The 1,103,090-nt window shown below is 41.1% G+C and overlaps 2 protein-coding genes and 1 pseudogene across 6 annotated transcripts; 2 read left to right on the forward strand and 1 right to left on the reverse strand.

The window, feature by feature from the left end:
- Positions 1-160,295: 160,295 nt before the first annotated feature.
- FGF13 (fibroblast growth factor 13) lies at positions 160,296-676,737 on the forward strand. Of its 5 annotated transcripts, none has more exons than XM_049872457.1 (7): positions 160,296-160,463; positions 161,461-161,669; positions 469,383-469,550; positions 612,814-612,924; positions 618,581-618,684; positions 673,606-673,804; positions 675,336-676,737. In XM_049872457.1, exons 2-7 carry the CDS (start codon positions 161,621-161,623, stop codon positions 675,470-675,472), a joined length of 768 nt encoding a protein of 255 aa, XP_049728414.1. In that variant the 5' UTR covers positions 160,296-160,463; positions 161,461-161,620; the 3' UTR covers positions 675,473-676,737. The 5 variants fall into 5 exon arrangements, with proteins under 5 accessions (XP_049728414.1, XP_049728412.1, XP_049728416.1 ...); XM_049872455.1 differs by having other exon boundaries at positions 160,296-160,437; XM_049872456.1 differs by lacking the exon at positions 160,296-160,463 and adding an exon at positions 160,744-160,855.
- LOC126069279 (40S ribosomal protein S17-like) lies at positions 265,811-273,760 on the forward strand (annotated as a pseudogene).
- Positions 676,738-784,956: 108,219 nt separating the features above from the next.
- LOC126069549 (putative MAGE domain-containing protein MAGEA13P) lies at positions 784,957-787,479 on the reverse strand. The gene is given in 2 exon segments (XM_049873030.1): positions 784,957-786,058; positions 787,379-787,479. Coding segments are annotated over 2 exon segments (1,203 nt in total).
- Between the last annotated feature and the right edge of the window lie 315,611 nt (positions 787,480-1,103,090).

Genomic DNA, 1,103,090 nt, shown 5'->3' on the forward strand with positions numbered 1-1,103,090 from the left:
CAGTGTTAAATAAGAGTGGTGATAAAGGGCATCCTTGTCTCATTCCTGATCTCAAGGGGAATGCTTTCAGACTCTCTCCATTTAGGATAATATTGGCTGTTGGCTTTGTATAAATGCTCTTTATTATGTTGAGGAATTTTCCTTCTATTCGTATTTTGCTGAGAATTTTTAATCACGATTGGGTGTTGAACTTTGTCAAATGCCTTTTCTGCATCAATTGATAAAATCATGTGGTTCTTGTCTTTGTTTTATTTATATGATGGATTACATTGATTTTTTTCTAATGTTGAACCACCCCTGCACACCTGGTATGAATCCCACTTGGTCATGGTGAATTATTTTTTTGATATGTTGTTGAATTCTACTGGCTAGAATTTTGTTAAGGATTTTTGCATCTAAGTTCATGAGGGATATAGGTCTGTAATTTTCTTTTTTTGTGGTGTCTTTTTTTTTTTTTTCCTGGTTTTGGTATCAGGGATGTGCTGGCTTCTCAAAATGGGTTTGGGAGTGTTCTGTTCTTTTCTATGCTCTGAAATACCTTTAGTAGTAGTGGTGTTAATTCTTCTCTGAAAGTTTGGTAGAACTCTGCAGTGAAGCCATCTGGGCTGGGGCTTTTTTTTGTTGGTGTTTTTTTTTTTTTTTTTTTTTTACCTTTCCACTCTCTTCCTTTGTTATGGGTCTATTTAGTTGTTCTACCTCTGTGTTAGTTTACATATATAGTGTGTTTCTAGGAATTTATCCATTTCTTCTAGGTTTTCAAATTTTTTGGAGTACAATTTTTCATAGTAATCTGGTATGATTCTTTTAATTTCACTTGGGTCTGTTGTAATATCGCCCATCTCATTTCTTATTCAGTTTATTTGCTTCCTCTCCTGTTTCTCTTTTGTCAGTTTGGCAAATGATTTATTAATTTTCTTAATTTTTTTCAAAGAACCAGCTTTTGGTCTTATTAACTCTTTCAATTGTTTTTCTGTTTTCTATTTCATTTAGTTCAGCTCTAATTTTTATTATTTCCTTTCTTCTAGTGCCTGAAGGTTTCTTTTGTTGCTCTCTTTCTGTTTGTCCAAGTTGTAAGGATAATTCTTTGATTTTGACCCTTTCTTCTTCTTGTATGTGTATATTTATTGAAATAAATTGACCTCTGAGCACTGCTTTCACTTTTTCCCAAAGTTTTGATAGGAAGTGTTTTCATTCTCATTGGATTCTATGAATTTCTTTATCCCATCCTTAATGTCTTCTATAACCTGGTCTTTTTTGAGGAGGGTATTGTTCAGTTTCCAAGTGTTTGACTTCTTTTCCCTGCTTTTTCTGCTGTTGATTTATACTTTTATGGCCTTATGGTCAGAGAAGATGCTTTGTAAGATTTCAGTGTTTTGGATTCTGCTAAGGCTTCTTTATGACCTAATATGTGGTCTATTCTAGAGAATGTTCCATGTGCACTAGAAAAGAAAGTATGCTTGGCTGCTGTTGGGTTGAGTGTTCTGTATATGCCTACGAGGTCAAGTTGGTTGATTGTGGCATTGAGATCTTCCGTGTCTTTATTAAAGGGAATGCTTCCAGATTGCCTACCTTTAGGATGATGTTGGCTGTTGGGGTTTGTATAAATGCTGTTTATTATGTGGAGGAATTTTCCTTCTGAATTTCTGATTGGTGTCTCTGTATGGATTCTTACAGCTTATTAAATTTCTTCAGCTGTTTTATCTGTGTGTTCCTTGGCTTGTTCTGCCTATTTCCTGATCTCCTTCCTAATGTCTTGAGGAGTTCTATATATTAATCTTTGAATTCTGCATCCGGTAATTCCAGGAAGGCACCTTCATCCAGAAGATCCTTCGATTCTCTGTTTTGGGAGCTTGTTGAAGTGATCATGGTCAATTTCTTTATGTGACTTGATATTGACTGTTGCCTCTGAGCCATCTGTAAGTTATTGTATTAGTTTATTTTATGTTTGCTTACTGTATCCTAGTTTCTTGCTTTTTTTTTTTTTTATATGCCCAAATGGGTTGCTTGAGTGAGCTAGCTTGATTATTTTTGCCTTTTGAGCTCAGACGTCCTGTCACCAGATGGCTAGCACTTCTAAGTCCATTCACTTTTCTTGTGTGGATTCAGCTCAGGTTTCCAGGTAGCCGGTCATCAAGTGTGTGGTACAGGCTGTGTCCTACAGTCTTAGAGAGGCGGGGTGTTTGGTGTAGGTACCGGTATCTGGTTGCAGCAGGGGGTCACACTCTGAACAAGGCAGGGGGCTGAGAACCGTCCCCTGAGTGTCTCTGAGGAAAGGGCATCCCTGTTCCCTAGGATGTACAGGTGGGTAGGTTCTGCAGACAGACCACGGACACCCAATGCTTTTGGTTGTAAGGACTGGGAGGTACCAGTTATCCTTGGATCCCTGTCGCAGATGGCTAAGTGACCTGAGCGGAGCCACCTGTCCTTAGCCCCCCTGATGTGGGTAGGTGAGGACCCTGTTTAATAGGCAAAGCAGTGTCAAATATCAAACACCCACCTCTGCACTGCACAGCTGAAACAGTTGCAGTCTGCCAGCTAGGGCCTGTTCTTCTGAAAGAAGCCCACACAAGTCCATGCAGGGGGGAAAAATATTCAAAGTTCATGGACCTTTTATGCCTGGACAGGAGCTGCTTCTGTCCTGAGCTCCCCAGGTTAGTGAAGCTGGCAAATTATCTTTTCCCCCCGATGTAAATTTATTCCATCTCCAAGTCTGGAAACATGGCTCAGGGTGCTCAAATAGGGCCTATCTCGGGCCCAGGGAAATCAGCAGCCACTGAAGCCAGCTTGGAGGTGTGTGGCATGGTGAAATATATGCAAGTACTTAGCTTTTGTGAGAGCGCCGTTCTTCTCTGGTTGCAGAGGTGTGAGTAGGCTGTGAACCTGGCTGCTTCTCCCTAAGGAAACTCCAGCCGAATGCTACCAACTGCCCGCCACTGCCTCTCCTGGGAACGGTGCCTGAGGGATCCCAGCAATTCAGGTCCAGCAACTCCTCTCCACTTCTGAACAAACTCTTCCTCTCCCTGCTACTCAGTCTATTTTCTAACTTTGCATTTGATATTCAGGGCTCCTAGATTGTCATAAATATTATCATTTCACTTGATTTTTCAGGCCTTTGTTGTAAGAGGGATCACCGGAAGCATCTGGCTATTCCGCCATCTTGGCCCTGCCTCGATATAGTTTTTTTTTTTTTAATGCAAAAAACATTGCAAGAACAATTTAAGGAACTACCAGGTAACATGCATCCTTTACTGTGGAAGACCAAAGAAGAATTGACACCTTTGAATTATAGTATTGGTGAAGAATATTGAATATACCATGGACTGCCAAAAGAATGAATAAATCTGTCATGGACGAAGTACCATCAGAATGCTTCTTAAAAGCAAGGATGGTGAGACTTCGTCTCACATACTTTGGACATGCTAACAGGAGGTACCAGTCCCTGGAAAAGGACTTCATGTTTGGTAAATTAGAGGGTCAGCAAAAAAGGGGAAGACACTCAATGAGAAGGATTGACACAATGGCTGCAACAATGGGCTCAAGCATAACAATGATTATGAGGATGGTACGGGACCGGGCAGTGTTTCGTTCTGTTTTACGTAGGGTCACTATGAGTTGGAACCAACTTGATGGCACCTAACAACAACATCTTTACTCAGATCCATCAACTGTTTACGTTTTGCCCATTTACTCTCTTTCATATATATATGTATGTGTATATACAGATACACACATAGATGTTGTTAGTTGCCATGAAGTCGATTCTAACTGACAGCGACCCCACCCTAAATCTCATTGTTGGTGTGGCTCAGAGCCCTAATCCTAAATCACATCGTTGGTTATCTGGCTGGCCCCCAGGCTTTATAATATCAAGTAAAACTTGAGTGAACAGATTTGGGAATTAGTCGAATTTATATGCAGTATAGCCTAATTGTGGAAGCAGAAGTAGATGGGTATTTTAGAACTTAGCTCATTATCCCTGAGAAGTCATCATGCCATAGGCATTACCTGTTGTCATTGAGTCAATTTTGACTCATAGAGACCCTATAGAACAGAGTAGAGCTTTCCCATAGGGTTTCCAAGGAGTAGCTGGTGGATTCGAACTCTTGACCTTTAGGTTAGCTGCCGTAGCTCTTAAACACTGTGCCACCGGGGCTCTGCCATAGGCATTGGGTAGTATATTTTATAGATAAAATGAAGTATTTGGTTACTTTTTTAAGTACTCTAAATGGAGGTGGTTTATGAGAGATCCTATTTTACTTGGGAAACTTTATAAGAGGGATGCATAAATAAAACAGAGTCATGGCAAATGCATTTGGATAATCCTAAAGTATGTTTTCAACCAGCTGTTGTGACCTGGTAAAATATCCTTTTACATTGTAAGGATATTTACACCTGCCAAGTCATATGGATACTTAAGCCACCAAGATGCTTGAGATATACAGTTCCACTGTTTAGCTCAAGAAGGCTTTGGACTGAAATTGAAGACAAGGGAGAAAAACTCCATGAACAACTAGGTGCTATGGAGGAAAAAAGACAAAGTCAAACTGTGCCATGTGGAGCTTTATGAAATCCATTGCCATTGCATTGATTCTGACTCATAGCGACCCTGTAAGACAGAGTAGAACTGCCCCATAGGGTTTCCATGAAGCACCAGGTGGATTTGAACTGCCAACCGTTTGGTTAGCAGCCATAGCTCTTAACCACTGCACCACCAGATTTTTGGGAGCTTTATGAGTTATGCAGAAATGCTTCTGGGACTAAAAAAGATGGTGGGGAAGGAATGGGAGGGGAATGGTATAAACGAGGTTTCTGATCCCCTTTATCTTCGCAACCAGATCAGATATGACTTTGTCTTTTGGGCTTCTGCTTAAAACCTCATTGAAGAAGAATTATGGCTTTAAAACAATTTTAAAAACCTGGTGTAGAAGAATAAAAATGGAACAAGGTGCCCAGTAATTCACAAGATGAAAGTGTTAAGACAATTTCTCATGGCTGCAGATGTCAGTTTCCAAAGTATGGAGAATGTATCTTAACCAAAGTGACCTTAAAGATTTCATACACAGAGTGAATACAATCTCTTAGGTTTTGCTGAAGTTTTAGAGTAGGATTCATGATTAGAATGCTGTAATAAATGTATCTACTTTATCTAGAAAGCTCATCTGATGGGGTAAAGGATTGTGGTCAAGCGCTCAGCTGCTAACCAGCAGCAGTTTGGACCCAACAGCTGCTCCTCGGGAGAAAGATGTGGCAGTCAGCTTCTGTAAAGATTACAGCTTTGGAAACCCTACGGGGCAGTTCTACCCTGTCCTACAGGGTCACTGTGAGTCCGAATTGACTGCACAGCAATGGATTTTATTTGGGTTCATACCCCACACTGTAAATCCATAGACCTAAGGGGGAAACATTATGGTGAAACCCAATGGGTAATGATGTGGTTGGGAGAATACTATGAATTTCTTGGAAAAATTGATGTTTTGGATGATAATAGATGAAAAGCAAGATAAAGCATGATGGTGCATTTTAACTATGTCTCCAATGACTAGGGTTCTTCTTCCACAGCATAGCATCCAAAAGTTCATGATTCACTATGCCAGCAGTTTCAGCTCTCGAATAGAGGACTTCATATGCTTTTGGTTGAGAAAGGCAAGGCCATGGGACACAGAATTTGTAGCTCTAAAGTAGGCAAGTTTTGGACAAAATGGTGATGCTTATTCCTTTCTTCATCTTACCTCATGATTTCCAGTAACATCCATCACTTTCGCAGGATGAGCCCTTTCTTCGTGATGGTGTGCCTGCTTTGGAATTTCTTTTTCCTCAAGATTTCCAATCAATTAGATGGGCTTGGGCTATCCTCCTGCTGGAAGGAAAAAAAACCCATTGCTGTCAAGTCAATTCTGACTCATAGCGACCCTATAGGACAGAGTATAACTGCCCCATAGAGTTTCCAAGGAGTGCCTGGTGGATTCGAACTGCCAACTTTTGGTTAGCAGACATAGCACTTAACCACTACACCACCAGGTTTTTTTTTTTTATTAGCATTCCTTCCCTGCACATGCTTGAGCTCATTCCCACACACCAACCACCTTAGAATGGTCTAGCAGGACTAGGATGGGACTAGGGAGACTTGCTCTGTAATTCTCTGGGCTGGCTTTCTGTACCACTCTTCCTGAATGATTAAATGTGTTAAGGTCAGGATTTGGTGTATAGATAGGGGGTTGTTCAAGGAAAGGCAACAATGCAGAGACTACAGGGCCTTTACCTTATCTGAGCAAAAGAAATCATTTATTTTATTTTGTTTATTTTTTTGGTGATGTCTTTTGATGGGCATAAGGGTTTAATTTTTATTTATTTATTATTGTACTTTAGATGAAAGTTTATAGAACAAACTAGCTTCTCATTAAACAATTAATACACATATTGTTTTGTGACATTGGTTACCAATCCCAAGACAGGTCAGCACTCTCCCTTCTCAACCTTGGGTTCCCTATTACCTGCTTTCCTGTTCCCTCCTGCCTTGTAGTCCTTGCCCCTTGGCTGGTATGCCCATTTAATCTCTCTTTTTTTTTTTTATGGGCTTGTCTAGTCTTTGAATGAAGGGTGAACCTCAGGAGTGACCTCATTACTGAGCTAAAAGAGTGTCTGGAGGCCATACTTTCAGGGATTCAACAGTCTCTGTCAGGCCAGTAAGTCTGGTCTTTCTTTTTGAGTTAGAATTTTGTTCTACATTTTTTCCAGCTCTGTGTGGGACCCTCTATTGTGATCCCTGTCAGAGCAGTCAGTGGTGGTTGCCGGGCATCATTTAGTTGTGCTGGACTCAATATGGTGGAGGCTGTGGTAGCTGTGCTCCATTACTTCTTTGGACTAATCTTTCCCTTTTTTCTTTGGTTTTCTTCATTCCCCCTTGCTCTTGAAGCAGTAAGGCCAGTGGAGTGTCTTAGATGTTTGCTCACAAGCTTTTAAGAACCCAGACGCTACTCACCAAGGTAAAATGTAGAACATTTTCTTTATAAACTATGTTATGCCAATTGAGCTAGAAGTTCCCCCAGACTATGGTCCGCACAGCCCTCAGTCCTGTAACTCAGTCTCTCGCAGAGTTGGATGTGTCTTATGGAGCTTCCATGATCTTGAGCAAAATAAATTCTAAGCTGAGCCCTTATGATCAGGATAGGAGAACACACACACAGATTTGGGAGCAAAGTTTCAGTGGGCATTCACCTTTAGAATTTCTTGCATTCTGGGAGAATGCAAGAGATGGGCTTAATTCTGAAGGCAAATGGCTTATGGTATGAGATGACTCAAAAGAGGCAGATTTACTCAATTTTAATTTTACTCCTCTCTTCTCTCTCTCAAGAGACATGGACTTGAACAAATTCAACATGGATTAGTAGTGGGCTCCTTGTTTCTTCGGGTCATTGTAGACATGGAATGCCAAGACACATGGGTTGCGATTGCTCTCCTGCCTCCACTCTTGGTGTGCCACAAAAAAGGCCATTCCACTGTCAATGGTAAATACAAGGTAGCAAGTAGCCCTAGCATCACCATCCCACAACCGACACTTTTGCTGCATTGCTGCTGTTACATTGAAATTTAGTGGTTAAAAGCAGGGGTTTTAAGTCAGATTGACCTAGGCCCTAGCTTCATCACCTACTATTTATATGAACTTGGGAAGTTTCTAAATTGCTCCAAGCCTCAGTTTCCTAATTTATCAACATATTACCTACTTCCCAAGGTTTCTGCAAAAATTAGACTATTTTAAAGCTTGTGGAACAGTGTCTGGCTTATAGTCAGAACTTAGCAAATTCCCTTGTCCAAGGTGTCTGTGGGTACTTAGTTCTTAAGAGATGATATTGTGACCTCACAGCTGCTGTTTGCCTTAACTGCAAGCCCAGTGCCTAGTAGGAAAGGAAATCTCATGAGTCCTAGCCTGGAAATTCAATGCTTAAAAGTTACCTCTTAAGCAGTTTTTAGCTCATTCATTTTATTGCCACCTAAACTCAAAAGCATGCCAGCTTAGTTTAATTGCAGAGCGAAGACTGCCAAATGCACAACATGTTTTTTGAAATATATTGTTGAAGACTCAATTTAATTTAAAAAATATTGATGGCCCTCTTTATATCTTTCTATATTCTCTGGTGTGCCAGAGGAGCAGGCTAGTTATGTACTCTACAAACGGGTTCCACCTAATAAAGAAAAAAGTCTGAAGTTATAATACATAATCAGTGCACCTTGCTTCAGGGATTTTTCAGTGGGCGGGTGGGAGGGACAGGGATAAAATTACCCTGTGGGGTTTTGTCTATTGTCACACATTTCCATGTTCCTCTTCTTCCTTTTCACCACCTCTTTAAATATTTTGGAGCTGGGGCATATTGGAAACCCTGGTGGCTTAGTGGTTAAGAGTTTGTCTGCCAACCGAAAGGTCTACAGTTCAAACCCACCAGACACTCCTTGGAAACCCGGTGGGGGCAGTTCTACTTTGTCCTGTAGGGTGGCTATGAATTGAAATCGACTGGACGGCACTGAGTTTTGAGGCATATAGACCCTCAGAGAGGGGTATGAGTAAGTTGAAAGCTTTAAAAACTCACAGGAGATTCTGAAATGTGCCTAATTTACTCGCCTCACCAAAGTTTTGATTTACAAAATTACTTGTCAGTGAAGCCCCAGGGAAAGTATACATTATAACTCCACTCGTTGGGAAAATACAGCTACACTTACAGTGACTCAATTCACACTCAAGAAACACATCTATTGCCTAATGTGAAGAACGTATGGAAATGTAGTTGTCACGCCAAGCCCTCCAAAGCATTTTCTCTTCTAGTCAGCAGCATTTCCTTCTAGCAGAGCGGAGTGGGACCCTGGAGAGCAAAGAAAGCATGAGGGAAGGAGATTTCTAGGAAAAGGCTATTGGGGACATACATTTGTTCTTCCCATTCCCCACCCATTGCCCATCCATAATATATAGCAGTGCCAGAGGCTTTTCTCAGTGTGGTACCTCAACTTTGTGGTGGGAATAAGCCAAGGGATAGGTGCAGCTCTCTTTATACAGAGCAAGGACAAGAAGGGTGTGAAGAGAAGGATAAAAAGCTACTTTTGAGCCCTTGCCACTCTAAGGTCTGATGGTATGACAGCAACAACGTTGCCTGTTTCAATCTATTTAGGTTCCCAATGGCAAAGGAGAGTGTGAACTTCAATCAACATACACAAGAGTTCAATACGTGTCCAGCTACATTTAACAAAGCAACAAGGGACAAGGATCATTTTCATGGATGCTATTGAGAGAACTTGACATTGCTATGGAGAAAAAATGAACTTAAACATACACCTCGTGCCATATATCACAATCAATGACATATGGATTGAAGAGCCAAATATTCAGAAAAGAGTGAATTATAGGAGCGGAAAAAGAAGAATATAGAACAACTGTTACATCTATGGAGGGAGACAATGTATTGATTAAAAAAAAATAAACAACAAGTACAATCCAACTAAACCAAGATAAAAGTTAAGTGACAAAACAGAAAACTATATTCAATACATATGATGGTAGGTTCATATCCAAAATATACTAAGAGTTTTTATAAATTTACATTAAATTCACTGTGTACAGTAGTCAAAAAATATGAAGAATGATTTCATAAGATGAAACCCCTTTAGTAAATTAACACAGGAAACAATGTTTAATCTTACCAACAGTAAAAGAAGTGTGAATTAAAATGATGATGTGTTACTATATACCTCTAAAATTAGCAAAAAATAAAGAAATATTATTAAAACTGTTGTTAGGTGCTGTGGAGTTGGTTCCAACACAGTGATCCTATGTACAACAGAATGAAACACTACCCCATCCTGCTCCATCCTCACAATCCTTGTTGTGCTTGAGCCCACTGTTGCAGGCACTGTGTCGATCCATCTCTTTGAGAGTCTTCCCCTTTTTCACTGACCCTCTACTTTACCAAGCATGATGTTCTTCTCTAGGGATTGGTCCCTCCTGATAGCATGTCCAAAATACAGGAGGCGAAGTCTCGCCATCCCTGCTTCTAAGGAGCTTTTTGGCTGTACTTCTTCCAAGACAGATCTGTTCGTTCTTTTGGCAGTCCATGGTATAGTCAGTATTCTTCACCAACACTATAGTTCAAAGGCATCAATTCTTCTTTGGTCTTCCTTATTCGTTGTCCAGCTGTTGCATGCATATGAGGCGATTGAAAATTTCATGGTTTGGGTAAGGTACACCTTAGGCCTCAAAGTGACATCTTTGCTCTTTAATGCTTTAAAGCGGTCTTTTGCAGCAGATTTGCCCAACATAGTATGTCATTCGATTTCTTGACTGCTGCTTTCAAGAATTGGTAGTGAGCGTTAAACATATAGTTACTCCTAGAACTTATTCTAAATGAGAGTTAAGAGTGAGAGAATATACTATCACTATATGATGAGACATTGTAGGTATACTACAACCTTAAAACAAATGGTAGGAAAAAGGGGATAACATAAAAGATATGCAAGAGCAATATAAATCAGAAAAGGGATAACATAAAAAATGTTAAAAGCATTTTTCAGTAATCATATTGGTAGAGGCAGTATTAGTATTTTTATGCAGATATTATATTGTGTGTTAAGTAGAAATGGCAACTGAATAATTGTAGAATTTTTAAGTCATGAATTCTCAGTGGGGCTGATATCACCCCCTGGAAGGTGAAAAATGATTCTTGGGAAATGAAAATATCTTTATCTTGTTCTGTGTGTACATATAGTACATAAACAGATATGCAGCATATCTGTGGTATTAAAATTTTATGGTGGCTGGTTGTTAGGGAAAAAATGTCTTAAAAGGCTACTTATGAATGAAAGAAAGGGCTTTCTTTGGGGATAATTAAAATGTTCTGGAATTAGATAATGGTGATGGTTGCAAAAGTTTTGAATATACTAAAAACCACTGAATTGTATGCTTTAAAAGGGTGAATTTTATGGTCTGTGAATTATATCTCAAAAAAATATTCCGGCTGATAAATGAAAATAAAATGATAAAATGACTATTTTCAACTGAGCATCAATGGCTGCTCAAAAAAAAGAAACTGTGAGACTAATAAAGACCCAGATCTAGCAGGAAATAGAGGGGAACTTGTTGTACAACCCCATGAGCCTGCAGTCAGCAACATCCAGACTGTAGAAAACTCTATAGGAAAGCAGCACTGGTTCTTTAACATAAATTATAGGGAAAAGAAATGGATGGAAAAAACCTAGATCTAAGATAGGCTTAAAAGACATATCAAATTATATATATATATATATATATTTTTTAATTGGGCAAGTTTAAAGTATGGTATCTAGAGATTTATTTACCTTTGGGTGATTAAATTATAAAGAACGCAAAGACATCTTTACGTTAAAATCCAGCGTAGTGGTTACCTTTGGAGTGAGAGAAGGGGCCATGTTTGACATTGAGCACCTGGAGGAACATCTGGGGTGGCTGGCAAAGTTCTATTTTTTTGACCTGGGTGGCAGTTACAAGGGAGTTATTCTTATAATAATTCACCAAGCTCTATATTTGTTGTGTGTAGTTTTCTGTCAGTGCTTTGTTTTAAAACCAAAAGATAAAAAAAATTGACCTACATAAATGTAAATGTTGGAAGAGTTCAGAAGAACAACAATATGGATTATGGGCATATTTCTTCAAGTAAATTTAATGATAATGATAAACAAAACTAATTATTAGGAAGTGACTTTCCATCCCTTCTCAATATTATAAATGGAGCAATTACGAAGAGGAAACATCTCACGCTATATCTAGAATGACTGGTTTTATAAGACGGCCTGTGTCCTAAGTATGCTTCAATGGGATCTGTATAACTGGGACACTTAGACAAAGAACATCCATCTTATAATCGTGAATTGTCCACGATGAATTTTTAATTTAGTTAGTCTGTATAGTCATTTTTCAAAAACTCCAAACAATGGGACCTTTATTTGAGGATGTCAGGTTAATTCAGAATCCTTGATGCAGAGTTTCAATCTTGTCAATACCCAAGGGACCTCCTTTCCTCTCCTTAATTCTCTATCCACCCCTAGCCTTAGCAAGTGACCTCTCCTCCTATTTTGCTGAGTCTCAGTCCATTGTATATCCTCTTATCTTCAGTCAACTCATCTCTGCCTCTATACATACTGTCTCATCCTTGTCTCCAGTCTTAAAGGAAGAGCCAGACCCTCTTCCTCTCTACGAGTGGAATTTCACCTCTGCCTCAGTTGCGAAATGGCTATTGAACACTTCAGCTTTGATGTATTCCTATACACATTGTATTTTCCATCAAAAACCAAACCTGTTGCCATCAAGTCGATTCTGACTCATAGAGACCCTATAGGGCAAAGTAGAACTGCCCCATAGGGTTTCCAAGGAGCACCTGGTGGATTTGAACTGCCAACCTTTGGTTAGCAGCTGAGGTCTTAACCACTGCACCACCAGGGCTCCACTTTTATCAAAGACATCCCTGAAGTATCCAGTCTTGGGGACTGGGGGAGATTCTTTGTGACACTGATGCTGAAGACAGACAAGACCAATGGCATAAGGGCTGGTTTTGGTAAAAGAAAAATTCTGGTTGGGATATGACCTATTTGGAGGAAGGCAAAAGAGCACGACCAAAGCCCCATGCACTGTGGTAGATATGGTATTAACCTATCAATGTTATTACGCTTTATTTTAAAAATATTTCTTGTTCATCTGGTATGTGCAGAATATTGCACGGGATGCTGTGGGAGAGGGTGAACACGGATAAGTGAGACATAGCCCTTGCCTTCAAGGAGCTAATGGTAAATTATTTTAATACAAACACTCTACTAGGCAGCAGATAAAGGTAAGGACGGGGTGAGTATGGAAGTGAGTGGGGACAACAGGATACTAAGGCTGGGGTGAATGTGGAAATAAACACTTGCAAGTTTTCCAGCTGGAAAGTTCTAGGCAGCATTGGCATGTTCTATACTTAAGAGCCCTTCAACAAAATTCGAACAGCATTCTTTACAGAAATGGAAAAATCAGTCCTTAACTTTATATATATAGAATGGTAAGAGGTAATGTTGAAAGAGAAGAACAAAGTAGGACCCACACTTCCTGATTTTATAGGTATAACAATAGACACATAGACCAACGGAGTAGGATTAAGAGTCCAGAAATATACCCACACAACCATGGCCAACTGATTTTTGACAAGAGTGCTAAGTCCACTTGATAAGGATAGAAGGGTCTCCTCAATAAATGGTGGTGGGAAAATGGAATTTCCACATGCAGAAAAATGAAACAGGATGCATCCCTCACACCATACACAAAAACATTCAAAATGGATTAAGGACTTAAATGTGAAAATTAAAACCATAAAATACTGAGAAGAAAATGTGGGGGCAACACTGTCACACCTAGCTTTTAATGATTATCTAATATAATAACAAAAGAACAAACAGCAAAAGACAAATAAATAAGACCTCATAAAAATTAAAAACTTGTGTTCATCAAAAGACTCTATGAGAAAAGTGATAAGACAAGCTACTGACTGGGAGAATATCTTTGAGAACCACATATCCAGTTAAGAATCTAATAACCAAAATATATATAAAACTTTGACAAGTTAACAACAAAAAGACAAATAATCATAAAATGGGCAAAAGACTTGAATAGACATTTCACCAAAGAGGACATTCAAATGGCCACCGAACACATGAAAAGATGCTCAACATCATTAGCTATCAAAGACGTAAGTCAAAACCACAATGAGATACCATTTCACTTCCACTAGGATGGCTAAGAGAGCAACAAAACAAAAAATAACAAATGTTGCAGATGATGTGGGGAAATTGGAACCTTTACCCATTGCTGGTAGGGATGAAAATGGTACAGTTGTTGAGGAAAACAGTGTGGCAGTTCCTCAAAAAGCTAAAAATAGAACTACCATATGACCCAGCAATTCTACTCTTAGTTATATACCCAAAAGACCTGAGAGCAGAGACTCCAACAGAGACTTGTACACCAATGTTCATTGCAGCACTATTCACAATAGCTAAAATGTGGAGACAACCTAAATGTCCACCAACAGATGAATGGATAAACAAAATGTAATACATACCTACAGTGGAATAGTACTCAGCCAGTAGGAGAAATGAAGTCTTGATACATGCTGCAGTATGGATGGAGCTCGAACACATTACACTGAGTAAAATAAGTCAGTCACAAAGAGACAAATACTGTATGGCCTCACTTATATAAAAACATAAGAAAACTCAAATGTACAGAGACCAAAGGTTATTAGTTCATTGCTAAAGTTCTAGCAACATTGTTTCTCATCTGGACTCTGAAGTCAAACAGACTTGGGATTCTGGTCCTGGCTCAGTCACTTGCAGCTGCCTGACTCGATGCAGCGGTTTCTCTCCTTTCTCCTGAGAGAAATATTAACCATTTGTCAATGAAAATGCGGTCTCAAAGATGTCCTTGACAGAACACATCTATTTTAGTGTCTCCATACTGCAGTTGATAATGAGGACAGAGCATTTTAAAATTTTTTTATTGTGCTTTAAGTGAAAGTTTACAGTTCAAGTTAGTTTTTCATACAAAAATTTATACACACATTGTTATGTGACCCTAGTTGCTCTCCATATAATGTGACACCACACTCCTCCTTTCCCCCCCTGTATTTCCTTTGTCCATTCAACCAGCTCCTGTCCCTTTCTGCTATCTCTTCTAGCTTCTGGACAGGAGCTGCCCATTTAGTCTGATGTATCTTCTTGAGCTAAAAAGCATACTCTTCCTAAGTATCATTTTCTGTTTTATAGTCCAGTCTAATCTTTGTCTGAAGAGTTGGCTTTGAGAATGGTTTTAGTTTTGGGCTAACAGAGTCCGGAGGCCATGTCTTCTGGGATCCCTCCAGTCTTGGACCATTAAGTCTGATCTTTTTACTAGAATTTGAGATCTGCAACCCACTTTTCTCCTGCTCCGTCAGGGACTCTCTGTTGAGTTCCCTGTCAGGGCGGTCATTGGTGGTAGCTGGGCACCATCTAGTTCTCCTGGTCTCAGGCTGATGTAGTCTCTGGTTTATGTGGCCATTTCTGTCTCTTGGGCTCATAATTACCTTATGTCTTTGGTGTTCTTCATTTTCCTTTGCTCCAGGTATGTTGAGACCAATTGATGAATCTTAGATGGCCTCTTGCTAGCGCTTAAGACCCCAGACGCCACTCTCCAAAGTGGGATGCAGAATGTTTTCTTAATAGATTTTATTATGCCAATTGACTTAGATGTCCCCTGAATCCATGGTCCCCAAACCCCTGCCCCTGCTACGCTGGCTTTCGAAGCATTCAGTTTATTCAGGAAACTTCTTTGCTTTTGGTTTAGTCTAGTTGCGCTGACCTCGCCTATATTGTGTGTTGTCTTTCCTGTTACCTAAAGTAGTTCCTTTTTTTTTTTAGAGTAGTTCCTATCCACTATCTAATTAGTGAATACCCCTCTCCCACCCTACCTCACTCCCCACTGTTGTAACCATCAAAGAATATTTTCTTCTGTGTTTAAACTATTTCTTGAGTTCTTATAATAGTGGTCTTATACAATATTTGTCCTGACTAATTTCACTCAGCATAATGCCTCCCAGATTCCTCCATGTTATGAAATGTTTCACAGATTCGTCACTGTTCTTTATCAATATGTAGTATTCCATTGTGTGACTATACCATAATTTATTTATCCATTCATCCATTGATGGGCACCTAAGTTGTTCCCATCTTTCTGCTACTGTGAGCAGTGCTGCAATGATCATGGGCGTGCATATAACTATTCGTGTGATGGCTCATATTTCTTTCTGTAGGATATATTCCAAGGAGTGGGATTGCTGGATCGTATGGTAGTTATAATTCTGGCTTTTTAAGGAAGCACCAAATTGATTTCCAAAGTGGTTGTACCATTTGACATTCTAATCAGCAGTGTTCCAGTCTCCTCACAACCTCTCCAACATTTATTATTCTGTGTTTTTTGGATTAATGCCAGCATTGTTGGAGTGAGATGGTATCTCATTGTAGTTTTGATTTGCATTTCTCTAATGGCTAATATTCGTGAGCATTTCCTCATGTATCTGTTAGCTGCCTGAATGTCTTCTTTAGTGAAGTACCTGTTCATATCCTTTGCCCATTTTTTAATTGGATTATTTGTTTTTTTGTTGTTGGGGTTTTGCAGTATCTTATAGATTTTAGAGGTTAGATGCTGATCAGACTTGTTGTACCCAAAACATTTTTCCCAGTCCTTAGGTGACAGAGCATTTTTTGAAATCTCTCAGTAAAGAGGAATCTAACTAGCTCCCAGTCCTTTGTAAATTGTTGAGAAAACCCGGAACAACCAGGTTTTCTCAACAACTTACAAAGGAGGATGTGGCAAATAAGGGGAAACCTGGAAGCCACTCACCCACTGAAACAAGGCCTTTTGGACTCTTTACAGTAAGAGACCACTGATATTTTTGGTCCTGGTCCAAATGGCCCTCAAATATGGGTTTGGAGCTCAGGCAAGTGGTTTATAGGCAGCTTAGGAAAGTGTAGTTTTTACAATGTATCTACTAAAAGGATCCTTGATTCCAGTGAACTCATATTTGACAAAACAAGGCAGGGGGCAGACAGGATCCTTGTTTCATGTTTATTCCGAAAAGATCCTTCTTCTCTGGGAGTACAATGTTGGATGGTTGAGGCACTTTAGTAGAATAATGACTATCCCTTTATTAGGATGAAAATAGGCCCTTCTGCAAACCCTTATTACCACACAAAATCTCCAACCGTCAGCCAGGCAGTCACTAATTCATGAGGCCATGGCATCAAGACATTCTACCGATGAAGTGTTCTGTCCTTGGCATAAAGCTTGTTCAAAGTGGTAATTAGAACAGAGGTTCCTAAATATTAAAACCATTCAGTGTCAGCCTCAGGGGACTTGTAACTCATGTTGGAGATGTTCTTGCTGCTTTTAATCATGAACCATGCTACACAGACTTTTTTTTTAAGTTGCTACTTCAGTACAGACAGAACAATGCAAACGTTGGCACTTTTATATGACCTTCAGCTTCACAAGACATCCTGGGAACTTTTTCCCCAAAGGCCCAGAGCAGGCATCCCAAAACAATTTTTTAGGATGGGCTTGTGTATCTTGAAGTCTGATCTATTTGGCATTCAAACCTGTTGCTGACTCTTCTCCTTCCTTATCTATAAGGATTCCTGGCAGAGAGGAAAGAATGTTCATTAATCACTTCCACCCTGTCTCTGCACACACACATTGCATGCACGTGCTCACATGAACACACTACCTCTTGGCTCCCATGCCACCCAACCCCTGCACATGTTCAGCTTCTGTGAATAGAACTGTTGTAGATCTGAAAGGGACCGGCAATGTCATCTGAGCCAACTCCCACATTTTATAAATGGGGAAGCTGAGGTTCAAAGAAATGAACAGCAGAGCCAGGACTCAAATTCAGTTTCTTGTGTACTACAAGGAAACCTGTGAGAGCTGGAACTCTACAGGAATGCCTTGTTTTTCTAGGTCTCACAAGTTTTCCACCTTTGACAGGATGTAGTCTTTACACTTTTCTATTGCTGGGTGTAGTGGAAAATATTTGAGTTTTCCTTCTTTGACAGGTGTCCGCTTTACACAGTTCCGGCTTTTGCAGATTTTACTGTATTAGCATCACATCTGTATTTCCTTACCAGGAATTCAAGGTTTCACAGAAGTGCAAAAGCTCCTAATTTAACTCAATAAATACATCCTACACTCCCTGAAAGTGTTAAAAAGCAAAGATGTCACTTTAAGAACTAAGTTGCACCTAACCCAAGTCATGATGCTTTCAATGGCCTCATATGCATGGGAAAGCTGGACAATGAATAAGGAAGAATGAAGAAGAATTGGTACCTTTGAATTGTGGTATTGGTAAAGAATAATGAATATACTGTGGATTGCCAGAAGAATAAACAAATCTGTCTTGGAAGAAGTATGGCCAGAATGCTCCTGAGAAACGAGGATGGTAAGACTGCGTCGCACATACTTTCGACATGTTATCAGGAAAGACCAGTCCCTGGAGGTGGACATCATGTTTAGTAGAGTGGAGGGTCAGTGAAAAAGAGGAAGACCCTCAAAGAGATGGATTGACACAGTGGCTGCAACGATAGACTCAAGCATAACAATGATCATGAGGATGGCGCAGGACCGAGCAGTGTTTAGTTCAGTTGTACATAGGGTCACTATGAGTTGGAAACAACTCAAGTGCACCTAACAACAACGACAAAAAGTGAAAAAAGCAAAGGTCAAAAATATATGTTCCGTGTCCAAAACCAAACCTGTTGTTGTGGAGTCGATTCCGACTCATAGCGACCCTATAGGACAGAGTAGAACTGCCCCATAGGATTTCCAAGGAGTGGCTGGTGGATTCAAATTGCTGGCCTTTTGGTTGGCAGCCAAGCTCTTAACCACTGCACCACCAGAGCGCCAATGTTCTGTGTAACTGTCATTTATTTATTTATTTATTTTATATATGCACATATACCTTATGGCACTAGGTAACCCAAATGTAGACCCGTTTTGCTCTCATTAGGTATCTACTTTGAGGTCATAACATATATCACATTAAAACACCACCAGCGTGATTCCGATTCCTGGTGACCCCATGTGTGTCAGAGTAGAATTGCTCCATAGGGTTTTTTCAATGGCTATGATCTTTCAGAAGTAGATCGCCAGGAGTTTCTCCCAAGGCCCCTCCAGGTGGACTCAAACCTCCAAACTTTTGGTTAGTAGCTGAGTGAGCTGTTTTGACCACCCAGTGGCCGCACGCACATACCCGCAAATCCAAGTCTAAAAATAGACAAATGATATGGATTTTATTGAGAAGATGGAGTATGAATGGAGTTATTTCATTTAGCAAATAGCAAAATCTCCTGGAACTTATTCCCTTCAACATTTCTCTTTTGCCAAAGTTTGATTCCTTTCTGCAGCTGCTTTTCTCCCTTCCCTTTCTCTCAAACCCCTTCAGGGACTCTCCCCCTTTCTATTGCCAACATTTCCTCCACCTCCTTCTCCACAACCACCACCACCATCAGCCTTCTGTGTCTCTGTAGCTTGACACTATCCAATAGAATTTTCTACAGTGATGGAAATATTCTGTAAACTGATCAATCCGCTATGGTAGTCACCAGCCATATATGACTGTTGAGGACTTGAAATAAGGTGATTGCAACTCAGCAAATTTATTTGTAATTGTATTTAATTGTAATAAATTTAAATTTGCTATATATATATTTATATATATGGCCAGTGGCTACCATGTTGGGCAGCACAGCTCTAGTCCTTCCTTAGGAGAACAATCTAGACCTCTTCTGGATCCTCAGCTTTCCTTTGTTGAGCACAGGTGATGGGGTAAAGTGGCAGTAACTCGATGACTCTTCCTCAGCATCCGCCTTGCTTAGAAGGTGCTGGAAATGGTGGAGGTAATTATAAATAACTATTTTCTTTATTTTCATGTGTATGTACAGAAAAAAAACAGAGACATAAACAGAATTAATCATCATGGTTGATTTGTGGTAATGGGATTATGGATGACTTCTTTTTAACTTTGTTTTTCTGTGTTTCACAAGTGATCTGGAGTGGGCATTTACTACTTTTATATTTAGAAAAATGTTGTGTTTTTTTTAGTTGCCATCATGTCAGCTACTGACTCATGGCAATGCCATGCATAACGGAATGATGAGTCCTGCACCATCCCCATGATCAGTTGCAGGTCAGACCATTGTGATCCATGGGGTTTTTATTGGCTGATTTTTGGAAATAGATCACCAGGCCTTCCTTCCTAGTCCATCTTAGTCTACAAGCTCTGCTGAAACCTGTTCAGCATCATAGCAACATACAAGCCTCCACTGACAGACGGGTGGTGGCTGTGCGTGAGGTGCATTGGCCGGGAATTAAACCCGTGAATCCCGCATGGCAGGTGAGAATTCTACCCCTTTTAGAAAAATGCACAATAATTATTACTAAAGTGTCTCTCGTGTATGATTTTTTCCAAGAAAGAAAACTAGGTGAGGCATACCTTCTAAGGGTCCTGTAGCTAGCTCCCAGAGCAGTATTTCATTTGGCAAATGGGGAAAAGCCCAATGGCAGCCTCCCTGGAGCATGGCCCAGGAATGGCATGTGTGTATGTTCTCCCAGCTGCTTCCTCACATCAAATCACTAACAGACCAGAGCTCCAAAGCCAAGCCGGTTCCCGCTGTCATCATTGATGAAGCCTGTACACAGATGGAGAAGTAAATAAAAGGGAGAGGTGGTGAGTTTGCTATATTCGACCCAGTTACTATTTTTACAAAATAAGGAGAGAAAAGCTTGGGATTTCAAGCAAGAAGAAATAGATTCTGATTCTGAGCAAAATCTTGCTGCTCTTTTTTAGCCTTTCCCGGATGTGAGTTTCCTTCTTGGAATCAGGACAGAATTTGGCAGGATCCATATGGACTCAGTCAGAGCTGTGACCTCATAGCCCAGCCTTGAAGAGAGGGGCTGTTTGGGATAGGCATAGAGGAGCTACATGGAGGACCTGAATAAAGCCAAGTTGCCACAGGGAGGGAAGGGGGCCAAAACTTTGGGTTTAATACTTAGGTTTGTTATTACTCGGCCTCCACATTTGGACTTCATAGTAGTTCAAGAAAAGGAGTCCCCCTGGAAATGGCAAATACCAGCAGGATCATTGAAGTCTTTTATGCCGTCTTCTTTCTGGGCCAGCCCAAGGAACAATAGCCATATCTTTGGCAGTATCCTGCCTTTCCTCTCAGTATCTCCTCACCAGAACACAATGCCAGGAAATCTATCCTCGGCTTCATTTTGCCCCTCCTCATAGATGATAACTGCAAGGGTTCAAGCTGTGACCTCTTCCAGGGTTCCTCATGTTTATCTCACAGAGGGCTCCAGAAGGCTGAACAGCTTTATGGGACTCAGAAGAATGGTATTAGAATGGTAGAATCTCAGGCATGGTAAACGGGGGATTATTTGAGGGGCAAATGGGGTCCTTCCAGTGCCTTCTCACCATCACACAAACAGGTATCTCCCATTCCACTTGCTAGCTGAGTGAGTTTTCAGGGACGAATGCCTACTTCCAGGAAGGCAGAGTGGAGGTGAGCTGCTGTATCCTGGGCTGAGCTGTGTAGCAACAGAAGGCAAACCACATTTTGACTTTCAATTTTGTGTTTATTTTCACTGCTGTTTTTAGTTGGTTCAAGTTTAGGAATACCTAAAAGTCACTCCTTCCTGAAATAGCTTCATTTTGCTGAAATTGGAAAACTAAGCTACTCTCAAGTTGCAAATCATTACATTGATGATTTGAAGACCTTCTTTCCATTCAACCGCCAGAGATAAAATGAGCAGGAAATAGGCCCTCTGGAGTCTGAAGGTGTTCGGTGCCTTGACTCAGCTGGATCCTGTTGTTCTCGAACAATGCCTGTGGAGCACTTTCTTAATAGTTTCCTTCGGGCAGATTTCAAGAGGCTCCAGAGAGGTGAGTGCACAGGCTCCTTGTTTATTATACACAACATGGCTGCTAATAAGCCCTTGACACCATCCATTTTCCAAAGGGCTGTCTTCCCTCTAATATAGAAGAGCCTTGAGGATATTATTTTTAGCAACCCACACTTGGCTAGTCTGCTCACAGTTGGCTAGGGCCCAGAACAGATGAGGCCAAGGTCGTTGATTTAACCCCAAATGATCCATTTAGCTTTAAACAGAAGATGAAAGCGAAAGCGCCTTTTTTCCCCCGTGGCTCCAGATAGCAGCTCTCCCTCTGTCAGCCATGTTGCAAATGCAGACTATTCATTAAAAGAACAGTAGTAGCTTGGTGTCCAGCCTGTCTGACGGTCTGGGAGAGCTTTTTCTGGTAGGAAAACGGGACCATGAGTATTCAGAAAGCTAGGCCACAGTAGAAGGGCTAGATGAGGAAGACAGTGGAGCTGGAGACCAGAGATGAACCCGAGAGCGGTGCAAGTGTTTTGAGGGGCAGGCCCAGGGCCTCAAGTGGGTAACGGCTCACCAGGCTGAGTATGGTATCCAGAGAGCAGTGGCCCAATTACGTCTTCAAAGATGCTATTTCCAAATTAGGTCATATTCACAGGTACCAGGGGTTAGGGAGATCAATATATTTTGGGGGGTGAGGGGACGCAAATCGACCCATAATAGAGGTGCTATGCTCAAGTCCACTAAATACCTTCTGATAAAGTACTGATTTCAATTAGCCCAAAGAGCAAGCCTGAGACTTGTTGTTTCCCCCCTATGTCCTTAGAAGCCTGAATCTAGCAACATATTTTTCTTTCTGGCCAGGCGAGCTAGTTGCAATTGAGTCAACTCTGAGTGAGTGAAACTAGGCTGTAATTAGCCTTGCCCAGGACTCTCGAACACACAGCCATCCCTGGATCTTCTTTAATCTAGGGTCCACGATCTCATGTGCCTTTAAAAGTGTGAAATGCATGTTATTTAATACTCATTTCAGTGTTGGCTCACAGCTGAGATTAAACACTGATGAATGAACCTTGCAAATCTAAAGGCAATAGCTGAAGACTGAAATCCTCGAAGTGGCAGCCGTACGCCAGTGCACACGCTAGGAAAGTGTAAGGAGCTTTGAAAACAAGGATTTCCTGCTAACGTTAGCTTCCCTGCACCGTAAAGAGACTCGCCAGCTCTTTGGCTGCAGACTTAAGAAACAATGATGAGGAGTCTGATCATGGGTAGGGGTGGGGTGGTTACCATATTCATTCTCTCACATCAGTGTTAACTTTTTCTAGCCAGCCACGGTCAGATCTCTCTTTCTAGAAATTATATCCATTATCATCATCATCATAATTATCAGCATCATCATTATAGCACACAATCCTGCCCCTCCCTGGATAATTAGATCCCAAGCCTGTCTTCTTCAGGTCCCCTTGTCTAAACCACTTCAGAATTCCTCACTCTGACAGCTATTTTCCATTCTTCACTCAAAATTGAGTGATACTGCCTTCTCTCCTTCTAGTGTCTGTCTCCTTTCTTAAATTCTGACTCTCACAAAGAAAGAGAATATTTGTATGTAACATCCACCAACAAATCCAGTTCACATTACCTTCAGAATATATCCAGAATGGCAATATATGTATCGTATATAGAGAGTATAGGAGCCCTGGTGGCGTAGTGGTTAAGCACTAGGCTGCTCACTGAAAGGTTGACAGTTCGTACCCACCCGCTGTTCCATGGGAGAAAGTTGTGGCAGTCTGCTTCCGTAAAGAATACAGCCTCAGTCTTGGAAGCCCTATGGGGCAGCTCTTCTCTGTCCTATAGGGTTGCTGTGAGTTGGACTCGACTGCAATGGGTTTGGTTTTTTGGATTTTATATATATAAATATACTGTCTGTATAGTGTATGTATATATTATGTATATATATCACTAAACTAGTTACCGTCAAGTTGACCCCTGTTCATGGTTACTTCATGTGTGTCAGGGTAGAACTGTGCTCCACAGGGTTTTCAATGGCTGATTTTCTGAAGTAGATTGCCAGGCCTTTCATCCGGGTAGACTTGAACTTCCAACATTTTGGTTATCAGCCGAACATGTTAACTGTTTACACTACCCAGAGTCTCCCATATATCAGACATATCAAGGATGATGGAGCAGGACTGGGCAAGGGTTCATTCTGTTATACATAAGGGCACCGTGAGTGGGAGCTGACTTGATGGCAACTAACAACAATGGATTCGAACTGCTGACCTTTTGGTTAGCAGCTGAGCTCTTAACCACTGTACTGCCAGGGCTCCTGGAGCAGATTAGCACCTCAATCAACTGTTTTCGAAGGAAAGTGCTGACCTTGTTACACTAAACAACTGAGTCATCTTGACCACATATGCATATAGAGTAGTAATATTCATATAATATCTTAATGATTTAATATTCTGGTTCATATTACCATGGTTTGCATACATTACCTCTATTCCTTACCACAGCCAAGTAAGATAGCTGCTGTTATCATCTCCGTATTCAGATGGGAAAACTGAGGCAAACAGGACGAAAGTTACTTGCCCGTAGTCTCTCAGTTTATGACTGGGGCTGGCATTTCTTACTGCCGAGTCCATGCTGTTTGCAGTTCACCACATTTCTGCTTCCTTTCACCATATTCCTGACAAACCTGAGTTCACATTCTGGCCAGGCCACTGAGCAGCCGTCTGGCTTGGGGCAGTCGCTTTGCAAGCTTCAGTTTCTTCACGTATAAAATGAGATGGAAAAGCTTTTCTCCGCTCTAAGGATGCAATGAGATCATGTAAGTATTACAGGATACAGCACGGACTTTTCGTGATGTCCTGAAGCTCTGGCTAAAACTCAAAACTGAGAGCAATGGATGCTAAGTCATTTAATAATAATAAAAGCTAGCAATTACCCAGCACTTGCTGTGTACCTGGCATGTTTCTTAGTGCTTTCACATGGGTTGACTCATGTAAACCCAACCGCATGAGGCAGGTACTGTTATCATCCCCATTTTACAGATCAGGAAACTGAGGTGCAGAGATGATAAGAAACTTGCCTAAAGCCACACAAGCAGTGTAAAAATAGAGAGCTATTTTTTTTATTAAGCTTAGGGAGGACATTTGCCTTCCCTTCCCACTGGGGGGAGTTCTTGGGTAGTGTACATGGTTAATATGCTTGGCTGCTAACCAAAAGACTGGCAGTATGAGTCCACCCAGAGGTGCTTCCAAAGAAGGGCCTGACTATCTACTTCCAAAAGATCACAGCCATTGAAAACACTACAAAGCACAGTTCTGCTCTGAGACACATGGGGTCACCATGAGTTGGAATTGACTTGATGGCAACTTGTTTGGTTTTTTTGGTTTTCCGATTGGGATAAGGGGAAAATTGCTTTTGAAATCTTCAAGTCAAATGAGGCTGAACTATTGATACATCTTAGAGTGCCAATTACACTGAGCTCCTTGATGGCAGGGGCTGTGTCTTGTATCTGCAGTGCCTAGCACAATGCCAAGGACAGAGTAGGAACTGGGTACATGCGTGAGAGAGGCACAGCTGCCCTGGAGCATCTGTAGGCAGAGCTGCTCATGATCTAGCCAGGGATATGGAGAGCAAAGAGCCACAGCAAAAGCCAAAGACGAGTACAAAAGGAAACAGAGAAAAGACAAGTTACTAAGTACAAAAACTAAAGAAAATCCACAGGGAGGGCTTCATAAATGTTGCAGTTATTATCCTCTCCATTTAGCAGATATCAAAACAAGATGCAGAAAGAAGATGAAGGCCGTGGGTTTATGCCCATAGTGCAATCAGACATGCCAGGAAGGATTCAGTCACTTTGATTTGCTGGGTTCCATCTCCCAATCCCTGTGACTGACTGGAGCCCAAAGGCTTGGGGCATTATTATTGGAAAAATTCATGATGATGAGACTTGCTGGAGAATAATGACTACCCCTTACAGCTGCATCTGATTCCACGACATCTGTGCCAGAGTCACTTGAATAATTACAGCCAGAGTTAGGGAGGCTGGCAGCTCTGGCCCCTGCAGTAGTTGCCGGAGCTGGCAGAGTGGAGTAGGGAGATGGGAGGGAGGAATATACTTTAAACAAGAACCATGGGCAGGAGTTTAGGGGAGCCTTGGTGTTGAGCTGTCTGGCTTCAGATCCAGGCTCTGCTTTTTAGCCTCATGGCATGTAACAGGTTAATTAACTCTACTAGGACCGTGTTGTCATACACAAATGGAACTAATAGCAGTGCCTACCTCATAGAGTTGTTATGAGAGTTAAATGAAATAATGTATGTAAAGTGCTTGGCATCTAGCCAGTACTTGATAAACGTTTCCTATTATTATTATCTCCTACCAGTATTTCTCATACTGTGGTTACAACTCATTAATAGATGATAAAAACAAATCAGGTAGTCATGATCTGGATATTTCATTAATGAAATAGCGGTGATTGAAAAATATATGTATGCATTGAATGTTATAAATATTGTGTCATGAAACTCGTTTCAGATGTTTATGTGTGTACGTGTGCACACATATAAACTTGTGCACATGCATACACATAAGCATACATATGCATGGGTACAGATGACAGCATATGTGTAAATCATGCACGCACTTGCACACAAGCCTATAAACATGCACGTGTGCATACACACATGTGCATACATGCAGACATACAATTGTATACATACACAAAGATACACAAATATACACCTGCAGACATGCAGGCACATACAAGCATACACATCCACATACAAGCGCATGCATGCACTGATATGTATAAATAACCATGGTCCTACAAACATATACATATGCACACATACACATTCCTGTATATGGACATACATATAGTTACATATCAAAATAAAAATACATGCACACACATACACATAAACACATGTACCTATACATAAATACACGTGCATACATAGATACAGATATACATTAACATGGACAGACACATGTATAAACACAGATGCATAAAACGTATGTACGTGGATATATGTTTACACACATACTGATTCACGTGCACATATATTCATGCATACTCTTTCACACATATCAACACACAGACATCGACAACCACGGCACTTTTGTTGCCGTGAAAAACAGGCTCTAGAGCTCAGGTATGCCCATGTTACATCAGTCCTCAAACCCACAGCACATCTGACACCAATGGAGAAACTCATCTGATCACACCAGAAGAATTTGTTTTTTTAATTATTACTGGCAGATTTCATTACTGCTTTTAAACAATTTAAATTCAGATTAGCTACTAAAGCGGAGAGTTAAAAAGTAGCATTGATTAGAATTTATTTCCAGCCTTGCCTCTGGATCTTTAAAAGAAGAAAGAAACACACAGTAGCTCACTCTTCAGCCAGAGAAAAATGCTTTGTGGAGCTACAGAACTCTGCCAATTGCCACTCAGAAAAGACTAGGGTGACATCAACATTTCGTGTTCAAAGGCTTAGCTTCTGGGAGATGCTGGAACTTGGGTCACATCACCAAAGCCTGGCTCCATGAGACAGAACAGTGTTGCTGGGAATTGTTTCATCTGGCCAATTTGTGAAATGGTTGATCCCTAACTAAAATTCAAGGAGAAAGGGAACTTGGATGAATGAAACCAATCACAAAAACACAGAAACAGAGGAACCCCAAATTAAAGAGGAGATGTTTAGCGTTTCTCCAACATAAAGGAGTTTTTTAATGAGTGACTACAGAGAAATTAAGTTGCACTTTCAACCTTCCTCAAAAAACAAAGTTAAAAAAATGTGGAATTGGCAAATGTTGTGTTATATATATTTTTACCATACACACATACACAAAACAGCAATGTACAAATGAGAAGCCCACAAAACCAAGCTAAACCCACTGCTGATAAGTTGATTCTGACTTGTAGCGACCGCATAGGACAGAGTAGAACTGCCCCATAGAGTTTCCAAGGCTGTAAATCTTTACAGAAGCAGATGGCTGCGTTTTTCTCCCACAGAGGGGCTGGTGGATTTGAATCTCTGACCTCTCAGCTAGCAGCCGATTGCTTTAACCACTGCCGCCAGGTTTTTGCTAAGTGGGAGGAGGACAAAGTGCTATAGGTGGTAGAGAGTTAAGAATCCTGGATCCCTCTTATGCAGTGATGGAAGAGACTTTGAGAAATGGGCTCAGTCCACGTACAAAGTTGTGAGGATGGAGAGCACCAGGTAAGAAGAGACACAGGGGACATAGCTCAAAGAAAGAAGAACTTGGGACTCTCCTGGCATATTGCCGTATTTGCTTCTTTGTCTCCCACAAAACAATCTTTTTTGTACTGGTTACTAATGACTCAGAGAAGAATAGAAGACAGTCCCCCATCTCTAGGAGCTCAGGGTCTCACCCCACCCTTACTCTGCTGATTCCAAGTTGGTTACCTGGGAAGAAGTGATAGAGATGGCTGACTGCCAATCAAATTCATGTTCCCCTTCCATTGCCTGAAGTGGTCACCAGCAAGTAGCTACCCAGCCAGGGACTACATTTCCCAGCCTTCCTTATAGTTTGACGGGGTCAGGTGACTAGTTCTCACCAATGGCGTGAACAGAAAAATGCCACTTCCAGGCCAAGCGTGTGCACTTTTTCCATCCTCTCTTTCCCTTTTCACTGGCCTGAGGCAGAGGAGCATAGTGACCTGGAAGTCATGTGATTAAGATGGAGCCAAAAGATAGAAGGAGCCTGGGTTCCTGACGTGAACACCTATCTGGGCTTTTAAATGAGTGAGAAATAAGTTTCTATTGTGTTTGAACTCATTACATATTTGGGTCTGTTCGTTCTGCCAGTTAACCTGCCCTAATTAATACAGGTGCCTTACATCTGAGATCTGTCTTTCTTAGTTTGTAGTCTTGATCAGAGCATTGTCATAAGTTTGGCCATGGGTTTCAAAGTAGTGTGCTGCTGTTTAAAATTCTCTCTACTGATTTTGGCCATTATTTCTTGTGTTCCGCTAGTAGCACAGCCTTTTAATAAAGGGGAAAAAAAGCAGCGAGGTTACTGCTGACCCTGAGTTGCTTTAGGTGGTACCAAGCATATAGATATCATTTTGTTTAATAAACAAGTATGTAGTGCTTACTCTCCTGGGCACCGTCATAACCAAAAACCAAACCAAACCCGGTGCCATCGAGTCGATTCTGACTCATAGTGACCCTATAGGATAGAGTAGAACTGCCCCATAGAGTTTCCAAGGAGCGCCTGGCAGATTTGAACTGCCAGCCCTTTGGTTAGCAGCCATAGCACTTAACCACTACACCACCAGGGCACTGTCATAAGTGCTTTATAAATATTAACTCATTCATTTTCTTTAAAATCCTATGAGCTAGGTTCTATCACCATCTCCACTTTACGTATGAGGCAATTGAGGCACAGAGAGATTATGTAATTTTCCCAGGGTCCCACAGCTAATAAATGGCAGAACTGGGATGAAAATCCAGTTTGGCTCTAGTACTCGTGCTCATATCCACCATACTAGTTGCCTCCCATTAGTGGATCAACTGGGATTCCCGCCTGCTCTTGGTAAGGAGCAGATCCAATTTCTTGGATCAGCCTCAAAATGCATAGTGGTTTTTCAAGGAGTATTAAGAACCATGGTTTTGCTTTGCGTAGAAGACAACTTCCCACCCCCGAGCTCTTCCTGAGTTAGAAAGTAGAGGACTGCCACCTACTGCCTCCATGATACCATTTTGACTGCTCCTCGGAGGGTGCATGTGTACACACGGAGGGAGACAGCCAGCCCCACAGAGCTGCTTTGCTTGTGAGAATTAATAGGATCACAGCACACAGTGGTATGATTGCAAATAGAAAGACTGCTCTGTTCAAACAAATCTGTTTCTTACTTCATGCCAAGAGCTACAGTGGGTAAACTTGAATTCAAATTGGCCTTAGTTCACAGAACGTTGTATCTTCTGTACCAAACCCTTGGCCTTGGCCAGATCTCACCAATCCGTGATCCCCGTTTGTGAGTAATCGGTAGGGCAGAAGTGGTCCAGGGCTCTCAGTTGCCAGGGGTCGGCCGGGTTGTGGATCAGAGGAGTGGAGAGAGGTAGTTATTTCAGCAGCAGTCGTGTCTGGTCTTCACTGAAACAGATCAAGGTTGGGTTTTCATTCCTCTCTTTCTTTTGTTGTTGTAAGCTGCCACTGAGTTGGCTACTGACTGAGATGGTGACCCCATGCACAAAGGGATCAGACCACTGTGATCCATAGAGCTTTTGTGGGCTGATTTTCAGAAGTGGATCGCCAGGCTCCTTCCTAGTTTGACTTAGCCTGAAGTTCTGCTAAAACGTGGTCAGCATCATAGCAACACTCAAACCTCCACTGCCAGATGGGTGGTGGCTGCGTAGGCAGTGCATTGGCTGGAATTGAATCTGAGTCTCCCATACGGAAGGAGAGAATTCTACCACTGAACCAACTAACTCTCGTTGTTGTTGTTAGATGCCTTTGAGTCGATTCCGAATCATAATCACCCCATGTACGACAAAAGGAAATTCTGCCCGGTTCTGAACCATCCTCATAATTGCCAGCATGTTCAAGTCCATCTTTGTGGCTATGGTGCTGATCCATCTCACCAAGGGTTTCCCTCACCCTCCCTGGTCTTCTACTTCACCAAACATGATAATCCTCCTCTAGCGATTGATCCCTCCTGATGACGTGTCCAAAGCAAGCAAGACAATGTTCTGTCACGTTCTGTTTTCATTGGCTAGTTATTGGAAGTTGATTGCCAGGCCTTTCTTCCTAGTCTGTCTTAGTCTGGAAGCGCCATTGAAAGTTGTCCACCATGGGTGACCCTGCTGGCATTTGAAATACTGGTGGCTAAGCTTCCACCTTCACAGCAACATGCAAACCATGACAGTACGACAAACTGACAGATGAGTGGTGGGTTGTTATTATTATCACTTCCATTGTACAGATGCAGAAACTGAGGCACAGAAAGGTAAAATAACTTACTTAATGTCATTTAGCTAGGAAGCGGTGAAGCCGGGATTGTAAACCAGGCAGTCCGACTCGAGGGTGCGTACAAATAATCATCACAGCGTCCATTCTGGGGGAGAAGAAAGGTGGCCAAGGTGTGATCCTGCTGAGCCTTGAGGCTGCCTGCGCTGCAATTTTAACTTGGCTGCCCTACTTGCCAGGCCATTGACGTGATTGGAGTGACGTGATTGCTGTAGGTAGGATTGTTTCCTTATCTGCCTTCCCTGTCCTCAGCAGCTCATGTCATGGGTACCGAGAGGAAGAATGGTCAAATTCCAGGAAATAAAAACGCTGGGTTTATGCTCTTTCTCCTAAAAAACTGAAATTGAACCCTTATTCCTGGTCAATTGATTCTACCATACCCATTTCATCGATTCGAACTGCCAGACTTTTGGTTAAGCAGCTGTAGCTCTTAACCACTATGCCACCAGGGTTTCCCGGTCAATTCTGGTCTTGCTAATCCTGTTGTGGCCCAAACCAGCCTTTAGTTCAAATGAGCGAAGGCCAAAACAGCACTTAACCTGCTGTCTTCTCCCTGGAGAAAGGCACGTTTACCCAGACTGTTATCAAATAATCTCCAAATAGCACCACTCCCCAGACAACTTTCCGCTCTAAAAGGAAATGATTCTGTGGGTGATGACTGAGAATTCTAAGCGTTTTTGAAAATTCCCCCGATTGCTCTAAAAAACTTAAGCTCAACCTCAAGAATTTCATAGTCCTGAAGCTCCCCGTTTCACTGCAAAGAAGTAGTGAGTGGCAAGGAGCATTTGATACTTGCTGCCCTACATTCCGGAAAATACAAGTGGTTTTAAAATATTACCAACATGTTATTTTTAGAAGCCCCCAAACTCTTAGTTGCTCTAGGTTTAGAAGGCTGATCGAAATAAAATAAATCAGTAAAATTGTGATGGCTTCTGCTTAAATTTAGGTCTGTCTCGGTTTCCATGGTACCCAATCTGTTAGTGCCAATATTCTCACCAGGATCTGTGCTCAGCCTTTAGGGTGGCAACACTTTCTTTAAGGCTTACGGGGCATATAGTAGTTCAATGGATTCCATTAGACTCAGGAAAGAGAGGATTTCTGGAAGCCTAGAGGTGATGTTAAATTTGATTCCTGGGGTCAGTGTTTGGTGCTCGTCTTCTCACAACTCTGTGGGTGACCGGGGTTTGATAGAATTACCGATGACATATTTACCGTAAGCACTTGGTCTCTAGCTGCATTGCTCCATAGCAGCCACTGCAGGGAACATCACAGGCTGACACTAATAAAAGGGTACCACAGGGAAACCATTCTGATGCAAAGAATATGAACACCACCAGGGTTTGAACAATGTATAAATCTTCCTTTTGCGTTTCAAGAAACCAAACTGTAAGGCATAAGCATTTATCTGCAGATCGACACTGAATGTGTTTCTTTAAACAAATGGTATCTTAATAGGCCTTCCTTAGAATGGGGGGGAACAATTATTAACTGATACGTGTAGTTTATAAACTAACGGGGATGCAGGTGTGGACTTACTTGTTAAAATGCACATAGCCATGTATATAAGCGTGTGAAGTAAAATGATGTACAATACATTGAGCAGGTAAAATGGCCTTTGTTTTTCTCCAGATGTGGTGGTGGTGGTGTGTTAGGTGCTGCTGAGTCGATTTTGACTCATAGAGACTCCACGGACAGAGTAGACGTGCCCCATAGGGTGTCCTGGGCAGTAATCTTTACGGGAGCAGATCACCAGGTTTTTCTCCCGCAGAGCCATCGGGAGGATTCAAACCATCAACTTTTCAGTTAGCAGCTGACTGCTTAACCATTGCGCCATCAGGGCTTCTCTCCAGACATATCATTCAAAAATAATATTCCATTTAGAAATTGCATCTGCAAGTCTCATGTTTTAGTAATGACCTCAGATTCTGAAAATGTATTCACGGTGGGTTTTGCTTTTTAGGTGATGCTTTCTTGTAAACCTTATACTTTGAATTCCTTTGTAAAGTTCTCTGTTTTTTGGTCAGATTGCAAAAGAAGGGGTTGCACTGGAAGGCAGATTCTCAATCTGGTTCTCTGGCTGGGCTTCATGAGGGTCTGTAACCCCCAGGAAAGTGTATATAAAATTGTGTGTATGTGTGTGTGTGGTATGTGCAGTGTTCTAACAGCCTGTAGTTGTCTTTTTTTAATGTAGACAATTTTATTGTTGGCCCTATAACATATACAAATGTAATAAATATGACAATAACAGCACAAAGGAGGTGGGTGGGAAGAGAGTTATACTGGGGTCAAGTCTGTGGTTTTTATCAGATATGGAGAGGTTCATATAACCCCAGAAAAGGAAGAATTGCTGGGCTAGATGCCTTCAAAGTTGCTGTTTAACTCTTGACTTCAAAGAGATTGGCTAAGCAGTTTTATTACAGCTCCTCCTTAGTTGAAGGAAGCGTAAAAAGAAATTCATCAGTTCAACCGTGAAGGCTGTATCATGTTTGCCATAGTTAAACATAACTGAAAATCAACCTAGGTAATGAAATAATCTAATGTCTGATTCGAAATTGAAGACAGCAAAATGAAGGAAAGACCAACAACCTGCAAGCTCCAACAATTCTGGGGGGGATTTCTTCAAGTCTCCTTTATTTTTTGTGTTGTTGATCATCCTGCTACCTGCTCAGTTCTCATCCTTGTATATCCACAGCTATCCCGTGGGCTTTCAGAGCAAGCTCCCCAAAGAGAGAATAAACATGTGAGGGAGGCAAGATGAGAATGAAGCCGACTATGATTGCAACTAGGTCAAATCTATTAATATGTGATATTTATGTCTCGGCATGGTTGAAACTGCAAATCCTTTTGCATAACATTTCCTCTTGCTTTGATAGAAAATTCCTCACTCAAAATACTTCAAAACCATCAGTTTAATTTTTATCACCCCTGAAAATTTCATTTTTACACAGAGCACAATGTTATCGTGCCGAAATAGCTGTCATTGAATTGCGTCACTTTGCAGGGTGTGAAACGCTCTCTATGGAGTTAATTTCACTGCCTGTGACTTGGGGGCTTAGAGCAGAGGACAGATCTAACGAGAACAAGGTCAAGGGTTCAGTCTGCAAGGGTGCAACTCAATTCTGTTTCCCGGCCACAGACTATACTCCAACTCCAGGCAGAACACTCTTGAGGTCCAGGGAATCCAGGGGAGAAAGAACACGACTCAGTGTAAGCCCATCCCCATGGACTAGAGACAGCTCAAAACACTGGACCCATTGCCCTTGAGTCAAATAGGACTCACCCCCATGTGATACAGAGTAGAACTGTTCCATAGGATTTCTTAGCTATAATCTTCTACAGAAGAAGACTGCCAGACCTTTTTTCCACGGAGCTGCCAACCTTTAGGTTAGTACTTTAGTTGAGTGCAAATCATTTTTGCCACCCAGAAAGAACCTCAGAGCTCTTTTCATGTTGCTTTCCGATGATTTTATAAAGGGCTTATCCAGTGACAGAGCACTCATTGCTTTCCGGTGCTGGTCATTCGATCTTGGACAAAAAAAAAAAAAAAAATTTTTTTTTTTTTGGACAGCTCTGATAAATTCTTATGTGCATTGTAACTGCCTATCATTCTGTAAACTAGTCTTAGGTCTTCCCTGTGGGTTCAACAGAATAAGGCTTCTAGCCAACCCTTTATAAGTTGGAAAACAGCAAGAGGGATGAAGTAGGGGCCACCAACTCTCTACCTCAACATATTAGCTTTGTCAGCAGAGAAAGCACTTGCTCAGAGATCTTGAAAGCAAGGATTTAAGCAAAGGGCTTCAATTACTTTATATAAAAGGGTTAGGGATATAGCATTTGGAAAAGGGCTCTAAATTCTCTTCCAGCTCTTGAGGTCAGTATCACGCACAGCACACAGCTGGGGATACACACAGGACCCCCTGGGGAAGTATCCATCACCATCACCCTGCAGAGAGCATTGCAGTAGGGCACTGCCTCCAGGTTGGAGTTTAGGGGCATGAATGGAAGGTCCAGGTCACCCTGTCACTGCTTCTCCAGATAACCTAGTGCTGAGAATTTTGAGTGACAAGATTGACTTCTGACATTCCCAAAACACATGTACCCAACCATTTACCCACCATTGCTGGGGAGATTGTGAAATGGTAGAACTACTGTGGGAAACAATTTGGCAGTTCCTCAAAAAGTTAAACAGACTTACGATGTGCTCCAGCAATCCCATGTCTAGTTTTATATACCCAGAAGAATTGAAAGCAGTAAAATAGGAAGTCTGAATAAGATCAGTGGATTGTATTAGGGTCAGTATCCTCGTTGTGATATTATACTATACTTTTGCAAAATGGGCAAACAGGGTAAAGTAGACAAGGGATGTCTCTGTTTTATTTCTTTCTTGAACTTTAGATGAAGGTTTACAGAACAAACTAGTTTCTCATCAAACAGTTAGTACACACATTGTTCTATGACACTGGTTAACAACCCCATGACTTGTCAACACTCTCCCTTCTCAACTCTGGGTTCCCTATTAGAGTTTTCCTTTTCCCTCCTACCTTCCAACTCCTGCCCCAGGGCTGGTGTGCCCCTTTAGTCTTGTTTTGTTCCATGGGCCTGTTCTATCTTTAGCTGAAGGGTGAACCTCAGGAGTGGCCTTATTACTGAGCTGAAAAGGTGTCTCAGGGTCATACTCTCAGGGTTTCTCCAGTCTCCGTCAGCTCAGCAAGTCTGGTCTTTCTATTTGAGTTTGAATTTTGTTCTACATTTTTCCCCAGCTCTGTCTGGGATCCTCTGTTGTGATCCCTGTCAGAGCAGCGAATGGTGGTAGCCGGGCACCACCTAGTTGTACTGGACTCAGTCTGGTGAAGTCCATGGTAGATGTGGTCTATTAGTCCTTTGGACTAATCTTTCCCTTGTATCTTTAGTTTTCTTCATTCTCCCTTGCCCCCGAAGGGATGAGACCAGTGGGGTATCCTAGATGGCCGCTCACAGGCTTAATTTTAAGGTCCCAGACGCTACTCACCAAAGTAGAAAGTAGAACATTTTCTTTATAAACTCTGTTATGCCAATTGAGCTAGGTGTTCCCTGAGACCATGGTCCCCACAGCCCTCAGCCCAGCAATTTGTTCCCTCAGGGAGTTTGGATGTGTCTACGGAGCTACCACGGCCTTGCCTTGTACAGGTTGCGCTGGCTTCCCCAGTATTGTGTACTGTTTTACTCTTCACCAAAGTTACCGCTTATCTATTATCTATTAAGTGTTTTTCCATCTCCACCCCTCCCCTCCCTCATAACCACCAAATATTGTTTCTTTTTGTATGTAAACCCTTTTATGAGTTTTTACAGTAGTGGTCTCATACAATATTTGTCCTTTTGTGCTTGACTTACTTCACTCAGCTTGTTTCCTTTTCATTTCTTTTTGTAGATTTTGTTTTTATTGAGACTTTATGTTTTTCTTCTTTATTTTGATGAGCAGGTTTGTTAAGTTTCTTTGTGGTTACCTTGAAATTTACCCTTGTCTTCCTAGGTTTGAACCAGTCATTATTACTTGGTATCGTCTTGCCTTCCTCTCCATTAGAAAGTTCTATACCTATACCATTTATTCCCTCTTTTATTGTTCTGACATTGTTGTCATTTACAGATTAACTTCTCTGGTTCCCTGTTGCAATTCTTTTGGTTTTGGAGTCCCTGAGAGTTCATTTCCTAGGATGGTATCTGGCTGGTACAATTTTGTGTCCTAGATTCAGGCTGTGGTCTGATGTTGTTTGTTCTCAGACCAAAGGACTCCCTTTAGTAATTCTTGTAAGTTTGGTTTGGTTTTTACATATTGCCTTAATTTTTATTTATCCAGAAATGTCCTAATTTCACCATCATATTTGAACGAAAGTTTTGCGGGATATATTATTCTTGGTTGGCAATTTTTCTCTTTCAAGATTTTACATATGTCATCCCATTGCCTTCTTGCCTGCATGGTTTCTGCTGAATAATCAGAGTTTAGTCTTATTGTTTCTCCTCTGTATCTGACTTTTTGTTTTTCTCGATCTGCTCACAGGATTTTTTCTTTGCTTTTAGTGACTGTGATTATGATATGCCTTGGTGTTTTTCTTTTGGGGTCTATCCTATATGGGGTTCGTCGACCTTCTTGGGTGGTCAGCTCTTCATCATTCATGATATTAGGGAAGTTTCTGTCAGCGATTCTTCAATGACCCTTTCTGTGTTTCCCATTTTCTCTCCCTTTTCTGGAACTCCGATCACTTGCTAATTTTTGCTTTTGATTTTATCCCACATAATTCTCAGGGATTTTTCTTCATTCTTTTTTCTGATTTTTCCTGAGTTGTATCCAAGTGTTTCTCCTCAATTTTGCTGATTCTGTGTTCCATCATTTCAAACCTGCTGCTCAGCCCTTCTATGACACTGTCCATTTCTGAAGTCTTGTTTATCTTTTGGATTTCTAATTGTTGTTTTTGTATGATTTCTAGTTGTGAATTTATTTTGGTATTTTGTTCCTGTATTGCTTCCCTGAATTGTTCCATTTTTTGTCTGTATTTTCCATGAGTATTTCTGCCTTTTCCAAAAATTTGTCTATTTTTTCCTCATTTTTGTTTGCTTTTTGCTTCAACACTTGGATTGTTCTGAATATTAGAGATTTGAATTCCCTGTCAAGTAGTTCTAGTGCCTTTTCTTCTACTGAAAAGTCATCTGATGTTTTATTTTGGACACCTACTGAAACCATCCTGTCCTTTTTTTAAATATGTTTTGATATCATCTGTTGTCTTCAGGACATTCGGTAGTTATTTTCTTCGTTTCTTGATTGTAGATTTGTTTGTTTCATCCTGCTTTTTTGTTTTATTTGGTTATGTCTGAGCAGGCAGGCTATGCATCCTTTGCTCATCTGTAGTCATGATACTTTTCACCTCCTTGTCCAATGGGTAGGGACAGTCATTCGGCTATAGTGCAGCAGGGCAGGTCCAGCTAAAGGGAAGTGGCTGGGAAGGGTTGTTTTTGGCATGTAGGAGGGCCGACAGGGTGGGCCAGGAATCAGTGATGGGCAGGTTCTAGTAGGCCATGCCTGTGCTGCTCCGGGGTATGATGTTCAGTGCAGGGTGCAGGTAGGCAGGAAAGGGGCGGGGTTGTGATGTGCGGAGCTAATAGGGGTATGGGAAAGAGAAGAGAGCAATGGGAGCCAAAAACAAACCAGCAAACAAAGAAAAAAAAGACCGGGCTAAGGGAGCTTGCTGTTGGAGTGATGAGAAACTGAGAAATGGGTAAAAGGAAAAAGAAAGAAAGAAAATAACTCGATAAAAAATTGGAAAAGGAAAAAAGAAAAGCCCCTAGGAGTCCCGGTTTCCAACCGGTGGAGCTGCTAAGACCAGGGAAGAGGCTCCCAGGCTGCGCAGTATAGCCTGGCTAGATGGGGTATAGGTGTCACACTGCACCAGGTATTCAGGAGACAGGAAAAGAAGATAAATGTAGATAGATGAGAAATGAAAGACAGAAGGGGAAAAAGACAGAAAAGAAAAAACTAAATGCCCCCAGGGATCCCACCTACGCAGCTGCTCAGATTGAGGGAGTGGCTCCTAAACTGCAGTGCAGCCCGGCTAGAAGGGGCTCCCAAGCTGCAAAAAGAAAAAGAAAACAAACAAAACAAAGCAAAACAAGGGGAAAAAAGCCCCAGGGAACCCACCAGTGTGGTGTTGCAGGCCAGAGGAGTGGTTCCCCAGTCAAGCCTGGCTTCACAGCCTTTCCAAGAAGAAGCAAAGATTGCACATGGAGCCAGGTGTTCAAGAGAAAGGAGGGGGAGGTGGTAGGAGGCACAGAAGAATCCAAAAGAGACAGAAAGAACCAACACCAGCTCAGGGGCCTGGCCAGTGTGGGCAGGGCGAATCCAAGCAGCCTGAGGCCAAAACCATTGCCTCTTGTCCAAGAGACTGTGGCTGGCTAGAAGCAGAGGAGGCAGAAGGGGGAAGGAAAAAGGGGGTCGTTATGAAAGCGTATATCGCTCATTACCAGGTGCTATGTCTCTTGCTGGGAACTTCCTGAAGCTGCTTTCCTGCACTCCCTGTCCGCAGATCTACTACGTGGGTGAGGCGAATCCAAGTGGCACCGATGCTGCATTTCCCAGCTGGCCAAGCTACTGCAGGAAGCTCGGAAGTAGAGCAGTGGGGGCAGAGTGGGGAGTGGGAAGGTGTGTATCGCTGGTTACCGGGTGCTCTGTCTCCTGCTGGGGGTTCCCTGAAGCTGCTTTCCTGTGCTCCTGGTCTGCCCATCCCCGACAGGAGTCCGAGATGGGTGATGCATGCTGTGTTAGCTGACGGGGCCCTCTGCATATATCTCTCCTCGCTCTCTGTCCTCTGTCAGTTTCTTATTCCATTCGGCGCTTGGCTGAGTTCTTTATCTCTTCATTTGACACTTCAGGTTCCAGGAATGACATTTGTCTCTGTTTTACTTAGTTTTTCGGGCCTTTGCTTTGGAGGGACGGCATGGTGCATCTGTCTATGGTGCCATGTGGGCTGGAAGTCCCTCTCTGTATTATTTCTTGCAACGGCGTGTGAATCTTAAATTATCTCAATAAAAATTTTAATTAAAAATGCTACTGCAGAGTTCTAGGCAAGAGATGCAAGTTGCATGAACGTGGGTGAGCCCAGCCAGTCTGTACAGCATGTTCCCATTTCTGATTTTAAAGACGATACATATATACATATTTATATATATATATAAAACCAAAACCAAACCAGTTGCCGTCAAGTCGATTCTGACTCATAGCAACCCTATAGAGCAGAGTAGAGCTGCCCCATAGGGTTTCCAAGGATCTCCTGGTGGATTTGAACTGCCGACCTGTTGGTTAGCAGCCATAGCTCTTAGCCAGTATGCCACCAGGGTTTTCTATTCGTATATAGGCATTGTAAATTGCCAGAAGAATACATGAGAAATTTCTGAAGTAGTGACCCTAGGGAAGTCTAGGTTGGGACTATGAATTTTCGTATTCATTGGTATTATAATTACCACAAAAGTAAAATAATCTATGGGAAAAATCTTACGGGGAGCAACTAAGTTTGCTGTTGTGTTTGGGAAAAGGAGCTTCTATTAGAAAAGAATTCCCATTACTCTGAAGTTCCTGAGCCCCCAGACTTCAGGCCAGAGCCAATTACAGAGGACACTGTCACACAGGACTGGGGTGACTTGTGATATCAGCTTCATGGTGGTTGTTTTTTTTTGTTTTGTTTTGAATTGTATCTGAGCCCTGTATTTTGCTGTCAAACTGTATTGAAGAAAGGAATCTTTTGTGCTGAAGTTTTAGCATTTATACTGCCTCAGTGATCACATTTTATAACTCTTCATGACAACAAGCATATATAATGTAAAAGTTTATATCCTCCTAATGCTCAGTTGTAAATATCAAAAATATTGACAGCAGTTGGTACCTAATATTTCCTACAGCCTACCAGCAGGGAGGAGAAGAACGGATGCTTTGGTTATATAAATCAGCTGGGCTTAATTCTGAGTATATCAAAACTCCTAAAAAGACTTGATCCATTCCGCCTGTGTGAGGAGTAGCTAGGGAACAGGGCTGCAGTACAATGAATTGATAAGTAAATTCTCTGTGACGTTTTGAGTGAAATGTAAGCCTCAGCCACGTACAGAGGCATGACTTAGGTTACCCTAGTCAATGTGACCCCCACGTGTCTGTCATTTTGTTGTCCTGTGGGTGCTTGTGTGTGTTGTGATGCTGGAAGCTATGTCACCGGTATTCAGATACTAACAGGGTCATCCATGGTGGACAGGTTTCAGCTGAGCTTCCAGACTAAGACTAGGAAGAAGTACCTGCACTACTGCTGAAAAGAACTAGCCAGTGAAAACTTTATGAATAGCAGCAGAACATTATCTGATACAGTGCCGGAAGATGAACCCCCCAGGTTGGAAGGCACTCAAAAGTTGACTGGGAAAGAGCTGTCTCCTCAAAGTAGAGTTGACCTTAATGACCTGGATGGAGTCAAGCTTTTGGGACCTTCATTTGCTGATATGGCACGACTCAAAATGAGAAGAAACAGCTACAAATATCCATTAAAAATCAGAAACTGAAATGTACGAAGTATGAATCTAGGAAAATTGGAAATCATCAAAAATAAAATGGAACGCATAAACATCGATATCCTAGGCATTAGCCGAAAGGGACTGGTGTTGGCCATTTTGAATCAGACAATCGTATGGTGTACTATGCTGGGAATGACAATTTGAAGACGAATGGCATTGCGTTCATTGTCAAAAAAGAACATTTCAAGATCTGTTATGAAGTACAGTGCTGTCAGTGATAGGATAATATCCATATGCCTACAAGGAAAAACCAGTTAATATGACTACTATTCAAATTTACGCACCAACCACTAAGGCCACAGATGAAGAAACTGAAGATTTTCATCAGCTTCTGCAGTCTGAAATTGATCAAACATGCAATCAGAATGCATTGATAATCACTGGTGATTGAAATGGGAAAGTTGGAAACAAAGAAGGATCGGTAGTTAGAAAATATGGCCTTGGTGATAGAAACGATGCCAGAGATCACATGATAGAATTTTGCAAGACCAATGACTTCTTCATTGCAAATACCTTTTTTCACCAACATAAATGGCGACTATGAATGGACACAGGGAATACAGGGTGAAGAGGAATGTGCTGTCTCATTAGGGGGGGAGCAGCCAGGAGTACATAGCAAGGTGTATGTAAGTTTTTGTATGAGAGAATCACTTGATTTGTAAACTTTCACTTAAAAAAAAAAAGCACGATTAAAAAAAAAAAGACCAATACGGATGTCAAAAGAAACTCCGAAACTTACTCTTGAGCATGTCGAGTTGTTGTTAGGTGCGGTCGAGTCGTTTCCGACTCATAGTGACCCTATGCCCAACAGAACAAAACACTGTCCAGTCCTGCACCATTCTTACAATCATTGTTATGCTTGAGTTCATTGTAGCCACAGTTTCAATCCACCTTATTAGGCGTCTTCCTCTTTTCTGCTGACCCTGTACTCTGCCAAGCATGATTTCCTTCTCCAGGGACTGATCTCTCCTGACAACACGTCCAAGGTATGTAAGACCCAGTCTCTCCATCCTTGCTTCTAAGGAGCATTCTGGTTGTAATTCTTCTAAGACAGATTTGCTCGTTCTTTTGGCAGTCCAGGGTATATTCAATATTCTTAATCAACACAATTCAGTCAACACCACAATTCAAAGGCATCAATTCTTCTTCGGTCTTCCTTATTCACTGTCCAGCTTTCACATGCATATGATGCGATTGAAAACACCATGGCTTGAGTCAGGCGCACCTTAGTCTTCAAGATGACATCTTTGCTCTTCAACACTTTAAAGAGGTCCTTTGCAGCAGACTTACTCAATGCAATGTGTCTTTTGATTTCTTGAGTGCTGCTTCCATGGCTGTTGATTGTGGATCCAAGTAAAATGAAATCCTTGACAACGTCAATCTTTTCTCCGTTTATCATGATGTTGCTCATTGGTCCAGTTGTGAGGATTTTTGTTTGCTTTATGTTGAGGTGCAATCCATACTGAAGGCTGTGGTCTCCGATCTTCATAATTAAGCACTTCAAGTCCTCTTCACTTTCAGCAAGCAAGGTTGTGTCATCTGCATAACACAGGTTGTTAATGAGTCTTCCTCCAATCCTGATGCCCCATTCTTCTTCATATAGTCCAGATTCTCATATTATTTGCTCAGCATGCAGATTGAATAGGTATGGTGAAAGAATACAACCCTGACGCACACCTTTCCTGACTTTAAACCAATCAGTATTCCCTTGTTCTGTCCAAACAACTGCCTCTTGATCTATGTAAAGGTTCCTCATGAGCACAATTAAGTGTTCTGGAATTCCCATTCTTCGCAGTGTTATCCATAGTTTGTTATGATCCACACGGTCAAATGCCTTTGCATAGTCAATAAAACACAGATAAACATCCTTCTGGTATTCTCTGCTTTCAGCCAGGATCCATCTGACATCAGCAATGATATCCCTGGTTCCATGTCCTCTTCTAAAACCAGCCTGAATTTCTGGCAGTTCCCTGTCAATATAGTGCTGTGGCCATTTTTGAATGATCTTCAGCAAAATTTTGCTTGCGTGTGATATTAATGTTATTGTTCTATTCTATTCTCTTGAATGTAGAGAAGCTAAAGCCGATGGAGGAAATGATGAAGTAAAAGAGCTGAAGAGAAGAAGATGACAAAGTGTTATAATGAAATGTGGAAAGACCCAGAGTTAGAAAACCAAAGTGGAAGGACACACTTGGCATTTCTCAAGCCGAAAGATCTGAAGAAAAAATTCAAGCCTCGAGTTGCAATATCCAATGATGCTATGGGAAGATATTGAACAATGTAGGAAGCATCAATAGAAGATGGAAGGAATACACAGAGTCACGTACCATACCAAAAAGAATTGGTCAACATTCAACCATTTCAAAAGGTATCATGCGATCAAGAATTGATGGCAGTGAAGAAAGAAGTCCAAGCTGCACTGAAGGCATTAGCAAAAACAAAGCTCCAGGAATTGACAGAATGCCAGTTGAGATGTTTGAACAAATGGATGCGGTGCTGGAAGCACTCACTTGTCTATGCCAAGATATTTGGAAGACAGCTACCTGGCCTACCAACTGGAAGAAATCAATATTTGTAGCCATTCCAAAGAAAGGTGATCAAACACAATGTGAAAATTATCAAATAATATCATTATTTGATATCACACGCAAGTAAAATTTTGCTGAAGATCATTCAAAAGCAGTTGCAGCACTATACTGACAGAGAACTGCCAGAAATTCAAGCTGGATTCAGAAGAGGAGGTGGAATGAAGGACATCATTGCTGATGTCAGATGGACCTTGGATGAAGGCAGAGAATACCAGAACGATGTTTACCTGTGTTTTGTTGACTATGCAAAGTCATTCGAATGTGTGAAACATAACAACTTATGGATAATATTGTGATGAATGGGAATTCCGGAACACTTAATTGTACTCAGGTGGAACCTGTATGTAGACCAAGAGGCCGTCATTCCAGCAGAGCAAGGGGATACTGCAGGGTTTTAAATCAGGAAAGGTGTGCTCAGGGTTTATTCTTCAACCATGCCTATTCAAAGTATGCTGAGCAAATAATCCAAGAATCTGCACTACATGAAGAAGAAGGGGGCATCAGGATTGGAGGAAGGCTCATTAACAACTTGTGATGCACAGGTGGCACAACCTTGGTTACTGAAAGCAAAGAGGACTTGAAGCAGTGACTGATGAAAATCAAAGCCCACAGCCTTCAGTAGGGATAACACCTCAACATAAAACAAAAATCCTCACAACTGGACCTATAAGCAACATCATGATAAATGGAGAAAACATTGAAGTTGTCAAGGATTTCATTTTACTTGGATCCACAATTAATGCCCATGGAAGCAGCAGTCAAGAGATAAAGGATGCACTGCATTGGGCAAATCTGCTGCAAAAGACCTCTCTAAAGTGGTAAAAAGTAAAGATGTCACTTTGAGGGCCAAGATACGCCTGACCCAAGCCATGGTGTTTTCAGTTGCCTCATATGCATGTAAAAGCTGAACAGTAGAAAAGGAAGACTGAGGAAGAATTGACACCTTTGAATCATGGTGTTGGTGAAGAATATTGAATATACCATGGAGTGCCAGCAGAAAGAACAAATCTGTCTTGGAAGAAAAACAGCCAGAATGCTCTTTAGAAGCAAGGATGGTGTCTTAGGCTGGGTTCCCTAGAGAAGCAAAACCAGTAAGGCATACAAATATATATATAGATTTATATCAAGGAAATGGCTCCAGCTTTTGTAGAGGCTGGAACGTCCTAAGTCTGTGGCAGGATAGTCTCCTGATTCACGTACCCAAAGGGGCTGGCAAACCCAAGACCAGCAGGTTGGAAAGCAGAGCTCTTGCTCACAGGCTGTAAAGATCAACGAATTCCAAGATTGGCAGGCAAGACCACTGGTAAGCGACTAGCTCAAGTCCCAAGAACAGGAGGTCAAACAAAAAGGAGCCAGCTGCAGGATCCAGAGCAGGTTAAAAACCAGAGCATCCATTTATATTCGGATGCAGGCCACACACTCAAGGAAGCTCCCTTTCAACTGGTTGGCTACTCACAGAAGATCCCATCATGTAGGTGATCACATATCAAATCACAACAGGGAATCTATCACAACATCAAACGACTGCCTGACACTGAGAATCATGGCCCAGCCAAGTTGACACACAATCTTAACCATCATAGATGGTTAATATGTACTCTGGACATGTTATCAGGAGGGACCTGTCCCTGGAGAAGGACATCATGCTTGGTAGAGTGTCAGCAATAAAGAGGAAAACCCTCAGTGAGATGGATTGACACAGTGGCTATAACAATGGGCTCAAACATGGCAAAGATTGTGAACATGGCGCAGGACTGGGAAGTGTTTCTTTCTGTCATACATAGGGTTGCTATGAGTCGGAAGTGACTCAACGGCATCTAACAACAACAACAAAGGGTAGATTTTCGAGCCCAAATTGGCAACTAAATAAATGCACCTGATAAATGCTTGCATTTGGCCAGCATTTCTAACCACCATCTGGATGGGGTGAAGTGGGTAATTTGCAAAGCTGTGTTTACTCTGAGTAAATTTGAGAAATTCTATTTCGGTCCAATATATACTTACTAATAAAACATTGGATTAGACCAACTGAAGATTACTATTAGGGATGTTCACTATGTATCAGCCAGCTTCAACCACAGTTTCAACAGTCAACCTTAGAAGGGATAATAGCCTGCTGTTGGGTGTGAGGAGAAAGCCACGGGCTGCCTTTGAGGAGACCATTCAGTTGGACGCCTGTGTGGCTGGTCACCACTCTGGTTCCCCCTCAGTAAAGAACTCCTTAACTTACTTTTGAGTACAACTATATATTTCTGTTGTGATCCGCACAGTGAAATGCCTTTATATGGTCAATAAAACACAGGTAAACATGCATATGATGTGATTGAAAATACCATGGCTTAGGTCAGGTGCACCCTAGTCTTCAGAGTGCCGTCTTTGCTCTTCAACACTTTGAAGAGGTCCTTTGCAGCAGATTTGCCCAATGTAATGCATCTTTTGATTTCTTGACTGCAGCTTCCATGGCTGTTGACTCTGGATCCAAGTAAAATGAAATCCTTGACAACATCAATCTTTTCTCTGTTTATCATGATGTTGCTCATTGGTCCAGTTGTGAGGATTTTTGTTTGCTTTATGTTGAGATGTAATCCATACCGAAGGCTGTGGTCTTTGATCTTCATTAGTAAGTGCTTCAAGTCCTCTTCACTTTCAGCAATCAAGGCTGTGTCATCTGCATAACACAGGTTGTTAATGAGTCTTCCTCCAGTCTTGATGCCCCGTTCTTCTTCATATAGTCCAGCTTCTTGTATTATTTGTTCAGCATACAGATTGAATAGGTATGGTGAAAGAATACAACCCTGATGCACACCTTTCCTGAATTTAAACCAATCAGTATTCCCTTGTTCTGCCCGAATAACTGCCTCTTGATCTATGTAAAGTTTCCTCATGAGCACGATTAAGTGTTCTGGAATTCCCATTCTTCGCAGTGTTATCCATAGTTTGTTATGATCCACACGGTCAAATGCCTTTGCATAGTCAATAAAACACAGATAAACATCCTTCTGGTATTCTCTGCTTTCAGCCAGGATCCATCTGACATCAGCAATGATATCCCTGGTCCCACGTCCTCTTCTGAAACCAGCCTGAATTTCTGGCAGTTCCCTGTCAATATAGTGCTGTGGCCATTTTTGAATGATCTTCAGCAAAATTTTGCTTGTGTGTGATATTAATGATATTGTTCTATAATTTCCACATTCGGTTGGATAACCTTTCTTGGGAATAGGCATAAATATGGACCTCTTCCAGTCAGTTGGCCAGGAAGCTGTCTTCCATATTTCTTGGCACAGACGACTGATCATCTCCAGCAATGCATCTGTTTGTTGAAACATCTCAATTGATATTCCATCAATTCCTGGAGCCTTGTTTTTTGCCAGTGCTTTCAGAGCAGCTTAGACTTCTTCCTTCAGTACTGTCGGTTCCTGGTCATATGCCACCTCTTGAAATGGTTGAACATCAACTAATTCTTTTTGGTGTAGTGACTCTGTGTATTCCTTCCATCTTCTTTTGATGCTTCCTGAGTCCTTTAATATTTTCCCCATGGAATCCCTCACTATTACAACTCGAGGCTTGAATTTTTTCTTCAGTGCTTTCAGCTTGAGAAACGCCGAGCGTGTTCTTCCCTTTTGGTTTTCCATCTCCAGCTCTTTGCACAACTGTGTGGATCATAACAAACTATGGATGACATTGTGGAGAATGGGAATTCCAGAACATTTAATTGTGCTCATAAGGAACCTTTACATAGATCAAGAGGTGGTTGTTTGGACAGAACAAGGGGATATCAATTGATTTAAAGTCAGGAAAGGTGTGCGTCAGGGTTGTATTCTTTCACCATACCTATTTAATCTGTATGCTGAGCAAATAATACAAGAAGCTGGACTATATGAAGAAGAACGGGGCATCAGGATTGGAGGAAGACTCATTAACAACCTGCGTTATGCAGATGACACAACCTTGCTTGCTGAAAGTGAAGAGGACTTGAAGCACTTACTAATGAAGATCAAAGACCACAGCCTTCAGTATGGATTGCACCTCAACATGAAGAAAACAAAAATCCTCACAACTGGATCAATGAGCAACATCATGACAAACAGAGAAAAGATTGACGTCAAGGATTTCGTTTTACTTGGATCTACAATCAACACCCATGGAAGCAGCAGCCAAGAAATCAAAAGACACATTGCATTGGATAAATCTGCTGCAAAGGACCTCTTCAAAGTATTGAAGAGCAAAGATGTCACCTTGAAGACTAGGGTGCGCCTGAGCCAAGCCATGGTATTTTCAGTTGCATCACATGCATGTGAAAGCTGGACAATGAATAAGGAAGACCGAAGAAGAACTGATGCCTTTGAATTGTGGTGTTGGTGAAGAATTTTGAATATAGCATGGACTGCCCAAAGAATGAACAAATCTATCTTAGAAGAAGTACAGCCAGAATGCTCCTTAGCGGCAAGGATGGTGAGACTAGGTCTTACATACTTTGGACATGTTGTCAGGAGAGATCAGTCCCTGGAGAAGGATATCATGCTTGGCAGAGTACAGGGTCAGTGGAAAAGAGGAAGACCCTCAGCGAGGTGGATTGACACAGTGGCTGCAACAATGAGCTCAAGCATAACAACGATTGTAAGGATGGCTCAGGACCGGGCAGTGTTTTGTTCTGTTGTGCCTAGGGTCGCTGTGAGTCGGAGCCGACTCGACGGCACCTAACAACAACATATATTTCTGTTGTACTGTGGTAGCTTGCATGTTGCTATGATTCTGGAAGCTATGCCATTGCTATTTCAAATACCTGCAGGGTCACTCATGGTGGAAAGGTTTCAGTGAAGCTTCCAAAGTGAGATAGACTAGGAAGGAGGGCCTGGTAATCTACTTCTTAAAATTACCCAGTTAAAACCTTATGGATCACAACAGGACAGTGTCCTACTTGCTTTCTTTGAACACACCATCAGGAAAGACCAGTCGCTTGAGAGGGACATGCAAACCAAAACCAAACCCAGTGCCGTCGAGTTGATTCCGACTCATAGCGATCCTACAGGACAGAGTAGAACTGCCCCATAGGGTTTCCAAGGAGTGCCTGGGGGATTTGAACTGCCGACCCTTTGGTTAGCAGCTGTAGCACTTAACCACTACGCTACCAGGGTTTCCGAGAGGGACATCATGTTTGCTAACATAAAGGGCCAATGAGGGTGAGGGAAGCCTTCGATGAGATGGATTGACATGGTGGCTACAGTAATAGACTCATTCAAGTGATTGTGAGGATGACACAGGATGGGACAAGATTTCGTTGTTATACATAAGGTCACCATAAGTTGCCATGAGTCGGAGCCAATTCAACAGCAACAACATACATTTCTTGACGCCTTTATATGTGCCAGGTACTGGGCTACTCCACTTTTACATTTACAGACCACTTTTATGTGGTCTGTAAATGTAATTTCCTCACTACTCCCCACAGCAGCCTGCAAAAATAAGCATCATTAACAACCACTGAACATCACTGGAAACCCTGGTGGCGTAGCCGTTAAGTGCTACAACTGTTATCCAAAACGTTGGCAGTCAAATCCACCAGGCGCTCCTTGGAAACTCTACGGGACAGTTCTACTCTGTCCTATAGGGTCGCTGTGAGTTGGAATCGACTTGGTGGCAGTGGGTTTTGTTTGTTTTTTTTTGAACATCATTAGCCCCCATGAGGAAACTGAGGTTCAGAGGGGGCCAGTGGGTGACAGCAAGATTCTAAACCATCTCTGTGTCAATTTAGAGGCTTGCTTTGTTTTTTGTTGTGTTTTTTTTCTTCCATAGGTGATAATCAGTGAAAAGATGTGGCAGAACGAGGCAAGGACACTTAGAATGGGTTAGTAAGAGGGGTGCCAGTGTCACACGACTCGCTTCTCTGAGCCCAGGGCTCAGACAAATGCATTTCTGTAACCGTTATTTAGGGTTGTTGTCAGTTGCCCTTGAGTCGGCTCCGACTCATGGCGACCTTATGTATAAAAGAACAAACAATGCCCTGTCCTGTACCATTTTCATGATCTTTGATGGGTCTGAGCCCGTTGTTCCAACTACGGTCTCAGCCCGTCTCATTCAGGATTTTCCTCATTTCCACTGGCCCACTACTTTTGCAAACAGGGTGTCCTTTTCTAATGATTAGTCTTTCCTGATGACATGTTCAAGGTAAGCGAGTTGAAGTCTCATCATCCTTGCTTCTAAGGAACATTCTGGCTGTATTTCATCTAAAACTGATTTGTTTGTTCTTCTGACAGTCCATGGTGTTAGTTAAGGTAGGGACTTTGTATGAGAATTGCCTGAAAGGCCCACTAATTTGTCAGGAAGCCCTGAAGGCAGATCCCTGACAACACCCTACACCCATTCCAACTAGCAGTGGGATTTTTAAGCCTGTGTTCCAACAGAGCTCACATCTAGCCTGGGAAGGAAAGCCTTCAGAAATGAAAGGATGGTAGTGGGGAGGCATAAAAGTAACTAACGCCTGACCTCTCTACTTCAAGAGGCTCACAACTTATTACGGAGTACAAGTGCACAAAAATAATAGCTATCATTTGCTAAACACCTACTATGTGCAGGCATCATCAGAAATCACATAGGTAGTACCAGGTGGAGCTGGACTTCACCTGACCCAAAGCTCCTTCTCATTCCACTAAGCATAGTGCCATGTGTCTTGGTTTCTCTGGGACAATCCTGGTTTATTTTTGTTCCAGTGAAATGATTAATAGCACCCCCCTTCACTCTCAAACTTGTCCAGATTTGAATGATAAATTATATGGTCAGTCTAACTAAGCCACAAACAAAGCATAACAAAACAAACTCACTTTTGCATTGATTCCAACTCATAGCAACCCTATAGGACGGAGTAGAACTGCCCCATAGGGTTTCCAAGGAGCGGCTGGTGGATTCAAACTGCCGACCTTTTGGTTAGCAGCCAAGTTCTTAACCACGGTACCACCAGGGCTCCAACTAAGCCACACTGGCTCTCAATTCTATTGTGACAGAAGTAGAACCAAGAGGCTATGGGATTCCTGAGGAATGAGTGATTGAATCTCCCTGGAGTGAATGAAAGGATCCCTGGTGATGCAGGGGTTAAGTGCTCAGCTGTTAACAGAAAGGTCGGCAGCTTGAACCTACCAGCTGCTCTGAAGGATGTGGCAGTCTGTTTCCATAAAGATTAAAAAAACTTGGAAACCCTTTGCGCAATTCTACTGTATCCTACAGGGTTGGAATCAACTCAACGCCAGTGGGTTTTTAGGTTTTGGAGTGAATGAGGGAAGATGGTGGAATTTGAGGTGCAGACATGGTGATTATTAATGTGTTTTTCCTTTTCCTTTGTTATGAGTATCTCTGTCCTTGAATGTCCAAGGTCAGGATCAATGAGTTCTGATACAAAGCTCAGGGATCTATATCAAAGTATAAAAAAGTATGTTTGAAAAACAGGACATGACATTTATAAATCACTTACTATGTATCAGACACTTCTAAACAAGTCCTGTGCATCATCTCATTGAGTCCTTACCAACCTATAAGTGTAGAGCTGAGCTCCACTGGATTTTCAATGGCTGACTTTTCAGAAATAGACTAGGCTCACCAGGCCTTTCTTCCAAGGCACCTCTGGGTAAACTCAAACCACCAACCTTTCAGTTAGCAGCAGGGTGCATACTCAGGGACTCCACGTATAAGATACTGCCTATAAACTATCATTCCATTCTTACAGGAGTGGAAATTAAGGCTAAGAGGAGTTAGGTGATTTGCTCAGGTTCACACACCTAGGACTTGGTGGAGTCTGGAGTCAGATAAAGGCCAGTCTAATGCCAGAGGCCTTATTCTCAAATCCTTCACTATCCTCCTTCTAGAAATTTCCATTATTTGGAAACAGAATCCCACTGTTGCCCATTCAACTTCACTTTATCATATCAATGCTAGGGACCACCGTGTACTGAATATTCATGATGTACCAAGCAATTCACAAAATTTATATTGAATCTTCATAATAACCCTGTTAAATAGGCGATTTCCATTTTATGGATAAGTTAACCCAGTGGTCAGAGAGATTAGGCACTATCTGTTAATGATAAATTTCAGGTCCTTCAAGATAGAAAAGAATGGTGAGCATGAGAATGCCTTTGGGTAGCACAAGCATTGTACACTACTGGATTTTATCAGACACCTCCTGAGCTGGTAAGAATGGCAAAGACTCCTGTTCTTTTTAATCTGGAGACATCTAAGAAATAACTCAAAAGGTAGAATCACAGAAGAAAAAGGGGTAAGAGAATGAGCTTTGGAGATCTGATTTCAAATTTGACTCTTTACCACTTCCAGCCATGTCACCCTGGACAAATTCATTCCTCTCTAGGAGTTTGTTTCTCCATCTGTGCGGTGGAGATAACTCCTATCTCAAAAACTTGCCATGCAGATTAAATGAGAAAGTGCACACATGTCTAGCTAGCATCTCTCTCTTTTTGCCCGTCTCTTCCCTTGCCTTTCTTTGGACAGTAGGCAGGTTTTTGTTTCAGATTTGATTCTACAAGTGTTCATGGCTGAAATTTGTCTCGAATTTTGACATTAGGAATATACAGTAAAGACTGCAAAAGCCACAACCTGTGTAAGGTGGAAACCTATCAGAGATGGAAAACTCAAATATTTTCGACTAATGGAGATGGATAGAAAGGCAGTAAGATTGTGCCCTGTCAAAAGCGGAGACCTTGTGAGACCCAAAAAAACAAAGCAGTCCTGTTGAATTCTGGCTCTCACAAGTTTCACTGTATAACTTTCTACTTTAGAATTTAGGATTAAGAAAACCCATTGCTTATGCACTGCTGGTGGGAATGTAAGATGGTACAACTTTGGGAAATGATATGGCACTTCCTTAAAGACCTAGAAATAGAAATACCATATGATTCAGCAGTCCCACTCCTAGGGATATACCCTAGAGAAATAAGAGTCATCACAAGAATAGACATATGCACACCTATGTCCTTAGCAGCACTATTCACAACAGCAGAGAGATGGAAAAAACCTAGGTGCCCATCAACAGATGAACGGATAAACAAATTTTGGTACATACATGCAATGGAATACTATGCAACAGTAAAGAACAACGATGAATCTGTGAAATATCTCACAACATAGATGAATCTGGAGGGTATTATGCTGAGTGAAATAAATCAGTCACAAAAGGACAAATATTATATGAGACCACTATTGTAAGAACTTGAGAAAAGGCTTACACACAGAAAAAAATATCCTTTGATGGTTATGAGGGTGGGGAGGGGAATCACTAGATAGTACACAAGGGCCAACTTGTGTGAAGGAAAAGACAGCACACAAAATAGGGGAGGTGAGCACAATTGTTGTTGTCAGGTGCTGTCGAGTCGGTTCTGACTCACAGAGACCCTACGTACAACAGAATGAAACACTGCTCGGCCCTGCGCCATCCTCATAAATGTTGCTGTACTTGAGCTCATTGTTGCAGCCACTGTATCAATCCATCTCGTTGAGGGTCTTCCACTTTTTCCTGACCCTCTACTTTACCAAGCATGATGTCCTTCTCCAGGGACTGGTCCCTCCTGATAACATGTCCAAAGTACATGAGACAGAGTCTCGCCATCCTCACTTCTAAGGAGCATTCTGGCTGTACTGCCTCCAAGACAGATTTGTTCATTCTTTTGGCAGTCCATAGTATGTTCAATATTCTTCACCAGCACCATAATTCAAAGGCGTCAATTCTTCTTCGGTCTTCCTTATTCATTGTCCAGTTTTCCTATGCATATCAGGAGATTGAAAACACCATGGCTTGGGTCAGGTGCACCTTAGTCCTCAAGGTGACATCTTTGATTTTTAACACTTGAAAGAGGTCCTTTGCAGCAGATTTTTCCAATGCAATGGGTCTTTTGATTTCTTGACTGCTGCTTCCATGGCTGTTGATTGTGGATCCAAGTAAAATAAAATCCTTGACAACTTCAATCTTTTCTCCAGTTATCGTGAAGTTGCTTATTGGTCTCGTTGTGAGGATTTTTGTTTTCTTTATGTTGAGGCTTAATCCATGCTGAAGGCTGTGGTCTTTGATCTTCATTAGTAAGTGCTTCAAGTCCTCTTCACTTTCAGCAAGCAAGGTTGTGTCATCTGCATATCGCTGGTTGTTAATGAGTCTTCCTCCAATCCTGGTGCCCTGTTCTCCTTCATACAGTTCAGCTTCCTGGATTATTTGCTCAGCATACAGATTGAATAGGTATGGTGAAAGGATACCACCCTGACGCACACCTTTCCTGACTTTAAACCACACAGTATCTCCTTGCTCTGTTCCAAAGACTGCCTCTTGATCTATGTACAGGTTCCTCATGAGCACAATTAAGTGTTCTGGAATTCCCATAATTCCCAATGTTATTCATAATTTGTTATGATGCACACAATCGAAAGCCTTTGCATTATCTGTTTACACAGGTAAACATCTGGTATTCTCTGCTTTCAGCTAGGGTCCATCTGACATCAGCAATGATATCCCTTGTTCCATGTCCTCTTCTGAATCTGGCTTGAATTTCTGGCAGTTCCCTGTCGATGTACTGCTGCAACTGCTTTTGAAAAATCTTCAGCAAAATTTTCCTTGTGTGCGATATTAGTGATATTGTTCAATAATTTCCACATTTGGTTGGATCACCTTTCTTGGGAATGGGCAGATATGGATCTCTTTCAGTTGGTTGGCCAGGTAGTTGTCCTCCAAATTTCTTGGCATAGATGCGTGAGCACTTCCAGTGCTGCATCTGTGTGTCAAAACAATATTGAACAATATTGCCTCGAGTTGCAATATTGAAGGATTCTACGGGAAAAATATTAAATGATGCAGGAAGCATTAAAAGAAGATGGAAGGAGTACACAGAGTCACTTACTATACCAAAAAGAATTAGTTGATATTCAACCATTTCAAGAGGTAGCATATGATCAGTAACCGATGGTACTGAAGGAAGAAGTCCAAGCTGCACTGAAGGCATTGGCGAAAAGCAAGGCTCCAGGAATTGATGGAATATCGATTGAGGATAAATTAGGAAAATTAAACTGAAGCAATTTTGTACCTGATTTTTACTCCTCTGAAAAATCCAAGCATTCTGCCCTCTGTGTGTTTACATGGAAATGCTAACCTCTCAAAGGATAAGTATTATAAAGGATTCCAAAATGTAACCTTTTGTCTTACTTTATATTTTAAGTAATGCGTGCACATGGGGGAAAAGGCAAAAGCTACCAAAAATTACACACTCGAGTGTACATTTGCCTTCCCTTCCCTTCCCACCCTTAACCCTCCAGGCACCCTTCTTAGAAATAACCACCGTCATTTTTTGTGTGTTTCCAGAGATATTCTGTTCATACAAGCATATCTGTGTATTTTTTATCTCCCTGCTATTTTCACATATGTAACAGCATTTTCTACACACTGTTCTAAACCTTGCTTTTATCATTTAACAATATGTCTTGGCAGTCTTTCCATTTCACTGTGAGTAGTTTTCCCTCATTATTTTTAATGGCTGCGCCATACAGGCAGTCCCCAGGTTATGAATGAGATTCGTTCCTAACTGTGTCTGTGCGTCTTTAAGTCAAATTTGTAGGTAAGTCAGAACAGGCGCATAAGGTTCTTATTTAGCCTTACTTTTGGGGCACAGGAAACCCTGGTGGTGTAGTGGTTAAGCGCTACGGCAACTAGCCAAGGGGTTGGTGGTTCAAATCCACCAGGCGCTCCTTGGAAGCTCTGTGGGGCAGTTCTACTCTGTCCTATAGGGTCGCTGTGAGTCGGAACCGACTCGACGGCAGTGGGTTTGGGTTTCGCTGCACATGCAGCAAGTGAAAGTGATTGTGATCAAGAATTCGTTGCAAGTAGGGGTTGGTTGAATCATTTCAAAGTGAGGGCAAATTTACATAATATTAAAGGGCAAGTACAAGTTGCCCTCGAGTCTGACCCTAGTAACTGGGGACTGCCTGCTGCCTGTATTCAAATATATGGAAACCCCATAATTTGTGCAAATAGTCCTAAAGTTTTTTACAGTCTTTTGCTATTACAAATAATTCTGCAGGCATTGTCTTTGTTGTTCACATGCACATAGAGATACAGGATAAATGGCTATCACTGGAATCACCAAAGTGTGTGTTCATTTACAATGTTGATAAATATGGGCAAATTGTCCTTCAGAGAGGATGTCCTGGCTCGATTACCACCAACAATGGCCAGGGATGTCTCATTCTTCGCATCCTTGACTAACGTGGTACAGTTTTCTTATCCTTTCCAATCCTAATGGAAAATGATACCTTGTTTTGGTTTTATTTTGTATCTTTTATTATGAGTGAATTGGTCATTTTTCCATAGTTTTCAAAATTCATTTGGATTTCTGCTTCTTTATACATGCTCTTTGCCTGTTTTTCTTATTGATTATTAAATTTATTTTTACTTGTGCGTAGAAACTCTTTATAAAGGATTTTGGTTCTTTGACGTGTATGTTGAAAATATTTTATCAGTCACTTAACTTTTTACTTTCTTCATGGTGTTTTGATACATGGAACGTTTTAAATGTCAATTCATTGAATTGTTTCTGTCTTGTATTTGATGACTTTTGGAGTGTGTGTCATGCTTATAAAACCTTTCAATTTTCTGAGAATATAAAAAACCCTTTCCCCCCGTTTGCTTTGTTACTTTGGTAGTATCATATTTAAAAAATCAACATTTTAATCCATTTGACATTTATTTTGGTATAACAAATGAGGCTGGTCTCCAACCTTATTTTTATTTTCAAATGGCTACCCAGTTGACCCACTATCATTTAGTGAATAATTTGCTTCTCCTATTAATTTGAAATGCTTCTTTCATGATAAACCAAATTTCTGATATATTTGACTCTGCTTCTCGGCTGCCTGTTCTGTTCCATTAATTCATCTACTCATGTACTGGGACCAAACTGCTTGAATTACTCAAGCTTGATGATATGTCTAGCAGCCCCCTCACTACTCTTTTTCAGAATTTTCTTAGGGTTTCTTACAAGTCATGATTCCACTGGAACTTTAGAATAAGTATGGCTGATTCAAAATAAAATCCTATTTCTGCTTTATTGGGACTGATGAAATTTATAAGTATTTCCCAAGAGACTTGTTTTAGTAAGAATCGTTTCTGTATCTATTTTACATGAGTCATTTTCTTTGATTATATTTTCTAATTGGTTGTTGGTCACATATAGGAAAGTTAATGATATGTTTTATAAAATAATTGCCTAGGGAGATGTAAAAATTCTGATCGGGAAACATATTTATTGACATGGGAAAATGTATGTGATATTTCACTAACTAAAAAAAGAAGACCTAAAGCGATATGTGCACTCTGGTTCCAGTTTTGAAATATATGTCTTTTTTTTTAGGAATATATATATATATATTCCTTGAAAAAAATATATCGATGGGACATGAACCAAAATGTCATCCTTGATCATGTCCAAATGGTGGATGATTATTATGAAAGATCTCTTTTGTCTTTTTTGAGTTGTCCAGTGTTTCTCATATTTCCCGCAGTGAGCATGCAATACCATTATATCAAGAAGAAAAATAATATTCTAAAAAGAAGAGTGGAGTTGGCAGCATGTTTAAGGCACATAACTCTGGAGCAGTGCTCATGTAAGGAAGAAGGAACAACGTGCTCAGTTGCATAATCAGGCTAACTGTTGTAATCAACTACCCCAAAGACTGAATGACTTAACACAATAAAAGTTTCTTTCCTTCTTACATCTAAGGCAGGTCCCTATGGACTGTAAAGGGGGACCAGTTGCCATCAAATCAATTCTGACTCATAGTGACCCTATAGGACAGAGTAGAGCTATCCCATAGGGTTTCCAAAGAGCGTCTGGTGGATTCGAACTGCCAAACTTTTGGTTAGCAGCCGTAAGCTCTTAACCACTGTGCCACCAGGGTTTTCTATAAGGGGTGAAACTGATGCATATAGGAGGCATTGGGGTGGGGAGGACAGCCTGGAAGTGATGTAGTCACTTCCATTCACATTTCATTGGCCAATACTCAGTCACATGGCCATCTCTAGCTTCAGGTGTGTCTGGGAAATTAGTCCAGCTGTGAAGAACCAAAAAGAAAAAAACCATTGCCATCAAGTCAATTCCAACACATAGCAACCGCATAGGACAGAGTAGAATTAACCCACAGAGTTTCCAGGGAGTGGCTGGTGGATTCAAACTGCTGACCTTTTGGTTAGCAGCTGAGCTCTTAACCACTGCACCACCAGGGCTCCAGCCAGGAGAAGAGTACCTGGATGTTGGTAAGCATTCAGAGCCCCTAGCGGGTCTAGTGAGCGCACATAACGATACTAGTGTATCTGTATCACTTCAAGTCAGCTACTATCTAGGTTTGGGATTATTCTTCCCAAGGTACTTTCTTGAAGTTGTTGAGAACACCCAGAATGTTCCACCATAATTGAAATAGCAGAGATGCTCCCTCTCCTTCCCTCTGCTTCCATACAAATTTCTTGGTATCTTGTTCCTCTTGTCTAGTCTTCTTGGGCATTGAGCCTTTTCCAGTCTCAGGTTGAACCTTCACACACTGGTTCCCGTCCTCACACCTGGTCTGGCTTGGTGTCTTCCGTCATTTAATTCAATATCTGACCTTAATCTATGCTGGACTCTGCTTTTACTATGTACAATGTTTTGGTGAAACATCAACATTTCCCTGCATGTCTAAACTCATTCTGTCTCTTGCTTCTTGCCCTGCCAGTAAGGTGATAAAGTGGGCATTCAAAGGAACTTTGCCTTACTTTACCTAACTCGTTGCTTTTGAGTGGATTCCGACTCACAGAGACCCTATAGGACAAAGTAGAACAGGCCCATAGGGTTTCCAAGAAGTGGCTGGTGGGTTTGAATTGCTGGCATTCGGGTAGCAGCTGAGCTCTTAAACACTGTGCCACCAGGGCTCCAGATGCATTTTACCTAGGTAAAAAAAAAAAAGCCCTAGCCCTTTACCTAAGGCTGATTATTTCCTGGAGGAGGGAATACTTTTCCCTGCTCGGGTTTTTGGAGAGTGACAGATGAACTGCTTATAGTCCAGTTCATGTAGTCAGTTGCCCAGTGTCCTTTGGTATCCTGGGTTTGTGTAAGGAAACTGATGGACATAGGTTGTCCAGCTGCCATGGTTTATCTGGAAAGGATCACTGAGGAGAGGTAGGGAGTCCATCTGGCATAGCTTTGAGACACAGCTCACACAATCATCATCTCACAAAATATCAGAACCCATGATATGGTGAAAATGTGCTGTGTGTTCATAAAGTCCATATCCTCTATAAATATCCCAGGAATCTGGGGTCCAATTTGGCTAGGTCTGCGCTCACACTGAATCATTCTTCTGTCTCTTTCCCAGAGGGGCTTCAGAGTGGAACTCCTCTTTCATCCAACATGAGTTTTATGCGATGTGTTTTAAATGGGGCCTTGATTTAAGCACTGTCTTTGCTTTGCTCATGTTTTACTATCCAACAAGCTATCAGGGAAACAAAATGCCCAGGGTGTATGACCGACCTTGGATGTTGAAGTCCAGAGCTATTTTAAAAATAACACTTTCTTTCTGCTTATAAGTCATGCAAAATAATGACTTATATTTTTTAGTCCACACTAAGAGCTCAGTACTAGTCTCAGTGGTTTGTATGCATTGGCTAATCCTCACAACAACATTCTGAGGCAAATATTATTATTTTCATTTAATACATAAGGAAACTGAAGTGGTGGTACTAGAATTGGAATTAGAACTCAGGTCTTTTGACTGTAGACCCTGCACGCTTTACTACCACAACATCCTCCCTCCATATGTGGCCACTGGAGCAGATTTGAAGAGGATAAAGTATAATGAAGAAAACAAGGATAAAAATTACCCATAATTCCTAAACCCAGAAATATCTCTTGTAATCGGTACTTCTTCTTTTTTAATTTAACAGGATTTATTCATGGTTTTGTACTTGGCTTTTACCACTTAACCTCTTATGGTGAGTGTTATTGATTGAATTGTATCCTCCAGAAATGAGTGTCAACTTGGCTAGGCCATGATTCCCAGTATTGTGTGACTGTCCACCACGTCATCTGATGTGATTTTCTTATGTGTTATGAATGCTACCTCTATGATGTTAGTAAGGCAGTATCAGAGGCAGTTATGTTAATGAGGCAGGACTTAATCTGAAAGATTAGGTTGTATCTTGAGTCAATCTCTTTTGAGATATAAAAGAGAATAGCAAGCAGAAACAGGGTGCCCTTGTTATCACCAAGTAAGAGTCAGGAGGACGTGTCCTTTGGACACGGGGTCCCTGCACTGAGAAGCTCCTAGACCGGGGAAGATTGATGACAAGGACCTTCCCCCAGATCCAACAGAGACAGAAAGACTTCCCCTGGAGCTGGCACCCTGAATTCAGACTTACAAACTTCTAAACTGAGAGAATAAATTTGTTTGTTGAAGCCATCCAGTTGTGGTATTTCTGTTATAGCAGCATTAGTTAACTAAGGCAGTGAGCATATTCTCAAGTCATTAAATTTTGTTGAAAACATTTTCTTGGTTGCATGTCGTTCAACTGTACCATAATTCATTTAACAATTCCCTTATTATGGGTTCAAGCATAACAACAATTATGAGGATGGTGTAGGACCAGGCAATGTTTTGTTCTGTTGTACATAGGGTCGCTATGAGTCAAAATTGACTAGACGGCACCTAACAACAAGAACGACGTTCTTAGACACCTTCTTGGACATTTTCCTTTTTTTTTTTTTGCAATTAGAAACTCTATAAATAATTCTATCACAAAGATATTTGACTGTATTTTGACTATTTCCTTGGTATAAATTCTTAGTAGAATTACTGTTTTAAACCTATGCACATGCTTAAGGTCCTTGACACATGTTGTCAAATCTAATGGATTCTTGATAGTATATCAACCAACCCTAATTGACTTTAATGTACTTTGTAATTGATTCTACCCAAAACTAGAGACATCTTTCTTATATGGTCATAGAATGCAAAACAGATTTGAATTATTTTTTAAGTGTCATGTCTTCCTTATCCAAGGAGCTATGTCTTGGGAATAAGGGGAGGATTGGGCTTCACTCCCAGCAGACCAGGAAGGGCTTGATGAACTTAGGAAGCCCGATGTGGGGTAGATGGCTTCTTTAGCAATACATGGCTACCAGGAGGGAGGACCTGCAGGAGCAGAGGCTGCAGGAATTCTGGCTCCTATAAGGACTGCACATGGAGGTAGCATTTACAGCTACATTACATTTGTGAGATTGGAATTCTTGAGTAGAAAAGGGAGTTGAAATTTTTTTTTCACTTAAAATCTCTTCCAAAATGGAGATGGAATTTATACTACTACCCATTTGAAGTTGTGTCAAGATATCTCCCTTGTAATATTCTTACAGCAACCCTATGAGACACACATATTAATTACTATTATTCTCACCTTACATAAAACAGCAATAACACTGGGAATTTATTAAGCACATACTATGAGACAAGCAGGGGGCAGTGGTGGTTCTTCGGCCGGTTGGATCTTCGGCCGGTTCAACTCATGTGCAGCCAAAGGAGGCTTGCATGCTGCTATGAAGCTGAATGGGTTTCAGCGGAGCCTCTACACTAAGACAGGCTAGGAAGAAAGGCCAGGTGACCTACTTCCCCAAAAATCGTTCATTGAAAACCCTAAGAAGCACAGTTCTACTCTAACACACATGGGGTTGTTATGAGTTGGAATCAACTCGACGGCAACTGGTTTAATGTGGTTTAAATAATAGCTAATAATGATGATGAGAATTATTCTGTTACTATGATAGGCCAATGAGTTCTAGCTCATTAAACCTTGTTTCATCAAATTAGGACTATTGGAGTCATTCATTGTCCTACTTTGATGAAATACCACCAGAGAGATTTACAAGTAGTGGTTCTCCATTGTATGCAGAATTCCTCTCAGGAAGTAGCTGATTGGCTTAGAGATGCTGAACCAACCCTGAGGCCCTTAGCTTTGGACCGTACTAGAGACTTGTCAGTTGAGGTATTATTTTCAATGTCAACCTCACACGTGTCTTTGATAAGCAGGGCACCTCTGCTTTTACACACTATGCTTGGACACGAGCCTGTTGCCCCACGATAGGGGGAAAACAGAATGCAAAACCCAATCCCTGCTATTTTAAGTATAAATAGCAAAATCCTGTGGCAGTCTAGGAAACTTATCTCTATAGAATGTGCTGACACACTGGAATGGCATTAAACAGGACCTCATACCTAGTGTATTTCACCACCAGCATGTTTTATTCATCACTGCTCAACTGGATGAATGGGCAATTTTCCTTCTAGATGAAGAGGCACTCTAGTAACAGAACTGTAATTTTCTAAGGAGCATTACTGGGTCCCTGTTTGGGAGTAAGAGGTCACTTTGGCTGGGAAAAGTGAATCATTTCTTGGAGTGGTATATTCCCTTTAGCACCAAAATATATGGTGTGAGGATTCTAGCTTGATTCTTTCTGTGAAGGATGAATGCAAATAGTGAGACTCTCTTGTCCTCCAGTATCAAAGCCATGTATTGTAGGAAGGCTAGAACCAAGCTCAGCTCTGGGTTGAAACTTGAGCTATACTTGTATTGGGGCTCACATCACTGCCCTGGGCATTAGTCATCTCACAGGGAAAGCAGAGTAAGCCAGGCCTCTCAAAGGAGCAAGAGTAGAGAAAGTAGATTTGGGTCACTACTACCCAACCAAAACACCGGGTGCTCTGGATTGACATGCACAGGACCAGACATTTCCCTTCGAGCAAATGATAGCATGGCAGACGCTGCAAACCCATTCTCGCTACAAAGTAAAATAAAATAACCAATGAAAAACTTCAATGAGCGTCATTGATTATGTGGATGAAAGTGTGGTACATTTGTACAGTGGAATACTACTTATCCAGTAGAAGAAACGAAGTCTGGATACATGCTACAACGTAGATGGAGCTGGAAGACACGATGCTGAGTGAAATAAGTTAGTTACAAAAGGACAAATGTTGTATGACCTCACTTATATAAAAAAACAAGAAAAGGCAAATATATAGGAACCAAAAGTTTATTAGTGGTTACCAGGGGCAGGATGGAGGAGGAAAAAGGGGGTTAATGGTGATGGAAAAATCACATTGCTTAAGGGTAGGGTTGCACAGCTGATTATTGTAATTGCTGTCAATATGTCATACACATGTAAAAAGTTTAACTGGCAAAAATTGTGTGATAGATGTATTTACCACAATGAGAGAAAAAGAGTAGCTGCTGAGCCTGCTTCTGTACAATCAAAGGCCTCATGAGGTTTGGTTCCTTGGTTTGGAGATTTAGGGTCATGGATTCATGGATCATCCCAGTTAATTGGCCTAATAACATGCTTAGTGCTACCTCCTAGTTCCTTGTGTAGTGCCTGGGGTCGTAAAAGCTTGCAAGTGGCCATCCAAGGCACGACAATTAGTCTCTATTCACCTGGAGCAACAGAGGAAGAAGGAGAGTCAAGAATAAGAGGATGAAATGAAATGTGTAGCTAATTGCCTCCATGAACAACTGCCTCCTTTGCCATGAGACAAATCGGATGGTGCCCGGCTACAACTACTGAACATTTTGATCAAAGACTGTATTGAAGAATCCTGATCAAAACGGGGAAAATGGAGAACAGAATTTTAAATGCCTATGGACTCTAGACTTTCTGGAGCCATGGAAGATGGATGATCCCCTGAAACTATTGCCCTGAGATAATCTTTAAACCTTAAACCAAAAACATCCTCTAAAGTCTTCTTAAAACCTAACAGTACCAACAAAAACCAAACCCAGTGGCGTTGAGTCAATTCCGACTCATAGCGACCCTATAGGTCAGAGTAGAACTGCCCCATAGAGTTTCCAAGGAGTGCCTGGCAGATTCGAACTGCCGACCCTTTGGTTAGCAGCCATAGCACTTAACCACTACGCCACCAGGGTTTCCAAACCTAACAGTAGTTTAGCTTAACTAGTAAAAAATATCTGCCTTGAGCATTATGCTCTTTTAAGATCTATATGGGCTCAAAGCCACAACAGACACTCAAAAGATTAGATAGGACCCTTAGGGGCACTGAGTTGATGTTAATAGGAGAAGAACAACTCAGAAAAGGAGGGTGAGAGTGGTTGAACAACTCAAAGGATGGTGTAAACATCACTGAATTGTACATGTAGAAACAGTTGAATTGGTGTATGTTTTGCTGTGTATATTCTTAAGAACAACAACAAAATTAATTTTTTTAAATTGTGTGAATGAAGCAAGTACCTATAATGTGCTAGAATATTACAGTCGATGCTCTGCTAACACTATTGCCAAACCTCAAAACGACTGTGTGGGATAGGTGCTATTATTATCATATCCATTTTATAGATGAGGAAACTGAGGCCCAGAGAAATTAAATAATTTACCCAAGGACAGAAAGTAGGAGGCAAAGCTGAGATTGAACCCTAGCAGTTTAACGCCAGAGTCTGGAGTGAATGGTGTTCTTAGCCACTAAGTCCAGTTACTGATCCAGCTAAAGAACTTAGGTGTGTTGCTGTGGACACCAGATAAATGCAGAAATTTTACAATGGAATCATTAGAATACCTGTGTCCAGCTCTGTGCAGAGCACTTCAAAAAAGAAAAAGAAAAGCTCACAACCATAAGAGATAAGTACTATTATCATCTCCAGTATACAGATAGGGAAACTGAAGCACAGGTAACTTCCCTAGGGTCATCTAACTTGTATGGTACAGATCTGATTCTCACACTCTGGCTTTTCTGATTCTAAAACACCAGGCTGCAAGGAGGCTAAAATGATGAATAAAATAGGGCCTCTGACTGGGTTTGCCATATATATACATAAAACCAAAAACCAAACCCAGTGCCATCGAGTCAATGTCAACTCATAGTGACCCTATAGGGCAGAGTAGAACTGCCCCATAGAGTTTCTGAGGAGCGTCTGTTGGATTCGAACTGCTGACCCTTTGGTTAGCAGCCGCAGCACTTAACCACTATGCCACCAGGGTTTCCATATATATATATATATACACATACACACATATATAGCAGTGAATACCAGAAAGATGTTTACCTGTGTTCTATTGACTGTGCAAAGGCATTCATCTGTGTGGATCATAACAAATTATGGATAACATTGTAAAGAATGGGATTTCCAGAACACTTAATTGTGCTCATGCAGAACCTGAACAGAGACCAATAGGCAGTCATTCAAACAGAACAAGGGGATACTGCGTGATTTAAAATCACAAAAGGTGTGTGTCAGGATTATTTATATCCTTTCACCATACCTATTCAATCTGTATGCTGAACAAATAATACAAGAAGCTGGACTATATGAAAAATGGGGCATCATGATTGGAGGAAGACTCATTAACAACCTGCGTTATGCAGATGACACAACCTTGCTTGCTGAAAGTGAACAGGACTTGAAGCACTTACTGATGAAGATCAAAGACTACAGCCTTCAGTATGGACTGCACCTCAACATAAAGGAAACAAAAATCCTCACAACTGGACCAATAAGCAACATCATGATAAACAGAGAAAAGATTGAAGTTGCCAAGGATTTCATTTTACTTGGATTGAAAATCAACATCCATGGAGGTAGCGGTCCAGAAATCAAAAGACGCATTGCATTGCGCACATCTGCCACAAAACACCTCTTTCAAGTATTAAAAAGCAAAGACGTCACCTTGAAGATTAAGGTGCATCTGACCCAAGCCATGGTGTTTTTAATCTCCTCATACGCATGTGAAAGCCGGACGATGAATAAGGAAGACCGAAGAAGAATTGACGCCTTTGAATTGTGGTGTTGGTGAAGAATGTTGAATATACTATGGGCTGCCAAAAGAACAAACAAATCTGTCCTGTAAGAAGTACAACCAGAATGCTCCTTAGAAGCAAGGATGCTGAGACTGCATCTTACATACTTTGGACATGTTGTTATGAGGGATCAGTTCCTGGAGAAGGGCATCATGCTTGGTAAGGTAAAGGGTCAACGAAAAAGAGGAAGACCCTCAATGAGATGGATTGATACCGTGGCTGCAACAACGGGCCTAAGCAAAACAACGATCATGAGGATGGCACAGGACCGGGCAGTGTTTCGTTGTGTCGTACATGGGGTCGCTATGAGTCAGTACCAACTCAACGGTACCTAACAACAACTACCCACTATGAATTTGTGTTCTAATCAGTGGGGAATGGACCCTGATATAAATGACTGTAATACAAAGCCCTATTTCATAATGAAAAAAAAGGAGGAGGGGGAGGGGAAGAGGGAGGTGGGAAAGCAAGACGGAAAAGGAAGGAGAAAGAGGAGTAGGGTAAGGAGAAGTCCTGTGGAAGAATATTTCTGACTGGAATATTCATGAAGGACTTCAAGGAAGAGATGGTGATAAAGTGCATCCAAACTTGGCTGCTATTGAAAGATTAGAGGTTGGAAGTTCAAGTCCACCCAAGGGCACTTAAGTGGAAAGGCCTGGTGGTCTACTTCTGAAAAGTTAGTTGACAAAAACCCTACAGAACACAGTTCTACTCTGACACACATGGGGTTGCCCCAAGTCGGAGTTGGCTGATGGCAACTGGTCTTTTTTTTTTTTAATTTTTGAGGGAAGGGTAAGACTTAAATAGACAGTGCTTCCTTTTATTCAGAGCCTGCTATATGCCAAACTAAGCGCCCAGCTGTTAATTGACAAGTCTGCGATTCTAACCCACCAGCCTCTCTGTGGGAGAAAGATGTGGCAGGGTGGTACCACAATGATTGCCGCCTTGGAAGCCCAGTGGGGCAGTTCTACTGTCCTATAGGGTCGCTATGAGTCAGAATCGACTCAACAGCAACGGGTTTGGTTTTGGTTTTATATGCCAGACATTGCACTAGGAACTTCGAATCCATTAAGAGTAGATCTCACAAGAACACTGTCATTCTTCCCAGTTTGTGGATGAGGAAACAGGTGCTAAGCAAGACAATGTAGCCAGATGGGGTGAATGGCATGAACAAAGATACTAAAGTAGGCAAGCCCAAGCACCATAAGTAGAGATGTAACTGTAACAGAGAATTCACAGCAGTGTCAGAAAGGTCCATTCAGCCCAGATTATGAAGGTTCTGGGGCTCTATCCTGTTGGATGGTGTGGAGTTAGTCAAATTTCCTGAGCAGGCAGAAAGGAGGTGATGAGAGCTGTGTTTTAGGAAGATTCCCAGGCATTGGCGTGCAAGAAGGAATTGAATGGCAGAAACTGGAGATGAGTTAAGATGTTATTTCTATAGTCCAAGCACAGGGTAATAAGCACAGGCCCTGGAAGCCTGAGTCTGAAGCCAGGCCCTGCCATTTGATTAGCTGTGTGATCTTAGGCAAGGCATTCTACCTCTCTTAACCCTCAGTGGTCTAAGCTATAAGCATGAAGATGACAATTGAAAGTATCTGCCTCACAGGGATGCTGCGAAGAGTAAACAAAGAAACAACAACCTGTGAAATGCTCTTCCAGTGCCTGGCCCATAGTTGTCTTGCAGTAAATGAGAACCCCAATTTTTTTTCATTCACCACCCATCCGTCAGTTTGTTGTACTGTGGTGACATGAATATTGCTGTGATGCTGGAAGCTATGCCACCAGTACTTCAAACACCAGCCAGATCGCCTATGGTAGACAAGTTTCGGCAGAGCTTCCAGCCTAAGACAGACTAGGAAGAAAGGAGTCGATTCCAACTCATACTGACCCTGTATGACAGAGTAGAACTGCCCCAGTGGGTTTCCAAGGAGTGGGTGGTAAATTCCAACTGCCGACCTTGTAGTTAGCAGCCAAATGCTTAACCACTGCCACCAGGGCCCCTTTCAAAAAATTAGGCAGTGAAAGCCCTATGGAGACCTAAACATAAAGACTAAAATGATAAAGATCATAGAAGAAAAAATAGGGACAACGTTAGGAGCCCTGATACAAGGCATAAACAGAATGCAAAACATTACTGAAAATGACAAAAAGAAACCAGATAACTGGGAGCTCCTAAAAATCAAACACCTATGCTCATCTAAAGACTTCGCCAAGAGTAAAAAGACCACCTACAGACTGGGAAAGAATTTTCAGCTATGACATCTCCGACCAGCACCTGATCTCTAAAATCTATATGATTCTGTTAAAACTCAACCACAAAAAGACAAACAACCCAATTAAAAATTGGGCTAAGGATATGAACACACACTTCACTAAAGAAGATATTCAGGTGGCTAACAGATACATGAGGAAATGCTCTCAATCATTAGCCATTAGAGAAATGCAAATTAAAACTACAATGAGATTCCATCTCACTCCAACAAGGTTGGCATTAATCCAAAAAACACAGAAAAATAAATATTGGAGAGACTGTGGAGAGATTGGAACACTTATACACTGCTGGTGGGAATATAAAATGGTACAACCACTTTGGAAATCGATCTGGTGTTTCCTTAAAAAGCTAGAAATAGAACTACCAAATGACCCAGAAATCCCACTCCTCGGAATATATCCTAGAGAAATAAGAGCCCTTACATGAACAGATATATGCACACCCGTGTTTATTGCAGCATTGTTTACAATAGCAAAAAGCTGGAAGCAACCAAGGTGTCTATCAATGGACTAATGGATAAATAAATTATGGTATATTTACACAATGGAATACTACGCATCGATAAAGAACAATGATGAATCTGTGAAACATTTCATAACATGGAGGAACCTAGAAGGCATTATGCTGAGTGAAATTAGTCAGTTGCAAAAGGACAAATACTGTATAAGACCACTATTATAAGATCTTGAGAAATAGTTTAAACTGAGAAGAACACATTCTTTTGTGGTTACGAGAGGGGGGAGGGAGGGAGGGTACCCACCCAGTGACCCAGTGCCCTCAGGAGGGAGGGTGGGAGAGGGTTATTTGCTGATTAGATAGTAGATAAGAACTACTTTAGGTGAAGGAAAGGACAACACTCAATACAGGGGAGGTCAGCACAACTGGTCTGGACCAAAAGCAAAGAAGTTTCCTGAATAAACTGAATACTGCAAAGGTCAGTAGAGCAAGGGCAGGGGTTTGGGAACTATGGCTTCAGGGGACATCTAAGTCAATTGGCAAAATAATTATATTAAGAAAACATTCTGTATCCCACTTTGAAGTGTGGTGTCTGGGGTCTTAAACGCTAACAAGAGGCCATCTAAGATGCATCAATTGGTCTCAACCCACCTGGATCAAAGGAGAATGAAGAACACCAAGGTCACAAGGTAATTATGAGCCCAAGAGACAGGAAGGGCCACATGAACTAGAGACTACATCATCTTGAGACCAGAAGAAATAGATGGTGCCCGGCCACAACCAATGACTGCCCTGACAGGGAGCACAACAGAGACCCCCTGAGGGAGCAGGAGAACAGTGGGATTCAGACCCCAAATTCTCATAAAAAGACCAGACTTAATGGTCTGACTAAGACTAGAAGAATACTGGCGGTCATGGTCCCCAAACCTGTTGGCCCAGGACAGGAACCATTTCCGAAGCCAACTCAGCGGACATGGAAGGGACTGGACAATGGGTTGGAGAGAGATGCTGATGAGGAGTGAGCTACTTGCATCAGGTGGACACTTGAGACTGTGTTGGCATCTCCTGTCTGGAGGGGAGATGGGAGGGTAGAGAGTGTTAGAAACTGGCAAAACGGTCACAAGATGAGAGAATGGAAGGAGGGAGTGGGCTGACTCATTAGGGGGAGAGTAAGTTCTGGAAGATGAGCCCCCTAGATTGAAAGGCACTACAACAGCCACAACAATAGAATCAAACCTACCGATGACGATGAAGATGGTGCGCTACCAAGCAACAGTGTGTTCTGTTGTACATGGGGTTGCCATGAGTTGGAGCCAACTCAGCTGCAACTAACAACGACTGTTTTTTTGTGTGTGAAAAAGAGCGAGCCCAGCTTGGAGGCTATGGTAGTAATCCAGGCATGAGGTGGTAACAGCTGAGATGGTGGCAAAAGAGAATAGGGAGAAAGGTAATGATGGTAAGTACAAGTCAATGACCCCTCCTTGTATGCGTAGGTTGTTGAGAAAACAAATCTTACTTTAGCCATTCTATTTTGCCATCAAATACAGAGCAGATTTGATAAGGCAATGTATCTAGCATGTGCAGTGGAGTATTTGTTGGACTTGTGTTAGGCTGTAAGACACTGACTCCAATTTTGTAACATCTCTATTTTTCATTCTTTAAGCATTCAGTGTGTTGGTATGTCCTAAAGCCTTTCCATTCTGTAACTACTGAAATGAAAGGTTTTGAGGTAAAGCGAGGGATTTAAGAGTATGTGAAAATGAGTCCCATAATGAAAGATTGAGTTTCATATTTACAACTGTTTATTCTGTGATTCTAAAAGACTTGCATTTTCGTCATTCTCATTATGTTTTCTGAACTGACATTAATGTTATAGATGTTAAGTCTGATATTTAATTAAAGGGAGTTGTCTGTTCATGTAATTGCTGTTCAGGATAATTTGTCACTTCTCCAAGGTGACTGGATCTGCATGTTTCTACCACAAATCCCTGTCAGCTCTTTGATACATAAATCAGGCCCTGGAGAGAACAGGCATAGGGACTTAAAACATCAAACATACCTTTGATTTCAGTATTCGGCCCACAACAAAAATCCTGTAGACTTAGAATGCCAGCCTCTGGTCCATTCTGAAACAAATTTATTAGTTGATCATTAAACATACTGTGTATGCCATATAGTTAATTTTATAGTTAAGTTGGCTAAAACCTGCATAAATGAACAATTAACCTCTCCCCCGAAAGCGAATCCATTATCACAATTGTTAATGAAAACAAAATTCACATGCACACACAGGACAAAATAACCCCTCCCTCTTTCTGCAGGTATTTCATACAGAAGCTAAAAGCTCAATCTATAATATCTAGAAGGACTAATTCACTTCACTTTTTTCTCCTTCCTCACCTTACAGTGACAAACCAGCTTTCTTAGGGAACTGCCTTATCTTGTTTGCAATTAACTCTCCAGCTTCTCTTATTTGAAACCCAAAGCTTTTGGATTTAACACTGGAAGATATTATTAGGTAGATTTAGAATACCTGGGTAAAATAAAGAGTGAATATATAAATTTCATTAGCAGATTCTAAAATTATAAATAAAATAAAAGATCAATGGCTTATAATGCGTCTATAGACGCATAGGTTAAATTTCTCTGAATGAAAAATAAGTGAAATGACACACACTTCAAAATGGCACATATTTTGACAGCTCCTCTGCTGCAAACAGTACTATTGATGGATGAAATATAGAGAGAATAAACAAAAAGACGGTCTTAGAAGATAAGCATCTCTGTGAATCATCTACAGACGAGGAAAGCACAGGTGTGAGCAGGGCTGAGTGTTGCTGGGCTCCGGTCTAGTAATAAGCAAGGAGGGCCAGGAATTTAGGTCCTGTTGGGTAAAGTGGCTACATTGCTCCACATAAAAAGCAGGGTGAGAACTAACTCAATGCATAAAATCAAGAATCAGGAATGGGAACAGAGCCCTTATCTCTCCTCATGAAGGAAAGTTGCAAAATGTTACCTGAGTCTATAAAATCAGTTGCCATGGAGTTGGCTCCGTCTCATGGTGACCCCGTGTGCCATGTGTTTCAGAGCAGAAGTGTGTTCCTTAGGGTTTATAATGGTTGTGACCTTTTGGAAGTAGATCACCTGGCCTTTCTTCTGATTTCCAGGTAGATTCAAATTGCCAACCTTTCAGTTAGTAGCTGTGTGCTTAACTGTTTGTACAACCCAGGGACTCCATACTCTGTGAGAAATATAGGCCTAAAGAGGTAAGCTATATGAAGAAGAATGACCCATCAGGACTGGAGAAAGACTCATCAACAACCTACGTTATGTAGATGACACAACCTTGCTAGCTGAAAGTGAAGAGGACTTGAAGCACTTATTGATGAAGATCAAAGACCACAGCCTTCAGTATGGATTACACCTCAACATAAAGAAAACAAAAATTCTCACAACTGGACCAATAAGCAAACGTCATGATAAATAGAGAAAAGATTGAAGTTGTCAAAGATTTCATTTTACTCGGATCCACAATCAACACCCATGGAAGCAGCAGTCAAGAAATCAAAAGACGCATTGCATTGGGCAAATCTGCTGCAAAAGACCTCTTTAAAGTGTTAAAAATTAAAGAAGACTAAGGTGGGCCTAACTCAAGCCATGGTGTTTTCAATCACCTCCTATGCATGTGAAAGCTACACGATGAATAAAGAAGACCAAAGAAAAATTGACGCCTTTGAATTGTGGTGTTGGTGAAGAATATTGAATATATCATGGACTGCCAAAAGAACAAACATATCCGTCTTGGAAGAAGTACAACCAGAATGTTCCTTAGAAGCACGGATGGTGAGACTGAGTCTCACATACTTTGGACATGTTATCAGGAGGGATCAGACCCTGGAGAAGGACATCATGCTTCTTAAAGTACATGGTCAGTGGAAAAGAGGAAGACCCTTAATGGGATGGATTGACACAGTGGCTGCAACAATGGTCTCAAGCGTAACAATGATTGTGAGGATGGCCCAGGACCAAGCAGTGTTTTGTTCTGTTGTACATAGGGTTGCTAAGAGTCAGATCCAACTCGATGGCATCTAAAAATGACAAGGCGGTAGGAGGACACAGACACAGCCTCATGACTTAAGAATGAGCCACGTTGCCTACTGGTCCAGTGAAAGGACCTGCCAGTATTACAACTGGGAAGGAACTCCAAACTTACATCATAATACCTGACTTTGGGATAGAGATCTGTAGGGATGTGTGAGGAGTCTCTAGGTGGCGCAGATGGTTAAGTACTGGATTACTAACCAGGGCTGAGGGAGTCCCCCTCATGTCTGTCAGTTTGTCATACTCGGGGGACTTGTGTGTTGCTGTGATGCTAGAAGCTATGCCACTGGTATTCAGATACCAGCAGCATCACCCATGGCAGACAGGTTTCAGCTGAGCTTCCGGACTAAAAAAAAGACTAGGAAGAAGGACCCGGCAGTCTACTTCTGAAAAGCATTAGTCAGTGAAAACCTTATGAATAGCAGCAGAACATTGTCTGATATAGTGCTGGAAGATGAGCCCCCAAGGTTGGAAGGCACTCAAAAGATGACTGAGGAAGAGCTGCCTCCTCAAAGTAGAGTCAACCTTAATGATGTGGATGGCGTAAAGCTTTCAGGACCTTCATTTTCTGTTGTGGCATGACTCAAAATGAGAAGAAACAGCTGCAAATGCAAATATCCATTAATAATCAGAACCTGGAATCTACAAAGTATGAATCTAGGAAAGTTGGAAATTGTCAAAAATGAAAATGGAACAAATAAACATCAATATCATAGGCATTAGTGAGCTGAAATGGGCTGGTACTGGCCATTTTGAATCACACAATCATATAGTCTGCTCTGCTGGGAATGACAACTTGAGGAGGAATGGTGTTGCATTCATTGTCAAAAAGAACATTTCAAGAGGTACAACGCTGTTAGTAATAGGATAATATCCATATGCCTACAAGGAAGACCAATTAATACAACTATTATTCAAATTTACACACCAACCACTAGGGCCAAAGATGAAGAAATAGAAGATTTTTATCAGCTGCTTCAGTCTGAAATTGACTGAACATGCAATCAGGGTGCACTGATAATTACTGGCAATTGGAATGCGAAAGTTGGAAACAAAGAAGAAGGATCAGTAGTTGGAAAATATGGCCTTGGTGATAGAAACAATGCTGGAGATAGATTGATAGAATTTTGCAAGACCAACGACTTCTTCATGGCAAATACCTTCTTTCACCAACATAAATGGCAACTATACACATGGACCTCACCAGATGGAACACACAGGAATCAAATTGACTACATCTGTGGAAAGAGATGATGGAAAAGCTCAATATCATCAGTCAGAACAAGGCCAGGGGCCAACTGCAGAACAGATCATCAATTGCTCATATGCAAGTTCAAGCTGAAACTGAAGAAAATCAGAGCAAGTCCACAAGAGCCAAAATATGACCTTGAGTATATCCCACCTGAATTTAGAGACCATCTGAAGAATAGATTTGATGCATTGAACACTAGTGACCGAAGACCAGATGAGTTGTGGAATGACATCAAGGACATCATACGTGAAGAAAGCAAGAGGTCACTGAAAAGACAGGAAAGAAAGAAAAGACCAAGATGGATGTCAGAGGAGACTCTGAAACTTGCTCACCAACATTGAGCGGCTAAAGCAAAAGGAAGAAATGATGAAGTAAAAGAACTGAACAGAAGATTTGAAAGGGCGGCTCAAGAAGACAAAGTAAAGTATTATAATGACATGTGCAAAGAGCTGGAGATAGAAAACCAAAAGGGAAGAACACGCTCGGCGTTTCTCAAGCAGAAAGAACTGAGGAAAAAATTCAAGCCTCATGTTGAGATAGTGAAGAATTCTATGGGGAAAATATTAAATGACACAGGAAGTGCTGAAAGAAGATGGAAGGAATACAGAGAATCCATATACCAAAAAGAATTAGTCGATGTTCAAGCATTTCAAGAGATGGCATATGATCAGGAACTGATGGTACTGAAGGAAGAAGCCCAAGCTGCTCTGAAGGCTCCAGGAACTGACAGAATATCAATTGAGATGTTTCAGCAAACAGATGCAGCACTGGAGGTGCTCACTCGTCTATGCCAAGAAATATGGAAGACAGCTTCCTGGCCAACTGATTGGAAGAGATCCATATTTATGCCTATTCCCAAGAAAGGTGATCCAACCAAATGTGGAAATTATCGAAAAATATCATTATTATCACATGCAAGCAAAATTTTGCTGAATATCATTCAAAAATGGCTGCAGCAGTATATCGACAGGGAACTGCCAGAAATTCAGGCTGGTTTCAGAAGAGGACGTGGAACCAGGGATATCATTGCTGATGTCAGATGGATCCTGGCTGAAAGCAGAGAATACCAGAAGGATGTTTACCTATGTTTTATTGGCTATGCAAAGGCATTTGACTGTGTGGATCATAACAAATTATGGATAACATTGCAAAGAATGGGAATTCCAGAACACTTAATTGTGCTCATGAGGAACCTGTACATAGGTCAAGAGGCAGTTGTTCGGACAGAACAAGGGGATACTGATTGGTTTAAAGTCAGGAAAGGTGTGCGTCAGGGTTGTACCCTTTCACGATACCTATTCAATCTGTATGCTGAGCAAATAATACAAGAAGCTGGACTATATGAAGAAGAACGGGACATCAGGATTGGAGGAAGACTCATTAACAACCTGCGTTATGCACATGACACAACCTTGCTTGCTGAAAGTGAAGAGGACTTGAAGCACTTACTAATGAAGATCAGAGATCACAGCCTTCAGTATGGATTGCACCTCAACATAAAGAAAAGTAAAATCCTCACAACTAGACCAATAAGCAACATCATGACAAACAGAGAAAAGATTGAAATTGTCAAGGATTTTATTTTACTTGGATCCACAATCAACAGCCATGGAAGCTGCGGTCAAGAAATCAAAAGATGCATTGCATTGGGCAAATCTGCTGCAAAGGACCTGTTTAAGGTGTTGGAAAGCAAAGATGTCACCTTGAAGACTAAGGTGCGCCTGACCCAAGCCATAGTATTTTCAATCACATCATATGCATGTGAAAGCTGGACAATGAATAAGGAAGACCAGTGAAGAATTGATGCCTTTGAATTGTGGTGTTGATTAAGAATACTGACTACACCATGGACTGCCAGAAGAACGAACATATCTGTCTTGGAAGAAGTACAGTCAGAATGCTCCTTAGAAGCAAGGATGGCGAGACTGCTTTGGACATGCTATCAGGAGGGATCAGTTCCTGGAGAAGGACATCACGCTTGGCAAAGTACAGGGTCAGCGGAAAAGAGGAAGACACTCAACGAGTTGGATTGACACAGTGGCTACAATGTGTTCAAGCATAACAGGGATTGTAAGGATGGCACAAGACCGGACAGTGTTTTGGTCTGTTGTGCGTAGGGTCGCTATGAGTCGGAACCAACTCGAAGGCACATAACAACAACAACAACAACTAACCGAAAGGTCAGTGGTTCAAACCCACCCAGAGTCACTTCAGAAGTAAGATCTGGCAATCTCCTTCTAAAAAGTCACAGCCCAATCATGGGGATGGTACAGGGCCAGGCAGCATTTTGTTCCATTGGGAATGGAGTTGTTGTGAGTCCAGGGCAATTTGAAGGCAGCTAAGCCAACAAAACCAAGAGACTTAATCTCACATAGCCAGTTAGTAGCAAAGCAGCACCAGGACTAGAACCCAAATCCCCTGATACCCACTCCAGTAAGCCTTCCTCTCCTTTGGCCTGCTGCTCCAAGTGGAAAGAGACAGTGAACAAAACCTCCTTTGACCTTACTATGTAACAAGTTTTTACCATGCGCTATTTATTTCCTGCTTGGTTTTAAATTCAGGAACTGAAAGAATAGCCAAAGTCCCAGTGGGAAACGAGGACGACTGAGTTCCCTGCCTCATAATCGTTAACCCCGTTTGAGTGGAGGCAGGCAATCAAATGGTCACTTAAAGATTTTGCTGACTTGCTCACTGTTGAGTCAGAAGAAGTGCCTGCTCAGAGCATTAATTTCTGATTAGCTGTTAATCCAGCCATCTTACCAAATAGGATGGAGAAGAATAAGGCCTTCACATCCCTGTGTAGATTGTTAGCTAGCAGTGGTTTGCAGAGGTGGGTCAGTGCTCTTATGGTGGGGGAAACTGGAGGTTTCGGAGCTGTACCTAAGGCAAGAGACAATCAGCTTGTGGCCTGGGGAAGCTGGTGAGAGCTGCACCATCTCGAAAGAAGGGCTCTAGAAGGATCCATGGAGAGGCATTGCTGTGGGAAAACATCTTCTTTCTACATTTAGGTTGAAGGAGACCTGGCTTTGACTAGGGAGGCCTCCACATGTCTGAATGCTTTCTACTAGTGTATTAGTTTTCTGTTCCTTCTGTAGCAAGTTGTACCACAAACTATGTGGCTTACAACAACACAAATTTATGATCTCACAGTTCTGGAGCTCAAAAGTCCAAAAAGGGTCTCACCAGTGTCACTATGAGTCAGAATTGACTCGACAGCAACGGGTTTGGTTTGGTTTTAGGGTAAAATCAAAGTGTTAGAAGGGCTATGTTACTCCTGGACACTCTAGAGGAGAATCTATTCCTTGTCTTGTCCAGCTTACAGAAGGTTCCCCCATTCTTTGGCCCATGGTTGCATCACTCCAACCTCTGCTTCCATAGTCACATCACCTTTTCTCTCTGCCTCTGATACTCAGACTTCTCTATTATAAAATGACCTTTGTGATTACAGCAGGCCCACCCAGATAAACCAGGATAATCTATCTCAAAATCCTTAATTTAAACACATCTGCAAAGTCCCTTTTGCCATATAAGGTAATGTGTTCACAGGATCTGGAGATTAGTACCTGGACATCTTTGGGGGCTATTATTCTGCCTCCCACAACTGGTAAAATTATTTTTTCAAGTAAAATCACATGAATAACTCCAATATACATATTGCATCAAAGCAGAGCTGCTGGAAAGTCTCACCCACTCAATCTCCACAACTTCCTTCCTGTGACAGTCCCAGAGGTACCCAAGTGGACCCCTGTGGCTCCAGGACCAGTTGGAAGACAACTAATTTATACCTGAAGAGAGGACACCATTTGGGATCACCTCAGCTACCACACCCTCTCTATAATGTTCTTCAGTGAATACCTCCTAATGCTTTTCAATGAACACCATGGGGCAAGAGCCCTTGACTCACTTAACCTTGCATCCCCAGAATCTGTGGTGCTCAATGTTTGTTGACAGAATGAGTAAATAATTAATTAATGGTGAAGGAAAAATGCTTAGCCAGCATGTATTTCCTATTTCCCTGCTCACAATTACTCATGAATCAGACCTATACATCAGCATTTTTCGAAAAAGATTAAAATGAAATGATACACCCCTACTCTCCCTCACTCTACCCAATCCCAAAGAATTTATAGGCCTTACACACACACTGAATTTAACTGCTTGTCACGAGTCTTCATAGAATGCATTCTTCCAAGTCATTGTCATGGACATCTTATTTACCTATCACAGAAGTAAACACTGATATTCTAATATCTTTCTCTTCTTGTTTCCCAGAACCTCATTCTTGAGGGCAAAATTACAGATGGAACAAAGAATGTTAAAGAAGGAAGTACTTTGGTGCCTGAAAGTCCATCTAAGAAAGCAACTATGAAATAAAGAATCTAAGGCCTAAAGAAGCAAAGAGACTTATGCAAGATCATAGAGCAAGCACATTTTTTAAGATCTAAAATAGAACTGAGGTCTTATCCTGATTCCAGTGTTTCTTCCATTATCCATAGTTGTGCAAAGCTGAATAGTTCTACCCAGAAGAACGTTAGCTAAAGAGATCACAGAGCCTGGGTTTTTGAGGATGGTACAAAAAAGTGACAATCTCTTACCACTGCAAATCTGTTTGGCAAACTGATGGCTCCCAGGCCAAATCCAAACAGCAGACCTGCTACATTCGTCCCATAGTTTGTTTGTTGTTTCAGTTGAATTGCTGTGTCTTTAAATATAGCAGACACACTCCAGTTTGTCAACATCCCCCCACTCTCTATTGTCTTACATTTAACCCATATCATTCCCTTATGTTATATATTTGACTCCTGTAGGCATTTGAGTTTTCAACCCCTGCTGTAAGCAATCAAAATATACAAGAACTGTCAATATTGGGGATTTCAAGCTCTATTTTTGTGTGTGTTTCACACTGTAAGTGGTATAGACATCTCTTTGATAGACCTTGTGTCCTAAAGACTTATAATTCAGAAAATAATCACCATAGTTAACCCACGTTTTAGTGTTTGAGAAGGGAGAGGTGATTAAGCAGTGCCGTATCATCCAAATCAATCATTCAAACCAATCATCACTACACTCTCTCCAAACCCATCATCATTAAAGTCTTCCCACCCAGGTCTTTCTCCTTTGCAATTTGACTCTAATTGTGATTAAGCTTAGGTCACATGTGACTGTGACTTTGGCAATCTAAGCTTATAAACCCATTACAGTTGAGTCGATTCTGACTCATAATGACCCTATAGGATAGAGTAGAACTGCCCCATAGGGCTTCCAAGGCTGTAACTCCTTATGGAAGCAGACTGCCACATCTTTCTCCTGTGGTCTAAGCTTATAGCATGTGAAAACGACCGTTGTAAAACTGTTGTCATGTAAATTATTGAGCATGAGATAAATATGAATGGTGGGGGCAGAGCAGAGCTCCAATACCAGTGGGAAATGGGAATGATGATTAAAAATGGTGGTGGGACACATACAATGAGATTTGGAGGGGAGGCTATATTTTAGTTGGCATGTGAGTACCCAAAGTCTCCTCCCAGATACACCAGAGAACAGGTTCCAGGCAGTAGGAATGAGACCAACTGTACCCATGGTAGTGACTGGGCTGCTGGTATTCTGCCCTGTGTATATTTTACAGGCTTTTCAGTACCTACACTTGTGCAGAGCTGAAGTAAGCAGGGGTTGACAGTTACCACACTTCCAGGCACATCACTGGCACTCTGTCAAAGCATGTTGACTGAGACTACTTATTGCAGGTAATTCCAATGTATCGGGGTGAAAATATAATTGGCTCCAAGTTGTGATTTTGTCCTTTCACACCTAAGAACATTGAAACTACCTTGGAACTTTAAACATAGTACACAGCATAGAACATTTTTGGAAACTTTCAGGTTTTATCTGGAAAATTTATCTGATATTTGGTCAAGGCTTAAAGCTTCCAGGGCTTTGAAGTAATGCTGAATCCTAAACACTGAACCTTCAAAAGCTTTGACTGCGCCTCAGGGCACTGACGTGATCTATAAACAAGAAGGGAAGAGAACAGTATCTGAAATGGAAAAACTGCCGGGTTTCAACATTAGGAGTAATAGGCAGGATTCCATCTCTCTTTCTGCAATGGTTCATTCCCTAGGAACACAACTCCAAGCTAAGATCTCTGAGGAAATGGCTTGACCAAGAAAGTGCAGAATATCTACCTAGCTCTCTTACTGATGTCATATGCCTGGGGGACTATAACAATGGACTACTCCATGGAGATAACATGCTTCACAAGTAATGGTAAGAGAAAAGCAATTCACGCCAGAATTGGGAAGACTTAGATATATATGCTCCATGAAGACAAGAATTCTATGATGCTCACCATTACCATATTTTTATGCAAATAATGCACGCCTTCTACATTTTTTTGCCAACCGTGTCCCCCCAATGAGGTATTTTCAGAAACGCCGCTATGCCAATTTTTTTTTTCCATTTTGCTCTAAAAAAATTAGCATAGCGAGCATATGAAAATACCTTGCCGAGGGGAGGGTGCAGTTGGCAAACAAATGTAGAAGGCACACATTATTTGTGTAAAAATACAATATATCTCTGTGACCTAGACTTAGACTATATGCCTGAGCACATAGGTGGTGCTTATTGGGGGCTGCAAAAAACTCTAGTAAATGGCACTCCATTTCACCATCTAGGTTCTGAACAAGTTGAGAAACAAACAAAACAGTAAATATAGGCTTTAAGATATAGCTTTATTACTGATGGAGGTCAGACAAGAGGACCTAGCTTAATGAGCAAATCAAATGTGTCTGCTAAATGAACTGTAAAAAGTAGACAGGCTTACGTGGAGAAACTGGAACCCTCATCCATTGCTCGTGGGAATGTAAAATGCTACAGCCGCTGTTGGAAAACAGTGGTTCCTCCAAGAGGTGAACATAGAATAGCCATATGACCCAGCAATCCCAGTCCTAGGTATATACGCGGAAGAAGTGAAGGCAGGAACGCAAACAGAAACCTGTACACCGATGTTCGTTGCAGCACTTTTCACAATAGCTAAAGGTAGAAACAACCCAAATGTCCATCAACAGATGAATGGATAAACAAAATGTGGTCTAACATACAACGGAATACTACTCAGCCATAAACAGGAATGAAGCCCTGATGCTGGCCACAAAGTGCACGAACCGTGAAAACATTATGCTGAGTGAAATAAGTCTGTCGCAAAAGAACGAATACTGTATGATCTCACTTAGAGGAAACAAGGAAATATATAGAAACCAAAAACTACTAGTGATTACTAGGGGCAGGAGGGAGGGGAAAAGGGGAAGTTGTTGCTTAGGAGGCCCTGAGTTTATGTTAATGGTGGCAGAATAATTTGGAAAAAGATAATGATAATGGTTGCACAGCATGAAGACAGTAATAAATGTCACTGAGCTATGTTTGCAGAAATTGTCGAATTGGCTAATGTTTTGATGTGTATATTTTCACTACAATAAAATTTTTTAAAAATTAGGCAGATTTAACCACTTAAATACAGGCAGCACAGGACCAGGGCAGGCCCCCTCCTTGGAGGAGCAGATTAAAAGGAGGACTGAACTGAACTGAGGATGTTCAGGCAATCTTCCCAAATTTACCAATCAACTATAATGTTCCTCACTTGTGGTGCTCTGCAGAGCCCTGGTAGCGCAGTGCTGAAGTGTTCGGCTGCTAACCAAAAGGTCAGCAGTTTGAATCCACCAGCCGCTCCTTGGAAACCCTATGGGACAGTTCTACTCTGTCTTATAGGGTCTCTATGAGTCGGAATCCACTTGTTGGCAACAGATTGATTGATTGATAGATTGTGGTGCTCTATAAATATTTGATGAAGACATACGTGAATGGTACCTGTGGAAGGTGGAAACAGAGGGTCAGAAACACCGCCTGTGGTTATTAGTGTAGCCCGAGGACATAATGAAGACTAATCTTCTTTTTTGCCCCAAGAGCTGCAGGATAGCCAGGACAGGGTCCTTGTGTAAAGGGTGCATTAGGGACCACAGAAAGTTCTGTGGCACCAGGCTTCAGATCCCCTCACACAAAAATAAGGAACACTAAAGGCTGCCTTGGAATCCCTGAGTGATGCAAATAATTAATACGCTCATCGTAAAGTTGGATGTTGGAGTGCACCCAGAGACATCTCAGAAGAATGGCCTGGCAAACTACTTCTGAAAAGTCAGCCATTGAAAACTATATAGAGCACAGCTCTATGTATGAGGTTGCAATGATTTGGAATCGGTTTTTTAGACAGCAACTGGTTTCTTAGTTTGATATTTACACGTAGCCATTCATTAATTAAACAAACATTTATTGAGAGCTTACGATGTGCCAGGCTGTGTTCTTTAAGCCCTTTACATACACCATTTCATTTAACACTCACAACAAATGACCCTACAAGGTTGATAATAGTCTCCCAATTTCCCAGATGAGGAATCATCTCATTAGAGAGATGAAATCAGTTGTCCAAGTTACACAGAGAATAAACAGCAGAGCTGGGCTTCACACCCAGGTCTACTGAACTGCCAAGCTCCACAGGCTCTTTCTAATAATATGCTCAACTGCTTCCAGCTGCCTTCCTAGCTCACCCTCAGCTCAGGGGAACCAGCCACGTTTATATGCTGTTCATTTTGTTTCTTCCTGTTTCCTCCAAGTTGAAACAGGAAGAGAAGCAGTCCAGTAACAGTAGAATGGGCCTCTCAATGGTAAAGGTTTCTGACTGATTTCATCTTTGGGAAAGAAGAGAATGGTCCTCTTTTTATGCCATTTGCTTCTTTCTCTGGAAACTACCAAGTGTGAAGAGATACACCATCATTAAAATATGTTATAGGGCTTTCTTTAACAACCACTTAAACTAACAAAAGGCTTTGTTTGCCAGAGCTTCCAGTCACAAATTGGGGCTTATACCAGAATAGAACCTTTGTAAATATTTTAAGCCAATCATGAACAGAGATTTTTCATCCAAGCTCAATATCATGAGGGATAGAGAGCCCTGTCTCCACAGATAGGAGTTAAGATCAAGCCACATGGGCCTCAGGGATCTGACCACCAAACTTGCCCATCCCAATTTTTGGTGGTCAAGGAGCAGGGGGATGGGAGGGTACGGGTGCTATGATTTCTCAAGTTTGGGATGACATGGAATTAGGTTAGATTTATCTCAGAGTTGAAATGTCCCAAAAGATGATGTTCTTAGAACACTCTTCCACACACACACACACAGAAAACATATAAGGAAACTGGGGCATTTGGGAATAAGCATCTAGAATTACTCAGTGGATTCCAGGATCCTGGCTACATCAGCCAGCACATTCCCAAGTGTGGCTTTCCATCCCAGCTGACCCAAGATAAATCATCTAATAGAGGGTGGCTCTAGAATTACCCAATGGATAGTTCCTGTAACTCTGGCACAAATTGATGTTTTCATTTTTGTAAACAGAGATCTTGTACAAATGCTCTCTCATTAAAGAAGCCTTGTGGTGAATCCTTTTGTCAACTGAAGAGGCCTTTTGTAATGCAAATAAGCTCCCTCTAATCTATCTGTATTGTTTCTGAGTTTTGTGTGTAGGATTTTCTTAAACAGGCTATATTAGTAGTGCCCCAAATCCCAAGTATATTGTTTATTTATAAACTACTTGTTTTAGAACACAGCCCACCTCGAAATTCATGCCCCACTGTTGCCCTTCGTTGTCTAATGATTTGACTGTAGAGCCACTTCTTGCAACAACAAGCTTCAGAAGCTTTGTAGGAGATTTTCAAAACTCACAATGCCAAAAATTCAAGCAGATCTTGGACATAAAAGAAGAGCCAGGTGTCACATATCAGGATAATGGTGCTAAGGTCTTTTTGTTTTTGCTTTTATTTTTGTTTTTCCTTTGCAAAAGGAAATAGGCTGGCCCTTGTGCTTTCCAAATAGTGGCAGGAATAGTTTTCTCTTTTTCAGCTCTTTAACTGGAATTAGGGCACTGAAATTTTTTTTTCTTTTTTTTTAATGAAGTTGAAATCAGACAGCTTTTTTTTTTTTTTTAGTCAAACCTCTGTTGGATGTTGAGAGCTCTTTGCTTTTTATTAGACTAATTTGCATGTTGTGCTCCTGTGGTTCCTACTGGATTAAAAAAAAAAACCGTTGCCATGGAGTCAATTCCATCTCATCACCACCCTGTAGGACAAAGTAGAACTTCCCCATAGTGCTTCCAAGGACTGGCTGGTGGTTTTGAACTGCTGACATTTCGGTTAGCGGCCAAGCCTTCAACCACTGGGCCACCAAGGCTTTTCCTACTGGATAGCTGAGACATAAAAAGGGACTAGAAAACCTGTGGAGATCTAGGGTGTATCCTTCTAGAAAGAACGTACCAATTTGCGGGTGGGAATGGAAGGACAATAAGTCTGGGCCCTAGCATTGGCTTCTCTAACTGAATCGCCAGCAGTAACAGAGCACAGGCAGCATATAAAGAAAGAGGTGCATCTCTTCCTGAGGAGACAAACAAGTAAGGTGGTGATTCCAGTGTGCTTGGCCTCTTTCTTAAATGAGAGGAGTTTCCAGAAGCTTACTAGAAGTAACAAGGACACAAACCAGCAAGCCTCAAGAGAACCAGGGGAGGACTAACAGTGAGAAGCAAGACTGCTAGAAGGAGTTCCTTCTCTGAGTTGAGAGATTGGGCCCCAGAAAAGGGAATGGAAATCAAGTGGATTATTGTGAGATCAAGTGCTATATGGTCATTGGCTTTTAAAGTTATTTGTGAATTAAGCTAAAGAGTTGTCTATACTAGAGGGATCCTGGAGGTCATGGTCCCAAGACCTTCTGTTTGCCCGACTGGAACCATTCCCAAAGCCAACTCTTCAGACAGGGATTGCACTGGACTATAAGACAGAAAATGATACTGGTGAGGAATGAGCTTCTTGGCTCAAATAGACACCTGGGACTATGTGGGCAGCTCTTGTCTGGAGGGGAGCTGAGAAGGACATGGGGAATACAAGATAGAGAGGAGGAGTGTACCTTCCCATTAGGGGGAGAGCAGCTAGGAGTACATAGCAAGCTGTATATAAGTTTTTGTATGAGAGACTGACTTGATTTGTAAACTTTTACTTAAAGCACAATAAAAAAAAAAGTTGTCTATAGCACGTACTCAGCTGACTGGAAAAATAAACAGTATTCCTCAAGTTTCTTCTGAGTGAGACCCAGAGCCTGGAGCAATGGGAAAATTCACTGAAGGAGCCACCAAACCTTGTGCCACAGGTGTGCAATACAGGATATGTACCCATCACATTTGTTTTTTTTTCTTTCCGCACTTTTTTTATCCACAATTATGGGGAGCCCTGGTAGTGTTTAAGAGTTCAACTGCTAACCAAAAGGTCGGCAGTTTGAATGCACCAGCTGGTCCTTGGAAACCCTATGGGGCAATTCTACTCTGTCCTATAGGGTCACTATGAGTTGGGATCAACTTGACAACAATGAGTTTACCCACAATTATACTGTATTTTTGAGGTACGAAACTGGGTAGATAACATTCAGCTTAAGTTCCTAATAGAATCACACCTAGGGAGTAAGAGAGATCCGCTTTGCCCAAATGTAAATTAGTCAGAAATGGCATCTTGGTTGTTGTTAGGTGCCGTCAAGTTGGTTTCAACTCATAGCAACCCTATGTACCACAGAACAAAACATTGCCTGGTCCTGCCCTGTCCTCACAATCTTTGCTATGCTTAAGCCCATTATTGCAGCCACTGTGTCAATGCATCTTATAGAGGGTCTTCCTCCTTTTCACCGACCCTCTGCTTTACCAAGCATAATGTCCTTCTCCAGGGACTGGTCCCTCCTGATAACATGTCCAAAGTGTATGAGACGAAATCTCACCATCCTCGCTCCCAAGGAGCACTCTGGCTGCACTTCTTCCAAGACAGGTTTGTTGAATCCTCATAGGAGATGTTAATGAATGAACTTGTGTGATATGAGGGAGATCCACCCTTAATATGCTGATTTCCTGTATAAAAATACAACTATTTTTTCAACAAAATTTGAATTGTGATACTCCATTCGATTGATTTAATTGTGAAGTTCTGTGATTTCAATAAGTGCCCATTTCTCAATGACTTCTGCATTATCACATTTCCTACCTAAAATGGACCTGAAAATTCTCATCTGCTGCTGTAGCAGCCCATGCAGGGATGAGGAAGGAGGTTGGGAGGTAGCCGAAAGGGAAGATACTAAAGAATAAGATAGGCCGCCTGGAGTCAAAGAGCATTTTGGTTTGGATAGTTTGTTCATTCACTTATTTATATAATTATGTGATTAGAATGGCCTAGAAAACACATTTTATAGTATAGCGTTGAAAACTACTATCATCACTGAGCCCTTCAAAAGTAATTGTAGAAATAAATTGTAGCTAATGCCTAACTATTAGCCCTTAATAAAAGGAAAATGGCATGAAGCCAGCATGAGGAGAAAATTACTGATAAGTGGCAGTTATAAAAGAAGCCCTGGTGGTGCAGTGGTTAAAGTGCTCTGCTGCTAACTGACAGGCTGGTGATTCAACCCCACCAGCTGCTCCACGGGAGAAAGATGTAGCAGTCTGCGTCCGTAAAGGTTAGAGCTTTGGAGACCCCCTGGGGCAGTTCTACCCTGTCCTGTAGGGTCACTGTGAGTTGGAATCGACTCTACAGCAGTGGGTTTGGTTTTTGGTTTTGGGGCGGTTATGAAAATGATGGCTGAAACTCCAAGCTGTTGGGAGTACCCCAGGGGACTTGAAGAACTGGATGAACTGCATAAAGTAAAGCTGTGCCCAGCCACTAGAGTTCTCCTCAACACATTGGTGAGCGTGCAAAAAGAACAAAGGGACGTATGAAGACCTTGAAGTTGATTCAGCAAATTCAGGGCAGGGAACCAAAGAATGTTGTTGTTAGTTGCCATGGAGTCAGCCCCCTACTCATGGCAACCCCACTCACAATGAGATTGAACTGTTGTGACCCATAGGGTTTTCACTGGCTGGTTTTCAGAAGCACATCGCCAGACCTTTCTTCCTAGTCCATCTTAGTCTGGAAGCTCTGCTGAAATCTGTTCAGCATCATAACAACATTCAAGCTCCACTGACAAATGGATGGTGACTGCACATGAGGTAGGTTGCCTGGGAATTGAACCCTGGTTTCCCACAGGGAAGGTGAGAATACCTCTCAGCTAAAGGGGACAGTGGAAGCAGCAGGGCTGTTTTCTCTTTGCCTAATTACCTCTGTGTTGCTAAATCGAATGGCTATTTTTCAGTCCTCGCCTTACTTGATGTCTGTCTCAGAAGCTACTGTTGACCACGCCCTCCCTGAAACACTCTCTTTCCTAGCTAACTGTATGGCTGGTTCTTCTCAATCTACGTTGCCAGTTTATCCTCCTCTACCTGACCTTCAACTTCAATTGTTGGCGTTGATCACAGCTCTGTCTTAGGTCCTCTTTTATGCTCCCTTTCCACTCTACCTAGGTGAACTCATTCACAGCCTGGCTTCAGTTATCACCAAATGCTGAGCTGGCAGCCTCAGGATTTACATTTCCAGGCCAGACCTTTCCTCTGAGCTACAGATCTATATATACAACTGTCTGCTTCCTCATCTCCAAGGTACCTCAGCTCAACACATTTCACACAAAACTCGGCAGCCTCTCCCCTACTCCAAACCTGCTTTTTCTCCAGTGTTCATCATCTCAGTGATTGACTCCACCATCCACCTAGTGTGCAAACCTGGAAACGAGGAGTCATCCTTGACACCTCCCTCTCCCTCACATGCCACATCCACTTCGCTACCAAGTCCTTTCAGTTGTAATCCTGACATCTCTCTCAAGTCAGCCCACTTTTCTCATTCCCTCTTACCACCCCCTAATCAAAGCTACCATCATCTCTCACTGGACAATGGCATACTAACTGGTCTCTGCACTTCTCCTCTGGTCTGCTTTCCCACAATCCCTTCTCCACATAGCTGCCAGATCTTTTGAAAATATGTCATCCATCAACAGCTCCCCAATATGCCTAAGACCAAGTCTAAATTCCTTATCATGTTCAAAAGGCTTAGAGTGATCTGGGTCCACTTACCTCATCACCTCATTTTGTACCATTCTTGTCTTTGTTGATTATGCCCAGACACACCAACCATCTTTTAGTTCCTCAAACTCATCACGCGCTCTCCTCCCTGGGGTCTCCCCTCGTGTTGTTTCCTCTGCTTTAATGGTTTCTCCCACCCACCACCCTGCTTCCTATCACTTTTGAATTTCTCTGATTACTTATGAGAGAATACCTTTTTAACAATTATATATATATATACACACACATATATATACATATATATATTCAGTGACATTAATTATGTCGATCATGTTGTGCAACCATCATCACTATTTCCATATTTTTTCATCATCCTTAACTCCAGTGTTGACATTTGCTTTTGAGACAGAAAATAAAATAAAACAGATTTACAGCTATGTGACTTACAACCGTGGGGCCTTGGCACTACATGTGGAAATTGAGGAGGTTGGCCAAGATTGCCATCCAGCGCCTTTCTTCATGTCCCTGTCTGACAGTGACAGCTTCTTTTCTTGGGGAAAATGGTTGCGGCCCCTTTCAGAGCCCAGACGTTGCCTCCCTGATGGCATTGTTCTATGCTGTCATCCTGTACCTAGGGTATCCGCCTCACTGTCTTCTGTGAGGAAAGAGGCTGGCTGTTATCTGCTACCACAGCCTCGCTCTCAGGGCCCTTCTACCACCTCGCATCTCCATTAAAAGCTGCTTTAAATCCCCCTGTACCCTTTGCACAAGGAGCCCTGGTGGCACAATGGTTAAGCACTTGGCTGGTATTCCAAAGGTTGGCAGTTTTAACCCACCCAGCAGCTGTGCAGGAGAGAGGACCTGGTGACCTGCTCCCATAAGGATTATAGCCTAGAAAATCCTATGGGGCAGTTCTACTCTGTCACTTGTGGTCCCCATGAGTTGGAATTGACTCGACGGCACACAAGAACTCCCAATCCCCTTTGCAGAGGGCACCTTTCCTGCCATCTTCTCTAGTCTCCCCAGAGGGATTCCACAGGAGGTAGTGGCGGCACAGGTGCCTGGTTCGCTTAGAGTTGTGTTCCTAGCTTCATGTGTCCCAGCCTTGTGATATGAACGAAGAGCTGCCATGCATTGGGCATTTCCTCGGTGCCAGGCTGTTAATCTCGGCTGAGCTCATTTGATCCTTAGCACAATCCTGTAAGGTAGGTATCATCACTCCTGCTTTACATGTGAGCAAATCAAAGCCCAGGGACATTCAGTGGAAAAGCTCACATCTAGAAAGTGGCCATGATGGAAGTCCAAGGCCAGTCGTTTTCCTCCTACACTGCTTTCCTGTCACTTAATCTCAGTGTAGATTGTGCCTTTCTGAACCTCAGTTTCCTCATCAGAGAACTGAGGAGATGATGGTGGCCACCTCAGAAGGTTGCTGTGAGGCTCAGAAGACATAATGTGTGGGCCTAACACATAGGAAATGCTCCCGCCGCTGTGTTAGCCGTAGTGATGGTGGCAGGGGGTGTTGTTGTTATTATGTCATTAACACTGTAAACTGGCCCACTGACCCCTTCTACCAAACCTCCCCTCCACCCAGCCAGGGACCAAGGCAGGAGAGCAAAGCCTCTTGCGGCAGGGAAGCACGATGATGTTTTGTCTCAGCAGCCAACTGCCCCCTTTTCTATCCCCTTTTCCCCAGGGCAGCCAGCACCAGCTTCTGAGTTGCAGCTCTGCCCAGGTGACGATAATAATGAGGTGATCTACATAATGGGCAACTGAGCTACTCCTGCCTAATAAAAAAGTGTAATTCCCAAGGCTACCCAGCCAGTCCCTTTAAATAAAACTGAAATCAAATGAAAAACGAGATCTTTCCAATTGTTTAAATCATGGCCTCCCGCACCTGCAGAGGGGAACATGGGGCTTTCACATGTTGAAATCTAATATACCAGGTCCTAATCTCTTCGAACTGATTACTTTAATGAATTTTGAAGGTAGAGCTTTAATTAAAACACGTCTCTGTGGACAGAAAGCATGCAATTCTGTGAGCTGTGTAAATATTGCCTTTTAAACTAATAAGTTCAGTTACCAGAAATAATACTATCGCATATAAAGAGTTTGCTTTTTTTCTTCTTCTTCTTCTTCCCGTGTGCTGTGGAAACATAGCTAGATATTGAAGAGAGGCAGGCTGCATTTCAAAGGCTGGCATTTGGCTTTCACAATAATAGGGCCTTAAATTTACCGGACATCTTTCTTCTCTGGAGCACAAAGAACTTTACAGGCATGATCTCATCCTGTCTTCAGATGCCCCCCTACCCGGGGGCAGTGAGGAAGACAGTATTCACAACGGCAGCGTAGTCAGGCCTCTGTGGCACACCTCAAGCCCTCTGTTGCCCCCTCACCCTCTACATCTCTACATTACTAAGGAGACTGAGCCACCTGGGTGTCCATGATTTCTTTCCCCTTTCTCCCCACCCATCCAGTACCATTTGCCTCCTGTTCAGAAATAGAATCAGCACTGATTGTAATAATGTTAGTTGTTGTTGTTAGTTGCCATCGAGTTGGCCCCAACGCATGGTGACCCCATGTATAAGAGAACAAAATGTTGCCCAGTTCTGCTCCGTCTTCATGATTATTGGTCTGTTTGAGTCCATTGTTGTGGCTGTTGTGTCAATCCAGCTCATTGAGGGGCTTCCTAATTTTCACTGACCCTCTACTTTATCAAACATAATGTCCTTTTCTAGGGATTGGTCTTTCTTGATGATGTATTCAAAGTAAGCAAGACCAAGTCTCACCATCCTCACTTCCAAGAAGCATTATATTATAATAACAGCTGACATTTGTGTATCAGGTGCCGGGCTAAGCATTTTGATGTATGTTATTTTATTTGATCCTCAGAATAATCCTGTGAGGTCGGTACAATCTTAGCCCCAAAGGGTCTTCCCTTTCACTCAGAATAACAGCCAAAGGCATTACAATGGCCTGCAAGTCCCTCCACGATGGCCACCTGTTGGCGCTCTGACTTCATCACCTCCTCTTTCCCTCTTTGCCCAAGTATGTGAGACCAGGACAGGCTAGAGCAGTAGGCCCCATATTTAGAAATCAGCCTGCCAGTATTTTCTAAAAGAAACCCTCTATTGGGCTTCTACCCTATGCCAAGAGCCATGCTGCTAGTCACTTTTACAGAAATTATTTACCCTTCCCAATAACACTTTGAGGAAGGTATCATTATTATCTGCATCTTATTGGTAACACTTGAAGTCTCCAGGTGGTACAGATGCTTAATGTCCTCAGCTGCGAACCCAAAGGTTGGAGATTCAAGTCCACCCAGAGACACCTCAGAAGAAAAGCCTGGCGATCTACTTCCAAAAACTCAGCCGTTGAAAACCCTATGGAGCACAGTTCTACTCTGACACATATGGGCTCACCATGAGTTGAATTGACTCAGTGGTTATAACCATCAACTGGTTATTGATGAGACTACCAAGGCTTGGAGAGGCTGATTTTTTTTTCCCGCAAGGCCACAAACTTGGTAAATGGCAGGGCCAGGGCTTTAAACCAAACTGCCTACCTCCAGAGCAGGCTCCCTTTTCCATTAAACCCTACTGTCTCCCAAAGTCTAGAAATATGTCTGCAGACATGGGGAAGGCCACTCCCTCTCCCATTACACATCTTCCATTGGTCCCATCTTTTTTTTTTTTTTATAAACTTCCCATAAGTATCAGCATGATTTCATAGGCTGGGACACAGTGTGCATGGTCTGTCTCACCTGCCATTCACCTCTAATTATGTGACTCAGCCATTGAGGACTTGACTGTCAGAAAGCAGCCCCTTTCTGTCAGTAGAGATTCAGGTAACCTCTAATTTGTGTTACTTGGGTTATTTCAAGGAGCTATTAGTCATGCCGTGGTCAGTTTCAGGATCCCCACTTGTTCTCCTTCTGTCTATCCTCTTCTGAAGATTTATGGTGATGACTTGGTGATTTATATTCTCAATTGAAAATCAAAGAGTCGAGGCCTTTGACCTTGGAGGATATAGTAGAGACCCCCTAGCAATCACCACTATTCGTGTTTTACTCTTTTTTGTAGGCACACACCTAGACTACAGTTTCCAGGCTCCCCTGTAGTAAGGGGTGACCATGTGACTATGCCACATAAAATGAGTGGAAATTCTGTGCACCATATCCAGGCTTAGCCCATAACAACTCTCACATGTGACCCTCTTGCTCTCTTCCTGTGAACACAGAGAACTCTAGGGCCCTAGGTGACAACGTGGGAACTGCCCAGTCAGGAATATTTGCATTAGATTGTGGCATGAGTGAGACAAAAACCTTTTTCCATTAAACTACTGAGATTTGAGTCACAGAGGCTAGCTTTACTTACTTTAACAAATATAAAGGAAAACAGTGAATTCAGGGGGCTTATAAAATAGATGGAAAGGAGGAGGCAGGATAAGCCAAGAAAAACAGAATCTGATAAAAGATGGGGCAGATAGCTTCCTTTTTTCCATTTTCTTATATCCTTCCTTTTATTCCTCTCAGAAGAATGAACAAACCTGTCTTGGAAGAAGTACAGCCAGAGTGCTCTTTAGAAGGGAGGATGTTGGGACTTCGTGTTACATACTTTGGACATGTTGTCAGGAGGGACTAGTCCCCGGAGAAGGACATCATGCTTGGTAGAGAGTCAGCGAAAAAGAGGAAGACCCTCAATGAGATGGATTGACACAGTGGCTGCAACAATGGGCTCAAGCACAACAATGATTGTAAGGATGGCGAAGGACCGGGCAGTGTTTCGTTCTGTTATACGTAGGGTCGCTATGAGTCGGAACCGATTCCACGGCACCTAACAACAACAGCATTCCTCTCATCTCCCTCCTAAAAAGGAATCAACAGAACTTTTGCTAAGTGAGACCATTTCCTCCACAGGTACAGCTGATTAAAGCAGTAGACACTGACGGGTGAATGACTCCTAGGTATGTGCAAACCCACTGAGGAACTCCAATGTCTCTCCAATTGGTGGAATATGGGGAAAATATTATTGAGAAAGAGTCTAATGTGTGGAGGCCAGTACTGATCAAAGGGGGGGTCTTCCTGCCCCATCCCTAGCCCTGCTGTGTCCCTCTGGAGATGAATTTGTTCCCTTAACGCTTCAGCAGTGACTTTGATCCATGAGGGTCAATACAAGCAAAATATTCTATTGGGGGAGGGAGATTTGCACATTCCATACCAGAAACCCCAATGGAGATAAAGCCTTGGGCAGGAAAGCAAAAAGTCTTCTATACTTTTAACAGGCAATGCCAAAGCTTGTTATAGCACTGACCCATCTGTGCGGTCATTACTCTTGGATGTGGGGAAGGTTTGTACACAGGGGTGGATTAACCGGTAGGCACAGTACTCACCAGCTTACAGTAAGCAAGGTACTCATGGGCTTAACTATGTTTACTTACTAATCTGTAGTGAACAATATCACATGGGTTTCACCATACCGGTGATGTAGCAAAGAACAAATGAAATTCTGTATAACAGATTAGTAAGTAACCACAAGTAAGCCCATGCATACCTCGTTTATTGGGTAATCTGTCCCTGTTTATACAGATGGAGACATGGAGGCCTGGAGCGTGGGGTAGGCATGACCCATTCAACATCTTATAGCTGGTCAGTGTCAGAGCTAGAAGTGGAGTAAGGCTGACTGCTCCAGGTCCTTTCAAAGAAAACTTAGGTTTTATAATTCTGTAAAGACGGGAAGTCATTTTAATGCAATAAATCTTTTATAGTGCTCTGAGCTTAGAGGCATATCGTCCCCCAAACTCAAGGGAAGTTGTGGAAATACAGCTGAGTGAGTAATCTCTTTGTGTGTATATTTATTTGAAGAGATCAGGATGTTGTAAATAAAGCACTTCTTTTGGAAATATTAATTTGGGGATTTGCCTGAAATCCTGCAGTTTTTGCAAACCCTGCTGTGTTATGTAAAAAAAAAATGTTTCTTAATGAGTGACTAAGAGCTGTATATCTGTCATTATTCAGCCATTAAACATTTACAGAGCACTCACTGGGTCACTAGCCTAGCTGTTGTTTGGGGGTGTATGTGGCTGGGTGGGCCAAAGACAGTGCAGACCCTTGCTGTGGGGATTCTGGCCCGTAGGCTCTCAGGAATCACCTCCGTCTTCCAGCACAGGCATTTTCCAGAAAGCCAGGGCTGTTACGATTACAGAGACACTCTGCCTTCCCCTGGTTGGCACTGCTCAATTTGTCCAGGATCCATTTTTTCAGCGTCGTGGCTTTATTCCTATAGTCTTCCTTGCTAGCCATACCTAGCCTCTGCTGGTTTAGTCTCTCTTACTTTTTGCATAGTTCTACTCTGAAACACATGGGGTAGCCATAAATCGGAATCGACTCAATGGCAATTGGATTGGTTTCTTTTTTTCCTTGCTTTTCATTAAACATTAAACTTTTAACTAGGCGATGAATATATATCCTTTGTAGATGATAAAATATAAAAAACAAACCAAAAAGGAGAAAAAAATGCGAAATTCCACCAATCATAGGAATTTACTGTTAACATTTGGTAAACATTCTTCCAGTCTTCTTTCTATCCATATAGAGATACATGTTTTTAATTTACAAAAGGACATCATAAATTCACATACTATCTTATAACTTGTTCTCTATTGTAAAAAATTTTCCAGGATCATACATACATTTTTTTTTTATTTTTAATGGATCTGTAATATTTCACTGTAAAGAAATACTATCATTTACTTAAATAATTACATGTTGAACATTGAATTATTCTCAAATTTTTGCTGTGATGAACAGTTTTCTGTATTCATCCTTACGTGTGCATCTTTGTGTACCTATCTTATTATTCCCAAGTTATAATTTCCTAGAAACTTAATGACTATGTCAAAGGGTATGTACATTTTCAAGGTTCTTAATCCCTGTCTGCTTGGCTTTTGATTGAACTTTCCCTCCAAAATATTGCCTCCCAGATTGCTCCCTTTTTGGCTGCAGGAGCCTCAGTCTGAGGGTCAAGTGACTGTCCACTAGCCAAGACCTCAGGCAGTTTAGCTCTTGCCAGTGCTGGGGTTAAAGTGTGCATTTCCTGACCCAATGAATTTTTTTTTAGTTCCTGTTTTTTTTTTTAATTTTGCTTTAAGTGAAAGTTTACAAATCAAGTCAGTCTCTCATACAAAAACTTACACACACCTTGCTATGTACTCCTAGCTGCTGTCCCCCAATGAGACAGCACACTCCTCCTCTCCACCCTGTATTCCTGCATCCATTCAGCCTGCTTCTGTCCCCCTCTGCCCTCTCATCTCCCCTCCAGACAGGAGCTGCCCACATAGTTTCATGTGTCTACTTGAGCCAAGAAGCTCACTCCTCACCAGTATCATTTTCTATCCCATAGTCCAGTCCAATCCCTGTCTGAAGGGTTGGCTTTGGGAATGATTCCAGTCTTGGGCTAACAGAGGGTCCAGGGACCATGACCTCTGGGGTTGTAGTTTCAGTCAAGACCATTAAGTCTGGTCTTTTTACGAGAATTTCGGGTCTGCATCCCACTGTTCTCCTGCTCTGTCAGGGATTCTCTATTGTGTTCCCTGTCAGGGTAGTCATCCCTTGTAGCCCTGACCCAATGAATTTTAATCACTAGGGTTACCACTAAGGGTTAACAACGGCTGCTGCCAGCCCATCCTTTCTCACCAACAGTGATCTGACTGGTGCCTGGAAGGAGGAGAACCTGGTCTGCAACAGGGCTCTGACATTTTTGCTCATGTAGAAATGGGATTCATATTACTTGAAATACAAACATGATTTGATGCTTTATAAAATGTGTAGCTGTCTCCATTTTAACTGCCCATTAAGGTGGGGGGATGCCGTTAGAAGGATTTGCCAAATGATATGCAGATGACTGGGAAGTGAGAGGAAAGGGATGAAGGGCTGCCTGACGGAGTAGAAAAGAGCAGTGAACCATGGTTCTAGCTCCCACTCTGACACTGACTTCCTGTGTGACTTTGAGAAGTCCTTTTCCTGAGCTGGGCCTCCATGTCCCAGTGTACACAAAGAGAGAGTTGATCTCTGGGGCTCCTGCCAGTTTTAATGATCTAGAATTAAATTTAACAGGTTGAGATTTACAATCTAACCCCACACCTTTCTTCAAGATATGAAGTTTATAGACAAGGGTGTTTTTGGACAGTCTAACAATTATTTAGGCTGGATCCAGGGCTTGAGCTGAAAAGATTTTGATCTCTTCTGCTCTGTCTTTTTGAAAGGTTTGAATTAACTTGCCATGATGTATCATCACTTAAAGACACCTAGATAGGACTTAGTGTACTTTCTAGAGCCTAGAAAGCTGCCATTTTGTAAGACACTCTTATGTTATGTACCACAAGCACATTTTTAAAAAACACATAAAATTAAACTGTGACACAATGCTGTCTGATCACATCAGTTGTAAGAAGCATCATAATTTCAGCCATGTTAAACTTGAAAAAGGTATACTTTAGAATGGATATGTAGAATATTAATATGATTTATCATAGAGATGAATTCCTTTGACTTGGTGAGGAAAATGACCATAAGATTATCTAGCCTTCCATACCTCCAGGTTCCTTTATACTGTACGGAGGAAGAGAGTCCCAGAGAAGTAGTGTGAGTTGCCTGAGATCATAGAGAAAAATATGGCACTAGAACCAAAAAACAATAGAAGATTCTGGAAGATAGCAGCACGAGCAGATCTAAGAGTCCAATCCTCCCACATAAGCACTAAGCAATACAGCTGAATATCCATAATCTCAATTCTGCAGGAACTCTGCAAAATAGACGTAGGACTGCAGAAAGTAGCTGCACACTGAAACAAGAAAAAGGTGAATTTTCAATGCAAATTCTAATGTAGTAGGCCTGGGGTAGGGCCTGAGATTATGCTTTTTCAAATAGCTCCCAGGCTGCGCTGATGTAACTCTTCTCCACAGGGTATACTTGAGTAGCAAGACTGTAAAGGATTGATTTATCTACCTTGTCCAACAATTGAATCATTCATTCAGCAGTATTTTGAAGAAACAATTATAATAGGATACCATATAGACACGGTTTGTTGGGAATAGGGCCTTGTATAAAATTGGGAGAGGGTGTGTATATAAAATGTTAGATATTGAATGTTTACTAGGTGCCAGATAAAATGCTAAACCATCATATGGATTATCCCATTTTAATCCTTATAATAACCCTGTGAGGAAGGCACTATTTCAGTTAGGGACTAGGCCCAGAGAGGTGAAGTGATCTGTCCATGTTTATACATCCAGAAAGTGGCAGAGCCAGGAATTGAACCCAGGCAGTCGGACATCACCAGAATTCTTTAACCAGTGTACTATCCCAAGCTTGCATAAGAGTATCTACCCAGAACTTGTAAAGTCCTCAATGTAAAAATCCAGGTATCATTCATTTCTTTATCCTTCCCTATCTCCAATACCTAAAGTGATGACAAATGTCTTAAAAGAATGGCAGAATGAAAGGAACGCTTACTCAGTGCTAGGCTTGAGTGAGCTCTCTTGTTGTTGTTAGATGCCGTCGAGTCAGTTCTGACTCATGGAGACCCTACGTACAACAGAATGAAACACTGTCCGGTCCTGCACAATCCTCACAGTCTTTGTTATCCTTGAGCCCATTGTTGCAGCCACAGTGTCAACCCATCTCGTTGAGGGTCTTCCTCTTTTTCACTGACCCTCTACTTTACCAAGCATGATGTCCTCCAGGGACTGAACCCTTCTGATAAAATGTCCAAGGAACACAGTCTCGCCATCCTTGCTTCTAAGGAGCATTCTGGTTGTACTTCTTCCGAGACAAATTTGTTCATTCTTTTGACAGTCCATAGTATATTCAACATTCTTCGCCAACACCACAATTCAAAGGTGTCAATTCTTCTTCAGTCTTCCTTATTCATTGTCCCGCTTTTGCATGCCTATGAGGCGATTGAAAACACCATGGCTTGGGTCAGACACACCTTTGTCTTCAAGGTAACATCTTTGTTTTTTAACCCTTTAAAGAGGTCCTTTGCAGCAGATTTGCCCAATGAATGCATCTTTTGATTTCTTGACTGCTGCTTCCATGGCTGTTGATTGTGGATCCAAGTAAAATGAAATCCTTGACAACGTCAATCTTTTCTCTGTTTATCATGATGTTGCTCATTGATCCAGTTGTGAGGACTTTTGCTTTCTTCATGTTGAGGTGCAATCCATACTGAAGGCTGTGTCCTTTGATCTTCATTAGTAAGGGCTTCAAGTCCTCTTCACTTTCAGCAAGCAAGGTTGTGTCATCTGCATAACACAGGTTGTTAATGTATCTTCCTCCGATCCTGATGCCCCGTTCTTCTTCATATAGTCCAGCTTCTTGTATTATTTGCTCAGCATACAGATTGAATAGGTATGGTGAAAGGATACAACCCTGACACACACCTTTCCTGACTTTAAACCATGTAGTATTCCCTTGTTCAGTTCCAATGACTGCCTCTTGATCTATGTACAGGTTCCTCATGGGCACAATTAAGTGTTCTAGAATTCCCATTCTTCCTAATGTTATCCATAATTTGTTATGATCCCCACAGTCAATGCCTTTGCATAGCCAATAAAACACAGGTAAACATCTTTCTGGTGTTCTCTGCTTACAGCCAGGATCCATCTGACATCAGCAATGATATCCCTGGTTCCACATCCTCTTCTGAAACCAGCCTGAATTTCTGGCAGTTGCCTGTCGATATACCGCTGCAGCCACTTTTGAATGATCTTCGGCAAAATTTTACTTGCATGTTCGATAATTTCTGCATTCAGTAGGATCACCTTTTTTGGAACTAGGCATAAATACAGATCTCTTCCAGTTGGTTGGCCAGGTAGCTGTCTTCCAAATTTCTTAGCATAGATGAGTGAGCATTTCCAGTGCTGCATCCGTTTGTTGAAACATATCAATTGGCATTTCATCAATTCCTGGAGGCTTGTTTTTTGCCAATGCCTTCAGTGCAGCTTGGACTTCTTCTTCAGTACCATCAGTTCCTGATCATATGTTACCTCCTAAAATGGTTGAATGTTGACCATTTCTTTTGTTCTAGTAATTCTGTGTATTTCTTCCATCTTCTTTTAATGCTTCCTGTGTTGTTTAATACTTTCCCAGTAGAATCCTTCAATATTGCAACTTGAGGCTTGAATTTTTTCTTTAGTTCCTTCAGCTTGAGAAATGCCAAGCATGCTCTTCCCTTTTGGTTTTCTACCCTAGGTAGTTGCACATGTCGTTTATAATACTTTACTTTGTCTTCTCAAGCCACCCTTTGGAATCTTCCATTCAGCTCTTTTATGTCATCATTTCTTCTTTTTGATTTAGCTATTTTTTTTTCTGACATCTATTGCGGTCTTTCCTCTCTTTTTAAATGACCTCTTGCTTTCTTCATGCATGATATCCTTGATGTCATTCCATAACTCGTCTGGTCTTCAGTCACTAGTGTTCAGTGCGTCAAATCTATTCTTCAGATGGTCTCTAAATTCAGGTGGGATATACTCAAGGTCATATTTTGGCTCTCGTGGGCTTGCTCTGATTTTCTTCAGTTTCAGCTTGAACTTGCATAGGAGCAATTGATGGTCTGTTCCACAGTCAGCCCCTGGCCTTGTTCTGTCTGATGATATTGAACTTTTCCATCATCCTTTCCACAGATGTAGTTGATTTGATTCTTGCGTATTCCATCTGTTGAGGTCCTTGTGTATAGTCACTGTTTATGTTGGTGAAGAGAGGTATTTGCAATGAAGAAGTCGTTGGTCTTGCAAAATTCTATCATTCGATCTCCAGCATTGTTTCTATCACCAAGGCCATGTTTTCCAACTACTGGTCCTTCTTCTTTGTTTCCAACTTTGCATTCCAATCACCAGTAATTATCAATGCATCTTGATTGCATGTTTGATCAATTTCAGACTCCAGAAGTTAGTAACAATCTTCAATTTCTTCATCTTTGGCCTTAATGTTTGGTGTGTAAATTTGAATAATATATTAACTGGTCTTCCTTGTAGGCCTAAGGATATTATTCTATCACTGACAGTGTTGTTACCTCCGGATAGATCTTGAAATGTTCTTTTAGACATTGAGTGCAATGTCATTCCTCTTCAAGTTGTTATTTCTGGCATAGTAGACCATGTGATTGTGCAATTGACCAGGCCCTACTCCATAAAATTATCTCATGTAATTTATTCCTCACAACAGTTTTTTCAGATATGTGTTATAACCTCTATTGTACAAGTGATGAAGCTAAGGCTTGCAGAGATTAAGCAATATGTTTGAGATTACTCAGCTAGCACATGGCAGAAGAACCAGGATTTCAACCCAGGTCATCCTGACTCTTTGGGTGGCACAAAGGGTTAAGCGCTTGTCTACTAACCAAAAGGCTGCATGTTCAAATCCACACAGAGGTGCCTCAGAAGAAAGGCCTGGTGATCTACTTCTGAAAAAATCAGCCATGAAAACCCTATGGAGCACAGTTCAACTCTAAAACACATGGGGTCACCATTAGTTGAAATCAGCTCAACAGCCATTTGTTGATTTGGTTACATGCTGACTCCTAGGTCTGTGCTTTTCCATACCTAATAGGCTGCTTTTGGTATGCTCTGAATGCAGTCTTGGTGTTATAACTATTCAGTGAACACTTCTTGACTTGGCTGTATCTTGGCCATCTAAACTGGGTGATCAAGCTTAGCCTTTGGTTGTTATGCCGCCTTGTTTAGACTAGGTGGGGCCCTGCTGGCATAGTGGTTAAAGAGCTCAGCTGCTAACTGAAAGATTGGCAGTTTGAATCCACCAGTTGCTCCTTGGAAACCCTACAGGGCAGTTCTACTCTGTCCTATATAGCTGCAATGAGTCGGAGCTGACTTGATGGCAATGGGTTTATACTAGGTAATTGCAGAACCACACTATTCCCTACCCTAACCCCATCAGTTCCTAGGACTAATTTCCTGGTTCCCAAACTTTGTCTATAATCCTGTTTTCAAGGATGCCTCTACACAGAACATTTTCGGAGTGTGTGGATGTGGAAACCAGTGGAGGTCAATGGAATGGTGGTAGAGGCTGGCAAACATACGTGCATATCAACCATAGCTGGAGATTTCAAATTTGACAAGCCTCCACGTTCTCTACACGCTCTTCGGTGGATTTTAAATGCTTGTTTTAAAAAGTACATCTTGAACTTCACAGTGAAATCTGAGAAACTGAAGCAACTAAATGCCACAATGGAAACAGATGTGCTAGACAACGGGTGGGGCTTGTACTCAGGCTTGAGCAGGGTGTTCTCATTATGTCCCTTTAACCATTGTTAATTGGAACAAAATAGGATATTATGTTAAATTTAATATTTTAAATACACAGAAAAGAGAGTACCAGAACAGACATACCTATGTAAACATCTGGAATTAATGTTAACATATTGCTTCATTTTTTTTCAATAAAAAATTATGTTACAGAAACTTCCAGTTCTAAGATGGTAGAGTAAAACAATGATTTTCAACTTGAGATAATGTACCCTGGAAGGACATGAAAATCCAAGAACCTGTTGCTGTCAATTTTCCACTCATAGCTACCCTATTGGAGCCCTGGAGGCACAGTGGTTAAGAGCTCAGCTGCTAACCAAAAGGTTGGCAGTTCAAATCCACCAGCCCCTCCCTGGAAACCCTAAGGGGCAGTTCTACTCTGTCCCATAGGGTCACTATGAGTCGGAATTGACTGGGCAGCAACGTATTTTTTATTTGTTATGGGAGCGGATCTCCAGGTCTTTTCTCCCAAGAGCATCGATTTCAACTCTTAGGACCCTAAAGGACAGAGTAGAGCAACCCCATAAGGTTTCCAAGAGTGGCTGGCAGATTCGAACTGTCGACCTCTTGGTTAGCAGCTATAACTCTTAACCGCTACACCACCAGGGCTCCATTGGGAGACAAAAAATAAAAGTCATTGCTGTTGAGTCAGACTCATAGTGACACTACGGGACAGAGTAGAACTGCCCCACAGGGTTTCCAAGGAGTGCCTGGTGGATTCGAACAGCCAATCTTTTGGTTTGCAGCCATAGCTCTGAAACACTATGCCACCAGGGTTTCCAGTGACCCTATAGGTGCTCTAAATCCATGTATTCACTTTATGTATTCTCTCCTTAAATTGATTTGCCTGAGAAAAAATAGAAGGACTTAATAGAGTTGCTGACTGATAAATCATTAAAAAAAAATAATAATTTTGGATGAAATTTATAACTAATTGACTTTAGCATATAACTCAGGAGTTCAAGAAATTGAGTGACATTGTGATACCAAACTCTTTCTAGTACTCGTTCATGTAAATGAGGTTTTGTAGCCCTCACATACACAAAAATGTAAAAAATAGGGGTAGAATTGATGCTTAGCCTGCTCTCATTCTACCAAAAAGAAATACTCACCCAAAGATACATAAATTAATTGCAAACTAACCCTCATTCGATTCGATGCATTAAGAGATACGATTGCTGTTCATGTAGAAACTGTGAATGGAAGTATGTTTGGTTGTGTAAATTACCACCAAAAATAAATAAAATATTTTTAAAAAGAGAGATACATTTTCAACAAAATTTTACAGGGATGTTTAATAGTTTTAATAATATTTCATGTATTTATATCGTTTTGGACAATTACAAAATAGTGATAACTGTAATGACAACTCAATCCAGAAGAAAAGATAAGACATACAACCATGTGTTCATAGCATTTTAAAAAATCAATTTTAATTTGTGCATATATTTTGACATGGAGAAATTATAGATATTCAAGCATAAAACATAGCACATTATGAGAAAAGTCTAGGAGGAAATGTTACGCATGTATGAGGTCAAGAAGAAACAGCAATGATAGATATTTAAAGGGAATAGTGATGAGTTGTAAAAAAAACTTAGTTTTATTTTATTCACAATATATAGAAAATCATATTCCTTGCACATACTTACACATATGATAAAAATATGTCAATTTAAGAATGTGCAAAGGGGCACGTTGTACCTAAAAATCCTTTTAGAGGAATGAGAATAAAAATACTTGAAGACTACTGAAGTAACTTCCCTGACTCCTTCGCCTCCCAGAAGATATCTCAAATCAATAAGCAGAAATATAAATCAATATGCAAATTCCACTGTCAATGAAACTAGGAGACATCTGCAACTCAGAAACAAAAGGTATGACGAAGAGCTATCAAACACAACACATGTGTGTATGAGAAGACACCACGTGATGACATCTGTGGTAACCAATTTCAAACAAAGCTGACAGAAATAGTACATTTTAGGCTTTCTGATCAAAATGAACTCCAATTAGAAAACTAGACAACAAAAGCAATAACAAAGAAACCCTACCACTTGAGAAATTATAAATGCTATCAAGGAGCCCTGCTGGCACAGTGGTTAAAGTGCTTGTCTGCTAACTAAAAGATGGGTGATTCCAACCCACCAGCAGCTCCGTGGGAGAAAAGACCTGATGATCTGCTCCTACGACCTAGGTAATGCTATAGGGCAGCTCTACTCTGTCCGATAGGGTTGCTATGAGTCAAAATCAATTCATGGCACACAACAACAACATATGAATTTTAGGATCAGTTGGTCAAATTGCATGGAAAATTCTCTATTAGAGTTTTGAATGGGATTGCAATTTGTCTTTGTAGGTTACTTTGGGGGTAACTGATATCTTTACGATTTTGTTTCTTCCCATCCATGAGCACACCTCTCTATTATGTCTTCTTTCAAGTCCTTCCAAAAAATTTTATAATAGGATTCATGTAAGTGAGGCATCGCTTTTGATGTGAGTTATTCTTTTATTTTTGTCGATTTTTTCTGGTTTGTAGATATACTTGTTGATTTTTGCGTATTTGCCTTGATTCTGGAGTCCCTAGGGGGTTCAAATAGTTAAGCACACAAACACTAGCTGAAAGATTGGTGGTTGGAACCCACCCAGAAGCACCTCAGAAGAAAGGCCTGGAGATCTACTTCCGGAAAGTCAGCCACTGAAAACTCTGTGGGGTTGCCATGAGTTATAATTGACTTGACAACAACTAACAACAATAACCTTGATTCTAGCAATCTTGTTGAAAGCTCATACAATTTTTAGTAGTTTATATTTAGATTTTCTTGGATTTCCTAAGATAACCATATTACCTAGAAACAATGACAATTTTGTTCTTTCTTTCCAATTCTTCTCCTCTTATTTTTCTCATCTTACTTCACCAGTGAAGATCACTGGCCAATGATGAATAGATGAAGCGATAATCAACGTCCTTGCCTTATTCCTGACTTCAACTTGAATGTTGATAACATTTTACTACAAAGTATGAAGCTTTCTGTGTTTTTTTTGTAGACATCTGTTATTAAAAAAATTAGGTTGAGGAAATTCCCTTCTATAGCTATTTTTGCTGAGGCTTTTTAAATCACACATTTGTGGATAATTCAACTGAATAATTTCCCTGCATCCAAAGAGAGGAACTGTTTGTTTTTTTCCCTGTAATTCCTGGAACAAACTCAACTTGGTCATGATGCATTTTGGAAAACACAAAACAAAACAAAAAAACTACCTCCCTGGATTCAGGTTGCAGCAATTTTATTTAGGACATTTGCATTGGTGTCGTTAAGTTGAATTCACCTATAATTTTACTTTTTCGTGTTTGTTTATTTCAAGATTGATGTTTTGCTAGGGCCTTAAAGGAGTTGAGGAGTTTTGCCTCTCTTTCTATTCTTTCAAATAGCTTATATAATAACAGTTACCTGTTTCTTGAAAGTTTGATTTGTAAAATTGTCTGAAAAAATTTCTTGGCCTAGTGCTTATTTTGAGTTTAGATTTGTGACAGCAAATTCAATTTTTAATGCTTTTTGTTGTTGTTAGGTGCTGTGGGGTCGGTTCTGGCCCTATATACAATAGAAGGAAACACTGTCTGGTCCTGTGCTATCCTCACAATCGTTTCTATGTTTGAACCGGTTGTTGCAGCCACTGTGTCAATCCATTTCATCGAGGGTCTTCCACTTTTTCACTGACCCTCTACTTTACCAGGCATGATGCCTTTCTCCAGGGGCTGGTCCCTCCTGATAACCTGTCCAAATTATGTAAAATGAAGTCTCGCAGTCTTCACTTCTTAGGAGCATTCTGGCTGTTACTTCTTCCAAGACAGATTTGTTCGTTCTTCTGGCACTCCACGGTATATTCAATATTCTTCACCAACACCATAATTCAAAGGCATCAGTTCTTCTTCAGTCATCCTTATTCATTACTTTTGTGTTCATATGATGCAACTGAAAATACCATGGCTCACCTTAGTCCTCAAGATGACATCTTTGCTTCTAACGCTTTAAAAAGGCCTTTTGCAGTAGACTTGCCCATTGCAATGTATCGTTTGATTTCTTGACCGCTGCTTCTATGGGCATCAACTGTGGATCCAAGCAAAATGGAATCCTTGACAACTTCAATCTTTTCTCTGTTTATCGTGATGTTGCTTATTGGTCCAGTTGTGCGGATTTTTGTTTTCTTTATGTTGAGGCATAATCCATACTGAAGGCTGTGGTCTTTGATCTTCATCAGTAAGTGCTCCAAGTCCTGTTCACTTTCAGCAAGCAAGGTTGTGTCATCTGCATAGCACAGGTTGTCAATGAGTCTTCCTCCAATCCTGATGCCACGTTCTTCTTCATATAGTCCAGCTTCTTGGATTATTTGCTCAGCATGCAGATTGAATAAGTATGGTAAAAGGATACAACCCTGACACACATCTTTCCTGACTTTAAACCATGTGGTATCCCCTTGTTCTGTTCGAATGACTGCCTCTTGGTTTATGTCTATTTCATTATAACCATTATGATTTCTTCTTTAATCTATGTGTTATTTATAAGTGTGTTCTTTAGAATTTACACTTTTGCTATGTTTTTATTATTGATTTCTAATTGTATTGCATGTGGTTAGAGAGAGGTTTATATGGCATTAATTTCTTGGAATGTATTAAATTGCCCTTTGTGGTCCACTACCACATGTGTATTTGAAAAGAACATGCATTCTTCATTAGTTACTTGTAGAGTTATATATTAGCCTATTAGAAAGTACTTCTTAAAAGTGTTGTTTAAATCTTCTATAGATTTGCTAATGTTTTCTTTGCTTGAGCCCTCAGGTGTGTCACAAATGCTCCACTATAATTGTAATTATCATCAAATTTTGTCATGAAGTCAATGTTTTCCTTTGTGTATATTGAGGCTATGTTGTTAAGTACATCATTGTGATTATTCGTAGTGGATTTTTCCTTTTATCAGTAGTCAAATACGCCTTTTTATTTCTATTAATTCTTTTCACCTTACATTCTGTTTCGTCTGATATTAATATTAGGAAATCAGCTTTCTTTTGGTTAGTATTTGACAGGCATATCATTTTCAATCTCTTTGCTTCTGGTCTGGCACTGGTGGTATAGTGGTGAGCATAGCTGCCTTCCTTTGCTTTCTGTATCATATTTTAGATGCATCTCTTATACATAGCATATGGTTGGGCAATTTTTAACCCACTATGAGAATCTCAGAAACCCTGGTGGCGTAGTGGTTAAGTGCTACGGCTGCTAACCAAGAGGTCAGCAGTTTGAATCTGCCAGGCGCTCCTCGGAAACTCTATGGTGCAGTTCTACTCTGTCCTGTAGGGTTGCTATGAGTCGACTCGAAGGCAGTGGGTTTGGGTTTTTGGTTTTTTGATGAGAATCTCTGCTTTCAATAGGCAAGTGGGATCTGTTTACATTTGTCATTAAATATTTATATAGATTTCTTTTTCTTTACTTTGGTTTTTCTTTTTTTTGTTTCCAGCCTACCGGAGTTATCAAAGATTCTTTCATCTTTTTTCCCTCTCTCTTGGTTTGTTACATATTTTTTTTCTATTTCTTTAATGGTTATCCCATAAATTGTTAGTCTATACTTAAATAGACTAAAGTTAATCATTATTTCTATCCACCTGCACAGTAAAGCATGTCCCTGGGTGGTGCAAATGATTAAGTACTTGGCTGCTAGCTAAAAGGTTGGTGGTTCAACCTCGCCTAAAGGTAACTTGGAAGAAAGGACTGGTGACCTGCTTCTGAAAGGTCACAGCATTGAAAACCCTATGGAGCACAGTTCTACTCTGCAACACATGGAGTCAATCGCCATTAGTTGGAATCAACTTGACAGCAACTTTTTTTTTTTTGCTTTTGTACAATAAAATGACTTTGTTGTTGGTAGTAGCTGCTGGCAAGTCAGCCCTTGGCTCCCAGCAACCTGTGCTGCCTGGTTTTGCACCGTCCTCATAATTGGTTGAGGATCAGACTATTATGATCTATAGGGTTTTCACTGGCTGATTTTCAGTAGATCACCAGGCCTCTCTTCCTAGTCCATCTCAGTCTGTAAGCTCTGCTGACCCTGTTCCTCATCATAACAACACACAACCTCTTTTGACAGATGGGTGGTGACTGCACATAAGGTATGCTGGCCAGAGTTTGAACCTGGGTCTCCAGCATCGAAGGCTAGAATTCAACCACTGAACCACCGCTGCCTTCATTCCTCATGATCTGGGCACACGTCCCCGGAAGCCTGCTCTAGGCCTGCACCCCTAACCACTTGTCTATGCTGCTTACAAAATGGCGATGATAACACCTATCCCGTAGGGTTATTGGGAGGATTAAATTAAACCAGATAATGCTATGAGATAGCATTTAGCACAAGTACACGGAATCTGGTACTCAGTAGGTAATATTGGTAGATTTTGCCAGCCACATAGCTGTCATTAGGTTAATTGTTGTTACTTGCCATCGAGTCAATTCTGACTCATGGTGACGTTTTCAAAGCTGTTACCTTTCAGAAGCAGATCACCAGTCTTGTCTTCTGAGGTGCCTCTGGGTGGGCACTGCCAACTTTTTGGCTACTAGTCAAGCACTGAATCGTTTGTACCACCCAGGTACTCCTATTAAGTTACTTAGGACCTCTTAACCCAATGTTAGGAGCTATGCTGGCGCAGCGGTTAAGTGCTCAGCTGCTAACTGAAAGGTCTGTGGTTCAAATCCACTAGCCATTCCAGGGGAGAAAGATGTGGCAGTCTGTTTCCATAAAGTTCACAGCCTTGGAAACCCTATGGGGCGGCTCTACTCTGTCCTATAGGGTCGCTATGAGTTGGACTCAAGAGCAACGGGGGTTTTAACCCAATCTTCATTCCACTGCATTCTGCAGCACTCCCCCAGCCCAGCCACCAGTTTGTCAGATAATAATAGATACCATTTACTGAGACCGTGCAGTATGCCGGGAACTATTGTAAGTGATTCCATCTTCACATCATACTTCTGAGGAAGACACTGGCATTATTCCTGTTTGTCAGATGAGGAAACAGAGGCTGGGAGAGGTTCACTCACTTCACCCAGGTTCACTGGCCAGTAAGTCAGAATGTGAAACTCAAGCAGTCTGACTCCAGAGCCTCTTCTCTTCAATGCTATGCTGCAGATGTGTCAGGGTTCACTCAGTTACCAGTATTTGCTTTTTCGCTCAATTCTGTCATTATATGCTAGAGCCCTGGGCCATGTTTCTCTTTCAAATCCAGTGATGGCCCAGTGAGTAATGATTTCCATAATCCTCTAGGATAGGTGACTTTCATGAAAATATCAGGCAAAAGAGCTCATTGGTTATTCAGGATCTGATTCCTGCTCAGGAACATTTTAACATAATAATAATTTCAAGATGTAAATTAGTGATTTTTTTCCCAAAGCAGACAGTACAAGTAAAACAGAAATTATGTTCCTCAGCAGTATCTGAATAAAATACATACATGATGTAAATACTTCGATGATATTTTAAAATGCAAACAGAAATGTGATCATTTATACTACTGTTTGATTAAAGCTACTATTGAGATTAGTGATGTATCATATTATCACACTGAATGCAATAGGGGTAAAAAAAAAAAAGGGAATTTAAAGAGGCCAAATTATACATGAATGTCAAAATATAAGTTGATCTTACAGTGTTTTGGAGAAAGGGAAAATATAATTGAAATTCTTTTTTTTTTTTTTAAGAATGTTGAAAATATAAAGGTCAAATTGAACCACCCAAATCTCAAAATAGTTACGATGGTAACTTTGGGACTGAACTTATCTAGAGAGCTACTTAGATGAACAAGATGAAGAGACATTTAGAAAGATGGCACATGAATACCACTCTGTAACATTCTTTCTCAACCATACCAGAGAGCTGATGGAGGCCAAATGTAATGTTTAAAATATTTATTGTTTATTTTTTATGACATAAGCTACACATGTTCGTGTATAAAAATGAGGGAAACTGGATGAGCCAATAAATGAAAAAGTTTAAAACACCTATAGTACTATCATGCAGAGATAATTGACATTTAAAACTTCATGTATAGCTGGCCCAGTTCATTACTATGAATATAATGTGTCTATATAGATATTTTTAAACAAAAATTAATTTTACTACAAATAATGTTTCAAAATATGCTTTTTAAACATAACATATTGAAAACACATTTTAATAAATGGTAATCTACAATGTCTTTTTTAGTGGTTGAATACATTACTCCTTTATTTGAAAGAACCACACATTATTCATCCAGTCCTCTGTTATTGGCAGTTATCCAGTTTGTAATTTTTAGCTATTAAAACCAATACTGCAATGAGCTATACAAAGACATACACTCAAAAACACTATAGCGAACTCAAAATAGAATTCTAAAAAATGTTCAGGTAACCTGCAGGAAGGGAGAGAAAAGAAAAATAGAATAAACGAAAACAAAAATTAAAAATGGCAGATTTAAGGCCTAACAGAATAATTACATTACATGCAAATGGTCTAAAATACACCAATTATGAAGCAGTGTGGATTACAAAAATATGCTTTCTACAAGAAACTCACTTAAAATATAGGCAGGTTGAAAGTAAAAGATTGGAAAAAAGAAAAGTGTGGAAAAAAATTAACCTAGACCTAAGTCTTACATTTCTTATAAAAAACAACTCAAAATCGATCACAAGTTTAAATGCAAAACTATCAAACTGCATGTAAATTTACAAAAGTTTAATTTTAAAAGTGTTTGAGATTTTTTTTTATGGTCCAGAATATGATCTGTCTTGGTGAAAGTTCTATGTACATGTTAAAATAATGTGTATTCTGATTTTTTAAGTGAAATGTCAATTAGGGCAAGATTCTTGATAATGTTGTTTGAATTTTCTGTACCCTTACTGATACTTGTTACATCTATTATTAGCCAAGAAGCTGAAGTTCCCAAGTCTAATTGTAGATTTACTATTTCTCCTTTCATTCCTATCAGTTTTTACTTCATGCAATTTGAATCTCTGATATTAGGTGCATACAAGTTTAACATTATTGTCTTCTTAATGAATTCATCCCACCATGGTTGTGTAATCTCCCTTATTAATCTCTGATAATTTTCTTTGTCTTAAAGTTCACTTCATCTGGTATTAATACAGCCTTCTGGCTTCCTTTTGAATAGTATTTACATGGTATATCTTTTTCCATTCTTTTACTTTTAACCTACCTGGTTGGCTGTTTGAATCCACCAGACGCTCCTAGGAAACCCTATAGGGAAGTTCTACTCTGTCCTATACGGGCTCTGTGAGTTGAAATCAACTCGACCGCATTGCATTTGGTTTGGTCTTTTGGTATGCGTTATAATTAAAATGAATTACTTATAGATAGTACATTGTTGAATCATTTTTAAAATCTATTCTGACAACCTCAGTCTTCTAATGTGTGTTTAGACCATTTATATTTAATGTCATCATTAATATGTTTGGATTTAGTTATACCATTTTTTAATTTGTTTTCTGTTGGTTCTCTGGTTTATTGTTGTTATTGTCATTCCTCTGTTTCCCCTCTTCTGTTTTCTTTTGGGTTATTTGAAATTTTTTTTACTTCATGTTTCTGAGTATATCTATCTGTATAGTATTTGTAATGGTTGCTCTGGGTATGTGTGTGTGTGTGTGTATATATCTATCCATATAACTATCCACAGTCTAACTATCCAATGTTAGGATAAATATTTTATCACTTCAAGTGAGATATAAAAACCTTACCATCATATAAGGAGCCCTCATGGCACAGTGGTTTAGAGCTCAGCTGCTAACTGAAAAGCCAGCAGTTCGAACCCACCAGCCGCTCCACAGGAGAAAGATGTGGCAATCTACTTCCATAAAGATTACAGTCTTGGTATATAACATAGGTCATAAAGAAAATGTTCTACATTCTACTTTGGTGAGTAGCATCTGCGGTCTTAAAAGCTTGTGAGTGGCCATCTAGGATACTCCACTGGTCTCACCCCTTTGGAAGCAAGGAAGAATGAAGAAAACTAAAGATACAAGGGAAAGAGTAGTCCAGAGGACTATGGACTACAACTACTACAGCCTCCAGCAGCCTGAGTCCAGAACAACTAGATGGTACTGGCTACCACCACTAACTGCTCTGACAAGGATCACAATAGAGGGTCCCAGACAGAGCTGGAGAAAAATGTAGAACAAAATTCTAACTCACACACACACACAAAAGACCAGACTTGCTGGCCTGACAGAGACTGGAGAAACCCTGAGAGTATGGCCCCCGAACACTCTTTCAGCTCAGTAATGAAGTCACACCTGAGGTTCACCCTTGAGCCAAGGATTGGACAGACCCATAAAACAATGAGACTAAAGGGGCACACCAGTCCTGGGGCAAGGACTAGAAGGCAGCAGGGGACAGGAAAGTTTGTAATAGGGAATCCAAGGTTGAGAAGAGAGAATGTTGACATGTCATGGGGTTGGTAACCAATGTCATAAAACAATATGCGTGCTAACTGTTTAATGAGAAACTAGTTTGTTCTATAAACCTTCGTCTAAAGTACAATAAAAAATTTTTTTTTTTGTTAAAGATTACAGCCTTGGAAACCCTATGGGGCAGTTCTACTCTATCCTATAGGGTTGCTATGAGTCAGCATTGACTCAATGGCAATGGATTTTTTTGGTTCACTGTCATAGAGGTCCCGTTACCTTCCTCCCTTCATGTTGTAGTTGTCTTATGCTCTACATCCACCTACACAGAAAGCCCATCAGTCAATGCTATATTTTTTCTTTCAATCATCAAACATATTTTAAAGAACTCTAAAAAGAGAATAGTCTATTATATTTACCCAAATATTCACCCTATCTGTTGCTCTTCCTTAATTCCAGATTTTCCAAGTTTACTTTAGGTAGCATTTCCCAAGTTTACTTTAGGTAGCATTTCCCTTCTGTTTGAAGAATTTACTCTAGCAGTTCTTTTAGAGCAGGTCTGCTGGCTATAAATTCTCTGAGTTTTCCTTCGTCCTCCTTGTGGAAGCAAACTCTGCCTTATTTTTGTGGTTGGTTTTGTGTGGGGAACAGTTTCCTCCCCTTCTCCTAGCTGATATGAGACCTTTGCTAAGCCCAAGACTGGTTCCTGTCCCTCTGTCAGGACAGAAGGTTTTTGCTTCTACTCCTCCTTAAACAACAAATTTCTGTTTTGAACCTGGGGCAAGAGGATTTTCTGTCCTTTCTCCAGTGGTTTAAACCTTTTGTTTCATAAAAAAGAAAGCTCCAGGGAAGCAGGTGAGACCTTGTGTTGGCTGCCAGGCAGCTGCTGATGGCCTGCTGGATGCCCATGCCACTGAGTGGGGTTTCTTGTTTGTCTCCTGCTTTCCCTCAGTCTTTCTAGTGAACACCCAGTGGGGGTCTTTGGAATTGAATGTGAGCTTTTCTTTCATCTGTGGCTCTGGGCTATTCCAAACTGGTATGTGAATCCACAATTGGTCTTTAAGAATTCATGAACATTTTAGCTGATTTCTTCTTCACTTTTACTTGTGTGTCAGCCTTCTTTACCCTGCGCTCTGTCAAAGTTGAAAGGGTTCATTTGTCTCCTCTCTCCTTGGGAGGGGCTGGTCACACCCTGGAAAACATTTTACGTGGTTGCCCTGTGACTTCAGATTTCTCATGCTCAAGAAATGTTACGCTTTTTAAAATTATCAGCATTTTCTCTTTGCTAGGGTTGAAGTGGTGTTCTCTTGCACTGTCCCACGTCATAAGTTGAAGCACACTCTCCATGTATATATCTTTAATTATTTCTTACTATCAATTCCTAGAAGTGCAATCGAATCCAAGGATATTCATAAACGCATTTTTTAAGATTTCTTTGTACATATGCCCAAATTGCTCTTGGGGGAGGGGGATTCTGATTATGTATGTCCTCCAGCTACTGTTGTAGTATTCCAGAATTCTAATTTCCGTATCAAATAAAGCTATCAGGTTATTAAGGTGTGTACATATTTGATTAAAATGCTCTGTTTGTTGAACTAAGAAAAGATACAGCTGTTTTCAACAGGAACAGAGCTCTAAACTAATGGGTAGGACCACATGCCAGGATCGTCATCATTCGAACACTTGATAATGAGATTCTTCGGAGACTTCAATACTCAAGCCTCCCGAGAGAATGTGTGAAGATCACCTTGCATCAACTGCTTGATGGCGAAGTGTTTCCTTGAAATGTCAAGATAACTGAGCTGAGCTAATACCAAAAAATAGTACTGGGAAGATAGGGGAAAATAACAGCAATAACTGTAATTGGTAGTTGGGCCAAAAAGAAGAAATCTCATTTGGTCCCTGGATGTTACAAATGGCTTTGGCCAGATTCCCAAATCTATTAACCCTCAAACTATTTCCTCCTGCTGCTCTAGACTCTTGAACACTAACATCATCTTCAAAGACTCATTACTAGCTCTGACCCCAGATCCCTGTGTGATTGCCCCTCCTCTGGTGAGAAACCTTAGTGGTGTAACGGTTAAGTGCTATAGCTGTTAACCAAAAGGTCAGCAGTTCGAATCCAACATGTGCTCCTTGGAAACCCTATGGGGAAGGTCTATTCTGTCCTATAGGGTCACTATGAGTCGGAATCGACTCAATGGCAGTGGGATTTGGTTAAGCTGCTCTAGACAACCTAGATTCTTTTTGCCTGTCATACTGTGGTGGCTGCCATGTTGCTAGGATGATGGAAGCCATGCCACCAGTATTTCAAATACCAGCAGGGTTTCCCAGGGAGAACAAGCAGAGGTTTCAGAATGAAGCAGACTAGGAAGAAATGCCTGCTGATCTACTTTTGAAAAACAACAGAATATTGTCTTATATAATGCTGGATTAGACAACATTTTATTCTGTTACATATAAGGTCACCATGAGCCACAGCCAACTCAATGACAACTAATAACAATTCTGAAGCAGATCATAGTTTTGGTGTTCACTGAGGCATTTGGTAATATAAACTCTCCCAAAAAACTACTTGAATTTGGTTATTCAAATACCAGCAGGACCACCCATGGTGGACAGGTTTCAGTGAGGGATTCCAGACTAAGGCTAGTAAGAAAGGCCTGGTGATCTACTTCCAAAAATTGCTGTGCTGTTGTTATGTGCCTTCAAGTCAGTTCTAACTTGTAGTGACCCTATGTACAAAAAACGAAACACTGCCCAGTCCTACACCATTCTCACAATCATTGTTATGCTTGAGCTCATCCTTGCAGCCACTGTGTCAATCCACCTTGTTGAGGGTCTTCCTCTTTTCCGCTGACCCTGTACTCTGCCAAGCATGATGTCCTTCTCCAGGGACTGATCCCTCCTGACAACATGTCCAAAGTACGTAAGACGCAGTCTCCCAACCTTGCCTCTAAGGAGCATTCTGGCCGCACTTCTTCCAAGACAGATTTGTTTGTTCTTTTGGCAGTCCACGGTATATTCAATATTCTTCGCCAACACCACAATTCAAAGGCGTAAACTCCTCTTCGGTCTTCCTTATTTATTGTCCAGCTTTCACATGCATATGATGTGATTGAAAATACCATGGCTTGGGTCAGGCACACCTTAGTCTTCAGGGTGACATCTTTGCTCTTCAAGACTTTGAAGAGGTCCTTTGCAGCAGGTTTGCCCAATGCAATGCGTCTTTTGATTTCTTGACTGCAGCTTCCATGGCTGTTGATTGTGGATCCAAGTAAAATGAAATCCTTGACAACTTCAATCTTTTCTTCGTTTATCACGATGTTGCTCATTGGTCCAGTTGTGAGGATTTTTCTTTTCTTTGTGTTGAGGTGTAATCCATACTGAAGGCTGTGGTCTTTGATCTTCATTAGTAAGTGCTTCAAGTCCTCTTCACTCAGCAAGCAAGGTTGTGTCATGTGCATAACGCAGGTTGTTAATGAGTCTTCCTCCAATCCTGATGCTCCATTCTTCTTCATATAGTCCAGCTTCCTGGATTATTTGCTCAGCATACAGATTACATAGGTATGGTGAAAGAATACAACCCTGACACATACCTTTCCTGACTTTAAACCAATCAGTATCCCCTTGTTCTGTCTGAACAACTGCCTCTTCATCTATGTAAAGGTTCCTCATGAGCACAATTAAGTGTTCTGGAATCCCCATTCATTGCAGTGTTATCCATAGTTTGTTATGATCCACACAGTCGAATACCTTTGCATAGTCAATAAAACACAGGTAAACATCGTTCTGGTATTCTCTGCTTTCAGCCAGGATCCATCTGACATCAGCAATGATATCCCTGGTTCCACATCCTCTTCTGAAACCAACCTGAATTTCTGGCAGTTCCTTGTCAATATGCTGCTGCAGCCGTATTTTTTTTTAATAATTTTTATTGTGCTTTAAGTGAAAGTTTACAAATCAAGTCAGTCTTTGACACAAAAACCCATATACACCTTGCTACACACTTCCAATTACTCTCCCCCTAATGAGACAGCCTGCTCTCTCCCTCCACTCTCTCTTTTCATCAGCTTCTAATCCCCTCCACCCTCTCATCTCCCCTCCAGGCAGGAGATGCCAACATAGTCTCAAGTGTCCACCTGATCCAAGAAGCTCACTCCTCACCAGCATCCCTCTCCAACCCATAGTCCAATCCATGTCTGGAGAGTTGTTGGCTTCGGGAATGGTTCCTGGCCTGGGCCAACAGAAGGTCTGGGGGCCATGACCACTGGGGTCCTTCCAGTCTCAGTCAGACCATTAAGTCTGGTCTTATGAGAATTTGGGGTCTGCATCCCACTGCTCTTCTGCTCCCTCAGGGGTTCTCTGTTGTGTTCCATGTCAGGGCAGTCATCGGTTGTAGCTGGGCACCATCTAGTTCTTCTGGTCTCAGGATGATGTAGTCTCTGGTTCATGTGGCCCTTTCTGTCTCTTGGGCTTGTAATCACCTTGTGTCCTTGGTGTTCTTCATTCTCCTTTGATCCAGATGGGTTGAGACCAATTGATGCATCTTAGATGGCTGCTTGCTAGTGTCTAAGACCCCAGACGCCACTCTGGAAAGTGGGATGCAGAATGTTTTCTTAATAGATTTTATTATGGCAATTGACTTAGATGTCCCCTGAAACCATGGTCCCCAGACCCCTGCCCCTGGTAGGCTGGCCTTCGAAGCATTCAGTTTATTCAGGAAACTTCTTTGCTTTTGGTTTAGTCCAATTGTGCTGACCTCCCCTGTACTGTGTTGCTGCGGTGTTTTTGAATGATCCTCAGCAGAATTTTGCTTGCGTGTGATATTAATGATATTGTTCTATAATTTCCACATTCGGTTGGATCACTTTTCTTGGGAATAGGCATAAATATGGACCTCTTCCAGTCAGTTGGCCAGGAAGCTGTCTTCCATATTTCTTGTCATAGACGACTGAGCACCTCCAGCGATGCATCTGTTTGTTGAAATATCTCAACTGGTACTCCATCAATACCTGGAGCCTTGTTTTTCACCAATGCCTTCAGAGCAGCTTGGACTTCTTCCTTCAGTACCATCAGTTCCTGATCATATGCCACCTCTTGAAATGATTGGATATCAACTAATTCTTTTTGGTATAATGACTCTGTGTATTCCTTCCATCTTCTTTTGATGCTTCCTGCATCATTTAATATTTTCCCCATGGAATCCTTCACTATTACAACTCGAGGCTTGAATTTTTTCTTCAGTTCTTTCAGCTTGAGAAACGCCGAGCGTGTTCTTCCCTTTTGGTTTTCCATCTCCAGCTCTTTGCACATGCCATTATAATACTTTACTTTGTCTTCTGGGGATGCCCTTTGAAATCTTCTGTTCAGCTCCTTTACTTCATCAATTCTTCCTTTTGCTTTAGCTCCTCGAAGCTCAAGAGCAAATTTCAGAGTCTCCTCTGACATCCTTCTTGGTCTTCTCTTTCTTTCCTTTCTTTTCAGTGACCTCTTCCTTTCTTCATGGATGATGTCCTTGATGTCATTCCACAACTCGTCTGGTTTTCAGTCATTAGTGTTCAATGTGTCAAATCTGTTCTTCAGATGGTCTCTAAATTCAGGTGGGATATACTCAAGGTCATATTTTGGCTCTCGTGGACTTGCTCTGATTTTCTTCAGTTTCAGCTTGAACTTGCTTATGAGCAATTGATGGTCTGTTCCACATTTGGTCCCTGGCCTAGTTCTGACTGATGATATTGAGCTTTTCCATCATCTCTTTCCACAGATGTAGTCAATTTGATTTCTATGTGTTCCATCTGGCGAGGTCCATGTGTATAGTCACCGTTTATGTTGGTGAAAGAGGGTATTTGCAATGAAGAAGTCGTTGGTCTTGCAAAATTCTATCATTCAATCTCCAGCATTGTTTCTATCACCAAGGCCATATTTTCCAACTACTGATCCTTCTTCTTTGTTTCCAACTTTCGCATTCCAATTGCCAGTAATTATCAATGCATCTTGATTGCATGTTCGATGAATTTCGGACTGAAGCAGCTGATAAAAATCCTCTATTTCTTCATCTTTGGCCTTAGTGGTTGGTGCATAAATTTGAATAATAGTAGTCTTAACTGGTTTTTCTTGTAGGCGTATGGATATTATCCTGTCACTGACAGCGTTGTACTTCGGGATAGATCTTGAAACGTTCTTTTTGATGATGAATGCAATACCATCCCTCTTTGAGTTGTCATTCCCAGCATAGTAGACTGTATGATTGTCCAATTCAAAATAGCCAATATCAGTCCATTTCAGCTCACTAATGCCTAGGATATGGATGTTTATGCATTCCATTTCATTTTTCACCATTTCCAATTTTCCTAGATTCATACTTCATACATTCCAGGTCCAATTATTAATGGATGTCAAGAAATCAAAAGACGCATTGCATAGGGCAAACGTCTTCTTCATGTCCACAGTATGTGAGATGAAGCCTTGCTATCCTTGCTTTTAAGGAGCATTGTGGCTGAACAGATTTGTTAGTTCTTTTGCAAATCCATGGCGTATTCAATATTCTTTGCCAACACCACAATTCAAAGGCGTCAACTCATCTACATTCTTCTTTATTCACCGTCCAGCTTTCACATGTGTATGAGGCCATTGAAAACACCATGGCTTGGTTCAGGCATACCTTAGTCTTCAAGGTGACATCTTTGCTTTTCAACATTTTAAAGAGGTCTTTTGCCGCAGATTTGCCCTATGCAATGCATCTTTTTATTTCTTGACTGCTGCCTCCATGGGTGTTGATTGTGGATCCAAGTAAAATGAAATCCTTGACAACTTCAATATTTTTTCCATTTATCTTGATGAGGCTTATTGGTCCAGTTGTGAGGATTTTTGTTTTCTTTATGTTGAGGTGTAATCCATACTGAAGGCTGTGGTCTTTGATCTTCCTCAGTAAATGTTTCAAGTCCTCTTCACTTTCAGCAAGCAAGGTTGTGTCATCTGCATAATGCAGGTTGATAATGAGTCTTCTTCCAATCCTGATGCCCTGTTCTTCATATAGTCCAGCTTCTTGGATTATTTGCTCAGCATACAGATCGCATAGATGTGGTGAAAGGATATAACCCTGATACACACTTTTCCTGACTTTCAACCAAGCAGTATCCCCTTGTTCTGTTTGAACGCTTGCCTCTTGACCTACATATAGGTTCCTCATGAGTACAATTAAGTGTTCTGGAATTCCCATTCTTTGCAATGTTATCCATAATTTTTATGATCCATACAGTCAAATGCCTTTACACAGTTGATAAAATACAGGTAAATATCTTTCTGGTATTCTCCATTTTCAGCCAGGATCCATCTGACATCAGCAATGATATCCCTGGTTCCAAATCCTCTCCTAACTGGGCTTGAATTTCTGGCAGTTCCTTGTTGATATACTGCTGCAGCTGCTTTTGAATGATCTTCAGCAAACTTTTACTTATGTGTGATATTAATAATATTGCTCGATAATTTCCTCATTAGGTTGGATCACCTTTCTTGGGAGTAGGCACAAATATGGATCTCTTCCAGTCAGATGACCAGGCAGCTGTCTTCCAAATTTCTTGGCATAAACAAGTGAGCTCTTCCTACTCTACATCTGTTTGTTGAAACACCTCAACTGATATTCCAGGAATTCCTGGAGCCTTGTTTTTCACCAATGCTGTCAATGCAGCTTGAACTTCTTCCTTCAGAACCATCAGTTCCTGGAAATGGTGGAACGTTAACCAATTCTTTTTAGTGTAATTGCTCTATGTATTACTTCCATCTTCTTTTGATGCTTCCTGCGTCGTTTAATATGTTCCCCACAGAATCTTTCATTATTTCAGTTCAAAGCTTGAATTTTTTATTCACATATTTGAGCTTTAGAAAAGCCAACCATGTTGTTCCCTTTTGATTTTTTTTATTGTGCTTTCAGTAAAAGATTACAAATCAAGTCATTCTCTCATACAAAAACTTATATACGCCTTGCTATGTATTCCTAGTTGCTCTCCCCCTAATAAGACAGCACGCTCCTACGCTCCACCCTGTATTCCCTGTGTCCATTCAGCCAGCTCCTGTCCCCCTCTGCCTTCTCATCTCACCTAGCGACAGGAGCTACCCACATAGTCTCATGTGTCTACTTGAGCCAAGAAGCTCACGCCTTACCAGTATCATTTTCTGTCTTATAGTCTAGTCCAATCCCTGTCTGAAGAGTTGGCTTTGGTAATGGTTCCTGTCTTGGGCTAACAGAAGGTCTGGGGACCATGACCACCAGGATCTTTCTAGCCTCAGTCAGACCGTTAAGCCTGGTCTTTTTACGAGAATTTGGGGTCTGCATCCCACTGCTCTCCTGCTCCCTCAGGGGTTCTCTGTTGTGTTCCCTGTTAGGGCAGTCATCAGTTGTAGCTGGGCACCATCTAGTTCTTCTGGACTCAGGCTGATGTAGTCTCTGGTTCATGTGGCCCTTTCTGTCTGTTGTGCTCATATTTACCTTGTGTCTTTGGTGTTCTTCCTTCTCCTTTGCTCCATGTGGGTTGGGACCAATTGATGTATCTTAGAGGGCCACTGGCTAGCGTTTAAGACCCCAGACACCACTCACCAAAGTGGGCTGCAGAATGTTTACTTAATGCATTTTGTTATGCCAATTGACCTAGATATCCCCTGAAACCATGGTCCCCAGACCCCTGGCTCTGCTACTCTGGCCTTCAAAACATGCAGTTGTATTCAGGGAGCTTCTTTGTTTTAAGTTTAGTCCAGTTGTGCTGACGTCTCCTGAATTGTGTGTTGTCTCCCCCTTCACCTAAAATACTTCTCTACTATCTAATTAGTGAATACCACTCTCCCTCCCTTCCCACTCTCATAACCATCAAAGAATATTTTCTTTTCTGTTTAAACTATTTCTTGAGTTCTTGTAATAGTGGTCTCACACTATATTTGTCCTTTTGCAACTGACTAATTTCACTCAGCCTAGTGTCTTCCAGATTCCTCCAAGTTATGAGATGTTTCACAGATTGATCATTTTTCTTTATTGATGCATAGTCTTCCATTGTGTGAACATACAATAATTTATTTATCCATTCATCTGTCAATGGGGATCTTAGTTGCTTCCATCTTTTTGCTATTGTAAACAGTCCAGCAATGAACATCGGAGTGCATATATCTGTTCGTGTGAAGGCTTTTATTTCTCTAGGATATATTTCAAGGAGTGGGATTGCTGGATCATATGGTAGTTCTATTTCTAGCTTTTTAAGGAAGCGCCAAAGAAATTTCCAAAGTGATTGTAAATTCCCACCAACAGTGTATAAGTGTTCCAGTCTCTCCACATCTCCAACATTTATTATTTTGTGTTTTTTTGATTAATGCCAGCCTTGTTGGAGTGAGATGGTATCTCATTATAGTTTTTATTTGCATTTCCCTAGTAGCTAATGATGCTGAATATTTCCTCATGTATCTGTTAGCTACCCGAATGTCTTCTTTGGTGAAGTGCCTATTTATATACTTTGCCCATTATTCAATTGGGTTGTTTGTCTTTTTGTAGTTGAGTTTTTGCAGTATCATGTAGATTTTAGAGATCAGACACTGATGGGATTTGTCTTAGCCAAAAAATTTTTCCCTGTATGTAGGTAATATTTTTACTCTTTTGGTGAAGTCTTTTGATGAGCGTGTTTGATTTTTAGGCGCTCCCAGTTATCTAGCTTCTCTTATGGTGTTTGTGCATTGTTAATCATGTTTTGTGTTCTATCTATACCATGTATTAGGGCTCCTAGCATTGTCCCTATTTTTTCTTCCATGATCTTCATTGTTTCAGATTTTATATTTAGGTCTTTGATCCATTCTGGGTTAGTTTTTGTGCGTGGTGAGAGGTACAGGTCTAGTTTCATTTTTTTGCAGATGGATATCCATTTATGCCAGCACAATTTGTTAAAGAGACCATCTTTTTCCCTGTTTAACTGACTTTGGGCCTTTGTCAAATATCAGCTGCTCATATGTGGATGGATTTATGTCTGCATTCTCAATCCTGTTTCATTGCTCTATGTATCTGTTGTTGTACCAGTACCAGGCTGTTTTGACTACTGTGGTGGCATAGCATGTTCTAAAATCAAGTAGTGCGAGGCCTCCCACTTTGTTCTTATTTTTTAGTAATGCTTTACTTCTCTGGGGCCTCTTTCCCTTCCATATGAAGTTGGTGATTTGTTTCTCCATCTCATTAAAAAATGTCGTTGAAATTTGGATCAGAATTGCATTTTATCTATACATCACTTTTGGTAGAATAGACATTTTCACAATATTGATTCTTCCTATCAATAAGCAAGGTATGTTTTTCCACTAGGTAGGTCTGTTTTGGTTTCTTGCAGTAGTGTCTTGTAGTTTTCTTTGTATGGATCTTTTATGTCTCTGGATAAGTTTATTCCTAAGTATTTTGTCTTCTTCGGGACTACTGTAAATGGTATTGATTTGATTTCATCTTTGCCGTTCTCTTTGTTAGTGTAGAGGAATGCAACTAATTTTTCATGTGTATCTTGTATCCTGGTAACTTTGCTGAACTCTTCTATTTGTTTCAGTGTTTTCTTGAGGGTTCTTTAGGGTTTTCTGTGTATAAGATCATGTCATCTGAAAATAGAGATGCTTTTACTTCTTCCTTACCACTTTGGTTGTCCTTTATTTCTTTATCTAGCCTAATTGCTCTGGCTAGGACCTCCAGCACAATGTTGAGTAAGAGTGGTGATAAAGGGTATCCTGGTCTAGTTCTTGTTCTTAAGGGAAATGCTTTCAGACTTTCTCCATTTAGGGCGATGTTGGCTCTTGCCTTCGTATAAATGTCCTTTATTATGTTGAGGAATTTTCCTTCTATTCCTATTTTGCTGAGAGATTTAATCATGAATTGGTGTTGGACATTGTCAAATGACTTTTCTGCATCAGTTTATAAGATTGTGTGGTTCTTGTCTTTTCTTTTATTTATATGATGGATTACTTTGTTTTTCTAATGTTAAACAATCCCTACATACCTGGTATGAATCCCACTTTGTCACAGTGATTTATTTTTTTGATATGTTGTTGAATTCTGTTGACTAGAATTTTGTTGAGGATTTTTGCATCTAATTTCATGAGGGATATAGGTCTGTAGTTTTCTTTTTTTATGGTGTCTTTGCCTGGTTTTGGTATCAGGGATATGCTGCCTATATAGAATGAGTTTGGAAGTATTCAATCCTTTTCTATGCTCTGAAATACCTTTAGTAGTAGTGGTGTTAACTCTTCTCTGAGAGTTTGGAAGAATTCTCCAGTGAAGCCATCAGGGCCAGGGCTTTTTTGTGTTGTTGTTGGTAGTTTTTAAAGTACCTTTTCAATCTCTTCTTTTATTATGGGTTTATTTAGTTGTTCTAACTCTGCTTGTGTTAGTTTAGGTAGGTAGCTTGTTTCTAAAAATTAATCCATTTCTTCCAGGTTTTCCAATTTGTTAGAGTTCAATTTTTCATAGTAATCAGATATGATTCTTTTCATTTCAATTGGGTCTGTTGTGATACCGACTATCTCATTTTTTGTTCAGGTTATTTGCTTCCCCTCCTGTTTTTCCTTTCTCTGTTTGGCCAATGGTTTATCAATTTTGTTAATTTTTTCAAAGAACCAGCTTTTGGTCTTGTTACCCCCTCTCAATTTTTTTTCTGTTCTGTATTTAATTCTGCTTTAATTTTTATTACTTGGTTCCTTCTAATGCCTAAGGGTTTCTTTTGTTCCTCTCTTTGTATTTATTCAAGTTGTAGGGGTAATTCTTTGATTTTGGCCCTTTCTTCTTTTTGGATGTGTTCATTTATTGCTCTAAATTGACTTCTGAGCACTGCTTTAGCTGTGTCTCAAAGGTTCTGATAGGAAGTGTTTTCATTCTCATTGGGTTCTATGAATTTTTTTATTCCGTCTTTAATGTCTTCTATTATCCTGTAGTTTTTGAGCAAGGTATTGTTCAGTTTCCAAGTGTTTGATTACTTTTCCCTGCTTCTTCTGTTACTCATATCTACTTTCATGGAGATATGGTCAAAGAAGATGCTTTTTGTAACATTTCGATGTTTTGGATTCTGTTAAGACTTGCTTTATGACCTGACATGTGATTTATTCTAGATAATGTTCCATGTGCACTAGAAAAGAAAGTATACTTGGCTGCTTTTGCATGGAATGTTCTGTATATACCTATGAGGTCAAGTTCGTTGATTGTGGCATTTAGATCTTCCATGTCTTTGTTTAGCTTCTTTCTGGATGTTCTGTCCTTCACCGAAAGTGGTGTGTTGAAGTCTCGTACTCTATTTGTGGTGTTGTCTATCTCACTTTTCAATGCTGTTAGACTTTGCTTAATGTATCTGGAAGCCCTGTCATTGGGTGAATAAATATTTAATATGGTTATATCCTCCTGGTATATTGTCCCTTTAATCATTATATAGCGTCGTTCCTTATCCTTTGTGGTGGATTTAACTTTAAAGTCTATTTTGTCAGAAATTAATATTGCCACTCCTGCTCTTTTTTGATTGTTGTTTGCTTGATATATTTTTTTCCATCCTTTGAGTTTTAGTTTGTTTGTGTCTCTAAGTCTAAGGTGTGTCTCATGTAGGCAGCGTAAAGACGGATCGTGTTTTTTAATCCACTCTGCCACTGTCTGTCTCTTTATTGGTGCATTTAGTCCATTTACTTTCAGCGTAATTATGGATAGGTATGAGTTTAGTGCTCTCATTTTGATGTCTTTTTTGGTGTGTTGACTAGTTTGTTGACAGTTTCTTTTTCCCACATAACTTTCTGTGCTGAGTAGTTTATCTTTATATATTGTCTTTTCCCTCTTATTCGTTGTTGTTGATTTTGTTTCTGGTGAGTCTCTATTTTTTTTTCTTGTATTTTATTTTGTAGGATTATTAGTCTCCTTTGTGGTTACCTTGATATTTACCCCTATTTTTCTAACTTTAAAGCAAAATTTTATTTCTTTGTATCACCTTGACTTCCTCTCCACATGAAAGATTTATGACTGCATTTTTCAGTCCCACTTTATTGATTTAATGTTGTCATCTTCTACATAATGACATCGCTGTTTCCCTGTTTTGAGCATTTTTTTTAATCTTGATTTATTTCTGCAATTTTCTATCTGGGTTGATATCTGATTGGTCTGTCCAGTGTTCTAGTTTTGGATTGATATCTGATGTCATTGATTTTCTAACGAGAGGATTCCTTTCAGTATTTCCTTTAGTTTTGGTTTGGTTTTTGCAAATTCCCCAACTTTCTCTTTATCTATAAATGTGTTAATTTCGCCTTTCTATTTGAGAGACAGTTTTACTGGATATATGATTCTTGGCTGGAAATTTTTTACCTTCAATGATTTATATAAGTCATCCCATTGCCTTCTTGCCTGCACGGTTTCTGCTGAGTAGTCCGAGCTTATTCTTATCGACTCTCCTTTGTACGTGACTTTTAGTGTATCCCTAGCTGCTCTTAAAATTATTTGGTTTTGGAAAGTTTGATTATAATATGCCTTGATGTCTTTCTTTTGGGATGTACCATATGTGGAGTTCGATGAGCATCTTGGGTAGATATCTTCTCGTCTTTCGCGATATCAGGGAAGGTTTCTGCCGACAAATCTTCAACAATTCTCTGTGTATTTTCTGTTCTCCCTCTCTGTTCTGGTACTCCAATCACTTGTAGGTTATTTCTATTGATAGAGTCCCACATAATTCTTAGGGTTTCTTCATTTTTTTTAAATTCTTTTATCTGATTTTTCCTCAATTTAATTGGTGTCAAGTGCTTTATCTTCAATCTCACTAATTTTGGCTTCCACTTCCTCAGTTCTGCCCCTCTGACTTTCTATTGAGTTGGCTAATTCTGAAATTTTATTGTTAATCTTCTGAATTTCTGATTGCAGTCTCTCTATGGATTCTTACAGCCTGTTAAATTTGTTATTATGCTCTTGAATAACCTTCTTGATTTCTTCATCTGATTTATCTGTGTGTTCCTTGGCTTGGTCTGCATTTTGCCTGATCTCCTTCCTGATCTCTTAAAGAGTTTTATATATCAATCTTTTGAATTCTATGTCTGGTAATTCCAGAAAGTTCTCTTCATCTGTAAGATTCCTTGATTCTTTGTTTGGGAGCTTGTTGAAGCAATCATGATCTGCTTCTTTATGTGATTTTATACTGACTGTGGTCTCTGAGCCATCTATAAGTTATTATATTAATTTTTTCATGTTTGCTTACAGTATCCTAGCTTCTTGCTTTGTTTTGTTTTTATATGCCGAAATACGCTGCCTGAGAGGGCTAGTTTGATTATTTGTGCCACTGAAGCTCTATCATCCTGTCATCAGATGGCTAGAGCTGTTATCAGGTATATAAGCCTAGGAGTCCATTCACTTTTCTTGTATGGATTCAGCTCAGGTGTCCATGTAGCCGGTCACCAAGTGTGTGGTGCAGGCTGTGTCCTACAGGTATCTGGTTGCAGCAGTGGGTCCCACTCTGAGAAAGGCAGGGGCTGACAACCATCCCCTGAGTGTCCATGAGGAAAGCACGTCCCTGTTCCCTAGAGTGCACAGGTAGGTATGTTCTGAATGGTTCAAAGGCCAGCATAGCAGGGGCGCAGGTTTGGGGACCATGGTACCAGGATAAATCTAAGTCAATTGGCATAATACAATCTATTAAGAAAACATTCTGCATTCCACTTTGGAGAGTGGCTTCTGGGGTCTTAAATACTGGCAAGTGGCCATATAAGATGCATCAATGTGTCTCAGCCCACCTGGAGCAAAGGAGAATGGAGAACACCAAAGATACAGGTAATTATGAGCCCAAGAGACAGAAAGGACATATAAAGCAGAGACTACAACAGCCTGAGACTAGAAGAACTGGATGGTGCCCGGCTACAACTGATGACTGCTCTGACAGGGAACACAGCAGAGAATCCCTGAGGGAGCAGGAGACCAGTTGGATGCAGGCCCCAAATTCTCACTAAAAAAAACAGACTTCATGATCTGACTGAGACTAGAAGGAACCCAGAGGTCATCATCTCCTGACCTTCGGTTAGCCCAGGACAGGGACCATCCCCAAATTCAACTCTTCAGACAGGGATTGGACTGGACTATGGGATAAAAAATGGTAGTGGTGAAGAGTGAGCTCCTTGGATCAAGTAGACACATGAGACTATGTTGGCATCTCTTGTCTGGAAAGAAGATGAGAGGGCAGAGGGTGTCAGAAGCTGGCTGAACGGACACGAAAATAGAGAGTGGTGGGAAGGAGTGTGCTGTCTCATTAGGGGGAGGGCAATTAGGAGTGTATAGCAAGGTGTATGTAAATTTTTGCATGAGAGCCTGACTTGATTTGTAAACTTTCACTTAAAGCACAACAAAAATTAAAAAAAAAAAAAGAACAATGATAAATCTGTGAAGCATCTCATAATATGGATGAATCTGGAGGGCATTATGCTCAGTGAAATAAGTCAATTAGAAAAGGACAAATATTGTATGAGACCACTACTGTGAAAACTCATTAAAATGGTTTATACACAAAAGGAAACAATCTTAGATGGTTATGAGGGAGGGGAGGGGTGGTGATGAAAAAAACTGAATAGACAATAGATAAGTGGTAACTTTGGTGAAGGATAAGATAGTGCACAATACTGGGGATGTCTGCACAGCTTGTACAAGGCAAGGTCACGGAAGCTCCATAGACACATCCAAACTCCCTGAGAGACCGAATTTGTGGGCTGAGAACTATGGGGACCATGGTCTCAGGGAACATCTAGCTCAATTGGCATAACATAATGTATAATGAAAATGTTCTACATTCGACTTTGGTGAATAGCATCTGGGGTCTTAAAAGCTTGTGAGCAGCCATCTAGGATACTCCACTGGCCTCACCCCTTCAGGAGCAAGGAAGAGAGAAGAAAACTAAAGATACAAGGGAAAGATTAGTCCAAAGGCCTAATGGACCACATCTACCACAGCCTCCAGACTGTGTCCAGAACGAGATAGTGCCTGACTATCACCACTGACTGCTGTGACAGGGATCACAATAGAGGGTCCCAAACAGAGCTGGAGAAAAATGTAGAACAAAATTCTAACTCAAATAGAAAGACCAGACTTTCTGGCCTGACAGAGACTGGAGAAACCCTGAGAGTATGGCCCCCGGGCACCCTTTCAGCTCAGTTATAAAGTCACTCCTGAGGTTCACACTTCAGCCAAAGATTGAACAGGCCCATAAAACAAAATGAGACTAAAGGGGCAAACTGGCCCTGGGGCAAGGACTAGAAGGCAGGATGGGAACAGAAAACTGGTAATAGGAGATCCATGTTTGAGAAGGGAGAGTGTTGACATGTCATGCGTTTGTTAACCAATGTCATAGAAGAATATCTGTACTGTTTAAGGAGAAACTAGTTTGTTCTGTAAAGCTTCATCTAATGTACAATAAAAATAAATTAAAAAAACCAGACGCCAAAATGTACAAAATATATATTGCCACTTCTGCCTTTTTTTTGGTTGTTGTTTGCTTGATATATATTTTTTCCATCCTTTGAGTTTTAGTTTGTTTGTGTCTATAAGTCTAAGATTTGCCTCTTGTAGGCAGCATATAGAGCGACCATTCTGCCTCTGTCTGTCTCTTTATTGGCGCATTTACATTCAGTGTAATTATTGATAGGTATGAGTTTATGAGTTTAGTGCTGTCATTTTGATTTTTTTTTTAAAGTGGTGTTGACAGTTTCTTTGTTCCTCTCAAATTTCTATGTGGAGTCGCTTTTCTTTATGTATTTTCTTTTCATGTTTTTCATTGTTGATTTTGTGTTTGCTGAGACTTTATGCTTTTCTTCTTTTTTATTTTGGTGTGTAGATTTGTTAGTTTTCTTTGTGGTTACCTTAATATTTACCTCTATTTTTCTAAGTTTAAACCAACCTTTCATTTCTTGATATCACCTTAACTTCCTCTCCAAATGAATGTCCTATGACTACACTATTTAGTTCCTTGTTTTTTTTTTTTAATGTTGTCATCGTCGACATATTGAAAATCCCTATTTTCAGTTTTTTAGCATCGACTTATTTTTGTTACTTCCCCACTTAGGCTGATATGTGGTTGTTCTGTCCTGCGTTCTTGTCTTGGTTTTTACCTGGTATTATTGGTTCTCTGGCTTGAGGACTCCCTTTAGTATTTCCGGTAATATTGGCTTGGTTTTTACAAATTCCCTTAACTTCTGTGTATCTGGAAATGCCCTAATTTCACCATCATATTTGAGAGACAGCTTTGATGGATATGTAATTCTCGGTTGGCTATTTTTTTCCTTCAAGGCTTTATATATGTCATCCCATTGCTTTCTTGCTTGAGTGGTTTCTGCTGAGTAGTCCTAGCTGCTCTCAAAATTCTCTATCTTTGGTTTTGGCAAGTTTGATTATAACAAGTCTTGGTGACTTTCTTTTGGGATCTACCCATATGGGGTTTGATGAGCTTCATAGATAGATATTTTTTTCATCTTTCATGATATCAGGGAATATTTCTGCCAGCAAATATTCAAGAAATCTCTCTATTTTCTGTTATCCCTCTCATTCCATTACTCCAGTCACTCATAGACTATTCCTCTTGATAGAGTCCCACAAAATTCTTAGGGTTTTTTCATTTAAAATCCTTTTATCTGATTTTTTCTCAAATAAATTGGTGTCAAGTGCTTTATCTTCAGTCTCACTAATTCTGACTTCCATTGCCTCAATTCTGCTCCTATGATTTTCTACTGAGTTGTCTAATTCTGAAATTTTATTGTTAATCTTCTGGATTTCTGTTTGCTGTCTCTCTATGGATTCTTGCAGACTGTTAAATTTGTCATTATGCTCTTGTATACACTTCTTAAGTTCCTCTGTTTCTTTGTTTGTGTGTTCCTTGGCTTGGTCTGCGTTTTGCCTGATTTCCTTCCTGATCTCTTGAAGAGCTCTATCAGTCTTTTGAATTCTATCTCCAGTAATTCCAAGAAATTATCTTCCTCTGAGAGGTTTCCTGGTTCTTTGTTTTGGTCACTTACTGGAGCCATCATAGTCTGCCTCTTTATATGATTTGATATTAACTGCTGTCTCTGAGTCATTAATAAGTTATTATATTTATTTATTGTGTATTTGCTTACCGTGTTCTAGCTTCTTGTTTTGTCCTTGTTTTGATATGCCTAAATAGGGTGGGTGTATGAGCTACTTTGGTTATTGGCATCTTTGAAGCTCTCACATCCTGTCACTAGGTGGTTAGAGCTGCTACTAGGTATGTAAGCCCAGGAGTCCTATTACTTTTCTTGTGTGGATTCAGCTCCAGTGTCCAGGTCTTCAGTCCCTGAGAGTGTGATGAAGGTTCTCACAGTCAGAGATGGGCAGATCTACATAAGGGTGATTGGAGCAAGCACTGCTATCTGGGTGCAGTAGGGGGTTATATGCTGAGCAAGGTAGGGGACTGATGGCTACCCCTGAGTTCCTAGGTGGTTGGATTTTGCAGCCAGACTTTGTTGGCTGTAAGGACTGGGAGGCACCTCTGTCATGGGTGGCTAGGTGGAATGGGTGAAGCCACCAGTCCTCAGGCCACTGATGTGGGTGGGTAAGGACCCTGCTTAATGGCAGAGTGGTGTCAAATGTCACAAATCTGCCACTCCCCCATAGCTGTTGAGGTTGAAAATAAGCTTCAGGTATACACAGTTGTACTATGCTAATGAGGCCCTACACTGTTGAATGGGCTGACACAGGTCTAGGCATGGGTGAAAGGCATTAGAAGTCCCTGGACCACTTATGCCTGTCCCTAGGTAAAGGGGCAGTGCCTGCCCTGAGTCCTTGGCTTAGGGGTTGTGGCAATTTTTTAAAGCTGCAAGACTGGTTTTGGCACAGTTAGTCCTGAGCTCCCAGTTTAGGGGTGCTGGAGGTTCCTTTGTTTGTTCCTTTCCCAAAGCTGGGAGACTGGCTTGGGTGTGGCAGGTCCCACATCTGACTTAGGGAGAATGGTGCCAACTGAGCACTGCCAGACTCCACTGGACCAGAGCAGGGAGGGGTCAGGTGAGTGGAAGAGAGGCGTTTCTCCATTATGGAAGTCCCAGAGGGGAAAATATTATTTTGATTCCTCGCGATAGGTTAGACACTTGCACTTAACTTTTGCAGATCCAGTGCTGCTTCACTCTGGCTCTGGAGGCTTGTATAGGCTCTACACTGCTCAGTTTATCCTGACACAGTAAAACACGTCCCAAGCGCTACTACTTACCTCAGCCCGCTTGTGCCAAACAATCCAACCTGCAGGGTGCTGGATAGTTCAGGTCTGGTACTTCTTCAGTGCTTCTGAACTGTCTCTTCCTCCCCCTGCTGCTCACTCCAACTCCTCAACTTTGTCTTCGACATTCAGGACTCCTAGATTGTCATGCTATGAATCGGAATCGACTCGACGGCACTGGGTAGATTGTCATATGTAATTGATTCACTTGTTTTTTTGATCTTTGTTGTAAGAGGGACCACAGGAAACGTCTGACTATTCTGCCATCTTGGCCTTGATGTAGGATTTTTTGTTTTGTTTTGTTTTTTGGGTGGGAGATTTTTGATCACTGATGCAATTTCTTTACTTGTTATGGGTCTGTTGAGATTTTCTATTTCCTCTTGAGTCAGTTTAGGTAGGTTATGTGCGTCTAAGAATTTTTTTTCATTTCATCTAACTTATCTAGTTCGATACCATACAGTTGTTCATAATATTCTGTCATAATTCTCTTTATTTCTATTGGGTAAGTTATGTCTCCACTTTCATTTCTTATTTTTGTTATGTGCATCTTTTCTTTATTTTTCTTTGTCAGTCTAGCTAAAGGTTTATTAATCTTTTCAAAGAACCAACTTCTGATTTTGTTGATTTTCTCTATTGATTTTCTGTTTTTGATTTTATGCAAATGACATGTGCCTTCTGTGTTTGTTTGCCAACTGCTCCCTTCCCCCGTGAAGTATTTTCATAAGTGTGCTGGGCTAGTTTTTTTTACAGCTACATGTAAAAAATTAGCATAGCGGCACTTATGAAAATACCTTACAGGCAGAGTGATTGGCTGGCAAACAAATGTACAAGGTGGGCATCATTTGAGTAAAAATAAGGTATTTATGCTCTGATCCTTGTTGTAGCCTTTCTCCTGGTAGGTTTAGGTTTAGTTTGATTTTCTGTTTCTAGTTATTCAAGCTGTACAGCTAGGCTATTGATTTGAGATCTTTCTTCTTTTTTTCATGTAGGATTTACATGCTTTTCTAAGAGACAGATAAAGACCCACAATCAAAGTTTTCTAAAGTGAATTCTGAAAGAAAGGGAGGGTGGGGTGGTGGAGGGCTGTCTCTCCTCTTATTTTCAAAAGGGCGAATTAAAACCTCTTATTTTAATTTGCATTTTTCTTTACAACTAAAGTCAGTAGAATGGAAAAAGTACAGATTTCTCTGCCTTTGAGGATCTGGATGTGGGATGACAGTATGATACCTAGCATGGTTCCTGCCACATAGGAGGGAATCTCTGGGTGCTGCTAAAGGTTAACACTTTAGGCTGCTAACCAAAACGTTGGAGGTTCAAGTCTGCCCAGAGGCTCCTGGGAGGAAAGTCCTGGTGATTTACTTCCAAAAACTCAACCATTGAAAACCTTGTGGAGTATAGGTCCACTCTGACACACGCGGGGCTATCATGAGTTGAAGTCGACTTGATGGCAACTGTTTTTTTGTTTGGTGCAAGTCAGGAGCCCTAGATGTTAGACTATTGGTTTTGTTGCTTTTCTGTTGTATAGCATTGGAAAGCCATTTCCAGCCTCTGAGACTCAGTGTCCTCACTTCAGGACCCTTACTGTTCAAATACTGTCTAATGAGTCCATGATGGTGATAGAAATGACAACAAGACCCACATCAAACAGGGCTGCTCCTGTCCTGTGCTTTTCTGTCCTATGGCACCATGCTGGAGCCACATGTTCCTTGATTTTGGCTGCTGTAGCTCAGGGGGGAGTTGGGCTCATCACAAATGTCTACCAGTAAAGCTCTCCAGGGCATGCAGACTCTTGGAGTTCCTTCTTCCTTCACAGCAGGTACCATGACTTCTTTAAAAAAATTTTTTTTCATCTATTGTGGAAACTTTCAAGCATATACAAAACTAGACAGAAAAGTACAATGAACTACCCTGTACCCATTACTCAGCTATAACAGTCATGAACTCAAGGGCATTCTTGTTTCATCTATACCCCCAGTTTCTCCTCCCCCTACTAGTCATGCAGTGTTTGAAGTCAATCTCAAACATCATATCACTTCATCTGTACGTATTTCTGTATATATATCTAAAAGGTAAGGTCATTCTATCACACAATTTCTATTACAGTTCAAAAATGAACAATTCCTTAAATATCAAATAGCCAGTGTGTATTCAAATTCCCCCTGTGTGTCATAAATAAATGTTTTTCCAATTAGTGTGTTTGATTCAGGGTTCAAACAAGGTCTACACATTGCATTTGGTTGAGATGTCTCTCAAATCTCTTTCAATCTTTAAGTTCCCCTTCCCTCTTTTGTTTCCTTGAAATTTATTTGTTGAAGAAACAGGAAACCAGGACTTGTTCATCTCTATGTCCCTGGCGCCTAGTTCAGTGGCCAGAGAAGAATCAGAACTTAATGTAGGGCAGATAAATGATGTGGGAAGGAACACTTGGATGGTCAGCTGCATTTTCTGGTTGTCAGTCCTTGGAATCATATCTCTCCCTTGATCCCTCAGTCTCCTGGTCTGCAAAGTGGAGCTGCTAATACCTGCCTTCTGCTCCAGTTCCTGGGGAGGTTGTGACAAAGGCTAGGATTTTAAAAATAAAGCCTAAAACAGCTTTGAGCAATTGGTGCTATAAATACCAGAGGAGGAATTCTATTATTAAATGTCCTTTGTTCATAGAAGCTTCTGGCAGAGTGGTAAGGTTGAGAAGTCGAACCCCTTTTCTTTGTCTTTCCACACTGCTGCTTCCATGAGTGTGGCGTCTGGGAGAGGCAGGCCCAGGAGCATGCCTCGGGGCAGGGAGCCCTGCGGTGGGGACTCCTGGGCTCCCTTTCCAAGAGTAAGCCTGGATCTGGCTAGAACCTGCCTGCAATATCCTATTCCATCTGGGCAAAAATAGAATAGCCAGGAGAATGCAAGGACTGACAACTGTTCCTGTTTTGAAAAGCATCGGAAGGATGTGGCTACAGGTGGAGGGAATGGCTGCCCCCAAGAGCCCAGCCCAGCCAGGAAGCTGTTGGTCCCCCCTGGTGGAGAGCAGAGATTTCGGCTGGACTCCTGACAGCACCTGTGGCTCCAGCGTCTGGCCAGGATGCTGGTAACAATGGAGAAAGGCTTGCCTGGAAATTCTGCACGTGTTTATGAGTCTGTTTGTTTTCATTCCAAACAAAGGGACCAGAGAAACTCTGATGAGTGGCCAGGAACCGCAGCAGAGAAGCTAACAGCCAGTTAGGTCAAGTTTCAGCCTGCCCTGGTTGGAGACAATTCCCTTCTGAAGCCAGCAGCCCTGCAGTATTGCTCTGCCCATGCCTGCAGCCAGGAAACAAAAGGGGGCCTTCCTTTTAGGATGTCTTTGACCTAAACTGCACTCTAGCAGGGGCTCAGCAGGAAGCTGTATTCAGTATTTGCCCACCCTGTCCCCACGCAGCCCCCTACACATATGCACACTCCGCACACAGCGGCACCGGGTGAGGCCAGTATCTCTGGTCTCTAACATACTGGGCATGCGTGCAGGGTGTGTGCCCTGAGAAATACAAAACGATAACAGAACATGAGAGCTTACAAAATGAGCAACTCCCATAGACTTTTTAAAGTACATTTAGAAGTAATGCGGACCTAGAAGTCCCCATATGTGAAGTGGGAAGTTTTAAAGTTTCAGCCTTTTCTGAGCTTTCTGTGTGCCCAAAAGAGGAGCTTATTTTGGAAGTGGAATAAGTATGATTTTTTTTTCCTCATCCACTCAAAAGTGGTTGAACTGATTTAGCTCAGACTATAAAAAGACAAAAACTAAATGCACCCTGGGACAAGATTTCTGTGTGGAATAGAATAGAAGCAACTAGAGGGGCAAGATGGTGAAAATATAGTACCTTGAAATCATATTCCCCCAGCTGATTTCTCAGATGCCAAATAGAGGCTCTTGAGGCCGGGCTTGGGGTTGTGTGGTTCTGAATCAAACAGGCAACTATGATATTCAAGGTTGTGTGTCAATTTGGCTGGGCCATGATTCCCAATGGTTTGGTAGTTATGTAATGGTGTAGTTTGGCAGTTATGTAATAATGTAATCTGGCAGTTGTGTAATGATATAATCATCCTCCATGATATGGTCTGATGTAATCAGCCATTCAGTTGTAAGGGGAGTTTCCTTGGGGGTGTGTCCTGCATCTAACATATATATGGGCATTCTGGCAAAGCTCACTTGCTTCCTCTGGATCCTGCATCTGACTCATCATCATCTGACCTCCATTCTTGGGACTTGGGCCAGTGGCCTGCTGTCTTACCTGCCAATCCTGGGATCCATTAGCCTCTGCAGCCTATGAGCCAGCAGTCTGCCATCTTACCTGTTGATCTTGGATTCGTCAGCCTCCACAGCCCGTGAGCCAGTGGCCAGCCATCCTTCCTGCTGCTGTTAGGTTCATCAGCCTCTGCAGCTACACAGGTCAGGAGAAGATGCCTGATGCCTGACACACAGACTGGAACTTGCTAGCTTCTACAACCACATGAGCCACTCTCTTTACATAAATCTCTCTCTCTCTGTATATATATATACACACTTCACTGGTTTTGCTTCTCTAGAGAACCTAACCTAAGACAACAACCAATTCAGGTTTAAATCCTTTTGTAAATAGAGTTGATCTTAATGATGTGGCATAGTGGTTAAGAGCTTAGCTGCTGTCATGGATTGAATTACATCCCTTCAAAAATGTGTGTATCAACTTGGTTAGGCCATGTGTGGTTGTCCTCCATTTTGTGATTGCAATTTTATGTTGAGAGGATTAGGGTGGGATTGTAACACCACTCTTACTGAGGTCACCTCCCTGATCCAAGGTAAAGGGAGTTTCCCTGGGGTGTGGCCTGTACCATCTTTTATCCCTCAAGAGATAAAAAAAAAAAGGGAAGCAAGCAGAGAGTTGGGAACCTCATACCACCAAGAAAGCAGCACCAGGAGCACAGCACATCCTTTGGACACAGGGTTCCTGTGCCTGAGAACCTCCTTGACCAGGGGAAGATTGAGGACAAGGACCTTCCTCCAGAGCTGACAGAGCAAGAAGGACTTCCCTTGGAGGTGACACCCTGAATTTGGATTTTTAGCCTACTTTTTACTGTGAGAAAATAAACTTCTCTTTGTTAAAAACCATTCATTCGTGGCATCTCTGTTATAGCAGCACTCGATGACTAAGACAGGTGCTAACCAAAAGATCAGCAGCTCGAATCCATCAGCCGCTCCTTGGAAACCCCATGGGACAGCTCTACTTGGTCCTATAGGGTCGTCATGAGTAGGAATTGACTCAACAGGAAAGGGTTTGGTTTTGGTTTTAATGATTTGAAGGGAGTAAAGCTTTTAGGACCTTCATTTGCAGATGTGGCACGACTCAAAATGAGAAGAAACAGCTATAAGCATTCATTAATAATCAGAACTGTAGAATATATGAAGTATGAATCTAGGAAAGTTGGAAGTGAATATGACTATTATTCAAATTTACACACCAACTGCTAAGGGAAAGATGAGGAAATTGAAGATTTTTACCAACTTCTGCAGTCTGAGATCAATCAAACATGCAATTTAGATGTATTGATAATTACTGGTAAGTGTAATGCAAAAATTGGAAATAAAGAAGAAGGATCAGTAATTGGAAAATATGGCCTTGATGATAGAAACAATGCAGGAGATTGCATGGTAGAACTTCATACCACCAATGACTTCTTCACTGCAAATATAACGTAAATGGCAACTATATATATGGACCTCACCGGATGGAATGTGCAGGAATCAAATCGACTACGTCTGTGGAAAGAGACGATGGAGAAGCTCAATATCAGTAAGAACAAGGCCAGGGACCAACTTTGGAACAGACCATCAATTGATCATATGCAAGTTAAAGTTGAAGCTTAAGACAATTAGAACAAGTTCACAAGAGCCAAAATATGACCTTCAGTATATTCCACCTGAATTAAGAGACCATCTCAAGAACAGATTTGATGCATTGAACACTAATGACCAGACGAGTTGTGGGATTACATCAAGGACATCACACATGAAGAAAGCAAAAGGTCATTAAAAAGGCAGGAAAGAAAGAAAGGACCAAAATGGATGTCAGAAGAGACTCTGAAACTTGCTCTTGAACCTCAAGTAGCTAAAGCGAAAAGAAGAAATGATGATGTAAAAAAGCTGAACAGAAGATTTCAAAAGGCAGCCCCAGAAGACAAAGTAAAGTATTATAATGAAATGTGCAAAGACCTGGAGATAGAAAACCAAAAGTGAAGAGCATGCTCGGCATTTCTCAAACTGAAAGAACTGAAGAGAAAATTCAAACCTCGAGTTGCAATATGGAAGGATTCTATGGGCAAAATATTGAATGATGAAAGAAGCATCAAAAGAAGATGGAAGAAATACAGAGGGTCACTGTTTCAAAAAGAATTGGTCGGTATTCAACCGTTTCAGGACCGATGATATTTGTCATGGATTGAATTATGCCCCCCAAAAATGTGTGTATCAACTTGGTTAGGCCATGATTCCCAGTATTGTATGGTTGTCCTCCATTTTGTGATTGTAATTTTATGTTGAGAGGATTAGTGTGGGATTTTAACACCACCCTCACTCAGGTCACCTCCCTGATCCAAGGTAAAGTGAGTTTCCCTGGGGCGTAGCCTGCATCACCTTTTTCTCTCATGAGATAAAAGGAAAGGGAAGCAAGTAGAGAGTTGGGGACCTCATACCACCAAGAAAGAAGCAACAGGAGCAGAGCACATCCTTTAGACCCAGGGTCCCCACGTGAAGAAGCTTCTCATCCAAGGGAACATTGATGAGAAGGCCGGCAGAGAGAGAAAGCCTTCCCCTGGAGCTGACGCCACGAATGTGGACTTATAACCTACTAGACTGTGAAAAAATAAACTCTTTGCTAAAGCCATCCACGTGTGGTACCTCTGTCATGGCAGCACTAGATGACTAAGACAGTATTGAAGGAAGAAGGCCAAGGTGCACTGCAGGCATTGGCAAAAAACAAGGCTGTAGGAATTGATGGAATACCAATTAAGATGTGTCGTAGTTATCTAGTACTCCTATAACAGAAATACCACACATGGATGGCTTTAACAAACAGAAACGTATTCTCTCACAATCTAGGAGGCTAGAAGTCTGAGTTTAGGGTGCCAGCTCCAGGGGAAGGCTTTCTCTCTCTGTCGGCTCTGGGGGAAGGTCCTTGTTATCAATCTTCCCCTGGTCTAGGAGCTTTTCAGTGTAGGTTCAAAGGAAATGCTCTGCTCCTGGTTCTTCTTGCTTGGTGGTAATAAGGTCGCTACCTCTCTGCTTGCTTCTTTCTCCTTTTATCTCTTGTAAGAGAAAAGGTGCTGCAGGCTACACCCCAGGGAAACTTGCCTTAAATCACATCAGGGCTGTGACCTGAGTAAGGGTGTTGCATCCCACCCTAATCCTCTTGAACAATCTTTCCTCATTAGCCACTGGCAGAGGTTAGAATTTACAACACATAGGAAAATTACATCAGATCACAAAATGGAGGACAACTACATAATACTGGAAATCATGGCCTAACCAAATCAACACATATTTTGGGGGAAGACTGTTAAATCCATGACAAGATGTTTCAACAAACAGATTCAATGCTGGAAGCGCTCACTCGTCTATGCCAAGAAATTTGGAAGACAGCTACCTGGCCAACCAACTGGAAGACATCACATTTGTGCCTATTCCAAAGAAAGGTAACCCAACAGAATGTGGAAATTATTGAACAATATTATTACTATCACATGCAAGTAAAATTTTGCTGAAGATCATTCAAAAATGTTTGCAGCAGTACATTGACAGGGAACTGCCAGAAATTCAAGCTGGATTCAGAAGAGGACACAGAATGAGGGATATCATTGCTGATGTCAGGTGGATCTTGGCTGAAAGCAGAGAATACAAGAAAGATGTTTACTGTGTTTTGTTGACTATGCAAAGGCATTCAACTGTGCAGGTCATAACAAATTATGGATATCATCGCGAAGAATGGGAATTCCAGAACACTTAATTATGCTAATGTGAAACCTGTACGTAGACCAAGAGGCAGTCCTCGGAAAAGAACAAGGGGATAGATATTGCATAATTTAAAATCCAGAAAGGTGTGCATCAGGGTTGTATTCTTTCAGCACACTTATTCAATCTCTATGCTGAGCAAGTAATCTAAAAAGCTGGACTATATGAACACGAATGCAGTATCAGGATTGGAGAAAGACCCATTAACAGCCTGTGATATGCAGATGACACATCTTTGCTTGCTGAGACCAAAGAGGACTTGAAGCACTTACTGTTGAAAATAAAAGACTACAGACTTCAGTATCGATCACACTTCAAAGTAAACAAAAGTCCTCACAACTGGACCAATTAGGAACATCATGATAAACCGAGAAAAGGTTGAGGTTGTCAAGGATTTCATTTTACTTGGATCCACAATCTATGCCTATGGAAGCAGCAGTCAGGAATTCAAAGGATGTATTGCATTTGGCAAATTTGCTGCAAAAGACCTCTTTGAAGTGTTAAAAAGCAAAGGTATCACTCTGGGGACTACAATTGCCTCATATGCACGTGAAAGCTGGACAACGAATAACAAAGACCAAAGAATTGACGCCTTTGAATTATGGTGTCGGTGAAGACTACAGAATATACAATGGACACTGGAAGAAGGAACAAATCTGTTTTGGGGGAAGTACAGCCAGGATGCTCCTTAAAAAGGAGAATGGTGAGACTTCATCTCACGTACTTTGGGCATGTTATCAGTGGGGACCAGTCCCTGGAGAAGGACATCATGCTTGGTAGATGGTCAGTGAAAAAGAGGAAGATCCTCAACGAGATGGATTGACATAGTGGCTGTAACAATGGGCTCAAACATAGCAAGGATTGTGAGAATGGCACAGGACTGGGCAGTGTTTCATTCTATTGTACAGAAGGTTGCTATGAGTCGGAACCGACTTGATGGCACCTACGAACAACAGAAGTTTCTAGGAATATGAAATTATTTTTATATATGATCTCTTATTTTTTATGTAGTTACAGCTCAACCAGGATTTTCATAAGTGTTTAACTAATGATTTTAACCCTGTATTGACCAGCTAGCATTTAATCAGAAAAGCCACACTACCAAAGTGGCTACTCTAAGCATTCCAGAAATGATTACTGTTAGCCCTAGAAGATATTAGAAACGGGCCTTCATTGATGAAATTAGTGGCATTCGGTATATGTGAATTGGCTAAAATATTTTTGTGGATACTGTCCTCCTTTATGGACAGGGCATAAGATCTAATAAGCTCTATATCCTCTACCATTTAGAGATGCTTAGGGCCAAAGTCAAGGCCAGTGTTGATTTTGGAGGATTCATTCTAATTGCCTAATGCTGGCTATAAGGTTAACAATCACACCTTCATGGCATCTGCGTAAAGGGAACTCCTTATGTGTGGTTGATGCATCCAGAGGACCACAGAATTGAGAGTTCATTGAGTTTACCATGCAGGTTGTACAGTGTTTTTGTTCTGCTTGCTAAAAATTTTGTTAATAAATGTTTATTGTGGAGCTGAAAAAGAAGACAGAAGTGGTCTAGAGTTGTTGAGAATGAAAGATTACAGACAGACAGACCTAGGTTCAGCCCTCAGCTAGCTGCTTGACCTTGATATTGAGCTCAACTCTAAAACTGGGATAAATCTACCTCAGGAGGTTGCTATAAACATGAAATAAGATGATGAACGTGAAACACTTAGAACAGTGCCTGGCACTGAATGAACACCCCAAAATAGTGGTTGAAGTAATAGTAATTATTATAAAAGTGGGGGTGACCTGGGGGCTTATCTTCAGGCTCCTTCTGCCAAGTTATCTAGATCAGCGTTCTTCAAGAAAAAGTGAAAATTTTCTTGTGATCAACAATATGAAATACATTGTCTGTGGTGACTGAGTACACTTATACATTGCTGTTGTTGTTAGTTACCATATGTACAGAGTAGAACTGCCTCATAGGGTTTTCTAGCCTGTAATCTTTGTGGAAGCAGATCTCCAGGTCTCTCTCTCCCATGGAGCTGCTAGGTGGATACGAACTGTCAGCCTTTCAGTTAGCAGCCTGGAGAATTTCAGAGAACTATATTCATCCTTACTATGTGCAATGCACTCTATTTTCTTCTTTTTTGCTCTGCTTTGTTCATTTTATTCTTTACATTGTTTTAATGCTCATTGCAAGGCCCACTACATAGATTTCACTACTTTCTGATGGGTCATGCCCACTGTTTGTAAACCGCTTACCTAGAAGAATCAGGGGAAGGCAATTAGCACTTGCAGGAGCCCAGAGAGTTATCTTCAGAATTAACACCTTTGACCAAGGTTGAAACCAAAATAAATCTTCCCTGAATTTTCTTTCCCCTTAAAACTACCTCTTCAGACAATGAATGACAGCTGCAAAGTGACTAGACACCTGTCCTCCTCAGACTTTTACCCCTGGCTTGGCTCCTGGATGATGACATTCTTCCCTAGACCCTTCTATCAAGTCAGGCCAAGATCCGGATTTGGCCTGCAGAGGCTGGCTGGCTGGCACGTGCGTGCGTGCATGCGTGCATACAGGAATTGAGGAAGGGAGGGCAAGGCCTGCCAACCTCTCGATGTTTTCCCTCTAATGTCACCTACCTCTCAAGTTTCTGCCAGGTCAGAGGGGAATGTCCACTCCCCTAGGCAGTAAGGCTTTCCTCTCCCAGGAATCCTCCTCCCCTGGAAGGATGTGAGAAGCAGCGAAGCACCAACAGTCTCCAGCTCTTTGCTCCCCTCCCTGGTTTGGTCCTTTCGCCTTGACACAGCCTTGGTCCGGTAAGATGATCTGACCACAGCTGGTCTCCTACACTTAGAACAAGTTGGAAGCAAGAGAACTTGGGGACGGAATTCGGTTTCACTAAAAATAGCTGCAATATAGACCCTGTGACTTACTGCTCCTCAGAACAGTCTGCTGTGAACTGCGCAGGGCCCACTGACCCCAGTGATAACTGGACTATTTGCTTTTCCTGCCTGGAGCCCTTGAAACGAGGAGGGGCTGAGGGTGTTGGGGGGTGTTTTGGCTCAGATGCAGATTCTTGCAAAGCTCAGAAACGCCCGCTGACGATATGACCGAGAGAGAAGCTTCCTACCCCTGAGAGCGCGTGACCATTGGCACTAATAACAACAGGTCCCTTTAAGATTTTGGTCCATGGTGGGATCTTGTTTGTTCCTCACCACCAGGCCCATTGCAGCTCCACTTCTAAGGTAGGTGAAACCAAACTCGTTGGGGACAGTGATATGGGATTGTGATCCTCTTGGTTAACCCCGTCCCAGGTTTCCTTGGCCAAAAGCAGGGAAAAAAATGTCAGGGCAGGACATAGCCTACAAATAAAAATACAAGCCCATGCTCCCAACACACTGATCAAGCCACAGTAATGGTTGGGAATTCGTTCCTTTCCTTGTACTCTTCCCACTCAAAAGCCAAGGAATTAGCCAGCAAGGAAGCACCTCAAATATTAAATTCAACCCTATCTCAACTTCTCTGCCTAGAGCTGCTTTATTCAAGGTGGCTTGTCCTTCCTGTCCTGTTACTAACTCTGTGGATTTGAATTTGGCTCAGGGCATCGGTTATCTGTGTTTGCTTTTTCTGCCATGCAGCAGTTGCGAGTAATATAGAACTGCTGAGAGCAGGGATGCCTATAGTTCAGGCAAGTGCACAAAAGACTTGCTTGGATTCCATTGCCTTCCTGAAATACTGCTGTTAGGACCCATCTCTGATTTCTAACTTGTTTATAGCAATGGGCCTTGGGGAAGGAGTTGGAATTGAAGGGGAGCTGGAAAGTTCTGGGGGGGTGAAGCTAGGAGCCCTGTGAGAGAAAAAGAAGCAGACTTGGCTGTTGGAAGGTTAAACACCAGCAATTTTCTACTCAAAGTAGGCTTTTGGGCAGTGTGCTAAGTAAACTACTATGCCAACATTCAAGTTTGCCAACCTAGGATGTTTTTGTGAAAACGAAGAGACACTCTAGCAACAGATATGCTTACTTTAAATGAAAATGGCAATCTTAAAATATTACATGGCTTGAGTAAACAAACCTTCAGAATCAGAATCATCCGTGGCTGGGCATTTCTAGGAAAATGAATTACTGATAAGTGAACACTCTACCTCCACCCCCATTTTTTTTCCTTCCACCCATCCTCAAGGAAGATGAGTGGCCAAATAATAGAAACTTAAAATCTTAGAGCTTAAAGAGACACCTTGGAAGTAATCTGGTCAACACCTTATTGGAGCATGAGTTGTGACAAGTGACCATGTGGTCTCTTCTTAGATTGTAGCCCCAACTTCCCCTGTGACCTCAAAGTCACTCCGTAGTGGAGAGTTCCATTTTGAAGTCATGGCTCTATCAGTATCACATTCTAGAGGCACTTTCTCTTTCCCAGTATCACTTTAAGGTTCATCCAGATTGCTGCAAAGCTAGATGAAATTTTAGTTTTTTAATTTTTATTGTGCTTAAAGTGAAAGTTTACAAATCAAGTCAGTCTCTCATACAAAAATTTATATACACCTTGCTATGTACTTCTAGTTGCTGTCCCCTCAATGAGACAGCACACTCCTTCTTTCCACTCTCTATTGTCATGTCCATTTGGCCAGCTTCTGACCCCCTCTGCCCTCTCATCTCCCCTCTAGACAGGAGCTGCCCACATAGTCTCATGTGTCTGTCTACCTGATCCAAGAAGCTCACTCCTCACCAGTATCATTTTCTATCCCACAGTCCAGTCCAATCCCTGTCTGAAGAGTTGGCTTTGAGAATGGTTCCTGTCTTGGGCTAACAGAAGGTCTGGGGACCATGACCTCTGGGTTCCTTCTAGTCTCAGTCAGACCATTAAGTCTGGTCTTTTTACGAAACATGGACATTTTAAATTCTTTTTCCCATGTTGCATTTATGGCAGCTCTATGGCATCACCAGGTGATTGCTTTGCCACCGAAACATGTTATCACATTTTTATTGAAAGTTGTCAGGGGTTTTGCATTTGAACTGGGCATGCATTTTATTGAAACACTCTAGCAAAAGTGAATTTTCTTATGGTGAGCAAGGAGATTTGCTGGAGTTTGCCTCTAAATAGCACACTTAACCTGGCACTTCGAACAAATGATCCCACTAATAAAATCTCCATGATCAAATAACTTTTCAGGAATGCGTTTGTGGATAAAGCAGTGGTCCCCAAATCCACTCCATGAACCAATGCCAGGCTGGCTGCTAGGAATCACCTGGAAAGATTGTTTAAGAATGTACTTTCTGGGCTTCATCTCTGGAAGTTCTGATTCAGAAAAACTGGGGTAGAAACCCCAGAAACAGGTCAGGTTTGGAAAGCACTGGGCAAAGTCAGGGTCCTTCTGTTGTTGTTTTGTCTATTTGCTTCAAATCACTTGATGATTCTCCTTTGCCTTCAGAATAAAGTTCAAACTCTTTAACCTGGCATTCCAGGCCTTCCATGATCTAGCCCTAACCCACCTTTCCAATCTTATTCCTTATTATTCAACTCCACCACCCCCCCCCCACAGGCAAATTGAACTGGTCATGGTTTTCTATTTTGATTTCATGCTTTCGTACCTGTCTTAGTCATCTAGTGCTGCTATAACAGAAATATCACAAGTGGATGGCTTTAACAAAGAGAAATTTATTTTCTCACAGTCTAGTAGGCTACAATTCCAAATTTCAGAGTGTCAGCTCCAGGGGTAGACTGTCTCTCTCTGTTGGCTCTGGAGGAAGGTCCTTTTCATCCATCTTCCCCTGGACTAGGAGCTTCTCCGCGCAGGAACCCAGAGTCCAAAGGACGTGCTCTGTTCCCAGCACTCCTTTCTTAGTGGTAGGAGGTCCCTCTGTCTCTTTTATATCCCCCCAAAAATTGGCTCCAGACACAATCTAGTCTTGTAGATTGAGTCCTGCCTCATTAACATAATCCTCCCTCATTAACATCATAGAGGCAGGATTTACAATACATAGGACAATCACATCAGATGACAAAATGTTGGACAATCACACAACACTGGGAATCATGGCCTAGCCAAATTGATACACGTATTTTTAAGGGACACAATTCAATGCATGATGGTACCTTTGCTCATGCTATTGCCTTCAAATGCCCTGTCCTTCCTCACTTCCCTGCATCCTCACATCCACCCATTGCTCATGGTCTATACTTCAGTGTGCATAAGAATGACTTGAAGGTTCGCTTAAAATGCAAACTCCTGGGTCTCACTTCTGGAGAAGCTGATTCCATCAGTCTGGAGTTTTTAACAAGCACCTCAGAGCATCTGATGCTGACCACATATCCAGAAACACTTCATGGAGCACAAATGCCATCCCTTTACAAAATCTTTCTGGAAGTGTTTGCCCTTCCTCACTGCAACTCCCATAGCATTTGGTTTGTAGCTCTATAATTGAAGATTTCACTCTCTACTTTGAATTATTCATGTATGTCATTTCCCACACTCAACGAACATTCATTGATACCTAACATAAAGGGCACAGTTTTCCTTCAAGAACCCACGCTCCTCAGGAACAGAGATCTGTGCCCATTTCTCTCTGTAAACACTTTGGCCATGAATGTGCAGTGTGTCAGTGGGTGTGGTAGAGCTTACATCACTCTGCAGTAGATGGGAGGGCACATAGAATCTGTCCTGGGAGGAGGTTTTACTTTCCTTTGGAGATGTAAATATACGGCAGACCTCTCTGTGTTCATACTCCTAATCTGAGATTCCTGTGCAAGAGTAGGATCGGAGCAGCCTTCTGTGGTTGGGCACGCACAGAGCCCAGGGATGACTGGATGCCAGGGAGTCTCTTGGCCTTAGGTAGGATGGGAAAACACCTGGCATTTCTAAATACAGTAGTTCTGCCACAAGGGAGGGATGAGCACAGTGCCAAGGAGTGCAGAAGAGGGGCAGGGGCATCAGGTGATGAGGATTGGGACAAGGTCCACTTGGAACAGCCTTCTCCTTTTCCCTCACCTGGAGCAGAAACTGCAACTCCTCTGGAATTGCTGTCATGGAAAAGCTGTGGCTCAATTATTTTTAATTCCTTTATATGCACATATAATATATAATCATATAATAAATACTTAATAATCCATGTTCCTTATTTATTATATGATTATATATTATATGTGCGTATAAAGGAATTAAAAATAATTGAGCCACAGCTTTTCCATGACAGCAATTCCAGAGGAGTTGCAGTTGCTGCTCCAGGCTCCTTGGAAACTCTCTGGGGCAGTTTTTCTCTGTCCTGTAGGGTTGCTATGAGTTGGAATCGACTCTACGGCACTGGGTTTTTGGTTTAATCCATGTTCCTAGCCTGGTATGTATCCCTCCACATTTTTATTGTCATTGTATAAACCAGATATAATATGTGTACGTACACATATATACATGCATATATGGTTTTTTAAGAAAACTATAGATTGCTTTACAGAAAGTCTATCATTTCACTCACACTTTTCTGTGTCTCAATCTTCTCACCATTCATTAGCTGTGTGACTTTGGGTGCCCTGAGCTTCAGTTTCCTCCTCTGTAAGTTGAGGATGATAACACTGCCTATCTTAGAGGGTTGTTGTGAGGATTCAATGAGTTAAAATATGCAATGCTCTTAAAACAGTGCCTGGCACATAGTAAGTGCTGTGTATGAGTGTTTACTATCATGATTAGCGCTGAAGCTACGAATCGACTGCTATCATTCTATTGCACTCTTTTAATGAACGCCCAGCGTTTTGAGATGTAGATGTAGGATAATATATCCAGCCATTCCATTTTCAGTAGACATTCACTTGATTCTCCTTTTCTTTTGCCATTAACAAGCAACATTGCCATAACCACCTTTGTACAAGTACCCTTACGTGCTATTGTTTTTATTTCTATGGGACAGATTCCAAGGAATGGAATGGTTGGGCTGAAGAGTATATGCACATTGATTTTAATTCCATGGCTGTTGTTAGGTGCCGTTGAGTCAGTTCCGACTCATAGCCACCCTATGCACAACAGAACGATACACTGCCCGGTTCTGTGCCGTCACAATCATTGCTATGTTTGTGCCCATTATTGCTGCCACTAGTCAATCCATCTGGTTGAGGGTCTTCCTCTTTTTTGCTGACCCTCTACTTTACCAAGCATGATGTCCTTCTCCAGAGACTGATCCCTCCTGATAACGTGTCCGAAGTATATGAGATGAAGTCTGGCCATCCTCCCTTCTAAGGAGCATTCTGGCCGTACTTCTTCCACGACAGGCTGGTTTGTTCTTCTGGCATTAGATGTTCCATGTGGATTTCTGAAAAGCATGGAAGAAATTCACATTTCTACCAGCAATGTATGAGGATGCACTTTTTCCTGCAATCCCACCACCAGTTGATATTTCATTTTTTTCTTTTAAATTTTAACAGTCCTCTGAAAAGTATCACTCACTGCTATGTTAACTGAAGTTTTTCTGGCTACTTATAAGCTTGAGTGGAGCATCTTTTGAAAAAAAATCGTTGGCCCTTTGGATTTGCTTCTCTGAGTAGGGATCAGCTTGACGGTAACGGGTTTGGTTTTTTTTTTTTACTTTATAAGCCTCTAGACTGTTGTCTGTGTACAAATATTTTTTCCAATTTATAGTTTATCTATTGATTTTAATTATTGTGTCTTTTGCCATAATTTTGAAAAATCGTATATAGTCAAATTTATAAGTTCTGAGTTTTGAGGATTGGTGAAGAGAGTCTGTCCACTCTTAGGTTGTGTGTGTAGTTCCTTAGATTTTCTTCAGGATTTTTACTGTTTTTATATTTCAATATAAGTCCTTATCCGGAAACTATGTTGGTTCTGGGTATAAAATAGAGGTCCAATTATATTTTCTTTCGGATCAACCAACTGCACCCATACTGTTTATTGCCAAGCCATCTTTTTCCCAACGATATGAAATACCACTTTTCTCATGTATTAAATGCTTCTATATAAATATATATATATATATATATATAGGATTTGGAAACCCTGGTGGCATAGTGTTTAAGTGCTATGGCTGCTAACCAAAAAGTCAGCAGTTCGAATCCACCAAGCTCTCCTTGGAAACCTTATAGGGCAGTTCTACTGCGTCCTATAGGGTCGCTATGAGTCAGAATTGACTCTACGGCAATGGATTTGGTTTGGTTTTGGTTTTTATATGGGATTTAATTCTGAATTCTCTATTTTGTTCCTCTGACTTTATGATGGTGCCTCTAGAGTATATCCTGATGTCTGGTTAAGGTCTTTCTCTTTCATTTTTCTTATTTTTCATGGCTATTCTAAGGTATTTATCCTTCTAGATAAGTATTAAGATTTTACATAAGTTCTCCCCTCCCCCCCAAAAAAGGTTGAGAATTTAAATAGGAATGTTTAAAAAATTGTATTGATTTTGGGAAAATTAAAATTTTATGATACAATGTCTTATGATCCAAGAACAAAATATGACATCCTTTTTTTTTTTTAAACAGATTTTGTTTTATGTCCTTCAATATGGTATTGCAATTTTCTTCATACTGGTCTGATGCTTTTCTTGTTAAATTTAGTCCTGTGAATTATATAGTTTTTTTTTTTTTCATTATTGTGAGTATGTTTTTCCTTGTTTTCGTTTTTTGGTGGTTGTTGCCAGAATAGAGAAACATTATTTATCTTGTGTAGTAACCTTCTATCCTTTCATCCAGATTCTCCAAATAGGTCTCATGGATTTCACTAGAGTATCTTGGTAACTGTACAAATGTATCATTAGCAGACAAAAAAATAGGTATCTTGTTCTGATGTTTATATCAGTTATTTCTTTTTTTTATTAGCTAGAACTGCCATGGCAAAGTTGAATAATAGTGGGAATAAAGTCATTTCTGTCTACTTCTGAATTTTATTTGCACAGGTTAGTGCATTGCCATTAGGGATAATATTGGCATCAGTTTTTGGGAAACAAGTCTATATTGTTTTAAGAGATTACCGAGTGATTCTTTTTAACTTAGAAATGTATTAGGAACACAGCTGAATTTTATCAATTGACTTAGCCTCTCTTGATATGATCATTCATATGGTTTGATGTAATGAATTTAGTCAATAGATTTGCTGGTGCTGTACCTCTTTTGCCTTTCTGGACTTAATCCTATATGTCAGTTAGTAATCTCAGTGGCTTAAAAACAAGTCATTTGTTATTGCTCATGTGTCTTGGGGTTCACTGAGGTTCAGCTGATCTAGTCTGGCCTCTGCTGAGTGACTCTGCTTCTCTTTGCAGGTCTGTGGGTCAGTTGGGGCTGCTTTGCTTCAAGCTGTGGTAGCTGGAGCGGCTCTGTTCCAAGTGTCTCTTATCCGCATGCTGGGGCAAGTAGGCTGTCCAGGCCATGTTCTTCTCAAGGCGAATGCAGAAGCACAAGAGGTCAAGTGGAAACACACAAGGCCTTTGAAGGCTCAGACTTGGAAGTGGCACACTTCCATTTTATTTTACTCACCAAAGCAAGTCATTTGGCTGATCTCCAAGATAAAAACCACCAGTGCTGTTGAGTCATGGCAACCTCAAGTGTGTCAGAGTAGAACTGCTCCATAGGGTTTTCAATGGCTGATTTTTCTGAAGTAGATTGCCAGGACTTTCTTCTGAGGCACCGCTAGGTGGACTTGAACCTCCAACTTCTTGGTTAGCAGCAAAGTGCTCAACTCTTTGCACCACCCAGCAACTACAGCCCCAGAGAAAAGGGCAGAGAAATGTATACCATGTTTATGGGAGGAACTCTGAAATCACATGAAAAAAATTTGTGGATACAGGGAGGGTTGAAGAATTGGAGCCAATACTGTAATTTATTTGGTCATAATTTTACTTTCTTGAATGATTCTGGATTCTTTTTGCTAATGTTTTCTTCAAAATTTGAACATCTATATTAAGAAATGAGAGCGTCTATAGTTTTCTGCAACCTCCTTTGTAAGTTTGGATATTACCGTATTTTTACTCAAATAACACAGGCCTTCTATGTTTGCTTGCCAATCACATGCTCCCCTCGCAAGGTATTTTCATAGGTGCTGCTATTCCAATATTTTTTACATGCTGCTATAAAAAAAAATTAGCATGGAGCACTCATGAAAACATTTCACCGGGGGAAGGGGAAGCTGGCAAACAAATGTAGAAGTTGCATGTTATTTGTGTAAAAATACGATAAGCTTAGGTTGGCTTCATACAAAAGAATTAGGGGGGAGTTTCTTCTTTTTTTATGGCCTGGAGTAGTTTAAATGACACTGGAATAATCTGTTTTAAAAGTTGGGTTAAAACATGAACTTTTCTGCTCTGATGCCATTTTCAGTGGCAGATATTTGCTTGTTTCTCAATCTCCCAGCGATAACTGGTCTGTTCAACTTGTCCATGTCCTCTCGCATCAATTTCAGTTTCTACGAGAAAATCATCCTTTCTCTCTAGGCTTTCAAATGTGCCGCCAAAGTGTTTAATGTAGTATCTTTTAAAAAGTTTTTGAACATCATTTCTTTATCTGTGGTTATGTCTCCTTATTTCCAGTCTTGTAAGTATTGGCTCTTGCCTTTTCCTTAATCAGACTTGCAAGAGGGTTATCTGTTTTATTAAGTCTTCTCGAACTATTATTAGCTTTCTGTTTCATTAATTCCAGCTTTTATTGTCATTAAAACCGTTTCCTAGTTCCTTTTAATTTAATTTGTGGTTCTTTTCTAAATACCTTAAGATGAATACTAAGTTCCTTTACTTTTTCATCTTTGTTCTTTAATACTGAAGACATTTAAGGGTATAATTTTTTTTTTCCTGAGTACAGCTTTCACCATACCACGTAGGTTTTACAATAAAGTGTTCTTTTTCAATTGCCTTCTAGATAGTTTGTAATTTCACTTTTGACCCAGTGGTGTTCTAGAAGTTTATTTTTTAATTTCCAAAGAGTTATTTTTTGCATCTTTTATTTATTTAAATTTTATAGCTGTTATGCTCAGAGAAGCTCTTTTCTAATATCTTTTTTTAAAAAATTACTGTCTCTTCTGTCTCTTCCCGCTTCTCCTTCTAAAACATCTATTCTTCTTTAGGGCCTATTTTCTAAGTCTCGTGATTTCCCTCATTTGGCATTTTTCATGTACTGAGCTGTTTATTTGGGAGATCACGTTTTGTAGCTCCAGAAAGTCTATTTTAACACTGCACTTGAATCTCCTTAAATGCTCCTATTTTGTTGTTGTTGTTATTCAGGTTGTCATTTTTCTCTCCTCCTGCCAATTTGTTTCTTTAGGTATTCATTGCTTACTCTGATTGATCAGCCTCTCTCTGGTTACTGGACCCACATAGATAATTATGAAGTATTTCATTGACAGCCCACTGGGGTCAGCTCATGGTGCAAGGGTCTCCAGGAGCTCCCTAAATGGTAGTAGGCCATTAAGCAGTGGGAAACTAGGTATTTGGAGAAAGCTGCCTTCTTCCCTGGCCCCCTCACATGGTCCCTCTCTACACTGACCCGGTCCACTCCTTTAGTTCATTCTTTCTTGGCCTCTTGGAGGCCTGGAATGCCAGAAACACAGCTCTGATGTTGATTTTCCATCTCCCCACCAGGAGTCTCCTGGTCTCCTTGTGCTGGGCCTTTCTAGTGCTGGACCCAGGCTTTGCTCAGCACTCAAGAAAGAGAGCCTACCAACAGTTTTTTTTCTGCTGAAATTCCCACGGTGCCCAGGACCTCATTCGCATCCAGCTATTCCATAGGCCTCAACAGCTCTTTGGGGTTGGGAATGGGAAACATACCATGCTTCTGTCACTGTCTTCCTAGAATCTTCTCTGACTTCTAAAGAAGAAAAAGAAGACTTCATATAACTGGACCTTAGTTAAATCACTTCTCAGGAAGTCGCTTTATAATAACACAGGGCTGGTGGTGAGGCTCAGGGTGGGAATCTGTATCAGTATGGATATAATCTGGAAAATAGAGCCACTAATACATTACAATAATAAGGAGTTCAATATAAAAAATAAGGCTTATACTAAGTAGGAGGAGCTAGAAGAGGGAAGATCCAGCAAGTTGTCACCAGAAGGTCAGACAAATGTCATGAAAGACTTCAACTTGAAGCACGGGAGGAGGTGGAGAAGCCAGAACTCACAGGAATTCTGAGAAGTCACCAGGCATACCTTCAAAAAGCCACCAGGAAGCGGGAGCTCACAGAGAGATCTGTGAAGCCACGCTTTCTGACTGCCACAGCCTCCTGAGACCAGTGACTTCTGCTTTACCCCCATTCTCTGAGTCTAGAAAAGTTTCTCTCTGTGGCAAACTCTTACCCAGAACCATAAAGGGAAGGCACTTCTGGGAAACCTAGTTCCTGGCCTTAATCAGGAGTGGCAGTAGTAACTGAGTTGACAACACATAATCCAACACAGTGCTCCAGCGGGAAGACAAAAGAATACCAGTGTGGAACTGCGGATGTGGCTAAGGAGTTCTATGGAGAGGATGCCTCTGCCCTTGCTCTCAGTGCCATAGCTCTCTTGACTGGCATACTTTGATACTTGTTCTCAGAAATGGCCTCTCTCACCAAAGCCAGAATATCACTCACTATTCATGGATTCTTCCAGAATCCTCTGGCCCATGCCAACCAGTGCCAAGAATGGTACCTGAGCCCTCTTGACTATGTCAGCATCTGACAGCACAAAGAGCATAGGCTTTGGCAACAGAAAGACCTGGGTTCAAATTCTGCTACTGCTATTCACTAGCTGTGGGAACCTGGGCATGTGACTTGCCCTTTCTCAGCCCTTTTCATTGATTGTAAATCGAGGGTGCCAATGTCTAATTTTTAGGGTGGTGACGAGGATGAATTGACAGCCTATATGAAGCACCATAGAGTCCTGGCGGTTAAAGCACTTGGCTGCTTACTGAAAGGTTGGGGGTTCGAACCCACCCGCCGCTCCGTGGGAGAGAGATGTGGCAGTCGGCTTCCAGAAAAACACAGCCTGGGAGACCCTGTGAGGCAGTTCTACTGTGTCCTGTAGGGTTACGAGGAGTCGGAATCGACTCAGCAGCAATGGGTTTGTGCTTTTTTTTTTTTGGTTTATGAAGCACCATATTATTAACTTCCTCCCCTTTCTCTGGTCATTGGTCTTGCTGCCTTGGCAGCAAAGCAAAATGGCACTGCTGCTTCTTTCCTTCCATAGCAGGTGGGGATCCTCAAAAGGGCCCCTGTTTTGCTGATCTGGCAGCAGTGAGGCAAATCTCCTAACACTGATATGAGTTTCTCTCCCCAGAAGCAGACAACAGTAAATCCTGACCTTAAAGGCTGGGTGAAGTAGGGAGGAGGGAAGCTTTATGTAATATAAAATAATAATAATAAAAAAAAAGATTCCAGGGAGCTACCCAAGAAGACAGGGAAGTTGGAGGCAAAAGGAATTGGCAACAGTGAGTATCCCTTAAGCCACCAGAGGAAATGGAAGAACCCAGAATCTCTTTTTACCTAAATCATAGGCAATAAGACAAGGTTAGAGAAAAACAGAGAGAGAAGGTCTCACAGGTTGGGCTCTCTCGAAAGCAGATGGAGTTTGAGGTGGAAGGTATTTATTAGGGATCAAGAATTGTGAAAGGAAGGAAGAGGAGTCAGGATTTGGCAGAGGGAGAAGTCAAATTGAGAAGGAGGCCCAACAAACTTCAGTCAATTGGGCAAGAAGCTCGGGTGTGAGTCTGGTCTGTGGTGATCCAAAATGGCCATGCCTCTCTCCGTCCCTGGATGTGGGCAGTCCCAGGAAGGGTGTGCCCTGGGATGAAGCGTTCTGGAGCTGAGGTTGACGCTGAAGGAGCTGACATTGACAGCTGGAGTTTCCCACAGCTGGGCAGCAAGTCATTTATGGAAAGGGGGATCTCGGAGGCATATCTCCATGGCTACCACCCAGAGTGTCAGGTGTTGACAAAAAATGAAAACCTAATAAGTCCTGAGATCTCTGTTCTTGCTCTGATACTTGGCTTTATCCTTGAGGAAGTTTTAGAGGTACTAATTATCCCATAAGAACCAGTTACTGCGGGGTAGATTTCAACACATGGCGGCCTCATGTGTGTCAGAGTGGAACTGTATTCCATAGTGTTTTCAATGGTTGATTTTTCAGAAGTTGATTGCCAGGCCTTTCTTTCCAGGTACCTCTGGGTGGGTTCGAACTGCCAACTTTTTTCACTTAGCAGCCAAGCACATTAACTGTTTGCACCACCGAGGAACTTCTAATTATTCCATAATATTTACGAAACAGGCAATATCATGTAGTGGAAAAAGCAGGGGCTTTAGAGGCAAAAGGACCTACCTAGGTTTTAGTCCTGTGTGTACCTCTTACCGGCTGTGTGATCTTGGGTAAGTTGCTTCACTTCTCTGAATTTGTTTCATCATTTCTTAAAATTGAAAGAATAATGGTCACTAACTCAGAGGGTTGCACGCGTCTGTCAGTTTGTCATACTGTGGGGGCTTGTGTGTTGCTGTGATGCTGGAAGCTATGTCACCGGTATTCAAATACCAGCAGGGTCACCCAAGGTGGGCAGGTTTCAGCTGAGCTTCCAGACTAAGACAGACTAGGAAGAAGGACCCAGCAGTCTACTTCTGAAATAAATTGGCCAATGAAAACCTTATGAATAGCAGCAGAACATTGTCTGATATAGTGCTGGAAGATGAGCCCCCCAGGTTGGAAGGCACTCAGAAGATGACTGGGGAAGAGCTGCCTCCTCAATGTAGAGCCGACCTTAATGACGTGGATGGAGTCAAGCTTTTTAGGACCTTCATTTGCTGATGTGGCATGACTGAAAAGCAGATAAAAGCTGCAAGCGTCTATTAGGAAGACTCTCAGCGAGATGGATCGACACAGTGGCTGCAACAATGGGCTCAAGCATAAAAACGACTATGAGGATGAGGCAGGACCAGGCAGTGTTTCGTTCTGCTGTGCATGGGGTCACTATGAGTTGGAACCAACCTGACCGCACCTAACAACAACTCGGAAGGTTGCTTTGAGTATAAAATGGCATAACCTGAGATCAATATTTACTGCAGAGCAGCGAACCCTGTGAGTTAAATAAGTGGTGTTTTGATGACGGGGTTATTTATTGCACACCTTCGATATGCCAGGCAATATGTTACAACGTAAGACAGATGCAGACATGGGGGAGTCCGTCATTGCAGAGTTTGACACAGTCCTTTTCACCTAGGAGTTGGCAGTCCCCTTGAGGAGTCAAGATGTGGGCATATGTAACTGTGCTAACAACTTACTATTGTATCCAAGATGCTTTCAGGAAATAAAATTTGCCTGCTTCAAGGGTTTTCTGTTTTCATTGTCAGTAAAAGGCAGGCAAGTGCACAATGTGAAAATCAGAAACTTACCCAGTCCAAAGTCTTAAGTGTGTTATTTACTAGGAGAAACAATGGCTGAGTCCTCTGCTTCTGATGTAGAGAAAGGCAAGAGCGTGCTGTGAGAAAAAGGCTTTGTTTCCCTGCTTCTCTCGGACTTGGGGGGTTCTGAAGGTGGTGGCATGAGAGGGACTCTGGGCAGAGAGCCTATCGATGTTTGCTGTTGGGGGAAAGACTGACTCCTTGAACAAGATCCAGGTCATTGTTTCTTCCTTCCCTGCAGAAGCAAGTGACAAAACTGTTAAAGATGCTCGTTCCTGACAGGCATCACATTATGATGGTCCACATGTTCCATTTTAAGGAAGGCAGAGAGTCGCATGTATGCCTGGTGTCGACTGGAAATGTCTTAGTGTTAAGCCATTTTCAGATAAATAGTTGGCATCTGTCTGTCTTATAATTTTCCCCCACTCCAAAAACTCATTCTGGGAATCAGACTGCTAGCCGAAAGGTGGTTCGAACCCACTCAGGGGTGCCTCAGAAGTCAGGCCTGGTGATCTGCTTCTGAAAAGTCACAGCTTTGAAAACCCTATGGAACAGTTCTAGTGTGCACACATAGGGTTGCCATGAGTCAGAATTGACTCGACGACTACTAATAAACTAATCCTAATAAACTCATCCTAGTGTTTAGCAGACAAACTCAGGGAACAGAGAAGACTGGATTCCAAAATGATCCTAGGGCTCTCATTTCACTTATCTCTTGCTGTGTAACAAAGTACTCCAAAACAACAACCATTTTGTTCCTTAAAAGTCTGTGGGTCAGGAATTTGGACAGGGCATAGCAGGGCTGGCTCTTCTCTGCTCAGTGAAGTCTCGCTGGGATCTGGCTGGGATGGCATGACTGGAGTCATACGTCTGAAGCCTGGGTTCTTGCCATCAGTTGGGTTCCTTGATTCTCCTTCACGTGGCCTCTCCATGTAACCAGCTTGGGCTTCCTCACAGCAATGGTGGTCTCAGGGTCTCCAACTTCTTATATGGTGGCTGGCTTCTCCCAGAGAAAAAGTGGGACTGCCAAATCTCTTAAAGGCTAGGCCTGGAACTGGCACTGCATCATTTCTGCCACATTCTATTGGTCAAAGCAAGTCACAAGGCCAGCCAGGATTCAAGGGGGAAGAGAAATAGACATCACTTTGGATGGGTGGAGTGTGCAACCATACGCATACATGGGTAGGAGAAATCATTGGTGGCTAGTCTAGTGAGTATTGCTGCATAGCATATTACCCTAAACTTAGCAGCTAAAAACAACCATTGAATTCTGCTCACAATTTTATGGGTCAGAAATTTGAGAAGGGCTCCACCAAGTAGTTCTCAGGTGGGGTCTCTCATAAGGTTGCAGTCAGATGTCAGCTGGGGCTGCAGTCATCTGATGGTTTAATTGGGATGGACCTCCAAGATGGTTTCCTCACTTGGATGGAAGTCAGTGCTGGCTGTCTGGGAGCTCAGCTAGCACTGTGGCCTGGAGACAGTAGGGGCGACCTCTCCAGCATGGCAGTCTTACACGTGGCTGGCTTTCCTAGAGCAAGCTTCCCAAGAGGACCAGGGAGAAGCTGCGTGGCCTTTTCCAACCTAGCATAAAAGTGGCAACCCTATTGGCATAGTGGTTAAGAGCCACGTCTGCTAACCAAATGGTAGGCAGTTTGAATCCACAACAGTTAATGTGATTGGCTGCTATTCAAAAGGTTGATGGTTCTAGTGCACCCAGAGGTGCCTCTGAAGATGTGCCTGGCGATCTACCTCTGAAAAATCAGCATTGAAAACCCAGTGGAGCACAGGTCTACCCTGACACACATGGAGTCACCGTTAGTTGGAGTTGACAACTGGTTGGCTAAAAGTAATAGTGTCATTTCCACCATACTAGGTGGAGGAAACCCTGGTGGCGTAGTTGTTAAGAGCTTGGCTGCTAACCAAAAGGTCAGCAGTTCAAATCCCCCAGACGCTGCTTGTAAACTCTATGGGGCAGTTCTACTCTGTCCCTGGTGGCGTAGTTGTTAAGAGCTTGGCTGCTAACCAAAAGGTCAGCAGTTCAAATCCCCCAGACGCTGCTTGTAAACTCTATGGGGCAGTTCTACTCTGTCCCATAGGGTCACTATGAGTCTGACATGACGACAATGGGTTTGGTTTTATAGGTAGAAGCAGTACAAGGCCACCGGGGATCAAGAGGAGAGGGAATAGTGCCCACCTCTCAATGGGAGGAGTATCAAAGAATTGGGCTACAATTTTAACACTGCCACAATGGCCATCTCTGGAAATTATCTTCCAGGATTCCTCTTTTTGTTTTTTCTTACAGGACTCTTTTGTCACAGGCATCCACCAACTCACCTGAGATTCCTATGAATTGTGATGTAGTAAACGTTGAAGGGTCTGAATCAGAAAAGAATGCCTTCCAAAGTGCTCACATCTGGACCTCAAAGTTTAAATTGCTGAGATGTGGGCTTTAAAATTCAAGTGCCTGCCTGCTCCTAGATCTTGGCCCAGTGGGCCTTTCTGAGCCCAAGTACTGCAGCCAGAAGTAGCTTTTGCCCAGCGGCCTCCTTTTGAACCTGCTCTCTGCCATGAAGAGTTATCACAAATGAAAAACGCATTTAAGTTCAGTGAGATGCAGTCTTGTCACTGAAACATCTAATTTGGTGGTGGTGCCGATGACAGTGGCTCTGCACTCAGCCAGTCTAGAACTGCCAGGAGAGAGCCCCCAAAATGTATCTGTCCTCTGTGCCCCCATCACCCCAAATTTACACTCCAGCACAGACAGTGGAACCGCAGAGCATCCTGCCTGGAAAAATTGCCCACAGCTGCCAGAGGACGGGCGGACCTGGAATCCAGAGGCTGAGGTCTTGAAGCGTTTGGGTCCTGGCATGAAGCTGGGGAGATGATAGGACTAAGAGGGTGAGACTTTCAGGACCTTTGCCACTTGACTACCAAAGACCCAAGCACACCCTTTACCTCTGGATGGGTGGAGTGTGCAGCCACACACATACAGGAGTAGGAGAAGTCATTGGCGGCTATTCCAGTTAAAGTGCTGGGTCCCATCCTGTTGCCATCGAATTGATTCCAACTCATAGAGACCCTATACGACAGAGTAGAACTGCCGCATAGGGATTTCAAGGCTGTAAATCTTTACGGAAGCAGATTGTCACACCTTTCTCCCTTGGAGCGCCTGATGGGTTCTAGCCACCGACCTTTCTTTCAGTTAGCTCGCTAACCACTGCGCCTCCAGGGCTGCTGCTGCAGAGCTATTACCCTACAGTTTAGCAGCTGGAAATAACTCGCCTGAGATTCTGATGGAAAGCCCCTTGGATTGTGATATAGATAAACATTGAAGGGTTTGAATGAGAAATGAGTGCCTTTCAGAGCACTTGCCTCTGCGTCTCAAAGTTTAAATTGCTGAGATGTGAGCTTAAACTTTTTGCTTGGAGGCCAGCTCTTTGTAGAGGTGTGGCTAGGCAACGTTTTGTTTCAGAATAGTACTTTAATTCCAGGACTATGTTACTTAACTGACACAGGTTCACCTCCCTGCACCATGCTTTATTGGGTGCATGGACTTCACTCCCATAGAAGAGGCACAGAATGGGACACAGTCTACCCTAGTGACAAGGCAGAGAGAAATGAAGTGACCAGATAGTTCAAATTGCTAGGCTAAAAGTGAGGGCACTTCCATCCCAGTGAGTAGGGAAGATGGATCAGTCCTGCAGCCAGGGTGTCACTGAGATGTGGGGAAGACCACCCCTGACCACCCTCACACAGATGCCAGCTTCTATTCCACCAGGTTATTCTGCATGACCAGGCAGCTTGGGGGCTGGACACTGGAGCACACTTCTTTTTGAGCCAGTACCAATATTCTGTTCATATGAAACATCTCATGGGGAAGACCTCTCCTTGCCTGTGACCTCTCTAGCGGGTCTTCAGAAGCTTTCTTTAGATGGGGTTACTTGTCCTGGAACTTGGATGTTTACAACCATTGGTCTCTGGAATGAATGTCCGTACAACGTCATTGATTTACCTCTATATGGACGCATCACTGTCTTTTTCTTGAGCGCGGCATCTTATTTCCTTTCTCTTCTGATTATTTTGCAAAATGGTTTACACAGTGAAGAAAGACACATTCTTTCGCTTGTTTGTGTTCATGGGTAGACTCCACTAATACTCCAAAGCAGACATCTCAACTTATCTAAACCATATTAATTAACCTGGGTTTAGCAATCTGTTAACTATTGGTATCCTTCAAAGAATGGGGTGATATCTGGCTTCCAGCTGGAGGTTACCCTTGCAGGAGGTGCCGTTGGCAACAGGGCTTGGGGGGCAGGGTCTTATCTATGCGGAAAACTCTCCTGGAAATCCTAATGTGGGAGGAAAGCTAAGACGCCCAGGATTGACACAAGCACCATACTTAATATCTTCCAAGAAAAGAACTGACCATTTTCTTAAGTGGTGTTGCTTCCTGGGAGTACCTGGACAAAGCAAATAAGATAGGAGTGTGCGAGTGTGAGTGTGTGTTTGAATGTGTTGAGTTAGGGGAGCTTGAAAAGTTTTAGGGGTTTAGGATTGCCAGATAAGTGCAGTGTAAATGTGCTCCTCCCCCCCTTTATAAGAGGCCAGAAGGAGTGTTAAGAAGCCACGTGGAATGACAGAAGAGCAGTGATTGTAGAGCCTGGTTTCCTACCCTGGCTCCTCCAGTTTTTTAAAATTTATTTATCCTGGCTCTACCACCTACCAGCTGCGTGACCTTCGGGCAAGTGACTTAACCTCTCTGAACCTCAATTTCCTCATTTGTAAAATGAAAATCACAACATTATCAACACTTCCTAGGGCAGTTGTGAAGATGAAATAGGATAATGATGTAAAGTATTTCACGCGCTGCTTGGCACGGGGTAGGCGCTACATCGATGGTTCCAGTTATTGCCTGTAAACTACCTAAGGACTCCTTGCTCCCTTCCTCTCGCCCTTTCTGCTCGACCCACCCTAGTCTTCACCCCCTTTGAATTCCGGTCATTTGAACAGACATCCCTTCCTTCCCAGAGTACTGATATTAATTAAGGTTCTAACTTTGGCGTGGATAATCACATTGTGTCATCAACGTCCAGATTACTAGATGCGATTTACAAGAAAAACAGGCCCTGAGTTCCTCCCAGACCGAGGACCGAGGCTGCAAATTGAGTTTCGAGGGTTGCCGACCTTTAGACCCCGGCTGGCGGCAGGGGCAGCCCACTCTCCAGGGCTGGAAAGCCACTGCAGGCTCTTGTAATTGAGTTACCGCCTGGGATTCAGTAGGACTAATCCATCTACATGATTTCTTCGCTTGGTTTAATGCCATTAACGAAACCAAATTAAGGAGCGGGTGGGGTTGGGTGGGACAAGGGGAAACGGATTTTCTGCCTGGGAGCCGCTGCTGCATCTGCACGGCCAGGCTGGAGCCCGTGGTCTGATTAATGGACGGCTCTGAGGACCAAGTCCTACTGGTGGGCACCTTAGTCCCCCAACAGAGAGCGGGCTTCCGAGGATCCGTGCACCCAGAAAGGCCCCCCCCCCCGGAAAAGGTTTCCCAAGGGCTGAACCTGGACTAACCCGTCCCCCATTCCTTTTCCTTGCCTCTCTTCTCCTCCACCATCCCGCTCCTCTAGAAACATTTCTGAGCAGTTTTCCTTCTACTTTGAATCCTCAGGGACCTTCGCTGGGCTTTGTCACTAGCGTGCCCCAGGCGACATGTCGGTCCCACTTATTCCTCTCGGGCACTCACACCAACCCCATCCGCGGTTTGCCGGGGGTAGGCCATCGGGGGTGGTGGGCACTCCCTGCGCCCAGTTTTCCGACCAGAGCGACCAGCCTAGGGGGTGGGGCCTGCGTGTAGGGGTGGGGGTGGGAGTGGGAGGTGGCAGCCGCCGCGGTCAGTTTCAGTCTCCGTCCTGGGAACACCCAGATCCCAGCTCGCCCTTCTCTCCTCCGGGAGAGCCCGGCTGTCTCAATTTGGGCAGCTGGGCGGAGGCCAGGACTCGCCGACTCCTGGACTGAGATTCCACCGCTCGGAGTCCCAACAGCGGAGTCCCCAACGTGTAGGTGGCGACCCGCGCGGGCCCGGGTAGGCAGGCGCTGGGAGCGGAGGGGTGGCCAGGGGCGCAGGGGGAGCCCGGTTTCAATCTGCAACCTGACCGTGCTAGCTCGTTCCAGGGGCGCACGTGGGCCCTCCTGGCCTCGGGGGGCTGGGGATGCCCGCCCGCCGCGCCCGCCGGCACTCGGCGGGCTCGCCGGGTCGGGCCACCGGCGCTGACGTCGGCGCGCCCCCGCCGCTCGGTTTTACTACGGCCGGCAGGCGGCCGTGTGCGCCCCGCCCCGCCGGCACCCGCCCCCCGGTGCCCACACCTTGCAGTTGACACAGGAGGCCCGCGGGCGGCTGCGCGGCTCTGGGACTCTGGAGTTCTCAGGGCTCCGGCGAGCTCGAGGGGTGTGGTAGTAGGGAGAGCGAGCGCGCAGGTAAGGGCAGGCGGCTCCCGCTATACGGCCACGCGCCTCTGGCCCCTTTGGCCAGATTCTAGGACTCCGAACCTTGCTGGTTAAGCCAGCGAGGGCGAGCGCGGCTCCCCACCGCGGCCGCCGGAGAGGAGCTGCGTGGCGCTGCGGTGTAACAGGCTCCCACGTTGCTTATCACATGTGCAAACAGTTCCCTTTCGGGGAGGTTCGGTATTTTTAAGTGAATATTTTCGGCTTTGTTTTGATTTTTTTTTTTTTTTGCACCTTCCTGGGGTGGATTTGGATGGAGTTGGCGGCCCGCGGTGGAGAGGGCGAGGCGGGGACGGGCCCGCCGGCGCTGGGGCAGCGCACCCTGGCAACTCCCCGAGGCCCGGCCGGCGAGCGCAGCCCGGAGCCTGGCTGGCCGGCAGCGGCCGGGGGGCCGGGAGTCCCGGGCTGGGGAGCGCGGCGCCCGCGGGGTGCGGAGGGCGCGCCCGCCGCTTTGTCTGCACTTCTTGGCGAGCCGAGCGGCTCCTCCCGCGGCCGGCCGCTGGGCTGGCGGCGGCGGCGGCGGCGGCGACGGCGGCGGCAGCTCCTCCTTCACTCTCCTTTCCTCCCCACTCTCGTAGGCAGCGGCGGCGGCGGCGGCGAGGAAACGCGGGTTCCGGCCAAGCCACACCGAGGGGAGCTCGCGGTCGCCACTTGCCGCCCTAAGCGCTCTCCCAAGTCCGGCCCGCTAGGCGAGGACTTCCGTCTCCTGGGCGACCCTTGTCAAGCAAGCTGGGATCTATGAGTGGAAAGGTGACCAAGCCTAAAGAGGAGAAAGATGCATCTAAGGGTAAGCCCGCCGCCAAGCCCGCTGGCTTCCTTCCGCGGTGTCCTCGCCCGCTCGCGTGCGCGCGGCGGTCCCTGCCACCCGCCCGGAGCCTAAGCCGCCCGTGACCTCTGCAACCCCGAGCGACCGGGGGGGAGAGGCCCGAGGCGCCAGGGGGATCTGGGTTTGTACCACTTTCCCTCTGTCCTCGCGGAATTGTCGCCCCGCGAGTGCCTCCAGCCTCCTCCACTCCCCCTCTGGACGCACGGTGGTGGCGCTGCGGGCAGCCAAAGCTGCTGCAGCCTGGAGCACCGGGCACCGCACCGCCTGCCACCGACCGGCCGCTGTCAGTGCGAGTGCATGTGTGTGCGTGTGCGAGAGTGTGCATACGTGTGCTGCGCGGGTGCAACATGGTGACATACTCAGGAATCTGCCCTGAGCCCACCTTCAACCCCTCTCCCCGCCCCCAATGCAAACAAAGAGCCCAGCTGAGGAACAGAACCCCTCCCCCCACGCTTCTTTTCCTTTCACACCCCCTGTCCCCCAACTCCCTACCCCCACGAAGGGTGCAGGAGCTTGCACCCTTCCACACGCCGCGTGCAAAAGTGAGCAATCCCGGTGCCTTGGCGCCGCCCGCGATGCGCCTCGCCAGCGCAGCCTTGCCAAGCCCCGGGAGAACAAAGGCCACTGTCCCCTTGCCACCCGTGCCCAGCGGGAGCTGGCGACCGCTGACAGGGACAGGTCCCCTCCCTCTGCTCTCTGGGGCTCAGCCCCCTGGCCCGGGGCGCTCTTCCACCGGTTCCCCAGAGTGCGCGTCTAGACCTAGGGCCTCCCACCGGCGGGTTGGGGAGGCACAGTGGAGTGGGGCTCAGGCTAGGGAGAACTCAGATTAAGGCAAGGGCCCCCGCCTGCCAGTAGTCCTAGACGATGCCTTGCTGAGGACCCTGCTTAGCTCCAGAACAGAAACGACAGAGGCGCAGAGAGGGGGTGTGGAAGAGCACTGGGGAACAGCAAGTGCCTTAGGTGCAAGTGTCCGAAATGGCCACAGAGTAGATCCTGGAGTGGTCTGGGCCAGCCCTGAGTGACCCACGCGGAGTCCACGCTGCAGAAGTGGGGCTGCTGCGGGTAGAGTCCAGCTTTCCTCTGCGGGGCTCCAGTACCTCCCTGAGCCCTCAGGCCCCCTTCCTCCCACCCCTTTCCCTCTTCCTTTTGCTCATCTCCTCCTTGCCTGCCTCTCCCCACCTCTCATCGCTTTCGTTCCTGTTCCCTGTTCCCGGGAGATTCTAGGGCAGCGCCAGCTCTCCCCCGCGGAAAGTTGTCAAAGTCTTCAGCTCAGGGCCTTTATCCTTGTTTCTAAATGGAGCAGTTTCTGTTCCAAGTAGGCAAAGGGGCGAGGAAAGGCCGGGGAAGTTTATGGGGGCTTAAATCTGAGGTCCTAAGGATCTGTGTTGCCACTGGCTTTGGCTCTATGCTAGAGCTCAACCCCCTAGGGCCCCACTCACACCGCTGGCTGTTTGAGGCTACAGATTAATTGAGGTTGTAACTTGGGAACACAGAACTGCTGCTAAACATTTCCAGGGCTTTCCGAATTGTAGACTTAAACATGCAGTCGAAGGAGGGGAAATTCCTTCGGGGTCCACCAGAGGTTTTGTTTTCTACTGAGGACCTAGACAGGTAAATGCAACTGAAGGCTGAAGCGCCTAATCAATCTAGGCAGCCCTGGTGGTGCCATGGTTAAGCTCTCGGCTGCTCACAGAGAGATTTCAGCCTAGGAAAACCCTACGGGGCAGTTCTACTTGGTCCTATAGAGTCCCTATGAGTCAGACAGACTGGAGGACATACAACAACAGCTCTCTAGGTGGGTGATTCATTTCCGAACCAGGGAGTATTTCAAGTTTGTTTCTGGAACTTTGGTTCCTGATTTCCAGCAGGTGGTTACCTAAGGTTTATTTCAGGCTACCTTTGAGAGGGAAGGTCCTGGTATCAAATTCATTCATAAAAAATGAGTCGCTGTCCTTAAGAATATAATTTTCAATTGTCCAGAATGGATTGACAAGCCTGGAAACATGAGGACAAGTTTCTGTAACTCAATTAATGAAAGTTTTTACTAGGCATATGTCATAATATTTTCTTATGTTGACTCACCGCATTTTCTTCTGTTGACTACATACCTCCCTGTAGGAATTGTGTAATTAGCATTTGGAATTGCGGTTGTAATTAGAATAAATTAAAGTAATTTTATAAGGCAACTTTTAAGAAGGGAGTTGACTTTCCTGAGGAGATAACGGCTGCTAAGAGTTGAATTGCCTTTTCAGCCTTTCTGTTGGTTTATTGAATTAAAAGCATTTTCACAATAGTGACTGCCTAAGAGTCACTGGGGCCCTGGTGGCGCAGTGGTTAAGCATTTGGCTGCTAACCAAAAGGCTGGCAGTTCGAATCTACCAGCTGTTCCTTGGAAGACCTATGGGGCAGTTCTACTCTGTCGTAGGGTCACTATGAGTCAGAATTGATTCGACGGCAATGGGTTTAAGAGTCATTAGTAGTTCCTCTTTTCAAGAATGTTAAAAGTCGTGACTAAATTTTAAAGACTACTTTTTATGTTAGAGATGAAAGATACCAGCTCTATTCCTTTTTTTAACCAATAAAGTTGGTTTATATTGACCATATTTATGAAGAGGTTTGGTTATTTACAAATTTCCTATAACCGAGTGCCGTCGAGTCGATTCCGACTCATAGCGACCCTATAGGACAGAGTAGAACTGCCTCAGAGAGTTTCCAAGGAGCACCTGGTGGATTCGAACTACCAACCCCTTGGTTAGCAGCTGTAGCACTTAACCAGTTCACCACCAGGGTTTCCAAATTTCCTATACGTAGGTCATTTTTGAGGTTTTTGTTTAAGCTAAGAGACTCATTAGCAACATTCTTTTAATATAACAGTGTATAGAACTGAACATTTCATAGATACTTTCAATATACACATAGTTAATTTTTGACAATAGTATGAAAAATGATTGAATAAAGTCAAATAACTTAGTTTGAATGAATATCATACTCTTCTTTAGAGCCTACGGTGCATTGAAATGCAGCCTCCTACCCCATCAGTGTGTGAACAGACAAGAACTCATATGAACCCAGGGGTTTGTGCCCACAGCCTGTCATAACTAAATACAACATTATTATAGAACACAGTGCTTGTAGAGCTTTTTAAGCACAGGTAGTAGGTAGTCTTAGAAGAAGTACAACCAGAATGCTCCTTAGATAAGCAAGGATGGCAAGACTGTATCTTACATTCTTTGGACATGTCGCCAGGAGGGATCAGTCCCTGGAGAAGGACATCACGCTTGGTAAAGTTAGAGGGTCAGTGGAAAAGAGGAAGACCCTCGACAAGATGGGTTGACACAGTGGCTGCAACAATGGGCTCAAGCATAACAATGATCGTGAGGATGGCACAGGACTGGGTGGTGTTTTTCTTTCTGTGGTACATAGATAGGGTCACTGTGAGTTGGAACTGACTCAACAGAAGCTAACAACAACCACAAGTAGGTACTCAAAAAGTTATTTTGTTCTGCTGAATGAAATATGGCTCATATAAATTACTGGTCTTGTTTCAAAATGACACTTTCGTCCACTCATTGAGGTTAAGAGCAGTGATGGACAATGATCTTTTGATTGCCTTTTAAACAATGTATCCAGGCAAATAAATTGTTTTCTTTGGGAGAGGAGAGAAGATCTTGATTGTGTTTGAAACTATTTAAAAGGCCTCTTGTGCAGCAAATCACCTTTTGTGTATTTATTTATGCTTCACAGAAACTTTTAGATTTGCAGATGTGTATGTAGTTTGGGGCACGCAGCACCTGCACTCGAGGGCCTATTTCCATTTCAGGGAAGAGGAAAGTATAACGTTTGTTTGTTCAAGCAGATACTTGCTTAGCTTTGGCTCAGTCTTCTCCACTGTGTCACCTAAGATTTTTTCAGCAGTTCTTTGTTAGTGAATCACCTAGTTAAGGCTCTCTGTGGTTTACTGAGACCACATTCCTGTGGCATCTGAAAACTTGTCTTTTCTAGATTGAGTAAGAGGGCTAACTAGAACTGTCATTCGGTTTGTAGCCACCTATTTGGAGTTGGGTCTGTTTTTACAACAACTCTGCTTTGTGCTTAGCCGGAGAGCCACCATATCCAGGCAAGTGTCAAGGCTTTTTGAGCTGTGGGTTTTGTTGGTAGGACAGCGCTAGTGTCAGGCAGGGCTCATGGTGACTGCTGGGCAATGGAGGACAGTTCCTTGTGTAGTCTCAGGGTATCACTAGGGTTGATGTCACCTAGTGTGGTATCTCATGGTGTCACCCCCCCCCCACCGTGGACCTCCCGCACCAAACCGTACAGAATCCTTAATAATGTTTATTATCAATTTTAATCATAGAACAATGTGTGATAAATCTAGTTGTAAACTGCTTAAATGTAATGTTTCTTAAATTATATGAGTACTAACAACAAAGTTGTTTTGTAAAATCTTTCCACATAGAATTACATTATTAGTTACATTATTAGTAACTAAACAGAAGCCTGTTTTGATTTTTCTCCTTCTTTTCCTTTAATTACTACTTCATTTGTAAGAAAGTTATTGACATAGGTTCACAAATACTAATTACCACAGTCTTGTAGCTAAAATACCAGAAAATTTGACAAAATCAGTGACTGTATAAAAACACCAGAAACCTTGGCAGTACACTGGTTAAGTGCTATGGCTCCTAATTAAAACGTCGGCAGTTCGAATCCACCAGGCGCTCCTTGGAAACTCTATGGGGCAGTTCTACTCTGTCCTATAGGGTCGCTATAAGTCGGAGTCCACTCAATGGCAATGGGTTTGGTTTGGGTTTATATATATATATATATATATATAAACACTAGCAACAACTGAAAACAGCAATGTGTGCTTATAGCGTGTGCTGGTGAAACCACGTGATTCAAAGTACCATTGTAATTGGGTCATAATGACAGCTCTGACTGGAGTGTGTTACAAGGTTTAAAACAGTAAATTAGCTAGAGTTTTAGCCCTGTAGGTATATTGATACAGGTAAGCTGGGCTTACAAAAAATGTTTTTGTTGTTATAACTAACTACAGGGATATTTTTGTAAAATAATAAATTTCTGCCAAAACACTGCACAAAAATTTTATAGACAGTCATTTTGGTGTCACCCTGTCTGACAGTGTCACCCAGTGTGGTCCGCACCACCTGCATCCCTCTAGTGATGTCACTGCATAGTCTAAGAAACCAGTTGCTTGCACAGCTCTTCCTATAATGGATTACAGTGTCCACATGCATTTACGGGCACAGCTCATTTTCTGCTCACTTGCTGGCCTTTTCCAATAACCCTGCTACCCTACCTAAGAAGGACAGGGTATTGTGGTCAGGCAGTCAGCGTATCTAGGCTTAAACCCTGAATGCCATTCTGAAAGGTCATCTTGGCTTTGGTGGGTTTACTGTAACAGGTTACGTCAAGTGTCTTCTAAGGCTTAGGCCAAGTGAAACAGATGTTTAGAGTTAGCCTTACCGCTAAGAAGTCATGACATTGGTGACCTCTCATTAAAAAACAACAATCATAATCTACGTATTACTCACGTAAGGGCTTGTTTTCTTACTTTGCGAACAAGTCATCACAGACCAGTGGCTCTATGGACAATGTCAGAAGCCGGACATACACTCTTCTGTGCTGAAGGTGGCAACCAGAACCTCGGTGAGGGGGATGTAGCCAGAAAGATCTTTTTCTGTACACATTTAAATTTGGCACCCCTTTCATGTAAGTCACCAATGTTAGTCTGTTCTTGGGGACAGGTGTAGATGAGTGCACAAATGCCCCCAAATCCTCTTCATCACTGTTCCCGGTGCTGTGCAGCTTCTTTATTGAAAGAGGCTGAAACTAGAAGGGGTAGCAAGATGGGGTGTGCGTTAGGGGTACTGGATCTTCCCCCTAGCTTAGTACTGCTTCCTCCAAGTCTCAAGGACACTTCACACCATTAGAAGGGGTTAAAAGGCATGCTAAGGCTGGAGCTACAAGTGAGGTTGGGGTAGGGATGGATGTTGGGCTGGGGGAGGGGGGAAGCAGGAAATGATCTGTCGAGGTCCATGCCCGTGGCAGGAGGATGTATGGTGGCCTTGAGAGCAAGGATCAGGCCTGGGAAGAGAACAGGAATTAGGGGTGGGTGGTAAGCTAACGGGCTGATTTGTGAGGCAGTGCAGGGAGAGGAAACTGTTTGCCTTCCAGGTCTCTTTGCAGCTGTGCTGTTTTATGTCCAAATCAACTCCTCATTCTGGGAATGACAATCAACACAGAACAACTGGAATGCATTGCAGCTCTTCAAATATATCCAATAAAGAGGATTTCTAGTGTCTCCTTTATTATGGCTTATAATTTGGAAGTTGAGAAATTTGAAAGGAATGGAAAATAACTACCAAGCTTAAACAATTGGAGGAGAAAAAACACAAAAAAAACCATGAATTAATTTAAAGTATGATGGGTAGAGGGGATCCTTCATGTCTATGACTTTGCTGTTTAATATTACCTTTGAAATGTGAAGATTAGGTACCTGACGTGGTTTAGTAATTTAGTGTGGAAGACAGATGTCCACATAACTCATTTTCTGCTGTCACCAATTTGCCTTTCCCCATTCAGAAGACACATTGTCACCAGGATTTATCAGCACAGGCTGAGGACTAGGTTTCAGGCATGTCGTCCTGCGTGACATGGTTCATTTTAGTCACTCTTCATCAACTTGAAATGTAGGTTATCTAGTTGTGACATACCAGTTCTACGAACTCAGTTGAATCATACTTCTGACTTTTTTTTTTTAACATGGTATTATAGCCGTTTGGTGAATGCCATATATACATATATTTTAATGTCTTATTTATCTTTGGTGGCAATATATGCAATCAAACATACACCCATTCACAATTTCTACAGGAACAGTTCAACAGCATGGGTTACGTACTTCACACTGTGTTACCAGTCTCACCATCTCTTGGGAGAACAGTAACCCATCTTGTTTCATCGCCATTAATTTAGGCTCTTTGACCCTTAATGTTCTCATCTGTACTTTAGATTAACTGTTGTCAGCTTACACTTATAGATAATTCTTTTTAAGAGCGCTGTGCTCAAGGCGAACATTCTTAATTAATTGGGCTAAACTGTGGTTTAGTTAAACAATGGCTTCATGGGATAGTTTTAGTTCAAGATTTAAAGATTATTTCTGGGCATTTAGTTTTGGGGGCTCCCCCATGAGTGCCACATCTTGATGAAATGATTTCTCAGGAATGTGCATTTCCAGGTAAATGTACTCATTTCTTAAAATTAAATAATATGTAGTCATCATTATGACCACCATCCCAGCCCTCTAATCCAATTTCTCCTTGAATTGGATGGCCAGTTTTTTTCTCTAAAGCAGTGTTTTCTGGGGGATTCATCCTGGAGAAATTCAGAAGCGAGGATGGTGAGACTACATCTTGCTTACTTTGGACACATCATCAGGAAAGACCAACTGCTAGAAAAGAACGTCATGTTTGATAGAGGGTCAGCAAGCATGAGGAAACCCCTCAAGGGGATGGATTGACACAATAGACTCAACAGTGGGCTCAAACATCACAGATCATGGAGATGGCACAGGACTGGGCAATGTTTTGTTGTGTTATACATAAGGTCACCATGAGTTGGAACCAACTTGATGGCAATACTGAAAATGGAGGTTTTATTTTAGAAAAGAGGTAAATTCTCGATTCTTGGGAAATGATGGCTATATGAAGGACTGTATGAAGTACTATTTTATCAGTCCTCATACCCTACTCTTGTCTTTGCCCTTTGAAATTATGTTTAGCATTGATTTTCAAATGGAAATCTCCTGTCATTGGTTAATGACCTTCCCAACAGGCAAGGGGCAGAGAATAGTAGGTGTGCTGGTTCTTTTAAATCTGGTTGCACTCTTGGCTTCCTTTGGCTTGAGGTTTTGGTTGACATAGTGCAGTAGGGCTAGGATGAGCTGAGTTGCTTGCTTGGTTTGTGTGCTGTTGGCCTTCTGAAAAGACTTGAGATTTGGTTTGGATAATCTCTATTTGGTCCATAGGAATTCACAGATGTACATGTCTGTTTTCTTTCCAGATCCTGTCAGTAGGGCCTGTGAAGAAAGCAAAAGTCACCTGGTGAAAGGCAGGACTGATTGGAGGCCAAATTAGGAAAGAATTATTTTGTAAAAAAATAGTATGAACCTGATTACCTTTTTTGTGCTTGAAGTATACATACAATAAAATGCACAGATCTTAGGTGTACATCTCTATGAATTTTGCCAAGTGTAAACAGCACCAAAATCAAGATACAGAATATTTTTTCTCATTTGCTTTCTAGTTATCCCCCCTCAAAGGCTACCACTATTTTGATTTCTATCATCATATATTAATTTTGCCTGTTCTTGAACTTCATATAAATGGAATCATGCAGTGTTCACTCTTCGGTGTCTGACACTTAGCCACCTCCCCTTTCAGCATTCTTCCTCCCTCTGTTGATATCCATCTTTTCCTGTGGCTTCTTAGAAGATCCCCATCCTGCCGCATGTTAGGGTACTCAATAGGGTCTTGTGTCTGGTAGGCCCACAAGGAATATCTGTTGAATGACCTAGGCAAGGTAGGAAATTTTGTTAAGCAGGGGTCTGTTTCAGTCATCATTTAATAATAACAATAATGATAATAGTTACTGTCGTTACTATTTTTTTTAAAGTTGATTCTGACTCATAGTGACCCCATATGTGTCAGTAGAACTGTGCTCTATAGAGTTTTCAATGGCTGATTTTTGGGAAGTAGATCACCAGACTTTTCTTCTGAGGTACCTCTGGATGGACTCCTCTTAACCACTGTTAGACGGCATCCCTTGGCAGCACAGTGGATTCTTTTCTAATCCAGGTTTGCACAAAGACAAAATGACGCTCATTTGTCAATGTGGACGCTTTGTCTCACATACTTTGGACATGTTATCAAGAGGGATCAGCCTAGAGAAGGACATCATGCTTAGCAAAGTAGAGGGTCAGTGGAAAAGAGGAAGACCCTCAAAGAGATGGATTGACACAGTGGCTGCAACCATGAGCTCAAGCATAACAACGATTAGGAGGATGGCACAGGACTAGGCAGTGTTTTGTTCTGTTGTACATAGGGTCGCTGTGAGAAAGAACTGGCTCGATGGCACCCAACAACAACATGCCTATACGTCCACAGGTGCTCTGGGCAGGACTATGGTCTTTGTTCAGCCAAACAAATCTCCAAACATTTCTGAATGATTTTTCTGTCCCAGTCACTGTCTTGGGTCTGGGCATACAGAGCTGAAAAAAAAACAGTCTTACGTTAGGGGCGATTATGACTTTCCAGTTTCCAGTGTGCATCTTACCTCGCTTGGCCATTCTCTTAAACCATCTCTACAGGGCAATGGGCACACTAGACTGTGGCCTTCAAGTTCTCAGCATCCGTTTGAAAATAATGGTACTTTCCCTGAGAAATGTGTCTGTGAGCTTGTTTCACCTGTGTTCTAAAGATTACACTTCTTAATTCACTGCTGGGTAAAACTCCAATTGTTTATTTATTTTTTATTACACGGCTTATGTTTTCAGTCTGTCTCTCATCAGAATCATATATCGCATTTCCTTTCTCTGTCTTTCTCTCTCAACCCTACCCCTTTTTCCTCCCTCTTTCCTTCCCTCCTTTCCTTGTCAACAGATGTCACTGGTTTCTAATAACCAAATCGGGTTCCTTAGGGTGTGCTGGGCTCATTGGTGGCTTCTCATTTCTGGATTTTTCTCCCTTGGTAGCTATATTAACTCGAGTGGGGGAAAATAATCCCCTCCCCCTCCACCCTCCTTAAAGTGTAGCTTCAGGAGAAAGCATTTCCCTATTTTTTATATAACTCATTTTAAATGGAAAAATAAAAGAGCGCGAGCTGTATTTTTTTTTACACTATTTATGCTGCTTTCAGTTAGATAATATTTCCAAAAATATATCTTGTTAACAGAGACACAGCCTGGGACGAGCATATTAATTATAGTTCTCAAAGTTGGGAATCATGTAGCATTTCTCTGCCCGGCAGAACCTGTGTTTAACAGCCGTAATTAACAGTGACGGGTCTATTTCATGGTCACAGGTAACTTTAATAACTAACATGAGACCCAGTTCTCCAAAATCCATCCAAGTAATGTAGACAGCCTTTCTACTGCTCTGGGACTGGAGATTAGTAAACAGCTCGCGTTCTCGAAATATTTATCTGGCTGTTAAAAGTAGAAGTAAACAACCTAGAGAAGGCAGACTGAGTGCAGTTCTTAGATATGCCTATAGATATTTGCAGAATCTGCTTTCAACCAGGACTTTGAAAGTATTGAGAATTGACCTGCATCTTTCCCCTTTGATTCTCTACGTGTCTGCTCGCCTCTCCCCTTGGAGGGTTTCTTGAACAGGACGGCTTCCTGGAGCTCCTGAATGTGCGCGGGATTTGGCGCTCTGGGAACAATGAGCCATTCTCTTGGAAACCGGGCCGGGCACTCTCGTTGCGGGGAGGATATGTTTGCTGAGTCGCTGGGACGCAGACGGCAGCGCTGAGCGGTTTGGTCAACCGGCGTCCCTCAGTCACCGTGGCTCTGGCAGGCGGGTTTATTACCAACCTCAGTGTGCTCATTAGCCTCGTGATGTGCCGGCTGCCGAAAAAAGCAACACGGAAAAGTTGTGTCACCGAAGGCGAAACTTGGCGAAGAGCGACTCGGCGCCGGGCATGACAAAGCTGCTTCGCGGCGGCAGTGGGCAGGGAGGGCTTTGTCCCCTGGCCCGCGGTGCCCACCTGGCCGGCCCGTGAGGGGAGCGGGGGCCCCGGCCAGGGCATGGGACCCGGCGGCGCGGGCGCTCCGCTTCAGCCCGCGGCCTGACCGTCTACACCGCGGGCGCTGCCGCAGCCGGTGGGAAGCAGCGCTAAGATGGTGGCGGCCCAGCAGCGCCGGTGGCCGCTGGGCGGGGCGGGAGACGCGCCCCTGCTCCCCTGTCCCCGCCAGCCATCCAGGCGTCTTTGCTCTGCATGCACCTAGCCCCCCGCTGGTCGCCTCACAGGCACACAGGAAAGGCCATGATTGCAATCAAAGCCTTGAAGTCGTGGCTTGGCCAACACTGTATCTTGGCTCTCTCTGTCTTCTGCTTAATGCTCATTCGGTTTTACCTGGTCAAAGAGCCTAGGATCCTCTTGAGCAGAACCCTGACTGCTGTTTTGCATTTATTTGTGTGCTTTATATTGCTTATAGTGTTACAATGCTGGTTACATTTTCTTCAGGTTACAAAATAAAGCATGTTTATTGGGGCCAACTTGTAAATCAGAAAAGCATGAAGAAAATATCATCCAAGGTTTCGCCCCCCAGGTTCGCTTTTTGAGAGCTTTCCTTCAGTCTTTTTTTTTCTCTGCATATTATAATACACATATATACCTGGAGATTTATCTTTGAGCATGTGTGTGTAGGATCACACAGTATATGCTGTAACCGACTCTCTTTTTCACAACAACGTGTTAGAATATTTTTCTATGTTACTAAAGAATCTGCACCATGACTCGTAATGGACACACTGCTGTAGACTGGAGGATGACAAAGGCGGTGATTGTGTACCTGTGGGAGAAAGGGTTTTCTGCACCTCCTTGAGATCCTTCTCACTGGACTCCACAAACACCACCGACATTTTATAAATGCACATACCTGACTATGCTGCATATATGGGATGCATATATGCGTGCAGAACTCTGTAAATATAAAATTCAATACTGCAGACACAAATATGCATGTGTCTGTGTATACACAAATATGCATGTGTCTATGTATACACAAATAAGCTTAGAAGAACTATTGAAAGAAGAAATCCATCTTTGGTTGGTTTATAGAGGATTTATAGTTTTTATTTGTATTTTCTATTTTTTCTACAGTGGATATATATATAATGATATTAATGATAGAATGATGAGAATATAAACAAACTATTGTTTATGAATTGGCTTCAAACTGATTTTCCTGTTCCAGCTCCCACCATTCCTTGATCTGCAATGCCCTGGCTCTTCCTTTCTACATTTTATGATCCTTCAAGGCCAAGCTTAACCCACATCCTCCAGAAGCTGTCTATGCTCCCAGCAGGGATCGCTTACTCCCTGTACTGGGCGTTTGGGTCACTATCTGCCAATGTCCACAGGCTATCTAGATAAATCCCCTGGTTAGCTTTTCACTTGCTTGTGTTTTATGTCCCCAACTCCGTTGTAACCTCCTCAAGGACCCTTTTCACAGAATACCAGAAAATAAAACAAAACAAAAACCAAACCCCTTGCCATCGAATCGATTCTGACTCATAGTGACCCTATAGGACAGAGTAGAACTGCCCCATAGTGTTTCCAAGGAGTGGCTGGGGGATTCGAACTGCTGACCTTTTGGTTAGCAGTTGAGCTCTTAATGACTGCGCCACCAGGACTCCTTCACAAAGTAGGTTCTAAAGAAATGTGTTACTTAGTGACAATGCTCAGTATCTTCCTAGGCTTCTTGAAATGCTCCTGTACCTTTGAAACTGAACCACACCCAAAGCCCTTGGAAGGAGAGCAGCAATCCAGCTGGATTTTGTATTGCTAATTGGATTTGGGGTATAACTGCTACTTAAAATGGGCCATCTTCTAGGCATGTGGTTAAAAGCATGGAATTTAGAGACTTGGCTTCACATCTAAGTTCCTCTACTTATTCACTGTATGATTGTCTTAGTTATCTAGTGCTGCTATAACAGAAATACCACGGGTGAGGCTGGTGGTTACTCTGTACAGGGTGGTCAGAGGCCTCAGCAAGGAGATACCATTTGATGGGATGTGAATGACCGAAGAGCCAGCCTGGGAGGACCTGGACTATGGAGAGTGGGGATGGGCGTTGACCAAAACATCTATTCACCCACAGTCAGAGGAAACTACTGCTGGCCTGGGATTGGCTACCCTTTGTCAGGTGCCTATCCTGGTCAAATCAGCTGTGGCCAGGAGGTCATGTGATCTGTGGGGGAGCTGATTGATTAAGTGGAGCTGTGGGAGGCCAGTCCAGCCAGGAATTAGCACCTGCATTTTATAGATGGGCCCTTTAATAGCTTAATTCAGACACTTACCTGTCAATTATGGCTCACAGAAGCATTTTGTTTGGCTTGCTAGTGTGGGTTTTTAAATAAAAATTGAGCCAAAAAAAACCACAGGTGGGTGGCTTTACCAAACAGGAGTTTTTTCACAGTTTAGAAATCCAAATTTAGGGTGCTGGCTCTAGGGGAAGGCTTTCTCTCACTCTATGACTTCTGAAGGAAGGTCCTTGTCTCTTTGAGCTTCTGCTCCTGGGCGATCTTCATGTGGCTTGGCATCTCTCTTCCCCCATCTCTGCTTGCCTTCTCTCTCCTTTTATCTCTTGTAAGAGATTGCCTTTCAATTATGGTGTTGGTGAGGAATACTGAATATACCATGGGCTGCCAGAAGAACCAAAAAACCTGTCTTGTCTTGGAAGAAGTACAGCCAGAGTGCTCCTTAGATAGAAGCAAGGATGGATGGTAAGACTTCATCTCACGTACTTTGGACATATTATCAGGAGGGACCATTCCCTGGAGAAGGACATCATGGTTGGTAAGGTAGAGAGTCAGAGAAAAAGAAGACCCTTAACGAGATGGATTGACACAGGGGCTGCAGTGATGGGCTCAAATATAGCAATGATTGTGAGGATGGCGCAGGACCAGGCAGTGGGTCGCTATGAGTCTGAATCAACTTAATGGCACCTAACAGCAACAAGAGATTGACTCAAGACATATCCTACATTAATCCTGCCTCATTAACATAACGGAAAACTAATTCCCACATGAGATTATAATCACAGGCATAGAGATTAGGATTAACAACACATATTTTTGGGGTACCCAATTCAATCCATAACAGTGATCTTGGGCAAATAACCTCTCTAAGCCTCAGCTACTCCAAAATGGAAATAGTTATATTTAGTTCACATGATTATTTTAAGGATTAAATGAGATAATATATGGAAAGCATACATAGAATTTGGTCAATAATAATGTTGATAATATTACAAAAATAGTAATTTTAATCTTTATTTAGATTAGTGAGTTTTCATTTGAGGGTTTGTTGGTGGTAGAAACAAATCTATAGATGTGTATATCTTTCTGATAGTTATACCCCAATTTAAGAATTTTCAGTTATACTAGTTTATGTATTAATTAATTCATTGATTAGCTCAATAAATATGGAACCTCCTATGTGCCAGCGACTGCTCTAGACACTGAGGATATAGTAGTAAGCAAAACGGATAACCATTCCTGCCTTCATGGAGCTGATATTTTGCAAGTTTACATTGGGGAACCAGCGTTTCAATGCATGAAGCTCCCTGCTCCATGTATGTCAGTGAGTGACCTGCTCATCGTGGACACTGAGGCCCTGGCCAGGCCAAACTACCACGGATGGAGTTGAGCATGGGTTATTAACCTGCAGCCCAGAAACCACTAGAGCTGTGGTTCTTCAACCCTGTTGGGCATCGCATCATCTCCTGCCATGTATTTCTCCCATCATGAGACTCTGCTTCAGTAGATCAGAGCGTGAGGCCTAAGAACCCATGTTCCTAAAACTTTGCAGGTGTTTCTAATGTGCAGCCAGTTTAGGGACATAATCCATTGGGAAGTGTTACTCAAGCTTGCCTGAAGTTAGAATCACCTGTAGGGCTTGTTGAAAACACAAATCATGCCCTATCCTTGACCTACTGAACCAGAACTTCACAGAAGCCAAAGCAGTGCTGTCCTGACGACCCCCTGTGTGTCAGAGTCTGTGTGCCCTGTAGGGGTTTCAATGACTGATTTGTCAAAAGTAGATTACCAGCACTTTCATTCAAGGTGCCTCTGGGTGGATTCGAACCTCCAACCTGAGAGGCCTGTTAATCTGAATTTTTAAAAAGTACCCAGGTGATCCTTCTCATCTGTCAAGTTGGGAAAACACTGCCCTAAAGACAGTCACTGGAACTGAGCGTGTGTAAACATGCAGAGTGGGGTCCATAGCTTTCAGCAGATTCTCCAAGGGATCAGTGACTCCAAAAATGTTAAGTGAGATGGAGCCTTGAGGTCTGTGCCCAGCACTATTATCAATGAACTACTGTGTACTCTGGAGCTTTGGTTCCCTCATGGGTTGAATTAAATAAACTAAAGTCCCTCCCAACCCTACTCATCTTCTACATACAGATGTTTTGCTTGGAAGCCTCTCCTTTCCTATTGCCAGTCTCTCTGCCATTCTTCCTCTTGTTGCCCTTTCTTTAGGGTAAACGGGCAAGGAAGAGAATTGTGAAGCCTGGGTTCTTCCAGAGAGAGCAGGGCCTGGAGGAAGCATTGGGATGCCATTCAAAACTGGCAGCCCTGGCACAGCTGTTAAGGTGGCAGAGGACAGTGCCCAAATCTTTGGACTCTCCTGCTGGCTGGCTTGAGCCTCAGTGGACCTCCATTTGGTGGGAGAAGATGGTGGGAGTGGGGCTTGGAGGATACCGCCTGTCAGTCCAAGCAGGATGGTGTGGTCTGGGCAAGGAAATTCCCCTTCGTCATGGCCACCACTTTCCTCCCTGTGGGAGCAGAAGGGGTGAGGCTTGGGCCAGGTCTAGGCTTACCCCTACCTTTCCCTGTCCTCCAGGCACAGAACGGCCTCTGGAATTGGGTTCTGATCAGTCAAGGGCATTGACTTGTTGCTGCTAGTTACTTTGATTTCTAATGACCCTTATTTCCCCCATGGAATTGTTGGGGGGTTCAATCTGTATAGAGTGACCTGATTTGTATCACAAGAGCTTTTGGGACTTTGACACATTTCACCTGTTAAAAAAATCCCGAGCTTTCTCCCCCCACCCCACTGGACATAAAAGCAGCCTTTGAATTTATGGCACAAAGAGCGCGTCTTCAAAGGGCAGTGGGCACGGAAAGGGAGTCAAGGGAAGTAAGGTAGTTCATCTTCTGTTCTGAGGCCGTTGCCTGCAGATGAAACAGGACTGAATACCTTGAAGAATCCTGTATTGATTTTTAGTGCGGAGGCATCTCCCTGGGATCTGGAAAGCCTAGGCAGAAGATAATAAACGTGCTCCCCTGCCTCTGAACCAGAGGTTGAGTTGCTTAGTTTACATGGCTGGAGGAGAGGGGAGCGAGAGTTTGTCCAGGGTGCACCTCTCTTGACCATATTGTATCTAGGTGAAGCACTGGGTATAGAAATTGGACTCAAATGGTCAACGGGGAGGCAGTTCCTTACAACCAGGAGGGAGTTGTTGTTTTATGAAAAGTTTTTCTTTTAATAGCATCTTCTCTGATGTATCTGAATGTTACTCTAAGGATCAAGGGCTACTTGATTAAAAAAAAAAAAAAAGAAAACAAGCCTAGAGGCCTTTTGTTGAAAGTATTTGGGTTTCCTGCAATTCTAATTATAAGCTGTTGCTCAGAGCGGCTCCTTTTGCTCCCCAGGTTCTTAATCATAGGTTGTTATGACTGGAAGGGGCCTTCATAATCATTTGGCCCAACCTTCCCACTACAGAGAAGAGGGGATCAGGCCCACAGGGAGACAGTGACTGGCCCAAGGGCATAGAGCGAGTTAGTGGCCAGGGGCCTAGTCCACTGCATTTCCACTTCAGTGCACCGACAGGCTGGCAGGTGGCCTTCTGTACTCTGCTGAGAGCATAATCAAGGAGTGGCATAAATATTTAGAATGCTTTCCTGAAATTTTTTAATCAAGCAGGCGATCAATAGTTATAACTTATAGCAAAAAGGCCCTTAATAACACCATCTAGCTCAAAATCCTTATTTTAAATTACTGGTTCTGTTGGCTATTTCTAATCCACTTTGAACTACAAAAAGATATTAACACTCTAATTTCTAAGATCCAGGGGAATTCTCCCCAGTCTCCCTTCCACTGACTCCATGACACTCCATAGTTGAAATCAGGTCCTTTGTGGGTGGCTGTTATTAATAAGCTTTCCTTGGGATGTTTACAGTAACTGCTGTGACCTAAATAGGATGGCTTGTATTGTTTTTCCCCTACAAAGGCAAGAACATTAAAGAATAATGTTTTCATCCCCTCTTGTTCCATGACAAAAAGAACTAAAGCATTGTATTTCTCCCTTTATTTATGTATTGGATGAGGAAAGCTTCATTAGACTACAGCATTCTACACAAGTTATACATTTTGTTTCCTTAATCTTTAGTCTTCTTGTTGTTGCTGTTATTCAGTGCCATTGAGTTGATTTTGACTCATAGTGACCCCATGTGACAGAGTAGAACTGGCCCATAGGATTTCTAGACTGTAATCTTTACAGGAGCAGAGCACCAGGTCTTTTCTCCTGTGGAGCCGCTAGGTGGGTTGGAACTGCCAACCTTTCGGTTAGTAGCTGAGTGCTTAACCAATTTTTAGTCTCGGGTCTTCAAAATCATACGAGGAATAAAGTGAAGGATGAAGCCAAGCCATCAGCGACCTGGAGTACGGAAGTGTCAATCCAAATGACTTACAAATTTGAGAACCGTTAGAAGAGAGAATAGGGCTCTTTCTAGCTCCTCTTTAAAAAAAAAAAAAAAAAAACCATTGCCAACAAGTCGATTCAGACTCATAGTGACCCTATAGGACAGAGTAGAACTGCCACATAGAGTTTCCAAATGGCATCTTGTGGATTCAAACTGCCGACATTTTGGTTAGTAGCTCTTACCAGCCGTAACTCTTAACCACTCACTGTGCCACCAGGGTTTCCTAGGTCCGATTAGGTCTATTGTTTTATGTGACTTTTTTTTTCAATTGTACCTTAGGTGAAGGTAGAACAAACTAGTTTCTCATTAAACAGTTAGTACACATACTGTTTTATGACATTGGTTAACACCTCCCCCCCAACATGTCAACACTTTCCCTTCTCGACCTTGGGTTCCCTATTACCAGCTTTCCTGTCCCCTCCTCCCTTCTAGTCCTTGCCACTGGGCTGGTGTGCCCCTTTAGTCCCATTTTGTTTTATGGGCTCGTCTAATCTTTGGCTGAAGAGTGAACCTCAGGAGTGACTTCATTACTGTGCTAAAAGGGTGTCTGGGGGCCATACTCTCAGGGTTTCTCCAGTGTCTGTCAGGCCAGTAAGTCTAATCTTTTTTTGTGTGTGTGTGAGTTAGAATTTTGTTCTACATTTTTCTTCAGCTCTGTCCAGAGCCATCTATTGTGATCCCTGTGAAAGCAGTTAGTGGTGGTAGCCAGGCACCAGCTAGTTGTACTAGACTCAGACTGGTGGAGGCCGTGGTGGATATGGTCCATTAGTCCTATGGACTAATCTTTCCCTTGTATCTTTAGTTTTCTACATTTTTCTTTGCTCCGGAAGGGGTGAGACCAGTGGAGTATCTTAGGTGGCTGCTGACAGGCTTTTAAGACCCCAGACATTACTCACCAAAGTGGAATGTAGAACATTTTCTTTATAAACTATGTTATACTAGTTGAGCTAGATGTTCCCTGAGACCATGGTCCCCACAGCCCTCAGCCTAGCAATTCAATCCCTCAGGGAGTTTGGGTATGTATATGGAGCTACCATGGCCGTGGCTTGTACAGGTTGTGCTGGCTTCCCGAGTATTGTGTATTGTCTTACCCTTCACCAAAGTTACCACTTATATATTGTGTGTTTGGTGTTTTTCTATCCCCACCCTCCCCTCCCTTGTAACAATCAAAGGTTGTTTCTTTTCGTGTGTAAACCTTTTCATGAGTTTTTGTAGTAGTGGTCTCATGTAATATTTGTACTTTTGTGACTGACTTATTTCACTCAGCATGATGCCCTGCAGATTCATCCATGTTGTGAGATGCTTTACAGATTCATCGTTGTTCTTTATCATTGTGTAATACTCCCCTGTGTGTATGTACCATAGTTTGTTTATCCATTCATCTGTTGATGGGCATCTAGGTTGTTTCCATCTTTTTGCTGTTGTGAACAGTGCTGCAATGAACATGGGTGTGCATATGTCTATTCGTGTGATGGGTTTTATTTCTCTAGGACATATTCCTAGGAGTGGGATTGCTGGATCATATGGTGTTTCTATTTCTAGCTTTTTAAGGAAGTGCCAAATCGATTTCCAAAGTGGTTGTAACATTTTCCATTCCCACCAGCACTGCATAAGCGTTCCCATCTCCCTGCAGCCTCTCCAACATTTGTTATTTCTTGTTTTTTTTGATTTGTGCCAGTAATGCTGGGGTGAGATGGTATCTCATTGTGGTTTAGATTTGTATTTCTCTAATGGCTAGTGATCACGAGTATTTCCTCATGTGTCTATTAGCCCCTTAAATGTCTTCTTTGGTGAAGTGTCTGTTCATTTCCTTTGCCCATTTTTTAATTCGTTTTTTGTCTTTTTGTTGTTGAGGTGTTGGATTTTCCTTTGGTTTTTAGAGATTAGACCTTTGTCTGGTTTGTAATAGCCAAAAATTTTTTCCCAGTCTGTAGGTTCTCTTTTTACTCTTTTGGTGAAGTCTTTTGATGAGCATAGGTGTTTAATTTTTAGAAGATCCAACTTATCTAGCTTATCTTCTGGAGTTCATGTGTTGTTAGTTATGGTTTGTATCCTGTTAATACCATGTATTAGGGCCTCTAGCGTTGATCCAGCATTGATCCTATTTTTTCTTCTATGAACTTTAGAGTTTTTGGCTTTGTATTTAGGTCTTTGATGAATTTTGAATTAGTTTTTGTGTATGGTGTGAGATATGGGTCCTGTTTCATTTTTTTGCTGACAGACATCCAGTTTTTTCAGCACCATTTGTTACAAAGACTGTCTTTTCCCCATTTGATGGACTTTGGGCCCTCGTCGAAGATCAGGTAACCGTAGATGAATGGGATTTACATCTGGGTTCTCAATTCTGCTGCATTGGTCAATGTATCTGTTGTTGTACCAGTAACAGGCTGTTTTGACTGCTGTAGCTGAGTTCTAAGGTCAGGTAGTGTGAGTCTTCCGCCTACTTTAGTGCTTTACTTATCCAGGGCTTTTTCCTTTTCCATGTAAAGTTAATGATTAGTTTTTCCATCTCTTGAAAGAATGTTGTTGATATTTGGATCAGGATTGCATTGTATTTGTAGATTGCTTTTGGTAGAATTGTCATTTTCACAATATTGAGTCTATGTATCCATGACCATGGTATATTTTTCCATTTATGTAGGACTTTTTTGTTTCTTGCAGTGGTGTTTTATAGTTTTCTTTGTATAGGTCTTTTACATCCCTGGTTAGATTTATTCCTAAGTATTTTGTTTTTTTAGGGGCTATTATAAATGGTATGGAAACCCTGGTTGCATAGTGGTTAAGAGCTATGGCAACTAAGCAAAAGGTTGGCAGTTTGGTTAAGAGCTACGGCAACTAAGCAAAAGGGTGGCAGTTCAAATCCACTAGGCGCTTCTTGGAAACTGCATGGGGCAGTTCTATTCAGTCCTATAGGGTTGTATGAGTCAGAATCGACTTGGTGGCAGTAGGTTTATTATAAATGGTATAGTTTTCTTTTGATGTGTTTTTTTGTAGAAATATTATTGTTGTTAGTTGCCATCAAGTTGGCTCTGACTTATGGCAGCCTTATGTTTACCTTCTTCATGATCGTTGGTATGTTTGAGTCCGTTGTTGCGGCTATTGTGTCAATCCATCTCATTGAGGGCTTCTCTCATTCTCACTCACCCTCTACCAAACATGATGTCCTTTTCTAGCCATTGGTCTTTCCTGATGACGTGCCCAAAGCAAGGAAACTGAAGTCTCACCATCCTTGTTTCTATGGAGCATTCTGGTTCCTGTGTATTAGGCCCCATGAGTCTTCTCCATCCCTGTATTTAGAGTAGATTATGCCTTCCTGTGCCCTTTACAATTTATTTCCATTTCCCTTTTGCCTTGCATATCTCCCCCACTAGACTGTCAACTTGTTGAGCTCAGGGACCCTGTCATTTGTCTCTGAATGCCTAATGCCTAGGACAGAGCGTAACCCACCACATGAATGCTGTCAATGCTTGTTCGAAGAGAAATTGGGCTCATTCTTTCATTTGGAAAATTTTAGCTTCCTAGTTTTTGAGTTAGTCTTGGAACAGTTTGACATTTTTATTTGTTTTTCTCTGCTTCTTTTATGTGTGAGACAGGGCTTATGTTCAGGAGCACAAATTAGGTTTTAGATATGTAGCGGTTAACTTTTTCTTAACTCTTTGTGGCCATAGGGAGAAATGATTGCTGAATGCTTGGCATTAAACAGAAGCAGTGTCCCAGCCTGGACTTTATTTTTGATTTGTGTAGGTCCCTCGGGTCATCCCCACTATGCAACAGCTCTCTTCGCAGCCAGCTGTGATGATGGTATGCACAGGCATGGTGTGTGGCTTTTGGGCTGTGCGGTAGGGCTGTCAGTACTGGATTTGTAGCAGGGCACAGGTTTCCCCCTCCATGTCTTGGCCGCTGCACCTTGCCTCACATGCCCCCTGCTCTATTTTGAACCTTCTCCAATATCTCTCTAAGTTTCCAGAAATAGAAATTCTGAAAGTTGACTCCAGGTTCTAATAAAGGTCCTGTTGTTGTTGTTCGTTGCCATTGAGTCTACTCCAACTCATAGCAACCCTTATGTACAACAGAATGAAACGTTGCCTGGTCCTACACCATCCTCATAATCACTGGCATGCTTGAGTCTATAGTTACCTTCCCACTTAGGGAGCTCATTTTCCAGCACTGTATCAGACAATATTCTGTTATGATCCTTAAGAGTTTTTATTAGCTGATTTTTGGAAGTAGATCCCCAGGCCTTTTTTCCTAGTCTGTCTTAGTCTGGAAGCTCCACTGAAACCTGCCCACTGTGGGTGACCCTGCTGGTATTTGAAATACTGGTGGCATAGCTTCCAGCATCACAGCAACACGCAAACCTCCACAGTATGACAGATTGACAAACGGTGTTGGAATAAAGGTTCTGGCAATGTTCGTATCTTCTGTTTCCTATCGGTGGGCAGCAAGTGTGCAGATGCATTGCTTTTCACTTTAGAAACACACACCTGGGAATCTGAGACCATGGAATGAACACCAGCCATAGGGCAAGCACACCGCGAGGCACTGGGGAAACAGTGGTGAGTGAGTGATTCCCTATTCTTGCCCTTATGGCACTGATAGTGGCAGAGATAGACAAAGATCCAGTGCTCCGATTGGGGAAGATAGAGAGCTAGGGAAGTGCACTGGAAGGTGAACTACCCTCGTTGGGTGATAGCAGTGGTGGGGCCATTAACCTGATACCTGAAGGATGAACAAGAGTTGGTCAGTTGATGAGGAGGATGCCGAGTATCGTGGTAGGTGGGAATGGCACCTATAAAGGCTGGGAGACAAGAGAGAACATGGCTTATGTAGGGAACTGAAGGAAGGCCCTGTCAGTATTCCTAGAAGACACGTACAGTGGGCAACTGCTGTCAGGGAGATCCCTCTGCTCACTCCAGAGGTGAGACTCTGCACTGTGTAGGTTTACACTCAAAGGTCTCCTCTTGTTTTAGAAACACCAAATTAAAAGTCAAAACTCTAACTGGTAAGAATCCAATCCTAGTTAATGGGAAATGTACGGTAGTAAGTAGTGTTACTATTGACTGAGGCTAGAATTTAGGTAAACTGTTAAGGCACATTGATTTGGAATTATTGCATTAGGGGATAGGAGCCCATGACTAGCAGAGTGGAAAGCCTGTATTACAGAGTGTTTTAAAAGAGAGACTTTTAGTACGCACCACTATTCACAGTAACATGGACTTCCTGGCTAGCAAACTTTATGGAGCTCCTTTATGATTTTGTCATCATGAACACATAAACATATTTTGGACTTACCTTATTGTTTCTAGAAAGCAGTATTGCTCTTGTGGTTGGGCATGTGTCACTTATGTTAAGCAAATCCTTTCCCAAAGGTTGGCCCCCCCGTGGGATTTATGAATTCTCCATTGTTGGGTCTGATTTAATGACTTTTGCTCCAGTGCAAAACAAAGTTAATACAGGTACTGGCTTGGGGCCAGTTTCATCTCTGCATGAACTAGAACGAAATGGTTTACACTTAAGGCTCTCCTAGTGGCGGTCGACCCAGTAAAGTGTCCTGAAATATATTTGTGAGTGCTTTCTCTGAAGAAGATGGTCATGTTTAGTCACGTGAAGAAATGAAAAAAGGTGGTTTATTCTGAAATACCACTTCTAGTTAGTATGGGAAATTTTTATTTCAACCTTGAAAGGAAGGATCTTTCATTCAATTTTTAAAAAATATTATGGTGTTTTAGGTGAAAGTTTACTGTGCAAATTAGTTTTTCATCCACAGATTTATACACAAATTGTTTTGTGACATTGCTTACAATCTGCACTGTGTCAGCACTCTCCACCTTTCCCTTTACACCCCAGTTTCCCTGTGTCCATTCGTCTGGGTATCCTCCGCCTTCTCGCCTTTGCTCTTGGGCAGGTGTTGCTCATTCGGTCTTGTATACTTGATTGAACTAAGAAGCGCACCCTTCAACATGTTATTGTTTGTTTTATAGGCCTGTCTAATCTTTGGCTGGAAGGTGGACTTCAGGCGTGGCTTCAGTTCTGAGTTAGCAGGGTGCCCTGGGGCCATAGTCTCAGGGGTTCCTCCACTTTCTGTTAGACCAGTAAGCCTGGTCTTTTCGACTTTTATTCAACAGATATTTATTGAATACCTACTTACTATGTGGCAGTGGTTAAGAGATCGGCTGCTAACCAAAACGTCAGCAGTTTGAATCCACCAGCTGCTCCTTGAAAACTTTGTGGGGCAGTTCTATTTTGTTCTATGTGGTTGCTATGACTTGGAATCGACTTGACGGCAAGGGGTTTGGTTTTGGTTTTACTATGTGGCAGGTACTGTTTCAGATGTACAGGATATAACCAAAACCAAAACCAAACCCACTGCCATCGAGTCGATTCTGACTCACAGTGACCTTATCGGTCAGAGTAGAACTGCCCCATAGAGTTTCCAAGGAGCACCCCGGTGGATTCGAACTGCCAACCTTTTGTAAGCAGCTGTAGCTCTTAACCACTATGCCGCCAGTGTTTCCATACAGGATATAATAGCAGTGAGTAAAACAAAGATATCTGACCTCCTAGGGCTTACATTCCAATGTATATATGTGCACACATGCATATAATAAGCAAAATATGTAAGTGAAAAGATATAACATGTCATCTGCTGATGAACGTTACGGAGAAAAAGAAATCTGGGCATCAAGGTAGGGAAATGTGTGTGTTTGGCAGGAGTGGTGGTCAGTGGCTGCCATTTTGAGTACAGCAGTCAGGAGTGGATTTACTGACATTTAAGTAAAAACCCAACAGACAGCCATGCAGATAGCTAGGGGAACAGGAATGCCAACATATGCATGTTGCCTAGGGGGAAAAAAAGTGCCCAAGAATAAAAACTGTATTACCCAGAAGTCAGGCAGTCAGAGTAGTTTTCACTGAACAGAGCTGAAGTCCCTCCTTCTGCATTCCTGCAGAAATTCTGCAAGGCAGATTTTCAAATGCATTCTTCGGTATTTGCATCTTAAAATTGCATGACCAGCACCCTCCAAAATTTGTGTATATGCGTAGAGATAACACTTCCATGTACTAAATTGGTATGTGCCAACGTGCAATGTGCATACCAGCTTTGCCATTGTCAACGACTTGCTGATTTGCAAAGGCAAACATGCCAAATTTTTATTTATGCAAAAGAAAGCATGAATGCTTCTGATCTCTTGCAAGAATGAACATGTCCCGGGTATGAAGTTTCAGCCTGAGCTACTTTGGAAGGAACTGGTGAGAACAGTGCTGAACCACCTAGGCTGAGTAGCGAGTGAGTACACGTTATGGGGAGGAGTGGTTCTCGCTCGGTCTTTGTATGAATTAACCTCAGAGCTTGTTGTTGTTATCTGCCATCTCGTCGATTCCTGGCTCACGAAGACCTTACGTACAACAGAGCGAAATACTGCCTGCTCCTTCGACAGCCCGGTGATTGGTTGTGAATTGGACTGTTGTGATCCATAGGGTTTTCGTTGGCTGATTTTTGGAAGTAGTTCTCCAGGTTTTTCTTCCCAGTCCATCTTAGTTTGGGAGCACCGCTGAAACTTGCTTAGCATCATAGCAACATGCAAGCCTACAGTGACAGATGGGTGGTGGCTGCAGCTGCTCATGAGGTGGACTGCTCAAGAATCAAACCTGGGCCTCCCACATGCAAGGGGGAGATTCTACCACTGAATCCCCAATACCTTCTAATAAAACCCAAAAAGCCGTTGCCATCAGGCCAATTCCAACTCGTGGCCACCCCATGTGTGTCAGAGTAGACCTGTGCTCCACAGGGTTTATAATGGTTGTCATCTTTTGAAAGTAGATCGCCAGGCTTTTCTTCCAAGGTGCCTCTGGGTGGCCACTCAGGTAGCAAGCAGCCCAGCATGTAACCATTTGCCTCACCCAGGGGGGTTCGTAGATACATACTTTCTCTATCTCCTTTAACAATATTCACGTAACTCTTGCCAGTTTCACAGAAGGGCAGAGCAGGTCTCAAGGTAGGGAGGTCATGAACCCAAAGTGAAAACCTATTGTCTTAGCCTCCCTGGGCAAGATCTGAGCCAGTGATCATTGTCCTGCCTGTCTATTGTGTGCAAACAGAGGGACCACACAGAGAGCACTGGAGTGGATCTCTGCTCGGACAAGTAGCTGCCATAGTTGGGAAAGGCTTCACGCTTGCTATTTCCCCCAGAGGTTCAGACTTGCTATTTTCCCCAGGTCTTCAGTCAAAAAAAAAGAAAAAAGAAAAAAATTTTCTTTTTTTTTTTTTCAGTCAAGTGCTCAATTGTTCTACAAAGGTTTGAGTGAGGTGGTGGGGGAGGAGACAGCTGTGTGTATATGTGGAAAGGGGAAAAGAACTGGGTACCATCGGGCAAGTCTGTTAATTTCACTGGGTCTCAGTTTCTTGAACCGGTACAATGAGAGTAATAACACGCACCGGCCATGCTTGGTGGAGAAGGAAATAAGCTCAAGTATGTGAAAGCACTTGGTGTAGCACTGTACATGGAAGTGTACTTTAAATAAATAGACTTGCTTTGCCCTAGAAGGCCGTTATTGGTAAAAAATTGTTCAGCCGCACAAAGCGTGCACAGCCTTTTATCAGAAAACTCCCCCAATGAGCATTATTCCTATTTGTAATTCCACATTTGGTTCCAAAGCTTTCATAGTCTGGATAATTTCATTTTGATACCTTTCCCACCCCATCCCAAGGAAACCTGTGGGCAATTTACTATTGATGAATAAAAGATAATGTACTGTGAAAGTTACAAGCCTGAATCGGCAGGGACGCTTGCATTTCTGCGGCCTCACTGTCATTCAGTGATGGACCAGTATAGAACATTTAACACCGTATGAGCTAGAACAATACACAATTTTGAAAGAAGCCACCTTATGACATTTTGCTTTTTTTAACATGAGTGATTGATGATCCTATTGAAGTTAAAAGATCGGAAGTTTTTCAGTATGGATAATTGAACGCATTTAGGAAATACCTCCCAGTGCCTCCTCTCCCTTAGCTTTACCCATTCATATTGAAGCAAAGGCACCACTAAGACTGCTTGGCAAAGTCCCTTTTGCTGCGTAGCCCTTGAGCATCTCTTGTAATAAAGTGCGGTATCGTGTAGTGGTTAAGCATGCAGTTTGTTCCTTCATTTCCTCACCTGTAAAATGGGGATAACAATCCTATCTACCTCTTTGGGTTGTTGTGTGGATTACATCACTTAATGTATCTAAAACATTAAGAGCCGTATATAAAACAGTGCCAGGCACATAGTGAGCACTATATAAATGTTTGCAACGATTATTTTTACTGAAGCTCTCATTACCAAGATCACTGGCCTAGAGGGTCACTGTTGGAAGCAATAGCCCAAATAAAGTTGAGTTCTGTTAGACAGGGAAAAGGGAGCGGCAAAAGAATCCGGTTCAGTTAAATAACCAACAATACCTGCCAAAAACTTCTTCCCCACCTCATCTGTCTGTAAAATCCCTACCTGTCCCTTTAATGCCCAGCTCAAATACTCATTCTCCCCACCTTCCCTACCCTTCTCCCTAAACCCCTTGCCTTCAAGTCGATTCCAACTCATAGCGACCCTACAGGATAGAGTTGAACTGCCCCACAGAGTTTCCAAGGAGTGGCTGGTAAATTTGAATTGGTGACCTTTTGTTTAGCAACTGTAGCTCTTAACCACTGCACCACCAGGGCACTTCCCACTGAAACCCACTGCACTAAAGGACCTTATAATTCCCACTGTTATTTCGGCATTTTGGTAAGTTCCTGGATGATTGAAAAACAACCCATTGACGGTGATTGGATTCTGACTCATAGTGATCCTATAGCACAGGGTTGAACTGCCCCATAGCATTTCTAAGTTTATAATATTTAACAGGATGTCACTCTGATGAGCAAGTTGCCCCTGACCCAAGCCACGGTCTTTTCAATCGCTTCATTTGCATGTGAAAGCTGGACAATGAAAAAGGAAGGTGGAAGCAGAATTGACACCTTTGAATGGTGGTGTTGGAGAAGAATATTGAATATACCGTGGGCTGCCAGAAGAATGAGCAAAATCAGTCTTAGAAGAAATACAACTGTAATGCACCTTAGAAGTGAGCATGATGAGACTGTCTTGCTTACTTTGTACACATCGTCAGGAAAGACCAATAGGTAGAAAAAGACGTCATGATTGGTCAAGTAGAGAGGCAGTGAAAACGAGGAGAACTTTCAGTGAGATGAATTGATACAAGAGCCACAACAATGGACTCAAACAGACCAAAGATCTTGAAGATAGCGTAGGACTTGGCAAAGTTTCCTTCTGTTACAAATTAGGTTGCCATGAGTTGAAGTCCACTAGAAGGCAATTGACAACAACACCTGCTTGTCAGCTCATATCAAGTGGTTATCTTGGCCTGGCCGGCCCCAACCTGAGTCACCTTATTACCATAAATCCTGGGGTGGGTGCAGGGGTATGGCCTGGAGGCCTTTGTTGTTGTTGTGTGCCATAGAGTCAATTCCAACTCATAGTGACCCCATGTGACAGAGTAGAACTGTCCCATAGGGTTTCCTAGGCTATTATCTTTACACGAACGGATCGCCAGGTCTTTTCTCCCACACAGAGCAGCTGGTGGGTTTGGGTTCAAACTGCCAACCTTTTGGTTAGCAGCCAAGTGCTTAACCATTGCACCACCAAGGTTCCTGGAGGCCTCATTAAAGGTACTTTAATTACTGGGAAATTTCCAAGGTTTTAGACGTTATCTCTCAGGAACCAAGGACAAAGACCAATTCTTTGAACAAAGTTAATTTTAAACCCCCAGGAGGCATAGCTGCTCTCTATACCTCAGTACTGCATCTTTTGTGAGGCCTTCCCTCACCCCCTCCCCCATCCCCCCAGGCATTGCATTGGTTTGTTTCCGTGTCCGCTCCTCACTAGCCTGTAAGCCACATGAGGGCAGGAACTCAGTTTGTTTTGGCTCTATAAAAACCAACAAAAACCAAACCCATTGCCCTCAAGTTGATTCTGACTCATAGTAACTCTATGGAGCTACTTTAAGTAAATACTTGTTGATTAGGAAACAGATAAGTGAATCGGTTTATCTTTTTGATGCTACTTTGAAAGTCTATTCAACTGCCGTTGAAAAGCATATGTTCTTGTTTATTAGCCATCTTTTATGTTTGTTTCAACCTTCAGAAAACCGTGGAAACATTCTCTCTTCTCTGGCACCTGGCTTCTAGGAGGGGTCAAAGAATGGCTGTTGAGTTGGATGGTCCCTGAATGCAGCACAGATGTAGAACATTTCTACTTTCTGGGTGTATCTGGAGCAGGCGTTTGAACTGGTTCTTCTCTGGTTCAGTCACGGCAGAAGAGGCGACACTGGAACAGACATGAATTTCTTAAAATTTGGGTGACCAGAATGAGAAAAATTATGGGTCGAAGCCCTTCTAGGCACTTTATTTCCCTCTTAGAAATTAAGGGCAATTTATGCATTGCACAGCAACCAAGTATCTTCCCCTTCGGATTCTGCACAGTTGGAGTCAGTGGTGCCTGGCTCAAAGATGGCGGGCAACTGTGCCGCTTTGAATCTGTGTCCCTCTCAGTCCTGGTTTTAATGCAGTTTCACACGTCAGGTTCCTGAAAGGGCTCCCTACACCTCTTCCGAGTCTCCCATTCCAGGGCTTTGACATATAATTTTTCCCGATCCTGTTAGAAGTTGAAATTGACTCAATGGCAACAGGTTTGGGTTTTGGTTCGGGTTATGGTTCTGGATCACCCAAATTTTAAAAATTTGAGTCTGTCCAGTTTTGATGCATCAGCCATGACTGAATCGGTTTGAACCAGTTGGAAGCCCTGGTTTGGTGGCAAGAATGCAGGTCAGCAATCTATGTAGCACTGTAGCTCCTTGAGGAAGTAGTCTGTGTGTCAACCTGTGCATTTCAGAAGTGGCGAAGGCCACTGACCACACATAGTCACAAAGTCACCAGCTAAGTCAGGCAGTCCGATTGCATATGATTTTCATCTACTTCTTGAATTATACGCACAGCCCATTGTAATCACTGCTGCACATAAGCTGGCCAAATCATGTCCAAGGTCCTCCACTTGAAAAGCCAAGAAGTATATAGTGTCTTAGTTATCTAGTGCTGCCATAACAGAAATACCACAAGTGGATGGCTTTAACAAAGAGAAATTTATTTTCTCACAGTCTGGTAGACTACAAGTCCAAATTCAGAGTGTCAGCTCCAGGGGAAGGCTTCCTCTCTCTGTCAGCTCTGGAGGAAGGTCCTTGTCCTCAATCTTCCCCGGTTAAGGAGCTTCTCAGGCGCAGGGACTCTGTGTCCAAAGGACATGCTCTGCGCCTGGTGCTGCTTTCTTGGTGGTATGAGGTCCCTTTCCTTTTATCTCTTGAGAGATAAAAGATGGTGCAGGCCACACCCCAGGGAAGCTCCCTTTACCTTGGATCAGGGAGGTGACCTGAGTTAAGGGTGGTGTCACAATCCCACCCTAATCCTCTCAACATAAAATTGCAATCACAAAATGGAGGACAACCACACAGTACCGGGAATCATGGCCTAACCAAGTTGACACATATTTTGGGGTGGGGCACAATTCAGTATATGTTAGAATGAGTGTTTTCATCCAGAGAGAAACAGAACTACAACAAAAAACATGTTAACTTCCAGCATTTCAGAAGACTCAATTTTTGAGGATTCTGGATAATAGAATTCTTACAGCATAGAAGAACAAGGAATGATGGGCATTTTGTGCATGGAATACCCTTAAAACCCGTTGCTGTCGAGTTCATTCTGACTCATAGGGACCCTATAGGGCAGAGTGGAACTGCCCCATAGGGTTTCCAAGGCTGTAATCTTCTCTTACGGAAGCAGATTGCCACAACTTTCTCCCGTGGGATGGCTGATGGGTTCGAACTCAGACCTTTCGGGTAGCAGCCGAGTGCTTTAACCACTAAGCCACCAGGACTCCCAGGAATACCCGTTTAAAAAAAAAAAACCATTGCCGGTCGAGTTGATTCCAACCCATAGCAACCCTATAGGACAGGGTAGAACTGCCCCATAGAGTTTCCAAGGAGCGCCTGGTAAATTCGAACTGCTGACATTTTGGTTAGCAGCTGCAGCACTTAACCACTGCGCCACCAGGGTTTCCGGAATACCCTTAAAAACAAAAAAAACAAAAAACAAACCCACTGCCATCGAGTAGATTCCGACTCATAGCGACCCTATACGAGTCAGAAAACCCTTAGGGAACCTAAATTTCAGAAGGTCGTCATTCAGCTGAGTGCCTAGCTTGGCGCAGTCACCGCAAAGCTTCCTACAGATGGTTCAGAATTTGCATCACAGATGGATATATCTGAAATGGTAGGGAGCAATTTGGAAGGATGTAAAATATAAAGTTAAGCTGTATATTTTGTGCATGTGGAAGGTGTTCAGAGGGAGCGTGCTAAGGATGGAGGAAGGAGTGGCTTGGAGAGAAAGGTAAGGGGCGTGGAAAGCGTAGTCCATGGGGAGCAGGGGCAAGACAGGAAGAGAAGTAAAAGTGAACATGGAGTATTGGTGATGGGCTCAGCCTGACCAGATCATTCATTTGTTCGTCAGTTGAAACTTATTTTACCAACTACTTTGGGTCAAGCCTTGTGTTGAATACTGGGGACACAGAGATACATAGGACAGGTCCCGGCTCCTGGGGTACTGTGGGAACACACAAGGAGCACCTTCCTTGGGTCATCAGTCATTCATTCCTTCATCAAACATCTGTTAATATGTCTAGTTTGGGCCTTAGTGTGGGATGCTGGGGATACAACATCAATCAGACCAGTCTAAGACACTTCCGTATTCTAGGTAGACACATATGTTAACACATACAGTCATGCCTTTGCCATTTGCAAAGTGCTTTTCCCATAGGAGGCAGGTTTAATCCTCACAACAATCCTGTGACTTTGTTTCTATTCTCATCCCCATCTCACAGATGAGGAGATCCAGGCACAGAGCAGTTAAGGGATTTCTCTGTGATCACACTGCTAAGCAGCTAAGCTGGGACATGAACCCACGGGATCTGTATGTCTTACTTTATGTCCTGGAACCACAAAACTGCTCCACTTTCTACTGTATGAGTAGAAATAAAGTTTGAAGATTTATTTTTTACAGAAAGAGATTTATCTTTCTCCTAAAGAAATGGGAAGAAAAAAAAAAGGACTTTTCTGAATGGGAAAACTCAGGGAAAGTTAGGAACAGTTTGATGACATGTAATGGAAGGATGAACAAAGAACCAGAAATAAGGAGGCACCGCGTTTTGGTGTGTTGCCTCACTAGTGCACCGTGAGATACACAGCTCAGATTTGCCCTGATCTGTGGTACATCCTGTGCTGTCTCTCCTTGTTTGGGAGATCAGGTGTGCTTGTGGAATCCTATTACTTTTCACTTGCTTAGACTGACTCCTGAGGATTATGGCAGCCTGAGTATTTGGAGAGAACTTTGATTAAAATGAGAACTTACTCGACAGGAACCTTGCATGTCAAAACTCTTCCCCTTCGGGCTACTCTTGGGATTGTTGTCATCTATTTCTTTCCCAAAGACTCAGTGGTAGACTGATGCCAGATGAATGGATCGACATCATGGTATGTTGACCATAGAGTTAAAGGTTTTCTGCAAAGTAAAACTCTTCTAAAAAAGTCACTTGTGGTATCTTACCCACTGTGTGTGTCAGTTCTTGATCCTTCTGGCTTGCAATTTAGAAATATATTTTTAAAAAGAGTCTGTTAGGTAGTTTGGTTGGTGGCTTCTCTTTCCTTTTTTCTTACTTTGCTGATGCAGTAATTTTAAGATAAGGAAAGAGATATAAAAAGAATCTGGACTATTGATGCACAGTTTAATCTCTTATTCTTTCCAGCAATCAGAGGATAAAGTAGGCAGATAACTGTAATGTTTTGTGGCAAAGAATGAAAGAAAGAAATTGACTGTGATTACAGGCCTCACACTGAAATGACGCAGATTTAGACCCCATGGAACACATGGTACGGTGCTTTTCTAGGCATAGTTTGCTTGGTCTTTTTTAAGGCCCTTAGATACAGAGCTGACCGTTGAGAAATTCCATCTCTAGTAATTAATTCTGGACCTGTCCCCACTGAAGTTTTCATGGAGACTTACAAACTTTGCAGTAGTGCAAATGTTCCCTATGTGGCCAGATTATATGGAGTGTGTGCTTTTGCTCTTAAGTTTGTGATGGAATTGTTGGGGTGTAGGCATGAAAGTACCTTTATATGTGACATTCTCTCTGACCTGACTGGATAGAAGTATTAATAAACAGAAGAAGTCTCCTCTGGCAGCACAGTGCAAGTGATGTCTCCATCCGTTCTTTCCATTCCGTGTGCCATCATCCTAAACCCATAGTGGCCTCAGAGATCAACCTCAACGTTCTGCAGTTGAAGGAACTGAGGCCTAGAGAGAGATAAGCTCTTGCCCCAAGGATTTTGGTACAGCAAAATATAGCTTATGAAAAAACTTTCTGTTGATCTTATCACTTGCTCTTTGAAACAACTGATGAGATAGGTAATATGGGTTGTTTTGATCCATTGTGTAGAAGAGACCGTTTTGAGAGCCAAGGAGGTGAATTTGCTTGTTCAGGGTCCGAGAGATAGTGTCATAGCTGGGACTACAGCCCAGATCTTATGATTTCTAGTTTAGGACACCCTGATGCATTTGAAATGTTTTCTTTCATAACAGACATTTCTGTTGACGTTTTTGTTGTGTTGGGTTAGCCAAAGGAGTGCCTGTTGCATCCTTTTGGACACTCACGGGCATTTGCAAACTGCCTTAGATTGGTAATTAAATTTTTTGTAATTAACTTTCAAAATTTCTAAAAGTTTTGTTTCTCTAACGAGATTATAATGTCTCTGAGAGTTAGGGCTCGTTTTATACTGCTTTTGAATTACCTATAACCTGTTAAACCTGTTGCTGTTGAGTCGACCCCAACTCACAGGACCCTATAGAACAGAGTAGAACTGCCCCATAGAGTTTCCAAGGAAGGCCTGGTGGATTTGAACTGCCGACCTTTTGGTTAGCAGCTGTAGCTCGTAACCACTACCAGGCTTTCTGAATCTCCTAAACTACCTATCATACAACATGCTGGATGAATAGTTGGTAGCTGACTGATACTGGAAGTCAACTGGAAATTCTGGTGATGTAGTGGTTACGTGCTACAGCTGCTAACCAAAAGGTCAGCGGTTCTAAATCTACCACGCGATCCTCGGAAACTCGGCGGGGCAGTTCTACTCTGTCCTACAGGGTCGCTATGAGTCGGAATCAACTCGGTGGTAACAGATTTTTTTTTTTTTTAGGAAGTCACCTGGGGGGCGGTGTAGGTCTAATACAAATCTGGAAATCAAAGTGTCTTTTTTGTTCCTGGCACAGGATTAAAAAAAAAAATCCCGGGTAATAAAATTTGCAAGTCTCCTAGCCTAATCAGGTGTTATGTAACATTTGTATCTTGGTTTGAGAAAATCCGTGTTTGCCAGCAGATTCTGACTGTCGGGACATGAATATAAGGCTTAATCTGAGGGTGCTGCTTTGGCGTTAGGGTTTGTGGAATACTATCAAAATTGTCTCTGCTGTCTGCCAGTAGTGAAAAACTTGGTTTTGTTTCTCCTTTCAGAATTGACTTGATGGCAATGGGTTTGGTTTTTTTTTGGTCTTTAGAGTTTTGTGCAAAGGTTCACTGAGTAATGTTCTACTCTTAAAACCAGAACCTTGAAAAGCAAAGCCGTATTAAATACTTGATTTATGCTAAGAGCCAAGAAAGCGGAAACCAGACTTAGGCAAGGGTGGGAAATGGAGAGAGGGCAAGAGGAAGGAAGAACTGGAAAGTGTAAGCAATGTGAGCAGGAATCTGGACACCAGCCTAGCATTTGAATCAGGAAACAAGGCTTTCTGTGGGCCTGGCCTGTTGTCATCTCCCCAGATGACCTGTGCCCAGAAAGAGTTAATGCATCGTTTTGTTAAGGCTGGCCTTCCAGCCAGCTGCAGAACTAGCCTGGGAGCCCTCAAAATAGAAATATGAAATATATTTATATTAAATTTTATATATTATCATACATTGTATTATACAAATATAGAGATATAAAACATAACTTTCTACTCAGATTGGATTTGGATCCTGATATTTAGGAGTAAAACGAATAACTATTTCACATGTTTGTGAAAATATATGGGATTTTTATGGACCAGCAGGGAATAAAATACGAATAAACTAGAAATACAGTCATCTCTGAGTTTCTATGCCGGAATGATATTTTGATGATGCTAGTTTTAAACAACTGTATTTATTGAGGGTCCCAAGGGGGCTCTAAGTGTACTCTTCAGTTCTTTTGCAGGAAATGGGGCCCAGTCACATTGAAGTGGCTTGAATGTTTGTAAAGGAAGATAATAGAACAGTGCAGTCTTCACCCTTGAAAAGTTTATGAATGAGCTGCATGTCAAAGCAATATCATAATCACAATGTAGGCAAAATAATCTATTGTTTTCTTGTATAAAGTCATTAGCATTTTAAATTATTCATTCATTTGGAAATCACACATTGAAAAGAAAACAATTAGCACGCTCTTTCACATGACCATGGTAAGTCCTCAGGCCTATTCTGGAAGCTGTTGAGTAACTGGCAAGCTAGTTTGTTATTGCCTTATATTTTTTTAGAAAAGGCAGCTTATTTAGATATGAAATTGACCTTTTTGGAAACAAAATAAAAATCATGGTGACTGGCAGCCAGGAGACAAGCAGGTTAGAGAAACAAGTCACAGGGGCTGTCCATACCCCCATTTCAGCTGAAGTGACTATTGTCTAAGAGCCTATGGAGTAAAGGGGTTGGAAGGGAACCTCAGTTTTGAAGCCATTCAGCAGCACTCTCCTCTCACTCCCTTGTACTTGTTTCTTTCATAAACCTTCTCAATATTCTTTGGGTTCTCTGTTGTACAACCTAAGAGAAATGAAGCATCTAATAATAGTTTGCTTAAGGAGGCAAAAGGCGCACAATCCAGGATTTGCATTTTACACCTTCCTAGTAAGGATTCTTCTTTTAAAAATAGCCTGGAGAAAGCATTCTTGTTCTTTTAGCAAGCTTGCAACGGGCATCCACTGTCAGCTCAGGGGACACAAAGATGAGTGGGACATCCCCTGCTTGCCAGGAGCTGACAATCGAGTAGGCAGCATGGGATAAGACACACATAAAGATGCCATCAAGGGCCTACAGAAATTCAGAGGAAGTGTTGCAGGCCAAGGCTTCCCAGCTCGAGACTAAGCCCTTCCTAGGTTCTTGCCTTCTACTGACCAAGAATGACCAGGAGAGGCTCAGAGGTTCCACATGCACAAAGGTTTATCAGCGGCATAAAGAGGGTAAAGGCTCTCAAGCAGGGAACAGAGAGGGACCAAGCAAAGCTAGCCTCTGTTCCCTCGAACAAAGGTTTTTTTTTTTTTTTTTTTTTTTTAATGTGGGCTTGGCGAGGATAATAGGGTAATGAATACTTAGTAGGTTTCTTTCAAGGGGTGGGTAGTTCTCAGAATGGCAGTGCATACTTAATTAGGCTGCGCACGCATCTGGAATCCAAGATGGAACCCATACAAAGGCTCCTGGGACTGGGTGGCAGGACTTATTATGGGGTGTTGTGCCTGCACAGTCCCCCTGTAGCTCCAGTTCGATTCCTGTCGCAGGCACTTGAATCAGGTGGATGTCATCTCTCAGTCACCTTGTGGATGTCTGCGCATGCTCCAGGGACCAGATTGGACCCATCCTTCTGAAAAACACCTTACAAGGAAGTACATTGTTTGTTCTTTCCTTATGGCACGTTCCAGGGTGGGGGTTTATGTCATTAGCCAAGTGCATGGTATTGTAAGTAAGTTGCAAGTTGCAGATGTTGCAGGGCTCCTTGCCTAGGGGCTCAGTCCCTGTTTCTTCCCTGTCTTAGAAGGAGAAATCGATTCCTGCTGGGGGATCAGCTAAGGTTTCATGAAAGAGAGCACTTGGGGCTGGTCTTTGACAGATAGGTAGGATCTGGGCATGAAGAAACGGTGAAAGGCAGAGGGCACAGACGCAGTGTTGCTTGCTAACGCGTGTGATGGCTGGCTAACAGAAGTAGAGTTTTCTAGAGTATAAGGTTGGGAAGGGAAATGATGGGAAGCAGGTTTGGTAATATAGGGAGAAGCTAGATTGGTAAGGCTGGCCTTGACTATCAGGCTAATGTCTTTTGGACTTTTACTTATAGGCAGTGGTAAGACATACCTAGAGAATGAGCTTGGTAGCCTCACAAATAGATCTTTAAGGCACAGTGTGGCAAGAAACATAATAGAAATGAGAGCAAAATGCTTGGAAACACAGAGAAGGGAGCCATGCCATTAAGCTGCCAAGGTATTGAAGCTGGGGAGATTCAAGGAAGTCTTCACGGAAGATGCAACATTTAGCTGAGTCATGAAGCGTGGAGATGAACTTTCTAGGGCATGAGTTGGGTAAGGGCATTCCAGGTAGAAGGAATAGCACCTGTGAAGTCCCAGAGGCCTGGGAGGGCATACCATGCTCCGAACAGCAATTACTTCGATGTGGAGAGTACAGGTATGGAGAGGGGGTGGGTAGGGAAAGGGTAGGGACCAGCTCACAGCAGACTGGTAGGCTAAGCTGAGTAGCTTGGACTTAAAGGGCCCTAGGCAGGAAAGAAAGGAGACCTGGTGGTGCACTTATTAAGTGCTTGGCTGCTAACAGAAAGGTTGGTGCTTCAAACCTACCCAGTGGCTCCACAGGAGGAAGACCTGGCGATGTGCTTCAAAGACCACAGCCTAGAAAACCCTATGGGCAGTTCTACTGTGTCACATGGGGTCCCTGTGAGTTGAAATCAAAACCCAACAAAAACAACAACATGCAGGAAAGAGGCAGGACCGGATGTGTGCCTTAGAGACTTCACTCTAGTTGTGGTGAGGAAGGGTTAGCTCAAACCGGAAAAGGTTGGCTTACTGGGGGAGGGGTGGCAGTGGGTCCAGAATGCGTAAGCAGTGTTTGGGGCTGGGAGAGACAGGGATAGTGAGGCAAATGGATTTAGGGGAATGGCGTTTATACTTTCATTAATACTGTTGCTTTAGCAATAGGACTCTTTGTTCAAAGGAAATCTTATCCAAATCTTACCCAGATAAGACCCAAGCTGTGTGGGGTTCAGGTGAGGCTGGTTCCATGTCTGCTTGTTCTCCCAAACCCTTTCTATTTGGTGATGATCCCTGAAACACCTCTTTGAGTGCCATAACCAGTTGCCATTGAGTTGATTCCAACCCATGGCACCCTCACATTTGTCAGAGTAAACTGTGCTCCATAGCATTCTCAATGGCTGATTTTTTGGGAAGTTGAGCACATTAACAGTTTGCACCACCCAGGGATCCAATAAAAACCAAAAACCAAACCCTCTGCCATCGAGTTAATTCCGACTCATAGCGACCCTACAGGACAGAGTAGAACTGCCCCCTAGGGCTTCCAAGGAGTGCCTGGTGCATTCAAAGTGCCAACCTTTTAGTTAGCAGCTGCAGCTCTTAAGCACTATGCCACCAGGGTTTCCAGGGACCCAACAGAGCTCAGTAGATGCAGTTTGAAAGCTGCTGCTCTGTAGGGGTCTGCTGGCCTCCATGCAGGGAGGAGGACACTGGCTGCCTGCTGGGATGGCTGGGTGCTGAGAGAGCAGACCCCTCTGGAGAGGATCAGCATGGTCTGCCTTAGAGGCGCTCACTGATCCTGGTGGCTCTCTGGTGAGATATCTGGGATATTCTTTGATAACTAGGAACATTGGCAATCCTGAAACATTAGATGATTGTGCTCTAATCAGGCTGGATTTATGAAAGGAGCCCCTGGGATCTAGGGACTAAAAAACAAACAAATCTGTTGCCACTGAGTCAATTGCAACTCATGGAGACCCCACGTGTGTCACGGAACTGTGCTCCATAGGCTTCTCAATGAGTGAGATCTTTCGGAAGTAGATCACCAGGCCTTTCCTTAGCAGTCAAGTGCTTAACCATTTACACCACCCAGGGACTGAAATCAGATGGTGCTTGAGCAGCCTGGTGAGGGAGCGCTTCTTTCTAATGTACACAAAGACACTTCAGAGCCTAGCAGTGGGTATTTGGGAAGGTGGTATAGCCCGAGCCCATTGCCGTCGAGTTGATTCTGATTCATAGTGACCCTATAGGACAGAGTAGAACTGCCCAATAGAGTTTCCAAGGAGTGCCTGGTAGATTTAAACTGCTGACCTTTTGGTTAGCAGATGTAGCTCTTAACCACTACACCACCAGGGTTTCCAGGTAATATAGAAAGGTGGTGAAAACCATGAGAGAGCTTAGGAGTTGGAGATGAGTTCAAGTCCAAGCCCAGCCTTTACTAGGTGTATGACCTTGCACAACTTCTCTAACCTTTTGGAGCATAAGCTTTGTTATTTATCCACAAAAATAATGCTATTACCTCCTTCACAAGGCTTCTGTGAAGCCTAAAGAAGATAATTTGTGTAAAGTGCCTGGCACATATTAACTGTTGGATACAGTTTGGCTGTTAATATTCTTATTTGTAATCAGAAGACTGTCTACTCAATTACCGCAGTGGCTTCAGACTTCATAATCTTGATAAGCTTCTCTTTACTAAGAAAGAACGCCTCTCAGTTTAACGACATCAACATCATTTATTTTTGGTTATATCCCGTACAGGGAATTCAAGGAATTAACACAAGCAGTGGTTTTCAAAATTACTAGGACACGTATCAGATATGTAAATGGTATGAAGAATAATCTAGTGAACACCCATGGACCTACCACTCAGCGTAACAAAATGTTATGGATACAGTTGCAGCCCCTTGAGTATGCCTCACTGGTCGTACTTTCCTCCCTCCTGCCTGGAGGTTACCGGTTGTCTGAATTTGACATGGATTACTTCCACTTGTGTTTTTTTATTACTATTACACATATGGAGCTCTTGTGGCACAGTGGTTAAGAGCTATGGCAGCTAACCAAGTGGCCGGCAGTTAGAATCCACCAGCTGCTCCTTGGAAACTTAATGGGGCAGTTCTACTCTGTCCTGTAGGGTCACTATGAATCAGAATCGACTCGACGGCAACGAGTTTTTTTTTTTTAATTACACATATGGAACTGTCCAGAAAGAATATACTATTTGTTTTTTTTCATTATTGTAACTTTGTGTAGAAGACATTTTATCGTATTTATTCTGCTGCAGCTCTCTTTTCCCCTCTCGACATTAACCTAATAGGTATTACCTACTTCTGAAAAAACCTTATGGCGTGTATGTATCGAAATTTTGAATGGGAACTTATTTTGTTCTGTATACCTTGACTTAAAATACAATTATTAGAAAAAACAAACAAAAAAACCTTATGGAGCTAACAGTTCTACTCTGACACACATAGAGTGTCCATGAGTCAGAATCTACTTGATGGCAACTGGTTTTTACTATAGTATATATTTCTAATTATTAATATAAATATTAACATATGCTCATGGCTGTGAATGAGGTGGGGAAGTAAAAATTTTATTGTTTGGGGGAAGATTGTTACCTTTTCATTGTAAAATAAAAAAGTTATGTTTTCCCCCCAAAAGTAAGGACATTTGAAATTGACTTTCTCGTAGGCTCCAGGCAGCAAGAGAGTAAGGCTTGGGGATTTTATCTGCTATGTCCACAGGCCATTCATGAGTATAAGGTACAGATAACTGTGACCGGATAGTTTGATTTATAAAATGTCAACAATGCTTTTGATATAACACTTGCCTAGCTGTAGAGACTTGGCATCTGGACTTCAGTAAGAAATTGTCATGAAAAATAGTATGGAACATATTTAGCTCAATTTTCAAATGATCGTTAGTGAAGTAGCATGTGTCTGTAAACTGTAGTCTCACATTTATGCGTTTGAGTGTGAAATAGCATCCTAGTTTTCGTTTTTTATTTGTGAAGTATATGGTATCTTTAAGTATAATTGCATGGCTTTTGAAAGGGTAGATATCTGCAGTTTATATTCTGCTTAAGCCGCATTGTGATAGTTTGCCAGTTATTACTCCACGGCATTTACACTTTGATGTTTGAGAGGAGCCTATGCTTTTCTTTTGTTTTTTTTAAAGCAGTTTATGGCATGCACTTTATGACACAAACCCTCATTTTCCCTGAGTGGAATCGGTCTGACTTTGGGCGTGGTAAATGATGCCATTTTTATCTTCTGCTTCAAACTTGTGGCTGATCAGTGCAGCTGAGACTCCACATGGGTGGCAACATGGGTGATTGGAATCTTTATCATTATGTGTCGCTCATGAAGCATCAGGGCCAGTTGAGGTTTTACTACCTGGCTGTGTGTTTGATGTATCGGCATTGTTGATTAGACCTCATATGGGGACATTGGTAATACCACCTCCCCGCGGGAAAGATCCTCATTCTTTAGGCGTTGCCAACATTCCTCACTCTGGTACTGGTAATAGCAAGTTGTTCAGGGTGAGCTGAGATGATTGACGTTGACCGAGCCTCTATTTTGCTCTACTTAATGCAACGTTGACATACTGGTTTGATGTGTACATGGGTGTGTGTATATGTGTGCACGTAACTGCTGATCTGACTTTTGCTTATCTTTATCTCTGTAGTTAGAACATATTTTGCCTTCATGTTCAGGTTAAATCTGCCATCTTTTCATAAACATTTATTGAAGGCTAGCATGCCAGCTACAACCCCATGTGTTTCAGAGTACAGCTGCGCTCCGTAGGGTTTTCTCTACGGGAGATAGATAGACAGACAGACAGATAGGCATCAAACCTGTTGCCATCAAGTCAATTCCAGCTCATGGCGACCCCATGTGTTACGGAGTAAAACTGTTCCATAGGATTTTCTTGACTGTAATCTTAACGGAAGCAATTTGCTTGGCCTTTCTTCTGTGGTGTCGCTGGGTGGGTTCCAACCACCAACCTTTAAGTTCACAGTTGAGCGCAAACCATTTATGCCATCTGGGGACCTATAGAATGCTAGAATTTACGATTCAGTAAGGGTGACATACATGTATTTCCATTACTGTAGTGTAGTTTGGCAAGTGCTTCAGTTGAGTTATGTGCACTGTATTAGAGGAACACAAAAAGAAGGAGATATTGATTTATATGGGATAATTGCTCGACGGAACGTTCTCAGAGGAGATGATATTTGACATGAGCATTGGTGGATGAAATAGGAGTTTGCCAAGCTGAAATACAGAAGGAATGTCATTTCCAAAAGCTCAGCAGCATGAAAGAGGATGATGACTTTGGGAAGCATGGGTGGGGATGAGAGGGAGGCTGGAGATACAGGTGTATGGGCCAGATCAGGAAGGTTCATGTGTCCTGTGTATCTGGAAACGCCCTAATTACGCCATCATATTTGGGAGACAGCTTTGCTGGATATATAATTCTTGGCTGCCAATTATTTTTCTTCAAGGCTTTATATATGTCATCCCATTGCCTTCTTGCCTGCATGGTTTCTGCTGAGTAGTCCGAGCTTCGTCTTATGATTGACTCTCCTTTGTAGATGACTTTTCATTTACCCCTAGCTGCTCTTAACATTCTCTCTTTATCTTTGGTTTTGGCAAGTTTGATCATAATATGTCTTGATGACTTTCTTTCGGGATCTGCCTTGTGTGGGGTTTGATGAGCATCTTGGATAGCTATCTTCCCATCTTTCACGATATCAGGGAAGTTTTCTACCGACAGATCTTCAACAATTCTCTTTGTATTTTCTGTTATCCCACCCCTGTTCTGGTACTCCAATCACTCGTAAGTTATTCATCTTGATACAGTCCCACATAATTCTTAGGGTTTCTTCATTTTTTTAAATTCTTTCCTCTAATTTTTCCTCAAATAAGTTGGTGTCAAGTGCTTTATCTTCAGCCTCACTAATTCTGCCTTCCATTGCCTCAGTTCTGCTCCTACGATTTTCTACTGAGTTGTCTAATTCTGAAATTTTATTGTTAATCTTCTAGATTTCTGTTTGCTGTCTCTCTACGGATTCTTGCAGACTGTTAAATTTGTCATTATGCTCTTCTATAACCTTCATAACTTCCTCTATTGCTTTATCTTTTTGTTCCTTGGCTTGTTCTGCATTTTGCCTGATCTTCTTCCTGATTTCTTGAAGAGTTCTATATGTTAATCTTTTGTATTCTACCTCCGGTAATTCCAGGAGATTCTCTTCCTCCAGAAGATTTCTTGATTATTTGCTTTGGGAGCTTGCTGAAGCCATCGTGGTATGCCTCCTTATGTGATTTGATATTGACTTTGTCTCCGAGCCATCAATAAGTTATTGTATTTATTCATTTTATGTTTGCGTACTGTGTCCTAGCTTCTTGTTTTGCTTTGTTTTGATTTGCCCAAATAGGCTGCTCGTGAGCTAGTTTGATTATTGGTGGCTTTGAAGCTCTAACGTCTTGTCACTAGGTGGTTAGAGCTGCTACTAGGTATGCAAGCCCAGGAGTCCATTTATTTTCTTGTATGGATTCAGCTCAGGTGTCTAGGTAGTTGGTCACCAAGTGCATGTTGCAGGATCTCAGCTACAGTCCTAGACAGGCAGGGGTGATTGCAGTAGGCACAGGTATCTGGCTGTAGTAGGGGGTCATGCACTGAGCAATGCAGGGGTCAGACAGCTGCCCTTGAGTGCCTGGAAGGAAAGTGTGTCCCTGTTCCCTAGAATGCATAGGAAGGTGGGTTTTGAGGCTGGAACGGGCACCCAATGCTGTTGGCTGTAAGGAATGGGAGGCACCACTTATTCTTGGACCTGTGTCATGGGTGGCTAGGTGACATGGGTGAAGCCACCAGTCCTCAGGCCTCTGATCTGAGTAGGTGAGGGCCCTGCTTAATAGGCAGAGCAGTGTCAAATATCACAAACCTGCCATTCCACCATAGAGCTGATACAGGGAATTTAGACTTCAGGTATATACTCTTTTGTACTCTGCTAATTTTTTAATGAGGGCCTAAAAAAAATTTACACTGTTAAAATGGGTGCACACAGGTCTATGCAGGGGTGAAAGGCATTCAAAGTCTGTGGACCTCTTATTCCTGTGCCTAGGCAAAGGAGCTGTTTCTGCCCTGAGTTCCTGGCTTAGGGGAGCCGGTAGATTATTTTTTCCCTGTTTGATAATTTGTTCCCTCTCCAAGGCCAGAAGAATGGCTCAGGGCACATGACAGGTCCCACTTCTGGCCCAGGGGATGTGGCAGTCGCTGAAACCAGCCCAGATTGGTGCAGAGCAAGGATTGAGCAGGTAAATGGGCGAGAGGTTTTTCCCAAAGGAGTATTTTTTAATCCTCGTGGAAGGTTAGATGCATGTACTTATCTTTTGCCTACTGAGCATTGCTTTTCATTGGTTCTGGAGACTCGAGTAGACTCTCCAGTGCTCGGTCTCTCCTGATGTGGAAAACCGTGCCGAGCTGCACTGCTTGCCTCACCACTGGCGCCACCAGACCCACCTGCAGAGTGCTGATTCCTACTGGGTCAGGTCTGGCAACTCCTCACTGTTTCTAAACCATCTCTTCCTCCCCCTGCCGCTCAGTCCAGTTCCTCAACTTTGCCTTTGATGTTCACCTATTCCACCATCTTAGGCTCGCCTCTCGGATCATGTGTCCTCATAAGGAGCTTACCATCCCTTAGGTAAGAGGGAGTTGGAGGTTTCTATATAGGGGAAGGAATGTTCAGATTAGGATTTAGAAAGGGTTCTCTGGTGGCAGTTTGGAGGAACTACAGCCAAGTCAGTGGTGGAGGGTGAGGCCTCACTATGATCTGGTCGAAAAAAATAAAAAACAAACCCATTGCTGTCAATTTGATTCCAACTCATAGCAACACTATGGAACAGAGTAGAGCTGCCCTGTAGGGTTTCCAAGGAGCAGCTCATGGATTCGAACTGTGGACCTTCTGGTTAGTGGCCATAATTTTTTTTCCTTTTTTCTAAAAAAAAATTTATTGTGCTTTAAGTGAAAGTTTACAAATCAAGTCAGTCTCTCACACAAAAACTTATATACACCTTGCTACATACTCCCAGTTGCTCTCCCCCTAATGAGACAAGCTGCTGCCTCCCTCCACTCTCTATTTTAGTGCCCATTTCTCTAACTTCTATCCCCCTTTACCCTCTCCTCTCTCCTCCAAGGAGGAGATGCCAACATAGTCTCAAGTGTCCACCTGATCCAAGAAGCTCACTCTTCACCAGCATCCCTCTCCAACCCATTGTCCAGTCCAATCCCTGTCTGAAGAGTTGGCTTTGGGAATGGTTCCTGTCCTGGGCCAACAGAAGGTCTAGGGGCCATGAGCACCAGGGTCCTTCTAATCTCAGTCAGACCATTAAGTCTGGTCTTTTTACAAGAATTTGGGGTCTGCATCCCACTGCTCTCCTCTTCCCTCAGGGGTTCTCTGTTATGTTCCCTGTCAGGGCAGTCATCGGTTGTAGCCAGGCACCGTCTAGTTCTCCTGGTCTCAGGCTGATGTCGTCTCTGGTTTATGTGGCCCTTTCTGTCTCTTGGGCTCGTAATTACCTTGTGTCCTTGGTGTTCTTCGTTCTCCTTTGATCCAGATGGGTTGAGACCAATTGATGCATCTTAGATGGCCGCTTGCTAGCGTTTAAGACCCCAGATGCCTCTCTCCAAAGTGGGATGCAGAATATCTTCTTAATAGATTTTCTTATGCCAGTTGACTTAGATGTCCCCTTAAACCATGGTCCCCAAACTCCATCCCCTGCTACCCTGGCCTTCGAAGCATTCGGTTTATTCAGGAGACTTCTTTGCTTTTCATTTAGCCCAGTTGTGCTGACCTCGTCTGTATTGTGTGTTGACAGCCGTAATTCTTAACTTTTTTTTTTTTTAATGCCACCAGGGCTGATCTGGTCTAGTTGGAGGAAAACCAAAAGATCCATTGCTGTTGAGTCAATTCTGACTCATAGTGACCCTATAGGACAGAGTAGAACTGCCCCCAGAGGGTTTCCAGTGCTGTAATCTTTATGGAAGTGGACTACCACATCTTTGTCCCACAGAGTGGCTGGTGGGTTCCAACCCCTGACCTTCTGAATAGCAGCCAAGCAGTTAAGCACTGTGCCAGCAGGGCTCCTTCTAGTAGGAAGAGCCTGGGACTAAAAATCACAGCCTTTGCTCTGCCCTTACTAGCTATGTGATCTTGGGTGAATGCTATAACTTCTGGGAGCTCTAGTTTGCTCATCAGTCAAATGGGGATCAAAGTACCCGCGTTGCAGGGCTATTGTAAGGACCAAGTAACATTAGTCAGATACAGCACGTATCACATGCTTGACATGTGGTAGGTGCCCAGTAAATGTCCCTTCCTTCCCCTTTGCTTTTCATATTAGCACTCTTGCCCTTCAAATGCCACCTGAAAAAAAAAAAAGCAGTCTATTATGTTCTTATATTTTCCCAGCAGCTTTGGTCTGGGTCTTGTTTTCCTCAGATGGCTTTGTGGTGTTTACTTTGGTCACTTAGTTTTTGACTTCTCACATCAATTTGACATAAAGCAACAGCTTAAGGACTTGGTACTTTTTCCTCGCCTTCATTTATTGTGGCCCATAAAGCTCAAAGGTGTTGGCTTGTGGACTGTGGTATACCTTATCTCACCTTAGATGTTAAGTATGTTCCTAATAAAGGTGCAGAGTAATATCTGCACCCAGTAAGCTTGGTGGATGGCCCTGAAAGATGCTGAATTTAGTTAAGAGTTCATGTCTCATTGGCTCCAAACCATACTTATGCAACAATTTATTTGATATAAATACCCTGTATGTTTCATTTCAATGCTCCTTACTGAGTGTCTGTGATATCTAAGCCCTCGGGCCAGGTGAGTTGTTGAATGGCAGTTGATTCAGATATGGCCTCCGCCCTCCCAGTGCTTATTCTATGGTAGGGTAGAGAGGCACGTAAACTGCTATGTGATTGAATGTGGAATTGAATTAATAATAAATGAATGAGCAAAGAAGCTAGCAAATGACTTGCTTAGGAACAAAAGGAGGGAGGCATTCATCAGGAAAGGATCAGAAAAGGGTTTCTAGAGGAGGTGACTCTTATAGATTGAATTGCATCCCCCAAAACTATGTGTTGGAATCCTAACACCTATACCTGTGGATGTAATCTAATCTAATGGACTCCTTTCATAATGCAATCTAATTTAATGTCTTCAGTCATTTAAGGTCATACTAGTATAGGGTGAATTCTAAACCTAATCACTCTTGAGTTATATAAAGAGCAACATAAATACAGAGACATGTCAGCACACATAGGGGAAGACAGATGCCATGTGAGGATCACCAAGAACTGAGGAACGCATGGGCTACTGATAGGGAAGGAATCAACACGGCTGAGACCCTGATTTGGACTTTTAGCTTCCAGAACTGAGAGAATGAAGGTTTGTTCTTTAAAGCCACCCACTTGTGGTATTTGTGTTATAGCAGCACAAAGAAACTAAGACAGTGACATTTTACCTGGACCTTGAAAGTTGAGTTAGAGACCTAAAGGTGGAGAGGACAAGGGAACGGATTTCATTCTAGGATGAAATGACCACATGAGCAAAGACATGGTGGTGTGTCTAAGGAAAGAACAAGTTCATTGTAGCTGGAGGATAGATGTAGTTGGAGATGAGCCTGAATAAAGTAGCAAGGGCCCTGGATGGCCTTGATTGCCAGTTTTGACAGCATTTGCCTGATGTTGAGGAGTCCTAGCTATCACTTACAGCCTATTTTATTGTGCTTTTCTTCATTACGTGCTCATTGTAGGGAACCTGGAAAATATAGAAACATACAGAGAAGACAGCAAAATTTACCCATGGGAAAAGATTACTCAATTTTTTGGTGACTTCCCTTTCGGTTGGGATCATACAGTGTTTCCAGCTATACTTCTTATTCTTCCGCTTACGTTTTTCACCTAATATATTCTGAACATTTTTTGATGCAATTAAAAAGTCCTTTAAATATCATTTGTAATGGCTGTACACTGTTCTGTCATTTGGGTGTATTCTATTTTATTTAAGCAATCCTCTCTTGTTGCATGTTTCAGAAGTTTATAATTATATCAGAGCTGTGATGAATGACCTTGTCAATAAATCTCTGTGTTGCCAGGGAAGATTTTTTTGAGGAGGAGATGTGACATGATCCCACTTCAGTTTTTGGAAGGTCATTCTTGAGGTACTAGAAAGAATAGAATAAAGAGATGAGAGATTTGAAGCAAGGCGAAAGGGTAGCTAGGACAATACTCCGTTAGTGCAGGTAAGTGAAAACGAGAGCTAAGCTAGGGCAGTGGCAATGAGAATGGAGAAGTGACAACAAATGAGAAGGACTCCAGGCAGGAAAATAAATAGAAATTAGGGTCCATTGTTTGGCCCAAGGACCATATACATCAGAATCACGATTTTGTTAAAAATGACTCCGAGTCTTGGGCCCCTCCATGCTAGACTTACTGAATGTCAGTCTCTGGGAGTGGGCCCTGATTTGTAATAAGCTCCCCTGATTATTCTTGTGTATACCAATGTTATATTAGCTGTGTGGGCTGTAGAGTTAAGGCCCTCAGTTTCTTGCTGGCTGTTGGCCAGAGGCCAGCCTCAGTTGAGTGTCACATGGGCCTTCCCAACATGAAGCCAGCAAGGGAGTCTCCTAGAAAGATGGATGCTACGTTCTTATGCAGTGTCATCATATACATTCCATCAACTATGCGATGTCTTGCAGGTCATGCCCACACTCTAGCGGAGGGCAGATTATACAAGGGCATCCACACCAGGAGGCCTGAGAGTCTGTTCACTATAGAATGTGAGAGGAGTGGGGAGATGGTGAGTTCAGTTTTAGTAATATAATATTTAAGGTGCTTGTGGGCAGAGGTGGATTTATCCTGAAACTGAACAAGTTTAAGCTTCAGGGCCCTTCACTTGCATGGCCGCTTTCAAGGCCAGATACCCAATTTTATATTCATAATTTTATATTCCTTTTCTTGAAAGGATCCCTCAAATCGTATAAGCTTCAGGCCTCACAAGACTTAGATCTTCCCACTGGCTGTGGGAAAGCTGAGTGGAGATGTCAGGCAGGTGGCTTCTTGGAACTGGAGCTCAGCAGAAAGGTCAGTGTCCAGTGCACGGAGAATCTATTTTCATGATGGAGAAAGGTCTCCATTACCACTAAGCAGAGCAGACCCCTGGAGCCCAGTTACAGGTGCTTTCTTTGCTTTGGAGAAGACTCTGCTGCCCAGGCTCACCCTGATAAACAGCCCCCAACTGTGGCTTAGCAGGGGGAATCCCTAAATACTTATCCCAAGCACTTTCTGAAGAGTGCAGAGGATGATTCCAGAAGACTGCATTTTTATCTAGTCTAGCATTCTTTGGGAGCTAACGCGAATCAAAGAGAAGAAAATAGACCTCTCGGACAGGCATTGGCTATGCTCATCTCCACTCGTCTGCTAACTACCAGGTGTCTGCATCTCCTGGGCAGCTTGCATTTGAACTGGGTCCAGACTCCAATGCTTTGGCCAGTAAGAACCTTTGAGCATTTCTGCATCCAGGTTCTTACAAGTTGCCATCAGAATGGTAAGTCAGGGAGTCCACAGTGAGCTGCACTCCTGAAGATAACTCCTGGGGGACAACCTAACAGGCCAATGCAGTTGTATCCCTACACTTCTTGAGTGCTAGGGGATTTATTTCCCTAAGGTGGGGATTGGAGTGGTTTCCTTTCAGTAAGTACTTGTCGGCCAGTACTGACCTGAGAGGGGACTTCCATATAGAGACAGACCCGGACTAGGCTGTAGAGTATCCCCAGCACTGGGTCCCAAACTGTGAGTCCTGGACCCTGAGAGTGTGGGGGTGCCATTAAAGCTCCAGGTGCTGTGTACACCTAGGATGATGTAGAGACCAAATGATTAACATGGCGTGCATATGTGTGTGCTCCTGTGTTGACATGTATGTGTAGGCAGCTGTGATGGCAGGCTGGACTCAGACTGCTTGCTCAGAGAGTCTCCATCTAGAGCAGACAAACTATGTGATATGTGATGACACCAGACAAATGGCTTAACTTCTCGGAATCTCAGTTCCATTGTCTGCAAAGTGGAAATACTAATCGTATCTACCTCGGAAGGCTGTTGTCAGGCTTAAGTTAGATATTCTAAAACAGTGATTAGAACAGTGCCTGGTACACAGTGTGTGCTGTATGTGTTGATTTTGGTATTAATAATGTGCATATTAAAAGATGGACTGAGTGCATTGTAGCCATGTGTGGTTCAGTGTGTGGACCAGCTTCTCGGTCAACAGATTCTGAAAGTACAAATACAGTCACGTTGTGTAAATGGGTATGGAGCTGGGGAGAGGGCCCGGGAGCCCCCCCCGCCCCGACTCCAGTTGCTGCATCATTTTTTTCCTATTGTAGACCCTACTGTTTGTCTCTTAAGCTTTTGTTTAATGTAAAGCAATTGAACCTCTTGTTATTGTTGTTCAGGCCCTATTGTCATTTAGTAGCCAAACTTTGGCATGGGGGACACTTCTAATTAACATGCAGTAATTGTGTGGGCACACTGCTCTCATTAATATGCCCAGAAGAGCCCATGTTCATAATTGTTTGTTTCCATGGCCATGTTATATTTGCATCCAGCTCTTTCTTGAAACAATTGAGACATTGTCCTGGATACCACCCTGTTGCTGATTTGGGGTTGGTAAATACATCACTTCATTGGCCCTCTTAAAATGGTGAGTTACTGTGTATATTGTGATCAGCATAAAGCATTCTGCATAAAAAAGCCTCATGGTGACACTAAATAGGGCTATTTTCAGCCTTCTTGTCCACTCCTGTGGATGTGTTTGCTTTCTGTAGAGCTAGAACCCCCCATATCACCAGCAGTTGTCCTAGGCAGTCCTCTCACTACCAGGACCCAAGGCATGTTAGATGTTAGGTAAACCGAGAAGGCGCTTCTGGTGTTTGGCCTTTTCTCAAGGTGGTACCTGTAATTAGTTCCCTAGCCATACAAATTACTGCAAACTTAGTGTCTTAAAAACAACAGAAATTTATCCTCTCACAGTTCCAGAGGAAGAAGATACACTACTTGCTAAGAATTCCAACCCGCCACCTCCAAACAAAGCCCTCTCTTCAACACCACCTCATCTACCTGACTCAAGGCAGGGAGTCACGTGGATAGCTGAATTTTCCAGATAATTGTAGATTTACAATTTATACAGCAAAGGAGTTTTACTTTGAAAAGTTTGAGTGGGTTACTATCTAAAAGCTATTAGCCACTGCTTTGCTTTTTTGAAGCAAATAATACTGAATATAATTTGTCTTCTCTTGGAGACTCTAAGTCTTCCAAATAAAATGAAATGAAAATAAGGCTTCTAGAATTGTACTTCCTTGAGGACCTCCTGAAGTCTGGGGGGTACTTTATACAGTACCAAATGGTCTCAGACTACTTTTTGAGCTCTTGGGCCAATGTTTCTGAGTTTTCCTGTCTCCTTCCCTGACAGGCTAGGAGCTGCCACTTTGAGTTGGTGTTAGGGACCTACTGGTAGCGCTTGCTCTCCTCCCTCTCATTTGGTGGTTCTGCTTTGTTCAGATGGATCAGTAGCTAAGCTGGCCAAAGGTTTGTGTAGAGTAGGAGGAAGGAAATTCTAGGTGGGTAGCTGAGGATCTCTCATGTGAATAAAATCCCTGGAACTTTGTGTGAGTGACTGTGAGTGTGTGTTTGCACTTGGCCGTTTGTGCACCTCTTTGAGCCCTATTTTGCCCTGTTACCATTATCCCCTGAGCTGGGTAGGTGAAATGACCAGAGAGGCTTTGTGCTGGATAAGCAAGTGATTATTGTAATGTCTTCTCAGAGTTATGGAGAGCACACACATGACGTTTGTCTTTGTCTCCGAAGGACTTTCCGAGATACCTTGCCATGGGGGCTCTGTACCTGAATTGGGCTACAGTTTTCTAATTCACAGGAAAAGTGACCTGTGGGGGATCTGAATCATTTTGTCCACTGTGGACATGCACCTGCTTCAGTAATCTTATCAAGTAGCACCATCAACAAGGTTTTTAAGAAATGCTAATTAGCATTTGGATGGGGAAAATGTAATTACCTGTGTGGAAATTTTGACCCAAATCCTTAGCTGATATTCTTAGAACGTTTTAGATTTAAACACACTTTCCTTTTCCCAAACATACTAACCAGATGTAATATCAGTAACCTTCATAACCGTGAGCGCTGTACGTTCTCAGCATTTGTAAAGATAGAGGCTTTGTGTATTCATCCTGTGCCCATTTAACAAAGTATTCTCCAATGTAACACGGCATGTGGTCCCCTTTTTGCTGTCAAGCCCATGTTTCTAATTCATTTTTAAAATCCTTAATCTTATGTACCGCAATCATAGTCGCTGTGTGGCTAGGTCTAGAAATGACGGAATGCCTTTGACCTGGTGCAGTTTCATGATGTGCTAATGATCATGATTTGAAGAAGGAAAGAGCAGAAGCAGAGTGAATAGAGAATTGAATAGAAGAAAACCAGAGAGAGAAAAAGAATCCACAAGGAAATACTAGTTTTTTTTTTTTAATTAATTTTTATTGTGTTTTTAAGTGAAAGTTTACAAATCAGGTCAGTCTGTCATACAAAAATTTACATACACCTTGCTATACACTCCTAATTGCTCTCCCTCTGATGAGGTAGCACAGTACTTCCCTCCACTCTCTCTCCTCATGTCCATTCAGGTAGCTTCTGGCCCCCCTGCCCTCTCACCTCCCCTCCAGACAGGAGATGCCAACATAGTCTCATGTGACCACTTGATCCAAGAAACTCGCTCTTCATCAGTATCATTTTCCAAATACTAGGTTTTTGTAAATACATCGCCAAATCACCAAGATTGACAGCAGAAAAGGTCAAGGTTATTTGAGCATTGCAGGAGACTGAGTCCAAGTTGTATTCGAGAAGTAATGGTGTTTTGGTAACTCAAAACTGTACTTAGGATTTGGTACTGGAGACAAAGGGAATCACAGTAGGACTTGAGACCTGTCATCTCGTTGCCTGACAAATCCCTGTGCCCTGGGCAGACATTTGGGGTGGGGGGTGGGCATTCAGGACTCTGTTGGCCCCGCCCCTTGCTGTCCCAACACTGTCAAGGCATCCAAGCCTCTGGAGGTCAGCAGGGCCTGTCAAGCATTGACACCAAGACCAACATGAGGAGCAAACTTTTTAAAGCTAACATCCGAACCCAGATGGGGGTTCCCTGAACAGCCCCCATCCTTCCCATGTTAAAGATAAATATACTATATTTACTTGCAATTGTTTTCCAACAAAGCCTTTTTATTTCATGGTGTTGGGTTTAACCAGTGGCCACTGATATAGAAAGGCCAATTCTCTTGTAGCATTCTGGATCAGAGCTGAGCTGGACAGGCCTTTTTAGGGCAATTTTATTTGGAGTCATTCTTCCCTTCTTATTCATTTGAAATATCTGGCCTTTAGGATTTATTGTGTAGGCGGCACACAGCAAGCATATTCCCTCCCTGGGAACTTCTGTCCCCCTCACTGAGAAATTTTAGCATTAAATTATAGTCCCTAAGGAGGCGATTATTCCTGATAGCATTTAAAGTTCCATTCCGAATAGGCAGGTGTGTGTTCTGTATGGGACTGACCATGCAAGCGAGGGTGGCATAGGGTGGGGGAGCAGGGAGCCATGGGGTCAGAGCAGTTATTATCTGCCGTTGTCTTTCACGTCCCCTCTGGTCCCTCATACTTGGAGGGAGGGATGAAAGAAGTCCTCTACAAGCCCAGGGCATCCCTCTGTGAAGGGAATGCTCTGATATTCTTCTATATTTGCGGAAGAAAGGGAGAACGTTCTCATGAGCTGGTCACCTACCTTGTACCAGACACTTTCACACATGCTGTGTGTACTGGGCTGAATATTTTTTTTAATACTCCCCAGCATGTTTTCTCCTTTTTTGAAATGGGCAACCCAGAGCTTGACATAACTAACAGCCAAGATGTAAGTTCTTCTCTTTCCTCTACCTGCGTTCTCGTTCTCCTTCACAAACCTCTATTAATGACTTTGTTTTGACCTAATGTTAATGACTTTGTTCTTTGTTTGGTCTGATGCAAATAACTTTGTTTTGTTCTGTCTGACCACCTGTGACTTACAACCCCCAGGTATCTGATATGTATCTCTTTAGTCTGATAAAGAGTCTCTTGTCACTATCTTGTAGTGAATAACTCCTCAGGCCATGCCATCTGCGGACTACAAAGACACTTCTAACCCTTGTAATATTCTACGTATGCCCTAATGTAAAAGTGCTCTTTGGGACTCCATAGAGACAGCCTGTGTTGCTGTCAGGTCCCTGGTGATGTATTAAAAAAAAAATACATCCACTTAATAAACTTTCTCACTCTTTCTGACTTGGAGTACGTTTCTTTTTTTTTTTTTAATTTTTATTGTGCTTTAAATGAAAGTTTACAAATCAAGTCAGTCTCTCATACAAAAATTTATATACACCTTGCTATATATATATTTTTTGAGTGTATATATATATATATATATATATATATATATATATATATATATATATATATATATAAACCCTGATGGCTTAGTGGTTAAGTGCTACGGCTGCTAACCAAAAGGTTGGCAATTCGAATCCACCAGGCACTCCTTGGAAACTCTGTGGGGCAGTTCTGCTCTGTCCTCTAGGGTCGTTATAAGTCGGAATCGACTCGACAGCGGTGGGTTTGGTTTTTTTTTGGATATACTCCTAATGGCTCTCCCCCTAATGAGACTGCCCGCATCTTCCACCCACGCTCTCTTTTCGTGTCCATTCTGCCAGCTTCTAATCCCCTCTGCCCTCTCATCTCCCCTCCAGACAGGAGATGCCAAAATAGTCTCATGTGTCTACTTCATCCAAGAAACTCATTCTCCACCAGTATCTTTTTCTATCCCATTGTCCAGTCCAATCCCTGTCTGAAGAGTTGGCTTTGAGAATGGTTCCTTGTCTTTGGCTAACAGAAGGTCTGGGGACCATGACCACCGGGGTCCTTCTAATCTCAGTGAGACTATTAAGTCTGGTCTTTTTATGAGAATTTGGGGCCTAGATCCCACTGCTTTCCGGCTCCCTCAGGGGTTCTGTGTTGTTTTCCCTGTCATGACGGTCATTGGTTGTAGCCGGGCACGATCTAGCTCTTCTGGTCTCAGGCTGATGTAGTCTCTGGTTTATGTGGCCCTTTCTGTCTCTTGGGCTCGTAATTACCTTGTGTTTTTGGTGTTCTTCCGAATCGCACTGGTTTTTTTTTCATTCTCCTTTGCTCCAGGTAGGTTGAGACCAACTGATGCATCTTAGATGGCCCACTTGCTAGCATTTAAGACCCCAGACGCCTCTCTCCAAAGTGGGATGCAGAATGTTTTCTTAATAGATTTTATTATGCCAATTGACTTAGATGTCCCCTGAAACCATGGTCCCAAACCCCGCCCCTGCTACGCTGGCCTTCAAAGCATTCAGTTTATTCAGGAAACTTCTTAGCTTTTGATTTAGTCCAGTTGTGCTGACCTCTCCTGTATTGTGTGCTGTCTTTCCCTTCACCTGAAGTAGTTCTTATCTACTATCTAATTAGTGAATACTCCTTTCCCTCCCTCCCTCCCTCCCTTCCTCCCTCTCTCCCTCCCTCCCTCCCTCCCCCACCTCATAACCATCAAAGAATATTTTCTTCTCTGTTTAAACTATTTCTCGAGTTTTTATAATAGTGGTCTCATACAATATTTGTCCTTTTGCAACTGACTAATTTCACTCACCATAATGCTTTTCAGACTCCTTTATGTTATGAAATGTTTCCCAGATTCATCACAGTTCTTTATTGATGCATAGTATTCCTTTGTGTGAATATACCATAATTTATTTATCCATGCATCTGTTGATGGGCACCTTGGTTGCTTCCACCTTTTTGCTATGTAAACAGTGCTGCAGTGAACATGGGTGTGCATACATCTGTTCATGTAAAGGCTCTTATTTCCCTAGGATATATTCTAAGGAGTGGGATTGCTGGATCATATGGTAGTTCTGTTTCTAGCTTTTTAAGGAAGCACCAAATTAATTTCCAAAGTGGTTGTACCATTTGACATTCCCACCAGCAGTGTATAAGTGTTCCGGTCTCTCCACAACCTCTCCAACATTTTGTGTTTTTTGAATTAATGCCAGCCTTGTTGGAGCGAGATGGAATCTCATTGTAGTTTTGATTTGCATTAAAAAAAAATTCTTCTTTTTATTTAATGGCTAATGCTCGTGAGCATTTCCTCATGTATCTGTTAGCTACCTGAATGTCTTCTTTAGTGAAGTGCCTGTTCATATCTTTTGCCCATTTTTGAATTGGTCATTGGCTAATTTTTGGAAGGAGCTCGCCAGGCCTTTCTTCTCAGTCTGTCTTGGCCTTGAAGCTCTGCTGAAACCTCTTCAGCATCATAGCAACACGGAAGCCAACTCAGTACAAAAGACTGACAGATGGGTGGTGGCTGTGCATGAGGTGCGTTGCATTGGCCAGGAATTGAACCGGAGTCTCCCATAAGGAAGGCAGAAATTCTTCCACTGAACCACCAGTACCTCATTAGGAAAGTAATACACTGTGCTAATAAGGACTTACAACAACCCTGGCATGTGAATATACTTAGCTGCCTTTTACAGATGGAAAGGCTGAGGCTTACTGAGGACAATATGAGCTAGCATTTCAAGAACCTGGTATAAGCCAAGAGCCATATCTGGGTGTCCTGCCTTACTCACTACACAGATATTCAGTGAGCACCACAATGGGCCAGGCACACTAAGGATTATAGATTGCAAGGAGACATCCCTGCAGTATGTCTATGGAGTCCCACCACTTCCTCTTTGCAGTGTCGGGGACCCTGGAAATGGAGGAGATTGGCTTTCCCCGTAGGCCCTTTAACACTAGGCTGCTTCTCTAGACTGCCTTCATTGGCCTACATGCTTCTTGAATCCCTGGTTTGGTGTCTTCTTTTCATTTAAAGAAGATGAACAAGAGATAAGCCAGTCTGAGGACATTCAGATCAAGATGTGCCCAGCTGCTCTCACCTCATTCCTTCCTGACCCACAAAAGCTGAGGGAACAATAGCTTACTCTTGCCTGGAAGAGGGTGTTGGGATCTGGGAAGGCTTTTTAAGGATGGTGATATTGGATCTGGGTTTTGAGGAATTTCTTCTCTCTGAAAAAGAGGGAAGCAGAGGTTGGAGCATTGATGCAGAAAGGCAGTGTAGGCAAAGGAAAGGGTTAATGGAATGGCACAGAGAGGTGCCAGTGCTGGGTGGGACAGGACACCACTCTTGGCTGAATACAAGTGGAGTGGAGGTTGTGTGGGTTTAGGGTGCACAAGAAGTTTGCTCTTGGCTGGTAACCTAAAGACTGGCAGTTTGAACCCACTCAGAGGCACCACAGAAGAAAGGCTTGGTGACCTACTTCCAAATAATAAGCCATTGAAAATCCTATGGAGCACGGTTCTATTCTGACACACAGGGGACAGCATGACTTGGAATTGACTCTATGACAACTGTTTTTTTTTTTTTAATCAGGACTTCTACTTCTCGATGTTTGTTTAGCCTTTACTTCATGTTATATGTGGATGTTGACGACAACCACCACAAGAAAAATAACTAACATTTATTGAGGGCTTATTCTTTTCTTTCTGTGTATTAATTTAGTTAATCCTCACACAACCTGTGAGGAAGCCATTCTTTTTATTCCATTCTACAGGTCAGGAGAGACCAAGCCTCAGAAATGTAGCACCACTTACCCAAGGACGTGTAACTTGAAGTGACCAAGCCAGGAGTCGAACCCAGGCAGGCTGGTTCCCAAGTCCTCTTTCTTAACCATTACACTATTCTTAAAAGCCGAAAGTGGCTTTTCCCCCAAACTGTTAAGAAGTGGAGAGAGGTACTATTTAATGGCAGATTTTGAAGAACCGTGTATTAAATTAAAGTTTTCTTGGAGAAAGTACTTTGCTATTCTCTGGAAGTTTACACCTTGTCTATTTTTATTGTCTGCATTACCATTTATGATGTTTTTATGTGGTATTTTTATCTTTCTGTTAGCTGTCATTTTTATCTACAGAACCTATAGCCAATTATCTGTGCTATTTTCTCTCTTCACAATGAAAATATTGACAGTAAACATCTCACTCATTGATTATAGCTTAGAAAAAAATGTGGCGAAACACATTTATCTGAACTCAGTTTTGGAAACTGTCTCCGTATTCAGGTGAACAGATGTACTTGGAAACAATGCGTGTTTATAGCACTGATTTACATCTCACAGAAGGAATGAGGTGGTCTTGCCTGGCCTCTGGGTGCCTCCAGCAGATTGTGTACTTTGAGTGCTTGTACCCTGAGGTGTCTTCAGTCTGCTTGAGCTCCAGGGACCTCCTTTCCTGGTCCTCAGACTCACCAAACCCATGACTTTGGCATTTATAGAAGTTAAAGGGATTTGAGCTGCATTATTTTTATCAAGCGCTTGCTTTTAGTTGTCAGTTAACAAGTAGTATTTACTGAGTACCTACTATGTGCCAGCACTGAATAGTATAGATGTGATCTCTGTCTTCATGGTCTGTTAGGGGGAAAACAGAACATTATAAGAGCTAAATATAAATAAAATAACATGAGAAGTGTAAAAAGACTATGAAGTATCAGCCATAGAGAGAAATGAAGTCCTGATACATGCTATGACATGGATGTATGTTGAAAACATTATGCTGAGTAAAATAAGCCAGTCACAAAAGGACAAATATTGTATGACCACACTTATATGAAATATCCGTACCCATTGCCATCGAGTTAATTCTGACTCATAGCAACCCTGTATGACAGGGTAGAACTGCCCTATAGGGTTTCCACGGAGCGGCTGGTAGATTCAAACTGCTGACCTTTTGGTTAGCAGCTGGGCTACAGGGCTTCTTATATGAAATAGGTAAATGTATAAAGACCAAAATTTATTGGTAGTTACCAGGGGTGGGAGGGAAGGTGGGGGAAAGAGGGATTATTGCTTAGGGGGCACCGAGCTTCCTTTAAGGTTGATGGGAACTTTGGAAACAGATAGTGGTGATGGTCGCAGAACATGGTGGACGTAATCAATGTCATTGAGTTGCACTTGTAAAAATGTGGAATTGGAAATTAAAAAAAATGGTATTATAGTGAAAATACACAGAACAAGACAGGAGAACGTTTTGTTGTATATATTTTTACCACAATAAAAACTTTTCTGTGTGAAGGAGATGCACGAAACTGCTGTGGTCTCGGGATTGAGAGGAGGCTTCCCTGAGAAAATGACTTTCCAGCTGGGATGGGAAGAATGTAGAGGGCTTTGCGTATGATGACGAGAAGGGAGGCGGGACTAGCAGATGTGAAGGCCCACGGGTGCGTGGTAGAGACTCAGGGAATTCCAGCAGGACTGGAGCAGAGAGAGTGAGGGGAGGGTGGTATAGATGATGCTGGATTTCAAGTCATTAAAGGATTGGAAGACTCTAGGGTAAGATGATCCAATTTACATTTATATCTTGAGAAGGTCAGTGTGGTTGCTATTCATTCCACAAATAATTGTTGAGCACTTACTGTATTCCAGGTATTATTCCGGGCTCTGAGGATAAGTGTAGAACGGAAAACCCCGCATTCTAGTGAGTTGGGGGGAACAGTAAAGAAACCAACAAACATGAAATGGTGATGAGTACTGTGTACTGTAGCAAGGGCCTGGGAGAATGCACTGGGGGAAAGAACGATTCCTTATACAGGGTGTAAGAGAAGGCCTCACACAGAAGATGGCATTTCAGCAAAGGCCTGAAGGATGGGAGAGATGGAACCAAGAGGGAGAAGAGTGTTCCAGGTAGAGGATCCAGGGGCAAAGACCCTGAGGTAGGAGGAAAAAAGCTGGTATAGTCGAAGCCCAGTGACCAGGCCAGGGTGGCAGGATTGGAGTGAACAAGAGAGAAGAGTGATGGAAACTGAAATCCTTGAGATTGTCGTGATCCAGATAGCGCAGAGCCTATTAGACCACTGTAAGGATTTTAACTTTCATGCCTAATGAGATGGTCTACATCAGAGGAACAATATAATTTGCATGATGTTTTAACATGATCAATCTGATTGATATCCATCCCATCCTCCTCCCACCCCACAAACACACACATTCCACAGCTGCTTTGTTGAAATAGCCTCGATGGAAACAAGGAGATATTGATGACTTGTACTCGGGGGTTTGTGTAGTGCTTTTAAGACCAGGATGAGTTAGTATAGAACAGACATGAAAGGGGGGCAAGAATAGAGTCTGGGAGACCCATTAGCAGGCTGTTTCACTATATCTGTTAAGAGAAAACTGATATGGCTTTGGAATAGGGTGTTGGCCCTGGAGACAGAGAGAGGTGGGCAGATCTGAGACACAGTTGGAAGGTAGAGCTGACTCAGAGAACTTGCTGAATGGTCAGATGACTCCTGGTCTCTGGTTTGAGCATCTGGGCTACACCATTTACTGGCACTAGACTCGGAGCAGTTTGGTGAAGTGAAGTGGACAAATGAATCCAGTCTGAACTGAGGTTGAATTGGACATACCAGTGAAACCTGAAAGTGAAGAGAAAGAGCAGATAACTGGACATACAAGTCTGGATTTCAGACTCACTACCCAGGGTGGAGATGTAGACTTGGGAGTTGACTGTCAGAGAGACCAATGACTTATTCATTGCAAATACCTTTTTTCAACAACATAAATGGCTACTATACGTGTGGACCTCACTGGATGGAAAACACAGGAATTAAATCAACTACATGTGTGGAAGGAGATGGTGGAAAAGCTCAGTATTGTCAGCCAGAAAAAAGCCATTCAGCCATTTCAGGAGGTAGAATATGATCAAGAATCAATGATAATGAAGGAAGAGGCCCAAGCTGCACTGAAGGCATTGGCGAAAAGCAGGGCTCCAGGAACCGATGAAATACCAATTGAGATTTTTCAAGAAATGGATGCAATGCTGGAAGCGCTCACTCCTTTATGGAAGGAGCTGTTTAATGTGAAAATGCCTGATGGTCTGATGGGCTATGGGTCAGCGTAGGCCTGCTGTGGTCAGACTCTTTTGTCCTAAGAGCAAGAGACCCTGAGTTGGAGCCAGAGGGGCAGAGAGACTAAATCCTGTTGCCTTGCTTCTTTGCTTGCCTTCTCTCCCTCTGTCCTAGCTTCTCTAAAGCAGTGAGCACTGGTTTTGGAGTTGGGCAGAAGTGAGTTTGAAGCCTGTCTTTACCACTTATTGAATGTTTGTGCTTCAGAACGTTATTTAACCCTTCTAAGTATCACTTTGCCCATCTGTACCATGGATAATGAGATTGTGTACTATTAGGACTATTAAGTATATTAAGGATATGTAGTATTATGGACTCTATACATAGGACTATTATGAGGAGTAAATGAGATCATACGTGTAACATGCTTAGCACAGTGCCAGGTGTACTCAGTAATGCTCAATAAATGGTGGCTGTGATTGTTATTATTACTGATGTTGCTTCCAGTGGATCCTTCTACTTTGCATCAGTAGAGGACAGTCCCTAGTCAGTCTTGGGAGAGGGGATCAAGGGAACTTCCACTTTTGAACCCTTATTCTGTACCAAGGTCTGCAAGAACAATGACTGGTCCTTGTTCATTCCGAGGGCCTAGGATAGTTCTTTGGCCACAGCTCTGAACACAAGGCAGAGAACTTGAGCTGGATGTGCAAACACTGCTTCATAGTGATTTGAAATGTTTTTCCTAAACACACACATGCAACACCCAACTCGTTAGGTGAGTTGTTGAAGGGGATTTGGCCTACTGTTGCAGTCTCCACTCCATCTGTGGGTGCTAGGGTTGGCAGAATCAGAATGTTCTTGTGAGGGGAGGCTGGCAAAGGTGACTGCTATTCCCGTAGGGCCTGGGGATGCTGGTTCTTCAGCTACTTCCAACTTTCCGTCCATGGGCCAGGTCCCAAGTGGAATCATTTGGGGAGCTTCTGTCTGCTCAACCCTGAGTGTGGTTGTACCTCTGACATGCATCTGAGTTCTAAATAGTTGTGTAGTTTGTGAGTTAACAGTTACCCTGCTAAGTAGCTGCCTCTCAAGAGTGGGTGAAATCCAGAAGAGGCCCCAGCAACTTCTGCATCAGATGCCTCATGAATGTATCTTGAGAACTTTTGGACACTTGTTTGGTGTATGAGTGCTGCAAGTTCAGTTCTCGTTTCTGTAAGTGGGCAGTTTCTGCTACCCTACTCTACTTGTTTGCTGCTTTTATAATCCCCACTGAGTAGGCTGAAGAAAAAAAGGGTGGTGCCTGGATCAGGCAGCACTAAGATCAAGTCCTACCCTTCCTGCTTTACTGGCTGTGACTCCGGGCATGTTGTTTAACCTTATTGAGTCTGTTTCCTTCTGTTGACAATTAGGATAAGAATACTTATGTTACAAGCTGTCTTAGGCTGGGTTCTCTACAAAAGCAAAACCAGTAAAGCATATAAATATATGTAGAGAGAGATTTATATCAAAGAAACGGCTCACGTGCTCATAGAGGCTGGAATGTCCCAAGTCCGTGGATTAGGATAGAGGCTTCTCCAGATTTGCATGGCCATGGGGGCTGGTGAACCCGAGATAGCCAGGTCAGAAAGCAGGGCTCTTGCTCATAGGCTGTGAATATCAACAAATCCCAAGATTGTCAGGCAAGACCACGAGGCTTCTCCTGATTCACGTAGCTGCAAGTGCTGGTGATCCCAAGATCGGTAGGTTAGAGGGCAGGACTCCGCTCATAGGCTGTGAAGATCATTGAATCCCCAAACTGGCAGGTAAGCTGATAACTCAAGTCCCAAGAACCAGGGGTCAGACGAATATGAGGCAGCCGCAGGATCCAGAGCAAGCAAAAAGCCAGAACATCTGCTTATATTCAGATGCAGGCCACATCCCCAAAGAAACTCCCTTTCAACTGATTGGCTACTCACAACAGATCCCATCACGGGAGTGATCAAATATAAACACTGAGAGTCATGATCCAGCCAACTTGACACACAATCTTAACCATCACACAAGGTAATTGTGAAAAATCATGGGACAACATAGGTAAATTGCCTATTTCACTGGCTGGCATTCATTCATTCATTCTTCATGCATTTACTGAATTTATACTCTGTGCCGGGTGCAGTAGCAGGTGTTATGGATTGTACAGGGAAGAGTTAACATAGCAAGCCTGATTACTATCCTTTGGAAGGCCTGCTTACATTGTTGACCCTTCAATGATGTCCGGGGACTTGGATTCAGGAGCATTCTCACCATTCCCTACATGATAAGGGTGGCTCACTGTGCCTATAGTGATTGTACAAATGCTTTGGTTTATGCTGAACACCTGCTTTACTTCTGGGAGCCTGGAATTTTGGTACATGCTTGGCAGAAAGGGTGCCTATGTGGTCATCCCCCAATAACAACCCTAGGCACTGAATCTCTAATGAGCTTCCCTGGTAGATAACATTTCACACATGTTGTTACAACTCATTGCTGAGGGAATTAAGCACACCCTGTGTGAGTCCACTGGGAGAGGACTCTTGGAAGCTTGTGCCTGGTCTTCTCTGGAGTTTGCCACATGTACCTTTTTCCTTTGCTGATTTTTCTTTGTATCCTTTCACTGTTATAGATTATAGTTGTGAGTATATCTATATGCTGAGTCCAGCGAGTTCCCCTAGTGCATCACTGAACCCAGAGGTGGTCTTGGGGACCCCTGACCTATGGGTATTGGGCAGGTCTGAAGACTTAAGGTTTGACAACATGAATATGTAGTGGTGCCAGTCCATGTGGTTCTATGACATACACTCTGCAGTGTTGATTTGGGGCTAGGGTTTGCCAGGTGGGTGAAATGGAAGGAAAGGGAGGGAAGGAAATTAAGGTTATTGGGAAACAGGTGAGTGAAGTCATGCACGACGACATCTTAGATAGAAGACAAGAGTGACCTGAAGATTTGATGGAGACTTCATAGTCCCCTGACTCCTCTGCTTTCTACTTAAGTACTGAAGGACTAAAATAACTGGCTGAGAAAGCTAGTGACAAGGAAGTAGGTTGTCTGAACTTAAGATTTCAGAGTTGGAGTGTTCCAGGTGAACATAAACTCTAGGGATCGGTATGGATATATGGAAGTGAACATTTGTAGAAATGAGGATATCAAGGAACTGAGAGGCCAGAGGTTGAATGTGTCATCTACATGTACACTGAAGTCACCTAGGATGAATTTGGGGCTTAGGATGGAGAGAAGTCTGGGAGTTGCATGGTTGTGAACCCCAAAGCAGAAGAGACGTGTTTCTTATGAGAGTTGCCCAGCCTCTGCTTTCTAAAGCCCACTTTTACATGGGGCAAAATTTGATTTGGTCCTGAGGGGTGGATACCCTTTGGAATCTGTAGAACACCCACTGGTACCTTCTTCTTACTACCCGTTCCCTTCTGCTCAGCATTTGCTTTGCCCCAGCCTCCTGGTTGTAACATTTTTTTTTTGTGGTCCCACAAGAACGATCTCAGCTTCCCTTCATTGACCCTCCTGCAGGGAAAGATCTGTGGTTGTCTGGGGAACCTGCTTCCAAAGGTCAGACAGTCCCACCTTTGGAGAGCTGCTGCTGTTATTTACCAGTAGTGTTTCCCAAAGTGTAGTCCATGAAATACTAGTCCTTCAAATGTTTAGCTATTAAGAAGTCAATGATCAAATATTTCAGAACGAAGGCATTGAACTGCGTGGATCATAACAACTTATGGATATTACAAAGATAGGAAATTCCAGAAAGCTTAATTGTGTTCATGTAGAACTTGTACATTGACCAAGAGGCAGACGTTCAAAAAGAACAAGGGGATACTAAATAGTTCAGAATTGGCAAAGGTGTGAAGCAGGTTTGTATGTTTTCATGGTACTTATTCAATCTGTATAAAACCAAATAACCAAACCCAGTGCTGTCGAGTCGATTCCGACTCATAGCGACCCTACAGGACAGAGTAGAACTGCCCCATAGAGTTTCCAAGGAGCACCTGGCGGATTCGAACTGCCGACCCTTTGATTGGCAGCCGTAGCACTTAACCACTACGCCACCAGGGTTTCCTCAATCTGTACACTGAGCAATTATTCCATGAATCTGGCATATGTGAAGAAGAATGTGGCATAAGGGTTGGAGGAAGAACAACCTGTGATGTGGAGATGACACAACCTTGTTTGCAGAAAATGAAGGACTTGCTGAAGAAGGTCAAAGACTATAGCCTTCAGTATGTGCCTGAATGTGAACAAAGTGAAAATTATCGTAACTGGACTGATAAACAACATCATGATTAAAAAAAAAAAAAACCAAAGCCCTTGCTGTCAAGTCGATTCCAACTCATAGCGACCCTAAAGGACAGAGGAGAACTGCCCCATAGGGTTTCCGAGGACCCGGTGGATTCAAACTGCCGACCTTATTAGCAGCTGTAGCTCTTAACCAATATGCCACCAGGGTTTCCAAACATCGTGATAAACAGGGAAAAAAATGAAGTTGTGAAGAATATCATTCTACTTGCATCAACAATCAAAGTCCATGGAAGCAGCAATTAAGAAATCAGATGAAGTATTGCATTGGGCAAATCTGCTGCAAAAGAGCTCTATAAAGTTTTAAAAAATCAGTGATGTCACTTTGGTGACTAAGGTATGCCAGACTCAAGTCCTGTTCTTTACAGTTGCCTCATATGCATGTGAAAGCTAGACAATGAAAAAGGAAGATCGAAGGAAAACTGACTCGTTTGAATTATGATGTTGGCGTAGAATATTGAGTATACCATGGAGTGCCAGAAGAACTAACATATCAGTCTTGGAGGAAGTAAGCCAGAATGCTTCTTAGACAGGATGGTGGCGAGACTTCAACTTGCTTACCTTGGACATGTGTGTCATCAGGAAAGAACAATTGCTAGAAAAGAACATCAGGTTTGGTAAAGTAGACAGTCAGCAGAAACAAGGAAAAGCCCATAATGAGATGAATGAACACAATAGCAACAGCAATGGACTCAAACAGACCAACAATCATGAAGATGGCCCAGGACCGGGCAAGGTTTTGTTCTGTTATACATAATGTCGCCATGAATCTGACAGAGCCCACTGGATGGCAACTCACAACAATAAAAAGTAGCCTTTTCTTAGAGATTCATGATGTAGTACATAAAGACCTTGTGAAATTTTGCAATAAGGAAAGCCTTGGGTAACTTACCATTGCCCAAATGTATTTGGACACTGAATCCTTTCCCCTGTTTAATCCCCATCAACAGCTCATGGATACACATTGAGAAATGCTGACTGACTTAAGTGGTTGATTGCCAGACAAAGAGGTGCATGGATTTTTTTTTTCTCTGACCAATGATCATTTATCTAGGAAAATTGCATATTGCAACACTGACCTATTTTGATTCTGCTAGAATGTATCTCACAGTGTTCCCAAATTTAAATACCATGGATTACTCCATTTGGTTAGAATTAACACATTAAAATATTTTGTTTAGACTTACTGTCATTCTTATGTTAAGTGGCAACATTAGGAAATCAACAAACAGCATTTCATTTTCCTTTGGAAGAATTCCCATAACTAAGATTAGAATCTAAAAAAGAAAATACACATTTTCAGACTTCTCTTGCTCTTATTATAATTTAAAAATGACAGCATAAATTTCAGATTAATCACATTACTCTCTCTTAAGGTAGTAATAAAACTTCTCTACAAATGTATGCCAATCATTCATAAAAATTGCTGATATGTCTGGACCTAGATACATATTTTTCAATATAGAGACAAATGTAACAACAAACAATTCCCAAATACATAATGAAATGAGAAAGAGAAATTAACAACATACACTTTTCAGTAATTTCTTGATTCTGTGAAAAATCCAGACCCAAGGACTCAAACAAACAAAACAAAAAACAAAACCAAACCTGTTGCCATAGAGTCAATTCCGACTCATAGAGACCCTACAGGACAGAGCACAACTGCCCCATAGGGTTTCCCGGGAGCGCCTGGTGGATTCCAACTGCCGATCTTTTGGTTAGCAGCCGTACCTCTTAACTACTACGCCACTAGGGTTTCCATCCTTTTTCTTTCCTTTTAATTTTATTATGCTTTAGGTGAAACTTTACAGCACAAACTTTTTTTTTCTATTGTACTTTAAATGCAGGTTTACAGAGCAAATTAGTTTCTCATTAAATAATTAATACACATATTGTTCTGTAACACTGTTTGCCAACCATACGACATGTCAACACTCTCCCCTTCTCAACCTTGAGTTACCAGCTTTCCTGCCCCCTCCTACCTTCTCGTCCCTGCCCCTGAGCTGGTGTGCCCCTTTAGTCTTGTTTTGTCTTATGGGCCTGTCTGATCTTTGACTGAAGGGTGAACCTCGGAAGTGACTTCAGTACTGAGTTAAAATGGTATCCATGGCCATACTCTCGGAGTTTCTCTCCAGTATCTGTCAGACCAGGAGTCTGGTCTTTTTTGGTGAGTTAGAATTTTGTTCTACAGCTCTGTCTTGGACCCTCTATTGTGATCCCTGTCAGAGAAGTCGGTGGTGGTAACCGGGCACCATCTAGTTGTGCTGGACTCAGTCTGATGGAGGCTGTGATCCATTAGTCCTTTGGACTAATCCTTCCCTTGTGTCTTTGGTTTACTTCATTCTCCCTTGCTTTAGACAGGGTGGGACCATTGGAGTATCTTAGATGGCCGCTAGCAAGCTTTTAAGACCCCAGCGCTGCTCACCAAAGTAGGATGTAGAACATTTTCTTTATAAACTATGTTATGCCAACTGAGCTAGACGTCCCCTTAGACCATAGTCCCCAGCCCTCAGTCCAGTAATTCGGTCCGTCAGGGAGTCTGGATGTTACAGTGCAAATTAGTTTCTCTTTCAGAAATTTATACACGAATTGTTTTGTGACATTGATTGCAATCTCCTCAATGTGTCAGCACTCTCCCCCTTTCCCTTTCCACCCAGGTTTTCCCGTGTCCATTTGTCCACTTTTCCTGTCTCTTCTTGCCTTCTTGTCTTTGCCTTTGGGCAGTTGTTGCCCATTTGGTCTTGGTCTCGTATACTTGATTGAACAAAGAAGCACGTTCTTCACATGTGTTATTATTTCATAGGCCTGTCTAATGTTTGGCTGAAAGGTGGACTTCAGGAGTGGCTCCAGTCCTGAGTTAGCAGGATGCCCAGGGGCCATAGTCTTGGGGGTTGGGTTCCTCCAGTCTGTCAGATCAGTACATCTGGTCTTTTTTTTTTTTCTTGTGGATTTGAATTTTGTTCTACATTTTTCTCCAGCTCTGTCTGGAACCCTCTATTGTGATTGCTCTCAGAGCAGTCAGTGGTGGTAGCCAGGTACCATCTACTTCTTCTGGGCTGAAGCTGGTGGAGACTGTGGTTCATTGTGGTCCATTAGTCTTTTGAACTAATATTTTACTTGTGTCTTTGGTCTTCTTCATTCTCCTTTGCTCCAAACATGATGAGACCAATAGATGTATCTTAGATGGCCGCTTGCAAGCTTTTAATACCCCAGATGCTACTCACCAAAGTAGAATGTAGAACATTTTCTTTATGAACTATGTTATGCCAATTGACCGGATGTCCCCGAGACTATGGTCCCCAGCCCTCAGCCCCAGTAACTCTTGTCCCTCAAGGTGTTTGGATGTGTCTACGAAGCTTCTATGACTTTGTCTTAGTCAAGTTGTGCTGACTTCCCCTGTATTGTGTGTTGTCTTTCCATTCACCAAAGTTAACACTTGTCTACTATCTAGTTAGTGACTTCCTCTCCTCAACCCTCCCCTCTCTTGTAACCATCAAAGTTTTTTTTTTTTTTTTTCTGTGTGTGAACCTTTTCTTGAGGTTTTATAATAGTGGTCTCATACAATATTTTTCCTTTTGTGATTGACTTATTTCACTCAGCGTAATGCCCTCCAGATTCATCCGTGTTGTGAGATGTTTCAGGGATTCATCATTGCTCTTTATCATTGTGTAATACTCCATTGTGTATATGTGCCATAGTTTGTTTATCTATTCATCTTTTGATGGGCACTAAGATGCTTTCCATCTTTTTGCTATTGTGAATAGCGCCGCAATGAACATGGGTGTGGCTATGTCTACTCTTGTGACGGCTCTTATTTTTCTAGGATATATTCCTAGGAGTGGGATTGCTGGAAAGTTCCAATCTCCCTGCAAACTCTCCAACATTTGTTATTTTCTGTTTTTTTAATTCGTGCCAGTAATGTGGGAGTGAGATAGTATCTCACTGTAATTTTGATTTGCATTTCTCTAGTGGCTAATGATGATGAGCATTTCCTCTTGTGTCTGTTAGCCATCTGAACTTCTCCTTTGAGGAAGTGTTTTTTTATATCCTTTGCCCATTTTTTGAGTGGATTATTTGTCTTTTTGTTGTTGAGATGTTGAGTTGAAATAGTCTATAGATTTTAGAGATTAGTCCCGTGTTGAATATGTCATAGCCAATTTTTTTCCCACTCTGTAGGTTCTCTTTTTTACTCTTTTGGTGGAGTTTTTTTTGATAAGTGTTTAATTTTTAGGAGCTCCCAGTTACCTAGTTTATCTTCTGGTTTGTGCCTTTTTATTTATAGTTTGTATTGTACTTATGCCATTTATTGGGGGCCCCTAGCATTGCCCTTATTTTTTCTTCCATGATCTTTATCATTTTAGGGTTTATATTTAGGTCTTTGATCCATTTTGAGTAAGTTTTTGTGTATGGTGTGAGGTACGGTCTTAGTTCATTTTTTTTTTTTTTTACAGATGAACATCCAGTTTTACCAGCACCGTTTGTTAAAAAGGCTGTCTTTTCCCCATTTAATGGGCTTTGGTCCTTTGTCAAAGATCAGCTGACCATAGGTGAATGGATTTACATCTGGGTTCTTGATTCTGTTCCATTGGTCTATGGGTCTGTTGTTGTACCAGTACCAGGCTATTTTGACTACTGTGGTTGTGTAATAGGTTCTGAGATCAGGTAGTGTGAGCTCTCCTACTTTGTTCTTTTGCTTCAATAATTCTTTACCTACTCAGCTCCTTCTTTCTTTCCATGTAAAGTTGGTATTTGGATCAGGATTGCATTATATCTGTATTGAGATATTGCTTTGAGTAGAACTGACATTTTCACAATGTTGGATCTTCCTATTCATGAGCATGGTATGTTTTTCCATTTATGTAGCTCTCTTTTGATTTCTTCAATAGTGTTTTGTAGTTTTCTTTGTATAGGTCTTACACCCTGGCTTAGATTTTTCCCTAAGTACACCACCATTTTATTATTTTTGGAGGCTATTGTAAATGGGATTGTTTTCCTGATTTCCTTCTTGAAGTTCTCTTTGCTGGTGATATGATTCCAACTGATTTTTGTTTGTTGATCTTGTATCCTGCTACTCTGCTGAATCTTTTTATTAATTCATGTAGTTTCCTTGTGGAATCTTTGGGGTTCTCTATGTGTAGTACATGTCATCTGTGAATATGGATAGTTTTATTGCTTCCTTTCCAATTTGGATGCCCTTTATTTGTTTTTCTTGCCTTATTGCTCTTGCTAGGACTTCCATCACTATGTTAAACAGGTATAGTTGTAAAGGGCATCCTTGTCTTGTTCCCATTCTAGGGGGGGTGCTTTCAGCCTCTCTCTGTTGAGAATGATCTGGGCTGTTGGTTTTGTATAGATGCACTTTATTATGTTGAGGAATCTCCCTTCTATTCACATTTTATTGAGATTTTTTTAAAATCAGGAATGGGTATTGGGCCAGCCTTCTTAATAAACAAACAAACAGAAATATGAGCATATCAAAATATGTGGGATGTTGCCAAAGTGGTACGACTTAAAGTAAGCTGCTTTAGTCTAGGTGTTTTTGTTGGTAACAAAGTTAAAACAAAACATAGTGAATTAACTTTACACCTTGATGTCTTCGAATGGGAGCAATGTCAAAAACCAGAAAGGATGGGCAGAAGCAAAATACCTAAAGCAGAAATAAACTGGTAAAAGTTTATAATCCCAATAGCTAATTTTTTCCAATATGAATAACTATTTACTTGGGGTCGCCATGAGTCAGAATCAACTCGACGGCAACTAACACCAACATTTGCCTAATTAAAAAAGAAATACCTACAATAGAATATTACTCATCCATAGAGAGATATGAAGGTCTGATTCCTGCTACAGCATGGATTCACCTTGAAAAGTTTATGGTAAGTGAAATAAGTCAAATAAAGGACAAATATTGTATGATCCCACTTACATGCCTAAGCATATGTATAAAGACAATTTTATTAGAGGTTACCAGGGGCTGGGGACAGGAAGGAATGGGAGTTATTGGTGAAGGGCCAATGAGTTTCTGTTTGGGATGATGTAAAAGGTTTGGAAATGAATAGCGGTGATGGTAGTACAACTTTGTGAATATAATTAATGTTACTGAATTATAGAGATAGTTAAAATGTCAGGCTTTTTGTTACATATATTTTACCACAATTAAATTTAAAAAAAGAGAGAAAACACAAATCAGTTAAATTAGGAATGAGACTGGAGATCTGACAGCAAATGTAAGGGAGAATTAGAAATTTGCAAAATAACAATATCCTCCAATGTATTCTAATAAATTAGATAAGCCAGAGTGGAAATGAATGGCTCTGTGCAAGATTACAATGTAATAAAAACTTATGTAAGATTAAATAAAGCATATGAATAATCAATCACAGAGGAGAAAATAAGAAAAATCAGTAAAGCCCTGCAAGGAAACTCATACAAGTCATGAATACCTGCTGCCAATAGATTAATAGAAAGTCCCCAAAGTTTTAATAATAATTTTTGACTGACTAGTCCAGGCAACACTGTTTACATGCACATGTTGAAACACTCATACACGTGCATGCATTATCTATCATTTTTAATATACACAACAATTCTGTATGGTGGTTATTAGTAGCACCAGATTTTAGCTTATGTGTCAGGCTCAGAAACATTAAATGGCGTCCCTGAATCACTTAGCAAATAAGTGGTAGGGCTGGGAATTGAACCCAGCTTTATCTGACTGCAAAGTTGATAATCTTTCCCTGTGCTATATTTTCGCTAGAAATAAAAATATCTCTATCTCTCATAAATTGTTCTTAAATGTTGCCTTGTTGTTCTTTTACCTAGTTTACTTTTTGGTGAAATAGGATTTTATTCTCCAATTTGGGAAAAAGTATAAAGAGAATACTTTTTATGGATATTAATTATTCAGCGAATAATTATAAACAGAGAATTATTTCACTTAAAAATTAATCTCTGACCCAGTTCATTTTGTTCCAGGGGCCCAGGGTAAGATGAGAAAATGAAAATTTTCATGGTAATTCATCATATTAATATGAAAACATACTCAAAATCTTATTTGTCTCAATAGATGTTGAAATGGCATTCAATAAATGGAAAAACTATTCTTAAAAAATGGAGCCCTGGTAGAATAATGGTTAAGCACTTTGCTGCTAACTGAAAGGTCGGCAATCGAACCCAGCAGCCACTCCACAGCAGAAAGATGTGGGAGTCTGCTCCTGTAAAGATTACAGCCTTGGAAACGCTAAGGGGCAGTTATACTCTGTCCTATAAGGTCACTATGAGTCAGAATTGACTCGATGGCAATGGGTTTATTCTTAGATAATTTCTTTCGTAACCGTACAAAAAATACATACTTTTAAATATTTACATATAAGATCCCATATTATATTTCATGGAGAAGAAACAGGATTCTCATAAAAATAGGAAAAAATAGAGAGGAACTGTATTCCTACCATTTTTTTTAATATTAGAAATGTGAGCCATAGCTATTAGTAAGGAAAAAGAAATTACATGAATGCTATTAGCAGAGAAAGCCAAACCTTTCTTCAACAAGCCTAGTACCTACTGTATGCCAGGAATTGTGATAGCTACTGAGGACACACCCCATAGAAAGTGTGCATATCTAAAATGTAAAGGACATCAACCAAAGTAATTATAGTTGATATAAATTAAATTGGCAATCTCATGAGATCTAAGCTTTGTTAACAACAACGCTATGTTCCCAGTGACAGATATTGAAGAATATAATCAAGAAGAGAATTTGTTTGCAGCGGGGACAAACTATGTTAAATACTTGGGCATTAATTTCATTTGGGACATGAGATTTATTTAAATAAAATTATACAATCCCAATGAGAGGGATAAAAGACATTATATAAATGAAGGGAGAGATGCTTGCTTTAGTTGAAAAAACTAAATATGGGGAAGATTGCAGTGTTCTCTGATTTAATATCTACATATTATGTCAGTGTATGCTAGTTCAAGACCCAGTGGGATACATTGTAAGATGTGATAAATTGCTAACAAAATTTACCTAGAAAAACAAGCAGGTAGAAATATTAAATGGCTTTTAAATCGATCATTTGAAGTTATAATTTTTGTTATATATTTGTTCAATCTTGAGATACTTTCTTTTTCCATATCCATCCATTTCCTAGCACTGTGTCTGCTTCATCAAAGCTGCTCCATAAATACTGGTTGAAAGCTGTGAAAAAGGGGCTAGAGAAGGACTAGTGGCATCCCCGAAAGTGTCAGAGAACTGATGAGATGGAACATGAGGGCCTTATCCTCATCTTTAAGCAAGTAAGACAACAGTGGTCATAGTCAGAAAAGAGGAGAATGTTCTTGCATGTAGTAGTCCACCTGCTGACATTTTCAAGCACAGTTGAGATCTGCCTCTTAGCTCCCTGCCTGGGCTTTTTCTCAGCATGTGGAATGCTCAGTAGTGCCACCGTGAGCACCTCCCATGCTCATATGCATCATCACCATCTTCATGCTACTAAGGGAGTGTGAGATGGTTGAACGTGGGCACCACTTTGCCTTCTCACTGCCTTCTCCTACTGGTTTGGGCCTGGCCCTGATAGAGAATGGCCTTCCTTCACTTCTCAGATGCAATAAATTCTTTTTTATTGTCTGAGACCCATCTCTGGTGTGAAATCATTCTCAAAGGCCCCAACAAAACTGCCCTCTCCCTCTTCCCACACTTCTGCAATACTTTACTTGTTCCATGAAGGGCCTAAAGCAGCCCAAGTACAGCTATGTCTCCTCCATTAAACTCCTTGAAAGTGGGAAAGCACCAGTCCCTAAGCTGGACTGATTATCACAATCACTTGAGGAGCCTTAAAAAATACAGATACATCTGAACTTGGTGATTCAGATTTGATAGGCCTAGGGTGGAATCAGTAATACGTTATATGTGTGTGTATAAAAACCTATTGCTGTTGAGTTGATTTCAACTTACAGCGACCCTATAGGACAGAGTAGAACTGCCCCATAGAGTTTCCAAGGAGTGCCTGGTGGATTCGAACTGCCGACCTTTTGGTTAGCAGCCGTAGCACTTAACAACCATGCCACCACTGTTTCTATATACATGTTGTTGTTAGGTGCCGTCAAGTTGGTTCCGACTCATAGCAACCCCATGCACAACAGAACGAAACACTGCCCGGTCCTATGCCATCCTTACAATCGTTACGCTTGAGCACATTGTTGTAGCCACTGTGTCAATCCATCTTGTTGAGGGTTTTTCTCTTTTCCACTCACCCTGTACTTTACCAAGCATGATGTCCTTCTCCAGGGATTGATTCCTCCTGACGACATGTCTAAAGTATGTAAGATGTAGTCTTGCCATCCTTTTTTCTAAGGACCATTCTGGTTGTACTTCTTCCAAGACAGATTTGTTCATTCTTTTGGCAGTCCATGGTATATTCTGCATATACATACACACATATGTGTGTGTATATATATACATATATATATGTACATACACTATACACACACACACACACACACATACGTGCATTAAACCATTTGCCATCGAGTTAGTTCTGACTCATGGCTACCCGTTATTTGTCAGCGTATAACTGTGCTCCTTAGGATTTTCAGTGGCTGATTTTTCTGCTCTTTCCAGGATGGATGTGGTTTGAGAAATCCCTCCAAGTGGCTCTGGAATGCCTTTGTGGGGAAGGGGGCCATGCTTCCATTCCTTGAGAATCACTACTTCCCAGATGCAAAAGCACTTTCCTTTCCTTGTGGTCTTCTCTCTTCCTCTTATAAGGAAGCTCAGGCCCCAGTTCCCAAAGCTCACTATTAGAAAATGGGGGAGCCAGTTTTAAAACATGGGTCTTCTGACTCCAAGTCCAGGGCCTTTTTTTTTTTTTTGTGGCACTCCACCCCAACTCTGGTACTCAGATTAGCATTTAAGAAGAAAGCAGTAAGGTCAAAAATCAGTCCTGTGGACATGCTGTTCCACAGTGTGCCAGGCAGCCCTGAAGGCATGGCGTGTGTGGTGCGGCTGGTGGGGGACTGGCTGAAGCCAGGTACAGTGAGCTGGAACAGAAGGTCAGCACTTTGGAAAAGTTAGAGGACCTTAGAGGACAGCCTGGGATATGACTCAGCCAAGAAACACCTGGGGGAACGGTGATCAGAGCTGCTATTTGAATGGAGACATTTGAAAATCTCTAGACTTGGTGGGGAAACCTTCTCAGTGAGCAGCTCCAGCAGGGTGGGCTCTCTTGCTCTTGCCTCTTCAGCTACACCTTTCCATAGAAGGGCCATGACTGTGGCTTTAACAAATAAGTGCCAAATTGATTGTCCATTGGTCACTGGTATAGCTTTGTGTGACATTAAAAATACAGGACAGCCAAGCCCATTCATTCAAGCGGGATTTGCTTAGTACCATTTCCGGGCCATGCCCACACGAACTGGGTGCTCCTGATCCAGAGATGAATGAGTCACAGTCCCTTCCCTCAGAGAGGGCGGTGGTTCATGGTGAGAGAGGTAACTCCAATCCTGTGTGATTAGTGCTTCCATAGGGGTGTGAATTGAGTGCTAAATTGGGGGTGGGAGGCATATAAAATCCCCCTGGAGTCTTTGCAGGGAAAAATGCCTGGGAGGTTTCTTAGAGGAGGGGGCTCTTGAGCTGAATTTGAAAAGGTGATAGGAATTATCCAAGTAGAACAGAAGGGGGGGCATTCTAGTGTAGGGGTCTGCAAAACCTTTCCTGTAAAGGGTCAGATACTAAATATTTTAGGATTTCCAAGCCATAGGGTCTCTCTCCCAACTACTCAAAGGCTCCTGGTAGTTTGAAAGCAGTCCTAGGCAATATGTAAATGTAAGTCCCAGCCATTTAAGGTATAAATACTCATTGCTGTCCAGTCTTCTGACTCCTAGAAACCCTATATGACAGAGTAGAACTGCCCCATAGAGTTTCCAAGGAGCAGCTGCTGGATTCCAACTGTCGGTTAGCAGCCGTAGCTCTTAACCACTATGCTGCCAGGGTTTCCATATAAGGTATAGGTACACGCTTATGAGGAAACCAGATTGTAAAAATGGCATGGGGGCAGTGCCTAACCTCCTCTAACTTCACAAGGGTCAAGGAGAGTCAAGATCAACAGCCCAAGGCTGGTTCCTGTGAGGCAGAGGTCAGATTTGCCTCCTCTCTCTGCCATCTTTACCAAGTATGACACCAACCATCCCTCCCACAGCACTTTCTACTTCTCTGCTGGGTTCGATGATTCATTGCAATGGCCACACGGAACTCACAGACAATACTCTCCATTAAGGGGTTTATTAGGGAAGCAACAATTGCTATTTGTGCTCAGGAACACTCAGGATAGAGTTCTTCCATCAGGACAGCCTCTTCCCATCTTCCTGGCCCTCTGCCTCTGCCCAAAGGCACTCAGCTTTCTCGCTTCATGGGCTAGGAAGCCCACTGCGAGGTCTCTCCTGTCAGTCTCTGCTGACACCACTTCTCACCATCTTTGAGGTTACAGCTTGCTCTGTCTCCTGGGTCCAGGAGCTTCTCAGTGCAGATATCCCGGGTCCAAAGGACAGGCTCTCTGATCCTGGCTGTTTTTCCTTGGTAATGGTGGGATCCTCTCTTTTCCACCTTTGGGATGCCTCATTTCAAGCCCAGCGAGATGGCAAAACGGATCAATCCCTTTGCTGGGTTACAATTACCCTATCACACAGTCCCGCCCAATCATTTGAGTGGGAGTTAACAGGACCATGGCTAGAAAGGCCACACACAAGTGATCCATCGTGCCGCAGAGCCTCAGAGGTGAAATTACTTGCCCATGGTCAACCTGTGTGCTAAGGCCCTGACGTGAGCAGACAAGGAAGCTCAGGCACAAGGGCACCCAGGCACTAGTAGCAGAGGACAGGGGTGCATGTGGGTTTGGCACGTGGGCTGGGCCATGAGCGCTGGAACTTGTCCCTGCAGTCCAGACCAGTTGTCGCTGTGTACACTTTTCTTTTCCACCCAGTGGACAACCCCTTTCGAAAGCCTTGGCTCTACGGCAGCTGTTTGCCTGTCAGCCACCCGTCTTCATTCCAACTGTCCCCTCTAACACAGGTCCAGCTCTGAGCAGAGGCCCGGCCCCCATCTGCGTGACTGATTCCCCTAGCGTTTAGTTAAGGGATTGCTGTTGTTGGCTGCCGCCGAGTAGGTTCCTGACCCTTGGTGACCCCATGTACACTGGAACTTAATGCCGCCCGATCCTGCACCATCCCCTTGGTGGGTTGCAGACTGGACCATTGTGATCCATAGAGTTTTCATTGGCTGATTTTCAGTAGAACACCAGGCCTTGCTTCCTAGTCTGTCTTAGCCTGGAAGCTCCCCTGAAACCTGTTCAACAACATAGCAACACGCAAGCCTCTGCTGACAGAGGGGTGGTGGCTGCACATGAGGCACATTGGCTGGGAGTCAAACGTGGGGAATTGAGCCCAGGTGTCCCACATGGAAGGTGAGAAATCTGTTTCTGAAACATCCACACCTCAGTTAAGGCTGCAGTTCCCTTAAAGGGCTGTTTGTCACTGAAAGCAAACTCCTCTTTTTTCCATTTGTTTTAGTTGGTTCAACTTAATGCTCTGAAACCTTGAATAGACAACTCTGGGGAACTACAGCGGCGGGCGGTGGGTTTCATGGAACTGCATCAGAGACTAGGAACTCTTCCACATGATACTGGAGCTTCCCCAAAGGAAAAAAAATAGTTTTCATTCTTAACTAATTTTTTTTTTTAATGAATGACAGGTGCAACACTACAAAATTCATAATTTTGCAAGCTAAAAAAAGAACTGAACATCTTTTTCTTGCCAAAAAAAAATTTTTTTTGGCTGGTGTCAGTGAAAACATTTTTTTTTAATCTGGATTAGTCTGGAAACGTTTATGAGATAATCAGTCCTAAATATGAATATTCCCATAAGGAGGCTATTTCTAAGGAGACTTAAAAATACCTCTGAAGTCAAATGTGTAGCAGTTTCCATTTCGGTGGCTTCCTTGCTTACGTCCATAATGGATTTCAGAGGAATGAGTCCTTGTTCCGTGTCACGACCATTTTGGCCTCATACTTTTAGGGGGAGGGATAAATAAAATGATGATTTTCTAGTTTGTGGACAAAATCATAAAACATATATTATGTGACTTTGGCCATTGGAATCATGTTTTTAAGAACACGTTCACTGCCCATGCGTTCCTAGTGGTGCAGTAGATAAGAGCTTGACTGCTAACCAAAAAGTCGGCAGCTCAAATCCTTGAAAACCCCATGGGGAAGTTCTACTCTGTCCTACAGGGGCGCTATGAGTTGGAATCGACTCGACGGCAACAGGTTTTGGTTTCACTGTCCATGCAGCTGGGATGGGACTTAGCAGCAGCCTCCTTCTCCTTGAAGGAGAGACGTAAGAGAGTTCCCATTTGTAAGCTCGGGCTGGCTTTGCTCGTCCTCGGCAGACTCTCAGCCTGCCCTCCACCCCTAGCTCCTGTTCACGCCTGTGTATCATTGGTCTTTCCAGACTTGATTGTGGCACTAATTGTTGTTGCTGTAAGGTGCCGTTGAGTCAGTTCCGACTCATAGCGACTGTATGTGTACAATAGAGCAAAACACTGCCCGGTCCTATGCCATCCTCACAATTCTTTTTTTTTTTTTTTTGGCTTCAACAAACAGAAGTTTGTTATCTCACAGTCTAGTAGGCAAGAAGTCCAAATTCAGAGCACCAGGCCTAGGGGAAGGCTTTCTCTCTCCGTCGGCTCTGGGGGAAGGTCCTTGTTATCAATCTTGCCTGGTTAAGGAGCTTCTCAGCGCAGATGCACCGAACCGAAGGACGCGCTATACTGCCGGTGCTTCTTTCTTACTGAGTACGACATAAATAGGGATCTCTTCCAGTTGGGTGGTCAGGTAGCTGTCTTCCAGATTTCTTGTCATAGACGAGTGAGCACTTCCAGCACAGCAGCTCCGGACTGGGCTCCATGAGAATGTACTCTCAGCTGAGCCCCAGGGGATCCTAGTAGGGATTTGCTATTATGCCCATTTTCCATGAGGAAACTGAGATTCTAAGAGGTGAGGCAACCTGGCTAAGGAGACTTAGAGCAGAAGTTCAAGAGCTCCGATTGGTTCCCAGGATGGCCTGTTTCTGGATCCTCTCTGCTCATTCCACTTCGGTGCTCAGCCTGCTTGTGAGGAAAGCTCCTGTGGCAGTTGTAGGCCCTGCGTTGCAAAGCATATATGATCTGGGCATGTCTGAGTAGTGTTCGAGGATGGAGAGGGCCTGGGAGTGAAATTTTGAGAGGACACGGAAGGGACTGAGTACTGTTATCCTGGAGAAGAAATGACTCAGAGGAAGTGATAGCTAGCTTCTCACACCTCTTCATTCAGACATTCAACACATTTTTATTCAAGACCCACGCTGTGCTGGGTGCCCTTTTTAATGCTGGGGACACGGTGGTTGATTAGACAAATCCCTGCCCTCATGGAACTGACTTTTTTTTTTTCAAAAGAAAAAGACTTTTATTTCATTCTTAAATAACCACAATTACTAATGGGATGTGTGTACCTGTTGGGCACTGTACAGCTTCTCAGACACTGAAATCAGGTTGGAGCCTCATTACGTTTCAGGCAATGACTTTTTGGAACTGACATTCTAATAGAGAAGAAAGAAAATCAACAAATAGAGACTATCAGGTGGTGTTAAGTGCCGTGAAGGAAAAAAAAAAAAAAAGACTGATAAGGGGATAGTTTTAGAAAGAAGATGCTTCTCCGAGAAGGTGATATTGAAGCTGAGATCTGAATATAGAGAACAAGCCGTCTGAGCAACTAGGGAAGAACATGCCTGGCAGAGAGAAGAGCAGATGCAAAGGCACTGTGGTCATGAACTGCTTTTATGTTGGGGAAGGAGTGATGGGGAGAGTGGCAGGAGATGAAGTTTGAGAAGTAGGTTGGGGCCAAATTGTACAGGGGCTTGTAAGCCATGAGAGGGCTGCCAGGATTTTAAAATAGGAAGCCACTAGAGGGTTTTAAGCAGGCTAAGTGATCTTTTTTTTAAGTGATCTGATTTGACTCATTTTTAAAACAAGGATCAGTGGCTGTTCCTTAGAGAATAAACTCTAAGAAGGCAGGGTGGAAAGAGGACTGTTGTACTCCTGGTGAAAGCTGATGGTGGCTTCGACCAGGGTGTCGGTGGTGAGAAGTGCCGATTTTGCTCCCCAGGGGCCATTTGGCAGTGTCTGGAGACATTTTTGATTGTCACAGCTTGGAGAGAGTACTCTTGGCATCTAGTGAATAGAGGCCAGGGATGCTGTTAAACATTCCAGAATGCACAGGACAGCCCCCGCTCCCCCCCAACAAAGAATTATCTGGCTCAGAACATCAGTCATGTCTCAGTTGAGAAAGCCTGTTCTAGAGATACAGTTCTGAAGGTGGAGCTGGCAAGATTGGCTGATGGGTTGGCTGTGGGTGTAAGAGAAAGAGAGGAGTAAGAATGTTCCCATGGGTTGTGGTTGGAGCGACTGAGTGAATGGCGGTCCCGTTTGTTAAGATGGGGAGGCCCCGGGGAAGCTTGGTTTGGGTGGGCATAATAAAACATTCAATCTTGAACATGTTAATTGTGAGAAGCCTGTTAGATATGAAAAGATTCTTTAGAGGAGACTGAGAAGGTTCTTGAGTCAAAATCTGCCTCCCGGCCAGCTCATTAGGGGGAGAGCAAGTGGGAGTAAGGAGTAAGATGTATATTAACTTATATGTGACAGATTGACTTGATTTGTAAACGTTCACTTGAAGCTCAATAAAAGTTAATAAAAAAAAAAATCTGCCTCCCTGTCATTTCCATCCAGTTTCTGTCTGTGTGGTTCTGGAATGTCATGGCGGGGGGAGGGGGCTTGCGCTTACAGATATAGCATTTATTCCTCAGGACAAGCCCACACAGGGCAGGGCAGCTATTGCTATCTGCTATTGTAGAGTAAGGATTCCTCGTGGCGCAAAGATTAAGCATTCAGCTGCTGACCAAAAGGTTAGCAGTTTTTTCGAAACCACTCAGAGGCTCTGCGGGAGAAGGACCTGGCAATCTGCTATTACAGCCAAGAAAACCCTCTGGGGGCGGTTCTACTCTGTCACATGAGATCGCTGAGTTGAAATCTATTCGACAGCACCTAACAACATTGTAGAGAAGGAGACGAGGCCTCGAGAGGTGACTAAATTACCCATGATCATACATGATAGTGGCGACATACAGATCTCCAAACTCTGAACCCGTGCTTTTTGTTTTTTTTTAAACCTTGCATAGTTGCTTATTTTACAAATGGTGTGAAGATGTTGGTCTCAAGAAACCACTCTAGCCATTTAAGTCCTGTCTAATCTTTTCATGGCAGATGAGAACTGGTAACGCATTCTGTGACAGGCTGTATTGATGAGGAAGGGAAGGCAATGTGATAAATTACAGTGATGTCAGAGTGGGAGCCTTGGAAGCCCATCGGGGAAATAAAAACAACAAGAAATGATGTTATGCTTCTCCCCATACCACTCGCTACTATAAAATGTTATTATTGCACGCAGATAGTCGTCTTTACTTGATAGGAGAGTGCCACCTGAAATTATTAGTGAGTAAGGTTATAATTGTATGTATTTGGTGTAAAAATGAGTAATACGCTTGTCATTTTCCCATGCTGCCTCTGCCTTCGTTAGTCATCTGGGTTTCTATAGTGAATCAGTTGTCAGTTGAAGCCTGACTTCAGTCTGGGGCCAGGGCGGCAGGGGTTTAGGGGAACCAAGAAGGGAATGCTGTGGAAAGCTCACCACCCAGGGGGCCTGGAGGGCCGGGAAGTCCCTGGGAGGTTCCCCGGGGGCCTGGCTCTGCAGCTTCCCTTGGGGCATGTCCCTAAGCAGCTGAGGGCAGAGCCTAAGAAGACCTGGGAACCTCCTGGGAGCCTGTAGAAATGAAGGTTAAAAATCAGGAGGGTTCCATTAATAAGGAGATATGGTGGCACAGTGGTTAAGAGCTTGGCTGCTAACCCAAAGGTCGGTGGTTCGAACCCACCAGCCACAGTGGGGGAAAGATGTAACAGTCTGCTTTGGTAAAAATGTGCAGCCTTGGAAACTCTATGCGGTCCATGTGAATCGGAATTGACTGGATGGCAGTGGGTTTGGTTTTTGGTTTTTATAGTGTAATTGACAGTGGAGCCAGCCTGCTTGGGTTCCAGTCCTAGCTACTCTGCCAGTTGGCTGGGTGACCTTAGGCAAGTTACTTCTCATCTCTGAACTGACTCAGTTTTCTCATTTCTAAACATAGGGATGTTGTACCTACCTCATAGGGCTGGTGTGAGGATTAGATGAATTAGTAGACAAGAGGTAATATACAGTGGTTGGAAGCACAGACTAGCCATCCAAACTGCCTAGGTTCAAACCCTGGCTCGACTACTTATTACTTTGAAGCATTTGGCAAGTGCCTTAACCTCTTTTTGTTTCACTTGCCTCATCTGTAAAATGGGACTGATGCTGATGATGAAAATAGGATCGTTGCCAGGATTAAACAAGTTAACCTGTCAAACAATTAAAAGGTTGTCTGGCACATGGAAGGACTGTTTAAAAGCCTGCTATTACACTTTTGCTCATTTCTATCAGTAGCCAAGGGCGACATGGGCTTCAAGTTTTGCAGACCTCTTGTGCTTCAGAGTTCTGAGTAACAAGAGACTTCAGAGAGCTGGGAGGCATCGCCGAGCGAGCAGGTGGGCCTGAGACATGCCTTGTAGCATAGTGGAGAGCCCCTGGACTGGGGGCTACCAGCTCTAGGCTTGAGCCGCTGCTCAGCCACTTCCTAGCTGAGTGATTTTTGGCAACTTCCATCACCTCTGTGCCTCAGTTTCTCCTACTGCCAAATGGGGATGATCACAGTGCATCCTGGGGAAGATTAGTGAAGTCACTTATGTAACGTACTTAGAACAATATTTTGGCATATGGTTAGCAGTCATTAAGTAGTTGTTGTTAGCTACTGTTCAGTCAGCTCTGCGGATTCTTTTCATTGCCCAGTATACATACTGCTGTTTTTGTCTGGCCACGCAGGATGCCTGCTGCCTACTCCAGGAAGCCTTCCCTGATTCTCCCAGCCACCACATGTACTCCTTGCCTCCTGGGGACCCCCATGGTACTTTTTTTTTTTAATTTAGTGAGTCTTTTTATTTTTATTGTGCTTTAAGTGAAAGTTTACAAACCAAGTCAGTCTCTCATACAAAAACTTATATACACCTTGCTATAAAAAAAATTTTTTTTATATACTCCTAGTTGCTCTCCCTCTAATGAGACAGCACACTCCTTCCCTCCACTCTCTCTTTTTGTGTTCATTTGGCCAGCTTCTGACCCCTTCTGCCCTCTCATCTCTTCTCCAGACAGGAGCTGCCCACATAGTCTCATGTGTCTACTTGACCCAAGAAGCTCACTCCTCACCAGTATCATTTTCTGCCTTATATTCCAGTCCAATTCCTGTCTGAAGAGTTGGCTTTGGGAATGGTTCCAGTCTTGGGCTAACAGAGGGTCCAGGGACCATGACCTCTGGGGTCCGTCTAGTCTCAGTCAGACCATTAAGTCTGGTCTTTTTACGAGAATTTGAGATCTGCATCCCACCGTTCCCATGGTACTTTTTTTTACCTCCAGAGATGGCAATTCCAGCTTATCTGGTGGAAAATGGTTTATTGGCCCTCATCCCCTTCCAGCCTGGTTTTCTCTTGACTTGTTTGATTCCCTGCTCCCAGCCCCAGCTTAGTGCCTGGCACCCAGGAGATGCTATGAAGAGGATCAGATGTGGAAGGGAGTCTGAAAGGGGGTGTTCACTGAGTAAATGAGTGGGTAGTGATGGGGGCGAGCAGGAAGTTCCTGTTTGAGTCCTGAGCAGCAGGGAGGGACCAGCTCAGGCTGCTAGGGGCGTGTGTATGTGTGTGTGTGTGTGTGGTTTGTGTGTGGTTTCCCCTCTGCTTGTGGCTTAGCTTCTCATCTCAATAATAATGATAATATAAGCCTTTTGGAAAAGAGGGGAAACACCTGCTTCAGTTTCTCTGAAAATTCCTGGGGATTGAATACTGGTTTTCACACTTTCCAAAGTCATGGGACCTCTTTATTTTATTTTATTTTTAAATAATTTTTATTGTGCTTTAAGTGAAAATTTACAAATCAAGTCAGTCTGTCACACATAAGCTTATATACACCTTACTACATACTCCCACTTACTCTCCCCCTAATGAGTCAGCCCACTCCCTCCTTCCAGTCTCTCCTTTCGTGACGGTTTTGCCAGTTTCTAACCCTCTCTACCCTCCCATCTCCCCTCCAGACAGGAGATGCCAATACAGTCTCAAGTGTCCACCTGATACAAGTAGCTCACTCTTCATCGGCATCTCTCTCCAACCCATTGTCCAGTCCCTTCCATGTCTGATGAGTTGTCTTCGGGAATGGTTCCTGTCCTGGGCCAACAGAAGGTTTGGGGACCATGACCGCTGGGTTTCTTCTAGTCTCAGTCAGACCATTAAGTCTGGTCTTTTTATGAGAATTTGGGGTCTGCATCCCACTGTTCTCCTGCTCCCTCAGGGGTTCTCTGTTGTGCTCCCTGTCAGGGCAGTCATCGGTTGTGGCCGGGCACCATCTAGTTCTTCTGGTCTCAGGATGATGTAAGTCTCTGGTTCCTGTGGCTCTTTCTGTCTCTTGGGCTCATAGTTATCGTTTGACCTTGGTGTTCTTCATTCTCCTTTGATCCAGATGGGTTGAGACCAATTGATACATCTTAGATGGCCGCTTGTTAGCGTTTAAGACCCCAGATGCCACATTTCAAAGTGGGATGCAGAATGTTTTCATAATAGAATTATTTTGCCAATTGACGTAGAAGTCCCCTTAAGCCATAGTCCCCAAACCCCCGCCCTTGCTCCACTGACCCTTGAAGCATTCAGTTTATCCCGGAAACTGCTTTTGGCTTGGGACCTCTTTAATGAAGTGAAAGTTTAAGCTAAGTACAATGCGTGGATGAGTGGGTGAGTTGATGGGTGGATGGGTGCAATGACAGATAAGAGTGACCTTGGATGAGATGTATTCCTTCTGGACTTTGACCTCTTCTCTGTAGAGCTAATTCAGAATTTCTCAACTCTTGAGATTTTGAATCAGATAATTAGTGGTGGGGGCTGTGCTGTGCATTGTAGGATGTTTAGCTGTAACCCTGGCCTCAATCCCAGTAGACGCAAGTAGCACTCGCCCTAGACGTGACAGCCTCAGAAGTCCCTAGACATTGCCAAATGTTCCCTGGGGGGCCAGCATCACCCCTATTTGAGAACCACTGGGCTAAATGGTCTCTAGTGATCTTGTTGTCTTTTTTTTTTTTACATTCCAATTAATTACTCCAAAACCTGTTACTGTAGAGTTGATACCGACTCCTAGCGACCTTGTACAACAGAGTAGAACTGCTCTGTAGGGTTTCCAAGCAGCAGCTGGTGGATTTGAACTGCCGACCTTATGGTTAGTAGCCGAGCTCTTAACCACTGTGCCACCAGGGCTCCAGAGAGGTCCTTAGCACGGTGTTGGGCATGTCTTCAGTTCTTAGTAAATGGTAGCTGATACTATTGTTACAAGCTTCTCTTCAGAAGTCCTTACAGCTTGGTTAACTCTCATCTAGTACTGTGGCTAATATTTTTAATGTCCAAGTTGGTAGCATATCTCATCTGGGAAGCAAAATAGCCTGCTTTGCTTTCGCATTAGCAGTCTCCAGGGAAGCCTGGACATCCGGAATCAGGTGGTTGCCATGGCGGAGAAGGGAACATGGTCACTCTGTATCCACCTCCCTCCTGCTCTATGTTCTTCACTCTGGCCTCTCCTGTCCTCACTCATATTCCCCCTGGTGTTGTTTTCTCTCTTCCTGCTTAACTAGATACAGTCCAGAATGGAATGTCCCTCTCCCTTTCTTCACAAACTATAAGCAGCCGAATCCAACCTCTGTAACAACTTCCAGGATTACCTTAGGTCACTTCCATTGAAAGACCGTTAAAAATTAGTGTTCAGGTGTGCAACGAGAAGGGACACTTGTCTTTTTCCTATTCATATTCTCTTTTCAAGATTTGAGAAAACACCAAACCGTATTCATGGGATGAATTTAACTATCCAAGTAGAGGATTAATATCCTTAGTTTATTTGGTTCATTTCTAGCATACTTTTCCCCTTCCATCGGTAATTTTCCTCCTAGATCAAGAAAATGCAGAAACAACTATTTCTAATTTATCCCAAAAGACCAATTTGTTTTGGGTAATTAATGTATGACAAACTAAAATAATTCTATTGTAGATTTGCCTATCTGCAATAGAATTATTATAGTCTCTCATACGTTCATTACCCAAAACAAATCTATATATATTAATTACCCCAAACAAATCGGTCTTTTGGGATAAATTAGAAATATTTGTTTCTACATTTTCTGTTTTTGTTTCTGCGTTCTCTTGCTCTAAGAGGAAAATTACTGACAGAGGGGGAAAAGTACACTAGAAGTGAACAAAATAAATTAGGGATATAAATCCTCATGCCATGACGTGAACATCTCCCTCTTTTGGAACTTATACATTTTTAAAGAAAATTAGCAATGATTGCTCATCATGTATTCCTTGTTAAGGTTTCAAAGTAGCCCACATTCATATTCTGGCTGCTTTTGTTAACACGCTATTGAAATTGAGTTCTTTTATAAGATGTTATGAAAGGCACAACTGGGGTACACTTGCCTTTAGTTCCTAGCACAGGGCCTGGCACATAGTAGGTACTCAGTAAACTTCTGTTGAGTTATGTTAATACATGTGATCCTGGCCTTGGGGTATATATTCATTGAAATAAAGAGCCCTTCATTTTTTAAAAATGAGAGTGGCCTGGATTTTCACCCCTTTGGTGTACCACTCTATATCAGACTATATTTAAGCTACTTACTTAGATCATTCATTCGGTAAATATTTATTAACCTCCTATTATGTGCCAGGCACATGCTAGGAAATGGTGGCCCAAACAGGCACAGCCTCTGCAATCATGGAGTTGACATTCTAACTGGGAGGACAAACAACAAGAAAAACACAAAGACATAAACAATGTAATGAAAACTTTTAAGAAATACCGTGAAGGACACTAACAAATATTTAAGCTCAGGCCTTGTATCAGAGAAGTCATTCAGCTGCTCACAAATGGTGGCTTACATATTTTTCTCTTACATGAAAGAAGTCTGAAGCAGTCCAGTGTAGATATGATGGTTCCATAGTATCATCAGGACACTGGCACCTTTTGGCACTCTTCTCTGGATTTAGAATGGGGTGCCTATCCTCAAGGTGACTTCTTGGTCCAAGATGCCTGCTAGTGTTCAATCACCTAGCAGATTGATTAGGCATGCAAATCCGGACAATGAAAAAGGAATACAGAATAAGAATTGTAGTTGTTCTTAGGTGCCTTCCAGTTGGTTCTGACCCATAACAACCATATGCACAACAGAACGAAACACTGCCTGGTCCTGTGCCATCCTCACAATTATTGCTACGCTTGAGCCCATTGTTGGAGCCACTGTGTCAATCCACCTTGTTGCGGGTCTTCCTCTTTTTCGCTGACCCTGTACTTTATGAAGTGTGATGTCCTTCTCCAGGGACTGGTCCCCCCTGATAACATGTCCAAAGTATGTGAGATGTAGTCTCACCATCCTTGCTTCTAAGGAGCATTCTGGTTGTACTTCTCCCAAGACAGATTTGTTTTTTCTTTAGGCAGTCCATGGTATATTCAATATTCTTCCACAACACCACGATTCAAAGACATCAATTCTTCTTTGGTCTTCCTTAGTCATTGTCCAGCTTTCACATGCATATGATGCAATTGAAAATGTCAGGGCTTGGGTCAGGCTCACCTTAGTCTTCAAGGTGACATCTTTGCTTTTCAACATTTTAAAGAGGTATTTGCCCAATGTAATGCATCTTTTGACTTCCTGACTGCTGCTTCCATGGGTGTTGATTGTAGATCCACGTAAAAAAGAAATCCTTGACAACCTCAGTCTTTTCTCCATTTGTCATGATGTTGCTTATTGGTCCAGTTGTGATTATTTTTGCTTTTTTTACGTTGAGTTGCAATCCATACTGAAGCCTGTAGTCTTTGATCTTTATCAGTAAGTGCTTCAAGTCCTCTTCATTTTCAGCAAGCAAGGTTGTATCATCTGCATATCGCAGGTTGTTAATGAGACTTCCTCCAATCCTGATGCTGCATTCTTCTTCATATAGTCCAGCTTCTCGGATTATTTGCTCAGCGTTAAGACTGAATAGGTATGGTGAAAGGATACAACCCTGACACACATCTTTTCTGACTTTAAACCGCTCAATAACCCCTTGGAAGAATTGGTACATTGAAATTGTTGTGTTGGTGAAGAATATTGACTATATTGTGGACCGCCAGAATAACAAACAAATCAGTCTCCTTAGAGTGTTCCTTACAAGTGAAGGTGGGGGAACTTCGGCTTGCTTATGTTCAAGTCATCAGGAAAGAACAATCACTAGTGAAGGACTTTATCATTAATATAGTAGAAGGGTAAAAATGAGCAGAACTCTGAGTGAGATGGATTGAAACAATAACCACAATAATGGTCTTAATCTCAGTGATCATGAAGATGGCACAGGACTAGGCAACTTTTTGTTATGTTATACATAAGGTCACCATGAGTGAGGTGTCTACTCAACGGCAACTAACAACAACAATAACACTGTTACAATTGCCTCTTTGAACCCTCTCAACAGTCCTGTGAGGTAGATTCAAATTTCCCCGTTGAACAGATGAAGGAGCGAGGCCTGAGTCTCTCAAGCTGGGTTAAGTACTTTGAAGCCCTTGCTTAGGCATTAACTCCTCCAGGAAAGCTTCCTGCTTAAGTGTCTGTCTTACCCACAAGGGAATGATATCCTCAATGGCAGGAACTGATTGTACTGAGTTCAGGAGCCTTATCCCCTGGCCCAGGTGCTGGCATTTAGTCAGTACCTAATCAATGTCCAGTTGTTGAACAGAACTGCCCCGAGTTTACAGACCTAGCATTTAATTGTCAGAGTTAGAATATGAATCCATCCAGGTTTGCGGGACTTTCAAGCCCAATTTCTTTTCTTTTATATGTATGTATATATATATTTTTAAACTTTTTTATTTAAAAAATATATATAAACCAGCATTTGCCAGTTCAACATTTTTTGCAGCTGCACAATTTAGTGATCTCGACTGCATCAATCACGTTGTAGAACCATCACCCATAAATCGCCAGATTTCCCATCAGCATAAACAGAAACTCACTGCTTCCTAAACAATGTACTGTGAACAGTTGGCGCTGGGTTCATCTATTTTGTACATCTAGAGTTTTAGATAATTGGGTTTTCTGAAGCAAAACCAGTTCTCTTTTTTGCTTAATGGAGTTTGTTTATCTTGAGTTTAAGCAATTCAGACCCTTCAAGTCAAGTCATTTGACATAAAGGACATCCTTGGATTTCTCTATGACCATGAATTTTATGTAATTCCCTTTAGTAAGCAAGCTTCCAGTTATCTGGGCCCGGAGGCATTGGAAGAATACCTCAGCTCTCTGCTCTTCTCTCAGGAGCTTATGATGAAGTCACTTGATGATTTGCCATCCAGGGCTGTAAAGACATTAATTATTCAAATGAAGTGGGTGTTAAGAGAATCCGAAGTCAGTTTCTCTTTGTCTAGAGAAGCAGCTAATCTGGAGCTGGAAGGGCTCTTAGTCATCCCCGGTTCAGTCCCTCTCCTTTTGCGGAAGAGGAAATGGAGATTCAGCGTAGAAAACACCCTCGGCTAAGGCTTAGCAAGCAGTTAGTGGGCCCATTGTCTGCCTCCCACTCCAATGGTCTTTTTACTTACTCCATGAGGCTGCCATTTATTCAGTACCTTTTGATAGAGGTTCCCGCCAAGTATAAGAAACTCTGAGTGGACTTTCACTAAAGAGGTGATTCATTAAAACCCCACCAACCATTTCGAATAAGCCAAGTATATAACAACAACCACAAAACCAAACCCATTGCTGTTGAGTCGATTCTGATCATAGCAACCCTACAGGACAGAGTAAAACTGCTCCATAGGGTTTCCAAGGTTGTAATCTTTACGGAAGCAGACTGCCCCATCTTTCTCCCACAGAGTGGCTGGTAAGTTTGAACTGCCAGTCTTTCAGGTAGCAGCCAAGTACTTAACCACTGCACAGCCGTAACTTAACCCTCAACCTGGTTTGAAATAGCAACATCTGCTATTGAATAGTTATTTTTTTCAGTAGTGTTTTTCTACCTCCATGGTATCTGCCACCATTGCAGAATTTGTGAAAAAGCAGACATAGCTTTCTGTTTTTAATTCCTGGAAACAAAAAAGTTCCAAACCCTGATACTGTTAAGGTGGCAGGGTGATGCAGGGTTTTGAACTGATTCTGCCTGGTTCAATCATGGCTGACGAAGTGAAACCCAAACAGACCAGAATTTTTTAAATGTGAGTGAAGCAGAATGATAAGCGGTAAGGGAAAAATTACAGGTCAAAGCTCTGCTAGAAACTTCATCTCTCTATAGGAAAATAAGGGCACCGTGTGTGTGGCATAGCAACCAAATCTCTTGACTGGCAGAGTTGGGAACAAAGGTGCCCCACTCAAATATGGTGGCCTGTCATGCAGCTTTGAATGTGTGCGCTTCACAGTCCTGGCAAAAATCCAGCTTCCTGCATCAGCCTCCTTAAAGGACTCACTACACCTCTTCCGAGTTTCCTGTTCCAGGACTTCAGCCCATAATTTTTCCCATTCTGCTTATCATTCCACTTTGTTTGTATTTTAAAAATACAAGTCCATTCCCATTTTGCTTCATTGGCCATGTCTGAACCGGGTCGAACCCTGGTGTGATGTAGCTGAGAGAGCATAGGCTTTGGAGTCAGGCTGTCTGTATTGGAATCATGGCTCCACAACCTATTAGCTTCTTAAGCCTTTGTTAAGAGCCCTCTCAGAACTGTTGGAGAACAAGGCAGGTGTAGGTTCCTGCACTTGGAGGATGTGAGAAGGGCTGGTGACAGGGAGGTAGCAGCTCGGTTTGGAGCTCTAAAATGTGGCTGAATCCTACTAGATCTCTGGCTGAATCTCGGCAGTGATTCTGAGGTTTTGGAATAGTGCGGACAGACACAGCCCTTGGATAAAATTGCTTCTACTTGGCGTTAGATGTAAACATTTGCCCTTTTGCATCCATAATGTTTTACTACTATTCAGGAAGCTACTTTTTTTTTCTTAAATAGGACCTGATATAAATTAAAAGACATATATTCACTACATAATTAATTTAGGATATATGTATTGATTGCCTACTATGTGCGAGGCACTATTTTCTAGCCTGGAGGATGCATTCTAATAGAAGACAGAAGGGGAAGAGGAAAACAATCCAAATGAATGAGAAGGAGGAAGACGGCAATGACAACGGCTGCCATTTGGCTGGTGCTCACTTCCTGCCTGGCATTGGCAGGGGCTTTCCATGAGGGCAGCCAAGGGTTCATTCTGATTCCACCCCCTGCTGAGAATTTTCACCTCGCCTAAGTACCCAGGTGATGCTAATGCTGTTGGATGGGAACCAGTTATGAGAAGCACTAACAGAACAGTGGTTCTCAAAACTTATTATACTTAAGAATCACCTATGGCTCTTGTTTAAAATGTAGATTCTGATTCAGTATATCTGGGGAGGGAAGGCAAACTCTCAGCAGGGGTTTGAACCAGAACAAACTGGTTCGAAGCACTGCCTTATACGCATTACCTCACTGAATCCTCACAGATGGCGCACAGTGCATAGGTACTGTCATCATCTCCCTTTATGGTGATAAAACTGAGTCTCAGTAAGGTTAAGTGACTTGCTGAGGTCACACAGTTAGAAGTAGTAGAGCTTGGATCCAAACCCAAATCTGAGTGGCTCTGTGGGATTACTTAGTGCAAATGTTTTTTTTTTTTCTTCTGGGTTTTGAATGGGTACAGGGACTTTTTTTTTCCCAGTCCCAAGAACATTCTAAAATTAGATTGTGGTGACAGTTGCCCAACTCTGTGAATTCACCCATTTTCTAATTTAAATAGAATTTATGGTATGTGAATTATATTTTAATAAACCTGTTATTAATAGAAGGCAATACAACTTAATGGTGGATGCTAATTGGAAGCTTGTTAGATGCTCCACAATGGGCTAAGAACATTACAAATATTCTTTAGTCCTACAAGAGCCCTGTGATGTAAGTAGACCGTAATCCCTATTTTACAGATGAGGAAATCAAGGCTCAAAGAGATTAAGACACTTGCACACAATCTCGCATCTTGTTAGTGTTGCAGCCAGGTCTCAATCTCATGTCTCTCAGCCTCTAAAGCCTGTTCTTCTTCTGTCTTCCTAAAGCTCGGTAGATAGCAACCAATTTTCTCTTTGGTATCCTAGAAATATGGCCCCAAGGTTTTATTGGTCTTAGAATTTATAATCATTTCTACTATTAAATAGTCAGGGGCTAAACTTTGCAATATTTCTTCCACATCACTACCCACATGTATTATTTGTCTGTGGAGAAGCAGCTTGGGTGGGTGGTAATTCACCACTTTAATGAGTGAATTTAATGGGTCAGGTAAAAACTGGAGATTGAAAAAGAATTGAGAACGGGAAAAAGCAGGAAGATCTGTTGTGCTCGGTTTTGGCAGTACTGAAGCATTTTATTATAAATGTCCTGTTCATTCTGGGTATTCTGTTTTGTTTCTCTTATGTAAACTTCCCCCATTTGTGACAAGTAGCAGCGTGTGTTTTTTCTAGAAATAGATAGCATTCATAAACTGAAACAGTTTCATTGGGGAAATTTTCTACGGCGCTGCAGTAGAAGTGTCTTGGCAGAAATACTGGAATCCTATAAAACAGAGTTAATATTCATATAGTTTAATCAAAATTTTCTGTTTAGAAGCGATAAAGTCATTCAGTGTCAGGCAGCCTCAGTGCTATCCTTATCCTTCCTGCTCAAAACATCTTTCATCTTTGGAGGATGACTTCATAACTATATACCTCCAAATTGTCCTTCCCTAGTACTGAAAGAAAACCCTGGAGTGTTGTAATGGTATTGAGAATCGCCCAGCCTGGCCTCACTGGGGTAGTGTACCATTATTTCCAGGCCTCTCCGATGTCTGATGACATGATCATGGGGTTCATTTTGGTGCGTCAGTCCCCATATCAAGCCTGTGCCAGACTTGCTGTGATTGTCCACCCTGACAGGAGGCTCTTCTCTTCCCAGCCACCTGAATGCATCCTACACATTCGTGCCACTGCCACTTTGCTCAGGCTCTTCCCATGAACCAGAGTGCATTTTCTCTCTCTTCTCTCCCTCTGCCCTTTGAAACCTTACCCATCTGTAGAAGCAAATGCTACTCTGGCTATTTTAAGTAGACAGGTATTTTAGTGCCGCTCATTAGGTACTTGCAAAATTGTTGGAATGAGTGGAGGTGTATAGACTCCACGCTGGGGCTCCAGAAATAACACCCAGAACACCACCATGGAATTGGCCCACCAAAGGGAGCTGCCACTGCGTTCAGATCCAGGGAGCTACAGAATCAGGTGGGCACCACTGTAATCCTGGGCTTCAGGACACACAACAAATGCTGCCATCCAGGGGTCAGGAGGCCACCACCACTGCCATCTTGCCATTGGCTCTCATCACCCAGAAAGGTAGTAACTGGACTCTGGAATATTGCTGCGGAATAACAAAACAGCTGAAGACCCAGGAAGGTGGCCTTTGCCTCACTGTAGTCTGCCAAATATGTTAAATTTATAAAAATAAAGATTATAAAAGTATTGCTATATATTCCAAATCTCTAATTCCAAACGTGTATATTCAAAATAAAAATATATGAATATATTGCATATATCACATAAGACATCATGTTTTTTTAAAGTAGAAGATCAGTGAAAATGAGGTAAACCCTCAGTGAGGTGGGCTGACGCAATCGCCGCAGCAATGGACTCAAACAGACCAATGACCATGAAGATGCATGGCATCAGGCAACATTACGTTTTGTGACATATAAGGTTACCATGAGTCAGAGCTGACTTTCCCACAACTAACACCACCACCTTATTTACTGTGTTACTTATTATGTTATAGGTAGTGTTCTGAGCCCTTTGTGTATTATATGTAGTAACTCATTTAATCCTAATTTATTTAATCCATGCCTTATGAGGTGTAGGTACTATCATTACCCGCACTTTTTTTTTCATTATTGTACTTTAAGTGAAAGTTTACAGAACAAACTAGTTTCTCGTTAAACAGTTAGCACTCATATTGTTTTATGATATTCGTTACCAATCCCATGACATGTCAACACTTTCCCTTCTCTACCTTGGGTTCCCTATTACCAGCTTTCCTATCCCCTCCTGCCTTGTAGTCCTTGCCCCATGGCTGCTGTGCCCCTTTAGACTTGTTTTGTTTTATGGGCATGTCCAATCTTTGGCTGAAGGGTGAACCTTGGAAGTGACTTCATTACTGAGCTGAAAGGGTGTCTAGGGGCCATACTTTCAGGTTTCTCCAGTCTCTGTCGGGCCAGTAAGTCTGGTCTTTTTTTGTGAGTTAGAATTTTGTTCTACGTTTTTCTGCAGCTCTGTCCAGAACCCTCTACTGTGATCCCTGTCAGAGCAGTCAGTGGTGGTAGCCGGACACCATCTAGTTGTGCTGGACTCAGTCAGGTAGAGGCCGTGGTAGATGTGGTCCATTAGTCCTCATTACCCCTACTTTTTCAATGAGGAAACTGAGGCACAGAGAGATGAACTTACACAGATGATGAGCATCTTTAACTAGGAGACACATGTCACTCTTTGTTTTCCCTCACCACTCCTAGCATGGTGTTTTGCCCAAATGCTCAGTAAATGTTTGCTGAATTAATTAAAAATAGTTGTGTGATGAGGGTAAACCATCTTTGCCTTTCTGGGCCTTGGCCTTTTCCTTTTGTGAATGAAAGGGCTTAGATGCCTTGTACACATTCATAGAATGATAACCCTCCAAACATGATATATATATATATGTATATGTACAGCAAACCAGCTGCTGTCCAGTCGACCCTGACTCGTGGCGACCTCATGTGCGTCCGAGTAGAACTGTGCTCCACAGGGTCTTCAGTGGCCGATTATTCAGAAGTAGACCGCCAGGCCTTTCTTCCACAGTGCCTCTGGTGGACTTGAACCTCTAAACTTTTGGGTAGCAGCTGAGTGTGTTAACCATTTGCTCCACCCAGGCCCTCCGAAAATATGCCCTAAAGGGTATTGACCATCGTTATTTCTAGGCAGTATGTTTTTCAGTTGATTTTATTTTCTTATATGTGTGTTCTGATTTTTTTTTTGATCATGAGCTTTGATGGCTTTTATAAGAACAGAAGCTGAATCCACTGCATGTCTTTCTTCTGTCCCCCTCTCTCCGTGTTGGCAAAAGACAGCAGTACTCTCCTGTGTTGGCGGTGCAGTCAGAGAACTCGTTATGGGGCATGAGGGGCCCGACAAGAACATTTCTCAGGCTGTCCATAGCTTAGAGCTTCCAGGGATCAGGACAATCGACATTTGTGGCTTTTGATCTTCAGAATGTATTTTCTTCCATGGTCTTTTGGGCCTTATCTGATGTGAAAGCAACACCAAAAAAGCGGTACATTACTGAGATCTTGAAGTCATAAGGGACTTGAGAAGGTACATAATTTTATGGCAAAGCCAAACATTGTTCCATTGTATACTTTAGAATTTACGTGGCATTTTTATTTCTGTCATCTCCTCATTTGAACTTCACAGTCCTCTAGAGTAGGGCAGGGTTTGTGATTTCATGTTACAAATGAGAAAACTGAGGCCTGGGCTGGCCACATAGCTAGCAAGTGTCAGAGCCACTTAACTGCAGTGTGTTTCATCAACTGCATGATAACACTAGACATTCATTTAATGATATCTGCTGCTTCTCCTCCTCCTTCTCATCATGGCCTCGCCCTCTTCTTCCTCTTTCACCTTCTTCTTGCATTAGGTGCCCTTATAGCAGTTTCTAGTTTGTATTATTGGTGGCTGAATTCATGAATGAATCCTCATGATTCACACGTATTAAAATCCTCAGAAGAAAAGGGGTGACATCAAAGACACAAAGTCATCCCTGTTGTCTCCTTCCTGTCTTTGCTTTCCTCTCTTCTCTTCCTGCCCTTCCTTCCATCTTCCCTTTCTCCTTCCCTCCATCCCACCTTCCCTCCCTCTTTAATTCTGTAAATATTTATTTTCAACTCTCCTTCCCAAGAGTCACTGGAGATTCACATTCATCTCTGGCAGATGGCCTGAGAGGCCAGCTTTCATAACCTGACCCTTCTCTTTTCAGCTGTGAAGGATAAATATTTCAGGATCAGCATATTTGTTGATGACCTAAGGCTTTCTGATTACTTGGCATCTGCAGGGACTAGTTTATTTTGTTGCCTTGTGCAGAGTGTCTTCCTGACAAATAACCACTTGCTTTTGTTTCAGAGAAAGACGTCTTAAAGAAGCAAGTTACAATACGCTTCTTTCCCCACAATCATACTTATACATGTTAAAATTGCTCTATAAGCATTATTATAAGAACCACATACCCTTTATGCTAGTGTGTATCACACTTCATTGTACTTGTCAATTTACTTGTCCACACCCCTCCTCCCCACCTGACCGTGGACTCCTTCAGGGTAGGACTGTGTCTTAATCACTTTTATATCCCTAGGGTCTGATAAATATTAAAAGTGGAATAACAATGGAAAAATTGCATGGCCTGTGCACAAGGTTAAACAACAAGCTCCTAGAGCCTTCTGGAACTATCCTGAGGCTTGATTTCCTCGTCTGCTCAGGTACTCTTGCTCCCTTCCCCCTTGCTGCTTCTTAGAGTCTTCTCGGTCTCTTCCCTGCCCTTCATTGCCATCATTGCATCAGCAAATTCAGGCTTCTTGACTTGTGACAGTGAGGAGTATAAAACCACTTTGTAAAAAACGTCAAAGCCCTGTTCTGACTCTGTGTAGTGACATTCACATGTCGCATTGGTACGTTTGTGATCCTGACTAGATCTTAGTTTTTGAAGTTGCCCTCTTTGCTCATATGTTTTCTGAGCCTGAGCCCAATAAAATGATTCATTAAGGTATTTAAATCAGCTACCAAAAACAATGAGGATAAACATCTCCATGGCTCAAGCTGATTATCCCTTGTTCCCATTCCATCTGTGAAAGCTGCTTCTCTCTCCGGCCCTGAAAGTGAATAAGTGCAGGGCTCGTAAGACCACCCAGTCAGCAGGAAATTACAACATCCTGGACTCTCACAAGCGAAGCCTAACTTTTCCTTTACAAGTTTATGGCACTGCAGTAGAATAAAGCTGAGCGAAAGGCCTAGTGAGAAGTAGCACTGGGCTTTGGACACCACCTGTGTGGTAAGTCAGCAAGGTGCCCTCTGAGAAATGAGGGCACTGAATCTTGACGGCTTCTGTGGTAATACTGGGAGGCTTACCGGTATCCGTGTGTGGAATGTGTTCTGTCAGCTGGAAGACGCTGCCCCCTACGCTGGAGGGATTTGTTTGAGTAGGGCCACACAGTCACAGATTGTGCATTAGAAGCACAGGTTTGCTTTAGCTCCAGTTTGCAAATGTACGGGATTAGCATTCCCCCGCAGTCCCGCTCACGTTACTTCTGCAATGCTGCAGTTGCCGACAGAGGTCAAGCCAGCGCCCCTAGAGGATATGTACCAAGCATACCTTATTATTATTACTTTTCCACAACCAAGTGATCTTCATGAATTGAATGAAAATTACAGATTTATACAACTTGAGGGAAGCTGGCCATTTACAGCAAAGCTGTGACAAATTATTTGGTAAATAACCTACATGTTCTATAGGTTAATTTTCTCGTAGATCATATTTCTTTAGACTGGCCAGCTTGTAATGGCAAACTATTTGGTAAATAATCTACATGTTCTATAGACTTATTTTCTTGTATATCATATTTCCTTAGTCTGGCCAGCTTATAATATATTCCAAAGTATTATAATGTATTGTATTGTAATGTATCATATTCTAAATAAATGACAGTGATAGTAATAATGATTATAATTGCTCCTGTTTATTCATTGCTTACTCTATGCCCTGCTCTGTGCTAACTGCTTTATATGCTCCATTTTATTGGCTGCTCAGTATTTTACAGATGAAGAAACTGTGTCTCTTAGATGGTAAGTCACCTGTCTGGGGTCAGGGGAGCTAGCAAGTGTGAAAATCATAGTTTATATCCAGGTCTGCCTGGCTCTAGGATAGGAGCTCATAACCATGAAGGTGGACTTCGGTAGTTTATATTCTATAACGTTTGGAGCCCGAATCAGGGGGCTAGAAGGGATTGTAGAGGGCCTCAGGTTCAGGGGATCATTTTCCTTGAGTCACTCAGCAAGTTAAGTGGGAAGGTAGGGATTTGAACGCAGGTTTCTAGGCTCCTGGCCCAGTGCCTCCACCCTGTCTCTACCATACACAGCACTTCATGATGTAGAGACGCCAAACCAAAACCAAACCCGTTGCCGTCGAGTCGATTCCAACTCATAGCGACCCTATAGAACAGAGTAGAACTGCCCCCAGACAGTATAGATGTCAGATCACTACAATTGCAGGTTGAGGAATGAATAATTAACAGACTTAATTTTTTTTATATATTTAATTTTATTTTTGGTGAAAATATACACAGCAAAACCTGCCCCCATTCCGCAGTTTCTAGACGTAATGATCAGTGACATTGGTTACATTCTTCACATTGTGTCAACGTTCTTGTTATTTCTGGTGGTTTCACTTCCATTTACTTAATCTCCCTGCCCCCCAACCTCCTCATCTATGCTTTAAAATCACTATTGACCCTTTGGTCTTATATTGGTCTTATATAGGTAATTTTTTTTCAAGGAGATGCAAAAGTCAAGGGTGACAATCTTTACTGTTTAGGCTGATCTGTTCCTTAGTTTAAAGGAGACTTCAGGGGATCGTTTCACTTGAAGGTTTAAACCGCAATTTAGGACTGTAGTCTCAGGAATCCTCCAGCTTCAGTAGGCCCAGTAAGTCTGGATTGTTTAAGAATTTGAAATTCCATTCCACATGTGTCTCCCTTTTTATCAGAACTCCTCTATTGTATTACTGATCAGAGCGTTCAGTAGTGGTAGCCAGGCACCATCTAGTTCTGGTCTCAAGGCAGAGGAAGCAGTGGCTCATATAGATGATTAGTCCTGTAGTCCAGTTCCTTCTCTGATTCTTGGGTCGCCTTCTTTCTCTTTTGTTCTAGAAGTATAAAGACCAGTAGTTATATCTTAGATGGCTCCTCATGAGCTTTTAAGACCCCAGGTACTACTCACCACATTGGGAGGTGGAACATAAATTTTAAGAACTATAATATGCCAATTGACTCTATTGTCTCATGAGACCACTGTCCTAATCCCCCAAACCAAGAGAATTAATCCCATGAGGTGTGATTGGTTATGTCTAATTAGTATCAGCATCTATAACCAAACCAAACCCATTGCTGTTGAGTCGATTCTTACTCATAGTTGTTATTGTTGCAGCACCATACACAACCTAGCACTTGCCCGTTCATCCCTTTTCCCTATGTACAGGTCATTGACATCAGTTATATCGGTCATGCTGTGCAAACTCCGCCCATATTCGGAGTCATCTTTCCCATTTCTGTAACTAACAAATGACTTCTACCTAGAGAGTACTTCTCCCTCTCCTCCCGACCCTGTAACCCCTAATGAACATTAGTTTCTGTATATTTACCTATTCATGTCATTTCATAAAAGTGAGAACATAGTGTTTTTTTGTGATTGACTTATTTCACTCAGCATAACGTCCTCTAGGTTCATCCATGTCGTAAGATGTTTTGGGAACTCATTTTTTTTTAAATTACTGAATAGTATTCCATTGTAATTTTTTAAATATATTTAATTTTATTTTTGGTGAAAATATACACAGCAAAACCTGCTTCCATTCCACAGTTTCTAGATGTAGTGATCAGTGACATTGGTTAAATTCTTCACATTGTGTCACCTTGTGCTTATCCATTCATCCATCAATGGGTACTTAGGTTGTTTCCATCATTTTCCTATTGTGAATAGTGTTCCAGTGAACATAGGTGTGTATATGTCTGTTCCTGTCACTTCTATTAGATCCCAAGAGTATATACCCAGGAATGGAATTGCTGGGTCATATGACACTCTACATCTAGTGTTTTGAGGAACTGCCAAACTGTTTTCCACAACAGTTGTACCATTTTGCATTCCCACCAGCAATGGAGGAGGGTTCCAATTCAGACTTAGTTTTCTTGAGTGTTCAGTAGTCCTGAACCCCAACACCTTGCATACCCAAGGCCTGTTTTACCTGGTGAGAGTTGGCCAGATGAGGAAAACTCTATGTCCTTTGTAAGTACAATGTTGATATTAATGATGGTCTTGGTAAAATATAGTAGGGAAGAATAACAAGTTAGAAATGTAAAGCAGTTGAACGAATTAGAAAATTATAGAGGACACAGTTGTTGTTGTTAGGTGCCATTGAGTTGGTTCTGACTCATAGTGACCCTATGTAAAATAGAACAAAAACTGCCCAGTCCCGCACCCTCCTCACAATCGTTGCTTTGTTTGAGCCCATTGTTGCAGTCACTGTGTCAGTCCATCTCATTGAGGGTCTTCCTCTTTTTAGCTGACCCTGTACTTTACCAAGCACGATGTCCTTCCCCAGGGACTGGTCCCTCCTGATAACACATCCAAAGTATGTGAGACGAAGTTTCGCCATCCTCACTTCTAAGGAGCATTCTGGTTGTACTTCTTCTAAGACAGATTTGTTCATTCTTCTGGCAGTCCATGGTATATTCAATATTCTTCACCAGCACCATAATTCAAAGGCATCAATTCTTCTTCGGTCTTCCTTATTCATTGTCCAGCTTTCACATGCAAATGAGACGTTGAAAATACCATGGCTTGGGTCAGGTGCACCTTAGTCTTCAAGGTGACATCTTTGCTTTCTAACACGTTAAAGAGGTCTTTTGCAGCAGGTTTGCCCAATGCGATACATCATTTGATTTCTTGACTGCTGCTTCCATGGGCATTGGTTGTGTATCCAAGTAAAATGAAATCCTTGACACCTTGAAACTGACAGACGGTGATAACACAATAGATGGCTTAATAAAACATACCAGAAGTTGGCAATTTTTTTCTGTATGGAGGCAGGTAGTAAATATTTTAGGCTTTGCAGGCCATATAGTCTCTGTCATAATTACTCAAATCTGTTATTATAGCACAAAGAAAGCCAATAGACAATACAGAAATGAATGGCATGGCTGTATTCTAAGAAAACTTTATTTAGGAAATCAGCTGTTTTGCCAGATTCTTTGCTGACTTCTGACTTAAACACTCCTTGTCTTCAAGAAGGAGTTGGCGATGGTGTGCTTGTGACTGCTTTGAGGTACGTGTGCTCCTTTCGTCAGGCAGGTAGGAAATGGCCAAGCACTTGTTAGGGCAGAGAGGTCCAGTGCTGCCAATGTCCACGGTTACCCTTGGGTGTGCCAAAGGCCACATTTCTCTAAGGATATTCCTTACTGATTGGCTATTAAGTTTCACTCTTTCTTCTTGGAAATCCAGACAAAGAGGTATTTTGGGCAATGAACTCTTATCAGCTAATATGTATCTTAATGGTGACGACAAGAAGTCCCAGCCCAGGCCTCACCAAACACCAGGTCCTACAGATTGCTCCTCTGAACTTAAAGATTTCCTTCTCATATTTCTTCTGTTTTGGTCAAAAGTGCTTCTTAATAGTGATAAGGATGATTATGTGGCTAATATTTACTGAGGACCTTCTATGTGTCAGGTACTTTTCCCAAACATTAATATGTTTTCATCAGTGGATTCTCACTACAACCCTGCAAGGCAGATATTATCATTTCCCCCATTTTGCAGATGAGGAAATTGAGGCTCAAACAGATTGGATGACTTCATCAAGGTCCAACAGCTAGTAAGTGGTGAGGCAGCTCTAAATTAGAGCCCAGGGTGAGTGTTGATAAAGCCTGTGCTCTTTACCAGTCTACCATACTTCTGTCAACTGTTCCAGGTTCTAGAGTGTACAGGGAGCCTACCTTGCAAAGCACACAGAAGTTCCATCTTCCTCCAAATCTGAGTCTGAGCACATTTTCTCAATTCTTCCTCTCCTGAGTTTCTGCTAGCTGTACTGGGATCTTTGTCTCAGTCCTGCACTGCTTAATATCCGGCCTACTACAGTAGCTCCTCACTGGCCTCTTTTTTAAACAGTTTTATTGAGATATAATTTACATACCATATAATCTATCCACTTAAAGTGCACAGCTCAATTACCACATGACCATGGCCACATATTATGTTAGAATATCTTTATTACCTCAAAAAGAAACCTCATTCCCTTTAGCTATCACTCTTGGCCCCTCCCCAACCCCCACTAATCTACTTTCTGTCTCTACATATTTCCGTATTCTGGACTTTCGTTTGTGACTGGCTTCTTTCACTTAGCACAAAGTTTTCAAGGTTCATCTAAGTTGTCACATGTACCAGTACTTCATTCCTTTTTATGATTGGGTAAAATTCCATTGTATGGATTTACCATAGTTTGTTTATCCATTTGCCTCTTGTTGGAGTGGAGAGTTGGCCTGGGGAAGGAATGGTGAGGGAACTTTCCTCCGCTGAGGCCCTGTTCTTCCCCCACCTTATCTCCCTTGATCCTCAACCCAAACTCTTTTACGTTACGTCAATCTGTGTTCCCGCTGTCTTGCCTTGACTGTGTTCTTTCTATTTGAAGTGACTTTCTGTTCTCTGATGGACTAAATCAGGTCCTTCAAAACCCTGCTTGTCCACAAAGCCTTCCAGATGGCTGCAGCCTTCAGTGAGCTCTCCCTTCTCCTTCACCTCTCAAGATTCTCTCTGTCTGCACTGCCCATTTGGCCCTCAGACCATTGGGAGGGAACTGCTTCTCTAGATGTCTCATTCTCTTTTGCTAGACTGGGAACTCCTTGAGGGCAGGGATCAAGTATGACTCACAATCACGATTATGAGTATAAGAATAGATATCATTTGTTTCAGGCGTTTTATGTGCCAGGCACTGTACTAAGTTCTTTCCCACCTTACCTAGCACAACAAGTCATCTGGGTAGGTACTAGTCTTTTAATGTCATAGATGAGGAACCAGACTCAGGGGGAGTCTAAATAAATCGTATTGGGTGACTCAGTTGGTGACTGGTAGAGCTCAGTTCTCTCTTACTCCGAAATTCATGATTTCCATGTTCCAATGCTGACAATGACTTCTTTTTTCTCTTCCTTCCCTTCCTCTTCCTCATCACCCGTCATCATCATCACTCCCATTTTGCAGATGAAGAAATTAAGGCCCGGGCAAGTTGTCTGTCTTTGCCAGGGTCACACTCCAAGTAAGAGATGAAGTGAGGGCTTTAAAATTAGATCTTCTGTCTCTAAGCACATTTTCATTTTCCCCAGCCGTACCATGGCATTAGTGCATTTTTGCACCTCAGTGAGCTGTTTGATGTTGATAATTATCATGTTATAATACTGTAGGGAAGAGAAGGTGCACATACATAAACAACTAGAGGAACTAGAGGATACTGTATTGCAGTGAGGATTACAAATCTCATAGAAATTTTGAGAGGAGGAATGTTGTGGCAGCTTCACAGACTAAGGGAGGACTGATGTTAGACCTAGAAGGAGGGTAGGCTCAGCCAGACAGACAGGAGAAGGCAAAGGGAGTAGACAGAGAGGGAGAGAGGTTCAAATCACTCCGTGGGGCCATTCTCTCACCCCCCCACTCCCCTCCCCACTGACCCAAATGCTCTAACAGTCTGGGCGTAGACTCTACCACCACTGAGACAGCCGATAAAAAGAAACAAATGACTACATAATATGGAAAGGGACATGTGCTTTGTATTCCCACTGTTATGGAGTCGATTCCTACTCATGGCGATCCTGTAGAACAGAACAGAACAGAACTGCCCCATAGGGTTTCCAAGGCTGTAAATCTTTACCAAAGCAGACTGCCACATCTTTCTAATGCAGAGCAGCTGGTGGATTCAAACCACCCTCCTTTTAGTAAACAGCCAAGCCTTTTAACCTGTGCACTACCAGCGCTCCTATGTGGCTTTGTACTATGGTTATGTTTTTCAAAGGGGCGGGGAAGGACATGATACAATTGGATGATGTCTACCAGAATTGCTCGAAGTTCTCTTTTACTAGGGACCTGCCAACATGGGTTGAGTTTGCACGGAAAGCGCAAAGAAGGAGGCCTGGGCCATCATTGAGAAATACTACACACATCTGGGCAACAACTTCCACATGAACAAGTGCGTCTGGGAGGAGATTGCCGTTATTCCCAGCAAGAAGCTCTGCAACAAGCTAGCAGGCTATGTTACACATCTGGACGAAGCGGATTCAGAGAGGCCCCATGAGAGGTGTCTCCATCAAGCTGCAGGAGGAGGAGAGAGAAAGAAGAGGCAATTATGTTCCTAAGGACTTGGTCCTGGATCAGGAGATCATTGAAGGAGACCCTGCCGCCAAGGATATAAATGCTCAAGCTCTTGGATTTTGGTGCTCTGTCCAACTTACAGGTCACTTAGCTTACAGTTGGGATGAATTTCAAAATGCCACATGGCACCATTTGAATCTTTCTGGTATGGTGTAATATTTTCAAGAAACCTAAACCAGAAAAAACACCAAATCCGTTGAGCCAATTCCAACTCATAGCGACCTTATAGGACAGAGTAGAACTGCCCCATAGGTTTTCCAAGGAGCATCTGATGGATTTGAGCTGCCAACCTTTGGGTTAGCAGCCATAGGACTTAACCATTGCACCACCAGGGTTTCCTAGGGGCATAAAAATTAAAAAAAAAAAAAAAGAATTGCTTCCAGTTCTACTTTGAATAAATCTGTTTTGGTGATTATATCAACACCATCTCAATGAATGAAATTTCATTGAAAGCAACCATCTATGCAGCAAAGTGGGAATCATTCACAGACATAGTTACAGCATGATCATAACTATGACAACCCAGCCCTTCTCATTAGGGCGTTAGCCCTAAGCAAAGGTCGTGTCCTGTGTAGGTTCTCCCCTTTCCTTGATTTGGTTTTGTGAGATAGGGAAGCAGACAATGCAAGCCTGAACTACCGAATCAAACAGAATAGCCCAGTGTGATAAATCATAGTCCTATGGAATGCCTGGGCTGCATTCTCCCAGAAAGTCCCTCAAGAGACAGCAAAGAGGGAAAGCAGCTCATGTTAGATGCCTGGGCCTTTCACACTGGAAGTCTGGGCTGGGTTCGAAGCAAGCCTACCATTGCTTTGAGTTTTGCCTTGCATTTCTCTCAAAAGCCTTTCCCTTTCCTAAGACCAATCCAGTTGTATACCCCAACTTGAAATTCTGAAGAATCTGTATCATTTTCTATCTATTTAAGATGTACTTCTGGAGCACTGTTTTGTCCTCACCTTCTGAAACCATTTTGTAGCATACAGTGTAACAGGGTTGTTGGAGGAGGAACACCTAGTAGTCTGCTTAAATAGTCAATGGATTTTAAAATCTGCGTTGAATTTTATTTACTATAGTTTTAAAGGGAATCGACTGGGGCCTTGCCTTTTGTTACTCAGTGCTGCTGAACAACCACCACCACCAAAAAAAAAAAAAAAAAAAACACCACAAATGAGTGGCTCTAAAGAACAGAAATTTATTTTCTCACAGTTCTGGAGGCTAAAAGCTCATAACAGGTAATTGGTCCTTTTGATTCCTTCTGTGGGGTTCTCTCCTGGTTTCTGATGCCCGCTGACGATCCTTGGTGTTCCTTTGCTTATATAGATGGGTCCTCACATGTGGTTTGTCTTGCCTCTGTGTGTATGTGTCTCTTGTTTATTCTGCTCTTTTTATAAGACACCTCTCAGAAGGGCTTAGGTTTAGGACCCACCTATGCTGATATGGCTTCATTATTGTAACAAAAAAAAAAACCCATTTCCAAACAGGATCATATTTACAGGTACAGTGGTCAGGACTTCAATATAACTTTTTGGGAGACTCAATTCAGTCCACAATAGGACTTAATATATTTCTTTTTCATTAAAAAAGTATTTTGTATTTATTCTAAAGATTTTATACTTCCTCGAATTCCAATTTTTTTTTTAAATTCCTCAAGTGTAATAGTTTTTAGTTCGCTTGAAAGGTAAGTAATACCTACCATATTTTTATGCAAACAACACATGCCAACCAAATATCTGTGAGGTGTTTTCCTAAGCACCTCTATGCCAATGTTTTTTGTATGTTGCTGTAAGAAAAAAAAATTACCATAGGGCACTTAGGAAAATCCCTGGGGGGCGGGTGCGGTAGGCAACAAACACAGAAGATGCATGTTATTTGTATATAATGTGGTAATACTTTGCATTTTCCTTTTAAAAATTGTAAACCTGTTTCTCACTTAAAAATATTCCATGTCTCATTAAAAACCACGAATAGCAGAATGTGTTCAAACAAATACTGCAGTTGGAAATAGTGATAAATAAATCGTCCAGGTTTTTAGGTATTTGCCGTGGACTTTTCAATAGCTTTTGGCTTTAACTATGATTGAAAAATACATTTATTGATTTCTAACCAAACCACAATATTAATAATCTTTGCGGACATAGTCGACTAGTGGCTTCTTGTCAGAAGTGGCTTTGAGGAGAATCCAGCCTCTGGGTACTGATGGTGGCTCCTCACAGATGTCAAGTTGGGTCATTGAATCCAGTTTACCAGCAAAGTTTCCTCAATCTTGATGTGCTTGTTCAGTTTGACACCAGGTATGAGTCATGTCTGGGAACTGGATAAACTCAGAGCTTCACAACCTTACCAAAGATTGCTCCTCTTGCTTGACGTTTTCTTTGTCTTCCCGAGATTCTCACCCATACCAACGGCATTTCTTGGCTCATGGTATTGTGGGAAAAAAGGAGAGGATGGATGCATCCCTTCCGTACACTCGGGCCAGGGAAGATGGCTCAGATACAAAGTAACGGATCCTTCTTTCCCTACTAGACACCACATCCCTGAACTGAGGCCCTAAAATCACCCTGATGTCTTCTTTGAAGGCCTGAGCTCTGAGCTTTTTTGTTTTGCGAGTATTCATATTTTTCAAAAGGGAAAAAAGCTTCCCTTCTTTATTGTGTTACAGCTCTACCTAAGACCCTTTGGCTTGGTCCTTCAACTGCTAAGTTTCTAGGTGGTAGTCTGCCTTTCCCTGAGCTGATCACCTTTTGGGGCCTGGTCTTCTGATCAACATCCTAGTGTTGTTTATTGTCAGTGCTACTTACAGCCTCCAGCCCATGTTCTTATCTGCCTATGATCCTCCTTACTTCCCTCCCTTTCTGGCTCCTTCCCCTCCTCTTGCCCTTTTCTTCCTCCTTCTCTCTTTCTCCCTCCATCTTTCCCTTCCTCCCTCCATCTTTCCCTTCCTCCCACTTGTGACTGCTGGCTTGTCCTTACTGAGCCCCCTATTTGGTAGCTTTTCCTCAACCTCTTAATCTTCTGCTTATGTATTCTTAGTAAGTGGCCTCATACACAGTGTTCAAAGATGGAGCTCTGGAAATTCTTGCTCATACCTAGTCTTTGTTATGCCGTGATCTGATGAGTTATCTCCCCGGAATGGCAATACTGGTACCAAAGATGTCTGCTTGCCTCCCTGGTGGTTGCTGCATTTGTGTGAGTGAATATACGTGTGCGTATGTGTTTACGTATGTTTTCCTCAGTAAGGGGCAGGATGACCTGCATGGCCATTGCATTTTTCTGGCGTTAGGGGTGGACCCTCCTCACTTTCACATCTGCCTCTTATTTCCTGCTGCCAGGAAGGGTTATGGTTCTGAGCTTTGTGGACTTATTTATTTAGGAATAGTAGGTTCTGGGTTAGTCATTTTTATGACCAAACATTTCCTACTGTAGCTCTTTTCACACTTTTCTAGCCCCTTTTGCCCTAACCAGTGTTTTTTTTTTTTAAATCCTCCTTGAAATCTTATGCAAAGCCCAATATTGCAAATGGTCAATGCATTCGCTGCTAATGGGAAAGGTTAGAGGTTCAAGTCTACCCAGAGGCACCTCGGAAGAAAGGCCTGGTGATCTACTTTCTGAAAATTCAGCCATTGAAAACCTTACGGAGCGAAGTTCTACTCTGACACACATGGGGTTGCCATTTGGGGGGAGTTGACTTGACAGCAGCTGATTTTTTATTCTTTCTAACAGGCCAGATTGGAGCTGCTCTGCTGGCAATGGGGGTGGTGATGGGAAATCTGGAGCTTGCCATTCCCTTCCCCAACCTCAGGTGCCCACCGAGGGACTTTGTGGAAAAGTCTTGCGGTTCTTTGGAGTCCTGGTCTGGTTCTCTTCCCTTTCAGTTCATAGGTGAGAACCAGAGAACTGAGTAGGGGAGAGGGCATGGAACAGAAAGGCCCCAGGACAGAAAGTTCTAGCATCATGCCTTCAGGAGTCCAGTCACTAACTGAGCCAAAAGGACCACCCTTGATTCTACCTTTGTATGGGCTTTCTCTGGCCGTCTTGGGGCTTAGGATATAAAATCATTATTCTTCTTGAGAACAAAAGTTCTCCAACACCAATATTTCCTGAGGTCAAAAGCCCCTGAGAGAACCAGCAGTGGACAGCAGCTTGACAGGTTACCATGGCTTTGCATAGCAATTAGTTAAGTGAGTCGGATGTGTTCTTAATGGATTATGAGATTATTATTTTCAACTTTTATTCTAAGAAGTGAGACTGGGTCAGTCAGACCCAGTGAATGCGTGTTTGCTTGATCCAGGGCCAAGATGCACTGTGGCCACAGGAAACAAGGTAGAGATGAGACTGCCAGTTATAGTAGAAGAGTGTAGGAGCCAGGGCAGCTCCCACAGCCCCCTACCAGGAAGGGTAGTGTTGGAGCTGTCAAGAAAGGGACTAGGGCTTTGAATTTTGTTTTACATTTTTCTCTTGCTCTGTCTGGGACCCTCTATTGTGGTCCTTGTCAGAGCAGTCGGTGGTGGTAGCCAGGCACCGCCTAGTTCTCTTGGGCCTAGGCTGGTGGAGTCTCTGGTTCATGTGGTCCTTCAGTCCTTTGGGCTAATAGTTTTCTTGTATCTTTGGTTTTCTTCATTCTCCTTTGCTCCAGACGGGATGGGACCAGTAGATGTATCTCCCATGGTTGCTCACAAACTTTTAAGACCCAAGGCACCACTCACCAAAGTGGGATGTAGAACATTTTCTTTATGAACTCTGTTATGCCAATTGACCTAGATGTCCTCCGAGACTATGGTTCCCAGGCCTCAGCCCCAGTAACTTGATTCCTCAAGGTGTTTGGATGTGTCTAGGAAACTTCTATAACTTTGCCGTGGCACATTGTGCTGATGTCACCTATATTGTGTGAACTGAAGCCCCTCTCGAAGCCTACCTTTTAGACAAAGATTAGACAGGCCTATAAAACAAACAGCAACACATGTGAGGATCGTGATTCTTAGTTCAATCAAATACATGAGACCACGTGGCCAACACCTGCCCAAAAGCAAGAAGAGATGGCAGGAAGGGACAGGAAAACTGGACGAATGGACACAGGGAGTCCAGGGTGGAAAGGGGGAGAGTGCTGTCACATTGTGGGATTGCAACCAATGTCACAAAGCAATTTGTGTATAAATTTCTGAATGAGAAACTAACTTGGCGCTGTAAACTTTCACCTAAAGTGAAATAAAAAGAAAGGGCTGGGGCAAAGGTTGGAAGCCCTAGTGGCATAGTGGTTAAGTGCTATGTCTGCTAACCATAAAGATCAGCAGTTTGAATCCACCAGGCGCTCCTTGGAAACCCTATGGGGCAGTTCTACTCTGTCCTATAGGGTAACTGTGAGTCGGAATCAACTCGATGGCCATGGGTTTGGTTTTTTTGTCGGGGCAAAAGTTGCTATCCTAGGGGAGCCCTTGTGGTTGTTGATAGTGAGGTGTGGGATGGCTCTGTGATGACTCCTGTTAATCTTGTCATCCCCCTCTGAGCTCTGGGATGGTGGGAGGGCCGTTTTCCTACAGCCCTCAGTCAACCCATCCTCACTGTGACTGCCCTATTTCAAACCATTGCTTCTTTAGAGAACACAGCACTGATCTTTCTGCCTCCTATCCACTATTATTGTTGGAAATTCTGGTGGCATAGTGGTTAACAGTTTGGCTGCTAACCAAAAGATTGGCAGTTCAAATCCACCAGCACCCTATGGGGAAGTTCTACTCTGTCGTATATAAAAAAAAAAAAAATATGTTGGAATTGACTTGATGGCAATGAGTTTTTTTTTTGTTTGTTTGTTTTTACTATTGTTGTTAGTTGCCCTTGAGTTGACTCCCACTCATAATGATTCCATGTGAAAGAGTAGAACTGCCCTATAAGAGTTTTCTAGGCTGTCATCTTTATGGGAGCAGATGGCCAGGTAGTTCTCCCACAAAACCACTGGGTGGATTGAACTGCCAACCTTTTGGTTAGCAGCCGAGCGCTTAACCATTGCCGCACCAGGGCTTCCCACTATGCAGCTTGGGAATTAGAGGATTACCTATAACCTTGGAAGCCCCCTGTGTACTTGCTCATTTCGCATCCCCTCCCTCCACCAGAAAGCTAACCACCTGCTGGAATTAGTTGTATTACATAGGTATGTATTCCTAAAGAATATTTTATTTAGTTTTTTTATTTTAAAATTATATAAATGATTTTTTAGGACGTATTCTTCTGTGACTTATTTTTTTCTTCTGCTTGCAATTCATTCCATGTTCATGCATGTAGCTTCACTGTTTTTAGGTGTTTCTTTATATAAAAGCAAACCCACTTCCATCGAGTTGATCCCAACCCATAGCAACCGTATAAATACCGTGGATACAGTAAAAGTAATCCATTCTATTGTCGATGAAAATTGCAGTTCCTTACTGATTTGTTGTTTTGATTTGATTTTTTATGATACGATAAAAATGCTGCTATAAATACTCTTCTACTTGCCTCTTGATGCATGTATGCAAGAATTTTTCTTTTTTTTTAATTGTGCTTTAAGTGAAAGTTTACAGTTGAAGTTAGTTTCTCATACAAAAATTTATACACACATTGTTGTGTGCCCCTACTTGCTTTCCCTATAATGTGACAGCACACTCCTGCTTTCCACCCCAGATTTCCCGTGTCCCTTCAACCAGCTCCTGTCCCTTTTTTGCCATCTCATCTCGCCTCCAGACAGGAGCTGCCCATTTAGTCTCATGTACAAGAATTTCTTTCTAATATATAACTAGGGAAGAAGTTGCTGAGTCACAGGGTATGTTATGCAACTTTACCAGGTAATGCCAATTTGTTTTCCAAAGTGTACCAGTTTACATTCCCAACAGCAGTGTGCAGGAAGTCTTATTACTTTACATCCTTATCGACACTTACTATTGTCAGATTTTTATTGATGACGGTCTGGTGCGTATGTTATAGTACTTCATTGTGGCTTTGATTTTATTTATCTGGTTACTCATGTGGTTGAGTATCTTTTTTATATGCTTAGTGGCTTATCCTGTTTCCTCTAATGTGAAATTCCTTTTTCTGAGATTAAAAAAATATATATTTTCCCATATGTTCTAAAAGATTTATGGTTTTATTTCTCCTATTTTTGTCATTATTCAACCTGAAATTGTGTTTTTCTCAATGATATGATGTAAGGAGCATTTTAATTTCATTTCATATTGATTATCATTTGTCGCAACACCTTTTCTTCCCCACTTATCTTCACTTCCAGCTCTGTAAGGAATCAGGTATTTACACACGTGCAAGGGCCTATTTCTGTTCCACTGACCTATTTGCCTTTCCCTGTGCCAGTTCCACCCTGTCTAAATACTTTGGCTTTATAATAAATATTGATATCAGGTAGAGCAAATACCTCTGATTGGTTTATGCTCTTCAGGATTTTCTTGTTTATTGTTGGCCCTTTGCTCTTCCATATTAATTTTAAAATCTGCTTTTCAAATTTCATGGAAAACCCAGTTAGGATTTGCATTGCAGTTGCCTTGATTATATACATCATTGTAGAGAGAATTGACATCTTTATAGTATTACATCTTCCAATCTATGAAAATTGACTATATCTCCATTTATTTAAACATATTTTAATAAAGCATTATAATTTTCTACCTAAATGCCTTGGAACTGGCACATTATATATATTTGTTGCTGTTGTAAATTTTATCTATTTTTGTAAATGCCATTTTATAACTCTTTGGTGTATGGAAATACAGTTGTTTCGTGTATAGAAATATAGCTCACTTTTGTATGTTTATTGTATATCTAGCCACCTTGCTTAATTTTTAAATAAAATTCTGATAATTTTATGATTTTTTAGCTATTCTATGTAGTTAGTCATATAATCTGAAATTAATGACAGTTTTATTTCTTCCTTTTCGATCATTATGCCGTCTATTGTCTTATCTTACTGCATTGAATAGAACCTATTGTGCAATGTTGAATCTAAGTGGTGACAGTGGACATTCTTCTCTTGTTCCTGATTTTAAATGGAATACTTACAAGTTTTACCATTGAATTACCATGTTCTCAAATGGCTTTGTATGGATAGTTTTTTTCAGGTTGGGGAAATTTCCACCTATTCCTAATTAGATAATATTGTGAATGGATGTTTGCTTTTATCAAACACATTTGCTGTATCCTTTGAGGTGATCATAGTTTTGTTTTGCTTTTCCATTAATCTGTTAATGCAGTGCTTTACACTAATAGAATTTCTAATGTTAAAACAAACTCAAATTCTTGGAATTACCCCAACCTTGTTATAATTTATTTCCTTTTAAAATGTAGTAGTAGATTTCATTTGCTAATATTTCATTTTGCATTTTTGAATTTATGTTCATGAGTTAGAGTAGCATATATTTTTCCTTTCTTGCATTATCCATGTCTGCTTTTGGTGTCAGTGTGAGACTAGCCTCATAAAATGAGTTGGGAAATATCCTTTATTTCCTCTGGAAGTGTTTGAATAAGATTGGAATTATCTGTAGCTTGTAGTATTTAATAGGACTTGCCTGTAAACCCCCTTTAAGTCATGTGTTTGCTTAGTGGGAAGTTTTAAAAAATTTTAAATGGGTATAAGAGCATTCTTGAGTCAATTTTACAAGTCTGTATTTTTCTGATAATTTGGATATTTTCTTGAAATTTCTAAACTCAAGAGCATATAGTTCATAATATTTTTATCATTTTTATTCTTTACTATATCAACAGTTACAGCCCCTTTTAATTTTAATGTTGTTTACTTGCACCTCTGCTTCCAGTACTACTCCCTTTTACTGCAAAGTATACACAATTGCCAAAACAATGTTTTTAAGACATGGAACTAATCATATTCTACACTTATAAATCATAGGAGGGCTTTGAAAGGCTGTTTATAATCTAGCCTCAGCCTAACTTTCCATTTTTGTAAGAGCTATTTTCCTAATAATTTCTATGTATTCCAGCCACACTAGATTAATGTACTTTTGGTACATTGGTAGCTTCCATAACTCCAGTACCTTTGTTTATGCTGTTTTCATCATCTGACCACCTTTTGTTACATCTCCATCCTTTGACACACTTGTTTTTCAAGACTCATCTCAATTTGTACCTGTTCATGAAACTTTCCCCTACTTCCCACAAACAGAGCAGATACCTACTGCCTCTGTATTCCTACCCAAATTTCTCCATGCCAAGTACAGGCAGTCCCCAGATTACAAGCGAGTTCCGTTCCTAAGTCTGTCTTTAAATCAAATTTGTATGTAAGTCAGAGCAGTTAGGTACGGTTGACATCTAACGTCAGTTAGTCAAATGTTTGTCTTAGTATATGGTATACATAGTGTATGTTCCTGTGCATAAAAACCTTAAAGAAACACTTCCAGATACACTGAAACATCTTTAACATAATAATACAATAATAATGTTTTGATGCGTGTTACAAAGTAGCAGATGTTTTTTAGTGTGAACCGTTGTATGTACCTCAAATTTTTAATGTAATAGTCTTTACAAGGTTGGTTCATAACTATAGGTTGTACATAAGTCAGATGTTCATAACTCTGGGACTGCCTGTATCGTATTTTGTTTTATACTTAAGGAATTGATTACATGCCTGCAAACTTGTGGAGGTTTTGAACCTTCTGAAGGCAAGATCCTATCTTACTCATGCCTGCATTCTAAGCACCTTGTGGAGGACTCAGAATCTGTTAAATTTAATTGAACTGCATTAACCTGAATGGACTGAAATGGGCATTCATGCCTCGGCAAAGAGTAAAATTGAAAAGGCGAATTGTAGGCCTCATCGTGCAATCTGGAGTAATGTGAAGATGTCCTTACCTCTGTAAACTCCTTCTTCACCAACTGGCTATAGTCAGCAAGTCCATCATATGTTTCTCATTCATTTGTTTTAATGCTTCTATTTTTTAATATGCTAATTTTTCTGGGGAAGCAGAGAAGGCCATATCAACCATGGATACTATATTATTTGTAGTTTTCCCTGTATTCAGGGAGATCCCTGGTTAGTGAGTGGATTTGCTAGGTCCTTCACTGAGATCAGATATATTGATAAGACATGGACAAGGAACACCCTTAAGGGGAACTATAATGTAGAAAGAGATGGCTAGGTATACTCATAACCCAAACCAAACCCTTTGCCACTGAGTCAATTCAGACTCATAGAGACCCTAAAAGACAGAGTAGAGCTGACCTATAGGGTTTCCAAGAAGCGGCTGGTAGATTTGGATTGCTGACCTTTTGGTTAGCATCCGAGCTCTTAACCACTGTGCCACCAGAGCTCTGGGTATACTCATAGTTTTTTTTTTTTATCATTTATTATCTACTATATTCCAGTTGCCATGAGTTGGAATTGACTCAATGGCAATGCACTTGGTTTTATATTCCGAGCGGAGCCCTGGTAGTGCAGTGGTTAAGAGCTACAGCTGCTAACCAAAAGGTCGACAGTTTGAATCTATTAGCCACTCCTTGGAATCCCTATGAGACAGTTCTACTCTGTCCTGTAGGGTTGCTATGAGTTGGAATCGACTCGACAAAAATGTTTTTTTTTTTTGGATATTCTGAACGGAGCCCTCGCGGTGCAGTGGTTAAAAGCTTGGCTGTTAACCAAGAAGTCGGCAGTTCGAATCCACCAGCTGCTCCTTGGAAACCATATGGGGTAGTTTTACTCTGTCCTTTAGGGTTGCTATGGGCTGGAATCGACTCGACAGCAATTTTTTTTTTTTAATATCCTGGGTATTGTGCCAAGTCTGTTACATATGTAATCCCAATCCTTCTTCATATCAACTCAAAGAGGTAGGCAGGTACTATTATCATTTCTAGTTTTATGATGAGGAAATCAAGGTGCATAGAGAGATTAAGCAAATCAGCAAAAGCCACTCAGCTAGTAAATGACAGAGCTAAGATTCAAAGCCAGGTCTGGTGGAATCCCTTCTTCTACAACCCAAGCTATCTCTTCTTTATGACCTCATCTCAAAACCTCAGCTATTTGAGCACCTGTTCTGTGAGTAGCCTCTGCCTGGCTCCACACTATCCCACGGTCAGTTTTCCAGGCATGTTAGTGGTCAGAAGTAAGCTCCTGTTCACTCGTTGATCTTGGAAGATGCTGGAGTAAGGCAAGAATGTGAACAACTGCTTGGGCTGCCTCCTGTCCATACAGCATCTCTCCTTACTCCCTGAATGTGGGCTTTTGGGCTCCAGAAGGACCTGGGACTTCCTTAGAAACAAAAATCTCTGTTTTGTTATGTCATTCCCATCCCATCTACAGGCTGTTCCTGAAACCTGAGCACACCACCATCTGGCTTTTGGAAACAATAGCTTCCTTGATTAAAGGCAAGGGAGACAACTGCTTACAAGGAAGCTGGAAACAAGAGTGTCCTCAGAAAATAGCTCAGAGGGCCAACCAGCCAGCAGGAGTGTTTGGGGACTGCATAAATCTGGGGGTAATTTGCAGTTTACTCTTTCCAAGGCAGTTCTCTGCTGGCTAGGAGAGCCCTTTTTCCTCCCTTCATCCCTGCCAACCCACAGAACCACTTTAGGATTTCCAGATCCATAGTCTTCCAGGTCATCTGGTCATTCATTGTGTAGATGAGGATCCTGAGGCTCGGACCGGTAGGGGCAGTGTCTCACCCAGACTCACATAGCAGAGTGGTGGTCAAGCCTGCGTTAAGACTCGTGACTTTTGGTGGATTATCCCAGACTGAGAAAATTTATTTGGCCTTCAAGGCATGCTGCCATTTCTTATCAGTTATGATTTCAAGGGACCAGCCAATCAACCAACAAGTTGCCATTGACTGAACCTCAACTCATTGCTACCTGATGTGTGTGTCAGAGTAGAGCTTCCCACCATAGAAGCTTTATTGTTTCCACTTCGTCCGTGGCTTGGGAGAGGGCTCCAGGGTGGTTAAAAACCTGCCTTGTGGCTGGAGGGAGAAGGTCAGGCAGAAGCCTGATGTTAGGGTAATAAAAAAGGGCTCCTCAGAATCGCTGGGATCTGGAAGCTCCTAGTTGTCCTGCTTGAGGGTGAGCTTGTGGAGGTTGGTCAGGTGGTTGTTCAACTGCTTGAGGAGTTTCACCTTCTCATCTAGGAAATGACTCTCCAGAAAGTCACAGAGATATGGGGGTGGTTGCAGGTAGAACCCACAGCATGTGGATACAAAAAGGCCTAGTTTAGGTTCTTCTCCAGGGCCATGGGAACTTATGTAGCATCCAAGGTTCTTCCTCAATCATTTTGGGATGGTTTCTACAACTCCTGGAAGTGGTCGTGGCTGCCTGGCTGCTTTTGCATCTTGAAGAGATGCTCAACACCCTCAAACTTCTCCTTCACCAAATTGAGGAAAAAGTGATCCACCCCTTCCAAGGCCACATCGTCGTAACCAAAATAGAAGCTCAGAGAGAGGTAGGTGTAGGAGACGCACAGATGCATGCTTACCAGGTGGTTGATGGTGGCCTCCACCTCTGTGGAATGATTCTGATGCATCTTTGGACTCATGGTTGGTTGATCATTAGGAGCTAACCACAAAAAAATGATGTTAGCTGGTTCCAGAGACAGCAGATGGTGGAGAAGATGGTCCCGGAAGTTGTGTTTGGAGAAGAAGTTGGAGGGTAGTTGGAGGCTGGAGGTGGGGAATCCCTGGATCTGTTGCATCTGAACATTGTTGAAGCAAGAGATATAGCCGTGGGGCCACCTGGTACACTTGTTCCATAGATTTTCAATTGCAGATTTTTTGGAAGTAGATCACCAGGCCTTTCTTCTGAGGTTCTCCTGAGTGGCCTCAAATCTTCAACCTTTTTGTTAGCCACTCAGGGTGATAACTTTTATTTTCAGGTAGGCTTAAAGCGACTTGAAGACAGCATGATTTGTAATTGATTCTGGACTCCCTACCGTGACTCACACATAGTTGACCTTTAGCAGGGGTTTGGTGGCTTGATTGGGTCAGCTTGCTTCTTATCAGGCCCTTATTCAACAGGACTCATAGTGTCTCTGTTCAGTGTTATTCTTGTTATCCATCATATGTGGTTTCTCATACAAGGTAACTCCAGAGTGCACTGAACCTCAGTTCTTCTGTCTTCATCCCGCTCTGTTGGCTCCAGGTCTTTTGAAGTCCATTTTACATGTTGTTTCTGTTCATGCAAGTTTTTAGAAAAGGTTTTGCGTTGCATACATACCACTTGTAAAGTGTTTTTTTCCACTCTAGAGCTGTATGCAGTACCACTAAGAAAGGTACATAGTTAACGTCTGCCATATCCATAAGCTGCAGAATCATTTGGTTGTAAAAGGAAGGCTCTCTTGGAATATGAATCTAACTAAAAATAAACAAGCACTAGATGGGGCCTGTATGAAAGATCTCTGGTGGCACAGTGGTCAAGCATTTGGCTGCTAACCGAAAGGTCAGCGGTTTAAACCCACCAGCTGCTCTGTGGGAGAAAGACGTGGCAGTCGGCTTCCATAAAGATTAACTAAACCCAAAACCCATTGCTCTCGAGTTGATTCTGACTCGCAGTGACCCTCTAGGACAGAGTAAAACTGCCCCATAGGTTTCCATGGAGTGGCTTGTGGATTTGGACTGCTCTGAGTTAGAATGGACTTGACGACAACAGGTTTCGTTTGGTTTGTTTTTTTTAGCAGCAGGTTTGGCCAGTGTAATTTGTCATGTGATTTCTTGACTGCTGCTTCCGTGGGCATTCTTGATTCAAGTAAAATGAAATCCTTGACGACTTCAATTTTTTCTCCATTTGTCATGATGTTTATTAATCTAGTTGTGAGGATTTTCATTTTCCTGTACATTCGTGTGTGAGAGGTAGAATTAGCAAGGGGCATTTAAAAAGGGGTAAGAAGTCACATGGATGTGTAAGTTGGGATGTGATTGTGACCAAAAAAAAAAAAATTCCCAGTCCACTAGAGCTATACCTTCTAATTGGCACATTTCACAAGGTTGACCAGCCCTTTCATTTTCCATCTCTCTTCCAAGAGAGGACTTTGTTGGCAGCTGAGTCTGGTAAATACTGCTCCACAGGTGTGTGCAGCGTGCCCCAGCACTCATCTCTGGAGGACTGATGCCTCGTTCTTTATTATGTTTGTCTCTGCTAATCTCTCCAAGTTCGCTCGCTCACTTGCTTGCTGGTGCTGGTTCCATTTTTAGTCTTCGTGAGAGCTGTGCAATAACACATTTCGTTACACGAAGATTGGAGATGTGTTTTACTGGTAGAGACATGGCTTTGTCGAGAATGACTGCCTTATCCTAAGATCAGTAACTCATCTTAGGGGAGAAAACCAAATCCAGCTGCTAATTTTCAGCAGATATCTTCGCTGAAGATCATGCAAGTTGCTCTAGGTAGGTCAAAGGCAAACATGCAGTGCCGAGGTTTAGTGTCTCTCTTGGGGCTTTTGGGTTTCTTGGAATGTCCATGTACCTGGAGGAGAATTAATCAGTAGCCTCCTTCCGCTGTATGTCTCCCAGCTACTTTTGCAGAGTTTCAGTCGGTAAATACTGGTTTCTGAATGACATACCTAGTTGATAGGTAGCTTATTTTGTTAAAGGTGACATAGTGGTTAAGTGCTTGGCTGCTAACCAGAGGTTGGCATTCGAACCCACCAGCCGGGAGAAAGATGTGGCAGTCTGCTTCCTTAAAGGTTACAGTCTTGGAAATCCTATGGGGCAGTTCTACTCTGTCCTATAGGGTCACTATGAGTTGAAATTGACTCGATGGCAATAGGTTCAGGTTTTATTTTAACTATGATCCTGGGAGGCAGGTACCTTTTGTTGTTTGAGGATTGATACAGCAGACAGCCACAGTGAGGAACCGAGACCCATAAAAGCAATACTTAGACCCAAACAAAAACCCCCAAAACACCAAACTAGCTTCCCATGTATGTCAGAGTAAAACTATGCTCCGCAGGGTTTTCAGGTTTCACATGTCCTCATAATGGGAGTTTCAAAGTTTGCTTTCCAAGGTCCTTGCTAATTCTAGGGCTTCTGTGACCCAGCTTTCCAAGAAGGGTTTGTTTGATTGGGTTTTCTGCTTAGGGCCCCACTGCTTCCCTCTGCAGTGTGGGCTGTGCTACATTTGCTTCTATCTGTGGACAAGGAGAGAGACCACGGTACAGCCTCTGCTTTTTTGCCCCCTGGGACCCCAGTTATCCCAATATTTCCAGTGCCTTTCTGATGCACGACCCTGGGCACCAAACAAAGCACAGTTTTATAATCCTGCAGAATCAGCCTGACACAGTTGTAATGCAGGTTTAATATTGAGCACAATGCCTGGTACATTGTAATCCCCCGATGAAGCTTTTAACTTCGTCACTTACTAGCGGTGGGACTGGTGATGTCAGATTCTTCATTTGTGGGAACCTCTCTTTTTCTTGTTCCGCCAAGTCGATCCCAACTCATAGCAACCCCATATGACAGCGTAGAACTGCCCCACAGGATTTTCTTGACTGTAATTTTTACAGAAGCAGATCACCAGGTCTTTCTTCGTGAGGCCACTGGGTTTGTTTGAACTTCCAGCCTTTCGGTTAGCAGTCAGGCGCTTAACCGTTGCACCACTAACATCTAATGGGGGCTTATCTTGCAGATTCTTTGTTAGTATTGAGTAAGTTACTCCACGTGAAACTTCCCAGCATGGTCATGGTGCTTGGCACATGATAGCTCAAGCATATAGCTATTATTGTTATCATTGTAGTAAAGAAATATGTTTATTTAAATAAAATAAATACAGTAAGTAATAACATCATTCAGAAGACCATTTTAATTACCTATTGTATTCTGGGAGCTATGAACAGCACTTTGATACAAATGGTGATGAAGATGAAGGTGTTACTGCTCCCAAGTGCTACCGTTTAGTGAGCACCTTCTCTGTTGTAGGCAACTTGGCATGCTCTATATGTTTTATTTCATTAAATCCGGAGATTAAGACTATTATTACCCTCCTTTTACAAAGCACAGGGAAGTTAAGGAAATTGAAATAAGTCACTCTAGGATTTGAGTCCAGATGAAGAAATAGAAGCATTTAAAGCTAGTCACGGGACAGTCCACATTTGAGTCCCAGAATTTTGTCTCTAACCCCCATCATTTTTATTGGATCCTGACTACTGAAAAGACTTATTTATGTGGAGGTCTACAGAGACCGTATCCTGAAGCACTATTCTCTTCATAGGTGTTCAATTAGGTGCCATATAGGTGTGGTCATGAGGAAGACCAGATATGAAACAATCTTATTCTGATGATAAACCTGTTGCTGTCGAGTTGATTCCGACTCATAACGACCCTGTAGGCCAGAGTAGAACTGCCCCATAGGGTTGCCAAGGAGCACTCGCCTGGTGATTCAAACTGCCGACTTTTTGGTTAGTAGCCGTAGCACTTAACCACTATGCCACCAGGCTTTCCGTTCTTATGATACTATTTTCAATTTAATTCAGTCATTTTAAAGAGCTTCAGGGACTTAGTATTTATGTCGTCCAGGAGTTTTCAACTTTTGGCTTACCTTTTGAAATAAATAGAATGTACTAGCAGAGTCCATGCAGTCCCTGGGTGGTGCAAACAGTTAATACACTGTGTGATCTTGAGGATGTTACTTAATATCTACGAGCCTCAGTTTTCTCACCTCTAAACTGGGATTAATAATTGCACCTAGTTCATTGAGTTTTCTTGAGGAATACACAGACACGTATATGTATATATGGAGTCCTTGAGTGGTGCAAACAGTTACTGCGTTTGGCTGCTAACCGAAAGGTTGGAGGGTCAAGTCCACACATGTACCTCAGAAGAAAAGCCTGTCAATCTAATTCTGAAAAATCAGCCACTGAACACCATATGGAGCACAGTTCTACTCTCACACACATGAGGTCTCCATGAGTTGGAGTCGGCTCCACAACAACTGGCTTTAGCAAAGTCCTGGTACTCCAGTGCCCCCCTCCTGGCCTTGCTTCTTCCCAGTCCCTTCATAGTGCATGCGCGCACGCACACACGCACGCATGCAGGCAGAATGAGACTTACTGGTGTTTTATCATAATCTGAGCACCTATCACAGAAGTGTGTTCCTCTCATGTATGGCACTGTGTATAAAAAAGGTTGAAAAAATCACAACAGTCATCCGTCATCCGACCTTCTTATTTTATCCCTGAGATCAGAGATTCTGAGAGGGGGCATATCATTGGCCTTCCTTTTGAGGCTTCTTTGTCTTCATCTTCCTATGTATAGTGACCAAACTTAATATTAGGGTTTATTTTTTTGTTTGTTTTTGGTCCTGCTGAGTGAATCTAACTGTGGCTTAGTTGAGTCTTCTTGGGGGTAAACTTTGGACGTTGTTCTTTGCATCAAAACTCCACCATAAAATTCGCCTTGGTTCTAAATTCATTTTGTGCATGGATGGGGACATTCCATGCCCTTTCCTTCCTGCTCAAGTTACCGTTGAACTATCGTCTTTGGGTCTCTGGTAGCCAAGGAACAAGTTGAGATTCTTTGTCAGATTCGCTTTGTTGAACCAGCACATAGGGCTTCACTGCTGGGGTGTGCAGCGGGCAAACCTTTGCAGGCTGAGGTTCGGGTTCACTTCAGATCATTCCATCCACACATATCCAGGCGCCTCAGAATGCCAGAGCTGGCCAGGATGTTTATGGAACCCTGCCATTTTTCAGGAATGGGCACACTTCAGCTCTGACTCCCAGTCACTATATGGAGGTGTCACAGAACTACAAATTGCTGACATGTAACTTAACAAGATGCTCCACAAGGCCCTTGATGCCTCCCTTGCGTCAATGCTCCTTGGATTCCAAATAGCAGATCATTGGCAACCGTGCCGTTCAGCTACGGAGAGACACATTTGAGAGCCATTTGATCATAGGCGTTCTGAGAAATTAATCCTTACAAAGTACAAGGAAGGTATAATTTTCTTGGTCGTGGATGGAAAGATTTTTTTGTCCCTGAAATAAACAGTCTTAGCTGGGTTATCGAGTCAGGGCAGCGTGAGAGGTGTAGACACAGAAACCGCTGTGTTAATGACAGTGTTTTTGAGACCCAGGTGACATTGAGATCTACAGTTTTCCCAGGGATAAAGTTGTAGGGCCAAGGAGGTGGGAAGCGTCACTGAGTTAAACCACAACACATCACCTGCCTCTCACAACTGAAATAACCGTATTAAACAAGGATGAGTTTGCTCAGTACAACTATCAAAACATAAGTCTAATGTGCAGTATATCATAGGATTTCGGGTGTACAAAGCAAAATCTGGAAAGTGGCATGAAGGCAGAAAATGTGGTCAAATAATAAACACTTTGTTTTAACTGTGGTAGAAATATAGAAAACAAAACATTGGCCAGTCTTTACATGTATAATTCAGTGGCATTGATATCATTCTCCATATTGTACATCCATCATCGCTATCCTTTGCTAAATTATTCCACCACCATCAAATAGTCAATATTTTTTAAAAGATAATTTTAAAGAGGCTCACAAAGTTAGATTGAAACAAGCCTAGTAGCGGATTACTGTGGAAAGACCGGACAAGGAGTCATGACACTTGAATCCTAAATCCAGTTTTGTAACTTGTGTTCAAGCCTTTCTTCTCTAGCCTCAGTTTTCCATTCTGTAAAATGAAGTGTCTTTCCGTGTTGACATCCTATGGCTATGATAATGAGATGATGAAAACTGCCTGTTGGTTAATGAATCATATTTTCCCAACACAAAGTGAAAAGGCTCCTTTGAAAAAAGACTTTGATGTAGGTGTACGGAGTCTTTGACGTGTTGGGCATACAAAAAGCAGAGGCAAATTTTCCACATCTGAAATGGAGTTAGCTAGCTGCTCCCAGTGTTCATGGCTTAATTATTTATTCATTTTCATTTTATGGAGGAGAAATTCACATTCTGATTGCCATCGAGTCGATTCTGACTCCTAGCAACCCTGTAGGGCAGAGTAGGCCTGCCCCGTAGAGTTTCCAAGGAGCGCCTGGTAGATTCTAAGTGCTGACCTTTTGGTTAGCAACCGTAGCTCTCAACCACTATGCACCAGGGTTGGAAATTCACGTTACATGACATTAAACATTTGTACTACAGCTCGGTGGTGTTTAGTACCTTGACAGTTGTTGTCACCTTCTTTACCTAGTTTCAAAACATTTTCATCACCCCAAAAGGAAACCCTGTACCCATTCGGCAGCCATTTTCCATGTCCTCCTCCCCTCAACATGGCTTGATTTTTATAATGTACCTTCAAAGTGATTTTGAATGTGAATTGGATGTTTTGGAAGCTGCACTGGGGGGAAAATATATACATATGTATACCTACACCTTTATTTAATATTTACACCACCCACTGCCATTGAGTCCGAATCATAGAGACCCCACAGGACAGAGTAGAACTGCCCCATAGGGTTTCCGAGGCTGTAAATCTTGTTGGAAGCAGACTGTCACATCTTTCTCCTGTGGAGCAGTTGGTAGGTTCGAATCACTGACCTTTTGGTTAGCAGCCAGGTGCTTTAAGCACTGTGCTTCCAGGGCTCTGTGTGTGTGTGTATACACACACACACACACACACACACACACACACACACATACACACCTGCCCTTATTTCTCTCATAGAGTCAATTTGGGGGGCAGCACATAGGTGCCTATGTGTGGGCTTCCTAGGACACGTGAGGTTGCCTGAGGCCCAGCATGTCTACCTCTGAAGGCGAATTTTGCCTCCTCTGCTAGCCTCCAGGACTTAGTGGGAGGGAGCCTGTCTGTTATGGTGTGGAACAAATACAAGCTCATTGTTAAAAAAAAAAAAAATCCTTATTAAAAAAACTGAGAAAATTCTGATAAGTCCACAGAAAAAGTGAAAACCACCTAAATTTGTATTGTCCAGAGAAAATAATCTTTTGAGGATTTTTCTATGCATTGTTACATTTGTGCTACGCATTTGCCAAAGTGGAATCACATTGTATATACATTATTATTTTTAACTTCCTGGGTAAAGTATGTTTGTTGTGAAGATTCATGCAAGATCTGTTTATAAAATATAAAATGGAACACCTGTTTCCTCATCTTTTTTTTTTAATTTAGCAGTCTAATTTGAACATATTTGGGGGTCAATAAATATACTTTCACAACATTGTTTTAATTGCTGCCCAGTAGTCTAGTAAATGTATATGTTATATTTCTTTACCTAGGTTCCTTTTTTGGAACACTGAGGCTGTTTCCAGTTGTCAGCTACCATAGCGACACTGCATGCAGCATGTGGTACATTGGTGGCCACGTCTACGATTATTTCATTTGGACAAACTTGAATCAGTGCTTTTCTCACATGAGGCTGATGATGACGATGCAGTGTAATAAAACTAATGCAAAAATGTAGCCACCTGCGTTGGATTCGGCTATTTTGTACAGCTATTTTGAGTGGCTCTTTAGATTTGACACAACATACTCATACCCGTTATTTCATTTAATACTACCGAGGGCCGGTAACTAATGTTTACTCTACGTACATTACGTTAGATGACCGGCTGCCGTCTAGTCGATTCCGATTTATGGTGAAACCCCATGTGTGTCAGGGAAGAACTGTGCTTCACAGGGTTTTCAATAGCAGCTTTTTCAGATGTCAACCACCAGGCTTTTCTTCCTAGGCATCTCTGGATAGACTCCAACATCAAACCATTTGGTAGCCGCTGAGTGCATTAGCCGCTCTACAAACTATACTTGCTTGAGATACAAGTATCTCATTCAACCTTCTGTGTTAAGCACTATTATTATCTCCATTTTTAGAGATGGGAGAGTAAAGAGGCTCAGAGAGATAACGTGAGATAAGTGGTACAGCCAAGGTGTTACTTTGGTCTTTTGGATTCTAGATCTAGTGTTCTTTTCAGAGTGCCACAAGGCCTCTTTGAACTACAAGATAATCCCAGGCGCTGTATGTGGCAAAGGGTTTTAAACTCCATATCACTCCTCTTGGGAAGATGTAAAGTAAGGAGAGGACATGAGGTTCTTTCCCTGCGCAGCTTCCCTCTTGCTGGTTCAGGAGTGGCTGGGGAGATCCCTCGCTGGCTGGGCTGACTGGCTGGCTGACTCTGGGATGCCTGCCTGTGCTGTCATTTCACCACGTGGCCTGGAAGAACTGGAAGTGTGTTAGTGCCTGCCACTCTGGAGCCTTTCCCACAGTAAGACTAGATGGAGCAGCCGCCCCAGGCCGTCAGGTGTGATTTATGAAAGGCACCGGGAGTGGAGACAGGGAGAGGTCTCATTTACATTAAAAGTCATTGTGAATTAGGTTCTGGGGCCAAGTGTTCAAATGAATTCATCATTTAAGAGCTAATAAAAGGTATTAAAAGACAAACTGGCTGAACGTCATTGGACTCTTTAATTCTGTGCTGAAGAAGATGTGATAGTTTCTGCTATTTATTTCTCAGCAAAAAGAAGCCATAAAATGAAATGTACACACATCAATAGCCTCTCAGGGAGAACGTCCTGGGGGGAGGATAGCTGGGGGCTATGGAGCGGATGCTAAGGCTCCATTCTGGGACGGGCAGAGTGGTAGCCAAGGAGTCCCTGCTTATTTTCAAGGGCATCTGCTGAACTGTGTCCTGGTTGACCTTGATCCTTGGTGGCTCCACTGACCCACATCCTGGAGCCAAGCTGATAATTGCAAAGGTTATGGATTTATGGAGGTCAGAGCTGTGAGGGTCCTTGGAGGTCATCTAAGTCATCAAACCTCTGTTTTGTCAGGTGGGGAAACTGAGGCCTAGATGTGGAAGGGGACCTGTCCAAGGTGACCAAACCAGTAACTGCCAGGGTGTCAAGACTTTAGATAGTCACATTTGCAGTCTTTAGTTTAAGTTATGTTCACCACTGACATGTTGCTGTTGTTAGGTGCCGTCGAGTTGGTCCCAACTCATAGCGACCCTACGTACAACAGAACGAAACACTGCCCGGTCCTGTACCATCCTCACAATCACTGTTACGCTTGAGCCCATTGTTGCAGCCACTGTGTCAGTCCATCTCGTCGTGGGTCTTCCTCTTTTCTGCTGACCCTGTATTTTACCAAGCATGATGTCCTGCTCCAGAGACTGACCCCTCTTTATAACATGTCCAAAGCATATGAGATGAAGTCTTACCATCCTTGCCTCTAAGGAGCATTCTGGCTGCACTTCTTCCAAGGCAGACTTTTTCATTCTTTGGTAGTCCATGGCATATTCGATATTCTTTGCCAACAGCATAATTCAAAGGCGTCAGTTCTTCTTTGGTCTTCTTTATTCATAGCCCAGCTTTCGCATGCGTATCAGGGGATTGAAAACACCATGGCTTGGGTCAGGTGACATCTTTGCTTTTTAATACTTTAAAGGGGTCTTTTGCAGCAGATTTTCTCAAAGTGATACATCGTTTGATTTCTTGACTGCTGCTTCCATGGGCATTGATTGTGGATCCAAATAAATGAAACCCTTGACAACTTCAGTATTTTCTCCATTTATCATGATGTTGCTTATTGGTCCAGTTGTGAGGATTTTTCTTTTTGTTGAGGTGTAGTCCATACTGAAGGCTGTAGACTTTGATCTTCATCAGTAAGTGCTTCAAGTCCTCTTCACTTTCAGCAAGCCAGGTTGTGTCATCTGCTTAACGCAGGTTGTTAATGAGTCTTCCTCCAATCTTCATATAGTGTAGTTTCTCAGTTTATTTGCTCAACATACAGATTGAATAGGTATGGTGAAAGGATACAACTGACCTGTAGAACTAAATTATTTCTTTTACTCCACCATTTCTCCTTCCTCAGCATTTTGTTTGTTTCCCACCCCTTCCTTCTCCTCTTCCTCCTTCTCTTCCTTTTGTTCCTCCATCCTCTCCATTCTCATTGATAACAACCTGTCTGGTGTGTATCATGCATGCTCTCTAAATAACAAGGCACTCTTATATTCATTATATGACCAGTCATCCATCCTGGCTCTACTGCTCAGAAATGGAAAATCTGACCCTCAGACAGAAAACACAGGCCAAAGGCTCCTTCCACATTCAGGCTGACTGGCCCCTTGAACACTGGGGGGATGGTATATGCAAGTTAAGGGCTTCCTTTCTGGGACCTTTTGAGATGGGCCTTTCTCTGGCACAGTGGCACAGCCTCAGGCGCAGTGGCGCAGCCTCAGGTTCAGTGGCAAGGAAGGAAGGAAGTCAAGATGCCTTCCTGTCATTGGATCCAGACCCTATATAGACCTTTGCTTGGCAAAGCACACCTCCCATATTCCCTGACTGGCCCTGCTCTGTGGGTAGGGCCTCCCTCACTGGCACTCTTTTGCCAAGACAAGATTCCATGCAGGCATCGTTACTCCCGTGGATGCCCAGGGTATGCCTCCCTGAAGAGCATTGCCTCTTTATAACCTATCCTCCTGGGTCATTTGGTTTCTCTCAGATAATGAACACTATAAGGAAAGAAGGACGAAAGGAATTGTACTGTAATCATACAAAAGGGAATTTCACATAAAGTGAGACGTTCATATTTGTCTTTCTCTCATTCATTTTTTCCCAGTCATTACAGATATTTATTGAGTGCAGTGCAGTGGTTAAGAGCTCGGCTGCTAACCAAGAGGGTGGCAGTTCAAATCTATCAGCCACTCCGTGGAAACCCTGTGGGGCAGTTCTGCTCTGTCCTATAGGGTCACTAAGAATCAACTCGACGACAAGGGGTAATATGTGTCTGGCACTACTTTAGGTTTCAGGGATACAACATTATTCTCAAGTTGTTTATATTCTAGTGGGGGAGACATATTGTAAACAAATAAACAGATCTCTATCATAGCGTCAGGAAACTGCTATAATGCCATATGCTATGAATAAAAATAGAGTAAAAGGAAAGGGTCATTAAGGCTGCAGTTTTAGATACAGTGGTTGGGAAAGGCCTCATTGTGTCTACATTTGAGGAGAGACCTGAATGAGGGGAAGGAGCCCGTCAAGAGGTTCTCTGGGGGAGGGACCTTTTAGGGAGCGAGGAGATGATGAGACGGAAAGGGCACTCGATGTGCTAGAGGAGGAGTAAGGAGATCAGCACAGCTGGAGTGTGATGGGCTGTGGGAAGAGTGTAGGAAATGAGGTCCCAGAGGTAGCCAGGGGCCAGATCGTATAGCACTTTGAAGGCCACGGGAAGGAGTTAGGGTTTTGTTGCAAAGGCAGAGAAGCAGCCACTGGAGAATTTTTTTTAAATGTGAAGTTTTACAGAGCAAAATCGTTTCCCATTCAACAATTTATACACAGACAGTTCCAAGATGTTGGCCACACTGCCCTCAATGTGTCAGCACTCTCCCCATTTCCACCCTGAGCACTCCGTGACCTTTCTCTGGTTTTCCTACCCCTTCCTGCCTTCTTGTCTTTGTCTTGGGGCAGAGTTTGCCCTTTTGGTCTCATATAACCAACTGTTCTCAGGAGGTCATTCCTCTTGGGTGTTACTGTTTATTTTGTAGTCCTGTCTATTGTTTGGCTGAAAGGTGGTCTCCTGGAATGGCTTTAGCTCTGGGTTAGAAGAGTGCCTTAGGGCTAGAGTCTCAGGGGTTCCTCCAATCTCTATCAGACCAGCAAGTGTGGCCTTTTTCTTGGATTTGATTTTTGTTCTACGTTTTTCTCCCGCTCTGCCCGGGACCTTCTGTTATGATCCTGGTCACCACTGGAGAATTTTGAATAGGAGACTGACTTGATCTGTCTTCAGTTTGAAAAGGCTCATTCTGGATGCTGGGTGGATAACAGTCAAGGGCCAAGAGTAGTGACTCAGGAACAGATTGGGAGATTATTGCAGAAATCCAGCCACAAGAAGATGGTGGCTTGAAATAGAGCGTTAATAGTGAAGGGGATGAGAAGTGGTCAGATTAGTGATACCTTTTGAGAGTAGAGATTAAAACAAACAGTAATGATTGCCGTGGAGTCGATTCTGACCCATGGCCACTCTTTGTGTGTCAGAATAGAACTGCACTCCATAGGGTTTTTGATGGCTGATTTTTTGGAAGTAGGTCACCAGGCCTGTCTTCAGGGCATCTCTGGGTGGACCTGAGCCTCCAACCTTTTGGTTAGCAGCTGAGCACATTAATCATTTGCACCACCAAGGGACTAAAAAAATACAGATAAAAGAATTTACTGGAATGGGTGTGAGACAGACAAGCGTCCAGGACGACTTCAAGGCTTTTGGTCTGAGCAACACTGGTGGATGGAGATGTCATCGACTGAGATGGTGAAGACTCCAAAAGAAGAGGGTCTTCAGGGGTAAATCATGACTTCATGTTCAGACATGTTTAGTTTGACATTCTTACTAGATGTGCACATGCAGGTATCAAGTAGGGACTTGAATATACAAGACTGGAGTTCAGCAGGAAGACCAGGCTGGAGAATATACATTTGGAAGTCATTGGCAGTGAGAAGGGGCAGACTGAGATCATGATTGAGTGTAGATAGAGAAGTGACAAAGTCCAAGGATTTTGGGTGCTCCAGTTTTAAGAGATCAGCACAAAGTTGAGAAGGAGTGGCTAACAATGTTAATGGAGGATCAAGAGAGTGAAGTAGCCTGAAAACCAAGAAAATATCTAGAGTGAAAGAATAATCAACTCGGGAGTGCTACAGCAAGTTGAATAAGATGAAGACAAAATTTGCTTCTGGATGTGGCAACAGGGAAATCGTGTTCTTGGTCGGAGTGTTTTTAGTGGAGTGTTGTTGTTATTAGGTGCTGTGAAGTCGGTTCCGACTCATATCGACCCTATGTACAACAGTACGAAACACTGCCCGGTCCTGTGCCATCCTCACAATCCTTGTTGTGCTTGAGCCCATTGCTGCAGCCACTTTGTCAATCTCTCTCATTGAGGACATTCGTTTTTTGCGCTGACCCTCTACTTTACCAAGTATGTTGTCCTTCTCCAGGTGCTGATCCCTGCTGATAACATGTCCAAAGCATGTGAGACATAGTCTCACCATCCTCACTTCTAAGGAGCATTCTGGTTGTACTTCTTCCAAGACAGATTTTTCCTTCTTCTGGCGGTCCATGGGATATTCAATATTCTTCTCCTACACCACAATTCAAAGGCGTCAATTCTTCTCCAGTCTTCCTTATTCATTGTTCAGTTGTTCAGCTTTCACGTGCATATGACGAGATTGAAAATACCATGGCTTGGGTCAGGTTAGTATCGTGTATTCTGACAACTAGTCTTGCCAGGATCCCTGGCCTCTGCCTCTATCTATCTTTGAGACCAGGTTATATCTTTTGGTTTTGCTGGTTCCATGGGTATTAGATGTCCATATTGTTCTTGTCTATGGCATCATCCTGACTTCTGCCCTGCCCTCCTCTCTGAGAACTGCTCCTGCTCCCACCTCACCAGGTGTGGGATGCAAAATTGCCTTCTTAGCATACTGGCATATGAAATGGAATGTGCTTTTTTGCCCTTATACTGTCCCATCTCCTATATCTATTCAGATCCAAGAGGCTTGTTTTAGCAACACAAACCCCATAGAAGCAACGCATGCTGGGAATCAGTCCTCCACATCTGAGCCGATCAGGATGGATTGGTGAATTCTGTAGATGACATCTGTCCTAAGAAGCAAATTAGCTATGCTTGACTTCAGCTACCACATTTTGCCTGCTGTGCGCTTGCTCTACCCTTCTATGAAATGCATTCTGTAACAGTGTGGAAGAAATATACAAGATGGATTAGAACTCGCACACTTTGTGCATACTTCTGCAGTTATTATTGTAGTGGCTGCTTTAAAAGACTAAAAAAAAATCTTTAGCCAATTTTGCTCCTCTATAAAGCTTCATTTAAACTTTAGAGGGTATATTTATGTGTAAATTAGATCAACTTCCAATGATAGCTCCTTATTGTCAGTGTTTTGATGTTCTGTTTGCCCAAGTAGATTTTTTTGCCATTACAGACAGTCCCTGGGTTACAAACGAGATCTGTTCCTAAGTGTGTCTTTACGAATTTGTAGGTAAGTTGGAACAGATGCATATGGTTCTTGTTTAGTCTTACTTTAGTGCAAGAAAAGAGGAGCCCTGGTGGAGCAGTGGTTAAAGCACTTATGTGTCCTATAGGGTTGCTCTCATAGCCCCATAGGGTGTCCAAGACTGTAATCTTTATTGAAGCAGAGTGCCACAGCTTTCTCCCACAGAGCAGCTGGTGAGTTCAACCTGCCCACCTTTCAGTTAACAGCTACGTGCTTTAACCACTGCTCCACCAGGGCTCTTCTTTTCTTGCACTATGAGTTGGAATGGACTTGACGGCACTGGGTTATAGGGTTGCTGGAAACCTTGGTGGCTTAGTGGTTAAGCGCTATGGCTGTTAACCAAGAGGTCGGCAGTTCGAATCCACCAGGCGTTCCTTGGAAACTCTACGGGGCAGTTCTACTCTGTCCTATAGGGTTTCTATGAGTCGGAATTGACTCGACGGCAGTGGGTTTGGTTTTGTTTTGATAAGAGTTGCTATGAGTCAGAATCGACTCAAAGGCCGTGGGTTTGGTTTAGGTGTTTGTACAAGAAAAGGCTCGAAGCCTTTTCGGTGATGTAAAAGCTGCATGTTCAGCAAGTGAAGGTGATTGTGATGAAGAATTTGTCGCGAGTAGGGGTTGGTTCAGTTGTTTCAAAGTGAGGGCAAATGTATGTAACGTGAAAGGGCAAGTATGACTTGTCTGTAAGTCAGATGTTCCCAACCTGGGGCTTCCTGTATGGGAAAATGCTTGAACGAAAAAAGTCATCTAAACTTTGATCACTAATCCTATCAAAGAAAGGAGAAGCAGAACATGGAGCTAGAAACCCACAAATTAAATTGACTTTTCCAATATAAATGTATTTGATGTGCATTCCTTATGGAACCGGGACAGATGTTGATTCTGTGGTGACATCGAGGTTTTAGACTATTCCTCAAAGTCTTTCAAAATGCAGTGGGAAAACGAGTCGCTGGTATTAACAGCTAATAACATCTACTGTTTTCCTATGAAATTTGGACAACACGTAGATTATGTCGCTGTCCTCCCAGCCCAATCTATCACGCGTGGTGAGCACTGTGCAATGGTGCCGTCCCCACTGGCAACGGCAGGGCCAGCCTTACTAAGTGGTGACAGATTGTTTAGGGCAAGTCAGTTGCAGCAGACATGTTAACATTCTTGCAAACATGATTTTCTGCCATGTGAGGGTCCAATTTCCCCTGCTTGACTCACAGGGGTGGGTTATTTCATGTAGTCTTATTCAGATTTGGAGAACTGTGCTAATGACCTGAAGTGTTTGCTTCCTTCCTTCCTTTCTCTCTCTCTAAAACATTTCCATCATTCCCTAAATTAATGAATCTTAATTAGGCATATGAATTAGCATCACTGAGGAAACCCAAAAAGAAAACAAAACCAAAAAACCCCCAAAACACACAAAAACCCACAAGCTTACGCTCTTTCTCCAGAGATGCTGCTTGGGTAGGCCAGTGGACTTTACTTTGAAGCCTGATTCCATCCCTTGGTAGACATGTGCCCTTGGACATGTCATTTGCCTTCTCCAAGCCTTACTTTATTCACTTGCAATATGGGAAAAATGGTGACTCTGTTTTCATAGGTTTGTCGAGAAGAAGTTAAAAAGTATACTTAATATGTTTTGAGTGCTTACCATTATTGGGTCTTAGGTGGGGACCAAGTTTCTGCATTTTTAGGAGTTTACAGAATCCCTACATCTTTAATGCTCTTAAAAACCACTGTCATCAAGTCCAACACACAGCAGTCTGTAGGACAGAGTAGAGCTGTCCCATAGAGTTTCCAAGGCTGTCATCTTTTTGGAAGCAGACTGACACATCTTTCTTCTGCAGAATGTTTGGTGGGTTTGAACCACTGACCTTTCAGTTAGCAGTGAGTGCTTTAACTACTGAGCTAACAAGGCTCCTTAAATATTCCAAAAGATGGCTATATGAAAACAGAGGTTCTTACCCCAGCTCTGTGCTTGGGGGCTGATTTCGGAGTCCATGGTATGATGCTGCCTCGAAACAGCATCCTTTTAGGTCTCTACTCCTGTGAATGGATTTGCAAAATCCGGACTCTTCTCTGTGATAAAATGACACAGGTTTTATAAATATGTTGTTGTTGTTCTGTGCCGTCGTGTTGGTTCCAACTCACAGGGACCCTAACAGAATGAAACACTGCCCGGTCCTGTGCCATCCTCAGAATCCTTATGCTTGAACCCATTGTGGCAACCACTGTTTCGGTCCATCTTGTTGAGGGTTTTCCTCTTTTTTCGCTGGCTCTCTGCCAAGCATGATGTCCTTCTCCAGGGACTGATCCCCTCTTAATAACATGTCCAAAGTATGTAAGACGCAGTCTCGCCATCCTTGCTTCTAAGGAGCATTCTAATTGTACTTCTTCCAAGACAGATTTGTTTGTTCTTTTGGCAGTTCATGGTATATTCAATATTCTTTGCCAACACCATGATTCGAAGGCATTAATTCTTCTTCAATCTTCCTTATTCATTGTCCAGCTTTCACATGCATATGATGCGACTGAAAATACCGTGGCTTGGGTCAGGCGCACCTTAGTCTTCAAGGTGACATCTTTGCTCTTCAACACTTTAAAGAGGTCCTTTGCAGCAGATTTGCCCAATGCAATGCGTCTTTTGATTTCTTGACTGCTGCTTCCGTGGCTGTTGATTGAGGATCCAAGTCAAATGAAATCCTTGACAACTTTAGTCTTCTTTTATCATGATGTTGCTTATTGGTCCAGTTGTGAGGATTTTTTGTTTTCTTGCAACAGGCAAGCCCTCACAGTTCTACAAATTGACAGTTACGTTGGGGGTTTACAAATATAATATAACAAAAATCCCTTATGGCAGTCAAAGGGGGGTTTTATTTTCTAATGCCCCTAAGCTTCTCTAAGCTGTTTGATGACAAAAGCCCCATTGGTACTCTATATTTTTGTTCCCTTGCAATGGCTTTTTGAATGGAGGTACATTTTATTAAGACTCAGCCAATACTTTTGGAGTACCAACATACAGCAGGCACTGTGCTAGGCATTTTTTACTGATGCTTTCCCTTTTCAATCTCATAATAACCTAGGAGGTTGGCAATAGTATTCCCATTTATGAGGAACTGGAGACTCTCGAGAGGTTTAGTTACTTGCTTAAGGTTGTATGGCTGCTAAATGGCAAAGGCAGGATTTCAATCCAGATCTATCTGCCTCTAAGTCACATTTTCTGTCTACCTTTTCTCCATATATGTATGAGTTAAAGATTGGAGCTATTTATTGAACAAAGTTGAAGGACTACCTTGGCTAATGTTTTGAAGGAAGACTAAATAGATTAATGTGATAAATGCCTGAATGTGCTCAAGAAATATTAGCTGTGTTGTTGTTGCAGTTAGGTTCCATTGAGTCAGTTCTGACTCATAGTGGCCCCATATACAACAGAACGAAACACTGCCCGGTCCTGTGCCATCCTCACAATCATTGCTGTGTTTGAGACCATTGTTGCAGCCACTGTGTCAATCCAGCTCATTGAAGGTCCTTCCTCTTTTTCGCTGACCCTGTCTGTTACCAAACATGATGTCCTTCTCCAGGGTCTGGTCCATAAGTCTCACCATCCTCACTTCTAAGAAACTTTCAAGCTGGATTCAGGAGAGGACATGGAACCAGGGATATCATTGCTGATGTCAGGTGGATCTTGGCTGAAAGCAGAGAATACCTGAAGGATATTTACCTGTGTTTTATTGACTATGCAAAGGCATGACTGTGTGGATAACATTGTGAAGAATGGGATTTCCAGAACACTTAATTTTACTCATGCAGAACCTGTACATAAATGAAGACGTAGTCATTTAAGAAGAACACAGGGATACTGCGTGGTTTAAAATCAGGAAGGGTGTGTGTCAGGCTTATATCCTTTCCTCATACTATTAGCTGTGTTAGGGATAGATATCTCTATTAAATGTTATGGATGGGCTATGTGTTCTTTCAAATTCTTTTCGAACTCAGTTCATGGAAGTTTTACACATTTGAGCTTTATTATTGGAATGATGAATTGGGTGAAATAATTTATAGTTATCAATGGTGTGGTCCTCAATACCATTAGCTTAGATGTCCTTCAGCTCAACTAAGTCATATCCATAACTTCTACTTGAACTGTATGCGTAAACTTGTTCACAAAGTTTACATGTAGTAAAAATCAACACTAAAAACAGCAACAACAACAACGTATTTTAAAGTTTGGTCCTATATTGTTCAATTAAAGTGCATATTTATGTTTCCAAGCTGCTTCCTGCTATTTGGATAATTACCACAGGAGGATCTGGAGAGTGGGCTACTGGAGGCTACTACAAAGCAGTGACATTCGTGATGAATCCATGCACTGGGAGGGAAGCTCTGTCTACAGCACCAGTCAGCATTACATGCCTGCCCTTTTTCCTGCACACACTGAATTGATTCCCAAAGCAGTTCAGGTGTAGTAATACAGGGAAAACAGACCTGTGGTTTGACAAAACCCAACTATTCAAATCGGAACATTTCAGAGAGAGAACATTCTTTCTTCCAGTGTCATCCGCATACATCAGCTAGGCACTGGTTTCTCCCTGGGCTGTAGTGATGGCAGGCTGAAATACCTACCAAAGCACAGTATGTCAGATGTGCCAAGAGACCTCACCAACTCCAAGACATTGTGTTTCCGAATAGAGTCACCGGAATAACACAGGTTCTTAAGCGAGGACGTTGCGTAAAAAGGGAGCTTTTTCTCTTCCCCATGATTGAGGAACACTTGCTCCCCAATTGTCAGGTGGGTCAGAGTCCAGTCTCAGGGAAGTGATTCTTTGTCAGCTTTGCAGTGTTCAGTTGTGTATGTGGTCATAACTTATAGGAAACATTAAAATGGCATAGAGTTGCATTTTACTCTTCTTTCTATTCAATGTTCTTATTTTGTTGGGTGAATTGATGGGGTGAAAACAGGTCCTTAAAAATTAAAGAACGGTACCACGCATGCATGTTGATTGCTTTAGGACAAATTAATCTGTGTAATTGCAGGAGATGCTGTAGTTCCCTCCTTCCGTTTAGTTTTTCTTTCTCTGTTCAGGTGATCATGAAAAACAGATATTCCTGAAAGTAAATAGTTTGCTATCCAAATGAGCGCAAATTATGCTTCGTTACCAATACATTTATTCCAGTGATTGCACTGATGTGTTTGACAGTGTGATAACTAGGCCACGTTCAGATCACAAATTCCCATTTTACACTTTTTGGGTTCTCTAATTCAACATGCACTAAATGGCCTGTAAAGTGTTTCAGTGTTAGGTGGCCAGAGAAGCCATTTGTATGATGCTCTTGCTAATGGGAAACTCCAAATACAGGGAAGGTCTGTCTATATAAACCAAAATGAAACCCGTTGCCATCGAATTGATTCCGACTCATAGCAACATAGTAGGACAAAGTAGAACTAAGCCATAAAGTTTCCCTTTCCACCCATAAGGTGGCTTCTGACCACTGACCTTTTCTCTCTATACCAAAAAAAAAAAAAAAAAAAAACCCAAACCCATTGCCGTCGAGTTGATTCCAACTCATAGTGACCCCATAGGGTTTCCAAGGCTATAAATCTCTGTGGCAGCAGACTGCCACATCTTTCTCCTGCAGAGCTACTGGTAGTTTATAACCACCAGCCTTTTAGTTAGCAGTTGATTGCTTTAACCACTGCACCACTCGCGTTCCTTAAGTAGGTACTAAATGGTCAAAGATGGGTGCTTACAATCATTGGAGAACCCTTTTTCTTACGGGTAACACTGGCTGATTATTATAGATTCCAGATATATAAATGAAGGTATATGGAGAAATGCATATTTCTATATGCATATAATTTGCCATTATTAGTTTGGAATGTATAGTTTAAGATGCAGGTGTATAGGTACACACATAATAATATAGAACTACACTTTCCAAACTAATGGGAAAATAGGCACGCGAAGATGCAGATTTAGCCTGTGATCAAATAGAGAATCTTCTTTCTCCTGCATTCTTTTAGATTTCAGTTCCTTCTTCCATTTAATTATATGAGTGCCTCAGTCCATTCTGAGTCAGGTAAAAAGAGTGGACTTATAAACACATTGACTCTGAGGAATGGGTAAAGGGTAAAATAGAATTATGGGCATTTTAGAAGAGGGCAACGTGGGTATAGCCATCCTAAATGGAAAGGGACGATACTTTGATGATGGCATTTCAGGTACCAGCAGGTAACTACTACTTTTGCTTACAGTGAAGGCTGTCCCCGGACAATGAGCAGTTGCCCATGTTTGTCTAGCTAGAGCTGGAAATAGCTTCCACTGAACCGCGAATGGAATTAGGTAGTGCCTATTCTGAGGGGCCCACTGTCCAAAAAGCTATGAGGAGAGAAAAACAGAGGTGTGGACAAAGGCAAAGTGGGAAGATCAGGTCCAAAGAACAGGAGAAGGTGGGGAGAGGTTGAATCCCAGAGCTCAAATCTTGGATCTTCCACTTATTCACCTATTTTACAAATGGTGCTGGTGATCCTCTGGGATCATACTGTCTAGTAAAGGAGAGAGCCTTTGAACAAATGATTCATCCATTCACCAAATAGCTATTGAGTTTACTACGTTGCAATCATGGTTGGTGCTATGAACAAAAAGTACATGCTATGAGAGACGTAGCCTAGTCTTGACAATCAAGTTCTCCTGAGGAAGTGAAGCCTGAGCTGACATGTGAGGGATGACCTGGATTTGTTTAGGCAAGAGGGCATAAGAGAGAAGATCAAGCTCAAAAAATCCTAAGGCATAAGAGACCATGGCATATTCTAGTGCATTAAATGCAGGCCAGAGTGTCTGGAGCGCAGCAAATGAGAATGTGGGAATAGCTGAGGCTGAAGAGAAAAGAATTGGGCAGAGCCTACATTATTGTAAAAACAATGGGAAGTCATTGGTGAGTTTTAAGTAAGATTATGTTTTAATATGACTCTGGCTATAACGTGAAGAGTGGATTAAATCAGGAGCCACACTGGAGGAAGAGATATGATTTAGGAGGCTGTTGTAGAAATCTGGACAAGGGATGACGGTGGCTTAGTCTAGGGTAGAAGCAGTGACGACGAAAAATAGATGGACTGTGTGATCTTGGGCAGGTTGCTTCACCTCTCTGAGCCTACTTAGTCTTATTTTTTTTCTGGTGTGGCATAATATATCTAATGAATCAAGAGATACTTGGTTTCACTGCGCTGCTCATCTACTATCTACAATCTTCTTTTAGGTGTCAATTGACCAACAAAAACAGACATTCTGTCTACACTTGATTTATGAGGGGGAGGATAGCACTAGCTTGAAAGTCTTCAGTCAGAATGGTATTAATTATGATTCCTTGAGGCTGGTGGACTGGATGAGTTTTACACTTTTTGTGACAAAACTTGGCTTTGAAATACATTGATATGACACCGCACCTGTTATCCCTCTCACCCCAAAGTACTCGACAACAGGACCAACAGAAATCTCCCTGCATTCAGGAGTAATTAAATACGAATACATGTCTTTAGGAGATTGATAACAGTAAAGAGAAATTTAGTGCTGACTATTGGAGAAAAAACAGCCATACAATGACCTTTTTTTCCTGAGAGTTACAAACACTTCCAAAGAGAATTAAAAAAAGAAAGTGCCTTTCAGGACTATAGAATCTTCCCTCAAACCTTTGAAACTTGGCAAACATTTCTGCAGAACTGGGATAGGAAACAAATAGCTCTGTGAGTGAAAATCTTGATTCTAGACATCAAGACAATATTCCCAGTGTAGGGAGGAAAACACCGAAACAAGATCCTAAGCCTTTCCAATGGTTCAGTTACATTTGATTGGTTTGTGTTGTTGTGCAGGTTCTTTGGGCAAGAGTGTGTACTAGACATGTCCTGGGGAAGCAGTGATGGGGATACCCAACCCCATCTTCCCTCTACTTGACTAAGCAGGAAATATTTTCTCTAATAGGATGGGTAACGTTAGTACCCAGGGATGTATAATATGACACCAAAGATAGATAATTGCCCTAGGAAAGGGGAAGAGAATGGTAGGATTGAGGTGATCAGAATGGTAATATTTATTAAAGTCTTCCTGTATGCCAACTACCTTAAGCTCATTATCTCCTTTGGGCTTCACAACAGCTATTATAAGGTTGGTACTTTTATCATTATCCCTAATTCACATCTGTGAAAACTGAGGTCAGAGAACATAAGTGACTTGTTGAACGTCATGCCCTGGGGTATCTGACTCCAAAGCATTTGTTTATTGCAGTGTATCGTGCAGCCTAAGCCACGTGTTCTTGAATTCTGTGGAGAAAAGAACAGAGAACTCAGATTACAAACCTCATGGAAAAATGAAGGACAAGATATGAGACACAAACAACAGGACAATAAGCTACCCCAAACTAGGTAGAAAAAAAACAAAACTCACAAAAGAGTACTGTATTTTTATCCAAATAACCCACATCTTCTACATTTTGTTTGCCAACCATGCCCACACCATCAGCGAGGTATTTTCATAAGTGCCACTATGTCAAAATTTTTTTTACATGTTGTTGTAAAAAAAAAAAAATTAGCAGAGTGTGCTTACAAAAATACTTCACACTATGAGGCAACCAAATGTAGAAGGTGCACGTTATTTGCATAAAAAATTCATTATAAATATAATGTTTAAAATGATTAACTACATATAAGAAGGATTAGAAACTAATGAAAAAAATAACAGGTAGACTTGGAAAGAAACAATTAGAAGTTCTAGAAGAGAAACACCTCTTTACTGAAATTTAAAAAGGGAATCTCAATTAGACAATTAGGGAAATAGAAAATTTGAGGAAATCACCCAAAATATGCTACACAGAGACATAAAGAGGTATAAGCAAAACCAAACCCATTGCCATTGAGTTGATTCCGACTCATAGCTACTGTATAGGACAGAGTAGAGCTGCCCCGTAGAGTTTCCAAGGAGCACCTGGTGGATTCGAACTGCCAACCTTTTGGTTCACTGCTATAGCATTTAACCACTATGCCACCAGGGTTTCCAAGAGGTATATATAAGAGGGTCAAATGAAATGAAGGTAGAATGAGTAGATATGATATACACCTGATCTACGTTCCAGAAGGAGAGAATATAGGGAAGTCCACATTCAAATAGATAATGGGCCAGAATTTTCCAGAATTGAATACTCAGTTTGAAGGAGCACAATGAATCCTACGCAGAATTATAAAAACAAATAAACCTAGTTACATTGTAGTAGAGTCGCAAAATAATGAGAAAAAAAATGTTCAAAGTTATGAGAGAGTAAAGAGATTACCTACAAAAGAATGTAAATTACAGGGCAGTAGTGTGTTCAGGGAAACCCTGGTGGCATAGTGGTTAAGTGCTACGGCTGCTAACCAAAGGGTCAGCAGTTCAAATCCCCTGTTGTTGCTAGGAGCCCTGGTGATGCAATTGTTAAGTGCTTGGCTGCTGACCAAAAGCTGACCATTCGAATTCACCCATCAGCTCCACAGGAAAAAGACCTGGCAATCTGCTTCCATAAAGATTACAGCCTTAGAAACTCAATGTGGCAGTTGTACTCTGTCACATGGGGTCACTATGAGTCATAATCGACTCGACGGCACCCAACAACAACAACATAGTATTGTTGTAGAAAAAAGGTGAACTAAAAGATATTTTTGGGTGAAAAAGCTGGAGGAATTTTATGATTAACAGGCCCTCGATAAAATCACTATGACAGGATGTTCTATAGTTGGAAATTGATTAAACGTAGAAGGAAAAGGTGAAATGCAAAAAGTAATGGGGGCCAGTGATATTAGAAAACTCTTAGATATTTCAAAATAAGCATGGACTACGTAAAACAATAAAATAATTATGTCGAGAAGGTTAAAATAAGGTAAATCTAAAATACTGGGTAACATTAACTTAAGAGATGGTGATGAGTGATCGGATTTGAGGCAGTCTTTGCAAATCTACACAATTGGACGAGCAACATCATATTATGGAGAGGAAGTTGAAGTTGTCAAGAATTTCATTCCACTTTGTTCAACAATCAATGCCTGTGGAAGCAGCAGTCAGGAAATCAAATGATGTATTACATTAGGCAAATCTGCTGCAAAAAAATACTCTTTAAGTGTTAAAAAGCAGAAAAAAGTCACTTTGATGACTGAGGTTTGCCTGACCCAAGCCATGATCTTTTAAACCAATTCATATTCATATAAAAGCTGGACAATGAAAAAAAGAAAGACAGAAGAATTGATCCATTTGAATTATGGGGTTGGCAGAGAAAAATATTGAGTATACCATGGACTGCCAGAAGAACAAACAAGTCAGTCTGAAAAGAAATACAAAGAGACACAACCAGAATACTTCTTTGAAGCTAGGATGGCAAGACTTAGGTTCACTTACTTTGAACATATCATCAGGATAGACCAATTGCTGGAAAAAGATATCATGTTTGGTAGAGGGTTAGCGACAATGCAGGAAGCCATCAATGAGATGAATTGACAATGTATTAGGCCACCAAAGATGTCTCCAATACCAAAAAGCCATTATCAATAGACCAGGTTGTTTGACAAAAATGCAATGCAATGTGAAATCTACAAGTATAAAATAAAAGAAAGAAAACTTTACAATAATCTCAACAGGTACCGAAATCATTCAATAAACCTGAAAAACCACTTGTAATTATGAAGAAAACAAACAAGTAAAAACACTAACAAACTAGAAATAGGTCCTTCACCTGACAAAGGCTACCAAATACAGCCATAGCAAGCATAGGCTTAATGGTGAAATGATAGATGTCCAGGAGCAGAACATGAAAACCTGTAATCACCATTTTTATTCAGCATTATAAATGAGGTCTTAACTAGCTCATTGGAAACCCTGGTGGCAAGTGGTTAAGTGCTACCACTGCTAACCAAAAGGCTGGCAGTTCGAATCCACCAGTTGGTCTTTGGAAACTCTATGGAGCAGTTCTACTCTGTCCTATAGGGTCGCTATGAGTCAGAACTGACTTGATGGCAATAGGTTTTAGTATTTTTGGTTTTTTAACCAGCTCATTGAGGCAAGAAAAATATAAGAATTTTTAAAGGAATAAATATATTGTTGTTTCCACAGATGATGTTATCATCTGTCTACACAGATAATGTAAGCTGACACGTAGACAAACTAAAAGAACTAAAGTAGAGTTCAACAAATCTAATGGGCATAGGATCCATATATAAAAATTGGTGGTGTTCCTCTACAACAGTAAGAACCAAGGAGAAAATATTTTTGTTTCTTTTTTATTTATTGTGTTTTAAGTGAAAGTTTACAGTTCAAGTCAGTCTCTCATACAAAAACTTACACACATCCTGCTGTGTAAACCTAGCTGCTCTCCCCCTAATGTGACAGCACACTCTGCCTCTCCACCCTGTATTCCCCTTGTCCATTCAACCAGCTCCTGTCCCCTTCTGCCTTCTCATCTCGCCTCCAGACAGGAGCTGCCCACATAGTCTCATGTGGGCAAGAAGCTCACTCCTCACCAGTATCATTTTCTGTCTCATTGTCCAGCCCAATCCCTGTCTGAAGAGTTGGCTTCGGGAATGGTTCCAGACTTTGGCTAACACAGAGAGTATGGGGGCCATGACCTCTGGGGTCCCTCCAGTCTCAGTCAGACCATTAAATCTGGTCTTTTATGAGAATTTGGGGATCTGCATCCCACTGTTCTCCTGCTCCATTCGGGATTCTCTGTTGCGTTCCCTGTCAGGGCAGTCATCAGTGGTAGCCAGGTACCATATAGTTCTTCCAGTCTCAGGCTGGTGGAGTCTCTGGTTTGTGTGGCCCTTTCTGTTTCTTGGGCTCATATTTACCTTGTGCCTTTGATGTTCTTCCTCGAAGGAGAAAATATTTTAAAAGACAATTTTGACAACTAACTTGGCATCCAGAATTGTGTATTGGTGCCTCTTCTTTCTCCTAGATTGTTGGGAAAATCTAAGAGAATATCCCTTTGCAATGATTCTGTAACTGAACACAGGTTCTTGACCTGTCCTATTAGCCGATGGAAATAAGACGGACACCACACTACCAGTTTCAAGGGAAACAGAAAGTGGCAATTTATTGTTTGCGCAAAAAAGGAGCAACATGGGACCTAGCAGCTGAAAGACCATGCGCTCTGCACCTGAGGGGTAGGGGAGCTTTTTATTTCCAGTTGCCTCTGAGGGTTGGGATTGGTGCCCAGAACTCTCCGCCCTTAGCCCTCTCATGTCCCCATTTGGAAGTCCAGATGCCGAATCATGTCCGTGATGCTCAAGTCCAAGGACAGATTGAGGACGTAACTCTTTAGGTCCTCCGCATGGCCAAGCATGTGCGGGATTCTGGCGCCAAATTCAAACTGCAGTTAGGGCTGCAGCGTGGTCGGGAAATCCGCAGTTAGAAGCCCCGACTTGGTGGGCTGCAAGGAGGGACCTCAACAGAGCAGGGGAAGCCTAGGCAGAGGCTTCAGTTCCTTTTCCAAGTTCATGGTAAGTTTGATTTAGCTACTACTATGGAAGTTGATAGTTGAAAGGAGACTCGATTGAGCAATGGTTAAGCACTCGTCTGCTAATTAGATAAATTGAAACTATTAGTCACAAAGAAAATGTTATTCTTTGAGCAAGTTATTGCAAAAGTGTTTATATAAATTTTATTGAAAGACTGAAGTATGTTTACCACCTCACGGAGTCCTTGAAACGTGTGAATGTTGATTTTTGAAGAAGATATTTATGATTGTGGATATAAATATTTAGATGCCTATGGATCTGTTTTGCTGTTGGATAATCCATTGCAGAGAACACAAGTCACCTTAATGTGCAGATGAATGTGATATCAAGTTAGTAGAAGATAATTCTTTCATAAAACATGCTGAATTACCAAAGAATATGAACCTATACAGGTTGTCTGCAACTTAAGATGTATTCAAGTTATGATGAAGCGCATTTAACGAACGTCTTTTTTTTTGTACATCTTTAGTAATATGTCTTACATACAATATTGCAGTGCATAATTTACTGATGCTATCCTTCTCAGATGTTCACTTGCAGATGTTCAATTAGGGGCTTCTGTTGCCTGAAATCATGGACCCAAGCACTGATCACTTTGCTGAAGTCAATAGGCAGATTTGGGAAGCAGTGAGATGTTCCCTCGAAATATATGAAGAAAAAAAGAAAGGTATCATACAGACAACACTCATATTCTGACTAGAAATGCCATCCCCACTCCCAGGCATAATCCAGATGATCCAGCACCTTCCACGAGTGGAGTTATTACCACAACTGACAAAATGCTAGTGTCCAATTCTTCTTCATCATTGGAGTGAATTTTTATGATTTGTCCATTTTTTATGTACGTATGTTTGTGTTAAAATATATGTGTAAGTGTATATGTAATGTTTCCAACCCCCAAAGACAACTGAAGATTGGATTTATAAAGATACTGATAATAAAAGGCAATAATAATGAAAACTTGGGAAAAAAATGAAATATTTTACTTATGTCAAAGCTGATCTGTTGTCAGAATGGAATCCCGTTGTGAGTCAGGGACCGCCTGTATATAAAATGAGAAGAAAACAACAGAAGATGCTTTGTTTATAATGAAGAGATCTTCAAACACCAAAGAGTTAATTTGGCAAAATAAGGACAGAATCTCCAGAAATAGAGATCAGTCAAAAGGGAATAAATGTAGAACAGGGCAAATAAATGTCAAGGAAACAAGAAAAAAAACAAAACATTTGAACAAGTACATACATGAAATGAACGTCAATTCTGAAATATAGTTTGAAAAAACAATATCACGCAAAATAAAAAGTCTCATTCTACAATGTTTAATGAAAGGACAAAATTGACTATAATTTGGTGAGATAGGATGTCAGCTACTTTTAACCACGTAAGATCTATTTTCTTAGCTATGAATTTATTTTATGAATATATGTTAGAATTGGCATTTATTTGCAAGATATGTTACTAAATCGGAAAATCCCATTCATAATGTCAACAACAATAATAATGAATCTATATATATATATATAAGACCTTTAATGACATGGTATGAAATTTTATTGAAGAACATAAACCATGACCTAAATGTAAGTAATATGAAGAGATATACCATTTTAATGTTATTGGAAGGCTCAATAACATCCATGAAACCAATTACATCAAATAACATCCATCAATCAATTCCAATCAAATTTGAACATATTTTTTTCATGGAACATGGCAAACTTTTATCCCAAAAATCACATGGAAAGAGAAGTGGCAATGATTAGCCAAGATTCTCTTCAAGAAGAATGAGGTGGAAAGACTAGCTCTGTTTGACATTAATAATTGTTATTAAGCCTATTAATAAAAAGTGTGACATTGGGAGATGGATAAGCAAATGTATCAATAGTATAGAATTAAAATTCCAGAGCGAAATTCACACATGGATGAGAATTTGGTATATTACAGACGGGCTTTACAAATCAATGGAGAAAGAATGAGTAATAGTCCTGGTATAATTGATTATTCATATGGAAAAAAGTAAATTTCCTACCTCATACCATAAAAAAAAAAAAATACATACATAAATTCAAGATATCCTGAAGACCTAAATGTGAAAAGCAGAAATTACTTGCCGCTAAGAAATTTAAAGAATATCTTCATGATCTCAAGGTCAGGAAGGATTTCTTAAAGCCACAAAATGGAAAACATAAAAGAAAAGATTAATAAACTTGACTACATTAAAAAGTCTTACATAAGGAAAGATACCTAAAGAAAGTTTTTAAAAAATGAGCTACAAACTGGTAGAAGATATTTTTAGCTTATATGAGTGAGGATTAATAGAAAATCCTTAAAGATTTAAAGACAATCAATTAGAAAAATGTGCAATGGATATGAACAGGCAGTTTTCAGAAGGAAAAACCTGATTCACCTATTAACATAGGTGTTCAACCTTAGTAATAATGAGGGAAATGCAAATTAAATTCAAATAAGATAATCTTTCACAACCATCAAATTGACAAACATTAAAATTCATGAAAACACGAAGTGGTCATACCAGTTGAAAATGTGAGGAACGAGGAGTACTGGTGGGAGTATAAAGTTATATAATGTCTTTGGAGAGTATTGTGACAATATGTAGCAAAGGTGATGTGCATACCTTGCTATGACCCCAAAATCTATTTTCTATATATTTACCATATGCTCCTTAGAAGCAAGGGTGGCAAGACTTGAGTCTCACATACTTTGGACATGTTGTCAGGAGGTATCAGTCCCTGGAGAAAGACCTCTTGCTTGGTAAAGTACAGGGTCAGCGAAAAAGAGGAAGACGGTCAATGAGGTGAATTGACACAGAGGCTACAGCAATGGGCTCTAGCATAGCAATGATTCTAAGAAAGGCACAGGACTGGGCAGTGTTGCGTTCTGTGGTATATAGGGTCGCTATGAGTCAGAACTGACTCGATGGCACCCAACAACGATAACAATATATTTACCATGGAGAAATTCTTACACATTTGCACAAGGAGACATGAGACATATAAAAATGTGTATTGACATATCAAAAAAGAAAATTGCTGTCTACCAATAGAAGAATGGATTACTATCATAAGTAGTTGCACATTTAAAGAATGGAAAGCTATACGGAATTTGAAATGAATGAATTATATCCACATGCATCAACAAGGATGAACCTGGAAAATACAGTGTTGGGTTTACAGAATAATTTTGAAAATGGTATGTACAGTACACTTGTGCAAAAAACACGAATGAAGGGTTGATCATGCCTAGAGGGTCTTTTGGGAACTTTGTGTAGTGGACCACGCACAAGCAATCTAGGTTCCCTGCGGAAACTGTTGGAAGAGTTGAGTCCTGTCTCCTGTTGCTTGACAGACGTGAAATGGTGAAGCAGGGAGGCCCTTCTGGACTTTTTTACTTGGAGAACGACATTCTTCTTTTTATCCTTAAAGAAAAGCTTGGTGTACCATCATCTATTATTGTGGCAATGACTCAGGTACACTGTGTGGTGGCTCCTTGTCGGAAGAGTTGAGGGGTCAAATGACTCAGGATTCTAGATCAAAAGGCTGAGTTTACAAGCTGATGCAAAGACACTTAAGTTGTATTTTTTTCTCTCTTTATGCATCGTTTGAAAACTTTTTGAAAGAAAAGAGCCCATAATATATATATATTTTTAATCATTTAACTTTTGGTCGGTTTTTGTGAAGGATTAGAAAGTCATTTCCCAAAATATTCAGAATTTTAAAGCTTTTGGCCATATTAATAATGAAAGTGATGCTCAAAGCCTTTTTCTCTCCCTGCACCTCTCCTTCTTCTTTCAATCTGAGAACATGAAAGATGACGGCAGTTCTGAAGAGCAACTTTTGGGGTGATTAATCCCCTTGAACTCGATGTAACTTTCAAAGACAGAAGGGAAGGCCAGCAGAGATCAAATCAGGACGTCATCATGCTCCTGTCACCGTGTTTTAGGTGGTAGGGTTCACAGGTCCTGGTGTTTGATCTGAAATCCTCTCTGTGTATGTGAAAGGGTGTGGCTGACTTATGTACTCATTCAGAACTTTTTCTGTGCATACTGGAAACTTGCAATTCTTATATACTTTTGTTGATGTGAAACTTTGTCCTAATGATAGTGGCCATTCTGGTTTAGTGATTGATTTATGGATTTTTTTCTCACCTCATTTTGGTACCCTTCTCCCCATCTAACGTTGGGAATCGGTGTGTAAGGACAGCTTTTAAAAAATCATGAAGTGTTCAATTCAGTAACTAACAGGAAATTGGACTCAGTCCAGGGTCCAAGAAAAGCCATTTTAATCATTTGTTCGACTAGATCTTGGGCTGTGGAGATTTAAAAATCTCCTTAAGCTGCACAAATACTTTTGATCTTTGATGCGATTTTTGAATTCTCGAAGGCTTTGGTGATTTTCTTTCTGTAAACTCCATGAAGGCATGAATTTTTTTGGTCTGTCTCGTTCACTGCAGTAGCCTGAGGGCCTAGCACAGTGCCTACTACGTGACAGGAACTCAGTATTTGTTAAATGAATGGATGAAGGGGTGGATGGATGAAGGGGTGGATGGAGGAAGGGAGAAGTCTGCTTGCAAAGAACTTCCATGAAGAATACCTTCACTTTGTTGGGAACATTACCTTTTATATTTTAAATACCTGTCCTCTTACTTTGGGTAACCCAGGTGACAGCCACAAGAAACTTGTTATTCATGATTTTGAAAATGTTTGAAGCTCATTCCAGGGGAGCAAGAAAGGAAAATCACATCAAAGCCACACTGCTTCTTTTTTGGTTTTGTTTTCAAACACAGCATTCAATATGAGGCAGGTATTTTATTGTGTAGAGTTCACATTCCCCTGGAAGGTACGAATAGCAGAATTATAAGTAGCCTCTTTAGATTTTATATTAAACTTCTTTTCGAGAATGATATTCATACAGAAAAGTGCACAAATCCTAAATGTACAGCTTGTTTAATGTTTACAAATTGAACAAACCATTGGAACCAGCACCCAGGTCCAGGAAGATCACATGATCAGCACCTCCAGAAGCCCTTCTCCAGCCCTCTGCCACACCACAAGTCTAACCGCTGTAACTTCCAACACCAGATTTCACATAAATGGAATCCTACGAGATGTGACTTTTTGTGCCTGGCTTCTTTCACTTAGCATAATGTTTTCAAGGCTCAGCCATGTTGTAGCACGTATTACACTTGATTTCTTTTCGCTGCTGAATAATATACTGCATTTTGTTTATCTGTTCACCAGTCGAGCGACATTTTGGTTGTCTCTACTTTTGAGCTATTGTGAATAGTGAAGCTTTGAACATTCATTTATAAATTTTTGTTTCGATATCTCTTTTCAGTTCTCTAGGGTATATACCTAGTAGTGGAATTGCTGGGTCGTATGATAGCTCCATAACTTATTGAGAAAGTGCCAAACTGTTTCATAAAATGGCTGTACCATTTTATATTCCCACTGTTCCATTTGGAAACCCTGGTGGCGTAGGGGTTAAGTGCTACAGCTGCTAACCAAAAGGTCGGCAGCTTGAATCTACTACGTGCTCCTTGGAAACTCTATGGGGGCCGTTCTACTCTGTCCTATAGGGTCGCTATGAGTTGGAATCGACTCGATGGCAACAGGTTTGGTTTGGTTTTTGGTACTGTTCCATTCACTCTACATGTTCACCAAAGCTTGGTATGGTTATTGTTTTTTTTAATTTTAGCCAGTCTGGGTGGGAACTCTAGGTTTTTATGGCTTGTCGTGATACTCAGAAAGGTGCTGAAAAGCTAACAGAGGTGAAATAATTAATGTTAGCTCATTTCCTGTCCTAGACCTTAATTGGAGCAACCAGTATTTCCCTGTCTTTTCTGAACTATCTGGACAGAACCTTGAAGATTTAGCCCCAATGCCACTGCTACTGACTCATTGCTCCCCAGTCTGTGTTCGTTGACCTTCCTCTGAAGTCCCTTTGCTCATTGCATGACACTAAAACCACCATTTTATGTGCCTGGCTCCTCACTAGACTCTAATATCCTTGAGAGAACAGACTGTGTTTTACTTGTCTCCTTTCCCTCTGCATGGGCCGGACACAAAGTGCCCAATGTACCTTTGCCGAGTGACTTTACCAGTAGGCTCTGTGTCCTCCACCACATGCGCCCATAGAATCGTTGCATCTCAGTGCCACAAGGGCCTTTGAGGCCATCTCCCCAATCCCATACTTTACAGATGAGAACCTTGGGTGAATAGAGGGGAAGAACATGTCCAGTCAACCCGGACCTAGTGGGGCGGTCTTCTGACTCCTATTCCAGGATCATTTCTACCTTTCTATCTCTGCTCATCTTTGCTTCTCCTTGGCAGCTAATTTGCGGAGGTGGAAATTATGAAAAAAAAATTATGTTTCCAAGGGTTAAATTGAAAGGCAAAGGAGCAGCTTTTGAAGCATTCAGTGTTCACGTGCCCCAGCATTGAGAACCACCATCGTGTAAGCCAGAGCAAGAAAACTTAAAGTGACTTTTCAGCAAATACAGTTTTTAATGATACGCATATAATATCTTGTTCTGTTTTATACCCTGATCATGATTAAGAAGAACTTCAAATAGCTCAGGAAGAATTAAGAAGATTTACACCCACATTGTTACTCATAACCACTTAGAGTAGAGAAAGAAATCTTTTAAAAAGATGTTTATTGCTCTCAGACCAAATGAGAATCTGAATTAAAACGATTCCCAGCACAGCCTTGCGCACTGAAAGCACATTCAGCAGTTTTCAAAATCCCTTGTAATAACAACAATGCTCTGTAATATCGCGGAGTTTGTATTTTTTCAAAGGCGATTGGGTGAATGTAGTCAACACGAACTCCCCAATTCTTGTCTTGTGATGACTGCCCTGGGTCAATCTTGTTATACCCCCTCCTCAAATGGAGACACTAACACCCTATTTGGTTGACCATGTTCCATGATTTGGCTCCTTGACTCACAGTGACCTGCAGTCAGTTCTTCAGTAATTACCTGAGTCTCAGTTCTTAGGGAGGAAAATGTAATAATCATTTGTTCATTTAAATTTATTCCAAAAAAAAAAAAAACCCAAACCCATTGCTGTCGAGTTGATTCCGACTCACAGTGACCCTATAGTGCTTATTAGGTCTGTCTTACATGGTAGCTGTTACAGTCTCTGTTGGGGAAGGCTGTGCACTGGGAACGAGAAAAGATGGCTTTGCTGGATATCCAAAAACCTTCCAAACTCTTTTACTCAATCATTTATTGAGAAACATAGATTAATTCCTTTCTAACCCTGTACTAGTGTGTACGGGGTGTTGGAGCAAATGTGAAAACAAAGTCCCCACATTCAAGCATGTCACAGTCTATTTATTATTATTATTTTTAAAATTTATTGTGGTTAAAATATATAAAGAATAAAATTGCCATTTTTATCCATTTTAAGTGCACTGTTCAGTGGCATTAATTACATTCACAATGTTGTACAACCGTCACCACCATCTTTCATTATTTTTATCCAGATTTTTATAACAACAACCATTATTACCAGCGCTAAGCTCCAGGATACTAAAAGCAAGACGAACAATGTTGGAAAGAATATTTCAGTAGAAAAGTCAATAGATCACATTAAGGTATGAACAGGCAAATGAGAAAAAGAATCTCTTCCCACCTAAGTAAATGTTAGAAAAAAGCTTCCAAGACTTATAATTTATACCAGCCCTGAATCTGGAACACCCGGTTGCTGGATCACTGGCCTAACACGAGAAAAATCTAGGTCTTCCAAGAAGACTTTGAGAACATGGGTGAAATCAATTGTAGGCTTAACATGGAACTCTCAGAACCAGTTCTAACTCCTCTTTTCTCAGACCAATACAGGGCGAGAGAAACTGGAGACTCCGACTGCAAGGGATGGAAAACCCCTTTTGCCTGGGAATCAGGAGACTTGGATTCTAGTTCTAGATCAGTCATTGTTTTATTATGTGACCCTGAGCAAGTCACTTTGATATTGTGTGCTTCAATTTCCTTATCTAAAAACCAGTCTAGTCAAAATCCTTAATTAATTATGAACTATATTCTGGAGGGTTTCACAGAGATGCCTCAGAGCTCACTGAAGGAGGAGCTCTGAGATTTCAACTCCCAGTGCTAGTTCAAGTAGTTCCATTTTCTGCTGCTTTGTATATTGGGGTTCTTCTCAGGTCTCATTTGAAGAAAAGGTTCTAAGGCCTGAATAAAATCGATCATCAGGTTTCTTGAGGTTTTAAGATTCTATGATATCCGAATATCCAAAGTGGGTGTCTCTACCTTAACTTAGTTAGATATGCCCAATGATGACCCAACATACTACCGTAGGTACATCTTAACCTAACCTAACCCACTGCTGTAGAGTTGGTTCTGACTCATAGCGACCCTATAGGAGACAGTAGAACTGCCCCATAGGGTTTCCAAGGAGCAGCTGGTGGATTCGAACTGCCAACCTTTTAGTTAGCAGCCGAGCCTTAACCACTGTGTCCCCAGGGCTCCTAGGTACATCTCACATGTCGACTACTGGATTAAGCAGAGCTTCTGAATCATCAAAGAAAGATCGAATTAGACATGATGTTATTTTATTGTTTTACATTTCTCTCTATATGTGGTATATTTAATGAATATCTGAGTATATTTGGTGGGTCTCCAATAACTCGAATGTTTGATTAACCAAGATATGCCATTTCCCAGCTATGCCAGGCAGCAGAAAGTTTATTGGACAGTGAACAATTTGAATTTGGGATAGTGCTTCTCACACTTATACAGAAGGTGTCATGAGAAAGAGCCTGAGAGGCCAAGTGTGTATGAAGTGTTGGTCAGTTTTTATAGACATATAAATTTGAGGCATAGAGTTATTTCAGGAAATCTGAATTCACTATGACTGAAAATGGTTCTTCTGAGCTATTAGATTTCCAAGTGACTAAAAACCACATGCATGAGAAGCAAAATCCAGGTTTTATCAGGATACACCCAGCATCTCCCAAGAAAATAAAACTGAAGGCGTTTTGTACATTCCATTATAAAACTTAGTGGCCTCCCTCTGAAAGACTGAGGCGCTATTAATGTCATTTTACATGAGAGAGAGAGCTTTGTGGCACTGGTGATACTTTTATTTGCATTTCTCGATTTGTTTTCATCCTGTTTACCTATTCACCCATTCTTTTTGTTTCTCCTTTTTTCCTTTATGGGCTCTCTAATGCTTTTGATATATGACTTCATTTACGCATTCATGCAATCTAAAACATAGACAGGGTGCCTTCTGATATAGAACAAGACTCTGTGTTAGGTTCTGCTGGGGATTTAGAGATCATGAGCTGCTCTTTTTTTGTATTTTAATTTGGAAGATAGTGTTTTAAAGGATTTCTGCTTTAGGTGAGGGCCCTGATTAAGACTCAACCAAAATAAAAACAAAGCAACAAAAACAGTGACAGTACAGGCAGTCCCCTACTTATGACAGGGTTCCATTCCAATGACTCCACCGTAATTCAGTTCTAAGTCGAATGCCTTTTTTTTTTTTAAGTTTTCATTTTTATTGCCTTTTATTATCAGCATGTTTATTTGTCTTTGAGGGTTGGAAACATTACATATAAACTTACAGATATATTTTAATAATACATACATAAAAAATACACAAATTATAAAAATGTACTCCAATGATGAAGAAGTGTTGGACAATGTTGGTGTTTTGTCAGTTGTGGGAATAACTCCACTCGTGGAAGGTTCTGGATCATCTGGATTATCCCTGGGAATGGGGATGGCATTTCTAGTCAGAAAATTAGTGAGAGTTGTCTGCATGGTCCTTTTCCTTTTTTCTTTATGTACTTCAAGGTAACATCTCATTGCTTCCTGAATCTGCCTGTCGACTGTGGAAAAGTAATCAGTGTTTGAGTCCATGTCTTCAAGCAACTGAAGCCTGAGTTAGTTTAGAAAAAACTCTAGTTAGCCCTTTCACTGTAAAAAGATTTTGACAACTTTTCCCCTTCCTTTTCCTCATTATTTCTTTCTTCTTCAAAATCCATTAAGTCCTGATCTGTCACTTCCCCTTCTTTGTGATCAGTGATCTGTTCCACACCAGCATTCTTGCCACATGGACGAGTTTTCCACAGATTTCTTAAGTCATATTAACCTGATCAAATGCTTGGAGCTTGTTTTATAACTCAGCACTTTTTTCCATATCCCCTGCATGCGTTTTCCCATAACTTTTACTCAGGAAGATGTCCTAACAATAGCATGTACCTAAATAAATAAATAAATAAAAGGACGATTTATAGTGTGGTTCATTGTAACTCGAATACATCGTAAGTCGGGGACTACGTGTATCCAAGTGGAAAGAGTTGAAGGACATGAGTGTTGACCCTCCTTCTTATCTCAGTGTATCACATTGATTCGTTAATATGTCTCTCTTCCCTAGTCGGTAGAGTGCCTTGAGAGCAAGTGTTGACTCATGTGGAATGCCCAAAGCTTAGCACGCTGCCTGCAGAGTTGGCTGTGTCCGTATTCATTGAATGGGAAAAACGACTCCGAGCTCTAACTTGAGGGAGACTGTTCTAGAAAAGAAAAAACATGATAATGATATATTGCTATACATTATCTTGAACCTTAACGACATCAAAGAGGAAGATTTAATTGATTGGGCTTTGAGCTTTGACAGGTAAAGATTCAGGTCCTTCCCAATTGTGTTTGCCAGTCTTATCCCAAAGGTAGCCCAGACTGTTCTCTCATCTGCCCACTACACAAAGGCAATGATCCCAAAAATCAGAAAGAATGCCTTGGTATTCCAAAATTTATTGCCATCTGTATAATTTACATATATACTATAATATGAAAAGTCATTCAGTCAGCAAGATAGAAATAACGTCTATGAAGGCAGACAACTTAGCAAACTCAGTCCAACTTCCCTCTGAAGCCAAGCTGCCATTGTGACTCATGGCAAGCTCCCACCCTGAAAAAGATAAGAACTGCAGAGCATAGACGCTTCATCCAGGGTAAAGACTAGAAGGAACAGGGGCAACATAGAAGCTAGTTTTGATACTTTTGAAAAAATACGTTACCATTAACTCACTTATCTCTATGGACTCAAGATGACAGTTGGGCAAAAAAGAGGGAGAGGTAGAGAGAATGACTGAAAGAAACATGTTAATTATAAAGTAGGGTTTATTTTTGGAATGCATGGTTGGTCTAGCATTTGGGATTCTATCCATAGGAGTTATTACGTTACCACTTTGAAGGAGAAAAACAGTATCATCAGTAGATACAGAAAAAAGAAAATAGTTTAATTTTAAAAATCAAGAGTGGATGTGCAATTGTAAGTAAAGTAAGAATAGAAAGCTACTTCTTAAACATGACACGCTTTTACCTTAAAACAATCAGAAAGATAAGTGGAGAAATACAAATGGAATTTCATTAAAATCCAGAAACAAGACAGGGATTCCTTGATTATCAATATTATTCAACATTATTTTAGAGGCACTCATTAATGTAAATGTCAAGAAAATAGAAATGAGTTTTATAATGTGGAAAAAGACAGTTATTATATGCACACAGTGTCAGTGTACATCTATAAAATACAAAAAATTAACTATAATACATTAGAATGAATGAGAATTCAATAAGGTGGCTGGATGAAAAATAAATATTAAAAAAGTCAATTGCTTTTATTTACACTAGCAGTAACCTGTTAGAAATTGGATAAAATCCCATTCATAATAAGAGTAACTAAAACAATCACAGAGGAAATGAATTAATTAGAAAGATGCAGATTGTTTGAAGAAGACTATATTTTGAGAGCATCAAAGGGGCATGAAAAAGGCTTGAATAAAGTGAGAGGCGTTCCATGACCCCGCATGACAAGAATACTTGTCTTAAACACTTAAGATGCTTTTTTTATTTTTATTGTGCTTTTTTTTAAGTTTAAGTGAAAGTTTACAAATCAAGTCAGTCTCACAAAAATTTATATACACCTTGCTACATACTCCCAATTACTATCCCCAGCCCGCTCTCTCCCTCCACTCTCTCTTTTTGTGTCCATTTCGCCAGCTTCTAACCCCCTCTACCCTCTCATCTCCCCTCCAAGCAGGAGATGCCAACATAGTGTCAAGTGTCCACCTGATTAAGATGCTTTTTTTAAAAAAAAAAAAACTCCAGGTTATAATTCTAAAGGTACTATGGAAAAATGCACGTGCCAGAATTGCTATGAAAATCTTGGGAAAGAAGAAGAGTGAAGGAACAGTTCCTCTGTCAGATATGTGAAGTAATGACAAGGGACTACTGTGTGGTTTCAAATTGCAAAAGGCATGTGGTGGACTTGTGTCCTTTAACCTTGCTTATTCAATCTGTATGTTGAACATATAATCCAAGATGCTGGACTATATGAAGAATGCAGCATCAAGATTGAAGGAAGACTCATTAACAACCTGAGATATGCAGGTGACACAACCTTGATTGTAGAAATCGAAGACTACTTGAAGCACCTACTGATGAAGGCTCAGGACAACAGCCTTTGGTATAGATTACACCTGAATGTGACGAAAACGAAAATTCTCACAGCTGGACCAATAGACATCATGATAAATGGAGAGAAGTGTGAAATTGTCAAGGATTTCACCCTACTTGTATCAACAATTGATGACTATGGAAGCAGGAATTGCCAAACTGTTTTCCATGCTTGTGGCCTTTTTATGTAGATTGTTGTTGTTAGCTGCAATCTAGTTGACTCTGACTCATGGCTACCTTATGTACAATAAGACAAAATGTTGCCCCGTTCTGAGTCATCCTCACAGTCCCAGCATATTACAGCCTATTGTCATGGCTATTGTGCCGATCCATATCACTGAGGGGCTAGTACACCCTCTTTGGTCCTCTGTTTCACCAGACGTGAAGCCTGTCTCTAGCAGTTGATTCCTCCTATGACGTGTTTAAAGCAAGCAAGTCAGACAATGTTCTGTTGTGATCCCTAGGGATTTCATTGGCTAATTTTTGGAAATAGATCACCAGGCTCTTCTTCCTAGTCTGTCTTAGTTTGGAAGCTCCACTGAAACTTGTCCATCGTGGGTGACCCTGCTAGTATTTGAGGTACTGGTGGCATAGCGTCCAGCATAATAGCCAACACAGTATGACAGACTGACAGAGGGGTACTGGTTTGTGTATATTAAAAAAAAAATTAGCTCTACCTAAATAAGATGTATAAACCAGTGAATGTGCCCCAACAATTCAATAACTTATTCCTTCTCCATGGAATGGGGTAAGCTATAGGTGGGTAAAGGATGGGACTGTTACTCCAGCTAACGTTCTTTCTCATGTACACATAGTCCGTTCACATTTGTACATAGGTCTTTCATATGTACATATAGACGTTTCACATGTGCACATGGGGCTTTCACATGTACACACAGAGCTTTCACATGTACACCAGGGCTTTCACATGTGCACACGGGCCAGGGAAACAGAGCCTCCCTCCCCAACAGATGACACACCGCTGGGTGGAATAGATGATATCCAGACATTAAGAACAAACTTACTGAGGACTTACATTGTGCCAGGGAGGGTGATAAGCACTAGGGATACAGAAACAAATAAGGCCAATTTTCTATCCTCCATAGGCTCAGATTTTAAAAGCTGAGCATAATTTTTTTTAATGAAATAATAATGCCCTAATCAGAATCTGGAGCCCTGGTGGCACAGTGGTTAAGCATTCAATTGCTAATCAAAAGGTCTAGCAGTTTGAATCCACCAGCCGCTTCTTGAAAACCCCATGGGGCAGTTCTACTCTGTCCTATAAGGTTGCTGTGAGTCGGAATAGACTTGACAGCAATGGGTTTGGTTTGGGTTTAATCCGAATCCATGATACATTTAAAACTTCAATTCCCTGAAAATCAAATTTAACATTATACAGTGATGTCTCTCAATGATAAGTGAACTCACTTGAACATTATGTCAGTTCACAAAATATTTAAAGGGCTGTGTCCAAAAAAATTACACATACTTCAGCTGAAGTGAGCACCACACAAAACTGAATAAATACAGTGGATCATCTGTCTTTTAAAAATAATATTAAAATTCAGAGACTAAACAGAATCATTAACTGTACTTTATTATTAAAATCAAATATTCTTACATAAATGGATGTTAATAGGTAGACAATGCCCATAGAGTAGTTATATTTGTCAATTCCGATTTACAGCCATCTGAAGGAATTCACCATCATTGTGTAATCCGGGAATGTGTCCCGAAACTTCTAAGTGCATACAACATCAATGATCTGATTATATTTTCCCCTACTCCACCTAACTACTGTCAGGCACTGCCTGGGATATTATACCGGCACAGCAATCCATTCCCGGAATGACTCCTAGTCCATATGACTCATTTTTCATGGATCTACTACCAGATGGAAACCCTGGTGGCGTAGTGGCTAAGTGCTACAGCTGCTAACCCAAGGATCAGCAGTTCAAATCCACCAGGCGCTTCTTGGAAACTCTACGGGGCAGCTCTACTCTGTCCTATAGGATTGCTATAGGGTCGCTATGAGTCGGAATTGACTCGATGGCACTGGGTTTGGTTCGGTTTGGTTTCGTTTACTACCAGGTACCCGAGACCCATGGTCTGCATGGTTGATGCCACAATATTGTGTGCCACTCAGCATGCCCATCTCTTGCTAAGAACACCACTGTGATTCTGTAGACAGAGCATTGTTCAGGCTTTTGAAATGGAAATAGACACACGTAACAATTCTTCCTTTATTGCCCTGTGTTAATTTCATTTAAACTCAGGAAATGTAGACATACTTATTCTTCTAGTTAATCACTCAATACCCAGTATTGTCAGATACCTGGATGGAATATTCTCACAGAACAGTGGTTTTCGTCACATGATTGAATGTTCAGACTGTTCCCTTTCTGTGACATATTACTAAGCATATGAATACTTTTTTGTGTGTCTTTGACAGAAGAAAAGCATCGTTTCCTTTCTAGAGAGTATACGCTTTTGTGGTTTAGTATCTGAGGTTCAGACACATTCTAGCAGTGTAGTTTCACCCTCAAGCATTATGGGGTTCCTGCCGCAAATGCCTGCTTTTACATTAAATTAAAACCCAAGATGGTGTGGTCAGTGCAATTTGAAAATACCCATTATAGTCACCTGAAAAAAAAAAACCGGAAATGATAACTGCAGTTAAGACATAGAATCAAAGTTGTCCCAGCAACTGAATTCTATTAAAATCCCTGGGTTTATGTGGACGAGCAAAGCAAATGTGTGGCCAAGAGCAACATTGAGTATACACTAAAGGAAACAAAAAACTAAACCCGTTGCCGTTGAGTGGGTTCCAATCCACAGCGACCCTATAGGACCGAGTAGAACTGCCTCATAGGGTTTCCAAGGAGCGGCTGGTGGATTAGAACTGCCAACCTTTTGGTAAGCAGCCGAGTTCTTAACCACTGTGCCACCGGGGCTCCAAGTATACGCTGAGTGCTTAGTAAATGGCAATTAAATGGACGAATATGTGTAGTAATTAGTAAAAGGGGAAATTGATCCAGAATAATCATCTTAGGTGTAGGTGGGAGGAGTCCATCCTGCAGAAGAAACTCAGAAATTCTGGTTCCGACATAGTTAACTGTGAATGAGACTCAGTGCTTTTGTATGCAACCTACAATCCTAGCTAATCCTCTCAAGAGTGCTATCCCATTCTTTTTAAATTTGTTATATTAGAAAATGTATCTGCCCATTCTATTCCACAAGATGGGAAACATATAAAAAAATCTCTTGTGTTAGCATATTATATTGGTCAACGAATTGTTGCCTGAGCTTCTGTTTTCTTAGACAAGTCTCCTTCGTCCCCTTTTCTTCCAAGGATTTTGGTACTTAAATGTCCTTTGATTTCACCAATTTGATCTACATTCTAGTCCTAGCTGGTTTGCATTTCTCTTGCCCTCTTCCTCCAAGCTCTCCTGCAACCCCTGGCACAGGAAATGCTTCAGTGAAGCCAGATGCTTTGTATTGTGGAAGTGCCTTGATTGACGCTTATGACTGGAGAGTGTCTCCAACTTCACTGGCAGGTTTAGTTACTACGGGGCTATATGTACTCATACTTTGAGGTCAGACCAGGTCATGTTATTCAACTTCTGTGCCTCATTTTCCTCATCTTTGAAAAGGGGATGATGATAACCAGTAGCCATTGAGTTGATTTCAACTCAAGGTGACTCCCATGTGTTTCACAGTGGAATTGTGCTCCATCTAAGGGAAAGAGTAAGTCAGGATATTCCGAGAATGAAAACATCATAGATATGGGTCCACAAGCTGAAGAACGCAGTTAACCTATGTTGCTGTTGTTAGGTGCCGTCTCGTTGGTTCGGATTCATAGCAACCCTATGTACAATAGAACAAAACCCTGTCCAGTCCTGCGCCATCCTCACAATTGTTGCTATGCTTGAGCCCATTGTTGCAGCCACTGTGTCAATTCATCTTGATGAGGGTCTTCCTCTTTTTCACTGACCCTCTACTTTACCAAGCATGATGTCCTCCAGGGACTGGTCCCTCCTGTTAACACATCCACAGTATGTGAGACAAACTCTTGATATCCTGGCTTTTAAGAAGCCTTCTGGCTGTACTTCTTCCAAGACAGATTTGTTTGTTCTTTTGGCAGTCCATGGTATATTCAATATTCCTCTCTGACACCACGATTCAAAGGTGTCAATTCTTCGATCTCCTTTATTCACTGTCCAGCTTTCACATGCCTAGGAGGCAATTGAAAACACCATGGCTTGGGCACCTTAGTCCTCAAGGTGACCTCTTTGCTTTTCAACACTTAATTTAAAGAGGTCTTTTGCGGCAGATTTGCCCGATGCAATGTGTCATTTGTTTTCTTGTCTACTTCTTCCATGGGCATTGATTGTGGATCCAAGTAAAATGAAGCCTATAGGAGATGAAAAAGGCTAAGAAATGGATTCTCCCCTAGATTCTCCTGAAGGAAAACAGCTCTGCTGACACCTTCATTTTAACCCATTGAGACCCATTTTGGACTTTTGACTCCGTAATTGTAAGATCATAAAGCTATGTTGTTTTAAGCCACTAAAGCTCTGCTGACACCTTCATTTTAACCCATTGAGACCCATTTTGGACTTTTGACTCCGTAATTGTAAGATCATAAAGCTATGTTGTTTTAAGCCACTAAGTTGTGGTAATTTTTTATAGCAGCATTAGGGAACTAGTACAATAATGTATTTCTAGAATGTTTTTCAGTTCTACCAAATTGGTTCATGAACATTACCTCCTTTAATACTCACAGCAACCCTGACAGGAAGGAAATATTTTCTCCACACATATACAAAGTGAGGGTCAGAGAGTTGAAAAGGCTTGTCCATAGGTAGTCAATGGTACTGCTAGAGATGGAAATGGGCTCCCTTGACTCCCCAAGTTCAGTGTCCTTTTCACTCAACACTACACTTTGTACTGTAGGAAAGTGGCTGAAGGCAGCCCGGTTGTAGGACGTTATGGGACAAGAAGTGTACATGGGCAAACCTATCCAAGATGGTAGAAGAGCTTTCTCTATTGGTACTAACAGATTTTGACGCTTGATCTGAGTCTACCTTCACTTTTAGGGCATCAACCCCCCACCTAAGCCTGTGCTTGCTGAGAGCAGTGGTTTTCAAACTGAGCACCTCAGAGACCCCAGGCTTTTTGAGAAGGGCCATCGGATGCATGGGAGCCCTTCAACCAGAGTGGTTTCTAGGTTATAATTTATTTGGGAAGAAATAGGATTCTGGAACAGAAAGGAAGCTTGAAAATACTGTCAGACATTCAGAAAATTTCCAGTGTAGATGATAAGAAGTAGAAGCCCTGGGGTGGTAACTAATCTAGGCTCATGGACCTCAGAGAAAGGGAGTGTGCAGCAGACTTACTGCAGACCAGGCCTTCCAGCTTCCAAGCAGAGGATGTTTCTGAGAAGCAGTGGAATGTCATGTATATGAGAGCATCTGGATTGCTGTTTGATTCTTAAAGTGAAGTATAAAAATTGCATCTCCAACACCCCTGAGGCTTAAACACATTTGTGAAGACGGAGTGTTTCTGCCGCAATGACAAAGGTCAACATCAATAGAATTCTCAAATCTACCTCTATTTCATAGGTCAGTTGTGATATTATTCCACAGATCACTCGTGACTTTCTCTGTGATCCTTAAGTATTTACTTGACATAAAAATGACTTTTGCGTTTTACTTACTGGTCCCTTGGGAACCTAAGGAAATTTCTTATATCTCATGCCTTTAATATATCATGTGGAGTTATTGTACATGGAATTGCTGCTTTGCCTGGCTGCTGAAAAACGTACTTGTGTTTCAAGGGGCTTCTCTTTAGGTAGGACTGAGTGAGCAGAGCAACTCTTATTTCTCTGTCTGCAACTCTTGAGGCTCTAAATGCTCTTTCTGAATGATGTGAGAACATTAGGGAGCTGTGTTCCTGAAAGGCACCTCAGCCCTTCTAAGCTTACCTTTTCTGAATTGTACTTTAGCACTAGGCTCTGGAGCACTCTATGAGAACCATTCCTCAGACACCTGTCATTGTACTTAGAGTAGAGATGGTTTGGGGGACATTGTTCATCTGATCCCATTCTAGCCACCTTAGAAGAACTTATGGGAAGGAGGCCATTCTTTCAGTTCTCAAGTGCCAGGAAAAGCTGTGTTTCTCTTGAGCAACTACCCTGCTTTTAGCTATGGGAATTTTGCTATATGTGGTCTCAATTGTAGTTACATTATAGCATCTTCCAAGAAACCCAGACAGAACCCAAACCCACTGCTGCTGAGTCGATCCCGACTCATAGCGACCCTATAGGACAGAGTAGAACTGCCCCATAGAGTTTCCAAGGAGCGCCTGGTGGATTTGAACTGTCGACCTTTTGGTTAACAGCTGTAGCACTTAACCGTTATGCCACTAGGGTTTCCAGAATTTTCCAAGGGGCTCGTAAAAGTATTTATACATGTCTCCACCCTCAGGAATTTCATTTCTCTGGGGTGAACGTGTTTTCTTTAAAGAAAGAAAAAAAAAAGAACTTTATCCCCCACCCGTGGATCTTATGGGCAGCCAGGGTTGAGAATTGATTGATTGGGATTTCTTTGCTTTGGCCACTGGAAAGCCCAAAATCTAGTTGGAGGGGTCCTCTAGCAGCTATATAGAAAATTCTGGGTGCAGTGCTGACCTGAACTTTTTCTCAGTGGCATCATCTAATTTACCCTTCCTCCTAATTTCTGTACTCTGTGTGTGTATGTATAAAATTCTACTGTAGTTTTATGTATATATTGGGGCTGCTTGAGATGATCTTGGAAGTGAGGCAAAAGGGATTGCTGGGTGGATAGATGACAGAAAGACAGATAATTGCTATACCCAAACCAAAGCCAAACCCACTGCTGTCGAGTCAATTCCGACTCATAGCGACCCTATAGGACAGAGTAGAACTGCCCCATTGAGTTTCCAAGGAGCGCCTGGCGGATTTGAACTGCCGACCCTTTGGTTAGCAGCCGTAGCACTTAACCACTACGTCACCAGGGTTTCCATAGAGTGCTTATATTGAGTCTGTAGCCTAACCAAGTTGACACATAAAATTAACCATTACACCCTCTGTTTCCCATTCATCTGGCTAACTCTTTGTGTTTTGGCTTAGATGTCACTTCCTGTTGAAAATTTTCCCTGAGTTCCCAGACTTGTTTCCCTGATGTAACTGCTTTTCCTAATGGGCCAGTTGTCCCACTGGATGATGATTTCTTGGTTAACATCTTTCTCCCACCAGATTATAGACTCCAGAACACTGGCTTTGTTTGTCACTGCATTCCCAGCACCTAGCCCAGTGCCTCATACATAGAAAGTACTCAATAGATACAATTTCCTATTGTGATTCTAAAGTGTGTATTTTCCATTTCTTGAAAACCAAAACCCAAAACCAAGCCCATTGTGTTCCTCTTGAGCAACTGCCCTGCTTTTAGCTATGGGAATTTTGTTAAATGTGGTCTCAATTGTAGCTGCATATTAGCATCTTCCAAGAAACCCAGAACCCAAACCCACTGCTGCTGAGTCGATTCTGACTTATAGCGACCCTATAGGACAGAGTAGAACTGCCACATAAGGTTTCCAAGGAGCGGCTGGTGAATTTGAACTGCCGACCTTTTGGTCAGCAGCCAAGCTCTTAACCACTGCACCAACAGGGCTCCATTTCTTCAAAGGCACTTGATAAATGCCAATAATGGTGATGGAAATCATTTCTGAACAGGACAGCCATATTCTTTTGGTGAGAGAATACAGAATGCTCAGGCAACATGTGGACTCTGTAGCTGGACATTCCTTTTCCATGCTGATGGTTTTCTCTTCTCTTTAGATCATGAAAAGACATGTAACAATGCAGAGATATCAGCTCATCCCAAACTAATATTCACTTTTAGTTAATGCTTGCTCCGTGCAAAAAAAGGTCATCTGAGTTGGTAGCTCGAATGGTTCCAAGATGTTTGCCTGTTTTATCCTTTCCAACGACTACTTCAACTTAGATAAGAAATGAAAGGTACCTAAAATATAACAGATGGGTGTAGAACCATAGGGGTGGGTGTCATGAATTGCCATGTGTGTTACATGACTCCTTTTGTTCTGACCAATAAGATTTCATTTATTTCACTTTAAGAAGGTGGTTGTGGTATGTTGGAATTAAGGTTTGAACTTGGAGTCAAAAAGTTCTCATCTCTTCTAAATGACAATGAGACTTTGGACTTGTAGCTTGATCGCTCTCAGCCTTGATTTTCTCACCTTTAAGATGAGGTTAGGCGTTCCCTGGGTGGTTAGCACTTGGTTGCTAACTGAAAGGTTGGAAATTTGAACCCACCCAGAGGTATCTCGGAAGAAAGGCCTAGCGATCTACTTCTGAAAAATCGGCCATTGAAAATCCTATGGAGCACAGTTCTACTTGGACATATAGGGCTGCTATCAATTGAAATGAACTTGATGGCATCTGGTTTTAGTTTAAAATGAGGACTGCAATGTGAGCCTCATGGCCAGCTGGAGATAATGATCTCATACCTAGCAGATGATGGGGAAAGGTTTGTTAAATTCAAATGTCAAGGTCAGATATACCCTTTTGGGAAGAATAAGAGTGAACTTTATAATTTTCCTCTTTCTCAAAGTGTGTGGATGAATTCTGTCATTTTTATTGTTATTATTAACATTACTTATTTACATAGTACCCTTCTGCACAAACGGATATGGAAAGAAAATGTCAAATGTAACTTGCCTTTCCATATAAATTGATTTGTTTAATAAAGCAGCAAGCTTCCAGAAAGTCCAGTCTTGCTCTGCTTTGATGTAATCCAAATGCAAAACAGTAGTTTCCTCACAGAACTGAGGGGGGAAGAAGGCCCACATATCTCTCCAAATTAGCCCCTGTGCATCAACCGTATTTCTTTTTGAGGATAATCAGACATTCTGGTCTTCCCATTATTTCACCAGGCCAGCAATGAATAACTGACAAAAAAAACAAAAACAAAAAACAATTCTTCCTTGGCATCCCCAAATTCAAAGAGTAACAGAAAGTCCATTGAAGTCCTTCTCTGTTCATTTGAAATGTGTGAGATTGGCTTCCTGAGGCTGCAGGGCTATTAACTAGAAGCAGGAAGGTGATACTGAAATGAGTAAACACCCATCCATCTCAGTTGTCAAGGGTCCTCCATCATTCAGAATCTGGGCTGACTTTTGACCAATAGAATGTAGTAGAAGCAGAACGTATGACTTTCTAGGCTAGATTATAGCCAACAGAACTGGGAGGTCATATAGTAAATTGTTGTTTGGAGCCACTAACTTGGGGGTGGTTTGTTACACAGCAATAGATAAATGAAACAGATGGCCAAATGGCAGGAGATAATGCAGGCACACACAGACACAAACCCTGGGGACCGGATGCAGCTGCCAGCACAGCACGTGGCAGGACCTGGGGCTGCCCATTAAGAGGGACCATTTGGGTTGTCATTGACTCAAATAGCTGAGACTTGACACCCCAAATCAACACAGTCACCTATTGGACTCCTTGGCATCCAAGTTCATACCTTCTCCTCTATTCTTAGGACGAGACCGATGGAAGACTTTCTCTGTGCTGTGGTTTTTTACAAGTTACCTGCCACTGACACTATCAACATCAGTGGCTGGGAAACTAGAGTTTGCAGGCCGGCTAGCTTTTTTTTCTAAGTCACATTTTACTAGAATACAGTTATTTATTTACGTATGGTCTATGGCTGGCTTCCCCCTCCATCGGCAGGGTTGAATAAATGTGACAGAAATGGTATGGTGTGGAAAACCAAAAAATATTTACTCTCTGACCTTTCAAGAAAAAGTTGCCAAACCCTGCTCTATACCATTAATGATAGTTTAGTTCGCTGCAGTATTAGATTGAATTGCGAACTTACTTCATGATAATGTTCTTCTAATTTCATCTTTTCTGGAGACCATTAAGTAGATAGATACTCAGCCTCATCTAACATGTATTGAGTACCTACCATGTCCTAAACACCATAATATGTGATTTCTCTTAAATTATTTGATTTTCTTCAGATAATAGTCCTATGAGATGGGTATTTTTGTGCCCACTTGACAGATAAGAAAATGTGAGTCTTCGGGGAACGGATCATTACCTTAAGGTCATATACTGCTACATGACCAAACCCAGTCCAGTGGCTCCAAGTCCTGAGTTTTCTCTCCCACACCAGTGATTTTGAAACTTTTATGTATGTGCGTATGTCCAGCTTTTGCCAAAACCTGAACAGTGAGTAAGGAAGACCAAAGAAGAATTGATGCCTGTAAATTACGGCATTGGTGAAGAATATTGAATATACCACGGACTGCCAGAAGAACGAATGAATCTGTCTTGCAAGAAGTACAACCAGAATGCTCCTTAGGAACTAGGATGGCAAGACTTCATGTTATCAGAAGGGATGAGTCCCTGGAGAAGGATATCATGTTTGATAGAGAGTCAGAGAAAGAGAGGGAGACCCTCAACAAGATGGATTGGGCTCAAGCATAACAGCAATTGTGAGAATGGCACAGGACTGGGCAGTATTTTGTTCTTTTGTACATAGAGTTGCTATGAGTAGGAACCGACTGAAGGGCACCTAACAACAACCATGTGTGTATGTATATATTGGCAGCAGAACCTACCTTCTTTTTCCTATAAAAATGTGATTCATGAATCCAATGTACGTAAAGGAGATCAAAGCAGAACTTCTTTAATCACAGTGCTGCAGTGGTCCTACGCTTCCTGTCTGTAGCACACCACATACACACACACGTAAGTGCCTGGTTGCTTTTTTGTCTGTCTGTTACTGATGCTCAAGGCATTCCATACAATGGCAAAACAAGGTAAATGATCAGTATATTTGTTATTTGACTGGTTTATCCACTCCCAAGCTCAAATATTCCTTATCTAAATCCAAGGTAGCCCGGATATCATTTTTCGTAAAAAGACAAAAACCTATTTTTAACTTGGTACATCCTTATGATGAAATTTTATATGAGTATGAAAACTTATGTTTACAAAGATACTTAGTGATGTTAGAAAATATTTATAATGTAGTGCTGATTATTTTTTTAAAGTGCAGTACACACTCTGACCTCAGCTTCACATGATAGATTTGTGTACATATGTGTATGTGAACTCACTCATCGCCAGACAAATAAAATGGGAGGGATCTGGGCTGAAAGATTGACTGATCTCTGGGTGCAGGGCTCTGTGGTTTTGTTATTGTCTGCCTCGCATCTTTATGTATCGTCCATTCTTTTGAAACCATGCAGAAACCGTCAGTTTGCCAAAAATAAGTCTCTCTGGGTACTGTAGTGTGGTACTTTGTGATGTTGTTTCAAAAAATTTAGAAGAAAGGCCTGTAGCCTCCTTAATTCTTCCTCTCGGACTCTCTTGTCCTTTCATTTTGTGTCTGCCTGCGTTTTTGTGCCTCTTTATTTACAGTGACATTAAAGAAAGGGTACAAAAGGCCTTTGGCCTTTTATTTCGCATATTTAAAGATATCTCTCTATGGGCTATTGGTATTGAATGGGAATTGGACCTGAAACAAACCAGTCTGTGTTTTGAAGAAAAGCAGCACAGTTGTTAATTGGCATTGTATGTTTTAAATGTCATCATCAGTGTCTTCATTTGGGGGATAAACTGAACCCATGCAGTAACTGCAAAGTATGAATGAGATTATGTTTGGGTAGGTAAATGGCTTGAGAAATTTACAGGCTGTACAAATAAGGCTTTTGAACTCATGAAAAGTAATATGTGACATGGTATGTTGGTTTGAACTAGAAATTTCCTATGTCATTAACTTCAATAACTAGGTAAGTTTTAAAGATTTATATTTATAGTAAAATATAAAAAGAGCTGTATCCTACTATGGAAAAGTGAAAGCCACTCCTGCATTCAACAAGATCAGGGTCACATTATTTAAACACCTCTGTATGAGTTAGATTGTAAGTGACAGTACATTTTATAAGGTCGAAGGAAGCTTACATAGGAACAAATATTTTCCCAATACAATCAAATGCCACTTTGAATAAGGGGCACACTGGAAGAGCTGCAATGGATATGTGTAATGTGTGCTAAATTTGTGATTGCCTTGGGCACTACTAAAGCCACACTGGGTAATTTCACTTGACAGCCAAAAAAGAGGAGCTAAAGAAATGTGGCAGCTTCACCTCCTGTGTCTATTCACAAACTCCCATGGTGACCTCATTAATCTTGGGGAGGAGAAGCCCTCAAAGGCTGGCTGCATCATTCCAAAGTGACTGCTTTCAAAAATCAAGATCCAGTCCATCTGCCACTGGTTTGCTTTCTGCTGGGGATGGGCCACTTTATAAAGACCTGCACCAAGGTGGGCTGGTCACAGCTGGGGGAGGGGATGACAGAGTGAATACCGGTTGGAGCAGTAGCAAATGGTTCCCATGCTTAAGTTCCAGTTCCCCAGCCCTCTGTTGCTACTGGTTCTCCCAGAGCAGTGGCTTTAATGGTGGAGAGGAGCTTGGAGGCAGCCGCTGGCCCCCTTACCGTAGACCATGGGCTGCAGTGCCATAGTTTGCACATGTGGCTGTTGCCAATGGTCCATACGCCAGGAGTCCTAACCTCTGGCCTCCATCTGAATGCACCAGACAAGTTTTTGAACTGATATGTTTGAATTGCCTTGAGGAATTTTGAGTTTTTCCAGTGGAGTGCGATTACTGGTTGCACCACCCAGGAAACCCTGAATCTAGATAAGGACTCCAAACTTCAGGGCTTAGTTCTTTATGTCAGTATTTCTTACCTTGCTGACAATGTTCTTGGATGCAGCTTCATCTTTGAGCACTGATATCCTGAGGACATTTTGTATTCCTTAATACTTTATATACTGGTTGATTTTGATCTCTTTTATTCATTTATTTGTATCCTTGCCTAACTTCAAGGAGGTTTGGAGGTGGGTATTTAGTATTATGAGGTTCCGGGTGTGAAGCATCAATGGAGTTGACTGAGAGTGTATGATTAGTTAATTTTGGATAGTTTTTGATGGAGTTGATCTGACCTTCTTTTGGGTGTTCTGTGACCTGAAAATATCCCTCACGGGATTAAAAAGTGAAAAAAAATATTCAAACTATTTACTTCAAAGCAGTCTTTTAAAAAACATTTTATTTGTGTTGCTGTCGTTGCAAATGTACAGCAGAACATACACCAATTCAGTAATTTCTCCATGTACGAGATTCAGTGACATTGATTACATTCTTTGAGTTGTGCATCACTCTCACCCTCCTTTACTGAGTTGTTCGTCCCCCAGTAACATAACCTCGCTGCCCCTTAAGTTCCCTATGTATTCTTTCTAGTTGCTGTTGTCAATTTGATGCCATATAGATAGATCTTAAAAACCATGGCAGTCTTTAAAAATGGCTTCCAGAGAAAACTTCCAGCCAAAATGTTTGTGACACTATGTGTGAATTTCATTGATTACTTCTTTCCTAGTTCTTGGTGGCATGGATATATGTACCTGATGGACTTCTGTGTTTTCACTGATGTCACCATGGATAGAAGAACCAGTCCATCAGGGAAAAACTTTTTTTTTTCATGTACCTAAGCCAAAAAATTTTAAAATCAGGAGAAACATCGAGGAACATTTCAGAAGTTTTATAGCACGCAGCCATGCCCAGTCGTTTACATATTGTCTATGGCCGCTTCTGCACTGCAGTGATTGAGTTGTGACATAGACTTGTGGCCTACGATGATGAAAATATTTACTATCTGGCCCTTTACAGAAAACGATTGATGAGCCCTGATTTAGACCAAGGTCATACAGATTACAGAATTATAGATATTCTTTAATTTGAGTACAGAGTAATTTGCTTATATGCTCTACTCTATCTCATATTGTAAATCTCTGCCTCAGTTTCCTCATCTATAGAATGGGGATAGTTATAATGATAATTTCACATAGTTTTTGTGAAAAGTGAATGAGTTTATGCATTTGAAGAACTGGATAGCACATCACTGGATGGCATGCAACTACATGCAGAGTTTTTAGTTCAAAGGATGGAAGTCTGAGGTTGTTTCTTTTGGGGGAACCTCACATATGTTTGAATCTCACCTGCCTTCTAAGACCATTGCTGATGCTCCCTCATGTGACTGGGGTAGGAATTGTTCTTTGGGATTACTGGTCTTACTGGAGGCATCTTGGGTATTCCTGGTGGTTGAACGTGGTGGAATATGTCCCCCTTCCTCTCGAAAGTCACCATCAGCAGCATAGGGGCTACGCATGCGCATACATTCAAAAATTTACAGAAAACAAGGACAGTGAAGAAAATTGTAAGAGCTGGGTTGGATAATGAAGATGTCAAGTTGGAGAAGAGGGACTTGACAGGGTAAAGGGAAGCAGACAGAAGGGAAAATATTGGAATGTGATGACTTTTTTAAACTTTAAATCGAAAATAATTTGTGCATCATGTGCCCCCCCAACACAGAAAAATATATAGAAAACTTTAGGTATATTATTAGAAATTATTAGAAATGACTTCAGAAGCCAAAGATTGCCATGTAAGGTTGGAGTTTCTGTCCTTTTTATATAACTCCAGTCTTTTCTGTGCTTATGTCCTTCTTCATGCATCCTGCTTTCCTTCTCTCCCAACCTTGGAAGGGTCCAGTCCCTCCTTTCTTGCCGAGGCTAATGTCTAAGCTCTGCTTCTCTTTCCTTCCCTGCTCCTGCCCCATCCCTGCCTGACTACTCTTTCTCCTATTTTGCTTGTTAATTATCCTTTCTCTCCCCCTTGGCCTTCAAACACTCCTCTTGATATTTACTCGAGAAAGTTTTCCACGGGCTCGTCTTTGGTATTTGGAGGAACACAAAGTAGAAAATCTAATATGCATGAAATAGACAGGTTACTTATGTCTATCTCTTAACACGATTAGTTCTTAGGCATTCCGATTGATGGAATCCAAAGTTGATATGTTTTGTTTTAAACTGTACACCTTTTAGTTATCTACCATGGTGACTGTGTTCAAGGTTTTTTTTAATATTTCAATACTTTCTTTGACTATGAGTTATTTATTTATATTGTTTCTTCAACTTCCAAATGCACAAGGTTGATTGGGGTTGGCTTGCAATTGCTCTCTTTCTCCCTCTCTTTTTCCCTGCTCTTTCTCCCCGGCTCACTCCCTCCTTGTTTTCATTGTGTTATTGGATCTTGGGATTTTCGGAGTTCGTGTTATTTATGAAAACATTTCTTTGGGAATTCTGAGAGTTCCTTTAGAGCCAATACGTGATCAGATTTCCTTAGTGTCCTATGAATGCCAGAAAAGAATGGGTATTCTCTAATTATGGGGTACATGGTTCTATAAAGTTCAATTAGATCAAGCTTGTTATTTGCGTAGTTCAAATCTTCTATGTATTAATTTTTGCCTGATTGATCCGTCACTTTCTGCAATGTGTGGTAAAATCTTCTGCCATAATTATAGATTTGTCCATTTTTCCTTGTAAGTATGCTGTTTTTGTTTCTTTTTGAAGCCTATATTGCTGATAGATTTTTCTGTTTAATCATTCTGTAATAAAATTAAAAGACAAAATATTAAACAAGCATTTACCTTTTAGAATCATTATAATATTTAGGAGATAGAGGCCAAATATTTAGCTCCTAAAGTGTATCTTAATTTTTTTGACTTATAGAGGTAATATCTGGTCATTGTGGAAATTAGAATTATTCTTCTTTTTTCTCTATGCATACATTTTAATCGCTTACAATCCCATGACTCAGTCATCACTGCCAACCAGTCTTCTACTCTTCCTTTGTACGTTTTTTGTAGTTGAAATGCAATATTATGTGTTGATTTATTTTAACTTTTGTATTATCACAGACGTTTTCTCGTGTCACTACAAGCTTTGTGTGGACATCATACCTTCCCACCCCCAAGCACCCAGGAACTTACAATTAACTTTTAGGATACAATCAAATATGTGCAGAACCTAATTGTAAAACAGAAATTAGAGAATGTGACTGGAACATCACTCACGTTATGTGTGCCAAAGGTAGGAAATTTTGAGTTACAGAACTTCAGTGATGGTTGTCATCTTTGGGAGAAACTTCATGGCAAAGGGAAAATTTACATAAGCTGACCATTGATCTGTTTGTCAATGCTGAGCCGACTCCATACAGCAAAGGTACTGGGGCCTGCATGAACCATTCCCATAATATAGAGTAGGTGATGGAGGTTAGATTAGGGATCAAAAAATGATGGGAGACCTATCAGGTTCACTCTGGATTGTGAGATGGTGCGAGGATACAATTCGCTAATTTGGATGGGACCAAATTTTGGAGGACATGGATTGTCGAAAGAGTTACTACTTACTGTCTGTGTAAAAGAGAGATGCACGTGGCTATGTTCTTGCTACACTGAGACGCAGTTAAGTTGAGAGGAAGAAAAGGGAATTTTTATGTTCCCCTGCATCATGCGGTCTCATCTACAAATCCCTGTCTGTGGAGAAGGGAAAGACAGAGTAAAACCACTTTAATAAAGGACAGTGAAAACCGTTAGGCCGATTCTGTTGGTGAATTTCATTCCAATTTTAGCTTTCTTTTTTAAATAATAATTGTATGTTTATGTATATATGTGTGTATATATATGTAATTTTTATAATTATCTTGATATTAAATGGGAAGAAACCGAGGCTCAAGGAAGTTGAGTGATTTTTTTTTTTATGGCCATACCATTAGCTAGGTTGTAGGGCATTCTGTCTGATGAGTACTCCATTATTTCATCCTGCTTCGCTATGAGTCAAAATTGACTTGGGTTTGTTTTTCTCCAGGCCTAAATGTGATCATTTTTAATGATGACAACAATGGTTGTTAGTCCTCTTATTCCTCAGGTTTTGAGCCTTTAAGGTCTAAGTTTTTCTTAGCAAAAGTCTGCAATCCCCAAAATCTGCAATATTGAGTATCAAAAGAAAAAAAAAACAAACAGCCTCAGAGAAGCCAGTCTGGTTTTTGCTGTTTTATAAAGATCTTTTTTTCCATAGACTGGATCCTTGTAGGATTTTTTTTTTTTTAATTCTTGTGATACACACACATTATATTTATCTAGGGTGAATCCCTTTTCACTGATTTTGCCTTAAATTTATGTAACTCATTCTATCAGTATGCTCAAGTTTTTCTTCAGGTCTGGAAATTTGTATTCAGTTAGATATTTAATCATTGTCTGTCTTCCAGTTATTCTGATTTCTTCCTTAGGAATGCATACAACACAGAAGTTGGTGCTTCCCTTCATATCTATTGTCCTTTCCCATGGTTTAGTCTTTGGCTTCTGCACACTGGAGATCTTTCTGATTGCAGTTCTCCAGAGTATTGCTCTTATTTTCTGCAGTATTAGTTTGGCTATTTACTTAATATATCTCTCTTGATCTACCCCTCCCTCCACTTTTACCCATTTCAGTAAATGGAACCTTCATTGCTCAAGCCAGAAACTCTGTTACTGAATCCCTCCAGACACATCTTTATCGAGTCTTCTCCATTATGTATCCAAGTTACATATTGAATTATCCACTTCCCTCTCCACTAGCATTGTTCTTGTTTCACCTTCCATTACTTATTACCACATAGCCTCCTAACAGGATCTTATTGTTTTAAATCTTAACCCCCTGTCTTAGGCTGGGTTCTTTAGAGAAGAAAAACCAGTCAAGCATATATATATATGAGAGAGAGATTTATCTCAAGGAAATGGCTCATGTGGTTTTCGAGGCTGGCAAGGCCCATGTCTGTGAGTCAGGTGTCAGACTGGAGGCTCTTCCTGACTTACATAGCTGTAGGAGCTGACAAACTTAAGGTTGGCTGGTCAGACCGCAGTACTGGCTCACAGGCTGCAGAAGCTGACAAATCCCAAGATCGGCAGGCAGTACTGCAAGCCATTGGCTCAAGACCTAGGAGCTGGAGATCACATCATGATGAGCTGGTTGCAGGATCCAGAGCAAGTGAGTGAGCTTTGCCAGAACGCCCGTATATATTTAATGCAGGCCACATCTCCAAGGAAACTCCCTTTCCAACTGATTGGCTGCTCACATCAGATCACAAAATGGAACATGATTACATCAGATCACAAAATGGAGGATGACTACATCGTTACATAACAGCCAAACCATTGAGAATCGTGACCTAGCCAATTTGACACACAGCTTTAGCCATCACACCCCCCATAGTGTTAGACACACATTAGCCAAAATAATATTTGATGATCATAAATAAGACTGTGGGTACAAATCCTGCTTATAAGACCCTTCAGTATCTTCTCATTGAACCTACAATAAAGTATAAATTCAAAAAGTCCAGGAATTATATTGCCCTTCTTACTTCCCCAATTTTATCTCATTCAACCTCTCATCATCTACCACTTATGGTTTAGTAACACTGATGTTTTTCAGTTCCGTGGATATGCCAGCTTATTTCCTGATCCAGGGTTCTTTTCTCATGCTATTTTTTCTGATTGCATTGCCACCCCCCATTATATGAAATGTTCAGAATAGAGAAATCTATAGAGATAAAGGTAGGTTAGTGGTGGCTTAGTGGTTAAGAGCTGTGGCTGCTAACCAAAAGTTGGCAGTTTAAATTCACCAGCCACTCTTTGGAAACCCTATTGAGAAGTTCTACTCTGTCCTGTAGTGTTGCTGTGAATCAAAATCGATTTGACTGCAACCTTTTCTGTTTGTTTGTTTTTGTTTTTTAGCATTAGGGTAGGGAAGATTGAGGGAAATGGGAAGTGAATACTAAAGGGTATGGCGTTCCTTTTTGGGGTGATGAAAATGTTCTAAAATTGTTTCTGTGACAGTCGAACAACTCTATGAGTATGCTATAAACAATTAAATTGTACGCTTTAAATGAATGAGTTGTTTAGTATGCAAATTCTCTCAATAATTTTTTAATATGCAAAAATAAATAAATAAAAGGAGAGAAAGTCTGAGATGCCTGACAATGGAGTCTCTTGTATCTCAGATACCCAGTCCAGCCTTTCCAGCTTTTCAAGGTTGGCCATCCAGTCTATGTCCAAACAAATATTCCTCAAGTACGGGGCCTTGGGCCAGGTCAAGCACTCCTCAGCTGCATCTCATGTCTCTTAGGAGGCCATCGTGACAGGATTACCTCCTTTTAAGAGCCACAGCTGGCAAATCTCCTGCCCTCTAGTGGATTTTAGAGTCACTTTTTGCATCTTTCTAAGGTAAGCATAGTGCAAAAATAATTTCTCAGTCTAGGACTTCATGGCAAATAGCAGGGAGTCCATGGCAGATGGCAGGAAGTGGACTCCCAAATTCCCCAGCTGAAGAGTCAAGACATGCCTTGGCCTTCAATTTTATAAGTGGTTAGATCCACTTATGTTCACTGCAAATCTTCCATGTCTGTCGCGGTAATTACAATTCTGAATTACTTGAGACATTAGATAGAGTTGAGGGCACATTCAATTGGATTGAACTCATGTCCATGGAGAAAGACTGTCCAAAGCAGATTTACTCTAGGGATTCAATATGGTAAGGAGTTGGATATATACTCATGCCTATTGAAACTATCCTCAAATCATGCTCAACTGCATGGATGTACTGCAGACATTTGATGTGATCTAGAATACTTATAATTGAGGACACACTTTGGAGCTTAATTTTGCAAGAAGTTGGATTTACCCATCTCGATGTGAACCATCCTGCAATCATGCCCTAAAGGCAGATTTATGGAAGGTATTCGAAGCAATCTAGAACATAGAGTTGGGGACCCACCTTTGGCCTTGTTTTTATAAGAATTTTTATCTTCTTGTCTCCATGCAAAACATCGTGGCTCTTTGATCTCCCACACTGAATTACTCCAGATATTTAGTACCTTCTGGATCAATCTCAGGATGAGATTTTGTGAGGAGTTGGATATACTCTTCTCTACTGCAAATTATTCTGAATTAACATCATTCAAATTATATTCATTTGATGATAGATGATGATAATAGTGGATATATTAGAACCATTCCATATGAATGGGGAAGCTGTGTGTGAAAAAGTCTAGTAGGTCTGGGAGGCCAGCCTGGCATCATCTTGTTCCATTTCAGGGTTACTCTGAAGGCTAAATGAGATAATATAATACCTGGCACATAGTAGACACTTAACAAATGCTAGTTCCTTCCTCCTTAGTTCCAGACCCATACCCATGCCCATATCTAGTGCTTTTATTTGCACAACCAAATAAGCACTTATTGTGTGTATATATATATATATATGTATTTATAGCAAGCCAGTGGGCTGTTATTGTGTGTGTGTGTGTGTGTGTGTGTGTGTGTGTGTATTCCCCCCCCAACTAAAATTCATAGTTATATTTGATTGTTGTTACTGTTGGGTTACATCAAGTCAATTAAGACTCATGGTGACCCCATGCAACAGAGTAGAACTGTTCCCATAGAGTTATTTTCAGTTAGGCTATTTGTAGGAATGCTAAAGCTATTTACCACAGGGGTCAGTTTTATGTATTTGGCATTAGGGAAGGATATGGATTATTTGGAAAGGCATAAAATTAAGTGTGACTTTGAAACTAAAATTAGGAGACGAGTGAATGTATATGATGTGGGGGAAAGCAACTATCCTTTGAGTGGCCCATTTCTTTCTGGATCTCCATGCAAAATACAAAATGGAGACATGCTGGAATCAAGAAGGCTGGAGCAACCTAGATAGGACATCAGTAGGGAGGCCATGTGATTGGCCCCGAGGCACCACACAGCCTGTCATCTCAAGTAGTGTTGTGGAGCCAAATGCTGAAGCAAATAAAATTTGTTCTAGTTATGCTTGGGAGACCTCCTGAGCCCAGATGCCTTACTTGCCTCCTCCCTTAGCTGTCTTCTGCCAAGATAATGCTAAAAGGGAAAGGCGAAAGGAGAGAAGGCTGGGCTGACACCATCACTGATTTATGTATGTTGTTGTTAGATGCCATCAAGTCAGTTCTGACTCACAGTGACCCTATGTACAACAGAATAAAACACAGCCTGTTTCTGCACCATCCTCACAATCATTGCTATGTTTTGAGCCCATTGATGCAGCCACTGTTTTAGTCCATCTTTTTGAGGGTCTTCCTCTTTTTCCTGACCCTCTACTTTACCAAGCATGATGTCCTTCTCCCTCCTGGTAACATGCCTAAAATACTTGAGACGAAGCCTTCAGTATGGATTACACCTCAACATAAAGAAAACAAAAATCCTCACAACTGGACCAGTAAGCAACATCATGATAAACAGAGAAAAGATTGAAGTTGTCAAGGATTTCATTTTACTTGGATCCACAATCGACAGCCACGGAAACAGCAGTCAAGAAATCAAAAGACGCATTGCATTGGGCAAATCTGCTGCAAAGGACCTCTTTAAAGTGTTGAAAAGCAAAGATGTCACTTTGAGGATGAAGGTGTACCTGACCCGAGCCATGGTATCTTCAATCACCTCATATGCATGCGAAAGCTTGACCATGAATAAGAGAGACTGAAGAATTGATGCCTTTGAAGGATGGTGTTGGTGAAGAATATTGAATATCCCATGGACTTCCAGAAGAAGGAACAAATCTGTCTTGGAAGAGTTCTGCCAGATTGCTCCTTAGAAGGGCGGATGGAGAGTTATATGTGCTACATTTTTATCTGCACTTGGAAAAGCCTGGATTGCCTACTAGCCGGCTGTTTATTTCGCAACTTCAGGTTGGGAGGGAACTGGGAAAGGTGCTGATCTTTCAATGACCTTCAGAAATTCTCTTTGACTCTCTGTGCATTGATGTCCTTATTTGCAAAAATAGAGATACGGATAATAATAGCTTACCTTCCCTTTTCACATATTGCTTGTTATAAAAAATATAAAGCATTAAACTTATCATATTATTTTAAGTGCCTTCACAGGTTCAAGAAATTCACATTTAAATGAGTCTAAATATTTAGAACCACTAAAGAAAGGAAAAATAATTTACCCAAGTGAAATATTTTCTACATATTAATATAGCAAAGATTTTTAAAAACCATGATGCGCTGCTGGTAAGGGCACAGGGAGATGTGCACTCTCATAGCCTTTTAGTAAGGGTGGAAACTATAGTCCTTTTCTGGAGGACAGCTTGGCAGTTGTGCAGCCTTTGACACAGCCATTCCACTTCTATGAATTCATTTGAAATAAAGATTCAGAGATGAGCTTAGAGAGGCATATTTCCAAGAAAGTTGTAGGGTCATTTTTCACAACAAAACATTACATACAACCACTTGCCTCATTTTTGGAAGTTGGCTAAGCTAACCAAATGGGAATACATGATGAAATAGAATGTGGATGTTAAAAAGCATGTTGTGAAAGAATATTTATTGACGTAGGAAAATGCTGTCAAAGATGAACATCCTTGTCTATGTTGCTGTCAACACATTATAACATTTATAATACTGATAAGCCATAGAATATCTAACAATAGAGGATTATTTGGTACAGTACTATTCCTCTAGTTAAATAATATGCAGGGTTTAATATCATAGAGATCCTATGTTGTCTAAATAAGTTTATCATTATATTTATGTAAATACTAGGTGAAAAAAAAAACACACTATATTCATTATCTTTTTATATATATTAGGTACCGTGGTGGCATAGTGGTTAAGCACTTGGCTGCTAACCACAAGATTTCTCCGCAGAAGAAAGATGTGGCAGTCTGCTTCTATAAAGATTATAGCTTTGGAAACCCTATGGGGGAGCTCTACTCTGTCCTATAGGTCACTGTGAGTTGGAATCGACTTGCCAGGAACAGGTTTGGTTTTTGTTATATATATATATATCACAGCATGTACGTGAAAATACAACAATATCCTGAAACATTAACAAATTCACTTTTCTAGTAAATGAATCATGTGCTTAAAATGTTGTTTATTTTTAAAATTTCAAATCAAACCAATTTAAATGGTATTTGAAATGAAAAAAGATGATAACAACAACAAAGCTTGAGGGACTGCTTCCTACTTTAGGGATTCAATAGTCTACTACAGGTTGCAAATCATGAAACAGTTTAAATGTATCAGTCCTATAAGGTAAAACCAAAACTAAAAACCAAACCCAGTGCCGTCGAGCCGATTCCGACTCATAGCGACCCTATAGGACAGAGTAGAACTGCCCCATAGAGTTTCCAAGGAGCACCTGGTAGACTTGAACTGCCAGCCTTTTGGTTAGCAGCTGTAGCACTTAACCACTATGCCACCAGGATTTCCACATGAGGCAAGGATGGGTCAAATGGCATGAAAATAGAAATAATGTAAACAGTAGTTACTACTTAATAAGCGTCTACTAGGAATGTCTGCCCCCAAGTGTCTGTCAGTTTGTCGTACTGTGGGGGCTTGCATGTTGATGTGGAAGCTATGCCACAGGTTTTCAAATACCAGCAGGGTCACCCATGGCAGACAGGTTTCAGCTGAGCTTCCAGACTAACACAGACTAGGAAGAAGGACCCAGCAGTCTACTTCTGAAAAGCATTAGCCAGTGGAAACCTTATGAATAGCAGCGGAACATTGTCTGATATACTGAGGGAAGATGAGCCCCCCAGGTTGGAAGGCACTCAACAGATAATTGGAGAAGAGCTGCCTCCTCAAAGTAGAATTGGTCTTAATGACGTGGATGGAGTAAAGCTTTCGGGACCTTCATTTGCTGATGTGCAGCAACTCGAAATAAGAAGAAAGAGCTGCAAACATCCATTAATAATCGGAACCTGGAATGTACGAAGTATGAATCTGGGAAAATTGGAAGTTGTCAAAAATGAAAATGGAACGCATAAACATCGATACCCTAGGCATTAGTGAGCTGAAATTGACTTGTATTGGGTATTTTCAATCGGACAATCATATGGTCTACTCTGCCAGAAACAGAGAATATTGACAAAAGAACGAACAAGTTTGTCATAGAAGAAGTACAACCAGAATGTTCCTTAGAAAGCAAGGATGGTGAAAGTATGTCTCGCATACTTTGGACATGTTTTCAGGAGGGATCAGCCCATGGAGAAGGACATCATGCTTGGTAAAGTAGAAGGTCAGCAGAAAAGAGGAAGACCCTCAATAAGATGGGTTGACACAGTGGGTACAACCAGGGACTCAAGCATAGTAACAACTGTGAGGATGGTGCAGGACCACACAATGTTTCGTTCTGCTGTAAGTAGGGTCACTATGAGTTGGAACTGACTCGATGGCACCTAACTACAACCACCACAGGAGTATCTGAGTGGCTCAAATGGTTAAGCATTTGGTTAAGTTTTGTTGTTCAAATCCACCAAGATGCAATGAGAAAGAAATGCCTGGCCTTCTACGTCTGAAAAATCACAGCCATTGAAAATCGGGTGGAGCACTGTTCTACTCTGACCACATGGAATCCCCATGAGTCAGTATCGACTTGGCAGCAACTGGTTTGGGGTTTTGGTTTTTAGGTGCCCGATAGTGTGAGAGGCCCTTTTATACCTTAACTCAGTTAAGAACTGAATTGTGTTGTCTGAAGTATTATTACAGTTAATGGCAAGACTGGGATTGTTATTATTATTACTGTTATCTCAATTTGGCGGATGTGGGCTCTAAGAGGTTAGCGTATACAAGATCATACAGCTACTAAGTGCAAAAAGAGCCAAAGGTCGGTTTGTCTGGTTCCTAAGCCTATGTTCTTTGTGTGTTTCCATGCCAGCTGGGTACATCAGGAAACAGTTTCTAGAAGGAGTGACATTCAGCCGTTCTATTGTCTTAGAAACTAGTTTTCATTAAGCGGAGGTAATGAAACTGCTTCACCCCTTAAGGTTTTCACTTTGAATGGAATAGATGAGATGGCACGGAGGGACTTTTTGCAACTTTTTATATTGAAATAATTTTAGGTTTACCAAAAAGTGACAATACAAATTCAGAGTTCAGTGTACTCTTCCCTCAAGTTCCCCTAATTTAACTTCTTGGATTGCCATAGTTTGGTTATCTACTAAGTGAACTACAGACTGTATGTATTCAGATGTTGCCTGTTACTGCACTAATGTTCCTTTTCTGGTCGTTTATCCCATCCAGGGCTCCACGTTGCATGTAGTTACCAGGTCTTTTTATTTTTCTCTCATCTGTGACAGTTTATCAGTCTTTCTTTGACTTTTATGACCATGACATTTCCTCATGATTAAATTCCTACTATGCATTTTTGGCAAGAATAATGCTGAAGTAGTATTATATCTTCCCACTGAATCTCATCAAGAGGTACATCCTGTCACTATGTCCCATTACTGGCAATGTTCAGCATGATTACTTTGTTAATGTGGTCTCACCAGGTCATTCCAATGTAAAAGTTACTAATTTTCTTTTGCAATGAATAAGTATTTGTGAGGAAATACTTTCAGGCTTATATAAATATCTGGTTTTTCATCATACTCTTGTTCACTAATTAAAAAAATTTTTTTTTATATTGTTCTTGCCAATAATAATTATTCTTGTGGTGTTTGTCCAGTGCTGATGGTCTAGTTCCATCATTTCTTCTACATTAATTGATTTGAATTCTACCATAAGGAAGACCTACTCTTCTCCATTTGCTTATTAGTGTAATCTTGTATTTACATCAGTATGTACTTGGGAATATTTATTTTAATCTATGGGCTGTATTCCATTACTATCATTATTTGAATTAGGCTTACATCTCATACTATATCAAAAAATAAATTCCAAATGAAACATGGCAATAAATGTAAAAAATGAAACCATACAAATGCTAGAAGTAAATGCGAGCTTTTACTTTGGTGTAGGAAAGTCTTTCTGGCTGTGACTCAAAATTCAAGAAGTATAAACAAACAAGCAAACAAATTAAATAAAGGATGCATTTGGCTTCATGAAACCAAAAGGAAACACAGCATAAAACATAATAGAAAAAATCAAAAGACAACTGACAAACTGAGAAAATATTTGCTATTTACCACAAAAGGCTAATATCCCTAATACATAAAGAACTATTAAAATGAATAAATGCCTAAAAACCTAATACTAAAATGAGAAAAGACATGAATAGACGCTTCACCAAATACATATTTGAAAAAATCTTTAAGCTCTCTTATAATCAAAGAAATGCAAATTAGTGCAACACCAAGATGCCATTTCCCACCTGTCTTTGTAGTGAAAATTTAAAAGTATGACCACACATTGTCTTGGCGAGGCTGTGAGAAAACAGGTACTCTCACATGTCGCTGCTGGGAATGCAAAAGGGCGCAAAAGGTGAATTTTTAAAAAGCCTTCTGCAGAGGTTATACAGTGGTTGAAAGTAGAAATGTGTTCTGTTTCTGGTGACATTTGGGAGTTGGCTGGTTTACAATGTTCCTGAAGGTTGCTGGCCATATAAGTTGTATTGCATAATATTGTCCAATAGGCATTTATAGGTACTTGAAATATTTTCCATATCTTCCTCCACCCCCATTCTTAGTCATTCTTAGTCATGGTTCTCAGTCATGGTTGGGAAGCTTCAAAACGTCAGCCATCTCCATTGTTGATTTTGCTACTTCTGCTCCTGACTCTGGGATGTGCCTTTTCTTTCAAAGGACATTGGCTCCATAGAGTCATAAAGGTCAGAGCTACAAGGATCCTTAGCAATGATGTAGCCCATCCCCTAGTAAGTCAGAAGAGGAATTGAATCCAAGAGAGGATGAGTGACTTGCTCAGGGTCCCGTAGGGAGGGAAAGCTGGAAGCAAAGGGTCTTGACCATAATGCTCTCCATTTCTTGCGCAGCGCACATGAGGAGGCAGACACACACTAGGCATGCGATACATGAGAGCAATAATAACTGCTTCTTTTAAAGCCTGTAAGCGTTCCTAGTTTCATTCTATGGAGAAACTTGTCTTCTGAATACCAGTGTTGGGGGTGTGTGTGTACTCTGTGTTTGTGATCATCAGCAGTACTTTTTCTAGGAATCATAGGCAGCAGCGATTTGGTTCAAATGTTCAGAAGGCTTCCATCACCATTTATACCCATAACACCACTGAAAGGCATCAGCACGCAAGTGTGTGTCAACTGCTAAATTTTAAGAGGTTCCATTTGTCCTTTCCTCCTGATGGTTTTACTCTTAGTTTTAATACATGTAGGCTTGCACTGGGCTTGGACTCCCTGGACTGTGCAAACAGTTAACACACTCAGCTGCTAACAAAAAGGTTAGAGGTTTGAGTCCACCCAGAGGTGCCTTGGAAGAAAGGCCTAGCGACCTACTTTTGAAAAACTAGCCATTGAAAATCCTATGGATTTGAATTCTACACTGACACACATGAGGTCATTGTGAGACAGAATCGATTTGATGCCAACCGGTTTTGGATACTGGGCTTGGGACTTCCATTTCAAAGGAGACTTGCAGTTTGCTCAATGTAACTGGGAAGGAGTTAGTGAGGGCTACAATCCAACCTAAGTTCTTTTAAGTAAGCCTGGGCCCTGGCTTGGTGTTGCCTCTTACCAAGGAAGGGACAGTCTTTGTTCTGCTAAAGGTGCAGTTCAGGTATGATGACCTGTGCCTACAGAGTTGTGTCTACCTCGAGGAGATAGCTTTTCTAATTCTCTCAGAGGTGCCATGTAGGCTGGGTAGAGGCCCTAGTCAGGATTCAAAACTAAGTCTTCATGAGCCTAAAGCCTGTGCTTTTCAATCTTTACTCAGAAAACTGAAACATCTTATCCAAAACTTACACTGTATAGATGAGACTTTAGACTCCTGGTACTTAAATGACCTGCACACGGTCACACAGTATAGGACTAAGTCTAGAATCCGGGACAATGTCACTGAACAATTCATGTAGAAATTATTGAATGGGAAACTAAAGTGCTATGTAAACCTTCACCAAAAACAATAACACTATTAAGGGGAAAAAAGAGAAAAATCTATGCCAAGACTTCATTTAATTCAAGGCTGATTGATGTTGTAGCTTATTTGGTGATTCCAACCTTGAATTTTGAAGTTTTATTATAGAGTGGCTATGAGTTGGAATCGACTTGATGGCACACAACAACAACAATGTGCACCTGGGCATGCACATAGTTTGAGTTTGGATGAATATTGGCGCTTATTCTGTTACTGCTCCATGGTAGTTTATAACTCTGGGTAGGGTATTTAACCCCAATGAGATATGTAACGTGTTTATTTCCACTAACACTAAATCATGAATAATTTTACCATAGTATTATTCCTTTACATTATTATTTTTATGTCTGCAGAGTTTTCATTGTGTGACGTAACTATCAAATCTAACCAGTCTCTTATTATGGTTAGATGTCTGTGCTGTGTCTCTTATCCGTGATGATTATCCTTATAGCTCTGTCTTTGCAAGACCCATGATTTTAAATGCTATTTTTAGATGACATGTACCCATTCCCGATATCTGTGACAATACCAGGAAGTTTCTTTAGCTCCAGAATTTCTAGATGTGTAAAAATAATAAAAATATTTACTGGTTATTGACTATCTACCATGTACCACATCCTTTCTAAGGAAATGCTTTGGGTTGAGAAATGTTCACGGTGTTAGCAGCTGTCCACCACAGCCATAGATAAGTCCAGTACCTATGGTTGCTCTTGTGATCAGAATAGACCCCTGTGTTCTGTCCAGGACAGCCTGGCTGTAAAATACAATCCCAGGCCACTCAATCAGTTCACTTGCTAAATGGAATTCTTCCGTAATGACTAACTGGCTTCCAGGAAGCCCAGTTGTCATTTGGTATAATTAACATTCAGCCCTTCTTTCTGGTAGTTAAATACTGGGGTCACTTCCTGACTGGGGATATTAAAAACATGTCATCATCAGAAAGGAAGAAACTTGTTTCCCGACTTGCTATGGCAGGAAAGCATAGTTTTGATTCATCAATAAATGGTGGCACAGAGCCAAGGATATGAAGTAAAGGGAAGAGTTTATGAACTTCAGTCCTTCTCTTGCTTTGAAAACTATTACTTAATCATTATTAATTCCTGCTCTCCTCAGATGTGTCCAGGTTATTTGTAGTATATGGCACAAAGGGTTAAGTGCTTGGCTGCTAACCTAAAGATTGGTGGTTCGAATCCACCCAGAGGTAGCTTGGAAGAAAGACCTGGTGATCTCCATAGGAAAGAACAGAGCCATTGAAAACCCTAATGGAGCAAAGTTCTTCTCTGCAATACATGGGGTTGCATGAGTTGGAATCTGCTCAGCAGCGACTGGTTTCTTAGTGGCGGAGATATGACAGACTCAAGAAAATACACTAAGATACCAGCTACAATAGAAAATATGGCAGGAAGCAAACTTAGAGCAAAGCATCAGTGGACAACTTCCCTTTTTACCCATTACTTAAAGCTCAGGAGCCTGCTTCTGCTTGTTCCAGCTCCTATTTTGTGCGATTGTATTTTTAAGTGATGCAGCTGTGTATATTGATTGTCCCTGTCACCTAAATTGTAAATGAAGTTCTTGAGTTCCAAATGAGAGGAAGTTTGAGCTTTCTGTCTGATGTACATGTTGCAAACATATATACTAATACTTGCATCCTCCCTCCTTCCAGTCACCTTTTAGTGCATGCAAATGACAGAACAAGGCTATTTTGAGTGATAGTATTTACATGCAGAACCTGGGACTTTTTAGAAAGATAGTAACACATTCAGTTCTTCCCTATATTTTTATGGAACAGGATTTGGAGATCTTAGCTGAGGTACCCATGATAATAGCTCATCATTATAGTACAGATCCACTCAATTATTTATTTTTTTCAACACATATTTATGGGGCACGTGGTATGTGCCTAATCACCTGCAATGAGAGTTAGAAATCTGATTTACTGACTTAATTACCAAGTCAGCTGGCTACAGATAAATATGGAAATTTGAGAATTAGTAGCATATGAATAGTAGAAGCCAGAGAACACACACGAGAAGGGGATTAATGAAGGAGCCTTTAGAACACCAAGATTACAGCTATAGGCATATAAGTAAAGGAGCCCTCGAAAGAAACTCTTAAAGAACACGTAGTGCGTCAGATGGAACGTTATTCTGCATATTGTCGCTAACTAGGGGAACAAGTGAAAATGAGTGAGAGCAGTTATTGAACTTGACAAATCAAGCTATTTTTTTTTTTACCTGCAATAAACCAGTAGGTCATTTCCATTATCATGATGACAAGATTCTTTCCTATCTTCACAGACATTATCTGATGCTAATGAAATTCGATGAATTATGTTTTTGTGCCCTCATCAACACTGAAACTGAACTCACAAATCACCAGCACACTGTACATGTATTTTATAGCCAAAATCTGAATAATAGCTATAAGGAAAACAAAGGCTAACCTCAACCACAATCCCTAGGGCATCGCTAATATGAGTGTAATCATTTGTTTCTCCCTGTGATGTATCCGACTACTGTTACCATCAGCTAATTTGCTAATCTTAGCATTTTTATACATCATCTGGACCAGCACTTTATCCAGTCTCCAAACCAATAAGAAGTCATTTTGGTCACTGTGAAGATTATTCAGCTAGGTGAACACCAACCAAATCTTTGCTTTACCTGAAAATTACCCAGTTTTGAATTTCAAAGTTTAATTAAATGAATTTATGTCATGAGTTCCCTCTGCCGAGCTGCACATCTGGAGCTAGTTGCAAAATTTGCACCCTCTATTTTACTGCTGATGCTGTTTCCAGCTGTGGGTTCCTCTGAAGAACCCAGAAGGGACATCCAACTAGGAGCAGGCTCTTGGAGCTACCGTTCTAGGGAAGGGGAAGCATGGGGTAGAGCAAAGTATAACCCTGGGAGATGTGAATATTTACAGCAAGTGTTGTTGTTAGGTGCCCCCGAGTTGTCCCTGACTCATGGTAACCTTCCATGTAACCGAACAAAATGTTGCACGGTCCTGCACCATCTTCAAGATCTTTGATATGTCTGAGCCCAGCATTACAGCTATTGGTCAGTCCATCTCTTTGAGGGCTTCCCTCATTTTCATTGACCCTCTCCTGTGCCAAACATGATGTCCTATTGTAGTGTCTGGTATTTCCTGAAGATGTGTCTGAAGTAAGCAAGCCGAAATCTCTCCATCTTCACTTCTAAGGAGCATTCTCATTGTATTTCTTCTAAGACTGATTTCTTTGTTCTTCTGGCAGTGCACAGTATTTTCAATGTTCATGCTGAAAGTACTGCTGCCTTTGTGGATGTGATATAACATTTGAGCTGTACCTCAGAGAAATCTGAGACGGACCTTTGCTGTCTCTTGCCCACATCTTCGGTTCCTTCTTCGTAGGGGTGGAATCTCCTGGAGTGCGGGTCTGGGCCATTTAATTCTATCCATAGCTTCAGAGGGAAACATCCATTTAAAATGCTTTGTAGCTTTCTTTTCTCTCTTCTGAGGATTTTTGAAGTTTTGCCCATTTTAAATATTTGTTGCAGAAGCAATGTTTTAACAGCGTTAGTAAATATTTGACTTGAAGTGATGGTAGGATAATGGGTTATTAGAAAAAAAAATAACAACTTTCTATTTCTGTTAATTTTGCATGTTTCCTTCCTGTGATTCTTTATGTTGTTACACTTTTCATAATATCATGTGATAAGAATATCGAATGTAACATTTCTATTTTTAAACTGGATTCAATGGAAAAATGGGATTGCTGTACAGAAATGTACTCTAGAGCCAATTTAGTTGGTGTGCCTGCCTTCTTTTGAGTAATAGTCCCTTTATGTGGGGTCATGTGGCCTTCTCCCTTCCCCTGTGGGGCAGTACATGCCCCTGATGATTAGGTAGATTTGCTAACTCGGGAGTGGGGATGTTCAGCTTGAAGGGCGTGAGGTGGTGGAAGAAACTCAGGGTTTGGGGGTGGGGGGTGTGGAATCATAACAGATAGTTTCAATTCCTGGAACTGCCCTTCATTCATTCTTTGTCCTTGGCCCCGGCATGGCCCTCAGTTTCCTCATGAGTAAAATTAGAGGAATTGTTCCAGATGAGTTCTAAGTGCCCCTTTGGTATTCAGTTGTTATTACTACAATCAGTCATGGGGTAAGCTGGGCTCCATTGCTCTTCTAGACAAAAATAAAAAGAAACAATTACCTTAGTGGTAAGGTTTTCTTTTGGTGCTTATCTCCATCACTTAGTAGCTCTGTGGCCTTAGGTGAGTTCTTCAACCTTTCCCTGCCTCAGTTTATTCATCTGTCAAATGGGTATTAGAATAATAGTGTCTAGTAGGAGCCCTGCTGGTGCAGTAGTTAAGCACCCAGCTGCTAACTGAAAGGTTGTTGGTTCGAACTCACCAGCTGCGCCATGGGAGAAAGATGTGGCAGTCCGCTTCCATAAAGATTACAGCCTTGGAAATCCTACTGGGCAGTTCTACTCCGTCTTATAGGGTTGCTATGTTCTACTCTGTCCTATAGGGTCGCTATGTTCTTTGTCCTTTAGGGTCACTATGAGTTAGAATCGACTGGTCAGCAATGGGTTTTTTTTTTTTTTAATGTATCTGGTTGTTACAAGGATGAAATGACTAAATTTAATTAAAGCATTACAACAGTGTCTGGCACATGCTATGTTCTCTACAATTGTTGGTTATGGCTTGAACACTAGTTCACGTTGTATGTTTTACTTTTTAGTTGCCTCCGGGAAAGAATTATACCTTAAAGATTAGTTTTTAAGGCAGAATCTTCCACTGATAGTATTTCACACCCTTTCACCATAACAATGAGGCTGCAGACTCTAGAGTCGAGGATATGGATAACAAACTGGGTGCTATTTTTTCCTGAGTACTCAAGTTATATGGTATCTATATAGATCATGTAATGCCAGCAGTCATGTTGAAAAAAATGTCATGTTTCATTTTATAGTCAGACAGCTTTTGCTTATTGCAATGTCTTTTTTCATTAAAAAACAATTCTAATGTTAATCATCTTATTGAGGAAATGTTATTCCTATTTATTTATTTTCAAACCCGTTTCGGTAAAACCAATGTTTGGTAAATTGGGAAGAACATACAGCAATCATTCGCAGTTTTAGAGAACCATTGTTTCAGGATTTGGGAATAGGCAAGGTCCTTATTGACTGCACTTGGCCAGAGGCTGGTTCAGTGTTTCTTCCCATGGACTCTCAGCTGGAAGAAAAGCACAGCTGGGCTTCAGTAGTTCTGTACAGCCGCTGCTCAGAGTAAACTTGGGCAAAGCCTTTGAGCACTTTCAAGCTCTTCTAGCCTGTCTGAGAAGAAAACAAACCAAAACAGTTGCCGATGAGTTGATTCCAACTTATGGCAACTCTGTATGTGTTGTCATAATAGAACTGTGCTCCATAGGATTTTCAGTGGTTGATTTTTCGGAAGTAGGTTGCCAGGCCTTTCTTTCCAATGTGCTTCTTGGTGGACTCAAACGGCCAACTTTCCAGTTAGTAGATGAGCCCTTAACTGTTTGTGCCATCCAGGGACTCCCTAGCTTTGTGGACTACCAACATTTCTCTTCTTATGACCTATATACAGATAATGTCTGCCAGGGATTATGGATTAGGTATGACTATTTTTTAAATCTATATAACAGACCAGAATGGCACCCTAGTTACTAGAAACATCTGTTGGGTGAAGGAGGCATGGTGGGAAATCCATAGACTGAAAGGCAGCAGGCTTGAGTTTTTTTCACATTCCTGCCACCATTTCCTGTCCCTTCCCCTCTTGGATTCTTTGAAAAGCATGTGATTTCAGGAACCTTGTTAGTTTGGTCAAAACAAAACAAAACAGAAGACCACACACTTCCAGGAAAAAAAAAATCAATGAAAAGACATCTCTGAATCTGTGAAACATTCTGTTCCCTGCCGCTGTTTGCTGCGATCTAGATGTAGCCTCACCTTTCCCTTCCACAGAGGCCTAATGGAGGAGGTTAATGGTTTCCTTCCTCAATGTATGGGGGTGTCCTGAGGTCAAGCATGGTAAAGTAGGCATGCACCATTTGAGCTCTTTGGAGGAGAAAGCTGGTATCTAACCAAAAGGCATTAATATGATTGAGTATCATGCCAAACTGCCTTATCCTATTAGAGCTGTAGGTAATTTCTGTGGCTGGGGAACCCCTCCAGCCATACTTTCTTCTTAATAAGAACTGATGACAGTGTTGCTTCATTCCTTTTTAAGAAAAACAAAACAAAACAACACAACACACACAGTGAACTAACACAGAAGCTCCATACATATCATTTTTACCTTGCATGTGGTGGGGGGAAAAGACCCAACGACAACCCACAGGCACATAAAATACTGAGTTCCCTTCCAGCTCTGGTCTTTAACACTCACCAATCAAAGTTCCTCATTTCATAGATGAGAATCTGAGGGTCAGAGTGGAACGTCACTTGCTCAATGGTGCTCAGCTAGCTGGAGGCAGAGCCAGAACAAGAACCTCTGTCTCCTGATTCCTGGGTCATCCTTTCCCCACTGCAGCTTGTGCTCTTTTTGGCTTGGCAGGTAGATAATATATATGAAGGTTTTTCTTTTACCAGTCTGCAAAAGCATGGGCTTGATTATCTTTGGCTGAAAGGATTGATCTTTTCACCAGGCTTGTTCTGCTTCTTTTATAGGTTCTTTTCAATACTTGCCGGAGTTTCCATGTCAAAATCTCTTACTGAAATGCAGAATTCTTTTCCCTCCACTATCAGCAGTGTGTTCCTCATTGCAGACTACCCATTATGAGTTAGAATTTCTTCCTCTTTGATTTTCCCTGCCATAGCTAGGTGCTGGCTTTGTGTAGGGCTTGGCAAGAAATGAGATACCCCATGTGGAAAGGGCTGAGGCTCTTGGTAGAGAATATGGTGGACCTTGAAATCACAACAAGAGGATGAGTAATGGTTCCCTGTCCCTTAAAGCATTGCATCTCTCAGCCCTCACCATTCTCCAAGCCCAGCTACACCTATTGACTCACATCCCTGCATCCTGACAACACCCCACCCTCAGATCATTTCCCCCAGATCTGTCTACTCTCTGTCCCTGGTCACAGCTGTAATCCTGATCTTGAGAACTTTCGCTCAATCCTGATTAAATCCATTAACCTGAAAGAGCCCCTTAAACCGAGACTTTTCTGCCACACTCCATCAAGTCCCCCATTGACATCCCAACTACAACTCCATTACGTGGCCAACATAGCTACACCTCGAGAGCACTGAACAAACCCTTTATTCCTGACTCTTCTTCCATGCCTAGCCCAATTGATCATCCCTGATCAGAAGCCCAGGGCTTAATCCTGACCATACACTAACAACTGTTGCTAGAAGTCACATCTAAGGCCGAGCCAGGGGCATGAGAGCAAAGGGATTAAATTAATCAAGGGGTAGTGCGGGATAGAGAGAGAAATAAGGGGTGAGAAAAATGGCGCGGGGAATATTGATTATGAGAGGAGCTTCATGGCATGGCCCCTGAGCCCAGAGCTTGTAGTTAGAGACTGCGGACAAATTGAACGTATTAGACAGGCTGCTGCCAAATATCCACCACTGTGGGGACTAAGTGGACTATTGGGCTCTATCACCTGAACCTGAAGCCAAGGACTTAGTGTACGTTCTTTGGACCCCCATGCCAAAGCATGATAGTGTAAAGAACGGATCTTTACCTTCACTCCAAGCACACTACCTGGCATATAGTAGTAGCTCAACATAGGAGCCTCTATCCAGCATAATTTTCACATTCCTTAGTATGGCATATGGAGCCCTGATTCTTGTCTGTCTCGTTTCTCACACCGTAAACCCCCTCTCTGATGTTCATACACACTCGCACACACCTCCATTCTCAGTGCTGTTCTGTGACGGGGACATATTCTTTCGCCTCTCTTTGCCTTTGCTCATGTCATTTCTCTGCCTAGCATCTCCTTTCCCTTCAACTGTTGTTCAATCTTCCCTTCTTAGTACAAGCATTACTTTGCCCACAAAGCTTTTCTTGATGACCCTAGGGCTTCTCTGTGTGCTTACAGCTTTCCACTCTTAAGGCATCATTGCGTTGGATCTTGACAGTTCTGTTTTCCAACTCATCCCATGTCGAACTGTGAGCTTGCAGGGGCAGAGGGTACACGTTATTGATGTCTTTCTATCCCTGCTGTTTAGCCCAAGGCCTGGTGCTTATTAGGCTTCCAGTACCTGTTTCTTGAATATGTGCATGGAAACCTTCCTACTTGTCTGCTCCATTTGACCCTTTTGTTCACTTCTTTTATTGTTGTTATCTACAAATAGAATATGTAGATCAGGAAGTCACCAAAATTAATGGGCATCGATGGACAAGCAAACCCTATTCATTCTTATCATTCAGGAAACAAAAACATGAATTTCTTCTATGCTTTCCCTCCCGTTAATACATGGGAAAAAAAAATCCTTCTGGAAGTATCCATAGAGTGCTGACTATCATTGCTATTCTCTAGAGATTATTGGCGTTTATCAACCAGCTGTTTCATGGATAGAGCTTTAGCAATTGTTTTGCATTTTGTAGCTAATTGCAGTAACAAAGTGGCTACTAATGCAAAATTCAGTTTTTAAAAGAAAGCGTTCTCTACCTAATCAAGTCCATATCGAAAGACAACACAAAATTTCTACTGATCAACATTCATGAGCCAGGAAAGAGATGATGTGATAGAGTCTGTCTGATTCCTAGTTGAAAGGTAAGATGTTATATTTTTCATGGAAATTTGCAGGGTCCAATGATACTAGTGCCGGAAACTTAAAAATCAGGTAAGACTTGGCTCAGGAATTAAAATAATGTGCTAGAAGCACTTTCTGAACATTTGAGAAGCCCAGGCTGCCAGAGCTGAAAAACCTTTTAGGAATGTCTTTAGTGCGGCGAGCCTTCATTTTTTGTTTATATTTCCTCTAAAAGTATAAATGTTATTTTGACGAACTATAGAACCATTCATGTGTGTGTGCTTGTGTCTGTGCATGTGTGAGTTTATCGTGGCTGCAAAGGACATAATTTGCAGCATATTATATATTTATTACTTGTGTTAACTGTATTTTCCTCACAACTTTGGAACTGCTCATTCCTTTAATTTATGGAAAATGTCCATTATACAAACTCATGAAAGCAGTCCTCTTTGTCAAACTAATCAACCAACTCAGACTGACTTTCCATTTGAAAGAATCTGATTTTATCTTGTTCTCCTGTGAAAAGCATCTTGACTGTGAAGGTAGGCAGATAAGGCACAGAGCCTTGTCATGGATTGTCACCTGGATGAGGTAATCACACTGCCTCATCAATATTTATTACTCAAACACTCTTTGTTCTTCTCTTGAGGACTCTCCCTCATAAGCCTCTCTGTTACTGTATCCTTTCTTTGTTGTCTGATACCTCAGACAATGCCCTACAGTGAACTTCAGGATGGCAAGGGGTCAGTTTCTCTTTTGTCAAATGGGAAAAGAGACATTGTGTAAGTGGAGATGGAAAAGGAAAATCTATAAATGACGGCAGGATAGCCCAGCTTACTCACCCCCTGGAAAGTCTGATACTCAACTTTGAAGATCTCTGATCTTATCTACTTCTCTCTCATCTTGCTGATGGGTCTCCTGAGACCTAGAGAGAAGAATTGACTCAGCCAAGGTAGCAGTGCTCATTAACCAGTGGCAGAGCTCGTAGTGGGATATAGGAATTTTGACTTATCAATGAGCGCCCTTCCTGCCCCGTGGAGGCTCATTAATCTGTCCTACATTTAGGTGACTATAGTGCTATGTTCTCTGTAGGTGGTTACAGTGGATTTTTCTCCTAGAGACTTAAGAGTATATGACCTTGACATTTCTTCACAGGGTGATGTGTTTACACAGAGAACTCAAGGATGATAGTCATCGGTTTGTATCTACTCTGACATTTTTTAATTTACTTGCAGGTTAAGTTGGTAAGGTTACCACTTCACAAGCCTTATTCAAAAACCTGTAATTGTAGAAGTTGGATCCGTATTAGTGAAGAGGTCACTTTACTATGGAACCAAAAACCCTTGGTGGTTGTCAACTTTCTCAAATAGATTACTATGTGCCTCATTTTGTTAGTTTCTTGGATTCAACCGTAAAGCCTCAAAGTGCATAAACTATTTGTTTTACTGCTTTATTTCAAAAGCCTCTAAGATACTCGGTAATCTGCTGGTTAAGTATCTCTGTAGTCAAACTGCCTTCGTTCAAATATTGGTTTGGCCACCTGTTAGCAGTATGACTTTGGCCACTATACCTTAGTTTCCTCCTCCAAAATGGGTTGTATGGATTGAATAGATGGTGTAAGTCAGGTCCTCAGAAGTACCTGGCATAAGCATAATAAGTAAGGACTCAATAAAAGTTAGCTATCATAAAGGTTGGAAACCCTGGTGGCATAGTGGTTAAGTGCTATGGCTGCTAACCAAAAGGTCAGCAGTTCAAATCCACCAGGCGCTTCTTGGAAACTCTATGGGGCAGTTCTATTCTGTTCTATATGGTCCCTATGAGTCACAATCGACTTGACGGCAATGGGTGTTTTTTTTTTAATCATAAAGGTTTAGGGTAATTGAAACTTTCTGTGATGATAGGAACATTCTATGTATTTACACTGTCCAATATGGTAGCCACTAGCCACATGTGACTGTTGAACACTTGAAACGTATAACTAATCTGAATAAGGAATCGAATGTTTCACTGTATTTAATTTTAATTAATTTACATTTAATTAGCCAAATGTGGCTCCTTGTCGCCATTTTGTTCAGCATATGTTTCAGACTTTTGGTTTGTTTTTGTCAGTTATCTTAAGTATTTGAGAAGTAAGCCAGTTATTAGTCAATCAATTGCTGCCACGGTGAAGGTAAAACTGACTCATTCTGAGTGAGCACCATGGGATGGGTGAGTTGATAGCAGTGACTTGGAATTAGGGGCCAATTTAATGGGCTAGGTGTGACCTCATCTGTCCCTGTCTAGCTCTTTACCTCCTTTCGGTATCCCCTTCATCTCTTCCTCTAGCTCTACTCCCCTTTCTCATCTGTCCTCTGTATTCTCCTCCATCATTCCTCCTTGTTTTCCTCCAGGTCTCACCAATTAAGGTCAATAAGACACCTGTGATGTAATCCCCAATTCCTTAATAATGGAATCTGATTAGGGAAAGTTGCAACGTATGGGGCAAAGAACCCTTTCCCCATACCGTTTTCATAGAAGAGTTATCTTCCATCAATTTAATATTGATTCTACTCGTCTATCATGGGAAAAGTCATTTAAGATTTTGTGGACTGTCAACAAAGGTTCCCATTATTTTCCACATCTAGATACAGATGATATTTCAGTGACTTCCCCCGTCTTATACTATATTTTGAAAGCTTACCTCGTCCTTTAAGGGAAAGAGAAACACATAATGTAAGTCAAGAAAATGAATTGGACTTAATATATTCGTAAGGTGGGGTACTGACCAGACAACACAAAACGAGGAGACTCACTTTTAAATTGTCATCCAGGCAGTGTTTGGGGCCAGTCTTTGGCATATGACCAAAGTTATAGCCCTAAAACAACTCCTTCCTGCATTTCAAATATCCAGGTTAAAATAGTTCGTCATTAGTATTTTGAGTATTTTAAATGTTCACTGACTCATAGTTAATGTCTTAAATTGCTCGAACATTTGCTATTGTAAAAGAAGCTATTTTATAGAGCACCACAAAACCTCTTTTTATTTGTGGAGCCCGTCCATATTAAAATTATAATTTCAGCATCTTTCCACAGAGATTTGACCATGGGGAAAAAACAAAACAAAATCCATTGCCATCAAGTCAATTTTAACTCATAGCGACCCTATAGGACAGAGTAGAACTGCCCCATAGGGTTGACCATGGAAAAGAGGACCATAATTTCAACAGTCAAATCCCAAATGTGTTATTGTGCCTGTTTTCTTTGTAAAATGTCAGTCTGTTCATCTGCTAATAACCCACCTTAATCTATTTTCAACGGACATTATTTTTTAGGAGATTCTCACTGATACTTTTATTTTCTCTAAAACAGAGGTTACTGTTGTAAGCTCTCACATACATTCGCAAAGTACATGTGTTTATTAAAACAGTGATTCATTCAGAAAGTAGGTCTTGCTTTGAGGTGGTCCCCAGAGGCCAGGAGCTCTTCTGAGTCACTTCTGTATAACATAGGTAATCCAGTGTAGGAAGAGCAGATTGAAACAACACTTGTCAATGAATGGCCATGAATAGAAGTTCAGGCTTTAAAATTTTTATTTTCCCCTTGAGAGAGAAAGAGAGGTGTCTAATGAACATTGGCTCAATGTGTGATCCTGCAGATCTCAGGCAACTCCTTTCAGTTCTGCAGCTATAACACCCAGTCCTCAATTTTCTGTGTAGGCCATAATGCTGCCTTCCCAGTACATCCTCCACATTGCTGCCAGCTTAAACTCCCTAAAGGATAGCTTTGACCTCAGATTTCTCCCTGTCTTGCTTTTCTCTGCTGTTCTCATACTTTCTGTAGCTCTTTATTGCCTCTAAGATGTGGTTCTTTGCAGTTCTTTCCAGCCTAAACATCAAAGTCCTTCCCAATTTTGCTGTTACCCTCATTCCCAGCCTTTATTTTCACTGTCCTGCTCCAGTGCAGCCCCAGTGACGTGCTCTGTTCTCTGATCATCCCCCATGCTTCTTTGGACATTTCCCTTTACGTATGCCATCCTTCCTCTGGATCTATTGGCCAAAGAACTATTTATGCTTCTAATAACAGTTCTCATACATCCTCCAAGGTAGCTTCCCAAAACCTCCCAATCATGCTGAAGGTTTTTCTTGTCCATAGTTCTGCAGCACTTTAACACTGTTGTGTAGTAGGGTAAGTTGAAATCAGAAATCCTGAGTTTTAATGCATCTCTGCTATTTGCCTTCCTTTTTAAAATGGAGATAAGAATATCTTCCCTGCAGATGTCACACTGGCTTGCTGTGAACTTCAAGGGAGATAATGTTTGTGAAAACTCTCTGTATACAGTGAAGTGCTATGCACGTGGGGAGTATTGTCACATCCATTATTGTTCATCTATTGAGAAATCAGCCAAGGTTCCTTTGAAGCAATCTGGGAGGTGTGGAGGGAGGGAGTTTGTCAGCCAATTCCTGAGCATGGCCGTCACTTTGTCCAGAAACTGCAGAGTTTCAGCTTTCAAACTCTACTGTCCAGACTGCCTTTGACACCAGAAGAGGCATGGAAATCTTTACTCTTTCTACACGCTCTGATTTAAGGGTTTGGAAACCAAGGTGGCTGTAATTACAGCACTTGGTTGCGCTAGACAGTGAGTTCCATGAGGACAGGAGCTGCTTCTTCACTGTGTGTTCTACACTGCTTAGCTCCATGCTGATGCTGATCTATAGAATGTACTGGTTCTGACAGTCTCCTTTAGTGAGCCGTGATGGATCTAAAAATCTGCTGACCTAATACTGGTAGCTCAAATCAATTTCAAAACCCATATTGTGCCAGTCTGATATATTATTAGGCTTTTCTCTTCCTTGGTTTTCCTACAGAGATGGGGGTTTCTCCTCACCCTTGCTAAATATCCAATAGTAGGAGGTTTAGAAGCAGAGACATGAGAAGGTTGGTGAGAGGTGAGAATGAGGTGGCCAAGTAGTGACTTGGCAGAACTATAGAGACAGGGCTTCTGCAGGGTAGCTGTCCTTCCTGAACTCTTGTTCCCAGGGATACGGGATCCTGAGCAAGCTGTATCAGAAGATGAACCAAATGGCACCAGCCAGAGAGATTCACTAGCTATCCCACTCATGCTTTTATCCAACTCATGTACCCAGCACCCAATAGTCAAGAGTTATGGACAACCCTGTTCTGTTAACATTGTAGTCTCTTTAGCTTTTTTTATTTTTCCCAACTTAGTTCTGCGCCATCTTTTCCAGTTTTGTAGTCACCTAGCTCTTGGCCTCTGACCCCTATTCTTCTTTCTAGCCCTGAACTCACCTGTTGACCTTAGAAATGATTTTGTTTCCCTGGCTTTGATACTCAGGCTGAAGTTTTAGGCTCTGCCTTCAATTTTTCCTTTGGCTCAATCCAATTCCAGTTTTTCCAATACCAAACTCCAGCATTGGGCCCATATGGCAAGTCCCCTGTCCCCCACTCAAGCTGAAGTAGTCCATATAAGGGAATAAGCACCCATTGGGTTTGGTAGCCATTTTAGTTCAGGTTGTATCTTTTTACCTTACTTATTCAATCTGTATGCTGATTAATCCTAGAAGCCAGACTATATGAAGTAGAACACAACATCAGGATTGTAGGAAGACTCACTAATAACCTGCTACATACAGATGATACAGCCTTGGTTACCAAAAGAGAAGACAACCTGAAGCGCTTACTGATGAAGGTCAAAGACTGCAGCCTTCAGTATGGACTACACCTGAATGTTAAGAAAATGAAAATCCTCAATAATTGGACCAACAAACACCATCATGATATATGGAGAGAAAAGGATTTCATTCTGCTTGAATCAACAATCAACACCTATAGAAAGAGCAGTCAAATGACATATTGCATTGGGCAAATCTACTGCAAAAGATCTCTTCAAAGTTGTAAAAACCAAAGATGTCACTTTGACGACTAAGGTGTACCTCCCACAAGCTATGGTCTTTTCAATCACCTCATATGCATGGGAAAGCTGGACACTGAAAAAGGAAGACAGAAACAATGCATCTGAATTGCAGTGTTTGTGAGGAATATTGAACCTTCCATGGACTGTCAGAAGAAGGAATGAATCAGTCTTATAAGTAAAATGCTCCTTAATATCTAGGATGGTGAGACTTTGGCTTGTTTACTTTGGACATGTCATCAGCAAAGACCAATCACTAGAAATGGACATCATGTTTTGTAAAGTAGAGAATCACAATAGTTAGATCTGCAACAGATCACAGGGATCACACAGCACCGTTCAGCATTTCTTTCTATTGGGCATGCCCATTGCTGTCAAGTCGATTCCAACTCGTAGCGACCATATAGGACAGAGTAGAACTGCCCCATAGGGTTTCTAGGGAGCACTTGGCGGATTTGAACTGCCAGCCTTTTGGTCAGCAGTCATAGCTCTTAACCACTATGCCACCAGGGTTTCCTCTGTTGGGTATGGGGTCAGCTATTGTCCCTGAGTGGGGATCTGACTCATCATCAGCTACCAACAACAGCCTCCTGCTTTACATGTCACTTAAGCCTTTTTAACCAAGAGTGGTGAAGGTAAAATGCCCAGGACATATTTACTGCTCAAAAACTAGATTTTTTTTCTCTCTGACCACTTTGGCATTATAACAATAGGTGTACGTGACTTAGGCATAAGTGTGTGCATGCGTAAACACACATGCACATTTAAATCTCTGTAATTTTCGCTTATTTTCATCCAAGTTGGTTGTCATTCTCTTGAATAGCTGTTATGGCAAGTGAGTTAGCCAGTCAAAAACAAGTTTGATCAAATCACTTTAGTGACAAGCCTGCCAACAAAATAGGATGGGTATGTGGATATGGTCAGTGAGTCAGGTGGCTCTAGGAGCTTCCTTTGTTGTTCAAGTTTCAAATTTAGTTTCCTGCTGCTGGTTATACATGGGAAGCTGTGACAAGCCATCAGCTCTCCAATGTGTTATAGTGGTGTGCTAAATAAAAGGCCCCCTAATACATTGCCTTTTGGGTTCAAAGGCTGATGCTCTTATCAGAAAATATCACTAGTAATGAAAAATGCACCGGGCCATTTTATGACAAGTTTTATAAATATGACACCTCACCAACTCATTTCATTTTTGAGGCATTATGAAAGATATATTGTGATTATATGTTTGAATTGATCATCCTGCCCCACAAACTGCTCCTCCCTGTGTATTTCATATCTTGATGTTAGTTGCCGTCAAGTTGGCTCTGACTCATCGTGACCTTATGTATAACAGAACAAAACATTACCCCACCTTGCGCCATCTTCATGATTATCAGTAATTTGGAGTTGATTGTTGCGGATATTGGGTTGATCCATTTCAGAGTTGACCACGTCACTTTCTTCTTCAGAATCATTCAGATTCCTTATTGTTTATAACGGATAAAGCCAATATGGCATATAAAACTCTTTTTGATTTGTTCCTTGCCTATCTGTTTCAGTTCTCATCATCCCTGTTTATGTCCCAGGCATACCAGAGTATTTAATAGTTTCAGAATATAGTGTTCATTTATTCAATAGATATTTTTTGAGTGTCAGTTATGTGCCACGCACTTGTCTATACACTGGGCATACTGTGATGGACAAAACAGCCAAAAGTCCCTTTTTCATGTAATGGGAGACACACAATCAACACATACATTATTGACACAAATTCTGTGCCTTTCCACATGTCATCTCTTCTGCCTATTGTAACTCTCTCACCCTCTATCTGTCTAGAAATTGTCTACTCCTCTTTCAAGAGTGAGCTTTTAAGCATTAAGTCTCAGATAGGTTTCAGCCTGATTTTCTCTTTCCTCGGTCACCATTTATACTTCCAACTGCTGTGCTGTTGTTTCTCAGTGTTTGTGTTTCAGACCCTGCCCTTGTGATGTTCTCTATCTAATGGGAGAATATCTTTTTCTGCTCTGTCTTCACAGCACCCAGGATTGTGCTGGCACCTAATCAGGAATCAGGGTGTTTCAGGCCATGGAAGTATGAAGGAATGGAAGGGGAAGGGAAGAAAGAAAGAAACGAAGGGGGAAGGAAGGAAGGATGGATGGAACGTAGGAAGGACAGACAGATGGATGCAAGATATATATTAATTTAGTTCCTCTTCTTCCTGGCTTGGAAATGTTATAACTAGTTTTAAATTATGACCCAGTGGAATTGCAAAATCCTGAAAATGCCGTTGAATTTTATAATTGATTATATTTCCTAAAATCTGTGTGAGGAATGACTATTTCTGCCTGTAATGTGGTTTGTAAATCGTTGTCTCTACAACTTTATTTTAAAGTAGAGAATTAAATAAAATCTCTTTAACACAAAGGTGAATCAGCCTTTGCCTCCACTGGGGACCATGGTCTCGGGGGACATCTAGGTCAGTTGTCATACACAGTTCATAAAGAAAATGTACTATATCCTACCTTCATGAGTAGCATCTGGGGTCCTAAAAATCTGTGAGCAGCCATCTAAGATACATCTATTGGTCCCAGAACCTTTGGAGGAAAGGAGAATAAAGAAAACCAAAGACAAAAGGAAAATATTAGTCCAAAGGACTAGTGGACCACAAGAACCACAGCCTCCATCAGTGAACTAGATGGTGCCTGGTTACTACCACCAACCACTCTGACAGGGATCACAATAGAGGGTCCCGGGCAGAGAAGGAAAAAAAAGTACAACAAAATTGAAATTCACAAGACCAGACTTGTTGGTCGGACAGCGACTGGAGGAAGCCTCAACACTATAGCCCCCAGACACCCTGCTAACTCAGAACCGAAGCCACTCCCAAAGTCCACCTTTCAGCCAAAGATTATTAGACAGGCCTATAAAACAAACACTAACGCACATGAGGAATGTGCTGCTTAGTTCAATCAAGTATATGAGAACAAATGGGCAACACATGCCCAAAAGCAAAGTCGAGAAAGCAGGAAGTCACAGGAAAACTGGATGAATGGACACTGAGAACCCAGAGTGGAAAAGGAAAAGGGGAGTGTGCTGACACATTGTGGGGATTGCAACTAATTTCACAATTTGTGTATAAAATTTTTTAATGAAAAACTTCTATGCGCTATAAACTTTCCACTAGAACACAATAAAATGAAAAAAAAAAGTCATTGCCTCCATATACACTTGCTGTATAATAGTTTTCAGAACTTGAAAGGTATATAATTTTATTTTATATGAATCATTTGCCTGAGTGGCATCAAGATAAAGTAGAAAGAATGGATTCAGGAGGTAAGAGTTGTAGTTTGGATTCTGGCACTTAGTAGCTGGCTGATTTGGGACAAGTATTTTAACTTTGAGGGTGTTATGGACTGAATTGTATCCCCCCAAAATATCTGTCAACTTAGCTAGGCCACGATTCCCAGAATTGTGTTATTGTCCACCATTTTGTCATCTAATGTGGTTTTCCTACGTAAATCCTACTTCTATAATGTTAATGGAAACGTGGTGGTGTAATGGCTAAAGAGCTCATCTGCCAACCAAAAGGTCAGCAATTCAAATCTACCAGCCGTTCCTTGGAAACCCCATGGGGCAGTTCTACTGTGTCCTATAGGGTTGCTATGAGTCAGCATTGACTCGACAGCAACGGGTTTAATAATGTTAATGAGGTAGAATTAGAGGGAGTTATGTTAATGAGGCAGGACTCAATCTACAAGATTAGGTTGTATCTTAAGACTGTCTCTTTTGAGATATAAACGAGAAAAGCCAGCAGAAAGACAGAGGGATCTCCTACCACCAAGATTGAAGAATCAGGAGGGGAGCACATCTTTGACCTGGGATTCCTGCGCTGAGAAGCTTCTAGACCAGGGGAAGATTGATGACAAGGACCTTCCTCCAGAGCTGAAAGAGAGAGAAAGTCTTTTCCTGGAGCCGGCACCCTGAATTCAAACTTTGTCTCGCTTTCTTTGGACATGTCATCAGGAGGGACCAGTCACTGGAGAAGGTCATTATATTTGGTGAAGTAGCTTGTCAGCAAAAAAAAAGAGGAAGACTGTCAACAAGGTGGATTGACACAGTGGCTGCAACAATGGTCTCAAAGAGTAATGGTTGTGAGAATGGCACAAGACAGGGCAGTGTTCGTTTTTGTGTTGTACATATTGTCTCTATGAGTCGGAACAAACTTGACACCTAACAATGACAGCTGTCTGGCTATTTGTGCATAAAATCAGATTAGATTTTTATGACACACCATATACAGCATGAATTTTGGCTATATTAAAGAGTTAAATGTAAAAGAAAATGAAATAACAAGAGATGAATATTTAACAGCTCTTTGGGTAGGGAAACCCTGGTGGTGTAGTGGTTAAGAGCTATGGCTGCTAACCAAAAGATCAGCAGTTCTAATCCACCAGGCACTCCTTGGAAACTCTACGGGGCAGTTCTACTCTGTCCTATAGGGTCACTATGAGTAGGAATCGACTCGACGGCAGTGGGCTTGGGCTTGGGTAGGGAACTACTTTCTAGGTCTAAAAGCAAAAGCAGAAATCACAAAGAAAATGATTGATAGATTTGACATACGAAAGTTTAAAATAAAGCACTTCCGTTTATATAAAATACCACATATACAACCAGTCCTCTTTTTTTTAATTTTTATTGTGCTTTAAGTGAAAGTTTACAAACCAAATCAGTCTCTCACACAAAAACTTATATACACTTTGCTATATATTCCCAGTTGCTCTCCCCCTAATGAGAGAGCCCCCTCCCTCCCTCCACTCTCTCTTTTAGTGTCCATTTCGCCAGCTTCTAACCCCCTCTACACTCTCATCTCCCCTCCAGGCAGGAGATGCCAACATAGCCTCAAGTGTCCACCTGATACAAGTAGCTCACTCTTCATCAGCATCTCTCTCCTACCCATTGTCCAGTCCCTTCCACGTCTGAAGAGTTGGCTTTGGGAATGGTTCCTGTCCTGGGCCAACAGAAGGTTTGGGGACCATGACTGCCGGGATTCTTCTAGTCTCAGTCAGACCATTAAGTCTGGTCTTTTTATGAGAATTTGGGGTCTGCATCCCACTGCTCTCCTGCTCCCTCAGAGGTTCTCTGTTGTGTTCCCTGTCAGAGCAGTCATCGGTTGTAGCCGGGTACCATCTAGTTCTTCTGGTCTCAGGCTGATGTAGTCTCTGGTTCATGTGGCCCTTTCTGTCTCTTGGGCTCATAATCACCTTGTGTCCTTTGTGTTCTTCATTCTCCTTTGATCCAGGGGGGTTGAGACCAATTGATGCATCTTAGATGGCCACTTGCTAGTGTACAACCAGTCCTCTTTTAATCCTCCCTTTCACTGGCTATAGTCATTATGTGGCCTTAATCTTTAAGATTGACTTCATGGCTGCCTTCATGGATGCGTGACCTGTGCAGTTACACAGAGAAACATCCCTCCCCTTCTCCCAGCTGTGTAGTGTTGTACTTTGTCCCTTTGGCTGGGTAGAAGTCTATAGGGTCTGATTCTAAAATGTTATACGACCAAAGAATATAGAAATATCTGCTATATCCCTTATCTCTAAGGCACCTGGTCATCCCTCTGGGTATTCAGAAAATGCATTATTTTAAATAGATTCAGATTCCACTTATAGTTAGGTGAACCACTGAAGAGCTAGACAGCTTTCTTAGCTTGCAGTCCGTAGAGAAAAAAGATGGTGGGTCAGATTTGGCCCATGGGGCATAGGTTGATAATTTTTGATCTAGAGGTAGTTCTTCCAGGTCTCAGGGAACACATGTTGTTTCCTCTGCCTGGAAAACTCTCCTTCAGTCTCCTTTGTCTTCCAGGTCTCACTTTACCCTCAAGGAAGTCTTTCTATACAGATTAGGTCACAACCTTCCTGCTATATGTCTTGGGACTTCCCTATCAAGGAATACAGCACACATTAATGACATCATTTACTTGATGTTTATGTCTGCTTACACACTGGAGTAGAGTACATAGCTGCCTTTTTTTTTTTTTCTAACCATTAAGTCCCAGTGACTGGCTCTGAGTAGCTGCTCAACCAAGTCAAAGACCTGTCAGGTGGTAAAATAGAAATAACCTCCCAGTGAACTACACATTCTAAATACATGTTTGCAGATGGAATGAATAGGAATAAAAGCCGAAATAGGGATTTGTGTAACCAGAACACCAACTATGAAGATTCTATCGAGTTTGCTTTCTCCTTGCTCTCTTGGGATATGCAGGTGACTGCACAGAAAGAAAATCCAATCAGCCGAAGTAGTATGCGACAAGTCCCAAGGGGGCATGGGGGCAGCTGCCGTGGGGAGTTTGGAGCACGTGGAAGCTAAGTGGCTTGTCCTAAGCCAAGCCACAGGAGCCACCATAGGACACAAACCTCTAGAGGAGGTACTTGTTCTGGGATTGGTTAGCTGATGACAACAGTAACAACAAACTCTTAAGTCAGGTGTTTAGGGCCTGTCATGAACTCTTTCCCATGTAATTCTTTCCCCCAAACTGCCACACTCTAGTCTGTAAATGCAGAAATGCCGAGAGCTGCCCAGCATGGGAGTGGTGAGAGGGCCTCACTTGTAGCAAATCCTCAGAAAGTTCCAGAGATCGTTTCATAACCCATGAGAAAGGACTCTGGGAGCTTGAGAGTGTTTAATGTTCTTAACGGTGAGTGCTTTGTGGCTGTCTCTTAACCCATCAGCAAGAGTTTATTGAGTGCCTACTATGTCCCAGGAAAGTCAAATGGGGATTCTGTTCCTGGCAGGTGAACTTTTTGTTCTGTTTTGGTTTTTTTTGTCTTGAATTGAACGTAAATCTGATTTGGAGGTGAAAAGTAAATCTAGTTCTATGCCTGTTCATTCTTCATCCACCTTTCCACTAAATAGCACCCAGCAGCTGTGCCAAGCCATTCTGAATGCCATGAAATCATTTGTGCATTTTGATACTGTATTATAAATGTATTAATTGTTTCTCCTCGCTACAATGCGTTCTAAATTAGCTTAGCAAATGCTCCCAGTCTCCTTTTTGAAGAGATTCTGTGTGGCTCATAATTTCTCAAATTCTGATGTGGTAGATTAGATGAGAGTTGATCTCTCTCTTGCTCGCCTTACTTTTCATTTCATTTCTTCTTTCTTTGTAAACATATGTTAATATCCCAATTTTTACTCAATCTAGAATGACAGTGTAATGGATTTGTATGGTTCAGGGCTTATTGAGCAGTTCACATCCTGTCTAGCTGGGGCCATGGACTCCCTTGAGAATTCGATGAAGCCTGTGAATGTTTTCCTGAGAAAAAATGTAATTTTGTATCTGTACTTTTAATTTAACCTCCAGGGATTCCAGGCTCCTCAGGTGTGTACACCATCCATGGATGTTTCCCCACAGCCCTCTAGGACCAAACAATTTCAGTCCAGAGCCAAGCCTACAGATTGAATTCATTGGTTTTCAATATTATTTTCACCTCAGCACCCCCTGATTGAGGAGGCAAAGGGGAGGGAGAGGCTGCTCCTGAGGAGGTTCTAAGAAACCTAGACTGAAAACCAGTGAATCTACTTCAATTTCTTCATTTTATCACATGAGAACATTGATTCAAAGAAAGCAGAGGTGACTAATACCAGGTCATGCATCCAGCCAGTGGCAGAGCTCAGACTAAGGCAGAGACTGAGCCATACCTCATTTCTCTTGTAGTTGCTCTCCGCCTACCACCCATACCATATTAGCTTCACAAACAACCTGTACCTACCACATTTTAAATCCCCAAATGGTATGTAATCACCTGCATTTGAGCAGCAGGAAATGGAAATACAGCTGACTTGCGTTTTGTAGTCCCATCAGTGCCTTCTTTGTTCTGTTGTCTCACTTCTGCTGGTTCTCTTATCCGTTTGACCTGCTTCCGTTTTACAACATGGACTTTCTTGGCATACACATTACAGTGAAAAGCATCCCCTTTGTCTTTCAACAGAATACCATCCTGTTGGCTTTCTATGAACACATTCTCTGCCTGTAAGTCTTAAAATATCTGCAGCTGTCCATGCCCCTGGCACTGTGCCTAGTACGGTGTCTGCTTGGCTTGAGGCCACTAGCTAAGCAACCCAGGCTGTTACTGGGCTGGTCTCCACCCCAATCTTCCACCCTACTTTTTCACTATCAAGAAATCCATCTGAGCCCAAATAGCAGTCTCTACCTGTTATGGAATTGACAGTGGGCAAGCCCGCTGTTATTGATTGAATCGTGTCCTTTAAAAGACATGTTGAAGTCTTAATCTTCAGTATCTGTGAATGTGACCTGGTTTGGAAAGAGTCTTTGCAGATGTAATTAGCTAAGATATCATGAGGTCATACTGTAATAGTGTGGATCCTAATCCAATATCAGTGGAATTCTTAGAAAAAGGAGAGATACAGAGCTAGAAAGACAGCGGGGGAAGACAGCCACGTAAAGACAGTAGCAGAGACTGGAGTGATGCTGCCACAAGCCAAGGAACACCTGAGGCTACCAGAAGCTGGAAGAGACAAAGATGGGTCTTCCCTTAGAGCCTTCAGAGAGAACATGGCTCTGGTGACACCCTGAATTCAGGCTTCTGGCCTCCAGAACTGTGAGGGAATAAATTTCTGTTGTTTTAAGCCACACAGTCTGTGGTACTTTGTCACAGCAGCCACTGGAAATAAATGTACCCATCCTAGTAGGCCTGTTCACCCTTTGCTGTATTTTAGTCTAGGATGAGGTAACTGCTTCATAACTGCTTCGGGGTACCAGAGTGGAGAGATAAATTAATAGACAAACTCAAGAAAGTGAAAAGACAGTTCACAAATACCTTCGATGTGTTAGGGATTTGGTGGTCTCTAGATTTACTGAGTTGAAGACCGATATTACTCTGGGTGGCATGTCTCTGTTTAATGTCAGAAACAAAGACAGTTCATTTGCCAGGCCAGACGTTTACTTCCACATGGCTTCAGCCTCTCCAGGGAACTAAAATCTAGAGATAACTTGCCAGGCTAGAGTTCCAAACCGGGACTGTGGCACATGTAGTGGCTAAGAGCACACAGTGTGGATCCAGTTAGATAGGGGTTTAAATTACGGCTCTGCCACCTTGGTCAACTTAACTGATCCTTGTTGTGCTTCCATTCCCTTATGTATAAAAATGGAGAAAATAATACCCATTTTAGGGGAGTGTTTTGAGGATCAAATGAGAGATTGTGTGTAGCACCCAACACCGTAAGTGTTCACCAAATGCTTTTCTCCTTGCTTGTTGCCTTCATCAAAGTCTAAGGTAGACTCTATATTCTGAATGTTTTATTTGCCCATCGTCTGCATCCCTATTGCATGGAGAGAACACAGGGTACGTGACTGGACATGGTAGAAGAGCAGTGGTTTAACCGCTAACTACTGTCATGGAATTGACTCTTCATTCATGGTGACCCCATGCACAACAGAACAAAATGTTGCCCAGTCCTGTACCATACCATGATTAGTTGTGGATTGGACCGTTGTGATCCATAGGGTTTTACTGGCTGAGTTTCAGAAGCAGATTGCCAGGCCTGTCTTCCTAGTCTGTCATAGTCTGGAAGCTCTGCTGAAACCTTTCAGCATCAGAACAACATGCAATCATCCACTAGTAAGGCCTTAAGAAATGGTAGCTGTTGTAGTTGTAATTATTTTTATTCATTAATAGAAATCTCACCAAAATCTCTTATTGTCAGAGGCAAAGAAAGGATGAGTTGTCCCCGCCACCCCCGCCCCTCCTCAGACTTCAAACATAACCATTGAACACAGAGATGACCCACCATCAAGAGACCAGCTCTATTCTGGACATAGCTCTTTATATATAAGGCAAAATCACATCTTTATAATTTTTGGCTACTACTAGTGACAGAATATCCCAGCACAGATAGGATTATATAGTTCCCTGGCATGGAGGACAATTTTTTTTAAAACCAAAATTTTGTGAAAGAATGCATGTAAAATTTTTTTTTTTTTGCCTGTAAATGTGATGTGCCGGTTCAGTGGAGTAAATGTGAATCTTTAGAAGGAGTTTGAATCAATATTTTATAGTTAAAAGAGCAGGGACTTTGAGATGAAACAAACGTGGGGCTTGAATACTGGGATATATCTCTTGATTGTTGTGAGCCTTGCTTTTATCATCTTTAAAATGGGTTTTAAATAAGTACTGGAGGAGAGTCATCTAGAGAGTGAGTATACTGTCTGACACCTAGCAGGCGCTCACTGTTCTTAGTGACTTGTGTTATTACTTTTACATGTAATAGGAAGCTAGCGTGAGCTATCTTATTTCAAATGAGTTACATCCTAAAAGAGGAAAAGAATGGTTTTCATGATGGATTTCTCTTGTGTGTTTAGAATTAGATTCACAAGACACATCTCATTGATATCTGGGGTCGTTTTGCATATCACTCATTGATTCAGTGCATTCCAGAATCATAGAGGAGGATCTCTGGTTATTTGGCATGTCTGGCTGAGGGAAACACTCCTTCCAATGATTCCATGTGCTACAGAAGAATGTAGTGACTGCTCCATACCTTTCCTCTTTTAACACAAACCTTCCTGTTGCAGCAGGGAGGGCACAGATGAGGGTTATGCATGGAAATTCCTTGCTGCTGATGCTCCTGCTGCTTTCAGGGTGAATACAGGCACCAAAGCACTAGAGGTTATTGGTGTTCTCCCCATGGGAATCGCTCTAGGCTCTTCCTGCTCTCTCCTCAACCTGCCTATATAGCCTCACCTCCCATTTTTACGTCTATTCTTGCCACAGGAAACCATTTACTCTTATCCAAATAATTTCCATGCTTTCTATACTGTTTCTGCATCTTTGCTTATGCTTTCCCCCCCATTTGAGAAGCCTTTCCTTCCATCTCTACCTGTGAAAATCTACCCATCCTTCAAGGTCAAGCTCAAATATGGCATCTTCCCAGGTTTTTTGTAGCAGTGCTGTGGTTGGAAGCTTGCACACTTCAGTGCCTTAGGAATCATGGTTCAAATCCTGGCTCTGCTACTGACTAGATTTCTTCACCTGTAAAATAGGAATAATAGCACTTAACTAGCAGAGTTGTGCGTCAATAAATATGACTCCCCTTATCTCTTTTCATTGATTCATCCCTCTGTCTCAGATTGCAATATTTTTGTAATAAGAGGATAAGAGCTATAGTTTTTTCTGTTATGGAAATGTGCTAGGGGGAGTATAGAAATGTATACAGTTGATTGCACACTATTAGACAGAATGTAGTACCTACCAACGGTAGATACAAGCAGTGTTCAAGGAGTCTAGCTTTACAAACTGAAGGTGTCAGGAGTCCAGTTTTCCACAGTGAGAGTTGTAGCCATAAGTTTGGAAATCAAGTTATAAAATTGAAATGTGGAAGTCTGCTTTGAGACTTTAAACTTCTCTAGGCTTTTAATTACAAGGCTTTTAAGATCCAGGGTGGATTTTGCCTTAAAGGCTAAATACGGGACAAGCGTTTTGGAAATGGTAGAGCCCTCTACTGATTCACTGATTCCATATGTAGTACTGCTACATCCGTATACCTGGCCGCACGTCTTGATAAAGCCAGACGTCTTCAGCCAGCCATTCCAGTCTCTCCTCCAGGAAACCTTCCCAGAAGCCTCAGTCTCTGTCTGTTCACTCCAGGAGCCTTAACTGCCTGGCCGCCAGTGGGAACTCAGCAAGTGCTCCTCATCCCACATCGATCTTTTGAAAAAGGCCAAGGAGTAACATCATCCCCTAACTTTTAATCTCATCATCTCCTTTTCCAGGTATATCATCAGAATTATTGAAACTTGGAGAAATCACACTGGAAAAATTGTAGGAGTTGACTTGTACTGTGTTTAACATGGAGGAGTTAGTAGGAAGGCTGCCCCCTCTCTCTGGGTAAGCTGTGTAGTGGTTTCGTGATCAGGGAGCCCTCGTGGCACAGTGGTTGAAGCACTTGGCTGCTAACTGAAAGGTCGGCGGTTTGAACCCACCAGCTGCTTTGCAAAAGATGTGGCGGTCTGCTTCCGTAAAGATTAAAAAAAAAAAAACCCACTGCCATCAAGTCAATTCCGACTCATAGCACCCTATAGATTAGAGGCTTGGAAGCCCTGTAGGGCAATTCTGCTCTGTCCTATAGGGTTGCTATGAGTCAGCAGCGACTCACTGGCAATGGGTTTTTTGGTTTTGTGATGTATCAAATGGATTCGAGGTCACTTTGTGATGGATTTATTATTGAGTCTTAGTTCTCTTAATAGCACGTCTTCTAAGGACTGGAAGTTCAGTTTCATGGTATGTACATAGGAATTACTTGCTGGCGTAGTGGTTAAGTGCTACGGCTGCTAACCAAAGGGTCGGCAGTTTGAATCTGCAAGGCGCTCCTTGGAAACTGTGTGGGGCAGTTCTACTCTGTCCTGTAGGGTCGCTATGAGTTGGAATCAACTCGATGGCTCTGGGTTTGGTTTTGTTTGGTCTCCGCGTGAGAGAAAAGACACATGAATCACTGAAGTTAACACTTGTCGAAGTTGATACCTTTTGCCCGGCACAGCAATAGGCTTTTTATTCACTACTCACAATTGGTCAGTAAAAGAAATACAGCTGTCCCTCTGTATCCTCAGAGGGTTGGCTTCAGGACTCCCCTACTGATAACAAAATCTGTGGATGCTCAAGTCCCTTATATAAAAAGGCATAGTATTTACATATAACTTAATGCACATCCTCCCGTACACTTGAATTCATCTCTAGATTACTTATAATACCTAATACAATGTAAATGCATGCTAATAGTTGTTATACTGTATTGTTTGGGGAGTAATGACAAGATACGAGACGAACAATGCTCTGACAACGAGTGCTGGAGAGACTGATGATCTGTGAAATGGCGGGAGGCTACAGCAGGGGCTGCGCACACATCACTTCTTTCACGTAGATTCAGTGTAGTGCCCAGCGCAGGGCAATTTCAAGTTTTGCTTCTTGGAACTTTCTTTTCTTCAAATATTTTCGATCCATGGTCAGTTGAATCCAAGGATGTAGAACCCATGGATATAGAGGGCCGATTGTATGTATATGTATCACCCAATAACCAAGATAGAATTGTACACTCCAAATTAGTAAGTAAACACAAATAAGCCCGTGCATACCTTTCTTACTGGTTAGTCCACCTCTGTGTATACCTCCATTTTTCGGATAAGGAAATTGCGATTTATAGAGGCTAAAATGTTTTGCCCAAATCTAGTAAATGTTGGAGTTAGTATTTGAATATGAATCTGTCTGACTCTAAAGCCATGTCCTTTCCACGCTCATCCATTATCTAGAATTGAATTAAAAAGGTTTTTTTCCCTTTCATTTCAAGTTGTTATATTAAAAAAAAAAAACCTTTTATGAAAGAGTATCTAGATATTCACAGTCATCATTTATTCATATGTCCATTTATCACATATCCATTCTTGACTATGCGTTCTTTCCAGCATCACCTCATTCCTTGTCTATTTCCGAGCTTGTCATGCAAACTTGCACAACTGCACAGTTGGCAAGTGGTTAATTATCAATTAAAAAAAATAAGATGGGGAGTGGTGGTAATGAGAGCCCTTTCTGCCAAGCTGGTATATTGAGTGATTGAGGCTTGTCCTATGGCCTTGGCAATCAGGCTCCATGTTGTTTTGTCACAATACATCTGCTCGCAGCATCAAAAATGGTCTGTTTGTGTGCATCGTTCCTTATGCAGTTTGATTCTAAAATTCGGGACGAGGGCAGAGATTATACAGACAGTCAGGCACATCTCAGATCTCTGGGCAGGTGCTGTGGTTGTGACACCTTTTGTGATATTGTTTCTACCCAGTGAGTAGCTGGATTCCTAAGGATGAATTCATTATGGATGAAGTGCGTGTTTGCAGGCGCAGTGAAAGATAAAATACTTCTCAGGAGATTGGAAGGTCGTTTGAAAATGATGATGGTTGTGATAATCACAACTCCTGCAGACTTCTCTACAACTTACACGGACCTTCCATATCTTATTTGAATCTCACAAAAACGTATCGAGGTGTCAGTCAGGTATTGTTATAGCCACTTTCCAGATGTAGAAATTGAGGTTCCAAGAGGTTACATGGCAGCAGAGTAAAATCCTAAGTCTTTTGATCACTCAGTGACTCCCTTGCACTGAGTTTATTCCCTTCCAGCCGGTGAGCGTTTTGTCCTCCTGGGAAAGTTTCTACGTAGAATCGGAGCTGTTAGTAATTGCCTACTGCTCTCAAACGCCCAGTGGCCGCCAGACGAAGCACCTAGGCCCTCTTCTCCCTCGGTTCCGCGGAGAAGAACATTTAGCGGATTCATCCACGTGTTAGTCTTCCATCCCAATGCTTTCCTGTGGCTGCTAATAATTCATAACTGTGGCGACCGTTTATTATCGACCGTGTGTCAGATGCTTCAGATGCGTTATTTTTAATCCTCACGATAACTCTGAAAGTGTGTTATGATATATCTTATAAATGGGGATACTGAGTCTCGGAGCTCTTAAGTAACTTTCCCAAGGGCGCACGGCTAGTAAGCGATAGAGCCAGAAATTTCAATCATCCAGTCTGGCTCCAGAACCCTTGCTTTTAACCATTACATCTCATTAAATGTAGTGGACTAACCTTTTTACCGGAATTATTTGGAAGTTATAGCATGGAGGAGCCCATTCCTCGGAAAAGAGATTCACAAAAATAAAAAGAAATCTTAGAAAAACGTAACTGAATATCTGCCTGGAAAAGGTAAATTGTCAACTACTTATATCAACTAATTGGACATTTGTCTTCTTTGGTTGGTTGGAGAGCTTGTGGTACAAGCCAAGCTTTCCTGGGGGTAACCAATAGGCGCTATGGATGCACAGAGGATGTCTTCTTTGCTCGTTCCTGACGCAAAACTATTTCTGGCCTCTATCCCACGAAAATATGTTCCCTGTACCTGTTATTGGAAACCTTGGTGGCACAGTGGTTAAGTACTACGGCTGCTAGCCAAGAGATCAGCAGTTTGAATCTGTCAGGCGCTCCTTGGAAACCCTACGGGGCAGTTCTACTCTGTCCTATAGGGACATTCACCAATATAAGTCTCAATTCCTGACTGCTTTCCTGAATAAGTGTTAATAATTTTTTTTGGTATGTTTTTATGTTAATAATGATTATGAGTCCTGGATAGGTAGATTCCTCTTCCCAGGAATGGTCCCCTCCATTCATGGAGCAGATGGGAGTGCTAAACTAAACTGGCTTCCTTCAGACCCAGTGGCTGAATGATCTGTAGCTGTTTGACCACCTCATTGCTTCTATTGCTACCTGTGATTTACCCTCATCATGCAAGATGGCAGAGATCAAGCATGTGCGTTGGAGGGGCAGAGAGCTAGTTCTTTCAGAAATTATCTTAATGACTATACGCTTTTAGGATGTAGACTTTGTGTCAAAAGTCACTCAGTGCCCGTGCCATGTACTCCTCATGTGCACCTGTGAAGAACACTATTTTTGATATAACCTGACACTACAGTTTGTGCAATGGTGACCAGCAGCTTTTGTGGGAGGTCAAACTGGGAAAAAGAAAACTATTTATGGGACAAATAGTAGGCACTCAATCCATAGGTCTAGAAGGAAACAAGTAAGGAAGGATAGTTCTCAAAATTAAAATAGTTTTATTGAAACTGATGGGTGGAGGTGGGGTCGTGGAAAATGTTCATTCTTAAAAATTTTGATCACTTCTCTTCCGGAATAGAAAAGTAGAAAAATAGGAAATTGCCAGTGCTTTTCAGCCACAAAAAAAATGTAATATCTGGGCATATCTGAGGAGCAGCAACACAGAAGCAGCTTTTTAATCTTTCATCCTGAAATTAGCCTGCCTGGCTCCAAGATGCAGCCTATGATCTATCGGCTGCTCAGGAGTACTTTAGAGGATTTCAGAGCCAGAAGGGCCCTTAGAGATGATCCAGTCTAGTGGATCCAAAAATTTTCATCACCAAGGGCACCTTTAATTACTTTACCCCTGCGTTCCTTGTTTTGAAATATTGGGCCTATTAAACAAATTGCCTTTTTCACATCGCGTAATGCCTTTTCTCATTGTTTTTTGCTCAGAGCCATTGATAACTGCCCATTAGAGCTTCTGGTCAGCATGATATAACCAGTGTGATCAAAATAAACTGCTATATTTCCTTTCAAAGCAAAGACATGTGATGACTGAGGTAGCCTGGGGTCCGCTTGATCTCGGAGCTCTTCATAGTCTGCCCCCTTAGGCATTTTGCAATGTCAAAATTAGTTCATGGACTCCCATCATGGCCTTGTAATCCTTCTGGAGAGCTACTCATCTTGTCCTCCTATAAGAAGGATGAGGGGACTAATGCTTAAAAGATTGACCCAAGGTCACAAGACAACTTAATGGCAGGGAGGACCAGAACCCATGTCTCCTGAGTCATGGTCATTTTTCTTCCACACCCCGAATATTTTTGGGCTTTAAATCTAAGGGCATAGTGTTGTGTTTTGCTCTTTGATGACAGGGGACTTTAAATGAGGAGATGGAAAGGAGGAAAAGGCACATTTTATTTGGAGAAAATTGAGGATGACAGTCTTCCACACAGACCTTTTGGGTAACAGAAGGTACTATGGCATCTTTGATGAAAAAGTGTGGTCTTATGGAAAGGGCATAGGCTTAGGATTCAGAAATACTTGAGTTCAATTTCTGGCTCTGCCACTTAGTGACTGTGTGACTCTGAGTCAATCCCATATCACTCTGAACTCATGTATCTGCACATATAGGCACTCTGGAAATGATTGTTTGAGGAATCAGTAGAATGTGAACAAAAATGCCTACTTTATGGGGTTGTGTGCAGATCGAATGAGGTGATATATGGGATGCGCCTGGTTCTTCCAAATGCCTGTTGCCGTTGATTAACTCTGTCTTATGGCGACCTCATGTGTGTCACAGTAAAACTGGGCTCCACTGAGTTTCCAATGGCTGATTTTTCAGAAGTAAATCACTAAGCCTTTGTTCAGAGGTACTTTCTTCAGAGGACTGGAGCCTACAGCTGCACACAGGAGATGCTTTAAAAAAAAAACACTCCATGATGGCTTCAATAAATAACTTCTAAAACTATACCAATAGCCAGTTTTCAGTCTTGAATTTGTACCCAGATATCACTATGTGAATTATTTCAGTCTGCTCCCTCCACAAGTTCTTGCTCTTGAACAGGTTCATTTAGGTGGTCAAATAGTGTCCGTGTTATCCTGTTATGCTTTGTCCCCGAGGGGTGAAATAGACATGGGGTTGTTCTCAGAAGTGAAGTCCACTCTCCTCTTTTGCCTTCATCCATTTTACACTGATGGTCTTTGCTAAGATGTTTAGAATTTGAATAAGAAAACCTGAGGATGGCTCACTCCCAGTTCTTCTGTTGTTATTTTCTGTCACATCCATTCTGACTCATGACAACCTCCTGTGTTGCAGAACAGAACTGTGCTTCATAGGATTTTCAAGGCTGTGATCTTCCTGAAGTACTGCACCAGGCCTGTTTCCAAGACACCTCTTGATGGGTTTGAACTGCTAACCTCTTGGCTAGTAGTAGAGTGTGTAACTGTTTGTGCCACCCATGGACTCTGCCTAGTTCTTCTAAAAAAAGATCCACTTAGCTTTTCTGTTTTGTTTTTTTAATAACCCTTTCATGGGTGAATTAGTATTGTTTTTTTTTTTTTTTAGATTTTTTTTTGTTAATGCCATGTTTTTCCATTAATAGAATGGATGCTGAATCATTGTTTGCTGGTAGTTTTTTTAGTATTTGTAAAACTGGGTTGCCAATTGCGAGCAGGACAAAACAGTCCCATGTTCCATGAAGGACATCACACATGTGGGATGTATCGGTCCCACAGCACATCACACTTACTGGTTACACTTGAGCCATAAAATATCTTACTTTCCAAAAATACACAAATACCAACAACATACTAAATAAACACTTGCTCTACGTAATTGTTATCAGTTTGACTTAGAGTGGGCCAGATCAGTACCATGTTCCATGAAGCACATCACACTTGTGGGACATATCGGTCCTATGGCCCAGGAAGTGCATCACAAACTATTTTCACCCCCAGAATCACTCATTTACTTGAATACTTAGAAATGCCGGTAACTCTTCTTTCCCAGTAACACCAAGGAAATAGTAAACATACTTGCAAGCCTTATCTCACCGTATAGAAGCCAAAAGACACAAAGTTTCAATCACTCCTCTGGGAAGCATGCCCTCATATGAATGGCTGTCAACACGCAAATGTGGCGCCAACCAACTTCTTTGTTTTTTAGGCAGTTGTACCAGTATCCGCCACAACACCAGAATGTACTACAGTGGCTCAAATGCCTGCCAATAAACCTCCAGGGATTGAAAAATGTAACACGGGCATATATATAGCCCATGGTCCGTGAAAGGGTTGTATTAGATGCCCTGAAGTGAATTATGTGGGACACATCCAACAGCCACTCTTGTTAATGACATTTTTGACAGACAGGTATACCTACTTCTCAGGAGATCAAATTAAATAAAGCTTCAGCTGTGCTTGCTTGATGTGATTTTCATAAGCTCATATTCTCTTAGCTTAGTGAAATGTCGAAAAGCGGCCTCAATTGTAGGGGCTTTTGTGGTCATGTAGGACGCTGTCATAGTTACCTAGTGCTGCTGTAACACAAGTACAGCAAATGGGTAGCTACAAAGAACAGAAATTTATTTCCACGCAGTTTCATAAGCTAAAAGTACAAATAAGGGTCTCAGCCTTGTCGATTCCATTTTTGTTGGTAGCTCTGGGCATTCCTTGGTTCCTTGGCTTATAGACAAGCCTCATGGTGTCATTCTACCGCCGTGTGTGTCTATCCTGGTCATTTAATAACTCAGAATTTATTAGGTTTTCTGCCTACCCTACCCTCCTATTACCTCATTAATGTAACAAAGGAAAACCCTACGGGTAATCCCCAATTTACAGCGAACCACACTTTCGTCCTCTTTTTTTTTTTCCATCATATCATTAGTAATATGTACTACATGCAATGCTACAGCGCATAATTTGCTGGTGTTGTCATTCTCAGATGCTCACTCACAGATGGTCAATTTTATGATTTACTGTTCAAAACACTGCCGGATTTATAAAGATGCTGATCGTAAAAGGCAATAATAATAAAAACTAAAACAAAACAGAAAGTATTTCACTTATGTTAGAACTACTTGCGATGGAGTCGTCGGGACGGAGCCCTGTCGTAAGTCAGGGACCACCTGTATTTCCAAACAGGATCGCATAGACAGACACATTGCCCAGGAAGTCAACACATAGTCTCGGGGGGGGACACAATTCATTACATAACAGATGCCATTCACATCGAGCACTGAGTTGTGTGCAGCTGGATGACTACATGGCTAGACCATACTACATATTCCAAACTAGAGTGCTTAGGGGAACTCGCCAGATCTTCATCATGGGCCATGGGCTGTGGCACTAAGAAGGTAACATTTTCACTCACTGTGATACCCGAGAATGGGACAGACTCTCCTCACCTCAGTTCCCTCCATGCTTCGAAGAAAAAACCACAGTGTTATCCTTATGGAGACTTTAAAGTGAGTGGATGCAAACAGGTGGTTTTTTATTGTAGTTTTTGATTAGAAGGTGAGGTTGATAGAAATTTCATGAGCAAAGTAGAATGAATGAATGTTGCATGTTCTAATGCTTGCAGAAACTGATCGTCAGGCTCAAATAAAAATTTTCAATCTTGTAAATGGCCTGGAGCAATCCTGAAGATGAAAAGCTATGTGTCGAATGGCAAAACAAACAAACAAAATACTTGAAGAGCCATGTACAAATAATCAGGATAATGCGAATGTCCCCAGTTTTGTTTTTCTGGCAATATTGAGGGTTTTTTTTTCCTTCCATGTGAAATAAGGAGATGGAAAATACATTTGAGTCTAGTTTAGCATGGATTCTTAATTAACTGTCCAGAAATGGTTGTATGAGGTAAAATTCTGAGAAGAGTCCTTTCTATGGACAGGAAGAATTAGCTCTGGAGTGAGCAAACAAAACAGTGCGTTTCTTCCTAATGGCTTTTCCCAGGAAGCCGGGGGAGGAGAGGAGAACCAGAGGACATTACCTCATTTCTCAAATGACTAGGTTTATTGGACACAGAGCTGTGGCTGACACAGTTGACCTAGGGTCAGTGCTTGTGGATTGCAGCCAAAACATCCCTTTCTTTGCCAAATTGTAGGGGTGTGTGTGTTAAAATACAAACCCTAACCCTGACTATTTGGGGAGCATCCACCTGAATGGAGATGGCACACTCTCTATTGACACAGGTGGACGCTCTTGACCCAGAAGAAGCAGTTTGCAGGAGCTGCAACATAGCCTATGGGGTCAAAGCACTGCCATTTGTGAGATGTATGACCTGGGGCAAATGGCTCAATCTCTCTCAGCCTCAGTTTGCTTGCCTGTGAAATGAGAAGATAATAATACCAACTTCATATGGTCATTGCTTGGATCAACTGAGAGACTCTCACTGTGCCAGGCATATGATAGGAGCGCATATGGTAGGCGCTCAATAAAAAATGTATATGGTAATGACAGCACTTTGCAGAACAAGGACTGTCTGGGTTTGTAAACTCTGTTTCTTGAACATGACACTAATGAGGGCGCTTCATCCTTCCTGGCCAGTGAGTGGCATATAGGGAAGAAATCTGAGGTAGAGCTATAGACCATAGGCTGAAGCTCCACCTGGTATGCCTTCAGAGAGCTTGGTTTCCAAGGCTTCTGGTAAAAGATGGCTTGAATGTAGACCCAGGAGTGGGGAGGGGAACTCAGAGACCTGTATATCAGGAGAAGTGCCACCTTTTCAGCAGAATAAGATGCCAGGGATGCAACCTAATCTAGCCCTGAATTTCAAGAGCATGGATCCCCCACTTGAAAGCCATCATGTTGAGGTTTGAGGGTTTTGTTTCTGTATGAGACTGTAGCTTTGAACTTTCTGATATGAAACAAGACCTGTGGTTTCTTGCTTTTAGGAGATACATAAAGGGCGACATCATTTGACTTAGGTTCTGTCCTGGGCCAGTTAACCTTTGGCCTTGTTTCCATAAATAAATCTTCACTGGCAGCTTTGGAGATGTCATCTGGAGGCCAAGGTACCCCAGATTCATGCTCTGGCACTATCTCAGCCAAGCATGAAAGTCTTGGGACAAATCAGGTTTTTTGTTTTAGGAAATGGTTTTCCCAATCACTTTAAAAGAAAAATAAAATTTAAATTACACTTAGACCCATTCACCCCAATGCAGAGAAACCTCAGCAAATGCCTCTCAAGGCTAAAGGGTAAGCTTCTCACCAGAGGTTGCCTGACCCTAAACGCAGCCTGCACATTAGGCATGCAGAAGGAGCTGGGTAGGAAAGATTGTACTGGGTTCTGCCTGAGAAACCTACCTGACTATCTAGGTTTGTGGCCTAATTTGTAATTAGACAGAATCTTGGAAGAACATCAAGCTCAACTTTAAATCAGAAGATCTCTTGGGGAAAAATCTGTATTTAAATATTTCATTTAAAAATTCATCATGGAATAACAAAGTATTTTGTTGCAACTTATATGTGATGCATTCCAAAATTTCCCTAACTCTTTTATGGTTACAACTATGTCATTAATAATGCATGCAATAGGGGGAGGGGTAGTGAGAATGTGCCAAGGACTCAGCAGCAAACAGAGAACACCACAGCCAGAGAAATCATGGTCCATGGGGACTGCAGAATCCTAGAAGTCCCAGGCTAAGGATTTGCCACCGTGGCTCCCTTTTCTAAATGCCCTGATATGGCCAGGAGAAATGTCTTTTTAAGTATCGGACAGGAAAACAAAGTTTGAAATGTATTTGGCAAGTAGATTAAGTCTCCCTGAATGTTGGAAGAAGGGCTTGCTTTTTGTGTCTCTACTGTCCGCCTCTACTTCCTCTTCTCCCATGATCTCCTCATGCGATTCTACCATCTCTCCTCTGTGATTACTCGTCAAGGTCACAAGTGACCTGTGTTGTCTCATAGAATCTTCATTTGGTCTCTCTTTTCATTTGACCTCTCAGCAGCATCGTCCCTTTTCTATTGGCTTCCATGGCATTGCGTCCTCCTCATTCTCCTTCCTCACTGACCGCTCCTCAGTCTCCTTTACTGGCTGCCCCCACCCCCACCAGTCTTTAGATAGGAAGGTTCCTTAGGGCTCACTGCTGGGCTTTCTTCTGCCCTCCATCTAATCTCTCCCCTGTGAATCTCATCTACCCTGGGACTTTCATGTTAATGCTGGCGACTTCCATATTTCTACCTCAAGTCCTAGTTCCTTCCCCTAAATATGTTGAGCTAAATATTCTCTCTAAAGTAGAATATTGAAATAGGTCTAACAATGAAGAATAGTGATTGTTTATTGGCTTTACATTTTTCTCACTGGCCTTTGATTTCCCATTTCCAGATCATTCGCCTAGAGTAGATTACTAGATCACCTCCAGTGTGTTAGACAGTTCTAGCCACTGTAGAGTTTGGGAGTTGGGGGTCATAAAATTGAAGTGTACTGGGTTATTTCATTTTGTGGGTGGCAGAGAAGCATGTATTCCTTCATGCAGTTATTCATCTATACATGTTGTTGTTGTTAGGTGCCATTCAGTTACTTGTGGCTCGTAGCAACCCTATGTACAATAGAATGAGACACTGCCTCTTCCTGCACCACGCTCAGAATCATTGCTATCTTTGAGCCCATTGTTGCAGCCCCTCTGTCAATCCATCTTGTCGAGGGGTCTTCCTCTTTTTCACTGACCTTCTCTTTACCAAGTAGGTTGTCCTTCTCCAGGGACTGGTGCCTCCTGATAACATGCCCAAAGTCTTGCCATTCTCACTTCCAAGGAGCACTCTGGCTGTACTTCTTCCAACACACGTTTGTTCGTTTTTCTGGCAGTCCATGGTATATTCAGTATTCTTTTCCAAAACCATAATTCAAATGCATCAATTCTTTTTTGGCCTTCCTTATGCATTGTCCAGCTTTTACATGCATACAAGTGATTGCAAATATCATAGCTTGGGTCAGAAGCACCTTAGTCCTCAAAGTGACATCTTTGCTTTTTAACACTTTAAAGAGGTCTTTGGCAGCAGATTTACCCAATGTAATACCTCATTTGATTTCTTGACTGCTGTTTCCATGGGTGTTGATTGTGGATCCAAGTAAAATAAAATCCTTGACAACTTCAGTCTTTTTCTCTGTTTATCATGATGTTGTTAATTGCTCCAGTTGTGAGGATTTTAATTTTCTTTATGTTGAGGTGTAATCCTATACTGAAGGCTGTAGTCTTTGATCTTTATCAGTAAGCCCTTCAAGCCCTCTTTTTCTGCAAACAAGGTTTTATCATATGCATAATGCAGGTTGTTAATGAGTCTTCCTCCGGTTCCTGATCCCATGTTCTTCATATAGTCCAGCTTCTTGTATTATTTGCTCAGCATACAGATTGAATAGGTATGGTGAAAGGACATAACCCTGATGAACGCCTTTCCTGATTTTAAACCAGGTAGTATTCCCTTGTTCTGTTTGTGTGACTGCCTCTTGGTCTATGTAGAGGTTTCCCATGAGCACAATTAATTTCTGCCAGTTCCCTGTCAATGTACTGGTACAACCGTTTTTGAGTGATCTTAAGCAAAATTTTACTTGCCTGTCATATTAATGATATGGTTCGATAATTTCCGCATTCTCTTGGATCACCTTTCTTTGAAATGGGCACAAATATGGATCTATTCCAGTCAGTGGGTCAGGTAGCTGTCTTCAGATTTGTTGGCATAAACGAGTGAGATGAGCATGTCCAGTGCTGTTGAAACATCTCAGTTGGTATTCATCAGTTCCTGGAGCCTTGTGTTTTTTTTTTTTTTGCCATTGCGTTCAGTGCCGGTTGGATTTCTTCCTTCAATACCATGAGTTCTTAATCATATGCTGCCTCTTAAAATTGTTGAACATTGACCAATCCTTTTCAGTATAGCTACTCTGTGTATCCTCCTATTTTCTTTTGATGCTCCCCGTATTGTTTAATTTTTTTCCCCAAAGAATCCTTCAGTATTGCACTTGAGGCTTGAATTTTTTCTTCAGTTCTTTCAGCTTGGGAAATGCTGAGCGTGTTCTTCCCTTTTGGTTTTCTAACTCTAGCCCTTTGCACATTTCAGTATAATACTTTGCCATCTCAAACCACCTTTTAAATTCTTCTGTTCAGCTATTCTACTTCATCATTTCTTCCATTTGCTTTAGCTACTCTGTATTCAAGAGTAATTTTCAGAGTCTATTCTGACATCCATTTTGTACTTTTCTAATCATCTTTTTAATGACCTTTTGCATTCTTCATGTATGATATCCTTGATGTCATTCCACAACTCGTCTGGCGTTTAGTCACTAGTGTTCAATACGTCAAACTTATCCTTGAGATGGTCTCTGAATTCAGGTGGGATGTACTCAAGGTCATACTTTGGCTCTCGTGGACTTGTTTTCATTTTCTTCAGCTTCAGCTTGAACTTGCATATGTGCAATTGATGATCTGTTCTGTAGCCAGCCCCTGGCCTTGTCCTGACTGACATTGAGCTTTTCCATCGTCCCTTTCCACAGATCTAGCCGATTTGATTCCTGTGTTTTCTATCCAGTGAGGTCCACACGTATAGTCACTGTTTATGTTGTTGAAAAAAGGTATTTGCAATTAAGAAGTCATTGGTCTTGCAAAATTCTATCATGCAATCTCCGGTGTCAATTCTGTCATCAAGGCCATATTTTCCAACTACCAATCTTTCTTCTTTGTTTCCAACTTTCACATTCCAATCACCAGTAATTATTAATGCATCTTGATTGCGTATTTGACCAATTTCAGACTCAGAAGTTGGTAAAAATCTTCAGTTTCCTCATCCTTGACATTAGCGGTTGGTGGGTAAAGTTGAATAATATATAGTTGTGTTTGCTGGTATTCCTTGTAAGTGTATGGATATTATCCTGTCACTGACAGCATTGTACTTCAGTACAGATCTTGAAATGTTCTTTTTGAGTATGAATGTAACACCATTCCCCTTCAATTTGTCATCCCCGGGATAGAAGACCATATGACTGTCTGATTCAAAATGGCCAATACCAGCCCATTTCAGCTCACTAACGCGTAGGATATCATTCTTTATGTGTTCCATTTCATTTTTGACAACTTCCAGTTTCCCAGATTCATTCTTCATACATTCCATGTTCTGATTATTAATGGCTGTTTGCAGCTGTTTCTTCTTGTTTTGAGTCTTGCCACATCGGTAAATGAGAGTCCCAAAAAGCTTTGCTCCATCCACGCCATTAAGGTACTTTGAGGAGGCAACTCTTTCCCAGTCGTATTTTGAGTGCCTTCCACGTTGAGGGGCTCATCTTCCGGCACTATACCAGTTTTCTGCTGCTATTCATAAGGTTTTCACTGGCCAGTTTTTTCAGAAGTAGACCACCAGGTCCTTTTAGTCTGTCAGTTTGTTGTACTGTGGTGGCTTGTGTATTGCTGTGGTTCTGAAAGCTATGCCATCGGTATGCCATCTATACACAGCTACCTACTTCTGTCTATTTGGCAGATATTAAATGACAGGCTACAATGTACCAGACACTAAGCTAGGGATTCTGTGTAGACCAGAGTATAGCTCTTGCCAACACGAAGCTTATAGGTTAGTTAGAGATTCAGAAGGCAATCATAAGGCAGTATGTCAGGTGTCACACAGAGATGATTTGGGTGCAGAGATGAATGTAGATGAGGGTCTCAAATCAAGCCTGAGTGTGTGTGTTTATGTTTGTATTTTAAGTTATGTTGGGACTGTTATTGGATTAGGCCTTGGGATCGTAAACCAGTACAGCCCTGTGACAGCTTGCCCCATAAGGTATGAATGAAGGCCAAGGCTAGCAAAGGAACACTTTCTGGGGCTTTGGTCCCCAACACTGGTGTGTGACCCTAACTGTAGTCAGCTGAGCTCAACATCCATGACCCAGAGGGCTTATTTTTCCTAAACTAAGTCTCTCTGGGTTTCTGGTAAGCTCTCTAAAGGAGGAGGTCGAGATGAACAGGAGAAAAGTTCAGCACCTTTTCTCAAGCTGAAAGAGTCCTGGCCCTGGTCTTGCTGTACCAGTCATGTAAGAGGACAAGTTGATAGGGGCTAGCTTAGTTTTGCAGGTAGGTGTGCTCTCAAGCATAAACCAAAAGGCCAAAGACTCCCTTAATCTGACTTCCATTCTACTCAGGCACAGACCATTAGTCTTTTTCTTCACCTAAATGTGCTGAATACCTCTACTCTATAGCATTGTAATGCTTACCTCCACCCATGGTCGTGCACTTAATGCTATCAGCCCTTGGGAGTCCAAGTATGGAGGGATTAGGCAGAGTGGTGAAACATTAGCGCTCCCTTTAGAGGCCATGTATTCAAATTTATAGAACTATGCACCAAGTAAAGCCAATTTTACTGTTTGCTAATTTAATGAATATAATTGAGACCAGAACCAAGCTCACACCACCTGGGCTGCATTTTTACCTCTCAGCTGCCATACAAAAACACGAGCACTTAAAGCCTTTGATGATTTGGCAGTGTTGGAAGAAAGATAATAAGAAGGAAGATGCCTTGAACTTGGCACCTGATCTTTTCAAGTCATGAGAAACTAATTTATCCTCCCATGTAGCATCTTTGTTGTTAAGCTACTGAATGGTCTTATTTGAAAACTGCCACATGGGCAATATGGGATTATGCATGAAGTAGGCTAAAGCTGAGTGAAAGGCTATTTTTGCCCAAGCTGTAGCCCACAATCCTCAAATGTTCAGCTTCCCAGCTTTGTATCAATTTCTGAAGTGACTCCAGTTTTTGTTCACACTTGCAGCACACAGAAGTCTGACCTTGACTTGCAGAGACTCTGACCCATTGGAGGAGTCACCCACAAAGTTGTTTTCTGAAAAGACTAACTACTACCCTGGGACCTCCTGTTCCAGTACTATAAAGCAGAAGGACCACTCGTCTCTGCCACATTGGGAAGGTGCACTAGTCTGCTTTCCTTTCTCTTTTTTCTTGTCCTGAAATTTAAAGGGTGGTTTGATCCAGGCAAGGAGGTAAAACAGGGAGAAGATTTCCTATAAACAATGATCTGGCTAGACTAGCTTTGGTCATATGCTCATTATTTTTTTCCAAACTCTTCAGTTTACTGACTGTGGGCTGTTAGCAAGGCATTTTGATTCTTTCCTCACTTGAGAAGTGTGGTTAATGATACCTGACTTGTCTAACTCACAGAAGGATTCTCTGGATCTAGTGTCAACATGCTTACATTTGTGTAATGATGAGGATGAGTTGAGTAGGGTTTATGATGGGCTACGTTAGGAATCTAGTATTTCTTCCCCTGGGAACATGTGATTTGATTTCCAACCCTCTGTCTTAGGCTCTGTTCTCTAAAGAAGCAAAACCAGTGAAGTGTATATGTATATATACATATGCATTTATATATATATATATACACAGAGAGAGAGAGAGAGAAAGATTTATATCAAGGAAATGGCTCCTGTGGTTGTAGAGGCTGGAAAGTCCCATGTTCATGGGTCAGGCTTCAGGCTGGAGGCTTCTCTCGACTCATGAAGCTGCAGAGGCTACGAACCAAAGATTAGCAGATCAGATGGTAGGCTGCTGGCTCAACTCCCAAGAACCAGAGTTCAGATAATGACAAGGTAAATGCAGGATCCAGAACAGAATAAAAACCAGTGAGCTTTGCCAAAAAGTCCATATATATTGGATGCAGGCCACACCCCCGAGGAAACTCCCCTTACAACTGATTAGCCACTCATAGCAGATCTCATCATGAAGATGATTACATTAAATCAAATCTCATCATGGAGGTAATTGCATCATTATATAACTGCCAAACTACTTCATAACTGCCAAACCAAGTCGACACACAACCTTAACCATCACACATACTAAGCAAGCTGATGACAAATGCATTTTTGCAACCGACAGCACATTTCATCAATTTTATTTTCGAAGTCGTGAGCAGACACCCACACTGTGTGAGCAAAACACTTTTGATATAAAAATTTTAAGTTCCCATCAAGATATTAAAATTTTTAAGCACCCATCAAGCATAACAATGATTGTGAGGATGACGAAGGACCAGGCAGTGTTTCATTCTGATGTGCAGCTGGACACTATGAGTCAGAACCAAGTCAGAACCGATTCAACGTCACCTAGCAACAACAATTAAGGTATTCTGATACAGTAGACAAGATGCCAAATTGTTACCGTGCAGCAGAGTAATTAGGTAAAATTAGGTAGGACTAAAAAGCAGTTTTTATTACTACTGTAATTCATTTGTACTTCCCGCAGTCAATCGAAACATTTTTTTAGGTATAGTCAAATGCTGATTGACACTCCTGTGCTTTCATCCCCATATGCTTTTTGAGGAGAAAGCCACCTCTCCTACTTGGTGATAGGCCCACTCCCTTTTCTGAACTCCCATGGCATTTTGCTGGGTCCACTTTTACAGCTATTGCCACCTTTAGTTATATGACATCACTATCATTGTCCCTTTACTTGCCATATTCTTGATTAGCCTAGAACCCCTTACAGGGCAGCCAGGTCTTGTTCGGACTACAAGCATAGTGCCTTGTGCATTTGCTGGGTTTTGGGGTATAGCTGTTGAGTTGACAGTTGAATGCAAAGAAGTTACATTGAATTCTAAGAAAAAAAACCTTATTTTTTAAAAAAAAGTTCCCATTTATAGAAGTAAAATTGGATGTGATGATTACAGAAAATTTGTAATATTGATGGTCAAAGCAGAGAAAATTTACCACTTGGGTTAAACAAGTTCAATGCTTAATGCTGCTGAATGCAAACAGTTACTATGATTGATGCTGTGACTCTAAACATGACGATGACATGGTTTAGACCTTCAATAACCTTAAAGTGTGGATGGCGAGACAGATACATGTACTTAATCCTGAAAGCAATAAGGAGCCAGGGCAAGTTTGGAGCAGTTTTAAGCTCACAAAACTACTTAAGGTTATTTATATGCAGAAGTATGTGCAATGATGTGAAGAAAGAGCGGCCTGAAGCATAGGACCAGCTAGGCAGCCATTGCTAAGAAGAACACTGTCTTAGTCATCTAGTGCTGCTATGACAGAAATACCACAAGTGGATGGCTTCAATAAGGAGAAATTTATTTATTGTCTCACAGTCTAGTAGGCTACAAGTCCAAATTCAGGGCATCAGCTCCAGGAGAAGGCTTTCCCTGTCGAATCTGGAGGAAGATGCTTCTCACCAGCCTTCCCTTGGTTGTCGTGGAGCATCTCAGCGCAGGGACCCCAGTCCAAAGGACACATGCCCCAGCTCTTCATTCTTGGTGGCCTGAGGTTCCCCGTTGTCTCTCTATTCACTTCTCTCTTTTATATCTCAAAAGAGAATGGCTTAAGACGCTATCTAATCTGGTAGATCTCATTAATATAACATCTTATTACATCATAGTGTTAGGATTTACAACACATAGGGAAATCACAGCGCATGATAAAATGGTAAACAATCATACAAAGGAATCATGACCTAGCCAAGCTGACAGATATTTTGGGGGGACACAATTCAAACTATGACAAACACCCACTTTAATATTTAACCTTAAAGTAAAGACGATGTCAACCAGCATGACCAATTCCATCTGAGTGACCTCCTTCCCAAGTTAATCACCCTAAGAACTTCTAAGAGTGAGACTTGAAGAGGGGCCTTGCCCTCTTCACATTTATAGAGCTACAGGGAGGCTCTAAGAGCCCCTCAGTGTAGGGAGTAGGGTGGGCAACTCTCTCCCTACCTCTCTGTCTCTGTCTGTAACTCTCTCTCTTTCTCATTTGCAGATCTCCCAAGCCACACTACGAGGTCTAATTGCTAAGGGACATTTATTAAATCCCAGGTCAGTCACATGGTGGGTGTCCATGTTAAATACCTTGAAGAATCTTCCTCAAATCTACCACTGTTACCCTCCAAGAAATTTAGATTTTCTTAAAAACCAGTATACTCCTGAGCAGAATGGCATAGAACCAAAAGTTTATTTCAAGCTACAAAAGTTATGAGATATCATCATTTTATAGATGAGGAGAAGGAAACCTGATACCTGGCAGGGACAGGGCTAAAATCTAGCTCCAGTCTGCTTCCTCTATGGCCTAGCCATTGAACAAAAGTTGTCTAGAAGCTGAAGGAAATGTCTGAATCTCTGCTAGCCAGAGATGGTAGAGCCAGGGAGCTGGTAATGAAGCCCAGACTAAAAGAACTCCATTTGATTTTAGTGGACATAGTGTTGTGATTTCCAAGCAAGCAATAAGCAAACAAACTCATTTCCTAACAAAGAAACCCACTACGCTTGTGTCGGGTTTTTTCCCTCCTTTCTACTTTGAGCTGGGATGATCTTTCAGTCTATTTCAGGAAAGGAGTTTGGTTTGAATGGCTCAGTAAACTGAACTGGTTTGGAAAGATGGGATTAGTGGGCTATGTAGTGCAAAATACATCAAAATCTTCTCTGCCTTTTACACCACATGCCTTTTATCTTTGTGGTGATATTTAGGTTTAGAAGGACACTGTTGGCAGTGACAAGTATACCATTGGAACCAATTCGAGGACTCTTAAATGAGAATCGGTTCCTTTAGAGAGGATTTGTCATTGGCCAAAGGCTGCCTTAGGAAGGGGATGACCAAACCCCACAGAGAAACGACCTTTAGAATGGAGTCGTTTGCTGCTGCCTTTTCACTTTGTGTGGCCACGTAAGCTGTTGGGAGATGGACGGGGGAACTACATTAGCTACAAAGGCTGGGCTTGTTTCATAGCAACTGAACTTTGGTCATTCATTCCTATTTTTCCTTCTCGTTTTTATTTGAAAGCTCAAATTGTCCTTTGTGAGGCTCCTCTCATTGGATTCCTGTGCTTTTAGAGTAAAGCTGAGTAGAGTACATGTGAGTCTTTGCAACCAGTAACTCCTTCCATTTCCATATTCCTGGATAGTACTAGAAATATGCAGGCCTTTGTGTACCATCTGCAGAAGCTATGACACTATTCACATGTGGCTGTGTTGGGTATTTTGGAGCCTGGAGCAATTTGGCCACAGAGAGTTGTTTTTAGGTGCGAAAGAAAACTCAGCGCCCAAACCAGCTAATGTGACATTTTGTATTTTTAATGAGCGTATTTTCCTGTTTCAGCTTAGACGTGTTGCTTCATCATTTTGTTTCCTTTACAAAAGGTTGCTGCTTAGACTCTCAGCTCTGTGGTGGGTTGGAGTTTTCAGAAAAACATCCGTGCTAAAGCAAGGGGGATTCATACTGTTCTAGGTAGTGTTCACTTGAAGGTTTCCCACAAACACCTGTAACTCGGTAAGTCCCTGTTTGTCTCTATTCCCCAGCTGTAGGTGGGCCCACAGCCCTTACTGCTGCCGAGGGAAAAGTCATCAATTATAAAACAGAGGCTTCTTTTCTGTCATATTCTTTCAGTAAAGAGCCAAGTCTGGTGTATCAAATGGGTTGTAGCCAGTGCTCAGGTGTTTCTTTGAGTATCTCCTACAGCACATATTCACCGTTGCTAAGGATTATGGGTGGTTAGGGAGGAACTCACACCAAAGACTGGCCTTGAGGGACAAAATGACTAGAATTCTGCTTGAAAATCCTTTTCAATTTATAATTCATAAGAAATTTACCTCAGAAGAGAATTGGTTTTAGAGAGTTCCCCCCCCTCATTTCTGCTGTCCTTTCTTTTCATCATTTTTCTGTTTCCTGCAGACAACCAATTATTAAATGCAGGATCTGTGTGTACCTTGCTGACCCAGGTTGCTAGGAATACATCAAGCGCTTCAACCTTCAGCAGCTGAGAGAGGTTTGGGATATTTCCACAGCCCCTGACTTTTCAACTTCAATTATCAGTCTGTTTGGTCAAGTTGTGGTTTGAGCTGTGTTCCGTGTGACAGGCTTTTGTTAAACAGCTGCAGTAGAGAAGCAGTCCAGGCTTATTTGTTACCATCTCTACTAAGCTGCTGAGATAACTGCATGGGGGAGGGTGAGTAAGCAAGTGAAAGCAGGCAGTCTTCCAGTGTAGGTACTTAGGTTCATCATGAAAAATGGCTCTCGGCAAATGACTATTTTTGACTTTAAAGAGAAAAGATAAAAAGACTTTCAGGTCTGTCCCCCTGTATAGCAGCAGACTGTTTTATTCATCTATCTTCATTTCTCTGGGTTAGGAGGAGGGGAGTGGCCCCACCAGGAAACAGCAGATCATATTTTCCATTCTGTATGCATTTTTACTAGCCTTCGGTCGTGTTTCTATGAACGTTAAAATAAACAGAATCCGACAACGTAAACTTTGCTTTTTCTAAATAAATGAATGCAGTAGTTATTAGTTGAATTCAAGCAACTTTCAGATAGAAACATTACTTTATTATGGCATAAACACAGCAGAAAAAAAAATCAGACACCCTAGCACAGCACGTGTTTCGCTGGGAGTTTGACATATATGTTGGCCTCATATAGTAATCAAGCTATATTCTCCCAGAGACTGGATGTCGCTCATTAACTTTTCTAGGCCACTTGCTGCTAGGCACCCAATATTGTGCTGGCTTGAATCCATGGCTTCGAAGACTGTCAGTTCCCTGCCAAAGTCTAGCCCGGCGAATGGAAAAGGCAAATTTAGAATCCAAGCTGCATTTGTTAAGCAAATGTTTATTAAGCATGTACTCTCGCCAAGGACTTGTGATAGGGATTCAAAGGGTAATGAGAAGTGGGAGTCCGGGAATCCCTTGCCTTCGAAGAGCTTGCAATCAGTTGGGAAGATTGAACTCGTGCTCATGTGTGTGTTTTGTGTGCAGGCATGCACACACACACACACACACACACACACACAGAGCTAAGACAGGGAAATAACAGTTTAAGACAGTGCATGACCAAGGACCAGGGTCAGGTGTATGGTCTCTTGGCTTCTCTATAGTATTTCAGGGAAAGGACATCATCACTATGGATTCACTGTGTCAAGAGAAGGGGCTCTTGAAAAATGGAGCTCAAACTGGAATAACCCTTTGGTGACCCTATTATTTTCTGCTTTGAATTTTTTTTTTTATGCTATGTGTTTTCGTTAATGGAAGTATCCCGAGTCATGGGGTTTGTTTAAATTTTTGGCTAGTAATATGGATTTTGAGAAATATTATCTGGGACTACATGGTTATCACTGAACTGATTGTGTTCTCACGCCTGCTGATTGATGGGCGACCGTCTGTCCCAATGAACCTTGGTTGTTGAAAATATGGTTGGGTACCTTCCATTAGGTTACATGAAGAATTTTTGGTTTTCCAAATATGACACACAAAAAAATAAAACCAAGCCCACCACCCTAACCATCACACAGGAAACCATAAATATGCCTTCAAGGCTTATCTAGGGGTACAAAACCCAAGGGAGACAAAATTTTTACCCATTCACACTTTCTGGTTGCACTACCTTACTTGCAAGCCTCATACTCCAGGTATTTTGCTTCAACCAATATTTCTTTTGCCTTCTGCCATTAAGCAGGTCCCCACTGAAAAGCAGCAAATAACTTTCGGTGAGAAAAGTATACTCCCAGAGAACTCAAGAGGCACAAAAAGTGTGTGTCCACAGGTCACCAACAGGATACATAGAATGGAAAGAATAATGTAAGCACAGGGAGAGGGAGTAATGTCATTGCCCAAATCAAGCAAGTGGTTGTTGAAGTCTTCTTTTGTGTTGAGGTCTTCTTGTATGCTGAGTGCTGGAGTCAAGGTGATAAATAAGCCTGAAATCATCTGGGTTATCATGGAGCTTGTCCTATAGTATGACGACAATTATTTTAATTATTTTTTTTTTACTGGCTTAGTGGTTACAAGTGCGCAAAGTGTTATAAATCAGTAGAGAATCCATTTGATCTTCTTAAGTAATTGGAGCTCATGAGTACAGCTTGCCTCTGGATCCTACAGCAAGATGCCAGAACTGGAAGGTCAAGAACCAAGATTACTCCTTCGATCATCTTTGGTCAGATAGACACTCACGGCTACTTCAAGCTTATCTCTTTTCCTTTCTTCTCCATCTCCCCCATCCCACACACACACAAACAAACTTGTGGCCACTTCCACCTGGACTGTGTCGTTCAAAGGCATAAGGAGAAAAGATTCTAAAATCTACTCTGAAGTCTCCCTCTCTAACTGTGATGTGATATAGATATGTAATACACGTATCTCCTTTTCTTGGAGAAAATTACAAAGAATATATTATCAATATTTTGTATAATACCTATTACTCATTTTAAAATTATTAAAAACATCTGCTCACCATGGAAGATGCAAGAAAATATATCCAAAGTGCCTGTAACACGAAACACCCAAAGAAGATCAACTAGGTATTTTGTCATATTTTATAAATGTACTTTGTTGGTTTTTTATATAAAAGAAAATTATAACAATACTTTACATACAGTTTTGTACACTTTTTTTCCTTTAGCCCTATATAGTATTTCCTGGTGGCCATATACTTCTATATTTACTTATTTCTATATTTTCTTATTTGGAAGAATTTGTTAGCTTTTCCCTCCCAAATAATAGGACAGATAAATACCTTCGTATATGAATATTTGGCCACATCACTAATTATTTGGCTAGTCCAGCTTTCAAGAATTGAAATTACCAGGGTGAAGGATGTGAAATTGTATGTCTTTGTGCCAAAACACATTCTAGAAAGAGTGCACCAATTTACACTTCCACCAGCAGTACACGAGAGTTGCTGACTACCCCATCCTTGCTGGCACTAAGTAATGGCATGGCTTGTAATCTGGATCAGCTTCATAGGTAGACAGCTTCTCTAGGGTAGGGACCATGACATTTTCTTCTTTAGTGGCATTCCATACATATCAGGCCTGATAGGCCTGATTGTTGAGTAAACCATGTTCAAAGGAGAAGGTGGTGACATCTATTAGAATGACATAACATTTGTTCCAGGTCAGTGGGGGAAGTCAAGAGGAAATTAATTTAAGCAGGTACAAGAGGAAATAGTGGAGAGATGGGATGGAGAAGTCAAGGGCTAGTGAACAATGATGCTGTTAAAGACATTGGAGATTCATATACGGAAACGGAGCCCTTGAGAGATACTTGTTAAAGATAGAGCGAGGTTGATTCCGTGGAACACAGCATATAGAAGAGTAGGCATGGAGTTGAACCATGGTAGCCCAGTTAGATAGTCTGAGGGATCCCCAAGGTCTGGAGAATAAGTACAAATTGGATAGGCTGCAGGGAGATCAAGGTATAGGAGTAAACATCACACTTTTATATTCATTCATTTATTCATCCATTCATTTAACCAACAAACATATTTTTTGAGACAGGCACTGTTTTGGACGATGGGAATGCAGTTATGAACATAACTTTGGACCTCCTGTTTTGGTAGTTGTTTTAACTGCATTAGCTAAAGTCGGTACAAGGTTTGCACCCCGGGCCTAAAAGAATCACCTTGGCTTTCCAAGTGACTGACTAAACAGGACTCATGCACTCTGCTCCAGCTGTACAGACCTTCTTGTTGCTCTTCATATATGCTAGGTGCACTTCCAGCTTTGCACTGGTTTATTGTCAAATTCTCCCCTCAACTCCTGTTCCCAATTCATGATAGGAAGGATCTTTGTCTATTTTGGTCGTACTGTATCCCTGAGCCTAAAACAGCATCTTACACATAGTAGGGGCTCGTTACATACATATATATATATAGCTGATCGTGTGATTGACAGGTGACGTTGCGGAGGATCAGGACAAGTGCAAGAGAGAGCATCCTCTACCTCCCTTGGGCTGTAGACTCCAAAGTCAGAATAACCATCCTCTTTTGTGGCTCAGTGGAGGCTTGGTGGCGCAGTGGAACCCTGGTGGCATAGTGGTTAAGAGCTATGGCTGCTAACCAAAAGTTCGGAAGATTGGCAGTTCAAATCCAACAGCCAACCGTTGGAAACCCTTTGGGGCAGTTCTACCCTGTCCTATAGGATCACTATGAGTCAGAATTAACTCGATGGCAACAGGTTTGGTGCTTTGGTGGTGGGGTGAGATCAGCAGGAAAGATGGGACAAGATCATTGGGAGAATTTTGGTCTCGAATGTTCTAGGCTGCTTTGTCATGGTAACTGTAATGCAGGCAAGCATCTCAAAACTCTTTAAGTGAAGGACCTCATCCAAACATTGAGACCAGATTTTTATGGCTACCACTGCTGTTACTACAACCTGAGGCCTTCCTTGCCAACTTCTGCTCTGATCCATGATCTGGGCAAAGAGACATTCACTGATTCTTACCATTTGCAGGACACGTCCCACACCCCAGCTCACCCCGTCTTTCAACACCTGGACAGGAGATGATTGTGGGAAGATGATTCATTCAGAGTGGACTACTTGGGAAGTAGTCAAAAAGCCTCAGTGTGGGTAACTGGGGGGATGGGGAACGTGGGGGGCTTTCTGAACAAGTTGTGAAATTTAGTGGACCTGGGAGCAGTTACTCATCCTTTTTGGGGTGTGGGTAGTTTGGTGGGGGGAGAGCCGCAGCTGGTTTGTGGTGAGTCATATGCTTGTATTTGTCCTTAGCCTTGCATGGAGGAATCCAGGGTTGCTTTACAATAACTTGATTAAAATTAGCACCCTGTCAGAGAGCTCCTTAAAGAGTCTTGTGAAAAGCCTTCCAAAATAAATCAACCTTCCTTTTGGGGTTTAGTCATCCCCCTTGATTCTTTCTTCAACTAGAAATGATTTTAATGGGAAGGTGAGCCGGTAAGATCTTTGTGGTGCCCAGTTTTGAAGGTATAGGTTGTGATTAGGCAGGACGGTGAGGTGCAAAATGTCGGATGGGGTAGATGGTCCAATGTTGGCTATGCCAACAACATGCTGTGTAATCTTATACATGGTACCTAACATCCCTGAGTTTCACAGGTATAAGTAAAAAGTAGGGCTAGCGTCACTTACACGAGGCAGTAGATGTATAATTCAGTGAAATAATGTATATGAATAGTTCCTGCCACATACAGTCTTCTCAATATATAAAAACACAAATGATAGTGATAAATGGGTTCCATACGTCCATCAAATTCAGCATGTCTTTAGCTAAGCTTATCACTGCCTGTCCTACTGTTCTCACTGAGAACTGTTGCTCCTTGAATTCCCTGGAGCTCTCAGAGAACATTCTAAACCAAAAGTCTTCCAGACTCGTTGATGCTTAGTCTTTTCCTCTCCATCTCCACTGCCAGTACTCTAGGTCTCACCTTCATTGCTTCATACATGGACAATATTTTTTCTTGACTTCCCTCCCTAGTTCAACCACCTGTAAGTTTACCTACTTGGGTGGTCCATAAAACCAAAAACCAAACACCAAACACCAAACACCAAACCAGTTGCTCTTGAGTCAATGCTAACTCATGGCGACCCCTTGTATGTCAGCATAGAACTGCACTCCATAGGGTTTTCAATAACTGATTGTCCAGAAGGAGGCTGCCAGGGCTTTTTTCTGAGGTCTCTCTGGGTGAACTTGAACTGCCACCTGTCAAGTGCATTAATCATTTGCACCACACCAGGACTTCAGGATTATCCCTATGGTTTCCATCCTATTCTGCTTACTAGGGTGATTATTTCAGTTATTTTCTTACCCTCCACTACAGTACTGTTTTTCCCTTGAGGGCAGAACGTGATTACTTAGTTTTGTGAACCTACTCTTTGATGCAGGTTGGTACAGTGCAGGTTCTAGAAGTAAAATATATGACAAAGGCTTTATGATGTAGTGTTAAATAGCACTATCATTGTCTGAAATTACCCTCGGTATTTCTTTATTTGTACATGTATATGTCCTGCTGCCTTTATTGTTGTCTGTTTTTCTCCTGTGCCATGTCAGACAGGTGTGGATGGACAGGCAGGCCATCACTCTCCAAGCCATTCCCCTGTAAAAGCGGAAACCAAGTTTATCATATTCCTTGCTCTGCTGGCAGTACAGAATCTAGTGCTTCTGTTAACTATATTTTCCAAAAGTGTCAAAAGCCTGCCTGAGAATGATGCCAATATAGAGAATAGGAAAGTTGAGAGATGGAGAAAGAGAGGCAGAGTACTGCTGACATTGTTCAAACCCTTGGGTTCTGTCGTGCCTGAAGCCAACCCATTCCCTCAGACACACCATTTGTGACGCCAATAGGTCCCCATTGTTACTTAAGCTAATTTGAGTGGGATTTCTGCCACTTTCAATTAAAAGAGGACTGACTAATATACCCTCTCTCCTCTTTCTCATAAAACTTCAGGAAAATCAAAAGGAACTTTTCATTATCAAAAGGCTATAAATTCTAGTACTAACATTTCCTTGTGGTTATTTTTTCCTGCTTTGATCAATTAAGAAACAGAGGTAATGATGCCACTGAAGATGCAATACCATGGTTATGTGCTAAAAAGCACTTGAATTGGGAATGAGGGTTGCTACTTTTGGTAAAGGAAATGACATTTGAGCTGACACCTGAATGATGAGAAGCAGCCAGACATAGGCTTATCTAGAAGAAATGTATTCCAGGTAGAGGAGATAGCAAGTACAAAGACCCAGAGAAAGGAAAGAGCTTGGTGTTGACTTGAAAAGCCTACAGAAGTTTTACGTGGCTAGAGCTTTTTTAAAGGGGGAGATGAATAATAGTAGTGGAGAGGTAGCCAAGGGTTATCTGTACCTTTCAGGAAAATGGATAACTTGTAGAATGATGAACAGCCCAGGTATCTAACCCTGCCTGACATGAGATAGGAGTAAAAATAGGCAGTAATAAAGGCAGCATTCATTCAATGACATGCCAGGGTGGCTTGCCTGGCTGGCACTGTGTCATTCAATGTAGCCATACAAAATGGTGCCTGCAAGATTGTACCAGCAAATCAATTATTACCATCCTAGAAAAATCCATGAATTAGCCTTCTGTTTTCATCATACAGTTAAAAATATTCCATCTGATCCTTTAGTAAGCTAGCAGAGCTGGGAATAAATGGCTCAGGTTTGGGGAATAAATTAACCTCTCAGATTCACCAGGGCTTAATTTAGTGAATTGCCTCCTCATCACCCCAGATGGGCCAGCAGTATATCCTGTGTCAATCTTAGCACCTTACTCTCAGAATTTTGCTTGGTTTTCAAAAGGCAGTACCATAAATATAGACTCTTAACATTAATAAATGCATATTTTTAAGCTTATCACAATACAAAAATCTGGTGTTTTCACAGACTGTGAAAATAATAGATAGAAATATATTTTAATTTTCAAGCCCTGGAATATCATGCTTGCAAAATACCTTGAAATCATGTTTAACTTCATTTTCTATGAGAACATATGGCAATTGAAACATTTGCAGAAATGGAAAGTGAAATTCTATGAGAGATTTATTTGGGCTGTGGCCAACAACGAATCTGTTGATACTCTGGACTATAGACTAAGTTTCTTATACTTCTTTAGAAGGACGTGATTGGCCAAGGTCTCTGGTTGTTTCATGTATGAAAGTATTGTCAGTTCTTTTAAAGCATAGAGGAGCCCTGGTGGTAAAGTGGTTAAGTGCTTAGCTGCTAACTGAAAGGTCAGTGGTTCGAACCCACCAGGTGCTCCATGGGAGAAAGATGTGGCAATCTACCTCCATATATATTACATCCATGGAAACCCTATGGGGCAGTTCTACTCTGTCCTATAGGGTTGCTATGAGTCAGAATCTACTCGATGGCATTGGGTCTGATTTTCTTGATTTAGAGCTTCGATTCTACTTTGTAATTTTCTGATTTCTCCACAGTGCCTAGCACGGTGTCAAACTAGTGTAGCATACAGTGAAACATCTCTTGTGGAATAAACTACATCAGAATAAGCAGAATTATTAGGCTAGATAGAAAGATGTTTTTGTTTTTATTGATGGTGGTTTTTACTGTAGTGAAAATATACACACCAAAACATTCACCTACACAACAACTTAGATCCTTGAAAAGCTCTACAAGAGCTCTACAAGATTGCAATCAAGCTGTCCATAAATGACGACTTTCTTCTCATAAGTCATAAGATATGTTTCTTAGGCAATAGCAAAAATTCATGTGATGGAACCATAGCTTCAAAGGGCTCTTTGCAGCTGGAAGTCAGATATACTAAAAGAATGGGAAGTAATAGAAATGTAAAAATGGGAAAGGATATATGTAAGTTTCACCCCAAAACTAAAAAAAAACTGAACTCATTGCCTTCGAGTCGATTCTGACCTAAGGCTACCCTATAGGACGTAGTGGAACTGTCTCATAGCGTTTCCAAGGAGCAGCTGGTTAATTTGAACTGCCGGCCTTTAGGTTAGCAGCTGAGGTCTTAAACCACTTCACCACTAGGGCTTCAAGAGTCAACCCAAGGAACTTATAAATAAATAGGATTTCTTAAAATACACGTCCCATCAACATTGTCTTTGGAGTTGGAATTAATAGTATGAACTGAAATCATGAATGAAATGAAATCATAAGTATGTAAAGAACTTGATAAATATCCACAGTATTGCCATCTAAGTGCACACATAAAGTGACACCTTTATATACTTAGGAATTCACATTGTACAAATTCTGCGCTGTAGAAGTGATGAATTTTTCTTGGTATAGAATTTTTCTATGCCAAGAAATTTGTAAGACAGCTACCTGGACAACCAACTGGAAGAGATACATATTTATGTCGATTGCCAAGAAAGGTGATCCAACCAAATGCAAAAATTATAGAACAATATCATTAATATCACACGCAAGCAAAATTTTGCTGAAGATCATTCAAAAGTGGCTGCAGCAGTATATCAACAGTGAACTGCCAAAAATTCAGGCTCAATTTAGAAGAGGATGTGGAACCAGGGATATGATTACTGATGTTAGATGGATTCTGGCTGAAAACAGAGAATACCAGAAAGATGTTTACCTCTGTGTTATTGACTAGGCAAAGGTAAACTGTGTGGACCATAACAAATTACGGATAACATTGTGAAGAATGGGAATTTCAGAACACTTAATTGTGCTCATGAGGAACCTTTACATAGATCAAGAGGCAGTTGTTCGGACAGAACAAGGGGATACTGCGTGGTTTAGTCAGGAAAGGTGTGTGTCAGGGTTGTATCCTTTCACCATACCTATTCAATCTGTATGCTGAGCAAATAATTTGAGAAGCTGGAGTATATGAAGAAGAACGGGACATCAGGACTGGAGGAAGACTCATTAACAACCTGTGTTATGCAGATGACATAACCTTGCTTGCTGAAAGTGAAGAGGACTTGAAGCACTTAATAATGAAGATCAAAGACCACAGCCTTCAGTATGGATTACATCTCAACATTAAAAAAAAAAAACCAAAACCTCACAACTGGACCAATAAGCAGCATCATGATAAACGGAGAAGAGATTGAAGTTGTCGAGGATTTCATTTAACTTGGATCCACGATCAACACCCATGGAAGCAGCAGTCAAGAAATCAAAGGATTTGCCCATTGCATTGGGCAAATCTGCTGCAAAGGACCTCTTTAAAGTGTTGAAAAGTAAAGATGTCATCTTGAAGACTAAGGTGCACCTGATCTGAGTCATGGTATTTTCAGTCATATCATATGCATGTGAAAGCTTGACAATGAATAAGGAAGACCAAAGAAGAATTGACCCCTTCAAATTATGGTGTTGGCGAAGAATATTGAATATACCATGGACTGCCAAAAGAACCAACAAATCTGTCTTGGAAGAAGTACAGCCAGAATGCTCCTTAGAAGCGAGGATGGCAAGACTTCATCTCATGTACTTTGGACATGTTATCAGGAGGGGCTAGTCCCTGGAGAAGGACATCATACTTGGTAAAGTGGAAGGTCAGCACAAAAGAGGAAGACCCTCAATGAGATGGTTTAACACAGTAGCCGCAACAGTGGGCTGAAGCATAACAACGATCATGAGGATGGTGCAGGACTGGGCAGCGTTTCGTTCAGTTTTACATAGGGTCACTATGAGTCAGAACTGACTGAACGGCACCTAACAATAATAACAACATGAATAAAACCTCCAAAGTGTATACTTGTTCTCATGAAGGTCCTTGTCATCAATCTTCCATTGGTCTAAGAGTTTCTTAGTGTAGGGACCCCAAGTCCAGGGGACTCGTTCTGCTCCCAGTTCTTCTTACTTGATGGTGATGAGGCCCTTTTCCTTTCTGCTCACTTCTCTCTTTTATATCTCAAAAGAGATTGACTCAAGTCACAACCTAATCTGTAGATTGTGTCCTCCTTCATTAACATCGTAGACTCCAGCGTGGCAAAGTCATGGAAGCTTCCTAGCTGCATGCAAACACCTTGAGGGATCAAGTTACTGAGTTTGAGAGCTGGGGACCACAGTCTCAGGGGACATCTAGGTCAATTGGCATAACATAGTTCATAAAGAAAATGTTCTACATCCTACTTTGGCGAGTAGCGTGTGCAGTCTTAAAAGCCTGCATGTTGCCATGTAAGATACATCTACTGGTCCCATCCCATCTGGGGTAAAGGATAATGATGAAAATCAAAGACACAAGGGAAATATTAGTCCAAATAATTAAGGTACCACACGAATCATAGCCTCCACCAGTCTGATCCTAGAAAAACTAGATGTTGCTTGATACCACCACCGACCACTCCGACAGGGATCATAATAGAGGGTCCCAGACAGAGTGGGAGAAAAATGTTGAACAAAATTCAAATTCACAGAAAAAGACCAGTCCAGAATATGGTCCCTGGACAACCTTTTCACTCAGAACTGAAGTGACTCCTAAAGTTCACTTTCAGCCAAAGATGCCCCCCCCAACAAACAAACAAACTGGGCACAAGTCGTTTCTGACTCATAGCAAACCTATAGGACAGAGTAGAACTGCCCCATAGGGTTTCCAATGAGTGGCTGGTGGATTTGAACTGCCGACCTTTTGGTTAGTGGCTGAGCTCTGAACCAGTGGGCCATCAGGACTCCTCAGCTAAAGATTAGATAGGTCTGTGAAACAAACAATAACAAACATGAGGACCTTGCTTCGTATTTCAAGCATGTATACGAGACTAAATGGCACACCTTCCCAAAAGCAAAGAAGAAAGGCAGGATGGGATAGGAAAACTGGATGAAATGGAAATGAGTATTTCAGGGTGGAAAAAAGAGAGAGTGTTGGCACATCACTGGGCTGGCAATCAATATCACACAACAATTTCTGTATTAAATGTTGAATGAGAAACTAATTTGTTCTGTAAACTTTCACCTAAAGTAGAATTTAAAAAAGATATATATATATATATATATATATTCCTTTGCTAAGGGACATTTCCCTAATTTTTAGCTTTCCATTACTGTAATTAATGATTATGTGTACATTTTTCAAAATCCTGATACACGTGTGTGAGGGTTCCTCTAGGTTATATATCTAGGAGTAGAATTTCTGTGTTATAGGTTATGCACATCTTTAGGCCTGGGTGTACTTAGTTCAGAGGCAAACTGTTTGATGCCTTCCTCATGGGAGAAGCAGGGATTGCCCGAGCTCTGAGTGCTGGGCAGCTTATCGAGGACAACAGGGTCTGGGGCCACAACCCTTAGTGTGGTGGCTTCATGCTCAAAACAGTGGGGGGCCTTGGGAGTGGAAGGGGTCTAGGAAGCAAAAGACAGTAAAGGAAAACCAAGGCCCAATTCCCAGGGAGAGCATATATGTCAAGAGCCCAGAGCTCCGTGAACATAATATTGGAGTACAGATACAATGGGAGTGTGATTGTTTTTGTTTTCTATTTAAACATGAAGAGAAGTATATCACTTGTTTCAGAAAGATTTCGATCCAAAATTTTTTTAATGTATTAAAAAAAAAACCCAATTCTGGTGATCCAAGGTGGATGGTTCAGTCATTTGGTTCAGTGTTGATGTGGTTTTGTGGTTTTGGTTAAATGAAGAATGACGCTATACTCTCCGTGGAGACATAGGTGTAGGAATAGCTGGTGGCATAGCTCCCTGCCTTACCAGATACAGGCACAGACACGTGTTCTTTTTCCAAGCGAGATGGCTTAGACTTTATGCAATTCCAGGCAGCTCTTTATTTCAGATGAAGTAATCATGTACATTCCCTTCAGACTCATCATAACTCATCAAAATTGGCCTGCTGGTGAGTGAAAAGGAAATAGGGCTTCCTTTCCGGTCAGTCCCTATTGCTCCTGGACTTTACCATTGTGCAATGAAAAGACTGTTTTTAATTAGAGAGCCTAATTTTATTCCACGGCAACCCATTCTACTGGAAATATACCCTCCCCAGGTGCTGCCTGTAGCAAAATATTCCTATAGCAAGGCAGTTTCGGAGGAAAAAGAAGAAAATTAAGGTCCGACTCTGAGAAAACATGAAACAGGAGACATGCTGGACACATTTTGAGAGTCTTTAGTGACCTGGAAACAATTTTGCAAAAGTGAAGAATCATTTAAAATTTGTTGTAAATTTTCAGAATGTAAATATTCTTGGATGAGATACCCTGCTCAAAAAGTAAAGTGCAGGGTGCTTAATTATTTATATAATGCCCCTCCGTTTCCCCCCATTTCTCTTTATTCTTGCATAATTTGTAGTTTTTTTTTTTTTTTTTGAAGCCACTACATAGGGTCACTATGAGTCGGAATGGACTCAATGGCAATGGATTTGTACTGGTTTTTTTTTTTTTTATATTCAGGGTCAGCTTCAAAAAATATCTTTCATATTCTATACTATCTTGATCTTCTCCCTCTCACTCTTGTTTTCGCTGCCCTCTCCCCCGTGTTTTGTTTAGATTTGTTATTTGGTGGCAGTCTGGTGTAGCAGCTTTGACATCTTGGTTATGGTCAAGGCTCTGCCACTAACTCATTGTTTGAATGTAGGCAACACCCTTCTCTTTTGTGGTCTTCAATGTTCCCATCTATACAAGAGATATCTCTAAAGTCTGTGTGTGTGTGTGTGTGTGTGCTCATACTGGTTTCATTGAAATATGATCATTAGTCCGTTGGATATCGATGTGCTGCTTGAACAGCTAGCAGTAATGTGATTATTCTCTTAACTGAAGCAGCTTTTTTTAAGCATTCGATTTTTTCAGAAAGGAGTTCATTTGTTCTGCCTGCTTTGTGTTAATATTTCTATTAACGATACCTTTGTCAGCAATCAGAAATAGGAATTTATGTTCAATGCGATGTCCTGAAAGCTTGCAGTTCTCTGACTCATTGCTGCCCTCTCCTGATGGTGGTCCATCAGAATGCCAACCCTTTCTTTGCGTCATAATCCAGACACTCCTGCAAGCTTCCCCAAATTATGAAGCCCATTTCTTCTGTCATCAAATTTACTCAGATCAGGTACTGCAAATGGATTTCATTTCACTTGCCAACTACAACCAGTTGGTGAAAGATGCCAGGCATCTGTTCAGAAACATTTTAAGGACTGTTTGGCCACCATGGACTTAAAAGGGTCAGGGTTGCCCATATATATAAGACCTAGAAAGCATACTTCAGACCTAGACAGCGAGATTTCCAAGTCATCTCCTGATCTCTTACAATTAACTCACTGGAGATTATGGAGTTGATGTTGCTATGTGATCAACTGACCTCCCAAATTTCTGGAGGCCCCATTGTGCAACACCAGCATGATTAATGGAGGAAAACCACCCAAACATCACACCGCAAAGCGTCTTATGATCCAGGACAAAGACGTATTAATAGAGGCATTTGCTATGAAATGGGTAAGAAGTAAGTGTACTCAGTGATGATGCTAGGAGTTGGAAGAACTTGGAGAAACAGACAGTTCACCATTGAAACTTATGCATAGTATTTGCCAGGTACTCTAAAAGACACTTTATTTAATATCTAATCCTCACAAAAATCCTATGATCCAGATCCAGAGAGGTTCAAGTAATTTTCCAAAATTCACAGAGCAAGTAATAAGTGTCTTTACCTCTGTGATGAGTGTATATGCAAAGTGATAGTGGTAGCAAAGAGAAATCCATGAACCCACCAGCTTGACCACCTGAAGATCTGAGATTCCTCTTCTCTAGATTCCTTTTGACAGTGGATGATGGTAGAGATCCAAGCTCCCATTTAGGCTTTAACTGGTCAGTAAATAACATCCTTTTACTCCCTATCTGAGTCCTGAACAAAAGAAGAGAGAGAGTAGTGAGGTAAATGGAGACGAGCAGGATCATCTTGATTTCTGATAAAGCTGTTTGGATATCATGGCTTAGGTCTGTACGGAACAGATCAAAAGTATCTTCCTTCAGGCAAGCATATTCCAAGAGAGGGGAAGGAGCTGAGCTGAAGATGCCGAATTCCTCCTTCCACACTGGTCAAATCACCGTGTTACTTCTTTCCTGGGGAAGAACGAGTGAGCTAGTAGAAAGAGCTAGAAGTTACTCTATGGTCATTCTCTCCACATGGAAACATGAGGATGACCAAAGAAATTTCCCCCAACAGCTGTAGAGTGCGCAGTTGAATTGAATGGGCCAGTCACTGGGTAGTGTGGTTTTCCAGACCAGAGCCTAGAGTGGCCAGTCGGGTGGGACTAGGCAGGGAATCTTAGCATATCACTCCTAATGAATGACTCCGGGTAGCAGTCTTAAGATGGCATCATTAGGTGAACATTTCTGACCAGCTCACCAAGTGTCCTTCCTCTTAATAGACAGTAAAATCTTAGTGACTCATCAGAAATGCCCTAGGACCCCAGGGCTGAGACAGGTCAGCAAGCCTCATAACTCCTGCTGTTGTGTGAGTAACTGCTCCTTCCAGCAATTCTTGGAAAGAGAGTTAGCAGTCACTCAGGGCAAGATGGCTGTTCTCCATAGCACTGTTCCCAGACCTGTTGACTTTTCCAGCAGAGATTTTCATTGCACAATGGGAGCAGAGGTTGGAGACAGGCAATCATGGGGCTGGGGATAATGAAGAAAATGATGACAACAGCAACAACAACAAGAGTGTAAGTCAGGTCCTCCCTGAAGCTGACTCTTAGAAGGGATTTGCGTTCAATCATTTTATTCAGAAGATGATTCCAGCAAGCATCATTAATATAGTAGGGAAGTGAGACAGGGAAGTAAGGAATGTAAGCTAATATAGAGTGCATCAATGAGCAGGGCTGGAGATCCTAGGAGTATTTATTCACTACATCCCATCTGTCACTGGTTGAGGCTGCTTCTGGGAATGTCAGTGTCCCCGCAATTACTAACCGTCTAGCCTAGCTCATGCCCAGCAAGCTCCTGAGTCCAGAGAATGCCTTCAGGCAGGCAGAGAGTTGCGGGTGCTGTCTGTGGGCACAAGATTAGGGTGTGCCAAGGACACATGTTCTCTGCTGCTAACCAAAAGGCTAGATATTCAAGTCCACCCAGAGGCACCTCGGAAGAAAGGCCTGGCTATCTACTACTGAAAAATCAAGCACTAAAAACCATATTGAGCTCAGCTCTACTTTGACACATGTGGGGCCTCCATGAGTTAGAGTCAACTCGATGGCAATTGTTTTTGTTTGTTTAGTAGGCAGTACAGCATTGCTATGGGACCGGATACTACCCAGTGGATTTTCCTAAGAAAATTAACTAAGCCTGCATTTCAAAGAAGGAGCCCTGGTGGTGCAGTAGGTTAAGCACTTGGCTGCTAAACAAAGGTTGGCGGTTTGAACCCACCAGCTGTTCAGCAGGGTAAAGGTATGGCAATTTGCTTCTGTAAAGACTTACAGCCTTGGAAACTTTGTGGAGCAGTTCTAATCTGTCCTATAGGGGGCACTATGCTTTGGGATTGACTGACGACAATGGGTTATGCTTTGAAGCGTTCTTTCACTACTTTCTTTCATCCACTAGGAAGTTCTCACTAGAACTCTCTCAACCTAAGCGTGAGATTTCTTTTTTTTTTTGGTGGGGGGCCAAAGAGGAAAGATTATTGTTCTTTCTTATTTTTGTAAGGCAAGAGAGGTCCAAGAGTAGCTCCAAAAATAGTAGCAAGGTCTTGGCTTTACAAAAGCTTTGGAAACCATTAAAGATAGGCTTGAAATAAAGGGCAGAGATGAATGTACCCGGTGCCATAGCTGCCCCAGAGCGGCTGGATAGAGAAACTGAGGAGGAATTCAGCATGAGGGGCTATGCTTCAGTTCGTTGAGGATGGGAGGAAGAGCAGGGAGGCTAGAAACAGGACCTGGAGCAGTGTGGAGTAGCCGTAAAACAATTTTGGAAGGAAGGGTCAAGGGAACAAACGAAAGGACTGTAAGAGTCTCAGTGTGTCTAAGTTGCCTAGAGCTGCTGTAGCAGAAGTAGCACATGTCGGTAGCTTTTAGGGAGAGATACTTATTTCCTTAGAGTTTGGGAGGCTCGAAGTCTGAATTCAGGGTATGGGCCTAGTCTGTTGGCTCTGAGAGAAGGTCCTTGTCTACCTCAGCTTCTGTAGCTCCATTTGTCTTGGTTCCTTGGCAGTCTTTACGTTCCATCTATCTCACCCTGTTTGTGATTGCTTGGTTCTGTGTCTAATCTTCCTTTAGTCTAACTCAGAAGTGATTAGGCTGCGGGTCCACCCAATACTGATATGGCCTCATTAACACAGCAAAGAAAAGCCTTTTCTTAAAAGGGATTACGTCCACAGGTTTCTGATTTAGGATTCCAATACACATTTTGGGGGGACATAACTCAATCCATAACATTGTGAGAAAGACAATGGCTGCTCTTGGGGCAGGAGCGGGTCAAACCATCTAGCCCAGTGCCCTCCTGCTTGAATCTCTGAACTCACTTAGCTGCTTGTTACCTAGGGGGTGGTGGAAGATGAGGGTAGGCAGCTGTCTGAGGAGGAACCCTAAGAATAGGATCTTTGAGAAGACTAAAGATTGATTTACGGTTAGTGAATGACGTTTGCCTAAGGCACATGCAAATTTTCCATGGCTTTCTGTGTTTTCTTTATGGAAGAGGAGGAATTATCTCGGTGGTGGCCTCATGCTCGTTACCGAGGCCTTAGCTCACCCGGTTCAAGCACAGTGCCAATCATACTAACAGGGTAGCAGTGAGAGCCTTCCCTCAGAGTTGGTGTGGATTTAATCCTGGGGTGGAGGCATGTTGTTTCCATTAAGTTATTTCTTCTTGGAGTCTTATCTTTGCACCCAGAACCAGAAACAAGGTGTTGAACTCTTCCAATCATTGAGGATTGGCAAAACCAGTCAAAATCAGATTATTTTTTAAGACTGCTTTTAAAAAATCCTCCTTGTTAAACATGGTAGTTGTTCTTTTTTTCCTTTCCTTTTTTTTTTTCCCCACATCTTGCTTATTGTCGTGATGCTGGGTAATTTAATTCATGACGTTTTCACAAGTCTAACAGGAACCCAACTATAATTGGGGCTTCTGAATAGTAGAGACTTTTTTTTTCTACCCAGGTGCAAGAGAAGAAATTCCTAACAAGGTCCTGTCCGTAACAGCGGAATGATGCTGTCTGGTTGCAAATGGCTTTGAGATATAATGAAACAGTGTTTGCAGTTTACTGCTGTGCAGTCATATCCTGGATATGAATGGGTTGTCTTTGCTAGGGACTTGTTTTCTCTTCATACCAGGACAACACAAGAGAGAAAAGCTCGCCCTGAACTAAAGTCAGGGCCCAGCATTGGGTGCAAGTAGTGGGAAGGGTCAGACCACTCCCTTCCAGAAACATGTTCAGGGCTCTCAAGGAGCTCATCGCCCCTGGATCCTGCCTGAGAACTATCCCTGCCTTCAGTCCCCACTACCATTTTGAAGGAGAATTCAGAGCAAGGCAGAACTGAACTGGGAAGTGAGAATTCAAATCTGAAATTTTCACAGTTACATAATCCCTTGGCCCTTAAACATAGCTGCACAACACGATTACCTTTTGTTGTTGTTGTTGTTTTTTTTTTTTTTTTTGCCAAAGAGGATACCCTTTTCTAGTGATTGGTCTTTCCTGAAGATGAGTCCAAAGTAAGCGAGCCAAAGACTCATCATCCTCCTTTCTAAGAAGCATTCCTTAGAATTGTATTTCTTCTAAGACTTATTTGTTTGTTAATCTTACAGTCCACAGTATATTCAATATTCTTCACCAATACCACAATTTCAATGCATTAATTCTTCTTCTGTCTTCCTTTTCTAATGCCTAGCTTTCACATGCATATAGGATCAACTGGGAGCCTATAAAACATATTCTTGGGCCCTTTTGATTTAGTCAGTGTTGGGTGAGATCTGGAATCTGTGTTTTTTAACCCTGTCTTCGAGTTGCCCAAGTATGGTCGGTAGGGGTCGAGCCCATTAAATAATTAAATGTTTGTAGAGTTTTCTAACTCTAATTCAGATATGTTTTTCTTCCTTCCTTTTGTGTGGACAACCGGTTCGTTTGATTAATATGGCTTCAGGGCCCAAGTCTCTGAAGACGGTGTTCTGTTCACAGGTCTGCCTCTGATTTGAAGGGTGACCTTTCACATCTCTATGATTGAGTCTTTTCCTGTCTCCTGTGTGGACCTAACCGCTCTTGTTTAGCATGCTGAATGTGAAAGGAAAACGACTGTGAAAAGTTCAAAATGGTAATTGCCACGGAAATATTATGGTGTCAGTAAAACATGTATACTTATCGGATGAAGAGGAAGACAGATTGGGGGGATTAAACGATCCATTCATCAACTTTGGATTAATCAATCTCTTCTTGTCATCTCAAGTAGGCTGATTTAAAAAGAATTATAGATTTCTGCTCATTATCTGTGTTATTGTTTTTTATGTCAACCCCACACATTTTTCTATCTTTGCCATGCTATCTCTTGCAGTATATATGCAAAGGCCAGTTTCTGATTTTCTGAGAGGGTAGCAAGGGGTTTGCTCAGGGACCTGGGGTGGGGGTGGAAGGTTGTCCTCCCTTATTTCCTTTCCTGGGAAAGAGAAGGGGCTGCTTTATCACGATGTGCTTTGGGCATTTATGTATCCGTTTAAGTTACAGAATTGTTCCTGAGTAACTTCTGGGTTCCGGGTGTTTTTTCTGGGTGTTTCAGGGCATAAAACCAAAAACCAAACCATTTATTGCCCATCCAAGGAACAACAATTGGTCTCTATTCACCTGGAGCAACAGAGGAAGAAGAAGAGTGAGGAAAGGAGAAGGAAATGGAATGTGTGGCTAATTATCTTCATGAACAACTGCTCCCTTTGACGTGAGACCAGAAGAACTGGATGGTGCCTGGTGACATGACTAAACATTTTGATTAATGATTTTATAGAAGAATCCTGATCAAAAGGGGGAAAATGCAGAATGGAATTTCAAATTCTCATGGAATACAGATTTTCGGGAACCGTGGAGGCTGGGTGAATCCCTGGAACTATTTCCCTGAGATAATCTTTAAACCTTACACTAAAAATATCTTCTGAAGTCTTCATAAAACCAAACAATATTTAGCTTAACTGGTAAAGAATGTCTGCCTTGAGCATTGCGCTCTTGTAAGAACTATCTCTATGGGGTCAAATTGACAACAGCAACTTGAAAGATTAGATAGGAATCTTAGGGGGGCAGTGAGTTTATGTTAATGGGTGAGGAGCAATTTGGAAAAGGAGGGTGAGAATGACTGCATAACTTGAAGAATGTAATCAATGTTACTGAATTGTACATGTGGAGATTTTCGAATTGATATATGTTCTGCTGTGTATATTCTCAACAATAAAATAAAAGGTAAAACAGAACCAGGTGCCGTTGAGTTCTTTCCAACTCCTGGCAACACCATATGTGTCAGAGTAGGGCTGTGCCCCATAGGGTTTTCAATGGCTGATTTTTCAGAAATAGATCGTCAGGCCTTTCTTTGGAGATGTATCTGGATGGAATCGAACTTCCAACTCCTTGTTGGCAACTGAGTGTATTAACCTTTTGCATCCCCCACATAGATATGAAGACGATGCAGTCCTTGGTCTTGACAAGTTTATAGTAATGCTTGCAGTGTTTAAGGGAGAGGCGAATTATTGGTTGCCCGTGATATAAGATAAAAAATATGTCATGAGAATTCGGAATAGCAAGGTGTCCCAGCATGTTGGGCAAATGAGCAAAGACTTCATAGCGGGAAACAGGGTTTGAGAGTGACTTTGACCTGACCCTGGCATTCCTACTGTAGAAAACTGCCAGAAGAATTGGCGGGAGATGGGCATAGGCAGAGTATGTTTCAAATCGTCTTCAAAATGTATTAAAATTCTTTCAAATTATCCTGGAAAGGGATCATTTTCCCTTTCTTGAGATAAGTTGGGGTTTCCTTTTGCTCTTGTCATTCAGAGACGAAAGTTGGGGTTTCCTTTTGCTATTGTCATTCAGAGACGTTAGGCATCAAGGCATCCCAATAGCTCCCTTACATTAAAAAAATGCTTGGGATGGCAGGGCTTGTGAGCTACGGGCACAGATAAATGGCAGCAGGCATGGGGAGCCACTTGTGAGACTCTGGTAAGGATCCTGCACTGGAACATGTTGCTGAAAGGCAGGGGCCAAGAGCTTGATGAAAGCCAAGCAACCTGCCTGCCTCACTATGTAGATGAAACTGCTTGAGACTGACCTGGATTTGAATCCTGGTTCTGCCCCTTACTAGTGTTATCCTAAGCAAATGATTAGATGTAATGTATATTGCATAGCTGGTATAGCTAGCACATTATAAATATTCAATAAATTAATTGCCTGGGTCATATGTGTTGTTTCAAAGTGGGTTGGTAGGTACTCACCTGGGTTTCCAAAGAACCAAAGTGTATTTCAGTATTTCTTCAAATGTCATCTCTTTGCTTGGTGTTAATCAGCATCAGGATGCCCCCTGAAATGTTCCTGCCCTGTCAGAAAGAAGTATCAGTGGCTTCCTTAGTTGATATGAGTCTCATTTCGGGTTTTTTTCAGCTGATACTCCCATCTTGCTCTGCTTTGACATTCTGGGCCCTACTTAAACTTTCTAATCTTGCTGACTTTGTCCTACCTGGCTGGACATTATGTTTCTAAGCCTGATTCCAACCCTTCCAAGCTATCAATGTCACCTCTAAGCTATGCTACCTTGATGTCTCCTTAAAATCTATGGGTTGCTTTTGGTGGTCAAAAGTGACCAATTCGGTCATGACTATGGGCCTTGGGCACCAGCTCAGAGTTAGTCTGATGTCTTGTTGATCATGAGCTAGGCTCCTGAGCCCTGATGACTCCTGAGGGATGATGCCCCCTAAGTGAAGGCAGGAGGATGTTTGTTTGGGTCATAGCTTGATCTTGCGACTACACACCTTATATGTGCTAGTAGTCCAGAATGGCTCCCTTGGGTCAGCCTAACATTCTTGGCCTGCCGTGAGTTGTCCATGTGGCTTCTGAGCACTTTCTAGACTTTGTGATAGTCTGGGAAGTTGGTAGTGTAAGAGTTATAAAAATATATGAACTTAACTTTGTTTAATCCAGTATTTCCCAGCTTACTAGGTCATGGTCCACTCCTTGCTCATGTGCCTCTCGTTCTCTTTACTCCCAGCAAAGTGCCTATTATCCTGGAAACAGTTCCCTGCACTCTGGGAAAATGTCCTGATTTAATCCCCAAAATGGTGGTATGAGGTGTGTTTATTATTTCCATTTAATAGATGCTACTTTTTTTTTTTTTTTTTACAGGTAGGGTTCAATGTGATTACAGGTCTTATTCAAGGTCACCTAGCTAGAAAGTTGCAGAGTTGCATGCACCCATTGTTCTGTTAGTGCAAAGCTGAGGTACAATGCCCTTCAGTAGGCACTCCCCCCACCATACATTTCAAAGCCAATATTAACACTCAATCCTAGAGCTCTACTTTGGTACTGAATTGAACTGGGTTCAGAGAACAAAGTTGGAAAGCCTCTTCCTGATAGGTCTCCCAGTCTCACACCCAGGAATTTGTGTGGTGGCTCTTGCCATCTTTACCTCTCTCTGGGTTTGGGGAATTCTCAAATGGGAGGCGCACAGATCAGAATGTAATTACCACCTGCTCCCTTTGGGGACTCTGTCAGCATGCTCCACACCCCTTTTCCAACCTGACAAGCCACCCACTCTGGGTGGGAGTCGAGGTAGAGGCTTTGCAGTGCTGATCATTATGTCTATGCCATGAGACACACAACACAACAGAATCTCCTCCTTACTAGAGGATTAGATGTCCCCGAGTCACGTAGAAAAAACACATCAAGACAACTAGGAGCTCAGTGACTCCCCTCCACAAGCAAATACAGCTGCCCACTTTTTTCCCCCCCTCAGTGAAAATACTGGAGTGATACTTAGCATGGTTGTATGTGTGGAACTGGGAAGGACATGGTTTCAGAGTTTCAGATGCTGGTCCCTAGTTCTGTGTGTCTCTAAGCATCGGTTTCACCATTCCCAAAATGGGGATAATAATACTTGGTCCTGTTTCATAGGCCAGTTGTAAGGATTAAATGAGATAATCGATGTACTTTGTTATATGTGTTTCTGATGAGCACTCCAAGGCAAACATTTGCAACAAAAAATTGCTTAGGCTGAAGGCAGGGGTTATGAATAGTTTCTTATTAATCCCATACTTCAGCAGCAATGGCACTTCAAGATCCAAGATCAGGAAGACTCTGGCTCGCAAGCAAATGCAGAATAATAACAGCACCTGCTAGCTCTGCGGACTGAGCTGCAGACCCCGCGGAAAGGATTGGCTCCCGTAGCACAGCAGCTCCACTCCCAGTGACGTGAAGGAGCGGCACTGCCGCAGCTCTTTGCACTGTCAGTTAACAGACAAAAAACCAAAACCTCTACTGATACTATAAAAATGTGTTAGGAACACAGGGTGTTAGGTCTGAAAGCTCCTCCTATCGTTCCTGTCTCACTCTCTCTTTTTTGATTTGTAGTAAATATATACGTAACAAAACATTTGCCATTTTAATATTCTTCACATGTTCAATTCAGTGACATTAGTTATATTTATCGTGTTGTTCAAGCATTACCATTATCCATTTCCATTTTTTTCCATCACCCTTAACAGATGCTCAGTGCCCCACTGGGAATGACAATCCCTTGCCCCCTCCCTGTTGTTGGCAGTGTTGTTAGGTGCCATTGAGTCAATTGGTTCCAACTCATAGTGACCCCATGTACAACAGAATGAAACACTGCCCGGTCCTGTGCCATCCTCACAGTCTTTGTTATGCTTGAGCCCATTGTTGCAGCCACTGTGTTAATCCATCTTGTTGAGGGTCTTCCTCTTTTTCGTTGACCCTCTACTTTACCAAGCATGATATCCTTCTCCAGGGACTAGTCCTTCCTGATAACATGTCCAAAGTACATGAGATGAAGTGTGGCCATCTTCACTTCTTAGAAGCATTCTGGCTGGACTTCTTCCCCTGCCCGCCCTTAGTAACCAGTAGTAAACTCTGCTGTCTATATACTTGCCTATCCTAGAGACTTCATGTAAATGGGATCATACAATCTTTGTCCTTTATTAACTGACTTTATTTCAGGCAATACAATTGTTTTCAAGGTTTCTTAAACCTTCCTCTCCTATAGATGAGAAAGCTGAGGATCGTAGAAGAGACAGTATGCCCTGAAGTGACACAAGTTATAAATTATTCAAACGAGAATGTAACCCCGATCTTTTATATTCACTAGGTAAAAATTGAAAAGCACAGAAAATGGTAAAGAAAAAAAAAAACAGAAACACCCATAATCCCACTCCACAGACAAATCCAATATTACCATTTTGATGTATTCCCTTCCCTTCTGTCTCCTTTCTTTGTGTGTGTGTGTGTGTGTTTTTTAACCTACTTGGAAACATATTAAAACCAGGTCTTCTGATCACATGCTCTGTGCTTTCTCTAGCATATCAGGCTGCCTTTCTAACCAGCATCCTCATCTGATGTTTCCTAAACAACAGGTTTTAAAATCTCAAAGGCGAGTAAAGCTGTCGATGAGCTCCCCAAACGCACGTGGCTCATTAACAAAACAGGTATAATAATGAGATCCCAAGCACATGGGGTCACCAGGCTGACCTGGAGTAGAGAGCCAAGCACGGGCACTCAGAGGAGTCCTGGAAAGCACAGCCTCTCATCCCTGATGTAGGGGAGCAGGCACCATGGCAAGGACTCCCTGTCAAATGGGAGATTCCGTGCCTGCTCTCAGCCCAGAAATGGAAACTGAAAAGGCCACATGGGATGCTTCATAGAGTTCTGTAAACGCCAGGAATGCAATGCCTAGGCCCTAGGGCATCTTGACTCAGCTGCTGTTGTCTCTCCCAGGGCTGAATTACTAGAACTCCAGCTGCAGCCTGCACTTTTAACTCCCCATTCTCTTCCCAACCCACAATCTTGTTATCAGTTTGATTCGGGTCTATTAGGGAGGTAGGGAGGGAAGCCAGCCAAGATGTGGCTGAAGAGGACTGAAACAGGTCAGGGTGTTCTTCCAGGAGACTCTGCCTTGATAAAAGTGATGCTGTATCACCTGTGCGCTTGGGAGAGTGTGCGGGAGCCTCCCCGTGAACAGAGACCTGCTACCTAGTTCAACTGACCTCAGTAGTTCCCTCAAGGCTTTCTGATCATGGTAGCCACACACTCTGCAACTTGTTGGCTGACCACAGTTTCTCAGGGAGTTGAGCTAACTCGACTGTCCTCGCAGACGTGAATAATAACAAAGAAGCAGAGTGTTGGCCATGCAGGCTCTTTGTTACACAGCACCTTACTGAAGCAGCCGAGTATTTTTAGAAGGGGGGCGGTGGAGAGAAGGTGGCAGCTTACTCTTGCAGAATCAGCAGGTGGATCTGCTAAACTTGAATGTTTGCAATGTTTTAGCCAGGCTGCAAATCAGACGTTTCTGCCTGCCTCAGTACACTGGGAAAAGGAGACACAGGACTCCGTCTCGCAGCACCAAGGGGCCAAAGAACGTGCCAAACTAATGGCCTGAGCGGGGGAATTGGGGGGGGGGAAGGCGGCTCCATCATCAGGAGTATTGCCACCTGAGGTCCGGGTCAAATGTCACCATGTGACCCTCAGTGAGATCTTCTCTGATATCATTTAATGGAGCCCATCGCTATCTCAACTTTATACTGTGTTATTGTTCTTCCCTCCATGCAGCACTACTTAACATGCTATTTATCAGTTTATTAATTTGTGTATTCCTATGTCCTCTACTAGAATATAAGGCCCAAGAGGACAGAGGCTTGGTTTGTTCACTGCTATTTCCCTAGGGCCTGAAACAGTGCCTTTTACATGGCAGGTGCTCAAGAAAGGTCTGTTGGATAGATGGATGGGTGGATGAATGGATGGATGGTTTGTGTGAATGAATGAACCCAGTATCCGCAAGGCAGTGAGTAAAACCAAAACCAAACCCACTGCTGTCGAGCCGATTCCAACTCATAGCGACCCTGTAGGACAGAGTAGAACTGCCCCATAGAGTTTCCAAGGAGCGCCTGGTGGATTTGAACTGCCGACCTGTTGGTTAGCAGTCGTAGCACTTAACCACTACGCCGCCAGGGTTTCCAAGGCAATGAGTATACAACCGAAAATGAGAATACCAATGGCAGTTAATATGGATCAAATGCTGTGCATTAATTTATTTAAACCTTCTAAGAACCTTGTATGCTATATGCTATCATTATCCCCATTTTGTGGATAAGAGAAAAATTAGACTCATGGCTTAAGTGACTTGTGTCTCTGAGCTGAGGGGTCACAATGTGAGTAAATGGCAGAGCCAGGATGTGATCGTGGGCCTGGGTGCAATTGTTCCAGATGTATTACCGTAAGGATTCACTTGATACTGTTTTGAACTGGATTATTTAGAATTCCTTTTCTTGATTCCTACCCAGCTATCTAAAACTCTTTCGCTAAAATGACCACGTGAGGTAGATAATTTTCCCCCATGTGCTTGTCATCATTAACTCAAACTTGTACAGCAGAATATGCCCCTCCTTATTCTCTGGTCAAAAGAGCCCATTGTCTGTTCTTTGGCCAAGTTGTAGTTCAATGGTGAAGGCAGACCAGATAGGGATGGTGCTTCCTTTTTCTTGGGGATGAGGAGAAATAGCCCTTCTGATCTGCTCCAATGTTGACATTCTCCTGCTGGAAACTTGGCTTATAAAACCCCACATACTGAGCTTAAGTGTTTTACAAAGCCAGAGCATGTTGGGCTTCTTAGTCACTTTCATTCAGGGGAGATCTATTTATATGTTGTTATTGTTAGCTGCCATTGAGTTGCTCCCAAACCCTGATGACCCCACACACAAAGGAACAAAATGCTGCCTGGTCCTGTACCATCCCCATGATTGGTTTTGTATATCTCAAACTGTTGTAATCCTAACAGTTTTTCTTGGTTAATATTTGAAAGTAGGTCACCAGGCCTTTCTTCCTAGCTGGTCTTAGTCGAAAAGCTGTTCGTTTAGCATCATAACAACACACAAGCCTCCACTGACAGATGGGTGGTGGCTGCACATAAGGTGCATTGGCTGGGAATCGAACCCAGGCCTCCTACACGGAAGGTGAGGATTCTGCCACCGAACCACCACTGCCCACATACTTTGTATGTATTCCCCCCCCAGATAAAATGCAACACAAATAAATCCGACCACAGAACCAGTCCAGTGACAGCAGCCCACCAAGTTCCTCCAGGACCCATCCCATTGCCATTACGTCGATTCCGACTCATAGAGACTCTGTAGGACAGAGTAGAATTGCCTCACAGGGGTTCCAAAGAGCACCTGGTGGATTCAAACTACCCTCCAGGGCAGTGTACATTATATAATGTGCATGATAAAGTTGCCAAGGCCCCTGCAGAGGCTCATTTCCTTTTGGGGGCCCCCAGGCACCATCAGCACGGTAGCCCAGGGGATTGCGTAAGATCTCATTTTGAACCTGATTGTAGCTCATCCACACGGTAGCACCTGCGCAATCCTTTGTCAGGGTAGTCACATTACTATCCTGTGTTTATGAAAATTAGAGTCTTTATCCTGTGTTTCCATTATAATTAGCCTATTAAAGAGTTCTATTACTCCTTTTAGAGGAGACCTACATTTGAATGTGAGAGAGACTCTGTTTCCATGGCATATTCAAGGGGCCACTGTCATTTGTGCAAGGAACTGGCAAGCTCCGGCGCCATCCACTCCATGTGTTTTGTGCTCAGTCAGCTCTTCGCCCCAAGAATCCCAGATTTTAGGGAAATTCTGTGCCCCTCCACCCAATCTGTGTCTAGGTTCCACTAACAGATTTCCTGAACGTTTCTCCCTCCTCTCTGTCCGGTTGGGACAGGATTGTGCTTTCTTCTATTATGAATTCACTGAGATTCCAAGGGACTTTTCAGTATTTCATATTGATTTGTAGATAATGAGTAAATTCCCTTAGAGAAGGGGTATAGATTCCAGACACTTGGATTCCCCTCAAGTTAGAGTAAAATCTATTTTTACTAAATTTTAATTTTCACTATATTCTATCAGTTCAAGCCATACATCATCAAGGAAGAAAAGTCATCTGTGTTATTTGCATGTGACTGTTTTTTTGGGTGTTCTTCCACCTATCTCAGGCCTTGCCATCCTAGCTGCATTGTAAAGTCACATGGGAGGACTTTTAAAATGACCACTGCCCAGGCCAGGGAGTAAATCGAAACGTCTGGGGGGTTGAGACCTAGGTGATTTTACCCTGTAGCCGAGATCCAGAACAGTATTCCCTATGCCCCCCGGGTGTTCAGTTGTGCAGCCATCTTTGCTTGAGACCCAGGGTCCTAGAATGGAAGAGTCTTAAAGGCAGGCCCTGTATTTGAATGGCCACTTCCCCAGTGCCTAGTAAAGGGCCTGGAGCCTGTTAGGTGTTCAACAAATGCATATTTGATGATAATAGGTGTTCCATAGAATTTTAAATTTACAGCAGTCACCTTGCCGTCCATGCCGTTCCAACCGTGTTTCATTTTGAATCTCACTCCCCACCCTAAATACTAAATCATATCTTCCTGAAAATTGCAAATTGCTTCTGTAAACCTTATTTCAGCTGCTTCTGTGTAATCCTACTGACAGTACCCTGACACAAGCCAGTGTCCATTGTAGCTGCTTGTTTGGGATTTGGAGACGTCCTGTTTGGGAGAGCAATGATAGTGATGCAGCCTGAGATCCACTTGAACCATTCCTTTCCATTTTAAGAAGAGATACAAATCATGTGAAAATAAGGTGCTTTAGCTACTTGAGACAAATTCTCAGCCTGACCTGCAATGCGGCTGAGACTTAGGCGAACCTCTACCACTCCCGGGTGATGGGTATGCCCTAGTAAACAGATGTGGGCCCCGCAGCACCGGGAGAAATTCGTTTCCTGGACTAGGTTGATTGCTTTTCAGCTCATGGAGTATAGTTTTACTGGTCTCTACTCGTTTGCCATTTAAATTTTTTATAGACTTGTCAATTTCTTCTCTTCTTTGCTGCAATAACATTTTCCAGCAGTGGGTTATATCAACCTTAAATTTTGACTGTTGTTGACATATTCAGTAATAGGAATTTGGAGAGCCGCTTTTTACTGATGTCCTAGAAGCTTGTGTACAAGGGGTAGTCTTTAACCTTGTGCTTATTTTTAATTGTCAAGAGGCTTTACAACTGTTGGAACTAGAACCTCTTCCACTAGAAACTAGATCTCTTTTCTCCTTGTTCCTCGAATCCTCATTATTTTTAGAAACAAGAGCAGATCTCAGCTTCTCTGAAATTGCTCTTCATTTAAGGCCTTCCTTTAATGTAACTGAGAATGAAAAGATGACTCTGTCTAACCCACTTCTCCAGGTTTGAATATTAATCATCAGCTGCTACTCTTTTACATGTAAGACACAAAACATTTGTTGTCAATTGATTCTTTTTTGATGTTTAGTTAAATGTGGTTCTTTAAACTAGGAGTGTTTAGTGAAATGTTGTGACGGACCCTAAGAGGCACTTACACATGATTTTATCATTTTCTTCAGGCATGTAGGTGAGACTGCTTTCAACTGGTAGTTTGCTTTAAGTCTAGAGGCCATTAGTGAATACATTCAGGGTGTCTTCATGGATTCCAAAGAGCCATCCGGAAATGGATAGTGCTGAATGAAGGTTGCACAATACAATGGGATTTTGTAGGTGTAATTAGTTAAGGATCTTCAAATGAGATCATCCTAGATTTATCCTGAGCCCCGAATTCAATGATGGGTGTCCTTACAAGACGAGATGAGAACATAGACACATAGAGAAGAAGACCGTGGCGGGGCGGGGGGGGGGGGGGGGGGAGGGACGGGGAGATGCCAAGGAACACCTCAGATTTCCAGCAACCACCAGAAGGTAGCAGAGAAGCATGGGATAGTTCTCCGTCAGAGCTTCTAGAAGGAACCAACCCTACTGACAGTCCGATTTTAGACTTCCAACCTCCAGAACTCTTAGAAAATACATTTTTGTTATTTTATGTTTCCCAATTTGTGTTATTGCTGAGGTAGAGCGGCTAACTCACTTCCTAAATAGATTGTCCAGTAAAAGGGGCCCAAGAGAAGTGCCAAGCATACATGCAGAGCCAAATGATGTCTTCTGCATTCCCGGTTTGGATGTGTAAGCATGGGCATGTTGGGATCACTGAAGGGGGGTCCGACAGAAAGTTCAGTCTTGAAAGCTGAGGAGAGGTGAAGGAAAGAACAAGTGATTATTAGTGTTATAGGCTGCCAAGAGGTCATATGGCCAGGAAGCATACTGGCCAAAGCCCTGGAGAGAGAGACCTCTTTAGTTGTCCTCACCACCAATAGGCACATATACACTCCCTGATGACATTGCTGCCCAACACATTACTGAGCCATTATTGCTCTGGGGTATTGTCTTTGGAGCTCACAAAATTGTCTTGCAGTCATTTCCTGGATGCTGCGTCCACTTACTTTGGCCATCAATAAGAGGGCAGAAAGGCTCATCTCCACAGTAGTTACTAAAACTGTAGAAACAGCAGGGATGCCCACTCCCACCCCAACTGCCTGTTCAGTGTGACCCTGCATGTTCACTCTGCTTCAGTGCAAGTATCCTCCTGTGCATTTTTGTGTTCTCCAGGTGTCTTAGTCATCTAGTGCTGCATTAACAGAAATACAACAAGTGGATGGCTTGAACAAACAGAAATTTATTCTCTCACAGTTTAGGAGGCTAGAAGCCTGAATTCAGGGTTATCAGCTCCAGGGGAAGGCTTTTTCTCTCTGCCAGCTCTGGGGATAATTACATCAGATTACAACATGGAGGAAAATGACACAATACTAGGAATCAAGGCCTAGCCAACTTGACACACATTTTGAGGGGACACAATTCAGTGCATGACATCAGACTTGGGTCCCCACGATGTTATTAACCAGAAAATATCACTAGTAGGCAGGCATTTGTGTTTCAAGTGATAGAATTCTCACCTTCTATGCAGGAGACATGGGTTTCAGCAGAGTTTCCAGATTGACAGACTAGGAAGAAAGGACTGGTGATCAGCTTCCAAAAGTAAGCCAATGCAAACCATATATATCACAGCAGTTCGATCCCCAGCAGATCATGGGGTATGGCAGAGGACTGGGGAGCGTTTTATTCCATTCTCTTGTTATGGGATTGCCAGGAGTTGAAACCAACTCAATGGCCACAACATCCCTAACAGAATCACTTCTTCAGCCCATCTTCTGAAAGCCTCTTAGGAGAAAAAAATAAAATGGATCCAAGAAGCTGACAGTTGTGCTAGCTGCATCATTCCATACCACAGAGTAAGTCAGGAAAATAGATTATCAACTGCTAATGTAGCTGTTTTCATGGCTAGCCATCCTTATTGCTGCTGCCTGCCGGAAAGGAAGCGAAACAAATTGCAGAGGTCACGGCAATCCACAGTACCCGACATGGTAATGCACTTCCACACAAATTGGCTTTTGGCTTCTATCTTAGTCATCTAGTGCTGCTGTAACAAGAGTACCACAAGTGATGGCTTTAACAAACAGAAGTTTATTTTCTCACGCTCTGGTAGACTAGAAGTCCAAATTCAGGGCACCAGCTTCAGGGGAAGGCTTTCTCTGTCGGCTCTGGAGGAAAGTCCTTGTCATCAGTCTTCCCATGGTCTAGGAGCTTCTCTGCACAGGAACCCTGGGTCCAAAGGACGCACTCTGCTCCTGGCACTGCTTTCTTGGTGGTATGAGGTCCCCATGTCTCTGTTTGCTTCTGTCTTCTATATCTCAAAAGAGGTTGGCTCAAGACACTAGCCAGTCTTGTAGATTGAATCTTGCCTCATTAACATAACTGCCACCTCTTCTACCTCATTAATATCATAGAGGTAGAATTTACAACACATAGGAAAATCACATTAGATGAGAAAATGGTGGGCAATCACACAATAGTCGGAATCATGGCCTAGCCAAGTTGACACACGTTATTTTGGGGGGACACAATTCAATTTATGACAGCTTCCAAGAATTGTCCAAAGTGAGCTCACTGTCTCACTGCCCATCTCCGCCCTTGTGTGGTAGTCTTTCTAAGGGAACATACCCACATATACCTTAGCCTCCAATGGCAAAAGACATAATCTTAACCTAAATCAGAGTTTGTCTGATCATAGGATGGCAGCTTTGGCAAAGAGTGCAGGAAGGGCTTTATTATCTGCGAGGCATATAAACAATCGTTGTTTAGCTTTCCAGTCTCTCATTCTTCCTCCTTTGTGCTTCAAAATAGTACTGATCCATAGAGGCCAAATGTGTGCTCTTCAGTTCCTTGGTCCATTTCTGCTCTACATCTCCCATCTTGTGTGTGTGCTGAGTGTCCTCATCTTCCCCGAGGTGTGACAAGTGGATTCAGAGCTGTTTAAAAGAAACAAGCATGATGTTGGACCAAACACTGACATACACAAAGTGAGTGTCTTTCAGGAGTCTCAGCATTTGTCCAATGGCCCCTATGAATTTGAGCCATGGGATTGTGGCAGGACCAGTGTCATCGTCCACATGGGCATTTGGAAAGTGGTAGGAGTTTTTTGGATTGTCATGTTGACTGAAAGGAACCCCTGGCATTTTGTGGGCAGGGGGCAGGGATGCGAAATGTTCTGCATTGAGCAAGATGTCCTGGGCAAGAGCAAAATCATCCAGCCTTGAATGTCATGGTGCCACCACAGAGAAGCCCTGGAGGGGAAACTGGTGAGGGGGCACAGAAGAGTTTTCCTACAGGATTTCTAGGATCACCAAAGGTGTATGAGGGAGGGCCAAAGCAGTGTTTCAAGAAGTGCGGTCTGCAGACCACCTACATCAGAATTCCCTGGGATGCTTGATACAATGCCCTTTTCGGGCCCCTCCTAAGACATACCGAAACAGAAGTTCTGGGGGTGGGACCAAGGACTGTATGTTCACAAGCATTCCAGATGATTTCTATGCACACTAAAACTTGAGAACCATTAGACTAAAGGATCTTCCTTTCTGAGGAAAAAGAGGCTGAGGGCTAAATTAATTAAGAGCTCTATATTTTTATATATTTAAAGGTGATGAGAAAAGTGGTTATCTCCATTGAGGAATGCACAAGAGACGTAGGTTCAGACAATAGCAGTAGGTTTTCAGGATGGATATAGAGACGCTCTTAATAGTAAGAAAATCTCATTTCTTCTCCTTTGAAAATAAAATCTCATTGCTTTAACATGGCCCCAGTCGCAAAGGACTTATAGAAATAGTTTACAAAATAGAATCCACAGAGAGCCAAAAAAAGGTATGAGAAAGCATTCAACTTCCTTCTCTGGCAATTAAGGAAATCCAAATTAAGTTCACGAAACTTATATATTACTCTGTAACACACATGGTTGCCATGAGTTCGAATGACTTGATGGCAACTAACAACAAGAACAACATGCTATATGTATCAATTTGGCAAAAAGGTGGTGTCATTGGCTTATTTGTTTATAGTTTAATAATAATATCCATTGTTGAAGAGATTTATGTACATTGGTATTCAAGCACACTGCTGATGGAAAGGTACATTCAGTTTTTCTGGAAATCATGTTGACAACATGTAACTAATGCCTGAAACTGTGTATAGACCCTGTAAGTCTACATCTAGTGTCCAAATTAAGAAATTTAATGGTACATTTTTGTCTGCAACTCCGAATTAGATGTTCATTGCTACCTTATTTATTGCCATATAAAAATGAGAGTAGCCTAAATATTAAACAGTAGAGGATTGGTTGGTAGCATATATGTGGCATTTCAAAATTAAATTTACAATACGCTATGAGCCCTTATACATGGCATAAACAGTATACAAAACATTACTAACAATGCACAAACACCAGAAGAGAAACTAGGTAACTGGGAGCTCCTAGAAATCAAACACATGCTCATCCAAAGACTTCACCAAAAGAGTAAAGAGACAACCTACAGACGGGGAAAAAATTGTGGGGTATGACAAATCCGATCAGCATCTAATCTCTACAATCTACAAGATAGTGTAAAACCTTAACAACAAAAAGACAAACAACCCAGTTAAAAAATGGGCAAAGGATATGAGCAGGCACTTCACCAAAGAAGATGTTCAGGCGGCCAACAGATAAATGAGGAAATGCTCATGATCATTGGCCATTAGAGAAATGCAAATCAAAACTACAATGAGATTCCATCTCACTCCAACAAGGCTGGCATTAATCTAAAGAACACAAAATAATCAATGTTGGAGAGGCTGTGGAGAGATTGAAACACTTACACACTGCTGATGGGAATGTAAAATGGTATAACCACTTTGGAAATTGATTTGGCACTTCCTTAAAAAGCTAGAACTAGAACTACCATACCATCCAGCAATCCCACTCCTTGGAATATATCCTAGAGAAATAAGAGCCTTTACACAAACAGATATATGCACACCTCTGTTTATTGCAACACTGTTTACAATAGCAAAAAGATGGAAACAACCAAGGTGCCCATCAATGGATGAATGGATAAACAAATTATGGTATATTCACACAATGGAATACTACCCAGTGATAAAGAACAATGATGAATCTGTGAAACATTTCATAACATGGAGGAATCTGAAAGGCATTATGCTGAATGAAATTGGTCAGTCGCAAAAGGACAAATATTGTATAAGACCCCTATTATAAAAACTCAAGAAAAGGTTATACACAGAAGAAAACATTCTTTGATGGTTACGAGGGTGGGAAAGGGGTATTCACTAACTAGATAGTAGAAAAGAGTTATTTTAGGTGAAGGGAATGACAACACGCAATACAGGGGAAGTCAGCACAACTGGACTAAACCAAAAGCAGAGAAGTTTCCTGAATACAACCAAACACTTTGAGGGACAGAGTAGCAGGGGCAGGGGTCTGGGGATCATGGTTTCAGGGGACATCAAGGTCAATTGGCGTAACAAAGTTTATTAAGAAAATGTTCTACATCCCACTTTGGTGAGTGGCATCTGGGGTCTTAGAAGGTAGCAAGTGGTTATCTAAGATGCATCAATTGATCCCACCCCACGTGGGGCAAAGGAAAATGGAGAACACCAAAAACACAAGTTAAATATTAGCCCAAAAGACAGAAAGGGCCACATAAACCAGAGACTCCAATCAGACTGAGACCGGAAGAACTAGATGGTGCCAGGCTACCAAGGGGCTGCCCTGACAGGGAACCCAACAGAGCGTCCCTGATGGAGCAGGAGAAAAGTGGGGTACAGAACTCAAATTCTAGTAAAAAGACTAGACTGAATGGTCTAGCTGAGACTGGAGGGACCCCAGAGGACATGACCCCCAGACTCTGTTAGTCCAAAACGTAAACCATTCCCGAAGCCAACTTCTCAGGTAGAGGTTGTACTGGACCATAAGACATAAAATGATACTGGTGAGGAGTGAGCTTCCTCAGGTAGACGCATGAGACTAAGTGGGCAGCTCCTGTCTAGAGGCAAGATAAGAAGGCAGAGGGGGACAGGATCTGGTTGAATGGACACTGGAAATACAGGGTGGAGAGGAGGGGTGTGCTGTCACATTATAGGAAGAGCAACTAGGGTCACATAACAATGTGTGTGTAAGTTTTTGTATGAGCAACTGACTTGAATTGTAACCTTTCCCTTAAAGCATAAAAAAAGAAAAAAAATAAGTTTGCAATGAAATTTTGCACCATGGGAAATGCCTATGCCTATGATAGTGTTGAGTGGTAAGAACGAATATGAAATAGTTTGATTCCAATTGTCCGGGAGAAAATAACAACACATAAACTAAAGGAACTGGAAAAAAAAAAAAAGATGTCAAAATGTCACCAGAGGATTATCTCTAGGTGGTAGACTTGTTTGTAGCTGTCAGCTTCTTTATGTTTTCCTAACAACTTGAATAAGTGGAAACGAGCTAATTTAAACATGCTTATGACGCAAATTGGTGGTAGGGGAGGATGCAAATTCCTTTCCAATTACATTTCAGTAATTTGGGGTGGGATGGGGATCATAGATTTTATTTAACATAGTGCGATCAGTTCTGTGCCCAGTAGCTCAAGTCAATATAGCGTTATCTACAAAGGAAATGTGTTAGCGCTTGCATTTCCCTCTTGGGTGTATTCTACTAAGGGTCTCATGCTGATCTAAGGCAAGTCATTCCCAAGAGAAAGGTGGTGGGGGTGGAGGAGCTATTTGGGGATTAGCAGTAGGTTTGGGTTCATTTATTTTAATGTACATTTCACAAATATCAAATAAATTGCATTGACCAGAAAGTTTCAGTAGAGCATTCAGAACCTTTACAAATGGATTTTGCTCTTTTGTTTCCTTTTTTTCCTGATCGTGCCATTTGCATTCTATTCCCTCGAGTTATTTATTGTTTGTAGTCCTCACAGAATTGTGAAATTGAATCTTTCTAGAGCTATTTTTGAATACAGTACGGATGCAGTAAAATACTTTTGGGGTCATTTTGGCAGGAAGAACTTGGTTTCCCGATAAATAAGATGCAAATAAAAGTATCCATTAAATTCAAAACAACCAAGACCGTACTAATTCCATTTGGAGACTGAGCACGGAAACGTGAATCCTCATTACATACTGCATTTAAAAGGCATTGATTGCACGCCTATGCAATTCGACTTTATAGATCCCCAGGAAAATTGGCATGTGTTGCAGGCAACAACTGGATTTAGTACATTAGTTAGCCAAGCCAATAGGCTACGATGAGTGCATCACACCACACACTTTGCTCCCTTCTGTTAATAAGAGGAGTTAGATTCTAATTATTTTTGAAACTGTCACTACATCGTTGCTAATGCATTGCTATTCCTGGTCTTCAGAATCAGATACCTTTTTGGCTTTGCTCTAAACATGGAGTTGATAACTAGGGTGCTGTAGCTCAGATGCGGTTTTTCTTTCTTTCCTTTTTTTAAAATACACTATTGGGTCTGGGGATTAGTCAGGAGGGCCTGGAGGAAGATTCTTCCAAATCAAATATGTGAAAATATTAGGAAGCTTCTCTGCCACGGGAAATAGAATTTGAGGCTAACAGGACCACAGGAGAGCCAGCCTCACACACACTTCCATCCCATCTCTGGAGGAGATGCTACGATGGCCACTGGTGCCCGGGGATGGGGAAGTGAAATACACAGTGGCTGGATCCTTCACTCGGGAGCGGCAGCTTGCCAAACTCAACCAATGGTCTTATTTTGAAAATGATCTGATAGTCATTGCAACCATTTTGATTGACCTTATAACTGCACTTCCAGATTAGATGATAACCATTTTTCACAGAGCTTTTGTTCTATGAACTCCTTGGATATTCAGAGTAATGTTTAACTTGCATCTCAGAGGCATTCTCTAAGTAGGGATGTACTACCAAGTACAGGTCCTCGGTCTTTCCAAACCCCTGGGGCCTAAGTCATTTGACTATTAGAATAGTAATCGTGAATATTATGTAACAGGGATCTGAAGAAGTACCCAATAATCTAACACATCCCTATTTGTGCTGCAAAAGAAGCATATTCACAGAAGATGGAATAAAGACAACTGCACAGCAGTGTAGGCCAAATTTTGCTGCCGTATGAGTTCAGTTCAGGTCATATAATATTCATATATCTATAACCCAGTACCCAGTATGTATGTATATATTAATATGTATTAACAAATCAATTGCCTTCAAGTCAACGCTGACTCATAGTGACCCTTCTGTGTCAGAGCAGAGCTGTGCTCCAAAGGGGTTTCAATGACTGATATTTCAGTAGTATACTGCCAGGCTTTTCTTTTGAAGAGCTTCTGGGTGGACTTGAACCTATACTTTTTTTTTATTAGAAGTGAGCTCTTTAACCATTTCCGCCACCCGGGGACTCCAATATATATTACATATATAAATACGTATATATGTATACATATATATGTGTGTTTGTCTTTGTGTGTGTGGTTTTCAGAGCTTTTTGGTATTCGGAATTGCCAATAAGGTGTAGTGGATCTATACCACCCCAATAATAATAATAATAAATGTTTTTATAAGAAGGATAGAACTGCTTGGCCGATCCCTCTGGTTGGCCCATCCACATGGTGACTCCATCAGATTAGAGCACCGACAAGCCAGAGTCGAAGTTACCATTGTGGTCTGTTGATGATAATAGCTGTTATTTTCTGAGCAATGTCTGGGTGCCTCCGTTGGTCACTAGGTCAGAAGGCTTCCCTGCACGTTGAATGCCTTACTTAGACTTTCAAAGTTATTCATCTAGCAAGGGGTTAAAGAAGACAGGCCTCAGGAGGAAGCTCTGGTCTAAGGACTAGATTCTAGTCCCTACTTCTGAGTTAGTCACTGCATGAAATCACCCTCAAGCTGGTCACTCAAAAGAAGAAAGGTGGCATGGTGGGGTGGAGCAAGCACAGAACTTAGAAGACTTAGGTAGTCACACCTGCTTTATCACTGACTAGCTGACTAGTGTGTTTTCTTGGAATTGTCATTTCATCTCTCTAGGCCTCAGCTTTCTTACTTGTATAATGGGGCTGATACTCCCTGCCCTGCCCATCTGACAAAAGAGCTGTGGGGATTTCCATAGAATGAAAATAAATATGAGAGCACTTTGTAATGTCCCAAGTTCTACTGCAAGGCAAGGTAGCAAAATTATAAATGCAAGGGCAAGCCTTGTGTGCCAAGCTTGTTGGGGAGTCCCATTTGGGAAGCTAATAGCTGAAATGGAATTGGAGGGTCATCTCAAAACACAAAGGGCCCTCTTGGTGGAAGATAGCCCCAGGGCAAGACCAGTTACACCTGTCACCTGGCCCCGTGGGCCTTTTTCATTACCTTTGAGGTCCTTCTCACACTCCTTGGAGGCTCTTCCCTTCCATTGTCTGTGCCTTAAGAGGTTTGTAGATTTGTTTATTCATAAGGTTTTCACTGGCTAATGCTTTTCAGAAGCAGACTGCAGAGTCCGTCTTCCTAGTCTGTCTTAGTCGCAGCTCAGCTGAAACCTGTCCTCCATGGGTGACCCTGCTGGTATCTGAATACCGGCGGCAGAGCTTCCAGCATGACAGGAATACGCAAGCCCCCACAGTACGACAAATTGACAGATTTGTACTTGCTCCTTGCAGTCTGTTTGCAGCTTCCTAAAACATCACATCACCGTCATTTTGTCTCTCCTCCTCTCCCTCCCTCCTTCCTTGCCTCTCTTTCTACTTCCATTCCTTATTCCCACATTCATCTCTGTATTTCTGAGTTAGGATGGGTTCTCTATAAATCTTCATAGGTGAGGTTCCAGGGCACTTTAAATTTCAAAGGAGACAAACACTCAGGGAGAAAAATCTCCTTAACTTCAATATGTGTCCTCCCTGAAATTGCAACCAGGGGTCTCTAGGACCTGCTGGTATTTGAGCTTCTAACTCCCCAGGTTGGCATTCAAGGCCTCATCGAAGCCAATCAAGCCTATGACTGGAGGCTCCCATGAAACACCAGCTCTTCCTTGCAGATTTCCTCCCTTGGGCTTCTGATCATTCCCACCCCCTGGCCTCTTTATTAATGTGCATTATTTCCTTTGTGCTTGGCACTGTGCTTAGAATTTTATATTAATATTAACTTCTGTGCCGCAAAAGTTCACACTGTTGCTGAGACAGTAAGAGTTTGACATCGTGTATCTCCTCTGTAGCACCTTGGAATGGAGCCAGGATCCTCTCTCAATAATTCTAGGTGGCTTCAGTGATTAATATTTGAGAGGATACTGAGCCTCATTTAAGGCCTGCACAGCACATCTTAGTTTGGCATGTGGTAGGTGTACTGGAAACGTTCCTGGGAAGATGTATTTCAACCCTAGATTGTATCATTCAGCAAAAAGCACTATGTGGGTTTAGCAAAAAGGATGCTACAACTTGGGCAAATTGCTCAACCTCTCTGTGGCTTAATTTACTCATCTCTAAAATGGGAACGATAACTGTACCTCCCTCATAGGGTTATTGTGAGGAGTAAATGAATTAACATACGTAAAGTACTTGGCAAAGAGAAAGCCCTGTATAAATTTCCGCTATTCGTATCTGTTTTAGTCTGGGTTCTCCAGAGAAATAGAACTGTATACTATATATACTATTAGTATTATCTTAAGGAGCTGTGGTGACTGGCAATTCCAGTATCTGTAGGTTAGTCAACAGTCTTGAAACTGAAGTGATAGGCCAGGTGGTACTTTGGAAAATCCAGCAAGATAGCTGTTTTACTGAATCCTTTTCCCTTGAGAAACATCTGTATTTTGTTCTTAAGGCCTTCATCTAATTGGATGAGGCCTACCCACATTGTACAGGGTAATCTGCTGTACCTAAGGCCAGTTGAATTAATTACATATAAATTCCTTCCTAGCAACATCTAGACTACTGTTTGACTAAACAGCTGGGCACCAGAGCTACCCAAATTGACAAAAAAATTAACTGTCACAGTATTAGTTTTGTACCCATTGGGGTGTGTGTGTGTGTGACTTGATATAAAATCGAGGACAGTGTTGATTATGACTTCACTGATTCATATGTCTTTGGGATAGAGAAGTTCTACCACTGCCTCGTATGGGACTTAGCACAATCCTTGCCACCGAATAGGTACTAAAAATATATTTGTAGAATGACCATATAGTTGAATGATCTTTCAAACCCACATAGTGCTCTCAAGTATCTACGTAGAAAAAGTTCCAAATACGAAGGCTGGATAATATCTGCCCCTCAGGTTACAATGACAGAATTTCCGATCTACATCGCCTCTCTCTCCGTGTGGAGCCCTGTCAGCACTATTTCTGGCTCAGCACCTTGGCTGTGCCACTATCACCTGACAGACCAATCTCTGTGCTAGCCTTGATATACAGTTACAAGCAAGTGTCTTAGTTATCTTGTGCTGCTACAACAGGCGTGCCACAGTGGGTGCCTTTAACAAAGAGAAATTTATCCTCTTACAGTCGAGTAGGCTGGATGTCTGAATTCAGGGCGCCAGCTCTAAGGCAAGGCTTTCCTTCTCTGTAAGTTCTGGGGAAAGGCCCTTGTCTCCTTTCAACATCTGTTGGCCCAGCTTTCCTTGGAGATCTTCATGTGTCTTGGCATCAGTCTTCTCCTGGATCTAGGAGGTTCTCAGCACAGGGACCCTGGGTCCAAAGGACACACTCCACTCTTGGCTGTTTGTTCTTGGCGGTAAGAGGTCCATCTCTCTTTTTTTGCTTCTCTCTCCTTTTATCTCTTGTAAGATAAAAGGTGCTGTAGGCCACACCCCAGGGAAGCTCCCCTTATGTTGGATCAGAGCTATGGCCTGAGTAAGGGTATTGCATCCCACCCTACTCCTCATTAACATGACCTGATCTTGCCTCATTAACACAGGCAGAGATTAGGATTTACAACACATAGGGAAATCATATCAGATGACAAAATGGTAGACAATCATACAAAACTGGGAATCATGGCCTAGTCAGGTTGACACATATTTTGGGGGGACACAATTCAATCCATGACAGCAAGGATTCCACAGTAATAACTCTGCTTTCAAGCATATGAATGAGAATGATTTTTCCTGGAGCACTCTCCATGCCTGCTATTGGAGTTATTTGTCATTTCCTTCAAGGGCCTGTTCAAAAGAGCCAGGCTGTTGGATGTGTCATGAAAGCCACCTGTATTATCTTCTTGAAGACACAAGGAAGATTTGATGGGTTTTCTTTTTGTAGGATTCTAAGTATATGCCCTCCTAATCTTGAACCAACTGCCTGTTCTTACCCTAGGGGTTTGTCTTGGTGGCATCAAATCAACGCACTTTTGTTCAGTTGAGTGGGCAAGCAATCAAACGTTCTTGCTGGGAGTCACTTTTAAGTACATCTGGTCCAAATTCCCAGCTAGGGCAAGGATCATGTCTTTTTCGTTTCCCTTTGCACTCCTATGTTTTTCACAGAGTAGGTAAGCAATATTGTTGTTGTTGGCTGCCTTCGAGTCAGCCTCTGACTCATGGCCACCCCATGCACAATGGAGTAAAGGACTGACCAGTTCCATGCCATCCCTATGATTGATTGTGGATTGGACCATTTTAATCCATAAGGTTTTCATTGACAGATTTTTGGAAGTAGATCACCAGGCCTTTCTTCCTAGTCTGTCTTAGTCTGGAAGCTTCTGTGAAACCTGTTTAGCACCATAGGAAAACCTAAGCCCCCAGTGACATACAGGTGTTTCCTGCACTTGAGGTAAATTGGCTTGGAATCCAACCCTGGACTCCCACATGGAAGGAGAGAATTCTGTCACCGAACCACCACCATCCCTGGGTGTGTGTTAGACATCTGTTAATCAAATCAACATTTTGCAAGGAAAAGACTGGAAACGCTTTATGTTATTGGCCTATTTGGATTTGGGTATTCCCATATCCACCTCTCTTCTGCACTCCTACACGTCCTTTACTTCTCCAATTACAGCACTTGCCATGCCTGCCTTTCTGCTTCTATTCCCCTTCCTATAGCTTTGTGTCTGTCTTGCCCACTGCTATATTCCCAGTGCCAAAAACGGTGCTGGGTCCCTAGTTGACTCTCAAGAAATATTAGTTAGAGGAATGATTCAAATGCCCATGATGGACAGCAAAATCAATAACTACAGTCCTATACTCATTTATGGAAACCCTGGTGGCGTACTGGTTAAATGCTACGGCTTCTAACCAAAAGGTTGGCAGTTCATATATACTAGGCGCTCCTCAGAAACTTTATGAGGCAGTTCTACTCTGACCTGTGCTTCTCAAAGACTACAGCTTGGTTTACCCAAACAGTGCAGCATGGCTAACAAAGCCCATTGATGGTAAATTGGGTTGCAGTAACCTACTGTGATCTTCTTGTAGGGTTGCTTTGAGTCAGAATCAAGTCGACGGCAATGGGTTTGGTTTTTGTTTTTTTTTAATACCCATTTATATCACACAAAGGGCTTCTTGTAGATGAAGATGTCAGAAGAACAGTGGCATTTATGGAGCTGCTGCTAGGAGAATGGTTGGTTATCAGGTTTTCTCATTTGGACCAGAGGCAAGATATAATACTGAGTTCTTAAGAAGGTCCTAGGGATTCAGGGGAAAGGTCCTTTACAAGGAGCTTGCCCTTGACTTTTACAGTAGCAGTTGGCATTGTGGTTTTCCTTACATCTTCAGCAAGAGGCTGGGGAAAAAGGAAAAATGGCAGCCCCCTGGGAAGAGAGCAGAAATGATCCCTCTTCTCCTCATCAGCATCATTAGTCAAAAGGAGTGCAAATGCTAGCCTACAACCTCAAGTATTCTGGGAAACACCACCCCACATGAGGACCTGCTGGGCTTGGATCTTAGAGGACAAGGACAGTGGAACATTCAGCCAGGTTCCAGGCAAGGTGGAGAGATAGGACCCTGGGGACTCAAATTCTAGAGGCATAACAGATGGTAGGGCTCCAAGGACAGGAAGGCTGCCTTGTGACCATAATGAGATAAATGGATACCTACAAAGATTGAGGTTAACTGCTGCCATTTTGTTTCAGTATCTGAGAATTTTTTATAGTGTATTTTTTCCTGTTAACTAGTATAGCTTGCAAGCTGATATTCCTATGAGCATTGGGCACTAACGATACCACACGATGGCCATCATTTTAAACTAATAACCTGAGGGCTCTGTAAAGAGTAGGCAAAAAGGAGAAAAATTTCCATTATTTGCTTCTCATTCATTCATTCATTCGTTCGCCCATTCACTTTCATCCAAAACACATTTATTAAGCTGTTCCTGCAAGATAACAATTTGCCAAGGCAGAAGAAATACAGTGATAATTAGATAGACATGGGCCCTGCCGTGGTAGTTGTCACAGTCTATCGGGAAGAATGAAATTGCTATACAAATATAATCACAGACTGTTTTTAGGTTCATGGAGGATATGTGGGGATTACTATAATAGCAGGAGGTGCTCAGAAGAGTAACGAAAAGGCCTTTTGTAGTGATATTTGATAGTAGGGAGTGAAAGGAAGAGGGAAATCATGAGAGACATTCTATTAGGCAGAGGGAACCAACCTAAACTCATAGTCACAATTGAGAGGGCTAAATGCTGGGGGAGGGGAAAGAGGTGATATTGTGGGAGCCATTGCCTAGTCTCCCCAACAATCTTGAGAAATAGTCTGGGCAATTCTTATTATCCCCTTAAACACGTAAGGAGATTGAGGCTCAGAGAGGGATATTTATGTTGATTTAACAAGTATTTAACAATATCTGGAAACCCTGGTGGCATAGTGGTTAAGTGTGACAGCTGCTAACCAGGTGCTCCTTGGAAACTCTGTGGGGCAGTTCTACCTGTCCTATAGAGTTGCTTTGAGTCGGAATTGACACAATGGCAGTGGGTTTGGTTTTTTGGTTTTTAACAATATTTAGTTGATTTAATAAGTCATTATCTAGCAACAACTAGGCTCCTATCACTGTGCTAGGACTATTGTTGTTTGTTGTTGACTGTGAGTCATGGCGACCTAATATATAACAGAAGAAATGTTTCTCTGTCCTACACCATCTTCAAGATCATTGGTATGTTTGTGTCCTTTTTGTGTCTATGGTATGAGCCTATCTCACTGAGGGTTTTCCTGGGCCTCTACTTTACCAAGGATGATGTCTTTTCTAGCAATTGGTCTTTCCCGATGACGTGGCCAAAGTCTTGCCATCCTCCTCCTTTCTAAGGAACATTCTAGTTGTATTTCTTCTAAGATTGATTTGTTCTTTCCTCTGGCAGTCCATAGTATATTCAATACTCTTTGCCAACACCACAGTTCAAATGCATCAATTCTTCTGTCTTCCCTTTTCATTGTTTAGCATTCCCATACTAGGGCAGGAGGAAAACATTTAGATATGGTCTCTGACCTGAAGGAAAGGTTGCATTCTAGTGGAAACATGGAATGTGTTAGACTAGGCAACAGAGCTGATAAGTGGTGAGGCTGAATCTTGAAGTGTTCTGGCTCCAGGTCCAGAGGTCTTGCCCTAGTGCCCCATTGCTACTCAACAAGGTGGAGGCTTATTCTATCACATGCATGATGGCTTGGTCAAATGAGTTTTTGTTCTAGCAGCTGTTGAGGGCTTTCTAAATGACCACTGAGCACATCAGGAACCTGGGTTGATAAGAAACAGACTTTGGGCACAGCTCACATGTGTGACAATCTAACTGCCACTTTTTTGCATTGTTTCTATGGGCCTGGCACTTTATACGCTTCACTCTTTGGTCCTAACAACAACTTTATGAGTGAGGTACAGACTACCTTTTGCTTATTTTACAAATGAGGGTGCCCAGGCTCAGGGACAGGGCTTCCAACAGGTTTGTTTTGGTTTGAACCCCTGCTGAGAATCTGCATTTCTAACATGTTCCCAGGAAGTTATACATAGGAGTCACCTGGCGGCTCTTGCTAAAATGTAGATTCTGATTCATTATGTCGTGGGTGGAAATGCAAATCCTCAGCAGCATTTTGATCCAGAAGGTACCCATTTGAAACCTTGCTCAGGGAAGCTAGGCAGAATTGGTCACTTGGTAACTCATCGCTAGAGAATGCAATACCAAGGAGTTTGACTCCATAGCCCATGCTCTCTCATAACACCATGCTACATTGCATTTCCTTAGCCAAATAGAATGGAGTACACGACACTAGCCTAGACGGAAATTCACAGACTAAGACAAAGGCCAAAAATTGTTCTTCATGGCAGGATTCCCCATCATAGTCACTGTTAGTACACCATTTCACTTTTCAAAATACATGCTTTGTGTGCAGGAGTACAATTATATATAAGGATTTTTTTTTTCATTCCAGATCCAAGGAACTCATTGAATAGGTATACCTTGCATTCATAAACACTGTATCACATATTATAGGAGGAATGCCAAAAGTAACTACATTATTTTCTAGATTTTCACAAATAAATATCATAGATAGCTTTAGTTGATAGAAGCCACATATTCCTGTTCAGGTACAGCTAATGGGGTGGGTTGAGATAGTTTAGGGGGCTTTTGCCCGTTTTAGGATTTAAGGGCATATCTTCATTCCAACTGAATTTTATTTGTCCACTTGTTAAGTGCTAGTATTTTTTTTTTTACAGTGTCTTGTCCCCGATGACTGCCTGGATTGCTAACTTTAAGCATTTTCACGTTCAAAACAAACACGACTCATAACTTACGTGGATACAATGATTGTAGTTGATTTGGTGAACATTTGAAAGTATGCAGTGGGAATAAACAAGGCCATCATTGTAAATGTATTTTAAAGTGAGCCCGATGCAATGGAAATGGTGCAGATGAAATAGAGGGGGAAATGGGGACATTGGAAATATATTCCTGTTATCTCAAGTTTAGGGAAGGGGGCATTAAAAGTAAGTAGATTTGTTCTTTATTCAATAACTATTTGATGAGCCAGACATTGTTTTTGGGACTCGACATTAACAGCTGCAGTGAATAAAAGAAGAGAGAAAAAAACCCTGCCCTCTGGGAGCTGACATTCAAAAGGGGGAGAAGAAACAATAAATATAAGTGAAATATTTTTGTCAGATGGTGATAAAGTGCTGTGGAAAATTATAAAGCAAGAAGGAGAGAGGAATTCGTTGTGGGAGGTGTGTTAGAGAAGGTTACGTTGAGAAGATGACATCTTAATAAGGTCCTGAACTACGTAAGGGTGGACGGGAGGTAATGCCACCATCTGTGTGAAGTGAGCTCCAGGCCCAGGGAATAGCAAGTGCAAAGACCTTAAGGTGACAGTTTGGTCAAGGAGGAGCAAGACAAATGTGATTGGAGTGGGGAATGGCAGAATGTGAGGCTAGAGAGATGGCTAGAAAGCTGGCCTGCCCAAAGTAAGGACATTTTGTTCACAATTTATCTGATGATGTTCAACTAATGTAGTAGACACTGTTGTTGTCCTGCCCAGATCCCCTTTACTGGATTGGTGTACCCATCCCCTAGCTGCCTAGGCTCATAGTTCACTCTCTTCTTGGAAATTTGCTTTCTGCTTGTTGTTGTTGTTAGGTGCCATCAAGTTGGTTCCAACTCATGGGCGACCCTATGTACAACAGAATGAAACACTGCCCAGTCCTGCACCACCCTTACAAATCATTGTTATGCTCGAGCCCATTGTTGCAGCTACTGTGACAATCCATCTTGTTGAGGGTCTTCCTCTTTTTCGTTGACCTTCTACTTTACCAAGCATGACGTCCTTCCCCAGGGACTGATCCCTTCTGATGACATGTCCAAAATATGTGAGATGTAGTCTCACCATCCTTGCTTCTAAGGAGCGTTCTGGTTGTATTTCTTCCAAGACAGATTTATTGGTTCTTTTGGAATCTTTGGTACATTCAATTTTCTTCACTTTCTGCTTAGCCACTAGCTCTGAAGCATGACTTCCACCATAGTGTGGATTCCACCTTAAGGAAAAGGGGTTGAGCCAGATTTTGGCTTCTGGAGGCACCTCTCTGCATGGTGGCTAAGACCACAGCCTTGCTTCATTAGCTCTTCTTCCTAGTCTTCCCCAGATTCCCTTACTTTGGTTTCCCCCCAAAGAATCCATGTCTCTGGATTTGCTTCTAGCGAATCTGACCTAAGAAAACTAGGCTTTTAGCAACATAATTTGAGAAAGATAAATCTCTATTTTCGCTTTAAATGCTGGCGTTAGACATAATTCACCATGACCATGTGAAATTCATACCAGGTATGCAGGGATGGTTCAACATTAGAAAAACAATCAATGTAATCCATCACAAATAAAACAAAAGACAAGAATCATATGATCCTATCAATTGATGCAGAAAAATCATTTGACAAAGTCCAGGACCGATTCATGATAAAAACTCTCACCAAAATAAGAATAGAAGGTAAATTCCTCAACATAATAAAGGGCATTTATACAAAGCCAACAGCCAACATCATCCTAAATGGGGAGAGTCTGAAAGCATTCCTCTTGAGTATGGGAACCAGATAAGGATACCCATTATCACCACTCTTATTTAACATTGTGCTGGAGGTCCTAGCCAAAGCAGTTAGGCTAGATAAAGAAATGAAGGGCATCCAGATTGGTACGGAAAAAGTAAAAGTATCTCTATTTGCAGATGACATGATCTTATACACAGAAAACCCTGAAGAATTCACAAGAAAACCACTGAAACTAATAGAAGAGTTCAGCAGAGTACCAGGATATAAGATAAACATACAAAAATCAGTTGGATTCCTCTACACCAACAAAGAGAACGTTGAAGAGGAAATTACTATGTCAATACCATTTACAATAGCCCCCAAGAAGATAAAATACTTAGGAAAAAATCTAACCAGAGAGGTAAAAGACCTATACGAAGAAAACTACAAAATACTACTGCAAGAAATGGAAAGAGACCTATGTAAGTGGAGAAATATACCTTGATTATGGATAGGAAGACTGAACATTATGAAAATGTCTATTCTACTGAGGGCAATTTATAAATACTGTGCAATCCTCATCCAAATTCAAATGGCGTTTTTTAATGAGATGGAGAAACAAATCACCAACTTCATATGGAAAGGGATGAGGCCACAGATAAGGAAAGCATTAATGAAAAAGAAAAACAAAGTGGGAGGCCTCACACTACCTGACTTTAAAACCTATTATACTGCCACAGTAGTGAAAACAGCTTGGTACTGGTACAACAACAGAAACATAAACCAATGGAACAGAATTGAGAATCCACACATAAATCCATCCTCATATGTGCAGCTGATACTTGACAAAGGACCAAAATCCGTTAATTGGGGGAAAACACAGTCTCTTTAACAAATGCTGCTGACATAACTGGATATCCATCTGCCAATCAATGAAACAAGACCCATATCTCACACCATGCACAAAAATGAACTCAAACTGGACCAAAGACCTAAACAAAATCTAAAACGATAAAGATCATGGAAGAAAAAATAGGGACAATGCTAGGAGCCCTAATAAATGGAATAAAGAGCATACAAAACACTACTAACAATGCACAAACACCAGAAGAGAAACTAGATAACTGGGAGCTCCTAAAAATCAAACATGCTCATCCAAAGACTTCACCAAAAGGGTAAAAAGACAACCTAGATACTGGGAAAAAATTTTCGGCTATGACAAATCCCATCAGTGTATAATCTCTAAAATCTACAAGATACTTCAAATCGTCAAAAATGAAAAGACAAATAACCCAATTTAAAAATGAGCAAAGGATATGAATAGGCACTTCACCAAAGGTGACATTCAGGTGGCTAATAGATACCTGAGGAAATACTCAGGATCATTAGCCATCAGAGAAATGCAAATCAAAACTACAATAAGATACCATCTCACCCCAACAAGGCTAGCATTAATCTAAAAAATACAAAATAATAAATGTTGGAGAAGTTGTAGAGGGACTGGAGCACTTATATACTACTGATGGGAATGTAAAATGGTACTAAACAAACAAACAAACAAAAAAAACCAAACCCACTGCCATCGAGCTGATTCTGACTCATAGCGACCCTATAGGACAGAGTAGAACTGCCCCATAGAGTTTCCAAGGAGCACCTGGCGGATTTGAACTGCCGACCTCTTGGTTAGCAGCCATAGCACTTAACCACTACCCCACCAGGGTTTCCAAAATGGTACTACCACTTTGGAAATCGATTTGACACTTCCTTAAAAAGATAGAAATAGAAGTAACATATGATCTAGCAATCCCACTTGTTGGAATATATCCTAGAGAAATAAGAACCCTCACACGAATAGATATATTCACACCCATGTTTATTGCAGCACTGTTTACAATAGCAAAAAGATGGAAACAAGCTAGGTGCCCATCAATGGACGAACGGATAAACAACTTATGACATATTCACACAATGGAATACTAAGCAACGATAAAGAACAATGATGAATCTGTGAGACATCTCATAACATGGAGGAATCTGGAAGGCATTATGCTGAGTGATATTAGTCATTCACAAAAGGACAAGTATTGTATGAGACTGCTATTATAAGAATTCAAGAAAGGTTTAAACACAGAAGAAAACATTCTGGGATGGTTATGAGAGTGGGAAGGGAGGGAGAGGAGTATTCACTAATTAGATAGTAGAGAAGAATATTTTAGGTGGAGGGAAGGACAACACACAATACAGGGAAAGTCAGCACAACTGGAATAAACCACAAGCTAAGAAGTTTCCTGAATACAACCAAACACTTTGAGGGACAAATTAGCAGGGGCAGAGGTCTGGGGACCATGGTTTCAGGGGACATCTAGGTCATTGGCATAATAAAATCTGTTAAGAAACCATTCTGCATCCCACTTTGGTGAGTGGCATCTGGAGACTTAAATGCTAGCGAGTGGCCATCTAAGATGCATCAATTGGTCTCAACCCACCTGGAGCAAAGAAGAATGAAGGACACCAAAGAAACAAGGTAATTATGAGCCAAAGAGACATAAAACCAAACCAAACCCAGTGCCATTGAGTCGATTCCGACTCATTGCGACCCTATAGGACAGAGTAGAACTGCCCCATAGAGTTTCCAAGGAGCGCTTGGCGGATTTGAACTGCCAACCTTTTGGTTAGCAGTCATAGCACTTAACCACTATGCCACCAAGGTTTCCAAAGAGACATAAAGGGCTGCATAAACCAGAGACTACATCAGCCTGAGACCAGAAGAACTAGATGGTGCCCGGCTATAACCGAAGACTGCCCTAACAGGGAACACAACAGAGAACCCCTGAAAGACCCGGAGAACAGTGGGATGCAGACCTCAAATTCTTGGAGAAAGACCAGACTTAATGGTCTGATTGAGACTAGAAGGACCCCGGAGGTCATGGTCCCCAGACCTTCTGTTAGCCCAAAGCTGGAACCATTCCCAAAGCCAACTCTTCAGACAGGGATTGGAGTGGACTATGGGATAGAAAATGATACTGGTGAAGAGTCAGCTTCCTTGGCTCAAGTAGACACATGAGACTATGTGGGCAGCTCCTGTCTGGAGAAGAGATGAGAGGGCAGAGAGGGTCAGAAGCTGTCCAAATGGAGACGAAAAGAAGAGAGTGGAGAGGAGTGTGCTCTCTCATTAGGAGGAAAGCAACTAGAAGTATATAGCAAGGTGTATATAAATTTCTGTATGAGAGTGACTTGATTTGTAAACTTTCACTCAAAGCACAATGAAGAAAAATGTTGGCATTGGGTTGTATTTCATATCTGGTGGCAACTAGGCATCTCAAATGGTGAGGGAGTTCTTCTACACCAGTCCTCACTCCCTTCCTCTTAAGGAGCCAGAAGAGGAATTTGTGAGGTAGATAGCACTACAGGTGCCATTGCTGTAATTCTTCTCAGTGGAAAGAAGGGCATTTTAACTAGGCCCTGGATGGTATTTTGTTAAAATGATTGATTCTTTTTAACATTGGTAAGTGAATCTTCTGGAGGCTCCCTTTAGATTCCTCATTTCAGTTATTTGGAATCCTAGTCAATACATACCGACTTCCTTCTTAAAATCATGAGATTGTGTGTAAGTGAATATAGTATCTGTGCTTCTCAGAGAAATTCCAATGTTTTATATACCTTCTGTGTAACAACAGTCTCTTCCTCCTTGGCCTCTGCTTTCAGAAGGGAAACAAGTCTGTGGCTAGAACATCAGAATTCATCTTGACAACACTGAGGTACAAAGGTGCCTTTTCCTTACATCTCGCTGGTGTGGGTTACGTGACTTTGTTATCCAGGACAAGGTGTAGAGAATAAATGTTTTGGGTGACATGTGTCTGATTATGAATCAGAATCCTTTTTTATAAATCACGTAGTGTGAGAAAGCTCCACTGAAGTCTCTCTCTCTACGTGGGATGTGAATGGAGAAAAACCCATTTCTGAAGGCTCCTCCAACCCTCTGTGGTTCTCCCCTTTTCCACCTTTGGCTCAGTGTCTGACCGTGGTTCGGAGGACAGTAGACATCCCCTTCACAGGAACACTCTTAAGGTATAAGATAAAGGCAACTCACACCATGTAAGGCACTCTCTTTTGCCTACCCTCCCTTGCCCCAAAATCTTTACCTAGAGTAATTCAGATGGTGTGATTTGTCCTGTTCCCACCTTTCCTAATATTACCCTATGAAGTAGATATGAGTCACTGGGTGGTTTAATGTGTTTGGTTGCTAACTGAAGAGTTGGTGATTCAAACCTATACCAAGGTTCTTGGAAGAATGACCTGGTAATCTCCTACCGAAAAATCAGCCATTGGAATCCCTATGGAGCACAAAGCTCTTTGATACATATGGTCACTTAACAGGAACTGGTTTATAGGAGTCCCTTGGTTGTGCAAAATGTAAGAGTGCTCAGCTGCTAGCCAAATGGTTGGCTGTTGGGGTCCACCTAGGTGTGCCTCAGAATAAACACCTGGTGGCCTACTTCTGAAAAATCAGGCTTTAAAAACCGTCTTAGTCATCTTATGCTACTATAACAGAAATACCACATGTGGATGGTTTTAACAAAGAGATGTTTAATCTCTCACAGTACAGTTGGCTATAAGTCTGAATTCAGGGCGCTGGCTCCAGGCTCCAGGGGAAAGCTTTCTTTCTGTGGTGGCTCTGGAGGAAGGTCCTTGTAATGCATCAGTCTTCCCTTGGTCTGGGAGCGTCTCAGCGCAGGAACCTCAGGTCCAAAGGATGCGCTGTGCTCCTGGCGCTGCTTTCTTGGTGGTATGAGGTCCCCCTGTCTCTCTGCTCCCTTCTTTCTTTTATATCTCAAAAGAGATTGGCTTAAGACACTATCTAATCTTATAGATCTTATCAAGATAACTGCCACTAATCCATCTCATTACATCATAGTGATAGGATTTACAACACATAGGGAAATCACATCAGATGACAAAATGGTGGACAATCATACAATATTGGGAATCATGACCTAGCCAAGTTGACAGATATTTTAGGGGGTCACAGTTTAATCCGTGACAAAAACCTATCGAGCACAGTTCTAGACTGATACACATGGTGTTGCCATGAGTCAGAATCAATTCAATGGCAACTGGTTTGAGGTAAAGTAGGTCGAACAGGCACAGTTGTACCCACTCTGCAGATGAAGAAATAAAGTTTCAGAGATTTAAGTGACTTGCTCAAGATCACGCATCTCGTAAAGTGTCAGAGTTAGAGATAGGTCTCAGGTCTTCTAACTGCTATGCCCTTCCAGATAACAGTTTTATGGAAAGACGCTCACCAAATTTTGGCCTTATGGTTGTTAACATGGCCATTCTACTTCACCCTGGTGTAGGGGTGCAAATGCACCCCCATTTATTCATGCGACATTGTTGTTTTGCCAAGGTAGTGCTCTCCTCATTAAAGCTCCTGGTGGCTGGCTATCTGGCTACGCTCCCCAGGGAGTGGCTCTGTAAGCCCAAACTCCTGAATTGTGGCTGTATTGTTCCTCTGCCTCGTTTTGCATTGCTTTTCATCAATTACACAGCCACCTGTGTCCTTGTCCATCTCTGTCATCTGGCAGCATATTTGTTACCACCTGTTTATTGCTGTGGCTCATGCCTTGGTATTTTTGTGAAATGTCATCAATTAACTCCATGCTCTGCTGTGTAGGATGCTGATCCAGACTTCCGAGAACTTGTCACAGTGCTGCTTGTGCCTATATACTCAAGCTCCAATTACTGTCCCAGGATTTGCCAAAAGGAAACAAGCAAATAAACAAACCAATTTACCAGCCCTTATCAATATGTTTGGATCAGTTTGCTTCCAGTTCAACTGGATTGTCAAAGTCTTAGAGAGAGGGGGTGGGGGGAGTGAGAAGAAGGGTAGTTAATGGGTAAACAAGTACTTGGTAGTCTATGGAGAAGTTGGTGGCCTTTTATTTTTCCCTTTTTAGATGACTTACTGTCAACGACTCAGAACATCAAAGCTGACAGGGGCCTCTCCTGCTGATCATTATTTTAACAATGACCAAAGGGAAGCAATTCAATTAGAAATATTGGCTGAGCTCTTATTCTGGGTCAGTTAGGAAACTTTCCAGGGGCCTTGTCCTGCTGGGCCTTGATGGGCTGTTGTTGTGGCTGTTCACAGGTAATATGGAATGACTCCTTGAAATTTCATGGCTTGGATAATTGCAAGGATTTCTCAGCTGCTGTGTGGACTCTGTTTTCAGTACTGGGGCTTGCTTTCATGGAGCCATCCCTACTCTTTCGCTGTACTCCTCTTATGCCTAGGGGCCTGCATTGGGCACAGGGATGGGGGCCCGGAACTGTCACCTTAAATACATCCATACTGTGTACCAAGGGGCCAGAGACGCTGTGAAGAGACTGGATGGTTGTGTCTCTCACAACTCCATGTAGGTGCCTCATCCAGCAGGAGAGAGTGAGCCTTTGCAGGGCAGAGCACTCTTTGGAAAGCAACCATTTGGGCTTGGTGGCTCCTGTAGGCCATCTGGCTAAGCAGGGCTCCTCCCATCTCCTTCCACCCCAAATGCTAAGTAGTGAGTATACCTCTAAATGACAGCAATCACACTTTAGGGTTTCATATTCCTGCCTGGATTTAGATTCATGTCAAACCCAAGGGGCACAGCTACGTATAATTTTCTTGCTAAAACATGAAAAAAAATAGTGGGTTGTTGTCTTTTAATTCAATGAGAAAAAGCCATACAATCTCCTCTGACAGCTAAGTATGTTGAGTTGCTGGTTAAATCTTTGTGTTTCCCTCCATTTGTATAGTTCCTCAGCCTGTTTTCTGGGACCCCCTTTAACTCTTTTTGTTGTTACTGTTGCTGTATTTAAATTCAAAAAGAAATATAAAGAAGAGTTGTCTGGAATACTTGGCTTTCAAGAGGCAATGCTGACAGACCTTAATTGACTAATCCCTGTTTAATGGAGGTTTCCTTCCCAGGGTTGCATGAGTTTGCCACTATCCCTCAACTGGTCTAGCTCAAAAAGCAGCACACTTTGTACGTGGTGCCCACACAAAGAACAGTGTATGTTGTCACACAACCACACCCACCCCCCCATACACACACAAACATCTCTCTCAAGAGCTGTATACAACATGGCTGGAAGAGGTCAAGATTTATTCATTCATTTGTTAATTCATGCAACCATTCATTGGATTCATTACCTCTGTACTCCCTAGAGTGTAGCACCCAGCCCCAGTGCCGTCGAGCGCACAGCATCTGATATATAGTAGGTACACAATAAGTGGACATGCTGAAGTGTTTATTGAAACTAAGACGTGCCTGTGTTAGATGCGGAATTTGTGGTCAATAACCTGGTCATGTTTCTAATTCTGTCAAGTGTTTTCTCTGACCTGAAAGCAAATCATTCTCTGAGCCTAAGCGCTCGGCTGCTAGCCAAAAGGTTGGTGGTTCAAACCCACCAACAGCTCCATAGGAGAAAGACCTGGCAATTTGCTCCTGTAAAGATTACAGTCTAGGAAACCCTATGGGGCGGTTCTCCTCTGTCCTATACGGTTGCCATCAGTCAGAAGTAACTGAATGGCCCAGAATAACAACAACAATTTGGATAACAATTGCCTTGCCCATATCACAGAGTAGTTCCTTGTTGTTGTTAGGCGCCTTGACTCGGCTCCGACTGATAGCGACTCCATGCACAACAGAATGAAACACTGCCCGGTCCTGAGCCATCCTTACAATCGTTGTTATGCTTGAGCTCATTGTTGCAGCCACTGTGTCAGTCCACCTCGTTGAGGGTCTTCCTCTTTTCTACTGACCCTGTACTCTGCCAAGCATGATGTCCTTCTCCAGGGACTGATCCCTTCTGACAACATGTCCAAAGTATGTAAGACACAGTCTCACCATCCTTGCTTCTAAGGAGCATTCTAGTTGTACTTCTTCCAAGACAGATTTCTTCATTCTTTTGGCAGTCCATGGTATATTCAATATTCTTCGCCAACACCACAATTCAAAGGCGTCAATTCTTCTTCGGTCTTCCTTACTCATTTTCTAGCTTTCACATCCATATGATGCGATTGAAAATACCATGGCTTGGGTCAGGCGCACCTTAGTCTTCAAGGTGACATCTTTGCTCTTCAGCACTTTAAAGAGGTCCTTCGCAGCAGATTTGCCCAGTTCAATGTGTCGTGTGATTTCTTCCCTGCTGTTTCCATGGGCATTGATTGTGGATTCAAGTAAAATGAAATCTTTGACAACTTCAATCTTTTATCCGTTTATCGTGATGTTGCTTATTGGTCCAGTCGTGAGGATTTTTGTTTTCTTTATGTTGAGGTGTAATCCATACTGAAGGATATGGTCTTTGATCTTCATTAGTAAGCGCTTCAAATCCTCTTCACTTTCAGCAAGCAAGATTGTGTCATCTGCATAATGCAGGTTGTTAATGAGTCTTCTTCCAATCCTGATGCCCCATTTTTCTTCGTATAGTCCAGCTTCTCCAATTATTTGCTCGGAGTAGTTCGGATAATTAAAATCAAAGCGAGGGACAATATGCAAAAGTACTTTGTAACCTAAAACGCTAAACTCATCAAATTGGTTATTATTCTACTGGTGTCACATTGCATTGTGGGGGGATCTCCTCTGTAGCATTGATGTTGTGTCCATAGTTGATTCCGACTCACTGCGACCCTATAGGACAGAGTAGAATTGTCCCTGACAGTTTCCAAAGAGTGCCTGGTGGATTCAATCGGCTGACCTTTTGTTTAGCAGCCTGAGCTCTTAAGCATGCACCGCCATAATAATGTGTTATCATGAGGAGAAAATTCAGTGTTTTTCCTTGCATGAAAACAGTTTGATAGCATCCAATGGAAATGATCTAATGATTGACAAATCTCATTTAGGAGTATCTCAGAGCAAGAAGCAGACAGAATGTTGTTAAAGTGTTGATTTTAACCTTTCCCAGGGTGTGTAGACAGTGGAATACAAAATACGAAGTGGAATGAAGAATACTTGCCAATGACATCAAAATCCACACCGTCAGAACTCTGAGGGAATTTGAAGAAAGATTCCAACTCTGCATACCCGCTTGTACTGGCCAGGTCACGTGGTACTCAGTCAGAGGGACGGGGAGATAGATTTATTACTGGGTGAGATCAGTTTCAAATCTGGAGAAAGAGGAAGTAAAATAGTGAGCTATCCATGTGTAACAGTGAGAAGAACTGGGAGGTAGAACTGGAAAACTGATGTTCCATTACATTTGAATGGTCTGCCTTTTGATTTGCTGGGCCCTGAAGCATCCTTGGGTTTTTTCTAAGCCCAGGATTCAGGCAAGGTAGTTAGGAAGACTCCTTAATATGACCACATAGTAGGAGAGCCTGATACCTAGTAAGCATTCAATACACAGTACCTGCTAGCATCAGTGATCTTGCTTATGATTATCATTGTCATGATCACAACATGGGACAGGCGAACGCTTATATTTTATCCCCTAAGATACACACCCAGTTTAGTATTGTTTTTCAGGCTCTACTGCCATAGATTTTAAGAGGAAGAGACCTTGATACCCCCGCAATTCTGTCCTTTTACAGAGGAGGAAACTGGAAGCCAGAGAGAGGACCTCACCTGCCCTAGGTCCCACAGTAAGGGAGTGTCAGAGCGAGGACCAGAACCTGGCTGTCTTTTCTTTTATCATTATCAAAGATGTGGGCATTCTGCAGCCTGGTGGGGGACCATCTCCCCATACAGGGAAATTCACAAGGGGAGTTGGGCAATGGGAGCCATCCCTGATGTTTCAGGAAGTGAGCACAGAGGCTGTATTTGTTTTCTATTGCTGAGTAACAATTTACCACAAACTTAGTGGCTAAAAGGTATACATCTTTAATATCCCACAGTTTCTGAGAGCTGGGTTGAACTGGCTCCTCTGCTCAGGATCTCACAAGACTGCAACCAAGGGGTCAGCCAGGCTGCATTTCTTTCCGGAGCCCAGAGTCCTCTTCCGTGCTCACATGATTGTCAGTAAACTAGTTCTTTATGGCTGTAGGACTCATGTTCCTGTTTTCTGAGTGGCTGTCAACCTGTGTCCATTGTTAGCTCCAAGAGGTTACACTCCAACTCATATAGTGACCTCATGCACCAGATTACGAAACACTGTGGGATCCTGTGTCATCTTCATAATAATTGGTGTGCTTAAGTCCATTGTTGCAGCCACTGTGTATTTTGAGTGCATTCCAACCTAGGAACTCATCTTCCGCAGTACACTGGACAACGTACTGTTGTAATCCATAGGGTTTTCATTGGCTAATCCTGAGATGTAGATCTCCAGGCCTTTCTTTCTAGAGTTCCTTGTTCTGGAAGCCGTGGTGAAACCTGTCCACCATGAGTGACCCTGTGGTATCTGAGAAAACGGTGGCGTATCTTCCAATCATTGCAACATGCAAGCCACCACATTATTGCAAATTGATGGGTGGGTGGTCTGCTCCCTTTCTACTCACCAGAAATCTGGTATGGGACTCTTTTTTTTTTAATTAATATTTTATTGTGTCTAAGGTAAAAGTTTACACAGTAAATTAGGTTCCCATTTAACAATTTCTACACAAATAATTCAGTGATATTGATTACTTTTTTTATAATATGTCATCGTTCTTATTCATTCTCGTCTGGTTGTACTGTCTCCATTACTCTAGTATTGCTGCCCCCTTATCTTCTCATCCTCACTTTAGAGTGATTTTTGACTATTTGGTCTACTATAGATGATTTTTCATAAAGAAGCTCATTACTCACGGGTGATGTTCTTTATTTTATGAGCCAATCTGTTTGTTATTTAGCTAAAAGGTGACTTCAAGGGATAATTTCAGTTTAAGGTTTAAAGCATATTTCAGAAAGTGGCTGCAGCAGTATATCCATAGGGAACTGCCAGAAATTCAGGACGGTTTCAGAAGAGGACGTGGAACCAGGGATATCATTGCTGATGTCAGATGGATCCTGGCTGAAAGCAGAGAATACCAGAAAGATGTTTACCTCTGCTTTATTGGCTATGCAAAGACATTTGACTATCTAGATCATAGCAAATTACGGATAATATAGCGAAGAATGGTAATTTCAGAACACTTAATTGTGCTCATGAGGAACCTGTACATAGATTAAGAGGCAGTCGTTCGGACAGAACAAGGGGATACTGACTGGTTTAAAGTTAGGAAAGTGTGCGTCAGGGTTGTATCCTTTCACCATACCTATTCGATATGTATGGTGAGCAAATAATCCGAGAAGCTTGGACTACATGAAGAAGAATGGGGCTTCAGGATTGAAGGAGGACTCATTAACAATCTGCATTATGCAGATGACACAACGTTCCTTGCTGAAAGTTAAGAGGACTTGAAGCACTTACTGATGAAGATCAAAAGCCACGGCCTTCAGTATGGATTACACCTCAACATAAAGAAAACAAAAATCCTCACAACTGGACCAATGAGCAACATCATGATAAACGGAGAAAAAATTGATATTGTCAAGGATTTCATTTTACTTGGATCCACAATTAACACCCATGGAACCTGTAGTCACGAAATCAAAAGATGCATTGCACTGGGCAAATCTGCTGCAAAGGACCTCTTTAAAGTGTTGAAGAGCAAAGATGTCACCTTGAAGACTAAGGTGCGCCTGACCCAAGCCATGGTATTTTCAATCGCATCATATGCATGGGAAAGCTGTACAACGAATAAGGAAGACCAAAGAATTGATCCCTTTGAATTGTGGCGTTGGTGAAGAATATTGAATGTACCATGGACTGCCAAAAGAACGAACAAATCTGTCTTGGAAGAAGTACAACCAGAATGCTCTTTAGAAGCAAGGATGGCGAGGCTGCATTTTACATACTTTGGGCATGTCAGAAGGGATCAGTCCCTGGAGAAGGACATCATCCTTGGTAAAGTAGAGAGTCAGCGGTAAAGAGGAAGACCCTCAAGGAAATGGATTGACACAATGACTGCAACAGCGGGCTCAAGCATAATAATGATTGCAAGGATGGTGCAAGACTGGGCACTGTTTCGTTCTTTGGTACATAGCGTCACTATGAGTCAGAACCAGCTTGACAGTTCTTAACAAGTCTTGGGGTAGCCTCAACTGGCCCAGTAAGTCTGGACGTTTTAGAAATTTGAATTCTGTTACACATTTCTCTCCCATTCTATAAGGATCCATCTATTGTGGCCCTGATAAGAAAGATAGGCTGTGGTAAGTAGGTACCACCTAGTTATTCTGGTCTCACGGTAGATGAGGCCATGGTTCATGTCGGCTCTTAGTCCTGTGGACTACTTTCTCCTGAGTCTTCGGTTTCCATCCTTTTTTGTTGTTGTTGTTTCAGATGAGCAGAGACCAAAAGTTGTATCTTTGATCGCCTATCGCATGCTTTTAAGACCCCAGGTACTACTCATTGGGATATACAACCCACAGCTTATGAAGTATATTATGCCAATTACCTGAGTTGTCACACAAGACTATGGTCTTAAGTCTACAAACCCAGGAAGCCAATCTCATGAGGTATTTGGTTATGTCTAAGAAGTATCCGTACCAGTGTGGTTTATTATGTGTATGGATATGTTGCTGTTGTTAGGTGTCGTCGAGTCAGTTCCGACTCATAGCGACCCTATGCACAACAGAATGAAACAGTGCCTGGTCCTGTGCCATCCTTACAATAGTTATTAGTCTTGAGCTCATTGTTGCAGCCACTGTGTCAATTCACCTCCTTTAGGGTCTCCCTCTTTTCCACTGACCCTGTACTTTACCAAGTATGATGTCCTTCTCCAGGGACTGCTCCCTCCTGACAACACGTCCAAAGTATGTAAGACACAGTCTCGCCATCCTTGCTTCCAAGGAGCATTCTGGTTGTACTTCTTCCAAGACAGATTTGTTTGTTCTTTTGGCCGTCCGTGGTACATTCAATGTTCTTTGCCAACACCACAATTCAAAGGCGTCAATTCTTATTCATTCTACCTTATTCATTGTCCAGCTTTCCCATGCATATGATGCAATTGAAAATACCATGGCTTGGGTCAGGCGCACCTTAGTGTTCAAGGTGACATCTTTGGTTTTCAACACTTTAAAGAGGTCCAGTAGGCTCTCCTGAAATGACCAGGTTTCTCTGTATGAGTGTAATGATTGCAAATATTGGAGGCATATAGATGGGGGCATCAGAATGTTCTGGGCAGCTTGTGCTGCCTTTCAGTGTAAACACTTTGCTCCAATGCAATCGAAGGGGAACAAATTCACACCTGCACTTCCCCTGGAGTCAGTTTCCCTGTCCCCATCCACGACCTGCATTGTCCCTCCTCACCCCTTTCTTGCTGCTCTGAAATTGAACTTTTGACGGAGGTTCCTTTGGGACTCAACAGCCAGTGATTTCCATCTGCGAAGTAGTAAGCTGAGGCTCGTTTATCTCTCCCCTCCCTTTTGCCTTTCCTTCTGTCACCCCCCCGCCCCCATTTCTTCTGGCCTGGGAGGGCAAGTGTCTTGATGTACTTATCCTGATCATGACAAACAATGGCAATTGTCTTGAGCCAGATTTTTCAACAGAGCTTAACATTACGTAAGGGACTGAAGGACATCTCCATTCCTCTGAATGCCATGAGTCTAACCATCCAGACATATTTGGGGGAGCTTTAGGTCGCTATGAGTCGGAATCGACTTGACAGCATTGGGTTTGGTTTGGGTTTTTTAGGCGGCCAGAAAACAACATTCTTTTTCTCCCGCTGCCCAAGTTGTGTGCAAATTAGGAAATGAGAGAAAAGAGAAAGTTGTACGAAAAGCAAAAGATCACTTTTATTCCTAATAAAGTAATACTGGGGGATGTGGAGGAGCCCTGGTGGCACAGTGGTTAAAGCGCTTGGCTGCTAACTGAAAGGATGGCGGTTGGAACCCACCAACTGCTTCGTGGGAAAAAAGACGTGGCAGTCTGCTTCCGTAAAGATTTTCAGCCTTGGAAATCCTGTGGGGGGCAATTCTACTCTGTGCTATGGGGTCCCTATCAGTCAGAATCAAGTCAATGGCAATGGGTTTTTTCATTTGTTTGTTTGGGGAATGTGGCTTTCATTTGTAACAAAGTAGGCAGTCTACCAATGAACCCTAGAATTAGACATATCCACTCAGTCATCGCAGCTCGGGATCGTGGCAGACCCCCATCTTCCCCTCCCACCACCCATCTGGGAGGGGGCACCCACTTGTCACATGTAAGGCATGGCGGAGCAGAGCAAAATGCATGCTTTCTGTGGTGAGCTGGCTCCCAAGGAGTAAGCAAAAAGAAAGGGGCTGAGCTAGGGATGCTAGTTTTTCTATTGAAACCTCACCAATCACCTTCAGTCAGGTTGCTTCCCCCAGATGAGAGGCAATGATAGGACGGAGAGAGAAAGGCTAGCAGTGCAATGCTCCTGAAGCTTCCTCCTTGTAGAAGAAAATATCCTGAGAGGAAAACGTCCCTTTCCAATAAAACTTTCAGCCCCAGAAGACTGGTCACCTGGTCTACCCTGACTGAGGAACCCTGGGCTCACACAAAAGATGCGACTTATTTACCAGCAAAGGGGTAGATCCTAGGCTGGGCTAGGAGTCTGTGCACCTTGGCTCTAAGGTGATCGTTTTCCCTCTAGTCCTTTTTCCAACTCACGCTTGAAGTGGTAAATTTCTTTGGTGGGATCTTTGACATAAAGACTGAAGGAAAATAGAATTAGGGAAGAGAAACAAGGATGGTGTCGAGGCTCAAGAGAATCAATTTCTTTTTTTATTGTGCTTTAAGTGGAAGTTTGCAATTCAAGTCAGTTTCTCATACAAAAGCTTATACACAATGTTATGTGACCCTAGATGCTCTGCCTACAATGTGACACCACACTCCTTATCTCTGCCCTGTATTTCCCGTGTCCACTCAACCAGCTCCTGTCTGCCTCTGTCTTCTCATCTCGCCTCCAGACAGATGCTGCCCACATAGTCTCATGTGCCTACTTGAGCCAAGAAGCTCACTCTTCACCAGTATCATTTTATGTCTCATAGTCCAGTCCAATCCCTGTCTGAAGAGTTGGCAATGGGAATGGTTCCAGTCTTGGGCTAACAGAGGGTGTGGGGACCGTGACCTCTGGGGTCCCTCCAGTCTCAGTCAGATCATTACATCTGGGCCTTTTATGAGAACTTGATGTCTGCATCCCACTATTCTCCTGCTCCATCAGGGAGTCTCTGTTGTGTTCCCTGTCAGGGCAGTTAGTGGTGGTAGCTGGGCACCATCTAGTTCTTCCAGTCTCAGGCCGATGGGAGAGAATCAGTTGTCTTGCAAACTGTCCGTCATCATCTCCCAAGGCCCTGGATAATCTCCTGCAATGTTAATGTTCACTGGCTAGCTACTTGATATTCTAAATAAATGTATTTACTACACAGAGATAGTTAAGAAAATAACTGTAGAGTGTTCCTGGGCTTTAGAACCTAGTTGGGTTTTCAGGGTTGAAGTTTAGGTATTGTATTAGTTTTCTATTCCAGCCATTACAAATTGACACAAATATAGTGGCTTAAGATATCATTTGTTGTCTTACAGTTCTGTAGGTCAGAATTCAGACTTTGGTCTCACCAGCCCCAAATCAAGGTATTGGCACGGCTGTGATTCTTTACGGAGGCTCTTGGGGAGGATCTGTGTCCTTGCTCAGCTTGGATATTGGCACAATTCAGTTTTCTGTGGGACTGAGATCCCTTTTTCCTTGCTGACTGTCAACTGAGGGCCATCTCCAGCTTCTAGAGGTCACAAGCATTCCTTAGCTCGGGCCGCCTTACTGCATCTTCAAAACCAGCAATGGCAGGCCGAGCTCCTCTCATATGGAATCTCCTGCCTCTTCTTCTGTCTCATCTCTCTGGCCCGATCTTCTGCCTCCCTCTTTTCATTTTAGGAGCTCACGTCATTAGATTGGGCACATCCAGGTGATCTTGCATAACCTTCCTATTTTAAAGTCAGCTGATTTTCAACTTTAATTTCATCGGCAACCTTAATTCCCTTTTGCCATATAAAGTCGCGTCTTCACAGGTTTTGAGATTAGGAGGTGGGCCCCTTTGAGGAGTCCTTAGTCTGCCTACCACAGATGTGCAAACAAATGTCAGAAACACTGTAGTGGGTAAGAGTATATTGCTGGAGGTATGCAGATCTGGGTGTGAATCCCAGCTCTTGACAGCTGGGTTACTCCGGATGTGCTCCTTACCTGTTTGACATTCAGTTTCCTATATGTTGAATGGGGGCAGTAATAATACTTGCCTTGTGGGGTTTGTTGTGGATATTGGAAATGATATGAGAAAGTGCCTGGTATACAACAAGCACACTAGTTATATAGTTGTTTTTTTTTATAATAATGTGAGTATTCCTAGTGTTGTGAATGCTGGAACCAAACCCAGCTAGGCCTCACGTTGGAAGATCTGAATTTTAATAGGATAAAGAAGGCTGAGTGCTCTTTTTTCTAAAACCTCATGTAACCAGCCGGATTTGTAGGGAATGAGGGGGAAGCTTAATCTAAGTGTTTATGATTCATTTACACCTAAATTATTAAATGCTATTTTAAGAACATTTGATGGCTCCAGGCTTTAAAAATAATCAGAATGACTTTTTCTTAAACAGAAATGCTGCCAAGAGTAAACAAACTCAAACACCATTTGCTTTGAAATTCTCCTCAAACAAATTTGGAGTGGGTTCTAACCTGGCACAGTCTAGTCTTCCTTCCGTAATCCCTGCAGGGACAGCCCCACTGAGAAACACCAGCTCTGTTTACTCAATGCGGAGAGAGGAACTGTGGCAGACATGGGTGCAAAGGAAAACACCCATTCAACTGGAATGTTGATTAGAATTACTTTCTGGATTTTAGCAGTTGTTTGGGAGTTTTGTTCTGGTGCTTTTGTCTCTTTTAAAAATCTGTTGTTGTTGTTAGTTGTTGTCAGGTCAGCTCCAATTCATGGAGACCCCATGTATAACAGGACGAAATGTTGCCTGATCCTTAGCCATCTTCTCAATCATTGACATGTTGGGGTCCATTGTTGTGGCCACTGTGTAATTTGAGTGCCTTCCAAACTACAGGCGCTCATCTTCCAGCAGTATATCAGATATTCTGTTTTGCTCCATAGGGTTTTCACTGGCTAATTTTCAGGAGTAGATGGCCAGGCCTTTCTTCCTAGTCTGTCTTAGTCTGGAAGCTCCGCTTAAACCTGCCTTCCATGGGTGACCCTGCTGGTATGTGAAATACCAGTGGCATAGTTTCCAGCATCATAGCAACACACAAGCCACCATGGTAGAACACACTGACAGACGAGTGTTGGTTTAACTGCCTAAGGGGGAAGAATTCCTGTACAGCATATAGGTAGGAAATGTGTTTCTTGGTGGTGTTGAGGATCATTTGGTCTTTCCATTGATGATTATGATGCTGCAGCTAAGTTGAACTAACTGCCTTTGATGAGGTTGAGTGCTGCTTGTGACTAAGTGGCGGGGGGAGGGAAGAATTTAGCCTGTGCAGATTTTTAATGAGACAGCAGGTGCCAGGACTCATGTCTTGATCAAGTGGAAGAGACCTCTCCTACCCCTTTTCTTCTGCCTTCTTTTTTGTTTCAATCAGTTGCACAGCCATATTCCACAGAATGCCAGGTAGCACAAAGCTGCAATGACATACACACACTCTTTCGTTTTGGTGTAGTGGTTTTTATTGATCAGTCCATATATTTGTTTTTACCATTTGGTTCCCGCCAAAGAGTCAGTCAAGATGGGTTCCTAATGTATTTGATTGAACTTTCATCAGTGTCACTTGAGGGAGTTCAGGGCGCTAATACGTGACAGAGGCATGTATGTCCACGGCACCCTGGCAGGAAGGGGAAAGAATAGAACTGTCCTGCTTGAATGAGGGCAGAATTTCCTGACTGGTTTCCCTGGGTGGTGCAAACGGTTACTGTTCTTGCCTGCTAACCAGAAGGTTAGAAGTCTGAGTGTACCCTAGAAGCTCCTTGGAAACCCTGCTGGTGTAGTGGTTAAGAGCTATGTTTGCTAACCGAACGGTTGGCAGTTCAAATCCACCAGGTGCTCCTTGGAAACTCTATGGGGCAGTTCTACTCTGTCCTATAGTGTCGTTCGGAAGCAATGCCTGATGATCTACTTTCAAAATGTGTCAGTCATGAAAATCCTATGAAGCTCAGTTCTACTGTGACACATATGGAGTTGGCATGAGTCAGAATTGATTTGGCGGCCACAGGTTAACTGGATTTCCTGACTAGTAAAATAAAATAATTTTATTACTTAGGAAGCTTCTTGGGGGGAGACTGTGCAGAGATGAAGGTGAACTCAATGGCATTGACCATTTTTCCAATCTTAAAATTGTTAAGCAACATTGCAACATAAATTGCCAGCCTATAGTGCTCAGACCAAGGAATTCCTGGCCGTTGACAGAGTCCATGAGGTTAGGTTTTCTTCCATTCCCAAGATGTCCTAGGAGATTTGGGGCAATCACCGGGACCAAGCTCCTCCCTTCCTGCTTTACTCATGAGATTTGGAGCACAGATGAGCTTTTAAAACATGGAATAGAAATATGAAGGGAATAATGATAATGAGTAGCCCATGTGAAGAATTGTGGGTGTCGATGAGCACATTTTCTAGATGGGCACAGACGTAATGCTTGAGAGTGCACTCCATAGTATATTTGTGAGGAAACCTTAGTCCTCTGAGACTTAATGTTGTAAAAATGGAAAAGATTGATGGAAGAAAATAGGCTTTCTAGAGCAATTTCGCCTGTGATGTTGCCCAATAAAGGTCTTAAGATCAAAGGCTGAGAAGATTTCAGGGAAGAAAGTTTCTGTGAGCAGCGATGACATCATTCTGTGAGCCTCTCTGAATCTTTTACACTAAGTTATTAAAAGCAAAGAAGCAAAGGCATGTCTCTTATATCAGACACTCTCTCTCCCTCCTCTCTCGCATATCCTTTCTCTCACTCACTTATACACACACATTCACATGCGCTGTCTTTCTCACACAATTATTTCTCTCTCACACACACATAGGCACATCACACAAGCATTCTCTCACAGACATACTCCTTTCTTTCCCACACACAGTCTTTTTCACATACTCTGTCACATGCCTTCTCACACACACAAACACACATTCTTTCATACGCACATTCTCTATCTTATCTCTGTCCCTCACACAGATGTCAGAGCTGGGCTGTACCACATGCATAGGGCAATGAGTTACCTGGGAATGCTTGCCTTCAGCTTACTGTGTCTGAAAATGAAGGGCACGTCTTGAATGATGCCCGTGACCTCCATAATGATGGTCGGAGGAAGAGGAAAAATTTAATGCAAAAGTAATGCTTGGAATCAAGCCGTGAGTAATCTTTAAAAGCCACCTAAAGGTTTCTGTCCCTAGGACGATGTGACCAAAAGCACTTTGCATGAAAAACAAAATAAGCAAGAGCAAATATATTTTTTCAGTGAAGGCGGTGTCACAGTTGAGCATTTTCAGGAAATTCCAGATGGTATTTGGAAGAAAGTTTGTCAGTCAGACAATCCGTGAGCAGTAGGGCCACCTTTTTCTCCCTGGATCCTTTGCCCTAATTTGGGTGGAAAACTAAAATGAAGGTCCTGGGAATCTTTGTCTGGATCAGCAAGGATGGAGATGGTCAACACTTTTTCTTGGAAAAGATGCCGTCATGGATTGAATTATGTCCCCCCAAAAATGTGTATATCAACTTGGTTAGGCCATGCTGCCCAGTATTGTGTGGTTGTCCTCCATTTTTTGACTGTAATTTTATGTTGAGAGGATTAGGGTGGGATTGGAACACCGCCGTTACCCAGGTCTCCTCCCTGATCCAATGTAAAGAGATCAAAGGAAAGGGAAGCAAGCAGAGTTGGGGACCTCATTTCACCAAGAAAGCAGCACCAGGAGCAGAGTGTGTCCTTTGGACCTGGGGTCCCTGTGCCTGAGAAGCCCCTTGACCAGAGGATGATTGAGGACAAGGACCTTCTTCCAGAGCTGACAGAGAGAGAAAGCCTTCCCCTGGAGCTGACACCTTGAATTTGGACTTTTAGCCTACTTTACCATGAGAAAAGAAATTTCTCTTTGTTAAAGCCATCCACTTGTGGTTTTCCTGTTATGGCAGCACTAGATGACTAAGACAGATGCCTTCACATGAACTTGAATTCAGCTTCAGTTAATACTTACGGAGTACTTGTCACGGGATAGGCACTGTGCTAGATGTTTCCACACACACAGGAGTTAAACATTGTGATTCAGTTTGCTCATCTGGAAATGGTAGGTAATGAACTTAACGCAAGGTCATGCAGGGGATGCCAGAGATCTCAGCAATCCCGTGTTCCTTCCTCTACCCCTTGGGACTGTGTGCCAGCCACTGTGCTAGGTGATTCTCAAACTTTAATGTGCGTATGAATTGCCTCAGGATCTTGGTAAAATACCAATTCTAATTCAGTTGGTCGGGACGTCGAAAGGTTGAGAGTTGCACTTCTCACAAGCTCCCAAGTGATAACCAAAATCAACCCAAACCCATTCCCATCAAGTCAATTCCAACTCACAGTGATCCTGTAGGACTGAATCATATGGTTTCAAAGGTTGTAAATCTCTACAGAAGCAGACTGCCACATCTTTCTCCCGTGGGGCAACTGGTGGGTTCCAACCACTAACCTTTTGGTTAGCAGCTGAGCACTTAATCACTGCACCACCAGGGCTCCTCTTCCAAAGTGATATCCATGTTTAAACACACTTATCATCCCCCTTTCGTGAGTTAGGAAACTGAGCCTTAAGGAGGATCTAAGACTTGTCCATGGTCACATTGGTAGTAAGTGGGGGTATAGCTGTGATTTGAATCCAAGGCAGTTTGATTATAAGGACTTTGCCTGTACATCCTAAGGCTTTTGAAACTTTTTACTTGAGAGCTATGTTTGTATTCCATACTTGATTAATGGGCCTAGCACTTTAAGATCCTAGTTTCTTCTAGAAGTCTGCCTAGTTTGCTCAGGAAAATACCTTTGCTGTTCAATGTGTTTCCAGTGGTGGCTTTAATTTTTCTCTTGCTCCTTCAATTAGATGCACTGATTCACCACCGTAGCTGCACCTGTGGACCACCTAGGAAGCTTTTTAAAGACTATTGTTGCTAATGCAGTTGCATTTGCTCCAGCTTGTGGTGACCTTATGTATAACAGAAGGAAACATTGCCGGGTCTTGTACCAGCTCCACGATCTTTGAGATGTTTGAGCTTATTGCTGTGTCTGTTGTGTCAGTCCGTCTCATTTAGGGATTCCCCCATTTTTGATGACTCTCTACCAAACATGGTGTCCTTTTCTAATCATTGGTGTTTTCTGATGACCTGTCTAAAGTAATTGTGTTGAAGACTCTTCATTCTTGCTGCTAGGGAGCATTCTGGTTGTATATAAAGACTACCAAGGCCCAATACCCCACTCTCAGAATAATTTACCCTAATTCTCTGGAGGATCCCACTAAATCCTGATTTACTCACCAGTCCACGAAGTGAATTATGAGAGGTATTACTAATAATAGAGGTTCGTTTGTTTCGATTAAACAAAACTGTAGTGAGAAGATTGTCATATTCAAAAACAATGAGAATACAGGGTAGGATTTGATTAGTGCCATACGGGAGCTAGGAGCAAGGTCATTGATGGTTTAATGGTATAATAGTCATCTTCCATGCAGGATACCCCGGTTCGATTCCCGGCCATTGCACCTCATGGGCAGCCACAACCCATATTAGTATGATGCTGAAGAGGTTTCAGCAGAGCTTCCAGACTAAGATAGACTATGAAGAAAGGCCTGGAAATCTACTTCCAATGAAAACCCTATGGATCAGAACGGTGTGATCCTTAACCAATCATGAGGATGACACAGAACTTGGCAGGGCTTCATTCCATTGTGCATGGGGTAACCACGAGTTGGGGCCAACTTGACAGCAGTTAACAACAAAAGGGCTAGGAGCAAACCAATAGCTGAGGGAGGGCTCATGTGTACAGCTGTGCTCTGTACAACTCCTCCAAAGAGAATCCCACCGCTGTACAAGGGTATGTGGCATCCCTTTTGCTGGGGTATGGAAAGAAACTGAAATAGTTATGTAACCAGGGGCCAGAGCCTACCCTCCCAGGAGATTGAGAGAGAGAGGATTTTCACTGGTAAGACTGAGGAAAGATTTCACCGAGACCAATAATTCTCAACCCTGGCTATGCAGTTGAATCGCCTGAGGAGCTTTGAAACCAACGTTCAGGCCTCAGCAAAGAGATTGTGGTTTCATTGGTCTGGTGAGATGCCAAGGGTACTTGCAGTTTTAAAAGGACCCCATGTGATCCTAATGCTCGACCACAGTTGTGAACCACCCGTTTAGAAAGGTGGTGTTGCACTTGGCTGAGGAGAATGCGGACAGGTGGAGATCGCTGGAAAAACAAAACCAACAGCACCAGTGGCGTGGGCATCACCTGGGAACTGGTTAGAAATGCATAATCTCTGGCCCCATCCTGAATCCAAAACTCTGGGGGAGAGGCTCAGCAAGCTGTGTCTCACCAATCCCTCTTGGTGATTCCAATGCAAGCTCAAGTTCGGCTTGGACTTGAACAGGGTGCATGGGAGGTTAGTGCAATGAGATAAGGTTGGAGAACTTGGAAGTCACAGGCATGTGCCAACCTTCATGAGTGTACTATTGAAATGTACAGCAATGCCCAGTGCTCTAAACAGGAATGCCTTCCTTTCTGGTCTCGCCATTTCTTTCTCCCATGCTTGGAATTGCAGCAGGGATAAAATATATGTCATTCTTGCTGGGGCTGAGGACCGTTGAAGTCACACTCTGCTGGTAGAAGTTTTCACTTTTCTTCTTAATGGATCCATTTCTGTCATTAGTAGGGGGACGCCTCCTCCCTGGTGACATGAGCCTTTAAGGAATGGGAAGGCCAGTTTTCCAGCAACTCCTTAGATAAGGCCATCCTTATTCACCACAGACCCCTGAGGATACTCACCCAGTGCCAAGTGGTGGCGCTGGTGCTGCCCGATTTCCTCATTCACTGGAGAAATCCTTTGCTCCAGCTCGAGTAAGAACCCTGGTAATGTGTAGTAACAGTACTTTGCATCATGGAAGTCAGTGATTAGTATCCCTATCTCTTTTTGTTCTGGACTCTGTGGGCCAAGCCCCCTGAATGAAATAGGTGAGTCCTTCAGGGGGCTGAGCATCTCCGGGGGTCACAAATAGTTTTCCAGGATCTGTGCTAGTTCTTCACAAAGAGGTTTCTAGACCACAGCAGGTTTAGCTATCACCTAATGCAGTGATTCTCAACTGGGATCGATTTTATCCCCCCACCCCCACCCCACCCCACCGCATCCCTCAGGGACATTCGGTAATGTCTAGAGACATTTTTGATTGGCACAAGTGGAGGAGTTGTGCTACTGGCATCTAGTGAGTAGAGGCTAGGGATGCTGCTAAACATCTTCCAATACACAGGACAGTCCCCTTCAACAGTATATGCAGTATAAAATGTCAGCTGTGCCAAGACTGAGAAACCCTGGTCTAGTGCAAATCCATCGCTTATGAAATAAGAAAACTGAGACTGAGGGAAAGGAAGAAGCCTTCTAAAGATCACACAGAAAGTCAACAGCAAGTCAGGGAGGGGCTCCTGGTTTCCTAATCCCCAGAACGCAGTGCTCGCAGTTCCATCCCTGCCCCGACAGCATTTTCTCCATTACAGCTACCGGTTACCTCTGCCTGTTAGGTGCCAGGCCGTGCACTGGACTCTTTCTGTCTCTTACCTCTTCTTTTAGCACACACCTCCAAGGTCAGCCTAACTGTCCCAGAATCAGCTCGTTTTATGAATGCAAAACCATTTGGACTGTTTTAAAAACAGATTTCGACATGGTTCTGCCCTCTGGGAGCTTACATTCAAGTTGCGAAGAAAATACACTTATATGAAGATAATTACCAGTCTAGCTTGTCAGTAGAATCCTATGATAGTATCAGAGAAGCTGTCCCAAGGCATCCCAGAATATATTTCCTAGAGAGTTGTATGCAACTTAGGAGCGTGAACTGATCATTTGACTTTAGTGTTTTGGGAATGTTGCATGAAAAAGGAGGGCAGCATTCATTTGGTGAATGAAATTTTTTTGAGTGTGTATGGTTAAGAGCTCAGCTGCTAACCAATTGTTGCAGTTCGAATCTGCACACCGCACCTGGGAAACCCTATGGGGCAGTTTTACTCTGTCCTATAGGGTCGCTATGAGTTGGAATAATCAACTCGACTGCAATGGGTTTGTTGGTTGGTTGGTTTTATTATGAGTGAGGCTGTGCTGGACCGTATATATAGAATGGCGAACAAGACAATTTCGCTGCTTCAGAGAGCTTGTATTCTTATGGGGAGGGTTAGTCAAGAGGCAAATACACACATTCATATATAAACTACAGATTTGACAAGTGCAAAGTTATCTAAGGTGGCTGAGAAAAGCATTCCTGAGGTGATGACATTTAAGCAGAGCCCTGAAGGATGTAAAGGGGGAAATTGGAGGGAACAGCGAGAGTGAGTCCTTGAGGCTGGAAGAAGCCTGGCATATTCTAGGAATGAATGGAAAGCTGGTATAAGCAAGAAGAAACGGCATGTGATTGAACTGGGCAGTGGGATGGACATCACTGTTGGGAGTTTGCATTTCATTCTAATATGAAAAGAGCCTGAACAATCTTTGCTATGTTTGAGCCCATCGTTGGCAGCCACTGTGTCAATCCACCTCTTTGAGGGTCTTCCTCTTCCTCGCTGACCCTCTTCTTTATCAAGCATGATGTCCTTTTCCAGAGTCCCTCCTGGTGGCACGTCCAAAGTATGTGAGATGTAGTCTCACCATCCTTGCTTCTAAGGAGCATTCTGGCTGTACCTCTTTTAAGACCTTAGTCCTCAAAGTTTCATCTTTGCTTTTTAACACTTCAAAGTTGTTTTGACCATGGCCAAATCAAATGATCATTAGTGTTTAGTGCAGTGAATTATTCACTTAAGCTACTCAGGCACATTTAAATTTGGTATCTTAATAGTGTTCATTGTGGCAGTAAGGCTTAAATATTGTAGATGGATGAGTAGATAGTTAGCTGGGAGGCAAAATGGAAGCCTGGCTCTAAGATGTCCTGTTCTTGAACGTACTTTTTCAGCATGACAGGTGCTAAGTTGACTTGGAAGAGTAATTGCTGTAATTTCTCAGTTTTCTTCTCACTTCCTTTTTGATTATATGAGAAAATTTGATTGTATATGTTGCCATATTTTCTGTTTCATAGCTGTTTTTAATCTTGGCTTGTTGAGATAGCTAATACCTGTCTAATAACTGTGATTGGTAGTCCCATTGCTGTGTTCATTTCTGTTGCTCTGGTGATCTCAAATATGCTTTGATTTAAAATCATCTATCCTTAATTAAGTGTGTTGAGTCATCTTTGTGAAGAGTTAAAGGCAAAACATAGCATCATCAGATAATAAGGGCTCATTAACTGCTTTCACCTGGAAGGCAGCAAGGCTTTTGAATTGTGGAGGCCTGGGGAGGGGGCTGGTACCTTGATGGCATTCCATAAAGATTTTTCTAGACTATCCTTGGTTGCTTTTCTGTCTTTTTAATAAACAAAGAAAAATCTAATGTAGACAGGGACAGCCTTGGACACCCAGAAATCCTAAAGAACCTGATCTGTGTTTAATGTACCGATGTTTTTACTAAGCAGCCTGTATAAGACCTGGCAAGCACACTGGAAACCTGGCTTCTAGGCTGGGCTTTTCAGATTATTTATTGTGTGATTCTTGTCAAGTCATTTCCGTTTCTGAGCTGTATTTCCTTTATCTTTTAAGACAATGGGGTTGATGATTGAAGAAATTTTGTTTGGAATAGAACAAAGTATTACATCATAGTATTAGTGATACTATTAGTTATTGTTATATTTATCTAGAGAGTAAAAGGAATGCTGGATTTTCTAAGGATAGTAAGGATAAATGATTAACTCCTTTAATTAAAAAAAAATTAAATACCGTTAAAAGATATAATATATTGGATTTTTTTTTATTTTCCTGTCAAAAGATTACGTGTTGCTGTGATTGGTGCTTTTTTATTTTTTTTAAACTTCTAGTTTGAAATGGAAATACTGCATTTCCATGAACATGGGTAACTTAGGCTAGGTCATCAGATTTAGACTATCAAACTCTCTTCCCTTGCCATGACTTCCCCCTGACCCTGGCCTTGACCATGCTGATGCTCAGAAGTTTAGTTGAGAGTGGGGATCGTTCAGTGCCAGCCTTGCACTGCTGCTGGGAAACCAATTCTAGACGCAGTCTTTTCCATCTCACAGTTAGTCAGTACAACTTTTTTTTACACAGAAATTAGGTCTTTCATCAGTTGTGCACATAACTGTCATCCTACCACCAAAGTTACTTATTCTTGTCACCTCTGTGAGTATGCTCCCTATCTGTGGATGTGTGGATGTGTGGATTCGGGTGTGTGCACTTGCCTGCTCCTCCCGTGGGACTTTGGAATCTGAGTAGCTGGGATGTGTGGTCAAAGGCTGGGGGCACTGGCAATGTGGGCACAATTTCCCCGCAGAAGCCTACTCCCTGGCAGCTGTTGTCACAGGGCTCTGCAGCCTTTCTGAAAGCTTTGGGCCCCTGCATTCAGAAATCAACCAGGAGCCACTCTTACCACCTTATCTGTCTTCCAATGTCAAGTTGAACCTCTGAACCTAGAGGGAATTTGTGTACATCAATTGTCTACCTAATCACCGGAGTCTTGTCCACCTCCGAGATGGGATAAATCTGTTGCTGGGAGGGGCTGCAGGAGTCATTGTCTGAAATGTCTTAACAAATGGTTTAAATGAAGGGAGGTAGGAGCGGCTGTCAGGGAACAGAGGTCTTGTGCAAGCAGGGAATGTACTCGAAAGGGGAAATGGCAGAAAACATTGGTTTAAGGCAGGCAAAGAAGAATTTCACCCTCTTCCCCTGTTTTGCTGAGCTGACTTCTTTACATGCCTCTTTTCTCCTTTCAAGAGCTAGTGTTCTTGAAAGCATTACATCCTCATCATTTCCTTAGGGAAGTAGAACTAAGGAGTCTATCTCTGCTAGTTCTGGGCTCCTGTGGGAAGTCCATTGTCACTCCTGTTGCTGTCAATTGCACGTACGGACACTCTCTTACTTGGAGGAGCCCTGGGGATGAGTGGATTTGATATAATAGTTTTAATTTTTCATCCCAAATAGCCTCAATTTCAGAGATATTCTAGACCGGAGTGAGGTGTTGCCTATGCTATGCTTCATTTGGGTAAAAAGTCCGAAACATGACAATAACATGATGCCATGGTACTATTAGATCGACCATTCTTTTTCTTTATGTTTTTGTCTGAATTGACTGATGTGTAGGGCATTGAGTTGAGACAGCCTGAGACCCAAAGCTGAGCCATTAACTCCCAGATGTTCACAATTTCCAAGAAAATGTTCTATGCCTGTCGTTATTACTCAGATGGCTCCTTAAATGCTGTCATCTTGGCACCTTTTGCACCTGCTAAATTCAATTTGAATAAAGAAAAGGAGAGAGAGAGAATTTGGTGGAACGCAATTAGCCTGAGCTTTTGTGACCTTCCTGCTTTCCACTCATGATAAATTTTTGGGTTGGCTCTGGCATCAGTCATCATGTCACTTTCAGTAGAGTTTTGTTGTATGTTACAGACAACAAGTTGTATCTAATTAAACAATAACGATGGCAGCACAGGGCATTTTCTGGGAATTAATGACCAGCTGGGAAAAGCTGATGGCTGGAGAGTCAGCCAAAGGCTATTAGCTTCAGTCTGCCATTAATCTCCAAAAACGCCCATTTGTGACGTCATTGTGGGTGTTGAAAAATGAAAATACAGAGACAATTTACTGGTGTTTATCATGCACTTCTGAATAACAAGCTCCCTATGCAGTATCCAAGAGTCAATTTTCTTTGGTTTTGTTTTTATCTTCCAGTTGCCCTTTAATCTCAAAATTACGCTGCATATACAGCAGTGCATGAAAATGGAATTTCTGAGCTTCCATATAATCGAGCAGATTTTTCTTAAAAAAAAATCCAAGTTTAAGTATTTTCTTTACATATTTTAGATTATAAAACCAGAATTTGTCTTTAGCTTTGATGTTGGAACTTGATAACTGTCTCTATTACCGTAATTATCTGTTCATGGCAGGAAATGGTGGCAAATTATTTTAATAGCAGCTGTTGCTCGCTAAGATGTGCGTTCAACAAGGAGATTCTAAGAAGTTATAGCCACATTTCTGGTAGATGAAGAGACTTCTCTGCTGGGTAAAGCCGTGGTGGTGTGTCCGTATAATATATTTGATTCCTGCTGCTGCACGCTGGAGGAAAACACAAAGAGAACTGACTAAAATATTCATTGCCTTCTTGAATAATTTAATGCCTTATAAATGAAGACAACAATTCCCAATACAGGCAATCTGTCAACAACTTGTTCTGAACGCCTATATTCCTTTAAAAGTTATGCTGATCTATATATCATTTTTCCCTCAAATGTGAAAGAAAGTTCTAGAAGTTCATTAAGATCCTCGCCAGAAAGCTGGGAATGCTTCATCAAACACAGGCGAATCAGATGGTATCTAGTAATTTCAGCCACAGGCTGTTTATTTTTTACAAACACCACAGCGTTATTCTCCCCCTAAGAACCCTGCTGGTGGTATCAGCCCCGAATGCGTGTTAAGTGTGTGTATTTGGGGGGGAGTAAGATGAGTCAGCGCGTCCTTAATCACAGCTTTGGAGGCACTGACTCACTCCTGGGGAAATGGAATGGCCTCACTGGGAAGAGTGTGAAAGGGAGAACATCCATTCTGGGGTCAGTTCCCTGTTCCTGCTGATGCAGATCAAAAGCTGCATACACTTTGGTGGGTGGTTATCAGGCTAAAGAATGTGGCAGAGGACCCTGTAAAGACCTTGTTTCCCCAGGGAGAAAGCACTATTGATTTCCAATCCTGCTTATGAAATGCACAAAGAGCCTAGAAAGGATTGGGGGCTGAGATGGGCCTGGTCTCTATCTACGGTCAAAATTTGAGAATTGGGCCCGGCCCTTCCACAATCCAGCAAGGTAGGTCTTTGATCCAGTATTGAGTATTAGGTGGTCAACTAGAGTCTGTTGTCTTCATTAAGGGGTTTTGAACATCTGAAGAACATGGGCCACAGCCCCAAGTTCTCTTTGGAAATCAAAGAATATAGACCAGTGCCCTTGATTCTGATGTCAGACTCAGGCACTGTCGATACTACCTGGAAGTCAGATCCTTCCCAGTCAATCAAGAAAGGACATAAAGCTCCTAGTTCACGGATAATTGGTGAACATTAGCCAGTTTTACTCGGAAATAGTTACATTGTCTCTGAAATAGAAACACCTGAAATCTGCAAGATACGTCTTTACGTACAATATGGGTATCAATATTAAAGTATTTGTTTGCACTTCTGGCAAAGTTTAACACTCTATTATTTTCATTGTACGAGCAATAGGTATATATAGCTGAGTAGCTATTCGTAAGACATTAGCATTTTAAACTAAGCCCCTAAGAGTAAAATCTCCAAGCTAAAAAGAATGTTTTCTTTTAAAGTTTTCTTAGGAATGTTGTTTCCTTAGTCTTCCCTGGGAGTAGATTAGATTTAAGTCGATGGCTGCTATCTTGAAGCTCTAACTTGAGTTCATTTTGTTATGTGGTGACCACAGTTCTGGATGACGCCCCCCCTGGCACACAGGAATACATTATGTTACGGCAAGATTCCATCCAATCCGCGGAATTAAAGAAAAAAGAGTCCCCCTTTCGTGCTAAGTGTCACGAAATCTTCTGCTGCCCGCTGAAGCAAGTACACCACAAAGAGAACACAGAACCCGAAGGTTTGTGCACGACAGCCTCGTGTTTTGCTTGTTTTCTCTCATTCTTTCTTTCTCTGTCTTTCGGATTGTGCAGTGGCCTCTGGTGTGCTGTGTGTTGCTCGGCCCCTGATGTAACTAGGCGGCCCCCTGGCTGGCTGGTGAATGTGTCATGCAGTCTCAGACGCCCAGCGCGCAGCCTCTTCCTGCTTCTTGCAGCCGAAGTATTTTCAGCTGCTGTCATTACACTGCCCCATGTTGGCTGCCCAAGTTGCTTGCTCCTGTAGCCAACATCTGGCCAAGTCCATTCCCATTGCCTTGCATTTCTGCAGCAGCAGTCAGCTAAGGAATGGCCCTTCTAAAATGAACTAAGGAGAACTGTATTCCAAATGGTATAGCTCTCCTCCACTCCATAAAGCTTCTGCATTGCGCTCGAAGAATGCTCTTGGTCTACTTTGCTCACTGACGCAGGCCCGGACTGCCCCCGTAATGCACGCCCAGTTGCACTTTGCCATGGTCAAATGCATGCCTCAAGGAAACGATGAGTAGTTTGTTTTTCTTTGCAGCTCAAGTACAGGTTTGGACAACTCTACTTGCTGGCACTTAAACTGAGGTTAATCAGGTATTCGTTGCAACTCATGCCACAAATCTATAGCTGAAGGACTTGGTCTGTCCAGAAAGAGTATTTGGTCATTTTGTCCAACTTTTTAAAAATATATCCAAAAGAAACATACTTCACAATTCTCTGCAAATACAATGTGGTAAACTTTTTTGCCATCTGCCTATATTTCAACTTCCAAAATGACATTTTGAGAATTATACTGTGTACCTTAATTAAAGAGAAGCCCTGGTGGCAGGGTGGTTACGCCATGGCTGCTCACCAGAAGGTCAGCAGTCGAACCCACCCGCCACTCCATGGGAGGAAGATGTGGCAGTCTGCTCCAGGAAAGATTACGGCCTGGACAATCCTATGGGGCAGTTCTAGTCTCTCCTATAGGGTCGATATGAGTTGGAATCGACTCGGTGGCAATGGGCTTTTTTTTTTTTTGGACACTAATTACTTACTGTAAAACAGCGTGTGTCCCCCTCATAGCAAATGCTTTCCATGCAGTTTACCAATGAATAACATTGGTAGGAACAGAAATTACAGTTTTTTGGCAATTGCTGTATACTTTGGCCTGAATGGTTCTAGAATGCTTTCTAAAGGAGGCTTTCTTCCTTTTTCCAGTTGCCCTTTGCAACCTTATGTGGACCTCATTACTACTGTCTTTGATCTCATTACTACTGTCTCTTTTTATCTCATTGCTACTATCTTTTTGATCTGGAGAAGTCTGCCACATGATTCTGTTTTAAGTTTGGCGTATAAGGAAATTACTCCTTACAGACTCTAGTCCATAGTATTAGAAGCAAAATTTTAAATCTCCAAGTCTCTCCTTTTCCTACTTTCGAAATGGCTGTTTACATATTGGCAGAAAATGAGAAGTCTACATGTGTTTGTGTTTAATTGTGTTTCCGCAGTAGAATAGAGTGCTTATATTTATTTTCAACCTATGCTTATGGTATCCAAGCTATCCACTTTGAGACCCTTTACAGTGAGTAAATGCATTTCGGGTGGATTAGTAGAGAAGAGCATAGCTTGATTTGGTGCTTTAATGAAACAAAAATTTTAACCAGTGACTATTCTGTTTATAACGTGGTTCCAGTATTTTCTGCTTTCTTTTCTTTAAAGTTTTGTTTTTTAAAGTTATATATACTCTAAAAAAAGGATACAGTTACTGTTTTCGTATTTGCCAATCAGCGCAGAAAACAAAATTTGGTTTGAGTAAGAAGAACAAGCTATTTTAGAAGCAGCTGATTACATTCAGTCAAGCAATTAGAATCTTCCTTCAAATTGTTTTAACAATACTCGGATTAGGAAACCAATTGAAAACCTAAGTTTGTCACCCTCTGCCCTTTCATTACTACATATAAGCTTGACAGGCTCTTCTTCTTTTAATTTTCCAAATATCATCAGGAATGTATTGTGAGTAATGTTATGAATGTTTTAGATATGCAGAATTCTTTCGAGAATGTTTAGCCATTGAACGCTCTTGAAATAGGCTTGGATAGTTTTTAACCTTTCGTGGTCTCCACATGTTGAGTGGCTTCCATCATGTGAAAAGTGGTTGCCACTTGTGTAGTTCATGACGAGCATTGTTTTCTCTCAGGTTGAAGATTTCCCTTAGTCTTGCCCTCCTACCAGGTCCTTGGTTTTAAAGAGTATTAAACTCATGAGAGGCTTTCTGGGATGATATTTTACTTCTATTTATAATCATACCATACCCCTTCAAGCAAGGGTCTGAAAGCTAATGGTCAACCCAGACTTTACAACGAAAACACTTGATCTCAGTACAAATGAACAGGATCCAGAAGACTTTAGATGAGGGAGAAAGAAAAGATTGCTGTGCAACAGACCTTGGACAAATCAGCAAACAATGCCAAGAAATTCACACACTTGCTTCACGTAGGATACCTGAGCTCATCTTTCCAGGAGTTGAAGTAACTGGGTTTGGAAGGGTTCAGTGGCCATTCTGGTAGCCTGGAAGATTCTTACAAGACTGGTTTTTAATATTGTAAGTTCTCATGTTCAGGGCTGTCTTCAAGTTGTGATAACATTTTAGTAGAAATAAAAGAACTCTTTATTACAAATGACTAGAATCTTAGTTTTAAACTATGTCCCTGACTTGGAACATTTTATTCTCATGTGAAGCCTTTCGAAGAGAGATTTTCCCCCTTCTGCCCCAGTGGTCTCTGTACCAAAGCAACGCATGAGCTTAATTGAGCTTGGCTGTGGATGTCTACCAATTGCACACCAAAGCGATGGCAATGGACAGGATAGTTAAGCCATCTATTGTATGGTCTGTGCAATGCCAGCCTGGCAGTATGACCCCTTCTTCTGAGGTTGTATTTATAAAGTGTCAAAAACTCTCTCGTGAAAAATGAAATATTCATTCAAATTTGAGGGAAAATAAAGTTTGTGTTGTATAAGTTTTTAGCAATGACTAAATTAGGTCAAAGTGTTTTGGGTGCATTATCATAAAGCTGGAATTAATTTTCCTTACTAACTTGATAAAATCAACCAAATGTTTTTGTATTAGTGTGCACAAAAGTCTTCAAATCTCTTTTTGTTGGCGATATTTTGGAAAGGGTCCAGTTCTTCCCACAGTCTACACTTACCTGAGATTTGGTACAAATGACTTACAATTGTTCATAGTCTTCTATATTTTTAAAGACATTTTTGTATTGGGTCCAAAGCCCTAAAAATCCAGCATACATCGAAGGACTGAAATATCTCACCAGCTTTTCAGGATACACTAAGCCAAATTACATGTTGCCAAAAATAGGCTACTATTTATGAACAGCCAATTCTGAAACAAATTCTTTAATCTGTTCCAAATAGTTGTGATTTTCAGTGATGTGATTATTTCCATAAAAACCATTTACAATGTAATCTTGTGTGAGTCCTGGCATTTGGCTGAGAAAGCACATGCAAGTATGAGAGTCTAATTTGGCCCGGTACCAGCATCACCCTTTGTTATAAGGAAGCCACAGGGAAGACAGGAGATGGTTACCAAAAATCTTTTTTTTTTTTTTTTTTTTGCTGTTTTAGTAGCATCTTGGCAAGAAGAGGTATAATCTTCATGGCTTTATTCTCTTGTTCACTTTTTCTTTCTATGTCAAGTGCGCCAAAATTAAATCACTGATTTAGAGTAACTTCTGAAAGCCAATCTATTATAAGCTAGTTGCTACTGTTCAAATGCTAGTCACTGGGCTTGTACTGATATTTGAAGATTGTTCAATAGAATCACACCAACACATACATGCTTGCAAGTTGACGCTATTTAAAAGCTACGGAGAAAAATAAACGATGGTTTCCCAGTGTTTGGTTTGAGGACTTAAAATCCCAAGTTATGATCGTATAACACAATATAGGAAAATATTATAGAACTCAGCGATCTTGTCACTGTCTTCTAGTCAAGCATCTGGCCTCTTTCTTACAGTCCTGTTTTGTTATGATTTAACAAAATATACATGTGATCTCCCTCAGAACATCCTTAACCTTTTTATCCAGAGAGGCATACTTCATAGTGACTTTGGGTTAGAGAAGAGAATCTGTGCTCTAGAGTGGTGGTGAAGTGTGGCAGCCTTCAGCAACCAAGAGAAAGCAAGGTTATGTGCCAAGCGTAAAGGGTGCGTATTTGTAACAAGCACAATGACTGTGTCCTCTGATAATACCTTAGCTATTTTTTTTTCTTTACCCTAGAAAGGGCACCTGTCACCATGAATCGCAGTCTTGCCTAAATGGTAGGAGAGGAAGAAGTTAGATGAATATTAAGGAACATGCTAAGAGAAGTGTTTTTATTTTCATTCTCAAACTCTTTTTCCAACCATGTTGTCTCCAATTGTTATGTCTTTCTCATTTCAATAGGGATTTTCCTTTTGTGAAAAATGGGCCAGTATTAATTTGAATTAATAGTCAATTCAGTAGTCTATTGTTATACCCCTTGGTCATTAAGCTAGAGTTGAGTAGCAACCTCTGATGCTTGACACCTGAAAATGTCTCGACCTTCAGGAACGATATGACTGGGTTTGTGTCTGTCCCCTGAAGATGAGAATTGAGAGGATATTCTTATTCTACTAGAAAAAAACATTGGGCCATGTCTTTGGATGATTCTCAAGAGATAAAAAGACTTTATTCCTAGTTTTTTTTTATTTCAAAAATAACTATATCTTGAGGTCACCCTGCCTTTGATTTTTGACCTGAAGGATGACAAAATGATGCCAGAGAGTTTTCTTTGCTTATTGAGGCAAATGGCAACTTAATTGTGGAGTTTCAAGAAAGATAAAAGAAAAAAAAAAAGTGGTGCAAATTTAAATCAAATTAAAGCCAGAAATCTGAAAGCCTTGGTGACTGGCAATTAGTAGACACTGTCCTCTCCCCGCAAAATGTTAAAATGTGTTTCTTTTGGCTGCATGTCAACAGTGTCTTAGAAGATAACTCAATACGTCCTAATAGCATTAAAAAAAAAATAGCATTAGGAAACCCATAATGGCATGGAAAGACATTCTCTATTTTCTCCTGTTTCTCCACCTTATTGCAGCAAACATGAAATTAAGTCATAGTTTGAGGACAGTTTCTACCCTCTGGAAAACTAATAATCTAATCAAGGAAGTATACTTAGCAGCCAATAATTCAATTTCAATCCAGGATATGCACTTATTATTCTCTTATTGAGTACAATAAGCATCTCAGTTCAGTCTCCAGGCTGGCTTTTACAGCAGAAACTAATAACCATTCATGCTTTGAAAACATGATTCACTTTTCAAAGCTGTAGGCCTTCCCTCTCCCTTGAGCCTAGGTTTTCCCAATGTAGCAGTGTGATCCTTTCCTGAGAAGTGAGTGAGCTCTCCTTTTCGACTCTCTCGACTGCAGCTTCCATAGGTTAATGTTGGAGGCAGATGTTTCTCCTATGTGAAACCAGTACTGCCAGCTTCTTTCAAGCGTTTATTAAAATGGCTCTGCTCTGTGAAGTCTACTGGATGAATGACAGTGTATGGTGGGCGCATTTGCATTTAGGAAATAAAAGTCAAAATTAAAGCAATGATACTTTACAAATTTTGGAAATTATTCAGCCATATTGTTGCTGCTCCCTTCAAAGTCAACACATCAGGCATCGTGTTGTGAACATACTTTCCGGGTTCTGGTGTTTTGGCAACTCCTCACGCTTTTTTTCTGTTTGCAGCCGGTTGATAAACCACTATGTTCCACATTGGTAAAGACATGACCTGAATGACTTCACTGTTTCCAAAAATCCAGGCCATCCCTAATGTACGCTAAACCACAACCAGTTACGTTTGTGTCATCCCTGATTCATGGTGACCCCCTATATGTCAGAGTAGAACTGTGCTCCATAGTGTTTTCTTTTCAGTGGCTGATTTTTCTGAAGTAGATCTCCAGTCCTTTCTTCCAAGGCCCTTGTGGGTGGGCTCAAAGCTCCAACCTGTTCAGCCTGTCTTTCATGTTAAATGATAGCTCATTTGTGTGGTTGAAGAGAATGCAGGACTGAACTATACTCGTTTTCACCATATTAGCATTTCCCAAATTAGGTTTCATGGGAACACTGATCGTATAAGACATCTTTGTTAAAAGACACATTTCTTTGGTCATATACATGTTTCCCAACGTACACAGCACTCTTGGAGAGTCATAAAACATGCTATATTAAAGATTTTGAAGAGTCCTACAGATTAGGAAGCTCTCTTACTTTGGGCAATTCAATGGTAAATGAGATCTTCAAGCTACTGGCCTCTTTTTATTCATAGTATCTATTCACTTCTCATATTAGGTTTTGACAAGTAACACACTTTTTGAAAATTAGTATTGTTCCTTTTCTCCCTAACCCCCACCTACTATCTTCTTTAGAGAAGTGCTACTCAAAGTGTGGTCCATGGCCCCGGATTTTTTCTGAAGTTGTTTGTTACCTGTCTGAGATGAGATAAGGAGCTTTTACAGAATGTAAGTCAACGCACTGCTTCTTTCATCGAGGAAGTCTTGCTGTGAAAAATGTCAGCTTAATTAGTGTGTTTTTTCATAGTTCACGGACCATGTACACAGACCGGCATTTGGTCTGCAGACCACACTTTGAGTATCACTGCTATACACACACAGTGCCGTCGAGTCGATTCCGACTCATAGCGACCCTATAGGACAGAGTAGAGCCCCATAGAGTTTCCAAGGAGCGCCTGCGGATGTGAACTGCCGACCCTTTGGTTAACAGCCGTACGTACCACTTAACCACTACGCCACCAGGGTTTCCATCACTGCTATAGAGTAGTGCTTTTCATTTTGGCTGCACATTGGAATCACCTAGGGACCTTTGAAAAAATATAGATGCTTGAGCCCAATATCAGACCAAAAGCAAACCAACAAAAAACTGCAAAATCCCATGTGCTAGAGCCTCAACATGGGTATTTTTTTAGAAGCTCCCCGGGTGGCTCTAATGCGCTAACGGGGTTGGAATCACTGCCCTAGAAAATAATCAGCTTGGCATAGGGTCTGTTGAGTGATGTCAGCTGTCAGTTCTGAATTCTTCTCATGCTGATTGCATGGGCCTCTTCAGGAGGTGTTGTGTGATGAGAAGGCACAGCTGGATAAGCAACATATACATGCAGGGCTTCAAACCAGTTTATTTGTGGTTCGAATCCTTGCTCAGAATTTGTTCTTCCACCCCAGATATACTGAATCAGAATCTGCAACTGAACAAGATCCCCGGGATACATTTTGAGAACCACGACTCTACTAGTGGTTTTCACATTTGGTCCCTAACCAGCAGCAGCGTTAGAACGCCTGGGGCATTTCTTGGAAATGCAAATTCTTGGCAGGGGTTTCAACCTGAAGGAACGGGTTAGAAGCCCTGCTTATATGACCTTTAGAACTTGTGGCCATATAAAGTACCCATCCTTTCCACCACACATACACCCTAGCTCTCTTGTCTCTTTGTCACTCTGCACTTTTAGAAAAAGATTCAGGCTTCTCCATAGAAGCATAGTAATCTGCCACCTTGTGACCGACATCCTTTCTTGCAAGCAACTGTTGCAACACTTGTGCTGCTCTCAAATCATGATTCAGCTTGCAAATGTGGGTGGAAGATTGTAAAAGTTGATTCAAGCTATTCACTGCCTGGGTATCTGTCCCCGAGCTACACCAGAGGATGTCATCACTGAGGCATCATGCTCTTATCATATAGACATCGTCTCCTGCAGCGTAAATTATTGCAGTGGCATGCAGTGGCAAAACTAACTTTGACATGTTTGGGAGGCAGTAATTGCTATCCATGGTCACAGATCATTCCTAGCCTTCTAAATTAGACTGATTTGGGTATCTGTTCTACTCGGCTGCATTTCTTAGGGTGCTTCCGAATAAGCAGCTTGAATAATGCCCATGGGAAAGTGTTGAACAAGATTTGTTACATCCTGCATTCTATCAACATCCTGCGTTTTCTCAACACTTACCCTTGTCTTGCCTCACAGCCGTTGTCCACAGGTACTCCAGCACATCAAAATCACATGTCCCCTTCTACCCATGTGCTGGCAGATTTCTACTCATGAAGCCCGGCTATTTTAAGATATGTATTCTCAGGACAGCTCCAGATCAACCCAAGAGCTTCCTTAGCTTTTGGAGCAACAACTGCCCATTTGCTCAAGGGCCAGGTCTACAACGGGGAAGGGGAAGGGAGCCAAGCTCCACTGGCTGTGGAGTGAGAGCATACAGTGACAGCACTGTGCAACGCCCCCTACCGGCCTGACCACATCCTCACCAAACCCTGCTATGTCGGGGCTGTTGACAGCATTTCACAGAAGAGGAAAAGTTAAGTAACGTCCTCAGTAAATGGCAGGACTTGCTTTGAACCTGGTTTCTCTGGCCTTTAAAGCCCATGCCCTTCCTCCTCCATGGCTTCCCATATGCCCACATTTCCTCTCTTGCCCCATATGTAGTTTTTTTTTTTCTCAATGAAAAAGTTGAAAGGAATCTAATTCTGCCTACACTCTGTCCTTAGATTTGTGTGAGCAAGGAGTTGCCATAAGGAGAAAGGACTCAGAAGGTACTTGGTAATTCTGTGGGCCTGGTTTGCTGGTTTAGGACTTGGTAAAGTCCAGCACTCAAAAGATGTAAATGAAAATACCCTAATCCTCAAGGAGCTGATGATTTTGGGGTTCACACAAAAAGACTCGACGGCATTGATTTTTTACAGAAACAGTAGAACGATTAATGAATAATTCAATTCAAATGCAATAGAATTGTTCCAAGATAAAAGCTATAAACCGGTCATTTAGGCAAATCGCCTTTCTTTAAGTCACGTGATGCTCGTCACCACCTAGAATAGTCAAAATGAGGAAAGGTCATTTCTAATTGTTAAAAAGCTGATTCTATTGCTTAGTATCTTTTCAATTCATTAAAATTGCCACCACTGATAGGAGTGTTCAGCCTTGCTCTGAGCACCTCCCAGTCCGACAGAATTAGGTATTACCTAAACCAAAACCAATTGCCATTTTCTTGATTCTGACTCATGGTGATCCCATGTGTGCCAGAGTAGAACTGTGCTCCTTTGGGTTTTCAGTGGCTGATTTTTTCAAAATAGATTGCCAGGCCTTTCTTCCATGGCACTTCTGGGTTGACTAGTACCTCCAACCTTTTGGTTAGCAGCTGAGTGAGTTAACTATTTGCCCAAACCAGGGACTTCAGGTATTACCTTGTGACCTGCATATTAGCAATAGATTCTCATCACTTGTTAGAAGTCTATTCTCCAGTATAAGGTAAATAATGAAAGCAGTAATTGACAATTATTGAGAACTTATTATGCGCTAAACACTTTACCTAACATTATCTTTGTTCTCACAAAAATCGTTGGAGATAAGTAGATATTTTTCTCTCTATTTTATTGATAAAGAAACTGAGACTCAGAGAATTGAGGTAAATTGTCCAAGGTCACGTGACTGGGAAGTGGTAGAGCCCATACTCAAGTGCCATTTGTCTCTCTCCAAAGTCTGTGGTCTTCTAATTCCAACAGAATGTGTCTCATAAAAAAGGATGGCCTTAGAAGGAGTTCCCATTTCGTTCTTCATGATACCAGTAGCATCTTATTGAGACACATTGCCTGATCTACTAAGTCAGTAGAAACGGACGGACCTTGTGCCTGCTGTCAGAAAAACAACAGTTGAAAGAGATGGCTTGTTCTTCAGAGGAAAGAGAAACGGTAGATTGAATTTTCAAATGCTTTCAGGGCAAATTCTCATCAAATTTGACTTGGTTAAAGCGCTTTACAATGTGAAGTGTCAGATTTGAGATTTATTCATTGTGCTGATGTTCACTTCTCAGCTATAGGCCTCTTCTTGATCACCTCAGGCCAATTGACCTTCCGTCTCAAAACCTTGTCTCTCAGACCCGTATCTGATGACCTAAGTCTCTGTATGACAAGACCGTCATTACTAGTGAGAAGGGCCTTAAAGCACATGAGGAGAAAGTCTTGCCAAACTGTGTTGGATCACTGTCAAGACATAGTTCTTTGTGACTTTCAGAACAAATGAAAATGCACGCAGTGGTCCGTCTCCCTCCAGAATCATGAAGAACGAGGTCCTGGGGATTTACGTGATGTATTTTGGGCAGAACTTTGGTTAGATGTGTAGCAATCAATTTTTAGCATCTTCTATTTTTTTATATGCAAAGGACCTCAGGTTTATTACTGCTAATCTTCCCAATGACCCCCTGAGGTAGGTGTCATCAGTCTTGAAGGATGTTATCTTAGTCATCTAGTACTGCTATAACAGAAATACCACAAGCAAATCTCTTCAACAAACAGAACTTTTTTCTCTCACAGTCTAGTAGGATTTCTGTCCAAATTCAGGAAGTTAGCTCCAGGGGAAGGCTTTCCCTGTCAGCTCTGTACAAAGGTCCTTGTCATCAATCTTCTCCTAGACTAGGAGCTTCTCAGCACATGGACCCTGGGTCCAAAGGACATGCTCTGCTCCTGGCACTACTTTCTTAGTGGTATGAGATCCCCCTGTCTCTCTTTGTCCTCACTTTTCTCTTTTATATCTCAAAAGAGATTGACTCAAGACACAACCTAATCTTGTAGATTGAATCCTGTCTTAATGTTACTGCCACTAATCCCACCTCATTAACATCATAGAGATAGGATTTACAAAACACAGGAAAATCACATCAGATGGCAAAACGATGGACAATTACGCAATACTGGGAATCATGGCCTAGCCATGTTGAAAGATATTTTTTGGAGACACAATTCAATCCATGACAGATGTGATGGGGAAACTGTAATGTAGAGATGTGAAATAACTTGTCCAAAGTCATGAGGCCAGTAAGGGTCTTCATGGGGATTTGAAGGCAAGTCTATTGAGCTCCCAAGCCTGATGTCTTTGACCCTACTCTGCTGCCTCAGCTCATCATATGCCCTGACTACTCCTTTCAGGTGTGAGACTGGAGAAAAGAGCTCAGCCCTGTTTTATCCACTGCTGGTGATAGCCATTGTTGAGAGGAACATTATAGAACCATCTTTAACCTCTCAGCAGAGTGTGGTTGCCCAATACACCCACTGGAAAACTTCCCTTGTGATTTTCCCCATTCCTTGTATGCATGTCAAGATGAGCACTAGGCGAGGGGTTAAACAAAGCCTCATCCCTGAGATTTGTCATATATTCGCCTTCTTCATTTCCCATATGAACTTATACTAACTAAAGGTTACTTTGCTTGCAGTGTTTGCTTAAATGGAGAAATGGTTCAAACGCATAGTTTTCGTCACGGGACCAGTATGCCTTAATGCAGCTATAACTGACTCTGTCATAAGCTGCCTTTCCAAGAAAAGAGAAGGGGTGATCCAGAGAGTTCTGAGTGTCATGTTTCTCAGCTGGTGTCTACATAAGTAGAGAAGATTTATTTTTTAGGTCAACCAGCTTTGAGCACTCCCAGTGAGAGCTCAGAGGCTCCATTCTCACCTTAGATTTTTATGCCAGCCTTGATGTGGAATGATCTTGTTCACTGAGAAAAGTGGCCCCTTTTGGGAGGTCCTTAAATACAGGGAGATTGTTGTTGTTGTTAGGTGCCATTGAGTCAGTTCCAACTCACAACGATCCCACGTACAACAGATCAAAACACTGCCTGGTCCTGTGCCATCCTCACAATCATTGCTGTGTTTGAGCCCACTGTTGCAGCCACTGTGTCAATCCATCTTGTTGAGGGTCTTCCTTTTTTTGCTGACCCCCTACTTTACCAAGCATGATGTCCTTCTCCAGGGACTGATTCCTCCTGATAACATGTCCAAAGTACATGAGATGAAGTTTCCCAATCCTCGCTCCAAAGAGCACTCTGGCTGTACTTATTCCATTTGTTCATTCCTCTGGTAGTCCATGGTGTATTCAGTATTCTTCACTATGTAATTCCCCATATTGAGGTTATTTGCTCCTTCTACCTCTCTCTCCTGGTGTGAGCACAGGTGACTTACTTTGGCTTGAGTGCAGGCTCTACACTGAGAACCTTATGGGGTGGAAGGTAGGGACTGCCTTAGTTGAAACCTCCTGTAGACCTGCCATTGCCCCTACGATTGTACCATTGAACTCTGCCCCTTTCACAAACAGAGAACACTGGGTCAAGTGAAATGTGCCTCTTTGTGGTCACTGGCTGCCACTGAAAGAGAATGGGGACACACACAGCTAACCACCACTACCACCACCTAATTCTTGGGAACAAACAGAAGCAGAGAAGTGGCAGAGCTCACATGGTCCCTCTGATAGAGCCCTGTCCAGGATGTCTGCTGCTGGGAAAGCCTACCCTAAGCATATCTTCTGTGGGACAATAGAGGTTCAAGCTGGTCACCCACACAGTGAGGACAATTGTTTCACAGGTTACCTCGGGCTGTGAAACAAACCTACTGTTTTCCAGTCAATGGGGAATGAAGAAAGCACCTTTCCAAAAGTAGAGCTTGTAGAGGTTGCCAGCAAGTAACTTTTTCTCTTGTTTCTTCTTCAGCCATTTTTTTCCCTCTGTAATCACTTGATTTTTCTTTGAGAAAATAGCATTTTAGATCCATGGTAGAAGATTCATGAACTGATTCAGTAAATGTTTAATTGGCATGCATAGTTAGCTGTTCATTTTGTAGATAATTGGTTAAGTAAACCCAGAATATTTACTGACAGAGGAAAAAACCACCCCCAAAGCACTTCAGAGTAGTTCGAGAATCTTTTCCTCTAGAGCTGCGTTTTCTTTGGCAACAGCTACCGGTTTCTGAAGAGAAATCTATTCACCTTCCCAAACAGAATTCCATTTAAACACATAGCCTTTATTTCATCCCTTCTGAATAGAGCTTCATTAAATAGGTACCACAGGCCCAGTATAGTGTCTAGCACACAATAAACGCTCAGTAAGTATTTATCATTAATCATTATAAACCATTTATTGCTCTAAGAAATATTGATATTCTGAGTTCCACCAGCCATTTGTCCTAATTCTAGGCAGCATGTGACTGACTGCTTCCAATTGAAATCGACAGAATTGATGTGTTAACCATTCATTTGTCAATAAATATTAATGAGTATCTTGTACCAGCCAGACATTATGCTAAGTACCAGGCACAGCAGTGACAAGAGAGGCATTATCCCTGCCCTTGAGGAACAGTCAAAGGCTGGAAGGAAAAGCAGACTTTGAACTACTCTATCAGTTTTTTTTTATCAGTTAGTTCACGTTGTATTTAAGATCAAACTTAAAACTCCGTACCTTAAGACAGCAACACTTTATTACTTTTCATGAGTCAAGATGTTGAGTGGATGATTCTGCTGACCTAGGTTAGGCTCTCCTGAGCTTGTCTGGGCCCGCTCATGCCTGTGTGTTTCAGTGACTGATCCAGCATGGTACTGACTATTTTACGATGACCTTGTTTGGGACAACTTGGATCTCCTTTACACGTCTCTCGATCTATTCCTTGAATCAATTTTTAAATTTTATTTATTCATTTGTTTATTCAACATTTACTGAGTAACGTTTCTGTACATCAGGTACTACATGGCCCTGGGTTCATATTGTTTAGAAATGTGTTCTGGACTGGTGACAGACATTTAAGTCCTGTGAGTCTGTGGGTAGTATTAAAACTATGAGAGCAGAGATTACCTGAGAAGAGAGAGTAGGTAGAGAAGGTAGCCCTCAGACTAACCAACACTGTAAGGTGTTGTGGCGGAGAAGTAGTTCCTGGGTGAGTCAAAAGATTAATGCGCTAGGCTGCTAACCAAAAGGTTGGAGGTTCAGGTCTATCCAGAGGCACCTTGAAAGAAAGGCCTGGTGATCTACTACTGAAAAATAATCTATTGAAAATCCTACTGACATACATGATGTCCCCAAGAGTCAAAACCGAATAGACAGCAAATGGTGGCATAGAGGAGATGGGACTCCTCAGCAGTGAAAGGAAAACCAGGAGATTGAGGTGTCAAGGATGCTAAGCGAGGACAATGCTTCAGGAAGGAGGGTGACATCAGTAGAGCACAAGGCAATAAGGAGGTGCTCATGTAATACGTATGTTTCAAATATCCCTTTTAAGATCCAAACTTTGCAGTTCAATTCATTATAGGACGGATGTTTCTCTATCCCTCACGCCCTCCTAAAGAGTTGATATAAATCATTGAAACAAGTTTGGTTAGAATGATGCTTGAGTAGTGGAAGTAATAAGGAATCACATACTGCCTAAACTACTAAGGAAAGAGTAGATCTTTCTAAAGATGTCATTGATTTTTCTTCTCCATAATGCATCAAAAATGGTGGTGGGTTTATAATGCATCGAAGTTGAAGTCTTTGCCAAGACTGATTTACTCTTTTGTTGTTTGTCCTTTATAATATAGTTCAGCTTGTTCAATTTTTTTTTTCAATAGCCTAAAAATATTGAACCACTGGGAATTCAAATTAAATTTAAATTGCCTCTTGAGCTCGGTATTTTAAAACTGACATTCTCTGGAGCTGTATTAATATGCCACAATCAAGGAAGACATTACTTGAGTTTCCAATAAAGCAAGTTTTCTGCCAACTTTACAAACAAGTGCACTCTTGCTTGGCTATGGCAATTGATTCCTTGTCTAGTAGTGAACGTTTCTTGCTGAATCAAAGAGCTATTGTTTAAAAAGAACAAATACACAGTTTTGTGGTAAAGAACTGTTGAGTTAACATTATGATACAGAGTTTATATAATTGAGCTGAGTTTTCATTTAGCTTCTGTGAATTTAGACCCCATGGAAACATTAACTTCCTATGCGAAATCAAATGTTCATTTTCTGTCACATGGTGGGCCCTTGTCCAAGGTCAAATGACTCTTCTTATTGGTCTCAAGAGAGGAAAGGGGCTCTGTTTCTTCAGGACTGAGAAAATAAGAAATTAATTCACTTTTTACAGTCTAAGGTGGCCTGGAGTGTTTGGGGGGAGGCCTTTGGAGGAAGCCTTGTACTTATATTGCCCCTGATTTAAGACTAAATTAAGACCAGAAACTAGATCCGCTAGATAAGTATTGCTAAGTGCCCTTCTTTCCAAGATGGGCATTCATGCACCTACCCCTATTGATATTCAGTAGAAAACACTGTATTCGTGCACCTACTCCTCTTGATACTCAGTTTTTTCCCCTAGCTTGTCCAATACTACTTTTTTTTCCTGAATGTGTCGATTCAACATGTGCTGAGACAGGACCATGCCCATTACGATGTAGGGTCTCAATCGAGGAACAGGTAAGCTAACCAAAGAGGCTACATACATAATCGCTTAACTTGTGAGACCCTTTGACAGCTTCTCAGCCTTGTCTTACTTGTCCACTGTCCTTGAGAATGGTCTTTGAAGAGGAAGGGGAGTGATCTCTGAGGGTAAGCAAACTGAACTTTGTCCTCTCTCCAGTTTGGCACTCTTGCTACCATTGAAGATGGGTAGGGGAATGGAGGTGGTAGTGGAACTGATCCTGGAAAAAATCCCTGGGTGGAAAAAGCCAGAAGCTGACTTCTGCCCCTAGAGTGCTCTGGGCAGTAGTGTTTGCCATCTTTATGCAATGTTGCCTAAATCTTTTTTACACAGATTTAAACGAATCAGCCAATCATTGTCATTCTTGATAAGGAACAACATTGGGTTAAAAAATAACACCAAATTAACACGAGAAACAGAAGTGATAACTGAAACCCAGTTGAGCATGTTTGTTAGTTGTTTTTTGCTGCTGCTAACATGCGTTGACATAACTATTCTTTCCTTAAATCAGTAAGTGCCAGACCTTGTGTTGCGCTAGCATAGGGTTTCTCAACATTAGTACTATTGACCTTTGGGACCAGATAATTCTTTGTTGTGTGGGTCTCTCCTGTTCACTTCAGGAAATGTTGCAACATTCCTGGCCTCTACCCAGTAGATGAAATTAACACCCCTCCCAACACACACACACAGCTGTGACAAACAAGAATATTTCCAAATATTGCCCAATATGCCCTGGTGGACAAAATTGCTCCCAGTTAAGAACCACAAAGCTACATAATTTTTTTTTTAGAGCTGCAAAAAAAAAAAAAAAACAGAGAACAGATAAACAAGAAAACAAATATGGTCTGAAAATGACACTATTTCCCTAAGAGCCAGTCAAAATGCTTTTGCTCAATCCAATGGCTTCCTTCCTTGAATTATTTAACATAATATTTTCAGTTTAATCCAAATTCTTCCTTGCTGCTCCCAATATTCCCTTCAATCTTCCCTAAGCCTTAAATTATCTGAGCTATTTATATGACTTTCCAATAGAACCCAATGCCATGATTTGGTATAAGAAAACTAAGGCATCAGGTTAGATTAGTCGTTCCACAGTTATTTAATGAGTGCCCAGTGGGAAGTACACATGCTAAAGCCTACGGGAGGCCAGAGGAGTAAGTATATTCCTGGCCTGTGCAAGGATTAATCAAGGAAGTCTTCTGGGAAGAAGCTTCATTTGAAGGAAAGAGAAGATCTGAATAGGCCATTCAAGGCTGGGGCAGAGTGTGTTTCTCATCATTTGCCTCATAGATCTTATTTGACAAAGCTATAAAATTGACCCCTTAGCCTTTAATTTTATTTCACAATCCACAGCAGTTATTTACTGAAAAAGGAATAGACACACTGTAGTTTCAATACCAAGGCAAAGACATCAGTGGCACTTCGAATTCCAAGTGGTCCTCACATCCCGGTCTGAATTTGTAGGCTCTGGAATAGGAATTTATTACGTTTTTTTTCCCTCCCAAAATGCTAATTAAAAGTTAACCCTGCCCCCCCTCCTTGTTTTACAAACAACAAAGCAAGTGTGCTAAATACATTGTCTGGAATGGTTTTTCTTTGCATCCCTTTTAGAAGGCTTCCGCTAAGTCCACTGTCTTTCTTTGTCAGAGGTGATGGTGAACAGCTGTGAAGGTACTCCTCCAATATTTTCTATTCCATGTTTTTGTATCTAGTTCAAATTCAAAAGCTTAGAACAGTAAATCTAACCATTCAGACTCAATAAACATTGACTGGGTACCTGTAATTTTGCCAAGCACTGAGATAATTGCTTCCCTCCCAGTATTTAGTTTTTAAATCAACCCTAAGAAATGAAACACTTGGTTTCTTTACACTGCCAACAAGCACAAGAGATCAGGGGAAAAAATTTTCTGAAGCCTTGCATTATATTTTGGAGGACAGATAGGAAGCAGACTCATCAAAGTTCAGAAAAATTAATATTCTGTAAGGCTATCAAAGAACAGAATTAACGTTACATCTCACCTAATTTAATATATTTTGATTTTCGAAAGCAATTGCAGTTTATCTGGTTCCTGTTTTTTAGCTTTGATTTTATTCCCTTATCATAGTGCCGTGCCCCCATTGAGTCATGTAACTTTGAACAAGGTCCATACCATCTTTGAACCTCCATATTCTTATTGTTATTTGATTCAATGGGTGCTGAAATGACTTCTTGGAATGGTTCAAAATAAGACTTGATTTATTCCTAGGTTTCTTAACAACTTACAAAATGCATAATCAGAATGAAAATTGGACTAATATTGTTGAAGCCTGATTTCATAAAAGTTTCAGGTTTTTGCTGGCTCAAGCTATGCAGTTCAATGTTCAAAACCTGGAGGGTTTGCTTCACGGCCACGGTCATGGCTTCTCCTTTTCCAGATTCTTGTTGAAACTTATGATTTTGACTCTGGGGTAGCTGGGGCTGGTGTAGGGATACGGTGAAGAAAAAGGAACATTTTCCGAGGGCTTGACTGTCTTCGTTTCCTAGATAATATGCTCCATTAGAAAATACAGAATTGAGGTTGAAACCCAAATTGTTTTGTCTAAGCTGCACTGAGCCATCTTCACAAGCGAGACTCTCAGGACCCACCTTGAGGAAGATTAGGAGGTAAGCATGCTTGCCCATTGGTGCCCCCTTTAACTCCTCCTTTAGTGCCACCAGAAACCCTGGTGGCATAGTGGTTAAGTGCTACGGCTGCTAACCAAAGGGATGGCAGTTCGAATCTGCCAGGCACTCCTTGGAAATTCTATGGGGCAGTTCTACTCTGTCCTATAGGGTTGCTATAAGTTGGAATCGACTCGATGGCACTGGGTTTGGTTTTTGGTTTTGGTTAGTGCCACCAACCCTGACTTCAGGAGCCTGGTGCTGTCATATTCCTGATATGAGGAACATCCGGTTACATGTCCATTTTGGAGCTAGAGCTCTTTGTGGTTCACTTCACCGCAGTCGGAAAGAAGCTGGGGAGGAGAGAGAAAAAATGCTTCTTCTGGACCCCCATACCTGTATTTGCTGATTTAGAACCAGAGTCACATCACTCCTCAACTCATCATTCCCCATCTTGGAGCTGTCTCAGCATTATCCTGTCTTCCTACATCCCCTTTCTTTCCTTCCACACAGACACAAGGTGATAGGTATGGGGGAGGCTCTCTCTTGAAAGGAGCCAGGAATACTTGTAATTTTCTATTTTCCATATAGCAACCCAGTGATTGATTATGGTTTCCCCAGTGGAGAAGTACATAGAGCAGGGGGACTTGTCATGCACATCAAATTTACCATCCAACCCCTCCCATGCTTGCCTAGTTCTGCACAATGTTGAATAAAAATCCTTAGATTCGCAGTGTGTGAAGTATTTCCGGACATATGTTGGGTACAAAGATTGGACATTTATTTATCTAACTGAAAGTACAGAGTTTGCCAAATTACCCAATTTGGTTTTAGGTGGTAGCCTTCTGTCACCAATGGTTAAACACTTGACTACTAGCTGAAAGATTAGTGGTTCAGATGCCCTGCCCCCCAGAGGCACCTTGGAAGACAGGTGTAACATTCTGCTTCTGAAAGTTCACCACTTTGAAAACCCTAGGAAGCACAGTTCTACTCTGCAACACATGGGTCGCCAGAAGTTGGAATCAATTCAACGGCCAACTAACAGCAACTATCATTCGTGGAATTAGAGCAATTGCTGCTCTAATATTACTGTTAACTGTTGTGAATTCTAGAGCCCTGGTGGTGCAGTGGTTAAGAGCTCAGCTGCTAACCAAAAGGTAGGCAGTTCGAATCCACTGGCTTCTTCTGGGAAACCTTAGGGGGCAGTTCTACTCCGTCCTACAAGGTCCCTTGACTCAATGGCAATGGTTTTTTTTCGGGGGTTTATTCTGAATCAACTGCACAGCAGTGGTATTCTGAATTCCAGGGGTTTAGATGATAGGGAAACTTAATGGATAGTTTTCAAAACAGAACGATATACAAATTTGAATGGAAGCTGTGGAACTTCATGGAATATCACCTCAAGGTAGGGACTCTCTCTCCCCTTTCCCCAACCCTTTCCCCAACATCAGACTAGGAACAGCACTAACCATAACCATCATTTCTTTCCAGCCACACCCTGGGCCAGGTACCACCTCAAGTTTCTCTTAATCTTTATAGAAATGCCATAATGTAGGTAACTTGTCCAGTTTCACACAAGGAGACTGAGGCTCAGAGGCTTTAGGTTAGGTAGAAGCATGGAATGCCAAAAACAAAAATGCCAAGCCCACTGCCATCGAGTCGGTTCCAACACATGATGACCCTGTAGGATACAGTAGAACTGCCCCATGGGGTTTTCAAAGCTGTAATCTTTACAGAAACAGACTGCCAGATCTTTCTGCCATGGAGTGGCTGTGGGTTCAAGCCAAGCTTTCGATTAGCCGCTAAGCCCTGTGCCACCAGGGCTCCTATGGAATGCAGCAGGTATTTAAAAATACAATTTGATTTGAATTTTGGATTATAAGTGATCTGCAACCAGCCTTTTGATATGTTGGCTTCTTCATCTGGGGTGTCACCGAGGTTGGCAAGTTGGACTGTTGCTTAAGATGTGACTAAAATTAAATTTATGTCCTCTACTTATAAAATAATTTATTCTGGAGTAATAGCTATAGTAGACACTGAATTGGTAAATCTCATGTTAGCTTTAAAGGTAGTAGTTGCACAAATATGCATTCAAATCTGTTTGAACATAAATAGAAAACCTGATTTATTGAGTATCTTTATTTTAGAACTTTTTTTTTTTTTGAATCTTCGGCACTTTCGCTTTTCTTTTACTGTGGACAGCGCAGATTATTCTGTAAATCCAAAGTTGGTCAAGTTTAAAGCTCTTAAAAATCTTGCTCAAACCCAGCCTCAGCCTTTGCCCTATCAACATTGGCACCCTTGAGACCCTCTGGGAATCCGCACCTCCCTCTTGATTTCCCTGCACTTTGCCAAATCTCTCCAGTTTAGTTCTTCTCACTGCCTGCCCAGGATTCAAAGGTTTTGTATGTCCACAGTGGGCAGGCCCATGTCTTTTTCCTGGCACATAAAAAAAAAAAAAACGTACCAATACAAGCTTCTACGCTGAAGACCACGATGGAGCTGCTTTGGAAAGTAGACAGGGTGGCGTATTGAGTAAACCGAACCTTGTGCTATGTCTTACTGTACCAAATAATACTTCTCAGAATTGGAAAATACTGTGTTATACAGCGCTGTTAGGGGCATGTTTGTCGTACTAGCAAGAGACTTTCACGGAATGTGTTGCACAATAAGCTCCATCTCTTGAGTGCTGTTTTGCCTCTAATGGAAATTTTAAAATGCAGAGTGAACAATAGATTCATTACTTTATCAAGGCAATTAGCCACCACATAGAATTTGCTTGCAGGTTACTTCAGGTTAAAAACATTTGGGTGGCTGGGTGTATTTTTCTGTGTTTTTAATTCTGAGCTGTGAGAATCCACTCATATAGAGCATTTGCTCCTAGTGCCTTCTGCGGAGTGCAATTAACTACAGCGTAAAGCGCTGTACATGATATTCTGCAGGTCCTTCATAATTTGTCTTTGCCAACATGAGAGACAGCGGGAGTGGAAAGGAAAGAACACAGAGCTAATTGCCAAGGGAAAACACAAGTAGGTAGGTTTGAAGCCCAGCTCTGCTGGGTGATCTGGGGCAAATTTGAGTCCAACTGAGAATTATAGGACACACTTTTTAGGGTTGTCTTAAGGAAGAATTGAGCATAGTGCCTGGAAGATAGCAAGTGATCAATAAAGAGGAGGTGTCATTATTATTATCATTGTTTTGATTGTGGTGATTCAGCTGTGGGTGGTTCTGCGAACCCATCAGGCCATTCTAACACCAGCCCAGTTGTTGCCATGTAAAGACAAACCTTGCAAGCCCTTCCCAGTTGGTAACCCCTGTCCCAAACTGCTACCTGGGACTCATATTGGATTGTGCTTCTAAATTAGTTCAGGATTTCACAGATTGTATCTCTGACACTTAATAAATGCTTTTTTTAAAAAAAAAAAAACCCAACCAGTTAGCATGGAGTTGATTTTGACTCACAGAGACCCCGTGCATGTCAGAATAGAACTGTGCTCCATAGGGTTTTCAGTGGCTGATTTTTTAGAAGCAGATCACTAGGTCTTTCTTCCCAATTGCCTCTGGGTAGACTTGAACCTCCAACCTTTCGGTTAGCAGCCAAGCGTGTTAACCATCTGTACTACCCATGGACTTTTAATAAATGCTAGGTATTGTTGTTGTTAAAATTGTCTTTAGAGCACCGTTTCCCAATATTTACCCAAATGAAGGGTCTCTCTAGAAAGGGTACCAACAATAAAAAATGTTTGAGAAGTAGCTGCTTCCCATACCCCTGCCCTGGAGAATCACACTTAACATTAGAATACTGAAGAGTCCTATATTTTTCTTATTTTATGCATATGAAATTTTTCTTCTGCAATAACAAAATACTACCCCCCCACCCCCCACCCCATAAAGCTCTTCTGTTCATGCTGGCTTCATTTTTATACCCATGGCTCTCCTCATTCTTCCAGTCCCTTTGCACGTTAGGGGACCCTTTCCATCGGCCAGGGCTATGAAGCAGCAGTCACTGTGACTGGGCCACCGGGACCGTAGAACAGGCTGATTTGTTCATTAGAACTTCATAAGCTGTTAGTTCTCAATGTCATTTCCGCCTTGTATACAAACTTTTCCAGAGTCACAACCTGCTGCGGTCGTTGGCAGACTTTTTCTTTGACATCACTTGAATTTTAAATTGTAGCCAGTGGAAGAGGTTGTATAGCCTCATCTAGAGGAGGCCATGCGCTTTATATGTACCCCACAGTATGAATCTGGACATCACAAGCTTTAGAACTTGTCCTTCGGTTTGTTGTTGTTGTTAGGTGCCATCGAGTTGGTTCTGTCTCATAGCGACCCCACATACAACAGAACGAAATACTGCCCAGTCCTGTCCCATCATCACAGTCCTTGTTATGGTTGAGCCCACTGTTGCAGCCACTGTGTCAGTCCATCTCATGGAACTTCCTCTTTTTCACTGACCCTCTACCAAGTATGATGTCCTTCTCCAGGGACTGGTCCCGCCTGATAACACATCCAAAGTACATGAGATAAAGTCTCGACATCCTCCCTTCTAAGGAGCATTCTGGCTGTACGTCTTCCAAGATAGATTTCTTTGTTCTTCTGGCCGAAAACCAAAAGACCAAACCTGTTGCCGTCAAGTCAAACCAGACTCACAGTGACCCTGTAGAATAGAATAGAAGTGTCCCATAGGGTTTCCAAGAAGCTGCCGACATTTTGGTTAGCAGGCCAACTTTTAACCGCTTTGCTACCAGGGTTCCATTCTTCTGGCAGTCCATGGTATATTCAATATTCTTCACCAACACCATAATTCAGTCGTTCGATTTACTCTGCATTAATATACTAGTGTACCAGGGTAGTGCCAAATGTTCACCTTGGAATAAATGTTGCGTATACTATACAGCTATGGAGCTGGGCCCTCACTTTAAGTAGTATTGCTATTCGAGCATTTGAATTAATAAGACAGGTAAATTGAGAGTGATTATTCATTTTGCTAATGGATCCACTGCAAGATTGCTTTGTAAGCCCATTTCAAGTTATATTTAAATAAGCATCGATTCATATACAACTTTCTAAGATCAAACAATTTTATTAGATAAAAAAAAAGATGGCTGTCTTGGGGGAGGCAGTTTGATTCCATCCCTTAGCATCCATTTTTGCATTTGACTTTTTAAATTCTGTAGAGTTACATAAACTAAACCAAACCTGTTGCCATTGAATCTATTCTAGCTCATTGCACCCTATAGGACAGCGTAGAACTGCCCCATAGGGTTTCCAAAAAGCAGCTGGTGGATTTGAACTGCCGACCTTTTTTGGTTAACAGCCGAGCTCTTAACCACTATGCCACCAGGGCTTCTTGGTGACATAAACCAAAGCAAACACCAAACGTGTTGACGTTGCGTCAATTTCGACTCATAGCAACACTATAGGACAGAGTAGAACTGCCCCGTGAGTTTTCCAAGGCATGGCTGGTGGATTTGAACTGTCATCCTTTTGGTTAGCACCTGAGCTCTTAACCATTGCTCCACTAGGACTCCTGGTGACATAAAAAAAAAAAACATAGGGGACCTTAAAAATCATATAGGTGCTTGGCCAGAAATAGTGCGTCTAAAGCAGTATCCAGCGGTATCCAGGGGCTAGAATCCATTTTTATATAAAAGTTTGTTAAAAGGTTATAGTTAGTGCTAGAATCCATTTTGTGGGAGCGTTTGCTAAAAGCCAATCATTATGAAAAGCTCCAGGAAGAGATGAGAGTACAAGCTGGAGCTCGTTGTTCCAGTGTTTTCTCTAACGAAAGGAGGAATGTTCCATGAAGGGCACTTTATCTTAACTAACAAAGAGTCTGTGCTACAGGGTAGTGATGCTCTCACAAAGGAGTGTGTTGCAATTTCCTTGTGACTGACCTGGGAACCCATTGCAAGTCACTCAGCCAAGAACAGATGTTGCCGGGTCATTCCCAAGGAAACCTGCCCATTGTAACTGAATGGTAGCTAGGCAACAAAAATCTTTAAACTATGACAATGGTGGACCAATGAATAACCAATCAGAAGTTTTTTAACATCACTTTCTTCTGTCACAGTATGTTACAGACTCACTGATGTGACTCAGTGGATTCTGCTTGTCCCTTGTTCCCAATGCTCTCTAGCACACCCCTCATTTCAATGCCTTTATCTCTCTTGGCTTAACTAAAACCTCTTTTGATTAAATTTGAGTCTGGGGTCTTTTTCCCCTAGGACAATAGTCAGTAGATAATAAAGTGCCTTTCAGGACTAGGATATTTTTGTGAAATAGTATCATCCAGGTCTTTCTTTTTACCATTAAGAAATGTGTATTTTAGATTTGTGTTTTATTTTTTGCATTGTATGGAAAGCTACCATTCTTTCTTATTTTTTTCCTGGATAGAGTTTGTTTGAACAGTACAAATGACTTTTAGGGAAATGAGGAAGGTGTTTAAAAGGTATGCCAACTTGTAGGCCACCTGGGTGCCATCAGTACCTTGTAGGCACACATTGTCTAATGGTATTCATTTAGTCTAAAAGAGTTAAGACATTTCCAGAAATAGCAAACTCATTTGCAAGAGTACCTAATGCATTGGGCGAATCATTCGGAAACTCTGAAGAGTTACAATATTAAGGTCCTGTGGGAAATGTCACAGCTGAATACATTCGAAAGGATAGGTATAATGATCTTGTAGGAAGGATCTTCGTAAATCAGAAAGCTGAACTGACAGGGACTAAGAGGAAGGATTGCTTTCCATTCAGGAAAAGCTTTTCATTAGGTGCTATTTCTGTAAATGCTCTTGCCTGCATTTGGGTCAGATTTTCTAGAAACTGTCACAGTTTGCTGCAGTGTAGCTGAACCATTGTTTTATTCCCTGAAGAGTTAAGAACTTCCTGTTTAAAATCCAAATGATAAAACTATCCTGATGTAAGTTTGGCTGCCATGTGAAGAGCAGTTTCGAATTCAATTTTTTTAGAGACTACTTCTGGAAAATGTCATTTTATCTTCGTGATTTAAAAGTGAGCTTTGCTTTCTTTCCCGTTGCCTTTGAGTCGATTCCAGTTCCTGGCAACCTCACGTGTGTGTCAAAGGAGAATTGTGACCCTTAGGGTTTTCGGTGGTTTACTTTTTTGGGAAGTAGATTGCCAGGCCTTTCTTCCAAGGCATCTCTGGGTAGATTCAAACCACAAAGCTTTTGGTTAACAGCCGAGTCTGTTAACCACTTATACTACCCAATGACTCTACCCAGTAGTAATATCGATTACCAACATTTTTATCAAGTACCATATGCCTGTCAGTGTGCTTTACATACATGATTTAATTCCCAGTTTGCAGATGAGACAATTGGTGCTTAGAAATGTAACTTGCCTGAGGTCACACAGCTTGTAAGTAGTACAGCAGGGACTCAAACCTAGGCAATCGAAGCCTAGCGGTCAAGTTCTTGGGCCATAGCAGTCCACTTTGAGATGGTTTGCATGTTCATCGTGGAGACCTGTAATGGGACAGGATGAGAGAGCTACTTTTCCCTTTCAAGCAAAGAAAGGCAAGAGAAATCACTGGGTTATTTTTATTTAGCTGCGCATAATAGGCCAGCCTCCCCCACGGTCTTATTCCTTGGGCCTGGAATCATCCTCTTTACAGGAACACTTTGCTCGAGTCCTGTCTGCATAAGAAATGGACTGGGAGCTACCTGTATGGTGGAGAAAAAGCCCACAGAAGAAAACGTTTGAGCATGAATATTGTTCTTAGGAACAAATCCAGTAAAACCCAAACCAAACCCCTTGCTCTCAATTCCTCCTGACAGTGACCCTATCGGGGAGAGTAGAACTGCCCCATAGGGTTTCCAAGGCTGTAATCTTTACAGAAGTAGACTGCCGCATCTTTCTCTCACAGGGCAGTGGTGGTTTCACACAGCCGACCTTTCGGTTAGCAGCCGAGGGCGTATAATCAATCCCCTTGCAGCAAGATGCAATTGTCTCCTTACTGAAACAGAAAGAATTGTGTTTCCTTTCCCTAGGGGCTGGGAAGCTACGGGAGAAGTAAAGGAAGGCTCTTGACTGAGAGGTGTTTTAGTATAAAATATCCTACCCATGCATGATCCAACGATAACATTATGAGTTCTTGAGTGTGTGTAGAAGGATTACAGTCATAATTCAGTGAAATTTTGCCTGTACTTATGGCCAAGATCATTGGCACAGTTTTGGGGGACATCTAACTCAATTGGCATAACATAGTTGCTAAAGAAAATATTCTACATCCTACTTTGGTGAGCAGCGTCTGGGGTCTTAGAAACTTGTGAATGGCCATCTAAGACACTCCAGTGGTCTCACCCTGTCTGGAGCAAGGGAGAATGAAGAAGACCAAAGCACATGGGAAAGATCAGTCCAGAGGACTAATGGACCACAACTACCATAGCCTGCCTCAGACTGAGTCCAGCACGACTAGATGGTTCCCGGCTACCACCACTGACTGCTCTGACAGGGATCACAATAGAGGGTCCTGGACAGAGCTGGAGAAAAATATAGAACAAAATTCAAACTCCGCAAAAAAGAGCAGACTTGCTGGTCTCACAGAGCCTGGAGAAACCCCAGATCATGGCTCCTGGACAGCCTTTTAACTCACTACAGAGGTGATGCCTGAGGGTCACCCTTCAGCCAAAGATTCAAACCAAAAACCAAACCTGTTGCCCTCGAGTCAATTCAGGCTCATAGCAACCCTATAGGACAGAGTAGAACTGCCCCATAGAGTTTCCAAGGAGCACCTGGTGGATTTGAACCACCAACCTTTTGGTCAGCAGCCATAGCAGTTAACCACTATACCACCAGGGTTTCCCAGCCAAAGATTAGACAGGCTCAAAAAACAAGCAATAGTACAGGTAGGTCAACCATATATATGAGACTAAATGGGCACACCAGCCCAGGAGCAAGGATAAGAAAGCAGTAGAAGTCAGGAAAGCTGGACAAATGGATATGGGGAACCCAAGATCGAGAAGGGGAGAGTGTTGACAAATCACAGGGTTGGCAACCAATGTCACGAAACAATATGTGTATTAAGTGTTTAATGATAAACTAATTTTCTCTGTAAACATTCATGTAAAGCCCTATAAAAATCTAAAGGATAAAAGATCACTGGCACAGCTCCACTTAATATATATTTATTAACACTAAGAATAAGAAGTTATTACTCTGGTGCACCCCTGGTTATTCTTTAACTTTTGCCTGACCTAAGGTCAGTTTTGAGGGCAGTGGTGGTTCAGTGGTGGAATTCTTCTCTTCCATCCGGGAGACCTGGGTTCAATTCCCAGCCAGTGTACCTCAAAGGTAGCCACCACCTATCCATCAGTGGAGGTGTATGTGTTGCTCTAATGCTGGACAGGTTTCAGTGGATCTTCTAGACTAGGAAGAAAGACCTGGCAATCTTTCTGAAAATCAGCCAGTGAAAACTCTATACATCATAACAGTTCAATATTTTTGTGCTTGGTGTTGCTGTAAGTCGAGGGCTGACTTTATGGCAGCTAAGAACAAAAACAAGGTCACTTGTGCACAAAAATAATAGAGTTGGCCAGGCTCTTACTTTTTCAGGTTATTTATACCCAAGGACATAATAAAAGTAGAATTACACCTATTAGCCATTTACACTGGAAGGTAAGCAGTAAAGAGTAGCCAAGATTCAGTTTTGTCACTGGCATCACCAGATTGGACACTTATCCTATTGTCTCCTCCTTTCATCTCCCACTGCGAAGGTCCCAGATTTCTGCCACTTAGCTCAAGCCTTTGCCACATCTCAAGCCTACTCAGCAGATGAACTCACTTCGATTTTGCAGAAACTATTCGGGGACGACTCCTTCCACTTCCTTCTTCTGTACCTTCAAACTTAGCAACATTTGCTGACACCCTCCCTCCTGTCCCCCATCTCCCAGGAAACGTTTTTTCTCGCCCCATCCAAAGTTAGGAAACCCTGGTGGCGTAGTGGTTAAGTGCTTCGGCTGCTAACCAAAAGGTCGGTAGGTCGAATGCAACAGGCACTCCTTGGAAATTCTATGGAGCCGTTCTGCTCTGTCCTGTAGGGCCACCATGAGACAGAATGGACTCGACAGCAATGGGTTTGTTTTTTTTTTTTTTGGTCCAAAGTTAATTCCCCTTCCTACTTGTGAAGTGGATCACATTTTTCTTGCCACTTCTGCAATCATGATCTCCATCAGTCCCTGCTCTGCCTCACATTTCTAGTTTCTTCCTTCCCACTTGCAAGTCTCTTTTCAAATATAAATATGCTCAGGGTAAAGGAGCCCTGGAGACTTTGGTGCTAATTGTCACGGGTAGGGTCACTCCCATGCTTCCACTGTTTACTGTATAAAAACAATCCATTGGTGAAAGGTTCTGATTTCTCAAATGGATAGGATGATAAAGACATGGTACGGTTCTTTTGAAGATCAAATAAAATAATGTGTATCTACTCACCAAACAGTGCATATCACTAACATAGACACTGAGTTCTCAGTAATGGTGACAGGTGTGGTTATGGTGTTATATTAATGTTTTAGTAGTCGTAAGAGTAATTGTATGTGGGAATTGAACTGGAATATCTTCAAGGTACCCTTTGCTTATTTAGGTACAAGTTTGGATCCCATCATCCCCTGTTCATTCTTTTGTCACAGTGTTTAATACATTGTACTGTATCCACATCTTCTACGCTCTCATTTTGTCTTTTTCAAGACGCACTGGCTCACTGCCATTTCCCAATCTTGCTGTGGACTTTGATGCTTCATCACTCTCTTCACACTGTCCCTTCTGCTTTCCCTGCCATTGCCTCTCCTCCCTAAGGCCTGTAAAACCAAACCAAAAACGTGTTGCCATCAAGTCGATTCTGACTCATAGCAACCCTCTAGGACAGAGTAGAACTGCCCCATAGAGTTTCCAAGGAGCGCTTGGTGGATTCAAACTGCTGACTTTTGGTTAGCAGCCGTAGCTCTTAACCGCTATGCCTCCAGGGTTTCCTTGACCTATAAAGATGTTCTTTATTAGTGCCGTTTCCCTTTTCCCCATACTACTCTAGGTAGAGTTGGTGATCCCCCAGCCTCTACATGTATCATATCGCATTTTATGTTCATCGTTGACTTGCTGTTCCTTCTGCTACACTTGCGACTCCTGGAGGACTGGGGTGGATTCAACCTGATATCTTCATTGCCTGGGTGCTCAGTGCAGGCCTAAGGATTTTGAAGTCAACTGTGCCAATTGACAGTTACTGGGATTTCATGACATTGCCCAACAAGTGAGAAACTTATGTACCCACTTTAACCAACATGTTCTGACCACATTATTAAAGATTCTTCTTTTCTAAATGTTAACGTAGTTAAATAACATTGCCTCTTGTTTGGACACTGTGAAGACAGGAAATTAGTGAAATATTCCATTTCCTCCTTTATTTTCCCATTGATGCTAAGAAATCGAACCTTTCAACTTCTTGATTATGAGGGGCAGGTAGCCTCTTAAAAATAATTGACTCTAATAAGCAGAATTCTTTCTCAGACAGTCTTCTCTCACCTCTGTGTGAGGACCTGCATGATTTTAGGGATTACACATTAATTTAAAAGACAATTCTGCCCTCTTTCCCACTTCCATGTGTATGAGGCCACTTAGCAAACTTGGAGCTAGTAATTATTATCAACTTACTCTTTCATCCAAAATGCAAAGCATGGCTTTAGCACTTAGTGGAGTGTTAGACAAAGGAGAGCTCAAACCCACTGGCAGGGTCAGGGACATGGTGCTCATGGACAAGAAGTTGATTGGGGAGGGAGGAAATGTGGCGCTACTGCTCACTTTTCAGATTGGCATCCTCATGAGGTCTTAGTCATTAGAAACAGATATCCTAAAGACTTTTCCTTGTTTTTCATGCAAGGAGATTAGACCCTTTCTTCCAAAAGAGGATTTTCTATGTTGTTCCCTACTTATTATTCTAAACTTAGGTTTAGAAGTGAACTCAAAGGTCAGTTTATCCAAATGCTCCCCATCCTTGCTTGAATCATTTCGTTACAGTTCCTGCCTATGTCTTGAGTATAGTACTTAAGAGCTCCAGCTCGGCCAGCAACCAGTTATTTGACCTTGGCCGTGTTATTTAGCCTGTATGAACCTTAGAGTTCACATGATAATATCATAATATTAGTACCTACCTATCCAGATCATGAAGCCCTGGTGGAGCAGTGTTAAGAGCTCAGCTGCTAACCAAAAAGTTGGCAGTTCGAATCTACCAGCCGCTCTTTGGAAACTCTATCGGGCAGTTCTACTCTGTCTTATAGGGTCGCTATGAGTTGGAAACAACTCAACGGCATCGGGTTTTGGAATCCCGATCATTGTGAATATTATAAAGGAGTGGATAGGGGGAAAAATACTAACTGATTTTGTATCTGTGCCCCCCTCCCTCCCCCACCATGGGGAACAAACTCAATTACTTTCAGATGTTTGAAAACGTTAATCTCCTTAAGAAGTTTAATACGGTGACCATTACCTCCAGTTGTCCACTTTCATTTTTTAAGTTGTATGCCAGGATCAATCATAAACAGGTAGTTTGAAAGATATTCTACATTATCTGTTGTATGAAAATTCTTATGTATAAATAAAATTATATACTCAATGAGCAACCTGACAGTCAAAGGCCTGAGTTCAAAACAGTCGTGTGAATATTCTATGTTGGTTTTGTGTTTTTAAAAACATCAATTTTTTAAAGTTGTTCGTTTTGGTGTACAAAATCTTGGATTTTTTAATGATTTTTTTAATCCCTCATTGTTCACTTTTGCACTTCCTTAAACCAACTAGAATACTTTTAAATTTCAAACAGAATTTCTCAACCTCGATAGTATTGAAATATTGGGTCATATAATTCTTTGTTGTGGGGGGTTTTACTGTGCACTGTAAGATGTTTAGCGGTATCCCTGGCCTCTTATCTTCTAGATAAGTAGTGCCCCCTCCCTTATAGTTGTAACGATCAAAAATGTCTCTAGAATTGCCAAATGTGCCCAGGGTGATCTGGGCAAAATTGACCCTGGTTGAGAACCAGTAGTTTAAAACATTTCTTTCATTTTGAAGGTTCAATGCCAGAATAAGGGAAGAATTCTTTATTTGACAAAGAGGAAAAAAAAAAGTTAAGAAAGAAAAGAAAATGGCGGTCAAGTCAAGTTTTCTCCAAAGATGTAGGCTGGGTTAATCCCACTCAGTTTTCAGATATTTTTGTAGTTTTTAATCTAGTGTAAGGATTTATGATTTTACCTTTATTCCCATTAATTGACATCCCTTCTAACTATGTTCCTCATCTGGACATAGGTTATGCCTTTATTTTAATTCCCACCGTATGATCACAGATTATACACCTGGGATGAAGAATGAATTTAGAGGGCAAATATTTACCATTTGATACTCTACCTTTTTGGGCTCTGCTCTGAATATAACCCTTGCTTTCTGACTTCAAGTTGGTTCAGTTAGAGCTGGCCAATGGGAAGCACTGACATGAGATTGGGGAATAGCTGGAGAGAGAGGTTGGGATCCCTTTACATTTGGCCAGTTTCTTTCATGTCTTCCATATTCCGAGTCTACAGCTCTCTCTGGCTTCCTGTAATAGCTCCATCCTCTTGTCCTTTATGGTTTAGGGGCGATAGCAGTGATAATAACTTCCTACTCTTGCTCATCCCTGGGTGCTACACCAACCCATAAGGGTTCCTTCAATGCTGCCAACATGTCTGTAAAAGATTCCTTTATTAAACATTCTTTTCTTACCCCACCCCCCTTGAATGGGGTGTGCACATAGACTATGGGCAGATAATTTGTTGATTTATTTTTTTCTTTCTAAAAGTCTTGAAATCATCCTACTTTTATATCTCTTCATCATAGTATTCAATTCACCATCAGTCCCCCACTCCCTTCCATGTAACTAGTCATCAAATCATAAAAATGCTCCCTCTAAATCAGTGCTGTCCAGTAGAAATATAGTGTGAGCCTCATGTGTAATTTTACATTTTCTAGTAGCCACATTAAAAAGGTAGAAAGAAATGAATGCAATTAATTCTAATAACATTTTATTTAATCCAGTATGTCCAAAATACTATCATTTCACCATAACCCATTGCTGTCAAATCAATTCTGACTTATAGCGACCCTATGGGACAGAGTAGAACTGCCCCATAGGGTTTCCAGGGAGCAGCTGGTGGATTTGAACTGCCAACCTTTTGGTTAGCAGCTGAGCGCTTAACCACTACATCACCAGGATTTCCAAAAGTCAAACTAACCAGGAAGGGATTCAAACCCTCAATCTTCTGATCTGAAGTCAGCATAGCAGTATTAAAATGATTGATGGGATAGTATTTGTTTTATTTTTGTACTAATTCTTTAAAATACAGTGCATATCTTCTACTCCCTGCGCATCTCAATTAAGATGCCAAATTTTCATTGGAAATATTCTAGGTATATTTCAGTTTCATAAAATTTGCAGTTAAAAATTAGATTCACATAACCAAATTGTTCTAAACACACTTAAAAGTTTCCTAATAACAGAATTAAATACCAATTTTTACATTGAAATTATTTTTTTAAATAAGAAAATAAAAATTAGGTGTCTCAGTTGCATTAACCATATTTTAAGTGTTCAAGAGCTATGTGTTGCTACTGGATCCCTTATTCTACTGCACAGGTCTAAATTATCTCCAGAATGCTTCTCCTTTTCTCACCTCACTATTTATGCCTTACATGAAGGCTTTACTGTTGGTTGTTTGGACTATTACCAAATCTGCTATCCACTGTTTAATCTTCTCCCCAATGACCACCAGCTTCCCTTCAGAAGGGTTGTACCAGTTTGCGTTACCACCTCTAATCTGTGAGAGTGCCTGTTTCTCCACAGCCTTATCTACAAAGTGTGTTTTAGTTTTTATTTTTTGCCACTCTAGTAGGTAAGAAATGTTATCTCAGTGTAGTTTTTATTTCTCTCTCTCTCTCTTTGTTTTTTAATAGTATATTGCTGTGTTTTCACTGAAGGTTTACACAGCAGTTTAGGTTCCCATTAAACAATTTCTACAAAAGTTATTCAGTGGCATTGTTTACATTCTCATTATTTCCATTCTGGTTGTTTCCATTAATCTAGTCCCCCTGCCCCCTTTCAATCTCATTTTTGTTTTAAAGTAATTATTGACCATTTGGTTTCATACAGGGTTTTTTTTTTTTTTTTTTTAAGGAGCATAGTACTTTCAGGTGATATTATTTTTTGAGGCTTTTTGTTATTTAGTTACAAGGTGACCTCAGGGCTTAGTTTCTTTTCAACGTTTGATGAGTGTCTCAGGACGATAGTTTTCAGGAGTCCTCCAGTCTCAACCAGTCCAGTAGGTCTGTTTTTTGTTTGTTTGTTTGTTTAGGAATTTGAGGTTCTGTCCCACATTCTTCTCCCTTTCTATCAGGGTCCATCTATTCTGGCCCTGATTAGAATGGTTAGTAGCGGTAGCCAGGCACCATCTAGTACTTTTGGTTTCAAGGTAGATGAGGCTGTGGTTCATGTTGACTTTTTGTCTTATAGACTAGTTTATTCTTTGAGTCTTTTTTTCCTTCTTTCTCTTTTGCTGCAGGTAAGTAGAGACCAATAGTTGTATGTTAGATAGCCACTTGCAAGCTTTTAAGACCTCAGACACTACTCACCAAACTGGGATGTAGAGCATCAGTTTATGAACTATATTATGCCATTAGACTAAGATGTTTTCATGAAACTATAATCCTAATCCTTCAAACCCAGAAAACCTATCCAGTGAGGTATTAGGTTATGTCTAAGAAGTATCTGTAACTGTGCCCCCATGTGCTTTATTGTATGTATGAATATATGTGTATACACTCACATAGATGTTTAGTATAGTTTTAATTTGCATCCATCTCAATAATTCTTGAAGGAGTTTGGTAAAACATATATATGATCATGTGAGATTCTTCAGTGCCTACCATTGACTGCATTTCCTTAGAATGGCCTGTAGACCCTCCTGGCCTGACTTCTGTCAACTTCCCCAGCTTCTTCTGTAAGTCCTCATCTCTCCTCCTGTCTCTGTGAATTCACTTGGACTAAATTCTTCTAAATCCTACTCTTTGTTCAGGGCTCTTGGATCAAATGCCATTTCTTATAAGAAGCCTTCCAGTTGCACTTCTCCTGTTGTTGTTGTTGGGTGATGTAGAGTCAACTCTGACTTATAGCGACCCCATGTCATTGAGGAGAACTGCCCCATAGGGATTTGTGGGCTGTAAATCTTTAAGGGAGCAGATTGACAAGTGTTTCTCCCTTGGAGCTGCTGGGCGGATTTAAACCGCCAGCCTTTCCATTTGCAGCTAAATGCTTAACCATTGTGGCACCAGGGCTCCTTAGTCCTTCTCTATGCAGCATTAATGGCCCCCTACTTTTACCATTGTATCATCTTTAGATGTGAGTTAATCTGTTTCACGAACCAGTTTGGGAGCTTAGAGCAGCAGTCTGCAAGATTTAGTTCATAGGCCAGATTGGGCCTACTGCATGTTTTTTGAAGTATAGTTTTATTGGAACAAAGCCATGTTCCTTTGTATCTGTAGCGTCTATGGCTGCTTTCAAAGGAGGCCTGGTGATACAGTGGTTAAGCACTTGGTTGCTAACCTAAAAGTCGGTGGTTCGAACCCACCAACCACTCCACAAGGGAAAGATGTGACAATCTGCTCTCGTAAAGATTTACAGCCTTGGAAACACTATGGGCAGATCTGCTCTGTCCTATAGGGTCACAATGACTCGAAATTGACTCAGCTGCAGTGGGTTGGGTTTGGTATGGCTGCTTTCATGCTCCAACAACAGAGTTAGAATATCTGCAGCTGATACTGTATGGCCCACAAAGCCTGAAATATTTATTATGTGGCCTTTTGCTGAAGAAATTTGTCTGCCTCTGTTCTAGAGGATGGGGGCTCTGTCTTCCCCACCCCTAGTACATAGCTCAACACCAGACACATGTACCTTCTCAGTAAATCTTTTTGGAATTTAATAATAGATGAATTGAATGTAATGAATTGAAAGAAAATGTTAGTGAATGTTGTGGTTTTGTCTGTAACTGATAAGATTGTGAGGACAGGAATCCTTTCCCCAAATCCTTTCTAGTACCTCCTTAAAATTCTTTATGGTATCTTGCTTATTGTCACTTTAAAATTTCTTGAATGAAGCAATGTTTTATTATTCCCTTCATCCTTTCTTTAATACTCCATACCACTTTTCTACTTTTACTGTAATTCCTGTTTGCTTTCACTGGTTTCCCAAAGACACAGACTGACTAAATCTTAAGGAATTGAGGGCCGCCAACACACAATTGAGTGGCAACAGCTGTGAATTCAAGTCTTGGCTCGCTCTTTGGCCTAATTGGTTACTTTGGATAAGACACTCGACCTAACTTGTCAGTGTTATTTTCTGAATCTTTAGTGCAAATTACAATATCCCACCTTCACGTTATTGCTTGAAGTGTGTGTGAATGCCGTATGCAGTTTTATAGTGAGAATAATGAATGTAATATAGATTTTCCTAAAATAAAAGAAGCTAATTTTCCTCCACAGTGAATTGAATAATAAGCAGTATATGCACTAATTTCAATATTGTTTAGAATCAGCCTTCATTATTGAATGTTTCCTATTTGGGGTTGGAAATTAGTGGCCATCAAGGATCCCATGTCATTTAGGTATTAATTCCAAAGAGTCACTTGGTATCCCTTTTAGTGTGTTATTTAAAACTGAAATTCCAAAAAGAAACTTTGGAAATGGCTTCCACACTTGAGCCGTGACTTTACGATGAACTTGAAGGAAGAGAGGCTAGTGATCTTGTAGAAAGGATTGGAAACTCTATGACGCGAGGTTAAAAAATGAAGGGACTGGCATAGAGAAGCTGATTGTTAATCGAAGTACAATGAGATCCTTGACAACTTCAAATATTTCTCCATTTATCACCATGTAGTTTATCGGTCTAGTTGTGAGGATTTTTGTTTTCATTACGTTCTGGTGTAATCCATACTGAATGCTGTAGTAATCAAATATGATTAAGGTTGATTTCCATACTTTATCCTCTGTGAGAAAGGAGATATGTAGAAATCTCTAGGCATAACCACACAGTTTGACCCTGTGGTCAACTACACACTCATTCAACCACTGGTTACTGAGCACCTTTGAAGATTCCAGTTACTGTACTAAAACTGGGGGAGGGCCCCCAGGTCAAAACTAGCCCACTACCTGTTTGTATATATAAAGTTTTATTGGAACTTAGCCACACTCATCCATTTGTGTATTGTTTATGGCTAATTTTACGTTATACTGGCTTTCAAAGTCTAAAATATTTACTATCTGGTTCTTTACAGCAAAAATTTCCAACCCCTGTTGTAGTCAAACACGTACATCTGTAACCACAATCCAGTGACCTAATTGCAAAACTGAAGGAGGCACAAAGGCAGCACGTATAATTAGCTCTTCTTGAGGAAGGATCAGAAATTTTTTAGAGGAGATAAACTGTATAATCATGTCGTGTTTGAGTGGGAAGAGACCTTGAGGTTATAACTGTCCTAATTTCCCATCCATATCGCCTCTACAACACCCCTGATGCACCACTGACATTTCTTTAAAAAAAGAAATCATGCCCCTTATAGAGAAGTAGAAAAATGTTATGCCTTCTTCCAGAATTTATTGTCCATCTGGAATGGAATACAACAGTGTGATTAATGATTTGTTAAACATTATTTTCACTTAATATTTCTAAAGCCTTGATTCTCTATTTTTAAAATGCATTGTTAGAGGGGTGCTTTGACAGTGGGAGTCCTGAAAACTCTTCTGATAAATGCATAGAGGTGTCCTTAGAGGTAAAAAAAAAAAAAAAAAAAAGGATTTCTGTTAATTTCAAATTTTGACAAGATTTCAGATTTCCAGTATTGTATAATTTTTTATATTTTACAATCAAAAACAATGCTACAAGGAACAACCTTGGGCTTATGTATTTTTGGAAATATATTTTCAGGGCATATTCCACTGAGTGGGAGTGCTGGGTCATAAGGTAAATACATACACAGTTTTATTAAATATTGTCAAATTCCCTTCAGAAGGGTTGTACCAGTTGGTATTCCCACCTACCTCTCTGAGAGTGCCTGTTTCTCCACAGCCTCACCTACAGAGTGTGTTATACTTTTTTTAATTTTACCAACTTGGTAGGTGAGAAATGGTATCTCAATGTAGTTTTAATTTGTGTTTTCCTTTATTATCAGTGAGGGTGAATCATTTTTCCAGTGCTCAAAGGTTATTTTAATATCTCTTTTGTAAATTCTCTGTTGATATCTTTTACCTTTCTTTTATCTGTGTTTTGTTCTTTTTCTCCGTCAAATTTTGACAATCTTTGTTTTTTAGGTACATTAACCATTTATCTGCAGTGTATGTTGCAGATATTTCTCCTGGTTTGCCAGTTGTCTTTTTTTCTGCTGCTATGAACATTCTTTTGTGTGTGTGCATGCTTTAGGTGGAGATTTACAGAGAAAATTAGTTTCCTATTCAATAGTTTATATACAAATCGTTCCACGTCGTAGGATGCATTCCCTGCAATGTGTTAGCACTCACCGCATTACCACCATGAGTTCCCCATTTCCATTCATCTGGTTGTCCTGCCCCATCCCATCTTTGTATCTTTGCTTTTGGGCAGATGTTGCCCTTTTGGTCTCATATAGATGATTTGTCTTAGGCTGGGTTCTCTAGTGTAGCAAAATCAGTAAAGCATATAAATATCTGTACGAAGGAATTTATACCAAGGAAATGGCTCATGTGGTTATAGAAGGTGCAATGTCCCAAATCTGTAGGTCAGTTTGGAGGCTTTTCCTGATTCATGTAGCCGCACGGGCTGGCAGACCCAAGATCGGCAGGTCAGACAGCAAAGGTCTTTCTCACACGGTGCAAAGACCAATGAATCCCAAGATTGACAGGCAAGACTACAGGTAAGCTGCTAGCTCGAGTCCCAAGAACTGGAGGTCAGACAAACAGGAGCCAGCTGCAGGATCCAGAGTGACCAAAAGACTTCGAGCCTTGCCAGAGAGTCCACTTATATTTGATGCAGGCCACACACCCACAGAAACTCCCTTTCAACTGATTGGCTACTCACAGCACGTCCCGTTATAGAGGTGGTCACATTATATCAAATCTCATCATGGGAGTGATCACATCATCATACGACTGCCAAACTGCATCAGAACTGCCAAACCACAGAATCATGGCCCAGCCAAGTTGGCACACGACCTTAACTGTCACATAATTGTTCTAAGAAGCACTTTCCTCCTGGATGGTTTTGTTTGTTTGTAGGCCTGTCATGGATTGAATTGTGTCCCCCCAAAATATCTGTCAACTTGACTAGGTCATGATTCCCAGTATTGTATGATTATCTACCATTTTGTCATCTGATGTGATTGTCCTATGTTTTGTAATTCCTATTACTATGATATAATGAGATGGATTAGTGGCAGTGATATTGGTAAGATCAATAAGATTAGATAGTGTCTTAAGCCAATCTCTTTTGAGTTATAAAAGAGATAAGCGAACGGAGAGACCTGGGGGCCTCATACTACCAAGAAAGCAGTGCCAGGAGCAGAACATGTCCTTTGGACCTGAGTTTCCTGCACTGAGATGCTCCCAGACCAAGGGAAGACTCATGACAAGGACCTTCCTTCAGAGAAGACAGAGAGAAAAAGCCCTTCCCTGGAGCCAGCGCCCTGAATTTGGACTTCTAGCCTTCTGGACTGTGAGAGAGTAAACTTCTCTTTGTTAGACTCATCTACTTGTGGTATTTCTGTTATAGCAGCACTAGATGATGAAGACAAGGCCTGTCTAGTATTTGTCTGAAAGGTGATCTCTGGGAATGACTTAAGCTCCAGGTTAGAAGGGCGTCCAAGGGCCATAGTCTCAGAGGTTCCTCCAGTCAGTCCCAAACCAGTAAATCTGGTCCCCTTTTTTAAAAATTGAGTTTTGTTGTAGGTTTTTTTTTCCCCACGCTAACCAGGACCTTCTACTGTGACCCTGGTCAGAACAGCCTGTAGTGGTAACTGGGCACCATCTAGTTCCTCTGACCTCAGGCTGGTGGAGGCTATGGTTCCTGACCTTCTACTGTGACCCTGGTCAGAACAGCCTGTAGTGGTAACTGGGCACCATCTAGTTCCTCTGACCTCAGGCTGGTGGAGGCTATGGTTCCTGTGGTCCATTAGTCCTTTGGACTAATTGTTTCATTGAGCCTTTGATTTTCTTCACTCTTTCTTTGCTCTGTACTGAAAAAGACAAATAATTGTATCTTAGATGGATGCACATGAGCCTTTAAGACCCTGGATGCTACTCACCAAAGTAGGATGTAGTGTGTTTTCTTTATGAACTATGTTATGCCCGTTGACCTAGATGTCCCCCAAGAGTGTGGTCCTCAGGCTTCAAGCCATGTAACTCAGTCCCGCGAGGTGTTATGTCTAGGTTGTTTCCATGACTGTGCCACCTGTGTGCTCTATTATATGTATGAATATACATGCAGCACATACAAATATGTATGTAGAAATATCCACAGACAATCCTGTATACGCATGTGAGTGTCCTCCCATATGCCCCGCAACGCCTACTCTGCATGCATATCTGCCTATGTATCCACTCATAAATTATTGTTTGTTTTTAGGATTGTATATTGTTGTAGAACTGTGTATGTCATAGTATTTAACTTCATTGCCTTTTATTCTTGTGTACCTCTCAGTGTCTTCCCTTGCCTTGGTTATGCTGTGCTGACTTCCCCATATCGTGTGCTGCCTTTTCCTTCACCAAAGTTAACACTTGTCTACTCTCTAAGTTAGTGATTTTCCTCCCTCCCCCTCCCATCCCTGGTAACCATCAAAAAATATGTCTGTGTGTAAACCTTTTCTTGACTATTTATAATAGTGGTCTCATATGTTATTTGTCCTTTTGTGATTGACTTATTTCACTCAACATAATGTCCTCCAAATTCATCGATGTGGTGAGATGTTTTGCAGATTCACCGTTATTCTTTATTGTTGCACAGTATTCCACTGTGTATATGTACCACAGTTTATCGATTCATCCATTGATGGGCACTAAGGTTGTTTCTATCTTTTTGCTATTGTGAATAATGCTGCAATGAACATGGGTGTACATATGTCTATTCAGGTGATGGCTCTTATTTCTCTAGGGTATATACCTGGGAGTGGGCTTGCTGAATCACATGGTGCTTTCAGCTTTTTATGGTATTTTTTGACAAGGATGAGTTTTTTTTTAATTGTTGTGTATTCAAATCACTTGTTTTCTTCTATCTGAATTTGGATTGTTAGTTAGAAGATCCCATCCTACACCCAGCAGAGAAATCCACCGATGTTTACTTCCAGTGCTCGAGTGGTTTCATTTTGCATTTAGATTCCAGATCCATTTGGAATGCATTGTTATGTATGGTGTGAAGTGTGTATAATAATTTATTGTTTTCCAAATGGCTAACCACTGTCCCAGCACCATGTATCCATTTATTTGACATGTCACCTTTGTTATATACTAAAGTTCCATATATATTTGAGTCTATTTCTGAACTTCCTATTTTATTTCACTGATCTCTACTAACACACCAATACCACACCTTTTTGTTATAGAGACTTTATATTATGTTTTATTGTCTAATGGGGCTAATACCCACTCATATTTTTTCATTTTTTGTCTTTTCCTGTCTATTCTTGTTAATTTTTCCTCATGAAATTCAGTTTCAATTTGTCTAACTTTTTAGCAAGCTTACCGATATTTTTATTAGGATCATGTTAGGTTTATAAATTAACTTAGAGAGAACTGGTATCTTTATAATGTTGAGTCATTCTATTGAAGAACAAGGAATGTCTTCCCATTTGTTCAAGTCTGCTTTTGTGTCTTTTACTAATGGAAAAACTTAAATTAAGAAAAATAGATTTTTCTTTAGACTATTGAACTTATTCAGAATGTGAAAAATAAATTTAGTGATCATGCTATTTACTTATAAAACAAGTAGAAGAGAGAAGAACAAATTTGTTGAAACACATTTCTTCCAGTTGTTTTCTAAAATGAAAATACCCAGACCAACCATTTACTTGTTTGTTTATTCATTTTTGTATTCATCAGTGACTTGTCTGAAGTCAGAGACCATCCTTATCAAAACTAAAGAAGCTAAGCATAAGGGACGACACTCTGGAATGATCACCCCAAACTTAACAAGCAGGGAAAATTTTGCACTGAGGTTCAAAATAGAATTTCTCAGGTAAACATCCTAAAACAGCTACTTTAGTGGCAGTAATTTTGACATCTGAGTAGGTATCTGGATTGAGAATAAACTTAAACAGGAGCTAATATGTTCTATTTAGCACCTGTTAAAAGAACGTATTCAAGCTTCATTAAAACAAGTGTGGTGAGCAGATCAAGGCATGCAATGCCCTGCTTTCGTTGGACCAACCTGTAGGTAGCAGTTTATTCATCTGTGAACATCTTAGATTAAGAGAAACTTTGACAAACTGGAGATGAGTCTGGTGGCAAGTGACCAGAGATGGTGAGAAGCCAAGAAAATGTCTGCTGTGAAGAATAGTTGGAAAAGCTAGGGATATTTGAGATGAAAAAGGGAAAACTCAGGGCTGTTGCCTGTCTTTTGATCAGCGGGTGCCAAAAACTCACCATTGCTCTAGAGAACACACCGTAAAGCAGTAGGAAAGTAAAACAAGGAGGCAGCCATTGGTTCAAGCTGGGATTTCAACTTGGTTCAGTTTGGGATTTCAAGGAGGCAGCTATTGGTTCAACTTGGGAGTAAAGTTTCATTTGACCAAATAGGTTCAGGGCTTGGGGGGAAGGGAGGGAAGAAAGAGAGAGAAGGGCTAGGGAGAGAGAGAACTAGAATGAAAGAATGGATTACAGTAGACAACAGCAGAAGCTGAGAGTCTGGTTAGAAGGCTATTGCTACAGTATAGGAAGTTGATGATGGTGACCTGTCCTAGACTTGAGAGTGATAGGAAAATGATGAAAAGTAGTTTGAGTTGGAATATGATTTGCATGTAAAATTATCAAGACTTTCTGATAGATTGTATATGTGGGGGACGAACGAATAACAAGAATGAAGATGACATTTAAGTGTGGGGGTTGAATAACTGACACAATGGTGGTGCTATTCACTGAGATAGTTAATATTGGCAAAAAAGCAGGATGGGGTAGAGGAGGGATTGGGTGGTAATCTAGAGTTCTGTTTTGAAAATGTTGGATTTGAAAACATCCAAGTGGAGATATTTGATGTGCAGTTGATTTTATGAGTGTGTAATTTTTTTTATATATATGTCGACACTGGATTGTTCATAGTTCTCTCCTATAAAGTTAATATTTTGAAATTTGACCTAGAACTAAATGTTTCAATACTCTATATTACACAGTGTCTATAGGAACCCTCATTTTGGTTGGGGAGGTAAAATAACAGAAAAATTCAGGATGCAGAATAAGCAATTACAAAATCATGTGGTGGAAATGATAAGTGCAAATGACAGCCCAAGAAGAGAGAGATCATTGGGAATGCCGGTGGAAGGAGGAGGTAGGCCCAGAAGAAGGTAGCATTTGTTCTGCTCCTTGAAGACGATGTCCAGGGAAAGAGGAAAGATGTGGGAATTGGAAGCCTCTGTTCTTTTGGAGAGTGTGCTTTAACGTGGTTTGACTTGATGACTTTGAAATTTCCTGAGAGTCCCCTGCATATTGTGTCTACTTTGCTTTGGGGTATAACTGCCCCAGTTTTGTTGTAATGTTTGCTCCTAGTTAAGGAATGTGAGCAGTGGGCAAGTGGAGTGCAGCAGGTCACATGACCTTCAAAGACTCTCAAGTATTTGTGCCCCGTATGGCCTATCTCCAGCACCAGAGATAATCACCTTCTCCTAGAATTACACCCTATTCTGGAATGATTTTGCTGAGTGGTTTCTTCGGAATAGTACCTACTCAGTTTCTCAGGTGGGAGAGCACAAAGGAGAAATGCTCTTCCTACTAGGGCTTCCAACTGGCTTGGTCTGGTTCAAACCCCTGCTGAGAATTTGCATTTCCACCCCAGATGTTCTGAATCAGAATCTACATTTCAACAAGATCTCTAGGTGATTCTGCTGCTTCCATGTTGATTGTGGATCCAAGTAAATGAAATCCTTGAAAACTTCAATATTTTCTCCTTTTATCATGATGCTGCTTATTGGTCCTCCTGCATTTATTTCCACAAAGTCACCCTATCTCTTAAATAAATGGTGTTTGTTACCTATATATGTTGTTGGAGCCTTGGTGGCACAGCAGTTAAGAGCTACAAGCTGCTAACTAAAAGGTCGGCAGTTCAAATCTACTAGCCACTCCTTGGAAACCCTATGGAGGAGTTCTACTCTGTCCTAGAGGGTCTCTATGAGTTGGAATTGACTCAACGGCAACGGGTATATATGTTATTGTTAGCTATCATTGAGTCGGCCCCCAATTCATGGGGACCGCATTCACAATGGAGCAAAACATTACGCTATCCCTATGATGGGTTGAGCATTGGACTATCGTGATCCACAGTTTTCATTGTCTTATTTTCAGAAGTAGATTGACAAACCTTTCTTCCTAGTTTGTCATATTCTGGGAGCTCCACTGAAACTTACTCAGCATCATAGCAACAATCAAGCTTCCCCTAACAGATGGGTAGTAGCTGTGCATGTAGTGCCTTGGCCAGTAATCAAACCCAGATTTCCTTTCTAGAAGGTGAGAATTCTACCACTGAACCTCCACTGCCCCCGTTATCCATATATAAAGGGTATCTATAGAAATTTTTTTTAATAGAAAGTTGGATATGTACGATGTTATACATATATAAATTTATATTTACATAACATTTATAAACCCATGTCAATTTAACATCTGACAATTTTGTATCTGCTGAAACATACGTCTTTTCATTAGATTGTTATTCTACAAATAATGTGTGTCCCTACTAGTGTTTCCTGAAATGTCATAAAGGATCACTTACCTCACAGTCCTAAATTAAGCTGTGAGATTGCAAATGATCTCTTTCCATGGTTTAAATGATTTGAATGTAGTTAAGTGGGAAAGACAGTCTCAAAAACTGAATATTCATCTGTTTTAAGACTTCTCACAACATAGCACAAAGCAAGACTGAATGTGAACTGTTTCTTCTGATATACAGCATAGATTTGAATTGCAAAGCAGTCTTTTAAAAATAGGTTGTGTGTATTTGTACAAAAAAAAAAACCTAAGTCCAATTGACAAAGGAGAAAAGCACGTGAACTTGCATAGGCTACTGAGTGATCTATCATGGTAATGATGCTTCTTGTATGAATCCGAAAGGTCCCAATAATGTATGTGTTTTCCAAATCTGTGATTATATCCCCCCAGACACACACATATGTAATATTGAAATAATTAGTGATGAAAAATATATGGTAAAAAAAATCATTGTCAAGCCTTATCGCCTTCAATTGATGGGTGTGTCCCACTCTGGGAAATCGGTATCTATTGACAAGAAGAATCTGGGTTTCTGAGTGATGCTTTCAGGCCCACAGTAGTCGGGTCCCAGCCAGGTGACGGTAACATATGGAAGGCAACGATGGTGGCAGTAAGATCTGTGAAAATGAGATAGAGAGAATTTTATGAGAAAATATAAGTCCACACTGGAAGACTTTAGCTGCATATGAGAGTAATGTGAATGGTTCTAATAAGGTAAGGAGAAAGGGGGGTTGGGAGGATAAATTAGAAGCCAAGTGCTTGTCGTTTACTTCAGCACATTTTCCTTGTTAAGGAGCTAAGGATATTTTAAGTGAATGAAGAGGAAAATTTAAATTCTGTTGGAGCAAAGTGTGTCAGATTTTATAAAGCATATTAAGTCTAAATGGGGTAATGTATGCCTCTCTTCAGAGGGGTCACCTAGAGAACTTACTCCTTTCTGAGACTCAGGCAGAATTAATGGCATGGACTACAACGAAGTGGGCACTATTGTTCTGAGAATGGATTTATATTTTTTCCCCCGTTGGCTTCTTACTCCCAAACCATATTCGGTGCTGCCACCCCATTTGGCATTGAACCAAAAGCCGGTTTAAGACCAACTCCTCTGCACAGGAAGCAAATGTCGCTGCAAAGTTGTGCTTTTGTGAAGGCTGTGCTGTTGCTATTTTTCTGAAAATCTGTGAAATTGTTATAAATGAAAGGAAAGCCTCACCAGGACTCTAGGCTGGAACACCATCAGCCAACCAGGCAGGACACGCAAAAAATTGGCTCAGGGGGCCAGGAGATTTTCCATAGTGACCTCCTCAGACAATTGAGGTATTCTTTTACCAGTTTCATAAACCCTGAGACTAAAAATCATCTCCAGGTTAGGTTCTGTGGGTATTGCTCATTTGGGTCTCACCCTGTAGGCCGTGGGAGTTCAAATCCTCATGGTTTCACCTGAGCTACCCAGACTCCCACCCAGGTCAATATGTACATGAAAGACATTAGACCAAGTAGAGTTGAATGACATGGAATGGGCCCCAGTTAACATGATGCCCTCCCCCCGTAGCTATCCAGGTACTCATCCTTACCCAATTTCCAGGTCCTTCTATCTGCCCTACTAGCTTGGATTGCCTCTGAATCACCCTGACTTGTTGGGAGGTGAGGAAGGCAGAAAGGCTAATTAGGAAGTAGTGGCTGTTAGTTGTCATTGAGTTGGCTCCAACTCATGGTGACTGTCTTGGTCATCTAGTGCTGTTATAACAGAAATACAAGTGAATGGATTCAACAAATAGAAGTTTATTCACTCAGAGTCCAGTAGGCTAGACGTCCAGATTCAGGGCGTCAGCTCCAGGGAAGGCTTTCTCTCTCTGTTGGGTCTGGAGTAAGGTTCTTGTGATGCATCAGTCTTCTCTGGGTCTGGGAGCATCTTGGTGCAGGAACCTCAGGTCCAAAGGACACTCTGTGCCCCGGGCACTGCTTTCTTGATGGTATGAGGTCCCCATGTCTCTCTGCTCGCGTCTCTCTTTTTATATCTCAAAAGAGATTGGCTTAAGACACTATCTAATCTTCTAGATCTCCTCAGTATAACTGCCACTATTCCATCTTATTAACATCATAGTGATAGGATTTACAACATACAGGAAAATATCATCAAATGACAAAATGGTGGACAATCATACAATACTGGGAATCATGGCCTAACCAAGCTGACACATATTTTTTAGGGACACAATTAAATCCACGACAGTGACCTTATGTAAAACGGAATGAAATGTTGCACCATCTTTATGACTATTAGTATATTTGAGTCTGTTGTTACAGTCATTGTACCAATCCACCTTATCTACAGTTCCCTCTTTTCGCTGACTGGCCCTCCACTTTACCAAACATGATGTCCTTCTCCCACAATTGGTCCTTCTTGATGATGCATCGAAATCTTGGGGAATATTCTGTGATCCACAGAGACTTCACTGGCTGATTTTCAGAAGTGGATTGTCAGGCCGTTCTTCTAGTCTGTCTTAGTCTGGAAGCTCTGCTGAAACCTGTCCACCGTGAGTGTCCCTTGAAGTACCAATGGCATAGCTTACGGCAACATATCAACTCGTAAGCGACCGTAGTATGACAAACACACAGGTGGTGGTAGGTACACTGTAACAAGAAAGAAAGAGACGGTGGGCCTGAACCAAGGCAGTCACCATTAGAGTTGTAAAAATGTAGGGGTACTGGGTAAAACAATTGCGGAGAACTTAATGTTCTATGGGATATGCGGCTCAGAGAAAAAAAAGAAAAAATGATTAGCTTAGGATTTCAAGCCTTGGTTCCATGACAGGTAGAGCTCCCCTTAACAGTAGAACATCAGAGGAAAAATTTGTTTAATATGTTGAGTTTTGTTTCAAATATTCTAAGTCTGAAGTGCTAGTGGAACAAGTCATTGCAGAATTGATGCTTTGGAAGGAGGTCAACATTTGAAGAGAACTGTACAAGTAGTGCATAGCAATAGATGAGACCACTCAGGGAGATCATGTAGAAAGAGAACAGTTGGAGTCAGTGGTAGAATCCTGGTCACTACCAGCTCGTAGGACAGAGGAAAAATAAGGCAATGAGAAAGTAATGAAAGGGGGAAACGGAGCAGTGGTCAGAGAGGTAAGAAGAGAACTAGGACAGCACAGTGTTATGAAAGCCAAGGTAAGAGAGGGGTTGGTCAATAATATCAGATATTTCAAATGATCAAGAAGAGTATGAGCTGAAACGAAGTCATTGGATTGGGTGATTAGAACACCATTACCTCCCTTTATTATGTCCTTAATAATTATACACCTACATCAGTGACTGGTGCCTGAAAGACTGTGGAGAAGTAAAGCAATCCAATTGTAATGTACTTATTTATTCATTCAACAAACCTTTATTGAACTTTACTACATGCCCAGCATTGTGCAGTGTTAGCTGTCTCCCGCCAACATGAGTTATAATATTAGTAGTGCCTGTTTCCTGCCTTATAGCTAAGTCTTGGTGTGATTATTAATAGCTCCTCATTTCACCCTCCAATATGTCCTGATTTTGACCATAAATTATAGTTATTACTCATAGCCCATTTCTTCAGACTTTCCTTGCCTAGTTCAGCCCCAGATTTCTTTTAGCCTGTGCAAGGGCTTTCTGAAGTCAACTGGAATGGGACCCCTCTGTGTGCCACGAGGTGTATCAAATATGTCCCTGGTATTGTTGTCATTACATCACAGGCTGTGTGTTCCTGAGCTCACCTGTCCCAGACCTCCTATCCATGTGTTATCTGACAAATATCCATGACAGTCATTCCATTTGGAAACCCTGGTGGCGTAGTGGTTAAGTGCTATGGCTGCTAACCTAAAGGTCGGCAGTTCAAATCTGCGAGGCGCTCCTTGGAAACCCTGTGGGGCAGTTCTACTCTATCCTCTAGGGTCGCTATGAGTCGGAATCGACTTGACAGCAACGGGTTTGGTTTTGGTTTTTCATTCCATTTGGCTGGATCTTGATGATTCAGAGTAAGTCTGTCACTTTTTCACAGGAATAACTCATGGTACAAACTAGCCTATATTCATCCCATTTATTTTAGAACTGTAGGCATCTTTGCCAAATCGTATAGTGTGAGGAATACGTGAGGGAGGCAGAACTGACTTGGCAAAACCAAAATTTCTCCAGCATAGACTTGAGGCTCAATGTTTTGTTTTTCAGCTGTTCAATAAAGAGTTAAGTGTGTTAGCTAGCTAGATGCACTTGGAAATTCAAACTGGGTTTGTTTCTCAGGTTTATAAATAACTCAAACCTATGTAGGAGTTAATTAATTTGGATCCATTCCACCTACAGTTTAGCTTCTTGGGGGATAACTTGACCCTCCTTATACCCTTTGTTTGTAGTCGTAAAGAGAACTCCCAACAGAATGAATAAAACCTCATTTGGATTGTTTGAGTTTGACTTCTCGTGTACTTCTGTGGAGAAACTCTTAAGATGTCAGACACAACAAAAAATGTCAAAATACCACTTCAGTTAAGGACAAACACATGCATTGTACTATTCCTGGCTAGAGTTATTTACGATTCTGAATGTTTTGTTTTTTTTCCCCTTTCTTTTCAATTACTGATGTTCTGTAGAGGGAGTTACCCTGTGACTTGGTAACAGTAACGAGACTGTTAAAGCACATGGAATGTCCCACAAATCTTTTAAAACAAGATGATTGCCTTTGGGATAATAAGTCAGTTTCTTCGCCTCTTAGGTTCTCCACGATTAAATAAGTTACAGGACTTTTCTCAGTTGTCAGCTTCCCCTCGTGCGGGAACACAGAATAGTAAAATGAAGACAGACCGCTTGTCCTGCCAACACATCTTACTTGTAACACCTCTAAAAGGACCTGACAGAATTGACTGCAGGTAAGGCCTATGAACTGAGTGCAACAGACAATGAATTGAGTTGTTTGATGCCACAACGCAAATGATGTGTGACTTCATAGAAAGTGCTCATTCCAAACGCTTTGTCCCTTGCATCATCCAAATCTCCCCAGCCACTCATGTGGATGCCCTCACTGAATATTATGACAGAGTCTAGCTCATTAGCTGGGAAGCTGGGTCGTATTACTCTGTTGACTTCATTTTTTATTTAATTCATATGAATCATTTGTGTCATAAACGTGACTAAATTTTATCTCAACTTACAAAACATAGTGGTTGGGAACCATTACATCACTCAACTAAGCAATTTTGCTCCAAGACCTGAGAAGCAATTAGCTAATGAAATGAAAAGTTATCACCTCTTTTCAGAGCTGTGAAATCTGTTGGATTTCACCACCTCCCAACTTTGGTTACCAAGTACTCCCTCCACTGAAATAAAATGAATTGAGAATCGGGGTCAGAATGGATAGAAGGCTCTTGCTGTGAACCATCTTCCACTTTGGTTACACCATTGGCCTTTAGAATTCAGCCCACCACTTTCTCCTAAACCATTCAAAATAAAGTATGGCAATGATCTGAAGTCTCATGGCTGAAGAGAATCACAACTACTATTCGATGAGTTCTTATGAAGATGCACCTTGATGAAAGGCCTGGCAATCTAGTTCTGACAACTCAGTGATGGAAAACCCTATGGAGCACAGTTCTACTCAGACACACATGTGGTCGTCATGAGTTTGAATCAACTCCATAGCAACTGGTGGCGGTATTTTGCGTCAGTGATATTACATGTAATCTGAAGTTAATTTTGACAACCTCTCAGTGAGATAGCTACTGTCATTGCCCCAATTTTACAAATAAGGAAACTGAGAAACTTGATAGTCATGTCAGCTTAATAACTGTGTAACATTAGGCAGGGTCAGAATTCAAACCCAGGTTATTAGACCAAAGTCCATGCCCATTTTGCCATATCATGCAACTTCCGATGGAAGTATAAAGGCAGGGCAAATTGTCCTAACTGAATGTTAGCTGAAACCTTTGTGTTTATAGGTTAATATGTCTCTAACCATTGATTCCTAGTTTACTAGAATGCATACTTTCATGCTTGTCAAAAATTTCCTTCCACACATATTAGCCCAGGAGATGTTTCCAATTGCAGGGCCTTTGTTAGACCATGACTACCACCCACTGACTCCATGTGCCTCACAGTCCAACAATGTTGACCTGTACCCTGCAGGCTTAGCATCTCAGATTCTATAGCTGGTCTTTGTCAAGGTCAACCTCCTCAGCCCTAAAGGTAGACAGAGTTCTCTTGTATGTCCACACATGGTGGTACCTCATACCATACTGAGGAACTGTATTTTCTGTAGCTGTGCTTTGAAATTACCACAACCTTCGTGGCTTAGATCAGCAAAAATTTCCTCTTGAACAGCTCTAGTTGGCCCTTGTCTCAAATATAGGTGTTGGCAGGGCCATACTCTCTCTGAATGCTCTAGAGGAAAATCCATTCCTTTCCTCTTCTAGCTTCTGGTCTCTCCAGGCATTTCTTGGATTGTGGCTGCAGAACTTCAATCTCTCCTCTGTCTTCACATCATGATACCGTTTTCTCTGTGGGTCTTCTCTTCTGTCTGTCTCCTCTTCTGTCTGTCTCAAATATCTGCCTTTCTCTTATAAGGACAATTGCCTTGGATTTGGGACCCACCCAGATAATTCAGGATCATCTCCCCATCTCAAGATTTTTAATTACATCTGAAAAGACTGTTTTTCCAAGTAATGTTACAGTCAGTGGTTCCAGAAATTAGGACATTGACCTATCCTTTGGGGGGACACCCTTTCATCCCAGTACAGGGAGCTTGACATCCCCCAAGTGTGCTCTGAACCATAGTGAATAAGGCTGTCAAGTCAAAAATGAGTCACTAGGAATAAAGAGGGACAATTGTGACTGCCCACCTCCAGCTTATTGTGCTCCCAGTCCCCAGGCTCTTCTGATACCCTGGGACTCAGTCTCAGGTCAGCCCAGGTCCATCCATTCCTAGAAACAGGGTGGTATAAAGGAGGTAACATGAATTTAGGAATCTGTCAAAACTAGGTTAGAAGTTATTCCAGTGCTTCTTGGTGGTGTGACCTTGGACAAACTACTTTAACCTTTCTGGGACTCAGTTTACTCACCTGCAAAATCAAAATGGGAAGAGGAATTCCACTCATGGTCAGTAGTTCCTGGTAGAGAGGAAAAAAATCACAAACCAAAACTCAAGGTTTTAGAGACAGAGAGATATGGCTTTGCTTCCCAGCTCTGCCACTCGTTTACCATGGATTTGGTGCAAGACACTGAAACTGTCTAAATCTCAGTTTCCTCAAACCAAACCCATTGTCCTTGAGTTGATTTTGAATGATATGTTAGGATTTAATGATAAAATGTACAGAAAATAGAGTTGGTATCAATGCATGTTTACTGAATTTATTATCATTATTGTTGTTGTTGTTGTTAGCTACAACTTATAGAGTGCCCAGTCTCTGCAGACATTCTTCCATGCACTATGGAGTAATGCAGAGATTGTCTTGGTCCTGCTGTGGAGAAGGTTGAACTAAGAAGGCGAAAGATGGGGTGATTGTGACAAACTAGCAACACCACTGAACTTATAGCCCCAAAATTAATTCCTGGGGATACCATTAAGTCCTCTTCACTCTTGGGTGAAATTGTACACATTTGTGAAGTTTCGAAAGGAATGAAGAAGCTAGGGTGAATTAAGTTTTAATGAGCAAACATTTTAACTCTGGTGAATATTTTCATATCAAGACCACAGATCAAAGCTAATGTCTTTCCTGTCAAAATTCACAGATTTTAAATATGTCCTTGAGATAAGCTGAGAAATGTAGATGACTAACAAATGAGCCCTTTTTAATTGCATTTCACTTTTCTAGCCCAACGCTCACGGAGTTTTTCTTTCTGTTTTACTGGCAAATTCCAATTAGGGTCATTAGAGTGACAAAACCAGCTTGACTGTTCATAAATATCTTGCATTGTACAGAAATTACAGTATTGCTGGAGACATCAAGATATTACAGTCCATACCACCGAGGGAGCCTTCTAGGGCAACAATCCTGAAGTCCACATTAGCCATGGTACTTCTGCCTTTGTTGGGGTTAAATACACGACAAAAACTAAGTCTGCCAAGAGCAGATCAACATGCAGTAGCACAACCAGTGGCAGAGGAAAAGCTGTTCTCAAAATAAAGCAACCAATTGACCATTTGATATTACCACCACCAATACCACCCACTGTCATCAAGTTGATTCTGACTCCTAGCGACCCATAGGGTTTCCAAGGCTGTAAATCTCTACAGAAGCAGACTGCCACATCTTTCTCTCATGGAGCAGCTGGTGGTTTCGAACTGCCGACCTTTCAGTTAGCAGTCGGATGCTTTAAGCACTGCTTCATGAGGGCTACTTTTTGATACAACAGTTCGTATCATATCAGGTATTAGGTAAGAAAAGTAGAGCTTTTGTTTTCCAAATGAGCTAAGTGAGATTATGAACATGAATTCTCATCCCTATTTATTCAACAGAATGTTACTAGGGACCGTAGATGCCTTATGCCAGGTGCTGATAATACAGTGATAAATACTCAGGCCTAACAGGTAAACCTGAAAAGTTATTGTCATCACTTTGGTGCATTTTGGGATAGGTTTTTTTTTTTTTAAGGGCAAAGTGTGGGAGAGTACAAATGAAGGAAGTCGTGCCTTGCATAGTCAGAAAAGTCTTCCCACCCAAAGGGACACGTCAACTGCTTTTAAGAGGATAAATGGGAGCCAAGCATAGGAATTAGAGGCCGAGATTTTACTGAAGTCAGATCACAAAGGCACAAAGCTGTGAAACTCACAAAATGGCATATGGTAAGTCAAAGTGAAGAGAGAAAAGTTTGGCTCTTGAGGTCTGAACCTATCTGGGAGGTGTTCTGAGGTCAATTCACCAGGACCAGGTGATGGACTGGATGTTGTTAGCTGTTGCTGAGTTAGCCCCTGAGTCACTGCCATCCCATTCACAACTGCAGACACACACACATATAATCAACAAGAAAGAGCCCTAATAATAATCTCCAACTCCTCTGGAGCTCTTTGTTGTTAGCTGCCATCAAGGTGGCCCTCAACTCAGAGCAACCCATGCTCAGTGGGATCTGACCATTGTGATCCGTAAGGTTTTCATTGGCTTATCTTTCCGAAGTAGATCTCTGGGCCTTTCTTCCTAGTCCATCTTAGTCTGGAAGCTCCATTAAAGCCTGTTCAGAGTCCATCTTAGTCTGGAAGCTCCATTAAAGCCTGTTCAGCATCATAGCAACACACAAATGTCCACTGATGGATGGGTGGTGGCTTCGCATGAGGTGCATTGGCCAGGAATCGAACCTGGGTCTCCTGCATGGAAGGCAAGAATTCTACCACTGAACCTCCACTGGCTCCATTGATGGATAGGATATAGGGGAAGAAAGAGGGCATGGAGACAGGAGGGCCGGGGCACTTGAGACTTGGCCATTGGGTGGGTAGGTTGGGTTATGTCCCAGGGTCTGCTTTGCAGGGCAGTGTTACTGCCTGTGTACAGCAAGCTCTGAGGCACTAGAGCTAGTGCTTCCCTGAAGCTTCCATAGCCCCATCTGGCTGATTAAGAACTAATTCGAATATCAATTAATTGCTCCTCATTTAATTTCTTTTAAAACATTTCCACAATGCAGATAATGAGGAAAAAGCTTCTCCTTTGAAAAGTCAAGCGAGACACCACTTTAAAGGAATTAGTCTACAACTGTTGCAAATCGTAAGCTAGTAAGTGGGCAGATGTTAGCAATTTGGTTTGGGAGCTTAAGCTCTCCCTGTCTCAGAAAAGAAAGGCGGAAGCATTGGTTAACTCTAAAGCTTTTCAAGAGAAAAAGAGGAAATGCCAGTGATGTTTTGTTATTTTTTTCTAAACAGTGTTTGGCATTTCCTCCCTTTGCCTGGGGACTAGTAGAATTGGTGATATGTTGACACTTGAAAAATGGCAGTTGCTAAAGAGGCCTGGTGGTGCAGTGCTTAAGCGCTTGGCTGCTAACCAGAAGGTCTGTGGTGTGAACCCACCAGCCCCTCTGTGGAAGAAAGATGTGGCAGTCTGCTTCTGTAAAGATTACAGCCATGGAAAAACCCAATAGGCCAGTTTTACTCTGTCCTATTGGGTCACTATGAGTCGGAATCAACTTGATGGCAACAAGCTTGGATTTATTAAATCTTACTGCTGACAAGGACCCTTTCAAGAAGAGTAAGACCCAGAGAGGTTATGAGGCTTGCCCAAAGCCACACAGATTGTTAGTGGCACAGGTAACTGGATCAGAAGCCATGAAGCCAAGGTTTCCATTATCCTTCCTTTGATCAGTGGTACCCTCTTAGCCTTGGTAACCCAACGTCCTCTAGTCGATTCCGACTCATAGTGACCCTATAGGGCAGAGTAGAACTGCCCCATAGGATCTCCCAGGAGCGGCTGGTGGATTTGAACTGCCGACCTTTTGGTTAGCAGCCTGAGCTCTTAACCACTGGGCCACCAGTGCCCCCTGGCCTTGGTAGTGAATGATAATTGGGTATGGGTGGGTGGGGAGAAAGCCAGCAGGAGGTGAGATAAGGAGATGGGTAGGGGAATTCAAACAAACTCTTGGAGGCAGGAAGTCCTCTGGCACAATGTGGAGAAAGCCGCCTGCCACTGGCAGGTGCTTTAGATTAGAGAAATCTGGAAAGCAGTCCCCCAGGAAGACCCAGGAGGTGGAGACAGACAACGCTCGCATGGGAAAATGCTTTCCTGGCCTTTTAATTTCCTGCAAATAAAGCAGCTTCCTCCTCCCTTGGTGCAGATACAAAGTGAGTGTTCAGATGGTCGCTCCCTTCCCCTCTCTGCAAGGTTTTTCTTCCGGAAAGTAGGGACTGAATTCCCTCTCCGGCTTTTCCTACAGGAGTGGTTGGGAAACATCGGTAGTCAAAAGAGGTTGGGTTTTATTCTAAGCCACTTGGGTAGCCCCTGGAAGATTTTAGAGGAGGAGTGAATGATTTGATTTATTTTTTTTTAAAAAGGTTACTCTGGTGCTGAGTGGTGAATGGATTCTAGGAGGTTACAGAAGCTAAAAAAGTCAGGAGCAATTGCTTTAGGCCAAATGGGGGTGGTGGATTAGATCAGGATGGTAATAATAGTGATAGATAGAAGTAGACAGAATCCGGATATTGTTTTGGAGGGAGAGTCAGAAGGACCTGAAAAAGAATTAGATATGAAGTAAGCAAAAGAGTAGAATCACTGCTAGATTTTTTACCCGAGTGACTGCAGATGGGAGAGGGAGAGGCAGAGGAGAGCCAAGAGCGTGGTTCTGGCCATCTTAGGTTTGTGTTCGCTATGAGTCGGAATGAACTCGACGGCAACGGGTTTGGGTTTGGTTTGGGTATTAGACATACAAGTGGAGATGGCAAGTTGGCAGCTGCACATATGAGTAGAATTGGAAGTTTTGGGTGTCATCAACACACAGATTGTATTTAAAGCTATAGGAACAAATGAGGTCACGTAGGCTGAGGAAAAAAAAAAAGCTGCAAAGAAGACTGAGGACAGGCCAGTGAGATAGAAATAGAACCAGGAGATTGTGGTATCCTGGAAACCTAGGTTTTCACTGACCAGTTTGGGTAGGAAGAGCAGGAATTGGTCAGCTTGGTCTGCTGGACAGTGAGAAACTCCAAGATGCAATCTACTTTCCCAGGAAGCTTTTGGTAAGTGCCCAGGGCCTACCAAGATTTCATAGCTTCAGGGCATATGTCTACTGGAGCACTACTTGCCTGTCTTGTTATTTGGAGCTATATGCTTTTTCCCTTAAGCTTGAGTGCTCCTCTAAGGTAGGGACCAGCAATGAAGAAAGTTCCAACCCCCTTACTTCACAACATACCCCTCCATGTTATAACATACTCACTAGCCCATAGTAGAAGACCCTCAACGAGATGGATTGACACAGTGGCTGCAACACTGGGCTCAAGCATAACAATGATTGTGAGTGAGCATGGCACAGGACCTGGCAGTGTTTTGTTCTGTTGTACAGAGGATCACTGTGAGTCGGAACCGACCTGACGGCACCTAACGACAACAATCCCAAATTAACATTGGAAAGTCCCTGAGAAGATCAAATATTTTTTTAAAATATGCTAACATGAGCAGTCAACTACATAAATCATGAAACAATCATGGTTGTATGTGTTCTATGTCAGTGAAACAATCATAGCGTTTCATCAAAATGGAAGAGGGATACAAAGAAGAATGAAGAGTGCCATCTTGTGGAGTAACCTATCATTACTGCTTAAAAAGCCAGTTGTCATCCAGTGAATTCTGGCTAATGGCGACCCCACTAATGGGATTTGAGTAAGTTTGCTTTGTAGCCCCAAAACCCAGTTCAGATTAAGTGCTTTAGGATTATCTGCTGAATAAATGAATGAGAGAAAGGGATTGTGATTGGGTGGAGACTTGGTCTGGAGAGTTAATGTCTAAATCAACTTCAGCAAACGTGTAATGCACTGTCAGTTTGTTCCTTGTTGAGACAAAGTCCTTTCAAAACAGTGTTGTGGACATCCCTAGGCATTATTATGTCCCTGCCATAGAGGAAAATGAAGAATAAAATACTGATCTGAAGAAATCAAGGACTGCCAACTGTTTCTTGTCCTATCGTTGTCAGTGGTAGATGAGGAGACTGTCTGATGGTATGTTCTCTGCCATTAAGTATCATGTGCTGCAAATTCATAAAGCTTTCAAAGAGCATGAGGCATATAGGTAGCTTCGGAGCTGATAGGTGTTATCCATATTCTACTAGGTTAAAGGAAATGAAATTGCTGACATTCAACTATTGTGACTTATGAAAAGAGGTCAACTTCATACGGTTTGGCTTAATATCTCAAATCAGTTCATTTAAAAAATTTATTGAGTACATAATGATATCTGGACAATGATATCTAGGCCTCAGAGGATACAGAGATGAATGAGACATAGACTCTGGCTTGGAGGATCTCATCATTCACTTAGATAACCTTCCTCATGTTCCTCACGTTCCAGGTATTTCTGTTAAATGCCAACAGCGTTGGGGTAAGCCAAATTGTTTGGCAGTGCTATGGATGTTCTAGGAAGTGCAGTGGTTTGGCATTGAGGTTAAGAGCATAGACTGTGGCACCAAACTGTCTAGGTTTGAATCCTAATTTTTCCTACTTACCAGCTGGGTAACTTTGGTCAAAGTGTTAAGCTTCTCTATGCCTCAGTTTCCTCATCCATAAATAAGAATAACATAGAGCCTCCCTAGTACAGTCAATGTGAGAACTAAATGGTTTAATACCTACAAAGTGCACTTAAAGCACATTGTAAGTATCATACATAAGTTTCAACTTTCTTCACCTTTATTTGTCATCATCATCATGATCGTTATCATCACCACCATCTCTATTACTGTCAAGGAAGCATTTGAGTTGTGCTTTGTAAGACGAGTTGAATCTCACTATTCATTCTTTCATTAATATTTTTCAAATATTTTGCAAGTATTTTATTAAGGAAATGTACACCAAGGTTCATAAATTAAGTGATCTGTAATTGTTAATGTACTTTTTTTGTTTAGTATAGAGCTTATACTAGCTGTGTTGCGTGAGTTGGTTAGCCTTCTTACTCTTTCTTGATTCTGATGGAAGTTTGGGTGTCATCAACACATAGAGAGTATTTTAAGCTATAGTTCTGAATGAGGTCACATTAGCTGAAAAGAAGAAGAGGTTGTAAAGAAGACTGAGAAAGAGAGGCCAGTGAGATAGAAATGGAACCAGGAAATTGTGCTGTCCTGGAAACCTAGACAGTGTTCCGTTGCTATTTATAAGGTTTTCACTGGCCAGTCTGGGTAGGAAGAGTGGGAATGGGGAAGCTTGTCTCTAAGTCCAACCTTTATGGTCCATGGATAGTTTTTGCTAGTAGGTATGACTGAGGGTTTTGATAAGGTATGTATTGGTTTATCCAGGTGTCTTTTTTTTATTGTGGTAAAATTCACATAACCTAAAATTCATCATTGTAACCATTTTGAAGTGTACAATTCAGTGGTATTTAGTATGTTCACAGTCTTGTGCAGCCATCTCCACTGTCTAGTTCCAGAACATTCTAACATCACAAAGGGAAATCCTGTGTCCTTTAAACAGCCGCTCTCTATGCCCCAGTCCTTGGCAACCACTAATCCGTTTTCTGTCTCTATGGATTTGCCTACCCTGGACATTTTATAGAAATGGAATTATACAATATGTGGCTTATTCATTTTTATTTAGCAAGAATTTATTTACTGAGTTCCTGCTTTTCTCCGATCCTTCAAGGACAGCATAGGGGCGCCCTTACCTAGATCCTCTCTTCCTTGCTGTCTGGGCCTGAACAAGGAGCAAAGAATGGGAGAAATAAGAGGGCCGAGGACAGTACTACTGATGATACTAGAATGTATGGCTCATGGGGGCCTGGTGTGGAAGAGTCAGCTGAGGCCTTCATCATTTGATTCTACTCATGTGCAGACTTGGCGACGTTAAAACCCATTTCTGGTCAACTGAAATAGCTGGAAAGAAGCTACGTAAAGTAAGGGTGTGCCCCTTTGCTGTCATATGGTATCTTAAATTTGCTTTGTGGACACTTGCTCAATGCTGAATGCTCTGCGTTCGGAAACTGTGAAATCTCCTCTCTAAGAAATACATTTTCCAGTAAATTGCTTAACCACAAATTTCATTATTTGGGCCGTAGGGAAAATATTGACAGCTCTGGAGTAAGACTATAAAAGTTAACTCCTCTAGAACAAGGACAGCCACGTTGGATTTTTACTTTGATTTTAGTGACCTAAGCACCTAACAATGTTATTGTAGCATGACTTTATACAAAAAGTGGATAATGTTCATCATTTGAGTCATGGGTTGCAAGTTCAGTATTTCGAAGTTCTTAGGCTGGTGGAAGGAAGAATTAAGAAGAATACCCACTGCCGTCGAGTCGATTCCGACTCATAGCAACCCTATAGGACAGAGTAGAACTGCCCTACAGAGTTTCCAAGGAGCACCTGGAGGATTCGAACTGCTGACCCTTGGGTTAGCAGCCGTAAGATGCAAGCAAATGACTGTGTTGGTGAAGAATATTGAATCTACCATGGACTGCTAGAATTATCAATAAATCAGTCTTAGAAAAAATATAAGCAGAATGCTTCTTAGAAGAGAGGGAGGCGAGCTCACCCCTGATCAAGTCTATGCTTCCTCCTTCATCCCTAGCTCACCAGTGAGGTTAGGATTTCTCTGGAAGGCTCGTATGTGCCCCCATGAAAGGAGCGGCACACAATTGACTGTGGGAGCATGGCTGACGGGCGAACTAACTGATTTCATGGCTCCATTTGAGTTAACTTGTCTCCTGGAATCCTAGTCCCTTTTTAAATTTTATGTGGTAAGTATCATTTGCTTCCACTGAGTCTCAATCACCTTTATTGTTTCTCAATAAGGCCATTTGTTATTAAATGTTGACCCGTCGTCAACTTGAACTTAAAATGACACAGCAGTTAGCTCAGCCAATGGTGCAGAAATACTGTCTATCCTGCTATGATTTGAGCCCCCTATATACACGTGTGGAAACCCTGGTGGCGTAGTTAAGTGCTACATTTGCTAACCAAAAGGTCAACAGTTTGAATCCGCCAGGCGCTCCTTGGAAACTCTCTGGGGCAGTTCTACTCTGTCCTCTAGGATTGCTATGAGTCGGAATCGACTTGACAGCAGTGGGTTTATATACACGTTTGGAGTCCTGGTTTCAGTAGTTAAGGGCTCTGCTGCTACCCAAAAGGTTGGTGGTTCAAATCCACCAGCTGCACCACGGGAAGAGATGTGGCAGTCTGCTTCCGTGAAGATTTACAGCCTTAGAAATCCTATTGTCAGTTCTCCTCTGTCCTATAGGGTTGCTATGAGTCAGAATCAACTCCATGGCAATGGGTTTTTTATATGTACGTTTAAGGAGCCCTGGTGCCACAGTGGTTAAAGCTCTCAACTACTAACCGAAAGGTCAGTGGTTCAAACCCACCAGCCATTCCGCAGGAGAAAGATGTGGCATCCTGTTTACATAAAAATGTAAAGCCTTGGAAACCCTATGTAGTGGTTCTGCTCTGTGCTGTAGGGCTGCTATGAGTCAGTACTGACACAATGGTGACAGGCTACGTATAGTTCAAGGAGCCCTGGTGGCACAATTATTAAGCGCTTGGCTGCTAAATGAAAGGTTAGCAGTTCAAACCCACCCAGTGGCTCCACAGGAGAAAAGACCTGGCGATCTGCTCCCATAAAGATTACAGCCTAGAAAAGCCAATGGGGCAGTTCTACTCTGTCATATAGGATCACTACCAGTCAAAATCAGTTTGTCAGCACCTAACAACAACATATATATATTCATAGCTATCTCTGCCAGAAGGACTCAATGAATGATACATTGTCTAGAATCTTATTAGAACTAATAATATGAGAGGTAATGCCAGCTGAACACGGGACCCATTTGTTGTTAGTGTACTTCATGGGTTTTAAAGGTTTTCAAAGGTAATGACGTATTAAATAGGTCACAGAGGTAAAAGGAAAAGTGGCCTGGGTAAATTCATAGTGATATACTTATGGTAGAGTTTGAGTTTCTGATTGACAATCTAGCTATCTAAATGTGCTTTTGAATACAAAGTGAGAAGCAACCACTGTCCATCTTTGCAAATCACTAACAAAACTAGTCAGGTTTGCCCAATGGCAATGTTGAAATTACTGAAAACAGACAGCATGGAATTAAAGGACTAATGTACAAAATAAATAGCAAAAAAACCAAACTCGTTGCCGTCAAGTCGATTCCGACTCATAGTGACCCTACAGGACAGAGTATAACTGCTCCATAGGGTTTCCAAGGAGCGCCTGGTGGATTCGAACTGCTGACCTTTTGGTTAGCAGCTGTAGCTCTTAACCACTACGCCACCAGGGTTTAAGGAAGAAAGATAAACTGCATCAAAATTCTATTTGGGTAAAGCATTTGCTATTGCTGTGGGTGCCATAATTTGAGAGCACAAATCAAACCTTGGGGGTGACATGAGGTATAGAAAGAAGCTCCCTTTCTCTCCCCTCCCCCGATACAGTTCTTCCTGTAATAGCCTCTTTTGTTATGTATGGGCAGAAAGGAATTTCGTCTTAGACAGATTGTACCAGATTTAGAAGTGAGAATAATAGAGATGATATTAGTAACAGCTATTTCTGGAACATGTATTCTGTTTTTGAGCTTAAAATGTGCTATCAATTTTAATTCTCACTAAAGCCCCAGGATATAGGTTTGTTTATTATCCTCTTTGTAATATTTACAAACTTCATTTTAAAGAAAAAAATGTATATTCTCTCTGAAAGAGAGAACAAAACCTAACAAATCAACAGGCAAAATGAAGACGCTGTCTACTTTTCACTTTAAATCTGTTATCACAGCGGCTATAGAAATTAGTAACCTGCCTTGAAGTTCTAAATCCTTTCTGAGTTTTCTCCCTCACTTTCTGAGGGAAAAGCTAGTTTCTCTCCTTGTGTCTGTAAGCATTCCTTCTCAATGTCTCTTCCATCTTGTTAGTAGTAGAAGTACCACCAGAGAGTCTTCTCATGTGTATCACTAATGACTGCCTAAAATGCCCTGTACCTTTATGTGGAGGGGCAGACAAGAGTTAAAAAGAGGGCAGTCACCCTAGATGATGTCAGGCTTCCATACTACCCCTCCAGGGCTGAAGAAAGTTGTGATCTCGAAGTCCTGAGGGCCAAGTCCTCAACCTTAGTAGCTTTGCAGTCCCCTTCCAGTGGCTTCTATGCTCTGAGCAGGCAGTCCCACGAGAGGAATCTGCCAATGTGAACACTCAGGAGGCCAGCCAGAGTGGGCCTTAAAAGCAGCCAGGTTTTGCCAGGCTGAGCAGAGGACTTCCAGCTGTGCTGATGCAATCACTTTCAGCTATGTCAATGGACTCCCTGCTAAGCTCTAGTGTTCCAAACACCCCACTTGTAATTTTTTATTCCCTTTTCACAGATTCGCCTTACTGGTGCTCAGAAAGGCTAAATGACTGTGCCCAAGCCACACAGCTGGTAAACGATTGGGCTGGATTGCAAAACCATGTCTATTTGACTAGACCCCTCTGCTTGCAGCCACTGTACACTAAGCTTGAAACATCCAGGGGCATCCCAGAGAGTTGCTTTCTTCGAGAATTCTTGACACTGTCCCCAAGAATTTCAATTGAGCTCTTGAATTTCTGCTGTTTCTGGGATGGTTCAGAAGGAATTTCCAGGGCCTCCGAATTATCATGAACCACATCTGTTATTACTGTTGGTGCCAAAGAAAAACTCAAGGATCCTGTAAGGCCATGCTACTCAAAGGATGGTCCATGGGCCATCAGCAAGATATAAGAGATCTCAGGCTTGACTTCCAGCCAACATAGCATCATAGACAGAAGCACCATGCTGTCCCTCCATTCAGTGACCTGAAAAACTAAGTATAACAGAGACAAACATTATTCCTGGAACCTGAAGTGTCAAATAAAGAGATAAAGATCTCAGCCAAACACCGAATGCAATGAGAAACTGACAGAGGACTGAGAGTGAGAAGAGATACGTCCCGAGCTTCCTTATCAGCTAAAACAGCATGGATTCACCATCTTGGACTCCTGTCGGGGATCAGCAGACAGGGAGCGTGGGAAAGCAGCTTTGCAGAACTCCCAGCAGGAGACAGAGCACCTGGAAACTAGCGATGCATGCTTTGCCACCCTGCACCCTCTTCCTGCTGCTCTACCTCCAAGATTCCTAGCTGGCTGCGGTGGCTCGGCCGGCCAGGAAGTGTAGCGTCCGTACACTCGGATTCACCACACCCACATCGGAGGTCCACAGACAGCGAAACACCACACTGGCTGGGGCCCTGAGCTGGGGTTACTTCTTTCCATCTCTTTTGGTTTCTTCCATGCCTCCCACAGCGTCCCCCTCCTTTCTCTCAAACACCTAGCTCTGTGTGCTATCTTTGCTTCTTCTTGAAAGTCTGTGAAGCTCTGCTCTACTGGGGATCCACTATCCTGGCCCGCAACACCACTCTGGTGGAATCCCTGGGTTTTTTTTTTTTTTTTTCTCGTTTTGTTTTGCTTTATTCTGTTTTGTTTTGTTTGTTTTCTTTCTCTTTTCACACTTGGGAGCCCCTTCTAGCCAGGCTGCACTGCATGGCCTAGGAGCCACTCCCCCAATCTGCGCAGCCACGTAGGCAGGATCTCTGGGGCCATTTCTTTTCCTTTTTTTTTCTTTTTTCCTTCTCTCTGTTTCCCTTGTCTTTATTCATTTCTCAGTTCTGCTCTGTTTATACTTCTTTTCCTGCCTCCTGAATACCTGGTGCTGTGACATCTATACCCCCTCTTGCCCAGCTATACTGTGCAACCTGGGAGACCTCCCCGGTCTTTGCATCCACACTGGTGGGAACTCTGGGGGCCTTTCTTTTCTTCTTCTTTTTCTCTTTTCCAAATTTTTATCCACTTATTTTTTTTTCCTTTTTGCATCTCTCCATTTCTCAGGTTCTCATCTCTCCACTGCAATGGCAAGCTCCCTTTGCACTTTTTTTTGCATTTTTTCCTTTGTTTTTGGCTCCTATTTCTCTCTCCTCTTTCCCAAACCTGTACTAGCTCCATACATCACAACCTCCTCCCTCTTTTCTACCTACCTGCACCATGCGCTGATCATCATACGTCCAAGCAGCACAGGCACAGCCTACCAGAACCTGCTCGGCACTGATTCCTGGCCCACCCTGCCAGCTCTAGTACATGCCACAAACAACCGTTCCTACCCCCTCTCCTTCACCTGGACCTCCCCTGCTTCACCATAGCTGAGTGACTGGCCCCGCCCTTTGAACAAGGAGGCGAAAAGTATCGTGACTGCAGACAAGCAAACAACAAAGAATGCACAGCCCACCTGCTCACACACAACCAAATAAAACAAAAAAGTAGAAAGAAACAAACAAATATACAATCAAAACATGAAGAAAATAACTACTGAATGTCCCAAAGATACCAGACAATATCAAAACATATTTAAAAAACAGGATAGGATGGTTCTAGTAGGTGTTCAAAATAAAACACCAGATGACTTTCCAGTAGAAGAAAAGGCACTAGAACTACCTGACAGAGAATTCAAATCTCTAATATTCAGTGCTATCGAAGAGTCGAAGCAAAAATCAGACAAAAATGAGGAAAAAATAGACAAATTTATGGAAAAGGCAGATGAATTCATGGAAAATACTGACAAAAAGATGGAAAAATTCAGGAAAATAATACAGGAACAAAATGCCAAAATAAATTCACAACTAGAAATCATACAAAAAGAACAATTAGAAATCTAAAAGATAAACAAGACTTCAGAAATGGACAGTGTCATCGAAGGGCTGAGGAGAAGGTTTGAAATGATGGAAGACAGGCTCAGTGAAATTGAAGACAAACACTTGGATACAACTCTCTTTGAGGAAAACTCAGAAAAAAGACCAAAGAAAAATGAGGAAACCCTGAGAATTATGTGGGATATAACCAAAAGCAAAAATTTATGAGTGATCGGAGTTCCAGAACAGGGAGAGAAATGGAAAACACAGAGAGGATCATTTAAGAATTGCTGACAGAAAACTTCCCTAATATCATGAATGATGAAAAGCTGACCATCCAAGAAGCTGAACGAACCCTATATAGGATAGACCCCCAAAAGAAAAACACCAAGGCATATGATAATCACACTCACTAAAACCAAAGACAATGAAAAAATCCTGCGAGCAGCATGAGAAAAACAAAAAGTCACATACAGAGGAGAAACAATAAGACTAAGCTCTGATTATTTGGTAGAAACCATGTAGGCAAGAAGGCAATGGAATGACGTATATAAAACCTTGAAAGAAAAATATTACCAACCACGAATAATATATCCTGCAAAACTTTCATTCACACATAATGGTGAAATTAAGACATTTCCAGATAAACAGAAAGTAAGGGAATATGTAAAATCCAAACCTATATGAATTATTAAAGGGATTCCTTCAGTCTGAGAACAAACAACATCAGACCGTAGCCTCAATCTAGGATGCAAGATTGTACCAGCCAGATACCAACCTAGGAAATTAACTCTCAAGGAGTATCCAAAACCAAAAGATTTGCAATAGGGAACCAGAGAGGTTAATCTGTAAATGACAACAACATCAGAACAATAAAAGAGGGAAGAAACAGTGTAGGCGTAGAACTTTCTAATGGAGAGGAAGGCAATGTGATACCAAGTACTAATAGACTGGTTCAAACCTAGGAAGATAAGGGTAAATTTCAAGGCAACCACAAAAATGTTAACAAGCCTACTCATGAAAATAAAGAAGAAAAACAAAGTTTCAATAAAAACAAAATTTACAAAAACAAAAGATATGAAAAAGAAATCCACAAACAAAAGGAACTCAGCACAGGAGAGTAAGAGGAACAAAGAAAACTTTAGCACCACAAAAAAGCACTACAAAATACAGCAATAAACTCACACCTAAAACCAATAATTACACTGAATGTAAGTGGCCTAAATGTGCCCATAAAGAGACACAGAGTGACAGAATGGATTTAAAAAAAAAAAAAAAAAAAAAAAACAGGATCCATCGATAATGTAGTCTATAAGAGACATACCTGAGAAACAAAAATGTAAATGTATTAAAAATCAAAGGATGGAAAAAAATATCAAGAAACTATCAAAAAAGAGCAAGAGTGGCAATACTAATCTCAGATAAAATGGACTTTGAAACAAAATCCACCATAGAAGACAAAGAAGGACACTATATAATGATTAAAGGGACAATCCATCATGAAGACTTAACCATAATAAACATCCAATGGCAGGGCCCCAAAATACATGAAACAAACTCTAACAGCACTGAAAAGAGAAATCGACAGTTTCACAATAATAGTAGGAGGCTTCAGCACACCACTCTTGGTAAAGGACAGAACATCAAGAAAGAAACTCGACAAAGATAGAGAAAAGGTAAAGAGCACAATCAGCCAACTTGACCTCATAGGCATATATAGAACACTTCACCTAACAGCTACAACATACTCATTCTTTTCCAACACACATGAAACCCTCTGCAGAATAGACCACATCTTAGGCCACAGAGCAACCCTCAACAAAATCCCAAACACCGAGATAATACAAAGTATCTTCTCTGATCACAATGCCATCAAGGTAGAAATTAACAATAGGAAGAGTAAGGAAAAAAGTCAATTACATGGAAACTAAATAACACGCTGCTTAAAAACCACTGAGTAATAGAAGAAATCAGAGGTGGAATCGAAAAATTCCTAGAATCAAATGAGAATAAAAACACATTATACCAAAACCTTTCGGACACAGCAAAGGCAGTCCTCAAAGGTCAATTTATAGCAATAGATGCACACATTAAAAAAGAAGAAAGGAACAAAATCAAAACATTAGCTATACAACTGGAACAAACAGAGAACAGCAAAAGAAGCCCACAGCCACCAAAAGAAAGGAAATGATAAAGATCAGAGCAGAAATAAATGAAATAGAAAATAGAAAAACAATACAAAGAATCAATAAAACTAAAAGTTGGTTCTTTGAAAGGATCAACAAAATTGACAAACCACTGGTCAAACTGATAAAAGAAAAACAGGAGAGGATGCAAATAACCCAAATAAGAAATGAAATGGGGGACATTACAACAGACCCAACTGAAATAAGAAAGATCATAGCAGAGTATTATGAAAAACCATACTCCAACAAATTTGAAAACCTAGAGGAAATGGACAAATTTTTAGAGACACACTACCTACCCAAACAAACACAAATGATGTTGAAAATCTGAACAGACCCATAACAAGAGAAGAGATTGAAAAGGTAATAAAAAAAATAAAACCCAACAAAAAAAAGGATCTGACCCAGATGGCTTTACTGGAGAGAATTCTACCAAACATTCAGAGAAGAGCTTACACTGGTACTACTACTCAGACTATTTCAGAACATAGAAAATGAAGTGATACTTCCAAATTCATTCTATGAAGCCAGCATAACCCTGATACCAAAACCAGGCAAAGACACCATAAAAAAGAAAATTACAGACCAATACCTTTCATGAATATAGATGCAAAAATTCTTAAGAAAATTCTAGCCAATAGAATTCAGCATCATATCAAAAAAGTAATACACAACCACCAAGTAGGATTCATACCAGCTATGCAAGGATAGTTCAACATTAGAAAATCAATCAATGTAATCCACCACATAAATAAAAAGAATCACATGGTCATCTGAATTAACGCAGAAAGGGCATTCAACAAAGTCCGACACCCATTCATGGTAAAAACTCTCAATAAAATAGGTATAGAAGGAAATTTTCTCAACATAATAAAGGGCATATATGCAAAATCAACGGCCAACATCATTCTTAATGGAGACTGAAAATGTTCCCCTTGAGAACAGGAATAAGACAAAGATGCCCTTTATCACCACTCCTATTTAACATTGTGTTGGAAGTCCTAATTTGAGTAATAAGGCAAGAAACAGAAATAAAGGGCATCCAAACTGGTAATGAGGAAGTTAAACTCTCCCTATTACCAGATGACATGATACTATACATAGAAAACCCAAAAGACTCCACAAGAAAACTACTGTAACTAATAGAAAGATTCAGCAGATTAACAGGATACAACATAAACATACAAAAATCAGTTGGATTCCTATACACTAATAAAGAGAACCGTGAAAAGGAAATCAGGAAAACAACACCACTTATAAGAGCCCTTAAAAAAATAAAATACTTGGGAATAAATCTAACCAGGGACGTACAAAACACTACTGCAAGAAACCAAAAGAGATCTACAAAAATGGAGAAACATACCATGCTCATGGATAGGTAGTCTCAACACTGTGAAAATGACAATTCTACCCAAGTGACTTACAGACACAATGCAATCCCCATTCAAACACCAATGACATTCTTTAAAGAGATGGAAAAACTTATCGTTAACTTTATATGGAATGGGATGAAGCCCTGGATAAGTAAAGCAATATTAAAAAAGAAGAATAAAATAGGAGGACTCACACTACCTGACCTCAGAACCTACTATACAGCTATGGTAAGTCAAAACAGCCTCGTACTGGTACAACAACAGATACATTGACCAGTGGAACAGAATTGAGAACCCAGATATAAGTCCATCCACCTATGGTCACCTGATCTTCAACAAGGTCCCAAAGTCCATCAAATGGGGAAAAGACAGTCTTTGTAACAAATGGTGCTTTCAAAACGGATGTCTATCTGCAAAAAAAAATGAAACAGGACCCATACCTCACACCATATACAAAAAGTAACTCAAAATGGATCAAAGACCTAAATACAAAGCCAAAAACCATGAAGTTCATAGAAGAAAAAATAGGATCAATGCTAGAGACCCTAATACATGGCATTAACAGGATACAAACCACAACCAACAACACAAAAGCTCCAGAGAATAAGCTAGATAACTGGGATCTTCTAAAAATTAAACACTTATGCTCATCAAAAGACTTCAGCAAAAGAGTAAAAAGAGAACCTACAGACTGGGAAAAAATTTTTGGCTCTTACAAATCAGATAAAAGTATAATCTCTAAAATCTACAATAAAATCCAACACCTCTACAACAAAAAGACAAATAATCCAATTAAAAAATGGGCAAAGGAAATGAACAGACACTTCACCAAAAAGACATTTAAGCGGCCAACAGACACATGGGGAAATGCTCAGGATCTCTGGCCATTACAGAAATGCAAATCAAAACCACAGTGAGATACCATCTCACCCCAGCATTACTGTCACGAATTAATAAAACAGGAAATAACAAATGTTGGAGAGGCTGCAGAGAGGTTGGAACTCTTATGCACTGTGTGTGGGAATGCAAAATGATACAACCACTTTGGAAAACGATATGGTGCTTCCTTAGAAAGCTAGAAATAGAAATACCATATGATCCAGCAATCCCACTCTTAGGAATACATCCTAGAGAAGTAAGAGTCGTCACAGCGACAGACATATGCATACCCATGTTCACTGCAGCATTGTTCACAACAGCAAAAAGATGGCAACAACCTAGATGCCCATCAACAGATGAATGGATAAACAAACTATGGTACATACACACAATGGAGTATTATGCAATGCTAAAGAACAGCGATGAATCTGTGAAACATCACATTACATGGATGAATCTGGAGGACATTATGCTGAGTGAAATAAGTCAATCACAAAAGGACAAATATTGTATGAGACCACTACTGTAAATACTCATGAGAAGGTTTACACACAAAAAGAAACAATCTTTGATGGTTACAAGGGAGGGGAGGGGTTGAGATGGAAAAACACTTAATAGACAATAGATAAGTGGAAACTTTGGTGAAGGGTAAGACAGTACACGATACTGGGGTAGCCAGCACGACCTGTATAAGGTAGCTCCATAGACACATCCAAACTCCCTGAGGGACCGAATTGCTGGGCTGAGGGCTGTGGGGACCATGGTCCTGGGGAACATGTAGCTTAACTGGCATAACAGAGTTTATAAAGAAAATGTTCTACATTCTACTTCGGTGCGTAGCGTCTGGGGTCTTCAAAGCCTGTGAGCGGCCATCTGATCTCACCCCTCTACTGATCTCACCCCTTCTGGAGCAAGGAAGAATGAAGAAAACTAAAGACACAAGGGAAGGATTAGTCTAAAGGACTAATGGACCACATCTACCACAGCTCCCACCAGACTGAGTCTAGCACAACTAGATGGTGTCCAGTTAACCACCACTGGCTGTGCTGACAGGGATCACAATAGAAGGTCCCGTACAGAGCTGGAGAAAATGTAGAACAAAATTCTAACTCAAAAAGAAAGACCAGACTTGCTGGCCTGACAGAAACTAGAGAAACCCCAAGAGTATGGCCCCCAGACACCCTTTCAGCTCAGTAATGAGGGCACTCCTGAGGCTCACACTTCAGCCAAAGATTGAACAGGCCCATGGAACAAAACAAGACTAAAGGGGTGCACCAGCCCTGGGGCAGGGACTTGAATGCAGGATGGAACAGGAAGCTGGTAATAGGGAACCCAGGGTCGAGAAGGGAAAGTGTTGACATGTCATGGTGTTGTTAACCAATGTCATAGAACAATTTGTGTACTAACTGTTGAATGAGAAACTAGTTTGTTTTGTAAACCTTCATCTAAAGTACAATAAAAAAATAAATAAAAAGTGATCTCAGGCTCCCCAATCCTCACAAGTGCAAAGTTGGAGTTTAATAAGATCTCCACGTGACTTGTACACACATGAAGTTTTGCAAAGCCTTGCCGAATGCCAGAGAACAAAGTTCCCTGCACTTGTCTCAAAATGGCCTTATGTGGAGCTTAGATTCTGGATAAAAGGCATGGAAAATATGGGTGAAATTTCTGATCTCATTTTAAGAGGAAAAAAGCACAGCCGCCGCTGCTGCCACAATGTTTTTGAGGCAATGGAGATGGTGGGAAGATAATAATAGGAACAACCTCCCTCACTCACTTTGCTCTCTTTGAGGCCCGTGTTGTCATTAGCATTAATTGCATTTACAGCTTTCACACACCTGGCAGGAAAAATAGACACCATAATTCGCTGCAATGTAAGGAAATATCAGCCATCTCTGCTATACTTTTGTAGATATTATAAATCATGTACAACATCAAAAAGAAACTGTCTAAATGTGGGTTGCATTATTTGGCTTCTCACGTCTACAGGGCGTTGGACCAGTTACAATGAAAGTGTTCTTCCCGTTCTCTGAGGCGTTTCGTCATCAGCATGCAGTGTCACCGCTCTGCAGGGGTGCAACTTCTGGAACTTTGTAGCTCTGAGATATTAATGTCAATGTCCTCTAAGATTTTACACAAATGAGAACATATCCCAGCCTCGCTCATTCATTTATCCAGCAAGCATTTACTGATCACCTACTACGTGATGGTAGAATTCCCGTCTTCCACGCGCGAGGCTTGGGTTGGTTCCAGGCCAATGCACCTCATGTGCAGCCACCATCCGTGTGTCGATGGAGATGTGTGTTGCTGTGATGCTAAACAAGTTTCATTGGAGCTTCCAGACTAAGATAGACTAGGAAGAAGGGCCTGGCAATCTACTTCTAAAATAGTAAATGGTTGGACCATTTTTCACTTCATTTTAAAGATCAATCAAGGTCAGTTCAATCATTCAAGAGCTCAGTCTGAAATTCTGATGGGCCAAGTCAAATATTTTCGAAGGAAGCAACTCTCTGGAATGCTACTGGGCATTTCAAGCTGGGTGTATAGTGGCCACAAGCAGAGGCTCCAATCAAAAAGACATGGATTTGCTTCCTGGTCCAACCATCTACTTTTCACTTTGCGTATCTCTGTTACACATTTTCACTTTTTAAAATGTGAGTATAGATGACAAATGCTTGTATGCAGGGGCATAGGGTGCCATGAGGGTCCATGAGGGGTAACTAAATCAGTTGTGTGGATGTCAGGCAAGGGTTAGGGAAGGCTCTGCTGGAGAAATGACATTAAATTCAAGGTCTTAAAGGTAAGTGTGTGTAAACTCGTTGAAGTGGCTGGGAGTAGACTGGCACTCAGGATTTCATTCCTGGCAGTGGAAACAGTGCATGCTGAGTCTCTTAGGGAGGGAAGAGCATGGAACATTCAAGAATCTCAAACAGGTCCAGTAAGCCTGGAGAGTAGAGAGGGTAGAAGAATTGCACATCACTCAGATTGTGCAGGGCCTTCATGGTCTTGTGAGGGAAGGTGATGTTATCCCCAGGACAAGGGGAGGCCTCCAAGAATTTTTAACAAGCCTGTAGAGGGTGAATACTACTTACTTGGTCCAGGCCTAACAGTTGAGAGGTGTAGATCAGGGATTTGAACCGAGGCCTATCTGACTGCTGAGCCAGCTCTCATAACCATGACAATTTCATATCACATGCTCATTTTTATGTGACTATAGTTTTTCTGAAATCTCCTCTAGGCCTTGAAGTTTGGGCTATCTCTAATTGAAAGTGTGTGCCTTGATTTGTTTTCAAACATGTCTTGAGTCTTTCTGCTATGTGACAAATGGGCACTGTGACAGGGTGGCTTCACCAAACGCGATATTCTTTCTAGTGATTGGTCTTTCCCAATATTTTGTCCATTGTGAGCCGAAGTTACAGCATCCTCGCTTCCAAGGAGGATCCTGGTTGTATTTCCTCCTAAGACTCATTTGTTCATTCTTCTGGCAGTCCACATTCTTCACCAACACCATGGTTCAAATGCATCAATTCTTCTTCTGTCTTCCTTTTTCTTTGTCAAACTTTCACATGCACATGTAGTGATTTAAAAGACCATGGCTTGGGTCCGGTGCTTCTCAGTATCAGAGTGATAGTGTTGTGTTTTAAAACTTTGAAGAGTTCTTTTGCATCAGATTTGCTCGATGCAATATGTCATTTGATTTCTTGAGTGCTTTTTTTACAGACCTTGATTGTTGACCCGAGTAGAATGTAATCATTGGCAACTTTAATTTCTTCTTCATTTAGGTTTATTATCTGTTTATCGTGTTGAATAGAGCCTTATTGTTATTGTTGAGGAGCTGATTGAAAAAGATAGTGGTAGACATCTCTGAGATGACCCTAGATTTCTTTCCTACCTCTGTGTAGCCTTTCAAATCTCCAAGAAGAAAGATTTATGTGCTTTGTGTAATTTGATCTCTATGAAAAGAAAGTCTTAAGAGAGAGGTACAGTTAACAACCTTATTTTACAGCAGGGACTATTGAAGCACTAAGAAATGGGTTGGCAAAATTTTCTATAAAGCGCCAGACGGCAAATATTTTAGACTTTGCAGTTCTCTGTTGCAACTGCTCAACTTTGCCGCACAGTGTGAAAGCAGTCATAGACAACACAGAAACAAATGGATATGGCTGTGTTCCAATAAAACTTTATGTACCCTGAAATTTGAACGTCATATGATTTTCATGTGTCACTAAATATTGTTCCAGTTTGGATGTTTCCAACTATTTAAAAATATAGGAAAGATTCTTAACTCATGGTTGCAGGAAAATAGGGGCTGGGCAGGGTTTGGCCTTTGGGCCATAGTTTGCCAAACCTATATTCAGATGACACACCCAGTAACGATTACACGTCAGCTGGGGTTAGAGGCTTACCTTATATCCAAATTTTATATCAGGGGTAAGAGAAGAGTTCGATTTTATTCACTAGAATAGCAGAGGGGGCAGTAGTGGTTCAGTAGTAGAATTCTCACCTTTCATGAGAGTCACAGGTTTGATTCCCATCCAGTGCACCTCAAGTACACCCACCTCCCATCTGTCAGTGGAGGCTTGTCTGTTCCTATGATGCTGAACAGGTTATGGGGTTGCCATGAGTCAGGTGTGACTTGTTGGAAGCCAACAAGAGTATCAGAGGGTTAATTATACATGCTTTCTTCTGGTAAAGCTGCCAGATCCATTGGCCTAGATCCAGCACCATGTACTGCCTCATCATAGTTTGTTCCTGACCTGCAGGACTATTGTCATGGGACTCCCTGGGCAAAGGAAGGGGCTTCTCCATTCAGGGTGCTCACGCAGGGGCCAAAGAGGCTTATTTGGAAAGGTTGGATTTGTAGAACTGACAGTGTCTTCCTTCTTACTATGCCTTAGGCACAGGGTGGAAGATAAGGTATCTGCTTGATAAGTGCTTGCTTCTTTCCAAAGAGCAGCCAGCTGACAGTTTGAGTACTTATTATACCCGCCCCTCCCCCCACCGTTATCCAGCCATTTTCCGGGCTCCGTTTTCTCTCTACCCAATAAATACGTGGACGAGTAACAGCGCTGTCCTATTGCTCAGGATGTGTCCTTAGTGCTGGTTGTAGCACGTGACTGCAACTTCCCTTGTGGAAAAAGAATTGAAGGCCTTGTTTTACAGCTGGTGAATGGAAGGCGGGACAGGGTGGTACACAAAGGGATGAACGCCAGATCTTTAATGTCCACTGAAGCAGCCCCTCATGTTCAGGTTCATTATTTAGGATGGAGGATAATACTATGAATGAGGATGCTAATTAACTGTTACCAGAACACTCCATCTAAAAACAAGTGTTGACTTTCGGGTCTTAGCATCCAATTATCTTGCTTGCTGGACAAGAGACACAGTGTCTTTACCAGTACAATGGCCTCGCTTCTGTGCACAGGCAAATGTGTTGGATGTGACATGCGTGGACTATAAATACTTGTGGAGTGAACCATGTATCTGTCACCAAATCAGCAAGGATACCCATGGTCTCGAGAATTGTAGGATACACACATATACACAAATATAGAGGTATAAATAAAGCATATACACATGCATATATATGTTTTTTCACATGTTTGCCATGAGCTAAGCAGGGGACTCTATTGCCTTTACTTTTAGTCAGCCAAACTGAAGAATGGAGTCCCGGGATGGTACAAATGGTTAAGTGCTCGACTACTAACTGAACCCACCCAGTGGCACCTTGGAAGAAAGACTTGGTGATCTGCTCCCAGAAGGTCACAGCCTGGAAAACCCTATGGGCATTCTGCTCTGCAGCGCATGGGGAGGTCATGTGTTAGAATTGACTCAGTGGCAGCTGGTGGTATACTCAAGAACTCAGCCATTTTGGGAACCATTCCTTTATAAATCTAGAATAGCTTCCAGAACGTTGTAAGAATTTTGAAATATAAAACAATTGTATTAACGCTTGAGTAGCCCCAACAAGGCTTGGAAGCCCAGTGGGTGAGAGCACCCCAGAAGCGAGTCAGTGGGGCCATGTGTACTCAGCCTTTGTGCTACTAAGGGTCCCTGGGATATAGGGGGTCTCCTTAAAGCCTCACATATTTTGGACACGTCATCAGGAGGGATCAGTCCCTGGAGAAGGATATCATGCGTGGTAAAATAGAAGGTCAGCGGAAAAGAGGAAGACCCTCAACGAGGTGGATTGACACAGTGGCTGCAACAATGGGCTCAAGCATAACAACGATCGCGAGGATGGCACAGGACTGGGCAGTGTTTTGTTCTGTTGTACGTAGGGTCTCTATGAGTTGGAATCAACTCGATGGCACCTAACAACAGCAACATACATGGTGGTGCTACCTGAAGCCATGGAAGGGGAGAAGACTTCTCCATGCAAGTTTGCACCACTTAGGGACACATGGCAAACCCATGTATTACAGAACAGAACTGCTCCATAGGGTTTTCTTGACTGTAATCTTTATGAAAGCAGACTGTCAGGCCTTTATTCTGTAGTGTGGTTGGGTAGGTTTGAACCTCTAACCTTTAGATTAGTAGCTAAGAGCAAACTGTTTTTACCACCCAGGGAACTCAGGGACACACTAAACCAAGAAAAAAAAAAGCCACCCCAAACCCACTGCCATTGAGTCGATTCCTACTCATAATGACTCTATAGGGCAGAGTAGAACCACCCCGCAGGGTTTCCAAGGAGCACCTGGTGGATTTGAACTGCAGACATTTTGGTTAGCAGCCATAGCTCTTAACCACTACACTACCAGGGTTTCCAGAGACACACTAGCTGCCCTCAATTACTCAATAGCCATTTGTGGCTACCATATTGGACAACAAAGAAATAGAACATTTCCATCATTGCAGACAGTTCTCTTGGCAGCAGTGATGCTGGAAATAAAGGAAGAGAAAAGAGCTACTGACAGAACCTAGGGTCCCACTTACAATTAGGGCTCAGAAGTAGAAGAGAAGGACCTAGACAAAGGAGGAACTGGAGAAGCTGGAAGAATTACCAGGAGAATACAGGGTCAGAAAAGCCAAGGCTAGGGGAACAGCAAAGAACAAAGCGTGGTTCTCAATGTCTTTTGAAGTTAAGAGTTGAAAAATAGCCTCTGGATTTGATAAACAGTAGGATACCAGTGACCTCAGTGGGCGTTTGTTACAGGGGTGCTCTAGGACAGGAACTGTGCTGGTTAGTGGCTGTCCAGAGTCCTGGCCCCCGCTTCAAGTCCAGCGGGACAGACATCACATGGAAGTGCACTATTAATTTGCTACTGGAGGCCTTCCAGAGTCTGAGCTGCCACTGGCTTTCACAGTGTGGACGGCAGAATGCCCTCTACCTGCCCACTGCCTCAGTGGCACTTTCCAAGCCTTTGTTCTTGAACATTTCTGAAATAGTTGCAGGAGTGCTGAACTGCTCAGGCCTCCCAGGGAAGCAGTACTGCCCAATTCCAAAGGTGATGACTGAGATGGGTAATGAGAGTAAAAAATTGTGTCTGTTTCCTTTGTGAAATTCATAAGTAATCGTTAATACTGAATGGCAAGTGAGGAAGGACCAGGAAGCATTGGAGTGAATATTCAGTCTCGAGGGCCATAAAAGTCATTGGCAAGGGCTTTTTTAGTTGACTTAAATTAACCCCCCAGGGTTGTTTTAGGCACACTGAATGTGGTGATCCTGCTGAAATCAGGGACCGAAAGGAACATAAATCTGCGTGCCCAGGGTTTTGACCCAGTACCTGTGATAATGCAGTGTATGACCACACACCTGTCCTAGAAGCTGGGAGAAAGTTTAACTTTCACTTTGATTTGTTCTTGCTGGATTGTTTCAGGTTTTCTTTTTACTTTGATTTTCTAGGCATTTCCATGGGTGGTATGTTAGAGGGCCTGAATTAACACAGTTTAAATGTGGGTTCAAAGCCAGCTCTGCTGTCAACTCAGTGACTGTCAATAAAGCCCCTATGGTTGGGTGTGGGTATATTTTAGTACAGAAAGAAAGCTGAGGCCTTGGGAGCAAGAACAAGGCAAGGTGGAATTCTAGCAATGCCTCTTGCTAGCTGTGTGACCTTGGACAAGGTACTTAATTTTTCTGAGCTTCACAGGGTTTTGTGAGGACGGACTGAGATGGGGTCAGGTGGACAAAGGCAAGTATTCTAGCTCTCATTCATCTAACCTGCAAGGATTTGTCTCTAAACTCCTTCTCTGTTTGGGCCAGTCTACCCCCCTCGGGGTATTCCAGAATCTCAGTTCTTTAAGATGTCTCTAACCATGCAAAGTGAGGCTAACACCATGTGGGTTCACATCAGTTATCTGGTCCTTCTTCCCAAGAATCAACATTGGCACTCAAAGGGAACCAAAACCAAACCAAACCCAGTGCCGTTGAGTCGATTCCGACTCATAGTGACCCTATAGGACAGAGTAGAGCTGCCCCATAGAGTTTCCAAGGAGCGCCTGGTGGATTCGAACTGCTGACCCTTTGGTTAGCAGTCATAGCACTTAACCACTACGCCACCAGGGTTTCCACTCAAAGGGAAGGGGAGTCTTAATGTAAAGAAACCACTTTTCAAACACTTGCAAAGGGCTTCCTCCTCCTTGTGTGTCTCTTTCGTACAAGTATGCACGCACACACACACACACACGCAAACCACACAGCAGAGCCTTTCTGCTTACTCAGTCTATGAGGAAGGTAAGGATTTGTTGAAAGAGAGCAAATGTGTAAGGTGTGAATAACTTTGATCTCGATTGATCGCACATTTGCCCACTATTTTAGGGACTCTGGCATGAGCGTCTCCAAGATTAATAATTATTCCTGAAGGTAGCACAAGTTCAGGAACCAGATTATTCTTTTAATTGTAACAATCATCTCCCAGCTTATCATCACCCCACCCTTATGTGCCCCAACAAGGCATCTAGTACAGTTCATGGCATGTAGCACCAAACCCATAAACTATGGAGTCGAGTCTGACTCCTAGTGATCCCATGTGTTACAGAGTAGAAGTAGTCCATAGGATTTTCTTGGCTGTAATCTTTATAGAAGCAGATTGCCAGGCCTTTCTTCCTTAGTACTGCTGGATGGGTTGGAACTGCGAATCTTTAGCTAAGCAGCCAAATGCAAACCACTTACATAGGAAGGACTTGTTAAAGACTACTATAATTCAAGAAATTACTGTACTAATCAATGTTGGGAAAGAAGGGGTAAAAGACTGGCTCCTGACCTTTAGTATTAGTTGCAACAATGGCCATTTATCAAGGATCTATTACTTGTCATCTGCTTTACTTGAACCATCTTGTTTAGCCTCATGACAACCGTGTTGTTGTTGTTGTGTGCCATCGAGTGGATTCCGACTCATAGTGACCATATAAGACAGTGGAACTGCCCTATAGGGTTTCCCAGGCTATAATCTTTCTGGGAGCAGATCACCAGGTTTTCTCTCCCATGGAGCCGCTGGTGGGCTCACACCCCTGACCTTTTGGTTAAAAGCCACTTAACCATTGTGCTGACAAGGCCTCTTCATGACAACTCTAGACAACTACAATCTACAGATGAGGAACTGAAGCTCAGAGAGGTGATGTAATTTGCCCAAAGGCACACAGCTCCTACATGGTGGGGTCAGTCTTGGTCTTTGTGACTCCAGAGCCTGGGCCCTTTCTACTTTTCCCCACTGCACGTTAGACATAGGACAAAGGAGGCAATGAGGGCTGGGCTTAGGCCACAGAGTGAGGCCAGACTGTACTGTGCAGGCTTACAGATCAGCCTGTTTCCCTAGTGACCCCAGGCCTGGCAGCTGCAAGCTGGGCCTTTGTCACGGCTCTGCACGTTTTCTTTCTCCTCAACTTAGAGCTTCATTCTTCCCTCGCCCAGCTGTCCGGAGAAACAGGTGGTGAAAAAAAGCACAGTGAGGTGTCTGTGGGAGCTGTGCCCTGCTTACTATAAATAACCCCCTCACAGCCAGTTGCCATAAATGGCATTTTATAGGGAAGGTGGCCAGTTTGAAATAGGCTCTACGGAGATGTTGTTCAGACACCGATATTCCCTCAGCGTCTGGTGTGTTCTCTCCCAGTCTACTGCGGATGCTTGGGTGTGTTGAGATCTTGAAAACAGAGTGGTTTTATTCAATTCATGATGTGACCCCAAGCCCTTGGTCAGGAGATCTACACATAAGCAGAATCATGCTTCTTTCATGATGGACTGAAAGCCATCCATGACGCGGACCAACCTGCAGAGCTGCGAGGCTGTGCGCAGTAAACCTTTTTACCTTCTCAGCCCCTTCTCGTTACAGAAAGGCTGCAGTTTGCTCTTTGCTACCCAGTTGGCCTTAGAGAGTTAATGTGCGACCAAGGGATGCGCTCTGTTACAGCAAACCTGAATCTGCAGCACATTTGTGGTAAAGCGCACGCAGACCATCCTAAAATGATTAAACAGGGAGGCGGACATGCGTTTATTTACGTGAGCCACTTTCATTATTTTCCATTAGTAAATAGCCAAATAATTTATTGTGGTTCTAGTATTTCATTAGCATAAATGAGATGACTGTTATATGAGATGGAATGTATGTATTGATTTTGGCTGCGTCCTTTAACAAGGATAAATGATTTTACTTCTGAGTCTTCGTAATCAAAAGTTGCTGAAAAGCAAAAAGCTTTGGGACCAGAATGCTTAAGGGCAGGCAGGGAAGCTGGGCCATTTCAAGAGGGTCACCTGGTGTGTCAAGGACCTTGTATTTCCTGGGTCAGAGGAGGGGAGTCAGGACTCTGAGGGCCAGAGTAGAGTTGAAAGCGCAGATGCCAGGCACTAGGACCCAGGAGGTTTTTGTGTTTCTCTGGTCAGTTTAGTACCCCAGTTGCTGAAGCCTGGGCTGTTGGTTCCCTTAGCTGGGCTGTGTCTGGAAAAAAACTGTGTGGAGAGAGGCATGAAGGAGGCACAGGTGGTTCAGTGGTAGAACCCTCACCTTACATGCAAAGCCACCACCTGTCTGTCAGTGGAGGCTTGCGTGTTGCTATGATGTGCTGAACCGGTTTCAAGGGAGCTTCCACATTAAGATGGGCTAAGAAGGAAGACCTGAAGATCTGCTTCTAGAAGTCAGCCAGTGAAACCTATGGATCGCAGCAGTCCGATCTGCAACCAGTCATGGGGATGGCACAGGAGTGGGCAGTGTTTTATTCTGTTGTACACAGGGTGGCCATGAGTCAGGAACCGATTCAATGGTAGCTAACACCACTGCCCCCTTCTTTCAGCCTAGAAGTGGGTCGTTGGTGTTGTTAGCTGCCATCAAGTCAGCCTGCTATTCATGGCGACTCCATGTGTTACAGAGTGGAACTGAACTCCATAGGGTATTCTTGGCTATAATCTTTATGGAAGTTGATTGCCAGGTCTTTCTTCCATGGCACCACTGGGTAGGCTCAAACTGCCAACCTTTTGGTTTGTAGCAGAGTAAAAACTGTTTGTGCACTCAGGGACCTAAAAGTGGGTAAAGGATTGGAATTAGACAAAGGAAAGATAGGCATTCCAGATGAAGTGCACAGTGAGAACGGAAGCCTGGAGCTAAAAATCTACATGGCAGCATGTTGGGGGTGGGCGCAGAGGTAGGGGGATGGGTAGGACAGTGTGTTCACCGAGATGACTGGAGTGGAGAATTTACAATCCAGACTGAGGGAGCCAAGGTAGAATTGTCCCCCAGGCAGCCGGGCATTCGTGGAGACTGTGCTCTGCTGAACGGCAGGGAGGCTGCAGTTAGCCTAGAGAAAGAGGTTCTTTTTAAAAGCTTTGCTGGGGCTCCCGCCTCACTTAGAAACATATGGCCCTGGCACATATCCTTGCTTTATTTGGGCCCATTGCTTATCTTCCCCTGGCTGCAGACCGCTAGGGGAAAAACCAGAAGGCAGATGGACTGTTTGAAGGAGGAATCATTAGCTAATGCTGCCATCTCCAGGAGCATGCCTGCTAATGACCAGCTCATGTAGGCTTGCTAGATAGACTGACTGTTCAGGCAAGCTCCTCCACACCCCAGCCCTCACTGAATGGCTTGGCTTCCGCAGTCTGGAAATTTCACTGGGCAGCTGGAGGGAGGGGTAAAGGGCCCAGGGCTCCTAGCCTCCTTGACTGCCAGCTGCCTACTTTTGTCTCTGGTCTGAGGGGATGTGTAGCAAAGGCTGTCATCTGGAGGCTAAGAAACCTCTCCTACAGATAAGAGTGCACCCTCATCCTTTGAAACTTGGGTAAGCCCCTTTCCCTCTCTTTCCCTCAGTTTCCCCATCATTATGACAAATGGGTTACAGCTAGAAGCTTAGAGATCTTGCCTATAAATAAATGATTCAATGAAGTACAATGGCTTGTGTGTTTCTGGAAGCTATGCCACCGGTATTTCAAATACTAGTAGCGCCATTCATGGTAGACGGGTTTCAGCGGCGCCTCCAGACTAAGATGGACTAGGAAGAAAGGCCTAGCAATCTACTTCTGAAAACTAGCCAATAAAAATCTCATGAGTAACAAAACATCGCTCCATATAATGCTGGAATATAAGCCCCTCAGGTTGGAAGGCTTTCAAAATGCGACCCAATAGTCGAAACAATGGAGTCAAACTTAGCAACCATCATGAAGATGGCACAGAATCCGGCGACATTTTGCTCTGTTATATTTAAGGTCACACAACACGGGGTACAGATAAACCTTTTTGGAAAAGGAAGGCAGATTTGTGACTTGCTAATGAATTTTTTTTTTTTTAATGAATGGGTTTTCATAGTGCAGGCTGGTTTCTTACTCTGAGAGCAGCCTAATGTAATTTCATTGTAGAATTTGAACTTGATATATATCCTCATTTGTGTTTATTAAATAACCATTTTTTGTGCCTTATGTATGCTAGATACTAGGCTAAATGTAAGAGAGAAGAAAAAGCTGAACACATTAGATCATATTTTCTAATTAGCTTTTATTATAATTTTAGACATGTATTCCACAAGAAATTGTTGGAGCCTTAGGCATAAAAACCTCAACTAATATCGAGTTCAATCATGCTTCTACCTTTAACAGTGAGTTTCTAGGTATAGAGTTTGAAAAATTTAATTCTCCACACATAATTCTTTCATTGGTTTACTTATATATTCTTTCATCGATTCAAGGAGCTCTGCTGGTGTAGTGGTTAAAGCGCTCGACTGCTATCCAAACAGCTGGCAGTTCAAAACCACGGGAGAAAGATGCTGTAGTCTGCCTCTGTAGAAATTTCGGCCTTGGAAATGCTGTGGGGTTGCTATAAGTGGACTCGATGGTAGTGGGTTTGGTTTTGGGGTTTTGGTGTTATTGATTCATACCCTGCACAGATATTTTAAATATCTGTGGTATTGCAGGCACTGATCTAGGTGTTGGGGATCCTGTGGTGAATGAAACCAGCAAGGTCATTGCCCTCGTGGTGCTTACACTTTTGAACGGATCAGAGGATATTTCAATTGTTTATTTCATTAAATATGAGTAGAGAATGCATTGGGGGTCCCAAGACCACCACCCCCAGGTTCAGTGATTCACTAGGAGGACTCAAGGGACTCAGCATAGAGTTATACTCATGGCTACTTACAGTCAAAGGATAGAAAGAAAAATCAGCAAAGAAAGAGTTACATGGCAGAAAGTCCAGAGGAGACCAGGCACAAGCTTCTAGAGTCCTCTTCTAGTGGACTCATACCAAAAAAAAAAAAAAAAAAACCAAACCCGTTGCCATCGAGTCGCATAGCGATGCTATAGGACGGAGTAGAACTGCCCCACAGTTTCCAAGGGGCACCTGGTGGATCTGAACTGCTGACCTTTTGGTTAGCGCCGGTAGCTCTTAACCGCTAAGCCACCAGGGTTTCTAGATTCATACAAACCCCAAACGCAGGGCATGCTTAATTCCCCCAGCAATGATTTGTGATGATGCGTGTGGAATATTGTATGCCAGGGAAGCTCATTAAAGACTCTGTGCCTGGGGTTCTTATTGGGGGCTGGTCACACAGGCATCCTCTACCTTTCACATGCCAAAATTTCAGACTCCTGGAAAGAAAGCGTAAGCCACGTAAAATTGTTTAGGCATAATGAGCTGTTTTTATCATTTAGGGAATGTCTCATATCAATGCAAGGAACTGTTTACTGACTAAATTACCAGATGGCAGCCAAGGCCAAACTTGCAAGTCGGCCTTTCTAAGGACAGTGGTCGCAGATATGCCATGTTGACTCTTTTGTACATAAGGATATAGAAAGAGCTAAGGGAAATATCAGGCCCTGGTGGTGTAGTGGTTAAGAGCTTGGCTGCTAACCAAAAGGTCAGCAGTACAAATCCACCAGCTGCTCGTTGGAAACCCTATGGGGCAGTTCTACTCTGTCCTATAGGGTCACTATGAGTTGGAATTGACTCAAGGGCTATGGATTGTTTTTTGTTTTGTTTTTTGGCTTAAGGGAAGAAATAATGGGAGCACTTCACCTAGTCTGGAGTTCCTGAGTGGTGCAAATGGTTATTGCCCTTGGCTACCAACCAAAAAAGTTGAAGGTTCGAGTCTACCCAGAGGTGTCTCAAAAGAAAGGCCTAACAATCTACTTCCAAAATATCAGCCACTGAAAACCCTATGGAGTGCAGTGCTACTCTGACACATACGGAGTCGCCCTGAGTCAGAATCGACTCCAGGCAACTGATACTAGTAACCTAGTTAGTTACCAGTAGTAGTTACTGGTAGCCTAGTTTAGGATTAAGGTTCAGGAAAGGATTCCCGGAGAAGACTATGTAAGCTGATACCTAAACAATCTGTAACACTTGGTGCAGTTAGGTGTGCCAGGAGGTTTTGTTTTCTGGATAGCAGCAACAAAAGACACAAAAGCTCAGTAAGAGAGGGAGTGCGATTTATGAAAAACTGAAAGATGGTATGCCTGAGGGGAGATGAAGGAGCCCTGGGAGGGCAGTGGTTAAAGTGCTTGGCTGCTAACCTAAAAGTCAGCAGTTTGAAGCCACGAGCCTCACCACGAGAGAAAGATGTGGCAATCTGCTTCCATGAAGATTTACAGCCTTGGAAAAGCTGTGGGGCACTTCTACTCTGTCCTACAGGGTCACTGTGAGTCGGAATCGACTCAATGGCAGTGGGGAGAGCACAAGGAAGATTAAGTCAGTCGAGTTAATCAAGCAGGTAGTCTGTCTTCGTGATACTGGTATACATACGTTCATTCATTCGAGCGTTTTTACTGAGTGCCTACCATGTTCCAGGTGTTGATGGGGACAAAGCAGGGACTCAGACAAATGGAGCTTATATTTTAGTGCATGTGAAATGTGTATGCTGAATTATACTGCACCCGTTTTACTGGGTGTTCTCTCCAGTTTCAAGCAGGACATCAACATTTAAATATATTTAGCACTGCTCCCTAATTAGGAGAAACACATGACGATACCTTGTATCCAAAATTCAAGCTAGGCCAGCGACACTCTGAAACATATAGCAAATATTGATGGAGGAGATTTTCAGTGGAAGCCATTTGGTGCTGCTAAGCTCAGAGGCCGTGGAGTTTTGTCAGTTGTGGGTCCCACGATCAGAAACTCATGTGTGTATTGGCAGCGTAATTTTGTTGTTGTTGATAACAAGACTGAGGAATAACCGGTTAGCTATTTAGACAACAATAAGACACAGCCAGTCCAGAAAACAGCTTTAGTCAAACAAAAGACGACTATTAGGAGCCTAGTAGCTGATCAATTTTGATTAAGTCAACAAGAGCACTCTATTTAGCAGACTGAACTCTTCTCCTTCACTGTTCAGTGTAGTCAGCCAGGATACGTCTTAATCCTCTTTCCTCATTATATCACTGATGGTGGATCTCAATTTAACTTGATCCAGAACAGAGGACCAGAGCATAAAGAAACATTGACTTTCACAGAGCTAAGTCTTACACACGGACATTGTTCCTATTTGGCCAGACAGGTGGAAAGGTCGGGATGATTATAAGATTCATATCTCATCTCCAAGATTCCAGGAATCTTGTAGTTTGGTATTGACCACTTTCAGCAGAATCAGGGTCTCTTGAAAGAAGCCAAAGCATATGAATAGGATAGATGTTTGGTAATTCAGATACATCCTAAAATTTGCGTTCTAGAAATTACAAGTGTAGCCCAAGCTATCAAAATGGGGGAACCACTTCTGGAACTGTACCTTCATTTCTAACAATAACAAAAATTCTTACATATTTGCTATAGTCTTCTCTGGCATTAAAGCTTAGTAATTGGCAGTACCTCCCTCTTTGCTGTGTATGGCCAAGAAACTCAGAGCAATGGGGAAAAAAGCAAAAACAAACAAACAAAAAAAACCCAACCACTCCAAATAAGTAAAGCTATCCCTAGTATTTAGCTGTTGGAAAAAATAAAAATTTGAAACATGCTGATATACAAATTGACTGACCGTTTGAAATTCTTAGTGCCTAGAACCTTGTAGGTGTACGATAAACATCTGATGAATGCATGATTGAATGAATGGATGTACTGAACCTATAAAAGCGAAATCACGCTTAGGGAGTGTGTGAAAATTGAAGCTAACTTGTAATGTGGTCAGTTATCTGGGTATGTATTTCAAAGCGTGAGATTCTTTTTTGTTTCAAGTGTAAAAATGATCATCAATAAAAAAGAGTAATGGAAGGAGCTGATTCATGCACGGATACCTCTGATTTTGTCTGACGTTGAGAAATAGCCTTAGAAGAGAAATGTCTGGAAAATAAATTGTTCACTAAACTATATTTTAAATCAAATCCACGGTCTGTGCCTTGGTCCAAACAATGCAAAGGATTTGTGTACTTCAAGGTGGCAGAAAATAGAGAGATTCAGGACAGATGGTCCTATTTGTGAGCTCTAGGAGACCAAGAGTAGTGCAGTCTTGCTTAATGGTATCTCTAGACCAAACAAGTTGCTGTTGAATGGATTCCAACTCATGGTGACCCCATGTATGTGTCAGACTAGAACTTTGCTCCATAGGTGTCTTAGTCATCTAGTGCTGTTGTGACAGAAATACCACAAGTGGATGGCTTTAAGAAAGAGAAATTTATTTCTTCAATGTAAAGTAGGCTAAAAGTCCAAATTCAGGGTGTTAGCTCAGGGGGAAGGCTTTCTCTCTCTGTTGGCCTTCTCATCAATTTTCCCCAGACTAGGCGCTTCTCCATGCAGGGACCCTGGGTCCAAAGGATGCCCTCTGCTTTCAGCACTGCTTTCTTGGTGGTCTGAGAGGCCCCCTCTCTGCTCACTTCCCTTTCCTTTTTACCTCTTGAGAGATAAAAGGTGGTGCAGACCACACCCCAGGGAAACTCCCTTTACATTGGATCAGGGAGGTGACCTGAGTAAAGGTGGTGTTACAATCCCACCCTAATCTTCTTTAGCATAAAATTACAATCACAAAATGGAGGACAACCACACAATACTGGGAATCATGGCCTAACCAAGTTGACACATATTTTGGGGAGACACGATTCAATCCATGACAATAGGGTTTTAAATGACTGACTTTTTGGAAGTAGATCATCAGGCCTTTCTTCGAAGACATCTCTGGTAAACTTGAATCTCCAACCTTTCAGTTAGCATCTAGGAGTTCATCTCTAGAAAAAAAAAATTTTTTTTCATGTGCCTGAGTGTGCATATTTATTTGTGTATAAAGTATATATGTATACCTGTACTTATAGATTTCATATTTTCATTATTTACATTGTAAAATATACACAAACATATAAATTTAAAAGGATGAAAAAAATATAGTTGAAGTTCTAATATGTTCTTTCCACATGCAATTGTCTTACACACCCCCTAGGGCCCAAAGTGCTCCATTAATAATAATATTTGTTGAATTATTGAATGGGTTCAAGTCAAAGTTCTGCCACTTGCTTATTTTGGGCCTTCATTTTGTCATCTTTAAAATGGGATAAATAATAATAGCTACGTTGTCGGGTTGTTGTGAAGAGTAAATTAAATAATCCAATAAATGTTAGTATTAATAATAATAATAAAATTGTAATGCTGATGATGATGATGGTACTGGTGGTTGTAGCAAACAGAGTTAATTTCCCACTTCTTAGATCGAATGCAATTAGGGCCCACCCTCATCATTCCATTCATTTTGGTCATGAAAGTCTGTTATATATCCCAGTTGGTATTATGCATTCCATACATTGTGTTCTGAAGTAGGATCCATTCCTACTGGAATTTCTGTTCCAGCTGGTGACTTGTGAAAATAATTTTCTACTAATGGGCATGGACAGAAACAAAAAGGGAGGAAGTGGTACTCTCTCTAAATGCATCTCCAAAAGTGGTGCCTTTTAAAAATGTAAGTTACTAAAATCATGAAGAAGATAAGGTACTAGAAGTGGCAGAAAAGTGTGACCAAGAGACATAGAGGAATTCAAGGGTGGCTTTTTTTTTAATGTGCCAATCCTCCCAACTAATAAACTCTGTAACGTGGAGTGACCCTCCTGCCCCCAGAAGAACTTGCCTCTGTCTGTGAGCATGGATCACTTTGAGCTACGGCAAGAATGAAGTCAGGAAAAATTCTTTGGAGACCTGCCTTTCTCTTCTGCCCCCTAAAGCATAGATTCTGCTAGTCTGCATGATGGTGCGGGAATGTATTTGGCACGGAAGGAGCAATAGAGGGTGTAGAGAAAGGGAGAAGGAAAAGAAATAATACCTTCACCTCCCTCTCTTTCTTCATCATATTGCCCCCACCATCTTCTTGAACACTGCCTTCTGATTACAGAAGCCAGAGGACACATACAGTTCTGAACTTGACCTCTTAGAGCATCTTACATGAACTCTCAGGAGGCCCTTCTTCCTTCCTGAAATTCTCTTCTCCCTTGGTTTCTCTTACACCGCTATTTCCTGGTTTCTCTTCTGCCTTTTGTCTATTGCTTCCTAGTCCCCTTTATTGCCACCTCTTCCTCAGTTAGAAATGTTAGTGTTTCTCAGAGTTTCTTCTCAGCCTCCTTCTTGTTCTCTGCATCCTTCCTTGGCCATCTCATCCACCTTCCTCACCCAAGACTGCAATTACCATCTCTGTGCTCATGACATTGGAGCCTATCTCCAGCCCAGGTCCCTCTCCCATATTCCAGACCTACTAGTTCTAGGTCATCTCCATGCTCTAGAGGCATATCCAAAACTGAACTTCTTTGGGGCAGTGAATCAGTAAATACTGGCTTGTGGTGCCAGCTGTCCCTCTCTTTTTTAATGATGTTGAGCAAGTCTAGTTTCCTCACTTGTAAAAATAGAAAATCGGAAAAACTATCTCCAAGGTTCCTTATCTCAATGAATGCTAACACTCAGCCATCCACTTGGCCCAAGTCAGAAATTCTGGAGTACTCCTGACGCCTACCTCTTCCTCAATTCCCTATCTCCAGTCCATAACCAAGTTCTAGTGATTCTGCATCCACAGTGGCTCTGAAGTCTCTTGCCTTTTCTCCATTCACAGTTTCATTGCCTTACTTCAAGCTATCAACATTGCTCTCTGGACAGGTGGTGGCAGAAGGATTGGGTCAGAACGTTTTCCAGGATGGGGCAACACCACTGCTTCCTAACAAGTCTCCCTCCCGCTAGTCTGCTACTTCTCCATTCTGTTCAAGCTGCAGCCACTGAGCTCTTTCTAAAATGCTAATCTGATCAGGTCTCCCCCTTGCCTAACACCTTCGCGTGGTTCCGTGGCTTAGGTGATTGTGGCAAATCCCTTCCCATGGACCACAAGTTTCCATACGATCTGGCCTCTATCAACTTCCGTAGCTTTGTCTCTTATCCCACCCACCCCTGAAAATTTGTGCTCCAACCATTCCAAACTGTCTACTTTTCCAGACTGTCTCAAGCCTGTCATTCCCTCTGCCTGCAATGCTGTCAGCCCCATATTTTTACTCCCCTCCTCCCAACCTCTACAACTGACTCAAGACCACTGGCCTTCAAAACTTAGCTACCACCACCTGAGCTGAGAAAGGCTTCCCTGAGCATCCTTGAGGCTGGGTTGGGTAGGTGCCCCCTCCTCTGTGCTTTCTTAATGCCTTGTGCCACCTGCCACCTACCACCTTGTGTGTTGGTCTCTCTCCTGGTGGTTAAGAGCGTGTTTAGGGCAAAGACTTTGTCTGATTCCTCTTGGTTCTGTCAGTTTTTAGGGCAGTTACTCTCTTCACCTGGTTATCTCCTGTCCTCCTTTCAGATCTTAGCTTAAGTATCATCTCCTCTGGGATGCCTTCTCTCACTCCAACTCCTGACAAGAGAGTTCCACACCCCTCCTCTGTTACACAGCACTTCTTCCTTTGTATTCTAAGTGACTGTTGACTTGTCTGTATCCTCTACTAAGTGCTGAACCCCCCTGAGGGAAGGGATGAGGCTTTACTTGAATTAATGTTTCCCACCCCACCCACCCATAACCAAGGGCAGAACCAGTACAGACTGACACTCATTTAAACACTTGCTGATTCACCTTTTCATTTGGAGATTGTGATTTGGCCTCTTATTATTTCTCTTTCATTAAAATCATCCCTCCAGTTTTGAACCACTCCTGGCTGCATCAACTTTTCCCAGCATTTGGGCTACTATTTTCTTACCTAGAGGGGGTTCTTTGAAAAAGAAATGGCAAACTTGCCTAGGTTTTAGAAGAATTAGGTAAACCTCCTAAGGTTATCAAAGTTGTGTGGAATTCAATGAAAAGCTGTATTTAAATTGCCTTGGAACAAAAGCAGCAGGATTGGCTGTAACCCGGACCAGTGACCAGCCTCGCTGAGCGTTGGTTATCTGGTGTGTCAGAGGAGGGGGCCTTATGCTGCTGGAGCAGCACAGGGACAAGTGGAAGCCCTGGAGAAGTCTTGGGCCAGGGAGAGGATATTTGAGTTCCCTCCCTTCCCATCATGGGAGGTTACCTCTGAGGCCTAGAATCACTGCAGTGGGCCCATAGGCTCCATTCTCTCCAGGTCAAGTGGACTGCTTTCTTCAAGGACTTCTGTGTTACCATGTGCCAGATACCTGACATCCAAAACCTCCCTAAGTGTTCCCTAACCTGAAAACCAGAAATATCTAAAGCAGTGATGTTGCCCCGTCCTGGAAAACATTCTGGCCCAATCCCTCTTCTGGTGCATGGGTTGATAACTCGGTGCCAAGCTGAGATTAAGGCCTTTGGGAAGCTACAATGGGGCCTCTCTAAGTGACGCTTCTGTCAGTCCTGGCTAAGGAAGCTTGTGCCCAGTGGACGTTAGCCTGGCATATCCTCAAATAGTTATTACGGGAAATAAAGGGTTTAAGAATAAAGCCCTCTGGGTGATGTACACAGTTAAGCACTTGGCTACTAACCAAAAGGTTGGTAGTTCAAGTCCACTTAGGTGCCTCAGAACAAAGTCCTGGTGATCTGCTTCTGGAAGGTCACAGCCATGGAGGACCCCACAGAGCAGTCCCACCCTGACAGACATGGGCTTGCCGTGGGTCAGAATCCATGTGACAGCAAGTGCTTTGGTGTTTTTGCTTTGGGGGAAAAGTAGTATGTTCACCCCAGAGTTTCTCAGAGTCAATAGGTTTCTTTACTATAGGGTTTCCTAGGACCTTCAGCGAGCCAAATGTATAATATGGTTCTCCAAGAGTGAGGTATGGTATGCAGCCTTTCTCAAACGCACTGATCACAGAGCCTTTTCCGTCAGGAAATCCGGTCCCCAATGCTCACTTGGGGAATACTTCCTCTGGGAGAATCATGTAAAAAGCCACTGCTGTGAAGTGCACTGTGACTTAAGGAATTCCTCCAGCTCTAGCCTGTGGTTTCCCTCCCTGCACCACCTTCCCATCGTGGCTGGGCCACCTTTTCCTTTCTTACCTGTCTCTTTTTTGAGTGACTTATAAATCCCAGAGGATTCTGCTGCTGGCCTTTTTCCAGACTCCATTCTTTCTGGTGAAAATTGAGGGGCTTGCTCCCAACTTTGTGGAGCTTAGACCCTGCCCTGGTTTGGATGAAAACCAACTGCTGAACTCACCAGATACCTTTCGAATAGAGACTTTCTCTATAGCTCAAGGTAGAGTACCCTAGGAAGGTACTAAATGACTTACGTACGAGCCATCTTACTACACACGAATTTGCCTGAGCGCACTGGCCAAGGAAAGGAAGGTGAAAGAAACTAACCTTTATCAAGTGCTTATTATATGTCAGGCACTGAGGTAAGCGCTTTACATACATGTGTTCTTATAACCATCCTACAAAATATATACAATTATGATATCCATTTTATAGAGGAGAAAACTGAGGCTCAATGAGAGGAGCAAACATGCCCAAGTAAGTATAGCTTATGATGAGTAGCAGATCTGGGATTCATATCTACATCTGTATGGCTCTGCCGTTGTTAGCTGCCGCCAAGTTGACTCCCACTCATGGTGACCATATGTACTACAGAATGAAACACTGCCCAGTCCTGCATCATCCTCGTGATCACCAGTATATTTGAGTCCATTCTTCTGGTTACTGTGCCAATCCATCTCAGCACGGGTCTCCCTTGCCCTGGTTGGCCCTCTACTTCACCAAACATGATGTCCTCCTCCAGTGACCAGTCCTTCCTAATGACATGTCAAAAGTCATTAAGTCGAAGCCTTGGACAAAACTCTGTGATCCATAGGGTTTTCATTGGCCAAGTATTGGAAGCAGATCATCAAGCCTTCTTCCTAGTCAGTATTAGTCTAGAAGCTCTGCTGAAACCCCTCCACTGTGGGTGGCCAGCTGGTAAGTGAAATACCAGTGGCATAGCTTCCAGTATCTCAGCAGCATGCAAGTTACCACAGTAAGACAAACTGACAGGTGGTGGTATATGGCCCTGTGTGTTGCTGTGTGCCATTGAGTTGATTCCGACTCATAGCAACTTTAAAAGGATAGAACAGAGCTGCCCCATAGAGTTTCCTAGGCTGTAATCTTTATGGGAGCTGATCTTTTGGTTAGCAGCCAGGCGCTTAACCATTGTACCACTGGGGCTCCTCATATGAATCCCATGTCTTTCACCACTTTTGCTCTGACAATCAACAGACGGGATAGAGCCCATCTGCATTGTATTGGCCAAATCAGAGTAGCTTAGATGACTATTTGAAGTAATTACTGCCTGCCCCCTCCTCTAACCCAAAAGTCAGTTGTTTTCAGGAAATTGTTTTGCGGTCAATAGAACTAGGTTCTATATGGATAGTCACCCAGGGTTTTGTGGGGTCTTCAGAGGAACCTTCAGTGAGGTTCTAGCATAGATCTCCATTATCTCTCATCTGTATCTCTTAACAGACCCCCTGTCTCCACTCTCTCCCTCCCCCCATCACGTTCTCCACTCTGCAGCCAAGGCCACCTTTCTGAAACCAGTTCTAATCCTTCCCAGTGTAAAACCCAATCACCTTTGGGGGAAAGTCCAAACCGAAATTGTTTTCCTAAATTATCTCCTGCCCACTTCTTCAGGAGAAGGATGTGAGAATGGCGCAGGGCCAGGCAGTGTTTCGTTCTGTTGTACATAGGGTTGCTACGAGTTGGAACTGACTGGGTGGCACCTAACGACAACAACACTTCTTCAGTGTACACCTCCCAAATCCTCCTCTATGCCCACTCTCCTCCCTCACCTGCAACCATGCCAGTGGACTTACAATTTCAGGTGTGTCTTATCTGGCTTCAGACCTCTAAGCCTTCGCTCCTTCTACACCCTCTTCCTGGAATACCTTATCTCCCTCACCAACCCCATCTGCCTTGGGAGCAGCTAACTTCAGCTTTCAATGCTCAGATCATCTCTCATCTGCTCTATGAACCCTTTTTGGTTCTCTCTCACCTTCTTTGAGTTCCTCCAGACCCAGTCCAGCTTCCTGACCTTGTATGTGTGAAGTTGGCACTGATGGCCGTCCACAGGTACTCTTAGCTCTGGACAACCTTCTCCCCAGCAGGGACCAGGGCTTATTTATTCCTGTGTTTCAAGCACCCAGAACAGGACTAGCACATAATAGGCACCCAAGAAATGTTTTCTGGATGAAAGAATGAAAAGGAAGTTTCCCTAAAATAGGTAAGTATTTGATGTTAATTTTAAAATCAGCCAAGAGAATCTTCAAAATTAATGAAATGAACACAGAGGAGCATAATTGGATTTTTTGGTCCCTATTGTCATGCGATATGAATCTCCAAAAATATAAATATTTCATTTCTCTTTCCATAAAAACTCTTGTGGGGAAAAAAATGTGTGTTGGGGGGGTCAGTATTGGCAGAAGGATTAGCATGAAACTGAAATATGCCAGCTATCCACCAGAGGGTGCTATGAACACAAAGAGAAACCCTTCTCCATTAATTTGTTGTTCCTTAAAAAAAAAAAACTGCAGAAACCAAAGAACTTTTTTATTTTCCCTGCATTGCCTATCATTTAGCAAGAAATGGATACCTCTCCCATCATTTTGTAGAACATATATGCCTACAACAAGCCTTCCTGCTAATATAACGCAAACACATGCACTCGTGTGTGTACACACACGCAAACACACATCTGGCACCTTTAAAAGATCCGTGCATGATGTTAGATGTACAATTTGTGTTATATCTGGAATTTGCCCATTGGCATACCTAGGTGTTATTTACTATGGTGCCAGAAGCAGAATAGAGCAGAATAAAAGCATGTACTTACTTACTATGTTACTTTTAAGCCTGACTTCTTATTGTTATCTGCCCGTGAGCTGGCCCCCAACCCATGGCAGCCCCATGCACAAAGGAACCAATCTCTTGCACCATCCCCATGATCAATTGCAGATTGGACCATTGTGATCCATGGGGTTTCCACTGGCTGATTTTCAGAAGTAGATTGCCAGGCCTTTCTTCCTAGGCCATCTTAGCCTGGAAGCTCCGCTGAAACCTGTTCAGCATCATAGCAACACATAAGCTTCCACTGACAGATGGTGGCCGCACATGAGGTGCGTTGGCTGAGAATCGAACACGGGTCTCCCACATAGGAGGCAGGAATTCTACCACAGCCTTCACTGCCTCGTGTCTAACCCTGACATAGAACAGACTATTATGGAAGAAGACCTGTTCAGGTATCAGAGATGTGGCATCAGTCAGTAGTGCTGTGCTTTGTCACTATGAGCACACAGACTCAGTAGTGCAGCTTGTCTATACTAGTTCAGTTTTAATACTTACCAGACCACAACAAAGGAGCACACACCAAACAGCCAATATTTGAGAAATTGTAGTGTTCGTGACCAGTGACTTAGGCAAATCAAATCTTGCTTTCAAGATCTATCTTCAGTTTTTGCCTTCAGCATGTCCCTTATAGCCATGGGATTTGAGCGATATATTTCAACTGTATTCAAGTCTGCCTCGCCCTTTAGACTCATCCTTTTAGATGCTCTGGCTTCGGTGTAAGTGTGTATTTTCCACTTTTGTATCTCCAGCACATAGCACGGGTTCTGGTACATTGGAAAGACTCAGTTAATGTTTGTTGGTTGCTTGCAGTTGGTAAGTTTCCACAAAAATATGGCACAAAATGTTAGGAAAGACATGACGTGATTACAGGGGATACAAGCCAATGGGCAAGAAGGGACTCAGGGTAATGGAAGAGAACTGACTTTTATTGACTGCTCACAATGTGTCAGGCACTGCCCTAAGCTCTTTATATGAATACCTCATTTAATTCTTAGAATTGCCAAATAGATACCATTATCACCCCAGTCCAACCACCTGTCATCTTATGTGACTGTGGCTGTTACATTAAAATACTGAAATAAGAGGTGCTCTAGGAACTGGCTTCACCTGTGTCTTCAGCGCCTCAACCCCCCGGTGAAGCCAACTGGCTTTGGGCAGCCGCCAGTGGGCTGTGATGGCAGAGGGATCCTGTGTTCATCCATAGGGCAGAGATCTCTCTGGCTGCCTTCTCTGCCCCTGTTACCCCCAGAGAAAATGCATGGTGGTTGTCAGCAAGGAAGGGTTCAAATCTGACTGGGGTGGGGGCTTCCTGAGCAGCCATTTCCTTTCTTCCCTGGAACTCTTCTGGATTGTGAAATGAGTGACTTGGGTGGAACTGATGAGCATAGAGTAATTGGAATCATGGGAGAATGCTTTATGGAGGAGGAGGAACACAGAATCATGAAAACTTGAAGTCACCATAAAGGGCTTCCAGTTTAACCACCAAGCAATCTTTTGAACCCCCTGACACGATCCCAGCCTATTGCCAGCTGTGTGACCTTGGGCAAGGAACTTCAGCTCTCTTCCCTTCAGTTTCCTCATCTGCAAAAATTAAAAGCAAAGCAAAGAAACCTTTACACCGTTGTCATGAAGATTAAGTGAGAAAGCATCTATTTCTAGAACATATTAAGTACCTAGTACTTTTTTTTTAGTACTTTTTTAAGGAGTCCTGGTGGCGCAGAGGTTAAGAGCTTGGCTGCTAACCGAAAGGTCGGCAGTAGTACTTTTAATGGAAAACATTGTCTGTCCTTACCCCCATAAATTCCTCCCTCCCGTAACTTCTTCCCAAGGTGAGAGATCAGTGCAGCCAAGATCTCCAATTTACAGAAAATAAGAGGCCTTGGTGACACAGCAAGTAAACAATGTACTACAAATCTGTTTACATCCGCTTCTGCCGACATTTTAAAACAATTAAACTGTCAAGGGGGCCTGGAGACAGAGCTTTGCATTTTAATGAGAAATGATTAAATATCAGGCATTATTGACTTTGATGTGTCTGGGCTCTGAGAGGAGGGCGGAGTATTGATTGGAGCCTCCAGGAAGGCAGAAAGCTTAGGCGGGCTGCTTGACCACAATAATGAAGCTTGGATATCTGTCCCTTCTTGGGCTGGGATTAAAGGCCACTCACTGGAGAGTTAACTAGATTTGTCAACTTCTGTTGAGTTGGACTCTGCTTGAAGGGGCAGATGATGGATCGGGACTTCAGGGGGCCACTCGTGGTCGATGGGAGGAGAAAGTTTGTTGCCACTGGCATCTTTTAGAAAGGGGCGAGTGACACACGCACTGAGTGCCAACCTCAATGTTGACTTGTTCTTGTTAAAACCATCGTAAAGGAAGTGAAGGCTGCCCATGAAGCCCTTGCCATGCTGCGAAGATATATGCGCTACAGTTATGGCAGGCACACGGGTTCGAATTTCTAGTGCATTCACTATTTAGGATATCACGTTCTCTATTGGTTCCATTTATTCTCAGATATTAATTAGATCACACGTGGTATTTGCATGCTAACTGCTCACAGTCCAGGAGATGAGGGATCCTGTAAATGACTGCATGCAATCAAGTGGAATATGTATGATGGTAGACATTTGTGTCGGGTATGGCCAGGGCTCTGAGGAGGCCAACAATCAACTTGAGAGGCAGAAGCCTGCAGGAGTCTTCCTAGAAGAGGTCTTGAAAGATTAGTAGGCAGACAAGGGGAAAAGGGCACCCCAAGTTTGAACAAATTTGGGGAGGTATGAAAAAGACAGGTACATTGGGAGAGCTCAATTAATCTGGTGGTGTGAGGCTGGGGGCAGCACCCTGAGCCATGGAGCTAGATCAGCACAAACTTGTACCCCCTGCTACTGTTTAAAGGTAGGGGGGACCTTAGACCTAAGGTTTGGAAGCTGAACTCAATAAAGAAATGGGGGAGCCATTGGACTGTATTACCACCTAAGGCTAAGTAGACCAGGTGAGCACTTCCATCCTCTGTGCCTTTCCATTGCTTAAAATCCCTCCATTTGTCTCACTACCCAAGAGCAAGCCAGCTGGAGAACAACATGATGAAAACACCTTTGTGTGAGCTGGTTTAATCAGGTTGCTTTCCTCCAGAACCCCTGAGCAGCATCAGCCGCATTGAGGACTAAGAGTAGGGAGCTATGGAATGTTAGAGAGGGCAGGAGCATGAGATACCGAGGGGGCTGCCCAGCCTGACCGGGGATCCCTCCTGCAGTGGAGTCACAGGCAGCTAGAGAGCAACACGAAGTCCCTGAGTGGCCGAGGATTGGTTCAAGGGGGAAAGGAGAGCGAGCATAGCAGAAATAAATTTCACCTGCCTTTCGGTTTGGCCCCATGTCAGCCCTGACTTTATTTCTGTGCCGTCTAGACATCACAAGATTGAGTTGCTCTCATCTCAGGGGACCCCCACTTATCCACTGCCCTACCAGTACAGCCCCTGCAGGGCCATTAGAAGAAACTACAGCAGAGCTGCAAGACAGAATCTCTTGATTAGACCTGATAAGACCACTTATATCGAGCGGACTTAATTTTGTCCCTTGGGAAATGCCTTTTTTGAGAGCTCTTACATTGGCCAGGAGAAACTGCCTCCATATTAGGGTTTTCTATTTTGGTTGGAAGGAAGTTGGCATCTCTCCTGCGTAAGGAGTTCACTGAAGCCTAAATTCTTCCATTAGCCATTTTGGTTTGCAAACAGGGCTCTGAGCATGTGCAGTGGTGCATCTGGTAGCCTGAGCACTAGCTCAGCTTCCCAATCAAAGGGGAAGGGGGAAGACCCCATGGGCATACTCAGAAGCTGATCAGCTGCTCGTCCAAGCATGACTGACTAGTTCACAAACGATTTTCTGAGGGACAGGGCTGGCTATATAATTTGCAGGGCTCAGTGCAAAATGAGAACGCAGGGCCACTTGTTCAAAAATTATTAAAAATTTTTGCTAGAAGTGTAACAGCAGAGCATAAAACCAAGTACGGGGCCCTTCTAAGAGCAGGACCCTGTGGGACTGCACAGGTCGCTCACCCAGGAAGCCAGCCATGCAGTGGGCCAACTCTTGTGAACTTTTGGGTTCTGAGGGCTCCTGGTATTCAGGTCCTTGGGCTGTGGGTGGCTGGTGGAACAGGTGGAAGGTGTTTGAGCTCTGGCCAAAGGAAATTTTCTCCATCCTCTGCCTGCTGCTGAAATCCAGTCTTTATAGCTAAGTCCCTATACCAAAAACCAAACCCAGTGTCATCGAGTTGATTCCGACCCATAGCGACCCTAGAGGACAGAGTAGAGCTGCCCCATGGAGTTTCCAAGGCGCACCTGGCGGATTCGAACTGCCGACCCTTTGGTTAGCAGCCATAGCACTTAACCACTATGCCACCAGTGTTTCCCTAAGTCCCTATAGCTAAACCAGTTTTGCTTGACACTAGATCCCTTTGGGAGGGGCTAGCGTTCACTGCAGCTGTTATCTGTTACACTCTTAGTGTTGGATGGAAAAGTGGAGGGAGAGAGCACAAGGCAATTGTGATTATGCAGAGAAGCTTAAGGGAAAAAAATTATGTAAGTTCATGGAATTTGGGATATACATACTCTTCCTTTCCATATAGCACAGAGTATGGGTGATGGGGGTTGATAAATATAGCTCCCTGTGGGTGTCAGTAATTCTTCAATATTCATTGATGATGACGGTATTCAGACCTTGAAACAGATTTCCTTTCTCTCTGACTCAAGGGAAGTTTTCCCAGAGCCACACAGAAGGAGAATCCAATCTGTTCAATAGGAAAGATTCATTTGCTCTCAGAGTAACTGAAATTTCCATTTGAATTTTTAACCAAATAGTGAATATTCCACCAAGCAAAAAAAAAAAAAAAATATATATATATATATATATTTGGCAATTTGGTTTGAGGATTTGCTTTTTCTTAATGTTTTGGTTCATGTATTAACACTGTCCAGTGCTTCAGTGACGTGTATGATATTATAATGCTGAAAGAGTGTGTTTCTTGCTTTTGTTGTAATTAGCTGAAAGCCTTCTCATAGGCTGCTAGTTAGAGCCTCTAAATTTTTAACAAAGCTCTTTGGTACGAAATGATTTTTTTAGGCAAAGAACTCAAAGTTCCAGTAGAATTTCAACAGTCTACAAGTACTTGTTACTGAGGACTGAGCACTTGTAATTCTTACAAACGTCTTATTTTGCTTGTAGCATTTTCTATTCATCAATAATTTAATTCCAAGATAAAAGACATTTTCTCCATCCCAAAGGCTATTGGGGAGCCTTTCAGACTATGAGATTCCTGACAGTTGGAGAAGCTTCTACCAAATAAGGCAGCTAGCTCCTAAAGCTCCACTAATGTGCTGAGGGATCTTGTTACAGACCATTTTTCGTAATTCTAGAAGGCAAAATAAATTTTATGCTTGGAAATAATAAGTTTAAGCAAATAGTATGGACAAAGCTTATATCTGAGTCCAAGCACTGGTCTGGTTATTGCCAGAACAATACTGCTACATGATGAATCATTAATGATCTGTGAGAGTCATAATGGTCTGTCACTAATGCCCATTAATGATCTCTCTATACCGCGAGGATGGGCTTGATGTTTCTGGCCAGTACCTTGGAGAATACTTTAGATATGCCTTAAACTTTCTCTGATCTCTTCTCTCCGTGTGTGCTCCAAATGTAGACAGCAATTGTCTGGGTAGGACCAGCTTATAAAGAAGCATGGCTTTGTTAAGGAAGTCGTATTCAGGTAAGATCTATTTAAGCAATATTTTTGAAGGACATTGATTTGAAAGCTTATCCTGGGCATTAATGCTTTTGTCGAAATTAACAAAATTATGCCGGAGATCTTTCTGTTGAGGTCTTTTCTTTCCGAATGGGACTGGGGCTCTTGAGTTTCTCTCTACTCCATGATGTTTGGCTGTTGAACAAAGACTCTTTGAAAAATGTGTCCTTTGTTGTTTGTGTGTGTGTGTGTTTTTCCCCTCCTAAGAGGAATTTAAGATACGAATTGTTATAGAAGAGTGAACGTGTATGACTTTCTTATTTAAAGCCCTGTGCTTAGAAAACGGTGTGGCACTAGCTGATTCGAAATGTCTTGTCTGTAGACTTGCATTTACTCTATGTATACAGCATAAATAATAATTTGAATTTCCAAAGGAAGAAAAGAGAGTAGATAGTTATAATTGGCTTTAAATGTATGTTGCTTTCAGCTTAGCGAAAGGAACAAAATAGAAGGCATCATAGGCTTAAGGAAAGGTGGACAGATTTACATATTAATTCTGTGAATCTTATTAGGGGTATCTATAGGGAAATCACAGAAGATAGGTAGTCTATAATGTCTAAGCGAAACCAGGGGTGGATCTGTTCTCCCATGGCGGTAAGGGAGATGCCGCAGATCGCTAATGGAACCAACGCCCAAGAGTCTCCAGCTCAAGGAGAAAAACAAGCTTAGAGAAGGTTGCTGGAGCAGCCAGTTTCAAGCCTGTTTGAAAACAGCAAGCCAGGAATTCTTTTGGAGAGTTGAAATCACATCACTGGCTACTTTTTGAGGGAAACGTTAACCTATTAACTCAATGGAAATTGGCATCATTTCTTGGGAAACTTTTTTTGCCAGTCTTCGTGTTGTAGAACGAGGTAACCTCATCAAGCAAACGCTTTCATTGAAACCCTTTGCGCTTTATCATTGAACTTGAAAGAATTCCAGAGAACGTGGACCCCTGTAAATGTTCTATTTTGCTAGAACATTTCGTCCAAATGAATGGTTACTCCTCGTGATTTTTTGTTTCTTCAAAAATCCTTCCCTATCTTGAAACTACTGTATAAAAGAAAAGAGAAAGTCTTTTGTGTAGCATGCATTTATTCATGTAATTAACGGGGATTTATAGGCTTCCCCTTCTGAGTACTTTACAGAATCTTCTGCGCTACTTGGAGTGGTCCTGGAGCATTCTCAAATGAAGGTTCAGCTTGACCTGTCATATTTTATGGACATTATTTATTGGGTTATTTTTAATTGATCTCCCTGTGAACAGAATATGCTCATTTGAACGGTTAGGGCATCAAGGGCAATATTAGTGATGAAAGTCATCATAGAATATGTGAGGTTGTGTCAACATTTCATTTCGTGATCACTCCCACAATTCCTGCTTCCAATCAACCATTAGAGTTTTCACCCATCCCCCATCTGACAGCTTATAATCAGCCTCAGAGGAAGGAATGACAGACTCTCGTGCCCTGATCCGACAGCTCAGGGTATGCTACATGTGGCACATTTATAGTCATTGCTCTGCTCGCAAAGTATTTGAGTGAAATGTGTACATTAATTCTTTGCTGAGTAAGGTCTGTGACATAGGTAACTCTCACTGAACAATTATTGCATTGACATGTGCACCTATTAATTGGAAATGGTCAGATTGCTATCTAAGCCGTTTGGCGAGATTGAAACACAAACCAACTTTATGTTTTTCAGAGACATTCAGATTGATTGATGACACGATAAAAATAGACATGTCTATTTTAAATAGATGAATGTTCAGGAGAAACTGAGCCCCTTTGCAGAAATGAATGCAAACTTTGGGACAGTTGTTCCTCTTTGAAAGGAATATTACAAATACCTGATGCAACACTGAATAGTCTCTGAGTTTATGGACTCATAGCGACCCTATAGGACAGAGTAGAACTGCCCCATAGAGTTTATGGTAGCATAATGCCAATGAGTCCAGAAGAAAAGATTATGCAATCAAAGAATGGTGTGTACCAAGAAATGTCAGGTGGTTTATCTCTTTCTCCCCTTGTATACAGATGAGACTGTACTCACCACTGTGCCCACAAGCTCTCTAAAAAACTCATTTCAATAGCTCTCGATGCAAGAATTCACCCTAAACCCCCCATCCTCCAGTTATGTCTGCTGCCTCTCGTTTGGTCCTCAGGGAAGCAAAAGAACAGACAGTAGTGGTGCTCTCTGTAACCCTTCACAGTCTAGAAGCCCTCGTGATGATACTTATTTAAAGAGTCCTAGTTTCTCTAGCCTACCCTTCTTGCTTCTAACCTGCCCTTGCTTCTATACCGTATTTTTACTCAAATAATGCCCACCTTCTGCATTTGTTTGCTGGCTGAGCCCTCCCCCGCCACCATGAGGTACCCTCGCAAATGTTGCCATGCCAATCCTCTTTCGCCTGTTGCTGTAAAAAAAAAAAAATTACCGTAGTTCACTTACGAAAATACCAGAGGGGGTGTGGCCGGCAAACAAACACAGAAGGCACGCATTATTTGTGTAAAAATACAGTAAGTGTTTTTGTCCCTCCTATGCTGCCTTCTGCTTGTCTATGACAACGTCTCCAGTTCTTCAAGGTTCCCTTCATGTTCTTTTCTATTTCTGGCTAGTTTTGGGCCAGGTGAGCATGGCCACACCTGCCTAATAGTCCACATGTCATATAGATTTAGAGTATCCAAAATATAGTGCACACAAAGACAGATGTCCCACTCTTAGGGGACTATAGGAAACAATATACTTTTAAATCCTTTTGTCACTTACAAGTACTCAGGAAATGATATGTTTATTGATTTTTTTTTTAATCAATGAACCCTTAGTCAATTTTTTTTAGCTGTTCCTTGATCATTAATACCAAACATCACAAACATCGAGGTCCCGGACAATGACTCAAAGTGCCTTGTCATAATATGCAGTTCAGACTGCCTGGCTTTTTGCTTAGTAGTTTGTTGATTGAATGAATGTTTCCAAAAGAGCTGCATAGAACATTAAAAAATATTTCAATATATTTGCTTTGGGCAAATGATTAAGCAGTCTAATTAGAAAATGACTGTCACTTGTGTATCTTTAGAATATGCACTGGAGGTCTATGTGTTGCCTTTGGCCATTTGCTTTAGAAACTGGAGGCTTTAGACTTGTATATACTACTGGAAAGGAAGAGGTCGTGGGCAGTTTGACTTTTCATCCCAGCAGCTAAGGTCTTGTGAAGGATAGTATTTGCAGGAAGTAAGGGCTTCCTGGGTAGAAAAAGTTCTCTAAGGTTCCTTGGAAACTCTATGGGGCAGTTCTACTCTGTCCTATAGGGTCGCTATGAGTTGGAATCGACTCAACAGCACTGGGTTTTTTTGGGTTTTAAGGTGCCCTTGGGATGCCAGTCCTATGGGAGAAAGATGAGTATGCTCACTTGGCGGTATATGTGTGTCTTGCTTTACACAATAAAAGTGTTTTCAGAAAGTTATGTGTAAATCAAGTTTGGTTTGAAATCTGCATGGGTTGTGTAGTAAATAAAGGAGCCTCTATGTGAATGTTTGTGTATAAAGTTCGGATTACTTTTATAATACAGACATTTGCAAAGGTTGTTCTTCAATCTACGCATTTGAAAGTCTGGAGAGATATATATACACTGAAATGAAAACAAGGTATCTATATTCTGTTCAGAAGGAATTCGCTGACCAGAGCCTGCTAATACTTACGTATGATTTAATGTAATAGTGCCTATCTTGTGAGAAGTGTTAAAAATCTGCTCATTTTGTTTTGCAAGTTTCTGAAAGATTTATTAGTGTTTCTTACCTTTTGACAGCTGTTATTGGCTATGAGATGATACTATTGCTCTCTAAAAGAGAATGTTTTTAAAACTTTCCTGAAAGGGAGCTGTAAATAATAGGTATGGACATTTACTTATTTAAAGAGGATATACATGTCTTCCGGACCCAAAACTGAAATCTGTTCCCCATGCTAGTTCTCTATATCTAGTTCAGCATGTAGCTGCAATGTCTATTAGCTCTTTCTCAGCATACTCCATGCTTTACAGCTCTTAGAGGGCTAAGAGTTATGATTCCGGAGCCTCTCTTTGCATGACGGGGTGGGGTGATATTTGGGCATACATAAGGGCTCCATAGGGGGCATTGGTGGTTCAGTGGTAGAATTCTCACCTTCCATGTGGGAGACTCAGGTTCAATTACTGGCCAACAGACTTCATGTGCAGCCACCACTCTTCTGTCAGTAGAGGCTTGCGTGTTGCTGTGATGCTGAGCAGGTTTCAGTGGTGCTTACAGACTAAGAGACTAGGAAGAAGGGCCTGGTGATCTACTTCTGAAAATCAGCCAGTGAAAACCCTATAGATCACTATGGCCTGATCCCATTGTGCATGGTTTGCCCTGAGTTGAGGGCCACCTCAATGGCAGCTAACAACAAAAGGCTCCAGAGAAGTCAGAGTTGGAGATTAGTGTTAGGACTCTTGTTGGTTATATGTGTGTGTTTCTTAAGTATTCTTTGTAATATTCCACATCGTGCTAACTGCATAGTTGAGTAGAAGAAGGTATTCTTCCAGCTCTAATAGTAGCTGGAAACCCTGGTGGTGTAGTGGTTAAGTGCTACGGCTGCTAAACAAAGGGTTGGCAGTTCAAATCTGCCAGGTGCTCCTTGGAAACTCTATGGGGCAGCTCTGCTCTGTCCTGTAGGGTTGCTATGAGCCGGAATCGACTTGATGGCACTGGGTTTGGTTTTTTTTTTTTTTGGTTATTATAATGGGATCTGATAAGGTCTCCAAATGCCATGTTCATCATGTTCCTTCCCTATAGAAAAACCATTACTGGCTTCACTTTGAATGGCAACCGGTTGGGCTGGGGAGTTGACTTTATTCCATAAACCAAACCCCACAATCATCTAGCTCAGCATATCTTTCTGGTCCAGGCCCCTTCCTCCCCTACAAGAATTACTTCAGCCAATCCAGTATCCTCCCTTGCACCTAGAGGAATCAGTCCAGTTCGTTAACGTGTGCTCTATGCAGTGCCCTCTCTGTGCCATGCTACATACCAGGAGAGGTGCCAAGAGGAAAGAACCATAGGCTGTGCCTTCCAGGAAGACACAGCCTGATTGCCTGGGTAGCTGATAACCAGGAACACTGTGATGAGCGCTATAACAGAAATGTAAAAAGCCACAGGGGCACAGGATAGAAGCCTTCTGCTGGCTGGATTTTGGGGCAACCTCACTCAGGAGGTGTAGTTTAACCAGGGGTGTAAATGTGTGTGGGACTTTGGTTCATGTCTCTTGAGATGGCTTTCGTATCCCACAGCCTCATAGGATTTTCCCCTCTAGAACTCTGCTAGTACTCACTGGCTAACCCAGTCTTAGGGCACTCATCTTAAACTCCCTCATATTGTATTGACCTTTGTGTTCCTCTCCCCCACTGGATTACAAATTCCTAACAGGCAAGGCCTATATTCAATGCTTCTTTTCATGTACCTTAATCAATTAAAAAAAATTGCCATCAAGTCAACTCTGACTCATGGTGACCCCAGGTATGTTAGAGTAGAACTGGTACTCCAAAGGGTTTTCAGTGGCTGATTTTTCAGTAGATGGCCAGGCTTTCTTCTGAGGTGTCTCTTAGTAGGCTAGAACCACCAACCTTTTTGTTAGCTGAATGCATTAACTGTTTGCACCATCCAGAAAAAAATCCAAACCAAACACATTGCCCTTGAGTCCTGACTCATAGTGACCCCATGGGACAGGGCAGAACTGCCCCCATAGGGTTTCCAAGGAGCGACTGGTGGATTCAAACTGCCAACCTCTTGCTTAGCAGCCATAGCTCTTAAACACTGCACCACCAGGGCCCCCACACCATCCAGGGATTCCCCTTAATAAATAGTACACAATTAATAACAATAGTAACTAAAAACAATGCCATTTATGTTAAAAAAAAAAAAACTTTTGGTTGGATCCCTCAGAATTCCTTTGAATTCTTAACTAACCACTGCTTCATGGTAGTATACCAAGAGTGTTAGGCAGAGAACTAGACCAGTCACGTTAAAATCTTTATTACTAGCCAGAACCTTAACCCCAAACCTTAATACAGTCTGCTGATGCCCGAGATGGAACCACATGCAAGCTGTGAAGACTCCTTATTCCGTCTTTCATTCACTCAACAAATATGCACTGAAAGCCTGCCATCTACCAGGCAGTGTAGCAGCTGCTGTAGTACAATAATGACCACAACATGGAATATAGAGTCTGCAAGCAACTCAAGCAGTCTTTTTGGTTCCTTTTCTCCAGGTCACATCATAACCCTGTCCTATACATCTCAATACTTCAAAGACAAAGAAAGGTGAACCCAAGGATAAGAAGTCAAGTTCTTTTTATTTCTCTCTTTCTCCATAAAAGTGAATTCTCTAAGCATGTGGCCCACTTGATCCTTGTCCTTGTTCAACAGTTTCTTTGCTCCTCCTCATTAAGAAAAACCAAACACAAACAAACAAACCAAACCCAGTGCCGTTGAGCCGATTCCGACTCATAGCGACCCTATAGGATAGAGTAGAACTGCCCCATAGAGTTTCCAAGGAGCGCCTGGCAGATTCGAACTGCCGACCCTTTGGTTAGCAGCTGTAGCACTTAACCACTACTCCACCAGGGTTTCCTCATTAAAAAAAGAAGGCTTAAACACTCACTCTAGTGACTGTGCAGCCAAAAAATTGAAGCTACCAGTTGTTAAGCATAAATTATGGGCCAGTCCCCAGCTTAGATACTGTACAGGTTTAACTCTAATTTTTACAAGAACCCTGCAGCATAGGTTGATATTTTCCTCATTTGACTACTGTGAGGAAAGAGAGGTTAAATAGCATGACCAAGTTTCCCTGCTAATGAACATTTGAGCCAGTCTTTCAAACAAGTCCATGTAATGGCATACTATCCCAGATACAGATTTTCAGGAAATATTGGTTTGTTGATGGGTTCATTGGTACAGTCCTGATTGAAATATATATATTTAAATGATTCCAGTCTAAGAGGTTGGATACCCTGGTGGCGTAGTGGTTAAAAACTATGGCTGCTAACCAAAAGATCGGCAGTTCGAATCCACCAGGCACTTCTTGGAAACTTTATGGAGGACTTCTACTCTGTCCTATAAAGTCGCTATGAGAATCAACTCAACGGCAACAGCAGGGGTAGTCTAAGAGGTTGGTAGTCTTTGGTTACTATCAATCCGGAGCAGGTGTCTTTATGTTCCTAATAGCTATTTATGAATGCCATAGGCTTAACAAAGCAAAATTATTGTTTAGATAAGATATAATCCTCTTTCCTTAAACATTTTTACATGAATATATACTGACAATTCATACTATATATTGACAATTCAATAACATAGAAAGATTTGGAATCTCAGTTATAGTTTCTGTCAGGTGTTCAGAGTTCAGAGGCTCCACCAGGGCTTCAAACTGGAACCCGGTTCATTCCAGGTTCATTCCAGTTCAAACCCCTGCTGAGAATTTGCACTTCTAACAGGTTCCCAGGAAGTTATACATAAGAATTACCTGGAGATCTTGTTAAAATGTAGAGTCCGATTTAGTATATCTAGGCTAGAAATGTAAATTCTCAGCAGGGGTTCAAATTGGACTGAACCGGTTTGAAGTCCTGTTTCAAACAGCTAACTAAAAATCACAATGTCAACTCATCTCAATAAAATAAAGTAACTTGATATTGACAAATATATGAAAGCTGAGTTTCTAACTTATAAAAGTATCCAAAATCACATTTCAGGTACACCTATTCCTCAGTTATTGACTATCTTGTTATCCTGCATCTCGCATTTACGACAATAGTAAAAAATATACTTTCTATTTTGCACATTAACGACGAACATTTGGCAGTAAGGAACACCGAGGTGTGAGGCAAGAGTAAAAAGTGCTCACATCTTCAGTAGATATTTTGATCATCTTTGAACATGCATACATTCATGCAACCTATTCCCCTGTCAAGATACAGAACATTTCAATCATCCTAGAAAGTTACCTTGTGCTCTTCGTAGTCCACATGCCCTTACCATCAGAAGCAATCACTGCACTTACTTTTATCCCCATGGGCTAGTTCTCACTATTTTAGAATTTCATATATGTATAAACATTACAGTATGTGCTTTTTTGTGTTCAACTTCTTTCATCCAGTGTAATGTTTCTGAGATTCACCCATGTTTTGTGTGTATCAATAATTCGCCACATTTTCTTGCTGAATAAGGACACCGTGTCTGGTAAAGTAGAGGGTCAGGTGAAAACAAGGCAAGCCCTCCATGAGATGGCTTGACACCAGAGCTGCAACAGTGGGCTCAAACATACCAGAGATTATGAGGATGGCACAGAACTGGAAAACGTTAGGCAATGTTTTGTTCTGTTATACACAAGGTCGACATGAGTCAGAGCCGACTGAGCAACTAACAAACAACAAGTATTCCGTTGCGTCAATATGCCAGTTTAGTTATCTATTCTTGTATTGAAGGACATCTGGACTGTTTCCAGCTTTTGGCTACAATGAATAAAGCTGCTATAAAAAATTTTTAGAAATCTTTTTGTAGACAAATGTTTTAATTTCTCTTGAATAAATGCCTAGCAGTGAAAATGTGGGGTCATAAGGTTTGATCTAAGTTTGCGTTTTTAAGCTGTTGCCAAACAATTTCCTCAAATGGCAGTACCGTTTTACATTCCTATCAGTGATGTATGAGAGTTCCAACAGTTGCGTATTATTACCAACGAGGTGGATTGACACTGTGGCTGCAACAATGAGCTCAAGCATAACAACGATTGTAAGGATGGCGCAGGACCGGGCAGTGTTTCGTTCTGTTGTGCGTAGGGTCGCTATGAGTCGGAACCGACTAGACGGCACCTAACAACAACAACAACAAATTACCAACATTTGGGGTTGTCAATTATTTTCATTTTAGCAATTCTTGTAGATGGAACCCTTGTGGTGCAGTGGTTAAGAACTCGGCTGCTAACCAAAAGGTTGGCAGTTTGAATCCACCAGCCACTCCTTGGAAACCCTATGGGGCAGTTCTGCTCTGTCTTATAGGGTCACGATGAGTCGGAATTGATTCGACAGCAACGAATTTGTTTTTATGGGTTTCATGTATATATTGTGGTATCTCATTTTTTTTTGTCACAAACTTATTTCCTTTTATTAAAATTTTACTTTTTTTTTTTAACTTTTATTGAGCTTCAAGTGAACGTTTACAAATCAAGTCAGTCTGTCACATATAAGTTAATATACATCTTACTCCTTACTCCCACTTGCTCTCCCCCTAATGAGTCAGCCCTTCCAGTCTCTCCTTTCGTGAAAACTTTGGCAGCCTCCAACTCTCTCTATCCTCCCATGCCCCCTCCAGACAGGAGAGTGGTATCTCATTTTGGTTTGAATTTACACTTCCTGGTGACTAATGATGTTGAGCACTCTTTTTTGCGCTTACTTCCTTATTGAAGTATCTGTTCAAATCTTCTGCCTATTTTTCATCAGGTTGCCATATTATTATAGGAATTTCTTTTATATTCTAGATACAAGTCCTTTGCCAGATATACATATTGTAAATACGTTTTCAGAGTCAGTGGCTTACCTATTCATTTCCTTCATGGTGTCTTTTGATGCACAGAAGTTTTGAATTTTGATGAAGTTCAATTGGTCATTATTTTCTTTTATGGTTTGTGTTTTCTATGTCCTGTCTAAGAGCACTTTGCCTACTGCAATATATTTTTCTCTTTTTTTTGTAGAAGCTTTATAATTTTCATTTTTACATTTAAGCCTTGATTCATTTCATATTAATTTTTGTGTATGATGTTAGCTATAGATTTTTCCTAGGCAATCTTTATCAGATTCAGGAAATTCTCTCCTGTTCCCATTTTGCTCAGCGTTTTTATCTTGGATAGATGGCAAATGTTGGGAAATGTTTTTTCTGTATCTATCGAAATGGTCCTATGCTTTTTCTCCTCCACTCTTTTAATGTGGTAAATTGCATTGATTGATCTTCATGTGGTAAACCGACTTTGCATTTCTAGGGTAAACCCGACTTGATCACGATATAATATCTTCTATCTTCCTGAACTCAATTTGCTACTTTTTGTTAAGGATTTTTGCATCAATTTTTATGAAGAGCAATGATCTGTATTTTTCTTTTCTTTAAATGTCCTTGAATAGTTTTGCTATCAGGTTTATGTTAGCCTCATGTAATGAGTTGGGAAGGGTTAAATTCTCTTCTATTTTCTGAAGGAGTTTGTGAAGGTGTTATTTCATCTTTGAATGTTCAATGCAATTTACCAGTGGTACCATCTGAACCTGTAGATTTCTTTAGGGCCAGTTTTAAATTCAGAGTTCAATTTCTTTAAGGGTATGGGTTTTTCAGATTTGGAGGTTCACCATGTGTCTGTTTTTGTAAATTGTTTTTCAAGGAAGTTATCCATTTCATCTCATTTGTCAAATTTATTGGCATAAAGTTGTTCACAAGAACCCCTCGTTAACCTTTTAATGTCTATAGGATTGCTAATGACGGCCCCTTTTCCATTCATTATATTGGTTGTTTATTATTTTTTCTCTTTTTCTTTATCTTAATAGGGGATTAAAGTTTCATTAACATGTTTCCAAAGAACCAGCTTTCATTTTTGTTGATTATCTCGGCTTTCTATGCCATTGATTTCCTTTCTCATTTTTATTACTTCCTTTCTCCTACTTATTTGGAAATTAATTTGTTCTTCTTTTTCTAATTTCTTAAGTTGGAAACATAAATTATTTATTTTACATTTGTCTCCTTTTTGAATAAAGGCATTTAAAGCTATAAATTTCCCTATAAGTATTGTTTTAGATGGATTTCATTTTTTAACATCTCAAACTTTATCATTCCATTCAAAGCATTTTCTAACTTCCCTTTTGAATTCCTCTTTTTACCCGTGACTTATTTAGACACATGATGCTTGATTTACAAATACTTGGGGATTGCCTATCTGTATTCTTGGTACTGATTTCAAATTTGATATTTTTGCAGTCAAATAACGTATTCTGCTTGACTTGGGTCCTTAAATTTTTCTTTAAATTGCATCATGGCCCTACTTATGGTTGACTTGGTGAATAGTCCATGTGAACTTGAACAGAAAGTATTTTCTCCTATTGGTTAGTATAGTGCTCTTTAGGTGTGTATCAGGTCAAATCGATAATGCCGTTCAATTATTCTATATTCTGATTCTTTTGTCTACATATTCTATCACTTCCAAAGAGGTGTATATAAAACCTCCAACCACGATTGTGAATATTTCCTTTTAGTGTTATCAGTTTTTGCTTCAAGTATTTAGGACCTTTGTTACTAAGTGCAAACACATGGAATTTTGTGTATTCTTCATAAATTATGAAATCCCCCTTTTATCTCTGTTCTCGCTGCATTAGGATTGCTGGGATGTCTCTCTCATCTTTCCTTCCTCTTTCCTGATGGTAGATGACCACTGTCTCCTACTCACTGTAAAGCCTAGAGTGTGAGAGCAGTTCTCACACTTTCTGAGTTTTATTTACCATCATTTCATAGACTTGTGGTTTACTACCCTTATTGCTGAAGTAAGAGAACTCAGTATAATATTTGCACAATGTCCAACAACCATATAATATTCTAAAATACTGTGCATACTTGAGTAAGCAATAAAAAAAATTTTTTTTTGCCTCTTTAAATCCAGTCTCCAATTTTGGAGGTCAGAGTTTGGTCATGGTATATTTTAAGTGAAAATGAAAGGTCTTAGAAGAGTCAAGGAGCCTATATCTCAACGGAAATGGCAGAAGGGAAATTTTTTATTTATGATTGTACACATTCAAATGCTAGATGAGGGGTTGACTCCCCTCTGTGGCTTGGGAGAACCTGGAGTTATAATCCACAAAGCCAAAGAGAGGAATGCTACAAATTTACAGTGGCGTAGAGTGGAATGTAAGCAAATAAACTATTCCATGATGGATTATGGTTCATACAAGGCTTTTGTTTATTTATAAATCTGGTAATATTTTACTGCATATGAGGGTTCTTCCAAGGATGAATTCAACATTCTCTTTAGCTTTTGCTAACTGAGGCTTTGGAAAGGAAAATATAACATTAAAATACTGGGTGCGTAAAAGTCATGGGTAAGATATAATCTTTAAAATTTAAGTTTTCCATTTCTCTGCTTTTTCATATTTCACGTTCTGGCCTCGTTGAGCTTGGGAGACATTTTTTACAGAAAGTTGAAATAAGGAGTTTTATGAAAGTAATATCCGATGAGCATAAAAATCACAGAAATTCTGTTTTTCCAACCCTTTGTTGTTCCCTGTAATGCCTTTTGGGGCATTCTTTGTGGGCTATATTTCTTAAGCATCTAATTGAAAGAGAAGGAACTATTCACCATTAGCTTAGTTTCACATTTTTACTAGGTAGATATTCCTTAGCAGATCACAAAGAATGTATTGGCCTCTTTGATATCCTATGTAATTCTAGGGTAAATCTGGGAGAGCTCTTCTCCCATAGAATTAAATAGGGTAAATTTGTTCCACAGTGATTTCTTCCATGCATCTCATTGTATTTCATCATGTAAAACGTGATATGATTGTGGGCTTTAGTCAGAATGTTATTTTGTTCGCTTAAGATTTCGTTCTCAGGAAGGTTGAACAAATTTGAATTTCATATGGCAGCTTTCTTTCTGCGCTTCAGTAACTCCTTCCCTTTATTTAACAGAAAATCTGCTTCTGGGAAAGATCTACAGATCTCTCCAGTGCCTGTGAGGCCTGGACTAGCAGCAGGGGGGTTTCATTGAAGGCTACTTCTTCCTGCGACTCATTATGACAGTGCCATGCATATTACCAAGAGAGGACTTTGGTGTTGCAGTTGTCCAACCCTTCTAGAAATTTGACACTGAGTAAAATTTGCCTTAATCTCCCACTATAAAGCCTCAGAGTTTAAAATAAACCGAAAACCTTATTTCTGCTAAGGGACAATTTGATATAGAGGACAGAACATGGGTTGCGGAGCCAGACTCTAGCACTTCCTAGTTCGGTCACGTTGGGCAAGTGAATTAGTCTTTCTGAGCCTCACTTTCCACATCTATAAAAATTGACATAACAATAATACCTACCTTGTAGGATTGTTGTCAGGAGTAGAGACAAGGTTTGTAATCATCTTGGCACTTGGTAGGCACTGAAACAAATATGAGCTATTAATGTGGCAATAAAGCATAGTATTAAAAGCAGGGACTCTGGAACTAGACTGTTGGGTCCAAGTCCTGCTCTGATATATACTAGCTGCCACTTAGGTAAACTGGTTAACCTGTCTATGTCTCGGTTTTATCATCTGTATACAGATAATAATAGTACCTGCCAAACTCATCAGTGAGGCATTTGCAGTTCAGTGGTAAAATTCTCATTTTTAATACAGGAAACCTGGGTTTGATTCTCAACCAGTGGACACAATGCACAGCCACCATGATGATATGATGGTGAATGGGTTTCAGCAGAGCTTCCAGACTAAAACAGAGTAGGAAGAAATGCCTGGCAATTTACTTCTAAAAATCAGTCAGTGAAAGCCCTATGGATCACAGTGGTCTTATACACAACCTATCATTGGAAAAGCGCTGGATCAGGCAGCATTTCATTCTATTGTGCATGGAGTCACCATGAGTCGGGGCTGATGCAACAGCTATGAACCACAACCTCATCAGTAGGATTAAATGAGAAAAATACTTGTAAAGGACAAGTCTTTCTGATTAGTGATGGTGTTGTTGTTAGGTACTGTCGAACAACAAAACAAAATACTGCCCAGTCCTGTGCAATTCTCACAGTCATGCCCATTGTTTTAGCCACTGTGTCAACCCATCTTGTTCAGGGTCTTCCTCTTTTTCACTGGCTGTCTACTCTTCCAAGCATGATGTATTTCTCCAGGGACTGATCCCTCCTGACAACATGCCCAAAGTATGTAAGACGTAGTCTCACCATCCTTGCTTCTAAGGAGCATTCTGGTTGTACTTTTTCCAAGACAGACTTCTTTGTTCTTTTGGCAGTCCATGGTATATTCAATATGCCTCTCCAACACCACAATTTAAAGGTGCCAATTCTTCCTCAGTCTTCCTTATGCATTGTCCAGCTTTCATATTCATATGAGGCTACCGAAAACACCATGGATTGGGTCAGGCACAGCTTAGACTTTAAGGTGACATCTTCGCATTTCAACACTTTAAAGAGATCTTTTGCAGCACATTTGCCTGATGCAGTGCCATCTTTTGATTTCTCGACTATTGCTTCCATGGGCATTGACTATGGATCCAAGCAAAATGAAATCCTTGACAACTTCAGCCTTTTCTCTGTTTATCATGATATTGCTTGTTGGTCCAGTTGTGAGGATTTTTGTTTTCTTTATGTTGAGGTGTAATCCATACTGAAGGCTGTGGTCTTTGATCTTCATCAGTAAGTACTTCAAGTCCTCTTCATTTTCAGCAAGCAAGGTTGTGTCATCTGCATATTGCAGGCTGTTAATGAGTCTTCCTCCAATCCTGATGCCCCGTTCTTCTTCATATAGTTAAGCTTCTCGGATTATTTGCTGAGCATACAGATTGAATAAGCATGGTGAAAGGATACAACCCTAACGCACACCTTTCCTGATTTTAAACCACGCAGTATCCCCTCGTATTGTTTGAATGACTGCCTCTTTATCTACGTATAGGTTCATCCTGAGCATTTAATTCTGGAATTCCCATTCTTCACAGTGTTATCCATAGTTTGTTATGATCCACACAGTCGAATGCCTTTGCTCAGTCAATAAAACACAGGTAAACATCTTTCTGGTATTCTCTGCTCTCAGCCAGAATCCATCTGATATCAGCAATGATATACCTGGTTCCATGTCATCTTCTGAATCTGGCTTGAATTTCTGGCAGTTCCCCGTCGATATACTGCTGCAGCTGCTTTTGAATGATTTTCAGCAAAATTTTATTTGCTTGTGATATTAATGATATGGTTCGATAATTTTCACATTCGGTTGGATCACCTTTCTTGGGAATAGGCATAAATACAGATCTCTTTCAGTCAGTTGGCCAGGTAGCTGTCTTTCAAATTTCTTGGCATAGACAAGTGAGCACTTCCAGCGCTGCATCTGTTTGTTGAAACATGTCAGTTGGTATTCCGTCAATTCCTGGAGCCTTGTTTTTTGCCAATGCCTTCAGAGCAGCTTGGACTTCTTCCTTCAGTACCGTCAGTTCCTGATCAGATGCTACCTCCTGAAATGGCTGAATGTCGACCATTCCTTTTTGGTATAGTGACTCTGTATTCCTTCCGTCTCCTTTTAATGCTTCCTGCATCACTTAATGTTTTCACTGTAGAATCCTTCAGTATTGCAACTCAAGGCTTGAATTTTTTCTTCAGCTCTTTTAGCTTGAGAAATGCCGAGCGTGTTCTTCCCTTTTGGTTTTCTAGCTCCAGGTCTTTGCACATGTCATCATAATACTTTGCCTTCTTGAGCCACCGTTTGAAATCTTCTGTTCAGCTCTTTTACTTCATCACACCTTCCTTTCACTTTAGCTGCTTGACATTCAAGAGCAAGTTTCAGAGCATCTTATGAAATCCATTTTGTTCTTTTCTTTCTTTCCTGTCTTTTTAATGACCTCGTTTCTTCATGTATGATGTCCTTGATGTTATTCCACAACTTCTCTGGCAGTATTCAACACGTCAAATCTATTCTTGAGATGGTCTCTAAATTCAGGTGGGATATGCTCATGGTCATATTTTGGCTCTCATGGACTTGTTCTAATTTTCATTGGTTTCAACTTGAACTTGCATATGAGAAATTGATGGTCTGTTCCACAGTCGGCCCCTCGCCTTGTTCTGACTGATGATATTGAGCTTTTCCGTCATCTCTTTCAGTTTGATTCCTGTGTATTCCATCTGGCGAGGTACACATGTATAGTCCCCGTATGTTGTTGAAAAAAGGTATTTGCAATGAAGAAGCCGTTGGTCTTGCAAAATTCTATCATGCGATCTCCAGCATCCTTTCTATCACCAAGGCTGTATTTTCCAGCTACCAGTCCTTCTTTTTCTCTAGCTTTCGTATTTCAATCACCAATAATTATCAATGCATCCTGATTGCATGCTCGATCGATTTCAGACTGTAGAAGTTGGTAAAAATCTTCAATTTCTTCATCTTTGGCATTAGTGGTTGGTGCGTAAATTCAAATAATAGTCGTATTAACTGGCCTTCCTTGTAGGCTTATGGATGTTATCCTATCACTGACAGCGTTGTACTTCAGGATAGATCTTGAAAAGTTCATTTTGACAATCAATGAGATGCCATTCCTCTTCAAGTTGTCATTCCCGGCATAGTAGACCAGACGATTGTCTGATTCAAAATGGCCAATACCAATCCATTTCAGCTCACTAATGCCTAGGATATCAATGTTTATACGTTCCATTTCATTTTTGACAATGTCCAATTTTCCTAGATTTATACTTCATACATTCCAGTTTCTGATTACTAATGGATGTTTACAGCTGTTTCTTCTCATTTTGAGTCATGCCACATCAGCAAATAAGGTCCCAAAAGCTGGACTCCATCCATGTCATTAAGGTTGACTCTACTTCGAGGAGGCAGTTCTTCCCCAGTCATATTTTGAGTGCCTTGTAACCTGAGGGTCTCATCTTCTGGCAGTGTATCAGACAATATTTGACTGCTATTCGTAAGGTTTTCACTGGCTAATTCTTTTCAGAAGTAGACCCCCGGCCCTTCTTCCCAGTCTGTCTTAGTCTGGAAGTTCAGCTGAAACCTGTCTGCCATGGGTGACCCTGCTGGTATTTGAATTCCAGTGGTATACCTTCCACCATCACAGCAACATGCAAGCCCCCACAGCAAAACAAACTGACAGACGCAAGGGGTGGTGGTAGACTAATTAAGTTGAGGATTCCTTGGGTGGCACAAATGGTTAGCAATTGGAACCCACCCACCCAGAGGTACCTCTGAAGAAAGGTTTGACGATCTACTTCCAAAACATCACAGCCTTGAAAAACCTCTGGAGCAGTTCTACCCTCATACACCTGGGGTTGTCATGAGTTGGAATAGACTCGGTAACCGGTTTTTTAAATTACAAGAGATTTCATGCTCCTAGGCCTCAGAGGTCATGTAGTTCAGCTCTCTCATTTTATCGATGTGTACACAGGATGTACACAGAGCTTTCCTAAAGCCCTAAGACTAATGAGCAGGAGAACTGAGACAGAAACCCAGGATTCTCATTTCCATTATTCCACTAAGCCTATAGTTTGAGAAGTAGAAATGGAAGTTCACCTTGAATGTAAGTAAATGCTGTTTCTAATTATAATGTGCAAACCCATAACTAACATCACCTTATTATAATGTCTAGTTCTTACTTGTGCAAATGCAAAGTCATGCTTTGTCCGTTACCAAGAATATCAATATTTTTGTAGGGGTGAAGAAAGGAACTCCAGGCTTCCTGAGTACATAAAAGTAAATACCAGTGGGCGCACATGCCAAATATCCTTAGTTAGGAAAGAAGCCATTATATCATCAATACTTTTTGTCCTAAATGGCATTTCCTCTGCGGCAATCATGAACACCATCTGCAGCCATCTCCTCTGGAGAGGGAAAGACTTGAAATTTGTTTGGTCTGGCGCTGGTGATTTTAATGCTGAGAAATCTCACAGTACTGTTTAGGAAGAGCAAAGGCACAGTTTCTGATTTAATGAGACATAAAGAAGCTGTTCTTGACCTATTTCAACTTCTCGTGCTCTGCTCCGGTCATTAGAGCTAGAGAGCTGCATCCCTTGGTAAATAACCATATTGTGGGCTTCACTAGTCTTACTTGTTGCTTTCTATTAGGAGTAACACACGCTGTGCATGCCTTTCTGTACAGACTCAGCATCTGGCTTCTCCTGGTCCTGTTAGTGCAGTGTCATTTCTGCACTCAAGAGGGTCTCCTTAACTCGGGAAATTATAAAATCAGAAAAAAAAGAATGTGTGAAAAATAAATCTTATTTTAGACACATCTTTTCCAACCCCATCAAATTCCATTACTTAATTTCCCCATAGTTCAGCTTAAGTAGAAAATCAGTTCGGACTAAATGGCCTCTGAGGTGTTTTCCAAATCAAGTTGAGAAATGAAACAAACCACAACTTTATCTACCGTCCCACTCAACTAGGATGGTAAAGAGGAAGGAGTCAGACAGACTTAGGTCATGGCTTGGTCCACATCGCATCACTTGTTAGGTTTCTGAATTTGGGCATGTAAATTTTTTTTAACTCAATATCTCTGGTCCTAATTTCCTTACTTATAAAATGCCACCTACACCATATGTAAAATGTATTGTACTCGTACTATATACTAAAAAAAAAAAAAATATACTAGTACTCGCAAAATAGATGAATTGAAGTGCAAGACAAATGCAACTCAAGCTGTTTTTTAAATACACTTATTTTCAATAATTTTATATTTACAGGAAAGTTGCAAAGATAATAGAGAGATTTCCCACATATTCCTCACCCAGTTTCTCCTAATGTTAATATCTTATGGTACTGTGGTACATTTTGTCAACACTAAGAAGCAAACTTTGGTAAATTACTATTACTAAACTCCAGGCTTTATTCAGATTTCACCAGTTTGCTACTAATATCCTTGTTGTGTTCTCAGAGCCAATCTAGGATCCCACGTTGCATTTAGTTGTCGTGTCTTAGTCTCCTCTGGTCTTTGATAGTTTCTTAGTGTTTTCTTGTTGTGTGTGTGTGTGTTTTAAGCTCAGACTGTTTTAACAGTAATTCCACAAGACGAATGTGTCCCAAAGAGATGACCCCTGAATCTTTCAGCAACTTATCTAGTTTACAACTTCTGACCAGTCTGTTAGCAGGACCATGCTTACAAACTTCTACCCTCAAACCACCTTATGACTAACCCCAGCCCCTAAGAACCTTTGCTAACTTCCTCCTTTTGAGCCACTACTAAGACCCAATCGAGGGGATATGTTCTCTTGCTCTACATGTTTATATACTCGGCTTTGTGTGGCCAAGAGGCTTCCCTGGTAGTTTTTATGTGGGGGCTTTCACAAAGAGGTCTATGATTATTATGCAATTCAGTCATCCACTAAATATAAGAATCCCTTTGATAACATCTGATAAGTTTTTACCCAGGTCTTTATGAAACCCTCTGATGACAGCTTATTGATTATTCCCTAAGGTTGTCCATTCTATCCGTTTTTGGAAGCCCTGGTCACTATGAGTCAGAATCAACTCGAGGGCAATGGGTTTGTTTGTTTGTTTGTTTGAAATGGCTTTGCCAAAGTGAACCTGTTTTAGTCATCTCTTGCTGCTATAACAGAAATACCACAAGTGGATGGCTTCAACAAAGAGAAATTCATTCTCTCACAGTCTAGGAGACTAGAAGTCCAAATTCAGGGCACCAGCTCCAGGGGAAGGCTTTATGTCTCTGTTGGCTCTGGGGGAAGGCCATTCTCATTAATCTTTGCATGGTCTAGGAGCTTCTTAGCACAGGAACTTCAGGTCCGAAGGACACGCTCACTCCAGGCTCTTATTCCTTGGTGGTATGAGGTCCCCATGTTTCTCTGCTCACTTCTCTCTTTTAAATCTCAGAATAGATTGACTTAAGACACAACCTAATCTTGTAGGTTGAGTCCTGCCCCATTAACATAACTGCCTCTAATCTTGCCTCATTAACAGCATAGAGATAGGATTTACAACACACAGGAAAATCACATCAGATGACAAAATGGTGGACAATCACACAATACCAGGAATCATGGCCTAGCAAGTTGACACACATTTTTGGGGGACATAATTCAATCCATAACAGAAGTCTAGTCTGTTTCATTGCAGCTTCACTTCATCTGCCCTATTGCTGTTCTCTAGAGAATTAAGATACAGGATGGAAAGTCATTTCCATCTACAGTCTCACTCCACTAGGATGGTGAAGAGGAAGGAGTCAGACAGAGTTAGGTTATTGCTTTGTTTACTTCGTGTCACTTGTCAGGTTTCTGAATTTGGGCATGTAACTCAGTATCTCTGGGGCTTAATTTCCTTGCCTGTAAAATGCTACCTGCGTCATAGGATTGTTACGCAAATAGAACGACACATAGGGATGCACCTAGCACATTACCAGGTACAGAAAAGAGTTTAAAAAAAATTTTGTTGTTGTTGTTGTTGAAAATATAAACAGCAGAGCATTCACCAGTTCAACAATTTCTACATGTACAGCTCAGTGACATTGATTACATTCTTCAAGTTGTGCAACCATTCTTGCCCTCCTTTTCAAAATTGTTCGTCTCCCTTAACAAACTCACGGGCCCCCTGAACTTCCTATCTAGCCTTTCTAGTTGCTGTTTTCAATGTGATCCCATACAGAGATCAGGATGATCAACTACTGAATATCAGGATGAAATATGCCATTTTATGTTGTCCTACATTGTTATATTCTTTGCTTTTTCTGGCAATGGTGAACTCTAACTTTCTCTTCTCATTAATTAATTTCCTAAAAGATTTCATCTTATTTGTCTGCTGAACTTTTTTTTTCCCCTCTAGGTTTAATTAAGCTGTTACTGAATAGAACTCAAGTGTTAAATAACCTGAGAGGATCAGTTCTTAACATTCACGAATCCCTTGTATCGCCAGCTCGTAAGATTAGTCACGGGAGTGAATGGGAAAGCTTGGCATGGATTAGCTAGTAGCCCTGCTAATCAGCAGAATGTGCAAATTAGGCCCTGGCTCAGAGACTAGATCTAAATCTCCATGGCAACAACAGGGTTAGCTGTATACATGTGAAGAAATGATTTCAAAGCTGCAAAGTGTAATAAGGTCCCTAGGTGGCACAAACGGTTTGTGCTCGACTACTAACCTAAAGGTTGGCGGTTTGAACCCACCTAGTGTGCCATGGAAGGAAGTCCTAGCAATCTGCTTCTGTAGAGCTTACAGCCAGGAAAACCCTATGGAGCAGTTCTACTCTGTAACACATGAGGTCGCCACTAGTCAGAATCGATGCTACCCCAATGGGTTAGGCTTTTTTTTTTGTTAAAGTGTGATAGAAATCACTGCAATGAACATAAAGGGGGAAAAATCAGAAGCATTTTCCACTTCTTCAAGAAACTTATATAATCTTCTATAAGCCTAATGGTATCTTTTCCTTGTCTGAGTCTCTGCTACTGGAATGTTCATTGGCAATGAAACAAACAGGAAAAAAAAAGGAAAAAGGAGTTGAAACAAAAGTCAGAAAAAAAAAACCCACAAAATATATAATTAATTCAACTGACCACATAACTGTAATTTAGGATTATTTGTATATATGTATAGCAAGATTGTCTGGGTTCATATCCCAGTTCCACCACTCATTGGCTATGTGACCTTAGGCAAATTATGTACCCTCACTCTGCCTTGGTTTCCTTACCTATGACATGGGGATAATGATAGTTCCTACCTTGTAGGGATGTTATGAGAATTGAATGAGTTAACATTTATAAAGCATTTCAAATGGCGCCTGGTCTAGAGTAAATGCTCAAAAAATATTTGGTGCTCTTATTATTATCACTGTCCTGATTATTATTCCTGCTAGTCAGTCATGACCCTGGAATATGAACCACTTTCAATTTCATACCCTGTGGGAAAAAAAACACAGGATGAGAAAGGTTATATTTTCCATTTTCTGATTTTGTTTATGCTGGAAAACGGATTCGGAAATGTCAGCACTGAAGAGGTTTTAGAGGTATTATCATTTTCAATTTCAGTAAAACACTTAGGAAAATGGTAACTGTGATTCTGGACGAGACATAGGCTCCAAGTAAAGCCAAGGGATTGTTTAAATTCTCGTCAAAATCCAGGCGCAGCAGATGTCTGTAAAATCCAGTGTGATCAAAATTGAATTCGTTTACCTCAGATAGAGAGTCACCTTTTGATCAAATTAATTCTTTAATTTATCTATAGCTCTGGTAAACAAACCCAGGCCCCTGGCCCCTCATGGGCATATTTTCTTGGTGGTCTCAGCTCATTTCACCTTGTGTCTGTCTGTTGGTTGATTAGGTTTCTACTCGAAGCAGGATAATTGTAGTAATTCCAGTTTGGATTTAATTTTCAGTGCTACATTTGATAGGAGATTATTCTAATAGATACTGGGCTATTTGCTTTTTGAGGTCAAAATTGTCTGGGTTTTTTTTGTTGCTGTTGTTTGTTTGTTTTTAATGCAAGCAAAGCTCCTGCTGATAACCACCCAGTGGTTCCAAAGCTTTCCAAGGCAGCATAACGGGGCTGAGAGGAAAGGAAACTGGGACTCAGAAACCTTGGGCTGGAAACCCTGCTGGCCCCCTCTCACTCGCCTTCCTTTACTCCAATGTCCTTGTCTTTGTTTTTCAATCTTATCTTCTTGCACACCTTTCCATAAGCCGCCACAAATCCTCTTTGGAGTGAAGCAGGATAAACAAGTCATGGGATGTTGGACAAACCATGACCTTGGTAGGACATGGTTTTGTTTCTAAAATGGAACCAATGGAAACCTACTCTGGCCACCTCACGCATTCTCACGCAGGTCAAGTAAGATAATGGTTATAAAAGGGCTCTGTCAAAACTTAAAGTGGTCTATACATGTATAGACTTGCTTATAATTAGAATAAGCTAAAATGTGGACAAATCTAATTACTAACCAGTTAACTTTCCCTTTCACAAGGAGCCAGTAGCCCTCTCATTATAGTTCAGCGGCTCCAACATTGCTTCTATCTGTTTGTGATTGGAACATGGACTAAATCCTACATGCCCTAACATTTATTGTACATGGGTCTACTTCATCAAAATGAACCTGACCTGTATTTCATTTCTATAGATGCCCACTGTCTGCCTTCCAAAGACAAAATATCATTTACTGAACCCCTACTTTGTCTAGACGTGGAAACCCAAGGTTGAAGTTCCATTCTCTGCCTCAAGGAGCTACCTGTTGAGTAGGCATGGCAGACAACTATATAGAAAGGATTGTTATAAAGACCATAATAGCTATTTGCATAGGGTGCTGTGGAGTAGAAAAGGGGAAACTGTGACTTATTATGGAGGGTGTCAAGGGAGGTTTTCCAGAGGAGATGGTGCCTGAGCTAAATCTTGAAGAATGAGTAGCTGTTTGCTGGGTGGGAAGGCATGTGAGTTGGAGGTAACAGAATTTTCAAATATACCACAGTTGGAGTGCCTAAAGGGCAGGAGGGGGTTGTTTGGGAGAATAGTAATTACTCTGGTATGTCTGAAATTCAGTGTTTCAGAGGGAGAGTGGCAGGAGATGAGGGTGACAAGGAACTCTGGTGCTTGATAATGAAATGCTTGTATGTGAAGGAGAACCACTGAAGAATTCTTTTTACTGTAGCAAAAATACGTGTAACAAAACATTTGCTGTTTCAACATTTTTTACATGTACAATTCAGTGAAATTAATTACTTTCATCATCCTCACATCATAGATGAGGAAGCCAAGGCAGAGTGAGGGTAAATAATTTGCCTAAGGTCACATAGCTAATCAGTGGTGGAACTGAGATGCTAAGACAATCACCACTGTTTCCAAAATTTTCTATTACCCTTAACGGAAACTCGGTGTCCCTAAAGAATGGCTCTCCCTTCCCCCCATCCCTCCCACCCCTGGTAACCACAAGAAAAAACTTTGGCCTATACCTTTGCTTATTCTAGATATTTCATGTAAACAAGATTATGTAATATTTGTCCTTTTGTGAGTGACTTATTTTACCTAACATGGTGATTTCAAGGTACATCCATGTCGTAGCATAATGGCATTATCAGATATATAGGCTAGAACTGCAGCAATGAGCAGAGTAGTTTGATCCCAGAGAAAGCAGATAGGAAGCTATGGTGAAATTCAAGCCAGAAGTGAAATAGGAATGGGTGAGAGTCGTAACAAATAGCAGTTGGAAAGGTATATTAAGAAGGTGGAATGTGTAGTCCTTGGTTACACCTTCAATGTGGTTTGAGACAGAGACAGAAGAGTCTAGGATAATGCCCAGGTTTCTGACTCGGTTGAATTGGTCAATAGTAACATCCTTAATAACCATATGGAATGAGAGAAGAGGACCTCGTTTGGGGAGATGAGTTCACTTTTCAATTTGTTGAGTTTGAGGTAGGGGGCATTTGGGTAGAGCTATCCATATCTGACTCAGAGGAGCTATGTGAACTGATGAGAGCAATCAAGAGTTTTGGAGTTGTCAGTGTATAAACAGCAGTTGGTCTCTGAACTACCTGTGTGCTTGGGTCCTTCTCCTATTTCCAGAGTTAGTAAGGTGTCGTTTCCTTTTAGAGGCCTTCCCTGATCTCCCAATCTTAGTCAGCTTCCTCTGTATTACTCTTCTACAGCATCCTGTACTTACTTTTATAGCAATGATCACAATTTATAACTTCATATTTATGTTCATTTTTGAATGCCTGAGTGCTCATTAGACTACAGTTCTCATGTTAGCAGGATCACATCTGCTTTGTTCACTACTGAATACCTACAACTCAACCTGGAGCATGGTACATGAACTCAAAGAACACTGCCTGAAAAGATGAATGAAGTCATAAAAGTAATCCCTAGAAAGAGAATATTGAGGAAGTAGATTAGAGCATATAGGACAGAATTCTGAGGAACTCAAATGGTCAGTAAAAGGAAAAGGGACTGGTAAAGGTTAGAGAAGCAGGAGGAAAACCAGGAGAGTACAGTGTGAGAGAAGCCAATGGAAGACTTATGTGTCAGGGAGACAGTGGTCAATAGTGTTCAGTACTACTGAAAGGTCAAAGTAACAGACAGTAATGACTGAGACACAATCAATGTATATAACAATTAAAGGTTGTTCCTGATCTTAGTAAAAGTAATTTTCGTGGTATGGTTGAGGTAAAGAGTGACTGGGGACTTCTAGTCAATATAGTGAACTGAGCTATTGCAGAAGCACCTGCCCTTCTACAAACACACAGAAATAGTGGACAAAATATTACCTTCAATCTTTGACAATGCACAACAGAATTCAGAAGCAAAGAAGAGAAATCTCCAGGTGGTAGAAACAAAGAGGCAATTCAAAGCCAAACAAAGTGCAGCTGTTTCAAGTTAAATGGCCAACAATTGGATCAAAAATGGGTTTATGCCCTGGGGCTTGAGAGGAAGCCACAGCCCTGATACAGAGCCCGAGCTTCCCACATAGAGCCAGGATCCAAGAAATCCTGTCCAGTTCAGGATAAATCAGGGCCCAAGGCCTAGAATATAGGTATGGTGCTCATTCTGGGCTGAGGGTATAAAAAGAAACTGGAGCTCTGCGTCTCAATTTTTACTACCAAGTGGGGAAATTAAATAAAAACTGATCTGGAACAAACAAAACCCATAGACCTTTGGCAGAGAAAGAACACAAAGCTATAGAGACTGATAACTCTATCATCCAGGTCCATGTAGGATCTCTGCCGAAAATAACTCTCCTGCTGAAGATGAGCCCACCGTCAAATTTACAGAGTAGGCAGGGAAAATCACCACCACAGGGAGTGTCAGCAGTGGCAATAAACAGGGTTATTCACAGTCCAGAAATGTTATGTAATAAGACAATATGACAAATACTTTAAGATAAGTGTCTTCAAAATGTTTGATGGGAAAAAGGAAGGAATAGAATTCAAAAGATATGAACAGACCATTGTGAAAAATATAGCAGATATATGTGAAAAGACCAGATGTAAATTATTTAATTTAAAATTTATATATATAATTTAATTTTATGATATGGTGGCATAGTGGTTAAGTGCTACGGCTGCTGACCAAAAGGTTGGCAGTTCGAATCCACCAGGTGCTCCTTGGAAACTCTATGGGGCAGTTCTACTCTGTCCTATAGGGTCACTATGAGTCACAGTCGACTCGACGGCAGTGGGTTTGGTTTTGGTTTTAATATATACATATATTATTTCCTTTTATATTATATAATTATATAATGTTGATGTGTGTATTAATGAAATTTTCAAACAGTCAAACAACAGACTAAACCCAGCTGAAAAGGGGATCAGTGAAGCTCTCAGATTCTCCACTGAATGATAAAGAGATGAATCTAGGAAAGAGAAGTTAAGAGTCATGAAGGGTAGAAAGACATCTAACATAATAGAAGTTTCAGAAGAATAGAGAGAGATTTAAGGACAAGCAATAGTTTTTAAGGGTTGATGGTTAAATTTAAGAATTGAAGAAAAATAATTGAACAGCCAAAGGAGCATACTTTATTCCAAACAGCATAAACAACAGACATGTCCCTGAATTTCAAGGAAAAAATCTTCAAAGGTTACTACTGTGAATAGACAGGGCACCTATAAAGTGACAATAAGAGCAACAGCAAACTTCACACCAGCAACAATATAGGTCACAAGACATTGGAATAATCACAAGGTTGAGGGAATATAGACTTTCTATGCCAAGATGATATACTATTTGAGAATGTGGGCAAAATAGACATATTTTCAGATGTAAGAACATTACAGAAATTTACTATTCTCAGAGCCCTTCCAAAAGAAATACCAAAGAATATTCTTCAGCAAAGAAAGTCGAACCCAGAAAGTAGTAGGACACAAGAAGCAATGATTTTATCTGTAGATATACACGCACACGAAGGATGAATGTGAGGTAAAGAAGCGGGGATTGTTGGTGAAAACAACTTGTTTTCCAGAGGCTTGGCTGTGAAGGGTAAGAAAGACCAGGGTAGGAGCTGAATTAGCTTTTCTGAGCTTTTAATTAAAAGTAGCAAAAGTAGCACAGCATGCACACTCACATGTGTATATACTTATAGAGCCGGTAGTTTGAACTGACCAGGGATGTTAAAATTGAGCGGTTCTCCAGAGCTTTCTCTTCCTTTAAGCTATCACACCAGCTCATTCTGTCATTTAAAATATCACCATTGAAGGCACTTTTTTGAAGTATAATATTGTCTCCATAAAAATCCCTGTTAGAATTAGCCCATTCCCTGGGATGTGATGAGGACATATTAGAACCCATTAACCTGCACTGATGAGAATATCTGATTAAATGGCTGTCTAATTGGGAAGCAGTGACCCAGAGATACAGGAAAAGACCATTTTAATGAAGGAGAAGAACTGGGAAAACCTGGAGCCTAAAGTTTTGTCTGGAAGAGCAGGCTCCTGTGATGCCTCATAAGGACATTGGGCATCTGGGCTGAGGTGCTGGCTTTACAGTGTTGCCTGTGGCTTGCCTGGGGTGCACACACACAGACACATACACACCCCCCACAGATGGCACACATTATAGGCTGTCTTGATTCTTTTTGTAGCGAAGCAGGGTGATATTGTTTCCCTTAACAGTTCTCTTCAGTATTTTTTTTTTCCTCTTCAGACCAAACAACACCAAGATTGTGGCAGAAACAGCAGACACTGATATTTAGGGGCAGGAAGCAGAATGCAGTGAGTAGGAAGATTTTTAATATGTTTTCAATATATTCAAATACAAACCAAATCCTAGTTTTCACTCACCAATAGGAATACTGAAATCTGCATAGAGGAATTACTAGGATTACCTGGATTGGACAGTCATCTCCTCATAATCTCCAATTCATTTGTTAGCTTAAAGTTTTATCATCATCATCATACAAATTGTTTAGTAACTGCCCGCATGCAAATCTCTGGTCTCCAATCTCACCCCAATCATTGCAGGAGAACGGCTGGCTCACTGTGGCATACATGCCCATTTAATTTTCTTTTTGATTGGCATCTTTCCAAAGGGTTTACTTCTACTAAACCCTTTGCTGATGGCAGTCGTAAATTGATAATCTACTGCAGACTTGAGCATTCCCATTGACAATATGTGCTGAACACAATCAGTTGGGAAAGGGAAGACAATCAGTTTACAAGCAAGAAAGAAAACAACTCACAAATGCCAATCAGAATAGCCACACAGCACATCTGCTTTGTCCCCACCCCTAGAATGCTTCATGAACATACCAGTAATGAACATTCCACAGAAAAGTACACTCATGCAGAGCAGCTACAATATGAGACCAACTTATTACCAAGTGATTCAATATGTTACTGTTGATAGCTGCCCTCAAGTCTGTGTCCAACTCATGGGGACCCCATGCACAACAGGATTGGACTGTTACAATCCATAGGGTTTTCACTGGCTGACTTTTGAAAGCAGATCCCCAGACCTTTCTTCCTAGTCCATCTTAGTCTAGAAGCTCCACTGAAAACTGTTCAACATTATAGCAACATACAAGCCTCCCCTGACAGATGGATGGTGGCTGTGCATGAGGTGCGTTGGCTGGGAATCGAACCCAGGTCTCCATCATGGAAGACAAGAATTCTACCACTAAACCACCACTGCCTCTGATTCAAAGTATTTAAACAAAACAAAACAAACAAATACATTGCCATCGAGTTTCCAAGGAGAGGCTGATGGATTTGAACTGCCAACCTTTTGGTTAGCAGCCAGTCTCCCAAGGTTTTCTAAGTCTTGTCAGCTAAGGGAAAGTAATGTAGCTTAGTAAGGAGAATCCAATACCAGGAGTCAGGTTTGAGGTCTGGCTTTGCCCAATTCTGTTCCCCAACTTCCTAGTTCCTCCTCTTCCTCCAAAATTCATCTTCAGTAAGATATTTTTTCTGAAGCCACACTCAATTCCTGCTCTTCTGCACACAGAGTTAGCTGTGCTGCCTCTTGAACGCCCCCAAACTTTGAATATTTAGTTCCACTTTCACCTGCTTATCACTTTTGTACTTTCGTTATTTAGTTACTTCTCTTTCTCCTCCCCACCATGTGTCTGTCAGTTTGTCGTACTGTGGTGGCTTGCATGTTGCTGCACCGCTGGAAGTTTAACACTGGCATTTCAAATACCAGCAGGGTCACCCTTGGTGGACAGGTTTCAGGGGCAATTTCAGACTAAGACAAACTAGGAAGAAGGACCCGGCAATCTACTTCTGAAGAAATTGGCCAGTGAAAACCTTATGAATAGCAGTGGAACATTGTCTGATATAGTGCCGGAAGATGAGACCCTCAGGTTGGAAGGCACTCAAAATACGACTGGGGAACAGCTGCCTCCTCAAAGTGGAGTCAACATTAATGATGTGCATGTAGTCGAGCTTTTGAGACCTTCATTTGCTGATGTGGCATGACTCCAAATGAGAAGAAACAGCTGCAAACATCCATTAATAATCAGAACATGGAATGTATACAGTATGAATTTAGGAAGACTGGAAGTCATCAAAAATGAAATGGAACACATAAACATCAATATCCTAGGCATTAGTGAGCGGAAATGGACTGGTATTGGCCATTTTGAATCAGACAATTGTATAGCCTACTATGCTGGGAATGACAACTCGAAGAGGAATGGTGTTGCGTTCATCATCAAAAAGAACGTTTCAAGATCTATCCTGAAGTACGACGCTGTCAGTGATGGGATAATATCCATACGCCTACAAGGAAGACCACTTAATGCAACTATTATTCAAATTTACGCACCAACCACTAGGGCCAAAGATGAAGAAATAGAAGATTTTTATCAGCTGCTGCAGTCTGAAATTGATTGAACATGCAATCAAGATGCAGTAATAATTACTGTCAACTGGAATGTGAAAGTTGGAAACAAAGAACGCTTGATAGTTGGAAGATATGGCCTTGGTGATTGAAATGACACTGGAGATTGCATGATAGAATTTTGCAAGACCAATGACTTCTTCTTTGCAAATACCTTTTTTTACCAACATAAACAGTGGCGACTATACACATGGACCTTGCCAGGTGGAATACACAGGAATTGAATAGACTACATCTGTGGAAGGAGATGATGGAAAAGCTCAATATCATCAGTAAGAGCAAGGCCAGGGGCTAGCTGTGGAACAGACCATCAATTGCTCATAGGCAAGCTCAAGTTGAAGTTGAGGAAAATTAGAACAAGTCCAGGAGAGCCAAATTATGACTTTGAGTATATCCCACCTGAATTTAGAGACCATTTCAAGAATAGATTTGACACACTGAACACTAATGACTGAAGACCAGATGAGTTGTGGAATGACATTAGGACATCATAATGAAGAAAGCAAGAAGTCATTAAAAAGACAAGCAAGAAAGAAAAGACCCAGATGGATGTCAGAAGAAACTCTAAATGCTGCTCTTGAACGCAGAAATAGCTAAAGCAAATGGAGGAAATGATAAAGTAAAAGAGTTGAACAGAAGATTTCAAAGGGCTGCTTGAGAAGACAAAGCAAAATGTTATGATGAAATGTGCTAAGACCTGGAGATAGAAAACCAAAAGGGAGAAAACACTCGGCATTTCTCAAGCTGAAAGAAATGAAAGAATTCAAGCCTCAAGTTGCAATATTGAAGGATTCTATAGGGAAAATATTAAATGAATCAGGAAACATCAAAAGAAGATGGAAGGAATACACACAGTCACTGTACCAAAAAGAGTTGGTAAACATCCAGCCTTTTCAAGAGGTAGCATATGATCAAGAACCAATGGTACTGAAGGAAGAGGTTCAAGCTGCACTCAAGGCATTGGCCAGAAACAGGGCTCCAGAAATTGACGGAATACCAATTGAGATGTTTCAACAAATGTATACAGCACTGGAAACACTCACTTGTCCATGCTAAGAAAGTTGGAAGACAGCTACCTGGCCAACCGACTGGAAGAGGTCCATATTTATACCCATTCCCAAGAAAAGTGATCCAAAAGAATGCTGAAATTATCGAACAATATCATTAATATCACATAAAAGTAAAATTTAGCTGAAGATCTTTCCAAAGCAGTTGCAGCAGTAAATTTACAGGGCACTGCCAGAAATTCAAGCCAGATTCAGAAGAGGATATGGAACGAGGAACATCATCGATGATGTCAGATGGATCTTGGCTGAAAACAGAAAATACAAGGAAGACGTTTACCTGTGTTTTATTAACTATGCAAAGGCATTTGACTGTGTGGATTGTAACAAATTATGGATAACATTGGGAAGGATGGGAATTCCAGAACACTTAATTGTGCTCATGAGGAACCTGTACCTAGACCAAGAGGCAGTCACTCGAACAGAACAAGGGGATACTACGTGGTTTGAAGTCAAGAAAGGTGTGTGTCCAGGTTGTATTCTTTCACCATTCTTATTCAGTCTGTATGCTGAGTGAATAATCCGAGAAGCTGGACTATATGAAAAAAAAATGGGGCATTAGGATTGGAGGAAGACTATTAACAACCTGTGATGTGCAGATGACACAACCTTGCTTGCTGAAAGTGAAGAGGACTTGAAGTGCTTACTGATGAAGATCAAAGACGACAGCCTTCAGTATGGATTGTACCTCAACATAAAGAAAACAGAATTCCTCACAACTGGATCAATAAGCAACATCATGAAAAACAGAGAAAAGACTGAGGTTGTCAAGGATTTCATTTTACTTGGATTCATAATCAACACTCTTGGAAGCAGCAGTCAGGAAATGAAACGAAGCATTGCATTGGGCAAATCTGTTGCAAAAGATCTCTTTAAAGTTGTAAAAGCAAAAACATCACTCCAAGGACTAAGGTGCTCTTGTCCCAAGCCATGGTGTTTTCAGTCATCTCATATGCATGTGAAAGCTGGACAATGAATAAGGAAGACCAAAGAAGAATCAAAGCCTTTGATTTACGGTGTTGATAAGGAATATTGAATATACTATGGACTGTCAGAAAAACAAATCTGTCTTGGAAGGATTACAGCCAGAATGCTCATTAGAAGCAAAGATGGCAAGACTTCGTCTCACATGCTTTGGATATGTTGTCAGGAGGGACCCTTCCCTGGAGAATGACATTATGCTTGGTAAAATAGAGGGTCAGCAAAAGAGAGTAAGACCCTCAGTGAGGTGGACTGACACAGTGGCTGCAACAATGGGCTCAAGCATAGCAACGATTGTGAGGATGGCGCAGAACAAGGCAGTGTTGTGTTCTGTTTTACACAGGGTTGCTATGAGTCGGAACTGACTCAACAACAACTTTCTCCTCCACTTGAGGCCAGGGACAGCAGAGTAGTTTTGAGAACATGGGATATAAGTCAGAATGCATGGATTTGAATCCTTGCTTTACCACTTCGTACCTTAGGGAGCTCAATAACCACTTTTGCCTCAGTTTCTTCATCTGGTAAGGGGGGATAACCTCAAGGCTGCTGTAAGTACTAAATGATTAAACAAGGATAAAGTACTTAGGATATTGCTTGGGACATAGTTAAACAGTCGCAGTCAATTCCAACTCATAGTGACCAGTGTGTGTCAGGGTAAAAGTGTGTTCCACAGGGTTTTCAACAGCTGTGATCTTTCAGAAGTAAGTGACCAGGCCTTTCTTCCAAGGTGCCTCTGGGTGGATTTAAACAGCCAACATTTCAGTGTTAATAGCTGAGTGCTTAACCTTTTGAGCCATCCAGGGGTTCCAGGACATAGTTACTGCTCAATAAATGATAGCTGTTATTACCTTTTCATCAGTCAGTTCAGAGCTCAGTACTTGGTAAATAAAACCCACTGCCGTCAAGTTGATTCCGACTCATAGCAACCCTATAGGACAGAGTAGAACTGCCCCCGGAGGGTTTCCAAGAAGCACCTGCTTACCTTTTGGTTAACAGGCAAGCTCTTAACCAGTGCGCCACCAGGGCTCCTCTAGTTCTCAGTAAATCTTGAATGAATGAAGAGCGAAAGAACAAATGGCCCGGCACAGCTTTATTTAACTTTTCTCACCTGAGTTATCATCTCTTTAAAATGAGATCAGTTGGTAAGCATCAAGTCCCCTGTTAGGAAACAAGGGTCTAAAACGGCCTGTGGCCTTCAGTGGCTGCAGGAGAATTTACTAAATAAGTTGTCTGTTGAATTACACTTTTAGCCGTGTGTCAGAAAAGAAAAGACAGAGCAAATTAGTTAGAGCGGATTCTGGAGAAACCCCTGAATGCCAGAGGATAGTCATGGGCTTCAGACAACGGAAGCAAATATACTGTGTATAATATTTTTTCTCTCTGACTGAACTCAAGCTTCCTGTAGCTGAAAGCAGATGGCACAAAAGAGCTTCTGGTTTGGAAAGCCAGTTTCCCCCACGTGAAAAGAACAGAGAGAATGGGGAGTGCTTTAGCTTCTTGTCTCTGTTAGGGAAATAAAAGCCAGAAAGTGTCTTTTGGGTCTGATCCTGTTGCTGTCGAGTCAATTCTGACTCATAGTGATCCTACAGGATAGAGTAGAACTGCCCCACAGGGTTTCCAAGGCTGCATGTAACTCTTTACAGAAGTAGCCTTTCTAACTCGGAGTGGCTAGTGGGTTCACACCACCAACCTTTTGGTCAACAGCCAAGCACCTAACCACTGCGCCACTAGGGCCCCTTGGGTCTCATAGCCCTTCAAAACCCAGATTACCTGAGTCAGGCTAATTCCTAGTGTCCCATGATTCCTCGGGCTGGGAAACTCAGAATGCCGTGAAGCAGTGATTGATAATCCTCTCATTTTAGTGAGAAAGCTAATGATACTTTCTTTAAATTTCACTCTAAGAAGTCAGTGTTAAAAGTGTTATGAACTGTGCTCAGAACTATGCATAGGTCATAGTTCTTCCTGCTTATTTAATGATTCACTTTTGTTAAAGAAATAAAAAATAAAAAACTGATTGAAAATCATGCTATCTTCCATCTTTTTCAGTTACCTGAGCCAAGAGATAGCCATATCCAGCCACCACGATTCAGTGACCCAAATTTCAGATGCTGTGCCAAGGAGGAAGGTAGTAGTATTTAAAGGGCTGGCCTTGTACACGTAATTTTATTGGCTGAGGAGCCTTAGTTGAAATACTGGCACTGCTACTTGTGTGCCAGCCAGGAAATCGTAGGTATATTACTTTGTCTCTCTAGGCCTTGCTTTCTCATCCATAAAAGGGGGAATAGCGATATTTACCTCAGGGTGGTTGCGAAGATGAAAGGAGTTAATATTACAGCACTTGGGTAATTGGTTATCCAGGTCAAATCACAGTATTTATTGAGTGCTATCACCATCTGAAGGAGTCCCAGGGTGGTACAAACAGTTAAGCACTCGACTGCTAACCAAAAGGTTAGCAGTTCAAACTTACCCAGAGGCACCCAGAAGACAGGCTTGGCAATCTGTTTCCAAAAGATCAAAACCCTGAAAACCCTCTGAAGCACAGATCTACTCTGACGCACACGGAGTCACCGTGAGTCAGAATGGCCTCGATGGCTACTGAAAAAAGAAAATCACCATTTGAAGCCCCACTTTTGGGAACAAAGCTAAAGCAGAGTTGGGGAGTTTAACTCCCTCCCCCCACCCACTACCCCCCTCCCCAGCATCTGCAGTGTTCTCACCCACTACCCCCTCCCCAGCATCTGCAGTGTTCTCACCCACTACCCCCTCCCCAGCATCTGCAGTGTTCTCACCCACTACCCCCTCCCCAGCATCTGCAGTGTTCTCACCCACTACCCCCTCCCCAGCATCTGCAGTGTTCTCACCCACTACCCCCTCCCCAGCATCTGCAGTGTTCTCACCCACTACCCCCTCCCCAGCATCTGCAGTGTTCTCACCCACTACCCCCTCCCCAGCATCTGCAGTGTTCTCACCCACTACCCCCTCCCCAGCATCTGCAGTGTTCTCAGGTGGAACACGGGCCTGTCCTTCATTTCTTCCTCGGAATGTGAAGGACACCATTTCCTCTATATTCATCTGTGGAAACTCTTAATAGGAAATTGGTGAAAACCGTGCCTTTGGCAAATATAAAATCAATCCAGCGTTCCTGCCCCCGTATGTTAAATGGTAACGGACTTAAGATAACTTGCAAACACCGCGTTCTCTTCCTCAAATCCTGAGTTTAGGTCATCTTCCAGAAACCCTATCTGCGAAGCCAACTTAACAAAAAACCAAAAAACCAAACCCACTGCTGTTGAGTCAATTCCGACTTAGAGCAACCCTATAGGACACTGTGGAACTGCCCCGTACGGTTTCCCAAGCTGTAAATCTTTACAGAAGCAGACTGCCATAGCTTTCTCCTACAGAGCAGCTGGTGAGTTCCAACCACCCACCTTTTGGTTAGCAGCGACCCCTTTAACCACTGCACCACCAGGGTTCCTTTGAGCCAGCTTAGAGCCAGAAAAAAATGACGGAATGTCTGCTTTTGCCTCAAATCCTCATCGTATTTTCCTACCTTTTCAGTTAGATTACTTAGTTGATTGGGCAATAAATGAACCCAACGTTATGGATATTTTGCCTCTGAGTCTTGCACATTTCGTCTGCCATAAATGTTTCATCTTCAAAGCATCGCATTTCTGTTAGCCACCAGTCAGTCCATAAAATAGCAACCATTCTTTCAAGACCTTCAAGTATTATTGAATCAAACTGAGTCAACTCAGAGAAGGTGGTGCTTTTGTTGCCTCTGGATGTTCTATTGCCACTAAAGCAACCCATTTGGTTAAGAATACATTTTTTGTATCTATAAAATGTTTTCCACGGGTCAAACAAGAGAAACATTAGGAAATGAGCGTGATTGCCTTGACCCACACGCTCCAATTTCACCCAATATCATCTTGCAAAGGCAAAGTCCTAGCTCTCTCCACTCCCCACCAGACAGAACCTTTCGCTTTCTCAGTAATGGTGTTGCTGCCCCATTCCTGTGACCACTTCTTGGTTGTTGGTCATAGGCATATGAATAATAACGTAGTTTTTATCACAAAATGAGAGCCTTGAGGGAAATCAACCCATATAGCCACCCAGGTAGATAAGGTCTCTGTTATATTCATAGAAGCTTCTATGGGCAGAGAATCAGCCATCCATTATGGTATTTACCAACCCTTACTGAACAAAATGTTTTTCTCATACAGAACGTAAATCCTCACGTATTGAAGCTTAAGCTCATTTCCTTGTGCTCTTATCATCAAGAGAGAAACCTCCACGCCAGCCAGCTGCTGTTTCTCACCAGGTTTTCTTGATTAAATGACCAAGCAGGTAATCAGAGGCCTTGAACTTTTGATGTTTAAGCTGCCATGGCCAATTAAATGGCGAAGAAGGGAATTCTTAAAAAAAAATTAGATATGATTAATACCATGAGGGTGCTTTATGGTTTTAATGTTCGTAAGTTATGAGCGAACAATGAAATTTTTATGTGGGCCGTAGGATTTTTCTTCTTAAGGATCAGAATTAATCAATGTTTTCCCAATTGATTTTAAATGTAAACAGGTGGCTTCAGTAAATTTTATAGCTATTTAGAGAGTGCTCTCAGAGAGGGGACCTAATGAAGACCAAGCTACCCGTCCTAGTGCAATCCAAGCCCAGGGTCCCACGGCTTTTCATTCTGAATGCAAATCAGGAGAGTCAATCAATGTCTTAAAAATTGGTTCTGGAGGCCTTTGTTTCTGAAGCATTAACTCCTCCAAAGGATCTGACGAGGAGAAAGTCTTTGCCAGCTAATAAATATGTCAGGTTGTGTTACAGAATACAGTAGTCACTCTTTCTGTCCCTGGATTTCCAGGGTGACATTGACAAGATTTCTTTAAATTGCATTTTTTCTTCCTGCTTGGAGTTCAGTGGCAACAGCTCCTGCTAATGGCTCTTCTCTAGTCTCCTCATTTGTATTTCTGTCAGTCATTTCTCTGAGCTTTTGAACATTAGATAGACCATGAAAGGTGGTACTTGCTGCCCTGTCTCTTCAAGACCCGCTTAGCTGCCCGACTCAGTTAATAGGGAGACCCCAGTGTTGCTTGACCTCGCTGCACCTGAACCTGCCCCCCTTTCTTCCCTTTGAGTACATCATCAGTCTTCAACCTGGTAATTGGCCACCCCGATGTTTTGATGGACTGTTAGTAACTCAGCACAAACTGGCAAGTGGCTCCGGCAATGTTTATCTTCCTGAAGGAAGGACGTTGAAAATCTCTCACTTTGAGTTTCAGAGAGACAGCCAATTCCTTCCTGCTTTTCTGATTAGGTGGTCTAAATTCCCTCATTTTTCCTCAGCTCAGTCACATCTGTTAGGGTTTCTGTCTTTCTCTTGGAGATGTCTCTTGAGAACAGGTCCCCACAGCCTCCTTACAGCTCATCTGAGGCCTGCCGGAAGAGACTGAAGAGGACGATTACAATTCTGTGCCCTGAAAACTCCCATAACTCTCTCTGAAAAGACAGCTAAAACCTGGCTTGCAAGTGAGCCCATGAGGCGTTGAGCCACAGGGACTTCTGTATTTTTCTTTGGAATCCAATTTAGAGTTTATGTTCTGGAGGGGTGAGGAGGGGGAGGTGGATGGAAGAGAAAGGGATGATACAGAGGTCAGAGGAGCAGAGGTATATGTGAGAAAAACCACAGACTCTCAGAGCTAAAAGGGTTTTAAGGATCATCTCTTCTGGAGGTTTTTAAACATTTTGTTTTTAGCAGTGAATTTTTTTTTTTTATATGAAATCCTACAAAGAACATCAATATATAAAATGAAGCATTGGTAAGGGTGCTTCCCTCACCTCCATGTACTCCTAAGGGGTCTGCAGAATATACTTTGAAATCCACTAATCCAGTCTAACCTCCACCCGTCTGTCAGTTTGTCGTACTGTGGTGGCTCGTGTGTTGCTGTGATGCTGGAAGCTATGCCTCTGGTTTTTCAGACACCAGCAAGGTCCCCCACGGTGGGTGGATAGCTTTCAGCAGAGCTTCCAGTTGAAACAAAGGAAGAAAGGTCTGGGGATCTACTTCAGAAAATTGGCCAATAAATACCTTACAGATCACAACAGAACACTGTCTGACTTGCTTGCATTTTCCTTCCTGATTGACCATCAGGAAGGATCAGTCACTGGAAGGAGGACATCAAGTTTGGTGAAGTGGAGGGGCAATGAGGGTGAGGGAGACCCTTGGTGAGATAGGTTGGCACAGTAGCCACAACAACAGACTCAAACATGTGGGCAACTCTGAGGATGGCGCAAGACCAGACAGCATTTCATTCTGTTGTACATAAGGTCGCCATGAGTTGGAGTCCACTCGGTGGCAGCTATCTATCTAATCTAATCTAAAGCATTACTTTAATGATGAGAAAACCGAGGCTCTGAAAGGAGAAATGACACACTAAGGTTACACAGCCAGTTAGTGGCAGAGCCAGGATTATCACATATGTCTCGTGCCACCTAGTCCAGAACTCTGTGAGTTGAGTTGGGGAAGAAAACAAAGAAGACTTTCTTCCTGAACATGGTCAAGGAGAGAGCTTGGTGGACAGTGCAAGGGGAAGAGGAGGTCCAGGAGGAACAGAGGAGAGTGTTCTAACACAACGTGGAAGAGTTGGGAGCACCGAGTTAAGCAGGGAGAACTGAAACTCTACAAATCTGGAGGAGAGCCAGAAAGTTCCATAGCAAGGGCACAGTGTGAACTGCTAGGAACGGAACAAGACAGGAGGAAAAGGGACTTCGGAAGTAGGTATCAAAAGGAGAGTGCCTTCTTCCTCCCACTAAAATGCCAACTGCTGATCTGGCGATGGGGGGGTGGCAGTAGGGTAGTGTTTTATCCCATGGATTAAATTCTGAAGGAGTGGATACTTAACCTGACTTGAGGTGGTACAATTCTCTTCACCTTGTAGGGAAAGGCAAAATATGCTTCTCAAGGGGCAAAATATGCATCTTTCATTATGCCTTCCTGACTTGGATGGGGTTTGGGCACAGTGCCCCTTTAGGGATATGAGAGTGGTGTTCACACTTTCTCTTCTCCGAGTTCTGAAGCACCTGAGAAATAGGCATAAAGTTAGGAGGCGATCAAAATGTTTTCTTTATTATTGGTGAAGCGGACTAGACAATATGATTTGGGCCCAAGGTCAAAATGGCCTTTCTCCACTCTCTCCCCTGGGTTGAACATACTTTGTATACACAGGGTTCCATGAGTTCTCTTCGTGGAGGGGGGAAGAGAATGCATGTGGTCTGGAGGCAGGCAGACCACAGAGTTAGAGGCCCCTATCCCCAGTTTCATCAATCACATAAGTCATTTCTTTTCCTGTCCATGGAGATGAAAGAATAAAGGGTGAGGATATAAAAAGATGTACAAAAACCAAACCCATTGCCACCAAGTTGATTCTGACTCCTACTGGGCAGAATAGAACTGCCCCGTAGAGTTTTCAAAGCTGTAACCTTTATGGGAGCAGACTGCCACATCTTTCTCCCATGGAGCGGCTGGTGGGTTTGAACCTCTGACCTTTTGGTTAGTAGCTGAGCACTTAACCACTGTGCCACCAATGCAACATGTGGCAGAGGGAAAGGCAAAGGTTTCTCTTATGCCTCTCAGTTTTCAAGATTATAAAATGTAATTGGGGAGAGAAGGGTAAAGCAGGAAAGGTGCATATAAACACCTATGGAATCATCTCGTTATCAGCTTTGGCCCAGTGTTTCCGTGAGCTCATGGCATAGTGTTTAATTCTCCATTAAAAAAAAAAATCTGGGGGAGGGGGCAGATAGGAATTGGAAACAAGTGCTGATGTTGTGTTTGCGACTCTGTGATAAGTGTCCTCCCTCCTCATCATATGTTGCTGCTATCTTCTCTGTCTGTTTACCTCCAATACCCACCTCAGAGTGGCTGAGCCAGGAATATCTCCAAAAAAAAGGCTTCCTGAAAATGCCTAATAGGAGGACTTTGCACAAGCAAACAGTGCGAGCTCTCTTGGTGGAGAATTGGAGGACAAAGCATGGGAAAGACCTCCTGGTTTTCTCAATCCCCTCCTACCCTTCCCTGAAACAGAACTTAGTCCTTTAGCTGTGCCATGCCTGCTTTGGTTCAGGGTCCCAAGAGAGAAGTGGGCAGGGGTAGGGGGTGCTAAGGCGAAGGTAAAACCTGCAGAGTGAGCAGGGACTGCTTAACTCTCCTGTTGGTGTTATTGTTGTTGTTAGCTACCATTTAGTCATGCCCCAAATATTTGTCCATAGTCAAAGCTTCTTCCCGACCTTCTTTTGGTGAGGTTATTTCCCTACTTCGACCAACAATCACACACATTCTGCACAGGAAAGCATCCTCCTATCCTCCAGGATCAATATAAATCAGTCATTCATCAAATCTTTTTAACGAACTTTTATTGAGCACAGACTATGTGCCAGGAACTGTGCCAGGTGCTGGCAATATAGTGATGAACAAGTCCCAGTCCCGATTTCCAGAGTTCAAGGTCCAGTGGGAGCAGACCAGTGTTTTATCCCATGGGTTCAGGGATGAAGGAGTAAATCCTTGAAGTGACTTAAGGTGGTACAACTCTCTTCTACCTCATTCTCCCTTTTATTTTTGGGAAAGTCAAAAGCACAAAGGAGTAGGCTGACCTGACAGAATTTGATATTGGTCTCCTGTAACTATGCATCTTAGCCCCTGCACCTTGCCCCACCACCACCCCCAGCCCAGCCTGCCTTACAGGTACGGAATAGTGCTCCCAATAAGGCAAAAGACACTTCAAGGTTGGGCAGAGGCGGAAGGGCATGTGGCAGCAGCTTCTTCACCTATGAAGCCATGAAATCCACAGAAGGGTGAGGCGATTCAGCTTTGATGGGCTCAGAAGCCTGCAAGAGCTTCCTCCTCGGGAGCTCGGGCAAGAAAGTCAAGGCTAGAGTCTGGGGACAAGCTGGGCATTTTGTTTTGCATCTACATCAATTCTGAAAAGATCTCGAAAATGTGGACAGGGGTCGGGGGCTCCAGTAGTGAGCATAGTGGCAACTCCAAGACAGAGCAGCCCTTCTGGAAGTCCTCAAATTGGGGCTTCCTTCTTGGCCTCTGAAATCGAGTAAAATAATTGTCTGTTTGAAGGCAGGGATGTGATGGACGCTTCTCTTTGCTGCATTTTGACCCCCAAGCCCCTTCTTTCTTCTACATTAGTAGAACAGGGAGAGGACAGAACTTGTGAATAGAGTGAGGCCAGCAAAAAGCCCTTGAACTGGGGGGCGGTGGGGGAGTGCCTGAGACTGAAGAGCAGAAAAAAAAAAAAAAGGAAGTTAGGAGATTGGAGACTGGCAAAAGCTTAAATAAAGACGCTTGTATAGGCATTTTCCAAATACTCCATAACCCGGGCTCTCTGCTTGGATCCCAACCCCAAACGAAGAGAAGAGGGGACCGGAGGAAAACGGGGTTCGGGCCAAACCAGTTGTCCTGAAATGAAAAGTCAGCAGAAACCACTGGGTGGCAGCGTGGGGTGCCGGCGCAGCTCTGCAGTACCTGCCGCCGCCGGTACTGCCGCGGGGGCCGAGCCCGTCTGGGGAGCCTTGACCTCCTCCTGAATGGTTACAAGTGTCGCCATGCGAAATACCTCCACGCGGAGCAAAAGGGGTGACCGAGTCCCAGCCTGGGGCAGGGGCTGGCGAACTTCCCGGGTGCTACAGGCCCGGCGCGGTGCGGCCAGCTGGCAAACACTAACAAGACACCCCCGCACCCCACACCCCCCATCGCCGAGCATAACCCGCTCCTCCTCCTCCATCACTGGTCCCTCCCCAAGCTCCTTTGGGAATAGGCGAGGAGCAGGGTGCGGGCCACGGGGCAGGGCCTCGGCCCCCACAGGTGTTAGCCTGGCGGCTCGCGGAGACTGGGGGCGGGAGGGGGGTGGGGACGCCCCGCGGGGAGGGGCAACCAATCTCCGGAAGGGTGCCTGCAGCGACAGAGTCCCCGTGCTGCGACGGAGCCGCACCCGGAGCCGCAGCCACCGCCAGGATGCGAGGCCCTTACCTGTTTGATCCCAGTCGGCCAGCGGCCACCCCGGGCCAACTTTTCGCGACTGGCGGGCGGAGAAGTTGCCGGGACTAGTGGGCGGCCCGAGGGCCCGGGCGCGCCCCCCCGCGCACTCCCCGCCACCGCCCGCGCGCCCGCCTTCCGCCGCCCGCCCCTTCGCGCCAGGGCGGGGGGGCCCGACTCCGACCGCGCCGCGTGGACTCCATCCACAGTGTCCTCGGGGCGCAGGCCGAGCGCACGCAGCTGCCAGTGCCACCGCCGCCGCCGCCGCTGCCGCCGCCGCCGCCGCCCGAGCTTTCGGCCGGGACCAGCAGCAGCAGAGCCCGCGGGCGCCCGAGCTCCGCCGCGAGCGCACGGCATGCGGAGCGCCCTACGCGCCTGAAGCCCAGTGAGTCCGAGCAGCCGGGCGGCAGCGCCGAGGAGCCCGGGGCAGCGCGACCGAGCGGGCAGCGCAGAGGCGGCGGCGGCGGCAGCAGCGGCGCAGCCAGGGGCAGCCCCCGAAGTGGTGGTGGTGGTGGGCGTCGTGGCCATGGCGGCGGCGATCGCCAGCTCGCTGATCCGGCAGAAGAGGCAAGCCCGCGAGCGCGAGAAATCCAACGCCTGCAAGTGTGTCAGCAGCCCCAGCAAAGGCAAGACCAGCTGCGACAAAAACAAGTTAAATGTCTTTTCCCGGGTTAAACTCTTCGGCTCCAAGAAGCGGCGCAGAAGGAGACCAGGTCGGAAGGGGCACTTGGCTTTTTCTTTTTTTTTTTTCCCCTACTTTTCGAGTGTGGAGGGCGCCAGGGACGGGGAGGGAAGCGGCGGGGAGTTTGTCAGTGGCCCCTCTTGTGTGGGTGAGGCCACCCTAGCCGGTGTGCGTGCGTGGGAAGGCGAGTGTTTTCTCTCTGACTTACTGCATTGCAACTGCCGTGGGACAGGCGCAGAGCCGGGCATCCGCTGTCCAGAAGGCGCCCGCTGCTTCAAGCATGCCACATGTGTGCTGGGCAGGCGGGACCCAGACATGGCTGTGTGTGTGTGTGTGTGTGTGTGTGTGTGTGGTGTGCTGTGGAAATTGCAAGCACGGAGCTGGGCAGACGCCACTGCCCCCTGGAGAGCCCGGGGAATCCCTCTCTTGCCTCCCTCCACACTGCCTGTCTGCCCCTTCCTCTCCAGCTGCCATCCCCAGGGAACGTGGGCTTCTGCTGTCTAGGCATCCCGTTTTTTTGATCACTTTGAAGTTTATCAGGACAGACTTGTGATGCAGCTTTGATATGTTCCCTCTGATGAGGGGGGGCTGCGGGGGTATTCCTAGGGCCTTGTGGCAAAAAGCTTTAGTGATCTGGTTAGGCTAGTGAAACTGTGGTTACTTGCTACTAAAATGCAGGACTGAAGAGGAAACAAACTCCTAAGCAGGTCATAGGTCCTTTTGAACCTATTCAGTGGCAAGAGTAGCTGAATATACCAGTGTCTGGGGACATTCACACAGCTCTAGGTAGCAGGTTACATCAAGGTAGATCTTTCTGAGAACATACATGCTACTTGTTTGGCCATTCTTAACCAAATGAATCCTTTATACTGTTTTCTTGCCTTCAACTAAAAAATATTTTTACAGAAAATCAGACTTCTCTGTTGATCAGTCCGTCATTTCTCTCTCTGTGTGTTCTACACACCCTTTTCTGTTTGCACAAAGTTTTTAATGCCTTCACTGTAAATTAGGCTTGTTTTGAACAGGCTTAAGTGGCTGAAAAGCGTGATAATGTGACCCGAATAATCACATAAGTATTATTTCAATGCAGGTGCCTGTATTCAATAAAAGCAAATTTTGGAAAACAGGGTGGTTATTGGTAAATTAGGTAATGTATTAATTGATGGTGGGTCATAATTGAAAATCACTGTAATGAACGAGACATATTTTGGGTAATCCGATTTATGATATTAAGTTTGAAAAGAGATATGAACTAATTTGCTTTCCTCCCCACCAACAAAAAACTCCGTTCTTTTTGCACCCGCTTTCCCTAAGAATAATTAATATGATGATATGATATGGTGATGGTTTTTTATTTTGCCTCCCTCCCTCTTTTTGTATTGAAGGCTCAATTTTCTAAATATTAGTCCTCTGATGGGGTTCCAGGCTAAGAGTGGATTTTCAACCTTCTTAGAATGGAGGCGACTCTTGATTCAAATTGCAGTAGTTCTGAAGGAGATCTTGGGAAGTGGGTTTTTGGTCGCTGGTTGGCAAACGACTCAAAATTATCTTTGTATTTCTCCTTTTTCTTCCACATGAAAAGTGGCACGTTGTTAAAAGGCAGAATATGCCAACCAATTCTGAATGCTCTGTGAGCAAGAGTAAGAGGTAGATCCATTCTAGCAGAAGCTGACTGAAGCTTTACGGCTTTACCAGTGAGGGTGAGGTAGAAAGCAAACGTGCTTGCGGGGTGGAAATTTATTCTGAAACTTGAGACTTTGTTTTCTTTCTTCCAGAAGACTCTCTAAAACAGTTGTAGTTTGACCTTTTCCCAGTGAAATTTCTAAATGAAATGAAAATGTTGAATTCTGAGACTTTGCAACTACACACGTACACACAACCTCCCAACTGATCCGAGCCATTGTTCTCTTTGCAGAGCCTCAGCTTAAGGGCATAGTTACCAAACTGTACAGCCGACAAGGCTACCACTTGCAGCTGCAGGCCGATGGAACCATTGATGGCACCAAAGATGAGGACAGTACTTTCAGTAAGTGACTGCACAATAAATAGTGTATCCCAGCATGTTGTTGACATGGTGTTCTTGTCCTTTATTTATTTATTTATTTATTTTTAATAAACTGCCCTTGCCACATCTTGTAGAGGGTGCAAACTATAGTCACTATATAATCCTGTTTACCCAGATTATCCTAAAGGAAGCTGGAGATGAAAATATTCAAAAGAGTGAACTATAGCAAATATTGTTGACACCATCTGAGGAATAGCCCAAATGTCATCTCCATGGTAATCTAGAGAGATATGTGGCTGTCCTTTGGATTTTATTGCTTTTTTCCCCACAGAAAATTTACTCACCCACACGTTGATCCTGAAAATAGTATGTTATCTCCACTCTTAAGAACCAGCCTCATCCCAAGAGAGAGGAACGGTTTCATGATACGGGAATTCATCATTACAGGCTTTCACTTCTGTTCCCCCCCGCCCCCACTGATAACACTGAGACTAATTGCAATTTTAACCTGGCGATAGCTCCCCAGGTGGGTAGAGGGATTTCATGTAGGGTTTTATTTTTAACCGTTGTTTAAGCAAAGACCAACTTGGAGACCATTAATGGTGAACCTCAAGAGGAAACAGATCAAAAATAAAGTCAATTTTGTTTCTAATGATTAAAGTATAGTCATTCCGTGACATTCCATAACCTTTTATTACATATACCTTATTTATCTGGCATAATGAAAACATACACTCACACATGGGGGAACCCTCACTTCAATGGTAATCATTAGTGTTTTCTGGTGATTTATAGGTATCTGCAGACCTATTAAATGTTCCGTGAGATGGAAGCACTGAGTTCTCACAGTTCATTCCCTGTTTTCCCCAATTTGTGCTGCGTTTTCCCCAAATTCTGGTAATTTCTCAGAAATATTCCCATTGTCGGCTGAGAAAGCAGCCAAGGAAAGCAGGTCTGAATGCTAATGAGTACTCTGCAGCTTTTTTAGAGATGCGTGGCTGTAGACAGCACAGCCACAGACCAGGGTCCCAGTGTTAAGTGTTCAAGGCTTTCACACCTATTAGGAATGCTCCCTGGGCTGAAGGCCAAGTTAGGACCTCAAGAGGAAGTCACCTTCAGTTACCCTTGAAGAAAGCTATGTTGGTCCCTAGGATGAAAAACATCCATGCTAACCAGGTCTTCACCCTTTTCCAAAATGCTGTGTTAACTGTCGTGGTCTTCAAGTTCTCCAATGAGTATCCTAGATTGTTATTTACGTGTACTCTTCTAGTTCAAAGAATTAGGCAAGTGTCACTAGAGGGTCTTACTATAATCCTATAACATAGGACATAATGGTCAATAATAAAGCATTTATATAAATGGTATGCACATATCTTTGTTTGGGGGAAGGAATTGGGGGGCATATGCTGATAGGTCTGTTAGGCATTACTGAAGGCAGCTTCACAATTAGCTGTCAATGAGCCCCACCCAGTCAGGTAGTTGCCCAACTCAATTTTAATATCTTCTGTAGGTCCAAATCAGGGAAAACGTATTTTGGGCACAGTGATCATGGATGTTTCCTGAAAACGAAAGGAAATTAGACGATTCATTCATTGGTTGTGCCCTTGTAGACGGTGATATGCCAGCCTCATCAAGATCACACTGTATGTAGTCATATGTATGTATATCTGTAAGGAGCCCTGGTGGCACAGTGGTTAAAGCCCCTGGCTGCTAACCGTATGTCGGTGGTTGAAACCTACCAGTCACTCCGAGGGGGAAAGATGTGGCAGCCTGCTTCTGTAAAAGATTTACAGCCTTGGAAACCCTATGGGGCAATTCTACTCTGTCCTATAGGGTCTCTATGACTCAAAGGCGATGAGTTTGATTTGGTTTTTGGAATCCATAGGATCTGTACATACATATATTTTTGATGTGTATGTGTGTATATATATATGTATAAATATAATATATACACACACATAGCATATTCATTTCTTAACTATGGAAGTTTAAATCACATAATAGGTTTTGCTCTTCAGTCCTCCATTTGCATAGCTTCTGCCTTTGGTTGTCTTAGAACTCTGACTCGTATGGCATGGTGTTTCTCTGTAGTAATGATATTGTGAGACATTTGAGAAGCACAGTCTGATGCCCAGAATCTGGGTTCAGGCAGATTGAAATAAAGAGAGGTAAGTCACCCAGCAGTAAGTATTGCCCTGTCATGATGCATACCCCTGGAAGGTATCAGAAAAGAAATAGCAAGTCCATGGGGCTTGACTCTATCCCTGATTCCAAGTGTGACCAGAGGCAAGGGAGCTGGCTTAGCTGCCCCATTGAGGATGTTGTGGGGCATATCCGTCATGAAACATGAATGTTTTACTGATTAAAATGATCTGTAGGGTCGCTATGAGTCGGAACCGACTCGACGGCACTGGGTTTGATTTTTTTTTATCAGAATAGAAGTCTAGCCAGCAAAATCTATTTTTCTCCCTAAAGCCAAGCAATTACATTGGCGTTAATTATTTAATTAATCTGTTTTAAATGATTGGAACAAGAAGGTTTTTTTCAACTATCACTCATTTATATAGTGTTTTCCCTAATATATAGTCCTGGTATTAAGTGTATATTTTTCTTACCCTCTTTAATTTTGTATCATATTTTTCTCATTTAGTTCCATTGGAGTGGTGTTATGTTTTTTGGGTTTTTTTTCTCCCTGACATAGTAGGCAAGATCATGGAAAAACGAATTAGTTCAGTTCACATTTGCCTAGGTATATCCATTTCTAGAAACATATGTTTGATATTATGCATTTAAGCTTACCTTATGTAAAAAAAAATTATGTAAATTGATTACAATGCTAAATGTCAGTCCAATAAAATCTCATTGTGAGCAAATCAGCCATTATAAATTATGTATTTCCCCCTGAAAAGGAAATGACGATAGACATTTCATGGCAGTGGTTTTATTATATCTACCTTGGGTGTAATGAAGGCTATTTTAAAAGAGTAGTTTGCCCTTTCTCTTCAAGCCTGCAGTAGCATTACCAGGTCAACATGTCATGCCTTTCCAATCTACATTCAGATATTCTCAAAAAAAAAAAAAAGATATTCCCAAATAAACAATATTTCCTTTGAGAAATTGGTCTTCATTCAACTGATGAAGTAGCACGGCTTCAGCATTGTATTCAGCAAACATTGAGCGCCAACTACACGGGTTTTGTTTTTATGTAGGCTTAACAGAAAACAAACAAAAGCACTTTGATTCCTGAACAGTTTCTTCAAAACTTGGACTGACATGGAAGAAGAGGTTTTCGGTATTATTTGATGAATGTTTTAGATACACCAATGGAAGCATTGATTTTTCTTCTCATATTTAGAATATTTTCATCCTGATGAAAATAATATCTCAAGTCCTTGAAGAAGTACTCCAGACTTGGAGAAATAAACCCTTATTCTGAGAGGCGTTTGAAACAAAGGCTTATTATAGGAAGCAAGCTCACCCTTGATATAATTTCTTTGCATTTTTACCTGGAAGGTCATTCCCTTTTATACAGACTTTAGACCAACTCACTTTATGATCTATTTTGAATGTCTAAAGAAAAGAAAATATTAGACTACTATGAACAACCACTTTCCACTTTTGCAGCTCCCTTCGAGGTTTTGTTTTGGAATGGTGATTTGTGGTTTTGAATCAGGCTTCATAGAAATTTTTGATAGAGGGTACAAGATTCATGTTCTACTCTATAGTTAATGCCATTATTCAGAAGTCGATGATCCCAGGTACGGATTACTGATGTTCTTTGCTTCTGTTCCTTCTCCTTTTGTCTGATGTTTGGAATTTCAACATTGTCCTGCTCATTAAAACCCACATCAGAGAGTGGGTAGGGGCATAAGGTGAAAATCCAGTCCATCTCTCACTCTCTGTCTCTGTTTCTCTCTTTTGCATGTTACAAGCTGCATTAAGAGAACTAAGAAGGTTCAGAATATTGTAGAAAATGTGTTTCTGGACATAATTTTGAATTTCATTTCTCATTCTCCGTCATCTAGTACTATGACTAAACTAGGATTCAGAAGTATGCTGGCGTCCTATTTGCCTGGTGGCATGCAGCAGGATGGCTCTTAAATCAAGCCCTTACAGGGGGGTTTGTTTTTTTGATGGAAAAATATTTAAACTATGACTTCTTATCAAATCGGTTTGTGATCTCTTAGTTTCCAAAAACACTATCAGCTTTTCACTAGACAGATTGCTAGCAGTCCACAAATGCGTGTGGAGCACCTGCTTTGAGCAAGGCAGCATCAGCAGAAAGCTAGTGACATATTCATAACACACTCAAAGATATCAGTCCTCTTTCTCCTGCATTGCTTTGTCAAAGATAGGATGAGCTCCTGCCTTGCAATCTGTGCAATTACTTCCCTTTACCTCACGTAACAGGAGGGCACAGCTTTTCATATGATGAGTATCAAATGAAGTGCCACCAGTGGCGTGTGGTAGGAACACGTGTTTTGAACGGTACAACGTGTCCCAGCCCCTCTTTGGTAACACCCTGATTTTCAGGGGGAGACCCATTGTAAGTTCACCAAGGAGTATTTAATTCTTCATCAATATTTCTCATCCATGTTCCTCCACCTACTGTAGCAAACTCTATATGCACAGGGATAAGAGATTCCAGAAAAACTATTCTTACCCATTGGATGACTCCTTTGCATTCTCGTTCACAGAAATGGTAGCAGACCGATTTCTCGTTCTCAGCAAACTTACACCCCAAGGCACAGAGCACCAACATTGGTCTGTGACTCCTGAGAGAAAGGTGCACAGGCTGTTTTCAAAAGACGTGTGTGACAAGCACTACGTTTTAAAAATGTACTGTTTTATTTTTATTCACAGTGTGGGAGGGAGTAGACAGCTGGTAGGGGGAGGACGCCCCCTGGTTTTCTCCAGTAAGTGGTGTGTGACTGTGAGGAGAGCCTGGGTGTAAGTTTCACACAGTTAAACCCTCAAATGGAGAAATGAAGACCTCTCTGGCACCCACCGGCTGCCCACTGGCAGCTATTTTGCAAATAAAGATCAACTTCTCCCATGTTCATCATTTTCATTCCTGTAGCCTTTTCTCCTGGAAACGAAAAGCTAGTACTCCTCTCAGTCCGGTCGTGGAAAATGTAGGCTCTTTAAGAAATACTACTCTGGGAACATGACTACGAAAGGACATCTTTTTCAAGGCCTGGATTTATTTCTGGGTTGCTACATTTGGACTAGTGTCTCTTCTAAGATTCTGGGAATCTCCCCCCCAAGAAGCAGCTTAACTATATCTGTACCTTTCAGAAGTTAAGTAGGGGAGCAGTTTAAAATCTCAGTTTGTTGAAGGATGAAGCTATTTCACGGACAGACCAACCAATTCCTAGAACTGGATCTCTCCAGGAGCTTTGAGATCCCCCACCTCCAGTACAGTACAAACCATAGAATTGTGACCAAGTCCTCCATTGTCTCCAGGGTTTTTGACAATACGTAGTTATAGCTCCACTGATGTGACTGCAACCAAGAATCAAGTACAACCAACATGGAGAATGAGGCCCTGTCTGTGTATGTGTGTGTGTGGGGGGGGTGTCCTCACCATACACTTTGGGACATTTCTGCACAAAAATATTGAAAAGCTGTGAAAATCAGAATTGTAACATTCTTTTCACATTTTTGTACCTTTCAGCTCTGTTTAACCTCATCCCTGTGGGTCTTCGAGTGGTGGCCATTCAAGGAGTTCAAACCAAGCTGTATTTGGCAATGAACAGCGAGGGATACTTGTACACCTCGGTAAGCTTTCCACTCGGTGTGTGTTTTGACCGCTCTAGTTTTCATCTGATATGAAATAAAATATGCTGTATATGTGCTATCATTGAGGATTTCTGCGATAAGGGGAAAGGGTTCTGGATGGAAATACCACATTTGAAAGGACAAATTAACTTCCCGTGAAAATCAATCATTTGAAACTAACATTTTTAGTAAAACATCAAAGACCCACTGAACATTCTTGAATACAGAGCAGTTGTAGATTGTTCCAGGAGTTTTATCTTATATCCTTATTTCAAGTAGGACACAGTGGCGGTCTGTTTCTAGGTACTCTTTTTTTTTTCTACCAAGCACAATGTAACCTCTCCTTCTATGCAAATTCCTGTTTGCCTTTTTCTTACAAGTTTAGAGTGAACGGAGGGAAAAATGGAACTTTTTTAGGCAAATTTATAAACAATGTAGACTACAGTTCAATAAGGAACATGGAGTCAAATTAAGGTTTTTTAAATAATACTTTCACATTTAAATATAGGAAGGCGCCTACATGGTATAGTACCAGGGTTAGGGTTTCCTTCTCATCGTTAGATCTAGTTGCAGATTACAGGAGAGCATTTAATACAAGAATTTTTTAAACTTTTCTTTTTAATCCATATCTTTTAAGAAAAGAATGAGATGTTAACAAATGAAGAAAATTGTTTGCCAAACTTCCTACTCATAGCCTTGAAGACTATAGCAATCTTTGTCTCAAACCACACGTGAAACACCTTTCTCTGCTGTTCCTCTCCCTGTTTATTTCGGAGCCTAGCGTGTAGAAAGACTCTTGGCAGATATGGTGGAAACCATGTTCTAATGCTAGTCTTCAGAGGCCGAGATGGGGAGAAGTGGGAGAAACGTAAGTCAGACCACAAAGGACCCATTCACTTGGTAAATCAGGTAGCCCATTTCATGTGGCAATGAAAGGTTACTTATCAGAACGAGCTTCAAATGCTGGTCGCTGTCAGTGTTCCCTTCAGGCCATTACAACTGTCTGGTTGTCTAATAAATGCAGGGGTTTTATTCTTTTTACTAAACAAAAGATTGGAACTTAGTGCAAATCTTATGTCATCTGTCATTTTATTGATACAGTGTTATGCAATATTATATACCAGAGGAAAAAGGATTTATTTTTCATATTTATGCATTAAGGTAAAAAAATTTAATAATGGAAGACTTTAATTAACCTCATTTAGATCAACAAACTACCTCATCAGGACCAGAAACAAAGGTAGGTTTTAAAATAAATAAATGACTGCTTTCTGAAATTATGCAGCCAAGTGAAGGAAATGTAATGCACTAGACATACTTTTGAGAAGGTCAATGCCAGGTGGTATAGGAAATAATTACTAACTGTGCAAAATTTCACTGGATTGTGATCAACGTGGTGATACTGTAGTGAGGAAGGGTGAATCTTTAAAAAAATCTTGCAGCAATACAATTTAAAAAAAACACATTTTGTAAATAATGTTTAAGTAAAAACAGGAAAAAGTTAAGTTAGATAATATGCCAAGTGACCCCACTTAAGAAAATTAAGGTATTTATTATTACATTTTGGGAACTGATAGAAAAAACTTGTAGCTTGCCATCCAAATCGCCCATTGTTCCAGCAAGCTGGTGAACGTCAATGTGAGCTCATTTCCAAGAAAGATTTCCAGGGGAATTTGAACACTGTAGATCAGTGAGTCTCGTTTTCATGACGGGCCAGTCAATAGACAGTAAATCTGGGACACTTTGTTAGCATTTCTTATTAAGGAAAAGGAAATGTGTTTTTAGTAAGGGGAAAAACCAACAAACCAAAACATGCTGCTATTGAGTTGATTCCAACTCATAGCGACCCATAGGACAGAGGAGAACCACCCCATAGGGTTTCCAGGGAGTGGCTCTGGTGGATTCGAACTGCTGACCTTTTGGTTAGCAGTCGTACCTCTTAACCACTGCAGCACCAGGGCTCCCTTAATAAGGAGAAAAGATGCCTAATAGTCATGGCGTTCATATAGGGAAAAAAATAAATACAAATTTGTCTGCCCCAGCAAAGGAATCTGAGCCTTCTCCCGCATAAAATTTCCAGTTCTTCCTGTTACTCCTTAATGGTTGTGGTTTGAAGTCCCTTCACCGTCCTCAATGGGCACTCCATTTTGATGTCATCTTATTTAAATTGTGGTACCCAGACTATATTAAGATAGCGTCTGTCCTAATGACTTCAGCTGCTTATATTGTTGAGGCCAAATAGCTCAACAAAATACCATGCTTCATCAAAAATACAAGGTACCCAAAGAGAAAGGATCACCCTCCCCTTGCATGAAAACATAGCACTTCTGTTACAAAAATACGGTGTGCTGTTTTATTAGCTGCCTCTTAGCAGTGATAAAATAGGAATGGACAATGGTCTGAGGAGGCAGCAGAAATCATCAAAAGAAATAAGGGGCTACTAACGTGGGCAACTGGAAAAAAAAACTGTTAGGCAGTTATTGCAGAAAGTCTTGGTGATTGATCACTATGGTCTGCCCTAAAGCAGTTTCAGTGAGAATAGTAAAAACCAGATGGGCTCATGAGCTATTTGGGGGCTAGATCAACAGGATCTGGAGATGAGATTGTATTTGAAAAGAAAGTAGGACCACGATACATGATTTTACATGTTATGTACTGCACAGTGCTAAGGGGTGCCATTCACTGCATGGATGGAAGTGAAGTGTCTTCATGTAGAGACATTTAAAAAAAATTGTACAATGGTGTTCAGTGGAGTGGTAGGGACCCTGAGGTGAAGGGAGAATTTCACCTTTGGCAGTTGGGTAGATGGTGAAGTTATTGACCAAGACAGAGAATAAAGGAAAAAGAGAAGAATTAGGGAAGAAGATACCTGAGTAAAGCTTGCAATAGATTTTTTGAAAATATGGACCTAGAGATCAAGAAAGGGGTGTGAGCTAGAGATAAAATTTGGGAGTTATCACATGTAGATGGTGGTTGATGCCAGGAGAATAGTTGAGAGAATGTGTAGCATAAGAAAAGAGTTTGCCAAATAATTTTAGGCAAAACCAGAATGGACAGGGCCAGCAGAAGAAGAACTGATTGTGGCAGATATGATGGTACTGAAAAATCTAAGTGAGGAGAGAGTTTTCAGAGCAGTTAGCAAAGTCAGATGCTTCAAAGGAAAAAAAAAAACAAGAACTAAGAAATTACCTTATAAAGGTCATTGGTGGCCTTGGCAAAGAACGCTTTCAGTAGACGGGTTAGGACAGAAACCAGACTGTAGTGTCTTGAGAAGTAAATGGGAAGAGAGGCAGTAGAGGCAGTAGATCTCGAATTGCTAAGAGAAGGGGAGACATGGGTGAATAGTTAGAGGAGGACACAGGGTTGAAGAAGGCTTTGGGGTTCTTTGGTTGAGCATAAGACAGCTGAATACATTGTTAATGGAAGGAGTCACTAGAAGGGAGAGATTAAAGACATAGGAAATGGGATGCTTTATGGAGTGGGGCCCCAGAGGAGATTGGAGGGTGATGGAGGTAAGAGTGTAAGTGGAAGGATTAGATTTATCCTGGAAAGAAGTAACACTACGGAAATAGAGAAAGAGATGAAGACAGTTGCACATCTGGGTAGACTAAGTCTGCAAGTGATGGATCAGGAAGTTGAGGGACTTCCTGCCAGATGACCTCTTTTTCCCTGTGAAGTATAACGTGAGGTCATCTGCTGGCAGTCAGAGGCACAGGGACAGGGTAGGTGAGGGTTTGGAACAGCTGTTTCAGGAAAGGGGAAAGGAAGCAATCTAATGACCGGGGATGGACAAACTATGACTCGTGGCCCAATCTGGCCCACCACCTGTTTTTATAAATAAAGTTTTATGGGAACACAGCCATGCCCATTCATTTACTTATTGTCTATGGCTGCTTTTGCACTACAACAGCAGAGGTGAATAGTTGCAAAACAGAGCCTTCTGGCTCACGAAACCTGTATTATTTACTGTCTGCCCCTTTGCAGAAAATGTTTGCCAACTCCTAGACTCTAAGCAAACAATGGTTCTCAACCTTAGCTACCCTTTAGAATCGCCTGGGGGACCTTTAAAAAACAGTATTCCCTGTGCTGCATCCAAACCAATTATATATGAGAGGGGTCTGTGCGGCAATATTTTTTAGAACTCCCCAGTCGGTGCCAATGTGTCAACTGAGTTGAAAACCATTGATCTGGGGCTAAGAAAAAGGATTGCTGAATAGCACCGAAGACCCCCATTGAAGATGGAAACCAGGAATTTATACGCACTTTGACCTTTATCCCAAATTCCTGATGTACATCTTTTTCTGCTCTTGCAAGTGAATGGCCTTTCTATCTCTGAAGGACTATTTCTTGAGATGTGATGGAAAATGCTGATATTTGGAAACGCTTTCTTACTTTATGGCCTTTTCCTTTTATCTGTCGTCTCTTCTGCATTTCTGCTTCTACATCCCTCAATTTCTTGTGAATTCAGTTTTACATTTTTATCAATTCTTTTTTTCCCCTTGTCCATTAAGAAAAGAAACAACACCTCCACGTTATTGCTACAGAGATAGCAATTTGATTTCCATGATTAATCTCAGGAGTCTTACACTGCACCTTCCCCTCTTTTTTCTTGTCGCCGTGGGGGACAGACTTGATGTAGGCTCAAGTGGCAGTGAGAAACCATCTGTGGCACAGAGAATCATAATTAGCCATTATTTCATAACATATTTACTTTTTTGTCCATGATATAACTGAAGTCTGTCTGGAAATGGAGGGAAATTACTATTCATTGTGCGTACAGAACTTTGTTCTTACCTTGGGTTTTTCTTTACTAATAATTAGAAGTTTTATACAAGCCTTCAAGAGTTCCTCAAAACTTAATAGTATAAATATTTAATAGTAGAAAACTATTTGTAATAAATATTTCAAAACTGCATGAAATAAACATTAGCTTTAGAAAATCAAGAGTCTTAAATTTGAAAACGTTATTGTCCTGGTATCTGTTTTAATAAAACCAAAACCAGTTGCTGTGTTGAGTCAATTCAGACTCATGGCAACCTCATAGAATGCTTACAAATTTAATAAAATTAAAGGGAAGGCACTGGCTTAATCATTAAAGCACTCCAGGGGAATGAGATTGACTCAATTACAAAAGGAAATGGTTTTAAAATGGACACAAGCAGTGTCATATTCGATATAGAAGAAAATGATCATTATCAAATCAAAATATCAAACCAACAAATATAGGCAGCAGGAAACTCTAATTCTTTTTTATTACAACTTTTGTTTTTCCACGAATTATTCAGTTTGGTTGATTTAATATAAAATTAGAAAAGTATTGACTGTCAAAGCTTATGGTTTCCGTTTTGGTGCAGTATTTCATGGCTCCCGAATGAAATGTTTTGATTAGCATGTGCTGGTCAGGTTACTAGATTGTAAGGATACTTATACACATGCACAGATACATATATTTCTGAGCAGATCGCTAAAAACAGAAAATGTAGAGAATTAAATTATTTAACAGGAAGAAAAGCTGAGAAAACAAGCACATTTTATTTGTTACTGAATGACTGCTAGCTCAAGAAGCTGGATTTTATGTTTCAAAGATGCTTTCAGTTATTGTGTTGGTGCTATTGAGTTAGAAGTCATTAAAATTACTGTAGTGAAAAATATACCAAAAAAAAAAAACCCAACCGTATTCATCTTTAGATTTGCCTTCAGAACACCAGTAAATCAGCATAATTTTCAGGCTCCAAATACGTTTCCCGAGTCACAGATAACCTTCACATGTTTAGTAGTCTTTCCAGTTAATGGAAGTTTCATTCAAATGTGAAAGAAAATCTAGCTTGGCATTATTTGAATATGAAATTAGATAAATCTGGTTGTTTGTGCCTTCAAAGTCAAGTGCCCTGTCATTATACAAAAAACCAAAACCAAGCCCAGTGCCGTTGAGTTGTTTCCGACTCATAGAGACCCTATAGGACAGAATAGAACTGCCCCATAGAGTTTCCAAGGAGCGCCTGGCGGATTGGAACTCTGCTGTAGCACTTAACCACTACGCCACCAGAGTTTCTCATTATAAAAACAAAAACCCAGTGCCTTCGAGTCTGTTCCGACTCATAGTGACTCTAGTCCCTGTAAAAAAAAAAAAAAAAAGGGAGTCAAAGCTGGAAAATTATTCAGGTTGCAGGTCTAGTTTCTTTGGTGTAAGCATGGTACTTTCTCAGAAATCAAGGCGACAATAGTGTTTGTAGCTAAATAGAGTGCAGTTGGCTCTGTATTCTGGTTTTGAGGCCAACTTGAAAAAAATAATCCAAATGAGAGGTCATGGGGCACATATTTGAAAGAGTGTTTTATGGCTTTCACTCAGAAGCAAAATTCATTTTGTAGGGAAAAGCCAGTCTCTCAGAGCTAAAGAAAAAAATAATTGGCAGGGACGACTATGAGGAATTTTAGCAAGTAAAGCCAGATGTAAGGGAGTTACTTACACACGCGCGCGGGCACACACACACACACACACACGTGTGTGCGTGCACACGCATATGAAAGACAAATGGAAGAAACCAGTGCATTGCTCTTTTGATCTTACAGCACTAAGTATATTAGAATTCCTTTAATAATTCTGAGTTTTAAATATATATAAAATATATATATATATACCCTACTTTAAATATTTAATACCTTTAGAGATTGCTCTAGTGACAGACATATTTGGTTAATACTTAATTGGCTTCTGAAAGGAAACAAAAAAGGCTTTTAAACTACATTTAATGTGATTGCCCAGCTCATCTCAGCTCTTGGTACAGACTTGGCTTTTAGTCCTTGCCTTCCAATTTGTATGATTTCAATCTATGTCGTGACGGAAAAAAAGAAACAGACTTCATCAGGACATTGTTGCCCTTCCTTCTATGAATCTTATGGTTTGAAATTGTTTGGCTGGCAAATTGTATACTTGCAAAGTAGTAACTGATTTGTTTTCCCTCCCTGCACACAACCATAGAGCAGTGTACAGCCAAAAGTATGTTTTTAATATATATTCGTTGAAAGACTGAATAGAGATGTGTCGTATAGCAAAAAATAAAGTGCAATCACAGTGTTACCACTAGGCCATTCGAATATTAAAATTAAGTTATAAGTCCCAATTTCGTGGATCCTCTCAAGTGCTAATATTTCAATATTATGTAAGAGTGAATTGCTGAGAGACCACAGAAAATAAATGAAGGCAACAACTTTGCTTTTGATGGTTATGCCACTGAAAGGGAATTGTGACTTCCAAACAGGGAAACTTTGAATTCAGGCATTTCTCTGATCACGATAATAGCTGTAACGAAGGTTAATTAACTGGCAAGTCCCTGACTAATATGTTTAATATGTTTTGCCGGGCAGAATGTGTGAATAGATAACAGGTCTGTGCTAAAATTCTGATTAAGTTATTCATCAGATACTCTGATGCTAACTGCTTTCGACAGCCCTGGAAGTAGAACGACTGCCAAAGCCTCGGTTGATTTCCCGACTAGATATCGCATATAGCCAGCCGTCGCAGCATATAATACCCCCTCCCCTAAGGACCTTAGCTGTGTATAGGAATTCTGGTACAGCATCTAACAGGGACTGTCAAAATTAGGGCCGATGTCCATTTTTACCTGTGGGGGAAAAATATTATAAGCCTTTGTAAGTCAAATGTAAATGACAGCCCCAAAGTGTCACAACTCAGACAGCAGTAATACAGAGGATAAAAAATGTTAACAGAGCGAGGGTACGAATTGTCCCATAAAACTTTCGTAATTGTCAACAAGACACCAGGAAATGATGGCAATAGCTTTTAGAAATGAAATGTTGAACCGTCAAAACCTTATTGTATATAGCAAATATAACTTAAAAAAGTCTTATGCCTAACAAACCCATTGTCATAACCTGAACGTCAAATCAGCAAGACTGCAGGACCAGGCAATATTTTGCCCTGTTATACGTAAGGTTGCTATGGGTTGAAGCCAACTCAGCAGCAACCAACCACAAAACAAGAACAAAAGTCCCTCTTGGAGTAATTTGGTTGTTGGTGTGATTAAAGAATTCTCAAGAATATTCTATAAAGTATTTCCTGGTTCCTGCCAAGTTATAACACAACTCAGTATAATAAAAATGTTGGCAGAAGCACCTTTTTGTAGGCTCTGTGCACTGAAGGTAGAGGTAGAACCTGGGGGAGACCTGAAGCTAAGCACTTGTATACTTGTGGCCTTTCACTCTTCTAGCCTCAGCCCAGTCACACATCTAAACTCCCAAGGAACTTGAGGCATGAAATGGTCCAGGAGCTTTGTCAAGCAATCAATCAGCAGATCTCTGTTGAGCAGCCGTGATGTACTAGTCACCCCAGTAGTTGTCCCAGTGATCCATACTTACAATGTGGGGAGCTTACACTGTACGTAAGAAGAGTTTTCTGAAATTCAGAGTTGATCTACTACAGGGATGATTGGTATAGACTGTTTCCCCAACTCTGCAGTGAGGCAATACTATTTTTAGCCCAGAACTCAGTGTAAGAAAATTCCTTATAGGGAAACTTTGAATGCCCTTGGGGATGGGGTGTGTGAGAATGTATCATTGTGGACATTTACCATTCGTATTAAACAGTACATATTTTGATATTTGGCCCCATAGTCTGTACCAGATCGTATTAAAACCATGTTTGTATGTTTGGGGGAGGTAAAATTGAATAATATGAAGAATGGTTTTCAATTATAACAAGAGATGATATAGGTTGAAGTGCTTTAAAAAGTATACAGATGTGTGACTCTTTAAAAAAAAAATAATTCTCCTCTTTGGGCAACACTGGTTGGATTTAGCCAACCAGAGCTTTTGGATATATCAGAGTCTACCTCACATGTTTAGACAAGGACCCAGGGAAATTTTTCTCCCCATTTTTTCTGTAATTTCATGCTGCCGCAGTGGTCGGCATGGTAAAGAGAAAAAATGTTGACCCGTAGACAGAGATGGAACTTCTTGGAGCTGTGATATGCAGGATATATTAACAGTTGGTATTTTGAGGAATAGGAGTACCTGAGTGGTGCAAATGGCTAACATGCTCGGCTGCTGACCAAGAGGTTGTAGGTTCAAACCCACCAGCCCCTCCATGGAAGAAAGATATAGCAGTTTGTTTCCATAAAGATTACAGCCTTGGAAACCCAATGTGGCAGTTCTACTCTGTCCTGTAGGGTCACTATGAGTTGCAGTCGACTCAACGACAACGGGTTTATAGAAGCATTGTAAGAGGTTTTTTTTTTTTGGCCAGTCTAACATTTGGGAGGGGAAGCACTTGCCATTTTTGTCAGAGTCATTATGAACTGCCTTCATTTATAAATTGGCACCATAATGAGATTGGCTCATTGCTGTGGTAGGTTATCGTACCAGCTATATGCTGATATAAAAACATATTGAAAGAAGGTAGACAGTTAGTTGGTTTGTATTATTACTTTACTTTAGCTACTCATGTTTTATTGAGGGTCTTTTATTATTATTTTTTCCTGAAATGATGGTATGCATGAATGAATGGTGACAAAGTTAACCTTTTGGATGATTTGCCTATGTACATTTTACCCTTTTCCTAAGTATAACTAATCCTCAGATATAAGGCCATAATTTTCTTGGCTGGCATTGTAAGTATTTTATCAAATCCAAAATTCATAACCCAAGGAATCCTGCCAATACATCAGTGTGATTTGTACAGAGAGATAAAAGTGTATGACAATCTCTCTATGTGAAATGTGTCATAAGAGTACGAGATACTACTCACTGATTTATTGAATAAATAGCCTTCACTAGTAGTTGAATCTTAACTTTTCAGTGGCCCAGCACTCCCTAACCTGATAGATCTCGAGCTTCATATGGCATTTTCAAGTCAGGGGAAACGAAAACGGGACCCACTGTGAAAAAAACTGGGAAGTATCACGAGCGAATTGCTTATTTCTGGCTCATTAGTTAATTACTTCATAAAGTGTGCATCATCTTCCCATTTTACTCTTATAAGCACAGTAATGCTTGGTTTTTCTGAATGTTACCAATGTTTAGTTTCTTAATGAATCAATGATCATTTCATAGGTTAGAAATCAGCATATGAGTTCACCCAACTGAGTGACTACACAGAATTCTCAAATCTACGTGTTCAAGCATTAGGGAAAAATTTGAAGCCAACCAGTATCACTTTTGCATAAATGACATTTGCCCTCTTAGGATTGTAACCTTTCTTCTTAAACGTTAGCAGCAAGAAGTTAAAAAAACAATAGTGTTTTTCATGAGGAGGTTATCCAAGTCTAGCAGTAAGAAAGATAATTTGTCTTTTTTTTTATAAGATTTTGTTAAACCTCTCTTGGCTGTTATTACTGCCACCCAACCTATTCCCATCTCATCATGTACCAGTGTTCATTCACTATATTGAGGAACTTAATCTTTCCAGAAGCCACATGCAGAGCCCATTGTACCAGAATCCATGATGCATCAAAAGTTCATGGGGACCCTTGATATCAGTGTACCCCTTACATAGGAGGATCCCATTTTAGGGAGTTTAGTTTGTGGCATGCTGAAGAGAGTTTGCTATAAAAACGGTTTACATTTTAAAATTCTAAATTCTAAGTCCAGCCTCTCAAATGCTAAGGATAGGATTATAGAGATAGCCCAGTGTAATAATAATATTCAAGTACATTATATGAAGTATGGCGATTTGTACTTTCAAAGCCTTATTGTCTACATTGTCTTACATCACAGTGTGCACATGGCAGTGGGTGAGAAAAACAACTGTATTTGGTTTGATGTTTTATATTGCGGAATTAAATGCAAAGTCCCAACAGGTAAATTTTGTAACAAGAAATTAACAAATAAGGATAGTAGTTTGAAATTTATAGTTTTTCCCTTGGCAATGTTTTGATAATTCATGAAAATTTTATTATGGTATAGAGTCACCAAAAAAAAAAAAAAACCTCTTTGCTATTGAGTCAAATTCCAACTTAAAGAGACCCAATAGGACAGAGTAGAACTGCCCCATAGAGTTTCCAAGGCTGTAATCTTTACGGAAGGAGACTGCCACGTTTTTCTTCCATGGAGTGGTTAGTAGGTTTGGATTGCCAACCTTTCAGGGCTCCTTGTGTACAGTCACACTGAAAGGGTATGTTGTCATTCTCAAGGCCTTGGAAGTTTCTGGTAAAGTACCTTTATTTGTTAGGCAGTGCTGGACAGGAAACATTAAGTAGCTCTTACGCAAGATATGGAGCCTTGGTGGTGTAGTTGTTAAGAGCTGTGGCTGCTAACCAAAAGGTCAGCAGTTCGAATCCACCAGCTGCTCCTTGGAAACCCTATGGGGCAGGTCTCCTCTGTCCTATAGGGTTGCTATGAGTAGGAATCGACTTGATGGCAACGGGTTTTTTTTTTTAAGCAAGATACATGAACTTTAGTTGTTTGATGAGTCTCAATCTTGTGTACATTCTAGAGTCACTGCCTCTGATATGATGTTGAGGCAGATTGATATAGCTCTCAAAGGTCTTAGAAAGTCTTGTTGCAGTTGTGATATTGCTAGTAGTCTCAAAGGCAATTATATACCTTTAGTGATCATCCCAATTAATTCTGGAAAAATGGTTCCTCTAGACAGTTTTATTGTATTTCTTTGTGGTTGCTAAAAGAAGTTTCCTTACCAACTCAACTTGAATATCTTTTTGTCATTTGAAAAACAAAATGGTAAGAATACCTAATAGTTCAATTTCCCTTCAGGGGCGACATTCTGAATTCAGATAAGATAGGGTTTCTTGCTCTGATTTTATTTTATCATTCGTTTTCTCTACACTCATTCCCTCCTGCCCTCCATTGCTCAGGGCACAGCTCACTGTGTTTGCATTTTTATCTAACAAAAAAGTCTCTCGAGTAGAGGCTGGGTTGCATGTCCATAAGGCTGTACTCTGTTAGAGCTTCGTTAAATCAATTGCAAATACAGAAAGTTGAGATAAAAGGTATCAGATAGTATCAGACTATTTCCTTGTGATCTTATAACCTCATAAAAGCCTGCATGCACATCGTAGTGCCTCCACTTGTGTTCTCGGAGTATAACGTGTATAACATTTTCACATACCTCTTATTCCCCAGCTGTTTCATGTGCGTACATCTGGTATCCACAAACCATATTGTAAGCGAATTGAGGGTAAGGATGGTGCCTTCTCCCTTTCTTTTGTATTTCCCACTACACCAGATTCCTTACTAAACACCCTGGAGATACTCTACTGATATTTAGTAGATAGACGATAGAAGAAAATTTTACTGTGTGAGGGACCAAAGACTGAAGGAAAATGAATGATTTCTCCCTTTTACATAATAAGACATGAGTGGAACAACAATAACAGTATCGTAAGGAGCAATGTGGAGCTTCAAATTCACGTGCACACCTGTTCATATGTCTCTCTCCCCCTTTCTCATGGAGGCAAGTCTTTGTCACCATTTCAAAGCAGTGATGAATAAAATACTATTTGATTAATCCTGCCTTTTTTATGCATGAGAGACACTGGTTGAGCAACTAGTAATGTCACAATTTCACGGGCACATTGAACTAGAAACCCAGGAATGCAACTTCTAAGTCCTTTGAAGGAATGTATGAATCTGGGCAGGTCTCTTGCTTTGTCAAGTTCTCAGGTACTTCAAATATGATATGAGAGGGTTAAATTTGATTCCTGTGAGCTCTAGAATATACGTTGCATGCCATAAATACCTCAACTTTGCATCCATTGTTAAATTTTTCATAAAATCCAAGGCTGTGAGGTTGAATAGAGTACAGATCTAATGAATGCTGCCCTAGTATCAGGTGGCCAAAGGATCATCTTTGAAATAGATGGATTATAACTAGCGAACCAAATCAAAACCCAATCCCGCTGCTGTCGAGTTGATTCCAACTCATGGCAACCCTATGCGTGTCAGAGTAGAACTGTGCTCCATAGAGTTTTCTGTGGCTAAGTTTTCAGAAGTAGCTTGGCAGGCCTTTTTTCAAGGCACCTCTGGGTGGACCCGAACCTCCAACCAGTCAGTTACTAGCTAGTGCTTAACCGTTTGTGTACTCAGAGACTCCCTAAGTAGGGAAAGGAAAAATTATTTTCTATTCATGGTCAAAACAACGGCCTTAGGTTTCTAATGAATCTGCCATGATAACGTTCTTTTATTTTTCTCTGCCTCTAATTATCTGGTTTATTTATGTAAAAGTAACATTAGGATTGCACTGAGGACAGAATTAGACTGGAACAATAAAGGACAACTGTTCATGTCTCCTAATTGTCTTGCTCTTCATCTCGCTGAACTGTGGAAAATGTCACACTTCCATAGTCTATGACTCATATAATAAATAAATGTATGAACAGTTCAAAATACAGCAATTTTATGTGTGTAAAGGGAGGCGGACAGCTATTGAAAATGGTGAGGTATATAACTAGAGACGTCTAAACTGAAAACAGATCTCATTTGGATTTAGAAATAAGATTTTTGTAGTGCTCTTAGTTATTAAATCATCAAAGGAGTGCTCGCTTACCCAGTCTGTATTCTTGGTCCCCTGGTAATGGCCCAGGAAGCAAATCCAGTGGGACTTCAAGCCCAAATCTCATGACCATTGACAGCAAGAGAAAACACATGGTTGTCTTCTTCTGTCGATATCAGGTTTTTCTCTGTGCTGGTTTGTTTTGTTTCCCCCATGGTGCAGTCTTCCAAACATTTGTTATTTCTCTTTTCATGCAATTTGAATTAATGTGAGTAATTGCAGTAGTTAGAGGCTTTCCTCTCTCAGATGGTAATTATCCAATCTATAGTTTCATTCCAAACTCAGCAAAACAGTATTAGAAAAGTTGATATCTATCAGACGGGATACTCTGGGTATCACTGAATATGCAGGACTTCACAAATCTAAGTTAAAACGTATTTACCCCTGAAGGCACCCTAGTTATAGGCTATGTTAATGGGGTTTATCAGGAGCTCTGGTGGTGCAGTGGGTAAGCGCTTGGCTGCTAACTGAAAGGTCGGTGGTTTGAACCCACCAGTTACTCCAGGAGAAAGATGTGGCAGTCTACTCCGGTAAAGATTTACAGCCTTGGAAACTCTATGGGGGCAGTTCTACTCTGTCCTGTAGGGTCACTATGAATTGGAATCGACTCAGTGGTGACAGATTTTTTTTTCCTTTTTTTTTTGAACGGGGCTTATTAGTGTTCCCAGAGAGTATCAGCAAGCCTCTGATATATTCATGGGAATCTTCTCTCTCCTATGAATATATCAAGTTGCGATTGTGTGGAATTTTTATTACTTTTGCCAACAGGAAAACATGCTCGGGAATTCTTTGGAGACATCGTTAGCAGATAAAACATCCAAGCTTTGGTGGTCTGAGGTGAGGGGCAGGGCTAACTATAACCAGACGTGCATTCGTTTTGTTTATTTATTCCTTTACACTTAATTTCAACAGGAATCAAAAATGCTGCTGTTTGGGATTTCTTGGAAATTAAACCCAAGTTCTGTCCTGTTCCCTCATAAATGAACCAGGAAAAGCCATTTCATAGGGTACTGTTTATAGACTCTTTTCATCGATCTCTAAATGGCAGTGAAATTAAAGATAACTTTTAGAGGACATAAAAAAAAAAAACATAGAGTCATAAAATTCCTATTTATGCACACATTGTTTCATTTTAGAGAGACGTAGTAAGATTGATGTTCCCAAGCTCCTCCTTTGAAAAATACATTTGAAGATGGAGATTTGTATAATTCTGTCAGGAGCTATGAAGATTCAGAGTCCATTTAAATTAAGGACAGGGCTGAGGAGTTCTATGGTGTAGCTTTCCACTGTTGGCAGGTTTTTGAGGTTTTTTTGTTTGTTTGTTTTTCTTAGAGACACAGCTCACTTCAGTAATATAACCTTTGGGACACTGTAGCTATTCCTTAAACATGGGAATACATGAAATTTTTCATTTCATAATATATTTTTAGAAACCAAGGGGGAAGAATTACAATGGTAGCCATAAATAGCCTTATTTTCCATGTATGTAGGGTCACAGAAAACAAGGGAGTAAGGGAATAGGAAGGAGCCCTGGTGGCAAGATGGTTACGTGCTCAGCTGCTAACCGGAAGGTCAGTGGTTCGAACTCACCAGCCTGCTGCGTGGGAGAAAGAGGTGGCAGTCTGCTTCCATAAAGATTACAGCCTTGGAAACCCCGTGGGGCAGTTCTACTCTGGCCCACAGGGTCATTATGAGTCGGAAGCGACTCAGCGTCAACAGGTTTTAGGGGGAGTAGGGCAGAACTCATACACGAGACCCAAGAGAGGCGCCCACAGGCATCTACATCCTCCGTTATTACTTGCCAGCTGTGTGCCCTTAGACCACCAGTTACCTTACATTTCTAAACTTCAGATTCCTCGTCCAAAAAATAGGGTCTTACCTATTCTTGGGGGTCAGTGAGCTTGCTTATGTCACTTGTCTGGCACACATAGGTGCTCAATAAATGTGAGCATCCCCTCCACTGTGGTTGAATGAACAATGGACTAAGACAACTTTCTTCTACCTAACAATAGTTTTGGAAACCTATCCTGAGGCTCAAGTGATTGTAGAGTCAAAAATTTAATTTTAGCTGAGACATGTGGCCTATAGAAAAGCAGTTGGTTTTTTAGTGTTTTTTTATGAAATGTTTTTATAAACATCTCTTGTGGATGTTTTGTTACCCTGCTCTACTTGGTTGAGTGTACTTCTTTGTTCATTACAGGCCGAAAGCTCTTCTAAGTAAATGGACTGAGGGATACCAGTAGAAAAAAAATATGAGACTCATCCAAGTTCTTGTTGTTTAAGTTTGGGATCATTTCAGAGCTAAGACTTTCCATGCCTCACCTGTCTGGCATTATACACATATGACCTAGCCATGAATATGCAGAAATAGGGTGTTGTGATAGGCACACAGCCACAGTTTGCTTCTTTCTAGCTCTGTTATGGACCTGAGCTAGGTGTGAACAGTATATGCCATATATCAGAAAGGAACAAAGAGCATATCAAAGTGACTCAAAGAAAAATTGACACGGCTGAATCTAACAGCTTAGTTCTCCATTTCAGGGGATCATTTATTTGGAACACTACTTTATTTCCTAAGCTGTCATGCCATAGTTGATCACCATTCCTGCTATTCTGTTTTGCAGAGGTGTTCTGTCAGCGTATGACTTATCACAGACAGTACAGAAGAGAGTGAAATATGCAAAGCTGTCTGTGAAAAGATCGGCTAAATTTGAAGGAAAAGCTAGTTTTTTGTTGTTGTTGTTATCCTTGTAAAGAAATATATGACACACATTTGGCCAATTCAGCATTTTTCCCATGTGTGATTTAGGGATGTCAATTACGTTAATCACCTTATGTAACCGTCACCCATAATCATTGCCAAATTTCTATATAAACAGAAACTCACAGCTTCCTAAACATTGACTCCTCCTGTCTCCCTCCCTCCTGCCCCTGGTAACCACGAATAAAACTTTGGGCTCTATGCCTTTGCCTATTCTAGGTATTTCATGTAAGTGAGATCACACAGTATTTTTCCTTTGGTAATTCACCTATTTCACTCAGCACGATTTTTTCAAAGTTCGTGGATTTTGTAGCTTGTGTTAGGAGTTCATTTCTCTTTATGGCTGAGTAACATTCCCTGGTATGTATTACCACATTTTGTTTATCCATTCATCTGTTAATGGACACTTGGGTTATTTTCACCTTTTGGCTATTGAGAATAGGGCCGCAATGAACATTGGTGTACAGGAGAGCTAGTTTTAAATGTTACGTATATTCCCAGCCTTTTAAATTTCTGATTGGCTGTTTTGTTGGAAAGAGGTCATAACCTTGTGAATTCCTTATAAGGAAATCATGCTAGATGCCACAAAGATGACCAACTCTTGAATTCAAATAATGTAGCCATTTACTCTTTATACCCACCTTTTTATAAATTGGTAGACTGAGGGTCCAGTTAAGGCTTTCTGAAGTCAGTGAGACATAGTGGTGAAGAAAACAAATAGCCATGGAAATAAATCATTACTGGACATTTGATTTTTTTTGGACATTTGATTGGGTTTTCCAAGTACACTAATTACATGGTATTTTAACATGCCTTTGAGCCCTGAATGGCCCAGTCAGTCGAGCTTGTACCTTAGTTCCTGTTCACTCTGTTTGCTCAGGTTGCTGGGTGTCTTAGTTATCTAGTGCTGCTATAACAGAAATACCACAAGTGGATGGCTTTAACAAAGAGAAATTTATTCTCTCACAGTCTAAAAGAACAGTCTAGGAGGCTAGAAATCTGATTTCAGGGTGCCAACTCCAGGGGAAGGCTTTCTCTCTCTGTCAGCTCTGGGGGAAGGTCCTTGTCATCAGTCTTTCCCTGGTCTAGGAGCTTCTCCACACAGGGACTCCGGATCTGTAGGATGTGTGCTTCTGGCTCTGCTTTCTTGGTGGTAAAAGGTCCCTCTCTCTCTCTGCTCACTTCTCTCTTTTGTATCTCAAAAGAGATTGATTCAAGATACAACCCAATCTTACAGATTGAATCCTGCCTCGTTAACGTAACTGCCTCTAATCCTGCCTTATCAACATCATAGAGACAGGATTTACAACACATAGGAAAATCACATGAGATGACAAAATAGTGGACAATCACAGGATACTGGGAATCATGGCCCAGCCAAGTTGGCATATTTCTTGGGGACACAATTCAGTCCGTGACACTGCTAACAGACCTTGTAGGCTTAGTAGAGCCAGGTGCCAGGTTGCTGCGGGTTCACTGTGCCATAGAAAGTCTGAAGTATGGAAGAGTATTTCACCTTTTCCTTTTTTATGTCTTTTTATGCTGTCTCTAACCATTACTCATACTTATTCCTCCGGTATCTCTATACAAAGCTATTTTGCTCCAGAATGAAGATGTCCCTATGCGTACAAAACACTTACTTCTCTTCTAGTGTAAAACAACTAATAGTGATCCCTCACAATCACTGCTCAGCCACTGTGTCAGTCCATCTCGTTGAGGGTCTTCCTCTTTTCCACTGATCCTCTACTTTACCAAGCTTGTTGTCCTTCTCCAAGGACTGGTCCTTCCTGATAACATGTCCAAAGTATGTGAGACGAAGTTTCACCATCCTAGCACATATAAATTGGTGAAGCCATAATAAATTTGTTGAATAAATAAATGTTTATTTATTTTTGTATCTATACACTAGAATATAAATTCCTTGCTGGCTGAATTTTCTTTTTACTGTTTTTGTTGAGTGAATGAGTATGTATGTGTTTATTTGCTTTTTTGTCTCCCTCTACTAGAATGTCAGCTCCTAGAGGGCAGGGTCTTAATTTTGTTCAGTAATCTGTCCCCTGTGCCTAGAACAGTGTCTGGCATATGTATAGTGGGAGCTCAACAAATGTTTCTTGAATTATTTAATCAATTTATCGATTAGTTCAGGCACTGAAATGATTCCCAAGAGTAATGCTTAAACTCAAATCAACATGATGGATAAATATCCAAGTGCTGTATGAGGAGAACCTATTCATAAACCTTGTCTGTGTTTTTAAGATTCATAATTTGACTCTACCCCTTGGTACAGAAATGCTGGTTTGTCCCAAAATGTGTACATATAAATATGAAATTCATAGATTCTGTTTGCCAGACTATTCCACTATGTAAAGCAGAAATCTCACTCAGCCTAGTTGAGACTGAATACCTCTAGTCCAACTATTGATTCCTTTCTCACTTGTTTAGCTTTGTTGCTAGGGGATACTGTAAATATTTTAAGTACATATTCATTTCCACCAAGAGTTATATAATCAGTTTTAATATTCTTTTAGATGATACAGATTAATAAGGGAAATGATGATGATAATAGTGATGGTGCTGGTGGTAATGTATGCGTATGTGCCACAGCTGAAGAACAAAGTTGAGACTTGCTTTTCATCTTACATACATACGTGATCACACACACACACACACACACACACACACCCCCCAACACACTGACCCATTTACTACTAAAAAAGCATTATGAAATGGGTCAGTCTTACAAAGCATTTTTTAAAAGAGATGCAATTGCACCCATCCTTGGATTAGCTCAAATTATTATTCTAACTCTTGTCTCTTAAGATGACCTGGTTTAATGAAATGTGCCTCAATTGTTGACATGTGAATTTAAGTTATTTGGGGATTCCAGAAAAATGTGTTCATAAGTACTTTGTAACTTATACAGAAATGCAAAGACGTAAAACAGTACCCCAAACTCACCACCTAGATACAAGCACTCTTGATATTTCAGTGTCTGTCACCCGATCTCTCGTCCTGTATGTACACACATATATGTACTTGATGGTGCATGAATATAATAGTTCTCTATGTCCTGTTCTGTAGCTTGCTTCTTTCACTCATCTTGTGTACATATTTCTATGTTAATATATGGCATCCATGTCATAATTTTAAATAAGATGAATAATCTATTGTATGGTTGTATGTGTATACTGTCATCTCCTGTTGATGACTATTCAGATTGTTTCCTTTTTGTCGTTATTATAAAACAGTGCTGTGGTAAACATTCTTAGGCATGCATCTTTTCCATTGGATTTGCAGGTATTTTTAAAGTTTCTTCTTTAGTGTCATTATCTTGTATTCTATACTTGGAAACCCTGTGGGGTTGCTATGAGTCGGAATCAACTCGACGGCAGTGGGTTTTATATGTATAAAAAGGATTGCTAAGCAAAGACAAGTCTCTCCCCTATTCTGTCTCTAAATTATTGTAAATTTCAAAGTAGTGCAATTGGAATAAATGAGATCTTACTCTGTCTGTACTTTGCCCCAGAGCCCTTTCCTAAAGTATATTCAAAGCGAATGAAAGGACTCATTACCAGATAAAGCTATTTGAGTTAAAGATCAAATCTGTTGAACATTTTCACCTAAATATACCAATTTTCTCTTTTTGACATTTTTTGTTTTATTTGATGCTGAGAATAAAAACTTTGCAATAAGCTATAATTTCTGCAGCCATGCATATTCAGGTCTGGAAATGAAGGAAGAGGATGACAGGTTTGCGTGTAGCAACTTCCCACCCACACGTTTCTTTCCTTTCTGATTTTGACACTTCAGCCTTTGAAACAGTTCCCATGAGCAACACTGAGATTCAGATTATTTAGATCTAAGTGGGGAAGAAAAAACACACACACAAGATCTTCTGCTGCTTGTATCTAGCACCTGGGAACCTCTTTGAAGAAGTGTTAAAATGTGCATCATGCTGTTGTTATGCACACAGCAGAAACCCTAAAGGTATTTGAGGAGGAAGCAGGAGGGCTAATCTAGAGATAATAAGGACAGGTTGGGCCACGGTGAGGGAGGGAGCCATAATCAACATTATTAAAGTGACATGTTTCCAACACATTCTTAACAACGTATGTGTAGATTGCATGCCAGGTTCACATTTCACTCGCAGCTTTTAGAAGAAGCCAGGCAAGACAGGAAAAAAGAGACAGCTCTTTGCTGACAAAGTCTAGGTTTCTCATTAGGCAAAGGGGTTATCTGATAGGTGTCTGAAGTACATTGGATCTTTGTAAGATTTTCTTGTTCTGTACCATATATGAAAAACCAGTTGCCGTCAAGTTGGTTCTGACTCACGGCGGCCCCATGCATGTCAGAGTAGAACTGTGCTCCATAGGGTTTTCAGTGGCTGATTTTTCAGACATCGATTGCCAGACCTTTCTTCCTAGGCACCTCTGGGTAGATTCAAACACCAGTCTTGGGGTTAGCATCCAAGCGTGTTAACGGTTTGCACCACCCAAGTTCTCTCTGTGCCGCATGTAGTCCACCTAAGCCCGTGGAAATACATTTCCTTCCTGGTTATCCAAAACTCATAACAGTAGCTCCAACACTATTTCATCATTTATCAAAGAATATCAACATTGTGAAAGGCCTTCTAGGTCGTTTCCCCAAAATACCCTCTGTCTTCCTCTTTCCAAAGCCAGGTGGACATCCCGTCCATCAGATAGCCTCTTTCGTGTACCTTCCCCCTCTCCTTGACTAGGGCTTTTTCCCATTGGTATACAGATCATGTCAGGACTCCTCATCCAAAAAAAAAAACACTCCTGCAACTCTGTTTCTTCCTCAAAATATCTCTTTCCCTTGAGAGTAAAGAGTCAACTTAATCTATTTTGGCTTTCTTCATTTTCTCATCTGCTTCTTAATTCTTCAACCCCCTTTGTTTTCTCTTCTGACCTCATCACTGTCCTTAAACTCCTCTTGTTAGGGTCACCAGTGACCACCAAACAAAGTTCATTGTTACCTTGAGCCCTTATCTTCTTCCTCTTTTCTGCAGAGTTGAGTGATGTTGATCACTTCCTGCTTCGTATTGAAATTAACTGTTCCCCTGGCTTCCACCACCTTGTTTGTGTTCCACACCACCACTCTTTTTTTCTTTTGCTTTCTCCTTTTCCTTTACCTCTCCTGAAATGTTGGCATCTTCCCTACCCCCAGGCTCCAGCCTCAGTGGTTGTCTCCTATTCTGCATGTTTTCTCTCGGTTATTCCATCTATTTGCATGATGTCAGTTACCATTGTGCCGACAACTTCTTTCTTGAGAGCCATACCTGTATATCCAGCTGGCTACTGGACATCTCCATTTGTCTGTCACTAATAACTCTTCAAACTCAAGAGAGTCAATGATGAAATCATTATCTCTATCTCCAAAATAGAACAGAAGAGCCTTGCTTCTCACTGTGGCACAACAGCCTTTGCTGCCCTGGGTTTGTGCAGGCTCCAGCATCATTAATAAATGATACATTATATTTGCCTTCAAGATACTTGCAGTGGTGAAGAAGGAGGGCTGTATCAGACTATAGGGCTTTGAAATCCAGCTAAAGTGCTTATAAGGTGTGTGATCTGGGGCAAGTGAGTTAATCCATCTGCCCTTGAGTTTCTTCATCTATAAACCCAAACCCAAACCCACTGCTGTTGAGTTGATTCTGGCTCATATGACCTTATAGGACAGAGTAGAACTACTCCATAAGGTTTCCAAGGCTGTAATCTTTATGGAAGCTGACTGCCACGTCTTTTTCCTGTGGAACTGCCGGTGGGTTTGAACTGCCAACCATTTGGTTAGCAGCTTAGCACTTTGACCATTGAGCCATGAGGGCTCCTTTGTCTATAAAATGGGGTTAATAGTACTATAGACCACATAGGATTTGTACAAGAATGAACTGGGATGACACATGTACAGCACTGCCCTGTGTTAGGCACACAGAGTTAGTCAATGTTAGGTCTTCTTAATGTGCTGTAATAGTCCATATGGTGACTTACTGACTTCAGGCCAATATGTAGCAGTGTATAATTCTTGGAAGACTATGGAGATCCTCTGGTATGAAATCATCATTTTTTTGAAGAATGAATTAATAAGATTCATATAAAGTCCAAAAATACAGTTATTCACAGAGAACGGACTGATCCACGAGGTCACAGTCAGCTATCATCAGCCAGGACCCGTTGCTGAAGTGGGACAGTTTCCAAAGGAAAAGTTGACTCAATGAGCCATCCATTTTCCATATAAAATTACAGCGGAAAAGAGCAAATGTGAAGTGATGAATCTGCTGCTGTTGGGAGACCCTGGTCTGCACTCTTATCTGTATGCTTACTGAGGGGAGAGCAGGGCAGGGTTTCCCATACAGAGGGCACAGGCTACCACCTGTGGCAAGGTTGACTGGAACCCAATTCCAAAGACATTTCACCTGGAAGCTACCCCACCAGTCCAGTGCTTCATGAAAATTCAGCTGATCTGCTCATGAGAAGATGCTCAACCCCAATAAGTCTCTTCAGTAGCTATAGAACTGTTCTTGTAACACCCTCATGGTCTTAGGTTGAACAAGAATTTTAAGTTTCTAATTGAGCATCTCTCTCAACATTGATTTTGTGCATGTTTGTTCTCTGTTTATCAGTGTAATACATGTTCCTTGTAGAAAAGCTGGGAAATACAAAAAGATATCCATAAAAACAATCCCCCTAATCCCCCTTGTTGTTGTGTGTCATTGAGCTGATTCTGACTCATAGCGACCCCATGTGATGGAGTAGAACTGCTCCATAGGGACTCCTGGGCTGCAGTCTTTACAGAAGTAGATTGTCACATCTTTCTCCTGCTGAGCAGCTGGGCGGGTTTGCACTGCCATCTTTCCGTTAGCAGCAGAGTACTTTAACCGTTGCGCCACCAGGGCTCTCTCTAATCCCCTTATTCAGAGGAAACAAATGTCAGCATTTTATTACAGATTCTTGTAGTCCCTCTGTCTCTTTTTCTCGCTATTCTTCCCCCCTTTCTTTGTCTCTCTCTCTTCTCTCTATATAGAAACTTTGAGTTATATCCTGTTTGAAATGAGCTTTTCTCATTATCATGAATATTTCCCCATATATTAAAATATTCTTCTATATTATCATTTTAATGGCTGAATAGTAACAGCCTATTTGTCAGTATTTTGGTTATTTTCTGTTTATTTTATTTTGTTTTGTGACTAGGGAACTGTTGACACCGAAATGTGTTGAGATCAGGGTGCTTGGATCCTTGAAAACTTGTCAGGAAACTTAATAGTTTATAATGATTTGTGTCTTCCTTGCAGTTACAAATGACGTGTTCTGTATTTTTCTGTATCCTCATGTGAGGAAACACTGGTGGCGTAGTGCTTAAGTGCCACGGCTGCTAACCAAAGGGTTGGCAGTTCGAATCCACCAGGCGCTCCTTGGAAACTCTATGGGGCAGTTCTACTCTGTCCTATAGGGTCGCTATGAGTCGGAATCGACTCAATGGAACTGGGTTTGGTTTGGTTTACTTATATGTGATAATAGTCCTGACCTATGTAAGACTTTACAATCTATGCAGTGTTCTCTCACTCATTTCTTCGTTTGATTCCTGCAGTGATCTTGTGAGCCAAACAGGGCAGGGTTTAATATTCTTACTTTATAGATGAGGAAAATGATGTCCAGGGAGACAGAGTGATTTCCCAAAGGTCACACAGTGATTAAGAAAATGGCAGGCTTGGAATGGGAACTCAAGGCTTCTGACTCCAAACCAGTATTCTTTCTAGTACATTTTGCCATGTCCTACCTTTTCCTCCATTTTATTTAACTGCATCTTTCTCACACCTCCTATTCAAATACTCACTTCTTACTCATTTTTTTGAATCATAACTTAGGAGAACGTAGCTTTCTCACCAGTTTCCTTATTAGCAGAAAACTGAATGTGGCTAGATTCTGACAAATGCAATGTATTTTTCCCCTTCAGAAATGTAAACCCTTAGATGCTGGATCCTTATTGATACTGTGTATGAGGTTCCTTGTACAGTAACTCAGGCTTTTATTAGGAAGCTGAAAATCTTTCTTTTCTTGAACAGTTTGGGGAGGCTGCACCACAATTAATTCAGAGTTGGAACATCTTGATCTCAAAACGTGGTCAGGGTAAGAAATCAGGGTAAACCCCAGGGAATTAAATCACAGGACAAAGACAAAACACCTGGGAGATAGGCTACAGGTTCAAATAAAAAAGGCACTGGCAAAATGGTGCCAGCGAGAATAGCTTTCAGTTTGTTGCCTGTCATCTAGTCCTCTTCTCAACTGTATTCCCAGGTCATCGTGAACCAAGAATGAGAAATACATAAGTGAGAAATGTGTGTGTGACAAAGGGAGACAGACAGGGACGGAGAGACAGACACTAAATGTACCTGTGTCGGGTAATGGGGGGGCCCCTCCTGCACCTCAGCTGACCTGTTACTTGGGAAATTGATGGTCATAGTCTCCCAGTCCTGCCTCAGCCCTAATGTAGTTGATGGCATTATCGCTCCCTGCTTTTTAGTCTGTTCACAGCAGATTTTTAAACAGTACCTTCTGCTGCCCTGTTTGATCTTGTTGTCTGCTAGAACTGTGGGCAGGCACACACTTTGGCCACCTGTTTTATATCAGGGCAAAGACCTTCTGTTACATCTCAGCTAAAAGGCCAGCATGAAATGAGTACTTAAAGAATACTGAAACATATTTCCTTACAATAATCTATTGCGTATTCTTGATAATGACAAATGAAATATCCATTTTAATATTATGGCTTTGCTCAGGATTAATGCTTGGGCGTTAATGATGGTATTGTTGTTAGGTGCCGCCCAGTCAGTTCTGACTCATAGCAGTGACCGTATGTACGACAGAAGGAGACACTGCCTGGTCCTGCACTATCCTCACAATCATTATGTTTGAGCCCATTGTTCCAGCCCCTGTGTCAGTCCATCTCCTCGAGGGTCTTCCTCTTTTTCACTGACCCTCTGCTTTACCAAGCATGATGTCCTCCTCCAGGCACTACTACAGTATACTAGGTGTTTCAGGTACATTTCTAAAGGCTATGCCCAAAGCACATGTTGTAGATCCATAGATTCTAAGTGTTTATGAAGTGGTCCAAAATTCTTTTTCCCTGGGTCTGCTTAAAAAAAAAAAAAAAAAAGACACAAATATCGGCTGTTTCACTATGCCCTCAAATTAACCAGGGACAACGGTAGTAAGTCAGGTGGCCGTTCGGTGCACAGGAATGAAACTTCATTACACAGCCAGATCAGGAATAACTTGAAACCAGAAGAGCCTTGGCTTGAACTGAAGCCCAGGTAGCTGTAGAAGCATCATGATAGTTGAAGAATTGACACAGGTCTCAGGCTTCACAGGACCAATGATGGCAGACACCCTGGCTTGGTCACTTCAAATGAGTTCCGCACGAAGGACTTTGAAGCTTAAGTAAGGCCTGAGTCTTGCCTTCGGGTGATACCAAGTAACTCTGAGATAGACTATCTCTCCAGGGCTGGAGACAAAAGGAGCAAACTCTAAAGTACTAAGAATCCCTTTCCTACAAACAGAGAGCTTGGCTGTGTCCCCTTCCTTCCAGGGAGCTCACTGGACCCAGCGTGTCCTCGAATGTTGAGGTGAAAGCACAGCTGAGCTTAAAATCGGCAGGAATAAAAACAAGGGTAGCAGTGGTGAGGAAGGTAGAAAGGAGTAAGTAGTGGACTTCTTTCTTATACTTTTGCTTTTTTGGGCTTCTTTTTTTTTTTTTTTCCAGAACCAGACTAGTTAGTATATTACATGTTGCCTCGATTCTTGTAGCCAGACCATTGTTGGATATTGGTAGAGGGAGATCCAGGGTTTTCACCTCCAGCTTTCTCTTTCCCTATTTTTGTGTTCTTCTGCCACTGTATCTTTTAAAAAGAGGTGGAATCATTTTTCTTGGCCCTGTATGGGAAACCCTCTTGACACTTTCTAACTGCCAAGTGTTTTGTAACCAGCCATCTGAAGAAGAGTTTTTTTTTTCTTAATTTCTTAATTTATTTTCATTTTGTCTCTCTGCCTCTGTCTCTTACACACACAGACAACCTCAGACTAGTGTTTCAGGATCAATGATGAACTGATCCCTCTTTCTTGTAACAACTAATTTTTTTCCCTTCGGCCAAACTTGATGACTTGTTTCCTGAATGTTTTCTTCTAAAAATTCTTAAGTGTGATGACTTCACTGAAACAAAAGAATAATGTGTCTTTTTGAGGACACTACAGGTGTTGAATACTGCATAACCTTTTCGGACGGAGCAACAGTTGGGATAACTTTGAGCTTTATGAGGACCCTGGCAAAAAAAGAAAGAAAAAAATGAAGTAGGTTCGCATTATTGTGCTAGCCAAAGTTTCCTCCCAAGGGACTGTGCTAGCCAAAGAAGTTTCCTCCCAAGGGACTGTGCTAGCCAAAGTTTCCTCCCAATCTGGAGAAGGAGCTTTGTGCCACAGAAATTTTCAGACTTCACTGCATCAATCAAACAGATTGTTCTTGTAGTGGTTACTTCCTGGGGAATTCACCAGCTGGGAGTTTGTACCATTGAGCCAAAAGAGGCCACTGGAACAGGCATCCTCATTGCTTATTCATTCTTTTTTAAAAAAAATGCTCTAGCAGCAGCGGCCTGTTTGTAAGAGCAGCCTTGCGAGGGGAGGGGGGTTTGCTAAACAAGACTAGGAGACAGTCAGACGACAAAGAATATCAAAGAGACAGGTGAGTCACAGGAGAAGCTGTGGGACTTTCTGTAGGGTTTCCCCACTGTGACTCTGGAATAAGCATTCAAAATATAGACCAGAGTGCCTTTTTCTCTTTGTCTCTTTCTCTTGTGCGCGCGCGCGCGCACACACACATATACTCTCTCTCACACACACACCAGCCCTATCTTATTATTTCTGATTTAGATTGTATTTGGATAGCTAGGTCAATTTGCTTTTTAATAAAAGGTATTTGTGACTTGTTTATTTAAATGGCTGTGCTGAGGTAATCTACAGCCATATGCCTGTTCATTCACTGTATGCTTACTTAGTGCAGGGGAAGGGAGAGTAGTCAGGATGGCACCTGTGGGACTAGCTGCAAAAGGCAGATATAACTCAGATACGGCCATTCTCAAGATTTGAACGGACTTCTGTACGCAGGGTGTGAATTTAGAAACGGCCATCCTAGTTTCTGGGGAGAATTTAACGTGTATCCTTTCATGATGAGCGTCGATTGCTTTGAAAGTTTTGTTCCCTGAAACTCCTCAGTCAACTTTTCAACTATCTCTGTATAAATAGGAAACCCTGGCGACATAGTGGTTAAGTGCTACAGCTGCTAACCAAAGGGTCGGCAGTTCAAATCCGCCAGGTGCTCCTTGGAAACTCTATGGGGAAGTTCTACTCAGTCCTATAGGGTAGCTATGAGTTGGATTCGACTCGACACCACTGGGTTTGGTGTATAAATAATCAATGTAATGTTAACTACTTTATGGATTATGTTGAGCAATTTGGCTCAGGATTGATTAGAAGCAATTAGCAGACGGAAAATTGTGATTTGTGTCTGTAGAAAATTTTTAATTCCAGGCATGCTTAGCCTTCCTCCCCTAGCTAATTTTTCCTCCCTGTCTGGAAAGACATAGGAAGTACACACTCATTGTAATATTCACCTAAGCAAAATGTAATTAGGAAGACAAATTTTTGCCCTGAATACCATCTTGCACAATACAAAGTTACAAGAGATACACATTTGAGGTAATCTGTCCTCTGGAACGACATATGCCGTTTTTGTTTTTCTTTCCATTAGTCTGGATCTAGCTTTAGGAAGTGGGCAAGAGCTAGTCTTACCTAAGCTGGAGCTCTGTACAAAGCACAGGTAGTTTTTTGGTTGTTAGTTACTGTTGAGTTGGCTTCGACTCATGGTGACCGGTGTTCCACAGAACGAAATGTTGCCTGGTCCTGCTCCGTCTTCATAATCGTTGGTATGTTCGAGTCCATTGTTTCAGCCACTGTGTATTTTGAGTGCCTTCTACCCTAGGATGCTCATCTTCCAGCACTATTTCAGACAGTTTTCTGTTGTGTTTCATAGGGTTTTCATTGACTAATTTTCCAAAAGTAGATCACCAGACCTTTCTACCTGGTCTGTCTGAGTCTGGAATCTCTGCTGAAGCCTGCCCACCATGGGTAACCCTGCTGGTATTTGAAATACCAGTGGTATAGCTTCCGGCATCATAGCAACGCGCACACCACCACAGTATGGCAAACTGACAGACCCATGGTGGACAGGTACTTTAGAAACTGCAAATAAGTCTTTGAACCAGAATATAAAAAGAAAATGGGAAACCTGAGAGCCTCCTGGGGCAAAAGGATACCCCAACTGTTATGTCTGTCAGCTGGCTGGTGACAGCACCCAGCAGTTACTCGGTAGGCATCAGAGCCTCCGAACCACAGTTGTTGCACTCTCTGGACCTCCAGGAAATGGGAGCTAGCCAAAAGCCATTCCCTCCTTCGTAATGATTATCTATTAGTACACTGAGTTTTTTTATTGCAAAATAGATTAGAAACAATTAGCTTTATTCCATCTAAAAATGGAAATTTTCTGGACATGGATTCAGTATAGGTAGTAGCACCGATTGCTGCATTTATTTTCGGATGCTTCTTAGGAAGCATTATTTAGTGAGCTAATTTTCTCATGCTGAACAATATATTATAATGATGACTGATGCATAAACCAAAGTCCTCTTTTAACTCATACAGCGAGAATATAGAACCAAGAGAGTTTAACCATTCATTGTTAACTGGGAAAATTTTCATTTTTATTCTACTCTTCATTACTTATCACTATACTCTTGTCTGAAAGGGAACTATTTTATAGGAGAAGATAATTTAAAAGAACAGTGGATCTGATTTTGTCCAAGCTGAGGAAGCAAATCATTCAATGCCAAGTCTATAGAATTCAGAGAAATGTCATTAGGATCTCATGATTTTCAACTTCACTATTGTAGAATTTTAAAATTTTCTCATGTAGTCCTGGATGAGGCTTTAGGTAAATGCCAATTACGCCATTTCTGATATTCATGCTTTGTTTGCATTTTCATTTTGCCTCCTCCGAAGAGAAGCAAAATTTGGTTAATATACGGGCTAGAATATTTATTGAACATTGCTTTATTTTTCGCAAGACCAAGGTGATAAAGAAGGTTAGAACCACCTGATTAAATTTGCATCCCATTTAAAGAAATGGTGCTGAGTGAAATTTTGCCATAAACACTTTCTCAGCTTGATTCTAGTGTTCTATTTCTCATTCTATTCCAGTTATCAAATCAGGTAAATGAAGTTGCTCCTTTAGAATGAATCACACGAAAATAGAAAACTACCTGTGAAAATGAACGAGGAAACATCTTCAACTATTCCAGTACCTTCATTTCTCAATAAATCTAGCAATTCTTTCCCTCTCTTATTTTTTATCAAAGGAATCTGAGATGGAATGATTAAATTACAATCTAGCATCATTGGTGAAAATAGAAGAGTATGTGAGAAACAGAGAAGGCCTCCATCGGAATCACAGTGCCTCCTGGGGTCCCTAGTGTGGAAAGCATCAATAGGATTAAGTAATGCAGAAGGAGAACCATCATCAGAGTTCAGAGTGAAATCCTTGCATTCATCCCCACTGCAACTCCAAAGCACCAAGTAGACCCAGCAGCAGAGCTTAGAAAACTAAAACCTTCCTTAGTTCTAAGTCTCTGTAAAGAAATAGAAGCACGGATTTATCCAGAGAGGCACAAAGCTTGCCATTATTTTATCTCCACAAATGCAAATTGGGTGGGAGCACCAAGTGCCAGAGAGAGTGAGATTTGAGGGCACCACTGTCCTTGGAAACTATATGGGGCAGTAGAAGGGGTGGTTACTGTTCTCATGGAGCCCTAGTGGCACAGTGGTTAAGAGCTATGGTTGTTAACCAAAAGGTCGGCAGTGTGACTCCACCAGCTGCTCCTTGGAAACCCCATGGGGCAGCTCTACTCTGTCCTATAGGGTTGCTATGAGTTGGAATGGACTTGATGGCAATGGTTTGGGGTTTTTTTTGTTTGTTTGAACTATATTTTTCTTAGGTGAATACTAAGGTGAGTGTGTATTTCCTGTGTAATTCCTCAAAATATAATACATTTGAAATCATTTTACTCTAAAAATGAAATATGTATTATATAGGTAGAGCAGCATGCAAATAAAATGTATGCCATTGATTAGTTCTAGGAAGGTCACTCCAAATCACAGGCTTGCCTTGCTAGACAAGGTATAAATAATTTGAACAAAATATACAGGGCAGTTACAAAAGACTAGGAGGCTGCCATCACTTGTTTGACACCCACAGGGTTGTCGGGGAAGGCTATAGCATTTCACTTCTAAAGGCGTGGGCACTAACAAAGGTTTCCTTTTACAACTTGAATTGGAGATCCAGTTAAATGTTTTTTCCTCTGAGCAATGTGGAGTTGATAACCTATGCTTAGACATGACTACTCCAAGAATATATCAAATTGGTAAAAATACAGGGCTTATGAAAACAAGAATGATTAAGTTTCTAATGTCAATTTTATACTTTTTCTTTTAATCACTTTATGGAACGTTTTTACCAATTGCTATAGAAGGTGTGAATGCAGTGGTGAAGGCCTGCCATTCATTTTTTCAAGCCATTCCTCATATCCTTCCCATTTCAGAAGTATTACAGAGATAAGACCAACTTTCAAGATTACATAAGGTTGATAGAAAAAGTAAGCTGGTATTTCTACCACCAACTTGAATCAAGATCCGGTATTTTGACTTATAGCATTGAAACATGATGTGGGTCATTTTATTTCAAGTTTGAGGTAGTTGTTGGAATATGCAGGATATGAGGGTTCACGGAGCCCTGGTGGTGCAGTGGTCAGGGGTTTACTCGCACCATAAAAGATAACTTCTGCTTTAAAGATAATTTTGAGGAAAAAAAATAAGCTATGATTATGTAGCCATGTAGAAATTAATTGTCATCATACCTTTAGGAACAATCTTTGTTGAGTCAGTGACCGAGCCAAAAGTTCGTTCCCACTAGAACTCCTTGATCTAAAAGAATGTGACTGGACTTGAATGTAGGATATTCCAGGCATTCAAATACTCAAATTTCTTTCAGACAAACTGAAAAGGTATTTTCTATAATACTCTGTAAGAATGATTATTCTTCTGTCCTCTCTTAAATTGAATTCGAGTTCGTCATTATTGTAACTTTCAAGTTATCTACCTAACCTAAATAAATCGCAAAGTTCAATTTAAAAAGTACAATTAGAATAATTGGATTAGCCAGTCGCTCTCCTTTAAGTATCCGTACAAAAGGAAAGGAGGTTTTAAGGATTAGTTGCTTGCATGTGCTGTGCAGCCTTAGCTGATAGCTGTTGTAGTGAGTAATTCCTGGTTGTATTTGCGCACGCCTTTCTTTAAAGGAAATTTGCTTGTTTCGACAGGCTCACGGTTTTTGCTCATTCTGAAAATTACTTGGGAGATTACTTGAGTGAGGAAACTTTGTTTTTCCTTCTATATTGTAGTCTTGGTGAACGCTTACCTGCTTAACTTCACTAGTCTGCTTTATTTCAGCGAGGGTTGCCATTCACAAATGGGACCTTATTTCACAACTGCCCCTCAAGGAAAGAAAAAGAAGCAAGCAGTTAGGCACGATAAACACTTCTACTCTCAACTTGGACAGAACCAGTTGCCATCGAGTAAATTCTGACTCATGGCAACCCCATGTGTTTCAGGGTAAAACTGTGCCCTATTGGGTTTTTCAATGGCTGATTTTTCAGAAGTACATTGCCAGGCCTTTCTTCCCAGGCACCTCTGGGTGGACTCGAACCTCCAACCTTCAGATAGCAGCAAAACATGCTAATTGTTTGCACCACCCAGGGGCTCCCAACTTGGACATAGTCATTTTCAAAATCTGAACTAAAATCAATAAGGCAACATTTCATTCGAATTTTGTGCTGTTTTATACAGTAATTGAGGAAGAAACAGAATCATCAGAGGCCTATGTTGGCCAATTATTTCTGATTGTGATTTGTGGCCTCATTACTGTTATCATATAGGGCTTGGCTGTTTCCTCCCAGGCAGAAGGCTGGGAAATAAGTTGAATTTCTGTTGTGGAGAACCAGAATAAGCCTTCATAAAGCCCAGGCATAAGGAAAGATTTGTTTTTCTTCAGTATATAGCCACAGCTATGAAGAAGCATGAGGATGGCACAGGACCGGGCAGTGTTTCGTTCTGTTATACATAGGGTTGTTGAGTTGGAACCTACTTGACGGCCCTTAACAACAACAACAGGAAGAAGTAGAAAATTGAGATACTAAAAAGGAAGCAATGTAGTTCCATCATCACATGCAATATCATTGTATAATATTGGGCCAACAGCTAAAATATTTTTAAATAATTTATGTGAACCCTTGTGGCTTCAGGCAAAAGCTCCCAATATTGGCTACTTAGGGGTAAAAACAAACACCCACCTTTAAGTGCACATGCTGATAGCAAGTCAGTGATTGTTGTTGTTAGTTGCCCTCGAGTCAACTCCAACTCGTGGCGGCCTGAGGTAGAACAGAACAAAACACTGCCCGACTCCACCATCGTCACAGTCATTGGTGTGTTTCAGCCTGTTGTTGCAGCTACCATGCCAATCCATCTCATGGAAGGTTTTCTTCATTGTTGCTGACGTGCTCAACTTTACCAAACATGATGTCCTTTTCTAGCAAAAAGTTGGTGATTACTGGAGATAATCTGTGTTTGAGGTTCTAACCAGATCATTGAAGAGCATGGAGTAATTCATGTCATTTTAATAGTCGACGCAGTTGTAGACACCTAATCTGAACATTAGTGGCCTTAACAGGTTGCATTTATTCATGATAAATGAGACTCTAGGGGATCAAAATTAAAAATAAAGATTCAACTGAATCTTTTCATTGATTTCCAAGAGTCTACTACAATACCTTGCCCATAAAAAAAAAAAATACATGCCAATTAATTAGCTTTGTTTTTTTTTTTTTTTTTTTGCTAAGATTGAGTTCCTGTAATTCCTAAAGAACAAGACTTCATTCAAGGAGAAAAGTATGAATGAGTCCTTTTACTGATAATTGAGAATTGAGCTCAGAGCACACAAGGGTGACCTATGACAAGCCATCATTTCCAAAAAGCTTCAGTAGGGGTCATTAAATACAAGAGATTATTCCATCTGACGTCACCAGTGAGTTGAGGAAGTTTGCCCTTAGTGATGCCTGTAGCTGGCAGCTTTTTCCTTTCTGTGGATGTCATGTCACGGATAATCTTACCTGCTTTGGATGCCTCACGATATTCCCAAATTAGGTTCTCCCAGCCATATCTGTTTTTGGTGAACCTCGTGTTGACTTTCCAAGGTTCAAAGGAGGCTCTGCCTATTTTTCGTTTTCTACTTTAGTAGTACTTGCAATGAGATAGAGGCCATTGGTGGTTCAGTGGTAGAATTCTCACCTTCTACGTGGGAGACTGGGGTTCGATTCCCGACCAGTGCACCTCATTCGCAGCCACCACCCATCTGTCGATGGTGAATTGCGTGTTGCTATGGTGCTGAACGGGTTTCAGCTGAGCTCCCAGACTAAGGTGGACTAGGAAGAAAGACCCTATTTATTTCTCTCAACAACCCTATGAAGAAAGTATTATTATTACCCCCATTTTAAAGATGAGGAAACTGAGACACAGAGGTTACCTTACTTGCCCAGTATTACACAGTTAGAACTGGGTTCTAATTACTGCTCTGCCATTTACTGATTTTAAAACTTTTATGCCAAGTAACCTTAATATAGAACATAAATTCAATAGTTCTGGGTAGTTATTTGCTATTATCCATTAGTTTAGATTGTTTTAGGGGCATGCGGTTCTCCTTACCCATTCTTTTCCCAGTGAGCCAAAATCAGCAAGCTGGGACAGCTGATTAAAGTGGGCATATCTTAAAAACCAGTTTCTGTGAAAAGAACTAGAGACCTAATGTACTTATTGCCTTACTCTATTTACATATGGGTCCAGTATCGAGTTTGTTAGTTTATATCCAAACGAGACTGTCCTACATAGAATGCACTGGAATCTCTTCATCATCCCTAGATTAGGACCCTGAACCTCTAACCAAACCCCGTTGCTCTTGAGTTGATTTCAACTCATAATGACACTATAGGACAGGGTAGGACTACCCCATAGGGGTTCCAAGGTGGTAAATCTTTATGCAAACTGACTGCCACATCTTTCTCCCACGGAGCAGCTGGTGAGTTCAAACAGCTGACCTTTCAGTTAGCAGCTGAATGCTTAACCACTGTGCCACCAGGGCTGCTTCCCTGAAGCTCTGCTTCTGGCTAAATCTTCCCAGGAATTTGGTTTGATCCAGTTACATCTGAGTCCACTTACTAGCAAGACATATTGCAATGGGTTGCTGCTGTGGGCACTTGCCTCATGTAGTCATGACTGGTGAGTTAAATAATGGTGTATTTTCCATTTATCGTTGTTGGCAAAGGTAAATGTATATTTATGTAAAGGGAAAGTCACAGTTTAAACCATACTTTTTTCTTTCTCCGTAACTCTGCTCCCTTTCAAATTATTCTCTTGCTTAACAATATCTGAAGTGTGGCACTGAAGTGATTTATCCATCCTTTTGTACTTGATTAGCAAGTCACGGCATCTACTTCTTATTTAACGTCCCTCCTCCTAAAAATTTCCAGTCGAAGGCAAAATATCTTACGGCAAAGAAATGAGATGTGAACCCTTCTGCAGTGTACGTGTTTGGCCTGAGATAACCTGCGTTCTCCACTGAGCAATTTAAGTACAAGTCGTTTTAGGTTTTACGTTCCCACGCGAAACACATCGAAGTGAAACACTAGGTCCCTGGCTAACCTCCTGTAGATACTTCAACATTTTCATATTGGTTGAATATATTTTAATTAAGTCATCAAAAATAATAGCATTTTCTTTGGAAAGATGTATTCTTCATTTATTCTTTTGCTCAATACAATGAGTTGACCTTTCTAATATGTCAAGGGGGCGATTGCACTTTCATGTAGTACTGAGATAAGCCCTAGGAATTTACCAGCCATCAAGATGGGCTGCTTTCAATGATCAGTGACCTGTTGGCGCACTTTTGAAAGGTATTCATTCCTTTTAGCTATTCCCTTTCACCTGGTCTCACTCTTTTGTATGAATCGTCTTGCATGTTTACCTCAAAAAAGTATTATTAGTAAAGGTTTAGTTTGTTTCTTTGGGTAGAGATGCTGGTTTACAATTATAATGCAGTCGATAACCACAGTGAAAATTAAAGATCCAATAATTGTACCTCAATAAGAGCCTAAACATCACTTTGTGACGAATCTGATTATTTAATAATTATGTGAAGACCTTAACAACGTGGAATAATTTATCCATTCAATCTACCAAGCCACCAGGATTCATCTCTCCAGCAAATCTTTATGGCACGCATGCAGAGCCCCAGGTGCTATTCCAAATGCTGGCTGAATACAGTAGTGGACAAAACATAATCCCTGTCGTCATAGAGTTTATATTCTAGCTGGAGTAGACAGACAGTAGGTACATAAGCAAATGAATACACAGCTTAACAGGTGGTTATAAACTCTTTGAAGACAGCCACAACAGGGTTAGGGAGATAGTGAGTGCTGAGAGATGGGGATTTCTCTTATGTAAGGTAGACAGAGAAAGCTTCTCTGTGCAGGTGGCATTTGAAGGAAGAGAAGGAAGGATCCAGGTAGATTTCTGGAGAAAAAATATTCCAGGCCGAGGTAATGGCAAGTTCAAAGTTACTGAGGTGAGACTATGTTTGTCATGTTCAAGGGACAAACTTGGAAGCCAGTGTGACTAGAGTGAACGAGAGTGAGTGGTAGAGGAGAGCAGAGAGGTAGCAGAGGTCAGACTTTGGCTTTGACTCTGAGTGGAATGGGAAGCTGATAGAGAGTATTAAACAGAGAGTGGCATGGTCTGCCTTACATTGTAATTTTTTTTTTACAAGTATGGCTTATGTGGAACCAGTGGCCAGCTAACGCAGTCAATTAGAGAATGCAAGGAGTCCACAATTCCCTCCCATGTCGTCTCATCGACTTTGCTTTGTTTCACAGCCACAGATGAACCTTGCTTTGTAGCCAAGCATCATGAGCATTTGCACTGTGGGTAACCCTGGGACTAGCAAGAATATGTAATTAGCTCAGGCCATCCTACTTACCTGCACTGCAAGGAGAAAACAAGTGGGTACATTCATTTAACTCCTAGACATCAGCAGTGCGGGGAAAACAACTCTTACCGAAGTGAGTCAAGGACATCTTCATAAACCAAAGCAAGCATATTACACCGGAAATGATGGCTCAGTGGCCTCGAGGAAGTAACGCACCTTCCTAAGCACCTAATTTACTACCTGGCTATGACTCAGGCACTGAGAAAATGGAGCCTATTATCACTTGCTCAAGATACAGTTAGCAATTGTGGATAAACATTGAGACTATTTAGAAGAATACAGAGGTGTTATTGCTAAGAAGACAAATATGTAATTGGCAGCCAGTCTTGCACAGCCTGTGTATGTATGTCTATCCTCCTGTGACTGGTTCCTTTTGGCACACCCATCTCTTTGCCTTTTTATTGGAATTGCACATAAATATTCTAGTCATTTACCTAACAGACCTCCTGTTCCCTCCGTCTCCCTGTGATTTTCAGCAAATATCCAGCTTCTGTAAACATTCCCTCCAAAACCGACCCAAACCCATTATTGTCAAGCCAATTGCGAATCATAGCTACCCTGTAGACAGAGTAGGACTGCTCCATAGGGTTTCCAAGGAGCAGCTGATGGATTTGAACTGCCAACCTTTTGGTTAGCAGCGGAGCTCTTAACTGCTGCACCACCAGGACTCCAAACATTCCCTTAGTAGGTCTGAATTGCAGCAGGTATAACTTCAGTGACACCAAGGTGTCTGTGTTTTATAGCATATTGTTTTTGGTGATTGGAGTACTAGTAATCTCACCACGCGGGAATGTGATTAAAAACACTGAAGACTTATTATCTTAGACTGGCATATTGTGTACAGTATCATTTGTAGTTAACTTTGATTGCGTTATCAATCTTGGAGGAAGTACAGCCAGAATGCTCCTAAGAAGTGAGGGTAGTGAGACTTCGACTTGTTTACCTTGGACACATCATCAGGAGAGACCAACCGCTAGAAAAGCACATCATGTTTGATTAAGTAAAAGGTCAGCAAAAATGAGGGAAACCCTACGTGAGATGGATTGACACAACAGTGGGTTCAAATATACCGACAATTGTGGGGATGGCATGGGACCGGGCAATGTTGTGTTCTTTTATGCGCAAGGTTGCTGTGAGTTGGAACCAAGTTGGCGGCAACTAACGACATGATTAAATTGACTCATGTTTGACTAGTCATAGGATGTGTGACTTGTATGTTCTTGTAGGTACCGTCACAGTGGTCACTTTGGTTATTCTGAAGTGTGATTCCGAAGGATCTGTTTTTAGGTTCCAACGTAAGCTCTTTCAATTCTAATCCATACCTTGACTTAGAATCGTCTTTTTTTTTTTTTCTGTAAATGCTTAGCTGATGATGATGGTAATAATATCAAATTACCAAATGAATCCTTTTTGAATAGAATAAATGTTCAATCAGTTTATCCTAGTAAGAAGAGATTAATCCAAAGTAAGGCTGTGTCTTGGTCAGCCAGTGGATGGACCATGGAGACTATGGAACTCAGTTTGGGTCTGTTGTTTCTACTGTAAGAACAGACTTTGGAGCATTGCATGGGTTCAGGCTGAGGCCTGGTAAGTGCTCTTTTGACAACTATCTGGGGAAGGCAAATGCTGTTCCCAAAGTGTTGAGCCCAAGAGGACCAGCATCTAGTTTAAGTAAATGAGTGCATGGAAACCTGATGGCATAGTGGTTAAGAGCTACAGCTGCTAACCAAAAGATCGGCAGTTTGAATCCACAGGTGCTCCTTGGAAACCCTAAGGGGCAGTTCTACTCTGTCCCGTAGGGTCACTATGAGTTGGAATCGACTAAAATGGCAGCGGGTTTTTTGGTTTTTTTAGTGCGTGGTAAGTGCTCAAGAAATTTTTGACAACTTGAATGAGTAAAATCCTCGTAAGCAGCATATAGAATAATCAGTCTTTGTAAGACATTCGGAGGTGATACTGCACATGCTGCAAGACAATAAACATTAAATAAAGACACTGTTCAGAGAAGCTCTGGCTCACTAGGCACATCATGCCTTGTGATTCCCTACCAAACCAGTTCTTCTCTGGGGCCAGAACTCTTACCTGTTTTACCTAGAGAGCAGTATAGACTAGCTAGGCACATCTGAAAATGTGGTATTTGATATGAACCAGCACGCTTAATCGAATGTGTTCTCTCCTGAACGCTTAGAGTTGAAAGTCAATCAAAGAACAAGGCCATGCCTCCTTTTCCCAGTGATAGACTTCAAAGCAAAGAGAAAATGGATTCATGTCAGGATGGGGAAGGGAGAATTGGATGTTGAACCCACACAGCCCCCTCCTTCCCCTGGGGGCAGAACTTGGGCAGAAGAGGAAGAAGTATGCATCTGTCACGCCTTGTCTCCCTTACAGCCACCCCTTTATCCCTTCAAGTCAGTGTGTTTATTTTAGTTAGAAGTCAACATTTGACAGTTCTGAAGCTGAGTGAGGGAGCTTAATTCCGAGGACTGTGGTCTCCCTGAAGGGCTATGTTCTTCGCTTTGTCTTGGGTGAAAAGTGTTGTTTGTACCCTCCTGGTGTTGAGGGAAGGAGCCCTGGTGGTACAGTGGTTCAGCACTCGGCTGCTAACCGAAAGGTCAGTGGTGCAAAGCCACCAGCAGCTCCACAGGAGAAGGATGTGGCCATCTGCTTCCGTAAAGATGACAGCCTTGGAAACCCTGTGAGGCAGTTCTCCTCTGCCCTAGAGGGTCTCTGTGAGTTGTAACCAACTCGATGGGAACGAGTTTGAGTTTTTAGTTCGGCGTGGAGGGATATGGCAGGCATCATCATGTGGCCAACACCCAAAATTTCTTATATCTGAAAGGCTAAAGGAGAGAAGCAATCCAACCGCTGATGTGATTCATGAAGAGATGATGCAACTTATAATGACGTGGTGATACGATTTAGTACATACTCATCACATGTACTTCCAAGGGCCTTCTAGGGACTCAATATGAGCCAGAAGACAAAAAGAAAAAAAAGTTCATTGTGAACATTTAAAGTTTAAGCCCCCTCGATTATCTGTAAAGTAATCTATACAGCATATTTGCCAGTATAGACTTTTCATCACCTGCCATCTGGTAAAGATTAGTATGAGATAAATAATTTAGCTTCCTTCTGTTCAGATACAATTTCATTACCCTCTTCCTTGGTGCTGTGAAAAGTCTTCAGAAATAATCAATTGTAAAGTGCTTTTTCATTGAAGCCGAAGCTGAGCCTGGAGGTTTCTGACATGCTGACGTTAGACTCTTTCTCTCTGCGTGCTGTGAAAAGAAGAGGTGCCAGTTATCAGCAACTGGCCCCCAAAGAATGGCCTGCATGGTGCCTGCTCAATCACAGTGTGAGGAACCATGGCATAGGGCAGCTGGAATGTTCTAGAAATGCAAGTCATTTTTCAGGATATCACAGTTATGCAGAGGATAAGAAAGAAATTTAGGAAAGATTATTTATGCCTTCCATGAGACCCAGTGAACCACAGTGAACACCCTAGCCTGTGAAGCACAGTAATTGGTTTGGAAGAGAAATTTTTCCATTCATAAGAAAATGCTCTGCTGCTTTTCCTCCTGGCCTTATTTCTCCAGTCTGGCTGGAGTTGAGGAATTTCATGCTAGAGTTGTAGAAGAGCAGGTGCCAGATTGTAGAGGGCCTTGAACGCCAGGCCAGGGAGTTTGGATAGTCTCCTGTAGGCAGCAGGGAGCCATTAAAAGATTGTGAGCAGGAGGAATGTAAAAAATAGGACTTGATTTGGATGCATGTTTAGTATAAAAGTGCAGTGATAAGATATATTAAGGGAATGTTATGGTTCTGTTCACAGCATGAATATAACTGGAGAATTCATCTCTACTAGCTGTCTAGTTCAGCTTTTACAGAATGCAAATTTTCAGAGCCAGCTGTAAGAGCTTGATGGTAAAAGAACAAAGTAAGAATTGATCATGTGAATGTGATTGTAAGGAGAGGGAGTTTTAGTGATCAAGAATACAGAGGTAATACAGAATAACAATCATTCTAAAGGGTGACCGTAGACTTATTTGTTATTTTGTTTGAGTTCTTTGAAACCATTTCTTTCCTATATAATTACCTAAAGTTTTAAGTGCTCCCTGCAGGGATAATTTATGCATTTTGCATTCTCATGCAAATGTGGTAACCAGCTACACTGTTGAAACTGAAAGCTGGAAATGATTCTCAATAGGTAATGGTTGTGCAAGCCTGATGAAGTATTAGTCATTTTCAGAGATTCTCATAGTTTATATTCTATTACTGCATTGTTGTGTTTTCAACTCTGGTGATACTTGGGTACCAAATATTTGAAATGTTAAATTGCATGTTTTGATAAACTGTAATTTGCCTATTTTGAAATTTAAATGTTTTGTCAAAACCCTTTTGAAAAATTAATATAAAAATGTGACAGGAATTCAGGAGAGAACCAACCACGTTTAATGTGAACTAAGCTGCTGAAAGCTCAATTGTGAATTGTAGCCAGATCCTTTGTCTAAACACTCCTATGAAGAATTGCGTTTTTAGAAATAAGGCTTCACTGCAGTGGCTGCTACGTAACCATAACATAAGGTGACGATAATACAAAACAGCAGCCCAGCTGATAGGAGTTTGGTCATAAATAGGGCATCGTTGCCTCGTTTATTGCGACATCTAAGTGTTATATTTATTTCTCTTGTGAAAATGTGGTTTGCTTTGTGATAGTGACTTTCATATTTCAAAGTTTCCTGTTTAATGAACTTGGATCAGACTTTTTCCTCCCACATTTCTCAAGAGGCCCAGATTTCTGTGATTGTGTTTTCAGAGACGGATGTGATTGAACGTAGGACAATCTCCAGGAAGAAATAGGTTCACACCCCTCTCAATCTCCTCCCTAGACACTAACCACAGAAGAAAATAACCTGCCCCAGGTGGCTACGCAGATTTTAGCCTGAGTTCCGAGCACAGCTGGGAGTCTGAACAGAAAGCAGAGAGAGTGTCTCTAGCAGAGACAACTTCCTTTCCCCCGTTCTCCATTAAAACTTTGTGGGGAAGGGGGCATTTCCCAAAGTCCATAGGGCAAAACAAATCACATTTTTTACTTTTTCAGTTGTCACTCCCCGGTCTGTGTGTATGTGTGTGTGACACACAGAGATTCTGAATAGATTGGCATATATTTCCCTTGCTACTTCTTTCCTAATGAGGCAGAAGCCTACTTCTAGCAAACGTACTGTGCTCTGGGGCCATCCCCTAAAATCTGCTGGGCCAGAGAGAAGGTCACTGGAGAGAGAGAAAAAAAAATGTGCCAAAACTCAGTAGTGAGCCATTTGCAGTAGAAGAATGAACTTTTCCTGGCATGATCTAGGAGAATGTTAAGTCAACACATTTACATAAGAGAAATAGAAAGCTGCCTGGCATGGCAGAGAAAGCAGGGGGCTGGGAGACAGGCCGACCAGGTGTGCTCTGTGTTAACAGGTTCATCATTCCTCCTGGATCCTCTGTGTCTGGCAGCCTCATTTTAAGGGTCTCTCACATGGCAACACCGGCCCCCTTAAACAGATTCCAGCTTCCTCTAGAAGGAACTCTTTTCCTGCCGTGGATTCCTTCCCCAGCAGAAAGTATTAGCACCTCTAGTTCCAGTTCTTCAACTCTAAAAAAGGCTCTTTAGAGAGGGGCAAAAAAAAAAAAAAAAAGCCTACCCAAATCCATGATAATCATTACCTTTGTTATAACCATCGTTATTAAACTGTCCCTTACCTGTCTCAGGAATGCCATAACTGTTTAAGCAGTTGTAGAAAACTTTAAAAAGTAGGCACTGCGGAAGCATAAGGTGCTATTAAGCGTTTTCATTGTTTTTGTTACTAGTAACCTGTGTTATGAAAGTAGAACTAGTGAGCTGGTGAGGTAGAACAAAAGAAGTGAGACGATAATGTTGTACTTTATGTGGCATAGCAATTAAAATGAGACATGTGAATGTCATTGGGCCCATTAATATGGGATTATTTCACAAATCCCTTTAATGTCATGTGGGCTCCCTGATACACATTATAATAATTCAAGTTTTAGAATCTTAGGCTATTTTAAGCCCCTGGTTGAAAGCTTCCATATTGTTCCCCTTGAAAAGGAATCGTTACTGAAAGCAATCCTTACGCATACAGTTAATGTGCCATATTAACCTCTCATGGAAATAAAGGTACTTCTCGATGCCTTTTGTTTTCTCTGACAGTGGAGAAGTTTATACCAGCTTCAAGTTTATACCAGGGGTGGGGGATGCTACCTTTTCTTAGATATCACACAAACAGAAAGTGAAGACAGGGCAAGGGATTCAGGGCACACATAGGAGGGAGGGCTGAGCCGTTCAGCAAATGCAGAAACTCTAAGTTAAGAAGAGAATATACATAGCAGCTACTGAGGAACCCTCATGGCACAGTGGCTAAGTGCTCAGCTGCTAACCGGAAGATAGGTGGTTCCAACGCACCAGCCGCTTCACTGGAGAAGGATGTGGCAGTCTGTTTCCATAAAGATTTACAGCCTTAAAAACCTTACGGGGACAGTGCCGCTCTGTCCAGTGGGATCACAATAGGTTTATTGTCTACACACTGGCTACTAAAATGGCTACTATCTGAGTGAAAAGGCATACTTGCAATCACATTTATAAAGAAATGTTTTTACTCATGTATAAGGTGAAGGAACTTCCCCCTCAGGCTAGGTGGACGTAGATCCACCAAGTTATTACAGAGAATTGCTGTAAAGATTAAATCAGATCATTAGATATGCAAAAAGGCCTGACTGGGGGACTGGCACGCTCTCAGTAAATTGAGAATGAATTCTTCCACGTGGTTCTTAAATTAAGGGATTGACTTCTTCAGACGGGAGACAAACTACAGCCCTAAGCATCCTCTCGTCTTCCATCAAGGGACAGATGAAAGTAGAAATGCATTGTGTTTAATAGAAGGCCCACTCCCTTTCCTGCTGCTCAGACTCAGAAGTAAGTTGTAGTAGCCCTTGGTGACACCTTGGGCACCCTTGATGGATAAATGAGGCCTTTGCACCCTGCCCTGTGAGCCCAGGTTTTATGTTTGGCAGTGGAAAGTGTGCATGAGTGACTTCCATTTGCAAAGTTGCTGTCGTCTGGCCTCACTCTCCTACTTGTGCAGAAGAAAACATAAAGTCTCCTTTGAAAGTCTTTGAAGGCACAAATTCCTGGTTATTTTAAGTGACACTCTTCTGTAGAGAAAGACCCTATCAAATGCAGCACAACCACTCTCCAACAAAAATCAAAATTATGATCCTCAAAAGTTCCTGAAGTCTTAGAATATCCTTATGCACCCACCTTGGTGTGATTTTATTTTTAATAGGCTGTCTACCTTGCTAGAGTTTTTCAATTTGATCTGCAAGGAAAGGACCTTTCTCCTTTGCATGAGACTTTGTTGGGTCTCTGGGAAACTTTTCTAGAACTCCCAGGTGTTGAATGTTTTGTCAGGTGTTTCCAACAGCTGTTCAAAAAGGTCCAACCTACCAAGCTTGTTCTCCTGCTGTCTACAAGTACCTCAGAACTCATTTTCTTGCAGATGAATTTAGATTCCACTCAGAAGTTCTCACACAGAAGAACAGTGCCCCATACTAGGAAGCTTCATTAAAAAAAAAGCCCCGTTGCTGTCGAGTCGATTCTGACTCGTAGCGACCCTGTAGGACAGAATAGAACTGCCCCATAGGGTTTCCAGGGAGCGCCTGGTGGATTCAAACTGCTGACCTTTTGGTTAGCAGCCATAGCTCTTAACCACTATGCCACCAGGGTTTCCATAGTAACACAAAATGTTTGTCCAATAGGCACAAATTCTGGTAACTGCTTGAAAAACAAAGATTTATTTTTACAAGTCATGTTTTATATTTGTTTCACCTTTGAAAACCCAGAGGTCACCCCTGCTGTAAGAAAAGCCAGTATACAAAGTTAATACATATGATAGGAAAAAAAAGTTAGGAAGTGCTCACCTTAGAGAAGGTTCTTTACTTGGAAAAAAACACTTTCCTTAGATTTCTATTAAACAGTGAGATCCTCTGGTCAAGTTTAAAATATAACTTAATGTTCACAATGTCTCTGGAAAACATTTTATTTAAAATGAAGTAAATCTTCTGCCATGGAATTGAATAACCTAAACAATGGGTATTCTTCTGGAAGGTTTGGGTCACACCGACACTGCCTTTGGCCAATTACACAGTATTGAAGCCGTGTGGCCTCATCCCTCTCATTTGTCATGAATTTCCACAAGTAACTTCCATTTCAAAATGTACTTGCTGACCAGGCTTGGAGCTGAGTGAGGCTTTTGGATCATGTAATTTTTATTTTACAACAAAAATAATCCCTCTTAGCCTCTACGAGGGCTGCAGGGTTTTTTTTTTTTGTTTGTTCTCATACTTTTGTCTAGCTTATTTCAATGTGCTTTATAAATAAATTTTTTTCTAAAATTTAACAACCTGAGTAAGCCATTGCATGAAATTGCTCTACAGAAATATATGACAATCCAGAACAACTCAGTACAAACTCCAGGGCTGGAATATAGTCATATCTGGGCCCTAAGTCTGTTTTCAACAGGCCATCTTGACAAGCCCCTTAATATTTTTCTCCTTTTTGTTTGTAAAGAACTTGGGGAATAAAAGCAATATTGTGCTGGCATATTTTGTGAGGTCAACATGAGGTATATTCCAATGGAATATAAAAATGTTGTTACTAAGAAATTTCTTTGTTACCATATGGGAAGAATAGTCCCATGCGCATATTCTTAATTATAATTTGCATTTCTTTTACAAATAGGTGCTAATTAACACAGACTTTTAAGTCATTTTGTTGCATGGTGTTTCATGGAGCCCATTTTTAAGTACATTTCATTTCTTTGGTGCTGTGGCTTGAAGGACTGCTGCTATTTCAGCCCTATTGCAGACAGAAATGAAAAATGAAAAGAGGCAAAACCATTTTCTGGGAACCAAGACTGGAGAATGCTGAGCATAAAGTATAATTCCTGTGCAGTCCTAATTTGGGGCAGAATGTATATTCTTACACGTTAATAAAACACATACAGGCCAGCCCTTTCTTTGTGAATTGATGCCATAGTGAAAAATAAACCTTGAAAAGAGAATTTATTTATTTTGCTCTGGTTTTCTTGGCATGTGTGATCAGAAGTACTCCCACATTGCACATTTATGAAGCGTTACCGTTTTCAGGGTCTCTTTTGTGTGCATCATCTCATTGGATGCTGGCGCAACAGCCCAGTAAGGTCAGCAGGGCTGATGTTTTCACCCCCTTTTTTACAAAACTCAAGCTAATAGAAATTAACTGAAGTCCTTAGCTATCTGCAGACTACAGACCAAGAGTGTAAGTTTAGTGTCTGTATCTTGATGACCAGGAAATCTCTGTTCTTGCACTTTAAGCATTGTGTGTCTTTATTATTCTCTCTTCTCATCTCCTTCCCTCCCTCCTTCTCTCCCTCCCTCTCTCTCTCATTTTTTAAATTGAGTTTCTCTGTTTTTATCATCTACTCTTTCTGCCCTCTCCGGCAAGTTCTGTCTTGTCAGTCTCTACTTTAAAGCAACTTTCCTTTGGAAAATACAGTGTCATGTTTAACCCTTTTTTGGATCTTTACAAGGGAGCTTCCAAGTTCTTTTCATATGATATTCCCTTCTTTCAGGTCTTCATTTCCTCAGATGTGTATTGATCATTTACTAGAAGCCAGTACTTGTGCTAGGAGCTGCCCTCAAGTATCTCATAGTCTACAGCATATTCAAGTGAACAACCCATACACTGTTGATCAGGAATTAATATATTGCTTAGCTATGGTGCGGTGGGTGCAATTTGATTCCCTCTTGCTTCCCATGCTTTGATCTTAGTAATAATGAAATTCATTCACGTCAGATATACTCTGGGAGAGAACATCAAAGCCCTGAATTTAATCATTAGCCCTGGATGTTGAGATCCTTGATGAAGGGAAAGACTAATACGGAGACTATGGGTATGATGTGTGTTTTAAGATTCTACTTTTTTTTTTCCTAACAGAGTTAAAAATCTAATTTTGATCCGCATATTATCTTCATCAGACTGGGGAAGAATTGACACCACAAGTTAGACCTGCTTAAATAACCTGCTAACTTTCAATCTAGAAATTAATTGTCATCAGGACATGGCTGAGAATTACAGGAGTGACCTTTGATAACGGCAGTGACTGTTGAATTAGTAGGACAATCAGGCTACTGAAAATATGGCTGGAAGAGAGAAGAGAGGAAAGTGGGAGGATTGAAGTGAGAGGTGGATTAGTTCAAATAAGTTTAGAGGACCTGCTGAAAAGAGGAAATCGTGGTTTACCAGGTTCATTGTAAAAGTTTTCTGTAAATGCTCGCTCATATATCCATACACTGTCTTGGTTTCTTTGTTTTATGATGAAAAAAACAGAATATACTGAGTAGTATTAATATGTACCAGTGCGTGTACACCTGACATAGCATATCCACATGTGAAAGCTGATACTTGATGTTAACGCTGTTGTCATGGGCTTTGTTCAACAGTCTGGAGGGCTTAGTGTTGCCATTTTATGTATGGATGGCCTCAGTAGGCTCTGTTGCTCTCTCTAGATCCAAGGGAATTAGTTTAGCCCGTTTAAAAAATATTTGAGAGAACTGTGTTGAAAGGGGGCACATAGAGTCTGCCTGGCAATCATCAAAGCTTCCCATCCTGCTGAGATGTGGACTCAAGTGAAACACGCCCTCTGTATCAGTGGTGCCATAGCCGAAAACGCAAGGGCAGTAAACAAAGTGTGAAAAACTGGTTATGAAGGCCTGTGTTTGCTGGATTACTCATTTTTATCAGGAAAGCATTGAGTCCTGGTGTGTATATTTTGGTACTGCAGATGCATTTTAAGGCACCAAGATGGCATAAATGATATACAGATATTTTTTACCTATCTTTTTGGTCACTGAGGATGTAGCTACACATCACCTGGGGAATGACGTGGCCCTTACTTGGCTCCCTTCAGGGATTGTCACCATCAAAGGCCACTCTTCTGATATGGTCCCAGCTCCAGAAGGCCAGAGAGGTACCACGCTAGCTCTCTGCTTTATCCTCAGTGCCAGAGCGGACAAACAATACAGGGCACTGTTGCTTCTTCCAACCCTAACAGAATAGCAGTTTACGTGGGTCCCAAGACCTTTGTTCTGGGGCAAAGAAGTTTTCAGGTACGCTGTTGGACCTGGAGGTGATTTGCATATATCCAGCATTTCTGAGTGCTCATGCCTTCTTGATTTGTCTCTCAAAGTCTGTGTGGAGGTCTGATATGCCCTAATCAGGGCCAGTTCCACATACTCACCAACATGTTGTATTGACCTGATGTTGCAGGCTTCAAGTGTTTTCTTCTCATCAGTCATATTTCAGCCTCTAAAGAATTATTTCCCCCTGATGAGCAGATCGTTGCATAGGGTCATTATGAGCCGGAAACGACTCGATAGCACTATTTTGTTGTTGTTGAGCAGAACCCGAGTGGTACAAATGTATAATATGCTCAGCTGCCAACCAGCAGGTTGAAGTTCAAGTCCACAAAGAGGCCTAGCAACCTACTTCTGAAAAATCAGCCATTGAAAACTCTAGGGAACACAGTTCTACTCTAATCCACATGTGGTCGCCATGAGTCAGAGTTGACTCGAAGGCGACTGGTTTCTTTTACTTAAGTGAGTAAATGCGTAAAATGGAATGTTGGGTTTTGCTCCTGAATCCACTCATAGTACAGATGTATATTCCTCACTTCCTTTATCCAAATTATGATCATTATAACTAACTGGCATGGATTCCTTGGATAAAAGTTTCAATATTCACTGAGAAAAAAAAATGTACCTTGAACTTTAAGGGGAATAAAGATGATTATACAGAGGAGACATTTTAGAGACAGATTGATTATCTCATCAACTGAAAAGATGTTATTCCTCTGAAAAAAATACAGATATGCAAGAGAGGTAAACAACTTTTAAGAGAAATCAATGCATATAAAGATTATAAGATATAAAACACCTATTCTTTTTGAACTAAGTCCAAGTGATTTCCTAGTGACTGTGCACGGAATGCTTGATAGCTTTTCATTCATTCATTCATTATAATAGCAAATTTTAATCTAAAAACCAAACTAAACCCTTTGCCGCTGAGTCAACTGCGACTCACAGTGACCCTATAGGAAAGAGTAGAACTGCCCTGTAGGGTTTCCAAGAAGCAGCTGGTGGATTCGAATGACTGACCTTTTGGTTAGCAGCAGAGCTCTTTTAAGTGTTGTTGTTGTTGTTGTTAGGTGCCGTCGAGTCAGTTCCGACTCATAGCAACCCTGTGCACAACAGAACAAAACACTGCCCGGTCCTGCGCCATCCTTACAATTATTGTTATGCTTGAGCTCATTGTTGCAACCACTGTGTCAGTCCACCTCGTTGAGGGTCTTCCTCTTTTCCGCTGACGCTGTACTTTGCCAAGCATGATGTCCTCCTCCAGGGACTGATCCCTCCTGACAACATGTCCAAAGTATGTAAGACCCAGTCTCACCATCCTTGCCTCTAAGGCGCATTCTGGTTGTACTTCTTCCAAGACAGATTTGTTCGTTTTTTTGGCAGTCCATGGTATATTCAATATTCTTCGCCAATACCACAATTGAAAGGCGTCAATTCTTCTTCTGTCTTCCTTATTCATTATCCAGCTTTCACATGTGTATGATCCGATTGAAAATACCATGGCTTGGGTCAGGTGCACCTTAATCTTCAGGGTGACATCTTTGCTCTTCAGCACTTTGAAGAGGTCCTTTGCAGCAGATTTGTCCAATGCAGTGTGTCTTTTGGTTTCTTGACTGCTGCTTCCATGGCTGTTGATTGTGGATCCAAGTAAAATGAAATCCTTGACAACTTCAGTCTTTTCTCTGTTTATCATGATGGTGCTCATTGGTCCAGTTGTGAGGATTTTTGTTTTCTTTATGTTGAGGTATAATCCATACTGAAGGCTGTGGTCTTGGATCTTCGTTAGTAAGTGCTTCAAGTCCTCTTCACTTTCAGCAAGCAAGGTTGTGTTATCTGCATAACGCAGGTTGTTAATGAGTCTTCCTCCAATCCTGATGCCCTGTTCTTCTTCATATAGTCCAGTTTCTCGGATTCTTTGCTCAGCATACAGATTGAATAGGCATGGTGAAAGAATACAACCCTGACACACACCTTTCCTGACTTTAAACCAATCAGTATCCCCTTGTTCTGTCCAAACAACTGCCTCTTGATCTATGTAAAAGTTCCTCATGAGCACAATTAAGTGTTCTAGAATTCCCATTCTTTGCAATCTTATCCATAGTTTGTTATGATCCACACAGTCAAATGCCTTTGCATAGTCAATAAAACACAGATAAACATCGTTCTGGTATTCTCTGCTTTCAGCCAGGATCCATCTGACACCAGCAATGATATCCCTGGTTCCACGTCCTCTTCTGAAACCAGCCTGAATTTCTGGAATTTCCCTGTCGATATACTGCTGAAGCCATTTTTGAATGATCTTCAGCAAAATTTTACTTGGGTGTGATATTAATGATATTGTTCTATAATTTCCACATTCATTTGGATCACCTTTCTTGGGAATAGGCATAAATATGGATCTCTTCCAGTCAGCTGGCCAGGAAGCTGTCTTCCATATTTCTTGGCATAGACGAGTGAGCACCTCCAGTGCTGCATCTGTTTGTTGAAACATCTCAATTGATATTCCATCAATTCCTGGAGCCTTGCTTTTCACCAATGCCTTCAGAGCAGCTTGGACATATTCCTTCAGTACCATCGGTTCCTGATCATATGCCGTCTCTTGAAATGGTTGGATATTGACTAATTCTTTTTGGTATAATGACTCTGTGTATTCCTTCCATCTTTTTTGATGCTTCCTGCATCATTTAATATTTTCCCCATGGAAACCTTCACTATTACAACTCGAGGCTTGAATTTTTGCTTCAATTCTTTCAGCTTGAGAAATGCTGAGCATGTTCTGCCCATTTGGTTTTCCATCTCCAGCTCTCTTATCTAACTAGATTATCTAGTGCCTATTAAATACAAAGCACAGTGATTGCTGCCACCCTTCAGTGCCTACTGTATGTCAAGGCCACTATGGAGCCTTCTTCGAGAGCACTAATAATCATCTCCAGACCAGTCAAAGGAGGTTGGTTCCTTGGCATATGTCTACCTGGTCTTCTGAGTAGGGCTTTCCTGGTTTTGGTCCAATCCAGTTTCTCTTAGCTCTGTGAATCACTGCAGAAACGTAGAGAGATAGCAGTGCCCACCTGCCCCTTTGGTGGCCCTTCCTGTGTTGGTGGGGTGCTCACGTTTTTCCACATTTGCTAAAAATCAAGTCCTTTCTGCCTACTCTTTCCCACACTGGAAAGAACGACAATGTCACACACAGAGAACAGAGCACTCCTTTGGTTGCTTCAATATTTTTTTTGGCCTCATTTTCCTCCCTCTCTACTGAGCTTTTGAGTCCAAATTTAGTGGTGATGACTAAGAAATTGCCAGGATGTGACAGAGCATTCAGTTCATTGAGTCCTCCCTTGCCATTTCCAATAGTTGTAACAATTGCCAAGTTTTTCCTCCTAGCATTGCTGGTACCATGGTATTCTTAACAGACGTTAAATCTTCAGCACGGGATCTCTTCTTGGAGTGACAGCCTCCTTCCAAATACAGCCAAGTTCATTATAGGATATTAAGGAATATTCACTGCAGACTTTTTACTGGTTGGTGCTTCTGAGTCCTGAAATTTCCAATATTTGAATCTCTGAAATTCTAATTCTATAAACAATAATTGAGCAGTGTGCCGTGTTCTGGGCAATATGACCAGTCCTTTATGAGGGGGAAGGAGGATTTGGAAATAAGGGAGACACGTTCCCTGCCATCTGGAGCCAGTCATGTGCATGTCTGAGTCACAGGGCCATGCTCAAGATGTAGGTAGAGTTCATAGGAGCACAGATACGGGCACATTCAGTTCTGACTGGGAGAGATCATAGATGATTCCAGAGGAAGTGATATTTGAGCTTGGCCTTGAGAGATGAGAGGGAAGCCAGTGTGTTGATGGAGGAATGACATTCTAAACAAAGGACGTGAATGATACCGATAAAGGCACAAAGGTGCTATGGCGGAGGATGAGATTTCAAGGCACAGTAGCGACTGAATTGTGGAGGATTTTAAATGCCACAGAGAGCTATTTGTACTCTGTAGGCAAGGCAAAACCATCACAAGTTCCTGAGCAGGGGAACTTTGGTTTAAGAAGGCAAATCAGCTAGCAGAAGGGGAGGGAACACTTAGGTCATTGCAGCAGTCCAGAGAAGAGGTCAGAAGGACATGAACTAGATAATCAGCAAGGGCAATGAAAGGTAATGGTCATGGATCATGGGCAGGAGAGCATGTAAATGAACATAAACGTGTGAGCACTTACCAGGGTGGGAGACTCCAATTACTGAGACAGGGAAGATGGAAGTAGAGGTCTGTGGCTCTGTGCTCCCAATATTATTCTTCCTTTTTTTTTTCTCTATTGAATTCCTACCCATCCTTCAGGGCTCAGCAAAAATGACACTCTCTCTGCGTAATCCTCTCTTGTCCTCCAGTCAGAATGAAGTCTGGCTTCCTCGGTTTTCACATAACACTTCCTTTATGCTTCCCTTTCTGTACTCTTGTTCCACACCTTGTGTCCCAGTCATTTGGGTACACGCCTGACTCCTGCAAATATATGGTAAGCTGTCTGAGGCTGCATCTGACTTGTCTATGAATTTTTAGCACCACCCAAGCACATAATAGATCCTCAGAAAATGTTTGTTGAATGAATGAATCACTTCTGCTATCACACCAGACATTGAACGCAGCCCTTTTTGGGGACTTGCCTTGGAATACACAGTGATCCCATCTCATTATTTTGTAGTCAGCTATATATTGTTCATGGGACTAAATGGTATCACCCACCTTGATCATATACATTGTTCACCAGATTTATTTTCAAATGGTTTCTGACTCTTAAGGAAAATAAAATCCTCTCTTCAAGGATGAAGACTTTTTTCAAAATCATGATTTAATTCCCAAAGTAGTTCAGCAGTATTCTATGCAATGGTTCCTTGTTGCTAGAGGAAATATGGAGACTTGTAGTCAAATTTCTTTGTAGATACAGCTTAGTGTTTCTTTATGTCCACAATTCCTACAAAAAGGAGTTTTCCTGAGGCTGTAGAGAAATTGGAACCCTCATCCATTGCTGATGGGATTGTAAAATGATGCAGCTGCTGTGAAAACCAGTTGGGCGGTTTCTCAAAAACTTAAACATAGAACTAGCATATGACCCAGCCATTCCACTTTTAGGTATATACCTGGAAAGAATTGAATGCAGGAACGCAAACAGAAACCTGGACACCAGTGTTCATTGCAGCATTATTCATCACAATAGCCAAAAAGGTGGAAACAACCTAAATGTCCATCAGCAGATAAATGGATAAATAAAATGTGGTCTGTTCATACAATGGAATATTATTCAGTCATAAAGAGAAATGAAGTTCTGGTCCATGCTACAACATGGATGAACCTTGAAAACATGCTGAGTGAAATAAGTCACAAAAGACTACATGATTCCACTTATATGAAATATCTAGACTAGGCAGATGTATAGAGATCAAAATTTAATAGTGGTTACCAGAGCTGGGGCAAGGGGGAAATTGGGAGGTATTTCTTAAGGAGCACTGAGCTTCTGTTAACAGTGATGAAAAAAATTGGAAGGGGATACTGGTGATGGTTGTACAGCATGGTGAACGTAATTAATATGATTGAACTTTACACGTAAAAATGGTTGATTCTCAGGGAAAAAAAGAGAAAAATGTCCAAGCGTTTAATGTTCTCTCAGAGAAAAGCTGTCTCTTTGCTGGAGTGACTCCGAGAGAGAGTGCTCTAGAGCCTGTTGCTCAGATAGTGTGCGTTTCTTAGAATCCCACTGGATATGAAAATGAAGGAAGGCGGGACTATTAAATTGTTCAGAAAAGACTATTGTCCCAGAATGCTTGTGATATTTTTTTACAAGGTTTTCTTTTTAAATTTCTTTTCAAGATATTATCACAAGTTATCCTTGGTAACATCTCAGTACCTTAGCAAAGCTCTAGTAGCTTCAGTAAGGAACCCCAGGGTGGTGCTAGCCATTAACATACTCTGTGGCTAACCAAAAGGTTGGCAATTCAGATCTTCCCAGAGTTGCCTCAGAAGAAGGGCCTGATGATCTACTCCCCCAAAATCAGCCACCGGAAACCCTGTGGAGCACGGCTCTGCTCTGATACACCTGGGGGCACCCGGAGTCCCATGGCAGCTGTTTCTTGTCGTTTGGTTGGTTGGTTGGTCAGTTGGTGTAGTACTTTCACTCGTACCACTGTCACATATAACAGCATTTTCCTCATTGTCTTCCATTCCAGTCGGACACTCTGCTACTGTCTGGATTACGTACAGATTAAAATCTGCTGTCCATTTAGTTTAGACGATCATTTTTAATGGCTTTTTATTGCACCTAAAAAGCTTTTAAAAAGAAGGGGGTTTTGTATTTGTTTTTTGTTTTTTTTTTCTGACACTGTTGGATCAGGAGCCCTTCATTTGTATGGGCCAGTCCAAAGAAGACATGGCCAAGCCTGTGGCAGAAAATCACATCCCAGGTTCAGAGTCCCCTGGGCTGCTCGTTCATGTTAGCTGGTAGAATTATTGTAAATTCTTGGCTTCGGTATTGATTTACTTATAAATGTAACGGTAAGGCAAGGGTTGAGCGAGGGCAGAATGTGTTTTTTTTTTTTTCTTTTCCGTTTTAAGTCAAGGTCCAATGATATTTTTTAAAAATCAATTTGGTTTACCTAAAAGGAAAAAGAGCCCTGACGAGCTACATTGTGACAGGGTTTTCAGCCACCAGCCATTGACAACCATTAGAACATGGTAACTCAAGAATCCGAGAGAATTAAGCGCAAGCGCTGAACGTTTATTTTCTCATATTTAATCCTGAAGGGGACAAAGCTCCGTGTGATGGCTTTCTACTTCTCTTTTTGATCTTTGGCTCATGTATTGTCTAATGCATTACACTTACATGGCTGGGAGTTTTTCTAATACCTTATTACAAAGAGAGCTATTCATTGATCAGTAGCACTTTCACTTTGGGCTTTTTCTACAGCATTCTATGAACAGTTATAGGTAGTCTTTTGGCTTCCAGTGATAATAGTGTACACTATTAAAATAGAACACTGGTCATAGAAGCTTTAGCAAGGCAGGTCTAACCTCCTGAAGGGCAGTGCCAGGTGGTGCTCCATGAAATTCCTAACTGTGATTCTTGAGCTTTTGTTTCTTTTTGCCGTAGGAACATTTCACACCTGAGTGTAAATTCAAAGAATCGGTGTTTGAAAATTACTATGTGACGTATTCGTCGATGATATACCGTCAGCAGCAGTCAGGCCGAGGGTGGTACCTGGGTCTGAACAAAGAGGGAGAGATCATGAAAGGCAACCACGTGAAAAAGAACAAGCCTGCAGCGCACTTTCTGCCCAAACCACTGAAAGGTAAAGTGATACTATAGGGGCTGGCGATGAAATGAGCCTTGGTATGCCATACTTATTTAAGTTAATTCTTTATTGTGCTTTTGAAAGTGAAACATAATTCTTCCACATTAAGGCATTTATACAAAAATTTAGTAATGTTTTATGATACACAGAAACATTAAAGCATTGATGATGCCATCTAATCTCCTGATTTTAATTTTTCTATTATACAGCTACATAAAATAACACTCTACTTAACGTGAAAGTAAGAAGCCGTGGTGGCACAATGGTTAGGTGCTAGGCTGCTAACCCAAAGGTCAGTGGTTTGTACCCACTGGCTGCTCCATGGGAGAAGGATGTGACAGTCTGCTTCCATAAAGATTACATCCTTGGAAATCCTATGGGGCAGTTCTACTCTGTCCTGTAGGATCGGTATGAGTCAGCATCAACTCAACAGCAATGTTTTTTTTTTTTGGGGGGGTATGTGAAAGTGGCTTAGTTGCTAACTCAGCACAGCCAAGAACTCCAAATGGTCCCTGGGCAGAAACATACATACTAAAATGTTTACACTGAACACGTTCCAGAAAGCTTTTGGGGCCCTCACTAAGGGCCCAACAATGTTATCCCAACCCTTTTTTTAAAAACTTTTTTTCATAGCTTTGTTCTCCAGTCGTTATTAGCAGAATAACCAATTAGAAGGGGTGGATTCAGGAAGATAGAGATATTAGAAGCAGTGAGACAAAGGTAGAGGAGGAACAGGAAAAGTAAGCAAAGCAGACCAAGACTCCAAAGAGGTTACCAGTCTGGGGTTAGCATAGGGGCTTACAGTAAGGGCAGACTGCCCAGTTCAAATCAGTATATCTCTGTATTTTAGAGCACAGTCTTTGGATTTGAATCTCAGCTTCATCCCTTACTAACTGAATGGTCTTGGACAGGTTATTTAACCTGCGTGTGCCTCAAGTTCCTCATCTGTACAATGGGGGTGAGAGTACCTACATCATAGGATTGTTATTTGGATTAAACGACATAGTACATATAAAGCACTTAGAAGAGTATTGAGCACATTGTCAGTGCTCCATACCTGTAAGCTGATACTGTTATTTACAGCACAGCCATAATACTTACCATCTATTGAATCAAGAATTTTGCTAATACTTAGACTCTTAGAGAGTTTCATTTTACAGTCATGATAGAAATCAGTGTTTTATGTTTTAAAATTTAATATTTGCCTTGCACAGTATGCTGTAGATCATATTTAAACTTCTAAGAGCTTTATTAAATGCATTTCTCATTAATCATCTTATATATAGCCATTAGTGATAGAGGTTTGACATTAGAATTCTTTGCCACACTACTGCACCAAGACTAGATTTTGCTTAACCCCGATCTAGAACACTCTCTACTCAGCCCCTGAAAGCAGCCTTTTAATGTGTGCCTTAAAGCATTTTTTTTTTAAAGCATAGACACCCAACAACCGGAAGAACAGTAGAGGACCAGTGTGGTGTGCCCACTCCAAGGCCTTTTACACTGTCTCTCTGTCTGTGCTTTTTAGTGGCCATGTACAAGGAGCCGTCTCTGCACGATCTCACGGAATTCTCCCGATCTGGAAGCGGGACCCCCACCAAGAGCAGAAGTGTCTCTGGAGTGCTGAACGGAGGCAAATCCATGAGCCACAATGAATCAACGTAGCCAGTGAGGGCAAAACAAGGGCTGTATAACAGAACCTTACCTCTAGGTGCTGTTGAATTCTAGCAGTCCTTCACCCAAAAGTTCAAATTTGTCAATGACGTTTACCAAACAGGCAGAGTCCACTATTCGATCTGCCATTAGCCCTTTATATCATCCATACTTAAGCCCCCTAATTTAGATTGAGCTTGTGCCAAAGATTGCCAAGCATTAACAGTGAACTAAATCCGGGAGAAGGACTGTCCAATTTTCTCATCATCTCACTCACCTATGCTTTGGGGTTAAAAAAAAAAAAAACCAAAAAATAGTTCACAGCACTAATGCTGATACAAATTTGCCCTCCAACCAAAACGATCTAAAAGACCACAATTGCTCTTCAACAGTAAAATACAAAACAAAACAAAATTAACTGCTTATGTGTTTTGTAGGGGCAAAGAAAATCATGTGAACTGTGTTGTTTTCTTGGCTTTCTGTTTTCTATCTATGCTTGATTCAAATGTATTCTTTCCTCTGGTGTAGTGCAACTTTATGGTTTCTGAAATTCAGTGGTTCTATTGACTCTGTGTCACTTAATTCAAATCAAGCAAATTCAGGGTTGAATCGGAATTGGCATCTCAGGCTCAAGGTAATGGTGTTCATGTGACTTTACCAATTTTTTTTAGACGTAGTATTCTGGTCAAGTTCTTGTGCTGTACTTTGTGAGTAGGAACTGAGTTGTATCGTCAACCCCAGTCAGTACACATAACTTAAAAAAAAAGAGACTATCCTCAAGTATAGATTTCTCTTAATTCCATTTGTGTATCGTGTTTAAACTGTCGTTGTGGCTTCTTGTGTAAAGACGGGAACTGTGGAACTGTGATGTTGTCTTTTGTGTTGTTAAACTACAAAATGTCTTATCTGTATATGTATTATGTATAAGTCCTCCTGTCGTTGTATTTGGCACGTGAATATTGTGTACAAGGAAATGTTAAAATTGATCACCCCTAAACAACATATACTTATACTTGCTATTGGAAAAGTGTATAAGACTTAGCTAGGTTTCCATTTAGATCCTCATATCTGTTGCATGGAAGAAAGTTGGAATCTTGGCATAGAGTTGCATGATATGTAAGATTCCGTGCGTTAATACTTGTTAAAATCTGTGTTCCCAAAGTGGACATAGCATGTACAGGCAGTTTTCTGTCCTGTGCACAAAAAGTACAAAAAAAACTGTTTAATATTTGTTGTTGTATACCCAAATACGCACCGAATAAACTCTTTATATTCATTCAAAGAAAAACCCTTCAATGTGTTTTTATTGAGTGTCCCTTATGCGCCACTGACTGAGGTAGGAGTGGGAGTTAAAGACTGAATTATGAAGATAAGGCCTCTGCCGTCAGATAACCTATCATCTAGGGATTCATGTGAACGTGAACACTCTTTAAAGTGTGTTTATTGTACTTGGACTTCAGATTGCAACAGAGGAATTCTCTTTTCCATTCAACAATCAAATAATACAGCTGAGACCTATGTTTTAGTATTTTCTCTGCCTTCTGCACTGCCATTTCTTCTCCCTGCCCCTCCATCCTTTCCACTATAGAGCGAAGACACAGGGTTAAAGACTATCTAAAGTCCTTTTCACCTCCAAGAGCTGAAGGAAAACATATACTTTTTTTTTAATGTTGATGACTTTTCCATAGCTCCCCCAAACTGCTGTTACCTGGCAATCAAGGCTTCAAGATAGCCATTATCTGAAAGAACAGGTGCTTTTCAGGGTACCCACAAAATAAGGTGTCAGGGACCCCAGGCAGTATGCTTTTACAATAAGAAGAAGCTGCCCAATTCTAAGATGTTTCAGCCAGATCCACACAAGCTCCTAACCCAGCCCAGCCCAGCCCCGCCCCCTTCTGATTCCAACTTGACCCCTCATCCTGCCTGAGCCCTGAAGCACACCTGGATGAGGTGAGGCAGCCTGCCTAGTTGAGACTCAGACTAGAAGCGAAGCCCTTGCACCATGTTTTAAATACTGGTACTCTCTTATTCAAGGAGTTGCAGGGGGAGGGGGGGTGCAAGTGGTAAACACTTAACTACTAACAGAAAGGTTGGCGGTTTGAACCCACCCAAAGGCACCTTGGAAGAAAGGCCTGGTGATCTGCTTCCTTAAAGATTTCAGCCAAGAAAACCAAGCAGTTCTACTCTGCAACACATGGGGTTACCATGAGTTGGAATCACCTGGATAACAAGTTTCCTTGTTTTCGACGTGCTCAACCCCCAGCTCCCTGCTACAAGTCTTATTAATTTTCAATCAATAGAGAAAAGCTATGCATTGTCTCCCTCTCACTCCAAGGACTTCTAAAGGGTTAGTTATTGACTATTTGCACTGCTGCTCTCACTTTTGTCATCATTCAGGGACAGCTCGGTCTGTTGGGATTAAACAAATCCGCACACTGGTGTCTCAGGTAAGCCTGGCGCAAATAGGAAGGGGCCAAAATGTCCAGGAAGAATCCTTCACACCCAGCATTCTCTTTCCAAAACCAAAACAAACAAATCCGTTGTCGTCGAGTCAATTCCGTCTCATAGCAACCCTATAGGACAGAGTAGAACTGCCCTATAGCATTTCCTAGGAGCCGCTGGTGGATTCAAACTACCAACCTTTTGGTTAGGAGCTGAGCTCTTAGCCACTGCACCACCAGGGTTCCTCAGCGTTCTCTTTGAGCTGCCTCAAATTATTTTTAAAGGCATGTGGTGTTTAAATACACAAATGCGCACGCATGTATTTAAATATGTGTGTGTGTATTTAAACATTACATCCCTGGTGGCGTAGTGGTTAAGAGCTCGGCTGCTAACCAAAAGGTCGGCAGGTGGAACCCATCAGCCCTTCCTTAGACACCCTGTGGGGCAGTTGTACTGTGTTCTATAGGGTTGCTATGAGTTGGAATTGACTCAGCGGCAACAGGTTTGCTTTTGGTTTGGCATTTAAATAAATCCATTAATACATAGTTCTTACAGAAATGTCCCTCTAAGTGATGATACCAACACGTCACATCTCCTGAGCACACGCATATACACACACTCGCACACACACTTCAGCAGCATTTCTCAGCACAGATTATCAATCCTGCCACATGCTTGATGAAAGGGAAAAAAGAGAAAAAGTTTCCATATCAAACAGCTTTGGGAAACCCTGCAAAGACTAGTGGCTCTCAAACTTTAGCACACATCACGATGACCTGGGTGGTTTCTAAGACTCAGATTGCTAGGCCCCAACCCTAGAGCTTCTGGTTGAGAAGGCCTGGGGTGGGGCCTAAAACTTGGCATTGCAAATGGGTTCCCAGGTGATGCTGAGGCTGCTGGTCCTGGGAACCACACTTTGAGAACCACTGGCATAAACGATTCCCTTCTTGGGGTTTTAAAATATGTATTAGTGCTTTAAATTCCAAAATCCTGGTGCGAAAGAAACCTGCTTAACTTTGAGAGGTGCTGGGATAAACAAACTTTTTGGCTGCGAAGCCATATATTTGCAGAGCACCTGTAGTACTGCCATAGAGTGGCAGGCCTTGACTTTTCGTGGACACCTGAGTTATCTGTGGTGTTTTGTCTCCTTCCGTGGTTTTAGGCGAGGCCTAGGCATCTGCTGACTCTGCTGCCCACCAGTTTGGGAACCAATACTCTGTGGGGTAGCTTTGATCTCATGATGTCTCTGCTACCTGTGAATGTGTGTCCAATCTGTGCACTGTACTGAACCTAGGGTAGAATATGGAAAAGGTGTAACTACTTTGTTTAAAATATGTACAACTCTTTGAAAGCAAAACAAATGCCAGCTTTGGTTGTTTTGGTCCCCCCTGCCCGGTTTCTATTCTGGATCCGGTGGAAACCTCTGGCTGCCACACTAGTGTATTCCATCACCTAGGGTGTGCCCTTTCCCCCTAATGGCTGAAACTCTCCAAGCCATAGTACACTCAGCAAGGTATGTCTCTAATTCTGGGCTTTAACTCCAAAAGAGAAAAAGAAGAAAAATTCAAACCTAGAAGAAGCAGCATTTGGGAGTTACTCTTTCAGGAACCATCATATTCTGAGCCTTTTTATCTCCAAACATTGTGCTGCTTTTTAAGGGTTGGTTTGAATTTATTTTGCAGAGAACAATAAAACCCACAACCTATGCCAAATTGGTCAGCCCTTTTGCTGCTATCACATGAATACTCCTGTCTGATATTTTCTTCATCACATTTGCCCTAATAAAGAATGCAGAAGAGCACATGGCAGCGTTTGGTGGAGGTTCCACTTTCTACGTGAGCATCCTCCGAGAGGTATGTAACAGCTGAAATTCCGGCATCGTGCAGGAAGTCTTTCTAGAACACAGAACATGGATGGTTTGCAGGCTTCAAATTCTAAACGAACCAAACAGCAACCCAGCTTCTCCTTTTTTTATTAGTTTTTGTTTCTCCTCTTTGACCATGTGTGTGAGAAATAGGAGTATATACATATACTGTATATATAAAATCTGTATATATCTATAGCTATATGGAGAGATTATAGGTTATATAATCCATGTATCTATAGGTATAGATATATAGAGATACATATGTAATCTCTGTATATCTATAATAAATATATAGATAGATAGATAGATAGTCTTGGAAGAAGTCCAGCCAGAATGCTTCTTAGAAGCAAGGATGGCAAGACTTTGTCTCATGTACTTTGGACATGTTATCAGGAGGGACCAGTCCCTGGAGAAGGACATCATGCTTGGTAAAGTAGAGGATCTTGGAAAAAGAGGAAGACCCCGAACAAGATGAAGTGACACAGTGGCTGCAACAATGAGCTCAAGCATAACAACGATTGTAAGGATGGCTCAGGACCGGGCAGTGCTTCATTATGTTGTGCATGGGGTCGCTATGAGTTGGAACCGACTCAACAGCACCTAACAACAACTACAACATAATATATTTATGTATTTTTTCTATCACGTGGACAGCACGCACATGTGCGCACACACACACACACACACACGTGCCTCCCAAAGGACTCAGAGATGCTCTGTTCCTCTGGAAGGATGACCGTATGTCTATTCTCAAGGAGACTGGGACATCCAAGTTAGAAAGCTGTGACTCTATGGTGTCTGATGCTGCCCTGCCGGTGATGACACTTCTATACACTAAGGAGTAATGCCCAGAATAGTCACCACGACATGTTTAGCACTCCTGCAAATTTTGTACTGTAAATAATTTTGTGCACTTTTCAAACAATTGGAGCCCTGGTGGTGTAGTAGTTTAGAGCTTGCCTGCCAACCAAAAGGTCAGCAGTTTGGATCCACCAGCTGCTCCTTGGAAACCATATGGGGCAGTTCTGCTCTGTCCTATAGGGTGGCTATGAGTCACAATCGACTCAACGGTAACGGGTTCTTAAAAACTATTTCTTTTTGACTCTGTGTAAAGTTAACAATTAGAGCAAGAGAAATGCACAAGGGTGACGACTGAGTAAAAGCTCAGCTCCTTTGAGTCAATCACTCAGCTTGTTGGCGCCGTGGATATTTATTACCTTATAAACTGTCAATTCTGCACAGCGTGTAACTGAGGACTGGATAAAGCGTTCATGCAACAACAAATGGATTGAGACTGAGTCAATTTCACAGGAAAAGAGATATTCTGGGGTTTAGCAAGAGGGAAATTTTCTTTCCTTATTGGGATTAATGAAGTAGAACTCCAACTGGAAATAACTAGTTTTAAATTCCTTACATACGTAAACCTCTCTCGGTCACTAATACCCTCGTACAAACCGGATGATTACAATCCAGGTGTTCTTTTCTTCTTCAAAAACTACAAAACCAGAATGAATTCTTTCTCACAGGGTAGCTACAGTACAGTTGTTCCTTCAGCGTGAAATGTATTCGTTTGAACGAAGTTTCAGTTTCATGGATCGTAGGGACTTTTCAAAATACATCACCGTTACATTCATCAACATATTGAGTGTCTACTATGCACAACACACTGCTCTGTGGTGTGTGTATGAGTTGTGGGACAGGGCCTTAAAGAAAGGATTCCTCCTACCTACTGCCAAGGAGATTTGGGTCAAGAGATCTTCCACGTTCCTTGGAGTCGTATGGTATATCATGTGACTGTATCGTGCTGTGTGTTATGGGCAAAGAAAGAAACCAAGTACAGGGATTTTACCTTCTAGAAATTCTCAGTCTAGTGGGGTAGAGGAAACCTTGGTGGCGTAGTGGTTAAGTGCTACGGCTGCTAACCAAAGGGTTGGCAGTTTGAATCCGCCAGGCACTCCTTGGAAACTATGGGGCAGCTCTACTCTGTCCTGTAGGGTTGCTATGAGTCAGAATCTACTTGATGGCGCTGGGTTTGGTTTGGTTTTTTGGTTAGTGGGGTAGATAGACATGGAGTCATCAAACTTTGTCAGTCAAATTATGATAAATACTTTAATGCAATCAATGTGCCAGGAGAACACAACGGAGGAAAAAATTCTGATTAGGAAAACTGAAAAAGTTTCACAGATGAGTTAATTTTTGAGTCGGGTCTTCCAGAAAGGTGGTGTAGACAACTCCAGGCCAAAAACAGTACAAGGAAATGCACAGAGGCACGAAATACCGTTGGATGTCTGGGAAACATTAATTAGCTAAGTGTGGCTGGACAGTGGAAGGCAGAAATTGAGGAAAGAGTTATCTTCTTGCAATGCTCATTGTATTATGTCTCATTGCCTGAAAGAACTGTAAACCACCTTTGTTGTTGTTTGTTGCCTTTGAGTTGGCTTCATCTCATCGTGACTTTGTAATAGAACAAAAATGTTGCCTGGTCCTGTGTCATCTTCATGATCGTTGGTCTGAGTACCTTGTTGTGGCTATGGTGTTAATCCGTCTCATTGGAGGTTTTCCTCATTTTCACCGATCCTCTACCAAACATGATGTCCTTTTCTAGCAATTTGTCTTTCCTGATGACATGTCCAAAGTAACCAATTTGAAGTCTCTCCACCCTCGCTTCCAAGGAGCATTCTGGTTGTATTTCTTCTAAGGCTGACTTGTTCATTTCTTTGGCAGCCATCTTGTCAATTTCGACAAAGAAGAATGATAAGGTTATTACTGGGATTGCATTGGTTCTTTAGATCAGTTTTTGGAGAATCGACATCTTGTCAATTTTGACTCTTACAATCCATTATCATGGTATATATAGGTATATATCTCTATTTAAGTCATTTCTTATTTCTCTCAGGAATATTTTGTTCTTTTCAGTATAGAGGCTTGCAAGTGTTCTGTTAAATTAATTCCACTGTATGTTTATCTTTTGAACCTATTTTAAATGGATTGGTACTTTTTATTTCATTTTCCAGATGTTTTCTGCTGATATATAAAATACTTTTATATTAATAGTGAAAGATGCACCCTCGCTAAACTTAATTATAAGTTCTATTTGTTATTTTATAGATATTTTAGAAATTTTTATATAAACAATTATATTGAAATAGAGTCTTACTACTCCCTTTCCAATACTTATTAATTTTTTCCTTCTGTTTCTTTTTCTTGCCTTGTACTGGCTAGGCCCTCCAGCACAAAGCTGAGTAGAAGTGAGGCACATATCACAGTTGTCCTCCATAGTGTTCTAGCTCATATTTTTTGTTTAACTTTTGTTATTATCTATCTTTTTGTTTATAGTCATCCTAGTGGGTGTGAAGTGATATCTCACTATAGTTTGAATTTTCATATTCCTGATGAATAATGGTGTTGATTTAAGATCTTTTCATGAGCTTATTGATGATTCGTGTATTTTCTTTGGAGAAATGTTTATTCAAATCCTTTGCTCATTTATTGATTTATTAATGCTTGTCTTTTTATTATTGAATTGTTAGAGTTCTTTATATAGTCTTGATATAAGTCCCTTTCAGATATATGACTTGCAAATATTTTCTCCAGTTCTGCGCGTTTGTCCTTTTTACTTTCTTGATCATGACCTTTGGGCACAAAAGTTTATTTTGATGAAGTCCAATTTGTCTATTTTCTTCTTTTGTTGCTTGTGCTTTTTGCGTCATATCTAAGAAACCATTACCTAATCCAATGTCAGGAAGATTTACACCTATGTTTTCTTCTAAGAGTTTTATAGTTTTAACTCTGAAATTTAGGTCTCATACCCATTTGGTGCTGATTTTTGTTTACAGTGTAAGGAAGGGGTCCAACTTCATTCTTTTCTGTGTGGATATTTAGTTGTTCCAGCATCATTTGTTGGAAAGACTCTTCTTTTCCCCATTGACTTGTCTTGGCACTCTTGCCGAAAATCAATTGACAGTAAATGTAAGAGTTCATTATTGTACTCACAATGCTATTCCCTTGACTTGTATCTATCCTTATGGCAGCCTCACACTATCTTAATTACTGCAGCTTTGTAGTAAACCTTGACATTGGGTAGTGTAAGTACTCCAACTTTGTTCATTTTCTTTGTTCCAGTTTTGGATAGTCTAATCTCTTGTATTTCCCTATGAATTTTATGGTAAGTTTCTCAATTTCTACACAAAAGACAGATGGAATTTTGATAGGTATTACATTATATCTGTAAATCAATTTGTGAGTATTGTCATCTTAACAATATTAAGTCTTCCAGTTCAGAAACATGGGCTATCTTTCCATTTATTATGTCTTTAATTTCTTTCAACAATGCTTTTTAGTTCTCAGTGCACATGTTTTATGCTTCTTTTGTTAAATTCATTCCTATTTTATTCTTTTTCATGTGATTGTGAATAGAATTGCTCTCTTAATTTTATTTTTGGATTGTTTATTGATATTCATGTGTCCTCAAGTTTAAAGCAAACTTCAGGAAATCTGGATAAGAGGATGACTTGAATAAAATGTCTGCCTCTTCCTATACATCCACCTATTAACTAAGCAGCGGAATTCATAGAATCGCAGGAGGTAGCTGTTTCAGCTCTAGAAAGCAGGTAAAAGTGCTATTCACATACTAGAAACTTCAAGGAATTTCTTCTAAATATTATGAACATGCAGCATATTGAAGAAAGACATAAATCCCAGTCCCAACTTTCTTCTGAAGAGGCACCAGAGAACTGTGGCCATGTGTGGAGGCGAACCTGGCAACACTCAACCAACACCACCTCATTTGGAAAGGCAAGGGCTGCAGGCAAGGACATACCTTACGGCAGTTGGGAGACAAGCCTCCTACAGTCCCCCTTTGCCAGTGAGGAGCCACAGTATCAACAAGCAGCTACCCTGGAATGCTCTAGGATTCACAGAGCTACCATGAGCAGATAGCCAGCTGTACATATGGCTGAATTTCTGACAACAGCCCCGGGAAGAAGGCCAAATAGAGCCATCAAATCACTGGAATTGAGGCTAAGCTAAAAAGACATCTGAATACAGAAAGCTGTCCCATGGCTCAGTGGCTTCACCAAACAGAGGGAAGATATCACAGAGAGATGAAAATGTCTTTCCAAGGCTTCCCAAAGCACCAGCCCTTGTCTATGCTCTGCTCCATCACTAGCTATTGTGGTAGATATGTATATAATAAGCCTACTCCATAGGGTTTTTGGAAACCCTGGTGGCATAATGGTTAAGTGCTACAGCTGCTAACCAAAAGGTCGGCAGATTGAATCCACCAGGCACTCCTTGGAAACTTTATGGGGCAGTTCTACTCTGTTCTATAGGGTCACTATGAGTTGGAATTGACTCAATGGCAACAGTTTTGGTTTTGTTTTATAGGGTTTTCAAGGCTATGACCTTTTGGAAGTAGATCACCAGGCCTTTCTTCCAAGGCACCTCTGGATGGGATGGACTTGAACCTCCAACCTTTCGGACAGCAGCCAAGCACATTGACCATTTGTGTCACCGAATGCCACTTGGGTTCTTGTCCTGTGTTATTAGCGGATTGAAATAAGATGGACACTAATTGCAAGGAAAACACAAAGTGGAAAGTTTATTGTCTGCACATACAAGGAGCTATGCAGTTCTAGCAACCATAAGGCCACGTGCTCCCCATCTGAAGGGGCTGGGGAGCTTTGTGTTTCCAGCGGCATCGGGGGTTGGGCTTGGCACCCGGAAGTCTCTGCCCTTAGCCCTCCCATGCCCATACATGGAGATCTGGATATTAAATCATCTCAGTCGAATGTGTGTGTAGTGGGACCCCTCGCTTCTAAAATGGAATCGGGTGAAATCATGGGCTGGGAAATATCGTTCTTTCCGGTGACAATTGGGTCCGGGGTCAGTTGAAGGACCTGATCTCTTCAATCTGCGCATGCTTCAAGGTGTAGCCTTGGGTCAGTTTAATGGAGGAAGCCACAACCTGCTTCGACTTCCTGAAAAATGTTGCTCAAAACAAGCTCATGGTTAGCAAAACAAAGTGGGGGGGGGGGGAGGGTGTTGATTGGGGTTTTCATTTGTTACCACCCAGGGACTCCAAGGGAGCATGGTAGATATCCTCTCAACTAGTCCTCCATGTTTTCTTACCTTCTGGTATTCACACCCTTGTATAATCTTCTCCCCTTAAGTTCAGGCTGGATTTAGTGATTTACTCCTAAGAATAGGGTATACACAGTGAAGGGTCCCAGACAGAGCTGGAGAAAAATGTAGAACAAAATTCTAACTCACAAAAAAAGACCAGACTTACTGGCCTGACAGAGACTGGAGAAACCCCAAGAGTATGACCCCCAGATACGCTTTTAGCTCAGTGATGAAGTCACTCCTGAGGTTCACCCTTCAGTCAAAGATTAGGCAGGCCCATAAAACTAAATGAGACTAAAGGGGCACACCAGCCCAGGGGCAAGGACTAGAAGGCAGGAGGGGACAGGAAAACTGGTAATAGGGAACCCAAGATGGAGAAGGGAGAGTATTGACATGTCGTGGGGTTGGTAAACAATGTCACAAAAAAGAAAAAAAGGAGAGGGGGAAGAATGGGGTGTGGAAGGAATGATGGAATTTTGCTCCTGAGATTAATTAATTTACAGAAAGTATGTAGCATCTCTTTCTCTCTTGCTGGGGGAAGCAGGCTGCCATGTGGTGAGTAACTCTATGGAAAACCTGAGCTAGAACCACCCGACTAAGCTGCTCCCCAATCCCTACCCAAAACCCAGAAAAGGACTGTGAGATAATACATGTTATTTTCAGCTATTAAGTTTTTGGGCATTTGTTACACAGCAATAGATAATTAATACCAGGAGTAGAGGGGGGTGAGGGGGTGGGTGTGGAATCTAGGGAGGGCTTTTATTTTAAAGGGGAGATACTATAGCATGTTGGTTTTTCTGTTGGTAGTGGATCATTCTCTTCAGCACACAGTGATACAGTGGAAAGGCATGATGGAAGGGTTGGCCTTAGATAGGAGGCAGAGTATTTGCATATAACGTAGTTGGGTTGGGAGATTTGGAAGCAGGAAGATGTGGAAATTCTCTTCTTCTTGCTAATATTTTCTCCGTAAAAGAAGTGAGGTCACCACCTGAGCATGAGGTGAGACACTGCAACTATATTAATAATATGTAATTTTTGAGAATTAACCTAGGATACAGAGAAGGTTCTAGAATTTGAGAATAATAAAACTGTTACCAGTATAGAGTAACTACGATTTCTGCCAGCTGTAGTCACAAATGCTCATTTAAGCTTTTGGATCTCCTATCCCTCTTCCTAAATTACATAAAGATCTGATAAATATAAACTTTGCCACAGCCAACTAGAACAGCTACAGAAATTTCTGAAAAGTTTCCTTTGCAGCATCTATCTGTGAGGACCACATACACAGACAAACAGTACTAAGGAAAATATGCATTTGAAGGTGTCATTGAGGAATTAGGCATTTAGAGGTCACACTTGTGAGGAAAACACTGGGCCTGGAATTGAGATTTCATGAGTTACGGAAATATGGGTTCACTCATGTTTGCTCAGGGTAATTTGAACTAATGCATCATCAGCTTAAGTAAACTGGCCTCAGTCCCAACTAAAACCCCAAAACCCCTTGCTGTCGAGTCAATTCTGACTCATAGCAACCCTATAGGACAGAATAGAACTGCCCCATAGGGTTTCCAATGAGTGGCTGGTGGATTTAGACTGCCAGCCTTTTGGTTAGCAGCTGGATCTTAACCACTGCATCACCAGTGGGAATTGGCTGAGTACTCAGCTAAGGATTACCAAGGGTTACAAAATAATGGGAGAATTAGGAATTCACAAGTACAAAAGCAAAACCATCTAAGAACATGTAACAAGCCTTGGAATTGACATTCTAATGGCCCCATCATTGATAAATGAATAAATAAAACATGCTTTAATTCAAATCCACTGAGTTCTCTGAGCATGATTAAAAGGAATTGAGCAGTATTCACTAAGCATTGTACTGCAAATGGAAAGCTTCAAAATGTAATCAATTTTGATGCCCAAGCTCTAACTACCATTCCTGAAAAGTTTACTATGAGATTCACTTTCACTTTGGCAGTGCTGGTGGAAAACATTTCAGATATGATGCCACATATTTCAAATTTTGAAATACAGGCAGTCCCCAAATTACAAACAAGTTCCATTCTTAAATCTGTCTTTAAATCGAATTTGTACGTAAGTCGGAACAGTTAGGTATGGTTCGCATCTAACATCAGGAAGTCAAATGTTTTAGCATATAGTATATAGCGTACTTTTCTATGCATAAAAAACATTAAAGAAACACTTCCATACACACTAAAACATCTTTAACATAATAATAATAATACAGTAATAATAACAATAATGTTTTCATGTGCCTTGCTAAGCAGCACATTTGTTATTATGAACCATTGTATGTACCTCGAATTTTTAATATAATAGGCTTTACAGGGGTTGATTCGTAACTATGGGTTGTATGTAAGTCGGAGGTTCATAACTCAGAGACTGCTAGATGGAAACCCAGAATAATCATAGTAACAGCGGTTTAACTGAGTTACATACATAAAGTTAAAAATTATTTTTTATTTTCTCTCCTAAACTAAATCAGAGATCAAGCTCAATGACTGACGCATCTTCTAACTCCACCTCACATATATCTATCTTTTCTACGCTGATGCTCTGGAAATCTTTGTCCTTACATATTGTCTGAAGTATCTGAAGCTTAATATCTTGACAATGGTCCTGATCCCCTAAAGATTAGTTTGGTCCCACTGCTGGAAGTAAGAGGGGAACCTTCATAGAAGATAATGGTGTGGTCTCAGACTACCATGGCCAGAATGGATCCCTCCCTCCTCTAAAGCCCCACAATACATTACCTTATCTCTCTTTTGGCATTTATTACATTCTGCCTCGTTTTGTAGTTATTTGTAGGTATACATCATAACCTTAGAGCTCCTTGAAGGCAGATCTTATATTCATCACAAAATATGATAGTCTTTATTGCTATCCACCAAGTATTTCTGGTTCTCCTTCCAGAAATGCTAAGCTCACATTTCCCTGCCCAAGTGAAGTTAACTGCAGCTTTCTGACTTGCTGGCCAATTAAATGTGAGTGGAAGGTATGTGTACCACTTCCGGGATATGATCCACAACAGTCTCGATTTCCTGCCTCAGCAATTATGGGAACACAGTCCCTGAGTGGCCATGATATAAAATAGCCAACATGATGGACATGCGGCATGAGTAAGAACCACATTTTTGTCGTTTAATTCTCTCATATTTTGGGGGCTATTTGTTCTGCAGCATAACTTAACCTATTCTACGTGTGTGTATGTGTATATATATAGTAAGACCCGTAGCACTGAACACAGTGCCTCAGAGATAGTGTTCAATCAGGCAAGGGCCTTCAGACCTAAGGATCAGTTTGATTCTCTGTTGAGTCTCCGAGCTCAGTGACATGGATTGCTCTCAGTGCAGAATCCTACTTATTTAGTTTCCAGCTTACACTGAGGAACTTGACATTTGCATGAAGAAGACACCAAGGATCTTTTGCATCCAGCTTACTCACCACCAAGCAATGCTAAAAACAACATGAATTTCTGAGTACCAGGTTTGCATCAGTACATTTGTTATGTTATTTCAGGAGATACAGGTAGAATTTAAAGAAACAGTCACTAAATTCTTAGGGCATTCAATTTGTGAGATACCATCGGGAGCTTCCACATTCCCTTCCTTGTTATATAGATGGCAGAGCTCACGGCCTCATGAAAGACTTAAAGTCATAGTGAAAGAGAACAGATAAGTGTTAGTGACTGAGGTACTTACAACCTAGTCGGGCAGATAAGAGAGGAAATATAAGGAAAAATTGCAAGAACATGCATAATAAATAAATCATTTCATACAAGATTTTACTGCAGTGGATACCCTGGTGGCGTAGTGGTTAAGAGCTAAGGCTGCTAACCAAAAGGTCAGCAGTTCAAATCCACCAGACGCTCCTTGGAAAATCTATGGGGCAGCTCAACTCTGTCCTATAGGGTTGCCATGAGTTGGAATCGACTCGACGGCAGTAGGTTTGGTTTTGGTTTATTACTGCAGTGGGGATCCTTAGAAGGAAGAGATATTTATGAAAAAATCATCTCATTAATAACATCAACGGTAATACATATGGATTTGCCTGTTGGCACTTGGGTGAAAGAAATGGCACGTTTATGTTTTTTTAATTCAAATTAAACGTGGCTCAGCCTTTACTACTGTTAGTGGGAAATTCAAATTCAGTTATTGTTTTGAGCTCCTTTGCAATCACTTGTTTTACATAGAATCATTGGAACTCATATAATCCAGGAAATTTAGGGAAGGCTTTTTGATTTTTAATCCAATGTGGTCATTGAGAAAATATTTAAGCCCTGTAATTCATTCAAATGCAGGCAGATTTCCTGTTTAGCATTCACTCCCTCTGAGATAAATCTGGCTACCAGGGTGTTCACTGCCCCTCTGAAGGCTGTGATGCTTAGAGATTAGTTCATTGCTTCTGTACAAGCAGCCCCATCAGAAATCTGACCACTTTCTAACTATATATGTCCACCTTTTCATAGGACCCATGAGCCTTTCATCCTTTCTGTCTTGGGGAATTCAGCTCCTAAAGACTTCTCCTTATCAAACGGTCTAGGCTTGTATCTTTGTGAACCTAGAGACATTTGAAACCAATCCAAATAAAATGTAAAACCTTCAAACCTTCAGTGGAAAAACTGGAGGAAATTTGGATCTATTCACTGGATACATACTAGGAGAAACATTCACTAATAGATAAAATTTAAAAACCTATATAAAGCAGTGGTTAAGAGCTCTGCTGCTAAACAAAAGGTCAGCAGTTCCAGTCCACCAGCCACTCCTTGGAAACCCTATGGGGCAGCTCTACTCTCTTGTATACACAGGGTTGCTGTGAGGTTTTTTTTTGGTATATAAATTGAATCAATTTTTGGAAAAATATAAAATGACAAAATTGGCACAGAAATTAGAAAACTTATTAAACTAATCACATTAAGGAAATGATATAGTTATCAAAAGGCTTCCATTTGAAGAGTACCAGGCACAAATGGTTTTAGAGCTGAGTTGTTAACAACTTTCAAAGAACAGGTATCTATCTTATACAGATTGTCGCAGAGAAACTCATGTTATAGGGCTCCCATAGCCTTGATACCGAAACCAGACATGTATGTTACAAGAAAAAATGAAATAAAAAATTTCAATGAACAATGAATATTGTTATAAAAATTAACATAATATCAGCTAGCTGAGCTCAAGGGTGTAAGAGAAAATAATACATCATGACCAAATAGGTTTTATTCCAGGGAAACAAGAATGGTGTAGTGCCAGAAAATCTATCAATGTAATTCACCACTTTAAAAGACCAAAGTAGGGGAAAAACTTTTTATGGTGAAAACACTTACAAAATTAAGAATAGAAGGAAACTTCTCTCAACCAGAAATGACCATAGTCAGTTTAGACCAGCCCCAAATTCTTCCACCTAAAATTATAAACCTTCCGTAATGGGGACCTTCCAAACCCACAGTGTCTTGAGACTTCCTCCTAGTAAAGCCAAGAACCCTTGCACCTATTACAAAAGAGAAAAAGAACACGTGTGACCCAATCACAAACTGTCACCGCGAAGTTTTAATACTTGGGTTCTGATAGAATGCTTGCTTTGAAAATACAAATTTATTCCAACGTGATTGACGGATGAGAACAATTTGCGCATAACATGACTTTCACATTTGCTTATGTGCGATTTCGTCTATGACAAAACACTAGGTGAACACAGAAAACTGCACCCAGTTAAACGGAGCCACGTGACAGGAAACACAACGCAAGGCAAAGCCCGCATGTGTGAACTCCCCCCCCCACCCCAGCTGCCTTAGTTGACCTCTGGGTTGTGAGCTACAGTCCTCCACACCTGGTGTTACAACTTGCCGCTCAGTTGCAAATAATCTTCCTTCCACGGTTTCACAGTGGCTCACAAACCTCAACCCTCCCGCTGCTCACATCCACAAGCAAACTTCAGGCGTCTTTCAAGGTAAAGTGCCTGTTTATTGAAGTTTTTAATGTTTAGCCATTTACCATGCGTACATTGTAGATACAGTTTTATTAGGCTCCTATTTTTTTTTAATGTGTTACTAACAAAGTTTTGAAGTGATGAGGCCCAAACCCCATAGTCTCATAAACCACGTGGTTTTGACTGCCTGGTTTTCCATAGTGCTGTTGTTTTTTGGAATGTGTATGCCGAGTTAGAGCAGAACAGATTTGGCCTAAAGTCCCAGTCAGTGCAATAAGAAAAGTCAAAGAAATAAAATATATCACTCTTATGAGAGAAGAGATAAGACTGTTGCTATTTGCAGATGATGTGGTAAGTTACATAGAAAGCCCAAATCTTTAGAACTAACTGAAGAGTTTGAAAAGGTCGCTGAAGACAAGTCAACATAAAAAAAAAAAAACAGTAGCATTTCTCTGGATCAATAATAACCAATTAGAAAATATAAGAGAAAAGAAGATACAATTCACAATAGTAAACAGCACTACAGTATCTAAAATTAATCAGAAAAATGTAAAACCTAAGGAAAACCTTTAAATGTTTAAGGGTCTCTTAAGGATACCTGAATAAATAGAAATATATACCATGTTCTTGCAGGCATTTTTATCCAAAATAATCTACAGATTTAATGTAACTATAACAAAAACTCCAGCAGTATTCTGGGAGTAAGTAGACAGACTCTTAAGTTTATATGAAAAAATTAATGCCCAGAAATAGCTAAGATAAGCCTGAAATTTTAGCTATTTGTGCGCATTAATTTTTTCATATAAATAAGGATTCATATGAATAAGGAAGACCGAAGAAGAATTGACGCCTTTGAATTGTGGTGTTGGCGAAGAATATTAAATATACCATGGACTGCCAAAAGAACGAACAAATCTGTCTTGGAAGATGTGCGGCCAGAATGCTCCTTAGAGGCAAGGATGGCAAGACTGCGTCTTACATACTTTGGACTTGTTGTCAGGAGGGATCAGTCCCTGGAGAAGGACATCATGCTTGGCAGAGTACAGGGTCAGGGGAAAAGAGGAAGACCCTCAATGAGGTGGATTGACACAGTGGCTGCAACAATGAGCTCAAGCAGAACAATGATTGTAATGATGGCGCAGGACCAGGCAGTGTTTCGTTCTGTTATGCATAGGGTCGCTATGAGTCAGAACCGACTCGACAGCACCTAACAACAACAACAAGCCTGAAATAGAAGACCAAATTGACTTGATGGCAACAGGTTTGGTTTATTTTATTTAACATTTTCACCATAAAAGAAAGAAAGAAACATTTGCTGGGCCCCTTACTTTCTCATCCTCACCCATACCTCAGGGATTTTTTTTTTCCCCAGTAGCCATCTAAAAAAAAAAACATCTAGTCAGTTTTAATTCATGGTGACCGTACGTATGTCAGAGTAGGACTGTGCTTTATAGGGTTTTCTATGGCTGATTTTCTGGAAGTAGGTCCCCAAGCCTTTCCTTTGAGGCACCTCTGGGTGGATTCAAACCGCAAACCTTTCAGTTAGTAGCCAAGCACTTAAGTGTGCCAGGGCTTTTTTCCTGCAGGTCTGGTTTTCCTGGGCCCATGTAACCATTCAGAGACCATCTGTTGTTTTGCCTTGTGTATATTAATATAAAGCCTTAGGTGCACAGAATTGGATTGATGATAATCTTCAGATCATACCATATTACTCCGGGGCTGTTCATGGCTACTCTTTTTTTTTTTAAGTGATTTTTATTGTGCTTTAAGTTTACAAATCAAGTCAGTCTCTCACATATAAACTTATATACACCTTACTACATACTCCTATTTATTCTCCCCCTAATGAGTCAGCCCGCTCCCTCCTTCCAGTCTCTCCTTTCCTGATCCTTTTGCCAGTTTCTAACCCTCTCTACCCTCCCATCTCCCTTCCAGACAGGAGACGCCAACACAGTCTCAAGTGTCCACCTGATACAAGTAGCTCACTCCTCCTCAGCATCTCTCTCCAACCCATTGTCCAGTCCAATCCATGTCTGATGAGTTGTCTTCGGGAATGGTTCCTATCCTGGGCCAACAGAATGTTTGGGGACCATGACCACCAGGATTCTCCTAGTCTCAGTCAGACCATTAAGTCTGGTCTTTTTATGAGGATTTGGGTTCTGCATCCCACTGTTCCCCTGCTCCCTCAGGGGTTCTCTGTTGTGTTCCCTGTCAGGGCAGTCATTGGTTGTGGCTGGGCACCATCTAGTTCTTCTGGTCTCAGGCTGATGTAGTCTCTAGTTCATGTGACCCTTTCTGTCTCTTGGGCTCATAATTACCTTGTGACCTTGGTGTTCTTTATTCTCCTTTGATCCAGGTGGGTTGAGACCAATTGATGCATCTTAGATGGCCGCTTGTTAGCATTTAAGACCTCAGAATTCATGGCTACTCTTAATGTTATTGTTGTTAGTTTGCCCACTCCCAACCCCTCAACTCCAATATACAAAGGAAAAGAGTAGATTGAGAAAATATTTTCAAGTAATCACACATTTAATGCAACTGATAATCAAAAGAAAATGAAAATATTTAAAGAGAAAACATGGGGTCATTTTTGCCTACTGAGTTGTAACAAATCAAGTAAGTCTTAATGCTGTCACCAGTATGCACAAACAGTATCTTCGTATGTTGAAAATTGTGTTGCAAATTCTACAGACCTTTTGGAAAGCAATTAAAAAATGCAATAAAATATTCATACCCTTTGACTAATTAATTTCATTTCTGGGACTTGTTGTTAGGTGCCGTCGAGTCGGTTCCGACTCATAGCGACCCTATGCACAACAGAATGAGACACTGCCTGGTCCTGCGCCATCATTACAATCGTTGTTATGCTTGAGCTCATTGTTGCAGCCACTGTGTCAATCCACCTCATTGAGGGTCTTCCTCTTTTCCGCTGATGCTGTACTCTGCCAAGCATGATGTCCTTCTCCAGGGACTGATCCCTCCTGACAACATGTCCAAAGTATGTAAGATGCAGTCTCACCATCCTTGCCTCTAAGGAGCATTCTGGCTGCACTTCTTCCAAGAAGTGCTTTTGGCAGTCCATGGTATATTTAATATTCTTCGCCAACACCACAATTCAAAGGCGTCAATTCTTCTTCGGTCTTCCTTATTCATTGTCCAGCTTTCACACGCATATGATGTGATTGAAAATACCATGGCTTGGGTCAGGTGCACCTTAGTCTTCAGGGTGATGTCTTTGCTCTTCAACACTTTGAAGAGGTCCTTTGCAGCAGATTTGCCCAGTGCAATGCCTCTTTTGATTTCTTGACTGCTGCTTCCATGGCTGTTGATTGTGGATCCAAGTAAAACGGAATCCTTGACAACTTCAATCTTTTTTTCCGTTTATCATGATGTTGCTCATTCGTCCAATTGTGAGGATTTTTGTTTTCTTTATGTTGAGACGTAATCCATACTGAAGGCTGTGGTCTTTGATCTTCATTAGTAAGTGCTTCAGGTCCTCTTCACCTTTAGCAAGCAAGGTTGTGTTATCTGCATAACACAGGTTGTAAATGAGTCTTCCTCCAATCCTGATGCCCTGTTCTTCTTCATATAGTCCAGCTTCTCGGATTCTTTGTTCACCATACAGATTAAATAGGCATGGTGAAAGAATACAACCCTGACGCACACCTTTCCTGACTTTAAAACAATCGGTATCCCCTTGTTCTGTCCAAACAACTGCCTCTTGATCTATGTAAAGGTTCCTCATGAGCACAATGAAGTGTTCTGGAATTCCCATTCTTCACAGTGTTATCCATAGTTTGTTATGATCCCCACGGTCGAATGCCTTTCCATAGTCAATAAACCACAGGTAAACATCCTTCTGGTATTCTCTGCTTTCAGCTGGGATCCATCTGACATCAGCAGTGATATCCCTGGTTCCACGTCCTCTTCTGAAACCGGCCTGAATTTCTGGCAGATCCCTGTCGCTATACTGCTGAAGCCGCTTTTGAATGATCTTCAGCAAAATTTTGCTTGCGTGGGATATTAATGATATTGTTCTATAATTTCCACATTCGATTGGATCACCTTTCTTGGGAATAGGCATAAATCTGGATCTCTTCGAGTCAGTTGGCCAGGAAGTTGTCTTCCACATTTCTTGGTGTAGACAAGTGAGCACCTCCAGCACTACATCTGTTTTTTGAAACGTCTCAATTGATATTCTGTCAATTCCTGGAGCCTTGTTTTTTGCCAATGACTTCAGAGCAGCTTGGACTTCTTCCTTCAGTACCATCGGTTCCTGATCATATGCCACCTCTTGAAATGGTTGAATATCGACTAATTCTTTTTGGTATAATGACTCTGTGTATTCCTTCCACCTTCTTTTGATGTTTCCTGTGTCATTTAATATTTTCCCCATGGAATTCTTCACTATTGCAACTCGAGGCTTGAATTTTTTCTTCAGTTCTTTCAGCTTGAGAAATGCTGAGTGTGTTCTTCTCTTTTGGTTTTCCATCTCCAGCTTTTTGCACATGTCATTATAATACTTTACTATGTCTTCTTGAGAGGCCCTTTGAAATCTTCTGTTGAGTTCTTTCACTTCATCAATTCTGCCTTTTGCTTTAGCTGCTCGACGCTCAAGAGCAAGTTTCAGAGTCTCTTCTGACATCCATCTTGGTCTTTTCTTTCTTTCCTGTCTTTTCAGTGACCTCTTGCTTTCTTCATGGATGATGTCGTTGATGTCATTCCACAACTCGTGTGGTCTTCGGTCACTAGTATTCAATGCATCAAATCTATTCTTGAGATGGTCTCTAAGTTCAGGTGGGATATACTCAGGGTCATATTTTGGGTCTCGTGGACTTGCTCTGATTTTCTTCAGTTTCAGCTTGAACTTGCATATGAGAAATTGATGGTGTGTTCCACAGTCGGCCCCTGGCCTTGTTCTGACTGATGATATTGAGCTTTTCCATCGTCTCTTTCCACAGATGTAGTCAATTTGATTTCTGTGTGTTCCATCTGGAGAGGTCCATGTGTATAGTCGCCATTTCTGTTGGTGAAAGAAGGTATTTGCAGTGAAGAAGCCGTTGGTCTTGCAAAATTCTATCATTTGATCTCCGGCATTGTTTCTATCACCAAGGCCATATTTTCCAACTACTGATCCTTCTTCTTTGTTTCCAACTTTCACATTCCAATTGCCAGTAATTATCAATGCATCTTGATTGCATGTTCGATCAATTTCAGACTGCAGCAGCTGAGAAAAATCTTCTGTTTCTTCATCTTTGGCCCTAGTGGTTGGTGCGTAAAGTTGAATAATAGTCGTATTAACTGGTTTTCCTTGTAGGAGTATGGATATTTTCCTATCACTGACAGCGTTGTACTTCAGGATAGATCTTGAAATGTTCTTTTTGACAATGAATGCAACACCATTCCTCTTCGAGTTGTCATTCCCAGCATAGTAGACTATATGATTGTCAGATTCAAAATGGCCAATACCAGTCTATTTCAGTTCACTAATGCCTAGGATATCGATGTTTATGCATTCCATTTCATTTTTCATGATTTCCAATTTTCCTAGATTCATACTTCATACATTCCAGGTTCCAATTATTAATGGATATTTGCAGCTGTTTCTTCTGATTTTGAGTCACACCACATCAGCAAATGAAGGTCCCTGAAGCTTTACTCCATCCATGTCATTAAGGTCGACTCTACTTTGAGGAGGCAGCTCTTCCCCAGTCATGTTTTGAGTGCCTTCCAACCTGGGGGGCTCATCTTCCAGCAGTGTATCAGACAATGTTCCGCTGCTATTCATAAGGTTTTCACTGGCTAATGCTTTTCAGAAGTAGACTGCCGGGTCCTTCTATCTAGTCTGTCTTAGTCTGGAAGCTCAGCTGAAACCTGTCCTCCATGGGTGACCCTGCTGGTATCTGAATACCAGTGGCATAGCTTCCAGCATCACAGCAACACACAAGCCCCTACAGTACAACAAACTGACAGACACGTGGGGGTTCTGGGACTTATGCTTTAGGAAATTATTCACAATATAGTAAACGTTATATGTGTGAAAGTGTTCAATGCAGCATTACCTAAAACAGCCATCCTAAATGTCTAATGATAAGGAAATGGGTAAAGAATGTGTGTTAAATCCTGTCATTGAAATATTATGCAGTCTCTAAAAATGATAACTATAAGGGCTAGAGAACAACAGCTGAAAATATTTTGACTTAACGCTAAGATGACTAAAACTGTTAAAAAAGAAAAAAGGGGGGGGGAGAGGAAACTAGAAGAAAGCGTACCAAAATATTAGTAGTAATTGCATTCAGGTAGAAAAGGGATTATGTATTTTCATGAAATGTAAGGTGTTTCTAACTTGTGTTCTAAATATACAGTAAAACCTGTGAAAGCTAGAACCTATGTAAGGTGGAAACCTGTCAGAGAAGGAAAACACAAAAATTTTCCACTAAATGGAGTGATAGAAAAGTGGTAAGTCTGCGTCCTGTCAAAGGTGGGAAACTTTCGAGACTGGGAAAAGCAAGGCAGTCCCGTTGAGTTGCTATTCTCACAGGTTTCACTGTATAAAAATTTGGAAAGCCATTTGGTCCTGAGAGGATGACTTGGTTTATGGTACTAGGCTATAATTAAGAGCACAGGGCAATTTCCTAGGTTATCCAGAACTTCCAGCTGTGTGTCAGTATAAAGCAGTGATTTTTAATCCTGGCTGCTTAAGAGGAATCATCTGGGGAGTTAAAAAAAAAAGTGATGCCCAGGCCCCATCCCCAGAGGTTCTGATTAAACTGGTCTTGGGTTGGGCCTGGACATCAGGGGTTTTGTTTGTGATACCTGTTTTGATTTGGTTTTCTTGACATTTCTAGGTGATGGTAATTTGCAGCTATAGGATCGAGATCATGAATCTAAACAAATTCTGAAAGTCCCTTGTCTTACAGACCCTCAGCAGTTACCACAGCCCAGACTCATGAAAAAAGAAGGCATAAGATTTTTTTAAAAATGAGACACCTTCATCTAAAGTGCTGAAATTTAAGAGGAATAAGTTGAGCATTCTTTTCCTAAAATTTCACCTGTCCCCTAAAAGTGTCATTTCTGCAAATTGCCGGTGTAGCCTAATGCCAACGATGACAGCTTAGAAAGTGAAAGGTTTTGGCTCTGTGTAGAACAGCCATTTAGATAGGAGTCAAGGTATGTATGTAGGTGCCAGTCTGCACTGCCAGGCTCACTCTGTTGGTAAGCTAGGGAAAATCATTGGAGCCCTCTGAGCCTCAGTTTCCTCCGACGTAAAAATGAGGGTGCTAACACCTGTGCTTTGAACATCACAGTGCTGTTTGGAGGAGCAATAATGAGTGAATGAATTTGAAATCCTTTGGGGAGTGACAAGGCACTCCTCACACAAAATATTTGAGTCCCTATCTAAAACATTCAGAAATAGCGAATTCGAATTGGCCTCTTAACTATTTCAAGCATGTACACATGTATTCAAAATGATAGCACATGGAACTGTGTGTTGGTTTGAAGTCCCTGTCGCATACATAGGTTGAGATCATTTCCTGGGGGAGAGGTGGGGGCGGCAGTGCTTGTAGAAATGGGGACATTAAACACGTAGTGAAAAGCCGAGACACTGTGGAAAACTGAGTCATCAGTCAACAATCATTGTATTCCCAGGGAAGTCTATTAGTAATTGTTGTTATACAGTCCTCCTCCACACATACACACACAACCAGCCAGAGAGGGCCAGACCAGACTGACAAGAATATATTCACATAATTTTGTAGGAAATCATGATGGTGTCAGAAATTGCTGGTCTTTTTTTTTTTTTTTTCATTTCCATTAGAGTCAGAGCCAAACAGTTAGATTTCGTGAAGCTGAGATTTATCTGCTTCTTAGGTGCCTAACAAGACACCTAAATGCCAGAAGGATTTTTGCAAGAGAAATACGAATTCATTTCTCATTTCTCCTAGCTACCATCAAAACTTAGGAAGCCTAGGCCTGAGGGAGTAGAAGGGTTGACGGGTCCACAGTGAGAGCACTGGGGATGAGGGGTCTGGTTCATTACAAATTGGCTTATTAGTGAAAGCTCCACTACTCAGAGAACTTGATCGTGTATTTACGTTAGCTGAATTTCATTGCTCATGGTCAGCCCGTTGTCCTTGATTAGCATAAAATTACTCTCAGTAAAGATTTGCTTGAGTGTAGAGTGACTCATCCTGATGGTTATGATTGTATGCAGTTACCAAATAGGCTTTTGGAAAAAAACATTTCTTGTGAGCTAAATTTCAGTCACCAAAAGGCTAGCAGAAGCCTTAGATGCTCTAATTGCCTTCTCTTCACAGAAAGAAAAGAGTTGCTCCACAAATGAGTACCCGATTTTGTTATTATAAGACGTCAGTAGTGGTGTCTTCTTCAGGTTGGGTCTTGTACATTTGATTATCCCATGAAAGCATTGGAAAACATGGTTTTAAGACTCTGCTGTATGATCTTAGGCCATTATTTAATCTTTTTTTATGGTGGTAAAGATATACAATTTCTACATGTATGACTTAGTGACATTGTTTACATTCTTTAAGTTATGTAACCGTTCTTGCTGTCCTTTTCCAAATTATTCCACCGGAATGAACATAAGCTCAATGCCTCCTAAAGTATAAACTTCCCCCTTCCCTCCTCCTTCCCATCCCTGGTAACCACTAATAAGCTCTGGTTTCTGTGTATTTGCTTATTTCATGTAAATGAGATCATACCATTATTTGTCCTTTTGTGACTGACATTTTACTCGGCATGATGTTTTCAAGGTTCGTCTCTGTTGTGGCCTGCATCACAACTTTGTTTTTCTTTGTGGCTGAGTAATATTCCATTGTGTGTGTATATATATATATATATATTCCACATTTTGTTTATCCATTCATCTGTTGATGGATGTTTTGGTTGTTTCCACTTTTTGGCTATTGTGAAAAGTGCCGCAGTGAACGTTGTTGACAGCTTTGTTTGTGTTCTTGCCTTCACTTTTGGGTTTATACCTAGGATTGGGATTGCTGGGCCATATGGTAGTTCTGTGTTCAATTTTCTGAGGGGAACCACCGAACTTTTCCACAGTGGCTGTAACATTATTTAATCTTAAGGAGTCTTAGCTTTCTTTTCTATAAAATCAGAGGTTAGCTTTAGATGATCTCAAAGCTTCTTCAAGCTAAAAAAAAAAAATCTCATACTGGTGTTCAAGGGTTCTCAGGTTTCTTAAATTTGGTGAGAATAACTCAGACTTTAAACTGTCTTAAGGATTGCAGAGGAAACCCTGGTGGCGTAGTGGTTAAGAGCTACCGCTGCTAACCAAGAGGTTGGCATTTCGAATCTGCCAGGCACTCCTTGGAAACTCTATGGGGCAGTTCTACTCTGTCCTCTATGGTCACTATGAGTCGGAATCGACTCAATGGCAGTGGGTTTGGTTTGGTTAAGGATAGCAGAAAACTAAATTACAGTGCCTCTCTAGAGCAACATCATTTTTTTGTTTATTTTTTTATTGTACTTTAGATGAAGGTTTACAGACCAAACTAGTTTCTCATTAAACAGTTGGTACACATATTGTTTTATGGCATTGGTTAACAACCCCATGACATGTCAACACTCTCCCTTCTCAACTTTGGGTTCCCTATTACTAGCTTTTCTGTCCCCTCCTGCCCTCTAGTCCTTGCCTCTGGGCTGATGTGCCCCTTTAGTCTCGTTTTGTTTTATGGGCCTGTCTACTCTCAGACTGAAGGGTGAACCTCAGGACTGACTTCATTACTGAGCTGAAAGGGTCTCCAGGGGCCATACTCTCAGGGTTTCTCCAGTCCCTGTCAGGCCAGCAAGTCTGGTCTTTTTTTGTAAGTTAGAATTTTGTTCTCCCATTTTTCACCAGTTCTGTCTAGGACCCTCTATTGTGATCCCTGTCAGAGCAGTTAGGAGTGGTAGCTGGGCACCATCTAGTTGTACTGGACTCAGTCTGGTGGAGGCCGTGGTAGATGTAGTCCATTAGTCCTTTGGACTAATCTTTTCTTTGTGTCTTTAGTTTTCTTCATTCTTCCTTGCTCCCGAAGGGGTGAGACCAGTGGAGTATCCTAGATGGCCGCTCACAGGCTTTTAAGACCCCAGATGCTACTCGCCGAAGTAGAATGTAGAACATTTTCTTTATAAACTATGATATGCCAATTGAGCTAGATGTTCCGTGAGTCCATGGTCCCCACAGCCCTCAGCCCAGTAATTCGATCCCTCAGGGACTTTGGATGTGCCTATGGAGCTTCCAGCAATGTCATTATTTTTGAATGATAATTTTCACATTTTAAAATTTGCTCCATTTTTAAATATAGAACTGTGTAACCCAGGATAATACATATTGGGTATTGGAATCAAAAGCAAATAATTAAAATGTTTTCTTTGGAGATGTCAAAGAATTTTATTAGGAGAGAATCATGAACCTCACTTCCGACTCATGGTGACCCCCATGCGTTAGAGTAGAACTGTGCTCCATAGGGTTTTCAAGGACTGATTTTTTGTAAGTAGGTTGCAAGACCTTTCTTCTGAGGTGCCTCTGGGTGGATTCCGACCTCCAACCTTCAGTTAGCAGCCAAGTACGTGAACTATTTCCACCACTCAGGGCACACTTGGAGATAACTACTATTAATATGAGAGCACATATCCTTTCTTTTTTCATGCGTTATTCTGTTTTTTTTTTTTTTTTCAAAAAGAAGAGCATGTTATATATGCTATTTTGTGACTTTAAAAAATTAAAATGACAATCTATGTCATCAAATATGTTTAGAATATGACTGTTAATATAGATGTATATACATAACATACACACATTCTGTTATTCTGGGACATATATTTGCTATACATATTTTTAACCAGTTCCCCTATTATTGGGTATTAAGGTTGTTTACTGTTTTTCTCTATTGTCAATAATAATTCTATTAAGCACCTTTGTAGCCTTTTATACACATTCATGTTCCATGTTTATATTCTTAGGATATGGTTTTAGAAATGGAATTGCTGCGTCATAAAGGAATTCTTATTTTTAATTCCTTTTAGACATAATACCAAATGGCCTCAAGAAGGATTATCCCGATTCCCAAACCTATCAGCAGTGTGTGAGTGCCTGTTTACATGGGCCACAATTTACCCTGAATACGGCATTCTTTTTTATTTCATAGGTAAAAAAGCACTTTTCTGTTTAAATTTTTTTACTTTTGTTACTAGTGGATATTGAACATTTTTCCATGTATTTATGTCGCTATCGTAATTGCAGTTCCCTGTCGATATACTGCTGAAGCCGTTTTTGAATGATCTTCAGCAAATTTTGCTTGCATGGGATATTAATGATATTGTTCTATAATTTCTACATTCAGTTGGATCACCTTTCTTGGGAATAGCCATAAATATGGATCTCTCCCAGTCAGTTGACCAGGAAGCTGTCTTCCATATTTCTTGGCTTAGACAAGTGAGCATCTCCAGCACTACATCTGTTTGTTGAAACATCTCAGTTGATATTCCATCAATTCCTGGAGCCTTGTTTTTCGCCAATGCCTTCAGAGCAGCTTGGACTTCTTCCTTCAGTACCATCTGTTCCTGATCATATGCCACCTCTTGAAATGATTGAATATCGACTAATTCTTTTTGGTATAATGACTCTGTGTATTCCTTCCATCTTCTTTTGATGCTTCCTGGGTCGTTTAATATTTTCCCCATGGAAACCTTCACTATTGCAACTCGAGGCTTGAATTTTTTCTTCGGTTTTTTCAGCTTGAGAAATGCTGAGCGTGTTCCTCCCTTTTGGTTTTCCATCTCCAGCTCTTTGCACATGTCATTATAATACTTTGTCTTCTCGAGCTGCCCTTTGAAATCTTCAGTTCTTTTACTTCATCAATTCTTCCTTTTGCTTTAGTTGCTCGACGCTCAAGAGCAAGTTTCAGAGTCTCTTCTGACATCCATCTTGGTCTTTTCTTTCTTTCCTGTCTTTTCAGTGACCTCTTGCTTTCTTCATGGATGATGTCGTTGATGTCATTCCACAACTCGTGTGGTCTTCGGTCACTAGTATTCAATGCATCAAATCTATTCTTGAGATGGTCTCTAAGTTCAGGTGGGATATACTCAGGGTCATATTTTGGGTCTCGTGGACTTGCTCTGATTTTCTTCAGTTTCAGCTTGAACTTGCATATGAGAAATTGATGGTGTGTTCCACAGTCGGCCCCTGGCCTTGTTCTGACTGATGATATTGAGCTTTTCCATCGTCTCTTTCCACAGATGTAGTCAATTTGATTTCTGTGTGTTCCATCTGGAGAGGTCCATGTGTATAGTCGCCATTTCTGTTGGTGAAAGAAGGTATTTGCAGTGAAGAAGCCGTTGGTCTTGCAAAATTCTATCATTTGATCTCCGGCATTGTTTCTATCACCAAGGCCATATTTTCCAACTACTGATCCTTCTTCTTTGTTTCCAACTTTCACATTCCAATTGCCAGTAATTATCAATGCATCTTGATTGCATGTTCGATCAATTTCAGACTGCAGCAGCTGAGAAAAATCTTCTGTTTCTTCATCTTTGGCCCTAGTGGTTGGTGCGTAAAGTTGAATAATAGTCGTATTAACTGGTTTTCCTTGTAGGAGTATGGATATTTTCCTATCACTGACAGCGTTGTACTTCAGGATAGATCTTGAAATGTTCTTTTTGACAATGAATGCAACACCATTCCTCTTCGAGTTGTCATTCCCAGCATAGTAGACTATATGATTGTCAGATTCAAAATGGCCAATACCAGTCTATTTCAGTTCACTAATGCCTAGGATATCGATGTTTATGCATTCCATTTCATTTTTCATGATTTCCAATTTTCCTAGATTCATACTTCATACATTCCAGGTCCCAATTATTAATGGATATTTGCAGCTGTTTCTTCTGATTTTGAGTCACACCACATCAGCAAATGAAGGTCCCTGAAGCTTTACTCCATCCATGTCATTAAGGTCGACTCTACTTTGAGGAGGCAGCTCTTCCCCAGTCATGTTTTGAGTGCCTTCCAACCTGGGGGGCTCATCTTCCGGCACTGTATCAGACAGTGTTCCGCTGCTATTCATAAGGTTTTCAGAAGAGGACGTGAAACCAGGGATGTCATTGCTGATATCAGATGGATCCTGGCTGAAAGCAGAGAATACCAGAACGATGTTTACCTGTGTTCTATTGAGTATGGAAAGGCGTTCGACTGTGGGGATCGTAGCAAATTATGGATAGCATTGCGAAGAATGGGAATTCCGGAACACTTAATTGTGCTCATGAGAAACCTTTACATAGATCAAGAGGCAGTTGTTTGGACAGAACAAGGGGACACTGATTGGTTTAAAGTCAGGAAAGGTGTGCGTCAGGGTTGTATTCTTTCACCATACCTATTCAATCTGTACTCTGAGCAAATAACCCGAGAAGCTGGACTATATGAAGAAGAACAGGGCATCAGGATTGGAGGAAGACTCATTAACAACCTGAGTTATGCAGATGGCACAACCTTGCTTGCTGAAAGTGAAGAGGAGTTGAAGATCTAATGAAGATCAAAGACCACAGCCTTCAGTATGGATTACATGTCAACATAAAGAAAACAAAAATCCTCAGAACTGGACCAATGAGCAACATCATGATAAACGAAGATTGAAGTTGTCAAGGATTTCATTTTACTTGGATCCACAATCAACAGCCATGGAAGCAGCAGTCAAGAAATCAGACAACGCATTGCATTGGGTAAATCTGCTGCAAAGGACCTCTTTAAAGTGTTGAATAACAATGATGTCACCTTGAAGACTAAGGTTCACCTGACCCAAGCCATGGTATTTTCAATCACATCATATCCATGTGAAAGCTGGACAGTGAATAAGAAAGACCGAAGAAGAGTTGACACCTTTGAATTGTAGTGTTTGCGAAGAATGTTGAATATACCACGGACTGCCAAAAGAACGAACAAATCTGTCTTGGACGAAGTACAGTCAGAATTCTCCTTAGAAGCAAGGATGGTGAGACTGCGTCTTACATACTTTGGGCATGTTGTCAGGAGGGATCAGTCCCTGGAGAAGGACATCATGCTTGGCAGAGTCCAGGGTCAGCGGAAAAGAGGAAGACCCTCAACGAGGTGGACTGACACAGTGGCTGCAGCAGTGAGCTCAAGCATAACGATTGTAAGGATGGCTCAGGACTGGGCAGTGTTTCGTTCTGTTGTGCATAGGGTCGCTATGAGTTGGAATCGACTCGACAGCACCTAACAACAACAACAATTGTGAATCACACTTCCAAGTCCCTTGCCTATTTTTCTATCAGGCACAGAATGTACATAGAGCATACTTACACCTTTCAAAACACTTATTCACATATTCCTACTTTAGTCTTCTTAGATTGTACAGTCTCCTCATATATGATGTATTTTAACCCTGTGTCTGCTGTACGGATTGCAGTTTTTTTTTTCTGGTTTGTAATTCGCCTTTTAATTTTGTTTGTGATGGCTTTATGATATACAGGACTTTTCCAATGTTTATAGAGCTGCTCGTGACTCTCTTCCCTACCCTGGAGCCAATATGACCGAGAATGAGTACCTGATCTAAACTGGGTTAAGTTGGTTATTGTTACTGAGAATTTGGACTTGAAACATTGAGATGCTGAGTCATTTACATGATTGGGAAAGGCACCTGAAATAAAAGGCCATAGAGTGTTGGCCCAGAGTTACTTTCATGATATGCACCAGCCTCATGCAAGCCATAGATATGGAAGAGTGATCTCTTCAAGATTTCAGAGAAAGCTACCCTGTAGCTAGAACAGTGAAGCCGATGTGTAGAGAAAAAAGGAGGCAAAAGACCATAAAAAAACAAAACAAAAAAACCATAAGGCAGAGGGAATTTGGACTGGGGGGATATCAGACCAAACGGAGGTGTGGAGTGAGGTTCTTCACTGAAGATAAGAGAGTTAGTTGAAAGTTTTCATACTGAACATTGAGAGTCCACAGCCTCATTCTCTCTATTGGTACCCAAAGCAGTGGCCCAGAAGATTAGGGATTGGAGAAATCTCTCTGTGGAAACTGGCCCCAGACAAAATGGCATTAGTGCACACACACACATTTAGGTGTCTCTAGCAGGAAGTCCTGTCCATCAAATATAGAAATTCCCATTAGCTTACTTGTGACTCAGCATAAAATATGAATGAATAGCTAGTAATTACAACACGTTTAAGCAAAGCTCTAATATTAAAAACAGAGTTCACAACGACCAAAGGTAAAGAATTTAGAGGAAATAGAGACAGGGAATGGAAGAAATCGTAAACTAACATAGTAACTTACTTTTATGATAATGGAAAAAAAGTCCCATCACTAAACAAGAACAGGATGATATTTTCAAGGAATATTCAGAAAACAAGGAAGAGCTCTTGGCACTTAAATACATAGCTGCTGGTGTGAAAATTTAATAGCTGGATTGGTGGAGACATTTCATGAAATCTCCATGAAAATGAAAATCAAAAGACAGAAAGATGTCTAACAAGGGAGTAAAGACAAGGAAATTAGAAAATGAATTCAGAAAGCCAAATACCTGACTAATTAAAGCCCTAGAAAGGGAGAACAGTGAAATCCTAGAGAAGAAAATCAGAGAGTGTATGAGAAAAATTCCTAGCACTGAAAGAGATGAATTCCCCCATGAAAAGAATGACCGTGGAATATCCACAGATCAAAACCTCAAATGTTCACTCGCATAGAGGAGGGTGAATAGTAACTGTTGATAAAAATTAGTGTCAGATTTGTACAACATGTAGTGTGACACCTATTTTCAGCTTAAATCAGAGCCTGGAAGTGTTTGTTACAACTGTATTTTCTTTTGAGTCCATCACTTGGGACACACACACACACACACACACAGGTACAAGCATAGAAGAGAATAATGAGAAGAACTTACTCATTTTAGGTAGTAGGATTATGACTGATTTTTACCCTCTGTATATTTTTCTGCCTTTTCCAAATACTCAGTTAAGATGTGCATTTATTTTATAATAAGGAAAAGTAAACTGTATAAAAATTTTAAGTGTTCATTGCATTTCGCCTGTATTGTTACTGTGGTTTCAGAAATTCAGTAGGCTTTGCCACATTACCACTTTCAGGAAAAGCAGTGTGGCTAGTAGTATTACCTGGCCGCAAAAGAGCTTTCGCCAAGATGGACTAGGTATGAGCCTCCAGGGTCCTTTTTTTGGTAAAGATCAAAATGCAGTACTGCGCAGGAGATCTGCTTATTAGATGTCGGGCACACTCTCTGTAGAACCAAAATAACTCTTCAGAAATTTCCTGCCAAATTCACAGCTAAACTGTTATGCAAATGTAACTACAGCTAAATTAAAAGTGCTGAAATGATACAGCCAACAGTCTTTGAAGTAGGATTGCTTTCAGTGGTGTAGGCGGAAAGGTTGGGACGTTTTAAAGAAAACAAGATGCGTCACACTTCAGTTTGCTTCCTGTTGGGTTGTGAGGTTTATAGTATACAGGAGAGAAAAAACGATACGCGACAGTAAAAAAGAGCCAGGAGAAAGGAAAGGATAGGGTTAAGTGAGGTTGGAGCAGCCAAGCCCTTATAAAACGAAACAAAACAAAAAAAAACTGGACGTGAACTTATTGCAGGCTGAGTTTGTAAGCCTTATGATCTATGCACTAAAAAGGAATGCTAGCTTTTGTGTTGTATATGTTATTTAGGTCTTGCTGTTCACTGTTGCTGCATTTGTCTCGCCTCTGAGTAGGTTTTAAAATATATTTTATACGTTCCCAAGGGCAGAGACCCTGTCTTATACTTCCTGTTACTTGTCATTAAGCTTCAGGCTCTAAGATGGCAAACTCTATCTTTTCCATAGTTGTACTCCAAGATGCTAGTTCAGTGCCTGACACATAGTAAGTACCCAGTATTAGCTGAATGAATGAATGAACTGGTGCCTTGCACATAGTAGACATTCAGTAGATAGGTACTGAAGTAGTTATGTTGTTAATTCACTTAGTCATCCCACAAGTATTTCTGGAGTGTCTGCTGTGTGCCAGGTACCCTTCTAGGTGCTGGGGACATGGCAGTGAACAAAATAAAGTCCCTGCTCTCCTGGCAGTTAACATTCTAATGAAACAGATACCCTCCAGACAAAATATTTGAGGGTAATTTTCATTTTTCATGGACATAAATGACAACTTTTCCTTATTTTCATTGCTACAATCCTCAGCCACTCCTTGGTGCATTGGGCTGACATTTCGCTTCTGTGGTGCTTCACTTTGGTAGGTGAATGTGATTAAAAGTGGTAGAAGGTACCTGAAACCAGAAGAACTAGATGGTGCCCGGCTACAACCGATGACTGCCCTGACAGGGAACACGACAGAGAACCCCTGAGGGAGCAGGAGAGCAGTGGGATGCAGACCCCAAATTCTCGTAAAAAGACCAGACTTAATGGTCTGACTGAGACTAGAAGGACCCTGGTGGTCATGGCCCCCAGACCTTCTGTTGGCCCAGGACAGGAACCATTCCTGAAGCCAACTCTTCAGATGTGGATTGGACTGGACAGTGGGTTGGAGAGGGATGCTGGTGAGGATTGAGCTTCTTGGATCAGGTGGACACTTGAGACTATGTAAGCATCTCCTGCCTGGAGGGGAGATGAGAGGGTAAAGGGGGTTAGAAGCTGGCCGAATAGACACGAAAAGAGAGAGTGGAGGGAAGGAGTGCTATCTCATTAGGGGGAGAGCAACTAGGAGCATATAGCAAGGTGTATATAAGTTTTTGTGTGAGAGACTGACTTGATCTGTAAACTTTCACTTAAAGCACAATAAAAAAAAAGTGGTTTAAGGTGACCAGTGTAAGCACACATAATTATTGTAAATTGGAGGACATTCCAAGATAATACCTGAAGACTGCATCCTGTGAACAAGGAGAGAGTTGGTTTCCAGTAGAAACAGATTTCTTTTATTGACAAAGATGAATTGTCCCACTATGAGTCTCCTCTTTTTAATTTCCTGGCCAGTCAAGATCAATCAATACTCCTTAGACAGCAGCCATTTGATGCTCTGACAAGTGTTACTTTTTGGAGGCCGTTCTTTAAGCTTCTCGTTAATGAAAAACAGTACTGTACCATTTCTCACCACTTCCACCCTGTTTCCTGGCCTTGCTCCTTCTGGTCCTGATACTACAAACGGCTGAAATCAGTACATTGTGATATTACGCAAATGTGCACTGGCAGATTGAGCTAAGAATAAGGTGCATTTGGCTATTTTGCTTTATTTGGTATATAGATGAGTTTGGCTTTTTAAAATTATTATTAAAGAAACTTAGACTTGTAAAAATATTTCTGCCTTAGAAATGTCTGTCCCTGTGAAGTTCACATAAACACCAATCTGTGGAGCAACCTTAAACTTGCTGAGTTTAGAACTGGGAACTCAGGGAGGAAAGCAAAAGGGACATCAGGAAAGCAGATACTAGCATTTCTTCCGATATCCTTTTGGATGAGTGAGAGCAGTATGGGCAGCATGCCCAGCACAGCTTGGTAGATTCAGGCCTGGTCGATTTCCTGTAGCCCAAAGGTGCTGATTATGGTTCGCTGCAACCCCAGAGGGAGCTTTATAGTGCCATATTGCAGAGCTGGGAACTTGGCCTTGTCCTGGTCAACAATTTTTTAATGATTTGGGTGAGGACATTCATAACATACATATAAAGTCTGTTTATGACAAGAATTTGGTGGGCAGAGTGAACGTATTGTTATGACATAATCCGGACCTGTGAAGATCTCTAAGCTAGACTGTTGGCCTGAATCTAAAAGATGAACCTTAATAGATATAAATGAATGTAAAAAGATGCATTTGTATCTTAAAAAAAAAAAAAAGTTGTGAAAATGTAGTTTAGAGAACTGTTACCTTATTTTAGGGTCCCTGGATGGTGCAAAGGAGCCCTGGTGGTGCAGTGGTTAACCCTCAGCTGCTAACTGGAAGGTCAACAGTTGGAATCCACCAGCTACTCTGTGGGAGAAAGATGTAGCAGTCTGCTTCTGTAAAAGATTTTTAGGCTGGGAAACCCTATGGGGCAGTTCTACTCTGTCCTACAGGGTCGCTATGAGTTGGAATCGACTCGAAGGCAGTGGGTAGTTTGAGTGGTGCCAACGGCTTGCACTCCTCTAGTAATCGAAAGGTTGGCAGTTTGAATCCACCCAGAGGCACCACAAAAGAAAAGGCCTGATAATCTGCTTCTGTAAAGACTACAGCCAAACAAAAAACCCTGTGGATCTCAGTTCTACTCTGTAACACATGACGTGGCCATGGCTCCCAATCTACTCAACAGCAGTGGGCTTGGTTTTTGGTTTCCTGTAAATTTTAGGGGAATTCTTTACTAATGATCAAGGTACACTCCTTCTCCTTTCCAGCTTTAAATTGATTACTATTTTTATTTTTGGTGAAAATACAATAAAACATAACCTATTCAACAGTTTTCCCATGTACAGTTGATTAACCATGGTTACATACTTCACATTGTGTCACTGTTCTCCTGATCTCTGCCAATATTGTTTTGCCACCATGAGCTTAGGCTCCTTGCCCCGTAAAGCTCTCACCTGCATGTTAGAGTTACTGTTGTCCATTTAATCCCATCTAGATAATTCTTTAAAAGAGTGAAATGCTCAAAGCAAGCATTCTTTATTAAATGAGCTAAATCATTGTTTAGAGATGACTTCATGGAATCATTTTAGGTTCAAGGCTTAAAAGTTGTTTTCTGTGCCGTAGATTCAGGGTTTCCTCTACTTGATTATTTTTGTAAGGCAGCAAGTAGAAGATTTTGAACTCTACAAGAAAGTTAAGAGTTTTCCCACAAAGGCCTTTTCTACTAAAGATAATATTAAGCAATAATTTATTTTTTACGTATAAATGGTTTTTCAATCTTCTGGGTAACATTTCTTTCTTTTGTTTTAAAAGCCTGAAAAGTGTAAATCCCACCTCTCTCCTCCTCCTCAAAAGAGTCAAGCTTCTTGGGCAGAGTAGACCTGACTCCTTTCATAACCAAGATGATTGCCAGTCTGCATGGCTAATTACATGTCTAATTGCAAGTTTTCCTTTCTCCTTTGGGAAGCGAGAAGTGGGCTTCTTCTCTGTTTAAGAATTCCAAGGTAACATACATCTTGTCTCAGGACAAAAACAAGATAGAACATTTTTGCAGAGTATCTCGTTTTCGTTTTCTTCACTCATAATGCATGTAATGCATAAATTATCACTTGGAAATTGTATGGCCCAGGCCTGGTGAAACCACTCTCTAGGAATATGACTGACAGTTTATTTAGCCTATTTTGCTTCTAGATGAAGGATTGTTACATGGCAAATGGCAGAAAGCTCCTGGCTTGGAAGTAAAGGATTTTTCAGAGGTCTCCTGGCACAGTCCTAGAAGGTGTATACCTGAAAAAAAAAATACATTTTTCATTTATTGGAAGTCAGAAATTAGTATAAAATGTGGGTTCTAATGAAGGCAAATGTAGCCTTGGTTTGGAGGAATCAAAATAGAATTTCCAAGAGAAACAGGGACTGGTTCTGCTTTGCTGTATATTAGTTAGACCGTCCTGGTATATTGTGTTCTGAATTGGACACCATATTTTCAGAGGGAGGTAGACAAACGAGCATAGCCACATACTGCCACCATAGGGAAGGTAAGAAGTCTGAAATGGTTGTGATATAGGGAACACATGGAAAACCTGGGGATGTAGGGAGGAAAAGACTAAGGAAGGTCATGGCTTCAGTTGGAGAAGGTCTAACCGCAAAAAAGTCAAACCAAGCCTGTTGCCATAGAGTCAATTCCAACTCATAGCGACCCTGTAGGACAGGGTAGAGGTGCCCCATAGGGTTTCTAAGAGGCAGCTGGTGGATTCGAGCTGCTGACCTTTTGGTTAGTAGCCTGAGCTCTTAACTACTGCACCACCAGGGCTCCAAACAGCAAAGGAGGAATGGAAATATTCTCTGGGCTCCACAGATCAGAAGTAGGACTGAGAAGTTGAAGTTTCAGGGAGGCAAATTATAGCTCAATTCAGGAAAGACCCGTGTAGCAAACCTCTCTAAAAATGGAATGGGCTATCATAGCAGATCGCTATGAGTCGGAATCAACTCGATGGCAGTAGGTTTGGTTTGGTTTTGGTTTTTATCATAGCGGATGCAGATGTCCCTATTACTGGAGGAGCTCAAGCACCATAGGAATGTGCTTGTAGAGGGAATCCGAGCATTAGATGGGATTGGGACAGATGAGTCCTGTGGTCTCTGTCCTAATATTCTAAACCTGACGCTGAGATAAGAAGATAAAGCTTTATACATAAAGCTTTATGTATAAGTAGTAACTGAAGTCATTTATTTATAAGACTCTTTGAAGTATACACATTAAAAATTGCAATAGGCTCAGGCTCTGGAAGAACCTACAGATAAAGTAGTTGTGGAGATTGTAAAACGCCTGTCACTGAAGGATCTTTCAAGTGGCCTTCTATCTTTAAATAGAAGAAGAAACGCAGTGGATATTTGGTATTTAACTTCAGATTAGAAACAAGCCTGAATACAAGTATTAGTATTGTGGACAGAATTGAATGGTTGGATTCAGATGAAAAAGAGCGATGGGCTACTGCCTTCTCTGGATAAAAGGAGGAAGGGGTTGCTGAGAAGCATAGAGCATCAAAGGACTAATGGACTTGGCTTCTGAAGCCCAGTAAATCTCTGCAAGCCTTCCTTCAATGAAACTGAGTTCTATTTATCATTAAAGGAGAAAGCTAAAAGCATGAAAATTCACATCCTGTTCTCTAGGGACCTTGTTGAAGCTGTCACTGAGGTTCGGAACATTTTGGTTTTTTTTTTTTTCTTGCCCTCTTTTTTTTAAAAATTGTACTTTATGTAAAGGTTTATAAAACAAACTAGTTTCTCCTTAAACAATACACATTGTTTTGTGACATTGGTTGCCAACCCTACAAAATGTCAACACTCTCCCCTTCTGAGAGGCATACTTTTGAACATTAAAATAATATTTTTGTTCTTGCCTGCCACCTCATGTCTTATCAGTTAACAAGTTCTCTTGTCTCTTCCTCTACAATGTCTCTTATATTGTTCCTGTATTATTATTCTACAGTGACCTGAATATTACAGTATTCTAATTGGAAAGACCTATTAAAATAAAAATTCACACATTCTTTTTTAAAATATTTCTATTGTGCTTTAAGTGAAAGTTTGCAAATCAAGTCAGTGTCATACAAAACCTTATATACACATTGCTATATATTCCTAGTTGCTCTGCCCCTAATGAGACACCACACTCCTTCTCTCCACCCTGTATTTCCGTGTCCATTCAGCCAGCTCCTGTCCCCCTCGGCCTTCACATCTCCCCTCCAGACAAGAGCTGCGCACAGTCTCATGTGTCTACTTGAGCCAAGAAGCCCACTCCCCACCAATATCGTTTTCTGTCTTATAGTCCAGTCCAATCCCAGCCTGAAGAGTTGGCTTTGGGAATGATTTCTGTCTTGGGCTAACAGAAGGTCTGGGGACCATGACCTCCGGGGTCCCTCCATTCTCAGCCAGACCATTAAGTCTGGTCTTTTTACGAGAATTTGAGATCTGCATCCCACTGCTCTCCTGCTCCTTCAGGGATTCTCTGTTGTGCTCCCTGTCGTGGCAGTCATTGGTCGTAGCCGGGCACCATCTAGTTCTTCTGGTCTCAGGCTGATGTAGTCTCTGGTTTATGTGGCCAGTTCTGACTCTTGGGCTTACACATACCTTGTGTTCATTCTCCTTTGCTTCATGTGGGTTGAGACCAATTGGTGCATCTTAGATGGCTGCTTGCTAGCGTTTGAGACCCCAGATGCCACTCTCCAAAATGGGATGCAGAATGTTTTCTTAGTAGATTTTGTTATGCCAGTTGACCTAGATGTACCCTGAAACCATGGCCCCCAAACCCCGCCCCCGCCACAATGGCCTTTGAAGTGTTCAGTTTATGCAGGAAACTTCTTTGCTTTTGGTTTAGTCCAGTTGTGCTGACCTCTCCTATATTGTGTCTTGTCCTTCCGTTCACCTAAATTTAGTTCTTGTCTACTATCTAATTAGTGAATACCCCCTCCCTCCCTCCCCACTCTCGTAACAATCAAAGAATATTTTCTTCTCTGTTTAAACTATTTTTGGAGTTCTTATAATACTGGTCTCATACAATATTTGTCCTTTTGCAACTGACTAATTTTATTCAGCATAATGCCTTCCAGATTCCTGCATGTTATGAAATGTTTCACAGATTCATCGTTGTTCTTTATCGTTGTTCTTTATTCCATTGTGTGAATATACCATAATTTATTTATCCATGCATCTGTTGATGGGCACCTTGGCTGGTTCCATTTTTTGCTATTGTAAACAGTGCTGCAGTGAACATGGATGTGCATATATCTGTTTGTGTAAAGGCTCTTATTTCTCTAGGGTATATTCCAAGAAGTGGGATTGCTGGATCGTATGGAAGTTCTATTTCTAGCTTTTTAAGGAAGCGCCAAATTGATTTCCAAAGTGGTTGTACCATTTTACATTCCCACCAGCAGTGTATAAGTGTTTGTCTCCCCATAACGTCTCCAACATTTATTATTTTGTGTTTTTTTGGATTAATGCCAGCCTTGTTGGAGTGAGATGGAATCTCATTGTAGTTTTGATTTGAATTTCCCTAATGGCTAATGATCGTGAGCGTTTCCTCATGTATCTGTAAGCTACCTGATAATGTCTTCTTTAGTGAAGTGTCTGTTCATATCTTTTGCCCATTTTTTAATTGGGTTATTTGTCTTTTTGCAATTCAATTTTTGCAGTATCATGTAGGTTTTAGAGATCAGGCGCAGATCGGAAATGTCATAGGTAAAAACTTTTTCCGAATCTGTAGGTAATCTTTTTATTCTTTTGGTGAAGTCTTTGGATGAGCATAGGAGTTTGATTTTTAGGAGCTCCCAGTTATCTGCTTTTTCTTCTGCATTGTTAGTAAAGTTGTGTATACTGTTTATGCCATGTATTAGGGCTGCTAACGTTGTCCCTATTTTTTTCTTCCATGATCTTTATCATTTTAGATTTTATATTTAGGTTTTTGATCCATTTTGAGTTAGTTTTTGTGCATGGTGTGAGGTATGGGTCTTTGGTTTGTTTTTTTGTTGATGGATATCCAGTTATGCCAGTACCATTTGTTAAAGAGACTGTCTTTTCCCCATTTAACTGACTTTGGGACTTTGTCAAATATCAGCTGCTCGTATGTGGATGGATTTATGGCTGTTCCATTGGTCTATGTACCAGTTGTTGTAGCAGTACCAGGCTGTTTTGACTACCACGGTGGTATAATATGTTCTAAAATCAGGTAGTGTGAGGCCTCCCACTTTGTTCTTCTTTTTCAGTAATGTTTTACTTATCCAGGGCCTCTTTCCCTTCCATATGAAGTTGGTGATTTGTTTCTCCATCTCATTAGAAAATGTCATTGGTATTTGGATCTGAATTGCATTGTATCTATAGATTGCTTTGGGCAGAATAGACATTTTTACAATGTTGAGTCTTCCTATCCATGAGCAAGGTGTGTTTTTCCACTTATGTAGGTCTCTTTTGGTTTCTTGCAGTAGTGTCTTGTAGTTTTCTTTGTTTAGGTCTTTTATATCTCTGGTTAGATTTATTCCTAAGTATTTTATCTTCTTAGGGGCTGTTGTAAATGGTATTGATTTGGTGATTTCCTCTTCGTTGCTCTCTTTGTTGGTGTAGAGGAATCCAACTGATTTATATATGTTTATCTTGTATCCTGATACTCTGCTGAACTCTTCTATTAGTTTCAGTAGTTTTCTTGAGGATTCTTTAGGGTTTTCTGTGTATAAGATCAGATCATCTGCAAAGAGAGATACTTTTACTTCTTCTTTGCCAATTTGGATGCCCTTTATTTTTTTTTTTTATTTCTTTACTTAGCCTAATTGCTCTGGCTAAGACCTCCAGCAAAATGTTGAATAAGAGTGGTGGTAAAGGGCATCCTTGTCTGATTCCTTTTCTCAATGGGAATGGTTTCAGTCTCTGTTGAGGATGATGTTGGCTTTGTATAAATGCCCTTTATCATGTTTAGGAAAAATTCACACATTAAATATCACAAAAAAGTCTCCCATCCCTGTACACGCATGCCTTTGCAATATAACTTTGTTTCAGCCTCCAGCAAGAGGTAGCTTATTTTCCCACTTCTTGAACCCGGGATGTCTTGTGTTTTCTTTGACCAGTAGAACATGGTAGAATTGTCATTGTTTGATCCAAAACTAGGCCTTGAGAAGTGATGCAGCTTCTACACTCACTTGCTTGGAACACTACAGCCTTGTAAAAAATCTGGAGCTAATAAACTCCTTGAGTATGAGACACCAAGTGGAGAGACAGAACATGTGGGGAGAAAAAGAGGCTTAGTTCTCCCAGCTTCAGCAGCTCTCACAGCTGGGGCCCCGTGACATGTGATGGATGCCATTGAGGACCAGTCAGCCCCAGCCAAGCCACCAACTGACTGCAAATACATAAGTGGGTCCAGCCTGCATCATGTGAAGCAGAGATGAACCATGCCAGCTGAGCCCTGCCCTAACTGCAAAACCACAAAACCATGAACAAACTTACGCAGCAATAGATAACTGGATATGTATTTTTATCCAGCAAATTATGCCTCTAAAAATAGTTCTGTGTGAAGATGTGTGCACATATGTTCACTACAGTGTTTCTAACAAGTATGAAAATTGAAAACAAATGTCCTTCAGCAGGGGACTGGTTAAATGAATTACTTAAAAAAAAAAACAAACCCGTTGCCATCAAGTCGATTCTGACTCATAGCAACCCTATAGGACAGAGTAGAACTGTCCCATAGAGTTTCCAAGGAGCACCTGGTGGACTCAAACTGCCAGCCTTTTGGTTAGCAGCTATAGCACTTAACCACTATGCCACTAGGGTTTCCAAATGAGTTATAGTATAACTATATAATGGAATATTCAGTAGCACTGTAAAGGAATGAAATGTTTTTGTACGTGTGTGGAGAGATGTTCAAGGTATATTGTTAAGGGAAGAAGCAATGTTCAGAACAGTGTGCGGTTTAACCACATTGTGCAAATGGACAAGGACAGGCATACATATATATGTTTCATATGCAATAAAAACTGTCCAGAAGGATGCACAAGAATCTGTTAACAGTAGCTCCGAGGAGTTGAGCTGAATGTTGAGGTGGGGAAGAGAAATTAATATCCTTTATTCTTTTGAATCTTTTACTTTGAGAGTATATTACTTAAAAATACCAATTAAAAAAAATACACAGGCTTTAATTATCCCCTCTGCCTCCAATCTCTACTCTTTGCCGTCCATCCTGTATAGTGTTATTGTTAGTTGCCACGGAATTGGCCCTGACTCATGGTGACTTTATGTATAACAGAACGAGACATTGCCCAGTCCTGTGCCATCTCCATGATCATTGGTATGTTTGAGTCCACTGTTGTGGCTGTTGTCACCAGGCTAATATAATTAAGACACCCCTTTTATTATGTTATGCCTCTGCTCACTAACTCTCCACTGTCTTGCAATGGTCTTCACAGTCAGGTATGTTCTGTTTATATATTTTATCTCAAAAAACAAGGGGGAAAAATTCTACTTATGTTTAATACATGGACATTCACCAACACCCTCACTTAGTATTTCTGTCACCACCTATCACGTAAGATAGGCGATGTTTCCCAGGGAAAGGGTGGGAGTTCCAACACACACAGGGTTTGTGGTGATGCTCTCTCTTGTTCTTTTTCTTTTAGTTTTTTATAACTAAGGACAGTTTCTGTTAGCCTACTTAAGAGGAACTCTGGATTTAAAAGGAAAAAAAAAACTAGTTTGAAATAAACCTTTACAAAATTGACAAGTAACTTAAAAATATCCGTTCAAAGAAACTAAGCTCTGAGTATAATGCGAATAACAAGAGCACAAAATAATGACAAGTAAATAGCATATCTGACACATTCCCTGCTCCTGGTACAAGCTCTTCGTCAGCTATCTTGCAAGGTGAAAACAGTGACTATCTAGTCACATCTGACAGGGAGTCAGCCCAAAAGAAAGAAGGATAAGTCCAGAGTTTTTATATGTTTAAAATCATGTGATGCTTATTCCAATCCTTTACCCCAGTTCATTTAAGAATGGTAACATTTTTGAAGCCACTTCCTAGGAGTGTTACTTATTCACAAATTATGAAATATCACATACTCCTTGGAAGACACTAACTTTGTCACACTAAAAATAGCTGAAATAACACATGGAAACATATGATAATAAAACTGAAATGCATTCTTTGTCAGAAAACACTGTTGGACGATGTAAGAAAAAATATTTTGGCAACAGAGTAACATGAAGGAATCTCAATATCACGCAGAATGAAAGAAGCTAGACACAAGGGTACATGCCATATGATTCCATGTACGTGAAATTCTAAAATATGCAGGCGAAGCTGTAGAGGCAAAGACATCAGTGGTTGCTTGGAGCTGGACTTAGAGGTTGAGGTGAATTGCAAAGGGGCTCAAGAGGACCTTTGTGGATGAAGGAAATGTTCTTTATCTTGACTGTGGTGGTGGTTCCATGGCCGTACATTATCAAAACATGTGCGTTTTTTTAATAAATTCGGCTTATTGTGTGTAAATCCTATCTCATTTATGTAAATTAAAACCAAATGTTACAACATATATTAAATTGAGTACATGAGAGAGAAACAAAGCACTTTGCTAGGTGTGGGAGATACCGTGTGAGTAGAAAAGTGCCCTTAGTCTTCCATGTTGATTATAGGTTACATGGGGAGGCAGATAGAAAGAAAATAATCACAGGAATATAGAGTTACACATCCAAATAAGGACTAGGAAGGAAAGTGGAGGTTAGGAGCGTCTGTAATGAAAGAACCTGCCCGTGCTTGTGAAGTCAGGTGGAAATTGGTCCAAACAGAAGATCAAGAGGCAGTCATTCCAAAAATGAAAGGGGATATCGTGCGTCAGATGGTAGAGGCACTCAGCGCTCCCTCCTGATGGAGCTAGTGGCTATGGGAGGAAGTGGGCAGGATGACTGAAGGGCTGCCCTATTCTCTCCAGTCCCTTCTCTGAGGCCTTCTGCACCATGACTCTTGCTGACTCTTGCTGTGGCCATCCCCAGCCTCTTCTCTGGACTCACAGTTTGGGGAATTTTGAAAGTATCTCAGCCTTGTTAGTCCAGGCCCTGGTACAGGCGTTTTCATTTTAGTTTTTCACTTCATAAATTTGATCTCTGCCTTAAGACTCTTGTTTTGACCTTCTAACTGAGTCAGAAAATTCAGTCACTTTGACAGCCTTGGGCACAGGGCAAGGATTCAAGAAATACGTATCAATCAGTTGAAACGTCAGCCTCAGCCTACAAAAGGGCTTGCTGCATTGTCCCAGAGTACGAATTCAGCATCTGAAACTGAGCTGAAAATAACTCTCCCAAAGTTGCGTTGTGAGTGCCATCTTAAACATCCTTGGATTTAACTGTTAACCACATGCAGCTTTGAACAGCCAGTATTTTGGAATGTAATGGCAAGTCTATATGTCATCTGTCTTAACACGCTGTTTCAAGTCACTGTTTGGTCAGGTTGCTCTATCCTGTGAAAATTGGCCATTAGCACCACTAAAAATAGAGAATTGACTTTTATAGATACCTGACTTTACAGGTACAGGTATATGAAATGGCTTGATGTCTTAAGAACAAAAAGTATATATTACAGACTTGGAGAAAGAATCTCCCATGAAAGTGCTGGGGGATTTTTTTCAAAACTACAAGTAGGCAGACAAACCATAGATGGGATGGCCCTCCTTGCATGGCCATGAATTATTCTGTGAATTGCTCATTCAGTTAAAAGGCTTTTGTTGGTAGCTGTACTAACTCAGCCTTGCTCTTTGCAAAAAGGAAGTTAAAGAAAAGCAATGGAATACTTTGTGAAACCAGTAATTATGTAAATTGTGGTGTGAGTTATTTCTTCTGTAAACAAGGGCATGAGAACGGAAAAAAAAAAGGATTGAATCAGTCTGGTGCTAACAGCAAGCCATACTTGTATACTGAACATTAAGAGTCTTTGTCCTGTAAAATACAGCATCTCCTTAGTCCAAAGCCATTGTGCTTTAGAATACTGACAGGATATGTTCCAAGTTAATATAGAGGGAAACCATAGACCTCCAGAACTTCAAATCAGGGAGCATTGCACTACCAAACTGCATCGATGAATCATGTTATGAGGTGTAGTGCATGCTGGGGCAGATTGGCTCTTATTCATGTCAATGTGCTTTTTGTCTCGATATTGGAAGGGAGACATGAAATATAAAGGCGGCTATTTGTGCATGTAAGAAATCAGAGTGATGGGGTAATGGGAAAAATCTTAAGTCAAAAACAGATCTTTGAACCAGTTGTTCTGGTTTGAACCCCTGCTAAGAGTTTGCATATCTAACAAGTTCCCTGCTGAGAATTTGCGGTTCGGCCCCAGATATACTAAATTAGAATCTACATTTTAATCAGATCCCCAAGTGATTCTTATGTATAACATCCTGGGAACTTGTTGGAAGTGCAAATTTGCAGCTGGGGTTTGAACCAGAATGAACCAGTTTAAAGCCCTCGTTTAAAAAAAAAAATGACAACAGCCTGTTAGCGTGAACAGTGAACTCATCTGTGCAGAGGCTCTAGGAGCTGCAGGAAAGTAGATTTTGCTGGGGTACCTTTATGTTTCAGATAATTATTCTGTTAGCTACTTTGGAAAGTGTCAAAGGCTTCATTCCTTTTAAAAGGTCCTTATAGTTTCAATAAGGATAATTTCCCTTTGCTTCCAAAGTGTTTTTATTTCTATGATCTCATTTAATTCTCACAACAGCCCTAAGAAGTTGCAAGGAAAGGTATTATCATATTTGATACATGAGGACTAGAAGCCCGTTGAAATTAAATACCTTGACCAATGTCATCAGCTAGAATGTGGCTGACTCTATGTCACTTTGTGGAACTAACTTCCTGCCTTTTTTTTTTAACTTTTAATTTTTAATTTGGTTATCAAAATGCATTTGTCCTGATTCCTGGGTTATGAAAACATTTGGCATGTGGGTTTGGTTTGGAGGTCGTCAAATGGTCAGCATTTGACCAGGCAGGGTGTCTGAACTCTGTTCTGGGACAAGCTAAAGCCTGGGGTGTTGCACCTGAGCTGTAGTCCCAAGAGTGCAGAGATCTGGCCCCTTGGTTTACAGAGTGTTGAGTGGCAGTAGATAGAGCAAAAACCAAAACTGAAGCCAGACGAAGACAACCCAACCAAGAATTCCAAACAGAAGAGTGAGACAGGTGGGCAGAATCCAGGGATGACGAAATGGGATGGAGACCTGCAATATAGGACCAGAGCAAGATGGATGAAGATGGAGCTGGAGAAATATCCTGAGCCTCTCTTTAGGGTACCAGCAGCTTTGGCAAAGAGTAGGATCCAAAGGGGGTGGTGGTGAAATGGATGCTTGATTTCATTGAAGTGTGCATGACTTTAAAAACAAAAAATAAGTTGATGTATTTTAAAATCGTTATTAAACATTTGTATAGGATTAATTGTACATTAACCAATCAAGTTTAAAGAATCCCTTTATCCTTCTCATGATATACTATTAAGTAAATTTACCAGAACAATATATGCTCTGAGACACACTTGAAAGTAGATTATACCTTTAAGGTAATTAATTGACCAGGGTAATAAAAAGGAGAAATTTAAACCTAGGACAATGAAACCACGTACTTTCAGTGTATTTTTGACTCCCAAAGACTATATCTGGTAGTTGGGGACATGCAAGTCATAACGCGAATGTACTGACTATGCCATCTATTCCCGGAAAGTCATTTACCTCTGGGGGCTCAATGGAGTAGAGTGCGTTATAGAGAGGTTACAAGTACATTTGATTTGCGTGTGCGAAAACTCTAGTTATTCCTATTAACTGAACATCATGAATTTAAAGAAGGGCCTCAGAATTCACTTCATTTGTAAAGTGCCTCCTGAGATAAACTGACAGCAAGAATGTAGGGACATCTTCTCAGTGGAACCAGAACAGCTGAACCAAAATTAAACGTTTCCATTGAATCAGGATGTTTGACTGTACTGCTTTGGCTAAAGTGACAATTTCCCCTTAAGTGGATGTGCCAACATTTCTTCAGTGATGCACTGTGCTTCCTAGTTGACCTTGAGTGTGCGGGCTTTAGCGTCGTGATTTCGGTGACGTGATCTAGGGAATACAATGAGAATGCTGAAAAGATGGGAATATAAATACGAGTGTCTAAATTGTGAAAATTTCGTGCCAAAAAATTAATAGAAAATTCAATTATAGGGCTAAGTGTTAGGTTGTTTTTGTTGGCTAAATGTTAAGTTGTTGTTGCTGTGTGCTGTCAAGTCGATTCTGACTTATAGGGACCCTACAGAACAGAGTAGAACTGCCCCTATAGGGTTTCCAAGGCTGTAATCTTTATGGAAGCAGACTGCCGTATCTTTCTCCAGAGAAGCAGCTGGTGGGTTCAAACCTCCAACCTTTGGGTTAGCAGCCAAGTGCTCAACCACCGCACCACCAGGGATTCTTTCAGAAGAGAGTAAGGGGATCGAAGTGGCGGTAGGCATGACTGAGACTTAAAATGGTGGGGAGACAGTTCTTGCACTAAAATAGAAGGAAAAAAATGAGGGAGGAAGTGAAGAGAGAGGTCTTTTCCTCGAGGGGAAGACCTAGAAGAAAGGCACTGAAGATGGCTTTGAACTTCTTGGGGCTTCTCCCTAAAATTAGAGTGAGAGGAACTAAGGAAGGATTAGGGACTTGATATATGTGTAACACGTTCAGAAAAGTCTTGATGTAAAGGGTACGGCGCAGCATCGCTCCTAACATGATACTGAGGAGCTTTAGCTGAGAGGCAGTTCAACAGGTTAACAAATACTGCCAGTATCCATCTTCTAGTAGCAGAAAAAGGTCACTATAATGCAACCACGAAATTCAGATAAAATAAATAACCAGTTCAAATGGAAATTACACCGGAAGTGATTTGAGTATTTCCCAATTGTTCCGCCCCCCCCTTTTTCTTTTTCAGGATGGCACTGATATACTTTTAATTTTTTCCCACACATCATGTAATCTTCCACCGCACTTTTCCAAAAAGATTAATGATACAATTAAAAAATAAATTCTCTCCTGATTTTGCTCATTTGAAAAATTGTCTGGGCTTTACTCTTAAAACAAAAACTGACAGTACCAGTCCCTTCTTGATGACCACATTCCTCAGGAACTTGTATGGAGGGAATGGGGGCGTTAAGGAAATGGTAATCTTATATTGCCAGTATAGTCAGATTACCCTCCAGCCCTAGAATGATCTGCCACAGAACTTCTGAAAAGTCTTTAGAAATTATCTACCTTATTGCATTTATTTTAACTAACTGAGCTTCAGAAATGAGTGTCGTGTTTCTTTGTCATTGCTGCAGAGGAGGAATTTGTTAAGACTTTGACACTTTCCTATGGGGCAGTATTCAACCTAACCTGTGTTGCCATGGTTATTCTTGGTCGACTTGAAAAAATATCCAGAAATTACAGTTTGTACCGATGGATGATATTATCTATCACTAACAGAATTAAGACTTTCTTGCTGCTCCTTTTTTTATTTTTCTGAGTAAATTTATTTTTATCAAAACCCCCCTCCCCCAAAAGACCAAACCAGTTGCCATCCATATGATTCCAACTCATGGTGACCCCATTTGTGTCAAGGTAGAACTATGCTCCGTAGAGTTTTCTGTGGCTGATTTTTTTGGAAGTAGATTGCCAGGCCTTTCTTCCTAGGCACCTCAGGGTAAACATGAACCACCAGCCTTCTGGTTAGTAGCTGAGTGCACTAACTCTTTGCACCACCCAGGGACTCCGTTTATACCTAAACAACAACAACAAAAAAACCCATTGCCATCAAGTCAATTCCGACTCCTAGCGACCCTGTAGGACAGAGTAGAAATTGCCCCGTAGGGTTTCTGAGGAGTGGCTAGTAGATTCGAACTGCCGACCTTTTGGTTAGGAGCCGAACTTTTAACCGTTGATACCTACTAGGCCTTAAAAAAAAAAAGTTACTGAATGGTGGCGACATCTGAGAAAACTACTTTAGTAGGTTAAAGTGATGCATTTACTCAGGTAATGATAGATCATAGACCCTTGAATCTGAAGGGGCATTTGAGGATCATTTAGTCTGAATTTTCTCATTTTACAGGTGGGAAAAATGAGGCACTCAATCAGGAAGGGACTGCTTAAGGTCGCACAGATAGCAAGTGATCAGAATATATAAACATGATTCTTTTACATGTAGCAAAATGAAGCTATGGTTTTATTTTTCAAGGAAGTTGTGGAAATACATGAAAGAAAAGCTAAGATCCTCCTTATCAGTAATTTTATTGACCAACTCGGGGATGTGTAACAATGAACTTGTAGCTCTATAATGAAGATTAGAAGGAGATAATGTGAATCATATCTGAGTGACTGCAGATATTGGCCCACAGTCAGCGTAATCAGCTTGGCTGTCTTACTGATGGAGATAGATTAAAGTCGTGCATATGCTGTAATATACTAACTAAAATGCAGGTCCCTTCGGGGCAGATACTGTGTCATCTATTCAACGTAAATATGTACTTATGAATATGAATAAGATAACATTCCTGCTTTCAACAGGCGTTTTGTATACCCCACCACACTGAATAAAGTTCTCTGATTTACTGATTAACTGGTGCTTCTCTACCCTTTCCCCCAGAAAGATTGCTGAGGTTTTCAATTGAATAGTATCGTGCTGTGGAATTGGATCTTGGGCTGCCTATAGGAATTATGCCACTGATAATATATTTATATGGTATCTCAGAGCTTGCACAGTTGTCTTTTACATGTTATGACAAGATGGAATGTTAGTAGCCCCAGGATAAGGATCCAAGCGACCTCAGTGGCCTTTTCAACACTGTGGCGTCAACAGAATGGTTTTAAGGCAATGGTTTCAGTAAGGAATTTCAGGAGGCAAAGCATTGCCCCATCTATGCAATGGCAGGGTGTAATGAGAACAGCAATTTTCAAAAGTTTTTAAAGTAGCAGAAACCTTTCTGTTTTCAAATGAAGTTTCATATTAAAAAGCTCAGTAGTTGTATAAAACAGATAAAAGCAGAACTGCGTGGATGTATCAGAGGTGGGGGCTTGAGGGCTCACCAGCTAGGCTTCCTTGCTCTTCCTCTCCCTTTTATTAACAAAGAAAGAGAATTCCAGAGAAGCAAAATGGGTTTACCCCAAAATTCATTGCTAATGATAATACAGCTAGGACTGGATTCTAGATCTCTCCCTACACTAACAGATGACCTCAAGTGCATTGCATTTACTAGGGATCTATGCTGACGTATACTCATTGGAAGATATAAAAGAAGTTAAAGGTAAAACCCTTCCCTTGAAGGAGTTTGCAAACATAGCATAGAGATGAAACAAAAATGTTATTTATCTGGGGAACATTTGCTGAGCATTTTTTATGCATGATGCACTAGGGGTTGAAAGGCTAATCAGACTGTAGGCTCTCAAGGAACTTGCAGGTCTAACGGGTTGGGTAGTAGGGCCTGAAAGAATGGGAGGGATTGCATAACGAGAGCTGTAGTGGCAAATATGGTAGCTAGGCAGGGAGAGGGGACAGAGGTACAACATTTTCAGAGAGCTGGGCAGTGATTGCATGCAAGAAGTAAAGTTTTATCCAGTAGGGCTTTAAATGTTATTAATTTTATTGCTGTTAGGTGCCATCAAGTTGTTTCTGACTCATAGTGACCCTATGTACGACAGAACGGAACACTGCCTGGTCCTGAGCCATCCTCAAAATCATTACTATGTTAGAGTGCATTGTTGCAGCCACTGTGTCTATCCGTCTCATTAAGTTAGATACTAAAATTTTCCCCCAGGAAACTGTACACTGAATCCATAAAAGAACAAGGTAGGGGAATTTGTTTGTGTAAGGTATGGTCATTATCCCTTAAAGTTGTATTTATGGCACCCCTTGCAAAGCACGTAAATCCTCACTGCATTTAGAGGTAGGAGGGTGGGCAACATTATCCTCATTTCACAGGGGACAAGCCAAAGCCTTAGAGAGGTACACCGACTTGCCCAAGGGTAGCTGGCTAATAAGTGATGAGGTTAGGCCTACAACCCATTCCTCCATTAGAAAGCTCAGAATTTATTATGCTACTTCTTGTCGGTTCCACATCTTCACAGCTGAAGTCAGATCAACATTTAGAACACGTTCTCTTATATAAGCACAAATCAACTGAAGAGCTTTTTAGCAAATCTGAATGGAATGAGAGTGCTCACAGACACATTGCTAATAATTTATTCATACAAGGCAGTGATTTATTGCAGTGGGCGAACTGCCCAACCCCTTGGGAAGGGTGGGTTGGTAAGTAATTGGGATATTCCAATATGTATAACCTTTTTAAAAGCACCAAACCTCATGAAAAGTGTTGTCGTTGGGTGCCCTTGAGTCACCTCTGACTCATAGTGACTCTGTTTACAACAGAACAAAACATTGCCTGGTCCTGCGCCATCCTCACAATCGTTGCTATGTTTGAGCCATTGTTGCAGCCACTGTGTCAGTCCATCTTGTTGAGGGGCTTCCTCTTTTTCACTGACCCTCTGCTTTACCAAGCATGATGTCCTTCTCCAGGGAGTGATCCCTCCTGACAACATGTCCAAAGTATGTGAGACGAAGTCTTGCCATCCTCCTGCTAGGAAGCATTCTGGGTGTACTTCTTCCAAGACAGACTTATTCATTCGTTGAAAGGTATAGTCCTCTTGTAACAAATGGTTCAGAGGTTACATTTCTTCTATTAGATCAGAAATTCTATGAATGAAATAAAACTGATGAGTTCTGTTAAGAGAGCGTTTGTGAAAATTGTACCTTGGCCTCTAGGCTATAGAATTTTCTCATGGAGACTGGAAAAGCTGTTAGAAGTGTCTCTCTTCTACACTTCTATTTTTTTTTTCCATCAGCAGATCAATCAGCCTGTCTAAGAACCCACAAAGGGGGCAAAGCATGAGCTCAGTGCAGTCGTAGAGGAACAATTGGGTTAACAGGGTTCACTTTTTATTGAATTTTATACTCAGGGAGTCCCATGTAGCACATAAGTAGCCAACACATCCAAGGAGAAATGGCATTGAAACATATCAATCAGTAACCCTTTGGAGACCCATTCTGACCCTAGCTTTTTGTTCGACCCTATGGGGGCATACAAAGGCATAATAAAATTTTTCTGCCTTCAAGAAGTTTACAGTTACATCTGGGAACTATAAAACATTGCACCACGGTATGTTATGTGGTGCAGACTGCAAGTGCTATATAAAAGACACTAATTGCAAAGTCTAGCGGATAGGTATTACTCAATAAAAACAGGTGGAGTGGCACCTTGGGGAATTTTACGCCAATGATTGGTTTCTTTCTAAAATATTTTTGTAGTATGGTGAAACCCCCATGTTTCTTAGATGGTTTGAGTTTAGCACTATGTGAAAGCCAGGAAGATGCAGACTGGCTCCTGGACTCCATCAACAAAGGAGGTTACTTGTGAAGCCATTGGTTTGCAAAGAAGACGCAATTTATTTTTAATTGCGTATACCTTGAACTTGATAATAATTTAAGCAGATGAAAATGGTTTGTTTAAAAACAATTCGAAGGAATATTTTGCAACTCCTTTATTCTCCGAGTAACAAACAGATGATACCTTAGCCACTCTTTTAATACATGCCCAAAATGTGAAGCATTTAACCATGATTTTAAATACAAGTGGAAATGCTTTATAATTAGGATCCGATCTAAGAAAGATCTTGTAAGGAAAAAAAATAAAACTAGTGTTTAAGGCTAAGAAAACAAAAGCAGTATGCAGTAATTGGATGAGCTCAAAGAAAAAGAACAAAGGATAAGCAATAACATATTAAATTATTGTTAATTGGAAAAGCCAAGATGTTCCTCCAGGCAGAAATCAGTAATTAGAATGTGGGGAAGCTCATTATCGTCGTCTGGGTTGGAAATAAAAAGTGGATTGTGTCTCCTCCTTACCCAGGTTTCTCATAGTCAACAACATTTAGAAACTTCTGTTGGTGAGATAAAGCAGTGCTGAAGGTAAGCCTTAGCATCTCTGCCTCTTTTCTCCCTTAGAGACAGAGCACACCGGCAGGCTTCTGAAGTCCTCCTGTTGCCAGTCAACACCTATAAGCTCACGGCCACCCCTCACAGCGGGAAGTACGAAATGAGGCTGAGAGCTACCTGCTTTGGGAGCAGCCTTCTACCCTTGCAGCTCTTACTGAGTTTGTTGATTTCTGCTAATTGGAACGTTTGTGACTGGACCTATGGCCTGCTACTTCCTTGACTTTCTCATCTCCCTGCCCCATCTCCTTGCCAGCTTTGATTAACAAACTACAAGATTCTGCCTGACCTGCCTGTTCCCATTGTCACCTGTTCCTCTAGGGTTACAAGATTCTGGGGTTCTTTCTCTAGGCCTAAAGCTCTGGATTTCCCAAGCCATCTTGGGCTTTGGCATGAAAATCCACCCCAAACACCAAGAAGGAGGATGAAGGTCAGTGTTTTTTGAAAATGTGGTTCATAGATCACTGGAAGCAGAAATATCTTGGGGTGGGGCATGAAGATTACAAAAATGTAGACATGGAGGCTTACCTCAGGCCTACTGAACCAGAATAGTGGAGTTGGAGCTCAGAAATCTTTATTTAAGTCAGCAGCCGGAGATTTTAATGCACAAGAATATTTTAGACCCAGTGCCTATTGTTGCTTGTGGTGATTGTTCCGTCACTTGGAGCTGTCTTCCCCCAGATCCACACATGGTTTACTCTTTCCCACCACCGAGGTCTCAGCTCGCGTGTCATCCCCTCAGAGGTTTTCCCAGGCCACCCTAGAGAATGATGCCCTGCCCCCACTGTAAGCCACTGTTTCGTCATCGTCTTTAACTTTCTTCACAGTACTTAGCACTGTCTCAAGTTGTCTTACTGTGGTTGGGGAAAAGTTACTAAAAACATTCTACTCCCAACTCGGAAAACCTCTCTATGAGATAGAGAAAAGCTTTATTTTTGAATAAGCATTAAACTAGCTAAGACACAAAGGAACCTGACCCTTTATATATAGCTACGTGTTGGAGCCCTGATGTAAGAGCTTGTCTGCTAACCAAAAGGTCGGCAGTTCAAATCCACCAGCCGCTCCTTGGAAACCCTATGGGGCAGTTCTACTCTGTCCTGTATGGAATTGACTCCACGGCAACAGGTATATAGCTAAATGGTTAGAACCCATTACATTCATGTGTTCAAGATAAAATTGCTAGTTTTCTAGTATCTTTATGGCAGGATATCTGAAGTTATGCTCATCTTCCAGAAAATTGAGAGTTTAGGGGTGTGGTGTGATCTTCCTTGCTGATAACATTTTAAAAGATAGCTTCCAAGTCCTTGATGAAACACCCTTGATTTACATACTTTTCTGAGAGACAAAGAATTTACAATGACAAGTTATTTAAAGTGAATTCTGAAAAAACGGGGGCGGGGGCGGGGGGGAGCCTCATCCCTTATTTTTGACAGGGAGAATGGAAAACCTATTATTTTCCATTTGTATTTGTCCTTGTCAGTGTTTTTCATTCTCTTGTACATAGGGTTGCTATGAGTTGGAACCAACTCGATGGCACGTAGCAACGACGTTTGTCCTTACATGTGTATTTGCTTACATGTTCATTGTCTATCTCCCCCAGTGAGGGTGTGTCTTAAGTTTCCTAGTGCTGCTGTAACAGAAATATCACAAATGGGTGGCTTTCAAAACAAATTTATTTTCTCACAGCCCTGGAGGCTAAAAGTCCAGATCAGGGTCTCAGCCTGTTGACTCCTTCCTTGTCAGTAGCCCATGTGTTCCTTGGTTCTTGGCGATCTCACATGGCATCTGTCTTCCTCAGTATGTGCCCAAGTCTGTATCTGTTCTGCTCTTTTTATAACTCAGAAGTGATTAGGTTTAGGTCACACCCAAAATTGGGATGGCCTCCTTAACATAACAGAGAAAACTCTATTTCCAAACAGGATCACATCCACAGGAATAGGAGTTAGGATTCCAACACATATTTTTTGTGTGTGTGGGGAGAGGGCACAGTGTAGTCCAAAACAGGATGCAAACTTCACAAAAGCAGAAACCTGTTCTGTCTTTCACAGCTTTGTCTCCACTGTGACTGACATATTATAGGTAGGTTCTCAGTAAGTATTTGCTGAATTAGTCAATCACTGGTTGAATGGAAACACTCGTATTCCCAGCAGGACCGCCATATATGAAGTCACTGGGAATTTAGAAAAGCTGTCAGTCTTCTCCTGCCTACTAATGATCTTCCATTCTCCTTTGTACAAAGCCAAATATGGACTGTGTAAAAGTAAATCTGAACCAGGTATTTGTGTGCATTTTGAATATGCCACTATGGTTGTACCACATCCTTACAACCTCTGCGTGGTTGAATAAGTTTTATAAAACTGAAATCTTTAGAAGAGTACCTGTTTGGATAAACACTTTTTCTAGATAGATGATGATTACCCTTAAGTGCCAGAAAAGTATTAATAGTTTAAATTTATTATGTAAACTAAACCTATATTCCTGGGTTAAATGCCATATTATCAGGGTGTATTATATCTTTATAGATGGCTGAATTCCATTTGCTCCAATTATGTTAGAGTTTTATGCCTACTGATCTTAGTTTCTTTTTCTTTCTTTTGGTAATGATCTTCTCAGGTTTTGTAATTAGGTTTATACTTTGTTTCATAAAATGAGTTGGGAATAGATCACTCCTCCCTTTTTTGAAAGAGTATGTATGATACTGGAGTTATTTCCTTCTTAAATGTTTGATAAAATTCACTCATTGTCCAGATGGAGAAACCGAGATTCAGAGAGGACCGGTAACGAGGACCGGTAACTGCTCAAAGTTTCACATCGTATTGTTTTGCAGAATTGTGACTAAAACCTGGTTGCTTTTACAGGTCTGTCTTAACTGTACCATGCTTTATCTGAGCTTTGTCATGAAAATATTCCAACTATAACTAAAATGTAAAATAAACAAGGAGATTTGTATTTCTTGTCTCCTAAATTAGTATCATCTGATTGGAAAGCCCACCCCGAAGAAGTTAAGAGGTGGGAGTTCTGAATCTAACTCTACTACTTAATTTCATGGACCTTCTGTAGCCTTCTAACTTTACTACTGATTCCATGGACCTTCTACATGAGAGTTATATTTCCTGTTATTCTCCCTGCTAGACTGATTTAGCCACATTTATAAAATGTTCCATGTGAAGCCTTCATAGGAAAAAGGCCCAACATAATTTCAGTAGAATAATTAGTGTTTTATTTTGGTTCTGTATAAATATGTATCCATTTCTATTTTTAAATTCTGAAAAACTCAGTTCTTAGTATTTCTTTTTCTAGAGCTTAGTGAGCATGAATATACTCTTGTGCTGCTTACTGTCATAAGCATAACTACTCACACAGCTCCTAAAAGCAGCTTGAAAACTAGTTCCCACAGTTGTACAGCCCACACATAACTTAGTCAGCCTGTTTGTACATTTGCAAGATGAGGAAGGTACTCAACTCCATCTATAGAAGATCTGAACCTGTTTAAGATCAGCAATGTGATGAGCAGGGCGAGTGGCCTGGCTGTGCTATAACCAATGTGGAGATGGAACTGTGGTTTAGAAAGCCTGGGAAAAGAAATAGCACCAAGGCCTGAACAGGAAAAGGCTAAATATGTACCAGACACTGAGATTATGCTTCTTTCTTTGGGCAAGAAAAAGTTTAGATGGGACGGAAAACAAAGCCGCAAGGCAAATACATGAATAGAAACACTTAGCAGATGGATGGGGCAAAGGGGGTTCTGAGTGGGTGTTGGCAGAGATTGTCATAGTCCATGGATTCTATCCAACCAGATTCATGCTGCTTAAGTAAGGCTGTCTTTATGTTAGCATTTGTTAGTAATTAATAAGAAGAATTTTCACTAGAGTATTTGATCACTAGGTTGTATTCAAGCATTTATTCATTTTTTTCATATAACAAAGATTTATTGAGCACCTACTACAAGTCTGGCATTGTTCATAAGTGGTGGGGATACCTCAGGGAAGAAGAAAAAAATCCTTACTCTCATGGAACTAATGTTTTACTGGGTGGGGGGATAGACACAGTATATATGGGGGAGGTCAGAGAAGGCCTCTTTGATAAGGTACTGTCCTAGTAGAGACCCGAAGGAAGTGAGGGAGAAAATGCAGGTCCAGGCAATAGTAAGTATAAATCTCTAAGGCTTGGGCAAGACTGGTATATTCTAAAGAGACAGTGTACCTGGAAGGGAACAGGGAGAGGAGAGTAGTAGGAGATGAAGCACAGCTACCATAGGCTCACGTCTAATTAGAACTGCATGATGAGACTGATTTTGCAATTTTGCAAGAGGTTAGAGATAGCTATGGGTGAAACATTTCCTGTTGTTTTAGGCCATCTTTCTTGTCCCCTTTCTTTTCCAGTATCATACGTCTGTTTTGTCAATGAGTGAAAACTTGTACTCTGTTAAAATAAAAGCAACAAAATTTATTGAAGGTTCAGTGCAGCTGGAACCAGGGAAAACGTTCGGCTCACAGAGTGGAACTAGAACACTCAGGTGGTAAGGTTACAAAGACATATTTATGTGGTTATATTAGGAATTAACAATGCAAAATGATGTAAGGAGGCATGGTGCTCAATGACGTAAGCAGGCAGGAGGCAGAATAACTCGAATCAGCTCGAAGCGGGGAATCGATTGGAATTGGTTCAAAGTGTATATGTGTGCTTCCTAGATTGATTACCTTAGATGATTGCACAAGTTTGTGACTAAAGGGGGAATTTACAGGTTGGTAACGTTCAGCTTTTTTTTTTAACATTCAGCTAAGATAGCAAACATTCCCAGGGAGTTTCTTGCGTAGCAAATTTCTAAGGGGCTTTTGTCAAGACTCTCCCTTTAGAGACATTGTTTCCATATTCTCAGTTTAACCACAGAGAAAAAACATTTTCTTAGTTTCAAGATTTAGTCTGCTCAAGGTTAACAGTTGCTGAGGAGTAAACCAAGGTGAAAATGGAGTTGGGGATTACACCTAGGCCAGTCACTTTGACAGAGTTAAGCGCCTCAGTTTTGGAACTCTAATGCATTCCCTCATTTTGATCAAGGATTTCATTGATATCCTTTGATCACTATTACATGAGTGCTTTCTTCTGCAGCGACTTATGGTAGGTGATCCTTCAGATGGGTGCTTACTTGGGTAAGCCTTTGAAACTCCAGACACTACTGTTTGGTAGTTGGGCACCATCTAACCCCTTCATCTTGTCATAGCTTAGCATTCAGCTTCTGTAATCTTAGTGGAGGACTATGTGGAGTATTAGTCACATCAGAGAAATGAGTCTCATCTGTGTGCATGATTCTTCTCATAAGCATTGGGTTAGTTTTCTGAGTAACAACACTAGATGTAACTTAAAGACAGCATTAGATTGTTACACTACTAATCACAGAAATAAGTATCATTAACCCAGTTAGCAATATAGATCTAATCCAGGATCCCATCCTAGAAGGCAGCCAACTAAAAATATCTAAGAAGGGAGGGTTATGCATAGGAGGTATTTGAAGCCAGACCACCTTTTGGTGAACTTGAAAGCAATTTTCCATTATGAACGAATTGTTAGGGAAGAAGTACACAATAATGAAGTACAGCTAATAACATAAGAATAGCTACAATAGTAAAGCAAAGTCCAATCTGCCAGGCACTCCTTGGAAAATCTATCGGGCAGTTCTACTCTGTCCTATAGGGTCGCTATGAGTTCAAATTGACTCGATGGCAATGGGTTTGGTTTGGTTTGGCATGGAGTCTTGTTCCTTGATCTTGGGATCAGCTGTCTACTTCAATTATTGTCTGTTCTGCCCACTAGGGCGTTTAAAAATGTTTACTTGTTTCTGCTGTCTGATCAGGAAACCCTGGTGGCATACTGGTTAAGTGCTACAGCTGCTAACCAAGAGGTCGGCAGTTCAGATCCGCCAGGTGCTCCTTGGAAACTCCATGGGGCAGTTCTACTCTGTCCTATAGGGTTGCTTTGAGTCGGAATCAACTCGACAGCAGTGGGTTTGGATTTTTTTGGATTGCTGTCTGATCACGGTGCCAAGGTGTAGAAATTTATATAAAAGGGGTAATTAACAGAATAACTTGGCACCCAGAGTCTGCAATGTATAAACTTGTTTCCCTAAAGATGTACAGGCATCAACAAGGCAGCTTAAAATATGTCTATATTTTGGCACAACAGAGTGCAATAAAAATATATTTTAAATGTATTGTTTCTTATTTCTGTGACTGTTTTGTCTCTAGTAATCACATTGCTTATGGTCATTCTGAGTTTAATGTCATAAACAATTTAAAGCTGCTGTGGCAAAGTTAAACTTATTAGTTTTTAATTTCATATCTTAGCTGTTTCTTTTTATTTTCTGAGGTAGAATCTGAGTCCTTATTTTCATATATTATTAAATCTTTTAATTGTAAACCGTCTTTAGTTTTGTAGTCCTCTCTACTGCCTTTTAACTATGATCCTACTATTTACATGGCTGTTTTATTTTAAATCTTTAATTCTTACTTGAGCTATATTTCATTTTCTCTTTACTCACACAGACCTTTTTTTTTTCTGCTTACGCAGACCTCCATCTACTTACATAGTTCTTTTATTATTTAACTCTTCCCTGCGTTATAATCTTTCTGTTTCTCTCCAAATCTTTTTCTCATGGAGTCTCTCTCCCTCAGTCTTTCTTCCTTAAGTTTCTCTCTTAAAAAAACCTATTACCAGTCAGTTTGCCTTTTCTCTTGCTTTTCAGGCCATGCTTGAACTTTCAGTTTAGTTCTTTAAAATTTATTTATAGGTGGTAACTAAAAAATGTCCATGGTTAATTTATAATAATAATTTTTAAGTGAAAGATTTGATGAGAATTAACTACAAAAGTAATACAGAGCCAAAAAAGTGAATGAAAAAGAAACTTTTTGGCAAAAATATTTCTGAACATAATAATTAACCTTATTTTCAAAAAGCTTTAGATAAAACACATAGTTTTGAAAATAATATTAGTCAGGATGTACCAAGAATATACCAAGATTATCAAGTTTTTAAACATCTGAATAGTAATAATCATAACAATAATAATAATAAAAACAACTCCTTTGATAAACAATATGTATTCCATAGTTAAAGCCATTGGCCTTGATGATTCAAAGGAAACAAAGCTACGATCAAGTTAGTGATTGAAATAATAAAATTATGACAGTGTTGTGTGCTTGTTGTTCAGTATCAGGTAAACATTATTGACATATAAAATTTAATTCAAAGAAAATTGGGTACTTCTCCTGATTTGACAGCATGTTTTATGTAATTCATAACATACTAAATAAGCCTTTTTAGCATTTTTTCTTTATAAGACAAAACTAAAGATCTTAAAAGTAAAAACTGTAGCTTTTCTAAAGCCAGGGAGCTTGGTTTCTTAGTCAAGGACATAAAAGTTAAAATAAACTCAGAGACACAGAACTTTTGCCTTCTACACAGATTGCATAGACTAAACAGTAACTAAGGAAAGAAGACTATCAAGGTAGAGCACTTTTCATAGCTTTTCAGACTCAGTGATTTATTTTGCTGATCTCTTGCCTTCGAAGTCAGTTGCACAATGAGTAAAATTAATTCTTCAATGTAGTAATTAAAGAAAATTTTATTATTTTAAGTGAGAAATTCAGTTCTTTGCTATTTGACATTACAGCTTTTAAAAATTATCATAAACTAGCCTATCAAACTTTTAGCTGCATTAGTTAAGAATTTTAACCATACCAAGTGTCTGGTCATCTTGTGCTGCTGTAACAGAAATACTGCAAGTGGATGGCCTTAACAAAGAGAAATTTATTCTCTTACTGTCTAGTAGGCTACAAGTCCAAATTCAGAGTGTCAGCTCCAGGGGCAAGGCTTTCTCTCTTTGATGAAAGGCTTCCTCTCTGGAGGAAGGTCCTCGTCAACAGTCTTCCCTTGGTCTGGGAGCATCTCAGTGCAGGAAACTCAGATCCAAAGGACATGCTGTGCTCCCAGTGCTGCTTTCCTGGTGGTATGAGGTCCCCAACTCTCTGCTTGCTTCCCTTTTTATCTCTTGAGAGATAAAAGGTGGTGCAGGCCACGCCCCAGGTAAACTACCTTTACATTGGATCAGGGATGTGACCTGGGTAAGGCTGGTGTTACAATCCCACTCTGATCCTTTTAACATAAAATTACAATCACAAAATGGAGGACAACCACACAATGCTGGAAATCATGGCCCAGCCAAATTGATACACACATTTTTTTGGAGGACATAATTCAATCCATGACACCAAATAAGTTCCCTTAAATAAACCTTTTAAGTTTCTTGTCTTTGTTACATATCTCTTATAGTATAACTTTTTAAGTGGCAAAAATGAACACATTCATTACCAGACGTAAATATCGGAATATCTTTTCTCTGTGGCATAAAAAGCAAAAGCCTATAAACTTCAATTGTAATGAATATAAGGGCAAGGGTAATTTGGAAAGAAGCTTGTTTAGCTGCCTTGTCTGAAAGGTTGTTTCTCTTAATTTCTTCAGTCTTAATTCTTTCTTAAAGTCAGAAGATCTTGGGCAAAGTTGGCAGAGTTCTCAGTCATTTGGGCCCATACCTCCACCATTTCACGTGCAACCAGCATGGGTCTAGCCTGGTTGCCTGGTAACACAGAAGTGGCCCTCCTATTTTAGTTTTCCCCTTATTACTGCAGCTTTTCATGTATCTTGGCAGGGGCAGTTATCAGAGAATTCCAGAGAGGGCCTGACCTCCAAGGTCTCTTTCAAGGCTGCTCAATACAAGCCTGTCTTGAAGGGTTTTTAATGTCATTCTGGAATTAATAAAAATTACATCTTTAATGAAAGCATATTTTATATTATATCTAGCTTAAGTTATGTAAAGGGGCTTGCTTTTAAGATTGATATAAACAAAAAACCATTGTCAGAATGAATTTAGTTTCATTTCTGGGAATATTTGGACTATTTAATTTATATAAATGCTTATTTATCATTAAACCAAAGTAAATTCTTTGAGGAAATGTTGCAATCTAATAATACCATCTGAAGGTAGGAAATTACCATATTTTCATAACCCTATCTTCTGCATGCTTTATGGAAGCTTTTAGAGAAACAATTTTGAATAATTTGTCCTTTTTTTTTTTAAGGCTTTGTTATACCAATTAAAATAAACAATATCTTTTTCAGTGTACTTCTCAAATAGACTTATTTATATAAAAATTTCTCAAAGTATTAGGAGCCTAGGTGCAAGAAGCGGTTCTTGGAAAAGAAAAGAACTGAGATTTAAACATACCCGTCTGTCTAACTGGAAAGTATTAAAAGTGGTAACTCATTTAACAAACATTTGTTACGGAGTTCAAACAAAAATTCAAATACAATCAATTAAAATAGGTATCCTATTGAGGTTATTTAATCCAGAGGTCCTTAATTTCTAATTTGCTATGCAGAAAAACTAATTTATGTAGGTCAAAAGAACCCCAAGAATGGACACTGATTCTTATAGACTGTATTTGTAAATGCATGCCAGTGGCTCAGAAACAAGTACTAGGGCTGAAATGTTTATTCATAAAGGGAGCTGGGGCGCTTGGGGTGGCCCCACCAAATCCTTGTAGTTGGCACTCCCCATTTTACTAAGAGTAAAGGCACATGCAATCAAAACCTTAATGTGTACACAGAGAAAAGAGAAGTGAGTTCAAAATTCAACTAGAGTCTTATAAGACCTGGGAGTATCTCAGAAACAGCCTCTCCAAATTTAATTTGTCAGCAAACTCTCTAAAACATTCACAGATTAAAAGGGGGATAGTACAGTAAGAAATCCAACAACAAACCTCACAGAGCATGACGCAAGCAGTGGAACTCAAAATTCAAGAGGTTTTTTACCTGGATGACTCCTGGGAGCCCAGAGAGATGGTGAGCCCAAGTAGCTCTGCTTGATACCAGGAGCATGATGTTCCATGATGTTCCAGAGCACTGAAGGTAATGTACCTTCAAATCCCAGGTATCTGACACCAGGAAATGTCAAAGAGTATAAACTCATACTCTGTTAAAATAAAAGCAAAAAGATTTATTTAAAGTTCAGTACAGTTTGAACTGGGGAAAACTTTCAGCTCACAAAGTCAGTCTACAAAGTTCCGAGGTGGTGAGGTTACGAAGATGTATTTATATTCTTAAATTAGGAATTCATAATGCAAAATTTATGATTGGTGCTCAGTGATATAAGGCGACAAGAAGCAGAATAACTTAAAGCAGGGAATCAATAGGAATTGCTTCAAAGTGTGTATGTTGGCTTTTTAGATTGGTTACGTTAGATAATTGCACAAGTTTGTGACTAAAGGGGGAATTTACAGGGTGGCAACATTCCTTTCTGAGAACATTCAGCTTAAGGTAGCATCCTTAGCAAACATTCCCAGGGAGTTGCTTGTATAGGAGATTTTTGATAAAGGGCTTGAATCGAGACTTTCCCTTTAGAGACATTGTTTCCATATCCTTAGCTTAACCACAGAGAAAAAAACATTTTTTTTAGTTGTAAGATTAAGCCCCTTCAAGGTTAACATGTTGTTGCTGAGGAGTAGGCCCGGGCGAAAATGGAGTTGGGGATTGGACCCAGGCCAGTCGCTTTGACAGAGTTTAAGCCCCTCAATTTTGGAACACTCACATAGTTTTCTTATCTCTACCTTCATTCACATCTCCCTGCGCACCCCTCTTCTCTTAGAGAATTGAGTTTAGGAGACAGAGCTGAATGAATCCAGGAGCTAGTTCAGACCTTCATGGAAAACATGTGCCAGCTCAGAACACTGAACTTTTACCATGGCCCAGTTGTATCCACAGAGGTAGGTTTAGGATCATCATAAGGGTTATGGGTACAAAGTAACTTAAGCCAAGAAAATGCATCCAGGCTTCGCAGATCCTTAATCCTAACTTCTATACTGTCTTTATTAATAATTAATAATTTTGGCTCAATTGTGACCCTAGACTGCTCCTCAGAGACACGTGTCTTTCATGTTAGTCTGCTTAAAGTTGAGCATCTCTTCTGTAATTCCAGTAACTGACTTCTGGGCATGATCCCCTGATTTTACTCATCTCCAGTGGCTGGAGAGCTGCTGCACTGAGCAGCTCCTAGGGCATCACTTATATTGTGTTCTGTGCTGTGTGGAAAATAAATTGCAGTAGTCCACGTGAGATAGCTGTGAGTAGGGAGATAGCTGTGGAAGATCTGTTTACCTGGGGATATTGATAGGACTTGAAGATAGATTCACGAGTTGAAGCAGAGGGAGCTGTTATATCAAGACTATTAGGTTTCTGACTTACCAAACTGGGTGGATGGTAGAGCCATTCACTGAGGCATGGCATACTGGAAGAGGACCCACTGGTGGGGAAGCTTGAGTAAATGTTGAGTTTGAAATGCCTTTGAAATATCCAAGAGGAGGTAGAAAGTACACAGGTAGATAGACAGGTTTCTAGAGGTCAAAGGAGAGATTTTCCTTGGAAATAAAAATCTTTGGAGTCATTAGAATGCAGATATTAACTGAATCATCGTTTGTTGAAGGAAATCCCTAATGAAAGACTATGGAGTGAGAAGAGAAGTTGTGCCTAGACTGAATCCTAAAGCACTCTACTGTTTTGAAGTCAAGTCATGGAGAAAGGGCAAACAAAAGAGACTGGGGTAGAAGGACACCAGGAGAATGTGCGGCGATGCTCATTTGCTTGCATTCTGATTTGCTTTTCTGAATACGAGGAGAAGGGGCAGAGTTACATCTAGTAAACTAGAATTTCTCAGATGAGTGGGGCCAGCACATTCATGTTTTCCATTCCGTGTGCCATGGGAGAATCAAATTGAGCATTCTTACATTGTGCCATGCTGTCTTTCCATGTATAGTAGCCAGTCTTTTTTTTTTTTTAACAACATAAATGGTGACCGTACATGTGATCCTCACTGGATGAAATACACAGCAATCAAATCGACTATATCTGTGGAAAGTGATGATGGAGAAGCTCAGTATCATCAGGCGGAAGAAGGCCAGGGGCTGACTGTGGAACAGACCATCAATTATTCTTATTCAAGTTCACGTTGAAGCTGAAGAAAATTTGAGCAAGTGCAGGAGAGCCAAAATATGACTTTGAGTATAACCCACGTGAATTTAGAGACCATTTCAAGAATAGATTAGACGCATTGACCCCTAACGACCGAAGACCAGATGAGTTGCGAGATGACATCGAGGACACCATACATGAAGAAAACAAAAGGTCATTAAAAAGACAGGAAAAAAAGAAAAGAGCAAAATGGATGTCAGAAAAGACTTGGAAACTTTCTCTTGCACGTAGAGTCACTAAAGCAAATGGAAGAAATGAAGTAAAAGAGTTGAACAGAAGATTTCAAAGGGTGTCTCGAAAAGACAAAGTAAAGTATTATAATGACATGTGCAAAGAGCTGGAGACTCAAAACCAAAATGGAAGAACACGCTCAGCATTTCTCAAGCTAAAAGAACTGAAGAAAAAATTCAAGCCTCGAGTTGCAGTATTGAAGGGTTCTATGTTTCATTCCCTCGTACATAGATAGGGTCGCTATGAGTCGGAACTGACTCCACAGTGCCTAACAACCTTACAATGACATGGGAGGGTGCCCTTTATCACCCCTTTTATTTAACATTGTGCTGGATGTCCTAGCCAGAGCAATTAGGCTAGAAAAAGAAATAAAATGCATCCAAATTGGTAAAGAAGAAGTAAAAGTATCTCTATTTGCAGATGACATGATCTTATACACAGAAAACCCTAAAGAATCCTCAGGAAAACTACTGAAACTAATAGAAGAGTTAAGCAGAGTATCAGGATATAAGATGAACATACAAAAATCAGTTGGATTCCTCTACACCAACAAAGAGGACATTGAAGAGGAAACCACCAAATCAATACCATTTACAGTAGCCCCCAAGAAGATAAAATACTTAGGAATAAATCTAACCAGAGACTTAAAAGACCTATACAAAGAAACCTACAAGATACTACTGTAAGAAACCAAAAGAGACCTACATAAGTGGAAAAACATACCTTGCTCATGGATAGGAAGACTCAACATTGTGAAAATGTCTGTTCTACCCAAAGCGATCTATAGATACAATGGAATCCTGATCCAAATTCCAACAGCATTTTTTAATGAGATGGAGAAACAAATCACCAACGTCATATGGGAAGGGAAGAGGCCTCAGATAAGTAGAGCATTACTGAAGAAGAACAAAGCAAGAGACCTCACACTACCTGATTTTAGAACCTATTGTACCGCCATGGTAGTCAAAACAGCCTAGTACTGGTACAACAACAGATAACATAGACCATTGGAACAGAATTGAGAGTCCATCCATAAATCCATCCACATATGAGCAGCTGATATTTGACAAAGGCCCAAAGTCAGTTAAATGGGGAAAAGACAGTCTTTTTAACAAATCGTGCTGGCATAACTGGATGTCCATCTGCAAAAAAATGAAACAAGACCCATACCTTACTCCATGCACAAAAACTAATCCAAAATGTATCAAAGACCTAAATATAAAATCTAAAACTGTAAAGATCATGGAAGAAAAAATAGGGACAATGCTAAGAGCCCCAATACATGACATAAGCAGTATACAAAACATTACTAGCAATGCATAAACACCAGAAGACAAAGATGTCACTCTGAGGACTAAGGTATGCCTCACCAAAAAAAAAAAAAAAAATGCCTCACCAAAGCCATGTTATTTTCAGTTGCTTCACATGCATGCGGAAGCTGAACAATGAAATAAGGAAGACTGAAAAAGAATTGATGCCTTTGAATTATGGTGTTGGCAAAGAATATTGAATGTACCATAAAGAAAAAAAAATTGAATATACCATAGATTGCCAGAAAAATGAACAAATCTGTCTTGGAAGAAGTACAGCCAGAATGCTCTTTAGAAGCAAGGATGGCGAGGCTTTATCTCATGTACTTTGGATATGTTATCAGGAGGGACCAGTCCCTAGAGAAGGACATCATGCTTGGTAAAGCAGAGGGTCAGCGAAAAAGAGGAAGACTGTCAATGAGATAAATTGACACAGTGGCTACAACAATGGGCTGAAACATAACAACGATTGTGAGGATGGCGCAGGACCAGGCAGTGCTTAGTTCTGTTGCACGTAGGGTCGCTATGAATTGGTAACACTCGATGGCACCTAGCAACACCACTACCACCAACAACAGCTTTTACTATAATCAACCTATTTTAAGAATCTTGAGGCAAAATTGTTTTCCCAAGATAAAGAGGGGACTCTTTGGAGAATGAGCTAGAGGTGGAGGGTGATGACAGGATTTGAAGAGCTAGAATATACAGTATCTTATGATATTTCTGAAATCCATGAAGAATAAATAGTTTTAAAGCAACTTATTCTGAAGACCCTTAATTCCTGGAGATAATCTAGCCACAGACCAAAAATATTCTGCAGTTTAATCTCAACTGTAACTGGCAAATATGTATCAGGGCAACGTCTGCAGGTAACAGCTTGTAGGGAGGGAACAGTACTATCGAGCCAGATGCACTAGTGAAGATGGGGACGTGAAGATGGCTTTAGAGCTCATGGGAAGTGGGGAGTAGTGGGCTAATATTATTAAGTGTGCCGAGGCTGCCTTTCTTTCATGCTTTTGGCTACTGATCAGCTGGCGCAGCCAATGTTCTTTGATATATAGCCACTCTGATCATAACTGTGACCAGAGATACTTTGAAGTGAAGAAAACTACGAGTTTCTGTTCCTAGGGGCAACAAAGTGCCAAAGATGGAAGTTTTGTATCCAAGACAAGAGGGTGGAATTTGAGGTATGGAAGGAAGGAAGAGGGATTGGTTTCCTGGTGCATGGCCAAGAAATCGTTCATTCCTGACATGACGATCACATAAAGACATTGCCTAGAATACTGCGCTCCCACTGAATGCTCAAATAATGTTTCTGGGAGGAGAATCTTCTCTTTAGGTATTTCTTCTAAATATTTCCCTCACTATGTATGAGCCTAGAACCCCCGGTGGTGTAGTGGTTAAGTGCTAACTAAAAGGTCAGCAGTTCGAATCCACCAGGCACTCCCTGGAAACTCTATAGGGCAGTTCTACTCTGTCCTATAGGGTCACTGTGAGTTGGAATTGACGGCGACGTGTTTCTTTTTCTTTTTTATGTATGGGTCATAATCAACTTGACAGCAATGAGTTTTTTTTTTTTAAGGAATAATTGGAATTAACTAATTATTCTGCTCAACACCAGGCATACTGATATTAGAGAATCAAAACAAGCAAGCAGCATTTGAAGTGATGAAATATTAACATGGAAGTCTAGTATTTTGTAGGTTTGTGGTTAATCTGACACTGCTAAGTCTTGTTCCTTCTGGCAAGTCTTCAATACTTCTTCGTAGGCAATTGAGTAGGGATAGTCTGCAAGTATAGGAATATTGACCTGGTGCTGTTAAGCAGCTGTTTCTCTTTACTGAGACAAGGACAAGAGAAAATGGATTTAGACTGTGTAAACCTAACACCTCTTGTGACATCAGATAGAACTTATCTGTATAGATTGTGTATATAGACACAGTGCAGCCAGATTAATCTTCCCAAAGCATAGCTTTGATATTTAATAACTGTGCTCAAAAACCTTCAATGACTCCCCACAGGCTGGAGAATAAAATTTAGACACTTAATCTGTCTATTTGTTATAACTTTCAAGGGTTTTAGGTCCCTAGGTGGTGCACATGATTAATGTACTTGGCTGCTAACTACAAGGTTGGAGGTTCAGGTTGACTCAGAGGTGCCTCAGAAGAAAGGCCTGGCAATCTGCTTCCAAAAAATCAGCCATTGAAAACCCTATGGATCACAGTTCTACTCTGACAGACATAGGTTCACTGTGAGTTGCGATCAACTCCGCAGTAACTTTTTTTATAGAGTCAAGGGAGTGGGCGAGGGGACTGTAAGGAACAGACAGCAGTTTAAGATATTATCCGTGCCCGTGAAGAGTGTACAGTATAGCTGGGGAAATGAGCTTTACATGGAGCAGTGAGGACCAGTGTAAAACTATGTAGTTCCGTGCTGAACTGAGAGGCACCGAGAGAAATGCTGATAGCAGAGAGAGTAGCTCCATAGAGGTAATTTGGGGTGGGAGAGAACTTGGACCCTGGGAGGCTGGCTGGGAGGCTGCTGCAGTAATCAGACGGTGAGGAGATAAGTACTGGGAAAGGGCATGGAGAGAAGGGAAATCATAGAGATGAAAATGATAGTCATTTGAAAGGAAATAGATAGGGTCTGTGACTAATTGGAATGAGAAGTATATGAGTAGAAGTTGCCAAAGATGATTCAAAGGTTTAAGCCAGAATAGCTTAACAGAATAAAAGTGCTGTTAACATGGACAAAGTAATTTGAACTAGGACGTGGATTTGATGGGAGAAGGGAGCAGTGGGAAAGGGAGTTCACTTCTGGACGTGATTGGTTTGGGGAGAAAGAACTTTACGATCCCATAAGACATGTCTACTATGCCAGCAGAGCTGTTAGCACTGGGACTCCAATAAAGGGATCACATTGGAAATGTGTGTGATATTTGAAGCCGTAATATGATGCATTGCTTCATACTCACAACTTCGGGAGATTGGATGGAGTATAAGGAGTCAGTAAGGGAAACCAGCAAATACCTATTCGGAATGTCATTCATTCATTCAACAAGCATTTACTGAGTGCCAACTCTGGCCTTGTACTTATTCAAACATATTCACTAGTCAACGGACTGGTAAGTGGGTTTGGGGCGACTGTTACCACCTCAGTACTTCTAGATGGGAAGTAAGTAGAATAGTAAAATTGGTTCTTAATTTGAAAAGTTGTTTTACTGGCATTCTTTGACCTTTGTCTCTTTTGAGCTAGAAGACATTATTTGTCTTAAATGAAGTAGCTTGCTTAGTCTATAGCTATGCCTTTAATATTGTCATATTAATGCAGAAATAGGAGCTGTCATGCTACTTATATACTTAGTATTCATGAGCATTACACAGTAGTCTGGATAATACTATGCATTTTTAACAATTCCCTCTTTATTATGATCAAAACCCTGGTGGCATAGTGGTTAAGAGGTATGGCTGATAACCCAAAGGTCAGCAGTTAAAATCCACCCCTGTCCTATTGGGTCGCTATGAGTTGGAATTAACTTGATTGGCAAGGGTTTTTTTTGGAGGTGGGGTTTATTAACAAAGGAGGGAGACCATTTTAGTTGCTTTAGAAAAGATCTAGAACCTAGACAGAAGATTGAAGTTTATTTTTTAGTCCATTAAATACCTCACAGATATGTAAGATGTTTTAAAGAAAAGCATGGATGTTAACCAAGTATACGGTAATTTAACTCTAAAATACATATTAGCAGGGAATTGAAAAATACATTTCAAATGAAAAGTATCTCCAAACTCCCCTTAATTAAATGGAAGGAGAAATACTTTCCTGTCAATAAAAGCCTTAGTTTCACCATCGGTAAAATGAGAGGTTGGACTTAACGGACTGCCGAAATAGTTCTTGCTCTGACATTCTGTTAATACAGAGCAGCGTCTCGAACCGTGCAGCTTTTAGTAAGAGCCACTTTTCAGAGATCATCTAATATTTTAATTATCATAGCCACAAATTTGAGGCAGTTTTTAGCTAAAAATTATGAGGTCACTTTAAAAGTTAACAAAATGATTCTCTAGGGAGGAAAAAAAAGCTCACTGTGGGATTTCATCAGAATGGTAACAAGAGTATGGAGGAGAAATAGGAGAAAGGAATGGTTCTTAATAAACCAGCTCTCACCATAGCCCCCAACATTACGGGAGGGAAATTCTGGCCCAGCAAATTGCCATGTTTAGCTCTGGGTTGAAACAGAGTGTTTAAGAAAATAATTTCCCACACTGCTCAATTTGTTTACAGCGACCCTCATGGTCCAATTGTGATATTTCCTAGATTACCTGTCTTTTTGTGATCGGTTTTCCAGACCCCAGGCAGTATGAGACCTCTGCATTATAGAAGGATGAGTTTCCTGGAGTGCCGTTGGACTTGTTTCTCTAGTAATAGACGTGGAAATACACTGGTCCATTCACTTCTGCCCAATGGCCGTATCACAGTGCAACTACCTAGGGTTTAGAGAAATAGGAAACCAGACCTGAAGTCTTGGCTTGATTAGTACCAGTTTTAACCAATCAAGTCGGCTGGACATAGATCCAATAAGGGTTCGTTGTCTGGAAGGTGAAATCTGTGCTAGGAAATCTAAGTGCCAGATGTTTTCCATATATTTAGGACTGCTTTATAGATAAGGATGGAGACAAGACATTTGTCAGATTGAATGTGTTTGTGATGAGATCAAAAAAGATACCTTTGCTATTTGCCATTGACTAAAGCTTAGCTACTTTGGTTAGTAGTGATTTATTATATGTTTAGTTTTGAAGCAGTATGAATTCGATATCAACATTTAATCTATTTTCACATTAATGCAAAGTTTACCTTCAAAAGAAATTTTACCGTGTTTGAATGTTAGCTAAAACTAACACCAACCAAGTATGCCTGTACTAAGAAAATAACTCCAGGACCAAGGGGAAGCTTTGCGCCTCAGCCAGTAAATCCTGCTTCCTAAGCTATAGTGTGCATAAGGCTTTCCCACACATCTCCCGTTGCTACGGAAACCTCTTTCAGTGTCTGGGCTCTACACAGCTGACTCATTTCCAGTCTGGCTCACAAGCCTCTCAGCTCAAAGCTTAGAGAGGCAAATGGAAACAAAGAAAAACACAGAAACGACAAAATGTCAATATATACCATTTAATTAAAACATTAATAAATTACGTGTCTGGATGCATAAGGAGAAAAGTAAGATAATACAAATCCCCAGTTGCTACATACTGCGGTAAAGATATTCTGGAAGCCTTAACATGGAGTCTACACTCTGTAGAAGGAGATTTCCATCCTTTGGATTTAGTGACACGAAATAAAACTGAAGTGTAAAGAGAGCTTCTCAGTAACTCCCTCGTATCAAAACAGTCCAGCCAGACATATAACATGTAAATACAAGCAAAGAGCATGACCATCAGGTACAGGTGGCACAGGGTAGGGGAGGAAGGGAGAGAGGAAGGGAAGGTAGCAGGTAACTTAGAAAACCCCAAAGTAGTCTTTAAAACAAGCCATTGCCATCAAATCAATTCTGACTCATAGGGACCCTATAGGGCAGAGTAGAACTGCCCCCTAGGGTTTCCAAGGCTGTCATCTTTATGGAAGCAGACTGCCACATCTTTCTCCTGCAGAGGGGCTGGTGGGTTTGAGCTGCCAACCTTTTGGTTAGCAGCCAAGTGCTTAACCATTGTGCAACCAGGTCTTCTTAAAGCAATCTTAGCAAGTGTCCAAACAAAGCTTAAAGACCTATATGCCAAGAATGCCCTAAACGGGTCTTCCTTCTTTAGTTTCTTTGTCCCTATTGCCGTCAATATATTCAATGAATACACAGAAAGTATGTTTATTAAATGGACAGATGCGACAAACCTGGGAGATAGAGCTTAGGCCACATGACCCCTAAGGTGCCTTCTAAATCTCAGACTGTGGGAATAAATGCCCCAGCTCTTTTATTGCCTCAGAGCCCATTCTCAGGGCTTGCTCAGAGTATGTGGTATAATTTTGCATGTTTTTTACATTTATGGCTAGCTAGTGCCACAGCTACTAACTGAACATTGAGAATGAAGTCCTGAAAGAGATTTCCTTTTATATACATTGAGAATCATCTTAAGTTAAATATCAAGAAACATTTTTTATAAATCTAGTATAGAAAGCAAAATGAAAAAATGCTCTCACTTGGATATGACCTCACATTTTAGATGAGATATATATATATAAAATCTCCCATATATTATAAATATTTATATGTATGTGCATGCATGTGCATATATATATTTTTGCTGTCTTCTGTGTTTTACATGTAAGAACTGCTTAACTTTTGTGAGATCGTTTATATTGTCTGTATTATCTTGTGCCTCAGAAAGTGCTGATCATAATATTTAAGCATCATTTGTTCTATTTACCAGTACCAATTATTACTGTGTTTTTCCACAGGAAAAACACAAATCAGTGCTACATACCACCAAAATAATATCTGGATGAAAAAATGTGGGAAAAGAAACACTCCTTATCAGTGCACATTGAGTCTACAGAATATCCCAAGCATTGCCCTCAGACATGCAGTGTGTGAAGAGCAGCAAGGCTTATGCTTCAAAGAAAGTTGTAGCTCTAGAGAAGTCAGTGTGGGTGTGTTCAGCCTTTGGTGCAGCACAGTGGACATGTCCAGTTTACTGTGGTTCTGTCCACTCAGTCCACTACAGTTAAATTAATGGATTCAGCTGAAAATTCTCGAAGGGTTTACTAGACCGGCCAATCAAAGGAATGCTGTTTACCCAATATGTCTTGATTTACGCACATACACACAAATACTGTGGTAGGCTGAATAATGACTCCGCAGATATTTTTGCATCCTCATCCTGGGAATCTATGAATATGTTACCTTACATGACAAAAAGGATTTTGCAGATATGGTTAAGTCAAGGACCTTGAAATGGGAAGATTGTTCTGTAATACTTGAATGAGATCAATGCAATCACACCACCACCACTACCACCAAATTCCATGGAGTCAATTTCAACTCGTGGCAACCCCATGTGTGTCAGGGTAGAACTGTGCTCCATAGGATTTTCAATGGCTGATTTTTTGGAAATAGGTCCCCAGGCCTTTTTTCCAAGTCTCCTCTGAGGGGACTCAAACCTCCAACACTTTGGTTAGCAGCTGAGTGTATTAACCATTTGCATCATCCAGGGGTTCCTTGTAATCACAAGAGTTTTTTGTTTGTTTGTTTTAGCTTAAAGTTTACAGAGCAAATTAGTTTCTCATTAAACAGTTAATACACTAATTGTTTTGTGACATTGGCTGCCAACCCTGCAATGTGTCAACACTCTCCCCTTCAGCACCCCAGGCTCCCTGTTTCCATTTGTCCAGTTTTCCTGTCCCTTCCTGCCTTCTCGACTTTGCTTTTGGGCTGATGTACCCATTAGTCTCAAATAGATGATTGAACTATGAAGCATGTTCCTCACATGTGTTATTGTTGGCCCTATAAACCAAAAAAAAAAAAAAAAAACAAAACCCATTGCCATCGAGTTGGTTCCAACTCATACCGACCCTATAGGACAGAGTAGAACTGCCCCATAGAGTTTCCAAGGAGTGCCTGGTGGATTCAAACTTCCAGCCTTTTGGTTAGCAGCTGTTAGACCTGTCTAATTCATTGCCTGATGTGTGAACCTCAGGAGTCACTTCAGTACTGAGTTAAAAGGGTGTCAGAGTCATACTCTCAGCGTTTCTCCAGTCTCTGTCAAACCTGTAAGTCTGTTGTTTTTTTTTATTGTGCTTTAAGTGAAAGTTCATAAATCAAGTCAGTCTCTCATACAAAAATTTATACACACCTTGCTATATACTCCTAATTGCTCTCCCCCTAATGAGACAGCATACTCCTTCCCTCGACTCTCTATTTTTGTGTCCATTCGGCCAGCTTCTGACCCCCTCTGCTCTCTCATCTGCCGTCCAGACAGGAGGTGCCAACATAGTCTCATGTATCTACTTCATCTAAGAAGCTCATTCTTCACCAGTATAATTTTCTATCTCATAGTCCAGTCCAATCACTGTCTGAAGAGTTGGCTTTGGGAATGGTTCCTGTCTTGGGCTAACGGAAGGTCTGGGGACCATAACCTCCGGGATCCTTCTAGTCTCAGTCAGACCATAAGGTCTGGTCCCTTTACGAGAATTTGGGGTCTGTGTCCCACTGCTCTCCTGCTCCCTCAGGGGCTCTCCCTTGCGCTCCCTGTCAGGGCAGTCGTCGGTTGTAGCCGTGCACCATCTAGCTTTTCTGGTCTTGGGCCGATGCAGTCTCTGGTTTATGTGGTCCTTTCCGTCTCTTGGGCTCATAATTACCTTGTGTCTTTGTTGGTCCTCATTTTCCTTTACTCCAGGTGGATTGCGACCAATTGATGCATCTTAGATGACCTCTTGCTAGTGTTTAAGACCCCAGACGCCACTCTCTGAAGTGGGATGCAGAATGTTTTCTCAATAGATTTTATTATGCCAATTGACTTAGCTGTCCTCTGCAACCATGGTCCCCAAAACCCTGCCCTTGCTACGCTGGCCTTCGAAGGAAACTTCTTTGCTTTTAGTTTAGTCCAGTTGTACTGACCTCACCTGTATTGTGTGTTGTGCTTCCCTTCACCCAAAATAATTCCTATCCACTATCTAGTCAATCTCAAAAGGACAAATATTGTATAAGACCACTATTATAATAACTGGAGAAGTAGTTTAAACAGAGACGAAAATACTCTTTGATGGTTACGAGAGGGGGGAAGGAGAGAGGGAGGAAGAGGAGTTTTCACTGGTTAGATCGTTGTTGTTAGGTGCCGTCGAGTCGGTTCCGACTTATAGCGACCCTATGCCAACAGAACGAAACACTGCCCAGTCCTGAGCCATCCTTAAAATCGTTGTTATGCTTGAGTTCATTGTTGCAAACACTGTGTCAGCCCACCTCGTTGAGGGTCTTCCTCTTTTCTGCTGACCCTGTATCTGCCAAGCATGATGTCCATCTCCAGGGACTGATCCCTCCTGACAACATGTCCAAAGTATGTAAGACACAGTCTCACCATCCTTGCTTCTAAGGAGCATTCTGGTTGTACTTCTTCTAAGACAAATTTGTTCATTCTTTTGGCAGTCCATGGTATATTCAATATTCTTCGCCAACACCACAATTCAAAGGCGTCAATTCTTCTTTGGTCTTCCTTATCGATTGTCCAGCTTTCACACGTGTATGATCCTATTGAAAATGCCATGGCTTGGGTCAGGTGTACCTTAGTCTTCAAGGTGACCTCTTCGCTGTTCAACACTTTAAAGAGGTCCTTTGCAGCAGATTTGCCCAATACAATGTGTCTTTTGATTTCTTGACTGCTGCTTCCATGGCTGTTGATTGTGGATCCAAGTAAAATGAAATTCTTGACAACTTCAGTCTTTTCTCCATTTATCATGATGTTGCTTATTGGTCCAGTTGTGAGGATTTTTGTTTTCTTTATGTTGGGGTGCAATCCATACTGAGGGCTGTGTGGTCTTTGATCTTCCTTAGGAAGTGCTTCAAGTCCTCTTCACTTTCAGCAAACAAGGTTGTGTCATCTGCATAACGCAGGTTGTTAATGAGTCTTCCTCCAGTCCTGATGCCCCGTTCTTCTTCATACAGTCCAGCTTCTTGGATTATTTGCTCAGCATACACATTGAATAGGTATGGTGAGAGAATACAACCCTGACGCACACCTTTCCTGACTTTAAACCAATCAGTCTCCCCTTGTTCTGTCTGAACAACCGCCTCTTGATCTATGTAAAGGTTCCTCATGAGCACAATTAAGTGTTCTGGAATTCCCATTCTTCGCAGTGTTATCCATAATTTGTTATGACCCACACAGTCAAATGCCTTTGCATAGTCAATAAAACACAGGTAAACATCCTTCTGGTATTCTGTGCTTTCAGCCAGGATCCATCCGTGGTAGTTGTGGTCCATTAGTCGTTTGGACTAATCTTTCCCTTGTGTCTTCAGTTTTCTTCATTTTTCCTTGCTCCGGAAGGGGTAAGACCAGTGGAGTATCTTAGATGGTCACTCACAGGCTTTTAAGACCTCAGATGCTATTCACCAAAGTAGAATGTAGAACACATTCTTTATGTTATGCCAGTTGAGCTACATGTCCCCTGAGTTCATGGTCCTCAGTCCAGTAGCTGAGTCCCTCAGGGTGTTTGGATGTGTCTGAGAAGTTTCTATGACTTTGCCCTGGTTAAGTTGTGCTGACTTCTGCAGTACTGCGTTCTGTCTTGCCCTTCACCAAAGTCACCTCTTACCTGCTATCTAGTTGGTATTTTTCTCTCTCCATCTTGCCCCTCCCTCGTAACCATCAAAGTTTATTTCTTTCTGTGTGGAAACATTTCTATGTGTTTTTATAGGAGTGGCCTCATACAGTATTTGTCCTTTTGTGATTGACTTATTTCACTCAGTATAATGCCCTCCAGATTCCTCCATGTTGTAAGATGTTTCACAAATTCATCATTGTTCTTTATCTTTGCTTAGTATTCCATTGTGTGTATGTACCATAGTTTATTTATTCACCTGTTGATGGGCATTTAGATTGTTTACATTTTTTTTGCTACTGTGAACATTGGTGTGCATGTGTTATTCGTGTGATAGCTTTTATTTCTTCAGGATATATTCCCACTTTCTCTGTGATTTATTTGCAGGAGTGAGATTGCTGGATTATATGGTATTTTTATTTCTACCTTTTTAAGGAAGCACCATATTGTTTTCCAAAATGATTGTACCATTTTGCATTCCCACCAGCAATGCATGAGTCCCAATCTCCCTGCAACCTCTCCTGTATTTGTTATGTTCTTTTGATTCATACCAGTATGTCAGGGTGAGGTGATCTCACTGTAGTTTTGTTTTGCATTTCTCTAATGGCTAGTGATCATGAGTATTTCCTCATGTGTCTGTTACCCACCAGAATATCTTCTTTGGTGAAATGGTTGTTCATATCCTTTGCCCATTTTTTAATTGGATTATTTGTCTTTTTATTGTAGAGGTGTTGAATTTTCCTATAAATTTTAGAGATTAGACCTTTGTTGATATGTCATAGCCAAATATATTTTTCCCAGTCTGTAGTTTCTCTTTTTACTCTTTTTGGTGAAGTCTTTTGATGAGCCTATGTGTTTAATTTTTAGAAGATCCCAGTTATCTGGCATATCTTCTGGTGTTTGTGTGGTGTTAATGTGTTTATGCTGTATATTAGGACCCATAGTGTTGATCCTATTTTTTTTCCCATGATCTTTATAGTTTTTGGTTTTATATTTAGGTCTTTGATCCATTTTGAATTAATTTTGGGGTATGCTGTGAGATATGTGTCCTATTGCACTTTTTTACAGATAGACATCCAGTTTTGCCAGCACCGTTTGTTAAAAAAGACAGTCTTTTCCCCATTTAATAGACTTCAGGTCTTTTTCAAAGATCAGGTAGCCATCGGTAGATGGATTTACATCTGGGTTCTCGATTCTAGTCCGTTGGTCAGTATGTTTGCTGACAAGCGTTCTTATAAGACAGAGACAGTGTAGTTATAAGGGTCAGGTTGATGCACTTTGATGATGGAAGAATGGGCCCTGAGGCAAGGAATGCAGGTGGCCTCTGTTGTTACATGCTGTCCAGTCGATTTGACTGAGAGTGACCTATATGACAGAGTAGAACTGCCTTATAGGGTTTCCTAGGCTATAATCTTTACGGGAGCAGATCTCCAGATCTTTCCTTCTGTGGAGCTGCTGGTGGATTCAAACTGCCAACCTTTCAATTAGCAGCTGAGTGCTTAATCATTGTGCCACCACAGCTCTTCTCTGTGGCCTCTAAAAGCTGGGAAAGACAAGCAAACATATTCTCCCCTGGAACATTTAAAAGAAATGCAGCCCCGCCTCCGTGGTGATTTTAGCTGATCGAAACCCATTTCAGACTTCTGACCTCCAGAGCTGTAAGAAAGAATTTGTGTTGTTTCAAGCCTCTGAATTTGTGATCATTTGTTACAGCAGCAGTAGTAAATTAATACAGATACTCATTAAACTCAGCCAATAATTTCACCGTAGCTTTGGGAACAAGAGGGGTAAATGTAGACTTGATGATAGGGCAAGTAAGTGGCAGCACACTTCTAGAAATGCACACAACCATGAATGGAGCCATGGGAAACTGGGTAGACGATTGCATGGGCATGAAACTTTGCTTTGTGCTTGGCCTTGAGCTTTTCATCATTTTCTCTGAAGACATAGAAGCCAGATGGCTTGAACTGATTCCAAGAGAATTACGTTGAGTGAAAAAGGTCATCCCAAAAGGTTACATACTGTATGATTGCATTTACACAGCATACTTTCCTTTTATTGAGTTAAAATTTACATAACATAAAGTTAACCAGTTTAAAGTGTACTTTTCGGTGGCGGTTATTACATTTACAATTTTTTTGGAGTCACCGTCTATATCAAGTTCCAAAATATTTTCAACATCCCCAAAGGAAACCCAGTACCCTTTAAGCAGTTACTCCCCTTTACTCCCTTCCCCTCAGCCTCTGGCAACCTCCGATCTGCTTTATGCCCCTTTTCTCTTATTTCTTAAGGAGCCCTGGTGGCCCAGTGGTTAAAGTGATTGACTGCTAACGGAGAGGTCAACCGTTGGAAACCGCCAGCAGCTCTGCGGGAGGAAGATGTGGCGGTCGGCTACCGTAGAAATTTACAGCCTTGGAAACCCTATAGCGTCACTAGGAGTTGGAATTGACTTGACAGCTGTGGGTGGATATTTCTTATAAATAGAATCATATACTATATGATCTCTTGTGTCAGGCTTCTTTCACTTAGTATAAAGTTTTCAAGATTCATCCATGTTGTAGCATTTATCAGTGCTCCATTCTTTTTTATAGCTCATTAACATTCCATTGTATGGACAGACTACATTTTGTATATTCATTCATCAACTGATAGACAGTAGGGTTGTCTTCGTCTTTTAGCTGCTGACATGTCAATAGTGCTGCTACGTACATTCATATACAAGTTTTTGTTTGAATACCTGTTTCCGTTCTCATGGGCATATAATCAGGAGTGGAATTGCTGGATCATATGGTAATTCTATGTTTAATGTTTTGAGGAACCACCAAACTGTTTTCCACAGAAGCTGTACCATTTTATATTACCACCAATGATGTACAAGGGTTCCAATTTCTCCACATCCTCGCCAACATTTATTTTCCTTTTTTTTGTTATTATGGACAATCTAGTGAGTATGAAGTGGTTTCTAATTGTGGATTTGATTTGTGTTTCTCTAGTGATTAATGGTTTTGAGAATCTGTACATGTGCTTATTGGCCATTTTTATATCTTCTTTAGAGAAATGTGTATTCAAGTTGGTTGCCTATTTTTAAATTGGGTTGTCTTTTCATTGTTGAGCTGTAAGAGTTCTTCATATATTCTGGATACTAGACTCTTATCAGATATATGATTTGCAAATATTTTGTCCCATTTTGTAGATTGTGTTTCTCACCTTGTTGATAATGCCTTTTGGTGCACAAAAATTACAGTTTTGATGAAGTCAGATTTATCTATTTTTTCTTTTTATTGCTTGTGCTTTTGGTGTCATATCTAGTAATCCACTGCCAAATCAAAGGTCATGAAGATTTGCCTCTGTTTTCTTCTGTGTTATAGCTTTAGCTCTTACATTTTGGTCATTGGTCCATTTTTTAGTTAATTTTTGTTTATGGTTTGAGGTAGGGGTTCAACTTCATCCTTTTTTATACCCAGTTGTGCCATCACTGTTTATTGAAGAGACTGTTATTTTTCCATTGAATTATTTTTGCAACATTTGTTGAAAAGCAAATGGCAATAGACACTTGGGTTTATTTCTGAACTCTCAATTCTATTCCATTGGTCTGTCTGTCTGTCTGTCCTTATGCTATTACCACACTGATTTGATCACTGCAGCTTTGGAGTAAGTTTTGAAATTGGAAAATGTGAGTCCTCTAACTTTGTTCTTCTTTTTCATTATTGTTTTGACCATTTGAGACCCTCGTAATTCCGTATGAGTTTGAGGATCATTTTTCCATTCCTTCAAAACCGCCATTGGAATTTTCATAGGGATTGTAATGAATCTGTATATCGATTTGGATAGAGTAGGCATACTTCATTTTATTGCGCTTCACTTTATTGCATTTTGCAGATACTGCATTTTTTTTTACAAATTGAAGATTTGTGGCAACCCTGTGTTGAGCAAGTCTGTTGCCATCATTTTTCCAACACCACATGCCCACTTTGTATCTCTGTGTCACATTGTGTTGATTCTCACAATATTTCATTATTATTACATCTGTCATGGTGATCTGTGATCAGTGATCTTTGGCGTTACTATTGTAATTGTTTTGGGGCACCACAAACTGTGCCCATATAAGATAAAAAATGGCAAACTTAATTGGTAAATGTTGTGTGTGTTCTGACTGCTCCAGTGACCAGCCTTTCCCCTGTCTCTGTCCCTCTCCTCGGGCCTCCCTATTCCCTGAGACACAACAATATTGAAATTAGGCCAGTTAATAACCCTGCAGTGGCCTCTAAGTGTTCAAGTAAAAGGAAGAGTCGCATGTCTGTTACTTTAAATCAAAAGCTAGAAACGATTAAGCTTAGTGAGGAAGGTATGCCAAAAGCTGAGGTAGGCTGAAAGCTAGGCCTCTTGGCGCCAAACAGTTAACCAAGTTGTGAATGCAAAGGAAAAGTTCTTGAAGGAAATTAAAAGTGCTACTCCAGTGAACACACTAATGCTAAAAAGTGAAATAGGCGTATTGCTGATATGGAGAACATTTTAGTGGTCTGGTTAGAAGATCAAACCAGTCAAAACATTTCCTTAAGTCAAAGATTAATCCAGAGCAAGGCCCTAACTCTCTTCAATTCCGAGAAGGCTGAGAAAAGTGAGGAAATTGCAGAAGAAAAGTTTAAAATTAGCAGAAATTCAAACTTGATTGAGAAGAGGATGTGGAATGAGGGATATCATCGCTGATGTCAGATAGATTCTGACTGAAAGTAGACAATACCAGAAAAATGTTTACCTATGTTTTTACCGACTATGCAAAGGAATTCACCTGTGTGGATCATAACAAATTATGGATAACATCGCAAAGAATGGGAATTCCAGAACACTTAATTACACCCGTGAGGATCCTGTACATAGATAAAGAGGCAGTTTTTCGAACAGAACAAGGGGATACTGCATGGTTTAAAGTCAGGAAAGGTGTGTGTCAGAGTTGTGTCCTTTCACTATACTTATTCAATCTGTAAACTGAGCAAATAATCTGAGAAGCTGGACTATATGAAGAAGAACGGGGCATCAGGATTGGAGGAAGACTCATTAACAACCTGTGTAATGCAGATGACACGACCCTGCTTGCTGAAAGTGAAGAGGACTTGCAACCCTTAGTGATGAAGGTCAAAGACCACAGCCTTCACTATGGATTGCACCTCAGCATAAAGAAAACCAAAATCCTCACAACTGGACCAATAAGCAACATCATGATAAATGAAGAAAAGATTGAAGTTGTCAAGGATTTCATTTTACTTGGATCCACAATCAATGCCCATGGTAGCAGCAGTCAGGAAATCACACAACACATTGCATTGGGCAAATCTGTTGCAGAAGACCTCTGTAAAGTGTTAAAAAGCAAAGATGTCACCTTGACGACTAAGGTGCAGCTGACCCAAGCCATGGTGTTTTCAATCACCTTATATGCATGCAAAAGCTGGACAATGAATAAGGAAGACCGAAGGAGAATTGACTCCTTTGAGTTACTGAATATACCATGGACTGCCAAAAGAACGAACAAATCTGTCTTGGAAGAAGTACAGCCAGAATGCTCCTTAAAAGCAAAGATGGTGAGATTATGTATGACATACTTCGAACATGTTATCTGGAGGGACCAATCCCTGGAAAAGGACATCATGGTTTGTAAAGTGGAGGGTCAGCAAAAAAGAGAAAGACCCTCAAAAAGATGATTGACACAGTGGGTGCGACAATGGGCTCAAACATAGCAACGATTGTGAGGATGGTGCAGGACCAGGCAGTGTTTCATTCTGTCTTACATAGGGTTGCTATTACTTGGAACAGAATCCACGACATCTAACAACAACCTAACAACAAGATTTACTGATATACTCATTACTGTGACGAGTCCAGTTGTAGATGTTTCCTTTTTGGAGAAGGAGGATTGGTGGAATTAAAGCTGCATAGAAACCCTGGAGGTGTAGTGGTTAAGAGTTTTGGCTGCTAACCAAAAGGTTGGCAGTTCGAATCCATCAGGCACTCCTTGGAAACCCTATTGGGCAGTTCTACTCTGTCCTGTAGGGTCGCTATGAGTCAGAATTGATGGCAACGTTTTTTTTTTTTTTAAGCCAGGCTATGACTAGAGGGGCCCCTGGCTTAACCACTTCACCTTCCTCCTGTGCTGGATCAGAGCTCCCCTTGAGGAGCCACCTCCAGGGTTCTGTTCCTACCCTGTAAGCCCTACCTTCATGATCCCAGAGCCTGCTCTTCCCTCCAGGCCTGGTGAGTCACAGAAGCTCCAGGCTTCCTGCAACAGTTCTAGGAGCCTGGCCACACACCTGGCCCCACAGAGGTGGAGGCTTCAAGCCAAGTTCAGCTCAATTTGGGATGTCATCAAAATTGCACACATTTCTTCCTAACACCCTTTCAGATGCTGCTTTCCTTCCTCCCTTCCCATCCCACAGCAATTTTGAGCTACAGGGCCTCAGGGTACACAGGAGCTGGAAATGCAGTACAGATGACCGCTGTATCAGTGCTGCCTGTGCGTCCGCCTGGAGGCCATGGCCTTGGAGGGGGCTGGCTCTGCACGGCAGCTGACCATGGAGCCCCACTGGCAGGAAGGAGCACAGGTGCTTGGGGCAGTGAGGCCCAGCTTCCTGGAGGCCACCCGTTGCTGCCATGCCCACCGCCTTGGTAATGCACAAAATAGTAGGCTAGTAGATTTTCTTTTTACTGTCACTGTGTGAAATATCGAATAACAAGATAGTCGATAAGTGAGGAGTAGGTGTATTCAGATCTCTTTAAGTTCTTTCAGCAATGTTTTACAGTTTCCAGTGTTCAAGTCCCAGGGGGAAGTGGGATGCCATCTTCAAGACCACTGCCATCCTGTAGAGTCAATGGGGCAAGGACAAGTAAAAACAAAGCATTCCTACCATCAAATTTTATATATATATATATATATGTATTTTGTTTTAGGTGGAATTTTACACAGCAAATTAGGCTCCCCTTTAACAATTTTTGTACAGATTGTTCCATGCCAGTGGTTATAATTTTTACACTGTGTCAGCATTTTCATTATTTCCATTCTGTTTATTCTGTTTCCATTTGATCTAGCTTCCCTTCCCCTCCTTGCCTTCTCATCTTTGCTTTTGGACAAGTGTTGATGGTGTGGTCTCATATAGGTAATTGTTTAAGGCAGAACATTACTCATGGGTGATATTGTTTATTTTATTAGCCAATTTATTATTTGGCTGAAAGGTGACCTGCAGAAATAGCTTCAATACCAAGTTCAAAGCTTATCTTAGGGCAATAGTCTTGGGGGTTCCTGTAGTCTCTATTGGTCTGGTAGTCCTGGCCTTTTTTATGAATGTGAGTTTTGGTCTACATTTTTCTCCCATTCTGTCTGAGATCTTCTGTTGTGTCCCCTGTCAGAATGATCTGTAGCGGTAGCCAGGTACCATCTAGTTCTGGTCTCAGGTTAGAAGAGGCTGTGGTTTGTGAGGGTTATTAGTCCTGTGGACTAGTTTCTTCTTTGAGCCTTTGATTTCCTTCATTCTCTTTGCTCTCTGTGAGTAGAGACCAACAGTGGTATCTTAGATATCCACTCGCAAGCTTTTAAGATTCCAGACATTACTCACCAAACTAGGATATAGACCATTGCCTTTGTGAACTATATTATGCCAATTGACTAAGTTGTACCCTGAGACTATGGCCCATGTCTTTTAACCCAGTAAACCAGCCCTGTGAGTTGTTTGGCTATGTCTAAGAAGGCTCTGTAACTGTGACCCCGTGTGGTTTGTTATATATGTGGATGTATATGCAGCACACACAAACGCGTGTATACATACGCCTACGGATACACCTGTACAGGCCTGTACCTTTACTTGCATATGCCTTTCTGTACAGAAGCACACAAGAGCTGAAGTATGACCTTGAGTATATTCCACCTGAATTTAGAGACAATCTGAAGAATAAATTTGACTCATTAAACACTAATGACTGAAGACTAACCAAATTGTGGAATGACCTCAAGGACATCATACATGGAGAAAGCAAGAGGTCATTAAAAAGACAGGAAAGAAAGAACAGACCAAAATGGATGTCAGAAGAGACTCTGAAACTTGCTTTTGAACGTCCAGTAGCAAATCAAAAGGAAAAAAATGAGGAAGTGAAAGAGTTGAACATAAGTTTTCAAAGGGCGGCTCAAGAAGACGAAGTATTATAATGAAATGTGCAAAGATCTGGAGATGGAAAACCAAGAGGGAAGAACACTTGGCATTTCTCAAGCCAAAAGAACTGAAGAGAAAATTCAAACCTCAAGCTGTAATATTGAAGGATTCTATGAGGAAAATATTAAATGACACAGGAAGCATCAAAAGAAGATGGAAGGAATACCCAGAGTCACTGTACCAAAAAGAATTGGTTGACGTTCAGCCATTTCAGGAGGTAGCATATGATCAAGATCTGAGGGTACTGAAGGAAGTCCAAGCTGCACTGAAGGCATTGGCAGAAAAGCAAGGCTCCAGGAATTGACAGAATACCAACTGAGATGTTTCAACAAATAGATACATTGCTGGAAGCGCTTACTCATCTATGCCAAGGAATTTGGAAGACAACTCCCTGGACAACCGACTGGAAGAAATCCGTATTTGTACTCATTTCAAGGAATGATCTCACAGAATGTAGAAATTACTGAACAGTATCAAAAAATGTCACACACAAGTAAAATTTTGCTGAAGCTCATTCAGAAGTGGTTGCAGCAGTACATCGACAGGGAACTGCCAGAAATTCAAGCCGGATTCAGAAGAGGACATGGAATGAGGGAATCATTGCTGGTATCAGGTGTATCTTGGCTGAAAGCAGAAAATAACAAAAAGATGTTTACCTGTTTTTTATTGACTATGCAAAGGCATTGGACTGTGTGGTTGTCATTGTTGTTAGGTGCCGTCGCATCACTTCTGACTCATAGGAACCCTATGTACAGCAGAACAAAACACTGCCTGGTCCTGCACCATCTTCACAATTGTTGCCATGCTCGAGCCCATTGTTGCAGTCACTGTATCAATCCATCTTGAGAGTCTTCCTCTTTTTCATTGGCCCTCTACTTTACCAAGCATGATGTCCTTCTCCAGGGATTGATCCCTACTGATAACATGTCCAAACATGTCCAAAGTATGTGAGATGTAGTCTTGCCATCCTTGCTTCTAAGGAGCATTCTGGCTGTACTTCTTCCAAGATAGATTTGTTTGTTCTTTTGGCAGTCTGTGGTATATTCAATATTCTACACCAGCACCACAATTCAAAAGCACGTCAGTTCTCCTTCCATCTTCCTTATTCATCGCCCAGCTTTCGCACACATACGAGGCAATTGAAAACACCATGGCTTGGGTCAGGAGCACCTTAGTCTTCAAGGTGACATCTTTGGTTTTCGACAATTTAAAGAGGTCTTTTGCAGAAGATTTGTCCAGTGAAATGTGTCTTTTGGTTTCTTGACTATTGCTTCCATGGCTGCTGATTGTGGATCCACGTAAAATGAAATCCTTGACAACTCCAGTCTTTTCTCCGTTTATCATGATGTTGCTCATTGGTCCAGTTGTGAGGATTTTTGTTTTCTTTATGTTGAGGTGTAATCCATACTGAAGGCTATGGTCTTTGATCTTCATCAGTAAGTGCTTCAAGTCCTCTTCACTTTCAGCAAGCAAGGTTGTGTCATCTGCATAACACAGGTTGTTAATGAGTCTTCCTCCAATCCTGATGCCACGTTCTTCTTCATACAGTCAGGCTTCTCGGATTATTTGCTCAGCATACAGACTGAATAAGTATGATGAAAAGAGACAACCCTGGCACACACCTTTCCTGATTTTAAACCATGCGGTATCCTCTTGTTCTGCTCGAACAACTGCCTCTTGATCTATGTACAGGTTCCTCTTGAGCACAATCATGTGTTCTGGAATTTCCATTCTTTGCAGTGTTGTCCATAATTTGTTATGATCCACACAGTTGAATGCTTTGGCATAGTCAACAAAACACAGGTAAACATCTTTCTGATATGTTCTGCTTTTATCCAAGGTTCATATGACATCAGCAATGGTATCCCTCATTCCACATCCCACTCGGAATTTGGCTTAAATTCCTGACAGTTCCCTGTCAATGTACTGCTGCAAACGCTTTTGAATTATCTTCAGCAGAAGTTTACTTGCTTGTAATATTAATGACATTATTCAGTAATTTTCTGCATTCAGTTGGATCACCTTTATTTTGAATAGGTACACATATGGATATCTTACAGTACATTGGCCAGGGAGCTGCCTCCCAAATTTCTTGGCATAGAGGAGTGAATGCTTCCAGTGCTGCATCTGTTTGGTGAAACATCTTAATTGGTATTCTTGGTTTTCACCAGTGCCTTCAGTGTTTTTTTTTTTTTCAGTGTAGTTTGGACTTCTTCGTTCAGCACTGTTGGTTCTTGAACATACGCTCCCTCCTGAAATGGTTGAACATTGATCATTTCTTTTTGGTGCAGTGACTCTGTGTATTCCTTCCATCTTCTTTTGATGCTCCCTGCATCATTTAATAATTTTTCCCATAGAGTCCTTCAGTATTGCAGCTCTAGGCTTGAATTTTTTCTTCAGTTCTTTCAGCTTGAGGTATGCCAGGCGTGTTCTGCACTTTTAGTTTTGTAACTCCAGGTCTTTGCTCATTTCATTATAATACTTTACCTTGTACATATATGTATATAAAAATGTTTTTAAATATAAAAAAAATATATAGACTCTAGAAATTACTAGCTCTCTGTGAATGTGAATTAACTTCTCTGGACTTCAGTTTTCTCAATGATAAAACAGAAATGACCACTATAATATAACTGTTTCATAGGTTTTCTGTGAAAATTATATAACATGTAAATTGTTGAGTTCTGTGCCTGGCATGTCAGGCTCTCAGTAATCCATATATATGCTTATTATTAATATGTATATGATAGAGCCTTTACAACAATGATAGACTCAGTTTTATTTAACTAATGAATGTTCTTTCCCTCCAAGGTAAACTGCTCTTATCTGAAATTTACCATCTCACCCACATCATTCTATTCATTAACATTTAATTGATCAAACTTGTTTCTTTCTACCTAAAGCTACATATAACCAGTGTTAGAGAGTAGAAGTCTTAGACTGAATTAAAGGCGAGAAATTTCCTTTTATAAATGCCTACATTGCCATGTCTTTTGGCTGATCATTGTATCATACTTTGTGATGCTATATGCTGTAACAAATTTGATAACACTGTCATAGCTTTTTGTACATATTGGCCTATTCTTCACTGCAGTTCTCACATTATATTCAAGTCTAGGTCTATTAAATATGAGATAATTCCACAAATAAGATAAACAAGAACTCTACAACGTAGCTTGCAATAAGTGAAGTGTATTTTGCCATCATTTTGTTGTTTACTGTATTGCATCTTTTGATGGCGTAATGATGAGTCCAGGATAGAACTACATGGAGTAGCAGTTTTCCTTCAGGAAGATTTTAATTCTACCACTTGCAAGTGTGAGCATTCTTAATTGGTTCTCTGGTTTTTATAGTTTCAGCTACATCCTGATGGCTCCCAAATCTGTATCATCAACATACACTGCTCCCCTGATTCCTGCCCATCGTTTCCATCCAGATGGCCCACAAACACCAGCAGCTCAGCATGTCTAAAATATAACTTTGTCATCTTTCTTGAAACAAGGCACTCCTTTTCCTACATTTCCCATGTTATCCATCCAATCCCTAGCATAGGATCCTTGGAGTCATACTAAACTGTGTTTTTTCTTAACACCCCTATATGATCAGTCACCCAAATGTGTGGATTTTGCTCCTGAACACTTCTCCCATCACCTCATTTCTGTCTCTATGAAACACTGTCTTAGTTTATGCCACTATCATTTCTCCTGGATTAACCCAACATCAGTCATCCTAATAATTTTTCCTGCCCCTAGTCTTGTTTACTTCAAAGCAGTTTCCATATGTTGTGAGAATAACCCACCTAAAAGAGAAGTCTGATTGTATTACCTTTCTGATAAAAACTCTTCAGTGGCTGAATACTGTCTTCAAAACTAAGTGCGAGACTGCCTTCCTTGGCCAATCTAAGTTTTTCCTGACCTCATCTTTGCCTACCTTTATAACTCCATTTATCACAATCCGTGCCTTCCACTTGACTTTCCAACAGAACAGCTTTGAGTTCTCCACATGTAGACTTGCCAAATTTAGCAGATAAAAATACAGGAGGCCTAGTTAAATTTGAATTTCAGGTAAACATTTTTTTTTTCAGCGTATGTCCCATGGACCATGCTGTTTTTTACTTGTGTGCTTTAGGTCATGCTATCACCTCTGCCTGATATGCCCTTGACAGTTTTAAGATTCAAGTCAATTAAAACCTCTTCTGGGATACCCATACTCCACCCTCCCACCAATCCTGGATGTATCATACAATTCTCTTATCATATACATTAATTGCTATTTTGTGTGTCTTCCCCTATCAATGAAATTCGTTGAGGTCAGGGACCATATCTTTTTTGTCTCTGGATTGCCATTGTCCAGCATGGTGCCAGACATGTTATAGGTACTCAGTAAATTTTTGATCAATAAGTAATTCTATTACTAATGTTCATATGTATTTTTGACCCAACTGGAAGATTATTTTTTTACCATTGCACAAAAGAAAATCACAAGAAAGCCCCTCCTGAAATGGAGTTCAGAACTCAAACTTGATGGGACAGTGTTTTTTTTCCCTAGAGAGTGAAACAATAAATTTAATGAAAACAAATACTTCTCTGTTCTTTAATATTGTGAAACATGCTCTATGTCATGAATTTTCAGTAACTGCTTTGACCTCAAAACAACATGATGTATTGGCGCATATTAATTTTTGACATCTGCTCCCATCCGCCTTTAAACGTATATATTTTCTGTATTTCAGAGACCTGTGGGCGTGGAATACTAATATAAATCCCAGTTAGCAACCTAAGAAGGAACTTGCGTTAATGGCTGTGGTAGCTCCAGGTTTATTTCCCTACTGCGTACATTTTATTTCAGTAAGGACAAGTTTTTATTTAGCGCTTGAAAAACAGTGCATGTTTGAATATCCATTAAATAGTGAGTCAGCTGCAAATTTGATATTCAACTCTATGCTCATGGAGAAGACAGGTAAACACATTAGTCAGTGAGTAAGCAAAGGTTAGTCAGAGAATCAGAATACTGGGAGGACATTTCTGCTACCAGCCTGTCCTGTTTTCAAAGCACACTCTTCAGTAGTTCATTAAATTATCCAAAGATTCTTTACATGCCTAATATTATTATCTAGTCTTAGTCATAAAAATTGGAGCCAAATATGCTTTATACTGTATTCAAGGCGTCTTGTACTGTCTGGCCGCTGAACAAATACCTGCCAATGGAAGGATCTTGAATTTCATGCATTAGTAAAGGAGTCATGGACAGACGTGAGGGGGAGGACTCTATCAACCTGAAATTGTAGGCGGGATTATGAGTTTTATGCATATATGAGAGAATCCCAACTTTCATCAGATTCTGAAAGGGGTCCATGATCCAGTAACATTTAGTCACAGTCTTAACAAAAGCAATGTTGCAGGGAACAGCAAAAAGTGTGCCGTTGGCAGAGTTCTGGAGTGCTCTGTGAAAGTTGCTGTGTGACATCAGGACGCGTGTGCTGCATCTCTGGGTCAGGGCCGTCTCTGATGCTGACCGTGAAGAGCCAAGTGAGGGAAAGTAAAAGCCCTGACAGATTCTGGTACTGCAACACTGTGACTTCCAATGCTTTGTCCTTCTCCAATCCATGGCAAGTCAATATCCCTATTTCCTAATCTACCAAATCAAGAGAATATTCCAACTTCCTGTATGTTTACGATGAATGTTGTGCTATTCAGCTGTGTTGAAAATAATAACTTAAACCTTTAAAATTGCAGAATCTTTGTTGAATAGATGAATAGAATATAATGTTGTTTTATGAGCCCAGCCCAAATTAATCTTACTTACCTTTTTTTTTTTGCAATTTTTTAAACTGTGGTGAAAATATATACAAAATATTCTCCAATTCAACCATTTTCGCATGTGTAATTTAGTGACATTGATTACATTTTTCAAGTTGTTCAACCATTATCGCTATCCTTTCCCAAATTATTTCATCACCGTTCATAAACTAAGTGCCTCCTATCTTGCTCCATAGTAATTGTGCTACTTCCACAGTATTTTCTAAATTCCAAGAGATTTGTTGAAATAAATGTTTTGATTTGAAAGAGCAGAAAACTCTCCTAAAATATGTAGCAGCCAGACTCTAGATACATGACTTAGAAGAGTTAGGCTGAAATTTATAAGATGCTGATTTCATAATAATTATGCCTCCTGACAATTACATTTTAGGCTCACATAGCTAAGTAGCAGTTACTTAAAGTTTGAAAAGTATATATTAAATGCAAATATCTATTCCACCGACAACAGTTTTTAGCCCAGTTTGAGTGATTTCACTCACTTGACCATATAATGGTTAAACCTGTGATGGATATAAAGAGTGTGCTAATTAGGTTTGCAGATGACATTAAGTGAATTTGCTAGTGCATTTCAATTGGAATTTAGGTATTTTATTGAACATTTTATTGTGTTTTAGGTAAAAGTTTACACAGTAAATGAGTTTCCCACTCAACAATTCTTACACACATTGTTCCATGACATTGGTTGCTATCCCTGCAATGGGTGAGCACTCACCCCATTTCCACCCTGCCTTCCTCATTTCAGTCCCTTCAGTTTTCCTGCCCCTTCCTGCCTTCTCATCTTTGCTTTTGGGCAAATGTTGCTCATTTGGTCTCATATAGTTGATTGTTCTAAGGAGCACATTCCTCATGGGTGTTATTGTTTGTTTTATAGGCCAATCAATTATTTGGCTGACAGGTGACCTCCAGGAGCAGCTTCAGTTCCAGGTTAGAAGAGTATGATAGTCTCAGGGGTTCTTCTAGTCTCTCTCAGTCCAACAAGCCTGATTTTTTTTTTATGAATTTGAGTTTTGCTCTACATTTTTCTGCTTTTCTAATTGGGACCTTCTGTAGTATCCCTGGTCAGGGCGGTCGTTAATGGTAGTCAGGCACTATCTAGTTCTTCTGATCTCAGGCTAAAGGAGGCGGTGGTTTGTGTGGGCTCTTAGTCCTGTGGACTAATTGCTTCCTTGAGTCTTTGGTTTCCTTACTGTCCTTTGCTCTAGACAAGAAGAGACCAATAGCCATTCACAAGCTTTTAAGATCCCAGGCGCTACTCACAAAACTAGGATGTAGAATATCTTTATGAACTATATTATGTCAGTTTACCTAGATATCCTCCGAGACTGTGGTTGTTAGCCTTCAAGTCCAGTAACTCAGTCTCACGAGGTGTTTGGATATGTCTAAGAAGTTTCCATAACTGAACTCCCTATGTGCTCTATTATGTGTATACGAATAGGTATGCAGTGCTTACAAATATATATATATAGTTGCTCAGAAATATACTATATATACACACACGTACTCCCATACGCTCTGCCACTCATCTATCCACACATATCTACCTATGTAACCACTCACACATTTTTGGTTGCTTTTACTGTTGTTGCAGAATTGTATATGTGATAACATTTGCTGTAGTTGTCCTTTATTCTTGCATACCTCTCAGTGTCTTCATTTACCTTGGTCACATTTTGCTGACTTTCCCCATATTGTATATTGCCTTTCACTTCACCAGAATTAATACATGTCCACTACTTTTTTTTTTTTGCACTATCTAGTGATTCTTCCTCCCTCCCCCTCCCATCCCTGGTAACCATCAAAGAATGTTGATTCCTGCTTGTAAACCTATTTATGACTTTTTATGGGAGTGGTACCATACAATATTTGTCCTTTTGTGGGTGACTTATTTCACTCTGGAAACCCTGCTGGCATAGTGGTAAAGTGCTACAGCTGCTAACCAAAAGGTTGGCAGTTTGAATCTACCAGGTGCTCCTTGGAAACTCTGTGGGGCAGTTCTACTCTATCCTGTAGGGCCGCTATGGGTCGGAATTGACTCGATGGCAACAGGTAGGGTATTTCACTCAGTATACCGTCCTCCAGATTCAGCAACGTTATATAAGATGTCTCGCAGACTCACCATTATTCTTTACGGTTCTGTAGTATTCCATTGTATGTGTATATCACATTTTGTTTATCCATTCATGCATTGAGGGACACTTGGGTTGTTAAATTGGGATTTGAATTCAAAGTGACCTGAATACCTAGAGAAACGGTCCTTCAGAAACAGAGAGGAATTCAATAGATGTTAAGTGCAGAATATAGCTTAGGTGGCTAGAATAAGTAGTAGAGTCCTACTTACCTATCTGCTTTCTGCCTCCAATCCATTCTACACCCTCCAGATTGATTTTTCTCAAACATAGCTCTGATCATGTCAGTGTATTGCTCAGAAATCATTAGTGACTTCCTATTGCTCAACTTGTTAGGTACAAATTCCTCACTCTGGCATTTAAGGGCCCAGTGTTTATTTTTAAATTCAATATATGTTTAATTGAGCAATACTATAATGCCTTGCCTAAGCTAGATTCTACGTGCCTGTCATGTATGATCTTTGCCTTTTTTTGAACCTACATAACATAGTTGGTCTGTGGTTCTCAAACGTTAACATGTGTAACACCCACCTGGAGGGTTTGTAAAAAAGCACAGCTCCTGAACCCCACCCTCAGAGATTCTGATCAGGAGGCCTGGTGTGGGACCCAAAAATATGCATATCTAGTGACCTCCCAGGCGATGCCAATGGTGCCTGTCCACAGACCACATTTGAATAACATCGGGATAGAATATTTCCTTTATAACATTAATGATAAAGCAGAGAGAAGCATTATTTACTTGATTCTCCACACATACCTCCTCAAAAATACTTAATGGTGAGCACTTTGACCTTAGTATCCACTAAAGTGCCTAGGACAGGGCCGTAGACAACACAGGTAAAAAATGGGCTAAATATTTGAAAAAACACCTCACCAAAGAACATAGGCAAGTGAACATATGAAAAGATGCTCAATGTCATTTGTCATTAGAGAATTGTGAATTAAAACAATAATTAGATACCACTATACATATTTTATTGTTGTTGTTAGGTGCTGAAGAGTCAGTTCTGAGTCATAGTGACCCTATGTACAACAGAACAAAACACTGCCTGGTCCTGCACTGTCTTCGTGATGGTTGTTATGCTTGAGCCCATTGTTGCAGCCACTGTGTCAATCCATCTTGTTGAGGATCTTGCTCTTTTTCACTGACCCTCTACTTTACCAAGCATAATGTCCTCCAGGGACTGTTCACTCCTGTTAACATGTCCAAAGTATGTGAGACACAGTCTCGCCATCCATGCTTCTAAGGAGCATTCTAGTTGTATTTCTTCCAAGACAGATTTGTTCGTTCTTTTGGCACTCCATGGTATATTCAATATTCTTCACCAATACCATAATTCAAAGGCGTCAATTTTTCTTTGGTCTTCCTTATTCATTGTCCAGCTCTCACATGCATACAAGGCAATTGAAAACACCATAGCTTGGGTCAGTGCCACCGTGGTCCTCAAAGTGGCATCCCTCTTCTTTAATACTCTAAAGAGGTCTTTTGCAGCAGATTTGTCCAGTACGGTGTGTCATTTGATTTCTTGGCTTCTGCTTCCATGGGTGTTGATTGTGGATCCAAGTAAAATGAAATCCTTGACAACTTCAGTCTTTTCTCCATTGATCATGATGTTGCTTATTGGTCCAGTTGTGAGGACTTTTGTTTTATGTTGAGGTATAATCCATATAGAAGGTTGTGGTCTTTGGTCTTCATCAGTAAGTGCTTCAGGTCCTCTTTACTTTCAGCAAGCAAGGTTGTCATCTGCATAACGCAGGTTGTTAATGAGTCTTCCTCCGATCCTAATGCTACATTCTTCGTATGATCCAGTGTCTCAGATTATTTGCTCGGCATACAAATTAAATAAGTATGGTGAAAGGATACAACCCTGATGCACACCTTTCTTGACTTGAAACCATGCAGTATCCCCACGTTCTCTTCGAACAGCTGCCTTTTGGCCTATCTACAGATTGCTCATGAGCACAATTAAGTGTTCTGGAATTCCCGTTCTTATCAGTGTTATCCGTAATTTATGGTCCCCACAGTCAAATGCCTTTACGTAGTTAATAAATCACAGGTAAACATCTTTCTGGTATTTTCTGTTTTCAGCCAGGATTCATCTGACATCAGCAATGATATCTCTTGTTCCATGTCCTTTTCTGAATCCAGCTTGAACTTCTTACAGTTCCCTGCCAATGTATTGCTGCAACCGCTTTTGAATGATCTTCAGCAAAATTTTACTTATGTATGATATTAATGATATTGTTTGATAATTTCCATATTCTGCTGGATCTTCTTTCTTTGAAATGAGTACAAATATGGATTTCTTCTAGTCAGGTGGCCAGGTAACTGTCTTCCAAATTTCTTCACATAGATGAGCGAGTACCTCTAGCACTCCATCCCTTTGTTGAAGCACCTCAACTGGTATTTCATCAATTCCTGGAGCCCTGTTTTTAGCCAGTGCCTTCAGTGCAGTTTAGACCTCTTCCTTCAGTGTCATTGGTTCTTGATCGTGTGCTCCCTCCTGAAATGGTTGAATGTCGACCAATTCTTTTTTGGTACAGTGACTCTGTATTCCTTCCATCTTCTTTTGTTGCTTCCTGTGTCATTTAGTATTTTGCTCACAGAATCTTTCGCTATTGTAACTCGAGGCTTGAATTTTCTCTTCAGTTCTTTCAGCTTGAGAAACGCCGAGCGTGTTCTTCCCTTTTGGTTTTCTATCTCCAGATCTCTGTACATTTAACTATAATACTTGACTGTATCTTCTCGAGCTGCCCTTTGAAATCTTCTGTTCAGCTCTTTTACTTCATCATTTCTTCTTTTTGCTTTAGCTACTCTACCTTCAGGAGCAACTTTCGGAGTCTCTTCTGACATACATTTTGGTCTTTTCATTCTTTCCTGTCTTTTTAGTGACCTCTTGCTTTCTTCACGTATAAAGTCCTTGATGTCATTCTACAACTCTTCTGGTCTTCAGTCGTTAGAGCTCAATGTGTCAGATCTATTCTTGAGATGGTCTCTAAATTCAGGTGGGATATACTCAAGGCCTTACTTTGGCTATGGTGGACTTGTTCTAATTTTCTTCAGCCTCAACTTGAACTTGCATATGAGCAATTAATAGTCTGTTCTACAGTCAGTCCCTAGCCTTTTTCTGCCTGATGGTATTGAGCTTTTCCATCATCTCCTTGCACAGATGTTGTCAATTTGATTCCTGTGTATTCCATCTGGCAAGGTCCACGTGTATAGTCACTATGTTGTTGAAAAAAGATATTTCCAGTGAAGAAGTTCTTGGTGTTGCAAAATTCTATCATGAGATCTCCGGCATCATTTCTATCACCAAGGCTGAATTTTCCAACTACCGATCCTTTTTTGTTTACAACTTTTCTCATTCCAGTTGCCAGTAATTATTGATGCATGTTGATTGCATGTTTGATCAATTTCTGACTGAAGAAGTTGGTAAAAATTGTTCAGTTTCTTCAACTTTGGCCTTAGTGGTTGGTGCATAAATTTGAATAATAGTCATATTAACTGGCCTTCGTTGTAGGCATATGGATATTATCCTATCATTGACAGATCATACTTCAAGATAGATCTTGAAATGTTCTTTTTGATGATGAATGTGATGCCATTTCTCTTCAATTTGTTATTCCTGGCATAGTAGACCATGTGATTGCCTGATTCAAAATGGCCAATACCAGTCCATTTCAGCTCACTAACCCTAGGATATCAATATTTATGCATTCCATTTCATTTTTGACAACTTCTAATTATCCTAGATTCCTGCTTTGTACATTTCAAATTTTGATTAGTAATGGATGTTTACAGCTGTCTCTACTCATTTTGAGTCCTGCCATATCAGCAAATGAAGTTCCCGACAAAGTGACAGACACATTTCAAAATGCTGAAATCCAAAAAAGCTGAAAATATCAATTGATATAAATACGAAGCAACAGGAACTCTCATTCATTGTTAGTGAGAAGGCAAGATGACATAGCCACTTTGGAAGAGAGTTTGGCAGTTTCTTCTGAACAGAATCTTACCATATGATCTAGCAGTTGTACTCCTAGGTATTTACCCAATTAAACTGAAAACATATGCCCACACAAAAATCTATATGCAGATGTGTATAGCAGTTTTATTCATAATCACCAAATACTGGAATAACCAAGATGTCCTTCAGTATGTGAATTGAAAAACTGTGGTACATTGGAATATTATTTAGCGAAGAAATGTAATGAGCTATCAAGCCACAAAATGACATAGATGAATCTTAAATTCATATTGCTAAGCAAAAGAAGCAATTGTGAAAAGGTTACATATTGTATGATTCCAATTATATGACATTCTGGAAAAGTCAAAAATAGAGAGGTGGTATAAAGATCAGTGATTGCTGGGGATCCGGGAAGAAAAGGATAAGGATTGAATAGGTGAAGCACTAGGAATATTTTGTTGTTGTTGTTATTATGTGCCCTCAAGTCAGTTCCGACTCATAGAGACTCCGTGCACAACAGAACAAAACACTGCCCTGCCCTGTGCCATTCTTACAGTCGTCATTATGCTTGAGCCCATCGTTGCAGCCACTGTGTCAGTTCATCTCATCCAAGGTCTTCCTCTTTTATGCTGACCTTGTACTTTACCAAGCATGATGTCCTTCTCCAGGGACTGATCCCTCCTGATAGCAGGCCCAAAGTATGTAAGATGTAATCTCACCATCTTTGCCTCTAGGGAGCTTTCTGGTTATACTTCTTCCAAGACAGATTTATTCATTATTTTGGCAGTCCATGGTGTATTCATTATTCTTCACCAACACTACAATTCAAAGGACTCAATTCTTCGTTCTTATTCATCATCCAGCTTTTGCCTGCATACAAGGCAATTGAAAACACCATGGCTTGGGTCAGGCGCATCCTAGTCCTCAAGGTGATATCTTTGCTTTTCAACACCTTAAAGAGGTCCTTTGCAGCAGATTTGCCCAATGCAGTGTGTCATTTGATTTCTTGACTGCTGCTTCCATGGGTGTTGATTGTAGGTCCAAGTAAAATGAAATTTCTGACAACTTCAATCTTTTTTCTGTTTATCATGATGTTGCTTATTGGTCTAGCTGTGAGGATAGGAATGTTTGAAGGTGGTTCAAATATTCTGTGAGATATTGTAATGGTGGATATATGACGCTGCATTTGTCAAAGCCCGTAGAACTTTCCAGCACAAAGAGTAAGCCTCAATGCATTCAAATTAAAAAAAAAAAATGTAGGAGGTCAGGAGCTCCTAGGATGGAATGCACAATGTAACAAACCAGTTTAATTGTACTACAAATGTATGAAACTACCTCATTGAAAGCTACCGGGGAAAAGTTTCCTAAACTAAGTAACTTTGTAAATGAATCTGTAAGACTAAAGGTAAGAGAAACTACACATAAGTATTGTACTTTAACTGATAAAGTTGTTTTCCATAAATTCTTCAATATGATTAAAGGCATTTATGAAAAACCAACAGCCAACATTATACTCAGTGAAGAAAGCCAACATTATACTCAGTGAAGAAAGATTGAGAGGTTTCCCTTTGAGATTGGGAACAAGACAAAGATGTCTGCTGTCACCACTGCTATTCAATATGGTACTGAAAGTCCTAGGCAGAATGATGTTGTTGGTAGGTGCCATTGAGTCAGTTTTGACTCAAAGCGATCATATGTGCAACAGAACGAAAGATTTCCCAATCCTGCACCATCCTTACAATCGTTATGGGGATGGTGCAGCCGCTGTGTCAATCCATCTTGTTGAGGATCTTCCTCTTTTTCACTGATCCTCTACTTCATGAAGCATAATGTCCTGCCCTAAGGACTGGCCCCTCCTGATAACAGGTCCAAACTACATGAGACGAAATCTCACCATTCTTACTTTCAAGGAGCATTCTGGCTATACTTTTTTCCAAGACAGATTTGTTTATTCTTCTGGCAGACCGTAGTGTATTCAATATTCTTAACCAACACCATAATTCAAAGGCATCAGTTCTTCGATCTTCCTTATTCATGGTCCAGCTTTCGAGTACATTTGAGGTGATTGAAAATACCATGGTTTGGGTCAGGAGCGCCTTAGTCCTCAAAGTGACATCTTTGCTTTTTAATAGTTTAAACGGGATGTCATGGATTGAATTGTCCCCCCCCCCAAAATATCTGTCAACTTAGCTGAGCCATGAGTTCCAGTATTGTGTCATTGTTCACCATTTTATGGGATTTCCCTATGTTTTGTAAATCCTATCACTATGATGAAATGAGATGGATTAGTGGCAGTTATATTGATGAGATATACAAGATTAGATAGTATCTTAAGCCAATCTTGTTGAGATATAAAAGAGAGAATCGAGCAGAAAGACAGGAGGACCTCATACCACCAAGAAAGCAGTGCCAGGAGCAGAGTGTGTCCTTTGGATCTGAGGTTCCTGTGCTGAGACGCTCCCAGACCAAGGGGAGACTGATTCATCACAAGGACCTTCCTTCAGAGCTGATAGAGAAAGCCTTCCCCTGAAGCTGGTGCCCTGAATTCAGACTTCTAGCCTACCGGACTGTGAGAGAATGGACTTCTCTTTGTTGGAGCTATCCACTTGTGGTATTTCTGTTACGGCAGCACTAGATGACTAAGACAGGGGTCTTTTGCAGCAGATTTGCCCAGTGCAATATGTCCTTTGACTTCTTGACTGCTGCTTCCATGGGTGTTGATTGTAGATCCAAATAAAATGAAATTGTTCTTAGCAGACAATAGGCAAGAAAAAGGAAAGGTACTTGAATTGGGAAGGAAGAAGTAAAAGTATCCCTGTTGGCAGACGACGTGATCCTATATATAGTAAACCTCAAAGAATCTACAAGATGTAATAGAGGAATTCAGCAAAGTTGCAGGGTAAAAGATCAGCACAAAAATCATTTGGGTTTTTATATACCAGCAATGAGCAACCTTAAAAAGAAATAAAGAAAACAATTCCATTTGCAGTAGTATCTAAAATAATAAAGTATCCAGGACTTTTACAATGAAAATTATAAAACACTACTGCAAGAGATTAAAGAAGATGTAAATAAATGTAGATACATTCTGTGTTCATGGATTGGAAGACTTAACATTGTTAAGATGTCAGTACTACTCAAGGGAATCCATAGATTTAATGCAATCCCAATCAAAGTTCCATCTTTAGTCAGTGCCTAAAGCAAGACACACTAGGTGAGAGAGGATAAGTATCTGGGTATCAGTAGTTGTAAGCTCAGCTTTGGCCCAAGGATACCAAGAATAGACAAAAGATACCAAGACCTGAGATAGCAAATGTGAAAATTCGTGGTATATAGCTGTATATACACTATGAGCCACAAATACACAGGCAGTTAATGGACATACAGGTAGTCCCCAATTTACAATGGGGTTCCGTTGCAACAACTCAGTCATAAGTCAGTTCTGACGTAAGCTGAATACCTCATTTTCCTTTTTGTAGTTTTCGTTGTTAATAGCCTTTTATTATCAGCATTTTATAAATCTAATATTTGTCCTTGAGGGTTGGAAACATAAACCTTTAACAGATATATTTTAATACATACATACATAAAAATACACAAATCCAAATTTACTCTGATGATGAAGAAGAGTTAGACAATGTTGGTATTTTGTCAGTTGCAGTAATAACTCCAGCTTGTGTAAGGATCTGGACCATCTGGATTATCCCTGGGAATATGGATGTCTTTTCTAGTCAGAAAATTAGTAAGAGTTATCTGTATGGTCCTTTCCTTTTTTCTTCATGTGCTTTGCGGTAACATCTCACTGCTTCCTGAACCTGCCTATCGACTTTAGCAAAGTGATCAGTGTTTGGGTCCATGTTTTCAAGCAACTGAAGCCCCCGATTTTATTTAGGAAACTAAATCTATATGGTGGTGTTTTGAACAGTAAATCCTAAAATTAAATATCTGTGAATGAGCATTTGAGAATAACATCAGCAAATTACACACTGCAACATTGTCTGCAGTACATATTACTAATGATAAGAGGTACCCCAAAAGAAACAAACAAAATGGACAGTTAAGTATGGTTCGTCATAACTCGAATACATGGTAAGTCGGGGACTACTCATGTGTATGTATATATGTTATGTTATATATTGTGGTTGCCGTTGTTAGTTGCCGTCAAGTCAATTCTGACTCATAGTGACCTCGTGTGTGTGTGTGTGTGTGTATGAAATACAGGAAAAATTTTCTCTGATTGAGTTTCTGGATTTATTAAACTTTGCATGATTTTGATTACCAACTGTGTTTGCAGGAGAGGAATGGTATCCTATAGTATGTAAAAAAAAAATAGTATGTAGACCACGTTAAATAAGGTCCTCGGATATCCTAAAAGGTTTGCACTCAGTATTAACCTAAAAGGTTGACAGTTTGAACCTACCCAGGAGCACTACGGAAGAACGCCCTGGTGATCTGCTTCCACATAGAGATTATAGCCAAGAAAACCCCATGGAGCAGTTCTACTCTGTAACACCTGAAGTCACCGTGAGTTAGTATTGACTTGATGGCCATGGGTTTGGTTTGTTTGTTTGTTTGTTTGTTTTAATACTCTCAAATGACCTCTATTGATGTAGCCTAATCTAATCTACAGCCCAGACCTTTTCTCTGATCTTAAGGGCCATGTTTCTTACTGCCCACTAGGTAGCTCCACCTGGACAGCAATGGAACTGCACCACCTACATGGCCCAGACTAACCCCATCCTCCATACCCTTCCTCATCTCTACCTCTAACTCAAATCACCACCAACTCTTCCTCCTTTATCCTCAGTCTCAAAATGGAACGGCAGCTTCTACCTAGTGAGCCAATCTTCAGAACTCTGAATCATTGTAGTTTCTGCCACACCATTTCACAGTTGCTAACTTCCTAAAACTCTCTCAAATCTCTCCTCTTCAACATCCTCCAATCCACAGCCTGAATTAAATGCCTTGTCCTTTTCTTCTGTTTTCCCTCAGCATGTATTCCATAAATGTTTGCTGGATGAATGAAATAATCAAAGTACCAGAGGGTCACATTCACTGATTCAAAATATGGATTCTGCCCCCTGCCTGAGCCCTCTACTTCCATGGAAGAAACCCAAAGTGCTGCAATTGCTCACTTAACTTCAGCATTCCTGTGGGGAAGCTCTCACTAGGGCGTCATTAGGGATATGTCTTCCACAGGCTCAAACACCACCTTGGAGGTGGGGATGCTGTAAACAGGATGGTAGATGATGCTTCCTGAATTGGACCACACACATCCCCGTCACCACCACTCAGTTTAACAGGGGAGTGTGCCATCTCCATGGGTTTTCCATCCACCCCACAAATATCTATACCTTGGGCTGACCCTCTGTCCCAGACAGTATCTGTTGAGAATGTAGGACAGCAATCAGCCACAGGACACCTGCCCTCTGGTGTGTCCAGAGTTCAGAAACCAAGGGTGGCAGTCTGAGCTGGGGATACTGTCTGAGTCATTTTTCAAGACATGCCCACATCCAGCCCTTTATCTTCAGAGCCACGATGTAATTAGTCCCAAGGCATTCCTACTCCAATTTCCCCTTCCTTGCTGCTATACTGCTCCTTTCCATTGTTTATTGGTATTTGTGGCATGCCTCAAATCTGGCATCAGTCTTCAACCCACTCATGTAGCCCCAACCTTGCTGTACACAGGGAAAAAAATAGCAGCCTCCGCTCAGCCTCGAGACAGCTGCTGGCGCTGGAACACTGGTAAGGGAGCACTGGACTACTAGAGTAGCCTAGAGATGCTGCAGTTCACCCAAAGTGATGCAGGGGATAAGCTATACTCTTCCTGAAAGCAGGTAAGGGAATTCCGAGATAGGATAAACCTGCCCAATCAGGTCGCCCTGCAACTTCCAGCTGGCAGTGATGATTCAGACATTTCCTAAGCCTATTCACATAAGTTGTCCTGTACCCTCTTCTAGCCTCCACCTTCTCTCCTTCTGGTCCCTTCTCCAACCAATGCTGAACTGTGGACTCAGAGCTCTTAGTGCTAGCCTGCCTTGGGCTCTCTAGATGTAGTTTTGCATGTGGTCTCTCGTGGACACTGTCAGACTCGCCCCTGGATTCACCCAGTATCTTTCACTAGCTGAGGCTGTCTTGTTAGGTCCCATCTCCTAGCTCCTGGTCATTCTGACTGAATCCTTGCTTCTCATAGTAAAGGTACAATGTCTTGTTGACATTTCAGAATTTTAGGTCATTTCCAGAGAAATCCTGTTACTTAGGATATCACTGTATAAATCCAGCCTTATATGAGTGAGGGATCAAAGTTAAGTTTTTGCTTAACTTAATCAGAAAACAATGAAATAAAGATGAAAAGTGGATCGGTATTTTTTATCTATAATTTAGGCCAAAATTTAAAAGATTGATAAAATATTTGTGAGCATGTTCACATATATTAACTTGTGAGAAAATGAATAGGTATAGCATTTTCGGAATAAAATTTCTTCAATATTTATAAAAACTTAAAATGCTCACACCGTTTCTATTTTAATCCTATTTCTACATTAGTACATCTTTCTTATGAGAAAAAATACACATTTTCCCAAGAGTTCATGTTCAAATATGTTGATTTCGATTCTAGTAACCATCGCAAAAAACTGGGAGATAAATTATCTGTCCATCAGGAGGAGAATGGTTTAAGTAGCTGTGGCACATACATACTTTAGAATTCTAGGGAGTAGTTACAAAAGTAAGGCGTATCTGTATGTGTTGTTATGGAAAGATCTTGCCAGTGGTATCACCAGGGTTGGTGTTACCCAGTGCAGTAACTCATGGTGTCACTCCCCCACCCCCCCACCCCCACGGACCTCTTCCGGTACCAGACCATACAGGATCCTTCGTAATATTTATTATCAATTCTAATCATAGAGTAAAATGTGATAAATACAATTGTTTAACTTTTCTTAGATTTTATGAATATTGGAGCCATGGTGGTGCTTGGCTTCTAACCAAAAGGTCAGTTCGAATCCACCAGCCACTCCTTGGAAGCCCTATGGGGCAGTTCTACTCTGTCCTACAGGGTAGCTGTGAGTTGTCATCGACTCAATGGCAACGGGTTTGGTTTGGGTTTTATATGAGTACGAGGAAAATTGTTTTGTAAAATCTGTCTACATTGAATTACAACATTATTAGTTACAACGTTATTAGTAACTAAGTGGAAGCCTTTTTTTATTTTTCTCCTTTTCCTTTAATTACTACTTAATTCTGAAAAAAGTTGATAAATCGGTTCACAAATACTGATTACCATAATATTGTAGATGAGACACCAGAAAATTTGACAAAATCAGTGACTGTAAAAACACTAGGAGCAACAAAAGCAACAGTGTGTGCAGACAAAATCACGTGATTCAAGTCGTCTTTGTAATTGGGTAATAATGACAGCTCCCACAGAGCTCATTAGAAGGTTCAAAAAGTTGATTAGCATAGAATTTTAGCCTTGTAGGTATATTGATACATGTAAGCTGGGCTTATTAAAAATGCTTTTGTTCTTATAACTAACTACAGGGATTTTTTAATAAAAGTTAATACATTTCTGCTGAAACACTGCGCAAAAGTTTATAGACAGTCATTTTGGTGTCACTCCCTGTTGACATTGTCACCTGGTGCAGTCTGCACCCCCCTAGTGATGCTATTGGATCCTGCATCCATTTTATTAAGTGGCAAAGGTGAGTGGCAGATGAATATGTATATTATTACCTATGTATATTTAAAAAAAACATTTTTATACTATATCTAAACATTTTTATACTATATCTATCTATGAAAATGCCTAGAATCAGCTTTAAAATAATGCCACCAGGTTGTTAATTGTGATTACCCCTGAGGAGGGGGCTGAATTTTTGGAAGAGTTTTATAAAGAGGAGAATTGTAATTCATCTGTAGTTTTAAATTGTTTTGCATTAAGTATATATGCGATATTACCTTTGCAATTAAAATATTTAAATAAGCCTAACAACAGAAATGGTAACAGTGTATAGCAGAGAAAACCTGAAACTTGAATGGCTTACCACAACTTTTATTTTTTTTGTACACATAAATTCTGATGTGGGTTGACAGAGCTCTCGGCTATAAGGTGACCCATGGGACCTAGTCTGTTTGCACGTTGTACAGGCACTGGGTCTCAACATGGGGTCACCGTGTTTGTCGCTAAATGGAAGGGAAAGCATAGGAATGGCATACTGGCTCCTTCATAAGTACAAGTGGACTGGCAATGTAGTCTTCCCATGTGCCCAAGAAGGAGAGGAAGACAAGATGTAGGTGATCGCTGCAGTCTTTCCCATACACTGTTAACAGAATAGGTGCTCAATAAAAAGCAACTGTTATCATTTGTGGTGACCATAACCTTCTTTATTTCTTGGGGGAGTTTCTGAAAAGGCCAAGCCTTGAAATTCTGCAACTTTTTCAAGTGCCTACCATGTGACAGGTGCTTCCAAACAGAGGATCATATTTAATTTTCAAAGCATCCTCTAAATGTTAGCAGAAAGGGTTCACTCTTTTTTTTTTTTTTTACTCAATAGCACTTTACTGCCTTTTTGCAATAATCTCTATAACCTCAATTTTCTCCTTCCTTTTGATATAAGGTCAAAATCCTAATTTGTGAGTCTTTGCCACCCTCTATGTGGCTGAACATGCCTGAAAACACCTGCACTGGTGCCGTTTTGGCATGCTGCAAATCGGGATTTTTCTGTGGGGCAGGTAGGTACATGGACAAAAGGTAGTAGAAGGGTTAATTATTTTTTTCTTTTTTAATCAGAGGTAGTGTGTCCACCAAGGAACCATTGTTCACCTCCTAGGAGGATTCCAGGGTTCTTAGAAATTCAGCCTCCATAGATGTTTGTTTACGTAGTGCTTCCTGTGGTCTTTCCTTATTTACCACTCATGAGGATACCAGTACCAGTTGCTGACGAGTTGACTCCGACTCACGGTAACCCCATGTATGTCAGAGTAGAACTGTGTTCCATAGGGTTTTCAATGGCTGATTTTTGAGAAGTAGACTGCCAGGCCTTTCTTCTGAGGCACATCTGGGTAGTCTTGAACCTCCAACCTTTAAGTTAGCAGGCAAGTGTCCTAACCCTTTGCATCACTGAGGGACTCCCACTTATGAGGGAGGCTTTGAGTTTTGACCACTACGTAAGCTTATTCATCTGTGTACGTGTTCAGCAGCCAGTTTCAAATAAGCTACCCCATTAAAATCCTACTTTAAATATCAGAGTTGCTTCAAAAACCCTCTTTCTAACTCCAGGGTTATGTCCCAAGAACCAGTAGATTATGGGCAAAATCACTCTATCCACCAACCCATTTGAAAAACACTTTGAGAGTGTGTTGAAGGTGCTCGGGGGGATGACCAGGTGTCTAAACATCAGTATCCAAAGTGAACTTTGATGTCAAAGGGGCTGTTGCTATCACAGGGCTTCCAGGGTGAGGGATGGGGCATCCGGGGGACTTCTGCAGGGAGTAGGAATGCTCAGTGTCAGGGGAGGGCAGGTGATTCTGGGCTGTCCCACTGAAGCAGAGCACAGCCTTCAGAGTTGGAGGCAGGGAAGAGCTGGTCAGCAGGCCAGGCTCCAGAGTGAGAGAGGGGGGCACACTGGGGAAGACCAGGGGGAGTGTGGGGACTGGACAAAATTACTGGCCCCTGGGCAGAGTCAGCTCTCAAGGAACCCCATGGCTCGGGGCAGGAGGACCCCAGATAAATAAAGTCTGCAAACAATCCCCAAGTTGTATATTATTCTCATTGTTACCTTCCTTCTTTGGAGCCCTACTGGCACAGTGGTTAAGACCTTGGCTTCTAACCAAAAGGTCAGCAGTTTGAATCTACCAACTGCTCCTTAGAAACCCTACTTTAGGTCTGTTTTTAATACCTTGTTGCCTGAGAGACGTTATGTAGCAGTGAGAAGATAAATGAACTAAGAGACAGAAGGTCTGCCTCAGGCTGGAAGTAGGAACAGCATGGGCTCTAGATGAATTCGGCCAGGAGACTAGTCCCAGCCCTGTTACTTACTAGTCATCTGATATTGGGCAAATTGCCAAGGGCTGTGAGCCTCAGGTTCTTCATCTATGAAGTGGGCTTGGCAAGCCCTGTCTTATAGGACTGGCGGAATGTATATAATGTGCCTGGCATATATTGGATCTTTAATGAACAGCAGTTGTTTCAAATATTATTTTGACCACAGACCCTCCCACCCTCTCCTCTGGAAATTTATTTTTTGTTGTTACCCAGGACATCTCAGAAAACTTGTAGCACTGTGGAAAGTGGCACACCAAATCAGCAAAAATGCTGCTTTGTAAATAAAACTTAGTAAACTTTCCCTTAGCTGATAGCTTATTTAATTTGGGTGTTGGGGAGTCTTCATCAGCTGACTGTAATTCAAACCTAGAATTTGAGTCAAAGGTGAACACCTTCCCTCCGTCCCAGCTATTCCATCTCAAACACTATTTGCATTCATATCACCCAGACCCAAAGTCTTACCCCCAAGATAGCCTAAATAAGCTGTCTTTTTAAAGAAGTGGGCTCTGACTAGAGGAACCCTCAAAGCCATGGCCCCCGGACTCTCTGTTAACCCAGAACTGAAACCATTCCCAAAGCCAACTCTTGAGACAAAGATTAGACTGGACTATAAGTCTTAAAATGATACTTGTGAAGAGAGTGCTTTTTAGCTCAAGTACATACCCGAGACTAAATGGGCAGCTCCTGTCTGGAGGCAAGATGAGAAGGCAGAAAGGGACAGGAGCTGGTTGAATGGACACAGGAAATCCAGGGTGGAAAGGAGGAGTGTGCTGTCACATTATAGGGATTGTAACTAGTGTCACATAACAATATGTGTATAAATTTTTGTATGAGAAAATAACGAGTTGTAAACTCTCACCTAAATCACAAAATAAAGTAAAACAGAATAAAATAAAATAAAGGAGTGGGCTCTGGCTCTCCCAGGCCAGGGAAAAGGGTGCCAGGCTGGTGACTTCCAGGCATCACTTAAGAAACTGGCAGCGTTACTTCTCAGGAAATCCCTGCAGATGATGTGTATAAAGCACCTCGTGCATCATGCACTGTGTTGAGCTGCACTGGGACAGGAGCATAGGATACCGCCCATACCTGTCTCAGGTGGCAATTTCTCCCTGGTTTATCCACCATCCAGAAGTAACTGCTAAGACCAATTTTACATTCTAGGCTTTTCTCTCAACTGTAAGACACCTCCCACAGAAGGAGTGGTAGTTTCCCAGAGTCCCAGACTGCCTGATTCTGGGCATTTACACTTGACTGCTCCCATCCTGAGTGTCCCCCCACCAAGCCTTCTTTTCAGTTGGCCTTTAGAACTTAAGGGTGTCTCACCATCTTGCTAACATGACTCTACAATTCTGTGTGTGGGGTGCATCTTGTTTATCTCAGGATCCCCCCAGTAACACTGTGCCTTCCACAGACCAGATGCTTAATTCATGTCTGGGGAATAAATGAGCCCGTGTGAGCAGATTCTTTCATTTATTAAGACTGAATTTCTCTGACATCCATTCAAATCCATGTGTATCTTTTAATTTTACAGAATGACAACTAAGAGCAATAAGGAAATCCAAAACTTAACCATCTTTTACATTTTTTCCCCTCTACTTCTCGAGCTCATCTATTTCTTGAGCTCATCTATTTTACTGCTGAGCTCTTTCACATTTGCCAGGAAATTCCTATTCTAGTGCCATGTTATCATATTTCAGATCACAAAATAAGATGGAAGACTTCCAAATTTGTTTTTGCAAAATAGCATTAACTCTTACTCTTAAACAGCAATAAATGTGTGACTAGTGTCATTCATAAGCTTACATCTTGAGCTAATTAACTCTATGAAAAGGAACAACATTTGACAAATACCAAAAAGGAAAAATTAAGATAAATCTCCAAGTCACCCATATAGAACAAGACAAATCTGCTTCATTCTTCGCTTGGGGATGGAGAAGCTAATGGAGGCAGCACTGGAACTTTAAGTGGCCGTGGCAGTGGTACCACCTGTGGCAGCAATTCTGGCCCGGGCTCTCTCTTCCTCATCTCTCAAAGCCTCCTCATACCAGGGTGGAAAGGCACTGGCATCAACCCCATTGACCTTGGCAAAAAACTTCAGGACTTTCATCTTGCTGGTTTCTGCATAGGCTCTTGGACCCCACAGGAATTCATAGCAGGGAGGATCACTGTTGGGCACCTGCTGGTAATCCAGGTACCCTTCCTGCACCAAATCTTTGGTGATGAACTTCCTGGGCTCTCCATAGAGGAAATCTTTGGTGCCAGAATATACCCCAATCATATTCAGCACCTCCCATAGCTTCTCCTCAGGGACACGGTTGCCTTCTATAAAGATCACACCCAGGATAAGTATCAGGAAGCCGGTCTTGGGGATGCCCTGGTCATCACTCAGTATCCCGTCGTAGGTGAGGTCTAGCGTTTTGGTGAGGACATAGGAATGGCTGGCAGGGTCCACTTTCTTCACGTCAATGCCAAAGACCACTTCCAAGCACTCGCAGGCTTTCTTGAAGATCACAGGGAATTGGTCCTCGTACTCTTTGCCAGCCATCTTCAGCATCTCTGCCTTTGTGATGGGCTTCTTTGTTATATACTTGACACTCAGGAACTGCACCAAATCAACCACCTTCTTGTCTAGCGTATCACCGAGCAAGGCCTCAGATTCTGGTGACTTACGCGAGGTGCTTGGAACCTCCTCTTCTTTGTATCTGGATCCCTCACCTGGTGTGCTCGTTGAAGCGGCTGCAAGAGCAGTTGAGGAGCAGGCTCCAGGATCAGACACCTCAGCGGTGCCTGGGATCAGAAGACAGGAAGAGGAGGAAGTGGCCTTCCTCTTCCCGGCTGCAGGGACCTCTGTATCCACCAGGCCCTGTTTGTTTCTTTGGGAACAAAGGTGATACTCAGACTTGGAGTGCTGTCTCTTCTGACTGTGAGACATGATGACTCTTGTGAGTGCAGCAGGCAGGAGTGTGAGCAAGAGGGTAGGTGGCCTGAGGGAGAGAAGGAGAGTGTGAGTGGCCACAGCTGAGAAACTCAACCTTGGCGGCTCTGACAAAGGGTGATGTATAACTGTTCTCTTTAGGTGATGCTCTAGGGCCTCACAGGTCTCCTGTCCTCCTGGTCAGCCTGTCCCCTAATAACCTGAAGGAGAAAGTGCGACCCCCTCTGTATGGAGTGGGCGGTCCCTTCAGTCCTTCCTCAGGGTCCTCACATTGACGCCTGGTAGGGCCTGGGACTCCTCCCCCACCAAACGCACGTCAGGTCCCCTCAGACGAAGCTGCGCCTCTCTCAGATTCCCGAGACAGTTGTGCGGAAACACCACACCCGTGGACCCTGCCTGGGTCGTACCAGGGCTGACAACAGGGGCAGGATGGGACTGGGGTCCCCTCTATTGGGTAGGCGGACCCCTCAAAGTGTCCTCAGCAGCCTCACCTTGATTCCTTCCTTACGAAACCCACGTCAGGACCCCTTAGACAAAGCCACACTCCCCTCAGATTCCCAAGACGGAAGTGAGGAAATATATTCAGGGACCCTGACTGGGGCCTCCCAGGGCTGACAGCATGGGCAGGTTGGGGCTGGGGTCCCCTCTGTTGGGTAGGCGGACCCCCTCAGACTGCCCTCAGCAGCGTCACCTTGACTCCTCCCTCATAAAACCCACGTCAGACCCCGTCAGACAAAGCCACACCTCCCTTAAATTCTGAAGACGGAAGTGAGGAAACATCATATCCGGAACCCTGACTGGGGCCTCCCAGGGCTCACAGCAGGGGCAGGACGGGGCTGGAGTCCCTTCTATCAGGGATAGGAGGACCCCTCAGACTACCCTGAGCATCCTTCCCTTGACTCCTGTCCGGGCTTGGGACTCTTTCCTCTGCTGGCTTGAGACCACACCCCTCAGACTATGACCCTTGTCTAACTAGACCACCAAGGTGGAAGTGAGACAGAGCTGCACAGGATCTATGAGATCTGACGTAAGGGGCAGGGCGGGTTCCTGTGGGTGTGTTCTGGGATCGGGAGGATACTTTGAGCCTTCCTCAAAGTAATCATATTTACTCCTGGCAGGGCCTATACCCCCTCCCTTATGCTGACCTGAGGATGTGCCCCTCAGGCCAAGCCCCGTCTCCATGAGAGGCCTGACGTAGGCGACTGCCTGACGGGCCTGCCGATGACCTTCCAGTGCTGACAGCCGCGGAAGGTTTTTTTGAGTACCCCCCTCTGTCTGGGGTGGGAGGTCCCCTCTGGCCTGCTTAAGGGCCCTAACCTTGCCCCCTGGCAAGGCCTGGTACTCCTCCCTCTGCTGACCTGAGTCTTACCCTCTCAGATGAAGCAGTGACGCCTCGGGCTCCCAAGGCGGAAGTCCGAAAACATCACATCCGGCGATCTTGCGAAACACTGCATCCGGGGATCCCTGCATCCGGGGATCCCTGCATCCGGGGATCCCCACATCCGGGGATCTTGCCTGGGGTTTACCAGGGCTGATCGCAAGGGCAGAGTGAATTTAGAACCGGTTACTTACGTGTTTGGAAGTCTGTTAAGTGATCCTTCTGGATCCTCGCCTTGACACCTGGCTCTGCTTGAATACCCTCCCTCTGTGGACCTGAGCCGCCCACCACCCCGAGTTGAAAATGAAGGGGGTGTTCTTGGCCTGACAGCCTTGGCTGAGGTTTTCTGGTCCTGACTTCAGGGGCAGGGTGGAGTTCAGTTGGATCCATTCTTTCTTGGGGTATGTGGGCCCTTCAGTCCTCAGCCACTTGAGGGTTTTTGCCTTGCCTTCTGGATCCTTGATTTAATGCTCCCTGGGAGATATGCTGGAAACCCTGGTGATGTAATGTTGGCTGCTAACAAAAAGGTCGGCAGTGGGAATCCGCCACGCGCTCCTTGGAAACTGTATGGGGCAGTTCTACTCTGTCCTATAGGGTCGCTATGAGATGGAATCAACTCGACGACAACGGTGGGGGCGGAGGGAGGAGGAGATGTGCCCTGCCCTCTATGCCAGATTCAAGCATTTGCCCAACTGCAACCCTTGAAGAGAGAAATTTTGGGTCCCAACTAGATGCTAGGTAGGGGAACTGCAGGGCCCATGTAGTCTCCTCCCCAGCCAGACATAGGCTTTGGAAAACTTGTTCTGAAAGATTATCTACCCAGAAGCTGAGCGATGTGATTTTGCGAGGTCCTGCTGTTTTGAAATTAACGTTGCATGGATTTTCATTTTTTCAGTCTTCATTTGTAGCATGAAATATATTTTACATCTTTTCCGTGTGTGTGTAGAATATGTATATATACAAAAAAAACGTACATATGTAATATATGAAAACATGTATATGTATAGTTCCATGCATGATTATCTACCTTTACTATGTGTTATTCACTCTTTTACTTGCTGTTGTATTTCTAGTTCATTCTTTATATTCTACTGAAATTATATATATATATATATATATATGTATTTTTTAAGCCAACTTTTACCCACTAAAATGGTTTCAGGTGTTTTTTAGCATGTACCCTGGGATCACACTGCCTCAGTGAACCCCATCTTTCCTACTCTCCTGCTTTACCCCATGCTACTGGCATCGGTGGTCTGAGGTACTTCTTCCACTTTCTGCAACGAAGCAGGGGCAGAAGTTTAAAAACTTTCCTCCTACCTACCCTGTCATCTCTGTCATTTGTTGCAGGTTATAGATGTTCCCCAACTTTACTCCACCTCCCATCCCAAACACAACAGTAGTTCAACACCCACTCTACTCTAGGGGTTTCTAACATTTTGTTGTTTAAATTCTGTTGCTAACATATATGTATATTTTTCATTCTCCTTTTTGTTGTTTTCCAGGCTTGATTTTGGGAGCAGAAGACAGCATCATGAGCTTGACTGTCATCTTGGCAGCTATGAGTAAGGCACTATTTTGGACTTATCTTACCTGAATCTATCAGTAAAATTTTATAGTTGCTTCCCTAAAGATGTTGTACATTTTTTAGTCTTCTTCTTAGGTAATTTGTTGCTCTTGTGAATTGGGTATTTCCTGTTAGATGTTCTAATTAGTTATTGCTTTTGTGTGGCAAGGCTTTTTGATTTACTATAGTGACCTTCCATCCACTGTGTTTCTACAGTCTCTTTTATTTGAATATCCTACGTGCCTATTCCTTAGAATTCTCTTCATAAATGATCATACTGCTAAGAAGTATTTATCTTCAGTATTCATACCTCTTATTTATTTTGATATCCATAGCTCTGACTTTGTGTTCCAGTGCCATTTTGAACAGTAGAGGTGATAGCATACATCTATGCCTTATCCCTGGCTTTAATTTTGCATTTAAGAATGTTTGTAGCAGATTTTAGGAAATGAAACTTCCCTTCTATTCTTAGTTTGCTAAAAGTTTGTACCGTGAACTCATGTTGAATTTCTTTCAGAGGCTTTTTCTGTACTCATTAACGTTATCAAATGTTTTTTCTCCTCTAATTTGTTGTGTAGGGAATTACAATTCAAAGTGTTTTCTAAGGTTAAGTCATATTTTCATTTCTTAGACACAGCCTGTTTGTTCATTTAACTCACTGCTCTGTTGAATATGCTGTTAATTGACTTAGAATATTTGCCACTTTGTGACTCTGGCTCATCCGTGGGTTGACCTCAATTGGTTTTTGGATCAAGGAGAGCTAGCCTGGGAAAATGAGTTGAATATTTTCCCTTCTTTGTGTATGCTTCAAAAGTTTACAAAGGATGGCAAAGAGCTTTCCCTGACCCTTTGGAAAAACTGGTCTCCAAATCTGCATTGTCAGTGGAACATTTTGGGGTGGCTTGAGCTTTGAGTAGTTTTTGTTTGAGTAGTTCTTTATATTTCTTCATAACCAATTTAGTTATCTTTAATTTTTTTTCTAAAGAGAGACCCATTTCACTTTGGAATTCTAATTTAACGGCATGATATTTATAATAAAACCTTCTAAATATGGGTATTCTCAAACATACAAAACAGTAGAGAGAATAGCATAACGAACCTGGTATATCTGACAGTCAGCATCAGCAATCAACAGTGCATGGCCAATCTGGTTCCAACTCTACCCCCACCTGCTGTCCATCTCTGCCACTGGAATAATAGGATGCAAATCCAAGACATCATACCATGTCATCTCTAAGTATTTTAATATGCAATTCTAAAAGAACTTTATTAAATGTCCTTAGGTGCCACCAAGTCAGTTCCGACTTATAGCAACCCTGTATACAACAGAATGAAACACTGCCCGATCCTGTGCCATCCTCACAGCCATTACTGTCTTTGAGCCCATTGTTGCAGCCACTGTGTCAGTTTATCTTGTAGAGCGTCTTCCTCTTTTTTGCTGACCCTCTACTGTGCCAAGCATTATGTTCTTCTCTGGGGACTGGTCCCCCCTGATAACATGTCCAAAGTATGTGAGATGAAGTCTTGCCCTGCTTGCTTCTAAGGAGCATTCTGGCTGGACTTCTTCCAAGACAGATTTGTTTGTTCTTCTGGCAGGGTGTGGTACATTAGGTATTCTTTGCCTCCACCATAATTAAAAGGCATCAATTCTTCTTTGGTCTTCCTTATTCATTGTCCAGCTTTCACATGCATATGAGGCGATTGAAAATACCATGGCTTGGGGGTCAGGTCCTCTAAGTGACATTTTTGCTTTTTAACAGTTTAAAGAGATCTTTTGCAGCACATTTGCCCGGTGCAATATGTCATTATTAAACATAAACACAATAAAATTATCATCTCTAAAAAAGTTAAGTAAGCCGTTAATATTAGATGTCCAGTTACTTTTTTCACATTTATCTGGCAGCCTTATACTTGAAAAAAAAAGTTTAGTATTTTTGAATAGGTGTCCAAATATGGCTTATACATTTTGTCCCTAGGTCTTTTTTAATCTATAGGTTCCCCCACTTCATCTCTTTTTTTTTTGTTGTTGTTGGAACACAAAAGGTCTTCTGTTTTTCTGGATTTTGCTGTTTGGAACATTTTGGTGTCCTTTAACATGTTCTTCAACTGCCTGCATTTCTTTAAATTGATAGAGGTAGAGGCTTGATGAGATTAAGTTTCTGTTTGTTCAGGTTTTGTGTGTGTGTGTAAGTGATGCTGTTAGTGTGTATTCATGCTTTTTTATTATTCATCGATAATGTTCACAAAAATGGTTTAAGAATTTTCAAATAACTGGCTTTTGTTAGATGGCTCTACTATTTTCTATTCTGCATTAAACTTCATTACTTCTAACCTTCTGCTTCTTTAGGTTTAATATGCTATTCATTTCCCAGCTTGTTTCAATCGCTTCGTTGTTTAAAATATTTCTTATGTTCTAATACATCTATTTAAGGCTATACATTTTCCTCTGCATACCACTCGGGCTCTATGTGCATTATTTGAATTTATATACATTTATGTGCATTGTTGGAAACCCTGGTGGCGTAGTGGTTAAGAGCTACAGCTGCTAACCAAGAGGTTGGCAGTTCGAATCTGCGAGGAGCTCCTTGGAAACTCTATGGGACAGTTCTACTCTGTCCTGTAGGGTCGTCGTGAGTCAGAACTGACTTGACTGCAGTGGGTTTGGTATGTGGCTTGTTTGAATGGTTTGAATTTTTTACACGTTGAATATATCACTGTATTATCTATGGTACACACAATCGCTAGGGAGTGTACAAAATTTTTTTGAGTAGGCTTTGAAGAGCATGAAAGAGATAAAATATTATTTGGAGGAGGGTCAGTGTCCAGGAGTATTTTGTTTTATTTTTGTTATTGATGATAGAAGAGACTCGAACATATTTAGCTGCTGGTGACAGAACTGGATTAATCCCATTGAATGCAAAGAAGTTTAACCCTAGAAAAATCAGTATAGTTGAACACATGTAAGAGTCAAGGATTATTCCGACAAAACGGAAACAATTATAAGTATTTAACACAAAGTGAACTTAATACAGGGAGTTGGTTACACAACTGATGGAGAAGCCGAACAGGGGAGAGTTGAGGAACCCAATAATTAGCAACATGAGGAAGTCACTCCCACTTCTAGGCTGGAAGGACAGAGAGAGGAGATTGTGTTATTGGAGCCCAGGTGCTTGGTGTGACAGACTCTAACTGCCGGGAGCTGGGGTCGTGGAGGATATGCAGTCTTTGAAAGAGAAGCCACCTGATACAGAGGAAGAAGAATAAAAATTCTGACTGCTCTGTCCTCTGAAGCTTTAGAAGTACCTCTCAAGAAGCAAGGAAAATTATCTAAAGGTAAACTCTTTGTATAAGATCAGCTCTGAGCTAGTTGATGGTTAACGGATGTCTTTGTCACAAATGGGAATCTGTGCGACTTCATGATCACTGTGTCTGCACCTTATTTCTTTGTGTCTTTTCTTGGGTACATTTTACATTGGGCAGTGACTTTGCAGATGTTCCTGTACATCCAGAGGAATCTGTCAATTCCTGTTCCTCAGTTTCTCTTTTGACACCAGGTTATGATTCAAGTGACATTTGCTCCAGATAGGGATATTTCAGCTGTGAATACGTGTATATTCCTGTCTCTTTAGATTTTGGGGTTATGGATCACCTTATAACTTCAGTTCTCTGATGAGTTCAAAAAAACTGGTTTTAGTTTGTCCAGCACTTCCTTGTTGTTAGGATGGATGTGTTAATTTCCAAGCCCTTTAAAATGTGTTACAGCTGCAAGCAGAAGTCCTGTATAGCTATTAAAAAGTTAAAATAGACTACCTTAAAGGAATTTTAAGTTTATAGAAAAATTGTGCAGAAAGTACATAGAATTCCCATATACCTGGTGCCCTCCTGAACACTATTTGCCCTATTATTAACATCTTGCATTCCTGTAATACATTTGTTACAATTTATGAACCAATATTGATGTATTACTATGTCATATTGTTATATGATATAGTATTATTACTAAACTGCAATAGTGAACTATTAACTAAAGTCTAAGAGTAAACAGAGGGTTCATTCTTTGTCTTGTATGGTTCTGTGGCTTTTAACAAAAGCGTAATATCATGTGTCTACCATTACAATATCATACAGAATAGTTTCACTGCCTTAAATATGCCCTGTGTTCCACCTATTCATCCCTCCCCGCTGCATAGCTGTTTTAGTGGTTGCTGTGGGAATTACAGAGCCCTGGTGGTGCAGTAGTTAAGAGCTATGGCTGTTAAGCAAAAGATCGGGAGTTTGAATCCACCAGCTGCTCCTTGGAAACCCTATGGGGCAGTTCTCCTCTGTTCTATAAAGTTACTATGAGTCAGAATCGACTCGATGGCAATGGTTTTTTTTTTTTTTGGTAGGAATTATTTTATATATACATGGTTATATAAATTACTTTATATATACATATATATAGCCTACTGGTGTAATCATTTTACCCGTTCAAGTGATTAGTTTGCATTTTTAAAATTTTATAGAAATAAGAGTGGGATGGCTGTGTCATATGGTAGGTGTGCATTTAAATTTTAAGAAGCTGCCAAACTCTTCTCAAAAATATTTATAGTTTTTTTTATGGTTTCTATAGTTTTTATAGCTTACAAAACTATGTGGTTTTTAGAGTTATATAAATTTTTATAATTTTAAGTCACTCAAATTGTGCTCACGTGGAACCTGTACTTAGACCAAGAGGCAGTCGTTTGAACAGAACAAGGGGATACTACATGGTTTAAAATCAGGAAAAGGTGCGCATCAGGGTTGTATCGTTTCACCGTACTTATTTAATTTGTATGCTGAGCAGGTAATCCTATAAGCTGGACTATATGAAGAAGAACGGGGCATCAGGATTCAAGGAAGACTCTTTAACAACCTGTGTTATGCAAATGACACAACCTAGCTTGCTGAAAGTGAAGAGGAATTGAAGCACTTACTGATGAAGATCAAAGACTACAGCCTTCAGTAAGGATTACACCTCAACATAAAGAAAACAAAAATCCTTACATTTGGACCAATAAGCAACATCATGATAATCGGAGAAAAGATTGAAGTTGTCAAGGGTTTCATTTTACTTGGATCCACAATCAACACCCATGGAAGCAGCAGTCAAGAAATCAAAAGATGCATTGCATTGGGTAAATCTGCTGCAAAGGACCTCTTTAAAGTGTTGAAAAGCAAAGATGTCACCTTGAAGACTAAGGTGTGCGTGACCAAAGCCATGGTATTTTCAGTTGCCTCACATGCATGTGAAAGCTGGACAATGAATGAGGAAGACCAAAGAAGTGTTGATGCCTTTAAATTAAGGTGCAGGCGAAGAATATTGAATGTACTATGGATTGCCAGAAGAACAAACAGATCTGTCTTGGAAAAACTATAGCCAGAATGCTCATTAGAAGTGAGGATGGTGAGATTTAATCTCACTTACTTTGGACATTTTATCAGGAGGGACCAGTCTCTGGAAAAGGACAACATGCTTAGTAAAGTAAAGAGCCAGCGAAATAGAGGAAGATCCTTAATGAGATGGATTGACTCAGTGGCTGCAACAGTGGGCTCAAACATAGCAGTGATTGTGAGAATGACGCAGGACCAAGCAGTGTTTCATTCTGTTATGCATAGGGTCGCTATGAGTGGGAACTGACTGGATGACACCTAACAACAACATAACATAGTGTCACCGGCAATGTATTAGAGCTCCAGTGCTTCACATCCTTGGCAACACTTACTATAGTCTTTTAAATCTTAGGCGTTCTAATAGATGTGTAGTGTTATGTCATTGCAGTTTTGATTTGGCTTTCTTTAATGGCTAATGATGTTGAACATCTATTCATGTGATTACTTGCCATCTGTATGTTTTGTTAGGGAAGTGTCTGTTAAATATTTTGCCCATTTTTTTTACCTATTAGTGATGGCTGCTTTATTTATTTTTTTTTAAATAATTTTTACTGTGCTTTAAGTGAAAGTTTACAAATCAAATCAGTGTGTCACATATAAGCTTATATACACCTTAGTCCATACTCCCACTTACTCTCCCCCTAATGAGTCAGCCCGCTCCCTCCTTCCAGTCTCTCCTTTCGTGATGATTTTGCCAGTTTCTAACCCTTTCTACTATCTCCCCTCCAGACAGGAGATGCCAACACAGTCTCAAGTGTCCACCTGATACAAGTAGCTCACTCTTCATCAGCATCTCTCTCCAACCCATTGTCCAGTCCATTCCATGTCTGATGAGTTGTCTTCGGGAATGGTTCCTATCCTGGGCCAACAGAAGGTTTGGGGACCATGACTGCCGGGATTCTTCTAGTCTCAGTCAGACCATTAAGTCTCGTCTTTTTATGAGAATTTGGGGTCTGCATCCCACTGATCTCCTGCTCCCTCAGGGGTTCTCTGTTGTGTTTCCTGTCAGGGCATTCATCGGTTGTAGCCGGGCACCATCTAGTTCTTCTGGTGTCAGGATGATGTAAGTCTCTAGTTCATGGGGCCCTTTCTGTCTCTTGGGCTCATAGTTATCGTGTGACCTTGGTGTTCTTCATTCTCCTTTGATCCAGGTGGGTTGAGACCAATTGATGCATCTTAGATGGCCGCTTGTTAGCATTTAAGACCCCAGATGCCACATTTCAAAGTGGGATGCAGAATGTTTTCATAATAGAATTATTTTGCCAATTGACGTAGAAGTCGCCTTAAGCCACAGTCCCCAAACCCCCGCCCTTGCTCTGCTGACCTTTGAAGCATTCAGTTTATCCCAGAAACTTCTTTGCTTTTGGTCCAGTCCAGTTGAGCTGACCTTCCGTGTATTGAGTGTTGTCCTTCCCTTCACCTAAAGTAGTTCTTATATACTAAGTAATCAGTAAATAACCCTCTCCCACCCTTCCTTCCTCCCCACCTCGTAACCACAAAAGTATGTGTTCTTCTCAGTTTATACTGTTTCTCAAGATCTTATAATAGTGGTCTTATACAATATTCGTCCTTTTGCCTCTGACTAATTTCACTGAGCATAATGCCTTCCAGGTTCCTCCATGTTATGAAATGTTTCACAGATGCGTCACTGTTCTTTATCGATGCGTAGTATTCCATTGTGTGAATATACCACAATTTATTTAACCATTCATCCATTGATGGACACTTTGGTTGCTTCCAGCTTTTTGCTGTTGTAAACAGAGCTTTTTGCCCATTTTTTATTGAGTGGTTTGATTCTTCCTTGTTGAGATTCGAGAATTTTTTTTTGTTGTTGTTTTTGTTTATATGTATATATATAACACAGTGTGTGTGTATATATATGTATTCTGGATACAAGACCCTTATCAAATATATGATTCATAAATATCTTTTCCCAGTTGATGGCTTGTCTTTTCATTCTCCTAATAATGTCTTTCACCAGCAGATCTTCATTTTAATGAATTCCAGTTTATCAATTTTTTTCATTAATGGATTGTGCTTTTATGTTGTGTCTAAGAAATCATTGACTAACCTGAAGAAACAAAGATTTTCTCCTTTGCTTCTTTTAGAAGCTTTGTAGTTTTCATCTTTGCATGTAGGTCTGCTTTTTTATTTTGAGTTACTTTGTTATATGGTATGGATCGAGCTTTATTTTTACATATGGATATTCAGTTGTTCCAGACTCAATTGTTGAAAAGATTATTCTTTCTCCTCTAATGTTTCTTTGTATGTTTATCAAGAATAAGTTGTCTATATATGCATATATATGTCAGTCTATTTCTGGGCTCTGTTCTGTTCCATTGCTGTATTTTTATAGTTATGCCAATACCACACTGTCCTGATCATTGTTAATTTATAATAAACCTTGAAATCAAGTAGTGTAACCTCTCCAACTTTTTTCTTCATTTTGGCTATTCTTGGCCTTTTGCATTTCCGTATGCATGCTATAATTAGCCTGTCAGTTTCTATAAAAAACCCTCCTGGGATTTTAATTGAGATTGAATTGCATCTGTCAATGAGTTTATGAAGACTTTACAATTTAACTATTGAGCCTTCTGACCCTAGAGAAAGCATATATTACCATTTATGTAGTTCTTTGCTAATTTATCTCTACAGTGTTTTATTGTTCTCAGCGTACAGAGCTTCTACATCTTTTGTCAGATTTATCTGTACGTATTTTATATTTTGTGATGCTGTATTAAATTGCTCTGTTTTTAGTTTCAGTTTCATATTGTTTTTTGCTGATATGTAAAAATACAGTTGATTTTTGTATATTGGTCTTATATCCTGAAACCTTGCTAAACTGACCTAGTAGTTCTTGAAGATTTTTTTTTTTGATTGATGGAATTTTCTACCTAGACAACCTTGGAATCTGTGAATGAAAACAGTTTTACTTTTCCCTTTCCAAGCAGGAGGCCTTTCCCTGCCCCTCTGTTGCACTGAACACAGTCTCCAGCATACGGTATACAGACCCCTCTCCTCTTGAGGTGAAATTATCAGTTTTAGCTTATAGTTTCCTGCATATAAACACCCAGAACAGTTTTTAGCACGTGAATATCTTCATTCTCCGCACCTACACTGGATACATTCAAGCTTGGGTGAATATGACCTCCCCAGAATTGAAAACAAGAGTAGAACACCCTGTAGAACAAGTTTATTCAGTGAAGTCTTGGCAGCTGGAAAGCAATGGTTTCACACTGGGAACAGAGAACTGAGGAGAGCTCTGTGGATATTTGAAAAAAAAGGTGGAATGGAGCAGTTGCCTGGTAGCAGCCAATAAATCAATAGTTTTCAAGGCACAGAAGGGAAGTTTGTTGGAGGGAAGTGGATGATTGAAATCGCCACCGAGACTTGAATACTAAATACAGCCATATTAGATTGGAGGAATTTTTGGTAAGATAGTCCAAATACTAGCTAATATTGAAGGATGGGAGACAACAGAATGAACCATGGAAAGAGGGTGGCTGTGTGGAATGACTTGGAGGAAACACATCTCCCTTCCATGAGTACCACCAGAATTGAACATAGAGAACTGAAGAGGGGTGTCATTTTAGGAGGGCTTCTTAAAAGAAAAATTTTTTTAAGGGGGTGGTAAAAGACACTCCCTTTCTCCAAGAAGAATATTTTGACCTCCCTAGCAGCCCCCAGACCAGCATAACAATGGTTGTGAGGATGGTGCAGGACCAGGCAGTGTTTCCTTCGGTGGTACATAGGGTCGCTATGAGTCAGAGTTGACTCGATAGCACCTAACATCAAACAACAGCAGCAGCCCCCAGGGGTGTCAGTAGTGGTGCTTTTTAATGTCTAAGCCACCCCAGGGCCACAATGGGTTGGGAGAGTACCTTGCTGACCAAACAAAGCCTAAGGGTGTGGCTGCTCATTGTCCTGGAAAGGGGCGTATATAGGGAAATGACAAAAATGACTGAAACATTCAGACAACTGAAACCTTTATCATTTGGCTGGGATGGACTATCTAATCAGTTTTACCATACACCTTGAAAAGATAGAGTGAAAAATGTCAGTGAATCAGCATTCCGGAGTTTTTGTCAGTGTTAGAATGAAACATCCTATCCTACTGAATTATGGAAGTGTTTAATATTTTTTCAAATGATTGAAGGTAAATAATTTAACAGACATGTAAAGCTAAGAAACATGCTTAACAGTTGGGATAATGTTAATTAAGCAAGGCCGGAAGATGTACGTCTCTTTTACCATAAATGTAATACAGTTACCTTGTAACGTTATTTTAGACAATGTAGACATGCTTAAAGTCAGCAGTGGAAGTCACAAGAACTCTTTCCCCATCCCACCCACAGAGTTCACCACTGTAAACAGTCTCTCTTTATTCTTCCGGAGGATTTTTCTGTGTATACTAAGACTTACCAGAAAATTTTAAGAATATGGCATCCGGTTGGATGTATTGTTCAGCATTGTCCTCTTCCATTTATTGACAGATCTTGGACATTTTCCAAGCTAATACATGGCTGTCTCTTTAGTTTCAGTGGATTCATAGTAGCCTATTGCATGAATGGAAACCCTGGTTGCGTAGTGGTTAGGTGCTGTAGCTGCTAACCAAAAGGTCAGCAGTTCGAATCTGCCAGGCGCTCCTTGGAAACTCTACAGGGCAGTTCTGCTCTGTTCTATAGGGTCGCTATGAGTCGGAATCGACTCGACGGCAGTGGATTTGGTTTTTGGGTATCGTATGAATGCACCCTAAGTAACCTTTCCCCTTTGATGAACCTTTAGGATTTTTTCAGGTTTTGATATTAAAAACACTGTGTAAATAACATCCTTGTGCTTCCATCTTAGTGTCTTTATGTGACCGTTGATGTAGCATATCCCAGAAAAACCAAGCCAGTTGCTGTGGAGTCAGTTCTGCCTCGTGATGACCTCGTGTGTCAGAGTAGAGCTGTGCTCCATAGGGTTCTCAACAGCTGGGATCTTGCGGAAGTAGATTGCTAGGCCTCTCCTCCAAGGAGCCCCTGGACTGATTCAAACCTCCAGCCTTTCAGTTAGTAGCTAAGCACGTTAACCGTTTGCACCACTGTGCAGGGAGCTGCTGGATCAGAATGTATGCACACTTTATAATTTGACAGATTCTGTCACATTTTCCTACAAAATTGTTGTGTCAATTTACACTCTCACAATGTACAAAAATACTTGTTTCCCTACATCCTTGCCAACATGTTTTATTCTTTGCCAGTAGGACTGGAGATTTAATTTGACTTCATATTATTAGTAAAGATCTTTTAAAATCCATGTTGGGCATTCATATTTCTTATTCAGTGAATTCTTTTTAGTTTGCCTATTTTCCTATTAGTTTTTTTTTCTTTATGAACCTGATATCACAACAACGATAGTTAACATTTTTATTTTATTATTTTAAAAAATTTTTTATTGTGCTTTAGGTGAAAGTTTACATGGCAAATTAGTTTTCCATTCAATAATTCATACAAAAATTCTTCAGTGAAATTGGTTGCAGTCCCCGCAGTATGTCAGCACTCTCTGCATTTCCACCCTGGGTTACCTGTTTTTGTTTGTCCAATTTCCCTGCCCCTTCATGCCTTCTCATCTTTGCTTTTGGGCACATGTTGCCCTTTTGGTCCTGTATAGTTGATCGTTCTAAGGAGCGCGTTCCTCATGGGTGTTATTGTTTATTTTATGGGCCTGTTATTTGGTTGAAAAGTAGTCTCTGTTAACGGCTTCAGTTCCAGGTCAGAAGGGTGTCTTAGGACCATAGTCTCAGGGGTTCCTCCAGTCTCTGTCAGACCAGTAAGTCTGGTCTTTTTTGTGAATTTGATTTTTTGTTCTATATTTTTCTCCCACTCTGTCCGGGACCCTCTGTTATGATTCCTGTCAGAGAGGTCGGTAGTGGTAGCCAGGCACCATCTAGCTCTTCTGGTTTTGGGGTCGTGTAGGCTGTGGTTCTTATGGTCCATTAGTCCTTTGGACTAACTGCTCCTTGGGCCTTTGGATTTCTTTACTCTCCTTTGCTCTGGATAGGAAGAGACTAATAGTTGTATCTTAGATGGCCGCTTGTAAGCTTGATGCACAGCATTGTCTTTATGAGCTATGTTGTGCCATTAGATGTAGATGTCCCCTGAGTCTGTGGCCATTTGCCTTCAAGCCTAGGAACTTTGTCTCATGAGGTGTTTGGTTATGTCTATGAAGTTTCCATGACTTTACCCCTTGTGTGCTCTATTGTCTATATTAATATACATGCAGCGCCTACAATTATGTATATAGAAATATCCACAACCAAACCTGTATCTGCAGGTGGGGAGAGCTAACATTTTTAAAGCATTTAATTATGTGCCCAGAATATTTTAGGCATTTTATCTGTATTATTTTGTTTATTCTTCACAAGAACCTAAAGAAGAAAATACTGTATTATCTCTACTTATCTGGTAATAAAACTGAAGGACAGAAAGTTAAAGTAACTTGCCCAAGGTCACATAGAAAGTGGCTGAATTGGAATTTGAACCCTGGGAGTTTGTCTCCAGAGTTCAGTCTCCTAATTGGAATTATATTGAATCTTTAAATATTTCCTTGACCACAACTCTCCATTTATTTAGATTTTTAGAACACCTTTCAATTAAAGTTTTATAATTTTTTACATAATGGGCTTACACATCTTTTGTTGGATTTATTTCTAGGTATCTGGTATTTTTGTGGCTAATATAGGGTTGTTAAGAGTTGGAATTGGCTCAATGGCAATGGGTATTATCAATGGTATCCTTTATTTTTAATTACAATTTCTGACTGTTTTTGCTAGTGTGAAGTGAAATTGATTTTTTTATATTGATATTACTTGAAGCATTGAATCAGAACCTTCTCATTAGTTCCAAAAATTTGTATCTTCTCTTGGTGTTCTATATAGGTACACTTGGCTGTGATTAATGTCAAACCTATTTCTTCTTATCTAAACCTAGTGCCTTTTGTTCCTTTTTCTTGTCTTACAATCTTACAGTGCTTGTTAACTAGGAACTTTAATACAATGTTGACAAGTTGGATTCCTAGTCCAGTTGTCAACAGCTAGTTACTTACAGATTCACAATGAATATAAGCATGTTAAAGGTTCTGAGAAGCCCTGTAGTTAAAAAAAAAATCTGCTACCAGTTATATAATGTTGCTACATGTCAAGCACCATCCTAAGTGCTGTATTGATGTTAGCTCAGTAAAACCACATAAAATCCCTTGAGGCAGGGACTAGTGTTATCTTTATTGTGTAGTTGAGGAAACTGAAGCAGAGAAAGGCTATGTTACTTGTTCCATGTCACACATAGCTAGTAAGGGTCAAGATGGCGTGATTCCATACATTTAACTACCTTGTCAAACTGACTTAAATTTTTATTTTAATGCTTTTACTTTAAACAGCAGATGGAACTGCAGTGTTACTTGCCTATAATAAAATAGCAGTTAGTTTACAGTATATTTATTTTGAGGTTGTGAGGAAAATACAAACCATTTGAAATCATACCTATATGGAAATATAAAAAGAGGCCTCTGCTAGCCAGTTAATGTCTCCGTCTTCCTTTGCCAGTACAGCCATATGCAGCCAATGTGAGTTGGGTTCTCCAATAAGGTGAAAAATTGCATACCAGATAGAAATCCAAAGTAGTGTGGGTAGACTGCTAGTTGTGTGTAATATTGAGTGATGTACTTTCCCAAAAGAGTTTATAATAAGGACTTTTACATACAAAGTCTGGTCAGTTTATAAGACTCACACTGGCATTTCCAAAATTGGCATAGGATCACTGCACATCTTTCTGTTCACCTATATTACACGCGGGTAGTATTTCTAAGTTGGGGGGAACTTTTTTTTTTATCCAGAGCCAGTCAGAAGCTAAATGTCAGTGCCCCTAGTGTAGAATAAGGCTATTGCCGAACCTCTGTAATGAAATGATAAGTTGGCAGCTAACAATGTGAACTGGCTCATAGGAGCCCAGAGCACATGATCCCCTTGTTTATAGCTTATAAGTGACAATGAATGGATGAAAGTCATGCAAGTTTTGTTTTGGTTATATTTCCTCTGTACACTCAAACAAGATTTTTACATAGGTGACATTTGCTATTGTGGTGACGCACAGCATTTCCCAAACTCTGATCTAATGCTAATGTCCTGAGAGATGACAGTGGGTAGCCTATTAAAGGAATTTCATAATCAGATTAATTTGGAAAATTCTGGCGCTGTTTTCTCTCTCTTCTTGATTCATAATGAGCTGTGGCAAACAAGAGGTCTGAGGAATTCTGCAGTTAATACACCTGATTAACATGTTTATTTCAGCATTCTGAACTTATTTAATCTCAGAATCCTCTGTTTTGGAACACCAGTTTAACATCTTCTGGTACACCATGTTATGCTAGACACAGAACGGGAAAAGCTGATATAGTGGAAGAAGCAGGGCTTCAAACCGGTTTGAACCGGTTCAGTCATGACCGATGAAGCGAAACTGGAACAGGCTTGAATTTTTACAGTTTGGGTGTTCCGGAACTATAGAGTTGCTGTAAGTTGGAATCAACTTGACGGCAAGGGGTTTGGTTTTTTTTTTTTTGGAAGGAGAACCAGAATGGGAAAAATTACGAGTTAAAGCCCTGCAATGGGAGACCCAGAAGAAGTGTAGTGAGCCCTTTCAGGAAGGAGCATGATAATGTAAGATTGGATTATTGGCAGGTCTGTGGAAAGCCACATACATTCATAGCAGCATGGTCGGCCACCAACTTTGAGCAGGGCACCGCTGTTTTCTACTCCGCTCAAAATCTGTTGGGCAAGAGATTTGGTTGCTGTGCAACCTGTACGCTGACCATGTTTTCTAAGAGACAGATTAGGTTTCTAGCAGAGCCTTGACCTGTAAATTTTCCCCTTCTGGTTATTGTTCCAGTTCACCCAAATTTTAAAATTTGAGTCTGTTCCGGTTTCCTTTTCTCAGCCTTGACTGAACCGGGAAGAACTGGTTTGAAGCCCTCCCCTGATTCAAGGCTAAACATACCTAGGCTACTATTTCACATTTTTGTTTTTGTTTTTGATTCTCTATTCATTTTTATTTTATTTTGAACATTTTATTGTGTTTTAGGTGAAAGTTTACATAATAAATTAGTTCCCATTCAATAATGCATACACAAAATGTTGCATGCCATTGACTGCAGTCTTCACAATGTGTCTTCACTCTGCCCATTTCCACCCATGGGTCCTCATTTCCATTCATCCAGTTTCCCTGCCCCTTTTGCCTTCTCATCTTTGCTTTTGGGCAAATATTGCCCTTCTGGTTTCCTATAGTCTATTATTCTAAGGAGCCTGTTTCTCATGGGTGTTATTTATTTTATAGGCCTGTCTGTTATTTTGCTGAAAGGTGGTCTCTGGGAGTGGCTTCAGTTCCATGTTAGAAGAATGTCTTAGGGCTATAGTCTCTGTGGGTCTTCCAGTCTCTATAAGACCAGTAAGTCTGGTCTTTTTTATGAATTTGAATTTTGACCTACATTTTTCTTCCACTCTAACTGAGACTTGGTATTGTGTTCCTGATCAGAACAGTTGGTGCTGGTAGCCAGGCACCATCTAGTTCTTGTGGTTTCAGGCTAGTGGAGGCAGTGGTTCATGTGCACCATTAGTCCTTTGGACTAATCGTTTCCTTGGGTCTTTGGTTTTATTCACTCTCCTTTGCTCCAGACAAGAAGAGACCAATAGTTGTGTCTTAGATGGCTGCTCGCAAGCTTTTAAGACCCCAGATGCTATTCATCACAGTAGCATGTAGAATATTATCTTTATGAACTATGTTATGCCAATTGACCTAGATGTCCCCTGAGACTATGGTCCTAAGCCTTCAGTCCCAGTAGCTCAGTCCCATGAGGTGTTTGATTATGTCTAAGAAGTTTCCATAGCTGTGCCCCAATGTGTTTGATTATATATATGAATATACGTGCAGTACGTATAAATATGTATGTAGAAATATCCACACCCATGCCTATTTATGTACACAGGTGTACTCCTATATGATATCCCACACCTATTTAGCATACATATCTACTTATGTATCCACTCATAAATTAACATTTGTTATTACTGTTGTTGCAGGGTTGTATATGCTATTGTGTTTACCATAGTTGTCCTTTATTCTTGCATACCTCAGTGTCATACTTTGCCTTGGTCACGTTGTACTCACTTGCCCCATATTGTGTATTGTCTTTCCCTTCACCAAAATTAACATCTGTCTACCGTCTAGTTAGTGATTCTCCCTCCTTCCCCCTCCCATGCCTGGTAACCATCAAAGAATGTTTCTTTCTGTAAATCTTTTCTTGATTTCTTATAATGGTGGTCTCATACATATTGTCCTTTTGTGTTTCACCTATTTCACTCAGGATAATGCCCTCTAGATTCATCCATGTCATGAGATGTTTCATGGATTCATCATTATTCTTTATCACTGTGTAGTATTCCATTGTGTGTGTGTACCACAATTTGTTCATCCATTCACCTGTTGATAGGCACTTAGGTTGTTTCCATCCCTTTCTATTGTGAATAATGCTGCAATGAACATGGATGTGCATATGTCTCTTTGCATTATAGCTCTTATTTCTCTAGGATGTATACCTAGGAGTGGGATGGCTTGGTCATTTAGTATTTCTAGCTTTTTAAGAAAGTTCCATACCATTTTCCATAGGGATTGTATCCCACGTTTTTGTTCTTAACAGCTTTGTTACTTTGAGACAGCTACCTAATCTCTCTAAGCCTCTTGATTATAATAACGCTTACCTTGTAGTGTTGTTTTGAACATTAAATGAAATACACCCACCCCTCACTTACTGACATGGTTAGGTTCCAAAGAACAGTTTGTTATGTGAAAATTAGCCTTATGTAAAGATGGAGTATGACCACATCAGATCACAAAATGGAGGATGACTACATCGTTACATAACTGCCAAATTACATCTTTACATAACTGCGAAACGACTGAGAATCATGGCCTAGCCAAGCTGACAGATAACCTTAACCATCACAGCCAGTGTTACTCTTGCCACACACCTTGGTATTCGTCATTGCCAGACATATATTGTTAATGCACAAAATAGTTGGATAGCAGATTTTTTTTACTAGTGTCATAAATGTGAAATGTCAGATAACGAGATAAGTTGGTAAGTGAGGAGGTAGTGTAAAGTGCCTACATAGATGTTCAAGCAATGTGGCCATTACCTGTTATTCTCATCCTCATCCTCCTATCATCACATCCTCCTCTTCATCAGTATTAGTGGATGCCCTCTACTACCACAAACATTCCTCCCATGCTCGTGTCCCCATGTGGGCTCACCAGCTGTGCAACAACCTCCTTGGCCTCTATACTCTATCGCACAACTCGACCATACCTCTGCCCTATTCACAATTGTTCTGGGCATGGGTCTGCCTGGAGTTGTCCTAGACCAGTCTAATTTCGGATACCCATCTTTTCCTTTTCAACGAAACCCACTTAAAATAAATACACTTTAAGATAAATGAGTGTGTTCTTTATACTTTACTCATGTATTTCTTGACCTAGGAGAAAAGATAAGCATGTAAACAGCAATAACAGGAAAGGGAAGCCTAAGTCTGATGGTGGACTTGGGAAGGTTTCCTAGAGGTAGGTGGCTCTTAAATTGAGAAAAGGAGTAGTAGGCGTTTGCCAGGCAAACAGGTCATTAAATGCAGATTTTTTTTTTTTAGGTCAAGGATGTAGTTGCTCTCATGTTTTTTTAGTGCTGTGCACTAATTCATCTTTCCATTACAAATTACTTTCTTGGCCCATTCCACTGTACCTTTGGGATTCTCATTCCATAGTAAATAAATTTCCCTGTGGCCCAAACTTCTACATAAAATACTGCGCTCTCAAGCCATGCAGAAATGTGAGAGACCCATAAAGAGCTGTTTCCCAACACCTGTCATGTGAACTGACGATTCATACATTCACTTTAATTTTGAACATCTCTTATTTGGACGTCCTAAATGGAACCTCGGGTTAAACATGATCAAAATTGAACTCTTTCTCCAAATCTTGTGTATAATCTAAGTGACACCTCCAACTCAGTGATGGAAAAGAAATCTAGAAGTCATGTATAGAACCCTATAGAAGCAAATAAGAGGTAATACTCTGCTTGTTGTGGCTTGAGGGGTAGGCATTAGGGAAGGCTTAACAGAGGTGATGACGCTGAAAAGAAACCCTAGTGGATGCAGAAACTGTGAAGGGTATTGAAGGAAAAGAGAGCAGGGTATCCAGAGCACGGGTTTAGGGAACTGTGGCATGCTGAAGACTTGAAAATATATGGTTAGGCAAGGTGGGTAGGGCAGAATCAGATTCAGGAGGAGGCCAAACAGCCAGCTGCACAGGCTGTCAGCCTAATAATGGGCACTAACATTGAAATGTTAAATGGTACACAGCACCAGCTGATTCACGTTTCTATTTACAACACATTATATACCTGGCAAAATAGAAATAAGACCCTCTTTCACTGAAATACATAGTACCTTGAGTAGAAATTTAAATAAAAAGTGTTCCTAACAGGTGCTTACTTCTCATTGTTGAATGGTTTTTGCAACACACACGTGCAAATTGCATGTTCCAACGACAGGTGGTACAACTAAACTCAAGACATCAAAGGATAGTCACCTATATTCAGCAACAAAGTATAGGACTTTTTATTTGGAATGAGAAATTTCAGCCAGAAGCTATATTTTAAATGGTTCACTATGCCTCCCAAGAAGTTGTCAGAATTTAGAAATTGTATGGAATAAATTAGTGTCATAAATATTTTATATTAAACATAAGGATGAATAAAATTTTATTATTAGAAAACCAGTTTCTTCCCACCCTTGCTTAAAAATAAGAGGGTGAAGAAATATTTAAAGAATATGGATATGATTGGGTGCCACTTTTTCTCATCTGGCTCCAGATATGGAGGAGTAACAAGAGATGAGGCTAGAGAGATCAACAGGGGACAGATAACTAGCAGACCATATAAGCAACGTAGAATATGAAATTTATCTTGTGTGTTGCTGGAAGTCATGGAAAGGATTTAGCTAAGAGATTGGCATAATCCTATTTACATTTCAGATGAACCACTCTGCTAGCCATGCAGAAGATAGCCTGAACAGAGAGAGGAGGGAGTATGATTAAAGGCAAGAAAACCACTTAGGAGGCTGCTGACATAGTCTGGGTATGAAATGATTAGTTATTGTAATCGGTGCTTGTGGGGATGAAGAGGACGTCAGAGATTCAGAATCTTTAAGAGGCAGGTGCCACATGACTTGGTGACTGATTGGGTATGGGGGATAAGGTAGAGGTAGGAGTCTACAATGACTTATTCATCCATTCATTCCAAAAGTATATTAATCTACTTTGTGCCAGAAACTGCTGGAGCTTAGGAATCCAAAGATAAGTAGAACACAATCCTTGTCTTCAAGTAGAAGTAGAAATGCACGTAAATAATTGTAAGATAGTATTTTGGGTATGATGGGACTACAGCAAAATTATGTACAAGCTAGAGTAGGGGATGAAGAGGAGGGAGTGATTTGCTATACTTGGAAAGTTGAAGGAGGTGTTCATAGAGGAGGTGGCCCTTGAGTCGAGTCTTCAAGAACATATAGCAGTTGGTTAGATGGTTATCGATCATCATGGTAAAAGCATACCTGGAAAAGAGTGCTGCGTGTGCAAAGGCTCATAAGTTTAAAACAACATCACCTATTTGGGTAATGAAACTTCAGGTTTTTCAATGTGACTGAGTATGTGTGAATGAGGAGCTAAGGGAGGAGGGAGGCCACAAGCAGTAAATAAAAGACAAGGATGAGGCTGTAGAAAGGTTAGGTCATAAAGTACTTTTGAAACCCCCATGCTGATGAGTTTGGCCTTGTCCTTGAAGGCAATGGATAGTTATTGAAGACTTTAAAATAAGGGAGTAACTTGGTCTGCATCACATCTTTGAAACTTACAAACAGCATTCTGCAAACAGAGTTGGTCATTTTTTCTGTGTGTTTCTTTTGTACTTAGTATTTTATCACTTACCACACTGGAGTCAGACTGAGAGACTTCCATCCTGGATCCACCAGCTGCTTACCATTGGACCTTGGGCAAGTCAATCACTTAGTCGCTTCCTCTTCTGTAAAATGGGTGTATTAACAGTAACTCCTACATTGGGTTCCGGTGAGTATTAAAAGAGATTATGTGAAATGTTTGCAACAGTGCCTTAAACACTATAAGCACAAAACAAATAATATTATTTTTGTTTGTGTGTACAAGATAATCTACCGTACCAGACTTTGACCTTCTCAAGGACAGGAAGTACTGTGCCTATTTTCATGTTTCCAGAACTGTGGCATAGTGCATGGCTATGTTGGACACAGTGATATGCCACCAAGGTCCCCCTAAAGTACAGGACTTGTTGCCCCAGCTGTTGGGAGTACTGTCAGCAGACAGCCTTCATTTGTCGGCCCCTTCATACATGACCTCACTTGCAGAGAGCTGCCTTGCTCAAGGTTAAGTCACTCCCCAAGGAGGCTTAGACACAATGAGTTAATCAGTTTAGGAGTAACAGCCTGGTAATAGGGTCCCTGGGTGGCACAAATGGTTTCCCTTAACTACTAACTTAAGGGTTGGTGGTTCAAACCCACCCAGTGGTGCCAAGAAAGGAGGCCTGGTAATTTGCTTCCATAAAGATTACAGGGAAGAAAACCCTGTGGAGCAGTTTTTTCTGTAACACTTGGGGTTGCAGTGGGTTGGGATTAACTTGAGGGGCAACGGGTCTGGTTTTTGGTTTATTCTGGTAATATCCACCACCCAACATGGTGGAAGAGGGCAACTCTGAAGGGCAAGTGTAGCTTCAGAGGTCCCTGTGGGTTGGACAGTGCTATCATAGGGCTACATCACAGCTGGACTTCCCCCCAGCCTACTCTTGCTTCTTTCCACCCCCGCCACGGGTGTTTATCCCAAGGGCACTTCTTAGTAAATATCCTACACATTGAAGTCCATCTCGGAACTGACTTCCTAGGGAACCCAGCCCACAATTAATAAAAACTTACATTTAGTAAATACTCAATACATGTTAGTTGAATGAATGAATGAAATGCTTATCTTATTTTTGCTGCTAAGTGTTACAGCCACCCTTTCTTCGTCTTTATGGTGATATAGTAAACCATGTGCTATGAAAGGAGAACATACTGTTAGGTATGTAATTAGTGGTAACTGTTAGGTAAAAAAAAATTTTTTTTTTTTAGTTAGGTATGTAGTTACTGGTATAAATTGTACTCTGGCTTCTCTGCTTATAATGAAACCATGTTCATCCTTGTTGTTAGGTGCCATTGAGCCGGTTCCAACTCACAGTGACTGTATGTACGACAGAAGGAAACACTGCCTGGTCCTGCGCCATCCTCACAAATGTTATGCTTGAGCCCATTGTTGCAGCCACTGTGTCAGTCCACCTCGTTGAGGGTCTTCCTCTTTTTCGCTGACCCTCTACTTTACCAAGCATGATGTCCTTCTCCAAGGACTGATTCTCCGTGATAATATGTTTAAAGTATGTGAGATGTAGTCTCACCATCCTTGCTTCTAAGGAGCATTCTGGCTGTACTTCTTCCAAGACAGATTTGTTTATTCTTTTGGCAGTCCATGGTATATTCAATATTCTTTGTCAACACCATAATTGAAAGGCGTCAATTCTTCTTTGGTCTTCTTTATTCGTTGTCCAGCGTTCGCGTGTGCATAAGGTGATTGAAAACACCATGGTTTGGATCAGGCATACCTCAGTCTTCAAGTGACATCTTTGCTTTTTAACATTTTAGAGAGATTTTTTGCAGCAGATTTGCCTAATGCAATGCGTCTTTTGATTTCTTGACTGCTGCTTCCATGGGTGGTGATTGTGGATGCAAGTAAAATCAAATCCTTGACAACCTCAATCTTTTCTCCTTTTATCATGATGTGGCTTATTGGTCCAGTTGTGAGGATTTTTGTTTTCTTTATGTTGACGTGTGATCGATACTGAAGGTTGTAGTCTTCGATCTTCATCAGTAAGTGCTTCCTGCCCTCTTCAGCAAGCAAGGTTGTGTCATCTGCATAATGCAGGTTGTTAATGAGTCTTCCTCCAGTCCTGTTGCCCCATTCTTCTTCATATAGTCCAGCTTCTGGGATTATTTGCTCAGCATACACATTGAATAAATATGGTGAGAGGATATAACTCTGATGCACCTCTTTCCTGAATTTAAACCATACAGTATCCCCTTATTCTGTTTGAATGACTGTCTCTTGATCTATGTACAGGTTCCTCTTGGGCACAATTAAGTGTTCTGGAATTCAAATCTTGCAATGTTATCCATAATTTCTTATGATCCACACTGTTGAATGCCTTTGCATAGTCAATAAAACACAGGTAAACATCTTTCTGGTATTCTCTGCTTTCAGCCAGTATCCATCTGACATCAGCAATGATATCCCGGGTTCCATGACCTCTTCTGAATCTGGCTGGAATTTCTGGCAGTTCCCTGTCTGTGTACTTCTGCAACTGCTTTGGAATGATCTTCAGCAAAATTTTACTCGCGTGTGATATTAATGATATTGTTTGATAATTTCCGCATTCGTTTGGATCATCTTTCTTGGGAATGGGCACAAATACAGATCTATTCCAGTCACTTGGCCGGGTAGCTATCTTCCAAATTTCTTGGCGTAGACGAGTGAGCACTTCCAGTGCTGCGGGATGTCTTAAAAGAGCCACCATGAGAGGAAAATGCTTAGCTTTTAAGAGATCACTAAAACAATATGAAAAGAAGGTATGTTAATGATGTATTACTTAAGCCATATTTAATGTAAGAAACTTTTGAAAACATTACATAAAGTAAATCAACTCAGCATACCATCTAAAAATTTAGTTTCTTGTTTCCTACTGTTCTTTTGATAAGAAAGGACCTTTACTTTCTTGACTTCCATCATATTCTCATACATAACTAATTAGCTGCTTCAGACTCTGACTCCTGGGGATCTAATAAACAGTTTTTTTAGTTATAATTTTTATTGTGCTTTAAGTGAAAGTTTACAAATCAAGTCAGTTTCTCACACAAAAACCCATATACACCTTGCTAAACACTCCCAATTACTCTCCCCCTAATGAGACAGCCCACTTTCTCCCTCCACTCTCTGTTTTCGTGTCCATTTCGCCAGCTTCTAACCCCCTCCACCCTCTCATCTCCCCTCCAGGCAGGAGATGCCAACATAGCCTCAAGTGTCCACCTGATCCAAGAAGCTCACTCCTCACCAGCATCCCTCTCCAACCTATTGTCCAGTCCAATCCATGTCTGAGAAGTTGGCTTCGGGAATGGTTCCTGTCCTGGGGCAACAGAAGGCCTGGGGGCCATGACCACCGGCGTCCTTCTAGTCTCAGTCAGACCATTAAGTCTGGTCTTTTTATGAGAATTTGGGGTCTGCATCCCACTGATCTCCTGCTCCCTCAGGGGTTCTCTGTTGTGTTCCCTGTCAGGGCAGTCATCGGTTGTAGCTGGGCACCATCTAGTTCTTCTGGTCTCAGGCTGATGTAGTCTCTGGTTCATGTGGCCTTTTCTGTCTCTTGGACTCGTAATCGCCTTGTGTCCTCAGTGTTCTTCATTCTCCTTTGATCCAGGTGGGTTGAGACCAATTGATGCATCTTAGATGGCTGCTTGCTAGTGTTTAAGACCCCAGACGCCACTGTTCAAAGTGGGATGCAGAATGTTTTCTTAATAGATTTTATTATGCCAATTGACTCACATGTCCCCTGAAACCATGGCCCCGACCCCTGCCCCTGCTACGCTGGCCTTCGAAGCATTCAGTTTATTCAGGAAACTTCTTTGCTTTTGGTTTAGTCCAGTTGTACTGACCTCCCCTGTATTGTGTGCTGTCTTTCCCTTCACCAAAAGTAGTTCTTATCTACTATCTAATTAGTGAATGCCCTTCTTCCTCCCTCCCTCCCTCCCTGCCTCGTAACCACAAAAGAATATTTTCTTCTCAGTTTAAACTGTTTCTCAAGTTCTTATAATAGTGGTCTCATACAATATTTGTCCTTTTGCAACTGATTAATTTCACTCAGCATAATGCCTTCCAGGTTCCTCCATGTTATGAAATGTTTCTCAGATTCCTCACTGTTCTTTATCAATGCGTAGTATTCCATTGTGTGAATATACCATAATTTATTTATCCATTGATCCGTTGATGGACACCTTGGTTGCTTCCATCATTTTGCTGTTGTAAACAGTGCTGCAATAAACATGGGTGTGCATATATCTGTTCATGTAAAGGCTCTTATTTCTCTAGGATATATTCCAAAGACTGGGATTGCTGGATTGTATGGTAGTTCTATTTCTAGCTTTTTAAGGAAGCGCCAAATCAATTTCCAAAGTGGTTGTACCATTTGACATTCCCACCAGCAGTGTAGAAGTGTTCCAGTCTCTCCACAGCCTCTCCAACATTTATTATTTTGTGTTGTTTGGATTAATGTCAGCCTTGTTGGAGTGAGGTGAAATCTCCTTGTAGTTTTGATCTGCATTTCTCTAATGGCTAATGATCATGAACTCTTGCTCATATATCTGTTAGCTACCTGAATGTCTTCTTTAGTGAAGTGTCTATTCATATCTTTTGCCCATTTTTTAATTGGGTTATTTGTCTTTATGCAGTTGATTTTTTGCAGTATCATGTAGATTTTAGAGATCAGGCACTGATGAGAAATGTCAAAGCTAAAAACTTTTTCCCAGTCTGTAGGTAGCCTTTTTACTCTTTTGGTGAAGTCTTTGGATGAGCATAGGTGTTTGATTTTTAGGAGCTCCCAGTTATCTAGTTTTTCTTCTAATAAACAGTTTTTAAATTGAATTGATTTGAAAGAATCTATGGCCAATTCGTTGGTGGATCAACAGATTTGTGAGTAGATGAGGACTTTGAACCAATTGGTTGTTCTCATTCTAACATATGTCTATTAATAACTAAAGCTTATGATTCTCTTAGGTTTCATACTGTTCTGAAGACATAGTATTATCTGGGTGCCATGTGACTTCTTACAGGGTTTCAGATTATGAATTATTGTTTGGTTTTTGACTAACAGAGTAAGATTGGTAGGAAACTTCAAATTTAAATAGATTGGTTCTTATTTTGCATTTTTTAATATATTTAGAGTTCACTGAGTGAAATAATTTTCTGCTTACAGTTGAATTGAAACCCATAGTCAAACTAGAAATTAGGCTAAAATACTAGCTTTTTGATATATTTGCTCAAAATGCAACGTCCCTCTGCTCCCCACATAATTTACTAAATAAGTATAGTCTAATTACACGTCAAATATTTTTCTAATACTCAAAGATATTTTTCTACCATTTAGTGATTATTCAGAACCTGGCCAACTAGAAATCATATACCAACTGCTGAACATCCTACTCAAAGTCTTCTCAACACTTGAGGCTTAGGGAGTGTTGAAACATAAACCCATTAGAGCTGGATAACAATCAGAGGGAGCAGTGGCCAGATGGCTGTCAAATGCTCAGAGCACAGTTTCAGAAGCACAAAGCCATTTGTTTTCCTTATCAAATGAAATATATTAGTTGTGATATTTCAGATCATTATTTAGCGAAATGTCTGTAGTGCTCGGCATACTGTGTAGATCAGCACACTAATACAGCCCTGTATTAGGAATGTATTACTTAAATTCCAGAAGACAGAGTAAAGGCCCAAATGCTAAGACATTTTCAGGAACCTCTGACTCTGACACTGAGTTGGCATTCTTGAAGGTCATTTTGAAAGAGTCTAAGGGTGAGGCTCTCGAATATGAGTTTGAATAATTATGAGTGAATGCATGTTGATTTCAGGATTTAAAGTATCAGTTATTTCACAGTTTTTGTGGTACGTTGTCTTATTCACTCTAGTTCTTCATCCCTTTCTATATCCCTGTTGCCGTCGTGTCCTTGCATACTCAGTTTTGGATTAGGCTTTGTGATTTACCTTGAATAATAGAATAGGGTGAGAGTAACAGTGTGCCAGTTTTGAGCCTAGGTCTCAAGAGGCTTGCATGTTTCTGCTTGTTCTTGGATCTCTGCCATTGCCAGGAACAGAACATTGCTCAGACTAGCCCACTGGACACAAAAGGAAGATGAGAGAAAAGTGAAACTGAACCTAGCCCAAATCAGCCAATGCCCAGATATATGAGCAGGCTGGTCTGAGATTAGCAGAGTCGCCCAGCCTATCCCACCCTAGATCAGCCAGCCTCCCGATGCATGAGCAAGCACAGCTGAGATTACAAAGATGCCTAGCTGAGCCCAGCCCAGGTCAGCCAAGTCCCAGATGTACGAGCCAGCCAGTACGGTAGAAATTAGCAGAGCTGCCCAGCCGAGCCCAGTCTAGATTAGTTGACCTGCAAAGTTGTGAGCTAAATGAGTGCTTACCATTGTATGCCACTGAGATTTTGATTGCCACAGTGTTATCGTTGCCACAGAAAACTGATAAGTTGTGTACAAGACATGTAAAAAGTGAAAAGATATGTAATGTTATGTTGTAACGTGAACTCTATTGCTAAGAGTGAAGACCAAACAGATTTATAGAATATTACACAGATTTATCCAATCAAAATGATTTTACTCCCTCTCAGTGTATTTACCCTAACTCTAAAACCTAACTGCACTCTCTAAGTTGATTGGGAGGAATTAAACCAACTAAGAAAGTCTTTAAGTTAGTATAACTACTCTGTGATTTATCTTAAACCCTTCCATCTGAATTCAGAAAGAAATATTTATTCTTTCTTTTCTCACACTTTTAGTTACCTGCTTATTTATACTTATACAGAAGTAATTCTCAAACATTGGGCCTTGGATTTCTGAGAGGAAAGGTGCTGGAATTATTGCGAACGGTACTGGAAACCATGTTTATGTACATTTTCACACAATTTCATGTGATTAGTGTTTTACATGAAAAGGCTAGGAATGACCATCAAAGAGTATTTCTTGTAAAGCAATGGATAATTTGAAATTATAATTAAGAAAACAGTTGCATTTACAATTGCATCAAAAATGCTTAAGAACAAATTTGTTCACAAAAAGTGCAAGCCTTAGACACTGAAAACTACGAAATAACTGCTGAGAGAAATTAAGGGCGAGCTGAATAAAGAGCAAGACATTTCATGCTTATAGACTATAAGTCTTAATATTGTTAACATTATAGATTGATCTATGAATTCGGTGTAATCCCTATGAAATTCCCAGCTGGCCTCTGTTGCAGGAATTGACAAGCTAATCCTAAAATCCATATGGAAGCACAAGGGACCCAGAATATCCCAAACAAACTTGAATACAAAATTGGAGGACTGACACTTTCCGATTTGAAAACATACTTTATTAGTTTATAAAGTTACATTAATCAAGATAGTGTGGTAGTTACATAAAGACTAATGGAGCAGAATTGAGATTCCAGAAATAAATTTATGGTCAGTTTATGTTTGACAAAGTTGCCAAGGCAATTTGATAGATAAGGGATAATTTTTTTTTCAACAAATGGTGCTGGGACAGTTGGATAAAGAATGCAAAATATTAATTTACAGCATTAGCTCACACAATATACAAATATTAACCCAAAATCCATCATACCACAATGCGAGAGATAAAACTCTAAAACTTCTAGAAGAAAATCTTTGTGACCTTGGACTAGGCAAGTTCTTAGATTTGACACCAAAAGCATGATCCATACAAGAAAATATTGATAAATTGGACTTCATAAAAATAAAAAGCTTCTGTGCTTCAAAAGCCATTGTTAAGAAAATGAAAAGACCACCCACAGACTGGGAGAATGATATTTATAAGTCTTATATCTGAAAAGGACTGGTATCTAGAATAATTAAAGAACTCTTACAACTTAATTATAAGAAGAGGTTTAAAAATGGGCAAAATATTTGAATAGACACTTCACCAAATAAGTTAAATGGATGGTAAGTAAGTACATGAAAAAACGCTTAATGTTTTTATACATTATGACAGTGCAAATAAAAACCACAATAAGATACCACTATACAACTGCTAGAATGGCTGTAACCAAAAAGGCAGACAATAGCTAGTGTTGGGAAGATCGTGGAGAACTTACAACCCTCATATATTGCTGTTGGGAATGTAAAATGGTATAGTCACTTAAAAAAAACTGACAGTTTCTTAAAATAGTTGAATAAACATACCACAGGGCCTAGCAAGTTCACTTCTAGATATCTACCCAGGAGGTATGAAAACACATGTTCCTACAAAGACTTGTGAAGGAATGTTCATAGAAACATTTTTTATAGCATTTACAAACTGGAATCAATCCAAATGTCTATCAGCTGGTGAAAGGATAAACAAAATGTGGCTTATCCATACAATATAATACTATTCAGCAACAAAAAAGAATAAACTATTGATACATTCTGCAACTTGAATGAATCTCAAAAACACTCAGTGAAATAAGGCAGATACAGAATATCGCTTACTATATGATTCTATTTATATGCGATGTCCAGAAAAGGCAAATTGATAGAGACAGAAAACAACCAGTGGTTGCCTAGGACTGGGAGTGGGTATTGACTACACATGACCATGAGGAAACTTTTTGAACTGATAGAAATGTTCAAAATTGGAACATGGGGACTGTTGGACAGCATTATAAATTCACTAAAAATCGTTGAATTGTACATTTAGAGTGGGTAAATTTTATGGTATGTAAATTACACCACAATAAAGCAGTAAACAATGGCACTGAAAACGTGTTTATTTTTTACTTTTGACTGGGTCATCCCAAATCCCACTAAAATAGCAACAGACAAGATACGTATAAACCCATAGCCACCAAGAGAACAATAGAGGAGATGACAACACGTGAGAAAAAATAACTCTGAAATCAACTCTTGTCTATGTCAATTGATTTTGACAAGGGTGCCAGAATCATTCAGTGGGGAAAGAATAGTGTCTTCAATGAATGGTGCTGGGACAACTGGATTTCCATATGCAAAAGAATGAAGTTGAACCCTTACTTCACACGTTATATAGAAATTAAAATTAAAAATTTATAAAATTTTAAAAATAGTTTGCTAACATGTCCTGGCAGAAGCCATAGTACTCCCTGGGATTGGATTTTGATGGTGCTTCTTCTTCAAAGTGGGTAGAACATAATACTAGATTATCAAGAATTCATTGAATTGGGGTACTTTCTTGAGGCATAGGATTTAACATCCTGACAAAGATCCCAGGGGATGAGGGAAACTCAGATATTTTGTCCCTTAGAAGCTTGGAGAAAGTGATAGCTTATGCTGTGGGAAGTGGAAATGCCAGATTGCTCTTATAGATTATAGAGGAAGGCTGAAGGAAGTGGGCTTGCTGGAATGGATATGTGAGGCCAGAATTCCAACCAGAGCATTGTGTTCCACAGGGGAGTCCAAAAGACACATCATTTACCAAGGTGATCAGGATTGTGATAGTAAAAGGGGCCCTAGCATCACTAAGTTTTCACTGGGAGCATCACTAAGAAGTTTAATGGTGGCTCTCTTCTGAAGGCCAAGGATGATTGTAAGAGAGCTGGGCTTATTAAGAGCCATGGGGGTGATGGGTAGTAGAGTAATAGATGCCAGAAGCCAGAACTGAAACATACTTCAATAAAGACGATTTTTTAAAAAAGAACTATTCAGCTGATTCTGACGTACATCTAGGTTTAGAATCCCCTATCTCTGGTGGCTAACCTAGCATCATTTCCATTAAACCAGTATGGCTCCCTTCTTGTATACTTAGCTCTGCCCAGAAACAAACAACAAATGTTTTTCTCCTATAGCAGAAGTTAACTGTTCATTGCAGATATTTAGGAAAAAAGAGAGAAAGAAGACAAAACAATTTTTGGTATACTGTATTACACTAAAATGAGCATTCTTATAGCTAAAACTCGATGCATCTCCATGATTATTTCCTTCAGATAAATTCTTACAAGCAGAATTGTCATGCCCCAGGTGATGCACATTTTTAAGGTTTTTGGGGCATGTCTCTTCAGAGACTCACCAAATTACTCTTCCAATTTCAGCCTATCAACATTCCCTTTCCCCGTGCCATTGCCAACACTAGTTATTATAGTTTTGTAAGGTTTTGTCAGTTTAACTGGTGAAAATTGTCTCTTTATTCATATTTCCTTATTTTTGAAGGGAGCCCTGGTGGCACAGTGGTTATGTGCTTGACTGCTAACCAGAAGGTTGGTTGTTTGAACCCATCAACTGCTCCGAGGAAGAAAGATGTGGCAGTCTGCTTCCATAAAGATTACAGCCTTGGAAACCCCGTAGGACAGTTCTACTGTGTCCTACGGGGTTGCTAGGAGTTGGAATCAACTCGATGGCAATGGGTTTGGTTTATTATTTGTGAGATGGAACTTTTTCATGTTTTATTTTGTTTTTAAGTTTGTCATCTGTATTTCTTTAATTCACACAATTGCCAATTTGGGGGTAAATGTTACTTTTTATTTTTAATACTGCTTTATATAGTAAAGCATTTCCGCCCCCCCCCATTTGTCATTTGATGTCAATTTTTTTCATAGTATTTTTTTTCTTGCATAAGGCCTTTTTTGGTTTGGTGAGTTTTGTTACATCATTTATTACATCTTTCCTATCCCTGCTAAATTGTCATGACATCCTGATCATATATTTGTATATGATATATACTTGAATATTTATCAAGAGTTTTTATTCTGTTTTACTGAGCTTATTTTTACTGTGATAACATTGTTTTTAAAATAATTTTGTAATACAAGTACCCTCTAGTTTTCTTCTTTTACACAAATTTCTTAATGGATCACATACATTTATTCCTCCTGATGAGCATAAGATTAACTTTGTTAAGTTCCAAAGTAAATTTCCTCGGACTTTTTAATTGTGTTCCCTTTATAGAGTACTTTGGGAAGAATCGGCATTTGTCTTCCTAGTCAGTGACCTGGCATGTATCTTCATTTATTCTGGTACAGTTTTGTTTCTTCAAATAAGGTTTTGTGATATTTTGTTGTATCTTAAGTGTTTAATATTTCATTCTTTAGCTATTTTTTCTGTCCCCCTCCCCACCCCTGCCATATGGTTCTGTTCTTGACTAAAAATTTTAGTTCGTGATCTCATGCAACCCCCTGCTTCCCTGGCCTACCAAATCCACTGTGCACCTTTTGCCAAAATAGAGAATGGACAAATACACAGGCAAATTAAAAAAGGAGGGCAAACACTGAGATAAATGGATATCCAGGAAAGGGTGGCTGTGCTTTAAGACTTCAGAGAGGGTGCTTGATGAAACTTGGACTCATTGATTCAATAAAGTGGTTTAATTGATTCTCAGTTTGGTGTAATAGATTGTTAGTTCCATTCTCCCGGCAGTGGTTATTATAAGCCTGGCATTTCAGTCTGACAATGAGGAAAAACTCCCTTTAGCAACTTGAAAAGCCATTTCGGCCGGGAAGGATAGAGATGGTGCCGATCAGTGTGAAAGTATAAGTGGAAAGCAATCGTGGTTTCCATCAGAGGTAGCATTCTCATTAATGAGCTTGAGATCTTAATGGAATTGTACAGCATTGTATGTGTTTGAGTGTAAGTGTGTGTTCTAAGGATTAGAAGAAGAACAAAGGAATGCGAACATTTTAAAGGTGTAGTAATCATTTAATTTGAAAAAAAAATTTTTTTCCAAAGCAGTTTCTCAGACCAAGAGAATAAACCCTATGGTATTTTTATCATGCATTCTGGCCCTTGATTATCTGTAGTTGAACACTTATTATACAATTTCTTTTCTTTTGGGTATTGCTATGGAGAATGTTAATCCTTTCTTCACCAAACCAAACCAAACCAAACCAAACCCAGTGCCACTGAGTTGATTCTGACTCATAGCAACCCTATAGGACAGAGTAGAACTGCCCCATAGAGTTTCCAAGGAGCGCCTGGCGGATTCCAACTGCCAATCCTTTGGTTAGCGGCCGTAGCACTTAACCACTACGGCACCAGGGTTTCCTTTCTTCACAGTGAGGTTATAAAACCACTTCTAAAGGTATATTCACAGACACTACATGGTACTACAAGGTTGAACGCCCCTGTAACAATGTTTTAATTCATTTGGACTAAAATATTGCTGTTTTTTACTTGTTTTTCCATTTCCAATTGACAGCATCATAAATATGTGCTCAGATTACATGTAGCTAGCTCCTTGGCTATTGTGTGAAGGCTAAATTTAAGAGTAGATGAGAGTGTAAACAGGAGAAGTTAAGATACAGTTACAGCTGTGCAAGGGAGGTAAGCGCCTGGTTTAGGCCAATAGGCATGGAGAAGAGAGGACAGATAAGAGGATTGGTTAAACCCACCATCCACTGCCATTGAGTCGATTCCAACTCACAGCTACCATGTCGGACGGAGTAGAACTACCCCATAGGGTTTCCAAGGCTGTAAATCTTTACGGATGCAGACTGCCATATCTTTCTCCCATGGAGTGGCTGGTGGGTTGCCAGCCTTTCTGTTAGCAGCGGAGCGTTTAACCACTGTGCCACCAGGGCTCCTTTGAGGACTGGTTAGGAGGTTTAAAAAAAAAAGCAGGATTTGATTGGAAGGTTATAGCAATATGGAAGATGCAGTCAAAGATGACTCCTAGAATTAAATTGAAGAAATTTAGGTTTAAATTTTCGTTATATCACCTTTTAGTTGTGTAATTTTGCATACTTGGGAATTTATTCAAATGGTCTTTTTTTTCACCACCATTTGCTAAATTGAGGCTAATAATGCCTCCTGCCTGAGGCTATTGTGTAAATTAAATAAATATATAAAAATGCTTTGTCAACTCTAAAGTACTGTATAAAGGGAAACTCATAGATATTTATATATCTCTGTTAAAAAAACAAGATCAACTGGTGATATCTGTGGATGGGAGAGAAGATGTGGAAAATAGTCCTGCTCCTAGGAGAAACAGGGAGACATATATGTTAGGTTCAAGGAGCCCTGGAGGCACAATGGTTAAGCTTGGCTGCTAACTGAAAGGTTGGCTCTTGGAACCTACCAGCTGCTCTGCAGGAGAAAAATGTAGCAGTCTGCTCCCATAGAGATTTTTTACAGCCTAGGAAACCCTATGGGGCACTTCTACTCTGTCACATGGGGTTGCTGTGAGTCAGAATCAACTGGAGTGCACGCGGCAACAACAGCAACATATGTTAGTTTCAGGACAGGAAGCACCAGGTTCCGGTTGGAAACTAGCTGCAGGGTGTAAGAGATAGATACTGTAATTTTTTGTTGTATTAGCCTAGGCAGACTGGGCTGACCTGAAAATAGACTAAAGCAGAGACAGAGTTAGATAGCAAGGAAATTCTAGGAAAGCTGGCAAAGGTTTGTTTTGTTTTTCCTAAAGGTTTTGGGGTAAGTTCTTCTAAGTCTATTTTGTCATCTGTGGCAAAGGGAGGTTTTTTGTTTTTTTTTTAAAACAGTAGTTGACCAACAGCAGGTGTTCAATAAATAATTGACAGAGTTAAAAAAAATTATTTTCACAACTGGCAGGTGATTTCAAATACTAATTGCACACCTTTTTTTCTTGGTCGGTTGTGTAGGCTGCAAATAGCAAATTCTATCTAGGAACCACCAAGCTGACTCAGAGGCAAAGACAATGGGAGGATAGCTGGATTTGCAAATAGTTGACCCGTATTTCAGAGATGGAACCCTGGTGGTACAGTGGTTAAGAGCTCGACTGCTAACCAAATGGTCCTCAGTTGACTCCACCAGCCACTCCTTGGAAACCCTATGGGGGCAGTTCTACTCCGTCCTATAGGGTTGCTATAAGTTGAAATTGACTCAATGGCAATGGATTTATTTCAGAAATATTCCTGGACTGGAGAACCTAAGAGTAGATAGAGGGTGGCTGTCCTCTTCCCTGACTCACCCATCTCTTCCCTTTTCTGACATCATTCTTGAAACATTTTTGGGCAGGAAGGCAGTGGGGTGCAGACCCCAAATTCTCGTAAAAGGACCAGGCTTAATTGTATTACTGAGACTAGAATGACCCTGGAGGTCATGGTCCCCAGACCTTCCATTACCTCAAGACAGGAACCATTCCCAAAGCCAACTCTTCAGACAGGGATTGGACTGGACTATGGGATAGACAATGATACTGGTGAAGAGTGAGCTTTTTGGATCAAGTAGACACATGAGACTGTGTTGGTATCTGCTGTTTGAAGGGGAGATGAGAGGGTAGAGGGGGTCAGAAGCTGGCCGAATGGACACGAAAAGAGAGAGAGGAGGGAAGGTGTGTGCTGTCTCATTATGGGGAGAGCAATTAGGAGTATATAGCAAGGTGTTTATAAATTTTTGTATGCGAGTCCGACTTGATTTGTAAACTTGCACTTAAAGCACAATAAAGATTAAAAAAACACTTTCGGAACATATTATACTAATGTGTTAAATATACCATGGACTGCTAGAATAATGAACAAATCTGTCTTGGAGGAAGTACAGCCAGAATGCTTCTTAGGAGTGATGATGGCGCGACTATGTCTCATGTACTTTGGACATGTTATCAGTAGGGACCAGTCCCTGGAGAAGGGCATCATGCTTGGTAAGGTAGAGGGCCAGCAAAAAAGAAGACGACCCTCAATGAGATGGATTGACACAGTGGCTGCAACAACAGTTTCCAACGATTGTGAGAATGGCGCAGAACTGGGCAGCGTTTCGTTCTGTTGTGTGGGGTTGCTGTGAGTCGGAACCGACTTGATGACACCTAACAACAACAATATGTGGTAGGTGTTGGACTCAATGTGGGTAAATGCACTTTGAGGTGTATGTTACAGGAGATGCTGTATTTTTTTGTAACAACTTTACTGAGATATAATTCATATACAGTTCACCCATTAAAAGTGTACAGTTCAGTTTGTGTATACTCAGAGTTGTGCAACCATCACCACAGTTTTAGAACACACCACAGTTTTAGAACACACCACAATCAATTTTCATCACTCCCAAAACATCCCTGTACAATTTCGCTATCACCCCTCAACCCACCATACTCCCACAATCAGGCCACCAATAATCTACTTTCTATTTCTAAGAATTTGCCTATTCTAGACATTTCATATAAATGGTATGAAATAATATGTGGTCTTTTAGGACTGGCTTCTTCCATTTAGCATAATGTTTTCAAGGTTCATCCGTGTTACAGCATGTATCAATATTTCAGTTTTTACAGCAGAATAATATTCCATTGTGTGCATGTATCACATTTTATTTATCCATTCATCAGTTGATGGACATTTGGCTTCTTCAGAATTATTCTTGGAGCTTTGTGACATAGAGTAAATAGTGGAAAGAGGAACATAATAAGAGGTTAATAAGCAACAGAGGGGAGAGTTAGAGGGGTTGCTTAGGGGTTAGGAGGATAATAACTGTGGTTTGTAAAGGAAGTGGACAAAACAGATAAAGGGACATTTTAAAGAAGTATTGTGATTTATGAATTCCTATTCACAATAGTGCTGGTTATTCTCCATTTGGTGCTCCAGATCCATTCTCCACCCTTCTCTGTGCCCCTGGAGGCTGAGCTCTAGATCCTGTATCACCCAGGCTCCCTAGCTAGGGCTTCTGGTTGGATTAAGTCAATGGGAGACAAAGGATGGGAAGAGAGAGAAGTCGGGTAGTGTACTTTTTCCCTACCTCATGCCCAACCTGGCTATGCTTTTGGTAGTGGCTGCAGTCCTATACGAAGGCCCCAAACTCCTGTTGGGGAGGTCCTCTCCCATAGCTACAGCCCTTGCTGAGTTCTAGTAACACCACTCCTTCCCCTTGCCCTCTCAAGCCTAGGCATGGTAGCAGCTTTCCTCTGTTCTTTGTTCCAAGACAGTTCACCATCCTTGGTTTCTCTTACCCTGCTCACTCCTTTGTCAACATAGCGTCTATATTAAACCCTTATCAATTATACCTTTTGAGTGTGCCATTTATTTCCTGTTGGACTCTAACTGATACAGCAGTATTAAGACACATATCTTTCGCCGTGAGACCAGAAGAACTGGATGGTGCCCAGCTACCATTACTGAATATTTTGATCAAAGGTTGTATAGAAGAGTCCTGATCAAAAGAGGGAAGATGTAAAATAGAATTTCAAATTTTCATGGAGCTCAGACTTTCTGGGGCCATTGAGGCTACATGAACACTTGAAACAATTGTTGTTCTTGTTAGATGCTGTCAAGTTGGTTCCGACTCGTAGCGAACCCATGTACAACAGAACAAACACTGCCCAGTCTTGTGCCATCCTCAAAATTGTTGCTGTGTTTGAGCCCATTGTTGCAGCCATCGTGTCAATCGATCTGATTGAGGGTTTCCCTTTTTTTTTTTTTTTTGCTTACTCTGGACTTTACCAAGTATGATGTCCTTCTCCAGGAACTGGTCCCTCCTGATAACATGTCCAAAGTATGTGAGACAAAGTCTCACAATGGTTCATTCTAAGGAGTTTTCTGGCTGTAATTCTTCTAAGACAGATTTGTTCTTTATTCTGGTAGTCCGTGGTATATTCAGTATTCTTTGCCAATACCTTAATTCAAAGGCATCCATTCATCTTCAGTCTTCCTTATTCATTGTCCAGCTCTTGTATGCATATGAGGTGATCGAAAATACCATGCCTTGGGTCAGGTGAACCTTAGTCCTCAAAGTCACATCTTTGCTTTTCAGCACCTTCAAAGAGATCTTTTGTAGCTGATTTGTCCAATGCAATATGTCATTTGATTTACTGATTGCTGCTTCCATGGGTGTTGAGGATCCAAGTAAAATGAAATCCTTGGCAACTTCAATATTTTCTCTGTTTATCATGATGTTGCTTATTGGTCCAATCGTGAGGATTTTTGTTTTCTTTATGTTGAGGTGTAATCCATAGTGAAGGCTATAGTCTTGGATCTTACCAGTAAGGGCTTCGAGTCCTCTTCACTTTCAGCAAGCAAGATTGTGTAATCTGCATATCACAGGTTGTTAATGAGTTTTTTTCCAATCTTGTTGCCACATTCTTCTTCACATAGTCCAGCTTTTAGGATTATTTGCTCAGCACACAGATTGAATAAGTATGGTGAAAGGATATAACCCTGACACACACCTTTCCTGATTTTAAACCACACAGCATCCTCTTGTCCTCTTCAAACAACTGCCTCTTGGTCTAAGTACAGATTCCTCATGAGCACAATTAAGTGTTCTGGAATTCCCGTTTTTCACAATGTTATCCATAATTTGTTATGATCCCCACAGTTGAATGCCTTTGCATAGTCAATAAAACACAGGTAAACATCCTTCTGATATTCTCTGCTTTCAGCCAGGATCCATCTGGCATCAGCAGTGATAACCCTGGTTCCACGTCCTCTTTGAATCCAGCCTGAATTTATGACAGTTCCCTGTCGATATACTGCTGCAGCTGCTTTTGAATGATCTTCAGCAAAATTTTACTTGTGTTTAATATTAATGATACTGTTCAATAATTTCTGCATTCTGTTGGATCACCTTTCTTGGAAATAGGCATAAATATGGATCTCTTCCAGTTGGTTGGCCAGGGACCTGTCTTCCACATTTCTTGGCATAGACGAGTGAGCACTTCGAGTGTTGCATCTGTTTGTTGAAACATCTTAATTGGTATTCCATCAATTCCTGGAGCCTTGTGTTTCTCCAGTGCCTTCAGTGCAGCTTGGACTTCTTCCTTCAGTACCATTGGTTCTTGATTATATGCTCCCTTGTGAAATGTTGAACATCGACCAGTTCTTTTTGCTGTAGTGACTCTGTGTATTTCTTCTATCTTCTTTTGATGCTTCCCGTATCATATAATATTTTGTCCATAGAATACTTCAGCCTTGAATTTTTTCTCTAGTTCTTTTCAGCTTGAGAAATGCTGAGCGTGTTCCTCCCTTTTGGTTTTCTAACTCCAGCTCTTTGCATATTTCATTATAATACTTTGCCTTCTCAAGTCATCCTGTGAAATCTTCTGTTCAGCTCTTTTGCTTCATTATTTCTTCCATTCATTTTAGCTACTCTATGTTCAAGAGCAAGTTTCAGAGTCTCTTCTGCATCTATTTTGTTCTTTTCTTTCTTTCCTGTCTTTTTAGAGACCTTTAGCTTTCTTCTTGTATGATGTCGTTGATGTCATCTCACAACTCATCTGGTCTTTGGTCATTAGTGTACAGTACACCAAATCTATTCTTGAAATGGTCTCTAAATTCAGGTAGGATATACTCAAGGTTGTGCTTTGGCTCTCATGGACTTGTTCTAATTTTCTTCAGCTTCAGCTTGAACTTGCATATGTGCAGTTAATGGTCTGTTCCACAGTTGGTCCCATGCCTTGTTCTGACTGATGATATTAAACTTTCCCATCATCTCTTTCCACAGATTTAGTCAATTTGATTCCTGTGTATTCCATCTAGTGAGGTCCATGTGTATAGTTGTCTTTTATGTTGTTGCAAAAAGATATTTGCAATGAATAAGTCATTGGTCTTGCAAAATTCTATCATGTAATCTCTGGCATCGTTTCTGTCACCAAGGCCGTATTTTCCAGCTACTGATCCTTCTTTTTTGTTTCCAACATTTATATTCCAGTTACCAGTAGTTATCAGTGCATCTTGATTGCATGTTTGTTCAGCTTCGGACTGCAGAAGTTGGTAAAAATCTTTAATTTCTTCATCTTTGGCCTTAGTGGTTGGTGTATAAATTTGAATAATAGTTGTATTAACTGGTTTTCCTTGTAGGTGTATGGATGTTATCCTATCACTGACACTAGTCATCTGTCAGTTTGTCATCCTGTGGTGACTTGTGTGCTGCTGTGATGCTGGAAGCTATGCCACCAGTATTTCAAATTCCAGCAGGGTCACCCTTGGTAGACAGGTTTTAGTGGAGCTTCCTGACTAAGACAGAACTAGGAAGAAGGAGCTGGTGATCTACTTCTAAAAAAAATGGCCATTGAAAACCTTACAAATAACAGCAAAACACTGTCTGATATAGTGCCGGAAGATGAGCCCCTCAGGTTGGAAGACACTCAAAATATGACTGGGGAAGAGCTGCCTCCTCAAGGTAGAGTCGACCATAATGATGCAAATGAAGTCAGGCCTTCAGGACCTTCATTTGTTGATGTGGCATGACTCAAAATGAGAAGAAACAGCTGCAAACATCCATTAAAAATTGGAACATGGAATGTATGAAATATGAATCCAGGAAAATTGGAAGTTGTACAAAATGAAATGGAACATTTGAAGATCATTATCCTAGGCATTAGTGAGCTGAAATGGACTCGTATTTGGCCATTTGGAATGGACAGCCATATGGTCTGCTGTGCTGGGAAGGACAAATTGAAGAGGAATGGTATCACATTCATTGTCAAAAAGAACATTTCAAGATCTAACTTGAAGTACAGTGTTGTGAGTGATAGGATGATAGCCATACGCCTACAAGGAAGACCAGTTAATTTGACTATTATTCAAATTTACTCACTGCAGCTGTTGCCCTGAGATAATCCTTAAATCTTAAACCAAAAATATCCTCTCAAGACTTCTTTAAACCAAACAGTGGTTTAGCTTAATTTGTAAAGAATGGCTGCCTTGAGTATTATGCTCTTTTAAAGAACTCTGTATATGGGATCAAATTGACAAAGGCAACTTGAAAGGTTAGATGGGAGTCTTAGGGGGCAGTGAGTTTATGTCAATAGGAGAGCAGTTCATAAAAAGAGGGCTGGAATGGTTTGCACAATGAAGAATATAATCGATGTTACTTAGTTGTACATGTAGAAATTGTTAAATTGGTGTATGTTCTGCCGTGTATATTCTTAACTCAAAAATAACAAACTATTTTTTAAAAAGAGAAAGTTAAAAAATACAAATAAAATCTTGCCATATTTTGAAATTGCTCTTGATTGTTTAGACTGCCGTTGGCTTGGATACAACCGCAGGACTGAGCACATGAATAACAGCCTTGTATCTTACAAAGGACCCTTACAAGAGGGTCATTTTACCCTCTTATATAAAGTTCTATAACTCCAACTAGGAAAAGGACATGAGAGAATGAATTATGTTTCTGACAGGGTTTTGAGGTAACACTGGATAAATTTAGAAGAGAAATAGATTCCTTACTTATTGTAGGCTTCATGCTTTTAGACATGTCATTTGATTTCCTAATGGCTCTGCCTTGTCTTAATGAATTCAGCTAGTGCTTTCCTTTAATTTTAATAGAAACTAATTTTATTTCCTTTCTAAATTATATTTCTACTCCATCACCAAAATAACTCTAGCTGACACACATGGACTGCCTGGGTGCCTAGAGTCAGTACTTGAGAGATAATAACTATAGTGCATAGCTGCAGAATATAGTATTTATTACAAGAGACCCTGGTGTAAAAAGTCACTTTGTGGTAATGTTTGATTCCGACCAGACAATTTAGGAACCACGCTTATAACTTCAGCCCCTTGGGTAACTTTCTCACCTATTCCTGGTGATTTGTTGTTAGCACAGAATGACAAATGAGAAGGCAGTTGAGTACATGAAGAGAGTTGTGCCCAGTGAGGAGGATTTTGCTTCACTCAGTGCACACCAGCCTGGTCCACTGCATCTATAGACTAAAAGCTCCGTGCTTGCGTTCCATGATTCTTCATAAACCATCACCTCTTTCTTCCTTTATACAGGACTTTTCTGCCTTTGCCCAGTAGGCACATTCATCAAGAGTTACATATGGAGAAAGGCCATTTTAAAATGCAACATTGAAAGACATCCTGGTGTGAATCTTTTTCTAAAGAAGTAGCTCCTAATTTGGCTTCCAGCCAATTTAACGTAGGAAAAATTTTGATTTTACATGTAGAGTGTGACACATTCGTAACATGTTTGCTTTTTCCTAGCAGTTTTTAAAGCACCGTCAGTGTCTATCTTGGGAGACAACTTGACTCTAATAAGCATTTGTAACTTTCACCTATTTTCTGAATTAAATTTTCTGTAACGTCTGGGCTTTTGGTCACTACTCCATAGAGCTTGCTTGGGAGAAACCTTCGTGGACAATCTTCGACAAGATGAGTAGGGCAGCATGCTTGGCAACACTGATGCTTGTATCCTTCCTAGCAGAGATCTTTTTTTCTTGGTCTTCCTCACCTCCATTCTTGGAAAAGCCTCCCCATAAAGTCTAAATTTTAGCTTAGCCCTTCAATTCCTAGATTTCTCTGATGAGTGTATGTGAAATCTTCATGAGTGGAGATCACTCTTAGGCATTTGGAGCAGAGCTGGGCGACTGCTGAGCCTCCCACAGCATATCCTACCTTGACTGAAATCTTCATAGCAAAGGTGCACAGAGCAGACTAAGGAACCTTTAGAAACTCATTCAATTTTTCCCATCTGCCTCTTGTCCTAGCATATTCAATATTCTGGTTTGTTGAATTATTTTACCCTCCCTTCTGTATGCCCCAGATTGTTCTGAAAGAGCCTTTCCAAGACTAGAAGGCACGAATGGTTTGTCTTTACCTGTTTTCTAGAGAAGTATCGTACTTTGCCTCCCTTTACTTTCTGGCCTTCTTAGGCCCATGTCTGTATCTTAAGTGCTTGCATTTCAATGGGCCAAAAAAAGTAGAGGGGAAGGGAATTGCTTTTATTGAATACCTATTTTGTTTTGTGTCAGACCTCTGTTCTAAGGGCTTTACATATACTGTTTGAATTAATCCTTATTAAACGTTTGACAAATGAGAAAACCGAAGTCCGTTGATTGATATCACAAAATACATATGGCAGATTTGGAATCTGATCCCAGGTTTATTGGCCTCCAAAATCTGTGTTTTCTTTTCATTGTTCCATGATACCTCCCATTTTGTAAGGCACCCAGCATTCTGAGTCTCCTGTCCACTTTGAATCAGGTGTTCATGGCTGGACAGTGCCCCTGACAGCATTATGTCAAACTAAAACAGATGTTTGGCTATTATAGCCTATCTCTCTGCCTTTTGGAAGGGCGGCACCTACACTATGAGGTGAGATGCAGGAACCATGAACTTGAATCCACCTCCAAGATTCTCCTATACTTACTTATAGGCATGGCCTTAATCTTCTATTTTAGAATCAGAGTGTTTGCCTTTTAATGCTGTTTTTCCCACACTCACGGCTTCTCCCGCACTCACCCCTCAGCATGAATAGGTGAATTGCTTCTATGGGCATTGCTCTGTGGTGCTTACCTCCTCACCTCCAACCACCAGTAACCACAAGCTGGACTGAAAAGGCAGCAGGGAACTAGTTATAGCCAAGTGACCCAAGACACTAAATGCTTCCAAATCTCAAGGAGCCAGGTAGTGGCTGAGTCTTACCCTAGGATTTGTCAGTGTTAGAGACGCCCCTACCAGCAACTTTGTACTGCTGTTGCTTTTGCTGCTCCATATGCTGTAGGTGCAGTTCAGGGGAACCCACTCAGAGTGTCCCTGCTGCCACTTGCCGTTTACTAGACCTTTTTTGACTCTATGGCTCTTTGAAGTAGCTAGAGCTCCTGAGGTAGCCTCGTTTTTGGTGGATATGATCAGCCATGAGAACTCCCTGTAACCAGCAATGGAGGAGGACAGAGCTGTTGAGGAGATGCTTAATAGGCTCCTCCTGGGACTCCTCAACCATCTGGCATCTGTCAGTTCCTGTAATTTACATGTACCCCTTCCCCAAGTCTTCTCTGGCTTACTAATTTTGCCAGCCCTCAGATACCTGGTAGCATTGTCTTGTCAGACATAAGATATGGGAAGTTTGCTTCCTGTGAACTCCCTAGAATTCTCCAGTGGCTCTCTGGAAGAGGCCTTCCTAGCCGTGAGCACTGTATCCCAGGAAAAATCACGAAAAAAACTCTATGTTTCAAAAATCACCTTACAAAGTACTATAACTTATAGGGCACTGGCCAATTAGAACAGATATAAACAACAGGTAGGACTGTACAGGTGTGGGCTAGCTGAATGTCAGCCATGTTGGGTGATGTTGCTATGTTATTATTACTATTTTATTGATAAGGATTGTGATCAAGAAAGATTGGAGATGTACTTTGGCAGTCATGTAGTTAAGGCTCTGCTTTCCATTATTAGGTGGAAACTTGATTTTTCACGTCTCCCAGGACTCTGCCAAGAGCTGTCTTAGAGAAACCTTCATGGCCGTGAGCAGAACACTTAATGCAAGAAGGTGCAGCCTTTGGCTACTTCTCAAAATGCCTTTCTCCCTACCACTCTCATATTGTTCTGAGATGCCGTAAACTGGCCACAGACTCTATGTGAAGTCCTCGATGCCCTGTTCTTTTCTGTAAATTCCTCGAATGGTGTTTATGGCTGTGCTGCTGGGAACTAGTGCACGTGATCCAAGTGTCAATAAGGATGATTTACATGTCGCTCATTCAGTCTGTTCTCCTGTAGCCAGGTACAACTGCTTTCAAACCTCAAATTACACATGACAGTGTATTTTCACTTCCACTCATATTTCCCCATATCTTTCAGGGAAAAGGCCTCCATGGATCACTGAGAAGAAACAAAGATACTTGATGCTTTCAGTCTTTCTCTCCTCCCTTCATCTGACACTCACTCCCCCCCCCCCCCCATTTCCATCTTCCTATGGCTTTTTTATGGCTAGTTACAGGGAAAAGCAAGGCAATGTATTCCAGGCAAATCTCTAATTTTCCCAGAGTTTTCTTGTTTCCCCTCATCTCCAAAGACTTCCTGCTGACACTGTCCTCTAAGTGTTCAAAGCAAACCAGGGAATGATATGAATGGAAGGAAAAGAAAGCAGGTCTAATGAAGGGGAACACAGGGGCAATGCAGGGGAAGGGGACAGGTGGCTAGGAAAGTGGGGTTTCTTTCCCTCATTCTTGAAGCATGGCTGTGATTTGTGGTGACAACTTATAGATTGCCGTGACAGGGTTTGAGAGTCCTAGATGTCTGATGCTGATATTGTTGAGAATATATACTGCAGAACATACACCAATTCAGCTGTTTCTACATGTACAATTCAGTGACATTGATTACATTCTTTGAGTTGTGCATCCATTCTCATCTTCCTTCCCTGAGTTGCTCCTCCCCCTTTAACATAAACTCACTGCCCCTGAGGTTCCTATCTAATCTTTGGAGTTGCTGTTGTCACTTTGATCCCATATAGCTAGCTCTTAAGAGAGCACAATGTTCAAGGCAGACATTCTTTAATGGTGAAAGTCCTAGGTTTTTGCGTGTCTCTTGCCTCAGTGCCTTACACTGTGAGACCTTGTTAAAGCTCTGCTCCTTTGTAGCATTCATAATCTACTCTGTCATCTGGAAGGCCTTGAAGAGCCACATAGTTAATGTGATTCTCCAACCTTGAGACACTAAAATTGAGCCAAAAAATAAAAACAGGCTGTCTTGTTACTACATCATAGTAATACACATATAGAGTTGTTCTGCCTGTCCAATTTAAAAGGAATTAACAGCAGATGTAGTGTTTTTTTTTTTTTTTTGTAGTTTAGGAAAGATTAACACTAACTACTTCAATACGATAAATAAGGCACATGATAACATAGTTCAAAACCTGAATATAATGGACTTCCTAGTTTGAGACCTCCCTTGGTGTTTACCATGGGCCAGTGTCAGTCCACTGCTATGGGATTAGAATGAATAAAAAATGGGCAAAGATAAAGGAATGTTATGGTAAGAAGAGGCCAGCAGGAGATCTGGCTCCGACCTTAGCAAATCAGTGATTTTGCATAATCTATTGCCTATTTTCAAATATATATAGTTGCAAAGGAGAGCTTTTTATTATGATTTTCACTGAAAACCATTTTTAGAAGGACTGACCCGACATTATTTGTCTTTATCCTTTCCCACATTTCCAGTTAATTTAATGCTATAACTCTAACTGCTTAGCGTCATAACTTTTTTGAGCTGAATATGTTGTTCAATCAATAAGTAATACATTGATCACGTGTACCTTCTGTCTAGACCAGAGTAGGTCTTCAGTGAATTTTCAGGCCATTTCCAATATTCTCCCACTCCTACCGTCACTAATTCCATATATAGATAAGAAAATGAAGTTAGTGGCAGAGTCACAATTACAACTCAGATCTCCTGATTCCTAGGCAAGCAGTCTTCCTTCTGTCCAATGTTCCTTACCGTAGGTGCTCCTAGAAAGTCAGACACTCATTCTTTTCTGCAAGGGCTACTTGACAGTTTGTTGACAGCCGCCAAAGTACTTCATACTTCATTGGAAAATCATTGAGCTTGCCATGCCTTCAGGGAAGACTTAAAAAAGGAGCTTCACAAGAGCTGATAGAAATGTGAAAACAGGTTTCAAACTGTCCTCTTGTCAATGCACATGTTCTTCACTTTCTCTGTTAGTGTATTGGTAGAAAACAACAGAAAGATTAAAATTGGTAAGAATGCAGCAAAGTGAATAGTATCTGATAAGGGTTTAAAATCCAGAATATATAAAGAACTCCTACAACTCAACGACAAAAAGACAAGCAACACAGTTAAAAAAACAGGCAAAGTTCTTGAACAGACATTTCACCAAAGAAGATAAACAAATGACCAACAAGCACATGAAAAGATGCTCAACACCATTAGTCATTAGGGAAATGTAAATCAGAACCACAAAGAGATGCCACTTCACCCCTACTAGGATGGCTATTATCAGAAAAATAGAAAATAACAAGTGTTGGTGAGGATGTGGAGAAGTTAGAACCCTCATCTGCTGTTGCTGGTTTTGTAAAATGATGCAGCCATTATGGAAAACAGTTTGTTGGTACCTCAAAAAGTTAAATCCAGAACTACCTAATGACTCAGCAATTCTACTCCTAGGTGGTATATGCCCAAAATAATTGAAAGTAGACATTAAAGGAGATACTTGCACGCTAATGTTCGTTGCAGAATTATTCACAATATCCAACAGGTGGAAATAACCCAAGTGTCCATCAACAGATGAATGGATAAATAAATCGTGGTATGCATATACAATTGGAATATTAATTCAGCCATAAAGAAAAATGAAGTTCTGATACATGCTACAACATAGATGAAATAAGTCAGACATAAAAGGGCAAACATTATATGATCCCACTTAGATGAAATATCATGAATAGGCAAATGTGTAGAGACCAGAGTATTTTATTAGTTACTGGGAGTGGGTGGGAGGAGGAGATGGGGGCTGTTGCTTAAGGGGTACAGAGTTTTTGTTAAGGATGATAAAAATTTTTGGAAATGGATAGTGGCGATCATTGCACAAGATAGTGAGTGTAATTAATGCCATTGAATGGTACATGTAAAAATGTTTTGTTACATATATTTTACCACAACAAAAATTTTAAAAAAACGATAAGAATAGATATATAGGTGTTATTAAAAAAAAACAGCATCAATTAAGGAGGGAAATGGAGAGCAATGTTTTATTTAGAAACTTGAGATAAACATATCATATACAGGATGGGAACCACTGAGCTAGGACCCCATCTGTAAGTTGTTCTCCTACAAAGTGATGATTCTAATATTTTATGTCATACAAATGACGTGTATTTATGCACTAATACTTCAACTCCAAAGTTATATAATTTATTTTCACTATTCTAGCACGTACATGGTGTGGTATTAGGCCAGCTCTCTCTTGCTACTTGTGTTTAGGTCATATGGCTCAAAGAGGTTAGGTCAACTACATTGACCTAATAAGTGTACAGATATTGATTGTTTTTAGGAACTGGCTTGTTAGATGAATGTCCTTACAAGAAACTACTTAATCGTTTTATTTTTCATACATCTATTCAGCTGGCACCATGGCCCAAATGGAAACCATTTTGCTATGCTTCAGCGTTATTTGGTTTTAATGAGTCTCTGGAGGTCTCTGGATGGATTTTGCTGCCAAATATGATTCAGCCTAACACTGCAAGTGAAGCATCGAACTCAGGGCATTTTGTCTGCCAATAGAGTTCTGCTCGGAGTAGCATCCTATACATTTGGAAGATTCTCAAGTGAGAAATTTTTCATACTTTACATAGGACCACTTAGATGAATTCAAGCTCGTGTTCTTGGTTCAAAAAAGTTGTATATAACTATGGTAGTACAAAAATATTTCATACCTACCTTTAATAAGTGAATGGATTCAATCTCCATAGCTGCTATTAAGCAGTATTTGTATGCTCAGTAATGTGTGGGGACTGATGCTATAATCTTTGCCTTCAAATTGCTAACAAACAGGTTTGAAGAGACAAGAAGAAGCCCCCCAAATGCTTAATAAATATGTGCAGAGGGGATGGGTGAGTGCATTTTAGATGGGAGTGACAGGAACAAAAGGGAGCCATTCTTCACACTGTCGGCAAATAAAAGAACGAGGGAAATCAGTTAAGCTTTTGCAGTGGTCCATGGCTGAAGTGATGAGGGAAGTGATGAGGGCCTGGATTAGGGTGGTGAAAATGGAAACATAAGAATACCAGAGCATTATAATGGAAGAACAAAACAACAACAACACTGGCTTAGGAATTAATTGGTCATGAGGAGAGAGAGATAGGAGGGAATCAGAGGCAATTTAACTTTCAATCCTGGGCCATCTGAAGTAGGAAGGGCCTATTTTTTTTTTAATTGTGCTTTAAGTGAAAGCTTACAGCTCAAGTTAGTTTCTCATACAAAAACTTACACACACATTGTTGTGTGTGTTGTTGCTGTCACTGTAATGTCAGCATACTCCTCCTCTCCACCCTGGATTTCCCATGTTCATTCAACCAGCTCCTAACCCTTTCTGTCTTCTCATCTCACCTCCAGACAGGAGCTGCCCATTTAGTCTCGTGTATCCACTTGAACTAGGAAGCGTACTCTTCATGAGTATCATTTTATGTCTTATAGTCCAGTCTGTTCTTTGATTGAAGAGTCAGCTTCGGGAATGGTTCTAGTTCTGGGTTAACAGAGAGTCCGGCGGCCATGTCTTCTGGGGTTCCTCAAGTCTCAGGGCATTAAGCATGTTTTTTTTTTTTTTTACTAGAATTTGAGTTCTGCCCCCCACTTTTCTCCTGCTCCATCGGGGACTATCTGTTGTGTTCCCTGTCAGGGTGGTCATTGGTGGTGGCCAGGCACCATCTAATTCTTCTGGTCTCGGGCTGATAGAGTCTGTGGTTTATGTGGCCCTTTTTGTCTCTTGGGCTCATATGTTCCTTGTGTCTTTGGTATTCTTCATTTCCAGAAAGGGCCTCGTTGTCAGAAAAAGGGAAATCAGGAGGCAGACCTATTATGGCGTAAGATGATGAGGTGAATAATGCAGACTTTTGTCAGACTGGTAGATAAAAGGTATCCTGTGAAAATGGTGTAACTGGGTTTCTATGTGCCATTTTACAAAATCTTTCCTAATACCCTTACGTATAAACAAAAAAGTTGCCATTGAGTTGATTATGACTCATGGAGACCCCATGTGTGTCAGAGTAGAACTGTGCTCCATAGGGTTTTCAGTGGCTGATGTTTCAGAAATAGATCACCAGGCCTTTCTTTTGAGGCACTTCTGATGGACTCGAACTTCCAATCTTTCAGTTAGCAGGCAAGTGTGTTAACTGTTTGCACCACCCAGGGACTCCATCCTTATGTATGAGATGGATAACTGGGTATCAGACAATTGGGTGGATACATATCTATCTAAATAACTTAGTCCTAATTGATAAATTGATGCTAACACATTTCTCATGGGTCTCTATCTTTTGCCTTGTCATATTAGACATTTATTTAGTGAATTAAGTAAGAACATAGTTGACATGCTTATTCAACCATTAGTAGATAAAGCCAGGGGGGTCCTGACTATTTTGGATAGAATTATGGCCCCCAAATAGATATGATGAAGTCCTAACTACTATACCTGTGAATGTGACCTTGTTTGGAAATAGAATTTTTTGAGATGTTATCAGTTAGGTCAACATGAGATCATACCAGAGTAGGGTGAATCCTATTCCCAGTTGAGTGGTGTCTTATAAAGGAGGAGAAAAAACATGGAGACAGGAAGAACGACTATGTGATGATGGAGGCAGATGAAGTTGCAAGTCAAGAAGTGCCAAGGATCGCTGGCGGCCACCAGAAGCTAGTAGACAGGTATGGGACAGTTTCTCAGAGCCCTCAGAAGGCTTCAACACAGCCAATATCCTGCTTTGGACTTCGAGCCTCCAGAACTGTGAGACAATAAATGTCTGTTCTTCTAAGCCACATAGTTTGTATTTTGTTGCAGCAGCCCTAGGAAACTAAGACAATGACTTATATTGGAGAATAGGTTCTGCCATCTCTTCAGCCTCTTGATGTCGAGTTTTGGATTCTGGTTTAAACAAAATGACATTTAATAGTGATATATCTCAAAGTCCCACTTTTGTGTATCAAACCAGCTCTGTAAGTACAATAGTACAGTTTTGGATGACTTGCCTTAAAAACACTGAGAGACGCTTGAAAAATACTTGGTGTCTTACTTATCAATAGATTACATGAGTCAACAATGTTATGAGGCTATATTAATAGATATTCAGTATCTAGAAGAGGTGATAGGCCTGCTCCATTTTGCATAGGTCAAAAGAAATATTGTCATACCTATTCTAGGTATGACATTTTGAAGCAACTGTACATGCCAGAATGTGCTCAGAGGAAAAGAACCAGGATGGTGAATAGGCTCTGAACCTCATTATGTAAGGAACAGTTGAAGGAACTGGAGATGCTTAATTTGGAGAAAGCTCAGAAAGGAAATATGCAAATTGCTCACTTGATACCCCCTCTAATTCTCTCTACCATACCTTAATCTATTTAGAGTCTAAATATTACATTTTAAAACTACTACTAAGGTAATCTAAAAACTACATTTCCCAGATTCCTTTGTGTCTAAGCTTCTGCATGTGATCTAGATTCCACAAAGCAGATGCACTTGCCCTTTAAATGTGAAAGAAAGGTGGTCTTAGTGCATAAAAGGTAAGATATTCCTGGGAAACTGTGGCAGAGATTATATTCTCTGTTATTCATAATTATAGGTACTGAGTGGTGGGTACGAGTGCTAGTGGAATTTCTACTAGAACAGCCCATGGTGTGGTTAGGCATTACACTTGGCTGTATTGTTACTGACTGAATAATATCCAGGCTTGGGCCCCTCACACTGCTAGAAATTCTGTAAGTTATCTAGGATACTGTAATAAATCCCTTTCTGCATAAACTAGCTAGGGTGGATTCTGTTATCTGTAACTGAGAACTCCGATTGATACAGGTATAAGCCTTAGATCGTTGGATATATGGTACAAGGAGAAGGAGTTCATCAGAGTTGGCCAGTGATGGAATAGGATACTTCAGAAATATCATTAAACTGAACCAAACCAAACCTGTTGGCGTTGAGTCAATTCTGACTCACTGTGATCCTACAGCTTCCAGTAGGTGACCCTGTATGGTTTCCAAGGAGCGGCTGGTGGATTTGAACCGCCAGCCTTTTGGTTAGCAGCCGAGCTCTTAACCACTGCGCCACCAGGACTCCAGAAATATCATTAATTGTGTTCAGTTTTAAGGTGGACAGTCACTTGGTGGGGACAAAAGCACTAGGCAGGTGTTTGGACGAGGTAACTTTTAAGTCTCCTTCCAATTACATGAGATTGGGCGAGTATACAAAGAAAGTATTCAGTTACCTGACTAAGATTATTCTTACTTTGTTGTGAATGACAGATGGACTTAACCCTTTCCTGAGACATATAGAAAGAGCTGTTTACTTCATATGAATCTAACTGTGAAATTAGAGGGCGAAGGTCTTTGAGGAAAAAGGACTTTGAGGTCTTTGAGGAAAGAAGACTTTTAATTACTTTGTACTTATTCTGGGTAGTGGCCCTTCCCACCTCATTCCTCCTTTTCACATTTACAGATAGGTGAGGCTAACACTCTGTAGATACTTCATAATGTCTATAATTGCTCATTATTTGTGCAAAATGGAGAAGAAATAAAAGCGCTTAGGAAATAAATCAGAAACCCTGGTGGTGTAGTGGTTGAGTACTACGGCTGCTAACCAAGACGTCGGCAGTTCGAATCCACCAGGTGCTCCTTGGAAACTCTACAGGGCAGTTCTACTCTGTCCCGTAGGGTCGCTATGAGTCGGAGTCGACTTGACGGCCGTGGGTTGGTTTTGGGTAGGAAATAAATATTATATTTGGACATGTCTGACTCAATTTAATATTATAACTAATACTCCCCATAGAAAATTTTGCGTTTCTAAACCAACACTACTTTTGCTTTCCCCAATCTTTACTTGTAAAAATCTCACCTCTTAAGTTCCATTGTTTTGAACACCCCAAACTCATTTCTTCCTCTGGGCTGTTCCCTCTGATGAGACTGCCCTTCTGTTAGACTAAGGCATGGATATGTAAGCTCAAGTGTCACTCTTTAGAAAGGCCTGACCACCCTAACTTAAATAGCAATCCCTAGTCATCCTTTCTCCCGTTACTATGTTTATTTTTTTTATTTCACTTATCACTATCTGAAATGTTATCAGGACCTGGAACCACCCTACTTATTTGCTTTTGTGTTCAATATATATCTTCCCCACTAGAAACTAAATTCTTTGAGGGCAGGGACTTAATTTTTTTCCCACTGCTGTATCTCCAGCATCTAAAATAATACTTGGCCAGTAGTAGACGCTTAAGTATTTATGGAAGAAAGGAAGAAGTGAATGGAATGTTAGATCTCCATTTTTCTGAATCCCCAAACATCATGCTTATACTTCTTTTATGAGAATATTATTCTGCCTTGCATTATGGTTATTTGTACACTTGTCTTAGTCCTCATCTAAATAATGTGTGAGAGTAAGGTCTACGTCTTACTTGTTTTTTGTTTTCCTCTTCAGTCACTAGTATATAATAAGAGCTCAATATGTGCATTTGTCAAATTGGACACGGTTAATTATTCCTGATAAATTCTTTATCATGTCTATATACAGATAGGAGAGAATGTAACATTTAAAATATGGGGATATGTATGTAACTACATTTGAAAACTTCTAAGGCAGTCTAAAAATTACACTTCCCAGATTCTAGGCTAAATTGGTCTCATATTCTATAACACTACATGTCTGCTCCCCCAATCTAGAAGCCTAAAGCCCCCAACTGTGGCAACCCACTTGGAGAACTGCAAAGAAGAGAGGATCAAATATAATGGGCAATACAAACCAATATAGGAAGTAAGCAAATAGAACCATATTTTAACAGTTCTTATCACAGGTGGGCATTTGATTTATTTGTCCTGCCCATTTCATTGATGGCTAAATTCCATAACTAGAATTTCATTCTTTTGGTTCAGGGTTTTTTGTTTTCTTTTTAAAATGAAAACCTCTCTGGAGGAATAAATACCTGAAGCCTTGTTAGTCACTTATACTTCTGCAAATGACTTGCAAATCTTTTCATCAGAGCAGGCTTTGACAAGGGAAGGGAAAAGCAAAGGAGAAAGAAGGTTGAACTAGAGGGATCCTCTGAGTCTTGGCAAGCGTTGTTAAATGGAGTTTGATGAAATATTGGCTGTAACTTGATTTAATCTCCAAAAGAGGTTTCTAGATATATTGTGCCTTGCATCCAGAATGCTTAAAACCACAATTTCATCATTTGGATCTAGTCACAGCTAATACTTATACTAATTGACCAAACCATTACAGTTACCACTTCCCAGAATAATGTAGTCTTTACACTCCAGAGAAAAGCCTAAGGACATCCAGGAAGAAGCCTTAGGTCATTAGAGTGATTGAACATTTATCAGGCTTTCACAGCACACTAGGCTGGCAGGATGCACAGGAGGCATATGCTTTGCTTATGCACTGCCCCATTTGAAAGGAAAATGGCAGAACTCTGCTAAATCGCACCCTATTAAAGAGGCAAAAGAAAAACCCAGTTTAAACTGCATTCAGTAATGCTTGTAATTTGGAGGGGAGCGTACGTAGGTAGGGAGGATAAAGAGCAAGCCAGGTTTAAACTTAAAATTGAAATGTATGAGCATAAACCCTTGATAGTCTGTCTCTCACTCTTAAAAGTTGCTTAGAGTCTTTTTGGCCTTAGTGTATAATGAGCAGGATTTCTAGGCGAAATCGGTCTCATATTCTATAATGTTAAATATCTGCTCCCCCAAATCTAAGACCTTCTACTGCTTAAAGCCCCCAACTGTGGCAACCATTTGGAGGATACTCCTCAGAGCTCGATAATCCAAAATAAATTTCTGTCTCAGTCTCTCTCTGTCTCTTCTCTCTGCCTCCTTCACATGTGCCCCAACCACAATTCAAGTATGCATTTTCTTGCTGCTAGAATTGAAACTAGCTTCTGAGGGCAAACAATAAATGCAGGCATTTAGAGTCAGAACAGCCTGAATTCCAGTGCAGGTTCTGCTCTTACCAGCCGTGAATTCAAAATGTGCCTTGTATCCATTCAGTTTCCACCATCTCTTATGCCACCACCCTGGACCATGCCATCGTCATCTCTCAGTTGAACTACCACAGTCTTCTAACTGGTCATTCTGCTTCCACTTTTAACCCTGTAAAGTTCTTTCTCCACAAAGCAACCGGAAATTGCCATTTGAAATTTCATTGAGATCGTGACACTCCACTCCCGTGGCTTCCCATTTCACTCAGAGTAAAATCCAAATGCCTTCTACATAATAGGACCCTTTGACATCTCAGACCTTATCTTCTGACATTCAGCTTCTCATTCTCTATATTCTGGCCACACCTATTTCCTGTCTCTTCCTCTAGCTTTTCAAAGGCATCCCTATCTTGCTGCTGCTGTTGTTAATTGCCACCAAGTCAATTCCGACTTTTGGTGACCCCATGTATGCAAGAGTAGAACTTTTCCATAGGGTTTCTAAGGCTGTGACCTTTCAGAAGCAGATCACCAGGCCTGATTTCCCGGTGCCTCTGAATGGGTTGGAACGGGCAACCTTTCCGCTAGTAGTTGAGCTATGGTTTTCTCATTTCACAATGAGCCCTGTCCTAAAATCTTCTGCATGGCCGACTCTTTCCTCTTATTCATGTCTCAGCTTCAGTGTCTTCTCTTTAGAATGGCCTTCCTAGATCCCAATCTAAAGTAGTTGCAGCCCATCTCTGTCTTTCACACAGCCCTCCTTATTTTTCTTATGTAACTTACTGCTAAGTGCTGTCTCTCCCTTTCTATTTACTGTGTCTCTCCCTTCAAGAATGAAAGCTCCTTGAGAGGAAAGACCAAATCTGTGTGTTCATTGCTACATCTCCAGGACTTTGAAGAATGTTTGACACGTAGTATGAATTCATCAAGTATTTTGTGAATAAATCAACAAATAAATGATCTTGGGCAAGTGGTTAAGAGTATAGGCTCTAGAACTAGATTGCCAGGAACTGAATCCTGACTTGCTGATTACCTGTCCTGTCCCCTTGGGCATAATGCTTAACCTTTCTATGACTTGGCTTTCTTATCTCTAAAAATAGTAATATAAATAGAACCTACTGCATAAGGTTGATGTGATGATCAAATGAATATATGTAAAGTGCTTAAAATAGTGTCTGGCACATAGTATGTGCTATATAAGGATTTTATCACAACTATGGAAACACTGGTGGCGTAGTGGTTAAGTGCTATGGCTGCTAACCAAAGGATCGGTATGTCAAATCCGCCAGGCGCTCCTTGAGCACTCCATGGGGCAGTTCTACTCTGTCCTGTAGGGTCGCTATGAGTCGGAATTGATTCGACAGCACTGGGTTTGGTTTGGTTTTTGGTACTATTTACTGCTGCTACTTCTCTTTCTACTACTACACTAACCGAAGTCATGGTTCTGGTGAAGATCAAATGAATTAGGGAGGTGAAAATAATTTCCAAATTATAATTGGAAGTATACCCAATTAGTATAATCCAAAATATAATTATAAACTCCAAAGTATTGAACACTATGCACGTCTTAGAGATGATTACATGGGGTTGTCATTGGATTAATGTGTTGACCTTAGGCTGTTTACATTTTAAGAAATGTCAATCCAAATGGGTGAATTTTAATGAGGGGTATGTGTCCATCAAACAGAGAATGGATAAATTATATTCATACAAAGGAATACTGGACAGTGATTTAAAAAAAAAAAAAAAAACACCGACCTATCAACAATTTGAATGAATCTCACAGCCTGTTGAGTGAATAAAGCCAGGAGAAACAAACAAACAAACAACAACAAAAAAACACTTCATGATTCTATTTATATGATGTCCAAGAACAAGGAAAATAAAGTTTTGGTGGTAGACATTGCAATAGTGGTTGCCTCTTGGGTTGGTTTGGAATTGACTGGAAAGGGTAATGAGGGTGATTTCTGAGCTGATGGAGATATTTATTCTCAATTAGGCAGTATTTACATATAAAAAAAAAATCCTTTGCCATCGAGTCGATTCTGACTGATAGCAACCCTATAGGACAGAGTAAAACTTCCCCATAGGGTTTCCAAGGAGCAACTGGTAGATTCAAACTGCCCACATTTTGTTTAGCAGCCAAGCTCTTAACCACTGTGCCACCAGGGCTCCTTAAAACTAAAGCAGTGAGGCCACAAAAGGCAATTTTTGCCTATCTTGACCCAGAGGTAGCTTGTATGAAGAAAAGGAACAAAAGCAATGTATTGTCATTGAGTATCATTTCTTCTCACTTCATGTGAGTTCCTAAAGAGTTGGGTAATTAAAGTTAACTTCTGTAACTCACTGCCTTAATTTGAACATCATCAATACTTGGATATTCAGGAGAGGATTCAACCCAGACATTAGCCAGACCCACCCTATTTCTGCAGTTGTTTGGGATCACAATAATGGACATAAACTGAGCTAGGTATGCTGTTTTTAAGCTATAATTGAATGCTGTGATGCTACTACTGTTTACTTCCCATAGGTATAAATGTAGGTACTTACAAAGAATAAGGTCAACCCCAGAAGTGAACAAGTACAAGAAGCATAGCAGTACCTCCCATATAGTTTCCCTTCTTTACTTGAGCTGTTCTCTGGATGATTGGAGAGGAGAAAGAAATAGGTTTGGAGAGTCCAAGCTTTGTATTGATCACAGTCAGATGCTGCCTTCTTTCTGAACTGTATGCGTTCATGTTTATCTCTAATTATGGTGTCTATAATGTTTCATAATTTTTAAAGGACTCTGGAATGTCTTTTTGATTAAATTTAATTTCATAAAACTTATTAAATGTTATTTAATCAATTCTACAATTTAATTCCTAATTAACAGTCTCTTCACACCTTGTGATTTTCAGGTAATCAGTCCGTAATTCAGCAAGAATTTACTCAGAGCCCAGAGCATTAGGCTGGGTCTTGAGGGTCCATCATCAAGGTTAATGAGGTCTGCTTTTTTTTTTTTGTTTTGTTTCTTTTTAAGAACTCACAGCTGAAATCGAGAGGTGGCTCTTTGTCTACAGATATTTGAAAGGAAATTTTACTAGCTGTACGGCACACAAAACAAATGAAAATTTGCACATGAACTGGAGAAAACTCGGTACAAACATCAGCATTGGTGTCTACAAATTCTATCTTTTTTGATGCATATGGCTATTAGGAGCTGTGGTGGCACAGTGGCTAAGCATTTCACTGTTAACCAAAAGGTTGGCAGTTCAGATCCACTAGCTGTTCCTTGGAAACCCTATGGGGCAGTTCTTCTCTGTCCTATAGGGTCACTGTGAATGGGGATTGATGGCAATGGGCTTTTATTTTTTTACGGTTATTAGTCGGGGCCATTGGCATGAGGGTATACAGTGGCATAGCAAAGTGGAAAGCTAGAGAAAGTGGGTTGAAATGTCGATCCTAAGTTATGTTTGGAACATCCAGTCAGATGAATGAATGAAAAGAGGGTTTATTTTAATGATCTCAACAGATACGTTCAGTTGATCATGAAGACCGAGCCAATTCAAACACATTCCAGGAAATAATCCACATGCCACATGACTAGGAATCACCACATAACTTATAGCTATATTAACGAAGATCCTCCAAGGATTCGTGAGAAGGAAAAGAAATTTAGTCCAGTTTATGGTGCAAAATGGCATTTGTATTTCTAGTTTTCAAAATCTCGGAAATTAAAGAAGAAAGCTACATCAGTCATGGGAAAGGGTGACTGAGGAAAAATGTGATCATGGCCAGGATCTTCTGTGGGAATTAAATGATGGTTTTAGACTTGCATGAAAAACACACTGAATAAGAAGTTAAGAGCTAAAGAGAAGACAATTTCAAAGTGATTTGAATACTAAAGAAAATAACTGTGTATTGCATTGGGCAAATATGCTGCAAAAGACCTCTCTAAAATATTAAAAAGCAAAGATGTCACTTTGAGGACTAAGGTGCACCTGACCCAAGCCATGGTATTTTCAGTTGCCTTGTATGCATGCAAAAGCTGGACAATGAAAAAGGAAGACCAAAGAAGAATTGATGCCTTTGAATTATGATGTTGGCAAAGAAAACTGAATATACCGTGGACTGCCAAAAGAACAAACAAATCTATCTTGGAGGAAGTACAACCAGAATGCACCTTAGAAGCGAGGGTGGCGAGACTTCATCTCACATACTTTAGATATGTTATCAGGAGGGAATAGTCTCTGGAGAATGACATCCTGCTTGGTAAAGTAGAGTTGAGAAAGTGGAACACCTTCGATGAGATGGATTGACACAGTAGCTACAACAATGGGCTCAAACATAGCAATGATTGTGAGGATGGTGCTGGAGCAGGCAGTGTTTCGTTCTGTTGTTCATAGGGCAACTATGAGTCAGAACCGACTCAACAGCACCTAACAACAACATAGATAGAATTATCTGATGATTTGCTTTTAATTTTCTTGGAACAGGAAGTCATCAGTAAGATTGGGAAAGCTTAAGAAAACAAACTGCCTTAAGACCTTTATTTGGTCTTATTTGGTGCAATTTTCCCATAATAATAATAATAGTTTCTTTACCTCTTATTTGACATCTCAGATGTGTAAGGTAAAAACAGGCCCAGCTGAAAAACCAGAGAAATTCTATATATTTTCAGCTCAGTTCTAACAAATCATTTGCCGAAAGCATTTTTAGCACATTGCTCTGTCAGTGAAAATGCTGGTGTTCTCTCAGTTTGGGAAGTGCCGCCCTATTGAGTGAAGTGGAATTTTCCCTGAGTCATGCAGACATAATTCCCAGTGGCCTGTGGAGAGGAGTAGCCAGGGACCCTAGAGATTCTGTCATCAGAGTTATGGTCCCTTCCTACTTATGGAAGTATCTAAACCCAAATACCAGAGAGGGCATGAATGGCCTGGCAATTTCAGGGAATTATGTTTTCCACTACCAAGTGAAGTGAATGAAATAGCAACTCTATGAGTCGGAAATGAAATAGAACATTTCCTTAGTCCACCGAGAAATTAATCAAAATAATTTCCCTGGGTGAAAATCTTTCTCTGAGAGTAATATCAATAATAATGCCGAGGTCAGGAAGCCTGGCATTGAGCTCTGTTAATTTAATATGTTCAACAGGTGACATACACAGTAAAATCAAAATTAATATTCTGATTGGGTCAGCTGCTGTTCATTGGGGAACCTTTCAAACTTTATTGGTGCTCAGTCATCTTTCATTAATGATTTTATTAACTGTCCTGGAGACATAGTTATGATTTTTTTTTTAAGTCACTGACTTCATTCTAGAGAAAGTAGTTAGACTACATCCTCCCTTCTCAGCTAAAAATTTCTGATGAGTTTAGAGTTTAGCAATTTAGCGCTTCAGATTAAGAATCCATGACGACAACCCTAGGGCACTTAAAATATTACATTGGAGAAAACTGCATATGCTATAATCATAGAGTATTAAAGCTGTTCTTTAGGTTCTCAGGAAGCTTGTTTGGAAATTCTAGCATGGATGAATACCGAATTGCATTCCCATGACCAAATAGCAATCCTACCATATGGAGAGGATCAGCCTCCTTTGTCAAGTGTGTGCTGAGTAGTTAGGGAGAAAGGGAATACCCATCCATCCAGGCAGCCAAACAAATCCATCCTGGAAACCAGTGGGGTGAAGCTGTTGCAAGAACTTGCTCTCATTCCCTTAGAAATGTTTTTATTTTTATGTTAAAGGAATGAGGGTATAGTTGGTTAATCCTTATCTGTTTAGTTTCTATGCCAAATGCATGCTGCCTCTGTAGTACTTGGATAGTCAGAAATAAACAGTTTCTGATTATCAGGGGAGGTTGGGGGAAAACTATCAAAATAGAAGGCAGACAGTGTAAATACATGGGATCAGGAACTAAATCCAGCCCTGTTCAAACATGAGCTAGCTTGATGCTTAAAATGTCTGCTCTGATGCACAACAGGGGATTTGACTGCACAAGTCTAATCCTTCAACTGAAATTCGCTTGGCATGGGAATCTTTTAGTGAACAAAACAGGGTAAGAGGACCAAGAGTACAAGTGTACTGAAGGCTACAGCATTAGTAGAGCCCAAGTAAAGGCCAGGATGAGGGAGACCTCTTACTGTCCCTGCTTCACCCAAGTCTCAATCATTTGATAACATTCTCAAATTAATGAAACACCTCACTAGCATCAGCATTGTTCAGTGGTTTAAATCCCCAAAGTGAAATCAGCCAATTGGAATGATTGTTCTGTACATCACAGAACTGTGTCACCCATCTCTACCTTAGGATCAAGGGTGTTTCATAGATGTTATGCAGTAAATTTAGCTTGTTTGGGAGATACATGATGAAACTCGTTTTTATCTGTAAAAAGGATAATAGTATCTAGCTCATTGTTGTCAGGTGCTGTTGAGTTGGTTCTGACTCATAGCGACCCTATGTACAACAAAATGAAACATTGCCAGGTGCTGCGCCACCCTCACAGTCGTTGTTATGTTCCAGGCCGTTGTTGCAGCCACTGTATCAGTCCATCTGCTTGAGGGCCTCCCTCTTTTTTGCTGACCCGCTACCAAGCATGACGTCCTTCTCCAGGGACTGATCCTTCCTAATAACATGTCCAAAGTATGGAAGAGAAAGTCTCACCATCCCCACTTCTAAGGAGCATTCTGGCTGTAGTTCTTCTAAGACAGATTTGTTTGTTCTTTTGGCAGTCCATGGTATCTTCAGTATTCTTTGCCAACACCACAATTCAAAGGCATCAATTCTTTTTCAGTTTTCCTAATTCATTGTCCAGCTTTCACATGCATATGACACGATTGAAAATATTATGGCTTGGATCAGGTGCACCTTAATCCTCAAAGTGACATCTTTGCTTTTTAACACTTTAAAGAGGTCTTTTGCAGCAGATTTGCCCAATCTAGCTCCTTAATTTGTGGTGTTAAATAAGTTATTCTATGTATAGTAGTATTTAGAACAGTGCCTGGTACAAAGTAAGCATTGAAAAATTATACTCATCATCATCATCACTACCGTTAAGGTTGTTTACATTAACCCATTCAAATGTATTTTCATAATTGCTATTCTTGACTAAAATAATGACAGAAGAGAAATTGTGCAAGTTCCCAGCCAGGCCTCAAAAGACCTTGCAGCGTGTTTTTATTCTCTTGGGAGCCCTGTAAGTACCCTTGGGTGGATGAGCCCAGTAAAGCCTGCTGGAAGATAAGAGGCTACATGAAAGATGTCTTAGGTTGTGTTCCTCAGAAAACAGATTATGGGCTGGAGATTTCAAGGAAGAAATTTACTGGAGAGTTCTCTTAGCAGAACCTGCGAGGGAGTAATTAATGTAGGATTGGTCATTGGGTAAAGTTGGGCTGCAACACATTTGCAAGACAGGTCTCAGGTGACACCCTGGAGAGGTCTGGAGCTTAGCTAGCTCTTCAAACTTGTTTCAAGTTGAGGCAAAAGAATCAGGCGTTTTTACCTGTGCATCAACCACTCATTGAATGAGAGTTACCCTTGAGGAGTGTGATGGATTGAATTGTGCTCCCCCCCACCAAATATGTGTTGTAAATCCTAACCTCTATGCTTCAGGTTAAAATCCCATTTGGCAATGGGTTGTCTTTGTTATGTTAATGAACAGGATTAGTGTAGAGTGTGTTTTGAGTCAATCTCTTTTGAGATATAAGCCAAACCAAACCCATTGCCATTGAGTCGATTCCGACTCATAGCGACCCTATAGGACAGAGTAGAACTGCCCCATACGGTTTCCAAGGAGCGTCCGGTGGATTTGAACTGCTGACCTTTTGGTTAGCAGCCATAGCTCTTAACCACTATGCTACCAAGGTTTCCTTTTGAGATATAAAAGAGATTAAATAGACAAGTGAGAGAAGCAGAGGTGGGGAAAGAGATGCCAAGCCACATGAAGATCACCCAGAAGCAGAAGCTCAAAAGAGATAAGGACCTTCCCCCAGAGCTGACAGAGAGAAAAAGGCTTCCCTAGAGCCCGTGCTAGGAATTGGGTCTTCTCGTTTGGTAAAGCTATGCACTTGTGATATTTCTGTTACAGCAGCACTAGATAACTAAGACATGGAAGGGAGTATGATCTTGATCTAGGCAGTTACTTTTGGCAGTTACTGGGGTAGCGATTTATCAGTGAGCTATCAGCAGGCAGCTATCACTAGACACTCAGAAAAAAAAACTGTCTTTTTGGTCCTGAAGTGGGGGATCTGGATTGCATGCATAGCATCTACTACAGAGGAGAACCAATGTGTCCTAGTCAATAGCCTGCCAACTACCAGACATGCAAGTGAGGCCATCTTGGATCATCCAGCTTCCAGATAACTCACTGGCTGACCACAGACACATGAGTGAGCCCAGCAGCGATCAATCAAATTGGCCCAGACCAGAAGAATACCCTAGGAGACTTGGAGAGTCTTGAGAGAAAACGAGTAGTTGCTGATTTAAGCCATTAAATTTTGAGGTAGTTGGTCATATAGTGATAGATAAATGATACAGAAAATCACGTTATTTTTAACAGTCCTCATCAAAGGTGGTGTGAGTGTAAGATTAAGGTGATCCTACTTGTAGTCTAGTCACAATTTTTGCCTTTCAAACAGCCATTGCCAAGGGCATTAAGATTAACATCCCTTTGAGATTATATCAGCAACACAGATGATACTAATGGAAGCTGGGCTGTGACTATGCAGTTTAGCTCCTACACCAAGAGGCTACCAGTGGACAGCACATGAGGCAGGCACACAGGCCTCTTGGAAGGGAACTGATGTGCCCTTTTGAGAATCATTGTTCAAAGCATTTGTGCTGTCCAGACAGTGTGCCTACAGAGAGTTGTCAAGAGCTTTCCCTATGGTATTCTTTGAAAAACTGGCAACTTACAAAGGAGAAACAATGTCATTAATTAGATAATGGCATTATACCAATTTACGTGAAAGCTAGAAATCTTTTTTTTCTCTCTATCTCTAAGGAAAAGAAACTTGAATCAATTAAAAAAAACTTAAAAATTGTATTTACTGAACAAACGTAACTAGAAAAAAAGAGTCACCTATAATTCTACCTGTGTTTTATTGACTATTGAAAGGCATTTGATTGTGTGGATCATAACAAATTATGGATAACATTGCGAAGAACAGGAATTCCAGAACACTTAATTGTTCTCGGGAGCCCCGGTGGTACAGTGGTTAAGCACAGTTGGTTAAACAGTACGGGGCTGTTTTACTGTGCCCTATAGGGTCGCTATGAGCCGGAATCGAGTCAATGGCATTGAGTTTAATTGTGCTCATGAGGAACCTGTACATAGACCAAGAGGCTGTTGTTCAAAAAGAACAAGAGGATACTGTGTGGTTTAAAGTTAGGAAAGGTGTACATCACCGTTGTATCCATACTTATTCAATCTGTATGCTGAATAAATAATCCGAGAAGCTGGACTATATGAAGAAGACTGGGGCATCAGGATTGGAGGAAGACTCATTAACAACCTGCGTTATGCAGATGACACAACCTTGCTTGCTGAAGAAGTGAAGAGGACTTGAAGCACTTACTGATGAAGATCAAAGACCACAACCTTCAGTATGGATTACACCTCAACATAAAGAAAACAAAAATCCTCACAACTGGACCAATAAGCAACATCATGATAAATGGAGAAAAGATTGAGGTTGTCAAGATTTTTATTTTACTTGAATCCATAATCAATGTCCACGGAAGCAGCAGTCAAGAAATCAAAAGACACATTGCACTGGGCAAATCTACTGCAAAAGACCTCCTTAAACTGTTAAAATGCAAAGATGTCACTTTGAGCACTAAGGTATGCTCGACCCAAGCCATGGTGTTTTCAGTTGCCTCATATGCGTTCGAAAGCTGGACAATGAATAAAAAATATCAAAGAAGAATTGATGCCTTTGAATTATGGTGTTGGCGAATAAAATTGAACATACCATGGACTGCCAGAAGAACAAACAAATCTGTATTGAAAGAAATACAGCCAGAATGCGCCTTAGAAGCAAGGATGGAGAGACTTTGTCTCATTTACTTTGGACGTGTTGTCAGGAGGGATCAGTCTCTGGAGATGAACATCATGCTTGGTAAAGTAGAGGGTCAGTGAAAAAAAGGAAGACCCTCAATGAGATGGATTGACACAGTGGCTACAACAATGGGCTCAAGCATAACAATGATCATTGAGAATGCCACAGGACCAGGCAGTGTTTCATTCTGTTGTACTTAAAGTCTCTCTGAGTTGGAACTGACTCAGTGGCACCTTACGACTGCAATACAGCATTCTTGGATTCCGTATTGAGAGCTTGAAATATTTTCCAGTGACCCTTAAGCGTGATGATGTCATGACTTGTCTACCCCACATACTCCTAAGCAACCTGCACGTCAGAAAGATGATAGGTGAACCAGAGACTGGCAAGCATCTTCTTTGCGAGTAGCATGGTTTTTCTTTTGTGAACCTTACAGAATTCTGACTAAGTGATAAAAATCTATATGAGGAAATGATATCCCCCAGAAGAAAGTCAAATTCTGGTGATGCATGTAAAAAAAAAAATCGTAGAAAGTAAAGATTCTTAGCTATGAAGTAGAAGTTTTAGATTGACAATTGTGTGCAATTTTAATATTTGTGAATTTTGGAACTTGAAAAGAGTATGTCCTGTGCAAGTTTAAACCACTCTACGTACCTGCAAGAAGTTCTGTGAGTAACCAGTTCAATGACCTTGATTGTACAGAAATGTACAAAGGCAACAATTTCATGAATTACTGTTTAAACATTGTTATATTTAGAGATTATTATTATTGTATTTAAATCATTAAGCATAAAGTAGCTAAAAACTACTGGTAGTTAACCAAATATTACACTTTCCAGCCAGTGATTTTGATACTGTGTAAACAGAGTCTCATGTCAGAAATTGGAATTTAATCCGAGGCAAATATTTAAAGCAATTTAATGTAATTTAATTTCCAGAAATCCTAATCACTTCGTGAGTCATTTTTCAACTTCAGCTTTTAAATTATTTCTTAAAAACCATACAACTCAATAAAATAGTTTATTAACCTTTAACTGACAGGCCTGATACTTTAAAATGTACATTGTTCATTATTTCTGCCCTCAGAATTTTCTGCTTTTTACTTTAAGCCAGTTATATATCTTTCACAAGTTTGAGGATTTCAGACATTTTTGTTATGATAACTCATCTGATGCAAGCATTTTTAGCACTTTGCAGCGCACAGCTCCACTGAATGGTGAGCTCCCTCCAGGGCAGGACCCATGTCTTATTCATCTTGTTGCCCTGTGGCTTGGCACATAGTGGGCACTTACTAAGGTTTACCGAATGTATCTGTTGTCAACATCTCATTGGTCCCAACTCTTCCACACCCTTAAGCACTAAAAACAAATTCTGTTTCTTTTCACTGTGCTCATGTATTTCTCTATTCCCACTCTATTGCAAATATTTGCTGCTTTTCTGTCTCCTCCAGGTACTTCTCAGTGACAGAAACAAAGACTTCTTCATCTATGCATTCCCAGCCCCTAGCACTAGTACCAGTTTCTGTTACGTAGTAGGTGCTCAGTAAAAGTTTTCAGAAGTGAATGTATCTTTGGAAGTTCGATCCTTTTCATAAAGGTGGGCTTCCTGAGAGAGAAGATAAGAAAATGTATCCTTTGGGATATTATCTCAGCCCTTCCATCCTCCTCAGCAATCTGTAGGCTCCTTGAAGGCAGTACTCAGATGTTGAACTGAATTGAACTCCCACCTTTAATCTCAGGTTGCACTTCATTATAGATTTTCGTAGCCCAACCATTAGCGTCGAATAGCTTCCTAACTTGATTCAATAAGTGCAATCAAATTCAAATCTTCAATGCCTGCAATAAATCTTAGAGTTTAAAGTGCCACATTAGACTATTCCAGCCTTAATTAGTTTAGCTTTCTTTGATTTGAACATGGCCCATTAATTTAAATTAAATAAGCAATTCAAAGCCTGTGGACAATAAATGAGATAAACGCAAACGTCAAGAACTACAATCCCCTGGCTATATTTTAAAGTTAGTAAATATGTAAGACATCAGACCCGAATATTCCTTTTGATGATGGTAATGAGATGTTCCACATCGGGAGTAAAACTGGGACTTATTTTTAAAACCCACAGACACTAGAATCATCCTGGCAGCAAATTCTTCTCTCTGTTTCTGTGTGTGGAAGTTGCCCCAGTTCTAGTACAGTTTTAGAAGTCACCACCAAATTGTTTGCACTGTTACACTATTTTAAAGAATCAGGTTATGGTGACGATTTAGGAATCTTTTTGCCATCCCAGACTAGATGCTTTGCTTCCGGTGATCATGTCTGCATGTTCATTACAAAATTAACTACATTGCCTTCATCCATCTGCTAGAGATGATCAGAACTTCCCCTCAGCTACAGAAAATCACAGCAGGTAGTAATCTGATCAGATGTGTCAATTTAGTGGTCAAGAACAACAAGATGCACAAGTGATTTGAAGCAGCTGAGAGTTTACTGAGTCCATCAGCAAATTCATCAGAAAGACCTGATGCAGTTTTCTCTCACCATACAAATATGTTGTTGAAGTATTCGCTCCCACTTTCTCTGTATTATAGTATTCTGAGGTAGGAGATACTACTCAGTGTTAAGACGGCTCTGCAAAATCTTGCTCTTGAATTGGCCATGCCCATTTGAGCTGTGTGATGGACATGTACATCTACGGGCTTTGCTCTGACACATAGATAATTCTTCGCAGTAGTTCTCTAGTTTTTGTAGAGGCTGATTCTGTCTGAACTCCAGGTGTGAACTTGCAACACAGTTACTCATTTTCTAAGGGTTCCCATTTTAAATGCAGGACAAAAATATAGTCAGGAAGAAGCCGATTTCTGTTGAAAGTCCATGGTAATGCTAGTACTTAAAACAACAGCTCTCTTGACTTTAACAAATATTCTTTACATAAGAGTTCTTTGTTGGTTTTCTTTTCTTGCTTTCAGCAAACAGTGTAGAGAGAGGCACTGTGTTGAAATGATAAAAAGTTTCTAGGATTTGTGGTCATCAAAATTTAGAACAGCTTGGACTTACTGGTATATCATCAACCACTTAGACCTGAAGATTTTAAATAAAATTAGACCTAGCTGATCAAGTTGTGGCATATATAAAAAATACATGCCACTGTATTTGTGAAACGTGTGGTAAGTCTTGCCATTAAACTAATGTAATTACATTTTTAGCACCAGCAACTCCATAGCTCTTTAGGGATTCAAGGGTTACACCCTTAAGCACTAAAAACATCTGATAGAGACATTCATGTGAATGACTTCATGACTAAGAACTAGCCCTAACCCTGGAACATGAGGATTTGGGAACAGTGAGAGTGAGACTATGCTGGTCATTGGAAATCAAGGAGCTTGCATGAGAACATTATTAGAAATGGGTATAAGGAAATAAGGAGGATAGGTAGGGGCTTTATCAGTCAGGGGCTAAGGATCAGCACAAAGCTGGTTCCTATGAGGCAGAGGTTAAAGATGTCCCAAATGTCCACCTTTTCCAAGCTGCTGTCCTACTCCATCATCTCTAACATCAGCTGTTCCGTCTGCCTTCAGCACTCTCCCTCCTGTCTTTGGTTTCCCTAATTCCCTGCAACTTCTCACAGAACTCACTGAACCATATATGGGAAATGGCTCACGTGGTTGTGGAGGCTGGCAAGTCCCAAATTCGCGGGTCAGGCATAGACTTCTCCCTGGCCCCCAGTCTCTGCCCAAAGGCACTTGGCTTTCTCGCCCCATGGGCCGGAAAGTCCACTGCACTGTCACCTGAGGGTCTCTCCTTCTTTGGTGGCGGTGGGCTCTCTTCTTTGCCCTCGAATTGGCTCTCTTTTAAGGCAAAACTGACCAATCCCCTTGGTAGTCCACAGTTACCCTATCACACAGTCACCTGGGTGGGAGTTACAAGACCATGTCTAGAAAGGCTACACGCAAAAGTCATCCACTGCAGGGTCCAAGCGGGAAACAGCACACTCATATTGGAGAATCTGAGAATTTAACACAGAAGTATTTGCAAAAGTGCAGGTAGGGTTTAGAAAAATCAACAAAGTACCCCAGGATTAACAACCAGGGGCTGTGACCACCTCTGGGCTTAGAGGGACACAGGGAGGAATGATTATTTGAACCCAGAGAAGATAGCTATAAGGAGAGCACCACGTGGGCAGCAGCTGTAGCCAACGGTAGGGGAACACTGCTGTCCCACCACAGGCCAACAGGGTGGGAGGCAGGGGACTACATACCCCAGCCTCAATTCCCCCTTATTCTGTCACCTGCCAGTGCCTCCCACTGCCCAAACCCAACTAGAAGCTAGGCAAGAAAGCTTGTTGAAGTAAGTCTATACAAGTCAGCCGCCTTGGGCACTGAGCAGGGTGGAGAAGAGTGCAGAATTTTCCACTGTAAGGGCTTCTGGGAAAAGTTACTTCACGCCTACAGGTCTGTAAATGTGGCCATGATTATAACCAGTTGCCGCCGAGTCAGCTCCGACTCCTGGTGACCCCGTGTGTATCGGAGGAGAACCGTGCTCTACAGGGTTTTCAGGGGCTGATTTTTTGGAAGCAAATCACCGGGACTTTCTTCTGAGGCTCCTCTGGGTGAACTCAGACCTCTAACCTTTCGGTTAGTAGCTGAGCACATTAACTGTTCGCACCACCCAAGAACTCCAGATATCATTATAAGTCGGTTTATTTTGAAGAAGTGAATTAATTTAATTCAATGAATTGATCTACTTAAGTGAAGGTTAACATAGAACAATTGACAATTTCATGGCATAAATGGCTCTGGAAATGTGTTGCAGATTTTGGTGAAGTGTGTGGCATAGAGGAGGGCAGAGGATTTAATTACGGAAATTCTGAATTTTGGTCCTGGCTCTGCAAACTGATCTGCTTTGTGACTTTGGGCAAGTTACTTCACTTCTCTGAGCTTAGTTTCCATCGGGGTAAAATGGATACTAGTGCGTGTCCTATTTATCCATACTTCAACTGGCTGTTGTAACAATCAAATAAAAAAATATATGAAAAAAAAGCACATTATAAACCAAAATGTTTTCTAACATAACTGTCTACTCTTCCAGCACTGCGAAGTGGATTTTAAAGATAAATGCCGAGCTTGTGGAGAAATAAGCTGACTTTTTAGTTTTTTTTTTTTTTTTTGTGCCATGGCAGATCTATCTTTTTCCACCCAGGCGGGACTCTGCTAGCTTCCTACCAGATCTAATTAGATTTTAAATGAGATTCAGGAAGACATAATAGCTTATTCTGATTGTTCTTTTTATATCATACAGTCTCTAAATATTCATTGTGCTCATATGATTAAGCTGTGAATCAATAGAAAAAGGCAGTGGGCTTTTTTGAACTTTTTACTTTGCCCTATATATTTGGCTCTGCCAGTCCTCTTCAGATCAGTTTTGACTCTTTTCATATTGCCCTTACGCACCTTGCTTTGCCCAAAGAGCTCCTAATCATGTTTGAAGACCCAAAGTAAATATCCCCTCCTCAGGAAAGCCTCTCCCTGCCTCTACCTAGATATATTTGCACCTCCTCTGTGCATGCATAGTGCTTGGAAAATCTCTCTATTATAGCATATATCACACTGTATTGTATTAAAATTGTTTGCTTCTGTGTTGTCACCAGACCTGAAGATCTGCAGTGTGAAAGCTATTTCCTATCTGGGTTTCTATCCCCAGCACCTAGCAAAGTACCTGGTCCTTTGTGTGTGCTCAGTTGATTGGAATTTGAGTTTTGGGTATAGCTGTAGATGTAATATTAAAACAAATGGGAAAGCCTAATTTAACGAAAGCATCTTTTCTACTACTGAAATTCATTCATCAGATTGAAACTGCTAATATTTGGGGCAAGATGCCCACTCTACTTTCAGGGTAGAGCTTCAACAGAAGATACACATTCACTTAGATGAAAAGGTTCTCCAAAGGGTTCCAAGGTGAAAGTGATCATAAATACATATACTGAAGAAAATTTTGCCTGAAAAATGCTGCCAAATACTGTAAAACTACGCTTATTTGACAGGGTTTGGATAAACTTCTTACAAGTTTGTTGTTGTTGTTAATACCTGTTTTCCATTTGCTGATTCTTTTTTATTATCTATGAGGACTCACTACCAGACATATTATGGACATACGTGACTTTGGGCAAGTTCCTTCCCTCCTCTGAGTTTAGTTTCTATCTGGGTAAGATGGATAGTAGTAGTGCCTGTCCCGTTTGACCATACCTCAAATGGCTATTGTAATGATCAAATAACATATATGAAAAGCAGTTTATAAACCAAAATCTCTTCTAACACAAGTATCAACTCTCCCAGCACTGCGAAGTGGATTTTAAAGATAAATGCTGGGCCCGTGGAGAAATAAACCAACTTTTTCTTCAACGTAATTCCAGAGGTTTAAGAAAAAATATTTATGGGAGGAAATAATTAAAATTGAAAAGTTTTAATGTCTGTTGACTTAATTTCATCTCCCCCCTCAACATGCACCCACAAACTGACATCATACAATTTAGTGGTAAACACGCATATGTATCAGTATTGCATGAAAAGTAGTTTGTTGTGTTATGTTGGCCTTATTCTTAGCCAGAATTTGAGAGGTTAGAAGGTAAAAGCAGTGGCTCCAAGGGATGATTGCTATGCTTCTGACTCCCTGTGATAGATGGACTGATAAACAGGAGAGGATGTTTCTTGAAGTTCTATTTCTGATTCTCTGATCTTAGGGACTGGGCTAAAGAATGGTGAAGTAGGTTTTGTATGTAAGTTTTGTATTTTAGCTTTGTGAGTTTTCCTCTTTTTGTAACAAATAAAGGCCAAGGCCAATCCGACGTTCAGATTTTAACTAGTATGTTTTTATTTTTTTCCTTTCAAAATATGTCAAGCATCCAAAGATAACTTTGTATTGGTCAGCATAACCCAGCCAGAGGAATCTTTTGAGTTTTGAATTTTATCCTTAAATAAGATAATGGAGCTGGACCAATGGTGTTAGGCACCGTTCTCCTTTGTACTTAGGAAGCCATAAACCAATGCCTCCCTCACTTCTGGTGTTCCAGGCTTGGGGAAGAGGAACAGCGGGAAGGTGGTTCTACTCCGATGGGCAAGAATCGTAAAAGTCATTGCAAATATCCACGGCCCTAGGATGATGCCCTGAGATCCAACCTTACTCCTCCAGCTCTCCCTGTGATGGGAAAAAAGGAGGTACGGGGGGATATCAGGGTACCCATGCAGCTGATCATTGGGCCAGGAGGAGCCATTAACTTTGTCCACCATAAGCAACATCCACCCCTATGATGAAGCACGCCCAACCCATGACAGTGTTCTATACTGCAGCCAGGGGGCAAAGAATGAGCAGTGAAAATATTGGGTGATTGGTCTTATTTCTGTCTTTTCATTTCTTATCCATCCTTTCAGCAAATAAGCTTCTTTTTTAAATGCCCAGTTTTGAAGGGTGCTTAATTTAGTTGAACCATGTGGTTGTATCAGGGAGAAGTGAGATAGAAGGTAAATTATATAAACCAGCCCACAAGCCATATTCTGGCTTTCGGAAAGAGATCCAGCAGATCTGCTTTTCAAGAATTCAAATGCTTATAATATGGGTATCTGCTGTAGAAGCTGGGTTCTGTCTATGCAATCTCAGTTTCTTCAAAGGCCATGATCGCTTTTCATAGCCTAGGATAGTATAATCAGAACAATGGAATCCTAGTTCTGGCTCCACCTATTGCTAACCATGTGGCAAGTCATCTTGTTAAGGCTCAGCTTCCTTATCAGTAAATGGATATGTTACTGCATGGCCTGCCTCACTGAATGAGCTGCAGACTAGATGATGGGAGTGAAAAACTATCTGCAAAGGGCTAGACAGATAATAGAGAACTTTCTGTCTACTCCTGTGAGATGGTAGGGAACTGCACAGCCATCTCCTGATCAAGAGTTGTATGTTGTTGCTGCCAAGTCAGCTCTCACTCATGATGACCTTAGGTGTAACAGAATGAAATGTTCCTGACTCTGTACCATCTTCATTCAGGATCATTGGTATGTTTGTGTCCATTGTTGAGCTTATTGTGTCAGTCCATCTCACGGAGGGTATCCCTTGTTTCCTCTGACCCTCTACTTTATCAAAATGATGTCCTTTCCTAGTAATTGGCTTTTCCTGATGAGGTGTCCAAAGTAAGCAAGTGGAAGATGTCACTTTGATGACTATAGGGTGTCTGACCCAACCCATGGTCTTTTCAGTCACGTTATATGCATGTGAAAGTTGGTTGATGAAAAAGGAGGAATTGTCTAGGTACACTGAATATGAAATAAGTAGCTTTATAACATTCCTAGCCCTTGGAGACTGGCCCTGTATATTTAAACAGAGCATGCACATATAGGCAGACCTAGAATACATACAGATGTGGCTAAAACAAAACTCGTCATCAGAAAAATTGAGAACTAGAAATCACTTTAGAGCTCTAGTCCAACTACTTTATTTTACAAACAGAGAAACTGAGGTCCTCTTTTCTCCTAAAACAAGATGTTCTTCCTCACTTCCCAATCTGTCATTCTGTCAAACTTCATCTTTGACTTTCTCACTCCTCATCCATCCAGTTACCAAAATCTGCTTTTGCCACGTCTAGCCATTTCTTTCCCTTCTTCATGCAGCTAACATCTCATGTCTAGACTCTTATAGTAACCTCCTAGTTTGCTCCCTCTTCATCCCCAGCTCAACCTCATATTACCACAATGATTGCTTTTATTGTGTTGCTTTACTGACAATATTTTTTTATTAACTTCTATTGAGCTTCAAGTGAATGTTTACAAATCAAGTCAGTCTGTCACATGTAAGTTTATATACACCTTACTCCATACTCCCACTTGCTCTCCCCCTAATGAGTCAGCCCTTCCAGTCTATCCTTTCGTGACAATTTTGTCAGGTTCCAACTCTCTGTATCCTCCCATCCCCCCTCCAGACAAGAGATACCAACACAGTCTCAAGTGTCCACCTGATACAAATAGCTCACTTTTCATCAGCATCTCTCTCCTACCCACTGTCCAGTCCCTTTCATGTCTGATGAGTTGCCTTTGGGAATGGTTCCTGTCCTGGGCCAACAGAAGGTTTGTGGACCATGTCCGCCGGGATTCCTCTAGTCTCAGTCAGACCATTAAGTATGGTACTGACAATATTTTTAATCACTTTGTGTCTGTAGGATAAAGAATGAAATCTTTAGTTTGATTTTTAAGATGCTCCACAACCTGCCCCTGATATTTCTGTTCTCATCCCCTACATCAAGTCCGTGGCCCTGGGAAACTGGGATCCTCACTTTTCCTCAAACACAACTGTGTTTCCGTACAGTTTACACCTGCCTCTTTTTTTTTTTTTTCTATCAGTATCAGTTCATCATCTTCTTTTGGTAGCAAATGTTGCTCTAGGGAACTGCCCATCCCCAGTTAGATATAATCTTGGTGGACTATCAGTCAAGGTACCCAAGGTGGGAATGTGACCCCGACAGGGTCAATTGCCCTCTCTCTGGAATTTTTCACTCAGAATGGAGTTATGTATGTACTAAACACGAGGGTTGGGGCAGATACATACAGAAAATGAGCCCTGAACGATTGTTAGTTAGATCCTACTCCTTCGGATTCTCTGCCCTCTGTCCTTTCTGAACTTTAGCTCTTTGACTTTTTCTTCAGTTCTCTAAGCTATCTCATATCCTTCCAATAAATTTCTTTGCTTATTTAGCCAGAGCAAGTTTTTGTTACCTATAGTCATATAGCCCTCAATGATACACTGCCTTTACTCGTGCCATTTCTCCTATTTCTCTTCCTGTCTAAGGCTACTCATCTTCAAAGCTAAGTTTACCTTTTTTACATGATGCCTTCTGGATCAGTCCGGTCCACACTGGATCTTTTCTTCCTTCCAAGCTTCTCATCACTTATTTTGGATATTCTCCTTGACAACGTACTTACAGGTACTATCTTTATGACAGCTATAAATTACTTTCTATTTGTTGTCTCCCCACCTACAATGCCAATGTCTTTAGGCAAAAAGCTATTCATTCCTTACACAAGTCTGTAATTCTCACAGAAATGTGCATGTAGTAAATGTCTAATACCATTTTGGAGGAGCTGCCTGTAGGCTAATTTGAAATGCACTTGTCTTAGAATCTCCTGAATTGACTTTTATTTTAAGAAAATTAATATGTTGATTACCGGGAAGGGTAGCACAGTACCACAGATTGGTTTTCGCATCAACCCATTGGTATTCATCTTAAGGAGATGTTTATTTTGGCCTGATAGAAGAATAAGAAAAATATTAACATTTATTGAATGCCTACTGTGTGCCAGAAACCGTGTAGACACTTTCCCATACTTTTTGATTTCTTACAGTAATCCTATAGCAGGCATTTTCTCCATTTTAAGGAGGAAACTAGAGCTCCAAAAAATTAATTAATTTTCCCATGATCCATCAGTCCATAAGTGAGAGGTAGAATTCAAACCCGGATCTGTTCAAACTCCAATTCTATTTTCCAGGAAAGGTCCTAAGAATGGAACAATAAGGATGCCAGAAAGAGGTATCATAGTGGGAGAGAGCATAGATGACTACCAAAGACCATTCCATAAAAAATTTTCCTCCTACAAAGATTATTTGTCGAAATAAAGAATTCCTAAATGGATCAGAGCCCTAGTGGTACAGTGGTTAAGAGCTCAGCCGCAAACCGAAAAGTTGGTGGTTTGAATCTACCAGTCGCTCCTTGAAAACCCTATGGTACAGTTCTACTCTGTCCTGTAGGGTCGCTACGAGTTGAAATTGATTCGACGGCAATGGGTAAATGGACCAGAAGACCTAACATTGTTAAGGTGGCAATACTCCCAACTCGATCTACAGATTCAGTGCAATCCCTAATGAAATCCCAGCTGCTATTTTTTGCAGAGATTGCCACCAAACCAAACCAGCTTCATTGCTGTCAAGTCAATTGGGACTCATAGCGACCCTCTCATGCTAAATTTCATACAGAAATTCAGGAGACTCAGAATAGCCAAAATAATCTTGAAAATTTATTACACAGGTATAGTAATCAAGACAGTGTGGTACTAGGATAAGGGAATAGATTGATACTCCAGAAGTAAACCTGTGCCTCTATGATAAGTTGATTTTTCTTAAGGATACCAAGATTTTCAATGGAGAATGATCTTAAGTGTTAAAAAGCAAAGATGTCACCTGAGGACTAGGTGTGCCTGACCCAAGCTGTGGTATTTTCAGTTGTCTCATATGCATGCAAAAGCTGGACAATGAATAAGTAAGACCAAAGAAGAATTGACGCCTTTAAGTTAGGGTGTTGGCGAAGAATATTGAATATACCATGGACTGCCAGAACAAACAAGTTTATCTTGGAAGAAGTCCAGCCAGAATGGTCCTTAGATGAAAGAAGGGAGAGACTTTGTCTCATTTACTTTGGATATGTTATCAGAAGGGATCAATCCCTGGAGAAGGACATCATGCTTGGTAGAGAGTCAGTGAAAAAAGAGGAAGACCCTCAACGAGATGGATTGACATAGTGGCTGTAACAGTGGGCTTAAGCATGATTGCGAGGATAGCACAGGACCAGGCAGCGTTTCTTTCTGTTGTATGGCTGTAACAGTGGGCTCAAGCATGATTGCGAGGATAGCACAGGACCAGGCAGCGTTTCCTTCTGTTGTATGGCTGTAACAGTGGGCTCAAGCATGATTGCTAGGATAGCACAGGACCAGGCAGCGTTTCCTTCTGTTGTACATAGGGTCATTATGAGTCAAAACCGACTCAATGGCACCTAACCACAACTCAGATTATTCAATGGGAAAAAATAGACTTTTCAACAAATGGTGCTGGGGCAACTGGATACCCACCTGTAGAAGAAGGAAGTTGCACCCCTACCGTACATACACCATTTACAAAAATTAACTCAAAATGAATCAAATATCTAAATGTAAGAGCTAAAATTATAATACTCTGAGAAGAAAACACAGGGATAAATATTCATGACTTTGAATTAGGCAGTAGTTTCTTAGATATGACACTAAAAGCACAAGCAACAAAAGAAAAAATGGATAAATTGGACTTCATCAAAATTTTTAAAGTTGTGCATCAAAGGATACCATTGAGAAAGTAAAAAAGATAACCTACAGAATGAGATAAATTTTTGCAAATCATGTATCTGGTAGGGGACTTGTATCTAGAACATACAAAGAATTAAAACTGAACGATTAAAAGACAATCCAATTTTAAAAATTAGCAGAGGGTGTGAATAGACACGTCTCCAAAGAAGATGTAAAAATGGCCAGTAAACACATGACAAGATGCTCAACATCATTATTCATTAGGAAAATGCAAATCAAAATGGCAATAAGATATTACTTCACATGCACTAGGATAGCTAGAAATCAAAACGACAGTAGTAGCGGGTGTGGGTGTGGAGAAACTGAAATCCTCTAACACTGCTGGTGGGAATGTAAAGCGGTGCAGTTGGAACGCTCATGTACTGCCCATGGGGACATAAGATAGTGTGGCTGCTTTGGAAAACAGCCTGGGATTCCTCTAAAGGTATAAACATAGTTACCATACAGCCCAGAAATTCCACTCCTAGGCATATAAAAAAAAAGGCATATGTCCACACAAAACCTTGTACATGAATGTTCATAGCAGCCTTATTCATAATAGCCAAAAAGTAGAAACAACTGTCTGTGACCTGATGAATAGATAAGTAAAATGTATATCCACACACTGGAATATTATTTAGCCTTAAAAAGGACTACAGTACTGATACATGCCGCAACGTGGTTGAACCTCGAAAACTCTATGCTAAGTGAAAGAAGCCAGATGTGAGTGCAAAAGGCTACATATTATATGATTCCATTTATACGAAATATCCAGAATAGGCATCTAAGGACTGAGAGAAGGAGGGAATGGGGAATGACTGCTTGGTGGGCACGGGGTTTCCTTTTGGGATGATGAAAAAGTTCTAAGATTAAATAGTGGTAATAGTTGTGCATCTCTGAATATACTAAAAACCATCGAATTCTACACTTTATGTTGGTGAATTTTATGGTATGAGAATTATCTCTCAGTAAAATCATTTAAAACATTATTTGCCATTAGCCTTGTTTCTATAAGGAGATAGCAAATTTTTGAGGTTTTTTTTTTTAATTTTTAGTTTATGCCTTTTTGTACTCCCCATTTGACCTTAACTCATTTGTACATTTAATAGTTCCCTTTTTGCTTCTGGTCAGTTTCTCCCAATGCACCGGTGCTGGGGGAGGCTGAAGTCACTGATTGACTGGCGCCTGTGTGCCTGTCTAACTGAGCTTAGTCATTCCTATTTTCCTTACACATAAGGTGGCATGGTTTTGAAAGACAGGATAAAGTCCTAGCCACTACACTTCTAATCTAAAATAAGATAGCTACACTCTTTTAAGCCAGGTGACACAGCTAAATTTTGTACTCCCTGAAACCTACTTGAGTGTATTACCTATATTACCATCAAAAAGAACACTTTGTTGTTTTGGCACATGTTTTTTATAGTAAGTGTGGTCTTCTTCTTTTGAACAGCAATGACAAAACTCAGCGCTTTACTATTTTAGAAAAAGCCCACATATGTAGTGAAATCTAATTAATTACACTCACCAGCAACTAACAAAAGAATCTAAAAATCCACATACCTAAAGCTCAAAAATATCCAACACCATCGCCTCTCTTTCTCCCGCTTTATATAATAGGTTGAGAATGGATAAGAAAGAGGATTTAACACTTAAGAACACTTTAAACTTGTATTATCTGGGGATTATCCCTTCCTATTTTACAGATGAAGAAACTGAGGTACAGGGAAATGAAGGGATTTGTCAGAGGTCATTTGTGACAGATACGGATTCTAATTCTAGGACTTCCTGGCTCCAGCACCTGTCTTTTTATCCACTGCAATGTACAGACTCCAAATTAAGTGATGTTAGGTGCCTTTGCCCAAGCCATGTAGCCAGGCATCTTTCTCCATGTGTGGTATCCTTCCCCTAAACCTTAGTGCTGTATGAAGGGGTAGAGAGGCAGGACTAATCCCTAGTCAAATGTTCTTTCCACTGAATTACATTGATTCAGTTTACTTTTAGGAGTCCCTGAATGGCGCAAATGGTTAAGCACTTGACTACAAGCCAAAAGGTTGGCAGTTTTAACACACATAGAGGCGCCTCAGAAGAAAGTCCTGGCAATGGACCAGAGCATTACCAATATATTTACAGGCACTTTTCAGTCAAATTGAGTCCTGGTGGTGCAGTGGTTAAGTGCTGGGCTGCTAACCGAAATGTTGGCGGTTTGAACCTACCAGCTGCTTTGCGGGAGAAAGATGTGGCAGTCTGCTATGGTATTTACAGCCTCGAAGACCACAATATGGAGCACAGTTCTACTCAGCACACATGGGGTCGCCATGAGGCAGACTAGACTCAGTTGCATCTAACAACATTATATTTTTGGGAAGAGGTTACAACTTGCTTGATGGAAATCATTTCAATAAGGGGACCAAAGACTAACACTAGCAAGTTCTGAACATTTAATGGCGACATGTATAGTTTTTTTTTTAATAATTTTTATTGAGCTTTAAGTGAACGTTTACAAATCAAGTCAGTCTGTCACATATAAGCTTATATACACCTTACTCCGTACTCCCACTTTACTCTCCCCCTAATGAGTCAGCCCGCTCCCTCCTTCCAGTCTCTCCTTTTGAGACGGTTTTGCCAGTTTCTAACCCTCTGTACCCTCCCATCTCCCTTCCAGAGAGAAGATGCCAACACAGCCTCAAGTGTCCACCTGATAGAAGTAGCTCACTCTTCGTCAGCATCTCTCTCCAACCCATTGTCCAGTCCCTTCCATGTCTGATGAGTTGTCTTCGGGAATGGTTCCTGTCCTGGGCCAGCAGAAGGTTTGGGGACCATGACCGCCGGGATTCCTCTAGTCTCAGTCAGACCATTAAGTCTGGTCTTTTTATGAGAATTTGGGGTCTGCATCCCACTGATCTCCTGCTCCCTCAGGGGCTCTCTATTGTGCTCCCTGTCAGGGCAGTCATCGGTTGTGGCCGGGCACCATCTAGTTCTTCTGGTCTCAGGATGATGTAAGTCTCTGGTTCATGTGCCCCTTTCTGTCTCTTGGGCTCATAGTTATCGTGTGACCTTGGTGTTCTTCATTCTCCTTTGATCCAGGTGGGTTGAGACCAATTGATGCATCTTAGATGGCCGCTTGTTAGCATTTAGGACCCCAGAAGCCACATTTCAAAGTGGGATGCAGAATGTTTTCATAATAGAATTATTTTGCCAATTGACGTAGAAGTCCCCTTAAGCCATAGTCCCCAAACCCCCGCCCTTGCTCTGCTGACCTTTGAAGCATTCAGTTTATCCCAGAAACTTCTTTGCTTTTGGTCCAGTCCAGTTGAGCTGACCTTCCGTGTATTGAGTATTGACCTTCCCTTCACCTAAAGTAGTTCTTATCTGCTAGCTAATCAGTAAATAACCCTCTCCCACCCTACCTCCCTCCCCCCTTATAACCACAAAAGTATGTGTTCTTCTCAGTTTATACTATTTCTCAAGATCTTATAATAGTGGTCTTATACAATATTCGTCCTTTTGCCTCTGACTAATTTCACTCAGCATAATGCCTTCCAGGTTCCTCCATGTTATGAAATGTTTCACAGATTCGTCACTGTTCTTTATCGATGCGTAGTATTCCATTGTGTGAATATACCACAATTTATTTAATCATTTATCCGTTGATGGACACCTTGGTTCCTTCCAGCTTTTTACTATTGTAAACAGAGCTGCAATAAACATGGGTGTGCCCATATCTGTCCATGTGAAGGCTCTTATTTCTCTAGGGTATATTCCGAGGAGTGGGATTTCTGGGTTGTATGGTAGTTCTATTTCTAACTGTTTAAGAAAACGCCAGATAGATTTCCAAAGTGGTTGTACCATTTGACATTCCCACCAGCAGTGTATGAGAGTTCCAATCTCTCCGCAGCCTCTCCAACATTTATTATTTTGTGTTTTTTGGATTAATGCCAGCCTTGTTGGAGTGAGATGGAATCTCATCGTAGTTTTAATTTGCATTTCTCTAATGGCTAGTGATTGAGAGCATTTTCTCATATATCTGTTAGCTGCCTGAATATCTTCTTTAGTGAAATGTGTGTTCATATCCTTTGCCCACTTCTTGATTGGGTTGTTTGTCTTTTTGTGGTTGAATTTTAACAGAATCATATAGATTTTAGAGATCAGGCGCTGGTCGGAAATGTCATAGCTGAAAATTCTTTCCCAGTCTGTAGGTGGTCTTTTTACTCTTTTGGTGAAGTCTTTAGATGAGCCTAGGTGTTTGATTTTTAGGAGCTCCCAGTTATCTGGTTTCTCTTCGTCATTTTTGGTAGTATTTTGTATTCTGTTTATGCCTTGAATTAGGGCTCCTAACGTCCCTATTTTTTCTTCCATGATCTTTATCGTTTTAGTCTTTATGTTTAGGTCTTTGATCCACTTGGAGTTAGTTTTTGTGCATGGTGTGAGGTATGGGTCCTGTTTCATTTTTTTGCAAATGGATATCCAGTTATGCCAGCACCATTTGTTGAAAAGACTGTCTTTTCCCCAATTAACTGACACTGGGCCTTTGTCAAATATCAGCTGCTCATATGTGGATGGATTTATATCTGGGTTCTCAATTCTGTTCCATTGGTCTATGTGCCTGTTGTTGTACCAGTACCAGGCTGTTTTGACTACTGTGGCTGTATAATAGGTTCTAAAATCAGGTAGAGTGAGGCCTCCCACTTTCTTCTTTTTCAGTAATGCTTTACTTGTCTGAGGCTTCTTTCCCTTCCATATGAAGTTGGTGATTTGTTTCTGCATCACATTAAAAAATGTCATTGGAATTTGGATCGGAAGAGCATTGTATGTATAGATGGCTTTTGGTAGAATAGACATTTTTACTGTGTTAAGTCTTCCTATCCATGAGCAAGGTATGTTTTTCCACTTAAGTAGGGCCTTTTTAGTTTCTTGCAGTAGTACTTTGTAGTTTTCTTTGTACAGGTCATTTACACCTTTGGTAAGATTTATTCCTAAGTATTTTATCTTCTTGGGGGCTACTCTGAATGGTATTGATTTGGTGATTTCCTCTTCGATGTTCTTTTTGTTGATGTAGGGGAATCCAAGTGATTTTTGTATGAAAGATAAAAAAAAAATTTTTTCTTATAACCTGAGACTCTGCCAAACTCTCGTATTAGTTTCAGTAGTTTTCTGGAGGATTCCTTAGGGTTTTTTGTGTATAAGATCATGTCATCTGCAAATAGAGATAATTTTACTTCCTCCTTGCCAATCCGGATGCCCTTTATTTCTTTGTCTAGCCTAATTGCTCTAGCTAGGACCTCTAGCACAATGTTGAATAAAAGCGGTGATAAAGGGCATCCTTGTCTGGTTCCCGTTCTCAAGGAAAATGCTTTCAGGCTCTCTCCATTTAGAGGGATGTTGGCTGTTGGCTTTGTATAGATGCCCTTTATTATGTTGAGGAATTTTCCTTCAATTCCTATTTTGCCGAGAGTTTTTATCATGAATGGGTGTTGGACTTTGTCAAATGCCTTTTCTGCATCAATTGATAAGATCATGTGGTTTTTGTCTTTTGTTTTATTTATACGGTGCATTACATTAATGGTTTTTCTAATATTAAACCAGCCTTGCATACCTGGTATAAATCCCACTTGGTCGTGGTGGATTAGTTTTTTGATATGTTGTTGAATTCTATTGGCTAGAATTTTGTTGAGGATTTTTGCATCTATGTTCATGAGGGATATAGGTCTGCAATTTTCTTTTTTTGTGATGTCTTTACCTGGTTTTGATATCAGGGATATGGTGGCTTCATAGAATGCGTTAGGTAGTATTCCGTCATTTTCTATGCTTTGAAATACCTTTAGTAGTAGTGGTGTTAACTCTCCTCTGAAAGTTTGGTAGAACTCTGCATTGAAGCCGTCCGGGCCAGGGCTTTTTTTGTTGGGAGTTTTTTGATTACCATTTCAATCTCTTTTTTTTGTTATGGGTCTATTTAGTTGTTCTACTTCTGATTGTGTTAGTTTAGGTAGGTGGTGTTTTTCCAGGAATTCATCCATTTCTTCTAGGTTTTCAAATTTGTTAGAGTACAATTTTATGTAGTAATCTGATATGATTCTTTTGATTTCATTTGGTTCTGTTGTGATGTGGTCCTTCTCGTTTCTTATTCGGGTTATTTGTTTCCTTTCCTGTATTTCTTTAGTCAGTCTGGCCAATGGTTTATCAATTTTGTTAATTTTTTCAAAGAACTGGCTTTTGGCTTTGTTAGTTCTTTCAATTGTTTTCCTGTTCTCTAATTCATTTAGTTCAGCTCTAATTTTTATGATTTCTTTTCTTCTGGTGCGTGAGGCACGTATAGTTTTAAACCAATACTGCTTTGATTTCATAATCAGAAAATTAACCACATGTTTTTGGTAATAAATTACAGGTATTGCAGTATAATAGAAAGATAAAAGCATTTATTCTGTCACTGGATTTGAAAGCATACTGAAAGAGGAAACCATAGCTCTGGTAAGCAAAAAAAGAAATCAAACTCATTGCCGTCGAGCCAATTCTGATTCATAGCGACCTTATAGGACAGAGTGGAACTGCCCTATAGGGTTTCCAAGGAGCGGGTGGTGGATTTGAACTGCTCACCTTTTGGTTAGCAGCTGTAACTCTTAACCACTGCGCGGTGAAGGCCTGGCTCTGGTAAGAGTGCCGTGAAGGCCTGGCTCTGGTAAGAGTGCCGTGAATTTCAGATAAGATTCAAATGTTATCACCATATTGATCTTCAAAGGCTCAGAGCTAGTCAGCTCTCCTAATTACACAGACCAGAGTTCACCTGCCGGAACAACGTGTCTATGCTGCAGGGTTGTTAATTATCTCTGGTCCCTTGGAAATGAAGTCTTTGCTCTAGTTTCATACAACTGGAATTTACTACCTTCTTATGCTTATCCTTTTCCCATTCATTGTGCTGTTTCTTTGACTACTGATAGGTTATGAATTTTTCATTTAAATGTGTATTCTTGAAGAGGATTTATTTCAACTAAGAAAGGAATTCGAAAGTACAAAGGATTATATGAAATAGAAACCAAAGATTATTAGTGGCTATGAGGGGTGGGAGGGAGGGGCAAAGGGGAAGTTTTTGCTTAGGGGGCATTCAGCTTAGGTTAATGGTGGTGGAATAATTTGGAGAAGGATAGCAATAAATTTTGAACAACATGAATGTAATCAGTGTCACTGAATTGTACAAGTGGAAGTTGTTAAATTGGTAAAGATTTTATTGTATATATTTTTAGCACAATTTTAAAAAGTGCAAGGGGCCAGGGTGTCAGGGGACAGCCCCAGCAAGGAAAGGCCCTCACTGTGCTTCCTGGCAGATAATCCGAAGAACTGACACATAGCCCTTTCCAGATTCGTACGTTTATTCAGGGAAACTTACTTACACGGGCAAGCAGCTGCTTTCTCCAGTGGCGGCCGGCTGGAGTATTTTCCATGACCACCTAGCAAGGGACCCAAGCTTATATACCATTCCAGGTGGGACCAAGGCTCATTGTTTTCTCCCACGTCCTTGGGTAGTCAGAGTTCTCAGGGACTTCACATCCAGGCCCAGATGTTTTCCTTCTTGTTGCTAAGGCATTCTTCAGCCTTGGCCACTGGCCCATTCATGCCACTCCCGGCCTCGTACCTTAGCCCGAGTCCATCCCGAATTCATCCCCAGCATGCTTCGGGGAAGAGCAAAGCTGACTCCATTAGGGAGGGGGTGCATATAGCTGAATAGCATTACCCTACACAGGGCATTGCCAATATATTTATGGGTGCTTTTCAATCAAATGGAGCCCTGGTAATGCAGTGGTTAAGCACTCTGCTGCTAACCGAAAGGTTGGTGGTTTAAACCCACCAGCCGCTCCTTGGGAAAAAGATGTGGCAGTCTGCTGCTGTAAAGATTAACAGTTTTGGAAACGCTATGAGGCAGTTCTGCTTTATCCTATAGGGTCGCTATGAGTTGGAATCAACTCAGTGGCAGTGGGCTTGGTTTTTTTTTGTTTGTTTGTTTCAGTCAAATCAGTGAGGATCAAATGGACATGCTAAAACTTTAACAAAAGAAAAAGAATCGATTAAATGCCTTAATGAATATTTCTGCTGTATCCAATAGTCTTGAACCAACATGGATTAAATCATGGTAGCCAGGAAGAACCTTTTCAGAAACAAGCTACATGTCAGAGACATTATTCTATATCACTGATATGATGAAATAATTTAAAAAACAAACACCCAAAGATTAAAACCAAACCCATATTGCCCTCCATTTAATTCGAACTGGTATGTTGTCATGGAGTCCTGGTGGCACAGTGGTTAAAGCGATTGGCCGCTAACTGAAAGGTCAGCTGTTTGAAATCACCAGTGGCTCCATGGGAGAAAGATGTGATAGTCTCCTTCCATAGGGATTTACAGCCTTGGAAACCCTATACGGTTGCTATGAGTTGAAATTGACTCGATAGCAGTGGGTTTGGTTTTGGTTGGGTGGGTATGTTGTCAGAAAGCCAGATTGCTGTCTGCTGTCTAGTGGTCAGGTGTTGTAGTTCAGCCACCTGCATTGTGTAGAAGCAGAGCCAGGAGTAACCTTTTCCTACCTGGGACTGACTCTGTTGTTAAATAAATTGTCTTCTATGAGAATTTGTCAAGCGCTAACACCACCCATGACAGGACCGATTTCCGTATAATTTCAAGGAGTGAGGAATTGGTGTTCATTTATTCAGTCAGCAACTACTGTCTGTTTATTATGTGCCAGGCATTTAGGAAAATATTAGGGATGTAATTATGAATAATGAACAGTTTATGCCTTCACTGAGTTTCCAGTTTGGTGAATAACTGTCATTTATTGACAGTATCTACTTACATGCTAAAAGTAGTGCTAGGTACTTTACATACATAATTTCATGAAATCCTTACAACACTGAACTGGTTACTGTTGAGTCAGTTCTGACATGTGATGACCCCATGTGTTACAGAGTAGAACTGCTCTGTAGGGTTTTCTTGGCTGTAATCTTTATGGAAGCAGATAGCCAGGCCTTTCATCCACGGTGATGCTAACCTTTAGGTTAACAGTCCAGTGCAAACTGTTCTCGCCACCCAGGAACCTAATACAACATTAAAGGGCAAATATTCCCTGCCCATTTGAAAAAAATTAGAAAACTTAGACACAGAGAGATTAAATAAATAGGAGAGATGGAATATGAATTCAAGTAGCTTGACTCACAGACCACAAGTTTTCACACAGAATCAGTCTAAAAAAAAGACCACTCAGAGATCTACACCTAAAAAGTCCACTTTGTTCTCTTGGTTAAACAGTTACAGCATTTCTGAAAATATTTGTAGTTCTGTCCATAAACATAAATACTAGTCTTGTTGTTTACATTGAAATTTAGCAATCACAGTAGAGAAGACATTCATTTTACGCCATGCCACAAAGATCTAGAAACCATCAGCCGGTTTTTCTTTCAATGATGTCTAACATTTCCCACTGACCTGATGCCACTTTTCTGTTCGGTGCATTGAGAACCTGGGTGCCCGAAGTTAGAAACTGAGAGAAGCAAGTGAAGCGAATAGATTCTCTCTGAGCTTAGAGTCTGACCATTATCCTAAGAATTTGGACCTTCTGCATACATTTCCTCTTCATTTTTGAAAACCCACTTTTTACTCATTTAAACCACAATTTTCCTGTTTCCTCTAAATGAAGTTTTTATGGCTGAATCTCAATTGTACTAAATATACCACCATGAAAGGTCCATAGTTTGCACTGCTCTTTAATACTTCGTGAATTAGCAGTTATTTTAAGGCTGGTTGCTTGTTATTCAGTATGCCTCCCATTTCCCTTCGCATTAATGAGTTGAGACATTACCATGTAGCTTTTTCATTTATTGGTTGATTTTGAACAGTGTGCAGGAAAAGGGGAAAAAATAGAAAAGTAGAAACAGGAGTTTTAACCAGCTCTTCTCTCCATAAACCTGATTAAACTGCTGATGTTGGAATGAAAGGACAGAAAAAGTCTTCAGGAAGCCCACTTGGCACTTAAGAAAGATCATTGCTTGTTTTTAATAAGAATGTTCTGCAACTTCCTTTTCCAGCACATGAAAGAACTCCTTTGGCTTTCCTCTCTTTGATCAGGTCTAGGAGTTTTATAACTCTGTAGCAACCACACTTCAACTTCTTTCCATGAAGTTTGCCCCTTTTCTTCCATGGCCTATTTTCTCTACTTTTGTAGGTCAGTACTTAACCCATCTAACAGAACTATTCCAACCCTTTAGCCTTTCAATAAAGAGGGGGTTAGGTGTTTTATGTGCTCCTCCTCAGTCTCTTCTATCTCACCACACATTTGGAGAATCCAAGTATAGTATCTACAGTTGCAGATTAATAAGAAAATATACCATCTATTCAGTGATTGAATGGCTTTTTCCTCCATAGGCAAAGAAACAATGCAATTGTTATTTCATTTGTCGTACTAATATGATTGCGTTTTTATAAGGTTTTATCCAAACATCTGTTTGAAACTAGGTTCATTTATATTTGTGTCTAAAAAGTTATATCCAAAAAACATTATGTTGTGTTAGTCAGTGTAGCAAGAATTAGGGGACTAATGTTGCAGATGCAAAAAAACAACCAGGGAAGTTTTTTTTTTTTTTTTAATAACTTTTATTAAGCTTCAAGTGAACATTTACAAATCCAATCAGTCTGTCACATATAAGTTTACATACATCTCACTCCCTACTCCCACTTGCTCTCCCCCTCTTGAGTCAGCCCTTTCAGTCTCTCCTTTCTTGACAATTTTGCCGGCTTCCCTCTCTCTCTATCCTCCCATCCCCCCTCCAGACAAGAGTTGCCAACACAATCTCAAGTGTCCACCTGATATAATTAGCTCACTCTTCATCAGCGTCTCTCTCCCACCCGCTGACCAGTCCCTTTCATTTCTGATGAGTTGTCTTCGGGGATGGTTCCTGTCCTGTGTCAACTGAAGGTCTGGGGAGCATGGCCGCCGGGATTCCTCCAGTCTCAGTCAGACCATTAAGTTTGGTCTTTTTATGAGAATTTGGGGTCTGTATCCCACTGATCTCCTGCTCCCTCAGGGGTCCTCTGCTGTGCTCCCTGTCAGGGCAGTCATCGATTGTGGCCGGGCACCAACTAGTTCTTCTGGTCTCAGGATGATGTAGGTCTCTGGTTCATGTGGCCCTTTCTGTCTCTTGGGCTCTTAGTTGTCGTGTAGCCTTGGTGTTCTTCATTTTCCTTTGCTCCAGGTGGGTTGAGACCAATTGCTGCATCTTAGATGGCCGCTTGTTAGCATTTAAGACCCCAGACGCCACATTTCAAAGTGGGATGCAGAATGATTTCATAATAGAATTATTTTGCCCATTGACTTAGAAGTCCCCTCAAACCATGTTCCCCAGACCCCCGCACTTGCTCCGCTGACCTTTGAAGCCTTCATTTTATCCCAGAAACTTCTTTGCTTTTGATCCAGTCCAATTGAGCTGACCTTCCATGTATTGAGTGTTGTCTTTCCCTTCACCTAAAGCAGTTCTTATCTACTAACTAATCAGTAAAAAACCCTCTCCCACCCTTCCTCCCTGCCCCCTCATAACCACAAAAGTATGTATTCTTCTCAGTTTTTACTATTTCTCAAGATCTTATAATAGTGGTCTTATACAATATTTGTCCTTTTGCCTCTGACTCATTTCGCTCAGCATAATGCCTTCCAGATTCCTCCATGTTATGAAATGTTTCAGAGATTCGTCACTGTTCTTTATCGATGCGTAGTATTCCATTGTGTGAATATACCACAATTTATTTACCCATTCATCCGTTGATGGACACCTTGGTTGCTTCCAACTTTTTGCCATTGTAAACAGAGCTGCAATAAACATGGGTGTGCATGCATCTGTTTGTATGAAGGCTCTTGTATCTCTAGGGTATATTCCTAGGAGTGGGATTTCTGGGTTGTATGGTAGTTCTATTTCTAACTGTTTAAGATAACGCCAGATAGATTTCCAAAGTGGTTGTACCATTTGACATTCCCACCAGCAGTGTATGAGAGTTCCAATCTCTCCGCAGCCTCTCCAACATTTATTCTTTTGTGTTTTTTGGATTAATGCCAGCCTTGCTGGTGTGAGATGGAATCTCATCGTAGTTTTAATTTGCATTTCTCTAATGGCTAATGATCGAGAGCATTTTCTCATGTATCTGTTGGCTGCCTGAATATCTTCTTTAGTGAAGTGTGTGTTCATATCCTTTGCCCACTTCTTGATTGGGTTGTTTGTCTTTTCGTGGTTGAGTTTTGACAGAATCATGTAGATTTTAGAGATCAGGCGCTGGTCGGAGATGTCATAGCTGAAAATTCTTTCCCAGTCTGTAGGTGGTCTTTTTACTCTTTTGGAGAAGTCTTTAGATGAGCATAGGTGTTTGATTTTTAGGAGCTCCCAGTTATCGGGTTTCTCTTCATCATTTTTGGTAATGTTTTGTATTCTGTTTATACCTTGTATTAGGGCTCCTAGGGTTGTCCCAATTTTTTCTTCCATGATCTTTATCGTTTTAGTCTTTATGTTTAGGTCTTTGATCCACTTGGAGTTAGTTTTTGTGCATGGTGTGAGGTATGGGTCCTGTTTCATTTTTTTGCAAATGGATATCCAGTTATGCCAGCACCATTTGTTAAAAAGACTATCTTTTCCCCAGTTAATTGACACTGGTCCTTTGTCAAATATCAGCTGCTCATACGTGGATGGATCTATGTCTGGGTTCTCAATTCTGTTCCATTGGTCTGTGTGTCTGTTGTTGTACCAGTACCAGGCTGTTTTGACTACTGTGGCTGTATAATAGGTTCTGAAGTCAGGTAAGGTGAGGCCTCCCACTTTCTTCTTCTTTTTCAGTAGTGCTTTGCTTATCCGGGGCTTCTTTCCCTTCCATATGAAATTGGTGATTTGTTTCTCTATCCCCTTAAAATATGACATTGGAATTTGGATCGGAAGTGCGTTAAATGTATAGATGGCTTTTGGTAGAATAGACATTTTTACTATGTTAAGTCTTCCTATCCATGAGCAAGGTATGTTTTTCCACTTAAGTATGTCCTTTTGAATTTCTTGTAGTAGAACTTTGTAGTTTTCTTTGTATAGGTCTTTTACATCCTTGGTAAGATTTATTCCTAAGTATCTTATCTTCTTGGGGGCTACTGTGAATGGTAATGATTTGGTTATTTCCTCTTCGGTGTTCTTTTTGTTGATGTAGAGGAATCCAAGTGATTTTTGTATGTTTATTTTATAACCTGAGACTCTGCCAAACTCTTCTATTAGTTTCAGTAGTTTTCTGGAGGATTCCTTAGGGTTTTCTGTGTATATAATCATGTCATCTGCAAATAGTGATAACTTTACTTCTTCCTTGCCAATCCGGATACCTTTTATTTCTTTGTCTAGCCTAATTGCCCTGGCTAAGACTTCCAACACGATGTTGAATAAGAGCGGTGATAAAGGGCATCCTTGTCTGGTTCCCATTCTCAAGGGAAATGCTTTCAGGTTCTCTCCATTTAGAGTGATATTGGCTGTTGGCTTTGCATAGATGCCCTTTATTATGTTGAGGAATTTTCCTTCAATTCCTATTTTGGTAAGAGTTTTTATCATGAATGGGTGTTGGACTTTGTCAAATGCCTTTTCTGCATCAATTGATAAGATCATGTGGTTTTTGTCTTTTGTTTTATTTATGTGATGGATTACATTAATGGTTTTTCTGATATTAAACCAGCCTTGCATACCTGGTATAAATCCCACTTGATCAGGGTGAATTATTTTTTTGATGTGTTGTTGAATTCTATTGGCTAGAATTTTGTTGAGGATTTTTGCATCAATGTTCATGAGGGATATAGGTCTATAATTTTCTTTTTTTGTAATGTCTTTACCTGGTTTTGGTATCAGGGAGATGGTGGCTTCATAGAATGAGTTGGGTAGTATTCCGTCATTTTCTATGCTTTGGAATACCTTTAGTAGTAGTGGTGTTAACTCTTCTCTGAAAGTTTGGTAGAACTCTGCAGTGAAGCCATCCGGGCCAGGGCTTTTTTTTGTTGGGAGTTTTTTGATTACCATTTCAATCTCTTTTTTTGTTATGGGTCTATTTAGTTGTTCTACTTCTGAATGTGTTAGTTTAGGTAGATAGTGTTTTTCCAGGAATTTATCCATTTCTTCTAGGTTTTCAAATTTGTTAGAGTACAATTTTATGTAGTAATCTGATATGATTCTTTTGATTTCATTTGGTTCTGTTGTGATGTGGCCCTTCTCGTTTCTTATTCGGGTTATTTGTTTCCTTTCCTGTTTTTCTTTAGTCAGTCTAGCCAGTGGTTTATCCATTTTGTTAATTTTTTCAAAGAACCAGCTTTTGGCTTTGTTAATTCTTTCAATTGTTTTTCTGTTCTCTAATTCATTTAGTTCAGCTCTAATTTTTATTATTTGTTTTCTTCTGGTGGGTGATGGGTTCTTTTGTTGCTCACTTTCTATTTGTTCAAGTTGTCGGGACAGTTCTCTGATTTTGGCTCTTTCTTCTTTTTGTATGTGTGCATTTATCGATATAAATTGGCCTCTGAGCACTGCTTTTGCTGTGTCCCAGAGGTTTTGATAGGAAGTATTTTCATTTTCGTTGCTTTCTAAGAATTTCCTTATTCCCTCCTTGATGTCTTCTATAACCCAGTCTTTTTTCAGGAGGGTATTGTTCATTTTCCAAGTATTTGATTTCTTTTCCCTGGTTTTTCTGTTATTGATTTCTAGCTTCATTGTCTTGTGGTCTGAGAAGATGCTTTGTAATATTTCGATGTTTTGGATTCTGGAAAGATTTGTTTTATGACCTAATATGTGGTCTCTTCTAGAGAATGTTCCATGTGCACTAGAAAAAAAAGTATATTTTGCAGCAGTTGGGTGGAGAGTTCTGTATAAGTCAATGAGGTCAAGTTGGTTGATTTTTGTAATTACATCTTCCGTGTCTCTGTTGAGCTTCTTACTGGATGTCCTGTCCTTCTCCGAAAGTGGTGTGTTGAAGTCTCCTACTATAATTGTGGAGGTGTCTATCTCACTTTTCAGTTCTGTTAAAATTTGATTTATGTATCTTGCAGCCCTGTCATTGGGTGCATAAATATTTAATATGGTTATGTCTTCCTGATCAATTGTCCCTTTTGCCATTATATAGTGTCCTTCTTTATCCTTTGTGGTGGATTTAAGTCTAAAGTCTATTTTGTCAGAAATTAATATTGCTACTCCTCTTCTTTTTTGCTTATTGTTTGCTTGATATACTTTTTTCCATCCTTTGAGTTTTAGTTTGTTTGTGTCTCTAAGTCTAAGGTGTGTCTCTTGTAGGCAGCATATAGATGGATCGTGTTTCTTTATCCAGTCTGAGACTCTCTGTCTCTTTATTGGTGCATTTAGTCCATTTACATTCAGGGTAATTATAGATAAATAAGTTTTTAGTGCTGTCATTTTGATGCCTTTTTATGTGTGTTGTTGACAATTTCATTTTTCCACATACTTTTTTGTGCTGAGGCGTTTTTCTTAGTCAATTGTGAGATCCTCATTTTCATAGTGCTTGACTTTATGTTAGTTGAGTCGTTACGTTTTTCTTGGTTTTTATGTTGAGTTATAGAGTTGTTACACCTTTTTGTGGTTACCTTATTATTTATCCCTATTTTTCTAAGTAAAAACCTAACTTGTATTGTTCTATATCGCCTTGTATTTCTCTCCATATGGCAGTTCAATGCCTCCTGTATTTAGTCCCTCTTTTGATTATTGTGATCTTTTACCTATTGACTTCCATGATTCCCTGTTATGTATATTTTTTTTCAATTAATCTTCATTTGTTTGTTTTTGTGATTTCGCTATTTGAGTTGATATCAGGACGTTCTGTTTTGTGACCTTGTGTTGTGCTGATATCTGATATTATTGGTTCTCTGACCAAACAATATCCTTTAGTATTTGTTGTAGCTTTGGTTTGGTTTTTACAAATTCTCTAAACTTGTGTTTGTCTGTAAATATCTTAATTTCACCTTCATATTTCAGAGAGAGTTTTGCTGGATATATGATCCTTGGCTGGCAGTTTTTCTCCTTCAGTGTTCTGTATATGTCGTCCCATTCCCTTCTTGCCTGCATGGTTTCTGCTGAGTAGTCAGAACATATTCTTATTGATTCTCCCTTGAAGGAAACCTTTCTTTTCTCCCTGGCTGCTTTTAAAATTTTCTGTTTATCTTTGGTTTTGGTGAGTTTGATGACAATATGTCTTGGTGTTTTTCTTTTTGGATCAATCTTAAATGGGGTTCGATGAGCATCTTGGATAGATATCCTTTCGTTTTTCATGATGTCAGGGACGTTTTCTGTCAGGAGTTCTTCAACTATTTTCTCTGTGTTTTCTGTCTCCCCTCCCTGTTCTGGGACTCCAGTCACCCGCAGGTTATCCTTCTTGATAGAGTCCCACATAATTCTTAGGGTTTCTTCATTTTTTTTTAATTCTTTTATCTGATTTTTTTCAGCTATGTTGGTGTTGATTCCCTGGTCCTCCAGATGTCCCAGTCTGCATTCTAATTGCTCGAGTCTGCTCCTCTGACTTCCTAGTGCGTTGTCTAATTCTGTTATTTTATTGTTAATCTTTTGGATTTCTACATGTTGTCTCTCTATGGATTCTTGCAACTTATTAATTTTTCCACTACGTTCTTGAATAATTTTTTTGAGTTCTTCAACAGTTTTATCAGTGTGTTCCTTGGCTTTTTCTGCAGTTATCCTAATTTCATTTGTGATATCATTAAGCATTCTGTAAATAAGTTTTTAATATTCTGTATGTGATAATTCCAGGATTGTATCTTCATTTGGGAAAGATTTTGATTCTTTTGTTTGGAGGGTTGGAGAAGCTGTCATGGTCTGCTTCTTTAAGTGGTTTGATATGGATTGTTTTCTCCGAGCCATCACTGGGAAACTAGTTTTTCCAGAAAATCCGCTAAAAAAAAATGCAGTCAGATCCCTATCAGAGTTCTCCCTCTGGCTCAGGCTATTCGGATGTTAATGAAGCCGCCTGGGGAGGGTGGGGGAGGGAACAGAGAGATAGGAGAGTAGCACCTCAGAATATAGCCAGAGTTGCTTGTCTTGCTTGGAATGACTATTATATCTGAGATTCCCGTGGGGCGCGTCGCCTATGTGTGCTGGCTGTGTGGAGATAGCCCCCGGGGGGTCTGGCCCGCTGGAGTCACGGTCAGATCCTCCGCTTCCAGCCCCACGCCCAGTGTCAAGGCTCCCCTACTGGGACGGTGCACTCTCGACTCCAAAATCAGTCGCTGCCTCCCTGGGACTTCTCGTCCCTCCAGCCGCGTGGCCGTGCCGCCTCCGAGAACCAGTTGGGCCTCCTCCTGGTGTTAGTTCAGATGGGTGGAGCAGCTCCCCGTGCTTGTGCTGTGACCGAGTGTCCCGGCTGGGATGCTGTTCTCCCCGCTCCAATACCAGTCGCTGCCTCCTGGGGACTTCTCCTACCGGCTGCGTCCCACGCCACCCGCGCAACCTGGCTGGTCCCCTTCCCGGGGTTAGTTCAGGGGGGTGGAGCAACTCTCTGTGTTTATGCCGTACCTGCGTCCAGTCCAAATCCCTGTGGGACGGTTCCCCGGCTCGGACGCTGCTCTTTCTGCTCCAAGACCAGTCACTGCCTCCCGGGGACTTCTCCTACCGGCTGCATCCCACGCCGCCCGCGGAACCGGCTGGTCCCCCTCCCAGGGTTAGTTCAGGGGGGTGGAGCAGCTCTCTGTGCTTGTGCCGTACCTGACTGGTACGCTGGCTCCAGGCTCTGGAAACAATCGCTGCTTCCCCGTATTAGTTCGTTCTCCGTCTCTAAATCTGTGTTTGTTGTTTAGGGTTCGTAGATTGTTATGTATGTGATCAATTCACTTGTTTTTCCGTGTCTTTGTTGTAAGAGGGATCCGAGGTAGCGTCTGCCTAGTCCGCCATCTTGGCTCCGCCCCCCAGGGAAGTTTTTGAATGAGACAAAGTTTGAGCACGGGCAGGTGGAAAAGCAACATCTAAGATATTGCTAACGTTGTTGTTAGATGCCGTTGAGTCGATTTTTGACTAATAATGATCCCAAGTGACAGAAGAACCACTTCATAGAGTTTTCTAGGCTATAACCTTTACAGAAGCAGATCACCAGGTGTTTCTCCTGTGGGACTTCTGGGTGGGTTCAAACTGCCAACTTTTCAGTTAGCAGATCAGGAAGAGAGGTATGAACACTTCCCCATGTGCCAACCAGTGCCGGGGAACTTTGGAAGGCTGTCCTACCCAGACTAGAATGACCTCCTTAACACATCAGTAACACCCTGAGTATTCAGCTGAGACACCAGAAAGTCTGTCCCTTGAGATTAAGAGCTACAATATGGCCAACTCAGTTCCTGTCCTCACAAAGACTAAAACCAAACTCTTAAAAACATGTATAAATTATACATCAACAAATTTAACCAAAAAAAAAAAAAGTTACCGAGCCACTGAGAAGTGATTGTAGTAGAGGGAATTGAGAAAAGGGAAAGAAAACTTAGTAGATACTGCTGTGTCTTTCTTCCTCCCTCACGTTCACAGAAATTGAATAGAAAACAAGAACGTTCAAAACATAGGTCAAGGGAGGACAGACAATAAGACTTCTTTTTAAAGTGAATCCTTGAAGGGGTTTGGTATATAAAGAGAAATAGCTGTCTGGACATATTTATGCAAACAGTCCAAGGGTGACGTATAAGTGGATAGCTAGGCTATCTTCTCTGTAGCTGGGTCATTAGGTAGTTGTGTGTTTAAATTCACCAGAAACTGCCAAACCACCTTTCAAAGTGTACCATCTTACACTCCAAGCAGCAGTGTATGAGTGGCTCATTTGCTCCACAACTTTGAATTCTTTGTGGGCTCTTTATTGTCTAGAATGTAAGTGCTCAGGATGCCTTTGAGGATTGGATTTTCTCTTTACTCTTTTTTTTTTTTAGCCAAACATTTCTGACCTTGAACAGCAACCACCTTGTCACAACCTGTTGGGAATTAGTTTCTCAGAACTCAGAACTCTGGTGATCCTGAGATTTTATAGTTTAATTAATTAGTAATATGGAGAGAAAAATTTTGTGGTGAGTGTTCTAATGGTTGATTTGGGCAACAGATCGCCATTATCCAAAGCTATGGTTAACTTCTTCATACACTTTTTTTTAAACTATGTGTCTTTTTTTTTTTTTTTTTTTAGGGTAAAATGTTATATTGAATTTCCTTCCTTGGAGGAATGGAGATAAGGCTATTGTCACTTTCATTTCCTTTATCATAGGAAAACTGTCTCTGCATAGACTGGGTGATTTTAGTTGTGTGCAATATAGAAGCTTACTGTAGTTTTTAAATATGAAAAAATGTAAATTAAGCATTAAGTGGCTGTGTGTGTATATTAATGAATCATGAGAGAATTATTGCTAGCCAAAGAACTTAACCCCAACTAAGATGTACAGGAGGAACTTGCAAATGTCAACTGCCTCATTTATAAGCTTTGAAAACATATTTTTATATACTTATGCTCAGACATGGATGTCTTCAATGTACTTTTGATTTTTACCTCTTGGATTTTCCAGTATTTCATTAACCATCCAGGATTATTAATTTAAAAATGAAAGTTCTTGGATAATTTGGTGCCCTGTGACTATAACATAGCTTAGTACCAACAATTCAAGCACAAGGTTGAGGATGAGAGGAAACTCAGAAACAAGTAGCCTTCCCACTGTTGCCACCAGAAAGCAATCAGTATTTGGTATAAAATTAAGAAATTGCAGAATTGGTGTTTTCTTCAACCAATTCCAAAAGAGCAATTCCTGTATAGATAGTCCCTGCCTTACAATGTCTTGAGTTATGATGAACCACACTTACGACTGTCCTTTTATTGTTACATACAGTGTTGCAGCATGTAACTTGCTGATGTTATTCTCAGAGGTTCACTCCCAGATGTTTATATGTAATGTTTCCAATCCCCAAAGTCAAATAAAGATCGGGCTTATAAAGATACTGATAATAAAAGGCAATCATAATGAAGACTAAAAAAATGAGCTATTTGACTTACGTCAGAACCAACTTATGATGGAGTCGTCAGAATGGAATCCTGTCGAAAGTCAGGGACTGACTGTACTACAGAAAGGTCTAATTATCTCTGTCATCTATGAATACTTTTCTCTGATGAAATTTTAATCATATATTACTTTGTCCAACCTTCCACCTAGAATACAGTGTTACCTCTCATTCCTGTCTCTAATAAGCTAAGAAAAACAGAGCTGTAAAGATAAGTTTGATATGCAGAATATGTATTAAAATATGCCCATGATTCAAGAAATGACTACCTCAAATATAACCTCATTCAGGAGCCCTTCCTGATCTCCCCAGCCGGACATCTGCACAACTGTCCACACTTCTATTATATGTACTCTGTACTTACTGCATTTCACTACAAGTTCAAATATTGCACTGATATGCATGTCTTACCTCAGCACCTAAGCTGTGAACAGGTTCCAGGTCCAAATCACGTGAGCATTCGTCCTTACTTGCCCCCAATCACCTTAACACAGCACCTTTCAACAAATGTCATCTGAATGTATTCTGAAGTTTATTATACATTAGTAGTTAAGATAATGCAAATTAAAGCAATAGTGAGGTATCAGTTTTCACCCATTTGATTGTCCAAAAAAAAAAAAAAAGGTAACATCCTTTCCTGGTGAGGATGCAGGGAGAATAGCACTCGATAAATTGCTGTTTATATATAAATTGCTATTCCCTACTCCCAAGAAAGGTGACCCAACCGAATGTGGAAATTATAGAACAATATCAATATCACACGGAAGCAAAATTTTGCTGAAGATCATTCAAAAACGGCTGCAGCAGTATATTGACAGGGAACTGCCAGAAATTCAGGCCGGTTTCAGAAGAGGATGTGGAACCAGGGATATCATTGCTGATGTCAGGTGGATCCTGGCTGAAAGCAGAGAATACCAAAAGGATGTTTACCTGTGTTTTATTGACTATGCAAAGGCATTCGACTGTGTGGATCATAACAAATTATGGATAATGTCATGAAGAATGGGAGTTCCAGAACACTTAATTGTGCTCATGAGGAACCTTTACATAGATCAAGAGGCAGTTGTTTGGACAGAATAAGGGGATACTGATTGGTTTAAAGTCAGGAAAGGTGTGCGTCAGGGTTGTATTCTTTCACCATACCTATTCAATCTGTATGCTGAACAAATAATCCGAGAAGCTGGACTATATGAAGAAGAAAGGGGCATCAGGATTGGAGGAAGACTCATTAACAACCTGCATAATGCAGATGATACAACCTTGCTTGCTGAAAGTGGAGACGACTTGAAGCACTTAGTAATGAAGATCAAAGACCACAGCCTTTTGTATGGATTGCACCTCAACATAAAGAAAACAAAAATCTTTACAACTGGACCAATGAGCAACATCATGATAAATGGAGAAAAGATTGAAGTTGTCAAGGATTTCGTTTTACTTGGATCCACAACCAACACCCATGGAAGCAGCAGCCAGGAAATCAAAAGATGTATTGCTTTGGGGAAATCAGCTGCAAGAGATCTCTTTAAAGTGTTGAAGAGCAAAGATGTCACCTTGAGGCTTAAGGTGCTCCTGACCCAAGCCATGGCGTTTTCAATCACATCATATGCATGTATAAGCTGGACTATGAATAAGGAAGACCGAAGAAGAGTTGATGCCTTTGAATTGTGGTGTTGGCGAAGAATATTGAATATACCATGGATTGCCAGAAGAATGAATAAATCTGTCTTGGAAGAAGTACAACCAGAATGCTCCTTAGAAGGAAGGATAGCAAGACTACGTCTTACATACTTTGGACATGTTGTGAGGAGGTATCAGTCCCTGGAGAAGGACATCATGCTTGGCAAAGTACAGGGTCAGTGAAAAAGAGGAAGACCCTCAACAAGGTGGCTTGACACAGTGGCTGCAACAATGGGCTCAAGCATAACAACGATTGTAAGGATGGCACAGGACCGGGCAGTGTTTCGTTCTGTTGTGCATAGGGTCGCTATGAGTCAGAACCGACTCGACGGCACCTAACAACAACAAAAACAACACAGCCTTTCTAGAAACAATTTTGTGACACTTATTAAAAATCCACATACCCTTTAGTCTGGCAGTCCCATTTCAGGAAATTTGTCTTACAGAAATAATACCACCATACTTACATAAATGTATTTATTATAGCATACTATGTAATGGCAAAAAAAAAAAAATCCCCAAAACCCTGGTGTGATAGATTGTAAAAATGATCAAGTTCTTCTCCCATTAAGAGATGGATTCTGTTTCTCTATTCTTTTAATCCGAGTTGGTCATGTGATATGTTTGGCTAATAGGATATTAGCAATTATGATCCAAGCAAAGGTTTAAAAAGCGCTTATGCACTGGGACTCGATCCTTTGCTCTCTTGGAAGCCTAAGACCACCATGTGAATAAACCTGAGCCTGGATGATGACCTGAGACTGCTGGACGATGACAAGCATGTGTATCTGTCAGACCTGTCACTCTGGCCAAAAGCTTGCTAACTCTTAAGAGATATGAGTGAAGCCACCTTAGACATCCAACCTTCTGTCAATTTGCCAGTATATCGTAGACCCAAGAGTGAGCCCAGCAAAGTTCAGCTGAGTTGGCCCAGACCAGGAGAACTTCCCATCCAACCCATAGAATCATGGGGATTAATAAATTATTGCTGTTTAAGCCACTGAATTTTGGGGTGGTTAGCTATACAGCAAAAAATAACATTAAAACAAACAAACAAAAAACTAACTGGTATAACTGGCAACAGTATGATTGCTCATCAGTATAGTGCTTGAATAAATAGTGGCACAGTATGGGAAATTATGCAGCTATTAAGAAGAAAAAGTTAAATATACATCTATTGATCAGCCCTTGTTTTTGTCTTTCCAGCTAGACTGTGAGCTCTTGGAGGACAGAAAGCTTACCTCTGTCTTTGTTGATTTCCTCCACAGCACGTGGGTGCTCAAGTGTTTGCTGATTGATTTGATTGCTCCATGACTCCATTTTTAAAATTGAAACAAGTAACCTTCCACTGGAAGAGTTATTCTAATGATATAGCCTAGAGAATGTACCATCTGGTGAAATTAGCTCAGTATGTTTGGTTATTAAAGCTACCAAAGCTTCATTGTGAAAAGTCCCGAGGTAATGATCACTTGAGCCACCATATGGGCCTATGAGCAGTGCTCTGTGCTCAGAAGGGCCCCGCACTTCCAGCTCAGTGCTCTGTGATCGCCACCTTGAAATTCTTAATAATTTTATCCTTGAAATTGTGTTTTGTAAGTGAAGTCAGCTGGGATAATGGAGCATGTGCCAGGGGCTTGGAGCCTCAACTCTTGTGTGGTCTCACCATGCTACCAGTTATTTTGTAAACAGCATTAAATAAAATTGTACTAGAAAAGTACAGAGGCAATAAGATAGATACTGTTTTGATACAAACAAAAAAATCCTTGGGATTGTGAGAAATAACAGTGCTGCTATCTTTTTCTTATGGTGGGAGAAAGGAAATGTGCCAAAGATGGCATATATGACAATAAACAATATAAAGAAATGTTTCCTGGACCTGACACTAGCTCTCGCTGTTTGTTTGAGTGCCTTATTAATAACAGCAGTTCTAAAAGTTCTGAAAGCCTGATACTGTACTCAGTCAGTGTTCTGGAATAGGTGGACAGAGTTTCCTAACCATAGCTGAACTTTACTTTTTAAGTTCATTTAAGCAGGAAAAAAAAGGTTTTGCCGTATTTAGTGATTGTTTCATACCAATCACATGCTGTGAAAATAACGTCGTGCTGTGAATCCTTGACCACTGCTTATTGCCTCTTTGCTACCTCTTTGCTTCTGGGACCCCACCTTGTCCCTTTCTCACTGTCAGAAGATAAAGCAGTGCTGGTTGTTAGGTAGCATGGACAGTGCTGTTGCTGAGAACCCAAGCATACTCCCCGACACCTGCTGCCCAACTTGATGCACCCTTGTTGTTATCATTAGGTGCCGTTGAGTTGATTTCAACTCATGGCGAACCCATGTAACAGAGTAGAACTGCTCCATAGGGTTTTCTAGGCTATAACCTTTATGGGACCAAATTACTGGGTCTTTTTCCCATGGAGCTGCTGGGTGGGCTTGAACTGCCAACCTTTCAGTTAGCAGCTGAGTGTTTAACCATTGCACTACCAGGGCTCCTTATGTGCTCAGCATGGGCTCATATTTAAGAGCATGGAATATAGTAATCAGGGAGACCTGGTTTGATTTCAGTTTATTCTAAGGACTAGCTGAGTTACCTGCTGTCACTTTACTTTGTTGTTGTTAGGTGCCATCGAGTCGATTCCAACTCATAGCGGTCCTTTGTACAACAGAACAAAACACTGCCCAGTCCTGTTCCACCCTCACAATTGTTGCTATGCTTGAGCCTATTTTCGTAGCCAATGTGTCAGACCATCTCATTGAGGGCCTTCCTCTTTTTCGTTGACCCTCTACTTTACCAAGCATGATGTCCTTCTCCAGGGACTGATCCCTCCTGATAACATGTCTAAAGTATGTGAGATGTAGTCTTGCCATCCTTGCTTCTAAGGAGCATTGTGGCTGTACTTTTTCCAAGGCAGATTTGTCTGCTCTTAAGAAATTTAAATCTCCCTTTTCTTGTTTGTAAATAAGGATAATAATAGTGCTTTTCACTTACAGTTATTGAGTTATTGTTATTTTAAAAGCAATGAATCACTTTCTCTGAGAAGTCTTCTCTAACACCCAGTCAACTGTAAGTACCCTGTTATTTTCCCTTACTGCACACGCTGTTATTTTTCTTTGGAGCACTTACGTCAAATTTTACGTATATATTCATTCATATATGCATAGATTCATTTGCTTAATATCGACTTCCCCTACTAGACTGTTAAATGAGTACTGGGGCCATATTTGTTTTATTCATCACTTTATACCTGCAGCGAGCAAAGTATCTGTCCACATAATAGTTCCTTAATAAATACTTGCTGACTGCAGAAATGAAATGCTTAGCGCAGTGTGACCCTAATACCTCATAACATGTTTTCTCCCTTTCAAAGTGAGTGATTGAGAGCTTGACATAACTAATGCCATAATGATACTCTAAGTAATCTATAAGCGTTTTTTTTTTTTTATTGAACCGGCTGCACTCGTCTCTTTCCAAAGGGGTGCGAAGCCCTCTCGGCTCCTGCAGCCTTGGTCTCCCTCCTTTTCCTTGTTCTCTTGAGAAGTGGGCTTCAGCCTGCAAGAAGGCAGCTACAGAAGGCTGCCTGGCGCTTTTGGTCTGCAACTTTTTTTCTTGCTCCTTATCTCAGTCAGAGTGGACTTGGCAGGCCAGTTCCACTAGCTGAGAGATTTTTATATAAGTTTTTTTGCCTGTTACAAACATGCAGATTAGAGTCCAGATGTCTGACATGCATATCTTTAGTTTAATAGTTTCTTGTAGTTGCCTTGTGATGTATATGACCATCTGTGGGCTACGTGCTTAAAAACATTGGGTAATCCTTGCCAAAATGATACATAAGCTCTAATGTAAAAATTGCTTTTGGGGACTCCATTAAGACAGCGTGCATTGCTGTCAGATTCACTGTTGTTGGTACCACCTCCTCATAAAACTTTCTCTCTTTCTGACTTGGAGTGTGTTTCATCGGCTCGACTGCTCCAGGGCACGGACGCCAACTGGGCAACAACAGTGCTGTACGTTTAAAAGTAACAGCAGCCAATTCAAAAACCAAGATAAACACAGAAAGAGAAGTGGTGATTTCTTTTCCAATTTACTTGACTTAAGGTAGCTTTGATCCTCTCCCTCGGCTGATTCGTGGTCAATTTACGCGCTTAAGTCTCAGCAGGGTTCAGTGCTAGGCTTACTTTAACTCATTCCTCACTCACTCACCAAGAACCAACTTTTGCCGACTTTCCCCTGCTTGCCACTTTCCTGTCATTGAGAGAACCACGGCTTCGTGTCTCTAGGGCCCATCTTGGATAGCCCCTTGAATACCCCCAGCGTCAGTCCATTTTTCCTAGCTCTTTTGCTACTTTTATATACTGAAGGACTATCTGCCCTGAGTGCCATTGACGGATTCACTTCTGAGTGAGTTTTTCCTTTTTGAAAGATAGTCAGATCCATTGCCATCGAGTCGATTCTGACTCATAGCGACCCTATAGGATGGAGTAGAACTGCCCCATAGGGTTTCCAAGGCTGTAATCTTTACAGAAGCAGACCGCCACATCTTTCTCCCGCGGAGCAGCTAGTGGGTTCGAACTACCAACCTTTCCATTAGCAGCCTAGTCCTTAACTGCTGCACCAACAGGGCTCCTTTCGAAAGAAAGTCAGTCTGTATCAAAATGTGTTCAACCCAATTACTGCATTATATACCACAAGTTAAACATAGAACACTCAGTTTTTATTTTTTATCATCACTTTCTCCCCTGCCCAATAAAAACCTCTGTGTAACAAAGATTTCCAAGCCCAGATTCTGGCTCCTGTATTCTAAGCAATATTAAATGCTTTCGAATTCTTGTACAAGGAAGAAATGTGGCCAGTGTCCTAGAGGACATTCATTGTAACAGCATTGACCGGCACCAGCTTGATCTTTACCAATGGCCCAGAGACAAAAGGTCCCTTCATATTGGTAGCAATTTCCTTTGACATGAATAGATACCTCATTTATATTTACTTTGCCCCAGCATCTCAGTGTCAAATTAATCTCAGTAGACTTCCCATGATTCCTGAATCCATCACTTGCTTTTAGGTATCAGGAAAATAAATCAATGAAAGTGACTCTTTAACTTTCCCTCCACGTATCTGACATTCCCGGTGTGTCATTTCTGTGCATCTTGTCATTCCTCTGAATCAGACTAGTCTTGAAAATGCTAATTCACTGTGTTAGCTATGTGTAATGATATAGCTTATAAAATCTTTTAAAGGAATATAGTTAATTGGTCTAGCTATTATGCATAGCAAATATATATGCTTGTTAATAGGAATTATATTTCAAGAACTCAAATTTCTACTATTTTATTATTTTTTTCCGAACTTCTCACATGTAAAATTTCATACATTCATATCTTCAAAAATAGAAATTCCACTACCCATCTATCAGTTTGCCATACTGTAGTGGCTTGTGTGTTTCTATGATCCTGGAAGCTATGCCACTGATACTTTAAATGCCAGCAGGGTCATCCATGGAGGGCAGATTTCAGTGGCTCTTCTAGACTAAGATAGACCAGGAAGAAACGTCCGGTGATCTACTTCTGAAAATTATCCAATGAAAACTCTCCGAATCACAACAGAATGTTGTCCAATGTATTGCTGGAAGATGAGCCCCCTAGGATGAAAGGCACTCAAGATCGACAGTGACTACAACAACGGACTCTAGCATATCAACCATTGTGAAGATGGCACAGGACCAGGCAATGTTTTGTTCTGTTGTACATGAGATCACCATGATGACTTGAGGGCAACTAACAACAACAAAATGGAAATTAAGAAGTAGTTCTGCATATAAACCCCAGTATCTGTTGGTGGACTTACTCCTTCAGTGGGTCTGTGAAAATGATAAGGCACAAAAAAATATGAAGCAGTCAGCTCTTCCATTATTTTTACACTTATTTTTCAAACTTCTCTGCAAGGACATTTTTGTTTGATGCATACATTTCAGGCATGTTCTTTGTTCGCTTTTCAGCTAGAGAAAGAATTCTCAGGCTCTGAGTAATAAACAGCTGTGTGGTTTGTCAGATAATGCCACTTTAGAAACTATGATCTCTACCTGACAATATTAGCTCCTACCTGGATTTCTGATGGTCATTTCTTTATGGAATTATTTTGTGGTGAAAGGAAGGCTTTATAGGAAAGGGTGTCAGCAAAAGCTGATTCATACATGAAGATAGGTTCAAGTACCACATCCTTGAAGCCGCACTCTAACACTAATCACAGAGTCCATGCTTCAGTACTGCCTCCCACGTGGGCAGGGGCGGATTACCCAATAAGCAAGGTAAGCACAGGCTGACTTGTGCTTACTTACTAATCTAGTGAACAATTTCACATGGGTTTCACCACAACTGGGTCATCAGCCCCTGTCAAGGATTGGAAATTGGAAAAGAGGCTTTGATTCTGTGGCAAGGTACTGTGGGATTGGGAGAGAGACAGATGCCAGCCAGACCTAGAAGCAGAGTCTTTCATGTGGTGAAAAAATGTGAAATTGTTCACTACAGATGATCTGGTAAGCGGGGTAGGCCCTGTACTTACCTTGCCTTTTGGATAATCTACCCCTGGCTATTCTAATAGCTGCTCAGCTGCTGTCCTTCACTTTAGCCTCTCACCAATATCGCGTCCCTAAATATTTTATTTTTTCTCCCTTATATTACTATTATGCTAAAAACCTTTTGAAAGTAATAATTCTTACCATTTTCGAGGACATTGGTTTCCGTGTATTAAATACTGTATTTCTAATCCTCAGGGTAGCACTGTAGGGAACAATTCAAATTTTGAAAATGACGGCACCCATTTTAATTCTTTTATTCAAATGATGTGGCATTAATTAACAGTGATCCTATTAAAATATGTCAGATCATATTCACTTCTCTGTTCAGCACCCTCCAATGGCTTCTCATCTCATTTAGAGTAAAGGTTGAAGTCCTTAATGTAGGGCTCTGCATGATTGGACCCCAGTACTTCCTTAACCTCTTCTTCTTCTATCCTCCCTTTCTGGTGAGGACTTTCCTGCCACCCATCCTCCACAATTCATACCTCCTTTCCCAATTTATTTTTTATCCTTAGCATTTATCACTCTCTACAATACAGACTATTTTACTGATGTAACTTGTGTGTTGTCTGTCTTCCCCCACTAACTGTAGCACTACGAGAACAGAGATTTTTGTCTTTTTGTTGACTACCATTTCTGCAGCACCTAGGACATAGCAAGCATTTGATAAAAATTTGTTAAATAAAGTAATAAATTCATCCTTTTTCATATTTAAATTATGAAATATATCATCTACACCGAAGAGTATATATAATGGTAAGTACTGTTGCAAGACTACTACTGAAATGAACAAGGAGCCCTGGTGGCACAATGGTTAAGTGCTTGACTGCTAACTGAAAAGTTGGCAGTTCAAGCCCAGCCAGCAGTCCCACAGAAGAAAGACCTGGTGATCTGCTTCTGTAAAGGTTACAGCCTAGAAAACCCTATGAAGTGGTTCTCCTGTCACATGGGATCATTATTAGTCAAAAATCGACTCAACGGCATCTAACAACAACGATAAAATGAACATACAACGTTAGCAATATCTTAGATGTTATTGTGCCCTTCCTCTATGGCATCCACCTTCATCCTTGCAGAGGATTTGCTTTTCTGAATTTTGTTTGAACTGCTTGCTTGTGTTTCATACAGTTTACAACATGTGCATGTATTTCTAAATACAGTATCATGTAGATTTTCCCGTTTCTGACCTTAATATAAGTGGGCTAATGCATACATATTCTTCAGCTTGCTTTTTTATGCAGCATATTTCCAAGATCCATTCATGGCATAGTTTGTAGCTATAGAGTATTCATTTCCTCAGATACATAGTATTTGTCCGTAGCATAAATGTTGTTGTTAATTGTTAGGTGCCATTGAGTTGGTTCTGACTCATACCAACCCCATGTACAACAAAGCAAAACATTGCCCGGTCCTGCACCATCCTCACAATTGTTATGCTTAAGCCCATTGTTGCAGCCCCTGTGTCAGTCCCCCTCTCTGAGGGTCTTCCTCTTCTTCTCTGACCCTCTACTTCACCAAGCATGATGGACTGATCCCTCCTGACAACATGTCCAAAGTATGTGAGACATAGTCTTGCCATCCTTGCTTCTAAGGAGCATTCTGGTTGTACTTCTTCCAAGACACATTTGCTCATTCTTTTGGCAGTCCATGGTATACTCAATATTAATGGTATTCTTTGATAATTTCCACATTCTGTTGGACCGCCTTTCTTTGGAATGGGCACAAATATGGGTGTCTTCCGGTCAATCTTTCAAATTTCTTGGCATAGAAGAGTGAGTATTTCCAGTGCTGCATCTGTTTGTTGAGACATCCCAATTGGTATCCTGTCAATTTCTGGAGCCTTGTTTTTTGTCAGTGCCTTCAGTGCAGCTTGAACTTCTTCCTTCATTACCAATGATGCTTGATCATATGCTACTTCCTGAAATCTTTGAACATTGAACAATTCTTTTTAGGTCAGTGACTCTGTGTATTCCTTCCATCTTCTTTTGATGCTTTCTGCATACTTTGATATTTTGCCCATTGAATCCTTCAAAATTGTGGCTTGAGGCTTGAATTTTTTCTTCAGTTCTTTCAGCTTGAGAAATGCCGAGTGTGTTCTTCCTTTGGTTTTCTAACTCTGGGTCTATGCACATTTCATTATAATACCTTATTTTGTTTTCTCGAGCTGCCCTTTGAAATCTTCTGTTCAGCTCTTTTGTGTCATCATTTCTTCCTTTTGCTTTAGCTACTCCACATTCAAGAGCAAGTTTCAGAGTTTCTTCTGACATCGATTTTGGTCCTTTCTTTCTTTCCTGTCTTTTTAATTATCTTTTGCTTTCTTCATGTATGATGTCCTTGATGTGGTTCCACAACTCATCTGGTCTTTGATAATTAGTGTTCAATGCATCAAATATATTCTTGAGATGATCTCTAAATTCAGATAGAAAATACTCAGGATAATATTTTGGCTCTGGTGGGCTTGCTCTAGTTTTCTTCAGCTTCACCTTGAACTTGCGTATGAGCAATTGATGGTCTGTTCCACAGTCAGCCCCTGCCTTGTTCCGATGGATGATATTGAGATTTTCAATTGTCTCTTTCCACAGATGTAGTCAATTTGATTGTTGTGTATTCCATCTCCCCAGGTCCACATGCACAGTCACCATTTATGTTATTCAAAAAAGGTATTTTCAATGAAGAAGTAATTGGTCTTACAAAATTCTCTCATGCGATCTCCAGTGTCATTTCTGTCACCAAGGCCACATTTTCCAACTACTGATCCTTTTTCATTTCCAACTTTTGCATTCCAATCACCAGTAATTTTCAATGCATTTTAATTGCATATTTGATCAATTTTAGACTGCAGAAGTTGATAAAAATTTTCAATTTCTTCATTCTTCACCTTAGTGGTTGCTGCATAAATTTGAGCAATAATCGCATTAAATGACCTTCCTTGTAGGTGTGTGGATATTATTCTATTACTGAGAGCGCTGTACTTCAGGATAGATCTTGAAATTTTTTTTTTAATTTTTGTTGTGCTTTCAGTAAAAGTTTACAAATCAAGTCAGTCTCTCATGCAAAAATTTATATACACGTTGCTATATACGCCTATATAGCAATATATATATATATATATATATATATATATTATATATAATTTTTTTATATACTCCTAGTTGCTCTCCCTCTAATAAGAGAGCACACTCCTTCTCTCCACCCTCTATTTTCATGTCCATTCAGCCAGCTTCTGTCTCCTCTGCCCTCTCCTCTCCCCTCCAGACAGGAACTGCCCACACAGTCTCATGGGTCTACTTGATCCAAGAAGCTCACTCCTCACCAGTATCATTTTCTATTCTATAGCCCAGTCCAATCCCTGTCTGAAGAGTTGGTTTTGGGAATGGTTCCTGTCTTGGGCTAATAGAAGGTCTGGGGACCATGACCTCAGGGGTCCTTCTAATCTCAGGAAGACCACTAAGTCTGGTCTTTTTACAGGAATTTGAGGTCTACATCCTACTGCTCTCCTGCTCTCTCAGGGGATCTCTGTTGTGTTCCCTGTCAGGGCAGTAATCAGTTATAGCTGGGCACCATCTAGTTCTTCTGGTCTCAGGCTGATGTAGTGTCTGGTTTATGTGGCCCTTTCTGTCTCTTGGGCTCATAATTACCTTGTGTCTTTGGTGTTCTTCATTCTCCTTTGCTACAAGTGGGTTGAGACCAATTGATGCATCTTAAATAGTCACTTGCTAGCGTTTAAGACCCCAGGCGCCACTCTCCAAAGTGAGATTCAGAAGGTTTTCTTAATACATTTTCTTCAGTGGGTTTATGCCAATTGACTTAGATGTCCCCTGAAACTATGGTCCCCAAACCCCTACCCCTGCTACACTGGCCTTCGAAGCATTCAGTTTATTCAGGAAACTTCTTTGCTTTTGGTTTAGGCCGGTTGTGCTGACGTCTCCTGCATTGTGTGTTGTCTTTCCCTTCACTTAAAATAGTTCCTGTCTACTATCTAATTAGTGAATACCCCTCTCCCTCCCTCCCTCCCCACTGTCGTAACCATCAAAGAATATTTTCTTCTGTGTTTAAACTATTTCTTGAGTTCTTATACTAGTGGTCTCATACAGTATTTGTCCTTTTGCAACTGACTAATTTCACTCAGCATAATGCCTTCCAGATTCCTCCATGTTATGAAATGTTTCACGGATTCCTCACTGTTCTTTATCGATGTGTAGCACTCCATTGTATGAATATACCGTGATGTATTTATCCATTCGTCTGTTGATGGACAACTTGGTTGCTTCCATCTTTTTGCTATTGTAAACAGTGCTGCAATGAATATGTGTGTGCATGTATCTGCTTGTGTAAAGGCTCTTATTTCTCTAGGATATATGCCAAGAAGTGGGATTGCTGGATCATATGGTAGTTCTATTTCTAGCTTTTAAAAAAAAAAAAAAAGCTTTTTAAGGAAGTGCCAAATTGATTTCCAAAGTGGTTGTACCATTTTACATTCCCACCAACAATGTATAAGTGTTCCAGTCTCTCCACAACCTCTCCAACATTTATTATTTTGTGTTTTTTGGATTAATGCCAGCCTTGTTGGAGTGAGATGGAATCTCATTGTAGTTTTGATTTGAATTTCTCTAATGGCTAATGATTGTGAGCATTTCCTCATGTATCTGTTAGCTACCTGAATGTCACCTTTAGTGAAGTACCTGTTCATATCTTTTGCCCATGTTTTAATTGGGTTGTCTTTTTGTTTTTGAGTATTTGCAATGTCATGAAGATTTTAGAGATCAGGTGCTGATCAGAAATAGCATAGCTAAAAACTTTTTCCCAGTCTGTAGGTAATCTTTTTAGTTTTTTGGTGAAAGTCTTTGGATGAGCAAAAGTGTTTGATTTTGAGGAGCTTCCAGTTATCTAGTTTCTCTTCTGGTGTTTGTGCTTTGTTAGTAATGTTTTGTATACTGTTTATGCCATGTATTAGGGCTCCTAGCATTGTCCTTATTTTTTCTTCCGTGATCTTTATAGTTTTAGATTTTATATTTAGGTCCTTGATCCATTTTGAGTTCGTTTTTGTACATGGTGTGAGGTTTGGGTCTTGTTTCATTTTTATGCAGATGGATATCCAGTTATGCCAGCAGTATTTGTTAAAGAGACTGTCTTTCCCCCATTTAACTAATGCTGGGCCTTTGTCAAATACCAGCTGCTAATACGTGGATGGATTTATATCTGGATTCTCAATTCTGTTCCATTGGTCTGTGTATCTGTTGTTGTACCAGTACCAGGCTGTTATGAATACTGTGGAGGTATAATAGGTTTTAAAATAGGTAGTTTGAGGCCTCCCACTTTGTTCTTTTTTAGTAATGCTTTACTTATCCAGGGCCTCTTTCCCTTCCATATGAAGTTGGTGATTTGTTTCTCCATCTCATTAAAAAATGTCATTGGAATTTGGATTGGAATGGCATTGTATCTGTAGATCGCTTTTGGTAGAATAGACATTTTAACAATGTTATGTCTTCCTGTCCATGAGCAAGGTATGTTTTTCCACTTATATAGATCTCTCTTGGTTTCTTGCAGTAGTGTCTTGTAGTTTTCTTTGTATAGGTCTTTTACATCTCTGGTAAAATTTATTCTTAAGTATTTTATCTTCTTGGGGGCTACTGTAAATGGTATTGATTTGGTGATTTCCTCTTCAATGTCCTCTTTTTTGGTGTAGAGGAATCCTACTGATTTTTTTATGTTTATCTTGTATCTTGATACTCTGCTGAACTCTTCTATTAGTTTCAGTAGTTTTCCTGAGGATTCTTTAGGGTTTTCTGTGTATAAGATCATGTCATCTGGAAATAGAGATACTTTTATTTCTTTCTTGCCAATCTGGATGCTCTTTATTTCTTTATGTAGCCTAATTGCTCTGGCTAGGACCTCCAGCACAATGTAGAATAAGAGTGGTAATGAAGGGCATCCTTTTCTGGTTCCCGATTTCAAGGGGAATGCTTTCACACGCTCTCCATTTAGGATGATGTTGGTTGTTGGCTTTGTGTAAATGCCTTTTATTATGTTAAGGAATTTTCCTTCTATTCCTATTTTGCTGAGGGTTTTTATCATGAATGAATGTTGAACTTTGTCAAATGCCTTTTTGCATCAGTTGATAAGATCATGTGGTCCTTATCTTTTGTTTTATTTATATGATGGATTACATTAATTGTTTTTCTAATGTTGAGAAAATACCTGGCTCGAATCCCACTTGGTCATGGTGAATTATTTTTTTGATATGGTGTTGAATTCTATTGGCTAGAATTTTGTTGAGGATTTTTGCATCTAAGTTCATGAGGGATATAGGTCTGTAATTTTCTTTTCTTGTGGTGTCTTTACCTGGTTTTGATATCAGGGATATGGTGGCTTCATAGAATGAGTTTGGGAGTATTCCATCCTTTTCTATGCTCTGAAATACCTTTAGTGTAGTGGTGTTAACTCTTCTCTGAAAGTTTGGTAGATCTCTGCAGAGAAGCCACCTGGGCCAGGGCTTTTTTTTTGTTGGGAGTTTTTAAATTACCTTTTCAATCTCTTCTTTTGTTATGGGTCTATTTAGTTGTTCTACCTCTGTTTGTGTTAGTTTAGGTACGTAATGTGTTTCTAGAAAATCATCCATTTCTTCTAGATTTTCAAATTTGTTAGAGTACAATTTTTCCTCGTAATCTGATATGATTCCTTCCATTTCAGTTGAGTCTGTTGTGATATCGCCCATCTCATTTCTTTTTTGGGTGATTTGCTTCCTCTCCTGTTTTTTTTTTGTTAGTTGGGCCAGTGGTTTATCAATTTTGTTGATTTTTTCAAAGAACCAGCTTTTGGTCTTGTTAACTTTCAGTTGTTTTTCTGTTCTCTATTCCATTTCATTCTGCTCTAATTTTTATTATTTGTTTTCTTCTGGTGCCTGTGGGTTTCTTTTGTTGCGCTTTTTCTATTTGTTCAAGTTGTAGGGATAATTCTTTGATTTTGGCCCTTTCTTCTTTTTGGATGTGTGCGTTTATTGATATAAATTGGCCTCTGAGCACTGCTTTTGCTGTGTCCCAAAGGTCCTGATAGGAAGTGTTTTCATTCTCATTGGATTCTCTGAATTTCTTTATTCCATCCTCAATATCTTCTATAATCCAGTCTTTTTTGAGCAGGGTATTGTTCAGTTTCCAAGTGTTTGATTTCTTTTCCCTGCTTTTCCTGTTATTGATTTCCACTTTTATGGCCTTATGGTCAGAGAAGTTGCTTTGTAATATTTCAATGTTTTGGATTCTGCTAAGGCTTGCTTTATGACCTAATATGTGATCTATTCTAGAGAATGTGTCCTAGAAAAGAAAGTACAATTGGTTGGTGTTGGGCGGAGTGTTCTGTATATGTCTACGAGGTCAAACTGGTTGATTGTGGCATTTAGATCTTCCATGTCTTTATTGAGCTTCTTTCTGAATGTTCCTGTCCTTCACCGAAAGTGGTGTGTTGAAGTCTCCTACTATTATTGTGGAGCTGTCTATCTCACTTTTCAATGCTGAGAGAGTTTGTTTTATGTATCTTTCAGCCCTGTCATTGGGTGCATAAATATTTAATATGGTTATATCTTCTTGGTATATTGTCCGTTTAATCATTATATAGTGTGCTTCCTTATCCTTTCTGATGGATTTAACTTTAAAGTCTGTTTTGTCAGAAATTAATATTGCCACTCCTGCTCTTTTTTAATTGTTGTTTGCTTGATATATTTCTTTCCATCCTTTGAGTTTTAGTTTGTTTGTGTCTCTAAGCCTAAGGTGTGTCTCTCGTAGGCAGCATATAGATGGATCATGTTTTCTTATCCATTCTGCCACTCTCTGTCTCTTTATTGGTGCATTTACTCCCTGTACATTCAGCATAATTATGGATAGGTATGAGTTTAGTGCTGTCATTTTGATGTCTTTTTTTGTGTGTTGTTGACAGTTTCTTTTTCCCACTTAATGTTTTTGGGTGAGTAGTTTATTTTTATATATTGTCTTTTCCTCTTCTTTGTTGTTGTTGGTTTTGTTTCTACTGAGTATTTTTTTCTTGTATTTTATTTTGATGGGTTGGATTGTTAAGTTTCCCTTGTGGTTACCTTAATATTTACTCCTATTTTTCTAAGATTAAACCTAACTTTTATTTCTTTATATTGCCTTGCCTTCCTCTCCATATGGAAGATCTATGACTACATTTCTTAGACCCTCTTTATTATTTTAACGTTGTCTTCTTTTACATAATGACATTGCTGTTTCCATGTTCTAGTGTTTTTTTTGTCTTGATTTATTTTTGTGATTTTCCTATCTGGGTTGACATCTGGTTGCTCTGCCCAGTGTTCTAGTCTTGAGTTGATTTCTGATATTATTGGTTTTCTAACCAGAGAACTCCCTTTAGTATTTCTTGTAGTTTTGGTTTGGTTTTTACAATTCCCTAAATTTCTCTTTATCTGGAAATGTCCTAATATCACCTTCGTATTTGAGAGAGAGTTTTGCTGGATATTTGATTCTTGTCTTGCAATTTTTTTTTTCCTTCAGTGCTTTGTATAAGTCATCCCATTGCCTTCTTGCCTGCATGGTTTCTGCCATAGTCCGAACTTATTCTTATTGACTCTCCTTTGTAGGTGTCTTTTCATTTATCCCTAGCTGCTCTTAAAATTCTCTATCTTTGGTTTTGGCAAGCTTGACTATAATATATCTTGGTGATGTTCTTTTGAGATCTACCTTATGTGGATTTTGGTGAGCATCTTGGATAGATATCGTCTCATCTTTCACGATATCAGGGAAGTTTTCTGCCAACAGATCTTCAACCATTCTCTCTGTATTTTCTGTTATTCCTCCCTGTTCTGGTACCCCAGTCACTCGTAGGTCACTTCTCTTGACAGAGTCTTGCATGATTCTTAAGTTTTCTTCATTTTTTAAAAAATTCTTTTATCTGATTTTTCTTCAAGTATATTGGTGCCAAGTGATTTATTTTCAGTCTCACTAATTCTGCCTTCCACTTCCTCAATTATCCTCCTCTGATTTTCTGTTGGGTTGTCTTATTCTTTGATTTTATTATTAATCTGACTTTCTGATTGCTGTCTTCATATAGATTCTTGCAGCTTATTAAAATTTTCCTCATGTTCTTGAATAGCCTTTTTAATTTCTTCAGCTGCTTTATCTGTGTGTTCCTTGGCTTATTCTGCATTTTGCCTGATCTCCTTCCTGATGTCTTGAAGAGTTATGTATAGTAATCTTTTGTATTCTGCATCTGGTAATTCCGGGAAGGCACCTTCATCCAGAAGGTCTCTCGATCCTGTATTTTGAGAGCTTGTTGAAGCGATCATGGTCTGCTTCTTTATGTGATTTGATATTGACTGTTGTCTCCAAGCTATCTGTAAGTATTGTATTAGTTTATGTTATGTTTGCTTACTGTATCCGAGCTTCTTGCTTTGTTTTGTTTTGATATTCCCAAATAGGCTGCTTAAGTGAGCTAGCCAGATTATTTTCATCTTTGAAGCTCTAACGTTGTTTCACCAGATGGCTAGAGCCATTGTCAGGTATATCAGCCTAGGAGTCCATTCACTGTTCTTTTATGGATTCAGTTCAGATATCCAGGTAGTTGGTCATCATGTGTATGGTACAGGCTCTGTCCCACAGTCTTAGGGGGGCAGGGGTGATTGGTGTAGGTACAGGTATCTGGATGCTGCAGGGGGTCACACTCTGAACAAGGCAGGGGGCTGACAACTGTCCCCTGAGTGTCTGTGTGGAAAGCACATCCTTGTTCCCTAGAGCATATAGGTGGGTGGTTTCTGAAGATGGACCATGGGCACCCACTGATTTTGGTTGTAAGGACTGGGAGGCACCAGTTATTCTTGGACCGCTTTTGCAGGTGGATAGGTGACGTGGGTGGAACCAGCAGCCCTTAGGCCCCTGATGTGGGTAGGTGAGGACCCTGTTTAATAGGCAAAGTGGTGTCAAACGTCAGACTTCAAACACTGACCTCTCCACCGCGCAGCTAAAACAGTTGTAGTCCGCCAACAAGGGCCTGTTCTCCTAAAATATGCCCACACAGGTCCGTTCATGGAGGAAAGGTATTCAAAGTGTACAGACCTTTTATGCCTGGATAGGAGCCACTTCTGTCCAGAGCTTCCCCGGTTAGTGGAGCTGGCAGATTATCTTTTTCCCCAGTTGTGAATTTATTCCTTGTCCAAGGCCGGGCAAATGGCTCAGGACGCTCAGCAGGACCTATCTCAGGCCCAGGGAAATTGGCAGCCACTGAAGCCAGCTTGGGGGCTGGGGGCACTGTAAAATATATACAAGTACTTAGCTTTTGTTGAGAGCATCACTCTTCTCTGGTTCCAGAAGTGTGAGTAGGCTGTGCCACTGGCTGTCTCTCCCTGAGGAAACTGTGCCTGGAATGCTACCACGAGCCCTGCTGTGGTCACTCCAGGGAATGGTGCCTGAGGGTTCCCGGTGATTCAGGTCTGGCAACTCCTCGCCGATTCTGAAGCATCTCTCCCTGTGTGTGCCGCTCAGTCTGTTTTCTAACTTTGCTTTTGATGTTCAGGGCTCTGAGGTTGCCATAAATATAATCATTTCACTTGTTTTTTCTGGTTTTTGTTGTAAAAGGGATCACTGGAAGGATCTGACTACTCTGCCGTCTTGACCCCGCCTCCAAAATTTTCTTTTTGACCATGAATGTGGCACCATTTCTTTTCAATTTGTCATTACCAGCATAGTGGACCATATGATTGTCCAATTCAAAATGGTCAGCAACTGTCCATTTCAGCTCCCTAATGCCTAGGTTATTGATTGTTTGTTCTATTTCATTTTTGAGTACTTCAGTTTTTCTAGATTCAGACTTTGGATTTTGATTGGTCTAACATTTAATCTATAGATGAATTTGGAAAGGATTCATAATTTTGTGGTACTGATTCTTCTACCTGTAAATGAGATAAATATCTCCATTTATTTAGGCATTCTTTAATGTTTTCCAATACAGTTTTATAATTTTCTACCTAAAGATCATTCATAGATTCTGTTAAATGTATTCCTAGATACATTTTTACTTGTCATCCACCAACTAAAGTATTTTTAAACATTTGAAATCAGCTGTTTTTTGCTAATTTATAAAAATGCAACTGACTTTTTATTGATTCGGCATCCAACATATATAACATCTATTATACAAAGAGCTTCTAAAAATTTATAAAAAGTATGCATCAGAATTGCAGAAGGTGGCCAAAGCATATTAAAAAGCCAACCACTACCAAGACCCACACCTCACTCCATGGGAAAAAAAAAAACTCAAAATGGATCAAAGACCTAAATATAAAATACAAAACAATAAAGATCATGGAAGACAAAATAGGAACAATGCTAGGAGCCCTAATACATGGCATAAACAGTGTACAAAACATTACTAACAGCGTAGAAGAGAAACTAGATAACTGGGAGCTCCTCAAAATCAAACACCTATGCTCCTCCAAAGACTTCACCAAAAGACTATAAAGATTACCAACAGACTGGGAAAAAGTTTTTAGCTATGACATTTCTGATCTGCATCTGATCTCTAAAATCTGCATTATACTGCAAAAACTCAACTACAAAAAGACAAATAACCCAATTAAAAAATGGGCTGAGGATATGAACAGGTACTTCACTAAAGAAGACATTCAGACAGCTAACAAATACATGAGGAAATACTCACAAGCATCAGCCGTATGAGAAATGCAAATCAAAACTACAATGAGATTCCATCTCACACCAACAAGGCTGGCATTAATACAAAAAAACATAAAATAATAAATGTTGGAGAGGTTTAAAGAGACTGGAACACTTATACACTGCTAGTGGGAATGTAAAGTGGTACAAACACTTTGGAAATGGATTTTGCACTTCCTTAAAAAGCTAGAAATAGAACTACCATATGACCCGGCAATCTCACTCCTTGGAATATATCCTAGAGAAATAAGAGCCTTTACACGAACAGATATATGCACGTCCATGTTTATTGCAGCACTGTTTACAATAGCAAAATGATGGAAGCAACCAAGGTGTCCACCAATGGATGAATGGATAAATAAATTATGGTATATTCACACAATGGAACACTATGCATCGATAAAGAACAGTGAGGAATCTGTGAAACATTTCATAACATGGAGGAACCTGGAAGGCATTATGGTGAGTGAAATTAGTCAGTTGCAAAAGGACAAATATTGTATGAGACCACTATTATAAGAACTTGAGAAATAGTTTAAACTGAGAAGAACACATTCTTTCGTGGTTACGAGAGGGGGGAGGGAGGAAAGGTGGAAGAAGGGCAGTCACTAATTGGATTGTAGATAAGAACTTGGTGGAGGGAAAGACAGCACACAATACAGGAGAGGTCAGCACAACCGGCCTAAATCAAAAGCAAATAAGTTTCCTGAATAAACTGAATGCTTCGAAGGCCAGTGTAGCAGGGGCAGGGGGTTTGGGGACCATGATTTCAGGGAACATCTAAGTCAATTGGCATAATAAAATCTATTAAGAAAACATTCTGCATCCCGCTTTGAAGAGTGACGTCTGGGGTCTTAAACGCTAGCAAGCAGCCATCTAAGATGCATCAATTGGTCTCAACTCATCTGGATCAAAGGAGAATGAAGAATACCGAGGCCACAAGGTAATTATGAGCCCAAGAGACAGAAAGGGCCATGTGAACCAGAGACTGCATCATCTTGAGACCAGAAGAACCATATGGTGCCCGGCTATAACCGACGACTGCCCTGACAGGAAGCACAACAGAGAACCTCTGAGGGAGCAGGAGAACAGTGGGATGCAGACCCCAAATTCTCATAAAAAGACCAGACTTAATGGTCTGACTAAGACTAGAAGAATCCGGGTGGGCATGGTCCCTAAACCCTCTGTTGGCCCAGGACAGGAACCATTATAGAAGACAACTCATCAGACATGGATTGGACTGGACAATGGGTTGGAGAGAGATGCTGATGAGGAGTGAGCTACTTGTATCAGGTGGACACTTGAGACTATGTTGGCATCTCCTGTCTAGAGGGGAGATGGGAAGGTAGAGGGGGTTAGAAACTGGCAAAATGGTCACAAAAGGAAAGACTGGAAGAGGGGAACAGGCTGACTCACTAGGGGGAGAGTAAGTGGGAATATGTAGTAAGGTGTATATAAGTTTATATGTGACAGACTGACTTGGTTTATAAACTTTCACTTAAAGCACAATAAATATCATATAAAAAAAAGCTAGAAATAGAACTACCATATGACCCAGCAATCTCACTCCTCGGAATATATCCTAGAGAAGTAAGAGCCTTTACGCGAACAGATATATGCACACCCATGTTTATTGCAGCACTGTTTACAATAGCAAAAAGATGGAAGCAACCAAGGAGCCCATCAACAGATGAATGGATAAATAAATTATGGCATATTCACACAATGGAATACTGTGCATTGATAAGGAACAGTGATGAATCCGTGAAACATTTCATAACATGGAGAAATCTGGAAGGCATTATACTGAGTGAAATTAGTTGCAAAAGGACAAATATTGTATGAGACCACTAGTATAAGAACTTGAAAAATAGTTTAAACAGAGGAGAAAGTATTCTTTGATGGTTACAAGAGTGGGGAGGGAGGGAGGGAGAGGGGTGTTCACTAATTAGATAGTAGATGAGAACTATTTTAGGTGAAGGGAAAGACAACACACAATACAGGAGAGGTCAGCACAACTGGTCTACACCAAAAGCAAAGAAGTTTCCTGAATAAACTGAATGCTTTGAAGGCCAGTGTAGCAGGGGCGGGGGTTTGGGGACCATGGTTTCAGGGGACATCTAAGTCAATTGGCATAAGAAAATCTATTATGAAAACACTCTGCATCCCGCTTTGGAGAGTGACGTCTGGGGTCTTAAATGCTAGCAAGCAGCCATCTAAGATGCATCAGTTGGTCTCAACCCACCTGGAGAAAAGGAAAATGAAGACTACCAAAGATACAGGTAATTATGAGCCCAAGAGACAGAAAGGGCCACATAAACCAGAGACTACATCAGCCTGAGACCAGAAGAACTAGATGGTGCCCAGCCACAACCAATGAATGCCTTGACAGGGAACACAACAGAGAACCCCTGAGGGAGCAGGAGAATAGTGGGATGCAGACCCCAAATTCTCATAAAAAGACCAGACTTAATGGTCTGACGGAGACTAGAAGAATCCCAGCAGTCATGGTCCCCAAACATTCTGTTGGCCCAGGACAGGAAGCATTCCCGAAGACAACTCATCAGACATGGAAGGGACTGGACAATGGGTTGGAGAGAGATGCTGATGAAGAGTGAACTACTTGTATCAGGTGGACACTTGAGACTGTGATGGCGTCTCCTGTCTGGAGGGGAGACAGGAGGGTAGAGAGGGTTAGAAACTGGCAAAACCATCACGGAAGGAGATACTGGAAGGAGGGAACGGGCTGACTCAGGGGGAGAGTAAGTGGGAGTATGGAGTAGGGTGTATATAAGCTTATATGTGACAGACTGACTTGATTTGTAAACTTTCACTTAAAGCACAATAAAAATTATTAAAAAAATTTTTTTTCCCAGCCTGTAGGTTGTCTTTTTACTGTTTTGGTGAAGTCTTTTGGATGAGCATATAGGTGTTTGATTTTGAGGAGCTTCCAGTTATCTAGTTTCTCCTCTGGTGTTTGTGCATTGTTAATAACATTTTGTATTCTGTTTATGCCATGCATTAGGGCTCATTTTTTTCTTCCATGATCTTTATCGTTTTAGATTCTAAATTCAGGTCTTTGATCCATTTTGTGTTAGTTTTTGTGTGTGGCGTGAGGTATGGGTCTTCTTTCATTGTTTTGCAGATGGATATCCGGGTATGACAGCACCATTTGTTAAAGAGACTGTCATCTCCCCATTCAGTGGGCTTTGGGCCTTTTTAAATAAGAAAAAAAAATATTTGTCAAATATCAGCTGCTAATGTGTGGAAAGACCACAGCCTTCAGTATGGATTACACCTCAACATAAAGAAAACAAAAATCCTCACAACTGGACCAATGAGCAACATCATGATAAATGGAGAAAAGTTTGAGGTTGTCAAGGATTTCATTTTACTTGGATCCACAATCAACAGCCATGGAAGCAGCAGTCAAGAAATCAAAAGACGCATTGCATTGGGCAAATCTGCTGTAAAGGACCTGTTCAAGGTGTTGAAGAGCAAAGATGTCACCCTGAAGACTAAGGTGCACCCGACCCAAGCCATGGTATTTTCAGTCACATCATATGCATGTGAAAGCTGGACAATGAATAAGGAAGACCGAAGAAGAGTTGACGCCTTTGAATTGTGGTGTTGGCGAAGAATATTGAATATACCATGGACTGCCAAAGGAACGAATAAATATGTCTTGGAAGAAGCGTGGTCAGAATGCTCCTTGGAGGCAAGGATGGTGAGACTGCGTCTTACATACTTTGGACATGTTGTGAGGAGGGATCAGTCCCTGGAGAAGGACATCATGGTTGGCAGAGTACAGGGTCAGCGGAAAAGAGGAAGACCCCCAAGGAGGTGGATTGACACAGTGGCTGCAACAATGAGCTCAAGCATAACAACGATTGTAAGGATGGCTCAGGACCGGGCAGTGTTTTGTTCTGTTGTGCCTAGGGTCGCTGTGAGTCGGAGCCGACTCGACGGCACCTAATAACAACAACAACAGTATGTGGATGGATTTATATCTGGGTTCTCAATTCTGTTCCATTTGTCTATGTATCTGTTGTTGTACCAGTACCAGGCTGTTTTGACTACTGTGGTGATATAATAGGTTCTAAAATCAGGTCGTGTGAGGCCTGCCTACTTTGTTGTCCATCTCCAGTAATGTTTTCCTTATCTTGGGCCTCTTCCCTTTCCATATGAAGTTGGTAATTTGTTTCTCAATCTCATTAAAAAATGTCATCGAAATTTGGATCGGGATTGCATTTTATCTATAGATCGCTTTGGGTAGAATTGATATTTCACAGTGTTGAGTCTTCGTATCCATGAGCAAGGTATGTTTTTCCACATATGTAGGTCTCTTTTGGTTTCTTGCAGTAGTGTCCTGTGGTTTTCTTTGTATAGGTTTTTTACATTTCTGGTTAGATTTATTCCTAAATATTTTATCTTCTTGGGGGCTATTGTAAATGGTATTGATCTGGTGATTTCTTCTTTGACGTTCTCTTTGTTGATGTAGAGGAATCCAACTGATTTTTGTATTTTTATCTTGTGTCCTGAGACTTTGCTGAAATCTTCTATTAGTTCCAGTAGTTTTTTTTGTGGATTCTTTGGGGTTTCCTGTCTATGAGATCATAAAAAAAAAATTATGATCTGCAAATAGGGATACTTCTACTTCTTATTTGCCGATTTGTGTGCCCTTTATCTCTTTTTCTAACCTAATTGCTCTGGCTATGACCTCCTGCACAGTGTTGAATAAAAGTGGTAATAAAGGACATCCTTGTCTGGCTTCTGTTCTCAAGGGGAATGCTTTCAGAGTCTCTCCATTTAGAATGATGTTGGCTGTTGGCAGTGCATAAATGCTTTGTATTATGTTGAGGAAGTTCCCTTCTGTTCATATTTTGTTGAGAGTTTTTTTATCATGAATGGGTGTTGGATTTTGTCAAATGGCTTTTCTGTGTCAGTTGATAAGATCATGTGGTTCTTGTCTTTGGTTTTCTTTATGTGGTGGATTACATTGACTGTTTCTCTAATGTTGACTTGTGTCATACCTGTATGAATCCCACTTTGTCATGGTGAATTACTTTTTTTGATATGTTGTTGAATTCTGTTGGCAAGAATTTTATTGAGGATTTTTGCATCTATGTTCATGAGGGATATTGTTCTGTAATTTTCTTTTTTTTTTTTTTTTGTGGTGTCTTTACCTGGTTTTGGTATCAGGCTTATGCTGGCCTCATAGAATGAGTTTGGGAGTATTCCACCTTTTTCTATGCTCTAAAATACCTCTAGTAGTAGTGGTATTAAGTTTTCTCTGAAAGTTTGATAGAGTTCTCCAGTGAAGCTGTCAGAGCCAGGGCTTTTTTTTTGTTGGGAGTTTTAAAATTACCTCTTCAATCTCTTTTGTGATAGGTGTATTTGCTTGTTCTACCTGTTTGTGTTAGTTTAGGTAGGTAGTGTGTTTGTAGAAATTTGTCCGTTTCCTTTCCTCTAGGTTTTTAAATTTGTTGGGGTACAATTTTTCATAGTTTTCTGTTGTAATTCTTTTAATTTCAGTTGGCTCTGTTATGATATTGCCCATATCATTTCTTATTCAGGTTATTTGCTTCCTCTCCTGTTTTTGTTTTGTCAGTTTAGCCAATTGTTTCTCTATTTTGTTGATCTTGTCAGAGAACCAGCTTTTAGTCTTGTTAACTCTCTCGATTGTTTTTCTGTACTCTATTTCATTTAATTGTGCTCTAATTTTTATTATTTGCTCACTACTTGTGCCTGAGGGCTTCTTTTGCTGCTCTCTTTCTACTTGTTCGAGTTGTAGGGTTAATGTTTTGATTTTGGCCCTTTCTTCTTTTTGAATGTATGCATTTATTGCTATAAATTGACCTCTGAGCACTGTTTTTGCTGTGTCCCAAAGGTTCTGGTAGAATTTGTTTTCATTCTCATTTGATTCTGTGAATTTCCATATTTCATCCTTAATTTCTTCTACAAGCCGTTAGTTTTTGAGCAAGGTATTGATCAGTTTCCATGTATTTCTTTTTTTTCCCCTGCATTTTCTGTTATTAATTTCTAGTTTTATGGCTTTATGGTCATAAATTTGCTTTGCAATATTTTGATATTTTGGATTTTGTTAAGGCTTGCTTTGTGGCCAAATATGTGGTCTGTTCTGGAGAATGTTACATGTGTGTTCAAAAAGAAAGTATACTTGGCTGCTGTTGGGTTGGTTGTTCTGTATATGTCTTTGAGATCAAGTTGGTTGATTGTGGCATTTAGATCTTCCATGTGTTTATTGAGCTTCTTTCTGGATGTTCTGTCCTTCACCGAAAGTGGTGTGTTGAAGTCTCCTACTGTTATCTTGGAGGTCTCTCTTTTCAATGCTGTTAGCATTTGTTTTATGTATTTTGGGGCCTTGTTGTTGGGTGTGTAAATATTTATTGCGGTTACGTCCTCCTGGTGTATTGACCCTTTAAACATTGTATAGTGTCCTTCCTTGTCCTCTGTGGTAGATTTTGCTTTAAAATCTATTTTGTCAGAGAGGAATATTGCCACTCCTGCTCTTTTTGGTTGTGGTTTGCTTGATTTATTTTTTCCACCCTTTGAGTTTTAGTGTGTTTGTGTCTTTAAGTCTAAGGTGTGCCTCTTGTAGGCAGCATATAGACGGATCATGTTTTTTATCCATTCTGCCACTCTCTGTGTTTCTTCATGGGTGCATTTAGTCCATTTACATTCAGTGTAATTATTGATAGGTATGAGTTTAGTGCTGTTGTTTTGATGTATTTTGTGTGTGTGTGTGTGTGTTATGTCCTTGACAGTTTCTTTGTTCCACTTAATTTTCTGTACTGAGTCATTTTTCTTTATGTATTTTTTTCATTGCTAATGATTTTGTTTTTGCTGAGTCTTTATGTCTTTATGTTTTTCTCCTTTTTTATTTTGATGTGTAGGATTGTTGGTTTCCTTTGTGATTACCTTAATATTTACCCCTATTTTTCTAAGTTTAAACAAGTCTTTTTTTCTTAATGTTGCCATGACTTCCTCTCCATATGAGAGATCTGTGACTACATTTTTAGTCCCTGTTTTTTGTTTTAATGTCATCTTTTACATATTGACATCTCTGTTCCCCTGTTTTCAGTGTTTGATTTATTTTTGTAACTTCCTTGTCTGGGTTGATATCTGGTTGCTCTGTTCTTTGTTCTAGTTTTGGGTTGTTACCTGATTTTATTGATTTTCTTACTGGAGGACTCCCTATTTCTTGTAATTTTGGTTTGTTTTTTATGTATTCCCTAAAATTCTGTTTATCTGGAAATGCCCTAATTTCACCATCATATGTGAGAGACAGTTTTGCTGGGTATATAATTCTTGGCTGGCATTGTTTTTCCTTCAAGTCTTTAGATATGTTATCCCATTGCCTTCTTGCCTGCATGGTTTCTGCTGAGTAGTCAGAGCTTAGTCTTATTGACTCTCCTTTGTAGGTGACTTTTTGTGTATCCCCAGCTGCTCTTAAAATTCTCTATCTTTGGTTTTGGCAAGCTTGATTATAATTTGTTTTGGTGAGTTTCTTTTGGGATCTACCTTTTGTGAGGTTCAGTGAGCTTCTTGAATAGATATCTTCTCATCTTTAATGATATCAGGGAAGTTTTCTGGCAACAAGTCTTCAACAATTGTCTGTGTATTTTCTGTTTTCCTTCCCTGTTCTGATACTCCAATCATTCATAGATTATTCTTCTAGATAGAGTCCCACATAATTATTAGGGTTTCTTCATGTTTTAAAAATTCTTTTATCTGATTTTTCCTCAAATAAGTTGGTGTCAAGTGTTTTGTCTTCAGTCTCACTAATTCTGACTTCCATTGCCTCAGTTCTGCTCGTATGACTTTCTGCTGAGTTTGTCTAATTCTGAAATTTCATTGTTAGTCTTGTGGATTTCTCTTTGTTGTCTTTCTGTGGATTCTTGCAACTTGTTAAATTTGCCATTATGCTCTTGTATAACCTCCTTAAGTTCCTCTATTGCTTTATCCGTATGTTCCTTGGCTCATTCTGCCTTTTGCCTGATCTCCTTCATGATCTCTTGAAAGAGTTCTGTATATTAGCATTTTGAATTCTACCTCATAATTCCAAGAAGTTATCCTCCTCCGAAAGGTTTCTGGATTCTTTGTTTTAGTGGCTTGCTGAAGCTATCATGGTCTGCCTCTTTATGTGATTTGATATTGACTGTTGTCTCCGAGCCATCAATAAGTTATTATGTTTATTTATCTTATGTCTGTTTACTGTGTCCTAGCTTCTTGTTTTGTTTTGATATGTGTGAGCTACATTGATTACTGGCATCTTTGGAGCTCCCACGTCCTGTCTCCAGGTGTCTAGAGTTGTTACTAGGTATTTGAGCCCAGGAGTCCATTTACATTTCTTGTATAGATTCAGCTCAGGTGTCCAGGGCATCAGTCACTGAGTGTGTGGTTCAGGCTCTCACCTACAGTTCTAGATGGGCAGTGGTAATTGGAGTAGGCACAGGTATCTGGCTGCAGTAGGGGGTCATGTACTGATGAAGGCAGGGAGCTGACTGCTGCACCTGAGTGTCTGGGTGACATATGTGTCTCTGTTTCTTAGAGCGCGCAGATAGGTGGACCATTGGCACCCAATGCTTTTGGCTGTAAGGGCTGGGAGGCACCACTTAGTCTTGGACCCCTGTCATGGGTGGCTTAGTGGCGTGGGTGGAACCACCAGTCCTCAGGCCCCTGATGTTGGTAGGTGAGGACCAACCCTGCTTAATGGGCAAGGTGGCATCAAAGGTCATGAATTTACCACTTCCCTTTATAGCAGATATAGATGAAAATAGGCTCCAGGTATATAACCTGTTATAGTGTGCTAATGAGGGCCTACACTGCTGAAATGGGCCCACACAGTTCTATGCAGGGGTAAAAGGCATTCAAAGCCTGTGGACCCCTTATGCCTATGCCTAGGCAAAGGGGCTGTGCCTGCCCTGAGTTCCTGGCTTAGGGGAGCTTACAGATTATTATTTCCTGTTTGTTAATTTGATTCCTCTCCTAAGCCAGGAGAACTGGCTCAGTGTGCATGAAGGGTCCAACTTCTGGCCCAGGGAGCACAGCAATTGTTGAAGCAGACTGGGACTGAGAGGAGAGCAGGGAGGGGGCAGGTAAATGGAAAAGAGGTACTTCTCAAAAGGTTTTTTTTTTTAAATCTGTGCTGTAGGTTAGACACTTCTACTTATCTTTTGCTGATTGAGCACCATTTCTCGCTGGTTCTAGAGGTTTGAGCAGATTCTCTGCCGCTTGGTCTCTCTCGATGTGGAAGATGTGTCCTGAGCGCCACTCTTTGCCTCACCACTCTCGCCAGCCAATCCAGCCTGCAGGGTACTGGTGCTGGCCAGGTCAGGTCTGACAGCTCCTCACCGCTTCTGAACTATCTCTCCCTCCCCGTGATTCAGTCCAATTCCTCAACTTTTTCTTTGATGTTCATTGCTCCTAGATTGTCATATATAATCGATTCACTTGTTTTTAAAGTCTTTGTTGTAAGAGGGACCACAGGATGTGTATGACTACTCTGGCATCTTGGCCACACCCTCTGATTTTGTCAGATTTTCTGTTTTAGCTACAATATTGTGGTAGTTAGTATTTGTGAACCTATATCAATAACTTGAATGAAGTAGTAATTAAAGGAAAAGTAATGAAATTAATTTAAAATCATAATTTAAAAGTAATTAAATTATCATTTACAAGTAACATTAGTGCAAAAAAGATTACTAAGAATTCTGTACGTTCTGGTATGGGAGGAGAACAATGGGGGGGATGATACCATGAGTTATCGCACTGGGTGACACCAACCCTAGTAACGCCACAACTATTGTTTGATTTTAAGAAGACTTTAAGGGACATTTTTGGTTTAAGGTTTAAAAATTAAGGGCAATAGTTTCAGGTGTTCATCCAACCTTCATGGCTATAGGAAGTCTGGAGTTCATGAGAATCTGAAACTGTTTTGCATTTTCCTCCTTTGATCAGGATTTTTCTTTAGAATCTTTGATCAAAATGTTCAGTAATGGTAACTGGTCACCATCCAGTTCTTCTAGTCTCATGGCAAAGGAAGCAGTTGTTCATGGAGGCAGTTAACCATACTTTCCCATATCCTCCTCCTATTCCTGACTCTCCTTCTTCCTCCATTGTTCCAGGTAAAAAGAGACCAATTGTTGTGATTTGGATGACCAGCTTGCAAGCTCTTAAAACCCCAGGCACTACGCATCAAACTAGGAGGTAGAACAGAGGCACTAAAGATGTTATTAGACCAATTAACTAGAATGTCCCTTGAAACCAAGAAATCAAATCCCATGAGGTTTTTGATTGTACATATGCAGCCTTAGCAGCTATTCTCTTTTTTAAATCATTGTTGTAAATATATCTCTCACACAACTTTTGCCAGTTCAACATTTATAGGCTATTTAAAATTATTCTTAAGTTTTCTATTTGAAAGTTGATTTTGAAGAGTTTGTCAATAGATAGATTGCTATAGAAAATAATATTAATGGTGCATTGCATCTGTGAATTGTGTCACAGTTCTCAAAACAATTTCCACATGCATCTCCTTTGAGCCGTCATTGAGCCTGAGAAATAGGTAGGGCAGCATATAAAAAAAAAAAATTTATAGCATGACATAAAACACATCTTTTTCAGGTGAGGAAACTGAAGCTCAGTGTTTACGTGGCTTATAGAAGGTTGGCCACTGCTAACAAAGGAACAAAGCTAAGACTGGAATGCAAGTTTCTCAATCCCAAATTGAGTGCTTTCTTTTTTAAAAATTAAAGTTATCTTATTTTTTTGTTTTTGAGAATATGCACGGCAGAACATACACCAATTCGATAATTTCTACATGTCCAATTCAATGACATTGATTGCATTCTTCAAATTAAGCAACCATTCTTACCTTCCTTTTCCAAACTGTTCCGCCCCTATTGACATAAACTCACTACTCCCTAAGTTTCCTGTCTAATCTTTTGAGTTGCTGTTATCCATTTGACCCTGTATAGCCTTTTTTTTTTTTTTTTTAAAGAACACAATGTTCAAGGTAGGCATTCTTTACAAATTAAGCTAAAGTATTATTTGGTTTAAAGAACACTTCAGGGAATATTTTTGGTTTAAGGTTTAAAGATTATCCTTGGGCAATAATTTCAGGGGTTCCTCCAGCCTCAGTGGCTGCAGAAATTCTGGATTCCATGAGAATTTGAAATTCAATTCTTTATTTTTCCCCTTTTGGTGAGGATTCTCCTATAGAATCTTTGACGGAAACATTTAGTAATGTTAGCCAGGTACCATGTGGTTTTTCTGGTCTCATGGCAAAGGAGGCAGTTTTTATGGAGACAATTAACCACATATTCTGTTTCCTTCTCCTGTTCCTGACTCTCCTTCTTCCTCTGTTGGTCCAGGTGAACAGAGACCGATTATTGCACCTTGGATGGTGGCTTACAGGCTTTTAAGACCTCAGGCACTACGCAGTGAACTAGAAGGTAGAACAGAAGCACTAAATATAATATTAGGCCAATTCACTGGGATGTGTGGATTGAGCTCTTTCAACTACATCATGCTGCCTCCAAAAGAATTTCTAGGTTAAGAAGATATCTGGATAATGTTAAACTTTCTATTTAAGAAAACCAGCCCAAAGTATTGGTTGCTAAGGAGAACTCATGATAAAAATATTTTAAACACCATAGTTAGGTACAGAAACACATATAATAGGTAAGTTCAGGGAAGGTTGGAAGGAGAAGCTAAATCTTTTGCTTCCTTACAAAGAACAGAAGAATTATCATTTCTCTTCTGGATGAACTAACCTTAGGGGAATCTTGGCATTTCTATTCACACAACCATGACTAAGTTGCCACTGCTTATTTGGTGTATGGTAGCTTATCCAAATTACACAAAAAAGTCCTGAAGAAATTGGCTTTTGCATGCTGAACTTGTGAACACTATGTATGTGGTAAGAATAATATCACAGGAGTCATAAAAATAATGTATTTATTAATTTGGGAAAAATACAAGTTACTATGTTTATCTTCATGGTAAATTCTCTAAGGAACACTAACAGTTAAAGAGTTAGTGTTAACTTAGGGAAAATATAAATAAACTAGGTCACAAAACCTGGATAGTAAAATACATTTGACTCTGAAAGTTAGGAAAAGATCAAAGACATTTTTGTGATGGATTTTGAATAAAGACAGATCATTCAATGCAGAAACACTGGAAAAGACAGGAGAGTGAAGCACTTACAGTGAATATTCTACAGATGTAATTCCAAGGAGGTTTTAGATTGTTGTCCGATGTAAAATGCATTATCATCTGTCAGATACCAGGTTTTGTGTGTGTTGCTGTGTGTGCCTGCCTTTTAAAAAGTAGAATTATGTCCTGTTATTAAAAGTGTTATCATAACATGGGTTAGGATAGAGTTTAGATCCAATAATGTCTTCTAAATACAAGAGTTTGAAGCCGCAGAGGTGGATGGTAGAAAAAGTCCTGAACTAGAAGTCTGAATGCCTGAGTTCTACTTCTGACTCTAAATACTTGTATGACTGATACATTAGAAATTCCCATCCTTTCATCCTTTTCATCCCTCTTCTTAGAGAATCTGTCTTGCCTATAGCCCAAAGTGGCAGCCTACTTTGCACATGACCTGTGTGCTGGCCAGAACTGAACAATCCAGGGATGTACACCTGACCCAAGTTTGGGCAAACAGGTTCTCTTTTCTGGAGATGGGGAGTTGAAAAAAAAATTTTCAGGAAATTTGGAATTGAAAGTCTTCTTTGGAAATCTGGAATTGAAACCCAGAGACTAAGCTATGATCATATACACTTGGAGCCCAAGACTACCATTTGCTGGGGACAGCTATGCTGGGCCATATGCAAATGGATGACTGAGGATAAAAGAATAAAACAGAGGTGTAGAGAAAAATACATACGTGTGGGGGTATGTGGAGGAGGGGTGGAGGGAGGAAATCGAAAGGAGAGACAAGAATAAGAGACTTGGATTTTGTAAGATACCTTGTAACCTTATAGTAAATCCTACTTTTCTCATGCTAGCTTGGGTGAGTTTCCATTTGTTGTAAGCATTCTCTTGCTAAGATACAGCAAGCCACTTCAATTTTGCAAAGCCTCAGCGTATTCGTCAGGATAGAATAAATTGTGCAGCAGTAATGAACAAGTCCAAAATCTTAGTAACTTAAAACAGCAAAGGTGTGTTTCTCACTCACACTGCATGTACATCTTAGGTAGTCTTGGGATGCTGTGCTGAATTTACATTCTCACTATGGGACTCAGGCTGTTGGTTGCTCTGATAGACTGAAAAGAGAACATGAAAGCTCTAAATGTTTCTACCTGAACATGACATATGACCCATCTGTTCACATTTCATTGGCCAAAGCAAGCCATATGACTACACCTGACTTCAAGTGGGCAGGGAAGAGCAATCTTCCAATGTGCCAAGAAGGAGAGAGAGCTTAAATATTTGTAATCAGCACCAATTACTACCACACTCAGGTTTCTCATTTGTCAAATGTACCTTTATTGGTGTCCAAGGAAGATCAAATGAGAGAATAGATAATAGCAGGTCTTAGATAACTTCAATGTGGTATTTGAATGTAAGAAATGATTATTACTACCTGGTACCAGCCTGTTATAGTTTAACTACCGTATGTTTGGGGTTCATTAGACCCAGCCATTTTCAAAAATCATTTTGGGGCGGAGAGCAATATGGGCATATTTTTCTTTCGTTCCTGGGATTCAAAGCATATCCAGGCCAGAATAACTAAAGTTGTCCTCTGGTCCTGAAATTCATATTGAAAAAAAAACCCAGAGATTATTTTAGCTTAATAGTGAAGAGTGAAAATGCAAAGAGGAATTTGATCTTGGCAGTGTAAAATTTCTGATTGTTTTGTAGATACTCTACCCTGAAGGCAGACAAAGGGAACAACTTCTTCCACACCTTCTCTGTTTCTTCTTCAGAATATGAAACTCCCCCTTTGCTAATATACCAAGTAGTCTATCAGGTGGACTCCAAGAATCAAAATGCTTGATAACCTTTTTCATTGGGAAAAAGGAAGAATCAGTGGCCCCAAGAGGTCAAATGAGAGAGAGATGAGGCAACGTGTTTTCACAGGAAGAGGTTTCCCTGTGATTGAAAAGGGTTGGTCAGATGGGGTTAGCTGATAATCTAGAGTGAAGACCTCAGGTCCATTATATCTATAACTTAATGATATGGGGGAAAAAAAAAACCCTGCCATCAAGTTGATCTGACTCATAGAGACCCCGTAGGACAGAGTAGAACTGCCCCATAGAGTTTCCAAGGAGTGCCTGGTGGATTCAAACTGCTGACCCTTTGATTAGCAGCTATAGCTCCCAACCACTGTGCCACCAGAGTTTCCAGTGCAGGAGAGGTGCATGGTATATGGCCATGGATTTGGCAAATTCTTTCTCTTTTTTTATCACAATCAGAAAAGAGAATCAAAAACAGTTCACATTGTCAAGGATGAAAATCGGTATACACTTACAGTTTTGTCCTGGGGTTATGCCAAATCTCAGACCTTTTGTAAAATACTCTGAAGAGATCTGGACCATCTGTTCATCCCACAGAACAATGCCATTGATCCATGAAATCAATAACTTCATGCTAATTGGGCCATATGAGCAAGCGGTGGTTAGCACACTGGAGACCTTGGAAGACACACGCAATTGACTCCAAGAGGTGAGAGGTAAATACTAAAAGATTCAGGAATCTGCCAACTCAGTATAGTTGTGGTCATTAGTGTGTTTAGACATTTCCACTAAAGGAAAAGACAAATTTTTCACCTTCTACCCCTACCATGAAGAAGGAAGAGCTATGCCTGGAGGGTGTCTTCGGGTTCTGCAGGCAGCATACTTCACATCTTGGAATACTGCTCTAGTCCAAATACGAGGTAAAAGGTAAAGCTACCAGCTTTGAGTAGGGTACAGAACAGGAAAGATTTCTGCAGCAAGTCAAGATGCAAGCAGCCCTACTTCCTGAGCCATATGACCCATGTCAGACCCTATGGTTTTGGAGATACCAGTGGTCAGAAAAAATGGTGTGGTAATTTTATGTGTCATTTTGGCTAGGCTATGGCACCCAGTTGTTTGGTCAAACATTAGTCTAGATGTTGATGTGATTAAAATATACCATGAGTTGATTTTAAGTAAAAGAAATTACCCTTGATGATGTGGGTGGGCCTCATCTAATAAGTTGAAGGCCTTAAGAACAAAAACAAATTTCTGAGAGAAGGAATTCTGCCTCAAGACTGTAACTTAGATATCTTGCCGGAGTTTTCAGCCTGCCACTTAACCTACCAATTTCAGACACAAGGCTGCCAGAGTTTCTAAGTTTCCAGCCTTTCACTGGACCTACGAATTTTGGACTTGCCAGCCCTCCTCCCTCCACACACACAGTCTCATGAGCCAGTTCCTTGAAATTGCAGTCTCTCTCTCCAGACAGACAGACAGACACCCTGAGTGGTGTAAACACTTAACACTGTCATCTGCTAACCAAAAGTTTGGAGGTTCAAGTCCACCCAGAGGGGCCTAGTATACTCTTAACAGGGAAACAAGTCCTTCCTTGAAGGGGGATCTAGGCTTAGCATCTCTGTATCCACCACAGCCCAACCCTTGTGATGCCTGGATCTACTTCATATACAGGCAGGGAGAAGCTCCTCTAACGTTCTTATGGGTCTCTCTTCTTTTTTTTTTAATTTTTATTAAGCTTCAAGTGAACATTTACCATTCCAATCAGTCACATGTAGGTTTACATACATCTTACTCCTTTCTCCCACTTGCTCTCCCCCTATTGAGTCAGCCCTTACAGTCTCTCGTTTCGTGCCAATTTTGCCATCTTCCCTCTCTCTGTATCTTCCCATCCCCCCTCCAGTCAAGAGTTGCCAACACACTCTCCCGTGTCCACCTGATTTAATTAGCTCACTCTTCATCAGCATCTCTCTCCCCCTCACTGACCAGTCCTTTTCATGCCTGATGATTTGTCTTCGGGGTGGTTCCTGTCCTGTGCCATCAGAAGTTCTGGGGAGCATTGTCTCTGGGATTCCTCTAGTCGCAGTCATACCATTGGGTATGGTCTTTTCATGAGAATTTGGGGTCTGTATCCCATGGGTCTCCTGCTCCCTCAGGAGTTGTCTGTTGTGCTCCCCGACAGGGCAGACATCGATTGTGGCCGGGTAGCAACTAGTTCTTCTGGTCTCAGGATAATGTAGGTCTCTGGTTCATGTGGCCCTTTCTGTCTCTTGGGTTCTTAGTTGTCGTGTGACCTTGGTGTTCTTCCTTTGCCTTCGCTCCAGGTGGGTTGAGACCAATTAATGTATTTTAGATGGCCGCTTGTTGCCATTTAGGACCCCAGGTGCCACAATTCAAAGTGGGATGCAGAGTGTTTTCATAATAGAATTGTTTTGCTCATTGACTTAGAAGTCCCCTCAAACCAAGTTCCCCAGACCCCAGCCCCTGCTTCGCTGACCTTTGAATCTTTCATTTTATCCCGGAAACCTCTTTACTTTTAATCCAGTCCAATTAGGCTGACCTTCCTTGTTTTGAGTGTTGTCTTTCTCTTCACCCAAAGCAGTTCTTATCTACAGATTGATCAATAAAAAGCCCTCTCCCTCCCTCCCTCCCCCCTTTGTAACCACATAAGTATGTGTTCTTCTCCGTTTTTTCTATTTCTCAAGATCTTATAATAGTGGTCTTATACAATATTTGTCCTTTTGCACCTGACTCATTTCGCTCAGCATAATGCCTTCCAGATTCCTCCATGTTATGAAATGTTTCAGAGATTCGTCACTGTTCTTTATCGATGCGTAGTATTCCATTGTGTGAATATACCACAATTTATTTACCCATTCGTCCATTGATGGACATCTTGGTTGCTTCCAGCTTTTTGCTATTGTAAACAGAGCTGCAATAAACATGGGTGTGCATATATCTGTTTGTGTGAAGGCTCTTGTATCTCTAGGGTATATTCCGAGGAGTGGGATTTCTGGGTTGTATGGTAGTTCTATTTCTAACTGTTTAAGATAACGCCAGATGGATTTCCAAAGTGGTTGTACCATTTTACAATCCCACCAGCAGTGTATGAGAGTTCCAATCTCTCCGCAGCCTCTCCAACATTTATTATTTTGTGTTTTTTGAATTAATGCCAGTCTAGTTGGTGTGAGATGGAATCTCATCGTAGTTTTAATTTGCATTTCTCTAATGGCTAATGATCGAGAGCATTTTCTCATGTATCTGTTGGCTGCCTGAATATCTTCCTTAGTGAAATGTGTGTTCATATCCTTTGCCCACTTCTTGATTGGGTTGTTTGTCTTTTTGTGGTTGAGTTTTGACAGAATCATGTAGATTTTAGAGATCAGGCGCTGGTCTGAGATGTCATAGCTGAATATTCTTTTCCAGTCTGTAGGTGGTCTTTTTACTCTTTTGGTGAAGTCTTTAGATGAGCATAGGTGTTTGATTTTTAGGAGCTCCCAGTTATCTGGTTTCTCTTCATCATTTTTGGTAATGTTTTGTATTCTGTTTATGCCTTGTATTAGGGCTTCTAGGGTAGATCCTATTTTTTCTTCCATGATTTTTATCGTTGTAGTCTTTATGTTTAGGTCTTTGATCCCCTTGGAGTTAGTTTTTGTGCATGGTGTGAGGTATGGGTCCTGTTTCATTCTTTTGCAAATGGATATCCAGGTATGCCAGCACCATTTGTTAAAAAGACTATTATTTCCCCAATTGACTGACACTGGTCCTTTGTCAAATATCAGCTGCTCATACGTGGATGGATTTATATCTGGATTCTCAATTCTGTTCCATTGGTCTATGTGCCTGTTGTTGTACCAGTACCAGGCTGTTTTGACTACTGTAGCTATATAATAGGTTCTGAAATCAGGTAGGGTGAGGCCTCCCACTTTCTTCTTCTTTTTCAGTAATGTTTTGCTTATCTGGGGGTTCTTTCCTTTCCATATGAAATTAGTGATTTGTTTCTCTATCCCCTTAAAGTATGACGTTGGTATTTGGATTGGAAGTGCGTTATATGTATAGATGGCTTTTGGTAGAATAGACATTTTTACTATGTTAAGTCTTCCTATCCATGAGCAGGGTATGTTTTTCCACTTAAGTATGTCCTTTTGAATTTCTTGTAGCAGAGTTTTATAGTTTTCTTTGTATAGGTCTTTTACATCCTTGGTAAGATTTATTCCTAAGTATTTTATCTTCTTGGGGGCTACTGTGAATGGTATTGATTTGGTTATTTCCTCTTTGATGTTCTTTTTGTTGATGTAGAGGAATCCAAGTGATTTTTGTATGTTTATTTTATATCCTGAGACTCTTCCAAACTCTTCTATTAGTTTCAGTAGTTTTCTGGAGGATTCCTTAGGGTTTTCCATGTATACGATCATGTGATCTGCAAATAGTGATAGCTTTACTTCCTCCTTACCAATCTGGATACCCTTTATTTCTTTGTCTAGCCTAATTGCCCTGGCTAGGACTTCAAGTACGATGTTGAATAAGAGCGGTGATAAAGGGCATCCTTGTCTGGTTCCTGTTCTCAAGGGAAATGCTTTCAGGTTCTGTCCATTTAGAGTGATATTGGCCGTTGGCTTTGCATAGATGCCCTTTATTATGTTGAGGAATTTTCCTTTAATTCCTATTTTGGTTAGAGTTTTTATCATAAATGGGTGTTGAACTTTGTCAAATGCCTTTTCTGCATCTATTGATAAGATCATGTGGTTTTTATCTTTTGTTTTATTTATGTGATGGATTACATTAATGGTTTTTCTGATATTAAACCAGCCTTGCATACCTGGTATAAATCCCACTTGATCAGGGTGTATTACTTTTTTGATGTGTTGTTGGATTCTATTGGCTAGAATTTTGTTGAGGATTTTTGCATCAATGTTCATGAGGGATATAGGTCTAAAATTTTCTGTTTTTGTAATGTCTTTACCTGGTTTGGGTATCAGGGAGATGGTAGCTTCATAGAATGAGTTGGGTAGTATTCCGTCTTTTTCTATACTTTGAAATACCTTCAATAGTAATGGTGTTAAGTCTTCTCTGAAGGTTTGGTAGAACTCTGCAGTGAAGCCATCTGGGCCAGGACTTTTTTTTGTTGGAAGTTTTTTGATTACCGTTTCAATCTCTTTTTTTGTTATGGGTCTATTTAGTTGTTCTACTTCTGAATGTGTTAGTTTAGGTAGGTAGTATTGTTCCAAGAATTTATCCATTTCTTCTAGGTTTTCAAATTTGTTAGAGTACAATTTTATGTAGTAATCTGATATGATTCTTTTGATTTCATTTGGTTCTGTTGTGATGTGGTCCTTCTCGTTTCTTATTCGGGTTATTTGTTTCCTATCCTGTTTTTCTTTAGTCAGTCTAGCCAGTGGTTTATCCATTTTGTTAATTTTTTCAAAGAACCAGCTTTTGGCTTTGTTAATTCTTTCAATTGTTTTTCTGTTCTCTAATTCATTTAGTTCAGCTCTCATTTTTATTATTTGTTTTCTTCTGGTGGCTGATGGGTTCTTTTGTTGCTCACTTTTTATTTGTTCAAGTTGTGGGGACAGTTCTCTGATTTTGGCTCTTTCTTCTTTTTGTATGTGTGCATTTATCGATATAAATTGGCCTCTGAGCACTGCTTTTGCTGTGTCCCAGAGGTTTTGATAGGAAGTATTTTCATTCTCGTTGCTTTCTAAGAATTTCCTTATTCCCTCCTTGATGTCTTCTATAACCCAGTCTTTTTTCAGGAGGGTATTGTTCATTTTCCAAGTGTTTGATTTCTTTTCCCTGGTTTTTCTGTTATTGATTTCTAGCTTCATTGCCTTGTGGTCTGAGAAGATGCTTTGTAATATTTCGATGTTTTGGATTCTGGAAAGATTTGTTTTATGACCTAATATGTGGTCTCTTCTAGAGAATGTTCCATGTGCACTAGAAAAAAAAGTATATTTTGCAGCAGTTGGGTGGAGAGTTCTGTATAAGTCGATGAGGTCAAGTTGGTTGATTGTTGTAAGTAGGTCTTCCGTGTCTATTGAGCTTCTTACTGGATGTCCTGTCCTTCTTCGAAAGTGGTGTGTTGAAGTCTCCTACTATACATGTGGAGGTGTCTATCTCACTTTTCAATTCTGTTAAAATTTGATTTATGTATCTTGCAGCCCTGTCATTGGGTGCGTAAATATTTAATATGGTTATGTCTTCCTGATCAGTTGTCCCTTTTATCATTATATAGTGTCCTTCTTTATCCTTTGTGGTGGATTTAAGTCTAAAGTCTATTTTGTCAGAAATTAATATTGCTACTCCTCTTCTTTTTTGCTTATTGTTTGCTTGATATATTTTTTTTCCATCCTTTGAGTTTTAGTTTGTTTGTGTCTCTAAGTCTAAGGTGTGTCTCTTGTAGGCAGCATATAGATGGATCGTGTTTCTTTATCCAGTCCGTGACTCTCTGTCTCTTTATTGGTGCATTCAGTCCATTTACATTCAGCGTAATTATAGATAAGTAAGTTTTTAGTGCTGTCATTTTGATGCCTTTTCATGTGTGTTGTTGGCCATTTCATTTTTCCACATGCTTTTTTGTGCTGAGACATTTTTCTTAGTAGCTTGTGAGATCCTCATTTTCATAATGTTTAACTTTGTGTTTATTGAGTCATTACGTTTTTCTTGGCTTTTTTCTTGAGTTATGGAATTGATATTCCTTTTTGTGGTTACCTTTTTATTTACCCCTATTTTTCTAAGTAAAAACCTAACTTGTATCCTTCTATATCGCCTTGTATCACTCTCCATCTGGCAGTTCAATGCCTCCTATATTTAGTCCCTCTTTTTGATTATTGTTATCGTTTATCTATTGATTTCCATGATTTCCTGTTGTGTGTATTATTTTGTTTATTTATTTATTTTTTAGAATTAGTCTTAATTTGTTTGTTTTTGTGCTTTCCCTATTTGAGTTGCGTTGATATCAGGACGTTCTGTTTTGTGACCTTGTATTGTGCTGGTACCTGATATTATTGGTCACCCGGCCAAACAATCTCCTTTAGCATTTCTTGCAGTCTTGGTTTAGTTTTTGCAAATTCTCTAAACTTGTGTTTATCTGTAAATATCTTAATTTCGCCTTCATATTTCAGAGAGAGTTTTGCTGGATATATGATCCTTGGTTGGTAGTTTTTCTCCTTCAGTGCTCTGTATACGTCATCCCATTCCCTTCTTGCCTGCATGGTTTCTGCTGAGTAGTCTGAACTTATTCTTATCGATTCTCCCTTGAAGGAAACCTTTCTTTTCTCCCTGGCTGCTTTTAAAATTTTCTGTTTGTCTTTGGTTTTGGCCTCCCGGGTGCTTCTCCCTCCGGCTGCGCCTCTACGCCGCCCTCGCCAACCAGCTACACTTCCTCCCGGGATGGGTTCGGGGGGGAAGGGGTGGGCCCCCTTTCTGTGCCGTCTGCCCCAGATCGGGCTCCGAAGGTCACCTGCCTGGTACACTGGCTCCTGGTTCTGAAAACGGTCGCTGTCTGCCCATATTTGTTCGTTTTCCGTCTCTAAGTCTGTGCTTGTTGTTCAGAGTTCGTAGATTGTTATGTATGTGATCGATTCCCTTGTTTTTCCGAGTCTTTGTTGCAAGAGGGATCCGCGGTAGCGTCCACCTAGTCCGCCATCTTGGCCCCGCTCCCTGGGTCTCTCTTCTTAAGGAGAAACTTAAAAAAAAAAAAAGGAAGTTAGTGGGGCAAACTACAGTACTTGTCACTCCAGTTGGTATCAGGTTTGCAATTGATACTCATCCTCTTTCCTGAACTATACAATCTAGATTTCCTTCAGATTCCCCTGGCTGAGCCTACAGGTCTTAGTGGCTTATCTGGTCGTGTGATCCTGACCCTTCATCCCTGAGCGATCTGAGCCTCTGGTCACCATATCTTTCTCAGGCTGGGATTGCTGCATTTGTCCATTCAGAGGGGCGAGAGGGAGTTCCAAGAGGTGCACAAGTTGCATAAGTATCATGGATTGAATTGTGTTCCCCAAAAATATCTGTCAACTTGACTAGGTCATGATTCCCAGTATTATATGATTGTCTGCCATTTTCCCATCTGATATGATTTCCCTGTGTTGTAAATCCTATCACTGTAATGTAATGAGGTGGATTAGTGACAGTTATATTGATGAGATCTACAAGATTAGATAGTGTCTTAAGCCAGTCTCTTTTGAGATATAAAAGAGAGAAGTGAGCAGAGAGACATGGGAACCTCATACCACCAAGAAAGCAGTGCCAGGAGCAGAGTGCCTCCTTTGGACCTGGGGTTCCTGCACATAGAATCTCCTAGTTCAGGGGAAGATTGATGACAAGGACCTTCCTCCAGAGCTGAGAGAGGAGAGAAAATGTTCCCCTGGAGCTGACGCCATGAATTTGGACTTGTAGCCTATTGGACTGTGAGAGAATAAATTTCACTTTGTTAAAGCCATCCTCTTGTGGTATTTCTGTTATAGAAGCACTAGATGACTAAGACGGAATTTGGAACCGAGAAAATGGGATGCTGCTCTAACAGATACCTAAAATGTGGAAGCGGTTTTGAAACTGTAAATGAATAGAGGACTCAGAAGGAAGTGAGGAGAATTTTAACACTGGAGATGGTGCAGATGGTGAGAAGCCGCAGCAGAGAATGGGCAGCAGTAGAACCAGGGGACCAGCATGAGATGAAACTGGAACTGACCCAGAGAGTGAGAGAGCTGATTATCTTTGTGTAAGAGGCCTCCTGGCAGCGTGGGGTTCCTCCGGGCACGTATCAGTGGAGCTAGGCTTGCCGACCCACAGAGCAAGGGAGCTGAGTGCCTGTGAGCAGGAGGCTTCCTGGTGGAGTGGGGTGCCTCCAGGCACTTACTGGTAGAGCTACAGAGCTTTAGAACGCTTGCTCCAGGAGGGCAGATGCAGGCTTGAGGCCTGAGGGGCTGAGAGGCCAAGGAACCAGGAAGCAGAAGCTGAAGAAGCAAGAAACACAGGAAGCCAAGCTGCCTCAGTCTCAAAAGGTATGGCCAGGAACTCTGGAGTTTCAAAGGGTGGAGCCATGGCCTCTAGTGTTTCTTAGGGTAGAATCACCATTCAGATAGACTAGGAGAATGGTATGCCTAAAGCTGAGGGAGCAGAGTTGCCATCCCAGTGGGCCTGGAAGGCAGAGCTGAAGCCCAGGGCTGAGGGGCCTCTATTCAGAATCCAGAGAGTGTGGCCAATACATAGAGTCTGGAGGGCAGGGCCATAGTGTGAATGGTCTCAGAGAACAGAGGATTATTTTCAAGCCTTGAAGGCTAATGTAATGTGTTCTGCTAACTTGGTTGGTGCCTGCTATGCCTTTTTTCCCTCCAATTTCTTCTGTTTGTAATGGAAATATCTAGCTTGTGCCTGCCTGTTGCACCATTGTACTTTTGGGAGCAGATAATTTGTATTCCAGATTTCACAGATGAAGAGGAATTTTTTGGATTTTGGACATGGAGTTGATTTAAGACTTGTGGTATTTCTGTTATAGCAGCATCAGATGACTAAGACAATAAATATTCCTCCCTGTCCCCATTGTGTAACAACAGCCCTACCTCTTCCTCCTAGTGGATGATAAAGAGTAGTGGTAAGTGGTATCACTCCTGCTTTTACACCGTGGCTCCTAGACCAGGTATTCTTCCTACTTGGACACAGCACTGTATAAAAAATCTTTGATTTTGTGTGTACACTGTGTCCTAGAAAAAGGTACCTTATCCCCCTAGAGTATTCCTTTCAAGCTGAAGTGACACTCTATCAGATTGGTAATTTCTGGATGGTACAGTGTATGAAATAACCAGTGGAACCCATACTCCCTTTCCTGTAAATTGGGTTCCCTGGTCTGATGAGATGTTATATGAGATCCTGTGTTGATGGGTTAAATGCATGTAAGCCCTAAGATTGGGGCCCCTGTGGTTAAGAGCTATGGCTGCTAATCAAAAGGTCAGCAGTTTGAATCCACCAGATGCTCCTTGGAAACCATATGGGGCAGTTTTACTCTGTCCTGTAGGGCACTATGAATCAGAATTAACGTGGCGAGAGTGGATTTTAAGCCCCAGAATAGTGGTGATGGCTGAGATCCTGCAAAAAAAAAAAAAAAAAGAAAGAAAAGTAAACCAATACCTGGAATACCTATCTGTTTCTGAGAACAAACCATTGTTCTTCCATGATGGAAAGGGACCAGTGTAGTCAACTGGAAGCACCCATGGCCAATTTAGTATCCTCCAGGAATGATTCCATATCAGAGGCTTAGTGTTGGTCTCTGTCTTTGGCCAGTTGGGCATTGGCACCAGCAGAATCTAGATCAACCTTGGTGAATGGGAGCCCATCCTGTTGAAGACATGTGCAGCCTCAGTTTCTGCCTCCATGTGCCTATCATGCCAGTTCTGGGGTGCCCAATGTCAAATGTTAGTTATTGTCAACTGACCGAGTCGGTTTATCCATTTGTTTGTTCACTGCCTCTTCCATAATGGAGTGTTAAAATGTGAAACAAAGATCTTCATACTTTCTGCCCACTCCCATATGTCCATCCACATGGCTCTACCCCAGAGTTCCCTCTCCCAGACCTTTTAATCTTTTTTCTTTCCAGACCTCTTACCAATCAGACAAGCCATTAGACACTGTTCCTGAATCTTTAACATATGTTCTAATCTCTAGCCACTTCTCCTTCCACACATGGTGGGCAACCAGGTGCACTGCCTGAAAGTTGCCCACTGAGAGATTTTTCCATCGCTGTTGCCTTTCCTGGCCACCCTGGAATGAGACTGTAGTGTAGCTTCTGTCCAGTTTTGGTTTGCACTAACGTACCAAACTTACTCATCTGAAAACCAAGCTTGGTCATTTTCCTCCAATATCAGCTGATAATACAGGATCCCCAATATGACCATACATGTGGGTTGAGAGAGGGATGATGGTGCAAATGTGGTAGATGACACTGGGGTCTGGGCTACTGCCTTGACTACTAATAGAAAGATAGGCAGTTCAAACCCACCCCAAAGGCTCCTCAGAAGAAAGGCCTGGTGATCTACTATAGTACTTCAACTCATGGCAACCCCATGTGTGTCAGAATAGAACTATGCTCCATAGGGTTTTCAATAGCTGTGACTTTTCAGAAGTCGATCGCCATGCCTTTCTTCTCAGGAGCCTCTAGGTGGATTCAAACTGCCAATCTTTCAGTTAGTAGTCAAGTGCTTAAGGTTTGTACCACTCAGGACCCTTTTATAGATCAGTGGTTCTCAAAATATGTCTCATAGACTGGCAGCAAATAAATGTGAAGGCCATGGAGACATTAAATAAATGTAAAGCATAGCCTGGGAGTTTGTTAGAATATTAAATGTAAAGCATAGCTTGGGAGTTGTTAGAAATGCAAATTCTCAGGCCCCACTCAGACCTGCTGATTCAGAATTTCATGGTGGGACCCAGGAATCTGTGTTTTAACAAGCCATTCAGATGATTCTGGGGCACACTAAATTTTGAGAACCATTGATCTACAACTCTGACTGCAATAGACAAAATGAATTCTCATGGAGGACAAGGTTGGATTGGGGAGAACACTTAAGAAGCTATTGTGATAATTTACTTGAGAGGTGATGTTGGCACTGAAGATTCTTCTCCTGAAAATCAGGTCATCCTTCATTAATCTCATAGTATTCTTATCAGTTCCCAGAGCTTTCCCTAGCCCCAGCCCTATTCCCTGACTGGTTTCTCTTTTCTTGTAAATTTGTCTTAAAATGCTGTGACTACTGCTGATCAGGATGCACGTTGGACTTAATTCTGTAGGCCTAGTGTTTTTCAATGAGGCATTGGTGGTTCAGTGGTAGAATTTTCTCCTTGCATGCATGAGACCTGGGTTTGATTCCTGGCCAGTATAATGCACCTCATGCATGCCACCACCCAAGGCTTGTGGGTTGCTGTAATGCTGAACAGGTTTCAGACTAGGAAGAAAGGCTTGGTGACCTACTTCTGAAAATCAGCCAATGAAAACCCTATGGATTACAATGGCAGGCAACAAGAAGTGTTTTTCAAAACTCTTAGCATGACATAAAGGACTTGCCACAATGTGTTCCCATAGTCTACTACTCTTCGCATAGGCTGTTCTATCTTAACTTGGAGAACTTCTGTACCCCCTTCAAGACTCAGCACACATCTCTTCTGTTTGTGCACTGTTTGGGGTCATGTCCTTGATGGCATGAAAGTCTTAGCCTTCAGCTCTGTGGGAAATGTTGCTAATGAAAACAACTAATTTCCTAAGGTGTTGATGTATAGTCAAATACATGGTATGATAAGATTGTTTATAAAGGACCTTTATTGAGTAGTAAAAAGCTAATACTTAAATTGCTTGTGTCCCATTTTAAATAAAAGAGTAATCCTAATAGAGATTCTAACCTCTATTGAGAAGGAACTTCAATTCATAGTAAAAACAAGGTTTTCTAGGCTACTTATAACTAAAAATGAACATGCAGCTAAGAAATAGCCCAGCTATTGACATCATATCCAACCATTTTTCTGGAGAGTGGTACGTACCTTTGACCCTGAAGAGACTGATTAATTGGTATATTCATGGCTTGGACATAATGATAGAAATAGTATGAAAAAAGGGCTCCATGGTTAAGAAAGTATGGAAACACTTAGTTTAAACAGGACATGTAAAAAATGTTGACATGGCAAATGTTTTCTTATATATATACTTACCACAATAAAGAAAAAAGACTCAGATTTCTTGTGATATTCTTCTCAGAGCTTTTAACACACCAGTTGGTGCTAGATGCTGTCAAGTCAGTTCCGATTTATTGCGACCCCACGTACAACAGAAGGAAATACTGCCCGATCATGAACCATCCTCACAATCATTGCTATGTTTGAGCCCGTTATTGCAGCCACTGTGTCAATCCATCTCGTTGAGGGTCTTCCTCTTTTTCACTTACTTTCTGCTTTACCAAGCATGATGTCCTTCTCCAGGGATTGGTCCCTCCTGATAACTTGTCCAGAGTACATAAGACAGTGTATTGCCATCCTTTCTTCTAAGGAGCATTCTGGCTGTACTTCTTCAAAGACAGATTGCTTCATTTCTTCCAGCAGTTTATGGTATATTCAGTATTATTCGCCAACACCATAATTCAAAGGCGTCAATGTTTCTTTGATCGTCCTTATTCATTGTCCAGTTTTCACATGCATATAAGGTGATTGAAAGTACCTTGGCTTGGGTCAAGGGCACCTTCCTCCTCAAAGTGACATCTTTACTTTTCAACACTTTAAAGAGGTCCTTTGCAGCAGATTTACCCAATGCAACGCATCTTTTGATTTCTTGACTGCTGCTTCCGTGGCTGTTGATTGTGGATCCAAGTAAAATGAAATCCTTCACAACTTCAATCTTATCACCATTTATCATGATGTTGCTCATTGGTCCAGTTGTGAGGATTTTTGTTTTCTTTATGTTGAGGTGCAATCCATACTGAAGGCTGTAGTCTTTGATCTTCATCAGTAAGTGCTTCAAGTCCTCTTCACTTCCAGCAAGCAAGGTTGTGTCATCTGCATAACGCAGGTTGTTAATGAGTCTTCCTCCAATCCCGATGCCCCATTCTTCTTCATATAGTCCAGCTTCTTGGATTATTTTCTCAGCATGCAGATTGAATAAGTATGGTGAAAGATACAACCCTGAAGTACACCTTTCTTGATTTTAAACCACTCAGTATACCCTTGTTTTGTTCAAACAACTGCTTCTTGGTCTATGTATAGGTTCCACATGAGCACAATTAAGTGTTCTGGAAGTCACATTCTTGAAAATGTTATCTATAATTTGTTATGACCCACACAGTCAAATGCCATTGAATACACCAGTATGCAGGGTAAATTCTCAGGAGTGGGAGTATTTTAAGAAGTACTTCGCAAACTTATTTGATGATATAACCCCGGTAGACATTTTTGGAAACAAAGCTGAGGTGATGGGGGAACCATTGGAAAGGGTTTCCATTTGAAAGTGACACAGTCAAATATTTGAAATTTAAAAAGATCACTCTAGGAGCAATGCAAAAGAAGAGTTGTAGATGGTCCTAATAGGGCAGGGAGACCACCTAAGAGGTTATTTCAATAGCTGAAATGAGAAAAGATGAGGATTTACTTAGGACAGGAGTAGCGATGGTTGAGGAAATAGGATGACCTGTTCTAGTATGGAATTCAGTCCAACACAGGGTTATCTTGGAGCCCGTGTACGTTTGGTTACTCAGTGTACTTGCTATAATATAGCCCCAGAAGGGAATTTTAGGGAAGATTTCAAGAATTGCACTCTGTGTATTAAAATTGGCATTTGAGTGGCATGAGTTGGCATAATTATGCTCTGAACCTTCTTCACATTGAAGTGTGTGGGGTGCTTAGGTCCTGTTGTCCATTTCTATAAGCTATCCTTATTGTGTTTCCATGGTAACGACGCCTCTGCAGCTGCTGCTATTTCAATGTAATTGATTGAGACACCGCATTGCAATAGCAGGGCTTCTGAAAGCTGTCCTACACTTGTTTCATAAAGGTGGTTGCTGCTCCTTTAGCATCCATTCTTGCTGTAAAGAATCCTGTGGTACCAGTTTCTTAATGAAATAAAGGCTAGTTCCTTAGTTTCCTGACAAGAAAGTGGTTTAGAGTGCTTTAGAAGTGCCTGGCTTTCTGTGAATTGATTATCTGCAAATAATAGTCACTCCTGCATGTATTTTTAACTTCAGTTCTTTGGTACCAGTTTCTTACTGGGTGAGACTTGCTCAAAAGTTGTATCCTTTTGCAATGGTTTTACTGGCCTAATGAATTGTTTTAGAATCAGACTCTGAGAAGCTACAGAATGGGACTTATGTACTACCAACAACTTAAAAAAATTTTTTTTTCTTTTTTAATGTCTCTGAAAGGCCAAGGTCCAGGCATGCTAAATTGGATACCACCTTAACCTTGTCTCACATGGCCCAGAGTAAGATAGCTGAATACTCCAATCAATAAGAATAACCATTAAAAAAATTCCGCTGCTGTCTAGTCAGTTCCGACTCATAGCAACCCTACAGGATAAAGTAGAACTGCCCCATAGGGTTTCCAAGACTGTAAATCTTTATAGGGAAGCAGACTGCCACATCTTTCTCTGGCAGAGCAGCTGGTGGGTTTGAACTACCAACCTTTCGGTTAGCAGCCAAGTACTTAACCACTGCACCACCAGGGCTAATAGCAAAACTAGAGACAGTATACTACAGTGGAGAACGAGCTGGTTTAGGACTCAAGAGACAGGGAACTCTTTTCTTCATGACCAACTCATTGTACCATGTACATTATTCCATTTGAGTGTGTTTCTACATCTGTAAAATGGATATGAAAATATCTACAATACTCACTGGGACAATCTCAAATAATTTTAAATAAGTTTTTGTATTTGTAAAGCACTTTCACATTCATTAAAAATCATTTATGGGTTCATTCTTTCAACAAATATCCTTGGGCACTGACTTATGTGCCTGCCATTTTGCTAGTTATGGGGGGATACAGAGGGTCCTTCCCTCAGGAAATTGTTAGTCTAGTGGAGGAGACAAATAAGTAAACAAAGTACAATGTAATAAATGTTATGAGAGAGACAGGTGTAGGGTGATGTGAAATCCCTGCAGTGGCTCTTGGAGACAGGCCGAGAAGTAGTACGCATCCTGATTTTACAGATGAGAAAACTGAGCTTTAATAAATGAAGTGTACAAGGTCACATAACTAGTTAATGATAGGCCCAGAACTTTAACCCAGTTCACCTGACTGCTTGGTTTTATGTTCTTTCTAGTGCAGGTTCCTGTCTTGAGTCTTTACCAAAGCAATCAAAATGAATTATGTAGATTTACAGCGCATTTCCAATGTAGAGTAGAAAACAATTGTGACAAGTCAACAGTTCAAGAGCAGAACTTACAAAAGAGTTGGATATGCAAGAACTTGAAATCACTTGCAGAATCACATTGGATAGAATCTTTGGAAATCTCCTAGGACTGTAGCACCATTAGCCCCAAAATATTTAGGAATGCTAAGACTACATGGGGTACTGGCCTGGACTCAAAACAAAACAAATGAACCAATATGGTCCTACCTACTGGGGCTGGGAGCTTTAGATCAAAGGCTGAGTTTATTGACCTAGCCAAAGGAACTTACTTTTGACTTGACTTAATTTACATGCATATATATTTTGTGGAGTACTAAGCAAAAGAAAAGTGGCAGGAAAAAGAGAAAGCCATTAGGAGGAGAGGGAACCATGCCTCCTCTCCCTTCTATTACATAGAACTGTTAGCAAGTAGAAGTGGGAGATGCTTGAAAGCAGAAAATGGGAGAGCTTGGTAAGGGAAGGGGAGATATTTGTCTTCAGGTAGAAGGAATAATCCTGAGATGAGTGGGAACTTTGGATGACAAATCACTGATAATTGTGACCAGGAGAGTTAAAGGAGATAAGTAGGGGAGAGTAAACAAACAAACAAAAAAACCCAAACCCGCTGCCGTCGAGTCGATTCCAACTCACAGTGACGTGAAATATCCCTAAAGCAGGCAGCAAAGACTAGTCACAGTCAAGGACATACACTGCATTTCTCCTTTTCCTACAGCCTGTGCCAATGACTATTTGAATTTTTGTCACTGGCATCATCATCATCATCAAACTAACATTTTAACATTCTTATAGGGTTTTCATATAGTGCAGCAATTTTAGGAGGTAAGTATGGGCCTTTACCATGTTACAGATGAAGAAACTGAGTCTCAGAGAGGTCAAAGAACTTGCCCAAAGTTACTCAGCAAGTAAATGTAAGAGTCTAGGTTTTCTGACTCCAAATCTAGTTAACAATTCTGAGATTATAGCAGATCCTAAATACATGACATTTTGATTGGCACCTTCCCGAGAAAATTTTAGGGACTCACTTTCATTTCATTAGCAACACATTTTCAAGTCATCTCTTAGGGTTGGCTGCTTCTGAAAAGATTTCTACAGATGGCTAATCTCATCTATTTTGTTTTCAATTCTTATTATCCCAGTCAGAGTGACACTGCCTGACCTTGGCCCTCAATTCTGGAGACACATCCTATAAGGAGGCTTGTAGCCTCCTATCCCTGACTGACTTTCCTACAAATGTAAGGTAGTGAAATTATTTTAATGATTAATCTCGAGAATGCCCTCCGTCTCACCTCATGTTGCATGCTGTTTTCCTTAATGATGCAGCACTCCTGATGCTTGGAAAAACACAATTTAAGCTCTGTAATCTCTTTCTTGCCCCACTGACCACACTGAATAATTTTCAGCTCTTCTTTTTATGGTTTCTCCTCACATGTTTAGAGATAAATATCCTGCCCAGTTAGTAACTTTCTTCTCTGCTGCACAGATCAAATCTCAGTCCTGAAGGTAGGAGATTTATGGCAGGGAACTAGTATCCTAAAAATGGCCAATTATGTCCTGATTACAGGAGTTATATCTTGCACTACATGAGGTCAGGCCATATAATTTTTATAGGTACTTAAGATATGTTTAAGGAGCCCTAGTAACACGATGGTTAAGGTGACTGACTGCTAACTGAAAGGTTGGTAGTTCGAAACCACCAGCAGCTCCATGGGAGGAAGACATGGCAGTCCGCTTCCATAGAGCTTTACAGCCTTGGAAAAACCCTGTGGGGTCACTATGAGTCAGAATTGGCTAGAAGGCAGTAGGTTTGGTTTGGGTTTTTTAAAGATATGTTTGTATTATTTATTGTCAACTTATAGGATGTTCAGTGCTGTGCTAGCCAGAGTCCGACCAAAAGGCTTGTACCCAAAAATTCATCTCCATCAGCCTGACTGGGCCGAGGAATGAATGCAGAAGAAGCTGCGACGCAGGCCAGAGAGTTCAGAAGACAAGTGACAATTCGAACTAATCACTGCATTCTAATCAGGGCTTCAAGGCGGTGACAAATTTCCCTGTGTGGGGATTTATCTTCTTGGAATTCAGGCTGATGAGGAGTGATTTTTTTTCTATTTCTTCCCCCCCTCACCCTGGCCCTTTTTTTGGAAAAAAAATGCTTGTAACACTCGATTAGGAAGCAACATAGATACCTAGAGACATACACAAGAAATTTTATCCCATTTTACTGGAACATGCTGTGGAAGCAATAAATGTGATCAAAGACTAGAAGGAAAAGTTTCAGGCCGGGGACGTGGGGGCTCTGAGAAGGAATGCTTACCAATTGTTTTCATACTTGGGATGGAGCAGGGTAGCATTAGGTATTAACGCAGACTAGACAAGGACTCACACTTGCGAGAGGAAGAGCTTGGGGAATGTGAGGGTTTGGTGACTCTGGGACATTCATAACAGGTGCCATTCTTGAGCACCTACTCTGTGCCCAGCATTCCATTAGGGGTTTCACATTGATGATCTCATTAAAATCATCCATCTGCAAGGACTATGTCCAACATTGGGGACACAGTGATACATAGGACAACACTGCTGTCTTCTGGGGCTCACAATCTAATTGGAAGAAATAGATACATACCCAGGTAACCACAGTAAAATTTACAGGTGATGTCAAAAGGACACAGGAACTAAACTGAAAGAAAGAGCTCCCAAAGGCCAATACTTTAACAATTTGAGCAAAAAAAACAAAAACATAATTGTATTAGATTATAACCCAAAGTATAAACTAAATCTGTGAGTCCATATGGATATATATAAATGATTGAATAAATAGGTAGATGGAAAGAAAAGACAAATCCCCCTTACAGAAGAATTCCAATTAATAAGTGTGGAAGGAATGAAGGAAATAACAAATCACCATTAGAATACAATGGGAATAAGTATTACAGGCAAGATCGACTAATGAATATGGAAAACTAATAGGCAAAACTTAAAGCAGGATATTTGCATAGTCTCAGAGTATCTCCCCCAAATACTTATTAGTTATTGTTGTGGTTTTAACAAATGTCCTTATAGTTTTTGACTGCTCCTCCCTCTGGGAGGTAGAAATTAATTCCCTTCCCCTTGAATGTGAGCTGGACTTTAATAACTCTTCTAACAAATGGAGTATGCAATGGGAAAAATAAGAACATTACAGTGGAGAAACCTGGCAGCCAGCACCTTAACCAAGTGACAAAGGATAACATCACCAGTAATATCATGCACCATTGATTTGATATGATATGATGAGAAGGACACTTGGCCTTTGTGGCCTTCTTCCCCAAAACTAGACAAACCCATATTGATGACATTCTGAGGAATCCCTGACCAGTACCCTTCAAATGAGGAGCCCTGGTAGTACAGTGGTTAAGAGCTTGGCTGCTAACCAAAAGGTCGGCAGTTTGAATCCATCAGCCATTTCGCAAAAACCCTGTAGGGCAGTTATGCTTTGTCCTGTAGAGTCGCTATGAGTTGGAACTGAGTGTTTTTTGTTTGTTTGTTTACTCTTCAAATATGTCACCATCTTGAAACACAAGAAAAGATGGAGAAACTGTTGCAGATTGGAGGAGTCTAAAGGAGACGTGTCAGCATGTCGCCACCCATATGTCAGTTTGTCTTACTGTGGTGGCTTACATGTTGCTATGATGCTGGAAGTTATGCTACCAGTATTTCAAATACAAGTAGGGCCACCACAGGTTTCAGCAGAGCTTCCAAGCTAAGACAGACTAGGAAGAAAGGCCTGGTGATCTACTTCTGAAAAATTGGCCAATGAAAATCCTGTGAATCACAACAGAATATTGTATAGTGCTGGAAGAAGTACTGGTGGTGCCAGTGGTTAAGTGTTTGGCTTAAAGATGACAGCCTTAGAAACCCTATGGGGCAGTTCTGCTGTGTCCTTTTGGGTCACTATGAGTCAGAATTGATTTGACAATAGTGAGTTTGGGATAGTGCAGGAAGATGAGCTCCCTAGATTGGAAAGCACTAAAAATACTCAGTGGCTGCAACAATGGACTTGAGCTTATCACCAATAATGAAGATGGTGCAGCACAAGGAAACACTTTGTTCTGTTGTACATGGGGTTGTCATGAGTCAGACCCGGCAACTAATGGCAGTAAGGAGGCATGATGAGTAAATGTAATGTGGGATACTAGGTTGGATTCTGGAACAGGAAAAGAATAACTGTGGAAAAACTGGTGAAATCCAAATCAAGTCTGTAGTTAATAGTACTATAACAATGTTAATTTCTTAGTTTTGATAAAGGTACCATGATTATGTAAGATGTCAGCATTGAAGGAAGCCAGCTGAAGGGTTTATGGGAACTATGTGTACTATTGTTGGGATTTTCTGTAAATATAAATTTATTTCAAAATTTAAAGAAGTTTTATAAATGTTACAGTTGCATGAAAAATAAAACCAGTCTGTGAAGGCTTAGTGGAGGGTTTTCAGGAGGAGGTAGGGCTTGAGCTGAGTCTTGCAAGAAAAGCAGGTGCTTGCTAGGTAGACAGGGAAAGGAAGACCACTCCAGAGAGGGCACTCCAGGTACACTGAGCACCATAGGAAGGCTGTTGAGGTCCCCAGTATGGAGACACAAACTAGCTGAAGGCTTTTTGAATTTCCATGTCTTGGAGACACATTGTCCTAGACTTCCAACCTTAACTGAAAGTGATCTCCCCTCATCCAAGAGTATGCTCAGCACAGAGGGGTGCATGTTGGAGTTCTCAGCTAGTCTCAATGTATTTCTCTTCTGGGCATTTTCTTCCCCTACCTGTGTTTGCTCACTGAGAGTGAGCTATCATTCTCGAAAACAGAGATACAGTACATGTGTGAGAAATCAAAATGGGAAGAGCCAGTGATGGAGCTTTCTTTACAATTTGGATAGTCTCTGTTGCGTATAATAGCCAAGTTGTTAAGCCAGCTCCTAACACCTTCAAACAATAGTAAAAACCTCAATTGTAATGGCGTCTTTGTTAGACTGATGTTGCAGGGACAATAATGGGTTGGGGATACAGTGGGGGAGGAAACATGACAAAAATAGAGCATAAAGTGTATGACATGTTCCAGAGTGTTCTGTTCCTTTGGCCTACTCCCCTCAGCCCCTACCCTACCCCTTTTTCTTTTGCAGCATACCTAGTGAGCTGTTGACAGGGAACATAAATTGCAGGTAAAGAATAAAACCATCCTCTCTAGGAACTGAGGCTCAAATGAGAAATAAGACAAAAATTCCAGAGATGGAGAGTGACAGAGCCAGGAGATGAGAGATGGTACTTTCTCCTTATAACCCCCAAAGGCTTCTGGGCCAGGCCAACCATTCATCTTTCCAGGGAGATTTTAGGTCCCTCTCATCAAGGAAGGAAACCCTGCTGGCATAGTGGTTAAGTGCTACGGCTGCTAAGTAAAGGGTCAGCAGTTCGAATCTGCCGGGCGCTCCTTGAAAACTCTATGGGGCAATTCTACTCTGTCCTATAGGGTTGCTGTAAGTTGGAATCAACTCCACGGCACTGTGTTTGGTTTTGTTTGTTTGTTTATTTCTCATCAGGGATAGCCCATGTTGTATTCTCCTTGAAGAAGAGCTAGAAATGGACAAACACAGGGTTACTGCAGTGCGGAGGGGAGAGATACTAGGAATCCAGGCCTCAAGGACCCTGACTGCCTCCAAGACTCTGCACTCCACCCCATCATGGCCAGGACAGGGCTCCTTTCTTCTGAGGGTAGGTAGTCAGGAGAGTGAACCCAGAGCTGAGAGCAGAACAAAAAATGCATCACTTCAACAGGAAAATGCAATGTTAGAGCAGTGTTGGCACAGTGCAATGTTAGAGAAAGAAAGGAAAAGCCTTTCGAAGTAGGTGCAAGGCCTACATGGTACTAAGCCACCTCTATCCCCAAGAAGGCTAGCTTCATCCTGCCTCTGCTGCTTCCCCCCACGCTCATCACAACATGCTGCTTGAACCCAGGAGACCTTTTGTAAAATAACATTACTAATGATAAGATGTAAAAAAAAAAAACAACAAACCAAAAACACAGACGGTTGTAAATGTGGGTCATCGTAACTCAAATACGTCGTAAGTTGGGGACTGCCTATAATTCTTAATTCTAGATTCCTTAGGCTAACACAAGGGGTCCTCCCATGAGCTGAGCCCAGTCCTCTAGCCTCATCTCTGGCATACTCCTCCTCACCGCCGGCCAAGTTCCATCTAGTAATGTCAAAACTTGTAGTTCTCCACATGCACCCTGCTCTTTTTGCTTCCCAGCCTTTGTTCCTACTGCTTTCTCTGCATAAACTACCTCACCTGCCACCCCCACACCTCTTCTCCTCTTAGCTAAATCCTTCTCATCTTTAAGGTTCAAGTTGGTGTCACCTCCCCCAGAAATCTTCCTTTGACAACTCAAGCTTGTGCTAGGGAAGGTATGATGACTAGAAGGGGAGGGGGGAGAAAGGGTGCTGCTCTGTGGTGTTCCTTCAGTCTCCAGTGCCTGTCTCTACCTCTCCCCTGCCATTATAGAACTGACCACATGAAATTTCAACGTTCTGCTTGAAATTTGTCTCCCTCTCCTCTACTAAAGCTCTGTGAAGATAGGCACTGTTTCTTACTTAGCATTGTATTCCCAGTGCCTAGCAGAGTGCTTGCCACGTATTATGAGCTCAGGACATACTTATTGGATGAATGAATGAAGAATCATAGAATGCTAGCACTGAGAGGGATTTAATAAATTATTCAGTCTAGTTCCCTTACTAAACCTATGAGGAAACATAGGCCCAGAGAAGGTAAATAGTTGATAAGGTCACATAACTGGTTGTAAATTGAACCAGGCTTAGGGCCAAAATTTCTTTCCTCCTTTGTCTTCTTTCCATTTTCCTACATGGGCCCGAGACATATTACCTCTTAAATATCCAACAAATAGACAGGTACTTTTCTTGAGAGAATTTTTAATTTATAAATCTCTGTTCAAGTGCTTTTCTCCCCTATTTTCTGGCAAATACCATCTGTCAACTGGTATTTTATGTGAATGGAATCACAGAAGGTTTGTGCTCTTTGGAAAGTGTTAGAAGTTAATACTTCCCTCTGTGATCCGTATTTGGTTGCTTAAAGAGAAAAGTCTTTTTCAGCATGAATAAGGAAAAATCAACTTGAAGCTTAACTAATTCATTTACAAACTGGTTGAGTTCAAGGTTGCTTTGATACTTAGGAAACTTTTTTGGAATCATAACACATCTGTTTCTGTATAACTCTATCTGCAAAAGATATCAGACCAAGGGGCTGATAGCATTTCTTAGCTTTGAAGCTACTGAAGAATTTACAAAGGAATAATGGATAATGTGGAAACCCTGGTGGCGTAGTGGTTAACAGCTACGGCTGCTAACCAAAAAAAGTCAGCAGTTTGAATCCACCAGGTGCTCCTTGAAAACCCTATCGGGGCAGTTCTACTCTATCTTGTAGGGTTGCTATGAGTCAGAATTGACTCAATGGCAACAGGTTTGGTTTTTTGGTTTTAATGGATAATGTAAACATCATAAAAGTTAAACCTCTCCACACACACAAAATGATGAAAATAATAAGGCAAACAACAGACAAAAAAAAAAAGTTAACAGTAAATATGACAAAGGGTCATAAAATCTAAGAATCTCATGCAAATTGGTAAGAAAAACATTCAGATATCCAGTAGGTAAATGGGCAAAGGATATGAACAATTTATTAAAAAAAAAAAGAGAAGTGCTATTAGTAAACAAGCATATGGGAAAATATTTAAACCCTCTAGCAATCAAAGAAATAAGAAAGAGAAGATTAATGAAGGTGTCTTTTATAGTCATTAAATTAGTCAAAACCAAAATGCTTGATCACGCACAGTGCTTGGAAGGTTGTGGTAGAATTGAACCATGTCTGTATCACTGGTGGCAGTATAGATTGAAATAAACATTTTGGATATGGCTATGTACAACCTTTGGCATTGTAATCCTACTTCTGATAATTTAACCTCAGGAAATAATCTAAAAGATGGGGGGTAAAAATACTGTAGTCATAAAAAGTGCCCATTAAGTACTATCTAAGATAGGAAGCGACTTAAATATTTCATGAAGATAGATTATCTAGTGAAGTAGTAATCATCTGAATGATAAGACATTTTTCAGTCATTACAATTATGATTTGGAAGACAATGTTAATGATACAGAAGATGTTTATGACATAAAAATATAAAACAAGAAATTATCTATAGTATTATCATGGTTATGAAAAAATTATATTTTGGGGCATGGTGTAGACCCTATTCCCATATCTTGATGTTCCCATTAGATAGCTTTTGCTCTACTCCTCAGGAAGAAGTAATATCAGAGAGACATTTTTAGACCTTCTCTTTATCGATCACTTTTTCCTCTCCTTTCCTTAAGAGGAAAAATAATATATATGGTTGACAAGACAGGGAAAAGAGTTACTGTAGACATGCATACACCTGTTTCTTGCTTGCTCTCCCTTCGGGGGCACATACTTTTCTCTCTACCCCTGCATCCATATATCATAAAGGCAACTGGACCAGGATTCAGGACCTGCCTTCTACAGGCAAGACTGGAAGACTCTCTCCTATTTGTCCTTCTGATTCCTGCTCATCCACAGTGTGTTAAGCCGGGACATTCCGTATGGCTAGCTGGGTAAACGGTCAGTTTGTCATCCTGTAGTGGCTTGTGTGCTGGTATTTCAAATATGAGCAGGGTCACCCATGGTGGACAGGTTTCAGTGGAGCTTCCAGATTAAGACAGAGTAGGAAGAAAGGCCTGGAAATCTATTTCTGAAAATCAGATAATGAAAACCCTATGGGTCACAACAAAATATTGTCCAATATAGTGCTGGAAGATGAGCTCCCTAGGTTGGAATAAAAGACAAACCAAACCTGTTGCCGTCAAGTCGATTCCGACTCATAGCGACCCTATAGGATAGAGTGGAACTGCCCTATAGAGTTCCCAAGGAGTGCCTGGTGGATTTGAACTGCTGACCTTTTGGTTAGCAGCCGTAGCTCTTAACTACTATGCCACCAGGGTTTCCACTAGGTTGGAAGGTACTCAAAATACACGTGGCCACAACAATGGACTTATACATACCAACAGTTGTGAAGATGGCCCAGGATCAGACAACTTGACATCTAATAGCAACACAGACTCAACTCTCTCCCCATATGTAGGTCCCATGATAGAGACTTGAAAGAAAGTAATAGGGAACTCCCACGTTGGCCACCAGTCCAAATCACTTCTTCAAATCCAGCTTTACAAATTATAAATAAATATTTAATTTTCACCTGGCTTCTACGTCTATTTCTCAGCTGCCTCCAGAAAGAGGAAAGAAAGGCTGAGCAATAGCTCCCCACAACCTCAACACAGGTGTCTCTGGACCTGAAAGGGAATCCAGATAAATGAAGCCCATTTGATTGATTAGGGAGATAGATATGGTGGTGATCTTCCCCTTTTTTCCATCTGTTTTTTAAAGTCTTGTTTGAGTTATAAACAGCTTCAAGCCCAAAAGCAGGTAGTAACTACTTCTCCTGGACTTAGTCCAGGTAATGCTAGGTGGTTGGCATGCACCCAGAAATCACTTTTCTAGCGCTTCTGCAAGCTTCGTGGTGCATGGATAATCTCATATTTCCCAGAGGTAGTACTCCACGGGCCATTTGTTGGTACATGAATAGGAACTTGACTCAAGCTGGGCCAGTCAGATGTCTTCCCTAGTATTTTAAAAGCTAATCTGAGAGAATAAAACTAATGCACAGAAAGAAGTAAACTAGCAGTAGAGAAAAAGCATATTCGGGTGTGGGAGAGTCCGTGGTTCCACGCATTGCTCACAACCATCTGTACCTCTTCTTCTTCTACACTTGATAGCCTATACCAATAAATGCTCATGTTTTGCATAAACTGGCTAGAGTTATGATGACTGCAGATGGGACTTGAGGCTGCCAAACTGTATCCAATCAAGGGGTGCTTTTTTGGCATCAGTGAAGTTGCCCTGACTCTCATCCCAGGCCTCCCAGGAAGGATGTACCAAAGCATATCACTGAACTTACTTCTTGTCAGAGAAGGCCTGACAAGAAGAAACCATATTTTAAATAATCCCAACATCAAGTGTTTATTCAGAAGATTAAATCAAAATTGTTCCAAATCACTCACTTGTATCTCATCAACTCTGTTAGCATCGCAGCAGGTATGAATGAGTAGCAAATTCATGAATTGTGCATTAGTTTATATTTTGTCCCCAAGCCTAATTGTTTTCTTTTTCTTCCATTAGAGCTGTCAGTATATAGTGATGTATGGTAAGCCTTGCATCTTGATGAGAAACAAAAAGAAAATTTTAAATGTGGGTATAATTATACAAAGCCACAGTGTTTGTTTGTTTCTTTGTTTTTCTCCCCACTAGCTCTCATCAAGGCAAGAGTTTTGGAAATTAACACAAACAATCAGCTCTGGGAATAAGTATGTCAACAAACAGTTTATGCATCTGCTGGCTGCATTTCCCCATGGAGAACATTACCCAGAGCTGGTCTTTAGCTATTAGGTGGCACCAAGGGTATTCTGTGTATGTGTGTGTGTGTGTGTGTGTGTGTGTGTGTGTGTGGCTGAAATCCACATCGTAAGCTCTTGTTGTTTTCCAAGTTGAGAGATTCTTTTCCTGACCTAAATGGCTGGGGGTGATGATTATAGGCTCTTCACCCAGGGACAAGTTCCCTTTCCGTCCTTGGCTCACTGGGAATTACTCGCTTTTACTAATTCTACCAGGTAAACCCTTGAGCTGGCAGTCAGTATTTACTTTGCCTTAGGTCAAATTCTGTTTCTCTCTTACTCTACATATCAATTGGGAATACATAGAATATTGGTGATGACCAGAAGCTCTGGAACTAATAATGCTATCGCCCACTTGCTGGCTTAAACTCTTCTCCGTTCCTATTTTTTTAAATGAATGGAAACAAGTTCTAAAGAACTCCTTAGCTACCGTGGCTTATCTTTTATTTTCTTACTCTTTGTCCAGTTTTTTTATTGTATTTTAAGTGAAAGTTTACAGAGCAAATCAGTTTTTCATTAAAGCATTAATACACATATTGTTTTATGACATTGGTTGCCAACCCCGCAATGCGATATGGTTCCCCATTTCCATTCATCCAGCTTTTCTGTCCCCTCCTGCCTGCTCGTCCTTGGCCCTGGGCTGGTGTGCCTGTTTAGTCTCGTATACATGGTTGAACTACATGTGTTATTGTTTGTTTTATAGGCCTGTTTAATCTTTGGCTGAAGGGCTTGCATCAGGAGTGACTTCAATACTGAGCTGTAAGGGTGTCCGGGGGCCATACTCTTGGGGTTTCTCCAGTTTCTGTGAGACCAGTAATCCTGGTCTTTTTTGTTTTTTTTGTAAGAACGTCTTAGATACCTTTGAATGAAAAAAAAAAATTGACAATCAGTTGTCTATCCCTGAAGGCCTCTTTGAAAAACTCATTCCAATATAATTTTCCCCCTTCTCTTTCCATGGTTGCCTCATGCAAAAGAGAAATGAGTATATCTTTTGTTCTCTAGTCTACCGCACCTCTTTCCATAACCATGATATTGACCTCAAGCTAACCACTACCACTGACCTCAAGCTACTCTCCAGAATCTTGACTCCTTATGTTTTATTTTCCTCACTATCTTAAGCTTCTTTTGAAGACCAGAGAGAGAGTACAATCCCTCTGGGTAGTGTATGTGTTAGGGAATACAGGCTGGTGGGAAAATTATAGACAACCTCTTAGATTCTGGCTATTAGTGAACAGAGGCATCCACAATGCCACAAACATATGGCAAAAGGTTTGTGTTTCTTATCAGGGAGTCCCTGACTAGTCAAAGCTATTATGTGCTTAAAATACTGGTCAAGGTGGTCAACAACAAATATTAATAAACCTTCATAAAATGTGAATAAATAGGAGTATACAAAATGAATTTTACAGTTATGTATATTAGGAAGTGATTATCTTTTATCATACCTTAATTTTTTGTATATAAAATTAACAGTTTGCAAAGCACTCTCATTCTACTCTAGTAAGATCAGTGTTGTTGCTATACCATTTCTCTGTTTCTGTTCATAGCAAGGAGTGCTGGTGGTGCAATGGTTAAGAGCTCAGCTGCTAACCAAAAGGTCAGCGGTTCAAATCCACCAGCTGCTCCCTGGAAACCCTATGGGGTAGTTCTATTCTGTCCTAAAGGGTCACTCTGAGTCAGAATCAACTCGACAGCAATGGGTTTGGCTTGCTTTTTTGGATTCATGGCAAGGAATCCCTGGGTGGTACAAATGGTCAGTGCACTTGGCTGCTAACCAAAAGGTTAGAGGTTTGAGTCTACCCAGGGGCACCTTGGAAGAAAGGCCTGGCAACCTACTTCTGAAAAACCAGCCATTGAAAACCCTATGGCACACAGTTACACCCTGACACACATAAGGTTGACGTGAGTTGGAATCAACTCCATGGTAACAGGTATATGGTATAATTTGTACCAATACTCTGAGAAGGGTCCATATGCATTTTCTCTCCTTCATCACCTTGCATTGTTTCTTCAGCCAGCTCCAAGAGAATTTCAGCCAGCATTCTTCAGTAACCACTCTTACTACATTTTTCAGGAACCTCCATGCAGATAGGTTGGTTAGTCAATTCTCAGTTCTCATTTTAATCTCTCAGCAAAATTTGATGTGATTCATCACTCTGTGCCGCCTTGAAACACTTCCTTCTAAAACATAACTGTCTTGCTTCTCCTCCTACTTCAGTAGCGTCTCAGTCTACTTTGTTGGTACTGCCTAATCTGTTGTTGTTGGGTGCTGTCGAGTCTGTTTCGACTCATAGTGAACCCATGTGTGCAAAGTAGAACTGCTGTATAGGGTTTTCTAAATTGTAATCTTTACAGAAGCAGATTGCCAGGTCTTTCTCCTGCAGAACCACTGGGTGGGTTCAAATGGCCAATCTTTTGATTAGCAGCTGAGTGCTTAACCAGGGCTCCTTATCTACCTAATCTACTTGGCTTAATACAGGAGTGACCCAGGTACAATCCTTTGACCTCTCCTCTTTTCTGTCTACAGTGTCTTCTTTAGGAGGTGATCTTCCATTTCCACGGCTTCAAAAACCCTCTATACACTGAAAATTCCTAAATCTGTCTCTCTGTGTCTAACCACTCTCTGAGCTCCCGACTTATATTCAACTGCTGATTTGACATTTCCACATAAATGTCTGATAAGAATGTTAGTCTTCACATGTCCAAGACACAGCTCATGATTCTACCACCAGACTTTGCCTTCTCAGTCTTTCTTCTCTCATTTTGTGCCAACTCCAGCCATTCCCTTGCTCAGGCCTAAAACCTCAGAATCATCCTTGGCTCCTTTCTTTCTAGCACACACTACATCCAGTATATCAAGAAATCATGTTGGCTCTATTTCCGAAATATGTCCTAAATCTGACCACTTTGTACCACCTCCACTGATAACCATCTAGTCTGAACAGAACATCATTTCTTGCTTCCTACTACTTTCTTTGTTTCTACCCTTACTCCCCTTATGGTCTATTTTCTGCATAACAGACAGTTATCTTTTAAATATATATAAGTCAAATCAAATCACTTTAACCACTCAGTGGCTTCCCATCCCACTTAGAATAAAAACCCAGTTCCTTACCATGATCCAGAAGGTCCTCTATGATCTTACTGTATCTCCTACTGCTCTTGATTTTCCTCGCTCTGCTCCAGCTTCTTCTCTGTGCTTCTACTATATTAAGCACATTCACCTCAGAGTCATTGTACTTGTCTTCTTTTGCCTGAAGAGATCTTTTCCCAAGTCCTTGCATGGCTGGATCCCTTATTTCACTTAGGCCTCTGCTCAAAAGTTCCCTCCTCAGAGAGATATTCCTGGAACATTTTATCTAAAAGCCAATCAATTCTTCCTCTATGTCACTCTCTGGTTCCTTATTTTGCTTCAATTTTTTTTTCCATGGAACATATTACTCCGTGAAATTGTTGTTGTTGTTAATTGCCATTGAGTCGGCTCCAACTCATGACAACCCCATGTATACCAGAACAAAATGTTGCCCAGTCCTGCACCATTTTCATGTTTGTTGGCATGCTTGAGTCCATTGTTGTGGCCATTATGTCAATCCATCTCATTGAGGGGTTCCCTCACTTTTGCTGGCCCTCTACTTAACCAAATATGATGTCCTTCTCAAGCTTTTGGTCCCTCCTGATGACACATCCAAAGTAAGTGAGTCAGTCTTGGACAATATTTTGTAATCTAATGGGTTTTCATTGGCTAATTAAATTATATATTATTTATTTACTTGTTTATTGACTCTGTCTCCAATTAGACTACAAATTCCATGAGGGCAAGGGCTTTGACTACTTGTTCACTGTGACAACCCTAGTGCTTAGAATATCATATACAGCCAAGAAATACCTGTGAAATGAATGAATCGAACATCCTATTTTACACAAGAGAAAACTGAGGCACGAGAGGCTAAGTAGCTTGTCCAAGCTCACAGGGACAGAGTGTAGACTTCAAGTCACATCTCTGTTGCATTTACTCTGGTTGGAATTACCCATACTCATGCAAAATGCTTCAACAGAAAACCTCTGAGGTAAGACCATATAACCAAGCTCTTTCATTATATATACCAGCAACATACTGCATAGCACAAGGCCAAACTCAGCAGACTGGCTTGCAATAAATTTCTAATGTACATACCAATAAATGAGATTTAATACTTAGTTTTCCAAAGGCAAGCCTGTCACTGAACCCAAACTTCAACTGATGATGATTAGATTTCTCCTTAGGCATGTCTTGTTTTTACCGATGGGTTGATTACAAATAACTCATCTTTTCAGATTTGTTCATTACTTAATAAAGAAAAAGAGAGACCAATCTGGCATCCTCACTGCTCCCTCCTGCAAATGGAAAAGAGACTCAGACATCCAGGACTGCACATTAATTTGACTTTCTTAAAAATGGGGACTGACAGCTTTAATAATTCAAGGCATAGATGTCTCTATCTTCTCACATGAGCTTTTTTAATCTTTGGAGACTGGGATATAAATCGTATCTTTGGTACAAAGTAAAAGTAAGTTTGCTTTAATTGTGGTCTTTTGTAGATAGCTCTGCCTCACGGTGTGTTAGTTCCAAAAAGCTTTTTTGCTGAGAAAAAGAAAGTTGTGTAGTCCTAGATCTACACTACAGTCCATAAAAAGATATTTGCAAATAATTTCTCTACCTCTCAGTCTGTGTAAAAGTCTACCATTTCTGATTCATTTCTTTGGATCTCCTAGATTTTGCTTTTCAATGATTGTTCCCTTTGTATGCAAATATCCAGGGCTAGGGTCCACTCCCCATTCAACTAGTACTATTCTTTAAAGGGTTTGTGAGGTCCAAAGCGGTGGCAAGGTTTTTTTTTTTTTTTTTTTTAATACCAGCTCAGTCTCTTCCAGCCCATCAAAAGACCTAACTCTACTAGACCTAGCTTTGCTCTCTCCTGAGAAACCTGGGGTCTAGAGAGCAGGGTGCAAGAAAGTTGTTGGGGCAAGAGGAAATAACTGAGGTAGAAGACAAGTGAACAAATAATTTGTTGAATCCTTGCGATGTGCCAGATAGTATAATGGATTGAATTGTGTCCCCTAAAAATATGTGTCAACTTAGGCCTTGTGTGGTTGTCCTCCATTTTGTGATTTTCCTATGTGTTATAAATCATAATCTGTGCCTGTGGTTAAAAGGATTAGGGTGGGATTGTAACACCACCCTTACTTAGGTCACCTCCCTGAGCCAATGTAAAGGGAGTTTCCCTGGGGTGTGGCCTGCACCACCTTTTCTCTCTCAAGAGATAAAAGGAAAGGGAAGCAAGCAGAGAGTTGGGGACCTCATACCACCAAGAAAGCAGCACCGTGAGCAGAGTGCATCTTTTGGACCTGGGGTCCCTGTGACTGAGAAGCTCCTCAACCAGGGGAAGATGGAGGACAAGGACCTTTCCTCCAGAGCTGACAGAGAGAGAAAGCCTTCCCTTGGAGCCGGCACCCTGAATTTGGACTTTTAGCCTACTTTGCTGTGAGGAAATAAATTTCTCTTTGTTGAAGCCATCTGCTTGTTGTATTTCTGTTGTAGCAGCACTAGATGACTAAGACACTGAGAGAGCTTCTTTTCATCACATTTTATTTCATTTTACCTTTCTAACAACCCTACGAGGTAGGTACTATGATTCCCAGTTTTCAGATGAGAAAATTGAGGCTCAGAGATATGAACTGACTTGCTCAAGGCCAACCGCTAGTTAATGGCATAACCTGAATTTGAACTTTGGTCTGTTTTACTCCAGAACCCTTTGTTCTCTCGTATGAGTGGTAGGAAGGAATTGCTTATCTATGTACCTGGGCAAGTAAATCAACCCTTTTCATGAAAGTGTTCATTTCATTTTTCTGAGCCAGAAGGTTGAAATTAGCATGTTGCTTCCTGCATCAACCCCTGTTCATGAGGCAGAGATAAACACTATATTGAATGAAGGGAAAACATACGAGTTTGTGTGTGCAGAGAGCCCCAGGCTCAAGTTTTGAAGGAGAACTACCAACCAGAAGCATAAGATCAATTTCACATCTTTGGATAGATCCAGGATTATTTCAGCATGCTTTCTCAAGATGAGGGATTGTCCACCTTCACGTCATCTTCTATTTTAGGCGGTTAAGAGTTTTGGAGTCAACAGAGACTTGGATTTGAATCCCAGGTTCCAGGGCCATGTGCCCTTAGGAAGGTTACATGACTTTTGGGTCTCCATTTGCTCACCTTCAAAACGGAGCTAATATTATCCCTGACTCATAAGGTTGTTGTAAGAATGAGATGAATCAGTGCCTGTAAAGTGCTTAGCATGGTACCTGACATATAACGAAATTCAGTAAATGAGAGCTGTTATTGGTGCTGGTGGTGGTGGTATTGCCTCCTCTAATTGGGATTGTGTTGTATCTCTGGCACTTACCAGCTGTGTGACTTTGGACAAGTCAATTCACACCTGTGAGTCTCAGTTTTTTCATTTGTCAAATAAGAATAACACTACATAGCTCAGATGGTTGTTGGGAAGATTGTGTGAGATAATCAGTGTAAAGCACTTAGTACAGTACCTAGCATTTTGTAAATAACCAAATCAATGTTTATTCCTGATGCTTCCACTGCTTCTTGACCAACCCACGTCTTTCCCTGGAATAAGAAAAATCTTAGCAAAGAGGGAAAATAGACGCATGGGGGAAGATCTGAGTGCATGACAGGAATATCTGTACACAGAGGAAGGTGGGGATTTGATGAAGCATCGAATGTCATGACACAACTCTATAATTCATACATAAAACCAAACATAAGCAAGAAAAAGTAAATTCAATTAAAACATGTAAAAATATATTTTTCTTTTCACATAGTATGAGATGACAACAAAGAAACTAAACCCGTTGCCACCAAGTTGATTCTGACTCATAGCGACCTGATAGGACAGAGTTGAACTGCCCCACAGGGTTTCCAAGGAACAGCTGGTGGATTTGAACTGCTGAACTTTTGGTCAGCAGCTGAGCTCTTAACCAGTACGCCACCAGGGCTCCAGAAATGATAACATAATGCATCACATTTGATTAAGAATAAAATCGAGTGGAAATTATGCTACAGAGTAATGGAACTGAAATATTTCCTAGGAGGGATTACAAGAATTAAATTAATTCCTCCCCTTGCAGAAATTGAAACCCTTGTCCACTTTGAAGTCATGGAAAGGGATATTTGATCTACTCATATGAAAACTGACACAACACCATTCTTCTCTGTGATCCTACTACATAATTTTCACATGTAGTCTTTGAATCCTGTCCATAAATCACATTTTCCCAAACTAGGTGCACATTGAGGAAGTGTTTGCTGTTTATGTTAGATATGGGAAAAAAAAATCAGTACTTTCCATCACAACCATAACTTCTGAGAAAGTGAAATATAGAAGAAGAAATAAAACACACAGATCTAAAACATTCAAATGCCCAGTCTGTCAGAACTGCCATTCTTATGGCTAATCTATAGAATACATTTTTGAAAATTGAAATTTGCAAATATTTTGACATGTACCAGATATTGATGATCTAACTGCTCTATAAGTGCTTTAGATGACTTTTAGAATCTGTACACCAAATATCTGTGTATCAATTCTAATCAGTAATTTAAGGGTTTAAATAACATAAAAATATTTCCAAACATTTGAATGGCTTAGTTCTAGGGATGGTGGAAGTCTTATATAGTGCAGTTCATGGCTTAGAATAACATCATATTTTCCAATGAGTGACAGAAAAGTATGATCTGCCTAATTTTCTATAACGCCACGTGTCAAGTCAGAAACCCTGGTGGTGTAGTGGTTAAGTGCTACGGTTGCTAACCAAAGGGTTGGCGGTTCAAATCCACCAGGCGCTCCTTGGAAACTCTACGGGGCAGTTCTACTCTGTCCTATAGGGTCGGTATGAGTCAGAATCGACTCAACAGCAGTGGGTTTAAGTGTCAAGTGCTCAACTTCTATTTAAACTATTTTCCAAAAAATTCTATATCAAATGCCCATTCCAGATTGGTCAGATGTGTTTATGGCATTGCTTTTTTTATTAAGAGTAATTTTATAGGAAGCTGGTTCTCCAGCAGATTCAAGTTTTTAAATGGTTTTGCTGCTGCTGTTATTTTTGTTTTTGTTTTATTTTCCAAGACTGGATAGAAATAGAAAACTAAAAATAAAACAGAACAGATTCAAGTAGCTTAGGTAAAATTTCATTGGACCATAACCCAAGTAAGTCACAAGTCATGCATCATAACCTAAGCAGATGCTCAAAACAATCTAGGGTGATAACAAAAAGGGTTGGATTTCAAATAGCTATTTTTTATTAGTAAGAATGAGTTAGTAAGCTGCTGTTTACCTGTACTCAACTTTTTGCCTTTTTTTTCTGTAAATTTCTTTTCACATAGAAACAGAGTGCCTTCCTTTGTGGAGTCGTCTGAGCCTTTGTGTAATTGATTTTGTTTTATTTTGTTTTGTTATGCTTGGGAAGGAGGTGGACGTTTTACCAGAAAACAAGTGATTACTGAAGAGGATGGGTATGGATTCCCAGAGATGCAGTAAGCTCATTGGTGGCAATAAATTTTAGTTCTTGGCTTTGATTTTTTGGGAGGTGATTGTTGTTTACAAGGAAACATCCCACTTTAATGAATGTTTTTTAGTGGCTATCACTGATGCAGCCATTTAGAAATGACAGAAATATTTGTTACATGTTTTATTTACACATTTTACTTTTTTTATTGTGAAATGATCTATGGGGTAGTGAATACATAATGGATGTAATACTGCCACCTCTTGGTTATGTAAATGAGGTGCTCTGCAGTCATAACTCTCTATACTTAAATTGGAAAATGTAAGTGCTTAACCATCAACTAAACCTTTTCTATTTTGGTTGAGCAAAAACAGTTATAAATAAATATCTATGTGTGTGTGTGCTTTAAAGCCTCTGTAAAGTACATTGTCTATGCATTAAAAGAGATCTGTGCTTATGAAACACAAGTGACAGTGACACTCTTTATGCTGAGGCATTCCAGAAAGCACTGTCCAGCCTTGGAATAAGTTTAAAATTGTCTGCAGAGTGTCCTTTATTCAATCAAGATCAAGTTAATTCAATCTTCGCTTAAGTATAACCTAAAGCATAGAAATCCAATCATTTCCTTCTTTTCTTTCTTTTTTATAAGAGCATTCCCCCCTCGTTTTAATCAATTTTAATCACTTTAGCAAGGTATTAGATAACCAGATTACAGGCTAGAGAAGCTGGCATTTTCTTATTAAGGAAGGTCTAAACCTTGACTGAAACTGAATTAAGTGCCCCAGGAATAAAAAGGCTAGATAACTTTTTTTTTTCCTCCTCCCACTCAGGTAGGGAAGAACTTATAAAGACAGCATGCTGGGTAATCTTCCTGTGGTGAGGCAGATGCTAAGATCAATTACTTAGTTCAACAAAAATGGCAAGAACTAACCTCAGTGTTACATCAGTACTCCCATCTAAATGTTTTATTATTTTAACAACAGCTCTCATCTATACCACACTTTCTGTTTTTCATGGCCCCTCCATATCTATCAGCTCCCATGATCAGCTACTCTGTTTCCTTGGCAGTGGGAATGCAGGGTGCAATCATGAAGAACTCACTTCCTTTCTGTCTTTCAGGCAGTCAGTGGTGCTCTTATTCAGGTCAAGCAATAATATGACTATGCAGTTGCCCAGACACAAAGGTGACCCTACTGACACTGTCAGCAGGACAGATGTACACTTGGTGATTGGTGAGAGCAGTGAGGATTGTCATACACGTCTGCTTGCCTGTTTCCCCTGGCAACCAAACACTGGCCCAGGGTTGGGGACACAGTGTGTGACTCTAGAATGGTTTATATTCTGTGTGAAACCCTTCAGGAGAAAAACCAAAGATCAAAACTGGGGGGAAGTATTCGAGACCATCTTACCCAATTCTCTGATTTTAAAGATGAAGAAACAAGAGCAGAGAGGAGATGTGAATTGTTCACCCGGCAAGTGAGTGGGAAAGCAGGACCAGAAGCTGAGTCCTCCAGTCACAAGTCCAGTCCCCTCCCATTCCACCATATTGTTTCTGGGTTCTTTAGTCATGGCTTCAATCTTTAGGTGTCTTCAAGTTGTAGAAGTTGTTGAGATCTGGTTCCTAGGGAGTAGCTTTTCAGTTATAAGTGGTAAAGGCTTTCAAGCCACATTCCTTATTCAGCGTCTTTATCTATTCAATCCTGCTGGTATTGGGAACATTTATAGGTATAGGGGCATCTCCTAAGTCAAGGGTAGTTTTCAGACCCAGGACATAACCTGTTCTGGTTTTAGACATAAGTGGGTATGCCTCTAATGAAAACCTCAGGCAATCCGCCAAAGAGGAAGTTAAAAAAACAGGGTCTATAACCTTTATGAGGAGCTTAGGTGGTGTAGTAGTTAAAGAATTCAGCTGCTAACTGAACAGTTGATGGTTTGAACCCACCAGCCACTCCATGGGAGAAAGATGTGGCAATCTACTTCTGTAAATGTTTACAGCCTTGGAAACCCTACGGGGCAGTTCTACTCTGTCCTACAGGGTCGTCATGAGTTCGAATCAACTTGATGGCAATGGGTTTGGTTTTTATTTTGGGGTTTTATAACCTTCATGGAGTCCCTGGGTGGTGTAAATGGTTAAGTGCTCAGCTGCTGTCTTAGTTATATAGTGCTGCTATAACAGAAATACTACAAGTGGGTGGCTTTAACAAACAGAAATTTATTCTCTCACAGTTTAGGAGTCTAGAAGTCTGAATTCAGGGTGCTAGCTCTAGAGAAGACTTTCTCTGTGTTGGTTCTGGGGGAAGGTCCTTGTCCCCTTTCAACATCTGTGGGCCCTGTGTTTCTTGGAAATGTCCATGTGTCTTGGCATCAGTCTTCCCCTGGATCTAGAAGGTTCTCAGCACAGAGACCCCAGGTCCAAAGGATGCACTCCACTCCCTGCCCTTCTTTCTTGATGTTAATGAGATCCCTCTCCTGTCTGCTTGCTTCTCTCTTCTTTTATTCCCTGTAAGATAAAAGGTGATACAGGCCACACCCTAGGGAAACTCCCCTTAGATCAAGGCTGTGACCTGAATAAGGGTGTTGTGTCCCACCCTAATCCTGCCTCATTAGCATAACAAACATAACCTAATCCTCTTTAACATAATCCAGTCCTATCTCATTAACCACAGGCAGAGATAAGGATTTACAACACATAGGATAATTACATCAGATCACAAAATGGAGGACAGTCACACAATACTGGGAATCATTTTGTTGTTGTTACGTGCCCTTGAATCGGTTCCGACTCATAGTGACTCTGCGTACAACAGAATGAAACACTACCCAGTTCTGCACCATCCTCACAGTTGTTGTTACGCTTGAGTCCCTTGTTGCAGCCACTGTATCAGTTCATCTTGTTGAGGGTCTTCCTCTTCTTTGCTGGCTGTCTTCTTTAGCAAGCATGTTGTCCTTCTCCAGGGACTTGTCCCTCCTGTCACATGCCCAAGTATGTAAGATGTAGTCTCGCCATCCCTGCTTCTAAGAAACATTCTGGCTGTACTTCTTCCAAGACAGGTTTGTTCTTTTGATTGTCATGGTGTATTCAACATTCTTCACCACCACCACAATTCAAAGGCATCAGTTCTTCTTCCATCTTCCTTATTCATCATCCAGCTTTCACATGCATATGAGGCAATTGAAAATGCCACAGCTTGGGTCAGGTGCATCTTAGTCTTCAAGGTGACATCTTTGCTTTTCAACACTTTAAAGAGGTCTTTTGCAGCAGATTTGCCCAGTGCAATACGACTTTTGGTTTCTTGACTGCTGCTTCCATGGGAGTTGATTGTGGATCCAAGTAAATTGAAATCCTTGGCAACTTCAATCTTTTCTCCCTTTATCATGATGTTGCTTATTGTTCCAGTTGTGAGGATCTTTGGATTTCTTTACATTGAAGTGCAATCCATACTGAAGGCTGTAGTTTTAATCTTCATTAGTAAGTGCTTCAAGTCTTCTTCACTTTCAGCAAGCACGGTTGTGTCATCTGCATAACAGTTTGTTAATGAGACTTCCTCAAATCCTGATGCCCCATTCTTCTTCATATAGTCCAGCTTCTGGGATTATTTGTTCAGCGTACAGATTGAATAGGTATGGTGAAAGGATACAACTCTGACACACACCTTTCCTGACTATAAACCATGCAGTATCCCCTTGTTCTGATCAAACAACTGCATCCTTATTTATGTACAGGTTCCTCATGAGCACAATTAAGTGTTCTCGAATTCCCATTCTTCGCAATGTTATCCATAGTTTGTTATGATCCACACAGTCGAATGCCTTTGCATAGTCTATAAAACACAGGTAAACATCTTTCAGGTATTCTCTGCTTTCAGCCAGGATCCATCTGACATCAGCAATGATATCCCTCGTTCCACGTCCTCTTCTGAATCCAGTTTGAATTTTGGCAGTTCCCTGTCAATATAATACTGCAGCAGCTTTTGAATGATCTTCAGCAAAATTTTGCTTGCTTGTGATATTAATGATATTGTTAGATAATTTCCACATTTGGTTGGATCACCTTTCTTGGAAATAGGCATAAATATGGATGTCCTCCAGTTGGCTGGTCAGGTAGCTGTCTTCCAAATTTCTTGACTTAGACAAGTGAGCACTTCCAGAGCTGCATTCGTTTGTTGAAACATCTCAATCGGTATTCTGTCAATTCCTGGAACCTTGTTTTTCACCAGTGCCTTCACTGCAGCTTGGACTTCTTCCTTCAGTACCATCGGTTCCTGATCTTATGCTGCCTACTGAAATGTGAATCGTGGCCTAGCCAAACTGACATATATTTTTTGGAGATAGAATTCATGACAGCTTCTAACTAAAAGGTTGGAGGTTCCAGTCTACCCAGCTGTGCCTTGGAAGACAGGGGTCATGATCTACTTTTGGAAAAATCAGCCATCAAAAACTGTAGAGGAAAAGTGGAGAAATATCTTGGGCGAGGTGCCGCAGCAGGATTGTGGCTGAGCAGAGGCTGAGGCTTTCTTCATGTCACCTTGATACCTGTATCACTGCCCTAGCTAATCCTCTGACAGGGCACTGGAGAAGAAGCATTTTCAAAGAGTGAAAAAAAAATGAGACTGGAGGGTGCCCCATAAAGGCTCAGTAACCCTGTGTAAGTTGGTAGCAAGGGAAAGGGGTGGCAATCGTTTTCTTAAATTGAATTTCAGTCAAATAACAGCCTTTCCTGCCTCTTACTATTCTCCGTGACTGACCTCAGGCCTGAACCAGGGCTACAGAGAACTCAGGATATCCAAAGAAGTTGGATCCCCAGCTAGGCTGTGCTCTTCTGGGCCAATAATTAGTACCTGGAGCCCAAACCATGGAAGAAAATCATGTTTGCCAGAGCAAGCCACAGTTTGATACAGGTCATGGAAGTGATGGAGAGGCCCAGGCTAGGGACTGCAGACCACTCATGTTTCCTACCGTGATTTTGCATTGCCCTCTGAAGCAGCAATCACTGCAGTGTTTGTGATACAGGGAAGGACACTTTCTGTTATTTGGCACCCACACGGAATTGGAAAGAGAAGAGCTTTGAACTTCAGGTAATGAAGGTCTCACTCAGCTAGTAAATGCCAGGCATTCTCATTCACCCAGCAGCCAGCTGGCTGGGGGCCATGTGAGGCCAGCCAGAGCACACTGCTTCCATTAAGAGAGGCGAGGCACAGCTCAGGGGAGGAGGCAGCCTTCGGGGGCACAATGTGGGCTTAGGGCGCAGTTCTAAACCTCCTTGTTGTCAGTGATATCATTGCATGTAATGGTCTTAGAACAAAGCAAGAAAAAGAGAGAGATTGTATGTGTGCGTGTGTGTGTGGTGTGGTGTGTGTGCTGTAGAGGACGTATGTGAGGCTGTGCTTGTGCTGTGTGTCTGTGGATTCTGTGGATGTGCTTGCTTTATGGTTTGGGTGAAGCACCGTGAAAGAGATGGGAGTTGCAGGGTGTATATGGTGTGTGTGGTAAGGGAGGTAGGAAGGGGAACGTTTGTTCACCAAGGGCTCAGCTAAATCAAGAGGACAGTGACTCATTGTTTAGTAGTGGGGTGGCTGGGGAGCACTGAAAGTCTTGATATTTTGGGCTTTCTGGGACTCCAGGGCCAGATGTCATCCTAGTCAACAATTCTGGACTTTTCTTAGCTTACGGACCGCCACCAATAATATTAAAAATAAAAACCCAAACCAGTTACTGTCAGATCGACTCCAACTCATGGCTACCCCATGTATGTCAGAGTAGAACTGCGCTCCATAGGGTTTTCAATGGCTGATTTGTCAGAAGTAGATCACCAGACCTTTCTCCCCAGATGCCTCTGGGTGGACTTGAACCTCTCACCTTTTAGTTAATAGCCTAGCATTTAACAGTTTTTTTTATCACCCAGGGACTCCCAAAATAGCTACAATTTATTGAGCATTTACCACGTGCCAGCTACTGTGCTGCATGCTTTGTATGCATGAGTTCATTTCATTCTCACAGCAACGCTGGGAAGTAGGCATGATTATTTCCCCTTTTCTATGGATGAGGAAACTGAAGCACAGAGTGTTTCAGTAACTTTTCAAAGGCCACCCAGCTAGTTAATGCCAGAGCAGAATTTGAACCCAGGCAACCTGGCTCCATAGCCCGTTTACAACTGTACTTTACAGTCTCATACCTGTTGCCTCCTTATCAAAAGCCACTCTTTCTAAAGGTTCCAACCCTCTCCTTTTATAGATGAGGAAATAGAAGCCAAAAGAAGAGGTGTAGTTTGGCTTGGGCCCAAGTGCTTATCGATAGGGCCCCATGTTCACACACCCCCTGCTCTTTCCTTGATATTGAGCAGGCTGCCTCCTATGGGGAGGCATCCACTCCGTGAACACCTACGTATCTCTGGCCCTGCTGCCATTAGCAACTTTAATTGCAGGAGCTTGAGCACAGTGGGTCAGAAACAGTTTCTTTGGTTGGTTGAAGGCAAATGGAGTCATTCCATTTTTTCCCCTTTTGTCATTACTGTTATAAATGGGGGTATATTTTGCTGAAGGCTGTGCACACATGCACATTTCAAAATGCTCCAGTCCATCAGCCTTGGCACATTTGAGGGGAAAGTGAGTTTGACAAATCTAGTGGAACACCTCAGAGGACACTAATCTGGGAGCGTTATTGCCCTTTTTTTTTTCTTTAAAAGCCAAAGTGCTAAGGCAGGATCTGTGATAAGACCAGAGGCTGAGCCATAGGAATATGAAGATTCACTTATGAATGGCTCTTGGTGATATGACAAAATGAAATGAAGTATAAGGAACTGTAAAATTGCTTTTTTACTTTAAATTTCACACAGTGTAGCCATGTGTAGATGATAAGCAAAACAGGATCTAAAATGGCTGGTCAATGTTTTTGACCATTTTAATGGCCAAATTGTATGGACTGCTTGGATGCTGGACTCATTTATTTATGCACAAATTGGGCAAGGTGGCCTGCCTCCAAAATAGGCTGCATGGAGATGAAGCAGCCCTGTCATTAGTTGTCAGATATAACCCCTAAATTTTTGGTGCAGCATAGGATGCATCTAATTGTCTACTAGTATGGAAATATGTTTTTAACCAAGAAGCAAATTCTAGACTTGAAAGAAATAGATACCAAGCTCAGCTTGTAAATCAGGAATGCACATTATGCATTTTACTCTAGAAATGTGGCAAACGAGCCCCAAAATGAGCTCACTCTCTAAATCAGTGTATGAGCCAACTTTCCAGAAACCTGTCAGAAAAGCCATGGAGGATGAGAGAAAGCTTATTTAAAAGTACAATCTTCAAAAAATGGCAAGGCTGCTCACCTCATACCAAATAACAGGACAGGAGACTGGCAGCTCTGGTGGGCACAGGTTGCTCTGGGCTTAAAAAAAAGAAAAACTTTCAGTAAGAGTTTTATACTTGAGTAACTGCCCATAGTTGACTGGGAAGGTGGGGGTTGGGGGAGATTGACAGTGACTTCTGACATACAGGAGAAATACCATTTTAAGCATTTTCTTTCTTTTCTAAAAACAACAACAAAAACAAGAATTTTTTTTTTTAGTCAACAAATAGAAGGACAGGAGAAAGATGAATACAAGGGATTGGGAAGTTAAGACAAGTAGGTGCAAATTCCTCCCAAATATTTCCAGTTCAACTTTTTGGAGTGGTAGGCTAATGTTCAGGAAGACAGTAACTTTGTAGCTGGGAAATGATGCTCCTGATATTTTATAAATTTATGAATTGTTATTTAAAATAATGAGGACTGCAACAAGGATTTGAAATATCATGGTGGTTAGTTAATCATTTTGATAGCTTCCAACACAAAAAATGACATGCATTCTCGGCAAGGTTTTATGTTTCTTGTTTTGATCTATTTCGTTGTGCATTTCCTACCTCTTACAGTTGACTTTGATCATCACTACTGCTTATTCTTTTCAATAGAAAAACTTTTCATCTATTGTACATAGACCTTGAAAGATGAAACAATTTACACTGCTGGCAAAAGCTTGAGTAACATTTGACAATTTTCAAATACATTATCTCATCTGAGTCTCACAAACACCCTTTCAAGGACGTAAAAACAAAAACCAATCAGTGGCCATTGAGTCAATTCCAACTCATGGTGACCCCATGTGTTGTAAACTAGAACTAAGTTTCATAAGCTTGTCAAGGCTGTGAACTTTCAGAAGCAGATTGCTAGGCATTTCTTCTGAGGTGCATCTGGGTGGGTTTGAACTGCCAGTCTTTCGAGAATTTAACTGTTTGCACCACCCAGGGACGCTCAGTTTTCTATCTGTAAAATGGAGACAGTGGTGCCTGCCTTATAATCGCCATAACTTTATATCATGTAAAGGTGACACTATTGTCTCCATTTTGCAGATAGAAAATTGAGACCCAGAGACATTAAGTAACTTAACTAAGATCACCTTGTGAGTTAGTGGGAGAGTTAAAATGTAAGCCAGGTCTTCTAACTCCACCACTGTACCAGGAAAATACCTAACTGCAGAGTAATTTGTGGAATATAAGATACCTAAAAAGTGTTTATCACTGGTCATTTGAGAGGAGCCATGCACTGAATGAAGTAAAATAGCCATTCATCTTCCTACTCCCCTTCAATCTAATGTGAGGGGTCTAGGTGAGGCTGTGAAGGAACATCTTTGTGAGCACAGCTCCCCCTGGCTTCAGTGGGCCATGGCCCCACTCAGGACTGACTACATAATTTTCAAGGCCAAGTGTAAAATGAAATAAGGGCCCGTTGTTCAAAAATTAAGAATTTGAAGAAAGCGACAGCAGAGTGTTCAACCAAGTGTGGGGCTCTTCTAAGCATGGAGTCCTGTGTGACTGCATAGGTTGCACACCGAGGAAGTTGGCCCTGGCCACACACCGGTAACCAGTTGCTGCTGAGTTGACTCTGACTGATGGCGAGTCCATGTGTGTGTCAGAGTAGAATTGTTCTCCACAGGCATTTCAATGGCTGATTTTTCAGAAGTAGGTCTCCGGGCCTTTCTTCTGAGGTACCTCTGAATGGATTCGAACCTCCACCTTCCAGTTAGCAGCCCAGTGCATTAACTGTTTGCACCACCCAGGAACTTCTAGCTGCACACAGAGCCCTGATTCTGAGAGTTCAGAAGACATCTCAGGCACTACTCCACCAGGAACGACGTGACCAGATAGTGCCATACATGGCTAGCCCAGAATAGCCAAGAGAAGAGTGCTGAAAAAATTTCCTTTTCTCCAAACACATAGTAGAGAAAAGCCAGTAACAAGTACGATGAAAAGAAAAAAAAGAATTGAATTTCCAGTGAAAGAGACAGGAGTATCTATGTAAACACAGATGAGAGTGACAGGAGTTGATCAAATATGGAGTTGGACATATATGAGCAATTCCATGAATATCTGTCAAAGGACTAATGGGAGGAAAGCTGTGCTTAGTCACATCCCCTCCGCCATCCTCTGACACCAACAGGTATCCTAATACTGACCTATGAGTAGACAGCATGCAATTGAGTGATTCCCAGCAGCTGGAAACCTGGGGTGAGTATCATCGGAGGAAGAAACAATTTCTTACTAGGTTGAATACTCCAAAGGTTTCATCAGGGCAATTTTTCAGTGTGTCTAGTTCCTTTGGACCTCATGTATTTGGTCTTGTTAATTCTTTTAGTTGTTTTTCTGTTTTCTGTTTCATTTAGTTCAGCTCTAATTTTTATTATTTGTTTTCTTCTGGTGCCTGTGGGTTTCTTTTGTTGCTCTCTTCCTGTTTGTTCAAGTTGTAGGGATAATTCTTTGATTTTGGCCCTTTCTTCTTTTTGCGTGTGTGCATTTATTGACATAAATTGGCCTCTGAGCACCGCTTTTGCTGTGTCCCAAAGGTTCTGATAGGAGGTGTTTTCATTCTCATTGGATTCTCTGAATTTCGTTATCCCATCCTTGATGTCTTCTATAATCCAGTCTTTTTTGAGCAGGCTATTGTTCAGTTTCCAAGGGTTTGATTTCTTTTCCCTGCTTTTCCTGTTATTGATTTCCACTTTTATGGCCTTATGGTCAGAGAAGATGCTTTGTAATATTTCAATGTTTTGGATTCTGCTAAGGCTTGCTTTATGACTTAATAATGTGGTCTATTCTAGAGAATGTTCCATGTGCGCTAGAAAAAAAAGTATACTTTGCAGCAGTTGGGTGGAGTGTTCTGTATAAGTCTATGAGGTCAAGTTGGTTGATTGTAGCAATTAGGTCTTCCGCGTCTCTGTTGAGCTTCTTACTGGATGTCCTGTCCTTCTCCGAAAGTGGTGTGTTGAAGTCTCCTACTATAATTGTGGAGGTGTGTATCTCACTTTTCAGTTCTGTTAAAGTTTGTTTTGTGTATCTTGCAGCCCTGTCATTGGGTGCATAAATATTTAATATGGTTCTATCTTCTTGGTGTATTGTCCCTTTAATCATTATATAGTGTCCTTCCTTATCCTTTCTGATGGATTTAACTTTAAAGTCTATTTTGTCAGAAATTAATATTGCTACTCCTGCTCTTTTTTGATTGTTCTTTGACATTTTTTTCCATCCTTTGAGTTTTTGTTTGTTTGTGTCTCTAAGTCTAAGGTGTGTCTCTTGTAGGCAGCATATAGACAGATCTTGTTTTTTAATCCATTCTGCCACTCTCTGTCTCTTTATTGGTGCATTCAGTCCATTTACATTCGGGGTAATTATGGATAGGTATGACTTTAGTGCTGTCAGTTTGGTGTCTTTTTTTGTGTGTTGTTGACAGTTTCTTTTTCCCACTTGATTTTATGTGCTGAGTAGATTTTCTTTATATATTGTCCTTTCTTCATATTTGTTGTTGTTGATTTTGTTTCTGCTGAGTCTGTATTTTTCCCTTGTATTTTATTTTGATGAGTGGAATAGTTTGTCTCCTTTGTGGTTACCTCATTATTTACCCCTATTTTTCTAAATTCAAAACTAACTTTTATTTCTTTGTATTGCCGTATCTTCCTCTCCATATGGAAGGTGAATGATTACATTTCATAGTCCCTCTTTATTATTTTAATGTTGTCTTTTTTTATATAATAACATTGCTGTTACCCTGTTTTGAGCTTTTTTTTTTATAATCTTGTTTTTTTTTTTTTATTTTCCTGTCTGGGTTGACTTCTGGTTGCTCTGCCCAGTGTTCTAGTCTTGGGTTGATACCTGATATTGATTTTCTAACCAAAGGTCTCCTTTTGTATTTCTTGTAGTTTTGGTTTGGATTTTATGAATTCCCTAAACTTGTGTTTATCTGGAAATGTCTTAATTTCACCTTCATATTTAAGAGACAGTTTTGCTGGATATATGATTCTTGGCACACGATTTTTTTCCTTCAATTTTTTAAATATGTCATCCCATTGCCTTCTTACCTGCATGGTGTCTGCCAAGTAGTCCATGCTTATTCTTATTGGCTCTCCTTTGTAGATGACTTTTCGTTTATCCCTCGCTGCTCTTAAAATTCTCTTTTTATCTTTGGTTTTGGCAAGTTTGATTATAATATCTCTTGGTAACTTTCTTTTCAGATCTACCTTACGTGGAGTTCAATGAGCATCTTGGATAGGTATCGTCTCATCGTTCACAATATCAGGGAAGTTTTCTGCCAACAAATCTTTAACAATTCTCTCTGAATTTTCTGTTATCCCTCCCTGTTCTGGTACTCCAATCACTCGTAGGTTATTTCTCTTGACAAAGTCCCACATGATTCTTAAGGTTTCTTCATTTTTTTTAATTCTTTTATCTGATTTTTCTTCAAATATATTGGTGCCAAGTGATTTATCTTCGAGTTCAGAAATCCTAGCTTCTACTTGCTCAATTCTGCTCCTCTGACTTTCTATTGAGTTGTCTACTTCTGTTATTTTATTGTTAATCCTCTGAATTTCTGATTGCTGTCTGTCTGTGGATTTTTTCAGCTTATTAAACTTTTCTTTATGTTCCTGAATAATCTTTCTAATTTCTTCAGGTGCTTTATCTGTATGTTCCTTGGCTTGTTCTGCGTATTGCTTCATTTCCTTCCTGAAGTCTTGAAAAAGAAAAAAAAGTTGTTTTTTTTTTTTTTATGTCTTGAAGGGTCCTGTATATTAAACTTTTGTATTCTACATCTAGTAATTCCAGGAATGCAAGTTCATCTAGAAGATCCCTGGATTCTTTGTTTTGAGAGCGTGTTGAGGTGATCATGGTCTGTTTCTTTATGTGACTTGATATTGAGTGTTGTCTCCGAACCATCTATAAGTGATTGTATTAGTTTATGCTTGCATACTGTGTCGCAGCTGTTTGCTTTGCTTTGTTTTGGTATACCCGTATGGGTTGCTTGAGTGAGCTAGCTTGATTATTTTTGCCTTTGGAGCTCTGGTGTCCTGTACCCAGCTGGCTAGAGCTGTTACCAGGTATATCAGTCTAGGAGTCCATTCAGTTTTCTTGTATGAATTCAGCTCAGGTTTCCAGGTAGCTGATGATCAAGTGTGTGGTACAGGGTCTGTCCTGTGGTCTTAGAGGGGCAGGGGTGATTGGTGTATATACCGGTATCTGATTGCAGCAGGGCGTCACGCCCTGAAAAAGGCAGGGGGCTGAGAACCGACCCTCAAGTGTCTCTGAGGAAAATGCATCCCTGTTCCCTAGAGCGTGTACGTGGGTGGGTTCTGCAGATGGACCATGGGCACCCAAAGCTTTTGGTTGTAAGGACTGAGAGGTACCAGTTATCTTTGGGCCCCTGTTGCAGGTGGCTGGGTGACCTGAGTGGAGCTACCAGTACTTAGGTCCCTGATGTGGGTAGGTGAGGACCTTGTTTAATAGGCAAAGCAATGTCAAACGTCAAACACCCACCTCTCCACTGCACCACTGAAATGGTTGGAGTTTGCCAGCAAGGGCCTATTCTCCCAAAATAGGCCCACACAGGTCTATGCAGAAGGGAAAGGTGCTCAAGGTCCACAGATGGTTTATGCCTGGACAGGAGCAGCTTCTGTCCTCAGCTCCTCCGGTTAATGGAGCTAGCAAATTATCTTTTCCCCCAATTGCAATTTTTTTTCCTTCCCCAAGGCCAGGAGGATGACTCTAGGTGCTCACCAGGATCTATCTCAGGCCCAGGGATTCAGCCGCTGAAGCCAGCTTGGGGGTGAGGCGGCTCGGTAAAATATAGGCAAGTACTTAGCTTTTGCCGAGAGTGCCATTCTCTTCAGGTTCCGGAGGTGTGAGTGGGCTGTGTGGCTGGCTGCTTCTCCGTGAGGAAACTGTGGCCGAACACTCGGACCTGCCCTGCCGCCGCCACTCCGGGAATGGTGCCTGAGGGCTCCCCGTGATTCAGGTCCGGGAACTCCTCTCCACTTCTAAATGGCCTCTTCCTTCCCCTGCCCCTCAGTTCATTGTCTAAGCTTGCCTTTGATGCTCAGGGCTCCCAGCTTGTCGCAAATATACTCGTTTCACTGTTTTTTTCAGGTCTTTGTTGTAAAAAGGGGTCGCCGGAGGCGTCTGTCTATTCTGCCACCTTGGCACCACCCTCTGGACTTCATGTATTTGGTATCAGCCACAAGGTTGTTCACACTCCACTGATTGCTCCCATGGAAGGTTCTATTGTGTTTCTACTGCTAAACAAAATCACGGGAGCTTGGGGTGAGGCACTAGATAAGAGGAACAAAAATAGCTCCTTTCTCCTCAAAATTGAAAGTAGTAGGTTAAAAGTCACTTAAGAGCTGAGACTCTGGAACGAGGCAGACTTAGCTTTTAAATCCCACTCTGCTACCTACTTACTTTGTGACCTTGGATAACTCTTAATCTTTCCTTCCTTGCAAATTGAAACTCCAACACCTCTTTATCAGTTTGATGTACTGTGGTGGTTTAAAATCAAGAAAGGTGTGTGTCAGGATTGTGTCCTTTCACCGTACTCATTCAGTCTCTGTGTTGAGCAAATAATCCAAGAAACTGGACTGTATGAAGAAGAACACAGCATCAGAATTGGAGGAAGGCTCATTGACTACCTGTGATATGCAGGTGACACAACCTTGCTTGCTGAAAGTGAAGAGGACTTGAAGCACTTACTGATGAAGATCAAAGACCACAGCCTTTGGTTTGGATTACACCTCAACATAAAGAAGGCAAAAATCCTTACAGTTGGAGCAGTAAGCAACATCATGATAAACGGAGAAAAGATTGAAGTTGTCAAGGATTTCAGTTTACTTGGATCCACAATCAACACCCATGGAAGCAGCAGTCAAGAAATCAAAAGATGCATTGCACTGGACAAATCTGCTGCAAAAGACCTCTTTAAAGTGTTGAAAAGCAAAGATGTCACTTTGAGGACCAAGGTGTGCCTGATCCAAGTCAAGGTATTTTCAGTCACCTCATGTGCATGCGAAAGCTGGACAATGAATAAAGAAAAACAAAGAACTGATGCCTTTGAATTATGGTGTTGGTGAAGAATGTTGAGTATACCATGGACTGCCAGGAGAATGAACAATTCTGTCCTGGAAGAAGTACAGCCAGGATGCTCCTTAAAAGTGAGGATGGCGAGATTTTGTCTTACATACTTTGGACATGTTATCAAGAGAGATCAATTCCTGGAGAAGGACATCATGCTTGGTAAAGTAGAGGGTCAGTGAAAAAGAGGAAGACCCTCAAGATATACTGACACAGTGGCTGCAAGAATGGGCTCAAACATATCAATGATTGTGAGAATGGCACAGAACTGGGTCATGTTCCATTCTGTTGTGCATAAGGGTCACTATAAGTTGGAACCAGCTCGACAGCACCTAACAACAACAAAATGAAACTAGTTCCTGTTCCATGCAGATATTGTAAGGAATTAATGAGATAATTAATGTATGCAAATTGCTTAGCACAGTGCCTAGCATTTGGTAGCATACAATAAAGTTGACTGCTATCATTATTGGTTAAATAAGTATTGCAACTATTAAGGTTCAAATGTTAAAGCCCGCATTGTCTTCTCATGAGAAGTATAATGATCTTAAAAATATCAACATTTTATGTTCATGGCATGTCAAATCTCAGGTTTGTGGTATTTGGTGTCCTTTTCAGAGTTTGCATTATTTCAGGTGTATTACAGGGAGAGTTTTGGGGAATCATGGCAAAATTGTATCCACACAGCATTTTCATTTATATCTATTTTATAGCATTTTTGTTTGGTTTAGTTTTCTATTAAAACACATCCATTTAATACATAAGTTTTAATGACATTTATATAAATGGTAGTTATGTATATTAAATCTGGAAGGGAACATGGAAAATAACAAAGGGTTGTACCATCAGGGGCAGTAGCTTTTAAAAAAAAATTCACCCTAATACCGTAGTATTGTTAATTTAACAATAAATAGTATTTTAGGTATATTTAGGTTAAAAGAAGGAAAGCTATTCACTCGTTATATAAGACACTTTTACTCATACATAATTAAAAGAAGAAATCAATATTCACCTTGTTCTTATATTTCCTTTAAAACATGAAACTGGAAGAAGAGGTCGTGTACCCCAAATCACTAAAGACTTGCCTATTGATTTTAAGTAAACAACATTCTTTAATCTCTGCTTTTAAAATGTAGTCTATTTTCCATAAATACCCACATCAACACAGGGGCTCCAGTTTTACCCATTTCTTCTTCTATCCACACCTTTAGGCTTTGGATCCAGATGTACATCTACATGATCTTTCTCCCACCACCACTACCACCAACGACCCACATCTCAAAGCCAGAATATTTTTAGAAGATATTTTGTGAAGTTTATCCCTCTCCTTCTCTTCCTTTCAAAAATCCACCCAAAACCCAGTGCCATCGATGCACAGTGGTACCAAAATGTAAGATAAAGTACAAAGTTCTTTTTTAAGGGGTCATCCGTGGTCCTCCACAGTTGGACTCTTCCTGCTTCAATGTTACCTTCTACAACCACTGGAGTAAACTAAACCTCTTTTCTCTACTGTTTCCCCTGCCTGACATGCCTTCTGCCTCACTGATTCCTAAAAAAAGAAAAACACGAAACCCATTGCTGTTGAGTCAGTTCCGACTCATAGCAAGCCTATAGGACAGAGTAGAACTGCCCCATAGGGTTTCCATGGAGCGCCTGGTGGATTTAAACTGCCAACCTTTTTGTTAGCAGCTGTAGTTCTTAATCACTATGCCAATAGGGTTTCCCTCTGATTCCTAGCTGTTCTTAAGGAGCAGTTGGAGACCAGCATCCTGCTGGAAGTACTCCCTTCCTGCTCAGGCCCTTGGGATCTCTGCTTTCCCTCCCTCCTCTGCACGCTTCTCTGTACTTGAGCATTCTTGGCCCTGAGCACATGTTGCCTGACGGCCTAGATTTCCATCCCCAGCCAGCAGAGCAGGTGTTTCTCAATTTTGTTGATAATGACATGACAACGACAATGCTGTTTATTGGGGGAAAAATTTGGTAAGTACCCCTAATCATTTCCCTTAATATGCTGTAGGCTCTTCCTAAGGTATAAGCTTAAAGCTTAGTTACTGTGAACTTACTGACTTGTTTCTTGTAATTGTTCTCAAGTCATTTTCTCATGTGTGGTTTCCCATCAAGTATCTCATCTCCCTCAAAGGCAAAAGACTTTGACTATTTTCTTCCCCTGTCCACTTCATCTTGCATAACATAGGACTTGCCAGTGCCCACCAAGAGCTTCAGTCAAGGCTCCTTGCCTAAATAACCGTAAGTAATCAAGAGGGAGGCATAAATAACACCTGTAAGGGTGAAGTTATTAGCCAAACCTTCTAGATAACTCCTTCCAAATTCAGTTTTTTTTTTCACTGGCAATAGTGCATCCGGCAGCTTGGCACAAAGACATTTCTCCACTCAACATTTTACAGCTCACTCCCATATGGGTGTGAGTGAGGGGTTATGGTGGTGGTAGAATTTTTTTGGAACATAAGGTGTTGTATTTGAGGTAGAACACAACTTAGCCTGAAATGCATTTAATTAAGGAGAGCTTTCCAGTGGCAGTGAGACCAGAGGTGGATGTGGGTAACCAGTGTGTTATAATGAGAAAAGCCCTGGACTAGGATTCAGGAAACTTGGGCTCTCATCTCTATTCAGCTATTGCATCTCCTTAAACTTCTAGCTTTAATTTTTTCATCTTTAAAATGAGGAGATTACTAAAGTTACATTATTACTAAGCTTGTGTTGTTGTTGTTAGCTGCTGTCAAGTTGGCTCTGACTGACTCATGGTGACCTTATGTATAATAGAACGAAATGTTGTCCAGTCTTGCACTATCTTCGTGATCATTGGCATGTTTGAGTCCCTTGTCCCAGCCACTGTTTCAGTCCATTTAATTGAGGGTTTCCCTCATTTTTGCTGACACTCTGCAAACATGTCCTTTTCTAGCAATTAGTCTTTCCTGCTGTTATGTCCAAGTAAGCTAGTTGAAGTCTCACCATCCTCGCTTCTAAAGAACATCCTGGTTATATTTCCTCTAAGACTGATTTGTTCATCTTTTTGGCAGCCCTTGGACTGCTAAGCTTGTAGAGTCTCGGAATTCTAAGGGAACCCTTCAGATACTAAAACCCTCATTCTAACATCATCAGTGGGCCGTTGAGCTTCTACTTGTATACCTCCTGTGAAGGCAATCTCACAACCTATCAAGGAAGTCCATTATCTTTTTATGCAGCTCTAATTCTTGGGCAGTTTTGTTTTCTCAAATGGAATCCTTTCTAGCTGCAAACCCTTGCAGGTGGATGAGAGGGCTGTGATAATTTGGCAGATCAAATTGGAGGCCACTTCAGGCACTGGAGAGTGGATGGAGGGGTAGAAGGGGAAAGTTGATACCCCTGAAAGAAGTGAGTTCACAAAAGGAAAAGAGAGATGACAAAGAAGAGGAGGGTAGAGATATCAGACATGACACAGAGAAGGTCAAAAAGGCAAGAGAGCCTATACCAGAAATACTAATGGGAGTTTTATAGATGGAAGGGAAAAGACACTAGAAAGTAATTCAAAGCCATACAGAAAAAGAAAGATCCGTAATAAAGGAAAATGCAGGGATAAATATAAAGGCTAGTAATAAGATAGTCATGCTTGATAATTCTAAATGTTATGGCCTTCATTTTTTTAATAACAAATATATAAAAGCAAGGATAAAATTATGTTACAGGGCACATAAAATATAAAGATGTAATTAGTGATAACAACAATAAAAAGGAGGGAAGAATAGTATAGATATAGAATTTCTTGTATGTTACTGAAGTTAAGTTGGTACCAACTTATGCTAGGCTGTTATAAATACAAGCTGTTAAATGTAATATTCATGATAACCACTAAGAAAATATATTTTAAAAATACACAAAAGGAAAGAAGAAGGGAACTGAAAAGGCTTACTACAATAAACCAACAAAACACAAAAGCAAGCAGTAGTAAAGGGCAAAGACAAAAAAGGCTTCAGACACACAAAAAGCAAATAATAAGATGGCAGAAGTAAGTCACTTCTTATCAGTAATTACAGTGAATGTAAATGGACTAAATGCTCCAATCCAAAGGCAGTGAGTGGTAGAATGGATTTAAATAAAAACCAGCTATGTGCTGTTTACAAGAAACACACCTTAAACCTAAGGACACAAATAAGTTAAAAGTTGAAAGGATGTTAAAAAATATTCCATGCAAATAATAATCAAAAGAGCCAGGGCAGCAATCTTAATATCAGGCAAAGTAGACTTTAAGGCAAAATCTGTTAGAAGAGATAACGATGGATATTATATAGTGATAAAAGGGTCAATTAATCAAGAAGATTTAACAATCTTAAATATATATGCACCCCACATCAGGGAACCTAAATATATAAAGCAGACAATGATAGAATTGAAGGGAGAAATACATAGTACTACAATAATAGTTGGAGACCACTTTCAATATTAGAACATCTAGGAAGAAGATTAACAAGGAAACAGAAGACTCGAATTATACTATCAACCAAGTAGCCTTAACAGACGTATGTAGAACACTTTGCACAAAAACAGCACAATACACATTCTACTCCAGTGCACATGGATCATTCTCCAGGGTAGACCATATTAGGTCACAAACAAGTCTTGATAAATTTAAAAAGATTGAAATCATACGAAGTATTTTCTCAGACTACAATGGAATGAAGCTAGAAATGAATAACAGGAAAAAAAAACATGGAAAATATACAAACATATGGAAATTAAACAACACACTATTAAACTACCAGTGGGTCAAGGAAGAAATCAAAAGAGAAATCACAAATTTCCTAGACTCAAATGAGAATGAAAGTACAATATACCAAAACTTAGGGGAGGCAGCAAAGGCAGTATTCAGAGGGAAACTTAGAGCAATAAATGCCTACATGAAGAAAGAAGAAAGATTTCAGCCTAATCAACGACTCCAGGAACTAGAAAGAGAAGAGCAAACTAAGCCTAAATGTACCAGAAGAAAGAAAATAACAAAGATCAGAGCAGAAAGAAAAAAATTGAAAACAGTAAAACCAGAAGTTGGTTCTTTGAAAAGATCAATAAAGTTGACAAACCTTTAGTTAGACTGACAAAGAGAAGAAGAGAAAAGATGCAAATAACCAAAATAAAAAACGAAAGTGGGGACATTACAACTGACCTGACTGAAATAAAGAAAGTTACCAAAGAATGTTGTGAACAACTGTATGGCAACAAACTGGATAACCTAAAGGAAATGGACAAATTCTTAGAGGCACACAGCCTACCAAACTGACCCAAGAGGAAATGGAAAGTCGCAACAGACCCATAACAAGTGAAGAGATCGAATCAGTGATCAGAAACCTCCCAACAAAAAAAAAGTCCTGGACCAGATGGCTTCAATGGGACATTCTATCAAACATTTAGAGTAGAGTTGACACCAACACTGTCTAAACTCTTCCAAAAGATATGACAAAAGGAACACTCCCTAATTCATTCTATGAAGCAAACACAACCATGATTCTAAAACCAGACAAAGACACCACAAGAAAAGAAAACTGTAGGCCAATATCTCTTATGAATATAGATGCAAAATTCCTCAACAAAATACTAGTGAACAGAATCCAACAGCATATTAAAAGAGTCATACACCATGACCAAGTGGAATTTATTCCAGGAATGCAAGGATGGTTCAACATTAGAAAATCAGTCAGTATAATACACCACATCAGTAGAACAAAGGAAAGGACCCAAATGATCATCTCTATGGATACAGAAAAAGCATTTGATAAAATCCAACACCTTTTCTTGATGAAAACCCTAAAGAAGATTGGAATAGAAGGAAAATCCCTCAGTATGATTCAGGGCATATATGAAAAGCCAACAGCCAACATTATACTTAATGGAGAAAGACTGAGAGCTTTCCCCTTGAAACAGGGAACAAGACCAATATGCCTGCTCTCACCACTTCTATTCAATATTGTATTAGAAATCTTTAGCCAGAGCACTAACACAAGAAAAATAAATAAAAGGTATCCAGATTGGAAAAGAAGTAAGATTATCTCTATTCATGGATGATATGATCCTATATATAGAAAATCCAAATGAGCCCACAGGAAAACTTCTAAAACTAATAGAGGAATTTAACAAAGTTGCAGGGTACAAGGTCAACAAATGAAAATAACTTGGGTTTCTGTACACTAGCAGTGAGAAATCTGAAAGGGAAATTAGGGAAACAATTCCATTCGCAATAGCATCTAAGAGAATAAAATACCTGGGAATAAATCTAACCAGGGACGTGAAGGATTTATACAATGAAAACTATAAAACACTGCTATAAGAGATTAAAGAAGACTTAAATAAATGGAAAGATCTTCCACGTTCATGGATTTTATAGATTCAATGCAATTCTGATCAAAATTCCAACATCCTTCTGTACAGAAATAGAAAAACCAATCCTCAACTTTATATGATATGGCAAGAGGCCCTGAATACCTAAAGCAATGTTGAAAGAGAAGAACAAAGTAGTAGGACTCATACTTCCTGATTTTAAAACATACTATACAGCTGCAGTGATCAAAACAGTCTGGTACTGGTATAACAATAGACACATAGATCAATGGAATAGAATTGAGAATCCAGAAATAAACCCACATATAGTCAGCTGATTTTTTACAAGGGTGCTAAATCCATTCAGTGGGGGAAAGAAGAGTCTCTTCAATAAATGGTGCTGGGAAAATTGGATTTTGACATGTAGAAAAATGAAACAGGATCCATGCCTCACACCATACGCAAAAACAAATTAAACAATGGATTAAGGACCTAAATGTGCAAACTAAAACAATAAAATTCTTAGGAGAAAAAGCAGGGGCAGTGCTGTCAGGCCTAGCTTTTAACAATGAATCATCTAATATAATAACAAAAGCATAAACAGCAAAAGACAAAACAAATGAGATCTTATAAAAATGAAAGAGTTCATCAAAAGACTTTGCCAAAAAAAGTGAAAAGACAATCTACCACCTGGGAGATTATATTCGGAAACTATATATCCAACAAGAATCTAATAACCAAAATAAATATATATAACTTTGACAACTTAACAACAAAAAGACAAATTACCCAGTCATAAAATGGGCCAAGGACTTGAATAGACATTTCACCAAAGAGGATAATCAAATGGCCACCAAACACATGAAAAGATGCTCAGCGTCATTAGCCATCAGAGAGATGCAACTCAAAACCCCAATGAGATACCTTTTTACTCTTTTAGGGTGGCTAAGATTAAAAAAACTGAAAATAACAAATATTGACGAGGATATGGGGAAATTGGAACCCTTACCCGTTGCTGGTGAGAATGCAAAATGGGACAGCCATAGTGGAAAACCATATGGTGGTTCCCCACTAAACTAACGATAGAACTACCATATGACCCAGCAATTCCAGTCGTAGGTATATACCCAAAAGACTTGAAAGAGGCCCTAACAGAGACATGTACGCCAATGTTCACTGCAGCAGTATTCACAATAGCAAAAAGGTAGAATCAACCTAAATGCCCATCAACAGATGAATGGATAAAGAAAATGTGATACATATATGCAATGGAATACTACTCAGCCAGTAGGAGAAATCAAGTCTTGATACATGCTACAATATGGATGGAGCTGGAAGACATTATACTGAGTGAAATAAGTTAATCACAAAAGGACAAATATTGCATGACCTCATTTACATAAAAAGACAAGAAAAGGCAAATGTATAGAGGCCAAAGTTTAAAGTGGATTACCAGAGGCAGGAGTTGGGGGGGGAGAAGGGGGTGTTAATGGTGATGGAAATATCTCATTAATTAAGGGTAGGATTGCATAGCCGATTATTATAATTGCTGTCAATAAGCTAGATACTTATAAAAAGTTGAATTGGCAAAAGTTGTGTGATGTATTTACAACAATGACAAAAAAATAAAATAGCTGCTGAGGCTGCTTCTGTACAATTGAAAACCTCATGGGATTTGGTTTCTTGGTTTGGAGGTTTAGGGTCATGGTTTCATGGAACATACTAGTTAATTGGCCTAATAACATGTTTAGTGCCTCTGTTCTACCTCCTAGTTCTATGTGTAGTGCCTGGGGTCTTCAAAGCTTGCAGGAGGCCATTCAGGGTACAACAACTGGTGCCTATTCACCTGGGGCAACAGAGGAAGAGGGAGAGTCAGGAATAGGAGGAGGATGTGGAATATGTGGCTGATTACCTCCATGGACAACTCCCTCCATTGCCATGAGACTGGAAGAACTGGATGGTACCTGGATACCATTATTGAATAGTTTGATCAAAGATTCCATAGAAGAATCCTAACTGAAATGGGGAAATGCAGAACAGAATTTTAGATTCTCATGGACTCCAGACTTCCTGGAGCCATGGAGGCTGAATGAACCCCTGAAACTACTGCCCTGAGATAATCTATAAACCTTAAACCAAAAATGTCCCCTGAAGTCTTTCTAAAACCAAACAATAGTTCAGCTTAACTAGTCAAAAAAAAAGTCTGCCTTGAGAATTATGTTCTTTTAAGAACTGTCTGTATGGGATCAAATTGATAACAGCAACTTGAAATTTTAGATAGGAGCCTTAGGGGCACAATGAATTTATGTTGAATGGGGGAAGAACAACTCAGAAAAGAGGGTGAGACTGGTTGCACAACTCGAATGATGTAATCAGTGTCACTAAATGGTACATGTAGAAACTTGAATCGAGGTATGTTTTGCTCTGTATATTCTCAACAACAATGATAATAAATAAAAAAGGCAAGAGAAATATGGGAAAGAAGCACTCCATGGAGAAACCACTAAGGCCAGGAGGATCGGACCAAAAGGAGGACTGTATTGACATAGGGTGGGCCATGGGGGTCTTCAGGGGCAGCAGCATCTGCTCTCATCTTCCCCATTTTCTAAGTACATCACAGAGCACGCAGCAGAGCTCAAGGAAGTCTGAAACCCAGTTCACAGCCTCTGGGACTGTGTATAAATTAACAGGTTTGTTTCCTATTGGGATTTCTCTAATTTGGCAAAGTATTGAAATGAGTAAGAGCCTTGAGATATTCTAACAAAATCCATCTCAGCGTACCCTCCAATCACCCAAAGTATGTCTTTTCAGCTTGCTGAGAACAATGATCATTGGGCACTTGGGCTCACGGTAGTTATTTCTACCTTCAGACTACCCTCTTCTCTCGTCGCGGTTTCCATCACCCGGTTGACACTGTCACTGAGTCACTCTCAGTCTGAATGCGCACACCAGCTGCGTGGGAGGCAGTCTCTAGAGACTCTGAGGGAAGACAGGCTGAAATGAAATATTTTCTACAGCAGTCTGAACAGGGCTGTTTGGAAGGTGGTGGGCTGTGTGTACACAGGGAGAGAAGCGGAGGAAGGGAGGGAGGTAATATTTCCTGAAACCAGGGCTTTGAACCTTCTGGTTTGAACTCCTGCTGAAAATTTACATTTCTAACAAGTTTCCAGGTGATGCTAAATGCTGCTGGTTAGGGACCAATTCTGAGAACCACTAGTAGAGCAAAAAACCAAACCAAACCCACTGCCACTGAGTGGATTCCGACTCATAATGACCCTATAAGGTCCAAGTAAAACTGCCCATAGGGTTGCCAAAGCTGTAAATCTTTACAGAAGCAGACCGCCACATCTTTCTCCCACGGAGCAGCTGGTGGGTTTGAACCACAGACCTTTTGGTTGGCAGCGGACCATTTTAACCACTGCATCACCAGGGCTCCACTACTAGAACAGTGCTTCTCAAAATTTATTATACATAGGAATCACCTGAGGATCTTGTTAAACTGTAGATTCTGATCAGTATCTCTGGGGTGGAAATGCAAATCCTCAGCAGGGGCTCAAACCGGAAGGAACTGGTTGGAAGCTCTGCCTGAAACCCTTTCTGTATGTGCCAGGTACAGTGCTAAATGCTTTCCATGGATTTTCTCATTTAATCTCCACAGGTTGCTTTAAACTGAGTGTTACTACCATCATCCGCATTTGACATTCATTTTATTCATTCACTCATTCATCCATTCCTTCAGCACGTGTCACTGTATACCTTCTCTGATGAAGAAGCTGAGCCTCCTGAGAGGTAGAGAGGCTTGCTGGAAGGCACAAAGCTAGTAAGGTATATGGCTGAGATTCAAACTCCGAGCTCTCTGACTCTTAACCAATAAGCTACCCTGTCTCATTTACCTCATTCTGTGCTGAAAGATGCTGAAATAAGAGTATCAAAAGTATGTCATTGGGGATAAGTGATAACACAAATTGTATTAAGAAAGGCAGAAGGAATCAAATAATTATAGGAAGGGATCTGTAAATGTCTTAGTTACCCAGTGCTGCTGTAACAGAAATAACAAAAGTGGGTGGCTTTAAAGAACAGAAATTTAATTTCTCACCATTCTGGAGGCTAGAAGTCCAAGTTCAGGGCGTTGGCTCTAAGGGAAGGCTCTCTCTCTCTTTGTAGGCTCTTGGGGAAGATCCTTGTCTCAGCTTCTGCAGCCCTGGCATTCCTCAGCTCCTTGGCGATCTTTACGTGGCATCTGTCTCTCCCCTCACATCCATCCTGGTTTGTGCTTGCTTGTCTCTTGGGTCTGCAGCTCCTTATATCACTCAGAGGTGATTAGGTTTAGGACACACTCTACACTGATACGGCCTCATAACATAACAAAGAAAACACTATTTTCAAATAGAATTATCTGCATAGGTATAAGGATTAGGATTCCAACATATATTTGCGGGGGACACAGTTCAGTTATCAAGCTTAGTAAAGTAGAGGGTCGTCGAAAGAGAGGAAGACCCTCAATGAGATGGATTGACAAACAGTGGCTACAATGATGGGCTCAAACATAACAACGATTGTGAGGATGGCACAGGACTGGGCAGTGTTTCGTTCTGTTGTGCATAGGGTTGCTATAAGTTGGAATCAACTCGATGGCACCCAACAACAGCACCAATTCAATCCATAATGGTAAGCATACTAAATAAGAGGACCTGGGGTTTGTTGGCTCATGGCTGTATTGAAATACCTGATAGGGAATTCCAAGCCCATGTCTCTTCCAGTGCACTGCTCTGCTTGTCGTTGTTGTTAGTTGCTGTCAAGTCAATTTTGATTCATGGCCACCCCATGTGTTACAGAGTAGAGCTCTACTTCATAGGATTTTCAAGGCTGTGACCTTTTAGAAGCAGATTGTCAGTCCTGTCTTCCAAGGTACCTCTGGATGGGTTTAAACAGCCAGCCTTTTGGCTAGTAGTCGAGCACTTAAGCATTTGAGCCACCCAGGGACTCCTACTCTGCTTAGTAAGAAAAAAAAGGATACGACATTTCAGCTTATTGCTTTCATGAGACTACCTCTGAGGAAATTCCTCTTGTCCCTACCTAAACCATCTGGATTCACTTCTAAAGAACAAGTTTGACTGGATTGGTTCTTCTTTCTACCACTTGTTTTAGGTTTAGGTAGATTTAACCAGGGAATTCAGGAGTCAAATGATTGTGTTAGCCCCTTCCCAGCTCTGTGAAGGGAAGACTTGGAGGCCTTCAGTTTGTTTGTGTCCAAGAGGCCCAGCCTGCAGTCTAAATGTGAGGTCCTCATGAGCTTAAGCATGAGAAAATTAGCAGCTGCTGCGCAGGCCCTGTGAGGCTGACGGTGACCCATAGTGCCTCAGCCTAGTCTAAGCTTATCAAGCTGTGTGTTGAGGGGAAATAGAGGCCCATGCAGCTGGGACTTGCCATGAGCAGCCCTGGTGGTGTTTGGTTGGCAATTCAGTGAAAGCTGTATGTTACAGTGCCCATTTCCCTTCCCAGCTCAGCTAGAATCAAGGATCTGTTGGTGTGAAAAAAAACCAGGCCCAGAACCACTTCCCAAGCTATCAAGGGCCAAAGTCCCGTTAAAGAGAGCTTTAGGTAAAGGAAGAGATTAATCTCAGACTCTACAGACCAGGGGTCTCCAATGATTGTGACAACAGGAGCTACTTTTTTTTTTCATCAAATATAATCTATTATACTTTCATATTAGTACAGACCTTGAAAGATGGTAGGCTGGGGACCAAAGAAATTAGGAGGTAAGCATGTAAGGGTATTTTTTTTTAATCCAAAAAATATATTTTATGATTCATTGTAAATTACTTATATACATATACTTTTAAAAGTAGTAAAACAAAAAATCCGTTAAACTAACAACAACCTCTAATATTCGTTCCTACTCCTTTTTTCTTTTAAGTTTTCCAGTTACCTATAAAACATGTTCATTGTAAGAAATTAACATTCAGAAATGTATACTACAAACTCATGTTCCACAAATCCAGCCTCTTTTCAAGCATGTGTTTGTATACTTGTATTTGTAATACACATATTAAATAAGAAATAAACAAAAAATGTTATAGTACCCTTTGGTTATGTTATGCCAAACCTGAAATATTACCTGAAAAACAAAAACTTAATGGAGGCAGCCTAGAGAAAACTGACAACAGGGGTTACTCTTTAATTTCTCTAAACCCTTGAAGCACTGGTTACAGGAGAAATAAGGGGGCATGACTGAGCAAAGAGATATTGACAGGATGTGCCTGAACAGGGTCAGGGAAGGAAGACCACAGTCCTTGAGCAGGTCAGGGGAGCAGAGAGGACCTGGCCATCTGAGGGGTCCTGGAGGGAGATGGGAACTACTTCAGGCTTGGAGAAATAGCTAGTAAAGATTAATATTTGTGAAGTGGCTACTGTATGCCAGCACTGTGCCAAGTGTTTAGGCACATTCTTTTAATTCTGCTGACAACTCTGAGTGAATTCTTATCCTGATTTTGTAAATCAGAAAAACGAGGCCCAGAGACATGAATTCACTAGCCCAAGATGCACACCTAGTGAGTGGCAGAGTCTAGAATTAAAACCAAGTCTGTCTCACTTTATAGTTCTTACCAGCTGAGAGCTAAAAACATTGAAGCAGGCAAACCTCCTTCGAGAGCCCTATAGTCCCCACTTCGAAAACAAGAGGCAAACCTGGACAGGAGATGAGAGGTAGGGTAAGGAAGGCAGAGAATTCAGGCTGCAGGCATTCCCTCACCTCTCGGTGACCTCAGCATTCCCAGATACAACACAGGCTAAGGTCAAGGAATTTGCATGCAATATTGGAGAAGCAGAAGCAAGGGTGTGATGTCATTAGCACACTGTTTTTCCTGGCCATTTGCACATAGTTCCTTCTACAGGAAGAGAGTCCTTCACATCTTAGATGCTGGCCTAATGAGAATCCGTCCCACAATGCAGCAAAGGGCTCTTGAATCAATAGCGCTTTCTGGCTCACACCTCCTTGGTAAGCACTTTTGCAAGGTGGACATAAAAATAAATGTGCAATGTAATATTTAAGAGTAGCCTTTAGCTATTAAGCTGATTGCCTATCAAGCTGTTACCTTTGCAATAGACGCTCGCTAATTTACGCTCCCATAAAGTCCCAACAGGCAGGTTCATCATGCAACACACCCCACGCTGGCTGCCACTGGAAGAGGGAGGGAGAGATAGGCACGGAGGGCCTTCTTAACTCAGGAGGCGCACCATAAATAACTTCAGTCTCTGGCTTCTCATGGTCCTCATAAACAGCAGTAAAGCAGCTGTTGTCTTTCCGTGGTTCTGTATTTGTGTACCTCCCGTTACTCCAGGTGAAGCAGTCTGCCACAGACCTTTCTGTCCCTCCTGAGAATTAGCTGGACTTAGGAACCTTCCAAATAAGCCCAGCTCAGAGAGCTGGTATCAGAAAAGGAAAACTCTTTCTGTGCCTTTACCAGTTAATTCTTCATGCAGAGTATTATCTGACCTCACAGCCACTCTCATTTTTTTTTAATCTTTTCCTAGCAAGGAAAAAAAATTCTTCACATGCTTAATTATCACCTTTCTAGCCTTATGTCCAGAGATCTCCCTGAATTTCTGATACAGCACATTTAAAGAATGATGTGACATTTTTTTTCCATGGGCAGAGATGGCAAGTCCTGAATGCGGCCTCAGCCCCTCAGCTGACCTAATGAGCCGGGGCATTTGGAACAACTCTCCTATTCCTAGACACTTCTGCCCACAGTTGCTGCTCAGATACTTAACACTAAACAGAAATTGAATATGCAGTGGTTAAGAAGCATCTGTGTGCCTGTTTTGATCCTTACCTGCCTCCACGGGTTTTCCAGTCTCTCTTTGATAGCCTAAACTCCAAATACTTACATGTATACATACATACATACTTAAAAGGCAACCTTCGCTTCCACTTCCAGTCTGGGGAAAGGTAAAGGTTCTGAGCGTCAGAACAGGCTAACTATATTCTTTGTGATAATAATTATAGGTGATAGTATGCATTTATTGAGCACATATTTATGGGCCAGGCAAACTGCCAAAATGTTTCCCTGGCGTTATTGAGTTTGATCTTCACACTTATTTATCACCACTTCACATATGAGGAAAATCAAGACTCAGAGAAGCTAAGTAACTTGCCCAAGTTTACAGAGGTAGTAAGCACAGAATGTGTCAGGCAACCAGGGTTTCGGTGACCCACTATGCACATTCCTAAGTCAGTGACCTCACTGCCTATAGAAAATATGTCAGACGCTGTTCAAGCATTGGAGGGTTGCTCAAGACTCTATTAGCCTTCATTTTAGTAGCACAGTAGAACAAATGAATGCAAGTGCAAGTCTAATGCAGCAATCAGCAAACACTGTAGTAGAACAGCTGTCTCACATAGCACTATCCATTTGGATATCTTCCAGTGCAGATATACCAGTTTCATGTGGTATAATTAGAGTTCTTTTCTATGAAGACCATGGTGTTGCATAAATTAGTTGTTCACCTACACCTGTCTTAAAGAGAATTGGGCAAATTGATGGGCAAAAGTGTCTATTTTTCATTAAGTCCCTCCAAGAATAACCAAGAACACAGAAGGAAAGAAAGCAATTGCCCACCCAGATTATGAGTTTTAAATAGAGCTTTTTCAGAGCAGGAACAAAACAAATTAGCACAAGACATAACCAGATGGTTGGAAAAAAAGACATTGCTTGACTCAATGGCCCCTCAGGAGAGGCAAGGAACACGTTTTCTAAAATACATTAATGAATCCAGCTGTTCTATTTAGGCTCCCTGGCTACATTAAAATACCTGGAGTTGAACAAAATATTTACAACTAAGAACAAATGAACATTAAAATACACCCATTTACATGCTGGCATGAATTCTTTTGCCCTATTGTTAAACATATTGGAGGTTAAAGAATTGCTTGAGCTCTGTGTATTTAGTAGAATCTATTTATTGCATTGATGAGGAAGAGAACTCATGATGGGGATATAGACTAATTTTAAGATGTTGGACTTTTGCATAGATTAGTGCTCCTCAAGTTTTAATGGGCTTACAAATCACCTGGGGGTCTTGTTAAAATACAGATTTTGATCCAGTTAGTCTGCGTGAACCTGAAATTATACATTTCTAACAAATATCCACATTATGCTGACTAGCAAGGATATAAAGTCAGTATGCTTTCATGTAATAAGATAGCTGGGTTGTGAGTTAGAAGAAGGAATTGCCTATGTTGTGGAGGATGCTACTGTATGTTAGTATTGACAGAAACGTGAACATTGTAAGGAAAAATTACTTGAAAAAGTTGACTTCACCAAAAATAAAATTTTCTGCCCGTAAAAAGATACCATTAAGGAAATGGCAAGCCTCAAACTGGGAGAAGATATTTGCAGTGCATATGTTTGATAATGGACCAGAATGGGTACCAGTCCATTATCAAACATATGTATAGCAAAAGGTTATTAAAAAGACAGGAAAGAAAGAAAAGCCCAAAATGGATTTCAGAAGAGACTCTGAAATTTGCTCTTGAACGTACAGCTGCTAAAGCCAGTGGAAGAAATGATGAAGTACAAGAGCTGAACAGAAGATTTCAAAGGGCAGCTCGAGAAGACAAAGTATTGTAATGAAATGTACAAAGAACTGGAGTTAGAAAACCAAAAGGGAAGAACATGTTGAAAGAATGAAGAAAAATTTCAAGCCTCGAGTTGTAATATTGAAGCATTTTATGGGCAAAATACTGAATGACATAGGAAGGATCAAAAGAAGATGGAAGTAATACACAGAGTCACTGTACCAAAAAGAATTGGTCAATGTTCAGCCATTTCAGAAGGGAGCATATGATCAAGAACCAATGGTATTGAAGGAAGAAGCCCAAGCTGCACTGAAGGCTTTGACGAAAAACAAGCCTCCAAGAATTGACAGAATACCAATCAAGATGTTTCAACAAATGGATGCAGCTCTGGAGGTGTTCACTCGTCTATGCCAGGAAATTTAGAAAACAGCTGTCTGGCCAACCAACTGGAAGAGATCCATATTTGTGCCCATTCCAAAGAAAGCTGATCCAACAGAATGCAGAAATTATTGAACAATATCATTAATATTATGCACGAGTAAAATTTTGCTGAAGACAGTTCAAAAGTGATTGCAGCAGTACATTGGCAGGGGACTGCCAGAAATTCAAGCCAGGTTCAGAAGAGGACGTGGAACGAGGGGTATCATGGCTGATGTCAGATGGATCTTGCTGAAATCAGAGAATACCAGAAAGATGCTTACCTGTGTTTTATTGACTATGCAAAGGCATTCAACTGTGTGGATCATTAACAAATTATGGATAACATTGCAAAGAATGGGATTTCCAGAACGCTCAGTTGTGCTCACACAGAACCTGTACATAGTCCAAGAGGCAGTTGATCAAAGAGGACAAGAGGATATTGCATGGTTTAAAATCAGGAAAGCTGTCTGTCAGGGTTGTATTTTTTCACCGTACTTACTCCATCTGTATGCTGACCAAATAATCCAAGAAGCTGGACTATATGAAGAACTCGGCATCAGGATTGGAGGAAAACTCCATAACAACCTGCAATGTGCAGATGACACAACCTTGCTTGCTGAAAGTGAAGAAGACTTGAAGCACTTACTGATGAAGACCAAACACTACAGCCTTCAGTATGGTGTACCTCAACATAAAGAAAACAAAAATCCTCACAACTGGACCAATAAGCAACATTATAATAAATGGAGAAAAGACTGAAGTCAAGGATTTCATTTTACTTGAATCCGCAATCAACACCCATGGAAGTAGCAGTCAAGAAATCAAAAGACATATTGCACTGGGCAAATCTGCTGCAAAAGTGTTAAAAAGCAAAGTTGTCAGTTTGAGAAGTAATGTGCAACTGACCCAAGCCATAGTATTTTTAATCACCTCATATGCATGTGAAAACTGGACGATGAATAAGGAAGACTGAAGAATTTTGATGCCTTCGAGTTATGGTGTTGGCCAAGAATATTGGATGTGCCGTGGACTGCCAGAAGAATGAGCAAATCTGTCTTGGAAGAAGCACAACCAGTATGCTCCTAAGAAGTGAAGATGGTGAGATATCGCCTAACTTACTTTGGACATGCTATCAGGGGGGACCAGTCCCTGGAGAAGGACATCATGCTTGGTAAGTAGACGGTCAGCCAAAGAGAGGAAGATCCTCAAGGAGATGGATTGACATAGTGACTGCAACGATGGGATCAAGCTTAGCAACGATAGTGACGATACGGTAGGACTAGGCAGTATTTCGTTCTATTGTACATAGGCTCTCTGTGAGTCAGAAAAGACTTGAATAGACATTTGACAAAAGATATGTTAATGACCAGCAAGCACTTGAAAAGGTTCTCAATGTTAATAATTAATGCTAATTAAAACTCTAATGAGATACCATCTAACATGGAAGACAACACTAAATGTTGGCAAGGATTATAGCATCTGAGAATGCTGGTACTTTGAAAAACTGACATGAGAAATATGTCTACAAAAATATGTATACAAGAATACTCATAGCAGCCTTACTCATAATATCCAAAACTGACAGCAACCCAAAAGTCCATCAGCAGGAGAATTGACAAACAAATTAGGGTATATTCATTCAGTAAAATGCTTCCTAGCAATAAAAAGAAGTGAAATGTTAATACATGCAACGACATGGATGAATCTCAAAAATTTTATAAAGAATGGAAGAAGCCAGGCACAAAAGAGTCAATACTGTGGAGTTTCATGTATATGAAATTCTGTAACAAATGCATCGTGATTGTTGTTGTTATTAGGTGCCGTCGAGTCGGTTCCAACTCATAGTGACCCTGTGTGTAACAAAACACTGCCCGTCCTGGGCCATCCTCACAATTGTTGCTGTTTGAGCCCATTGTTGCCACCACTGTGTCAGTCTATCTCGTTGAGGGTCTTCCACTCTTTTGCTGACCTTCTACTTTACCAAGCATGATGTCCTTCTCCAGGGACTGATCCCTCCTAACAACATGTCCAAAGTATGTAAGACACAGTCTCGCCATCCTTGCTTCTAAGGAGCATTCTGGTTGTACTTCTTCCAAGACAGATTTGTTCATTCTTTTGGCAGTCCATGGTATATTCATATTCTTCGTCAATACCACATGGCCTAGAAATGTTCATATTCAGAGAGTACAAAGAGCAGCCTAGGGCGTGAGAAAGGAATAGGGGAAGACTTTCTGAGGATAATATCCTACCGGGACCCTCTGCTAGTCTGTGTAAAAAAGGATTCGTTGGCCAGTTTAAGTAGGGGCTACTCTACTATCCTGCCCCAATCCAGACCAGGGAAGACAGGTCAAGGGGATGACCATCCTGCAGGATTTATAGAAGCTATGGAAAGGGGATCTTATGGAAGTTTGGAACCTGATTTAAATCCTTTCAGCAACGTCAGTGATTGAATTCCAAATCTGCAGAATGTAAAAGGCCAACGGGCCCTGATGGAGGTCTCCCTAATCTGATTCTCTGTCTTGCTGTGCACCACTCTGAGGCTGAGGGCCCTAGCAAATAATTGCCATGGAGTCAGCCCACTTCTCATGGCACAGGGTACCAGATGTGTCCCTCAGATCACCCATTACCTAGACTGACCCCAGAAGGGATCATTACTGTCATTTGTTTAAATGGCTTTATCTAAACAAAAGATGTGTCCCTCAGATCACCCATTACCTAGACTGACCCCAGAAGGGATCATTACTGTCATTTGGGTAAATGGCTTTATCAGTGATGCCTCATTACTGCCCAGCACAGTAACAAATTTGCAAACCATTTCATAGGTGACCGATTAATTCTGATTTAAATTCCATTGATTCCCAACATTCTGTGCCCCTGTGCCCAGTCTGCAGTTTGTTCCTTATGTAGCAGGGCCTTTTGACTAATTCTACATAACCTATGCTTCATTCATTCCAATTCTGATGAACTCCAAGAAATTATAAACCCCAAACTCGTTATCTAAACTTAGAAATCACCCCCATGGTTTTCATTTCTATCCATTACAACCCTATGGGACTAGACTTAATTTCAAACCAGTGTCTGGTACACTGTATATAACATATTAAGAACTTAATACAGATGTGTCAAGCAAATGAGTGAGGAAAATGATTAACAATACACAGGTTAGATTGTAATGGCAGTTTTAAATGGAAAAGGCAATAATAATGAGCTCTCCAAGCACATACTTATTAAGTATCATATGTTGATGAACATTCTTAGTGTAATGTCCAGCCTGTATATCCTTAATAAAGAAAGAATGCTCAGTAAAGTTTTGTTGAACCTGAGTCTGAATAACTGTAAAACACTAAGGAAGTAGGATCAAAGGAGCCATATTCTCCTGCTTCCATGAATGTCTTTTCTACCTCTTTGCTACTCAAAGTGTGGTCCAGGGACCAGCAGCATGGGCATCATTTGAGAGCTTGTTAAATACGTGGAATCTCAGCCCCCATTCCAGCCATACTGAATCAGAATCTGCATTTTAACATTTAACATTTTGACAGATTCTTTAAAGTTTAAGAAGCACTAGCTTAGCCTTAATTAAAAGAGATTAAAAGAAAGCATCAATCAAGAATGGCTACACTGGTCCAGCCCAGGAAATGTCTCCATAGGTATCTGACTCCTACTGATGACATCTAGCATTTTAATGACCTCTCTACGTAGGGTGGCTATGAGTCAGAATTGACTCGACGGCAACAAGTTTGGCTTGGTTTTGGTTATACATAAAACAAAAAAATCAAACCCAGTGCCGTTGAGTCAATTCCAACTCATAGTGACCCAATAGGACAGAGTAGAATTGCCCCATAGGGTTTCTAAGGAGCGCCTGGCAGATTCAAACTGCTGACCCTTTGGTTAGCAGCTGAAGCACGTAACCACTATGCCACATTATACATAGCAGAGAATAACCTACTATGAGTACCAGACCTCCTTTCGTAGTAGTTAAGTATATCTCATAGCTTATCCTTTGCTGAGTTTGAGTGATTTCCATCCACATTCTTTGCCTCCCTCTTAATCAGTTGAAGGCAATACTGCCCACTCACAGGACCTTAAGTGAGCTTCCTGCAGTTGTTTCCCATTGGCTTAGAATTTTGCTACCTGAAATGATTTAGTATCATATGCAAACTTGGAAAATGTTCTGGGTACTCCCATTCCCAAGTTAATACTTTAAATGAAAAACAATGGTGCCATTGTTTACCCTTAAGGAGACCCTACGAATGCGTTTTAAACAAAGATTTAGTGAAGATTACTAGCTAGACATACAATGGTAAGACACAAAGCTCACATTTAGGGGAGACTGGCAAGCAAACAGGTTCTTCGTAATCCATTGTGGTCTGATGGAGAAAGTAGTAGGTTGGACATATTTCCAGTAATTAGACCATTTTAAAATTTTTATTTTGGTGAAAATATGTCTAACAAAGCATATACCATCTCAACTATTTCTACATGTACAGTTCAGTAACATTGATTATGTTCTTTAAGTTGTGTAACGATTCTTGATAATCCCCTTCTAAATGATTCTACCACTGTTAACATAAACTCAATACCCTTTAAGCAAAAATTCCCCCTTTCCCTTTCCTTCCCACCCCAAAACCAAAACCAAACCCATTGCCCTCAAGTCGATTCTGACTCATAGCGACTCTATAGGACAGAGAAACCCTGGTGGCGTAGTGGTTAAGTGCTACGGCTACTAACCAAAAGGTCCGTAGTTCGAATTCACCAGGTACTCTTTGGAAACTCTATGGGGCAGTTCCCACCCCTGGTAACCAGTAATAATCTTTGGTTTCTATATATTATTTGACCATTTTTGACCTATAAAAATGGCAGTTTCATATGGTTTGACCTAATACAGAGAGCACCCAGGGATGTCAAGGAAGGCTTCCCTAAAACATGATGGTTAAGCTGGGACCTTAAGGCTGAGTGAAATCTGGCCATGTGAAAAGGGACAGTGAGAAAAGCCTCCCTATTTCTGCATACAAAGTAGTCACCATGTAACTCTACCCTCCATTTCTTGTCTCTAAGTTCATTTCCCAGCCGTGGAGAAAACCTTCTGCCTTATCACTTTACCCTTTTAATGGGTAGTTTTTATGGCAAAACAGCACTGTTTCTTAGAGACCACTTCTGTTGATGACAGATATATAGTCAGTTATTTTCATTTGTTTCAAACACTGAAGCTTTATAAATAGGCATGTAGTCCTTCAGCTTGCTATTAGGGGAACCGTATAGTCTCAGAATGTGCGATCGTCTTAATATTGACCTGTTTACTTTTTGATGAACACTAGAAAGCAGTCTGTTCCATGCATTATTTGGAACATTTCTGAAATAATAGCTTCCTACAAAGTCAGGCAGGACATAAAGAGTTGTTGTTGTTGTTGTTGTTAGGTGCCGTCAAAGTCATTTCCAACTCATAGCAACCATATGCACAACAGAACGAAACACTGCCTGCTCCTGCACCATCCTTACAATTGTTGTTATGCTTGAGCCCACTGTTGCAGCCATTGTGTCAGTCCACCTCGTTGAGGGTCTTCCTCTTTTCCACTGACTCTGTACTCTGCCAAGCATGATGTCTTTCTCCGGGGACTGATCCTTCCTGACAACATGTCTAAAGTATGTGAGATGAAGTCTCGCCATCCCTGCTTCTAAGGAGCATTCTGGTTGTACTTCTTCCAGGACAGATTTCTTCATTCTTTTGGGAGTCCATGTTATTTTCAATATTCCTCTCCAACACCACAATTCAAAGGCGTCAGTTCTTCTTCGGTCCTCCTTATTCATTGTCCAGCTTTCACATGCATATGATGCGATTGAAAATACCATGGCTTGGTCAGGTGCACCTTAGTCTTCAGGGTGACATCTTTGCTCTTCAACACTTTCAAGAGGTCCTTTGCAGCAGATCTGCGCAATGCAGTGTGTCTTTTGATTTCTTGACTACTGCTTCCATGGGAGTTGATGGTGGATCCAAGTAAAATGAAATCCTTGACAAATTCAATCTTTTCTCCATTTATCATGGTGTTGATCATTGGTCCAGTTGTGAGGATTTTTGTTTTCTTTATGTTGAGGTGTAATCCATACTGAAGGCTGTGGTCCTTGATCTTCATCAGTAAGTACTTCAAGTCCTCTTCATTTTCAGCAAGGTTGTGTCATCTGCATAACGCAGGTTGTTAATCGGTCTTTCTGCAATCCTGATGCCCCATTCTTCTTCATATAGTCCAGCTTCTTGGATTATTTGCTCAGCATACAGATTGAGTAGGTACGGTGAAAGGATACAACCCTGACGCACACCTTTCCTGACTTTAAACCACTCAGTATCCCCTTGTTCTGTCCGAAGAACTGCCTCCTGATCTATGTACATTTTCTTCATGAGCATGAGTAACTGTTCTGGAATTCCCATTATTCGCAATGTTATCCATAATTTGTTATGATCCACACAGTCAAATGCTTTTGCATAGTCAATAAAACACAGGTAAACATCCTTCTGGTATTCTCTGCTTTCAGCCAGGATCCATCTGACATCAGCAATGATATCGCTGGTTCAACATCCGCTTGTGAATCCAGCCTGAATTTCTGGCAGTTCCCTGTCGATATACTGCTGCAGCCAGTTTTGAAAGATCTTCTGCAAAATTTTACTTGCGTGTGATATTAATGATATTGTTCTATAATTTCCACATTCAGTTGGATCACCTTTCTTGGGAATAGGCATAAATATGGACCTCTTCCAGACAGTTGGCCAGGAAGCTGTCTTCCATATTTCTTGGCATAGATGAGTGAGCACTTCTAGTGCTGCATCTGTTTGATGAAACATCTCAGTTGATACTCCATCAATCCCTGGAGCCTTGTTTTTCATCAATGCCTGCAGTGCAGCTTGGACTTCTTCCTTCAGTACCATCGTTTTCTGATCGTATGCTACCTCTTGAAATGGTTGAACGTTGACTGATTCTTTTTGGTGTAATGACTCTGTGTACTCTGTCCACTGCCTTATGATGCTTCCTGCATCGTTTTGAATTTTCCCCAAAGAATCCTTCACTATCGTAACTCAAGGCTTGAATTTTTTCTTCAATTCTTTAAGCTTGAGAATCGCCAAGCGTGTTCTTCCCTTTTGGTTTTCTGTCTCCAGTTCTTTGCACATGTCATTATGATACTTTACTTTGTCTTCTTGAGCCACCCTTTGAAATCTTCTTTTCAGTTCTTTTACTTCATTTCTTACTTTTGCTTTAGCTGCTCAATGTTCGAAAGCAAGTTTCAGAGTCTCTTCTGACATTGACCTTGGTCTTTTCTTTCTTTCCTGTCTTTTTAATGACCTCTTGCTTTCTTCATGTATGATGTCCTTGATATCATTCCATAACTCATGTGGTCTTTGGTCATTAGTGTTCAACATGTCAAATCTAATCTTGAGATGATCCTTAAATTCAGGTGGGATATATTCAAGGTTGTATTTTGGCTCTTGTGGGCTTCCTCTGATTTTCTTCAGTTTCAACTTGAACTTGCATATGAGCAATTGATAGTCTGTTCCACAGTCAGCCCCTGGCCTTGTTCTGACTGATGATGTTGAGCTTTTCTGTCATCTGTTTCCACAGATGTAGTTGATTTGATTCCTGTGTGGTCAGTTCGTTGAGTTCTATGTGTATAGTCGCCGTTTACGTTGGTGAAAAAAGGTATTTGCAATGAAGAAGTTGTTGGTCTTGCAAAATTCTGTCTTTAGAACTCCGGCCATATTTTCTCCCCATGTGTCTGTCAGTACGTTGTACTGTGGGGCTTGCGTGTTGCTGTGATGCTGGAAGCTATGCCACCAGTATTCAGATACCAGCAGGGTCACCCATGGTGGACAGGTTTCAGCTGAGCTTCCAGACTAAGACAGACTAGGAAGAAGGACATGGCGATGTACTTCTGAAAAGAGTTAGCCAGTGAAAACCCTATGAATAGCAGCAGAACACTGTCTGGTATAGTGCCAGAAGATGAGCCCCCCAGGTTGGAAGGCACTGAAAAGACGACTTGGGAAGAGCTGCCTCCTCAAAGTAGAATCAACCTTAATGAAGTGGATGGAGTAAAGCTTTCAGTACCTTCATTTACTGATGTGGCACGACTCAAAGTGAGAGTGGACAGCTGCAAACATCCATTAATAATCGGAACCTGGAATGTACAAAGTTTGAATCTGGGAAAATTGGAAATCGTCAAAAATGCAATGGAATGCATAGACATCGATATCTAGGTAGGCATTAGTGAGCAGAGATGGACTGGTATTCGCCATTTTGAATTGGACAATCGTATAGTCTACTATTCCAGGAATGACAACTTCTAGAGGAATGGTGTTGCATTCATCGTCAAAAAGAACATTTCAAGATCTATCCTGAAGTACAATGCTGTCAGTGATAGGATAATATCCATATGCCTACACCATAAAGAGTTAGCTGCTGGAAATGTCTGTACATTGGAGAGTAGAAACAGGGATTGTGAGTGAAGGCAGTAAGGAAAGAATGATATTAGATTTTTAGAGGTAAAAATCTCACTGCAATTTCAGCATGGTGAACGAATTAGAACACCTTTACTAGAGATTGGAAACCCTGGTGGCACGGTGGTTAAGAGCTATGGCTGCTAACCAAAAAGTCAGCAGTTCAAATCCACCAGTCGCTCCTTGGGAGCCCTATGGGGCAGTTCTACTCTGTCCTATAGGGTCACTATGAGTCAGAATTGACTTGACAGCAACGGGTCTGGTTTGGTTTTGGTTTTTACCAGAGATGGCTGGAACATTTTAACCCTCAAGGTGTTTGATAGTAAAAACTTTGATTAATATTCAGCAATATTTTATGTGATGATGACACTGAATCAAATCACATAGATTAGTATACACACAAACACACACATGCGTGCCTCAACAGGTGTATTTCAACACCTAGATATCGCATAAATACCTGTGAGACCCGATTGTTACCTTTCAGGAATTTTGTGAGCTGGATGTTAAACAAATCTATTATTAAATAATGTAGAGTCAAAGAATGGCCCAATCACAATGTATACAGAAAGCTAAAAGGATAACATGATTGCAGTCAGTAGTGCTGAAGGTGAAAAAGTTTTCATTTAATGAATATAATTTGGATAATGGTGAGAAATAGTTTACACAAACCAGATTTAATACCAGTTTTTTTTTTTTTTTAAGAGAGGATTGAGATGTAACTCCATTTGTCAAATCATGGTTGAATTGTAACCATGGATTGGCTATGAATGCAAGGGTTCGGCAAAAATGAACAAAAGCATTGTGTGAAAATGAATTAACTATATAGAATTTTCAATAAAAAGCAGTGAATATTTAATTTTTGTTTATAAATCATGTGATATCCTTTATATCAGTAAAATGTATAATAAACTTATATATACATGTGTACATTTTATTCCTGGAGAGCTCATTGTTAAACTTTACCAAGATACCTCTGGTTAAATTGACTAAATTCAAGCCACCTTTTGCACAGAGTTAGAACATTCTTTGAAACTGAATTTAGTCATAAGTGAGAATGAATCTGAAAATCACTGCTGGCATAACAGTCAGAGAGAGCAGTGCTTCCCAGATCAGATCGAATGATTGGCCAGTGGACAAGTTTAAAGCAGTGACTTTTTAAAAGCTTAAAAAAATTGTGATTGCTCAAAAGTGGTAGCCATTTAACAGTTCCTTTATTATACAGGTGGAAAGTTTGAGCAACAAATGACGACCTGAACTCAGACAGTATTCATGCAAGTCAGCAGCTTAAACAACTCAAGCAACTCAGTAGGTTTTATGTATCGCATTTGGGCCTGTTTGGGAGGCTGCAAGTCTGGGCTGATGCGTGCTTGTTTGCTTGTGTGCACATATGTGCTGGGCTGGAGAAGAGGAGACTGATTCTGTGTCTGGGCAAATGGGTATGTATAAACATTTCTGTGTGCAGGTACAGGTTCTAAAGAAGTCTCCAGGTTTAAGAGATATTTCTAGCTACATGGAGGGGATATAAATATATACACATATATACATACATACACACAGGGAATCTGTATAAAAGTTGTGTATATAGACATACACACACAAAGAATTTATGTCTATATATGCGTGTGCGTGTGTATATGTATATATATATGCAAAAGGAATGCAGTAGCTATTCAAAATACTGCAAGCCACGCTTCCCTAAAGAGGTTCTCATGAGGGGTAAGAAAAGCTTTGAAAATTTAATGAAAAGCCGGTGGTCTTAACTGTTTCCCAGTAGGAAATAACTGCTACCATCTGTGGAAAGAAAAAAAAAAGATAGCTGGCTCACTTTGTACTTATGTTGTTGTTCGGTGCTATCAAGTCAGTTCCAACTCATGTGACCTGTGTACAACAGAACAGTACGCTGCTCGGTCCTGTGCCATCCTCACAATCATTGCTATGTTTGAGCACATTGTTGCAGCCACTGTATCAGTCCATCTCATTGAGAGTCTTCCTCCTTTTGCTGACCCTCTACTTTCCCAAGCATGATGTCCTTCTCCAGGGACTGGTCCCTCCTGATAACACATCCAAAGTACATGAGACGAAGTATTTCTAAGGAACACTCTGGCTGTACTTCTTCTAAGACAGATTTGTTTGTTCTTCTGGCAGTCCGTGGTATATTCAGTATTATTTGCCAGCACCGTAACTCAAAGGCGTCAAGTCTTCTTCTTTGGTCTTTCATATGCTTTCACATGCATATGAGGCGATTGAAAATACCATGGCTTGAGTCAGGCACAACTTAGTCCTCAAGGTGACATCTTTGCTTTTTAACACTTGAAAGACGTCTTTTTGAGTCTTTTGATTTCTTGACTGTTGCTTCCATGAATGTTGATTGTGGATTGAAGTAAAATGAAATTCCTGACAACTTCAGTCTTTTCTCTCCTTATCATGATGTTGCTTATTGGTGCAGTTGTGAGGATTTTTGTTTTCTTTATGTTGAGGTGTAATCTATACTGAAGGCTGTAGTCTTTGACCTTAATCAGTAAGTGCTTCAAGTCCTCTTCGCATTCCGCAAGCAAGGTTGGGTCATCTGCATATTGCAGGTTGTTAGTGAGTCTCCAATCCTGGTGCCACATTCTTCTTTACGTAGTTTAAGAAACCCTGAATTTCTTTTGATCTCAGTCAGTGCATTTAAATGACATCTACATTTAAAGAAATTGTAAGTACTAAAAAATGATGTCCATGTTTACTGAAGCTTTAACCAACAGGTAAAATTTGTCTACAAACCATGTAGGTGTGTGTATGTGGTGGGGGGGGGGGGAGGGTGGGAAGCTGACAAATAGTCTAGGAAGTATTTGCATGTTCTGACACTTTTCAGATGTGTGATTTTCATCATGTTATGCTGTCTGTCATAAATATGTTTAATTCATTCATTCATTCAATAAATATTTCCTCAGTGGCTATAATATACTTGCTTACATACTAGTTGAGGAGATATAATATACAGACTAATGAACAGAACAATTAAAGGCTAGAACGCCAAAGGAAATAAACACATAATTAAGAGAAGCTAACTTGAGAGAGAGAATGGGTAGGGAAGGTGCCTCTGAGGGGGTGCCATTTCAACTCAGATCTGAAGAATGAGAATGAGGATGAGCATGAGGTGGTAAAAGGTCTTGATACGTTCAAGGAACATCACGGAGTTGATGGGGCTAGCTAGAGTATAGGCAGCTAGTGGAAAGAGTAGCAGGAGATGAGATAAGGAGGTAGGTGAGGACCAGATCACTTAAGTCTTTGTAAGCAAAGGTAAGGAGTTTGGATTTTATTCTAAGTATGATGAAAAACCACTGAATAGTTTGGAAAAGGAGTGTGACATTTTGATTTACATTGTAAACGTATCACTCTAAATTCTGGGTGAGGTGTGATGGTTTGAAATAAGACCCATTAGGAGCCTATAGCAGTAATTCAGGCAAGACTTTGATGTTCTCCTTTTCCACTTAATGTGGAGAGAATACCTTTTCCTGTGAAACACTGTAAATCTTTACCATTTTGAATGGCTGCACAGCATTCCAGTATATGCCTATAACATAATTTAGTCAATTATTATTTTATCGTTTGGCATATGGACTGTCTCCAATATTTTGCTATTATAGTACTAGGATGAACAACAGTAACATAAATAATTGGAAGACATTATTCTGACTTGAAAAAAAAATCTGTCTTGGAAGAAGTACAGCCAGAATGCTCCTTAGAAGCAACGGTAGTGAAACTACATCTCATATACTTTGGACATGTTTATCAGGAGGGATCAGTCCCTGGAGAAAGACATCATGCTTGGTAGAGGATCAGTGAAAAAAAGAAAGACCCTCAACTAGATGAATTGACACAGTGTCTATAGCAACGGGCTCAAGCATAACAACAATTGTGAGGATGGCGCAGGACCAGGCCATGTTTCATTCTGTTCTACATAGGGTCTGTATGAATCAGAACCGACTCAACAGCACCTAACAACAACAGCATTCTGACTTGTGCTGTTGGCTTCACCACACAGGATCAGCCTTGGTCATTTTCTGTTACATGCCCTAAACCAGGGGTTGGCAAACTATGGCCTGTAGCAAACTCTGGCCCTCAAGCTATTTTTGTAAGTAAAGTTTTATTGGAACAAATCTGTGCTCATTAATTTATGTATTGTCTATGGCTGCTTCTGCTCTGCAGTGGCAGGGTTGAGTAATTGCAACAAAGACCATTTGGCCAGCAAAGCGTAAGATAGTTATCCTCTGGCCTTTCACAGAAAAAGATCCCTGCCCTAAAGTATTAATTTGAGAGCACCAGCTGTGTGCCAGCCTTAGGATGAGCTTTCAATACACAGAAATGAGCAAGACAAACTGTTTGGGGAAGGTTAGGGTATCACAGGGAAGATCAGATGTGGACATGAACAATTGCCCAATTCCCAAGACTGAAGCTTGGATGGTTCCCTAGCTCCCTCCTCTGTGTGTCTCATGCAGGAAGCCTTCTACAATGCTAATCACACTCTTTGTTGTGATTTCCTCATTTTGGCACAATATTAACCACCAGCCCTATTTGAAGCTTCTTAAGGGCAGGGGTGGTATCACCTAATAGGGCAAATACTGGCCTGTAGTTTCCTTTACTTGTAATATTTTTGTCTGGTTTTGGTATCAGTTTAATGTTGTTGTTGATGTTGTTAGGTGCCATCGAGTCAATTCTAACTCAGAGCGACCCCATGTAACAGAGTAGAACTGCCCCACAGGGTTTTCTAGGCTATAATCTTTATAGGAGTAGATTTACACGTCTTTCTCCCAGAGAGCCACTAGGTGAGTTTGAACTGCCAACCTTTTAGGTAGCAGCCAAGTGCTTTATCATTGTTCTGCCAGGGCTCCTTATCAGAGTAATACTGGTCTCATAAAATGAGTTGGGAAGTGTTCTCCATTTTCTGAAAGAATTTGTGTAAGATTGGTGTTATTTCTAACTTAAATGTTGATATAATTCGTGATTGAAGCCAAGCGGACTATAGTTTGTTTTTGTTGTTGGGAGGTTTGATTTACACATTGAATCCCTTTAATGAATTTGCTGTTGTTGTTGTTAGGTGCCATCGAGTTGGTTCCAACACATAGTGACCCATATATAACAAAACAAAACACTGCCCGGTCCTGTGTCATGTTTAAGCCTGTTGTTGCAGCCACTGTGTCGGTCCATCTCCTTGAGGGTCTTCCTCTTTTTCGCTGACCCTCTACTTTAAAAAGCATGGTGTCTTCCTCCAGGGATTGGTCCCTCCTGATAATAGGTCCAAAGTAAGCAAGATGAAGTCTCGACATCCTCACTTCTAAGGAGCATTCTGCCTGCACTTCTTCCAAGACAGATTTGTTCATTCTTCTGGCAGTCCGTGGCATAGTTAGTATTCTTCAGCAACACCATAACTCGAAGGCATCAATTCTTCTCCAGTCTTCATATTCATTGTCCAGCTTTTGCATGCATATGAGGTGATTGGAAATACCATGGCTTAGGTCAATTGTGCCTTAGTCCTCAAGGTGCCATCTTTTTTTTTTTTATTAATACTCAAAAGAGGTCTTTTGCAGCATTTACCTAGTGTAATACATTGTTTGATTTCTTGACTGCTTCTTCCATGGTGTTGATTGTGGATCCAAGTAAAATGAAATCCTTGACAACTTCAATCTTTTCTCTGTTTATCATGATTGTTGCTTATTGGCCCAATCATGAGGGTTTTTGTCTTCTTTATGTTGAGGTGTAATCCGTACTGAAGGCTGTGGTCTTTGATCTTCATCAGTAAGTGCTTCAAGTCCTCTTCGCTTTCAGCAAGCAAGATTGTGTCATTTGCATAATGCAGGTTGTTAATGAGTCTTCCTTCAATCCTGATGCCCCTTTCTTCTTCATATAGTCCAGCTTCTCAGATTATTTGCTCAGCATACAGATTGAATTAGGTATGGTGAAGCGATACAGCCCTGACACACACCTTTTCTGATTTTAACACATGTAATATCTCCTTGTTCTGTTTAAATGACTTCCTCTTGGTCTACGTACATGCACACAATTAAGCGTTTTGGAATTCTCATTCTTTGCAGTGTTATCTATAATTTGTTATGATCCACACAGTCAAATTCCTTTGCATAGTCAATAAAACACAGATAAACATGTTTCTGGTATGCACTGCTTTCAGCCAAGATCCATCTTACATCAGCAACGATATCCCGGGTTTCACATCCTCTTCGGAAACCGGCTTGAATTTCTGGCAGTTCTCTGTCGATGTACTCCTACAACTGCTTTTGAATGATCTTCAGCAAAATTTTACTTGCATGTGATATTGATGATATTGTTCAATAATTTCCACATTCTGTTGGTTCATCTTTCTTTGGAATGGGCAACAATATAGATCTCTTTCAGTCAGCTGGTCAGGTAACTGTGTTCCAAACTTATTGAAATCGATAAGCGAGCACTTCTGGTGCTGCATCCATTTGTTGAAATATCTCAGTAGGTATTCCGTCAATTCCTGGAACCTTGTTTTTCACCAATGCCTTCAGTGCAGCTTGGACTTCTTTCATTACCATGTGTTCTTGATCATATGCTACCTCCTGGAATGGCTGAAAGCCAACCAATTCTTTGAATAGTCACTATTTTTGTTGTTAAAAAAAAAAGGTATTTCCAATGAATAGGTCATTAAAAAAAATAGTCTTGCAAAATTCTATCATGCAATGTCTGGTGTCGTTTTCCAACTGCTTATCCTTCTTTGTTCCCAGCTTTCACATTCCAATCACTGGTAGTTATGAATGCACCTCGATTGCATGTTTTATCAATTTTAGACCTCAGAAGTTGGTAAAAATCTTTATTAGTGGTTGATGGGAAAATTTGAATAATAGTATTAATTGGTCTTCCTTTTAGGTGTATGGATATTATCCTATCACTGACAACGTTGTACTTTAGGAAGAATTTTGAAATGTTTTTTTTGATGATGAACGGAACACCATTCCTCTTTAATTTGTCATTGCTGGCATAGTAGGCCATATGATTATCTGATTCAGAATGGGTAATAGCAGTCTGTTTCAGCTCACTAATGCCTAGGATATCTATCTTCAAGTGTTCCATTTCATTTTTAACAGCTTCCAATTTTCCTAGATTCATACTTTGTACGTTCCATATTCTGATTATTAATGGATGTTTGCAGCTGTGTCTTCTCATTTTGAGTCATGCCATATCAGCAAGTGAAGGTCCTGGAAGCTTGACTCTATCCACATCGTCAAGGTTGACTCTACTTTGAAGAGGCAGCTCTTCCCCAGTAATATTTTAAAATGCCTTCCAACCTGAGGGGCTCATCTTACAGCCCTATCCGAGACAATGTTCTGCTGCTTTTCACTGGCCAATTTTTTATAAATAGCTTGCCAGGTCCTTCCCTCTATTCTGTCTTAGTCTGGTGACTCCTCTGAAACCTGTCTACTGTGTGTGACCCTGCTAGGATTTGAAATACCGGTGGCATAGCTTCCAGGATCACAGCAACCCTCAAGCCACTGCAGTACGATAAATCCCTGGTGGTAAGTGGATTTGGGTATGTTCATATTTTATATTTCTTCTGGCGTTAGATTTGGTAATTTGTATGTTTTAGGAAGTTTGTCCATTTCAGCTAAATTGTCAAAAGTATTGGTATGTATTTGTCTGTAATATACCATATTTTATGCAAATAACATGCACCTTCTACGTTTGTTTGCCAACCATGCCCTCCCCCCCATGGTATTTTTGTAAGCATGCTATGCTAATTGTTTTTACAGCAACATGTAATAAAATTGGCTGAGTGGCACTTATGAAAATGCCTCACGGGGGAGGGGGACAATTGGCAAATAAACATAGAAGGTGCGTGTTATTTACATAAAATCATGGTACTCTTACTTTCCTTTTAATGTCTATGGGCTCTCTAGGGGATCTCCTGACATTGGTAATTTGTGGTCTCTCCTTTTTTTCATGATCATTCCAACTAGGGGTTTAGCAGTTTTATTAATCTTGTCACAGACCAACTTTTGGTTTCATTAATTTTTTCCATTATTTGTTTTTCAATTTCATGGTCTTCCCACCTTTTCTTTATTACTTCCTTCCTTCTACTTATTTGAGTTTAATTCGTTCTTCTTTTTTAACTTCTAACAAAGCCTAAGTATATATCATTGATTTTAGAACTTTATTGTTTTCTAATATAAGTATTTAAAGCTATAGATATCCCTCTACACACTGCTTTAGCTGCATTCCACAATTTGTGATATGTTTTTATTTTCACTCAGTTCTAATATTATCTAATTTCCCTTGTGATTTCTTCTTTGACCCTGGGTTCTCTAGAAGTGTGTTGGTGGTATCCAAATATGTGAGAGTTTTTCAAATTACTTTTTTATTGATTTTTGTTATAGACCGAAAACATACTCTGTGTTACTTCAGTACTTTTAAAGTTATTGAGACTTATTTCATTGCTCAGAATATGGTCTGTTAATGAATGCTTCATGAGTACTTGAAAGGAATGTATATACTGTTATTAACAGGCAAAGTGTTTTATATAGATGTAAGCAAGGTCAAATTATTTAATGATGTTCAACTTTTCTATGTCCTTACTTTTTTACTGATTTCTTACTATTTGTTTAACCAGCTACTGAGAGAGCAGTGTTGAAATCTCCAACTAAGATTGTCCTCTTATCTATTGCTTCTTTTAGTTCTTTGAGGTTTGTTATGTAATTAATTGCATAAACATTTAGGATTGTTATGTTTTCCTGGTGAATTGACCCTTTTGTCATTATTTAATGTCCCTATTTATCACTGGCAATATTCTTTGTTCTGAAGTATACTTTGATATCAATGTAGCTACTTCAGCTTTCTTATGATTAGTGTTTACATGGTATATTTTTTTCCGTCCTTTTACTTTTAATCTATGTGAGTATATTTAAAGTGTGTTCCTTATAGAGAGCGTGTAGTTGAGTCTGCCATTTTTATTAGTTTTACAAACTCTGCTTTTTAGTTGGTGTGTTTAGACCATTTATATTTTATGTAATCATCAGTATGGTTGGGTCTAAATTTACTTGATCAATATCTGTTTTCTGTCTGTCCCATTCATTCATTTTTGCCCTCTTTTCCTACTTTGTTTTGGATTGAGATGTTTTTGTGCTTTGTTTTAGCATTCATTTTTTCTCCACTCTTGGCTTATTAGTTGTATTTCTTGTTTCTTTTTTTAATTGTTGCTCTATGGTTTGCAATATGCATCTTTAACTTATCACATTCTACCTTTAAATAATATTATATCACTTCATGTGTAACGTAAGAAATTTACCTTTCCCCTTCCCATCCTTTATGCCATTACTTTCATACATTTTACTTCTACACGTCATGCACCTAACAATACACTGTAATTTTTAATCCTTTAAAATTGTAATTATTTTTAAAAATTAATGAGAAAAAGTCTTTTTTTTTAATTTACCCAGATATTTACAATTTCCAGCACTCATCATTCCTTTATTTGAATCTGAGTTTCCACAGATATCATTTTCCTACAGCCTGAAGAATATTTCTTGTAGTGCAGACCTTTTGGTGATGAATTTTCTCAGTTTATATCTGTCTGAAAAAACTGTCTAGATTAGCAGGGTTTTTATTTTTTCCCTTTCAATGTCATTTCTGTTGCAAAATCAGTGTTTATTTTTATCTTCTTTCTCCATATGTTTGTAATGTTTCTTTTTTTCTTTAATTGCTTCCAACATTTTTTCTTTGTCACTGATTTTCAGCAATTTGATTATGATGTGCCTTGGTGTATTTTACTTTGTGTGTATGTTTGTTTTTCTGCCTGCAGTAGGATGAGCTTCCGTATTTGTGGGTTTATACTCTTCATCAAATTAGGAAAAGTTTTGGCCATTTTTTTTTTTTATGTTTTTCTTCACTCCCCCTCTTCTGGGACAATGATTATAAATGTGCTTCATCCTTGATTTTGCTCCACAGGTCACTGAAGCTCTTCTCATACCTTTTCAGTCGTTTTTGTCTACGTGGTTCAGATTGTATAATTTCTACTACTATATCGTCAAGTTCAATTATTTTTTTTCTTCTGCAGTGTTTAATCTGTGGCTGAAACTACTCAACGGACGTTTCGTTGAGATGTATTTTTCAGCTCTAGGAGTTCCATTTAGTTCTCTTTTTATAGATTATATTTCTCCTGATTGTGGATATTTTTTTCTTTTAATTGTTTAACATGTTTATAATGGTTGTTTTTAAAATCTTTATATGCTAACCTATCTATGTTATTTCTCGGTCTGTTTCTTTTGACTAAGTTTTCTCCTGGCTATGCATCACGTTTTTCTGATTCTTTGTAGGCCTATTAATTTTTGGTTGACTGTTGGACATTGTGAAAACTGCCTTGTTGAGTGTCCACATTTTATATTGTCTCCCTTTAATGAGTGTTTGGAAGATAATTATTTTACTTGTGGATCAGCTTTATCATTTTATGGCTTTAAAAAAACAAACTTTATTATGGTATATCTAGAGTAGTCTTAACTCTAGGATTATTTTGTCCACTACTAAGATGTGATCCTTTTGGAATCTCTACTGAATGCCCTAGGTAATCAGTGAGGTCTCTCTTCTCTGACTGGGCCGATCTCAAATGTCTCTCAGCCCTGTTTGAGCTCTGGCAATTGTTTAGCCCTTACTTCTCTAAGTACTTGTATAGTATTATTCAGTTTCCACAGTAGCTCTGTAAAATAGATATTATTAATCATAATTTTCAGATAAGGTTACTAAGATTCAGGGAGGTGAAGTCAGTTGCTCAAGGGCACGCAACAAGGAAATGCCAGACTCAAGATTCAAGCCCAGGTGTATCTTGACAAGAGCCAGTGCTCCTAGCGAATATGATGCCCAAATATTACAGCTGCTGTAGGGCTTGGTTGATGTTATGAATAGGGGTCACTAATGGAGAAAAGCCAGGTCATCAGTTTTATCTAGGATGATCAGAGAAGAAGATATCACAGGGCAAGTAGTACTTGATTCTAAAACTCCCTAGAGGGTGGCTAGAAGTCAGGCAGGCAGAGAGGACAGTAGAGAGCTTTCTAGGCAGCGAGGGTTCCAGAAGCATGGCTGTAGACATGGCAACGCTCAAGGTAGGTCTGTTCCTGTGATAATGAATTGTCCAGGTGGCCAGGCTGAGTAGAGTGGAAATAAGGCAAAATGGCAGTAATGAAGGCCGATTCTGTTACTACCTAGTGGTGACAAGTGGGACATAGATAGTTGCTAGAATCTTTATGCTTCAATCTACCTGGTGACTTCATTAGGCTTTACTGGGCAAACCTGAGCAATGTAGAGCCACCCTGCCTATTACCTGAGCTGGAGTCACATTCAGGGGCTAGTGGGAAACATTTAATATGCCATCTCTAGCCCAGCTTTTTGTAAAGCAATAAATTGCTTTGAAAATACAGTACTTATGCAAATGTGGTATTACTATCAGATACCACATTTGCATGGCCATCTGCTATGTTTTCAGAGCTGAGCTCAGAAATATTTCTACTCTAAGATTCTAGATAAGGCTTTGCAATACCTACCAGGTTATGTAGCATCAACAGGCTTTTAGGATGGCTGGAAATTCTTCCTGTGACCATTGAACTAAAAACCATCTGGAAATAATGATTATTAATAGATTTTCAATTAATTAACATAGTCCTGAGCTTAGACTTGGCACACTAATTCTACCCCAATATCTGCTGAATATGCATTGTCATAGCCTGGGAACTCCCTCTGGCTCTCCCCGTATACTCAGAGCCTAGCAAGCTAGCACCACAGATTCACTCACTCATTCATTCATTTAATCAGCCAACAGCAAATGCGAGTGCCTATTATGTGCTATACATAGCTCTAGGCTGAGGATATAGAGATGGAAAAGACAGACAAAAATCCCTGCCCTTGTAGATCTTACATTCCAGTAGTGGAAATAGAAACAAATTGATAAAATAGTGACAGTACTATGAAAAAAAAATAAAGCTGGTCAGAGAGAGGGACAGAGAGCGACTGGGGTATTATTGCAGATAGAACTAGGCAGGGTAGGCTCCTCTGATGTGATGGCATTTAAGTAGAGACTGAAGTAAGTGAGGAAATGAACCATGCACGGGTCTTGGGGAGAGAGCTCCAGGCAGAGGGAACAGTAAGAGCAAAGTACCTGAAGTATAGGTATGACTGGCCTGTTCAAAAAAGCGCAATGAGCTCGGTGTGGCTACAGCATAGTGAGCAAGTGATAGGGGATGAAGCCAGAAAAATAGGCAGCCAAATGGATTTGGTTTTGGTTTTTTATCGTAGACGTTGTAAGAAGCTTGTCTTTTACTCTGAGCTTGAGGGGAAGACACTAACAAGTTTGAGCAGAGGAATAACATGTTACAGAAGATTTAACATTTTGGTGTAGAGTTTTTTTTTTTAAGTTCCACAGGTGATTCTAATGTGCATTGTCAGTTGTCAGTTGTGCAGTTGGCTCTGACTTGTGGCGAGCCCGTGTGCCACAAGTCCCGCGCCATCCTTATGGTCACTGGCATGCTTGAATCCAGTGTTGCCTTCCAACCTCGGGAGCTCATCTCCAGCACAATATTCTGTTGTGACCCATAGGGTTTTCATTGGCTAATTTTTGGAAGTAGATTGCCAGGCCTTTCTTTCTAATCCGTCTTGGTCTGAATGTTCCAGTGAAATGCGTCCACCAGGGATGATCCTGCTGGTATTTGAAATGCCAGTGACATAGCTTCCAGAATCATAGCAACACACAAGCCCCCACTGTCGGGCAAACTGGCAGATGGGTGATAGAGCTAATGTGCATTATGGGCTGAGAATTATTGCTGAACAGGATGATTATTTCTGCATTTTGAGTACAGACTTTGGTCAGGGGTAGCAAGGGTAGAAGCAGGGACCTGGTTAGGAAGCTATTGCAATAATCCAGGCAAGAGTTGATGATGGCTTGCATTAGGGTGGCTTGAAGGTGAGAGGAGCGTGAGCAGGCCTGAGTGTTCCTGCCAACATCTTTGTTGCTGATGTAAGATGGTGAGATGTCTAGCACTCTACCCTATCCTAGACTGAATTGATCTCCTCTCGCAGGCCCAGAAAATCATTCTCAACTAATAAATGGGACTTTGAGAGGCCTGGACAAGCATCTCAGAGGCCTTGGCATAAAGTCCTGCTAAGATCCAATGACAAAGTTCTAGGAACTGAGCTTCTTTTTTTCCAGTGGCTTTGCCCTCCAACTGAGATGAAACTAAAGCTCTGCAATCAAACATTGGTCTACGTGATGTCTGGTTACCCAGTTCCTCCCGCTCTGGATCCGTCCTTGCCTGTCCTTTGTCTAAAGTCTAATTTTAATAATGACCATGCATGCAGAGTGCACTCACTTTGGGTCATGCACTGTTCTGAGCACTTTATATTAACTATGTCAATCCTCACCACAACCCTTGAAGATAACTCTTACATCTGATGAGTCAGAATTGACTTGATAGCATCGGTTTGGTTTTTTTTTTTTTTTTTTTTTTTTGTACAGGTAATGTAACTAAGGATTAGAGAGAGTTTAAGTAACCGCTGTCTCCTGTTCTAGGACCCAGTCCTCAGGCAAGGCTGACAAACACCTTGATCTGTCTGCCTCCCTGGGTCTCTGTCTTCTGTCTGTCTTTCCATATAGGCACCTTTTCAACTCCAAGGGTACCAACCTTGCTCCAGCTTCAAAGTGACTGTGTCTGGTTTCTGGGTACCTACCTTCTGGGGTGGAGGTAAATCTGACTACTTCCCCAAGCAGTTTGCCTTCTCCCTGAACAGTGAAGTTTAAGTGTGTCTCAACTGGCCAGCCTTATTGTTTGCACTGGTATCTCCCTCTTGCCCTCCTGGGAAGTTCAGTTTGCTCTTACCTGTGGTAAACCAGCAGACCCATTTGAAACAGAACTAGGGTTCTATTTCTTACCCTGGAGAATGTGGACTTCTAAATGCCTTTGTAGAACCAAAACCCCATCAGCACCTGCAGTCTTTTAGCATCCTTGACAAATAGAAGCAAAGCTTTCCCCAAAGTTTACCCTTCACCTTCACCTCCCACAGTTTAGTTTGAGATGTATGTTTCTTTTCTTCCCTTGCACAGGTCTGTGCACATACAGTTTTACATTTTAACAATGCGTTATATGGTGGGTTGTCTGTTCGCAGCTGATAAAATGCATTTGAAGAGGGAGCTCGGGAGCTCCTTGCAGGCTTCTAAGTACCTGGATTCGAACAGTAGTCTCGGGTGCCTCCAGAACTGGCTGAATGGGTGAGCTTAGAGAATGCTGGAGTTTGCAAGCTGAGCACCCCCAAATGATTTATTAAAAACCACCCTAGAGACAAATTAAAAAATTGTTAATATAAAATATGAACAAGGAAAAGTGATTAGAATATGAAGTATTAAGAGAACTGGAAGAGGACCTAATTTGTATCCGATATGCAGCATTAAAAATGTGATTTATAAATGAGTTTGGTAAAGCTCAGAGTTTACTGCTACTGGTTGTAAATATATAGAGAACCGATTCATCTTCCTGTGTAAAAAAAGAGTGCTCAAATGAAGGGGTCATTATGGTGTTTGGTCAAAAAGCTGCTCTGTGCTTTTTGTTAATAGGTAATGGTGGGATTCTTTTCTAATATTTTCAACATTTTGATCCAAAAATTCATCTCTGTGTCATGAGCTTGACAGAAGCCTTCAAGTGTCAACTAAAGTTTGTCACTGCAAAGGGCACTAGGTGGTACCGTCTCTGGAGGAGCCAGTGCTGGTCTTGGCTGGCTCTACCTGTAGGTAACAGGGGTATGTGTGGGTGGGTTCAGGGAACTGGGCACCTCTGGTGTTCCTTTTGTAGTCAAGGAAATGGAGCAGATTAAGGGCTTTCCCTCTTCTGCTCTTCACTGAAAACAATCTCCAAGCAAGTACTTGGCACAGCCTGAGCTGTGGCTGGGCCAAGTGGGATCATTTTGTCTCTGGCTGTTTTCTTTCTTATCTCTTACGTCAAGATTCTTTTCTGTTATATCTCAACGACCATGGGGACCCTGCAGGATCATTTTCCCCAGCTTGGTATTGTCCCAACACCCTCCCAGATTGCTTTCCTCCTCTTTTCCTCTACTCCCCCTTGACTATACCCAAACCAGCAATTGCTGTGGACTTAGAGAATGCAAAGTCACTTCAGTATTGGCCTGAACAAAACACAGTTGGGCAGAATTAGCTTCTAGCTACAACTATATTTATAGGTGCCGTAGAAGGATGATAGTGCAGAATTGGCTCCTAGGGTAAGTAGATTAGTATGGTGATTTAGCAGCAGCAGTTTGGACCTACCAGTCACCCCTTGGGAGAAGGATGTGGCAGTCTGCTTCTATAAAGATTTCCAACCTTGGGAACCCTGTGGGGCAGTTCTACTCTGTCCTATAGGGTCGCGATGAGTCAGAATCGACTTGACGGCAGTGGCTTTGGGATCAAGCAGACCTGGGTTCTCATCGGAACTGCAGTATACTAATAATCCAATTTACTCTGTAGAATTACTGTGAGGATTAAATTAGATTATGCATGTTAAATGTTCAGCATAGTACCTGGAACATAGTAATAATAAAAAAAAATATTATTTTGAATCACGACACTAAGGGCAGCCTCAGTTAAACTTTGTAGCACTAAGCACCTACTGCGTTGTAAACAAGGCACATACTCTGCTCTCTAGGTACAATAAGACTACCAGGAGAGATCATACTTACAGACACGTATCTGGAACACAAGGCGTGTAGCGGAAAGTATTATATGAGGGGCCAGGGAAAGAGCTGAGAAAAGAACAGGAAGAAAAGGGAAGGGAAAAAGAAAGACAGTGAGCACCACTTACCAGAGAAAGTTCCATGGAAGAGATAGCCATGGACCTGAGTCTTAAAAAATAAATATTAGGTGCTTTATAGAATATTGAGGGATAGACATTATGAATAAATAGACATGGCCCTAGACTGTATCTTATCCATTATTATACACCCTTCACATTGTGCCTGGCACTTAACAGCAGTATGATCAGTATTTGGGGAATGAACGGAAACAAATTGTGGGGCTTTGGAGTGGGTTGAAAGAAATTGTGGGATATGGATGGTTACTTTGGAGAGGTAGAGTGATGAGAGGAATGTATTCTCCCTACCGTTGTTCCCTTGCATACTTGTGCACACAACTCCCTGTCCTCTGCCCGGACATTTAGAACCTCTGGTCATCCCCAAACAGGGCATCCAAGTAGGGGCTTCACTCACTTTGACCACTCTTCAGGACCCTGCTTGCTGGAAATATAAAAAAAAATATATAGCAGCCTGAATTATAGTCATCAATGGCTTAAATATCACCTTTATTTTTCAAAGGTCCTGGACCTTTCCCTGGCAGTAATTTGCAGGGCTTCTTCACGTATTCTGAGGTCAAGGCTATGTCTGTATGTGTTAGCATTTTCTGTTTAAAACCAAACAATGTTATGGAATTCAAATAGCCAGATCTATTTTCTCTACCAAATGCCAAAGCATGACATTTGTCTGCATTGTTGGTTGCTTCTCCTATTAGAATTATAGGCCTTTGAAGATGACCTAGAGATCACCTAGCATTCTAACATATCTTCTTCATTTTACAGAGGAAGAAAATTGAGGCTCAAAGAGAGGGAAAAAGCTAACTGCCCAAGTTATGGCACTAGTAGAACTAGAACCCATGTATCCTTTTTTTGTTCTTGTATCATGTAATTGGAGTGACTAATATTTGTTTCACTCCTCTCATTAACTCATACCCTTCCCCCAATCCAATTCCCACTTCCCCCATGGGAACATTTATTCATTAATGCTAAAATATTTATGATTCTATCTGGTATTTAGCTCTCCATTGTGAGAATCTCAATAACCCCCAAAGCTTGGCTCCTGAGGATACTGATGATCGTTTAAGACCACCTGGTGGTGCAATGGTTAAGCATTTGGCTGCAAACTGAAAGGTTGGCCAAAACCCTGGTGGCGTAGTGGTTAAGTGGTACGGCTGCTAACCAAAGGGTCAGCAGTTCAAATTCGCCAGGCACCCCTTGGAAACTCTGTGGGGCAGTCCTGCCCTGTCCTGTAGGGTCACTATGAGTCAGAATCGACTCGACGGCACTAGGTTTGGTTTTTCTGTTTTTGAAAGGTTGGCATTTGGATCTACCAGCCACTCCTCGGGAGAAAAGACCTGGTGGTGTGTTCCTGTAAAGATTATAACCCAGGAAACTCTATGGGGCAGCTCTCCTCAGTCCTATAGGGTTGCTATGAGTCAGGCTCAATGGCATATAGCAACGACATCCACCTGCCAAGAGGGCTGTAGAACATGCCTCTGTAGAACTAATGGATATAGTTAACAAACTTCCAGTTATCTGAGTTTAAGTTTTAACTATTAAACTTAATTTCTAAAGGACACTAGAAAAGATAGTTAATTTCTCGATGCTTCATTTTCCTTATCTATAAAATGGGAATGGTGAAAATTTACTCAAAGGGTTGCCTTGAGAATTAAATAGTAATGGATGTAAACAGCTTAAGAGATGGAGAAGAAACCTCCTCTGTATCAGATTTAGATAATTTAAATGATGAGATTTTGACCTTTAAACTGATGAGATTTTAGACTTTGAGTTGATGAGATGATGAGATTTAGAGTTAGAGGACGAGGCTTTGGACTTTGAGCTTGATGCTGTAATGAGATGAGACTCCTGAAACTTTGGAGGGGATGTGAGTCATTGGGACCGGAGGGCAGACTGTGGTAAGCAGCATTCTAAGATGTCCTCCAGTAGTTTCACCTCACTGGGGTATAATCCCCTTTCCTGGAGTGTGTGTAGGATCTGTAACTCTAATGGATGTCACACCTGTGATATGGTTATTTAAATATGGTAAAGGCGAAGGGACTTTGCAGATGTCATTAACCAAAATGGTATAGTGGTTAAGCATTTGGCTGCTAACTGAAAGGTTCCTGGTTTGAACCTACCAGCCACTCCACGGGAGAAAGCTGTGGCAGTCTGATCCATAAAGATTACAGCCTCGGAAGCCCTATGGGACAGTTCTACTCTGTCCTATTGGGCTGCTATGAGTCAGAATCGGCTCGATGGCAGTGGGTTTTAGTTTTAATCAATTTGACTTTGAATTCATCAAGAGGGAGATTATTCTGGATGAGCCTTACTTCATCAGATGTGCCTTTTAAAAGAGGATGTAGAGATTGGAGGCAGATGAAGTTCCTATCCTGATGGCTTGAAGAAGCAAGCCGCCATGAGTTCTAAGCTGCAAAGAAATGAATTCTGGCAACAATCACACAGGCTTGGAAGAGGGTCCCAAGCCTCAGATGAGACTGCAGTCCCAGCCAACACTCCGATTGCAGCTTGAGACCCTGAGCAGAGGACCCAGCTAAGTTATTCTTAGACTCCTGACTTGCAGAAACTGTGAGACAATAAATGGGTATTTTTTTAACCTGCTAGATTTGTGATGATTTGTTATGCACAGGAGGTGCTCAGTAAATGACAGTTCCCTCTACTCCCTTATTTGGATATTTGAGCTCATAAGCTTGGCTTGACACGTATTATTCTGAATTTCATGCTACAGGCTACTTTCTCTTGCCTCACATTAGACTGCACTTCTTTATAACTTTGCTTAAATGTTCCTGGTGTCCCTGTACCCAGCTCTGCTCTGAGTTCTACCTGAGGGTTACAGCATTTCCTCAACAGTTCTGTCTCTGTAGCCAGAGCTATTGAAGAGGCTGGTGCCAGTTAACCTTGGAAGACTCTTCTCTACCTTTTCAGACTCTCACTTTGGTTGGCAATTCTTGGTGGGCTCTCACAGTCCCTCTGGATTTCATAGCACTATATAGCTCCAACTGAGTGCCTTAGGACCAAGATGTGCTCCTCCACTCAGTGACTTTCAGCTGCCATTGTTGACAGTTTCGTAACGGGCCTTCCAGGGAGGAGTAACAGCTCCTGAGGGTGCTATCCTATTACTTCAGTGCCTGCTCCCTGGAGCTCCACAGTAAGTAGTTAATCTTCCAAACGCTCCTCGTGTTTGTCCCTCTGCCAAGAACTCTGACTGGTCTCAGGGCCTATGGGCAAAATCTAGACCACATCATTGGGTGTGCTGGGCTATGGCTTCCTTTTTGTGTCCTCAGGGGCCTGCCTGGCCTTGGGCCTAAGCTGGTGGTTGGATCTTCTCAGACCAATGCAGGAGACACAGACTGGAGGCCTGATACAAACAGCACCACAGCCTATAGAGAGTACTGTCTTCTCGGTTGGCCTCCGAGTTCCCCAAGCAGACATATTACTGCAGATGAAGGAAATTGAGGTTCACTGGGGTTAATTAACTTGTTCAAGTGGCAGAGCTGGGATTCAAATCCAGGTCAGACAGACACCAAACTCAGTGTGCTTAACTGTTTGACTGTAGTAGTATGCAACTTGCTCCCTTGGGCTATGGAAAATTTTGGCTCAGGAATTTAGAGACTTCATTTCTAGTCCTGATGATGCCATTCATTTTCCATGTACATTTAGACAAATCTTATCCCTCTGTGAATCTTAATTTCCCCATCAGTAAAATAGGTGAGATGACTTTCAAGGGCATGTTCAGCTCTGCCATTTGAAGATTCTGTGAAATGCATATTAGGGCCTGGGGTTTATCTCCCTATATTGGAACATCTTGCTTTGTCATTGTAACTGCTCAAAGAACCGAGGCAATTACTAATTTTAATTGATAGAATATGGTAATGAGACAATGGAAATTGATGGTTTATGTCAGGCTGTGATGTATCATTTCTTGTTCAATCAATATGCATTTGCTTATTGCTTGTTCTGTCCAAAGAATGGGTTGTGTGCTGTGGGGAATTCAAAGGAGTGAGAAATATCACCTGCCTTCCTGGAACTCAGTAGCTAATCAGGGATTTGGGAACCAGCTACATATCTATACTCCAAGGCAGCAAAAAGTAAGAACTATAGAATAAATAAGGCAATAATCTAGGGAGTGGTCAATGCCTTGGCTTGGGATGCTGGAGATCGGGATTTTAGACCCACTTCAGAGTCACCAATTCACTTTGCAGGAAACTTCTTCTCACTGGGTTTCACTTTCCTGAACAGTGAGGAGGGGCTAGGTAATATTTTTAGGGACTTTTCAGTGTTGGCACTGTGTAATTCTCTAAGATGAAGAAAGATCATGTTTTGTGGAGATGAATGGAAAAGACTTAACAAATTCTGTATATATCCCCAGTCCTGAGCATTATTCCTGGGCCAGAGGATGGAGCAAGTGGGAGTTGAATTAGGTCTTAATGGATGGAAAGAATGTCAGTAAATGATATGAGTGAAAGAATTACATTTCAGGCCAGATAAGCAGCATGAGTAGAGGGATAGCAAGTAGACCATTTGACTGGAATGAAGGGATCCCTTTGGAGATGAACACAATACAGAGTTTGAGAGAAAGTCAAGGACAAGATTGTGGAAGACCTTGACTGCCAGGATAAGTAATGGATTTTTATTTGTACTGAAGGTATTGGGAACCAAGTGTTTGCTTGTTTGAAATAGGGCAGCAACATGATGAATGTGGTAAAGATGGCACTAATGGTAGTGTAGAAGGAAGAATGAAAGAGAATGAGACTGGAGGCAGAGGCACCAATGATCCATCTGAGAGGTTGTGAGAGGCAGTTCTAGGCAGGGGCAGTAGGGATGGAGATAACAGAATAGGATGTTTTCAAGAGTCACTGTGAAGGGAGACTTAGCAGGGTCTGGTGACTGACTGTATATGGGGAACGAGAAAAAAGGATGAGGCAAAGACAACACTACGATTTTTCTCAATGGCACGTGGAGAATGAATGTTTCACAGAAAGAAAGGGAGAAGTCAAAGGAAAGGAAAGGCTTGGGGATACAGGGGACTGCACTTTGAGACTCACTGAGTTTGAGGGCTGGCAAGACATCCATACCCAACAGGTCATCAAAAGCATTGAACTGAAGCTCATGAGCAAGATAAAAGCTGGAGCTCGAGATTGGAGTTTGTTAAGAGATGGGGGTCAAAACTATGACAATGACGGAGATACTTGAGGAAGAAGAAGGCTAAAGACAAAAACTGGGGGGAGGGGGAGATCACCACATTTGAGAACAAAAAGAGACCATTTTTCTCTTGCTCAGGCATACTTTGGAGATATTGTGGGTTCAGTTCCAGACCACCTCAATAAAGTGAGTCACACAAATTTCTTTTTTTGATTCCCAGTGCATATAAAAGTTATGTTTACACTGTACTGACATTAGGACTATGATGGCAAAATATACAAGCAAGACTATATTGTGGGAAGAGGGGGGATAAAGTCTACCTTTCACATTCTTGTTCTAACTAAAATCCATACTGTCTTTGTGGACTTATATAATTAAAATATATTAATTTTTAAATTAAATTAAATTTTAATTAAAAAATATAAATTAAATACAAAAATATATATATATAATTGGGAGGGATTAAATAATTTGTGGAAGTGTACCTATGTGGTCATAGCAGTATGTTTCAGCTAAACATAGCAATATAGATTAGTATATATTTTTTATTTTTATTGTGCTTTAAGTGAAAGTTTACAAATCAAGTCAGTATTTCATAAAAAAATTTATATACACCTTGCCATATACTCCTAGTTGCTCTCCCCTTAATGAGGCAGCACACGCCTTCTTTCCACCCTCTATTTCCGTGTCCATTCAGAGAGCTTCTGTCCCCCTCTGCCTTCTCATCTCCCCTCCAGACAGGAGCTGCCCACATAGTCTCATGTGTCTACTTGATCCAAGAAGCTCACTCCTCACCAGTATCATTTTCTATCCCATAGTCCAGTCCAATCCCTGTTTGAAGAGTTGTTTTTAGGAATGGTTCCTGTCTTGGGCTAACAGAAGGTCTGGGGACCATGACCTCCAGGGTCCTTCTAGTCTCAGTGAGATCATTAATTCTCATCTTTTTATGAGAATTTGAGGTCTGCATCCCACTACTCTCCAGCTCCTTCAGGAGCTCTCTGTTGTGTTCCCTGTCAGGGCAGTCATCGGTTGTAGCCGGGCAACATCTAGTTCTGGTCTCAGGCTGTTGGAGTCTCCAGTTTATGTGGCCCTTTCTGTCTCTTGGGCTTATAATCACCTTGTATCTTTGGTGTTCTTTCATTCTCCTTTGGTCCAGGTGGGTTGAGACCAATTGATGCATCTTAGATGGACTCTTACTAGCGTTTAAGACCCCAGATACCACTCTCCAAAGTGGGATGCAGAATGTTTTCTTAATAGATTTTATTATGTCAGTTGACCTAGGTGTCCCCTGAAACCATGGTCCCCAAACCCCCGCCCCTGCTACTCTGGCCTTTGAAGCATTCCATTTATTCAGGAAACTTCTTTGCTTTTGTTTTAGTCCAGTTGTGCTGACTTCTCCTGTATTGTGTGTTGTCTTTCCCTTCACCTAAAATAGTTCTTGTCTACTATCTAATTAGTAGCCAAGCTCCCTCCCTCCCCCCGTAACCATCAAAGAATATTTTTTTCTGTGTTTAAACTATTTCTTAAGCTCTTATACTAGTGTTCTCATACAATATTTGTCCTTTTGCAACTGACTAATTTCACTCAGCATAATGCCTTCTAGGTTCCTCCATGTTACGAAATGTTTCACGGATTGATGATTGTTCTTTATAGAAGCATAGTATTCCATTGTGTGAATATACCATAATTTATTTATCCATTCATCTGTTGATGGGCGCCTTGGTTGCTTCCATCTTTTTGCTATTGTAAACAATGCTGCAGTAAACATGGGTGTGCATATCTGTTCATGTAAAGGCTCTTATTTCTCTAGGATATATTCCAAGGAGTAGGATTGCTGGATCATATGGTAGATCTATTTCTTGCTTTTTAAGAAAGTGCCAAATCGATTTCCAAAGTTGTTGTACCATTTTACATTCCCACCAGCAATGTATAGTTCCAGTCTCTCCACAACCTCTCCAACATTTATTATTTTGTGTTTTGGATTAATGCAGACCCTGTTGGAGTGAGATGGAATCTCATTGTAGTTCGATTTAAATTTCTCTAATGGCTAACGATCGTGACCATTTCCTCATGTATCCATTAGGTGCTGAATGTCTTCTTTGGTGAAGTGCCTGTTCATATCCTTTGCCCATTTTTTAATTGGGTTATTTCTTTTTGTTGTTGAGTTTTTGCAGTATCATGTTGATTTTAGAGATCAGGTGCTGATCAGAAATGTCATAGCTAAAAACTTTCCTGGTCTGAAGATAATCTTTTTATTCTTTTGGTGAAGTCTTCGGATGAGCATATGCATTTGATTTTTAGGAGCTCCCAGTTATATAGTTTCTCTTCTGATGTTTGTGCATTGTTAGTAATGTTTTGTATACTGTTTATGCTATGTATTAGGGCTCGTAGCATTGTCCCTATTTTTTCTTCCGTGATCTTTATCATTTTAGATTTCATGTTTCAGTCTTTGATCCATTTGAGTTAGTTTTTGTGTGTGGTGTGAGGTATGGGTCTTCTTTCACTTTTTTGCAGATGCATATCCAGTTATACCAACACCATTTGTAAAAAGACTGTCTGTTCCCCATTTAACTGACTTTGGGCCTTTGACAAATATCAGCTGCTCATATGTGGATAGATTTATGTCTGGATTCTCAGTTCTGTTCCATTGGCCTACGTATCCATTGTTGTAGCAGTACCAGGCTGTTTTGACTACTGTGGCAGTATAAAAGGTTCTAAAATCAGGTAGTGTGAGGCCTCTCACTTTGTTCTTCCTTTTCGGTAATGCTTTACTTATCCGGGGCATATTTCCCTTCCAAATGAAGGTGGTGATATGATTCTCCATCTCATTAAAAAATGTCATTGGAATTTGGATAGGAATTGCATTGTATCTATACATCACTTTTAGTAGAATACACATTTTTACAATGTTAAGTCTTCCTATCCATGATCAAGGTATGTTTTTCCACTTATGTAGGTCTCTTTTGGTTTCTTGCAGTAGTGTCTTGTAGTTTCCTTTTACATTTTACATCTCTGGTAAGATTTATTCCTAAGTACTTTATCTTCTTGGGGGCTACTGTAATCGGTATTGATTAGGTGATCTATTCTTCAATGTTCTCTTTGTTTGTATAGCAGAATCCACCTGATATTTCTGTGTTTATCTTGCATCCTGATACTTAGCTGAAATCTTCTAGTAGTTCAAGTAGTTTTCTTATGGGTTCTTTAGGATTTTCTGCATATAAGATCATGTCATCTGCAAATAGAGATACTGTTAGTTCTTCTTTACCAATCTAGATGCCCTTTGTTTCTTTATCTAGTCTAATTGATCTTGCTAGGACCTCCAACACAATGTTGAGTAAGAGTGGTGATAAAAGGCATCCCTGTCTGGTTCCTGATCTCAGGGGGAATGCTTTCAGGCTCTCTCCATTTAGGATGTTGTTGGCTGTTGGCTTTGTATAAAAAAGTATAAATGCCCTTTATTATGCTGAGGAATTTTCCTTCTATTCCTGTTTTGCTGAGAGTTTGTATCATGAATGGGTGTTGGACTTTGTCAAATGCCTTTTCCACATGAATTGATAAGATCATGTGGTTCTTCTCTTTAGCATTATTTGTATGATAGATTATATTAATTGTTTTTCTAATGTTGAAACATCCCTGCATACCTGGTATGAATCCACTTGGTCATGGTGAATTATTTTTTTGATATGTTGTTGAATTCTATTGGCTAGAATTTTGTTGAGCATTTTTGCATCTAAGTTCATGAGAGATATAGGTCTGTAATTTTCTTTTTGTGTGGGGTGTCTTTACCTGGTTTTTGTATCAGGGACATGTTGGCTCCACAGAATGAGTTTGGGTGTATTCCATCCTTTTCTATGTTCTGAAATACCTTTAGTAGAAGTGGTGTTAACTCTTCTCTGAAAGTTTGTTAGAACTCTCCAGTGTAGCCATCCGGGCTAGGGCTTTTTTTTGTTTAGTATTTTTTAATTACCTTTTCCATCTCTTCTTTTGTTATGAGTTTATTTAGTTGCTCTATTTCTGTTTGTGTTAGTTTAGGTAGATAGTGTTTTTCTAAAAAATTGTCCATTTCCTCTAGGTTTTCAAATTTGCTGGAGTACAATTATGATTCTTTTAATTTCAGTTGGGTCTGTTATGATATCGCCCATCTCATTTCTTATTTGGGTTATTTGCTTCCTCTCCTTTTTTTCCTTTTGTCAGCTTGACCAATGGCTTAACAATTTTGTTGATCTTTTCAGAGAATCACCTTTTGGTCTTGTTAACTCTTTCAATTGTTTTTCTATTCTCTATTTCATTTAATTTTGCTGTAATTTTTATTACTTGCTTTCTCCTGGTGCCTGAGGGTTTCTTTTGTTGCTCTTTTTCTATTTGTTCAAGTTGTAGGGATAATTTTTTGATTTTGGCCCTTTCTTCTTTATGTGTGCATGTATTGATATAAATTGACCTCTGAGCACTGCTTCCGCTGTGTCCCAAAGGTTCTAATAGGAAGTGTTTTCATTCTCATTGGATTCTCTGAATTTCGTTATTCCATCCTTAATGTCTTCTATAACCCAGTCATTTTTGAGCAGGATATTGTTCTGTTTCCAAGTGTTTGATTTCTTTTCCCTGCTTTTTCTGTTATTGATTTCTACCTTTACAGCCTTATGGTTAGAGAAGATGCTTTGTAATATTTTGATGTTTTGGATTCTGCTGAGGCTTGCTTCATGAGCTAATCTGTTCTGGAGACTGTTCCTTGTGCGCTGGAAAAGAAAGTATATTTGGCTGCTGTTGGGTGGAGTGTTGTATATATGTCTATAAGGTCATGTTTGTTGATTGTGGCATTTAGATCTTCTGTGTCTTCACTGAGCTTCTTTCTGGATGTTCTGTCCTTCACTGAAAGTGGTGTGTCCAAGTCTCCTACCATTATTGTGGAGCTGTCTATCTCACTTTTCCATGCTGTTAGAGCTTGTTTTATGTATCTTGAAGCACTGTCATTGGGTACATAAATATTTAATATGGTTATATCCTCCTGGTATATTGTCCCTTTAATCATTATATAGCGTCCTTCCTTATCCTTTGTGGTGTATTTAACTTTAAAGTCTATTTTGTCAGAAATTAATATTGCTACTCCTGCTCTTTTTTGATTGTTGTTTGCTTGATATATTTTTTTCCATCCTTTGAGTTTTAGTTTGTGTGTGTCTCTTGTAGGCAGAATATAGATGGATCTTGTTTTTAAATGCATTCTGCCACTGTCTGTCTATTGGTGCATTTAGTCCATTTACATTCAGCGTAATTATGGATAGGTATGAATTTAGTGCTATCATTTTGATGTCTCTTTTTGTGTGTTGTTGACGGTTTCTTTTTCCCACTTAATTTTATGTGCTGAGTAGATTATTTTTATATATTGTCCTTTCCTCATATTCGTTTTTGTTGATTTTGTTTCTGCTGAGTCTCTATTTTTTTTTTCTTGTATTTTATTTTGATGAGTAGGATAGTTTGTCTCCTTTGTGGTTACCTTAATATTTACCCCCATTTTTCTAAGTTTAAACCTAACTTTTGTTTGTTTATATCACCTTGACTTTGTCTCCATATGAAAGATCTGTGACTACATTTCTTAATCCTTCTTTATTGTTTTAATGTTGTCTTCTTTTACATAATGACATCGTTGTTTCCCTGTTTTGAACATTTTTTTGTCTTGATTTATTTTTGTGATTTCCCTATCTGGGTTGACATCTGGTTGCTCTGTCCTGTGTTCTAGTCTTGGGTTAATATCTGGTATTACTCATTTTTTAACCGAGAACTCCCTTTAGTATTTCTTGTAGTTTTGGTTTGGTTTTTACGAATTCCCTAAACTTCCGTTTATCTGGAAATGTTCTAATTTCACCTTCTTATTAGAGAGACAGTTTTGCTGGTTAAATGATTCTTGGTTGGCAGGTTCTTTCTTTCAGTGCTTTATATAAGTCATTCCATTGCCATTGCCTTCTTGACTGCATGGTTTTTTCTAAGTGGTCCAAGCTTATTCTTATTGAATAAGCTTGAGTTAGGAGACTTTTCGTTTATCCCTGGCAGCTCTTAAAATTGTTTCTTTGTTTTTGGTTTTGGCAAGTTTGATTATAATATGTCTTGGTGACTTTCTTTTGAGATCTACCTTATGTGGAGTTCAGTGAGCATCTTGGATAGATATCGTCTCATCTTTCACAATAACAGGGAAGTTTTCTGCCAACAAATCTTCAACAATTCTCTCCGTATTTTCTGTTATCCCTCCGTCTTCTGGTACTCCAGTCACTCATAGGTTATTTCTCTTGATAGAGTCCCACATGATTCTTAAGGTTTCTTCATTTTTTTAAATTCTTTTATCTGATTTTTCTTCAAATACATTGGTGCCAAGTGCTTTATCTTCAGTCTCACCAATTCTGCCTTCCACTTGCTTAGTTTTGCTCCTCTGACTTTCTGTGGAATTATGTAATTCTGTACTTTTACTGTTAATCTTCTGAATTTATGATTACTGTCTCTGTGGTTTCTTTCAGCTTGTTCAATTTTTATTATGTTTCTGAATAACCTTTTTAATTTCTTTAGCTGCTTTATCTGTGTGTTTCTTGGCTTGCTCTGTGTTTTGCCTGATCTTGTTCCTGATGTCTTGAAGAGTTCTGTGTATTAATCTTTTGTATTCTACATCTGGTAATTCCAGGAAGATACCTTCACTGGGAAGATGCCTTGATTCTTTGTTTTGAGAGCTTGTTGAAGTGGTTATGGTCTGTTTCTTTATGTGATTTGATGTTGACTGTTGTTTCTGAGCCACCTATAAGTTATTGTATCAGTTTATTTTATGTTTGCTTACTGTATCCTAGCTTCATGCTTTGTTTTGTTTTGATATGCCCAAATAGGCTACTTAAGTGAGCTGGCTTGTTTATTTTCACCTTTGAAGCTCTAACGTCCTGTCACCAGATGGCTAGAGGTGTTACCAGGTATATCAGCCTAGGAGTCTATTCATTTTTCATGTATCGATTCAGCTCAGTTGTCCAGGTAGGTGGTCATCAAGTGTGTGGTACAGGCTCTGTCCTACAGCCTTAGTGGAGCAGGGGTGATTGGTGTAGGTACAGGTATCTGGTTACAGCAGGGAGGTCACGCTCTGAACAAGGCAGGGGGTTGACAACCTTCGCCCAAGTGTCTGTGAGGAAAGTGTGTCCCTGTTCCCTAGAGCATACAGGTGGGTGGGTTCTGCAAATGAACTATAGGCACCCAGCACTGTTGTAAGGACTGGGAGGCACCACTTATCCTTGGACCCCTGTCATGTGTGGCTAGGTGACATGGGTGGAGCCCCCAGTCCTTAGACCCCTGATGTGGGTAGGTGAGGACCCTGTTTAATAGCAAAGCAGTGTCAAACATCAAACATCCACCTCTCCACCGCACAGCTTAAACAGTTTCAGTCTGCCAACAGCGGTCTCTTCTCCTGAAATGGACCCACACAGGTCCACGCAGGGGTGAAAGATATTCACAGTCTGCAGACCATTTGCGCCTGGACAGGAGCCTCTTCTGTCCTGAGCTCCCCAGCTTAGTGGAGCTGGCAGATGATCTTTTCCCCCAGTTGTGAGTTTATTCCTTCTCCTAGGCTGGGAGAATGGCTTAGGTCGTGCAGCAGGACCTATCTCAGGCCCAGGGAAATCGACAGCCACTGACGCCAGCTTGGGGGTGGGGCAGGGGGTACAGTAAAATAAATGCAAGTACTTAGCTTTTGCTGAGAGCGCCATTCTTCTCTGGATCTGGAGGTGTGATTAGGCTGTGTGGCTCACTGTCTCTCCCTGAGAAAACTGTGTCCAGAATGCTACCTCCAGCCCTGCGGTGGTTGCTCCTAAGGGTCCCGGCGATTCAGGTCCGGCAACTCCTCACCGCTTCTGAACCATCTCTCCATCCCCTGCTGCTCAGTCCGTTTTCTAACTGTGCCTTTGATGTTCAGGGCTCCTAGCTTGTCATATACATAATTGTTTCACTTTTTTTTTTAATTAACTTTTTTTGAGCTTCAAGTGAACGTTTACAAATCAAGTCAAACTGTCACATATAAGTTTATATACACCTTACTCTGTACTCCCACTTGTTCTCCCCCTAATGAGTCAGCCCTTGCAGTCTCTCATGACAATTTTGCCAGCTTCCAACTGTCTCTATCCTCCCATCCCCCCTCCAGACAGGAGATGCCAACACAGTCTCAAGTGTCCACCTGATACAAATAGCTCACTCTTCATCAGCATCTCTCTCCTACCCACTGTCCAGTCCCTTTCATGTCTGACGAGTTGTCTTCGGGAATGGTTCCTGTCCTGGGCCAACAGAAGGTTTGGGGACCATGACCACCGGGATTCCTCTACTCTCAGTCAGACCATTAAGTATGGTCTTTTTGTGAGAATTTGGGGTCTGCATCCCACTGATCTCCTGCTCCCTCAGGGGTTCTCTATTGTGCTCCCTGTCAGGGCAGTCATCAGTTGTGGCCAGGCACCATCTAGTTCTTCTGGTCTCAGGATGATGTAAGTCTCTGGTTGATGTGGCCCTTTCTGTCTCTTGGGCTCATAGTTATCGTGTGACCTTGGTGTTCTTCATTCTCCTTTGATCCAGGTGGGTTGAGACCAATTGATGCATCTTAGATGGCCACTTGTTCGCATTTAAGACCCCAGACGCCACATTTCAAAGTGGGATGCAGAATGTTTTCATAATAGAATTATTTTACCAATTGACTTAGAAGTCCCCTTAAGCCATAGTCCCCAAAACCCCGCCCTTGCTCCGCTGACGTTTGAAGCATTCAGCTTATCCCAGAAACTGCTTTTGGTCCAGTCCATTTGAGCTGACCTTCCATGTATTGAGTGTTGTCCTTCCCTTCACCTAAAGCAGTTCTTATCTACTAACTAATCAGTAAAAAACCCTCTCCCACCCTTCCTCCCTGCCTCCTCATAACCGCAAAAGTATGTGTTCTTCTCAGTTTATACTATTTCTCAAGATCTTATAATAGTGGTCTTATACAATATTTGTCCTTTTGCCTCTGACTAATTTCGCTCAGCATAATGCCTTCCAGGTTCCTCCATGTTATGAAATGTTTCACAGATTCGTCACTGTTCTTTATCGATGCGTAGTATTCCATTGTGTGAATATAAAAAAATTTAACCATTCATCTGTTGATGGACACCTTGGTTGCTTCTAGCTTCTTGCTATTGTAAACAGAGCTGCAATAAACATGGGTGTGCATATATCTGTTTGTGTGAAGGCTCTTATTTCTCTAGGGTATATTCCTAGGAGTGGGATTTCTGGGTTGTATGGTAGTTCTATTTCTAACTGTTTAAGATAACGCCAGATAGATTTCCAAAGTAGTTGTGCCCTTTTACATTCCCACCAGCAGTGTATAAGAGTTCCAATCTCTCCGCAGCCTCTCCAACATTTATTCTTTTGTGTTTTTTGGATTAATGCCAGCCTTGTTGGAGTGAGATGGAATCTCATCGTAGTTTTAATTTGCTTTTCTCTAATGGCTAATGATCGAGAGCATTTTGTCATGTATCTGTTAGCTGCCTGAATATCTTCTTTAGTGAAGTGTGTGTTCATATCCTTTGCCCACTTCTTGACTGGGTTGTTTGTCTTTTTGTGGTTGAGTTTTGACAGAATCATATAGATTTTAGAGATCAGGCACTGGTCAGAGATGTCATAGCTGAAAATTCTTTCCCAGTCTGTAGGTGGTCTTTTTACTCTTTTGGTGAAGTCTTTGGATGAGCATAGGTGTTTGATTTTTAGGAGCTCCCAGTTATCGGGTTTCTCTTCATCATTTTTGGTAATGTTTTGTATTCTGTTTATGCCTTGTATTAGGGCTCTTAACGTTGTCCCTATTTTTTCTTCCATGATCTTTATCGTTTTAGTCTTTATGTTTAGGTCTTTGATCCACTTGGAGTTAGTTTTTGTGCATGGTGTGAGGTATGGGTCCTGTTTCATTTTTTTTGCGAATGGATATCCAGTTATGCCAGGACCATTTGTTAAAAAGACTATCTTTTCCCCAGTTAACTGACACTGGGCCTTTGTCAAATATCAGCTGCTCATATGTGGATGGATTTATATCTGGGTTCTCAATTCTGTTCCATTGGTCTATGTGTCTGTTGTTGTACCAGTACCAGGCTGCTTTGACTACTGTGGCTGTGTAATAGGTTCTGAAATCAGGTAGAGTGAGGCCTCCCACTTTCTTCTTCTTTTTCAGTAATGCTTTGCCTATCCGAGGCTTCTTTCGTTTCCATATGAAGTTGGTGAATTGTTTCTCCATCACATTAAAAAATGACATTGAAATTTGGATCAGAAGTGCATTGTATGTATAGATGGCTTTTGGTAGAATAGACATTTTTACTATGTCGAGTCTTCCTATCCATGAGCAAGGTATGTTTTTCCACTTAAGTAGGTCCTTTTTAGTTTCTTGCAGTAGTACTTTGTAGTTTTCTTTTTATAGGTCTTTTACATCTTTGGTAAGATTTATTCCTAAGTATTTTATCTTCTTGGGGGCTACTGTGAATGGTATTGATTTGGTTATTTCCTCTTTGATGTTCTTTTTGTTGATGTAGAGGAATCCAAGTGATTTTTGTATGTTTATCTTATAACCTGAGACTCTGCCAAACTCTTCTATTAGTTTCAGTAGTTTTCTGGAGGATTCCTTAGGGTTTTCTGTGTATAAGATCATGTCATCTGCAAATAGAGGTAATTATACTTCCTTCTTGCCAATCCGGTTGCCCTTTATTTCTTTGTCTAGCCTAATTGCTCTGGCTAGGACCTCTAGCACAATGTTGAATAAGAGCGGTGATAAAGGGCATCCTTGTCTGGTTCCCATTCTCAAGGGAAATGCTTTCAGGCTCTCTCCATTTAGAGGGATGTTGGCTGTTGGCTTTGTATAGATGCCCTTTATTATGTTGAGGAATTTTCCTTCAATTCCTATTTTGCTGAGAGTTTTTATCATAAATGGGTGTTGGACTTTGTCAAATGCCTTTTCTGCATCAATTGATAAGATCATGTGGTTTTTGTCTTTTGTTCTATTTATATGGTGGATTGTATTAATGGTGTTTCTAATATTAAACCAGCCTTGCATACCTGGTATAAATCCCACTTGGTCATGGTGGATTAATTTTTTGATATGTTGTTGAATTCTATTGGCTAGAATTTTGTTGAGGATTTTTGCATCTATGTTCATGAGGGATATAGGTCTGTAATTTTCTTTTTTTGTGATGTCTTTACCTGGTTTTGGTATCAGGGAAATGGTGGCTTCATAGAATGAGTTGGGTAGTATTCCGTCATTTTCTATGCTTTGAAATACCTTTAGTAGTAGTGTTGTTAACTCTTCTCTGAAAGTTTGGTAGAACTCTGCGGTAAAGCCATCCGGGCCAGGGCTTTTTTTTGTTGGGGGTTTTTTGATTACCGTTTCAATCTCTTTTTTTGTTATGGGTCTATTTAGTTGTTCTACTTTTGAATGTGTTAGTCTAGGTAGGTAATGTTTTTCCAGGAATTTATCCATTTCTTCTAGGTTTGCAAATTTGTTAGAGTACAATTTTTCGTAATAATCTGATATGATTCTTTTAATTTCAGTTGGGTCTGTTGTGATGTGGCCCTTCTCGTTTCTTATTCGGGTTATTTGTTTCCTTTCCTGTATTTCTTTAGTCAGTCTGGCCAATGGTTTATCAATTTTGTTAATTTTTTCAAAGAACAAGCTTTTGGCTTTGTTAATTCTTTCAATTGTTTTTCTGTTCTCTAATTCATTTTTTTTTTCATTTAGTTCAGCTCTAATTTTTATCATTTGTTTTCTTCTGGAGCCTGATGGATTCTTTTGTTGCTCACTTTCTATTTGTTCAAGTTGTGGGGACAGTTTTCTGATTTTGGCTCTTTCTTCTTTTTGTATGTGTGCATTTATCGATATAAATTGGCCTCTGAGCACTGCTTTTGCTGTGTCCCAGAGGTTTTGATAGGAAGTATTTTCATTCTCGTTGCATTCTATGAATTTCCTTATTCCCTCCTTGATGTCTTCTATAACCCAGTCTTTTTTCAGGAGGGTATTGTTCAGTTTCCAAGTATTTGATTTCTTTTCCCTAGTTTTTCTGTTATTGATTTCTAGTTTTATTGCCTTGTGGTCTGAGAAGATGCTTTGTAATATTTCGATGTTTTGGATTCTGCAAAGGTTTGTTTTAGGACCTAATATATGGTTTATTCTAGAGAATGTTCCATGTGTGCTAGAAAAAAAAGTATACTTTGCAGCAGTTGGGTGGAGAGTTCTGTATAAGTCGATGAGGTCAAGTTGGTTGATTGTTGTAAGTAGATCTTCCGTGTCTCTATTGAGCTTCTTACTGGATGTCCTGTCCTTCTCCGAAAGTGGTGTGTTGAAGTCTCCTACTATAATTGTGGAGGTGTCTGTCTCACTTTTCAGTTCTGTTAAAATTTGATTTATGTATCTTGCAGCCCTGTCATTGGGTGCATAAATATTTAATATGGTTATATCTTCCTGGTCCGTTATCCCTTTTATCATTATGTAATGTCCTTCTTTATCCTTTGTGGTGGATTTAAGTTTAAAGTCTTTTTTGTCAGAAATTAATATTGCTACTCCTGCTCTTTTTTGCTTATTGTTTGCTTGATATGTTTTTTTCCATCCTTTGAGTTTTAGTTTGTTTGTGTCTCTAAGTCTAAGGTGTGTCTCTTGTAGGCAGCATATAGACGGATCGTGTTTCTTTATCCAGTCTGAGACTCTCTGTCTCTTTATTGGTGCATTTAGTCCATTTACATTCAGCGTAATTATAGATAAGTATGTGTTTAGTGTTGTCATTTTGATGCCTTTTTATGTGTGTTGTTGACAATTTCATTTTTCCACTTACTTTTTTGGGCTGAGACGTTTTTCTTTGTAAATTGTGTGTTCCTCATTTTCATAGTATTTGACTTTATGTTTGCTGAGTCGTTACATTTTTCTTGGTTTTTATTTTGAGTTTTGGAGTTGCTATACCTCTTTGTGGTTACTTTAATATTTACCCCTATTTTTCTAAGTAAAAACCTAACTTGTATTGTCCTATATCGCCTTGTATCCCTCTCCATATGGCAGTTCTATGCCACCTGTATTTAGTCCCTCTTTTTGATTATTGTGATCTTTTACATATTGACTTTAATGATTCCCTGTTTTGAGCATTTTTTTTAATTAATCTTAATTTGTTTTTGTTTTTTCCCTATTTGAGTTGATATCAGGATGTTCTGTTCTGTGACCTTGTGTTGTGCTGGTATCTGATATTATTGGTTTTTTGACCAATTTCCTTTAGTATTTCTTGTAGCTTTCGTTTGGTTTTTGCAAATTCTCTAAACTTGTGTTTATCTGTAAATATCTTAATTTTGCCTTCATATTTCAGAGAGAGTTTTGCTTTTTTTTTTTGCTGGATATATGATCCTTGGCTGGCAGTTTTTATTCTTCAGTGCTCTGTGTATGTCATCCCATTGCCTTCTTGACTGCATGGTTTCTGCTGAGTAGTCTGAACTTATTCTTATTGATTCTGCCTCGTAGGAGACCTTTCTTTTATCCCTGGCTGATTTTAAATTTTTCTCTTTATCTTTGGTTTTGGCAAGTTTGATGATAATATGTCTTGGTGATTTTATTTTTGGATCAATCTTAAATGGGGTTCGATGAGCATCTTGGATAGATATCCTTTCGTCTTTCATGATGTCAGGGAAGTGTTCTGTCAGCAGATCTTCAACTATTCTCTCTGTGTTTTCTGTCCTCCCTCCCTGTTCTGGGACTCCAATCATACGCAAGTTATCCTTCTTGATAGAGTCCCACATGATTCTTAGGGTTTCTTCATTTTTTTTAATTCTTTTATCTGATTTTTTTTTCAGCTATGTTGGTGTTAATTCCCTGGTCCTCCAGATTTCCCAGTCTGCATTCTAATTGCTTGAGTCTGCTCCTCTGACTTCCTATTGCATTGTCTAATTCTGTAATTTTGTTGTTAATCTTTTGGATTTCTGCATGCTGTCTGTCTATGGATTCTTGCAACTTATTAATTTTTCGACTATGTTCTTGAATTTTCTTTTTGAGTTCTTCAACTATTTTATCAGTGTGTTCCTTGGCTTTTTCTGCAGTTTGCCTTATTTCATTTCTGAGGTCATCCCTGATGTCTTGAGGCATTCTGTAAATTACTTTTTAATATTCTGCATCTGGCAATTCCAGGATTGTATCTTCATCTGGGAAAGATTTTGATTCTTTAGTTTGGGGAGTTGTAGAAGCAGTCATGGTCTGCTTCTTTATGTGGTTTGATATCGACTGCTGTCTCCGCGCCATCACTAAGATATTGTAGTGATTTATTCTACATTTGCTCACTGAGTCTTATCTAGTTTTGTTTTCTTTCCATATACGTGGATGGGCTACTAGATTGTGCTGTCTTGATTGTTGTAGCCCTTGACTTAGTTATGACCTATTACCAGCTGGTTTGGGCTGTTACCAGATATATATGCCTGAGTCCATTCACTATTCTTGAGTAGAATCTGATTTTGGGTCATCAAGTATGTGATGCACCCTATCACCTATCCATCTTGAGAAGTAATGGTGATAGTTGTGTGCACCAGATTCTATTAGCAGCTGTGGTTCACACTCCAGGGAGGCAGGATGCTGACAGGCTTCCCCCAAGTGTCAGTGAGGTAGGTGTGTCTCTATTCCTAAAGCACCTTGGTGGGTGGGCTCTGCAGCTGTACCTTAGGCCCCCAATGCAAGTACCTCTACAAGATTGGTAGGTGTCACCCTCCTTAGACTCCTAAGGCAGGAGGCTAGGTGGTCTGGGGGGAGCTTCAGCCCTCAGTTCCCTGTTGTGGGTCAGTGAGGGCTCTGTTGAATACACAGAGATATCAGACCTGGGAAACTTGTCTTTCCAGTAAATCCACTAAAAAAAATGTAGTCAGATCCCTATCGGAAATGCCTTTGCATTACAATAGCCACCTTGTTCCCTGTAGGGTTGAAAGCTGGAGACTGTGGATCACATATGCTTGGCTGGAGCTGGTTCTGTGTTTTTAGTCCAATTAGGGAAGGATTTTTGGTCCCTGGGTTTTTTGTGGTTGCTTCTCTCAGGCTGGAAGATGGGTTAGGAAAAGACCAAAAAAAAAGGAAAAGAAAACCACAGAGCAGTTCTCCCTCTGGCTCAGGAAATTCCAATGTTAATGAAGCCGCCTGGGAAGGGAAGGGGAGGGTTCAGAAAAACAGGAGAGAGTAGCACCCCGGAATATAGACAAAGTTACTTATCTTGCTTGGGATGACTATTTTATCTGAGATTCCTGAGGGGCGTGTCGCCTATGTGTGCTGGCTGGGTAGAGATTGCCCCTGAGGGTCAGGCCCACAGAAGCCGTGGTCAGTTCCTCCGCTGCCAGTCCAAAGCCCAGCGTCAAGGGTCCCCGGCTGGGACGCTGCACTCCCGGCTCCAAAAACAGTTGCTGCCTCCTGGGGACTTCTCGTCCCATCAGCTGCGTCGCTGCGCCGCCCACGCAGACCAGCTGTGCCCTCTTCCGGGGTCAGTTCAGGGGTGTAGGGCTGTGCCCCGTGTTTGCACCGTTACAAGATGTGGTGCTCAGCTCCCCTGCGCCCAGTCCAAAGCCCGGCGCCAAGGTTCCCTGCCTGGGACGCTGCACTCCCGGCTCCAAAACCAGTCACTGCCTCCTGGCAACTTCTCCTCCCGCCAGCCACATCGCCGCGCTGCCCGCGCGGACCGGCTTCGCCCCCTCCCGGGGTCCGTTCAGGGGGTAGAGCTGCGCCCTGTGTTTGCACCTTTACAGGATGTCCTGCTCAGCTCCCCTGCACCCAGTCCAAAGCCCGGCGTCAAGGTTCCCCGCCTGGGACGCTGCACTCCCGGCTCCAAAACCAGTTGCTGCCTCCCGGGGACTTCTCCTCCCGCCAGCCGCGTTGCCGCGCTGCCTGCGCTGACCAGCTGGGCCCCCTCCCGAGGTCAGTTCGGGGGGGTTGGGCTGCGCCCCGTGTTTGTGCCGTCACAGGATGTTGTGTTCAGCTCCCCTGCGCCCAGTCCTGAGCCCGGTGCCAAGGTTACCTGACTGGGACGCTGGCTCCAGGCTCCGAAAACAGTCTCTGCTTCCCCGTAGTTGTTCGTTCTCCATCTCCGTCACTCAGGTCAACTCTTTAAATCTGTGTTTGTTGTCCAGGGTTCATAGATTGTCATGTATGTGATCGATTCACTTCTTTTTCTGAGTCTTTGTTGCAAGAGGGATCCGAGGTAGCATCTACCTAGTCAGCCACCTTTGCCCCCCTCCTCACTTGTTTTTTTTGAGTCTTTGTTGTAAGAGGGATCACTGGAAGCGTCTGACTACTCCACCATCTTGGCCCTGCCTCCCTCTAGAATAGTTTATTGAAAGAGGAATTCAGTGGTAAACTTCAAAATCAGAAATGTAGTTACTTTTATCCCAGAATCAGTCTACTCTCAAAGGCCCATTGATTGCATTTGAAACTGCCGAACATAAAAACTGTTGGAGAATTCAAGTATTATACAGGCATACCTTGGAGGTATTGCAGGTTCAGTTCCAGACCATCACAATAAAGAGTATATCACACAATAAAGCAAGTTACACAAATATTTTGGTTTCCCAGTGCATATAAAGGAAACCCTGGTGGTGTAGTTGTTAAAAGCTATGGCTGCTAACGAAAAGGTTGGTGGTTTGATTCCACTAGGTATTCCTTGGAAACTGTATGGGGCAGTTCTACTCTGTGTTATAGGGTCTCTATGAGTCGGAATCCATGCGAGAGCAATGGGTTTGATTTTTTTTTTTGGTGCATGTAAAAGTTGCATTTACACTGTGCTGTAGTCTATTAAGCATGTAATAGCATTCTGTCTAAAAAATGTACAACGTTAATTAAAAAATACTTTGTTGCTAAAAAATGCAAACCATCATCTGAGCCTTCAGCAAGTCATAATATTTTTGTCAGTAGAGGGTCTTGCCTTGATGTTGATGACTGCTAACTGATCAGGGTGGTGGTTGCTGAAGGTTAGGGTGGCTGTGGCTGTGGCTATTTCTTAAAATAAGACAATAATGAAGTTTGCTGCATTGATTGACTCTTCCTTTCATGAATGATTTCTCTGTAGCATGCAATGCTGTTTGATAGCATTTTGCTCACAGTAGAGCCAATTCTCTCAAACCCTGCTGCTACTAAATTCATGTGGTATTCTAAATATTTTGTTGTCATTTTAACAACGTTCACAACATCTTCACCAAGAGCAGATTCCACCTCAAGAAACCACCTTCTTTGCTCATCCATAAGAAGCAAGTCCTCATCCCTTAAAGTTTTATCATGAGATTGCAGCATTTCAGGCTCCACTTCTAATTCTAGTTCTCTTGCGATTTCCACCACATCTGCAATTACTTCCTGCACTGTAACCTTGAACCCCTCAAAATAATCCATGAGTATTGGAATCAACTTTTCACAAACTCCGATTAATGTTGATATTTTGACCTCCTCCCATGAATCACGAATGTTCTAAATGGCATCTAGGATGGTGAATTCTTTCCAGAAGGTCCTCAATTTACTTGGTTTAGACCCATCAGAGGAATCACTGTCCATGGCAGCTGTAGCCTTATAAAGTGTATTTCTTAAATAATAAGATTTGAAAGTCAAAATTACTCCTTGATCCATGGGCTGCAGAATGGATGTTGTGCTAGGAGGCATGAAAACAACATTAATCTCCTTGTTTATCTCCATCAGAGCTCTTGGGTGACCAGGTGCATTGTCAATGAGCAGTAATATTTGAAAGAAATTTTTTTTTCTGAGCAATAGGTCACAACAGTGGGCTTAAAATATTTTAAAAATTCACAACTACATTGTAAACAGATGCACTGTTATCCAGGCTTTGTTGTTCCATTTATAGACCACAGGAGGAATAGATTTAGCATGATTCTTAAGGGCCCTAGGATTTGCAGAATGATAAATGAGTATTGGCTTCAGTTTAAAGTCACCAACTGCATTAGCCCCTAAGAAGAGAGTCAGCCTGTCTTTGAAGCTTTGAAGCCAGGTATTGACTTTTCCTCTGTAGCTAAGAAAGTCCTAGGTGGCATCTTCTTCCAGAATAAGACTGTTTCATCTACATTAAAAATCTATGGTTTAGTGTAGCCACCTTCATTAATTATCTTAGCTAGATCTTCTGGATAACTTGCTGCAGCGTCTGCATCATCACTTGCTACGTCACCTTATAGTTTTATGTTACGGAGACAGATTCTTTCCTTAAACCTCATGAACCAAGCTTTGTTAACTTCAAACATTTCTTCTGCAGCTTCCTCACCTTTCTTAGCCTTCATAGAACTGAAGAGAGTTAGGGCCTTGCTCTGGATTAGGCTTTGGCTTAAGGGAATGTTACAGCTGATTTGATCTTCTATCCAGACCATTAAAACTTTCTCCATATCAGCAAAAAGGCTGTTCCACTTTTTTATCTTTGTGTTCAGTGGCGTAGCACTTTTAATTTCCTTCAAGATCTTTTCCTTTACATTCACAACTTGGCTAAGTGTTTGGCACAAGAGGCCTAGCTTTCAGCCTGTCTTGGCTTTCGATACGTCTTTCTCACTAAGTTTAATCATTTCTGGCTTTTGATTTCAAGTGAGAGATGTGCGACTCTTCCTTTCACTTGGACACTCAGAGGCCATTGTAGGGTTATTAATTGGCCAAAATTTCAATACTGTTGTGGCTCAGGGATTCGGGAGGCCCAAGGAGAGGGAAAGAGACAGAGGAAGGCCTGTCAGTGAGACAGTCAGACGACACACAACATTTATCAATTAACTTCGCCGTCTTATATGGGTGTGGTTCATGGTACCCCAAAACAATCACAATAGTAACATCAAAGATCACAGATCACTGTAACATAATAATAATGAAAAAGTTTGAAATATTACAAGCATTACCAAAATGTGACACAGAGTCACAAAGTGAGCACATGCAGGGTTGCCACAAACCTTCAATTTGTAAAAAACACACAGTATCCATAAAGCACAATAAAATGAGGTATGCCTATATTCTTCCACACACACCATGTCACTCTCTTTATTGGCTTGGCTTTTTATCCTCTGCCTACAAACATACTCCAGTCATGCCCGTTTTAAGGGTAACCCTCTTATTGATACCAACTCCCTGCCATTTCCTTCATCTTTCACCTAGATACTTCTCTTCATCCTCTCCACATTTCATTTACTCTTGAGTCTCTTACATTATGGACTTCTGATCTAAGCAGCTTCTAGAAGCAAGTCTCACTGAGCTCCCCAGTGATCTCTGTCACCAAAATCCAAGCTATTTTCCTCAGTTCTACCCTCCTCAACCTCTGAATAGTTTGATGCTGTTGAGCGCTGTACTCTTTCCTGAAATGCCATCTTCCCTTGGCATCTGTCTGCATATCTTGATTTCTCGTGTTCTTCTCAAGATTACTTAAAAGAATCTGCAAATATTGAGTGAGGAAGAGAGGTGGGAATGAAATATATAAAGTGCAACCATGTGAGGAAATTGCAGATCTAAGATAGAAGATCAAAACTGGGATAGAAAACAGACTCTTGTTTTTATTATATTTTTTAATAACCTTGGAAATATGGCAGTGAGCTTTGTGCTTGACTGCACCTAACAACATATGGGCATATCGGTTGTGGACACAATCAACTCCTTTCTGTGTTTCATCCCTGGTAACTCATAAGTGACTCTCTATTCTTTCTTCTCCTGTCTTTCAACCTAGCCAATGTAAAGACTTGAAATCACAGGTGGGAAACATGAGCAATAACTCAGAGGAGAGCAGGCTCCTCAGAAATGTTTGAGTTGATCTATTAAGAAGTTTATGTCATTTTAATGAGCATGCCATTCTTTTTCATGACTTGTTTTTTTGTCTGTTTTCTGTGAAGATAATGCTAAAGAAAAGAGTCCAGTACCAATTTTCTCATATCTAAAAAAAAACAGGTACATGGAGGTAGGGGATTGATTACCCCTGGACAAATCAGAGTGATCTGTTTTTCTGAGGAAAATGGAGGTGAATAAAGGGGCAGATACAAATGTATAGGAGTAAGGGCAGGAGGTTGAGAGTATTAAGTCAGAAAGCCTTGATTTTCTCAGGGAAGGAAAAGATAAGGTCATCTGTTAAGATTGATTGAGGCAGGCAGCGGGCTTTTTTTTTTATTTTATTGTAGTAAAATATTTTTTGCCATTTTAACAATTTGTCCAAGCAGCATTTTATTCCGTTGCACATGGGGTCACTATGAGTTGGCAGCTGACGCGACAGCAGCTAACAATGACAAGTGTAAAATTCAGTGACATTAATTATATTCACCATGTGCAATCATCGCCATTACCTATTTCCAAAAGATTTTCATCGCCCCAAACAGAAACTCAGTACCAAGCAGGGGGCTTCTGGTTCATTATGGTAGACTGGGCATATGAAAATGATAATAAAACAGGAAATAGGTATAAATGACGAACACCAAGGATAGTAGCAGAGGTGCCATCACTGGGTCAGAAATAGCAACAAATTTGTGGGAGCTAGGTAACAGAGAGAAGAGTTGTGGTTGCCAGGGCAGGGTAGAGGAAACCACAGTTTAGAATTTGTGCAGAGGCAGCTGCAGCTTAGGAGGTAACTCATTTGCCTCTCAGTACCATAGAAAGGCTCTGGACTGGGGGATGCCAGAGAACCCCTGGCCTAATGGCAGATCTCTGCTCGCTTACTTAAGGCAAAGCCAGCCAGATGACAAGGCCCACTTCCCATATGCCTAGAGCTTCCCAGTTTCCTATTGTTAATTCCTTACTATGAATCAACTCCCAAAGATCCCTAGCCCTTGAGAAGAGCATGCAACGTGAATTAGAAGGAGCAAGCTAAAAAAAAAAAAAAAAAACGTGAATTAGAATGAGCAAGCTAAGCAGATAATAAATGGGTAGATAGGTCCCATGGGATTTCCAAGGAGTGACTGTTGGATTTGAACTGCCTAGGGTTGCTATGAGTCGGAATTGACTTGACAGCACTGGGTTTGGTTTTTGTTTTTTTTTTTACGTTTTGGTTAGCAGCTGAGCTCTTAACCACTACACCACCAGGGCTCCATAAAATAGATTAAAAAGAAAAGAAGACCCCACCGCAAACAGAAAACAAAAGATTTATAATCCTATACATAGTGACTCAAGGGCACAGTATATATGTTTGAGGTTCCTGTCTGTTTCCTAGCCTAGTTGTCTAGCCTCTTATTGAGTCTGCAAGCTCCCCAATAACCTGCCAATAAAGCCCTTTCTTGCTGTTGTTATTTACGGGGATGACTGGTGGTAGTGGTGGAGACAATCAGAGAATCCTAATCCAGTAGATTCCAGAGTTCATCCTGGCCCGCCTCCTACTCGATTTACAGAAAAGATTGAGGCCAAGAGAAGGGCAGAGACTTTCCCAAGTCACACAGTGACTGAACAGTCAATAGGTCAGTTCAATAGGTGAGTCAAAGAAGACTGAATGGAGTGACAGGAGATGGTGACAGGACAATGTTTTTGGACTTTCTGTGTAGTGGTTGCCAAGTGTTGGCCATTTTTAGGTATGATATAAGAAGTTTTAAGAGTTCTCTCTCTTTCCTAAGTTACTTCTTTCTAGCTTACTGAGAGGCTGAACTCTCAGGCTTTGGAGTGCTGCCAATGGCTGGCCCTGGCCATTCACCCAACCTGCAGGAACACACTGATGACAAGAGGATGTTAATTATTGGAGATCTGTTTTCAGATAGAACGTGAAACTTTCTCATTATCTAAGGATTTACATCAGTTAAATTAGATAGAATCTCAGTGATGACAGAATGTGCCCATTTTGATTGGGTTGTACAAATACCGCATGGATGCCTTACCTCCTAATTGGCAACAAAATGTAGACTAAAATAAAGCAGTAAATACCTGATGGAAGATTGGTAGGAATACAGGAGTTTCCAGGGTTACATGAAGGGAAAAGGAAGTAGAAAGGAAGCCCAGGTTAAAACAGGGGTGTGAGCTCTGAGGAATCTTCTCTCTGGTTGTCCTAAGGGCAGGATGAGAGACATGAAGGGTAGGGGTTGAGGGCCTACCATGTGCCAGGTCCCTTATATATGTGATCTCATTTGATTCTCATTATAATCCTATGGGGGGAGGGAGGTTTTATTCCCATTGTCCAGACGAGGAAATTGAGACTCAGAGAGGAGAAGTGACTTCCCAAGGTCAACAGCAGATCAGTGGCATACCCAACTCCAAAGCTAATGCTATTTCTGATATATTATTTCTGACTATGTTGCTATTATTATTGTAATCAGCTGCTGTGAGGTTGGCTTCCGACTCATGGCAACCCCATGCACAACGGAACAAAATACTGCCTGGTTCTGCACCATCCCCATGATTGGTTGCAGATCAAACCATTGTGATCCATAGGGTTTTCACTGGATGATTTTTTGGCAGTAGATCGCCAAACCTTTCTTCCTACTCCATCTTAGTCTGGAAGCCCCACTGAAACCTGTTCAACAACATAGCAACACGCAAGCCTCCTCTGACAGATGGGTAGTGGCTGTACATGAGGTGCATTAGCCAGGAATGGAACCCAGGACTCCTGCATGAAAGGGGAGAATTCTGCCATTGAACCACCAGTGCCTCATTTCTGAATATAACCAGAAGACCAAACGCATTGCCATCAGGTCGATTCCAACTCATGGTGACCCCATGTGTTTCAGAGTAGAACTGCTCCATAGGGTTTTCAAGGCTGTAATCTTTACAAAAGCAGGTTGCCAGGCCTTTCTTCTGCAGTGTTGCTGGGTGGATTTGAACTGCCAACCTTTAGGTTTATAGTTGAGCGCAAACCACTTGTACCACCCAGGAGTTTTTGAACATAGCAGGTCCTTAATATAAAGTGGAGGGGCTGCATCTGGAAGGGGAGAGCAGGACTGGACTTTAAACCCCAAGGCTGCTTTTCATCCCAGCCCCTGGCCTGGAGAGCAAAAGAAGTGCTGAGTGAGGCCGTGTTTTTCATACTCATTTTAATCTAAAATGTTTGACAAGTATTAGATGTTGTGGAAGATAAAAAGCCATAGCAGGCTTTTTGAAAAATGTGACAGTATTATCTACTTAGTGGGAGCTTCTCTGAACATTAGAATTGCATTTCACTGAATAGGGTAGGGGAGAGAAAGCAAGTGCAGACTTTCTTTCTAAATTGTTCCTGGGCCTTTAATATTCACAGAAGATTGTTCTCGGGTTAGAAGAGGGATGGACGTCACTGCTCCCTCTGGCTGCCTTGCTTCCTGGCTGAGAAGATTGCATGTCTGAGGATTGAGTCTGTCTGTCTTATTTTTTTCCCAAACCATTAGGCTTTGTATAATTGAAAATACTGTAATCTTTCCCCAGTCACAGGGTTATGTTCCTGAGAAAGGGAGCAAAAGTTGACTCTGCAAAGATTTGTTGCAGAAGAGCCCAACTCAAGCAGATTTGGGGGCTCCAGGGCTCTGTCCCCGCCCTGGTGATCACAAGGCAGGTGTAGTGGCTGATTGTTCTGGGGACCTCATTAGGGCAAGGGCTCTACAGTACGTGGATTACTCACTGCTCTGTGCCCAGCATGAAACACATAGACCTGGCATGCAGTTGGGCTGGATTAAGGGAGTCCTTGTCATCTTCTTGTGCTATACACTAGGTTATTGCCTCCTTGAAGGCAGGGACAGTGTCTTATTTGTCTTTGGATTTCCTATGCCAGGCATAGCACCTGACACAGAGCAGATTCTTAATAAATCTTGGATAAAAAAACCTTTTGCCAGAAAATCTGAGGCCAGCCCACTCCTCAACTAAATCTAAACCTATCACCTGGTTCTCTTTCTCTCTACTCTCAGACTCTGTCCAGTGTCCTATGACAGCCTTCCCCTTTAACAGCTTCCTAGGGGGCCGAACGTAACCAGGACAGTCAGCACATTGTCAAGAAATGGGAAAGAGATTTCTGAACTCAGAGTTTCATCATTGGAGAAAAACTGTATTTACTGGCAGTCTGCCTTCGCTATTCAGAGCAGACTTTCAAATGGGAGAAATGCATATAGGATGAGAAAGTAGCTTTTGTGAACACTACCAACTTGATGATGATTCTGTTCGCATTCAGTAGCCCAACCTCTAAGGCTGTGTGTATGTACGTGTGTAGGTTGATATGGATGTGCCGTGTCCTTCAAAGGGTTTTAGGGTTTTGCCTGGATGCCCCTAGAGCCTGGAACCACTAGTAACACAGGAACCACTGGTAACATTTCTTAGGTGATGGTAACATTTCACTCTGTGCAAAAAACAGACCCATGGACTTGACTCTAACTCGTGGCAACCCCATGTCTGTCAGAGTAGTACTGGATTTTTAATGATGAGTTCTTCAGAAGTAGATCAGCAGGACTTTCTTCCAAGTTGCCTCTGGCTGGACTTGAACCTCCAATCTTTCGGTTGGCAGCTGAGGGCATTAACCATTTGCTCCACCTAGGGACTCCAAACAGGAGCTTAAACATGGATCTAAACATGGATCTTGAGTCAGCCTGGGGAAGGGGAAAGCCTGGGTTACCTCTGTGGTCTTAAGTATGTAACTTAATCTCTCTGTGCCTCACTCTTTGTCTACTAAATGTAGATAATAATGTTTAAATCTCACAGAACTCTGTAAAGAATTCAATAAAGTATATGACAGCCAATAAATGCTCAACAGATGACATTTTTATTTGTCCTTTTTTAAAGATATTTTATTGTATTTTTGGTGGAAATATACACAGCAAAACAGGTTCCCATTCAACAGTTTCTATACAAGTTGTTTAGTGGCATTGGTTACATTCTTCACGTTGTATCAACATTCTCACTATTTCTGTTCTAGTTGTTGCATTCCCATTAACCTATCTCCCAGCCCCCGACCATCTTATCTATGCATTAGGTTATTTGTTGACCATTTGGTCTCATATAGATTTTTTTTTTAATAGTGCAGTACTCAAGGGTGATGTTCATTACTTTATGACATAACCTGCTATTTAGCTAAATGGGGACTTGAGGGAGTAGTTGCAGCTCAAGGCTTAAAGAATATCTCAGGGCAATTGTCTTGGGGATTCCTCTTGTCGCACTGAGTCCAATAGGTCTGGATGTTTTGAGAACTTGAAGTTCTGTTTCATATTTTTCTCCCTTTCTGTCAGGATCCATGTATTGTTATCCTGATCAGAATGTACAGTAGTAGTAGCCAGGCACCATCTAGTTCTTCTGGTCTCAGGGTAGAGGACGTGTCCTTATTTTTATTGGTAATGATACAGGGCACTTTGATTAAAAGCAACCAAAAGGCTTATCTATTTAATGAGAAAACAATTTAGGCAATTTTATTAGTAATTCAAGCCCCAAATGCCATTTTGCCCAATTGGAATGAAAGTTTGAGTGAAGTGTATACGTGTACACATGCTTCCTGTGTTTCTTTTTTGATGTATAGACAATCAAGATCTTTATGCATAAAGGTGAATTCTTTTATCTAGAACTGAAAGAACCCTGACTTTGTCAATGAGGTGTGGGCAGGAGATCAAAATGAGACAAACACACCTCCTTTCCCTGTCAGAGAAGAAAAGGGTCTGAAAAGCAATTTTCCCTGAGAACTTTATGCTGAAATGCCCGACCAGGTTGGCTTTTAGGGAGCATGTAGTTTCCTGGCAGTGCGATCTATGATCATGAGCAAGGCTTTGCAGTCAGAACTCCTCACATTTAAATTTCAGCTCTGTCATTTTCCAGCAATGAGAGCTGGAGCCAGTTAGTCTCTCTGAGTCTCTGTTTATATGTAAATGTAGGATAGCAACAGTTTTCTCTCAGGCTTGGTTTGAAGATTTAATGAGAGAAGACACATGAAAGAACCTAACACGAGGCCTGGTACATGGTGGACTGTGTGTGTGTGTGTGTGGCCTGGTACATGGTGGACTGTGTGTGTGTGTGTGTGTGTGTGTGTGTGTGTGTGTGTGTGTGTGCGCGCGCTTTCTCTAAGGCTCTGGTGTGGTAACCAGTTTTAGTAGAACAAAGAACAAATGTCAGTAGCAGTTGTGGGATTATGTTCTAGAGCTGGTAAAACAAGTTGGAGTTCAAGACTTCCCACCCCCCCCAAAAAAAATCATTCCCCCTATCCCCCTATTAAAACAGGATGGCAAAAGTCCTAGAACTTTTGCATAAAAAGAGTATCTACTTCTGTCTACAGCACCCACTACTCTGGGGCTTCTTAATAATGGAGAAGGAAGTAAGTAGATACCTACTCATTTGTTTTGTAAACACTTCTTAGATGACAAAAACTATGCTAAGCACTTTACCGTGGATTGTTCGTTTAGTCTGCACAACCCACGAGGTAGGTGCTCTCACTGTTCCTCTTTTACAGATGAGGAAATCAAGGCTCATAGAAATTAAGTGACTTACTCCAAGTCACACACAGCTAGTTAGTGGCAGAAACTGGATTTGAGCTCAGGCATGTCTGACTCCAGAGCCTAACTCAAAGTCTTTACATATTCTGCCTCCTTCTAGGAAAGTTTCCCTGACTTCTCTTCCTGCCAGATTGGGCTTTTGGCGCCCTTCTCTGTGCTACCACACCTGTGCCTCTTTCAGTCACAGCACCTGTCACGGGGTTCTGTGATGTTCCATCTATGTCTCTATCTTATTTTCTCTGTTGTGAGTCCGTGGAGGGCAGGGACCCTGTTCTGTTTACCGATGAATCCCCGGCATTCCTTAGAAGCTGCAGCTGGAAGTCTCTAACCTGGAAGATGTTGAGGTTGTATTGATGTTTCTACACCTATAGCAGTGTATGATTGTGATTAACAGTTCATATTTTTAGCCCCAGATGGCACACTAGCCAGAAAACACTCTCACTGAACGCCTGTTCACTCCTCACCCGCATTTTGCTGCTGTCCGCCTTAACAAGTCCCTTTCACCTTCCAAAGAGGCTTTTTACTAGAGGAAAGTTTCCTTGAACCACACAGAGCCCATTTTGCTTTTATCAGCACTATCTGCCTCTATCTTTCCCTCTAGTAATTTTCACTTGCCCCCTGGAACTCATTTAAACAATTAGTGTCCCCATGCCTGTGGTAGCTGCTTGTGTTTGGTATGCTGGCTTGATCTGGGTTTGCTCTGAAAAACATTCCATATTGATTTTAAAATGTAGGGCCGATGTTCACCACATTTATCAACTCTGTCAGCTACAAAACTGCCTTCTTCCTGTCAGGGCAGATTAATAACCAGCAAGCTTCCCAACAGGTGTAACATGGGTCCACCTCACTGACAGTGCATTGTCTTGTGGCCTTTATTTTGACTTCTTTTTTGCTCTCAATAAATTAATCATTTGTAATTCAAATCTTTATGTCCAACTATTGAATAAGGAACATATGCATTCTTTGGCATTTTTCTCAGGAGCTGTAAACACTAGTTTAGCACTGATTTCTCCTCTTGGGCACGGGACAGTGGAAAGGAAAATATGCTATTAATTTCTAAGAGGTACTGGGTGAGAAGGATGTGGGAATTTGACTTTTTAAAAAATTTGTTTACAGGCCTTCTCCCCTTCCCCCTTCTTATATTTCACACCTTTGGACAAATAAAACTCAGAAACATTGCTCTGCCTAGGAGAGGGGATCCACCCTAAATGGAGACAGTAGTTTGTATTTGGCAACTAACTTCTTCTTCCTTTCTCTACAGTCTCTTGAGAGGGCTAGAAGTCCCAGAGACTTCCTGAGGAAACTGTGACCAACATGTTTTGCATTATTTTGAAGGGCGATTACTGACGGCCTGTCGGCCTAAAGGTCATCTAGAATGCTAGATAATAAATCTCCAAAGCTTCTTTGGAACACAACTCCTATATCCTTCCCACGTTGAATAAAAGCAGTTTGTCTGACACTTCATTTCTAAGCCCAAGGAGTTGCCCTTTCCTCAACCAAATTGACCCCCCTCCCAATCCTGGTGGCACAGTGGTGAGCACTTGGCTGCTAACTGAAAGGTCGGCAGTTCGAATCCACCAGCCGCTCCTTGGAAACCCTATGGGGCAGTTCTGCTCTGTCCTATAGGGCCGTTATGAGTCAGAATCGACTCGATGGCAACGTTTTTTTTTACTTGCCGTAAAAAGTCCTGGTGGCACAGTGGTTAAGCACTCAACTGCTAACCAAAAGGTCAGCAGTTTGAACCCACCAGTTACTCTGTGGCAGAAAGATATGGCAGTCCGCTTCTGTAAAGATTACAGCCGTGGAAACCCTCTGGGGCAGTTTTAGTCTATCCAGTAGGGTCAGTATGAGTCAGGATTGACTTGATGGCAATGGATTTGGTTTGTGTTTTGTTTTTTTTTAACTCGAGGTGAACTTCACAGCCTGGCCTTCTGGCTTTGAACACTGATAAAACGTGGAAACCCTCTGGGGCAGTTTTAGTCTATCCAGTAGGGTCAGTATGAGTCAGGATTGACTTGATGGCAATGGATTTGGTTTGTGTTTTGTTTTTTTTTAACTCGAGGTGAACTTCACAGCCTGGCCTTCTGGCTTTGAACACTGATAGAGGCCTTAAACTTTGGGTTGTTGGATGAAAGAGCAAACTACTCCATGAGCCAACAGGGGGAGCCTTCCATTCACTCTGGGTATGTTGAAAACAGTATGTTTGCTGCAGAACCCATTGTCTTGGGATAGAGGGGACAGCCACTGGAGTTATGTGAAGAGACAGGCTGCTGAGGTAGTCATAGACTGAGGGAAGAAGTTCTGTAGCTAGCTGCAATCAGAACAAAAAGCCTGAGCTTGCAGCCCTGACAGAGGCAGGTGCTTGAGAGGGCAGGTGTGGTGACAGGAGCCGGCCATCTCCTCTCAGCCGTCAGAAGTACGATTCCATCTATATGGAATATCTAGAACAGGAAAGTATGCAAGACTGAGGTTGTTAGTGGTTACTAGGATGAACAAGAGGGAGGAAATAAGGGGACTCACTACTTAGGAAACACTGAGCTTCTGTTAAGGGTAATGGAAAAGGTTGGCAATGGATAATGGCAATGGTTGCACAGTATGATGAATACAATTAATGTCACTAAATTGCACCTGTGAAGAAAAGAAGTCAGACTACTCCCTCTGAGACCCTCCATCTCCACCAGCACCAACCCCGAACTGCTTCTTACTTCCTGCCCATATACCTCTGCAATCTGCCAGGGAGTCCACATGGGACCTTGAGCTCAGTGGTGGGGCTAACTGCTGTAGGGACAGCCCAGCCAGCATAGAAATGCTGCCGCCACTCAGAATGGGAGGTGGTAATCAGCTCTTTTTAGATTCTGTGAGTGCTAGCTGGTTGAGTGCAGCTCCACCACTTAAAACTCCGTGAAAGGAAAAAACAACAACAACAAATGCTAGCAAGGTTGTGGGGAGATTGGAACTCTTATACACTGCTGGTGGGAATGTAAAATGGTACAACCACTATGGAAAATGGTATGGCACTTCCTTAAAAAGCTAGAAATAGAACTACCTTATGATCCAGCAACGTCACTCCTAGGAATATATCCTAGAGAAATAAGAGCCCTCACACAAATAGATATATGCATACTCATGTTCATTGCAGCCCTGTTTACAATAGCACAAGTATGGAAACAACCTAGGTGCACATCAACAGGAGAGTGGATAAACAAATTATAGTACATGCACACAATGGAATAATACGTAATGATAAAGAATAATGATGAATCTGGGAAACATCTCACAACATGGATGAATCTGGAGGGCATTATGCTGAGTGATATAAGTCAATCACAAAAAGACAAATATTGTATGAGACCACTTACTGTTATAAAAAGTCAAGAAAACGTTTACACACAGAAAAAAACATTCTTTGATGGTTACCAGGGATGGGAGGCCGAGGGAGGGAAAATCACTAACTAGATAGCAGACAAGTGTTAACGTTGGTGAAGACAAAGGCGGTACACAATCAAGGTGATGTCAACACAATGTGACCAAGGCAAGGGAAGACACCGAGAGGTATGCAAGAGTAAAAGGCAGCTACAGTAAATACTGTACCATATACAGTCCTGCAAGGTGTGGGCGGGCGTATGTGAGCACATCCATGTCCATATATGGTTTTGGCTGTGGATGAATGATAATAGCGAACTCAAGGTGGAAATGGGGAGAGTGCTGACACATTGTGGGGACTGCCACCAATGTTACAGAACAATTTATATATAAACTATTGAATGGGAACTAATTTGCTCTGTAAACTTTCACCTAAAGCACAAAAAAAGTTTTTTTAAAAAAATCAGCAAAGTGAGACCACAGGCTACATTTGGTCCACTGCCTGTTTTTGTAAATAAAGTTTTATTGGAATACAGCCACCAAACAACAACAGCAACAACAACTCTATGATCCGTGGTCTCAGACTTTTTGTGCTTCAGAATCATTGGGGTGGGGGAGGGTGAATACAGATGCCAGTGCCCCACCTTCATAAATTCTGTGGTGGAGCCCAGGAATCCAACTTCTCAACTACCACTGTCCAGGTGGCCCTGAACTATACTCTGAAAGAAACAGGTACAGGGTGTAGAATTGGAAGACAAGAGTCCTTGATGACCTTCTTGGCAAACTGCCATTTTACAGATGAGGTAACTGAAGTACAGAGAGAGAGACTTGTTTAAGGTCACACAATGATGGAGTGCTAGAACTAAGATTGGCACCTAGGTCTCCAGTCTCCCCCCTCCTTGTGTTTTCTCATCAAGAGAGAAAAGAGGCAAGGTGAAGTCATAACCCGATATTCTTCAGTATTTTTTTAAGGGGGCACAGCCTGGTGTAGGCCTGCAGTGGTTCTTAATTGTCTACTGTTGTCATTTTGTAGTGGGAGACTGTCTAATGCATTGCAGATCCCTGGGTATTAATGCCAATAATATCCCTATTCTGAGTCATTGTGACAACCCAAAATGTCTGCATGTATTTCCAAGTGCGCCTTGTGGGGTGGGAGGGCTTTGCTGCCCCTATTGGAGAATCAGTGATAGGGAGAAACACTAGAGATGAGTATTCAGCAAAGGAAATCTGATTTTGAGTCTTTGTTTCACCATTAACTTACTGTGACCTGAGTGAGGTTTTAGGGTTCTAAGGCTGTGACCTTTCAGAGCAGATTGCCAGGCCTTTCTTCCAAAGTGCCTCTGGGTAGATTCAATTTCCATTACCAGTGGGGTGCTTAACGGTTTGTACCACCCAAGGACTCTACAGTCAGCACAGCCATGAGTCATACTGTCATGAAATGGATCTATTTCCAAAAGGAAAACAACAAGGGGATACTTCAGGGACTTAGGCCCAACATCCACAGCCACTCACCAAATGCTTCAGTTCTACCCCCCAGCCCCTGTCTCCGCCCTACACACACACACCTTGTAGTTGGCTTCACACCTTCCACCCTTTCTCTTTAAGAGAACATGACTTGGTTGTGTTCATTATGTGAGCTCTGGATTGATGGTGGTAGAGAGACTCAGTATCCAGCGGTAGTGTGGCCTCCCATCACAATGCAGGGAAGGGGATTAGCTCCCACAGTCCCTGCCAAACTGCATTAGATACCTCAGCTTCTGTCTTTATGAGAGTAGAAAGCCTGTGCTTGCTATTTGGGAAGCAGCCCCAGGTCCCCACTGCATTCTAGGGCACTCTTTTTTGTTCGGGAGCAGGGGAAAGAGGACTTGGGAATGGTGGGGGGCTGCTGCAGCCCTCACCTAACTCTCTGTATTGGGACCTTTGATTACCTGGATCCCAGTCTGCAGTCCTCTTCTGTGTTGTCAGAGGCCCCCAACCCAGCACTCTTGGGTCAATTGGTGTTCTCTCAAAAGAACATAGAGCTCTTTACTTCTCAGAACTGCAACTTGGCTCCTTAGGCCAGCTCCTTAGGGAAAAAAACATTAGATTAATTTCTAGGATAGGAACATGATTAATGAAAATAATAAGCCTTTTAAATTATCTTTTCATCTACCAGTTCCTGCCTTTTTAAAGGGCTCTACCCCAAAACTGTTGACCAAAGTGGTGGTTTACTTTCCGTTTATTTCATAGTAGTTCACGGTAGTTAATGTCATGGTACTTTGTTCTTTGTTTATTTTCCTAGAATACCGGAGCTGAGAGGGACAGAGCTCATTTAGCCTAACTTCCTTATTTTATAGCTGGGGATACTGAGATCTGTAGAAGGCAAGGTACTTACTTAGAGTCACACATCAAGTTAACAGCAGAGATAAAACTAGAAGTCTCCTGACTCCCAGCCCAGTGCTTGGGTTGCCTTTGTACAAAATTCCCAATTTAAATTCTGTTACTAAAACTTATAGACCAAAAAATGCCAACAAAGCTCCCCTCCCCCCACCCCCAACTCCTACAAATGCTCACTGAGTATTGTTTTATAGCCAAACAGTTTCAACAAACAAAATTCCAAACTTACGTCCCTAAGGGAACTATCAAAAAGAAGTTCCAGACGGAAGCACTTTTCAGTGGTGATGTGCTCATTTTTCATCTTGCTACCTGGTTTAATGTTTGGGGATGTGTCTACATTCTTCCTGAACTTAATTGTCATAATGGAGCTAAGAAAAAAGACTTTAAGAGAGCAAAAATCTCCAAATCTCAAGGAGTCACAGATCAGGTAGGGCTTTGTAGATGAAAGGCAAGCCGTATACTGTATCTGTGAGCTGAGATACAGAACTGACATTAGGTAAAGTATGCCCAAGTAGATTTTCTGTTTTATCCCTTCAGAAGCCTCAGAACATTACTCAAGCATTGGAATTCCTATAGATAGAGGGGCTAAGCCACTCCTGACTGCACATACACCTGCACTCACTCACTGTGTCAGACTGTAGACTGTTCCCAGTTTCTATTCACTTCTCAAAAAGAGCCAGGTTCCTTTTTCTGCATAACACACACAAACAGACATTCCGGGTCAGAAAAGGAGCTGGAAACAAGATGAGTACCACCATTGGCTCCTTTGGCCTCCTCTGGAGATTCACAGTAAGTTGTGCCTTACCAGACTCCCATTCCTTACTTAGCAGGCTCTGTCTTTGGCTTAAACTCCTGGGTTGCCCCTCACAGTGAAGGGCATCACCATCCCCATAGCTGCCCATCAGAAGGCTAAAAGGTCATCCTTGACTCTTAGCTCTGCTCTTACATCCAATCTGTCACCAAGTGTGGTATATAGTCTCCCTCCCTAAACGAAAACAAACCCATTGCCATTGAGTTGATTCCAACTCATGATGACCCCATGTGTGTTACAAAGTAGAACTGAACTCTCTAGGGTTCTCTTGGCTGTCATACAGAAGCAGATTGCCAGGGCTGTCTTCTGTGGCAATACTGGGTGTGTTCAAACTGCCAATCTTTGGGTTAGCAGCCAGGAGCAAACTGTTTGTGCCACCCAGGGACCTTTCTCCCTCCTTAATATCTCTTTAATTCCTCCATTTGTCTCTCTCTCTTTCCATGCCACTGCCCTCCCTTGTCTGGTCTACAGCAGCCCATTGTGTCAGGCCAGGCACTAAACTCTGGGGATACAGCAGTGAACAAAGCAGAAGAAACCACTGTCCTCATAGAGTTCATGCATGTATTCTAATTTGCTGCTTATTCATCTGTCTCCTTCACTGGACCATGATGAGCTCCATGAGAGCAGAGGTCAAGTCTGACTCCAGAACCTAGAGAAGTACTTGGCACATATTAGGAATTCAGCATGTAAATGTTAATGAATGTATGCTCAACTTTCACAAGTGTATAGTAACCTAACTTGGCTTTGCTTGTGTATCATGAGCCCAGGAAATCATCCCCGATCTTTCCTTCGACATATTCCCTACCTATTCCTCCTATCCTTCCAGCCTTTTTGGACATTTCTGACCCATGCTACCTATTTCTTTTACATTCTACACTTTCTGGAGTACTGGGTTGTGTCTCTTTCCCTGGAGAGCCTGCTTAAGCCTCTGCCTCCTCTCTCCAGGCAAACTGGCCTATCCCTCTTGGCCCAATCTACAGGTAAAGCCAGTTCAGCTGAAGATATTCTGATGAGGTTAATGGGGCTACCCACAGTCCCCAAGTGGTCAAGGTCTAAAAGCTTTACAACTTTTGACCCCAAACTGGAAATCCAGCCTCCGGTAACCTTTAAGTCAAAAAACATCTTCCATATGCATGCTCAAACTGTATGTTCACTACCACAGCAAAATCCGTTTCTAGGCCAGGTCTACATTGTCTTAAGACTCTGGGAAAATGTGTATGGTTCAACAGAACAGACTAAAATAGCAATTGAACAATGATAATACCAAAACCCTTTTACTTCTCTGATTCAAGGGAGGAAGGAGATAGTGTCTCTTCTTCATGGGCTACAAGAGGTAAAGGACCTAGGTCTATCTTTGTCTACCATTGTTTTCCCAGTATTTAGCTCATTCATCAAACATGCAATCAAGATGCATTGATAATTACTGGTAATTGGAATGCAAAAGTTGGAAACAAAGAAGGAGGATCTGTAGTTGGAACATATGGCCTTGGTAATAGAAACGACGCTGGAGATTGCATGGTAGAATTTTGCAAGACCACTGAATTATTCATTGCAAATATCTTTTTTCAGTAACGTAAATGGTAACTATACTCTTGGACCTTGCTGGATGGAACACACAGGAATCAAATTGACTACATCTGTGGAAAGAGATGATGGAGAAGCTCCATGTCATTGGTCAGAAAAGGCCAGGGTCAACTGCAGAACAGACCATCAATTGCTCATATGCAAGTTTAAGTTGAGGTAAAGAAAATTAAAACAAGTCCACAAGAACCAAAAACAATCTTGAGTATATCCCATCTGGATTTAGAGAATAGATTTGATGAATTGAGCACTCACGACCCATGACCAGACGAGTTGTGGGGTGACATCAAGGACATCATAGTGCCCTTGCAAAAGGTTATTAACAAGACAGGAAAGAAAGAAAAGACCAAAATGGATGTCAGAAGAGACTCTGAAACTTGCACTTGAACATAGAGTAACTAAAGCAAATAGAAGAAATGATGAAGTAAAAGAGCTGAACAGAAGATTGCAAAGGGCAACTCAAGAAGATGAAGGAAAGCATTATAATGAAATGTGCAAAGACCTGGAGTTAGAAAACCAAAAGGGAAGAACACACAACATTTCTCAAGATGGAAGAACTGAAGAGAAAATTCAAGTGTCGAGTTGCAATATTAAAGGATTCTATGGACAAAATAACAGTGATTGTGAGGATGGCACAGGACAGGGCAGTGTTTCATTCTGTTGTACATAGGGTTGCTTTGAGTCAGAACTGACTTGACCACACCTAACAACAACATGGACAAAATTTTGAACTGCGCAGGAAGCATCAAAAGAGGATGGAAGGCATACAAAGAGTCACTGTACCAAAAAGAATTGGTCAGCATTCAGCCATTTCAAGAGGTAGTATATGATCAAAAACCTGTGGTACTGAAAGAAGAAGTCCAAACTGCACTGAAGGCATCGGCGAAAAACAAGGCTCCAGGAGTTGACAAAATACCAATTGAGATGTTTCAACAAACGGATGCAGAGCTGGAGGCGCTCACTCATCTGTGCCAAGAAATTTGAAAGACAGCTTCCTGGCCAACCAACTGGAAGAAATCCATATTCGTGCCCATTCCAAAGAAAGGTGATCCAACCGAATGTAGAAATGATCAAACAATATCATTAATATCACATGCAAGTGAAATTTTGCTGAAGATCATTCAAAATTGGTTGCAGCAGTACATTGACAGGGAGCTGCCAGAAATTCAAGCCAGATTCAGAAGAGGACGTGGAACAAGGGTTATCATGGCTGATGTCAGATGGATCTTGTCTGAAAGCAGAGAATACCAGAAAGATGTTTACCTGTGTTTTATTGCCTGGGCAAAGGCATTTGATGGTGTGGATCATAACAAATTATGGATAACATTGGGAAGAATGGGAATTTCAGAACACAATTGTGCTCATGCAGAAGCTGTACATAGACCAAGAGGCAGTTAGTTGTTTGAACAGAAAAAGGGGATATTGCCTGGTTTAAATTCAGGAAGGGTGTGCATCAGGGTTGTTTCATTTCACCATACCTAATTCAATCTGTATGCTGAGCAAATAATCTGAGAAGTTGGACTATATGAAGAAGAATGGGGCATCAGGATTGGAGGGAGACTCATTAATAACCAGCGATATGCAGATGACACAACCTTGCTTGCTGAAAGTGAAGAGGACTTGAAGCACTTACTGATGAAGATCAAAGACTACAGCCTTCAGTATGGATTACAGCTCAACATAAAACAAAAATCCTCACAAATGGACCAATAAGCAACATCATGATTAATGGAGAAAATATTGAACTTGTCAAGGATTTCATTTTACTTGGATCCACAATCAATGCCCTTGTAAGTGACAGTCAAGAAATCAAATGACATATTACATTGGGCAAATATGCTGCAAAAGACTCTTTAAAGTGTTAAAAAGCAAAGATGTCTGACCCAAGCCCTAGTTTTTTCAATCATTTCGTATGCATGCAAAAACTAGACAAGGAATTAAGAAGACTGAAGAAGAACTGATCCCTTTGAATTATGGTGTTGGTGAAGAATATTGAATATGGGACTGCCAGGAGAATGAACAAATCTGTCTTGGAAGAAGTACAGCCAGAGTATTCCTTGGAAGCAAGGATGGCAAGACTCGGTCTCAATGTACTTTGGGTATGTTATCAGGAGAGACCAGGCCTTGGAGAAGGACATCATGCTTGGTAAAGTAGAGGGTCAGCAAAAGAGAGGAAGGCCCTGGATGAGATGGACTGACACAGTGGCTGCACCGGTGGGCTCAAACATAGCAATGATTGTGAGGATGGCACAGGAACAGGCAGTGTTTCATTCTGTGTACACAGAAGTGTTATGAGTTGGAACCTACTCGACAGCACCTAACAACAACACAGCTCATTGTAGCATCTCAACAAATGTTCCCTGAGTGAATGATGAGATCTGCAGTGGACACTATTGGTTTATGACACGTAACTGGATTCTTGTTTCCTAGAAAGTAGGTGCAAGAAGGAGCCTTAGTGCAAATCAAATGAAATCCCTTCATTTTATGAATGAGAAGACACTGCCCAGAGTGAGGGAAGAACTAGCTAACATCACACAGTGAGTTGGTGGTAGAACCTGGACTCAAACCCAGGCTTCTTGACCCCATTGCTTTTTCCCCTGCGCTAAATCCCCCATTCCATGCTCAAATCCAAATAAGAGATCTCTGTAAGAATTTATAAAAATCTTGCCTCTTAGTCAAAGTTCAAACCTCATATGTTTTGTTGTATTAAACTTGTCAGTAAAAATTGCTCCTTTCCACTCCTGTGCATGTTCCTCTATACAGCTTTTTTTTTTTTTTTTACAGTAAAAACTCAAACTTTTAAAGGGCTGTGTTTTTAACACGTAGACATGAAGCCTGTCAAAGCCAGATGCAAATAGATAACTATAGATAAATAAATCACTTGCTTTTTTTTAGTGTCGGAGAATTCTGACTGCTTGGTACTGATCTTATAGTACTGGGGAAAAAATAAACAAGGGAATTCAATAATGAGCATCTGCTCCTTCCAATAAACTTGCCGGGAAACAATCAAAAGTAAAAGGAATCAATTTAGATATAAATGACACAACATCCGGCCAGTCTGGCAGGAAGGCTTGCAGTGGCCCCAGCTTCACCTGCAGCCCCTCCCCCTCTCCTGTCCTGGTCCCCGTGCATCAGGAGGCTTCTGTGCTGTTTCAGTTGTAGCACTTTCTGTGCAGCAAAGCATTGCTCTCATCTTCCTGGCTTCCTTGGAGAAATAGATTTGTGACAATAATCCCTCCCCAAAAGCCCCATTTAACTAAGTTTAACTTTTTTCAAAATGCTCTGGCATCTGTCTTGGTCTCTTTAGTTTATTCCCATGACATTCCTATGCAGTAGGTAGGGGAGGAGTTGTCACACAAGAAAGAAGTGATTTGTGAGGGGTCACTGGGCCTGTCAGGAACAGAGACAGGGACAAGGAGCTGGGGCTCCAGACTCCAAGTCTAGCCCTTTTCTATCAATGCCATCTCATCATTGCAGGAGACACTCTGTGACATGACTTATTCTTTGTTCTTTATCACAGAATTTATGAGCCAGTATATTCTAGCGGAAGCAATCCGATGGTCACAGGTTGGCATCACTTTAGTTCAGTGTTGGCAATATGGAGCCCTAAAAAGAATAATGAAACAGATTTCTTAATTTCTCTCTTCTGTTTGATGATGGAAGTCCTAAGAACATGGGCCTGAGCTGATATTTTCCTGGGAAAGCCCGGACACCAAAGCTTTGGAAACAAGAACATTGTTCCCATAGGCAGCAAAATCCTAGCCTTTTTATTCTGTAGACCAGAAGTGGGCAACCTATGGCCTGAGCTCCACATCTGGACTCTGTCTATTTCTATAATTAAAGATTTATTGGCACACACCCATGTGTATGTATTTACATATTGTCTATAGGCACTTTTCCACAATAATGGCATAGTTGAGTAGTTGCAACAGAAACTGAATGGCCCTCAAAACCTAACATAGCTACTCTCTGTCCCTTTGGAAGCCCTATGGGGCAGTTTACTCTGTCCTATAGGGTCACTGTGAGTTGGAATTGACTCAACAACGATGAGTTTGGTCCCTTTGCAGGGAAAAATTGCTGATCCCTGAGTTAGGGAAATAACACATTCACCCTACTCATGAGGCAAGGTTCCTTTAGTCCTAACAGGGTAGAAATTGCAGGGGCTGGGAAGGAGACTGCACATTGAAAGACTCCCCACATCTGTGGGACTATGTATGGGGCGTGGGATTGGCATAAGTATTTTTCTTGCTGTTCTTTTTGAAATCAGTCTTGAGCCCTCATTATTTTTACTGTGAAAAGGCCTATTAAAGTGACTTCCAGACATTTGCAGTTCCTGGCAAGCTTCTGTCTTCATTGCCAGTAATATAATATCAGCCCCAGTGCCAGAGGGTTAAAGGACAATGGATTGATCTCTTGCAGCAGACACTGCAGAGAATAGAGATGTGTCTTCCTCTTGTGTACTGTTTTCAGCTTGTTCCACCAAGCATGGCCATCAATAGATGTGTGAGGAATGTAGCTTTGTGGGATTTCTGAAATTTCTCCACATGCAAAGATCTAGGATTGTCCGGGGCGACATTGCCCATGGAGAGGCCACAGAGTCTGTGAAGTCTCTACAGGTTTCTTTGTAAGGGACAATGGCATCTAAGTGGCTTTTCCCTGCACTGTAATCCAGTTTGTGGGTCTGGATCTCAGAGTTAACAAGGAGCATCAGGAAATTCAATTTTCTACCCTTACAGGAAATCATTGGTACCTTCAGAAAGGCTTGAGTGGGTTTTGCTGGAAGAAGGCTTGTCTTCAGAATCCCCAATTGGATTGCAGGTAGAGGTAGGAGGTTGGGGTGGGATACCAGAGAGAATGCCCACCAGGAGCTGTGAGGTTTTTTTCTCTCCCTCCACCCTCCTCTCTCTTACCCCTACCCACCAACTCTCTCACCCACCCTTCCTCTACTCCCACTTCTTCAGGAAGCTACTTCTCTGCCTCAAATTCTGGATGTGTCCCAACACCACAGGAGGTTTGCATAAGATATAAAGCCAGAGAGCACGAGATATGTAGTCAACTTCTTAGTTATGTGAACCTGGACAAGGTAATAATGTCTCTGAGCCTCAGTTGCTGTACTGGCGAGATGGGATGTTTGTATGGACCATATTATACAGCCTGTCCCACAGCAAGCTGCAATAAACACTAACTCTTATCATTGTCTGCAGTAGCTAACTATGGCTTCAGCATCAGGGGCAGCTGTGGCCTTAGAACCAAGGAGAAAGCTGAAGAGATCTGGTCTGGCAAAGGTTCATTCCTTTGGCCAGAATAAAATTTATTGAGTGCCTTTATGTGCCAGGCACTATTCTGAGGGTCGAGAATTCAGTAATGAAGACAACAAAGTCCCCACTATCAAGGAGCTGAGAATCCAGTGTGCGAGGCAGGTGAGATACAAAACTAGTAAATACATCTGATCAAGTCAGGTAGGGATAAATGCCATGAAGTGAAAGAGCATAGGGTAAGGGGATGAAGAGTGAAAGAGGCTGACTAGGAAACAGTCCCGAGAGGGGTAGGGGGCTTAAGGCTAGGTGATATTGTCCCTAATGTCCACTGCCTAGGTTGACTCTGGCCTTGGCAAACATGCAAGCAGAGAACTCTGCTGTATGCTTTAGGAGTGAATATCCGCATCAATTGGCTGGGATGTGAATATTGATTCCAATTCACCTCTTTTTTCTCTGCTGAACTCCTACGTCTCTGCAAGTCAGTACCTTACCACTAAGCACTTCATTATGAGTTGCCCAGCATTCCTCATTGTTATTTCACCGGTGCTGGACTGTTGGCTCCTTGAAGGCAGGGGCCTATCTCATACTTCTTTTGTCATGTTTCCATTCTTAGTACAGTGCTGAAACAGGTGGTAGGTTCTCAATAACACTTGTGCATTGAATGATTTACAGAGTGAAACAAAGATATTCCAGCTTTATAGGAGGCAAACAGTGGCTAGAGTAGAACTCATAAATTTATTATGCTAATGTTGAGAACAAGAACTAAACTCTGCCTAGTGGGCTAACTATAGTCTGATAGTTTGTTGTTCTCTGGGTACTGTTTCAAGGGACATGGTATTTCCCATGGCACATTCTAATTTATATAACAAACCAAACCAGATGCCATTGAGTCAATTCCAACTCATGGCCACCTCACATGTTTCAGAGCAGAACTGCCCTCCATAGGGTTTTCAAGGCTGTGACCGTTCAGAAGCAGATTGCCAGGCCTTTCTTCTGAGGTACCTCTGGGTGGTTGGAACTGCCAATCTTTCTGTTAGTAGTGAAGCACTTAACCACTTGTGCCATCCAGGGACTCTATCATTTATTCAGCACTTACCATATACCAGGTGTTGCTCTGAATGCTTTACAGACATAAACTCATTTAATCTTCACTGCCAACCTATGAGGTAAATAATGTTATTTCTGTTTTACAGGTGAGGATATTGAGGCCCAGAGAATTGAAATAATTTGCCCAAGGTCTCACTAGCATGTGTTAGTCTGACTCTAAAGTCCAAGCTAAGGTGAGTAATTGGAATCTGTATATGATTTAGTTGATAGGACCAAATGATCTAGAAGACAGTTCAGGGGTCAAATTGATCTAGGTTCCAATCTCAGCTCTGAAAATTAGAGATGTGTGACCTTGAGCATGTAACTTTTCTTCTACAAATTTCACTGTCCTCGTCTATAAAATTAGGAATGAATACAGTGCCTACCTAATAGGATTTTATGACAATTAAATTAGCCATCGAAAACCCTATGGATCACAATTGGCCAATCTGCAACTGGTCATGGGCATGGCACAGGACAGAACAGCATTTTGTTCTGTCCTACGTAGAGTTGCCAACTCAACAGCAGCTAACAACAACATGTAAAGCACCTAGCATGGCACCTGGCATACTTACTGCACAAATACATACATACTTACTGTACAAGTAAATCTTAGCGTAAATAATTCAAAGTACTTAACAGGCACGTGGCTGAGACATTAACTCACTGCCTTTGGTATTACATGGGTTGCATATCAGGAGATGGGTCAGCCAATTGGGCAAAGTAGCACACCACTTGGGCTTTTTAGATAGATGCTACCACAGTTTAGGTGACAGGTGATTATTGTCACAGTTGTGGTGGCAGAGGTGGTGGTGGCAACGATGGTGACAGTGATTGGGTATGGAATGGGGATTGGCAAAATTCTAAACTTTATTTCCATTGTGACAGTATTTGAAAACATGGACAGTACTGAATCACGCTGAAGGAGAAATTAGCCTACTGAAACCTCATTTTAAGTAGCTAGCCCCTGGTCATTTCAACTATTAATCCAGTGCTTGTTTATGCTGGGATAAGAGAAGAGGCGAGACAAAACATTTTCTAGGTTTCCATAGGGCTTATCAAAACGAACAAGATAGGGCATACATGTGCCTGCTAATGTTTCTTACAATCAGAGGAAGAGCACCCATGTGTCAATTAGCACATTGTTATTGGGCCACATTTCTATTTCTCTCTGCCCTCTACTTCTTACAGCAAAGCAAAGGGACCAAAACCATAGTAGATGAATGAAGAAGCTGAAGCAGAAAGCCATTCTCGGATGCTGGCCTTCCTGGATCAAAGAGGTGGAGCCAAATTCTGCACACAGTTGGCTGGCAGCCCAGGGGGCCTCTCTAGGAAACCATGGCAACCAGTCACCAGCATTTTTTTTTAAAGATAAATTATTAATTTTATTTTTTCTCTTGAGAACCCCATTTTAGTAATTTTTATATATTTTTTTAAATTTTGAGACAATCTCAAACTTACAGAAAAGTTGCAAATACAGTGTAAAGAGCTTTTTACCCCTGAATCATTTGAGAGTAGGTTGCCAACTTGAGGCCCCATCACCCCCAAATACGTTAGTATGTCCTGTAAACAAGGGCATTCTCCTATATAACTGCAATGTGACAATCAAAATCAAGAAGTTACTACTGATGCGTAACTATCATCTGACCCTTAGACCTCATTCAGGCTTCACTGATTGTCCTAATAGCGTTCTTTATAGTAAAAAGATCCAGTCCAGAACCACTTATTATATTTAGTTAGGCCTATTCAGCCTCCTTCAGTCTGATACAGTCCCTTAGCCTCTCTTTGACTTTCAAAATCTTGACATTTTTTTAATATTTCAGGTTAGTTGCTTTATAGAATGTCCTTCAGTTTGGGTTTGTCTGATGTTTCCCATGATTAGATTTCGGTTATGCACCTTTTGCAGGGAATATCACAGAAGTAATGGTGGGTTCTTCTCATTGCTTCCTATCAGGTGGTTCATGAACCAGAAAAATTTTAGTGCCACCTATGACAGTCAGCTTCTGACTGTGACAAAACACCTAGTTGCACCTAACACTGGGCGCGGTATGCGCAAAGTGATTTGGACAGGTAGTCAGTCGTGGTGCCTCCACACTAAGACCTGCTAGAAGTCTGGCCTTAGCCTACCTTTATAGCTTCACCTGCTGTGGTACCTAGGGCTCTCTAAGTATGCACAGACTTGTCTTTCTTCTCAATGCCTGGGAATGCTCTCCCATTTCTGTGCCTTTCCCCATGTGGTTCTCTTTGCTCTTCACACACACACCATTCCTGCCCATCTCTCACATCAAAATCTGACCCCACCTTTAGGGGCCACTTCAGATGCCACATTTTTCATGAAGATTTTCCCCAATCCCCCATGCCTGACTTGAAATTTTGCCATTCCTCTAGCATATTTTGCCTTTCTCTGATTTTACTGAAATGGCTCTGGGTTATTATATCATACTACAATTAGATGATAGATTGCAAGCTCCTTGTAGGCAGTAGCTTTGTGTTACTCATCTCTGTTTTGTCCCTAATCCTATCCCACCTCAACCCCTACCCATGAACAAAACATTTAATATAATGCTGTGTGTATAATAATAATAGCTAACATTATTGAGTGCTAACTATGTAGCAGACACTGTTAACAAATTATCTGCATGGATTATTTAACGTAGTCTTTGCAACAGCTCCATGAATTAGGTGCTATCATTATCCCCATTTTATGGAAAGTAACTCAACCATAAACCAAACCCAACCCAATGCCACTGAGTTGATTCTGACCCATAGCAACCCTAAAGGACAGAGTAGAACTGCCCCATAGAGTTTCGAAGGCTATAAATCATTACAGAAGCAGACTGCCACATCTTCGTCCTGCAACTCAACAATTGTTGTTGTTGTTAGGTGCCATCGAGTTGGTTCCAACTCATAGCAACCCTATGCACAACAGAACAAAACACTGCCTGGTCCTGCGCCATTCTTACAACCGTTGTTATGCTTGAGCTCGTTGTTGCAGCCACTGTATCAATCCACCTCGTTGAGAATGTTCCATTTTTCCGCTGACCCTGTGCTTTGTCAAGCATGATGTCCTTCTCCAGGGACTGGTCCATCCTGACAACATGTCCAAAGTATGTAAGACGCAGTCTCACCATCCTTATCTCTAAGGAGCATTCTGGTTGTACTTCTTCCAAGACAGATTTGTTCGTTCTTTTGGCAGTCCATGGTATATTCAATATTCTTCTCTAACACCACGATTCAAAGGCGTCAGTTCTTCTTTGGTCTTCCTTATTCCTTGTCCAGCTTTCACATGCATATGATGCGATTGAAAATACCATGGGTTGGGTCAGGCCCACCTTAGTCTTCAGGGTGACATCTTTGCTCTGCAAGACTTTAAAGAGGTGCTTTGCAGCAGATTTACCCAATGCAATACGTCTTTTGATTTCTTGACTGCTGCTTCCATGGCTGTTGATTGTGGATCCAAGTAAAATGAAATCCTTGACAACTTCAACCTTTTCTCCGTTTATCATGATGTTGCTTATTGGTACAGTTGTGAGGGTTTTTGTTTTCTTTGTGTTGAGGTGTAATCCATACTGAAGTCTGCAGTCTTCGATATTTGTCAGTAAGTGCTTCAAGTCCTCTTCACTTTCAGCAAGCAAGGTTGTGTCATCTGCATTTCTCAGGTTGTTAATGAGTCTTCCTCCAATCCTGATGCCTCATTCTTCTTCATATAGTGCAGCTTCTCAGATTATTTGCTCAGCATACAGATTAACTAAGTATGCAGTATCCTCTAGTTAATAATAGGTAGTAAACAAACATGTGCTGGTGGAAATAATCGTTGCATGAACTCAGAAAATATTTAACAAAAAATTAGTAGACTGTGTTATCTGAAGGGCCCTCTAGCCCTTGATCTTGAAGACATTTTTTCTAGTTAGATGATTCACTATTGGGCAGGGAAACCATAGCCAAGCTGTTGAAAAATGGAAGTCAGAGACCAAGGAAGTTCATTCAGAAGAAGAGAAGCAAGCAAACAATGAATAGAACTGAAAGCATAAAAGATAGGCAGGGTTTTAGCAAATGGGGTCAAGTACCTGAGACCCACAAACAAATTCAGAGCACACGAGACTAGCTCGGCAAAGAGTTCTCTATCTCAGTCACCAAGGTGAGCAGAACAAGTCCTTAGGTCCCAGTGGCTCCTGAGAGTTGCCTCAGGAGCAGCAGCTCCTAGGGTCACTTGGAATGTGGAGACCACACTATGCTTATGCCCACAGCTTACTCTTATATGTCTCTGATCAATAGTCTGTATGTCCAGCCTTGGATGAGTTGGAGCCTTCTCAATATAGTCAGGCCAGACAACCCAGACACAGGGTGGCTAGGTCCTGTAAATACCAGGGCAAGTCTCCTTACCTGTGTGAGCCATAATTTCCTCATTTTTAAGTGGTGTTAATACCCACATAGCCTAATTTTTTACTCATATTAGGTTGAACCATTGCCACTGTTTGTCCATTTTTCACATATGCAGACAGCAATTTCGTTTGCTTCAACATAACATAATTCAGCTAAGAGGTCTTAGTTATCTCGGTACTCCCAGCATCAAGCACAGTGACCAGTGCAGGGGAAGCATTTAGTAAAGATTATAACAGCTTTATTGAGGTATAATTGACATACAGTAAACTGCAGATATTTAAAATGCACAGTATGATGAGTTTTGACATATGCATACACCTGTGAAATCATCCTCACAATCAGGATATTGTGAACATATCCGTAACTCCCAAAAGTTTCCTCATCAATAAGTATCTACTGGAGAAATTAAAGAGAAAACAACATGGCTGTCATCCTCCTCTGGGGGCTACAAAACACCAACCTAATTTTAAGGTATTGTTGCTAAAGCCCAACTGGGTGTTTCTTATTCTTCACCATCTTACCTGGGATGCAGGGGTCTAGGAAAAGGAAATGGAACAGGCACCCTGAGCTATGAGGGCTTTGGGGTTACAAAGACAGCAGTGCCCCTATTGTCAGAGTACATTGTCTGCTTGAAGGAATTAACACACTAATGGAGCTCCAGGCCATATTTGCTCTTGGGGCAAACTCTGACTTGTGATGTCACATGGTAGTTTTTTGTTTCATTTTTGGCTAATTCATTTCAGAAAAGTCTTATTGATCAGGAAAGCATTTTAACACAGATTGGGTGGCTTTATATCTAATTTTTTAAATGATTTTTATTGTGCTTTAAGTGAAAGTTTACAAATCAAGTCAGTCTCTCACACAAAAACCCATATACACCTTGCTACACACTCCCAATTACTCTCCACCCTAATGAGACAGCCCGCTCTCTCCCTCCACTCTCTCTTTAAATCTCATTCTTTTATGAGATTTTCTTTTTATGTTGTCTTTAGGAATAAACTTGGACAGAGATGGATGGCAAAGACTGCTAAAATGAAACCAACTGTAATTTCGAGTGATTTCACAGCCAAGATAGGGTGTTTTACTCATATTTATGACAGTGTGCAGTATTGGAAAGTTCCACAGGGCAACAGGGGCTCCCTAATTAGCTGAAGAATTGGACATTATCCAGGCATATCTAAGTGGGTCAAGCCTAATAGCTCACCTCTGCCTCAAGTGACTTAGAGGCTTGGGGACAGTCCTGAATTCACCGTGAACTTCTGCTTTGATTTGCCCAGGATAACTCAGTCTAATGTACAAACTCATTGACATGTACATTTCACCCTGACCCTGTCCAGAACAGCCTAGCTTCTGGGGTAGAAGTGAGAACACCATGTGGCATGGGAAGTTCAAGAATGCCTGACTTCATTATCAGAGCAAGAACAGCATGGGTTCTTTAAAACCCATGTGTAAAAACTTGATGCTCTATAATGAGAGCACCCAGCAGATGCCTACCTTTTAGTATTTTCTCGTGGTGACTGGCTATCCTATAGTATGTTGGTGATGATGGGGAATTTTAAATGTCTTTTTGGTGGCAGAAACTAGAGCTCGAAGAAAAACTTACATGGAAACCCAATGTATATAACATATAAAAGCAAACTAGTTTTGATTAAAATTAAAGGTGAGGATATCAACCCCCTCACCACCTTGAAAACTCCAGAGGCAACTTCATGGACTCCTAGGGCTTCCCTGAGCACCATTTGAAACCTCTAGTTTCCCTGATCCTCAGCTTCCTTATCTGTGAAATGGGAAGAACACTAGTACCTACCTCATAGGGTAAATGTGAAAACCAAATGAGATAATATATGTAAAGTATTTGGATAGTGTCATACATGGACAGCTCTCAATAAAAGGGAACCCCCTTCCTTTCTCCTGCTCCTGTACCTGAAGTGCAGGAAGTGATTGCCCTAGGTCAGGGAACAAGTCAGCTGTACTGTGGAAGCAGCTCTCTCAACTCCCACTCCAGTGTTCCAGTACACCACAGTTGTTCTGCCTCCCTCTGCTGAAACTCTGGTAGAATAAAAAAGGTGCCTGGTCCCCAGTGCCTCTGAGATGCTATCTGATTGAATCCTGAGAGCAGAATAAAGAAGGTTACCCTCCAAGCATCACATAAATAAGTAAAGAAGGAACCTGGGTGTTTTTCAGGCATAGAGAATCACAGTTCTGTTAGCTGTAAAGTCATCCTAGGTGACAATGACAGTCTCCCAGAAAGCTGAAGCACCTAGACAGGAAGCAATGGACAGAAGTACTGCTTATGAAGTTGCAAAAAGCATTCTGCACCACGTCTGCATAGGAGAAAAACCATTAATCAGGGCACTGAAGTCAAGTTACTTCCAAAATGGCAGAGTCCTGCGTATGTGATCTGACTGCACTGGTCTTTGAACACGGCTTTGGATGCATTTCTAAATGGAATAACACTTGCCCATTAGCATTTGATGAAGACGGCAAATAGCAATCCGAGGAACCAGAAATGTGCATTGTTTTAATACTGTGCATGTTTTATCACTTCACAAATGTGTTTCAGAGTAGCCCAAGAAGCTCTTCAGTACGCCTGTCCCTCAGTACCCTCACTCTTTTTTAAGAGAGAACAATTAATATGTCATCTTATCATTCAATATGTGGAATGTTCCCACTCTTCGCACACCAAAGTGGAGTGTTACTTAGAATCAAATAAGGTTTAATTTCCACATGCTGGCTGAAATTTGTGGTGTAGCACTAGGGAACTCAAGGGAGGTTTTGATTTTCCTCTTGGTCAGACCCCCCTGCTACTGCTAATTGAGCTAGCTTTTCCATAAATGAAGAAGACACTTTGCATCTTGGTTGGAAACTCTACAGACATTCTAGTCAGTTACACCAGCCCTGCCTATGAACATCATGATCTATCCCATCACTTCCTACTTAGGCCACAGCCAAATGTTTTCCAAATCTCTGGGCTTCAAGAACATAATGTATGTTGACCCCAAAGGATGATAAATGACCTTCCTTCTTTCATTTAAAAATGCAGTTGTTGTTGGTGTTGGGTTTAGTCGAGTCACAGTAAACCCCATGTGACAGAATAGAACTGCCCCATAGGGTTTCCTAGGCTGTGATCTTTATGGGAGCAGATTGCCAGATCTTTCTTCTATGAAGGGCTGGGTGAGTTCAAACTGCCAACCTTTCCATTAGCAGCCAAGCACTTAACTGTTGCAGCACCAGGGCACCTTACAAATACAGAAGCCCATGAAATCAAGTGGAATCGCAGTTAGAATTCAGAGTGCTTTAATTGTATATGCAATGAATTCGCTTGATTGGCAGGATCACACATTGAAAGGTATTGGTTATGGTGCCTGAATGATGAATCCTAGGTTTTGGGAGGCCTGTGTGTTTACCATGGTGAGTTATAGAAGTAGAGGTCATTGTGACTGTGTTGATTCCAGCCATCTTGGAGATTGTCATCATGAATTTCTGATTCTTACCACCTGTCATGCATTGAATTATGTCCCCCCAAAAATGTGTGTATCAATTTGGCTGGGCCATGATTTCCAGTATCGTGTGGTTGTCCTCCATTTTTTATTGTAATTTGATGTTAAAGAGGATTAGGATGGGATTGTAACACCCTTACCCGGGTCACATTCCTGATCCAATGTAAAGGGAGTTTCCTTGGGGTGTGGCCTGCGCCACCTTTTATGTCTCAAGAGATAAAAAGGAAACAGAAGCTAGCAGAGAGTTGGGGACCTCATACCACTGAGAAAGCAGTGCTGGGAGCAGAGCGCGTCCTTTGGACCTGGGGTCCCTGCGTGGAGAAGCTCCTAGTTTGGGGGAAGATTGACGAGAAGCCCGACAGAGAGAGAAAGCCTTCCCTTGGAGCAACACCCTGAATTTGGACTTTTAGTCTACTTTACTGTGGAGAAATAAATTTGTCTTTGTTAAAGCCATCCACTTGTGGTATTTCCGTCATAGCAGCACTGGATGACTAAGACACCACCTATTACACAAATTTAAAAACTATATTAAAGTGTTCTTTATAAAATCAATTGACAAAGAAATTGCTTCTTGGATTTATAAAGGCTCAGGATCAAATGTGACTTTTTATAATTGAACAAGAATGGGTAAAAACGAATTTCAAAAATGTGACATAATTAAGAAATTTTAAAAAATGCATGGAATGTTAGACTTTAAAGGGACTTTCAAGGTAAAATGGTCTAGTGGTTTCCAATTTGAAGTCCTGGGTCCCTAGAGGTCCTCTAAACTGATAATAAGGTGTCTGGATCTGTTTTCCTTTACAAGTTCTAGCTTCTCAAAATAAAGCTTCACATGCTAACTAGAACGTCTGTAGGGTAATGCTGTTCAGCTATATGCACCCCCTCCTAATGGAGTCAGTTTTGCTCTTCCCCGAAGCATGCTGGGGGTGAATTCAGGATGGACTCAGGCTAAGGTACAAGGCTGGGAGTGGCATGACTGGGCCGGTGGCCAAGGCTGAGGAATGCCTTAGCAACAAGAAGGAAAATATCTGTGCCTGGACGTGAAGTCCCTGGGAATGCTGACTGCCCAAGGACATGGGAGAAAAATAATGAACCTTGGTCCCAGATGGAATGGTATATAAGCTTGGTAGGTGGTTGTGGAGCGCTAAACTGGTCCAGCCACCACCCTGGGTCATGGTCCCGTAAGTAAGCTTCCTGAATAAACCATATGTCGTGATCACTGGTTCTTGAGTCTTTCTTTGGTCTCTTGGAGATGTGGCTGACCTTGGGTTCAGGTGCTGCTGAGTTGTTATACAACAATATCTTTGCACAACATGCTTTGGACTGGAGTTTTATGAGCTTAGTATGTTTTCACAGGCTACCCCATGTTTATCAGAAGCTCTGATCAGTAGCTCCCTGTGTATTTAATCATTAAATATGAGAAAATAAATTATTACTTAATAAAAAAAATTGCCATTGAGTCGATTCTGACTCATAGTGACCCTATAGGACAGAGTAGAACTGACCCATAGGTCTTCCAACAAGCAGCTGGTGGATTCGAACTGCTGGCCTTTTGGATAGCAGCCAAACTTCTAACCACTGTACCACCAGTAGTTTGTATAATGGGTTCAATATTTCAAGTTATAGGGTTCATGGTAGTGTCAGGGGTGGAAATAGGATTTTTTTAAAAGTCTTTGGTTATGAGAAAGTTGGAAATTATTAAACTTGTCAAATACTATTGTTTTAAAATTTAGCAAACTGAGGCACAGAACATTCCTGCCCCTTATTCATTGTCCTGGATCACTTCTAAGGGCAAGGGTAATAGCTTATGTATTCATCAGTAATGACTGTGTCAGCATCTACACTAATACGTTCCTTTTCTCTGTACGTCTTCCCTTTATTTAGTCACGCTACTGAGGAAAGAAGCTTTATATTTATGAGTGATGTAAGTCTTTAGTCATATTCTTAAATTCCCCAGTCCAATTTTATTCTCTTTTCTTTGGCTGCTATCTACACAGTTGAGTGGGTCTACCATCTTTAACTGAATTGATTAGTCAAGTCAGTTAAAATATCAGAGGGTATTTCATTTATCCCAATGGAGTCACACTAGATGTGGCAAAGTATAAATAGATCAGAAACCCACTCTGTACTTGTAATCTCCCATCAACTCCTAGGCTGAAAGTGGTAGGCCAGAAGTGTGGGATATCATCACTGACCCTGAAGAAAGAAGGAACACCCAGCTCCATCGAGCCCTTCTTCTTCTGCTAGCTAGCAACATCTGTACTTTACCCTCTGTCTTCGGTCAAGTTCTCCAAGAAGTGGACTTTGAGATGGAAATTCATGTGCAGGAATTTTCTTGGGTAATGCTTTCAGGAGCAGCACTTGTAAAGGAGTAGGGAAAGCAGAATTTGGCACAGAGAGATTCTACTGCAATGTAGTTGCAACAGAGACCTCACCTGATCCTATGGGGCATTCTAGAGCTGAAACGGCCCTTTCAAGTTGTTCTGAACTGATACAGGGATCCAAGCTTTGTACATCCACACTGCCAGTCATTAGATGTGGGCTGCCCTGGGAAGGAAGTGTAAGCTCGAGCGAGGCAGCTCTCTTTGACTGATGGTAATTCTCAGAGAGAAACTCAGCTTGGAGCCTTCAACAGCCAACACTCTGCAGTTAGGGTAATGAGTGCCTTGTTCCTGATGGGGGAACCTGGGGGCACACCAATCATCAGTTTCATCCTCTTTCTCTTAAGCCCCTTCCTGTACGTATGTCTCCTCTGAAGATGCTATCCCCATAGAAATGAGAACCTACACAATAGACCTAGCCCTTCTTCCTTTCCCAAGAAATCTTCCTTATGACTGGTATTTTTTTTTTGATAGTTGGCTAGTTAGGGTTAATACGAAGTTTGTAGCTCATGACAGAGAAAAATGAATAGTCCCTGTGTGTGTTTGAAGTTCCTTTCATTATTTAAGTAGCTTTCTTTTGCTATTCAGTTATATAAAGATTAGAAGACAAAGTGGAGTCAACAATAGAAATGAATCATTTGAATAGCATGATTGCCATTCTGCAGTGATCTGAAAAATCCAATATTGCCATTTAAATCAGATTCACTCTAGTCTAGAGAAAGAGAATTGACCTTTTCCAGTGGCCGCCTAAGTAGAAGGTCAGACAGACCAAGAAAATACCTCACCTTTTTTAAGTTTTCTTTTCTTCTTCTAGCCTTCCTTTGTTCCCGTCTTTAACTTTTTTGCACTGCAGATCTGTTTCTCAGATTGTGTCTAAATGAAGCCAAAGTAAGTGTCTGAAAATAAAAATTCCATTAGTTTAGATAATTGAAATAGTGTACAGTCCCTTCACCTCTGCAGAAATATTGACTAGATTCAAATAGGCTTACGTGTAGGGGCACAGTCATTACAGTTATGGGGAAATTTTGACATACCATGTTTTATAAATGTCTTTAAGGAAGGTACAAGTTATAGCTTTTCAAGGTAAAGTAGCAAACTTGGAATGTAATATCCTCAGCCCATCATTCTGTGCTTTAGGTATGCAGCATAAAAGATCATTGTTAGGAATTGTTAAGAAAAACGTCGTGGCCACTCGTGAATCCAAATGGTACATCAATCTTTTTGAAAAGACTGAAGGCAAAAATAGCTGCCGCTTTAGGGGTTTGCTCTTAACCACTATGCCACCAGGGCTCCACTTTAAGGGTTATTTCCTTCTTAATTTGGTTTATGTTAAGAGGCCTTCAAGAGGAAAAAGCACACACTTTAGAACTTTCAGAGATTTGGGTTTGAATCCTAGCAGGAGAACTCAACTTGCACTTATATATCTGGCTCTTTAACTGAAACATTTTGTGAATCCTAACCTTATGCCATTGGGCCAGAATTCCTCTACAATAGCGAAGTGGTTCTTGGTGGAGGGGGGAAGAAGAGATTGTTACAGCAGAAGGCTCTCCTTTCCTCTTGTGAAATAAATAGAGAATTTTTTTTTCAAAACGTCAAGTACTTTTGCAAAGAAATGATCTGGTGATGTGCCCAAAAATCTTCTGGCTGTGGAAATGTTGACACATCTTTAGGATTTGACTACATCAAAGAGTTGTCTTCAATACCTGTCAACACATCATGTTTCTGCATCTCAGTTTTCATATATTGCAAGAAAACTATCAACATTTGCTTTGTTACATCCTACGTTTGAGGGAGGAATGAGAAGAAAAAGTAATACTGCATTGTTGGAGGTCAGAGTAACTTCCCCCTTTGATTTTAGCTAACACAACCATTCACTCATTCCTTGAAACTCCTCCCTCCTTTAGGTTCCAGAATACTATAGGTTATCTTTCGCTCTGATTTGTTTCTTGGTCTCACTTGATGGTTTCTCTTCTTCACTCTACTAAGCCATGAGCATCTTCCAAGATTCAATCCTTAGCCACTGCTCCTCTCCAGCCACAGTCACTGCTTTGGTTGGAGAGGTCTGTCTAAGCCCATACTTGTTAGTAACAAATCCAACTCTGACCTGTCTATTGCAATCCAATTCTCTATCTTCAGCTCAAGGCCTTCGGTCTTCTTTGAGCACTCAAGTCTTGTGATATTTTCTTCTTATGAGTTTCTGCCATACTTGCTGACTATATTTCTCACTCATTTAATCAACAGTTTTCTCATCTGCAAAATGGGGATAGAATAACAATAGCACCTACTTCACAGAGTGAAAAAAAAGTGCTCAATAAATGTTTGCTATAATAACTATGGAGCCATGATGGCACAGTGGTGAAGAGCTTGGTTGCTAACCAAAAGGTCGGCAGTTGGAATCCACCAGCCGTTCTTGGAAACCCTATGGGGCAGTTCTACTGTGTCCTACATGGTTGCTATGCATCAGAATTGGCTCAGTGGCAACAGGTTTGGTTTGTAATAACTACTAAAAACTCTAGCTCCCAGAGCCTCTAGTGTAGAGCTCCACACATGGGGAGTACTTATAGATAGAACGGTCATGAAAATAGACTTACATGCATTAGGATGTTAAAGCCCTAACTACCTTTTTCAGTATAGAAGTCAATCATCAGAGCCTTATTCTTTACTTGACATGCCATACTCTGGCCATACTTTTCTCAGTGCTTTATCCAGTGAGCCTTTTCCCACATATTTTCTTACTCTCTTAATCTGCTTTGCATGTTACAATGTCCTCTGTTCAGCACATACACTCTGTCTTCCCTCACCTCTCACTTCCTTCAGGTCTTAGCTTAGATATCACTTCCTCTAAGAAGTCTTTTATTAATGCCCAAGTCCAGCTTAAGTTCCCTTTCTAGGCACTCCCAGAGGACCTATCACTGTATAACCAAGCAAAAACCAGTTGCTGTTGAGTCTAATCCAACTGATGGCAAACCCCTATGTCAGAGTAGAACTGCGCCCTATAGGGTTTTTAATGGCTGTGACCTTTCAGAAGTAGATTGCCAGGTCTTTCCTCCAAGGTACCTCTGGGTGGACTTGAACCACCAACCTTTCAGTTAATAACAGAGCGCTTAGCCATTACCATCACCCAGGCGGCCTCCTTACTGTCCAATGTATTATAATCACCATTTATCTGTTTGTGTTTCCCACTTGAGCATAAGTTCTCTGGGGTCAGGGGCCTCTTCTGTCTTATTTAGTATTATAATCACATTGCCTAGCCCAGTACTCTGATATACAGCAAGTGCTTAATAAAGGAATGGGTGTTGCTTTTGTAATACTACCACAAACATACATTTACATTTTTCCCTTGCAAGCTATCCTTGAAATTCATTTAAACATGATTCTATCAATAGGTAAGGTGAAGGTACGAGCATATGCCAGCTGTACTTCCCTAGGAAGGGCATTTAGTCATCCAAGTCGGATATAGAAATAAAATGTCTAGGGTCTTTACAGCCTCATATAGTCCTGATATAGCTGGATCCATTACCAACCTTTGCCTATCTTTTCCGCTGCCAAGGCACCTGAGTACCACCAGTTCAAGGCAGTGCCAAATCGAAACCACAGACAATCCTCAGAGAAAAGTTGAACAAAAGGAGTGGCAGGGAGAGGACACAGAAGAGTCAAGCTAAATCCTTTAATTTGTCGAAGGATTTTCTGCAGCCAGGATTGGTCAGTAGCTTGGCACTTCACAGAGCCTTGTATTCCCTGATACTTTGTCGGAACATGAGTGAAATAATGACTAAGGCGAAAGTGCCAGCTCCTAAGTTGCCAAAAGATAAAATTATCATCAAACCTGGTACTTCAGAAAAACAGATCCAGTTGCACCTGATTCTATCGCACCTGCCATCATTTTTTTTTTTTTTCCTATGAAAGTAACTTAGTAAATGTACTGTCCTTCCAGGAGCTGACCTATCTTGCCAGGCAGTTGACATCTTACAGCCAGAATGCCTGACTGTGAAACATTTTAGAAGTTGAGTAACCAACATATTTCTAACTTCTGGAGTTCACAGTATTAATAAAATCAGAAAGTACTAGGAAAAGAAATCACCAGCACTTCTCATGTTGAAATTTGCTGGGAAGTTTTGAAATCAAAGAACAAGTATGTCACAGCAGATGAGCCTCTAGGATGAATTTTATTCATTATCCACAATAGCAAAATTGCATAATCACATGGTGTTGCTTGAGGCCTTCTCTTGCTTTGGAGTTGGACAGTCTAAATTATGTGACTTCTAGTGGATTTCTATTCCATCATGTATCAAGGATCGTCTGTGAAGATGGAAAGAGATTTTCTGTTGGGTTGTTTGTGAGCTTAATGGGGAGGTGGAAGAATTGTGGATGAATGTACTTTATTGGATTTAGCTCCCTAATGACAGGCATGTCAAGTCAAGTGTGGTGACCACAAAAATGGTGGGAAAAGCTCTGTCTAATCAGGAAGATTTTGGTTCTAATCCTTGCTCAGTCCCTAGCTTGTTAAGTGACCTTGAGCAAGTCACTTGCCCCCTTTGGGCCTCAGTTTCTGATTCTGTACAGTAAGGGACAGTAGACTTTCTTATTGGTGATAACTAAGTACTTTCTACTCTTGAAGCCAAATAAATCAATTAGTTAAATGTCCCAGGTGATAGTATTTAGGGCAATTCTGCACTTTACTTTGTGTTTACCTGCATTACGCCAAATAACTGGATGAATATCTTTGTTTCACTTTTCATCCAGATGTTTGGGTGCCAGTTAGGTGATGGATTTGTAGATCTAAACCACACTGGCTTAGATCAGTTGAAGGAAGGGCTATTTGCTTATAGAATATACATCTCCTCAAGTAACTTGTACCATTTATTTATGTAGAACCTGGTCTATGTTTGATGCTTGGCAGCAAATTGGCACTGATAAATCCCTATTTATAATTATATTCTGTCACCCTTCAAATGATGGCATAACCAAACTGACCTTTATTATCTATAAAAGTGCCGTCTAGGCTGGGACTGCATCAGAGTACAAAGAGAATAGATTAAAAAGGGTAGTCTTTTTTTTTCATTATTTCATTTTCTTCACCCAACATGGAAATAATGGCCTGAGTTGTATGTCACTTGGGTTCTCTGGAAAGCAGATGCTGAAACAAAGTTAGGAATGCAAAGGTTTATTGGAGGTAGTGCTTGTGAAAGATAAAAAGGGGAGTAAGTAGAAGTGGGCAGTGAAATCTTTCAGACCATAATGCTAATATGATACCTGTGAAAGGAGAAGGAAAAGGGTATAGAATTGGACAGGGAGAGTCTCAGACTTCAGTTTGGAGATAATGATGTCTCAGCCAACCCAACCAACCCTAGAGCAAAAATTGCCCATTAGAGGAGTCCAACAATGGGTAGAAATAACCAGTCTTTAATACTCCTACTATACTCAGTCACAAAGAGCATAGCTGAGGCAGAATAGGGAAAGAATACTCTTTTCAGCAAGTGATGCTGGGACAACTGGATGTACGCATGCAAAGGAATAAATTTGGATCTCTACCTCATGCCATATACAAAAAGTAAATAGGACCTAAATTTAAAAGCAGAAAATCTAAAACTATTAGAAGGAAACATAGGTGTAAATCTTCATGACCTTGAATTAGGCAATGGTTTCTCAGATATGACACCAGAAGAATACATGACAAAAGAAAATATAGATAAATTGGACTGCCTCAAAATTTTAAAAAATGTGCTTCAAAGGATACAATAAATAAGATGAAAACCCACAGAGTGGGAAGAAATTTTTGCAAAGCACATATCTGATGAAGGACTTGTATCTAGAATATATAAAGAGCTTCTACAACTCAACCATAAAAAGACAACCCAATTAAAAAACTCACAAATGATTTGAATATACATTTCTCCAAAGAAGATATATAAATGTCCATCAAGCATATGAGAAGATGCTCAAAATTATTTATTAGAGACATACTATAATTAAAAAGAAAGGAAAATAGCAAGCGATGGTGAGGATATGGAGAAACTGGAACCCTCATACATTGCAAGCAAGAATAATGTTAAATGGTACAGCTGCTGTGGAAAACAAGTGTGGTAGTTTCTCAAAAAGTTAAACATAGATGGATTCCTATACACCAATAAAGAGAACTACAAAAAGGAAATCAGGAAAGCAATACCATTTTTAATAGCTTAAGAATAAATCTAACCAGGGATGTAAAAGACCTATACAGAGAAAACTACAAAACACTACTGCAGAAAACCAAACAAGACCTACATAAATGGCAAAACATACTATGGTCATGGATAGGTAGACACAACATTGTGAAAGTATTAATTCTACTCAAAGCAATCTACAAATACAATATAATCCTGATTCAAATACCAACAGCATTCTTTAATGAGATGGAAAAACTAATCATTAACTTTATATGGAAAGGGAAGAGGCCCCAGATATGTAAAGCACAATCAAAGAAGAATGAAGTAGGATGACTCACACTATTAGAACTCAGAACCTACTATATAACTATGATAGTCAAAACAACCTGATACTGGTACAATGACAGACACTTTGACCAATGACATGGAATCGAGAAGCCAGATGTAAATCCATCTACCTACAGTCACCTGATCTTCGACAGAGGCCCAAAGTACAATAAATGGGGGAAAAGACAGTCTTTTTAACAATCGGTGCTGACAAAACTGAATGTCCATCTGTGAAAAAATGAAACAGGACCCATACCTCACACCATACAAAAAAACCAATTCAAAATGGATCAAAGACCTAAATATAAAACCAAAAACTATAAAGATAATAAAAGAAAAAATAGGATCAACACTAGAGGCCCTAATACACGGCATGAATAGAATACAAACCATAACTAACAATACAGAAACACCAGAAGATAAGCTAGAACTGGGATCTTCTAAAACTTAAACACTTAATGCTCATCAAAAGACTTCACGAAAAGAATGAAAAGAGACCCTACAGACTGGGGAAAAAAAAATTGGCTATGACAAATCCAACAAAGTTCTAATGTCTAAAATCTATAGAAAAATTCAACACCTCTACAACAAAAGGACAAATAATCTAATTAAAAAATGAGCAAAGGATATGAACAAACACTTCACCAAAGAAGACATTCAAGTGGCTAGCAGACACATAAGGAAATGTTAGTGATCACTAGCCATTAGAGAAATGCAAATCAAAACTACAATGAGATGCCATCTCATCGTGACATTACTGACACGAATCAAAAAAACAGAAAATAGCAAATGTTGGAGAGGCTGAGAGGAGCTTGAAACTCTTATTATGCACTGCTGGTGGGAATGTAAAATGGTACAACCATTTTAGAAAACAATATGGCACTTCCTTAAAAAGCTAGAAATAGAAATACCATACAATCCAGCAATCCCACTCCTAGGAATATATCCTAGAAAAATAAAAGCTGTCACACAAATAGGCATATGCACACCCACGTTCTTTGCAGCATTGTTCACAATAGCAAAAAGATAGAAACAACCTAGGTGCCTATCAACAGATGACTGGATAAACAAACTATGGTACATTCACGCAATGGAATACTACGCAGCAATAAAGAACAATGATGAATCTGCAAAACATCTCACAACGAGGATGAATCTGGAGGACATTATACCGAGTGAAATAAGTCAATCACAAAAGGATAAATTATGAGATCACTACTATAAAAACTCATGAAAATATTTAGATACAAAAAGAGACAATCTTTGATGGTTACGAGGGAGGGAAGGGGTAGGGATGGAAAAACACTTAATTGACAATAGATAAATGGTAACTTTGGTGAAGGGTAAGACAGTACACAATACTGGGGAAGCCAGCACAACTTTTACAAGGCAAGGTCACGGAAGCTCCATGGACACATCCAAACTTCCTGAGGGACCAAATTGCTAGGCTGACGGCTGTGGGGACCATGGTCTTGGGCAACATCTAGCTCAATTGGCATAACATAGTTTATAAAGAAAATGTTCTACATTCTACTTTGGTGATAGCATCTGGGGTCTTAAAAGCCTGTGAGTGGCCATCTAGGATACTCCACTGGTCTCACCCCTTTCGGAGCAAGGAAGAATGAAGAAAAATAAAGATACAAGGGAAAGGTTAGTCCAAAGGACTAACAGACCACAACTACCACTGCCTCCACCAACTTGAGTCCAGCACAACTAGATGGTGCCTGGCTACCACCACCAACTGCTCTGACAGGGATCACAATAGAGGGCCTTGGACAGAGCTGGAGAAAAATGTAGAACAAAATTCTAACTCACAGAAACAGACTAGACTTACTGGCTTGACAGAGACTGGAGAGACCCTGGAAGTATGGCCCTCAGACACCTTTTTAGCTCAGTAACGAAGTCACTCTTGAGGTTCACCCTCCAGCCAAAGATTAGACAGGCTCATAAAACAAAACGAGACTAAATGGGCCCACCAGCCCAGGGGCAAGGATGAGAAGGCAGAAGAGGACAGGAAAGCTGGTAACGGGGAACCCAAGACTGAGAAGGGGAGAGTGTTGACATGTCATGGAGTTGGTAACCAATGTCACAAAACAGTATGTGTATTAATTGTTTAATGAGAAACTGATTTGTTCTGCTAACCTTTATCTAACGTACAATTAAAAAAAAAGAGTCACCACATGACCCAGCAATTCCACTCCTAGATATATATCCAAGAGAACTGAAGATACATGTACGTACAAAAACTTGTACGTGAATGTTCATAGCAGCATTATTCTTAATAGCCTCCATGTAGAAACAACCCAAGTGTCCATCAAGTGATGCATGGATAAACAAAATGTGGTACATCCATATAATGAAATACTAATCAGCAATAAAAAAAGGAATGAAGTGCTGATATATGCTACATCATGTATGAACCTTAAAAACATCATGCTAAGTGAAAAAAAAGGCACACAGAAAAGCCCACATATTGTATGATTGCATGTATATGAAATGTACAGAATAGGCAAGTCCATAGAGGCAGAAAGTAGATTTGTGGTTGTCAGAGGATGGGGCAAAAGTGAAAATGGAAGTGACTGCTAGTGGGTATGGAGCTTTTTTTCAAGAGGTGATGAAAGTTCTGTGATGGGTGGGTGATGTTGCTTGGACACATTTGTGAATTTACTAACAAACCACTGAATTGTATACTTTCAAAGGGTGAATTTTGTAGTATGTGAATTATATCTCAGTAAAGAAATTAAAAACAAAACAAAACAAAAAAAAGGCAATGTGGAAGAAGAGTTGGCCATAAGGTACAACTAAGATGTTAACATTAGAGGAGTTTTTCTGGACAAATTATATCCAGTGATCCACACAGACTAGTAACGAGCTGGAGAATGTCATGGAATCTAAGTAAGGTGCTGAGTCAAATCAACAAACTTCGTTCTTTGATTCAGTGTAAGCTTATTGAGTACCTACTCTGTGCCAAGCTTATTTTAGGCTCTGGGAATATGGAGAGGGATAAAGTATAACTTTGCCTTCAAGGATATCACTGTTTAGAAACATAAGTGCTGTGAGTCATGCAGTGGGAACATGGGAGCCCATAAAAGGAGGAACTCCCCTAAGCAGTCAAAAGAAGCTTCCTGGAAGAGGTTCAGTATGAACTGAGCTTTGAAAAATGAGCAGGATTTAGCTAAATTAAGGTGGTAGCATTAAGGGGGGGTGGCGGTGATGGGAGAGATGGGCATTCCAGCAAAACAAAATAGTATGTGCTCAAAGGTCCAAGAGTATGATAGAGCAAGAATGGTATAATCATGAAACTGCAAGTGGTCCAGGATGACAGGGGTAAAGGGTGCTTATGGGGAAGTGGTGTAAGATGGGGCTGGAGAGGTTATGGGGCCTGCTTGTGAAGAACCTTGTGTGCTAAGCTAAGAAGTACAAGCGACAAACATACCTTACACGGCATGATTCCTTGAAGGACTCTCCAATGCACACAAGTCCAAAAGACTTTTAAAATTGTTGTTAGATTTCTTCCTCCTCAGGAATGTTAACTTTTGCAAACATCTGTAGTATTTGTCTATTTTCTCTAGTTTGTTATTTCCTTTGGGCTCTGGACGGCTTGATTTTCTCAGACACTGTGACTCCATTTGATACAGAGGCAGAAGCAAATGTCAGCCTAGTCTCAGTAGTAACAGTAAAGACAAGGAGAGCAGAATTCTCACAGACAGCTGCAGCTCTTGACCTTTGCCAGGAACATCTCTCTTGATGCCTGGAAAAGAACAGGTCTCTCTTAGTTGTTACGTCCCTTTGTGCGCCCAGAATAATGCTGCTTTCCTGCTAGGCATCTTGCTGACGCCTGCTGTGGTCTCCTATCCCCTCATCTCATTTATTCAAGAGATTGAGGCATCAAATATTCCTGCACTTAGGTTTTGAAATAAGACTCTGTGTCATTTCATTACAGGCTAGAGATGGTAATAGAAAAATGATAAGCAAGCTACGTAAGATAGAACAAGAACAGAAATAAACAGCACTGGGCATACTCTAATTAAGAACACACATTGTTATTGGGATTCTGTCTTAGTTCTCTAGGGCTGCCATAACAAAATACCCAAATTTATTTCGGAGGCTTGAAGTTCAAATTCAGGGGATCAGCAGGGTCATACTCTCTCTCTGTTGACTCTAGGGGAAAATCCTTATTTATCTCTTCTAGCTTCTAGTAGCCCCAGACGTCTCTTGCTGTTCTTTTTCTCTTCATGTGGGTTGGGTCTTCCCCCGGTGTGACTCTGCGTCTGTTCTCCCCATTTTACAAGATACCACTCAGAAGGGATTGGGACCCAGCCTACTTGGTATGAACTCAGTAACTTAGCTGGTCACATCTTCAAAGAAAGGGCCTATTTCTAAACAAGGTCATATTCACAGGTAGAGGGGTTAGGACTTAATATACATTTTTGGGGGGGAGGGGACACAGTTTAATCTGTAAAAGGTACAAACGTGAAAACAATTTTTGTTATGTGCCATCAAGTCAGTTCTGACTGACTTGGTCCTGCTTTGGGCAAATCTGCTGCAAAAGACCTCTTTAAAGTGTTAAAAAAGCAAATATGTCACTTTGAGGTCTAAGGTGTGTCTGACAGAAGCCATGGTATTTTTCAGTCACCTCGTATGCACGCGAAAACTGGGCGATGAATAAGGAAGACCAAAGAAGAATTGATGCATTTGAATTTTGCTGTTGGTGAAGAATACTGAATATACCATAAACTGCCAGAAGAATGAAGAAATTTGTATTTCAAGACGTACAGCTAGAATGCTCCTCAGAAACGAGGATGGTGAGACTTTGTCTCATATACTTTGGACATGGCATCAGGAGGGACTGGTCTCTGGAGAAGGACATCATGCTTGGTAAAGCAGTGAGTTAGCAAAAAAGAAAAAGACCCTCAATTAGATGAATTGACACAGTGGCTGTAACAACGGGCTCAAACACAGCAACGATTGTGAGGATGGTACAGAACTGGGCAATGTTTCGTTCTGTTGTACATAAGGTTGCTATGAGTCGGAACCAACTCGATGGCACCTAACGACAACAAAGATGCCCTATACTTGTCTCCCAGTTAAAAGGCACAACAGGTTTTATCCTTTGGTTTAAACTTCCCTGCTTGCTACCTGGAACTGACTGCTATTGACCACTCATTTTTTTTTTTTTTTTTTTTATAATGACTTTTATTAAGCTTCAAGTGAACGTTTACAAATCCAATCAGTCTGTCACATATAAGTTTACATACATCTCACTCCCTACTCCCACTTACTCTCCCCGTCTTGAGTCAGCCCTTTCAGTCTCTCCTTTCTTGACAATTTTGCCGGCTTCCCTCTCTCTCTATCCTCCCATCCCCCCTCCAGACAAGAGTTGCCAACACAATCTCAAGTGTACACCTGATATAATTAGCTCACTCTTCATCAGCGTCTCTCTCCCACCCGCTGACCAGTCCCTTTCATGTCTGATGAGTTGTCTTCAGGGATGGTTCCTGTCCTGTGTCAACAGAAGGTCTGGAGAGCATGACCGCCGGGATTCCTCCAGTCTCAGTCAGACCATTAAGTTTGGTCTTCTTATGAGAATTTGGGGTCTGCATCCCACTGCTCTCCTGCTCCCTCAGGGGTCCTCTGCTGAGCTCCCTGTCAGGGCAGTCATCGATTGTGGCCGGGCACCAACTAGTTCTTCTGGTCTCAGGATGATGTAGGTCTCTGGTTCATGTGGCCCTTTCTGTCTCTTGGGCTCTTAGTTGTCATGTGGGCTTGGTGTTCTTCATTTTCCTTTGCTCCAGGTGGGTTGAGACCAATTGCTGCATCTTAGATGGCTGCTTGTTAGCATTTAAGACCCCAGACGCCACATTTCAAAGTGGGATGCAGAATGATTTCATAATAGAATTATTTTGCCAATTGACTTAGAAGTCCCCGCAAACCATGTTCCCCAGACCCCCGCGCTTGCTCCGCTGAGCTTTGAAGCATTCATTTTATCCCGGAAACTTCTTTGCTTTTGGTCCAGTCCAATTGAGCTGACCTTCCATGTATTGAGTGTTGTCTTTCCCTTCACCTAAAGCAGTTCTTATCTACTGATTAATCAATAAAAAAACCCTCTCCCACCCTCCCTCCCTCCCCCCCTCGTAACCACAAAAGTATGTGTTCTTCTCAGGTTTACTATTTCTCAAGATCTTATAATAGTGGTCTTATACAGTATTTGTCCTTTTGCCTCTGACTCATTTCGCTCAGCATAATGCCTTCCAGGTTCCTCCATGTTATGAAATGTTTCAGAGATTCGTCACTGTTCTTTATCGATGCGTAGTATTCCATTGTGTGAATGTACCACAATTTATTTACCCATTCATCCGTTGATGGACACCTTGGTTGCTTCCAACTTTTTGCTATTGTAAACAGAGCTGCAATAAACATGGGTGTGCATGTATCTGTTTGTATGAAGGCTCTTGTATCTCTAGGGTATATTCCGAGGAGTGGGATTTCTGGGTTGTATGGTAGTTCTATTTCTAACTGTTTAAGATAACGCCAGATAGATTTCCAAAGTGGTTGTACCATTTTACATTCCCACCAGCAGTGTATGAGAGTTCCAATCTCTCCGCAGCCTCTCCAACATTTATTATTTTGTGTTTTTTGGATTAATGCCAGCCTTGCTGGTGTGAGATGGAATCTCATCGTAGTTTTAATTTGCATTTCTCTAATGGCTAATGATCGAGAGCATTTTCTCATGTATCTGTTGGCTGCCTGAATATCTTCTTTAGAGAAATGTGTGTTCATATCCTTTGCCCACTTCTTGATTGGGTTGTTTGTCTTTTTGTGGTTAAGTTTTGACAGAATCATGTAGATTTTAGAGATCAGGCGCTGGTCGGAGATGTCATAGCTGAAAATTCTTTCCCAATCTGTAGGTGGTCTTTTTACTCTTTTGGTGAAGTCTTTAGATGAGCATAGGTGTTTGATTTTTAGGAGCTCCCAGTTATCGGGTTTCTCTTCATCATTTTTGGTAATGTTTTGTATTCTGTTTATACCTTGTATTAGGGCTCCTAGGGTTCTCCCAATTTTTTCTTCCATGATCTTTATCGTTTTAGTCTTTATGTTTAGGTCTTTGATCCACTTGGAGTTAGTTTTTGTGCATGGTGTGAGGTATGGGTCCTGTTTCATTTTTTTGCAAATGGATATCCAGTTATGCCAGCACCATTTGTTAAAAAGGCTGTCTTTTCCCCAGTTAATTGACACTGGTCCTTTGTCAAATATCAGCTGCTCATACGTGGATGGATCTATGTCTGGGTTCTCAATTCTGTTCCATTGGTCTATGTGTCTGTTGTTGTACCAATACCAGGCTGTTTTGACTACTGTGGCTGTATAATAGGTTCTGAAGTCAGGTAAGGTGAGGCCTCCCACTTTCTTCTTCTTTTTCAGTAGTGCTTTGCTTATCCGGGGCTTTTTTCCCTTCCATATGAAATTGGTGATTTGTTTCTCTATCCCCTTAAAATATGACATTGGAATTTGGATCGGAAGTGCGTTAAATGTATAGATGGCTTTTGGTAGAATAGACATTTTTACTATGTTAAGTCTTCCTATCCATGAGCAAGGTATGTTTTTCCACTTAAGTATGTCCTTTTGAATTTCTTGTAGTAGAGCTTTGTAGTTTTCTTTGTATAGGTCTTTTACATCCTTGGTAAGATTTATTCCTAAGTATCTTATCTTCTTGGGGGCTACCGTGAATGGTATTGATTTGGTTATTTCCTCTTCGGTGTTCTTTTTGTTGATGTAGAGGAATCCAAGTGATTTTTGTATGTTTATTTTATAACCTGAGACTCTGCCAAACTCTTCTATTAGTTTCAGTAGTTTTCTGGAGGATTCCTTAGGGTTTTCTGTGTATATAATCATGTCATCTGCAAATAATGATAACTTTACTTCTTCCTTGCCAATCCGGATACCTTTTAATTCTTTGTCTAGCCTGATTGCCCTGGCTAAGACTTCCAACACGCTGTTGAATAAGAGCGGTGATAAAGGGCATCCTTGTCTGGTTCCCGTTCTCAAGGGAAATGCTTTCAGGTTCTCTCCATTTAGAGTGATATTGGCTGTTGGCTTTGCATAGATGCCCTTTATTATGTTGAGGAATTTTCCTTCAATTCCTATTTTGGTAAGAGTTTTTATCATAAATGGGTGTTGGACTTTGTCAAATGCCTTTTCTGCATCAATTGATAAGATCATGTGGTTTTTGTCTTTTGTTTTATTTATGTGATGGATTACATTAATGGTTTTTCTGATATTAAACCAGCCTTGCATACCTGGTATAAATCCCACTTGATCAGGGTGAATTATTTTTTTGATGTGTTGTTGGATTCTATTGGCTAGAATTTTGTTGAGGATTTTTGCATCAATGTTCATGAGGGATATAGGTCTATAATTTTCTTTTTTTGTAATGTCTTTACCTGGTTTTGGTATCAGGGAGATGGTGGCTTCATAGAATGAGTTGGGTAGTATTCCGTCATTTTCTATGCTTTGGAATACCTTTAGTAGTAGTGGTGTTAACTCTTCTCTGAAAATTTGGTAGAACTCTGCAGTGAAGCCGTCCGGGCCAGGACTTTTTTTTGTTGGGAGTTTTTTGATTACCGTTTCAATCTCTTTTTTTGTTATGGGTCTATTTAGTTGTTCTGCTTCTGAATGTGTTAGTTTAGGTAGGTAGTGTTTTTCAAGGAATTCATCCATTTCTTCTAGGTTTTCAAATTTGTTAGAGTACAATTTTTCATAATAATCTGAAATGATTCTTTTAATTTCATTTGGTTCTGTTGTGATGTGGTCCTTCTCATTTCTTATTCGGGTTATTTGTTTCCTTTCCTGTATTTCTTTAGTCAGTCTAGCCAATGGTTTATCAATTTTGTTAATTTTTTCAAAGAACCAGCTTTTGGCTTTGTTAATTCTTTCAATTGTTTTTCTGTTCTCTAATTCATTTAGTTCAGCTCTAATTTTTATTATTTGTTTTCTTCTGGTGCCTGATGGATTCTTTTGTTGCTCACTTTCTATTTGTTCAAGTTGTAGGGACAGTTCTCTGATTTTGGCTCTTTCTTCTTTTTGTATGTGTGCATTTATTGATATAAATTGACCTCTGAGCACTGCTTTTGCTGTGTCCCAGAGGTTTTGATAGGAAGTATTTTCATTCTCGTTGCTGTCTATGAATTTCCTTATTCCCTCCTTGATGTCTTCTATAACCCAGTCTTTTTTCAGGAGGGTATTGTTCATTTTCCAAGTATTTGATTTCTTTTCCCTCGTTCTTCTGTTATTGATCTCTAGTTTTATTGCCTTGTGGTCTGAGAAGATGCTTTGTAATATTTCGATGTTTTGGACTCTGCAAAGGTTTGTTTTATGACCTAATATGTGGTCTATTCTAGAGAATGTTCCATGTGCGCTAGAAAAAAGAGTATATTTTGCAGCAGTTGGGTGGAGAGTTCTGTATAAGTCAATGAGGTCAAGTTGGTTGATTGTTGTAATTAGATCTTCCGTGTCTCTGTTGAGCTTCTTACTGGATGTCCTGTCCTTCTCCGAAAGGGGTGTGTTGAAGTCTCCTACTATAATTGTGGAGGTATCTATCTCGCTTTTCAGTTCTGTTAAAATTTGATTTATATATCTTGCAGCCCTGTCATTGGGTGCGTAAATATTTAATATGGTTATGTCTTCCTGATCAATTGTCCCTTTTATCATTATATAGTGTCCTTCTTTATCCTTTGTGGTGGATTTAAGTCTAAAGTCTATTTTGTCAGAAATTAATATTGCTACTCCTCTTCTTTTTTGCTTATTGTTTGCTTGATATACTTTTTTCCATCCTTTGAGTTTTAGTTTGTTTGTGTCTCTAAGTCTAAGGTGTGTCTCTTGTAGGCAGCATATAGATGGATCGTGTTTCTTTATCCAGTCTGTGACTCTCTGTCTCTTTATTGGTGCATTTAGTCCATTTACATTCAGGGTAATTATAGATAAATAAGTTTTTAGTGCTGTCATTTTGATGCCTTTTTATGTGTGTTGTTGACAATTTCATTTTTCCACATACTTTTTTGTGCTGAGGCGTTTTTCTTAGTAAATTGTGAGATCCTCACTTTCATAGTGTTTGACTTTATGTTAGTTGAGTCGTTACGTTTTTCTTGGTTTTTGTCTTGAGTTATAGAGTTGTTATACCTTTTTGTGGTTACCTCATTATATACCCCTATTTTTCTAAGTAAAAACCTAACTTGTATTGTTCTATATCGCCTTGTATCACTCTCCATATGGCAGTTCAATGCCTCCTGTATTTAGTCCCTCTTTTTGATTATTGTGATCTTTTACCTATTGACTTCCATGATTCCCTGTTATGTGTATTTTTTTTTAATTAATCTTAATTTGTTTGTTTTTGTGATTTCCCTATTTGAGTTGATATCAGGACGTTCTGTTTTGTGACCTTGTGTTGTGCTGATATCTGATATTATTGGTTCTCTGACCAAACAATATCCTTTAGTATTTCTTGTAGCTTTGGTTTGGTTTTTGCAAATTCTCTAAACTTGTGTTTGTCTGTAAATATCTTAATTTCGCCTTCATATTTCAGAGAGAGTTTTGCTGGATATATGATCCTTGGTTGGCAGTTCTTCTCCTTCAGTGTTCTGTATATGTCGTCCCATTCCCTTCTTGCCTGCATGGTTTCTGCTGAGTAGTCAGAACATATTCTTATTGATTCTCCCTTGAAGGAAACCTTTCTTTTCTCCCTGGCTGCTTTTAAAATTTTCTGTTTATCTTTGGTTTTGGTGAGTTTGATGATAATATGTCTTGGTGTTTTTCTTTTTGGATCAATCTTAAATGGGGTTCGATGAGCATCTTGGATAGATATCCTTTCGTCTTTCATGATGTCAGGGAAGTTTTCTGTCAGAAGTTCTTCAACTATTTTCTCTGTGTTTTCTGTCCCCCCTCCCTGTTCTGGGACTCCAATCACCCGCAGGTTATCCTTCTTGATAGAGTCCCACATAATTCTTAGGGTTTCTTCATTTTTTTTAATTCTTTTATCTGATTTTTTTTCAGCTATGTTGGTGTTGATTCCCTGGTCCTCCAGATGTCCCAGTCTGCATTCTAATTGCTCGAGTCTGCTCCTCTGACTTCCTAGTGTGTTGTCTAATTCTGTTATTTTATTGTTAATCTTTTGGATTTCTACATGTTGTCTCTCTATGGATTCTTGCAACTTATTAATTTTTCCAGTATGTTCTTGAATAATCTTTTTGAGTTCTTCAACAGTTTTATCAGTGTGTTCCTTGGCTTTTTCTGCAGATATCCTAATTTCATTTGTGATATCATTAAGCATTCTGTAAATTAGTTTTTTATATTCTGTATCTGATAATTCCAAAATTGTATCTTCATTTGGGAAAGATTTTGATTCTTTTGTTTGGGGAGTTGGAGAAGCTGTCATGGTCTGCTTCTTTAAGTGGTTTGATATGGATTGTTGTCTCCGAGCCATCACTGGGAAACTAGTTTTTCCAGAAAATCCGCTAAAAAAAAAACTGCAGTCAGATCCCTATCAGAGTTCTCCCTCTGGCTCAGGCTATTCAGATGTTAATGAAGCCGCCTGGGGAGGGTGGGGGAGGGAACAGAGAGATAGGAGAGTAGCAACTCAGAATATAGCCAGAGTTGCTTGTCTTGCTTGGAAAGACTATTATATCTGAGATTCCCGCGGGCGCGTCGCCTATGTGTGCTGTCTGTGTGGAGATTGCCCCCGGGGGGTCTGGCCCGCTGGAGTCACGGTCAGATCCTCCGCTTCCAGCCCCACGCCCAGCGTCAAGGCTCCCCTACTGGGACGGTGCACTCTCGACTCCAAAATCAGTCGCTGCCTCCCGGGGACTTCTCGTCCCTCCAGCCGCGTGGCCGTGCCGCCCCCGTGAACCAGGTGGGCCCCCTCCCGGGGTTAGTTCAGATGGGTGGAGTAGCTCCCCGTGCTTGTGCCGCGACCGAGTGTCCCGGCTGGAACGCTGTTCTCCCTGCTCCAATACCAGTCGCTGCCTCCCGGGGACTTCTCCTACCGGCTGCGTCCCACGCCACCCGCGCGACCCGGATGGTCACCTTCCCGGGGTTAGTTCAGGGGGTGGAGCAACTCTCCGTGTTTATGGCGTACCTGCGTGCAGTCCAAATCCCTGTGGGACGGTTCCCCGGCTCGGGTGCTGCTCTTTCTGCTCCAAGATCAGTCACTGCCTCCCGGGGACTTCTCCTAACGGCTGCGTCCCACGCCGCCCGTGGAACCGGCTAGTCCCCCTCCCGGGGTTAGTTCAGGGGGGTGGAGCAGGTCTCTGTGCTTGTGCCGTACCTGACTGGTATGCTGGCTCCAGGCTCTGGAAACAATCGCTGCTTCCCCGTATTAGTTCGTTCTCCGTCTCTAAATCTGTGTTTGTTGTTCAGGGTTCGTAGATTGTTATGTATGTGATCGATTCACTTGTTTTTCCGTGTCTTTGTTGTAAGAGGGATCCGAGGTAGCGTCTGCCTAGTCCGCCATCTTGGCTCCGCCTCTCCCCTCATTTTTTTTAAATAATTTTTATCATGCTTTAAGTGAAAGTTTACAAATCAAGTCAGTCTCTCATACAAAAACTTATATACACCTTGATATATACTCCCAACTACTCTCCCCCTAATGAGACAGCCTGCTCTCTCCCTCTACTCTCTCTTTTTGTGTCCATTTCTCCAGCTTCTAACCCCCTCCACCCTCTCATCTCCCCTCCAGGCAGGAGATGCCAACATAGTCTCAAGTGTCCACCTGATCCAAGAAGCTCAGTCCTCACCAGCATCCCTCTCCAACCCATTGTCCAGTCCAATCCATGTCTGAAGAGTTGGCTTTGGGAATGGTTCCTGTCCTGGGCCAACAGAAGGTCTGGGGGCCATGACCACCGGGGTCCTTTTAGTCTCAGTCAGACCATTAAGTCTGGTCTTTTTATGAGAATTTGGGGTCTGCATCCCAATTTTATCCCACTGCTCTCCTGTTGCCTCAGTGGTTCTCCATTGTGTTCCCTGTCAGGGCAGTCATCAGTTGTAGACAGGCACCATCTAGTTCTTCTGGTCTCAGGCTGATGTAGTCTCTGGTTTATGTGGCCCTTTCTGTCTCTTGGGCTCATAATCACCTTGTGTCCTTGGTGTTCTTCATTCTCCTTTGCTCCAGGTGGGTTGAGACCAATTGATGCATCTTAGATGGCTGCTTTCTAGCGTTTAAGACCCCAGACGCCACTGTTCAAAGTGGGATGCAGAATGTTTTCTTAATACATTTTATTATGCCAATTGACTTAGATGTCCCCTGAAACCATGGTCCCCAAACCCCTGCCCCTGCTACACTGGCCTTCGAAGCATTCAGTTTATCCAGGAAACTGCTTTTGGTTTAGTCCAGTTTTGCTGACCTCCCCTGTATTGTGTGTTGTCTTTCCCTTGACCTAAGGTAGTTCTTATCTACTGTCTAATTAGTGAATACCCCTCTCCTACCCTCCCTCCCTCCCCCCTCTTGTAACCACAAAAGAATGTGTTCTTCTCAGTTTAAACTCTTTCTCAAGTTCTTATAACAGTGGTCGTATACAATGTTTGTCCTTTTGCAACTGACTAATTTCATTCAGCATAATGACTTCCAGATTCCTCCATGTTATGAAATGTTTCAGAGATTCATCAGTGTTCTTTATCTACGTGTAATATTCCATTGTGTAAATATACCATAATTTATTTATCCATTCATCCTGAGCACTCATACTTGAAACACTTTTCCCATTTAACTTCCAGGAAACTACCACTCTTCTGGTTTTCCTTTCTTCCTCAGTGGCCACTTCTTTTTAGTCTCCTTTGATGCTTCTCCTCTGTTCACACTCTAAATACTGAGGGCCTCAGGGCTTGGTACAAGTCCTCCTTCTTTTCTCTATCTGACACATTCTTGTTAGGTGAGCTTATCCAATTTTATGGCTTTAATACTGTCTACTTACTAATGACTCCCAAAGTTATATATTTAGACTTGATCTGTGATCTGGGCTCTAGTCTTCCATCTCCAGTTGCTTCTTTGCATGTCTAATAGATAATTAAAATTTTCATATATCCAAAACAAAACTGTTGATTCCTATCATGCCCCAAACCTGGTTTTTCCCTAATCTCTCTTGACTCAGCGAATGACATCACCACCTACTCAGTGGATCAAGCTCAAGACCCTAGATTCCTTTGTTTCCCTTTCTTGTCCATCAGCAATTCCTGCTGAGTCTACCTCCAAAGTCCCTATTGAATTCATGCACTGCTGTTCATTTCTACTGTTGTCACCCTAATCAAAGCTGCCTCATCTCTCACCTGGACTAGCTAGTAACTAGTTCTCCTACTTCTAGTCCTCCTTATAATCCACGTTTCGCATGGTAGCCAGACTTTATCTTTTAAAATGCACATCAGATTATGTTATTCATCTGCTTAAAATCCTCATATAGTATCCCCTCAAATTTAGAATAAAATTCAACTTCCTTACCATGGCCTACAAGGCCCTATGTGATCTGACTCCTGTTTACCTGTCAGACTTAAGCTGGTATCACTCTTTCCTTGCTTATTATGCTCCAGCCACACTGGACCTTTTTGTTCTTCTAAGTAGAACAGCAAGCTCACCCTTAATTTAGGACTTTTGATCTTGCTATTATTCCCTTTGCCTGAAAGACTTTTCCATATCAGGGTTCCTTTTTTTGTAAATAAAGTTTTATTGTAACACAGCTACACCCATTCATTTACTCAGGGGCAGATTAACCAGGAAGCAAGGTATGCACAGGCTTACTTGTGCTTATTTACTACTCTGTAGTGCACAATTTTACCTGGTAATCTGTCCATGCATTTACTGTTGTCTGTGGCTGCTTTTGTGTGAGAGTGGCAGAGTTGAGTAGTTAAGGCAGAGATCATATGTCCCACAAGCTTTTGAAGAAAAAGTTTGCCAAACCTGTCTAGATCTTTGCATGGTCACTTCCTTCTTATTTGGGTCTTGGTACAAATAACACCTCTTCAGAGAAACATTCCCCCCTCTGCCCTAGTTGCTCTTTCATGTTATCCTCTAAATTTCTTCATAGCACTTCTCTGAAATTCTCATATTTGTTTGATTGGATATTGCCTGTTACCCCCACTAACCCAGTAAACCCACCCCCACTAGACTATAAATTTTGTCTTTTCCACTGACGGGTCCCTAGGCTCTAGCAGTGTATCCAGCATATCATTGGTCCTCAGTAAATATATGGTGGATAAATTAATGTATGAGCATAGGTGGGAAACCAAGCTGTTCACAAAGCAATGGTTCAGGTTAGGACTCCGTGTGCATATAGCCATAGAGCTTGTTTAGATCTAGCTCGTGTGCAACTGTGTGCTCAGGAAAACCTCTTAAAACGTGCATGTGCATTCCAAGATGGATGATGAGTCACTGTGTGGTAAAACCAACTTCAGATTAATTTATAATTAAATAATTGGATCCTGTAAGAGCAAATATCTTAAGGTAAAAAACAACTTCAGGAACAGTGGTTAGAAGAATCAACTAGAAAGTTTCTAAAATTGCTTAGCTACCACTTCTACTTGACTGGAAAATGATGGTAATATTACCTTGTTGAATTCATTTTAATCAGCAGATGAAAGGAAGTGGGAGGGATAAACGTGGGTGTTGAAAAATGACCCTTTTAATAGATTCCCAAACTTGGCTTCATTTATGTCATCTCTGCACTTTCCAGCAATTATTTCTACCTCTCTCTTTCCTTCAAGTGATGTACATTCTTGAGCATCTCCCTCCACCCCAAAGCCCCGCATTTTCCTGCGACTTGTCTTTGAGCTCCCTCTGCTGGCATCAAGAAGGCTGTAGAGTTGGTTTCTTCCACCCTAAGTCACTAACATAAACCCTGGCCTAGTTTTAGAGTACTACACAGGATGAAAATCACCATATTAAAAGGACAGCCTGTTCTCCCTTTCAGTTAGAGATAATGAAATGGTGTCTCTATCCATTCATTTCCATGAAATCAGTGATTTTGGCATTTAGCAGGCATAGCCTGAATGACTGATTAAATAAAAATCCACGTTAACAAACATTCTTCTATAAACCTGGAGTAACCCAGAGCAATGTGGCTAACTGCTTTTTTTTTTTTTTAACTTTTACTCTTTCTTCTTAAATATTTGACCTGTGCAAGGCCCATATAGCCTGTGCAGACTTTCTTAGTTTCTGGCTGGGCCGTGATGCAACTGTGTGCACATGTGTTTCCAGACAAAAAGAGGATGTGTGATGTATATGTATTAGTGCATTTACAGCATTCTCCTGCTTTTCTTTAAAAAAAAAGAATTCATTGCTATCGAGTCGATTCTGACTGATAGCGACCCTATAGGACAGAGGAGAACTGCCCCCATAGGGGTTCCAAGGCTATAATCTTTATGGAAGCAGACTGCCACATCTTTCTCTGGCAGAGGGGCTGTTGGGTTCGAACCGCTGAACTTTGGGTTAGCAGCCAAGTGCTTAACCACTGCACCACCAGGGCTCCTTGCTTTTCTTTTAGACCCCTTTAAAAAGGAGTTGAGTGTCTTAAGAATGGCCACATTCAACAAGACTGGTGGTATAATTTTTTTTCTAACAACTGAATATAGAATGATCATTGGAAAACATTGATCAAGGATTGAATTTTCAGGTAAATTTTGAATCACTAATTTGAGGGTGGTTGAAAGTTCCAAGTTAGCCCGTAGATAACCTGAACTATTCTAGGTGCCTTTCTTGTTTGACCTGAACTGCAGCTAAACTGGCTATATGACCTTTGGAAAGGAGTTTAACTTTTATGGATTTGTTTCATTAAGTATAGAGCGAAGACATAGTATGAGACTATCGCTAATGATTCTGTCATTTGATGTTAATTGATATATTATCCACAAAAAGTTTTCCTAGTTAAATTTGTCTAGTAAAGATTCACCTGAACATTTAAATGTTATTTTATGTTTTACAACCTGGATGTTTTATGTTTTGGCATTTGAAAGAAATATGCAAACTATGACTTATGGAAAAATGCACATCATGAGCAGTAGACACCTTAGTTATTTACATTTGATTGATTTATGAACAGTTTCCAGGAGGTTGAAAATAACTAAAGTGATGCTGCAACCAAGGTGGGCATAAAATAGTTAAAAAGGTGAAACAGGAGATCTGAAAAGGGGTACGGTGTTTTCTCTTTGAAACTTGCCTGTGAATGGAAGCAGCTGGCTGTTGGAAACCTTCCTCAGATTTACCCATCCAGCAGAGTAACATATTACTAATAAGATTAAAGTGTCTTCCTAGGAAGCAGCCAACCTTAAATGCAATCAGTGTAAAATAAGCTATCAAGTTGGAAGTTATAACTGGTTCTATAAATCTATTAAAATATAGAAGGATGACATAATGACAAGTACCAACTAAAGGACAGTCATGTCAGAGTCCAGAAAGAGGAGAATCGAAGTTGGCTTTTGTCAGGGTCTCCACGATATCCAGGGAGATGGTGCTTTGACCACTTAACACCTGGTTTGGGGGCATTTGGAGTAGAGGGGACTTTTGGAGTAGAAGGAGCATTCGTTTGTCAAAAGAGCGTATGGCCATTCCACATCCTCCCTCAAGCAGGACACCATCCTCCCTCAAGCAGGACACCATCCTCCCTCAAGCAGGACACCATCCTCACCAAACCACCTTTATATTTTGTGATCTCCCTTCTGTGGGGATATTGGGCTTATTGGCCAGCAGGGACATTTCAGATTCTGATGAACTTTTATTTTTCTAAAATAATAAATTATCTGCTTTATAAATAAGTCTAATGAGGATCGAAGTAACAGAAGCCAGATCCTTCCTTTATGAGATAACCATCAACATTCCAGAAAAATAAGACTCAAGGTAAGGGATCAGACACTGTTGACCTGCTAACAGCTTAAGCCACCTATCAAATTCTAACTTCAGGACTAAATTAGGAAGGTATAAACCTTGGTTTCAGGGAACTGCAGTTGGGCTGAGATACTAGTACCAGCCTCAGCCTCTATTTTTCTATTCCTCTTTCTTAACTTCTCCCTTCACCTCCCCTGTACCTCAACTAGGCATTCTCACAGGCCTTCTTTTTTCACCCCCAGATTATTTAGCAGGAAAATAATGGGAGAATGTTTAAAAAAAAAGTTTAAGCACTCTTACACAAGATAATTGGGCCCATTGGACAGGCATCAGTTGGAATTGCCAGGCTGTATGATCCACGGCCTTCCATGATCAGGCAATTTAATGTTACCCCTATCCTTACAGTGCTGGTAAAGAATATTGAATATACCATAGTGTTGGTGAAGAATATTGAATATACCATGGACTGCTAAAAAAAAAACTAACAAGTCTATCTTGGAAGAAGTATAGCCAGAATGCTGCTTAGAAGTGAGGACGGTGAGACTTCATCTCATGTACTTTGGACATTTTATTGGGAGAGACCAGTCCATGGAGGAGGACATCATGTTTGGTAAGGTAGAGGGTCAGCAAAAAAGAAGGAATACCCTCAATGAGATGGATTGACACAGTGGCTGTAACAATGGGCTCAAACATAGCAATGATTGTGAGGATGGTGCAGGACCAGGCAGTGTTTTGTTCTGTTGTACATAGGGTCACTATGAGTCAGAACTGATTTGACAGCACCTAACAGCAACAACAATCCATATATATATATATATATATATATATATACATATATCTATATAATACTCATTGATGAGACTGAAGGAGTATTTGCTGAATTAAATTTATGTCAATAGGATGTGAGTGAGATGTAATCAGATACCTACAAATCAACATTTTAATTGCCAAGTCACCGCCTGCAGTGGGTTAAATAGTGGGCCCAAAAAAGATATGTCCACACACTAACCCTGGGAACCTATGAATGAGACCTTATTTGGAAAAAAAAATTTCCTTGCAGACATAATTAAAGATTAGCAACATGAGCCCTAAATCCAGTGACAAGTGTCATTAAAAGAGACCCACAGGGAGGCAGCCCAAGATGGTGGCGTAGTCACATGCCTCATAACATCTCTCTTACAATGATCTGGGAAAACAAGTGAATCGAATATAGATGACAGCTTTGGAACCCTCAGCATCAAAGGCACGGCTGAAGAATCGGACTGAGTGCCAAGTGGAAGTAGAGACTGTACAAAAACTGCAGACCCAAAGAATTATGGATTGCTGGTGCTCTGCCAGCCAAACTTGCACAGCTTGACCATATTGAGACAAAGCAAGCAGCATTCTAAGCTGAAGCCCCCATCACCCGGCACAGCCAAGCAGGAGCAACTATGCACTCATGTCCAGAGCCAGACAGGAGTGTTCCCTGCCCTGCAAAAATTAAGTGCACTCATCTTACCCACTGCACTCCCCCAGCCTCCCATTCCGGAGGACCACAGACCTGTGGTGCCCTCCCACTCCCCTCACCCATTTCCCCTCCTTGCACACTGTCATGGTCCAGCAACCCTCATCACTGCCTCGCCCCCTGAGCCGGTAGCCCACAGAACGATGGCACCTGCCCCTTCATTCAACTACTCATGCTGGGGACCTGTGGACTGGTGGCGCTCGCCTCTCCACCCAGCTACCAGTGCCAGGGGTCAGTAAAATGATGATGCCTGCTTTTCCGTGTAGCCACCTGCATCAGGGGCCCATGGACTGACAGAGCCCTCTCTTCCATTCCCCCAATTGTGCCAAATGCCTATGGTCCAGTGGCACCCGCTTCTCATCCCAGCCACCCATGCTGGGGATGCATGGACTGGAAGTGCCTGCTCTTCTTCCCATCCACCCACTCTGGAGGCCCATGGACTGGTGACACCCATTCCTAAGCCCAGCCGTCTGAGTTGGGGCACACAGACCAGCAGCATCCACTTCTGCACCTGGCTGCCAGTGCCGAGGGCCCAGGAACTGGTGGCAACCTCTCTTTTAGCCAGCCAACTGTACTGGAGGCCCAAGGACTTACGGCACCCTCTCCTCTGCCCAACCGTCTGCCCTGGGTGGGGCACTGACCAGTGGTACCTGCTGCTCCACCCAGCCACTAGTCCTGGAAGCCCACGAACCAGAGGTGCCCTGCTCCAACACCCAGCCTCTCACACCAGGGGCCCACAGACCAGTGACACCTCCTACTCCCTCTAACCACCTGTGTTGGGGGCCCAGGGACTGACAGCACACCCCTACCCACGTAGTGCACTAGTAGACAAAGGCACGACCTCCTAGTGGGCACCTGTGGACTGGCAGCATCCCCCTTGCCTCACACCCCTCACCCCCAGCCCAACAACCAGAGATTTGTGCCTGCTCCAACCACCACCATGCAGCCCTGCCCAGCCGGCACCATCAGTGAGAGTTTCCGCACCACTCACTTGGTGACCGACAACCCAGGCACTGTTGCCCCCACCACCCAGCAACCAGCAGTGCACACACGCAACACTCAACCCAGTGACCAGTGAGAACACTCCCTGCACTCACACACAGGTGACCAGCCAGCCAGACATATCAGCTCACCAGCAACGCCAGCTACATCCTCAGCTGTCCCACAAGACCGGCAAACAGAGACCCACACTCACACACCCAGCTGTTGCCCCACCTACCTGAGAAAGGTGGTAAGAGCTGTAGTGTGGCTAGACTAGCAACCAGCGTAGCACACATGCCCCACCTACTTGGATATATCACAACAAGAAATCAGAACACAGCAAACAAATGTGGAATAAATACATAAGTATAATAACACCTTAATGCCTCAGAGACAACAGACAATATCAAATCAAAGAAGCAGGACAAGATGGCTCCAGCAGGTGACCAAAATAGAGAATCAGAATACCTTCCAGAGAAAGAAATGGTAATGAAACTACATGATAAGGAATTTAAAAGACTAATATATAGGGTTCACTAAGAGATCAAGGAAAACACAGTAAAACCAAGGAAAACATGGACAAAATCAAGAAAAGCAATAGAAGAATTCAGGCAAATAATACAAGAACAACATGACAAAATAAATAGATAATTAGAAACCATACAAAAACAGCAACTAGAAATCCAAAAGATTAACAATAAAATGTCAGAAATAGACAACTCAATAGAAGGACGTAGGAGCAGAATTGAATCAATAGAAGACAGGATCTGAAAAATGAGGACAAATCACTGGATACCAATTCATTTGAGGGAAAATCAGGAAAAAGAATGATGAAAAATGAAGAAAGCCTAAGAATTACGTGGGACACTATCAAGAGAAAAAATTTATGCGTGATAAGAATTCCAGAACAGGGGGAGACAGCAACAACAACAACAAAAACACAGAATGGTCAAAGGTTTGCTACCTGAAAACTTTCCAAATATCATGAAAGACAAGAAGATACCATCCAAGAAGCCTAACAAACCCCATAAGGATAAATAGACCCCCCAAAAAAATCACCAAGACATATCGCAATCAAACTTGCCAAAACCAAAAACAAAGAATCCTGAGAACAGCTTAGGAAAAACGAAAAGTCACCTACAAATAGGAACCAATAAGATTAAGCTCTGATTATTTGGCGGAAACCATGCAGATGAGAAGGCAATGGGATGACATATATAAAACCTTGAGAGGAAAAAATTGTCAACCAAGAATTATATATCCAGCAAAATTGTCTCACAAAAACAATGATGAAATCAGAACTTTTCCAGATAAACAGAAATTAAGGGAATTTATAAAAACCAGGCCAACCTTACAAGAAATATGAAAGGGAGTCCCTCGGTTAGAGAACCAACAACATTAGACAACAACCTGAGATTAGGACACAGGACAGCATCAGCCACTTACCAATCCAGATAACGAACTCTCAAAAATAAAGCTAAAAGACTGAAAACAGGGAACCAGAGACATCAATCTGTAAATGATAACAATGTCAAAATAAAAAGGGGCAATAAATGGTGTAGTGATAGAACTTTCATATGGAGAGGATGTCTAGGCTATATCTAGAAATAAAAGGCTGCTTTAAACTTAGGAAGATAATGGTAAATTTCAAGGTGACCACAAAGAAAGTTAACAAACCTACTCATAAAAAGAAAAACATAGATTCAGTAAACACAAAATCAACAGTAACAAAAGAAAATCCACAAGCAAAAAGAACTCAGTACAGAAAATTAAGTGGAACAAAGAAACCATCAACACCACAAAAAGAAAAAGAAAAAAAAGCATAAAAATAATGACAGCAGTAAACTCATACCTATTGATAATCACACTGAATATAAATGTCTTAAATACACCAGTAAAGAGACAGAGAGTGACAGAATGGATAAAAAAAAAAATAACCCATCAATTTGCTGTCTAAAAGAGACACACCTTAGAAACAAAGACATAAATATATTAAAAATCAAAGGATCGAAAAAAACATATCAAGCAAACAACAACCAAAAAAGCAGAAGTGGCAATACTAATCTCAGATAAAATAGACTTTAACACAAAATCCACCATAAAAGATAAGGAAGGACATTATGTAATGATTAAAGGGTCAATCCTTCAAGAGGACATAACCATACTAAATATATACACACCCAATGACAGGGCTCCAAAATACGTAAACTCCAACAGCATTTAAAAGAGAAATAGACAGTTCCGCAGTAATAGTAGGATATTTCAATACACTACTTTCGGTGAAGGATGGAACAACCAGAAGGAAACTCAACAAAGATACAGAAGATGTAAATGCCACAATCAACCAACTTGACCTCATAGACATATACAGAACATTCCACCCAACAGCAGTGAAGTATACATTCTTTTCTAATGCAATGGGTTATTCTCCAGAATAGACCACGTTTTAGGCCCCAGAGCAAGACTCAGTAAAGTCCAAAACAATAATAAAAAAAAAAAGGCATTTTTTCTGATCACAACACTATAAAAATAGAAATCAATAACAGGAAGAGCAAGGGAAAAATTCACATACATGGAACCTGAATAACACCTTGCTTAAAAACCACTAGGCAATAGAAAAAAGTAAAGGTGAAATTAAAAAATTCCTAGAGTCAAATGAGAATGAAAATACTAGGTACCAAAACCTTTGGGACATAGCACAAACAGTGCTCAGAGGTCACTTCATAGCAATAAATGCACACACCGAAAAAGAAAAGGCCAAAATCAGAATATTAAGTCAGCAACAAAAACAAATAGAAATAAAGCAGCAAAAGGTGCCCACAGTCACCAGAAGAAAGAAAATAATAATTATTGGAGCAGAAATAAATGAACAGAAAAACAATAGAAAGAATCAACAAAACCAGAAGTTGGTTCTTTGAAAGGATCAAGAAAATTGACAAACTACTGACCAAATTGACAAAAGAAAACCAGAAGAAGCAAATACTGAAATAAGAAATGAGATGGGTGACATTACAACAGAACCAACTGAAATAAAAATGGTCATAACAGAATACATTGAAAAATTATACTCCAACAAATTTGCAAACAATTTCTAGGAACACAATACCTACCTAAACTAACAAAAACTGAGGTCGAAAAACTGAACAGACCCATAACAGAAGAAATTGAAGAGGTAATAAAAAGAAAAACTCCCAACAAAAAAAGCCCTGGCACGAATGGCTTCACTAGAGAAATCTACCAAACATTCAGAGTAGAGCTCACAATGATATTACTCAAACTATTTTTAAAAAAGCATAGAAAAGGAAGGAATACTCCCCAAATCATTCTATGAAGCCTGATACCAAAGCCAGGCAAAACCGAAAACCCAAACCAAACCCGTTGCCGTTGAGTCAATTCCAACTCATTGCCAGGCAAAGACACCACGAAAAAAGAAAATTACAGACCAATATCCCTCATGAATATAGATGCAAAAATTCTCAAGGTTCTAGCCAATAGTGCATCATCATAATAATAATAATACATCATCACCAAGTAGGATTCATACCAGGTATGCAGGCATGGTTCAACATTAGATCAATCAACATAATCCACCATATAAATAAAACAAAAGAATCACATGACCATCTCAATTAACACAGAAACACAGAAAAGAGATTTGATAAAAATTCTCAGCAAAGAAGGAATAGAAGGGAAATTCCTCTGATAATAAAGGGCATTTATATAAATCTAACAGCCAACATTATTCTCAATGGAGAGAGACTGAAAGCATTCCCCTTGAGAATGGGAACCAGACAAGGATACCCTTTATCACCACTCTTATCCAGCATTGTACTGGAAGTCCTACCTAGCGCAATAAGGCAAGAAAAGGAGATAAAGGACATTCAAATTGGTAAGGAAAAAGTAAAACTATCCCTATTTGTAGACGATATGATCTTATACATAGAAAATCCCGAAAATTCTGCAACAAAGATACTGGAACTAACAGAAGGATTCAGCAAAGTAGCAAGACACAAGATCAACATACAAAAATCAATTGGATTCCTCTACACCAACAAAGAAAACTTCGAAAAGGAAATCAGTAAGACAATACCATTCACAATAGCCCCCCAAGAAGATAAAATACTTAGGAATAAATCTAACCAGTGGCATAAAAGACCTGTACAAAGAAAACTACAAAACCCTACTGCAAGAAACCAAAAGAGACCTATATAAATGGAAAAAATATCATGCTCATGGATAGGAAGAGTTAATTCTGTGAAAATGTCTATTCTACCCAAAGCGATCTATAGATGCAATGCAACCCCAATCCAAATTCCAACAGCATTCTTTAATGAGATGGAAAAGATTATCACCAACTTTATACGGAAAGGAAAGACACCCCATAAGTAAAAAACCAAAACCAAACCCACTGCTCTTGAGTCGATTCAGACTCATAGCGATCCTGTAGAACAGAGTAGAACTGCCCCATAGAGTTTCCAAGGAGCGCTTGGTGGATTTGAACTGCCAACCTCTTGGTTAACAGCTGTAGCACTTAACCACTACGCCACCAGGGTTTCCCTGGATAAGTAAAGCATTACTGAAAAAGAAGAACAAAGTGGAGGCCTCACTCTACCTGATTTGAGAATCTATTATACCACCACGGTAGTCAAAGCAGTCTGGTACTGGTACAACAACAGATAGACTAATAGAACAGAATTGAGAATCCAGACATAAATCCATCCACATATGAGCAGTTGATATTTGACAAAGGCTCCAAACAGTTAAATGGGGGAAAAGACAGTCTTTTTAACAAATGGTGCTGGCATAACTGGATATCCATCTGCAAAAAAATGAAACAAGACCCATACCTCACTCCATGCACAAAAACGAGCTCAAAATGGATCAAAGACCTAAATATAAAATCTAAAATGGTAACGCTCGTGGAAGAAAAAATGGGGACAATGCTAGGAGCCCTAATAGATGGGAGAAATAGAATACCAAACATAACTAAAAATACCCAAACAGCAGAGAATGAACTAGATAAATAAAAAAAGATAAATGGGCCCTCCTAAAAATTAAACAATTAAGCTTATCAAAGCATTTCTCCAAATGAGTAAAAAGAGAACATACGGACTGGGGGAAAAAATTTGGCTATGACATATTCGACAAGGGCCTAGTCTCTAAAATTCATAGAAAATTTCAACACCTCAACAACAAAAAGACAATCCAATTAATAAATGGGCAAAGGATATGAACAGACACTTCACCAAATAAGACATTCAGGCGACTAGCAAATACATGATAAAATGCTTGCAATTGTTAGCCATTACCCAAAACCAGTGCCGTCCCCCCATTAGAGAAATGCAAATCAAAATTACAATGAGATACCATCTCACCCCGACAATAATGGCACTAAGCATAGTTTAGGTCCTGTAATCATTTCCAGCCTTGGAAACCCTGTGGGACAGTTCTACACCATCCCTTTGGGTTGCTATGAGTTGAAATCTACTCCATGGCAATGAGTTTGGTTTTTTATTTGTTTTAAAGATGAGGAACTTGAGATTTTGAGCGGATAAGTTGCCCAAGCTCACACACTTAGCCAGGACTCAAAAAGCAAAAGCAAAAACAAACCCATTGCTGTCAGGTAGATTCCTACTCATAGTGACCCTATAGGACAGAGTAGAACTATCCTATCTGGTTTCCAAGGCTGTAATCCTTAGGGAAGCAGACTGCCACGTCTTTCTCCTACAGAGCGGCTGGTGGGTTCCAACCACTAACCTTTTGGTTTGCAGTGGAGCGCTTAACCACCGTGCCACCAGGGCTCAAAGCCACGTCTCTAAAACTCTCTCTTAACCACAATGCAGTGCTGCCCCCTGCTGCTGTACTTGTTCTACAAATTCTCAGCATACAATCTGCCCTTCTTATTTTTATAACTAGAAGGCTGAGCACTGTTGAAGAAAATTTCATACAACTGTGCAAATGAATGCTTCCGCAAATCTCTCATTTCTTACCTCAGATGAGTCCTTCATAGCTCTTACCAATCCCTTTACTTATTGTTAGCTCACCCCCATTTTTCACAATAAAAAAAATAAACCCAGTGCCGTCGAGTCGATTCCGACTCATAGCGACCCTATAGGACAGAGCAGAACTGCCCCATAGAGTTTCCAAGGAGCGCCTAGCGGATTTGAACTGCCGACCGTTTGGTTAGCAGCTGTAGCACTTAACCACTACGCCACCAAGGTTTCCTTTTTCACAATAACTATTCCAAATCTTTGTCTCTTTACTCAAGTTCTCTACCCAATTCCCAACTCCTTCACTTTCAAAGACTCCTACATCGTCAATATTGAGTCAGTTGGAGTGAAATCCTTCATCTTCCGTCTTCCACCTATAGATTTCTCTCTGTACCCATCCTTTCTTCTTCCTCGTTATATGAGCATGAGTGTTTCCAAGCCCCTTCACTTGTGCCATCTCTATTATTTCTTCCTTATACGAAAGCACTTGCTCTTTCATATGTGCTTCCCCAGTATTTTATTTTGAATTCCTTTCTATTATCTTCTCAGCATCAGCACATAAATATGTCCAAGAGTCTTTTAATCCTAAATAAAATTCATTCTTGTGGCACTGTATCCAGTTTTACTGCCCTAGTTACTGTCTCTTTTTCCTTTTACACCAAAACTTCTTTAAAAGAGTAGCCTACAGTGAATATTTCTATATGTTATTCCTACCAGAAATTAAGCCTCCAATGCTCCCCTTAACCTTTCTCCATTTGCCTTCGTAATGTCCTACGTAAGCATTCCAATCTGTCTTTATTTTACATGGCCAATGCTAAGTCATTAGGTCCCTGATCTTTAAAAACTCTGGCCTCCCTTAGTTTACATGATACCAGATTCTTCTGGTTGTCTTATCTCTGATAATATCTTCCTGGTCTTTTTCATGGCCTCCTCTTGGTCTGGCTGCCCTTTAAATGCTACTGTTGTTGTTGTTAGTTGCCATCAAGTTGATTCCGACTCATGGCAACTCCATGAATGCAGATAACTGCTACATAGGGTTTTTCAAGTCTGTGACCTTTTGGAAGCAGATTGTCAGGCCTATCTTCCAAGGTGCCTCTGGGTGGATTCAAGCTGCCAGTTTTTTGGCTAGTAGTCAAGCACATAATAACCTTTTTCACCACCCTTTTAAAACCCCTAAATGACATCTGTTTTCCTTCAGGCTTGAGGTCTGTGTGCTTTATCATCGCCCATAAGTCTCTCCATGATCTGGCCCTAGCCTCATATTCAGCTACTACCTACGTCACTCCCTCTGCCACCTTTTACTCTATGATCTATCCATAGTAACTCTTGTAATTCTCCCAAAGAAACCTGCTGCTTCATATCTTTGAGTCTCTGTATCTGGTATTCCTTCTACCAGGAATGCCATTCTTCTCTCAAAGGCATGGGTCGTGTCTTATTCAAATTTGAATCTTCAGTGTTTAGCGTATGTTGCAACTAAACAGGAGGGGCAGTCAGTTACTACCCACTGCTGAATTGATGCACCCCTGATTCCACACAAGTTACTCTCAACCTCTTATACCACAGTTCATAAGGTTACACATCACCTCTTCTCAGCCAGCATCACCTGAACCTACCCATAAAAGATTCTGAATTCTGGGGGGTGGAGCCAAGATGGCGGACTAGGCAGACGCTACCTCGGATCCCTCTTACAACAAAGACACGGAAAAACAAGTGAATCGATCACATACATAACAATCTACGAACCCTGAACAACAAACACAGATTTAGAGACGGACAACGAACTAATACGGGGAAGCAGCGATTGTTTTCAGAGCCTGGAGCCAGCGCACCAGTCAGGTACGGCACAGGCACAGAGACCTGCTCCACCCCCCTGAACTAACCCCGGGAGGGGGACCAGCCGGTTCCACGGGCAGCGTGGGACGCAGCCGGTAGGAGAAGTCCCCGGGAGGCAGTGACTGGTCTTGGAGCAGGAAGAGCAGCGTCCCAGCCGGGCAACCGTCTCGCCGGGATTTGGACTGGACGCAGGTACGGCATAAACACGGAGAGCTGCTCCACCCCCCTGAACTAACCCCGGGAAGGGGACCAGCCAGGTCGCGCGGGCGGCGTGGGACGCAGCCGGTAGAAGTCCCCGGGAGGCAGCGACTGGTATTGGAGCAGGGAGAACAGCGTCCCAGCCGGGACACTCGGTCACGGCACAAGCACGGGGAGCTGCTCCACCCATCTGAACTAACCCCGGGAGGAGGCCCACCTGGTTCGTGGGGGCGGCATGGCCAAGCGGCTGGAGGGACGAGAAGTCCCCGGGAGGCAGCGACTGATTTTGGAGTCGAGAGTGCACCGTCCCAGTAGGGGAGCCTTGACGCTGGGCGTGGGGCTGGAAGCGGAGGATCTGACCGTGACTCCAGCGGGCCAGACCCCCTGGGGGCAATCTCCACACAGCCAGCACACATAGGCGGCACGCCCACGGGAATCTCACATATAATAGTCATTCCAAGCAAGACAAGCAACTCTGGCTATATTCTGAGGTGCTACTCTCCTATCTCTCTGTTCCCTCCCCCACCCTCCCCAGGCGGCTTCATTAACATCTGAATAGCCTGAGCCAGAGGGAGAACTCTGATAGGGATCTGACTGCATTTTTTTTTAGCGGATTTTCTGGAAAAACTAGTTTCCCGGTGATGGCTCGGAGAAAACAATCCATATCAAACCACTTAAAGAAGCAGACCAGGACAGCTTCTCCAACCCCCCAAACAAAAGAATCAAAACCTTTCCCAAATGAAGATACAATCTTGGAATTATCAGATACAGAATATAAAAAACTAATTTACAGAATGCTTAATGATACCACAAATGAAATTAGGATAACTGCAGAAAAAGCCAAGGAACACACTGATAAAACTGTTGAAGAACTCAAAAAGATTATTCAAGAACATACTGGAAAAATAAATAAGTTGCAAGAATCCATAGAGGGACAACATGTAGAAATCCAAAAGATTAACAATAAAATAACAGAATTAGACAACGCACTAGGAAGTCAGAGGAGCAGACTCGAGCAATTAGAATGCAGACTGGGACATCTGGAGGACCAGGGAATCAACACCAACATAGCTGAAAAAAAATCAGATAAAAGAATTTAAAAAAATGAAGAAACCCTAAGAATCATGTGGGACTCTATCAAGAAGGATAACCTGTGGGTGATTGGAGTCCCAGAACAGGGGGGGGGACAGAAAACACAGAGAAAATAGTTGAAGAACTCCTGACACAAAACTTCCCTGACATCATGAAAGACGAAAGGATATCTATCCAAGACGCTCATCGAACCCCATTTAAGATTGATCCAAAAAGAAAAACACCAAGACATATTATCATCAAACTCACCAAAACCAAAGATAAACAGAAAATTTTAAAAGCAGCCAGGGAGAAAAGAAAGGTTTCCTTCAAGGGAGAATCAATAAGAATATGTTCTGACTACTCAGCAGAAACCATGCAGGCAAGAAGGGAATGGGACGACATATACAGAACACTGAAGGAGAAAAACTGCCAGCCAAGGATCATATATCCAGCAAAACTCTCTCTGAAATATGAAGGCGAAATTAAGATATTTACAGACAAACACAAGTTTAGAGAATTTGCAAAAACCAAACCAAAGCTACAACAAATACTAAAGGATATTGTTTGGCCAGAGAACCAATAATATCAGATATCAGCACAATACACGGTCACAAAACAGAACATCCTGATATCAACTCAAATAGGGAAATCACAAAAACAAACAAATTAAGATTAATTAAAAAAAAAATACACATAACAGGGAATCATGGAAGTCAATAGGTAAAAGATCACAATAATCAAAAAGAGGGACTAAATACAGGAGGCATTGAACTGCCATATGGAGAGTGATACAAGGCGATATAGAACAATACAAGTTAGGTTTTTACTTAGAAAACTAGGGGTAAATAATAAGGTAACCACAAAAAGGTATAACAACTCTATAACTCAAGATAAAAACCAAGAAAAACGTAACGACTCAACTAACATAAAGTCAAGCACTATGAAAATGAGGATCTCACAATTTACTAAGAAAAACGCCTCAGCACAAAAAAGTATGTGGAAAAATGAAATTGTCAACAACACACATAAAAAAGGCATCAAAATGACAGCACTAAAAACTTATTTATCTATAATTACGCTGAATGTAAATGGACTAAATGCACCAATAAAGAGACAGAGAGTCACAGACTGGATAAAGAAACACGATCCATCTATATGCTGCCTACAAGAGACACACCTTAGACTTAGAGACACAAACAAACTAAAACTCAAAGGATGGAAAAAAGTATATCAAGCAAACAATAAGCAAAAAAGAAGAGGAGTAGCAATATTAATTTCTGACAAAATAGACTTTAGACTTAAATCCACCACAAAGGATAAAGAAGGACACTATATAATGATAAAAGGGACAATTGATCAGGAAGACATAACCATATTAAATATTTACGCACCCAATGACAGGGCTGCAAGATACATAAATCAAATTTTAACAGAATTGAAAAGCGAGATAGATACCTCCACAATTATAGTAGGAGACTTCAACACACCACTTTCGGAGAAGGACAGGACATCCAGTAAAAAGCTCAACAGAGACACGGAAGATCTAATTACAACAATCAACCAACTTGACCTCATTGACTTATACAGAACTCTCCACCCAACTGCTGCAAAATATACTTTTTTTTTCTAGCGCACATGGAACATTCTCTAGAATAGACCACATATTAGGTCATAAAACAAACCTTTGCAGAGTCCAAAACATCGAAATATTACAAAGCATCTTCTCAGACCACAAGGCAATAAAACTAGAGATCAATAACAGAAAAACTAGGGAAAAGAAATCAAATACTTGGAAACTGAACAATACCCTCCTGAAAAAAGACTGGGTGATAGAAGACATCAAGGAGGGAATAAGGAAATTCATAGAAGGCAACGAGAATGAAAATACTTCCTATCAAAACCTCTGGGACACAGCAAAAGCAGTGCTCAGAGGCCAATTTATATCAATAAATGCACACATACAAAAAGAAGAAAGAGCCAAAATCAGAGAACTGTCCCTACAACTTGAACAAATAGAAAGTGAGCAAGAAAAGAATCCATCAGGCACCAGAAGAAAACAAATAATAAAAATTAGAGCTGAACTAAATGAATTAGAGAACAAAAAAACAATTGAAAGAATTAACAAAGCCAAAAGCCGGTTCTTTGAAAAAATTGATAAACCATTGGCTAGACTGACTAAAGAAATACAGGAAAGGAAACAAATAACCCGAATAAGAAATGAGAAGGACCACATCACAACAGAACCAAATGAAATTAAAAGAATCATTTCAGATTATTATGAAAAATTGTACTCTAACAAATTTGAAAACCTAGAAGAAATGGATGAATTCCTGGAAAAACACTACCTACCTAAACTAACACATTCAGAAGTAGAACAACTAAATAGACCCATTACAAAAAAAGAGATTGAAACGGTAATCAAAAAACTCCCAACAAAAAAAGCCCTGGCCCGGACGGCTTCACTGCAGAGTTCTACCAAACTTTCAGAGAAGAGTTAACACCACTACTACTAAAGGTATTCCAAAGCATAGAAAATGACGGAATACTACCCAACTCATTCTATGAAGCCACCATCTCCCTGATACCAAAACCAGGTAAAGACATTACAAAAAAAGAAAATTATAGACCTATATCCCTCATGAACATAGATGCAAAAATCCTCAACAAAATTCTAGCCAATAGAATCCAACAACACATCAAAAAAATAATTCACCCTGATCAAGTGGGATTTATACCAGGTATGCAAGGCTGGTTTAATATTAGAAAAACCATTAATGTAATCCATCACATAAATAAAACAAAAGACAAAAACCACATGATCTTATCAATTGATGCAGAAAAGGCATTTGACAAAGTCCAACACCCATTCATGATAAAAACTCTTACCAAAATAGGAATTGAAGGAAAATTCCTCAACATAATAAAGGGCATCTATGCAAAGCCAACAGCCAATATCACTCTAAATGGAGAGAACCTGAAAGCATTTCCCTTGAGAACGGGAACCAGACAAGGATGCCCTTTATCACCGCTCTTATTCAACAGCGTGTTGGAAGTCTTAGCCAGGGCAATTAGGCTAGACAAAGAAATAAAAGGTATCCGGATTGGCAAGGAAGAAGTAAAGTTATCACTATTTGCAGAT

This window comes from Elephas maximus, chromosome X, assembly GCF_024166365.1.
Source record: "Elephas maximus indicus isolate mEleMax1 chromosome X, mEleMax1 primary haplotype, whole genome shotgun sequence".
Classification (NCBI taxonomy): Eukaryota; Metazoa; Chordata; class Mammalia; order Proboscidea; family Elephantidae; genus Elephas; species Elephas maximus.

Coding starts and splice junctions, on each gene's coding strand:
- FGF13 (XM_049872457.1), top strand. CDS start 161,621: ATGAGTGGAAAGGTGACCAAGCCTAAAGAGGAGAAAGATGCATCTAAG. Junction 612,925..618,580: donor AGATGAGGACAGTACTTTCA/GTAAGTGACTGC, acceptor TGTACCTTTCAG/CTCTGTTTAACCTCATCCCT. Junction 618,685..673,605: donor AGGGATACTTGTACACCTCG/GTAAGCTTTCCA, acceptor TTTTTGCCGTAG/GAACATTTCACACCTGAGTG.